The 1,153,433-nt window shown below is 47.8% G+C and overlaps 1 protein-coding gene across 1 annotated transcript; it reads left to right on the top strand.

The window, feature by feature from the left end:
* Window positions 1-562,634: 562,634 nt before the first annotated feature.
* Window positions 562,635-1,041,995, top strand: EIF2B3 (eukaryotic translation initiation factor 2B subunit gamma). The gene is made up of 12 exons (XM_086952297.1): window positions 562,635-562,976; window positions 605,850-606,006; window positions 612,413-612,558; window positions 698,075-698,234; window positions 729,850-729,961; window positions 848,146-848,235; window positions 888,774-888,904; window positions 919,023-919,213; window positions 944,859-944,936; window positions 949,873-950,021; window positions 999,458-999,561; window positions 1,041,793-1,041,995. Exons 2-12 carry the CDS (start codon window positions 605,856-605,858, stop codon window positions 1,041,843-1,041,845), a joined length of 1,365 nt encoding a protein of 454 aa, XP_086808423.1. The 5' UTR covers window positions 562,635-562,976; window positions 605,850-605,855; the 3' UTR covers window positions 1,041,846-1,041,995.
* Window positions 1,041,996-1,153,433: the final 111,438 nt, after the last annotated feature.

Below are 1,153,433 nucleotides of genomic sequence, written 5' to 3'. Positions count from 1 at the left end.
ATTAATGGTATTTCAATAGAATGAGATGTTTTACTTTGCAGGGTTATGATGGGCATTAAGCTGCGTAGACCACTCAGACTGAAATACAATCATTTGTGGGATGTAAACTTAATATCTGAGAACTTGGAGAGCTGGCCCACTTATAGGCCTTTGACTTTACAACAGTTTTCAAGTAAAGTGGCGACTTTTTTATGTTGGATATCTTTCAGGAGAGTTTCAGATATTAAAGCATTGGAGATAAGTAACTAATTTTAGAATGAGGATGGGTGTTTCAGACTTTACAAAGAACTAAAACAATGTCATCTTTTTTGATCCTTGATTCGCTGAACATTTTAAGTTATGTGAGGTGTTTGAAAGAATATGAGAAAAGAATGGCAGAACTTCGAAGAGACTGGGTGACTCAGTTGTTATCTTATGTAGGACTTTATAATCCTGTTAGTTATGTGCGTATAGAACGTTGGGTTGGTTTGTTTATGTTTGAGGCAGGTTTTGATTTGGGTAGATTTGGATGGAGAAAGGCAGGTAAAGGTTTTTGACTAGGAGATCAATTGAAAAAGATTATGAGAGGGACTGTTTGGTCGATTACTGGGGTTTTTGCAAGGTTTTATTTTGACTTTTTGGAACGTATATCTTCTACACGGCTGACCTGGCCGTTCTGGGATTCGGGCATTTCCACGGGGGCTGGAACGGTGAGGACCGGTTTTGTTAGTTGGGCTGGTTTTGTAGCAGTGCAGTAACTTTAAAAGCACTGCAAAGTTCCTTGTATACCCAGCAGTTTTCGGGCAGCAATAGAAGTGTTAAGTTAACTCTGGTGATTAATGTACCTGCTGGAGAGAGATGGGAGTTTTGTCTAGTGTCACGTTTGAATCTTGTAAGGAAGCGCAGAGGGTTAATGTTCCTACTGCTAAGAACATGTACCATTCATATCAAAGAGCAATATGTTATGTGCGTAGTTAAGTGAGTTACTGCTTTTGTCATAGAGATTCTTTTATTACTGTGCAGTTCATAAGTTGCAATCGTAATCTAGCACAGTGAGCTATGCACTGCCATCAAAGAGCTACACGCTCTATATCCAGCGTTTTCGTCTTAAGATCAACTTCTTGGGTGCTCACAGAGCCTACATCCTGCTGTAATGAGGAAAGTTTGCCATTGAGGTCCACTTTAAGAGACTCCAAGGATGAGGCAAGATCTGGCTTGAGCTCCTCTCGAAGTCCCCGCTTGAAGTCTTGCATTAATGTGCGCAGGTCTTCGTTTGTGAGCGGCCTGGTATCCTGCATAGATGGCGCAGGCGAGGAGTCTCTTTCCTCTGTAGGTGTAAAGTAACTGTTGGCCGGTAGCTTTTTCGAAGGCATAATGGCATTGGGGCAGCTAGGGGACACAGCTGGGTAACAAGGGTGAAAAAGGAAGAAACGACTACAATGCATGCAGGAGCAAGCCTCACCTCATGCACTGGGGCAATCGGAAAAAAGTCAACCCAGAGGCCTCCTTAGAACTACTGTGGGAGAGATGCAAATAGGCCACTGTGGGTCAGGTATGTGCGGGCGACAGCCAGGTCCCCCATCCAAGAGGAGATCAGTCCGCCATGGTCAGGCCAGGAATGAGTCTCAATGCTGACCCTCTTCGCCTTCATAGGCTCGCTGAGTTCCAGAATGCAGCAAGTGCACGCCACCTATCAGCACTCCAGCCTCTAGAGAGGGGAGTCCGGCCGTCGAGTGATATCTCCGGTGGGGCGGCCCGCTGTGCCACAGGTCAATCAGCCTGGGGCCTCCAAACCATCTGGGCTCTGCCAGGGTACGACAACCTTTGTTGGGGCTCATCAATGGTTCCCTCACTATTACCCTCCAACAATGTCTCTCATTTCTCTATAGTCACTCTCGCACATGTATTTCTAATGTTTTATAGCGCCTCTCATACCAGTGTAAGGTGTCGGAGCACTTAACATCACTAACAAGTACAGAGACAACGAATCACACGTGTGTAAATCAGTCTATAGAAAATGTTACAAAAGACTACAAGGTGTAGGATTCACATGTCATCCATACTGGTAAGTATTTTGCAATAGTGTGGCTCTGGAGAAGCACAAACTCAAGATTCAGAACACAGCGTTTACAGTTGACGTTAGTAATAAGAATTTATTTCTACCCAAACAAACCTTTTTTTAGCAACATCAAGATAATGAAAGATTGGGAAAAAAACATAACTTTTTAACCTGTACTTAGCAGTTTGGCAGACTAGCAAGGCCAACTCCGCCTTCTATCCTGAAATCGGTAAAGGAAATTCTTTTATGGTGAGTTATAGAAACAGCTGTTATTTGCAGAGGTTAGTTTCATGCCCCTTGAAGCACTATGCAAAAGTAGCTACTGTTACTATCTTTTGAATTGGGCATCTGGAATGGACTCCATTCAAGAACTTCAACAGGATTTACAAAGGGTTTGTCCACTAATGATGTCGATGAAACAGTTTAATAAAGCACACCGATGCTCCAAGGAGTGTCCCAGCGCTAGTCTAACAGCAAGCCAGATTAAATAGTGAATAACCAAGTTTTTAATCTCTTCCTAAAAGTAGGTTCTGATGTTTCCCATATCAGATGTATCGTGAGAGAGTCCCATGCAGCAGGCCCTAACAAGGATAAAGAGCGCCCTCTATTCCTTGACAGTCCCACTCTCTGCACGCTGGCCAGAGCCAGATAAGAGGACCGTAGGATTGTAGAAAAGAATACAGGAAGCTAGGTATCCCAGATCAATTTTGTGGAGAGCCTAGAACATCATTACCAAAGCTTAAAACAGAATTCTCTTCCTCACTGGGAGCCAGTGCAGAAAGGAAAATAAAGGAGTGCAGGCGTATTTGATGTTTCCAGCTAAATTAAAAGTTATTTACAGGGAACGCACCAGATTTTTTTCAACTGCCAGCGCTGCCAAAGATTTTTTGGGGTCGTTGTAATTTGTAATTTCGAGAGATATAAGCATTAGATGTCAATAGAGTGCAGATGGTAAAGAGCCAGCGGTCTGTATATTTCTTCTTTTTGTCCTCTTGGTCATCACCGGGAGCAGTAGGATTGAGCATGGTGTAGATTTGAAGGGTGATACCCCGAGGGGGACGACAGGGGGATGGGGGGCAAGCTCGCATCAGAGGACCATAAGTCCTAAAGCCTCTACAAAGGGAGAAGGGAAGGGAGGGGGAGGTGGGGTGGGTCTAGAGGGTGGGGTAGGGGGTCGAAGGGGGCACTTGGGGGTGTTTGTGGGGTAAAAATTTGGGGGGAAAGTGTTCACAGCAATTTACATAGGGAAAATAGGAAGGCAGGACAAAATAAAAAGAATGTGTTAGTATCCTCAATATTAGCTTTGTTTTTTTTGGGATGGGCGGTAGATAGATGGGCGGCAGGTTATGGATCTGTACAATGGCAATGGCGTGTAAAGGGGTGAGAATCTGCTCTATGAATGTGTCCAGGCTGAACAACTATACAAAAAGACAAAAATTAGCTGCGGAACTGAGATACATTCGGCCAGACATATTATGCATCCAAGAAACTCACATTCCCTGGTCAAAAAGGGGAATATTAAAGGAATTAGGGTTTACATTAGTGGCTGCGTCTGGCCAGTCCAGCATGATAAGGGGAGCAGCTATTCTTGTTAAACAAAATTATGCAAATATTGGTCGAAAATTAGTGGATAAAAATGGACGGTGGGCTATCGTAGAGTGTAGGATTGAAGGGAGACAGTTAACGCTATGCACAGTCTATGGAGCTAATTTGGATGATCCGACTGCCCTGAATGAAATTAATTTAGAATTGGCTAACTTTTCACAACCAATAGTGCTTTGTGGGGATATGAATATAAATCTATTAAATAGTGCAATACAGGATAGTTTTGGAAACTATCCAGGCCGGAAACCAAGAGTGTACAAAGCTCTTGTTAATCTATTAAAAGATCAAGGCTTAGTTGATGTATGGGGGCGGCTTAGGGGGGAAGATAATAGGTTTACATTTTATTCACATCCACATAAGAAGTTGGTCAGATTAGATTACTTTTTTGTACCGGAGAATATATTGGATGTGGCAATAATTAAAACCTATCCCAGGATTACATCTGATCATTCTCCTATTGTGATGGAAATACAGGGGAGTGTGAAGAACACAAAGCGCTCCAATTTCTCTTACGATCGAAAGTTGGGTTTGAATAAGGATTTTAAAGTACATATGTATAGTTGGATTCAGACTTTTTTTAGCTACAACAAAGGGACTGCTAATGTCTGCACAGTCTGGGACACATTTAAAGCGGGATTCTGTGGTGAGTGTATTAGTTTTTCCACCTGGCAGCAAAAGATATTTAAAAAGGAGCTGGCTATGCTATATGATCAGCTAGCACAGGCAGAGACTTTATTAACGAGGGAAGTAGTTCATGGTAGGAAGGAGCTATGGGAGGTTGAAAATAAGGTGGCAAAGGCCAGAGCTAACATTCTTGGATTTTGGAGTACGGAGATTGCAAGAACATTTTTAACATCTAAAATGCAAAGTGATGAGTTTGGAGAAAAAATTGGTAGAAGGCTTGCGGTTAGATTGCAGATGAAGGAGTCAGCTAGGAATATTCATGCAATGAGGGATACCCAGGGGGCATCACACTCGGAGCCAGTGCAGATTCTTAATATATTCCAGAAGTTCTATTCTGAATTATACACTCAGGAAGGTGGGCTTGCTATGGGTACAGAATGGAGTGATAGGTTGGAAGTAGGCTTGAAGGTTCTAGAGCATACGATTGCTGAGCAATTGGGCTTGCCCATAACGATGCTTGAGTTAGAACTGGCAGTAAAGAGTTTGGCAATCGGCAAGGCGGCTGATCCTGACAGAATCCCCGCGGAGGTTTATAGACAGTTTTTCAATAATATTAAAGATGAATTATTGGTTGTAATGCAGATGGCACAGCGGGGAAGCCCTCCTAGCACCTAGTCGGAAGCGACCATCGCTGTATTTTGCAAGAAAGGCAAAGCTCCGGACTTGGTGGGATCTTATCGGCCTGTATCTTTATTAAATGCCAACAATAAAATTTACTCAAAGATTTTGGCCAATCGCGTGTCTGATGTTATAACATCTTTAGTTTCTCGGCAACAGCATGGTTTCATACCTAAAAGAGGTACGGTAGACCATATAAATAAAGTCATCACGCTATTTGATATCGCGGCTGTGAACAATAAGGAATTAACGCTTTTTTGCTTGACGCAGAAAAAGCGTTTGACCGGGTGCACTGGGGTTTCTTGTGGAGGCTCATGGCTAAAATGGGATTTGGTCATAAATGTATTACTTCAATTCAATCCCTTTATTCTACACCAAAGGCCAGGATATCAGCCATGGGTTTAATTTCAGATTCTTTAAATATCACTAGAGGGACTCGCCAAGGGTGTCCTTGCTCTCCGTTATTGTTTGCTTTGTACATTAATCCCTTTATAGAACAACTAAACCAAAATACACTTATCCCCCGTATCATGTTTTTTAATATGTCTTTTCTGTTTTCACGTATGCAGATGACATTGCTGTGGTAACAGTCAATCCGGGAACCGCTATTGTAGAGATTGAGAGGCTTGCAAAGGAGTTTGGAATGGTAACGGGGTATAAACTTAATGAATCAAAGACTCAGATCCTTTGTTCTGAAGCTTTAACCTGGGAAGACGAAAGAGTGGTTAAAGAAGTTACCTATCTGGGGATCTTGATTAAAGCGAATATGATGGAACTGGTTGATTCCAATTGGAATGATGTGTATGCTAAAATTAAGGTGTCTCTTGAGAGGTGGGAACGATTATATTTCACTATCATTGGTCGCACCAATATTATTAATTTGAATGTCCTGCCTAAAGTTTAATATTTGTTTAGATCGATCCCTTTGGAATTCCCCAAACACAGGATACAGGCTCTACAATCCTTATGTGGAAAATTTATCTGGAGCCCTGGAAGGCATATGATGCTATCTACAGAGAGGGGAGGGCTGGCGGTCCCGGATTTTTTTCTTTATTATGTAGTTTGTTTTTTATTGAAAATGAGGATATTGATAACAGGGGGATCAACTGATCATATGTTCAATTATCCATCAAACGGGTATGTAGCGCGCTTTATAAGTGTCACTGATTGATTGATTGATTGAAATTCTGCTAGGGCCTTGCGAGAAGCAGAGCCTATTTTTTTAAATTGATGGGAGTTACTACAAGCGCACTCGCTTTAAGGTGTTATTGGGGGCTTATAAGACTTGGAGATGGCAAGTTAGAACAATGTCTATTGGGAATTTTTTGTATTATATACCTTTAAAGCATCTAGGATACTGCCTACGATATTTTCTGATGGAATGCCACAAAATTGGCAGAAAAAAGGGGTGAGGTGGTTGGGTGATATCTTTTTGGAAGATGGCACGTGTACATCTTTTGAGGAGTTAAGAGAACAGTTTTCTTTTCCCAGAGCCTATTTTTTTAGATTTTTGCAAATACGGGATTTTTTTGTAAGACAGAAGTTAATTTTGCAAATTAATCAAGTCATAGAAGGGATTAATAAGGAGGCGAAAATAGGTACTTTGTATCGAATATTATTAGGGGGAAAAACAGATGATATTGAGAAAGTGAGGGCAAAGTGGGCTAATATGCTAGGAGATTCAGAAATAGTGGTGGAAGAACTTCTGCTGTGTAAAGAGGCATTAATGTCTGCAAACTTAAAAGCCCAATTTATTAAAACTGTTTTTGACCTTTATTATACTCCTGAACGCATGGCCAAGTGGGGTGAGGGATTCGATGGTAAATGTTTTCGATGTAAAGCTGACCATGCAGATAGTATTCATATTTTTTTTTTCCTGTCCTAGGTTACATGGTTTTATAGGAGGAATAGAAAAGCTAATTTCTTTAGTTCTTTTTTTTTTGTAACATTTTTATTTATTGCACAGTAAAGAGAAAGAAAGAATATAGAGAGAGAAAAAGTGAGAAAGAAACAAGCGGCATTATTGCAATATGATACATGGGGAATATGGAAGGAGGCTCAGACAGAAGCTTCTGCTATGGTGATCTCCAACAGAGAAGTTGTCCCAAAAGCAAGAGAAGCCAGATAAAGTCAATGCGCTGACCATCATACGGATCCGGAAGTCTCGGCTGCCTCCTCCAGGGAGAAAGTCAATCCAGTAAGGTCTCAGATCTCGCGAGCCTCCGGGTAAGCAAATTCTCCCCACAGCCATGCAACGCCGCAGCAAAAAAAAAAAAACTCCCCCTCCCCCCCCCTATACTCCCCCCCCAACCCGCCTCCCCAGCCTACCCCTCCCCTCAAGGTGGTGGCGCCAACAGACATTCATTCTTATTCACAGTCGCACTATCAAACAATCTACTTAAATCTGGAAAAGGTGAAGGGCTCGTAGGGCTGATGGGCAGACCGCTGACGGCAAACCTCGCGATAAATATCGGACCAAAGGGGCCCATCGTAACATAAAGTTCTTAAAGTTGCCCAGAAAGATGTCCGCCATTCTCTCCATGCTCATCAACCTACACAACTTCGCGTGCCACAAGGACACAGCCGGTGCCATTGGCTTCTTCCAGGCCGCAGCCAACGTAAGTTTAGCCGCTCCCAGGCAGAGCCACATAATCTGTTTATCCGCCTTCGTTTGATGCTCCAATAGCGGGTCCCTCAGGCCCAGGATGACAAAGGCTAAGGAATCAGGGACCGGGTACCCCAACATGTCTTTGATATGTGACAAAATCTCGGTCCAGAAGGGCCGTATAACCGGACAATCCCACCAATCTCCCAGTAGACCACAGCCCCGCCAACAGCGGTCCGAAGAGGCCGGGAAAATGCGATGTAGTTTCGAGGGGTACAAGTACCAGTCGAACATAGTTTTAAAATGGGCGTCCCGTAAGTCCACTGAGTGATTATGAGTTCTAATATCACGCCAAAGACCCTTCCATTCTCCTTCCGTTATATCCCTACCCAGCAGACCCTCCCAATGATCTATGTAACGTGGACGGGGGGAAATTGTCGTACGGAGCAAAAGTTTATACAGAAAGGAAATCGTTCCTTTCATCGTGGCAGTTCGTAAAAGAAAGGCCTCGAAGAGTGAGGGCGGTCTAGTCGCCGCTTCTTGCAGCCCCGCCGAGGTGGCCCAATGGATCAGTTGGGCATATCTAAAATGTTCCGTGGAAGGAAGGCCATAGTCACGCATGCAGTTAGGAAAGGAGAGCGGTTCCGTACCGTGAAACAGGTGCGGTAAGGGCTCTGCACCCCCCTTCTCTCCAGAGTCGAAACGGCCCTTCTAGCAGCGCCGGCGGAAAGGCCGGGTTAAAATGCACAGGAGTAAAGGGAGAGGGGAACGTCGTCCAGCGATCATCCCCCATCACTGTGTCCCACACCTTCAGGACGGTGCTCGTGGGAGTGCTGATGTAGGCGTTTCTGGGCCTGTCAGCTTTGGGTTTCCAGGCCAGATCGACCGTCCTGCCACATTCCTTTCCATGTGCAGCCAGTGTTTCTCAGATTCTTGCTGTGACCATTCCACCAGCACCCGCAATTGTGCCGCTTTATGATACAAGTGCATATCAGGGAGTACAACTTCTCCCTCCTCCCTCGGGCGCCGCAGGGTTACATAGGAAAGTCGTGCTCGTCCTCCCTGCCAGATGAATTTCAACAAGAGAGTCTTAAGGCGCCGGAAGAAGTCCAGCTCTATAGGAATAGGGAGTGCCTGGAAAAGGTATAAGAACCTGGGAAGGAGAACCATTTTAATGGCATGAATCCTACCCAGCCAGGAGATGTATTTCGGCTTCCAGCGGTCCAGTTCCCCACGCACCGCCGACAGCATCGGCGGGAAGTTTGCCGCGAACAGGGACCCAATGGTAGGTGTCAAGCGTACACCCAAATGCAGCAAGGAAGCAGGCGCCCATGCTAATGGCGTTAGCGGCCGGAGTCGCTCCACCTCAGCTGGAGGAAGCGTCAGATTCAGAATATATGATTTGCTGAAATTAACCTTGAATCCGGCCACTTCCTCATAGTCAGTGAGTAAAGACTGAATGTGCGGCAGAGATTGAGCCGGGTTCACCACTGAAAGTAGCACATCGTCCGCGAACAGGGAGATTTTATGCTGTTCACCAGAAAAGGGGATTCCCTCTATATGCTCCCTTCCGCGCACCGCCAGGGCCAGTGGTTCAATGCTTAAAGCAAAAAGGAGGGGCGACAGAGGGCAACCCTGCCGAGTTCCTCGGGAATGAGCGAAGCTGGCGGAGAGATGACCATTAATCACCACTCTGGAACTGGGAGTGCTGTAGTTCGCACGGATCATGGTGATAACCTGGGGTGAGAAGCCAAAGGCTTCCAGCGTGCGGAACTGGAATCCCCAATCCACCCGATCAAAGGCCTTCTCGGCATCCAACCCCACCAGTACAGCTGGGATACGGAACCGAGAGGCCTTCTCTATGAGATGTACAACCCTTCTCAAATTATCATGCGTCTGTCGACCCTTAATGAATCCGGACTGATCCGGATGAATGATTGCCGGCATCAGGTCCTGGTGCCTACGGGCTATGATGGTGGAATACAGCTTAGCATCAATATTTAGAAGAGCAATCGGACGGTATGATGAGCACTGAGATAGATCTTTACCTGGCTTGGGAATCACCGTGATCACAGCTTCCGCCATGGAGCCCGAGGTTTGTCCCGTGGCTGCCATTTCATTGAAAAGAGGCACCAAGACGTCACACAGTTCCGAAGTAAATGTTTTATAGAACAGCGCCGTGTATCCATCGGGTCCCGGTGCCTTGTGGAGTTTCAGATCTCTGATAGCATCCAACACCTCCGATCTGGAAATGGGGGCAGCAAGATGCTCATTCCACTCCCTCGATACCCGTGGGATGGGGAGGTCAGCCAAGAAACGATCCTGAGCCTCTTGATCAAGGGAGTCACCCCTATATAGTGTCTCCTAAAAACGGTCAAAAACATTGGCCTTGTCCGTATCCTTGTGGTGCAGCGACCCAGTGGGGTCCTGAATGCCTCCAATATAATCTCTCTCCCTCTTGTCCCGCAGCTGACGGGCCAAGTGCTTGCCAATTTTATTCCCCTGAGAGTAAGAGATACGCCGCAACCGAAGGAGGGTGAACTCTGCGCGGTTGTTATAATGGGCTTTCAATTTGCCCCTCACGGCAGTCAGCGGTCTAAGGGTCAATCTAGATGGATTGGTTTTGTGGGCTTGTTCTAAAACAGCCAGCTCCGCTTCCAGATCTTCCCGCTCTTTTCTCCTTAGCCTATTGAGGTTGGCATTGAGACTGAGGCAGGTGCCCCGCAAGGAGGCCTTACACGCATCCCAAGTATTAAAGAGGGAAGTGTCCGAGGGCGGGTTAAGGGCCAGGAAGTCCCCTATCGCCTTACGCAATTCTTTACAGGAGGTTTCGTCCCGAACAAGGGCGGGCGGAAAGTACCACTTCCTCGTCCCATCCCCTCCAGTCGGCCAGTGGAGCCCAAGCACCAGTAGGCTATGATCAGACACCGACAGAGGGAATACGCTAGAATCACGGACATCCCCCTTGAGGGCCTGACTTATGAAGATATGATCAATTCGGGAATAGGTACTATGTACATGAGAATTGAATGTGTAGTCCCTTGTATGTGGGTGCAGGAATCGCCAGCTATCAATCAAGCCAAGATCACCAACCATACTCTGAGTATCCACAGAAAAAACCCCAGTGCCCGCCCTCTGAGCTCTAGAACAGTCCAAGTCCCTGTCCCATATCATGTTAAGATCCCCCATAAGAATCGCATGCCCTTCAACAAAATCCCCCGCTCTGTCCAACAGATCTCGGAGAAATGCATTCTGCCCTGAATTGGGGACATACACCACCACAAATGTACAGATCGTGCCATGAAGTACCCCCTTTACCATCAGCCAACGCCCCTCTTTGTCACAGCTAATCCCCATGGGTTGGAAGTGTAGGTACGCTCTGCACATAAGTGCCACCCCTCTATGTTTAGTAGCTGCAGAGGATCTGTAAATGAGCGGGAAATGCCTGTGACGTAATCGAAGTTCATCTTTACGCGCCAAGTGGGTTTCCTGGAGCCCCACAATATCTAATTGGTGATCGGAGATATATTTCCATATTTTTTGGCGCTTCTGGGGTGAGTTGAGGCCCTTCACATTCCAAGTCCCAACACTAATCGGCATGAGAATTAATCAGACCCTACCCCTGCCTATGCATCCCGACCACCTGCCCACGTTCCCATCCCCCCAAAGGCGACCAAGCATACCCCCAAGCCCCAATCAGCACCAGGTCATCACAGAACATCTTAATCCTCACCGATCCCGGTAACTCAGGGACAGTGACAGCCCCCACCCAGGTAGCAAGCCCTCCCAGAGGGCCAACAGACAAGATCACAGTCACCCCAAATAAAGAAAGAGCGAAACATACCACACAATCCAACCAGACGCCACCACCTAGCAACCCAACTCCCCCCCAGTCTCCCTCAACCCCCCCTCCCCCAGAACCCCAAAGTGTCTTCCTGCCTCCCCCCCCCAAAACCAAAACCAAACCCAAAAGCAAACAAATGTACTTAGCAGTCCCAGTGGAGGGCAGTTCGTAAAAATCCTCCTGGGCGGGGGCCGGGGAACAATAGTCGGAACCCCAAGAGACCACGGACCGGGGTGTCTTCTCCAAAAGTACAATCAAACCCACGGTACCTGAAGTCATGTGCCCCTCCGGCACTTACCAGCTGGCGGCTGAGAAATCAAGCAGCTCCTGAGCTTTGCTGGGAGGACGCCAATGTCGCCGAAGCCACCGAGGCCACCGCATCTCCCCTCTCCAGTAAGCTAGTCGAACGGGTAGGCCGTCTGGTGTCCAAATCCGGGCCCACCCTCTGTATGAGGAGGAGCGCCTGCGTCCGTGACGGCGAGCTGCCTGCTTCCTGCGAGGGGGTCCCGTCGTCCATGCCCAGAAGATCCTTAGCCACTTGGAGAGAGCGAATCTGTGCTAGTCTATTTTCCCATCAAAAGATGATGCGGAACGGGTGGCCCCATGAGTAAGAAATGCCTCGCGCCCGGAGGAAGGCAGTCACTGGGCAAAACGCCCGCCTTTTCTGGAGGGTCGACGCTGCCAGGTTTTGGTAGAGCTGCGGCCTGTGCTCTCGAAATTGCAGGGAAGTAATAGTCCGCGCCTTCCGCAGAATGCGTTCTTTTAGTTGGAAATCATGAACACAAACTAGTATGTCCGGAGTGGGCCCCCCTCTCCTCGGGAGTCCAACTCTATGCACCCTGTCCATTCTGATTTCCTGGACGTCATCGTCGCCCAACACCTGCAGGAAGAGGGCCTGAACATAGCCCCTCAAATCCCCCGCTTCTCCGTCCCACGGCACCGCGCGGATGCGGATGTTGTTTCTGCGGGAACGGTTCTCCAAATCTTCCGTGTGGGACTGGAGATCCAGATTCTACTCTGTAAGCCGAATGATGTCTTGTTGTAACTGGTGGACATCGTTCGCCATGCTCAAATCATGGGCCTCCAAGGTGGCCACCCGTTCCCCGATACCGTCAACATCTCTCCGCACTTCACGGAGGTCCGATGCAAGTTGGGCACGGAGCTCCGAGATATCTTCCTTAATGGAGGCAAAAGGTTCTGTCATAAAGGCCTTAGTCGCTGGGGCCTCATCATCCGATTTCTTGGGCGACGCGCTGGGTCCAGGGGACGCCGGTTGCTGTGTAGACTTCGCTGCACCATCCTTCCCAGGTTTCCCCTTGTTGCGGGAGGCGTTCGACATCGTGGCACTTCTCATGGGATGCAGCGTACCCCCAGCTCCAGGCGACGATTCCGGCGCCCCCAGGGAACCACCACCTCCCGTTGACGCTTAATGTGGGTGCGCCACACAGGCCTCGCAGTAAATCCCACGTGGTAACGCAGTCAGTGGGCCCAACGCCGTTCCACGCACCCTCTCCGGTAGTCACAGTGGGGTAGCTCAGCAGTCCCCACACTAGGCCCCCCCCAGGTGCCATGCGGCTACTGTTGTCGCGGTAGGGCAAGTTAGGGGCTATGTGGAAGAGTTCATGCAGTCACCCACTTTGCTCCGTCGTCAGAACCCGATGGAAAGCGCCGGCTCCTCAGCTCCAGTAGACCTCGCTCCGCCGTAGCGGTTCCACAGTCTCCACCTCCTCACCGTGGATCCAGCAATCGGCAAGGCCCAAAATCAGCCGGGGCCTCCTGTTAATGCTCCGTGCCCGCCTCCGGCACTCTCCTTAGCAACGCAGCAGAAGCAGGCCCATTCGCAACGCAAAGCAGGCCTGCGGGTATCCAAAAGTCCCGGATCCCAGGTCGGCCCCGCCGGGACCGCACTCCTTGTCAAGGCACTCCGCACCACACCAGGGGAGAACGTCTCCCAGCGCCGCGACCCAGCCGGGGCGGCCAGCAGAGAGCGGGAGCAGGGGCGGCAAGATGTCGGCTCCCCGCCTGAACACCCTTCCGGAAGCCTCCCGGCGACCGCGGTCCTCCACTCCAACGCCGCCTCGTACCTCTAACTCCGCGCCAGGAGAGCAGGCATCAAGCTGGGGCTACAGGTTTCGATGCCGCCTCTGCTCCACCTTGGAGAGCTCGCGTAGGATCCGCGCCAGAGATCAGGAAGTCCAGCCCCTTAACACGCCAGGCCGGGGATTTCAGGGCCGCGTGGCGTCGCCGCTCCAGAGACCTCGTCTTGACCTCCAAAGGCCCCGTGTGCGACACCGAAGCTGGCCCCCCACTTCAGGGAACCAAATCAGTCCTAATGGACCGTAGAGCAAGCCGCTAAACAGGCCTAAACAAAGCTAAGCTGGGCTCGGCGCCGGAGGGACTCAAAAAGATGTCTTACTCCGCCGCCATCTTGGCCACGCCCCCATTTCTTTAGTTCTTAACATTCTTGTAACTATTACCCCACTATGATGCTCTTGGGGAAAATTCCCATAGATAGCTCCGTGGAGAAGTTATACTCCTATCGTCACTTTATTTTCTTTTCGATGACAGTGGCACGATTAGCCGCCTCTTTTTCAACAATGGCAAGCAAGAATGTATAATTTATATAAATTGGAGTGGGGGCTTTTCTCAATTAGTGGATCAAGGAGAAAAAAGAAAATGGGTATGAAAATCTGGGGTGCCTTTTTTGAATATTACGAAGATTGAGAATGTATATAAATATGAATTGTATTCGTTAATAATGGATTTACACTGACCACTATGTGTTATTTTTATGTGACATATGTACAGTAAGGACTACCCTCCTTCGATGATTTATATTTTATGGTATATACTGCCTATATAATGTTTTGGTTTTTACTCTTATGCTGAACTAATGTGTTGCTGTGAACTTATAAATAAATAAATAAATAAAATTTTAAAAAAAGAAAGAGACATTTTTTAATGACCTTAATATGCCAAACCAAATACCAGTCACTGCGCTAATCTGGGGTTGGAAAGATAGGCACCTGTCAAACTTAACTCCCAGATTGCTGGCTTTGTCTGAATGGGACACAGTAGAAATTAAACCATCTGGCCAACAAACAGACCAGTCGGAGGGCGCAGAGGTGCCGAAAAAAAAGAATTTCGGTCTTATCAGTATAGCACGCCAGCTGGTTCTGATGTAGCCAGGCATATACTGCTGTAAGCCAAGATTTAATAGAGTCAAGTCCCAGAACATCTCCCTCCATGAAGGAGAAGAGAATCTGTGTGTCATCTGAAAACCTCCCCCATTCCAACCCAGAATCCCGCACCCATATCATTCCAGGTGACATCACAGCATCACACTGCATATGACACAATCTTAGCACCAAATGACTCAACAACTAGAGCAAGTGGGGTAAGGTACAAATTGAACAGCGAAGGGCTAAGGGCTGAGGCTAGTGAGGCGGTCCAGGAGGAGAGAATGAGGAACTGCATCGAAGGCGGCAGACAGATCTAACAAAATCAGCACCGCCCTGCCTAATGGGCAACGCTTCATCCCGCATCATAAAACTATGGAAACAAATAGAAATATGCTCATATTGATGTAACACTGAGTTAAAGGCAGTGTTAGATAAATTGGGCAGGTAGATTTTTTGGAAGAGCTTGAATTGTTAACTATATTAATACATTTCCATACTGATAGCTGGGAGCTGGCAAGGACAGGAGGAGATGTGGCCCAATGTCCAGAGCTGCCAACTTTAGACCTGTGGAACCGGACTCGACTCCCATCCTCTGCTCAGCATCCTTGATTCTAGGCCTCTCACTTAATCTCCCTGTGCCTGGAAAGAAATGTGTAAAGTAATCTGGTGCTCATGTAAAGCACTCTACTTTACTTGGGTCCTGTTTGCTCTATTTAAAAATTGCAAAACATTGTTTAAAATGGGACATTGATGGGAGAATAGTAGGCTCCGGAATAGATGTGTTTTAGCCTCCCTGGAGTTAACTACTTTTTCTGCCTGACCTTCCTAGTAGTTGATATGAAACTTAGGAGCATATTTCCAAGCCCCTATCGCCACCACAACATTGGTTTTTGGGACATTGTGGTGGCGATAGGGGCTTCGCCTTATTTACAAGGCAGCGTTAAGCCACTTAACGTGTCTTAATGCTGCCTTGTGAATAAGGCACCCTTTCCCGCTATAGTTAGCAGTGGCAGTCACCACCAACAAAGGGTGGTGGGAGCGTGGGGATGGGTTGGGAGAGTGAGCGCAGTGGTGGGACATGGGACAGGGTAAAAAACATTTTTAAAACTTACCTGCAGCCGCCTCCTGCGTGGCATCGCTCCTGCTGGCATTTTCCTGTGTCCACCAGCCCCTGGGACAGACTCCCAGCCAATCCCTGTTCTGCAGAACAGCGTAGGGATTGGTCTGAGCGCGTTGAAAAGACTCCCTGCTCAGACCAGGGAGTCTGTGCGGTTTCTCCAGCCCGGCTGCTGAATGCAGCCGGGCTGGAAATACCTAAGTGCACATGTGTGTTTTGGTCGGCCTGAGACCTTAGGCCAAACACACATGCACATTTAGGGAGTGCACAAGCACACCTCCTCCCCCTCCCATGCCCGCCCCTCCATGCACAAGCTGGAAAACTAAAACTAAAACGATGCTGAAGCATCATTTTATTTTTCGTTTGCTGACTCTGAGCCAGGCAGTGGGGCGGTGCTCCTTTGCCATTGCGGAGGAGCCGCCACTAATTTGCGTGAGACAGGAGTGCAATGGGTGTCGCAGTGGGCGTTCCACCGGAACACTCATTGAGTTTGACGCTGCCCTATATTTACAAGGGCAGCGTAAACATGGAGCAGCACCAACATTAAGACCAGGGTAAACCTGGTCTTAATAGGGCGCAAAGAGGAGAAATGGTTCATTTCTCCTTGTTTTTGCTGTTTCTGTATGTGCTGCATCGTGCAGCACACATAGAAACAGCAAAGGGCCACTGATTGTTAATGTGCAGGAAGATGACCCTTCCTGCACATAAACAATCAATTTTTAAAAAATGACGTTTTGCAACTTCTATGTGAACTGCACAATGCAGCACCCATAGAAATTTCAAAATGCCATTTCAGATTGTTTATGTTCAGGAAGGGACACCTTCCTGCACATTAACACTCTTCCCCTACAACGCAGGCACCCTTCTACTATTGTGCAAAGGTGTCTGCTTTGGTGCTATGCACCTAAAATTAGCACCAGCACAGGGGGGAAACTCAGGGTTGCACCGTATCCTTGTAAATATGGTGCAGCCCTGCGTTTTGGAAGCGGCACAGCGCTGCTTTAAGCCAAGGTGGCAAACGCCGTGCTCCGCCACTTCCTAGTAAATATACCACTAGGAGCCAAATGACTTAGTCAGTTTGGGATGCGCTATTTTGTTTAGTGATGGGTGGTCTGATGTGTTGTAGAGATCAAAAAGAGTGGTGTGCTACCATCTTTAGCGGTGGTAAATGTTTGTTTTTCATTGGAACACTAATGAAAAATATTTCTTTTAACTGGCTTGACTGAGGTATGCCAAGGACAATACATAATATAACAGTAACCAACCATAGGAACATCGGGCCCGATTCACAGAATGAACTTAAGTCTCAATCCTAAACTTACTACTGTTTTGGTATTCACAGAATGCACTTACTACTTTTGGCATTCACAGAATGCACTTGCTACTTTTGGCATTCACAGAATGCACTTACTACTTTTGGCATTCACAGAATGCACTTGCTACTTTTGGCATTCACAGAATGCACTTACTACTTTTGGCATTCACAGAATGCACTTACTACTTTTGGCATTCACAGAATGCACTTGCTACTTTTGGCATTCACAGAATGCACTTACTACTTTTGGTATTCACAGAATGAACGTACTCATTTCGGTATACACAGAAGTTAGGACTCCTAACTTTACTACTACTAAATTGAGAAAAATCGTAATTTTAGGACTTTCGGTATTCACAGAAGGCATTTAGGAGTCCTAAAGTTAGGAGTCCTAACTTCTGTGAATACCGAAATGAGTAAGTGCATTCTGTGAATACCAAAAGTAGTAAGTTTAGGATTGAGTCTTAAGTTCATTCTGTGAATCGGGCCCATCATAATTTACAGGCACAATACCACACCACAACAACTTAACAAAGCACATGAACAACAAAGCAAGCCAAAAAAAACAGGCACCATAACAACAAACACTCAATGGAGCATAGCAAAAGAATAAAATAAAAAACACTGCCCAACACAATTTAACGTAACCAAAACCTCAGAGCCATACAATGACAATAAAACAGCAACAGCACAATTCCACAACACAAAAACACAAAACATAATGCAACAAAAATAACACAGCACAAGGCAACACAGAGCACAACATCACCATTACATTGCAACAGAAAGCAATAACAAACCACTCAAAATCATATTGAATCACAACATAACAGTACAACACAATTATACTGTGTTGCTTTATTTTTGTTTTAGTCTGTTTGTCTTTAGTTTCTAAATTGTGTAGTTTTCTTGCAGTATTTTTGTTCTATTATATTGGTGTGTTATGTTGTTGTACTGGGTCTTGATGTGTCATGTTATGGTTTAGTTGTGTTGTGTGTATTACTGTTTTGTTGCCTTGTGCTGAGAGGTTTGTTGTGTTGTTCTGGTCATGAGTTGTCTTGGTGTGCTATATTCGTATGTCGTATAGGAATGCTGTGTTTCTGTCCTGTTATTGTGTTGTACTTTTGGATTAACATTCTGGTGTTAAGAGTATCATAGCATAGTGCAGTGTTGTCATGGTGTGGCATTGTGCTTAGTTATTCTTAGAGGGCTCTCTTCATAAATGAAGCAAAATTGCAGAGAGGTCTATGTCGCGACGGACCAGTCATCAATGGCTTTTTTTTCACAAATCAGCTTCTGACATTAAGGGAATATCTGCATCACTGAAAAACACACAACAACCTGAGGATAGAGTTTAAAGATGGCTGGCACGGCTGGGCTGGTGGAGGCAGCACCTTCGCCACTTCAGCTTTTAAGCTGCTGCTTCGCCAATCTCTCGGTGAACCCCAATAGTAATTCACTAAAGTTTTCTTTGAAATTGCCTGGAGCAAACTATGTCAAGCTGTCTACTGGGATATGGCAAAGATCAGACTACGGTTTCTGTAGTCAGGTTTTACAGCAGAACAGTGTTCGCAGTGGTGGCTCCTCCGCTAAGACAGAGGAGCGGAGCGTCGCCCCACAAGAAAAATAAAATTATAATAGCATCAGGTTAGTATCATTTAATTTTCCCTAACAGGTCTACAGGGGCGGGGGAGGCTGGGCCGCCCAAAGGGTAGGGGAGGAGTGGTAGCCACTCCCCAAGTGCGCATGAAGGTTTGGCCGACTGGGCGGGCCAAATAGTCATGCGCACTGTGCATGTTCCCCACCAGGCTTTAATGCGCAGCCTGGTGAGGAGCATGCCCAGGCTCCCATTCCCCGTCTGAGCGCCGAGCCACGGCACTAGCCGCCATATTCATGAAAATCGGCATTTGCGGCATTTGCGATTCTGTAATAGCGGAAAAAAAGCGAATCGCTATTCAGAAATCGCAAATCCGAATTCATGAAGAATTGCGATAAAAAAAAGCGATTCGCACGCGATCGCAAATTCCGTTAGCGATGACCGATAATCGCAGAAAAATCGCTATTTTCGGCTACCCGCGCCGGGATTGCGATCTCGCAAATAGCGATATCGCTATTTGCGATATCGCTATTTGCGAGATCGCAAACTCGCGAGATCGGAAAAACGGGAAGTCGCATTTCGAGCCCAGTGATGACATCACAACCAGGAAGCTGCTGGTTCCCACCACCATTCTCCACAGTGAGGCTGACTGAGAGGGAGCAAGTTGGAGAGCTGCAGCTATTCAGGAGAGAACCACAGAACCACAACTCTGCTACAATGTCTGAGGAACCTGCACCTGGCACCAGCAGCACGTCTGGGCGCAAAAGGAAATTAAAATTTTCGGAGCAGGAGCTAGAACACCTGATAGAGGGGGTGGTGGCAAACCATGAGAGACTGTTTGGAAAAGATTCCAGGAGGGTCCCTGAACAAGAGAAGCGCAGGATATGGCAGGGGATTGCCTCGACTGTGAACTCCGTGGGAGTGGCGGACAGGTCCCTCGAGGAGTTAAAGAAGCGCTGGTATGACCTCCGAGGCCGTGCCAAAGAGAAGGTGGCGGCGCGCCTTGGGGAGTCCTCGGGCACTGGAGGAGGGGGACCAACTGTCCCTCCCAATACTGCCATGGAGGACCAGGTGGAGGACACCCTGGAGAAGGAGGCCTGTGTAGGATTTACACGACTAGACTCATCCCGCACCACCCAAGACACCCAAGGTAAGTGGCATGCGACTGCGACCCTGCCCCCTATGGATGTCCATGACCAAATAGGCTCCCCTAATGTCCCATAGGCATGCCATAGTTGCACATCAAGGAATGTCCTGAAGCATTGTGGGAGATGTAGTCTGGCCACAATGTTGTAGTACCACAATGCAGCCAGACAGGTCCCAAAGCACACAAAGCCACAGCCATTCAGGGAATGTCACCCAGCATGCATGTAGCAACTGCACGTCTGCCAGATACATGCAACTAATGATCCACCACTTACCCCCACAGGTGGCGAAAGCAGCGATAGCGAAAGGCTGCAAATCGATGAGGAGGTCCGGGAGGAGGAGGTGCCACCACCAACCCAGGCACCAGCCCCTGCCGCTGCATCAACACCAGCAGCAAGATCCACCTGCAGTGTCCCCCCTGCGACTGGTGCAGCACCCACAGCCGCTGCCAGGCCAGCCACCATTGTGCCTCCTACTACCACTGCTCCACCTAGAGCCGCAGCCAGGGCAGTTACCATTGTGCCCCCTGCATCTTGTAAACCAGCAACACCAGCAGTCACACCCCCTGCATCTGGTGCACCAGCAACACCTGCGGTCACACCACCAGCAGCTGTCGCCACTACATCCGGGGCCGCGCCAGTTTCCACACAGCGGCCAGCCACAGACTCAGGCCAGCAGGGCAGGTGTGGCAGGTCACGCCAGCACTCCACTCCAGCAAGCAGGTGGGCCAATGAACAGGGACTGGCGCGTCTCAGCGTTGAAAGACGCATGCTGCGGATACACCAGCGCCAGGCACGACAGCAAGGAGCTATTCAGCTGCAGCTCCATATGATAGGGCGTAATGTGGCCACAGTTGCAGGCCACATGGACGGCATGAGGGCAGCCATGGCAGGTGTGGGGGAACGATTAGACAACATGACTGCAGCCATGGCAGGTGTGGGTGAGGGAATGGCCCGCATGGCTGCAGCCATGGAGGCCAACACCGCTGCCATGTCGTCACAGCGCAGTGCAGCACGCCGCCGCCACCGCCAACTTATGAGCCGGCTGGCCTCATACAGCAGGGCAAATTATGTAGCAGCAAATGCTACTTCTCTGTTGGCGCGGCGCTCCCTGACCCAGCAGCACCAACTAGTGCAGTGAGGTCATGACTAGGGTGCTGGAGACCCTCACCACGGCCGTCATTGCACTTCACCCTCCAGCAATACCATCCACTGGGGGGGGGTGATGATGCTAGTGAGGGGGCGTCCAGCGTCAGCTCCCACTCTGCCTCACAGATCCCACCACACAGCCGCAGCACCAGGCCCACGCCAGGGTCTGAAGCCCCGGAGGAGGATGCCCCTCAGAGGCGCTTGGGCGCAACGCACAGTAGGCGCATCTGAGAACTTCAGACTATCATTGGCACAGGCTGACGTTAAGCCTGCCATGTTGTAATACACAGCAGTATGCTGTAATACTGTTTGTTGTAGTTATTTGGACTGGAACCTTATTTATTTTTTGTGAATTGAACAAATACATTTATTTCGCTACACACATTAGCGTTGTGTCATCATTACATTTTGCATGCATTGTTGATTTGTGGGGCGATGGAAGAGGTTGTACTAGAAACTGTTCACTGTGATGTGGTTGCGACGTCTGTGCCCTTCTGCTGGGTTCTCCCCATGTGCATGGCGCGCATGTGCAGGTGGCCGGTTGTCCCTCTCAGATTCACTGCCAGAGATGTCAACAGGTATCCGGCGCTTGGTTGCAATGTTATGTAGTATTGCGCAGACAGCCACAATGCGGCAGCACATTTCAGAACTGTAATACATGGCCCCACCTGTCTTGTGCAGTATGCGGAACCTGCTCTTGAGCAGGCCAAATGTCCTTTCTATGCAATTCCCTGTCCGTATGTGTGCAATATTGTAGCGCCGTTGCTGGGGTGTAGCAGGGTTGAAGTATGGGGCCAGGAGGTATTCACGGAGGGCGTAGCCACTGTCACCTGAATGAGAGGAGCAGATGGTGATTGCCTGTGCTGCGCTGTTACATCTTAGCAATGTGACATTTTCAACAAAGTGTAATTACCAAGTAGGTGTCCTTCCCCAAACTCTTCCCTGACCAGTCGTGTGTGGAGGCCGCTGTGCCGGAAAATGAAGGAGTCATGGGTACTCCCTGGGTACTGTGCGACAATGTCAGTGATGTATGTCTTAGCATTGCAGACCATCTGGATGTTGAGGGAGTGGTAGGACTTTCTATACTCCATGGCAGCTGGTGGGCAGATGGCGACGTGGGTACAGTCTATGCATCCGAGCACATGTGGAAAATGGGCTACATTGTAGAATTGTAGCTTGGTCATGTCCAATTCCTGTTGGCTGGCGGGGAATTTGATGTGACGGTGTAGCTGGGTGAGCATGGCGTCAACAAAAGTGTGGAGGCAGCGTGATATGGTGGGCTGGGATATCCCCCCAGCAGCCGCTACTATCCCCTGGAAACTCCCGGAGGCCAGGAGGTGCAGGCTACACAATACCTGCACATGTGTAGGCACCGCATTGGTACGGCTTGTTGGGTGCTGCATCAGGGGGTCAAGGTCCTGTATTAGCTGCATTATCATTTCCCCATTCAGCCTGTATTTAGCATGTATCTGCTCTCTGGTTTGGCCCAGCAAGGTGACCCGCTGGCGGAATATCCTGTCCTGGATCCTGCGTCTCCTCCGTGCTAATCGCTCTAGCCTTCGACGCCTCACCACCATGTACATTCCTGGCATTGTGGGACTCCTAATGCTGCTGATGATGATGGTCCTTATGTGTGATTGGTCAGGCCAGAACCTGTTGATGATAGGACAACGGTTTTTTGAAAGTTTTTTTTGCATGGCTTTTATGGTTACCACCTGCTTTGAGTTGTCCTTATTTTGCGCGGTGCAAATAGCGATTTCTGGGTTTTTCGCTAATAGCGATTTTTCTTGAATACCGATTGCGATTATATAGCGATTTCGCTATTATTTTTGCAGAATCCGTGGTGTATCGGAATTTCCGATTCGCTAATGCTCACCTGCCGGGATTCTGCGAATATATTAGCGAATTTGCAATTCTGTGTTTGCGAATTCGCTATTTTGATGTTGAATGCCGATTACGGAAATTGCGCCCGCATTTGCATTTTCGCAGCGATTGTGGGCGCAATTTTACTTCATGAATCAGGCTGTAAGACTCATCATGACTACATAGAAGTGTTGTGATTGCCTAGAGGAGTCTGTAAGTCTGGGTGCTTCCTGTTCATGCATCGTGGAAAAAGGATGGAGGAGAGGCAGCCGCCGAAAAGATATGTTTATTTATTTGAGTTTTTCCGTTTTTCTTTTTTCACCAAACTTCCCCCCGCCCCCACGTGCTAAATGTTGCATTCTCACTCATGTGCTTCTAGCCCACCTGTGTTGCTTTTACACGTGTGCTGCTTTTCCCTGCCCACTCCCTGCTACTTCTTCCCACCTGCCCATTTTTTAAAGAAATATATATATATTTTTTTTATTTATTTAATGTTCCATATTGGATCAATAAATAAAAATAATGGTGCTGTGTCATTTTGTAGGCACATACAAGCGTCACTTCATCAGCTATGCACGTGCCTACAAAATGACGCAATCACTGAGGCGGTATTGTAGCACCTTTTTTTGTGCTTTTTTAAAAATTATTTTTGCCATGCTGCACAGCAACTTGCCAATGCTGTAGAACATAGCCAAAAGGCAAAGCCAATAGGACACAGAGATGAGACCTATTGGCTTTGCCAATGCTTGCTTCTTTTTGCTTGTTTAGGCATAGCCTGGCCAATATGCTGTAGTTTTGTTTTGTTTCTTCGTGCATCAAGCCTTGTCAGTGGAAGTAGTCCTTGCAATGTGCTGCAGGGTTCAAGCGGTCCTTTGGGCTCAGCCTCGATTACTCCCTCAAGTGCTGTCAGACTTTCATTTGAGCCAAAACAGTTTACTTCTGGCATTCTTTGACGACTGATTTTCTTAAGAAGGTTGGTTTAATGGGGTCTTTGGCTTAGGACTCATAATCAATGCTGAGACTTTAGGACAACTTCTTGACAATGGTGTTCAACTCGAGTTAGGCCATGCAGACTGTCAAGAGAGAGTGCCACACCAGTGATTGGTTGCAGTGGGACCGTGGCAGACATCTTCTGCACAGCACTCTCTAGAGGCCTGGAAGCAAGCAGGTTCTTTTTTAGGTTTACACGTTCACAGCCATTCCATGAGGTCTGCTTATGGCTGTTTCCAAGCCCTACTTGGCGTTTTGCAGAACCGTGTGCCTGTCGTTCAAGGTGTCATCCCTGCTAGTGAGTCCTGTATCTGTCAATCAATCAATCATAGCATTTGTAAAGCGCACTACACACCTGTGAGGGTCTCAAGGCGCTGGGGGTGCTGCTACTGCTCGAAGAGCCAGGTCTTGAGGAGTCTTCTGAAGGTCAGCAGGTCTTGGGTCTGCCATAGGTGGATGGGGAGGGTGTTCCAGGTCTTGACGGCGAGGTGGGAGAACGATCTGCCGCCGGAGGTCGCTCTTAGGATGCGGGGGACTGTGGCGAGGGCAAAGTCGGTGGATCGGAGCTGGCGGGTGGGGTTGTAGAAGCTGAGACGGCTGTTGAGGTACGCTGGTCCGGTGTTGTGGAGTGCCATGTGTGAGGAGCTTGAAGGTTATCCTCTTCTTGACGGGGAGCCAGTGCAGGTCTCTCAGGTGGGGTGTGATGAGGCTGTGGCGAGGGATGTCGAGGATCAGGAGTGCAGAAGCATTCTGGATGCATTGAAGCAGTCTCAGGAGTTTGGCCGTGGCTCCTGCGTAGAGGGCGTTTCTGTAGTCCAACCTGCTGCTGACGAGGGCCTGGGTGGCCGTTCTTCTTGTGTCGGTGGGGATCCACTTGTATATCTTGCTGAGTATGCGGAGGGTGTTGAAGCAGGAGGACGAGACGGCGTTGACCTGCTTGGTCATAGAGAGGGTGGAGTCGAGGATGACCCCTAGGTTGCGTGCGTGGTCGGTGGGTGTTGGAGCTGTTCCCAGTGCGGTCGGCCACCAGGAGTCGTTCCAGGCCGAAGGGGTGGATCCGAGGATGAGGAAGTTGTAGGTTAGTCCTCTGTCAGGCCCCAAGGTACATGCAGCTTCCCAGGTGTCAGGGGCCAGCATTGGAAGAAGTAATGACAGTACATTTTCTGTAAAAGAAGGAGTGCTCCCTGACTGAGTGCAGCCTCAGGAGGAGGGGAACATTTGCCCAGACACCCTGTTTCTTTCCACACCTCCTACAGCCTTCTGGAGATGCCTCCATGGATTATGAGGGCTTCTCTTTTAGGCTTTGCCTAAGACAGCTCAAGTGCTCCTAATATGATGTTTGAAGGAAGCACATGCGCAATCATATGCCCGGTTGGGCAGAATCCCACTCTGCTAATAGTCATACACCACATGCACGCAACATAATGATACTTGAGCCACTGCCCCTATCTGACAGCTGCTGTGTGCCTAGGCTGTGACTGATGCACATGCCTACATCAAACGTCACCCGTCCACATAGCGCTGTTGCAGGAAACACATCTAGTCCATCCAGAGGTTCGCAAACTTAAGCATAGGTGGAGGGGCCACCGGCTATTCCTCATATGCCGGAGGCACCCTCCTATTGATCTGTTCGGGTCCCTTATTTAAACTTGAAGAAACAGAAATAGATGTACATGGATGCTATGTACTAACACGGGATAAGCTAAATGGGAGGCGGATTGTCCCTGGGTCCATTTTTGCACCCATCAGGCAACATTCTAACATACTATCCCCTTGGTGTAACATCCCCTGGCTGCTAGGAGGGGATTTTAATGCTGTACTAGACACCAGCTTAGATAGGTCCTTCCCACCATTAGAGCTCACCACAGCCACGTCTAATGCCAGAGTTTTAGGTGAATGCTTGAGCCACTGGGGACTACGGGAGGTATGGAGGACACTACGTCCACGGGAGCGAGTATACTCACATTACTCTCATCCACACAGGCTGCAGGTGCGTATCAACCGGTTTGTGGGAAGCATTACGCTCATCACTGATGGGCTCGGGCAACATATTTGGGCCACACACACTCAGACCATAAACCTCACATAGTACAGATTTTCAACAAGTTGCTACGCAGGTCGCCCGCTTGTGGAGGCTGCAGCCCCCGGCATTGGAAGACCCCCTTTTCAGGGCCTCAGTGGTAGCCTCTATTGAAAATTATTACGAAACAAACACACACTCCGTTCCAGCTGCTAGTATTATATGGGATGCGTGCAAAGCAGTGGCCTGGGGTGAGTGCATGGGGCTCAGCTGGAGAATACGCCGACAACTAGTAGCGACTCGTGAAGTGGCTCCGAGAGGAGAGAGGACTCTTGCGCACTGTGATACATTGACAGTAAGTGCAGATACATTGACAAAGTGAAACGCTTTGTAGTATTCAGCGGGGAAGCTGTCCGGGCCAGGTTGTGTGCCAATGGCCAGGGCCTGTATGGCTGCCTGCACCTCCAGGAGCGTGATCGGCTCCTCCAGCTCTGCCCTCTTCTCCTCCGATACAGACAGTAGTGGCAGCGGGAACAAGTAGGAGTCTAGGTCCGCAGGCGCCACCCTAAGGGCTGATTTGTGGAGTTTACTATAGTGGGCAGTGATTTATGTCCTGCTGCCTGATCAATCTCGCAAGCAACCTACCTGCTCTATCTGCCACCGCATGAGTGTGTGATGCGGAATAATTGAAGTATTGCAGCGTTCCATGACTCCGAAATGGTCATGCTGCAGTTCTTCTAGCGCATGTTGGGTAGTAGTTGCGTTCCCGACCTCCGTCTCTAAGTGGATGAGGGCATCCTCTATGCGTGTTGCTTCTTGTTCTAGTTGTCGGCGTATGCTCCAGCTGAGCCCCATGCACTCACGCTGGGCGATGGCACACACGCGGTTTCCCTGTATGTCGATTATATGCTGATATATCTCTGAGATGTCCATGGGTCATTCTCAGCGGTAGTTAGGGTGTTGCTGGTGTTTGCTTCTATGTCAGGGCTACGGGTACATTGGGGGAAGTCGTGCCTGTACTCGTTCGCCAATGTGACCCCTGACCCAGGTGGGGTATTGGGAGGTACCCCAGTGCCGTGGCAGAGTTCGGCATTCTGTTACCTGGAAGTCAGTGTCTACTGCCAACCGGAAGATCTTCTGGAAGACAACACTGTACGGGCCGAAACAGCAGTGCGTTAGCAGATGTCCTTCTGAAGCACCCTCCTGCTGGCCACTATGAGCCGCATTGCACTCCTGAAGATAGTGGTGCACCTGCAGCTATTTTACCACTTTACAAACCAGCCAATATACATCAAACCCTTGTTTTTTCAGGCTTTAGAGCAAGACCTGCAGCAATTCATTTGCCAAGGCACCTGCAGCAGAGTGGCGCTGATAAAGTTTTATCTGCCCGTTGATCGGGTGGATTAGCCGTACCCAACATGGAGCACTATTATCTAGAATCACAACTCCAATGGGTGGCTCGTTGGATTGGTGGAATGCAGCTGGCAGACATTAGAGCTTTGCTCCACCCTGGCAGGCGGGGTCCAACCCCGATCCAGCTCCTGACGGCAGTTGCATATAAAAGCTTCCTTTGGAGTCTAAAGCTCACAAAGGGACTATTCCCTATGCCCCCTCGATGCCCAAACTTTGCACACCTTGCAACCAACATGTGGTCTCTGCAGCTGAGCTTATCCCCTGGGAAGTGATGGGGCTACAGGCCCTGGAGACCTGTACGAAGACAAGCCAAATTCCACATGCTAGTCAAAGACAGTGGCCTCCCACAGGGCAAATTTCTAATGCACGTAGCAGTGCTGCAGGCCCTACGAGTCCTGTGAGGAGACATGGCTTGTGAGCCCATGACTCATCTCACCATTCAATATCTTCATGAGTTGAGCACCGGCAGACACCTTATCAAATGGCTTGATTGGTCCCTGTGGACGCACTCGGCGCAGTCGCTGATGCCGCTTAGGCAGCGATGGGGCGCAGACCTGCAGAGACAGTGCACGGATTGCGAGTGGGAAGGCATCTTGGAAGGGCCTATGCATTTCCAGAGGAACGCCCGATTCTGCTTAATACAATACTATGGGGCATATTATCAAGAACGGTGTTCTGGTGTGAACCTGGGCTACTATGGGAATTCACAAGGGCATATTATCAAGCCCATTATCGACACTTTAGCTTCAGTTTCCTTCATCTAAAGCTGCGATAATTTTAACGCTGTTCTTGATAATATGCCCTGTATCCTCCAAAGTATGCACATGATACCAGCCAAGATCATCAGACACTTTAACCGAGTAGATGCTGCGTGCCCAATATGTAAAAGGTTAGACGCAGATCTGTTGCACATGTGGGCCTGCGCAACCCTCCCTCCCTATTGGAGAGCGGTCATAGCGTACTTAGTGGACTACACGGGTTATGCGGTAGAGTGCTCATGGGAGGTGTGCCTATTGAGCCTATTCCGCAAAAATGAGAAGTATAAAGTCGCGTCACGTTTCATAGATCTCGGCCCCTTGCCAAAACCGGACCTGACAACCCTGGGGGTGGCTTGCTTAACTCACCTGCGGGACCCAGCCAACTAACTTTATTTCGTCTGTGGGACCCAGCCAGCTGTCTCCCCCCGCCGCCACAGCCTCTGTCACCATGCTTCGGCCGCCGAGCGGGGGAGACTACAACCCCCGGCGTGCTTTGCGGCAGGAAGCCGCGAGAGCAAACTTCCGCGCCTGGAGGCGCTTTATAGTCCCTCATCAGACCCGCATCGCGGGAGCGCTGGGCGAAGCCCGGGCAAAGGGCGGGCCCTCTGTGGCCCTCCGTGGACCGAAGGGGACAGGACAGGCCTCCCCCTTGTCACTTCTGCTAAAGGAGGTAGAGTGTACACACATTTAATTGACTATTTCTGTAATACTACTATCTCTACTCTGATCATGTCCTGTAAGGGGGAAACAAGCCCAGCTGCGCAGGGGTGCCCAGGTCAAGTGGTGCAAAAGCACCAAACGATTAGCACAAGCTCACTGCCTACTGTTCATGTGATAGACAAAAATTGTCCTTGTTACTCTCCATCTAGGACGCTATCTCCTCCACTAATTTCCCCAAGAGTGCATATCCTGTCCCTGTGGGATGAACTAAACAGTCTATGCAAAACAAAGTATGTCAGTGTGGATGCACCCTCTCTCGCCAAAGGCACCTGTACTACAAACACTAAAGGCAGTACACAGGAATCCCCCTTTTTATTGAACAAAGTCAACACACAAGCCTCTGTACTCTCATGGTTATTACCCGTCAATAGAAAGCATGATGAGGACAATGCCGAAGGGAATCAATCCAAATTCCATAAACCATCTGTAAGCCCCGCATTGTCTGTTCATAATCTCCCTATCACCATGGAGACTGATGCCAAACTGGATGAACCAATATCTTATTCCCAGATCTCTCTTCTGACTCAGATTGAACAACTTGTTAAAACCATCATTTCCCCACTAACAGAAAAAATCAACGCTATATGGGAAAGGCTCTCGGGTCTAGAGAACAAAATCACGGCTATCCTGAAACCCATCGATAATCCAGTAACATCGAACCGACCCCAGCCAACTACCACTGTCCCAACAGCTAAGCGAACTGCCATCCACAAAAGCATGCAAGTCACCCTACAATCCCCTACAATCCCAGATTCAAATACTTCCAAAGCTCCTTTGAAATCTGTTATATCAAGGCCCTCAGAGGTCAAGCCAGTACGCAAAGCACCATACATACACCTCCCGCCAGAAGCCGCGCCATATGTGTCCGTCCTCTCAGGAGTTCCAGCACTTGCGATGGGAAAAGCTGAAAGACAGCAGGACCTATTGAACAAAGTTATATTCTGGATGGGAAGAAATAGACCCCTACCACCGGACAAAGACGGCAGAATCCTGAGTGTGAGAAGGGTGGGCTGGTTGGGCCCACTACCAAAAAACATTTCAGGGGACTTGGTACTGGTTAGATTCAGGAACCGGAACATCGCTCCATACTTAAGATCTTGTCCGCCCCAAGAAGGGGATGGCCCAATACACACTTGGGATCTACTTGACTTTTATCCCTGTATGCCAAATATCCCCCGGTTAGGACCAACAATAGCCTACCACCACCCGCTGGGTGGGGGAGTCCAGGTACCCAGTAGTATTAGTTTCTCTATTTCCAACAGATTTGATCCATTGTACAACTGTCGCAACTCTTGAGTCTACTCACCTTAAGGGACAATTCCGTGTATCTTTACTCCTGATAGGGATAAACCCCTTGAATAACATGTCACACCACTGAACTTTGAGGTTGGGGATATGTCTTTTTTTATTTGAAGTTACGTTGTTCTTGAATGTACATATTTATTTTTAAAGACTGTCTTCTTTTGTACGCTTTTATGATTTTAAAATAACAAAATCGAATAAAGCATTTTCGTATCGTATCGTATATCGCGTCACGTTTCATAGATCTCGGCCTGATTGTAGCCAAGCGTCTAATTACTAGGGGCCCGATTCACAGAATGAACTTAAGACTCAATCCTAAACTTACTACTATTTTGTATTTCACAGAATGCACTTACTACTTTTGGTATTCACAGAAAGAACTTACTACTTTTGGCATTCACAGAATGCACTTACTACTTTTGGCATTCACAGAATGCACTTACTACTTTTAGTATTCACAGAAGGTAGGATTTTGTCTTAAATCTGTCTTAAGTTTGTCTTAAGTCTGTCTTAAGTTTGTCTTAAGACAAACTTAAGACACAATCCTAACTTCTGTGAATACCAAAAGTGGTAAGTTCATTCTGTGAATGCCAAAAGTAGTAAGTGCATTCTGTGAATACCAAAATAGTAGTAAGTTTAGGATTGAGTCTTCAGTTCATTCTGTGAAACGGGCCTTAGGTGTTGGAAATTCCCAGATCCGGTGAATATAAAAGCCTGGCAGCATTCACTGACATGCTGGGTGCAGGCGGAGAGTGTGGCGTTGCGCGTAGGCATGGGACACTGTACTGTTAGATTTCAGGAACTCGTGGCAAGATTACCTGGAGTCATCTGAGGCCTACTTGTAGCGTGGACTGCTGGCAGGGCTTTAAGTGGCCGGGTCTCAAGGGGTCAAAGCACCAATCATTTTTTTAAAGGGGGCCTCGAAATGGGTCTCTATCAGGTTCTGTTTTGAGCCCTGGCACAGGCGGTCCCGTTTTTTTTCGAACTGTAGTGACAGTTTGCTGTCACTGCAGTCCGAAAAAAAAGTTCCAGGGCACAAAACAGCCCGATAGAGACCCGTTTCGAGACAGCTGGCACATCGATGTGCACTGCTCACTTGTCACTACTAGAGAAGTTACGGCATGACGTCATGCCAGGTGGGCGTTGTGGCAGAAGGGAAATCCTTTAACCCCTTCACTGCGGCGGCTATTCCGCCGCAGTGCTAAGGGGGCGGGGCGGAAATGCGGCGGGCGCATGCTGGTAACGGAACCGCTCCGTCACCAGCGTCGGTTGCGCTGTGCTTATGACGGAGCGGTTCCGTCATGGCCCCGCCTGCTCAATAGAACGCTCAGAGCAGGCGCGGAATTCGCCCCGCGCAGGAGCGTCGGGCGGGCCATGACGGAACCGCTCCGTCATCAGCACAGCGCCACCGCAGCTGATGAAGGAGCGGTTCCGTCATCAGCATGCAAAGGGTTAAAGAGTCATTGTCTTTCTGGATTTCCCTTCTCTTTCTGAAACGCAAGAGCAGCAACATTGTGGTGGGGTCACCAGGGCTTTAATTGGAAGCTTTTTCAATATTATATGTAAAAAGCCATGGTTGCAGCTTACTTATCTTATGCAACTAATAACCACTGACAAAGCCAATAGTCCTGGCTTGTTGTAGGTATGATGTTACTTGTTGTATCATATATCTGGATGCAATGATAGAAACAGCAAAATACAAGTCGGGCGGCACACTATGCGATACGCAGATTTTTAGTTTATATGTTTTTAAGCCGCGCCACTAATTACACTGGCCACGCTTTATGAGGGACCCCCATTTTTTTCATCCCACTTAAAGCCCTGACGGCTGGTAAGGTCTGGGGGTTCACACATGCTATATCAAGCGCTGCTCGACACCTCATAGAAGAAGGAGTGGGCCTGCCCCACTGGCCATGCACCTCTCACGCACAGCCAGGCATATCATACTTCCTCACTTAGACCGGTACAGAGTCTCAAGCTCCCAGCAGGCAAGCGAGACACGGCGAATGCTGCGGTGTGCGACGCACAAACAAGTATAGAATTATTATGTAGATTTCTTATACTATCTGACTAATTGTATTGTATAAGCAAATATGTGGCTCGTGCTGACACTTAATGAACAACATCAAAAATGTTGCCATGTTTAATTCAATAATAATAAGAATTTATTAAGCAAATGAAGACAGCGCGTGCTGTTGCTTGCAAGGACTTCTGTTCTCCATCAGTGGGCTTACATGCTGCCCATTGCTTATCATTGGTTATTTTCATTGTCACTCTCGTTTGCTTCCTTCCTTTTCGTGTACCCTCAAATGGAGCATGCACATATCGCTCTTGTCCTTCCACTGCTCATTTTTAGGTGGTACTTTTTTCTTTCTGTTTAACCAGTCTATCAGGGTGTGTCTCTTTTCATCTGGCTCCGTCATGTATTGCTTACCCTTTACCCCCACCGGCCCTCCTTCCATGTCGTAGCTTGGTTCCACCCATCTGTCTCATTGGAACTGCCCTCGCTTCTTCCATTGTCCAGGTTTCCTCTCTCTCCCGTCTGTCATCCCTCCTCCTGTTGTCTGTGTTGCCCCCACCCACCTTAACAAGAAAGCACTATGATGTAGACACCACTGGCCGCGTCATTGTGCTGTTTTTCCTCTATCCGCGTTGCCTTCCTCCCCACCCTCCCAACTGAAAAATAAAAAACAAGTGCTTTGACACGGTCAGCCCTGCTTTTTTTTTTTTTTAACTCATTTTTATTGGCATTTTGGTTTTTGAACAATACAGATCTTATGGGTAAGCGTATAGGCACGTACATGTAGGACAGTATACAAAAGAGTATAACCATGGTGATAAGTAGATTAAATCTGTAGAGACCATTCATCTGTATCGCTGAAGAGTTGGGGGGTGGAACTCGGGGATGAAGCATGTAGGCGCATAGCGTGGGCAAATCAGGAAGAAAATGGGGTCGGATGACTTATGGGTCAATGAACCGTGCTACCATATGTGAAGGTCGCTAGAGGGCGGGGACTCTGTGTGAAGTTGTGTACGGGGACCAATCGGCGTAAGGGCTGGGTGTCAGATTGCAACTCGTGGGTCGTCCAGGCATGTTAGTGGTGGATGTCTAGGGACTGTGGTCTTGCATGTGTGGGGGGAAAGAAGAGGGGGGGGTGGTGGGGGCAGGCGTAGGGGTGTCTGGGTCATCATCGCGCGTTAACCGTCTAAAGCGATGGAGTAGCATAGCCCATTCCATGGAAATGGGGTGTTTACGGGATCCCTTAGCCTCCTCCTCGCGCAGTGCGTCTTCCTCAGCCGCTGCCCATTTACACACAGCTCCCACCCAAGCTTCCGTAGGGGGGCCCATAGGTGACCGCCAGTGCATGGCTATACATCTTTTGATCCGCAATAACACTAGAGAGATGAAACGCTTGTGCGCTTTAAGCTGCTTCTGTATTTTGATGATTGCCAGTGCACTAGGTTCCCAGGTGGCAAGGGTCGTTAGCCCCGTAAGGTCTCTCAGTGCACTGTGCACTGTCTGCCAGAGGGAGTGGTGGTCTGGGCAGCTCCAGAACATGTGGTGGAAGTCTGCATCCGGGGAGTGGCATCTGGGGCAGAGGAATTGAGTGTCGGGATAGAATTTCTGCAGACGTGCCGGTGTCAGATACTCCCTATGAAGTATGTTATATTGTATGTTTTTAAAACGGGCGTTCCTCGTCATCCGTTTTGGGGCCTCAAGTGCCTTGACCCATTCCGAGTTGTGCAGTGGACGTCCGATGTCATCTTCCCATATGGCACGCAGGGACACCAGTGGAGTATATGCGAGTTCGCGTAGCGCCTTGTATAACCAGGTGACTAAGTGTCGTCCCACTCCCATGTGTAGGATAGCGTGTATAACCGGATGTGTGTCTGGTTCCCCGGCGTGGAGATTGTGGTGGGGACGGAAGCCCCCAAGAAGCTGTTGGTATCGTAGGAATTGACCCGGGTGAAGATCATATTCGGCCACTAGACGATGGAATGGTTTAAGCTGTCCCTCCTCGAAGAACGACTCCATGTCTGTAATCCCGCACTCCGTCCATGCAGCTAGCATGGAGGCCGGGAAGTAGGATTCTAGTCTGGGCCAGCCGACCAATGGAAGTAAAGGGGAATATGGGGGTGCCCTGGGAGACATCCGGTGGACCCGGAGCATGCATCGACGCGCCACTGTAACCTGCAGAGGGTACGTACGTCGTGGTTTGGTGCCCGGGAGAAGGAGACGGATGAGTTCCGGTGTGGGGATCCCACCTGTTGGGGTACAAGCTTCTTGTGTGTGTCGGTCCGCCGTCCAGTAAGATAACCATTGAAGTTGTGCCGCGAGGAAGTAAGACTCAAAGGAAGGGGCTCCGAGGCCCTCCTGGGTGGTAGGGAGCTGGAGGGTCTTCAGAGCTATTCTGTGTCTGCGCGATCCCCAAATGAGCGTAGCAAGGAGGGAGTTGAGGTCCTGGAAGAAAGACCTGGGTGGAATCACTGGCAGGTTTGTAAAATGATATAAGAGCCGGGGGGGGCATTATCATTTTGGCCAGGGCTATCTGGCCAATCGGGGCTAGTGGGAGCTTGGTCCAGAAAGAGACTACCGATCGAAGGCCAGCGAGTGTTCTGCAGTGATTGCCCTCAAAGACGTCTACATGTGAATGGTACAGTCGGACCCCTAGATATAGGGGTGCCTCCATAGACCAGGGCACCCTCTGTGTCCCTAGCCAGACGTCGTGGGGGGGTAAATCCGGGTGAAACGGATACACCGTGGACTTGTCCCAATTCTGTGAGTGCCGCCCATATAGGGGTAAGGTCAGCCGAGATATCTCGCACGTAAATTAAGAGGTCATCTGCGTACATAAAAAAGCTATGAGTGACTCCCGCGAGTGGAATGCCCCAATGTAGACCCCCCTGACGCAATCTGATGGCCAGCAGTTCGACCGCAAAGGCGAAGAGGAGAGGCGAGAGAGGGCAGCCCTGCCTCGTGCCCCTCTGGACCTCGAAGGCCGCGGAGATGTGTTTCCCTATCCGGACCCGCGTGGTCGGATCCGTGTATAACAGACGGGTGTATGCCATAAGAACGGGACCAATATTGAGGCGAAGTAAGACCGAGAATAGGTATTGCCAGGTGAAATATATATAGGTCAAAAGCCTTTTCGAGGTCTAGGATGAGGCAGGCCGAGCGCAGGAATACATTTTGCACCTGGTCTTGTATATGAAAGACGCGGCGAATATTCTGAGAGGTGTTCCTGCCGGGGACGGACCTGCACTGATCTGAGTGGACTAGCGGGCGTATTACCTGAATATATCTAGCCGCCAAGATTTTCCCTAGGATTTTGCAGTCGGCAGATAATAGTGTGATGGGGCGATACAACGCCATTAGGTGTGGGTCTCGATGCGGCTTCAGAAATGTCACAATGACCCATTCCCCCAGTGAGTGGGGTAACACTCCCTGCTCGAGGGCTGTCACGAACATTCGCGTTTAGTGTGCTATTTTAGTGTCCAGCGCGAGTTTATCGGCATCTGTGATCGCGGGCAGTGACAACGGGTCAAGGTAGTAATCTACCGCTGCTGGATAGGGCGGGATCGGGGCACCATACACCACCGTGTAATAGAGTTGGAACGCTAAGAGGATCTCGGTCTGGGAGCGTACTAGGTCGCCATCCGGGTTGATGATGTCAGTGATTGGCTTGGTTTCGGTGTCTTGCCTCTATCTTTATGCACTCGGGAGGCATAAGCTCTGAAATTATATTTCCGGAGGTCGGCACAAGCCACCTGGTAGACGTCTTCGCCTCGGCCGTGAGTGCAGCGTGTTCCTCGGACAGGTCGACCCGTTTAGAAAGCGGGGCAAGATGCTGTTCCACCTTGAGAAGTGTCTGTTCCAGTGTGCGCCGAACCCCGGCGATTTGCTTGATACAGTCCCCGCGTGCCACCTCCTTGAACGCATCCCACTCTACCAGCACCGAAGAAGCCATGTCTGTATTATGTGTGAAGAAGTCCTGTATCTTCTGCTTATGTGCATGTTTAAATACCTGGTCAGTCAGACATTCTCGGGGTAGTCGCCAGGTGGGGACAGGCAGATGCGGGGGGTGCCAGTCGAGTCGCAGTATGTGGGCATCATCGTCCGAGACAAGCCTACCCAAGTAGTCCGTGAAGACAATCTTAGGGAGGATCGGCGCCAAGCAAAGAAATCTGTCCAGGCGCACCTGTAGATTATGGGGGACAGAGTAGAATGAGTATAGGCGGGTATGTGGATGCAGGTGCCGCCAAGCATCAGTGAGCGCCCAGTGTGGGGACCAAGCGCGGAACTTCTCTGACTGTCTGGGGGCAGGGGAGCGCGGGGGTGGGGGGTGTGAGCGGTCCCGGGTACGGCCAGCCCTGCTTTTTATGTTTTTTTACTTTCTACCAGTCTGCGCAGCAGCCACACAGCTGCACAATATGGCTAAAAATGTAAATGTAAATGTACAGGAATTTATATAGCGCAAATCACTGAGCGGTTTCTAAGCGCTTGCTTAGGGAACCCGTCCTGGTATTCCCCTGTGAGATAACCCTGACAGGGTATCCGCAAGGTGAAAGCCAGGCATCCCACCGCGAGGGGTTGTTGTGGAGATTAACCAAGCTATTGCCCAGAGTCGCAGAGTGTGAACCCGTGAATCGAGTAGGCACCGGAGCGAGAATTGTCGAGTCCATGGACATTTTAGGACTTAAGACCCCGCCGAGCCGGGAATTAAACCCTGGTCCCGGGCTGACCTCTGCTTCCAGGTCTGCCTCCTCTAACCAGTGAGAAAACATTAACAAATACCTCACGTACACAACACCTTTTGGCTTTGCCAATGCCTGTTTTACTACTGAGAGCCCATGCTGGACACTTTAGTTATATGAAAACAGCCACAGGTTTCATTTGATCATTAGAGTGAAACTATTCAAAGAGAATGAAGAAGGCAAACAGGGTCTCCAACTCTTGTTTATCACTGGTGCTATCCAGAATCGACACCTGTGACTCTCTCTTGACTGGTTACCTCACTCCTCTTAAATCAGTTCTACATTCAGCAGCACGCTTTGTCTATGGGGCCAAAAGGAATGACCCTATTTCACCAATACTGGTATCACCCAACTGTCTGCCTATTGAAAATGGTATGCCCCAGAAATCAAAACACTTAAAAAGAAATGCAAAATCAGGGAACACACCTGGAGAATGTCCCGACTAGATGCTGATAAGTTTATCTACAAAACTGTTCTCAAAACTTACAATCATGCCATAAAAAAGGCAAAAAAGACACACTGGGCCCGATTTACAGAATGAACTTAAGATTCAATCCTAAACTTACTACTATTTTGGTATTCACAGAATGAACTTACTACTTTTGGTATTCACAGAAGTTAGGATTTTGTCTTAAGTTTGTCTTAAGACAGACTTAAGACAAACTTAAGACAGAATCCTAACTTTTGTGAATACCAAAAGTAGTAAGTTCATTCTGTGAATACCACAAGTAGTAAGTGCATTCTGTGAATAGCAAAAGTAGTAAGTGCATTCTGTGAATACCAAAATAGTAGTAAGTGCATTCTGTGAATGCCAAAAGTATTTAGTGCATTCTGTGAATACCAAAATAGTAGTAAGTTTAGGATTGAGTCTTAAGTTCATTCTGTGAATCGGGCCCTTAATGCGCAAAGAATCAATGAAAATAGCAACTCAACCAAAGAGCTATATAAAATCATAAAAGAACTGTGCAGACCCGCCTGCATCTCCCAAACATTGCACCCTTCAACAGAAAATTGTGAAATGACCAGTCATTTTTTCACAGATCAAGTAGAAAAAAACTACTCAACATTTGACCGAAACATCCCAGTGGCCCCCACTAGCAGGGGAGAATCAGCCCCCCTCGAATAATCACGCCCAACTAAATACCTTTGCCCCAATTTCAGAAGCAGAAGTTGCCAGAACCATGAATGAAATCAAATCTGGATCCCCTCTTGACCCCTGCCCACATTTTATTTTCAGACAGATCATACCCTCCCTCACCCCAGCTATCACGCAGCGCTTCAACAACTCCCTAGAAGCAGCAATTTTCCCCGAAACATGGAAACAAGCCATAGTGACCACACTGCTAAAAAAAGCAGGCACCGATGTGACAAACCCGGTCAACTATAGACCTATGGCTCAACTTCCGTATCTCTCCAAAATGTTGGGGAAAGCTGATTAATAGACAGCTGTCCAAATCCCTAGAAGACAACAACTTACTGGACCCCTCCCAAACAGGCTTCTGGGCTTCCAATAGCACAGAGACAACATTGCTGGCCGTCACGGACAGTATTAGAAACTCTCTGTACCAAGGCAAAGCTGTGGCCCTGATTCTGTTAGACCTGTCAGCAGCGTCCACACGTTCTCTCATCATCTTCTGCTAGAAAACTTACAGGGAAAAGGGATAAATGGAAAAGCCCTTGAATGGCTTAGTTTTTTTCTGTGCAACAGAACCTCAACAGTCCAGCTAGGAGCCTTCTCATCTAAACCGAAACAACTGAAATGTGGTGTCCCGCAGGGAGCATCCCTCAGCCCCAAGCTGTTCAATGCCTATGTTTCACCTCTGGCACAAATTGGGACAAAATGGGGCTTTGGGGTTTGCTCCTATGTGGATGACACGCAGTTGGGGCACTACCTGTGGGAGTGTTTCAGCATAGGGAAGGGGCATGAAGACACCAAAACTAAACTTAATAGCTGCCTTACCGAAATGGCTGACTGGATGGCAGACCACTGCCTAAAGCTAAATGCAGACAAAACCGAGATCCTGCTCCTCGGAGAAGCCAAACATATCTGGGACTCTTCCTGGTGGCCCTCCTCTTTAGGAGACGCCCCCACACCCAAGCACTGTGCCAAAAACCTGGGTGTAACTATTGACGACACACTATCTAGGCAGGCCCACATACGAACTCTATGTGGGAAAAGCTTTGCCACCCTGAAACTCCTAAAAAGGCTATTCCAGTGGATCCCCCTGGGAAGCAGAAAAACAGTCACACATGCCCTGCTAGTCAGCAGGCTGGACTATGGCAATGCCCTTTTCGTGGGCATCCCAATATGTCGGGAACAAAATCACCTCCGATCCGTAGGCACTGTTGCATTGCCAAAAAATTCCACAATGGGTTTCCATTCGATCTTTTTATTCTTGTTATTCTGAATAATTTCAATTTTTCAATTCGTTTTAGCACTTGAAATCCATATTTTGTATATACATCTGATGCTGAAGGTATGCCCATCCAGGCCTTTTCCATAAAGCAGGACTTATACAAATTTCATCCTCATTAGTGTGTCTTTCCCAATGCATTTCGGGCATTTTACTTGCCCTTCTTCAGGGGTTCACCACAAATATAAGCAATAACTTTAGACATGATGTTTAAATTTATAAAACACTTTACATCCTAAGCTTGTAACATGCTCATTATATATGCATTTATAAACTGCTTAACTCTGCATTTTCCTTCTAATAGTCAACAACATAAGACCTAAATTTAATATAACCCATTACTTCTCCCTTTATGTCTCACGTTGTTAAGCATATTAACACTATGTGGAAATGTCGCCCCACTGCCTCAAACCAAACGTTCTAAAAACGCTCCCGTACCTGTGTTTGCATATCCTGGACTTATTCCTCCTTTTTATTGCAAAAACCGGATGTCAGCTCTCTATCACCTGCTTCCCTTTTAACTATCTATGAGGTTCCTCCCCCCTCTCCTCTACGTCATGCTACACTACAGGACCCATAATCCTCTATTCAATGATAACGGAATCAACTTTCCGTTACGGCCGTGAATGATCAACATATGACGACACCTACACCAATTTACCCCGCCCTCCCTTGCGATGTTTCCTACTACGCCTGATTTAACTGTCTACATGAATCATAAGATGTACAAAATGCAAACATATAATAGAATTACAATTTGTTTTTAAAATTCAAGTCCGTATAATGAGCTGCTCCGTATCTGAACTTTTTGTAGTAAAGTGCTTAAAACCATCAAAACACAAGCGTCCGTTACATTTGTTGCAACAGTAGCAGTTCAAACTCGCTCCCCCAAGATGAGGCGAACAAGGTTTTCATGTGACCATCCATTTTTTCAAAGTGAGCCATGTACACCGTGGGTGCTACTTCAAATTGGGCTGAAGCGGTAAATTACTAAATGACGGGTTGAAGTGCACACCTTTTACTTGCTGTTTTCAAACTTGAATCATTGTAAATTGTGTGCATCCCGGAAAAGTGGGCATGCCAGACTACCTATGTGATGAAATATCCAGCGATAGCGGTGAAATGCCTGAATATCGCTGGAAATCCAGCGATATTCAGGCATTCATGCCATGGTGGACAGTGGTTGGAATGCCCGCATGTTACCCCCATCTGACATCTTTGTGTCATTCCTGGTGAAACTTTGGCTGTCCCAGGCATCATGGGGGCCCATCCTTGACATAAAGTTAGGGTTCACTGTGACATTCTGGCTACATTTCACATAGTGCGTGTTAATCCTAGACATACTGTGGACATCCAGAGCAGTATTCTGGCCACCCTTGACTTATCACTGACCCATTTGTGACATAGACTCTTCCTTCCTCAACCCCTCCTTGTATCATTTCAAACCTCTTTTACTATTCACATGTCCAAAACAAGCCTTTCTAAACCCTTCCCTCGTGTATCTTTCCTAGACTCATCGGATAAATCGTCTTTCTCCCTAATCCACTTCTAGAGACTCTCCCCCCCATCTCTCCTTTGCTCATCCCAAACCTCCTCATACTGCTCTGATCTCCAAATAAACACTTTCTAGACACTCCCCTCTTCTATCCCTCCACTATCCTTTTCAATCCAACTAACAGACTCACATGTCCATCGCTTAAATGAATTTCATATTTACCTATACTAATTCACCACTATACCTTTTTGGGTTCTAGAGTGGCGTTCTACTCGTTAAAAAGCGCTTCAACGCCTCGTCAGGGGTAGTAAGCGCTATATAAATGCGATTATAATTGCAATTACAATATTGTGGTCATTCATAGTGTAAATCCGGCTACAGCTCACACTATAGAAGTCCCTCTATGCAATAATGTGGGCAGTCCGGTCATCGTAATGGCTACCCCCGGTGCAACAGTGGCCCAGTCCTGAAATATTGTTGGCATTGTTGGTAAAATTCTAGGCCAATCAATGGCATGTTATGGCCATTCTCTGTTACATTTTTGTTAACAATTAAATAGCCCCCCTTTGACAAAACTGTGATGCCCATTGCATAATGGTGACCCTGGCTCAAGGGTGCGCATCCGTAAACAATACTGCGCGCACTTGACATGGTTCTGAGCAGGCGCGCAACACCCATTGGGCTCACGGGGCTTCAGCCCCCCCCCCCTCCACCCCCCGTCGTGTGTGTCAGCCCGGGCGGAGACAGCTTTGCGGGCTGGCGACCATCTCATTGCACCGGCACCTGAGTACTTAACAGGTCTTTAAGAGACAATTTACTTGTAAAAGAGGCTTTTGTTGTGTGTTCACCCCTTCTTACAGCCACTCTGTCTGTGGTTGGAAGAATTAGCCCCCCCCCCGAAATATTTTCAGCCCCCCCCCGAAATTTGGCTCTAGTTGCCCGCCTGGTTCTGAGCATCTCTGGTATTATTGTGGTGAGAAAAGTTCTATGATCAGAATCCCTTGCATCTGATGATGACAATAAATGGAAATGAAATGCAGCATCTGCCCACGTGGGGCAGTAGTACATGTGAGTGCCTGAAGAAATGACACGCTAATGTTTGGGGAAACAATTTTTTTCATGTGCATGACCAGCCTCTCTTTGAAGGAAATATCCTTATTAGTAAAAAATTCAAATCTTGTAATTAATGTTGAAATATCTGTGTTTTAAAGAACTATTAACGGATGTTTTGGACAATATGACTGCATTTCTGCGATATATTTAAAGTGTACATTTGAGGGACAATACATGCTGAGTTCATGAGGTTTATTGCTGTTTCTGAAACTCCTGAGCTCTTACCAGTAAGGCCCTGGATACGAGTTGGAGGGTTAATTCCATTCCGAGCGTAAACGCCTGTTTACGCACGGATTGGAATTACAAGTTGGTAGATATTTAACGCATCCGATAATTATCCAATGCGTTAAATAACTCGACCACTGTTAGATTTCCGAAGGTCAAACCTGGGAAGGCCCCTGGACCCGACGCAATCCCTGCAGATGTGTATAAGGCAGAGATGGAATTCTGGGCTCCCCTATTGACCTCTGTCCTAAACTCTATAAACACCACAAATCTCCTGCCAACCTGGGGAGAGGCTATAGTAATACCAATCTTTAAAAAAGGAGACAGGCACTTGTCATCGTGCTACAGGCCCATATCCCTCCTCGACACCTTAATGAAAATTGTCGGACGCATAATCCTGAAAAGATTATCCACCTGGATAGAGGAGAAAAATATACTCTCTAAACTACAATATGGTTTCCGGTCAGGCAGAGGTACAATTGAACAGGTCCTCAATTTACATCTAATCAAGTCAAAATACATCGACACCAAAAGGCGCAGTCTGTACATAACATACATAGATCTCACTTCAGCATTCGACTGCGTCCTGCATGACCAACTATGGGACATCTTAAAGCACTTCGGGATAGATCCATCAATCCTTCTTTTCATTAAGGCATTGTATCGTGAAGCAGGAGCCAGAGTGAGATTTGGACTGAGGGGAGAGTGCTCGCCACGTTTTAACATCAATAGAGGGGTTAGACAGGGGTGCATACTGGCTCCCCTGCTTTTCTCCCTTTATATAAATGCGATCGGCGAGCATCTCAAAAACATCGAGTGTGACTTTCCCAAAATAGGAGGTCAACCGATTCCAATTCTGCTGTATGCGGATGACGCTGCAATTTTATCCCAGACCAGAATGGGCCTACAAAAAGCAGTTTCAGCTTTCACGACTTTTATGAACGACAGGGGCCTTAAAGTGAACATAGGAAAAACGTACACCATGCTATGTAACAAAAACCAAAAAAAAAACCCCATGCCCCATCTTTATTGAGGACCAAAGATTGGAGACAGTGGAGGCTTTTACTTATTTGGGAATCTGCCTACATAGAAAGCTATCCTGGAAAGCGGCAATAGAGAAGAGGAAACTTGCTTTTCTGAGAGCTATTGGAGGTCTCCGGGATTTTTCGGGAAAGATAGGGGGCAGACCGGTTAAACAACTACTAACCATATATAAAGCAAAATGCGTATCTACTGCTATCTACGGGGCTGGCCTCTGGGGCGTAGACAAAAACATCTCGCCGATACAAACTCTGGAAAACCAATTCTTTTTTTTTTTCTTTTTTTTTTTTTTTTTAAAACCTTTATTTACAAATGCACAATACACAGCGTCTGCCTACAACCCCACAGGGCCGGCCGCTATGACAAAAACTGGCTGAACAGAAAATGGAATACGAGGCAGTACGTTGCTGGAGCAATCTATCACATCAACATTATCGGCAAGAGCGTAATATCGTACAAATAGGATAAGAGAGGTTTAATTTTATGTTTTTGTCGAAATGAACACCAACAAACAAACACATGGTATCATAGTGGCAAGGGTTGCTGGAGGTGGGAAGGGGGGAATGGATTTAGGAGAAAAAAAAACGAGTGTAAGGGGGGGTGACGCGCATAAGAGAGCGAAGCATGTGGTGAGTGGAGGAAAGGAACGTAAATCACGGAGAGGAGAGGAGAGGGACCTCGTAGTCAAGTGGAGGGGAACAGATGTCTCCCCGGTAAGTATTCCAGGGAGCCCAAACCCTGGACCACTTCCCTGGGCGCCCCCGGGCCTCATATACCGTCTTCTCTCGAAACATGGACCAGTCCATGTTCTCTTTCCAGGCACTGAGCGCTGGCGGTCTAGGGGAACCCCAGAGCTGTGCGATATCTCTCTTCGCGATCATATTGCCTAGGGTGACCCAAAGTGTCTGGGCAGCAGTGCAGTCAGACGGTTCCCACACATTCAACAGACAACGACGCGCCTCAGGAAGCAATGGGACCCCTGTGACCCGACTCATAACATCATGCACCCTCGACCAGTACGCTACAATCACTGGACATTCCCACAGAACATGAAGAAAGGTACCATCCATCCCACACCCACGCTTACAGCTTCCGTCAGCAACCAGACCCATTCGCACCAGACGCATTCCAGTAAGATACACGCGATGAAGGATTTTCAATTGGACAAAGCGAAGTCGTGCCGGAATAGCCACCTCCTTAGGGGAGGACACAGCGGACTGCCAGTCCTCGTCGTCCAATTCAAGTCCGTCAGCAGTCCAGGCAGCCCGGAGCTTCTCGAGCTGGTCAGCTCTGTTATGAATGAGTTTCTTATAGATTAAGGAGATGGTACTGTCTGGGACATGGCCATCCAGAACTCGATCCTCCAGAGGGGAGGACTGCGGAACGTCAGTACCGGAGGGGAAGACAGAAGACAAGGCATGTCTAACCTGCATATAACGGAAGTGCTCCCTATCATCGAGTCGGTACTCCAGCTTTAGTGATGCAAAGGACTTAACCGCGCCACGTGTCCAAAGGTCCCCCACAGTACTAATCCCAATCGTGTCCCATTTCTCAAACCCTTTCGTCTTCCACAGGTTGCCCAGTCGCTCCGAGTCGTACAGTGGCGTCATACGTGTCAGTCTACCACCCCAGCCCGTGGCCACCGTAGCATCACGCCATGCCCGCACTGCACATTTCGTTGGGCCCGTAAGGAGTCGAAAGGGGGCCTTAGAGTACAGCGCCCTATTAAAGTTGCCGCCGGGCAACAACAGTTTATCTAAAGCAAAGGCAGGGGCTGGCTCCGGAGAATATGTCGCATGGTTGATGGCGCTCAGGTGCGAGGCCCAGTAGTACCGTCTAATATCCGGCAGCGCAATACCTCCATCATACCAGGAGAGCGTAAGCTTAGATAAGGCAATGCGGGCACGGCCATCCCAGATAAGTTGCCGCTGTAAACTTACGACTTCATGGAAATAGCGGGCAGGAACGGGGTCGAAGAAATTTTGCAGGGCATAGAGGAAGCGGGGAAGCGACATCATCTTAAAAAGTGCCGCCCGGCCCAATGGAGATAAGGGCAGATCGCGCCATCGCCGAACATCCTGCTTCAGTCTGCGGAGCGGAGCATACAGGTTCCGCTCATAGCGGACCGAAGAGATCATGGATACATGGACCCCCAGATACTTAAAACCGTCAGTCGCTACCAGGATGGGAAATCTACGGGGGAGAGGCGGTAGAGTACCAGCTATGGCGTAGACACAGGACTTGGTCCAATTAATGACCAGTCCCGAGTTCTTACCGAAGGACGTGAGGACGTCGAAGAGGACATTTAGTGATTTCTGAGGGGAAGTAAGATATAGGAGGATGTCATCCGCATACAAGGAAACACGATCCTCGAGGTCAGGGGACCATCGGATCCCTTTGATCGAGGGTTCCCACCGGAGCCACGCGGCTAGAGGTTCGAGTGCCAAAGCGAACAAAAGCGGAGAAAGGGGACATCCTTGACGTGTGCCACGACCCAAAAGAAAGGGGTCTGAGCACCTCCCATTTACAGCGACCTGAGCTAGCGGCTGTTCATAGAGAAGCTTGACCCATGCGATGAAGTTGGGGCCAAAGCCAAATTTGGCGAGGGCTGCCCATAGGTAAGGCCATTCAATGGTGTCGAATGCCATCGTGGCGTCAAGGGAGGCGATCACTGCTGGCTCGGCGAGAACAGAAGCTCTCGCGAGGACACTGTGGAGCCTACGTAAATTAAGGGCAGTGTTCCTGTGGGGGATGAAACCGGATTGATCCGGATGGATCAAGTCGCAAATGACAGTAAGCATCCGATTGGCCAGCACCTTAGCAAGGATTTTGGGTTCCGCATTAAGGAGGGAGATGGGGCGGTACGAGGCACAACGGTCACGAGGTTTGCCATCCTTATAAATGACCACTATGGTAGCAAGGCGCTGCTCAAGGGGGAGGCATCCGGCCTCAACCGCCTCAAGAAACATGTGACGCAGGTGGGCGGCCATCTTGTCGGGACAAAGTTTGTAGAGTTCAATGGGGAGTCCGCTAGGGCCCATTGCCTTACCCGAGCGAAGGGAACGGATTGCGAGGGCAATCTCGTCGACAGTAAGGGGGGCCTCCAGAGCGCGGCAGTCCTCATCAGACACAGTAGGCAGAGCAATGTCACGCAGGAGGAACCTGGAGTCGGCCTCATCACGATCACTAACCGGCGTATAAACCATACGAAAGTGGTCAACAAAGCACTCAACAACCTCACCCGGATCCGAGACAGTCACACCAGAATCTCGAACAATGGAGGGAACAACACGGCTCGCACGCTCAGTCTTATCCAGCCACGCAAGAAGCTTGCTAGCCTTGTCACCCACATCATACAGTCGACCAAGTTGATTTGACCGCATCAATTTAGCAGCATCGGTGACACAGGCCTTATAGTCTGCTTGTTTCAATTCCAATTCATGCAACAGTGCAGGCGTGTCATTCCCACCCAACTCGCTTTCAAGCGCGGTGATTTCAGTTTCAAGAGCCACAACTGCCTCCCTCTTGACCCTACGCTCAGTAGCAATGAGTGACAGGGCAGAACCCCGAATAACCGTCTTGAAGGCCTCCCAGAGAACAGTGGGGGAAGTGACAGAGCCCAGATTCTCAGAAAAATAGCAATCTATTGCCTTAATCAAGTCTGACCGGAGCCGGGGGTTTTTAAAATGCCAGGGAGGGATCGGGGGAACTCTGTTACCATGCAGACCACCCACAGAAATCGTGATCAGCAGGGGGGAGTGGTCCGAGATACCCCGGGGGAGATGTCGAATCTCACGAACAGTGGACAGAGTGGAGGCTAACATAAGAAAATAATCAATACGGGAGAGGCTGCCGTGCGCGCCAGAATGAAAAGTGTATTGTTGGAGCGTGGGATGTAGTGAGCGCCAGACATCTACTAAGCCAAAAGTGTCAGCCATTTCACTGAGCCACATCTGGGACTGTGGCAACACTCTAGGGGGTAGTCGGTCGCAGTCGCCGGACATAACAGAATTGAAGTCCCCGCCCAGGACCAACAAGCCGTCTGGCAGCCCAAGAAGAGTCCTACCTAAATCAGAATAAGTGGTAGCCTGCAGTCCCGGGGGGATATAGACAACAACAAACACGACCTGTTTACCCTCCCACCTCCCCGAAACAGCAGCATACCGCCCACGCCCATCAAGGATAACATCATCAATAGCAAGGGCAAGGGAAGACTTTACCATAATACCCACACCTCGGGAACCCGAGGTGAAGCCCGCATGTGCAACCAGTCGATAACCCCGGCGGTCTAAGGCCTTGCAAGCGTTACCAATCAAGTGGGTCTCTTGAAGGAACACAACATCAGGGGCGTGGCGCCTCAAAAATTGCAGTACAATGCCCCGCTTAATTCTGTCACCCAAACCATTTACGTTCCAAGAAAGAATCCGCAGTTCACCCCCCCCCATTACGGCAAAAACATTCCACACCCACCCCCCAGCAGGACCCACTATGCATAATCATTGCAAGATATGAAATACCATGAAACACAGAACAGAACAAATTAAACGAAACACAAACCAGTCCCCAAACACCAACCCCAGAATCCAAACCCGTTACAACACCCCCCTCCCTGCACCCCTGCTGACTAAAAAGCCACCCCCAACTGCAGTGTGCCTGTCGCCCCATACTTCTACACAAAGAACCCCCCGAGGAGGAAGGGAGAAATCACCCGTTACCGCACCGCCACGGGCAGAGTCATTAGAGAATAAGTCAATATGTACAGTACGTTGCATAGTCTCAATCGAAACCTCCAGGGCATCCGTTACTCCTGGGCCCCTGCACCACCTTCCGCACCACCAGGGCCTCCGCTCCCAAAGTCATCTGCCGGCAACGAGTCCAACCAGTCGGTTGCACGTTCAGGTTGATCAAAGAAGTAGGCCCGTTCCCGATATTCAATCCGGAGCCGGGCCGGAAACAGCATGGCATATTTCAGTCCCCGGTCCCTTAGGCGACGCTTCACTCCGAGGAAACCTGATCTTTGCCGCTGCACTTGAGGAGTGAAGTCGGGATATATGGAGACAGAGTTATTGTCATACTTCAGGGGACCATGTTTACGGGCGGCCTGGAGGATGGCATCCCTGTCCCGGTAATGGAAAAGCCTGGCAATGATAGGCCTCGGCGGGTTCCCCGGCTTCACTTGACCTCCGGGGAAACGATAGGCGCGCTCAACGGCGAAGAACTTACTAAGTCCCGCCGGTGCCAGGTGGGCTACTATTAGTTCCTCGACCAGAAGATCGGTCGCTACCGAACCATCGCCCTCCGGAACTCCGACAAGGCGTATGTTGTTCCGCCTGGCCCTGTTATCATAGTCCTCCATCCGCTTGAGCAACAAGTCGTGCGATGCACGCAGATTGCCAATTTCGGACTGCGCCTCCGCCATGTCGTTCACCAGGCTCGACGTTTTAAGATCCAGTGCCTTCACCCGCTCGTTTGTTTTGGCCAGATCGGCCCGAATCAGAGTCACATCCACCGCCACCGTGTCTATTTTGGTCACTACGGCCTCGAATTGTTGGCCCATGTCGGTCTTGAGTCCAGCGATGGCAGCCATAAGGTCTTGGAGTGACACTTCCGACGTAGACGATGTGTCCGTTTGAGGTCCTTCAACACCCATGCCCACGGTCCCAGGGGAGCCTCTCGGCTGGGTATAACGTTCGATCATGTTCGTCTGGATCGATCCCCCCCGGGTCGCGGCCTTCCGGCGTCGTTCGGCCTCCGCTTTCGTCGCCATCTCGCCTTCAGAGTTGGCCGGGTAGCCAAAGGAGGTGACAAGCAGGTAGAAAAGTCTCGAAACTCCGATGTACCAGTGAGACAGAGGTGTAGCGGCCTCCTTGCCAGTCCGACGGAGGATCGTGCAGATCGAGAGGGCAGCGGGCGAGGCAGAGTAGGAGGAGACAGGAACAAAGGGAAGGAAACCGAAAGTGAAAGCAATACACCTCCGGCGGGCCAGATGCCAGGCAGCCGTTGTTGTTCAATTACAAGTCGGCCACAGTGGGCAGCCAAGTCCCCGGCCGCGCCAGCGGGCAGGCCAGAAAGTTCCAAGTTGCAGAAAAATGGTCCCCAAGGTCCGATTTCGACCGGAAAAGGATCCGCAGCATCAGCGATGATAGTGCTGCAAATGCCCGTCAAAATGACCAGGATAGGTGAAGGATAGATACAGGAGGACGGCGCGGGTCTCGGGAGCTCTCTGCTCACGCGACCATCTTGGATGCCCGCGTAGCTCCTCCCGGAAAACCAATTCTTAAGGTATCTTCTTGCTGCCTCAAAGGCAACCTCTGTATACAAAATGCACATTGAGCTGGATATCCCGTATATAACAGATACTATAAAATCTGAACCCCCCCTTCTCTGGCACAAAATTTGGACTACCCCTGAGACTGCTTTTAATAGAGAGGTGCTACAGGATATTTTTAATTTGGAAGGGGCCAAACATTCCAATCAATCTATTTGGTTGACCTATGTGAGAAATTTCTTTTTTGAAATTGGGCATCAAGAGTGGTTTACAGATCCAAGTTCACTGGAAAATATCTTGCGTAAACACCTGAGAAAGACTTTAATGGTCCACCTGGAAACAGTCAGATGGAACAAACAAAAACTTTCTGATACCATCCTGGCTTATCAAAGGGTGACACCTCACAAGGGGCTCCAACCATACCTATCATCAGATTTTCCTTGCTACTCAAGGATGTTACTCACCAGATTCAGATTGGGCTCTTTTTATTGTTATGTAACATTCCCAAAATGCAATGATTGGTCACGGATCACCTCTCCCTGTCCCTGTGATACTACTTCACAACAATCGAACATTCACACTATCCTTTTCTGCAACTATTACGGGGTTTTGAGAAAAGCACTATTACTACCCTTACTGAAGAGATGGAATATCAGGACATGTAAAACTGCTTTTGAACGTCTACAGGAACTTGAAGATAAGGAGGTGACAACCAAAATGGAACAGTTCTTAAAATCTATACTACTATTATAAAGAGAGAACTGTGTCCTTTGAGCCAGGTAAACTCGAAAAGTACACAACCAATCGCAACACCCAATACAGCGTTTGAAAGGGCAGTTGCAGCAGAAGGACATAGGCTAGGCAGACGCCCACCATATACATTTAAAAAGTAAAAGAACCGTGCCAACAAAGTAGTCCCTTGTGGGTGTGTCTGTGTTGTGCTGTGGGCTTGTGCTGGGGGGGCGTGACAAATGCTGGGGGCGTGTGGTACGTTCCGCCCTTCGGGCTGGACTGTTCCCATGATGCACAGGGTCAAGGCTGATTTGCATATGGCCATGTCTGAACTGGGGTGGTGTGGAGTGCAAAAAAACAATGGATTTAGACCCAGATCTCTGTACTGTGGTGAATGTATGACATTGTTCTGCATTCTGTCCATCAACTGTTGTTTTTGCATTTGTCACCCCGAGTGGGATGGGTATGCTGAGACGTGAGTCCCATGCTCTCCACACCACTGGAGTCAAGCTATCCTGGCTGTAGATGGCTGATACCCAGAAATTGATGAAAGAAATGGCTTAGTAGATTGATCTGGAATGTTTCCGAGAGGCACAGGATCAAGGCAGACTTGCTCATGGTTGTGTCTGAACTGGGAGGGTGTGGAGTGCAAAGAAAATGATGGATTAGCCCAAGATTTCTCTATTGGGGTGAATTTATGGCATTGTTCTGCATTCTGTCCATCAACTGTTGTTTTTACATCCTGCTCTTTATGCCATGTTTCATATTGTGTGCTGGGGGTGTGGGCGTGTGCAGGGCGCGCGTTGTGTCATATATTTCATTGTTTTTTCTTTCCAGGTTCTGTACATTCCAGCTCCGCATGTCCACCCTGCTCCCTTTAAATACCCCTGCACCCCATAATCAAAACCCACCCTTACTCCTCAAAATATCCTAACACTGTTAAACACTAACCCATCTTAACCCTATAAATATACCCTGTACCCCAAAACCCAAACCTATACCTAAATACCCCTGAACCCAAAAAATATCCCTACACCCCAAAACCCAAACCTAGCCCTGAACCCTAAAAATACGCCTGTACCCCAAAACCCATACCTATCCCTAAACGCTAAAACTACCCCTGTACCCCATAACCCAAAACTATATCTGAACCCTTAAAATACCCAAACACCCCAAAACATATACCTCCGTACCCCAAAAACATACACCCTTATACCCATACTTACCTTATCCAAACATTAAAAATAAAATGTGCTTTTACCATTCATGCATTTACAACGAATTTCGCTATAAATGTATGCGTGGTTAAAGCATGTAAAATGTAATGCCATGCGTTATAATGGCATTGCGGAGTCATGGTAATTTCATAATGAAAGTATGCAGAGTGATGGTCTGCGGAAAGAAAGTTGCGGAATAATGGGTGTTTACCCTCCTCCGATAAGTACATTGGTGGCACGGCGGCCCACATCTCCAGCAACATACTCATATTTTTTCACCACCGATTTGAAAAATGCACAGTTTCTCTCATTGATGGCCAGCACAGACATACACTTTTAGACACACCTCCCGCCACAAGTTCTAGAATTGCGAACTTTAGAGCTGGAGAGCTACGTTCGAATCTTGGCATCAGGTCAACATCATGTGATTCCAGGCAAATTGCTTTGTCTCCCCGTGCCTACCACAAATTAATGTGTTCTTCTGTAATGTAAATTGTGCTCATGCCATGTTGTCGAGTTCGCGCTATATAATATTGCAAGGAAAAATAAAGTAGGGAAACTCGAGTTTACACACTACTGAACGCGCACTCTTAAGTGCATCAGCAGTGCACTGTGAATCGGAGCGCTTCACAGGCCTGTCACAGATAAGAAATGCTATCAAAACGAAATCCTACAAAACAATATACACCTGGCCGGCAGCAATTCATACCCGGACAACGCCGGGACGGGCTGCTAGTTAGTGATAAAATTTAGGAAAACTTTAGATTGAAATTGGAGATAGTACTTACTCCTCTTTGTTTTTTATCTTTCTTTTTAACGTAGACTTTTTAACTTTCCCTGAATTATGTATGTCTTTTTAAACTGAAATATTCTCAATGATTTGTTATATAAATGTTTTTAACTATGTATAATAAGGTATGCTTATATGATATTTGTCTAAAATATCGAATAAAGCATATTTTGAACCCCTTTTTTGAACCCATGCTGAGTTCATGAGGTTTATTGCTGATTCTGAAACTCCTGAGCTCTTACCAGTAAGGCCCTGAATACGAGTTGGAGGGTTAATTCCATTCCGAGCGTAAACGCCTGTTTACGCATGGATTGGAATTACAAGTTGGTAGATATTTTACGCATCCGATAATTATCCAATGCGTTAAATAACTCGACCACTGTTAGATTTCCGAAGGTCAAACCTCCCGAAATTTAACAGAGGAATACCATACAGGGGCAGATTTACCATAAACGAATGCAGCGCAGTGCCGCAAGTCATTTTGCTGCGCCGCGCTGTGTTAGTTTTGAAACACTGGGATGCGCCTATTTACAACAATATGTTGCATCTCTGTGCTTCCCCATGCGCTGGTGCATTAACTGTTGCCATGCGCCCGCACAGGCACCCTTGCCCCATGGTGCAAGGATGCCTGCGTCACGGGGACGATTGTTTATGTGCAGGAAGGATTCCCTTCCAGCACATAAACAATCAGAAATTGCGTTTTACAACTTCTATGTGTGCTGCATTAGCACACATAGAACTTGTAAAACGGCATTTATTTAAAGGATTGTTTATGTGCAGGAAGGGACACCTTCCAGTATTTTTCATGCTGTATTTTTTTTTTATCCATGGTTTGCTTCCTTACTGCCTGCCTCCTATGTAATGCAATTTCCTTCTGTTTTTTACAGTGTGTATGTAAAGCGCTCTGATACCTACGGGTCAAGCTAGCGCTATATAAAACTTAAAAAAAACCAAAAACATAAACAATCATTAGAGGTGATTTCCTCGTTCTATGTATGCTGCAGAATGCAGCACGCATAGAAAGAGGAAAAAAATAGGAAAAATGAATACATTTTTCCTCGTTGCGCCTCACTACGCCTCCCCTGGGGAGACGTAGGGGCATATTACCAAGTAATAGCGATAATTATCGCTATTGCTTGCTTAGAGACAAAAATTCACCGCTGAGCTGCGGTGATTTTTACCGCAAATAAACCTTGGTATTACCAAGGTTTATCGCAAATGCGATAAAAATCGCCGCAAATGAATGAATATCGCTGAAAAGTCAGCGATATTCATGCATTACCGAGCTAATGCTCTTAGCCATGTTATCCACCTCCCATTGGATAACATGGCTAAGAACTGCTCAGGGCAGGTGTTAGCTTTTGGAGATATTCGCGCTTAGCGCAAATATCTTAAAAAGTTGGTAATAGGAGATAGCGATGTTAGCGACTGTTTCCAGTCGCTAACATCTTGGCACGCCCACTTTGCATGTCAATAGTGATAAATATCACTGACATGCAAAGTGGGGCCCAAGATGGTCGCTATCTCCTACTAGCTGTCGCTAACTGGTGTTAGCGACAGCTAGGTAATAGGGAGATCATTTTATCTCCGCTTTCTTGGCTTTTAAAGCCAAAAAAGCGGAGATAAACCCCCTTGATAATATGCCCCGTAGCATTCAGGCGCATTTCCAGGTTTACGGTTTCTCATAAATTTGGAAATGTGTCTGGTTCCATGGGTGTTGCATGGGAAACCCCACAGCAACATCCCTGGAACGCCCCTTTCACGCAAAGTGCTGCGTGCAAAGGGGCCATATTTACAAGGACAGGAAAAGTCATGCAGGGTGGCTTTTCCTGTCCTTGTAAATATGGGGCATAAAAATGCGGCACCAGTACGGCATAAAAAGTGACGCACCGGTGGCACAAGGGGCTTGTAAATCTGCCCCTCAGTATTTCCTCTAAGTGTGAGGAGTGGGGTATACCTTTGCCGCCGGTATTTCATTTTACAGAAATGTAAATGTATTGCTGAACTGTTCAATAATATGCCTCCATAATAACGTCGGCTGTAATAATATTTGATTTCTTCAGAAAGAGAGAGGCGCTCGCGCGGTCTGTCCTCTCAGCTCTCTCCGGGTGTGGCGTCTCTCACTCAGGGCCCGCGCTCCCCCCACACACGCAGATGGAGGGCTCCCCCAGGCTGAGAGGCCTCTCAGGGGAGACCACACACAGTGCGAGGGTCACACACCTCCCTGGGAGCCCAGCTGTCCGGCAGGCCCACCCGGGACGACGGGGAGGGGGGAGAAGGCGAGGGGGACACTTCTCGCTTGTTGCTCATGGATGACTGACTCTGGTGACAGAAATGGCGGGGCAGGAGGTGTGTGCTGCCACCTCTCCTGGAGCATCAAGGAAACGCGACGGGCTTCTCATGAACAGACACCAGCCAGGTGCAGACCACCTCAGCAGGGGACTGGAGGGATTCACAGCAGGCCGGTACCTTGCAAAGGCTGGGAGGGCTGGGGCGGACCACGTGACATGCAGGGCAACAACTGACAGCTAAACGATCCCACTTATGGCTGCTGGCCTGCAACCAACCTTGCTCCTTTGATAACGGCGAGTCTACCATGCGCAGGTGTAGGAGGGACAGCTCAGTGGGATTCGTGCCTGCTGGGGAGATCTGAGTCACGTGCTGAACCCAGGCAACTCCACCTCAGCCTGGCACGCTCCCAATTATTCTTTTTTATGTTATGTGTTTTTATATAGCGCGGACTTTACCCGAAGGTGTCAGAGCGCTGTACAATAGAACCAGTTACGTTACATGAGAGAAACGTTACAAAAATGGAAACAAACTAAATTAGCAGACCATGGAATCAAAACAACGCAGGCAAAAGGAACGCCACATTAAGCACAGCAAGAACAGAATGTACAAACAAAAATATAAAAATATATGACAATCTACAATGACTAAAGAACTTCCTGGGGGGTCTGAGAATGAAGGAATTCGTTCTGAAAGTGTCTTTGGAATAGAAGAGATTTGAGGTCCGCTTTGAAGCTCTGGATGGAGGTGATGGCAGAGCAAAGGAGGGAGCGAGCTGCAGGTTCTCACCGCATTCCCTGTGAACGATTGCGCCATCAATGTTTCCCTTTTGAAGGGTTTATACCTAAGCCCCCCCCTAGATTGTAAAGACAGGGCACTCCCTGAAATAACTTGGTGGTCCAAGTTGCTCTTCCGGTGAGGTGCCAAGAAGCCTATTTAAAGCAAGCGTGGTGCTTTACTGATCACAAATACTCACAGGTGTGAAAGAGTGGCAGATTATACTCGGGACCCCTGGGATTAAGTGATTCCATAGCAGCTGCAATTTCCATACATTTATGGATTTGTGTCCTTAGCGACATAAACTATAATTGTGTGCATAATGTAAACATTTCAACAAAAAAACCTGTTCTAGCTCAAACGGGCGAAATGAAAGGTACCGCTGGCGCTGCACACGGAGTGGACGCAGCTCCGATGCTTAACAAACGTTAACGGCCCCTTGGCAGGCATTTTGTGAGCCCCCAGAACCGAACCTTTCACTGGGGGGATGTCCGCCCCCGAAAAGCTGGTTTTGGGGAGCATGATTTCGTCTGCAATAGGGAACATAAATTCTGCGGGTCAGATCTACAAGAAACTATCACAGCGCGGGGCCGCAAGCCCTTTGGCTGCGCCGCGCTGCGTTAGTTTGGAAGCACAGGGATGCGCCATATTTACAACAATATGCCGCATCTCTGTGCTTCCCGCTGCGTTGGCGCACAAACTGCAGCCATGCCCCGGCGCAGGCACCCTTGTACCATGGTGCAAGGATACCTGCATCGTGGGGAGATTGTTTTTGTGCAGGAAGAGACACCTTCCTGCACAAAAACAATCAATTAGAGTGATTTTCTCTTCCAGTGTGTGCTGTAGAATGCAGCACGCATTGAAAGATGAAAAAAATGAGGAGAAATGAAAACATTTCTCCTCATTGCCTCGCTACAACACCCATAGGGTGGTGTAGCATTCTGATGCATTTCCAGATTTACCATTGCTCGTAAATCTGGAAATGCATCAGTGGACATGGGTGTTGCCTGGGAACACCCACAGCAACACCCATGTCACGCCCCTCACACGCAAAGTGTTCCATGAACAGGGGCGATATTTAGGATGACTTTACCTCTGCTTGTAAATATCACTCAGCAGGCTGCGCCACCGGAGCGTCACGCAACGTGACGTACCGGCGGCGCAAGGGGCTTGTAAATCGCCCCCAACATGTTTAAATCTCTTTCAGAGCGGGTGGAAAGAATGAGTCACTCTTGTCATGAGAATGTTTTGGCGCACACTGGATGCTAATCCGTGTTTACAGCACACAGCTCTCAGAATGCACTCTGGGTTTACAAGAGGCCTGAAGACTCTGCCGCTCTCGTCGAGGTCTGGTGTCTTCATCTTTGGGCCACCTAGAGAGACACTTATATCATAAATGCACAATGGTGTCCTGTGGGGTCGTTTCTGTGCTCCCAGAGGTGCTTCTGTGTGCACATGACATGAAACCAGCCGTGACCCCAAGGAGCCAAGCTTAAAAAATAGTACAGATGTGCAAGATAAAAGAGACACACCGGGGCATATTATCAAGGGGGTTTATCTCCGCTTTTTTGGCTTTAAAAGCCAAGAAAGCGGAGATAAAATTATCTCCCTATTAGCTAGCTGTTGCTAACACCAGTTAGCGACAGCTAGTAGGAGATAGCAACCATCTTGGGCCCCACTTTGCATGTCAGTGATATTTATCACTAATGACATGCAAAGTGGGCGTGCCAAGATGTTAGCGACTGAAAACAGTCGCTAACATCGCTATCTCCTATTACCAACTTTTGGAGATATTCGCGCTAAGCGCGAATATCTCCAAAAGCTAACACCTGCCCTGAGCAGTTCTTAGCCATGTTATCCAATGGGAGGTGGATAACATGGCTAGGAGCATTAGCTCGGTAATGCATGAATATCGTGGACTTTTCAGCGATATTCATGAATTGCGGCGATTTTTATCGCATTTGCGATAAACCTTGGTAATACCAAGGTTTATTTGCGGTAAAAATCGGCGCAACTCAGCGGTAATTTTTTTGTCTCTAACCAAGCAATAGCGATAAATATCGCTATTGCTTGGTAATATGCCCCACCGTTCTTTAGAAGTTCATAGAGAGCAACATTGGATATGTTACACAAGGGTCCTATAGCCTTCTACTATTGTGAATTGCATTTATATAGCTCCTCCCACCCCTGAAGAGGCGTTGAAGTGCTATGGATGAATGGCGCGCTACTCCGGAACTAAAGATTAGAGATTCATGACAGTGTACAGGTATTGCAATTAAACTTATAGCTAGGTCAGGGAAAACACAGATTTACAAGCCCCTTGCGCCTCTTTTACGCCGCTGCTGCCTCACTTTTGTGACGCAGCGGCGGCGCAAAGCCAGCTGCGGGGTATTTACAACGTGACGCATCTGGGAGATGCATCATGTTGTAATGCCCTGCGCCACATGTAGCCGTTCCGGAGCGGGGGGGGGGGGGGGGACATTCTGGTGCAGGAACGCCTCCTAAAAGTGGCTGAGCGAAATCTACAAGATTTCACTCAGCCACTTTTAAGGCCATTCTGCGTCAAAACCCTGCGCAGGGTAAGGATTGACGCAGCATTTTAAGGATAGGGCACCCCCGAGCCTTGCTGGAGCTGCCCCAGCGCTGTGTTTTAACAGCTTCTGCAATGAGATCTACACAGTTCTTTGGCTGTGCTGGAAGTGTCACTCCCGCACCACAGCACAGAAATGCTGGAGGGCAGCAGAACTCCTGCATCATCAGTATTCATGAGCCAGGATTTCTTCTGTGAATCCCTGAGCCCAGAGGCAAATGCAGAGATAGAGTCTTGCATTCTCACAGTACTGGGATTACAGCCCCTGGTCCTTAGTGGGAAGCAGTGCTTGTGAGGAGCTCAGTTCGTCACGCAGCACGGTGGCACTGTAGCTCATCATGACCACGCCCGTTTCTATAGAACACTTAGCACAGCGGGGGAATGAGCCCCGCGTGTGTCATGACGAGCTCAGCTCGTCATGAGCACGGAAGGGGTTAAGGGTTCGGAACCACTGGACTTAATGCAGTTGCTACATTTCCTTGAGAATCAGAATCCAGGTGGAACAGACCCTTGCGTTTTCACCAGGAATTGTAGTTCAATGGCGCTGTGTATTGCACGGACATTTGTCATTTGCAAGATCATTGTTACACAGTGCTTAATTTGTAAGAGAATGAGTACGGGTGCCCAAAGTTCTACTCAGAAGCCTGCGGCCACTGCAAATAAATGCAGGTGTGCTGGATACCAAGGCTGTGTTGTGTTGACTCCACCTCATGCCTCTTTAATCCACCACCAGAACTCTCTGCGCCTTTATCTCACTCTTGCAGGTTTTTGCTGTCTTCCTTAGTAACGGTTTTTCCGTTTTTCTCTGTCTTTCCGCTTTCTACGTTTTTTTGTTTTTTCTTTTTGTAAATGTCTTCTGCGAAAAAATAAGTGCTGATACCCACAAATGAGTGCTGATGACCCCACCAGCAACCACCGGCTCAAATTAAGCAAAAATGTTTCATACATAGGAGCAGATTTACAAGCCCCTTGCGCCACTTTTGCGTCACTTTTCCCATGTTAAAAATGACGCAAAAGTGGCGCAAGGAGTTTGTAAATCTGCCCCATAGTATTTTGGTTTCTCTCCCTTGTAAGGTCCGCCCTTTTGCATGACACAGACTTTGCAGGGAGTAGTAAAAACTGCTAATCACAGAGCAGTTTCTGTAGCGGAGGGAAACGGGAAAAATAAAATGATAATAAATTGGTTTTGTTGACATTTGATTTTTTCCCTTTCCCTTTAGAAACAGCCAAGTTTTGATCAAAGGCACAGCCAGCAGAGGAGGAGTAGTGCACAACCTAAACGTGCAAGACGATTTATCCGTCCTTCTTCTGTCCGCCAAACCATCATTGTGAGAAGTTGGCCTGATATGTGATGTCCACTATTCTAGTGGGCACCCTGTATCAGTCCATACAACCCTTATGGTGATGGTTGTAAAGTCAACCCTAGAGACCAGCTATCCTAGTGGTAGCATGGACAAAGCAGTCTTAGGCTAATATTTCAGAGAGCATGTGAAGCCAATTGTTTTACCAATAATAACTCCTTGAGTACCAAATGAAAGGACACCACACAAGGTATATATCAAATATATATGTATTTATTACTAACACAACCCCGCTGCACTTCAGAGTTCGAGATACAGCATAAGTTACACAAGCATACTATAAGTTGCACAAATACAATTCTGCCCTAGGGGCCTCACGAACCATATACTAAGTAAGTGGTATAAGAACCACTTCAGGAAAGGTGAGTAGGCCTAGGAAATCGCTGGGGCTACACTGAACAACCAAAGTTTAGGAAGCAGGAGTCCCACAGGATGCGTGTGCAGTGTCCAAACACACACGCGGGTTCTCATAGACTTTCAATGGGAACGTAAAGTTTACAAAGTAGTTGATTTCGGGCACTTCCGGATGGACTGCGGGAAAACCCAGTTACACTAGGACACTTGGATAGTTATTACTCACGGGAGCACCGGAGTACTCGAGCTACGTCACCCAGGGAAGCCGGGTGCATAGGTGTTCTTTCTGGTTGGGTTTCGTCATCGACTGGCGGGGGGGGGGGGTAGTATTCCAAAGCGTATGACACCTTACACGACATATTTTTGATAAAGCCAAACCAAAGTTAGCATTAACCAAGAGGATTATAATTCACTTAAGAGTATATGGTATGGCTATATCATAGAACAGCTATAAGGACATGGTTCCGAAAGCTGCAGAGGGGCTCAGCTCATGCTAGAGCACCATCTCACATAACACCAAGCACTCTGCCTTCAGGATTGGCAAGGCCTGCCATAGGAGTGACTTATAGGTATATATGTGTCTATATATAATGGTAGGTATAGGAATACTATACCTAAGCAAGGGGTGATTACACGACCTTACCCCAGCTGAGTGATCAGCCAGTTGTGTCAGTTTGAATGGCCAGCCAGGGGTGGCATAATACATGCTGCAGCCCCTGGTAGGCTTTGGATGCACCTATGCCCTGGGTACCTATGGTACACTATACAGGGGCTCATAAGGTGACCCAATAGCCAATTGGAGATGTACCTAAAGTACATGGAGTCCATTTTACAGTGAGAGCAGATAGCCTGGGGCTCTGATTAGCAGGATCCCAGGCCAACTAAGTCGAAAACCAGGTAAACACTAGGCAAAAAGTTGGGGTAACCATATAGTCAGATATCCACCTTCCTACAATTATGTTCACTTAGGTTTCTCCAACCCAGCTGTGTTCCACAGCCGGGTTGAAAAAACAGCACAGTCTCCCAGGCATTGCCTAAGCAGCAAAGCAAGCTGCGCGGACCAATCCTGGTGCTGCTCTCATGCTATTGAGAGCAGCGTCAAGATTGGGTGGGAAGCCTGTGTTGCTGTCCCAGGGACTGCTGGGACACCATCAGGAAGCACAAGAGCACCGAGGCAGCAAGCAGCGTCAGAACATGTAGGTTTTTTTATTTTATTATAATTATTTCCCTCATCCCGTCCCCCCTCTCTTGCCCCCACTTAAATTTTGCAGCAGCCACAACTGCTTTTCTGTGCACAGCCAAGCAAAGTTAACCAGAAGTGGAAATAAGGAGCAGATTTGCTTGGCACTATTGACATCACTGATGGTAAAATACACATAAATAGCGCCTACTCTCAGAATCTACTGAGAATCTACTCTTGGGGCCCGATTCACAGAATGAACTTAAGACTCAATCCTAAACTTACTACTATTTTGTATTTCACAGAATGCACTTACTACTTTTGGTGTTTACAGAAGTTAGGATTTTGTCTTAAGTTTGTCTGAAGACAGACTTAAGACAAAATCCTAACTTAAGTCAGTCTGAAGTCTGTCTTAAGTTTGTCTTAAGTCTGTCTAAAGTTTGTCTTAAGACAAACTTAAGAAAAAATCCTAACTTCTGTGAATGCCAAAAGTAGTAAGTTCATTCTGTGAATTCCAAAAGTAGTAAGTGCATTCTGTGAATAGCAAAATAGTAGTAAGTTTAGGATTGAGTCTTAAGTTCATTCTGTGAATCGGGCCCATGGTGTTTGGTTTACTATTTCCAAGTTTGGTTATGGGGCTACCTACAGGGGAAACCTGTACGCCACCTTTCACTGTGGGTCAGGAGGGAGTGGCGATAAATACTTTGAATTAAAATTTTTGTTTATTGGCAATTTTATCACAGGACACAGTTAGAAAATACTTTGGCGTGGCCGTTCGCTTTATAAGACACAATAATAATAATTCACATAGGGCACGGTACCAGGCAGGGTTGTCCTCTTTCGCTGCTGCTCTTTTCCCCTGGCCTTGGAACCTCTGGCAGGTCACATTCGTGCTTGTAAACCTAAATGGGACCTACCATTAGGTGATGATACGCACTCTGTCTCCTTATACGCAGACGATTTGCTCATATATTTACGAGATGTCACCACTGTCCCCGCAATAGTTGGGCGCATCCTTCGACAGTTCGCTTCTATCTCTGGATTGTGGGTCAATTGGAACAAATCCTGGGGCATATTACCAAGCAATAGCGATAATTATCGCTATTGCTTGGTTAGAGACAAAAATTTACCGCTGAGCTGCGGCGATTTTTACCGCAAATAAACCTTGGTATTACCAAGGTTTAACGCAAATGCGATAAAAATCGCCGCAAAGCATGAATATCGCTGAAAAGTCAGCGATATTCATGCATTACCGAGCTAATGCTCTTAGCCATGTTATCCACTTCCCATTGGATAACATGGCTAAGAACTGCTCAGGGCAGGTGTTAGCTTTTGGAGACATTCACGCTTAGCGCGAATATCTCCAAAAGTTGGTAATAGGAGATAGCGATGTTAGCGACTGTTTTCAGTCGCTAACATCTTGGCACGCCCACTTTGCATGTCATTAGTGATAAATATCACTGACATGCAAAGTGGGGCCCAAGATGGTCGCTATCTCCTACTAGCTGTCACTAACTGGTGTTAGCGACAGCTAGGTAATAGGGAGATAATTTTATCTCCGCTTTCTTGGCTTTTAAAGCCAAAAAAGCGGAGATAAACCCCCTTGATAATATGCCCCCCTGTTCCTTCCCATTTGCCCTAATGCACTGGACCCATGTCTTACTAATGACACAATTTCACTTACATGGCAACCTAGTGCGTCCAGCTATCTGGGGTGCAATATACCAATCCCCACTGGACCTTTTTGATGGTATCTTTGGGCATGCAGTCGCGTCATTGGCCCAGATGGCCTTCTGGAGAACACTTCCTTTGTCAGTGATGGGCGGTGTGGCACTACTCAAGATGGTGGTGTTCCCTCGCCTCCAGAATTATTTTGCAAACTAGCACTTGTATGTCAACGCGTCATATTTTCGCTCATTGGAGATGTGATGCGGTAATTCATCTGGGACAAATCTCAATGCCGTGAGGCACTAGCGAAATTATATCAGCTATTAGATCACAGCAGTCTTGCAGTGCCCAACTTCAAGCAATGCTGTCTAGCGGCCCAGCTGCAGTGGGTGGCACGTTGGCTCGCTGCATTGCAACTGCAAGATACAGCCACGTTACCACCAGCCTAGAGCCAATCTGATCTATTGCAGATTTTTCTGAACAAGACACGGTTTTATATTCTAGTGATGGTATTGGTTTCAGGCTATCCACCGCATTGTAGTTTGTGATCCCAGACAGAGCTGGAGACACTTGAAAACAGTGTACCAGACCGTAAAATAGTGCAAACTACACAGTGGGGCATATTTACAAGCCCTCAGCACCACCAGAGCGCCACTCTTTTTTACGCTGTGGTGGCGCAGGGACATTTGCCATATTTACAAGTTGGCACTAAGCCTCTTTGCGTGGCTTAAACCCTCCTTTAAATATGCCCCTTTCAACCGCACTCTGCTGCGGCAAAGGGTCCTGCAGTGGGTGTTGCTGTGGGTGCTTCACTGCAACACCCATTAATGTTTGATGCTGCCCCATGGAATACCAGGCGTTAGAATGGCACAACAAGAAGAAATTATTAATTTCTCCTTGTTTTTTTGCTCTTCCCATGTGTACTTCATTCTCCAGCACACATAAAAGGTGCAAAAGGCCATTGATTGTTTATGTGCAGGAAGGTCGTCCCTGCAGTGTGTGGCCTCCCTTGCAATACGGGGGCAGGGTGCCCGCGCTGGAGCTAGGCAGTGTTTTTTGCGCCACTGCTAGGGGAAACGCAGGGGTGCACTGTATTTTTGCGAATATGGCGCATCCCTGCGTTTTGAAAAGGTCGGAGCACAGCGCTATCAAATTTGGCCCCAACATTTTCTTGTGAATATGCCCCAGTGTTTCTCATCTGCCACCGTTAATATCTACTTAGCTTGGTCTGACAATATGTACATTTGTACAACTGACTTCTTGCAGACCGTCGGGCAGAGGGCCCCTGCTAACTGTTTCATGTCTGTACTCTCTGCCCCTTATCTAACTTTATCAACAAAGGCCATGCCTGTTCGGACAGTGAACTGTTTCAAGCACACCATGTCCACAGCTGCTGTCTGTACTTTTCATTTAATGCAATTTGTTTCTGAGCCTCTTTGCCAAAAGTGCTTTTTCCTGGGAGAGGCACAGGCCACACACCAAGCAATGACAAATCTGAAGAGCAAAAAACACACAGCTGGTAGGCAGCTGGCACTGCCCTCCCTGCATGCACTTGTGTATTGAGAAAATATCTAAAAATCAAAGGGGCGTATTACCAACAAGTTGCGATATTTATCGCTAAATAGGCTTAGTGACGATTTTTTTATCGCTGGATATGTTAGCGGAGAAAACATGCTATTAGCAACGTTTTTCTCCATTGTGCTAAAATATCCAGCGAAATGCGTGAATATCGCTGAGAATACAGCGGTATTCCCGCATTAGCGACGAAATGCTCTTAGCCATGTTATCCACCTCCCATTGGATAACATGGCTAAGAACTGGTCTGAGCAGGTGTTAGTATTTGGAGATATTCGCGCTTAGCGCGAAGATTTCCAACGCTACGCCTGCCTTGCTAATAGGCTTTACCAGAGAGGTAAAGAGAAAAAATCTGCCATACCGGTGTTAAAGTGAAAATATCTGTACAGCAGAGAGGTAAAGAGAAAATATGTGAAAACAAATCAGAGAGATAAAGAAAATATATGTGCAATCAGAGAGTTCAAGTGAAAATAACTGCATGATCAGGAAGATAAAGAGACAATATATGCAAAATGTGAGTTAAATATCTACTTGATGAAGAGAGAGAGAGAGAGAGAGAGAGAGAGAGAGAGAAAGAGAGAGAGATATGTGCAAGACTCAAAGAGATAAATAAAACATATCTGTCAAATCAGAGGGATAAAGAGGAAATATCGGCAGGATCAGAGAAGTAAAGCTCTTCCTAGCCACTCTTACAGTGAAACACTTCCACAGGGACTGCAGTCTTAGGTCTGAACTAAGAACCCAGAGTAAGGAGTGTGCAGCCTCATGTCTGTGCTCTCCACCTCTTATCTAACTTTATCAACAAAGGACTTGCCTGTTCGGAGAGTGAGCTTTGTTAGTATCAACACTGTACTGGCACTCTGCCTCCACCAGGGTCCTCCAGACCACCCACGTTTCTTTCTTTAGCGGGGTCTCAGAACGAAGGTCTGGGAACACCAACGCTCAGTGTCCTTCATGTGGCATCTCATCCTGTGGCGCTGCTTCTCTTAGAACGTCTTTCTCCTCGGTCGCACTAGTCCCCACCCATGTGAAGTCCACGGTGCAGATTTACTTAGTTGTCACGCAACGCAGTGCAGTAAAGTTATCTTCTAAGACACAGCACTGCTGCTTTTGTCTCCTGCGCTGGTGCACAGACTTCCTGCCTAGTGTAATGCACACACCTTTGCACCATAGTGCCACAAGTCAAGAGGCCGCAGAGAACTCCGTAAAGAGAAAGTAATTGGATCTGGAAGCTTACAGCACTGTACCATGGATTAAACAAAGACCCTGAATCCCACGCATGTTTTATCCATCTATACTTGGCCTTTGGTAACAGTTGCACCCCTATACTAGATTTAGAGCTCGAGGGCCTGGGTCACGGACTGCACTTTGTGGTAAGGTTTTTAGTACTACAGTTGCACTACAAAACATACTACGAAGTGATATTCACAAAGTGCACTTTTGTAGTACCATCCACTTTTGAGTAATTCTACTACTTTTTGATATTCACAAACCGCAGTTTTGTAGTCAATTGCACTTTGTAGGAACCTAGGGCTTCATTTATGAGAAATGACGCATCTCTGCGTGAAAGCAGCGATGCGTCACTTCTCAGTGCGCACTCCTTGCCACATTCCTGATGCATCATATTTAATGTATGACGCATCATGTCGCAAGGAGTTACAGATACGTCAGTATTTCTGACCTATCTATATTGCGCAAAAGTGACGCATTGCTGGATTGTGTCACAAAAGTGACGCAACTCCAGCAACGCGTCCTTTCACATGGGGCAAGCCCCATGTGAAAGGGCTTGCGTCAGTCTTACGCCTGCTGTGAGGCAGGCGCAAGATTTTGACGCAACAGCGTCCTAAAAGTGACGCAGTGAAATCTCATAGATTTCACTGCGTCACTTCTACGACCCTTCCTTGCGTCTATACGCACCTCTTGCATACATTATACCTGGCGCAGGTATAATGTGGCACAGGGGTTTACAAAGTGACGCATCTACCTAGATGAGTCACTTTGTAAATATGGCGCAACAAGGCGCATTTTTTACGCCACTGGTGCGTCACAAAAAGTGACGCACCGGCGGCGTAAAAGTGACGCACAGCCTCATAAATGAGGCCCCTACAATTTTGCAGTTAGTCCCTAGCTTCATTATTTGATATGGAAGGCTGTTGCAGTTCTAATGGTAGCGCTGGATGTACTACAAAGGTGTAAGTTGTACAAAAGTGCAGTTTGTGAATACCAAAAAGTAGTAAACTTGCACAAAAGTTTAAGTTACCTTTGTGAATCTGGCCCTGAGAGTCTTTTACATTCAGAACGAGACCATTTTTGACAGAGGCGGAGGCGGAGCTTCCGGCTCGGAGGTGGGGATTTAGCCATGGCTAAAATCTCCACCTCTGGGCCGGAAGCTCTGCCTCCGGGCCGTAAGCTCTGCCCCCAAGCCAAAAGCTCCGCCTCCGTGTCGCAAGCTCCGCCCCTAAGCCGGAAGCTCCGCCTCCTGGCCGGAATTTCCGGCCCGAGTGCGGACGTAAAGTTAGTAGTCGTAAATCCATTCTGTGAATACCAAAAGTAGTAAGTGCATTCTGTGAATACCAAAAGTAGTAAGTTTAGGATTTTGTCTTAAGTTAATTCTGTGAATCGGGCCCTCTGTCAATAGATTTGGCGGCATATTTATAAGTTCCTTCTGTCACCAGAGCATCACTTTTTTTGATGCTTTGGCAGGGTTGCACCATTCCCCATATTTACAAGGTGGCGCTAAGCCACTTAACGTGGCTTAACGCCTCCTTGTAAATATGAACCATTCCACCGCAGTCCTCTGCCGTAAAGGGCCGTGCAATGGATGTTGCTGTGGGCGTTCCACTACAACACCCATTGCTTTTTGATGCTGCCCCAGATTTACAAGGCTGGGGCAGCATCAAAAACTGAGGCCAGGGAATACCTGGTCTTAGAATGACAATACGAGGAGAAGTTATTCATTTCTCATTGTTTGTTGTACTTTTCATGTGTGCTGCATTCTTCAGCGCACATAGAAAGAGTAAATCGCCATTATTGATTGTTTATGTACCGGAAACATAAACAATCGTCCCTGCACGCCGACGACACCCAGCTGACCCTCCTGCTCACCAAGGAACCCCACACCGCCCAAACCAACCTCCACGAAGGAATGAAGGCCATCACCGACTGGATGAGGAACAGCCGACTGAAGCTGAACTCGGACAAGACAGAGGCCCTCATCCTCGGCTCCAGCCCCTCGGCCTGGGACGACTCCTGGTAGCCAACGGCACTAGGAGCACCCCCTACACCCACCAACCAAGCATGAAAACTAGGGGTCATCCTCAACTCTACACTGTCCATGACGAAGCAGCTCAACGCCGTCTCCTCCTCCTGCTTCAACACCCTCCGCATGCTTCGCAGGCTCTTCAAGTGGATCCCCACCGAAACTAGAAGGACTGACACCCAGGCCCTTGTCAGCAGCAGACTGGCCTTCGGCAACGCACTCTACGCAGGAGTCCCGGCCAAACTCCTGAAACGACTCCAGCGCATCCAGAATGCCTCCGCACGCCTGATCCTCGACATCTCCCACCGCAGCCACATCACACCCCACCTGAAAGACCTGCACTGGCTCTCCATCAACAAGAGGATAACCTTCAAGCTCCTCACCCATGTGCACAAGGCACTCCACAAAACCGGACCAGCATACCTCAACAGATGACTCAGCCTCTACAACCCCGCCCGCCAGCTCCTCTCTGCAAACCACGCCCTCGCCACCGTCCCCCGCATCCGATGAGTGACCGCCGGCGGCAGATCCTTCTCCCACCTCGCCGCCAAGACGTGTAACACCCTCCCCATCCGCCTACGGCAGACCGAATACCTTCTAACCGTCAGGAGACTCCTCAAGACCTGGATCTTCGAACAGTAGCAGCACCCCCCCCCTAGCGCCTTGAGACCCTCACGGGTATGTAGTGCGCTTTACAAATGCTTTGATTGATTGCAGTGCAGGCACCCTTGAAACATGGCGGCAGGATGCCTGCGCTGGCACTAGGCGCCTTTTTTTGCATCCGCTCTAGGGAAAACACAGGGGTATGATGTGTTTTTGTAAATACAGCGCATCCCTGCGCTTAGAGAATGTTCAAGCGTGGCGCTGTCAGATTTGGGGTAGCACCGCGCTCTGGTATTTTCTTGTACATATGCCCCATGTTCGGATCACAAAGGAGGAGTGGCCTTTTAGCTGCTCATGGGAGGAGGTCGCCTGCCCAATGAGCCCTCCTGAACTGTGTGAGGGGAGGTCATGTCCACCAGTGACCCTCCGGTGCAGAACTGTGAAGCACAAACTCATACAAGTGTGTGGGTCCGCGGGGGAGAATGAACCTTGAAGTGATCAAATAATTTTAGAAAGGGGAGGCAGCAAACCAGAGGGTGAAGAAACAGTCAGAATTGCCATTTAGTAGGCCCCATTGTGTGGCACAAACATCACTCAGTGAGAGCGACAGGAGTAGCGCTCTGGGCGTCTGGTAATAAATGATATATGGCCCGTGCATAGCTTCTAGTATCAAGGGCAACCAGGTAAAAACAGGTAAAACAGACGATCTTCCAGGGCACTGAGGCTGTTGATTGTATTAGCCCTGTACAGTGGCAAGTTTGAGCACAGGAGCAAGGGGTCTATAGACGCTATTCACCTTGCTGCCTTTCTACCTAGCGTCAGCGTCTGTGTGGTGAGAAGTCAAAGATGGAGTTCTGAAGGTGGCAGGCCGCCCTGATACCAGCCGCTTGCATTACCTGTTCGATAGTGCTTGCAGGTGGGCTTTTATTTGTCTATTAGTGTGACCTTTGTTTGTATGGTCCATGTGCTAGCACCAGGCGGGCGGTTCCATAGATTTTGACCTTTGTATTGTCCATGTGCTAGCACCAGAGCTGTACTCCCATAGATTCTCACCTTTGTTTGCATGATTCATGTGTTGGCACCAGGTGGGTAGTCCCATAGATTCTCACCTTTGTTTGTATGGTCCGTGTGCTAGCACCAGGCGGGCGGTCCCATAGATTCTGACCTTTGTTTGCATGATTCATGAGCTAACACCAGGCGGGCGGTCCCATAGATTCTGACCTTTGTTTGTATGGTCCATGTGTTAGCACCAGATGGGTACTCCCATAGATTCTCACATTTGTTTGCATTTTTCATGTGTTAGCACCAGGTGGGCGGTCCCATAGATTCTGACCTTTGTTTCCATCATTCATGTGCTAGCACCAGATGGGTACTCCCATAGATTCTCACATTTGTTTGTATGGTCCATGTGCTAGCACCAGGCGGGCGGTTCCATAGATTTTGACCTTTGTATTGTCCATGTGCTAGCACCAGGTGGGCGGTCCCATAGATTCTGACCTTTGTTTCCATGATTCATGTGCTAGCACCAGATGGGTACTCCCATAGATTCTCACATTTGTTTGTATGGTCCATGTGCTAACACCAGGCGGGCGGTCCCATAGATTCTGACCTTTGTTTGCATGATTCATGTGCTAGCACCAGATGGGTACTCCCATAGATTCTCACATTTGTTTGCATTTTTCATGTGTTAGCACCAGGTGGGCGGTCCCATAGATTCTGACCTTTGTTTCCATGATTCATGTGCTAGCACCAGATGGGTACTCCCATAGATTCTCACATTTGTTTGTATGGTCCATGTGCTAGCACCAGGCGGGCGGTTCCATAGATTTTGACCTTTGTATTGTCCATGTGTTAGCACCAGGTGGGCGGTCCCATAGATTCTGACCTTTGTTTCCATGATTCATGTGCTAGCACCAGATGGGTACTCCCATAGATTCTCACATTTGTTTGTATGGTCCATGTGCTAGCACCAGGCGGGCGGTTCCATAGATTTTGACCTTTGCATTGTCCATGTGCTAGCACCAGGCGGGCGGTTCCATAGATTTTGACCTTTGTATTGTCCATGTGCTAGCACCAGAGCTGTACTCCCATAGATTCTCACCTTTGTTTGCATGATTCATGTGTTGGCACCAGGTGGGTAGTCCCATAGATTCTCACCTTTGTTTGTATGGTCCATGTGCTAGCACGAGGCGGGCGGTCCCATAGATTCTGACCTTTGTTTGCATGATTCATGTGCTAGCACCAGGCGGGCGGTCTCATAGATTCTGACCTTTGTTTGTATGGTCCATGTGTTAGCACCAGATGGGTACTCCCATAGATTCTCACATTTGTTTGCATTATTCATGTGTTAGCACCAGGTGGGTGGTCCCATAGATTCTCACATTTGTTTGCATTATTCATGTGTTAGCACCGGGTGGGCGGTCCCATAGATTCTCACATTTGTTTGCATGATTCATGTGCTAGCACCAGATGGGTACTCCCATAGATTCTCACATTTGTTTGCATTTTTCATGTGTTAGCACCAGGTGGGCGGTCCCATAGATTCTCACCTTATTTGCATGATTCATGTGTTGGCACCAGGTGGGTAGTCCCATAGATTCTCACCTTTGTTTGTATGGTCCGTGTGCTAGCACCAGGCGGGCGGTCCCATAGATTCTGACCTTTGTTTGCATGATTCATGTGCTAGCACCAGATGGGTACTCCCATAGATTCTCACATTTGTTTGCATGATTCATGTGCTAGCACCAGATGGGTACTCCCATAGATTCTCACATTTGTTTGCATTATTCATGTGTTAGCACCGGGTGGGCGGTCCCATAGATTCTGACCTTTTTTTTCCATGATTCATGTGCTAGCACCAGATGGGTACTCCCATAGATTCTCACATTTGTTTGCATGATTCATGTGCTAGCACCAGATGGGTACTCCCATAGATTCTCACATTTGTTTGCATGATTCATGTGTTAGCACCAGGTGGGCGGTCCCATAGATTCTCACCTTTGTTTGCATGATTCATGTGTTGGCACCAGGTGGGTAGTCCCATAGATTCTCACCTTTGTTTGTATGGTCCGTGTGCTAGCACCAGGCGGGCGGTCCCATAGATTCTGACCTTTGTTTGCATGATTCATGTGCTAGCACCAGGCGGGCGGTCTCATAGATTCTGACCTTTGTTTGTATGGTCCATGTGTTAGCACCAGATGGGTACTCCCATAGATTCTCACATTTGTTTGCATTATTCATGTGTTAGCACCAGGCGGGCGGTCCCATAGATTCTGACCTTTCTTTGCATGATTCATGTGCTAGCACCAGGCGGGCGGTCTCATAGATTCTGACCTTTGTTTGTATGGTCCATGTGTTAGCACCAGATGGGTACTCCCATAGATTCTCACATTTGTTTGCATTTTTCATGTGTTAGCACCAGGTGGGCGGTCCCATAGATTCTCACCTTTGTTTGCATGATTCATGTGTTGGCACCAGGTGGGTAGTCCCATAGATTCTCACCTTTGTTTGTATGGTCCGTGTGCTAGCACCAGGCGGGCGGTCCCATAGATTCTGACCTTTGTTTGCATGATTCATGTGCTAGCACCAGGCGGGCGGTCTCATAGATTCTGACCTTTGTTTGTATGGTCCATGTGTTAGCACCAGATGGGTACTCCCATAGATTCTCACATTTGTTTGCATTATTCATGTGTTAGCACCAGGTGGGTGGTCCCATAGATTCTGACCTTTTTTTTCCATGATTCATGTGCTAGCACCAGATGGGTACTCCCATAGATTCTCACATTTGTTTGCATGATTCATGTGCTAGCACCAGATGGGTACTCCCATAGATTCTCACATTTGTTTGCATTATTCATGTGTTAGCACCGGGTGGGCGGTCCCATAGATTCTGACCTTTGTTTCCATGATTCATGTGTTAGCACCAGATGGCTACTCCCATAGATTCTCACATTTGTTTGCATGATTCATGTGCTAGCACCAGGCGGGCGGTCCCATAGATTCTGACCTTTGTTTGTATGGTCCATGTGTTAGCACCAGATGGGTACTCCCATAGATTCTCACCTTTGTTTGCATGATTCATGTGTTAGCACCAGGTGGGCGGTCCCATAGATTCTCACCTTAGTTCGCATGATTCATGTGTTAGCACCAGGCGGGCGGTTCCATATGAGGAAACAGAAATTTTATGTGGCCAGTGTGTCCCCCACTCGCACCCTATCCATGTACCTATGCCCCATGTATGTCCGTGTTAGCATGTAATTCCCTTCCCGTGCCTGTCATAATAATGCCCCTGCATTTCCGTCTAATGCTAACATGTCAGTTATTAGGCCCTCCATGAATGAGACGTTAATTCTGCACTGAGGCCTACGTTGCCAATGCATTTACATGGTACACGTTTAAAAGTCGAGAAGCACACGTTTTTGAGGCCCAGCCGAGCCAGGCCCTGAATTCAGGCTCCGAGCCTCTTCTGACTCTGAAAGCTGCAGTTTAGGTATGCATCCCTGACCTCTCCCTTACTCCCTGCTCAGCCGAGAGGTGCCCGGCCTGGCCTGCCTGCCAAGACGGTATTTTGCCTACAGTTATCTGCTCAGCTCCGCGAAAACATTCCAGTCTAGTGAAAGCGGTAAACATATTCCGCTTGCAGAGCATAGGGCCTAGCCTTCCTGTCTCCATGCAAGTGATTTACTGAACCCGTTACCATAGTAGGCCCATGACCCCCACGCAATGCACGAAGAAATATATGCGCACACTAGCATTTAGTGATGAACAGCCTTTACTCGAGAGACCTTTACTTCAGACAATACATCCTCCAAACACAAGATATCAGATGCGACAAAGGTGCAGGTCGTTCTGACATCCCAGACTCCAGACTCCTCTACTAGTGCCTAAAGTCAGCTCCCCCCAGCTCTCCCTAGTTATACGTCAATTTCACGTCATGACCAGTTGCGCGCACATGTAAGGTAAAGGTTTCTGCTGACCCTGCAGACCTTCTCTATGCATCCACCCACCTATGACACACCTATGACTCATCAAGTGAACACCCACGTGTATGCCTCTTTACACGCCTTCCTTCACGCCCATGTATTCTTATCTCTCTCTTTCACTTGCTCCGCTTGGAGTGTACCGCCTTCTCTATTCATTGCAATTGTATGGCTTTACTATATATAATGTGTTATGTGAATAAAACGTCAGATATCCCTTCCTGAACTTTAGTGGTGATGGAACCCGATTCTCCACTGACTCGAGTCATTGAAATAAATCCCTTTTTGACTCGGACACCACGGACTCTGCCTCTCATTTTATGAGCTATCCTTATTCTTTATTAATGTATAGAAATTATGTCCGGGTAATATTTTATTTACCACATAAATCTGGCGCCCGAATAGGGACGAGTCCCCTTCCCCACTCGCCGGCGATGTAAGCGCAGCCCCCTGACCCCTTCTATAGCCGTGACGGACTTATTGTGTGCACATCCGCGGGATTTCCTACCAACTCCCTCAGGCCCACGGAGGAGACGGAGACTGCGACCAGGCATCCACACGAGGCGGTGAGGATTGCGGGCCATCCCGACCAGAGCCCAAGCCGAGAGAGCAAGGTCCGGGGTATCCCGAGGCCCACCTGTTCCGAGGCGCATGCGCAGCAGCAGCAGTACCAGAAGCCGTAGCAGTCCAGTCCAGTTTCCGAGGCTTTCAGTTTTGCTTCCTGGTGAGTACCGTTGTTGGGAACGCATATAGATGGGTTCATTTATTTGAGCCCGGTCAAGACGGGTCTGGGTACACAGATCCGGTAAGGACGTGTCCATTTAGGTGGATGCGGTAAAGACGTGTCTCTTTATGAGACCGGTATGACTGTACTGTTCTAGCAGTGCATACAGTAAACGAGGTTTATTTTAGGACTGTGTTTTTCTATGTACTAGTTAGTACCTGTTTCTAATGTTTTAATGTTGTGGTATGAATGATTGTTCTTAGTCTATTATTGTGTTTTCGTTCAAGCTAGTTCAAACATGCCGCTGTTTTCGAAATTACGTCAGATAGGGACCAGGAAAGGGATACTCGAAGAGGCAGTTCCCGTCCCGCCTAGGGACACTCCTGGACATTTTATGTACCAGAAGCATGGCCTAGATGCCATCCTGTACTTAGACTTATGGGTAGATTACACGAAGGATCTGGAAGAGAAATACAGATGGCCTGTCTCAGGGACATGGGATGCTGATTGCATTATGAGAGTAGAGGAAGCACTGTGGAAAAAGAAAGCTAGACAATCCCAGAAAGATGCCATAGAGTTGTGGCGTAAAGAAGCGCATAGAAGAACAGAGAAAGAAATCCACAAAGCAGAGAGAAGTAGAGAAGCATCAGAAAAAGCCAAAGATAAAGAGCTAAAGGAAGAAGGTGAACGGGTTAAAGCAGAACAAATTGATAGACAAAGAAATGCCCTTATTAAAGGCATGTATCCCATCCTCGCCGAGGGCCTACCTAAAGTGACCCCGGAAGTACCCAGTAACTTGCCGCCACCACTGATCCCGACTAAACTCCGTAGTCATAAACAGACCGCAGCGGAGATTTTCCTCTCCTCCTATTTAGACGACGCTGCTCCAGAGTATGTAAATGAAGACCTTCCTCCTCCCAACCCGACCAATGCTCCTATCAATATCCCTACCAATCCTTTTCGCCAACAACCTGTACCACAAGATCAACCCGCATTAACAGCAGCACCCGCAGTGAAAGACGACTCAAGCCAAGATGACACAAATCTAGGGGCATCGGGAGGGGAGCCCACTGGAGACATACCACGCACACCGCACACCCCACCACCGATAAAACGAACATTACGAGACATAGCACTACAACGCACGCCGAAACCCATGACACCAGCATCTCTTAGACTGTCACTTTCCGATTGTATATATGACCCAGTACCAGGTGAGGGCGCAATGCTCATATACTCAGTACGTTTAAGACGTGTTGCAGACTATTTGATCACTTTACCAGACATGAAAGACTACTTAGACAAAATATACCACTTCATTAGAACGGGGGAGGGACCAGAAAGTATACATGAGGCCATGGCACATAGAAAGGTGGAGATTCAAAGCATGCTTTTAAAGTTTTTGATTAATTGTTTGATCAGGGAACGAGATCAGCCAGATAAAGAAGTAACTAAAGGTATGATGACTTGGAGTGACAATATAGGTGTTGGTAAACATGACACACAGAACAGAATAGAAAGCATGTACAGGAAAATTCGTAAAGAAATTCTTGATATACACAAGAAAGAACAAGCCGAGAAACAAGCCGAGAAAGAGGACGACGAAGTCTCAGACGAGGATAATACAGTAACAGAGGAAATGAATAAAATGAATTATGTAGGTAGGGCAAGACCGTTTGACAGACCCATAGGCCTAGATTACAATAAACGTCCCCTCCCTCCAATACCAGAAAGGTATTCTCTTGAACACCTATTCCAAGCTACTGAACAAGCACTGAAAAAACGAGTAGGTAGTAGTGAACTTTGTACTATGCATGAACAGGAACTAGCCCGGTCAGCAGTTCAATGGGCTTGTAATTCTAACATATATAAGGATGACATAGTAGCGCAAACATTTTTGAGTCTTCCTCCGGAAGAACAGCGTTTAGCCGGTATTTACATGATTCAACATCTCATCATCTTGTATGAGAGTCAGCATTCTGATCCAGGTCCCTTGTATAAAATATTGGACGATTTACTCCTGGAAAGATGGAGAGGCCTAGGTACCGAATTAATTAATGTCATTTTAGATCAACGACATAAGTACTTGACTTTTCTGACCCCGCACTTGATTCCTGCCCCACATCGAGAAAGAAAGGCCTTTCACATAGACAGACAGAATCCCCTACGAGAGGTACATCCCGCTGGGACTGCAGGGGGTGAGCTTCAACGAGTATATGTTTACACACCCTTGACGAAAATGGAATTATTGGAAATGAAAAAATTACTGCCCTGTCATGATAAAGACCCAGGGGGGGTTCCACCGTGAATTAAAAGACATGCTCCGCATGGGGGAGTACACATACGCTGATACCATTAAATTATTGAAAGTACTGTTACCAGCAGGCATTTACGAAAAGCTTAAAGAAAAAGAGTGGGAGGTGGGTGAGAAAAAGATTAACTGGACAGAATTAGAAGACGAGGATAAAACACGAGGCCCGGGTGTTGGTCTTGGGGACAAAGTTAAAGAACTACCCGAGCTCTTAATACAGGTTTTGCCGAGATTATTGACTACTAAAAAGGAAGATTGGGATGCTATTTCAGCCTGCAAACAGAAACAAGATGAAGACACTAGTGATTTTTATTCTAGATTCGAAAAATGTTTTCTGATTATCAGTGGCTTGAAGACAAGTAGTGAATCGTACCCGCATCTTTTTGTGAGCAAATTAGTAGAGAATTCCTTACCCCAGATCAAAAATAGAGTACTGAAGGTTGAGAGTACCTGGCAAGCAAATAGCCCTTCCCAAATGTTACAAATGTTACAGTATCACCAGAACCGAATTAGAGAAGAACAGGAACACGAAAAGAGACGCATGAAAGATACAAAAATAAAAGTGCTAGTTGCTCAATCAGTTCCAGCTGATGGCCAGAAAAAGGGCGCGGCACCTGTCAAAGGGAACTGTAACTACTGTAAACAGCCAGGTCACTATATTAATGAATGTGCTGTCCTGAAACACAATATAGCTACAGGCAAAACGAAAGAAAGACCGCGTCCTCCTAGACAGGATAACATCCCGCAGAACACGCAACCGCCACAGAACACGCAACAGACAGTAGCTGTACCCCAACCCATTGCTGCCACACAACATGTCACACAACAAATGTACCAGTATGCACAGTCAGACTACCCAGATTATCAACAGTACTCATGAAACAGCCTAGAGAGGGAGGTTGGCTTGCCCCTTATTGAGGTTTCTGTAGATCAAGAGGGTCCCTATGTACATAGTCGTGTATTGGGAAAAGACAGAAAGTTTCTGATTGATACAGGGTCGAGCAGAACTACCATCAGTCATGACGAGGTTCCAGGGGCACCCCTCTCAGGCTCACAGAATATTTTCCTGGGATTAGGAAAGCCTATTGTTAACGAAGTGTCAAAGCCAGTTTCCCTAGGAGTTGGTCCATTGTCCCGCACTACAGACTTGTTGCTTACGAAATCATGTCCAGAAAACTTGCTTGGTATAAAGACATTGAAAGAACTAGGAGCTGTGATTTGTTGTTCTCCGGAAGGAGTGAGATTGTTTTTACGTGATTTTAAAGGACATTATGTGTTGAGAGATTTTGACCCCAGACTTCAGAATGTACCACAGCATTTATGGGCGCAGGGTCCGACTGATGTAGGTTACATGCACATTACACCATACCGTGCCACACTCAAGCAAGGAGTTGTACTGCCACGAATCCGACAATACAAGTTACCACCTGATGCTGTAGTAGCATTACTGAAAATTGTTGACGAACTCATTGCACAGGGAGTGGTTGTAGAAACTGACTCCAATGTATGTAATTCTCCTATCATTCCGATTCTTAAACGAACTGACCCGAATGCACCACCGGTCTACAGACTAGTGATTGACCCCCGAGAACTGAACAAATGCATAATACCACAGTACCCAGTGGTCCCAGACATTTCTTCACTATTGACTGCAATTGATTCCGAAGCGACGTTCTTTACTGTAATTGATCTCAAGAACGCCTTCTTTAGTGTCCCGATCCATCCAGAGAGCCAATACCTCTTCGGATTCTGTTTAAATGGACAAAGCTTCAAATTTACGAGAGCTCCTCAAGGGTTCACAGAAAGTCCTAGTATTTACAGTCAAGCATTGAAAAGACAACTAGACAGTATTCACATGCCTACTGACACTGCACTGCTCCAATACGTTGATGATCTTTTGATCACAGCACGAACAGAACGAGACTGTGAACGTGCATCACTGACAGTCTTATACTTCCTGGCAGAAAAGGGGCACAAAGTGTCCCCTTCAAAGCTACAATTCTGTGCCCAGCAAGTGGTGTACCTTGGACACTTGCTGTCCAAGAGGGGTAGACAGTTGACACCTGACCGCATTCAGTTAATTGCACATCTTCCACATCCCAAGACACAAAAGGAAGTACGGGCCTTCATTGGCCTTACTTCTTACTGCAGACAATGGATTCCCCAGTACGCATATCTAGCCAAACCACTCATACAGTTGACAACACAGGAGGCAGCGACTTCGACTGTCCTCCCTTGGACTCAGGAACATACACTTGCATTTGATGAATTGAAGAAAGCTCTATGTCAAGCACCAGTTTTAGCGACACCATGTTACAGCAAACCTTTTACACTTTTTGTCACTGAACGCGATGGCACAGCATTATCTGTCCTCACACAAGATCAAGCAGGAAAACACAAGCCTTGTGCTTACTTTTCTAGTACATTGGATCCGGTGGCCCAGGCTCTGCCTGCGTGCCTAAAATCAGTTGCAGCAACAGCTCTAGCAATCAGACAAAGCGATTCCATAGTGTCAGGACATCCCCTGACAGTACAGGTTCCACACTCAGTGGAAGTTCTCTTGAACAGGACTCAGACACAACGCCTGACTATAGCAAGACTGACAGGATATGAACTGACATTGTTCCAGCCACACATAGAGATCAGACGATGCAATACATTGAACCCTGCTACACTTTTGCCCTCGAGCACAGCAGACCCTACACCACATGACTGTGTGGTAGTAATTAACACAGTGACGAAGCCAAGACAAGACTTGACAGACATTGCACTCCCCGACCCAGACCTGACACTTTATGTGGATGGTTCATGCATGAGAACAAGCACAGGAGAGTTAGTGGCCGCGTATGCAGTGACCACTGATACTGAAGTCATAGAAACACATCTTATTGACACCCTGTCAGCCCAAGCAGCAGAGCTCGTCGCTCTGACCCAAGCCTGCATACAAGCCAAGAACCTGAAAGTAAACATATACACAGATTCACAGTATGCATTCGGAGTCGTTCACGACTTTGGAGTCCTTTGGCAAGAGAGAGGTTTTCTGACCTCCCATGGGGCCAAAATACAGCATGGTCCCCTCATTCAAGCCCTGTTAGATGCAATACACTTGCCTACAGCCATAGCCATCATGAAGTGCAGAGCACATACTAAAGTCACGGACACTATTTCCCAGGGTAACGACCTGGCAGATCGAACAGCTAAACTTACAGCCCAGACTCAAACAGACATTCCAACTGACACGACAAAGACTGAAGTACCATCACTGACAAATTGCATGACAGTTAAGGATCCCTCACAAGATGTACTCGACATACAGACACATGCCACTCCAGACGAAATCAAGAAATGGACTGAACAAGGAGGGGTCCAGACAGATCAGGGATGGATGACAAAAGGCAAAGCCACGTGGTTCCTCCCCGACTCCATGGTTCAAGCTATCATAAATACAGCACATAGTCCAGCACACTTAGGAGAAAAAGCCATGTTAGACAGTATACAGAACATCTGGTTCAACAAGTATTTACGAGCAGCAGCGAAACAGAAAGTGCGTACCTGCATGATCTGTTGTCAGTTCAATCCAGGCAAAGGCATTCCCGTGGAACAAGGTGGATTTCATCCTCCTGACCACCCTTTTGAAGTCCTCCAGATGGATTATATTCAGATGGACAGATGTCGAGGATTCAAGTATGTCCTCGTAGTTGTATGTGCCCTATCTAGATGGACAGAAGCGTACCCAGTCTCAGATTAAACTGCTGTGACCACTGCCAAGCAGTTGGTCCGAGAATTCTTCCCGCGATACGGCTTGCCCCGTGTCGTGTACTCAGATAATGGGCAGCCATTCTCTTCTGAATTGATGAAACAAGTATCTCTTCTGTTAGGGTACCAGTGGAAATTCCATTGCGTACGACACCCAGAGGCAGCAGGTCTCGTTGAGAGACACAATCAGACTCTCAAAACAAAGTTAGCGAAGGTCTGTGCAGACAAAGGCGTGGATTGGATGGTAGCCTTGCCGGTTGCCCTCTTTTACATGCGTATGGTAGCCCATTCCAGAACCGGACTATCCCCGTACGAGGTGGTTTTTGGTAGACCGCCGAATATGTGGGGTACGGCTATGCCACGAAAAATTACAGATGTTGACAGTACTATGCTGACAGATTACCTGGCTTCCTTGATGTCTGCACTCCTTTCTTGTCGTTCACAGGTTGCAGCTGCATTCCCCGACAACACCCAGGTGAAGACTCATGCAATTGTTCCGGGAGACCTGGTGTTTGTCCGTAATTTCGACCGTTCAAGCCCTCTGAAGCCCCGCTGGCGCGCGCCCAAATTGGTCTTGTTGACGACGAGGACCGCCGTCAAGGTCGAGGGACGAAAAGGATGGCTTCACGCCCATCATGTGAAACGTTTCCATGGACTTGGTTCAGTAAAGGACTCTGAGAACTGTCCCGAAAATATTGACTCTAAACCCCCTTTGCTAGAAAAGACTCCGCAACAGGAATATAGACAAAAACTAAGGTCTAGTAAGACAGACAGCATTTAATTGTTTAAGTCCCCCTCGGGTGAAGCGGTTAGACAGGTTCCTGACATGTATAAGATTGTAGACCCAAATAGCCAGAGAGATAGGCAGAAAAAGATGAAAGAAAAGTACTGCAAGAACTTACGCAGCAGATGCATAGTAACTCTGATCATTATGTTTTTTCTAAGTATATCGATTATATGTATAAGCTTGACGCTACATGTTTTCTTTCCTCCTCTTGGTTCACATATACATTCTTCTTTCAATGACACTGTAGAGCACACATTCAGTGACCTGCCACCCCATGAATTGTCATATCGACTAGCACTGCGCAATAACACTTTTATTCGTATGTTACATCATTCTCACCAGACCAGCAATGTAACAAATTGCTGGGTATGCGGCCGACTCCCACCTTATCAGAAAATGAAGGGAGTTCTGCCCCTCTTTCCTTATCCGTTTTCGCACAATGGTTTGTGCGGAGCCTGGTTTGCTTTAATGTCATCAACACAAGACAGACAGTTCACAAACTCCCAGAGTGAATGGATTTGGGGGGACCTGAATATAGTAATGAATAAGGCATGTTTTCCCGACAAAGATGGTTTTCCTCAAAGGAAAGGAACAGATCTAGAAAATGAAGTGTACGAATTAGGGAATGTTTCCCTTAACCTCATGATTCTGAACGTCCAGTCCGAGACCAATACAGGTTCACCGTTTATAACAGTCTTATCAGTAAAGGGTGAATTATGCGTTAGAAAGAATGGTTCAGTGCACTTGGGACACAGTGATTGCAATACTGTGGTTGAATTCAATGATAAAGGAAAGTCTACTTTCAAAGCTTCCCGCCATTCCTATTTCATTTGTGGTCAGACAGCTTATGTACGTCTGCCCTTAGACTGGGGTGGAACGTGTTATATTGCGTTCCTACTGCCACCTGTTTTTCTAGCCTCATCCCATTATCATCGAGATTCCCAACTCGTACATGTAAGACACAAGAGGGAGACCGAGTCCCCGGTTGTCGATCAGACTGAGACAGCGTGGGAGCAATATACAGATTTCAATAAAGGATTCTTTTTCTTCATAGGTCCCGTCCAAAAAAGCACATTGATACGCAAATTGACCAGAACTTTGGAAGCAGTAGTGAATGAGACTACTTTTGCTTTAGGAAACTTAACCGAGGAACAGTCTGCAATGAGACTTGTTGTTCTTCAGAACCGCCTTGTTCTTGACGTCATTCTGGCCGATAGGGGCGGAGCTTGTAGAGTGATCGGCTCCAGTTGTTGTGTGTTTATTCCAAATAACGCACCATCAGTGTATGCAGCAATAACAAGGCTCCATAAGATAGCTCACGAGATACACCAGAATCCAGGCACCTGGACGTGGTCCGGTTGGCTCTGGAGTGTGATATCAGCCTGGGGATGGAAAGTATTGTCATTCCTAGGAATAATACTGCTCGTAGTATTCAGTTGCTGTCTCTGTCTGCAATGTGGCCCAGCGATTTGCGGCTTGTGTGCCACTGCCTGTATTCCCCGTCCACATTCACACTCCTGTGCACAAATGACAAAGGATGAGCAAATGATGCTATATGAACAAATAGATGGTCTCATGAATATAGATGTATCCTAAAGGGCACAGTAGGGGACAAGGAGGGAATGAGGAAACAGAAATTTTATGTGGCCAGTGTGTCCCCCACTCGCACCCTATCCATGTACCTATGCCCCATGTATGTCCGTGTTATCATGTAATTCCCTTCCCGTGCCTGTCATAATAATGCCCCTGCATTTCCGTCTAATGCTAACATGTCAGTTATTAGGCCCTCCATGAATGAGAAGTTAATTCTGCACTGAGGCCTACGTTGCCAATGCATTTACATGGTACACGTTTAAAAGTCGAGAAGCACACGTTTTTGAGGCCCAGCCGAGCCAGGCCCTGAATTCAGGCTCCGAGCCTCTTCTGACTCTGAAAGCTGCAGTTTAGGTATGCATCCCTGACCTCTCCCTTACTCCCTGCTCAGCCGAGAGGTGCCCGGCCTGGCCTGCCTGCCAAGACGGTATTTTGCCTACAGTTATCTGCTCAGCTCCGCGAAAACATTCCAGTCTAGTGAAAGCGGTAAACATTTTCCGCTTGCAGAGCATAGGGCCTAGCCTTCCTGTCTCCATGCAAGTGATTTACTGAACCCGTTACCATAGTAGGCCCATGGCCCCCACGCAATGCACGAAGAAATATATGCGCACACTAGCATTTAGTGATGAACAGCCTTTACTCGAGAGACCTTTACTTCAGACAATACATCCTCCAAACACAAGATATCAGATGCGACAAAGGTGCAGGTCGTTCTGACATCCCAGACTCCAGACTCCTCTACTAGTGCCTAAAGTCAGCTCCCCCCAGCTCTCCCCAGTTATACGTCAATTTCACGTCATGACCAGTTGCGCGCACATGTAAGGTAAAGGTTTCTGCTGACCCTGCAGACCTCCTCTATGCATCCACCCACCTATGACACACCTATGACTCATCAAGTGAACACCCACGTGTATGCCTCTTTACACGCCTTCCTTCACGCCCATGTATTCTTATCTCTCTCTTTCACTTCCTCCGCCTGGAGTGTACCGCCTTCTCTATTCATTGCAATTGTATGGCTTTACTATATATATAATGTGTTATGTGAATAAAACGTCAGATATCCCTTCCTGAACTTTAGTGGTGATGGAACCCGATTCTCCACTGACTCGAGTCATTGAAATAAAGCCCTTTTTGACTCGGACACCACAGACTCTGCCTCTCATTTTATGAGCTATCCTTATTCTTTATTAATGGATAGAAATTATGTCCGGGTAATATTTTATTTACCACACATAGATTCTGACCTTTGTTTGTATGATTCATGTGCTAGCACCAGGCGGGCGGTCCCATAGATCTCACCTTAGTTCGCATAATTCATGTGTTAGCACCAGGCGGGCGGTCCCATAGATTCTGACCTTTGTTTGTATGATTCATGTGCTAGCTCCAGATGAGTACTCCCATAGATTCTCACCTTTGTTTGTATGGTCCATGTGCTAGCACCAGGCGTGCGGTCCCATAGATTCTGACCTTTGTTTGTATGATTCATGTGCTAGCACCAGATGGGTACTCCCCTAGATTCTCACCTTTGTTTGCATGATTCATGTGTTAGCACCAGGTGGGCACTCCCATAGATTCTGACCTTTGTTTGTATGGTCCATGTGCTAGCAACAGGCGGCGGTTGACCTTTGTATGGTCCATGTGTTAGCACCAGGCCGGCGGTCCCATAGATTCTGACCTTTGTTTGTATGATTCATGTGCTAGCACCAGATGGGTACTCCCATAGATTCTGACCTTTGTTTTGTATGGTCCAGCTGCTAGCACCAGGCGGGCGGTCCCATAGATTCTGACCTTTGTTTGTATGGTCCATGTGCTAGCACCAGGCGGGCGGTCCCATAGATTCTGACCTTTGTTTGTATGGTCCATGTGCTAGCGCCAGATGGGTACTCCCATAGATTCTCACCTTTGTTTGCATGATTCATGTATTAGCACCAGGTGGGTAGTTCCATAGATTCTCACCTTTGTTTGTATGATTCATGTGCTAGCACCAGGCGGGCGGTCCTATAGATTCTGACCTTTGTTTGCATGATTCATGTGCTAGCACCAGGCGGGCGGTCCTATAGATTCTGACCTTTGTTTGTATAGTCCATGTGCTAGCACCAGGCCGGCGGTCCCATAGATTCTGACCTTTGTTTCTATGATTCATGTGCTAGCACCAGGCGGAGGTCCCGTAGATTCTGACCTTTGTATGGTTCATGTGCTAGCACCAGGCGGGCGGTCCCATAGATTCTGACCTTTGTTTGTATGATTCATATGCTAGCACCAGATGGGTACTCCCATAGATTCTGACCTTTGTTTGTATGGTCCATGTGCCAGCACCAGATGGGCGGTCCCATAGATTCTGACCTTTGTTTGTATGGTCCATGTGCTAGCACCAGATGGGCGGTCCCATAGATTCTCACCTTTGTTTTTAGGGTCCATGTGCTAGCTCCTGGCGGGCGGTCCCATAGATTCTCACCTTTGTTTGTATGATTCATGTGTTAGCACCAGGCGGGCGGTCCCACAGATTGTCACCTTTGTTTGTATGGTCCATGTGCTAGCACCAGGCGGGCGGTCCCATAGATTCTGACCTTTGTTTGTATGATTCATAAGGTAGTACCAGCTGTCTAGTTCCTCAGAGGTATCTTGCGAATGGGGTAGAATCGGCCTTGTGGTCTTACTCCGAACCATAGCATGCGATCAGCTGGTCAAGTGGTGGTGGTTGCACTGAGTCCACCTGTCTTTTGTTTGTGTGTGATTAGACAACCTCTGTGTTGTGCTGATTGTGATCCTGTTGTGCTCTGGCACCTAATTCAGCCCATTCAGGTCCTTCTTGAGTGAAATTCTTTTATCTTGGGTAGAAATGGTCATGACCAGGCAGCCTGGGGGAGGAAGTTGAGAAGTAACCTAAGCCACACCCCCTTGTGAGCCTCCTGGATCTACCCATGCATTTGGGCCACTCCAGGGGGCATATTATCAAGGAACGGGGTAAAATTATCGCCATTTTATCGGCAGGAAACTGCAGATAAAACGGTGATAAAGGGCTTAATAATACGCCCTTGTTTATTCCCATGGAAGCCCATGTTCTGGTGTTAACATGGGCTTCTATGGGAATTCACAAGGGCGTATTATTAAGCCCTTTATCACCGTTTTATCTGCAGTTTTCTGCTGATAAAACGGCGATAATTTTAACACCGGTCCTTGATAATATGCCCCCAGGTTTTGCTGAGCCGTGCAATCCGACCTCAATGGCAGGGAACCATCTCACGCCCACTCCTAGACTAGAGGTGGGCGAGCCGTGGCAAACAAGGGAAAGACCGAGCCAGAGCCGAGCCAGGGGTCCTAAATTAGAGCTGAGCCGGCAAAAAAGGGCCTCATGGGAATCCTGCATTTTAAAAAGCACACCATATAGCAGCCACACAACATAACATCCAGCGGTTACTTAGCACATAACAGACATCACCTGCAACATTTACCTGCTATATATCATAGCAGCTACATAACAATATAGACAGCAGTAGCAGCTTCGGTTTGTATAACATAGATAGCAACCTCTTAGCTGACACCTGATGCACAGCACACAGCAGCTGCATACTGCATACCATGCGCAACTGTAATATAAGATAGAATGGACAGCAGCCACGCAACACAACAGGCAGCAGTTACACATTACATAAGAAACAGCTGCTACATAACATTGCATACATCTGCTACATCACTTATTATGGAGAGCAGTTACATAGCATAGACATCAGGTACATAACACATACAGCAGCAGGTTTGTGTTACACGGCATGGGATAGCATAGGCAGCAGCCAGATAATATAGCAAAGGCAGCAACTACACATTAGAATCCAGCTGCTTTGAATATCCTGGTGATGCTGGGAGGGCCAAGGTGAGGGTTGGCATGCCACACCCACTTTAGGTGTCCTGCTGTGCCGCACCCACTTTAAGTGCCCTGCTGTGCCACGCCCTCTTTAACTGCCATGCTGTGCCACACCCACTTTAGGTGTCCTGCTGTGCCACACCCACTTTAGGTGTCCTGCTGTGCCACGCCCTCTTTAGGTGTCCTGCTGTGCCACGACCTCTTTAAGTGGCCTGCTGTGCCACACCCACTTTAGTGTCCTGCTGTGCCACACCCACTTTAGGTGTCCTGCTGTGCCACGCCCTCTTTAAGTGTCCTGCTGTGCCACACCCACTTTAGGTGTCCTGCTGTGCCACGCCCGCTTTAGGTGTCCTGCTGTGCCACGACCTCTTTAAGTGTCCTGCTGTGCCACACCCACTTTAGGTGTCCTGCTGTGCCACGCCCACTTTAGGTGTCCTGCTGTGCCACACCCACTTTAGTGTCCTGCTGTGCCACACCCACTTTAGGTGTCCTGCTGTGCCACGCCCTCTTTAAGTGTCCTGCTGTGCCACACCCACTTTAGGTGTCCTGCTGTGCCACACCCACTTTAGGTGTTCTGCTGTGCCACGCCCTCTTTAAGTGTCCTACTGTGCCACACCCACTTTAGGTGTCCTGCTGTGCCACACCCTCTTTAAGTGTCCTGCTGTACCACGCCCTCTTTAACTGCCATGCCGTGCCACACCCACTTTAGGTGTCCTGCTGTGCCACGCCCTCTTTAAGTGTCCTGCTGTGCCACACCCTCTTTAAGTGTCCTGCTGTGCCACACCCACTTTAGGTGTCCTGCTGTGCCACGCCCTCTTTAAGTGTCCTGCTGTGCCACACCCACTTTAGGTGTCCTGCTGTGCCACGCCCTCTTTAAGTGTCCTGCTGTGCCACACCCACTTTAGGTGTCCTGCTGTGCCACGCCCTCTTTAAGTGTCCTGCTGTGCCACACCCACTTTAGGTGTCCTGCTGTGCCACGCCCTCTTTAAGTGTCCTGCTGTGCCACACCCACTTTAGGTGTCCTGCTGTGCCACGCCCTCTTTAGGTGTCCTGCTGTGCCACACCCACTTTAGGTGTACTGCTGTGCCACGCCCTCTTTAGGTGTCCTGCTGTGCCACACCCACTTTAGGTGTACTGCTGTGCCATGCCCTCTTTAAGTGTCCTTCTGTGCTACGCCCTCTTTAAGTGTCCTGCTGTGCCACGCCCTCTTTAAGTGTCCTGCTGTGCCACGCCCTCTTTAAGTGTCTGTTGGACAGGCCACATGAAAGGCCGCTCTCCCCCGGCCCGACCAGGCCTGAGCCCGGTCACGCAGGTACTACACACCACCCTTGCCCGTCCTCCGTCCCCTCAGGGACCCCTGCCCTCGAGCATGCCAACCTCGTGGGTCCGATCCACTGCCAGCCCACGCGCCCATCCCGGGGCGCCATCTTGGACACTCCACCACGTGGCCACCTGGCCCCCGGCCGACCTCAACCCTGGGCCTGGCCAGGCCTTAGACATCCCGGCACCACCATCCACCCAGGAGGTGAGCGGGCTACTTGGCAAGTCAATGGGAGAAGGAGGTGTCGATGGTTCTCCCCCACCAAGTGCCGCTCGCCCATCGCCTCCCCGAGCGCTGGCTCCACCCCCCTGCTGGGTGTCTGGACTCCCTCATCCCGGACCTCCCGACCTCCAAGTGCGAGGGTCCGGACATCAAAGCACACCAGCCCTATAACTGGGGCAGCTCCAGAGCAGGAAGGCAGTTGTATCTTGGAGTCGAGAGACGTAAAGAGGAACTCATCCTAGACGGACTACTGGCTCTGCCGTAGCTCTGTCTTGTGCACCATCGTCCTGCCTGTTGGCGCTGCCACCAGACTTCGCAACCTTCATCTCCTTCATCGTCGTCGGGACCTGCTGGCGTGGCCGCGGACCGTTGTAACCGTCATCTTCACCGGGACCTGCAGGCTCCGCCGCGGACCGTCGTTTTTCCTTCGTCCATCTCGGGACCTGCTGGCTCCGCCGCGGCCCGATCATCTAGAACGCCGAGCTCGAGGATTGAGAGCTATTTTTCCACTCATTGGTAACAAGACTGTCCCGCTACCCCCTTTCCTAAACCAGAGACCAGAACCGAGGGGACCCCTGAGTCCAGACCTCCTTGTATCATATCATCGTAACCTAAGAATTGCATATAAAGCCTCGTTAAACTTCAACCTTGTGTGGTGTCCGTCTGTGGGGGGGGAAGTTACTTGTCTGTACAGTCGTTGGAGACGGCTCTCCCCGGAGACCTCTCCCTGTAGTCTCGGCCGACCCTCCCGGTCCGTCTAACATTGGTGGCCAGCGGCGCGATCCGAATCACCGCATAACGTACAGAGAGTAGCTCACCCCACGACGAAGTCACAATGACAACTAAAGAAAGCGGATCAACAGAGAAGTTCCAAATGGAAAAATTAGAGGAGTACAGCCATCGTGAACTAAAACAATTCTGCATCGAACTGGGTATCGCTACCACCGGACTAAGCACCAAAGATGATTTTAAGCATGCCCTAGAATCTTGGGCAGAGACCGGGGCTGCCGGAACCCCCGATCAAAGCACCGCAGAAAAAACCACCACGGCCCCTGAAGGGCAAAGAACGGGTCTCTCGCAAGACGAGATCCAGGAAAGAGAAAGAACCCGACTACACGAGCTAGAAATGGCCCGGCTCAAAATGGACGTTGAACTTAAGTTGGCCGAACAAAAAATCAACTTAGAGCACCTGCGTCTCCGAGAAGAAAGAGAGGAGAAACAGAGACAAAGGGAGCTCGAGGAAAAGAAACTGGCATACGAACACGAACGGAACCTAGCCGAGATCAACCTACGCAAGCAGAATAAAGAAGCAGGGGTGCTCGAGCGACCCCACACCTCAGGGACCACAGAGAAAAAGGTACACATCCCCAAGGATGTTGTCCGAGAATATTTCCGAGAGGACGACATCCAACAATGGTTTAAGGCCTATGAAATCGCTATGACTGCACACCGGATCGATAGGAGCGATTGGGGAGCCGGTCTATGGGGGAGATTCCTCAATGAGGGCCGCGATACCCTGCTACAACTCCCGGACCACCAGATGGCCTCCTATGACCATATGAAAGCGGCACTCCTCACCCGCTATGGCCTCACGCCCGAGATGTACCGCCAGAGGTTCCGAGACTGCACCCGCATCCCGGGTACAACTTGGGTGGACTATGTAACCTACTTTAGCCGAGCCTTCGAGGGCTGGATCAGAGGAAACAATGTCACGACCTATGAACAACTGTTCAATCTGATGGTATGGGAGCATCTGTCGAACAATTGCTTCATTGAACTCCGCCAACACCTCCTCGACAGCAAGTTAACGGATCCCCGGCAGCTCGCAGCCGAAGCTGACCGGTGGGAGATCACCAGAGTGGGCCGGAATGGGTCCTACGAACAGAACCGGAACAACAATGGTCAGCACCGACCCAGAGGAGGAGGAGGGGGCCAAGGACGAGGAAGAGACAACGCTCCGGTCGCCCCCGCTACCAGCACCACCCCCCCGGCCAACCGGGGCAGCACCCCGGCGCGACCGGGGTACAGAGCCAATGTCACGTGTCACCGATGCCAACGGGTCGGCCACTATGCAAACGACCCAAATTGCCCGCAGTACCAGAGCCCAAGACCCCGCCAAGTGGCCGCTGCGGCCCTAGGGGAAGAACAGATCTCCGAGGAGCAGGAAGAATACGAACAAGAGCATCAAGAGTGGGAGCCAGCCGCCATGGCTCTAGCATGCTTAGGGGGGAAAGACATGGTCTCGCGGGTCCCCCTACCCGCTAACACCCAGAAGTACAGCCAATGGGTGAGCATCAATGGACGCCGGGCCGAAGCCCTTCGTGACACCGGGGCCAGTGTAACAGCAGTCCGCTGTCACCTGGTGACCCCAGAACAGTATCTACCGAACATTCTCTGCCCTGTACGATCAGCCGATAACTCGGAAAGTCTGTGTCGGATGGCCTGCGTCCCTTTCGAATGGGGAGGGGTCTCCGGCATGTTGAAAGTAACGGTCCGAGACGATGCCCCCGTAGACTGCCTCCTGGGAAATGACCTTGAAAGCTCTCCGTGGGCAGCCGTGGAGCGCAGAGAACACCTGGGGATGTTAGGCATCCCGGACTGGGCGTGCGTCACCACCCGGTCCATGGCCACCCGTGCCAACCACCGCCCCGAAGAACCCGAATGGCCGGCACCACCGCCCCCAGTCGCCCCAGCCGAAACCACCGACCGTGACATTCCCCCCGAACCAGCTCAACCTTCCGACCTCGCTAACCTCGACCAGTGGCCTCAAGAGGGGGGGCCCACGCAAGAACAATTTCGCCAAGAACAGAAGACCTGTCCCTCCCTCGAGGGACTCCGCCAGCAAGCGCTCGCCCAAAGCGCAGGGGATACCTCCGGAACTCATTGGGTCTACTGGGACAATGATCTGCTGTACAGCGAGCAAAGAATCGCCGAGCTGGGGGCCAACCGAGTATTAGTGGTGCCCCTCCGTTTTAGAGACTTTCTGCTAAACCTGGCCCACGATGTCCCCCTGGCAGGACACCTGGGACAAGATAAAACCTACAGTCGCCTAGTGACCCACTTCTTCTGGCCCAAAATGAGGAACGATGTGCACCAGCATTGCCGGTCTTGCCCCACGTGCCAAGCCAGTGGAAAGAGCGGCCGCAAACTAAAGGCTCCCCTGCAACCTTTTCCTGTGGTCACTACCCCGTTTGAGAGGGTCGGAATAGACATTGTGGGGCCCCTGGACCCGCGCACAAAACAAGGCCATCGATTCATCTTGGTGCTAGTGGACCACGCCACCCGCTACCCTGAGGCTGTCCCTCTGCGGACTGTGACAGCCCCGGTAGTCGGCCGGGCTCTGATGGGGATCTTCTCCCGGGTGGGCTTCCCCCGAGAAGTCGTCAGCGACAGAGGCACGAACTTTATTTCTAAATACATGAAATCCCTCTGGCAACAGTGCGGGGTCACCTACCGATTCACGACCCCCTATCACCCTCAAGGGAACGGACTCGTTGAGCGGTTCAACCGCACGCTAAAGGGGATGATCGGGGGGTTGGAAGAGCCCCTCCGTCGCCAGTGGGATGTGCTGCTGCCGTGCCTCCTCTTCGCTTATCGAGAGGTCCCCCAAAAATCCCTGGGCTTCAGCCCATTTGAACTGCTATATGGACACCCAGTGCGGGGGCCGCTCAGCCTAGTCAAAGAAGGCTGGGAGCTGCCTCCGTTAAAGAACCCTCCAGATGTCTTCCGGTATCTCTTAACCCTCCGCAACCAGACCCGGCGGTTCCGGGAACTGGCAAAAGCCAACCTAGAGGCCAGTCAAGAGGACATGAAAAAGTGGTATGACCGGAATGCCTCATCCATTGAATTTGAATCTGGCCAACAGGTATGGGTGATGTCCCCCACCGAACCATGCGCCCTACAAGACAAATGGACGGGGCCCTTCAAAGTAATCGAGCGCAAGGGTCCTGCCACCTATCTCATCGACATGGAATCCTCCCGGAACCCACTCCGGGTCCTCCACGCTAACAGACTAAAGCCCCACTTTGTGCGTACAGAACTCAGCCTCCTGATGGCCACAGACACTGGGGCTGAAGAAGACTCCGAGCCCCTCCCTGACCTCCTACGGACTCGGGAGCAAGACGGCTCCGTTGATGGGGTCCGACTCTCGGAGGCCCTCACCAGAGAGCAACGCCAGGAATGTCAAGTCCTCCTATCACAGTTCGCCAGCCTGTTCTCCCTCACCCCGGGTGTCACTTCCTGGTGTGTGCACGATGTGGACACGGGGGACAGCCCCCCTATCCGCCACCGGGCCTACCGCGTGCCAGACCGGGTACGGGCCTGCATCCAGGAAGAAGTAGCCAAGATGCTCACACTCGGGGTCATCGAGGCCTCAGACAGCCCCTGGGCCAGCCCTGTAGTACTGGTCCCCAAAGCAGCTGCCCCCGGCACCACACCAGAACTCCGGTTCTGCGTTGACTACCGGGGCTTGAATGCGGTCACCCGAACGGACGCACATCCCATCCCCCGGGCAGATGAACTGATCGACCGCATGGGAGCTGCCCGCTACCTCAGTATCTTCGACCTGACGGCGGGCTACTGGCAGATCGGCCTCACACCCCGGGCGCAAGAACGTTCTGCCTTTTCCACACCCGATGGCCATTACCATTTCACAGTCATGCCCTTCGGCATGAAGAACGCCCCAGCGACGTTCCAACGGCTCGTCAATCAGGTCCTGGCGGGGCTCGAAGGATTCAGCGCCGCCTACCTAGACGACATCGCTGTGTACAGCCACCATTGGTCCGAGCACCTCCACCACCTCCGAGCAGTGCTGCAAGCCCTACAGCGGGCTGGCCTCACGATCAAGGCCAGCAAATGCCAAATTGGGCAAGGGTCTGTAACCTACCTCGGGCACCAGGTGGGAAGCGGCCTGGTGGCCCCTCTGCAGCTAAAAATTGCCGCCATCCAGTCCTGGCAGTCCCCCATCACCCAGACCGAGGTGCGAGCCTTCCTGGGCCTCACAGGCTACTACCGAAGGTTCGTGAAAGACTATGGGACTATAGTGGGGCCCCTCACAGAACTCACGTCGAAAAACCAGCCCAAGAAAGTCAACTGGACCCCAGAGTGTCAAGCTGCCTTTGAACAATTGAAAGCCGCCATGTGTTCCGCCCCTGTGCTCCAGGCCCCCGACTACAGCCGGGAGTTCGTCGTTCAGACGGATGCCTCCGACCATGGCATTGGGGCAGTCCTGTCTCAAGTGAACACCGACGGCCTTGATCAACCGGTGGCCTTCATTAGCCGGCGACTCCTACCACGGGAACAGCGCTGGAGCACCATAGAGAGGGAGGCCTTCGCTGTGGTATGGGCCCTCAAAAAGCTCCGGCCCTACCTTTTTGGCACACACTTTCGGGTACAGACCGACCACCGACCCCTGCAGTGGCTGATGCAGATGCGGGGGGAAAACCCAAAGTTACTACGCTGGTCCATCTCCCTACAAGGTATGGACTTCACAGTCGAACACCGGCCTGGGCCAGATCACGCCAACGCGGATGGCCTGTCCCGGTTCTTCCGCCTCGACGAGGAGAGTCCCCAAGAGGATGGGTAACTCTCCCCGCCTTCAGCTGGGGGGGACGCATGTTGGACAGGCCACATGAAAGGCCGCTCTCCCCCGGCCCGACCAGGCCTGAGCCCGGTCACGCAGGTACTACACACCACCCTTGCCCGTCCTCCGTCCCCTCAGGGACCCCTGCCCTCGAGCATGCCAACCTCGTGGGTCCGATCCACTGCCAGCCCACGCGCCCATCCCGGGGCGCCATCTTGGACACTCCACCACGTGGCCACCTGGCCCCCGGCCGACCTCAACCCTGGGCCTGGCCAGGCCTTAGACATCCCGGCACCACCATCCACCCAGGAGGTGAGCGGGCTACTTGGCAAGTCAATGGGAGAAGGAGGTGTCGATGGTTCTCCCCCACCAAGTGCCGCTCGCCCATCGCCTCCCCGAGCGCTGGCTCCACCCCCCTGCTGGGTGTCTGGACTCCCTCATCCCGGACCTCCCGACCTCCAAGTGCGAGGGTCCGGACATCAAAGCACACCAGCCCTATAACTGGGGCAGCTCCAGAGCAGGAAGGCAGTTGTATCTTGGAGTCGAGAGACGTAAAGAGGAACTCATCCTAGACGGACTACTGGCGCTGCCGTAGCTCTGTCTTGTGCACCATCGTCCTGCCTGTTGGCGCTGCCACCAGACTTCGCAACCTTCATCTCCTTCATCGTCGTCGGGACCTGCTGGCGTGGCCGCGGACCGTTGTAACCGTCATCTTCACCGGGACCTGCAGGCTCCGCCGCGGACCGTCGTTTTTCCTTCGTCCATCTCGGGACCTGCTGGCTCCGCCGCGGCCCGATCATCTAGAACGCCGAGCTCGAGGATTGAGAGCTATTTTTCCACTCATTGGTAACAAGACTGTCCCGCTACCCCCTTTCCTAAACCAGAGACCAGAACCGAGGGGACCCCTGAGTCCAGACCTCCTTGTATCATATCATCGTAACCTAAGAATTGCATATAAAGCCTCGTTAAACTTCAACCTTGTGTGGTGTCCGTCTGTGGGGGGGGAAGTTACTTGTCTGTACAGTCGTTGGAGACGGCTCTCCCCGGAGACCTCTCCCTGTAGTCTCGGCCGACCCTCCCGGTCCGTCTAACAGTGTCCTGCTGTGCCACACCCACTTTAGGTGTCCTGCTGTGCCACACCCACTTTAGGTGTACTGCTGTGCCATGCCCTCTTTAAGTGTCCTGCTGTGCCACACCCACTTTAGGTGTCCTGCTGTGCCACACCCACTTTAGGTGTCCTGCTGTGCCACGCCCACTTTAGGTGTACTGCTGTGCCATGCCCTCTTTAAGTGTCCTGCTGTGCCACACCCACTTTAGGTGTCCTGCTGTGCCACACCCACTTTAGGTGTCCTGCTGTGCCACGCCCTCTTTAAGTGTCCTGCTGTGCCACACCCACTTTAGGTGTCCTGCTGTGCCACGCCCTCTTTAAGTGTCCTGCTGTACCACGCCCTCTTTAACTGCCATGCCGTGCCACACCCACTTTAGGTGTCCTGCTGTACCACGCCCTCTTTAAGTGTCCTGCTGTGCCACACCCACTTTAGGTGTCCTACTGTGCCACGCCCTCTTTAAGTGTCCTGCTGTACCACGCCCTCTTTAACTGCCATGCCGTGCCACGCCCTCTTTAAGTGTCCTGCTGTGATACACCCACTTTAGGTGTCCTGCTGTGCCACGCCCTCCTTAGGTGTCCTGCTGTGCCACACCCACTTTAGGTGTTCTGCTGTGCCACACCCACTTTAGGTGTCCTGCTGTGCCACGCCCTCTTTAAGTGTCCTGCTGTGCCACGCCCTCTTTAACTGCCATGCCGTGCCACGCCCTCTTTAAGTGTCCTGCTGTGCCACGCCCTCTTTAAGTGTCCTGCTGTGCCACGCCCTCTTTAAGTGTCCTGCTGTGCCACGCCCTCTTTAAGTGTCCCGCTATGCCACGCACTCTGCAAAAGCCAATATTTCTGACAGGACTTGACTGGGCACCAAAATTAGCCCTGGTAAACTTTGCCAGGGATGCTAACTTTGGAGCTGGGGAACCAAGTTTGAGTCTCAGCGCCGGTTTAAAATCTTCTGATTCTGGGCAAATCTCTTAGGGGCTTAATTACAAGGCCCTTGCGCCACTTTTGCGTCATTTTTAACATGGGAAAAGTGACGCAAAAGTGGCGCAAGGGCCTTGTAAATCTGCCCCTTAATCTCCTGGGGCCTCATTTATGAGAAATGACGCATCGCTGCGTGAAAGCAGCGATGCGTCACTTCTCAGTGCGCACTCCTTGCGACATTCCTGATGCGTCATATTTAATGTATGACGCATCATGTTGCAAGGAGTTACAGATAGGTCAGTATTTCTGACGTATCTGTAAGCGCAAAGTGACGCATTGCTGGAGTGTGTCACAAAAGTGACGCAACTCCAGCAATGCGTCCTTTTACATGGGGTAAGCACCATGTGAAAGGGCCTGCATCACACTTACGCCTGCTGTGAGGCAGGCGCAAGATTTTGACGCAACGGCGTCCTAAAAGTGATGCAGTGAAATCTCATAGATGGTGACGGAGCCTTGGTGCACAATAACTGGCGCATCCCTGCTGATATGCAGGGATGCGCCAGTTATTGTAAATCTGCCCCTCAGAATTTAAAACGTAACACCATGGTTGGGAGGGTTCTCTTTCATAATCAGAATTGATTTCTATCCAAATGAACCCTTTTTCCAACATTAGAAAATGAAAGACTTGGAAAAAAATCATATAGCTCTAATCTGTACCTGGCAGTGTGCATGCAGCTCTTTGATGACGGTTAATCGCTCACTGTTCTATGTTAGTATTTTTAACTGCACGTAAAAAAACGATCTATCAAACAAAAGCAGTAACCTACTGACCTATTTACATTATATGCAGTTTGTGATCTGCATGGTACACGTTCTTTTTAGCAGGCATATTAATTCAGGCCAGCTCGCAGTCCCATTGGAACCTTGAGCCTATAACAAACCAAGCTTTTATGTGACTTCTTCCTGCCACCCTCACTCTAACTAAATGCACAAATAGGTAAAAACAAAGTTTTAACGTTCAAGATAAAAAGGAGAGGCCAATAGATACCCCTTTCGTGGCTTATTTGTACAAAATGAAACCAGAAAAAATGGATTAATCATGGATTTCCTGCTTAATCAACTTGTGTAATTTTAGGCATTTATTTTATAGCTCCTTCCTTTTCTTCACTATTGCATATGAAAGCACCTTCAAATACGTGAGCTCAGAATACCGCATGTATAACACCTATTGGCCCTTATTTATGAGGCCTTGCGTCGGTTTTGCGCCGCCGGTGCGTCACTTTTTGTGACGCACCAGCGGCGTACAAAATGCGCCTTGTTGCGCCATATTTAAAAAGTGACGCATCTAGGTAGATGCGTCACTTTTTAAACCCCTGCGCCACATTATACCTGCGTCAGGTATAATGTATGCAGAGGGGGCGTTCCCCCGCAAAAAGCCTCGTAATAGTGACGCAGTGAAATCTATGAGATTTCACTGCGTCACTTTTAGGATGCTGTTGCGTCAAAATCTTGCGCCTGCCTCACAGCAGGCGTAAGACTGACGCAAGCCCTTTCACATGGGACTTTCCCCATGTGAAAGGATGCATTGCTGGAGTTGCGTCACTTTTGTGACACACTCCAGCAATGCGTCACTTTTGCGCTTACAGATACGTCAGAAATACTGACGTATCTGTAAGTCCTTGCGACATGATGCGTCATACATTAAATATGACGCTTCATTGGTGTCGCAAGGAGTGCGCAGTGAAAAGTGACGCATCGCTGTTTTCACGCAGCGATGCGTCACTTTTCATAAATGAGGCCCATTGTGTTTGATTTAATAGACTAATATTGTTGCCCTGTCTATAAGAATCTGGGCCACATGCATGATTAACATGACAACTGTCTTGTCTCCTAGTTCACTTATCGCATTGTCAAGGGGGGGGGGGGGGTGGGGGGAGGTGCAGGGTTGAATGGCTCCAAGTCCAGGTTTAAGACTATCACTTTTAGTAAATACTTCTCAGTTCAGCGCTATAATGTGAATAATAATGTCAAAGTTTCCACATGTTAAAATAAAATGCTTTTTTGAAATTTAAAGAGACTTTAGTTTCACGTGTTAAATAAAAACGCTTTTTTGAATTTTCAGGACACTTTATTATATTTTAGGAGATGCTTCTTTTACGATTTACATTGCAAAGATTTTCAGGGCTCGGCTCGTGCACTGGCTAGTAGTGCCCAGCAAGATATTTGGCTCGGCTCTGGCTCGGCTCGCCCTGTTAATTTGCCGGCTTTCCCACCTCTGGACGCGTGTGGTCCTGCGCCGCCCTGATTGGATCTGGAAGTGGTTCTAAGGCGCGAGGAACCAGCGGCTTGGCAAGAACGGACGAGAGATGGCGCGCGCCCTGCGCAGACATCCATATCTCGTTAGTCCGCAGCTGCGTGTGAACATGCGTCAGGAACGTCGCGCAGTGTTTGTCTCTCTCCATGCCCTTGACACAAGGCCAGAATGGATATTTATACAAGAGAATAACAGGCTGATGAGTGCTGCAGGCCTCCACGCCTCGTCTGACAGGCTCTATGTGGCAGGTTTACAAAATAACGCAACGCAGCACTCACTGCACCCAGAGCGCCTGCATTGCGCTGGGAGACAGAGCCGCGCAGAGCCAGATTTGCTTTCTACGGACCCCCACTGTTCTCTCCGCCTCCACCTTCAGCTTCCCAGCTCAAAAATAGTTTTGCAGCAAACACTCTATCAAGTCTCTGTGCAACTTTGCATAACTTTATGGTGCCATAAAGTCTTCATAAACCTGCCCTCCAGATGGGTGCGCGGACATTGCTGTTTTTTAGTCCTAGGGGCATATTTACAAGAAAATGACGGAGCATGATGCTGCGCCAAATTGTGCAGCGCCACACTCCAAAATTCTAAAAATGCAGAAATGCGCACTTTTCACAAGAATGTGGTGCACTCCTGAGTTTCCCTTAGTGCTGGTGCTAAATGTAGGTGCTTAGCGTCAATGCAGGCAACCTTACACCATTTTGCAAGGGTGCCTGCGTTGCAGGAAATGATTGTTTATGTGCAGGAAGGTGTCCCTTCCTGCACCAAAACAATCTATAATGGCTATTTGTTACTTCTATGTGTGGTGCATTCTGCTGTAGACATGGAAGTAGTAAATCATCATTATTTCATGATTGTTAATGTGCAGGAAGGGGCACCTTCCTTCACATAAACAATCATTAATGGCCTTTTGCTCTATGTGTGCTGCAGAAAAAGCGAAAACGTGGAGAAATAAAATTTTTCCTCGTTGTTTCACCATTCTAAGGCCAGCTCTTGCCTGGTGTTATTTACGGCACTGCCTCAGATTTACCCACTGCAACACCCATTGCACACCCCTTTCACACTAAGTGATGCACGTAAGGGAGCCTTATTTACAAGGCAGCAGTAACCAACGAAAGGTGCCTGAACACCGTTTTGTAAATATGGATAAGGGCTTATCGCCACCAGAACATTGCTAAAAGTGACGTGTTGTGAGTATATTCCTTTGTAAATATGCTCTCCAAATTCTTTCAGTTGTGTTAAAAAAAAACTAGGAAAGTCCACATCCGGCACCCAAGATGTACGACAAGACTCTTCTGGTAGAACCCAAAGTCTGCTGCCACGCCTTAATGAAAGGGGAATCCCTCCTCAAACAAAGGCAAACTGCCTTAAATGTTCTCCCATAGAACTTAGGGCCATATTATCAAGAAAGGGGAATACATTATCGCCGCTTTTATCAGCAGGAAACTGCCTCTAAAGTGGCGATAATGGGCTTGATAATATGCCCTTGTGAATTTCGTAGAAGCCCAGGTTCTGGTGTTAACCTGGGCTTCTATGGGAATTCACAATGGCATATTATCAAGCCCATTATCGCCGCTTTAGCGACACTTTCCTGCCGATAAAAGTGGTGATAATGTATCGCCCTTTCTTGATAATATGGCCCCTAGAGACTAAAAAAGTTAAGAATCTTGGGGCATATTATCAAGGGGGTTTATCTCTGCTTTTTTGGCTTTAAAAGCCAAGAAAGCAAAGGTAAAATGATCTCCCTATTACCTAGCTGTCGCTAACACCAGTTAGCGACAGCTAGTAGGAGATAGCGACCACCTTGAGCCCCACTTTGCATGTCAGTGATATTTATCACTAATGACATGCAAAGTGGGCGTGCCAAGATGTTAGCGACTGGAAACAGCCGCTAACATCGCTATCTCCTATTACCAACTTATGGAGATATTCGTGCTAAGCGCAAATATCTCCAAAAGCTAACACCTGCCCGGAGCAGTTCTTAGCCATGTTATCCAATGGGAGGTGGATAACATGGCTAAGAGCATTAGCTCGCTAATGCATGAATACCGCTGACTTTTCAGCGATATTCATGCATTGCGGCCGATTTTTATCGCATTTGCAATAAACCTTGGTAATACCAAGGTTTATCTGCGATAAAAATCGCCGCAGCTCTGCGGTAAATTTTTGTCTCTAACCAAGCAATAGTGATAATTATCGCTATTGCTTGGTAATATGCCCCCTTGTACCCACGAGGAAAGCCATGAAAACCTGGGGCCTCATTTATGAGGAATTGGCGTAGGGCAACGCTGTAAGTCTTCTTGCTGCGCTGCCCTACGCCAATGTGAAAGAACAGGAATGCACCGCATTTATGAAATATGGTGCATTCCTAGCCTTTTCCCCTTACCTGATGAACAATGTGCTGCCTAACGCCAACGTAGGCACCCCTGCACCATGGTGCAAGGGTGTCTCCGTTGCAGGCAGGATTTTGTGCAGGAAGGGGGACCTTCCTACACAAAAATATTGCAGAGAGGCGTTTTTCTGTTTGCGTGTGTGGCGCAGAATGCAGCACACATTGAATGAGGAAAGAACTAGGAGAAATACAAATATTTCACCTCCTTAGGCCTGCTCTGGGGAGGCGTAAGGTTTTGCAGATGATTAAGTAAATCTGGAGCAGTGTCAAAATCAATGGGTGCGGCATGGGAAAACCCACCGCAACCCCCATGGAAAGCCTCCTTGAGGCAGAGTATGCATGGGAGCCACTTGCGCTGCTTTGTCTTACTCCATATCTATGAGGCCATGCAAAGCCACACAGAGGCACCAAGGGGCAGATTTACAAGCCCTTGCGCCACTTTTGCGTCACTTTTAACAAGGGAAAAGTGACGCAAAAGTGGTGCAAGGGGCTTGTAAATCTGCCCTCAATGATTTATGGTTCTGTATCCAGTGCACTTTGAGCGTTCTGTGAGTTAGCAGCTTGCAAAACAACTAAAAAAGATGTTACTTTAAAAGGTGTCTGCCAGGATTGATGTTACCTCGATGTTGAGGTCTAAATTTTGAAAAGTCGGGCCAGATGTGCTGAGATTTGCCACAGAATCACATAGTTCCCCTAGTGGGGTCAACGGGCCATAATGGGCTTGAGTGAAAAGACAACTAATGGGTGTTAAAGAGACAACCATATTTAACTGATGCTCCACATGGAATGCTTTAGTATCGGGTACCATTCACAAGAGACTTATAATTATAAAATTACAAGTCAAGATACCAGATGATATAAAAAAAAAACAGGGATTGAGCATACACGCCCATAGAGCAACCTTTTAACAGCACCTGGAGGGGAAGGCAAGAGACTCAGCCGTGTCCCTGTCCATTTCTGCCCACCATGTTCCCAATGAGGTCACCGCCTATGTCTCTGAAAGACCTAGCACTATCTCCACCCCTCACGTTCACACCGAGGTCCCTTCCTATGAATCTGGATGACATAGCCCTATCTCTGCTCCTCATGTTCACACCGAGGCCTGTCTCTGGAATGCCCTAGCCTTATCTCCATCCCTCATTCCACCCTGCCTCAGTTTAGGCATGACCCTCCAACAAAGGCTCTGAAAAGAGCACAAGGATGGAGCATGACAAGTCACCGTACTTTCTTATATCAGCTTGTACTCACCGCAGCCTTTGGCTGCCACCATCATTTATTGCAATATTTATTTTGTATTCCTTTTATAGCAGGCTCAAAAGCCCAATGTACCTGTAGAGCACCAGATACAGAATGTAAAAGGGGAAGGGGAGACTAGAGAGGGGTTCAAAATATGTTGCTCCAAATGCCTGCCAGAAGAGGTGACTGTTCCACAGTTGACAAAATGATGGAGGCAAAGAGCCCCAGGAAGAGAGTAGCCTGGAATGTGCGGAGACCAGAGCAGTACAGTTTGTGTTTCGGTGAGGACATTGGGGGATGGCGTTGTAGAGCCTTCCTCAGGCATCTGGTCAGATGGGAATGTGTGAAAGCTTTGGACAGGTAATCTGGATCCTTGATATGTACAGCCTTGAGCTTCAAGCCAGTGGCTACCAGTTCGATGCTTTGATTGGGAGCCAATGGTGTGACTGTGAAGTAGGAGTGATCTGGCCAGAGGCGTTCAAGCCAAGGCTGAGTTCCGCGGTGAAGATTACTCAAAATTGTAAACTCCACTGCAGTAATCAGTGCAAGAGAGAGGCAGAGTTAGGGTGAGGATGCTTCAGTTTTGAATTTGTAGAAGAGTGACTATCTCCAGAAGACGGTGGAGGTGCCAGAATAGGGTTTTGGTCACAGTGTTGAATTAAGTTGTGAATGGCAATTCTGTGTCCAAGATCACTCCAAGATTTGTAACTGAATAAGAAGGGTGGAAGGGGATCCCAGAGAGCAAGACCAGATCATGACAAGAGCCCAGCATCCTCAAGGCCAAAGAGAAGAATCTCCGTTCATTCCCTGTGATCCAGGGGGCATATTACCAAGCAATAGCGATAATTATCGCTATTGCTTGGTTAGAGACAAAAATTTACCGTTGAGCTGCGGCGATTTTTACCGCAAATAAACCTTGGCATTACCAAGGTTTATCGCAAATGCGATAAAAATCGCCGCAATGCATGAATATCGCTGAAAAGTCAGCGATATTCATGCATTACCGAGCTAATGCTGTTAGCCATGTTATCCACCTCCCATTGGATAACATGGCTAAGAACTGCTTAGGGCAGGTGTTAGCTTTTGGAGATATTCGCGCTTAGCGCGAATATCTCCAAAAGTTGGTAATAGGAGATAGAGATGTAGCGACTGTTTTCAGTCGCTAACATCTTGGCACGCCCACTTTGCATGTCATTAGTGATAAATATCCCTGACATGCAAAGTGGGGCCCAAGATGGTCGCTATCTCCTACTAGCTGTCGCTAACTGGTGTTAGCGACAGCTAGGTAATAGGGAGATAATTTTATCTCCTCTTTCTTGGCTTTTAAAGCCAAAAAAGCGAAGATAAACCCCCTTGATAATATGCCCCCAGATCTTTAGGGGTCATAATGTGCAACAGGGTGAAGATGGTAGCCGATGTTGTGGCACTGAGTAGGATTGCTCCTAGATGGCAAGTGCCAAAGAGGACCAGCGAGAAGGAGGAGTCTTGAAGTACAACACTGGCCTTCTGGAGAATTGATGATTGGAAAGGTGTCAATTTTACCTGATGGGTGTGGGTTGAAAGGAAGGTCTTGAGCCACTGAAGCACCTTTCGAGCCAAAGGAAGATGCCATACAAGATACAAGAATACAAGAATACCATGGTCGATTGATCATTGAGAAGATCTATGGCATGGCTGTGCAGCAACATACAGTAGGTGGAAAATGGTGTAGAATCATCTGGGTGGTGCTTCTGATATTATTTTACATTGTTACCTACAGGAGTGGTTTGAAGCAGAGGTCTGGGAACCTTGAGGGCTGTTCTTCCCTTGTTTCCTATCGAACCGCCATCATGCTCTAGTGTAAGAATCTTGATACCCAACTAGTAGGACCTACATTTTTTGGGAAGTCATTTCCTATGGGTTGCGGTGTTACTCGAGCAGCACGGCACATTTTTGTGCTGCACCTGGAGGCTTCATTATGGTTATTTATGCATTGCTTTGCGACGATTTGCACCACCTTTTGCAAAACCCTACTGAATAACCCCCTTTGACTTTCCTTATATTCTTTCATACCTCCTTCCACTCCCACAATGCTCACTACATGGGCCTCATTTATGAGGCCGCGCGTCACTTTTACGCCACCGGTGCGTCACTTTTTGTGACGCACCAGTGGCGTAAAAAATGTGCCTTGTTGCGCCATATTTACAAAGTGACGCATCTAGGTAGAGGCGTCACTTTGTAAACCCCTGCGCCACATTATACCTGTGCCAGGTATAATGTATGCAGGAGGGGCGTATTGACGCAAGGAAGGGTCGTAGAAGTGACGCAGTGAAATCTATGAGATTTCACTGCGTCACTTTTAGGACGCCGTTGCGTCAAAATCTTGCACCTGCCTCACAGCAGGCGTAAGACTGACGCAGCCCCTTTCATATGGGGCTTGCCCCATGTGAAAGGACGCATTATTTAATTATTTATTTAATTATTTAAAACATTTGTATAGCGCGGCTGTCACCTTGCAGGTATCCTGGCGCTGTATAAATAACTCCTAAGGTGGAAGGTATTGGGGGCAACCGAGCGAGGTACCAGACTTAAAGTTTGGGGAAGAGCCAGGTTTTGATCCGCTTTCTAAAAGGCAGAAGTTCAGTTGTTTGGCGAATGTCGAGGGGCAGGCTGTTCCACAGTTTTGCGGCTGCAACTCTGAAGGATCTTCCTCCGGTCCTGACCTTGTTGAATCTTGGCACTCTGACAAGGCGAGCTGTGGATGACCGGAGGGCTCTGGTAGGGAAGTACCAGGTGAACATAGATTGCAGGGAGCTGGGCCCGACTCCGTGCAGTGCTTTAAAAACGAGACAGAGTGATTTAAAAGCCACTCGCTGTTTCAAGGGGAGCCAGTGCAGCTCGGCCAATGCCGCTGTGGCCGAGGATCTCCTATTCCAGCCGAGGGCCAGTTTGGCAGCGGCTGTTTGAACTCTCTGGAGACGATCTAGTAGTACAGCTGGGGCTTCGAGCAGCATCGCATTGCAATAGTCGAGGCGACTGAGAATAGTGCACCTGACTATTAGTGCCCGTGCCTGAGAGGGGAGAAGTGGCATGATCTTGCGTAAGGAGCGCAGAAGGGCCGAGCAGGTGGACACTGTTTTCGCGACCTGCGTCTCCATGCTAAGTTTGTTGTTCATCATGACACCGAGGTTGCGGACTGAGGTTACCGTTTGTGGCTTATCCGGGGTTTCCGGGGGCCAAAATTCGGCTGGGAACAGCCGGGGGATCCGGCTTCCGGGACAGAACAAGACCTCGGTTTTGGAGGAGTTAAATTGCAGGGAGTTATTGTGCAGCCAACCCGCTGTATCTCTCAGACAATCGTGAAACGATTCCAGAGGGATCGATTCTTCACCCTCCCACGAGAGGATGAGCTGAGTGTCATCAGCGTAGTTTATGGCTTTTAGCCGATGTGATTTTATTAACGTAATCAAAGGTGTGAGGTAAACGTTAAATAAAATGGGGCTGATGGACGAGCCTTGGGGCACCCCATGGGAGACCGGGGAGAAGGCAGATTGAAACGGGGGAAGGGAGACGGCCTGCTTCCTATCCCGTAGGAAGGAGTGAAACCAGAGCAGTGCAGTGCCGTCCACCCCCGCCTCCCTTAGTCTCCTCATCAGAATCACGTAATTGACCGTATCGAATGCGGCAGACAGGTCCAGCAGGATCAGGGCTACTGCCTGGCCCCTGTCTGCACGCATACGAAGGTCCTCCATGGCAGTGAGAACCGCTGTTTCGGTGCCATGGGCCGGACGAAAACCAAATTGAATTTCGTCCAGAATGTGATTCTGCTCCAGGTGTTTGGAGAGACAGGAGCTCACCCAGCGTTTGGCGATTTTCGCCGGGAAAGGCAACAGGGAGATTGGCCGATAGTTCTGTAGGCACTCGGGGTTCAAGGAGGATTTCTTCAGTAGAGGGGTAATGAGAGCCTGTTTCCAGGGAGCCGGAACAAGTCCGCAACACAGGGATTGATTGCAGATCCTGCAAAGGGTGCAGAAGAGTTCCTCTCCGAAAGCCTTCCAGGTTTTTGGGGGTAAAGGGTCAAGCGGGGAGCCCGAGGAGATTCTGCGAGCCAAGCTGTCGAAATCCGCCTCAGAAATTGGGGGGAATGCCCGCAGGCGGTTCATGGGATGGCACCCTGGGTTGACCGAGTCATAGTTGGTAGTATCATACCTGGGGCCGTTGAGACGGCCCAGTGAGGGGGAGGTGCTCAAGTTTTGGATAATGGCCTCAACTTTGTCCTTAAAAAACAGTGTGAGGTTGTCGCAGAGTGCTTGTGTGGGGGGGATAGTTTTTTTGGCACAGTCAGGGTGGGTGAGGTTGTTAAGGATCTGGAAAATACTTCTGGAGCTGTTGGCGGCTGAAACTATAGTGGAGCAGAAGTAGGTGGATTTGCATTTAATAATTGCTGATTTATATTCCAGGAGTTTGGACTTTTGTGACTCACTCCAGCAATGCGTCACTTATGCGCTTACAGATACGTCAGAAATACTGACGTATCTGTAACTCCTTGCGACATGATGCGTCATACATTAAATATGTCGCATCAGGAATGTCTCAAGGAGTGCGCACTGAGAAGTGACGCATCGCTGCTTTCATACAGCGATGCGTCATTTCTCATAAATGAGGCCCCATGCATTTAGTCCTTTTGACACTCTCTTTTCCCTAATTATTTTTCTTTCTTACCCTTATCCCTCTCCACCTTCTTATCTCTCTCCTGCTTTCTGTTTTCCTTCGTTCTTCTCGTTCTTCTGCTTTCCCTCTAATTTCTAATACTCTTTTTCTCACCCTTTTTGCCCTTCCTTTTTGTTCTCACCTTTCTCCCCTCCTACTCTCACCTTCCTTTTTGTTCTCTCCTCTGCCTCTCCTTCTTGTCCTCTCATTTGTTTCCTCCCCTGACCACCTTCAGCTCTACCTGCTACTGACCTCAGCTCCACAGTTGATGGCGCTCTCACAATGGCTACCAAGCCCCCCCCACCAAGCTACCAGACCACAGACATATAAATAGAAGTAGACATAGGGGAGAGATGCTCACAGATGGCCAAACACAATGTCCTGCCCCCATAGCATCAGACTCCACATATTACCCATCTACCCCTCAACCCCACCTTAAGTTCGCCTACAGCTACGTCAACCACCCGTCACAACACGTTGATATGGCATGCGGGTAAAGATGATAAGATCCCAATAACAACCATAGAAAACCACAACATAAGCAACAAACAGAATGTGGACCTCATATTAAGTCACCCCTGCCTGCCCCTACACAACCCACACCCTCATCAAACACACTCTATCCCGCAACGAATAGTATCTCAGCCCCATTCACTGAAATCCTCCCTTCCTTATACAGCCAACACATCCTTGAACTAGAAGGGGTACCAGCCTGGGATACACCGTTTCTGTTTCACCAGGAAAGCTGTTCAGCAAGACAGCCCCGGACTACTCTCGCCCACCAAAATCACCTGAAAAGCAACCCACAATCTAGAACACTAAGCACACAACGCTTCCTCTTGCAATTACATCTTGAACAAGAAGGACACCCTCCCTCTGATCCAAAGTGCCTCTCAGATTACCCAAACAACACACAACATCCCAGCTTTCTTCAACACTATCTGAGCAAATAGCCCCCACCAACCGAATCTGCCCCCTCTATCAAAAGAGGATAATTTGCAATACCCTAACCCAAAACTCCTTAAACCCCCTCAGGAGATCACACCAGACAACCCACAGGCACTAACAACCCCAACTGAATGACAGAGAATTCATACTCTTCATACACCATCTCCCCGTTGACTCTGCCCCGCAATAGAATGGACAACCCCTTGTTTCCACTCCTCAAAGCACACATAACACAGGGGCATATTATCAAGTAACGGCGTTAAAATTATCGGCGCTTTATCGGCAGAAAACTGCAGCTAAAGCGGTGATAATGGGCTTCATAATGCGCCCTTGAGAATTCCAATAGAAACCCATGTTCTGATGTGAACATGGGTTTCACAACACAACCCCATCCAACGGGCAACCCCCAGACCCCTCCCTACCTCAAAGATGATAAAGAAGTCCACCGCCTATTCACCCTCCGCCTCACTTCCTCCCAACAATTTGACCACAACCTGTGTTGAATTTGGGGTGTACCCAAAACCAGTAAAAGAAGTTTGGAACGTGGGGCTCAAATTGTATGAACAACTTACTCTAGAACCTCAAATTAACGGAGCCTCATCTTCATGCTTCTTTATCTGAGAGAATTGAGAAAGATCACTTCCTACCTACAATTAAAATACCACCAGTTTATGATTCAAGCTGTAATATTCTCAAGGCTGGGTTGCTGCAGTGCTCTTTATTTTGGTCTTCCAGCACTCTCCTAGGGAGGTTTACTCGAATACAACAGGCAGCCATTAGATCCCTTTACAGTCTCCCAAAACAGGCACATTTATTTATTTATTTATTTATTTGCGGGTTTGTATAGCGCTTGAATCAACTTCCATGAGGAGTATCTCTGCGCTTGATTCCTTACACGATGGCTTAATTTGGCTATCTGTGACGGAAAGAATTATTTTTAAAGCTCCGTCTATAGCACACTGAACTCGGACCCATGGAGGCATATTTACAAGAGAAGTGGCAGAGTGAGGTGTTAGCCATCATGGCTTTACGCCTCACTCGGCCACTTCAGAAACGCAAGGCTGCCCCATATTTACATAAATTTGGTGCAGCCCTGCATTTCCCCCTGAGCGGGCACTACACTTAGCAGCCTAGCACCAACGCAGGCACCCTTGCACCATAGTGAAAGGGTGTCTGCATTCAGGGCAAGATTATTTATGTACAGGAAGGGGGGCCTTCCTGTAAATAAACAATATTTAAATGCTGTTTTGTAACTTCTATGTGTGCTGCTTAATGCATAGAAGTTGCAAAACAGCATTTTAAAACAAGTATTGTTTATGTGCAGGAGGGGGACCTTCCTGTTCATAAACAATCATTGGCCTTTTGCTGTTTGCATGTGTGCTGCATAACGCAGCACACATGAAGACAGCACAAACGAGGAGAAATTACACATTTCCCCTCTTTGCGCCAGGGTAACACCAAGTTTTCCCTGTTCTTATGTCTGGAGCTGTTTCCTATTTACCCCTCCTTTGTAAATAGGGGGGCAGCGTCAGAATCAATGGGTGTTGCGGTGGAACGCCCACAGCAACACCCATTGCTCTCCCCATTCACGCTAAGTGTAGCATGAAAGGGGGCCTTATTTACAAGGCAGCGTTAAGGCACGGTTGGCCCGATTCACAGAATGAACTTAAGACTCAATCCTAAACTTACTACTATTCTGGTATTCACAGAATGAACGTACTACTTTTGGTATTCACAGAAGTAAGGATTTGTCTTAAGTCTGTCTTAAGACAAAATCCAAAACTTCTGTGAATACCAAAAGTAGTACGTTCATTCTGTGAATACCAGAATAGTAGTAAGTGTAGGATTGAGTCTTAAGTTCATTCTGTGAATCGGGTCGTTAAGTGGCTTAACACAACCTTGTAAATAAGGTGAAGTCCCTATCGCCACAGGAACATCAGAAAAAGTGATGTTCCCATGGCGATAGGGGCTTGTAAATATGCCCCTAAATTTCTGCAAGAAACATTCAAGCATTTCATTTCCATTTGTCCACTAAGATCTCCAGGCAGGGGGGAGGAGCCAAGATGGCGACCTGAACGGACGTGCCGAGTCTCGGCTCCGCGAGCCTGCACTTCCAGCGCGGTAATCCTGCCTTCTATCCTGTACTCTGACCGCGGCGGTGTGATGCTGTGACCGCGCTGAGCCTGCCCATGTGCCTCCGGGATCCCTGCGATTTATACTACCGGAGATATCATCGCGAGTCTGGATGACCGCCGAAGCCTGGGACCTGCGCCCCGTTTGCCTCCACTCCGCCGAGGGTCGCTGAACCAACGACTGCCTCTCTCCTGCTGGTCACTCCTGCGATTGCCTCTTTTAGCGGAGGATTGACAGTGCAATCTCCTGTGCGGCGTCCCGGAACCGTGAGCGGTGTCTGCGACGACGGCCCGCTTTGGGATACCTTCACACCGTGCCTGGCCCCTTCTTCGTGCAGACAGCCCTGGGAGGGAGCGATGGCGGCCACTTTCCCCGTGCAAGCTGGGACTGTCCTGTGCCACGACTATGCCGCCCGGCCCACCGATGATCTGAGGGCTGCGATGCTTACGCCGTCCCCTGCGACGGGACTGGAGACCCTAAACTCTGAGCCGACATACGGGACCGTTCTTGCCGCATTGGCCGAGTTCCGCCGTGATTTCCATGCCTCCTTCCAAAGGATAAGTGATCGACTCGACGATGTTCTTCTCTCGAGTCCTGGGAGACCGACCAGCTACCAGAACTGTGCTGGCTTGCCCCTGTTGACTCCATCGGGGGGCACTGAGGAGCAGAATTTGTGCGGAGAGTTGTTGCCTTTCCCCGTCTCCCGAACTCACTTTCAACGACAGGTCGGTGCTCTCAGAGGCGCTACAATGTTTCCCCTCCAGTCGGACATTGCAACTTTTTCAACTGTGAGGTTAGTGTATCAGACTCTGCCTTCGCTTGTCTCGTTCCCCATTGCATCTGCAGCCTTGGGGAGATCTTTCCTCAGGCGGTGGTGTGAAAATCGATTTTTGAATCTTGGGGTGTTTATCCTGTGCGTCTACAACACCGAAAGTGACGGGAGGCGCCCATTTTGCCTTTGCCTCCTTCTTCTTCACCAGTGGTGGCCATCTTGTCTTCCTGCATTGTTTGACCCGGACCTCCCCCGTCGGCCATTTCCGAAGAGTCAGTCAAGATCTGGCCAGGGCTGAAGTGAATCTGTTCAATACTCTTAACAGTTGGCTGGTGGGACTTGACTCGGACTGTTTTTTGCTATATCCATCGAAACTGCACTTGCCTGGTGTGCCGGATTGTTTGCGTCACGTTGCTGCACTCTCCTCCTGATTGTGCTCTCCCGAACTGCCCGCCGTTGTGCTGCACTTCTCAATCTGGCTGATGGGACGCTATCCTGTGACTTTGTAGGTGCTGCTTTTAATGTCCTTATCCGTAACAGGCTGTGACTATGTGTCAGTTCTTTTGACCCTGCTTACCGGGGTGATAGCTTTTGCGGGCTAGGGACCGGGGATAATTGTTGCTTCTGGCTGATTTCTGCCTTCATGCCTGGTCGGTCGATGAGGAGGGTGTACCTGATTCTGTCCTTTCCTAGTGGGGTGGACGTATTCACGGGCGGGGGGTCCGGGGACAATAGTTGCTGGGATGGCCCTGTACTGATTTGTTGGGCTGGAGGGGACTTGGATTGCTACACTGTCTGGACACGCACGGGGGCCCTGACTGAGAATCTCTCCCTCATTAGGGAAGATGACTTTTGTATATGTTCACTGTAGTTGTTGCGCTGTGATTGTGGTGCGGGTAGTGGAGCCCGTGACACGAACAAAATGGCCCTCCTCCGGGGTTAGGTTTTTGTGGGAGTTTTAGACTGGGTTCTCCTTTCTTGCTCCCTATAACAAAGGTTCCTTTTTCTTTTTCTCTCTTTTACTTTCTTCTATATTTCGGGTTTATGGGGCGACAGGTGCGCTGCTGGGGGGGGGGGGGTAGGCCGTAGCCTCGCATGCGTATAGGGTGGGGGTTGAGGGATGGGTTTTATTTCTTTATGTTCCTATGGTGCCTTGTTTTTTCTTTTTAATTTATTTCTTCTTTCTCTGTCTGGGGTCCGCGTCGCCGTTGTTGGTGGGCGGATGGCGATGGGTGCGGATGTGACCGCTTGTCCACTATCCTGGTTGCGCGCTTCTTGGCCGCCATGACACCGTCATGACACCTAGTGTGGGTTTCGCCCTCGGAAATGCTGGGCTGTGTATGCCTCAGCTGATATTACTATTTTATGTCTACGCGGACCCTTTCTTTTTCTTTTCGTTAGTACTCTAATCATTATTGCAAAATAGTTGGTCCCTATTAGTAGCCATGAAAACTTTAAAAATGACCTTCATCACTCCTGAGGCGCGAAGACACGTGATCTACAGTGTAACTGCTGACTATATGTTACTTAATATTGATATGCTGTCGCGTCTTTGTACTGCATGCAACTGTGCTCAATAGTATTTGTGGCCGGCCTGAAGGTTGTAGGCCACTATTTGTACTTCTCTAGATGCACAAATAAAGGTTTTCAAAAATTTAAAAAAAAAAGATCTCCAGGCAGTGATCTGCTCCCTCTTTCACCCCTTACGAGAGCTAGAAGAGGAAAGATATCCTTCTCCGGGCAGCGGATAAAACATGGAGCTCCCTACCATCCTCTGTCCTTTGATGGATAGTGACCTGTCCTTTACAAAATAATTGAAGACCTTTTACTCCACTAATACACACTATTAAGGCATAAATAACACAAATTCACCCCAACAGGTTCTCCACCTCACTTACAAAATCAAAAATCCAAGCAGGGTCTTGAATATAGATGTAGATTGTTCAGCGACAACTCAGACACCACGGTGAAGGCGCTCAAGCTCAAAGAAGTCACACTGGACAAGCAGAGTCACCTCTTCTAGCCACACCCAAAAAGAGCGCTTTGAGGTCATCTCTGAGTGCAGCAACCCAACAACGTTGACCAACTGGGCTGCCCCTTCCCAGGAGCTCTGCAACACACTGACCAAGCGCTTCATAACCACTATGATGATGGACCTCACACTCCAGAAGAATCCAAGCCCGAAACCCTTCTCCATGACCAATATCCAGATGATCAAGAAACATCTTAAACTCGAACCAGAACAAACTGACTTCCAGATCTTCCATGGCATCATGCAAGTGGAGACAACCTTTTTGGTGGCTACTCAGGTTGGACCCATGTCCTTCCCCTTTCAAAACAGTGAACAATGTCCGGTTAATTATAAATTTGGACAGGCATAAAAAAGAAGGAATGTGTGTGTGTGTGCTGAACTGTCCAGTGCATGTACTATGTAGAGAAGGTTTAAACTCAGGCTAAACACAGGGGGGGGATTTACAAGAAATTGAAGCATCTGGACAGATGCGTCAGTTTCCTGTACGTCCATACCAAACCCTTGCGCCACCATGGATACACTGTCTTTACAATATGGCGCACCATGGTGCAAGGACTGACAGATGCGTCAGAAATTCTGATGAGCCAAAAGGGATGCATTGCTGGAGTTGCTAATGAAAGTGACACAATTCCAGCAATGCTCCACAACAGATAGGTGAGTCCCGTTCAAAAAGCCTTGCGTCACTCGTTTCGCCTCGTCTGAGCAGGCGTAGGGATTTTGACGCAGTGAAGGTGTAGCATGACGCAGTGTAATGTTGTAAATTTCACTGTGTCAGTTGTGCATGGCTTTTTGCGTGGGAACGCCCGCCCTGCATACATTAGACCCAACACACGTATAATGTGAAGCAGAGCTTTACAACGGGACGCATCTCCCTACATGCATCACGTTGTGATTTGGCCGCATTGTTTGCGCCGCTGTTGCACCAAAAAAACTGATGCAATGGCTGCGCAAGAAGGCGCAAGAGGCTGTTAAATCTGTCCCATGATGCTGTACTTGAATGGCTCCGTTACAAAGCAAAGCCTGCGCTAGACGTAATGAATTGGAGTAAGTCTTATATGTAGCTAGCAGACACTTGTAGTGGAGAGGTAATGGAAACGCAATTGATGACTCATTCAGTGAAAAATTTATTTTACAGCACCGAGGACTGAAAATGGACGCAAGATCACCAAATTCAGTGACCGAAAGGTCCATGGGCTGGATAAGGAGTCTTAAAAGTCTTTCTGACACAGATGAATAGGTCATCTTTCCATTCATTGAGCTCACTGGTGTCAGACAACATTTTGAAGTCCCTTGGGCCACTAGCAAAAGCCGACTTTTTGCAAAAGGTTGGCATTTAGGGCCTAATTATGAGTGCGTTGGTCCTGAGACCACTGTACCTCCGGATGGCGGTCGACCATCCCCATAGCTTCTGACCACCCGCCTTAATTACATTGGTGGAGGTGGGACCACCACAACACTGCCGCCACTGCCAAGATCCCGCAGCTGTGGAAAAAGCAGGCGGGAATGGGAGAGGTGTTGATGCTGACACCGCCGAACAGATTACAACCTGCCTTTTCACCAAGCATTTTATGGTGGGGACCCTGCCATTAAATTCTTGGCAGAAACACATGTAAAGGTCCCCCCAATAGGGCCCCCAGACAAATCTGCACATGGGGGGGGGGCTATGGGGAGCATATGATGGGCCCCCCAAAAGTGCACGGTTGTGCATGCACTGTGTGGCATGCACAACATGGTGCATGCCACAACATGCACGGACGTGCTGGCGGCACTATCACGGAGGTGGTATGCTTTTTAGGCTCTCTTATGAGCCAAACATTTCCGCCAATTGCCAAACCCGGATTACTGTTATAATGCAGAATGCGGTGATGATGAGCATTGACGGTCTTCCTGGGACCACTGCAGCAGTACTACAGGAAGACCGCCAAAGTCGTAATAAGGCTCTTAGTTATTTTACACTGTCTGGGCATTGGTTGCACCTCATTAGTACCACCCAAATATAGCAATAAGCAACAGGAAGGTGACCAGTCCAGTTTTGCAAAGGGTCAAGTTTTAGTAACTTTTAAACCATTTGAGCTAGAATTTTTTTTGTTAAAATCTGTGGCAGATGATAGATTAAGTGCCAAATGCAGCAAATCTATAATTATGCTATGATCCCCACTGCAGCTCAATCGCATAATTCCAGTGACCCTGGCAATATTGAGTTTCCTCTAGAAGCGAACAATGGCATACTGAGCTTTCTCAAGACAAGCAAAATTATATAATGCACTTTCTACTGATCCTATGAACTTTACATTTTGCCTTCACCAGCACAAAACAAACGAAAAGGAGCATTGTCCAGGGCCAAACAATACTATATTGGCCCTAATGTGAATCAAGCAATGCTATAGTGCTATATTGAGCCTTTTCATGTCCAAAAGAATGCTAAAAAGCGTTCTCCTGCTCCAAACAATGCTATATTAGGCTTTGTCCAGATCCTATGAATATTATATTAAACCGTCACTTGACCCAAAGAAAGCCATATTAAGCCTTTTCCTGTCCTAGAAAATTCTCTATTGAGCTGTTCTCTACCTCCAACAATGCTGTATTGAGATTTCTCCTGCTCCAAACAATGCAATATTAAGCTTTCTTCAGCCCTAACCAATATTTAACTGGGATTTCTCCTGCCCCAAGTGATGATATATTGAACTTTCTCCTGCCCAAACAATGATATATTGAACATTTCCCCAAATCATATGGAGTTGATTTATCAACACTTAGGGGCCGATTCCGATCTCGGTCGGAAGGGCACTGAATCTGGTTCGGCATTAGTGGATCGGATTCGGAGGCTGAATTTCCGTCCTGTTCGAACACGGCTCCGGACGTCGAAGTACGATGCGAACTAGCGCGAAATCTCAGTCAGAATCGTTTCTGGGTCTGAACCGCTCCGTACGTCTCGGCTGTAAGCTAACTGTGGCGCGCAACAGAGGTGAAGTCCGACCGAGCCAGTACGATGCTCGATTCGGACAGTCGGATCGAGTCAGAGCTTCCGGCTCGCAATAGCTTCCGGAGTTGGGCTTTGGGGGTCCGATGCAGCCTTACGACTCGGATACATGGGTCTCTCCAACACAGGCAAGTATGGTGCGGATGGCACTAACGCGTACCCACTGTAGGGGGCGCACTTGTCCGCAACGTACCCATGCAGTCAATGGGAGCCCATGTATGCGTCGTACGATCGGCTCCCATTGACTTCTATGGGAGTCTGACTGATCCGAGTCCGACAGCATAAGGCTGCATCGTACTCTCTCGGTTGGACTGCAAAAGTCCGGCTCAGTCGGAAAACACCCCGATCTGGCTCGGTCGGAGTGCTTTCCAACCGAGATCGGAATCGGCCCCTTTGCGTCAGTGTAAAGTCACACAAAGTAATGCAAACTGGCGTGAAGTCTTAAGTATATACTTTTTAGCACAAAATTAGTTTTATGCTGGAAAGGTGATCTAAAATTAACACAAATGACACTTTGCACTAATTTGTGTCAATAGGGCACCCTGTGGATAGTTCATGGGTGTTTCATGTGTGAGGAAATGGGGTGTGTTATATAGAATGTGGGATGTATGGCCTAATGGTGTAATACAATTACCAACCACTTTAGGTCCAGTAGTTTTTCTCAGTAAAACCATCAGTTCAACCCTGGGTTGCTGTGGCACTGAGCAACAACGCTTACACAGAGGAACAAGTGTTAAGCATTTAAACAGCAACAAAACAATTGAAGAAATCCACACAACACTCAAGAAATCCAACACCAAATTATTAAAATATACTGTATTTTTATAAGAATTTAGACACTAGAATGAAAAATACCCACCAGAAGGTTCCGGAGACATAGCTTTTTAAAGCAATAATAAATCAAAGGAAATTCACTCAACCACAAACAAGCCTTGGCAAAGTCAACAAATTGGACACAAAACCGTTTTCAAAGCAAACTTAGTTAAGTGTCAATGCAGTCGGTTAGAAGTACTTGGGGCAACCAACGTTGGCAGGGAGCCAGTCAGGGGGGCCAGCAAGGTCCTCATGAACATTTACCTTCACAGATGAAGCAGTCCTTCAGAAATGTATCTGCGTTGCAGCGGATGCCTATGAGATGTCCTGATGCAAGGGATGAAGCATGCTGAAGATGCTGTGGATGCAGTGTGGTTGATGGGGGCCTTCTTGCAGCGATTCCTCGGTCCACGATGATGGTGAGGGGGTCCTGGTTGCAGAGTTGATGTCTCATGATGTCCTCTCTGGTCTGGCCGAAGTCCAGTGTCCACTGGTCTACCAGTCATCCATTGTCGCGGTCACAGACCAATCCTTCCTTGGTCGATAACTCACCTTCTGAGAGCCCCAGCAACTCTTCAACAGCACTCTCAGGGTCAGTGAACTCGGGTGCAGTTCTGTACATCGGGTCTTGATACTTGGTGCTGTAAAGCAGCTGTGGTAGTGGCTTGGAGCCTTTGGGCTACCAACTAGCCCCAGCAGGCTTCTATCTGCTGTTGTGTCCCTGTGATGCGAACAGGAGGCCTGTCAGCTGGCCCTTGGAGTTCTATTGGCTTGACTAGGCCCTGGAGACAGCTTCTCCTTCTCCTTGAGCAGGACAAGGCAGGAATAGTCCCTCTCTTCGCAAGTCACCAGGTTCAGCTCTCATTGGTTCATTCTCTCTTTGCTGGTTCCTCAGTGCAGCAAGACAGTCCTTCTTTGATCCTTCTTCCAAGTCAGTCGAGCTCTCAGGTCTGCGTGCCACGGGTGCCCCCGTTGCGCTTGGAAAGGACTCTCGGCGCAGGATGCAGTTGTTGGCCAATGGGCTACCAGGTTCCCTCCAATTTGGGGATAACTTCTTGGGGAGTGTGGCCTCTGGCTATCCCAGGATGCCCATTCTGCCCAATCCCAAGATAGCAAGAACATTCTGTCAGTGTTCAGACCTCCCTGGCCCATACTAGGGGTGTGGCTACCTCAGGACTGCATACCTCTGGAGAAACCTGTTTGGCAACTGGTTCCCTCCTCTGCTTCCTGTGCAAGCTTGTCTACCTCAAAAATGGGACAGCTTCCCCACTTCAAAAGTGGCTTCACCTTAGAAGCCTGACTTTTGAGGCTAACACCCAAGAGGCTTCCTGCAGAAGGGAGGTGACACCTCCATGGCCTGCATTGCCCCATTGTTCTCCTTCCTGAGAGTCGTTGGCATGTCTCCGCAGGAAGGCAGAAAGCTGTCTCGTGGAGCAGGCTCCACGTGTGCCTGGAAAGGCACGGGAGGATTAAAGGCAACAAAGTTGCAGCTTTGCTAAAGCTGCACGCAGCAAGAAGTAACATTAATTTTGACTTGAGATAAAAGTCAGGCTTTATGTAACAATTTGTTTGATACCTTGGTGGGCCTACTTTGGTCTCACTGTTCAGGAGCAAGCACAGCTGAGGGGTCAGTGTGTAACCCTGTACTCGCCAATTGGGCAACTAAGTCTTTCCACAGTAAAAATTGCAGTTCTGCATGTTTCAGTGTCAGGACATGCAAAATACATGTCCTGCCTGTGTCATATGCTGCACCTTGCCATCAGGGATTGGTAGGCCTAGCAGAGGGGAGACTTACACACATGTAAGTGGAAATGCTAGCTTTACCATTCCTTTCCATGGCAACGTCGGGCTAGCAGTGCACGACTGCTCTATCAGTCTGCAGTGGCAGTCCGGGGGACTAGTTTTACTTGGGGACCTCGAGGGTGGCACAATCAGCGCGGCAAACCCTGGAGGGGGCGTGGCTTGCAGCTGGCGAGGATGGTCGCAGCCTAACAGGGCTCCCGACCCCCCGCCTGATAATCCGACGAATACTCCTTCACCTGGCCTGGGATCCCCGTGAAAATTCGGGTGAGCCCAGACGATACCTCGGTGCCTGCTCCGGTAGAGGCGGCGCGCTGTTGCCTGCGCTGGGAGGGGTACGAACCGGCAGCGGAGCCTCAGAAGGCCGAGGCACAAGATGGCGGCGCCTTCAGGGACTGTGCTGTGAGCTTTGCTGCGCCATCGGTCCATCGGCCCTGAAGCCGGACTGCAGGGGATCACTCGGCATCCAGAGGGCCAGAGAGGCGAGCGACTGATCGGTGGGACCTCCGACCTCCCCTACGGACGAACCGGGGCCGCGCTCAGCACCATCTACCGGCCCCGATGGAGCTCCTCCCTGCCCGGGCAGCGACAAATCGACGCCCCGGCTCCTGGAGGCCTACTGCGGCTGAGAGCATCGGGATCCGCACTAGGCTGTTTTTTCTTGCCACTCCTGGCTGACTGGACCTGCCGAGGTGTGGGGACCGTGGGTGCGATGGCCGGTGGATGCGGCCTGGCCCACAGCGATTGAAGGTGCCAGGTGCCGCGCATCGAGCCCTCTGCTAACCCCGGCGTTGCTCCTCCCCACCCGGGCGACAGAAAATCGACGCCCCGGCTTCCAGGGGCCTACTGCAGCCAGGGGCGACGAGGACCATTCTGGGGCAGTGTTGCCAGCCCTAATGGACTGGGCTTGTTGAAGCGAGCCTCCGGCGGTGAGACCTACGGTGCTAGGCTGCTCCGAACCCGCTCCGCCCTACACCTACCGGAGCGCAGTAACGCTGGGAGCAGCAGCCTGTTGCCCCCATTACCTATCCGAGAGTTCCTGGGCACCGGGATTTCGCAGGGTGGTGAGCCCCCCCGTACCTGTCGGACTACTCGAGAGCCTACTCCCGCATTTCCTTCTGGAGGGGGGGGCGGCCATCCACTGAGCCGATATCGGCGAGAAGAGGTGCCCTGGGTGCCGGACCTGCCTACGGTACCACTGGCTGCGAGGCGCCGGGGAATCATTGTGAACACCTGCTTCCTGGCTCTCACCGTGAAGGACCTGACCTGCGGAGGCAGCTGAGGCCGACATCAAGCGAGCGGGGTGCTGGGGGTCCCTACCAGATTTAGCCCTTTGGTGCTCGCACACCGCGGCCGCTGTGGAGCGAGGATTGGCACGGGCTCTCTGAGTGCTACCTCGCCGCCACGGACACCGGATTGTGCACACATTGGAGGCGGGGGTGTGGAGAAGGCATCACCCGGCGGCCCTAAGAGTCAAGACGATGAGGAGCGCTGGATGCTACCCAGCGGAGGGTGCTGGAGTGCTGACCTGGGTGTCTGAGGATTGCAGGCGAGCTGGAGCCCTGAATGAGTGGCCGTAACTGACCCCGAGGGGACCAACCCACCTGTCCCTACTAACTGCGAGCCAGGGAAGCGCCGATCACCTTGCAGAGGCACGTGCCAGTTGCCACCGGCGTTGGAAAGGCCCTGGGACACGGACAGTGACGCAAGATGGGGAAGCCCAAGGGCCCGAAGGGCGAGGGAGGCCCTAGTTCGGAGGCTCCTGACGATGCATTGCCGACCCCGCCGGACCTGCAACAGAAGCAGGACCGAATCCTGGAGGCTATTGCCGCCACAAAAGACGCCCTACACCAGGACATAGCTCAGGTGGCCACGAGCCTGGGCCTACTGCGGGCGGACCACGGGAAATTGTCGGACAGGGTAAAGACCACGGAAGCTGCCCTGAAGGACCCGGTACCTGCACACAAATCCATGGAAGGTCGTCTGACGGAAGCGCTGGACCGCATACAGTCCCTTGAGAGGCGAGCAGAGGATGCCGAAAACCGCAGCAGGTGCAACAACGTGCGCCTTGTGGGCCTTCCGGAGAAAAAAGAAGGCCCTAATATTGTGGACTATCTGACTACCTGGCTGCAAACGGAAGTATCGCCTGAAGGGCTTTCTCCTTTCTTCACAATTGAAAGAGCACACCATGTACCAGCCAAACCACCCAGTCCGGGACAATCACCTCGCCCAGTGGTAATTAAACTGCTACACTACAAGGATAGAGACTGGTTGCTACAGAGAGCGAGGGAAGCGGGTCCCTTCCAAGTGGATAATTGCAGGGTGACGCTGTTCCCGGATTATACCTTTGAGACCCAGAAGCTGCGAGCCTCGTTCTTATCCATCAAAAAAGAACTGAGGACGGAGGGCCTGCAGTACTCGCTCCTCTTTCCAGCCAGACTGAGGGTGATGGTGGATGAGAAATCACTGTTATTTCCTACTTCAGCGGAGGCATGGTCCTGGTGGGACACCTACAAAGCAGGCACGGACGGTGCATGGCTTAGGGAGGAGGAAGAACAGCAACAACAGCCATTGAGGAGATAACAAAGGGTGCGAGGACGTAAGCGAAAGACCGGGAAACCAACGGTCTCACAAACGGAGAGTGAACGGAGAGCCGCACTACAGGCGGTTATTGACTTGTCGGGTGCAGTTTTGACTCAATCGGAGCGGGCCTCGGGCTCAGAGGACCGAGCAACGGGCTCAGAGACGGAACTCTCAGAATTTGGCAGCACGAAAGGCCCAGAGGTCACGCCGCAAACCTCAGGGGAGGTTATCGAAGGCTGAGAGTGATCTGCTGCCCCAGTACTACCCTTCGATGACGGAACTTGGCCGCGGAAGCGGCTGGAGCAGGCAGCTATTGGACAGTAATGTTGTGAGTAGAACTGTATTGCGGGGCGGGGGGATGGGACTGAGGTTCAGGAACCCGAAGCCAGATCGCGCCCCTTAGGGCCCATAAGGCCTCCGCAGTAAAGACTGCGGATTAGGTGGGTAGGAGGGCACAGTTGCCCACACATAGTTTGGATGGGAGCGGCTCTTGCAAAGTTAGGTCCTGTTCTGGGGGTGGGGGGAGCCTGAGGCAGTTGGGGTGGCCCGAGGCACAGTTAAGGGAGGGGGGAGAATGGTTGTTTTTGCGGGGATGAAGAAAAGTGTCATCACAAGCGACCGGAGACACGTCTATGTTGCAACGTATCGCATTGCATGGGATAATGGCTAATACAGGAATGATAAAATGTGTGACTTGGAATGTGAGAGGGCTTCACACCATGACCAGACGACACAAAGTTCACGCGTATCTGGTCCGTAGGGGGGTCCATATTGCGCTTCTGCAAGAGACACACCTAACGAAAAAGGAGGGAATAGTGCTACAGCGCAGATGGAGAGGATATTTATTTAATACTACGTATTCGGCCTTTGCTAGGGGGGCCTTAATTTGGATACGGGCGGGCACCCCTTTTCAAGTTATCCGACAGGTGGTGGATCCAGAAGGGAGGTTTGTAGCAGTGGAGGGGAAACTCAGGGGAAGACACATAGTGCTTTGCAGCGTATATGCACCCAATGTAGACCAAGCTGCATACTTTGCGAAGCTCTCTGGGGAACTGGCTAGTTACCTTGCAGGCCCTGTTTTGATAGGAGGGGACCTTAATTTGGTAGTAGATGTTGACCTAGATAGATCACACCCTCCACTACACTCGTCCCCAGTGCACAGACTAGCGAAGTGCAGATCAGACTGGCAGGAACAGTAGGAACTAACCAATGTTTGGCGCACACAACACCTGATAGAGCGAGATTACTCATTCCACTCCGGTCTCCATGACCTCCATGTCCGTATCGATGCCTTCTTGTGCTCGCCGCTGGTGCTCCCTGCAGTGGCCCGCACCAAATACCTGGCACGCACGATCTCAGACTATAACCCCCTATTACTATCACTTGACTGGATGACTGAAATTTCTAAGGTCCCGACATGGCAGCATAGACCAGACACACTAGATGACCCACCATTCCGCGAGGCGTTAGGGGACAGAATCGATCAATATTTTACGGAGAATGAAGGCTCCGCCGACTTCAGGGCCACGGAATGGGACGCTTTTAAGGTGGTGGTGAGAGGACATTGCATTGGAAAATTCGCAGGGGCCCGCAGAACGTTGCTAGATGACTTAGATGGGGCGGAACGCAAGCTACAGGAGGTTGAACTAGCGCGCCCTAATCGGCCTGAGCTCCAGGGGGACCTCTGCGCGGCACAAGAAGCGGTGGCGGTGGAACTAGAACGCCTTCGCAGTTATGATTACAAGAATTATCTTGTGAAAACGCACGCTGAGGGGATAAGGCGGGGACCCTGTTGGCTTGGCTTGCTAACCCCACCAGACGCAGCCACCCGATCCTAGCCATATCAGAGGGGGAAGGCCGCATGAGTACCACGCAGCCGGAGATCCTTGATAGCTTTAGATCCTACTATGAAAAGCTATACTAGAGCGAGCTGGGTGACAAAGAGGAGGAAATAGATGCCTTCCTGGCTGACCTGCAACTACCACGACTGGAGCAGGCCCAAGCGAATGCCTTGGGTAGCCAAATAGAACTGGCTGAAATCAGGGGAGGCGTGAAGCATATGGCCCGTAATAAGACCCCAGGATTGGACGGACTGCCGATAGAGTTTTATGGGCGATACATAGAACAGCTAGCCCCGCGGCTCCAAACAATTTATAACGAGGCTAAAGACAAGGGACGACTACCATGCTCCATGCGCGAAGCCCTAATGATCCCCCTGATGAAACCGCGGAGGGAGGGCACCGACACTGCGTCCTACCGTCCCCTGTCAATGTTGACAACCGACTATAAGATTCTGAGTACAGTGCTAGCGTCCAGACTACTGCAACACATGCAGGCACTGGTCCACAAGGACCAATCCGGGTTTATACCCAAGCGTAACACCACTCACACTATCCGGAGACTGACCCGATTAATGGGCAGCCCGCCGCCGGAGGCTAGAGCACCCCTAGTGCTGGCGGTTGATATAGAAAAGGCTTTTGAAAGCCTGGAGCGGGAATAATTATATAAGGTGCTGCGGCGCTTTGGTCTCGGAGAGGGCTACATAAGGTGGACGAAGGTACTGTACACAGCGGCGAGAGCAAGAGTGAGGATAGCCACCCTGATATCAAACCAATTTGAAGTGCTCCGCGGCGCCAGGCAGGGATGCGCGCTGTCCCCACTGCTGTTTGCCTTGGCGGTGGAAGCTCTTGCGGCGATGGCTAGGAAGGGTGACTACTACGAGGGCCTAGCTCACGGAGGAAATCGCCACTTTATCTCGCTGTACGCGGATGATCTCCTCCTCTTCCTGGAGGATGCCAACGAAGCTGTGGAGGGAGCGGAAAGGCTCCTCGCGCGCTTCGGCGAGATATCCGGCCTGAGAGTCAACTGGGCCAAGACCTGCCTGTTCCCTCTACGTAAACACGAAGTACAGCCCTTCCTCCGGCCACTACTTAGATGGGAGCCTGACGGCTTAGAGTATCTGGGAGTACATATATTCCATGAAGAGGCAGACATGCTGGGGGGAAATGTGGGCCGCTGTCTCCGTACTTTAAAAGGCAATATGGCCTTCTGGGCTACTCTCCCGTTATCAGTAACGGGCCGCATATCCCTGCTCAAGATGATAGCCTTACCCCGATTGCTGTATTACTTCCGGACATTGCCTGTTTGGGTGCCAGCTGCGATTTTTCGACAGCTGCGATCAATGATCATTTCCTTTTTGTGGGGCACGGGCAGACCCAGAATTGCACTGTCCACGCTGACCCGCCCGAAGGACGAGGGAGTCCTAGCGGTCCCAGACTTTGAACTCTACTATCTAGCGGCCCAGCTTCAGACCCTAACGCAAGAAATCGCGAAGGTGTACCGCGGCCCAGAGCAGGAACGAGACAGCGGCACCCCCTGACACGTGCTAGCCGACATAGCCCTACGGCAGCGATTACCACTCAGAGACCTCTCCCTAGAGGAGATAACTTTCCGCCTGTGCTGGAACCGATCATCGAGACGTGCGGGGATTAAACACCCATACGCGCCCGAGATCCCTCTGGGCATGATAACAGCACTCCCACACGGGGGAGACTGGCGCTTGCAGGGTTGGGAGGAGGCATGGCTACAAGTAATAGGGGACTTATTCGAAGATGGGACACTGACCCCATACCAGACGTTACAAGAGCGCTATGACCTTCCATGAGGCGACTAACTATTGCATGCGGCAGTGGTGCGAGCCATACAGGCTCACTGGGGTAAGGGGCTCGAGGAGCCACCGACGGCACTGGCCTGCCAGTACACTATGATGTCGGCAGGCACTTATAAGGCGGTTACATGCCTTTACTCCAGAATGTTGAGCGAAACCCTGCAGCCTCTGACCACTCTGAAGGCCAAATGGGAATTAGACCTGCAGACAGAGATCCCTGAAGCCATGTGGATGCAGTTGGTGGGACGCGCTAGAAAGAGCACGAGGAACGCAGGTTTCCAGCTAATCCACTTTTATATTCTCCACAGGGCCTACCTTACCCCGAGCAAAATACAGAAATACTTTGGAGCGGAGGAGGCAGCTTGCCCGCGCTGTAATACATTAGGGGCGGATCTGACTCACATGCTCAGAGGCTGCCCTCACTTACAGGACTACTGGAGGGAGATTGGCGACACACTGAACGAAACAGCAGACAGGGACCTCCAATACACTACGGCCGTCAGTATTCTGCACTGGTTCCTGCACACACCCAAAAATAAGATGTCGAGCAGGTTCATCGATATGGGCCTCCTCTTGGCCAAACGAGAAGTGACCAAGGGGTGGAAGTCGAGGACAGGCCCAACTCATCGGAGATGGCTAACTGAGTTTTTGAAATGGACAACAAGCGAGAGCACGATCAGGTACCAATTAGCACGTAGAATGGCGGACGAGAGAGCCTTGGAGGCGGCGATGGAATGGGAACTCTTGGTGCAAGCACTGCGAGATAGCACGATGGAAGGGGAGGAGGACGAAAGGGAAGTACCAACTGACACCACTGACATACATATAGTGACAGCACCCTCACCAGTCACAGACACTCAATAGACGATTAAGACCTCCTGCTAGCGGTCATATGGACCCACATTCTTGGCCGGGAGCGAATGGTGACACTTGGGGGGAGGGGGGGATCTGAAGGGGGACTCTTATTAACGGTAGTATAGATGAAGCGGTCATTTCTAAGACACCAGTGGGGGGGGGGAAGGGTTAATAAAAATTAAAAGCAGACGGTGGACCTCCCCAAATGACCTACACAGCGACTGACGAATGTAAGGAATTATCTAATTTGTGATTCTTGCCGCCCGGCCTCCGGGATGTGGGCTGAAAGGCTGTGTACAATATGTGGGTACATGAGTAAGGGAGTGAGGACTCCGCATTAATGATACTTCTCCTGCTTGAAATGCTATGTAATTGGTTCTGCAATAAAAACGGTTTAACAAAAAAAATCAGCGCTGCAAACCCTGGGGTAATCCTTTAACTTACATGCCTTGGGTACCAAGCAACCATTTACTAAGGACTTACAGGTAAGTTAGGTATTTCCAATTTGGCACAGCCAATTCGACATACACTTTAGGGTAACAGCACGGGCACTCAATTCTGGTTGGCAGGTCTCAGTGCACTCTCAGGGTTGAACAACCAGCAGCATCAGTTGAAAAACTAGGGAGTGACCATACAAAAAGAGGCATTTCTTTACACCATGCTATTACCCTTGAGGGGCATATTTACTAGGAAACATTTGGAGCACTGCAGTAAGCCAAGATGGCTAATGTCACGCTCTAACAGTTTTCAAACGCAGGGATGCGCTGTATTTACAAGAATACAGTGCACCCCTGCTTTTCCCTTAGCACTGGCGCTAAATGTGACTGCATAGCACCAACGCAGGCACTCCTGCACCAGTGTGCAAGGCTGTCTGCGTTGCTGGGAAAAATTGTTTATGTGGAGGAAGATGTCCTTCTTGCACATAAACAATCAGTCATGGTGTGTTGTAACTTCTAGTTATGCTGCAGAATGCTCATTTTTTTTTTAATGATTGCTTATGTGCAGGAAGGGAGTCCCATTCAAAAAGGCCTGAGTGATTCCTTGCGTCTGGTTTGAGCAGGCATAGGGATTTTTTGATGCAGTGAATACTTAGAGTAACATAGTGAAATGTTGTAATTTTAACTGCATCAGTTCCACATGACTTTTTGCATGGGAATACCCACCCTGCGTACAATATACCTGACCTAGGTATAATGTGGCACAGGCCTTACAAGGGGACGCATCTCCCTAGATACGTCATGTTGTAAATTGGCCCGCTGCTGCATCACAAAAAGTGACACAATGGCGGCGCAAAAGTGTTGCAAGGGGCTCGTAAAATATCCCCCTAAGTGGCTTATCGCAGCCTTGTGAATAAGGCAAAGCCCTTACCACCACAGAAACTTTGGAAAAAGTGACGTTCCTTTGGCCATTGGGGGTTGTAAATATGCCCCATGTTTTTTTATAAAAAGCCTACCTACTATAATTTTGCTAAAAAATAACAGCCTCTTAAGGCATAGACTGATATGGAGAAATGTTTTTATTTCTCCACACTTTTTACACATTGCATGTGTGCTGCGCTTTAAATCACACACCCAATGTGTGAAAAGTTTTAAAGTTAGTCCGGCAGTGCTTAATTTGTAAGATCAGGGGCCCGAGTGTTCACTTTAAAGCCCTTGGCTACCTCTAGCAAAGGTCAAGGTGCCATATAGCAGGCTGAGTAATCTTGAGTCCAACTCAAGCCTCTTTCATCCACTGCCAGACACTCGCTGCCTCATGTAATTCTTGGAAATTGTTTTTCCGCCCTGCTTGCACCCTTTGTCATTATTTTGCATTTTTCTCTTTCTTCTGCATTTCCCCTTTTGTGTTTTTCTCTTTCTTGCTCTGGATCAAAGCCTATTGAGGAAAATTAAGTGGCAGTCCCCAAAAGTGATTGTGGGCTCCTCCTGCAACCACCAGCTCAAATTAAGCACTTAAAATACTATTGTGCACTGGGGGCAGATTTACAAGCCCCTTGCACCACTTTTGCATCACTTTTCCCATGTTAAAAGTGACGCAAAAGTGGCACAAGGGGCTTGTACATCTGCCCCTGGAAGTGTAATCCTTTCAGGACAAAACCTATGCTAGACATTGCACATACCTTTTCACTATGGTACTGAGGTTTGTTCATGGCACAGGTAGCCTGAGTGTACACCAGTGATAGGAGAGAGTAGGACAGCGCCATATTTTAGTAGATGGCTACGCTGCTCTCTCCCCCAGAGCAGCTCAATGCAGTAACTTTGGTTAATGCTCTGTCCCGTTGATTGGTAAATGTGTCCTTAAGAATATTGGGCCTTATTTATGAGGCCTTTATGCCGTTGTTGCTTAACTTTTTCTGATGCTGCGGTGGTGTAACATATGCGCCACACTGCCCCTTATTCACAAAGTGACGCATCTGCCTAAACCCCTGCGCTCCACTATACCTGTGTCAGGTATAATGTATGTAGGGTTGGACGTTGCCCCACAAAAAGGGTTTGTAGCAGTGGGGACATTTATGAGATTTCACTGCACCACTTCTAGGATGCCTCTGCATCAAATCCTTACACCTGCTTCACAGCAGGCGTAGGGAGTGACGTTTTACATGAGGGCTGCCCCATGTGAAAGGACGCATTGCTGGAGTTGTAGCTGTCTTCAGACATACCTCACAATGCACCACTTTTGCGCCCAGAGATTCGTCAGGAATATTGACGTATCTGTAAATCTTTGCGACATGGAGTGGCGCATCCCTGGTGTCGCAGGGAGGATGCACTGAAAAGTGTTGCATCCCTGTTTTCATGCAGCGATGCAACACTTTCATAAATGAGGCCCATTATATTGTGCTTTCTCCTGCCCCAAATAATGCACTGCTGACCACCTCCTGGCCCAAAAAGTCTAGATTTAGATTTCTCCAGACATGATTAATCCTGTGTTAGTCTTTCCCCACATCTGAATAATGCTACAGTGAGCTTTTACAAGTGTTTATTTTGAGCCAGGCCACCAGCACTCATGTTCAGAGACCAACACAAATTTTTCCTGATCAGACATTTATTGAGAGCCAGAGAGAGAAAAACACCCAAATGGGAGAGAAAAACGGGAAACCCATATCAAAGGGAGAATGCAGGAACCTGCAAGAGTGAGATTAATGACGAAGGAGTGTCTGGTAGAGGATTAGAGCAGGAGGTGGGTTGAAGACTGCGCAGTCTTGGTATTCCGTGTACCGCCATTCATTCTGGTACAATAAACACTCCATGACCCATGAATAGTATGAAAGGCCAATTTTTTAGGACATGGTTGCGTATCAATAACTTTATCAACCATTAACATCAACTTATCAGTGGCGTAACAAAAGGTTAATGGGCCCCCTGCAATGTACATCCGGTGCGCTCAGCCCTGAGTACTGTGCTGAGGGGGCCCCATGCAGCTGTGGGGCTGCCCCGCACCGCATGGGATGCGGGGGCCTGTGTTACGCCCCTTCAACTTATAACTAAAACAAAAAATCCCCCAACATCTTGCATCCAATCGCTTCTCGCAGTAACTTTGAACCCCGACCATCCTTTCTCATTCCATCTTTTCCCGACAAGGTACCCCCCCCCCCCCCCGTTTTTCCTCCTACGCACAGTTCTTCTCCCCCCCCCCCCCCCCCCCCCCCCCCCCCCCAGGGTGTGTAAGAGCCCACGTGTGGCTTTTCACCCCCTAGACTTCCGGCGCACCTGCTAAATCTGCAGCCCGTCCTAATCTTGTCATAGAAAAACTGTAACCGTAAACAAATCCCCCACTCTTTTGACCCTCTTTGTAGGGTGGGTGGGTGGGCAGACAAAATATCTCTTCTACCCAGTGGTTCCCAAAGTGTGCGACGCGGCACCGCAGTGCGCCGTGATGAGATGCAAGGGGCGCCGCACAGGATGTGAGTCGTGGAAACTGCAGGCTGAGAAATGTTCCATCCCTTCCCCTGTGAAGTGTGGCGTACGGTGCACCTCGAGTGTCTTGATTAGGCATAGTACAAAATGAATGCGAGGCAAAACGGCCTGACAAAGTAAAGCAGATGAATTATGGTAGAAATAGCGAGGGGACACAGGCAGGCCCCCCGGAGAATCTGCATGGGTTAGGTCTATATTTTAATATCAGAGAAGCTCAGGCATGGTGTGCAGATGTATTTAAAGTTCCGAAAGCTAACATATTTTGGAAAGTAAAACGAGTCACAGAAGCACGGAAGTGCTAAAACATAAAAGCAAATAGTCACTTATTCTTGTACAAAATGTGCAGAGATGATTTCCTGACTGTCTCATATGTACCAGTGCATGGAAATCATGAAATGCTATTGTTGCAAAGGTGCTCTTAAGTGCCAGAAATCTCCCTTCTAAATCAAAGAATTGCAGGTAGCCTGTAACAGACAGGACCTGCCCCTTAAAAGAGCTTCAATTAGAACATCTGTTTGCTTTTAACGCAAAACATTATAAACATAGTGGCATGCCAGTTGATTGTCAGGACGTAGCCTTCAGTCCATCATTAGAGCAGTTGCCTTTGTATATATGGGTTGATATAGACCAGTGGTTCCCAAAGTGTGCGCCGCGCCCCCGTGATCCCCCCCACCCACCCACCAGTAAAATGTAAATGTGTGTATACTTGTAAAGCGCACTTCCGCCCCATCTCCGGGCATCATGGCACTGTATACCACTGTGGAACCCATCCTGGCTTTCCCCGTGAGATGCCCCCTCCTGGGCACCCCCAAGGTGAAGCCAGGCATCCCAGCACTGTTGGGGCCGTTGTGGAGATTAAGCAAGCTATTGCCCAGAGGTGCAGAGTGGGACTCATGATTAGAGTAGGCAACGAGGCGAGAATTATCGAGTCCGCGGACATTGAGCCCAAGACCCTGCCGCGTCGGGAATTGAACCCTGGTCCCAGGCCAGACCTCTGCTTCAGGGTCTGCCACCTCTAACCAGTGAGCCACACTTCTCCACATGGTGAGGAGCCACGGCCAACTGCCAATTAGGTCATGGGAGCCACAGGTCAAAAAAGTTTGGGAACCACTGCACTAGCCCCTACGCCAGTGATGCACTGGGTCGGGAAAAGGCCGCTTACGCCTCGCCGGACCCTTATATTTCAATTAGCTGACCCGCCCCTTCCCCCTGATCAACCTATCCCCACCCATGTCCTGTTTCGGCACAAATTCGCCCGGATAAAGACTAGACTGCGCCTTTCTTTCCACGGGGGTGTCATTCTTTTACAAATTAAGCACTGAGAAGCAAACAATACACTGTTGGGCTTTCTCTGCCCCTGACAACACTCTTGCTGTTTTAGCAGACCTAGAGATGCTTGTTGAGACACGTGTTGTCGTTGAGCAGAGAGCAGGTCATTCTTAGGTTCGTTGTGATATTATTTTGAGCAGAGCTCCGTCTGAACCAAGCCAGTGAGTGCAGCTAAAGAGCTGCTATCAGTAATCCCATTCTGGGTTGAATTACATAGAAGCAGAGGGGCAGATACATTTGTTCTTAACAGCGCCATTTTTAATGGTATACTTTTCGAAACCACAAAGCGGCGCTAGAACCTTTTACAAGCTATTCAGCGGCTATAGTAGCTCAGATCTAACTTTCTCAATTGTTGACGTATGGTATGAATTTTGTAGTCACATTTAGATAGCGTTTGCAGACCTGTCGAAGCCCATTAGCATTTAGCGGACAGTTACGTGGGGAAGTGCTTGGTTTGAAGACAGGTTTGCAACTTGGGTTACCTGGCCGTTTTTTTCCCGTCATGGCCAGTATTTTAAAGTCACAGCCTGTGCAAGAAAAGAGAATCACTTAAAGTCGGTCTTTTCCCCTTTATCAGTAATTAAATACTTAAAAAATATGTCACTTTTTGTGACGCACCAGCAGCGCATTTCTCTGCCCCATATTTACAAGAACAGGAAAAGCCTCCGAACCACCCTGAGTGGCTTTTTCTGTCTTTGTAAATACGGTCCCTTTACTCGCAGCACTTTGCATGAAAGGGGCGTTCCATGGGTGTTTCTGTGGGTGCTCCCACACATCACCCTTGGAACCTGACATATTTCCAGATTTACGAGGATTCATAAACCTGGAAATGCGTCAGTATGCGATGCCACCCGAGGGGTGGAGTACTGAGGAGAAATTTTTCATTTCTCCTCTAGGGAGATGCGTCACGTTGTAAAGCCCTGCGTTACAGTATACCTGTGTCAGGTAAAATGTATGCAGAGTGGGCGTTCCAACGCAAAAAATCCTCCTAGGAGTGACGCAGTGGAATCTACTGTAACACACCTTCCTGCACAAAAACAATCCCCTGAGGCGTTTCCCTTTTCTATGTGTGCTGCCGGAAGCAGCAAACATAGAAAGAGGAAGTAAGAAGGAGAAAAACAGATATTTCTCCTCGTTATGCCTCACCTGGGAATGGTAAATATAGGAATGCTTCCAACTCTACGGGCCCGATTCACAGAATGAACTTAAGACTCAATCCTAAACTCACTACTTTTGGTATTCACAGAAGTTTGGATTTTGTCTTAAGTTTGTCTTAAGACAAACTTAAGACAGACTTAAGACAGACTTAAGACAACATCCTAACTTCTGTGAATGCCAAAAGTAGTAAGTGCATTCTGTGAATGCCAAAAGTAGTAAGTGCATTCTGTGAATGCCAAAAGTAGTAAGTGCATTCTGTGAATACCAAAATAGTAGTAAGTTTAGGATTGAGTCTTAAGTTCATTCTGTGAATTGGGCCCAGTATTTCTATGTGCGGGAACATCCACGCTCCACACAGGGAACAACTTCAGAGGGAAGAGTAACGCAATGCAGCGATTTGCACTGCCTTGTGTTACTCCAAATTTATCAGGCCACTCAGGGCCACACAAGGTAGCCTTGCACGGCTTGAAAATTCCTACTTAGGTTTTGCTTCACCCTTGCATGGCCAAAGGGTGACACAAAACCTACATAAATAGGAAGCTGTGCCAGACCCCTGGCTCGGCTCTGCTCTCCATATGAATGTCCTAGCTTGTCCTGCTCTAGTAGTTAGACTACTTTCTTCACACCTTACCCCTGCGTAGACAAGCCGTCTCTGCCAATAGCAGTAGAATTATGCAACACAATGAGACACATTTTGTAACAGTATTGGTTCATTATTTTATTTTCCCTCCTGTTAAAACTGTATGCAAATAGTTTTCACATCATTGGAACCAGTTTAACACCCAATCACCCAAGCAACTGAAAGGTGACCAGTCCTGTTCGTGTAGTGCCTTCTACTATCTGCAACAGGTATTGCTGTGTTTTTTGTGGATTTTGATCTGTTAGAGCTACTAATATGTTTGTATTCACATCTGCAGATTATGCAGCAGATGAAGAATTATGTGGCAATCCATAATTATGTGGAAAATGTTGCACTGCAGAATAGCATAATTCCAGTGGCCCTGCTAAATGTATAGCATTTCACTGGGTGAGGCCAAAGCATGGATGGTTTTGGTGATGGTGGGATAGTGCTCGATTTTCGTCCCTGGAACAGAGTTTGAGTCATCCTAAAAGTAGATTTACACTTGTGCTGTCACCGAAAAGCTTTTTGAGACCGATTCAAGGCTGGGCACTAGCCCCAGGACTTTGGGCCAGGCACCATCAACATAATAGCCCACATTTACAAACACTGCATCGGGTTTTTACTACTTTTATAACGCAAACCTGGCGTAGTGGTGAGATGGGATTTATAATCCAACGGAAATCCCAATTTGCGTTGGGATTGTAACCCAAAGTAATGCAAAGTTGCTCGATGCACCGCCTCGGGGACGTTCAGTGGGTGATGCATGGGCCTTTAACCCCCCAAGGGCGTTGACGGAAATCCCTATCAGGAAAGAATTGCAGACAGGGATGTGCACCAGAATCCTGCGCCTCCTTGTTATGTTATAACCATTTATAAAGCGCGCCTACTCCAAGGAGTGTCCGGCGCTGGCAGGGGTGAGGAGGGGGGCAGGTGCTGGCGGGTTCCTAGGGCCTCATTTATGAGGCTGTGCGTCACTTTTACGCCGCCGGTGCATCACTTTTTGTGACGCACCAGCAGCGTAAAAAATGTGCCTTGATGCACCATATTTACAAAGTGACGCATCTAGGTAGATGCGTCACTTTGTAAACCCCTGCGCCACATTATACCTGCGCCAAGTATAATGTATGCAAGGGGGGCGTATTGACGCAAGGAAGGGTCATAGAAGTGACGCAGTGAAATCTATGAGATTTCACTGCGTCACTTTTAGGACGCTGTTGCGTCAAAATCTTGCGCCTGCCTCACAGCTGGCGTAAGACTGACATAGGCCCTTTCACATGGGGCATAAGCAGATACACTGGCACATAGAGAGTTACTATCCATATAAACTGCCACGGAAAGAGAATGGGCACCTCGACCAATAGAAGGACGCACAGACAGGTGCCCAGGCTAATACACAGGTAAACAGGCACATAGACAGAAATGCAGGAGCTTATACTGATACAAAGTAAAGTGGACAGGTTTGCAGGTTAACTGAATGATACACACTGGGAGAGAGAGACTGACGGCCATAGACAAGCACCTGGAGTTAGGCAGCTGATAAATCCCCTTAAACACAGCTAGATTGTACATTATCCTCAATGTTCCTGATTTTGTCCCTCTACACTTTCCCTAGAGGAGGAGGCCTCAGCAGTTTATCACCCTTTCTGTGATGAAGGAGTTCTTTAGAAGCCCCCAGCCCCATTGCTGTCTCACACATGTTCTAGACCCACACCTCCTTTGGTAAGTGCGCAGCTCTTCGACTCTGTTTATACACTTGGGGTAGTAACATGCCTCTAGCACATCACCACTCACTTGTATTCAAGAGAGGTGATCTGTACGATCAAAGGCATAGTCCTGGCAGCTGTCAATAGCCGTCCTCTGGACTGTTCCAAATCTAGCCTGACGTTTTTGAGATGTGGACCCCAGGAGTGGACAGGATTTGGCACCTGAGGTGAGTTTTCCCACCAAGTGTTAATACATCAATCTGTTGGCAGTACAGCTGTGCCTCAAATCACAACACAGACAGTACCTCAAAGTGCCATTCCCAAGACCCCAAACAATCCCACAAAATCTTAAATGGTTACTCCACAGACCACAGAGTGGTCACCCCATATCCTCAAACTTCTCTCCACAGACAGGGCAGCTCTCCATCTTCATCTGAACATGACATCACAGTTATCCCACTTATTCTTCATAAATCATACACAGCAGATGCATCCAACTGAGTCATGAATAGACAACGCTATCTCACCAGACTCTACATGGTAACTTCACATCCAGCAGAGCGATTGCACCAGATCTCATAAGTACATCCCGTAGACAGAAGCGCAATCCAGCCGCTTACTTAATACGTAAGCAACCTCCAGATCTTAATGTACACTAGGGCTTATATACAAGCCCCTTGCGCCACCAGTGCGCCACTTTTTGTAACGCACCAGTAGCGCAGTTTGCTGACCCATATTTACAAAGCTAGCAGAGACCCCTTGCGTGGCTATTCATGGCCTAGTAAATATGGTCCCTTTTTACAGATTACTTTCAGAATCCTACTTCTCCATAGGGAGGCGTTAGAGTGGTGCGACGAGGAGAAATACTTTGATTTATCCTCGTTTTTCCTCTGTCAATTTCTGCTGCATTCTGCAGCACACAAAGAAAGGGGAAAACACCATCAATTATTGTTTTTTGTGCAGGAAGATGTCTCTTTCTGCACAACAACAATCATCACTGCAATGCCGACACCCTTGAACAATTGTGTGGTGCCTGCGTTGGTGCACGGCTGCTGTTTTATCGCAGGGGAGAACACAGGTATGCATCATATTGCTGTAAATATGACGAATAACTGTGCTTTTAAAATGATACAGCTTGTGCAGCAAAATGTCTTGCACTGTGTCATTTCCTTGTAAATGAGGCCCAGACTAACAGTGTTGATTCACAGGCTATGTCCCATCTGACCCATGCCTGTCTTTAGGCCAGTGCTAAGGTCATGTGGCAAACATCTGCCTGGATTAACCCCTTCCATGCGGCCGCGATTCTGCGCCTGTGCGGCAGAATCGCGAGTGGGCAGTTTTATGACGGCTCCCAGCCGTCATCAGCACACGAGCACCGTAGTGCATGACGGCTGGGGGCCGTCATCAGCATGCAAGGGGTTAAAAGCCCCCAGTTTTCGTTAGACACAGAAACGCTCTGCTGTGGGCATCAGACCTCCCAGCCGTGCAGACCATGCCGCAGGCAGCTAGCTAAAGTATGTACATCTCTCCAAAACCTCGGTCAACAATCCCTGACACCCAAGGGAGACCTTCCTGCACAAAAAACAATCCTGAGAGGCATTTTCCTCTTTTTTTGCAGAATGCAGCACACACGGAAAGAGGAAATAACGAAGCAAAATATATATATTTCTCCTCGTCACACCTCTGTTGGGAAGGTGTCGCATTATGACGCATTTCTAGGTTTACTCCCCAAAAGAGTAACACAAGGCAGCAATTTGTTCTGCCTTGCGATAATTTGTATTTGCTACAAGGTGCCTTGTAAATATCACTTAAGCCCCTGCGTTGCCTTGCATCACCTTCCGTGATGCAACAGCAATGCAAGGGGCTAGTAAATCTGACCCAGGTATAATATGGGACCAATACATGGTGTAGCGCGTGTATCTGTGGAAAAAGAGTGTATCAAGTGCACACAAACTCCAAGTTTAAAAATGAGAGCAAATCCATTAAACTTAACTTTCTATGGAGAACTCACTTGATTTGCTAGACTTTCAGACCACTCCTATGTGAGAAATATCAAATCCATGGCGCCACAGCAACCCCATAAGCACATATTTAGACTGTACGACTGGGAGCACCCCATTGGTAAATGATGGGAGGAACAGCATCCGCGTTGAGTTAGTTCAGGACAGAGGTGCCTGGGCCTGGCAGCCATTGGTGACCTGGAATACGGTCCGGCTACATCATTAAATGCTCCTCGTGCCTGTTGTTTTTAGCCTTAGTTGATGATTTAAGACTGACTTAAGACAGAATCCTAACTTAAGTCTGTCTTAAGACAAAATCTTAACTTCTGTGAATACCAAAAGTAGTAAGTTTAGGATTTTGTCTTAAGTTAGTTCTGTGAATCGGGCCCCTAGTCTGGAAATAGAATCTGGTCCAGAATTGGCAAATTGCACAGAATTACAGATCCTTGCTGAGGTTCAGTGCTGACGTCAGTAGTGAGCAGTTACGACCGTCTTGGTCAGCTTCAGCACCCATGGAGCCGCGGTGAAGGAAGTGGTAAGTGAGCAGAAAGCAAGGGTGACCTCTCTTTGGCTAGAGTGAGGATGTCAGGGCAAGAGCCCTTCCTGTCTGGTTGCAGCAGAGCTTCCTTCTCCTTCCTCTCACAAAAGACTTGACTGGATGAACCCAGTTGTCACTGGTGGGTCTGCTGGCAATGTCTACTGGCCTCTGGTGGCTGCCAGGTGGGCACTGTGCCAGCCTTTTCATCTATATTTTTGTTCTATAAAGGAGGTTTCCAGTGTTTTACTAAGTTTGTTGTTTTTAGGTATGGACCATTTGCTAGCATGACAGTGTGGCATGTCTAAGCTGTACTTGGGGTTTGGCCTTTCTCTGTTTGCACTGCTCATTCTGTACACACCCTCTTTGCTGCATGGTTTCCTTAGCTATGCCAGGCATTTGGGCTGTTATTTTCTGCTTTGCTTTCCAAGAACAGGACTTTAGTTTTCCTTTTTTCTAATATACGGTGCATATAATGAACCAAGTCACGTCGTAGTGCCAATTTGTTTTCCTTTAAAACTTTGGGCTTGATTTAGAGTTTGCCGGACGTACCAAATATCCTTTCCACCTTATTACAACTGCATTATATCCTATGGCACTTCTAACCAACACATCAGGGGAGAGACAGCATGCCCTTTTCACTGGTGCTAAAAGTGGAGCGGATGTATGACGGTACAACGCATACCGTCACAACGTATCCCTTTAGCACGCATCCCTTACAACGCAAGTCGTTACCACGACTTGCGTTGGGGGTGCGGATTTCGAATAGTATAATTTACTATTCTAACACCAGTCCCCGTGGGTGTTGGGATAGTAAATTAACTATTTTTAAACCTTTAGCGCCCTCCAGCGCAAGTCGTGGTAACGACTTGCGTTGTAAGGGATGCGTGCTAAAGGTACTGCGTTGTGAAAACTTCGTGGTAAACGATGTTTACCAGTGGAGCACATGCTTCTTTGCATAGTTTGCATTATTAGGGAATGGAGGAGGCACATTACACCAAGATCTCTGGAACTTGACAAACATGGAGAAAAAGGAGCATTCTATATTTTTGCTGCATTTAAAAAATAAGGTATTGAACAACAAGATGTTGGTTAATTTTTTTACAGACAAAGCAAATTTGGGGGCAAAATAATTTTTTTCCGCTTCCAACTACAAAATTGATGCATAATCACATTGCTTCACTTTTTATAAAACATTTTTATTGAGTTTTCAACTAATAAACAGTACAAGGTCCTAGCAAGACAATCAAGGTGCCATCTAAATACAAAAGGGTCCCCTATATGGTGATAATGATAGTAAAGTGTACCCATTTATTGGTCGCTCAGCCCGGGTGATATAGTGTTCACACTGGACCAGTGTGTAGTATTGTGAGGCTATGGGGCATATTCACAAGGGAATGGCAAAGCGGGCATTAAGCAAACATTGCTAACACCACGCTCCGCCATTCTGAAAACGCAGGGATGCGCTGTATTCACAAGAATGACGCGCACCCCAGCGTTTCTACTAGCGCTGGTGGAAAATCTAGCTGGCTAGCACCAACGCAGGCACCCTTGCACCTAAGTGTGAATTGTAACTTCTATGGGTGCTGCATTGTGCAGTTCACATAGAAGTTGCAAATCGTAATTTTTTAAATGATTGTTTATGTGCAGGAATAAATGATTAGCCATGAACAATCATTGATGGCGTTTTGCTGTGTCTATGGGTGCCCAAGGCAGCACACAAATAAACCACAAACACAAGGAGAAATAAAGCATTTCTCCTCATTTCACCATGTTAAGACCAGGTTTTCACTGGTTATAATTCTGACGCTGCCTACGTCACCCTTGTAAATAGGGGGCAGGGTCAAAATCAATGGGTGTTGTGGCGGAACGCCCACCACAAAACCCATTGTCCACCCCTTTCACGCTAGGAGTAGCATGACCATGACAGGGGGCCTTGTTTACAAGCAAGCGTTATGTTACGTTAAGTGGCTTAACACCGTCTAGCAAATAAGGCGAAGGATTTAGCGCCACAGGAACTTCATAAAAAGTGATGTTCCTGTGGTAATAGGGCTTTCAAATATGCCTGTGTGTGTGTAAGGCAGGGGTGGGGGGAGCTTGTGAAGATCTACTCGGTGGAATTCTGCTGTTACCTAAATACGCCTTGAACTTCCACAGAGTACCGCGTGCGGTGGAATGCCGACGTCCAGTCTTACATGACTACAAAAAGACGAATTCCAATTCCTCAGATGCACAGCGAATGACAAATTCGGGAAGTGGTGCAGGGAAGAGGCTGCCTCTCCAGATTGCTGCTGCCGTATCAGCTGTCTGGACTACGGCAACTCCCTCTACGCCGGAACCACCGCCAAACTCCAGAAGAGACTCCAGCGGATCCAGAACGCCTCAGCATGACTCATCCTGGACATCCCCCGTCGCAGCCACATCTCCGGACACCTGAGAGACCTGCACTGGCTCCCGGTCAACAAGAGAATCACCTTCCGACTCCTCACCCACGCACACAAAGCCCTACACAACCAAGGCCCAGGATACCTCAACAGCCTCCTCAACTTCTACGCTCCCAAACGCCAGCTTGGATCGACCGGCCACGCCCTCGCCGCCGTCCCCCACATCCGAAGAGCCACCACAGGGGGACGGTCCTTCTCCTACCTCGCCGCCAAGACATGGAACTCCCTCCCGACCCACCTCCGCCTGACCCAGGACCACCTCGCCTTCAAGAAGCAACTCAAGACCTGGCTGTTCGAGCAGTAGCGGACCCCCCCTCCCCCAGCGCCTTGAGACCCTCTGGGTGAGTAGTGCGCTATATAAATTCTTTGATTGATTGATTGATTGACTACATTTCGGCCAATCCTTCACCTCATGATTTTTTTTATCTAGCAGCAGAGACACAGTGCAGAAAGGCTTGACTGATAGAGAAGCTCGAACCGTAACTTAAAATGGCGGCGATGCAGAGGGATCAATGATGACCGAGTGGATTTCATCTGTGGGTTGTTGGTATGGTACTGAAGTCCCAGCAGCCTGCACTAGACTGGGAGACACACTTGTTGCCTGTGCAGGAGAGTCTGTGGGGTGTCGGTAAGACAGTGCTGGGTGCAAGTGTGGTAAATAAAGATTTACCGTATACTGAATTTCTATGCGGTATAAGTTCAATAAAATAGCTCAATCAAAATGAGAGGCAGAGTCCGTGGAGTCTGAGTTTATAAGGGTTTTATTCCATGTAATGGAATGGTTCGAACCATGGTATCATGTTCCATCACCACGAAGGTTCAGGAAGGGATAGACAATGCTTTATTAACAGTGCACATTATATATAGTAAATGCATACAATGGTGAAGGATACAGAAGGCGTAACAGCTGAAAGAAACGAGATAAGAACACATGTACGTAACAGAAGGCGTGCACGAGGGCGTACACGGAGGTGTGTGCTAGAAACGTCACATGAAAGTGTCACAAGTGGGTGGATTCATAGAGGAATCCTGCAGTGTCAGCAGAAATATATGGCTGGATGCGCGCGCAGGCAACATGGCGTGTGATTGACGTGGGACTGGAGGGTGAAGGGGACTTGACATTTAGCACTATAAGGGGAGACAGAAGTCTGGCGTGTCAGAGCAACCTAAACCCAAATCATATCTGATATCTTGTGTTGAAGAACTGTTTTATCTAGAAGGAAAGGTCTTTCGGGCAGAGGCTATTCTATACTGACTGCTAGTGCGTGCATATGTGTCTACGTGTCTACGTGTAATGCGAGGGGCCATGGGCCTACCATGGTAACAGGAGCAATGAATTTCGTGCACAGAGACAGAAAGGCCGGGCCCTTTGCTCTGCAGCTGGGGAGATGTTTACCTAAATCACTAGACAGGAATGTATTTTCGAGGAGCGGAGCAGCTAACTTGAAGGCTGAATTGTCTTGGCAGGCAAGCAGGCCGAGCCGGGCACCGCTCGCCGCGCAGGGAGTAGGGTAAGGGTCATGGATGCAGATCCAGGCTGCAGCTTTCTGAGGCAGAAGGCAGAAAGGGCTCGATGGCAGAAATCAGGGCCTAACTCAACAGAGTCAGGAAAACGTGAAAGTGCACCATGTAAAGACGGTGGCACGGCATACTTAGGAACGGAATTATCGATCCAGTCATGGTGGATCTGAAAGAAGACATGTTAACGTTGGACGCAAATGTATTTGCGTCTTTATATCTGGTCATGGAGGGAAATTACATGTACTTGAAGCACGTACATGGAGCCGTTGGGGTCTACGTTAGGGGACACAATCGACCAGAAAAATTCCAATTACCTCATTCCCTCCTTGTCCCCTACGGACCCTTCATGATATATCAATCTTCATTAGTCCATCTATTTGTTCATATAACATCATCTGCTCTTCCTTTTTCATGCGGGATTTAGAACGTGGACTAGGATGGGGAATACATGATGTGGCGCACAGGCCGCAAATCGCCGGCCCACACTGTAAACATAGACAACAACTGAATACTATGAGAAGAAGGGCTATTCCGAGGAAGGATAGGATCTTCCATCCCCAGGCTGATAACACGCTCCAGAGCCAACCGGACCAAGTCCAGGTGCCTGGATTCTGGTGTATCTGACTTGCAATCTTCTGGAGACGGGTTATGGCTCTATATACTGATGGTGCATTTTCTGGAATGAAAACACAGCAACTCGATCCGATGACTCTACAAGCTCCGCCCCTATCGGCCAGGATGACGTCAAGAACAAGACGATTCTGAAGAACAACAAGTCTCATAGCAGACTGTTCCTCTGTTAGGTTGCCTAGGGCGGAAGTAGTTTCATTCACTACTGCTTCAAGGGTTCTGGTTAATTTACGTATCAGTTTACTGTTCGAGACAGTACCTAAATAGGGAAAAAAACCTTTATTAAAGTCTGTGTATTGCTCCCATGCTGTTTCAGTATAGTCGACAATCGGGAGATCCCTCTTGGGTCTATTGTGTACTAGATGGGAGTCCCTATGATAATCAGGTGGGGCTAGGAAAACAGGTGGCAGAAGGAATGCAATGTAACAAGTACCATCCCAATTTAGAGGTAAGCGTACATAAGCTGTCTGACCACAAATGAAATAGGAATGACGGGAAGCTTTGAATGTAGACTTGCCTTTATCACTGAATTCAATCACAGTAGTACATTCACTATGACCTAGGTGTACTGAACCATTCTTTCTGACACATAATTCACCTTTGACTGGTAATACTGACATAGCGGGTAAGTCTGGTCTTGTATCGGACTGTACATTCAGAATCATGAGGTTAAGTGTAAAATTTCCCAATCCATACACTTCGTTTTCTAGATCGGTCCCTGTCCTTTGTGGAAGACCCTCCTTGTCAGGGAAACATGCTTTATGCATAACTGTGTTCAGATTCCCCCATACCCAATTGCCCTGGTAAACTATGGAATCAGAATTTAAAGAATTCATTAAACTAAACCATGCACCACAGGAACCGTTGTGTGTAAACGGGTACGGAAAGAGGGGCAGAACTCCCTTGTATTTCTGATAGGGAGGGAGTCGGCCACATATCCAACAATTTGTAGCGTTGCTGGTCTGATGAGAATGATGTAACATACTGATGAAAGTATTGTTGCGCAGCGCAAGTCGGTATGATAACTCGTGAGGGGGCAATTCACTGAAAGTATGCTCTGCAGTGTCATTTGAGGAAGAATGTGCACGTACGGAAATAGGAAAATACATGTGTAATAATAAACTTGTAGCAATAATCGTAAGACTCAGAAAAAGCATAATCAATAATGCAACAATACAATGGCTACGGAGAGATTTACAATATTTCTCTTTCTTGATCTGTTTCTGTCTATCTCTCTCTCTATTGGGGTCTAACTGGTACATGTCAGGAACCTGTCTAACCGCTTCACCTAGGGGAGGACTTAAACAATTAAACTGTCTGACTTGCTAGACCTCAATTTCATTCGGAACTCCTGCTGAGGAGTATTTTCTACCAGGGGGAGTTTAGTATCAGTCTCTGAAACGGGGCAGGGCTGGGAGTCTGTTTTTGGCGGAAGTCCATGGTATTTCTTGATATGACTCGAGTGGAGCCAGCCTTTGCGGCCCTCCACCTTAACGGCAGTCCTTGTTGTTAGAAGAACAAGCTTCGGCTCCTGCCAGCGGGGCTCCAGCGGACTCCTCCTATCGAAATTCCGGATAAACACTAGGTCTCCAGGGACGATCTCGTGTGGCTTCACCTCGGTGTTGTCGGGAAAGGCTGCGGCTACCTGTGAACGACATGATTGTAGTGCAGACATCAAGGAGGCAAGGTAATCTGTCAGCATATTACAGTCAACATCTGTGATCTTACGAGGCAGAGGCGTCCCCCACATATTCGGCGGCCTACCAAAGACCACCTCGTACGGGGATAGCCCTGTTCTTGAATGGGCTACCATTCTCATAAAAAAAAGAGCAACTGGTAAAGCTACTATCCAATCTACGCCTTTCTCTTTACACACTTTGGCGAGACGTGTCTTCAGGGTCTGATTGTGTCTCTCTACGAGACCTGCTGCCTCGGGATGTCGGACACAGTGGAACTTCCACTGATATCCTAGCAGGAGTGATACCTGCTTCATAAGCTCGGACGAGAATGGCTGACCATTGTCTGAGTACACGATACGGGGCAAACCATACCGTGGGAAGAATTCACGTACCAGCTGCTTGGCAGTGGTCGGAGCAGTGTAATCTGGGACTGGATATGCTTCTGTCCATCGGGAGAGTGCACATACAACTACGAGGACATACTTGAATCCTCGACAACGTTCCATCTGGATATAATCCATCTGGAGGACTTCAAAAGGGTGATCGGGAGGATGAAATCCACCTTGCTCTACGGGAATGCCTTTTCCTGGGTTGAACTGACAACAGATCATGCAAGTACGTACTTTTTGTTTTGCTGCTGCTCGTAAATGCTTATTGAACCAAAGGTTTTGAATACTGTCTAACATGGCTTTTTCTCCTAAATGTGCAGGACTATGTGCTGTGTTAATGATAACTTGAACCATAGAGTCGGGGAGAAACCATGTGGCTTTTCCCTTCGTCATCCATCCCTGTTCTGTCTGGATCCCTCCTAGTTCAGTCCATTTCTTGATTTCGTCTGGTGTAGCATGTGTCTGTATGTCAATTACATCTAGGGCGGGATCCCTAACTGTCATGCAATGTGTCGGTGTCGGGGCTACTGTCTTTGTCATATCAATTGTGTGAGTATGAGTCTGAGCTGTATGCTTGGCTGTTCGATCTGCCAGGTCATTACCCTGGGAAATGGTATCTGTAACTTTCGTATGTGCTTTGCACTTCATGATGGCTATGGCTGTAGGTAAATGTATTGCTTCTAACAGAGCTTGGATGAGGGGACCATGCTGAATCTTGGCTCCGTGAGAGGTCAAGAAACCTCTTTCCTGCCAGAGTACACCGAAGTCGTGTACGACTCCAAATGCATAACGTGAATCCGTGTATATGTTAACTCTCTTGTTCTTTGCTTGTATACAGGCTTGAGTCAAAGCAATGAGCTCTGCTGCTTGGGCTGACAGTGTGTCAATGCGATGTGTTTCTATGACTTCAGTTTCCGTCGTGACTGCATATGCGGCCACTAACTCTCCTGTACTTGTTCTCATACATGAACCATCCACATAAAGTGTCAGGTCTGGATCTGGTAATACGGTGTCTGTTAAGTCTTGTCTGGGTTTCGTCGTAATGGTAATGACTTCAATACAATCATGTGCCAGAGGGTCTGTCTCACTTAATGGTAAAAGTGTAGCAGGATTCAGTGTATTGCAGCGCCTGATACCTATGTGTGGCTGAAACAATGTCAATTCATACCCTGTCAGTCGTGCTATAGTCAAATGTTGAGTCTGTGTTCTGTTCAAAAGGACTTCCACGGAATGTGGAACTTGTACTGTCAATTGATGTCCTAACACTATGGAATCACTTTGTCTGATCGCTAGAGCTGTTGCTGCTACAGATTTCAAGCACGCAGGCAGAGCCTGGGCTACTGGATCTAATGTACTAGAAAAATTAGCACACGGTTTGTGTGAACCTGCGTGAGTACTGACAATGCAGTACCTTCGCGTTCGGTGACAAAAAGTGTAAAAGGCTTGCTGTAACATGGTGTTGCTAAAACTGGTGCTTGACATAAGGCTTTCTTTAATTCGTCAAAAGCTTGTGTATGTTCCTGAGTCCAAGGGAGGACAGTCGAAGACGCTGCCTCCTGAGTTGTCAACTGTATGAGTGGCTTAGCTAGGAATGCATATTGTGGAATCCATTGTCTGCAATAGGAAGTGAGTCCAATGAAGGCTCGTACTTCTTTCTGTGTCTTAGGTTGCGGAAGATGTGCAATTAACTGAATTCGGTCAGGTGTCAGCTGCCCCCACTTGGACAGCAAGTGCCCAAGGTACACCACTTGCTGGGCACAGAATTGTAGCTTCGAAGGAGACACCTTGTGTCCCTTGTCCGCCAGAATATGCAAAACTGTCAGTGACGCTTGTTCACATTCTGGTTCACTACGGGCGGTGATCAATAGATCATCGACGTACTGGAGTAGGGCAGTGTTGTCAGGCATGTGGATACTGTCAAGTTGTCTCTTCAATGCTTGGCTGTAGATACTGGGGCTTTCTGTGAATCCTTGAGGTGCACGTGCAAATTTGAAGCTTCGGCCATTTAAACAGAATCCGAAAAGATATTGGCTTTCCGGGTCAATAGGGACACTAAAGAAGGCGTTCTTGAGATCGATTACAGTGAAGAACGTCGCTTCGGAATCAATAGCTGTCAATAGGGACGAAATGTCTGGGACCACGGGATATTGTGGTACAATGCATTTATTCAATTCTCGTAAATCGATAACTAATCGATAAACTGGGGGTGCATTTGGATCAGCACGTTTAAGAATTGGGATGATAGGGGAATTACATAGATTGGAGTCGGTTTCTACAACCACTCCTTGTGCAATGAGCTCGTCAATGATTTTCAGTAAAGCCACTACAGCATCTGGTGGTAACTTGTATTGTCGAATGCGAGGTAGTACTACTCCTGGCTTCAGTGTGACGCGATATGGAGTGATGTGCATACAACCTACATCAGTGGGGCCTTTCGCCCATAAATGTGCAGGAACATTCTGTAACCTGGGGTCAAAATCTCTCAATACATAATGGCCTTTAAAATCACGCAGAAACAGTCTTACTCCTTCCGGAGAACAACAAATCACAGCTCCTAGAGCTTTCAGGGTCTTTATACCAAGTAAGTTTTCTGGACATGATTTCGTGAGTAATAAATCTGTAGTGCGGGACAATGGACCAACTGCAAGTGGAACTGGTTTCGATACTTCATTAACAATAGGCTTTCCTGAAAATCCAAGGGAAACATTCTGTGAGCCTGAGAGGGGTGCCCCTGGAACCTCGTCGTGACTGATTGTTGTCCTGCTTGCCCCTGTGTCAATCAAAAACTTTCTATCTTTCCCTAATACCTGACTATGTACATAAGGACCCTCTTGATCTACAGGAACCTCAATAAGAGGCAAGCCAACCTCCCTCTCTAGGCTGTTTCATGTGTATCGCTGATAATCGGGATAGTCAGATTGTGCATATTGGTACATCTGCTGAGTTGCATGTTGTGTTGCGGCAATCGGTTGTGGCTGTGGTACCGCTACAGTCTGTTGTGGAGTCTGCATAGGCTGAACATTCTGTGGAACGTGTTGTGGGGCCTGATCCTGTCTAGGAGGACGCGGTCTCTCTTTAGTTTTGCCTGTGGATATGTTGTGTTTCAAAACTGTACAATCGTTTACATAGTGACCTGGCTATTTACAATAGTTGCATATCCCTTTAACAGGAGCTGCTGAATTTGAATTATTGGATTGTGTATTACCCCTTTTATGACCGTCAGTTGGAACTGACTGAGCAACTAGCATTTTCATTTTCGTGTCTTTCATACGTCTCTGTTCGTGGTCATGTTCTTCCCTGATCCTGTTCTGGTGATACTGTAACATTTGTAACATTTGTGAAGGCGAATTAGCTTGCCATGTGCTCTTGACTTTCAGTACACGGTTCTTAACCTGGGGCAATGAATTCTCGACTAATTTGGATACAAAAAGGTGTGGGTATGACTCGCTACTTGCTTTCAGGCCACTATTAATAATAAAACATTTCTCAAATCGGGAATAAAAATCACTAGTGTCTTCATCGGGTTTCTGTTTGCAGGCTGAGATTGCATCCCAGTCCTCCTTTTTAGTTGCTAACAAACGTGGCAAAACCTGTACTAACAATCCTGGTAATGCTTTAGTTTTATCCCCAAGACCCAAACCTGGGGTTCGAGTCGTTTCTTCATTTTCTAATGCAGCCCAATCAATCTTTTTATCTCCCACCTCCCATTCTTTTTCTTTGAGTTTCTCGTAAATACCGGCAAGCAATAAAACCTTCAATATTTTCATAATGTCGGGATAGGTGTAATCTCCCATGAGTAACATGTCTTTTATTTCACGGTGAAAACCTGCAGGGTCTTTATCATGACTGGGCACTATTTTCTTCATTTCTAATAATTCCATTTTAGTTATAGGCGTGTATACGTAAACACGTGTAAGGGTATCATCAGTATTCCTGACTGGATGTACTTCTCGTAAAGGGTTCTGTTTGTCAAAGTCAAAGTGGAATGGTTTCCTGACTGGGGGTGGAACAGAAACAAGATGTGGAGCCAAGAAGGTTCTATATTTGTGGCGTTGTTCTAAAATCGTTTCAATTAGTTCAGTACCTAGACCTCTCCATCTTCTCAGGAGTAAGTCCTGCAGTAAGTTATATAACGGACCTGGGTCAGATGCTCTATTTTCATACTGGATGATGAGGTGTTGTGTCATGTATATACCAGCTAATCGCTGTTCTTCTGGAATAAGACTTAAAAACGTTTGCACTACCGAATCATCTTTATATATGCTGTCATCTCCGGCCCACTGTACTGCGGACCGGGCTAGTTCCTGATCACGTAGGGTATTGAGTTCTTGATAACCTATCCTTTCTTTCAGTACTTTGTCAGTAATTTGGAATACATGCTCAAGGGTACATCGCTCTGGTATCGGACAAAGGTAACGTTCCTTGCTTTCGAACGTTTCTTGTTTACGAATGGGTCTATCGAAGGGCCTATCAAAAGAGTGCGGTCTAGGGAGTTTCTCTCTACCTACATATGCTATCACTTTTTTGTCTGTCAGTTGCGATGTTTCTGCTAGATCCTCTGTATCATCCTCCTCCTGCGAGGAGTTTGGCTCGTCTGATTCGAGTGGCTCTTCAGGTTCTCGATGGGCATGTATATCTGTTATTTCTTTACGGATCTTTCTAACCATGGCATGTACACTTTTCTCTCTATCATGTTTACCATCCACAATATTCTGGCTCCATCTGTTCAATCTATCCATTTCATTTTGTGGAAAACCTGCCTGATCTTGTTCTCTTATCAAACAATTAACCAAAAATCGCATGATTAAACCTTTGTTCTCAACTTTCTGACGTGACATGGCTTCACCAACACTCTCCGATCCTTCTCCTGTTCTAATAAAATGATACAATTTGTCTAGATGGTCTGGCATTTCTGGTAGTAATTGCAAATAATCTGTAACACGTCTTAAACGTAGGGACGCTAACAACATGGGTCCTGTTATACCAGGCACGGTGTCGTATCTGCAATCTGTAAGCTGTTCTCTAAGCTGTTCTGCCGGGGCACCTCTGGGTGTCCGCGCCATTGCGAATTCTCTCATTGTCACTCGGTGTAACAGTGGTGGGGTTTGATAACCTCCTGTAGCACCTCCTGAGGCGGAGGCTTGAGCATAACCTGGGTAATGACCTGGCTGTAGGGTCGGTACCTGCTGTAACTGGGTTGGAACCTGAACCGTGCCAGTCCCAAAAGGATTAAGAGGATGTAGTTGTTGAATACCAGGGGGAACGACAGGTAAGGGTGCAGGAAGCGGACCGGGAGGGGTCTGCTGTTGCGGACCTGGGGGCTGATGATCATGGGGCAGGTTATTGTCAGGTGGTACACGGGCAGGTACATTGGTATATGCGGGAGCTACATCGTCTAAGGAAAATGTCTGCTGCGGTCCTATGACGTAATTTAGTCGGAACCAATGGAGGAGGTAGATTTTTCGGTGTTTCCGGGGTCACCTTGGGCAGGCCCTCGGCCAGGACTGGATACAATCCTGTCAAAATGGCATTACTCTGTCTGTCGTGTTGTTCCATTCTAACTCGTTCTCCTTCTTCTAGTAGTTCTTTTTCTTTGGCTTTTTCAGAATCCTCTCTACTTTTCTCTGCTTTTCTAAGTGCTTTCTCTGTCCGTCTGTGTGCTTCTTTACGCCATAATTCAATGGCATCTTTCTGTGACTGTCTGGCTTTCTTTTTCCACAACGCTTCTTCTACTCTCATGATGCACTCGGCATCCCATGTCCCTGAAGCGGGCCATCTCTGATTCTCTGCTAAGTCCTTAATGTAATCCACCCACAAGTCGAGATATAATACGGCGTCTAAGCCGTGCTTGTGGTACATAAAATGACCGGGAGTGTCCCTGGGTGGGATGGGAACAGCTTCCTCGAGTATCCCTTTTCTAGTTCCTATCTGTCTCAGTTTAGAGAATAGAGGCATCCTGTAACTCGATACTTGATACTTGATACTTACTCGGACTTGGACACAACTAATACAATAAACACAGGAATGAAGATCAAACAATCACTCATACCACGACATTAAAATACATTTAAACATTTCAGAACGAACAATAACTGGATAACTGGATACTGGATATACTGCTAAACAGTACAGATACACTGCTAAAACAGTGCAGACCGGGTCTGCGTACCCAAACCCGTCTTGACCGGACACAAATTAATGCACCCGTCTAGATGCGTCCCCAGCAACGGTACTCACCGGGAAGCACGGAACGGAAGGCCTCGGAAACTCGACTGGACTGGATCGGACTGGACTCGACTCGACACGTGACGTAGGTACTTCTGAACTGGTGGGCTTCTAGACACCTCGGACCTTTCTCTCTCGGCTGGGCTCTGGTCGGGATCCTCCGCACTCCTCACCGCCTCGTCTGGATGTCGATCGCAGTCTCCGTCACCTCCGTAGGCCTGAGGGAGATACAGGAAATCCTGCGGGTACGCGTAGTTGTCCGTCACAGCTGTGGCAGGGGGCAAGGCCTGCGACGCATCGCCGGCGTGTAAGGTGGGGGAGGGGTCCCTATTCGGGCGCCAAATTGTGTGGTAAATAAAGATTTACCGTATACTGAATTTCTATGCGGTATAAGTTCAATAAAATAGCTCAATCAAAATGAGAGGCAGAGTCCGTGGAGTCTGAGTTTATAAGGGTTTTATTCCATGTAATGGAATGGTTCGAACCATGGTATCATGTTCCATCACCACGAAGGTTCAGGAAGGGATAGACAATGCTTTATTAACAGTGCACATTATATATAGTAAATGCATACAATGGTGAAGGATACAGAAGGCGTAACAGCTGAAAGAAACGAGATAAGAACACATGTACGTAACAGAAGGCGTGCACGAGGGCGTACACGGAGGTGTGTGCTAGAAACGTCACATGAAAGTGTCACAAGTGGGTGGATTCATAGAGGAATCCTGCAGTGTCAGCAGAAATATATGGCTGGATGCGCGCGCAGGCAACATGACGTGTGATTGACGTGGGACTGGAGGGTGAAGGGGACTTGACATTTAGCACTATAAGGGGAGACAGAAGTCTGGCGTGTCAGAACAACCTAAACCCAAATCATATCTGATATCTTGTGTTGAAGAACTGTTTTATCTAGAAGGAAAGGTCTTTCGGGCAGAGGCTATTCTATACTGACTGCTAGTGCGTGCATATGTGTCTACGTGTCTACGTGTAATGCGAGGGGCCATGGGCCTACCATGGTAACAGGAGCAATGAATTTCGTGCACGGAGACAGAAAGGCCGGGCCCTTTGCTCTGCAGCTGGGGAGATGTTTACCTAAATCACTAGACAGGAATGTATTTTCGAGGAGCGGAGCAGATAACTTGAAGGCTGAATTGTCTTGGCAGGCAAGCAGGCCGAGCCGGGCACCGCTCGCCGCGCAGGGAGTAGGGTAAGGGTCATGGATGCAGATCCAGGCTGCAGCTTTCTGAGGCAGAAGGCAGAAAGGGCTCGATGGCAGAAATCAGGGCCTAACTCAACAGAGTCAGGAAAACGTGAAAGTGCACCATGTAAAGACGGTGGCACGGCAAACTTAGGAACGGAATTATCGATCCAGTCATGGTGGATCTGAAAGAAGACATGTTAACGTTGGACGCAAATGTATTTGCGTCTTTATATCTGGTCATGGAGGGAAATTACATGTACTTGAAGCACGTACATGGAGCCGTTGGGGTCTACGTTAGGGGACACAATCGACCAGAAAAATTCCAATTACCTCACAAGGGTCTGTACTTGGTCTTGCCTGTGTTAGTGTATAACACTTAAGGCGGCATGTTCCCTGCTCAGCACTTGTGATTAAATATAACCAGGGCCACTGGAATTGCGATTGCTAGGCCACTGCAATTTTTCACATAATTGTAGATTGTTGCACTTGCCACATAATCCATCATCTGCTGCATAATCTGCAGAATTTAGCAAAAAAAGGTTGATTTCTAGTTCAAACAGTTCAAAAGTTACTAAAAACGTAGCGACACACATTGCCGCATAGTACAGGGCTCTTGGGCGGTTGACTGGACACCTTTCTGTTACTTATTGCTATATTTGGGTGTTAAACTGGAACTAATGAGTTGCATCTAATGCCCAGACAGTGTTAACATGTTTGAAAATGGCATTATCATGACGTAATGCTGACCCAAAAAGTGCTGTATACTGCTACATAATTCGCCTTTTCTTGCCACATACTTTACCCAACCCTGCTGCACAATTTGGGCCTCCTCTGCCGCTTAATTCCAGTGGCCTTGATCAGAACTTGCACCACCGAAGGTCACTTTTTGTGACGTTCTGTGGCCCAGGAGCCTGCTCCATATTTACGAGGCAGCACTAAGCCACTTTTTTTGCTTAATGCTGCCTCGTAATTATCGTTCTTTGTAACGCAGTTTTCTGCACTGAAGGGGCATGCAATCTTTGTTGCTGGGGGCGTTCCCAGCAACGTCCATGGCTTTTTGACCTTGCTCCAGATTTACGAGAAATCGTAACTCTGAGGCAGCACCAAAAACTTACGCCGGAAGCGTAAGGGAGGCACAGCAATTCTGCAGCACACATAGAAAGAGGAAAAACTTTTTGTGATTGTTTTGTGCAAAAATTAATTATCCCCGCAAAGGAGGCACCCTTGCACCATGGTGCAAAGGTGCCTGCGTTGGCACACAGCAGCCAATTGTGCGCCGGGGTAAAGGACAGGAATGCGCCGTATCTGATACATACGGTGCATTCCTGCCCTTTCTGTTGCCGTAGGGCAGCGCAGCAGGAAGGCCTGCGGCACTGCCCTACCTCAAAACCTCATAAATATGGCCCGCAGTTTGTTGCCCCTTGGTGCAGCTCTGCAGGCCTGCACTGGGCCCTCTGCAATGAGGGCTGGTTTGGGGAGCGCCTCACGTTCTTGTCCTGACTCCAGACCCGGTGTGAAGGCTCGATCCAGTAAAACTTCTAAATCAGCAATCAATTTGTATTTAAAGGTTGACAGCTCTGGTATTAGGGCTTTTTTGATGTTTTCGTCGCCCCCCCCCCCGCACCACCCCTAATTCTGGCACAATTGAAGGGGCCAGGCTTGCCTTACTATGTGGGGGGAGTGCAGTAATGCTTTCTGCAATCGTTTGATTTAGCAAGAACAAAGACCACAAGTATGTAAACAAGCATTTGCAATGCAACACATCTCACATTAGGGAAAGTCTGAGCTATTGGCACTGCAAATAATAATGCAATGCAAATAGCTGAAACTTTCAGTTATGTGAGACTTATTGCATGCAAATGTTTTTTTATTTTTGAAAGCACTATACCAGCCTATGGAGTGCTGTAGGTTTATAAGAATTTGCGCCCAGAGAGGTTAAGCTGGTGTGGTCTCTTTTAATGTTGTCCTTGGCATTAGTACTTGTTACCCTATTTTGCATTCATGCATGTGCGCTGCATGTCGCACAAATGCTTGCTCATAAGCGATTCCATTTGCGATTGCGCAGCTTCAATCAGTACAAGGGGCCAGGTTAAACTGTTTTTAGTTGTACCCAATGAGAAACGCCGAAGAGGAGAGGGAGCAAATAAGGTGATCAAAGAGGAGCAGTCATAATCAAACATAGAAGAGGGACCACAACAGTTGGGCTGCTATAATGACCTAGAACGCTAACCTCAAGTCGCAGTGCTGTCAAACTAGGGGTGAGTGATGGCGCATGCCGGTAAACTCTGCTCCGCAGCTGGTTGCAGAGGTTTTGCTGAACTTCGCGTTCCAAGCAGAGAGTGGAGTAGCAAACCTCTACAATCTCCGCTAGCAGAGTTCACCACCAACCCCTACTGCTAGGACCCTTGGGGTTCTGGACGTACTCAGTAGAGGAAGTGCATAACTGTTTGGGAGGAGTTAAGGTGTGGTTATAAACTGTTATGATGTAATCAGAGAGCAGAGTGAGAAGGTAAGCTGAGGAATAAAGACACGCAATCCAGAGCTCCGTGTGTGGCTTATTGCATGCTCCTGTCTGGGAACGACTCTACAACTTGCGACAAGTGAAGGATGTGTGCCCAACAGAAACAAGACTGCTCTTTCCGGAAGTTTGCAAAGCTACAGCAAATTCCTTGCCTGTACTACATGCGCCTATTTTGATAGAAGCAGCTCAAAGTTGGTGTGTGTGGAATTGAAGCCCCACTCCAGCCCACATTCAGCTCTCACAAAAGTTGAAGGCAGTGCAGAGGAGCACATTTAAAAATCCCCCAGAAACCCATTGGTAAGGCCAAGTAAAAAATACTGAGCTACAGCCTAACACAGAGCTATTGTTGATACAGAGTGAAACACTAGAAGTAGCCACAACCTGGCATAATGCAAAAATCTGAAAGCAGTGATGAACAAGTACGAGGGCGGAACTGCTACTTACAGTCAAGAAAGAAGATGGCACCCTTCGACTTCTGATCGGGTGTGATGACCCAGGTAAGAGCACCCGGTCAATGCTTTCAAGAGTTACCGGACCCAAAAAATAGCTGCCATCACCTGAACAGCATATACTCTCAACAGTAGTTGAAAAGAGAATTAAGTGCAATGCAGCCACATTTCTGAAACCACTACCACCTTTTGACATCGCCAAGAAGCAGAATATTGGTGCCAGAAGAACTGCATGGATCGAGTCATTCTATGACTTCATCGATGCCCTAGAAAAGGTAGATGATAAGAAAATGATTAAGCACCTAAAGAGCCTTGCCAGTGATGGAGTAGAAGAGGGGCTGAGAAAATATCACAAGCTGACACAATATCATACCGTCAAGTCGTAGGAAGTCAAGATCAATCCAATGCAGAATGTTGACTATGAAAGGTACATTTTCAATCAAGCAGGACAGCAAGCTGGAGAAATAATAGATAGGTTTATTGAAAGACATGATGTGCTTGTCAGGCATAACAAATTTAGTGAATTTAATGATGAAGAAGATATACGTCTTCAAGTTATTGATGGCTGTCTTTCAGACTCGTTCAGAAGATGCATGTTGAGAGAGACGCTCAGCTTAGAGAAAGTGCTAATAGCCCCTAAGGCCGAAGATAGAGCGGATCGACAAGCCGTTGACATGGATACTGGAGCTGTGAAAATTGAATCAGCGTTGGCCATGAAGAGCAATGACAAACACAGAGTAGACACATGCAGGTTGCCATCTACAAATGAAAAAAGGTTGTATTTCTGATGTGAGTTTTCATATCCATGTGAAGACAAATGTCCCCCCATAGGCCAGACGTACAAAGTCAGGGGTAAGGAGAACCACTTCATAACAGGCTGCCGAGTGAAAGAGAAACTAACTGTGTCACAGAGAGAAGGGAAAATAGACACCAGAAAGTTCCGAAAGCCTTTTTGCCACGCCCCAGAACAAAAAGGCTGTCTAAGTTACAACATGTAGAAACCAGACAAATTTGATCATCGTCAAGTTGACCTACAGAGACTCATCAACGTCACCATCGAGGGCCATTGAGGAAAATGGATGTGTGCTGGTGGCAAACGATGGGCACATATAGGTCTGTCTGCTTCTAAGGAAGTGACAATAACAAAAGCAAATCACCAAATGAAACAGCAAAACTCATTTAGACATTGCCCCAAGATTACAATAAAGGTCAAAAGTTGCTCTACAACTTTCATTAGGATAAAGTGGTGGGTCGATTAACATCATGCCAATTGAGAAGTTTAACAGTTTATCTCCTGTGACACGTCTCCACCCGTCAAACACAAAAGTATATTTGTGGGTAGCTTCTAAACCATTGCAGAGTCAAGGGTTGTTCACAATAACTTTGAGACATAAAGCAGTATCTGCGCAAGTGCCAATTCATGTTCTTTAAGACGGTCCGTCCAGTGCTTGCCTACACCTCGGGAACACCTTCTACAAAAACGAGAGAAATCCAATGTCGAGAGAATGGTCTGTGTTTCCACCTTTGGGCCCCACACTAACCCAGTACAAAAAATAATACGAAATAATTGGCATCTCATTGAAGAAATCCTACCAGACATTGGCAAACCTCTTTTCGCACTTAAAAAAAACAGAAGCATCGGACAAGAGATCTCGTCCACAAGGGGTGTCACGAAAAAAGAAACACAAGGAACCCTCTTCAACATGGGCCCGGTAATGGGCCATCGCAAATGTGGGACATGCTCAGTGTGCAATTTGACAACAGAAGTGACCCTGTTCACGGATGGCCAAAAATACTGGCGTCATAACAACTTTACAAACTGCAAGACCAAGTATGCAGTATACGCCATCACTTGCCCGTGTGGAAAGGTCTACATTGGCAAAATAACCCAAGAAGCGCGTCAACGCATCATCCAGCATCGATCAAGGATAAACAACAAAGTTTTGACAGCACCCTTGGTATCCCACTTTTTACGAAAAGAACATTCATCTAATGATCTGAAATGGACGATTCTGGCGAATATTAAGAACACTCCAGGAGCAGGCGGGGACCCAGATGCACGCCTTGCTCAAAAAGAGGCCTACCTTATTCTGAGGTTCAACACTGCCATGGTGGGACTCAATGACCTTAATGAACTTAGTAATCTGTAGATAGCCTGCCCGCAGCGATTGCTTGGCTGTGCTGCTTGCTGCTCATGTGTCTGCACAACTACTTAGTACATATGCTCATGTGTCTGAACAACTACGTAGTACATATGCCACCTGCAAACCTTCCACAAGGGTCTCCAAGTGTGTCCCCTCTGTCTCTGAGCCCCCCTCGGTCCACCCGATTACACATGCGTTAGACCACTACAAGGAGATCACATATTCCAACTTGAACCCCCACGCTTGCCTTTGATCCAACATCGCTTTTAAAATATTTCTCTCGTTGAATGCGTTCTACCACTCTACTCAGCGGGCACTCGCGCAATAATTATAGCACCCACGGAGTGGACTACATGTCCCATCAGGCCGTGTTACACGCATTGCGCGTTAAATACACTCGGACACGCCCCCTCTGCACTCGCGTTGTCAGTTTCTTACCGCCTGGGTGCCTGATGTACAGCTCCGATTTACTCGTCCAAAATGTAAGTCCGCTTTAAACGAATTTGGACAGATTGAGTGAGCGCGACCCCAGCTCCTTGCTAATCACTGCATTCCCTTTGGTTTTCAGTTGCCGAACTACCGCGGCGGCTGCCGCTCGTGTTCACGCATTGAATCTAAATCCTGCAAACAAAGGTAGGACCTTGTTGGTATTTTTGTTACGAACAGTTATGTGCCAAGACGCATATAAGGGCATTTCAGTTGGGATTGTAATACCTCGTGTTATTTACTTTCCCTAGGCACATCAATCGATTTTAGGCGCATCAGCATCCCTTACACGTTCTTGTACTTTAAACATCAAGGTACGTGCCTAAAAGCTAAGTCCCTTTTTGTATAAGGTGGCTCAGAGTGTCTTACAAACAACAGAGACTAACTAGGGTGTATATCGTCTTTTTCACAGGTAGCATCCTGATATTTCCAGCATAAGGTATTTGCTTACTCCTTCACAGTGTTTGAGTTGAAGTGAGGTAGTAGTCAGCTTTTCATTGATACCATGTTTTTAATTTAATTCACAGCGACAACGACCTCCCCAATCCTTGTCCTGAGGAGAACCCTTAACCTACTGAACGGGTTCGAAACGCGTCGGCGTCCTGCTCCACCCAGATACTGAACTATCAGGGCATAATAGGAATATAACTCACACACAATTCTACATTGTTGCATAGTTTTGTGTCTTCCTATTTTTTGCACCATTTGATAAATCAATTAATGTGTATCTAGCGGTGGTGAGAACAAGTAGGCTAGTTTGTCACCTTGGCTGTCCACTTGTTTATTTTCATCCAGGATTGGTGCCTCAACAAAGGGAATTCTTTGAGGCATTACACAGTTGTCTATATTCATTGTCATCACAATTGTTATATGTGTATGTTTTGACTTAATGTATTGTATATGGTTTTTTCAATGTACTTGTGAACCTCTGTAAATGCGGTGTGAATCCTTTGATGCCAAGGCATTTGTTCATAATCTTTTTTCATAAAAATACAAGTGACTAAACACAAATGGTTTGTCAGCCTAGCAATTCACTGTACTAGGTGTGTATTTGTTTCTACCAACTTATACTGCCCGGCAATTTGGTTTGTTTGTCTCACAATAACTTTGAGACATAAAGCAGTATCTGCGCAAGTGCCAATTCATGTTCTTTAAGACGGTCCGTCCAGTGCTTGCCTACACAGCTTTGCCACCGCTGCTAACATGGGATTGATATCAATCAATTACAAGCTTCACACTCAATCTGAAGTTGTGTTCAGTTCACGACATTATTTCACAGCCTGGGCAGGCTCAAGACAATTTAAGTGCGACTTCACATCAATGAGGACGTTCGCCCTATTGCCCAGTGGCAGCGCTGAGTCGCTTTCCACTTGCAAGAAGCCTTGGAGATAGAACTAGAAATACTGTTGAAGCATGACATCATTGAGCACTTAACTGGTAGTACGCCATTAGTCTCGACCAAAGCGATGGTGCCAGAAAAGAATATTTAGGGTGCAGTATGAATCGGTGTTGATATGTGCCAGATCAAAAAAAACAATCAAGAGGTAAAGACATCCTGGTCCACACATAGCATAATCATGCAACTGAACGGTTCCAACATTTTCTCCCATCTTGACCTGAACAAGGAATATCATCAACTCGAGCTGGAAGATAATTACAGGTACACCATTACTTTTTTGACTCATGTTGGTTTGTACAGATACAAAAGGTTGAGTTTTGGAGTGTCATTAGCTGCAGAACTATTTCAGGATGTTATAAGTTGAATAATTCAAAATGTCACAAATGCTTTTAATTACAGTATTGACAAAGTGGAATTTGGAGCAACACAAAAGGAGCATGACAAGTCTCTTACACAAGTGTGTGAATTACTTGCTGATGCAGGTCTTACTCTGAATGCAGCAAAGTGTGAGTTTCAGAAGACCAAACTCAAATTCTTCTGACATATATTTTCTGATGGGGGAAAGACTCCTGACAAAGTAAAACCACTGTCTGCTTCTTGCTCCCCACAAGATGTCACCATGCTGCGATCCTTTCTAGGTATGGCCAGCTATTGTTCGAGGTACAGTCATGATTTTGCAACTGTAAGTGGTCCATTAAGAGTGTTGACAAAACGAAATGTCCCATTCCAATGGTCTGTTAAATATGATCACAGTTTCAAAGGAATAAAACATGCAATTGAGAATGCAACTGAGATGGCCTACTTTGACACCAAACTACACTGAGATCACAGTGGATGCAAGTCTGGTGGGGTTGGAGGCAATCCTTGCTCAACATAATGGTCATCCGAATGCTCAGAGACACATTGTGGCCTATCCCAGTCGGAGCCTGTTTAACACAGAACATGCCTAAGAAGGAGAAGGAGAATCTGGCGGTAGTGTGGGTCTGCGAACATTTTCATGTGTTTCTGTACGGAAAACGTTTCACTATCTTCACAGACCACCAAGCGCAACTCACCATCTTTGGAAAACCAAAAGCCAAGATGCCCCCTTGCATTGGGAGGTGGGGTCTGTGACTGCAAGAGTACGATTATACAATTGTATACAAGCAGGGTAAAGACCAGAACCATGCTGATTATTTTTCACGAGTACCACTAAATCGTCAAAGTTTGACATCCAAGACAGCTAAGGAGTACATCAACTTAATTCTGAAGTCTAGTATGCCAGTGGCCATATCAATAAAACAGATTATTGAGGCTACAAATGCTAACAAGAACATGCATATTCTCAAGGACATCATTCTGGCTCAATCTGGAAAAGGTGTGTTTGACCACTTGTTGACGATGTTGAATTTCAAAAATAAAAAAATGTACAGGATGAACTGTCTGTGACCAAAGAAGGTGCTGTATTGAGAGGCTCAAGAATTGTTATCCTTGAGAGTTTGAGACAACATATCATTGAACTAGCCCATAAAGTAAATTGTGGTATTGTAGCTACCAAAAGAACCCTAAGAGACCGAGGGGCATATGTACAAGCCCCTATCGCTATGAGAACATCACTTTTTGTGATGTTCCTTTGCCGAGAGGGGACTTGCCTTATGTACAAGGCAGCGTTAAGCAACTTAAAGCACCCTTTCACGCTATGTTTAGTATGAAAGAGGCGTGCAGTGGGTGTTGCGGTGGGCGTTTCACCGCAACACCCATTGTATTTGATGCTGCCATCTATGTACAAGGGTGGCGTACATAGGAGGCAGCGCCAAAATTAAGACCAGGAAAATCCTGGTCTTAAGATGGCAAAATGAGGAATAATGCATTATTTCTCCTCGTTTTTGCTTTTTCCTTGTGTGCTGCCTTGTGCAGCACACAAGGCAGCACAAGGCAGCCTTGTGCTGCCTTGTGTGCTGCACAAGGCTGCACACAGTACAGGAGATCCCTGTGTCTCCAACCAATGTTATGCTTCGGAGGGGTCTGAAAAGGAGTGTGTCTTTATGTCCAGGATAATTTTCAACTTCCAGGCAAGTGGATGGTGTACTTGACTCCCATCTATTGTAGTTTATGCTCAACCCTCACAAACAGGTCCTTTGTTGTTGGACAGCCAGTGTGTAATCTGGAAAGATGTGTATATAATCATTGTTTGTTAAGAGCAGATTGTATTGTCATGCCCTCTTAATGATAGCATCATGTTCCCTGAAGTCAAGGATTTGAGCTATGACTGGACGTGTGGGTGGCCTTGTGGAAATGTGCTTAGCCAGCACTCAATTGGCCCTTTCTATGGACAACAATGGTGCAGGGTCCAGAGGGGCTAAAAGATCCTTAAATCAAGTCTCTAAATTGTCCGCCGTATTGGGGGCCTTCGCTGCCACACGGAGGCCCATGACTCCGGTGTTACTGCGCAGGGCATGTACCACATGGTGCTCGAGGAAGTGGACTTGCTCTGTCAAGCCCCAGAGTTGCTTCTGCAGAGCTGCAATGTGAGGTTGATGATCAGAAAATGTATTTTCTGACCGACCGACCCGTTTTGTGAGTTTTATTTGGTTGTCTCGTGGGAGGTTGATGTCTTTGGTCACCATGTCTACTTTCACTTCCAGACGCACCCACCATCAATCACCTGAAGGGTAGCATCCAACTAATCGGGGGCCTGGGATGAGGTGTAGCAGCCTTGGATGGGGAAAAGCCAAGCAGGTCTGTCTTATGAGGCTCCTGGCTTACTTTCATGACTGTCAATCAATCAATCAGGGGTTTATAAAGCTCTGCTACTGACCCGGAGAGTCTCAAGCCACTGAAGGGGGCTGCTGATCCGTCTGGGCACTGGGGTTAAGTCGAAGAGTCAGGCCTTGAGATCCTTCCTGAATTGGGTCAGCAGCAACGAGGATTGCCTGAGATGGAGAGGCAGGGTGTTCCAGGTCTTGGTGGCAAGTTGGGAGAAGGATCTTTCTCCGGTTCTAGTCTCGTGGATCTGGTGGCCAGGGCCAGTTGGGTGGAGTGGAGGTGTCTTGGCAGGTACGTGGAATGAGAGGTGGTGGTTCAGATATGCTGGTCCTGTGCTTTGGAGGGCTTTGTAGGCAGATGTCACGCTGCCAGCTGGGGGACCACATCACCTCAGTCAATATGTGACTCTATGGAGCATCTCCGGGATGTATGGCCAATGAGGGGTGGCAGTAGATCTGGTGCCTCCCCACTCACTACACCACAAGGGGAGGCCTCTTCCTTCAGCCCAAGCACACTCATGTGATGGGGTGCATTACAGGGAAGAGTGTGCTAATAAGCAGGTTGGGCCTCTATAGGCAGGAAGGAGCCAGCTATGTTGCAAAGTGGGTATGAAGCAGGCCCGGAGCACCACTCCATGGGGTCTGGCCCAAAGCAAAAAAAAATAAAAATGGATTTAGGCCCAGATCTCTGTACTGGGGTGAATGTATGACATTGTTCCGCATTCTGTCCATCAACTGTTGTTTTTGCATTTGTCACCGCGAGTGGGATGGGCATGCCCAGGCGTGGGTCCCGTGCTCTCCTTGCCACTGGAGTCAAGCTATCCTGGCTGATGAGGGGTGTAACCCCGAAAATGGTCCTAGGATGCTTGTTTCCTGTACAGGGAGGATGTGGCCTGGCAGTTCGGGTTGGACTGTTCCTATTGGGCACAGGGTCAAAACTGATTTGCATACGGCTAGGTTTAAACTGGAATGGTATGGTAAGCAAATAAACTATGGATATAGACCCAGATCTCTGTACTGGGGTGAATGTATGAAATTATTCTGCATTCTGTCCATCAATTGTTCTTTTTGCATTTGTCATCCTAGGTGGGACGGGTATGCCCAGATGCAAGTCCCGTGCTCTCCATGCCACTGGAGTTAAGCTATCCTGGCTGATGAGGGGTGAAACCCCGAAAACGGTCCCAGGATGCTTCTTTCTAGTCCAGGGAGGACCTGGCCTGGCAGTTCGAGCTGGACTATTCCCATTGGGCTCACCGTCAAGACTGATTTGCATATGGCTGGGTTCAAATTGGAATGGCATGGTGAGCTAAAAAACAATGGATTAGGCCCAGATCTCAGTACTGGGTTGAATGTATGACATTGTTCTGCATCCTGTCCATCAATTGTTCTTTTTGCATTTGTCAGGCCCAGACACGCTGCAGGCTGCAGAAATAGGCCTGGCTCGACCACTTCACCGGGGTGGCAGTTCAAGGGGGCCTGAGAGCCGGGCCACACATTGGTGTCTCTGGGTCTAACCAATCACAGCATGGTGTCTCTTGGAAGCTGGCATGTCCCGTCCTCTGCCTTAAGCCCAGAAATGGTAGCAAGAATCTCAGCCTGGTAAGGCACTGAAGCCCCTGAGGCCTCTGTGTAAGCCCAATCCCAAGGTACGTGAAACCACACATGCCTTGCCACTAGGGCCAACAGTCCATTGGATTTCACCTCTGTCCAGGAAGGGCCTAGAGTGACCCTCCGGCTCCTTCCAACCAGCTGGAAGATGCAGGTTGCATGATGAAAGGGAACTTAGACAGATTCATGAGCCGGGAGCGATCGGCTCAAGCGTCCGCCATGTTGGCTAGTCAAGGCATGCCCCCACATTGCTTCATTTTTAACAAAGATTATTAATAAGGTAATCATTTTCTTTGTTAATAAATGTATTTAAAAAATATTATGATTTGCAAATGAGGTGTCATTTCTTTGTTAGTGTCTGGCGACAGACAGCTAAAAGACCTCAGGGATTATTTACAAGCCCTTTGAGTCGCCTGTGCATTCAGGGCGTAACTTCAGGGGGGGGTGTTGTGGTGTTACACCCCCTAAAAAATATATTCTGTAGTAAATAGTTGAGTAGAGGTGATTTCAGTCGGGTATGCTGAGGTGTCTGTCAGATTTCACCCTGGATTTTACGTGCCCAAAAAACCACATACACACTCTCTCTGTCTCTCTCTTATGTGCCTTATAACTTGGTTAGTTTGAAAACTATTGGGCCTCATTTATGAGTCGCGTTGCTACGTGAAAACAGTGATGCAACACTTTAGTGCGTCATCCTTGCAACACTGTGGATACGCCATATTGACTGTACAGTGCTCCATGTCGCAAGGACTTACAGCGACGTCAATATTCCTGACGTAAGTGTAGGTGCAAAAGTGGCGCATTGCTGCGATGTGTCTGAAAACAGACACAACTCCAGCAATGTGTCCTTTCACAAGCCCCTCGTGAAAGGGCTGCGTCAGTCTCACGCCTGCTGTGTACGGATTTGACGCAGTGGCGTCCTAGAAGTCGCACAGTGAAATCTCATAGATTTCACAGCAACACTTCCACGAGCATTTTTTGCGGGGGGGGGCGCCCACCCTGCATACATCATACCTGAAGAAGATATAATGTAGCGCAAGACTTTACAAAGTAAGGCATCTGCTTAGATGTGTCGCTTTGTAAATATGTTGCAGTGTGGTGCATATTTTACGCTGCTGTGATGCACTGGCGGCACAAGGGGCTCATAAATAAAACCCCTCTTTTGTTTTCCTTTTCCAGTGCCTCATAAGCTCGCCTCGTGTCCTGCTTCTGATATAATGCATTTTAACAAGCTATGCCAGTGTAATTGTTGTGAAATCAATAGTTTACACCCCCCCCCCAATCTTACTGACCAACTACTCCCCTGGGTGCGTCCAATTTAATATGGAAAAAAATGGCACACCAGCGGCGCAAGGAACTTGTAAATAAGCCCCCTCATGTGATCAGCACAGGGCACAGCAGTTGGTAGATGGTTACATTCTGCGAGCAGCTTAACATTATGGCCTTGGTGATGTGGAAAAGCAGTTTCTTAATGCACACACAGCAGGGCCGATTCACAGAATGAACTAAGGACTCAATCCTAAACTTACTAATATTTTGGTATTCACAGAATGCACTTACTACTTTTGGCATTCACAGAATGCACTTCCTACTTTTGGCATTCACAGAAGTTAGGATTTTGTCTTAAGTTTGTCTTAAGACAAATTTAAGACAGACTTAAGACAGACTTAAGACAGACTTAAGACAAAATCCTAACTTAAGACTGTCTTAAGTCTGTCTTAAGTTTGTCTTAAGTCTGTCTTAAGTTTGTCTTAAGACAAACCATAGACAAAATCCTAACTTCTGTGAATAACAAAAGTAGTAAGTGCATTCTGTGAATACCAAAAGTAGTAAGTGCATTCTGTGAATGCCAAAAGTAGTAAGTGCATTCTGTGAATGCCAAAAGTAGTAAGTGCGTTCTGTGAATGCCAAAAGTAGTAAGTGCATTCTGTGAATACCAAAATAGTAGTAAGTTTAGAATTGAGTCTTAAGTTAATTCTGTGAATCGGCCCCAGCCAGAGCAGATCTTACAGCAGCAGAAGGCGCCTCTCCAGTCCCAGCACTAGCAGGGGCTTCACACAGGAGGCTGACAGCCATTAACTGCCCTTGCCCAGCGCCCTCCCCTGAAGGCAGCTCTCCCCAGGCGGCTCTAAGTTCAACCCTTCACACAGTGAAGCCAATGCTTGTTGCATTAGTTACACAATCTGTTTCAAACGGACTGGAACAAGGCCCACATGCTCCATTTCATATCACACAAGAAGAAAAAATGTGCCAAAGATATTTCTTGGTTTTTTAACGCAGTTAAATGTGTATGTGATCTGCCCCAACTTTACAGGTTTCAATGAAATTCTTTCCGCACAGGGGTTGATTCCTGGAAGATCAGTGTTCGTTGTTGTGAAACTCCCTATCCTTCTTCACCTGCAGGTCAGCTTCCTGGTAGTAACTTTACTAAAGCTCGCTGCTCTTCAACGCTCCTGCACTGATCTACGTGCTTTTGGTTCTATGTGACTACATCTTTCTTTCTCCTTCTGCTTATTATCACTCTCTGAAGACAAAAAATAAATTTCCAGCACTTAAAATAATTAATGTTTCCCAAGGGATAGATAAAAATCTTTTTTTTTATGGAAAAAAGTATGAAAACCTAAATCATCTAGTTGTAACTCCACAGGCATCGTCACTACTGGAGAGACATGTGGGTATTTTAAACTTTTCCTTTAGATTTCGCTTTTACATTTTTTTTGTTGGTATTATTAACATATATTTGTTCAAACACCTTAGGGGCATATTCTCAAGAACTTGTGATAACCATTGCAAAAGTAACTTATCGCAACTCTCAACATCGCAGTCTATCGTGGGAAAATTACGCCCTGTTAACCAAGTATTCACAACACGGCGGTACCATGCAATAGTCTCCAGATAACGCGTCAAATGACCGCGTTAAAATCAACGCCAAGCCGCAAAAATGTGAAACACGAACGCAAAAAAAGGAGCGCTGAGGCCAATCGTGATACAAAAAGCAGCAAAAGCCAGCGGCAGGCCTGCAAATCCCATGCATCTGGTGGGAAAATACACTATAAAAGCCACCAAAACAACACACCAGAAACAATCCAAAGTGCGTAGCAACATGGATGCACCCTGACCGAGCGCAGAGGCCAACACGAACCCCACAAGCCCCACAGACCACCAGCAAGGAACAACGGGGTCAGGAAAGGCCAAGGAGAAGAGGGAGAGGAAGACGGGGTGCAGGCAGCAGCAAACCCACATCAGAGTCACGGAGGTGACAGAACACTACCATCAACTGACCCACAATTAGACTACCAGGAATGCAGTTGGAGTGTCGAGGAGGCCAATGGAGAAGGCCAAGAGGCGCTGTCATGATGTGAAAATCTAAACCAGGCACAAAGCTGCTGCCAACTAGAAGGCAGCAACGGCGACAGGAGGTGGGAGTCCAGCACCACTGGTGGAGCTGGAGGAAACGGAGGCCACAGGCAACAGTGTGGAGACGGTGCAAGGAGTCGGGAGTCTGGACACAGCTCGGGAGGACCTGACACAACAGCATCAGGGTGAGTAATGACCAGGGACGGGGGGACAGGGGGAAATGGGCACAATGGCACACACGTACAATGATGTGTAGCACACTGCACACTCACAATGACCCTGGATCATGTCCCTGATCCCCTTGGAACACTCCAGAACACACACATATCAAGAACAGCACATCCACATTGACAACAATGTGGTACAATGCGCAACCCCGAGACTGCAGAACAGAGGACACAACTGGCTCCGCACATGCGCAGAAACAGGCCAACTATATCTAACAGAGCTGGAAACTGTGCGATGGGAATGTACGCTTACAACCACACCTCCGTCATGTAGTCCAAATGTCCACTGTCCCACATCTAAATCCAGCACCTCCAAAACAGTCACAATATACATTGTCATACAGTCTGCATGTAAACAAGAACAATGTGCCAACATACATATCAACACAATGTCAAGATGCATCTCCCCTACACATTGCAGAGCGACGCACAACACCTCCAACAGAGTAGAGAAGACCACTGATCAGTGATGCCGGAGAGGACCACCACACCTTCGACTCCGACGCCCTACAACAGCCCATGGACATCCCACGCAACCCACCACCAGGACCAGGGCAGCCAAGCTACATAGAGGAGAACACTGCCCCTGTAACTGACCACACAGCAGGAAGCAGCCGCAAGCACGGCTGGCTCCCAACACTTCACCGACCCACATATGGCACCCCAATGCCAGGTGTCCAAACGCCAAAAGGAGGGGGCCAAATAGGTGCGGGTGGGGTCCGAATCCATGGAAGGCGAACTAGATCATATATGTGGGTGTCTAATACCCTTCAGGGACCACCTGCACCTCACAAAGGAGACCCACACTGCAATAGAGACACATGCAGATGCAAATTCCCAGTACAGAACCCCACCCAGGGGGACGCAAATATCAGTCACACACCCACGTTGGCTCTGCGTAGGATAGCCCAGTCCACTCCCCTTACATATTGAGTGGGTGACGACAAAGCTACATGTCCAAGCTCCAACCCGCTGTCTGCGGTGAGATGTCTGCTTACGTTGTACACAGCAAAATGTAATGTTGTAGGGCCCAGAGCCTTTATGCATACAACAAGACCACAGGGACACATGCAGATATTATGTTGAACTGGCTACGGGCACGTGCGCCCGGCCCCTTTATTGACAGGGCCACATGTACAGTGATGCCTGTGCTAGATGTGTGTGGGGTGAGTGTACGCCAGCCCGCATGGAGTGGTTGGTGCTGGCAACAACTTGAACAGTGGACACCATTGAAACGGAAACAAAAAACACCAGCATAACAGAGTCAACTGCTGAGCAACATGGTGGGAGCCGGAGCAAGTACAGAGGTCACCCAACATTCAAACAGAAGTGTCCGTGAGTTGCAGTGCATGGGGGTTGGGGCACTAGAGCTGAGCGCGCTCATGTGATGGAAATGACTAGGATTGTGTCCCTTCTGGATATTCCTAATGCAGATGCAGTGGGATGTCTTAGATCTGCAACATCTTCCACATCAGTGTCTCCCACACTGCCTGAGGAGACATTGCTGCGCAACCTCTCCACAGCACAAAACTCAATCAGTAACAGTCCATGGGTTGCGGTGCACTGAGTCAGTGGCACCTGGAGTGCTGAGCAGGGGATCAGGCAGATGATGGCATCCACGACAGGTGTGAGTAGCTCCTTCAGTCTGCCAGTACCACTGTTTCAACTCCGCAGATGGCGGTTGGAGGTGGTCCTGGCGATGGTGGCGTGTGCCTGCTGCGGTGGTGCCACATCCAGCCGGTCAGGACTCGATTGGATGTTTGAGCCATGGTGGACCGAATTTGAGGCCAAAGGCAGCGGACAATGCAGAGCCACAGACACATGGCGCTGATGACCCCAAGGCCATCGTCTCAGAGGTCATCCAATATTCAATCAGACAGGGTCCCTGACTTGAGCTGCACAGAGTTAGTGGCCCAGGATGCACAGCGGCCGGCACAGGCACACCGCCACGGGACGGTGACTTGCGGTCCACTGAGGTAGGGCCATGCAGACTGAGCGGGTCCTCGACGATGTCCAAGGGGACGGTGGCAGAGGGTCACAGTGGAAGGTGTCCTCTAGGGCATGATGCAGAGGGCAGTAGCCGCCCAGAAGCAGCAAATGGAGGAGTGGAATGTTACAGCCTCATTGCCGACATCAATTCGGTATCCGCTACATAAGGGTGAAACCTACCCCCTAGTCCATTGACACAGACGTCACCAAAATTCGACCAGAGAGTGTCCATGAATGTCAGGGAACAGACTTAGGGGTATATTCACAAGAACGTGTGCTAAACATCACCAAAAAATGCGAATGCAACTTTACACATCGCAGCCTATCACGGAAAAATAACCCTGTGTCAACGTGGAATTCACAACAAGGTGGTACCTCGACGGAGATAAAAACCCAAACCTCAACATGACAAAACATGTGATGGGCCAAAACGCAATGAGGAAATCAGGGCTAAGCAGCGCAAGGCCTGCAATACACACATAGCAGGTGGGAAAAATCACCATAAAAGTAGAAAAAGCACTCAAACACAAACTGACCAACACCCAAGCACCATGGAGGCAGCCGGAGCAGGCGCAGAGGATGAGCACAACCTCACAAGCATCCCAAATGACCAACGTGGGACCTCGGAGACAGGGAAGGCAATTACAAGAAGAAGAGGTAGACTAAGTTTAGTCAGCAGGAAAACAGGATCCTGATCACGGAGGTGATGGATAACCATCAACAACTGTTCGTCGCCTCCAACATGTCATTGGGCACCGAAAATGGGATATGGTGGGACATCGTGGCAAGGTGAATGCTGTCAGAGAGCACAAGAGGTCAATGGAAGAGGCCAAGAGGGGCTGGATTGACATAAAGCACAAGACCAAGGAGAAACTCACAGCCAACAGGAAGGCAGCAATGCAGACTGGAGGTGGGAGCTCAGCGCCACAACTCGTCCTGGATGACATGGAGGAGCTGGTGTTGACAGTCATCAGTGTGGGGACTGTGGCCGGAGTCGGGGGAACGGACACTGCTCGACAGGACACAACACAACCACAAAAGGGTGACTGACCACCAGGTACTGGGGGGACGGGTGGAGATAGTCGCAATGGCAACCATGCACAATCAAGCAGAGCATAGTGCACACCCACAATGACTCTGGGTCATGGCCCTGATCTACAGACTGTCACAATGTACAATGCCATGCTGTCTGAATGTCAACAGGTACCATGCGGCTATATACATGTGGACATATTGTAATACACCATCTCCCCTTCGCATTGCAGAGGCACCGTCAACACCTCCTGCAGAGCAGTCCCACCCACTCTTCACTGATGATGAGGAGGACACCCACAGCATCGACACCCAAGCCCTCCAACACATCATGGACATCATCCGCAACTCACATCCACGATCAGGACAGCCCAGCTGCATCAATGAGACCCCACCCACTACCCAAACCACCCAGCAGGAGGCACCCAAAGCCTCGGCAGTCTCCCAAGACCCCCAGGAAGAAACCATGGCCTTTCAACGCGTGCGCTCGAGGGCCAGAGGGAGACAGCTGAGCAGGTGCAGGTGGGGTTCGGCCTCATGGCTACCAAACTGGACGCCATCCATGGGTGTCTAGGTCCCATAAGGGACCAGCTCCAGTCCCTAACGGACACCCACGGCCCACTCCATGGTCTCCAACGAGCCCTGACTGACATTGCTGGAGTCATGACGCGGAGAAAAGAACACATGTCCACTCAGACTGGCTCCAGCGATTCCAGCTGGGAGCTGGCACACATGCAGAGGCTCATGGAGGACATGGTGCGGATGGAGGCGGAAAGGATGGCAGCCACTGCTGCACATCAGCGAAATGTAGCTGGGATCTAGCATGCCGTGCAGATCCTCATCATGGCATTGCTCCCACAAGGCGTGGCGCTGATGAATGCTGCTGCCCCCACACCGTCCACATCTCCGCCCCCTGGTGTGTCAGTGCCTCACAGTGCAGCAGGCATTTCCACTCCAGCACCAGATGTGTCACTGCTACACAGTGCGGCCGACAATCCTCCTCCGGCCCCTGATGTGTCATTGGCACACAGTGCTGCAGCCGGTACTGCAACAACCACGTGTGGGGCAGAGCACACATCCGAGGACAAGGATGTGGATGGGATTGTGTTCAGAAGGAGGCACTAGTATTCATCTCCGCCACTTGCCCTGTTTCTGCTTGGTGCCGCACATGGCCTCATGACCTTCCACTGACCCCCGATACACTCCGCTGCACTCACCTTGGCCGGAACATGGACTACCATATTCTGTTTGATGACCAATGACACGGCGACCAGACTGCGAACTGAACCCTTCCTCTTCCGCAGTACTTGTCATCCCCGGATGGACTCTGGCTGGCCCTCCAGGGGCCCATATTGTTTAGTGTGCTTGTCATGGCCCTGTACCGCTCAAGCTGAAAACTCCACTGGATGTGCAATAAACATCCAGTAACGCACTGCTGTGTCATGTCTTTCATCATTCATGTATGAATGTATGGATGACTGTAGGGACAGTGATTTCCCTTACGTCAATGATGCTCATCTAGTGGGATGCCAGTCAGTGTGCTACATTGCCTGTTGTGTTCCGGATGCCGTGGACACTACAACAGTGGCACACGCATTAGTCACTTCCTGGTCCGGACATGGACTGAACCACGCCCAGAGCCCCCGAGTCATTGTTGCAAGCCCTGTGCTGGTACGGCGTACGCCAGGCCAGACGACTCCGCTTACGCTCCGAGGGGGGGCCCACATAGCTACCTGTCGCAGGCGTACTCGCTGGTGGTGTGCAGGTCACTGGTCTAGTTGTCAACATGTCACAGCCACTCCCTAAGGGCAGGTTTGCACACACACTACACCCATTGGGCACAGGCGTCACAGGCCATGTAATTCCGCAAATTTAAGGGGCTGACAAAGTCACATTCCCCTCTGCCGGTGGTGACTGGATGACGGACGCTCCACGGTTCTCAATCATAAAGGCCCCATGAGTTGAGCACAGGGTTATTGGCACACGGGGCCATGCGGTCGTCACAGGCCTATCACCACGTGGCGCTGACTGGCGTTGCACAGGGTTAGTGGCACACGAGGCCATGCGGTCATCACGGGTCTACCACCATGTGGCCCTGACTGGCGTTGCACAGGGTTAGTGGACCCAAAATAGGTGAGTGGGTGTGCAGCCTGCGTTGATGACGTGTGCACTGATGTGGTCTCCGTCATTGATGACTCAGAACTCAGTGTCATGTGTGAGACCTGCTGGGCCACGGGGCGGACCCGCATGATGTGGACCATGCCTAGGTAAACAGTGGGGCCTGTGTGCGTAGGGCGGCGGTGTCTCTCTCTCTCCTTTCCTTCTATCTCTCTCACTCTCTCTCTCTCCCTTCCCTCTCTCTCCCTTTCTTTCCTTTTCTCTCTCGCTCTTCCCTCTCTCCCACTCTCTCTCTCCTTCCTTTCCTTCTCTCTCTCATTTCTCTGCCTTCCCTATCAATCTCTCTCTCTCTTTATCTCCCTTCCTTTCCTTCTCTCTCTCCCTTCCCTCCCTTCCCTCTCTCCCACACTCTCTCTCTCTTTTCTTTCTTTCTCTCTCACTCACTCTGTCCCTTCCTTCTCTCTCTCTCCCTTTCTTTCCTTCTCTCTCTCTCTCTCTCTCACTCTCCCTTCCCTCTCTCGCACTCTTTCTCTCTCTTCGTTTCCTTCCCTCTCTTTCTCTCTCTGGCTCACTTTCCTTCTCTGTTTCTCTGTGTCTCACTCCTTTGATGTGCGCATGACACACGTCCAGATTTTATGCTTTATTTTCCAGGCTGTGACGTCAAGATTGACCCTGACGGACACCGACAGGAGTCTTACGCTCGTTCTTCTGGCCACACGTGGGTATATATTTTGGCAATGTGCGTCATCATGCGTTTTTGGTGGCTCTTGTGTCGTGCACAGTATGTGTATGTCCGGGGGAGGGGTGTTTGTGGCCTGCATGGGTATCAGTGCTGCATGTTCATTGTCTCCATGGCATCTGTGGGTCTTCAGGTGTGGCTCTTGGCTGGGCTCCTTTTCATGCTGTGGGTAGTCGTCCTGCTTAGCACCAGCAAAAGGTAGGTGTTAAATAGTTAAATCCCTGGTGCTATCGAGGCTTATTGCCTGTTTTTTTTGCACTTTTCAGATCTCGCAGTTTGTTGTGAAAGTGGTGTCGTGGTTTTTCCGTGTGTTTTTGCACGGGAACGCCTACCCTGTATCTCATTAGGGTTAGTTGGTGGTATCCACCGTGGAGATAAGTTTTGGGGCAGTTATCGTGGGAATACCGGTGATGTCTGCAGTTTGCACTAGCGTGTGAATAGGGTGTTAAATCTATCTCCACTTTTGATGCTTTAAGGTGGAGATAAATCGGAGTTAAGTCCTAGTGAATATCCCCCTTAGTGGCACCGGGGCTGAGAGGGGATGCAATCTGCGATGATGCGGGTACACTGATATGAACTCCGCCATTGCTAAACCAAGACACTGTGACCTACTGGACTGCAGTATAGGCCTAAGGCAGTGGTCAGCAGTGGCCCACAGCCACGTGTCGTAGGCTCGCGATGCACAATTATTGACACCAGGGCAGTTTGCCGGTAGTGTTCGAACATCTCCGTAACGATGATCCTTTTTACCTCCCGACTGCAACGCATCATCCTCTTACGCCTCTCCTTGCGTGCAATGATATGTACTCTGCCTTTGAAAAATCAATGCTCAGTTCCAATTGTGTGACCTACTCGAGCTCAGCATAGGCCGAGGGCAGTAGTCCGCGTGGGCCCACATGCACGTGTCGTTGTGATGCTATGCACAGACTTGGTGCCACCGCATCGAAGAGAGTATAGTGACATAAACTCAGCCATAATTATTGTTCTCTGCCATGGTGTAATCAAGACTCAGTTCCAAATGTACGACCTACTTGTCCGCTGTGTCTGCCGGTAGAGTACTTAAACAAAAAAGAAGCACTGTAGGCCTGTGTTGCGGAGGTAGTAATGGTCTGAGGAGGCTGCCAAGGCTGAGGTCCTCAGGCATGAAGCTTGCACCGGCTCGTAGTGGGCCCTCTTCGACACACACCTGTGTCAATAGGCGGGCATTGAGGCCTTTCTTCACAGGAGCGGGCATGACAGTTTCAGGGACCAGCGTCCCGTGAGACAGAGCCACAGTGAAAAGATGAATTTACACAAAACAGACAGGTACTGTTTTCACAGAACTAATAGTAGCAGCGTTCCATACAGACCAACGAAGCTGAACACTAGAGCAGGTTCACACTGCGAGAGCGGACAATAGCACTCTTCGAAAACATAGTGCAATTTAAATTTGTACAAATCAGAGGCACGGTCTACATAGAAGGAATAGAGGTACCGTACCACACAGATCACTGAAACTGTCCATTCAGAGACTCAGGGGGTCTAACTTTATCAAAGATTGAAAAGTCCTGAGGATGGCTTTGAGGATTAATCGACAATAAGGCCGAAAGGTCGACACATCAGTCCACATCTTTTTTCTTCTTGTTCTATATTTGATTAAGTTCCATACAACGTTATTTTTTGGTTACATTGACATTGTTTCGTTGTGTGATTACTTATAACAAGAGTGGACTACAACGCAAGTGGACTTTATAGAACAATTGATAAATGTCTTATCCACTTGTACACTGCTGATTATTGATTATTGTTTTTAACACAACTGTACCCCTTGAAATGAATTTTGATATATAAAACTATTTTCATAAAACTACTCCCCGTGTAGCATTTTCTATAGTGAGTTGTTACTCCATTAAGTATTGAATGTGGAATCAGATTAAAAACAGGTTCTTTAATTAATTTAAGTTGATCATATTGTCTAAGCTAGTCAAGCTTGATCATTTTCCTGTTTCTAAATCGTTTGGAAATCAACAGACACCAGAATAAAAACCCTTGCAAGCAATTTGCATTTATCATATCTTAGCCCAAGCTCGCAAGGGTATATTGGGTCACCCACCTCCATAAACCTACAATGTAAATATGACGCATCCAGCATGTCGCAAGGAGGGTGCAATGAAAAGTGGCGCATCGCTGTTTCACGCAGGATTGCGTCACTTTTCATAAATGAGGCCCTTACTAACTAGCTTGACTCACTCAGTGTGTGAAACAGCTGACACACTGTTAGCACACAATATATTTTAAAGCAGGTACACAGTTTTTAAGGATTTCTAATTACATTGTATTATTTTATTTGTGGGGATGTTTATGAAGAATTGTATTGTATAATTTTATTTGTTATGGCCAGTGTGGCTGAAAAAATAAACGTTGATTGAATTGATTAAAATAGCAATTTCAAATCATGCATCAGCAGATTTCACTCTGGAGTTGTTTGCAAGCTTTGCATTGTGGTCGAGTCGCTGGTGCTTATATACATTACTTTTACTTCAATATTAGAACTAAGATGAGCACCTCAAGGCTGAAAATAAACTATTTAGATATTCATGATTTTTAGATAATTCTCATAAACTGTATGAACTTTCAAAAGAGGTTTAAGCGGCATAGTCATACGTTTCTATGCAATCTATTTGTTGGAACCCTTACAGATGGTTCACAAAATCTCCTATTACCTTTCTTGACATTGACACACAGCTCTATTTAAAGATTGATGGTTTTCTGAGTTTTGACACACTTGTTTTGTGAATTCCGAAATACTGACTTTTGGATGTCTTAGACAAAACTCAGACTTAAGCCTGAGTTTCTCCTGTTTTCCCCTGAAATGACCAAATAAGGTCATATTGACTCCCTACAAAAACTTAAAGAACTGACCAACTGTCCCAAGATTGTGACTTCATTAAAGTCCCTTGTCTTCATATTGGACAAATCCTTAAATCTTGGTCTTGAGGTAAAAATACTACTAAGAATGCAAGATACTAACTGAAACTAGCTGCAGCATTGAGCTCTTCATCTTAAGGCAGGAGCTTAAGACAGCAGAACAACCTCTGATGATATCATGCATTGATTACGGCGTTCCCCAAGATCCATTTAACTCATCCCAAAGTAGATCTCCACTCTGCGGCAATACTGGTGACAAAGACAAGGAAATTTGACTGGTTCACCCCTGGCCCTGACTCTCCACAATGGCCACCTCTTGAATCTCGACCGCCACAAAACATTATGATCACTTATAATGCTGTAGACCACGTACACCCTGAGTTCCTGAAACACAGGTTATCAGGACAGTACCAGAACTTGAAGAAGCTATTCCTTCCATTCATTAAGACTGCTTGCTTTAGGATCCTCAAATGAACTTTCTCTGGCAATGCTTCATTGGGGCTGATTCACAGAACTAACTTAAGACAAAATCCTAAACTTACTACTTTTGGTATTCACAGAAGTTAGGATTTTGTCTTAAGACAGACTTAAGACAGACTTAAGACAGAATCCTAACTTAAGTCTGTCTGTCTGAATACCAAAAGTAGTAAGTTTAGGATTTTGTCTTAAGTTAGTTCTGTGAATCGGGCCCTAAGATCGGCGATGCTCTTCCAGTCTACATCAGACTTGCTCTTTCCACCTAGATCATCACAACCACACCAACGGGCATCAATAATGCCGTACAACACCTGTCACAGTGTAACTTTCTCAGAATCCGTTCGAGACCTTCAGAAGCACCTTAAGTAAACCTCCCACCCCATAAATACATTTGTCTCTGGGTCCTTTATTACGCGTCTAATAAGCATCAGCTTTCACTTCTATCCTCATGAAAACCTCTCTGAAGACCTCTTTGGTTCCACTACATCCAATCACATACAAAAGGGGAGAAAAAGAGGCTGAGCGAGGCCCAACGCCTGCCTCTTCTGTAGACTTGAAACCAAAAAATGGCATGGTGACCTGTTTGAAAGCACCCGGACAGGAGTGTACTACAGGTGCTTCTCTTGAGATTCTGTCACCCTCCTACTATACTTCCTACTCAAGACACTGCCAATTCCAGAAATTGGTTGAGGTGTGCTCACTCACGTAATGTGAAATGCTTCATCATAGATGGTACTACCAGGTCGAACTCAACCTCAAGTTGGGATACCTTGAGGAATGATTCTGTTTCTGGATAATATTCTCGGATTCAGTTGGGATTATTAAAAATACCTTAGGGTAGACCACAAAGTGTCCTTTATGAAGGTGATACCCTAGCCTTAAATAAAAAACAACAAAGTTATTTATCAGAGGATATCAGTAGGTATTATGGCCCTTGCGTACCTTTGCCGACATGTTTCTGCCCTTCTGACAGCCTATATAGGTCTCCGGCATTGGTCAGGGCATAGATGTAGGACCCTATACTTCATTTAAGTGAGTCACAGGTTATGTAGAGGGGATCTGCCTCTCTTCCTGTGATACCCAGATAATAGCACCTGGTAGGACAGACAAAAATAGGGAAGTAGTAGATAGTTTTTAAAAGGAGACATATATGTATTTTGTGTATTTTACAGATCCCGCAGAGCGTGGACTATGCATATAAAGTTCTGAGGTTTATTAAAAATCACATAAAAACATGATTGTTTATGTATAGGAAGGGACACCTTCCTGCACATAAACAATAATTCACAGCAGTTTGCTGCTTTTATTTGTGCTGCACAAATGCAGCACACATAGAACCAGCCAAAACAAGGAGAAAAAAATCATTTTACTCCTCCTTTCGCTATATTAAGACCAGGTTTTCCCTGGTCTTAATTTTGGCACTGTCCCATATTTACGCCACCCTTGTAAATATGGGACAGCATCAAAATCAATAGGTATTGTGGCGGAACGCCCACTGCAACACCCATTGCCCACACCTTTCACCCTAAGTCTAGCATGAAAGGGGGCCTTATTTAGAAGGCAGTGTTAAGCCACGTTAATTACTTAATGCTGCCTTGTAAATAAGGCGAAGTCCCTATCCCCACAGGAACGGCACAAAAAGCGACGTTCCTGTGGCGATACAGGCTTGTAAATATGCCCCTAAGTTTGCACATTTGCGATTGACTGTAGACCTTGGGTTCCTCGCTGTGGTCAAATACTTCTGCGAAGTGATGGGCTGGACATACAGCAGAATTAGGTTATGGTGTTCCAGATAGGAATTCTGTGTCACTGGAAAAGGCAGTCAGTCTTCTGCTGATTGTGGTAAAAAAAAAGCCCTATGTCATTACGTTCATTAAAGAAGTTAAGGGTAACAGAGTTTAAAACAAAGGCACACATAAGCAACACAACATCAAAACACTTTCCACATAGAATAACCACAAACTGAACCTCAGCCAACCATACGATTCCCCAGGGTGTACCACACTACTTTTCTGGTACTCTGCAATGGGAGAGAAAGCACTACATAAATGCTGTTGTCTAACACATTACCAGAAGCATTGCTTCCTCTTGATGTTATGGCATTGTCGGGTGAAAATGTGTTTATGGCATTAATCGCGATTGAAGTTACTGGAAACCCGCATATGCACATACAGAAAGCACCAAAGACATGTCTATTTGGGCTAGGAGTGATGCAGACTAATCACGCATCAAAAATAAGGCTGCCTTGTTGATTATGGTTGTGGCTAAATGCAGTGTGGCCATTGGTTGGTGGAGAGCTGAGAGTCCATCCCTAAATGCAGGGATGAAAGTTGGGAATGAACGCTTTGCGACTGAAGAAATTAGATTGGTACAAGTCAGGCGCGATGCCAAGATAGTGGAGGACTTGGTAGTCTGGAAGAATTTACTGACAGCTGTTATAAGCACAGGAGAAGATGCCTGCTCTCGAAGAGACACCACCTGCTTGAAGGGTGGGGTACTACCATTCAGCTGGACCCATTGATCACTTGATTGCTTGGGCGACCGGAGTGATAACCGATAGATCGAAGCAGAATGCCCTGCTTCATTGGGTGTACTGATGTCGGACTAGTAGGCGACACTCTACACTGAGTTGAGACACTGCCTTGTATTACTTTTTTATTGTTCATATGAAAATTAATAAAATACCCTTTAAAAACAAAGACACCAATAAGGTCTTTATAAACGTCTGCATATGCGTGGTCTCACTTAATGTACGGGCAAAGGAGGCGGATGGGCTCTATTGGCTTTCGGAGACTTTTTAGACAACACAATCCTGTCAAGCCTCTAAAGGAGGGAAAAGCAACAGTTCTCGTTGGTTTTTCTTCTGAGTGTGATGCTGATCCCTCTTCCGGCTAGATTGGACCCTAAACGTCTACTCTATGGAAGGAGAAACAGTGCCAGTTATCCCAAAAGGTGGCAAGAATCCAAGCAGTGGTGAGTTAAGTGAGATTGTCTCCTGAACTGTGGTCTGATGATTCTTGCAGGAATCAGTGCTGTTTGGCTACAGAAGATCATTCCATAAGTAACGCGCCATCCCCGGGCAGGGCTCATCTTGGCCAAACACTCGAAGGCTACGGCAAACGTTCTGGATGTCCATTGAATGCGACTTCTCTTGGGTCTGGTTTAGAAAGGCCAGACGGCCAGCTGGAGAATGCAATGGTCAGACTGTTCAATGAAATGTCTGGGAATATAAACTATGTTTCAATTTGAACAGGATAGCTCAAGTTAAGTTCACTCAAGTCTTGGTTAAATTATAGAAGGACTGTGACTGGTATCTAAATAGGCTACTTGGGCAGGGTCAATGCTTAATTTATAAAAACAATATGTAGTTGGACGGCACTTAGGGCCATATTATCAAGAAAAGGCGATACATTATCGCCGCTTTTATCGGCAGGAAATTGCCGCTAAAACGGCGATAATGGGCTTGACAATATGCCCTTGTAAATTCCCATAGAAGCCCATGTTCACAACAGAACCTGGGCTTCTATGAGAATTCACAAGGGCATATTATCAAGCCCATTATCGCCGTTTAAGCAGCAGTTTTCCAGCTGCTGAAAATATGACCCTAAATGTTTCCTAGGAGCCTGCAGATGGTGTTTTGAACGCCTGGGGATGCTGAATACTACGGCTGCCTAGTCTCAGATCCATCTCATCTCTTCCAGCTCCCTACACTTCTTATCTTTTTATCTCACTCTTGTGGCTTCTTTTTGATCTCTGGTTTTCCATTAATCTCAGTTTGCCTAACTCTCTGTTCCTCCTTTTTTCTCCTTTTTGGGATTTACTTTCTCTCTCTTGCAATAAGTCAAAGTGTGATGAGGAAAAATATGTCCTGGTCCCCAAAACTGAGTTTTGGAGCCCACCACCTGCAACCACCAGCACAAATTAAACACTGGAGGTCAATATTTTGAAACTCTCTACACTACCAAGGAGCCTGAATCCCTTTTCATGACATATCCTGTATCCAAGACTGCTATGTGTGTAGCTTAAAAATCTTTCGGTTTTTGATGTGGGGTCTGTACTGATGGAATGCATATTTTTTAGCAAGTCTTTTGCAAACAGAGATGAACACAGGGGTCTTTGGCTTCTTGGACCTCGACCAATAGCTGAAGGCTCTTCCCTTCAAGTTCTCTCTTAATTTGTCTCCAGGGAGCTGCATGGGCCATCCTGGATGATGCTGAATCCAAATAAATTGTCCCCTTTCTGAAAAACTCAGCCACATTTAGTTGTCAAGGACTGGAACCCAAAGAGAGTAACAAAAGTAAGTATATGTTCTCTTCACCAGACTTGGGAAGGATTTGGGGCTGTGATAAATAAATGTAACCAAAAATATCCCTAGGGAAAACTACAAATGTTCAAATTAATGGGAAAAGCTCTTAGTCTTAAGTAAATCCTATGTCACCAGCAGCCTGATTCATCAAGCTGATTTGCGCTTGCAAAGGGCCAGATTCTGAGAATCTGGCCCTTTGCGAGTGCGATTTTTGCATTGGGATTCATCATCCCAAATGCAAAAATCGGTAATTGCGAATTCGCAATTTAGCGAGGAATTACATTTAAGGAATCTCTATTTGAGATTCCTTAAATGCAATTCATCATCCATTTTTAAATAGCGAATTCGCAATTTCGGCCCGCTATTTACCGCGAGGTCAAACCTCGTGGTAAATAGCGAAAACTTAGAAAAATGCTTTTAAAAGCATTTTCCTAAGTTGCATGTTGCACACACACATGTCCTTTGGACATGTGTGTGCGCAACACCTGTTAAAATTTGCATTTAAGGGGTGCTACAGGGTGTCCTATGGACACCCCTGGCACCCTTAAAATCGCTATCTTATTTGCGATTAGCAAATTGCTAATCGCAAATAAGGAATACTCCCCATTCATTCCTATGGGCCTTTTGGCCCATAGGAATGAATGGGGAGTTTTTCCTTATTTGCGATTAGTAATTTGCTAATCGCAAATAAGGAATGTGTAGGAATCGCATTTTATTTTGCGATTCCTACATGAATACCGTTTTGCGAGTCTCAAATAGCGATTCCTTATGAATCGCTATTAGAGACTCGCAAAACGGTACTTTGATGAATCAGGCTGCAGAAGTGCAATGGTATGTTGTCTAGCTGAACTCTGGCTCGACTCCACCCATTTTCCATTGCAGTTTCCTGTAATTAAGCATGGGCGAATTTTGCGAATCTCGCGTTCGCGAATTTTGCAGATTTGCGAACTCGCAATCCGCAAAATCCGCGAATTCTCGCGAATTTGCGGATTTTTTTTTTTGTGTTTGCGCGGGTTTCTGCCAGTTCGCGAGGGTTTTGTACACTTTCGCAAATTGCGAACTTACCTGTCGGGTTGCAAGTTTCGCGAACTTGTTGTTTCTACGTGTCCAGCCTGTTTGGGACACTCTTCTTCATCACTGCCACTCTCTGTCACCACTGCCACTCTCTGACTACTCATGCCACCCTCTGGCCCACCCATGCCACCCTCTGTTTCATCACAGCACCCTCTGGTTGTCCAGTCAGTGTACATTATTGTGGCAACGCAAGCACACCTTCCCTGCCTCAAGTGACTTGAATTAATTTGGGGCTGATTAATGTGTCACAGAATATTTTTTTAGCTGGCACCTGCTTCCTTAGTGCTTCCTGATTAGTGATCTTTTGCACTTGCTAAGTGCTTTCATTGTTGCAAAATTAGTTACAACACCTGCCCTGCCCCAACTGACAATAATGAATTAGGGGCTGATTAATGGATTTGAACTTTCAGCCTGGCTCCTGCTTGTCTCCCTTAGCTGTAATTCAGGACCTTTGTGGCATATGTGTAACTATTCTGAGGTTCAGAGCAGGGTCACATAATAGTTGCAACTGGCAACTGAACTCTGGAGGGGCCCCTCAGGAAGCACTACAGGAAATGGCTACTAATGATGAGCCTGAACTTTTGAACCTGGTAAGTAGTTTCAGTTTTGCTAAGATCGTATTTCTGCAATTTTGCACTTATTCGCTGGGCGCGAAGTTGTACTGGGAAGCCGCGAACTCACGCGAACAGTGCGAGCAGTGCGAGCAAAATCCGCTGCTCGCGGATTTGCGGATTTTGCGGGAGATTCGCGAATCTCGCGGATTGCGAATTTACCGAAAATCCGCAAAATCCGCGAGCGAAACGGATTTTCCGCCCATGCTTACCTGTAATATGAAGCAGGTACAGATTTAATCAGCAACATAACCATTCCCTCGACTGTTGTGAACTCACAGGGCCCGAATGGCTGAGATTAGAGTTAGAATAGTAAATCAGCCAGATCCAGGTAATGACAGGTGGAGACAGTGGCCTTGCTGAAGCAACAGTTCAATTGATAGGACATGAGCATGGATGGACAGATGGCTGATGTGTTGCCAAAATGTCAAGACAATGGCTGAAGGTTATGGCTAAAATGAAGCCAAAGGCAGAGCAAGTCGGACCCAAAGCCCCTTAAAGTAAGGGGACTATTCACAAACTGAATTTTTAATATGTAAAGCAGTACTATAAACATCCCACTCAACTACAACAACATGCTATTAAGAAACCTATGGGCGAAGAGACCTCAGCCTCAATACCGTTTCTATGAAGAGATCTCCACCAGAGTGATGGAGATCTCTGCGTAAGGGAGGAAGAACGAGGAGGTTTCCCTTCCTACACACAAATAATCATCCTCGCAACTCAGGCTTCCTTGCACCATGGTGCACGAACTGCAGGCCATTGTGTGGAAGTTCAGGGGAAATGGACAGGAATGCGCTGTATCTGATAGATACAGTGCATTCCTGCTCTTTTCGTTTGCCATAAGTCAGTGCGGCAGGAAGGCCTGTGGCACTGCCCTACGGCAAAACCTCATTAATTAGGCCCAGGAAGGGTTTGGAGAAATTTGAGAAGCGGTTTAGGGAGGGACATGTTAACCGCGGCGCGAATTCCACCATGGTGCAGCGGTTTTAATCAGTGGGCGGGACTGCTTCGGCCAACGGACGTGCACAGCACTATGGAGGTTGTGCTCGCGACGGCCGTTGGCCGACAGGAGCACGTAAGGGGTTAATACAAATACACACCCAAAAACAAATAAGACCAGTGCTATTCACAAACGACATTTCTAAAGTTACTGCAGCCCTAAAGGTGTTAAAACAGATGTAAATGTCTTGCAGCTCAACTTTGGAACTAACAGGCACATGCATCATCCATTTTTGCAAGCGCAAATGGTACGAATCGCAAAAATCGTCAGTTTGCGCCCGCAAAAAGGGCATTTGCTATGCATCAAGGTTCAAGGAACTCGCAATATGAGAATTCGCAACTAATTGCGAATTCTCAAATTGCAATTGCATTTAAGGAATCGCAATTTGCGATTCCTTAAATGCAATGCAAGAACCACTTTAGAATAGCGATTTCGCTATTAGGAGGCGCAAATTACCATGAAGTTGAACTTGGCGGTAATTTGCAAAAACTTTGAAAAATGCACTAAAGTGCATTTTTCAAAGTTGTAGGTTACACACACACACACATGCCCTTGCGCCATGTGTGCACAGAGCAATTTCAGGGGTGCAACAGGGTGTCCTTAGGACACCTTTGCACCCTTGAAATTGCATGCGCAATTTTGAAATTGTGCATGCAATCTCCCAATCATTCCTATGGGCCTGTAGGCCCATAGGAATACATGGGAAGGCATTCCTTAATTGCGACTCGCAATTTGTGAGTCGCAATTAAGGAATGTTTATAAATCGCTCTTTTAATAGCGATTCCTACACGCACAGGCTTTTGAGTGTCCTTAATTGCGATTCCTTAATAATCGCAATTAAGGACTCGCAAAAGCTTTTCTTGATGCATGTGCCTGATAATCAAGCACAACACATGGTCACTCGCAGGTACTAAAACACGTTCCCATGGAAAACAATAGAGGCAGAGAAACAAAATACCACTCCATAGGAACTGATGTAAAAACAATTAAATTATTTTGAAATATAAATTGGAAGTTCTAGGTTCAAATTAAATGCACGGTGGCGGGAATACGTGTTGGATGCAGGATGATGAAAGCCTGATATCAAGACTGCATGCTCTTCCTTGAAAGAGGGGTGCTAAATCAAATAGTACATTCCTGTCCACAGCCATACAAAAGGGACTATTTGCATAATTCGAGATTTAGAATATTTCCGTCTATATGACATCAAGGTTTCTACTGAGAAAAGAATCTGCCATAGGAGCATCTTTTTACCTTAATTTAGAGGCTTATCTGAGTCCAAGTTTTATTCTTCGCTGGTATTCCATTAACACGAGGACTACTGAAATAAAGAAGCAGATTTCTAAGATTCATTTATATATTGATCCTAAGGAAGGAACATTATCCATTTGTGTCCTGAGGATGGTGGCTTAATAATTGTGTTGCCACCGAAACGCGTCGACGCTCTGAAGTGTGGTTAAATTCTATTGGGCACAAGAGATACAGAGGCATTAAAAACGATGTTCTTTTCCTTGTTCACTACGTTGTCTGAATTAGCTGTGCAAAGGTTAAAAATTGTCTTTGCCTTAGTTTCCTTCCCTGCAGTATTAGATCCTCTGGATTAGTGTCTGTAGCTCTCCTCACTATTAGAGTGAACACTGTGATTTTGTTTTTATCATGTATAATGTGTTTTTAAATTGAAAATTGTGTATATCGTATTCAATTGATTGTGTATTGCTAATTAAATGTACATTATTTTTTTTTATTTTTGTGTCTTGTATTCCTATGGGGGTGTTCTTAGTATGGTTGTTTAATTTGTGTGACAGCAGGGTGATTGAACACTAAGCCTGATGAATATTGTTCTATTTCAAAGGGAATTCTAGTTTGACATTGTCAAATTAAATGTTTACATTTACTTTACATTTACATTTGACATGCAAATATTTTAATACTTTAGAGTAATAAACTTCTGTTCTTTATACTTTCCCATATGGAGATCTCCACACAGGGGGCAGGGATCTTCACCTATGTGTGCAAAAGTTATTAGTAGCAACTTTACACTTGTAAATCCTGTTGTGGGAGGTCCCACCTCCTTATTTGAGAGGGTAGAGACAGGTAAGTGTACTCCTAGGTTAAATCTACATACAGAAATGGTGAATAGCAAACACATTTGGACTTACATCTAGGTGTATTCGCCTATGTACATATGCGTATTTACCTTTGTTTTTTTTTTTTTGTTTGTTTTTTTTGAAAACCTTTATTGAGAAATGCAAGACATTACATGCGCAGGCCCACAACCACAGGGGCCGGCCGCAAATGAAGAAGTCGGACAACAATTAAGCAAAGGAGAAGCTGTACGACTACCACACGTGGTCATGGGCACCAGCGCAAAAGGATACATTAGGTTTTCGTTTTTTTAATTATGATGAAGAAGTAGCGGCGGCTATCTCAAAGGCGTCACACCATCTAGGTTAAGAAACAGGAGATGAGGGGGGACGAACCCCGCAAAGCAATCGATGTCAGGTGAACACTCACACAGTTATGCGAACAATATGGTCACCGAGGCAGCAACAGAGCTACAGACAATACAGCAGCAAATAGTTAACAGAGCACCATCCCATATACCCACCCTCTCATGACAGAAAGGCATAGGCAAGTGGAAACGCCTGATAGAAAAAGGAGAAGAATTAAAAGAGACCGCCAACCCTACTGGAGAGACAGAGTACCCTCCCAAGAACAGACAGAAAAAGAAGAGAAAGGGACCATAGAACAAAATAAACTAAAACAACAAACCCCCCCTACACCCACCACCCTGCACACCTATATTGGCTACGGCCAACCCCACTAACAGCGTGCCTGTCGCCCAGGAACTGCCCCATAAAAGGGAAAAATATAAAGTGGAGGAGGAGAGCGACAAACACACTCCCGGACTCCCTTACCCCCCACCACTGGCGACCTCCCCATAGCATATCAACCAACCTTCAAAAGGAAAAAGCAAGCGTCCAGCTGGGGAGGACATCAACCAAATCTAACCACCTCCCGGAAAGAGCCCAGGCAATATCAAATCCGCATTAAAACACATGTCGCCCAAGAGATAATAATTTCGAGAGAAAAAATACAGCAGCCCAGTCAAAGCAATGGTGACGTGTCAAAGCCGGATACCAGATGAAGTCAGCCTTGGCCAGTGCGGCTCCGCGTAGAGCCCCAAGTCCTCCGAAGCGCAATAGGCAGGAGACAGTCAAAATGTCTGCAGAGGTGCAGGGCAGCTAAATCCAAACAAGGACCAGTCACAAAATGGCGGAGTCCACAGGACCAACAGGACAAGATGGAGAGGAAAGACCGACTTCTCCAATAGTTTTGGAAGGGCTTTCTACTGCGAGCAGGATCATTGGCAGCGAGGGTCCGCCGGGCGGAGAGCACATAGGGAGGACCATTGATAGCGATGGGTGCAGAGTAATCCGGGCCAAAAGAATCCAAGTGAGCCAAGGCAGGGCACCGGTCGGGAACCTCAGAACGATGGGTCAAGTCCTCCACCGGTATCAAGGAATATTGGTCATCCGTCACAGGGTCGTCGTCCGGTCCTAGGCGAATGTTTTCCAGCTTTTTCGCGAGCCGGTCATACGTGACGGTAAACTGGGTATGGAGCGCCCCTATGGCGGCCATGATGGACCTCAACAATGGTGCGTCATCCGTCCGCTCCATCCCCCGGGCCACAGGGACGAAGCAGGACTCGAGCCCCGGGAACACTACCAAGGCTCTAGGCACACACAAAGCAGACGTAAACTGCGGGCGCTCTCATCACCGGCAAACGCTACACCTTCTCCAGCCGCGGGGGACAGCCCTCTGACCCCGTCCCCCCAGCAAGGTCTCCGGGCACGTCTCCGAACCGCGGCTCAGGATGATCGCCGTCCTTCACGAAAATATCTCTTCGTCGCCTAGGAAAGAATGGATTGCGATGCAGAGTCTCAAAATCCAAAGTCGTAGGACCGGACCAGACCCCGGACTCATAGCCGCTGTTGATCGATTGCAATCCGGGTGGACAGGAAATCGAGGTCCCGGCGGCAGCCCTGAAATAGGCCCAGAAGAAAACACAACAGAACTCTGTCACCACAGCAGGTAGAAAGACCGGGTTTGCAACAATGGTGTCAGGCAGACTTCATACACCCAGGTGCCCGGTGGTGGTATAGGATGAATAGCAGGATATATCGGCCGCCGGTGGAGGTCGACGGAGCCGGGAGCTTACGCGGCCATCTTGAATCGTTGCATAGCTCCTCCCCCATATTTACCTTTGTGAATAGGTCCAATAAGTATGCCATGAATTGTGCAAAAACTACATAAATGAAATCTAAAAAGGGTATTTTCTGGCATGCTGCGTCAATTTTATGAACTTAACTTTGCTCAAAGAATTTCCCCCACACTGACAGACATCTGTAAAGTAAAGCTCTCAAATTGCGCCACAAGCCACCTTCATCATTAACCTCATCAAACTATTTACCTCCCTCTAGAGAAGCTCTGGAAAAGTTAATATATGTAATAGGCATAAACTAAGACTTTGGCATAGCTCTACAAAGTTTCACATCCACGGGTGTCACGAGTGACCTTAGTGAAAGAACAGTTTATTGCAGCCTCACACAACCCCACTCAACGCACAGCTGATGTAGTGTCTATGCTTTCTAGGTTACTAACAGTCCCGAAACAGGGATTCAGGGATGCTGTGGTAATTTGAAAGCCCAAGTTTGCTCTTTACAATATCACTCACAAATCCTGCACTACGAAAAGAAAAGGCACTTTATACTTAAAAGTGTTTATTTCAACAGGCTCACCCTGTTGCTTAGCACATGTAAAATAACCACACATAATATTTTAAAAGAGTAGTAATGCATGTTGCAAACATTGAATATAATATGAACATTTCTACCATAGTGAAAATGCAATCTAGCAACTTAACACCCTAAACCTACTTCAATGCACTACACTACAAGAGCATGAGGTAGTGTAACTTGCTTCTAGAGTTTCTTAGGGAGAATCAACACACTGCATACCTGTTTACAGGATGAGGCTGGGATTATCAGTTGCTAGGAGAGAGCGTTCACTCAAAAGAAAAACAGTCATCAGCATCACCTCCTCTCCTCTTAGACTTGGTATCAGTTTTCAGTGCAGAATGGAATGCTGCTGTAGTACAATGGTCTGTCAGTCACTGTCAAGATCTTCTGGTCGTATCTTGTGTGTGGTAAAATCTAATTACCCATGCTTAATTTATGCGGTAAAATCAATAAGAATAACTCAGATAAATAAGAGGCAAAATCCGTGATATTGAGGTTTACTCAAAAGGGTTTTATTCCTTAAAAAGGAATTGGGTATTTGGCTCGAGCCAAGGTGGCATACCATTCCGTCACCACACAGGTTCGGGAAGGGACTGACAGACAACATTTTATTGACAGTTATTCATATATATAGTCAATGCATTACAGTAAAGGCATATGCAGAAGGCGTAACAGCTGGGAAGAGAGATAAAATGCACATACGTAACAGAAAAAGGCGTTGCAATAGGCGTGTACTAAAAACGTCATTTACCATGAGGTCACAAGTAGGTGGATCCATAAGAGAATCCTGCAATGTCAGCAGAATTACATGGCAGAGATGCGTGCGCAGCAGTATGACGTGTGGCTGACGTGTAACTGGAGGGTGAAGGGGACTTGACATTTAGCTCTGTAAGTGTAGACATAAGTCTGGGATGTCAGACCAACCTAATCCCAAATCGTATCTGATATCTTATGTTTAAGGAACTGTAGTATCTGGAAGGGAAAGGTCTCTCGGACAGAGGCTATTCTATACTGGTTGTGATTGCGTGTATAAGCGTCTTGTGTCTACGTGTCTGCATGAGAGGTGAGGGGGCATGAGCCTACCATGGCAACGGAGTCTATGAATTACTTGCACGGATACAGAAAGGCTGGGCCCATTGCTCCTGCAGCTGGGAGGATGTTTACTTGAACAACGAGACAGGAATGTATTTTCGAGGAGTGGAGCAGATAAATCGAAGGTTGAATACAGTCTTGGCAGGCAGTAGGCTGAGCTAAGCGCCGTGAGCCGCGCAAGAAGTAAGGCAGGGGTCACTGGTACAGGAGCAGCCTGGGCTGAGGCCCTCAGAGTCAGAAGGCTGGAAAAAGAGGCTCGATGGCAGAATCAGGGCCTACTTTGCCAGAGCTGAAAAACGTGTAGAGTATACCACAAAAAGACGTTGGCATAGCATATTTAGAAACTGAATATTCAATCCGTTCATGGCGGATCTGAAAGAGGACATGTTAAAGATGGACGCAAATGTATTTGCGACTTCATAGCTGGCACAGGAGGGAAATTACATGCATTTCAAGCCAGTACATGGAGACGGTGGGGTACGCGTTAGGGAACATTACTTGACCAATAAATCTATATTTCCTCATTCCCTCCTTGTTCCCTACGGACCCTTCATGATACATCGATCCTCATGAATCGATCAATCTGTTCACGTAACATCATTTGCTCTTCTTTCTTCTTTTCGCGTTTTGAATGAGAATTCGAATGCGGAATGCATGATGTGGCGCACAGGCCACAAATCGCCGGCCCACATTGTAGACACAGGCAGCAACTGAATACTATGAGAAGGGCAATGCCTAGGAGGGATAGGATCTTCCATCCCCAAGCGGTCAACGTTGTCCAAAACCAACCGGACCAAGTCCAGGTGCCTGGATTCTGGTGTATCAAACTTGCAATTTTATGAAGACGTGTGATAGCTTTATATACAGTTGGCGCGTTTTCTGGGATGAAAACACAGCAACTTGACCCGATGACCTTACAAGCTCCACCCCTATCTGCCAAGATGACGTCAATAACAAGACGATTTTGAAGAACAACAACCCGCATGGCGGACTGCTCCTCTGTTAGGTTACCTAGAGCTGAAGTAGTCTCGTTCACTACTGCTTCGAGAGTTCTGGTTAATCTGCGTATCAGTTTACTATTAAAAACAGCACCTAGATAGGGGAAGAAACCTTTATTGAAGTCTGTATATTGCTCCCATGCCGTTTCAGTGTAATCGACAAGTGGGAGATCTCTTCGGATTCGATGGTTCACTAGATTAGTATTTCTATGATAATCAGGAGGGGCTAGGAAGACAGGTGGCAAAAGGAATGCAATGTAACAGGTACCATCCCAGTCTAGAGGTAAGCGTATGTATGCGGTATGGCCGCAAACAAAATAGGAATGACGTGAAGCTCTGAATGAAGATTTGCCTTGGTCACTGAATTCGACCACAGTAGTGCATTTGCTATGACCTAAATGTACTGAACCATTTTTCCGGACACATAATTCGCCTGTGACTGGTAATACTGACATAGCTGGTAAGACGGGTGCAGCTTCAGATTCAATTGTTAGAATCATGAAATTAATGGTGTAATTACCTAACCCATACACTTCATTTTCTAAATCAGTTCCTGTCCCAACGGGAAGTCCCTCCTTGTCAGGGTAGCAGGCTTTAAGCAAGACTAAGTTCAGGTTTCCCCAAACCCAGCTTCCTTCATATACAGCAGTATCAGGATCTAGGGCATTAATCAATTTAAACCACGCGCCACATGAACCATTGTGAGTGAACGGGTACGGAAAGAGGGGCAGAACTCCCTTGTATTTCTGGTAGGGAGGGAGTCGGCCACATATCCAACAATTTGTAGCGTTATTAGTCTGATGGGAGTGATGTAACATACTAATGAAAGTGTTGTTGCGCAGCGCAAGTCTGTAGGATAATTCGTGAGGGGGTAATTCACTAAAGGAATGTTCAGCAGTGACGTTATAAGCAGATTGTGCATGCTTGAATATAGGGTAATATATGTGCAATACAATACTAGCAGCAATAATCAGAAGACTTATAAAAAACATAATCAGTAACGTCACTATACAGTGACTACGAAGTGATTTACAATATGCACGCTTCTTTTGTTGTCTTTGTCTATCTCTCTCTCTATCTCGATCTAGGGGATACATGTCAGAAACTAATTTAACCGATTCACCTAGGGGAGGACTTAAACAATTAAACTGTCTGACTTGCTAGATCGTAATTTCAGTCTATATTCTTCAGAGGCGGTTTTTTCAACCAAAGGGAGTTTCGAATCAGTTTGCGTAGGAGGGCAGGGCTTAGAGTCCAAGTCCGAAGGAAGTCCGTAGAATTTCTTAACGTGGCTGGAATGCAGCCACCCTTTCCTGCCCTCTACCTTGATAGCTGTCCTCGTTGTTAGAAGAACCAATTTCGGGGTTTGCCAGCGGGGCTCCAACGGACTTCTCCGATCGAAGTTGCGCACGAAGACAAAATCCCCCGGGACCACTTCGTGGGGTTTCACCTCGGTGTTGTCGGGAAAGGCTGCAGCTACCTGTGAACGACAAGATTGTAGTGCAGACATCAAGGAGGCAAGGTAATCTGTCAGCATAATACAGTCAACATCTGTAATTTTACGTGGAATAGGCGTCCCCCACATATTCGGTGGCCTACCAAAGACCACTTCATACGGGGATAGCCCAGTTCGAGAATGGGCCACCATCCTCATATAGAAGAGGGCAACCGGCAAAGCAACTATCCAGTCCACACCCTTCTCTCTACAGATCTTGGAAAGTCGGATTTTTAGAGTCTGATTATGGCGCTCCACGAGACCTGCTGCCTCGGGATGCCGGACACAGTGGAACTTCCACTGATAGCCTAACAGGAGTGTAATGTGTTTCACAAGCTCGGATGAGAATGGCTGACCGTTATCTGAGTACACGATACGGGGCAAACCATACCGTGGGAAGAATTCACGAACCAGCTGCTTGGCAGTGGTCGGAGCAGTATAATCTGGGACTGGGTATGCTTCTGTCCATCGGGAAAGAGCGCATACAACTACGAGGACATATTTGAATCCTCGACAACGCTCCATCTGGATATAATCCATCTGGAGGACTTCAAAAGGGTGTTCGGGAGGCTGGAATCCACCTTTCTCTACGGGGATGCTTTTACCTGGATTAAACTGACCACAAATCATGCAAGTACGCACTTTCTGCTTGGCTGCTGCTCGTAAGTTATTATTGAACCATATGTGTTGAATACTGTCTAGCATTGCTTTCTCTCCTAGGTGTGCAGGACTATGTATCGTGTTAATGATAACCTGAACCATAGAGTCGGGGAGAAACCATGTAGATTTTCCCTTCGTCATCCATCCCTGATCTGTCTGGATCCCTCCTAATTCAGTCCACTTCTTAATTTCGTCTGGCGTGGCATGTGTTTGTATGTCAATTACATCTCGTGCGGGATCCCTGACTGTCATGCAGTGTGTCGGTACTGTTATTTGTGTCTGTTCAGTTACATGAGTTCGGTTTTGAGCAGTTTGCTTTGCTGTTCGGTCTGCCAGGTCGTTACCCTGGGAGATGGTATCAGTAACTTTTGTATGTGCCTTACATTTCATAATAGAAATTCCAGTGGGTAGATGTATTGCATCTAACAGAGCTTGAATGAGGGGACCATGTTGGATGTTGGCACCGTGAGAAGTTAAGTAACCTCTCTCTCGCCAAAGGACTCCAAAGTCGTGAACGACTCCGAATGCATAACGTGAATCAGTGTATATATTGACTTTCTTATTCTTGGCTTGGATACATGCTTGTGTCAGAGCGATGAGCTCTGCTGCTTGAGCTGACAAGGTGTCGATACAATTGGTTTCAATAACATCGGTGTCTGTCGTGACTGCGTAGGCTGCCACTAATTCACCTGTCTTTGTTCTCATACATGAACCGTCCACATAAAGTGTCAGGTCTGGATCTGATAATGGAACATCTGTCAAGTCTTGTCTGGGTTTTGTTGTAATAGTAATGACTTCAATACAATCATGTGCCAATGGATCTACTCCATTGAGTGGCAATAACGTAGCAGGATTTAATGTGCTGCAGCGTCTGATTTCTATGTGTGGTTGAAACAATGTCAGTTCGTAACCTGTCAATCTTGCTATAGTCAGGTGTTGAGTCTGGGTTCGATTTAAAAGGACTTCCACGGAATGTGGAACCTGTACTGTCAATGGATGTCCTAACACAATGGAATCACTCTGTCTAATTGCTAAAGCTGTCGCTGCAACTGATTTCAAACACGCCGGAAGGGCCTGGGCTACTGGATCTAATGTGCTAGAAAAGTAAGCACACGGTTTGTGTGAACCTGCTTGTTCCTGAGTGAGGACTGACAAGGCAGTACCTTCACGTTCTGTGACAAAAAGTGTAAAAGGTTTACTGTAACATGGTGTCGCTAAAACAGGTGCTTGACATAAGGCTTTCTTCAAGTCTTCAAAAGCTTGTGTATGTTCCTGAGTCCAAGGGAGGACAGTCGAAGTCGCTGCCTCCTGTGTTGTCAACTGAATGAGTGGTTTTGCTAGAAATGCATATTGGGGAATCCATTGTCTGCAGTATGAAGTGAGGCCTATGAAAGCCCGCACCTCCTTTTGTGTTCTGGGTGGTGACATGTTTACAATTAACTGAATGCGATCAGGAGTGAGCTGTCTCCCCACTTTGGACAGCAAGTGACCCAGGTACACAACTTGCTGAACACAGAATTGCAGCTTCGAAGGGGACACCTTGTGCCCCTTGTCAGCCAGGAAGTTCAAAACAGTCAGTGAGGCATGTTCACAATCGGGTTCGCTTCGAGCGGTGATCAGCAGATCATCGACATATTGAAGCAGGGCAGTGTTAACTGGCATGTGGATACTGTCGAGTTGTTTTTTCAATGCTTGACTATAAATGCTGGGGCTTTCTGTGAATCCTTGAGGTGCGCGTGCAAATTTGAAAGATCGTCCATTTAAACTGAAGCCGAACAAGTATTGGCTTTCCGGATCGATCGGGACACTGAAGAAGGCGTTCTTGAGGTCAATTACAGTAAAGAACGTCGCTTCTGAATCAATAGCTGTCAATAATGAGGAGATATCTGGGACCACAGGATACTGTGGTACAATGCATTTATTCAATTCGCGCAGATCAATAACTAATCGGTAAACAGGTGGTGCATTTGGGTCAGTACGTTTAAGAACTGGAATAATAGGAGAATTACATATATTGGAGTCAGTTTCCACAACCACTCCTTGTGCAATGAGCTCGTCAATGATTCTCAGTAAAGCCACTACAGCCTCTGGGGGTAACTTGTATTGTCGAATACGTGGTAATATCACTCCTGCTTTGAGTGTGACTCGATATGGTGTAATGTGCATACAACCTACATCAGTGGGGCCTTGCGCCCACAAGTGTGCAGGGACATCCTGTAATCTGCGATCCATGTCTCTTAATACATAATGGCCTTTGAAATCTCGTAAAAACAATCGTACTCCTTCCGGAGAACAGCATATAATAGCTCCTAGAGCTTTCAATGTCTTTATGCCTAACAGGTTTTCTGGGCATGATTTCGTAAGCAATAAATCTGTAGTCCGTGTCAAAGGACCAACTGCAAGAGGAAGAGGTTGTGATACTTCATTAATAATGGGTTTTCCTGAAAATCCAAGGGACACGTTCTGTGAGCCTGAGAGGGGTGCCCCTGGTACTTCATTGTGACTTATCGTGGTTCTGCTTGCCCCTGTATCAATGAGAAACTTTCTGTCTTTTCCCAATACTTGACTGTGTACGTAAGGACCCCTTTGATCTACAGGAACCTCAATAAGAGGCAAGCGGAACTCCCTCTCCAGGCTGTTTCATGTGTATCGTTGATAATCGGGGTAATCATTTTGTGCATACTGGTACATCTGCTGTGTCGTGTTTTGTGTTGCGGTGATAGGCTGTTGTTGGGGTATCGCTACGGTCTGTGATGAAGCTGGCATAGGCGGAATATGTTGTATATTCTGGGGTACTTGTTGTTGAACCTGATCTTGTCTAGGTGGACGCCGTCTCTCCTTGGTCTTACCCGTGGAGATATTGTGTTTCAGAACTGCACAATCGTTTATATAATGACCTGGCTGTTTACAATAGTTACATACCCCTTTAACAGGAGCCGTTGAATTACCGGGCTGGGTCGCACCCTTTTTGTGACCGTCAGCTGGAACTGACTGAGCAACTAACATTTTCATTTTCGTATCTTTCATACGTCTTTGTTCGTGTTCTTGTTCTTCTCTAAGTCTATTCTGATGGTACTGTAACATTTGTAACATTTGTGAAGGAGTATTAGCTTGCCAAGTACTTTCTACTTTCAGTACCCTGTTCTTAACCTGGGGCAGGGAATTCTCGACTAATTTCGTTACAAAAAGATGTGGATATGACTCGCTACTTGCTTTCAGACCGCTATTAATACCAAAACATTTCTCAAATCGGGTGTAGAAATCACTAGTGTCTTCATCTGGTTTCTGTTTGCAGGCTGAGATTGCACCCCAATCTTCCTTTTTCGTACTCAATAAACGTGGCAATACCTGTACTAACAACCCTGGTAACGCCTTGACTTTGTCTCCAAGCCCTAGGCCTGGAACTCGAGTATTTTCTTCATCTTCTAATGCAGCCCAATCAATCTTTGTGTCTCCCACCTCCCACTCTTTTTCTTTCAGTTTCTCGTATATACCTGGAGGCAGTAATACTTTCAATATTTTCATAAGGTCTGGAAAAGTGTAATCGCCCATTAATAACATATCCTTTATTTCACGGTGAAAACCTGCGGGATCTTTGTCATGACTAGGTACTAATTTCTTCATCTCCAATAATTCCATTTTAGTTATGGGCGTGTACACAAACACGCGCCTAAGCGTATTGTCTGCGTTCTGAACTGGGTGCACTTCTCGCAACGGATTCTGTCTGTCCATGTAATACATTTTCCTTTCCATGACATGTGTTGGGTTGATCTGTGGACACAGGAAAGTACTATACTTGTGACGATGTTCTAGAATTACTTTAATTAGATCAGTACCCAGACCACTCCATCTGTTCATGAGCAGTTCTATTAATATATCAGGAAGGGGGCCTGGATCGGAATGTTGGCTTCTATACAATAAGAGCAGGTGTTGTATCATGTATATACTAGCTAAACGCTGTTCACTCGGTGTCAGGTTCAAAAACGTGTGTGCTAACGCATCATCACTATACTTCTCAGGCTTGTCAGCCCATTGCACGGCTGACCTGGCTAATTCTTGTTCGTCCATAGAATCGAGTACATGGTACCCCATTTGTTCTTGAAGTACTTTATCAGTGGCCTGGAATAAGTGTTCGGGGGTTTTCGGATTACACATGGTTTCCTGAAAAATCCTTTTACTTTCTGGACGCACTGGGCGCATTGAATTATTGAACGGTCTTCCTTTACCTACATAAGCTACCATTTCTCTAGCCGGTGTCTGTGTGTGCTCTGGTGTCTCTGCTTGTTCGTCCTCCTCCTCCTCCAAGGATTCATGCTTGTCTGAATCTACTTCCGGTAGTGGCTGTCTTTTCTCATGCATTTTATTTATTGCAGTTCTAATTCTTCGGTACATATTTTCTATACAGGCTTGTTTATCATGATTCCCATCTGCTATATTCTGGCCCCACCTGTGGAGTGCCTTTACGTCTTCCGGGTTCATACCCGGCCTATCCACTTCTCTTATGAAACAGTTTATATGAAACCGTAATATCTTGGCTTGAGTATCTACTTTCTGGTAGGCCATGGCCTCCTTAATACTTTCAGGCCCTACTCCTGTCTGGACAAACCGATATATTCGATCTAGATGATCTATCATTCCAGGTAGTGTTAATAGGAAGTTCGTGACTCTCCGCAGTCGTACAGATGCGAGCAACATTCTTTCATCATTCTTTTTACCAGGTACTGGATCATATCTACAATCTCCAAGACGATCTCCATAGATAGTAATATCGCCTGTTCTAGGTGTACGTTGTTGTGCTTGTTCTCTAAAAGTCAATCGATGGGTGGGTGGCGGGGTCTGGAAACCTACCGCTCCTCCGGACGCGCCACCCGAGGCGCCGGCTCCGAAGCGGTTAGTTGGGGCCATATCAAGGGGCGCGGGTCCAGGAAGAGGTGGAAGGAGGATTGGAAGACCAGGAGGAACAGCGGGAGGAGGAGTAGCTTGTCGGGGAGGTAGGGGCTGACCATCTTGGCCGCCAGGCGGAGGTGTGCGTGGCGGTACGGTATTAACATATGCAGGAGCTACATCGTCTAGATAGGAAGAAAGAAAAACGTCCTTTGCCGTTTTCGGATGCTTTTTAGTAGGGAGCAGGGGGGGTGGTAGGTTTTTCGGGACTTCCGGGGTGGCCTTAGGCAAACCCTCAGTCAAGAGGGGATACATGCCATTCATGAGTGTGTTTCGCTGTCTGTCTACTTGTTCTAATTTTACTCGGATACCTTCCTCAACTAATGCGTTTTCTCGAGTCTTTTCAGGCTCCTCCTTATGTTTCTCTTCTAGTCTGTGTGCTTTTTCTGTGCGCCTATGCGATTCTTTACGCCATAGCTCAATGGCATCTTTCTGTGACTGTCTGGCTTTCTTTTTCCATAATGCTTCTTCTACTCTCATGATGCAATCTGCATCCCATGTTCCAGCAGCGGGCCATCTCTGATTCTCTGATAGGTCTTTAGTGTAATCCACCCATAAGTCGAGAAATAAAACGGCATCTAGGCCATGTTTGTGGTACATAAAGTACCCTGGAGTGTCCCTAGGTGGAATGGGGACGGCTTCTTCTAGTACCCCTTTTCTAGTTTTTATTTGTCTTAATTTGGAGAATAACGGCATTCTGAAACCTGGCTACTTGGTTCCTACTCAGATATGTACACACTGAACATGAACACAATAATCACAATAAAGAAGATCGGACATTCACTCATACCACGACATTTGGATGACACATTAAAACAATTCAAAACGAACAACGATAATTGTAACAAAACCTACTAACTGAGCAAAACTGGATGTACCGCTAAACGGTACAGATACACCGTAAACAGTGCAAACTAGATATACTGCTAAACAGTACAGATACACTGCTAAACAGTGCAGACCAGGCTTGTGTACCCAAACCCGTCTCGACCGGCACAAACTAATGCGCACGTCTAGATGCGTCCCTAGCAACGGTACTCACCGGGAAGCACGGAAACAGAAGGCCTCGGAAACCCTGGACTGGACTGGACTCGGACTGGATTCGGACTCGACTCGTGACGCAGATACTTCGGAACTTCGGAACCTGGTGGGCCTCCGTATACCTCGGATCTTGCTCTCTCAGCTAGGCTCTGGTCGGGATCCTCCGCACTCCTCACCGCCTCGTCTGGGTGTCGATCGCAGCCTCAGTCACCTCCGTTGGCCTGAGGGAGATACAGGAAATCCTGCGGGTACGCGTAGTTGTCCGTCCGGCTGTGGCAGGGGGCCAGGCCTGCAACGCACCGCCGGCGCGTGAGATGGGGGAGGGGTCCCTATTCGGGCGCCAGTTCTGTGGTAAAATCTAATTACCCATGCTTAATTTATGCGGTAAAATCAATAAGAATAACTCAGATAAATAAGAGGCAAAATCCGTGATATTGAGGTTTACTCAAAAGGGTTTTATTCCTTAAAAAGGAATTGGGTATTTGGCTCGAGCCAAGGTGGCATACCATTCCGTCACCACACAGGTTCGGGAAGGGACTGACAGACAACATTTTATTGACAGTTATTCATATATATAGTCAATGCATTACAGTAAAGGCATATGCAGAAGGCGTAACAGCTGGGAAGAGAGATAAAATGCACATACGTAACAGAAAAAGGCGTTGCAATAGGCGTGTACTAAAAACGTCATTTACCATGAGGTCACAAGTAGGTGGATCCATAAGAGAATCCTGCAATGTCAGCAGAATTACATGGCAGAGATGCGCGCGCAGCAGTATGACGTGTGGCTGACGTGTAACTGGAGGGTGAAGGGGACTTGACATTTAGCTCTGTAAGTGTAGACATAAGTCTGGGATGTCAGACCAATCTAATCCCAAATCGTATCTGATATCTTATGTTTAAGGAACTGTAGTATCTGGAAGGGAAAGGTCTCTCGGACAGAGGCTATTCTATACTGGTTGTGATTGCGTGTATAAGCGTCTTGTGTCTACGTGTCTGCATGAGAGGTGAGGGGGCATGAGCCTACCATGGCAACGGAGTCTATGAATTACTTGCACGGATACAGAAAGGCTGGGCCCATTGCTCCTGCAGCTGGGAGGATGTTTACTTGAACAACGAGACAGGAATGTATTTTCGAGGAGTGGAGCAGATAAATCGAAGGTTGAATACAGTCTTGGCAGGCAGTAGGCTGAGCTAAGCGCCGTGAGCCGCGCAAGAAGTAAGGCAGGGGTCACTGGTACAGGAGCAGCCTGGGCTGAGGCCCTCAGAGTCAGAAGGCTGGAAAAAGAGGCTCGATGGCAGAATCAGGGCCTACTTTGCCAGAGCTGAAAAACGTGTAGAGTATACCACAAAAAGACGTTGGCATAGCATATTTAGAAACTGAATATTCAATCCGTTCATGGCGGATCTGAAAGAGGACATGTTAAAGATGGACGCAAATGTATTTGCGACTTCATAGCTGGCACAGGAGGGAAATTACATGCATTTCAAGCCAGTACATGGAGACGGTGGGGTACGCGTTAGGGAACATTACTTGACCAAAAAATCTATATTTCCTCATGTGTGATAATCCAAGGCAAAGGAGCTCCACTCCCAAGTGGTCACTTGATGGGCCTTCCACACTGTGGTTTATTTGACATGGAGAATTACTGACATATCCTTAGGAATGTCTGACATAGCCTGTGTGCATCAATGCGTTAGCATTATTAAACAAATAAGGTAAAAACATAACACAAACTACATTGTTTATGTTATTATTAGTTGACCATGAAATAGAGTTAACAAGGCACTTGTGATGTTGCATCAGGTGTCTTACGATGTCATTGTCTGAATAACTTGACACTTTCACAGGTTCCTGGAAAGATAAGGACAGACAGCCTCTGTGTCAAAGGAAGACATGCCAATGATCAGGCAGAAAAAGAGAAAATTAAGTCATGGCCTGCTCAAGATGGGGTCTGGCCTTACGGACATTACGTCAAAAGGTATTACCCAGATCTACATCTAGATGGAAAAAAAATGTGGCGTGAAACAGCAAGCAAGAAACTTACTGTAAGACATCTATGAGCAAACCCAGAGGAATTGTCCCCGATACTCATCAATGCTCCCATCATTATCAACTGGCTCGATGGAGAGCATTGTGGCCAGTAGTGGGAGAACACAATGTGGGTGTGATGTGTGGCACCGCTAACTCCATCATACTCCACAATATGCTATCTTCAAGAGTTTATTCCAGGAATCGTGAAGGATAGCCAGTTGTCCCACCACTTACTGCATCTTCACTATCATTTTCACTCAACGATCTTGCAATCTGACCTCTAAATCAGATCCAATATGACTATCGTGCTCTTGTAAAATAATCTTGCTTCGTTTCCTACACAGCACTCTGTTGTCGCACAACAATAGCGTGTTGCTAAACGCAAAACTGAAGAAACCGAAAAAAAAAGGTAACTAATTCATTGCGAGATGATCTTAAGTTGAATTTGGTGAAAGATTCCTTGCCACTTGCATGATAATAGCTTTTTCTTTATTGTGCAAGAAGGCTTGAAGGTGCTTTGCAATACTATTCTTTCCAAACGTGATGTAATTTCCACCTGTGGCTCGTAACCTAGGCTTCATCCTAGACTCCTCCCTCTCGATGACCAGACAAGTCAACGCAGTCTCATCCTCCTGCTTCAACGTACTTCGTATGCTCAAGAAAATCTTTCGGTGGATCCTCACCAAAACAAGAAAGACTGTCACCCACGCTCTGGTCACTAGCCGACTGGACTATGGAAACACCCTCTACGCCGGAACCACTTCCAAATTACAGAAAAAACTCCAACGCATCCAAAACGCATCAGCCAGACTCATATTGGACATCCCGCGCCAAGCTCACATTACCGGTCACCTGAAAAACCTCCACTGGCTTCCCGTCAACAAGAGAATAACGTTCCGTCTCCTCACTCACGCACACAAGGCCCTCTACAAACTAGGACCCGAATGCCTCAACACACGAATGTTCTTCTACACACCGACCCGCCAACTAAGATCCTCCAATCAAGCCCTCGCTGCAGTTCCACGCATCCAAAGATCCACCATGGGAGGAAGATCCTTCTCCTACTTGGCAGCCAAAACCTGGAATTCTCTCCCCACTCACCTCCGCCTTACCCAGAACCACATTTCCTTCAGGAAGGAACTTAAAACCTGGCTATTCGATAAATAATGCACCCCCCTCCCCCAAGCGCCTTGAGACCCTCTGGGTGAGTAGTGCGCTACACAAATTCCTGAACTTGAACTTGAACTTGGCTATGGTGGCCCAAAAGCAGGTCATCACTAGCGTAAGTATGATTGTACTTCTGAATATCGACCCCCAGAATAGTACTAAGGGCTTAGAGAAGTATAGATTTACTATTCCCAACCTACCTACCTTGAAGATATATGTACAACTTGGGTACATATATGTGGAGTCAGATATAGAAAATCTAGACTTACATACCTGTCAATATTTAGTTTTTTTGATATTTTTTCCTCAATATTCTATCCCACCAATATTAAGGGGCAAACCCGTATATTCCCCATGATAACGTTCTTTTCTTTCTTTCTTTTCTTTTTTACCCGGAACGCCACTAGACCTACTAGCCAGCGTGAGTGAATTTTACATGTAGCAAACCATGGGACATGTGTACAAGTCCCTAACGCCTCCACAACGTTACTTTTACCGACGTTGTGGTGGCGATAGAGGTTTCGCTTTATTTACAAGGCAACATTAAGGGCCATATGTATGAAATGTTGGTTTTGCGATTCTCAAATAGTGATATTGAGAGAATCGCTATTTGAGAATCACAAAACGCTATGTATGTAGGATTTGCTAATAATTGTGCGAATCCCACATATTCCTTAATTGCAAATCGCAAATTGTGATTTGCAATTAAGGAATACCAACCCAACTCATTCTTATAAACCTACAGGCCCATAGGAATGAATTGGAAGACATTCCCAATTTGCGATTCTCAATTAGAGAATCGCAAATTGAGATCGCAATTTCAAGGGTGCCAGGGTTCCAAAAGGACACCCTGTAGCACCCCTGAATTGAGCATGTGTGCACATGTGGCCTGCATCGCCACATGGCACTTTGAAAAAAGCAATAAAGTGTATTTTTCAAGGAAATCGCAAATCACCACCAACTTGAAGTTGGTGGTAATTTGTGGTTCCTTATGGCCAAATTGCACTTCTTCTGTGCCTCTTACATTGCATTTAAGGAATCACGATTTGCGATTCCTTAAATGCAATTGATTCTTTATTTTGCGAGGGGTGTTTTGTGTCATACATTAGACACTGCTGATTTATGATCGCAAACGCCGAAATTCTGTGAATTTTGGCATTTGCGATAGCAAAATTGCCTTCATAATCTGGCCCTAAGTAACTTAATGTGGTTTAAAGCTGCCATGTTAATAAGTCCTTCTTTCACGCTATGGTTAGCGTGAAAGGGGTGGGCAGTGGTTGTTGCAGTGGGCATTTCACCGCAACAACCATTGTTTTTGACACTGCCCCCTATTTACAAGGGTGGCGTACATAGGAGGCAGCGCCAAAATTAGGACCAGGGAAAACCTGGTCTTAAGGTGGCAAAATGAGGAGAAATGCTTTATTTCTCCTCATTTTTTATTTTTCCATGTGTGCTGCCTTGTATAGCACAAATGGAAAAAGCAAAATGGCATGGATTGTTATCGTACAGGAAGGTGATCCTTCCTGCACATAATCAATATTTTTTTTAAAAGCCATTTGTTTAGCCTTCCCCTGCGCTGGTGCTAAGTGTAGCACCAGCGCAGAGGGAAACTCAAGGCTGCATCATATCCTTGTTACTATATGGTGCTACCTTGCGTTTCTTAAGTGGCGGAGAGAGTCGTTAAGCCAGGAATGTAAATGTAAATGTGGGTGTACTTGTGAAGCACACTGTGACTCCATGGAGTATCCTGGCGCTGAAGACCGCTGGGGAACCCGTCCTTGTTTTTCCCTGTGAGATGGGCCCTTTTCTGGGTATCTCCAAGGTGAAACCAGGCATCCCCGGCGTCTGTGGAGGCTGTTGTAGAGATGGGGCAAGCTTAATGCCCAGAGTTGCTGAGTGTGTTCCCTGGTTAGAGAAGGCACCGAGGTGAGAATTATCGAGTCCGTTGACCCCTGGTCCACGACCCTGCCGCGTCGGGAATTGAACCCTGGTCCCAGGCCGTTCTCTGCTTCCGGGTCTGCCGCCTCTAACCAGTGAGCCACACCACTCCAGGAAGGCTAACTCCTCACTCCGCCACTCCCTTGTACATATGCCCTCATAACTTTCCATGATTTTCTCGACTGATGTGAATGCAGGAAAGGAACACAAATCTGAACGAGGCAATACATACAACATTTGTTCAGATGAAGACAGAGTAGGAGCGTTTCACGAAGATGGGGAGGTCTGATTGTGTCTTGCTCAGGGGTGGAGGAGTTCCACAAAGAGGTTGAGCATTTGTTGGTGTTTTGTAGAATGCTACAGTTCAATGCACGCAATGTGTTTCTGTTGTGGTGGGTATTTCAATCATGCCACTTGCTTGATGCATTCATTGTGGTGGGTATTTCATGTCATGCGAATTGCTTGATGCAGTGATTGCTCCCGCCATGTCTGTCCCTGTAGGAGTTGTTTGGTGTCCTGTCACTGCATAGTGGTCAAAGGAGCCGAGTAGAGATGTAATTCATATGAAAGTTAAATAAACTCTTTCTTAGGCCCGTTGCAGCTCGCTGTGTGTGTTCTTGCTCTCTTACATGTGGGTACCATGTTTATAGGCATTTATGTAATACTTTACCCTTAGTTTGTATTCTTTTCGCTTTTATTTAGGTATCCTGAGTTGCAATGGCAGATGTGACTGATGGTTTCCTTTGAGTTACATAAATACAATTCAAAAGACTATCAGAATGAATTGTTTCTTCATGATAAACACCCCAGAGGCCTTTGGTAGATGTTTAGATTTGTTTTTTACAATGAAGAGTTTTGGAGCCAGTTATCCATGTCCTGGAACGTTTCTTCAGAGTTGACCTCTTAGGGTTTCTCATGTAGTGTGTGTACCTTCTGGGTTCCAACCGTCCATGATTACAGGAGTGTAATGCAGCAGCAGCTGTACTAAGAAGCTGTTCTCAAGAAAACGTGTGGGCACAATGCGAAAGGGATATTGGCTTTAGTAGATTTACTATACTTCAGTCTTTCAATTTGTACTTCTTGCCAAACCACGGAAATTCGATCACCAGAATATTTAGGGGCCCGTTTCACAGAAGGAACTTAAGACTCAATCCTAAACTTACTACTATTTTGGTATTCACAGAATGCGCTTACTACTTTTGGTATTCACAGAAGTTAGGATTTTGTCTTAAGTCTGTCTTAAGTTTGTCTTAAGTCTGTCTTAAGTTTGACTTAAGTCTGTTTTAAGTCTGTCTTAAGACAAACTTAAATCAAAATCCTAACTTCTGTGAATGCCAAAAGTAGTAAGTGCATTCTGTGAATACCAAAAGTAGTAAGTGCATTCTGTGAATACCAAAAGTAGTAAGTGCATTCTGTGAATACCAAAAGTAGTAACTTCATTCTGTGAATGCCAAAAGTAGTAAGTGCATTCTGTGAATACCGAAAGTAGTAACTTCATTCTGTGAATGCCAAAAGTAGTAAGTGCATTCTGTGAACACCAAAAGTAGTAACTTCATTCTGTGAATGCCAAAAGTAGTAAGTGCATTCTGTGAATACCGAAAGTAGTAACTTCATTCTGTGAATGCCAAAAGTAGTAAGTGCATTCTGTGAACACCAAAAGTAGTAACTTCATTCTGTGAATGCCAAAAGTAGTAAGTGCATTCTGTGAACGCCAAAAGTAGTAAGTGCATTCTGTGAATGTCAAAATAGTAGTAAGTTTAGGATTGAGTCTTACTTTCATTCTGTGAATCGGGCCCTACATGTCTTAAATGTGTTTGGAAAAAAGGAGTGGTGATATTGAAATGGGCCACAAAGTAAGTGGGAAAATGCGGTTTATGCTATAACTAAAGGGAAACAATGTTCCATGCCAGTTTTGGCCTTGTTTAGAATTAAATCTGCTTTATCTACACTCCCAACACATTCTAAATGTTTAGTATGATGACAGCCATCAAGCGATGGATATGAGATTGCTGCAATAAACCCTTCTCTTCAATTGTTATGAATTACTTGTGAACTTGACTGTATGCCTGGAGATCCCTTCTGTACTAGACCAATCAGCATAAATGTGTATGCAAATGTAATACACAGGAGCCTGCAGTCCCAGTATAAAAGCCCATCTCTAATGTCCTTATCACAGTCAGGTTGTAACATAGATACTCAAATGTAGTAAGTTATTACAGTTGAGTTGTGATTTCACAATGACTACTGCTTGAGCTAGCAGCCAAGGAAAAGGAAAGCCATAGAGCACATTTACAGCTGCAGTTTAAACAACGAAAAGGAGAACTGGCTTTTCATTCTTCTAATCTGTTGTTATAAAATAAACAGCCATCTGCTGAAAGGAGATACTTATGGAAATATGTACATTTTTCCACAGTTACAGTGATTACAGGAAACAGAAATACTGTATGTTTCAAAATATTCCAAGCAACAGCATTTTTAATCTAACTTAAACAAACACATTTTTTTTAAAACTAATTATTGACTGTTTCATGTTTTTAGACTTTTTAAATTTACAGTACAGGTGCTATTTTTATACGTCCTGCCTGCGAACATACTTTCGCCTTAGAGCAAGTAATTACGGGCCATATTTATGACTCTTGCAGCGCAGGGCAGCGCAGAAAGATACCTTGATGCTCTGCCCGGCAACACAGGGAAAGGGAAAGAATGGGTCATATTTATTCAATACGGACCATTCCTGTCCTTTCCTCTTGCGCTGGCGCATTTTGGCGGCCTAGTGCCAACGCAAGCCCCCGTGGTGCAGAGGTGCCTGTGTTGTAGGCAGGATTGTGTTGTGCACGTAGGGGCACCTTCCTGCACAAAAACAATCCTGAAAGGCTAGTACATCTTTCTATGTGGGCTGCACAATGCAGCACACATAGAAAGAGGAAAACCTAGAAGAAATATAGAAATTTCTCCTTGTTATGCCGTATCCTTTTGGTGCATTCAAAGGTTTACCAGTGTTGGTAAATCTGGGATTGTTTAAACAACTATAGGAGTGGCTTGGGAACACCCACACAACGCCTAAGGAACGCCTCCCTTGTGCAGAGGAGTGCATTGCAGCAACTTACACTGCATTGCATTACTTCATATTTTTTAAGCTATTCAAAACCATGCAAAGAGAAATGTGTCTTTAGTTTTGCAGAGCTCTTGCACCACCTTGCATGGTGCACGGTGCAGGAGCGACACAAACCAGGTCATAAATATGGCCCCAAGTATTTAGGAAGTCTGAGGGAAGAGTCATGGTGTGACCATCTATTACAAGGATTGAAGTACCCCTTCCATAAGTTATACAGTTATTGCAAATCACCTTATAGTTCGTTGACCTTAAAGAGACATAGCTGGCAGCAGCCCACTCCTCTCTGAGGCAGCTGGCAGTAGACCCCCTACTCTTTTGAGGGAAGTGACAGCTGCCCCCTCCTCTTTGAGGGAACTGACAGCTGCCCGCTCCTCTTTGAGGGAACTGACAGCAGCCCCCTCCTCTTTGAGGGAAGTGACAGCTGCCCCCTCCTCTTTGAGGGAACTGACAGCTGCCCGCTCCTCTTTGAGGGAACTGACAGCAGCCCCCTCCTCTTTGAGGGAAGTGACAGCTGCCCCCTCCTCTTTGAGGGAACTGACAGCTGCCCGCTCCTCTTTGAGGGAACTGACAGCAGTCCCCTCCTCTTTGAGGGAAGTGACAGTTGCCCCCTCCTCTTTGAGGGAAGTGACAGCTGCCCCCTCCTCTTTGAGGGAACTGACAGCTGCCCGCTCCTCTTTGAGGTAACTGACAGCAGCCCCCTCCTCTTTGAGGGAAGTGACAGCTGCCCCCTCCTCTTTGAGGGAAGTGACAGCTGCCCCCTCCTCTTTGAGGGAACTGAAAGCTGCCCGCTCCTCTTTGAAGGAACTGACAGCTGCCCCCTCCTCTTTGAGGGAACTGACAGCTGCCCGCTCCTCTTTGAGGGAACTGACAGCAGCCCCCTCCTCTTTGAGGGAAGTGACAGCTGCCCCCTCCTCTTTGAGGGAACTGACAGCTGCCCGCTCCTCTTTGAGGGAACTGATAGCAGACAGCTGCCCCCTCCTCTTTGAGGGAAGTGACAGCTGCCCCCTCCTCTTTGAGGGAACTGAATGCTGCCCGCTCCTCTTTGAGGGAAGGGACAGCTGCCCCCTCCTCTTTGAGGGAACTGAAAGCTGCCCGCTCCTCTTTAAGGGAAGTGACAGCTGCCCCCTCCTCTTTGAGGGAACTGAAAGCTGCCCGCTCCTCTTTGAGGGAAGTGACAGCTGCCCCCTCCTCTTCGAGGGAACTGACAGCAGCCCCCCCCCTCCTCTTTGAGGCTGCTGCCCTATTCGCCCTTATATCATAATTGGATAAAGTATAGAAATGCATTTACCCCGGCCCTGCTCTAAAAACCTAAAACCTGAGCAAGGAAGAGGGATCCTATAGCTTGCCTTAGGCACGGTGTGAGGATCGGGGCATACACTAAGCTACTACTGTTCATGAATATTGGGGGGGATTTTAAACAATAATCTTCCAGCCACTAGGTAGGGCTCGGGGGTGGGGGGAGGATATGGAAGAACGTCCATCCCCTCAACCCTCTGTACTTATTTTTTACATTTCTCTTAGCTCCTGAATGTTGAGGGGGATGAAAACACCACTAACTGTGTCCTTCAATTGAAGAATTGTTGAGAGGGAGAAACAGCTACCTGTAAGGTAGGAGGCTTAGCTGATTTTAAAGACATTTTAATATTGGTGAAATCAGCAAATGTCCATACCAAAATACACTTTCTGTAAAAATGTCACAATTTCTGGCAGACGGACAGGCAGGGTTGGACTGACCCATACGGCAATCTGGCAGTGTCAGAAGGGCTGGTCTGAGAGGTCACTGTGTAGGACATTTTCAGGTCGAGCCTGGGAAGCACATGCAATGCTCTGCAAGCCATGCTGTTTTGGAGTATGGACTTCAAGCCCTGCCCACTCTCTGCCAATTTTTGTCATTGGCTAGTATCCCTGTCCTTCGTAAAAGCTGGCTTGTGATTCGTTATTAGACTTGTTAGTCCTTCCTTAGTACCGCCTTGCCTTCATTTGCAACCTCCCATGAGGATTGGCCCTTTTAATACGGTTGTTACACTGTACATCTTATTTACTCTGTAAGCACTATTTTCTTTAATGGTTTCCCCTACTGCAGACACTACATGCTTCCCTGCAGCATTCAGCCCGCAATGTGTGCTTTTGACAGGGCGCTTTTACAAAAAAAAGCATTTGTTTGTCAACTTCTGTGAATACCAAAAGTAGTAAGTTCATTCTGTGAACACCAAAAGTAGTAAGTGCATTCTGTGAATACCAAAATAGTAGTAAGTTTAGGATTGAGTCTTAAGTTCATTCTGTAAATCGGGCCAAATGCCTTTTATTATTGCAGGTTTTGTAACCTCAAAATCACGCAATTGCGAGACCTATTGCATTGCAAATGCTTGTTTTTGGGCTGTTTGGTGGCCTGTTTGATAGTCTGGCACGCTGGCTTTCACTGTTGAGTTCCCCGATATTCCCTCAAACAGTGTCACCAGTCTCCCATACCATAAAAACACATATCCAGCGTGTTTTTACAAGTTGATTTTCAGAATGAGGGCCACTGTTTTAGCTGTCTGATGTGCTAATGGGGGTCACTTTTATTGTGATGCCTGGATCTATGTTCTGTCTCAGTCTGACCCTGAATACAGGGAAGGTGGACAAGGAAACAATGAGAGAGGAACAAGGACAGATTGACAGAAAGATAGAGAGACGAGCAGGGACAGAGGAACAGAAGGCCATGGAGAGAGAGAGAGAGGGACCGGAACAGAAGTGAAGAGACCTGGAGAGAAAGATAACCCTTCTGGGGCGCGCAGGGAGTGATATGAGGAGACACAGAGTGGAATGGAAAGAGAAATGGAGTAACATACGAGGACCGGGACAGATAGAGTGACAGAGAGGCAAGAGGACAAATATAGATAGGGAGAGGAGAACAAAGAGAGGGACAGAGGAAGGGACAAGGACAGTATGCGTTCTCCCGCCTACAGGTCCTACAAAACCAGGCGGCTAAACTGGTCTGTAACAAAGGCAAGCGAGATTCGGCCTCTGCATGCCTAAAAAAACTTCACTGGCTACCAATGCGTCAGAGGGCCACCTTCAAACTACTTTGCCATGCGCACAGAGCCCTTCATAAAACGGGCCCCACTATCCTTCAAGGGAAAATTGAATTCTATATCCCCAACAGGAATCTAAGATCTAACAACTCAGGTCTGGCGAAATCCAAGCGCATTTACAAAGCAAGGACTGGTGGACGCGCCTTCTCATACTTGGCGGCTAAAAAATGGAATGAGTTACCTGTGGACCTCAGACACACCACTAACTACCTCCAATTCCGCCAAAAATTAAAAACTCACCTCTTTCCCAAAAACTAACCCCCCAGCACAGTTTCAGTAGTCTTCTTTTCTTATAGCGCCGTGATATCCCATGGGATGAGTGTCGCGCTTTACAAATACCAAAAATAAATAAAGAGGGACAGTGAGCAAGGGGAACACAGAGAACATTACTAGGGAAAATAAGTCTGTGTAGGAGTAGGAGAAGACAAAGGAAAAGAAACATGAGTAAGCATTAGTGTGAGTAAAAGGAGGATACTTTGATATACAACTTGTATAAATAGTGATGAGTAAGTGGGAATATGAGTAAAAGAAGGAGTAACTAGAGGTAAGAATAATAATAAGTTGGAGTAAGTAAGAGTAAATATCAATACTTTGAAAACTATGAATACTTTATAGGTAGAATTGATCTAAACCACTGCATTCATGCCTGGACCTCTCTAAATATTGAGCTCTTCATCCCTCTACTTGATCCAATAGATTTATGTATGGCAGCTGGGCCGAGGGATCTCAGTGTACCTTTCAACTTTTTAGCACTCTCTTATCTCGTAACCTCTCATACAAGGTCAGTACCATCTGATAACAGACATTCGAGTTCTCAACACCAGAAAAACTGCCTTCTTATCCCCCTCTATCTCCTTTACAAGCACGGATACTCAAGGCCTCAGCTTTAAGGATGACATTGTAGCTAAAATATTACGAGCTCCGTCACTACTGGGCGATGATGGAAATGACCCATCGAGTAGTAGAACTGATGATTGGAACTCAGCATCAGCCCAAAAGAACTACAGACAAAGATCGCACTGCATTGAGCGCTTTTGACAGAATAAGTAAGAGCTAATATAGCTTCCAATGGGCTCCTAGTCACTACAGCACCATATATTTTTCTGGAAGACATTGGTTTCGGACGAGAATGGTCTCAAATCGCGTGGTAATGTGTACGTGGCTGGCTCAGTCTTATCATCAACACAGCTAAACACCTCTCTGACAATCTACTGGTGAGAATAACCTGAAAGCAGGATTCAATATATCCCCCTTCAAAACTCAACTTGCGGAAATAAACTGTGAAATGGGGGAACATAAGGACCATCTGAAGTGAAAGAAGATCAGCAAACTACAATAGGATATCAAGAAATTTGACAAAGAGAAAGTCTATTCATATATCAGAGAAGACTTGCAAACTCCAGGAGGAGACAGCTCCTCGGGTGAAGGATCTATGAATAACCATCACCGACAGATTTCGTTAAGCAGCCCATCAGGTGGAGATAGCTGGAGCAGCTACAAAAACAATAGGATACAACCACCACCACCCCTGTATGGATACTCTATGGGCCTATTTTTAGGCCCACAGCCACCTTGGAATGCAATGTTCCAGAAGCCTCAGCAACAATTACCTCTCTTTTACCAACACAACCAAAGCCAACAACTTTTTTTAGGAAGAGGACGGGGCAGGGGAAGAGGCAAAAGAAGAGGAGCACACAAACATGTTCAGTGGCAAGATCCACCAGAGCCCCGGTCCCTACTACAGATGGAACTCAGAAGCAAGACCAATCCACACAGTTAGTGATCAATTTATCTTCCAAAGTCCTCATTCCGACTAAAAAACAAGGCTTGGAGAAAGGCCTGGGGTTTGTACCTACCCCCACAAGGACCCCTTTCGCCTCACTAGAGAATTACAAGGCTTCTTTAGGAAACTGAGACTTAGAGCTTACTTCCATGACAAGAAACCAAACACTGATGAGAATTCAGGATGAAAGCCCCCTCAGGAGCTACCCCATGAGGGGAAGACACCTCACAAAATCCTGACTTTTGAACAAGCTGTCCTAAAGGATATCCAACTACTGGACAACAACAGGCAATTTCATAACATTACATCCCAAGAGAGAAAAGCCATCAGGAAACTGGCTGATGACGACTCTATCACTATTACACCAACTGAAAAAGGGGGTGGTATTGTGCTTCTACAGACAACAAACTACACCAGTTAATGCCTACGCTAACTGTTTGAAGGTAGATACTACAGAAGCCTAGCTACTGATCCGACTGAAACTCTTTCAACCAGGATACAGTCCCTTGTGAATTCAGCTGAATCACAGGGTTGGATATCTCCCAATGAAGAGGGGTTCCTTATCAACACGGATCCAAGGGTTCCTTACTCCTACATCTTACCCAAAATTCATAAGGGGACCCTCCCGCCTACCGGACAACCCATCATTTCAAGCATAGGATCCCTCTTAGAAATGCTGAGTAAATTCTATAATCACTTCCTCCAATCCTTTGCGAACAAAATTCAATCCTATCTACAGGACACGAGGGATGTCCTCAATCTGATCGCTGATAGAGACATGAACGACGAGATGTGGAGGCTCTGTACACCAACATCCCCCAGGAAGCCACTTTAACTGTAGTGGAGTCATGCCTGTTGGCTGAAAACTGGACCTCGCAAACCCCAGTGAGTTTTTTAATGAATGTGCTACAATAGCCAGACGAGAAAATTTCCTTTTATTCCAGAAAACTCTATATTAGCAAATCCAGGGCACTTCAATGGACAGCACATGTGCCCCGAGCTTGGCATGCCTTTGTATGGCTGAATGTAAACGCCTCTACATCTACAACAATAATCCCTACATGGCCAACATCAAGACACATGGCGATGTTACATCGATGACATCATTACATTTTGGCATGTAAAGGAGGAGACCTGCGACTTCGTCTATAAATGGATCAACTCACTCAACCCTTTCCTGAAGTTTACACGCACTGTTTCAGACAAAGCGATTATCTTCTTAGACCTGACGATTTCACTGAGGGATGACCAACTGTCGACCACCACTTTTAAGAAACCAACAGCCTGCAACAACTTACTGCGCTACGACAGCCATCATCCTAACGTCCTGTGGGACAACCTACCTTTCAGCCAGATTTTACACCTAAGCAGAAACTGCAGCTTAACATCTAATTTCGATAAAGAGGCCGAACTACTTAGCAGGGACTTAGAGGCCTGGATCTGTCCTACACCGGTGATTAAAAAATCTTGCAATAGGGCAAGAAATAACAATAGAGAGGCTCTTCTCGAACATAGACCTAAAGAAAAGGAGACGGGGCGTGGCTAAGATGGCGGCCTGAGCAGACGCTAATTCATGTGGCTCCCCGGCCCGAAGCCCCATTGAGCCACGAAATTAGCGTTTAAACCCCCCAGCCATAGCGTCCTGTGCCCAGTAGTGTGGGGGCAGTTGGTGTCCGTTCCTTTGGTGGCAGATGAGAGCAGAACCGCCCGTCGGCGATACCTTTCACCCCGCAGACAGCGGCAGAGGTGTAATGGCGGCTGGGGTTGCGAAGCACCTAGCGCCAAATCCCTGCTGAGGGGCCACACCAGAAGGACCCGACAGCCGGAACCGACAACAGGCGACCGCGAGAGCAGCCCCCGGTGAGTGAAGTGGGTGGCGGTGCGCTTTCCCGAGGCAGACGGAGGCGTCAGCCCGGAGGCGTCAGCCCGTAGGCGCGAAAACTGAGCCCCGGGATTTGAGGTCTGCATCCAGCGGATGTGAGCCTGTCCGCCAGAGCTGCGACTACTGAGGCCGAGGCCGGAGTGACGAGACATCAGCGGCCGCCCATCCCGCAGGCAAGATCGACAAACGGCAGAGCACTGGCAGCGAGGTAATCCGCTGTGTGGCAGATCGGCAGTGGGAGAAACGGCGATGGGAAGGCTCGAAACTCGACCCCCCAGCGTTCGGGCCTACGGAGGCAACTTGTCTGCAGCAATGACGCCGGTAAGGAGCGGGGGCACGAGACCCGCGTGGCACCAAGCGGAGTGGACTGGAGGGACAGGCTTGTTGATGCTTGCCCGGCGTTAGTAGCCCTTTGGCGCAGGGGCCCTTGAGCCAGGCGAGACACAGTGGGGATTGAGCCGGTTCTGCGCAGGTGGACCTTGGGGAGCGAGGCCCGGCCTGTACTGCCCAACCACGAGAGGATCTAGAGGCCGACTCTCAGCAGCGCATACCCCCTTTAAGCTTCAACGAACAACGGTGGAGGGAGCAGTTGGCCAGAGCGGTGCAGAAGAGGTACCCGCCAGACGCTCACAGGCTCGCGGCGCTTCGCCAATGTGGTGACTGAGCCGTGAGCGACAGCGTGGGATTTGCGCCGGTCCTGGCCCGGGGGGAGCTGGGCCCGCGCTGCCTCGCTATGCCTGGAGTTTAGAGCCACCACTAACAGCGTTGGCCTCCCCCGCAGCGATACAGGGGGCGACTGACGGAGACGGCGCAGGCCAGAATTGAGTCCTGGACCTCAGCCCGAGCTGCATAGACGCCCAGTAGCTACACATTCCTCGGGGTGGGCTCCTTTCAAGCACCCGAGCCTCTGAGGCTCTCCTGGACTCGCGCAGCAGGCGCATCATGGCCACTGGGGCGGACGCAACATTGCAGACATACTGGTGAAGGGCACCCCTAAGGGCGAGAAAGGTCCACCCTCCCCAGCGGCGGCGCAAGAACTAACAAAGCAAGAGGATGGAGGGGCCCCCATAACTAAATCCTTCTTAGAAACTCTGTTTAACTCCTTGCGGGAGGATTTCCAGACGTTAAAACAGGACATGGCTGAAGAGCATCGGGAGCTGCAACGTGATGTAGACACACTTGGGGGACCGAGTGGCGGAGGTTGAGGAAGCAGAACAGACCCGAAGCGAGGAGGTAGAACAATTGCAGCAAGAAGTCATCCGACTATGAGAGCAACAAGTCGACCTCCAGGCGCATGCAGAGGACCTCGGGAACCGATCTCGGAGGAACAACATAAGGGTCCGAGGCGTTCCATCGAAAGCAGAAGGGAACAGTGTTGCTCACTACCTGCAGGGACTGTTCCGGGAGATCTTGGGGGAAACCGATGATTTTGAGATTCGCATTGACAGGGCGCATAGAGTGGGCCTGGCGCGCCGAGCACCTGTTCCCCCCCCCCCCGGATATTCTGGCCTTCCTTCCTGATTTTCCCTTGAAAGAACGAATTCTGAGAGAGCTGAGAGAGGAGCGCCAGAAACAGCCTCTCCAATATCAGGGCTACCCAGTGGCATTGTACCAGGACCTCTCGGCCATCACCCTGCAAAAGAGAAGGACTTTTAGGGTAGCCACAACGTTCTTGCGAGATAAAGGGATTCCTTATTCATAGGGTCACCCCTTCCGGCTCATCTTTAAATAGAAAGGAGCCCTGCATCAGCTCAGATCGATACGGGAAACGTGTGCTCTATTGGGCATCGATCTAGATGAGGACTTACAGATGGGGGAGACAGCTTTGCACTCCTCACAGGCAAAATCGCCGCGGACCTCGCGAGACAGATGGCAGCGACTTGGAAGCAGACGATCGCCCAAGGCCAATCTTAAACCGGACCCAGAGACCATGGCACAGGAACAGGCATCGGCTATCCAAGAAGTATCTAAGGATACAGCGGCGGGGAACTGATGAAGTGCAGGCGGGGGTTTTTCCTTTTCTTCACACTGAGAACATGCGGGACTAGGGAGGGAGGGTCGGGGGGCCACCGAGGTCACCACTGCCACACACCCTTCCACGTAAAATTACCACAGGCCTGATCTGTGTATGGATAGGCCTGGGACTATGGCTCACATTGGGGACTTCTTGGTTGGGGTGGGGGGGAGGTGTGAGGTGGGGGTTGGGTTCCGGGGGGAAGTTTGGGGGTTGGTCAGGGGTTTGGGGGCAGGACGGGGGTGGGACTTTTGGGGGGAGTTTGTTTGTGGGGGTACCCCTCTGTCCACCTTTTTTTCTGTTTTATTTCCCACAAGCTACACAGAGCGACTGAGTAAATGATTGTGAGAAGATGACGCACTCACAACTTAAGATCCTTTCCCTTAATGTGTGAGGGCTAAACAACCCCATAAAGCGACGGGCTGTCCTGTCTCTTTTAGAGCACTCCACAGCGGACCACTGTCTCCTCAAAGAGACTCATTTGCTGCCTAAAGATCACCACCAACTAAAATCCGGTGCCTTCCCCACACAACTGTTCTTATCCTCCTCTAAGAAAACAGCAGGGGTGGCGATACTGGTGTCCAGATCATTCCCAGGCAGAGTACTCCACCGAGAGGTAGAGATAAAAGGGCGATTGCTTGTGTACCAGTTTCTAATGGCCGGCCAGATGCTGGTAGTGGGCTCTGTATACGCACCCAATGAGGTCCAAGAGGTCTTTCTCCGGAAAGCGCTAGCAGCGGCCACAGCCAACTCTGATCGGCATTTACTGCTGGGGGGGGCGACCTTAATCTAGTCTTCCATAACACATCAGATCGTTCTTGCCAAAGGTTGGGGCAGGTGGGGGCTCTTTCTAAGATCGGACATGCGCACCTCTGAGATCTGGGCCTCATTGACCTTTGGAGACACTTACACCCACGTAGTACAGCTTACACTTATTACTCAGGGGCCCATTAGACCTATGCCAGGCTTGATTACTTTCTCTGTTCTTCTCCTCTGGTGCAGCGAGTGCTAGATGTAGACATACTGCCAGCCTCACTATCTGACCATTCCCTGGTGGTGGCCACCTTCTCACTCCCAGCTGCATCGGCACCGCAGCGACATTGGCATCTTAGGTAATCCCTCCTACACACGCCATCGACGGTGGACCGGATTAAATCCGCCATTACCCACTTCTTATCTCACAATGACAAAACTGAGACTTCGCGGGCTATGCAGTGAGCCGCCCTTAAGGCCGTGATACGGGGCGAATTGATATCTATTGCCACAGCCAATAACAAAGAGCGAGCGCAGAAACGGGCGGAGATTGCGCAGAGAGTAGCCGAGCTGGAGCAAATGCACCAGCGTATGGGAGAGGCTCGGGCCTGGCGCCAACTGTGTGCAGAGAGGAAAATGTTAGCGGCCTTAGACCAAGGCAAGGCGGAATATGCGGCCCTCCGTCTTCGACAGGCCTATTACGCTGGGGGGGATAGATGTGGACGCCTTCTAGCGAACAAGCTGCGGGAGCAGCGCCAGAGACAAGGAGTGCAGAGCATACGTACCGCCTACGGCAATTTGGTCTCAGACGAGGGGGCGATAGCAGAAGCCTTTAGGGCGTTCTATGAGACCCTCTATGCAGGTGACTCCCTTGACCCGCAAGCAAGCCAGGGATATTTGCAAAATGCACACCTCCCCTCCTTGAACTCGGCTCAGGCAGCATTCTTGGACAGGGCCATCGGCCTGGAAGAGGTGGTGTCAGCGATCTCGCGTCTGAAGCTTGGGAAATCCCCAGGTCCAGATGGGTACCCGGCGGTTATCTATAAAACGTTCTGTTACCAGGTGGCTCCCCTGTTGCGAGATCTTTTTAACTCCTTTGCCCAACCTGGCGCGATTCCTGCAGAACTCCTGGAAGCCACAATTACGGTCATACCAAAACCAGGAAAGGATAAAAGCCATTGTAGCTCGTATCGACCAATTTCCCTTTTAAACATTGACTTCAAACTGTATACCAGCATTCTAGCAGGACGGTTGGCGCCCTATATGCCGCAGCTGGTGGAACCGGATCAGGCCGGCTTTATACCACTGCGCCAAACCAGTGACAACACTAGGCGGGTCCTCCACCTAATTGAAGCGGGGTCATGCACGCGACGAGACTGCATGTTGCTAGCAATAGATGCCGAAAAGGCATTCGATAGGGTCCACTGGCCCTATCTTGAACAGGTCCTGCACCTCTTTGGACTGGGGGAAGGTTCTGAACCAATCTCGCCGCTGTATTTTGCAGGATTTGGAGTTTAGTTAGATGGCTTTCATTTATCGATGACAGCAAGGCATTTCCATAATCCAGGCGGTTTATTATCAGGCCATGTACTAGTGATTTCCTGGCCTCAATAGGGATCCATTTGAAAACCTTCCAAAGGTGGCGCATCACTCCGAAACATGAGCCAACTATATGGCTGATCTGATTTTTCATAGACAACTGACTGTCCATATAGAAGCCTGAGTTTTGCACTGTTGATTTGGGTATTGGACATGAGCCGAGGTTCAAAGCCCACCAGTCATGAGACCAATGCTCGGCAGCTTTGCCAAAGAGCATGATCTCAGACTTACCTCCATTAAGTTGGAGATGATTTGAGCTCATCCACCAGGATGGGGCAACAGCGAGTTGGAGATGAACAGAGTCGGGGGGCAAAGGTGTGAAAGGAGACTTGGAGGGGAGTTCATAGAGGAGTGATGAGCAATGTGGAGGGAGGGTTAAGATAAAGGATTAATTGATCTTGTAAAAGTATGGATTCATTGATCTTGGAGATTTTTTCAGAAAAGAAGTTCGCAATTTCTTCACATCTTTCGCTAGAGTCCATCAATTTGGGGGGGTGCCGAGGCTGTTTGATTTTTGATGATGCTAAATAGTTCCCTGGGTCTATTTTTAGCCTGGTCGAGTTGCGCAAGGAAGAAGGAGGCCTTCTCATTAAGGATGTGCTTTTTGTATTTAGCCCTTGCGGCTCTAAGGAGAGCAAGATTTGAGGGAAAAGGGTGTTGTCTCCACAAGCGTTCGGTCAGCCTAAGTGAGCGTCTCTCATTGTTAAGTTCAGCATTAAACCAGGATTTGGTGGGGTTGGTTTTTTGCAGATTTAGTTTCACTGGGGCGATTTGGTCGAGGACTTCGATGATGGATTTGTTGTAGTGTTCGGCAAGGTCGATTTGCATTGTGTGAGGGAGGTGTAAGTTGAAGTTTTGCATTAATCTTAGTCTCCAGCTCGCCTGGAGGAATAAGGTGAAGATTTCTGGTTAATTTCCTTTGTTTGATGTTTTTAGGGAGAGGGGAAGGCACGGCGCAGTTAATGGTGAAGAGGATAAGGTGGTGGTCAGACCAGTCAATGTGGACAATGTGGGAAAGGGAAGCCAGTTCTTTGCTAGTGACGATATCGTCGAGAGTAGCCCCTTTGGAATGTGTTAGCGAATAGTAGAGTTGATTCAGGTCATTAATGTTGAGTAGATCAATGAGGATGTTAACCGCGGGATCATCCATTTTATTCCAGTAAATATTAAAGTCTCTGAGGAAGAGGTTTTTGGAGTTGGAAATCGAGGATAGGGAAAGAAGGTCAGACAATTCCCCCACAAAGGGCAAAGGGTCGCCAGGTGGATGGTAGATGTTATGTAACCGAATAGGAGGGGAATCATGAACTTTAAGTTCAGCTCCGATGTATTCAAACGTAGCATGATCAAGGTTCTGAACAAGGGAGAGTTGGAGCTCAGCTTTATAGATATTGGCTATGCCCCCTCCAATTTTAACAGATCTGTCTTTTCTGAGGATGGAGTAACCCGGGGGAGAGAGCAGGTCAAGAATAGGCGAAGAGTTAGCTTTGATCCAGGTTTCCTTAGGAAAAGCGATGTCAATGGCTTCACAAAGGATGGTTTCCGAGATTTCTGTTGCATGTTGAAGATCAACAGTTGACCAGCATGCAGCTGAGGGGTTTAGGGTTGTTTTTAGGGGAGAGCAACAGTGGATAGTGGTGAGTTGCGGAGGAGGTCTAGGCGAGCCAGGGGAGGCAGGGATACGGCTTCTTCCTAGGATCAAGGATAACCGGAATAGTGGAGTGAAGAGCAGGAGAGTCAGAAGTCATGGCAATAGGGGAGTAGGTATTATTTAAGTCCAGGAGGTCCGGGGAGGAGAGATCGCTCGAGGCTTGAGATGGTCTAAGAGAACAGTTACCAGGAGGTGGTCCACCTGAAGAAATACCGAAAGGGGTAGTACTCCCTTGTTGAAGAATGTAGTGTTAATTTGTGTGGAGCTCATGGTATAGGTATGATTGTCGAGATTAGAAGTGAAGAGGGTGTTGAAGTCTTTCCTGAGAGATGACAGTTCCAACGTCAGGATTGAGAGGTGGAGTTCTATGTTGAGAAGTGACTGAGTGAAAAGCGAGGAAGGTAAGGAGGAAAGGAGGTCGGGGAGAGGGGCATGTTCCAAATTCGATGGAGAGAGAGGACTAGGAAGTGGATGAGGAGGAAACCCAGGTGGCGGGTAGTGAGGGGTGTTCGGATGCTAGACTGAGGTAGAATTATAGCGTGAGAGCAGGCATACCCAGGGGCCAGATGGGTGCTATGAGAAGGTGAGGGGGAATGGGGTGAGTGAGTGGAGTGCCATCTTGTCTATGGGGGTGGGGTCATTTAGATTGCAAGAGATTGGTGTCCTTAGTGGAGCAGTAGGGGGATCAGTGGGAGGGGCACAGTGTGTAGGGGCCTCGTTATAGGGGGATCAGTGTGAGGGGGCCGGGAGGAATGGGAGGGAGGAAGGGAGTGATTAGGATTGGGTAGGAAAGAGCCAAGAGGCGGGAAGAGGGTATGGGTGGCCAAGTGGGATGAAGGAATATCAGGAGATAGAGGGGAAACAGACAAGGCGAGGGGAGAGAGGGTTTGGGTGGCTAAGTACGAAGTGGAAATATCAAGCGAAGAGGAGGATGCTAAGGGGGCAGGTGGATCAAAAGTCTGGTATTGGGAGGCTTCATAGGTAGTAGCAGGATCCGGGATCATAAGAGAGACTTATCAACTTACTATATTGGGGCCCATGTATTGAACTACACCCACTCAACACGGCAACCAAGATGGTTCCCATTTCCTAGAGCAATAGCAGTTTACGGCCACTCTTACAGTTTTGAGCACCCGTTTACACGGCATCACGTAATCTTCGGCACTACATTACAAACCGCCTCACGAAGCCTGGCGTCTACCGGCAGTCCGGAGAAGGGTAGGTCGAGTGGCAATGTCCTGTGTCAACCAAAGTATGTGCTCGCCTAATATGTATTCCTTGTGCTGTAAATTTGAGCAACTGTGGTTCTAAAATCCCCAAACACACGGCTGTGATTGCTTCGTTGTCCCTCTCTCCCGTTAAAGTGTCCTGTAGGTTAAGCAGGACGCTCCGCCTTGCCTAAGGGGCTATTTCCTGCTCACCTTTGGGTAAGATAGCAAGGCAGTTGTGCATGCCAATGCAAGTTGTACCAATTAAATATGTCTTATGTTTGTCCTGGGCCAACCACTGTACCAGCTTGAGACCTTTAAGCCCTAACACAATATTCCTCTATGTGCCGCAGATTAATTTACACTAGTGCTTTTTGCGAGTTTTAAAATATTTTAAACTTTTCATCTCAACTGTAGACTGTGATGTTGTGCACCATTATTGAAGAGTGCACATACATACGAAAAAATGAATTTGTACTACTGCACTTGTCTATGCAATTTTGGATGAAGTTTTCCCTCCAATTTATATTGCATGTTTATTCCCACCATGTGTGTTTTCTTTACCTTCTCCTTTAGGTGGAATCATTTTGCTGCAACCATTCAGGTGCAATATTGTACTTGTTGAGGGGCTACCCTTTATTTGAAAGGGAGTCTCCTGCCCCCAAATGAGGGCAAGAATCAATTGTTATTTTTGGTCTTGATGAAATGCCGACAGACCCTTAGGGCAATATAGGCTTGAAACATGTCGACCTCACTTTATCTTTGGCTGTCAAGGTACATTGTTACTGAAGGATAGAATCACTGTTTTTAATTTAGTCCTGGTACCCCTTCCCCATAAATACATTTTTGGGGGTACCTGGATTTATTTTAGACACACTTCACTCTTTAACTGACACACTTTTGCTCAGTCCCCTCTCATGCATTCACCTAAAGGACATATAAGGGATCAAAAGAACTCTATAAAGAGCTGTCAGGCATTGCAACGCCGGCCAGACGAGGAGCGCCCAGTGATAAAGCATGACACCCCAAAAGGTGTGTGAGGGCACTTATATCGGACCTTCTGTGACCAAACTGGCCAGTTTTTTGATTTCACCACCTTGTGATCCCTTAGGCTTATGAGGAACTACTCCTACCTTGAATTTCTAGGAGGAGCACAGACATAGGACCTCTCTAAATATTGAGCTCTTCATCCCTCTACTTGATACAATACATATATACCCCTTCCTAAGACTCCATGGCCCCCCCTACGGGAGTCGCTCCTCACAGATTGAAGACCTCTGCGTTAGCGCCTCTGAGTGCACCTTACTGTATTACATGCCTGTCACCATGGGCGTCTGTAGAAAGTTTTCAGGGGGGGCATATTTAAAATTGCGCTATTATACCAGCAACACGATCTTGAAAGTTTTTAGACGCAAGTGATCCAGGTCTGCAGGGTGGGCGAGGGGGGCCAACACCCTTCATAGTGCCCTCTTGCAGACGCCCATGCCTCTCTACTATACTTCAGTAAACTAGGCAACCCCACAATCACAAACCCTAAACTCTGCTTCCAAGTAACCCTTCCTGCAACGCCTACCCTTTTTCTAACGTATCTACTCGTCTCGTCCAATATATCCCATTTCCCTTTTCGGTGTAAGTTCTTCTTGGAATCTTGCAATAGCTAACCTCCTCCACCCTATTTCCTTATCCCATGTTTTCTTCTTGCTTGAACTCAAGCCAATAATTACACCCAGCTCTTTAACTTAACTTAATTCACTACTAGAAACTTCAGGAACCTCAGAGCAGAAGACTAACCCAATAACCAACAAATTCACCACAATAATTAATAACTACTGGATTAACAATTAACTTTGGGTTAGGAAGTAGTATGCTACGCACCATAAAGCGTTTCAACACCTGGCATGGGGCGTTAGCGCTGTGTAAATACAATTACAATGCAATCACATACATAGAGAGGTTTTGGGGCAGCCCTCCTCATCTATTGATCTGTTACATTGTTATTCACATTTTTCTCTGCCCACCAGTGCCTACAAAATGGGGCAACGGGTCAGCGCATTTGTGCCACTGGCTCTCATGTAGTGTAAAGGACAACACCTTGCTGATCACACAAACATTTACCTGAAAAGTGGTGCAATTTAGTGCCACGGCTGGTGGGCCAATCCCTCCTTTTATTTCTTTTTGTATTTACTATTTTTACAGTTCTAAACCATATATTTCCACTGCATTTGTATGAAATAAATAAATAATAAAAAAATACACTTTGCGCACTTGCCAAGGCCAGACATATTGGCTTTGCCAATGCTTGTGTAACTTTATGCCACGAGGTTTTCTGGTTCTTCACTCTTGCCCTTAGGAGGGTCCGTTGTTCTAGCTCCTCTCCTGAGCCCTTGTGCTCACTAATTGGGGCACCACCAGTCTCCCTCCAAAACATGCCTGCGTTTGGTGCTGTGCTCGTGCCCTGAAGCGTGTTCATTTCTTCACAGCATCCTCTTCCCCGGCGCTGTACGCGTGTTTATATTCGTGAAGCTCCGAGCCCGTCTCCCTCGCCTCAGCCCTCTCCTCGGGCCCTCATTTCCGGCCTGCACCGCCACGGGAGCCCCTCCCACCGGGCCTCGCGGCCTGTCCTTCCCAGCTCGCTCCACCGAGGCCTGTTTATAGCGCTCGGGCTCCCACCTCCAGGCGCACCGTCGGTGCCGCAGCAGAGACCTGGAGGGACTTTTGATCTCGCTGGGTGACCGGGGGGAGAGAGGCCTGTGTGTTTGTGTGTGCATGTGTGTGGTCCGCTCTTTAAAGATGCCACCAGCCGCCTTCCCCTGCCCCACCTCTCCCCCTTGACCAGGAAAGCCGCACACACTTCTATAAACAGTGCTGGAAAAGTATACATTCTTCTGGGGAAAGATAACAAACCGGTAAACACTTCCAGACGCGTCTTTCAAACATCTCAGCCCAGAGACTGCGCGCTCCGGGCTGTGCTTGGTGTGAGAGAGAACACAATGTGAGCCCGGGTGCGGACTCGGGCCTGTTAGCCGGTTTGGTCGTGCTCTGTGTGAGAGCACAATTGCAGCAGCTTGAAGTAAAAGCGCAGTTTGAACTGTGTAAGGTGTTAGACCGCAGGTTGGTCTGTGTTGGTGTGAGAGTTCAGTTTTGTCCCGAACTTGGGGACATATTATCAAGGGCATTATCGCTGCTTTAGCAGGGTTTTTCCCGCAAAAGCTGCGATAATTCTATCGCCCTATTAGCAAGCTGTCGCTAACAGTAGTTAGCGGCAGCTTTTAGGTGATAGCGAGAGGTTTGGGGCCCGCTTTGCATGTCAGCGATATTTATCACTAATGACATGCAAAGTGGGCGTACCCAACCAGTTAGCAACTGAAAGCAGTCGCTAACATCGCTATCGCCTATCATCAACACAGGCACTTCGATAAAAAAATGTGCGCTAAACGCAAATATCGCCAAAACCTAACGCCTGCTCAGACCACTTCTTAACCTGTATATCCAATGGGAGGTGGATATTCAGGTTAAGTCCCCATTGGCGTTAATGCCTGAATATCGCTGGATTTCCAGCGATATTCACGGATTGAGCCGCTATCGCCGGATATTTTATCGCATTTGAGGTAAACGTTGCTAATAGCACGTTATCTCTGCAATAAAATGCGGCGATAAAAAAAATATTGCTAAGCTCATTTAGCAATAAATATCGCCAGTTGTTGATAATATGCCCCCAGGTGCGAGAGCAGGGACATCTTAAAGATTTTGGGGGCCCTGGGCCAATCTTATTTTGGGGGGCCATATTGGGGACAGCTTTGAATTTATGATCCAATTTCAGCTCTTTCATGCCCTCTTTGTCCATGTCACTGACGGCGCAAGACACGCTCGTCCTAATTCCAAATGTGTTTACATCTACAATTCAGGGATAGTGAATTTTTTTTTTCAATATTGTAACAAAGCAGCAGCTCACTAATATTATTGTAAATAATCTCTGTCACACTCTTCCATTTCTCATATGTGAGGTCCTGCTTTAATTTAAAAGTAAACTTTTTTAATGAATGTTGCATGAACTATAAACACTAGATTTCTCTGCCCAATGTCTGTAATAGACTCTCTCATACATCACCCACATAAAAATGAAAACAGTATTTAAAACAATATGTTTAAGAATTATTCAAGGTCACCAGGCCAAGACTCTGCAGAACAGAACTGGCTCTATAAGGGGGCCCCCCAAGAAAGGATGGGGCCCCGGGCCAGAGCCCACTTGGCCCATGCCTTAAAACGTCTCTGTGTGAGAGCTGTTCGACCTGTGTTTGATGTGAGAGCGCAGTTTGGCCTATGTTGGTGTGAGAGTTCAATTTGGCCTGAGCTTGGTGTGAGAGCTCAGTTTTGGCACGAGCTTGGTGTGAGAGCTCAGTTTGGCCTGTGTTTGATGTGAGAGCGCAGTTTGTTCTGTGTTTGATGAGAGGGAGCGCAGTCTGACCCGTTTTTATTGTGAGAGTTCGGTTTGGTCTGTGTTCCGTGTGATAGCGCAACTTTAGTTGGTGTTTGATGTGAGTATGTAGTTTTGGCCTATGTTTGATATGAGAGTACAGTTTGGCCTGTGTTTGATGTGGGAGCACAATGTTGGCCCGTGTTCGGCGTGAGAGTTTGGTTTGGTCGGTTTTCTGTGTGAGAGCTCAATTTCAGTCTGTGTTTAATGTGAGAGCGCAGTTTGGCCTGTGTTCTGGTGAAAGCGTAGTTAGGCCTCTGTTTTAAGTGAAAGCACAGTTTGGCCTGTGTTTGATTAGAGAGCTCAGCTTGGCCTGTGTTTGATGTGAGAGCTCAGCTTGGCCTGTGTTTGATGTGAGAGCTCAGTTTGGCCTGTGTTTGATTAGAGAGCTCAGCTTGGCCTGTGTTTGATGTGAGAGCTCAGCTTGGCCTGTGTTTGATGTGAGAGCTCAGCTTGGCCTGTGTTTGATGTGAGAGCTCAGTTTGGCCTGTGTTTGATGTGAGAGCTCAGTTTGGCCTGTGTTTGATGTGAGAGCTCAGTTTGGCCTGTGTTTGATGTGAGAGCTCAGCTTGGCCTGTGTTTGATGTGAGAGCTCAGCTTGGCCTGTGTTTGATGTGAGAGCTCAGCTTGGCCAGTGTTTGATGTGAGAGCTCAACTTGGCCTGTGTTTGATGTGAGAGCTCAGTTTGGCCTTTGTTTGATGTGAGAGTGCAGTCTGACCCGTGTTCTTTGTGAGAGTTCGGTTTGGTCTGTGTTCCATGTGTAAGCGCCAATTTTATTTTTTTCAAAACCTTTATTGAACTTAAGACATGATACAATTACGCATTCGGATGTCCAATTTGACATCTGGATATAGTAAATTATGACATTTCATTGGCACTGAGATAATACAATGACCATAGCATACATTTGACTTGTAGGCAGGCAGTGTTACTAACTTGTGTGTATGGTGTGGCGCCGGTTAGTTGTGTGTAGTAAGGCTAACTCTGTCTGGGGTATCGTTTGTGGCCTGGGTCGCGGGGAGTGGTGGCTGGTCGGGAGGATCCTCAGAATTGTCAGTCCGGTGAAGGTAAGAGAAATAGGGGGCCCAAATGTCGTGTGGTCTGTTCGCCGCGGGCATTAGGTCCCAATATACGCTTAGGTGTGTCTGGCAGTATGCTACATCCGCTAGCCAGTGTTTGGGTTGTGGCGCCCGTCTCCGGCCCCAGTGTATCGCCACCCCGCGCTTGGCCAAAACCAATAGCATTGTGGTCAGTCTGCGACTGGCATCGGTAACATCTTTGACATGTCCCAGTAAACAAGTGAGTGGGTCTGGCGTAAGGGGTTCAGAAGTGATGTCGCTGATGGTTGTGCATACCTCCTGCCAGTATTCCACTACTTTGGAGCATGCCCATGCCAAATGCATAAATGTTGCATCCGGTGTTGAACTTAAGACATGATACAATTACGCATTCGGATGTCCAATTTGACATCTGGATATAGTAAATTATGACATTTCATTGGCACTGAGATAATACAATGACCATAGCATACATTTGACTTATAGGCAGGCAGTGTTACTAACTTGTGTGTATGGTGTGGCGCCGGTTAGTTGTGTGTAGTAAGGCTAACTCTGTCTGGGGTATCGTTTGTGGCCTGGGTCGCGGGGAGTGGTGGCTGGTCGGGAGGATCCTCAGAATTGTCAGTCCGGTGAAGGTAAGAGAAATAGGGGGCCCAAATGTCGTGTGGTCTGTTCGCCGCGGGCATTAGGTCCCAATATACGCTTAGGTGTGTCTGGCAGTATGCTACATCCGCTAGCCAGTGTTTGGGTTGTGGCGCCCGTCTCCGGCCCCAGTGTATCGCCACCCCGCGCTTGGCCAAAACCAATAGCATTGTGGTCAGTCTGCGACTGGCATCGGTAACATCTTTGACATGTCCCAGTAAACAAGTGAGTGGGTCTGGCGTAAGGGGTTCAGAAGTGATGTCGCTGATGGTTGTGCATACCTCCTGCCAGTATTCCACTACTTTGGAGCATGCCCATGCCAAATGCATAAATGTTGCATCCGGTGTTGCGCAGTGCGCGCATCAGGTGTTTTCAGACAGACCCATTTTGTGTAGCGCAGTTGTATTGTATTGTAATTGCATTTATATAGCGTGTACCACTCCTGATGAGGCGTTAAAGCGCTTTTTCGGCGAGTAGCACGGTACTCCGGGACCTATAGAGGATTAGTGTTGAATTAGTATAGTGAAATAGGAAGTAATTTGAGTGGTGGATATGTTATTCAGTTATCTGGATAGAGAAGGGTAGGCAGCGGGATAGAAGAGGGAAAGAGGTTTGTATTTATATAGCGCTTGCTAGCCCTGATGGGGTTTTAAATTGCTTTTTTGGCGAGTGGCACGCTACTCTGGAACCCATAAGGATTAGTGTTGAATTAGTATGGTGAAACATGAAAGTGATTTGAGTTGGGGTGCAGTAGAGCCGGTGCAGGAATTTGAAGTGAACGAGTCGCAGCCGGTAGTTGGGAGGGAGTCGTTTAGTTTGGTTGCAGCTGTATTGCCACTGTGTTGGTGAGGGGTCTTCGGTTAAGTCGGCCACCCAAGCATACTGAGCGTGCTCAGTATCAATAGGGGAAGCCGCTAATGTGAATGCATATAGCATTGTGACAAGTTTGCATTGGGATGTAGCTGAGTATGTATGTGGTATTGGCATTGTTGCAAGTCGCTCTGATTTGATAGTACAGTAGGTTGTCCAGCGGTGCTGCGCGCTCGGGAAGTGGGAGGAATCTGCCATTGGGGTAAAGATCAGTGTTTGTCCGTATGCCCAGGGACGTGGCACAGCGCACCATGCCAGCTATTTGTAAAGGTGGGAAGGAAGGATTGTTCGCAAGTGGTATCGCCAGCGCTTGTAGGTCCTTGCCCCCTGTGTGTTTACGGATCCCATCCCATGCCCAGCACACACACTCCACTGTGTTGATTTCGGTCCGAGGGGCCTTGTATGGTAGGAACAGAGCTGTTTGTAATGGCCACGGGGAGGCCAGGTCCCTCTTAACCGCCATGTGTGGCTGGAAGGGCGTTGGGTGCAGCAAGAAATGGTGGAAGCTGGCTTGAGCACATTGTGTATAGAGTTTGAAGTCTGGGGGCCCCATTCCACCATTGGAGGTGGGTAGCATTAGTATGTCGTAAGGCTATGCGGAGTTGGCGGCCTGCCCAGACCTGGGTGATCACTTTGGAGCGTAGCCTTTTAAAAAATTGCGAGGTGAGTGGGATCAGAATGTTTAAAAATAGATATAGATATTTGGGCAGCAGTCATTTTGGCGATCGCGATTCGGCCTACCAGAGAGAGTGGGAGCTTTTTTTCATTGTAATATCTTAGTTTCAAGCCACTCTATAGCTTTGCCGAATTTCGCTTTCCAAAGTTCTTCCAAGTCTCTGCTCAGCCATATGCCAAGATACTTGGTTGGACCTGTAGCTCATATTATTGGGTAGTCCGTGGGGAAGGGAAATGTTGCGTCGGTGAGAGGGCAGAGGACTGATTTGCCCCAGTTTATTTGCACCCCAGAATATCAGCCGAAACGTATCACCTCTCTCGTCATTGGAGCTAGGTTTTCTTGTGGCTCGCTGATATACAATGCAACATCATCCACATACATGGATTCACCAGACTGCAGGTTGAGTTGCTGATGCCCCTTTGGGTATGGTGTCGATGTAGTTGAGCAGCGAGGGGCTCCATGGCAATGGCAAAAAGCATTGGGGATAGCGGACAGCCCTGCCTGTTGCCCCTGGTGATGGTGATGGGGTCGGTGACCTGCCTGTTAATCTTAATGTGTGCTGATGGCGATGTATAGAGTAGATTCATCTTTTGGATAAAGGCCTGGCTGAAACCCAGGCAGTTAAGAAGAGAGAAGATGAGAGCGCAACCTTCGTTTGTGTTTGATGTGAGTGCGTAGTTTGGCCTGTGTTTGATGTGAGAGTGCAGTTTAGCCTGTGTTTGATGTGAGAGCACACTGGTGGCCCGTGTTCAGCTTGAGAGTTTGGTTTGGTCTGTGTTCCATGTGAGAGCACAACTTTAGTTTGTGTTTGATGTGAGTGCATAGTTTGGCCTGTGTTTAATGTGAGAGTGCAGTTTGGCCTGTGTTTAATGTGAGAATGTAGTTTGACCTGTGTTTGATGTGAGAGCGCAGTTTGGCCCGTGTTCGGCGTACGAGTTTGGTTTGCTCAGTGTTCTGTGTGAGAGCTCAATTTTAGTCTTTGTTTGCTGTGAGAGCACAGTTTGGCCTGTGCTTGAGAGAACGCAGTCTGACCCCTGTTCATTGTGAGAGTTCGGTTTGGTCTGTGTTCCGTGTGAGAGCGCACCTCTAGTTTGTGTTTAATGTGAGAGCGTAGTTTTCACTGATGCTTTTGAGAGCGCAGTTTTGACTGTTCTGCGTGACAGCATCATTTTAGCCAGTTTGGTGCAAGGGCATAGTTGTGGTTGGTTTGAACTCATCTTTTTTCACTGATTTCTAAGTAGTTTATGCCCGAATCTGAGTTTTGTAGGGGAGCAGGTCAAGGCTAACAGCATTATAGGCCCCCGGGCAAAGCAGTCCATTGGGCCCTGCCCACACAACCACTCACAGGAGTGAAAATGTTTAACAGAAAATTAGTGTTATATTCTGGTCTGCATGGGGCCCCTATCCTTGTGGGGCCCCTATCCTTGTGGGGCCCCCGGGCAGCTGCCCAGCGTGCCCATGCGTTAAGGTGGCACTGTATGCGAGTGCAGTTTGTGCTTGAGTTTGGCATGAGTGCGCACTTGGAGCCTGGGCACAGCTTCCGCCTGTGTTGAGGGTGAGTCCAGTTTGGTTCTGTGTTCAGGGCGAAAGTACAGATTGAACCAGTGTGAGAGAAGAGAGAACAGCCTGGGCCTGTATTGGGCATGTGACCACAGAGCCTGTCTGCAGCATGAGCGCACAGTTTGGACCTGAGTTCAGGGTGGGTTTCTCCGGACAGCAGTTTGGACAGTTGTTAGACACAAGAACATAGTTTGGGTGTGTGTGACAGCTGAGCTTGTGTCCAGTTTTAGATCACTCTTACCTTGGGTTTGGTGTGATGGCACAGTTCCAGCCTGTGCTCGGAGTTAAGGCACAGTTCCAGCCTGTGCTTGGTGTGACGGTACAGTTGGGGCCTGTGCTCGGTGTGACGGTACAGTTGAAGCCTGTGCTCGGTGTGACGGCACAGTTCCAGCCTGTGCTTGGTGTGACAGGTCAGTTCCAGCCTGTGCTTGGTGTGACAGGTCAGTTCCAGCCTGTGCTTGGTGTGGCGGTACAGTTGGAGCCTGTGCTTGGTGTGATGGCACAGTTCCAGCCTGTGCTTGGTGTGAAGGTACAGTTGGAGCCTGTGCTTGGTGTGATGGCACAGTTCCAGCCTGTGCTTGGTGTGAAGGTACAGTTGGAGCCTGTGCTTGGTGTTATGGCACACTTTCAGCCTGTGCTCAGTGTGACGGTACAGTTGGAGCCTATGCTCGGTGTGACGGCACAGTTCCAGCCTGTGCTCAGCGTGACGGTACAGTTGGAGCCTGTGCTTGGTGTGATGGCACAGTTCCAGCCTGTGCTCAGTGTGACTCTTGGTGTGACGGTACAGTTGGAGCCTGTGCTTGGTGTTATGGCACACTTTCAGCCTGTGCTCAGTGTGACGGTACAGTTGGAGCCTATGCTCGGTGTGACGGCACAGACTTGCTAGTTCAGATTAAAGAGCTACATGAGGGTAATTTCGCGAGAATTCGATGGGGCCCAAATGGTGAATTGACCCCAAAAATCCCCATCCAGCGTGGTGTTCGCCAAGGCTGCGTACTGGCTCCCACGCTCTTCTCTATTTTTGTGAATGATATCCCCTCATATTTAGAGGGATGTAAAAACGATTCCCCTAAACTGAATGGTGCAAAAGTTACTTCCCTATTTTTTGCTGACGACACCATTTTGATATCACAAACTAAAAGAGGTCTCCAGGCACTACTGAACTCCTTTAGTGATTACTGTAGTATGAAGGGTCTGGAGATCAATGGGAAAAAGACAAAATGTATGACCCTAAATCCTACCAATTTAGATAAAGGCTGCCTAATGTTAAAAGGAGTCAAATTGGAATCGGTGACTCATTTTTCATATTTAGGGGTGACACTAGACTCCAATTTTACTTGGAAACCCCAAATGGAAAAAAGTAAGCTCACATTTTCTCAGAATGCAAGACCTATTCTAAGGGAACAAAGCCTGAGCACTAGCAAAGCTGTGTCTCGGGTGATTGAACTTTTTAAATTCAAAGTTCAACCAGCAGTGCTATACGGTGCAGAAATTTGGGACCCTGGATCTAGGGGCGCCTTCAGCGTCCTGGGCAACAATTTTATGAGAAGCTTGGTAAGGGTCCCGAGAGGTACTCCTTTAGTGCCCCTCTAATTGGACCTAAATATTAAAAGGACTGACCACCATATCTTATTACGCCCATTGCTGCTATGGGTCAGACTATGGCGGATACCCGAATTGCGAGATTATAGGGATGGGCTAATAGAAGTTATGAAGCTTGACAGCTTAAAAGCTATCCCGTGGTTAATACATGTTAAAACATGGTTTATTAAAATAGGTCTGAAACATTTTTGGGAGAACCCGGATCAGCTTCTATCTAACTCAAAACTAATTTTTAAAAGGGCCTTCTGGACCTTCATTGTTAACATGATTACAAGCGCTCTAACTGGTGGGACCCTAGTAACCAAATGTCTTGCCTTTAACCCTTTCGATGCTCATGACGAGCTCAGCTCGTCATGATGCACAGTTGAGCTGTGCTGATGACGAGCTGAGCTCGTCATGACACCAGCAAAATGGCAATTTTCAGCACAGGGGGGGGGGAACGCCTAGCAGCCAAGGTGTTAAGGATGCTCCATTATTTGAATCATTTATGGACGAAATAGAGCCCCCTCTTGCCAAAACTTTATTTCTAAAGTTCAGATACGGAAATCTTTTGATAAAGTCTACTTTGGCACGCTGGGATAGGGGCACAAAATCTTCATCCATGGTGATAGATGAAATATGTTCCTTGTGCAATGACCACCTAATAGAAAACGAGCAACATATCCTCTTTTTTTGCCCTGTGTACGCACAGGCCAGGAAAAGATGGATTAAACCAGTTTGCCTACTGCTAGGTATAAGATCATGTTCACAGGCCCTGAGAATCCTTACAACTAACACATCTCAACCAATTATATTTAGTGTTAGTAGATTCTTGCATTCTGTTTTTTTCAAAAGGAAACAATTGGGCCTTCAACTGTAATTGGGGTATATCTTAGAGATAGTACCGGTCGATATTTAACTAATCAGTGGGGGGTTCTTCACTGATTTCTACTGCTGCCTGTGTAGTGATTGTTTTTATTAAGATATAAATCATCTTAGCTAACGGTTTTAAGTTCCATGCTGTATTGACTTCAAGTTATTTTAACTGTAATGTATATGCATTGTTTCTTTTATGGCAGCAAAGCCGAAATAAAGAATTTTTGACTTGACTTGACTTGACAGGTCAGTTCCAGCCTGTGCTTGGTGTGGCGGTACAGTTGGAGCCTGTGCTTGGTGTGATGGCACAGTTCCAGCCTGTGCTTGGTGTGAAGGTACAGTTGGAGCCTGTGCTTGGTGTTATGGCACACTTTCAGCCTGTGCTCAGTGTGATCGTACAGTTGGAGCCTATGCTCGGTGTGACGGCACGGTTCCAGCCTGTGCTCGGTGTGACGGCACAGTTCCAGCCTGTGCTCAGCGTGACGGTACAGTTGGACCCTGTGCTTGGTGTGATGGCACAGTTCCAGCCTGTGCGTGGTGTGACAGGTCAGTTCCAGCCTGTGCTTGGTGTGACAGGTCAGTTCCAGCCTGTGCTTGGTGTGACAGGTCAGTTCCAGCCTGTGCTTGGTGTGGCGGTACAGTTGGAGCCTGTGCTTGGTGTGATGGCACAGTTCCAGCCTGTGCTTGGTGTGAAGGTACAGTTGGAGCCTGTGCTTGGTGTTATGGCACACTTTCAGCCTGTGCTCAGTGTGACGGTACAGTTGGAGCCTATGCTCGGTGTGACGGCACAGTTCCAGCCTGTGCTCAGCGTGACGGTACAGTTGGACCCTGTGCTTGGTATGATGGCACAGTTCCAGCCTGTGCTCGGTGTGACTCTTGGTGTGACGGTACAGTTGGAGCCTGTGCTTGGTGTTATGGCACACTTTCAGCCTGTGCTCAGTGTGACGGTACAGTTGGAGCCTGTGCTTGGTGTGACGGTACAGTTGGAGCCTGTGCTTGGTGTTATGGCACACTTTCAGCCTGTGCTCAGTGTGACGGTACAGTTGGAGCCTGTGCTTGGTGTGACGGCACAGTTCCAGCCTGTGCTCGGTGTGACTCTTGGTGTGACGGCACAGTTTGAGCCTGTGTTGGGTGAGAGAGCCGTGCATACTTGTGCTCGACATTAGGGAGGTGTTGGATTCTGTCTGATCGTAGTGTGTGAGAGCTTTGTAAGGCATGAGAACCAGACCAGGGGCTCAGCTTCAGGAGAGATGTTGGGTGTTACAACTCCCAAATAAATACATTCTTGGCTGGATAGTTGGGTCTCGGGTCCGAGTCGGGCCTGCTATGCCTTTATAGGTTTTTCATGTCATCCTGATTTCATAAAAAGGTTTCAACTTGTCAATTTTTTTTAAATCAAGAACTTAAGTATATTTAGGACCAGATTTACAAAAATGTTGTATCAAGGTTGTCACTTTTTTAATGCAAAATCCTTTTGGGTATTTACAAAACCACACAAATGTTGATTTGCTTGGCTTTGTAAGAAAATATAATGCAGCTCATTGCCCTGCCTTGAATGCCCATGCATCCCATGGGTGGTGCATGGGCGTTCCCTTGCATCCACCAATGGATTTTGCAGCAAACCCATATTGATATAAGCCCAGATTTACGAAGATTTTGCGTCTGGATTTCATCTGTATTTTTGATGCAGCCTCACGCTAAAGCCCCACAAATGTTGATTTGCATGGCTTTGTAACAAAAAGTAACGTTACACTGCACATTATGCAGCCTCGTGTTATGTTGTGTCAGGGGGGCTTTCCATGAGTGGAGCATGAGTGTTTCAAGCATCCATCCATGGATTTTGACGCGAACCCATGGTTACAGCGAGTTGTACGCATGGGTCTGCGCCAAAGTGGGACTAGGAACTAGGAACAGTGCACACTACAACCAGGTTCTCATCCTGTAAGACTTCAAGTTTAACTAGTGTGTGATGTCAACACACAGCAGTAGTGTAGCACCCTTTGATCAAGACAATTAATTAAGAGAAGTATAGAATCCTAGAGTGCGCCTCCATCTCCTTAGTTAGTCTGCATCAAAGTGCACACCTGCCTGAGGCTGGCATAACAAGGAAAATTATCTTTATTTCTCCTTTTTATTTCCTCTTTGCATGTGTGGAGCACACATGCAAAGAAGAAAAAGGTACTGCTTCCTGCACGTAAACTGTCCTGACTACAATCCAGACACCCTTTCACTACGGCGCAAGGGTATCTACGTTGGCGCTTGGCAGCCCAAAGTACGCCAGCGCATGGAGGGAGCAGGACAGCCCCATTTCTATGAAGATATGGTCCAGTTCTGCTCTGTTCAGGTGCTGCAGTGCAGCACAGCAACTTTGCTTGCTTTGCTGTGTCGGGCCACTTCTTTGTAAATATACTCCATAGGGACTGGTTTACCAAAAGGTTGCAAATCTGCTTCCAGACACATACACCTTGAAAGGAGGCAACTTTACTACTTTTTTCTGAATTCACAACTATTGCTGGTTGTAGGCTTGGAAAGCCATGCCAGTCTCAGGCACATCACTGGCAATCAAACGCTCAACAGGGGATGGGAGGAATGTTTGCAAATAGTCTAACCACTGCCAGTCCCTCAGGCAACATTCCAAATCTTTGTTTTTTGCCCACTGTGCCACTCTAGACAGATGCCCTGATTTAGGATTTAGAAGATGGACTACAGGCAAGCTGGGAAGTGAAGAACTGTACTGCCTTAACTCTACCAGCCACATTTAGAGATGTCCACCAGACCGCTGACATCTCTAGACATTGACAGCGGTCCCTGTCAAGGTATGAAAATTTTTCGAAAGATTTTTATTTTTCAAAAACAAACTTCTAAAGCTGGAGTTTGTTTTTGAAAAATTAAAGAAAGTGAATACCCCCATACCAGTTTTTGTCCGTGTTGTAGGGGTCATTTTTCTTTTTTTACTATATCTTACTGCCAAGATATACATGTTGGTGACGTACTATAATAAAATAAAAAATATATATTAAAGCTGTCCATTAAAAATAGGGAGAACGATCAGATGGGTCGTTGGGCAGTCAAAGGAAGTTTTACACTGACAGAATAAAGTTCGCTCCTTCAACATAAAACTCGAGGTACGCTCTCCTCAAAATCGGGCAGGCGGAACTGAGGGGCATATTTCCAAGATTGGCGATATAAGATTATCGCCGCTTTAGCAGGCGTTTTCGGCCGCTTAGCGGCGATAAATACATCGCCTATTAGCAAGCTGTCACTAACTGATGTTAGCAACAGCTTTGAGGCGATAGCGAGCGGTTTGGTGCCCACTTTGCATGTCAGCGATGTTTATAGCTAATGACAAGCAAAGTGGGCGTACCCAACCAGTTAGCGACTGAAAGCAGTCGCTAACGTCGCTATCGCCTATTAGCAAGGCAGGCGTAGCGTTGGAAATATTTGCGCTAAGCGCGAATATCTCCAAATACTAACACCTGCCCAGACCAGTTCTTAGCCATGTTATCCAATGGGAGGTGGATAACATGGCTAAGAGCATTTCGTCGCTAATGCGTGAATATCGCTGTATTCTCAGCAATATTCACGCATTTTGCCGCTATCGCTGGATATTTTAGCACAATGGAGAAAAACGTTGCTAATAGCATGTTTTCTCCGCTAACATATCCAGCGATAGGCAGCAATAATAAAATCGTCGCTAAGCCTATTTAGCGATAAATATCACTACTTGTTGGTAATATGCCCCTTAGTTTGGTAGGCAGGGTACTATATCGCCATTGCAACAAAGTACTTTTCCGCCAAACTCTAAATCAACCCCAGAGGCCCACATAACGCGAACCTGTATTGACCCTGTTCCTCATGGGAACAATCCGTCACGAAAAGTGGTTAAGTCACACATTCAAACTGTGGTCCATTGCTTTTTTAGATGGGAAATTTGAGATTCACACCCCCAGAGTCTCACTGACTAAGCTACGTCCATGAGTCAGACTGGCCTGGGACTGGAATGATAGAGTTTATGCCTGCGTTCTATGTGATATGGCGTATCAGGGCTGTGCTCTATATTAGATTGGCAAGTCAAATGAACAATGTTTCATATCCGAGCACAGTTGTTTCAGGGTGTGCTTGGTGTGATGGCACAGTGAGGTATCGCACAAGGAGTCCGTTTCAAGCAGTGTTTAGTAGGAATGCACAGTCTGAGCCTGTATTTGGTGTAAGAGCAAAGTTTGAGCCTGTTTGGTGTGAGAACACAGTTTGAGTGTGAGCTTGTGGTGAGATCATAGTTTGTGCCTGTTCTTGGTAAGATAGAACAGTTTGAGCCTGTTTGGTGGGAGAACACAGTTTGAGTGTAGCTTGTGGTGAGATCATAGTGTGTGCCTGTTCTTGGTAAGATAGCACAGTTTGAGCCTGTTTGGTGGGAGTACACAGTTTGAGTGTGAGCTTGTGGTGAGATCATAGTTTGTGCCTGTTTTTGTTATGAGTGACAGTTTGAGCCTGTTTGGTGGGAGAACATAGTTTGAGTGTGAGCTTGCGGTGAGATCATAGTTTGTGCCCGTTCTTGGTAAGATAGCACAGTTTGAGCCTGTTTGGTGTGAGAACACAGTTTGAATGTGAGCTTGTGGTGAGATCATAGTTTGTGCCTGTTTTTGTTATGAGTGACAGTTTGAGCCTGTGTTGGTGTGAGTAAATAGTTTGAGTGTGAGCTTGTGGTGAGATCATAGTTTGTGCCTGTTTTTGTTATGAGTGACAGTTTGAGCCTGTTTGGTGGGAGAACACAGTTTGAGTGTGAGCTTGCGGTGAGATCATAGTTTGTGCCTGTTCTTAGTAAGATAGCACAGTTTTAGCCTGTTTGGTGTGAGAACACAGTTTGAGTGTGAGATTGCCGTGAGATCATAGTTTGTGCCTGTTCTTGGTAAGATAGCACAGTTTGAGCCTGTTTGGTGGGAGAACACAGTTTGAGTGTGAGATTGCGGTAAGATCATAGTTTGTGCCTGTTCTTGGTAAGAGAGCACAGTTTGAGCCTGTGCTTTGGGTGAGATCACAATTAGAACTTGTGTTTGGCGTGAGACAACAACTTGAGCTTGTATTTTATGTGAGGCAATAGTTTGTGCCTATAATTAGAGCATATTTGAAGTCTGCGACTGGTGTGAGAGCAAGTTTCAGCGTGAGAGCACAGTTTTGACCTTTGCGTTGTGTCAGATCTGAGTCTGAGCCTGTCTGTGCATGGGGTGAGATCACAGTTTGAGCACATGACACAACAGATTGGATATGTGTTTTGTGTGAGATGGCAGTGTGAGCCTGTGCTTGGTGCAAGAGCACAGTTTGAGCCTATCTTTTCTGAGGGAGTACAGTTGGAGTCTGTGTCTGGAGGGAAACAATGGTTTTTGGTGTGATGTCACATTTTGAGCCTACGTTACGACACACATTATGACTTTTATGTCAACAGGAATTGTTTATGGGGGAAATGGGAGTGGTTGATGTAGAACACTCCTTTGATATATTCATATATCCCCAGTGACATTCACAAGAGTAAAGCAGCTGTGTATGTGAGGGCCTTCACATGCAGCAGAACTGACCTTCTCTGGCTGTGTTGATATCCTGTGCAAGCCCTGGGCACAAGCCAGACCCACACTCAGTCACAACATCCCGGCAATGAAGAGGAGCTGATCTCTACCCCTATAGCGGCCTTTCTAGGATGTCTCTGCGGCAACACTTCCCCGCCACAACAGCCGTGACGTTGAGTATGCGTGCTCTTAGCCATAATGCCCATGCTGTGGTCACATGACGCTACAAAAGAGGGTGATGGACGGAGCCTTTGAGCAAATCAAACACTCACCCCTAGTCAACTGATCTGGGTTTAATCCATCACCATTCTTTAGCTCACTCTGCCACCCCAGTTCAGACATGGCCATATGCAAATCAATCTGACCCTGTGCCTCATGGGAGCAGTCCAGCCCGAACTGCCAAAGCCATGTCTTCCCTGGACCGGAAACAAGCATCCTAGGACCGGTTTCTGGCTAATCAGCCGTCATCAGCCATGACACAGCATGGTACCACACTCATACCACAAGAGGGGGCCTGCAAACACAATGACCATCAGAACCCATGCAGCTCCTGCTCCTTCCTTGGTCACCTGCACCACCTCCTCCCTCTTATGATTAAGATTATTTTCATTATTATTTAATTAATATATTTTTTTTGGGCCTGGCAGCTGCTGTGTCCTACTGGGACACTGTTTTCTCTATAATGCGCTTTCACAAGGTAAATGAAAAGTTAAAAAAATATGTGCTACTGGAGTGTCATGATGCACAGATGCTCATTTGTAGTGAGATCCACCAGGTGCATACATCATCTTGCTGGGGCCAACCAGTTCAGCATTGACACAAGCATTGGCAAAACCAGAAGGTCGGCTAATTACCCTAGAAGGTGCGACCTATTGGTTTTGCCAGTGTTTGTTTAATTATATGGGCATAAGCTGGCGCATTCGTGCATTTCCAGGAGCAGTGAAATGCTTGCAACATTTGTGCACATGAAAAGTCCTTGCCCTGACAAGTTGCAGGGGGCCTAACATACGTCCAGGTGGACTGGATCCCTGCCATACTTTCAAACTCATCACTATGCACTCCATTAAGATTCATGGTATGCAGATCACCTTATGTATCTACCCAGCAGCTCTGGCATGTATCCAGCCACCGTGGACCTGCATTAAACACCCCTTCGTGTCCTTCAGTGTGGAGCGGGGTCTCTTGGTGTGGTTAGAGTGAGGCTGATTGTACAAGAGTTACAGTGCGGATGGGTGATTTTGAGTTGCGTTTCGTAGTTTGCTAACATGAACACAACAATGCAACACAGTATGTATATGTATGTGCTTTGCAGCGCCCTGCCAGTGTCTAAGTAGATAGAGTTCTTTGTAGTTTCTCCAAATAGCTAAATCAGTATGAGTTCGCTACAAATGTACTTTTTCTCTGGCTGCACTTGGTAGCTACTGCAACCAGACAGAAAAGTACTCCCGAGGACTGCAATTTGAAGCAAAGCGGTTCTTTTGCGGCTACACCGCCCTACGTTGCCAGAAGGTATCTGCGTAGGTACTTTAGAAGTGTTGACGACGGACCACGTGTTGGGGCTGTTTGAACGACTTAACTTGCGAATGTGCTGTCTGGAGACTGCGTCTCTCTCCTACACTCCTCAAAAAGCCAGTACCCATCCTGGGCATGTGGGGCCTCCTCTACAAAGGGCCATGGGGGTCTACAGGCACTTGTGACACCAGCACAGCTCCTTCTGTATTATGGGTTGTGTGGTGCAAAATGTGTACCATAGTGATCGCAATGTGGCATGCCCACTTTTGCAAATGATGTAATTCTTCGCCTTTGCTCCACCGCCATATTATAGGCATAAGTTACATATAGGGGTAGACCCAATGGTACTGGGACCTGGGTAATAGACGGTACAGTACAGGATGGTCCCAGTAAACAGTATTTAGCCATAGATGTTTGTTGCTATCAACTGCTTGCACAATTTCTTTACCTCTCCATATCACCTCATCCTCACGAAAACCACCCACTCTTCTTACAATCCCTTTCTTTATCTTGTTTTCCAGGCACTTTGTGTATGAATTTGACTATGTAATGTATGCATTTGAGAATATGACGGTGTGATTAAATAACACTTTTCAATCATTCAATTTACGCATTGGTTTTCTACATTTTGTGAATATACTTTTTATGTGTCCTGTGGAAAAATACTGTTTACTGGGACCATCCAATACTGTACTGTCGTCTACCCAGGTCCCAGTGCCATATTATAGGCACAGACAAAGAGGCCGTCAGGAGGTGCACTGACTGTCGCGTACATAGAGGTTAGTTACCCATACTCAGGGTGCCCCAAAGCTGGTGGAGCCAGTGCCTGCACCGGCCTGCAGGGGGCTCTCTGTCCCCCTCTGAAACTCAGGATGGGTTGTTGTCTGCAGTGACAGGAGGATCCGCGGCTTCAAACAGCAGCCGCCAGACCTCATTTCATTAATCTACTCTGAACAGCATACTACTGCAGCTGTAATAAGGTGTACTGTCCGGTCAAAACAGGGTGCTAACCAGTTAAAAGTTCACCATGGCACTGAGTGTCACAGTCCATCCTAACTGTAATATGGCCCTGGTGACCTGCAAAGGTGCTACAAAGCACCCGCCTCTCAATAAGCAGGCATGCCTGCACTCCAAAGGAATTTGGCGAATGGGCTGACTGACTGCGGTGAGGCTGCATCCAGAAGCGATGACAGATTCCTGTTTTCGCCATCTTGCCTAACAGATTATTGTACACACACTCAAGTTATATCTGAGTGTCTGCCATTGTTGTGTTCCTTCACAGACATTCCAAGCTGGCAGCTTGAGCCTTGGAAATGAAGGCAAGAGGAACAGCGACTGTACGTTACAAAGGATGGATTTGTGTTCATTTTTGACAGTGCCGCTGTCTGCGAGACCTGTTATTATGAATTCATTAAAATACTCTTTGAGTGTACTTTGACTCCATTCAGATCAGTGCTTCTCTCTCTCTCTCTCACACCTCATGCAGGGGCGGCTCTAGGCTCATGGCGGCCCTGGGCAGGGAGCGTAGGTAGGAGGCCCCGGAAGAAGGGGTCCGGGCGGGGCAGAGCGCGGAGGCCAGTGAAGAGGGGTGTCAGGGTGTTTGGAAGTGGAACAGGCCACCAAATCCCTGCCAGGGGCCCCCACGCAAATATGTATCCATCCTCAGAGGATTATTACATTAAGGATATATATTGGCCAGGTGGCCCCTGGGGTTTGGTGGCCCTGTGCACATGCCTAAGGCTGCCCCTGCCTCATGCAATTGTTTGGTCCATGTATCGTTCTGCATCCTGTAGAGTGCTTGCATTGCAATACATGAGGAATTATCTTACATCTCAGAAGTACACCTAATCACTGAGCCATACATTCTTTACTCCGTAGATGCACTGAAATGCGAAAGTAATATTAGACTTTTTTGATATTTTAGTGACGATTCAAAATACAAGCCCGATCGACTGGCTTTGCCTTTGCTCGATTGCTTTTAATGGTCCTCTGAAGTGTGTTTGCACACTTTGATACACCCAACCTGGTTAATGTTATGTATCAAAGGGGTGTCTTAGAGAGGTAGACTACCATATTTATATTAGTATTTACCTGCCATCTATGTTTCCATAATCCGTAGTTTTTTTGTTTTTGACATTATCAATTAAGCAAGGACAATTACTTGAACAAATTTGCGACTGTTATTTTTTTTATAACAGTCATTTATCGAACAAGAAAGATTTTTACCAAATAGTTTTTTCGCACTATGAAATTGTACATTAAATGCAAACTTTAATAAAAGTGACTTCCTATTGTAAACATTACAAATTGTCATTCAATATTTGTCACAGAAAAAACTCTTTAATCCACTCCCAAGTAAGAAGTTTACAACATCCTAAAAATTTTACTCGACTGATACAAATCCACTCATACCTTAAAGTGTGTTCTAAATGACATTTGTCTGGCTTCTTATTATGTGGACCACCAAAACAATGCTTGGATAATTTTTAAAAAATAGGCATCAACCAGGTACATTTCAGGACTATTAATGAGAATTTGGTAAAAGAGTATGAGATTGGAAGTATTACCTGCTGAATGCTTTGTGAGAGGACACTGTGTTGTTGTCACATGTTGGCAGGGACACCAGGCTTTAATCGTCAGTCCATTGCATTGAGGCAAACGTAGTCCTGGTTCAGCCTAGTGCTTCTAATGTTCTAGGCCAGTGGTTCTTAGCCTGTGCTCCGGGGACTCCTAGAGGGTCAGCAAATAGTACTCAGGGTGCCCTAAGAATATTTAGAAAATTACATTTTATTAACAGATTCATTAAGTGTATGCAACTAAAGAAGCAAAATGGAAGTTTCTAAAACATTTTGTACATGTGAAGGAATTGGAAATTGGAAATTAATACTTAAGTTAGTAACCTCACATTGATTCCTGGGAGTTGAAAGCCATTAAACAGAACATAGTAAAGGTGATGAAAAGCCTCAAATGAATTTAGAAAAGATTCAACCTTCCATTACAATTTAGATTCTTTTATATTTGTGGATTACATAAATATTTAATTTGTGTATTTATGTGATGAATGTTTGTTTCTGTATTTTTTGTGTATTATTTTGTGTTTCAGATATTTGAAAATACTTAGGCTGGGTTTTCTGTCTTCCAGTAGTGACTGTCGGGGCGAGGGGACACCGGACACCACATCCAATCAAGGGGCGGTGAGAGAAAAGATTCTGGAGCTGGACCTCGAGGAAGGAGGTCATGATACATGCATGATGTAAGCCAATAAATAAAAGAATACTTACAGAAATCAACATCGTGTCCTGTGTGAGTTCCTGGGTTACAGGACACGACAACTGGCGACGAAGAATGGGATAAACTCGACGCTGTGCCCTTTGGATAAAGATTCGCGATTTCAAACCAGGAGCCCACCCTGGATCGCGTAGAGAGAGAGAGAGAGAGAGAGAGAGAGAGAGAGAGAGAGAGATAGTGAGAGAGAGAAGAGAGTTGATGATGCGCGATGGCCCTTGTGCCATGGAACGGCGATGAGGGAATCAAGAAGAATGAGACTATCACACACAAGAAGGGTAAAAAGAGTGGAACAAGAAGACACTGCTGCAAGAGCTCAAACAGCAAACGCAACAACAAAGGCCCATGAAAAGAAAGGAAGACAGGCGACAAAACGGAAAAGAAAGAAAGGAGGCATCGCGATGGTCAAAGAAGGACAAGCGAGGAAATGTGGCAACGAGATCCCCGGAGGCAAGTTGAAGATGACAAAAGCAAAAGAACGGATGGCAAAGGCGGCAGTTTGGCCAGTGTCACGTCACAGGGCACCTTTCGCATGTCAGCAAGGCAGAAGCAAGAGAAGCGGAAAGGTCAAAGCAAGAACTGTAGAAAGACACACAAAAGGAAGAAGCTCAAGCGGATATCAGAAAACAGCGATCAAGAAGGAAACAGATGGAACCAAAGAGACTAATTGAAGAGGTGTAAATGTCAGAAAACAGCGATCAAGAAGGAAACAGATGGAACCAAAGAGACTAATTGAAGAGGTGTAAATGAAGGGGCCTATGGGCCATCGCACATCATCAACTCTCTCTCGCAGGGGACCCCGGATTCCAATAATGATTCTGAGGGGGTCCCCACACTCCAGGAATGAATACGTGGGGTTTCACAAAAGTACAACGGCTAAGAAACACTGTTCTAAACAACAGTAGTTTGTAAATCGAAAACCTTGACCATTATAGTTTCTCTTATGAAATAATTACATCTGCTAACCTTAAAGTCGAATGGTGCTATGTGCAGAATATTCTTAGTTGGCCTAGAGTTAGAGTGGTGCAGAAGCAGTTGTATGTATTTTTAGGGTGGTTGTCTGTGTGTGCGTGCAGCTGTATGTATGTTTGTGGGGTGACTGGCTGTATGTAATTGGTTGGATGCCTATGTGGATATGTTTGCTCTTGTGGGTTGCCTGGTTGTGTATGTGCTGACTGGCAACAAATGATGTACTGAATGCTGAATTAATCCAACATTCTCCCCCAGTCAGAGATGTGGGTTGAATCCATCATTGTTCTTTTGATCACTATAACACCACCCCAGTTTGGACCCACCCATATGCAAATCAGTCTTGACCCTGTGCCTCATGGGAACAGTCCAGCCCGAACTGCCGGGCCAGGTCCTTCCTGGACCGAAAACAAGCATCCTGGGACCGGTTTCGGAGCATCACCCCCTCATCAGCCAGGCTAGCTTGAATCCAGTGGCACAGGGAGCAAGGGTTGTGTATATGAGCATGAATATAATTATGGGTCTTGGTTGACTGAGAGGGCTGTTTTTATTATTATTTTTTGTAATGTTATTGCTGCCTGCATTTTTGACAGTGCTTCGATGGGAGTGTAAGGGTGATGGAGGAGGATACATTGGGGCAGATTTACAAGCCCCTTGCGCCACTTTGCGTCACTTTTCCCGTGTTAAAAGTGACACAAACGTTCCGCAAGGGGCTTGTAAATCTGCCCCATTGTATTTTAGGGGTGTGAGGCTTGACAAAGTTTAGTTATCTTAAAGCTTAATAATATAACTTACGGTAACTATCGTTAGGCATTATTAATGCATTCACCAGAAACCCTTGCCTCGTGGTGGGACTGGGTCTGTATTTATACTCGAGATATGCTTTTTTGAAAATGTCTCTGTGTGTAAAATAGTTAAGGGCAAAACTTAATATTTACTTACATTGGAAACACTTTTCACTGTTCCTTGAACTCTAACTCCTGCACTTGCCCCCTAGTATAACAAAACCTGAACCAGGATTCTTCTTAAGTTGGTGTTTGCCTTGCCTCAGGAGATCTTCTCCTTGGACACTGTCAAGAGATCTCCTGCTTTTCTTGTGATCACAGCTTTATAATAAATAAACTTTCCACACTAAACGTACATGCAGAATTCTCAGGTTTTCTTCCACAACTTCATGTATATTCAGGGTGACAGGGTGGGTGAATGGAGCATAATTTAGATTAAAGGTGCATAGAGAAATACACCATATGCATGCTATTAAAAACCTGGCTTTGCCAGAATATGGCATAAACTGTTCTCTGGTAGTGTTCACAGCCAGCGCTGGGAAGCCTGAGGGTAGCCATGCGCTATATTAAGTTTATATTTTTATTAATAATAATAATAATATGGATAGGTGCTTCAGTGTTTGTAGGGACGCTTTGTGCCCGATTACGTTAAGTTTGATGGTGCGACGGGGGGACCGCCCTGTTGCTGCACCGCCAAACCTGTGTGAGAACCGCCCGCCGTATTATGACTTTTTTACTTACTGTCGGTGGTTTCTTTGGCGTTACCACAGCAATGCCTATAAAATAGGCACCGCAATGGGAACATCAAAGGGAGGTTCTGCATGGCATGGACTGGCTAGTCCATGATGTGCTGGAACTGTGTCTGCATGCACACAGGGGGACATGTTGTGTCTCCCGGCGTGCATATACATGGAGTGAGGCACAAGGGGGCCCTGCAGGGTCCCCTTTCTTTCTTTCCTCACTGCCACTGTTTACATGGAGGTAAGACTTCCATGAAATCCGTGGCGGTGATATGGCAAGCGCATTACTGCCTCAAGCCTGCGCTGCCACTTCCAGGGAATAGTTAAGGTCAAAGTATGCTACAAGGGACTTAATTAAGAAGGTGGTCAGTCTTAGTTGTGAGTTGTACATATGTAACACACTCAGAAGAATCCACAGGATATCAGACTTAGTACACAGTTGAAATAAATCAGGGAAGGTAAAAATAGAACACACAGAGAGGGAAAATATATTCAGAAAAATTTATATTTACTCATGGAACATAAGGAGACAAATACAAAAAGTGAATTAAAGCAATAGTTATGAACAGAGATAAGCAATAATTTTTCTACAGTTCACAACTGAAAACATCAACTCCTGGTGGATTTAACAGACAACCAAAATTAATTAATAAAAGATGGTCGTGTGTTTGTGCCAAAGCAACGTTACTGGAGATGATGACATAGGACGCCACTCGAGAGATTGTTTCTAAGACGACTGTGTCACGCTGTTCAAATTGAGTGCTACCCGAGATTTGGCCAACTGATGTGGCCCCATTAATCCACACCAAAGATTCTATTCGATACTGTACTCCACATGTATTTGCCGTCCACTGCCATCTAATTACGGCGTATTTCAGAAATTTCAGGGAGTATTTTCAGCAATGAAATATTCTGTCCTGATGATGGTCTACATGACGACTGCCCTATAGACCGAAACGTCAACACTTCCATCATCTCCAGTAACGTTGCTTTGGCACAAACACACGACCATCTTTTATTAATTAATTTTGGTTGTCTGTTAAATCCACCAGGAGTTGATGTTTTCAGTTGTGAACTGTAGAAAAATTATTGCTTATCTCTGTTCATAACTATTGCTTTAATTCCCTTTTTGCATTTGTCTCTCCAACCTTATGTTCCATGAGTAAATATACATTTTTCTGAATATATTTTCCCTCTTTGTGTGTTCTATTTTTACTTTCCACTGATTTATTTCAACTGTGTACTAAGTCTGATATCCTGTGGATTCTTCTGAGTGTGTTACATATGTACAACTCACAACTAAGACTGACTACCTTCCTAATTAAGTCCCTTGTATCATACTTTGACCTTAACTATACAGTGCCCAAGCCTACAAGGGTTGATTGGGTTTTCCCCTGCTTATAACACTTCCAGGGAATGGCAGTTCCCTCACGGAGTCAGCTGCCAGGATGGCACGATGGCCAAGGTCGTAATGTGGCGGTCAGAAGACCGCCACACCACGAGACTGGTGGTCCAAAGACCGCCAGACTCGCAATTGAGCCCTTCGTAATTTCAAGATAATTGGTTGTATGAAGACTGCATGTATTTTCAAGCTGCCTTGTTGGGTGTTAGGAGCTTTCGCTGTTTTATCAGTGATTGGCTGTGTCTACTGTTGCTGTATTTATTTTAGAGGTTGTTTGTTGGAGTCGCTTTTATTACTGTCTTGTTTAGCTATTGAGTCCAATCCACCACTATAGAAAGATGATGTTGAAGAAAAACAATAGTAAAGGAAAATGGATCCACAGTCTGGGGTTTCTCTGTGGTTTCCCTTGTTGTGGCAAATGCTCAATGAAAGTCAGATTGAACATTTCTGTCCAGAGGAGAGCCCCAAGGTGTGGATAGTTGGGTTTAGCTAGAAGAGGCCGTTCAGGTAGTGCCGGAGTGTAGATCCCTGAACCCACAATGACCTGCTCCCGGGTATTAGTCTGCCGAGGGTTCGCTGATGATCAATTGAGAAGAGGCTGGTCATTTCTGGTCGGGTGTAATGAGGTTGCCCTACCTGGAAGCAGACGGTTCCTTGCGCTGCAGGGCTTCGGCAAGAGGCCATTTGACAATGTGATCCTTAACGCCACCAGCAGCAGGAAGCGTGGTTTCATCGCTGTCTTCAAGTGATCACACATGCATATGAGTAGCCACATTCCCGTTGCCTGGATCTGCCCCATTTGTGGGTTGTTGGCGAGCTTTTTCAGGCAGGGGGTTGTAATTTACATTGTAGTTGTCCCGGCAAACCACCCCTATGGCTTGTGTCACTTCAACTCATTGTCTGGTTTGGAGAAGCAGGTGTATTTATCAAATTACAGCATCGATTTGAAAAGCAAAGGTGAGCCCATCATTTCTAGGTTTTGGTGCATCTACAGGCATGCAGACCTGCCCAAGGGGAGTGAATTCAGAGCTCGCTCTTCCAATACTAGAACGTTGATCTGTTCAGGTAGAGGAATCCCTTCAACCAGGGCCGGCTGTCTTCTATATCATTAGAGCCCTCCGTAGCGGCCTCTACCGGCCAGTAAAGGCCCACTCCAGCGGCTCGGGCCTTTACCAAGGGAGCATGCCTGTAATGGCTGGTAGAGCCCACTTCGGAAGGCTCTAAGGCTATTAGAACATTGCACCCTTAGAGGGCAGACTGTTCTAATTTGTAAAACAAAAGCCTCCCTTACGCTGAAGTGGGAAGAAATCCCCTCGGGTTCCGTGAGGCCTTTGTAAAACAATGGAATGTTGATGCTCCGGGCTTCTACTGGCCGTTAGAAGCCCGAGCCCTCCATTGTTTTCAATGGAGATCCCAAGATTCCAGTGTTCCAAAGCTACTTAGTGACACCTCCGCACTTCTCCGGGGTGTTCTCTGAGCGAATACGAATTTGTGGGTCATATGCTAGGAAGGTATCCCGTGCTGCCCTATTATCTGGGCACATAAACATTGAAGGGTCCATCCGGTCATTGATGTCGCAAAAGATCTCAAACCCCAGCTGACATCACCAAAGAAATCAACATCCTAGAAGGCCTGTGTTGATGATGGTTAAAGATGCAGAACAGGGCATAAACAACTGTGTTTGTCTCTACACTAGACGCCCCTTTTAAGAGCACAGGTGAGAGTAGGGGCTAATAGATACACGTGCGGCACTCAGAGGAGGTGCTATTTCCTTGACACAATTTGAATTTGCTGGCTCCAAGTCAGGAGGAAGAATCACATCCTCTCTAAGGTAAGTCCTTAGAGGCACCACTCAATCAGCACGTGGCTTCGACAGTGTGGTGCACACAGTGCTCCTTTCTCTGTGCTCCCACACCCCAGCCCCTATGCCTCTGTCCCTGTGTCCTGTGTCTGTGCTCTGCACACTACTGAGTGGTCATTGGATCTGTGGGAGTGGATTTTAGGAGCAAGTGGTTGGCTGTCTGAGGCAGCTTGTAGTTTAAGGGTGATTGCTTGGTGTACTACGTTGTGTTGTAACATGTTGGGCTATATGTAGTTAATGATGGTCAGTGGGCTATTTTGGGGTGGATTGTCAGTTGTGTTGGACTATTAGCCATTAAAGGGTAGTGGCTTGAGTGCATGGTTGTTTGCGCGGAAGTGGTTAGTTAGCTGGGTGAGACTTAGGGGCATATTAACAAGGAAACGCGATAAATATCACATTTCCCGCTTTGCGCGATTCTGTGTAACGTCGCGTATTGCCGGATTTAATCGCCGAGATATCGCATTATTATCAAGCCATATCTCCACGGCGATTAAATCCAGCAATAGTGGCTTGAAACAGAATCGTGCAAAGTGGGAAATGCGATATTTATCGCGTTTCCTTGTTAATATGCCCCATTGCCTAAGCCGTAAAATCCACCTGCCATTTAAAGTATGGCTAAGTCTGTTTCTGACCAGGCGTTGCAAATCCGCGATAACCGCGGTTTATTTTATCGCATTGCGGGTTTGCTTGAGGCTTGATAATATTGCGCTGCTGTGTCAGTGCGGATTTCAAGGTAGAAATGTAAGGGAACGCCTACTTTGCATGTCATTAGCGATATTCATTGCTGACATGCAAAGTGGAGTTTAAAGGGCTGCTCACTCAAGGAAACACGCGTTAGCGTGCCCTTGTTGATACTGCAATAGAATTATCGCCGCTTTTCGGCCAAAAACGGCCGCTAAAGCGGCGATAATTCTCTTGATAATATGCCCCTATGTACTTTAGGCGTAGTTAGCTGGCTAGAGGGCTGTATACATTTTAAGGGTGGTTAGATGGTTGTATGTTTTAGGGTGTCTAGGTGGATGCCAGGCTGACTGTGTTTTTGGGGTGAATGATTAGTCTATGGGTGCTTTATGTGCTTTGTATACATAATTTGTGCACGTGGGGTTCTATATGTAAAGGGATGCATAAAGCAACAAATGGATGGGTATGTATTTTCTGACTTGTATGTGGTTTGGCTTGGCTGTCTGTATTAAAGAGGCAGTCATTTGGCCATGTGCCAAGTATTTCCCGATTGGTTGTTTGGATGTATTGAGTTGTGAGTATTTTAAGGACTGTTGATTTTCACTTGTATAAAACGCTTATTTCTTTTTCTTCCCTGTGCTCCATCACGTTCACAATTTGCTGGTTTGATTGGTTTTGTTAATTGATGTCAAGTGTTGTAATTTTAGTTTTTTAAATTGCTGGTTGTCTTTTATGGCTAACTCTTTGTTCAGGTCTCTGTTTTTATATTTAGGTTGCATATTTCAGTTTATTTTTGTTCCTTCTCGGTTTCCATCGCAGGTGGTACTGTTATTTGCTCATGCTGTCTGTGAGGAGGTCTGTGTTTTCTACAGGCATTTCAAGGAAACATTGTGCTGTGGCCTAACGAGGTGTACACTCGACCGTGGAAGTCAGGAAAATTCAAGTTTCAGTTCCACCCCAGCTACATGTCACTGTGTGATCTTGGCAAAGGGCAGCCCATATTTCAGTGCTGCCCTGCGCTTGTTCAGTGGTCATTCCACACGCCTCCCGCCTCCCAACCCCGCTCTCACCCGGGTGACAATGACAGGAGAGACACAAGGGGGCAGATTTTTGATAACTTGCGTATCCCCAGGGATGCGCCAGTTATTTTGCGCCGCTGCTCCGCCACCCATGGTGCGCCGCATTTATAATGCGGCGCACCAAGGGGCAAAAACGGCACAGATGCGTGACGCATCTGTGCCGTAAAGGTGGCGCATTGCTGGAGTTGGGTCGCAGCTCCAGCAAGGCTCAGGGGTGCCCAATCTTCACAATGCTGCGTCAATATCTATGCCTGCTTCAAGCAGGCGCAGGGTTTTGACGCAGCATTGGCCTGAAAGTGACTGAGTGCAATCTTATAGATTTCACTCAGCCTCTTTTGCGAGGCGCACCTGCTCCGGAACGCCCACCCTGCGCCGGAACGCCCACAAGTGGCGCAGGGCTTTACAACGTGACGCATCTGCCTAGATGCGTCACGTTGTAAATGGGTCGTAGGAATGCGCCACATTTACGCCGCAGTTGCGTGACGCAAACGTGGCGCATTCCCAACATAAATCTGCCCCAAGGTCTCTAATTAACAGAAGTGAGTATTGTAAAAGAGGTGTTGTGTTTGTGGGAATGAAGAGGCAGGATGAGCAGGAGAGGTGAGAGAGAGTAAAGGAGAGGTGAGAGAGTGAAGGAGAAGATAGAGAGGCAGGGTGTGAAGGAGAGGTGAGAGAGATTGAAGGAGAGGTGAGATAGACAAGGTGTGAAGGAGAGGTGAGAGAGAGTGAAGGAGAGGTGAGATAGGCAGGGTGTGAAGGAGAGGTGAGAGAGGCAGGGTGTGAAAGAGAGGAGAGAGGAAGGGTGTGAAGGAGAGGAGAGAGGTAGGGTGTGAAGGTGAGGTGAGAGAGGCAGGGTGTGAAGGAGAGAGAGAGGCAGGGTGTGAAGGAGAGGAGAGAGAGGCAGGGTGTGAAGGAGAGGAGAGAGAGGCAGGGTGTGAAGAAGAGGAGGGAGAGGAAGGGTGTGAAGGAGAGGAGAGAGAGGCAGGGTGTGAAGGAGAGGTGAGAGAGAGTGAAGGAGAGGTGAGAGAGGCAGGAGGCGAAGGAGAAGAAAGAGAGGCAGGGTGAGATGGAGAGGTGAGGGAGACTGAAGGAGAGGAGAGAGAGGCAGGAGGTGAAGGAGAAGAGCAAGAGGAAGGGTGTGAAAAAGAGGAGGGAGAGGCAGGGTGTGAAGGAGAGGAGAGAGAGAGAGGAAGGGTGTGAAGGAGAGGAGAGAGAGAGAGGAAGGGTGTGAAGGAGAGGATAGAGAGGCAGGGTGTGAGGGAGAGGTGAGAGAGAGTGAAGGAGAGGTGAGAGAGAGGCAGGGTGTGAAGGAGAAGTGAGATAGGCAGGGTGTGAAGGAGAGGAGAGAGAGGCAGGGTGTGAAGGAGAGGAGAGAGAGGCAGGGTGTGAAGGAGAGGAGAGAGAGGCAGGGTGTGAAGGAGAGGAGAGAGAGGCAGGGTGTGAAGGAGAGGAGAGAGAGGCAGGGTGTGAAGGAGAGGAGAGAGAGAGTGAAGGAGAGGTGAGAGAGGCAGGAGGCGAAGGAGAAGAGAGAGAGGCAGAGTGAGGCAGGGTGAGATGGAGAGGTGAGGGAGACTGAAGGAGAGGAGAGAGAGGCAGGAGGTGAAGGAGAAGAGAGAGAGGAAGAGTGTGAAAAAGAGGAGGGAGAGGCAGGGTGTGAAGGAGAGGAGAGAGAGAGAGAGAGGAAGGGTGTGAAGGAGAGGAGAGAGAGAGAGAGAGAGAGCAAGGGTGTGAAGGAGAGGAGAGAGAGGCAGGGTGTGAAGGAGAGGTGAGAGAGGCAGGGTGTTACGGAGAGGTGAGAAATAGTGAAGGAGAGGTGAGAGAGAGGCAGGGTGTGAAGGAGAAGTGAGATAGGCAGGGTGTGAAGGAGAGGAGAGAGAGGCAGGGTGTGAAGGAGAGGAGAGAGAGGCAGGGTGTGAAGGAGAGGAGAGAGAGGCAGGGTGTGAAGGAGAGGTGAGAGAGATTGAAGGAGAGGTGAGATAGGCAGGGTGTGAAGGAGAAGTGAGAGAGGGCGAAGGAGAGGTGAGAGAGTGAAGGAGAAGATAGATAGGCAGGGTGTGAAGGAGAGGTGAGAGAGGCAGGGTGTGAAGGAGAGGTGAGAGAGGCAGGGTGTGAAGGAGAGGAGAGAGGAAGGGTGTGAAGGAGATAAGAGAGGTAGGGTGTGAAGGTGAGGTGAGAGAGGCAGGGTGTGAAGGAGAGAGAGAGAGGCAGGGTGTGAAGGAGAGGAGAGAGAGGCAGGGTGTGAAGGAGAAGTGAGAGAGAGTGAAGGAGAGGTGAGAGAGTGAAGGAGAAGATAGAGAGGCAGGGTGTGAAGGAGAGGTGAGAGAGAATGAAGGAGAGGTGAGAGAGGCAGGAGGCGAAGGAGAAGAGAGAGAGGCAGAGAGAGGCAGGGTGAGATGGAGAGGTGAGGGAGACTGAAGGAGAGGAGAGAGAGGCAGGAGGTGAAGGAGAAGAGAGAGAGGAAGGGTGTGAAAAAGAGGAGGGAGAGGCAGGGTGTGAAGGAGAGGAGAGAGAGAGAGGAAGGGTGTGAAGGAGAGGAGAGAGAGAGAGAGGGGAAGGGTGTGAAGGAGAGGAGAGAGAGGCAGGGTGTGAAGGAGAGGTGAGAGAGGCAGGGTGTGAGGGAGAGGTGAGAGAGAGTGAAGGAGAGGTGAGAGAGAGGCAGGGTGTGAAGGAGAAGTGAGATAGGCAGGGTGTGAAGGAGAGGATAGAGAGGCAGGGTGTGAAGGAGAGGAGAGAGAGGCAGGGTGTGAAGGAGAGGAGAGAGAGGCAGGGTGTGAAGGAGAGGTGAGAGAGATTGAAGGAGAGGTGAGATAGGCATGGTATGAAGGAGAAGTGAGAGAGGGTGAAGGAGAGGTGAGAGAGTGAAGGAGAAGATCGAGAGGGAGGGTGTGAAGGAGAGGTGAGAGAGAGTGAATGAGAGGTGAGAGGCAGAAGGTGAAGGAGAAGAGAGAGAGGTAGGGTGTGGAGGAGAGAGGCAGGGTGAGAAGGAGAAGTGAGATAGGCAGGGTGTGAAGGAGAGGAGAGAGAGGCAGGGTGTGAAGGAGTGTGAAGGAGAGGAGAGAGAGGCAGGATGTGAAGGAGAGGAGAGAGAGGCAGGGTGTGAGGGAGAGGTGAGAGAGAGTAAAGGAGAGGTGAGAGAGAGGCAGGGTGTGAAGGAGATGTGAGATAGGCAGGATGTGAAGGAGAGGAGAGAGAGGCAGGGTGTGAAGGAGAGGAGAGAGAGGCAGGGTGTGAAGGGGAGGAGAGAGAGGCAGGGTGTGAAGGAGAAGTGACAGAGAGTGAAGGAGAGGGGAGAGAGTGGAGGAGAAGATAGACAGGCATGGTGTGAAGGAGAGGAGAGAGAGAGAGAGAGGAAGGGTGTGAAGGAGAGGAGAGAGAGAGAGAGAGGAAGGGTGTGAAGGAGAGGAGAGAGAGGCAGGGTGTGAAGGAGAGGTGAGAGAGGCAGGGTGTGAGGGAGAGGTGAGAGAGAGTGAAGGAGAGGTGAGAGAGAGGCAGGGTGTGAAGGAGAAGTGAGATAGGCAGGGTGTGAAGGAGAGGAGAGAGAGGCAGGGTGTGAAGGAGAGGAGAGAGAGGCAGGGTGTGAAGGAGAGAAGAGAGAGGCAGGGTGTGAAGGAGAGGTGAGAGAGATTGAAGGAGAGGTGAGATAGGCAGGGTGTGAAGGAGAAGTGAGAGAGGGTGAAGGAGAGGTGAGAGCGTGAAGGAGAAGATAGATAGGCAGGGTGTGAAGGAGGGAGAGAGGAAGGGTGTGAAGGAGAGGAGAGAGGTAGTGTGTGAAGATGAGGTGAGAGAGGCAGGGTGTGAAGGAGAGAGAGAGGCAGGGTGTGAAGGAGAGGAGAGAGAGAGTGAAGGGGAGGCGAGAGAGTGAAGGAGAAGATAGAGAGGCAGGGTGTGAAGGAGAGCTGAGAGAGAGTGAAGGAGAGGTGAGAGTGTCAGGAGGCGAAGGAGAAGAGAGAGAGGCAGAGAGAGGCAGGGTGAGATGGAGAGGTGAGGGAGACTGAAAGAGAGGAGAGAGAGGCAGGAGGTGAAGGAGAAGAGAGAGAGGAAGGGTGTGAAAAAGAGGAGGGAGAGGCAGGGTGTGAAGGAGAGGAGAGAGAGAGAGAGGAAGGGTGTGAAGGAGAGGAGAGAGAGAGAGAGTGGAAGGGTGTGAAGGAGAGGAGAGAGAGGCAGGGTGTGAAGGAGAGGTGAGAGAGGCAGGGTGTGAGGGAGAGGTGAGAGAGAGTGAAGGAGAGGTGAGAGAGAGGCAGGGTGTGAAGGAGAAGTGAGATAGGCAGGGTGTGAAGGAGAGGAGAGAGAGGCAGGGTGTGAATGAGAGGAGAGAGAGGCAGGGCGTGAAGGAGAGGAGAGAGAGGCAGGGTGTGAAGGAGAAGTGAGAGAGGGTGAAGGAGAGGTGAAGGAGAAGATAGATAGGCAGGGTGTGAAGGAGAGGTGAGAGAGGCAGGGTGTGAAGGAGAGGTGAGAGAGGCATGGTGTGAAGGAGAGGAGAGAGGAAGGGTGTGAAGGAGAGGAGAGAGGTAGGGTGTGAAGGTGAAGTGAGAGAGGCAGGGCGTGAAGGAGAGAGAGAGGCAGGGTGTGAAGGAGAGGAGAGAGAGGCAGGGTGTGAAGGAGAATTGAGAGAGAGTGAAGGAGAGGTGAGAGAGTGAAGGAGAAGATAGAGAGACAGGGTGTGAAGGAGAGGTGAGAGAGAGTGAAGGAGAGGTGAGAGAGGCAGGAGGCGAAGGAGAAGAGAGAGAGGCAGAGAGAGGCAGGGTGAGATGGAGAGGTGAGGGAGACTGAAGGAGAGGAGAGAGAGGCAGGAGGTGAAGGAGAAGAGAGAGAGGAAGGGTGTGAAAAAGAGGAGGGAGAGGCAGGGTGTGAAGGAGAGGAGAGAGAGAGAGAGGAAGGGTGTGAAGGAGAGGAGAGAGAGAGAGGAAGGGTGTGAAGGAGAGGAGAGAGAGGCAGGGTGTGAAGGAGAGGTGAGAGAGGCAGGGTGTGAGGGAGAGGTGAGAGAGAGTGAAGGAGAGGTGAGATAGGCAGGGTGTGAAGGAGAAGTGAGATAGGCAGGGTGTGAAGGAGAGGAGAGAGGGGCAGGGTGTGAAGGAGAGGAGAGAGAGGCAGGGTGTGAAGGAGAGGTGAGAGAGATTGAAGGAGAGGTGAGATAGGCAGGGTGTGAAGGAGAAGTGAGAGAGGGTGAAGGAGAGGTGAGAGTAAAGGAGAAGATAGAGAGGCAGGGTGTGAAGGAGAGGTGAGAGAGAGTGAAGGAGAGGTGAGAGGCAGAAGGTGAAGGAGAAGAGAGAGAGGTAGGGTGTGGAGGAGAGAGGCAGGGTGAGAAGGAAAAGTGAGATAGGCAGGGTGTGAAGGAGAGGAGAGAGAGGCAGGGTGTGAAGGAGAGGAGAGAGAGGCAGGGTGTGAGGGAGAGGTGAGAGAGAGTGAAGGAGAGGTGAGAGAGAGGCAGGGTGTGAAGGAGAAGTGAGATAGGCAGGGTGTGAAGGAGAGGAGAGAGAGGCAGGGTGTGAAGGAGAGGAGAGAGAGGCAGGGTGTGAAGGAGAGGAGAGAGGCAGGGTGTGAAGGAGAAGTGAGAGAGAGTGAAGGAGAGGTGAGAGAGTGAAGGAGAAGATAGAGAGGCAGGGTGTGAAGGAGAAGTGAGAGAGAGTGAAGGAGAGGTGAGAGAGTGAAGGAGAAGATAACGAGGCAGGGTGTGAAGGAGAGGTGAGGGAGACTGAAGGAGAGGAGCGAGAGGCAGGAGGTGAAGGAGAAGAGAGAGAGGCAGGGTGTGAAAAAGAGGAGGGAAAGGCATGGTGTGCAGGAGAGGAGAGAAAGAGGAAGGGTGTAAAGGAGAGGAGAGAGAGGCATGGTGAGAAGGAGAGGAGAGAGAGGCAGGGTGTGAAGGAGAGGAGAGAGAGGCAGGGTGTGAAGGAGAGGAGAGAGAGGCAGGGTGTGAAGGAGAGGAGGGAGAGGTAGGAGGTGAAGGAGAAGACAGAGAGGCAGGGTGTGAAGGAGAAGAGAGAGAGGCAGGAGGTGAAGGAGAAGAGAGAGAGGCAGGGTGTGAAGGAGAAGTGACAGAGAGTGAAGGAGAGGGGAGAGAGTGGAGGAGAAGATAGACAGGCATGGTGTGAAGGAGAGGAGAGAGAGAGAGCGAGGAAGGGTGTGAAGGAGAGGAGAGAGAGAGAGAGAGGAAGGGTGTGAAGGAGAGGAGAGAGAGGCAGGGTGTGAAGGAGAGGTGAGAGAGGCAGGGTGTGAGGGAGAGGTGAGAGAGAGTGAAGGAGAGGTGAGAGAGAGGCAGGGTGTGAAGGAGAGGAGAGAGAGGCAGGGTGTGCAGGAGAGGAGAGAGAGGCAGGAGGTGAAGGAGAAGAGAGAGAGGCAGGGTGTGAAAAAGAGGAGGGAGAGGCAGGGTGTGCAGGAGAGGAGAGAAAGAGGAAGGGTGTAAAGGAGAGGAGAGAGAGGCAGGGTGTGAAGGAGAGGAGAGAGAGGCAGGGTGTGCAGGAGAGGAGAGAGAGAGGAAGGGTGTAAAGGAGAGGAGAGAGAGGCAGGAGGTGAAGGAGAAGAGAGAGAGGCAGGGTGTGAAGGAGAGGAGAGAGAGGCAGGAGGTGAAGGAGAAGAGAGAGAGGCAGGGTGTGAAAAAGAGGAGGGAGAGGCAGGGTGTGCAGGAGAGGAGAGAGAGAGGCAGGGTGTGAAGGAGAGGTGAGAGAGACAGGGTGTGAGGGAGAGGAGAGAGAGAGGAAGGGTGTGAAGGAGAGGAGAGAGAGGCAGAAGGTGAAGGAGAGGAGAGAGGCAGTCTGCCATGAAAAGATGGACGTACAACGCGAGGACAGAGAGCCTGTGGTGAATGGAGGGAGAGAGTGAGAAGAGCTGAGGAATGGAGTGAGGAGAGACATAGAGGCTGAGGTGAACAGAGGCACGGAGTGAAAGGAGACAGAGAGACAGTAGGACGCGGTACAGTCTCAAATGCTGAATGGCCGGGGTGGCGGAGGCGCTGAGCTGGGCGTGGGGCGTCATGCAGTGTTGAATGTAGAATTTTTGCGAGGGTTTTTAGTGTTCAGAGGTATATGGTGCACATCAGGTAACGGTGAAAGTGAGTAAAGGATGCTGAAGTAGAAACGGTGCTGCTTGGTCAGGGGAAACCCAAAACCCCTGAGAAAAGAGGAGCTCAGAGAACCACCCTATGAAAGGTAAATGCACGGTCCAGAGCACACGTGAAGATAGTAATAATGTAAGTACCAAGGTCCTTGAAATGCGAGAACAAGGGTAAGAAGACAAGATTGCCAAAACATTTGTTAAATGCTTAAAGTTTTTATAAGTGGTTGTGGTCTTCCTTCAAGAGGAGATCCAAAGAGAATACCAGCCGACACGTGTTTCGTCAACGGGGTAGTTACCCGTGACTCTTCAGGGCTGCAAGTGTCTCTATGGATAATTCCAACCCGGTCCTAATCGGGGCGTTTGGTTGTGAAGCAGCAGGTTAAGCATAAAAAACCTAAAAAAGGTCCTATGCAACTGGAATTATATACTTGACGAGTGGGTGATGTCGCCAGGGTAGCGATAAGCCGGAGCTGTAGTGCAGCACGAAGCGATGTCAGTATTGCAGTAACCGGATACTGCAATACTGACATCGCTTCGTGCTGCACTAATGTTTTGGCAATCTTGTCTTCTTACCCTTGTTCTCGCACTTCAAGGATCTTGGTACTTACATTATTACTATCTTCACCGTATGCTCTGGACCTTGCATATGCTGTGTTGAATGGACGATGGTCTCGAGTGTGGAATGGAATGCTGTGCTGTCTCGACCGTTGAATGGTAAGAGGAAGAGCTGTCTCAAGTGTTGAATGTTAAGAAGCAGAGCTGTCTCAAGTGTTGATTGGTAGGTGAAAGGTTGTATTTTCTCGAGTTAAGAAAGGGTAAAATGTTGATTTTTATTGTACCTTGAATGGTGTAAGTCAAGCTGTGTCACGTGCACAACGAAGGCATGTGACACAGCCCTCCACTGTCTTGAGTGTGACTTGGAAAAAGGTTGTGATGTCTCAAGTGTTGAATGATAATAGGTGTGTTATCTCAAGTGTAGAAAGGTAAGAGGTCTCTGTGTCTCCAGTGTTGAATGATAGGAGGCGGTGCTGTCTCGAGTGTGGAAAGGTAAGAGTTCTCGGTGTCTCCAGTGTTGAATGATAGGAGGCGGTGCTGTCTCGAGTGTGGAAAGGTAAGAGGTCTCTGTGTCTCCAGTGTTGAATGATAGGAGGCGGTGCTGTCTCGAGTGTAGAAAGGTAAGAGTTCTCGGTGTCTCCAGTGTTGAATGATAGGAGGCGGTGCTGTCTCGAGTGTGGAAAGGTAGGAGTCCTCGGTGTCTCCAGTGTTGAATGATAGGAGGCGGTGCTGTCTCGAGTGTGGAAAGGTACGAGGTTTCTGTGTCTCCAGTGTTGAATGATAGGAGGCGGTGCTGTCTCGAGTGTGGAAAGGTAGGAGTTCTCGGTGTCTCCAGTGTTGAATGATAGGAGGCGGTGCTGTCTCGAGTGTGGAAAGGTACAAGGTCTCTGTGTCTCCAGTGTTGAATGATAGGAGTCGGTGCTGTCTCGAGTGTAGAAAGGTACGAGGTCTCTGTGTCTCCAGTGTTGAATGATAGGAGGCGTTGCTGTCTCGAGTGTGGAAAGGTACGAGGTCTCTGTGTCTCCAGTGTTGAATGATAGGAGGCGGTGCTGTCTCGAGTGTAGAAAGGTACGAGGTCTCTGTGTCTCCAGTGTTGAAAGATAGGAGGCGGTGCTGTCTCGAGTGTAGAAAGGTAAGAGGTCTCTGTGTCTCCAGTGTTGAATGATAGGAGGCGGTGCTGTCTCGAGTGTAGAAAGGTACGAGGTCTTTGTGTCTCCAGTGTTGAAAGATAGGAGGCGGTGCTTTCTCGAGTGTAGAAAGGTAAGAGGTCTCTGTGTCTCCAGTGTTGAATGATAGGAGGAGGTGCTGTCTCGAGTGTGGAAAGGTACGAGGTCTCTGTGTCTCCAGTGTTGAATGATAGGAGGCGGTGCTGTCTCGAGTGTAGAAAGGTACAGGTCTCTGTGTCTCCAGTGTTAAATGATAGGAGGCGGTGCTGTCTTGAGTGTAGAAAGGTAAGAGTTCTCGGTGTCTCCAGTGTTGAATGATAGGAGGCGGTGCTGTCTCGAGTGTGGAAAGGTAGGAGTTCTCGGTGTCTCCAGTGTTGAATGATAGGAGGCGGTGCTGTCTTGAGTGTGGAAAGGTACGAGGTCTTTGTGTCTCCAGTGTTGAATGCTAGGAGGCGGTGCTGTCTCGAGTGTGGAAAGATAGGAGTTCTCGGTGTCTCCAGTGTTGAATGATAGGAGGCGGTACTGTCTCGAGTGTGGAAAGGTACGAGGTCTCTGTGTCTCCAGTGTTGAATGATAGGAGGCGATGCTGTCTTGAGTGTGGAAAGGTAGGAGTTCTTGGTGTCTCCAGTGTTGAATGATAGGAGGCGGTGCTGTCTCGAGTGTGGAAAGGTAGGAGGTCTCTGTGTCTCCAGTGTTGAATGATAGGAGGCGGTGCTGTCTCGAGTGTGGAAAGGTAGGAGTTCTCGGTGTCTCCAGTGTTGAATGATAGGAGGCGGTGCTGTCTCGAGTGTGGAAAGGTACGAGGTTTCTGTGTCTCCAGTGTTGAATGTATTGGCATTTATATAGCGCACTACTTACCCGTAGGGTCCCAAGGCGCTTCGACCGCTGCGAAACCCTTCCTGGCTTCCCTGAGAGATGGTCCCTTAATGGGTATCTCCAGGGTGAGACCAGGCATCCCCGGCGGTCTGGTGGGGCCGTTAGTGAAGATGAGGCAAGCTAATGCCCAGAGTTGCCGAGTGTGATCGCTGATCAGAGTGGGCACCGAGGCGAGAGAATTATCGAGTCCGCTGACCCTGGTCCAGAAACCTGCCGCGCGGGGAATCGAACCCTGGTCCCGGGCCGATGATAGGAGGCGGTGCTGTCTCGAGTGTAGAAAGGTACGAGGTCTCTGTGTCTCCAGTGTTGAATGATAGGAGGCGGTACTGTCTCGAGTGCGGAAAGGTACGAGGTCTCTGTGTCTCCAGTGTGGAATGATAGGAGGCGGTGCTGTCTCGAGTGTGGAAAGGTACGAGGTCTCTGTGTCTCCAGTGTTGAATGATAGGAGGCGGTGCTGTCTCGAGTGTGGAAAGGTAGGACTTCTCGTGTCTCCAGTGTTGAATGATAGGAGGCGGTGCTGTCTCTAATGTGGAAAGGTACGAGGTCTCTGTGTCTCCAGTGTTGAATGATAGGAGGCGGTGCTGTCGAGTGTAGAAAGGTACGAGGTCTCTGTGTCTCCAGTGTTGAATGATAGGAGGCGGTGCTGTCTCGAGTGTAGAAAGGTACGAGGTCTCTGTGTCTCCAGTGTTGAATGATAGGAGGCGGTGCTGTCTCGAGTGTAGAAAGGTACGAGGTCTCTGTGTCTCCAGTGTTGAATGATAGGAGGCGGTGCTGTCTCGAGTGTGGAAAGGTACGAGGTCTCTGTGTCTCCAGTGTTGAATGATAGGAAGCGGTGCTGTCTCGAGTGTAGAAAGGTACGACGTCTCTGTGTCTCCAGTGTTGAATGATAGGAGGCGGTGCTGTCTTGAGTGTAGAAAGGTAGGAGGTCTTTGTGTCTCCACTGTTGAATGATAGGAGGCGGTGCTGTCTCGAGTGTGGAAAGGTACGAGGTCTCTGTGTGTCCAGTGTTGAATGACAGGAGGCGGTGCTGTCTCGAGTGTGGAAAGGTACGAGGTCTCTGTGTCTCCAGTGTTGAATGATAGGAGGCGGTGCTGTCTCGAGTGTGGAAAGGTACGAGGTCTCTGTGTCTCCAGTGTTGAATGATAGGAGGCGGTGCTGTCTCGAGTGTAGAAAGGTAAGAGGTCTCTGTGTCTCCAGTGTTGAATGATAGGAGGCGGTGTTGTCTCGAGTGTAGAAAGGTACGGGGTCTCTGTGTCTCCAGTGTTGAATGATAGGATGCGGTGCTGTCTCGAGTGTGGAAAGGTACGAGGTCTCTGTGTCTCCAGTGTTGAAAGATAGGAGGCGGTGCTGTCTCGAGTGTAGAAAGGTAAGAGGTCTCTGTGTTTCCAGTGTTGAATGATAGGAGGCGGTGCTGTCTCGAGTTTAGAAAGGTACGAGGTCTCTGTGTCTCCAGTGTTGAATGATAGGAGGCGGTACTGTCTCGAGTGTGGAAAGGTACGAGGTCTCTGTGTCTCCAGTGTTGAATGATAGGAGGCGGTGCTGTCTCTAATGTGGAAAGGTACGAGGTCTCTGTGTCTCCAGTGTTGAATGATAGGAGGCGGTGCTGTCTCGAGTGTGGAAAGGTAGGAGTTCGCTGTGTCTCCAGTGTTGAATGATAGGAGGCGGTGCTGTCGAGTGTAGAAAGGTACGAGGTCTCTGTGTCTCCAGTGTTGAATGATAGGAGGCGGTGCTGTCTCGAGTGTAGAAAGGTACGAGGTCTCTGTGTCTCCAGTGTTGAATGATAGGAGGCGGTGCTGTCTCGAGTGTAGAAAGGTACGAGGTCTCTGTGTCTCCAGTGTTGAATGATAGGAGGCGGTGCTGTCTCGAGTGTGGAAAGGTAGGAGTTCCCGGTGTCTCCAGTGTTGAATGATAGGAGGCGGTGCTGTCTCGAGTGTGGAAAGGTACGAGGTCTCTGTGTCTCCAGTGTTGAATGATAGGAGGCGGTGCTGTCTCGAGTGTAGAAAGGTACGAGGTCTCTGTGTCTCCAGTGTTGAATGATAGGAGGCGGTGCTGTCTCGAGTGTAGAAAGGTACGAGGTCTCTGTGTCTCCAGTGTTGAATGATAGGAGGCGGTGCTGTCTCGAGTGTAGAAAGGTAGGAGGTCTCTGTGTCTCCAGTGTTGAATGATAGGAGGCGGTGCTGTCTCGAGTGTGGAAAGGTACGAGGTCTCTGTGTGTCCAGTGTTGAATGATAGGAGGCGGTGCTGTCTCGAGTGTGGAAAGGTACGAGGTCTCTGTGTCTCCAGTGTTGAATGATAGGAGGTGGTGCTGTCTCGAGTGTGGAAAGGTACGAGGTCTCTGTGTCTCCAGTGTTGAATGATAGAGGCGGTGCTGTCTCGAGTGTAGAAAGGTAAGAGGTCTCTGTGTCTCCAGTGTTGAATGATAGGAGGCGGTGCTGTCTCGAGTGTAGAAAGGTACGGGGTCTCTGTGTCTCCAGTGTTGAATGATAGGATGCGGTGCTGTCTCGAGTGTGGAAAGGTACGAGGTCTCTGTGTCTCCAGTGTTGAAAGATAGGAGGCGGTGCTGTCTCGAGTGTAGAAAGGTAAGAGGTCTCTGTGTCTCCAGTGTTGAATGATAGGAGGCGGTGCTGTCTCGAGTGTAGAAAGGTACGAGGTCTTTGTGTCTCCAGTGTTGAAAGATAGGAGGCGGTGCTTTCTCAAGTGTAGAAAGGTAAGAGGTCTCTGTGTCTCCAGTGTTGAATGATAGGATGCGGTGCTGTCTCGAGTGTGGAAAGGTACGAGGTCTCTGTGTCTCCAGTGTTGAAAGATAAGAGGCGGTGCTGTCTCAAGTGTAGAAAGGTAAGAGGTCTCTGTGTCTCCAGTGTTGAATGATAGGAGGCGGTGCTGTCTCGAGTGTAGAAAGGTACGAGGTCTCTGTGTCTCCAGTGTTGAATGATAGGAGGCGGTACTGTCTCGAGTGTGGAAAGGTACGAGGTCTCTGTGTCTCCAGTGTTAAATGATAGGAGGCGGTGCTGTCTCGAGTGTGGAAAGGTACGAGGTCTCTGTGTCTCCAGTGTTGAATGATAGGAGGCGGTGCTGTCTCGAGTGTGGAAAGGTAGGACTTCTCGTGTCTCCAGTGTTGAATGATGGGAGGCGGTGCTGTCTCTAATGTGGAAAGGTACGAGGTCTCTGTGTCTCCAGTGTTGAATGATAGGAGGCGGTGCTGTCTCGAGTGTGGAAAGGTAGGAGTTCTCTGTGTCTCCAGTGTTGAATGATAGGAGGCGGTGCTGTCGAGTGTAGAAAGGTACGAGGTCTCTGTGTCTCCAGTGTTGAATGATAGGAGGCGGTGCTGTCTCGAGTGTAGAAAGGTACGAGGTCTCTGTGTCTCCAGTGTTGAATGATAGGAGGCGGTGCTGTCTCGAGTGTAGAAAGGTACGAGGTCTCTGTGTCTCCAGTGTTGAATGATAGGAGGCGGTGCTGTCTCGAGTGTGGAAAGGTAGGAGTTCTCGGTGTCTCCAGTGTTGAATGATAGGAGGCGGTGCTGTCTCGAGTGTGGAAAGGTACGAGGTCTTTGTGTCTCAAGTGTTGAATGATAGGAGGCGGTGCTGTCTCGAGTGTAGAAAGGTACGAGGTCTCTGTGTCTCCAGTGTTGATTGATAGGAGGCGGTGCTGTCTCGAGTGTAGAAAGGTACGAGGTTTCTGTGTCTCCAGTGTTGAATGATAGGAGGCGGTGCTGTCTCGAGTGTAGAAAGGTAGGATGTCTCTGTGTCTCCAGTGTTGAATGATAGGAGGCGGTGCTGTCTCGAGTGTGGAAAGGTACGAGGTCTCTGTGTGTCCAGTGTTGAATGATAGGAGGCGGTGCTGTCTCGAGTGTGGAAAGGTACGAGGTCTCAGTGTCTCCAGTGTTGAATGATAGGAGGCGGTGCTGTCTCGAGTGTGGAAAGGTACGAGGTCTCTGTGTCTCCAGTGTTGAATGATAGGATGTGGTGCTGTCTCGAGTGTGGAAAGGTACGAGGTCTCTGTGTCTCCAGTGTTGAAAGATAGGAGGCGGTGCTGTCTCGAGTGTAGAAAGGTAAGAGGTCTTTGTGTCTCCAGTGTTGAATGATAGGAGGCGGTGCTGTCTCGAGTGTAGAAAGGTACGAGGTCTTTGTGTCTCCAGTGTTGAAAGATAGGAGGCGGTGCTTTCTCGAGTGTAGAAAGGTAAGAGCTCTCTGTGTCTCCAGTGTTGAATGATAGGAGGAGGTGCTGTCTCGAGTGTGGAAAAGTACGAGGTCTCTGTGTCTCCAGTGTTGAATGATAGGAGGCGGTGCTGTCTCGAGTGTGGAAAGGTACGAGGTCTCTGTGTCTCCAGTGTTGAATGATAGGAGTCGGTGCTGTCTCGAGTGTGGAAAGGTACGAGGTCTCTGTGTCTCCAGTGTTGAATGATAGGAGGCGGTGCTGTCTCGAGTGTGGAAAGGTAGGAGTTCTCGGTGTCTCCAGTGTTGAATGATAGGAGGCGGTGCTGTCTCGAGTGTGGAAAGGTACGAGGTTTCTGTGTCTCCAGTGTTGAATGTATTGGCATTTATATAGCGCACTACTTACCCGTAGGGTCCCAAGGCGCTTCGACCGCTGCGAAACCCTTCCTGGCTTCCCTGAGAGATGGTCCCTTAATGGGTATCTCCAGGGTGAGACCAGGCATCCCCGGCGGTCTGGTGGGGCCGTTAGTGAAGATGAGGCAAGCTAATGCCCAGAGTTGCCGAGTGTGATCGCTGATCAGAGTGGGCACCGAGGCGAGAGAATTATCGAGTCCGCTGACCCTGGTCCAGAAACCTGCCGCGCGGGGAATCGAACCCTGGTCCCGGGCCGATGATAGGAGGCGGTGCTGTCTCGAGTGTAGAAAGGTACGAGGTCTCTGTGTCTCCAGTGTTGAATGATAGGAGGCGGTACTGTCTCGAGTGTGGAAAGGTACGAGGTCTCTGTGTCTCCAGTGTGGAATGATAGGAGGCGGTGCTGTCTCGAGTGTGGAAAGGTACGAGGTCTCTGTGTCTCCAGTGTTGAATGATAGGAGGCGGTGCTGTCTTGAGTGTGGAAAGGTAGGACTTCTCGTGTCTCCAGTGTTGAATGATAGGAGGCGGTGCTGTCTCTAATGTGGAAAGGTACGAGGTCTCTGTGTCTCCAGTGTTGAATGATAGGAGGCGGTGCTGTCTCCAGTGTGGAAAGGTAGGAGTTCTCTGTGTCTCCAGTGTTGATTGATAGGAGGCGGTGCTGTCGAGTGTAGAAAGGTACGAGGTCTCTGTGTCTCCAGTGTTGAATGATAGGAGGCGGTGCTGTCTCGAGTGTAGAAAGGTACGAGGTCTCTGTGTCTCCAGTGTTGAATGATAGGAGGCGGTGCTGTCTCGAGTGTAGAAAGGTACGAGGTCTCTGTGTCTCCAGTGTTGAATGATAGGAGGCGGTGCTGTCTCGAGTGTGGAAAGGTACGAGGTCTCTGTGTCTCCAGTGTTGAATGATAGGAGGCGGTGCTGTCTCGAGTGTAGAAAGGTACGACGTCTCTGTGTCTCCAGTGTTGAATGATAGGAGGCGGTGCTGTCTCGAGTGTAGAAAGGTAGGAGGTCTTTGTGTCTCCACTGTTGAATGATAGGAGGCGGTGCTGTCTCGAGTGTGGAAAGGTACGAGGTCTCTGTGTGTCCAGTGTTGAATGATAGGAGGCGGTGCTGTCTCGAGTGTGGAAAGGTACGAGGTCTCTGTGTCTCCAGTGGTGAATGATAGGAGGCGGTGCTGTCTCGAGTGTGGAAAGGTACGAGGTCTCTGTGTCTCCAGTGTTGAATGATAGGAGGCGGTGCTGTCTCGAGTGTAGAAAGGTAAGAGGTCTCTGTGTCTCCAGTGTTGAATGATAGGAGGCGGTGCTGTCTCGAGTGTAGAAAGGTACGGGGTCTCTGTGTCTCCAGTGTTGAATGATAGGATGCGGTGCTGTCTCGAGTGTGGAAAGGTACGAGGTCTCTGTGTCTCCAGTGTTGAAAGATAGGAGGCGGTGCTGTCTCGAGTGTAGAAAGGTAAGAGGTCTCTGTGTTTCCAGTGTTGAATGATAGGAGGCGGTGCTGTCTCGAGTTTAGAAAGGTACGAGGTCACTGTGTCTCCAGTGTTGAATGATAGGAGGCGGTACTGTCTCGAGTGTGGAAAGGTACGAGGTCTCTGTGTCTCCAGTGTTGAATGATAGGAGGCGGTGCTGTCTCTAATGTGGAAAGGTACGAGGTCTCTGTGTCTCCAGTGTTGAATGATAGGAGGCGGTGCTGTCTCGAGTGTGGAAAGGTAGGAGTTCGCTGTGTCTCCAGTGTTGAATGATAGGAGGCGGTGCTGTCGAGTGTAGAAAGGTACGAGGTCTCTGTGTCTCCAGTGTTGAATGATAGGAGGCGGTGCTGTCTCGAGTGTAGAAAGGTACGAGGTCTCTGTGTCTCCAGTGTTGAATGATAGGAGGCGGTGCTGTCTCGAGTGTAGAAAGGTACGAGGTCTCTGTGTCTCCAGTGTTGAATGATAGGAGGCGGTGCTGTCTCGAGTGTGGAAAGGTAGGAGTTCCCGGTGTCTCCAGTGTTGAATGATAGGAGGCGGTGCTGTCTCGAGTATGGAAAGGTACGAGGTCTCTGTGTCTCCAGTGTTGAATGATAGGAGGCGGTGCTGTCTCGAGTGTAGAAAGGTACGAGGTCTCTGTGTCTCCAGTGTTGAATGATAGGAGGCGGTGCTGTCTCGAGTGTAGAAAGGTACGAGGTCTCTGTGTCTCCAGTGTTGAATGATAGGAGGCGGTGCTGTCTCGAGTGTAGAAAGGTAGGAGGTCTCTGTGTCTCCAGTGTTGAATGATAGGAGGCGGTGCTGTCTCGAGTGTGGAAAGGTACGAGGTCTCTGTGTGTCCAGTGTTGAATGATAGGAGGCGGTGCTGTCTCGAGTGTGGAAAGGTACGAGGTCTCTGTGTCTCCAGTGTTGAATGATAGGAGGTGGTGCTGTCTCGAGTGTGGAAAGGTACGAGGTCTCTGTGTCTCCAGTGTTGAATGATAGAGGCGGTGCTGTCTCGAGTGTAGAAAGGTAAGAGGTCTCTGTGTCTCCAGTGTTGAATGATAGGAGGCAGTGCTGTCTCGAGTGTAGAAAGGTACGGGGTCTCTGTGTCTCCAGTGTTGAATGATAGGATGCGGTGCTGTCTCGAGTGTGGAAAGGTACGAGGTCTCTGTGTCTCCAGTGTTGAAAGATAGGAGGCGGTGCTGTCTCGAGTGTAGAAAGGTAAGAGGTCTCTGTGTCTCCAGTGTTGAATGATAGGAGGCGGTGCTGTCTCGAGTGTAGAAAGGTACGAGGTCTTTGTGTCTCCAGTGTTGAAAGATAGGAGGCGGTGCTTTCTCAAGTGTAGAAAGGTAAGAGGTCTCTGTGTCTCCAGTGTTGAATGATAGGATGCGGTGCTGTCTCGAGTGTGGAAAGGTACGAGGTCTCTGTGTCTCCAGTGTTGAAAGATAGGAGGCGGTGCTGTCTCGAGTGTAGAAAGGTAAGAGGTCTCTGTGTCTCCAGTGTTGAATGATAGGAGGCGGTGCTGTCTCGAGTGTAGAAAGGTACGAGGTCTCTGTGTCTCCAGTGTTGAATGATAGGAGGCGGTACTGTCTCGAGTGTGGAAAGGTACGAGGTCTCTGTGTCTCCAGTGTTGAATGATAGGAGGCGGTACTGTCTCGAGTGTGGAAAGGTACGAGGTCTCTGTGTCTCCAGTGTTGAATGATAGGAGGCGGTGCTGTCTCGAGTGTGGAAAGGTAGGACTTCTCGTGTCTCCAGTGTTGAATGATAGGAGGCGGTGCTGTCTCTAATGAGGAAAGGTACGAGGTCTCTGTGTCTCCAGTGTTGAATGATAGGAGGCGGTGCTGTATCGAGTGTGGAAAGGTAGGAGTTCTCTGTGTCTCCAGTGTTGAATGATAGGAGGCGGTGCTGTCGAGTGTAGAAAGGTACGAGGTCTCTGTGTCTCCAGTGTTGAATGATAGGAGGCGGTGCTGTCTCGAGTGTAGAAAGGTACGAGGTCTCTGTGTCTCCAGTGTTGAATGATAGGAGGCGGTGCTGTCTCGAGTGTAGAAAGGTACGAGGTCTCTGTGTCTCCAGTGTTGAATGATAGGAGGCGATGCTGTCTCGAGTGTGGAAAGGTAGGAGTTCTCGGTGTCTCCAGTGTTGAATGATAGGAGGCGGTGCTGTCTCGAGTGTGGAAAGGTACGAGGTCTTTGTGTCTCCAGTGTTGAATGATAGGAGGCGGTGCTGTCTCGAGTGTAGAAAGGTACGAGGTCTCTGTGTCTCCAGTGTTGATTGATAGGAGGCGGTGCTGTCTCGAGTGTAGAAAGGTACGAGGTTTCTGTGTCTCCAGTGTTGAATGATAGGAGGCGGTGCTGTCTCGAGTGTAGAAAGGTAGGATGTCTCTGTGTCTCCAGTGTTGAATGATAGGAGGCGGTGCTGTCTCGAGTGTGGAAAGGTACGAGGTCTCTGTGTGTCCAGTGTTGAATGATAGGAGGCGGTGCTGTCTCGAGTGTGGAAAGGTACGAGGTCTCAGTGTCTCCAGTGTTGAATGATAGGAGGCGGTGCTGTCTCGAGTGTGGAAAGGTACGAGGTCTCTGTGTCTCCAGTGTTGAATGATAGGATGTGGTGCTGTCTCGAGTGTGGAAAGGTACGAGGTCTCTGTGTCTCCAGTGTTGAAAGATAGGAGGCGGTGCTGTCTCGAGTGTAGAAAGGTAAGAGGTCTCTGTGTCTCCAGTGTTGAATGATAGGAGGCGGTGCTGTCTCGAGTGTAGAAAGGTACGAGGTCTTTGTGTCTCCAGTGTTGAAAGATAGGAGGCGGTGCTTTCTCGAGTGTAGAAAGGTAAGAGGTCTCTGTGTCTCCAGTGTTGAATGATAGGAGGAGGTGCTGTCTCGAGTGTGGAAAGGTACGAGGTCTCTGTGTCTCCAGTGTTGAATGATAGGAGGCGGTGCTGTGTCGAGTGTGGAAAGGTACGAGGTCTCTGTGTCTCCAGTGTTGAATGATAGGAGTCGGTGCTGTCTCGAGTGTAGAAAGGTACGAGGTCTCTGTGTCTCCAGTGTTGAATGATAGGAGGCGTTGCTGTCTCGAGTGTGGAAAGGTACGAGGTCTCTGTGTCTCCAGTGTTGAATGATAGGAGGCGGTGCTGTCTCGAGTGTACAAAGGTACGAGGTCTCTGTGTCTCCAGTGTTGAATGATAGGAGGCGGTGCTGTCTCGAGTGTGGAAAGGTAGGAGTTCTCGGTGTCTCCAGTGTTGAATGATAGGAGGCGGTGCTGTCTCGAGTGTGGAAAGGTAAGAGTTCTCAGTGTCTCCAGTGTTGAATGATAGGAGGCGGTGCTGTCTCAAGTGTGGAAAGGTACGAGGTCTCTATGTCTCCAGTGTTGAATGATAGGAGGCGGTGCTGGCTCGAGTGTAGAAAGGTACGAGGTCTCTGTGTCTCCAGTGTTGAATGATAGGAGGCGGTGCTGTCTCGAGTGTGGAAAGGTAGGAGTTCTCGGTGTCTCCAGTGTTGAATGATAGGAGGCGGTGCTGTCTCGAGTGTGGAAAGGTACAAGGTTTCTGTGTCTCCAGTGTTGAATGATAGGAGGCGGTGCTGTCTCGAGTGTAGAAAGGTACGAGGTCTCTGTGTCTCCAGTGTTGAATGATAGGAGGCGGTGCTGTCTCGAGTGTAGAATGGTTCGAGGTCTCTGTGTCTCCAGTGTTGAATGATAGGAGGCGGTGCTGTCTCGAGTGTAGAAAGGTAAGAGTTCTCGGTGTCTCCAGTTTCGAATGATAGGAGGCGGTGCTGTCTCGAGTGTGGAAAGGTACGAGGTCTCTGTGTCTCCAGTGTTGAATGATAGGAGGCGGTGCTGTCTCGAGTGTGGAAAGGTAGGAGTTCTCGGTGTCTCCAGTGTTGAATGATAGGAGGCGGTGCTGTCTCGAGTGTGGAAAGGTACAACGTCTCGGTGTCTTGAGTGTAGAGTGATAGGAGATGGTTCTATCTTGAATGTAGAAGTGTACATGGTCTTGCTGTCTCAAGTGTTGAATGATAGGCGAGGGTGTTGTCTTGAGTGTGGTTAGGTACAAGGTGTCGTGTCTTGACTGTAGAATGATAAGAGGAGCTGTTGGCTCGAGTGTGGAAGGGTACGAGGTCTAGGTGTTTCCAGTGTAGAATTACAAGAGGTGGTGCTGTCGTGAGTGTGGAAAGGTGCACGTTCTCATTGTCTTGAGTATAAAATAATAGGAGGTTGTGGTGTCTTGAGTGTGGAAAAGTACAAGGGGGCAGATTTATGTCGGACTTGCGCCACGTTTAAGCCGTCGTTGCATCATGCAACGGCGGCGTAAACGTGGCGTATCCCTGCGACCCATTTACAACGTGACGCATCTAAGCAGATGCGTCACGTTGTAAAGCCCTGCGCCACTTGTGGGCGTTCCGGCTCAGGATGGGCGTTCCGGGGCAGGTGCGCCTCGCAAAAGTGGCTGAGGGAAATCTGCAAGATTTCCCTCAGTCACTTTTAGGCCAATGCTGCGTCAAAACCCTGCGCCTGCTTGAAGCAAGCGTAAGGCTTGACGCAGCATTGGACAGATAGGGCACCCCCGAGCCTTGCTGGAGCTGCGACGCAACTCCAGCAATGCGTCGCCTTTACGGCACAGATGCGTCACGCATCTGTGCCGTTTTTGCCCCATGGTGAGCCGCATTGTAAATGCGGCGCACCATGGGTGGCGGAGCTGTGGCGCACAATAACTGGCGCATCCCTGGGGATGCGCCAGTTATTGTAAATCTGCCCCTTGGTGTCTCGAGTGTAGAATGATAGTAGGTGCTGAGTGAAATGATACAAGGTCTCGCTGTCTCATGTAAGTAACGTAAAGTGTGGGACAAGGAATTGAGAGTATCTCACAGTAATAAGCAGACAAATATTGGTCCCCTTGAGACATTTTGGAGAGAGTGCCTTTCAAACATTAACTCACTCCCATGAGCAGGGGAGGCTTCCAGTGTATTCAACACACAGGCTTAGCTGGAGCTAAGCAAAGACTTTCGTGTAAACAGAAGAGTGTAGTCTACTGGATTTATAAACAAGAGGTTTATTTTACAATCAGACCAAAATGCAGTATTTACATCCCAAGGGGAAGAAAACTCATCTGGAAAATGCAGCTACACAACTGGGAAACAAACACGTTTACAGTATAGTTACTGTGGCTATGGAAAACGGGGCCCCAGGGCCACCATGAATTAACGGTGGGAGAAGGAGGGTGCTTGAAACACATGCTTACAAGGGTCACCGTGAAAGCATATGTGTGACAGAGATGCAACATTCTGAAAAGGCTTAGGCCACCCAGGCCTTGAATCTCCCTATCAACTCCACCCATGCCCCCAAGCCTGCTTCGGGGCAAGGATGGTAAATATAGTATTGTAGTTGGATTTATATATCGCTTGCTACCCCTGATGGGGTGTTGAAGAGCTTTTTCAGCGAGTAGCACGCTACTCTGGAACGCATAAAGGATTAGTGGTGAATTAGTCTAGTGAAATATGAAAGTAATTTTAGTGGAGGATATGTTAGTTATTTGGACTGAGAAGGATAGTGAAGGGATAGAAGAGGGAAAAGGTTTGCATTTATATAGCGCTTGCTACCCCTGATGGGGTGTTGAAGCGTTTTACTTCGGCTAGTAGCACGCTACTTTGGAACCCATAAAGGATTAGTGGTGAATTGGTATAGTGAAATATGAAAGTAATTTGAGGGTGGATATGTTAATCAGTTATTTGGATTGAGAAGGATAGCAGAGAGATAGAAGTAGGAAAAAGGTTTGCATTTATATTGCGTGCGTTACCCCTGATGTTGAAGCGCTTTTTTGGCGAGTACTAAAATATAAAATTAATTTGAGAAGTGTACATGTTAGTCTGTTATTTGGATTGAAAAAGATAGTGGAGGGATAGAAGAGGGAAGGATGTAGGCTTTTTTTGTTTGTTTTGGAGGTCATAGCAGTAGACGGCTTGGGATGAGTAAAAGGGATGTAGAGGGGGAAGATTCAGAGGGAAGGGTTTAGGGAGTTTGAATAATATGCAGATTCCACTTTCTCAAGGGCATTTTTAGGACATTTGGAGCCCTCTTATAGGGTGGCTTTACGTGTCCTTGTAAATATGGGGCAGCAAAATGCGCCGCCAATGCGTCACACAAAGTTATGTACCTGCGGCGCAAGGGGCTTGTAAATAAACCCCTTATTGTCATTGGCAACGCATAGTTCGTTCCTTAAAATCCACAAGGTATGGTCTCATTAAACAGGGGAATTATTTGTCTTTCACAATAAAAAAACATACCTATTCACAATAAATCCATGAGGCCTACAGCCTTTGCAAACCGCCACTATTTTGCTAAAAGCATCTGCCTATTGGGTTGAGCAAAATATTGCCAATATTTGCCATTAAGAATAAGTCAGCTGAGCCTATTGTCTTTGACACAGCCTTTCAACAACAGAGAATGAAAAATTGAGCTCTAATGCGTTTTAGAAGCTTTCCCTCTAAGCTACCACACAAGAATCAAAATACATGGAGTCCTTGCCAACTACATCGGGAGCTGGTTGGAACCTGCAGAAATTCTTTCTTCATCTAGGGATTGCTCCTGATGCCACTGACATGCCCAGTGTGTATTATATAAACCTTGGTCGTGGTAAGATTTCCTTGCCCGGGGCATGGGTTTGCATGGGATTTTCAACCTTGTGCTGCTGCTGGCAGACTCCAACCACCAGTAACCTTCTACATGAGCACCCTGGCCCCCAGAATGTGACTGATGTTAATTCTGCACAGTGGTCTCTCCTTTTCCAGATAGAGCCATCATGTGGAGCACACTGGCAGCACCCGTTGCCATGGCAACTTTGCATCTTTCCTCGAGGCAGGTGCAGCTTCTCTAGCAGGGTAGGGACCAAGGTCCCTTGCCTAGCTCCTCTGTCACAGGGCGGCCTAACTGAAGACTACACAAGGCAGGCTTCTCCTCTGGTGGTTGCTGTCCCATTTTTCAAGCAGGCACTTCCTCCTTCCTTCAGAGAATCTTCAGCTCTCCTAGATTGGTTCTTGCCCAGGTCTTCGCCAACTTGAAGGAAGCCAGCAAACAGAAGCCCAGGCTCTTGCGCTCAAGTAACCCACCTTGCTGTGTGGTTCAAGTCACTGGTCCAGGAGATATTTGGCACCCTGACCTGGGTTTCTACCCAGTATTTATCTTTGCAGACAACAATGCCTATTCCATTCTTCAAACATTGGGATTGAGGCAGCTCCTAACAGCCTGTGTGTCCCTTCCAGACTGGGGAAGCCACAGTCTGTCCTCTAGTGTCAGCGGGAAGTAAGGGGTAGGCTGAGCGCTCTCTGTCTTGCAAACTCAAACTAAGGCATAAAGGAGGAAGAGGCTTCCTTGACCACCCACCTCTTAACCTGTTCGGTGTAAAACCGCTTTGGGTAGAATTTTCCCTTGAAATACACTTTGTTATTGATATAGCAAAGCATTACATGACAGAGTTGCAGGATAGAGAAGAAAAAAGAGCGGAAATTATAGAAAGAGTGACAGTCCATCAAACATTTAGCGTGGTTAACCCCCAGTAAGGCCTGTCCCTATGCCTCCAGGGACCCTTCTGTCTCCTGTCCTCCCACTCCCCGGGTCCTGGTCCCCTTCAAAGGATCTCACACATGTTTTGAAGGAGCCCTGCAATTCACTCTGCTGTCAGCCAGGCTCCTTCCAACCTTCATGACAAGTAACACTCAAAACACTGGGATCCAAAAAGGATTCCTGCAGTCATACAATAAAGCCATACAGATATAATTTGTGGTCAGCGCAATAAGTGTAGTGCGCACACACTCCCAATTCAAGTCTCCTGCAACCATCCAGTAAAGCCGGAAATATACTCTTCCAATCACGTCCTCGGCAATCATGCAGTTACGCCATAAAGACATGCTCTGTGCTCACCGGAACAAGTACAGTGCACACTTGGCCTCCATACTGGTCTCTCGCAACTATGCAGATTCACCATACAGACATGCTCATTGCTCACCTGAACAAATGCAGAGAGCATGCATTCTCCATACAAGTCTCCTGCAACTGGTCAGAGTCGCTTTCCCTTGATGTGCACAGGCATCTGGCATTTCATTAAAAGGTGGGACGTACAGGTTGCAGTAAGGTCTGTTTAAACTGGATTATAAACTGCCACAGTGGTTGGGAAGGACTGGGGGAGAAAAATTACTGTGGAAATATACCTTTTTAGGGGTACACTGGTGAAGGGTCACCCTTTTGTCCACAGGTTCAAAAACCAACAAAGTAGAGATCCGCAAAAGAGTAGGAATAAATAACAAGTTTATTAATCACTCATGAGTGGGACCACGTCCACACAGCGCTCTCAAGTACTGCCTGAGGTAGTACATTGAAGTCACAGAACACAGATATTTTATACAGGTTGTGTGCAGTGTAAGCACGTGAACAGAAATAGGGAGAACAAGTTTTAGGAATAGTTACCAACAAACATGGGCAGATAAAAACTACGTGGTCAACAAAGTGGGAGGGGGAACAGAAATGCTTATGGCACCAATAGATGACTGACAGTTAGATGTACTGGCAGCTACAACTCTCAGCATGTACATTGCTTTTAGCTGAGTCAGGAAGTCAACTAAAATAGATAGCAAAGGCAGAGTGAAAAGACGAAAGAATTATGAAGGAAACCTAAATGGATACCACAGCCAAAATGGCTGCAGCTTATGCCAAGTAAAATATTAAGGGTCAGATTTATGAGGCCGTTGCGCCGCAACTGCGTCACTTTATTTGACGCAACTGCGGCGCAAACAATGCACCCTATTTACAACGTGACGCATCTAGGAGATGCGTCACGTTGTAAAGCACTGCGCCATAAGGAGGCGTTCCTGCGCAGGGGGGGGCGTACCTGCGCAGGAACGCCTCCTGAAAGTGGCTGAGTGAAATCTATGAGATTTCACTCAGTCACTTTAAGGGCAATGCTGCGTCAAAACCCTGCGCCTGCTTGAAGCAGGCGTAGGTCTTGATGCAGCATTAGTAGAATGGGGCACCCCCGAGCCTTGCTGGAGCTGCGTCGCGCTTGCGATGCAACTCCAGCAATGCGCCACATTTCCGGCACAGATGCGTCACGCATCTGTGCCGTTTTTGCACCATGGTGCGCCGCATTATAAATGCGGCGCACCATGGGTGGCGTAGCTGTGGCGCACTGTGGCGCATGTTAACTAGCGCATCCCTCGGGATGCGCCAGTTAACATAAATCTGCCCCTATATGTTTTCCACAGATGGCCCTTTTGGCATTAGCTAAGACATTTTCTTATGCTTTAAAAGGGGTACGATCAATGTTATACATATCAATTAGGATCATGTTCCTGACTTCTTGATCTACTGCTAAACTGGCATTTACCTTTAGGACATTTGTTTTAGATGGTAGACAAGTAATACAAGTGGAAATACATAGGGGACAAAGCATCTGTCTGGTCGACTACAGAGATATCGATTGCACGTTCCCCCTACTACCAGCATAGTGATCGAACAATTGCAAATCTTGATGGTAGGTTGGGGGAGCTAAAAACACAAGTGGTAGAAGGAAGACTATGTAACAGGTACCAGACCAGCCTGGAGGTAGGAAGTAGTATGCCTTAGTTCCACAAAAATAAGTGTGACGTAATGCAAGGAAGCTGCTTCGGCCTCTCATAGACATCTGCAAGACTGCAGTACAGTTACTGTGGCCCACTGGCCCATCGCCTGTACTTTGTACACAAAGGGGGCCAGTGGTCATGGCAACAGAGACAACAAGGGGTCCATTTTCTTTAATCAACCTAGAATTTGAATACACATAGTTTGTTGCTGCACTTCGTTTACTATATTCTTCCATTTCTAAAGCAGTTCCTTTTGCTTGTGGGTCCCCATCTTCGTTGGGGTAACATACTTTGTTCATTAGTCATGTAAAAGTTTGAACCAAGCTGGGCATGAGCCACTGTGAGGGAATGGCAGCGGTGACAACGGGATTACTATAATGTTCTTATGAGGAGCAATCTTGCCACAAACCCAACAGTTAGGAGCATTGCTTAGCTGGTGTGTCTGATGCAACATTTGAAGAAATGAATTGTTTCTCAGATTTTGCCGGTATCCCTGTTCCTGTTGCAGCAAATCAAAATGATGGTGCTCTTTTGCAGCAAGTGATGAAACAGTAATGTTAGGTAAGGAGGCTCCAGGCATTACTTCCTGCACTACGCACATTACAGTAGTGATGATGGCAACAGTCAAAGTTAGACCAAGGATGCAGATTGTACAGCCGTTGCACATTGTAACAGCGATCTCCTTCTTAAGCGAGCTAATTTTCATCGCCAAACAACAAAATAGATGATGCCCTAAGGTCCTGGGCAGGCATTGGTTTCTTCACTAATGTTGAGACGAGTAGTCACCAATAGGCTACCCCCCTTTGTAGTCGGTCTTCCACCAAGGACAGTGGCTCAAATGGTCTCTTTCTGCAATGAAATGTCGTTCTTCCTGGATCGAAGCAGATATCTAGATGTACCAGGGATCGCATGGTCCGGAAAAACTTCTTCAGGTCACGCAGCTCGTCCTTTCTTGCTGACCAGAATGTTGTGGTGATCTGTCAACGCAGCTGGGCTAACGAGAGCATGCAGCATGGAATTGCCAGGCCGCAGATCGTGGCCTTCACCCTGCGACCTGTCTGGAAGAACTTCCCGTGCCTGCTGATAAATAGAAGACAAGCTGTCAGTTAACTGGGATAAATAGTCACTCATCAACACATGGGGTACATCATGGATAGGGCGAGGCTTAGGGACCCCTCATTCATAGGTCTGCCAAACACAAACTCATATGGCGTAGGCCAGATCGTGTATGTGGTATTGATCGGATAGAAAGTAGTGCTAGGGGCAGGGCATCAGGCCATTTCAAAGACGTGGAAGCCTGTATTTTAGCCAATTTCAATTTATGGTTGGAGTTGTAACGCTTCACCAGGCCTGCTGATTGTGGATGAAAAGCGGCATGAAATTTCAGCTTAATCCCCAACCCTTTCATGACATATTCTACAACTTGCCCAATGGAATGAGATCCGTTCTCCATTTGCAGGACTTCAAAAGGTGCAGTTGGTGTTGTAAACCCTCCTGTTGGACTTTGCGTTCACTTTCCAGGATTATACTGGAGACAGACCAGCCAAGACTGGACTATCTTTTTAGCAGTGCCAGCAATATCAGAATGCCCCAAACTTTCATAAGTTGTTTTACACCAAAATGTGCCAGCCATGTGCCATGTGAATCAAGGGATATAAGTAAGCTGTGGGTAACTTCCATTTGGTCATATCATTATTCCTCCAACAGCATTTATCATCCAGTGTTCCCTCCTTAGACCATTGATCTAGTTCATCAGCAGAGGCAGATTGTTGCATGTCCAGCACTTCCTGCCTAGCATCATGTCAACGTTCAGCTTGTGCCTTCACCTCATACCTTGAGGCGGTACTTTGCTGCATTGCGGTCTCACGGGCTGTGTGATCTGCAAATGCATTTACTTGCTCCTATTTTATCAGTCACTTTCTTATGTGCACCACATTTAACAATTGCTACTTTCTTAGGATAGGTTAGGGCAATAAGAAGATCATGCACTAATTCTCCATGCACTATCTGTCCCATGTGACGTGAGGAAACCTCGGGCATATTAGCAAGAACCTCGTTAAAATTATCGCCATTTTAGCGGCAGGAAACGGACGCTAAAACGGCGATAATGGGTTTGCTAATATGCGTTATAGAATTCCAATAGAAGCACAGGTTAGATGTGCAGGACATCTAACCTGGGCAGTTTCCTGCCGCTAAAACGGCAATAATTTTAACAAGGTTTTTGCTAATATGCCCCCTCTTTGTTTCTATAAGCGACCAAAATTATGTGCCACCCCGAATGCATACTGGCTGTCGGTAAAAATATTGACAAGTCTGTCCTAAACTCATGCTCTTGTTAGTGAGTGTAGTCTGGAGTTCCTAATACTGGTGCAGAACAAAGAGCTTGGCGTGACTGTTGGAAGGCATTCTGACATTCAGTAGTTCATGGGAAAGGCATCGGAGTGTCTTTAGTCAATAGGACCAACAAAGGTTTAATAATGTGTGAAAAACTAGGGATCCACTACCTACAAAAAAAAGTAAGGCCAATCAGTGCACGGACATCCTTCTGAGTGCGGGGTACAGGAGTGTCTAAAATGATCTGAATGTGGCCTGGCGTGGGTGCACGTCCCTCCTTAGACAGGAGGTGACCTAATTAGGTAACCTGCTGTCTACAAAATTTTAATTTCTTACTAGAGACTTTGTGATAATGGAAGGCAAGAAATGATAACAATAACAGTGTTCCTGCTTCACACTAGGTAAGGACGCCAGAGCAGCATCCTCATTCATAAGACAGGATCTCTCAACCATTGAATAATTGTCATTCAAAATAACACAGACACCTTCCGGAGAGCAACGTATTGTGGCACAAAAATATTTAAGCATATCGATACTCAGAATGTTGTCCGGCGTGTTAGGGGAAAACAAAAATGGACATGCTGCCGTGAGTTTGTCAAGTCCGAATTCAAATGGCTGAGAAAGTGGGCTAGGTGTAGGTATCCCATCAAATCCTATCGATTGTATCATTATGCCAGACAGAAGAGCCCTAGGAACCAATTTTTTAGACAGAGCACTACGGGTAGCCCCTGCAACAACCAGGATCTGATCAGTAGATCCCAAGACATTTGCATCAATATAAGGACCCATTTGATCTACTGGCACCTCAACCGGTCCCTTACCCCATCCTAGGCATCCCTATGCATAATAAGAATCTACAAGGGCATCAGCAGAATAATCAGACATTTGATATTGATTTTGCTATCAAAAGTATTCAAGTAATTTGGTCCTTGTTCAACTGCTTCAAATCTGGGGCAAGCTCCTGTACCTCCCCTGTTTCCTGAATTCCCTGGGCGTCTTCTCACACTGCCCCTTCCCCGGTGGTACTGCTCAATCAATCAATCAATCATTCAATCATCGCATTTATATAGCGCACTACTCACTCGGAGGGTCTCAAGGCGCTTTGGGAGGGGGGCCGCTACTGCTCGAACAGCCAGGTCTTGAGCTGCTTCCTGAAGGTGAAGTGGTCCTGGGTCAGGCGGAGGTGGGTCGGGAGGGAGTTCCAGGTCTTGGCGGCCAGGTAGGAGAAGGACCTTCCTCCTGTTGTGGCTCTTCGGATGCGGAGGACGGCGGGGAGGGCGTGGCTGGTCGAGCGAAGCTGGCGTGTGGGAGCGTAGAAGTTGAGGCGGCTGTTGAGGTAGCTCGGGCCTTGGTTGTGTAGGGCTTTGTGTGCGTGGGTGAGGAGCCGGAAGGTGATTCTCTTGTTGACCGGGAGCCAGTGCAGGTCTCTCAGGTGTCCGGAGATGTGGCTGTGTCGGGGGATGTCGAGAGTGAGTCTCGCTGAGGCGTTCTGGATTCGCTGGAGTCTCTTCTGGAGCTTGGCGGTTGTTCCGGCATAGAGGGCGTTGCCGTAGTCCAGACAGCTGGTGACGAGGGCCTGGGTGACGGTCTTCCTGGTCTCGGTGGGGATCCACCGGAAAATTCTTACGTAGCATGCGCAGGATGTTGAAACAAGACGAGGAGACGGCGTTGACTTGTCTGGTCATGGAGAGGGAGGAGTCCAGGATGAAGCCCAGGTTGCGTGCGTGGTCAGTTGGTTTGGGTGCGGAGCCCAGGGCGTGGGGCCACCAGGAGTCGTCCGAGGCAGAGGGAGAGGAGCCCAGGATGAGGACTTCCGTCTTGTCTGAGTTCAGTTTCAGGCGGCTGGTCATCATCCACTCGGCTACGTCTTTCATTACTTCGTGTAGGTTGGCTCTGGTGGTGGCGGTGTCGTTGGTGAGGGAGAGGATCAGCTGGGTGTCGTCGGTGTAGGAGATGATGTTGAGGTTGTGTTGGCGTGCGATGGATGCGAGAGGGCTCATGTAGACATTGAAGAGGGTGGGGCTGAGCGAGGAGCCTTGTGGAACGCCGCAGATGACTTCGGTGGCTTCTGATCTGAACGGCGGTAGGCGGACTCTCTGTGTCCTTCCAGCGAGGAAGGAGATGATCCACTCCAGTGCCTTCTCCTGGATTCCGACGTTGCTGAGGCGCTGCACTAGGGTGCGGTGGCAGACAGTATCGAATGCCGCGGAGAGGTCCAGGAGGATGAGGGCCGCTGTTTCTCCGTTGTCAAGCAGGGCTCGGATGTCATCTGTGGCTGCGATGAGGGCAGTCTCGGTGCTGTGGTTGGCCCAGAAGCCCAACTGTGAGGGGTCGAGGGATCCATTCGTCTCGAGGAAGGCGGCCAGTTGCTTGTTGACGGTCTTCTCGATGACTTTGGCTGGAAACGGGAGGAGCAAGATTGGGCAGTAGTTTTTGAGTTCGGTGGGGTCCGCTGTTGGTTTCTTCAATAGAGCGCTGAGTTTGGCGTGCTTCCAGCTCTCCGGGAAGGTGGCGGTGTCGAAGGAGGTGTTGATGATGTCCCGCAGGTGGGGTGCGATGACAGCGTCGGCCTTGTTGAAGACGTGGTGAGGGCAGGGGTCGGTGGGAGATCCGGAGTGGATGGAGGTTATCGTGCGGATGGTGTCTTCAGTGCTGATCGGGGTCCAGGCGCTGAGGGTGGTGGTGGGGGCGTTGGTGCGGGCATGGGGAGCGCTGGTTGTGTGCTGAAGCTGTTGTGTATGTCAGCGATCTTGTTGTGGAAGTAGGAGGCGAGGGAGTTGCAGAGGTCTTGCGATGGGGTGATGTCGTTGTTTCCGGCGTTGGGGTTGGAGAGCTCTTTCACGATGTTGAAGAGTTCCTTGCAGTTGTGTGCGTTGTTGTCCAGCCGGTCCTTGAATGCTGTTTTCTTGGTGGCGTGGATCAGTTGATGGTGCTTTCGGGTGGCGAGCTTGAGGGTGGTCATGTTGTCTGGTGTAGGGCCTCTTCGCCAGGCTCTCTCTCGAGGGCTTGGCAGTTCTTCTTGGAGCTCTTGAGTTCGTCGGTGAACCATGGGGCCTTCTTGCTGCTGGGTCTGCTGGGCGGGGTCCTCAGTGGGGCGAGGTCGTCTGCGCAGTTGCTGATCCACTTCGTGAGGTTGTCGGCGGCCTGGCTGGGGTTCGCTGAGCTGGCGGGAGGGTGCTGGCTCAGGGATGCGGCGAGCTGTTCGGCTGTGATCTTGTTCCAGCTTCTTCGTGCAACCTGTTGCTGGTGGTGGTGGATCGTGGGTCTTCTGAAGCTGAAGTGGACGCAGCTGTGGGCCTTCCAGTGGAGTCCGGTGGCGTGGCTGAAGATGATTTCCTTGCTGGATGAGAAGACGGGGTCGAGTGTGTGTCCGGCGTAGTGGGTGGGGGTGGTCACTAGCTGCTTGAGACCGAGGTTGGCGAGGTTGTCCAGTAGGGTGGTGGTGTTGCGGTCGTTGTTGTTCTCCGGGTGGAAGTTGAGGTCGCCGAGGAGGATGTAGTTTGCGGAGGGGAGGGCGTGTGGGCTGATGAAGTCGGCGATGTCTTCGCTGAATTGTGTGCGTGGTCCCGGGGGTCTGTAGATGAGGGTGCCTCTGAGGGTGGTCTTGGGGTCGGTGTGGATCTGGAAGTGCAGGTGTTTGGCGGTTGTCAGGGGTCGGTGTTGGTCGTGATGCGGATGGTGTTCCTGTGGATGATGGCGATGCCTCCTCCGGTCTGGTTGCCGCGGTCCCTCCGGGTGATCTTGTAACCGTCTGGGATGGCGATGGCGATGGCGATGTCGGGCGCTGAGGAGGCGTTCATCCAGGTTTCCGTGAGGAAGGCGACGTCTGGTGATGTTGTGTCGAGGAGGTTCCAGAGCTCCACGGCGTGTCTGTGGACGGAGCGGGTGTTGAGCAGGATGCACTTGAGGTGGTTGCTGCTGGTGTTCGGCTTGGTGGGTGCGGATGCGGTGCAGGTCCGGATGCAGGTGAACTTGCAGGAGTGGCAGCTGAAGGGTCCGTGGGTGCGTCTCGGGGTGGCTCGGTAGCATCCAGGGATCCGGCCGGTGTTGAGTGCGTTGAGTTCGGTGGCATCGTAGGTCCGGCGGGTGGGCTGGGATCTGCGGGGGCCAGGGGTCCTGGCACTGGGCGCGGTCCAGGCGCGGACGGGCGTAGACAGGCTTACCTTTGGCGCACCTTCGGCGCTCAATCGGTGCTCCCGCTGCGCGCGTCCGCTGCGCGGTCGCTCTGGGGGCGTCATAAGAGAGGAGCCGGGAGGGCGGGTCAGCTGGGCGGCGGGAGCGGGGCGGCCAATGGGCAGGGGGGGCGGGGTCGGCAGAGGTCTGTGGCGGGAAGGGGCTCACAGGGCGGCTCTGCGGCGGCTGGGTCGTCCGGTGGAGGAGACCCAAGGAAGGGGGAGGGCAGCAGAGGGGGGTAAGGGGTACACAGGGCAAGCAGGAAGGAAGAATAGAAAACGAAGTGGCAGCAGATGGGAAGCAGGAAGGGAGAAAAGAAAACGAGGTGGCAGCAGAGGGGAAGAACGAAGTAGGCAGCAGCGGGGCAGCAGGAGGGGGGAAAATGCAGAAGGCAGCAGCGTGGCGGCGGAGCAAGGCTCAGGCAGGCAGCAGTCAGCAGCAAGTCTCAGGCAGGCGGCAGGCAGGAGCAGCGGAGTGGGGGCGACCTCGCCTTGGAGAAGGCTCAGTGGTCACTGACTTTGCAAAAAAGGGAACTCAGAACGCCAATGCCCAGTCTCTTTACAATAAGCACACTGATCAGGGGACAAATTTGCTCAAGGGAGAGGGGGAACCTCAGGTGTATACATTAAACATCCGCCTCTTCCACCTCCCCCAAATGGTGGACCATATACTTGAGCCAACATAACTTTTGTCTTTAACTCCTTAACCTTCTTATCCTCCCTGCCTTTTGCTAGCAATTCCTGACGCTCATATTACTGGGCCATAGTCAAAAGGGAGACTGGGGAAGACGTAGTCCATGAACTCTCGCTGGCCTTTAGGCGACTAGCTATTTCTGGCAACATGTTAGCGACAAATTTGTCGATGAACAGATGCTAACCCATGTCATCTGTCAATGACTGCCCACTAAAGTCATGGAATGTCTCTTCAAATCGGGTAAAGAAATCAGAAACTGACTCATCCGCTTTCTGTTTACAAGATGCTAACATTGTCCAATCTATTTTCTTTGGGGGCATAAGAGTTTTTAACTTAGTTACAATAGCTTTGGGAAGATCTAATATCACCTGTTGCGGTTTCTGAGCAGGCTCTCTAGCCACATCTATTATCTCGAAATGCACCCAAGTATCACCATGAGCTGCAATATTGTCTACCTTCCGAATTGTTCTCCACATATCAGGGGGCAAAATAAGTCCCCCCAAAAAATCAATATCTGGCAGGGTCATAGTGCAGGAGCTAATAGCTCCTTCCACTTCTTCATAAAAAGCGGCCGGTTTTTTCTGCAGATCAGCCAAAGCAGCTTTAAGAGCCATAACATCTGCTCTACTCCAAGGGGTATAGACCCGATTATAAATAAAATATCCCGTTGCATCATCTGAGGTTTTATCCTCATCCGTTCCCGCTCCCTTTGGAGGAACATACAGAGGTGCTGCTTCACGCACTGGTTTCATAACAGCTTCACTACTACTAGGTTTGTTTGCATCTACTGAAGCATCTACTACCTTTGTCTGAGATGGAGCTATTTCTACAATGTTATTTTTTCTAGCTAACTCTTTGTATTTGTATTTGTAATTACATTTATAAGGCGCTCAGCTACCCACATGGGGTCTCCCTGCACCGCTTGAGATAGCACTAAGGTGAATCCAACAATTGTCATTGAGGGAAGAGCCAGGTTTTAAGATCTCTGCAAAATTTCGTCAAGGATGGCTCGAGTTTCAGAGCGACTGGGAGAGAATTCCACAACCTGGGAGTCAAACAAGAGAAGGAGCGTCCGCCCATTCTCATCAATTTGAAACAGGAATCAGAAAATTCCCTTGAGATGAGGATCTGAGAAGGCGAGATGGAGAGTATTGTTGGACAAGAGACTGGAGGTAGGCCGGAGCTAACCCCTGCTTGATCTTATACATAAAGCAGAGGGCCTTAAATTTGACTCGGCTGTCAATGCAGAGCCAGTGTAAGTCTTTAAGAAAGGGGGAGATGGAAGATCTCCACGGGACCTTACATAAAAGGCGTGCGGCTGAGTTTTGGACGAGCTGGAGTTTCCTCTGGATCTCCACGGTAACTCCAAGGTAAAGCACATTGCCGTAGTCCAGGCGAGAGGTGACCAAAGCCTGGACTACAGTGCACCTTGTCGAGTCCGGGAGAATCCAGAGGATTTTCCAAAGCCACCCTAAGATGGAGAAGAGAAACAGGTGGCCGCCACTCTGACCACTTGGTGCCGCATGGAGAGCGAATCATCCAGAACAAAGCCAAGATTTCGTACCTGCGCAATAGGAAGGGGTGGAGGGCCCTTTTCCGGCGGCCAATGGTGGGGGCCCCTAAGATGCTTATGCTTGCCCAGAATAACCACCTCCGTCTTGTCTCCATTCAATTTTAGGAGGTTCGTCTGCATCCACTCCGCCACTCGGCTGAGCCCCTGTTTAAGAACAGACGGGGTACCTGACTCAGCCGAGGAAAGAGAAAAGATAATCTGAGTGTCGTCTGCGTATGAGTAGAGGGAAAGAGCGGCATCTTCCACGATGGTTGCCAGGGGCCTCACATAGATGTTAAAGAGCCTAGGGCTCAGTGAGGACCCCTGAGGCACCCCATGAGCAGATGAACGAACAGAGGAGGAGGAGTTAGAAGAAACGACCTGAAATGATCGGCAGCTCAAGAAAGAGGACAACCAGGCCAGAGCAGGACCAGTCACCCCGGCCGCCTTCAGTGCTTTCAAAAGGACAGGGTGCAAAACTGTATCAAATGCGGTGCTTAAATCTAAAAGAATAAGCGCAGAGGTTTCACCCTGATCGAGGCGAACACGTAGATTCTCAGTGACCCCCAAGAGGGTGGTCTCCGTGGAGAAGTGGGTGCGGAACCCAGACTGAGACGGGTGTAAAAGTCCTGTAGTCTCCACGTGGGAGGTAAGATGTATGTTAATGTGCCTCTCCAAGATCTTTGAGAACATAGGCAACAAGGAGATGGGCCGAAAATTGGAAAGCCTCTTGGGGTCTGCACCAGGTTTTTTTAGGAGTGGAACCACCATGGCTCTTTTCCATTCATCCGGGACAGTGAATTCCCGTAGTGAAGAATTCAAGAGCTCTTGAATGACCAAAAGCAGGTCAGGAGATAGCTGTCGAAGAATGTCCATAGGAATTGGGTCCAGGGGAGAGCCTGAGTTTACCTTGGCCATACAGGCGAGAAACGAACTCTGATCTAACAAGGGCCACTCCGAAATCTGTACCACCGAAGATGGAGAACCCTGTATACCCAGAATGGGAGGGTCATGAAGTGTCCTAGAGGGAGCCGATGAGAGAGAGTTGTAAATTGTTTAAACTTTAGATATAAAAAAGTCTGCGATTTCATTGCATTCAGTTACCCCTAAAGCAGGTGGGGTAGGGGAAGTATTTGAGCCTGCTAGCTTCTTCACCAGTGAAAAAAGAACTTTCGGCCGACTAGTGGCACTTTTGATGGACTCCGAAACATAGAGGGCTTTTGCCTTTCTGCAGGCTCGGTGGTACTGCCGGAGTGCTGATCGATATATCAGTTTATCACTTAGGGCATATGTTTTTCTCCAAGATCTCTCCTGGTGTTTACATTTGGACTTCAATGTTTTCAGATCGTCCGTGAACCATGGGGCTGGAGGAAGATGTGAGATGGGTCGTCTGGAGCATAACAGCAGATGGCGGTTAATGTTAGAGGTCAGCCAGTGGGATACTTCCTGATTCAAAGAAGTGCACATTAGCTTACTGTCTGGGCGGCTAGCAGATAGTGAGGCGTTGAACGCAGGGATATTCAGCTTAGTCCAAGCTCTATAGCTACCCATGGCGCCAGAGAAAGTCGCTTTCTTAGCAGTCTCTGCGACCAGACTAAAGTAAATGGCGAAGTGATCGGACCAATCAAGGGGGAGAGCGGGGGTATTGCAATCAAGCGAGATATTAGATATAACAGGATCAAGTAAATGACCAGCCTGGTGGGTTGGACCTTGATTGCGTAATATTAGGTTAATGGCCTCACAGTCGGATAAAAATGTTCTGCTTAAGCTATTTTGAGTGTCTTCTAAATGGAGGTTCAGATCCCACAGGATGGTGAAATTGGCTGACTTCAGAGCATATGGGGCTACTCGCTCAGCAAACGATGATAGCCACTGGGTGGATTTATCACGGGGACGGTAGATAAGCATTCCCGATAGTGTCAGTTGGGGGGAGACCGCTAATTTAAAAAGTGCCGCTTCGCAGTCCGGGAATGGGACGTCTTCCAATTGACAGGAGTGAGTGACCTTAAAAATAACCGCTATCCCGCCACCTTTCCCAGTGTCTCTATCTTGTCTGACAATGACATAGCCGGATGGCAAGGCGCTAGCCACATCCGGTCCGGAACTGGCATGAAGGCAGGTTTCTGTTAGGAACAGAGCATCTGGCTGGGCGGAGGTTAGTAGGTCAAAAATATAGTCTCTATTTTTTCGGCAAAGAGCAGCAGTTGATGCTCCAAAACTTGTAGGATGGAGTTGATGGCACTAAAGACACAATATTGTGACTAAATACAAAATTACAATGTGGACATTTCGCCGGATCTTTAGCCAAACAGTCAAGGGGCACGCAAGAGGAAGAGCTACCTCCAATCCGGCGTAACTCCTCAGCTGAGTAGGAAGCTAGGCTACGAATTTCTGGCTCACCTTGGGCAGAGTTCCTGGCCGCTGGGCGCTCCAGGGCGAGGACGGGCGCAGACGGGCTTGCCTCTGGCGCGCCATCGGCACGCCCGCTGCACGCGCACGCTGCGCGTTCGCATTCGGTCATTTAAATAACTGCCGGTCAGCGCGGGAGGGGCGTCCTGGAGGCCGGCAGAGTCCTTCCTCTAACCCGCGTTAGAAGCGAGAAGGGGAGGGCGCCAAGTTTAAAGGGTGCAGTCCGCCCTGATAGCAAAGTGAGTCGCAAGGATGAAGTATTGCCCAAAGCCCAACACAATTCTACATTTGTTAAAAGAAATGAGGAACAAAGTTCCAGTGGTTTAAAATTTTAATGTGCGAGTATGCGAATACACAAAGGGAAACAGATAAAGTTAAAAACAGGCGTCTATCGCAACAATAATTCAGGACTTCGTAAATGCAAAGTTTCATCTCGTAATTTTACCACTCGCCTAATCATATCAGGGCAGTTTGAAAAAAGGAAAGTCCCATCTATTAACTGTTTATAACCAATACTTATATCATCTGGCTGTATCATTAGCATTACGCCGCCAACCATATATTACCTCCCAAGAGAATTTTTCTAAAAAATATAACTGGCGTCTGAACTGTAACTGTGATGACCGTCGCTGTAGTAGTCCGACGCGCTTCCTCTCTGACAATGTCTCATAATTTATCTTTCTCTTACTTGGTCAAAGTAGAGCAAATTAGCCGCCCACCTTGCTTAACTTTCTCTTTTTCATCTGAAGACAAATGCTCCTCGGAGGAAACCTCTTCTCAGGGGCACTATGGACTTTATACGGGGGTGGAGGTCTATCTAACAAGATGGAATAATCTTGAGGTTAATTAAGTATGGGATAAATAGGGCGCCTAATAGGGTACTGGCCAGTTACCTCTAAACGGCGCTCCCTATCTTCTTTTTCTTTTATTTCCTTCATTTCCTTATTTTTCAATTTCAATGATTTTTGTTATATCGTTTTACACTGCTCTTTTTCTGCTATAGCTTCTTCTTTCCTCACTCTCTCTTGCATTTCTTTCTCCCGCATTCGTACACAATCAAACCTATCTTGTCGAATTTTCTTCTTAAATAAACACTGCTCTAAATATTGAGTCTTTTTAAAGTCAAATGACCCATTCATAGGCCATCGTCAATCAGGATCCTTTTTCGTATATATTTGTTCCATAGTATACTATATATTATGGAAGAAATACCGTATTTAATGTACATATGCCCATTAGGTGTCCCCTCTGGGGGAGCCGGATGGTCCATTTTGGTACCTCCAAGACAGCAACACAACCGACGAAGTGCGCTAGGGTAGTAGCAGGCATGCTACCAAATTATAGCAAAATATTACTTATCCCAGATATATCAAAGTAGAGAAATATCTCCACATTACCTGCCTTTAACTATTGCAACAGATAAACAAACAAACAAACCCAGAATCTTGGCCAAGCAAATCCAAAATCAAGAGTGCTGCTTAAGCGACCTTACCAAACAAAAGTCTCCAACCTCCAACTGCCAATCTCTTGGTCGACCTAATGGTCACTTCAAAACGTGCGCCAAAGGAAATCTCAGTCAGGACCGGCCACCACCTTGAGGGTCAGATCAAGAAAACTGGAAAAACACTTCGGTCTGCAAAGACAAGGGTCTCCTCATGCAAGACGTCTCCCCAGCAAGATTCCACTTTTCCATCAAGACCACTCCTTGGATGGCCACGTCTCCAATGAGCCCCACGAGTCGGGGCCATACTGTGGAAATGTGCCTTTTTGGGGGCACACCGGTGCAGGGGTCACCCTTATCTTTGTCCATGGGTCCTTCAGACCAACAAAATAGAGATTGACACTGAAGCTGAAATTCAAAATAACAAGTTTATTCACTGATGAGTGAGACCATGTCCATGCAACACCCTCAAGTGTTCCAGAAGGTGGTGACTTGAATACACAGACCATGGGCCTTTTATACTGAGTTTGTTGCAGAGTAAGCAAGTAGACTCAAATAGAAGGTACAAGCATTCACAGAAATAGCTACTGACAAACATGGGCAGATGGATATCACTTAGTCAGCAGAGTGGGAGGGGAAACAGAACTGCTTACATCAGTAGGAAATGGTAGACAGTTACATTCTCAAACAGGTGGATTCTAGCAGCTACAGGCCTTTCTGAGCTCATACATTGCTCTGGCTCAGTACTGAAGGAGTTAACTAAAGCTGATGACACACGCAGAATTGAAAGGCAAGCAGCAGTGAAGACGGAAGAATTACATAGCTGACAAAATGGATGCCACAGACAAGATGGCTTCAGCTTATGCTAACAGAAATTATTTTCAATTTCCACAATGTGTATGGCATGTTCTGATAGTGAAATACTGCCAATTTCTTTTTTCACTATAGTAAGGCTATCAGTCCCCATAGGATAGATTGGGGAGTTTGCTCATAACATCCTATCAGCATTACTGCCCATCGGAACAAGATGGGAAAATAACGTTTGATATGCCTGAACTCAGAATGTTAAGAAGCATCTTTTAGAGAGGGAGATTTTTACATTCTGAGTTTGAAAATACCACTTTTAGAAAGAAGGTATTTTCTTGCCTAACCATACAGTGTGCCTCTGCCACATTGTGTATTGACTGTCTGGTTTCGGAGTGGCAGGGACTGGGGATGTGCATTCCGTTGAGGAAATATACATTTTAAGAAATGTTCCCTACCGTGTACCCCACCGTCTCCATGTACAAGCTTAAAGTGCATGTAACTTCCCCCCTGTACCAGCTATGAAGACGCAAATACATTTGCGTCCAACGTTAACATGTCCTCTTTCAGATCCACCCCGAACGGGTTGAATATTCCGTTCCTAAGTATGCCATGCCAACGTCTTTTTTGTGGTGTACTTTACACGTTTTTCAGCTCTGGCGAAGTAGGCCCCTGAATTCTGCCATCGAGCTTTTTCCTGCCTTCTGACTCTGAACGCCTCAGCCTGGGCTGCCTCTGTACCCGTGACCTCTGCCTTACTCCCTGCGCGGCTAACGGCGCTTAGCTCAGCCTGCTGCCTGCCAAGACTGTATTCAACCTTCGAATTATCTACTCCGCTCCTCAAACATACATTCCTGCCTACTAGTTCAAGTAAACATCCTTCCAGCTGCAGAGAAAAGGGCCCGGCCTCACTGTCTCCGTGCAAGTAATTCATAGCTTCTGTTACCATGGTAGGCCCATGCCCCCTCGCATCTCATGTAGACACGTAGACGCTTATACACGCACTCACAGTCAGTATAGAATAGCCTCTGCCCAAGAGACCTTTCCCTCTAGATAATATGGTTCCCAAACATCAGATATCAGATATGATATAGGTACGAGTTGATCTGACATGCCAGACTTCTGTCTCTTTCCGCTAGTGTAAATGTCAAGTCCCCTGCACCCTCCAGCTCCACGTCAATCACACGTCATGCAGCTGCGCGCGCATCCAGACCTCAGATTTCTGCTGACACTGCAAGATTCTGCTATGTATCCACCCACTTGTGACACTTTAATGTGACGTTTCTAGCACACACCTCTATGTTCACGCCCAGTTCACGCCTTTTGATTACGTATTGCTAACACGTGTGTGTTTTTATCTTGTTTCTCTCAGCTGTTACGCCTACTGTATTGGTATTCATTATATGGTTTAAGTATAAAAGTTATGTCTTGTCAATAAAGTATGCTCTATCCCTTCCTGCACCCCAGTGGTGTCAGGAATCCGATATCCGGTTCAAGAACCATTCCTTTTTAAGGAATAAAACCCCTAAGAACTCTAACACCACGGACTCTGCGTCTTTCTTTCCGATTGAGTTATTTTTGTTCAAGTACTTACCTGCATAGAAATTAGGACGGTAAATCAAATATTTACCACATTATTTTGGCGCCCGAATAAGGACCCCTCCCCCACCTTACGCGCCGGTTGGTGCGTTGCAACCTTTGCCCCCTGCCATAAGTCAAGACGGACAATTACGCGTACCCGCAGGATTTCCTGTATCTCCCTCTGGCCCACGGAGGTGACGGAGACTGCGATCAGCACCCAGACGAGGCGGTGAGGAGTGCGGAGGATCCCGACCAGAGCCTAGCCGAAAGAAGCAAGGTCCGAGGTGTCAAGAGGCCCACCAGTTTCCGAAGTATCCACGTGTCGAGTCGAGTCGAGCCGAGTCCGGTCCGGTCCAGTCCAGTCGAGTTTTCCGAGGCCTTCTGTTCCGTGCTTCCCGGTGAGTACCATTGCTGGGACGTATCTAGACGGGTGCATTATTATGTATCCGGTAAAGACGGGTTTGGGTACACAAACGCGGTCTGCATGGTTTTAGACAGTGTATACAAGAACATAAAACTCGCAAGGAAAAACAGCCTTTCCCTTCAATTAGAGGAGGCGGGCAATTGTCCAAGGGAATTATTTAAAATCTTGCTCAGCTTTGTAAAGCCGTCTGCTGCTGAAAGTCCTGATGATGCTTCACAGTCACTGTGTGATGAGATTTCTATCTTCTTTGAGGATAAAATAAATCTGATTTATAATAAAATCATTGCTTCTCAAAGCACAGGAACCAGGTCCCCCCCTGTGCGTGTATCTTCTGCACCTAGTAAAAGCTCCTTTCTCACCATTCCACCTGTCAGTGATCTAGACCTTCCACTCCTCATCAACCACATGAAAACTGGCTCCCCAAATGATCACCTTCCTGCTAAAATGGTGGCTCCTCTGATTTCCATCCTTGGACCCTCCATTCAGTCAGTTATGAACACCTCACTGGCGAAAGGACAGGTGCCGAGGGAATGGAAAATAGCGGTGGTAAACCCCATAAGGAAGAAGGCAACCTCCCCCTGGACAGACCTTTCCAACCTTCGGCCCATCTCCCTTCTACCCTACATCGGTAAAATGACGGAGAAGCACGTAAACACCCACCTATCGAATCACCTGGAAGCAGCAGAAGGCCTGGACCCTTCACAATCTGGGTTCAGGCCAAACCACAGCACCGAATCAGCCCTACTAGAAGTGACCAATAACATCAGGCTGACACTGGATAGTGGGGGATCTATGATTCTGGTGCTGTTGGATTTGTCTGCTGCTTTCGATACGGTGTCTCATAAAGTGCTTCTCGATCGTCTGAAGGATGTAGGGGTGGGAGGTGTAGCCCTGTCCTGGGTGGAAAGTTTCCTTTCCGGCCGCTCTCAAGAAGTCAGGCTGGGCTCCCATAAATCCACCTCCAGGGAGCTCACCAGGGGTGTGCCACAGGGCTCATGCCTAAGCCCCACATTATTTAATGTGTATGTGGCCCCCCTAGCCGACTTAGTGAGGCCATATGGGTTTACCCCGATATCCTACGCTGATGACACCCAGCTGATGTTCCCCTTTAAGACTTTCACTTCTGCCCTGCAAAAATCTTTTGCTCAAGGCATGAGAGCCGTCGCAAATTGGATGGCCGAGAATTGCCTTCAATGCAATGTGGGCAAAACGGAAGTCTTACTGTTTGGAGAGGCGGCAACATTATGGCCGGGGGAGTGGTGGCCCATAGAACTAGGACCAGTCCCTGTCCCAAAGCAGACTGTCAAAAACTTGGGGGTGCTGCTCGATCAAGCCCTGACTTTCAAACAACATGTCAACCAAGTTGCAGGCACATGCTTTAGGGCCATCGGACTATTGAAAAGGGTGTTCCCTTATATTCCTGATAGTCACAGGAAAACCCTAGTCCAGGCACTTGTGATCAGTAGACTGGACTACTGTAATGGCCTTCTATTGTCAACTAATGAAGGCCAACTAAACAAATTACAAGTAGTCCAGAATACGGCGGCAAGGCTAGTTCTCAATGTTCCATCTAGAACTCCCTCCCGTCCTCTACTAGCTAAGCTCCATTGGTTGCCAGTGCGGCAACGCACGAAGTTCAAAATTCTCTGTACCATTCATAGATGCCTGACAGGAAAGGGCCCCAAATATCTGACCAAAGCTTTTCAACCCTATGTGCCAGGTCGATCACTTAGATCGAGTAACCTTCATTTACTTCAGGTCCCCAAAATAAAAAAATCTCGCCTGGGTGGTCGTGCTCTTGCACATACAGGTCCCACTCTCTGGAACTCCCTTCCCCTTAAACTTAAACTCATTACCAACCACTTATCCTTTCGCAAAACACTTAAGACCCATTTATTCACCACTAATTAATTTCAGTTTATGATTCTCATCTCTGTAGTGTTCAGGTACAGGTCTTATCTTCCCTTCCAGCATGAGCGCGGAGATATCCCTTCGGGGATCTATTCAGGCGCTATAGAAGCATATAAAATAAATAAATAAATAAATAAATAAATAAGTATCTGTACTGTTTAGCAGTATATCAAGCATTCAAGTTCTTGCACTGTTCTCGACAGTGTATCTGTGCTGTTTAGCGGCACATCTAGTATCAAGGTAGTCATATATGTTCAAAATGTTTTCATGTGATTAATGTCGTGGTATGAGGGACTGTTTGATGTACATTACTGTGTTTTTGTGTAACTAGCTGTGTTCAGAGTAAGTAACAAGTATCAAGTATCCAGTACTAAGTAACAAGATGCCGTTTTTCAATAAATTAAGACAGATAGGAACTAGGAAAGGGATACTAGAGGAAGAAATTCCTATCCCCCCTAGGGACACTCCTGGAAATGTTATGTACCATAAGCACGGCTTAGATGCCATACTGTATCTAGATTTATGGGCCGATTATACCAAGCACCTAGACGAGAGACACAGATGGCCCGTTACAGGAACATGGGATGCCGAGTGCATCATGAAGGTAGAAGAAGCGCTATGGAAAAAGAAAGCCAGACAATCTCAGAAAGACGCCATAGAATTTTGGCGTAAAGAATCACATAAACGTGCCGAAAAAGCACTCCGCAAAGAAGACAGACATAGAGAAGAGTCGGATAGAGTCCGAGAAAACGAATTAGTTAATGAAGGGATCCGAGTAAAAGCAGAACAAGTAGACCGTATGCGAAACAATCTTGTAAATGGCATGTACTTTGTGGCCGAGGGTTTGCCTGAAGCCACTTCAGAAATACCAAAAAATCTGCCGCCGCCATTGGTTCCGACTAAAGTAAGTCACAGGACCACCAAAGACATATTCCTTGCTTCCTATCTAGACGATGTAGCACCCGCTTACACCAATCCACGTGCCCGCGTCCCGCCTACTGACGGTGACGGAGGTGGCAACCCGCCTCAAGACCATATCCCGCCATTGCCGCAACAAGGTTCACCCGTTCGACAGCCTGCTCCGCCCCCTCCTCCACCTCCACCACTTCCCACACCTAAGATTAATATACCAAATCCGATTGCGCCTGGTCCTAATAAGAGACAAGTTTAGGTACAGATACTGACTCCACAGACATACAATTTTCAAGCCCCCGCTACAGGAGGTGCGACAGGAGGTCTCCAGACCCCGCCAGCAACACACAGATTGAACTTTAGGGACATAATGAAGCAACGTACACCCCAAACACCCCGTCTCGACATGCTTAAAGAACCCCTTCCATTTTGCAGATATGATCCAGTACCCGGTAAAGACGATAGAATGTTGTTAGCATCACTACGCTTACGAAAAGTTGCAGATTACCTAGTGTTAATTCCAGGAATGACCGAACACCTAGATAGAATATATCATTTTGTCCAGACTGGGGAAGATCCTGAAAGTATTAAAGAGGCCCTGGCTCACCAGAAAGTTGACACTCAAGGTTGTATATTACGTTTCTTCATAAATTGCTTAATAAGAGAACGAGACAGGCCTGGAGTAGACCAGGAAGAGATGGAAGCACTAAACAAGTGGGGTCAAAATATAGCCGACGGAAACCATGATAAACTGAATTGTATAGCAAGTATGTACAAGAAAATTAGAAAAGCAGTAATAGAAATACACGAAAAAGAAAAAGAAAAAGAAAGTGGCAGGAATGACTCCTCCGAGGAGAAAGGACCTGAAGAACCAGATACGACTATAGAAATGATAGCGTATGTAGGTAAGGGAAATTACCTTAGGAAAGGCATTCGTCCAGAAAGCAAGAGAGTTTTTCTCTCTGGCATATCAAAACCAAGTTCTCCTGAATATCTGTTTCAGGTTACCGATAAAATTCTTCAAGAACAAATGGGGTACCATGTACTCAATTCTATGGATGAACAAGAACTAGTCCGGTCAGCAGTGCTATGGGCTGACAATCCTAACACGTACAATGATGATACAGTAGCACAGACATTTCTGAACCTTTCCCCAGACGAGCAGAAATTAGCTGGTGTATACATGATTCAGCATCTCATCACGTTATACAGACAACAACATTCTGATCCAGGTCCCTTACCGGATACATTAGAAGCGCTACTTATGAATAGATAGAGAGGCCTAAGTACCAGATTAATTCAAATAATTCTAGAACAACGACGTAAATATAACGCTTTCTTAGGCCCACAATATGTTTCAGCTCCGCCTCCAGAAAGAAAAATGTGTCATTTTGAGCATTTTGACAGGCAGAATCCTTTACGAGAAGTACACCCAGGTATGAATGCCAATCATGCCTTGGAACGTGTGTTTGTGTACACACCTTTAACAAAGTTAGAATTGTTAGAAATGAAGAAACTAGTACCCTGTCATGATAAAGACCCTGCAGGTTTTCACCGAGAACTTAAAGACATGTTACTCATGGGAGATTACACGTATACAGATATTATGAAATTGTTAAAAGTACTGCTGCCCACCGGCATTTACGAAAAACTCAAGGAAAAAGAATGGGAGGTGGGAGATAAAAAGATTATATGGACTGAAATAGAAGACGAGGAAAAAGGTCGTACCCCAGGGCTAGGCCTTGGGGACAAAGCTAAAGCATTACCAGGTTTAATAGTACAGGTCTTGCCAAGATTATTGACAACTAAAAAGGAAGACTGGGACGCAATCTCAGCATGTAAACAGAAACACGATGAAGATACTAGTGACTTCTATTCAAGATTCGAGAAATGTTTCATTATTAATAGTGGCCTAAAACCAGGTAGCGAGTCGTACCCGCATCTTTTTGTAACAAAATTAGTCGAGAATTCCCTGACATCAGTTAAGAACCGTGTATATAAAGTTGAAAGTACATGGCAAGCAAATACGCCATCCCAGATGTTACAAATGTTACAATACCACCAGAACAGAATTAGAGAAGAACAGGATCACGAACAGAGACGTATGAAAGACACGAAAATGAAAATGTTAGTGGCCCAGTCGGTTCCAACCGACGGTCAGAGAAAGGGTACGACCCAGACAGGTAATGCAGCAGCTCCCGTTAAAGGGACATGCAACTATTGCAAACAGCCAGGTCACTACGTACATGAATGTCCAGTCCTGAAACACAATATAGCAACAGGTAAAACTAAAGAAAGACCGCATCCGCCTAGACAAGACCAGGTCCAGCAACATACTTCACAGAATTCACAACCTATGCATGCTTCACCACATACAGCACAGACCGCAGCGGTATCACAGCCACAGCCACAGCCCATTGCCGCGACGCAGCAAGTTTCACGGCAGATGAACCAGTATGCCCAATCTGATTATCCCGATTATCAGCGATACACATGAAACAGCCTAGAGAGGGAGGTTGGCTTGCCTCTTATTGAGATTCCTGTAGATCAAGAGGGTCCTTATGTACACAGTCAAGTATTGGGAAAAGACAGAAAGTTTTTAATTGACACAGGGGCAAGCCGCACAACAATCAGCCATAATGAAGTCCCAGGGGCACCCCTCTCAGGCTCACAGAATGTTTCCCTTGGTTTTTCAGGACAGCCTATTCTAAATGAAGTATCGAAACCAGTCCCCCTAGCTGTGGGTCCATTATCACGCGTTACAGACTTGTTACTCACGAAATCATGTCCAGAAAACTTGTTAGGTATCAAAACATTGAAGGCTCTAGGAGCTGTGATATGTTGTTCTCCGGAAGGAGTTAGACTTTTCCTGCGTGACTTTAAGGGTCACTATGTATTACGAGAGTTTGATGTCAGATTGAAAAATGTACCGAAACACCTGTGGGCACAAGGCCCAACCGATGTAGGTTGCATGCACATCACACCATACCGTGTTACACTCAAACCAGGAGTCGTTTTACCACGAATCAGACAATACAAGTTACCACCCGATGCTGTAGTGGCTTTACTGGAAATCATTGAAGAGCTCATTGCCCAAGGAGTGGTCGTAGAGACCGACTCCAATATCTGTAATTCCCCTATCATTCCGATTCTTAAACGTACTGATCCCAATGCACCGCCAGTATATCGGCTGGTGATTGATTTACGAGAACTCAATAAATGCATTGTCCCACAGTATCCTGTGGTTCCCGACATCTCATCCTTATTGACTGCTATTGATTCAGAAGCGACGTTCTTTACTGTAATTGACCTCAAGAACGCCTTCTTCAGTGTGCCCATTGATCCAGAGAGCCAATACCTCTTCGGATTCAGTTTAAATGGACGAAGTTTCAAATTTTCACGCGCACCTCAAGGATTCACAGAAAGCCCCAGCATCTATAGTCAAGCACTGAAAAGACAACTTGATTGTATCCAAATGCCAGTTAACACCGCCTTACTACAGTACGTCGATGATCTGCTGATCACCGCACGAAGTGAACCCGAATGTGAACAAGCATCACTGACAGTTTTACATTTTCTGGCCGACAAGGGACACAAGGTGTCTCCTTCGAAGCTACAATTCTGTGTTCAGCAAGTTGTGTACTTGGGTCACTTGCTGTCCAAAGTGGGGAGACAGCTCACTCCTGACCGCATCCAGTTAATTGTAAACATGCCACAACCCCAGACACAAAAGGAAGTGCGGGCCTTTATAGGCCTCACCTCGTACTGCAGACAATGGATTCCTCAATATGCATTTCTAGCTAAACCACTCATTCAGTTGACAACACAGGAGGCAGCGACTTCGACTGCCCTTCCTTGGACTCAGGAACATACACAGGCCTTTGAGGATTTAAAGAAAGCTTTATGTCAAGCACCAGTTTTAGCGACACCATGTTACAGCAAACCTTTTACACTTTTTGTTACTGAACGTGATGGTACGGCGTTGTCTGTCCTCACTCAAGATCAAGCAGGTTCACATAAGCCTTGTGCTTATTTTTCAAGTACATTGGATTCAGTAGCCCAGGCACTCCCTGCGTGCTTAAAGTCAGTCGCAGCGACAGCCCTAGCAATCAGATAGAGCGACTCAATTGTATTAGGACATCCATTGACAGTACAAGTTCCACATTCTGTAGAGGTTCTTCTAAACCGAACCCAGACTCAACACTTGACTATAGCACGACTGACAGGTTATGAATTGACGCTATTCCAGCCACACATAGAAATAAGACGCTGTAACATTCTGAATCCTGCAACATTGTTACTTTCGATTATGACAGATTCAGCCCCGCATGATTGTATAGAAATCATCAATGCAGTAACAAGGCCCCGACGAGACTTAACAGATGTTCCACTGACAAATCCAGACCTGACACTTTACGTGGACGGTTCATGTATGAGAACAATCACAGGAGAATTAGTGGCCGCGTATGCAGTGACCACTGAAACTGAAGTTAAAGAAACACATCGTATTGATACACTGTCCGCTCAAGCAGCAGAGCTCATTGCTCTGACCCGAGCCTGTATACTAGCCAAGAACAGAAATGTTAACATATACACAGATTCACGTTATGCTTTCGGAGTCGTACACGACTTCGGAGTGTTATGGCAAGAACGAGGTTTCTTGACCTCTCACGGTGCCAAGATCCAACACGGTCCCCTCATTCAAGCACTATTAGAAGCAATACATCTGCCTTCAGGCATATCCATCATGAAGTGTAAAGCACATACTAAAGTTACAGACTCCATTTCCCAGGGTAACGACCTGGCAGACCAAACAGCAAAACATACAGCATTGACTCACACCAAGACAACTGATGTGACAAAGACAATAGTGCCGACACATTGTATGACAGTTAGGGATCCCACACTAGATGTAATCGATATTCAGACACATGCTACTCCAGATAAAATCAAGAAATGGACTGAACTAGGAGGGATCCAGACAGATCAGGGATGGATGACGAAGGGAAAATCTACATGGTTTCTCCCCGACTCTATGGTTCAAGTCATAATAAATACAGCACATAGTCCAGCACACCTAGGAGCTCATCGCTCTGACCCGAGCCTGTATACTAGCCAAGAACAGAAATGTTAACATATACACAGATTCACGTTATGCTTTCGGAGTCGTACACGACTTCGGAGTGTTATGGCAAGAACGAGGTTTCTTGACCTCTCACGGTGCCAAGATCCAACACGGTCCCCTCATTCAAGCACTATTAGAAGCAATACATCTGCCTTCAGGCATATCCATCATGAAGTGTAAAGCACATACTAAAGTTACAGACTCCATTTCCCAGGGTAACGACCTGGCAGACCAAACAGCAAAACATACAGCATTGAATCACACCCAGACAACTGATGTGACAAAGACAATAGTGCCGACACATTGTATGACAGTTAGGGATCCCACACTAGATGTAATCGATATTCAGACACATGCTACTCCAGATGAAATCAAGAAATGGACTGAACTAGGAGGGATCCAGACAGATCAGGGATGGATGACGAAGGGAAAATCTACATGGTTTCTCCCCGACTCTATGGTTCAAGTCATAATAAATACAGCACATAGTCCAGCACACCTAGGAGAAAAAGCTATGTTAGACAGTTTACAGAATCTCTGGTACAACAAACATTTACGAGCAGCAGCAAAACAGAAAGTGCGTACTTGCATGATCTGTTGTCAGTTCAATCCAGGTAAAAGCGTCCCTGTAGAGCAAGGTGGATTTCATCCTCCCGATCACCCTTTTGAGGTCCTCCAGATGGATTATATCCAGATGGACCGTTGTCGAGGATTCAAGTATGTCCTCGTAATTGTTTGTGCACTTTCCCGTTGGACCGAAGCATATCCAGTCCCAGATTACACTGCCCCGACCACTGCCAAGCAGCTGGTTCGTGAATTCTTCCCACGGTACGGCTTGCCTCGTATCGTGTACTCAGATAACGGACAACCATTCTCATCCGAGCTCATGAAGCAGGTTTCACTCCTGCTAGGATATCAGTGGAAATTCCATTGCGTCCGACATCCCGAGGCAGCTGGCCTTGTAGAAAGACATAACCAGACACTGAAAACACACCTCGCCAAAATATGTAAAGAGAAAGGGGTCGACTGGATAGTCGCCCTGCCAGTTGCACTGTTCTATATGAGAATGGTCCCCCATTCGAGATCAGGACTATCCCCGTATGAGGTGGTCTTTGGCCGACCACCAAATATGTGGGGGACGCCCATGCCTAAGAAAATAACCGATGTTGACTGTAATATGCTGACAGATTACCTTGCCTCCTTGATGTCTGCACTCCAATCATGTCGTTCACAGGTTGCCGCAGCCTTTCCCGACAACACTGATGTGAAGCCACATGATGTCCGTCCTGGTGATACTGTACTGATCCGCAATTTCGACAGGAGGAGTCCGCTGGAGCCCCGCTGGCAGGAGCCGAAGCTCGTCCTTCTGACCACGAGGACGGCGATTAAAGTTGAGGGCCGAAAGGGGTGGATCCATACGAGTCATATTAAAAAATGTAATGAACTGTTGCCAGAAACTGACTCTTCCACCCCCTCAAAGGACTGCCCCGATCCTAGTGACTTTAAAGTTCCCAAGAGAGAGAAAACTCCACAAGAGGAGTATAAAACAAAATTGCGGTCTAGCAAGTCAGACAGTTTAATTGTTTAAGTCCTCCCCTAGGTGAATCGGTTAAATTAGTTTCTGACATGTATCCCCTAGACCGAGATAGAGAGAGAGAGAGACAACTCAAGAAACGTGCATATTGTAAATCACTTCGTAGTCACTGTATAGTGACATTATTGGTTATGTTTTTTCTAAGCCTTCTGACGATTGTTGCCAGTATATTGCTGCATATATATTATCCTATCTTCAAGCGTGAACAATCTGCTTACAATGTCACTGCCGAACATTCTTTTAGCGAATTACCCCCTCATGAGTTATCTTACAGACTTGCGCTGCGCAACAACACATTCATTAGTATGTTACATCACTCCCATCAGACTAATAATGCTACAAACTGTTGGATATGTGGCCGACTCCCTCCCTATCAGAAATACAAGGGAGTTCTGCCTCTTTTTCCATACCCGTTCACTCACAATGGCTCATGTGGAGCATGGTTTAGAATAATTAATTCCTTAGATCCTGATATTGCTGTTTTCGAAGGGAATTGGGTTTGGGGAAACCTGAACTTAGTTCTGCTTAACGCCTGTTATCCTGACAAGAAGGGACTTCCCACTAGAATAGGAACTGATCTAGAAAATGAAGTATATGGATTAGGTAATTATACAATTAACCTCATGATTCTTACTGTTGAATCCGAAGCTGCACCAGTTCTCCCTGCTATGTCAGTATTACCAGTCACTGGTGATTTATGTGTCAGAAAGAAGGGTTCAGTACACTTAGGTCATAGTAAATGTACTACTGTGGTCGAATTCAGTGATCAAGGCAAGTCTTCATTTAGAGCTACTCGTCATTCCTACTTTGTTTGTGGCCATACCGCATACATACGCTTACCTCCAGATTGGGATGGTACCTGTTACATTGCATTCCTTCTGCCACCTGTTTTCCTAGCCCCTCCTGATTATCACAGAAATACAAATCTAGGAAAGAATAGACTCCGAAGAGATCTCCCGATTGTCGACTATACTGAAACGGCATGGGAGCAATACACAGACTTCAATAAAGGTTTCTTCCCCTACTTAGGTACTGTCTTTAATAGTAAACTGATACGAAAATTAACTAGAAACCCTCGAAGCAGTAGTGAATGAAACTACCTCCGCTCTAGGCAACTTAACAGAGGAGCAATCTGCCATGCGGGTTGTTGTTCTTCAAAATCGTCTTGTTATTGACGTCATCCTAGCAGATAGGGGCGGAGCTTGTAAGGTCATCGGGTCAAGTTGCTGTGTTTTCATTCCAGAAAACGCGCCAACAGTATATAAAGCTATCACACGTCTTCATAAAATTGCAAGTTTGATACATCAGAATCCAGGCACCTGGACTTGGTCCGGTTGGTTCTGGACAACGTTGAGGGATGGAAGATCCTATCCTTCCTAGGCATTGCCCTTGTCATAGTATTCAGTTGCTGCCTGTGCCTACAGTGTGGGCCAGCGATTTGTGGTCTGTGCGCCACATCATGTATTCCACATTCCAGTTTTCACTCAAAACGCGAAAAGAAGAAAGAAGAGCAAATGATGTTACAAGAACAGACTGATCGATTTATGAGGATCGATATATCATGAAGGGTCCGTAGGGAACAAGGAGGGAATGAGGAAATATAAATTTTATGGTCAAGAAATGTTCCCTACCGTGTGCCCCACCGTCTCCATGTACAAGCTTAAAGTGCATGTAACTTCCCCCCTGTACCAGCTATGAAGACGCAAATACATTTGCGTCCAACGTTAACATGTCCTCTTTCAGATCCACCCCGAACGGGTTGAATATTCCGTTCCTAAGTATGCCATGCCAACGTCTTTTTTGTGGTGTACTTTACACGTTTTTCAGCTCTGGCGAAGTAGGCCCCTGAATTCTGCCATCGAGCTTTTTCCTGCCTTCTGACTCTGAACGCCTCAGCCTGGGCTGCCTCTGTACCCGTGACCTCTGCCTTACTCCCTGCGCGGCTAACGGCGCTTAGCTCAGCCTGCTGCCTGCCAAGACTGTATTCAACCTTCGAATTATCTGCTCCGCTCCTCAAACATACATTCCTGCCTACTAGTTCAAGTAAACATCCTTCCAGCTGCAGAGCAAAGGGCCCGGCCTCACTGTCTCCGTGCAAGTAATTCATAGCTTCTGTTACCATGGTAGGCCCATGCCCCCTCGCATCTCATGTAGACACGTAGACGCTTATACACGCACTCACAGTCAGTATAGAATAGCCTCTGCCCAAGAGACTTTTCCTCTAGATAATATGGTTCCCAAACATCAGATATCAGATATGATATAGGTACGAGTTGATCTGACATGCCAGACTTCTGTCTCTTTCCGCTAGTGTAAATGTCAAGTCCCCTGCACCCTCCAGCTCCACGTCAATCACACGTCATGCAGCTGCGCGCGCATCCAGACCTCAGATTTCTGCTGACACTGCAAGATTCTGCTATGTATCCACCCACTTGTGACACTTTAATGTGACGTTTCTAGCACACACCTCTATGTTCACGCCCAGTTCACGCCTTTTGATTACGTATTGCTAACACGTGTGTGTTTTTATCTTGTTTCTCTCAGCTGTTACGCCTACTGTATTGGTATTCATTATATGGTTTAAGTATAAAAGTTATGTCTTGTCAATAAAGTATGCTCTATCCCTTCCTGCACCCCAGTGGTGTCAGGAATCCGATATCCGGTTCAAGAACCATTCCTTTTTAAGGAATAAAACCCCTAAGAACTCTAACACCACGGACTCTGCGTCTTTCTTTCCGATTGAGTTATTTTTGTTCAAGTACTTACCTGCATAGAAATTAGGATGGTAAATCAAATATTTACCACACGTTCAGACAGCCACTTGGGGGTTTGAGGTGTGTCCTGCCTTTCCAGGGTGAGTCAGGGCTGAGCTGAATAGATCTGGATTAGATAGATCCTCCCCTTGCTCTGGATTCAGAGCAAGGGGAGGAGAATTATTCCACACCTCCATGGGCAGGGTCTTCAAGGATAATGATGTCTCCACCTCCTGCCAGGAAGCTGCACCAGTGAGGACAGAACTGGTTTTGGCTGGGCACAGAGACTCTCTGCCTTCAGAGAACAAAGGGATTTACTGTATAAAAACAGGGGCCCAGACCCCAAACTTTTAGATCTCTTCTGGGAAATCAAGAGGAACTTTTGCCAAGGAGAAGAGCTGGAGAAACTGAGGAGGAATACTGCCCCTGTGCTGTTTGCTGTCTGGGGTTGGCCTGCAGTGGCTTCTTTCTGCCAAGGAAAGGGAGAAGGACTTTGCTGGTTACTGTGTCCCCTGCTTGAGGAAGATCTACAAAGGCTTGAAGAAGAGCTTGCCTCTTGTTCTGAAGTCTTGGGAAGACAAAGACTTCATTCCCAGCACCCTTGAACTTCCTTGCTGGGAGTTCTGACCTGCCAAAAGGTGTCTGTAGCTGTTTTGGCCTCTGGAGGTTGTTCAGGCTGTTGGGAGCTGGAAAAGCAATGCAACAACGAGAAGCGCGACGCACCTGTACTTGTTTGCAATGCATCGCTGAAGAAACTGACGCATCGCCTGCCTGCAGCTTGAGAAATCGCTGCATGCTGCATCGAGTGCACCGGTCTCCGAAGTCTGAGATCACAGCACCGATTCCGATGCATGGCCTGCTGTGCAGCTGCAAGAATCCCTGCATCGTCCCGGATCATCGCATCACATCGAGGCACCAGGTCTGTCGCATTGTTGGGGGACGCAGTAAGAAACGGACATCACCTCCCCACGCAGTAAGAAACCAACGCATCACCTCCTCTCTGGTAAGGAACTGACGCATCACCTTCCCTGCGCAACAGTAAGGAACCAATAGATCACCTCCCCCGAAGCAAGGAACCAACGCATTGTGGAAAAAGGTAGGGCTAGGACCTTTCTCAAGATTTGCCCGGCGCTAACCGCCCTTGTACCATTCAAATTTACCAAGCAATGAGGCAGGCGCCGGAGACCAGAAGGCAGGAAACAGAAGTTTTATCCCGACGGAGCAGAACACATCAGATCAGACAACAAGGTATCGTCTCGAGGTGCTCTAACAGCCTCTCGGAGGCCTGGCCTCTTATACACCGGTTTATGGCATGTGACCTTCCTTTATTACAATCATAACATTGTGAGGCAAGGAAAAAGACATCCCCCTAATCCTCGTGTCAATCCCACCCCCATATAACTTCACAATAGAGGTCCTCAACCTGCTGATAAGAGGAGGGGGTCATCACGCAGCTGAGTGTTTCGCCAAGTCTTAGGATGTGTGCGCCTGATCATATCCCAGGGGGTGGGGAGGCCCTGATCAACAGCGTGTCCTTTGAAGAGGGGTGGCTCCATACAATGAGGGGCAGCAAATGGTATCTCCTGGTTTAGGCGATGGCCTCGGACCTGTGTGGTCAGTCGGACACGGGGTAAGGGGTCATCAATGGAGTGGTATTCATGCCGTGTGGACAATTGAGTGCGGAGGGAAGGTTTATCAACAGAGGGGCACTCATAGGAGGAGAGGAGGTGCTGGTCAGGCGCTGGTGTGACTCCCAAGGACAGGGTCATGCAGAAGGGTTATGCTCATGAGGGGGGGGAGGGGGAGCCAGGGTGCGCGGAGGATGCTTGCTGGGTCAGAGGGGCACGCTGGCGATCGATCGTGGACAGGGAGACCATGATACCTAAAATGGCTGCCGTGCACGTCGTACGTGGATGACAAGCTGGCGCAGATGATGTTTAGATTGCAAACTAAAATTCCACAGTCCTCCCTTTTAACATGTCTCGCCAACTTGTCAGTTTGGATTTATCCCCATAAGGCCACGTATTTCTACTTCATAGAGGGGGCTCATGTGCTCATTTCGGAAGTCCAAAGTCTTTGGGCACATACAGTTAGAAACAAAGCTGCACAAGGAGGGTAGGCATTGAATACCCAAGCAACACCCACATAATATCACCACAGGTATCAGTACGAAGGAAAACAACCTCCAACCCCAGTTCCTCAAAGTGTCCCAAAACCAGCTCCCAAGCGACCATCCTTCCTGCTCTTGGTGAACCTCCGAGGAAAGTCTGTGGAGGTGTTCAATGGCTTTGTAGACTGAAGGCGAGTTATCTGGCACGTATGTGCAGCAGCTGGATCCGATGATGCGGCATGCTCCTCCTCGGTCGGCTAGGACCACATCTAGGACAAGGCGGTTTTGAAGGGTCACAAGGCGGACCGCCTGAAGCTCCGCCGTGTTGTTGGCGAGGATGCCAGCCGTGATGTTGATCGTTGTTTCTACTGCCTGGGTCAGGTGTCGGATAGCGCGACTGTTTGCCATTGGGCCCCACAGAGGAACAAGTCCCTTTGCTGCATCTAGGAACTGTGCTCCGGTGGAGTCGGCTTGTCCAATGTCATCTGCACGCCTCTGCCGGTGATGGTTGGCAGGGGCTACATACGTGGGTGGAAGAACGAAGGCAATGTAACAGATACCCTTCCAACCTTTCGGGAGCCAGGTGTAAGCTTTGGTGCCACACACAAAGTACATGTTTGGAGAGGCGACAAAAGAAGGGGGGTCAACTGAGTCCAGTGTTCTGGTGATTCGGCAGGAACTGTGACCCACCAGCTGCGTTCCCTGGCCTTCAAGGCACACAAGGCCAGTGACATTGATAACAGACAGAGCCACAGTCAGAGTGGCGGTAGTTTGTTTTTGCAGATGAGAGAAGGTGGTTCTGGCTGGATTGTGGAGGACCTGTACTTCGACTCGTTCTTTGGCTGGAATGTCTTTAAGGAAGGTGGCGCCTGTGAGCGCAGGACACAGGGCAGCAGGGGTCTTTCCGGTTTTGTTCAGCCAGAACCCAGAGTAGAAGTGCGACACTGTCCGGCTGGAGGTGGCGTTGTCCTTGTGGCTCTCTTGCATGAGGATCAACCAGGCGAGGCAGGAGCCGTGAACTGAGAAAGGAGAAGGGATGAAGGGGATGGAGTGTCCTGTGGCATGCGGGAGCAACCCGCAGATCCAGCAGTTCGTAGCATTTGCAGCAAGGTTGTGTTGGTGCAACAGTTGCACGAAGGAATTGTTCCAGAATTCCCTGCGCCTTTCTCGGAGCTGAGGCGACAGAGAGATTAGGTGATGCTCTTTCAGGGGTGTTGGCTGCGCAGTAGGTAGCAATGACTCGTGAGCCGGAGTGCTTTCCTCCAGAATCCAGAAGGAGGTCATGAGGAGGAGGCAGAAGAGGAGGACAATAAAGAGGGCAATTGTCTTTGATTTGTGCAAATTGTCAGTCTTTGGGTTTCTGTAGTGGGTATTTCCTGTTGCTTCCATCATCTTCTTATCTGGCGCTTCCATCATCTTCTTATCTGGCGCTTCCATCACCTTCAAGGGGCTCGGTAGCGGGCAGAACCACAGACTTCGTTTAGCTTCTCTCCCGGCAACCCTTGATTGTGCTTAGGTCACCGTTCTGAGATTCAACTTGGTCCGTGGCCTACTTAGCCGAAACTCCCTCCTTTCGACGCAGGAAATACCCTTCTCTGGATGGCACAGTGGGATCAGAGAATTTTGCAAGTTCGAGTGCCCCAGTATCGGGATAACAGTTCAATGTCGGTCGGTCCTTGTTCAGGAGCTCTTCTTGGGTGTTGACGTTTTCTGTCGTGGCCAGGTTTGCAGAGACCTTCCGGCAATGATGTGCGTGCAGCCAGTGCTTCTTCCCCTCCACTCGAAGCGCCGTTCGTGTGGTAATCAGCACTTGCCAGGGGCCCGTCCACCGAGGTTCCAGACTCTTGGTCCGCTGGAAATTTCGTATTAGGACGAAATCTCCCGGTTGGATGTCGTGGCCGGGGCCCCTGGAAGCATCGGGGATGGCCTGCTGCACCTGTTGATGAATGACAGACAACGTTTTAGTTAACTTGCACAAATAATCAGATAGTAGGACGTCTGGGACGTCATGAATGGAGGTCGGTTTGGGAGCAGTCCAGAGATTCATCGGTCGCCCAAACACGACCTCGTAGGGGGTCAAATGGTGCTTGGTGGGAGTGGAGCGCATCGATAACAAGGCCAGTGGGAGGGCATCCGGCCAGTTAAGTCCAGTGGTGGCCACTATTTTTGACAATTTCAGCTTCAGTGTGGCATTATGGCGTTCCACTAGACCGGCGGATTGGGGGTGGAAGACCGCATGAAACCTTTGCTTCACCCCCAACCCCTTTAGGATTAGTTGGATAACCTCAGCTATGAAGTGGGGGCCATTGTCGCTCCATAAAATTCGACAAAGGCCATAGCGAGGGAAGAATTCCTTCAGTAGTACTTTGGCAGTAGTCATGGCAGTGTTGTCACGGGTTGGATAGGCCTCTACCCATTTGCTGAAGGCACATACGATGACTAGTGCATACTTCAGGCTTTGGCATCTCTCTAGTTGGATGTAGTCCATCTGAAGGACCTCAAAGGGGTGATTGGGGGTCCCGAACCCTCCCCGGGGTACCACAGTTCCTTTACCGGGGTTGTGTTGCAGACAGATAAGGCACTGCTGAACTAGGCGTCTGGCTGAGTCGGGGATTTTGTCGTTGTGCCAGACTTTGGAAATGAGTTCGATCATGGGTGCAGATCCTATGTGTGCGGGGGAGTGTGCCATCGTCAGTATGGGGATCAGATATGAGTCGGGCAGCAACCATTTGTTTGCATCCTTCGTTCGCCAGCAGCCCTCTTCATCCTTCAAACCCACCCTTGCCCACTTAGTCAGCTCGTGAGGGGTGCTGGCCGACTGTATGTCTCTGATCATTACCCTTGTGTCACTCCATTTTTCTGCTTGTGACCTGGTCACATACATGCGTGTCACCGTCCTATTCTCAGCTGTGGTTCGTGCAGTGATGTCGGCCAATGCATTCCCTTGTCCGACTAAGTCTGTCACCCTTTTGTGTGCCTGACATTTGATCACCGCTAATCGTTTGGGGAGGAGAACTGCTTCAATCAGAGCGGAGACTAGATCTCCGTGGAGGATCGGGGTGCCGTGGGACGTCAGGAATCCCCTCTCCCTCCACAGGAGTCCAAAATGGTGGACCACCCCAAAGGCATACTGGCTGTCTGTGTATATGTTCGCGGTGGTCCCTGTGGCTATGATACATGCTCACGTGAGGGCTATCAGCTCTGCTGCCTGGGCAGACCGTTGTGTGATGCAGGCTGTTTCAACTACGGTTCGGGCTGTAGTTACTGCGTAGGCAGCTGAAGTGGTGCCATCTGGGAGTTTGATGCACGAGCCATCTACCCATAGCTCTCCATCGGGGTCAGTGAAAGCAGTGTCTCGGAGGTCAATTCTACTCCTAGTTTGTTCGTCCGTGAGGGTCACACAGTCGTGGATGGGAGGAACGTCGGGGTCATTTTCAGGCAGGGGCAACAATGTGGCAGGATTCAAAGTCGTGCATCTCTTTAGTGTGATGTGGGGTGCAAGTAGCGTCAGTTCGTACCCCGTCAGTCGTGCGCTAGTCAGGTGTTGCGTCTTGGTTTGGTTCAGGAGGATGTCGACAGCATGGGGTACTAGCACGGTGAGGGAGTTGGAAAGTACGATTCCCTCGCTCTGACGGATAGAGACAGCAGCGGCAGCTACCGCTCGAAGGCAGGCAGGTAAGGCTCTGGCTACAGGATCAAGAGTGGCGGAGAAGTAGGCACAAGGGCGCTGCTTAGGACCAATTGATTGAGTTAGGACAGACAATGCACACCCCTCCCTTTCGTGGGTGAAGAGGGAGAAGGGTTTGGAGTAATCCGGGGTTCCTAGGACAGGCGCTGAACAGAGGGCATCTCGTAATTCCTTAAAGGATGCTTGACACTCAGGGGTCCAAGGGAGCGGGAAGGAGGCATCTTTGGTTAATAGGGCAAGTAGAGGTTTTATAATGAGACTGAAGTTAGGTAACCATTGTCTACAGAAAGAGGTTAGGCCAACCAAAGAGCGGACCTGCTTTTGTGTTCTTGGGATGGGGGTATCTAGGATGGTTTGGATTCGGTCGGGTGTAAGTTTCCTTCCTTCTTTGGACAGGAGATGGCCTAGGTAAGTCACTTGTGGCTGGCAGAACTGCAACTTCTTTTTGGAGACCTTGTGGCCATTTTCTGCAAGAAAGTGTAGGAGTTGGACAGTGGCTGTCGTGGCAAGTGGGGCGGTGTCGGCCGCCAAAAGGATATCGTCAACATATTGGATCAACACCACTCCATCTGGTAGCTGAAAGGCATCCAGCTGCCTTTTGAGGGCCTGGCTGTAAATGCTGGGACTTTCAGTGTACCCCTGGGGAGCTCTACAAAATCGGTACGAGCGGGATTTTAAAGTGAAGCCGAAGAGAAAACGGCTGTCTGGATGGATGGGGATAGAGAAAAACGCGTTCTTAAGGTCGATAACAGTGAAGGTGGTGGCAGTGGACGGGATGAGGGTCAGAATGGTAGTGATATCTGAGACTACGGGGTATTGGGGTATAACCACTTTGTTAATCTCTCGCAGGTCGATGATGAAGCGGTACGCTTTCTCATCTCCTTCACCTTGTTTCTTAACAATAGGTAGGATTGGACTGTTGCAGACGTTGCTAACCACCTCTTCAACCACTCCTGCATCCACCAGACATTGAATAATCGCTACCAGTGCCTTCTCGCCCTCGGGGGATATCCGATATTGTGGGAGTTTCGGGAGCATAGCGTCCTGTCGTACAGTTATGTGAATAGGATCAATCATCATTCGCCCCACATCAGAGTCATTTTTGGCCCATAGGTACGGAGGCAGGGTGTCAAGCAGGGACAGATCAGCATCAGTTATGGAGCACATGTGTCGTGGGGAACGGGATCTGGGTATGCTTGGGTTGTCGTACAGGATGACTCGTATTCCATCTGGGGAACACCTGATGGTAGCTCGAAAATGTTTCAGTAAGTCAATGCCCATAATGGCGTCAGGGGAGTTGGAGGAGAGCAGAAATGTCGCGTCAGTGGTGTTGTTTTCTAGGTCAAAGGTAATAGGTACGGACAGGGGGTTAGTGGAGGGCGTTCCATCGAAACCTATCGACGTTATGTGTGAGCCAGACAAGGGTGCCCTTGGAATCAGTCGTTTTGATAACACACTACGTGTCGCCCCAGTGTCTACCAAGAATGGAGACTCTGTACCCAGGACCTTAGCGGTGACATAAGGACCTTGCTGGTCAACACAGAGCTCGACTGGATCCCTCCCTTGCCCCTGGCAGTCCTATGCAAAGTCGGGGGCATTTTCACCTTCGGACAGCTGATATTGGTTCTGTCGGGGACGGTCAAACGTGTTCAATCTCCCTGACCTGTCATTGTTGGTGTCGTTAGTGTGCCCTCGTCCTTGTACTCTATTTCTCGGCCCTCCTGCCACATCCCTGGAGTCCCTATTTCTATTCATCTCTAGTAGGACCGGACACTGGGATTTCCACTGGCCAAACCCTTTGCAGAAGGCGCATTGGTCATTGCTAATGTCTCTACGTCCAGTGTGAGGTGTTGGGGTGTGATCTTTAGAAGGTAGATCTCTGGGGGTGGTTGATTGGTAGTTCCCCCTTTGGTGTTCTCGTCCTACCGTTATACCTTGTATCTGGGCTATCATTACCCTTTCTTTTAAATCTTTCTTCTTTTTCTCGGACGCCCTATCATTCTCATTCTTTTGGTGCTCGTAATACTGAGCCATCTGAAGGATAGCTGCGGGTTTGGAGGCTCCCCAACTACTCTCGCTCGTCTGCAGCTTTTGGGAGACTTCTTGTGTTAGGCCTTTTACGTAATTTTGTACAAACAGGTGCTGTCCGGTTGCGGTGGTCATGTCTTGGCCACTGCAGTCGGAGAACACTGTCTCGAATCGGGAGAAGTATTCTGACACATCTTCCTGCGGTTTCTGTCGACAGGCCGTGACTATCGACCAATCTACCTTTCTTTCTGGGATCAGTGTCTTTAATTTCTGGACTAGTTTGTCTGGGAGTTCCAGTATGTCTTTTACTGGTTTCCTTCCAGGCTCTCGTTGTCTATCTAGTTTACCGAGTTGGTCCCAGGTATGTCCAAACAGATCCGTGTGGTCAGCCTTCCGGATTTGCTTCCACACGTCAGCTGGCAGGCATAACCCAAAGAACAAGTCAATGTCCGCTAAAGTCATTATTGTCGAACCCAAGGCTGTGCCTAACTCGGTATAAAATGCTGTCGGGTTCTTTCTTAAATCGGGCAGGGTTTGTTTGAAGGTTAGGATATCTTGTCTGTCCCATGGTTGGTAAACCCAATTGTACACAACCCTCCCTTTTGCATCTGCATCATTAATATCATCGCTCGTTCCCTTGCCACGTGGCGGGATCCAGTAAGGGGCCGCCTTTCTGATGGGCATCATAGTATTCGCTACTTCTACTGAGGTCGTTTCAGGGACTGTAATCTTGGTTTCTAGTTTTTGTTCCGTGAGGTGGCGGAGGACCTCAAGCATCTGCATGAAGAGTTCCGTCGCCTCACATTCAGTCACATCTCCAACGTCAATCTTCCTATACAGCGTTGTTAGTTTAGCGGGACCCTTACTTTGATACCTATCTTCATATGCGTTCAGGGTGTGGTAGCTGAATCGCAAAACGAAATGCCGTCTGTGGCTGTCGGCATGTGAATTATATATGCTCATTATGTACTCTTCGCTTTCCCTTCGTTCTACTAATGTCTTTGCTATCTTGTCGATCCCATCCCGCTCATTTTTGCTCAACCTATTTGGTCTGGCTGGTGGTTGTTTGCTAGCCTCGGGATCGTCTGACGAAGTTGTTAATGTGGCTGGTGCAGAGGCCGTGAGGGCTGGTGCACTAGCGCTAAGGTCACTTTCACTCACACTCGGGGCTTGCAGGCTTTGTTGGCTGGGAGCATATGGAGGGGGCATGTAGATGATTGGGGGACCTAGCAGTAACTCATCGTTTGCCCGTTGTTTGGAGGGCAATTCAGGGTAGAGCACAGAGGGGGTCCTGACAGGACATTGGCCTGTCGACCCTGATTCTTGGTTTTGTATAGCTTCCTTTCTTTCCTTTATTTCCCCTTCTAGTTGCTTTGCGGCCAGGTGGGCTGCCTTTCGTAATTCTTTCCCTATTTTTGCTTCTTCTCTTTTCTTTCGTTGTTCCGTTTCTTTGCGCCACATGCCGATACTGTCGAGCATAGTGGGCGTAGTTTTATTTTTCTGGAGCGCTATTTCCAATGTTTTTATTTTGTTTTCATCAAAGGAACCTATCAGTGGCCACTGACTTTCAGGGTTCCTTTTTGTATATTTATGCCATAGTTTAGTGTAAGCTATAGCGACTAGTCCATACTTAGTGAACATGTCCTTATTAGGGGTGCCCTCCAGTGGAGCCGGATGGTTCATCTCTAATAAGCGGTCCGGGCTAAACAGGCTACCAACCAGTGGGGAGAAGATAGGCATGACGGATTACAACGGGGACAAAAGTCTGCACTACCTATCTTATCACGGCGGGCAAAGACTAGACAGAATATTTCTATTCTCCGTTGTTTGCCGGCGGTGAATACCTCAAACGAACCAATACCGAACAATCGGTCAATCAAACAATCAGTGGGGAGAATAAGTGGGCACGAAAAGTTATCGTTACCCACTCTTTCTCTACCTGCAAAGAGAGACCTTGTTCTTCCCTGTTTGTAGACAAAGAGTCTCCAGACAATAATCCACGAACGACAGTTCGGGAAACAGTGGGGGAGGAAGATAGGCACGACGGGTTACAACGGGGACAAAAGTCTGCGTTACCTATCCTTCACTGTTTGCAAAGAGAGAGCCTGTTGTTTTCTCCGTTTGCAGACAGCGAATCTCCAGAGGTTTCAACAAAGCGTAATACTAGTATTATCCAAACAAAAACAATCTTTTCTCAATTCGTCGCATTTACACGACCTTACCCGGACCGCATGGACGGTTTCCTGTTCTCTGGACCCAGCGCCCGATCGTCCTCTCTCCTTCGTGATGTTCGTGGCACTCCTGATGGTTCCCAGTCAGGACCGTAGATCACTCGAGAGAGGTCTGTTCAGAACTAGTGAAGGTCGGATGATCGGCTGTCAGACGAGGGTCTATCGGACACGAGCTCTTCCCGATCGTTGCAGTCGTTCACTCTGTCGTTGGGACCTCTCCCACTGGATCCACGTGTCGCTGATGGGCCCCACGCTTTGGGACGCCAATTGTGGAAAAAGGTAGGGCTAGGACCTTTCTCAAGATTTGCCCGGCGCTAACCGCCCTTGTACCATTCAAATTTACCAAGCAATGAGGCAGGCGCCGGAGACCAGAAGGCAGGAAACAGAAGTTTTATTCCGACGGAGCAGAACACATCAGATCAGACAACAAGGTATCGTCTCGAGGTGCTCTAACAGCCTCTCGGAGGCCTGGCCTCTTATACACCGGTTTATGGCATGTGACCTTCCTTTATTACAATCATAACATTGTGAGGCAAGGAAAAAGACATCCCCCTAATCCTCGTGTCAATCCCACCCCCATATAACTTCACAATAGAGGTCCTCAACCTGCTGATAAGAGGAGGGGGTCATTACGCAGCTGAGTGTTTCGCCAAGTCTTAGGATGTGTGCGCCTGATCATATCCCAGGGGGTGGGGAGGCCCTGATCAACAGCGTGTCCTTTGAAGAGGGGTGGCTCCATACAATGAGGGGCAGCAAATGGTATCTCCTGGTTTAGGCGATGGCCTCGGACCTGTGTGGTCAGTCGGACACGGGGTAAGGGGTCATCAATGGAGTGGTATTCATGCCGCGTGGACAATTGAGTGCAGAGGGAAGGTTTATCAACAGAGGGGCATTCATAGGAGGAGAGGAGGTGCTGGTCAGGCGCTGGTGTGACTCCCAAGGACAGGGTCATGCAGAAGGGTTATGCTCATGAGGGGGGGGAGGGGGAGCCAGGGTGCGCGGAGGATGCTTGCTGGGTCAGAGGGGCACGCTGGCGATCGATCGTGGACAGGGAGACCATGATACCTAAAATGGCTGCCGTGCACGTCGTACGTGGATGACAAGCTGGCGCAGATGATGTTTAGATTGCAAACTAAAATTCCACAGCATCACCTTCCCTGCGTGTAAGGATCCGACGCATCACCTTCCCTTGCAACCCTTTATGTTTGTGTGCGTGAAACATCCTAGGTACTTTCTGTGAAAAGTGTTGCATCTGCAATCTGCTTTGAACTGAACTATTTCTACCATCTGAAAGTCATATTTTTATTACTGTATTGTGGATTTTTGTCGTTTTGGTCTTGTTTGGTTTAGATAAAGATTACTTATATTTCTAAACTGGTGTGGTGTCCCTTTGTAGTATTTTCCTGTGTTACTGTATGTGTTCACAAATGATTTACACACGGCCTGTGAGATACGCCTTCCTGCTCGTGCCAAGCTACCAAGGGCGTGAGCAGGGGTTATTTTAGAAGTGTATCCCCCTCACCCTGACTAGGAAGAAGGGTCACTACTTGGACAAAAGTACCTACCTCTGCCAACTAGAGACCCCTATTTCTAACACGTGTGTTATACAAGTTTTGTTTTCACTGCACCATCACTGGGTTTTTTATGGTAAGCTTGAAGAGTATAATTTAGGCCCAGCTTTAGCTCTTTTGTTTTTCTGTTGACTGTCAGAAGGGCGGCTCTTTGCCGGTTACTGAAGCTTCCTCTTGTGACTGCCGGTTTGTCGACAAATTCAGTTGTAAGTTGATTCCAAGTAGTGCGGGCTGCACTCATAATATCCAGGAGGACTATCAGTAAACACTTCGCTTCTTCTGATAGTGGATTGACCTAGATGACCATTTCAATTTCTTATTAGTTATGGTGTAAATGCTGCCTTGTATTGCATCAGTTAGTTTATGACTGTCCAGAGAAAGTGTGAGGCAAAGCTCTAAATATTATTGATTCGGTCAAGTTGTTTTAAATTTCTTGTCAACCCTACTTGAGCCTTCTCAAATAATTAAATAACACAAAGGTATGAAATGTGTGTACTGTGGATATACAGTCAGATGTCATTTTAAAAGGCATGGCTTACTGAATATGATTCGGCAGGCAACGGAGGCACAATACTCCAAACCCACTTCAGGGAAGGAAAGTGTTGTCTCTGCCTGGTGTACGGCTTGGCTGTCAGGAAGAAGAGTGTGGCATGCTTACCCTTCTGCACTGGTCCTGCATATCATCATGCTACTCTGTAGATGAGAAGAGTGCATGTCTTCAGGAGCAGAAGAGGATGTAAGAGTGCACAGGCTGTGGACGTTGCTTGTACATAAGCCTCACTTCTCAAAAGGATGTGCTTCATGAAACTCCTGAGTAAAGACATTAAGGATTACGTGTGCTATGAGTCAACAAGACTTGCTGGTGGTAGCGGCCATCTTGAAACTGTAGAGTATAAATTCCTCATGGTTTATAGCATTATTGCTAGGCAATCATACTACAGAATTGCTGCAGCAGGGACTTGTCATTGAAATCCTGTCCTTTGTTCTTCATTTCAGTGACATTGTGGAATGGGAGAAGTATCTAGCAAGGATACAGACTTGAACTTGTTTCTATTTTTTGCAATGGGTCATCCATTAGGAATATGAACTCTATTGCACTTGTTTATTTCACAAGGAGTCACCAGCTCAATAGCTCTTGTTTGTTGCCATCCGTAGAATTCTGAACTCTTTTACACTGATTATTTTACAAGGAGTTGCCCACGGGATTATTAACTATTTTGTAAACTTCAATGGAAGTATATTAGCACAGAATTGTTGTTGTGTGTATGTTGATATCTTGGCTAATATATAATGATCAGGGTAGAAGCTAAGCATGCAATACTATTAGATGCTATTAATGTTACAATTCTCCACTTGTCTCTCTGGACATAAAAAGTGTTTCCTACCATTGCAGGTATTTCTCATTGGTAAACAAACTTTTGAACCTAGATTGAGATGTAGCGTTACCATATCAAAGTTGAGTATATCTCAGCTTAGAATAAAGATGAAGTTTCAAATTACAAAAATTAGTAGAAATGCAGAAAGTGTCAGCAGGTATATCAGAGACATAAACTAAAGTTAAAACATCAATGTTCAATTAGTTGTCATACCAAAATATCTCCTTTCTTTTTCAGATATCAATGCTCCTGCAGTACAGACTAAACCCAGTCATGCAGTCAGGTGTATGACCATATCCAGTGGCTCTTCTTCTTCCTCTTTTGTCGCGTAGAGAACACGCTACCTGACGTCATATGAACAATGACCTACATTTCCTAGCAGTCCTCGTTGCTGCAGCCAGGACTCTCCTACAAGAGATTCAGGATTTTATTTTGCTTCCTTGAAAGTTTGCTGGAGAACAGCTTGTGACTACTGAGAAGTATTCTGAAAATCAATGTTGAGAAAAAAACGGTGAACTATTTTCAAGATTTAACTTTGAGCACTATTAAAGACTTTAGGAAATGTTTGCATTTGAACATGGTTCTTGACACTATGAAGAAACAGGAAAAATTCTCATGCCGCGGTAATTGCTACTCATGATATGTATTTATGTACGGTACAAGAAGCTCATAGCAAGTGATATATGAATTTTAATGTCTGTTAGTGTTAACTACTTTTCCTGTTACACAAGAGACAAGTACAAATTAAGTTCATAGTTATGAAAGTTGAGGTAGTTTACTGACCAACAGAAGAGGAGGGTTGCTGAACCTACATTAAGGTATTCATCTTTTGTTATGCTTCAGTTTCAGGAATATCAGCTCCATACCTGATCACAGAGGGCTCAATTCACAAAGATAAATATACATGTGTATATTTACTAACACGTATATTTACTCTACACATAGGTGTAACTCTCCTATTTTTTGTTATTCACCATTTAAGAGTTTACAGTTACACTCAGTATTCTGGCCCTGATTAAGATCTCAAAAAACACAGTTGATGGACAGAATGTATAACAATGTCATACATTCACCCCAGTACAAGGATCTGGGCCTAAATCCATCGCTTGTTCGCACTCCACACCACCCTGGGTTAGACACTGGCTATATGCAAATCAGCTCTGACCCTGTGCCTCATGGGAACAGTCCAGTCTGAACTACCAAGCCATGTCTTTCCTAGACCGGAATCAAGCATCCAAGGACCAATTTCTGGCTATCCGCCTTCATCAGCCTGGATAGCTTGACTCCAGGGGCCTTATTTATGAAGGACTTGCGCCGCTGGTGCGTCACTTTTTCCCATGTTAAAAGTGACGCACCGGTGGCGCAAATCCTTCATAAATAAGGCCTCAGGAGTCAAGCTATCCAGGCTGATGAAGGCTGATTCCGGTCTGGGAAAGACATGGCTTGGTAGTTCGGACTGGACTGTTCCCATGAGGCACAGGGTCAGAGCTGATTTGCATATAGCCAGTGTCTAACCCAGGGTGGTGTGGAGTGCAAAAAAGCGATGGATTTAGGCCCAGATCCTTGTACTGGGGTGAATGTATGACATTGTTCTACATTCTGTCCATCAACTGTGTTTTTTGCAATTTTCACCCCGAGTGTGCTGGGTATACTCAGACGTGAGTCCCAGGCTCTCCACACCATTGGAGTCAAGCTATCCAGTTTGATGAAGGCTGATAGCCAGAAACCGGTCCTTGGATGCTTGATTCCGGTCTGGGAAAGACATGGCTTGGTAGTTCGGACTGGACTGTTCCCATGAGGCACAGGGTCAGATCTGATTTGCATATAGCCAGTGTCTAACCCAGGGTGGTGTGGAGTGCAAAAAAACGATGGATTTAGGCCTAGATCCTTGTACTGGGGTGAATGTATGACATTGTTCTACATTCTGTCCATCAACTGTGTTTTTTGCTGATTAAGATCTCGGCGGACGGATATCCCGTTAAAATATAAATCCCATATGGGAATTTACATTTTGGTGGATGGGATATCCATCACCGTTGTGACAGAGTAACCCATCCGCCAAAAACTAAATCAGGCCCTTTGACTTACATGTCTCCACCTCCTTAAATGAGGGGATGGAGCCTTGTACGATTGTATCTATAAGGAACGGTTACTATAAAGTAACAATGCAACCGTATTTCACATTACACTTAGTTGGTGAACATATACGCCAATGGGGTGGAGGCTTCTTCCATGGTGATGGAAATCTCCCTATGGGAAAGTATTGGGAAATTTTATAAAATGTATTATTTTTTAAATACATTTTAAAAATGTATTATTAACCTGGAAATAGTAAAATACCATTTGGCAGCTTATTAGCTTCTCAAATTAAATGCGCATGAAAGAATGAAATAGTTTAAATATACTGACTAATTTATAAACATTCATTTGCAAACAAGAACTTTAAAAAGAGTCTTCACTCTCATTAACATTTTTATTTAACACTTAGGGGCCGATTACGATGGCGGGAGGACATAGTCCGCCTGCCACCGTAACGGAGCGCGGGACTGCCCGCCGATGCTGCGGCGGTCCCGCCATGCACATTAAGATGCACCCGCCACACTGGCGGGCGCATCCTGTGCCTTTTTCATTGCGGGTGGATCTGCTGGCTGCAGACCCGCCCGCAATGGAAAAGGGCTGTGCACAGCATTTCCATGTACTACATGGCAGGCACCACGTGGTGCCTGCCACGTAGTGCATGGCAATGATGGGGGGTACCAAAGGCACCCCCCATGTGCACCCCCACCCCCTTCAACATGGGTGCCCCAAGCAAAGACCGTATGCCTTTCCACATAATGGATGGCAGTGTCTTTCAGACACCTCCACCATATGCAGGCACTTTCCGGGCAGTCTTCCCGTCCGCCGCAGACCCCCCCACCCCCTGCCATCATAATATGGCGAGGGTCTTTGCTGTGTGGATGGTGGGCGGATCGCCCCGCCCGGCCAGTGGTGACTACTGCCAGCCCAGCGGGGCGATCCGCCCGCCATGCTAATGGGACCCTTAGTAAATTTGGTTAAACTTTATATATTTAATAATTTATAAACTATTTTTAAAGTTATATTTTGCTAATTACATATGGTTTTTTTAATCATTTTAAAAAAATATCTATAATTTTAAATGTTCAAGTATTTAATTTATTCAATGTTGCTCCTATACAGTGCAATTTTAATTCCGTGTCTCCACTGTCTTCAATGTGAATATGTTGCAGTACAAGCAGTTAGCCATGTGTGGTGCTTGACTTACTTGAAGACTGGGCTAGAATTCATTCACACCTGTTTTTCTGAAATGTATTTTGTGAAGTGTAGTTGTCCTACTCTTTTGTGGGAGTGTGTTTTGTATAAGCATTTCTCCCAAATCTACTCAATACATTTCTCTAAACTCCATCTATTTTTTACTTAGTCTAATTTTCCCTCTAAGCCTTGCACATTTACTACTAATTTGTACAATATTTGCAGGGCCACTGGAATTATGCAATTTTAATAATAATAAGCACATGTGGTGGTGGGGTGCCCGCGGGCCGGTAAATCAGGCGAGGAGGCCGGAGATAGTGTGCTATTTTTAAGGTAGTTTATTCGCAGTACAATAGTCATACAAGATGTCACGGAAAAGGGGGTCCTGATGTTCGGATCCGGCGTCTCGGTAGTGCAGCTCTCTCCGGAAGGTTCTTGCCAGGTAGTAGGTCCTCGTGGGATGTGGAGACACCTCGGAGGGCAATAAGAGAGAAAAGGACCGTTAGTCCGAACCACGATTCGGCAAGTATGCCACTACCAATACCGGGAGGTGAAAGGGCGGAGCGGAAGGTCGTGAGGGAAGGAGGGAAGGGGAAAAGAGGGACGACAGACCAAGACCAAGACACCGAGACCGCAAGGGTGTACGGGGCGTGTTGGGGACTTCGGGCCGTGCTCAGTGATAAATGCTCTACAATATTTTACAGTGTTAACTCTAAGTGCGTTGTGCCTACAAAGATAGAGATTATATACAATATATACAGAGAGCACCTAACGCGCTCCAAGGGCGGTTTACAGGTACTCACGCGGTCTGCCGTAGCTCTCCAGGTGAGCTACGGCCGCTCTTCAGCTTCCTCCTTAAGGGTTCCACCACTCCTCTGACCACTCGTCTGCTTCGGTTGGCTCCTCTCCTCTGTCACCAGCCTGAGTATCCTGCCACGATTCTCCGACTCCGCTTCCATGATCCGGGATGCTTTTCACTGGTCCTAACGCTCCTTCCGGGGCGGGACTTCCGGGTTCACGGGGTAGTGCTTCCGGTGCTTGCAGGTCCGTGATTGGCTCCTGTATTGAAGAGAGAGGCGGGGGACTGTGGGTCAATGTTATTTTTCCGTCTCGGGGGCGGACCCGAGGGACCGGCTGGCCAGAGTTCGTGTGGACGTTCCCAGGATGAGGTAGAGACACCGGGGGAAAGAATCCTGGGGGGGGAGAAGACGGCGGGACTCCGTCACATTCCCTTCCCCTAGCTGTCCTTCTTGTACGGGCAGGAGAGGACGAGAGGGGGTACCGGGACAGGAAATCGGCATTTCCTTGTTCTGACCCTTTTCGGTGTTGGGTACGGAAATGGAAGGGCTGGAGAGAAAGGAACCAGCGGAGGACCCGGTCGTTGTGTCCTTTATTCCGGGCCATCCATTCCAAGGGGGCATGGTCGGTATAGATTGTGAAAACCCGGCCCTCCAGGTAATATCTTAAGGTTTCGATAGCCCACTTAATGGCAAGGGCCTCCTTCTCAACCACAGCATAGTTAAGTTCCCTGGGGAACAACTTTCGACTAAGGTAGAGTATGGGTCTCTCGTTCCCTTGTTCGTCTTTTTGAGACAGAACCGCCCCTAATCCCTGGTCGGAGGCATCTGTCTGGAGAATGAAGGGTCGGGCGTAGTCCGGACTCACTAGAACCGGACTGGAGGTTAGGGCTCCCTTCAGGTCAGAAAACGCTTGCCACAGGAGAGGGGTCGGATGCTTCAGGGCCTGTTCGGCATTGGTAGCCTTTTTAAGAAGATCTGTGAGAGGCGCGGCTCTTTGAGAGAAGTTCGGCGCGAACCTCCGGTAATAACCGAGGAGCCCGAGAAATGCACGGAGATCTTTCTTTGTTCTAGGGAAGGGAAGGTTCTCTATGGCTTCGGTTTTGGACCTCTGAGGTCTGATCATACCTTCGCCCAACAGGAACCCCAGGTACTGGACGGTTTGGGCCGCCAGGGTTGTTTTGGCGGGGTTAATGGAAAAGCCGAAGGAGCCCAAGGAAGAAACCACGTCATGTAAGTGGATCAGGTGTTGTTCCCAGCTGTCGCTGTAGATGACAATGTCATCGAGATAAGCTCCTGCGTACTCCGTGTGTGGCCGCAGGACCTGATTCATCGCCCGTTGGAAGGTGGCGGGGGCCCCGTGGAGTCCGAAAGGCATAACCCTAAACTGAAACAACCCCTCCGGAGTGGAAAAGGCGGTCTTTTTCTTATCTTGGTCTCGGAGGGGAATCTGCCAATAGCCCTTGCAGAGGTCGAGGGTGGAGATGTATCTGGCCTTCACTATCCGTTCGACCATTTCGTCGACTCTCGGCAAGGGGTATGTGTCGAATCTGGACACTTTGTTCACTTCGCGGAAGTCAATACAAAACCTGACAGATCCGTCAGGTTTCGGAACGAGAACGATCGGTGAGTTCCACTCACTGATCGATGGCTCGATGATTCCCATCCGTAACATGTCCTCGATTTCTTGTCTTATGACAGCCCTTCGTGCTTCAGGGACACGGTAAGGACGCAACCGCACTACTTTCCCTGGTTCCGTGTCTATGGTATGTTTGGTGACGGTGGTTCTACCGGGGTATGGTGAGAACACATTCTGTACTGGGAACAGGGCTGCGCGGAGGGTATGTATCTGTTCCGGGGTCAGGGCAGGGTCTAGACAGGGAGCAAAGGCACAGGGAACCGGATGACTGTCCCCGACTAGGACAGGACGGGGTCCCTCCCATTTCTTCAGATGGTTGACGTGGTAGATCTGGGTCATATGGTTAGTGGGGTCGAGCTCGATCTCATAAGTGACCGGGGTCACCTGCCGTAGGATGGCATAGGGTCCTTGCCACTGTCCGAGGAGTTTGTGATCTGATGAGGGCATCATTAGGAGGACTAGGTCTCCAACGGAAAATGTCCGGGTTTTGGTGCCCTTATCGTACTGCCTTTTCTGGTTATCTTGCGCTTTTTCCATGTTTTGTTTTACTATCTCTCGGATCTGGGCTAGATGGGTCTTCAGGTTGTTGACATACTCCGGCAAAGGGCGGGTACGGTCCGGGTCGGCCTCCCAGGCTTCCTGTGCCATCTCCATCAGGGTACGAGGGGGTCTTCCATAAAGCAATTCGTATGGGGAGTAGCCAGTACTACTCTGGGGTTTACACCGGATGGCAAAAAGGGCCAGCGGGAGGAGCTCCTCCCACCGCTTGGCTTCCAGTCCCAACATCTTTTTTAGCGTCTGCTTTAAGGTGGCATTGTAGCGTTCGACCAAGCCGTCTGTCTGGGGGTGGTAGGCTGAAGTCCGGATTTGCTTGATCCCTAGCCTTGAGCAGACCTGCTTCATCAGGGCAGAAACGAAGGGGGTACCCTGATCCGTAAGGATCTCACGGGGAAAGCCTACGCGGGAAAACAGAGTGATGAGCGCCTTTGCGATATTTTGGGCGGTGGGCTGGCGTAGGGGAAAGGCTTCCGGGAACCGCGTGGCATAGTCCTCGATGACAAGGGCATATCGGCAACCACTGCGGGAGGGCAATAGGGGTCCTATAATGTCCATTCCCACCCGACTGAATGGTATGTCGATGAGAGGCAAGGGACACAGGGGTACCCGAGGAGGTCTGTACCTACTGTTCTTTTGACATACAGCGCACTCACGACAATAGGTTTTTATGTGCTGATGTATACCTGGCCAGTAAAACCGGTCTAGGATGGCTTGGCTAGTCTTTTCCTCCCCGAAATGTCCTCCCAACAAGTGGCTGTGGGCCAGAAAAAGGACTTTGTCTCTGAAGGCACTAGGAATCAACAATTGAGGGTTTTGTTGCGGGCCCCCCTTTCTATACAGCAGACCCCTTTTCTTAAAGAAATAAGGACCTACTTGTGTAGGGTCTTCGTTTTCTAGGGCCCTTCCCCAGGCTTCCAGTAGAAGTGGATCCTCCTGTTGAGCCCCGCGGAACTCTTGATCTGTCTGCCATGGGTGCTCCTCCACCTCAACTGGATATGCAGAGGCGTATGACATCTTCTCCTGTCTTTTCTGTCTCTTGCTCTTGTGGGGTTTCGGTTCTCCCGGGCTTCCGGTCGGTGTCTGGGGGTAGGGGACCTCCTTCCACCATTGGGCCAGGGAGTCCGTCGTGTCCTGGAGTAACGCCGGGAGACCTGGGTAATCGCTCCCCAGGATTACCTGTTCTGGTAAGGCTGGTATGAGTCCAACCGTGAGGTCGGTTCCTGTATCTCCGGGATGCTGTACCCGAACCCGGGTGGTGGGATACCGTTTAGTGTCGCCGTGCACGCACTGAATGGCCACTGCCCCTGTTGGGGTCTTCTGGTGGAGACCCAAGTCCTGAGGACGAAGGACGCTTTGACGGCACCCGGAGTCTGCGAGGGCCATAACTTCTTGTCCGTCTATGTGCACGGGACAATGAAACGGAGGGGGAGCAGCCCCGGGGGTGTTGCAGACATAGTTCCGTACCATTCCGATTTCCATAGGTACTTCCTTTTGGGGACACATACGGGCTATGTGGCCGTAGTTTCCACAATGATAGCATTGCGGTCCAGGGTTGGGTGGACGGTATATGATCGGGGAGGGCAAGAGAGGAGCCGGTTCTTGTCTTCGGGGTTGAGGTGGCCTTGAAAATCGGTTGGTGTTGGAGGGCTGTGGCCTGTGGGTAGCTTCGTCCTTACCCCGTTGTAGATCTTGAGCCCGTCCGTATGCACAGGCAATTTCGACAGCGGTCTCCAGGGTGAGCCGAGTGTGTTGCCGTACCCATCTCTGTGTGGCGGGATGAAGGGAGTTTAGGAACTGTTCCAGACATATTTTCTCGATGATGTCCTCTTTTGTGGAAGCCTCCGGTTTAAGCCACCGGTTGACAAGATCTCTGATGCGGAAGGACAGTGCTCGTGGATTTTCTTGGGGTCCTTCCTTGGTCTGTCTGAGCTTTATCCTATACGTGTCATCATCTACACCCAGGCGTTCAAGGATGCACTTTTTTATGTCCGGATATGGGGTGGTGCCTTGGATGTTGGCCTGCTGGTATGCGGCCTGTAGGTCTCCTGTAAGCAGGGGACCCAGATACTGTCCCCATCGATCCTCAGGCCAGTTAGCTGCTTGGGACAACCGCTCAAAATTGGTGAAAAAGTAATCGGGGTCTTCACCGGGGACATATTTCTGTAACACCACGGACGGTAGAGAAGTCGTGGGTCTAGGCTGTCCCAGGACATCTGTCAGTTTACCCAGAGCTTGTTCCTGTACTGTTCCGTGACCTTTCAGGACATCATGGAGCTGACTTCTGTCGTCCTCGGCCGTTTTCAAGAATTGTTCCATGAGCTTGCCCAGCTGCTCCTGGGACTCGGCCATCCTCTTCATCACGGCCTCCATGCTACCGGCTAATCCCACTTCTGACACCAGATGTGGTGGTGGGGTGCCCGCGGGCCGGTAAATCAGGCGAGGAGGCCGGAGATAGTGTGCTATTTTTAAGGTAGTTTATTCGCAGTACAATAGTCATACAAGATGTCACGGAAAAGGGGGTCCTGATGTTCGGATCCGGCGTCTCGGTAGTGCAGCTCTCTCCGGAAGGTTCTTGCCAGGTAGTAGGTCCTCGTGGGATGTGGAGACACCTCGGAGGGCAATAAGAGAGAAAAGGACCGTTAGTCCGAACCACGATTCGGCAAGTATGCCACTACCAATACCGGGAGGTGAAAGGGCGGAGCGGAAGGTCGTGAGGGAAGGAGGGAAGGGGAAAAGAGGGACGACAGACCAAGACCAAGACAGCGAGACCGCAAGGGTGTACGGGGCGTGTTGGGGACTTCGGGCCGTGCTCAGTGATAAATGCTCTACAATATTTTACAGTGTTAACTCTAAGTGCGTTGTGCCTACAAAGATAGAGATTATATACAATATATACAGAGAGCACCTAACGCGCTCCAAGGGCGGTTTACAGGTACTCACGCGGTCTGCCGTAGCTCTCCAGGTGAGCTACGGCCGCTCTTCAGCTTCCTCCTTAAGGGTTCCACCACTCCTCTGACCACTCGTCTGCTTCGGTTGGCTCCTCTCCTCTGTCACCAGCCTGAGTGTCCTGCCACGATTCTCCGACTCCGCTTCCATGATCCGGGATGCTTTTCACTGGTCCTAACGCTCCTTCCGGGGCGGGACTTCCGGGTTCACGGGGTAGTGCTTCCGGTGCTTACAGGTCCGTGATTGGCTCCTGTATTGAAGAGAGAGGCGGGGGACTGTGGGTCAATGTTATTTTTCCGTCTCGGGGGCGGACCCGAGGGACCGGCTGGCCAGAGTTCGTGTGGACGTTCCCAGGATGAGGTAGAGACACCGGGGGAAAGAATCCTGGGGGGGGAGAAGACGGCGGGACTCCGTCACAGCACATTTATAAAGTGCCTGGTTACACTAGGTCAGTGTGTCCCCGCGCTGCGGTGCAGAACTGCCCTTGACCCCTCCACCCTATCCTAACAAGGAGAACTGAGTTTGTTCCATTGCTGTGCGCCCACAAAACGGAAGGAGCGGCCACCCATTCTTGCTTTCTTAATGGCCGGAACACACACCTGTCCCGTCCCACATTATCTCAGTTAGCGGGTTGGAGAGTAGAGAGTCAGTAAGTCAAACAAATATGATGGGCCCGTCCTTTGAATCATACGGTGGCAGAGGCACAGTGCCTTGAACAAAACTCTCTCCCTTATCGGCAGCCAGTGGAGGGAAACCAACGCTCTCTTCGACGAGGCACTCCTTGGGAGCATAAGAACCAGACGCGCTGCTGCATTCTGGATACCTTGGAGTCTTTGCATGCATTTCGCCGTAGCACCCAGGTACAGTATGTTACCATAATCAAGGCGTGATGTCACCAGGGTATGCACGATGGTCTTCCTGGCTGCAGCACATCCAAGGCTTTCCGAAGGCACCGCAGGACTCCAAAACAGGCACTTGCTACCCGCCTGGTGTGGTGCTCAAAGGAGAGCTTGGTGTCCAACCATAACCCCAGGTTCTTAGCCTGAGCGCAGGGTGTGGGGGTGGACCCTAGACTCTGGGGCCACCATGCCGATGACCACACTGACTGGGCCTTCCCTATCACAAGCACCTCGGTCTTATTGCCATTCAGTTTCAGGCAATTATTATCCATCCATAGTGCTAAATCTTGCATGCATGCCACGAAATTGGAGGCAGCCGAGTCCTTTGCATGTGTAAGGGAAACCACCAGTTGAGTGTCATCAGCATAGGACACAACCATGATCCCATATTTATCTGCAATCTCAGCTAAAGGCGTGCCACACAGTTTCGGGCTCATGGTCTGGTCGATCCCTGCGGCACACCCTTTTTCAGTTTTATGACTTTGGAATAGTGGGAGCCCTGCCTCACCTGAAAACTTGCCTCAGAAAGGAAAGATTTCATCCAGCTCAACGCACTGCCAGACACATCTCCTTTCCTCAGACAATGCAACAGAGTATGGTCGGCAACAGTGTCAAAGGCAGCACTTAAATCAAGCAGTCTGTCCCACAGACACATATTTCCTGATGGTTTCAGTGGCAAGTAGCAGGGCCGATTCCGTAGAATGGAGAGCCCGAAAACCCGACTGAGTGGGATGAAGGAGATTGTATTTCCCGATATGCCCCGTAAGTTGTGTTTTTACCACCTTCTCCGCAACTTTTGCGAAATCAGGAAGTAAGGAGATTGGGCGCAGATTATCAAGTTGTTCTCCACTAATGTGCGCTTTCTTGGGTAGTGGAAGGACCACTGCTTCTTTCCATCTTCCTGGCACCGTACCTGCCATGAAAGATAACTCCAAGAGGCGTCTAATATATGGCTCAAGAGTTACAATACTCCCTCTAAGCACTTTAGGGGAGTCAGGGTCTCTAGGAGAGCCCGACTTGACACTGATACAGATTTTTGTTAAGAGCCCTGGAGGGGGAACGGTAAATTTATCAATGCATTCTATCTCTAGAATGTACCCGGCTTCTCCCAAGGTCTCGTGGACTACACGAGCAGAGTCCGGGAAGGTGGAGTAAATCTGCTCCACCTTATCTGAGAAGAAATCCGCCACACGGTTGCATGACTCCTCAGAGCCAGCTGCCGGTGCTGCAGTTGTCGCTACGGAAGATATTTCTTTGTAGACCCTAAACAGTTCCTTTGCGGAATTATCCGCCTCCCCTATTCTTTCCTGATAATAAGATACCTTAGCCCTTCTGATGAGCACATGCTAGCTCTTCAGAGTGACTTTATACTGATTTTATACTCCCTCCTCGTCTGGCCCGAGAAGTCTTTCCTCCACCGCCTTTCTAGGCATTTACAATCTGCTTTAGCAGTTCTCAAGGTGGTGTTATACCAGGGAGCAGATTTTTGTACTCTATTCAGTCTTTTTAGTGTCCAGGGAGAGGTGCTATACAGTGCCTCCGTAATCTGCCTATCCAAGTTTTCACGTGCGCTTTCAGCATCTAAGCCCCCCGGCAGCCCACCCTGGGAGAGGGCATTATTAAGCTTTTCCTGACAGAAGCTTGCCCACTCCCGGTAAGCTACCTTCAACTTTGATTTCTCCTGTGCCTTTAACCCAGGCAGCGTCGCCATAAAAGGAACCAGGAAATGGTCTGACCATAAAACAGGGAGAGGAGGGTTCACAACTATGGCATCCCAGTTGGCAAAAATAGGGTCAAGCAAATGGCCCAGTTGATGGGTGGGGAAATCAGATTTTAGCAAAAGTTGTAAGGTAGCCATTTCCTGGCATAACTCACAAGCTCCCAGGTTCGATACATCATCAAAGTGCAAGTTGAGATCGCCAAGCACTAAGAGTTTTTCATATCGTAGTACTGGTTGTGTGAGACATTCAGGCTAGGGGAGAAGCGAGTGGAGGTCCAGGGGGTCTATAGGCCAGGAACCCTTTCAAGATGTAGTTCGTATCCACCCTGAGCATAAAAAGACGAGCCTCGCTATCTGCAATAGCGACCGGCTTGAGAGAAATAATGCAGCCACAATTTTGTGGCTGCATTATTTGTTGCATAAGTATAGATGTGCCCCATTAGCCACATAATTCATGATCTGCTGCATGATCTGAGCAACAAAAAACAAACATTTTGTTTCTAGCTCTAGTGGAACGCCCTTCGCAAAGTTTGGATGGTCAATTTTCTGTTGCTCATTTCGGTATTTGGGTGTCAAAGTGCTACTAATGAGGTGAAACCTTTGCCCAGAAAGTGTTAACATTCGTAAAAAGCCAAAATAATGAAGTAATATTAACAAAAAATGTGTTTCATTATGTCACATAATTTACCTTTTCTTGAAGCTTAATTTAGGCAACCCTGTCAAATAATTTGGTCCTCCCTTGTTGGATCGCATACATCCATAGGCCCTGACAATATGTTTAGAGATGTCTGTCACTGTGGCAGAGATCTCAGTACAGAATAAACATAAGAGGTGGAGGCCTCTGGCTGTAGGTTTGTGAATTGAATTTTATGTATGTGAGTAGTTTTACTGTAGTACTACTTTACATACTACAAAATTGAGTTTCTGAATTGAGAACAGAGTGTTATCTGCATTGAGATGGTTTTAAGGTATATCCTTTCCACTGTTAAGTATAGATGCAGTCCTTTCTTGACAGGTTACTAAGATGTCTTCTGTTATCTTTCAAAACCCTCTTCAACCTTCTTACCTCAATGCCCAGTAGAGTGGTGAGTCAGAGTGGTGGCATACAGTGTCTCTGTTTTCTCTCTTGTCTAATTTCCCTCAAATTCCCATTGTTTAAGGTCAATTGTAGAGGCCTTGAGAGACAGTTGGGCGCTTTGCTCCCACGGGATGAGTACAAGATTAGTGCTTTTTGACAGATATACTATGACTCTATAATTTGATTTATTTTCGGAATGATAATGTAAACATTTTAAAATAATTGATGAAATGGTTGCATATTATGTATGACTGAGTTGATTAATTTGATTAAATTACTTGGCAATCCTACCTTAGGACCAAGAAATAATCCATACTAATATAATAAAGAGAGAGCCCAAACCTTTGAGGCGGGTAATCTGAGGAACCACAGCACCAATCACAACACCCAATACAGCGTTGGAAAGGGCAGTTGCAGCAGATGGACATAGGCTATGCAGATGTCCACCATATACATTTAAAAAGTAAAAGAACCGTGTCAGCAAAGTAGTCCCTTGTGGGCGTGTCTGCGTTGTACTGTGGGCTTGTGCTGGGGGACATGACAAATGCTGGGGGCGTGTGGTACGTTCCGCCCTTCGGGCTGGACTGTTCCCATGAGGCACAGGGTCAAGTCTGATTTGCATATGGCCATGTCTGAACTGGGGTGGTGTGGAGTGCAAAAAAACGATGGATTTAGGCCCAGATCTCTGTACTGAGGTGAATGTATGACATTGGTCTGCATTCTGTCCATCAACTGTTGTTTTTGCATTTGTCACCCCGAGTGGGATGGGTATGCTCGGACATGAGTCCCATGCTCTCCACACCACTGGAGTCAAGCTATCCTGGCTGAAGACGGCTGATAGACAGAAATTGGTCATAGGATGCTTGAGTCTGATCCAGGAAAGACATGTCTTGGCAGTTCAGCCTGGAATGTTCTTATGATGCACAGGGTCAAAGCAGATGTGGTGTGGAGTGCAAAATAAATGATGGATTTAGCCCCAGATCTCTGTATTGGGGTGAATGTATGACATTGTTCTGCATTCTGTCCATCAACTGTTGTTTTACATTCCGCCCTTCATGCCATGTCTCATATTGTGTGCTGGGGGTGTGGGTGTGTGCGTTGTGTCAAATATTTCATTGTTCTTTCTTCCCAGGTTCTGTACATTACAGCTCCGGGTATCCACCCTGCTCCCTTTAAATACCCCTGCACCCCATACTCAAAACCCACCCTTACTCCTTAAAATACCCCAACACCCTTAAACACTAACCAATCTTAGCCCTATAAATATACCCTGTACCCCAAACCCCAAACCTATACCTAAATCCTAAAAATACCCCTGTACCCCATAGAGCAAACCTACCCCTGAACCCTAAAAACCCCTGTACCCCAAAACCCAAACCTAGCCCTGAACCCTTAAAATACCCCTGTACCCCAAAACCCAAACCTACCCCTGAACCCTAAAAATACACCTGCACCCCAAACCCCAAACCTAGCCCTGAACCATAAAAATAACCCTGTACCCCAAAACCCAAACCTACCCCTGAACCCTAAAAATACCCCTGTACCCCAAAACCCAAATTTAGCCCTGAACCCTAAGAATACCCCTGTACCCCAAAACCCAAACCTACCCCTGAACCCTAAAAATACCCCTGCACCCAAAACCCAAACCTAGCCCTGAACCATAAAAATAACCCTTTACCCCAAAACCCAAACCTACCCCTGAACCCTAAAATACCCCTGTACCCCAAAACCCAAATCTAGCCCTGAACCCTAAGAATACCCCTGTACCCCAAAACCCAAACCTGGCCCGGAACCCTTAAAATACCCCTGTACCCCAAACCCCAAAACTACCCCTCTACCCTAAAAATACCCCTATACCCCAAAACCCAAACCTAGCCCTGAACCCTAAAAATACGCCTGTACCCCAAAACCCATACCTATCCCTAAATGCTAAAACTACCCCTGTACCCCATAACCCAAAACTATATCTGAACCCTTAAAATACCCAAACACCCCAAAACATATACCTCAGTACCCCAAAACATATACCCATATACCCATACTTAACTTATCCAAACATTTTTAAAAAAACATGCTTTTACCATTCATGCATTTACAACGAATTTCGTTGTAAATGTATGCGTGGTAAAAGCATATAAAATTTAATGCCATGCGTTATAATGGCATTGCGGAGTCATGGTACTTTCATAATGAAAGTATGCGGAGTGATGGTCTGCGGAAAGAAAGTTGCGGAATAATGGGTGTTTACCCTCCCCCGGTAAGTACATTGGTGGCACGGTGGCCCACATCTACTCATATTTTTTCTCCACCCATTTGAAAAATGCACAGGTCTCTCTTATTGATGGCCAGCATCGAGATACACTTTTAGACACACCTCCCGCCACAAGTTCTAGAATTGCGAACTTTAGAGCTGGAGAGCTACGTTCGAATCTCAGCATCAGCTCAACATCCTGTGATTGCAGGTAAATCGCTTTGTCTCCCCGTGCCTACCACAAATTAATGTGTTCTTCTGTAATGTAAATTGTGCTCATGCCATGTTGTCGAGTTTGCGCTATATAATATTGCAAGGAAAAATAAAGTAGGGAAACTCGAGTTCACACACTACTGAACGCACACTCTTAAGTGCATCAGCAGTGCACTGTGAATCGGAGCGTTTCACAGGCCTGTCACAGATAAGAAATGCTATCACAACGAAATCCTAAAAAACAATGTACTACTGGCCGGCAGTAATTCATACCCGGATAACGTCGGGACGGGCTGCTAGTTTGATAATAAAAATGTAATATATGTGTCATGAAAATATCATGTGATTCCATATGTTACTAATTTTAGGAATGGTAACATACGCATATCGAAAGGTTCCTCCAGGAATCCTCTCCTAAGAGTTAATTTGAGTACACCCAGGTTCCTGTTGGACTACAGAGTACTTCTACAGCTTGAATATGCCTGGGATGTATTTTTTTTCCATCATTTAGATTTATTTTGCAATGTTGGTCCTTTCTTGAATAATTACATATGTCTACGGTCACTGATTGCAGAGTCACAGATTTAGGAGTCTATATATTTTTCCCTTCAAGGGCTATGAATTTATATTGTGGGTATGAAGGACGTTATATCCCCTCTTAATGTTGTTACCTCTCTTTGATCCCTTTGTTTGGTACAATACCTACAGTCAAACTTAAAATCCAAGTTAGCTCATTTTTACCACCCCTGCTACAATGAGAATTTATTTTGCCCATTTTTAGTATTGTATTTTGAATTTCTCTACAGTATTGCAGGGTATTATATTTTGTGGTTCTTGGGGGCTTTATGAATCCTGCATAGTGGTATTACTGTGTTAAATCTTAAAGAAGGGAATAAGACTGTATGGAAATGATGACTTACTAATTAAACTCCCAGCATAAAGGTTTAGGAATTAAGTTTCGCCTGTTAACTCTATCATGTTCACAATATGTATTGTTTTCATTGCTTTAAGGTAGTTAGAAAAGAAACCCAGTCTTTAAATAAAACATTTGAATCAAGCAGTAGATTGCCTGACAGCTCTGTGGACCATTTAGCGGCTACTATTGTACACACTTCCTATTACAGCAGTGTATTGCTTGGGATCCTATTTTGCTTGGAATTCTGTTGGAAATATTTCATAGGTGATTAGCAGATCAAAATATGTCACCCAGAGCCCAACAGATCCCACTGGAACACACCAGAAGGTCTTGTGTGTGAGTATAACACACTCAACAGACACTCAATAGCATATTAATTTGCTTGTCCAATCTAGGGCTTATCTTTGTTAAAGAAAAGTGCTTTAATACCCTTCTAATAGACCTGTCAGCCTAAGGGTGGTCTTTTCCCAAACGTTTTGCCTGCTAGCCCCCAATTTTGTTGAATTCATTTTTTTGTTGGCCTTAGGACTCTTTACACTTTACCCCCGCTAACCAGTGCTGAAGTGCTCGATGCTCACTCGCCTAACCATGGTTTGATTGACATATACCTAACTGGCATATTTAATGTACTTGTAAGTACCTTGTACATGCTATACCATATACCCAGGGACTGTAAATTACATGCAACCAGTGGGCCTGCAGCATTTATTGTGCCACCCATCTAAGTTGCATTCTAAAACTTGTCCCAGACCTGCCACTGCAGCTTGAGTGCAGTGTTGCACTGCCATGTCGACTTGGCATTTAAAACCCTTGCCAAGCTTTAACCTCTTCCTTTATTACATGTACATCACCAATAAGGTAGGCCCTAGACAGCCCATAGAGCAGGGTACTGTGTATTTAAAAGGTAGGACATGTACTCTTACGTTTTCATGGCCTGATAGTGGAAAAACTCCAAAATTATTATTTCACTTCTGTTATGTCATGTTTGGTACCTTGGGAATTGCAATGATAAGGCCTCTTTAATGGTAAAGTCGAATTTATCATTACAATTTTGGAAATGCCACTTTTAAAAAGTTGGCATTTTCCTGCTCTTCGCCCTGTGTGCCTGCAGGCTGTCTCTGATTGCATGTCTGGGTTGGGTGACAGCTGGATCTTGTGTATTCCCTCTAGTCTAGACAGCCACACACAATGGGAGCTTAGGTGTGACTTGAAGGGCCATCCTGGCAGGATGGAAGGGAGGAGTTGCTCACAGTCTCACTTAAACCTGAAAAGGCAGTGTCCTGTCCCCACACAAAGGACTTCTTACCCCCTGCAGTGAGCCAGAGCAGGACCTCTGTGCACTTTAAGGGCCTGTCTTTGAAGTCTCCCCCCCTTTAAAGGCACTACTGGGTATAAGAATTGGGCCTTAGACCCCACCACTTCAGTACACTTCTGGACCTGTGGATACTCTGCCAGGAAGAATGACTGCTGTTCTGCTGAAGGGCTGTCCCTTTGCTGGACTTCTGCTCTGGAAGAACTGCTGCCTTGCTGTGCTGACCTGCTGCCTGTTGCCCTCTGACTCCAAAGGCTAGCGGGTTGGCCTCCTGATCTGAAGTCTCAGGGACATAAAAGACATCTAAATATCCTGCACCTGGCTCTGCCATCTGTGAGTCTGACCTGCCATGTGGTGCCTTCCCCCAAACGTATTCCCAGCTTGCCTCCAATTTTCCTGAATTCATTTCTATTGGCCTTGGGACTTCTGTGCACTTTACCACTGCTAACCAGTGCTAAAGTGCTCGATGCTCACTCCAGTAAACATGATTTGATTGACATATACCTAATTGACATATTTAATTTACTTGTATTCCTGATGGACTGTCACTCTGGTAGACTGCTGCCTTGCTGTGCTGACCTGCTGCCCTCCTTGGCTGCGTGAGAGGGATTGGACATGCATCACTTGTCTCCAGAATCCAGAGTGACTTCAAGGGCTAGTTGGCTGGCCTTTTGATGTGAAGTCTCAGGGACATAAATTACGTTCAACTATCGTGCTTCTGCACTTGGACTCTGCCATTTGTGAGCCTGCCCTGCCAAGTGGTGCCCAGTCCTGGACCCTTGGAAGTGGGCCTTATGGTGCTTGTTCTAACAGAACCTTCGAAGTGGGCCTAAGGTGCTTGCTCTAACAGAACCAACGCATTGTCACCGCTGTGTGGGCTGGAACCGACGCATCGACCAAGTAGTGTGGATGAGACCTGGCACCTCGCTGCTGTTGCGTGGCTCGGAGATGCCACATCGCCTTCAGAACCACCATTGCGCGACACTCTACTTTAAGCAAGGTCCCAGCATCCCCGATGACAGCATCGATGACCAAGCTGAAACTCTGCATCGCAAAAACCTGCTCATCAGAGCCAACGCATCACGGGTGCTGTGAGACCATGACCAGCGCATCGTCGCTGCCGCGTGGATCAACACCGGCACATCGCCTTGTCTGCACTCCATATCCTTATCGTCGATAGAATCCTCGAAGTTGAAGCAACCCAAACTACGGTACCTTTGCTCAGCAGACCAAACCTGGTCCCTGTGGCCAGCCCACTCTCTATCGAAGTCGTCCTGAACTCTTGACTTTGCCCAGGCCAACACAACCAGATATACCTGGTCAGCGCTTTGAGCTTATTATTGCTATTTTTGTACAATTTTTAAAACTCAATATTTCTGGTTTTACTAATTGAATTTTTGTCATTTGGCTGTAAAATAATTTATTAAAATGCAATCATTCTCTCTTAATAATAACCCACCTTGGTGTGAGTCTCAGGCACAGGTGCAATGCTCCGTTCCCTTCTCTTATGCAGAACTGGGCACTTCCCATCTTAGTTATCTCATCAATTGCGAGTCTGAGGTAGACCTCAACTAGGCCTGTGTGTCGTTCTATCCGTGCCTTCTTCTCTAAGCGGGAAGATGCACAGGCCACAGGTGTGCCAGACTTCTGCTCTCATTCTGGAAGAAGACACAGCAGAGTCCATAGGTGGTGGCAAGAGTGCAGCTTTCTTCGGTACAGTAGCACTCTTCCAGGCACACAGTGAGTCGGCAGCATGATGGGCTCGCGATCTTGGCAGAGCCTTATCCAATTGCAATTATTGGTGAGTTTGCAACTCAGCTGGGCAGACTTCCCGGGAGAGGTGGCAATGGAGTTTTCTTTCGGTCTTAGGTCTGGCCGGGGACATTTAGGCTGGTTCTAGCTGCCTCAGGGATTGGCTGTAGTAGCTTAGTATGATCTGTACACTCCAGTCAGCTCCTCGGCCAGCCGCACAGTCACTCAGTGGCCCAGGGCCTCTACGCAGCAGCCTCGCTTGCAGCAGCGTAATCCACCCGGCACACGTTGGGCAAGGCTAGCCACTACAAAGGCTGTTTGAGCACACTGGCTTGGCAAAAGCCTCTTCAGTGGCACAGACCACTCTGGCTCACCTGGAGCAATTGTTAGTGCTTTAATGGTAGAGTCTCTTTCAGGCACATTTAGGCAGGTACCATGGGTATGTCAATAGTCACTTTTGATGAGGTGATCCACTCGGCCATACTTCAGCATAGCTGTGCATCCACTGCTTCGGCAAGGGGAATTGGCTTTGAGCAATAAGCATGTGAGTCATGCTCTCAGAATCTCTGTTAGACAGACCCATGGGTCAACTGTTCTTGCTCACTCTAGTAGTCCATTCCTCCTGTACGGTTAGCTCACTACTTCCCTCTTCTTCCAGGTGTTCCAGGGTAGGGAGACATTTCTTCCTCTACATCAAATGCCAGGTGATGTCCCCTCACCTCTGGGTGCCTGGTTGTCAGGCAGGTTCCAGCTCTGGCACCACAGTAGTGCTCTGGGGGTACTTTGTAGAGCACCCCCTCCTTAGCCAGAGAAGAAATTGGAACAGGATCAAGTGGGTCAACAGCTCCCACATAAACCGACCGGTGTATGTTGCGCTTTATAAATTGTTTTTACATTACATTACATTACATTACACTCTTATACATGCACAGCAGACAGGGGATGTGTATTCTCAGTATGCAACTTCAGAACTGGTTTAGGTCGTTTCGCCTTTTGCAGGCTGCCTTTCAGACTCGGCCTTTGTCTAAAGTGATGTTCCTCACAGTAGCGTCCTCTCCACGTTGGAGCATCCACATCAACAGTGATCAGGAAGAGATACAAGAGGCTGGCTTCCTCTTAAGGACCTTCATAAACTAACAATAGGGTCTTCAGTCCCACCCTACACCACACCATCTACCAAACAGCAGTATTCAGGAAGACTAATCAACAGCCCTCTGAACCGAAAGGACCTTCTGGATTTCTAAGGAGAGGTCTGCTTCCTCTTTTCCCACTTCAGTGGCTAGGTCCCCTCCCTCCAGTCTCTGGGAGGTCAGCAATACACTTCCACTGCCTGAGAAAATAACCTCACTTCCATCTTGTGCACATGAACAGGCCAGGGGCTTCCAAAATGGAACCCACGGATCTCCTTCACTCTGGTTCACTCAGGCATGCACTTTGTGTGTAAGACTCAGACCACATACATACAACCACATGTGCTGGGAGATTTATGCAAGGATCAAGGCTAGCTTGCCGAAGCAGACAGGTACATGATGCACCAGTAGACCACCAGTCGTGTGACCCAGGTATAAAAGTCTACTCACACTACATGATTACTAAAACATGGTATGCTCACCCCACCAACGCTCTACATGCTAGAGCCCGTAACAGGAGCAGTAGTTGACTGACACTACAAAGAGCATGGTTGGTGAGCCCCACCCCAGTTGCCCCCCGCCCCCGCTGCCTAGGATCGTACTCACGTCATAGGACAAGCATAGACCTTAGCCTACACCCTCGATTAGCATGAGGCTGGGGCCAAAAATTCAAATACCAGATACTCACAGTTGGGCACTCAGGGTGGGGGACACAACTATACACCATGCATGGAGATTCCCATCCCAACACCTACCTTCTAACGTCTCTCTTAACGATTCATAATCCCGCTTTTGGAAGGTAAACTTGTTTAATTTTGCAGTCTTGCTACAGACAGCATTGTAACCAATATGATAAGATAACATATACTCACTAGCGGGCTTTGGGTCTGACCCTTGTTCATGATTGGTTGGTTTACTTGTCTATTTGAATTCCCTGCTTCCTGATTTGTTGGCGTTCCTCCCTATTCTTGTTTGTCCAATCCCTGGAGTATATACTTTTCACCCTCCATTTTGATTGGCTGAGTGATTTTATCTGCTGCTGTAGGGGAACTATTTCTCTTTTTTTGTGGCATTTCAGATTGAGTACTCAAAGTGAGCACATGTCCTTCTGTTGGTACACTTGTTTTCCATCTCTAAGCCTCTCTACTGTCTGTCTCTTTCCCCAATCCAACAGCACCTCGGCCCGTAGTAATCTTCAATTCCAGGGCTCAAGTCGTAAAAAAAGAAGTGGGGGACGCTGTCACCGGAAGTGACGTCACAACAGGAAGTGATATCACGAAAGGTGCCGAGCTCCTCGTCCCAGAGAGGCCAAAGAGTGAAGTCCAGCTGTTTGGCAGGGGGGATGGCGTCCCCCCTGTAAAATAAGTGGGGGAACGCCGTCCACCCGCGTGGTACCCCGACTCGAGCCCTGCTCAATTCCCTTGCTCATTCCAGCCACATCTTTTTCCCCTGCCTCCCATACACCAAACACAGTTGCTCAATGTCTGTATATCTCCTCCCCGCCTCGCACTCCCTGTCTGCGGTCAATGCTTCTAAAATTGGACCAGCATTGGCAAAGACAATAGTGGCTAGCAGCCATCTTTGAATGTTATTTGTAATACTTTCAAGATGGCCCTCATGCTGTGGTACAATGCTTACAGTAATATTTGTGAGAGCCAATAGATGTGAGTGCCAGCAGCTATACCAGACCTCTTGGAAGGTTATCTTCTATGCTTCCTAGAAAGCCCCTATTTTCTATCAAGTTACAACATACTTCCACGTCGGCTGCCATGTTGCGTCGATATGCAATATGATGGCCATATTGGAAGTATAAAAAACACATTCCAAGATGGCTGTTGTCACTACTGGCTTTGTCACAATGTTGTCAATGCGAGACTGACAGGCGTAATCCATTGTTAAGGGTGAATGGGGGAGGGGGGATTGTTTGACTCTCTGAAAGAAATCCCCTCGAAGTGCTGTGCTCCAGAGCATAATTTAAACCTGTGTTTAGTTAAAGGTCAAATGTCATTTTTTTTTACCTTGGAACTGGTGGGGTGGTGCGTGTTCTCTCATTCCTTCAAATATGTAGCCTTGACAAGTAATTCCCTACAAATTTTGCTTTTGACAGGTGATGTGTGACACCTCCCAGGGATACATTCTGAAAGAACAGTTTTTCACCTGGAAACTTAACTGGGTCAACCAGAAACTCACAGGTGAGGGCGATCATAGAAACTCCCTAAAGGTCTCAGTCGTATAAAATGTTAATATAGTCAGGAGATACTGTGCTTTTTTCAGTAAATACTTGTAGTTATTATACAAGTTGTACTAACTTGAATTCAAAGCACAAAAAGACGGATACGAGGGAGTGCTTTCGTGATATATAAATAACATCTACATGTGAAGAAATGGTACTGGCCCCGAGCAGGGACTTCTGAGAGATAACGCTCTAGGACAGAGACATTCAGTCGTTGGGAGACCAGGGCCTACGACTGAGTTAAAAGCGCACACAAACCGAAAAGGCTGGACGTACTCCAAAACCTCAGAGGGAAGAACACGGATTAGCATTTTCAACAGAAAAAAAAATGAAATCCTGCCAGCTCCTGTTATTTTGCTTCCTTTTCTGGCGTGTCACGGCGCTGGCCGGCTGAGCACGGCGCGCCCGCAGGATGCCGGCCGGGGAGGTTACCAGAGGCCGCGGTTTGGGCCCAGCAGCGGGCACGGGACAGGGCCGGGAGGGCAGCTCACGCCACGGCCTCTCAGCGGGGCTGAGGCACAAAAATCACAGCGCTGTGGGAAGCTGCGAGGCGGGCGGAAGAGGGGCCTCGGCCTGCCGCCCTGGGTGGTCCCGGAGGCCCCGGTGGCTCATAATTCAAACCTCATCCTTCCTAGCAGGCAGCCTGTTCTAGGAAACGCGGGTAATTATCAGAAGGGCTGGAGGCGAGAACAAGGGAGGGTGGCTTCGGCTGGGAGGGGGGCTTTTGCATCCTTCTCTCATGAGCAAGGGGTCCATCTTCTCTTCCAAGACACTAACGAGCTCGGTGTGTGCGAAAAGCAGAAGCGGGCACAGCAGATGCGCAGGGGGTTACCAGGTGCATGCGACCATAGGTCATCCAGTCCGGATTTTTGCTTTGCATTCTGGGTCTTGTAGTCCTGCTTTATTTAGAGCACAGAAACTTCAATGCGAAAAACTGTTTAACCCCTCCCCTGCTGGTGACGGACCCACTCCGTCATCAGCCGCGATCGCGCTGTGCTGATGACGGAGCAGTTCCGTCACGGCACGCTCGGCACGCCTGCGCGGCACGGATTCCGCACCTGCGCTGAGTGTTCCATTGAGCGGGCGGGGCCGTGACGGAACCGCTCCGTCATGAGCACAGCTCGACCGCGGCTGGTGACGGAGCAGTTCCGTCACCAGCCGGGGAGCGCCACGCTGCCCCCCGCCCCCTTACCGCTGCGGTGGAATAGCCGCCGCAGCGAAGGGGTTAAAGTGCAAGTTCTTAACAATGGCGAAAAGATCTAGCCAGGAATCCCCCCCGGCTGGCAGAATACGCCCTGCACCACCTCTGGCTGTAAGCACCATTTGTGATCCGACAGAAGACACCTGTTCAGTTGGTCTGTTCTGGCATTGAGGTAGCCCCACCTCTCTTCCCCTCTCCCCGCACTTCTTATTGCAGTAACACATGGCAGTGGCTTTGTCTGTGAGAATCTGCACCAACCTCCACCGTGGTCCTCTGATCTCCACCCTCCACCTCCCCCAGGTGAAACCCTTCCTAACCCCCCCCCCCCCTCCATCCCCCAATTCTATCAGTGATGGGTCCATCAATAGGGTGACCAACTGGCATTGGTGCAAATTCAGGACGGTGAGTGTAAAAATTCAGGACAAAGGGTCAAAATTCAGGACACAAATTCAGGACAGGAGATCAAAATTCAGGACAAAACTTCAGGACAATTGGATAAGTTTTACAGACACGTCAGAGGTCGCGCAATAGTATATAAGTAAGCCCAGCCATATCCAAACATATTCAACCATTTGCAAACCTATCCATCATGTATCCTTCCACCTATCCTTTCACTCATCCATCCCTTCATCCAACCTTTATCCGTCCATCCACCCTTTCAACCTAGCCATCTGTACACTCATACATCCACTCTTCTACCCATCCATCCATTCACTCATCCATCCAGCCATTTACCCTTTCACCCATCCAGCCATCCTTTCACTTACTCATCCATCCACTCAGTCACTCATCCTCCCTCCCATCCACCCTTTCAGTCATCCATCCATCCTCCCTGTCTCTCTCCATCGACCCTTTCACTTAGCCATCCTTCCTTCCATCCATTCACCCACCCATCCATCTACTCATCCACTCATGAATCCATCCATTGACCCTATCACTCATCCATCCTTTCTCTCATCCATTTATCATTTCACTCCTTTACTCATCTATTCATCCTTTAGTCCATCTACCATCCCTTTCACTCACTCATCCATCCTTACATCCACCCTTTCACTCATCCATCCATCCATTCACCCTTGCACTTATCAATTCATCAATCCATCCATCTTTTCACTCATCCATCCATCCACCCACCCACTCACCCACCTTTTTACTCATCCATCCTTTCCCTCATCCATCCACCCTTTTACCCATCCAGCTACCCTTCCACCCATACATCCAGCTATTTACCCTTTCTCCCTTCCATCCTTCCACCACTCACACATCAATCCACCCATCCTCTTTTATTATCCATCTATTCAATCTTTCATTCATCCATTCACCCTTTTACTAATTCATTCAGCCATCCACCCATCCCTTCACTTACTCACTCGCCCACCTTTTCATATTAATTTTGAGCTGAGCCTTTTTGAGCTGCAGGAGCCATTCCTGGACTGGGACAGAAGCCACCCAGGGCAGAGACAGGATCCACCACAGGTGAGGGGGGGGGGGGGGGCGAGGGACAGGAGCCATCACTGCGGGAGGGTAGGCAGGAGGGGGACCAGGATCCACCAGGATGGGCACAGGGGTGGACATGCGGTATTCTAGTATCATCTTGGTCTCTTCCAGGGTGGGGTAGGGCTCCTCACCCCCTCCTGGACAAGACAATGAGAAGTCAGTCTCTCTTTCCAAAGTGTTACTTTTGTCATCCCCCACTGTGATGTACAGTACTTAAAGGAGATTCTCCAAGAGAACTAATTTAACCGATTGTCCTCCATACTTTGTTAGTGTGGGTGCGATTGTGCCATTTCTTTATTTTATTATATTAAAGACGTCATGTTTGAAGAATCGAGGTTTATTTACAATTTGACCGTAATTAAGCTCCGTGCTGTGAAGAGAACCACGTGCTGCCTCGGTGTAATCCCGACCGGTTGTAGGATGTTTGGGGCCCTGCGCAGAAAGGGAATGTCTCACACAAATTGCAGAGCCATGACGCATTCAGGGCTGTTTGCATCTCAATAGATGCCCCCTGCTCCTGAAGCTGCAGCCCCCCCTCTCAGTCACCTTCGAGCACCTCTTAACAGCTCATCAAGGGCTGGAGGTGTGAGGGGTGGGGGCTGCAGCTTCAAGAGCAGGGGCATCTATTCAGATGCAAACAGCCATGAATGCGTCATGTCTCGTCAAGAAGGGAGGTGAGTGGAAGCTGTGCCGGCTTTAGGGAGGTGTGACCGGTGCCCGGTTAAAATTACGGACAAATGGCGTCCGTTAAAGAATCCTTCACGGACAACGGACAGACGGCCGAAATTACGGACTGTCCGTGAAATTTACGGACGGTTGGTCACCCTATCCATCAACACGGTTAGTTAGCTCCAGATAAGGAAGGAAGAGTGGCCTGCTACTGGTCAAAGTCGGGCAGTCAGCCACCACTACAGATTTGGAGCTGCCTTCTCCGATATCTAGATAATGTCAGATAGGAGGCCTTGATGCTGAGCCCTCTGGGGCTTCAAGTTACCCAATAGGACTTGAATTTGTGCCACTTGGCCTTGTTGATGTTTGAGGCTACGAGGCCAAGAAGCCTCAGAGCCACTGTCATCTGGATCCAAGCCTTGAATATCAGGGGGCAGATTTACAAGCCCCCCACGCCACATTTGCGCCACCGTTGCGTCACTTTTGTGACGCAGAGGCGGCGCAAAGCCAGCGCCATGCTGCGGGGTATTTACAACGTGTTGTAAAGCCCTGCGCCACATGTGGGCGTTCCGGCGTAGGGGTGCAGGGGGTGTTCCGGCGCAGGAACACCTCCTAAAAGGGGCTGAGTGAAATCTACAAGATTTCACTCAGTCACTTTTAAGGCCATGCTGCGTGAAAACCCTGCGCCTGCATGAAGCAGGAGTAAGGATTGACACAGCATGTTAGGCATAGGGGCACCCCAAGCCTTGCTGGAGCTGCGTCGCACTAGTGATGCAACTCCTGCAATGTGTCACCTTTATCGTAGCAGATGCGTCACGCATCTGTCTACTCTTGCCCCATGGTGCACCGCATTGTAAATGCGGCGCATCCATGGTGGTGCAAGAGGTGTCTGCTGTGACGCACAATAACTGGCGCATCCCTGCTGATATGCAGGGATGCCCCAGTTATTGTAAATCTGCCCCAAGGACCTTAGCCTGTGCATTCTGAACTCGTTCCTGCAGGTGGAAATCCCTGACCTCCACCATACCCAGGATTGCCCAAATTAAAGCAAGCATTGAGAGTGAATCAGACAGTATTTCTGCTCATTTAAAGTTAAATACAAAGATGTCAAAAGGACCACCGTCTTGGCGAGCCCGCCTTCAGCAGCCAGTCGTCGAGGTATAGGAATACAGCTACTACTGACCTCTGAAGAAGGGCAGGCACCAGTGCTATTACTTTCTAGAGCGCCGAGGGGCACTGGTGAGGCATTGTGAGAGCATGGTAAACTAAAAATGCTCCTGGCCCACCTTGAACTTGAAGTTAGAAGACTGGTGTTCCTGCTAGCGGCGTTACCTGGATCCGCATCTGATGCCGAAACCAAATAGGCAGTCTGCTGCATCACTGGTTGGGTAGGTTGCCTGTCTACATGCCAGCCCTCTGGAGAACCCCCCCAAAATTCCAAAACTGGTGCAAGAATTTTCTGGCAGGCATCAACAGCCCCAAGGAATGAGCTGTAGCTCTACTGTCTTTAAAACGTTCCAAAGAAGAGTCCAACTTTTTGCTGAAGATGCAGGCCCAACAACGAAGCCTGCACTTCACAGGAGAACCAGTGGACCTCATCCAGACATGATAAAAAAGAGGACCACACAGGTACCAAACGTATTGCCAGGGCAATCAATGAGTGCATTGGGCCATGATACAGACTGTGTTTACAGACTGCAATTCCACATTAGCAGATGAAAACATGTTTACCACAGGCATGGTGGGAAATACATTGGGATTGGGATTCACTTTACTTGTAGAGAGTGAGACCTGCACAATAAAGCTCACTGGAGTGGGGTGTGTGGTGAGAACATCTGGATGACCAGGCATCGGTCTATTACGTCTGGCCAGCTACTTGGACAAGAACACAGTTTTAAAGGGCAGTTATCTGAGTGTCTTTGAGAACATCATTAAAGAGAAGTACAGGCTCAGATGTTGCTTGTCCCAGCTGTAGAATTTCTGTCAAAATATTCGATAATCGAGGGATGTGTAACTCTCGCACCTCGGCCGCCCTCTGAGCCACCACTGCAAATGAGGCCACCTCTGCCAATCATGGCCCTATGTAGCGAGTCAAACTCTGTCTCAGGAGAGGTTTCAAGCCCACTGGCATATTGTAAATAAAGATATAAGGCATCATCAGTGTAATCAGGAGGGGGTGCAACCTGCCCACCTCATCATCAACATTCTGGAGTGTTCTTTGCTCTGGCACTTTGATGACAGCTCTGGCGTGAGAGAGGCACAATGTTAGCATCAGGCTGCATAACAAGCGGTTGCACTTTTGAAATTTCAGACCATAATATCGGTCATGAAACCTCTGGGTGACCGTGCGCTTAACAAATTCCGAATAAGATAAGATAAGATAAGACATGGGTGTCTACAACAGATCATCCTCTGGCGCCAGTAGCGTCGGCATCAGCATTGGTGTGGCAACAACTGGGGTGGATCATGGGACCAGCAAAGGAGTCTGTACTGGAGTTGGTGTGGGCTTGGCAATGGGTACCAAGGGGACAGAGGGTACTGGGGACAGACTGGTCGGTGATAGCCTAACTGGAGTTCCCTCCGGTGCTGTGAGGTCCAAAGGTGCTCCAGAGGCAACCGGAAGCACACTGAATATTTGCAAAATGGCCTCTTTGAAGGCTTTCATCTGCTGTGGTGTCAACAACAAGCTTGGGAATATGGGGTTTATGGGGAATGTTGGAGCCACATGAGGAGTGACCTCGGTGACCTTGATGGAGCGCAACTTAACCCTTGCATCTTCTCCTTAAAGTCGAGGGACAGGATGCAGTTAATTCCAGCTCTGCTTTTCTTATGCTTGTGTTTGAATTTGGACTTCTACTTACTGGAAGACTTTGAGCGGGCACTAGAGCGGTTGCAGAAATGGCCTCCTGGCCGGGTATGGGCCCATGATTTGGAGCAGAAGCAGGATCTACCTGAAGGCCACAATTTTTTCTTGAGCTCTGCAACATACAGCCTCACGGTTTAGAAATTGCCTTTGGTGAATGAGGGCGCACTTATTAAATGACTTAGTCATGTCCCAAGCCCAGCCACCAAAGACACACCTTGTGTGGGTCCTTGACAGACATCTTCTTTCTGTAGTTGCAGCACGGTTTGAAAGCTGAACATTTCAGTGGGGACATTGTTCCTTACCACATATAAAAAAGATTGCAGTCGCCTGAAAACCTGGCAGATACTGGAGCAACTCTACAGATCCAAACAGGCACCTAAGAAGAACTCTAAAATGAGGAATCTGATGTTAGAAGGAGCCATCAGAAACTCTTTCTTCAAAGCCCACACTACAAATTTGAGATGGGCGAGCCACCAAATTCACAGGGAGCCACACCTAGAGTTTGTCTGGGGCCTATGAGTCAAGCCAAGTGAACAGAAGTAAATCCCACAAAAGATTACACGAAAACATCTACAAAAACACTTCAAACTAAGAATACATTCTTTCTTGCCTGGGGTTAACTCTAGACTGATTCACTTGTGAATGTGCCAGCACTTAGCAGCTAAGGAGTATGAAATGCAGTGATGTAAAGTTGTTTGTCATCAATCACACAATTTGGCTTAGTGTTGAAGCCGAGATTTCAGGCCAGTTTTCTGGTCGGGAAAGACAACTCTTTTGCGCATTATTTGTGTAAATTGGCAGAGCAATGTTCAGCAGACTGCAGCCTGCTAGGCATAGGATGGCCAGGCGTTCGTATTTGCCCGGACAGTCCCGGTTTTTCACCAGCTGTCCCGGCACATTTCAGGAAATTTAGCTCATGACCCAGAGAAAGTTAGCAGCTGTTTTGAGAAAGTAATTTAATTAACAGGTTGGACACTGGCTTTAAAAATGAATTGCATTTTATTTATGTTCTTACTGCCTCTTCTGTAATTCTCTGCTAAGGAGAACTGTCATTATGTCCACGCGGTTGAAGTAAAATTGTAGTCCTTCTATTTTAGGGAAATGTCCCGGTTTTTGGCTTTATAGTTCTGGTCACCCTAGCTAGGCACCTATTGAGTTTTGGGCGCCACACTTAATTAAACTGCCAGTGCATTAGAATGATTAAAATGTGTTTTTGTTGTATTCATGTCCTTAGTGACTCAAGGCCTGCCTCTTCGACGGAGACACAGCGCCCAGATACCCCGAGGGGTGACTCTGTTGCGCTTTACAAATGCTGTTGGGTTGTTTGATTGATAGTGTGTTAAAGCAAAACTCCTTCAATTTGCAGGATTCCGTTTGTTGTTGCATGAAGAAGTGGGAGAGGAGACAGTGACACGGCATAGGATCAATAGAAGAGGAACCACAGGAAATTAAGATGAAAGTAATGATCTCTTTATTAAGATCACAGTAGCAGAGACCCCATCCAACACTTCAGACTGGCAACTGTCTTCTCCAAGATGCTCAGTCTCCCATAGTAACATCAATATTCTACATTCCATATCAAGTTAAAGGGCAACACTAAGATACATAACTTAAAGTAAGACACTACATTATCTTCCCCCTAATAATACAACAAAACGATCACTATTAAATTAAAACAGTACATCGAACGAGAAATATTAGTTGACTTTAGATTAGACAAAATCTTGTAACTTGGAAGGGCGTCTAACAGTCCTTTGAGGTCTTACCCTGGCATCTATTAAGGGTAAAGAAGAAGCGGGATATGAGGATGACGGAGAAACAGACTCTTCAGTGGGAAGGCATTTAGAAACTCTATTGAGATTCCAAATTCTGTGATCACTGGTCTTGATTGCATTCTTAAAGACCTTGATCACTTTAAACGGTTTGCTAAATTTAGAACAAGCTGTACCAAGGCGGGGCGACCTCATTTTTATCCAATCCTCCACTGACACAACTGTTTTCTTTACAGCTTTGCGGTCATCAAACCATACTTTACGCTTTTCTAAAACTTTTTTTCTTTCTCCTTCCAACCATCGACACATCCAACGTTCTTATCAACCAGGGTTCTTTTTGCTAATACCCAAGAAGGATAAACTTCAACATTAGGCATTCTTCCCTTAAAAAGTCTAAAATGTGACACACCAGTGGAGGAGTGAGGAGCAAACCTATACTCTCTTACTTTCTTTCTCAAAACATGTTCCCAGTTATTACCAGACACAATGGCTTGTTTTAAACTCTCTTTTAAAACTTTCACAAATCTCTTAACCAAACCATTACATTCAGGATGATAAAGAGCAGCCCTTTTGTGCCCTATACCTCTTACCGAAAGAAAGTCTTCCAACTCCTTTGAGGTGAATTGAACACCGTTGTCAGACAACAAAGAAGAAGGAAAACCTTCCCTTTCAAACAACTCATCCAAACACTCCACGACTACTTTAGATTCAACAGAGTTAACAAACTTAATCTCTGGCCAACGTGAGTGCATATCCATACAGACCAAGACATACCTGTCACAAGAATTCCTCCTGCAAAAACCACAGGCGATGGACAGAATGCAGAACAATGAATGAATGAATGAATGAAATTATTTGTAGAGCGCACGATGGCCAAAACGGCTTCCTGGCGCTGAGAGCTCTAAAGAACAGAACAGACAGGGCCAGGAGGTTTAGCGGGGGTAGGCCAGGGCAAACAGAAAAGTTTTGAGCGCTTTACGGAAGTGTGAAAAAATAGGGATCGAACGCATAGAGAGAGGGAGGGAGTTCCAGAACCGGGGTGCAAGAACAGAAAATCGGGTTCCACCAGTGCGAGATTTGTGGAAACGGGAAACAGTGAGGAGGGCAGAAGAAGATGAACGGAGAGTGCGGGCAGGGGTGTGAAGGGAAATCAGAGAATTGATGAAAGCCGGCGCAGAGTGATCAAGGGCCCGATAAACAAGGCACCCTAGTTTGAACAAAGATCTCTGCAGGATGGGTAACCAGTGGAGGGATTTGAGGACGGGAGTGATGTGATGGGTTTTGGGCAAGTGAAAGATAAGACGGGCAGCCTGATTCTGGATAGCTTGAAGGCGGCGGGTTTCGTAGGCAGGAATGCCTGCGAACAAGCTATTGCCATAATCAAGGCGGGAAGTGATAAGGGCGGAAATAATGATTTTGAGGGAGTCAAGAGAAAAGAAGCGGGAGATTTTCCGGATCATGCGAAGGGAGAGGAAACAGGAGGACACCACGGCACTGACCTGGCCGTGCATGGACAGGTCCTGACTGACCTTGATGCCCAGTGTTTTGACGGAGGGAACAGGGGTGGGAGGGGGGCCAAGGATGGGGGGCCAGAAGGCAGGGGACCAAGGGCTGGATGAGCCGCCAGTCAGGACAAGCTCAGTCTTATCTGGATTGAGCTTGAGGTAGTTGGCGCTCATCCACCCAGAAATAAAGACCATGGTGGAGTGGAAGAAAGATAGGGAGTGAGAAGGAGAGGAAAGATCAAAGACGAGCTGGAGGTCATCTGCGTAGTTATACACAGAGACCCCCAGCTCGAGGAGGGAAGAGATAAGTGAATGGATGTAAAGATTGAAAAGAAGGGGAGAAAGGGAGGAGCCTTGGGGGACCCCACAGGGCACCGGGAGGGGGGGAGCGGAAAAGCCGGGGAGGTGAACAGCTTGAGAACGTCCTGTCAAAAAGGACGTGATCCAGGAGAGGGCAGGGCCTCGTATGCCAGCTGCGCTGACACGGTCCAAAAGAATGTTATGGTCGACCGTGTCAAACGCAGCGGACAGATCGAGGAGAATCAAAGCTTGGGGAGAGTTGACGTCGGCCTTGGCTTTGAGCTCGTCAAGGACGGCTAGCACCACGGTTTCGGTCGAATGACCCGAACGGAAACCTGCTTGGTGAGAAGCAAGGAGTTGGTTCTGTTCAACATAAGCAGAGAGACAGGAGTTGACGTAAGATTCCAGAATTTTAGCAAGATAGGGAAGAAGAGAGATAGGTCTAAAGTTAGAAGGGAGAGAAGAATCAAGACCAGGTTTTTTAAGAATAGGGGAAACAATAGCAGATTTAAATGAAGAAGGGACCAATCCGGTGGAAAGAGAGGCATTAAGGAGGGAGAGAGGGGTAGCAGGACAGGAAGAAAAAAGAGTTTTAAGAATGCGGGCAGGGGCACAATCAGTGGGGGAGCCAGACTTGGTTTTAGTGAGCAGAGTTAGGAAAGAGTCCAAGGAGAGGGGGAGAAAAGAAAAGGAAGATTTAGGCGCAGAGGGGACAGAGTGAAGTGGGGTAAAAGGAGTGACCGAGATGTTGGATTTAATTTTAACAATCTTCTCGATAAAGAAGTTGTTTAGCGAAGAGCAAAGAGCCTGGGAGGGAGTGAAGTGAGGGCAAGCACGATCAGAGGTGGCCACATTGTTGACCAAGGAGAAGATTTCTTTGGATTTGTTAGCCGAAAGAGCCACTTGTTCGGAGAAATACTTGGTCTTTGTGGCCAGAATGGCCTTCTTGTACTCCTTAAGAAGAGATTTGTGTTTGGCCTTGAGGTCGGGGCAGTAGCTACGGCGCCAAAGGCGCTCCGAGCGTCTAAGTTCCAATTTGAGGGTCTTGAGCTCCGAGTTGAACCAGCGGTGAGCCTCATGAGGGCGAATGGACTTGACTAACTTGAGGGGGGCTACTAAATCACATGCGTAAGATAGCCAGTTGCCAACTGCAGCGGCCTGTGAGTCAAGGGAAATGCCAGTGAGGTCTGGGGGAGAAGAAGCAAGGGAGTGAGAGAGGGAGGACAGGTCAGCACGATTCCAGCTACTTGAGAAAACATTCTTGGGACGAGGGGGTTTGTAAGGGGAACCAATGTTGATGGTGAAGGAAATGAGAAAATGGTCAGACCATGTACAAGGGAGGATGCTGGGGGGGGAACTATGTCCTGGGATGACCAGACTTGGTCCAGAATGTGTCCAAGATTGTGAGTAGGGACCAATACGTGGGACTTAAGGTTGAGACATAGGAGAGTGGCCGTGAAGTCTTTGGACGCTGAGTCCTCCCTGGGGTCGCCAGGCCAGTAGTTAAAGTCACCAAGCAGGAGAACTGAGGAGTTGTTAACTACAAGCGTGGCGAGGAGTTCCTGCAGGGAGGCCACAAACAGGGGCATATTCAGGGGAGGGCGGTAGACAAGGACGACAGTGAGAGGTGCGGAAAGATTAGAGGAGCGGGCGACCAAAAAGTCCACCCCAGCTATAGATGCTTGGGGGAGAAGCTGGAATTGAATAGTAGATCGAACAATCATAGCGACACCCCCCCCGGTCTTGCCCATGGGGCGGTCAGCCCGGAGGGCATAATAAGAGTTGGGGAGGATGGCAAGAATGTCGGGGAGAGAAGCCTCAGAAAACCAAGTTTCCGTTAGGAACAGAAAATCAGGGGAGTCTGTGGTTAGAAGGTTAAACAGGTCAAGTTGGTGCTTGCCTGCCGAGCGAGTGTTGAGGAGATAGGCAGAAGCAGTGAGAGGGGGTGATGAGGGTCCTATGGGGGGAGATCCGGTGTCCAGCGTAGGCAGGGGAGGATTAGGGCGTAGAGACACAACACGGTCCGAATGGGGGACATAGATATCTAATGCAACGAGATGCTGCATGAGGGTATGGGAAAGAGGCACCTCAGCGGTGCAGGCGAGGAGTTGTGCAGGCGTGTATGACAACAAGGGGGCAGGGGATGTGGCCCCTGGTCCCGGCCCGTCCCGGACGGGCGCAGACGGGCTTAACTTAGGCGCAACTTCAGCGCGCCTTCGTCGCGCCCGCTGCGCTCGTCCGCTGCGCGGCCGGGTTTGGAGTGCCATAAGTAAAGGGCCGGAAGTAGCAGGGCGTGGCAGGGGGTGGAGGGACAGAGGAGCTGCCCCGCCAACCAGAGAGCAGCCCAAGATGGTAGGCACGCCCGTCCCCGCCCTCGTGACCTGCCCGTCAGAGGGGGAGGGAACGCTCAGCGTGGGGCAGTCTGGTGGCGGCAAACAAGGAAGTCCCAGGAGGACAAGGGGTGCGCGGTGTCCTCAGCGCAGCCCCTGAAGCAAAGAGCAAAGTAAGTAAAAGTGTCCAGTCATACATTCACCCCAGTACAGAGATCTGGGCCCAAATCCATCATTTTTTTGCACTCCACACCACCCCAGTTCAGAATTCCACATTAGCAGATGAAAACATATGTTTACCACAGGCGTGGTGGGAAATAAATTGGGATTGGGATTCACTTTACTGGTAGAGAGTGAGACCTGCACAATAAAGCTCACTGGAGTGGGGTGTGTGGTGAGAACATCTGGATTACCAGGCATCGGTCTATTACGTCTGGCCAGCTACTTGGGCAAGAACACAGTTTTAACCAGGCAGTTATCTGAGTATCTGTGAGAGCATCATTAAAGAGAAGTACAGGCTCAGATGTTACTGGTCCCAGCTGTAGAATTTCTGTCAAAATATTTCAGTCTCAATGGAGGGATGTGTAACTAGCTCCTTGGCTGCCCTCTGAGCCACCACTGCACAGGACCCAAGATATCAATCGAAATGTCACACCATGGTCCTACAGAGGGTTCTCTTTTAATCATTGGCTGTGTCCTGCATTTGAAAATCTTGTCACTGCTGGCACACTCTAGACAATTTCTGACTACTCTTTCCACATGAGCGTCAACGCCAGGCCACCAAAAAGCCTCTCTTATACTCTCTTTTGTTTTGAAAATACCCATTTGACTAGAATGCGCACGTTCCAGTAAACAATTCCAAAGTTCACTGGGAGGAACCAACTTACTACCTCTCAGAAGGATGCCATCTACCACTGCTAACTCCTCCTTGACCTGCCAAAAACCTCTAACATCATCACTACAATCTTTTCTATCACACCAGCGACTTAATACCATGGAGATGACTTTCTGTAACACATCATCTTTATATAACAAATCTTTCCAGTCTTTCTCAGAAATTATCCCCTCGCTGATGAGACACACTTCGACTTCTTCATTCAATTCTTCACCATCAAACCATTTACCTTCACCATGATCAACTGAGGTTGTGTTTTCGTCATGTACATCTCCCAACCTGGATAGACAATTAGCTAAGTATTGCTGACTCCTGGGAGATAATTGACAACAAAATTTAACTCCTGTAAGGCCACAACCAATTTTCTAATGCGGTGAGACACCAAATCAATACCTTCCTTAGAAAAAACTTCCTTCAAAGGTTTATGATCAGTTAGGACTTCAAACTGACAACCCCACAGAAACTTGCGTAACTAACGTATGGCCCAAAAAATCGCCAGAGCTTCCCTCTCAATGACCGAGTAATTGAATTCAGCATCCCTCAAAGGTCTAGACAGAAACACAATGGTCTTATCCTCTCCTTCCCCTTTATGTAGTAAAACAGCTCCAAGACCTTTTGAGCTGGCATCTGTCACCAAGTAGGATGCTTTTCTAGGATCAAAACTACCTAGATCTGGGGCTTTGTTCAAGAGGCCTTTCAGATTCTGAAACTCATCGTCACACACTTTGCACCAAACAAACTCACACCCTTTCTTCAAAAGATTCATAAGTGTTCTGTGATGGCTGTAAAGTTAGGTATACATTTATGATAGAATTCAGTCATTCCCCAAAAATTTCACAAGTTCGTCTTTATCTTGAGGTGTTCTCAGATTAGAAATTGTACTAATTAGAGAAGGTTTGGGCTTGATGCCATTGGATGACAACAAGTGGCCAAGATATTCAATTTCAGCCACATCGAAACAACACTTGTCTGCCCTCAAAGTGAGACCAGCATCGCACAACTTTCTCAAGACTGCCTTTAACCTGTAATCATGCTCATGTGTATCAGTACCAAACACAAGGACATCGTCTTGATAGATCCTCACCTCCTCTATACCCTTCAAAATACGTTCCATAACCCTCTGAAAAACAGAGGCAGCCGAAATCAGACCAAATGGCATCCTCAAAAATTTGAAATTGCCAATCGGTGTTATGAAGGCTGTAAGATCTTGAGATAAAGAATGTCGTTTTACCTGATGGTAGGCGGAGGTCAGGTCTAGAGAGGAAAAGTGTTTGGCACCATTAAGTGAGCATAGCATTTCACTAATATTGGGAAGAGGGTAGTGATCAACTACAACAGCTTTATTTAATTCCCTCAAATCCACACAGAGTCTGGCCTCCCCATTGGCCTTGCAGGCCATAACAATGGGAGAAAGCCATTCTGTAGCTACCACCTCTTGCATGACACCATTGGCAACAAGCTTATCCAGTTCAACTTTCATACTTTCTTTTAACAAGAGTGGTACATTGCGAACTAATGTAGTGTTGTTGTCAAGACAATCAAATACTACTTTTAAACATTTGTAAATAATGCAGTATGACTAAAGATACATAAATCAAGATTAAACATTCATGAATCATGAATCAGTAAGTAATAACACTTTTTTTTAACAAAAATGCTTATATCATTGTGTGCACCATATGCATATGTAGAAGTAATGAAGGCTGTGTGTATCAGCGAAGAAGAATCCAGGTTTGGATACACAGAAAGTTGTATGTGTCAGTATGGAGGTGAAATTATGTTATGGAACAATTGTCCGATGACACACAGAAAATCACCTAAAAGCTGTGCGTGTCAGTGTATTAATAATAATGACTTTCGAAGAATGAAATCCATACTTTTAAATTATCAAAGTACATCAAAGAACAGCTGCGCGTGTCAGCAAAAACGATCATTGTATGCTGACAGGCAGTAAATCATGTAAAAGCTGTGCGCGTCAGCGTATCAATTATTATGACTGCTGTAGAAGTGAAAAACTGTACCTTGTATATCCACTATCCTTCTAAGTATAATTGCGCATTTCAGTGGCCACGAACGTTCAGATACAGCAAACCTTTATCAAGATGGCGGGTGTGCATGATGACTCAATACGTTATAGCAAGGTCACGCTGACGATGCGTCAATGAGTCATAGAGACGCTGGCAATCGGAGAATGATGTAGAAATTATCACAGGACCATGGAATGATCACAGGACCACCACCAAATGAAGACAGTCGAAAAGAAACAATATACGTCATGCAATGTGAGTTGTTAACCGGCACAGATATGACCGTTGTTAGTTGATATATAAAATATTTGAGCCAAAAAGTAGTAACAAACGCCACAATGCCAAGTAAAAGTAAATAGAGGTGAACTGAAATACTCTGGAGGAAATAAATAGATTTAAGGCATGTTTTGAAGTGGCAAAGTTCACACTCCGATCGTCGCTTAGACAAATGAGGCACTCCCACGCAAATAGAAATAAGTTGGCTCGTCGTTAAGAGCTGGTTAAAGTACAATCAGCATTTCCAGATAGGGACAGCCAAATGATAAAAAATAGTCTCACAAAGTAATTGTAATATTAGAGATCTTGCAAAAAGGAGTAAACCACACATACACCTCACCGACTTCTTGAGCAGGTAAACTGGAAGTGAAATGAAAAGAGGATGAAAATCTTCCGTTTGTGTAGATCTTGAAAGATGTCGCTTTTAAAATGTCCCATAAAGATTGTGTTGAGGTCTCTGAAAGTAGTTGTGGGGTTCTTCAAAAATCCCATCCTCGTCGCCAAGTGTAGGATCAATAGAAGAGGAACCACAGGAAACTGAGATGAAAGTAATGATCTCTTTATTAAGATCACAGTAGCAGAGACCCCATCCAACACTTCGGACTGGCAACTGTCTTCTCCAAGATACTCCGTCTCACATAGTAACATCAATATTCTACATTCCATATCAAGTTAAAGGGCAACACTAAGATACATAACTTAAAGTAAGACACTACACACGGCGTGTCCCTTAATTTGGGCCCGAGACGGGCCAGTATCAGACATTTTTCCCTGAACAGGGCTCGCCGCAGTCAAGTGCAACAGAGGAAGAGCCGCCTCGAAGCCCACGCGAAGCGCTGCAAGGCCTCAATTCCTTTTTGCTCTTCGCCTTTATCAGCAGCCAAGCTTGCCCCACAGCCCCAATCCTTCACTTCCAGCCTCACCATGCACATACGTGTCTCTCTTCCTTCTGGGTGTTTCTTCATAAGCACAGTTGTGCATGCGTGTGCTCAGACTGCAGCCTGAATGAAGGGAGCATGTCTGCAGTAGAGAGGGGGGAGGGGCTGGCAGCTGTCACACCTGCACTAGGTCGCCTTTTCAGCTTCTGGCATGTTCCAGGTTCTGCAACGGTCTTCCTAACACATGGGAGTGACAGTGATGCGTTCACGGTAACTCTCCCGATTTAGGGGAGAAGAGTATGAATTGTTTACACCAAAACATGGTTTACTTCAGCTTGCTCGCCTCCAGATCCTGCCCTTCGATGTAAGGGGGTAGTAATTACCACCACATCATTTACTTTTTTTCAATCTCCCTCTTCTGTGTTGCCACAAGTTGGCATGTGTGGTATCTGGAAGACAACGGCCATGTGCACACTATGCAGGAAATGTGAAGGATAGACAGGGGGCTGGGCACAGAGACATTTTAAGGCATGGGCAAAGTGGGGCTTTCCAAGGGCCACCCACATACAGAGATGGGGACAATAAAACCCTCTCCCGCCTCTGTTTCTGCCTTAGCCTTTCTCCCTCTGATTGACTATCCTCTGTCTTCGATGACGTTGACTGTCCTTCTCGGCCTATTCCTGCCTCGCCCCCTGCCTTTTGTCTCCCTCCCTTTCACCTGTCTCACTCTATTGCTGCTATCTTTCTCTCTCCCTCTTTCTCTGTCTCTCACTCTCTCCCTCTTTTTCTCCATATCTGGCTTACCCCTCTATATCACTCTCACTACTTCCACCTACCTCTAACTTACTTTTACATTCTCTCTCTCTGCCCTCTTACCTTTCTCTCCTTTACCTTCCTTTCTCTACTTCTCCGCCTTGTTTTATCTTGTTTCTGTATACGTCACCTGTCACCAGATCCCTGTCTTCTTCACCTCAGTTCTCTATTTACTCATCTCTGTGACTACCTCTGTCACCTATCCCAACTACCCGCCACCTCACCTACCGTTCTGCCCCTTATCTCTCTATCTGATCCATCTCAACTCTTCTACCTCACCCATTACCCTTTAGCTTGCCCCCTCTTTACATTTCTATGCACCTACCCACCTCTCTAACTCTACTCTCTCTGCCCCCATGCCTCCCTCACCTTTCCTTGAATACATTTGTCTCTCCACTATTTATTTATTTACTGTTTTGTATAGCGCGAACATGACCCGTTAGGGTATCAGAGCGCTTTACAGCAGTAGCAAGTAATTACAAGAATTAGCAAAAAGAAGTTAGATACAAATTGGAGCATGCAAACATGAGAAAACAGTGCAGGGAGAAACAGGCTATACACAGGTAATAGGGGAGGCAAACAAGAGAACAGTTGGGGGGATAGCAGGAGGACGATGGCAAGGGCAGAGGGAGACTGCAGGCAACAGCCTTTGCCCTTAAAGTGACAGTGAGGTGGAAAAGAATGCAGAGTGGTAGGCAACGTCACTGAAAAAGGAGTCACATGGTTTGCATATATGAGAGCAGAGTGGACAATCCCGGAAGTGTTCAAGTACAAGATAAAGCAAATCACTGGACTACTGAAACTGCAGAAGTGCTGAGAGAGATTAGGGTAGTAATTTGCCCATTCGGAAAGTCTTCACTTCCGTTTTGAATCTTGATAGAGCAGGTATTCTTCTGATGTAAGGCAGCAGCGAGTTCCAGATTCTTGCTTCGTATGGCAGCCAATTCAGCACTGTTGGGTGCAGTGAAATGTGATCTAATATTTTGGAGCCAGTTAGGAGTCCTGCGGCTGCGTTTAGGCAGGCTTTTAGGGGAGCTGTTGAGATCTTGGGTATGCTGGATAAGGTTGAGCATCCGTATTCGATCCTAGAGATACCTATAGCGTGTACTGCCATTTTGAGGTCTGAAGTATCTAGGAAAGGATTGAGATTTATCAGGTAGCTCAGGTGAAACCTGGTATTTTTAGGCTAGTGTGTTTATGTGGGCTTGCATGTTTAGGTTTTTGCCAAGTGTGATTCCTAGTGATTTGGCTGAGTCCACTATGTTCGGGTGCCGTTCAGCGCAGTGATCGAGTTGGTCCATTCAAGTATGTCAGGGGAGCTTTTCGGAGGATAAAATTAATAAGAATTCGGTTTTTTGAGCATTAAGTTTGAGCTTGTTGCTAGCAAGCCATTGAACAGTATGTTTCAGAGCAACATTCATTATTTTGACCTCCTCCAGAGATGAAATTTTGATGTAGATCTGAGTGTCGTCTACGTACATGTGAAAAGAGATGTTGGCGATACGAAGAATTTCAGGTAATGGTTCGAGATAGAGGTTAAAGAGAGTTGGGGGGAGTGTTGAACCTTGGGGGACACCAATCGTAATCAGGGAAGGGGAGGATAGATTGCGATTAACTAAGAATCTCTGGGAGCAGTTCTGTAAGAAGGATTTGAACCGCTCGAGAACGATTCCCCATAGACCCACCTTGAATTCCAGACGTTCTAGTAGCTTTTTCATGGTTGACTGTGTCGAACGCAGATGATAGATCCAATAGAATTAAGAGACAAGTTTTGTCTTGATCTAGGGCTTGGAGGGCCTCATCTACTATGTGGAGAATAGTAGTTTCAGTACTGGGATCTGGTCTGAAACCAGATTGGCACTCATCCAGCAAGTCGAAAGTGGCGATGTGTAAGCTAAGTTGTTGTTGCATGCATTTCTCAAGTAGTTTCGCAAGTAGAGGAATATTAGATATTGGTATGATATTGTCTGGTTCAGCAGGGTTTAGCGAGGGTTTTATTAGAATAGGGATGACTTGTCCAGTTTTTAAGAGTCTGGTATATACCCTTGCATTAGGAAAGCATTGATTATTGCAGTCAAGATGGGTATGATTAATTGTTTGGCTGCTGAAAAGCAGTTGGATGGAAGCAGGTCCTTGAAGTGGTTGTTCTGTTTAATGGATGACAGAATTTTTGTTATGCTATGCTCGTCATATAAGTTGAAGGTGATCCAGTGTGCTTGGTTTTTGGGTACCGTCTGTGGGGAGTGTGTTGCACCATTTGGAAGTGTCACTGCTGGCTGTGAGAGGACGATAGCAGCAGATTACAACTCATTACCCAGGGAGTTGATTTTAGCCGTGAAGAAAGAGGAGAACTCATCACACCCTATTAGGGATTTGGTTGTTTCTTTAGAGGTTTTAGCCAGTTTATTCGATGTTGTTTTACCAATTGAAAGAGCTTACGAGGTCTGATCTTAGCGTTTCAAGTTCTACTCTGAAGAATTATTTTTTTAAATTGCGAATGCTCTTATTGTACGCATTTCTGGTCTTTCTAAGAAGTTTTTGCTGGGGGGAGCTGGGGTATTGTCTCCAATTCCTTTCTATTAGCCGAAGATTTCTCCTTTCTGTGTTTAGGGACTTATTGAACCAGGGATTTTTGTCTTGGCCTGATTTCTTTTAGTTTTAACAGGGCTAGTGAGTCAATTATATCCGACATTGTTGAGTTGTAGTGGTCTGTAAGGTCACTGACAGTTGATAGTTTGCGGGGGGAGATCCATCTGGCATCGTGCTGCCAGCTTCTCGGAGTCTAGGCTTTTAGTGTCCCAGAGCCATAGTTACGGTTTCACTGGTTGCACAGATCTTTTCTTAGGTACACCCAGTATTTGGTAGGAAATAGCATGGTGGTCTGACCAGTCGCAAGGAGCAATTGAGTTTAGCCTGATCGTTTTATCCTTTGAGATGATCCAGTCAAGCGTAGCGCCTTTCGAGTGCAGGCTTGAGTAAGTGATTGGTCATCCAGGAAGTGTTTGGGAATGTTGACGTGAACATCATTGAGGTAATTCCAATGAAGGCTAAAGTCTCCTAGCAATATATAATTGGAGTGTGGTGAGGCATTTGCTACAATGATTTCCATGAGGTGGTCAATGAATGGGTTATTTTTACCTGGGGGGTGGTAGAAGGTGTGCAGTTTGCATAATTAGTTTGAGTCATTACTTATGGAGAGTGCGAGGTATACGCAGGAGTCAAGAGGGTCGGAGCGGAACTGGGTAACGGAGAGGATGGAGCGATGGATGCAAGAGATACCTCCCCCTTTTTTAATTTGTCAAGTCTTATGATGTTGTAGTTTGGAGGTACCAGTAGATCCATGCAGGGTGAAGAAGCTTCATTGAGCCAATATTCAGTTAAGATTGCCACGTCAATTTCTTGATTCAACATGAGTTTGGCAATGTCGGACTACCGTTCTCTCGCACAGCCCCACTTAAGTCTCCACCACTATTTATGCCGACATCTGCCTTTCTTCTCACCCATTTCTACCTCATCTCTCTCTTCCTCGCCCCACTCTGTGCATCACTGCTTTCATCTTCTCTCCCTGTACCCCTCCTCCGTGTACTTTACCTCTCTCAACCTTATCTCTGTTTACCTTTCCTCTCCAGATCCCCATATATCACCTCTCTCTGCCTGTCTAAGGCCTCTCTGTACTGCTAGCTACCTCACACCTCTCTATGCCTGTCTAAGACCTCTCTGTACGGCTCCCTACCCCACACCTCTATGCCTGTCCAAGGCCTCTCAGTACTGCTCACTACCTCACACTTCTCCATGCCTGTTATGGGCCTTTCTGTACCGCTCTCTACCTCACACCTCTCTGTGCCTGTCTAAGGCCTCTCTGTACCGCTCTATACCTCACACCTCTCTCTGACTGTCTAAGGCCTCTCTGTACTGATCTCTAGCTCACTCCTCCCTCTGCCTGCCCAAGGCTTCTCTGTACCTCTCTCTAGCTCGCACCTCTCCCTGTATCTCATACCTCTCTCTGCTGTCTAAGGCCTCTCTGTACTACTCTCTACCTCACACCTCTCTCTCCCTCTCTATACCTCTCTGTACCTCACACCTCTCTGGACCCGTCTACGGCCTCTGCACCGCTCTCTACCTCCCGCCTCTCTCTACCTCTCTTACACCTCTCTCTGCCTCTCTGTACCTCACAACTCTGTCTATCTGTCTCCTGCTTCTCCCGTCAGTGTCTGTTCAGAGCCCTGTGCACATAAAAAAGGGAAGGGTCTCAGGAGGAGAAAGAGAATTAAGGAGAATACTATCGGATTTCATCCAATGGAATATAGACAATCAGGGAAAACACTGCTTTGATTTTCCCTGTTGCAGCAATTTTGATTTATTTGTGACTATTAATACCTGGCAATTAAGGCACATTTTCCAAGTGCTCTTTGCATGTGCCTCATTTTGTTAGCAGTGGCAAATCCACTAAACATCCCTCAAGTCACCCCAACTGTGCCTATTCTACAGTGGGAGCAGTGCACAAAGACATCCCCAGGGGGCAGTGTTTATTCCGGTTGTTTTCTTGCACTTTGCCTGGGGTCGCTACCAGCTTGAGGTTTCAGATCTGTCTGAGTGCCCCCCCCCCCCCCGTCTGAAAGTGTAACATAGAAGTAAATATTGTTTGGTATCACCTGGGCTTGAATTAGGGAAGATTTGTAACTCTTTTAAAGTTATTTCAAACAGGTGTCTGGCCTAGGTCCCAACAATCCTTACGATGGCCCTGATTGGGCAGAAGAACTCGCCTATATAGTTATATTGGGTGTTTCTCCTTTTTATTGTGTATTTTAATCTATGTATCATAATTATCTGTGTACCCTTTTAAAGCAAATTACTGTGTAAGTAGTGCACATCATTTATGATCTGTATTATATGCCTGGCAATATTTCTCTAAGGTCTATTTATTGAAACTGATAACAATTATTTAAACTAAACTAGCTATATCTGCATTACAGATTTGTAAGAGGTTGCAGTTACTTTAACGCTGATGCAATCACTTCAAATTAGAATCATTAATGGCTTCATTTGCTAGCATTCTTTCAAATTGTTGTAGAAGATGACACGTGTCAGCCTTGTCTTCTCATTGTCATGTTGTCATTGTTGTTCCATAGCCCACTAGTGACACTGATGTGATCTCATAGCAACGTAGTTGTTTCTTGTGGATTGCATAGCGAGGCAGAGCACGTATGGTTGGAATGCGCGTGGGTGGAGTGTGTCCCATGTGCAAAGCCATGAGTGTTGCATGTGAGGGCCAGTAATGTTCTCTAGACCCTAGTTCCTCCGTGTCAATTGGTGATATATGAGGCCCCGCTCTGTCCGTCGTTGCCTCTGGCGGATCCTGAGTCAGGGGGAGGCCTCCCCTTGACTCACGATCCGCCAGAGGCAACGACGGACAGAGCGGGGCCTCATATATCCCTGAGCCTGGTCCAGGAGAAGTGAGGTCTAGTCCCCGGTCAATCTGGATGAAAGACACACCAATTGACACGGAGGAACAGTAACAAGTTCCGGTTTATTATGTCCTTTTGCAAATACTTTGGAGTCATTTATAATAATTGAGTTTAAAATTTGATTACTAAACAGCACTTGCAGTAGCATTAAAGTTTAGAACAGAGGTCCTGAAGAAAGCCGGGGATCTTTAGCCCTGAAAGCTGAAACATGTTGGTCCATAAGCGGTCATTTGTTTCAAACCGCGTTTTTTTTGCACTGTTCTTGTTTTTAATTAGGAAAAGGGCAAGCTTCAATAAAAATCTTTTCCTTTTTTGACCCTTTATCCTATTTTAACTCACCACTTTTGATTTCTTTTTGCACTGCACATGGTCCCATCCATGGTCTGGGAGTGGCTGAGGGTCAGAACCCAACTCTGCCTATGGGAATGGTATTCCGTCTCAATGATCTAGAGACCCACCATCCCAGTTGGATAACCAAGTGATATAATTGATCATCACAAGACTTTGATGGGAATCCAAGAGACATTTATGGGTTTCACCTACTTTCACTGTTGGTCCTGCGTTCTGTGTTAAGGTTTTACTCTGACGATTAGACTACTTTGTCCATTGGTCTTCAAGGCACCTAGAGAGGCACGTTTGACCATTAATTGAGGTTTCTTTATATCCTCCTTTCTAGACCCCTGGGTTTCTTTGTTATGAATATTGTTATTGGGGGATTGTAACCTAGGCAGGTCTTAAAATATCCCTTAGACCCTTTCTACACTGTATGTTGTTTTGGGTCTGATGCTGTGACAAGGTGTGCTGATGTCACAAAAAAAGTTGTATTAGATAGAGTCGGAGTGGCACTTTTCAGGTGTGGTGCGTGCATGTGAAGGGCAGGGCGTTGTCTCTATATTATGTGGTGGCAGATTCAGGACCATGGCTCTGAATGCTGAAGCACTTACTTCAAGACCCCATTCTTATCAAACACAGAGGTAGGACACCCCTTGATTCGCTGAAATGTCTGACTTATTGAGTCAAAATCTTTCTAATAGAGCATCACCCCCTGTCTGACTCGTTGGGGCAGATTTACAATAACTGGCGCATTCCTGCATATTAGCAGGGATGCGCCAGTTATTGAGCACCACAGCTCCGCCATCATGAATGCGCCGCATATACAATGTGGGGCACCATGGGGCAAAAACTAAACAAATGCTTGACGCATCCGTGCAGTAACAGTGGCGCACTGCTCGAGTTGCGTCGCAAGCGCGACGCAGCTCCAGCAATGCTCTGGGGGCCCTATTTTTACAATGCTGCGTCAATCCTTACAATGTTGTACATTTCACTCAGCCACTTTTAGGAGGCGTTCTTGCGCCGGAACACCCCCCCCCCACCTCCCGCGTAGGAACGCCTCCTTCTGGCGCAGGGCTTTACAACGTGACGCATCTCCCAGATGCGTCATGTTGTAAGTAACCCGCACCATGGCGCATCTTTTGCGCTGCCGCTGCGTCACAAAAGGGGCGCAAGAAGCTTTTAAATCTGCCCGTTGTTTTTATCAGCTGCGGGCCGTGCAGGTAACATCGGTGGGGCTGGGTTGGGGGAGGGATTCGACAGACGACCATAAGGGGAAAATTAAATAAATTATTAATTTTCCCTCGTCGCCGTATGTCGAAATCCTCAACCCGCCCATCTGGCCACACCACTTTTATCTGCACAGTGTGTGGCTGGTTTTTATCTGTGTCTTTTAATGAAAACTGCACAGGCCACACCCTCTCTCCACTACTTCGCCTCCCTGCAGGGTGGCTGTCTTTATACCTCTATCCCTGAATAGCATCGGTAGGGATCTGTGCCCTCATTTATCTCATTCCAACATAAAGGCAACCTCTCTGATGCACCTCCGTATCCCCTCTCTCTGGGTGGAAGGTGTTTTTACCTTCCTGTGTTACCTTTCTCAGACATCCTTTCACCTGGGCCTAGTCCACGTCTTATAAAGCCTGAAATAAGTAAATATTTAGATTATGATGTCACAGAAAGGTGAATTACAAATGGAGGTCTCCATACCTCAGCGATCTCAGTCAGGGGCATATCTTCAGGAGGAGTGTTTGTGGTATTACACTCTCCTTATAAATCTATTCTCTAGTAAATAGTTGTGTACAGATGTTTTCAGGCGGGTATGGTGAGGAATCTGTTGGGTTTCACCTCGGATTTTTACTTACACACACACACAGACATAAACACGCTCACACACAGTCTGTCATCTCTGTTATAATGAGGTCTTAAAAATGTTGGTTATTTAATTTAATATTGTATTTTAAGAACCCCTTGCAGTCTGCACTCTGCTTCCTTTCCACCGGCCTCTTTAAACTCCCCTTCTGCACTGCTGCCCTTAAAATGTATTTTACATGAGATGCCAGCATAGTTGTTGGAAAACCTGAAGCTCACACCCCCTTAATCTTAACGCCCATGGTACGCCCCTGATCTCAGTCTGGTCAGATGTTGAGTCCAACATCTAAGCTGTCAGCAGAGATGAGTAGCTGCGTTTGGGAGAACAAAGTCGGGGAAAGAAGGAGGGGTGCTTGGGAAGGTGCCCTGGAACCCTGGAGAGGGTGCAGATTCCAGCCTGAGAGAAGAAGTGAGAGGCAGCGGAGACAAAACAGAGGTGAAGACGAGACATCATGGACATTACTCAAACTCTGAACAAGCAGAGGCTGTCAGCTCACTCAACAATATCACATTACATAGCATGAGCCAAGAAGAGGGAAACAGGAAGTACACAGACCCCAACCCTCAGTCAAGTCTACGCAGATGAGACGTGAGAGGAAGTGAAGAATTACTCAGAGCCAGGGTGCTGATCAGATGAGAGTTGTTTAAATGACACATCCCATGATTCAGGTCAATCAAGGTCTATTCAGAGGGAGCAGGAGCCGAGTCATCTCACAAAACCACTGATGCTCACCCGGATTGAAAGAGAGGTAGGAGGGAAAACATCCACCCTTCCCTTCTTTGGGCCTGATTACAACTCACCCGCTGTTCCTGCGCCCAGAGATTCCAGGCTCAAAAACACGGGCCCGATTTTCCTGGTTGAAAAATCCAGGGCCATATTATCAAGCCTGGGGGATAAAATTATCGTCGCTTTATCGAACGGAAACTGCCGCTAAAGTGGCGATAATGGGCTTGATAATAGGCTCTATGGAATTCCAATCGAAGCTCATGTTAGATGTCCTTCACATCTAACATGAGCTTCGATTGGAATTCCATAGAGCACATTATCAAGCCCATTATCTCCACTTTAGCGGCAGTTTCCTGCCGATAAAGCGGCGATAATTTTATCGCCCAGGCTTGATAATATGCCCCCGTATTGTAAAATCACATGCGATGATAGACACAGAGACAACCAAGAACTTAAAAACAAAAAAAAGTAACTCAACAAAGTCAGAACTTTCACTACTGTTGCAATGAAAAGATTTGCACTCTCGCTGGATAGATAGGCTTTTGCTTGAGTAAGTGGAGAGGTTGCTATCCCGAATTCTGTATGATTCGCAGAGAAATCAGCAGCTCCTGTGTTTCACTCTTGTTCGGGGGTAGATTAAAGAGTAGTAGCCACATGCAGGAACACACTGGTTAGTGTCACACCTAAGAGATACAGATTTAATGACAGACCTAACTTCTGTTCAGAGAATTTTGTTTAATAGAAAGTGTTGCCAAAACACTGGCAAAGATTACACTTGCAATGGCTACAGGAGCTAAGGGATGGCTTGGACACCAGGTATTGCTGCATTGATGCAGAGATATTACCCAGTTTCCTTTAAAACATTCCAATGTGCCTGGGACTAGAGCTCATAAGTGAACTGAGCTGTGATATGCAAGGATCATAGATATTTACTCCAACCACAAGAGCCCACCAGTTGTACAGCGGACACTGTTGCCCTAGTAAAGCCAAACCAAAAGCCATTACAAGGGCCGCAGAGAATTACTCTGGTGTCTGGAACCATCAGTGGCCATTGGCTGACTCATTAACCTATTGCAGAGAGTATCTTTTCCAAATGTTGAAACTTTCCAGGTTTGAGGAGACCATCCTCAAACTGCTGGAGCAAAGGCTCCTGCAATATAAACCCAGATTCAATATACAAAGAGTGAGGACTCAAATATACCTGGTTAGCTCAAGCCCAGCTCAGACACATGTCAAATTCAGGGAACTCTGCAAATCCCTCAAGCACCAGCTTCCCATTTACAATATTGCTAATTAGACGAAACCTTCAATAGTCAATCCAGATGTCAGATGCAGGCAAGAGGGTGTTTTTTGCTGGGTGTTAGTGTGTCTGTGCGAAAGGAGACTTGCCAGGGCAACATGGGTAACATTTGGAGTTGTTACATTACATATTTAGGCTGTAGTCAATTTTACCTTGCAGGAACTTGATCAGTGTGATATCCTGACATTAAACATGTACTTTAAGGAGTAATCGGCCACTCTACTTGTGGAAAGGAGCAGTGGAACATGTTTCCAGTGCTTTCTGATCTTGAACATGTTTGCAGAGGCACAAGCTGGAGGTCTGTCGAGCATGCCTGGTAAGGGTACAAATTCTGTGCATAGGACCTTAAAGGCCTTTACAGAAACATATAGTGGGTGTAAGATATTGGGTTATTGATTGGGGGTTAGAAGCCCCACTCAGACAACAACCACAATCCTTATATGGGTTAACCACAAAAGTCACTAAATTAACCTGTGCTTAACTGTCTTAGTTTGGAAAAAAGGGGGGGGGGGGGTTTGGGCCCTATGGGAAAGAGGATAGGTAGGGCCACAATATATTGTAGAACAAAGAATTTTACCTAAACCTCAATTGTAAATTCAAACAATGAATGCTGACTGGATGATAAACAACTTTATTCGTTTATGCCGACATTGATTTATGTCATTTACTTTTTACTCAATCATCAAATTGTTTTTTATCTATGCAGAAATACAAATCCCAGAAGACACCATAATGAATTTGCGGTCTCGCAGGGTTTGATTGGCCACATGGAGATCACCTGACACATTTATCAACTATCCGGCACTTCCGCGGACACCTAATTCCTTTTGGTTCCGTTTGGCAGTGAAATTGACGAGTGGTTTCCACTGCGCATCCTAACGGTATGCCCTAGAATCCGAACAGAGCTCCTTTCACCCACTCTTAAAAAACTAGTTCAGCCGAGTTATTCTCTCCCTCCCTGTTTTGATCCACACAGAATTGAAATTCTTCGAAATCGCAGCGGCATCATTTTCCGCGTTCTCCCGGTCCCCACACGAGTAAGTCTCCGATTCTTCTGTTGACTAGCATAAACCGTTTGGGGAGTACTTAAAAATTCTTAATCATACAAATAATGATTTTGCAGAGATGTCTAGTTGATCGGAAATGAAACAATTTACACAAACAACGGCAAACACGCCACCGGAGCACAAAGATTAAAGGTAAAGCCTCCTTTTCCATATTCATTATTGCGAGTATCAAACCCCCGCCCCCCCCTGGGGATTTTGTCTGATCGCGAGAACCACTTTATTGCAGTTGACAGATCGCGGCATTGACGATACCACAAAGCAAGCGCACCCTTGGGCACGAACAATACAAGGTATGCTGCATCTCATTGATGCGATTAATGTAAATACCTTATTGGATTGAGGACCCCCCTTTGTAAAAATACCTTTTCCCTTTTTTGTAAATTGTTTCCATGGACCCGACTCACACCGCCCTGATGAGAATCCTGTGAATCAGTCAGCGGGATTCGAAACGCGTCGGCATTTCTCCTCTTAATGACATTTAATGCCAGTGATATTCATTCAGGAATTGGCATTTCTTCCTGATTTGATCAGATTTATTTTGCTTCAGGAATTGGGGTGTTATTCTGATAAGTTCGACACACCTCATGTTTTGTACTGACCATTGCGATTCTTTCTGAGTTTTTGATTAATTGTTCCATGTTCTAGCACAATCACGAGCACAATGTTGTTGTATGTATAATTACATGTTCACTACTGTGTTTTTCACTGTTAATATTCATGATTTGTTTTTTATTGTGTCAAAGTATATGGCAATACATGAAGTTGATAACTGTCTTAGTTTGGCACAAAAGCTGTCAAGCTTAACTTAGAGGCAATGTATAAAGTACGAATGAGGAACACACATAGTACAATAGTGAAAACGCAACACAAGAAAAACCCCAAACCATTAATAAAAAAAAATCGAGTACATTTTAATGAATAAAGTTATACCAAAATGACAAAAATCGAATCAGTAGAACTAGAAATACAGGGGCTGATTCACAGAACTAACTTAAGACAAAATCCTAAACTTACTACTTTTGGTATTCACAGAAGTTAGGATTTTGTCTTAAAACAGACTTAAGACAGACTTAAGACAGAATCCTAACTTAAGTCTGTCTTAAGACAAAATACTAACTTCTGTGAATGCCAAAAGTAGTAAGTTTAGGATTTTGTCTTAAGTTAGTTCTGTGAATCGGGCCCATATACTTTCAAAGTTTTTAGTGAAAATAGCACCTAAAAGCACAGAGTGCCACACATCTGGTTGCCCTAGACCGGGGGAAATTCTCAAGTTCAGATCGATTGCAATGGAGCGCAGGTCAGCTACAGGGACCATGTTAGTCCCAATGAAGAGCTCCCTTCAAAGGCTGTATCAAAGAGTACTGTTCCTGGTGAACGAGGCCGCGAGGAGCAGGAAGAGCGTAATGGATGGTCACCGTGGTTACCTGAAGAGCAGGCCGGGTATCGCAGGCAATTGTCGCGGTATTGCAAAGAGCATGTCAGGCGTAACAGATGGTCGTTGCTTAGTTTTGCGTTGCCATTCACCACGGGTTGTTACTGCAGTAGCGGGAAGTACACCTTTCGGATTGCCAGTCGTTGCTGGCTGTCAGTGTAGCGCCAACAGCAGGTCTCGTTGAAGCTTTGCATTGATGGTCATCACAGGAGGCACAGTCTCGGCGTGAACGGGCCCATTCACAACTAACACAAACTACAGAATTTTCACCTTTTCTTGCAGAGGAGCACCTCTGATGCCAGCCAAGGGTTTAAGACCTGGGCAGACACCCCTTGCAGCTCAGGGACTCATTCCAGCAGAGGCTAGAAGGGTTCAGGCAGGTCCAGTTGCAGCAGGTCAGCTGGGAAGTTGCAGGGAGGACTCTGGACCTTGTTATAGGAGGTCAGCCAACTGACCCCTGAAGACACTCAGGTTAGCCTGAGATGAAGGTAAGCAGGTCCAGTCTACATTCTCAGACAGCAAGGCAGTCCTTTGGCAGCAGGGCAGTCCTTTGGCAGCAGGGCAGTCCTTCTTTAATGTCCGCAGTGTTCTGAACAGTGATTCTGGGGGCCAATATTTATACCCGGAGCAGTGCCAGCTTTTGTGTGTAGGGGGACTCCCTGCCCCCTAATCTGGTTCTGGAAAGTTTTTCCCTTCCCCTCTCTAGGCTCTGAACTGTTTGAGGAGAAAAAAGCACAGTGTCAGGCTCCATTGTGTGTGCTGGAGGCACAGCCCTTTGAAGTGTAAGTGGACAGGGTGTAGCTCCGGCCCCAGACATTTTGGCAGAATGGCCCATCCTGCTCACATGTAGTCCACTTTGTGTCACTGCTGGGAGGAATACAAAAACCCCAACAGCAGAGCCAGTCACATTCATGTGACGCGGGATACTGGTACAAGGCACAAATGGTTGGGACAAGAAAGTGCAAAATTTCTAAAACGTGTTTTTTTGAAAATTGTAACTTAAAATCCGACTTCACCATTAAGGAGGATTTTAAATTACAATTCATTTGAGTCTAAACCGCAAATCTCTATCTGCTCCCAATCCAAAGTTAACACTTATTAAATGTAATAAGGTAAACTAGTGTTAGTCAATAGGAGAGATGGGCCTTACCACAGTGAAATACAACTTTAGGAGTTTTCACTGCCAGGACAGGTAAAGCCTAAGCACACATGTCCTACTTTTTAAATACCATGCACCCTGCCCTATGAGCTTTTAGGGCGCTTACCTTAGAGGTGACATAAGTATTAAAATAGAAGGTTTAGGCCTGGCAAAAGGTTTATCTGCCAGGTTGAAGTGGCAGATAAAAACTGCACCAAAGGTTGCAATGGTAGGTGTGAGACATATTTAAAACTGTTCCTTTGTTCGGTGGGACAATGAGCACTGTAGGCTTCTAGTAGCATTACATTTACAAGATCTGGGTACATGTAATACCATACATTAAGGACTTATAAGTAAATGAAATGGGCAAATCAGGGGTACACAACTGTTACCATGTTTTTTTGGAGAAAGCACAAGCACTTTAGCAATGGTTAGCAGTGGTAAAGTGCACAGAGTCCTAAAGCCAAACAATTCAGCAAAGCAGGAGGGGTGAAGGCAAAAAGTTTGTGGGCACACCACACCAAGGATGTCCGGTCTAACAGTGTGCTGTTATCCACTCTCCCCTTAGTTTCCTGCATGGTGTAATCACTGGAAGCAGCCCTGCCTAGATAAATAGGCAATTGGCCATTTGCTAAAAGGAGCTGTATGTACGGATGCAAGTACATTCTTTTATTTCTGTAGCACAAACCTAGCCAGATTTTCAGGGTCAAAGACAAGTATAAAGTCAACAAGTGAAGGAGAGTTAAAGAGGCTGTGGACATTTAAAGCATTGCAATGAAGGTGTGTTCTTTAAAGAGATGAGTATCTGAATATATTTAAAAATTCATTGGTGTAACTGTTCTAGAGTGAGAAATTGCTCAAACTATCCCGAGGTTACTGTGAGTTTGGTTTGTCATTTACTTCAGAGGTTATGTTGTCTGAACAATAATGTAACCCATCTGTGAAGGTTAACAAGAAAAGAAGGACCTGAATAGGGGACACACATCTTCTGTTCAGGGTGCTCCATAGAGAACTCTGACAGTAGACAGGACTGGGGCACAACCCATGGGGCTAAGTCCCTTTTGCTCCTTCAGGCTCCTTGGACAGAGCTGCTTCATGGACTCCATGTGACCTCCAAGGAATAGACTAATGGTTTTCTTTTTCTAGCCTGGTTCTCTGGCAGTCCCTTCCATGGGCTTCCGCTGAAGCACTCTGTAGGGACTGATGCTCCTCAGGCCTGGTTCTAGGATTCCAAGTAAGCACATGTGGCCATGAAGATCTCTGGAGATGCAAGCAGAAATCATCAAAGGGCTTCAGAGGTCTGCTGTCTTATATACTGACAAAGTTGTCATGTATTGGAAACAAAGGCTACACGGCTTTAGTGATGTTGCGTGTAACAGTTAAGACCATTGACCATGCTCCTATCCTAGTGACCAGTGTGTCATGTGAGCGTCACTAGTGAGCATACTGCCTGGGTGCAGACCATGTCTAGTTCACACTGGGGGCAGCTGCAGACAGTGGACATTGTGAGAAGGGCCCATTAGCTGCCAGACACAGCCAAGTCCAGAGATTACCACAAACATGATGAGCATTTTGGCTAGAGTGGTGCTATTGATAATCATAATTGGCGAAAAAAATGTTTTTATTTTTTTAATCAAAATTATGTTTTTGCAGCAGTGGTTTCAACAACCATATTTCACAGGAATGTTATCAGAACTAGAAAAGATTTATTTTCCATAATTCCCTGAAATTACATTAACCTAGTGAATTGACGATTTCAATCAATAACAGGGCTAGCAAGTAGTGTAGTATAGCGATATTATGCAGTACTGTTTTGATGCACATTTCCTGTTCCAAACTATGTCTTCAATAAAAAACATATGTCGCTTGTTGCAGAGAGAGGGCACATTCCAAACCACTCAAAGTGGATTTTTATGTGTTGAGAAACCCACATTGACATTAACTAGGGGCCTGTGAATTCCAAACTCTGCCGGCACAGTTTGCCCCGTTCCCTGCAGTTGGAAGTCCAACTGGACATCTGGCTGCAGGCAGCTGTTCTTTGCAGTTGCTCAGGGCCGCCTGTACTGAAAATGTACCTGCTACTGCAGATGCAACCCTTTTTGGGGGGATGTTTTTTAATTTTTAAAATCTCTCTCTTTTTCTCTCTTGTTTTCTGTCTTCTTTTTAAAGTTATGAAGTGTTCAGGTGACATCAAAGCTTTGTAACTGCCTGCAGCTTGAGTGCTGGGTTAGCTGGTGATTTGTTCTTGTCTCCTTCATAAAGAATAATATAATACATGGCACAACTAAAAGACTATATTTAAAAAAAAAAAGAAAAACAGAACATAATGAATGTTTTTACGTTTAAAATGTATAATGCAAGCATATGGTGACCACGTTTAGATGCCACCATGTTTTCGTTTTCATTTTTGTGCCACGTTCTTGCAATACAAAATAAAATAAGAAATCAAGCACCGCAACAGCCTGGCAAGGCCAGACGTATTGGCTTTGCCTTTGCTTGTTTTCTACAGGGAGTGCCAGGACACCCTGCTGCTCCATGTGACATCTGTTACCATCCTTGCTGAGTTCACAGGGTTCCCTCAGACCTTTAAAACAGCTGGAGTCACTGATGTTATTGTGCAGCTGAAGTCATTAAGCTGACTGGGGCTTGCAAGCTCACATGAAGCACTGAGAAACAAGCATTAATAGGTCTCACATTTGCGAGAGTTAGAGCTATTGGCATTTTAAATGACAATGCCTTTTACCCATGTGTTTTGATTTGGAGTTGTGTGGATGTATGTGTTGTTGAGTTGTATTATGTGGGTTAGATTGGAATTGTTAGTTGTGGAATTGTGTGGGGTGGAATTGTATTGGGTGGAGTGGATTTGTTGAGTGGAATTATGTGGCATGGGGGATAGAAAGGGGTGAGAGCTGCACAGAATAGATAAGACAGGAAGATAGGGAGATAGGGAGAAATAGGTAGTTTGTTTACGAAGTGGTGAATGAACCTTAGACAGAGGAGCAGAAAGAGTGTGTAAGAAAGAGAGAAAGAAGGGGAGAGCAGGCGATAAACACTCAAGATTCGCTAGGGAGATGGGGCTGACCTCTGAAAGCCAAGAAGTCCTCTTTCTGAGGTGCTGCTTTTCTCGGTGGACCAGGTAATGAGCAGAACGGTGTACTGGGCAGATGTGGTTGGTGCCTCCAGACTGCAGGGACTGAAGTGGCTCCTCTACTTCAAGGGAGATGCTGGCTGGTTGGCAAAGTGCTGGCAGCCCTCCAGGGCTTTAGGAGGATGCATAGCTGCAAGAGGAGTAGGGTCTTTGCAATTGGCGGGTCAGCAACAGGCAGGCAGGCAGGGTTGTGTGCCAAATCTGGAATTGGTTCACAGCTCTTCCGTTTTTGGCTCTTCTTGGTCCTTCTTCTGTTCCCAGGAGATGACTCTGCATTCCTGGTGTCAGGGGGCCATCTAAACACTGAAGTTTTGGACATTAAGGGGAGTCTAAGGTAGTAGCCAATGGGCTACCTACCCCTGGGGTGGCTACACCCCCTACATGACCACTTCCTGGAGAGAGTGGGCTTAAACCAGACCCAGATTTCCTAGTTCCACTAAAAGCAAGATGTTTGAACGCTTCTTTAGTTGTTCAGTTCAGGTAGCCCACCTTAGTGGTGTGACTAGTCTGAGAGTGAACACACCTTCTGACTAGCTTATTTTCCTCCCTGTCCTGATGCCAACTGGGCCTCAGGGCAGGAGCTGGTATCTGGGGGACGCCGGGGTCGCATATCCAAGGCAGCAAAGGCTTTGAAGCCTCTGCCCTTGATATGTTAAAACAGTAGTCATTCTCCTGGAGGAGGTGTGAATACTTTCCTGGTGCAGGCATTATTTCTGGCCTCTGCGATCGCAGACTCTCACCTGCATGGGGTAAGAAACTTGTCTGTGGTGGCAGGCTGGACGAATCCAGTCAGCCAGCACACTAATGGGCTAGTGGGATTCAGGGGGCACCTCTAAGGTGCCCTCTGGGTGAATGTCAAGGAAAATCCGATACTGGCATCAGTATGGATTTGTCAAGACTAGGTGTTTGTTAATAAACACCATTATTTTCAGTGAATCCATTACGTAGCTGGGTAACTCGTAATGGCCAGTGCCCAGTACCTATACTTAAGATGGCCTCTTGAACACTTGCAATGTGATGGCAATGGAACCAGACATCACAGGGGCATATCTGCTCATGCATATATATCCTCACATATAGTATAATGCACTCTGCCTTAGGGCTTTAAGGCTGTAGTGGTGACAGTCTTCATGTAATTTATGTGTTGGTCCCTTAGGGTGGCATAATGCATGCTGCGGCCCTTAGGGACCCTCTTTAGTACCCATGCCCTAGGCACCAGGAGTACCATTTACTAGGGACTTACAAGGGTGCTAAAGTCCTTGCCATTTGGGTTATAATTGAACGTGTATTTTGTTTTAAATGAAAGAGCTCTGGCACTGGGGCCGGGTTAGGAGGGGCCTAGGGCACTTTCAGACGAAAAGCATCAGTACCAGGGGCATAAAAGGCCCCCGCAGCCCCCGTGGTACGGTGGGCCCCCAAGCTCCAGCGGTCCCCTTCAGCACAGCACTCTGGCTGCTGAGCTCCTCATTGAGCCCGGAGGGGGGCCCTCCAGGTGCTTTGCAGGGAGGCCCCCTCAAGTTTTGTTACTCCTGTGATCAATACTCGGGCAAAAAGTGGGGGCGGACATGTCAAAAGGAAGCACTTTCCTACACATGGTGCCCCTCTGTTGGAGCCTCACCGGTCTCTTGCTGAAGAAGTCCACTTGGAGAGATGCTGGTTCAGCTCTTCTTCCAGGTACCTCATTGGGCACTAGATGGTGTAAAAAGTCTGCCCCTTCTTTGTGCTGACACTTGAGTAAACTGTCCCTGAGACGTGCTCCATCGACACACGTGAAAGGTCTGTTGTACTACACAGGGACTCTTCAAAAGGCGAACTGGTCGTTCTTTCTGAATACGATTGTCGTATTGCGTCATTTCCGGAGGGCACACTTTTTAACCATTCCTGGCTTTTCCCTTTAAAAATCAGTGTCTCTGGAACTTTTCTCGCTTATGGCACCTAATTAACTAACGGACATGATAACAGTGATTTGTAAAAGGAAAGTTCAGAACTGGATACATGTGCCATGTGACATTGACCAGAGTTCCTGTCCATTCAAGAACTGCAAAAGACACACAATTGAACGGAATGCAGAACAAATCAAAACATTCACCCCCAGTCAAGAGATCTGGGTTAAATCCATCATTCTTTTGCTCACCATGCCACCCCAGTTTAGATAAGGTCATATGCGAATCAGTATTGACCCTGTGCCTCATGGGAACAGTTCAGCCCGAACTGCCAAGCCAGGTCCCTCCTGGACCGGAAACAAGCATCCTAGGACCGGTTTCGGGGTTTCACCCCTCTTCAGCCAGAATAGCTTGATTCCAGTGGCACAGTGAGCCCAGGACCCACGTCTGGGCATACCTGGCGCACTTAGGGCGAGAAAGCAAAAGACACACAATTGATGGACGGAATGCAGAACAAATCAAAACATTCACCCCCAGTCAAGAGATCTGGGTTAAATCCATAATTATTTTCCTCACCATGCCACCCCAGTTTAGACCTGGCCATATGAAAATCAATCTTGACCCTGTGCCTGTTCATTCAAGAACTGCAGCATTAACCTCAGACTCCTAAGGCTGTTCTTGCAGGAATTGGAACTTTCCTACTCTGTTCCTGGTGTCCCCAGGCCCATTGCCGGGGACAGATGTTTTGGGCACATAGCCCCAAGTATAAATAAAGCATATGTCAGACATGAATCTGGTATCACACCCCCAACATTTTCTTGTAATAAATGACACAATATGGTGAGATTTCTAACTGGAACATATACTGCAGTATTTTTTAAAGTGTTAATACTATTCTGTTGTTACAACTATGCATGATAATTAGCAGGCAATTTTCATTTAAAGCACAGTGAGGCAGAAACATTGGGAATGTTTCTGGTAATGTGTTAATGGGGTTTTGAAAGCACCTCAGGTGGATAAAACGAATGAAACTGAATAGAATATAAATACAAATATGTTAGGCCTTGTGTCTTTTCTTTCAAGACACCCTTGGGAAATGTGTGACATGCTACAATTCAAAATTCAGACACATAGTTATGAGTGCACAGACATGGAACATACTAAGGTGCTGTTTCCTGTAAGTGCTGCAAGAAGGCGTTTGAAGTTAGTTGTCCCATTGAGCAGTCCTCAATGGTGAAGTCTCTTTCTGGTGGGCTTATCAATGGGCATTCTCTCCCTAAACATTCCCAAGAAGTGCCCGATCTTATAAATGATCAACATTTGGACCTTTTGTTTATTACCGAGTCCTGGCTTTAGCCTCTTTCCATTGCATTACCTCCGGGCTATGCTATCCTCAGTTGTGTGGAGGAGGTCTAGCTGTCATCTTCCAAGTCACCCTTCAGTTTGGTTTATTTGAAGTGGGTAATCTCATAGGGGCTGACGGTTTGGGTTTTTGTTTTAAAATTAACCACTCAAAGTCTTTTGTTGGTAGTTTAATGTACGCTCACCTGGACCACGCTCCTGCTTTCTGGGCTCTTTGGGAGATGCCCTTTCTCCCCTTTTACTCCGGAGTCTCAACTTCACCTTATTAGGTGATTTTAATTGTCATTTTGGTGATCCTGGCAACCCCAACTCTAAAAGCTTTGGGGAGACTTTAACAGTACTGGGCCCAATTCACAGAAGTAAACTGAGACGAAAGTCTAACTTTACGACTTTCGGTATTCACAATGGGCATTTACGAGTAGTACAGTTAGACTTTTGGTCTAAGTTTAGACCAAAAGTCCAACTTAGAACAAAAGTCTAAATTTAGTAGTAGTAAAGTTAGACGTTTGATCTAAGTTAGATCTTATTTTACTACCCAAGCAAATTTTGATCCAAAATAGTTTTTCTAATCTCAAAGTCTTTTTTTCAACCTAAAGCCCTATCTAGGTATATTTTCCCTTCACAAAACCTGTGCGACAGGTTGTCTACCTTCTTTAAAGAAACATTTTTGCCAACCGTCCCGAAACAAGTTAGTCACAAGAAGAGGCACTGAATGCCTCATAATTCCACTTAACCCTATCCACTTTTCAGTTGATTTTCTTGCTTCATTTGTGACAAGCAATCCTTTCTTGTAAAATGTATCTCTCCCGGGCCCCATACCCACCTGCCATTTTGCATCAGGCCACTGATCTTGTGAATCCAGTCATAAACTAGATTCTAAATGCTTCTTTTTCTTTGGCTAAAGTCCCATGGCCTTGGGAAGTGGCAGTCATCAAACCACTCTTAAGAAAAATCTCTGGCGTACCCCTTGGATAAGCCATTTTTAGGCCTATTTCGCTGCTTCATGCACTTATTAAAATTTTAGGAAAGATCATGAATGTTCAACTGACCGCTTACTCTAAAGCATTACAATCTTGTCAATCTGGCTTTAGAACTCGGCACTCTACAGAGTCTACCTTGCTAGAAGTCTCTGAGACTATCAAGATGATGCTGGACAGTGGTAACAACGCTGTTTTGATCCTTTTGGGTCTATCAGCAGCGTTTGATACAATTTCCCATCCTATACTTCTTCAGTGTCTTCTGGATATTGGTATCACCGGCAAGGCCTGGGCTTGGTTTAAATCTTTTTTGGCTGACAGGAAACAATTAGAAGTTTATTACGATGTTGGTCGGAGTTGCCTCCGACCGACACCGTTTCGGAACCGACCGACCTCAGGTCAGCAGTTCCGACCACCTGTTTACAATGCGACCAAACACTGTTCGGTCGCATACTCACTTTTCTCTATAGGAGCTTGTGTCAAGGCCGAAAGCTGGCCTTAAAATAGGCCCCTATAGAGATATGGGGTGTGTGTAAAACCCTGCACCCTGTGGCAGGCACCTCCTGGTGCCTGCCACACGGTGCATGGTGTAACTGGGGTATGCCCTAGGTACCCCCTCAACAACCAACCATAGACAGTGAAGGAAAGGGCCCCCAAAGCTGCTTTCCAACAGCCTTTCCGTGTCAGAAAGGCCGGCACAGAAAGGCTGTGGGAAACCGACATTGTAATCCTGACGGCGGTAATACCGTCCTTAGGGTATTATGGTGCAGTTCTGACTGACCGGAAAACTCAGAGAGCCGGTTGGGACAGAGTCGGAATGACCGGCTGGTTTACTTTCCGACCGCCGTCATCGTAAGACCAGTCCGCAAACCGACCATGTCGGTCGGAAAGCCTCTGACATCGGTCGGAAAGCTTCTGACTAGTGGTCGGACTCCTTCCGACCGACATCGAAATCGACCCCTTAGTGTCCAATGGACAGTACTTATCTGAAGAAAGATCATTAGCCTTTGGTGTTCTGTAGGGCTCATCACTCAGTCCATCGCTATTTAACATTTATATGGCCACTTTGATAATTTCCTATGGATTCTCAACCACTTCTTATGTTGACGTCACACAATTGATACTATATCTGGATAAGAATTCCTTTGGATCCATAAATAATTTAAAGAATTGTTTTACAAATATTATTCCAAGTATAGACAATATTCACCTAAAATATAACACTGACAAAACTGAAATTCTTTTGTTCGGGAAGTCTAATTTGTGCTCCTCTATGAATAGTTATCAGATTCTTTGCCCCCTCCTCCATCTACATTAAAAGTGGCAAAAAGTTTAGGAGTCAAATTTGACAAGGCACTGTCTTAGCGGCCACAAGTACTATCAGTAGCCGGTATGTGCTTTTTATTGATTACATTTTTTTTTAATTCTTTGACTTCCTCCCCCTAGCCGCAAGGAAAACAGTGGCCTTTGCTCTTATAACTTCGATGATGGGTTATTGCAGCAGCTTGTATGCAGGGAGTTCAAAGCAATGGCTTCATAGACTCGAGATGGTTCATAATTCTACTTAAACTCCCTAGATATAGTCCTGTGTCTAAAGCACTCAAGGAGTTACATTGGCTACATTTCATAAGAGGGTCTCATTCTTGTTCTGGTCTTTAGAGCTTTTCATGCCACAGCTCTAAATATTTATCTGACATGTTTTACCATTATAGGACTTATAGCACTGTCTGATCTTCTAATGCAAATCTGCTAAAACATCCTTCTTTTAGGCTTAAATCCCTAGGAGGCAAATCATTCATAGTTCTAAGATCTATGGCCTTAGGCATAGGGTTGAAAACCTGGAACTAGCTTCCTGGACCGCCTTGGTTCATTGTGAACACAGCCAGTTTCAAAGACAATTTGAAGAGTTTCTTGCTCCTGATGCCCTGTGCCCTGTGCCACTTGTTAATTTAATTGGATGGGTATAGACCTATCTTTCCTTCATCTCCTGCTGTATTTCCTCTTCTTCTTTCTTGTTTCTTTCCTGTTCTTTTATTGAGGAACGGTTTTGAGTTAACTCTAGAAGCTCTTGTTTGAGTGATTGTGTGCTCTAAAAGTATTGTATTCATTCATTTATTCATTCATGGTATCCCTGTCAGTCAGCACTACACTAACTCTGCCTGGCTTCTGCGCGAGAGACCTTGGTGGAACTGTCAGCAAGACAGGTGGACATGATAGGCCAAGGGTGTTGTGGGAGCATGGGCACGGCTTATGTGGCGAGTGTGGTGATGAGTCCACTTCCATTAGTCAAAGGAGTAAGAACTAGCCAGGTAACTGCCAGCCACTCCTCTAGTGACGTGGACCAAGTCCTTCATTTGTACTAGTGGTTTACGTGGTGGCACTAGATTTTAGATACACAGGTCTACTATTCTTCATCAAACAAGCAGGAATTGTGGAGTGGTGGAAGCAAGAGACATGAAGTGGAACCAAGACTAGGCAGCCCAGGTATTTGGTAGTCTCCACGTGCAGCACCCCTAGCCTGATTGATGCCCCTCTTTTCTTTTTTGTAACAAAAGAAGGCATGGTGGAAATCAGTAACACTTATCCTGGGACGGTGTGGTTGAGGCAGGAATTTGGGTTATTTTGGACAGGACTGAGGGGTTGATTGTGTGTGGAAGCTGATAGGTTGCCTTATGATCTCATGTTTATATGTCAGAAGCATAATGAGCAGCATTTGTCATGGCTAGGCCCTCTCTGAGGGCTGTTAAAAAAGCGTTGTTGTTATGTACGAACCATAGACTTGCTTGTTCTTATGTCCATGGTCAAGAGTCCACGGTGTCTGATGTGTCTCCTGACCCAGTCCTTGCGTCATTGCTTAAGTGTCACTATGTCCTCTTGTCTCAGTGGTTGTGACCTTGCATAGGTTTGAGTGCCTCTGTCAGTGATCATGTGTGTTCCATGTCCCAGTATCAGTGTTGAAGTGTCACTATCACAATGTCAGTCTAAGTCACAATACCCTTCTATCCATATCCCTGTCTAATGAGTGTCCCTTTGCCAATTTCAGTGTCCCGGAGTCAGCATCTCAGTGATAATATCTCCATCTCGACACCGGTGGCATTGTCCCAGGGTTGCCATTCTAATACCATTGTCCACATGTAAATGTGACTGTTGCATTGTCAGTGTCTCACAGAATCTATGATTGTGTCCCAGTGACAGTGAGGGACTTATCCAAGTCCGGGCCAGTCTTCCAATGTTAGTGTCAATGTTTCCAAATTCCTGTGTCAGTTTATATACATTGATGTCCCTGGGGAAGTGTTTTATTGGCAGTATCCTTGTGTCCCTATTAGCACTCATGTGCAAGTGCTGGTGTCCCAGTATCTGTGTCCTACTGGCTTGGGAAGAGGTGTGGTGCAGCGGCCAGGGCAGCTGACTCCAGAACAAGGGGTTCACATTTTGATCCCAGGAACCGAGGGCAGGTTAGCCCAGCACCTTGTGACTCGTGGCAATAGCTCGCTTAATCTTCCAGACAGCCCCCAGCGCCAGGACACCTCTCCGGAGGTAGCTGTGTGCTTCACAAATGCTGGTATTTCATTTATTTCATTTCCCTGTGACGGTCTAGGTGCTCTAGAGCCAGTGACCCAATTCCAGTGCCTTCGGAGTGGTACCTTTCAGCGTGTTGTACCACAGCTGGTCCTTTTGTGTCAATGCCTCAGCATTAGTGTTTGTAGACTTATTAGTGTTCCTGGATCAGTGTCCCCATTCCAGTTTTAATCCATATGTGTCAGTGTCCCTTTGTTTGTTTCCCATTGTAGGTATTCCAGTACCAATTTCAGTGTCCCTAATTCCTGACCATCTAACCCTGTCCATGTGTCCGTACCCGGATGTCTGAGTCCCAGTGTCAATGTCCCTGATGAAGGCTATTCAGTAGGCGAAATGCATTGGTTAATGCCCTGGGGATAATGATGGATTTATTTGCTTGCTTTTTTGAAGAATTATGAACTATGAATACAGTTCTATACCTTATGGAATAAACATTAAAGATATCTGAAATACAGAAAAGACATCGTTCTCTTGGAAATTATTTGTTAAAAATTGAATTAACCCAATTAAGGGACCACGCTGTGACTAGGGGATGTCACCCAATTAAGGGGCACGCTATTTGGCCCATGCCAGTTTTTCTCTGTCATGGTCCATGTGACAATATCAGCATCCCTATGGCAGTGCCCCCATTTTTGTTTCAGGGTCTCTGTGCCAGTCTCAATGGCAGTGCCCTTGTGCAGATGTCGCTGTATGATTGCTGGTGCTGCTTGCAAGTTTCCCAATATCAGTGATTGTGTCACTGTGTCAGTGGCCTAGTGTCACTGTTTGTGACCCATGTTATCCATGCCACTGTCCCCATGCCAGGTGTGGAGCTCCTTTCACAGTGTGCCAGTGATAGGGTGTTTTGTGCCCCTGTGTCAGTATCTTAGTGTCAGAGTGGGCCTCCCTGAGTCAGTATACTAGCCTTAGTGTCCAACATGATATCATTATTTGCTTATAAACTACTTATACCATCATACCTTGAAGTACTGCAGAGATAGGAGAACCATGAGGTTGAAGGTCAGGAGGTACGAGAGACCCAGTGATATTAATATGGATGGACGAGAGACCCGGTGATCTTAATATGGATGGACGAGAGACCCGGTGATCTTAATATGGATAGACGAGAGTCCGGTGCTCCTAATATGGATGGACGAGAGACCAGGTGATATTAATATGAATAGACGAGAGACCAGGTGATCTTAATATGGATAGACGAGAGTCCGGTGCTCCTAATATGGATGGACGAGAGACCAGGTTATGTTATGTTATGTTATGTTATAACAATTTATTATGCGCACAGCGACTCCAGCGAAGGAGCATCCCGGCGCAGAGACACTAAGCAGTCATAACACAGCATGGAGACAATGCTACAGAAAAGTACAAAAACAGGGAAGCTAAAATAGGAAGGTTTTTATGGCTCTACGAAACGACAGCAAGTCCTCTATCAGCCGAATTTCAACTGGGAGGGTGTTCCAGATTGACGCGGCTCTCACCCTGAAGGAACGGCCCCCCATCCTGCTGAGCCTAAATCTGGGGACAACAGCACGGGCCTGCCCTTGAGATCGAAGATTGCGGGTAGGGACATAGAAGGAAATGGAGTTGGCCAGGATCTCGGGACCAATGCCTCTAAGGATTTTGAAGGTCAGACACAGGACCTTGAAAAGAATACGCTTTCTAACCGGGAGCCAGTGCAGGGAGCGGATGACATGAGACACCGGGCAGAACTTAGGAAGTCCAACAATGGCTCTCGCCGCGGCGTTCTGCACCCGCTGCAGACGGGTTAACTCAGCCTGGTTGGCCCCCGCCAGCAAAGAGCTGGCGTAGTCCAGACGGGAGATGATGGTTGCCTGGACCACAAGCTGTCTGGTAGGGGCGTCGAAGAACTTAAGCACCGGCCTTAACCCTCTTAGGAGACCGAAGCAACAGGCTGCGATTTTTTTAGTGTGCCCTGTAAATGTAAGACCAGCGTCTAACCAGACCCCGAGGTTCTTCACCTCCGACACTGGGGTCGGAGTGGGGCCCAACTCCGAAGGCCACCACTGGTCGCCCCAGAGCTCCACTCCCTTCCCGACAACCATAACCTCTGTTTTTGTGGCATTAAGCTGGAGACAGTTACCTGTCAACCAGCTGGCCACCGCCTTCAGTCCGGACTGAAACCTGGGGGCATCCTGTTCCGCATCCCCGCTGAGAGTAACCGCCAGCTGTGTGTCGTCGGCATATGAGACCATGGTTAGGCCCCACTGCCTTGCGACATCAGCCAGCGGTCTCACGTAGAGATTGAACAACGTGGGACTCAGCGAGGATCCCTGCGGAACCCCCATGGCCAGAGGCTGGAACCTGGACTTGAAGGGAGGGATGGCAACACAGAAGGAGCGGTTGTCTAGGAAGGAGCGGAACCATTGCAGCGCCTGGCCACCGATACCAGTCTCCTCGAGCCGCCTAAGGAGGATGCTGTGCGATACAGTATCGAATGCGGCGCTGAGATCTAACAAAATCAGCGCCGCCGTCTGCCCATCATCCAACCTAGCACGGAGATGTTCCACCATCACCAGAAGGGCAGTCTCTGTGCTGTGGCCAGCACGGAAGCCATTCTGTGTGGGATCGAGGGCATTGGACCGGGCTAAGTGTTCAGACAGGGCCAGGTTGACATGGGCCTCTGCCAGCTTAGCTGGCCAGGGCAGCAGCGAGATGGGACGGTAGCTTTCCGGCTTGGATGGGTCAAGAGTTGGTTTTTTAATGATCGGAGACACCACCGCCTGCTTCCAGCTGATGGGAACGACCCCAGTCTCTAGGGAGAGATTGACAAGAGAGCGTATAGCCACGCGCCCCACAAAGGTCTGGTCTCGAAAGAGGGCAGGCCTCACTGGATCGGATGGGGACCCAGATTTAACTTGCGTAGCAAGTTTGTCAAACCCTTCCAAGGTGAGGGGGGGAAATGAGAGCAGAGCGGGCTGGTCAGATGTCACCTTAGAGCTACCCAGCGCTATACCAGTGCTCGGGAAAGTCCGATATATAGACTGGACTTTTCCCAAGAAATAGGAAGCGAGGGATTCACAGTGTGTGACAGAGCTCTCAACCGTTGAGATAGACCGCTTAGACATAAGATCTTTCACCGCCTTGAAGATGGCCTTCGACGGGTTAGTGCTGTTCCGGAATTCCTCGGCATAAAATGCCGCTCGGGCACGACAAATGGCCCGGTGATAGATCTTGACGGACGCGACATATGTTGCTTTTAACTCAGCCCCATATGTCTTCCGCCAGGCCCTCTCCGCCCGTCTACAGGCTCCCTTCAGAGCACGCAAAGCGCCGTCGTACCAGGGGCTTGACACACGAGGATTGATCTTCGTTGTTACTACAGGTATCAAAACATCCAGAGCCCTGGTGAGCCAAGAGCAGAAGAGATCATACCCCTCCTCTACGTTGTTGAATGGGCCCAGAGGTTCCACTGACAAAAGATGGTAAAAGTCATCCAGCCTGAGTTTACTCCAGGGTCTCCTGGGTACCCGCTTGGCTGAAGAGGTGGGAATGTTGGAAGTTATAGGGCAGCAGATGGATACCAAAGAATGGTCAGACCACTCTACAGGAGCCACCGACGTGACTTTAGCCTCGGTCAAGTTGGTAAAAAAAGGGTCAAGAATATGCCCCCCGGAATGAGTAGGCTGGGAGACCAGCTGAAAAATTTGAAAAGCCTCTAAGTCCATGAGAATACTACGTGCTGTCAGGCAAGATGGAGCATCGAAATGCAGATTTAAATCGCCCAGAATGGAGAAATTAGCACAGTCAGTGACCAAGGTGGCGACAGTGTCCGGGAAAGCATTCCTGAACGCCACATCACTGCCCGGCGGACGATACACCACCATCCCAGAGAGTGTATATTCTGGGCTGACAGAGACTTTAAAAGAGGCGCTTTCACAGCCAGCGATCTTAAGAATGGTCCACACACAGGAAAAACTAGATCTCACAATCAGGGCTATACCCCCGCCTCTAGATGGCCTATTCGCAGTATACATAGAGTAGCCGGGAGGACAAACAAGATTGGGAATAGCAGTGTCGGCTTCCTGAAGCCATGTTTGGGTTAAGGCTAAAATATCCGGAGCTTCATTTTCAATCAGGTCATACACATTCTGTCGATGTTTAAGGATTGACCTGACATTAAGATGCATAATCCGCAGTGAAGGCGGTAGTCCCCTGTTGTGCCGGACGGCAGAGGGGCAGTGCCGCGAAAGAAGCTGCGGAGGGTCAAGCACCAGGCCATTACAGGGACAGCGGTAGGGGCCGCATAAGGGATGAACGGGCTGTAAAGTGCAATGACCGCGCACCTTGCCGATGGAGTACAAGCGCTCCCTGGAGTATGTAAGCATGGCAACAGTGCTGGGTAGACGAGAGCAGGCCAGAGCCCGCCACGTCCCGCGCGTCCGTAGCGCGGACGGGCGCAGGCGGGCAGGACTCTGGCACGACTCCGGCCACGCGAGGACACGCCCGCTGCGCGATCCCGCTGCGCTAGGGGGCAGAGAGTATGTAGATTGGGAGGTGAGGGAAGACTAGAGCGTCACCCTCTCAAGATGGCCGCCCGCCGAGGGACAAACAGGAAGTAGGAGCGCTCGATCTCCCTCCACTCAAACAGCATCAAAGAGCTGCGGTGGACCGGGGAGACAGCGCTGTGCCTGGCAAGGTAACAGGAGTATTAAAATAAACTTTACAATTTTAGGAGTAGCCCAAAAGTTAAGAACACACACACTTTAAAAATGCGACCTCAGTAGTGCAGGCACGCTCCACACCCAAGCGCTAACGTGCTAGTGGTCATTCAGCACGAGCGCCAGTGTAAACAGCCCTTAATAATCAGGGAGGGAGGGAAGACTAGAGCGTCACCCTCTCAAGATGGCCGCCCGCCGAGGGACAAACAGGAAGTAGGAGCGCTCGATCTCCCTCCACTCAAACAGCATCAAAGAGCTGCGGTGGACCGGGGAGACAGCGCTGTGCCTGGCAAGGTAACAGGAGTATTAAAATAAACTTTACAATTTTAGGAGTAGCCCAAAAGTTAAGAACACACACACTTTAAAAATGCGACCTCAGTAGTGCAGGCACGCTCCACACCCAAGCGCTAACGTGCTAGTGGTCATTCAGCACGAGCGCCAGTGTAAACAGCCCTTAATAGTCAGGGAGGGAGGGAAGACTAGAGCGTCACCCTCTCAAGATGGCCGCCCGCCGAGGGACAAACAGGAAGTAGGAGCGCTCGATCTCCCTCCACTCAAACAGCATCAAAGAGCTGCGGTGGACCGGGGAGACAGCGCTGTGCCTGGCAAGGTAACAGGAGTATTAAAATAAACTTTACAATTTTAGGAGTAGCCCAAAAGTTAAGAACACACACACTTTAAAAATGCGACCTCAGTAGTGCAGGCACGCTCCACACCCAAGCGCTAACGTGCTAGTGGTCATTCAGCACGAGCGCCAGTGTAAACAGCCCTTAATAGTCAGGGAGGGAGGGAAGACTAGAGCGTCACCCTCTCAAGATGGCCGCCCGCCGAGGGACAAACAGGAAGTAGGAGCGCTCGATCTCCCTCCACTCAAACAGCATCAAAGAGCTGCGGTGGACCGGGGAGACAGCGCTGGGCCTGGCAAGGTAACAGGAGTATTAAAATAAACTTTACAATTTTAGGAGTAGCCCAAAAGTTAAGAACACACACACTTTAAAAATGCGACCTCAGTAGTGCAGGCACGCTCCACACCCAAGCGCTAACGTGCTAGTGGTCATTCAGCACGAGCGCCAGTGTAAACAGCCCTTAATAGTCAGGGAGGGAGGGAAGACTAGAGCGTCACCCTCTCAAGATGGCCGCCCGCCGAGGGACAAACAGGAAGTAGGAGCGCTCGATCTCCCTCCACTCAAACAGCATCAAAGAGCTGCGGTGGACCGGGGAGACAGCGCTGTGCCTGGCAAGGTAACAGGAGTATTAAAATAAACTTTACAATTTTAGGAGTAGCCCAAAAGTTAAGAACACACACACTTTAAAAATGCGACCTCAGTAGTGCAGGCACGCTCCACACCCAAGCGCTAACGTGCTAGTGGTCATTCAGCACGAGCGCCAGTGTAAACAGCCCTTAATAGTCAGGGAGGGAGGGAAGACTAGAGCGTCACCCTCTCAAGATGGCCGCCCGCCGAGGGACAAACAGGAAGTAGGAGCGCTCGATCTCCCTCCACTCAAACAGCATCAAAGAGCTGCGGTGGACCGGGGAGACAGCGCTGTGCCTGGCAAGGTAACAGGAGTATTAAAATAAACTTTACAATTTTAGGAGTAGCCCAAAAGTTAAGAACACACACACTTTAAAAATGCGACCTCAGTAGTGCAGGCACGCTCCACACCCAAGCGCTAACGTGCTAGTGGTCATTCAGCACGAGCGCCAGTGTAAACAGCCCTTAATAGTCAGGGAGGGAGGGAAGACTAGAGCGTCACCCTCTCAAGATGGCCGCCCGCCGAGGGACAAACAGGAAGTAGGAGCGCTCGATCTCCCTCCACTCAAACAGCATCAAAGAGCTGCGGTGGACCGGGGAGACAGCGCTGGGCCTGGCAAGGTAACAGGAGTATTAAAATAAACTTTACAATTTTAGGAGTAGCCCAAAAGTTAAGAACACACACACTTTAAAAATGCGACCTCAGTAGTGCAGGCACGCTCCACACCCAAGCGCTAACGTGCTAGTGGTCATTCAGCACGAGCGCCAGTGTAAACAGCCCTTAATAGTCAGGGAGGGAGGGAAGACTAGAGCGTCACCCTCTCAAGATGGCCGCCCGCCGAGGGACAAACAGGAAGTAGGAGCGCTCGATCTCCCTCCACTCAAACAGCATCAAAGAGCTGCGGTGGACCGGGGAGACAGCGCTGTGCCTGGCAAGGTAACAGGAGTATTAAAATAAACTTTACAATTTTAGGAGTAGCCCAAAAGTTAAGAACACACACACTTTAAAAATGCGACCTCAGTAGTGCAGGCACGCTCCACACCCAAGCGCTAACGTGCTAGTGGTCATTCAGCACGAGCGCCAGTGTAAACAGCCCTTAATAGTCAGGGAGGGAGGGAAGACTAGAGCGTCACCCTCTCAAGATGGCCGCCCGCCGAGGGACAAACAGGAAGTAGGAGCGCTCGATCTCCCTCCACTCAAACAGCATTAAAGAGCTGCGGTGGACCGGGGAGACAGCGCTGTGCCTGGCAAGGTAACAGGAGTATTAAAATAAACTTTACAATTTTAGGAGTAGCCCAAAAGTTAAGAACACACACACTTTAAAAATGCGACCTCAGTAGTGCAGGCACGCTCCACACCCAAGCGCTAACGTGCTAGTGGTCATTCGGTGGTCATTCAGGTGATATTAATATGAATAGACGAGAGACCCGGTGATATTAATATGAATAGACGAGCGACCCGGTGATCCTAATATGGATGGACGAGAGACCGGATGATATTAATATGGATGGACTAGAGACCTGGAGATCTTAATTAAGGCTCCCTGTTTTCCGTTTTTACGGATTTTTACAGCTAAATACACACCTAAAACATTGTGTTTTCAGACTGCATTTATTATTAAAAGTGGATAAATACAGAAAATGTTCCTGCTTAAGTGACTCTCCGTTCTGTCTTTCATGAATAGCCCTACAGCTGAGCAGAAGGACAGCATGGGAAATTAAAATAACAGGATGAAATTTCATTAAATAACGGCATGTGCCAATATACATTTGTGATATAATGCTACTATTTACCAGTGGATGTATTATTACGTAATATTTGACAGCTTAAATCGTTCAACCAAGGCAGAAATCAAAGTATGAGTGCACGTCTAACAGTAAAATAAATATGGAAATGTACAGTTTTACACCTTCATTTATATGCAAAAAACATAATAAATATGGATAAATACAGATAAAATGGCTAAAAAATAAATATGGATAAATACTGACCGAAATGTTAAAAAAAGAAATACCATAAAACTAGGAGCCCTAATCTTAATATGGATGGATGAGAGTCCCGGTGATATGAATATGGATGGACGTGAGACCCGGTGATCTTAATATGGATGGACGAGACCCCCGGTAATCTTAATAAGGATGGACGAGATGGACAAGAGAGCCAGTGATCTAACCATGGATTACAGATGATGAGTGTTTAATATGGAACTGTTTGTTATAGAGAGAAATCCACTTCAAAAATTGGAAAGTTGAGAAGTACAACATGCATTTTGCTACTGCATATATTAAAAAGACGGATACAGCATTATGATTAGCCCCTACATTATGCTAAAACTTGTAAGTGCCAGTGGAGGGATTTCACTGATCATTTGACATTTAAAGAAATGGTTTGAAGATTGTTTGAATATGGAGTTCACGGTCTTTAAATTTAGCGTATGAGCTGAACGCATTCAGGGGTGAAGGAAGTATTGTCACGGGCAAAGCTTTTATTTTGAAAGCCATTTCGGGCCTGCTGCCAGTTGTATTTGGGAGGGGCGGGGGGCAACAAGGGCAAGGCTTCCATTGGTGCAGCAGTTGTAGTGGCACTGGGGCCCAAAATCCTTTGGGGCGAATGTACCCTGATTATTGCTGTATTTTACAATTCAAACAGCATCTGGGGGCATTTACTTCCTTGCACTAGGGACCATGACACACTGGCTACACCGCTGTGGGGCAAGCATTATTATGGGGGAGGGTATGGCCCCACATGCCTCTGTTCTCTCGCCCCTTGGTGGCTACAGCCCTGGATGCTCTTTCCACTTAATGGATGTCAAGACCCTTATTTAGAGATTCTTGCTAAATTGGAGAGGACACCCAAGTGGATAAGTTGCCACACATCTTTCTCAAATTTACCCTTAAATGTTTTCTCCACAATTTTCAGTTTTTATTTGTGCAAAGCTTTTTATTGGGGCTCAATGTCACATTTCCCAGTGCTGTTATGAGGTTTTATCGCACATTTAACACAGATCAGATGATTTCTAAATCAGGACGCACAAAGTGTTTCCAGTTGGCATCCTCAGCAAGAGACCAGCAATCACAACTTGCTAACACTGAGGTCCTTTTCAATACAGAGCGTAGCAGCCTGTTGGAAATGTAAACGTGAGTGGCTTTTAGCGGCCTAGAAGCCCATACTGGTTAGAACTGATGACTGTAGGAAGGTGGATACCTGACTATGGTTACCCCAGATTTTTTGCCTAGTGTTTACCTGGTTTTCGACTTAGTTGGCCTGGGATCCTGCAAATCAGGGTCCCAGGCTATCTGCTCTCTCTGTAGAATGGACTCCATGTATCTTAGGTACATCTCCAATTGGACATTGGGTCACCTTATCAGCCCCTGTACAGTGTACAATAGGTACCCAGGACATAGGTGCATCCAAGGCCTACCAGGGGCTGCAGCATATCTTTTGCCACCCATGGCTGGCCATCCAAAATGACACAACTGGCTGATCCCTCAGCTGGGGCAAGGTGGTGTAATCACCCCTTGCTTAGATATAGTATGCTTATATCTAAACCTATATCCAGACACACATGCACCTATAAGTCATTCCTATGGCAGGCCTTATCAATCCTGGAGGCAGAGTGCTTGGTTTTAAGTGAGATGGTGCTCTAGCATGAGCTGAGCCTGTCTGCAGCTTTCGGGACCAACCCCCTTAGCCGTTCTGGGATATTGCCATACCATATACTCTTAAGTGCATTATAATCCTCGCGGTTACTTGCTAACTTTTGTTTGGCTTTATCAAAACATGTCGTGTAAGGTGTCATACACTTTGGAATACTACCCCCTCGCCAGTTCTGGCGACGGGGGTAGCATTCCACCCTTCTAGAGGGAGAAGACATGTTACTTTGCTTAAACACGGTTAAATCTAATCAGAGCCCCAGCATCACAAAATGGATGCTGCTGCCATAGACACAAGTCTGGCCTCCAGCTGCTGACCGAAACTCCGGCAGGGGAGGCCTGGACAAATGGTATCCTGTCACAGGGAGGTGTTACACCACCCCAGATAGGAGTTAGTGGATTGTAGCAGGGAGGGTTGAATGAAACTAGACACTGCCTGGGGCGCACAAGGCGTCCCATGCATAGCCCAGTTCAAACCGGTGCTGGGGCACTCCAGCCCCAGCTCTGGCGCGAAACTGGACAAAGGGAAAGGGGTGTAACCATCCCCTTCCTGGGTCCCACCCATAGGAGGGACCTAGCAGGTGATCCAGCCCCTTGATTTGGAATAAAGGTAGGAGCTGTGCCAATGCAATTTAGATCATCCTGACTGAAACTTTGAAACAAAACTCTGGACCCTTCGACATCCTACTCAACGTAGAAGACTGAAGAATCTCCCTTGTGGTCAAGGAGTGGCCACCCTGTGCAAACAGGCCCCATCAGCGCGACAAGACTTTCTTTGCCGTTGCACCGCCGAAGCTCGAACGACAGAGACTGACAAGACCCAGACTCCCAGACTTCCAACAGCCCGATCCACAGTCCTGGCAAAGCTGAGACCCGTGGAGGCGACGTGAGACGTGGGACCAGCCATCTTGAAAAGTCGACGAAGTGCTTCCTGTGCAGCTCCAGAGGCACCCTTGATGCTGTGCTTTGGGGTTTGAGAAGCCCCAGCCCCGAGCAGTCTGCGCTCCAAAGATCACCTCTCCACACTCTTCGAGTGCTGCGTGGGGCCCTTTTGCACTTTTCCTGCTCGACGCATTGTCCGGTCGCTTGCCCATTGGCTAGTGGCCTCTGTGACGACGAAATCTTGAAACTACACTGTTGGTCTGGTTGCTCCAGCCTGGCCCCAGCTCCCCTGAAAAGAAGCCATCGATCTGACCCTCCTGGTCCGATCAAGAAGACATCTTCGAGTCCTGCGTGGGTTGCCTTTGCCAAGGCTTGGTGACTCCGAATCGAGTACCGACACTGTCGACAGCAAGAGCCTTTGTGGGACAGCTCGTGTTCACCAGCTGGTCCTCCTCGATCCTTCCTGGGCCACGTGGCAGCGGAGACAAACACCTCAACATCACCTGATTGCAACCCGACATTGCTTGGTTCCTTCCTAGTTCCTCGCTGGTCACTGGCTAGTGACCTGAACTCTGTGCCCTCTGCTTTTAGGTACTCTACATCTTCGATCCACCCTTGGATCCAACCGGACTCTTCTCTCCTGGCCGCCTGCAGAATCTTTTCCTCCAGGCTCCATAGAACTTCACGACGAAACCCAACACACTTTGGCACCTATGCACCCGCTTCCTGTGGGTGAGGTAACGATATAACTCCGGTACTCCTGTAGTGGTTGACACCTCTAGTGTCCTAGGTTTAAGTGGCTACGTTCTAGTCCAGTCGGAAGTCTCCGAAACCTATAACTTTCTGATTTTTACGCACCATTGACTTGTATGGTAAACGCGGTTGCTTATAGACTCTGCACCCGTATCCTGTGGGCCTCTCCAGACCTAACCTTCGTTAGTCCAGTGTAGGCCCAGCAATTCCCTAGGCCCTAGGCCTGTTCATTGTTTGTGACGTGGTACTTATACCACTTTTTTAATATATGGTTTGAGTGGCCACCCGGCCTATCCATAATTGTGCAGCTTATTGTATGTTATACTGTGTTCTTTGTTTAACGCTTGTGCTCCTGTGCTCATAAAGAGTTAAGGGGAATATTCTAGAAATAAATACATATATTTTGTAATATATAACTTGTGTGGTGTCCTTTCATTTGGTATTTTAAAAGGGATTGCATATGGTAAAACAGCTGGCTTCACATGCCCTCTTGAGTTTAGCCTAAGACTGCTTTTGTCCATGCTACCACTAGGATAGCTGTTCTATAAGGTTGACTTACAACCAATCACCATAAGGGTCGTTTGGACTGGTGCAAGGTGCTCACTAGAATAGTGAACACCATATACCAGGCCAACTTCTCACTATGACTGTGGAATTAGGAACCAGGTTCGAGCCTCGGCTCAACATCCTGTGATTCTGGCAAATACTTTCATCTCATGTGTCTAAAAAAACACCAGAATGAATACATCCACCCTCTGGAGTTAGGTGGCGCCTTACTGAGGTTGACTTCTGTAATCCTGTGAAGTATATGTGAAATGTATATAACACAGTGGTGAGTTTACTTTTTGAAGGGGTTATAGATGACAAAACCAACAAAAATAATGTTAAAAAACTGAGTGTGTCCTTGGTTAATTTAACTGGTGTTTATGTAAAGTGCTCCAATACCTTTGGGTCAAGTTCGCACTATGTAAATAATAAGAAGAAAAATCCATAATGATTAGTCTTCCTTTCTGTGTATGTGTACTTCACACTCGAGCTTCGTAACTCCCAGGTAACTCCAGTGACAGCTATAGTTATAGTGGCTAAGATGTGCTACCTATAATAGCAAGACTGGAGTCTGTACGGCCTTCTCCTCTGGGGCTGAGAGCACGAACATGGAAGGGCATTTGTGAAAACACATTTCGGTATGCCTTGTGCTTGGGCGGCCCTAGACTAGTTGCCAGCACAATTACGCCAATTATGTAATCAATGTTCCTGTTATTTATTTTTCATTTACATTTTTTATAAATAGGTTATTCGTCGAATTTGCAGAGCTCTCGAGTTTCCTATGGCCCATCCAAGTCAGGTTTATGATTTATAGTCTGACACTTGTAGTCCTGTTTAAGACATTATAAAATCAGACCTACAGGTTCCAGAATGCAAAGTAAGGCCAGTGGAACCTTGAGCGCTCTAAAACTAGTGTCCTTTGTTAACCTGGCAGCCCTTAACATTGGAACCTATATAGGCACAACAATATTTTTACATCTGGCTTGACAGTGAACCTGTTACTGCGTGTGAGTATCACCAGGAGAGAGACTTTGGCATCACCCTCATGTTGGGAGTCGGCAATACATGTTTTGATTAGGTATAAGTTGGGTGCTTCCAAAAAAAGTGTGTGTCCACGCAGCTGTGATTATTTTGTTTACTTACCCAGCTACTTGAACTTGAACTTTCAGGGGCACTCACACATGCTGATACAATGCTATTTAAGTGTCTTAGATAACTACATAATTTATGGCGATTTTTCTCTGGCAGACATTAATTACATGGTTATAGGTCTGTCTTGACAGTGCATTTATAAGTCCCACCCATTGCTTGCTGTAAACTAGTGCTCTTTGGTTCAGTTCTTCCCACTTCTTCCATCCATTCTTTCATTAGGGTCTGGGGTGGTTTTACTTCTCCCCAGGGCCATGCTCCTGATCCCAATGCCGCGCGAGGCCGCGGAGGCGGAAGTAGCAGGGAGGGAGCCGCGCGCTGAAGGCCAGTGTTCGGCGGCAGTGACCCTCGGAGACACCGATTGGTCCAGATCTGAGAGGGGAAAGGTCACGAGCTCAGAGGTGATGGATTGTCAGTCCGCGCGCCACCGAGGCGGGTGGGAAGCGCGTTCTCCTCCAGGGCCGCGTGGGGCCGGATGACGGAAGGCAGCAATGTCACGCTCACGAGGCGTGTAAGAGCCATGGGGGGCACACGGGGTTACCGGATGCCAAGCGGGTCACGACTTTTCTCATCCCGGGAGGTTCCTCAATTGTGATAGGCCAACTATTGACCAGGGGGGCTCTACTGTTGTTACTTACATGTTTTTTAAATCGCCGATAAGTCATCTTATTGAAATACATTCGACATCTGGTGACTCAAATCTTGAAGGGAGTATAAGATACATGCGTTACTTTTACTTTCGTCGTTGCAGTTTATGGCAGCTTAATTATGGCTTCCTCATAGCCTTTCCACTGTAAAGTCGTGTTAACCTGCCTTGTATGCATTCCTTTGTGCGCAGCCCCAGATTTCCTCCCGCTTGCAGGGGCAGGGCCTTATTGTTTTCCATCCCAACTACCACTGCTTCAACTTCTAAGAGTTCTAGCCAGAGCATACACATAACATGTGGTGGCTTCCCTGTGTGGGCTTGGCAAGGGTCATAGGCTAGTATGCCTGTCACAGTGAGAATCTGGAACTCACTTCCGCCTCAGCTCTGGACCACCACCTCCTCCCAGGCCTTCAAAACTAACCTCAAAGTTCTCCTCCTTCAAAGACACTTCCAAATGTAATCCATGCCCTCTCTATTATCCGAAGGAAGCCCTTCCATTATAGGAAAATCTACTTTACATGACTATGGAAGTGTCTTCCCAGTGTGTTCTTGTGGTTTGAGAGTCTGCCATATATTGCAGTATTATCCTTCTACCTGTGTTTGGTACTCGTGTGTAACATGCACCAGTCACTTTCTCTTGTAACACACTGTTTTCTACCTCTTACATTTGTTTGTTTTCGATACCTGCACAAGTGCCGCCTTGTGCTTGAGTGTCCTCCATATATTGCAGTATTATACCTCTATGTTTACTTTGAACGCTTTTGTAACCTGCACGCGTCACTTTTTCCTCCTGTAATGCACCGTTTGCTACCTCTTGTATTTTGTTGGCTCACGATTGTCATTTTTGCTTCATTTAATGTAACGTTTGCTTATGTATTTTGCTCACTTGTAATGTTCTCATGTATCAGTTCTGTTCCTATTGTGCAGTGCTCTGACACCTTTGGGTAAAGTCCGCGCTATATAAAAACGCATACATAAATAAATAAACACGGTGCCCCAATCCCCTAAATAGCAACTCCTGTTACCCATCAAACATGTAAGTGACAACTCTTGTCTCCTGGGTGATTTTTAGGTCTCGCCTGTCGATGCACATGCGCATCGAGCAAGCGAGACTATGGGGGCTTATCCACTCTTTATCCACACTGCAAGGAATCGTGGCGATTCCTTGCAGTGCCCGTGACTTTTAAGCTCAATGCGCATGCGCATTGAGCTTAAAAGCGCGTGCACATGGCCCCAGCCGCCTGCCTTGCCTACTCTCCCGCCCCCTCACTTCTTGATTGCACGGCCGCTAGGCCGTGCCTCCCCTACTCCTCCTCCTACTCTCCTCCCCTCCCGTCTGTTCCCGCACTCCTCCCCCACCCCCGCTCCGCCCCCTCACTCTCTCTGCCCGCCCGCTCTCCACTCTATCAGGCAGCCAGCCGCACTCCTCCCACACCCCCGCTCCGCCCCCTCACTCTCTCTGCCCGCCCGCTCTCCAGGAAGTACTGAAGCATGCTCGGGTGAGCCAGAAAAACACATGTCGGAACAGTTCTCGACTTCCGATTTTGGGCGGTGCACTGCTGACCTTCATTTACAGTTGTATATTGCTCGAGCTCGGCACAAAGGCATTGAAGTGCTTTACATGAGCACTATATTACATTACATTACATAATTTCAGAATCATGTTTAAGGCATGGGGCGATGACTCGATGGATGCTAAGCGGATTTTCCCTTTGTCACCGTGCTTTTAATGGGCAGGACGCCTTCCTCCAATCAAACGGCGCGCTCACTTTTCAAGACAGCCGGGGAAACCCCAATCAACCTCTTTCCACCGCCGCCATTCTCTGATTTTACTCCCAAGGTGCTCCGTGTCTGAAACAAACACAAGTAATTGCCGCCACTTCATTACTAGCGGTTCACACTCAACCTTTCATCCTAAATGCGCACCATTACGCTGGGATATATATATGTCAATAAAAACGAAAGAACTGCTATCCCAAAACGAAGACACCCGCATTAACCCATCCATCACTTACTGGACATGCTTTGGCCCGCTAGTCGTCCTTATGGTTACCGTCCCATCCTTAATATATGCCGTTATCTATTTCAGACCCTGGTATCATTTTTGAACACGTAAATATGTCTACACGTTTTTCATTTCACAACTGTTATTATCAGCACAGTAATATTCAAGGGCAGTGTTACAAGTTCGCTTTTTTATCGAATGTATATTTTAATGCGGCCTCTTCTCCACAATCTTATTTTATCCTCTACTCCACTGTAAAGCGCTTTAACGTGGACTTCACACGATCCGCGCTATACATAACCGGAAATAAATACATTAAAATAAACAAGGGAATGGGTAGCATATAGGGCTACCAGTTATTAATGCCCCTCTACCACCTGCCCCTCCCCCGCCCAATTGCCTCTCTCCTTAAGAAAACTCACTGCACAAGAAAACAGTGCCAAGCACCCCAGGGGGCCTGCGTGCGCGTGCAGCAGCTTTCACGCCAGGCCCAGGATGACACGCCTTCCTCCAATCAAACGGCGCGCTCACTTTTCAAGACAGCCGGGGAAACCCCAATCAACCTCTTTCCACCGCCGCCATTCTCTGATTTTACTCCCAAGGTGCTCCGTGTCTGAAACAAACACAAGTAATTGCCGCCACTTCCTTCCCACCATTGTCCGCATCAGCGCTGCTGGAGGGGGAGGGCTTCTGCCCTTAAACCCCGCGTTTCTTCACATGTTACTCTTCCGCAGCAGCGTTTGCTTGTCAACGTACATTGGTTTATTTCTCAGGAAATACTTCAAGGGTGTTACTATCCTTAATTTTCAAAACAGGGCATTTCTGGCACGAATTTTACATCCTGGCGTGCACCTCGACGCACGGTACAAAAGGAGTGTCTGTGGCCCAATAACAATTATTCCCATCAAGTATACCAATATAGACACCCCCATTACAAAACTGTGGATGTCACATTCCATTTGACTAGTATTATTACAGCACTGCGAAATGTACATGAGAAAAAACACTGTTTACCGCCTCACAGACTGCATGTTACAATGACCCTACATGTCTTCTAAGAGTGGGAGGCCTCTTCAAAGGGAGATTTTCTTACTGCACACATTTAACCCCTTGCATTCTGGTTTCAGTTATGTACCTTGATTTAAAGCAAATACATTTATAAAAAAAATACCATGGTATAAACCATATATGCAGAGTGTAATAAGTCACAATACCTTAAAGCTATTTTTGAAACGCATAGAAACAACTAAGTATCATACCATTATCGGCACTACAGGTCTTGTGTTGCGGATTGAGTTTCCTTTTAGAGGAAAGTTTGGTTCTGATTTGCATGTGTGCCAACTGGGGCCTCTGGTCAAGAATTGTAACTTCTGTCATTGCACAGAGCCCTAGAACTTTGGGTGGGCTCGCTCACATGGCGGCCATCTCGCAGCTCGGCTAGCCACGCACCCCCAATGAATCACCGAACTTAGTGGAGAATGAATCAAAATAGAGTGGGACATCACAAGAAAAACACACTCACACTCACGCAACGTCACACACCCGAAGCCTCACACCCCCTCACTCACACTCACCCTCACACCCCCTAACGCTCACACCGCCTAACGCTCACACCCCCTAACGCTCACACCCCCTAACAATCACCCCCTAACCCTCACCCCCTCACTCTCACCCCACACCCTCACCCCCTCACCCCCCCACCCTCACCCTCCACCCTCACTCACCCTCAACCCCTCACCCTCACACCCTCAACCCTTCACCTTCAACCTCTCACTCACCCTCACTCACCCCAGCCTCACCCTCACTCACCCTCAACCCCTCACACTCACTCACCCTCAACTCCTCACCCTCACTCACCCTCAACTCCTCACCCTCACTCACCCTCAACCCCTCACACTCACTCACCCTCAACTCCTCACCCTCACTCACCCTCAACTCCTCACCCTCACTCACCCTCACCCTCACTCACCCTCCCTCAACCCCTCACCCTCACTCACCCTCAACCCCTCACCCTCACCCTCAAACCTTCACCCTCAACCCCTCACTCACCCTCACTCTCACTCACCCTCACTCAGCCTCAACTACTCTCACTCACCCTCAACCCCTCACCCTAACTCACCCTCACCCTCACTCACCCTCAACACCTCACTCACCCTCACCCTCACTCACCCTCAACCTCAACCCCTCACCCTCACCCTCACTCACCCTCACTCTCACTCACCCTCAACCCCTCACCCTCACTCACCCTCACTCACCCTCAACCCCTCACCCTCACTCACCCTCACCCACCCTCACCCTCACTCACCCTCAACCCCTCACCCTCACACAGTGCAATAGGTCTCGGAGCATTTGAGTTACAGCTTTTAGAATTGTTTATGGCTTTTTTTATTTGTAATTCTTTAGCATTGGCTACAGGAAACAAAAATGCTAAAGATTTACAAAAAAAACCCATAAACTATTCTAAAAGCACTAACTCTAATGCTGCGAGACCTATTGCATTTCCAATGCTTGTTCTTATCTCCAGATAGGTGTCTCTTTCCAATCCTCAAACTATTTCTACATCCTGCATACAGCATGCCTACACACCACTGCCTGGTAAAAATGCACTACTATTGTAGTGTGTAGGTGTCCAAGTCCCTTCCTTGCATGCTGCCCAATTACATCATGACTGGGAAAGCTTTCCTATGACTATCAATCAATCAAGGAATTTGTAAAGCGCGCTACTCACCCGTTAGGGTCTCAAGGCGCGGGGGGGGGGGGGTCGCTACTGCTCGAACAGCCAGGTCTTGAGTTGTTTCCTGAAGGCGAGATGGTCCTGGGTCAGCCGGAGGTGGGTGGGGAGGGAGTTCCATGTGTTAGCTGCCAGATAGGAGAAGGATCTTCCTCCGGTGGTAGCTTTGCGAATGCGTGGGATGGTGGCGAGGGCGAGGCTGGCGGGTTGGTGTGTAGAATGCGAGGCGGTTGTTGAGGTACGTGGGGCCCACGTCGTGGAGAGCCTTGTGTGCGTGGGTGAGCAGTCTGAATGTGATTCTCTTGCTAATGGGGAGCCAGTGCAGATCTTTCAGATGGGCAGAGATGTGGCTGTGGCGGGGGATGTCCAGGATGAGTCTTGCCGCGGCGTTCTGTATGCGCTGACGTCTTTTCTGGAGCTTGGCTGTGGTTCCGGCGTAGAGGGTGTTTCCGTAGTCCAGGCGGCTGGTGACGAGGGCCTGGGTGACCGTCTTCCTGGTTGCGATGGGGATCCATCGGAAGACTTTTCGGAGCATGCGCAGGGTGTTGAAACAGGATGATGAGACGGCGTTGACGTGTTTGGTCATCGTGAGGGAGAAGTCCAGGATGAAGCCCAGGTTGCGTGCGTGGTCTGTGGGTTTGGGGGCGGTGCCCAGGGCAAGGAGGCCAGCAGGAGTCGTCCCAGGCAGAGGGGGATGGTCCCAGGATGAGGACTTCCGTCTTGTCTGAGTTCAGTTTCAGACGGCTGAGCTGCATCCATTCCGCGACTTCTTTCAATCCTTCCTGGAGGCTGGCTCTGGCGGTGTCCGGGTCGTTGGTGAGGGAGAGGATCAGCTGTGTGTCGTCGGCGTAGGAAATGATGTTGAGGTTGTGTTTGCGTGCGATGGCTGCGAGGGGGCTCATGTAGACGTTGAAGAGGGTGGGGCTGAGCGAGGATCCTTGTGGGACGCCGCAGATGACTTCGGTAGCCGCGGACCGGAACGGGGGAGGCGAACTCTCTGGGTTCTTCCGGCGAGGAACGAGATGATCCACTCCAGGGCCGCGCCTTGGATTCCGGTGTCGCTGAGGCGTTGTATCAGGGTGTGGTGGCATACCATGTCGAAGGCTGCTGAGAGGTTCAGGAGGATGAGGGCGGTGGTTTCCCCATTGTCGAGCATTGACCTGATGTCGTCGGTTGCTGCGATAAGGGCGGTCTCGGTGCTGTGATTTGCTCGGAAACCGGATTGTGACGGGTCGAGGTGTCCGTTTGTCTCGAGGAAGAGGGAAAAGGGAGGAGTGAGATGGGTCGGATGTTCTTAAGGTCCGTGGGGTCCGCAGTGGGTTTTTTCAGGAGGGCACTGATCTCGGCATGTTTCCAGCTCTCCGGGAAGGTGGCTGATGCGAAGGAGCTGTTGATGACGTCCCGGAGTTGGGGTGCGATGATGGAGTCAGCTTTGTAAAAGATGTGGTGAGGGCATGGGTCGGTAGGGGATCCGGAGTGGATGGTGCTCATTGTGTGGGCGGTGTCTTCAGTGCTGACCAGGGTCCAGGTGGCAACAATGAGGGTTCTGGCCAAAGCAGTAAGGCTGCGCCTATACAACAATCAACAAAGAAATGCCAGTACTGCAATTGAATTAATGATTTGATGAATTGAGTGGCAATCCTCAATTCAATAAGACCAATAAATCCGTCTGTTAACTTCTAATTAGTTCTTTTTATTTTTAAATTTCTTTTATGTGTTTTGTTTTCTTGGGTTTAAATAACGTGCTTTGAAACAAACAATGTGATAAACAGAAAAAGGACTCATAAGGTGCATACAAAACATTCAATTATGTACAATACCTACAAGAATCTAATCCTATAAAGATTATTTTGCAACACATTTAGAGGAGACATTAAACATTTCAAAAGACTACACTTAATACACTTGAAGACATAAACACACAAGACAAGACACTATTAACAATGGTATGACAAGGGTTCACCGTTCCTAAAGAAAAATGTAACCGCCCTGTTGTTAATAAAGTTTCCGTTGAGAGAGGTGCGGATACTGATGTTTAGTACAAAATACTTTTTAAACTTGTTTTTTACAGTAGACCATCCAATAAGTCAATTTTTATCATTTGTAGTCATGAAAAGATTGGTCTAATGGGAGGACGATGAATTTTCAAAAGGGCAGTGGTCGACGCGTTTCGAATCCCTTATGTGGCAGGGATTCTCATCAGGACCATGTGGACTCAATCTAAAAATAAATCAACAAACATTCAGTCAGTCTTACTGGGTGGCACTCAACTTCTGAACAGTCATGCATTCTCTCAGATCGTACCTTTAAATCAGATTACAGCGGTCAGTGTCCCAAGTTGTGGAGTGCTCATATAGCTGTAATGCAAATGAGCGTGATTAGAATAGTTGTGCCAAAGAAGTCAACCGGAATTGGTGGGGGCCACCAATCTGTGTACTTACATAGATCGACTATTTTGCCACGTGATCAGCTTGTATTCACTTTCTTCTGGCGATTCTAAAAATAAAAGACATAGTCTCTTTGAGCTTGAGTACTCTGTATGCGTGTTGCGCATATGGACATGAAGTACTTATTAGTGAGCGTTTATTTGCAGCATGGAAGGATTGTGTCCCAGGAGAATCGAAAAAATATTGAGGCGCGCATGGAGATGGGACAAAACGAGCTTTATGTAAGCACTATGAGGGCATCTATAATCATCTTTAGCGTTTATGGCTTTTTGCGGCGATCGGTGGTAAGCCTTCTCTAATTACGTGCCCAGATTCTGAAAATGAGTATTTTGGGCTGAATGGCTAGAAACTGTATGTATTTCCGGGGTCCGCATCAGTGGCGGAAATGCAAAGTGTGCACTTTTCAATTAGTCCGGTTTTCATAACAACCGAGTTCCGTTTACCACAACGGATACGCATGTATGCGTGTTGAACATTCAAGAAGCTTAGTAATGAGCGTTGGAAAATTGCAACGGAGGGAGCGGGGGTATAAAGCATGAAATCGGAGCATTTATAAAAACCGTGCACCGCAGCGGTCCGCTGACAGCGGCAGTGCGCACAGTTTAAGTTTTATCCTAAGTCCGGTTATCGTAACGCATGGGGGAATCTTACCGGTATTATTGATTCAGGTCTCCTCCAAACGCGTCTTTGCCAATGACTGAAGCGCGAGAGTCCTGGTTCCGGTTGATCCGGATATTCAAATAGCTGCACCGCTAGGCTTGATGGGAATTGGAGTTTTTTGCGGAATTTTGTAGTTTATGGACTGGAGAGGCAGTGTTAGTTGTGGATTGTCCTTATTTGTAATATGTTGATCATGACTCAATTCAGGGGATTGGATTGCTCTGTATATTGAGGAGATGATTTGGTATTTTGGTGAGACTGTCTTGTTGGATTTTGCCAAGTGTGGAGACATGTATAAGATTTTAAAGCGTTCCAGGAAGTGTGTGATTATACTAGCTACATGGGAGGACCGACCATACTGATTATAGGTTATAAAGTTCCGACATTTCATTTAAGCCACGAGTGGCTGAATTGAATTTCAGGATCAACATGGCTTCACGCTGTTTGAGTTTGGCCTCTAGGTCTCCGCCCCTCTGGTCATGCTCTAATTTTGAGATGACAGTCCATTTAAAATCGAGGTCGCCGTGCGACTCATCGATCCAATGTTGTACAAGGGGTGCCGTGATGATTTTTTTCTTTATTCTCGATTTGTGTTGAGAGATTCTCTGTCGGATCTCTTGATTGGTTTTTCCTATGTACAATTTTGCACATGGGCATAGAATGGCGTAGATCAAATTCTTAGATTTACAATTTGTGAAAGCGTTATGCTTCCATGAGATTCCTTCATGTTGAAAAACATTCCCTTCAATTGTCGAGTTACAGCACAGGCATTTGCCGCACTTTTTGTGTCCTGTAACTGGTGGTAAGTTGACAAACTCCCGTATTGTGGGTGCCTTCTTAATAGGGACGGCTGCTCTGATTATTTGGTTCGCAATGCTCTTGTCCTTTTTAAAGGCAAATAGTGGTTTGTCATTTAATTGTGTATCAACATCTTTTATCAAATGCCAGTTCTGATTGATGGTCTTTTTCAGAAAATTAGATGAAGCCCCAAATGTGGTAACACATACTGTGCGTTCCAACTTTTTCTTCTCAGTCTTCCTCAGTAATTCTTCTTGTGGTGTCCACCATGCGCGTTTTATCGCTTGTTTGACCAATTTAGATGGATAACCGCGATCCAATAGTCTCTCTGAGAGTATGTTGGCATGATACATGTACTCATCCTTGAATGAACAATTTCGTCGTATACGGAGAAATTGGCCTATTGGTAAATTTTCTTTCAAGCTGCGCGGGTGATTACTTGAGAAATGTAGGGATTTATTCCGGTCAGTCTCTTTTCGATAAAGAGTAGTCACTAGCTGTCCATTTGTACAATAGACTTCCACATCTAGGAAGGAGAGTCTTGTATATGATGACTGAATGCTGAACTTGATATCACTTGTGCGATTATTTAGCCATTCATGGAAATCAGAAAGTTGTTCCTTTGTGCCTGACCATGTAAAAAAGATGTCGTCAATGAAACGCACCCACCCCCCTATCCATTGAAAGAAGGGGTTGTTGTTGTATACGTGTCTGTCTTCATATTCACTCATGAACAGAATGGCAAGTTCAGGAGCAAAGGGGCAGCCCATGGCTACTCCCTTTATTTGTAAGAAGAAGTCCTCATGGAATTTGAAGTAATTCTTGGTCAACGCCATTCTCGCCAGTTTTAGAATAAAATCCGTAGGAACCCTTAATGGTCGTTTTAGTTTGCATAGGAAATCCGATGTGTCTCTCAAGAAGGATTTGACTGTCAATGTAAACGGTTTCAAAGTTTATTGACTTTTTTCTGAAACCGTTTACATTGACAGTCAAATCCTTCTTGAGAGACACATCGGATTTCCTATGCAAACTAAAACAACTACCATTCACTGAAGGCCGAGATTTATTAGTCAGCATGGATATAGTTTCACTATATACTCAAATCCCTCAAGACCAGGCTTTGGAAGTGGTGGAAATAGTTTTGGACAAAAGGGATCGACCATTAAGGGTTCCTACGGATTTTATTCTAAAACTGGCGAGAATGGCGTTGACCAAGAATTACTTCAAATTCCATGAGGACTTCTTCTTACAAATAAAGGGAGTAGCCATGGGCTGCCCCTTTGCTCCTGAACTTGCCATTCTGTTCATGAGTGAATATGAAGACAGACACGTATACAACAACAACCCCTTCTTTCAATGGATAGGGGGGTGGGTGCGTTTCATTGACGACATCTTTTTTACATGGTCAGGCACAAAGGAACAACTTTCTGATTTCCATGAATGGCTAAATAATCGCACAAGTGATATCAAGTTCAGCATTCAGTCATCATATACAAGACTCTCCTTCCTAGATGTGGAAGTCTATTGTACAAATGGACAGCTAGTGACTACTCTTTATCGAAAAGAGACTGACCGGAATAAATCCCTACATTTCTCAAGTAATCACCCGCGCAGCTTGAAAGAAAATTTACCAATAGGCCAATTTCTCCGTATACGACGAAATTGTTCATTCAAGGATGAGTACATGTATCATGCCAACATACTCTCAGAGAGACTATTGGATCGCGGTTATCCATCTAAATTGGTCAAACAAGCGATAAAACGCGCATGGTGGACACCACATGAAGAATTACTGAGGAAGACTGAGAAGAAAAAGTTGGAACGCACAGTATGTGTTACCACATTTGGGGCTTCATCTAATTTTCTGAAAAAGACCATCAATCAGAACTGGCATTTGATAAAAGATGTTGATACACAATTAAATGACAAACCACTATTTGCCTTTAAAAAGGACAAGCGCATTGCAAACCAAATAATCAGAGCAGCCGTCCCTATTAAGAAGGCACCCACAATACGGGAGTTTGTCAACTTACCACCAGTTACAGGACACAAAAAGTGCGGCACATGCCTGTGCTGTAACTCGACAATTGAAGGGAATGTTTTTCAACATGAAGGAATCTCATGGAAGCATAACGCTTTCACAAATTGTAAATCTAAGAATTTGATCTACGCCATTCTATGCCCATGTGCAAAATTGTACATAGGAAAAACCAATCAAGAGATCCGACAGAGAATCTCTCAACACAAATCGAGAATAAAGAAAAAAATCATCACGGCACCCCTTGTACAACATTGGATCGATGAGTCGCACGGCGACCTCGATTTTAAATGGACTGTCATCTCAAAATTAGAGCATGACCAGAGGGGCGGAGACCTAGAGGCCAAACTCAAACAGCGTGAAGCCATGTTGATCCTGAAATTCAATTCAGCCACTCGTGGCTTAAATGAAATGTCGGAACTTTATAACCTATAATCAGTATGGTCGGTCCTCCCATGTAGCTAGTATAATCACACACTTCCTGGAACGCTTTAAAATCTTATACTTGTCTCCACACTTGGCAAAATCCAACAAGACAGTCTCACCAAAATACCAAATCATCTCCTCAATATACAGAGCAATCCAATCCCCTGAATTGAGTCATGATCAACATATTACAAATAAGGACAATCCACAACTAACACTGCCTCTCCAGTCCATAAACTACAAAATTCCGCAAAAAACTCCAATTCCCATCAAGCCTAGCGGTGCAGCTATTTGAATATCCGGATCAACCGGAACCAGGACTCTCGCGCTTCAGTCATTGGCAAGGACGCGTTTGGAGGAGACCTGAATCAATAATACCGGTAAGATTCCCCCATGCGTTACGATAACCGGACTTAGGATAAAACTTAAACTGTGCGCACTGCCGCTGTCAGCGGACCGCTGCGGTGCACGGTTTTTATAAATGCTCCGATTTCATGCTTTATACCCCCGCTCCCTCCGTTGCAATTTTCCAACGCTCATTACTAAGCTTCTTGAATGTTCAACACGCATACATGCGTATCCGTTGTGGTAAACGGAACTCGGTTGTTATGAAAACCGGACTAATTGAAAAGTGCACACTTTGCATTTCCGCCACTGATGCGGACCCCGGAAATACATACAGTTTCTAGCCATTCAGCCCAAAATACTCATTTTCAGAATCTGGGCACGTAATTAGAGAAGGCTTACCACCGATCGCCGCAAAAAGCCATAAACGCTAAAGATGATTATAGATGCCCTCATAGTGCTTACATAAAGCTCGTTTTGTCCCATCTCCATGCGCACCTCAATATTTTTTCGATTCTCCTGGGACACAATCCTTCCATGCTGCAAATAAACGCTCACTAATAAGTACTTCATGTCCATATGCGCAACACGCATACAGAGTACTCAAGCTCAAAGAGACTATGTCTTTTATTTTTAGAATCGCCAGAAGAAAGTGAATACAAGCTGATCACGTGGCAAAATAGTCGATCTATGTAAGTACACAGATTGGTGGCCCCCACCAATTCCGGTTGACTTCTTTGGCACAACTATTCTAATCACGCTCATTTGCATTACAGCTATATGAGCACTCCACAACTTGGGACACTGACCGCTGTAATCTGATTTAAAGGTACGATCTGAGAGAATGCATGACTGTTCAGAAGTTGAGTGCCACCCAGTAAGACTGACTGAATGTTTGTTGATTTATTTTTAGATTGAGTCCACATGGTCCTGATGAGAATCCCTGCCACATAAGGGATTCGAAACGCGTCGACCACTGCCCTTTTGAAAATTCATCGTCCTCCCATTAGACCAATCTTTTCATGACTACAAATGATAAAAATTGACTTATTGGATGGTCTACTGTAAAAAACAAGTTTAAAAAGTATTTTGTACTAAACATCAGTATCCGCACCTCTCTCAACGGAAACTTTATTAACAACAGGGCGGTTACATTTTTCTTTAGGAACGGTGAACCCTTGTCATACCATTGTTAATAGTGTCTTGTCTTGTGTGTTTATGTCTTCAAGTGTATTAAGTGTAGTCTTTTGAAATGTTTAATGTCTCCTCTAAATGTGTTGCAAAATAATCTTTATAGGATTAGATTCTTGTAGGTATTGTACATAATTGAATGTTTTGTATGCACCTTATGAGTCCCTTTTTTGTTTATCACATTGTTTGTTTCAAAGCACGTTATTTAAACCCAAGAAAACAAAACACATAAAAGAAATTGAAAAATAAAAAGAATTAATTAGAAGTTAACAGACGGATTTATTGGTCTTATTGAATTGAGGATTGCCACTCAATTCATCAAATCATTAATTCAATTGCAGTACTGGCATTTCTTTGTTGATTGTGACCAGGGTCCAGGTGCAGAGGCTGGCGGTAGGGTGCGCTTGTTCGGTGGTTGGGTGCGTGGTCTGTGCGTCGAAGCTGTTGTGTATGTCGGCGATCTTGCGGTGGAAGAACGAGGCGAGTGAGTCGCAGAGGTCCTGCGAGGGTGTAATGTCGTTGTTGCAGGCGCTGGGGTTGGAGAGCTCCTTAACGATGCTGAAAAGTTCCTTGCTGCTGTGGGTGTTGTTGTCCAGACGTTGTTTGTAAGTAGTTCTCTTGGTGGTGCGGATCAGTTGGTAGTGCTTGCGGGTGGCGTTCTTGAGGGCTGTCATGTTCTCTGTTGTCTGGTCCTGGCGCCAGGTTTTCTCCAGGGATCAGCAGGTTTTCTTTGAGTTTATGAGGTCGTCGGTGAACCACGGGGATTTCTTGCTGTTGGGTCTGCTGGGAGGTTTCTTCAGTGGTGCGAGTTCGTCGGCGCAGTTGGCGAGCCATTGTGCGAGGTTGCGGGGTGCTTCGTTTGGGTCCGTCGTGATGGTGGGAGGGTTGTGGCTGAGGGAGGTGGTGAGCTGGTCGGCGATGATCTTGCTCCAGCTTCTGCGGGGGGCCTGTTGCGGGTGGTGGTGGGTCGTGGTTTTCCTGAAGGAGAAGTGGACATAGCTGTGATCTGTCCAGTGGAGTCCGGTGGAGTGGCTGGAGGAGATGTACTTGCTAGAGGAGAAGACGGGGTCAAGCGTGTGGCCGGCGTAGTGGGTGGGGGTGTTCACCAGTTGTTTGAGTCCGAGGTTGGCCAGGTTGGCCAGCAGGGTGGTGGTGTTGCTGTCGTTGTTGTTCTCCAGGTGGAAGTTGAGGTCTCCAGGGAGGATGTAGTCTGGGGAGGTGAGGGCGTGCAAGCTTATGAAGTCTGCGATAGCTTCGCTGAATTGGGTGCGTGGTCCCGGGGGTCTGTAGATAAGGTTGCCTCTGAGGGTAGTATTGGGGTCGGTGTGTATCTGGCAGTGCAGGTGCTCGGCGGCTGTGAGGGTGTCTTCCGAGTTGGTCGTGATGCGGATGGTGTTTTTGTGGATGATGGCGATGCCTCCTCGAGTTTGGTTTGTGCAGTCCCTCCGAGTGATCTTGTAGCCGTCCGGGATGGCTATGGCGATGTCGGGGTTGCACAAGTGGGTGTGCTACCTCATCGCACCCCCCATTGACTGCCTACATCGGGGTCTTACATGCCGGACCCCACTACTTATATGAAGCTCTCTGCCCTCTGGACATAGAAGTTACAAAGTGGCTTTTTTATTGTTTATATGCAGGAAGGGTTACCTTCCTGCACATACACGATCAATGACAATTTGCTGTTCCTATGTTTGCTGCACTACGCAGCCCACATGGAAACAGCAAAAAACGAGGAGAAATAAAGCATTTCTCCTCATTGCGCCAGGGTAAGACCAGGTTTTCCCTGGTCTTAATTTTGGTGCTGCCTTCTATTTACGATTCAGAAAAGGGGGTGGTGATGAACAGAGTGTCTGAATTAAGCAGACCACACTTACCCAGTCCAAAGATCAGGGCTTGATCCATCACCGTTTTTTAGCTCACTGCACCATCCCAGCTCAGAACTTGGCTATATGCAAATTAGTCTGACCCTGGCCCAGTGTATCATGGGAACAGGGCAGACCAAACTACCAAGCCAATTCTTATACTGGGAAGGAAACAAGCTACCAGGGACCGGTTTCTGGCATTTCAGCCGTCTTCGGCCCGGCTTGCTTGAATCCTGATGGTGCAATGAGCTAGGGACTCACATCTGAGTATACCCTTCCACGCTTACGGTGGACAAAAATGATTCAGAAAAGGGGGTGGTGATGAACAGAGTGTCTGAATTAAGCAGACCACACTTACCCAGTCCAAAGATCAGGGCTTGATCCATCACCGTTTTTTAGCTCACTGCACCATCCCAGCTCAGAACTTGGCTATATGCAAATTAGTCTGACCCTGGCCCAGTGCATCATGGAAACAGGGCAGACCAAACTACCAAGCCAATTCTTATACTGGGAAGGAAACAAGCTACCGGGGACCGGTTTCTGGCATTTCAGCCGTCTTCGGCCCGGCTTGCTTGAATCCTGATGGTGCAATGAGCTAGGGACTCACATCTGAGTATACCCTTCCACGCTTACGGTGGACAAAAATGATTCAGAAAAGGGCGTGGTGATGAACAAAGTGTCTGAATTAAGCAGAACACACTTACCCAGTCCAAAGATCAGGGCTTGATCCATCACCGTTTTTTAGCTCACTGCACCATCCCAGCTCAGAACTTGGCTATATGCAAATTAGTCTGACCCTGGCCCAGTGCATCATGGGAACAGGGCAGACCAAACTACCAAGCCAATTCTTATACTGGGAAGGAAACAAGCTACCGGGGACCTGTTTCTGGCATTTCAGCCGTCTTCGGCCCGGCTTGCTTGAATCCTGATGGTGCAATGAGCTAGGGACTCACATCTGAGTATACCCTTCCACGCTTACGGTGGACAAAAATGATTCAGAAAAGGGGGTGGTGATGAACAGAGTGTCTGAATTAAGCAGACCACACTTACCCAGTCCAAAGATCAGGGCTTGATCCATCACCGTTTTTTAGCTCACTGCACCATCCCAGCTCAGAACTTGGCTATATGCAAATTAGTCTGACCCTGGCCCAGTGCATCATGGGAACAGGGCAGACCAAACTACCAAGCCAATTCTTATACTGGGAAGGAAACAAGCTACCGGGGACCGGTTTCTGGCATTTCAGCCGTCTTCGGCCCGGCTTGCTTGAATCCTGATGGTGCAATGAGCTAGGGACTCACATCTGAGTATACCCTTCCACGCTTACGGTGGACAAAAATGATTCAGAAAAGGGGGTGGTGATGAACAGAGTGTCTGAATTAAGCAGACCACACTTACCCAGTCCAAAGATCAGGGCTTGATCCATCACCGTTTTTTAGCTCACTGCACCATCCCAGCTCAGATCTTGGCTATATGCAAATTAGTCTGACCCTGGCCCAGTGCATCATGGGAACAGGGCAGACCAAACTACCAAGCCAATTCTTATACTGGGAAGGAAACAAGCTACCGGGGACCGGTTTCTGGCATTTCAGCCGTCTTCGGCCCGGCTTGCTTGAATCCTGATGGTGCAATGAGCTAGGGACTCACATCTGAGTATACCCTTCCACGCTTACGGTGGACAAAAATGATTCAGAAAAGGGGGTGGTGATGAACAGAGTGTCTGAATTAAGCAGACCACACTTACCCAGTCCAAAGATCAGGGCTTGATCCATCACCGTTTTTTAGCTCACTGCACCATCCGAGCTCAGAACTTGGCTATATGCAAATTAGTCTGACCCTGGCCCAGTGCATCATGGGAACAGGGCAGACCAAACTACCAAGCCAATTCTTATACTGGGAAGGAAACAAGCTACCGGGGACCGGTTTCTGGCATTTCAGCCGTCTTCGGCCCGGCTTGCTTGAATCCTGATGGTGCAATGAGCTAGGGACTCACATCTGAGTATACCCTTCCACGCTTACGGTGGATAAAAATGATTCAGAAAAGGGGGTGGTGATGAACAGAGTGTCTGAATTAAGCAGACCACACTTACCCAGTCCAAAGATCAGGGCTTGATCCATCACCGTTTTTTAGCTCACTGCACCATCCCAGCTCAGAACTTGGCTATATGCAAATTAGTCTGACCCTGGCCCAGTGCATCATGGGAACAGGGCAGACCAAACTACCAAGCCAATTCTTATACTGGGAAGGAAACAAGCTACCGGGGACCGGTTTCTGGCATTTCAGCCGTCTTCGGCCCGGCTTGCTTGAATTCTGATGGTGCAATGAGCTAGGGACTCACATCTGAGTATACCCTTCCACGCTTACGGTAGACAAAAATTATTCAGAAAAGGGGGTGGTGATGAACAGAGTGTCTGAATTAAGCAGACCACACTTACCCAGTTCAAAGATCAGGGCTTGATCCATCACCGTTTTTTAGCTCACTGCACCATCCCAGCTCAGAACTTGGCTATATGCAAATTAGTCTGACCCTGGCCCAGTGCATCATGGGAACAGGGCAGACCAAACTACCAAGCCAATTCTTATACTGGGAAGGAAACAAGCTACCGGGGACCGGTTTCTGGCATTTCAGCCGTCTTCGGCCCGGCTTGCTTGAATCCGGATGGTGCAATGAGCTAGGGACTCACATCTGAGTATACCCTTCCACGCTTACGGTGGACAAAAATGATTCAGAAAAGGGGGTGGTGATGAACAGAGTGTCTGAATTAAGCAGACCACACTTACCCAGTCCAAAGATCAGGGCTTGATCCATCACCGTTTTTTAGCTCACTGCACCATCCCAGCTCAGAACTTGGCTATATGCAAATTAGTCTGACCCTGGCCCAGTGCATCATGGGAACAGGGCAGACCAAACTACCAAGCCAATTCTTATACTGGGAAGGAAACAAGCTACCGGGGACCGGTTTCTGGCATTTCAGCCGTCTTCGGCCCGGCTTGCTTGAATCCTGATGGTGCAATGAGCTAGGGACTCACATCTGAGTATACCCTTCCACGCTTACGGTGGACAAAAATGATTCAGAAAAGGGGGTGGTGATGAACAGAGTGTCTGAATTAAGCAGACCACACTTACCCAGTCCAAAGATCAGGGCTTGATCCATCACCGTTTTTTAGCTCACTGCACCATCCCAGCTCAGAACTTGGCTATATGCAAATTAGTCTGACCCTGGCCCAGTGCATCATGGGAACAGGGCAGACCAAACTACCAAGCCAATTCTTATACTGGGAAGGAAACAAGCTACCGGGGACCGGTTTCTGGCATTTCAGCCGTCTTCGGCCCGGCTTGCTTGAATCCTGATGGTGCAATGAGCTAGGGACTCACATCTGAGTATACTCTTCCACGCTTACGGTGGACAAAAATGATTCAGAAAAGGGGGTGGTGATGAACAGAGTGTCTGAATTAAGCAGACCACACTTACCCAGTCCAAAGATCAGGGCTTGATCCATCACCGTTTTTTAGCTCACTGCACCATCCCAGCTCAGAACTTGGCTATATGCAAATTAGTCTGACCCTGGCCCAGTGCATCATGGGAACAGGGCAGACCAAACTACCAAGCCAATTCTTATACTGGGAAGGAAACAAGCTACCGGGGACCGGTTTCTGGCATTTCAGCCGTCTTCGGCCCGGCTTGCTTGAATCCTGATGGTGCAATGAGCTAGGGACTCACATCTGAGTATACCCTTCCACGCTTACGGTGGACAAAAATGATTCAGAAAAGGGGGTGGTGATGAACAGAGTGTCTGAATTAAGCAGACCACACTTACCCAGTCCAAAGATCAGGGCTTGATCCATCACCGTTTTTTAGCTCACTGCACCATCCCAGCTCAGAACTTGGCTATATGCAAATTAGTCTGACCCTGGCCCAGTGCATCATGGGAACAGGGCAGACCAAACTACCAAGCCAATTCTTATACTGGGAAGGAAACAAGCTACCGGGGACCGGTTTCTGGCATTTCAGCCGTCTTCGGCCCGGCTTGCTTGAATCCTGATGGTGCAATGAGCTAGGGACTCACATCTGAGTATACCCTTCCACGCTTACGGTGGACAAAAATGATTCAGAAAAGGGCGTGGTGATGAACAAAGTGTCTGAATTAAGCAGACCACACTTACCCAGTCCAAAGATCAGGGCTTGATCCATCACCGTTTTTTAGCTCACTGCACCATCCCAGCTCAGAACTTGGCTATATGCAAATTAGTCTGACCCTGGCCCAGTGCATCATGGGAACAGGGCAGACCAAACTACCAAGCCAATTCTTATACTGGGAAGGAAACAAGCTACCGGGGACCTGTTTCTGGCATTTCAGCCGTCTTCGGCCCGGCTTGCTTGAATCCTGATGGTGCAATGAGCTAGGGACTCACATCTGAGTATACCCTTCCACGCTTACGGTGGACAAAAATGATTCAGAAAAGGGGGTGGTGATGAACAGAGTGTCTGAATTAAGCAGACCACACTTACCCAGTCCAAAGATCAGGGCTTGATCCATCACCGTTTTTTAGCTCACTGCACCATCCCAGCTCAGAACTTGGCTATATGCAAATTAGTCTGACCCTGGCCCAGTGCATCATGGGAACAGGGCAGACCAAACTACCAAGCCAATTCTTATACTGGGAAGGAAACAAGCTACCGGGGACCGGTTTCTGGCATTTCAGCCGTCTTCGGCCCGGCTTGCTTGAATCCTGATGGTGCAATGAGCTAGGGACTCACATCTGAGTATACCCTTCCACGCTTACGGTGGACAAAAATGATTCAGAAAAGGGGGTGGTGATGAACAGAGTGTCTGAATTAAGCAGACCACACTTACCCAGTCCAAAGATCAGGGCTTGATCCATCACCGTTTTTTAGCTCACTGCACCATCCCAGCTCAGATCTTGGCTATATGCAAATTAGTCTGACCCTGGCCCAGTGCATCATGGGAACAGGGCAGACCAAACTACCAAGCCAATTCTTATACTGGGAAGGAAACAAGCTACCGGGGACCGGTTTCTGGCATTTCAGCCGTCTTCGGCCCGGCTTGCTTGAATCCTGATGGTGCAATGAGCTAGGGACTCACATCTGAGTATACCCTTCCACGCTTACGGTGGACAAAAATGATTCAGAAAAGGGGGTGGTGATGAACAGAGTGTCTGAATTAAGCAGACCACACTTACCCAGTCCAAAGATCAGGGCTTGATCCATCACCGTTTTTTAGCTCACTGCACCATCCGAGCTCAGAACTTGGCTATATGCAAATTAGTCTGACCCTGGCCCAGTGCATCATGGGAACAGGGCAGACCAAACTACCAAGCCAATTCTTATACTGGGAAGGAAACAAGCTACCGGGGACCGGTTTCTGGCATTTCAGCCGTCTTCGGCCCGGCTTGCTTGAATCCTGATGGTGCAATGAGCTAGGGACTCACATCTGAGTATACCCTTCCACGCTTACGGTGGATAAAAATGATTCAGAAAAGGGGGTGGTGATGAACAGAGTGTCTGAATTAAGCAGACCACACTTACCCAGTCCAAAGATCAGGGCTTGATCCATCACCGTTTTTTAGCTCACTGCAACATCCCAGCTCAGAACGTGGCTATATGCAAATTAGTCTGACCCTGGCCCAGTGCATCATGGGAACAGGGCAGACCAAACTACCAAGCCAATTCTTATACTGGGAAGGAAACAAGCTACCGGGGACCGGTTTCTGGCATTTCAGCCGTCTTCGGCCCGGCTTGCTTGAATCCGGATGGTGCAATGAGCTAGGGACTCACATCTGAGTATACCCTTCCACGCTTACGGTGGACAAAAATGATTCAGAAAAGGGGGTGGTGATGAACAGAGTGTCTGAATTAAGCAGACCACACTTACCCAGTCCAAAGATCAGGGCTTGATCCATCACCGTTTTTTAGCTCACTGCACCATCCCAGCTCAGAACTTGGCTATATGCAAATTAGTCTGACCCTGGCCCAGTGCATCATGGGAACAGGGCAGACCAAACTACCAAGCCAATTCTTATACTGGGAAGGAAACAAGCTACCGGGGACCGGTTTCTGGCATTTCAGCCGTCTTCGGCCCGGCTTGCTTGAATCCTGATGGTGCAATGAGCTAGGGACTCACATCTGAGTATACCCTTCCACGCTTACGGTGGACAAAAATGATTCAGAAAAGGGGGTGGTGATGAACAGAGTGTCTGAATTAAGCAGACCACACTTACCCAGTCCAAAGATCAGGGCTTGATCCATCACCGTTTTTTAGCTCACTGCACCATCCCAGCTCAGAACTTGGCTATATGCAAATTAGTCTGACCCTGGCCCAGTGCATCATGGGAACAGGGCAGACCAAACTACCAAGCCAATTCTTATACTGGGAAGGAAACAAGCTACCGGGGACCGGTTTCTGGCATTTCAGCCGTCTTCGGCCCGGCTTGCTTGAATCCTGATGATGCAATGAGCTAGGGACTCACATCTGAGTATACTCTTCCACGCTTACGGTGGACAAAAATGATTCAGAAAAGGGGGTGGTGATGAACAGAGTGTCTGAATTAAGCAGACCACACTTACCCAGTCCAAAGATCAGGGCTTGATCCATCACCGTTTTTTAGCTCACTGCACCATCCCAGCTCAGAACTTGGCTATATGCAAATTAGTCTGACCCTGGCCCAGTGCATCATGGGAACAGGGCAGACCAAACTACCAAGCCAATTCTTATACTGGGAAGGAAACAAGCTACCGGGGACCGGTTTCTGCCATTTCAGCCGTCTTCGGCCCGGCTTGCTTGAATCCTGATGGTGCAATGAGCTAGGGACTCACATCTGAGTATACCCTTCCACGCTTACGGTGGACAAAAATGATTCAGAAAAGGGGGTGGTGATGAACAGAGTGTCTGAATTAAGCAGACCACACTTACCCAGTCCAAAGATCAGGGCTTGATCCATCACCGTTTTTTAGCTCACTGCACCATCCCAGCTCAGAACTTGGCTATATGCAAATTAGTCTGACCCTGGCCCAGTGCATCATGGGAACAGGGCAGACCAAACTACCAAGCCAATTCTTATACTGGGAAGGAAACAAGCTACCGGGGACCGGTTTCTGGCATTTCAGCCGTCTTCGGCCCGGCTTGCTTGAATCCTGATGGTGCAATGAGCTAGGGACTCACATCTGAGTATACCCTTCCACGCTTACGGTGGACAAAAATGATTCAGAAAAGGGGGTGGTGATGAACAGAGTGTCTGAATTAAGCAGACCACACTTACCCAGTCCAAAGATCAGGGCTTGATCCATCACCGTTTTTTAGCTCACTGCACCATCCCAGCTCAGAACTTGGCTATATGCAAATTAGCCTGACCCTGGCCCAGTGCATCATGGGAACAGGGCAGACCAAACTACCAAGCCAATTCTTATACTGGGAAGGAAACAAGCTACCGGGGACCGGTTTCTGGCATTTCAGCCGTCTTCGGCCCGGCTTGCTTGAATCCTGATGGTGCAATGAGCTAGGGACTCACATCTGAGTATACCCTTCCACGCTTACGGTGGATAAAAATGATTCAGAAAAGGGGGTGGTGATGAACAGAGTGTCTGAATTAAGCAGACCACACTTACCCAGTCCAAAGATCAGGGCTTGATCCATCACCGTTTTTTAGCTCACTGCACCATCCCAGCTCAGAACTTGGCTATATGCAAATTAGTCTGACCCTGGCCCAGTGCATCATGGGAACAGGGCAGACCAAACTACCAAGCCAATTCTTATACTGGGAAGGAAACAAGCTACCGGGGACCGGTTTCTGGCATTTCAGCCGTCTTCGGCCCGGCTTGCTTGAATCCTGATGGTGCAATGAGCTAGGGACTCACATCTGAGTATACCCTTCCACGCTTACGGTGGACAAAAATTATTCAGAAAAGGGGGTGGTGATGAACAGAGTGTCTGAATTAAGCAGACCACACTTACCCAGTCCAAAGATCAGGGCTTGATCCATCACCGTTTTTTAGCTCACTGCACCATCCCAGCTCAGAACTTGGCTATATGCAAATTAGTCTGACCCTGGCCCAGTGCATCATGGGAACAGGGCAGACCAAACTACCAAGCCAATTCTTATACTGGGAAGGAAACAAGCTACCGGGGACCGGTTTCTGGCATTTCAGCCGTCTTCGGCCCGGCTTGCTTGAATCCGGATGGTGCAATGAGCTAGGGACTCACATCTGAGTATACCCTTCCACGCTTACGGTGGACAAAAATGATTCAGAAAAGGGGGTGGTGATGAACAGAGTGTCTGAATTAAGCAGACCACACTTACCCAGTCCAAAGATCAGGGCTTGATCCATCACCGTTTTTTAGCTCACTGCACCATCCCAGCTCAGAACTTGGCTATATGCAAATTAGTCTGACCCTGGCCCAGTGCATCATGGGAACAGGGCAGACCAAACTACCAAGCCAATTCTTATACTGGGAAGGAAACAAGCTACCGGGGACCGGTTTCTGGCATTTCAGCCGTCTTCGGCCCGGCTTGCTTGAATCCTGATGGTGCAATGAGCTAGGGACTCACATCTGAGTATACCCTTCCATGCTTACGGTGGATAAAAATGATTCAGAAAAGGGGGTGGTGATGAACAGAGTGTCTGAATTAAGCAGACCACACTTACCCAGTCCAAAGATCAGGGCTTGATCCATCACCGTTTTTTAGCTCACTGCACCATCCCAGCTCAGAACTTGGCTATATGCAAATTAGTCTGACCCTGGCCCAGTGCATCATGGGACCAGGGCAGACCAAACTACCAAGCCAATTCTTATACTGGGAAGGAAACAAGCTACCGGGGACCGGTTTCTGGCATTTCAGCCGTCTTCGGCCCGGCTTGCTTGAATCCTGATGGTGCAATGAGCTAGGGACTCACATCTGAGTATACCCTTCCACGCTTACGGTGGACAAAAATGATTCAGAAAAGGGGGTGGTGATGAACAGAGTGTCTGAATTAAGCAGACCACACTTACCCAGTCCAAAGATCAGGGCTTGATCCATCACCGTTTTTTAGCTCACTGCACCATCCCAGCTCAGAACTTGGCTATATGCAAATTAGTCTGACCCTGGCCCAGTGCATCATGGGAACAGGGCAGACCAAACTACCAAGCCAATTCTTATTCTGGGAAGGAAACAAGCTACCGGGGACCGGTTTCTGGCATTTCAGCCGTCTTCGGCCCGGCTTGCTTGAATCCTGATGGTGCAATGAGCTAGGGACTCACATCTGAGTATACCCTTCCACGCTTACGGTGGACAAAAATGATTCAGAAAAGGGGGTGGTGATGAACATGAGTGTCTGAATTAAGCAGACCACACTTACCAAGTCCAAAGATCAGGGCTTGATCCATCACCGTTTTTTAGCTCACTGCACCATCCCAGCTCAGAACTCTATTTACACCACCCTTTTAAATAGGGGGCAGCATCAAAATCAATGGGTGTTGCTGCGGTGGAACGCCTTCCGCAACACCCTCCCCTTTCACGCTGAGTACAGCATGAAAGAGTGCCTTATTTACAAGTCAGCGTTAAGTCACATTAAGTGGCTGAACGCTGCCTTGTAAATAAGACGAAGCCCCTATCGCCACGTTGTGGTGGTGATAAGGGCTTGTAAATATGCCCCACTGTTCTACAAAGTAAAGAGCAACCTTGGTTACTGCACTGATCTGAAGTTCGCAGGAGAGGCCATTGTTGATATCTCTACCTAGATGTCTGACAGATTCTAAAGAAGTAGAATTATTCTAAAAACTAGCAGGGAAAAGGAAAGATCCGGAGCTCTGCTGTACGACCTCAGTCTTTTTGTGCTGGGAGGAGGGTGGGCAGCTGCGTAAACTACCTAACCTTTTTTTGCTGTTGTAATACCATTACCATTCATCGGAACTTCATCCACATATAGTAGCTAGGATCTGAAAAATGACTGCTCTTAGAACACAATAAAGACGATACAACGTTGGTTTGAATTTAAAATTGGGTACAACCTAAATTTGGAGCATTTAGATGTTGTTATGACAAAAAGCATTGAAATGGACGGCAGGGCACAATAACAACATCACACCCTACACCATCGGTGGAAGCCGCCCAGGTGGGAGCTGCAATCACCCTCCACTTTAGGGTCCCTGGGCTTAGCATCCTTGTGGGGTAGTGCATTTGGCTCCTCCTGGGAGTACAGGGTCCAGGTGTGTCCTATTGTCTCACTATACTCCTTATCTTTGGAACACCATCTTTCTAGTCCATGTGGGTTTTGCCCATGGGTAGACAGTCAGAGGAGCTTGGGGCACATATAAGCTGTGAGCAGAGGGAGTCCATACCAGATGTCTGTTGTCCATGAGGCCATTCTGAGGATCTTCAGCCACACGATTGGCAATGAGACGAGTTGGGCACACCCAGCTGTATTGGGGACCTTGAGGCTCAGGGACAGACAGTCTGAGGACCTTGTAGCACACGGAGTAATGAGGAGCTTGGGGCACAAGGGACACCACGAGGAGTCTTGTATATGGCAACAGAGGGAGGAGCTTCTGAAGCATGATCAGTCATTCAAATGAGTTTTGGCATTTAGAGAATCTGTGAGGAGTTTAAGGCACCCCATACAGACAGTGTGAGGATTTTGAGGCAGCTGGAGTTATGGAAGCTGAGGGCACACAGAGACTGGGTGAGGAGCTTCAAGTGTGAGAACAGATAGCCAGCTCTGTTTGGGTCCAAGTACATAGTTCGTTTGGGGCACAAGGAGACTCTAGGAAGAGTCTGTGGCACAAGGAGACAGTACATGGAGCAAAGAGCAGAGAGGAGCTTTGGGCACCTCGAGAAAATGTGAGATCCTTGGGGCCCATGGAGACAGTGTGAGGAGCTTGTGGGCCTGTGGAGACAGTGTGAGGAGCTTAAGGCCCATGGAGACAGTGTGAGGAGCTTGCAGCCAATGGAGACAGGAGGTGCTTGGGGCCAATGGAGACAGTGTGAGGAGGTTGGGGCCAATGGAGACAGTGTGAGGAACTTGGGGCCAATGGAGACAGTGTGAGGAGTTTGGGGCCCGTGGAGACAGTGTGAGGAGCTTGGGGCCTATGGAGACACAGTGTGTAGAGCCTGGGGCCCATAGAGATAGTGGGAGGACCTTGGGGCCCGTGGAGACAGTGTGAGGAGCTTGGAGCCCGTGGAGACAGTGTGATGAGCTTGGCGCCCATGGAGACAATGTGAGGAACTTGGGGCCAATGGAGACAGTGTGAGGAGCTTGGGGCCCAGGGAGACAGTGTGAGGTGCTTGGGGCCCATGGAGACAGTGTGAGGAGCTTGAGGCCAATGGAGACAGTGTGAGTAGCTTGAGGCCCATATAGAGAGAGTGTGAGGAGTGTGGGGTCATGGAGACAGTGTGAGGAACTTGGAGCTAGTGGAGACAGTGTGTGGAGCCTGGGGCCAATATATACCTGTGTTAGGAGCTTGGGGCCCGTGGAGACAGTGTGAGGAGCTTGGGGCCAATGGAGACAGTGTAATTAGCTTGGAGCCGGTGGAGACAGTGTGATGAGCTTGGCGCCCATGGAGACAATGTGAGGAACTTGGGGCCAATGGAGACAGTGTGAGGAGCTTGGGGCCCAGGGAGACAGTGTGAGGTGCTTGGGGCCATGGAGACAGTGTGGGGAGCTTTGGGCCCATGGAGACAGTGTGAGGAGCTTGGAACACAAAGACAGTGAGGCGCCCGATGCACAGGAAGGCAGTGGGAAACGTGGTGCCCTTGGAGACAGTGTGAGGAGCTTGGGGCCCATGGAGACAGTGTGAGAAGCTTGGGGCCCGTGGAGACAGTGTGAGGAGCTTGGGGCCAATGGAGACAGTGTAATTAGCTTGGGGCCCGTGGAGACAGTGTGATGAGCTTGGGGCCCATGAAGATAGTGTGAGGAGCTTGTGGCCCGAGGAGCGAGTGTGAGGAGTTTGGGACCGATGGAGGCAGTTTGTGGAGCTTGGGGCCCGTGGAGACAGTGTGATGAGCTTGGGGCCCATGGAGACAGTGTGATGAGCTTGGGGCCCTTGGAGACAGTGGGACTAGCTTGGGGCCCATGGAGACAGTGTGAGGAACTTGGGGCCCATGGAGACAGTGTGAGGAGCTTGAGGCCAATGGAGACAGTGTAGGTAGCTTGAGGCCCATATAGAGAGAGTGTGAGGAGTGTGGGGTCATGGAGACAGTGTGAGGAACCTGGAGCTAGTGGAGACAGTGTGTGGAGCCTGGGGCCTGTGGAGACAGTGTGAGGAGCTTGGAGCCCATGGAGACAGTGGGAGGAGCTTGGGGCTCATGGAGACAGTGGGAGGAGCTTGGGGCCCGTGGAGACAGTGTGAGGAGCCTGGGGGCCATGGAGACCGTGTGAGGAGCTTGGGCCAATATATACCTGTGTTAGGAGCTTGGGGCCCGTGGAGACAGTGTGAGAAGCTTGGGGACCATGGAGACAGTGTGAGGAACTTGGGGCCCACGGAGACAGTGTGAGGAATTTGGGACTCGTGGAGACAGTGTGAGGAGCTTGGTTCCAATAGAGACAGTGTGAAGAGCTTGGGGCCCATGGAGACAGTGTGAGGAGCTCAGGACGAATAGGGACAGTGTGAGGAGCTTGGGGTCCGTGGAGACAGTGGTCCTGATTCACAGAATGAACTTAAGACTTAATCCTAAACTTACTACTATTTTGGTATTCACAGAATGCACTTACTACTTTTGGCATTCACAGAATGAATTTACTACTTTTGGTATTCACAGAAGTTGTCTTATGTTTATCTTAAGACAAACTTAAGACAGACTTAATTTCTCCTGAATTTATTAGAGGGAGGAAGGCATCCGTCAAAAACCTGAACTAAGTAGAAAGAGCCAGCGATCTTTTCATTTAAAATGACTTATTTATTTATTTATTTATTTTATATTCTTGTATAGCGCAAGAATCGACCCCTTACGAGGTATCTCCGCGCTTTGCTTGCAGGGTGGAATGGCAGGTGTTACCAGAGGATGTGGTTGTCGACTGATGGTTGATTATTTATTCTTCCTGGAATAAGACGGTTTTTAGTTTCTTCCTAAAGGAGGAATGGTTGGAGATTTGTCTTATGCCGATGGGTAGGTTATTCCAAAGTTTGGGCCCTACCAGAGAAAAGGCTCTGCCACCTTGTCTGTTTTTTTTTACCAGGGGAGTTTTTATTAGCAGTTGATTGCTTGATCGTAAGGCTCTGTCAGGTTTGTAGAGGGGTAGCTTTTGGGTCAGATAGTTGGGGGCTTTCCCGAACAGGCATTTGTGAACAATGCAACAGATTTTGAATTTGTTGCGTTGTCGTATTGGCAACCAATGCAGTTCTCGCAGCAGAGGCTTGGAGGGGGTTCTGGGGGGGGCATTCAAAACCAGTCTTGCTGCTGTGTTTTGGACTACCTGAAGGCGATTTATGGCGCTCTCGTTGGCTTGTATCAGGAGTCCGTTGCAGTAATCAATTTTACTTATCACCATAGTCTGCACTAGGGTCTATCTGTAGTTGTCTGATAGGTAAGGGAAGACTCGTCTTAACAGACCAATTGTGTGGAAACATGCCCCAGCGACTGCACTCACATGTTCCTTCAAGGTTAGATTTTGATCTAACTTCACCCCCAGATTTTTTACTGTTAGTTTTGGGGTGGGTACTGGTCCCAGATCTAAGGGCCACCAGTCGGGGGACCATAGTATGGACGCTTTTCCAAAAAGCATTAGCTCCGTTTTTCCAACGTTGCATTGTAGGCGGTTGGCAGCCATCCAGTTGGAGATGGCCCTCATGCCTTATGATAAGGTAAAAATCATTATGAGGGCATAAATAATCTTAGCAAACCCCCTTTATTTACAGACACATTATCAAGCTCTTGTTTTTATTTTAGACTGTTCCCAGTAGGAGAAAACGCTCCCAGATTGAACAATAAGCCTAAGAATTAGACCGAATAACCTATATATAGGAGCCTTATTTAAATCTACACAAGGTGAGCCGCCTTCTCTTGCATATTTTCTTACCATTCGGGGGAAGCTCCCGCCTGGTAGTACTTGAGATTACAGACATCAATTTTAATACTACTGCTTATACTTGTCATTTAGAGCCCACGAGAGAAAGGAACAGAACAACCAGTGGGGATTCTTCAAATACGATCTTATTTATAATATAGAGAGCGGCTATCCAAAAAGGTATTATTGTACCCTCTATGCACCAGTTTGTAGCCTACTAGTTAAAACATTTAATAAAAGTATACAACTTTGACTTTAAAAAAAAACTTAATACCACAAGAAAGATAGTATAGTGACCAAATTTACTTATATCCGTATGACGTTTCAAGTGAATTAATAGCTTTTGGGTTAACGAGCAATGTATATTATTGAAATCGTACCATGATGAATAAATGATTTTAGAACATTGGAATGTTGGGGGCTCCATTGAAAACAATGGAGTGCTCTGGGCTTATAATGGCTGGTATAAGCCTGGAGCTCCAGCATTCCAATCTTTCTTTGTTCACAGCTCTGTCTGTGAACAAAGGCTTCAGGGAACCTGAGGGGATTTCAATCCCCTCACTCTCCCAAAAGACTTTTTTGTTAGAACATTCTGTTCTCTAGCGACAGAATGTTCTAATAGCCTTATAGCCCTTCGTAGATGGGCTATACCGCTATTAAAGTCCCTCTCCCTTGTTAAAGGCCCTCGCCTTCGGCTCGGGGCCTTTAACGCTGGAGAGGGCCTTTAATAGCCGGTATAGCCCTCTACAGCGGGCTATAAGGCTATAATAATGTCCCAATTGTGTAAAGATTATGTTTTCAAGCACCAAGAGGAGAGTTAGCATCTATTGATGTTTTAGTGTAGCACTTAAGTTTAACACATGTTCTGTCTTTTGTAATTATGCTGGTCATAATTGTCCTACTGTGTTTAGGGTGATTTTATTGATGTTTTTTTACTGTGGGGCACTGAGAATCGAATATAAGTTTTAACCACATGGATGCTGAAGGTGGTCTTCATCTTCAGTGCTGAAGGGAACGAAAACCAATGCAACAATGAGCACAGCTCCACTGTGCCTCATGACGAGCTGAGCTCATCATGAGCATGGAAGGGTTAATGCTTCTTTTTTTTTAACATGTACTTTTAATAAATATTCAATTTGTATCTAGAATTACGATGTTGTATTATATTGTTATATTGTGTTTCTACAAAATTACGGTCCAGGGAAATACTCTTTCTCTACTGGTTAATTACCCTATTTCCCTTGACGCTTTCAAGGGGTACCTCTCCCATTTTTAGTATACAGTATGGGGTCCATTAGCGTAGGCTACAGCTGGAGAAGTGTGGCTCAATGGTTAGAGCGGCAGACTCTGATGCAGAGGTCTAGCCCGGGACCAGGGTTCAATTCCCCGCCTCGGCGGGTCTTGGGCTCAAAATTCCACGAACCTGATAATTCTTGCCTCGGTGCCTATTCCAATCATGGAGTCCCCCCTGCAACTCTGGGCAATAGCTTGCTTAATCTCCACAACGGCCCCCACAACGCTAAGGATGCCTGGCCTCCACTTTGGGGGTGCCCAGGAGTGGACGCCTCACAGGGAAAGCCAGGATGGGTTCCACAGTGGTATTCGTACAAGCGCCTTAAGACCCTTGTAGGTGAGTAGTGCGCTATACAAGTATCAATTTACAACTGTGCTCTGTCTTTTCATTTCATGTATTGCATTATACTTGAGTAACATGTGCATGGTATAGATGTGCTGGAGACAGAACTTTAGATAGCTGGTTGTGTGACTCAGCTGCAGAGGACTGCTGCATCTGTGGCCTCACTGTAGAGTGCTCAGGCTTGAGGGAACTGGTTCCCACACTGTGGATCCAGGGACTGCTATGAGAGGAGGCCTGGTCCAGTCTAATAAAATGATGTACAGTAGCCTCACTCCAGGACCAAGTCCGGGCTCGTGCTCATCTGACAGGATTATCCCAGACCCAGCCCATGACAGTCATAGGAGGGTTCATGACTGACCCAGTTGAGCCTCCCACTGGGGTGGTGAATCTCTTCTGGTGCGCAGTGGACCCCCAATTCTTTTTTTTTGTGGGGGTGGTCAATGACTGTAAGAAGCGCAACCATATGAAGGGTCTCCCTGTTGCTGACTGTTGACAGGTATGGCGAATGAATGACCGGTGAATGAGAAGCGAGTCCAAAAGAGGTAATCCAGGGTACCCCATCTACAGTAGGATAGAGTCCAGTCCATACACATTCCCGCCATGGGAGGGTAGGTCTCTAGCCACAGCTGAGATGAAACTCAACTCAAAGGAATGTCAGGGTGTCTACTATCCTAGAAAGAACTGTTGCTTCAAGAAAGGCAAGGAGAGAGGACCAAGGGCAGACTGAAACAGGTTCCGCAGGCACATGGAATGAACTGTTTATTGACAAATGAGGTGAACTTTGGAGACCCCCACTGGGGCTTTTCACATCGATGATTCAGTACTCACTAGGGTAGGAGTGAGGAAGTGCCTATATATATATATGTATATAAATATATATATATATATATAGGAGGCTTAATACCTGTGCAGAGTGACACTGCGTGCGGGCTGACAAAAATTGTGGCTTTCAACCAGTGGTTTTGGAATAGAAAAAAAATCTAACTCCACGATAGCGTTTAAACCCACAGCCATCAGAGGGGACCTCTAGGAGAGACCCCCTTAGCAGCTAAACAGTTTGAAAGATGCATGACGGGCTCTATCCTAGACAGCAGTAACTTGAGATGTGTTGCACCAGCATGTACCTGTACCTTGCAAGGCACTCTTTGAACTAGCAACAGGATGTGAATTCAACCGAGTCCCTTGAGCTCTGCATGGGCATTCCTGGTACTCTAAGGAACGGATGAGATGATTAAATGTGAACCCATCTATGGAGGAGAGAGAAATAATATTCACTTTGTAAGGGCGTTCCAGTAAATATAAGAACCCACTTCCTGGGTTCTAAATGATTGAATACTGTACACCCATTGTAAGAGTGGAATTTGCTCTGGGGTGACTGTATGGCTCAGACATTAAAAGTGGAGACTGACATTGCCATTTGCTAGAGGTAACCTAGGCAAAGTGGGGGCACTTAATGCAAACTAAGAGATTAATTGAGAGTCACTAGGGTGATCCAAATATCAGAAATGCATGCATCGAGTTTGAGGGCCTTAGTAATCACAGATTACACATCATCAGAGGTATTCTCTTGGGTACCAGTCTAATTGGCAGCCTAGAATGTAGGTTGGTGAACCCCACCATAGGTGAGACAGCTGAGCTGGTGAGAACTTTACTGAGCCTGAGTTCTCAGGTGGCACTTTACTGAGCTGAGTGATAGCACAGGTCATCCCTGCCCAGTGTCTGTTATAGCTCTTCATGTCCAGTCCTGAACTTGTCTTCTCGGATGTTCTGCAAGTGCAATAATTACTAGTAATGGGCAAGTAAAATGGAAGCACGCACAGGGACTGCATTTATTGTTGGTATGATGCCTGGGTTAGAGTTGGCTCCTGGTTCTTCTGCTCGTGGCTTGGGTATGTTTGCAGCGGATTGTTCTAACGCCATTTTCTTGGAATGCTGGCTTTGGTGTTCCTATCCTGTGGTGGTTGCATCCCGGCTTATATGGGCAGACGTTTCTGTGCCTGCATTGGAAAGGTCTGACCCCAGCCCAACTTCTTAAAGTCCCTGCCAAGTCGGTTTTCTCACTTGTAGATCTAGCTTTTTGGACACTGGCATGTCTTCAGCTGGTTACGGGAATAGTGGAATAGCGTGGCGTCATGGTATGCTTGCCTTGGTGTATCTTCATAGGGATAGTCTGACTTGGCTTCATGGGATCCTGTCCTATGTGGGTTGGCCCTGGGATAGCTTGATCTGGCTTCAGGGATGCTGGCTTTGATGCGTGATTTAGTCTCATACCGATGTCTCACTTGAAGTCTCCTGGCCCCTTGAAGGATATATTCTAAGGAGTAAACTAGTACTGCTGGGTCATCCTGTGCACCACTGCCACCAGACCGGCTAACAGTCTAGCTGGCCTAGTAAAGTTCCCTCCTGTCAGCTGTCCTCCTGATGACTTGGGAATTGTTTTAGTAAAGCAGAAAATAATCTGACACACTGGGAGTTTTCTTTGACTGTGTGAGGGACATTTGAGCATTTTTCACTCACAGGATCACAGTTTGGTGCCTGATCCCAGGTATGTAAAAATACTGACTGGAACAGTGTGGATTAAATCAGTCTTAAAGAGGGCAGACCCTCCTCAACACCACTGGAGCCAGGGGTTACTCTGCAAAATAGTTTTCAAGACCAAAGAGCCAGTGGTGGCTCAGTCTATGAGAATAGCACAATCCCCTGCACTCTATGTGAATCATAGCTGCCAATTGTCCCGATTTTGCCGGGACAGTGCCAGTAAGTTGTAGACTGTCCCGGGTAATTCACTATCTTGGGACGGTCCTGGCAATTGCACGTCGGAGAGAATTGCAGGGAATTGTGATGGGAATTTCAAACTTGAGACCAAAGTAGCCGAGTTGGAAAAATTCTCCCATGCAGGTTAATTCGAGAATGTTTCCAATTTAGCTACTTTGGCTTTAAGTTTGGAATTCCCTGCAATTCTCTCTTTATTGAGTAGACCAGTGCTTTAAATGGGCCGGTACTCACCGGTACTGAGTACCGGCACTTCTTCTTTTTACCAAGCGGAGTACCGGCACTTCTCCACTGCCAAGCAGAGTACCAGTACTCAGGGTCGAATTGACAAGGTTGGCACTGGGCCGGTGCTGAGGGCCAGCTTGTGTTCCTGTTTTTTTTAGCAGCATGTTTGCCGTTTTGCTGTTTGTCTGTGTCATTCAGCTGTGGCAAGATGGGGCCTGAACGGCGGCCTGCTGCTGTGGCATGTGGGCCTCTGCTCCCTCCCCACCCAGATAAAAGTTCTCATTGTCCTCAACAGCCCCCTGCCGAGCCTCCATGCTGGGACGTCTTGTAAGATAGTGTAAGGGCCATTTTCTACCTGGGGCACACTGATGTGTGCAGACTGAATGGGTTGGGGGGCAAGTGGGGGGGGGGGGGGGGAGCCTTCTCAGGAGTCGCCACATAAGAACCCAGGTAACAAGGGCCATTTTCACCCCTTGGCCTCTCAGGGGCCTAAGTGTCTTTCCCCTGACTCACTTGCCCCTGCAAATCAAGCCCCACCCGACTGCCTGGTGTGACATTGAGTCCTTGATGGCAAGGATGAGGTGGTGGGGATTACCTAGACGGACTCCCTCATGCCTAGGTGAGGTGAGAGGTGGAATACTGACCTTCCCATCCGAAGCCAGTATTGTACTGTCCCTGGCATCTACCCTGCTGGACACTGCACATGTTCACGAATCAGCAGTGCTCACTGTCTGCCACTGAAAGCTTACCGTCTGTAGGGCCTTCTGCTGAGGGGAGAGGATGGAGAATGGTGTGAGAGAAGGCGAAGAGTGAAGGGGCAGGGATAGAAGAAGCAGAGAAGAGTTTAAGGGGGAAAAAGATACATAGAAGGGGTAAGCGCAGATAGAGATAGGGAAGAGATTGAGACTGCAATGGAAAGAGTAAGAGAGGCACGGAGAAATAGAGAGAGTGATGGTAGAGAATGATAGGATACAATTGGGGTGAAGAGAGAGGGACGGAGTTAGATAACAATGGGTGACATGTGAGGGGGAGGAATCGAGAGGTTTGAGATGTAAAATTGATAGTGTTTGTGTGCTTGTTTGTATGTGAGAGAGAAATTAAATCAGAGCGAAGAGAATCGGGAGACTCAGGAGGTATTTTAAAAGAAATGCGTGGAATACTTATTTTGTGTGTATGTGTGTGTACTCTTGAATATAAAAGGACTGCATTAAATGCAAGTAAGTAGGAACAGTATGACAATAAGAAGCTGCAAATATTGTGACACAAGGAAATATTAACATGTGGTGTTTGTCATTCATTTTATGTAACAAATTAGCACATTTTGTTTATTTTCATACATTTCTGACATATATGGTATGTCCTGCAACTGGTGTAAATCCCCTTCTCTACACATATGAAAAGTTTGAGACAACTATCAAGGACAAAATGAATACTCAACAGAAGTGTTTTGTATCATCATGTCTAACCCCGCCCACTGCCACGCCCCTAGCTCAATTTAATGAGTACCTGCACTTATTTTGTTCCATTTAAAGCACTGGAGTAGACCCTTTAATCTGCACTATGCTAAGTAGGGGGAGTTAAATTATCCTAATTATGTGGGTTGGGCGGAGTAGGCAGAGCTTCAGGTCAGGGGGTGTGGTAAAGTTTCAAGTAAGTAATTGATAGGTTTGCTGGAAAGTGTTCCTGGATTTTTTTTCCCAATGTTGGCAACTATGGTGATGGGGATAAGACTCGTTAGCAGACAGAGTAGCGGCCAATTTTGCGTCAGATGCCCTGTTACCACCTACCTCTAAATGCCTAATACCAAGGGGTGAGTTCAGCATTTGACTGAGGGCAGAGTTGAAGAACTGGACTTCGCTCCTGTGAAAGAAGGCCCACCTGAAGAGGCAGCCAGGCCTACAGTGCTGGGGGTCTATGGACGAGATTAACAATAGAGGCATTTCATGTTAGTAGTAACGCTTTGATTAATACATTGTACATTTTCAAGCAAAAACAATACCGTTCGGAAATTCCAACCACAGTAATTTTTCAACCTACAATTGACTTCCAATTTGGCAACAGATTTGTTTGGGAGTCCCAAAGTGGAAAATGTATAACTCTTTTTGTCTAAATAAGTGGTCTGTCTTCAAAACGCTGCAATCTTTTCCAAAAGTGGGATTGCTGGCTGGCCTGCTGAAGTTGGCAATGCTGCAAAGAGCTTGATAGAAGATTAGAGGTATGGGCTTGTGTGGCGGCCGCATGCTACATTTGGAGAAGGCAGCCTTCTTCATGTTTTTCGAAGGAACGCGTCATTAAACCAGAAGTTGGCTTGGCTCAGGCTCACCACTATTATCTGTGGGTGTCCGTTTTTTGGTGGTCTGAACTCTAAGCGACTCAGAAAGTAAAACTCTTCCTGAGTTCCAGCCAAGGCTTGGTTTAGGAGGAAAGGGATATTTTCACTATTTTCATGGTTACCAAAGGATGATTTTATGACACCCTCTACAGCGATAAACCTTTGCAAACCCATTGGGCCCGATTCACAGAATGAACTTAAGACTCAATCCTAAACTTACTACTATTTTGGTATTGACAGAATGCACTTACTACTTTTGGTATTCACAGAAGTTAGGATTTTGTCTTAAGTTTGTCTTAAGACAAACTTAAGACAGAATTAAGACAAACTTAAGACAGAATTAAGACCGACTTAAGACAGACTTAAGACAAAATCCTAACTTCTGTGAATACCATAAGTAGTAAGTTCATTCTGTGAATACCAAACGTAGTAAGTGCATTCTGTGAATACCAAAATAGTAGTAAGTTTAGGATTGAGTCTTAAGTTCATTCTGTGAATGGGGCCCATTGCATTTTAAAATTTCAGATCCAAATTTTTGCAAAATCTCAGCCTAAAACAACTATCATCGCAATATTTTTTTTCGGATTTCTGTAAAATACAGAGCAAGTTATAGGTTATGTTAAATGTGATGTTACCAGTTTAACTCTGCAACTCCCAAAGCTGGGTGAAGGTGACAAGGAGCACGTAGGCTTTTTTGGCAAAGTGGAAAAGAATAGAACATGAAATATGTATTAATTCGTCATGTGTGTTGCTTGTATTACACACAGTACCATCTCGGTAGTCAAAAGACTCAGAGGACCAGTGTTGGTGCAGAAATAAAGGACAGTTGTAGTGCAGCCGGGCGGGCTGTGGTCGCTCACTGGTGGTTTTAGGAACAGTGGGCCCGATTCACAGAAGTAACTTAAGACAAAATCCTAAACTTACTACTTTTGGTATTCACAGAAGTTAGGATTTTGTCTTAAGACAGACTTAAGACAGACTTAAGACAGACTTTAGTTAGGCTTCTGTCTTAAGTCTGTCTTAAGTCTGTCTTAAGACAAAATCCTAACTTCTCTGAATACCAAAAGTAGTAAGTTTAGGATTTTGTCTTAAGTTAGTTCTGTGAATCAGCCATAGTAAAACTAAAGGCATATAGAGAGGAGGGATTTTCAGAAATGTTATCAAAATAGCTTTTTGGGAGGAGCCAAGAAGGAGTCCAGGTCGGATGCGTAGTCCCTCGGCTCCGGGGACCATCACCTCCTTTTCAACTATCCTGTCGGCGATCCTGCACCAAGACGGCACACCGCGGAAGCAGACGGGCTCCGACGACTTGTGCCGAAATCCCGAAGCTCGCACTGCATCGCAAGTGGGCGAACCGTCCGACTGCAGTTTGCGGCCTGCAGTAGCTCCGAGGCCGGGACCTCGAGTGGAAGCTGTGACCGGCTGCCAGGCGAACAACATCGGGTTTCAGCGTTTGGGACGACCCGGTCAGAACTTTTTGCCGCGCAACGGATGAGCCTGCACCGTACGCCCCACTGGACTGTAGGTACAGAGATGCGTGTGCCTGTCAGTTTGATTGTGTAAATCACCCGTCCGCATGAGCCCGGATTATTGACTGCCCAGAGACTGTTTGTGCACTTTCCCGCTAACGGCGGGTGGCTCCCGGGTTTCCCGCTCCCTTACTATCGGATGGGGCGGCATCTCTAAGGGACGATGCTTATGGCCATATCCCGGTTCTGCCTGCCGCTCCTTCCCACCCAGGGTACTGACGACCCTTTGCGTGTAGTCTAGCCTGACTCGCGGCGTCCCTACTGAAGACTATGGAGGGCGTATTGGATTGCAGCCTTGAGATGCCTATGCAACAGTGTGATCGCGGACGTGTGGAGCAGCGGGCCATGTTTGGAGGGGCAAATGGAGGTGTGCAGGGCTATGGTGATTTATTGGCGGCTGTTGTTTCCCTTCGCCATGATATTGTGTATTCTGCTCGAGCTCTGGCCAGCAAGGTGGACGGCATAGTGTGTGACCTGAGTTGCTTCAAAATGGCTGCCACGCAGGTTCACAGTGACTCTCCTTCCTCCATGTCCGCCAGCAACAAGATGGCTGCCGCATGCGATGGAGACGGTTCCGATACCCCAAGTCCTGAGATGTCTTACGCTGTGGATGGTGTTTCTCCGGGACGGCATGTAATCAGGGGATTGCGACCGCGACGGAAGTGCTCTCCTCATGTCATGCCCCCCGTTCTCCGGGTTCCGCTCCAGGAAGGGCTGAACACTGAGACTCTCTCCCCTGGCCCGGCTACGCCTTACAACATGGGAACTGTGTACTTTGAACTTATCCTGGGATCACTGGATCTGCTTGTGCCTGGTGCGCTTAAGTGCTTGTATCGGACTGGCTCTCTCGCCTTATCGTCTACGTTCCCCTGGGTTGCCAGGGTTCGCAGTGGTGGAAAAGAGAAAACCGGACAGGGATGAACGCTTCTATTCATAGCTTGGCAGTTTCTTCGTTGCTGACCCAGGCATGTGGGTGGCGTGTTGATGCTCTTGATCGCGCTATGTGCCGCCTTTGTGCTTTTCAATTGTTTTGCCCGAAATGCTTACTGTCACCGGATTTTCTATTGTGTGCTGTTATTGGACTTATGCCAGGGTGAAGCCGGGGGACGGGTGGTGGGCTCCTCCCCGCTTCTCTTATTTAATGGGAGTTATAGATTAGGACACTCTTTCTTACTCTCTATCTTTCGGGACTCCTTTTGTGGGGCGACAGGCACACTGCTAGGGGGGGGGGTAGGCCGTAGCCAGCTGCAGGGTGGGGTGTGGATGGGGGGGGGGGGTTTGTTTCTTTATTTTTGGTTCTATGGGCCTTCTATTCTTTTTCTTTTTTCTTTCTTTTCTGGGTTTAGACATTTTTCTTATTTGTGGACAGCAGCGATTCTGGCAACTTGTTGCATTGTATATTGGTCTATCCTGCTCCTACGAAGCTGGAACTATCTCATTGTTCTGTGATATCCTGATCCTGTCTATCCTTCAGAAAAAACCTTGAAAATTAGACCTCAATGCCTCTGTAATTGATCCTATGCCCGTTGTCGTGTTGAAATGTACTGCCCTCGGGCTTTTTGTTAGGCTGTATGTACGACTTTCTATAAATAAAGGTCTTCCAAAAATTAAAAAAAAAAAAAAAATTGCTTTTTGGTAGCACAAGCATTTCCCTTAAATTGGAAAAAGGCAAAGTTTGGGCCTTTTGTAGTAATTTGGCATTGCCACTAAGAGTGCTGTCTTCTTATGTTAATGCTAGTCCTGGCTAGAATTAGTAGGCCTGGGTCAAATGAGAAATGAACAGAGTCAGAATGTGATTGGCTGACAAATGAAGGTAGTGGTGGTCCCATTCTGAGACTACCTTATGCATTGCCATGCCCCTAACCACACCCACTATGTATTCTTGTGTCTGTCCGATGATCACGGTTTTTTCTGCCCTTGTCATGGTGCTGCCAATGAAGTCAGAAAGCCCAACCTGAGTGTTTGCAGTGTGTCACTTGGAACCTGACAGAAGCTGCCCAGACACTAACTATACAATATCATGATCCAGTAGGGTGTCTGTCCCCTATACCTACCGACGTATGCGTGGTATTGTACTAGGTCAATGTATATTTCCGCTTGTACCTGCCTGCCTCGGGTGATCTGTATTGGAGGCTCAATATTGACATTTCCACATTAAGAAAATCTGAATATCTGGGAGGCCTAGTGAGATAGGAAAAGGCAGGATGGACCAAAGGGATGAGAAGGACAAAGAGAGAGAAAGAGGATGGGTGCATGCTCCACCAGTCTGTCTGTCGCCTGGCAGGGGAGGAATGTTCTGCACCGGGAAAGTGGCCACCCTGACCAAGGCACAGCATGGCGAGGCGGAGCTCAGTGACGATTTGTTTTGTACTGAGGGGCATACCTTTAATGTGTTAGGAGGGGGCAGGGCCTTGAAGGTGGTGGGTCCTGGTGCTGAGAGCTATCTAAGAGGCGCACAGGCCATCACCAGGTCCCCCGCTCCCTCCCCCTAAAAATAAAACAAAGGGTCAGCGAGGCTGTCGCCGATATCCTGCGGTGTTTTCACATCTTTTAATGGGCCTCAGCTTGTGACAACCTCCGAGAATGAGCTGGCAATCCACTGTTTATAGTGGTTTTCAGCTTGTTTTCTCCGCCACCGTGTGATTTTGGCTCCTCACCGGGTGACCTTGTGAAGGGAGCCAAAGTCATGTGACACACGGTGGCACCATGTGAGTTGGCAGGTATGGTTCTGGGAGGGTGCCCCTCCAGCACAAAGACACCAACATCCCATGCACAGTGACATTCAACAGTCTACAGAATGACCCATCAGCCTCTGCATACAGAGACACCCCACACCACTGCATCATCCCCTTACATTACACAGAGAACAAACCAGCCATGCCTTGTCATTACAATATCCTATTTCCTCACACATAGGAGAAATGCCACACCAATGTAAGAGACAAGACGAATGCACACACCTCCATCTTCCACAAGCAAAACACACATGCCCACAAGGACAATCCACTCCATCACACAACTCTCACTCACACAAAATTGGAGCCCAGCACTGTTACACACTTAACACTCAGTCTCACTAGCGGGCCAATCCAATGTGACTGCGGTGGATGGAAGGAAGCACCTAAGTCTGCACCTAGCACCACGCCCTGTGGAACTTACACAATCATCAGACACCTCCTGCACACAATGATAACAGCCTCCATTGCGGGTCCACAAACAATTGAGCACACAACATTAGAACATGCAGCATTCAAACACTGGTGTAGTCCACTACTCCTCCACAACACCAGTCCACATCAATACATTTACCAACGCCATATTTTTAATTTTTATTTGTTACAGAGTTTTATATAGCGTAAACTTGACCTGAAGGAATCGGGTATCAGAGTGCTTTACTTAGCACCAGTTGCATTACATGAGGACACGTTCATTTTTGTTGGGCACAGGCAGATTAAGTGATTTGCCCAGAATCACAGGATGTTTAGCATCATGGCCGAGACTTGATCCCAGTTCCCCTGATTCGATGTCGACCGCTCTAGCCGTTAGGCCAACTCCTCTCCCCAACGCCTTATAGTACCAGGACTGCGATACACTCACCTATGAGACCCTAAACTTATGCCCACTGAAACCAAGTCAAAACCCCCCTGCCACTGCTTTCATTTTCACGCACCTTTCAAATCCTACCCTTTGTAGAAAATGATGACAGGTCCGAGAGCATATATAGGTAAAACACAATACTCTGATAAGACACTGAAGCTCACACATGTATTCTGCCTCCAGTAACACATACCAGCCAAAACTTCACATTACACAGTAGCAGCGGATCCCAGGGCACACTCAAGCATTTCCTCTCAAGACAGGGTACTCCTTTTTTCCACTTACAAAGAGTATCACACATAATGCACCCAATGGTTACTCCTGCAACAGGGTACTTACTACTCTTCCCCAGTTTTGCACGCCACAGGGTGCAACACTCCTCCATTCTTTCTCACACGACAGGTTACTACACATCCCAATTTTGCAATACCAGCAAATGGGGTACTGCACATCAACCCCCATGTGCCCCATAAGCACAAGCTGGTAACACCATACAGCAGACTTGAGACAGGGGAGCCCCCTCCCTGCATTTGCACACAAGAATCCACACAATAAGTATATGAATTCACAACATACAGATGGGAACTAAACACTACTTCCCCTATCTGTCCCCCAGACTCCACTTTTAATTCATGACACACAACATAAGTCCGAGTCAAATTCAGACGGTTACTTTCAACCTCCCTCAAACAGCCTTACAGCTACAAACGTAGCACAGCACATGAATCAAAAAGGCACCGTAAATTCCCCAAAACTGCAAAGATAAACATGTGCCAATCAAAAACATAACATTGAAAATCATTCCCCCTTTCAGCATAAATATCCCAGGCGGCCATGGTGATGGACGTGTTGAGAATGGAGGTGAGTTTGCTGCTGATTTCCTTGCTCCTGAGGTTGAAGAAGTGGTAGGGGCAGGGGTCCCTGGGTTTTCCGGAGTGGATGGAGTTCATGATGGCTGTGGTTCTCCGTGTGGTCAGCTGTTCTCAAGCTGTGATCGGGTGGTTGTGGGTGGCATCGGTTGGTATGAGGAGGTGGAGTTTGAAGTGTCTGTCGATGGTGGATATCTTGTTGTGGAAGGAGTCCTCCAGGGTGTCGCAGAGTTCCTCGGAAGGAGGGATCGCATTCTCGGTGGCTGACGGGCAGGAGAACTCTCTGGCAATGCTGAAGACTTCCTTGCTGTAGTTGGATCTAGCTTCGATGCGGTCTGCCAGGACACCTTTTTTTGTGTCTTTTAGGTGTTGGCGGTATTTGTAGAGGGCTGACTTGAGGCCTGCTCAGTCTGTTTCAATACCAGCATCAGTATTTTAGAGCTTATTCTAGCATTTATTAGAAAGAACATGGTGTGCCCCTCTGACCACAAACGCCTAGGTTGGGTCGCAGTCCTTATTGAAGATCAATGTATTTGCTGAAGTAGGAGTCAAAAAGCTACAGCTTACCATAATGAATCCGATGCAGGGGGGCACGTTCTCTACATTGATGGAGGGGACATCTCTGTCTCTCTCCCAACAACAGCCATTAAACGCTTCCATTTGGATGATTTTTTGGCAGAAAAAATTGGATCACATTTCCCATCTCAGGAAATCAATACACTGGATTTCTATAAATGCCAGAATAAGCTTTAATATTCTGATGCTGTTATTCTAACACTTACAATGTTTAGGGACGGTCTACCAGCCGAGAAGCTTAATTTGTACAGCCCCAGGAGTGCATTTCTGTCAATGAATCTGCTGATTCTAGCTTCTCCCCAGTCTTAGTGGAATGCAAATGGCACAACCGCACAAAGCATAGCTAGAGTCCAGGGGCAGAGAAAGCAAGCCCTGTGCTCTCCTTGTATACCCTTGGGCAAGCAACCAGCAACACATCCCTGGAACTCTGCAGGGTAAACAGAAGAGACCACGTGAGAAGCCAGGCCAACACTGACCAAGGAGCCAGCCGCCTGTGATGCTGCTACAGTCAGCAAACTCCTTCGCTGCCTGTCATCTCTTCTCCGTACACAAGGTCCTGTATCAGCCCAGACCGAGTGCACAGTCGAAAGTGTAAAGATTACCGCAGCCATTTGGGAAAACATATTAGATGGATTCGAGAATTAGCTATAGTGAGGAGAGCTCCGAACGTACTCAACCATGGTCAGTCAATATCCGAAGTATATGAAGTCTGCAGCAATCCGCAAAGCCATTACTATTGCAAGCTCGGTTACTGTCCCATCAGCATGATATGGGCATGCTATTAAGAGGCTGGTGCAATGTGCACTTCAGTAACTACCTCTCACACATGGAACTGAGCCTGATCAAATGTCTATTCGCTTCAATTAAAGTAAAGATGGAAAAACGAATGCAGGTTCATCCTAATGAATGTAACTTTTAACCTAAATGTAGACTTTACACCACATAATTTACATTTAGAAAACTGAATGTACATTTACAGGAAGTAATGCATATTAGCAGGGATGCGCCAGTTAACTTGCATGACTCAAAAATAGCCTTGCGCCACCATGGATGTGCCGCATTTACAATGCGGCGCACCGTAGTGCAAGGATAAACAGATGCGTCACGCATCTTGGTGTAAGGGAAGCGCATTGTTGGAGTTGTGTCGCAGGTACTACGCAACTCCAGCAATGGTTAGGAATGCCTGTTCCTAACATGTTGGGTCACTCCTTACTCCTGCTCCGAGCAGGCGCAAGGTTTTGACGCAGAGGCGTCGTAAAAGTGACTTCGTGAAATCTGGTAGATTTCACTGCGTCACGTTTAAGAGACTTCCTTGCAACGGCACGCCCACCCTGCATACATTATACCTGACGCAGGTATAATGTAGCGCAGGGCTATACAACGTGGCGCATCTCCGTAGATGCGGCACATTGTAAATATGTTGCATAGTGGCGCATTGTTTACGCGCCGCTGTGTCACAGAAGTGATGCAACAGCAGCGTAAAGTCGGCGCAGGGGGCTTGTAAATCTGCCCCAAAGAATTTAAGGGCCTGATGTACGAAGCATTAACTACTCGCAAACCATTTGCAAAATGTTTTGTGACCATTACATAGGCCTTTTTTGACTCATCATGAGCCACATAACGTAGCTTCACGAAAATTGCATAGCAAACCAAATATTTACCAATTTCTTTTACACAGTTTTTTTTTTTTGCATTTTCAAATTGTGAATCTCAATAACCGAATCACAAATTGAATGTACTAAGCATTCACAATTTGCCAATGGCCACAAACACAGAGAATTACACATGCAGGTTAAACACCAACTTGAACCAGATATAATCAGCCACTAGGTATAAAAAGCTCACTCCGAATGAATTGCAATCTTTCATAATGTCAGCACTCTGTGCTATGGTGAGGAGGAAGCGCATTCTAAGAGCTCAGCAGAAGATAAAAGGCTTTTTAGGCAGAGGGTTTCTTTCCTTGAACAGGTGTGGATGTGTATGGTAGGTGCAGTTTAGTAAGAAGGTGATGTTAAGTTTAATATCTGAATTGTAGAGTGGTCCACCCAGCCTAGTGTAGCTACCCTCTACATATGGAAGTTGTATGTAGCCGTCACCTCCGTGCATCTGAGAGTTAGCAGTATACAATAGCAGTTTCTGTGGGGCAAATCCCCGAGTACTCACTCTCAGTATTGAAGAACTTTATAGATGTAATGCTTAAAACGAAAATATCCATATTTGTTTCCTCTTTGGTGGGTTTTTATTCTATTGCAACATTTACAAATGTAATAGGATGCGCGGATGGAGCACACATCTTTATCTGTCCACCTTCTGAATCAGACTAACTTTGAAAGACAAGTCACCACTCTCCAGATGTCCAGGTGGATGCAATGTCTCATTCATCATCATAGTAATTGTAGCTTGCTTTCCAGGAAACACACGAGCCATACATGTTTACATGGGCGTCCGCAGAAATTTTTCCAGGGGAGGGCAACATTTTTACTTCATCATGATTGAGCACAAGTATTAAATACACAAATAAAAAAATCTAATAAGATAAAGAGCTTAAATAAACAAAGAAACCCATGGGGTGGGAGAAAAATCATGTGAGGCTTCACAGCAGATTACCTAGCAACCACAATGAAACAGAGGAAAAAACAAACAAGCATTGGCATAGCTAATAGGTCTCGCCTTTGGGACCTTTCTAAGTGTTTAGCCATGCAACACTTGAAGTTGTTGCACCAAGGATATTGTACTAGACAACTAAACATTTATAAGGTCCCAAAGGGGAGACCTATTGGCTACGTCAATGCTGTTTTTTTTTTTTAAATGACAAGCAGTGCTATATGGCTCCGGCTGCCACTTAGTCCACCACATCACATGTAGATGCTGCAGCCATCTTTGAATGGTTTTAAAGCAAATTCAAAAGCTGTCACCAGTGTATGTTAATCCCTATCTCAACTGTGAGACTGCTCTCCTGCTTCCCAATTCTATTAAATACAAATGATGTAAAAAGAACATCCCTTTCTGAGCTGCACGGCTCATCCTACCCACGTTTCATGCACAGATTTGAAATACTGATGGTTTGGGCTTCCCGGAATTCAACTGGTTGAGAGGTAGACAGGTGTAGAGAGGTAGAGAGAGAGAGAGGTGAAGAGAGGTAGAGAGACAGAGGTAGAGAGAAGTAGAGAGAGAGAGGTAGAGAGAGGTAGAGAGAGAGAGGTAGAGAGGTAGAAAGAGGTAGAGGTAGAGGTAGGGAGAGAGAGGTAGAGAGAGAGATAGAGGTGTAAAGGTAGAGAGAGAGCTATAGAGATAGAGGGAGAGGTAGAGCGAGAGAGAGAGGTAGAGGGAGAGAGGTAGAGAGAGAGGTAGAGGTAGAGAGGTAGAGGTAGAGAGAGAGTGGGAGAGTTAGAGAGGGTGAGAGAGGTAAAGAGATAAAGAGGTAGAGAGAGAGGTAGAGAGAGAGGTAGAGAGAGAGAGGTAGAGGTAGAGGTAGGGAGAGAGAGAGAGGGAGAGAGGTAGAGAGAGAGGTAGAGGTAGAGAGGTAGAGAGAGGTAGAGAGAGAGGTAGCGGTAGGGAGAGAGAGAGAGGTAGAGAGAGAGGTAGAGGTAGAGGTAGGGAGAGAGAGAGAGAGAGGTAGAGAGAGAGGTAGAGGTAGAGAGGCAGAGAGAGAAAGAGGGGTAGAGAGAGAGGTAGAGAGAGAGAGAGAGAGAGAGAGGGGGGGGGAGAGAGAGAGAGCAGTAGAGAGAGGTAGAGAGAGACGTACAGGTAGAGCGAGAGAGAGAAAGTAGTAGAGAGAGAGAGAGGTAGAGAGAGAGGTAGAGAGAGAGAGAGAGAGAGAGAGGTAGAGTAATAGAGGTAGAGAGAGAGGTAGAGAGAGAGAGGTAGAGGTAGGGAGAGAGAGAGGTAGAGGGAGAGAGGGAGAGAGGTAGAGGGAGAGGGAGAGGTAGAGGGAGAGAGGTAGAGGTAGAGGTAGAGAGAGAGTGGTAGAGGGAGAGAGAGAGGTAGAGAGAGAGAGGGGTAGAGAGGGAGAGGAAGAGAGAGAGTAGAGAGAGAAGTAGAGAGGGGTAGAGAGGTAGAGAGAGGGTTAGAGAGAGTAGTAGAGAGAGAGGTAGAGAGAGAGGGGTAGAGTGAGAGAGGTAGAGGTAGGGAGAGAGAGAGGTAGATAGAGGTAGAGAGAAAGGTAGAGGTAATGAGAGAGCAGTAAAGATAGAGAGAGGTAGAGAGAGAGAGGTAGAGGTCGAGAGAGAGAGAGAGAGAGAGAGAGAGAGAGGTAGAAAGAAGTAGAGAGAGAGAGGTAGAGGTAGGGAGAGAGAGGTAGAGGTAGGGAGAGAGAGAGGTAGGGAGAGAGAGGTAGAGCAAGAGGTAGAGAGAGAGGTAGAGGTAGAGAGAGAGAGGTAGAGGTAGAGAGAGAGAGGTAGAGAGAGAGAGAGGTAGAGAGAGAGAGAGGTAGAGGTAGAGAGAGAGGTAGAGAGAGAGAGAGAGGTAGAGAGAGAGAGAGAGGTAGAGGTAGAGAGGTAGTGGTAGACAGGTAGAGAGAGAGAGGTGGAGAGAGAGAGGCAGAGAGAGATGGAGAGGTAGAGAGAGAGAGGTAGAGAGAGAGGTAGAGAGAGAGGTAGAGAGAGACAGAGGTAGAGAGAGAGAGATAGCGAGAGGTAGAGAGAGGTGTAGAGAGGTAGGTAGAGGTAGAGGTAAAGAGAGACATAGAGAGAGAGACGTAGAGAGAGAGGTAGAGAGAGAGAGGTAGAGAGAGAGAGGTAGAGAGAGAGGTAGTGGTAGAGAGGTAGAGAGAGAGAGAGAGGTGGAGAGAGAGAGGTAGAGAGAGAGAGAGAGGTAGAGAGGGAGAGGTAGAGAGGTAGAGAGAGGTAGAGAGAGAGAGGTAGAGAGAGGTAGAGAGAGAGAGAGAGGTAGAGAGAGGTAGAGAGGTAGATTGGAAATCCTAGCATTTCCAGAGCATTAAAGGCACTACTGTAATGTCATTCCTTTCACTGCACATCCTGCTTTATCTCAATAACTAGGGCCCTCAAATACAAAAGGATGTTGTGGTCATAAAGCTTACAATTTGCAGCATCACAGTGGTTGCTACTGCAAAACCTCTTTTTAGAGTTGTGTATAACCTTCATGATTGACAAAATGGGTTCTGCATCTTACTTCATATTGGAATTTGGAGGGGCACTGGAAAGGGTGCTATCTTCAAATTGCAATTTACAATGACATATATCAATGGTTTTCAAATGCAATGGCATTCGCAAACCGTTGATCTGATACCAACACTGAGCTGCAGTTGGTACATGATTGAGAAAAGAAAAGTTGTCCCTGTGGGACAGTTTTCCCTTCGTGAATCATGGCAGGCGACAGTGAGTATAGACAGTGGTCCAGGGGCTACACTCGATACTGCAATGAACATGAGGGACTGCCCCGTTGAAGCTCAAGGCGTAAACTCTTTAATCCATCTCATATGCAGACCCTTCTGTAATACTAGTGCTTATGGTGCAAAAAACAGGCATATCGTGTGTGGTGCAGACACTTCTGATCAGTTTGAACTCTTTTTCAGTTGTCAACAAAATATTTTAATTCATATTTTGGTTTTCATTGTTAACTGTGTTTTTAATATATCCATTATTTCATTATAGAAATAATTGATATATTAAAGAACGTATAACAACAGTTAACAATGGAAACCAAAATATGAATTAAAATATTTTGTTGACAACTGAAAAAGAGTTAAAACTGATTATTACCATGGAAAAGAAATTGATGAAACTTTAATGTTCGCTGAAAAGTGCACACATCCATCGGAACAGAAGTGTCTGCACCACACACGATATAGTATACGAAAGGACACCTAAAGAGTAGGTACCAGGATGTAGTAGCACCAACAAAAGAAAGGAATATAGCTTGAGTACGAATAAATCACGAGTGCACAGAAGGACTTTCCAATTGATCTCGCAAAAAACAGGCAGACACACCCATTGCATCTCTGGGGCGTTAATAAGGCTTTGATGGTTTTCACCCCTTCCTAGGGCCCCTGGCTGCAGCTCCACTCTTCCTTAGCTTGAAAAATGTGCCCCCCTCCCCGAAATTTGACTCTAGGTGCGCCTCTGCTTTAGGCTGTGGTAGCAGCCAGGCCCGGACCTTCTCTCTTGCCCATCAGCAGCAGATTTCCCGCTCATCAAGCAGGACCGTCATTGCAACCGCTTTCTCACGCTTTTAAAATTGACGGCCCTGCAGACAAACACCACTGTGAGGGCTGTCAATAGTGACGGACCGGTGTTCCAGGGGGGGGGGGCAAGTGCCCCCCCTTGCCCTCCCCTGCGGACGCCCATGCATGTTTAGCCGCTTTGCTGCGGCGTATATTCCGCCGGGGTCCGGCCGAATCTGATGCGTGCGCAGATCGGACCGCCCCCGGCAGTCCTCCGCACACGCCCACCATGACGTCGGACGGCATGAGAAAGGCTATACATGTGTTTCTAGATAACAGGCTGGCTTCAGGAGAGTTTGGTGATGGCTGGTTACTTGGTGAGGATACAAATTCAACGGAACTATATCATTTTATACATTAAAGTATGTTAGGAAAGAACATATGGATAGTCTGACAGGTGGTGGCAGTGCATATTCCTCACACTCTTAGATAGTAACACCTTTCTTCAATCCAAGATATAAGACACAAAGGGGCATATCTGCCAGGGCCGGAGTTAAAATTATTTCAGCTTTAGCGTCCGTTTTCGGATGAAAAGCGGCGATAATTTTAATGCCCTATTGGCAAGGACATGCTAATGTGTGAATCCATGCTTCTTCGCCCTTTCCCTTATCGCCCAGCTTTGCATCTCTAATGAGATGCAAAGTGGGCGTTCCTCCCCAGAATAACGGGAAAAAAGTTGCTAAGCAACATTTCTCCTATTATCAAGTCTCCCGCAAAGATACATAACGACAAGAAAATTAGCGATAACTTCTGTTATCACTACTTTCCTTACGCATGCTTTGAAACTGACTTAGCCATGATATCCTATGGAAGGTGGATATCATGGCTAAGTATGTGTAAGCCCTATCAGCAAAAGTTGTGCGATTATCGCTGTATTTCCAGCAAGACAAGATGAGTCACTGAAAGGGCAATTGTATTACTTAAAGGGAGGTTTGGATGTGTGCTTAAGAGCTTGGGAGCACTGTAGTAGGCCCACTCAACTTGTTGCAAAATGATAGCCACATGTACTATGTTGCACAATATAGCAATAGGGAAAGGCATGCCAGTCAAAATAATGCAAGGCGAATTAGAGGATGAGGATGAAAACACGATTATACCCACACCCCAAGACATGCACCCAGAAATGCTGAAGGCCGTGCATGCAGGACTGGTGTCACAAATAATAACAACAATATGCCATTTGCAAAGATATAGAACTTGTTTCCATTTTGAACTTCTAGTAGTAGACTTTTCAAAAGCACTTGCTGTTAACTCTCTCTGCGCACTTTGACGTATAGTTACTTTACTAGTGCAAGGCTCAGTTGTTACAGACAAACTACTAACAATAGACTCTTTTTCACTTTCTGGATTTCCATTTTTAGATCTGTTAGTGACATTGACTGTTTGATTGTCCTACAGACTGACTGTAATTTGAGATAGCGTTCTGGCTACTTTGCTACACCATTTCTACCTACATATTAGATGCGCATCCGCACACTGTAGTAGTAGCATTTGTGAATCTCTTTACAGGTCGCCCTTAAACCTGTAGGCACATATCGGTATGTCTGTGTCTTTGCCAATTTCCATGTGAGTCTACATGTATTTCCTGGCATAGGTAATTCACTGCCTGACTAATATCAGACATACCAGTACTTGATATATTATTGGACTCAGCTATTATTTTCTGAACTTCTTTAATCGTTCGATTGAGCTCACAAGTGGCCCTATGTTGTTTTCCTTGTATGCTTAGCATAGATTTTTCGAACAAGTGATAATCAGATAATGTTGTAGTACCAACTGAGTTCTAATGATGCAGTACTTGTCTTCTAGAATTGTCTCTAGCACTCAGTAGTGTGGTGTGGTTTCTGTGACAGTAGCAGAAGTTTCAGTGTAAGTTGTGATAGAAACAAGCTTGCCATCTACTAATGTACCTATCTATATGTGATGGTTTATTGGACCTGGCCCTCTGTGCAGGGTCTTCCACAAACCTTCTGCCCTCATGCTCCTGTTTACAGAACCCATTTTTATTGGATTTCAGAACTCTGTGCACTTTACCCTGCTAACCAGTGCTAAAGTGCTTTAACTCTCTCATTTAAAAATGGTAACATTGGCTTACACACAAGTGGCACATTTAATTTACTTGTAAGGTGGTACTGCATGTAGACAGGGCCTGTAAATTGGATGCCACTTTAGGGCCTGCTGCACTAATTGTGCTACCCATTTAAGTAGCCTTTTAAACATGCCTCAGGTCTGCATTGCAGCCTGTAAGCAAAGTTTTAAACTGCTGTTTCGACCTAAGCAAATAAACCTTTTACCAGTCACCTCTACGGTAGGACCTAAACAGCCCATAGGGCAGGCTGCAGTGTATTAAAAAAGTTGGACATGTACCTCTAGGTTTTACATGTCCTGGTAGTGAAAAACTCCTAAGCTTGTTTTTCACTACTGCAAGGCTATCACTCCCATTGATAACATTGGGTTAATTTATCCCATTTAATAAGTGATAACTTTTGATTTGGAGTAGGTAGGGAGGTCGAGTTTGGTCTTTAATAAATTGTAATTTAAAACCCTCTTTAATGGTAAAGTCGGATTTTAAGTCACAATTCTGAAAATTCAATTTTTAGAAAGTTGACATTTTCTTGTTCTAACTATTTGGTGTCTGTAGCCTGCTCCTGGGTCACTTGACTAGGTGTAGTTGCCAGCTGGCCTTTGTGTATTCCTCCCAGACAGGGTCACAACAGAGGGTGTGGGTATCATGGGGACATACACTACCATATATGATGCTTATCATGATGTGCATCATTGGACAGGCGCTGTGCAATCTTGGAGGATGTGCTCTGCATAACCCCACATTTATAATCCATGTGCCCCCGTGAGGCATATCTGTGTGCGTTTCACGTGTGTATTTGATTGTGTGTGTGCTCTCATCCCATATAGTTTGTGTGTACTTATTGTGTTGACAACATTACGTTATGTTCTGGGCCTGATGGTTATACAATCTGGAATAGAGTGACCCAGAAGTCATGCTATGAGCCTGGTGATTATACAGCCAAGAAATGAGTCACCCACTCAACAGCCATCTTAATTGGACCAGGACCATAAATGAACTCCCCGCCTGCACCAGGTTGCTAGGCAATCAGGAATCAGTGCGGGCTCGGTCACATCTTTAGAGCAGATCCGGTGGGCATTGGACTTCATGATAACGGCATCTAGTGGATCTTGAGTCACAAGCCTGCAGATAACATTGGCGCCTCTTTTTCTGTCACAAGTCTGCAGTGGAGATCGTCATCCTGTGTCATGAGTCTGTAGTGGATGTTAGCACGTCACCCTGTGGCTCGGACCTGTAGTGGACATCGGTGCATCTGAAACTGTACAGTAAGTTGCACCACCAGTCACACACCCTCAAGGGGGCATCTTTGATGCCTTACAATAGAATCTCGCCACAGCAGTTCTCGGCAAAGGTAACAAGTCAGTGAATACAGGACTACAACTGCTAGCTCGTATGACACTGCCCTCAGCTTTCATGCCCAGCTTGCTGCAATGTTTAGAGATAGCTGCTAGGGAGATTTGGACGGGCAAGTAACATGAAGGTTTACCTGCTTCAGGTCTACGCAGTTCACTATTGCGGGGCACATTTGTCAGGTGCCTTACAGGAATTTCGGATTGGACAAGGGCTCCATTCCTTCAAGTACTTATTCAGTGACATTACTGAAGGCAACAGCCTGCCGTCCTCCTGAGCCAAGATCCTAGACTACCTGCTGATCTGGTTGTGTAAAAAGGTAATGCAGATACTGAATTGAGTGTGGTGGGATGTCCAGAGGAGTGCATGCATTTGGTGTGATGATCTGTGAGTATTTCTGTTTAAGTGTATATCATAGTGTGCACCACATCCTCAACAACCACCTAGTATTACGTCAAGGGCAATACCTACACGGCAACCACAGACAATGGTGTCCAGTGACCCAATGGACCAGATCTTGTTTCTTTATTATTTTGTCCCATTCCCTTCATTGTGACACGTGCCACCAGAAATGCTGTTCGTATTGCAGTGAGGTGCGTGGTAGGACAAGCATGAACATTACTCCTGCTGGGTTGAGTGTATCTCAGGTTAGCGCATCTGACATTGGGCATTGGCAGGATGAGCCATCCTGGCTAAATGAGGAGGCAGCTCTGTCTACTACCACACTTGCACTTCAATGGTATTGGCTCAGCTGACACACAAAGGAGTTCACACTAGCCTATTGTGCCCCCATACAGACTGGGACCAGGCCAGGGAGGCAGGAAATTCCTGACTCTCCAGAAGCTTTGTCCACCTCAAAGTGGCCTCAGATCCCCTCTGGACCTGTGGAAGACTCAGAAGAAGCCCTGCTCTGCTGCCTTACTGCAAGAAGGACTGCCCAACTGCTCTGCAGCCCTGATGTTCTACCTGCAAGAAAGACTGCTCTGCTACCATGGTGCCCGAGTAAGAAAGGCTGGACGTGTATCTTGAACACCAGACCACCATAGTGACTCCAAGGGCTCCAACACGCTTGAACCCTGCACATGAATCTGCCTACTGTGAGTCCTAACCCCACCAACTGGTTTGCCCCCAGTCCTGGACCCTTGGAAGTGGGGATAAAGGGGCTCTGCCAGCCCAGCTGTGGTCTCCATCAGAGCCAACTCAGTGCGGCGTAAACTGACGCTGCCCTCGTAGCTCCTCATCAAAAATGACGCAGCATGACGCAGCTCAATGCAGGATCTCACATCACAGCCTTCGCAGCTCCCCATCGAAACCAACATAGTGCGACGCAACTTCGCTAGTACCTCGTCTCACAGCCCAAGCAGCTCCTCATCCGAACTGACGCAGCTCAGCGCAACTCGACGCAGGACCCACATCGCTCCTTGGAAACGCCACTGTGTGGTGCAACGCCCCACATCCAAAACATAAGGTGACCCCTGACCCTGCTTGCAGGTCAGGTCGCTCCACTACTGCCGCACAGCTCCACCTGTGTGTCAGCCCCGCTGCCCCCGAGCGTGAGTTCGCTCCTGCTGTGACCCGGTTCGCCCATTTCTGCCGCTACGCCCTTGGTTGTACAGTAGCTGCGCTTTTACTGTTGTGCTCCTTTCTGCTTAATTCTCCTGGTTTTGTGTAAACTAATTTAGTTGCTCTTCTGCCCTCGTCTTTCTGTCCAGCTCGCTCCTACCCCTCCCCCCTTTTTTTCTTCTGTATCTCGCTTTTTCCAGCCACTGCCCCCTGCGGCCCCGCACCCTCGCCACCCCGCTCCCGCCTCAGCGCTCTACTCAAGAAACCCACAGCGGACCCCACCGAACTCAAGAATTACCGCCCCATCTCGCTCCTCCCGTTTCCAGCCAAAGTCATCGAGAAGACCGTCAACAAGCAGCTGGCCGCCTTCCTTGAGACGAATGGATCCGTCGACCCCTCACAGTCTGGCTTCCGAGCCAACCACAGCACCGAGACCGCCCTCATCGCCGCCACCGATGACATCCGAACCCTGATGGACAACGGAGAAACGGCGGCCCTCATCCTCCTAGACCTCTCCGCGGCATTCGACACTGTCTGCCACCGCACCCTAGTACAGCGCCTCAGCAATGTCGGAATCCAGGAGAAGGCTCTGGAATGGATCATCTCCTTCGCCGACGGAAGAACACAGAGAGTCCGCCTACCACCGTACAAGTCAGAGGCCACCGAAGTCATCTGCGGCGTCCCTCAAGGATCCTCGCTGAGCCCCACCCTCTTCAACGTCTACATGAGCCCCCTCGCGGCCATCGCACGCCAACACAACCTCAACATAATCTCCTACGCCGACGACGCCCAGCTGATCCTCTCCCTGACCAACGACCCCGCCGCCGCCAGAGCCAATCTGCACGAAGGGATGAAAGAGGTAGCCGAGTGGATGACGACCAGCCGCCTGAAACTGAACTCAGACAAGACGGAGGTCCTCATCCTGGGCTCCTCGCCCTCCGCCTGGGACGACTCCTGGTGGCCTCCCGCCCTGGGCACCGCACCCAAACCGACAGACCACGCACGCAACCTGGGCTTCATCCTGGACTCCTCCCTCTCCATGACCAGGCAAGTCAACACCGTCTCCTCGGCATGCTTCAACATCCTACGCATGCTACGGAAGATCTTCTGGTGGATCCCCACCGAGACCAGGAAGACCGTCACCCAGGCCCTCGTCACCAGTCGACTGGACTACGGCAACGCCCTCTACGCCGGTACCACCGCCAAGCTCCAGAAGAGACTCCAGCGGATCCAGAACGCCTCAGCCAGACTCATCCTCGACATCCCACGAACCAGCCATATCTCCGGACATCTGAGAGACCTGCATTGGCTCCCCGTCAACAAAAGAATCACCTTCCGCCTCCTCACCCACGCACACAAAGCCCTACACGACCAAGGCCCGAGCTACCTCAACAACCGAATCAACTTCTACGCTCCCAAACGCCACCTCCGATCAGCCAACCACGCCCTCGCCGCCGTCCCCCGCATCCGAAGAGCGACAACAGGAGGAAGGTCCTTCTCCTACCTGGCCGCCAAGACCTGGAACTCCCTCCCGACCGACCTGCGCCTGACCCAAGACCACCTCTCCTTCAGGAAGAAGTTGAAGACCTGGCTGTTCGAGCAGTAACGGCACCCCCTCCCCCCAGCGCCTTGAGACCCTACGGGTAAGTAGTGCGCTCTATAAATGTCTTTGATTGATTGATTGAGCTGCTCCTCCCTCCCTACTCGCCTTATATGGAAGCCGCTGCACAGCTGTGCAGCGGGCACGCCGCTGGCGCGCCAAAGGCAAGTATGTCTGCGCCTGTCCGATCCTGGACCGCGCCCAGCGCCAGAACCCCTGGACCCTGCGGACGCCACAACGCCAGACTCCGATACGACGCCAACACCCTCCATGCTCTCAACCGCGGCAGAGACCACAGCTGCTTCCAGGCCACCCCGAAACGCACCCAAGGACCCTTTTCCTGCCACACCTGCAAATTCACCTGCGACAAAACCGCCAAGCCGCCAAGGACAGGACCCAACCACCTCCGCTGCATACTCCTCAACACCTGCTCTGCACGCAGACACACTGTCGAGCTCTGGGACCTGCTCGACACCTCCGCCCCCAACGTTGCGTTCCTGACTAAAACCTGGTGGAATGACTCCTCGGCACCCAACATCGCCGTAGCCATCCCGGACGGCTACAAGATCACCCGCAGGGATCGCACCAACGGAATTGGAGGAGGTCTAGCCATCGTTCACAAGTCCACCCTTTAGGTCTACACCCACGCTGACGACACCCTCAACAACTCTGAACACCTACACTTCCGGATCCACACCGACCCCAACACCACCCTCAGAGGAACACTCATCTACAGACCCCCCAGACTCGGAACTCTGTTCAGCGACTCCATAGCCGACCTCGCCAGCACCCACGCACTCACCTCTGCGGACTACGGGGACCTGAACTTCCACCTCGAGAACAACACCGACTCCAACTCCACCACCCTGATCGATAACCTCGCCGACCTCGGCCTCAAACAACTCGTCACCGAACCCACCCACGCCGCCGGCCACACGCTTGAACCCGTCTTCTCCACAAGCACCCACGTCGCCTTCAACCACACCACCGAACTCCACTGGACCGACCACCGCTGCATCCATTTCACCTTCAAGAAACAAACCACACACCACCGCACCAAACAACTGTCACGCCGATGCTGGAGCAAAGTCACCAAAGACCAGCTGACCTCCACCCTCCACCCTCGCCCAGAACCCTCCTACCGACCTAACCAACCCAGACGCCGCTGCCCGCAACCTCAGACAGTGGATCGACGACTGCACCAACACCCTCGCCCCGCTCAAGAAACCCTCCCACAACCACACCAGCAAGAAAGCCACCTGGTTCAGTGAAGAGCTCCAGACCTCCAAACGTACACGCCGGAAACTGGAAAAGAAATGGCTCCACAATCGCACACCAGACAGCCACACTGCCCACAAGGACGCCACCCGCAAACATCACCAACTCATCAGAACAGCCAAGAGATCCTCCTTCAAAGCCTGCCTGGACAACAACGCACACGACAGCCAAGAGCTATTCAGCATAGTGAAGGAACTTTCCAACCCCAGCGCCAACACCAACGACATCCTGCCCTCGCAAGATCTGTGGTACAAAAGGGGGTGGTGATGGACGGAGCATCTGAATCAATCAAACACTCACACCCAGTCAAAAGATCTGGGTTTAATCCATCACCGTTCTTTAGCCCACTCCGCCACCCCAGTTCAGACATGGCTATATGCAAATCAGTCTGACCCTATGCCTCATGGGAACAGTCCAGCCCGAACTGCCAAGCCATGTCTTCCCTGGACCGGAAACAAGCTTCCAAGGACCGGTTTCTGGCATTCCAGCCGTCTTCAGCCCGGCTTGCTTGAATCCAGTGGCAAAGTGAGCAAGGGACTCACGTCTGAGCATACCCTGCCACAGTTATGGCGGCCAAAAGCGGTAATAAAGGGGGTGGTGATGGACGGAGCATCTGAATCAATCAAACACTCACACCCAGTCAAAAGATCTGGGTTTAATCCATCACCGCTCTTTAGCCCACTCCGCCACCCCAGTTCAGACATGGCTATATGCAAATCAGTCTGACCCTGTGCCTCATGGGAACAGTCCAGCCCGAACTGCCAAGCCATGTCTTCCCTGGACCGGAAACAAGCTTCCGAGGACCGGTTTCTGGCATTCCAGCCGTCTTCAGCCCGGCTTGCTTGAATCCAGTGGCAAAGTGAGCAAGGGACTCACGTCTGAGCATACCCTGCGCCACACTTATGGCGGCCAAAAGCGGTACAAAAGGGGGTGGTGATGGACGGAGCATCTGAATCAATCAAACACTCACACCCAGTCAAAAGATCTGGGTTTAATCCATCACCGTTCTTTAGCCCACTCCGCCACCCCAGTTAAGACATGACTATATGCAAATCAGTCTGACCCTGTGCCTCATGGGAACAGTCCAGCCCGAACTGCCAAGCCATGTCTTCCCTGGACCGGAAACAAGCTTCCGAGGACCGGTTTCTGGCATTCCAGCCGTCTTCAGCCGGGCTTGCTTGAATCCAGTGGCAAAGTGAGCAAGGGACTCACGTCTGAGCATACCCTGCCACACTTATGGCGGCCAAAAGCAGTACAAAAGGGGGTGGTGATGGACGGAGCATCTGAATCAATCAAACCCTCACACCCAGTCAAATGATATGGATTTAATCCATCACCGTTCTTTAGCCCACTCCGCCACCCCAGTTCAGACATGGCTATATGCAAATCAGTCTGACCCTGTGGCTCATGGGAACAGTCCAGCCCGAACTGCCAGGCCATGTCTTCCCTGGACCGGAAACAAGCTTCCGAGAACCGGTTTCTGGCATTCCAGCCGTCTTCAGCCCGGCTTGCTTGAATCCAGTGGCAAAGTGAGCAAGGGACTCACATCTGAGCATACCCTGCCACACTTATGGCGGCCAAAAGCGGTACAAAAGGGGGTGGTGATAGACGGAGCATCTGAATCAATCAAACACTCACACCCAGTCAAAAGATCTAGGTTTAATCCATCAACTTTCTTTAGCCCACTCCGCCACCCCAGTTCAGACATGGCTATATGCAAATCAGTCTGACCCTGTGCCTCATGGGAACAGTCCAACCCGAACTGCCAAGCCATGTCTTCCCTGGAACGGAAACAGGCTTCCGAGGACCAGTTTCTGGCATTCCAGCCGTCTTCAGCCCGGCTTGCTTGAATCCAGTGGCAAAGTGAACAAGGGACTCACGTCTGAGCATACCCTCCCACACTTATGGCGGCCAAAAGCGGTACAAAAGGGGGTGGTGATGGACGGAGCATCTGAATCAATCAAACACTCACACCCAGTCAAAAGATCTGGGTTTAATCCATCACCGTTCTTTAGCCCACTCCGCCACCCCAGTTCAGACATGGCTATATGCAAATCAGTCTGACCCTGTGCCTCATGGGAACAGTCCAGCCCGGACTGCCAAGCCATGTCTTCCCTGGACCGGAAACAAGCTTCCGAGGACCGTTTTCTGGCATTCCAGCCGTCTTCAGCCCGGCTTGCTTGAATCCAGTGGCAAAGTGAGCAAGGGACTCACGTCTGAGCATACCCTGCCACAGTTATGGCGGCCAAAAGCGGTACAAAAGGGGGGGATCTATGTCGATACAACGCATGTTATTACAACGCATGCTTTTACATCGCATTTTTTACAACGCAAAAACTTTTACAACGCATGTATTTACAACGAATGTTTTTACAACGCAGGTACCTTTACAACGCATACCATTACAACGTAAGTATTGTTAAATATATATTAATTTTATAATCGAAATTAATTTAAAAAAATATAATTTAATGTAATTTAATTTAAATTTAATTTTAATTTATTTTTACCCTGTACCCCTGTACCCCCAAAACCCAAAACTGACCCTAAACCCCGAAAATACCCCTTTACCCAAAAACTAAAAACTGACCCTGAACCCCAAAAATACTCCTTTACCCAAAAACTAAAAACTGACCCTGAACCCCAAAAATACCCCTTTACCCAAAAACTGACCCTAAACCCCAAAAATACCCCTTTACCCAAAAACTAAAAAGTCACCCTGAACCCTAAAAATACCCCTTTACCCAAAAACTAAAAACTGACCCTGAACCCCAAAAATACCCCTTTACCCAGAAACTAAAAACTGATCCTGAACCCCAAAAATACCCCTTTACCCAAAAACTAAAAACTGACCCTGAACCCTAAAAATACCCCTTTACCCAAAAACTAAAAACTGACCCTGAACCCCAAAAATACCCCTTTACCCAAAAACTAAAAACTGACCCTGAACCCCAAAAATACCCCTTTACCCAAAAACTAAAAACTGACCCTGAACCCCAAAAATACCCCTTTACCCAAAAACTAAAAACTGACCCTGAACCCTAAAAATACCCCTTCACCCAAAAACTAAAAACTGACCCTGAACCCCAAAAATACCCCTTTACCCAAAAACTAAAAACTGACCCTGAACCCCAAAAATACCCCTTTACCCAAAAACTAAAAACTGACCCTGAACCCCAAAAATACCCCTTTACCCAAAAACTAAAAACTGACCCTGAACCCCAAAAATACCCCTTTACCCAAAAACCCAAAACTGACCCTGAACCCTAAAAATACCCCTTTACCCCAAACATATAACATTTAAAATATAATTATATACTTACCAATACTTACGTTGTAATGGTATGCGTTGTAAAGGTACCTGCGTTGTAAAAACATTTGTTGTAAATACATGCGTTGTAAAAGTTTTTGCGATGTAAAAGTTGCGTTGTAATAGTATCTCGTTGTAAAAGTTGCGTTGCAAGTGATGTTTCCCAAAAGGGGGTGGTGATGGACGGAGCATCTGAATCAATCAAACACTCACACCCAGTCAAAAGATCTGGGTTTAATCCATCACCGTTCTTTAGCCCACTCCGCCACCCCAGTTCAGACATGGCTATATGCAAATCAGTCTGACCCTGTGCCTCATGGGAACAGTCCAGCCCGAACTGCCAAGCCATGTCTTCCCTGGACCGGAAACAAGCTTCCGAGGACCGTTTTCTGGCATTCCAGCCATCTTCAGCCCGGCTTGCTTGAATCCAGTGGCAAAGTGAGCAAGGGACTCACGTCTGAGCATACCCTGCCACAGTTACGGCGGCCAAAAGCGGTACAAAAGGGGGTGGTGATGGACGGAGCATCTGAATCAATCAAACACTCACACCCAGTCAAAAGATCTGGGTTTAATCCATCACCGTTCTTTAGCCCACTCCGCCACCCCAGTTCAGACATGGCTATATGCAAATCAGTCTGACCCTGTGCCTCATGGGAACAGTCCAGCCCGAACTGCCAAGCCATGTCTTCCCTGGACCGGAAACAAGCTTCCGAGGACCGGTTTCTGGCATTCCAGCCGTCTTCAGCCCGGCTTGCTTGAATCCAGTGGCAAAGTGAGCAAGGGACTCACGTCTGAGCATACCCTGCCACACTTATGGCGGCCAAAAGCAGTACAAAAGGGGGTGGTGAAGAGGGTGCAAGATCTGTTCCACTCTCTGGCTACCTTCTTCCATCGCAAGATCGCTGACAGCCACGACAGCTTCAACACCCCGCCCCCCCCCCCCATGAACACTACTTGCACCAACCACCTGACCTCCTGGGCCCAGGTCAACGACGACGAGACACGCAAGGTCATGAACTCCATCCACTCAGGATCACCGTTAGTCCCCTGCCCACACCACGTTTTCAACAATCAGACACAGCCATGGCACCCCAACTACGGAAGATCATCAACACCTCCTTCGAGACAGTGGCATTGCCAGAAAGCTGGAAGCACGCAGAAATCAACGCCCTCTTCAAGAAGCCCAAGGCTGACCCCAAGGACCTCAAGAACTTCCGGCCCATCTCCCTGCTCCCTTTTCCGGCGAAGGTCATCGAGAAAATCGCCAACATGCAACTAGCCCGCCACCTAGAGGACAACAACATCTTAGACCCATCCCAGTCCGGATTCAGACAAAACCACAGCACCGAGACAGCCCTCATCGCGGCCCCAGACGACATCAGGCGCCAACTAGACAACGGCGAAACATCAGCCCCCATCCTCCTGGACCTGTCCGCCACCTTCGACACGGTCTGCCACCGCACACTAAGGACACGCCTCCAGGAAGCCGGAATCCAGGACAAGGCCCTGGACTGGACCACATCCTTCCTCTCCGGCAGAACCCAGATAGTCCGCCTCCCGCCCTTCCGATCCGAAGCCATCGACATCATCTGCGGTGTACCCCAGGGCTCATCCCTCAGCCCGACCCTGTTCAATGTCTACATGGCCCCCCTCGCACAAGTGGCCCGCCAGCATGAATTGAACATAATCTCCTACGCCGACGACACCCAGCTCATCCTCTCCCTCACCAAGGACCCGCACACCACCGAAACCAACCTCCATGAGGGAATGAAGGCCGTCGCCGAATGGATGATGGATGATGAAACTGAACTCGGACAAGACGGAGTTCATCATCCTCGGCCCTACCCCTTCTGCCTGGGACGACTCCTGGTGGTCGACCACACTGGGAACAGCACCAACACCCACGGACCACGCACGTAACCTAGGATTCATCCTCGAATCATCTCTCTCCATGTCGAAGCAGGTCAACGCCATCTCCTTATCCTGCTACAACACCCTCAGCATGCTCCGTAGGATCTACAAGTGGATCCTGACCGAAACCAGAAGAACAGTGACCCAAGCCCTAATCAGCAGCAGGCTGGACTATGGCAACGCACTCTATGCGGGAATCCCGGCCAAGCACCTACAACGACTACAGCGCATCCAAAACGCCTCGCCCGCCTGATCCTCAACACCCCACGTCACAGCCACATCACCCCCCCCAACTGAGGGGGCGTGGCTTGGGCGCCGATGGGAGAGGCAGCGTGAGCCGATAGCTCCGCGCCCGATCCCGGCTTTTATCCTGTTAAAACCTCCTGTATTTAGTTCACAGTAGCGGAGCATAAATCTGAGTACCTGGAGCAGATTCCGCGACCGGCATTGCTGCACCGGGGGGCTCCGAGGTGACACGGGAACCGGTTGAAGTGCCGGAGGAGCCGAGGGGCAGACGGCAAAATGGCGGCGATCATCGGAGGCTCGGAGCGACTAACGCTGAGAGGCTCACTGCAAGGTCCTTAGAGTACTCGAACCAGAGAGCGACGAGAGCGCGGAGCTGAGAGCGGCCTGCGGTCCAGGCGGAATGATCAGCGGACTTGGTGTGGGGAAATAACTGGAGCGGACTCTGCGCGGAGGAGGGGGATCTTCCTGGTGCTCTAAGATGGCGTCTGCCGGGAGGATTGCTCGGGGAGCACAACGCACCTAAGCCTGCAACCGGAGGATATTTCGATGGTCTACGGATACCGCGGACACTGGGCGGGGAAGTACGACACCTGAGCGGTAACTGGATCGTGGAGGTCCGGGGTCTATGGGGGTGCCAACACGAGGGAAAGCGCTGAGGCTGTGGCACATCGATTGACGGGACTTCAGAGGGTCCCCGACACCCTGCCGAGTATAGCGGCGTACGGAGACAGAAGGAGGACGCAACACGGACAACGAGCGGCTGGCGGACGTCTCCCCTCTGCGGCCCTGGTGGGTGTGGTGGTGTGGGCCTGCGCCCGGTGCTACGGAGGCGGGGGCGGGAGCAGGTCCGCAGCGCCGCGCCGGTGGGGAGAGTAGAGGCACAGCTGAAGGCATTGGGACGACGGTACCTGGAGGCGCTGTGAGCGCTACGCGGCTATATTCATGCTGAGCCTTGCTATTGATAGAAACGCCGAGTGAATGCTGTCCTATGCATACTGACAGTGCTTGTTTCTTTCGACCTGTTGGCACTTCATGCCTGTGTGGATCGTGAGTACCTTGGGCCCATAATAGTTCCTGACATAACCCCCTGGGAGGCACCACGTGGGCAAGAACGAGAGGACTCTGGCGGAAGGGACTCTATGACTCACCGGCACCTGAACGCGAACGGCCAGCACTTGCCAGGGATGCACAATCTCTAATCCGGTCATGACGCATCTGGCTGTGGGGACGACCACCTGGGGCTAAGCCTGGGAGGACAAGTGAGGGCTTGAAAGATGACTGAGGGCCGTCGCGCTCGACGATATAGGTCCTGTGGCAGGAGCAGCAGGGAAAGGCTGGAGACCTGTATAAACACCTGAGTGTGCCCACTGCCCATCTGGACGATACGCAGCCCACATCCGACCTTGAGTGATTCGTGGGGGCTCGGGACTGGCTGTGGATAGTGCAGAAACAGCAGCGGATACCCCTTGTGCAGAGCTGGGAGCCCCGGAGTGGTGCAAACTAATGGAGGTAGGGACCCGAGTGTTGTCCAGATCCGGTTGGTTCTGTATCGATCGACCATTGGGTCGCCTTGGAGTTGGCTAGGTGCGACTGAACGGACGGGGGGCTTTCAGTAGTATTGGTGGTCGCATACTGCTGCAGGATGAAACCGAAGCCGAGAACGGTGGACGATGGGGGGCAGGAAGACGGCCATGATGATAATGAGGGGCCTGAGGGCACGACATAGGAACAGCGGCTGAATAAACGCCTTGATAAAATCCTGGAGGCCATAGCGGCGACGAAAGACTCCTTACACCAGGACATAACGCAGGTCGCAACGGGACTGGGACTCCTGAGAGCAGACCACTCGAAACTGGCAGATAGGGTTAGAGAGAATGAACTGGTCATTCAAGACCTCAAACCAGCGGTGGTCACTGTGGAACGCAAGTTGGGTGATGTGCTGGACCGCCTGGCGAGTCTGGAAAAAAGGGCCGAAGACGCTGAAAGTCACAATAGGCGCAGCAGGGTCCGGGTGGTAGGCCTGCCCCAGAAATCGGAGGGAGCTGATATGATCGCATATCTGGAGAACTGGTTCAAGACGGATGTTGCTCCGGAAGGATTGTCCCCTTTCTTCTCCCTTGAGAGGGCGCACAGAGTCCCAGCCAAACCGCCTTTGCCTGGTCGCCCTCCCCGACCTATAGTGGCCAAAGTTTTTCATTACAAAGACCGGGACCTGCTGATCCAGAGGGCACGCTCGGCCGGGCCTTTTAAAGTGGGGAATGGTACGGTCAGCACCAAGAAACCGCTGGTATACGTGCGCTCTAAAAGTAATTTTAAATTCAAATTCAAATTCACGATATTCCCGGACTATACCCAGGAGATACAAAAGCGCAGGGCCTCCTATTTAACTATCAAGAAGGAACTCCGGGATGAGGGGATCCAATACTCTCTGATTTTCCCAGCCAAACTGAGAGTGATCCTGGATGGCTCAACACAATTTTTCCTAACGCCTGAGGATGCATGGACTTGGCTCAAATCCTATAGAGAAGGCACGGATCGCAAAGGTAGAGGAGACCGAGGACCGCCGAGTTCCAATACAGATGCGTAAATCACAACGCCTCCGCAAGCGGAATAAAAACCAGCAGACGCAACGGAGCACCCAAGTGGCTGCTGATAAACGGGGAGCTCTGGCGGCGACAGCGGTGATAACTGGATCGCAACAAGGTGGATCGACGGTGGGATCGGTTTCTGACGATGACAGGGGGAAATCGGGCACAGAGTTCTAGGACACAGACAGCGCCAGGGGCCCGATGGTCACCCCCCGAACAGCGGAGGGAATGTTGGATGAATGACCCTTTCGGAAGACAGCCTCCTGAGAACTGATCCTAGCAGAGCTGATGGCCATGGTAATGTTTAATACTGTTGTTACTGTGATGCACTATCGCAAGGGATCTGGGGCCGGGGGTGGGGGCGAAACCTGCCGCCCGTTGGGCCTGAACCACCCTCTCACTGCCCTTAAGGCACCATATAGTGGCTACTGCAGGATAGAATTGTGTGTTTTGTTGCGGAAGTTTGGATGGGGGCTAATAGTTTATTATTGGGTCCTGTTCTGGGGGGGCGGGTTGTGGGAGTTACGCAGGGGGTTGTACATTGGGAACAGAGTTGTTTTGGTGTGGGCAGGCGAGGCATGACCATAGAGATGCTGAGGGACAATTGCAATGGGGGGGTTACCTGATTTGAAGTGTATTACATGGAACGTACGTGGACTACGGACCATGTCCAGATGCCATAAGGTGCATGCGTATTTGGTGCGACGTGGGATACAGATAGCGCTGCTTCAGGAGACCCATTTTACTAAGCAGGAGGGAACCGCCTTGCAGCGGCGATGGCGGGGTCAAGTGTTTGGCACGACCTACTCTGCGTTTGCCAGAGGGGTCCTGATATGGGTGAGGGCCGGGATCCCTTTCCAGGCCACGAACCAGGTTGTTGACCCAGAGGGTAGATACGTAGAAGTAGAAGGGAAGCTGTGGGGCCGAGATGTGGTGTTATGTAGTGTGTATGCCCCGAACACAGATCAGGCCCGCTTCCTAGATAAAATCTCAGGGTCTTTAGCACACTATCTGGCGGGACAGGTGATACTGGGGGGGACTTCAATTCGGTCACAGATGTAGTTTTAGACACATCACATCCACCACTTGTGATAAATTTAAATTACCTATACTTAATTTATGTGGTAAAGTTCAATAAGAATAACTCAGTCAAAAAGAAGAGGCAAAATCCGTGATATTTGAGGTTTATAAAGGGGTTTTATTCCTTAAAAAGGAATTGGTATTGGTTCGAACCAAGGTGGCATACCATTCCGTCACCACGTAGGTTCGGGAAGGGACTGACAGACAATACTTTATTGACAGTTAATCGTATATATAGTCAATGCATTACAGTAGAGACAGATGCAGTAGGCGTAACAGCTGAGAGGAGAGATAAGAGTACACATACGTAATGAAAAGGCGTTACAATAGGCGTGCATGAAGGCGTGTACTAGAAACGTCATTAAGAAAATGTCACAAGTGGGTGGATCCATAAGAGAATCCTGCAGTGTCAGCAGAAATACATGGCAGAGATGCGCGCGCAGGCAGCATGACGTGTGAGTGACGTGTAACTGGAGGGTGAAGGGGACTTGACATTTAGCCCTAAATGAGGAGACAGAAGTCTGGGATGTCAGATCAACCTAATCCCAATTCGTATCTAATATCTCGTGTTTAAGGAACTATATTATCTGGAAGGAAAGGTCTCTCGGACAGAGGCTATTCTATACTAACTGTGAGTGCGAATCACTAGTATATGCAGTAGATGTGACTTTTAGAGTATATCCATGTGTATCCCCTCCCTATGTATATAGAGATAACTCTAATCACTAGTATATGCAGTAGATGTGACTTTTAGAGTATATCCATGTGTACCCCCTCCCTATGTATATAGAGATAACTCTAATCACTAGTATATGCAGTAGATGTGACCTTTAGAGTATATCCATGTGTATCCCCTCCCTATGTAGATAGATATAACTCTAATCACTAGTATATACAGTAGACTGTTGTGCTCTCTTCCATTGCTATGTGACTCTTAGAGTATATCCAGGTGTATCCCCTCCCTATGTATATAGAGATAACTCTAATCACTAGTATTTGCAGTAGACCGTTGTGCTCTCTTCCATTCCTATGTGACTCTTAGAGTATATCCAGTCCTACCCCTCCCCTATGTATATAGAGATAACTCTAATCACTAGTTTATGCAGGAGTCCGCTCTGCTCTCTACCATTCCTATGTGACTCTTAGAGTATATCCATGTGTATCCCCTCCCTAAGTAGATGGAGATTTCACTAGTATATGCCTAGAGTATATCCATCTGTATCTCCTCCTTGTGTGACTTTATCTCTTGTACATTTGCAATTTTTTTCTGTTTGTACCTTTTTATAACGCATGTAATTCTAAGTCCGTATGTTTTCAACTGGTTCTTATGTAAGTCAAAAATTTGCAAATTCTTTTTGTACCGTCAGTCCTTATGTTTGAAACTGGGTCCTATGTAAAGCGCTCTGACACCTTCGGGTAAAGTTCGCGCTATATAAAATCGCATAAATAAATAAATAAATAAATAAATAAATAAATAAATATAAGCGTCTACGTGTCTGCATGAGATGCGAGGGGGCATGGGCCTACCATGGTAACAGGAGCTATGAATTACTTGCACGGAGACAGTGAGGCCGGGCCCTTTGCTCTGCAGCTGGAAGGATGTTTACTTGAACTACTAGACAGGAATGTATTTTTCGAGGAGCGGAGCAGATAACTTGAAGGTTGAATACAGTCTTGGCAGGCCGGCAGGATGAGCCAGGCACCGCTAGCCGCGCAGGGAGTAAGCCAAAGGTCACGGATACAGATGCAGGCCCCGGCTGACACATTCAGAGGCAGAAGGCAGGGAAAGCTCGATGGCAGAATTCAGGGCCTACTTCACCAGAGCTGAAAAACGTGTAAAGTACACCACATAAAGACGTTGGCAAGGCATACTTAGGAACGGAATATTCGACCCATTCATGGTGGATCTGAAAAAGGACATGTTAACGTTGGACGCAAATGTATTTGCGTCTTCATAGCTGGAAGTGGAGGGAACATACATGTACTTGTAGCGCGTACACGGAGTCGTTGGGGTCTAAGATAGGGGACACAATTGATCATAAAAATTCATATTTCCTCATTCCCTCCTTGTCCCCTACGGACCCTTCATGATATATCGATCCTCATGAATCGATCAATCTGTTCACGTAACATCATTTGCTCTTCTTTCTTCTTATGGCGTTTTGAATGGGAACTTGAATGTGGAATACATGATGTGGCACACAGGCCGCAAATCGCTGGCCCACATTGCAGACATAGGCAGCAACTGAATATTACGAGAAGGGCAATGCCTAGGAAAGATAGGACCTTCCATCCCCAGGCGGTCAAGGTGGTCCAGAACCAACCGGACCAAGTCCAGGTGCCTGGATTCTGATGTATCAAACTCGCAATCTTATGAAGACGGGTTATAGCTTTGTATACGGATGGCGCGTTTTCTGGAATGAAAACACAGCAGCTTGACCCGATGACGTTACAGGCTCCGCCCCTATCGGCCAGAATGACGTCAAGGACGAGACGATTTTGAAGAACAACAACCCACATCGCAGACTGTTCCTCTGTTAAGTTGCCTAGGGCAGAAGTAGTTTCATTCACTACTGCTTCGAGGGTTCTAGTTAATTTGCGTATCAGTTTACTATTAAAGACAGCACCTAGGGGCGTGGCCAAGATGGCGGGGTGAGCGGACGCTTCCTCCCGTAGCTCCTCCGGCCCAGCTCAGCCCGAGCCCCGATTCCTGCGCTTCTCTCCCCCGCGGCTGCACTGCGGGTGAGAGAACTGTGCCGGAGTTCGTGGGGCACATTTTGAGACCACTTTGACTTCTGTGGCCCCGGGGGAAGTCCCCGGAAAGTTTATTCGAAGACCGCTCCGAGGAGTGGAGCCCGGGTCGCCCCGAGGTGAAGAGCCGGGAGGCGGAGCGTATTGCGGCGCTGTCCGCGCGCCTCGGCTGGGCCGAGTGCTGAAAAGCTGAAAGCCGGAGATCCCGGGGGAGCGGACTAGACGGACTCCGCGGAGTGTGGTGGCTTCCTGGCCGGTGCCCTGGTGGCAAGCACCATTGCTGGGCGACGAACCCCAGCCCTGCGCCGGCGATCTTCCCCCTACTCTGAGTTTCGAGGAGTGCTGACTTGCGAACTCCGCGCCTGGAGGCACTGGATGGCGGAGTTCGAGCAGTGCCCGAGCCGGGCAATCAACTGGTGGTGAAGGGAGACATCGATTTCGCACTTTCCGGACCCGTTGCCGTTTGAGGGTTACCCACGGACTTGCTGGCCCGGGCTGCCTTTTTGGGTTCCACCCTCCCGCCATCTTGTCTTTGTGTAGCTGAGCCCAGTGGCCCTTGCCCGCGCCCTTCTCACACGGGAGCCTCGGCTCGTCCTGGTACCGACTCATCTGCTGCCCCCCCCTGGGAGTACGAGGCTGGAGGCCTACACTTTGGACGTTGCTGCCTGCCCTGCTGGCCCGGGGGTCGTCTTGCCCAGGCCCGGGCCGCCATTTTGTCGCCTGTGACGCACTACCCTTGTCCCCGACGAGGGCCTCACATCTGGTGCCCGCGAGCGGTGGCGCTCGCCTACGGCAACTGACCCTAGGCTTCACCGGGGGCCAAGATGGCTGGGAGACGTGGCGCGGCACGAGGAGATCGCACTTTGCCGGAAATGCTCGGCAGGTCCCAGCAACTACGCGACAGGGCGCAGCCGTCCCCGGGGGCCTCCCGGGCATCAACAGACGCAACCGTGGGCGAGCCACCAGTCACGAGGTCCTTCATGGAGGACTTATTCAGCTCCCTCAAGGAGGAATTTCAAACTCTTAAGACCGAAGTGGCTGGAGAGGTCCGGGAGGTGCGCAGGGAAGTCGAAGGCCTGGGTGAGCGGGTCGATACTGTGGAGACGGCGGCCCAACGTTGCGATGAAGAGATAACTCATCTCCAGCAGGACGTCCTCCGCCTTCGGGAGCAATGTGTCGAGCTCCAGGCCCACTCGGAGGACCTCGAGAACAGGTCCAGGCGGAATAACATCCGGGTGCGAGGGGTTCCATCCGCGGATGAAGGTGCGGACCTAGTGGCCTATCTGCAGGACCTGTTCCGCGACATCTTGGAGGAAGGAGCGGATTTCCCGATCCGCATTGACAGAGCACACAGGGTGGGCCGCCAGCGCCAGTCATCGGCGCCCCCGCCTGATATCCTGGCATTCCTGCCGGATTTCCCCCTAAAAGAGCGCATCATGACGGAGGCCCGCAGGAAGCAACCGCTGACCTTCCGAGAAAGACCTGTGGCGCTCTATCAGGACCTGTCCGCCATCACACTGCAGAAGCGCAGGTCTTTCCGCATCGCTACGGACTTTCTGCGAGAGCATGAGACTATTCCTGGGGTCACCCCTTCCGTCTTATCTTTCGATGGAATGGGGTGCTGCATCAGCTGCGCTCTTTACAAGATGTCTGTGGAGTACTGGGCCTTACTGCTACGGAGGAGGAAGGGGCTACACCCGCATGGCGGCGCCCCGAACGGCGGGGCCGACGGAGATCGAGGAGACGCCAACCGTCAGCGACGGCGAGTCGTCCAGACTCGCCCACCATCAGAGCAGACATGGAGGAGGCCCTGAGGACTGCGGCCAGGAACTTGCCTGAATCTACTGGTGTGGCCCTAACGGCCTAACTTTTCTCCGGGGGGAGAGACTCTTAGCTTTAACGATGCTGAGCTGGGGCTGGGGGCTGGGGGGGCGAGGGGGGAGGCGTGTGGCTGGACGTCCACTTGACTGTTTTCTGCAGACTCGCCCACCTGGGCTAGACTGAGACTATGGGGTGTTGTTTCCTGTTTTTTGTTTTGGTTGGTTGCTATGGGATGGTTCTGGGGGGGTTTACCTGTTGGTTTGGTGTGGGGGGGGTCCCGTCCGAAGCTGTCCGACCATGTGTGATGCTGCCTCTGGCCTTCCCTGCGCCCCTGCCCCGCGCGCCCCCTCCGCTGATCCCTCGCTCGCTGTATAGCGCGTTGTTTCCCTGGAGGCCCTGAAAGTAGTGACCCTTAATGTTAAGGGTCTGAATAACCCCGTGAAGCGTAGGGCGATCCTTTCCCTGTTGGAGGGGTCGCAGGCGGATATCTGCCTCCTGCAGGAAACCCATTTACTTTCCAAAGATTGCCATAGGTTGCGCTCTGCCAAGTTCCCCACGCAACTCTTTTCCTCTGCTGCGACTAAGACTGCTGGGGTGGCCATTCTTCTAGCCAGCTCCTTCAGGGGGGAGGTGTTGCATAAACATGCTGAGCAGAAGGGGAGGCTTCTGGTGTATCGCATGCGTTTGGGAGGTGTTACCTTTATGGTTGGTTCGGTATACAGCCCAAATGACCACCAGGATCGCTTCCTGGAATCAATGTTGGTGGACGTTACTGCCTCGCCCGATCGCCATATCATCTTGGGGGGAGACCTGAATATGGACTTCGACTCCACCCTGGATAGGTCTGCCCAGCGCTTTCCGCAGACAGGGGAGCTTTCTAGGGCGGTACAGGACCAGCTTGCGGAAATGGACCTGCATGACCTCTGGCGCGCCATGCACCCCACCGATAGGGACTACTCCTATTTCTCCCACGCGCACCGCACGTATTCACGGTTGGATTACCTCTTGGTGAGCGGACCGCTTCGTTCGGCCGCCACAGCGGCAGACATCGGGGTCTTGTCCCTGTCCGACCACGCACCGGTTTCCGGGATCTTTGCTTGGCCGGCGGCCCCCCCCTCTAGGGGGATGTGGCGGCTTCGGGACACGCTTCTCCATAAGAAATCGGTTGTGAAGCGAGTGGAGGAGGTCATCCAGGACTACCTAACCCACAATAACAACTCTGCCACGTCCCTGGCAACGCAGTGGGCGGCTTTGAAAGCGGTCGTCAGGGGGGAGTTTATCTCCATTTCCTCGGCGGAAAACAGGGAACGCCAACGCAAGAGGGAGGAACTGACAGCGCAGGTTAGGGAGCTTGAGCAGGTTCACCGCCGAACAGGGGCTCCTCGTGTCTGGAAGCAGCTGAAGGCGGCACGGAAACTCCTCTCTGCGTTGGATCTAGATCGGGCGGAGTATGCCGCGCTGCGCCTGAAGCATGCCTTTTACACCGGCGGAGACAGGTGCGGTAAGCTCCTGGCCCATAGGCTCAGGGCTGCGCAGCAACGCAATGTGGTGAAGGAGCTGGTGGGAGTGGATGGGATCCCGGTTTCCGGTGACGCGGAGGTGGCAGATACCTTTCAGTCCTTTTACGAGGTGCTGTACGCTGCAGAGCCTTCCCCACCGGGAGAGGCTGAGGCCTATTTGGAATCCGTGACCCTCCCGGCCCTGGACCCCTCCCAGGCGGACCACCTAGAGAGGGACATTCACGTGGAGGAGGTCATCTCCGCGATTGCACGGCTAAAGCATGGTAAAGCCCCGGGCCCGGATGGCTATACGGCCTTGTTTTACAAGACCTTCTGTCCCACTGTCGCGCCTCTACTGGCTCGCTTGTTCAACTCCTTCTCCGAGCCGGGAGCCATCCCACCGGACCTTCTCTCAGCGACTGTGTCGGTTATCCCCAAGCCGGGGAAGGACCGGACCCTGTGCGGCTCGTACCGGCCCATCTCGCTCCTAAATGTGGACCTCAAGCTTTACACCGGAATCTTGGCGGCCAGATTGGGTCTACACCTACCAGGTTTGGTGGAGGCGGACCAGGCCGGTTTTGTACCCGGTAGGCAGACGGTCGACAACACAAAGAGGGTGACGCACGTGTTGGAAAAGGCCTCACGCGTCCCGGGGGAGCGGATGCTGCTATCGGTCGACGCGGAGAAGGCCTTTGATAGGGTTCATTGGCCATATCTCGAGCTGGTCCTTGGGAAACTGGGGATCGGCGAGAAGTTCCGCACTATGGTCTTTAACTGCTATAGGAGACCATCAGCGTCAGTGCGTGTCAATGGACACAGCTCCAACAGCTTTGCCATTGAGCGCGGCACGAGACAGGGTTGCCCCCTCTCGCCGCTCCTCTTTGCCCTTTATATGGAGCCGTTTGCACAGAGGATTCGCGATAACCCGGACGCTATTGGGGTGAAGATGGGGCAATACACGCACACTGTCAGCTTATACGCGGACGATGTCTTGCTGACCCTGGATGACCCCAAGCGGTCGCTCCCTGCCTGCGTCCAGGAACTGGACGCTTTTGCCCGTGTGGCGGGCTTTAAAATGAATATGACTAAGTCGGCTGCACTGGATGTGTCGCTCTCTGCCGACACCAGGCGGGACCTTCAGAGTCTCTTTCCTCTGCAGTGGTCCTCCTCCATGGTGCCTTACCTGGGAATTTTGCTTGCTCCCTCCCTGCCTGCCATGGTCGCAGCTAACTATTCCTCTCTGGGCAAAAAGATCAAAGAGGAACTCGGCCGATGGAACAAGGGCCTACTCTCGTGGTTGGGCCGTATCGCGGCGGTGAAGATGACGATACTGCCTCAGATCCTGTATCTTTTCCGCGCTCTGCCTCTCCAGCCCCCCGTGGGTTGGATACGGCAGACGCAGGCAGACATCTCCCGCTTTGTGTGGCAGGGCCGTAAACCTCGGATGAAGCGGGTCCTCTCCATGCTTGCCCCGGAGGCGGGGGGTCTCGGAGTCCCGGACCTCCGGAAGTACTTTCAGGCGGCGCAGCTCCGGTATTTGGTGGAGTGGAGCCGGTGGGAATCGGACAAACACTGGCTCTTTCAAGACCAGGCAGTTGCAGGCCGTACCCTCCAGGAGGTCCCGTTCCTGCGGCGCACTCACCGCCCGCCTAATCTCTACGCCTCCTTTATCACCCGGGTCCCGCTAAGAGTGTGGGACGCGGTGTGTGAGCTGCGTGAGCTCACCACTTTTCCATCGCCGTTCACTCCCATTGCTGGCAATCCGGACTTTACCCCGGGTCTGGAGCCGGGAGCCTTTTCCCACTGGGTGAGCGCGGGTTGCAGGGCGCTTTTCCAGATCTACGGGCCGGAGGGCGTGCTCCCCTTCCAGCAGCTCCGACAGGAGTTTGGCCTGACGGAAGGGGACAGACTGCGTTACATGCAGGTCCGCCACTGGGCTCTTCAACCCCCAGTGCGTGACGCCGCTGCCCGTTCGATTACGCCCTACGAGCGATGGTTGGTAACCCGGACCTCGGACGCCAAGCTCATCACTGATTTGTATAAGTTTCTCCAACCCCCGCCGTTTCATTACCATAACCCAGGGAGGGAGCGCTGGCACAGGGAACTGGGCAGGACCCTAAGTCACAAGGAGTGGGACAGGATTGCGTATCGGGCGAGGCACTCTGCGTACCACACTGGGCTGACGGAAACCTTCACTAAAGTGTCCACCTATTGGTACTACACCCCGGAGCGGCTCTATGAGATGCGCAAAATCGGCGATAAAGGTTGCTGGCACGGCTGCGGACAGGAGGGCACCCTCACGCACATTCTCTGGGAGTGCCCGGTGCTGTCGGCCTATTGGAAGGAAGTCTTAGATGAGGTGGATAGGCATTTTGAGATCGAGCTTCCGCGCTTCCCCGCGTATGTCTTGCTAGGCCTCCCCAATGACTTGATGTACCCGCTGAAATCCCGCAGGGGCAGGCAGATTGCGATTGCGCTAGGCTCCGCCGTTCAGAACATACTGGTACTCTGGCGCACCCCTACTGCCCCCTCTATCACTGGTTGGCTGCATAGGCTCTGGCAGGTACTGGGCATGGAGAAGATGTCGCTAACGGTGGCTGGGAATGTTGACCAGTTTGAGGAGCTCTGGCACCCCTTTTTGGCACTGCTGTCCACGGAATTTCACGAGCTCACGTGTCCACGGTATTTGCGCCTCCTTAGGCTGACGCCGCCGGCAGCTGCGGCGGAGTGAATGTGCGGATCGGGGGCCGGGGGTTGGGGGCGGGAAGAGAGGTTATATGCTTCTAATGCTGACTTTCGGACGGGGATGTTGGGGTATTGTTTTCTTTCTTCTCCTCCTTTGCTTTTCTTTCTTCTTCTTTTCTGGGGGCGGGGGGTTGGTGGAACGGTATGCTTCTCCTTTACTGTGTTGCGGGGTGCTATTCGGGCTCGGCCTTGCCTAGGGAGTGGGGGTCTACAGGGGGGTCGTTCACAATGCCTTATTGCCTTATGTCTTTGCCTTGTTACCCTCTGGGGCTTCCTGCCTCCCTGCTTTTCTTCTGACTCGCTGCAACGTTCCGCTTCTTGTACTGTATGTTTGCTTGACCTCCTGCTCCCCTCCCCGTGTTTTTGTGCCTTAATAAAATACTTTAAACCTAAAGACAGCACCTAAGTAGGGAAAGAAACCTTTATTGAAGTCTGTGTATTGCTCCCATGCCGTTTCAGTGTAATCGACAATCGGGAGATCTCTTCGGAGTCTATGGTTTACTAGATTACTATTTCTATGATAATCAGGAGGGGCTAGGAAAACAGGTGGCAGAAGGAATGCAATGTAACAGGTACCATCCCAATCTAGAGGTAAACGTATATATGCGGTATGACCACAAATGAAGTAGGAATGACGAGTAGCTCTGAATGTAGACTTGCCTTGATCACTGAATTCGACTACAGTAGTACATTTACTATGACCTAAGTGTACTGAACCATTTTTTCTGACACATAATTCACCTGCGACTGGTAATACTGACATAGCAGGCAAAACTGGTCCAGCTTCGGATTCAACATTCAAAATCATAAGGTTAATGGTAAAGTTACCTAATCCATAAACTTCATTTTCTAGATCAGTTCCTGTCCTTGTGGGAAGTCCCTCCTTGTTAGGGTAGCAGGCTTTAAGCAAAACTAAATTCAGGTTTCCCCAAACCCAATTTCCTTCATAAACTATAGTATCAGAATCTAAAGAATTAATCAGTCTAAACCATGCACCACATGAGCCATTGTGTGTGAACGGGTACGGAAAGAGGGGCAGAACTCCCTTGTATTTCTGAAAGGGAGGGAGTCGGCCACATATCCAACAATTTGTAGCGTTATTGGTCAGATGGGAGTGATGTAACATACTAATGAATGTGTTGTTGCGCAGCGCAAGTCTGTAAGACAATTCATGCGGAGGTAATTCGCTAAAAGAATGTTCGGCAGTAACATTGAAAGCAGAATGTGCACGCTTGAAAATAGGGTAATAGATATGTAGTAATATACTTGCAGCAATAATCAGCAGACTCAGAAAAAACATAATCAATAATGTCACTATACAGTGACTACGAAGTGATTTACAATATGCACGTTTCTTGAGCTGTATCTGTCTATCTCTCTCTCTATCTCGGTCTAGGGGATACATGTCAGAGACTAATTTAACCGATTCACCTAGGGGAGGACTTAAACAATTAAACTGTCTGACTTGCTAGACCGTAGTTTCAGTCTATATTCCTCGGAGGCTGTTTTCTCAACCAGGGGGAGTTTTGAGTCAGTCTGTGGAGGAGAGCAGGGCTTAGAGTCCAAGTCCGAAGGGAGTCCGTAAAACTTCTTAACGTGGCTTGAGTGCAGCCACCCTTTTCTGCCCTCAACCTTCACGGCGGTCCTCGTCGTCAGAAGAACCAATTTCGGGGTTTGCCAGCGGGGTTCCAGCGGACTTCTCCGATCAAAATTGCGAACAAAAACAAAATCCCCGGGAACCACTTCATGGGGCTTCACCTCGGTGTTGTCAGGAAAGGCTGCAGCTACCTGTGAACGACAAGATTGTAGTGCAGACATCAAGGAAGCAAGGTAATCTGTCAGCATAATACAGTCAACATCTGTTATTTTACGAGGTATGGGCGTCCCCCACATATTTGGTGGCCTACCGAAGACCACCTCATACGGGGATAGCCCGGTTCGAGAATGCGCTACCATCCTCATATAAAAAAGGGCGACTGGCAAAGCTACTACCCAGTCAACGCCTTTCTCTCTGCAGATTTTTGAAAGTCGGATTTTCAGAGTCTGATTATGACGCTCCACGAGACCTGCTGCCTCGGGATGCCGGACACAATGGAATTTCCATTGGTAGCCTAACAGGAGTGTAATGTGTTTCACAAGCTCGGATGAGAATGGCTGACCGTTATCTGAGTACACGATACGGGGCAAACTATACCGTGGGAAGAATTCGCGAACCAGCTGCTTGGCAGTGGTCGGAGCAGTGTAATCTGGGACTGGATATGCTTCTGTCCATCGGGAAAGTGCACATACGACTACGAGGACATATTTGAATCCTCGACACCGTTCCATCTGGATATAATCCATCTGGGGGACTTCAAAAGGGTGATCGGGAGGCTGAAATCCACCTTGCTCTACGGGAATGCTTTTACCTGGATTGAACTGACAACAAATCATGCAAGTACGCACTTTCTGTTTGGCTGCTGCTCGTAAGTTTTTATTGAACCATATGTGTTGAATACTGTCTAGCATGGCTTTTTCTCCTAGGTGTGCTGGACTATGTATCGTGTTAATGATGACTTGAACCATAGAGTCGGGTAGAAACCATGTAGATTTTCCCTTCGTCATCCATCCCTGATCTGTTTGGATCCCTCCTAGTTCAGTCCATTTCTTGATTTCATCTGGTGTAGCATGTGTCTGTATGTCAATTACATCATGTGCGGGATCCCTGACTGTCATGCAATGTGTCGATGTCGGAACTATTGTCTTTGTCACGTCAGTTACATGAGTTTGATTCTGGGCAGTTTGCTTAGCTATTCGGTCTGCCAGGTCGTTACCCTGGGAGATGATATCGGTGACTTTTGTATGTGCTTTACACTTCATGATAGATATTGCAGTAGGCAGGTGTATTGCATCTAACAGGGCTTGAATGAGGGGACCGTGTTGAATATTGGCACCGTGAGAAGTTAAGTAACCTCTCTCTCGCCAGAGGACTCCGAAGTCGTGAACGACTCCGAATGCATAACGTGAATCAGTGTATATGTTAACTTTCTTATTTTTGGCTTGAATACAGGCTTGTGTCAGAGCGATGAGCTCTGCTGCTTGAGCTGACAGGGTGTCGATACAATTGGTTTCAATAACTTCAGTGTCTGTCGTGACTGCGTAGGCGGCCACTAATTCACCTGTACTTGTTCTCATACATGAACCATCCACATAAAGTGTCAGGTCTGGATCTGGTAATGGGACGTCTGTCAAGTCTTGTCTGGGTTTCGTTGTAATAGTAATGACTTCAATACAATCATGTGCCAATGGGTCTACGCCACTTAATGGCAAAAGTGTGGCAGGATTTAATGTACTACAGCGTCTGATTTCTATGTGTGGCTGAAACAATGTCAATTCATAACCTGTCAGTCTTGCTATAGTCAAGTGTTGGGTCTGTGTACGGTTTAAAAGAACTTCCACGGAATGTGGAACTTGCACTGTCAATTGATGTCCTAGCACTATGGAATCGCTTTGTCTGATTGCTAAAGCTGTCGCTGCAACTGATTTCAAGCACGCAGGCAGAGCCTGGGCTACTGGATCCAATGTGCTAGAGAAGTAAGCACACGGTTTGTGTGAACCTGCTTGTTCCTGAGTGAGTACTGACAAGGCAGTACCTTCACGTTCTGTGACAAAAAGTGTAAAAGGCTTACTGTAACATGGTGTCGCTAAAACAGGTGCTTGGCATAAGGCTTTCTTTAAGTCTTCAAAAGCTTGTGTATGTTCTTGAGTCCAAGGGAGGACAGTCGAAGACGCTGCCTCCTGGGTTGTCAACTGAATGAGTGGTTTTGCTAGAAATGCATATTGGGGAATCCATTGTCTACAGTACGAAGTGAGGCCTATAAAGGCCCGCACCTCCTTTTGTGTCTTGGGTGGTGACATGTTTACAATTAACTGGATGCGATCAGGTGTGAGCTGTCTCCCCACTTTGGACAGCAAGTGACCAAGGTACACAACTTGCTGAACACAGAATTGCAGCTTCGAAGGGGATACCTTGTGCCCCTTGTCAGCCAGAAAATTTAAAACCGTAAGTGATGCTTTTTCACATTCGGGTTCGCTTCGGGCGGTGATCAGCAGATCATCGACATACTGAAGTAGGGCGGTGTTAACAGGCATGTGGATACTGTCAAGTTGTCTTTTCAGTGCTTGGCTATAGATGCTGGGGCTTTCTGTGAATCCTTGAGGTGCGCGTGTAAATTTGAAACTTCGTCCATTTAAACAGAATCCGAACAAGTATTGGCTTTCCGGATCGATTGGGACGCTAAAGAAGGCGTTCTTGAGGTCAATTACAGTAAAGAACGTTGCTTCTGGATCGATAGCTGTCAGTAATGAAGAGATATCTGGAACCACGGGGTACTGTGGTACAATGCATTTATTCAATTCGCGCAGATCAATAACTAATCGATAAACTGGTGGTGCATTTGGATCAGTACGTTTAAGAACTGGAATGATAGGAGAATTACATACATTGGAGTCGGTCTCTACGACCACTCCTTGTGTCATGAGCTCGTCAATGATTTTCAGTAAAGCCACTACAGCATCTGGGGGTAACTTGTATTGCCGAATTCGTGGTAATACCATTCCTGCTTTGAGTGTGACTCGATATGGTGTGATGTGCATACAACCTACATCAGTGGGGCCTTGTGCCCACAAATGTGCAGGGACATTCTGTAATCGGTGATCCATGTCTTTCAATACATAGTGACCTTTAAAATCTCGCAAGAATAATCGTACTCCTTCCGGAGAACAGCATATTATAGCTCCTAGAGCTTTCAGTGTCTTTATACCTAGCAAGTTTCCTGGGCATGATTTTGTAAGCAATAAATCTGTAGTCCGTGTCAGAGGACCAACTGCAAGAGGAAGAGGTTGTGATACTTCGTTAATAATAGGTTTTCCTGAAAATCCAAGGGAAACATTCTGTGAGCCTGAGAGGGGTGCCCCTGGAACCTCATCGTGACTAATCGTTGTTCTGCTTGCCCCTGTATCAATTAAAAACTTTGTCTTTCCCTAATACTTGACTGTGTACATAAGGACCCTCTTGATCTACAGGAACCTCAATAAGAGGCAAGCCAACCTCCCTCTCTAGGCTGTTTCATGTGTATCGCTGGTAATCGGGGTAGTCATTTTGTGCATACTGGTACATCTGTTGTGTCGTGTTTTGTGTTGCGGCAATAGGCTGTGACTGTGGTACTGCTACGGTCTGTTGTGAAGCTGGCATAGGCGGTATATGCTGTATATTCTGGGGTACTTGTTGTTGGGCTTGATCTTGTCTGGGTGGACGTGGTCTCTCCTTGGTCTTACCCGTGGAGATATTGTGTTTCAGAACTGCACAATCGTTTATATAATGACCTGGCTGTTTACAATAGTTACATACCCCTTTAACAGGAGCCGTTGAATTACTGGGCTGGGTTGCACCCTTCTTGTGACCGTCAGCTGGAACTGACTGGGCAACTAACATTTTCATTTTCGTGTCTTTCATACGTCTTTGTTCGTGTTCTTGTTCTTCTCTAATTCTATTCTGGTGATACTGTAACATTTGTAACATTTGTGACGGGGTATTAGCTTGCCAAGTACTCTCGAATTGTAGTACTCTGTTCTTAACCTGGGGTAGTGAATTCTCGAGTAATTTTGTTACAAAAAGATGTGGATATGATTCGCTACTTGCTTTCAGACCGCTGTTAATACCAAAACATTTTTCAAATCGAGAATAAAAATCACTAGTGTCTTCATCGGGTTTCTGTTTGCAGGCTGAGATTGCACCCCAGTCTTCCTTTTTCGTACTTAATAAACGTGGCAATACTTGTACTAACAATCCTGGTAACGCTTTAACTTTGTCTCCAAGCCCTAGGCCTGCAATTCGGGTATTTTCTTCGTTTTCTAATGCAGCCCAATCAATCTTTGCATTTCCCACTTCCCATTCTTTTTCTTTGAGTTTCTCGTAAATACCAGCAGGCAGTAGTACTTTCAATATTTTCATAAGGTCAGGATAAGTGTAATCACCCATGAGTAACATGTCTTTTATTTCACGATGAAAACCTGCAGGATCTTTGTCATGGCTAGGTACTAATTTTTTCATTTCCAATAATTCTATTTTAGTTATGGGCGTGTACACAAACACGCGTCGAAGCGTATTATCAGCATTCTGGACTGGGTGCACTTCTCGTAACGGATTCTGTCTGTCTATGTAATACATTTTTCTTTCCATGGAGTGTGTTGAATCAGGCTGTGGACACAGGAAGGCACTATATCTGTGCCGATGTTCTAGAATTACTTTAATTAGATCGGTACCTAGACCTCTCCATTTATTCATGAGTAGTTCTGCTAATATATCAGGCAGGGGACCTGGATCAGAGTGTTGGCTTCTATACAATAGGAGTAGGTGTTGTATCATGTATGTACCAGCTAAACGCTGCTCGCTTGGTGTCATATTCAAAAATGTGTGTGCTAACGCATCATCACTATATTTCTCAGAATTGTCAGCCCATTGTACTGCTGACCTAGCTAATTCTTGTTCGTCCATAGAATCGAGTACATGGTACCCCATTCGTTCTCGAAGTCTGTTGTCAGTGGCTTGGAATAAGTGTTCAGGCGTTCTCGGATTAGACATGGCTTCCTGAAAAATTCTTTTACTTTCTGGACGTACTGGACGCATTGAATTATTATAGGATCTTCCTTTACCTACATAAGCTATCATTTCTCTAACTGGGATTTGTGCTTGTCCTCCTGTCTCTTCTGGTGCGTCCTCCTCCCCCGAGGATTCAAGTTTGTCTGAATCTATTTCTGGTGCTGGCTGTCTTCTTTCATGTATCTTTATTACTGCATTTCTGATCCTTCGGTACATATTTTCTATACAAGCCTGTTTATCATGATTCCCGTCTGCTATATTCTGACCCCATCTATGAAGTGCTTTTATTTCCTCCGGGTTTGCACCCAGCCTGTCCACTTCTCTTATTAGGCAGTTTATGAAAAACCGTAATATTTTGCCTTGAGTATCAACTTTTTGGTAAGCCATGGCCTCGCCAATACTTTCAGGGCCTATCCCTGTTTGAACAAAATGATATATTCTATCTAGATGATCAACCATTCCAGGTAGTGTCAATAAAAAGTTTGTAACTCGTCGCAGTCGTACTGATGCGAGCATCATTCTGTCATCATTCTTTTTACCGGGTACTGGATCATATCTACAATCTGCAAGACGTTCTTTATATATGTCAAAATCGGCTGCTTGAGGTGTACGTTGCTGTGCTAAATCCCTATAAGTCCACCTATGTGTTGGTGGTGGGGTTTGGAAACCTATCGCCCCTCCTGACGCGCCTCCTGAGGCGCCGGATCCGAAGGGATTCGTTGGGTGTAAAGTAGGAGGAATAGGTGCAGGAAGAGGTGGAAGGACAGCCGGAAGGGTTGGAACGGGAGGAGGAGTAGTTTGTCGCGGAGGTGGGGGTTGACTATCTCGGGGTCGAGCGCCGCCAGTAGGAGGTGTGCGGGGCGGTGCGGTATTAACATATTCGGGGGCTACATCGTCTAGATAGGAAGACAGGAAAATATCCTTTGCGGTTTTATGATGTATTTTAGTTGGGAGTATTGGAGGTGGCAGATCTTTTGGTACTTCCGGGTTGGCCTTAGGTAAACCCTCGGCCAGAAGAGGATACATACCATTCATAAGGGTGTTTCGTTGTCTATCTACTTGCTCTATTTTTACTCGGATACCTTCCTCAACTAATACGTTTTCTCGGGCCTTGTCTGAATCCTCTCTACTTTTCTCTTCTTTTCTGTGTGCTTTTTCTGTACGCCTATGCGATTCTTTACGCCATAATTCAATGGCATCTTTCTGTGACTGTCTGGCTTTCTTTTTCCATAATGCTTCTTCTACTCTCATGATGCAATCTGCATCCCATGTCCCAGCAGCGGGCCATCTCTGATTCTCTGCTAGATCCTTGGTGTAGTCCACCCATGAATCGAGATATAAAACGGCATCTAGGCCATGCTTGTGGTACATAAAGTACCCTGGAGTGTCCCTAGGTGGAATGGGAACGGCTTCCTCGAGTATCCCTTTTCTAGTTTTTATCTGTCTTAATTTGGAGAATAACGGCATCTTAAAAATCAGGCTACTTGATCCTTACTTAGATATGAACACAATCAACACAATAATCACAATAATGAAAATCGAACAATCACTCATACCACGACTTTTGAAAACACATTAAAACATTATAAAACGAACAACAATGATTAGAATAAAACTAACTAACGACATGATACTGGATGTACTGCTAAACAGTACAGATACACCGCTAAACAGTGTAGACAGGATATACTGCTAAACAGTACAGATACACTGCTAAACAGTGCATACCAGGTCTGTGTACCCAAACCCGTCTTGACCGGCACAATTTAATGCGCACGTCTAGATGCGTCCCCAGCAATGGTACTCACCGGGAAGCACGGAACGGAAGGCCTCGGAAACTGGACTGGACTGGACCGGACTCGACTCGTGACGCAGATGCTTCGGAACTTCGGAACCTGGTGGGCCTCTGCATACCTCGGATCTTGCTCTCTCAGCTAGGCTCTGGTCGGGATCCTCCGCACTCCTCACCGCCTCGTCTGGGTGTTGATCGCAGCCTCAGTCACCTCCGTTAGCCTGAGGGAGATACAGGAAATCCTGCGGGTACGCGTAGTTGTCCGTCCGGCTGTGGCAGGGGCTAGGCCTGCAACGCACCTCCGGCGCGTGGGGTGGGGGAGGGGTCCCTATTCGGGCGCCAATTATGTGGTAAATTTAAATTACCTATACTTAATTTATGTGGTAAAGTTCAATAAGAATAACTCAGTCAAAAAGAAGAGGCAAAATCCGTGATATTTGAGGTTTATAAAGGGGTTTTATTCCTTAAAAAGGAATTGGTATTGGTTCGAACCAAGGTGGCATACCATTCCGTCACCACGTAGGTTCGGGAAGGGACTGACAGACAATACTTTATTGACAGTTAATCGTATATATAGTCAATGCATTACAGTAGAGACAGATGCAGTAGGCGTAACAGCTGAGAGGAGAGATAAGAGTACACATACGTAATGAAAAGGCGTTACAATAGGCGTGCATGAAGGCGTGTACTAGAAACGTCATTAAGAAAATGTCACAAGTGGGTGGATCCATAAGAGAATCCTGCAGTGTCAGCAGAAATACATGGCAGAGATGCGCGCGCAGGCAGCATGACGTGTGATTGACGTGTAACTGGAGGGTGAAGGGGACTTGACATTTAGCCCTACATGAGGAGACAGAAGTCTGGGATGTCAACCTAATCCCAATTCGTATCTAATATCTCGTGTTTAAGGAACTATATTATCTGGAAGGAAAGGTCTCTCGGACAGAGGCTATTCTATACTAACTGTGAGTGCGTGTATAAGCGCCTACGTGTCTGCATGAGATGCGAGGGGGCATGGGCCTACCATGGTAACAGGAGCTATGAATTACTTGCACGGAGACAGTGAGGCTGGGCCCTTTGCTCTGCAGCTGGAAGGATGTTTACTTGAACTACTAGACAGGAATGTATTTTTCGAGGAGCGGAGCAGATAACTTGAAGGTTGAATACAGTCTTGGCAGGCCGGCAGGATGAGCCAGGCACCGCTAGCCGCGCAGGGAGTAAGCCAAAGGTCACGGATACAGATGCAGGCCCCGGCTGACACATTCAGAGGCAGAAGGCAGGGAAAGCTCGATGGCAGAATTCAGGGCCTACTTCACCAGAGCTGAAAAACGTGTAAAGTACACCAAATAAAGACGTTGGCAAGGCATACTTAGGAACGGAATATTCGACCCATTCATGGTGGATCTGAAAAAGGACATGTTAACGTTGGACGCAAATGTATTTGCGTCTTCATAGCTGGAAGTGGAGGGAACATACATGTACTTGTAGCGCGTACACGGAGTCGTTGGGGTCTAAGATAGGGGACACAATTGATCATAAAAATTCATATTTCCTCACACTGACTGATTCACCGGTACGTAGGCTTGCTACGCAGAGGTCGGACTGGCAGGGGAGGTGGGACCTCACTGATGTATGGCGGGGGCAACACCCCAATGGTAGGAACTACTCCTTCTTTTCCGCACTCCACGAACTGCACGTTAGGATTGACACCATCTTGTGGAGCGACTCAATAGCTGCCCTGGCGACACACTCTGAATATTTAGCTAGGACCATTTCCGATCACAATCCCCAATTGGTGTTTCTTAGCTGGCAGCATGTGAGGACTGCGATCCCCACTTGGAGATTGCGTCCGGAGACCCTTGAGGATCAGGTTTTTTGTGCTGCAATTCGCGATGGCATTGAACATTACTTCACCGACAACAGAGGGACGGCCTCCTCTAGAGCAGTGGAATGGGACGCATTCAAGGTAGTGCTGAGAGGGCTGTGCATTGGCAAATACTCGGGTGAGAGGACGGTAGTACTTGCGGATGTGGAAAGGGCAGAGGGGGCACTGAGGGACTTGGAGAAGCAGCGACCAGAGCAACCGACGCTGCAAACGCAGCTAACGGAGGCAAGGGAGCAAGTCGCAGCGGAAACGAAGAGATTACGGAGCTATGATTATAGACAGTATGCAGCGAAGGTTCATGCTGAAGGGGATAAGGTGGGCACGCTCCTAGCGAGACTGGCGAACCCGGTGCCCAGAGGTTGCCCAATTATGAGTGTGCGTGAGGCGACGGGAGACATGGTCTATTCCCAGACTGCGGTCCTCACGCGCTTCTTGGGTTACTAAACGACCCTCTATCAAAGTCACCTGGAAGCTGAGGATTCAGACATAGAGGGCTATCTAGCAGAGATTCATCTCCCGCAATTGGATGAAGACAGTGCTAAGACTCTGGGTCACGACATAACGTTGACTGAGATTAGGGCTGCGATCAAGCAGATGGCTCGAAACAAGACGCCGGGAGTGGATGGCCTACCAATAGAATTTTACGCAAAATATATTGACATTTTGGCACCTCACTTGTTCGTGGTCTAATCTGAAGCTGCGGAGCGGGGCCACCTGCTCAGGTCGATGAGAGAAGCGCTGGTTGTCCCCCTGTTAAAACCTGGGAGAGAAGGTAGTGATGTGACCTCCTATAGACCGTTGTCCATGTTGACAGTGGACTATAAAATTCTGAGTCGCATACTGGCCGCTAGACTGCTACCGCACATGACCACACTGGTCCATGAGGATCCAGCTGGGTTTATTCCGACCAGGAATACCTCGACTAATATCCGCCGCCTCCTACGGGTGCTAGGGAGCGACCTGGGCGTGGAACTGATGCCGGCAGTGTTGTCCGTAGATATAGAAAAGGCTTTCGATAGACTGGAATGGGGGTATCTCGCTAAGGTGCTGGAGAAGTTCGGCTTAGGTGATCGGTTTGGACGCTGGACAAAAGTCTTATATTCCTCAGCGACTGCCAGGGTGCGACTAGGGTTAGTAAAATCTTCCGCGTACCCGGTACAGAGAGGAACGAGGCAGGGGTGTTCACTTTCCCCCTTGCTGTTCGCATTGGCGATTGAGCCTCTGGCGGTCCAGGCTAGGACGGGGATGGCATATAGTGGTCTTGTATGTGGCGGGATCCCGCAATACATATCGTTGTATGCGGATGACCTGTCTTGGAGGACGCGGCGCTGCGGGGAGCAATTGACATGTTGTCGAATTTTGGGAAACTGTCGGGCCTTTGGGTTAATTGGAGTAAAACGTGCATCTTCCCGATGCGAGCGGATGTGCCCCGACCACAACTAACTGGGGACATTATATGGGAACGATCGTGTTTTACCTATCTGGGAGTCCGTATTTATCATGGTGTTGACAACATGTTGGAAGGGAACATAGGATGTTGTATAAGAGCCCTGATATGGCGTTCTGGGCAACTCTTCCCCTTTCTGTACAGGGGAGAGTGGCGCTGCTTAAGATGGTGGCTTTACCTCGGCTGCTCTATTATTTCCGTACGCTGCCGATATGGATCCCTCAACGGATCTTTCGGGAGCTGAGAACACTGATCACTGATTTTTTGTGGGGCACGGGAGACGACGAGTAGCACTGACTACGCTAATGAGGCCAAAAGCGGAGGGGGGTATGGCAGTTCCTAATTTTGAACTTTATTATTTAGCAGCGCAACTGCAGATCCTTACACAAAATGTTGCAAAGGAGTTTAGGGGCCCTGTCCAGCCCCGAGGGATGGGGATACAGAGGCATGTCCTCTCGTATATCATCATGCAGCAAAAGCTTGATGTACGGGATTTAACGCTAGAGGAGAAGACCCTGCGATTATGCTGGAACAGAAGTCAAAAGAGAGCAGGGGTAGCACACCCGTACGCACCTGAAATCAGTCTGGGTATGTTAACGGCGTTGCCACACGGAGGGGACTGGTCCCCACTCATGGACTGGGAGGAGTTGGGACTTCACATGATAGGCGACCTGTATGCTGAGGGCGAGTTGATGCTATTCAGGGTGGTGCAAGATCAATTTGGCCTTCCTGATGGAAGTTTCCTGTTATATGCAGCTGTAACTACAGTGATACGGAAACACAGGAAGACTGGGCAGTCAGAGCCACCAACAACCATGGCTTGCCAATATTTGGTAATGGCGGCGGGAACATTTAAAGCGGTCACCTGCCTACATTCTCAAATGTTGAACAAGGGTTTGGAACCACTGACGGTACTGAAACAAAAATGGGAGGCGAGTGTGGGAAAGCCCATACCGGACACGACATTGTGTCACATTCTGAGGAGGACGTGGAAGGGGAGCAGAAATGCTCGGTTTCAGCAAGTGCATTTCTTCGTGGTGCACAGAGCTTACCTTACCCCGGGAAAGATCCGGAGGTATTTCCAAGTGCAGGACGCAGCGTGCCCTAGATGTCTGATGCCTGGTGTGGAACTGGATCATATGCTGTGGGACTGTCCGAAACTGGGCCTGTACTGGTCTGAGGTGGGGGAGCTTCTTAATGCAGTTACTGATCGACAGGTGGAATATGACATGGCGACATGCCTGTTGCTGTGGTTTCCTCACACGCCCAAAACAAAAATCACTAGCAATTTCATTGATTTGGGCCTTATCTTAGCCCAGAGGGAAATAACCTGGCACTGGAAGTCGAAGGAGGGTCCATCTAGTAGGAGATGGGCGAGTGAATTGCATAAATGGGCCCGTAGCGAAAGTACTGTCAGACTAAGGCAGGCCACCCGTACAGCAAATGAAAAGAGTTTGGAAATGGCACGGGCATGGGATTAGCTAGTGCGAGCGCTCAAGAACTATCAGGCAGAGGAGGAGGACTAGGTAGGGAGAGCGTTGAATAGAGTTCCATGAGATACAACAGTAGATGAGTATTGATCCGTCAGGTCTCTTCTGATTGTGGTTATGTATGTGTGCAATAGGCCCACACCAGCAGCAGTTAAGGGGGAGGGATAGGGGGGGGTTAGTTGGGGTTCTAATGAGGGTATAAGGAGTAACTGAATGCTTCATGAGTCATATGTTGACCGCTGTGATGAATAGCAGATTACTGTGCTAGCTAACCTGAGGTAAGACACGCTGCGCTTAGCACGCGGGGAGACTCCTCAGAGGGGGATAGAGGGGATAGACAGGGGCAATTGAGTTGCGCTAGCACTGACGCCTACAATTACCTATTGGGGTTTATGACCAGTTGAATGTTGTGAACGAGGGACAGGGAGATACAGAAAAGCAGATGCAAGACTATCTTGCCGAATAGACACCATTGTATTTCACCTTTATGTTTTTGGCAGTTCCCTAACTAACGCCGCCCAGCCTCCGGGTTGTGGGCTAAATGGCTGTGCAATGTCTATTTACCGACCTGTGAACTGCAGCGATCAGAGGCGGGGATGTCCGAAAACTGATTATGTATCTTATGACTCTGCAATAAAAACACATTTTCCCCAAAAAAATCACCCCCCACCTGAGAATTGTAGATATTGCTCACACCCCCTCAACCATTAACCTAATTTCTTACATGGTTCATCAGCTGTTTGGGTCTATGTTTTCTGTGATAGTGGATATGTTTCGGGACATATCATTTTCAAAAGTGTGTTGTTTCACAATAAATATTCATTCATTTATGTAATTAATTTAATACATGATATACTAATATACCATTGTGTCCTTAAACATTACAATTGTTTTTTCTTATTTTCCAGATGGTTTCAAGAATACCATTTAATACATGTGTAGCCGTACCAGCTCACAAATATACTTACATAAGCATGCAACAACAATGTATCTAGGGATTTGTAAAAACAAGAACAGCAGTGGGCAGCTGCCACAGAAGGCATTGAGTGGAAGGATGTAGAGACTGCACACAAAGCTGAAGTACTTGAAGATGAGTCAAAGAGCTTACAGGTGCTAGTTTGAGGCCAATTATCAAAGTGTACACTGTAGGTACGATGGGAAAGCATTCACGGGATAACAAAATGTATGCAACAGAAGTGAGAACTAACAGCCTTATTCATCATACTCCCGTTTTGCGAGGCCCTAAAAGCGATTCATAGCGAATCGCTATTAAGGACTCGCATAACGGGATTCATGTAGAAATTGCATGAAGAAATGCGATTCCTACATATTCCTTATTTGCGATTAGCAAATTGCTAATCGCAAATAAGGAATAACTCGCCATTCATTCCTATGGGCCAAAAGGCCCATAGGAATGAATGGGGAGTATTCCTTATTTGCGATTAGCAATTTGCTAATCGCAAATAAGATAGCGATTTGAAGGGTGCCATGGGTGTCCAAAGGACACCCTGTAGCACCCCTCAAATGAAATTTTACTCAGGTGTTGCACACACACATGTCCAAAGGACATTTGTGTGTGTAACATGCAACTCAGAAAAATGCATTTAAATGCATTTTTTCTGAGTTTTCGCAATTTACCACGAGGTCTGACCTCGCGGTAAATTGCGGCAAGAAATTGCGAATTCGCAAAATGAAATTGGATGTTGAATTGCATTTAAGGAATCTCAAATAGAGATTCCTTAAATGTAATTCCTCGCAAAATTGCGAGATCGCAATTAGCGATTTTTACATTTGGGATGCTGAATCCCAAATGCAAAAATCGCTCTCGCAAAGGGCCAGATTCTTAGAATCTGGCCCTTTGCGAGTGCTATTTTCTTTGATGAATCGGGCGGTTGGTGTTGGTTCTTCGGTATCAAGGAAATGCTCGAAAGGTGCAGGACTTGAGATCTAACATAGAGATCAGGACAGAGAGGTAAGTCTTCAGACATCTTATGAAATTCAGAAACTCTTTTTAGGTCTGGCATGACAGCCTAGCTGTCACCTGATTTATGTGCTCAACAGAACAATGGTTTTAAGAAGTATCAATGAGAGAGGTGCTTCGACTCTGCCCACATCTTGATTCCAATGAGTAGAGCATTGTACTTTTTGCATTGTGGGAAAACTGACGCTAAATACAGGAGGACAGTGTTGATTTTGGTGACAAGCCAATGATCAAGGCTGTTTTTAAGATATAGCCAATAAGCCCAACATATTTATTGTGAAGATACTACGTTAATATGAACTGTCATTTTAGAGTGGATTGTTACTCTATTAAAGCCCGCAGAGAATTATTATGTTGTATGGAATCTTACAGAATACTGTAATAGGCAACGGTTTTGTTGTTGGTTACCCACGCCAATAAAACATAGGGATTAGAAGATTTGCCCTATGATAATTGCAGGTAGGCCCTCTTAGACATGATAGTTCTTTGATTTGTTCATTGTAATTTTGCTTATATTTGTAATTGTATAGCTCTATGCCTGATGCCTTGTGAAGAGGCTTACAGTCAATGTGGTAGGGCGGAGTTGGTTATGTGGACAAGCCAGTGATAAAGGAGATAGTTCTGATTTGTTTATTATGATAAGTTACCGATGCAGGCAACAGTCATGTCCTATATTTTGTGAAAAGCATTTGATAAAGCCACTAGGCCTCTGACAGTGGAGTGTTACTGCACTGTGTTACATGCAGGTATTGTGTTACATGAAATCTCACAGATTACTGTAGCAGGCAAAGGTTCTGGAATTGGTCATCCCTGCTGACAATCTCTGAGTGTCAGAAAGTTTCACTGTGGTAAACCTTATTATGGCCTTTCTTTTGAGGAGGGTTGTATATTGACTGTGTAGGTTACAGGACAAGCCAATGGTAAAAGCTACAGGCCTTGTTGGTGCACTGGGATAGATGATGTCACTTTCCATAGGTTTTTTTCTGTTTATTATGTAACGTTGCTACAAAACTTGCAGGCTTGACCTGCTTCTTGTGAAAACCGTGTGTTAACGAAAACTGGTGTTCAAGAATGAATCCTTACTAATATAATAAAGAGAGAGCCCAAACCTTTGAGGCGGGTAATCTCAGGAACCACAGCACCAATCACAACACCCAATACAGCGTTGGAAAGGGCAGTTGCAGCAGAAGGACATAGGCTATGCAGACGCCCACCATATACATTTAAAAGGTAAAAGAACCGTGCCAGCAAAGTAGTCCCTTGTGGGCGTGTCTGCGTTGTGCTGTGGGCGTGTGCTGTGGGCGTGACAAACACTGGGGGCGTGTGGTACGTTCCGCCCTTCGGGCTGGACTGTTCCCATGAGGCACAGGGTCATGGCTGATTTGCATATGGCCATGTCTGAACTGAGGTGGTGTGGAGTGCAAAAAAACGATGGATTTATGCCCAGATCGCTGTACTGGGGTGAATGTATGACATTGTTCTGCATTCTGTCCATCAACTGTTGTTTTTAGGTCTCGCGACCTATCAATGCGCGCAAGCACATTGAACGGAGCGAGAATTCATGTCGGCAAAATCCTCTTCAAACCAAGGGCTTTCAGCCCCGCGTTTTTCTTGCAGTTCACGTGAATCACGTGAGCAAACATGCAAGCGCATTCACGGCCAGGGCTTCTCCTCCCCTAAATATTCATGGCCGGCCGCAGGCCGGCCGTACTTTTTCAGTTTCCCGCTTCTCCTCCCCTAATCATTCATTCCCGGCCGCTCACAGCACATCAAAGGGCTTCGCCCAGCGTACGCTCTGCGGCTTCTCCTCCCCTATGCCCCCAGGCCGTGTTCCCTCCCCTGCTACCCCATCCTCAGTCATCCCTCGCACCCCCTCCTCCTTCAGCCCCCCCACCATTTGCTTTTGCTTGTTTACGTCGATTTCCTGACGATGGCCCCGTTTGTTCTTGTTTTCTAATGCCCTTCTTTTCGTGCAGCCTTTTTTTTTCTTTTCTCACTATTCTTTCCAGTGTTTTCGAGTCTTCTCCTCTACCATTTCCTCCCTTCTTTTTTTGGCAGCTAATCAAAAAAACTTCTAGTAGCATTAGTAATTCTACCAGTTTAAAATAATTACCCATGAGTAACGTTAAGTTTAAATATATGCGATCAGTTGATTTCACTTCCATTAAAAGAGTAACAATTGTGCATAAATGAATCCGAAGGTCAATAAAATAAGCACCATTGCGTTCAGTAGAATAACAATAAAAATCTGTAATTGGCACCTAGAAACTGCTATAAAGGCGCTTTACAAAAAGAGTTAAACTATAACTATTGTATTAATCATGCATTCACGTTTAACACAACGAAAATGGTTCCTTCTTTCAGAGGATACACTTGAGTCACATATCGACCGAGCAGCATCGTCTATTTTAGCAAACCTTTGCCTTCATTTTAAACTAAGAAAGGGTGGCTTGTCAACAAAATTAGCAGAACTAAAAAGCGTCAATGCAAATGTACGCAAATTTCATAATTTCAGCTCTTTCCAACTGCAAAGTATTTTAGGAAGAAGAGCCCTCAGTCTTCAACGAGCAGAGGTTGTGTGCTGTGTAACTGAGTTTACCCATCTGTGGAACACTGTACTGCTCACATTTTGCTCTAAATAATTGAGTACCTTGTATATAAAGCGGGTTGAAGGATATTTAAAAAAGCGGTTTGAAGGATATTTAAAAAACATTTTTTAACTGATAAGTATAAATTATTTTTCAGTCGAGAGGAGTCAATTTGAACACATACTTTTTTGTTATGGCTTCACAGGCAGAGAGAGGGATTAACATCGAGGCAATTAAGCAACAAACGCCCTCGGCCCTGGGAGGCAACGCATGCAATTCAAGATGAGATGCGCTTCAGTTGCACTGTGGGCAGACTCACACTTGCGCACACGTGTTTTATCCCTCAAGTTTTCTTAAATTGTTAGGAGACATTTGTTTTCTTGCAAATTAATTCTTTTCAGCTCTTTATGATAGCTCAGAGCCACATAAAGGGGGATGAACGATGGCGTACTGAGCTCAAGCTGTGAAACAGGAGGAGACAAATGGAGAGCCCCGCTGTGGGGGACAATGTAGGCAGGAATTCCAAGCTCGACAGGAGAGAAAACAGCTCTTCTTTTTCCGCAGATCTCGCAGGCTGCTGACATGCATTTCGCCGGTACAGGGCAGGCTTGCTATGTGAAATCGGCAACCAAGTCGGCACACACACCCTGCTCCTCTCCATGGCCTAAATCATAATGTGTTAAGTAACAGCAACTTGTTTTACCAACTCATAAACCTCACAGGAACAATGCGTTTCTAAAACGCTTCAGCAGTAATCCTGTTTTTATTCGGACAATGTCAGTCGGTGCCATTTAAATTGAAATGCGTTTACTCTTTTTACACACACTTCTCCCTAATTAGGACAATGTCAGTAGGTGCCATTTCCTTTTTTTTACAAAGTCCAAAACCTCACATGAACAATGCGTTTCCAAAACGCTTCAGCAATAATCCTTTTTTTAATGGGACAATGTCAGTCGGTGCCATTTAAATTGAAATGCGTTTACTTTTTTTACACACACCTCCCCCTAAAACATGTTGCATTACAAATGCTATAGGTGTCACATTTGCGAAAGTTATAACTATTGGGATTGTAAATGACAAAGCTATTAATTTAGCTATTTTCAAAAACAACACATAAATAAAAAAATGGTCATTTACAAGACCAATAGCTCAAACTTTCCTAATGCAAGACCTATTGGCAACGCCAGTGCTTGTTGCATTTGTCACCCCGAGTGGGATGGATATGCTCAGACATGAGTCCCATGCTCTCCACACCACTGGAGTCAAGAGATCCTTGCTGATGATGGCTGATAGCCAGAAACCAGTCCTAAGATGTGCGATTCCGGTCCAGGAAAGACATGGCTTGGCAGTTCGGGCTGGACTGTTCCAATCAGGCACAGGGTCAAGGCTGATTTGCATATGTCCATGTCTGAACTCGGGTGGCAGAGTGGGGAAAAACGATGGATTTAGGCCCAGATCTCTGTACTGAGGGGAATGTATGACATTGTTCTGCATTCCGTCCATCAACTGTTGTTTTTACGTTCCGCCCTTCATGCCATGTCTCATATCGTGTGCTGTGGGTGTGTGCGGGGCGCGGGATTACGGGGAAAAAAAAGCGAGCGTTGTGCCAAATTTTTCATTGTTTTTTCTTCCCAGGTTCTGTACATTCCAGCACCGGGTGTCCACCCTGCTCCCTTTAAATACCACTGCACCCCATAATCATAACCCACCCGTACTCCTTAAAATACCCCAAAACCCTTAAACACTAACCCATCTTAACCCTATGTATATACCCTGTACTCCAAAACCCAAACCTAAACCCTAAAAATACCCCTGTACCCGAAAACCCAAACCTAGCCCTGAACCCTATAAATACCCCTGTACCTCAAAACTCAAACGTACCCCTGAACCCTTAAAATACCCCTGTACCCCAAAACTCAAATCTACCCCGAACCCTAAAAATACCCCTGTACCCCAAAACCCAAACCTACCAATAAACCCTAAAATACCCCTGTACCCCAAAGCCCAAACCTAGCCCAGAACCCTTAAAATACCCCTGTACCCCAAAACCAAACCTAGCCCTGAACCCTAAAAATATCCCTATACCCCAAAACCCAAACCTACCCCATAACCCTAAAATACCCCTATACTTCAAAACCCAAACCTAGCCCTGAACCTTAAAAATACCCCTGTACCCCATAACCCAAAACTATATCTGAACACTTAAAATACCCAAACACCCCAAAACATATACCTCAGTACCCCAAAATATATACCCCTATACTGATACTTATATACTCCAAAACCCAAACCTATCCCTAAACCCTAAAAATACCCCTGTACCCGAAAACCCAAACCTAGCCCTGAACCCTATAAATACCCCTTTACCTCAAAACCCAAACGCACCCCCGAACCCTTAAAATACCCCTGTACCCCTAAACCCAAATCTACCCCGAACCATAAAAATACCCCTGTACCCCAAAACCCAAACCTACCCCTGAACCCTAAAATAACCCTGTACCCCAAAGCCCAAACCTAGCCCTGAACCCTTAAAAGACCCCTGTACCCCAACACCAAACCTAGCCCTGAGCCCTAAAAAATACCCCTGTACCTCAAAACCCAAACCTAGCCCTGAACCCTTAAAATACCCCTGTACCCCAAAACCCAAACCTACCCCATAACCCTAAAATACCCCTATACTTCAAAACCCAAACCTAGCCCTGAACCCTAAAAATACCCCTGTACCCCAAAACCCATACCTATCCCTAAACCCTAAAACTACCCCTATACCCCATAACCCAAAACTATATCTGAACACTTAAAATACCCAAACACCCCAAAACATATACCTCAGTACCCCAAAATATATACCCCTATACCCATACTTACCTTATCCAAACATTAAAAAAACATGCTTTTACCATTCATGCATTTACAACGACTTTCGTTGTAAATGTATGCGTGGTAAAAGCATATAAAATGTGATGCCATGCGTTATAATGGCATTGCGGAGTCATGGTACTTTCGTAATGAAAGTATGCGGAGTGAGGGTATGCGGAAAGAAAGTTGCGGAATAATGGGTGTTAACCCTCCCCGGTAAGTTCATTGTTGGCACAGCGGCCCACATATCCAGCAACATACTCATATTTTTTCACCACCGATTTGAAAAATGCACGTCTCTCTCATTGATGGCCAGCACCGACATACACTTTTAGACACACCTCCCGCCATAATTTCTAGAATTGCGAACTTTAGAACTGGGAGCTACGTTCGAATCTCGGCATCAGCTCAACATCCTGTGAATCCAGGCAAATCGCTTTGTCTCCCCGTGCTTACCACAAATGAATGTGTTCTTCTGTAATGTAAATTGTGCTCATGCCATGTTGTCGAGTTCGCGCTATATAATATTGCATGGAAAAATAAAGTAGGGAAACTCGAGTTCACACACTACTGAAAGCGCACTCTTAAGTGCATTAGCAGTGAACTGTGAATCGAAGCGTTTCACAGGCCTGTCACAGATAAGAAATGCTATCAAAACGAAATCCTACAAAACAATATATTGGCAGCAATTCATACCCGGACAATTTCGGGACAGGCTGCTAGTTGTTAATAAAGGGCCAATGTCAGTAGTCAGGTATTTTGTTATAGGGACTCTCAATAATTTCCATAGTAGGCAACGGTTTTGGTGTTGGTGACCCAGCATTCCATAGTTCAAACGTACAGAACCAGCAATCCTCTTTGTCTCCCCGTCCATGCCATGAGGTAGTGGGGTTCCAGTGTTTGCGCTTGGATGGCAGGATCGTACATAGCAGTTCAACATAGGGCACAGAAACAGTATGCATGTTCTCTCAGCATTTTGTGAGGAATCAAGGTTCCACTTACCTGGTGTTCTTTTCTTATCAGCCACATAATTCTTATGCCACCATAATTCTAGTGTCTCTGCTAAAACACCCTAAACTGCCTTCACTGTCACAAGACATCTTCTTTCGAGTCTCATGACAATACACTGGGGGGCATATTAGGAAGAACCTCGTTAAAATTATCGCTCTTTTAGCGGCAGGAAACGGCCGCTAAAACGGCGATACTGGGCTTGCTAATATGCGCTATAGAATTCCAATAGAAGCCCAGGTTATATGTCCTGCGCATCTAACCTGGGCTTCTATTGGAATTCTATAACGCATATTAGCAAGCCCACTATCATCATTTTAGTAGCAGTTTCCTGCTGCTAAAACGGCGATCATTTTAACAAGGTTCTTGCTAATATGCCCCTGGGAGTTTTATTTTTTTACTCAAGCTGATATAGCTTCCTATGTACTATCTATTAATGGCACAATGTCAATCCATCATTGAGGAACCATTTCCCATGTGTTATTTCTTGATTCTTCTACCTTCTGGTTTCCTCTATTTAAGGGGCATGAACCTGCCATTCTATGTGTTGTAAATGCTACAGTAACTGCAGTTGAGTGACTCCCTCCTGGTTCCTTGCTCCTGGAATCCTGCTCCATCTCCTGGAACCTTTTCCAGCTGGATCTGGTCCTCATCTACTCCAGCCTGGCTTATGAGTGATAGGTTCCTCTACAATTCTTACTTTGGGTATCCTGTCTGCCTGGAGGTTGTTTATGCCACCTGGCTATATCCTCCAATCATTGACCCTTCAAGGAGAAATCCATTGCTTCTATGTGATATTTAGAAGTGTTAAGCAACACGGCAGCTACAGGAAGAAATCACCCTTACTTTTTCAAGACTTAATGGGCCAGATTCACAGAATGAACTTAAGACTCAATCCTAAACTTACTACTATTTTGGTATTCACAGAACGCACTTACTACTTTTGGTATAAACAGAAGTTAGGATTTTGTCTTAAGTCTGTCTTAAGACAAACTTAAGACAAAATCCTAACTTCTGTGAATACCAAAAGTAGTAAGTTTAGGATTGAGTCTTAAGTTCATTCTGTGAATGGGGCCTTATGAGAGAAGATGGGCCCGTTGTGTCCAGCACTTGAAACATAATCCTTCTTATTCCCCCTTATGAACGATTTTATATTCATTTGACAACTATAATTGTGCATATATTTTGATTGTATAACTGTATACCTGCTGGTTGCCCTATGGTGAGTAGAGTAGGCCTGAGTTGATTATCGTGACAAGGTTCTGATAAAGGCTACACATACCTGATTGTTTCATTTCAAAAAGTTCATTCAGATGCCACAGGTGATCTATTTATTATGAAACGTTATGTCAAAAGGCAGTAGGACTGATTTATGTATTATGAGCATGTTAAAACCAAAAGACCTTTAAACTCATAAGAGCTTATACTTACCCCTACTTCAACCAATGCTTCCACCCAACCCTCCCCCAGCACTGAATCCTTTTTTATGTTTAAGAAAGTTAGTATCATTAGTTTATTTGAACAAATGATATCTTAGTTGAATTTGCATCCTTTTTAACAAATTTTGGGGATTGTAAAGGTACCCAGGATTTGTCTACATCCCCAGAGGAAACCAAGAATATAGCCAAAATGTAGCACATTTATTTTTGATTTCTTAGAAAAATTGTGCTGTGCCAGAAGGTATGTGTTTTTTTGCAAGAGTGGCATCAACGGAAGGTTTGCTGTGCTATGTTGCCCTCTTTCCGGCCTTCAGAAACACGCAGTTTAAAAAAGAAAATCCTAATTTTAGGCCTCACCTGGGCTGACATGCGCTTTCGCTTGCAAGGGATATTGTTTACTGTAAAAGGCTTGGAGCCTGCCCATTTCGTACCATTTGCTGGCATCATTATCACTCTTCTTTGATGCCTCATAAGTGGCCAGTGTAACTGCAAAAAATGGTGGACGGAATGCTGAATGATTCTAACATTCTCCCCAAGTCAAGAGATCTGGGTTAAATCGATCGCTCTTTTGCCCACTTCGCCATCCCAGTTCAGACCCAGCCATATGCAAATCAGTAGACCCTATTCCTGTTAGGAACAGTCCAGCCTGAACTGCCAAGCTCAGTTCTCCCTGGACAGGAAACAAGGATCCTGGGACCGGTTTTGAGCTATGTCACCGCTCATCAGCCAGGATAGCTTGGATCCAGGGGCACAGAGAGCAAGGGACCAACGTCTGGGCATATCCGTCCCACTTAGGGCAAAAAGTGTAACTGCAACAAATCATAGATGGAATGCTGAATGATGCAAACAGGGTCAAGACTGATTAGCATATGGCTGGGTCTGAAACGGGAAGGCATGGGGAGCAAAAAAACTATGTAGTTAGGCCCAGATCTCTGAACTGGGGTGAATATTTGACATTGTGCAACATTCTGTCCATCAATTGTTCTTTTTTCATTTGTCACCCAGAGTGAGACTGGGATGCCCAGACAAGGGTCCCGTGCTCTCCATGCCACTGGAGTCAAGCTAGCTTGGCTGGCGAGGGGCGAAACCCCAAAACTGGTCCCAGGATGCTTGTTTCCAGTTCAGGGAGGACCCGGCCTGGCGGTTCGAGCTAGACTGTTCCCATTGGGAACAGGTTCAAGACTGATTTGCATATAGCTGGATCTGAACTGGAAAGGCATGGGGAGCAAAAAACAATGGATTTAGCCCCAGATCTCTGTTCTGGGGTGAATGTTTGACATTGTGCAACATTCTCTCCATCAATTGTTCTTTTTGCATTTGTCACCCCCAGTAGGACAACTCTGCATTTGAGTTTACCCAAACCGTTAGGTAATTCAGAGGGCATTTTGCAAAATGTGTTCTTTCCTGCACACTGCTTACATTTGGAAACAAAAAACATGGAGGGAAAACAATTGGTAATAACAAATTAAACATTTCCTAGCTAACGTAACGGAAAGTCTCAATTCTATTAAGGACTAGGAGTCGAGGATTATGCAGTCCTTTCTTCTCTTTATTATAATAGCAATTAAAAAAAAAATCAACGCATATTAACTGAACCACAACTCCCATGAGCACATGGGGCACAGTGTCCATAGTAACCACCAGCCAATCATGATGCCGTCCGTTGTATAATTAGCCATGACGTCCCTTCCTCTTCCTCTTCTTCTCTGTGAGGAAAGAGGCCCAGAAACGCTCCTCAATCCGTCTGGTCTTGTCCTAAACCAAACAAGATAAACGTTATCCAGCTCTTCTTTCAAGAAAGAAAGCAAAGAGAGGCAGTACACAGCATTTATGAGAATCAGCACAGCCTAGCAACGTGAACATTTTAGAGTTCTAGAATATGTATACACATCAATATCCTGTTCCAACTCATCTCATTGCATAAGCATAGCAGTGAAATAAATCGTAAATCATTACTTACTGAAGTACGAAGGCGTACGGGTGGGTCGAGACCAGCAAATCTCGGGAGGGATAATCCTCGCCTCCTAGTCCTTAATAGAATTGAAACTTTCCGTTACGTTAGCTAGGAAATTTTTCATTCTAGGTCAGGACGGAGGCGAGGATTATGCAGTTTCAAAGCTTATCCACCACAAGTTCTGCCGCGCCATTGATGGGCTTGAAGTAAAACTTTTTGAAATTGGAATCCGAGGACCAATCCGCTGCTGCCATGATGTCCTCCAGCCTACCGCCCACCTGAATGGCTTTAGAGGCCATTGCTCCTCTTGTGGAGTGAGCTCCAAATCTGGTCACGTCCACCCCCGCTTCAGTCATGATCCAACAGACCCACCTAGCGATGGATGGAGCCAAAACCGCCTTAAATGGCTTCTGCAGTGCAATGAGAAGCTGCCGTTCCCCTGGAGGGCGGTACTCCGCCGTCATGTCCTCATACGCCTTGAGGCAGCGCACTACACACAGTTTTGGTTGATCCGGAAACATCGGGTATGACACCAAGGGGCGAGAGCGAACCCTCTGACGGGGAGTGCCATAGAACTCTATCCGGAAGCCCCTGACCGTCTGGAGCACCCAAGGGTCTGAGGAGATTTTGTACCAGTTGTGGAGATGATCCCGTAACCTCCCCCCAGAACGGATGGGGAAAAAAGGGTAACACTCACCGGATGGGCCTCCCGGTGCATTGGCTCCGCCGTGATAGCCTCTGCCGTTCCCCCGGCGACCGTCGTTCCAGCCGTTGTTACAGCGCTGCTGGTTCTTGTTATTAGGGCCTTGCTGGAATTGGCGGCCGGAGGAGCGACCCCGTCCTCTTCCGGCCCCTGCAAAAACCCGTCCAGGAAAAATCTTCTTGATGGACAACTGTGCTCTGTCTAAAGCAGAGAAGGTTGTGACTAACTTATTTAACTCCTTAATAAAGGGTTCGCCAAACAGTTTGCCTTATGCAATAGGCCCTGCCTCCGAAGTGGCCAAATCTCCAAGTTTAGGATCTATCTTGATGAGGAGGGATCTCCTCCGCTCTGCCGCCAACGCGCAGTTTGCGTTACCCAGGAAGCATAGGGCTCGCTGTGCCCAACCTGCCACGACCTCCGTGGACATCGCCGTCCCCGATACGTTGGTCCTCTCGGCTAACTGGATAATCTGGGTCATGGGGCCCACGGCGTCCAGGAGCTTATCCTGGCAGTTGCGCCAGGATCGATCTTTGCCCTTCCTAGGGTCCTTCATAAATTTAGCGAAGAACGCATAGAGCTTCTCATCGATGTCTGGTGTGGCCGCCACTCTGCCTTCCAGCTTTGGGCGAGGGCACTCACCCCGCATGCGGGTTCTAACCTCTTTTTCTAGGGGTTGGCGCACTTTACCCGCCACATACGCTGCTACTTTGGGGTCAGGGATCCATTCCGACGATCTAGGGTGGTAGATTTCTGTCGGTTCAAACATGCCTGGGGTCTTGTCGTCCCCTTCCACAGATCCCGAAGAATGAGACGCCAGGTGCCAGGGCCGCCCTGTGTACACATCCTCTTCCTCCGAGGAGACATCATCCTCGGTAACACCCTCTACTCCAAGGGGAAACCATCCTCCTGGTCAGAGTCCGGGGCGACCTCGTCGCCATCGTCTCCGGGGTAGAATCCCTCCCGGCAGGGTACATTTTTAAGCGTTCGCGCACTCTTGCGGAAGGAGTCCCTCAAGCGATCGAACTCCTCCACGTGCCCCGTGTGACGCTTCACTGACTTTTTCCCTCCTCCCTGCGCACCTTTGGATCCGCGGTCAGCAGGCACTGCGTTACCAAACACCCCAGGGATGCTTTGGGTGAGGGCATCCACTCTCTCCCGCAGAGGTGCCAGTACCGTGTCCTGTGCCTGTGAAAGCGCGCGACCAACCGCCGGTGGCAGGGGTTGGGTGCAGCATAGTTCCTCCGCCTCCTGTATGGGGGGGTTGGTGGGTGCATCGGTGGAGCTGTGAGGTGGGGGCATTGTTGGAGCTGGGTGCATCGGTGGAGCTGTGTGGTGGGTGCATCGGTGGAGCTGTGTGGTGGGTGCATCGGTGGAGCTGTGTGGTGGGGGCATCGGTGGAGCTGTGTGGTGGGGGCATCGGTGGAGCTGTGTAGTAGGGGCATCGGTGGAGCTGTATGGTGGGTGCATCGGTAGAGCTGTGTGGTGGGTGCATCAGTGGAGCTGTGTGGTGGGTGCATCGGTGGAGCTGTGTCGGTTGAGCTGTGTGGTGGGGGCATCGGTGGTGTTGGGTGCATCGGTGGAGCTGTGTTGGTGGAGCTGTGTGGTGGTTGCATCAGTGGAGCTGTGTGGTGGGTGCATCTGCGGAGCTGTGTGTTGGGTGCTTCGGTGGAGTTGTGTGGTGGGTGCAACTGTGGAGTTGTGTGGTGGGTGCATCGGTGGAGCTGTGTGGTGGGTGCATCGGTGGAGCTGTGTGGTGGGTGCCTCGGTGGAGCTGTGTGGTGAGTGCCTCGGTGGAGCTGTGTGGTGGGTGCCTCGGTGGAGCTGTGTGGTGGGTACATCGGTGGAGCTGTGTGGTGGGTACATCGGTGGAGCTGTATCGGTGGAGCTGGGTGCATCGGTGGAGCTGTGTTGGTGGAGCTGTGTGGTAGTTGCATCAGTGGAGCTGTGTGGTGGGTGCATCGGTGGAGCTGTGTGGTGGGTGCATCGGTGGAGCTGTGTGGTGGGTGCATCGGTGGAGCTGTGTGGTGGGTGCATCGGTGGAGCTGTGTGGTGGGCGTATCGGTGGAGCTGTGTGGTGGGTGCATCGGTGGAGCTGTGTGGTGGGGGCATCGGTGGAGCTGTGTGGTGGGGGCATCGGTGGAGCTGGGTGGTGGGTGCATCGGTGGAGCTGTGTTGGTGGAGCTGTGTGGTGGTTGCATCAGTGGAGCTGTGTGGTTGGTGCATCGGTGGAGCTGGGTGGTGGGTGCATCGGTGGAGCTGGGTGGTGGTTGCATCAGTGGAGCTGTGTGGTGGGTGCATCGGTGGAGCTGTGTGGTGGGTGCATCGGTGGAGCTGTGTGGTGGGTGCATCGGTGAAGCTGTGTGTTGGGTGCATCGGTGAAGCTGTGTGGTGGGTGCATCGGTGGAGCTTTGTGGTGGGTGCATCGGTGGAGCTGTGTGGTGGGTGCCTCGGTGGAGCTGTGCGGTGGGTGCATCGATGGAGCTGTGCGGTGGGCACATCGATGGAGCTGTGCGATGGGTGCATCGGTGGAGCTGTGTGGTGGGTGCATCGGTGGAGCTGTGTGGTGGGGGCATTGTTGGAGCTGGGTGGTGGGTGCATCGGTGGAGCTGGGTGGTGGGTGCATCGGTGGAGCTGTGTGGTGGTTGCATCGATGGAGCTGTGTGGTTGGTGCATCGGTGGAGCTGTGTGGTGGGTGCATCGGTGGAGCTGTATGGTGGGTGCCTCGGTGGAGCTTTGTCGTGGGTGCATCGGTGGGGCTGTGTGGTGGGTGCATCGGTGGAGCTGTGTGGTGGGTGCATCGGTGGAGCTGTGTGGTGGGTGCATCGGTGGAGCTGTGTGGTGGGTGCATCGGTGGAGCTGTGTCGGTTGAGCTGTGTGGTGGGGGCATCGGTGGAGCTGGGTGTTGGGTGCATCGGTGGAGCTGTCTTGGTGGAGCTGTGTGGTGGTTGCATCAGTGGAGCCTTGTGGTGGGTGCATCGGTGGAGCTGTGTGGTGGGTGCATCGGTGGAGCTGTGTGGTGGGTGCATCGGTGGAGCTGTGTGGTGGGTGCATCGGTGGAGCTGTGTGGTGGGTGCATCAGTGGAGCTGTGTGGTGGGTGCATCGGTGGAGCTGTGTGGTGGGGGCATCGGTGGAGCTGTGTGGTGGGGGCATCGGTGGAGCTGTATGGTGGGGGCATCGGTGGAGCTGGGTGGTGGGTGGAGCTGTGTGGTGGGGGCATCGGTGGAGCTGGGTGGTGGGTGCATGGGTGGAGCTGTGTGGTGGGTGCATCAGTGGAGCTGTGTGGTGGGTGCATCGGTGGAGCTGTGTGGTGGGGGCATCGGTGGAGCTGTGTGGTAGGGGCATCGGTGGAGCTGTGTGGTGGGGGCATCGGTGGAGCTGGGTGGTGGGTGCATGGGTGGAGATGGAAGCTGTAAGAATGGACTACAGGCAGTAAGCACAGGCCGTGGGACAAAGTGACATGTGCGGGAATCAAGTAATCTAAGTATTCGACGGCGCCAGCAGTGGCCTTCCTAGAAAAACTTTCGTCTGTTACAATTATTAATAGTTTTTTATCTTATTTACAAATTGATCCCCGTGAGTTATATTATTGTCAGTCTACGTACTAAAAAAGAGTTCACGCTGACAGTTACAAGAAACAAAACACTAATGTTATTGATGCAATGAAACACAAATGTGACTACAGGTCTGGGAACGGCAGGTGACAGGACATGACAGAGACAAGGAAGGGTTAATCTGTAGGGATTCAACAGCACACCAAGTATTAGGCGCATTTCAAGATGTCATTTAAAACTCAGTGGGTCATTTCGTTATAGGAAGAAATGCTGCAGTGTAAAGCTGCACGTTTTGTTCAAGACAGGAGTTCAAGTGTTAATGGAGCTGGTCGGGGCAGCGCTTCCTGGATTAGCAGCTACGTGTGAATTTGAAGGCTTGGTCTGCCAAATGCTGGAAGGCCAATTAACGTGCTGTACACACAACACAAAGGTGGAGGCAAGAGTAAATATACGGTGAATCAAAATAACACGAGAAAGAGACATGACAAAGTGCTGTGGATGTGGCAGTATTACCCCATAAGGAATAATAAAAGATGTTCAGCAACTGTAAAGCTCGACAAAGGGTTTGAAAGAAACGAGTCCTAAGTATACCTATACAAAATAAACAATCATCAGAGAGCATGAAAAGAGACCTGAAAGTACGGCCGGCCGTGAATAATTAGGGGATGAGCGCACGCTGAGAAGCTTGTGGGAGGGGAGGCTGGGCTGCCTTTGATATGGTAATGCCAGGCAGGCAGGCGGCTGGTGGCATTGTGCACGCGCTTTTTAGGGCTTGCGCAATGACCTAAAAAGCACATGCACTGCGTGGAATCGCCAGTAGAATCGTGCTTGGTTAAACACTGTTTAAGCCCCTATAGAGCTTCGCCAGCTATGCGCATGCGCACAGCAGGCGAGCCCTAAAAAGGGGTGACTTATCTGACGAGCAGAGAAGAAAGAGGAAGAGGAAGGGACGTCATGGCTAATTATACAACGGACGGCATCATGATTGGCTGGTGGTTACTATGGACACTGTGCCCCATGTGCTCATGGGAGTTGTGGTTCAGTTAATATGTGTTGATTGGTTTTTTCTTTGAATTGCTATTATAATAAAGAGAAGAAAGGACTGCATAATCCTCGCCTCCGTCCTGACATAGTATTGACTACTTTCTCTGTTTTCCCACTTCTCCAGATAATAATGATACTTCTTTTGTGTGTGAGCCTATTTCACCAGTGACAGGAAAGGCCACTAAACAAAAAGCCATCAATAGTTTTCCTTTCAAATTCACATATTGTGCAGATGGAAATAGCTGCTGTATTTGCGCCCGGGCTAGAGCCGCCACTGAGAGAAACCCACCAACCCCAAACCTTTCTTGAAAGTAGACACCAAAGGGTTCGCAATGGTGTTACTTCCATGAATCCAAATATGTTTTTGTACCCAAAAAGACTAGATTTTCCTCCTAATGTGAGAGAATTTTTTTCCTCCCAACTCAAGCTTTTAGAGAAAAACGAAAGATTTTCCGACTTAAGTAGGTTCATGACCTCCACATTGATTAGTTAGTGCACTCAACATGAACAATCATCCTCCACACTAAAGTGGTTAAGGATGGATTGTTAATTCCTGCAGACATGGATTTTATTACAAGGAATCTCACAAATGACATCAGTAGGCAAGGATTTTGGTGCTGATAACCCCCTTTGACAAACTCTAGGATAGAGAATTTGCACTGTAATATTTCCTGCTAGAATCTCTTCGGAAGGTCTGACAGATGTAGTTGTAAGCCAGGAGTTTGTAATCAAAACATTCAACAAACATATATTACACAGGCGGTGACAGCGTCTGTGTCTGCGTAGGAATGGTTAGGTCAGAGTTTCCACTGAAAAGGCATTTTTAGTTCTCGCTAACTTTGTCACCGCTCGATTAATGTGCACAAAACTTTCCAAGAAACAAGTACATCACTGTTTAGCTCCTCATAGCAAGTTTCATGCATATTTGTCAAACAGGGAGCAAAAAAAGGGGGGCTCCCAAAAGTGACATTTCTACTGTAACCTCCTTTGGGGTACTCAAAATGGATGAAGCGGATTACACCAAACTTGGCATGCAAGTAGAACCTTATAAAGGACATGCCTCTGCTTGGTTTAGTGTAAATCTAATCAATAGTTTTGGAGAAATTATTATTTAGAAAGTGGTCTGATGTGTGCATGAAGAGGTTACATTTTAGAGATATTTTGACAGTTGGCTATTTGTGGTTTGCCTATAAATTTAGCATTGTTTAATCAATTTGCCCAAACTTTGACAGATGCTTAAAATGCTTAGGTTATTCTTGGTATTTTTAAATGTGTGCAGATTCATCATTGGGGGTGCATTATTTAATGTGGTTGTCCAAAAACTGCTCATTCGCTTATAACTGCGGCATCATTTGACATTTAACATATGCAGTCTTCTGTGCGTGTGGCACGTTTTGTGTAGTTCCATTAACAAGGGGTGGGGTGAGAAAATTAAAAGAGAGAGCAAAAACTACTTCATGTGTCAGTAACATTGGCAGTCACTTACCGTATTTAGCTTAACCTTGATATTTTGACTTTCATGCACATCTATTTAAACAAGAAAAGAGTGTCCTCTGGTGTTTGAAAGACCACAAACAGGAGCAGAAGAACATAAAACTGGCCTCACTTAGGTCAGTTAAGAAAGCCCTCACTTACCACCTGGTGGTGACATGCTTCATCATTGGGCCCCATTAAAGAGGCCGAGTGCCTCTTTAGACATTTTTTAATCCCCTCACTACAATATAATTTACTTTCATTGCACGCCCGAACTCACAAAACCTGCTCCGCAGTAGACCTGGCGTCGAAGCACACTAAAGAGGCACTCGGCCTCTTTAGTGGGGCCCAATGATGAAGCATGTCACCACCAGGTGGTGAGTGAGAGCTTTCTTAACTGACCTAAATGAGGCCAGTTTTATGTTCTTCTGCTCCTGTTTGTGGTCTTTCAAACACCAGAGGACACTCTTTTCTTGTTTAAATAGACTGAACCGGGGAATAAGAGTGTTCCATAACTCTCCCTCTTTTTCCTTTTGTTGGTATATTTTTCATGCAAATCTGTCATGGGAGAAACATGTTATGGGTTGGTTAAAAAAACAGCATTTTCTGTATTAACTACCATATGAATCTGTGCTCTCTGCTACAGAATGAAACCCTGATCGAATCAGCCTGAAACCTGAGATTTCTGCACCGGGTTTAATTTGCCTAGCTTCCATATGAATCTTTGCTCTCTGCTACAGAAAGAAACCCTGAGTGGATCTGCTTGAAATCCGAGATTCCTGCACTGGGTTTAACTTGCTAACAGCCTGTCAGATATCATGGCGATTCATTAGCCAGCACCATTGTTATTAGCACATGCCAGGCACTATACTATGGCAAAGGAGTGACGCCCCACTGCTTTCACGCAGTGCTAGAAGCACATACAAAAAATTATAATAACTTTCAGTTACTATCATTTTATGTTTCCTTTGCGGGCGAGCAGGCGGGCGAGCTTCTCTGCTAATTGATCAGGGCAGGGGAGGAATGGTTTGCCCACTCCTAAGTATGCGATGGCTGTTTGGTCAGCCCTCTGGGGCCGCCCAAACCATTCATGCCTTCATGGAGAGCATGCCCATCTCTCCAGCTCCTGGCTGAGTGCAGTGTCACGGCGCTCAGTCCAATCACAATGCTGCATTGCAGCTTTGTGATTGGCTTAGGGGAAGAAGCCTGGCTGCCTGCTTCCTGTTCCTGAAGTTGGAGCAGGAGCAGAGACGCTGCACCCGGCGGCGGCAAGATAAGTGATTTATTTTCATTTTTATTGTGCTCCCTCCTGCAATTGTGGACCCCACTTGACCCCCCCCCGCCGCCTGGAACATCCCCATGCCCACCCGCCCCCCCATCCATGAGCCATGCCGGGCGCAACTGGCACTACGGCCATTTTGTGCTATGCACCACTGAAGGCTGTGAAAAGCAGGCGTTGGCAGCATGTGGCAGGTTGGGCACACAGCCTAGAAAAAGGCTAGTCTCTTCACCAAGTTCAGCAGTGCATGGCCTTGAGCCCCACAGGCATTACGTAGGGTCTGGTCAACACCTGCTGTGCAGTACCTTTGGCCCTCTTTATTGTTGCTGCCTTACCAGATTGTTGAAATCTGGTATGCCTGCACTGGGTTCAACTTGCTCACAGCCTTTCAAATACCCTGCAGATTCATTATAGCTAATGAACATACAACTGTGGTCTTAATGGATCTGCCTGTAAATCAATACATTAAGCCATGACACATCACCAAAGATATAAGTAAATCAGTGATTTTGCATCCCTCTTAACTTTGCCCCTTTTGATGGGGTCGGCCGGAAAGGAATCCGAACCAGATTTCCGAGAATCCGAACCAGATTTCCGAATGGCCTCCACAGGGCTCGGAAAGCCCGGATGCCGTTCGGAAAACCTCCATTAATCCCTCGGGCTGCTCTTTCAGCCCGAAGGATTACAATGGCAGATTCCAACAGCCTTTCTGTGCCGGCCTTTCTGACACAGAACGGCTGTGGGAATCCAACTTTGGGGGCCCCCAGCAGGGCCCACATGGGTGCAAGGTCTCCGGATGGCGGCCTAGGGTGCACCTATGGTGCTCCACTGTTGATCCCTGCACCCAATGGCAGTGCCTGCCTGCTCCTCAGCTCTGGTTGGAAGGCATCCTCCCATTGTAAAGAACAGGAATGCGACCGAACATTGTTCTGTCGCATCCTAATTGCTGGGTTGGGACCTACGACAGGAGGTCGTTCGATCCTAGTTCCCAAACGATGTCAGACGAACTCAGGTCCGTGCGACATCGTAATTGGGCCCTTAGAGTGAGCTGAACATGCTAAGGGCCTAATTTATGAAAAGTGTTGCATCGCTGAGGTAAAACAGCGATGCAAACCTTTTCAGTGCGCCCTACTTGTGACACCATGGATGCGCCGTATTTACTGTACGGAGTTCCATGTCGCAAGGATTGACATATACGTCAGGAATCTTGATGTATCTGTCGGCACAATAATGACGCATTGCTGGGGTGTGTCTTAAAACAGAGGCAACTCCAGCAATGTGTCCTTTCACATGGGGCAAGCTCCATGTGAAAGGGCCTGCGTCAGTCTTACACCTGCTGTAAGGCAGGCGTAAGGATTTGATGCAGTGGCGTCCTAGAAGTGTAGCAGTGAAATCTCATAGATTTCACTGCAACACTTCTATGAGCTTTTTTTGCAGGGGAACGCCCACCCTGCATACATTATACTTGACGCAGGCTTAATGTAGAGCAGGGCTTTACAAAGTGACACATCTGCTTAGATGCATTACTTTGTAAATATAAGACAAAGGCGGTGATAACTTTGTAATTGTTAAGCAAATCTACATAAAACTTGTTTTTTTTTTACAGTACATCTACAGTGAGTTCCTAATGGCAAATTTTGGGCAGGTCTGTCAAGTGGGGGCTAAAAAAAGGGGGGTTCCCAAAAATGATATTTGCCCATTTTAATGCCCACAGAGGTCTTTGCTCCTTCATATAGAAACAATATCTTACCGGAATTACACCAAGGATGTTATAGTTAGAAATAAATCAAAGTGTAATAGTACTCTGAAAGCTCTTTTTAGTTGATAATTTAAGGTCAGGTGACAGCCACTCAGAATTCTAAAGTTAATGATGGAAGGGGAGGGTGGTGGGAGTGCAATACATTCCTACTGACTGCCCTCTTCCATCTGTGCTGCCATAGAAAATCATTTACAACAAGGGGTGGTGAGGGACAGAGTCTCTGAATTAAGCAGAAAGCTCTCACCCAGTCAAGAGATCAGGGCTAGATCCAACACCGTTTTTTAACTCGTTTTTGGCCACTATAGGTGTGGCAGGGTATACTCAGACATGAGTCCCTTTCTCACTGCTCCATCAGGATTCAAGCAAGCCGGGCCGAAGAAGGCTGAAATGCCAGAAACCGGTCCCCGGTAGCTTGTCTCCTTTCTGGTGAAGAATTGGCTTGGTAGTTTAGTCTGCCCTGTTCCCATGATGCACTGGGCCAGGGACAGACTGATTTGCATATAGCCAGGTTCTGAGCTGGGATGGGGCAGTGAGATAAATAACGGTGATGGATCAAGCCCTGATCTTTGGACTGGGTAAGAGTGGTCTGTTTAACTCAGACACTCTGTTCATCACCACCCCCTTTTCTAAATCGTTTTTGGCCACTATAGGTGTGGCAGGGTATACTCAGACATGAGTCCCTTTCTCACTGCTCCATCAGGATTCAAGCAAGCCGGGCCGAAGAAGGCTGAAATGCCAGAAACCGGTCCCCGGTAGCTTGTCTCCTTTCTGGTGAAGAATTGGCTTGGTAGTTTAGTCTGCCCTGTTCCCATGATGCACTGGGCCAGGGACAGACTGATTTGCATATAGCCAGGTTCTGAGCTGGGATGGGGCAGTGAGATAAATAACGGTGATGGATCAAGCCCTGATCTTTGGACTGGGTAAGAGTGGTCTGTTTAACTCAGACACTCTGTTCATCACCACCCCCTTTTCTAAATCGTTTTTGGCCACTATAGGTGTGGCAGGGTATACTCAGACATGAGTCCCTTTCTCACTGCTCCATCAGGATTCAAGCAAGCTGGGCCGAAGAAGGCTGAAATGCCAGAAACCGGTCCCCGGTAGCTTGTCTCCTTTCTGGTGAAGAATTGGCTTGGTAGTTTAGTCTGCCCTGTTCCCATGATGCACTGGGCCAGGGACAGACTGATTTGCATATAGCCAGGTTCTGAGCTGGGATGGGGCAGTGAGATAAATAACGGTGATGGATCAAGCCCTGATCTTTGGACTGGGTAAGAGTGGTCTGTTTAACTCAGACACTCTGTTCATCACCACCCCCTTTTCTAAATCGTTTTTGGCCACTATAGGTGTGGCAGGGTATACTCAGACATGAGTCCCTTTCTCACTGCTCCATCAGGATTCAAGCAAGCCGGGCCGAAGAAGGCTGAAATGCCAGAAACCGGTCCCCGGTAGCTTGTCTCCTTTCTGGTGAAGAATTGGCTTGGTAGTTTAGTCTGCCCTGTTCCCATGATGCACTGGGCCAGGGACAGACTGATTTGCATATAGCCAGGTTCTGAGCTGGGATGGGGCAGTGAGATAAATAACGGTGATGGATCAAGCCCTGATCTTTGGACTGGGTAAGAGTGGTCTGTTTAACTCAGACACTCTGTTCATCACCACCCCCTTTTCTAAATCGCCATAGAAAATCAAACGTATCAATTATCTACCTATCTAAGACACGTTAACATTGCAATACCATGTGTGTGCCCCAGAAAGTTCAAGCTTATGAGGCTGTACTGCTGCTAGCTCAGGCAGCTGGATAAAAAGGCAAAATAATTACAGTAATAATCACAGCTTTGTGGAGTGGAAGTACTTTTTTCTCTGGAAGCAAACAACTTCTGCCTAAACAATACTTCTGGCTACCAACATACTGATGGAGTCAAAACCCATCTCTATAGAACACCCAGGCTGATCACGTTACATCTGATGACAGCTGCACTGTCAAAACAGTTATGGCTCCAGTTTTTATTCTCCTGTTATGGTTAAGCATAGTAACCATAACTAGCATTCCTGTCATGCAATATTTATGACATCATATGACATCAGTCGAGACATGTTAAATGACATTATCAAAGGCATACCTAATTACACCATTGATGACATCACTGATAAGATCACAGAGGACAACATCCAATGATACTAATACCCTTCTCATCTCCATTTAAGAAAATTATACTTATGAGTGTTAATATTCACTGAGGGGGATATTCACAAGGACTTATCTCTGATTTATCTCCACCTTAACGCATCAAAAGTGGAGATAGATTTAACACCCCATTCACAAGCTGGTGCAAACTGCAGACATCACCCGTATTCCCGCGATACCTGCCCCAAAATGTATCTCCACGGTGGACACCACCAACTAACCCTAATGAGATGCAGAGTAGGTGTTCCCGTGCAAAAACACACAAAAAACCACAACACCACTTTCACAACGAACTGCCAGATCTGCGATGCAAACCAAAAACAGGCGATAAGCCGCTGAAGCAGCAGGGAATTAACACCTGCATAAAAGGAAGCCCAGCCAAGAGCCACTCCTGAAGACCCACAGATGCCATGAAGACAATGATCATGCAACGCGGATAACCATGAGGGCCCCAACTCCCACCGCAACCACCCCAGGCCCGCCACCACTCCCAGGACCTGTCCCATCCCCCTCTCCCCAGGGAACACCACAGAGGCAGCGTACACAAAGACAGCGGACCCACCTGAAACGCACCTGCCGCTCAGATCCAATGCCAGAAGAGGACATTGGCCACTACAGGCCCAAAAGTACAACCATCCCCGCATCCTGACCCACATCCCCCACCTGCTGACGGTCCCAACCCAGCGGACAAACAACATCCCTCCGCAGACAAAACTGCCGGCTGCTCTGTTCATGCCGGCCTCTGGTACCATGCAACCCAAAATTGCCAGAGTTGGAGGAGTTAAACAGCCAGCCCCATCCAATGTCATCATACCTGTCCTGGATGCCAACATCAGCCTGGTACCCAGCACGCCCACGTCACCCACACTGCGCAGGAGAAGCTGGAGACCAAGAAAGGCCCCTATGCCATAGCTGGATTCCCTCACGTGTCAGGGACAATCAACTGCACACATGTACCCCTCGTGCCCCCTGCCCACACTGTACACAACTATCACAACAGAAAACATACGCATACCATGAATGTGCAGGCAATAGTGGACCGCCCGGGATGCCTCAAAAATGTTGTGGCCAACTCCCCAGGCAAAGTGCATGATACTCACATCTCCCGACAGCCCAACATCACCCAGAGCTCCCCGGATGGCACACATGGAAATGCGTTGGTAAGTCCAAAATAAACACACCACACACCTCCAGCCCACAGTCAGGCAGCTCACGGCACTGCCAATGGGAATGCAGTATAACTATATCAAACATGGCACACAACATGCCAACTGACCAGAAATAACAACACGACTTCATTGGGAATCTGGCCTTGCCATGCCCACAACCCAGCCACGGCATGGCACCAAAGACACACAATAGCAGGATGTGTGGAGAGGCATGGAGCAGGCATGTGCGAGAGCGTCAAGTAACTAAGGAATGTGAACCTACCCAACGCCAGGTGTGGCGTGGAGATGCCGGACAGACCACAGAGTGCAAACCACGGAAATGGCCATGTGGAGATCAACTGCTGGTGCATGGAGTGTAGTGATCAGTGGACGCTACCATGTCCTCACAGGCTGTGGGGCAGAACGCGGAAATGTTGCACGTTACGTCCCCCCCTGCATGTGCATGCGTAGTGGGTTGGACCTGCGTACACCAGGCCTGCTGCACTCGAGTTCATGGACGAGTGACAGGTACCTGCAGCACAACTGGATGTGACCCATTGCACGTGTCTCGACGCCTGGTTGCATGTTGGGAATCTGGTCACATGCCTCAAGACAAGACGACAGTGGACATGGCTGCATTGATTTGGACTCAAGATCCAGACGCGGACAACCAATGTGGGTTGGCACTGACTTGTGTTGGTGATGGACTCCCCCGAGGTGGACATGGGCGCTTTCCTACCTTTCTCATTCAGGCACGCGGCTGCATTGGTCTGCATATCATGGCACTTCTCTTGGCCATACTGACACGCACTTGTTGATAAGGTTTCCGCACATTCACTTGTCTCCAACTGTGTTGTGTCTTGATTTGTATGCCAATGTGGGTGTGTCAGACTCTCTGGCTCCCTGCCATACGTGCATTGCTACCCCATCAGCACTGTGGGTTTGTACTTGTGCGTTATCATGTCCCTGTTTCGTGCTTTGACAGATGGTATGGCCGGCTACCGGCCACAGGCGGTGCACTTGTGTCCTGTGTTCGGTTGTGCAAATGTTGGTGTTTGTACCCTATTGTGTTTGATGTTAGGGTGCTCTGCTTATGTGTGTGCTGCATTGTGTGTGAGTTGTCCCTGCAGCTCTGATTTGGCTCACCCTTCTCCCTTTCAGGCAGTGTGGTTTTCATTTCTGTGCTTGTTCAGTGGTGTGATATTGCCGGGTTGAGTGACTTGTGCTCTTGGTTGGTGTTGTTACTCTTGGGCATGGTTTGTCTGTAGTTGTGCTGTGCTTAATTGTGCATGTGTGCCATTGTACCCATCTGCCCCCGTCCCCCTAGTCCCTGCTGGTTCCTCTCCCTGTTTCTGTTGTGTCTGTTGTTTTGGGCAGTTTCCGGTCCCCGGGTCCTGCCACCATCTCTAGAATTATGTGGTGGACACAATTTCCTCCATGTCACCCAGCTCCAGGTTTGGCGCTGGACTCCCACTTCCGGTGTGCATTGCTGCCTTCTTGTTGTTGGCGTGTTTCTGCTTGTTTATGTGTTTCGCATCAATCCGGATATTCTGGTTTTCTTCCATTATCCTCCTCCGCTCTCAGGCTGCATTCACCTTGTCCAATATGGCCTGACATGTACAAGTTTTGTTGCCAATGGGGCTTGTGGGGTTGTTTACTGGCTCATGTTGACTCCATTGTGCTTGGCTGTTGTTTTCTGTTTGCTTTGTCTTTCTTTTTAAGGCTTTTGTTGTGCTTATTCCCGCCTTCCGTGTGTGTCCCGTGCCTGGCGGTGCTTATCCCTGCTTTCCTCATCGCGAATGGGCTCATCGCATGATTTTTTGTGTTGTGGTTTGTGTTTTTATCTTCGTCGAGGTGGTTGTATCGCGGACATTGGCCGCAGTTTCGGCAGACTATCACATGGCACAGTCTTGTTGTGAATTCCACGTTGACACAGGGTTATTTTCCCGCGATCGGCTGCGATGTGTAAAGTTGCGTTAGCATTTTTTGGTGATGTTTAGCACACGTTCTTGTGAATATACCCCTAAGTGTTTCACTTAACTAGTTACAACTAATGATAAACTCATTGCAGAAATAGTAATCTACCTAATTTGTAAATGAACAAACCATGTAATAATACTGCAACCACATCTACAGAAACATGTCTCTCCTTCAAACATTAACCTTCAATAATCGTACCAAAATAAAATGTTGTTTTAAACACATGCCCATTACAAATTAATGTGGTAACCCAATAAACGTCACAAGACCTGGGTACAATGCAGTAATGAAAAAAGTGGTCCGTGACTGCTTTAGAGAAGAATAAATTATAATTTATCATGTGCGTGTGTATCTTAAATTAGTCAAACACTGGTAAACAATACCAAAAATATATGTAACAACATACCCTGCTGTCTAAGATAGCATTGTTCCAAACGTACAGTCAATGTAAAACACGAAAGCGCCAAAGAATTGTTTAAGTTTAGTATATTTAATTTCATTTACTTGAAACAGATCAAAATTAATTTGATAAAAGGAAGGTACAAAGGTTGCTCAAAGGAAGAGAGAAGAATGGGTGTGCTTGTGATGGGTAGGGAAAAGTGAATAGTCACAAATATTCAGAGTTTATACATTTTTATGGCTTTGGCAATGGACTGGTAAAGAGACCAGTACAGAAAGGCCTGTCCCAAACAGATCATTTATAAAAAAAATTATGACCGTCCTGAAACCTTCAGAAGCGGTCGCTCCCTACGCAGCTCCCAGCACTGTAGCGGTATCGTAGAGCTTTGCATTGCCAGACTGCCCTAGCCGCACTGACATTGTTAACTGCTTGCCATTAATTATTGCAGCGTAGCGCTTTATTTGTCAAACGCGCATTTGTGCCTGCCTGCTGCTCTCTGTCTAAATATTGATCGCAACGCTATATTTCAAAAGCGCGCTTCCATCAACATTGTTTTGTGACTGTCTGCCTTAAGCTGAATAATTTCCTTTGAGCATAGCGTTAACAGTAGGTTGAATTATGATTTGCGCATTGCGTTCATTTTAGCTGCTGCCCCAATCCAGTTTCGCTTTTGGCCTGCAGCCATTTTGTTGTTGTTGTTGTGCCTCCCTGCCCGGACCTCCACCCAGCTACCGCCTCCCAGCTGCTCCTCCCTCCCACTGATACTATAGGCCTTACCTGGCTGCATTGACGCTGTGACCGTCCTGAAACCTTCAGAAGCGGTCGCTCCCCACGCAGCTCCCAGCACTGTAGCAGTATCGTAGAGCTTTGCATTGCCAGACTGCCCTAGCCGCATTGACATTGTTAACTGCTTGCAATTAATTATTGCAGCCTAGCGCTTTATTTGTCAAACGCGCATTTGTGCCTGCCTGCTGCTCTCTGTCTAAATATTGATCGTAGCGCTATATTTCAAAAGCGCGCTTCCATCAACATTGTTTTGTGACTGTCTGCCTTAAGCTGAATAATTTCCTTTGAGCATAGCGTTAACAGTAGGTTGAATTGTGATTTGTGCATTGCGTTCATTTTCGCTTTTGGCCTGCAGCCATTTTGTTGTTGTTGTTGTGCCTCCCTGCCCGGACCTCCACCCCGCTACCGCCTCCCAGCTGCTCCTCCCTCGCCCCTCCCCCTCCCACTATCCACATATGACAGATGCCTTTCCGCGCAGCGTTCACGCGCAGCGGTCGCGCCCCATGCGCGCCGAAGGTGCGCCAAAGGTAAGCCCGTCTACGCCCGTCCGCGCCTGGACCGCGCCCAGCGCCAGACCCCCTGTTCCTCTCAAAACCCACTCCACCCGTATAACGTATGATGCCGCTACCCTCTTTACCCTTAACCCCGGACGCACACCACAATGCTGCGAAGCTGCCCCAGGTCACACCCATGGGCCCTTCGCCTGCCACTCCTGCAAGTTCACCTGCATCAGGACCCACACCAAATCCACAAACTCCAAACACAGCTCCGACCCTAACCAACTGAAGTGCATCCTGCTGAACACCCGCTCGGTCCACAGACACGCCACTGAACTCTGGGACCTACTCGACACTGCATCGCCGGACGTCGCCTTCCTTACAGAAACCTGGATGAACGCCTCATCAGCGCCCGACATCGCCATAGCCATCCCGGACGCTTACAAGATCATCCGAAAAGACCGCAACAACCAAACAGGAGGAGGCATCGCCATCGTCCATAAGAACACCATCCGAATCACGACCAGCTCCGACGATAACCTCGCTACCGCCGAACACCTTCACTTCCAGATCCACAAGGACCCCAGTACCACACTTAGAGGCACCCTCATCTACAGACCACCAGGAACCCGCACACAATTCAACGAAGACATCACTGACTTCATCAGCCCACATGCCCTCCCCTCCGAGGACTACATTCTACTGGGAGACCTCAACTTCCACCTGGAAAAGAAAAACGACAGCAACACCACCACCCTTCTGGACAACCTGGCCAATCTCGGACTCAAACAACTTGTTGACACCCCCACCCATCTTGCCGGACACACGCTCGACCCAATCTTCACCTCCAGCAAACACATCTCCTTCGATCACACCACAGCTCTCCATTGGACGGACCACAGCTGCGTTCACTTCAGCTACAAGAAGACCTCGACCCACAACCCCCCACAACCTATTCCTCAAAGAAACTGGAACAAAATCACTACCGACCAACTCTTCACATCGCTTAACCAAAACCCACCTGCCATATCATCGGACCCAAACCAAGCTGCCACCAAACTCACACAATGGATCACCCCCCACAGCGCTAACGAATTAGCACCCTTGAAAAACCACCAGATCAAACAAGGCAGCAAAAAGGCCCCCTGGTTCAATGATGACCTTAAGAAATCCAAGAAGTTATGTCGTACTCTCAAGAAAACCTGGAGAAAAAACCCAACCACTGACAACCTGACCACCTTCAAGGACGCCACCCGCAAACACCACCAATTGATCCGATCCACCAAGAAATCAGCATTCAAGGATCGACTCGACAACAACGCCCACAACAGCAAGGAACTATTCAACATCGTCAAAGAATTTACCAACCCCACCGCCAGCACAAACAACATCACTCCCTCCCAAGACCTCTGCGACTCTTTATCCTCTTTCTTCCACAACAAAATCGCCGACATACATAACAGCTTTGAAAACCAGTCCGAAGAACAGTCCACTCCACCCACCTCCGAACCAAAACAGCACTCTCACAACCTTTGCGCCTGGAACCCAATCACTACTGAAGACACCATCCACCTGATGAACTCCATCCACTCAGGATCGCCAACCGACCCATGTCCCCACCACATTTTCAACAAAGCAGACTCCATCATCGCACCCCACCTCCGCGATGTCATCAACTGTTCCTTCAACTCCGCTACCTTCCCAGAAAACTGGAAACATGCCGAACTCAGCGCCCTTCTGAAGAAACCCACAGCAGACCCCTCTGAACTTAAGAACTACTGCCCCATCTCACTCCTCCCATTCCCTGCCAAAGTCATTGAGAAAGCCGTCAATAGTCAGCTCGCCTCCTTCCTTGAATCCAACAATCCCCTCGACCCCTCACAGTCCGGCTTCCGAGCCAAACACAGCACCGAAACCGCCCTCATCGCAGCTACAGACGACATCCGAATGCTACTGGACAAAGGAGAAACAGCTGCCCTCATCCTACTTGACCTCTCCGCCGCCTTCGACACAGTCTGTCATAGCACCCTCATACAACGCCTCAGCAACGTCGGAATACAAGGAAAAGCTTTGGACTGGATCATCTCGTTCCTCGCCAGGAGAACCCAGAGAGTCCGCCTCCCCCCATTTAAATCAGAGGCCACCGAAGTCATTTGCGGCGTACCACAAGGATCATCACTCAGTCCCACCCTCTTAAACGTTTACATGAGTCCCCTCGCATCCATCGCGCGACAACACAACCTCAACATCATCTCCTACGCAGACGACACCCAGCTGATCCTCTTCCTTCACCAAAGACCCAAACATCGCCAAGACCAATCTACATGAAGGAATGAAAGAAGTAGCCGAATGGATGAAAAACAGCCGTTTAAAACTAAACTCGGACAAAACGGAAGTCCTCATCTTAGGATCATCCCCCTCTGCCTGGGACGACTCATGGTGGCCACCGGCCCTGGGTACAGCACCCATTCCTACAGATCACGCACGTAACCTGGGCTTCATCCTAGACTCCTCCCTCTCGATGACCAGACAAGTCAACGCCGTCTCATCTTCATGCTTCAACGTCCTTCGCATGCTCAAAAAAATCTTCAGTTGGATCCCCACCGAAACAAGAAAGACAGTCACCCACGCACTGGTCACTAGCCGACTGGATTATGGAAATACCCTCTACGCCGGAACCACAGCCAAACTACAGAAAAAACTCCAACGCATCCAAAACGCCTCAGCCAGACTCATATTGGACATCCCCCGTCAAGCTCACATCTCCGATCACCTGAAAGACCTCCACTGGCTCCCCGTCAACAAGAAAATAACGTTCCGCCTCCTCACCCACGCACACAAGGCCCTCTACGACCTAGGACCCAAATGCCTCAACACACGATTGTCCTTCTACACACACAGCCGCCAACTACGATCATCCAATCAAGCCCTCGCCGCAATTCCGCGCATCTATAGATCCACCATGGGAGGAAGATCCTTCTCCTACTTAGCGGCCAAAACCTGGAATTCTCTCCCCACTCACCTTCGCCTTACACAGAACCACCTCTCCTTCAGAAAACAGCTAAAAACCTGGCTATTCGATAAGTAATGCACACACCCTCCCTCAAGCGCCTTGAGACCCTCTGGGTGAGTAGTGCGCTATACAAATTGCTGAACTTGAACTTGAACTTGCATACTAATTTTAGATTTGGTTTTCCACAGAAAACCCGACAGAGCCATTAAGTACTCAACCTCCAGTGTTGTACCTGAGATGCCTTTGTGGCACCATGATTAGGTCAGTACTATATCGTCACTTAATTCTTTCTCGAGTCTGTTAGTAGGTGCCAATTAACACAGAGTTGATCTTTCACCTCTAACTTCCCCCGCCTCCCTTCGTCCTGAGGAAGACTCGCAGCGGAGGTTTAAGTCACCCTCTATGCACAAGCCAAGTCGAAACGTCGACACACCCCACCCACTAACGGCTTGTATCACATCCCATCCCCTTTGCTTGATGCTGCATTTATGCATTTACAAAAAGTATATACATTTTTTTATAAATGATTTGTTTGGAACAGGCCTTTCTGTACTGGCCTCTTTACCAGTCCATTGCCAAAGCCGTAAGCATGTACAAACTCTGAATATTTGTGACTATTCACTTTTCCCTACCCATCACAAGCACAACCATTCTTCTCTCTTCCTTTGAGCAACCTTTGTACCTTCCTTTTGTCAAATTAATTTTGATCTGTTTCAAGTATATGAAATTAAATATACTGAACTTAAACAATTCTTTCGCGCTTTAGTATTTTACATTGACTGTACATTTGGAACAATGCTATCTTAGACAGCAGGGTATATTGTTGAATTTATTTTTGGTATTTTTTTACCAGTGTTTGACTTATTTAAGCTACACACACATGATAAATTATAATTTATTCTTCTCTAACGCAGTCACAGACCACTTGTTTCATTACTGTTTTTTTTTTTATAAATCTTTTTATTATTTTAAACAAGAAAAAGGAACAGACATATCCGGTGCCATATGGTGTTGATAAAAGGGTGAACAGGATTGACAACAGGATAAACATGGAGCAACAGGAGAATCCCTGAGAGGCCAACAGTAAGGAATACGGAATAAGACTAGCAACCTTACAATCAATGGACAATTTAAATGCGGACCCTCAGGACCCTCCCACCCATAAAATCAAAACAGCAGAAGAATCATGGCAACCAGACACTGGAATTCAAAAAACAGAAGAAGGATATTTCGACAATATTGCTAGTATAGGAAAAACTTAAAAAGAGATTTGAAAAAAAGGGAAACCATATTAGCGAAGAAAGAAAACAAAAAACCCAACCCCCCACCCTGCACCCCTGCAACGGCTATCGCCTAACCCCCACTAGCAGTGTGCCTGTCGCCCCAACTAACTAAATTCTAAAAGTAGAAAAGAGAAACTGTGGGGAGGGCATTTCCATATAAGCTCCCGGTCCCCTTTCCCCCTGCCAGAGACAGGCACCCCCTATGATGAAAAGTCAATAATATCTATAATCAACAAAAGAGAAATTAGGGGGAGCCATGATGCACCGCCCAACCTCCCGCGAGACCAACAGCCACGAAATCTACATCCATTAAGGCCGTAATACCAACTACAGTCGATCACTCTCAGCCCTGGCCCTTCTGAACCATTATGTGAACCCCTCCCATTACTTCAGCAGGAGAACCAAAGTGAAAAAAGAGTCTGAATAAATGCAGTACAATACAATTCAAAGTCAGCAGGTTGCCAAGAAACTTCAGCAGCACAGGAACACTCCTTCATGGACGGATACTCCCAGTGTAGTTTTCTCCGAGATCGGAAAGTCACCAAAAAGGGAAAGGATGGAACAGAAGTCCAAGGACAATCACCCCCAAGATTCTCCGGGAAGGGAACGCAAATCGATTCTCCCAAAGTCAGCGATGATGGTAGGTATGCCAATATGTTCAAAACACTGGGTTCAGGATTTTCCAGCAGATCAACCAAGGGATGCTGCTCCTCTTGTCGCACGGGGTTCTCATTCAGATTCAAGATGGCCGTAGCCAAAATCATAGCTGGCGGTAATACTTGAGATGTAACCGGGTCCGGTTCCACGCACTCCATCACCAATAAGCCCGTCATCATTTTGTGAATCAGGGCATCCACATGGGAATGAAATGCCCCGATGGCTGCCAATATCGTCTTTAGCGACGGCTCACTCTCCGTCCGGTCCATTTCTCCACGCTCAGCAACGATCATGTTCACTTCCCCCGGGGAGCTGGCTTCTTCGGGGGGAACAACAGGAGCGGAACGGACGATGTCAGAGGGGACTGGTCAGTTTCTGCGGCAACAATATGTATCTCGCTTCGAGAGCAAAGACCGCGAATCACCGAACACCGGCCGGGCCCCACCGGGTCCGCGGATCAGGGACCTCCACCCCCGACCACTGTCGTGCCACGTCACTCCTCCCTCAATGTTGGTCAGGCAAGATGAGCGCCGTCGAAATCCGGCAAAGAAAAAACCTCCACCTCGGTGGACCGGACCCTGACTGCCACTCACGGCCGATGTTGTTCAACTTCGACACGGCCAGATCAAAACTCGAGGCCCCGGCTCTCCTGCTGGATAAGGCCGCAAACTTCAACTCGACGCAGCTCCGTCACCCAAGCGAATTAAGTTTGCGGAATTGCACCATCGGAGTGAGCATCGGTTCATCTACACGGAGGTCGGGTGTAAAATCAGGATTATCGACAGGAGCTTCTGGCAGGATACGGAGGTCGGGGAGGAGCCTAAGCGGCCATCTTGGTTGCTAGCGTTGCTCCTCCCACCGTTTCATTACTGTTTTAAACACATGCAGCAACATTGAGACAGAATGCATCCGACATTAACCACTAGCCAAAACTAACATAGATAGACATCCACTATCTCACTAGCACACATGCACCAGCACATGAAAAGGTAAAGCATTTAATATCATACTGCAACGCACCTTCCATGATTTCGAAACACTCCCATGTAATATAAACATTCCACCAGTACACACCAAACATCCAATGATAAATGCAAACATAAAGAAAAACTAGTCAGTCAAACTATGATAAGCATGAACAAATATACCATAATACCACCAACTAACAATTATATATACATTACCACACAAACATACATAGTGCCTCAATCCGATACCCCCATCTCAGTATGTAATCACACAAGTTCAACATATTCAAAATATGGTTCACTGACGCAACAATGTGAACATTAATGTTGTCAAAACTATTGTGTCTGTGTACTTATATTGAAAACTTACAAACTGTTTTGTCAAAAATAAAGTTGACAAGAATATACACCAGAAACGGGATAAAGTTGACAATAATATACACCAGAAACGGGTACAAATATTTATTTCTTAATAAATATCGACTTTAAAGTAATGTATTTAAAGTAATTTATTATTTAAAATTACTATAATGTTCAATAAATAATTTAAATTACTGTTTTAATTATGTGCATATTATATATATATATATATATATACAAATATATATACATATATATTATTGAACATTTTTTGAATAAAAACTATTGTTAAAATATTTAATTTTAAATATAAATAGTAAAATAAATAATTACAAATTAACAAATATATATATATATATATATATATATATATATATATATAAATATCCAACATAAATATGTAACCTAATTAAATTATTAAAATAAACAAATTTAAATTTGTTTTATTTATTTATACTGGATACTAAAACACTAAATCTAAATATAAACTGTGTTTTACCACACATAAATAATATTTTAATGATTTTACAAATTTTCTAAAATAATATTAGAAACAAAATAAATCAAGTAAAAAGCGAATATATAACACATTATTAGCTAAACTAATAAATATAACTATATACTCACATGTGGCTATTGAAAAAATGATGACCCACTTTGCGCCTGGCCTGACGTTCTAGGTCCACCTCCAAAAGTATCCAAGTAAGTAAGAAATCTTGAAATTACCATGGAGTCCAAGCTATCAAGGAATGCCCAAGTGGATATTTTAGCAAGATTAAGCTTCATTGCTATGAATACTCTGTAACGCATCTTCCCTCACCTAGGGTTTCCACACAAGATCCAAGCTATTATCTCTCCTCTACTGCCTAAACTAGATTAAGCCAATGGCCTTTACCACATATCATCTTTATCAACTATGAAAAGACTACAATGAATTCAGAACCCTGCTGTCAGGCTACTCCTAATTGTAAAGCCACAAGCCGACATCTCACCTGCCTTGAGGGCCCTACATTGGTTACCAGTTGCCAGAAGATCCTACATCAAGCCGCTTTGTATCACCACAAAGCATTACATGGAACAGGACCACTTTTCATCAGGAATAAAATCACCAAATACTCCCAACAAAGGAACCTGTGCTCCAGATCGGCGCCACGCCTCAAAACCACAGCATACATGAAACAACTATGGGTGGTACATCTTTCTCTGTTCAAGTAGCCAAACCATGGAATTCCTTAACTCCAAACATGTTAAGGAGTGTGGCTCAGGGGTTAGAGGTGGCAGACCCGGAAGCTGAGATCGGCCCTGGACCAGGGTTCAATTCCCCGCCTCGACGGGGCTTGGGCTCAATAATTCCACGGACTCGATAATTCTCGCTCCGGTGCCTACTCGACTCACGGGTTCACACTCTGCGACTCTGGGCAATAGCTTGCTTAATCTCCACAACGGCCCCTCGCGGCGGGATGCCTGGCTTTCACCTTGTGGATACCCTGCCGGGGTTATCTCACAGGGGAATACCAGGACGGGTTCCCTAAGCAAGCGCTTAGATGCCTGCGATGTGGGTGGTTTGCGCTATATAAATACCTGTACATTTACATTTACATTTACATAAGATCCATGGTTAACTATCATATCTTTAGAAGACTACTCAAGAGTTGACTCTTTCCTACATGACCACCATACTCAAAACACAAATGTGCAGCATGTATGTAAACATGTTTAATATGATTATATGTATAAACAACTACGTCTCTCACACACTGGAGCCTTAATTCCGTCCAGCGTACAGGAACAGACACGGACCCTGTATTGTAGATGCCAATTATTTATTTAAAGTGCTGCCGCCATAACGTTTCGTCTCCACAGAGCCTTGATCACATGACAGCGTGACGTAGTGCTTCTGCTGAATTTAAAGTGCAAGTGCTACCAATTCAATAGGTCACGTGGAATGAACATGGAAGACAGATTTTGTTAGAACCAGTATATGGCTACATTCATAGCTTATATGTATATGTATGTATGTAGATATGAATGATTGATCACATATATTATTTTATGTGTAACATATATATAGTCAGAAATGTAAGAGAAAAACATGCATGGTCTCCCGCACTTGTTTTCTATGTGCCCCCTAGGTTGGCCAGGTCCTGGGTGGTTTATTTTTTTATTTTAATGGCGGGAAGGGGCACGCGTGTCCCCCTCCAAAGGCTGATTTTGAGCCAGGGACCGCCACCCCCAAGGCCCAGCCGAATACCTTCGGGTCGTGTTGGCCCTACATAAAACTACATACACAAAATGTGAATACCAGAGATGGGGATCTGTGCAACAGAGTTCAGAGGGGTATGCAGAAATGGGTGGGAGGTGGACGGGCAACCACCAGTGTATCCGGGCACCACAGGGAGATAAAGGGCCGAATTACAACTTTTGGTGGAGCGGTTGCGTGCCGGTGCCCATTGCCGCGCCACCCCTCCACTTAAGGTTGCTGCCGCCTGCCAAATTTCGACCAATTTTGTGGTCTGGTGGGCGGGAGGCATGGCGATCCCGCTGTAGTGCTTCTTTCAAAGGCAACGGTGCCTTTGAAAGAGGCACCGCAGTGGGAACAACACACGGCATGGACTCGAAAGTCATGCAGGAACCTGGGTGCATGCATACAGAGGGGTACATGTTGTGCTCCCCTAAATGCATCTCTAGGCTGAGGGGGCACGGGGCCCTGTCGGGCCCCATTTAGTTTAGCACAGCAAGCCTTTTAATGGCGGAAAGACTTCCATGAAACCACTGGCTGTCCTGAAACTTGTAATTTGCATGGCGGTCCAGCAGCAGCACCACCTGCATATTACATAGCCCCTGATCGTCGCGCCACCCCCAAGAAACGGTAGTTCCCCAGCTGAGCCAGTGGTCCGATTATGGCCCGACTGCCCAAGTCGTAATAGGGCGATCGGACTGCCGGTGCAGCGGTGGCTTGACTACCAATGCCAAGCCACCACAAGTGTGGCAGTCTTCAGACCGCCAGCCTCATAATTTGGCTCTAAGTGATTGGCCCATAATCACAAATTGTAGAACTGATGCAGAGGCTAGGGAGACGATGTGCCAACTATGGAGCTGGGAAAGCGGATGGAGTTTCGGTGTTTGCTTAACATCCTTGATTCTTGGCAAATCCCTTAATCTCCCTGTGCCTACACAAATGAAGGTGTCCTTGTTTAAATTCGATTTTCTAACTATAACGATCCTGTTACCTTTGTTTTTTTTCAGTGAATTTTGACGTCTTTTTAAATTATATTTCCTAACTATAGCGCCTCTGTAATCTTTGGTGTTTTAAGTCAATTTCTAAGGTTTTTAATTATATTTCTTAACTGTGCCCTGTAACCTTGAGAGTGAGTGTGTGACTGAGTGTATGAGTTTTTCAGCGGATCTGTGAGTGAGTGTCTCAATGGGGGGAAGAGTGTCTGAGTGGGCCTGGGAGTGGCTACATAAGTGTTTCCCTGGGTATTTGAGTGGGCACATGAGTATCTGAGTGGGTCTGTTAATGTGTGCTTCAGTGAGTGGGTGTCTGAGTGGGTGCATTAGTGTCTGAGTGGGTCTGTAAGTAGTTGTGAGAGTGTCTGAGTGGGTTTGCGAGTGCCTCCATGTGTGTGTGACCTAGTCTGTGAGTGAGTGCATGAGTGTCTGAATGGGCCTGTGAGTGGGTGCATGAGTCTCTGAGTGGGTCTCTAACTGGGTACACGAGTGTCTGAGTGAGTGTTTCAGTGGGTCTGTGAGTAGCTGTGATAGTGTCTGAATGAATTTGTGAGTGCCTCCATGAGTGTGCAAGTCCGTCTGTGAGTGACTGCATGAGTGACTGAGTGGATTTGTAAGTGGGTCTGTGAGTCTGTACGTGAGTCTTTGAGTGGGTGTAAGTGTGTGAGTGGGTCTGTGAGTGAGTTTATGAGTCTCTGAGTGGGTCTGCGAGTGAGTGTGTGAGTGAGTGCGTGAGTCTCTGTCTAAGTGGGTCTGCGAGTGGGTGTATGAGTGTCTCAGTGGGTCTGTGAAAGGGTGTGTGAGTGTCTCAGTAGGTCTGTGAGTTGGTGCATAAGTCTCTAAGTGGGTCTGTAAATAGGTGCATGAGTTTCTTAGGGGTCTGTGAGTTAGTGCATGAGTCTGAGTGGATCTGTGAGTAGGTGCGTAAGTATCTGAGTGGGTCTTTGAGTTGGTACATGAGTGTCTAAGTGGATCTGTGAGTGAGTACATGTGTCTGAGTAGGTTTGTGAGTGGGTACATGAGTCTCAGAGTGGGATTGTGAGTGGGTGTATGAGGGTCTTATTGGGTCTGTAAGTGGGTGTGTGTCTCTGAGTGGGTGTGTGAGTGTCTGAGTGCTCTCTGTTTTGCATTTTCTGCTCTGTATTTGCTTTTCCTGCTCATTTTTCTGCCCTCTGTTTAGCCCTCTTCTGCTTTGTTTTGACTTTTCTGCTTGTTTTTCTGTCCTCTGTTTGGCCTTTTCTGCATGTTTTTCTGCCCTGTGGTTTGTCTTTTCTGCTTGCTTTTCTGTCCTCTGTTTAGCCTCTTGTGCTAATTTTTCTGCCCTGTGTGTTGCCTGTTCTGCTTGTTTTCCTGCCCTTTGTTTTCCCTTTTCCTCCCTCTAAAATGGGGGAGGGGTGCTGTAATGTCAGTGTCCCGGGGGACCCCCGTCCCCAGGGGTCACCATAATTTAATGGGGGAGGGGAGGTGGGCCATGCGGCTCCCATCCCCGGGCCGATTATGGCCCACAGGCCAGCCACAAACAAATGGGGAAGGGGGAACCGCGTTTTGCTGTGAAGTTCACAAATTCGTGGCCAATTTTTTTTTTAAATAGTGCTTTTTACCCATGGCGGGGTCTATCTGGGACCCCAAGACCAAGGCTTGTCAGGCTAGGGTAGTCTTAATCTGCCCTCTTTTATTTCACATTTTTGGGACTTGGCTGAAGCAGAGTCCCAAGACGGCTGCCCAACACTTCCTGGTTGAAGTGTTGGCAGCCAATCTGAGCTCTTCAGATCTCTGCACAAGCTCATCCTTATTCGTGAAGGCTTCAAGATTGATATAAGAATTTGGATCTCCTTTAATATCTCACAAACTACTGAACGGATTTACACCAATTAACAAAATACGTAATCTGCAAACCAAACTCTAACTTTCTGCCAAATTTGGTGTAATTCCGTCCAGTGATTTCGGCTGCAGCCGTGTCTAAAGAGTCTATAGGAATTCAACATGGGAAACACACTTTTATTGACCCCCCCCACCCTTTTTCTCAGCCCCCGCTTGACAAATAGCCCCGAAACTTCCACGCACAACAAGAATCCCCTAAACAAAGTGTTTCAGGGAAAATTTCATTTTTTGAAGATTCATCAAATAGCAGGAAAGATATAGGCGAGTCAAAAAATGCTTTTCCCATAAAAACATGGTCCTAACTATAACTACTAAATATATATATATATATATATATATATATATATATATATATATATATATATATATATATATATATATATATGTATATATATATATATATATATATATATATATATATATATATATATATATATATACATATACATATACATAGAGAGATAGATAGATAGATATAGATATATCATATTTATAATTCACGACTAAATCCCGCTCTCCTTTAATGTCTGTTTCTATAGCAGTTTTTAAGCATACGATTAGCACAGTGCCATCCACACCAAGCTAGAAAGTGACAAAACCTTTTGATATTTTTACAGATAAGTCATTAAGCATAGCATTAGCTAGTGCCATCCACTTCGAGCTCAAAAATGACAAAAGCTTTTTACCAATCCAGGCACAATATTACAGTTTTGGATTGGTAAAATACCATCTAAGCTAACATGGAATGAATAAAAGCAATCCCTGACACATGTTTCACACTAGTTAGAGCTCAGCAGAGTGGTATAGCTTTGTCCAGACACAAGAGAGCACCCAGTATAAGTCAAAACAATACCCTTTCAGGCTTAGAGTGCTGCATAAATTATGAAAAAAAGGAAATAGGTAGCTATGAGTAGTTCAAAAGTTTAGGTGACGAGCAGCTCCTTTCTATGCAGCACCCTTCAACATCACCAGCACCTCAAATGTCTGATTCTTGATCAGACTTGGTCACTCTCTAGCTCAGCGTGGATAGCACTGTGCTAATCCTATACTCAGCGTTTCCTGCTTCCTTTTTTGTGTGTGTATATATATATATATATATATATATATATATATATATACACATACATACACGAAAGCAAAACCAGTGCCGACTCAGTCACGGCGGGCCACAGGGGGGTTTGCCAACCCCAATCAAGAATTGATTTGTTTCAGTTTACTAGAAAAATTGAGACTCAAGAAATGGTTCGCAACTAAAGTATCTAACAATGAAAATACCAGTGAAAATAGGAACACTGTAAGTAGCCTTCGCATTAATGACATTGAAATGTTGCATGCGGTTAATGAACTGGGGGGTCAGCAGGATTTTAACCCAGACCCCTACTTAAATTTGATAAATGACAACATTATGTTAGATTTGAGTTGTAAGAGTCAATTTAACCCTAAATCTATCTTCCTCCCACAAATCCACAATGAAGCCCTCGATATTTTTGAAAAGGGAGTGGTAAAGGGTTTCACAAAATTGATATATGTCCCCAGACAAGGTTGCAACAATCTTACAGCTCAACAAAGTGTTGCAATAATAACTTTGAAAGATGATACCACCATTGTCATCAAAAAATCTGATAAAGGGGGTAATGTGGTGGTGTGGGCAAGGGACCGATATGTTGAGGAGGGTGTAAGGCAACTGAGTGTCACCTCACAATATGAGATCACCACAAAGGCTGTATACGAAACAGCTAATATTGAGTATCAGTCAAAACTGTATGAGTGGAAAGAAAGAGGATTACTGGAACAAGATGAGTATAATTTCCTTCTATGTAAATTCCCGAAAATGCCAGTCCTTTATCTGTTACTGAAAATTCACAAAGATAGAGACAAACCCCCAGGGAGGCCTATTGTCTCCTCGAGAGGAAGTACAGAATACTTCAAGGTATGTGGACAATTTTCTGCAGCCTTTGGTAAAAAAGTTGCCATCTTTTGTTAAAAATACAGGGGATTTCTTGCGTAAAATACAAAACATATAATGGAATGACAAGTATATGATGATGTGTTTAGACATAACAAGTCTATTTACTAATATTCCACATGGGAATTCGAGCGTGTAGACACTTTCTTGGAGAAAGATCTCTGTCATATTTGTTACATACAGAGATGATATTAGAGATGATGCTCACTTGCCTTAGCAATAATTTTTTCCTTTTTGACAATGTGATTTACCGTCAAGTACTCGGAACAGCAATGGGAACCTGCTTCGCCCCCAGCTTTGCGTGTCTCTACCTAGGCTGGTGGGAGGAGCAGGTGGTCCATGTGCTTGACATGTATCAGAAAAATGTAAAGGTTTGGTCAAGATATATTGACAAAATGTTTTGCATCTAGGAGGGTACACTAAGTGAAGCTGATGAGTTTGTTACTACACTGAACAATAACAATTTGAAATTATCCTTTACAAGTCAAATAAATTCGAGTTCGATGAAATTCTTGGATATGATGCTTGAAGTATGTAATGGTAAACTTGAAACCACCCTGCATCGCAAAAGTACTGCTGGCAACAGCATGTTACATGCTCGAAGTTGCCACCCTTAAAACCTAGTTCAGAGCATACCGTATGGGGAGCTCTTACGGGCAAAAAGAAATTGTAGTACCCCAGAAAGTTATGAAACAGACATAAATGTCATGACCAAACGCTTCAGGGAAAGAGGCTACAGTGAAGAATGTATAAAAACAGCATGTAAAAAGGCAAATATGAGGAACAGAAATGAATTATTAACAATCAAAGATAAATCATTAGAAAAAGTGGAAACAGACACGATTAGGTTTATCACCACCTTTAGCAATAAATGGTTGGATCAGAGAAAATGTTTAGCTAAACACTGGAGTATATTACAAACAGACTCAGATCTAGAAAAATGTATTGGTGACTCTCCGCAGATTACATACAGGAAAGCACAATCTTTGAAAGATCTGATGTGTCCGGCGTTACTACCAAAAATAATTAAGAAATCAAATGGAGTTGTACAAGGGTTCTATGTATGTGGCAGGTGCAAGGCCTGTAAATACAGCTCCCGTTGTAAGACAGTAAAATTGTCAGGAGATTGTAGTGCGCTCAGGATTACAAAATATCTATCATGTGAGACAGAGTACGCGGTATATGCCCTCAGATGTCCATGCAATAAGTACTACATTGGTAGCACTATTCACAAGGCCAAAAAAAGAGTCTTGGAACATCTGGGCTATCACCCACCATGATAAGCAATATCCAATTGCACGTCACTTTTTTGCTGAACACAGGCAAAATACAAGCCTCCTGTCATTTATCGTTTTGGATTGTATTCCAAGACAGGAAAGAGGGGGTGATAAGCTTAAGGAACTGTGAAGATTGGAATCAAAAATGATAATCAAATATCATACGTTACAACCATCTGGCCATAATGGAGACGAGGCACTGGCCATACATTTGGGTTAATGAAATAAGTAATTGTCTGTCGTGTTTATGAAATGAAAACTGAAGAGGATTAATGATTTTAGCGGATTCACTTTTTTATCCATTAATTGGTGTGTGCATATTATCATCACTGTTATTATGAGATTTTGATTGATACATTCTTTGTTTTAATTGCAGATGCTCTGTGGTCCATTGAAGAATACTAAGGAAAGTTAAAGAGCCAAAGTATAACTATCGTATATAAAGCTTGAGAATATTTGATTTAAATTTCACCTGTTTTGTGTAATGGCCCACTTGGGCGTAAGGTTGTAGATGACTTAGCTTGCTGAGTAAGATTTATTACTGGCGACAACTATTTAATGTAACCACATAATCAAAACAACTATGTTAGGTCAAAAATTGATTTAATTTTTGAGAGTTGTCACAAATAGGTTATGGACAATTGATTTGTTTTAAGCCCACTAGGGCGGAACACAGCAACAACGCCTGTGATTAAATTAACAGTGCAGTTGTACACTGGTATTTAAAAACATTGCGGCTAATGAGTCCAGTAATACCTGTTGATACATTTAGGAGCACCACTGATTTAAATGAACAATTGCCCACTAGGGCGGGTAAGGAATTGAGAAGTATGTATTGATTGTATCTCCCGGAAAGCACCATGTCTCCATGGCTTACTAAGCAGGAGCATGGTACAGTGAACCTTTTAGAAATAATGGATGTTGAAAGACGTGGGTTTGAGTCCCCGATATTATATCATGTATAAAGATGAAATATTTTGCATTTAATTATGAGATGTACCCACTTGGGCAGAATGAAGTGAGCAACACTTGAAAGAACCGATTATAAGGTAGATGTCTTATTATACTTGTTACCAAACAAGATCGAGTATAAGCGGTAATCAAAAGGTGACCGGCATTGCTAATTGACTTCTCGGCACATGTTGAAAACTAAATGAATATGTATATACTTTGGTTACTGAAGAAAGTAATTTATGAATTAATTTGTACCACTTTATGAGCATGATATACGCTTTCAAAGTCTGTTTTCACTTGTTGTTTCTAAAAACTGTCACATGGTGTTATATTTCAATATAACTTTATTGAGTGAATATGGCACCCGTACCCGTGAACAAGCAGTGGAGGCTGCGAAACGCGTCGGGTGATTGAGCCGGATTAAATTTCATTGAGATAACGAATATGGGCTGCAGTGTGTTGTTTTAACGATAATACGAACAACTGTTTATTGGATATATATATATATAAATATATATATATATATATATATATATATATATATATATATATATATATATATATACACACACACACACACATAGATATTTTTATGTGTGTGTGTGTATATATAACATTAGTTGAAGAAAGGGAGATGAGAGAGGTAAAATCCTCTCTTTGGCAACACCGCGTAAAAAGCATTACTACGCATTGCGGGACATTTACAATGCACTATGCTGTTTTGAGACATTCATTAGCACTATCCAGCTGAAATGAAATACGGATTGCACTTTTGAAAGACACAGTACGTGACAGGAGATAACATGTAAGCCACTGATGCTTCGAGAAATGAGGTATTTATCTATGCACGTTACAACTGAATACCTTAGTGCACTCTGGGATTTGCAGTGTCAAACTAAAGGCACGTGACCACTTGGAGATTACTAAAGCACTCACCTGTGATCAAGGCGGAGACCACGCCGAAACGCGTAAGGACCGGAGTGTTCTTTTGACCCGCGATGCAGACGAATAAAGTCAGCTTCTCTAGAAGACGGTGTTGGGCTCATTCTTTCTGTGGCTTAAAACGCAAGTTTCCAGGATCTCCATTCCTGGTTGTTGAGCCCGCCCTGCAGGATTGGGGGCCCCCGGCAAAATGGAGTTTCTTGAGTTCATATTTAACGAGGGGGCATGATCCGCTCTCTAATGCACGCCGGCACAAAGGGACTTTCGGAGCAATGCGGCGGCATTAGTTGAAGAAAGGGAGATGAGAGAGGTAAAATCCTCTCTTTGGCAACACCGTGTGAAAAGCATTACTACGCATTGCGGGACATTTGCAATGCACTATGCTGTTTTGAGACATTCATTAGCACTATCCAGCTGAAATGAAATACGGATTGCACTTTTGAAAGAGACAGTACCTGACAGGAGATAACATGTAAGCCACTGATGCTACGAGAAATGAGGTATTTATCTATGCACGTTACAACTGAATACCTTAGTGCACTCTGGGATTTGCAGTGTCAAACTAAAGGCACGTGACCACTTGGAGATTACTAAAGCACTCACCTGTGATCAAGGCAGAGACCACGCCGAAATGCGTAAGGACTGAAGAGTGTTCTTTTGACCCGCGATGCAGACGAATAAAGTCAGCTTCTCTAGAAGACGGTGTTGGGCTCATTCTTTCGGTGGCTTAAAACGCAAGTTTCCAGGATCTCCATTCCTGGTTGTTGAGCCCGCCCTGCAGGATTGGGGGGCCCCCGGCAAAATGGAGTTTCTTGAGTTCATCTATACTACTATTATAAAGAGAGAACACAAACCTTTGAGTCAGGTAATCTCAAAAAGTACTGCACCAATCACTACACCATTTGAAAGGGGAGATGTAGCAGAAGGACATAGGCTATAGATGTCTACACCATATACATTAAAAAAGCAAAAACGCCAAAAGTGGAAAAGTAGTCCCTTGTGGGCGTTAGCGTGGGAGTGGTCCTGTGTAAGAAGAACGTGGACGTGGGCGTGTCAAAGAACAAATGTTGGCGGTCGTGTGGAAGAAGAATGTGGGCGTGTCAAAGGACAAATGCTGGCATTTACAGGGCGAAGAACAAACATAGGCAAAGCGACTTAACCACACACTTCGATCTGTACAGATAGCGGGAATGCGCTTTCACTGAATTGCGCTTTCACTGGATTTATAACGCGCATTTGCAAATCCGACAACAGAGGTGCGCAGGATCACAAATATATTAACATCAACATACGCACATTCGTCGGCGTTACCACATTTCACTGTGCAAGCTACACACTTCACCACACACTTCCAACTACATACATAGCGGGAATGTGCTTTCAATGACTTTATAACTCACTTTTCAAAATCTAACAACAGAGGTGCGCGGTATCACAAATATACGAACATCAACATACGCACATTCGTCGGCGTTACCCTGACAACATTGACGCATTCGTCGGATTTCATGAAAAAATGAGCGTGCCTTCCATCGTCGCGGATTCAATAACAATGACGTGACAAAGGGGGCAGGATTACAAATGACAACCACCTATCATTGCTTTGCTTCACACAGTACACCAATCACAACGCACAATAATTAACACACATGAAAAAATGGCCGTGCCTTCCATCGTCGCGGATTCAATAACCATGACGTGACACTGGGGGCAGGGTTACAAAAGAGAACCACCTATCATCGCTTTGCTTCACACAGTACACCAACCACAACCCACAATAATTAACACACACACACGACTTCAGTGAAAATAAATAACAACTCTTTAACCATTCGCCAACAACGTTCCCTGTGGGATTAACCGGAACAAAAGAAGCGGCCATTTCTTACCGAACATTCACAAGACTTTCCTCCCAAAACTACGACTAATTACGGATGTTGCGGACAATATTAAAAGCTTAACCAAAAAAATACGATTTCCACAGTTAACACAACTGGCCCTAATCACTGGAACAGCCGCAGTACTTGCGCACAGAATTGGAAAAACGAAACGGAAACATTATTCAAGGGATACAAAACGTAAAAGAAGGAAAGACCCTTCCAGAAAATAGCATCTTCATTAAACAGGTCACATTTGCCGATTTTGAAACTCTAACACACTTTCACAAAATAGCTATTGAACTCTGTGTTCCCAGTACAACAGTGACAGTACTTTGAAGCAGAATAACAACAACAAAACAAGCAATTACAATGCAATAGGTCTCGCAGCATTAAAGTTTGAGTTATTGGCATTGTGTATGACAATGCGTTGCATAATTTTTTAGCAAACTTTGAATTGGTGAGCAGCGAGAGTGTGTGCAAGAGTATGCTGTTTCTCACAGCTGTTATTATTCACACAGCTCTGATGATGCACCTCACGCACGGGTCTGACACAGTTATTATTCACACAGCTCTGATGATGCACCTTAGGCACAGGCTCACAGCTGTTATTATTCACACAGCTCTGATGATGCGCCTCAGCACGGGGCTGACGCAGTTATTATTCACTCAGCTCTGATGATGCACCTCAGCACGGGGCTGACGCAGTTATTATTCACACAGCTCTGATTTCATTATTTTGCATTCTCAGTAGCCATGTAAACAGCAGAACAAAATAAGCAACGGAACGGAACATGATGACTACATATCACTGAGGCATAAGCCATGTTTCGATGTTCTTAATCAAATAAAAAATGTTCACAGAAAAGAAAGCTAGGATGTGTTATAATATCCTGTTAACATCTTTCTGTAAAGCCTCATACGAAAAAACCCTCAGACCATGATTTCACATATTCAAAACATAACACCTCCCTCATTCACACTGCTCTCCCAAGACAATACCCATAGGTGTTTGTAAGAAATATTTGATCTTCCCTTCACCACTGAGAAAGTAATGAAATTTCAGCGACTATAGTGACCACAGTGTATAACTTCTAGGGGGGATTACCTATACTACTATTATAAAGAGAGAAGTGTGTCCTTTGAGCCAGGTAAACTCGAAAACTACACCACCAATCCAAACACCCAAAACATCTTTGAAAACGTCAGGGCAAGCAGATGGACATAGGCTATATTAAAAAAAAAAAAACGTTCTTTAAAAAATTAATATAAAAAAAAGTAGTCTCTAGGAAGAAGCGCCGGCCGAGACGTGCGTGCTGATATCACGAGCGCGGGGAGGAGCGACGTACAGGAGCAAGAGGAAGAGCGGGGGACGTGAGCGTGGGGAGGAGCGGAGAGGACTGGCGAACAAGCGGGGAGGAGCGGTGACGACCGGTGAGGAGCGGCAGAGCGGGGAACTCAGGAGCAGGTAAGAAAGACTCCCACTGCTCAGGGGCCCTGAAGCAGGCTTAACGTCAGGGCGGGCGGGGCCCTGAAGCAGCCTTAACGTCGGGGAGGGTGGGGTGACGACCGGCAAGGAGCGGCTGAGCGGAGAACTCAGGAGCAGGTAAGAAAGACTCCCACTGCTCAGGGGCCCTGAAGCAGCCTTAACGTCGGGCAGGCGGGGCCCTGAAGCAGCTTTAACGTTGGGCGGGCGGGGGCCCAGAAGCAGCCTTTTGCTCCCGGACAACGTCGGGACGGGCTGCTAGTATATATATATATATATACATATATATATATATATCGAAATCCACAATCCTGCAGCACGGGGATTCATACGAACACCAGCACAAAAGCAGGTACAGACCACAGCGAAGTGTGAAAAAAATGTGCTTTATTCCAAAATGGGCAGCAGCATGACGCGTTTCGTCCGGCAAAACCGGACTTGATCACATAATCTACCCAGAGACACAGGTGGTTTAAATACTCTATGCATCACGAATAGCTCCACCTATTAACAATCATAGACATTGAAAACATACTTCATCTGAAAATTTAACCTAGTCTGCTTTCACTGAATGCTGTCTTAAAGATATATACTTTAAACTTTGACAACATGGTTTCAGAGGAAAGAAAAAATGTGTTATAGCAACATTTATCTTCATCTATACTACTATTATAAAGAGAGAACTGTGTCCTTTGAGCCAGGTAAACTCGAAAAGTACACCACCAATCACAACACCCAATACAGCGTTGGAAAGGGGAGGTCAAGGAGATGGACATAGGCTATAGAGCACCACACCATATACATTAGGGGGGGAACGTTAGGGGAAAAGTAGTCTGTATGGGCGTATGCATAGAGTGATTGCACGCGGCGTACGGCGTCGTCACAACGCTTGAGAGAGGCGCAATGGCGTGTGGGTGTGATGTCACGTCAACGCGACGTTCGCTGTCCGGACCGGAGCGCAGGAAGGAGCAAGGGACCCACACCCGACATGCGGGGAGGAGCGGCGGCGTGGGACCGGCACACAACATTGGAGTGCCCAGCGCGGGGAGGAGCGGCGATGCTGGTGGGAGCGCTGGAAGGAGCAAGGGACCCACACCCGACATGCGGGGAGGAGCGGCAGCGCGGGACCGGGACCCAACATTGGAGTGACCAGCGCGGGGAAAAGCGGCAAAGCAGGTGGGGAAGGAGCGGCGATGCTACACCCGACATGCGGGGAGGTAATTTGACTTATTGGCAGAAATACCTGGACACGGTGTGAGTGGGAAGGGGCCCTGAACGTACTCAGTCATCAAAGCTGGTTTTTGCTATAATACTGGTGCTCGTAGGCAGAGTTCAGGCACCAGTGGGAGGTGGCGGAGGAGCGGCGATGCTACACCCGACATGCGGGGAGGTAATTTGACTTATTGGCAGAAATACCCGGACTCGGTGTGAGTGGGAAGGGGCCCCGAACGTACTCAGTAATGAAAGCTGGTTTTTGCTATAATACTGGCGCTCGGAGGCAGAGTTCAGGCACCAGTGGGAGGGACTCTATATTGCAAACCCAAGAGTAATTGGCAGCAAGCAGAGGAGGTCCCGGTTTGAGTGGGAAGGGGCCCCGAACTTACTCAGTAATCACAGCTGGTTTTTGCTATAATACTGGCGCTCGGAGGCAGAGTTCAGGCACCAGTGGGAGGGACTCTATATTGCAAACCCAAGAGTAATTGGCAGCAAACAGAGGAAGTCCCGGTGGATGGGTACTCTGCAAGTTGAGGGAGAGGGAGAAGCGGCAAAGCAGGTGGGGGAGGAGCGGCGATGCGGGTGAGTACTCTAGCAAAGCCTACCCGGACAACGTCGGGACGGGCTGCTAGTTACAGTTATAGAGGGCAAGTGCCCTAAATCAACAAGATGAAAGTATGTACAAGTAGTATAATTCTATAGCGATGGACAATTATTCTATGCAGTATTTAAAAAACCACCCACACAAAGCAAGTAAGTGCTAATAAATAAAGTGATAAGCATATTCTTAAATGTTAACGAGCAATATTACCAAGAATGTAAACAGTAATAGCAGCAGATAAAGTGAAAAGTGCTTAAAAAAGTGCAATAGTGATAGAAATCGACTGGTAGTTCTCAATCTGTTTGACAGCTTAAGGATAAATATATAGGATCAACTATCAGGTCCTGGTCGAACAAACTCATAATTCTGAAACCATAATGGAATTCATTCATCCTAGTGTATCAAGATTAAACAATGACTGGTTATATAGTCCTCAAAGCATTCCAAAATTTAGGTAAAACCATAAAAACAGTAAAACCAGAATTTCATAAATAATGCTAAAAATAAGGTATTAAAAAGCTAAGATCTAAAAGCTAATTAAATGACCATTGCATATATGAGGAGAGATTGAGTTATAGACCTTCACATTAACCATGGATATGAATACACAGATAAAAATATGGTTTTTCACTAAAATTAACAGGTTATAAAAAGTTATGGAGGTCCTCACCCATGTTGAGCCCATTCGGGATTTTGCTATTAAGAAGCACTATATAATGGCTCTCCAATTGTCGAAGTCTTTTCTCCCTATCCCCTCCTCTCTTAGATATGGGGACTGCGTCAATTACAAAATATTTCAAATCATTCAGGTTGTTATTATGAACTAATTTGAAATGACACGCGACAGGATAACTTGGATCGGAGTTGACTATTGCACGTAAATGTTGTAAAATGCGGTTAAACACCTGTAACTTTGTGCTCCCAACGTACTGTAGACTGCAAGTACATTGTAATACATAAACCGCATAATCAGTTTTACAAGTGTAAAGGTTGTTAATCTTGCTAATAGTCTCAGAGAATGCTGGTTTATACTCTGTAGTGTTAGCTCCGAATTTGCATGCTCTGCAAGAGCTGCATTTGAAGAAACCAGATCTATTGGATAACCAATTAGATTTAATAGTGACTTCGGGGCTAGATTTGACTAGCACATCCCTCAGAGGGGGCTCTACGAAAGGTTATAGATGGATACTCTTACAACAATAATGGTGCTAAAGTAATATCAATCATGAGGATTGGCCAGTTGGATTGAACAATCTGTTTGATTTTATGTTCCTGGCAATTATACGTGGTGATGAGTCTAATTTTAGATTTATCAGTGTCCTTTACTCCGGTTTCCTCCAATATAGTGGAAGGGACCGTCGACACAGAAGGGACAGTTGGCGTTTTAGTCATCACCAATTTCAAAGATCTAATGAGTTCGTTTCTATCATAACCCCTAACTAAAAACCTTTGAAAGGATTCCTCAAGACAAATATTCAAATCCACCTCATTATTGCAGATTCTTTGAATTCTTAAAAACTCTCCATAAGGAATGCTTTTAATCAAGTGTTGGGGGTGATTACTCTGGGCATGTAAAATAGAGTTACCTGCCGTAACCTTTCTATGCATCTTGGTCATGATTAAGTTGTTCAGGATGTATATTTCAACATGAAGGAAATTCACTTTAGAGTCACTGATGGTGGCTGTGAATTCTAAGTTCAAAGCATTATTATTGATAGTGTTCACAAACTCTTTTGCCGAACTTTCACAGCCTTGCCAAATAATAAAAACATCATCTATGAATCGCCACATGTTGACAATGCCAGTTTCTGTTGAAGTCAGCTCGCCAAGAGGCCGCCCAAGGACATGCTTCTCCCACCAGCCCACATGTAAACACGCGTAGCTAGGGGAGAAGCATGCCCCCATAGCAACACCCCGATATATATATGTCGCTCCTGTTGCACCAAACTCACACACTCGTACACGGGTGCTGCATGCGGGGGTGCTACCGCAATATATCAAGCTCCTTGTCTACTTCTAGTTCCAAAAGAGAGACAGCACTCGCGGGGGGAAAGTCATAGATATTTATTAGACTTTCAAACGCACCAGACGCGTTTCGGCATACGCCTTCCTCTGTGGTACGAGGGCGCGCCAAACACGGCCATTATTTTATCTCAATTACCCCGTGAACACTTTTAAAAATAAGAAACATCAACAAAGGACCAATGCATCAGTGTATGAGCAAATGTAAATATAGGCGCCATTTTTTAACATTGTGTAATACATATATAAGGCAGAACTTTTGGATTCTACTGTTCATATAATCAATTGTATTTGCACTTGTGTGTCAATACATTCTAAGAGTCCATTGTTTCATCTCGCCCTGTATGGGCTAACTCCGGTGCATTTACTTATTCATAAGGCCCTGTATGGGCTAACCTTTGCATTTGTCCCCACCAGATAATATATAAAATTTATACTAATAAACGTGCATTTCCCAATACATATTAACTCATCGTTCCATTATTTACATTTTCTCTCTTGAGATTTCACTCACAGTTCATTTTAGTTTTCCACATAAACCATTTCATAACCCAACTCAGCGAATAAAGTGCAGTGTTTGTCTAAACAACCCAAACCATTAGTATCATATATCGAGTACAACCTGCATCAATAGAATTTTAAGCCTATAAATTTCTGTTAAGTAGCTACTACTATAAACATGTCACACTGTTGGGATAAAGAGCCCTTTATCCCAAGTGTACTGTTAGTTCCTCATGACTATTCAAACCTTCTGGTGCCTTGGTACAGAGATCTATAATGTACCTGGATTCTAATCTGCGTAATCTCATTAATCTATCTCCTCCTCTTACGCTCATGGGAACATGATCTAAGGCAAAATATGACATTAAATCCTTATTGCTTTCATGATACTTTTGAAAGTGCCTAGCTACTGGATAATTAGCATCTCCTTTATTGATGGCACGTAAGTGTTCAAGTATGCGAATTTTCGTTTGGTGGATAGTGCTCCCTATATACCGTAATCCGCAAGGGCAGATTAAACAATATACGGTATAGGGTGTTGTACAAGTCAGGAACTTTTTAATCATCCTCATGTTGTCCCCCACTTTGTATGTCGTAATCTTCCTGCTATTTTTGCAGGTTTTACACCTACCACATGGGTAAAAACCCAGTGGGAGGTCGCCAAATGGTTTTGACAACGGTCGTGATAAATGACTCTTGGTCAGTGTGTCCTTTAGGGCCCTAGCCCGTCTAAAAGTTACCATTGGACGGGTAGGTAGATCCATGCCAATCACTGGCTCCGTCTTTATCAGATTCCAGTTTTTTCTAAGGATCATACGTAGTCTAGCAGCTCCACTAGAATAGGTCGTTATCATCCTGAATGTGTTGGCTTTTTCTGACTTTCCTGTTACTTTATCTTTGAGCAGTTCCACTCTGGATTTGTTCTGTACTTTGTCAAAATCCACCTTTAGGGCATTGCTTTCATAACCCCTGGCTTTAAACCTGGCAATGCTAGCTTCAGCATTACACTTGAAATCTTCACCTGTGGTACAATTTCTTTTTATCCTTAGTAATTCTCCATAGGGGATACTTTGGATTAACCTAGGGGGATGACTGCTTGTAGAGTGTAGTATTGAGTTCCCGGCTGTAGGTTTACGATACAGCCTGGTGTTTAGTTTCCCATCCCTTACTACAACCTCCAAATCCAGAAAATTCACATTAGTACAGCTCACCTCCGCTGTAAACCTCAAATTGTACTCGTTTTCATTTAATTTGTTCACATATTGGGTTGCTGACTCTATCGATCCCCTCCAAACCAGGAAGAGATCATCAATATACCTATACCAGGCTACGATGTTCTGTGTCCATTCCCCATTGGTGTCGGCCCAGGCCACCCGCTCCTCCCACCACCCTACGAAAAGGTTCGCAAAACTCAGGGAGTAACGTGCCCATAGCCACCCCAGTTAATTGTTGGTAATACTGGTCCTGGTAAAGGAAAATATTGTTCTCTAGGTTAAAAGACAAAAACTCTAACAACATCTTGTTATGCTCAGAGAATTTTGCTGATCTTGTCACCAAGAAACTTTCTATGGCTTTCAGTCCTTCTGCGTGGCCTATGTTTGTATATAGACTAGCTATATCCATCACCAACATACAGTCACCTTCTCTCCACACCACATTTTCTATGTGTGTTAAAAAGTCCTTGGTATCCCTGATGTAGCTGCGTAGAGTTTTAACAAAATCAGTTAAGAAATAATCAATATACACAGACAAATGTTCTAGTAGGCTTCCTTGTGCACTCACGATTGGCCGTCCCGGGGGCTTCTCATTGTTCTTATGTACTTTTGGTAAATGATAAAAACTTGCGTCATGGGGTTCACACACCTCAAGTATAAATACTCTTCTGTTTCCAGCAAGCCTTTGTCGTACCATTTCCGAAGCATCTGATGGCAGTCCGTGATACTTTTCAAATACACCTGCTTCCCTATTTTTTTGTAGCAGTTGTTATCCGATAATTGTCTCTCTGCTTCCTCATTGTATGCTGCATAAGTCTGTTGTACAACGTTTCCTCCCTTTTCGGACGGTTTTACGATAATGCTGGTATCTTCTTGAATGTTCTTAATAGCCTCCCAATGTTTCATAGACAATTTGTTTCTTTTGTTTGCCGTTATATAGCCATCTTTCTTTCTCCACTATAGCAATTCTTTGGATACTGTTTCCATAAACACATCGATATTGTCATTCGACATTTGGGGAATGAAGGTGGATGCCGGTCTAAAAGGACTGTTTCCTCCTACTTGATCTATTCCCGTGCTGGTTGAATTGTTCCCTCTGTCTTGGCTCGCACATTCCGCTTCCAACACATTCAGTGCTTGTAATGCCGGTAAATCTCTATCTTGCAAAATATCCATTGCATTTGGGGTTGATGTTTTCTTAATCTCCTTTTTGGGACACAATTTATAGAATTTATGCAGCTTTAACTTGCGGGCAAATTTGAACAGGTCAATTTTAGTCTGTGTATATTCTAGTTTTTTGTCCGGGCAAAATGACAGTCCTAACTTTAATACATGTTCCTCTTCCTTTGTCAACAATCTTGGAGTCAAGTTGATTATTGTCAGATTGTTCTCGAGTCATTCCATAGTTTTTATCGTCGTTTGTTATATCTCTTGCTTCTGCTTCTGGTCAATGGTGGCGAGAAGTTGCTTTTTGCGCCACTCGCCCCCCCTCCGCGTTGGTCGTTTCTTTGTTGATCCGGGGGTTTGCCTCTTCCCCCTTTTTGTCTTGACTGTCTCAATATTTCGAACTCCTCGTGAAAAGGAAGTTTATGCATGCCTGGTGCCCCAGAGGTGCTCGCTTTTCTTCTTGCCTGTTCTGTTTCAGACAGTTCTGATTCTGTCGTATCTCCTTGTTCACTGCCTTGGGTTTTGCCCGTTTTGTTTACCAAAGCTCGAATTGGGGCATCATATCTTTTCGCAAAAGTTAGGACTCTGCCCATTTCATAGTCGCGCTCATCACGCTCATATTTCTCTTGTTTCCTTTGTCTGATTTTGTCCTCATATAATTTAAGTCTTTTGCCCATTGCCACACGATATTCATCCTGTTTATTTTTATCCTCATTCGCTGAGATTTCTTTTTCTAGTTCCGTAATATCATTACGCGCTTTTTCATGATCGCTCCACGCGAATTTTATCAAAATCTTTAACATTCCTTGACATGAGATCGCTGTGAACTCCGATCATTCTTCTAACAATTGAGGGTCCGGGTTCTCATACGCGGGGACCGTATATATGCGCAGCCCCCTCGAAACTCTATTTACTTCCACATAATTTTGTAGTGAGGTGGCCTCCCACCATTTTCTTACTTCGCGTTAAAACAATCTTTCTAGGCTATTAAATTGCTTCGCTAATGTGGATACTGTTTTGGTTTCACCAACCTTCTTGGTGCTGCTGTTTTGTGATATTTTTTTGAAGGCATTTTGGGCCGCTTCCTGGCGATCCGTTTCACTGTACATATTTCTGCCCCACTTCTAGCGTTTACCGGGAACTCAATGGTACTTCCGGTTACCCCCTCGTGTTGTTGTTAAACTGTTCCTCGTTTGCTTCGCAGTCCACTAGCAGTCAGCGTCTGCTTCTCGCTTACCTCCTGGATGGTTCCATGACGCTTAGTGAAGAGTGCCATATCTATGGCGAACCAAAGCGAAAGAGATGTTATGGTGATGGTAAATGACATGATTTGAGCCCATAGCACCACAGCACATTGTGTGACCAATATTTCTCCAGTTGAAAAATATGTGAGGAAGAAGGCCGGGTCCTAAGTTTACTCAGGCATGGTTGTCCAAAAAAAGCCACGAAAAGAGTGAAAATTAAAGAAAACGACAAACAAAGGTCTGATAAACGCTGGTGACTGGGTAAAAATAAAGCATGGAAGAGTGAGTAAAGGATTATCCTAATTTTGGGGTCCATTGAAGGCTAAGGAAGTGTTTGACAGGTAAGTGAAATAAGCGCAAAGTGGCTCTATAACAAAGAGGAGGAACTGATAGCAAAATTGAGGAAAAAACCCCAGGGGGACTCAACAGTTATAAGCTGAATTAAAGAGTTGGTCAGTTCAGGGGTCGGCGTGAGAAGTCATGGTGAGAATGGACGAGTGGATGGAAGGGAACATGTCTTTAACGATACTCTACCTCCCTTAGGTATGAGAAAAACACGGAATCCCAATCAAACCAACATGCTATTTGGAGCATTATATGCAAACTTCTTGATTCATATATTTATGCAATTTTGACATGGAATTCTAGAAGCCTTAGACCTCCTTGTTGTTTGGAGGATTATGTGCAAAGTTCTTTAATCTTATGTTTACGTTTCCCCCCCCCCCCCCGTTCTTTTATGCGTTGTATCCAGGGGTGTAACAAACAACCCGCAGCCCCCAAGGTGCAGGGGGGCCCCCAGTGTCCAGTACATGAAGGGGCCCCCCTCAGCTCATCTGCAGAGAGCTGTGAGAGAGACAGGCTCTAAAGCAGCAGCTGCAGTCTGCAGCCTGCTACGAGCCCCTCGCTCTGACCCAGGACTGAAGAGAAACAATGTAACAAATTACATTGTTTCTCTTCAGTCAGAGCCATGAGCCAGGCCCGGAACACGGATGGGGCTAGGGGCCCCAGGGACAGCAGTCCCCACAGGGCACATGCACATGCTGGGTACGTATGGAGGATAGAATTTGGAGGGGAGGGTGTAGGGGGGGACCCCCAAAACTCGTTCTGCCCAGGGCGAACGTGGTCGGTCCCAAATTCATGGAATCGAATGTGTCAGTGCAAGAATCAACACTGTTCCTCCCCTGCTCACCTCTTTGTGTGTCAAGAGCCTGAGGTGGCCGAGAGGTATGTGTGGTGTACTGGCAGTATTTCTAACACACACATCTTGTATTTATGTTGTTCCTGAGATGAGCAAGTGATTCAGTTGGGTATTGGAGGTTGGTCTGACATGTATGTTTTTCCTGAAATGAGTAAGTGATACGTGTTGTGTACTGATGGTAATTCTGAAACATGTATGTTGTATGCATTTGTTCTTGTGATGACAAGTGATACTTGTTGGGTACTGCTGTCAATTCTGACACATGTATGTTGAATGTCTATTGTTCCTGTGATGGGCAAGTGATACGTGTTGTGTACTGGTGGTAATTTAAAAATACATGTATGTTGTATATATGTTTTTTCTGAGACTGGTAACAGATATGTGTTGTGTACCGGTGATAATTCTAACGTGTGTTTGTTGTAGGTTTGTTGTTCCTGAGATGAGCAAGTGATAGGTGATGTGCAGTGCTTAATTTGGGCCAGTGGTTTCCTGTGCTCGGCGCCGGCACTAAATTGTCAACATTCGTGCTTATGGCACTCTTCCACACTATGGCGCTGTCTGTCTAATTTACAGACGATCAAAAGAACAGTTGTTTATGAATTCAACATACATTAAAAATGGCCAAATGCTTGCCACCCGTGTCATTCTTCTAGCTTTGGGGCCTGGAGGAGTCTGCATTGTCATGCTTGTAGGGTGTGATGGTTTGTTGTTGTGTTGGTCCTGACTCTGACAACGCTGGTGGGGGCAATGGATGCTGCAAGTTGCAGAGTGCCCCGAGGAGGGCCCTGGCACTTATGTTTTTGCAAATTATTAAGCACTGGTGATGTTTCCTGGAGATTTGAACTGGTGGTGTGTACTGTGACATGTATGTTTTTATGTGTATTCTTACTGAAGTGGCCAGGGATACGTGTTGTATGTCCCCCAATGCTGCTACCGTGACCTTCAACCCCGCTCTCCAGAGGTAATCGATTAGCTATGAGGCTTAGTCTTAAGCGAGTCGGTGGCCCGCATAGGGGTCTCCTATGGTGTGCACAGTTGTTCTTATGTTTGTTGAGTGACAGAGACATCACGAGGAGAGGACGGAGGGACTTTAGTAGATTCCCAGGTGTGCGCGTGCCAGCCCTATTGCAGCGCCTGTAGTATATCTGAAGACCAGAGATTCCACACTGCAGGCCTCGGGATGGGTCCAAAGCTTTGTTTCATGTTTATTTTCATTGTACTTTTTTGTATTCACTTGGACGAATGTTTCTCTGCGCTATCAACAATAAAGCATGACATCCACTTCTGCACTTATAAGTAACGAGGCGTTGCAATAAGGTGCCCACAGCATCATTAATAAGGCAATGCAGCTTCTGGGGAGTATAAATGACTGTCAGTATTAGCGCCACTTCAAGTTAAGCAGTGTTGACATCTTTGACTAAAGCATTGCATCAGAGCATGGAGAATACTTTTACATAATGCATTTGCAACACAACATGTCTATGTCTTTCTTGACAACCTTTAAGCCACAGAGCCTGCAGCCATAAACTCAGCTTCGAGGGCACTGCACGCCCATCTATAGAACACATGATCCAGCGTGAGAAGTGCTTAAACCAACATAAGAAGCCTAGGGTGGCCTTCCTTCCTGTCACACCTCACACTTAGGGTCACTATCTTGTGGGCTTCCCTTTGGGGGGAGCAGCTGAACTCCTGCCGGCCCGCCATGCTCTTTGGTAATTGTTGGTGGTGCCCCTGTCATTCTGGGGCTACCACATTTCACTTTTTGGGCTGCCAAATTGCCTTCCAGGACACATAGAGGTGCTCACTTGCAGAGCTCATGATTTACAGCGAGTGGCTCTGGCCGCTGGCTTTGATATGCTGCGCAGCCCCGTGCTGCCTCGCACAGACGCGTGCTGCCCCGGGCTGCCCCAGTGGGCTCGCTGCACTGGCAGCATCTCCGTTGCTGCCAGCAGGAGCTGGAAGAGTTTCTCTTTCTGCCTGTTCCTGCAGGCAAGAGGTTGGACTGTGTGGTGGTGGCCCTCTTCCCCAGACACAGGCACGGTGAGACTGAGACAATGAAATACAGGCTGTAAATACTGTAGGTGAACAATGGTGAATGAGAGACAATGAAATACTACACAGTGTAAATACAGTAGGTGGACAGCGGTGTATGAGACAATGAAATACTACATGGTGTAAATACAGTAGGTGGACAATGGTGTATGAGCGACAATGAAATACTACAGAGTGTAAATACCGTGGGTTGACAGTGGGGTATGGGAGACAATGAAATAAAGGGTGAATATACAGTAGGTGGACAGTGGTAAATGAGAGACAATGAAATACTACAGGGCGTTGTTGGACTTGGCCCCTTTTCCCAAAAAATTTCGGTTTTCGCCCCCCTAATGTAGGATGTCTCCCCCATGGTAAAGGTTACTTTATAGGCCATGTGTGGTGTGAGACGCCATGTTAATCTGTAGTGTCATGCAATGGTGTGAGCACTTGTTAATTCCCCCATTGTGTAAAATGTACCCTGTTGAACTGCTGTATCTGAAATGGCTGCCAAAGCTGTGCGTTGTGCCACCTGACTGCAGGAGGTTAGCAGTCTAGTTGTTAGGTATCCAGCCACCCCTAGCTTTTGGAGGGAAAGCCTGGCACCCAGGGTGCTCTACTCCTCCCCCTGAGTCAGTTTAGACCAGTTTGCCACAACATTCTAGAAGGCTCTTGCACTGTCTGGGAGGAGGGTATAAGTAAGGGGGATGTGCCACCATGTGCAGAGACAGAGCTGGGACAGGAATGCGAGGGGACCTGCTGCAAGGGGTTACCGCCACTTGGGCCTGTGTGCTGGGCCCCATCTAGGACCCCCTACTGTCCCCAGGGCTTGTGAGCCCCACTTCAGGAGTTCAGGCTGCTGTGTAGGAGGAGGGCCACGCTGCAGTGGGGATGGGGGAAAGCCTACCACCCTGTTTTGAAGATGCCCCCACTACTGCTGACCTGGCCCAGTAGTGCCTAATGCTCTGTCCCCCGGGACCCTGAAGGAGGAGGGCCCCCTAGGTCCCTGGAGTTGTTGGGACCTTGCACCACACAAGCGCTGCGCCAAGAAGCGCCCGGAAGGGAAGGAGTGTCGTGGACTGGACCCCCCTGGAGAAGAGTTACCCTGGGCCTGCTGCTGGGGCTGCCCACCCCCTTCGGATGTGTGCCTGCCAAGCGCTGTACCTGCTAAGCGCTATCCTCGTGAAGCTGTGGCCCTATGGAAGCGCTGTGCTGTGAGAAGCTGCTTGTTAAGCGCTGTAACTTTGAAGCGCTGGGGAAGCGTTATATTCCTGCCCCCAAAGCGCCTTTGTGTACTCTAAGCACTATTATTTCCCAGAGCTAAGGTCCTGCATAATGTTCTGAGGCCTAGTGGTTCTCTGTTACCTGTGTATGCCTAATGTGTAGGGAGATATATGCCCCAGGTGCTCAGGTTGAGGCCCCATGTGAATGCCAAGGTTAGGCTTCTATGTTCTTTCTAGGTGATGGAGCCTGATGTTAAGGGCCAGGCCTGATATTAAAATTGCGCGGCTGTTATTCCATTTTCTTGCAGGAGGTGCTCATGGATTCCTGCCTGGTGTTAAGTATAGGCCTGAAGTTAAGGTTTTGCACCTAAGGGTGATTTGATGGTGTACTTACTTACCCCAGGGAGCTCCAAAGAGTTATTGGTGCCTATGGTACATGTGAATATGCCTTTCTAGGCCCGATGTAATGTTGTATGCTCAATGTTTCTTTGGTTGCAGTGGATGCAGATGCCATGCAGGAGATGCCTTCATACCTAATGTGTATTTTATGTCTAATGCTTTACTTCACGCTTACAGCTTACTTCTAGGTGAGGCCAAGAATGAAGGTCTGAGTTTGCCCTGCAATATTGATCCTATGTTTTATGCATTTCCTGGCATTCTTTTTATTTCAGCTAGACACTAATGGATTTCCTTAACCCTTTTTCTCATTTCTCCCATTTTTCCTTGTAAATAATCCCCCTGGTATACTTTGCTCTGCTCTATTGTGATTACTGCTATTGTCGTGTTTTGCAGGTTGGAGATAATACAACACTTATTATTTTTCCAACCAGAAGCAGTGTCGTGTCTCTTTTGTGGTGTGCCTGGTGTGTCACCTGTGGGTACTGCGTGAATGCTTCACACATGTCCTCTGAAGTTTGGCCTGCCCGCTCTGCTCCATGCTACCCCCTGTAGAATTGGTAACCCCATTTCTAACATCGTTGGCGAGCGGTGGGATAGGACTTGTGTTTGCGCAGTACCACAGCGGCCACGGGTTACACTGCAAATAGAGCACTGAGAAGTAATCAGAGTTTTGGGGGATTATTGTTTGGCTGATTATTGTGGTTTCTTTATCATTATTGCTTCCTCCTGAAGAGTGTTTTTGGAATTGTGTCCCCTTGTGATACTGTGGGTGGTGTGTCCCGGGTGTACCTTGTCACGATGGGGTTGGTTTATAATGAGGACGACCTCATGGAGTACACCGAGCAGGAAGTTTTGTATTTCTTCAAGGAGAGAGGAATACCCCCAGCAGGCAACATTAAAAAGAAGTTGTTCCTCTACGAAGCTCTTAAGAGGGGGGAACCCTTGGAGTTACCCTGGGAGACCTGTCTGATTACCCCTCCGCGTATTTGAAGGGTGGGTTTGGTAGAGACCAGAGGGAGGGCTCCCAATCCACAACCCTGGAGGGTGGTACCCCAATGATGAGGAAGAGATTGATAGGGCGGAGACGCCAGTAGCTGATGAGGAAGCCATAGATAGGGAGTCCCGCACTGGGTCCAGTCCCGGGGGCACTGTCCCATCCCATTCCCCGGTCCCCTGAAGAGTGGGTAGATAGAAGGGAAGAAAGGGAACATCGACTGGCGCTGGCGAAGCTTAGGCATGCCAATGAGTTAGCGCAGCTGAGGGTGGAAGAGCAGAGGCTAGAGACGGAAATGGTCCTAGCGCAAGAGAGGATGGCCAAGAGGGTCTTCGCCAGGGAGAGAATAGCTCAGGAGGGTAGGTTGTCCCCTGAGAGTGGTTTTTGTGGTCTGGATTCACCAGTGAGGGTGAGATCCAGTGCAGGGAGTCCCACTCCCAGAGCCCAGGAGATGGTGCCTAATTCCCAGGAAGAGGGGGACGGGTTAGTGTTCAGGGGCAGGGGAAAGTTGTCCCACCAGTCCTGGAAGGAGTTTGCGGAGGAGTGTTGGACTGCATTGGAGGAGTGGTTGGTGGATCTGTTAGAGACAAACAAGGAAGCTGTTCATATCTTGTTCTCTCTTTTCCATAGTGCATGAGACATGCCTTTGTGTAGAAAAAACTATCACTAGGTAAAGAGGGGAGCGTGTCACGGCCACTAGTGAGATTCTACAGAGCTGCCCCATTTCAACACCAGCAATGTTCCATGATTGTGTACTTAATAAATAAAATAACATGACATAATGTTGGCCCTGCCATAATGGTGATACATATTGGCCCAATGTGCTCACCCATGGTATAATGGTGCCCAAACCGGGTAAAATGCGGGCCCTGGCATAATAGTGGTAATTCCTGTCTGATTGGTGATGGTGCACACCACTCATGCTAGCTTCAGCATAATGGTGGCAATTTTTGGCATAAGATTGGCGCATATGACATGCAACTATGACACATAGATATTCAAGGCAGAATCTATCCATGTGTTGCAGTGGTTCATGACAATAATTGAAAAGATAACTTCTTGATTTAGGGAATTTAAATTATTTTTCAAGAATGCAAAGTTAGTATTTAATAGCAAAACGTATCTGCTTTCTTAAACCGACAAGCTGATGTTTTGGAGACTAATGACTGAATTTATTTATTGCTTTAATTTGAGTGGTTAAAGGACCCTCTTGGGAAGGCCAACCCCGAACACTCATCTTTCACATTGGTGTGCTTGCTGTACTCACTTGCTCCTTCAACTTGGATCTCAGATTTTTGATCCACCACTTTTAGGATCCACCAGCCGCCACTGGTGCATGCGCAACAGGCCCCTGACCTGAGAGCTCCTGAATCTGGAGGTTGGGGGGCCCCCTCCATATTCTTTGCAGGGGGCCCCCTCAAATTTCGTTATGCCACTAGTTGTATCATTCTTTGTTTAGTGTTTAAGTAGAAAGGGAGGGGATGTGTGGTACTGTGTGCTCATGTATTGTTGTTTGCCTTTAACATTTAGAATGTTTTATCACCTTAGTTCTTAAGGATTTTTGGTACTGTATTAATTCTATCTTTGTCAGTTACTCTGTGGCTGTCGAAGGGGGGATTCACGCTTGCATCGTGTATTAAAGGCTTATTCACCTTCAAAGCAGTCTGGTGTTTCCATCACAACAAAAAGCAAAGCCCAGGAATGGAAAATTGGTGTCTCTGACATGGGGACACCTGTTCATCCTACATGTCAGTATTTGTTGTGACAAGTCACTAAAGTTCAACTCCCTGAGCTATTTCTCTAACATGATAAACATGCTTTAACATCCGGAAAAATAATGCAGTACGGCAGAGATTATGCTTAACACTACTTTGTTAAATATGGTATGCTCGTTAGGGTGACAAAACAACCCGTGTTTTCCCTGACAGTGCCAGGGTCCTGATGCTTTTCTTAAATACATTTCCCGCTTTCGGACAATTGTCAAGGCATCCCGCAGAGCAGAACTGAAATGGATGCTCTCATTTCCACAAGCCCCTCAAAAGTCTGAACCAGCTTAAGTAATGAACTGAAATGGATGCTCTCATTTCCACAAACCCTCGTTGTTTGTGTTAGTTGGTGTAACTCCTTCTGCAATATTAATTGGTCATGTGTGCCCTGAGTTCCTTGAATTTAACGCAGCTGCAAGCTTTTCTACCACTCAAAGGTGCACCATGCATGCCGTGGAAAGAGTATTTTACAAATTACATTGAGACTGTTGAAGATGAGGATTTCACACCTGAAAAGAAAAAAAAGGTGTCTTTGTACTGTCTATTTATTTATTTATTTTAAAAGTTTTATATAGCGCTAGCTTGACCCGTAGGTATCAGAGCGCTTTACATACATACAGTAAAAAACAGAAAGAACATTACATTACATAGTAGGCCGGCAGTACGGAAGCAAACTACAGAGAAAAAAAATACAGCATGGGAAATACATATGCATTGCAGCGGAGGGGGGGGGGAGAACAATAAAAAGAGAAAGGTGAGAATGACATAGTCCGGTTACCCACTGTCCTTGTCTTGGGGGTGTTAAAACATACAACAACATTGAAAAAAAGGTAAGGGAAGGTGGCAATGTTTATCAACATGCGTTAGATGATCTTGATGCCCATTTCTCGCCCATTGTTTGTGTTGCTGTTGACCGTTACAAATTTTCTGGGAGGAAACAGGGTAAAGATGAAAGCATTGACGACTACGTAGCTGCTTTGAAAAATTTAGCCCTTACCTGCAGATTTGGGCAACTGCAAGAGGAATTTGTTTGTGATCAAATAGTCATGCATGCCAGCAATCCAAATATTCAGGACAAACTCTGGGTGAATGGGGAATCCTCTTTAAAGGAAGTTGTTGCTTTGGTTAAAAAGGCAGAGCTTACTGGCAGATGTGCCAAAGCAGTGTTAGATGAGCCTGCGTTAGTTAATGCCATCAACTTATCCAATGCTAAAAAAATGAGGAAGAAAGTTAATACTCGTGAAATCTCCCATCATCATCACAAGGAAGGTGAACATTTGAAATCTAAACATAGAATTGAGAAGAGTCACAGCATTAAGAACAAAGATTTCTCTGAACTTAAGTGTTTTCGCTGTGGGTCTCCCTCCCATTTAGCTGATTCCGTGAAATGTCCTGCCAGATTTCAGGAATGCACCTCTTGCGGTTTGACTGGTCACATTGCTAAAGCATGCAATAGAAAATCTTTCAGTCAAAGCAAACATGTCAAACACATTCAAGAGGAGAGTGACTCTACGGAGGAAAATTCTGAGTACTCTGATTCTGATAGCAATAAATTACGTTTTCTCCATTGAATACGATGTTCTGGAACTCACACCCACTAAGAAAAAAAAAACCATGTGTGATGTCAAATTAGGTGGGGTGACAGTTAACGTTATGGCTGATTAAGGGTCTCCTTTCACTATAATAAATGAAAATGTTTGGAAACAACTGTAAAATTGGAACATCGCTTGAAAAATCAAACATCATTGCTAGAAGTTACACAGGCAACAACATTGAGTTTTTAGGAACTCGTGAATTAAAGTTTGAATTCAAAAACAGAAAGGCAGTTTGTAGACTCTTTGTTGCTAAGAAAGGAGTGATCAAGCTGATCTAGGCATAATTCTCAACCCCAATAGTGCTGACCCTGTTTTGTCAGTTGAGTCGTCCACCATCCACAAAGGATTTCCAGAAGTGTTCTCTGGTAAGGTTGGTCTTCCTAACAGTTTTCAGCATAACATTGAATTAAAAGACTCTGCCATCCCTTGCATTCACAAGGTTAGACATTTGCCAGTTTCAGTAAGAAATGATGTTCAACTTGAGCTGAACAGATTAGTCAAAGACGGAATAATAGAGGAAGTGGAGTCTGCAGAATGGGTTTCTCCCTTAGGGGTGGTTAAACGTCTGCATGGAAAAATCAGACTCTGCATTGATCTTAGGGATCTTAACAAAAACATAATTGTTGATCAGTACCCGCTTCCACGCATTTGTGAAATGTTTAATGCTACCAATGATATGCTTGTTTTCTCTATCATTGACTTAAAATCTGCGTATCACCAAATACCCCTAAACGTGGACAGCAAGAAATACACCACTTTTATCACCCCATTTGGATGTTACCGCTTTACCAGGGTACCTTTTGGTTTGGCCTCGGCCGCTGGGCTCTTCCAAAGAGTCATGACTTCTATCGTTGAGGAGGTAGATGGTATCAGGTTTTTCCAAGACGACATCCTGGTCATGGGTAGGAACCAATTGGAACATGACACACGCCTTAGGCAAGTTTTTAACAAATTGAAAATGCATGGATTAACTGTTGAGTTAAACAAATGTAAACTGTCCAGGAACAAGGTAGTATATCTAGGGCACACGATCAGTCATGAAGGTATCAAACCCAAACAAGGCTTAGTCGATGCCATTCTTAACTCTCCTTGTCCTTCCTGCAAAGAAGAGGTTAGAGCCTTCCTCTGTCTAACCGAATATTACTCGAAGTTCATTAGAAATTTTTCAGAAAAAATGTACAATCTAAGACAACTACTAAAGAATAGAACAAAGTTTGAGTGGTCCACGGATTGTCAGAACACCTTTGACACCATCAAGAAAGAAATAGGTAATGCACCCTTTCTTAAAGGGTTCGACCCCAAAGCACAAATCTTTGTCACCACTGATGCTAGCAAGAGAGGTCTGGGTGCTGTGCTAGCGCAGAAAGACACTTCGAACAATGAATGGGTTGTAGCTTTTGCTTTGAGATCACTCACCCCTGCTGAGGAGAAATACTCAGTAATCGAACGCGAGATGTTGGCCTGTTCATGGCGCTCAATTACTTCAGAGCTTACATTCTGGGATATAATATACATCTACGCACGGATCACAAACCCTTAATCAAGATCCTCTCTGCCTCTGGTTTGCAAAAGGCTTCACCAAGGTTAAGCAAAATGTCTATCAAATTATTGGATTTCAACTACACAGCTGAATATTGGCCTGGAATCAAAAACAAAGTGGCGGATTTCCTGAGCAGACTACCCCTTCCACACGACGATTTGGATACCCAAGTTGAGGATGAAAAGGTGGCACTGCTATTCAACACTGACCTTGATGGAATCTCTGCGGAGGAATGGGAACAACACATGTCTCGTGACTCTGCACTCCAAGACATTTGTCGATTTGTCAACACTTCCTGGCCTGAGAAACGCCATCTTCAAGAAAATGCAAAGGTTTATTGGGAAATAAGAAACAAACTCAGTTGTGAAAATAGTGTGTTGTACAGGGTTGGCAAAGCTATAGCCCCCATCACACTCAGAGACAAAATTCTGAAACTGTGCCACATTGGTCATCTTGGAATTTCAAAGACTAAGCAAAGGGTCAGGACCAGTTATTGGTGGCCTGGTATTGACAAGCAAATCGAAATCAAAATAAATTGTGTGGAGTGCTCTAATTCGGATAAAACTCTAACATCTAGAGTTCCCCACTCCTCTCTCAAACCCCCCATGATGGCATGGGAGAAATTAGGCTTAGACATCGCTTGACCCATTGAAGGACACGACAGAGAGATCAAGTATATCTTGGTTGTCATAGATCATTTCTCTAAGTGGCCAGAGATTGAAATTGTCTCGGAAATGGACAGCTCAACAGTCATTTCTTTCTTAGACAAGCTGTTCTTGAGCGAAGGGCTACCCAAGTATATCCTCACCGACAATGGTCCCCAATTTTCTTCTAACACTTTTACATCTTTCCTTGAAAGAAATTGTATCAGGGTGACAGTTGCGCTTTACAAATGTGCCATACATACATACATCACCCATCACACCACCTCAGTTTATCATCCTGAAGGCAATGGCCTCACAGAACGCTTCAATCGAGTTTTGAAAGGACACATACAATTGTCAAGAAATGCCAACCTCAACTGGGAAGAAGTCGTTTTCAAACTCATCTGGGCCTTCAGGATCTTCCCTTGTGCCAGCACCTGTACTGCACCTTTCGTTCTCATGAGAAGCAGACAGCCCCTGAGTATTGACCTAGGTTGGATGCCAGCTTCAAAACAACTGGAATGGTCACCAGAGGTCATCAGAAACAACATCATAGCGCAGATATACTACAAAACATGGCACGGCTCCAAACATGGTGCCAAAGAACATGCATTCAAAGTGGGGGACCTGGTCAAAGTTCGCTTGGAAAAAAAAAAGTAAGAAAAGGAGAAAGTAGATTCTCCGCTCCTTTCCGCATCCACAAACTTTATAACAATGCTGCCAGACTTAGTGATGGGAAAGGTGTCATCTTGAAGCCAATGTACATAATCAACGTCAACATAACTCATACTGCAGAGATTTGTGGGTTGATTTTGATGTGACAGGTTTAGAGCATAGTTCCATGTCTAGAAATGTAGTTACACACGATGTTCCACCCATCACTGACTCCGCTGATAGTCACTCTTCTGACCAGTCTGTTCAAGTCAGTCCTTGCGTCCCGATTTCCTATCGGAGTAGCGACGGTGACTCACACTGACTCTGAAGTCAGGTCGCACGGCCACGGTCTCAGTGGTAGGTTTGGTAGGACTGGTAATGATTCTCACTCCGACTCTGAAAGTGTGTCTGTTCCCCACAGAGTCATGGGAAGGCTTGGGAGAACCATAAATAAACCCAAACATTATGAGGATTTTGTTTGTGATTGAGAAACATTCAGTTCCCAATGTACATAACAGTATGCTAGTTATTTTGGTAAACACTCAAGAGAGGAAGATGTGTTGTATCGCATTATCTCAACCTCTCGTGCCTCCAGCGTGAGACGGTGACGTCCCTGCTCTCCTGCACGAGAATGCCCACTGTCCCCTCTCCCTTCCCATTGGTTCCCCAACATTCCACCCTCCCATCCATCCCTCTCCAACTCCCAACTGCCAATTGTCATTATCGTTGACTTACCTACGCACCGCACCTGGTGTGGGGCTGTTGAAATAAACTTGATAATTACCCACAGACTTACTTCTGTTATCACACCCTCAAAAGTCTGAACCAACTTAAGAAATGAACTGAAATGGATGCTCTCATTTCCACAAGCCCCTCAAAAGTCTGAACCAACTCAAGTAATGAACTGAAATGGATGCTCTCATTTCCACAAACCCCTCAAAAGTCTGAACCAACTTAAGTAATGAACTGAAATGGATGCTCTCATTTCCACAAGCCCCTCAAAAGTCTGAACCAACTTAAGTAATGAACTGAAATGGATGCTCTCATTTCCACAAGCCCCTCAATATCTGAACCAACTTAAGTAATGCGTCTTGTTCTTTTGGATAGCGTAGGATGTCAGCTGCATTCTCCCAGTAGAAGAGAGAGAGAGTTGGAAGTAGGAGGAGGGCAGGCTGGCTCAGGGTGGAGGTCATACTATATAGATGATCATATATGTATGTAGCCTTGCAAATGAAGAGTTCAAACCTGTTTTCAGATCTTCAATGTTTGAAAGTCACTGCCCCGGAGTGTGTGATTGAGATACATTCTTAAAATCTGATACCCAAATAATACCCCTGAAATGAATCAATGTTTATCCAGAGTGAGAGTTAAACCTAATACTTCAAATAAGTATGGTGAAAACACGATTTTCGCTTGCATGCTCAGCAAATGAAACATTTAAAGTGTTTTGTCACAATGTAAAACTGTTGTGGTAATAAAAATACCAGTACAAATAAAGTATGAGTTGCAGGAAGATTTATTGTAGGAATAAATCCTGAGTAAGAAAAGTGTGGCTCTCCCCTTGGCCAGTCCAACAGCAACTGCCAGGGAAGAGAACATCTGCACATAGGTAGAATATAGAACATCACAACACAGGGCTCTAAACTCTATAATAGAAATGGAAGATTACAACACATCCTCTTCTCTTATATAAAAAACACCAAAAGAATTAAAGAAAAAGCAAAAGGGAGTGAGGGAAAAGAAAATACACATTTTGTAATTCACATTCTATTTACAAACATAATCTTTCAAGTAGCTCGGCGGATGACAGTTTCTAAACAATCGTCCCTGACGAGAACAAGAAGAATCAGAAGGAGCAGAAGGAAGAGGAGCAGGAGCATCACCCCCTCCTTGCACATTAAAACGAGAAGAACTCACAGTTTGGGAATTTTGAAGAAAATCATCATCTGACATAGATAAGAAGGTGTTACTGACAGGAATGTCACGAGGTGAAGAATTAGGACCATTAACACCATTTTCCTTCTGGTACAAGGCAACCCTTCTATAATTCCACTTCTCACCATTATCCAGAATTACTCCATATGGCAAAGTGACCCTAACCCTAAAAGGTCCAAGAAATTTAGTAGAAGAAGTGGGCCTGCCAGAGCGTATTTTAACCAGATCTCCTGAGCAAATTCTCCTACTATAATTGGTCCTGCCAACAATGCGATCTTGAGATACAACTGGGGATGAATTAGCAGAGACATCTTTGCCAGAAATAATGTCTCCCATCCAAGTTGGTACAAGTTTAGTATTGGGTAATCTCCCACGCATCATTTCAAATGGAGTCTTGCCTGTAACGCTATGTACACTAGAGCGATGAGCCCACAGCATCTCTGAAACAACAGAATCCACGTCCTGCCCACTAGAAGTTGCCATCTGTATGGCACCTTTAATTACACGGTTAGCCCTTTCAACAATACCATTACCCTGTGGGTTGTACAGGGAGGTACGGCTATGTCTGATGCCACAACTTGAAAGAAATTTCTGCATTTCATCTGATGTCAGTTGTGTACCATTGTCCGTTAAAAGAACTAGCGGTATGCCCTCTTCTCTCCAAATGCATTTTAAAGCACGAATAGTGGTGGAAGTAGTAATGTCTTTGGTGAATTTAACAATCATCCATCTTGTATGCACATCAACCACCACAATACCAAAACGCAAATTTTCTTTTAAACTATTCATTGGTCCTATGAAATCTAAGCATATGGTATGCCATGGTTGACCCGGATCAGAAATGTGTCCAGAGGAAGCTTGGACACCAACTTTCAAGCGTTTATCACTCTCCCTGCAGACCTCACACTTAGTGATCCATGCATTCACCTCTGCATCCATGCCAGGCCACCACCAATTTGTTCTTAATCTCTGCTTAGTTCTTGTTTGGCCTAGATGTCCTTCATGAGCCAACATAATTAAACTATTTCTCAAAGAAATTGGTGGGACGAATAAGTCACCACGCATAATCACTGTATCATCAAATACAGAAAGTTCGTCTAAAAACCTTAACAAACGGTCTGTTGGTAACTGAAACTGTGCTTTCTCTTTTACAACCCGTGAGTATTATTTTCTTTAGCTCAGCCATAGAACAACCTGCTGACATAGCGTCAATCCACTCACTCTTAGTTAATGCTCGTGGTTAACATATACTCAACACATCTTGCACAAACGCAACAGCACCCTCATTCTGTTTCTTCAGCACAGCCACCTCATCAACTGTCTTCCAATCCAATGACAGTCTTGATAAGCAATCTGCTTGAGTGTTTTTCCACCCCTAAATGTACTCAATGTTGTAACAATATTCCTGCAGGCGAGAAGCTAACCTAGCCAACCTTGCAGAACACTTAGCATCCCCCCCAGGTAACAATACTTTAACCAGAGGTTTATGATCAGACCTCAAGGTAAACTTCGACCCCCACAGATAGGGCCTGAAATATTTACAAGCCCAAGCAGCAGCCAAGGTTTCACGTTCTATCACAGAGTAGTTTTTCTCCGAACTCGTTAAACTTCTTGATGCGAATGCTACAGTCTTTTCTTGACCACTATGAATTTGTGCCAAGACAGCACCTAAACCTGTTGCACTCGCATCTACAGTAAGAACTATGTGACGTTTGGTATCGAAAGGTGTGAGAATCCCTGCCTCACAGATGTCTTTTTTTAGGTTTTCAAAAGAGGCTTGCTGTGAAATACCCCAAGAGAAACTAACACCCTTCTTCATCAAGTCCCTTAAGGCAGTTGTCTTGGAGGAGAAATCCTTAACGAATTTAGAATAATATTCCACTAATCCTAGGAAGGACCTAAGCTTATCCTTGTCCGAAGGGACAGGAGCTAACCTAATGGCATCAACTAGATTCCTTTTGGGTTTTACTCCTACATCAGAAATCTCATACCCTAAATAGTCTACTTTGTCCACTAGGAACTTGCACTTGTTGCGTCTAAGTGTCAACCCTGACTCTCTAATCTTTGACAAAGCCTCACGAAGGGTAAAATTATGCTGGGCAATTGTGTTACCAAATACAAGAATATCATCTTGAAAAAAGACAATGTTTCTTACACCCTTGAACAGTACATTCATCATTCTTTGAAAGATGCTAGCAGCAGAGCAAAGGCCAAAAGGCATTCTGGTACATTGATACACACCCTCCGTGGTGATAAAGGCAGTAAGGGGTTTAGAGTCTGCATGTAATTTGATCTGGTGGTAGGCGTTCTTCAAATCTAACTTTGAGAAAAATTTACCACCACTCAACGCTAAAATAAGCTCATTTATATTTGGGAGTGGAAAAGTATCGACAACTACACTCTGATTGAGAGACCTGAGAGACCTGAGGTCAATGCAAAATCTGAATTTGCCATTGATTTCTCTGTGATCACCACAGGAGAAACCCACGATGAGCTCTCAACAGGCTCAATCACCCCAGAAGTAAGCATCTCCTGAAGCATCTCCTTAACAGCTTCCCTAGCCACTAAAGGTGTTCTTCTTGCCTTATGCTGTATAGGGACAGCATTGGGTTTTAGAATTATTTTGTGTACATATCCCTTAACCCCTTCCATGCTGATGACAGAACGGTTCCGTCATCAGCTACGGGTGAGCTGTGCTGATGACGGAACCGTTCCGTCATGACTCCGCCCGCGCAAGGCGCAGTCAGCACAGGCGGAAAATACGCCCCGCACGGAAGGGGTTAAAACACCCTAACTCATCTTTAAATACATCTTTGTTTTCCTCTAAAATCTTATCTAGGGGCAAATCATCCACAACCATAACTTGAGTTGGAGCTCTCGGATTTACAATAATGGAAAGATCAAATTGGTGCACCCAACCTAAGATGGGTGGACCGTCACTAGCTACATAAACTTTTCCCACAACAGATCTGTCTTTGAACTCAATCACAGATTTCATGTAACCAATAATGTTTATCGTTTCCCCTTGATACCCTCCTGGATTTATATCTTTAGCCAACAGAGCACAATCAGGCCATAACTTATAAGTATGTTTAGGAATAATGGTATACAGTGAACCACAATCAACCATTAAATCTACAAGAACATTGTTAATCTTAAAACTTGCTTTAGGTCTATTCTTTCTACGACTCTGATTATCCAGATCATCACTGGGATCAAAATACGATCAACCTGTGGAGAAAAATCATCAGTAGCACCAGAAAAATAAGCATTATGAGTTATTTGATCATTATCCTCATCAATGACTGCCACACGTTTAAAAGATTTCCTACACATGTTAGAAAAGTGACCTTTGCGTCCACATTTCAGACAGTTCCTGTCTAAAGCAGGACATTTACGAAAGTCAGCATTGTGAGATGGGTTTCCACACCTAAAGCAAGATCTAACTTGCGGTCTTCCTCTTTGGGAAAATCTTCCTGATCTTGAAATAGCTGCTACATCTGTATCTGTATTGGACACAGATGAGACGATTCCACTGCCACCTCCTTTCTTGTTCAACTCCCGCATACAATATTGAGAGTGTTCTAACACTTTAGCTATGTCTATAGCGTCTTTCAATGAAGGATTCTTAGCAACCCAAAGTCGTTCCTGCGTTTTTTTACATCTGCATTGTACTATAAGTTGATCTCTCACTAACTCGTCTGTCATTGCTTCAAATTTGCATTTAAGAGACAACTCCCTGAGTTTGGATACAAATTCATCTATAGATTGATTTTCTTCCTGCCTGTGAGTATAAAATTGGTAGCGATTCATAACAATGTTAATTTCTTTCGCAAACCTTACTTCAAGACGTTTTTTAGCTTCACGGTAAACATCTTCAATAGCATTGCCAGTTGGTAAGGTAGCTATAGGCAAGTACTTAAAAATGCGTTGACCTTCCTTGCCTATGTTATTCAGAAGTAAAGCTTTCTTCCTTGCAGCGGTAAATTTTGAACCATCTAAAGCATCCAGGTAGTTCTCAAACATAGGTAACCAATCCTCCCACTCTATTAACAAAGGTCCAGGAGAAGCTAGAAAAATTGGAGGAGTTATAATTGAGCTCTGGCTCTCCATAACATATTGGACAGGCGCAACAGTAGAACTATGAGCAACAGTAGGACTCTGAGTGTCCATGAGTGTCCATAATGAACAAATAGGCAGGTGAGTAATATAAAAGAAAAATGTAAACAAACAATCCAAAGTTCAATAATCACAAGAAGGTAAAAATTACTCATTTTACTGCCAAGTATTCCCACTTGTTCATGTAATAATTCTTTGTTTGATACCTGTTAGTCTTTTTAAAACTTGTAAGGGTCCTTCATTTGATGACTTAAAGATCGGTGTGTGAAAGTGAGAAACACGGAGTTCCGACAAATTCTGAAAAAACAAAATGGCCGCCACGTATTTTGACGTTTGTTTCCAAGGTTAGTTGGCCTTGTACTGACAGCGCGGTGAACGTGTTGTTTTTGTGGTCAGTTGCGCACACTCAATGAAGAGACAGTGACGTACGGGCTCTGCGCAGCTCCAAACAGCATCATTCGAAACACACTCGCTGCGTGGCTCCAGATAGCACCATTCTAAATAAGCTCGAGCACATAGGTAATGGCACAACTTTTAACCTTGATGAATATAGATATTTTGCCCAAAAAGTTACTCACGGCAGGTCGATTAAAGCAGAAGATGGAGGAAATAAGCATAAATAGTGCAAAAATATGCTTGCAGAAGTTTCAATCGCGTAGGTCTCGCCACTCTTACCCAGGATAATGAAGAAAACTGGCCAAAACGTCACCAAAAATGTTGTGGTAATAAAAATACCAGTACAAATAAAGTATGAGTTGCAGGAAGATTTATTGTAGGAATAAATCCTGAGTAAGAAAAGTGTGGCTCTCCCCTTGGCCAGTCCAACAGCAACTGCCAGGGAAGAGAACATCTGCACATAGGTAGAATATAGAACATCACAACACAGGGCTCTAAACTCTATAATAGAAATGGAAGATTACAACAAAAACCCTAACGCACGGAGGAGTCTCGACGATAGACGAAAGGAGTCAGATGGAAACTAGAAGAAAGTGGGATGAAACGTACTAAACAAAACTTGTTAATATAACAGTGGACACGCGTTCTCAAAATGAAGCTCGGCAAATTAAGGGACAAATGGACTGTAGGCAAAAACACGTACATTTCCGCTAAAACGAATTACTCCCAGGCACGCAAAAGCCGTGTTCCGAAACTCGGTACTGTCTGGTTGTGGTGGAGGCTTAATTTGCTAACAGGGGTGTGACGGGGTTGCTGCACATGGGGACGCTAAGCACATTGACAATCTACCTTTCTTCAAACAGCACCCCAAGAATTGGAAGGTCGACGACGTGGTTACCCCGGGACTCGAGTACAAACACCCGGAGGAACACTGTTTCTTTAACTGGCGTATCCCGAGCCAAGCCACGCCCACGCCGGCCAGGTAAAACATCCCGAGACACCCACAGAGGTGTGTTCATCACCCGGAGGAGGAGGCGGCGTTTGGAGTGGCGAGGAGAGTGACGGCGAGGAGTGGAGGATTGGAGACGGCGAGGAGTGGAGAGCAGGAGGGCCACAAGGAGACTGGAGGAAGAGAGGAGACAAGACCATCGGAGGAGAGACGGGAGGCAAGTCTGGAGGAGAGAGACCAGAGTGGTCGAGCGAGAACAACGGGAAGGACCGGAACCTCGAGACGAAGGCAGAGCGGGACGGAGGAGAGACCCGAGGGAGAAGGACCGACTGCAGCGACAAGCCGGGTGGCCCCCGAGAAGGCGCTTCGCCCAGCCACACTTCAACCAGGGAAGTGTGGCTCTCCCAGGTACGGTCACACTTTGCGGGCTGGGCGGGACCCAGGTGGGCTAAACCTCCGTGAGGACTGCACTCGAGCATCCCCTGCACTACCCTTTCCCCTCACGGCCCCTACACGAGACCCGTCAGTTGTTGTGCACGTGTGACCCTCACTTCCCCCCCCCCCCTTGATGCACTGTGAGCGCAATAGGACACTGCGCTAAGACCGCTCTCCTTTTCCTTATTTACATGCTCCAAACTGGACATCGATCTGGAGGACGACGCGCCTAACATCCGGACTACAAGTCCCAGGAGGTACCGGGATAGACGATCCGCCGGAGCCGAGGCAGACAAAGAGATACCTTTACCCTTCTACAGAAAAGCCATACAGCGGAAAAAAGTGTTCAAAACAATAAAACCACCCCTACCCGCAGCACCCATGTCCGTGAGTCTGTTCCCATCCCCACAATGGGCATTTCAAGTAAGAAGATAGGAAACTATGTAAAACGTCGGTACCCCGAAGGGGCACGATTGTACCCCCGGGGCGTAGAAAGGTATCCCCCGAGGGTCCGTGGCTTTTGTTAGGTAGGGCTTCGAACTCACAGTAGACATTAGGAAATGCCATCAACACAGAAGAAGGACAAGAAAACATGAAACTCTGGAAACTGCGCTCTGCAGGGTTAACATCTGGCGGCCCTCTTACACTGGTGAGGCGCCGTGTTGAAATAATGAATAACCGAAGACTCTTTCAGAATATCAAAAAAATAGAGAGTTATTAGAAATATAATTAAAGTGTAAAGAAACGGATTCATCGATTGAATTATAAAATGCATTCTTTACCTTAAATACAATTATGAAACTTTAGAAAAAATCTTAACTCTAATCTATAAAAACGTGTACAATAGTCTTGACTTGATTGTGTACAATAGTCTTAGCATAGCACACTAACCTATAAATCATATATTTTTCACAGTGACAGTTAGACTCTCGTATTCAGAAGTGAAGCATTCGGTTTCAGTATGGCCGCCGCTTTTGCACGCATGCGGTGTGCTGACCCGGCAGCAGCATCCTTTCCATGATGCTGGTGCTGCACAGCAACTGAGGCTGGGGCTGTCGTGCTTCTCGAGCTGTTTCTGATGGTCTGAGGACTCCAGACAGTGCGAGTGTCAGCATCACTGCACGTTATGCCGGTGGTGGTATCATGGTTTGATTTGCTCTCCTGCCCCCTTGCTATCTATCACAAGTCTCTGTGATGCTTTGTCACACCTGCTCTCTTGTACTGTAGGTTTGCCACTTCTCTCGTCCCCCCCTTTGTATTTTGCCTTCAGTGTAATTTGACTTGCTCCTTTGCAGTAATATATGGACTTTGGATTTCTTCAACTACAAGTTTAGTAATGAAGGTATTTTTTCTCTTGCAGCGTAGGGTAGATGTTCTTCTCCTGTAGCCCGGCAATATAGCCGTTTCCTTGTTGTTTAGTGCTGGAACAATTTGTGTATTGTTCTATGAATGAACGCTTCTTTCACGCCCTGCAGTGTGAGAACTACTGTAATGTCATATTCATCCACGTGTAGGTGATGCTGCTACTTAAGTTTGGTATGTTGTGTTGTGTGCCCACGTGCTCCATGTCACCAGAGGCTCATGATCTGTTCTTGGGTTCCAACAGCATTCAAGGAGCACTGACCTACTAGTCCGGTTTCAGGTGTCTAATACTAGACCTGGGTCGAAGAAAGAGAAATAGTCTTGCACCAAGATGCAGGCTGTGAATCAGCCTCCTTGAAGAAGTGGGCTTTTTGCCACCATTGAATTAGAAGAAATATCTTTCCAGTTTGAGATTCAGCGGGAAAAATTTTCACAGACTGACCCTCCCATGTCAAAAAGGAAGATCATCCTGGAGTCATTCTGGACTCATCTGATGATTACTGTCAGGCTATTCCTGCAATTATCTGGGGAAGTCATCCCAAGCCATCCTGAAGTATGCCTGTAGGACAAAAAATGTAAATGTAATGACGAACCTAGACTCATCACAAAAACTACAGTAGGATGGTGTTCTGATGACTTCTACTGGCAGGGAGCGATTACCACTTCCGGATTAAGGAGAATTATTCCAGATGGGTTCTAACTAATTTAAGGAGGACTGTCAATTATTCCAGGATGATCCTATAACCACTCCAGGATGGAAGTGGATTACTCTGGAATGATCCCATGACAGCTTCAGGATGGCTATTGATTACATCAGAATGGCCCCATTGTATTTTCAGAATGAGTGTTGATTACTCTAGGACATGGGTACTCACAAACTTTCTCTCGGGGGCCAAATGTACACTGTGGTTTGTGTCAGAGGGCCGCACCAGTGGGGGCGGGGTCAGTGGGGGAGGGGGCGGGGCTAGAGCAACAAAAAAAAACTGACCATGAGGTTGATCACTGGTCCCTGCAGCGGACACCTTCATCTACTGAGCCACCAGACCCGGCATACACACATCTCTCTCTCTCTCTTACTCTCTCTGTCTCCCTCCCTCCTTCTCCCTCCCTCTCACTCTCCCTTACTCTGTCCCCCTCCCCCTGTTTCCCTCCCTCTGTCTCCCTTTCCCTCTCTCACTCCCTCACTCAGTCTCCCTTTCCTTCTCTCACCCCCTCACTCTGTCACTCCCTTTCCCTCCCTCCCTTTCCCTCTCTCACTCCCTCATCCGGTCTCCCTTTCCCTCACTCACCCGGAATCTCTTTCCCTACCTCACTCCCTCACTCCGTCTCCCTTTCCCTCCGTCACTTCCTCACTCTGTCACTCCGTTTCTCTCCCTCCCTTTCCCTCCATCCCTTACCCGCCCTCCCTTTCCCTGCATCCATTTCCCTCGCTCACTCCTCACTCTGTCTCCCTTTCCCTCCCTCACTCTGTCTCCCTTTCCCTCCCTCGCTCTGTCTCCCTTTCCCTCCCTCGCTCTGTCTCCCTTTCCCTCCCTCACTCTGTCTCCCTTTCCCTCCCTCGCTCTGTCTCCCTTTCCCTCCCTCGCTCTGTCTCCCTTTCCCTCTGTCTCCCTTTCCCTCCCTCTGTCTCCCTTTTCCTCCCTTACTCCCTCACTCCCTTTCCCTCCCTCACTCCATCACTCTGTCTCCCTTTCCCTCCCTAGCTCTGTCTCCCTTTCCCTCCCTTACTCCCTTTCCCTCCCTCACTCCATCACTCTGTCTCCCTTTCCCTCCCTCTGTCTCCCTTCCTCCCTCCCTTTCCCTCCCTCACCCGATCTCCCTTTCCATCCCTCACTCCCTCACTGTCAGTCCCTTTCCCTCCCTTTCCCTTCCACCCAGGGCACAAGTCCTAAAAAAAGAAGTGGGGGGACGCTGACGTCACAACAGGAAGTGATGTCATGAAAGGTGGCTTGCACCATCAGATTCATTACCTCCTCTCGCTCACCCCTTAGATGCGATTGCATCAGAGAAGCCAGCGCGTGAGCAGCGTTCTGAATGAGCTCCAATCTCACCCCAGAGAGGCCAAATAGTGAATGTGCTGCTCCATTTGCTCCAGTTATCGAGCTCCCGGTAAAATAAGTTGGGGACACTGTCCACCCGCGTGGTACCGCGACTTGAGCCCTGCTTCCACCCTCCCTCCCTCTCTTACTCCCTCACCTGTTCTCCCTTTCCCTTCCTCACTTAGTCTCCTTTTCTTTCCCTCTTCCTCTGTCATCTCACCCTGCCTCCGTGTCAGCCCGGGCTGAGACAGCTTCGGAGCACACACACATAGCCGCACTGAGCACATTAACAGGTCTTTAAAGAACATTAGCATGGTAATGAGGCTGTCTTGTTCACCTCTTAGCGCCCCTGCAGCTCCACTCCAACTATGGCAGGAATCCCCCGGCCGGCCCCCACAGAGCAGCAGAGTCTAGGAGTCGCGCTGCTGTAACTTAGTTTGCAGACACACTTTTTTTTTTTTAAATGAACACTGGTATGATGGGTGCAAGGTCCGCGGGACGCCAGGGAAGGCTTGCCGGGTCGTACTATGAGTACCCCTGCTCTAGGATGACGTGGTGAAAGGGGGGCATATTTTTGTCCATGATATTTGGATTTAAGCGGCGACTCCAAGACAAGTTCATTTTCACGGTCTGATGCGTCATTTTTAGTTGTGGATTTTTGATGAAGGACACTAGCCACCCCTGCTAAAAGGGCCAGGTTTTCAAGTTTCTGCAAATTCATCTGCAAACTTGCATCACCAGGCTGAGAAGTTGTGCTTTCAGCATGAGCTTTGTTACCAACTCTTATATAATCCAGTCCACTGCTTGGCTTTTTTGTCCTTGCATCTTTTCTCTGCAATTTCTTTCTCTTATAGTTCGCGTAACACCCTCTTAAGTCTACCAGCGCTTCCCCGATTGCAACAGTCCATTAACATCTGCTTTTTCTCCAGTGCCCTTTGAAGTAACACCTGTTTTAGACCCTCTGCTGTGCCAGAAAAGCTTGCAATTATCTCTTGAAAATTATCCTGATTCATTAGACACTGTTTCTTCACTAAAAAAAGCAAGAGAAAAAAAAAATATTTACATATAAACGTCAAAACAGAAAAGAACACATTGACCACTTGCAATATATATTCACTCTCTAGCCATAATATATAATAAAGAGGTATTGATAATAAAGGACAAATGTACAATCTATCCATAACCAAGTAACTAAGTTTTCCTTAATAGACAGTACACATTGTATGCCTGAACTTGAACCTCCTGAAAAAAAGTTGCCTAAATAAAAATAGTTTATCCAAAAATGGCTGCCTTATAGTAGTGCCACAAGCTAAACGTTTCAGTCCTTTTCATAAGTGTTACATATGTCTCTGGAAAGCAATCCAAGGCATATGTGGGGACATGCATGTTCATTTTTACTGTCCATTATTGGATTAATTAATCACAAAGTAGGTTTTTACTGAAACAGGTTGGTAATTTGTACCGTTATCCTGCAGTTGCAAACTAATTATAAAGGTTTACTTATTGGGCTTACCAGATGATTGGAACAGAATCGTAGCTTTAAAATCTCTCTCTTTGGTGATTGACCGACCAGCTTCATCTACATTTTCGACCAGCCATTTACAAAGAACTTCCCCGGGATTGTCCAAAAGCAGGAAGTCACCATCTTTTCGAACACACACAGAATGATCTCAAGTGAAAAACAGGACGTTGAATGAAGCCATGATTATGTCCTGCTAGATATAAAAATCAGGAATTAGTTTGTGTGTGGTTCAAGTTTCAGAGGTAAAATACAAAGCATATCAAACTGATTAACAGATTTAATTGGAGAAAAGCACCCCAAAAAGTACACTGACCTGGTGCAATTTCTATCTAATATGCCTAGATTTTGGACTACAAAGTAGTGTTTGGGCATGCACCGAAGGCCATTGAAGAAATAACTTAATAATCAACTTTATTTTCGGAGAGCCAGAGTGTATGCTTAGGTCTTGCTGCTCAGGACAAATAGTAATAGCAAAGTAGAGGCATTATGAGAGAAATAGAAGAACTATCAATAAGTGAACTTTCACACTGGGTTTGTGACGGGAAATCAAGTTACCTATCCCCACAGATGCATAGAGAGTCAGATGCCTGCTACCCTCTGCCCACCGGCACCCCCAACATGAAAGGACAAGCGTTAAAAATGCAATAGGTTTCACCTTTTATTAAGCTAAAGATATTAGCTTTGCTAGTAGTATTGTACGTTAATTGTGCAATATGTAATGGCTTTATAAATGAAACAAACGGCATTACAATGGCAAATACATAAAGCAAAAGCATTGGCATAGCCAATAGGTCTCCCCTCTGGGACCTTATAAGTGTTTTGCCAGAGGTGTTTGGTAAGAGATGCAATTTAACATAAAGGGATCCCATACCTCGTTGACACATGCAGTACCCGCAGTTCAAACGAGAAGAGGGCATGGGGAAACCCCTTATAAGATCTCAATCAATGGGGAAGGCACGCGTTACTGCAACTTGTGCGTGCTTTCACCTTAATGCTAGAAGCGAGAGAGCGTGCAAGGAGAGAGAGAGCGAGAGAGAGAGAGAGAGAGAGAGAGAAATGTGATTTACCTCAGGGCTCGATCCCCCTGCACTTTAGCAGTAGGTCAGGTTGTAACTGGATAATATATGGCTGGGATCGATAGTGGCAGATGTAACAAGACCTGCTTCATTTTTACGGAGATCTTAGCAAAACTAGTTAAAAACATTGCATGCACATGGAACGAAACCAGAATGATAGCCTGTTTTGCGAAAGTAGATATTGCAAGATGTTGGAATGCGTCGGACTAGGTTTCCTAAATAGGGCGTAAACCTCAATTGCCACAGGCAACCAGGCCTTTCAATTACACAAATAGCAAACAAAATAAGGAACCAGCATTACAACGGCTAAGTTATTTGAAGCATTTATCCTTATGCTTTGAAACGCATCCATGAAAACTGCCAGTGTTTTAGAAGATTTGCTGCTCTGCACACTACACAGCTTGGGGAACGTGACCAGGATTCAACAATAGAGCACACATTCATTTAGTAATGAAAGCTCACTACAAGTTGCAATGACACAAGTAATGCTCAACAATATACAATATTCACATAAATAAATGTGTTTAGCCTTCTTTGATTGACAACTTTTCAGTAGATCGAAAACTGTTCCATTTGGTCGAGAATCTTGAACACACGCAGGTGCACTTGGAACCAACATGGGACCTACAATACACGGGCAGTAGTCAAAAGTCAAGTCAAAAAAATCTTTATTCGATTGTAGGTTTTACAATCATAAAAGTTCATTTTAAAAACACGCAGTTAAAAACATTACACACAATTCATTTTCATATGGCAAATAATGACACAGTAAACAGTACAATATATCAGACAATAGGAGCATGGGTAATATATGGTTAAAAATATAAATAACTGTAATCTTAAAAAGCACCAGCACTATTTTATAGCATGGTTAGCCATCCATGCTTTTCCTGAAGCAGATGGCTTTTTAAAAAAAATTACATATAAACAAAGTACAGTCAATATTCAGTAGTTGTAAGTAATAAAGGGCGGGTTTAATTTGTGTGAAGCTCATTTTTTTGAGGCACGGTTTAAGGTATAATTTCCGTGGAGTAGAGTAATAAGGGCAAATAAAAAGGAAGTGTGCCAGATCTTGAGGAGACTTTCCGTCGCAGCCACAAGCTGGCAACACATCGCCCCGCTGAGCACCACTTGGGAATGCCAATAGGAGGTGATAGAGGTCAAAGCGGAACCTTGTTAGCAGAAACCGTTCATAGTTAGACATAGGCCATGTCAGGTAAGGTTCTGTTTGCAAGCATGTTTTTAACAGTAGATGTTTCCTAACACTGACCTTCTGTATCTCTGCCTCTTCTCTATCGGTACATCTTAACAAAACTATGGCATTCTTAACCAAGTTCACATCAGATTTTCTGATTGTGTTTGGGGCATAAAACAGATCCTGTCGGCCAATTGCCGTTAGGCTGTCCTTTATATACTTTACCCACGGTACCTTAAATCTCCCGTCTAGCTGTAAAGTAACGTGACCAGGATTCAACAATAGAGCACACATTCATTTAGTAATGAAAGCTCACTACAAGTTGCAATGACACAAGTAATGCTCAACAATATACAATATTCACATAAATAAATGTGTTTAGCCTTCTTTGATTGACAACTTTTCAGTAGATCGAAAACTGTTCCATTTGGTCGAGAATCTTGAACACACGCAGGTGCACTTGGAACCAACATGGGACCTACAATACACGGGCAGTAATTTACTTTTCCTTACGGCGAAGAACTTGCTGTAAAACACATTTTTTAGGCTTTTTGCAATTTTCCACAACTTACAAAAGCACGCACTACGTCACACATACACAAAAATACACATGCTCAAACACAAAAGGTGCATATTAAACAAGTAGGCTGGCTGATACAGACAAACATCAAACACACATAATACACACACATTGCAACGCAGGCATTAATTATAACACGTACGAAGCAGACACATGCAGGGAGCTGCGTCTGAATTTTCCCCCTTAATGAAAACTCGTGCTTTCCGAAAAACTAGGAAGCTGGTCTGGGACGGAAATTGAGCAGCTGGGACCGAGAGCGGAGGATCGATGCTGCTCTTTTTTAACAGCTGCAGCACTTACCTGAGTATACGCTGGAATCGATGAAGGAAGTGGAGTTGGAAAAATAAAGAGACCGATGCTAATCCACCTGTCCCTTTAATGGCCATTGCACTTTACGCTAGTCTTCGTTCTGCCGCAGAACAATGACGTCACTCCCGGCGCTCCCGATGTGCGTAGGCTTTTGCTAGAGGTCCCACCGGCTTCCGGTATATGAAAACGTGCGAGAGCTGCTCTCCATTCAGGACCTGTGGTTCGAGTCCCAGCCAGCCGGGAGACAGATGGTTTACAGTAGGTGATTTTGGCATTGTGTTCGAGGCAGCTGTGCTTTTTTAAAATGTATTTTAGTATGGTGATGGAGTGAATTCGGCAGTCAGAATGACGACAAAGCTTGTTTTCCTTTGCAAGACTCTATTCCCCGGGCCATGAGCAGGTCTGTCCGCAGTTGTTTAAAGAGTCTAACAATCGGATTCCACTAAACTATGTGTTTATGGAATTACTCTATGTAGGAAGTGCAGCCTGGGGGTACAGAAAGTATCATATCACAGCAGCGCCTCCCGGCATTCCGCATTCATAAAAAGTTTGGGGGTTTGTAGGGCTTTTGGATTTTAGGGCGTACATGGTCATTTTAGGGTTGAGGGTGGGTTTGTGTTTTGGGGGGCCAGGTGTAATTTAAGGGTTTAGAGCATGTTTCGGTTTGGGGTGCGAGGGTTCATTTTAGGGTTTAGGGTGTGTTTGGGTTTTAGGGTACAAGGGATAATATTAGGGTTTAGGGTGTGTTTGGGTTTGGTGTGCAAGGGTTAATTTGGGGGTTCAGGGTGTGTTTGGGTTTTGGGGTGCCAGGGTTAATTTTAGGGTTTAGGGTGTGTTTGGGTTTGGGGTGCAAGGGTTAATTTGGGGGCTCAGGGTGTGTTTGGGTTTTGGGGTGCCAGGGTTAATTTTAGGGTTTAGGGTGTGTTTGGGTTTTGGGGTGCAATGGTTAATATTGGGGTTCAGGGTGTGTTTGGGTTTTGGGGTGCCAGGGTTAAATTTAGGGTTTAGGGTGTGTTTGGGTTTGGGGTGCAAGGGTTAATTTGGGGGTTCAGGGTGTGTTTGGGTTTTGGGGCTCCCAGCTGCAGGAGGTCAGAGGTTTATCTGCAATTCATTGTGCAATCATCCAACAGTTTGCATTTTTCTGGAAAGCTGAAACCAAAGTGGTGGACGTGCTCTTTAACCTCTTCCATGCTCGTGACGGAACCGTTCCGTCATGAGCCACGGATGGGCTGTGCTGGTGACCGAACGGTTCCGTCACGGCCCTGCCGCCGCGCCTGCGCGGCAGGAATTCCGCGCCTGCGCTGACGTTCTAAAAAACGGGCGGGCCGTGACGGAACCGTTCCGTCACAAGCACAGCTCACCCGCGAGCCGTGACGGAGCGGTTCTGGCACAAGCACGGAACCGGCTCGCGGCGGCCCCACCCCCTTAGTGCTGCGACGGAATAGCCGCCGCAGCGACGGGGTTAAACAGACAAACAATTCTTGTTAAAATCACCAGACGCAAAAACATCTTATTGAAAACACAATAGTACCTTTTGAAGTATTCAGATGCTTATTTTCAAATCACCCCAAAGTCATCAGGAACAATGTCATCTTGTAAAGTTATCGGAGAGTCATTTACAAGTCCTCAGATCATCAGGAATAATGACACCTTCTGAAGTCAGCAGATACTAATTTTCAAGTCCTCCTTAACACCTTGGCTGCTAAGGCAATTCCCCTCCTGTGCTGGAAATTGCTCTAGTCCATGCATCATGACGAGCTAGCACAGCTCCAGTGTGCCTCATGACGAGGTGAGCTCATCATGAGCAGCGAAGGGGTTAAATCATCACGAATAATGACGCCTACTAGAGTCATCAGGTACTCCTTTTCAAGTCATCCTTTAATCATCACGAAAAATGACACCTTCTAAATTCATCAGATACTCATTTTCAAGTCATCCTCAAATCATCAGGCTGAGCTTCTGCAGCTTGCTGATGACTTCAAGAGCTTCATGATGTCTGATGACGTGTAAATGACTTCTAAGGTAGTTGGAAGATCATGCAATGACTCTGGGATGGCTTCTAAAGTAATCCTGTTTAACCTGGGCTTGCACATGTAGAAGCTTGCCTCCAATGTCACATTAACGAGTCATCCTGTGGTAAGTGGGTTACGATTAGCAGACGTCGATCTTCTCTTTTGGAAGGTTATGGACAAACCTCTTTAGATCGCCCAGTGATCTGCCTTTCAGTACTTTGTGAATGATACTGAGTGATTTACATTGTGTTCTTTACTGGAACCCAGTCTTCAGGGCAGGTGTGATATGGATGTGACGTTTCAGACCAAACAGATGGCGAGCAGCATGGGTCTGCACTCTGGCTTTATAGGGTGATTTATTAATGAGGTAGTTATAGAGACGTGCACCGATTAAGACTGGAGAGAATGATTGTGGCGATCGTAGCAATTCTTTTAGAGAGCTGCTGGAGTAAGTTGTGAAACAATGTTTCGGAGGCTGTTCATTTGGGCTTTGAAGGAAAGTTCACTGTTGAACAGCGCTCCACGTTTACAGCTTTTCCCACTGGCTGTATCAGTGGAGCCAGACACTCAAGCCACGATTAAGGCAGGGAGGCTGTTCTAAAAGCCTCCAGGAGCAGTGTTTCTGTTTTCTGACCAAGTGTAGCTAGTATTTCTGCTTTCAGTGGTAAACTTATGATGGGCATTTTGATAATTTGGGAGGTTACACACAATATATATATATATTAGCTAAGATGAAGCTTGGTTTCATCTGCTGTTCTCATGGGCATGCAGGATGGTGGTAGTGAATTCTTATAAACGTTTAATTTGCATTGTTGACAGTCAATCAATCAATCAATCAAACACATTTATAGAGCGTGCTACTTACCCGCTAGGGTCTCAAGGCGCTGGAGGGAGTGGGGGGGCTGAGGGGAGATTGCTGCTACTGCTCGAAGAGCCAGGTCTTGAGTTGCTTCCTAAAGGAGAGATGGTCCTGGGTCAGCCGTAGGTGGGTGGGGAGGGAGTTCCATGTCTTGGCCGCCAGGTAGGAGAAAGATCTTCCTCCGGTGGTGGTTCTGCGAATCCGTGGGACGGTGGCGAAGGCGAGGCTGGCGGATCGGAGCTGGCGGGTGGGTGTGTAGAACGTGAGGCGGTTGATGAGGTATTTGGGGCCCATGTCGTGGAGATCCTTCTGTGCGTGGGTGAGGAGCCTGAACGCGAGCCTCTTGCTGACGGGCAGCCAGTGCAGGTCTCGCAGGTGGGCAGAGATGTGGCTGTGACGGGGGATGTCCAGGATGAGTCGTGCAGAAGCGTTGTGTATGCGTTGGAGTCTTTTCTGTAGTTTGGCTGTGGTTCCAGCATAGAGGGCGTTCCCGTAGTCCAGTCAGGTGGTGACGAGGGCCTGGGTGACCGTCTTTCTGGTTTCGGTGGGGATCTACCGGAAGATCTTTCGGAGCATGCGCGGGGTGTTGAAACATGATGACGAGACGGAGTTGACTTGCTTGGTCATCGTTAGGGAGGAGTCCAGGATGAAACCCAGGTTGCGTGCGTGGTCTGTGGGAATGGGGGTGGTGCCCAGTGCAGACCAGGAGTCGTCCCAGGCAGAGGGGGATGGTCCGAGGATGAGGACTTTCTTCTTGTCTGAGTTCAGCTTCAGACGGCTGAGCTTCATCCATTCCGCAACGTCTCTCATTCCTTCCTGGAGGCTGGCTCTGGCGGTGGCGGGGTCGTTGGTGAGGGAGAGGATCAGCTAAGTGTCGTCAGCGTAGGAGATGATGTTTAGGTTGTGTTGGCGTGCGATGGCCGCGAGGGGGCTCATGTTGAAGAGGGTGGGACTGAGCGAGGAGCCTTGAGGAACGCCGCAGATGATCTTGGTGGCCGCTGAGCGGAAGGGAGGGAGGCGGACTCTCTGAGTTCTGTCGGAGAGGAAGGAGGTGATCCATTCCAAAGCTTTTCCTTGGATCCCGGCGTGGTGGAGGCGGGTTGTTAGTGTGCGGTGGCAGACTGTGTCACTGTGTCGAATGCAGCCGATAGGTCGAGGAGGATGAGGGCAGCAGTTTCCCCGTTGTCGAGCAGGGACCTGATGTCGTCGGTGGCTGCGATGAGGGCGGTCTCGGTGCTGTGATTAGCTCGGAAGCCGGACTGCGATGGGTCGAGGGAGCCGTTTGTCTCGAGGAAGGCGGTCAGCTGTTTGTTGACGGTCGATGACTTTAGCGGGGAAAGGGAGAAGCGAGATGGGGCGGAAGTTCTTGAGGTCCGTGGGGTCCGCAGTGGGTTTCTTCAGGAGGGCGCTGATTTCTGCATGCTTCCAGCTCTCTGGAAAGGTGGCAGATGCAAAGGAGTTGTTAATGATGTTCCGGAGTTGGGGTGCGATGATGAAGTCGGCTTTGTTAACCCCTTGGGCATGGCTGCGATCCTGCGCCTGTGCGGCAGAATCGCGAGTGGGCGGGTTTATGACGGCCCCCAGCCGTCATCAGCACACGCCCACCGTAGTGCACGATGGCTGGGGGCCCTCATCAGCATTGAAGGGGTTAAAGATGTGGTGTGGACAGGGGTCGGCTGGGGAGCCGTAGTGGATGGTGTTCATCACGTGGGTGGTGTCGTCAGTGCTGACGGGGGTCCAGGTGCAGAGGGTGGTGGTGGGGAGCGTTGGTTTGGTGGTTGGGTGCGTGGTCTGGGCGCCGAAGCTGTTGTGTATGTCGGCGATCTTGTAGTGGAAGAACGAGGCGAGTGAATCGCAGAGGTCTTGCGAGGGCGTGATGTCGTTGTTGCTGGCGCTGGGGTTGGAGAGCTCTTTGACGATGCTGAAGAGTTCCTTGCTGTTGTGGGTGTTGTTGTCCAGTCGTTCTCTGAATGCTGTCCTTTTGGTGGTGCGGATCAGCTGGTGATGTTTGCGGATGGCGTTCTTGAGGGCTGTCATATTTTCTGTTGACTGGTCGTGCCGCCAGGCTTTCTCGAGGGTGCGGCAGGATTTCTTGGAGTTCTTGAAGTCGTTGGTGAACCACGAGGCTTTCTTGCTGCCGGGTCTGCTGGGAGGATTCTTCAGTGGTGCAAGGGCATCGGGACAGTTGGTGAGCCACTGTGTGAGGTTGCGGGCTGCTTCGTTGTAGTCCGTAGTAGTGGTGGGAGGGTTCTGGCTCAGCGAGGTGGTGAGCTGGTCGGTGGTGATCTTGCTCCAGCATCTTCGGGGAGCCTGTTGCGGGTGGTGGTGGGTTGTGGTTTTTATGAAGTTGAAGTGGACGCAGCTGTGATCTGTCCAGTGTAGTTCGGTGGAGTGGCCTGAAGGAGATGTGGTTGTTGGAGGAGAAGACTGGGTCAAGCGTGTGGCCGGCGTAGTGGGTGGGGGTGTTCACCAGTTGTTTGAGTCCGAGGTTGTCCAGCAGGGTGCTGGTGTTGTTGTCATTGTTGTTTTCCAGGTGGAAGTTGAGGTCCCCTAGGAGGATGTAGTCTGAGGAGGTGAGGGCAAGCGGGCTGATGAAGTCTGCGATGGCTTCGCTGAATTGTGTGCGTGGTCCCGGGGGTCTGTAGATGAGGGTGCCTCTGAGGGTGGTCTTGGGGTCGGTGTGTATCTGGAAGTGAAGGTGTTCGGCGGCGGTGAGGGTGTCGTCGGAGTTAGTCGTGATGCGGATGGTGTTTCTGTGGACGATGGCGATGCCTCCTGCGGTTTGGTTGGCGCGGTCCCTCCGGGTGATTTTGTAGCCATTCGGATGGCTATGGCGATGTCGGGGGTCTAAGGAGGCGTTCATCCAAGTTTCAGTGAGGAAGGCGACGTCCGGCGCTGTTGTGTCGAGGAGGTTCCAGAGTTCGACGGCGTGCCTGTGGACGGAGCGGGTGTTGAGCAGGATGCACTTGAGGTGGCTGCTGCTGGTGCCTGGTCTGGCGGGTGCGGTGCAGGTCAGGAGGCAGGTGAATTTGCAGGCTTGGCAGGTGAAGGGTCCGTGGGTGCGTTTCGGGGTGGCTCGGTGGCAGGCGGGGTCCGGCCTGTGTTGAGTGCGCGGAGGGTGGCGGCGTCGTAGCTCCGTGGGGGTGGCTGGCAACGTCGGGGGCCAGGGGTCCTGGCGCTGGGCGTGGACGGGCGCAGACGGGCTTGCCTTAGGCGCCCCAGCGGCGCGGCCGCTGCGCGGCTTCCATAAGAGGGGCAGAGGAAGGGAGGAGCAGCTGGGAAGCGGGAGCGGGACTGCCAATGGGAAGCGAGGGGGCGGGGCCGCGGGAGATGCGAGGGGTGGGAAAAGAGTGTCACAGAAGGCAAGAGGGGGCAGGGGGGGAGAGACGGGCACAGCGGCACAACTAAACAAAAGAAATAACAGGGGCACAAGAGGAAATGAGGGGGAAGCCAAAAAAACAGCCACAAAAACAGACAACAGGGAGCAGTAAAAACCGAGCAACAGACCAGTCTGCAAGGCAGCAGACAACAGGAGCGGTAGTAGCGGTACACGGGGGGTCTGAGCGGTGGCAGAGGGAGCGACCTGCAGTGATTACAGTTTGCTAGTAAGGAGGTAGGCAAAGTCATTGCCGTTCTGCTGATCCTGGCTCAGTGTGACAGACTGTCGAGGAGCACCTGATGATGTGAAAAGCAGCCGAGAGGTCTGAGGCACAGGGAAAGTCTTGGTCCTGGGTTTTGAGCAACTCTTTCTTGATATTTAGTAGCGCTGATTCTATACACAGGCAGAGTCTGAATCCTGACTGAAAGTCACTAAGAACGTCATTTGATTTCAGGTGTATGAAATGTGGCAATTGCTGGGCCTTAAAGTTTAGTGTTCTATGTGCTGCACATTGGGAGACGGTCTATTGTCTTGCCAACTCCAGCTCAATATGGACAATCAAACGTGTTGTATGACAGAATATCAGGGTTTAAACCTGGTAGACGACAGAGGTACCTTATACACACCACAAAGGATCTACTGATGGCCTTCAGTAATGGCAGAGAGACCATTCTGATTTTCCAAACATTGACACACATCCCTTTCAAGAACCAATAAAATCCCAAATGGGGTCTCCTGACACACCAATAATTTGAGTATTTATTTGCTTCCCAATAATTCATTCCCTCACAGGAACCCCACAGTACAGCTCACTCTCACTGTTAACAACAACCAATATAAGATCAGAGCGCGTGCTAAAATAATGGTATCTCATACCAATGTATCATAATGAAATGCACAATTGCTTTGGAATAGGGAAGGACCGGAAAGGATGACATATCCAACTGCCTATTCCTAATTTAACAGTGGAGCCTTCGTCATGGCTAAACGGAGAAAGTCTCAATTGAAATATGCACTGCCATCCTTATTCCCTTCACCTTTCCACTGTTCATTGGACAGCAGCAGCCTCAGTTTTAAGGTCTATGACCCATGTGTAAAATTATTGACTACGCTACTGTTCGAGACCCAAATGAGTGCAGTCATCAAAAGGCCCACATTCAAATTCCACTTCTATGTACTATCCCCTTTCATACTCAACAGTAACATCTTGGTGAGGTTCAAATAAGACTCCTTTATTGATTTGTATTGATTTCACTTAAAATAAATTACCAGCCCTCTCCCGCCTGGAATATCTGCAAATAATGGGGAACACACTTGAAGAGTGACTTCCTTGCACTTATCCACCACCCGTATCCATATCGACTCCTGTATAATGCTCAACAGTTCTGTGAAATATGCATAGGGGCATATGGCGTTATCCATAAACTTGGAAATTGGTAATTTTGGATAAATGTATCAGACATGCCTTGTCATGGAGAAGCTACTAGTGTAGTCCAGAATTTGCAGTCAGCACAACAGGCTTTGTTAGGTTAGAGGCAAAGAACTGCAGCTGGTGCTTCAAGAGCAAGGCGAGACTCCCCAGTCAGTGTACATCCATTTACATGAAGGACCTTCAGAAGATCATCAGGCATATTGAGTCTGCTCATAACCTTGCCATTTGTTTGAGAAGTAGTTGCCATCCTGCGTCCTCTTTATGTCTCCTGAACGCTGGCAAATGTAGAAGAACGCGTGTTCTCTTGGTGAGCACTCAACAGCCCTTTTCTTCAAAACTAGGGTTGTGGATCGACACTAGCGTCTTGGCCATCTAATGTACTGGGCACATGGCCTACTAGATTTATCTAGAATGCAGGAAATAATTTCTGCTTTATAAACGTCTAGTGAAATTGATTAAAATTATCTGACACAATACAGCAAGGAAAATGATGGTTAAGATTATAATTGTAATTTCTTACTCACGGGTGCTATGCACATTTCTCATATAATGAGCTGCAAGCACATACATTTAGTCCAAATCTATTTACACCGCTGATTGACAGCACTTATTTGAGTTTCAATTAAAGACTACAACAAGCAGAGTCCCTGGCAAGGGGACATTCCCTTGGTCGTAGAACCTGTCTTGGCTATACTTGGCATCTCCACACCTATCAGGTGGCAGTTTTAACTGGACTTGCTTGGGAGGTGTAGCAGTGATGATTATGCAGACCCCCCAGGATATAGCGGCATGGATTAGCAAATTTAGCGGCACAAAAATGGAAATTTAGCGGCACAAATATGGAAATTTAGCGGCAATTTTGCGACATTTCATTTGGCTCTGGACCTTCATAAAGCGGCCTCCAGTGACCCCATCCGTCACCCGCCCTTCCTTACACTCTTTCTGCCTCCCAATTCTCCCTCTTAGTTGTGTTTTGCCGCTTTTAGCTCCTCTATCTTCCTTCCTAATTCACTCTTTCCACTGTCCCATTCAGCTTTCTGTTTCTCATGCCCCCTCCTTTCTGTGCCTCATTCACTCATCCTCTCTCTCACACACACACACACATCTTTCTCTCCTTATCGATATCTCTCTCATCAGCCCAGTCTCTTCTCCCCCCGTCCCTCTCTCTTTCCATCTTCTTATCTCTCTAGCACCCTGCCTCTCTAGTTCTCTCTTGTCGCCCTCTCTCCCTTCCTAGCCCTCTCTTCTCTCTAACTCTCATACTTTCGTTCTTCCAGACACTGTCTTTCTTCCCCTTCCTCTCTCACCCTATTTCTCGCTCATTCACCCTCCCTCTTTCTCTCCTGCTCACTCCTCTCTACTTTTCTCCACCTTTCACTTTCATTATCCATAATGAGCGTATTTCCTTTTGAAGCTCATTACCTGCCTTTGCATGTCATACCTAGGTTTACTGCCAATTTTATCTGTGAAGCAAGAGGAGTTCAGTGCTGTGGGTTCTCTGCCGTATGGTGGGCGGTGGAGGTGTGCGAGCCCCCGCTTCCTGCTGGGAATCCAATCCCATCACAATCCTCGCGTTTGTTTCATTTCCCTCCCGAGACCCCCCCCCGCTCCAGAGCTCATTACCGAGAGGAATGTCGGGATTACACTGAGGCTTGTCTTCAAGGTGTGGGGGTCGGGTGTCCACTTTGAGCCCCCCGGCCCGCCCTGCAGCGGTGTTCACGCTCACCCCACTTCACAGGCAGCGCAGTCTGTACACAGGGCAGACACACACACACTGCAAGGCACGACGCTTCTCTTCAGCAGACACCCTCACCTTGTCTCTACTCCCCTCCCCCCCCACCCTTCCCCCCCCCCCCCACCCTCTGGAAGATCGATGCCCCCCAGCCTCTGGCCACCTGCAGCCCCCGGCCCGCCCTGCAGCGGTGTCCATACGCACCCCACATCACAGGAGCGCAGTCTGTACACAGGGCACACACACACTGGAAAGCACGCCGCCCCCCTCCAGCAGACACCTCTTGCTCTCTGTTATGTTATGTTATTTATTATTTGTTAAGCGCGCATACGCCCAGGGGCTTCTTGGCGCTGGTGAGAGAGTCAAACATAACAGTACATAAAAGAGATACAATCACTGTTTACAATAGGCCTGGGAAAAAAGAAAAGTTTTAAATGCCTTCCTAAAAGCAAGGAGGTCCTTGCTATGTCGCAGAGTCAAAGGGAGGGAATTCCACAATGAGGAGGCTAAAAATTGAAAACTGCTGCCTCCCTGACGTTTCTTTTTGAAACGAGGGACCTCGAGTAGGTCTTTGTGGATTGATCTCAAACTGCGCGCAGGTATATATTTGCGCAGTAGTGATCTAAGGAACATAGGACCCTTACCCTCCAGAGCCTTAAACACAATGCAACCCACCTTGAAAGTGGCTCTTTGTTCCACAGGCAGCCAGTGCAAGGTCTCTAGTCCATGTCTGATTGATTCCCACTTAGGGACTTTGCAAATAAGTCTCGCAGCTTGATTTTGCAAGTATTGCAATCTTTTAAGTTGGCCAATAGGCGCCCCCAGATAGAGGCCATTTGAGAAATCAATGTGGGACAGGACTAGAGCACTAACTGTCTGAATTAAAGCCAGACCTGTAAGAAGATGTGCTATTTTCTTGATCTTCCTCAATTGAAAAAACCCCGAGGAGACCACAGTTCCGACTTGACTCACCAAGGTAAGGTCCTCACTAAGAGTCACTCCCAAACTTTTTACTGTGCGGGATTTTTTTGGAGGCGAGCCCATGTCCGTTGGCCAAAAACTAGGACTCCAACTGATCTCACTCTTCCCAGGTAGAATGAGCTCCGTTTTTCCCGGATTTAACTTAAGGTGGTTTAGAGACATCCACCTCTGGATAAAAGACATGGTTGCTCGAAATTCCTCGGCAGCATTGTGGAAGTTTAGCACAAAGACCAGCTGCAGGTCGTCTGCATAGTTATATACATCAACCTTAAACTCTCGTAGAGAGAATAACAGTGGCCGCATATACAAATTAAATAATAAAGGGGACAAGGAGGATCCTTGAGGAACCCCACAAAAGGAAATTTTTTTAGGGGCTGTGAAGGAACCTAGTCGAACCGATTGGGTACGTCCAGAAATAAAGGACTTGAGCCAGGCCAAGGCCGAGTCCCGAAGACCGGCCTGTTCGACACGGTTGACCAAGATGGTATAGTCAACCGTGTCGAACGCCGCAGACAGGTCCAATAGCACCAAAGCCTGGTGCAAGTCCCTGTCTGCATTAGACCTTAAAGTATTCTGAACGGCCAATATCACTGCCTCAGTGGAGTGACCAGGCCGGAAGCCTGCCTGGTTGGGTTGTAAATACCCAGAGGCTTCCACAAAACTTGATAGGCAGTTGGTTACATGCGCCTCCAATATTTTGGATAAGTAAGGCAGTAACGATATTGGTCTATAATTAGAAAGGTCTGAGGAGTCAATACCAGGTTTCTTTTTCAAAGGAATCAATAAGGCCTGTTTAAAACTATTAGGAACATTCCCTGACACGAGGGAGTTATTGAGCAGTGGAATCAGGCTACTTGGGAGTGCCCGACCAATTTCTCTCATTACTTGGGGAGGGCAGGCATCCTGAGGAGATCCTGATTTAACTCTAGTGAGCAAGTCTTGAAGGGTTTGGTGAGTGATTAAAGGGAAGGAGTGCAAGGTAAGAGGATTTAAAAAAGTGTTGTCTATCGGGGCACAAACTGGAAGCTTGGATAGAGTGTCCTTAATCAGCACTATTTTGTCAATAAAGTAGTCATTCAGCGAGTTGCAGAGCAATTGTGAGGGGACAACCGGGGGAGAAGTTCTCTCATCATTGCACAACTCAGTCACAATCCTGAAAATTTCTTTCGACTTATTGGTGGCGTTAAGTATTTTAGAGGAGAAATAAGCAGTTTTGTGAGTGTGCAACGTTTTTTGGTAGGCTTTGCGAGTGGAACAGTAAGCGATCCTTGCTTGAGGACAATAATTGGAGCGCCATGTTCTTTCTTGCTGCCTCACTTCAAGTTTTAGTTTCCTCAGCTCCGGTGTGAACCACTTATGCGCGTCCGCGCCGCGTGAGTTATCAAAGCGAGTGAGGGGAACACAAACATTAATGGCCGAGTTTAGCCAGTCTTGAAGCCTACAATCGGCTATCTCCACATCTGAGCTCTGCTCTGGCAGAGTAGACTTTAATAAATTTAAAAAAGCTGACATGTCCAACGAGGACCATTTCCGAGTCTGACTGGTAGCCTTCAGCTTAAATTGAAGAGCTTTCACAACACAAAATGAGAAACTAATAGTAAAATGATCAGACCAGCTACAAGGTTTAATATCAATAAAATCAATAGCTAGATTCAATGACCAAAGTTGATCGAGACTGTGGCCCTTTTGATGGGTCTGAGTATCTATATGTATTAAATTCAGATCACTCAGAAGGTCCCTAGTCTCAGCTGCTTGGGGATCTGATAGGATGTTATCAAACCAGAGATTTAAATCCCCGACCAGGAGCAGTTTTGAATTATTAGTAGCTAACATGGCCAATTGCTCCGCAAGAATAGCAGGGAACATAACCATAGTTTGGGGCGGGCGGTATAGTAAAACCACCACAAGTGTCCCATTGACAGTATCCAATTTGGCAACAATATTCTCCACATTAGAAATATCTAAGGAGGGGAGTTGTCTAAGTTGATGTTTCTTATTGGAGATGATGGCCACCCCGCCCCCAATTTTACCTGCCGGTCGTAACACGGAGATAATATAATAATCAGCAGGCAAGGCAGCTAAGATGTCCGGTAATGAATCCGGTGTAAGCCATGTTTCGGTCAACCGGAGTAAATCCGGTTTAGTGTCGGATAGTAACAGAAAGATATCTGTCTGATGTTTGGTCATGGAACGAGTGTTTAAATAAACACATCTAAAATTACAAGTGGTACCTGGCGTGCTTTCCGAAACCGCGTAAGTAGAGGCAGAGTCCGTAGTTAGGTTGATGGGATTACTGATGCCTAGGCGAAATGTCCGCTTCACCGCGTTGAGGGGTACGGGGGGGCACTTCATGATAGAAGGTCTCAGCGCTAGTAATTCAGCAGATGTATACACCAGAGGACACACAGAGTCCTTAGCCCCTAGTCCCGGACGCTCGCGGACGAGCGCAGACGAGCTTGACTCTAGCGCGACTCCGGCGCGCCTCCGTCGCGCCCACTGCGCTCGTCCGCTGCGCTCCCTCCACCACATTACGTTTTATGTGAGGGAGCCTCGAGCGACTGGACCGCTGCCACAGGTCCCTGCGCTCTCTGGCTCCTCCCAATATGGCGCCCGTTCCCACCACCAGCCCGGCACTAGGAGCCGCGGTAGGTGAGCCGCCCTCCACACAATCGGCAGAAGCCGCGATGGACCAAGGCAGAGGGGCCGCTGTTGAGGTAAGGGTGCAAATAGCGCTATGAATCAGCCGCCCTGCACACAAATCGATACACCGTTGCAGTCACCGCATAACACACAGTAACTGTTTAAAAGCACATAGCAAGATCAAAATGCAAGTTTAAAAATTAGGTGAGCAATTGTAGTCCAGTCTGCCGTAATGCAGCGTCTCTCAAATAATGGCGCCGGGCTGCTACCACCAACCCGGAATCCACGAGTGAGGGAGGACTCCCTATCGTTTTATGGGAGGGAGCCTCGAGCGACTGGACCGCTCTCTGCCCCGCCCCCTCCGGAAGATAGCTGCCCCCGGCCTCTGGCCACCTGCAGTCCCAGGTCGGTCTGTGCGCTTCTATCGATTGTGAGCTGAGTGAGCTGCTAATGCCCCATTAAGGCCGGAATGTCATTCTTTTGTGCTTCTGTGTCCTTCCCGCCCGCCCCAATAAACAAAGTAAGTCAGACCCCCCCAGGATATAGCGGCTTTTGTAAAAATGCCGCGATTTCTACGAAAAGTGCCGATTTCGCGGGCACTTTTGTAAAAATCGCGGCATTTTTACTAAAGTGCCGATTTCGCGGCAAATATCCTGGAGGGTCTGATTATGTGTCAACATATGAGAACACCAAAGAGGGACTAAAAAAAAAAAAAAATTAGGGAATTTAAATTACCCATTAACTTGCACTGGAGTTGGAAATCGGGTATCCGCTGCTTGACGCAGGTGGCATATATGATGATGTCACACCCGTTTGCCCACATCATCAATATCACTCACCGTTTCAAAGTGGCTAAACAATGTCGTTTTAAGGGTTTCTCTTGGTTGAAATGGCGGAGGAGCTTGTAAGGTCCCCCTCTGTGTCTCGAGTGCATCCCTTTATTTTTCAGTTTTTTAATATCTCATATAAACCCATAGGTGTTACTGAATCAAAGTGTCCAGAGCGGCACCCTTGTTATAAGGTGGCTGACGCGCGTTTATTTCGTAAATTGCCGTGAATACTACTGCAATCGACTTTTACCCCTTCCGTGATCCATCTGCTTGTCCCCGGTCCGCCACGGCTTGTGCCGGTTGTTGCGGAGGGACACTTAGCAACGGAACACTCAGCAGCGTCATCAGAGCTGTCCCCGCCCCTTCCTCCTACATCTTCCCCTCCACAGCGCGGACGCACGCAGCTAGAGCGGCACCCTTGTTGTAAGGTGGCTGATGCGCGTGTTAGAATTGTGTGGAAGAGACTCTGTGAATATCTCCAGTCTTGCAGTGAATTAAAACTGTAAATATTCATCTTTACTTTGGGGCTTTGTTCTTGCTTGCACTCTGTGCCAGTTCTAGGCGCCATGCTTGCATGTTTTTAAATTACCGTTTTTATCTTGTAAATTGCAGTGAATACTACTGCAATCGACTTTTACCCCTTCCGTGATCCATCTGCTTGTCCCCGGTCCGCCACAGCTTGTGCCGGTTGTTGCGGAGGGACACTTGGCAACGGAACACTCAGCAGCGTCATCAGAGCTGTCCCCGCCCCTTCCTCCTACATCTTCCCCTCCACAGCGCGGACGCACGCAGCGGCGCGCCGAAGGCAAGCCCGTCCGCGTCAGGACGCCGCCTGCCGCCTTGATTCCTGCCTATTTCCTCAGCTGCTTAGCGATAAGCCTTTCTACCAGCCATCATGCTTTGTTACTCTCGAGAGGAACTATTCGCCCTCAATCCCAAACATTTGACTACTTTCCATAAAATTTGTGCTATACCGAGCACACTGAAGGACACTATCAGCAAAACTACTGCCTCTATTGTGTCCTTACCTAGCCTTGATCGCTTTGTTTCTATGAACTCGGATACGACCAAAGGATCTATTCAGATATCCGCTTTATATCTCAATACTAGATCAATCCCCAAGCACGCCCTGGAGGTATGGAGCCTTTTAGACACTGAGCGACCTGACATCTGTTTCTTCACGGAAACCTGGCTACAGAGCCAAGCCTCGCATGATGTGGCTATTGCCTTCCCCCTGGACTATCCTCTTATCAGGCAAGATAGAGAAGGTAGGAGAGGCGGAGGTGTTGCTGTGGCGGCCAGATCCCCTATCTCCATTACCCTGCTCGAATCCTTCGTCAATCCTTTGCTTGAAATAACAATAGTTAACATCATGTATAATAAAATGTCACTGGGGAGGGCCGCCCTAGTCTATAGACCTCCGAGAGACAAAACTAAGTTTGTTAATGTTCTCCTTGACATCATAGCTTCTCATGTATTGGCCACAGATAATTTTATTTTGGTAGGAGATTTAATTACCATGCAGAACTTGTCCACAATGAAGATACCTGCCACCTATTCTCAACTTTAGACACCCTTTCCTTATCTCAAAGAGTTACTGGACCCACACACCCGGCGGGGCACACCCTAGATTTAATTTTCACCAACCTCCCCAGCCTTAAGTGTGAGCCTCCACTACCCATGGCCTGGACTGATCACCATCTTGTAAAGTTTAGCTTTTGCAAACCAACTGACTCCAGGACCTTTAATTGCTCAGACACCAAATTAATACGGCCATGGTGTAAGTTGACCTCAGAAGCATTCTCATCGGCTTTTATAGCCCCTAATTATCACATTACTAACATCAATTCAACCGCAGGGTACTTTGGACACTATTATACCTGAAACCACTGTCAAGGTAAAATCAATAGCATCACCGTGGTTTACGGAGAAACTCAAAGCTGACAAATTCGCCAGTAGATCGGCGGAAAGGCTGTGGAGAAAGACTGGAACGCCTGAAAATCGCCTGAACTATAAACGGATCCACTCCAATTACCTGAAAAACATAAAGGCTGCTAAATCCGCCTACCTCACCCATAGGATCAATAAAGCCGCCCACTCGAGCAAAGAATTATATAAAATAGTCAATGTGTTTACCTCTCCGCAGGTGGAGCAGTCAGCATTTCTGCCCACTGCACAGTGGGTTAACTCACTTGCAGTTTACATTGTTAACAAAATTAAGACAATCTATTCCACATTTGCTGCCCCTAAACTTGATATCCCTCAAATCGGAGAGGCCCCTCCATGCCACCTCTCTACCCCTGCCCACAGCAAGTCCCCTTCCATTGTGGAATTTGAGCCCACCACTACTGCGGAAGTGTTAGAAACCCTCTTGAAGGTGAAATCTGGCTCCCCCACTGATTCTTTGGCCCCGCGTAAGTGTAATCAGATCTTTCCGTCACTGATCGGCCCCCTCACCAACATCTTTAATGCCTCGTTTGATCTGGCCTCGTTCCCCAGTTGTTGGAAGGTGGCTCAGATCAAACCTATTCTTAAAAAACCTAACAGTGACCCCACTATCCTGTCCAATTACAGGCCAATCTCGCTTCTGCCTTACTTTGGAAAGGTACTGGAACATCTGGTCAACAAGCGAGTCTCTGCTTTCATTGAGGAACAGGGACTCCTTGATCCCTCGCAGTCAGGGTTCTGTGCTGCCCACGGGACCGACACCGCAGTAATGGAGGTAGTGGACAACATTCGCCTCACTCTTGACAGAGGTGAGTCTGCCGTCCTTATTCTATTGGATCTATCGGCTGCCTTTGACACCGTCTCCCACAGCATTCTTCATCAACGACTGTGGGAGATTGGTGTCAGAGGTAAAGCCCGTGCTTGGTTTGAGAGCTATCTGGCAGGCCGGCACACATACGTAAAGGTGGATACCCTGGAATCCAGTAAGATCCCCCTTTCTGTAGGAGTTCCCCAGGGATCAATCTTAAGTCCCCTGCTTTTCAATCTGTATCTCACCCCTTTGGCCAATATTATAAAATCATTTGGGTTTTCCACAGTGTCTTACGCGGACGACACTCAGGTGTTGATTACCTGCAGTTTGGATTTTCTTGATACTCGTTCTAGATTCCAGAAATGTTTGATTGCGATTAGGGACTGGATGAATGCCAACACTCTCCAACTGAATTACAGCAAGACAGAAATAATGCTGTTTGGTAAGGCCAAGCAGATATGGACACAAGATTGGTGGCCGCAAGAAATGGGACTCTGCCCAGAGCCCAAAGAAGTGGTACGTGACCTGGGAATCATGCTTGAACCCACCCTTTCTATGAAGTCCCACATCAATCTAGTGTCTCGTACCCGCTATGGCATATTGCGCAAGCTGCGTAAAATATTCAAATGGCTCCCCCTCGAATCTAGGAAGCCCTTGATTCAGGGGCTCATTATCAGTCGTTTAGACTATGGTAATGCCCTGTTTGCCTCCTTTAATGAGTGTCTGCTGACCAAGCTACAAACTGTTCAGAACACCCCAGCTCGTTTGGTACTTGGCCTGTCCCCTAGGTCACCCTCTTTGCCTAGTCTTAAGGATTTACGCTGGCTCTCTGTGCGCCTAAAAAGCCACTTCAAGATACTCAGTATCGTCCATAAGCTCCTTATGGGAACTGGTCCCTCCTACCTAGCAAAGAAACTGGTCTGGTACAACCCCTCCAGAGTTTTAAGATCTAGCTCTAAATGCCTTCTGGTCCAGCCAAGGGCCAGGACCACGATAAATGGCTGTCCTACTCTGGAACAAACTGCCCCTCCATCTGTCGTCCCTATCTAACCATTCAGCCTTTCGGAAAGGTCTGAAAACATGGCTCTTCCCCGATGAACTAGTGTCACTGTCTTTAACTCATGGTTGTCGTCTCTTTCTGCTAAGCGCCTTGAGACCTTTCTGGTGAATCGTGCGCTATACAAGAACTTATGACTATGACTAATGAGGTAGGCTTTTCTTTGTAACATCTACTTGCCTCAACTCTCTCTTCTGTAAATGGAGAACTAGTTCTAAAACCTGAAAATTTAGTTATGTGCTGTGAACATATTCTTTCAAGTGTACGGCTACTGATGATTTCATATTTTCAGTAGAGATGTTCCTGTTGCCTTTTTTTAATTGTAACTTCAGTTCTCCTGTTTTTCCAATACATTGTATTGTATTGTAATTGCATTTATATAGCGCTTACTACTCCTGACGAGGCGTCGAAGCGCTTTTTCGGCAGTAGCACGCTACTCCAGGACCCATAGAGGATTAGTGTTGAATTAGTATAGTGAAACATGCAAGTACATTTTAAGTGGTGGAAAGGTTAGTCAGTTATTTGGATTTGGAATGATAGCAGAAGGATAGAGGAGGAAAAAGGTTTGTATTTATATAGCGCTTGTTGACGCACGTTATTCAGGAAGCCCATAAAGGATTAGTGGTGAATTAATATGGTGCAATATGAAGTAATTTCAGTGGTGGATATTAGTCAGTTATTTGGAGTGAGAAGGATAGAGGAGGGATAAAAGGTATGAAAGGTTTGCATTCATATAGCACTTGTTACCCCTGATGGGTGTTAAAACGCTTTTCTGGCGAGTAGCACGCCACTCCGGAACCCATAAAGGATTAGTGTTGAAAATTAGTATAGTAAAATATGAAGTAATTTGAGTAGTGGATATGTTATTCAGTTATTTCGGTAGAGAAGGTTAGGTGGTGGGATAGAAGAGGGAAAGAGGTTTGTATTTATATAGCTCTTGCTACCCCTGAGGGGGTTTTGAAGCGCAAGTAGCACGCTCCTCTGGAACCCATCAGGATTAGTGTTGTTAAACCAAAAGGACATTTCAGTAGAAGTATGCAATGTGTCGAATCACAAGTGGCAAAGCTTTTGATGAAATGTGTTCACCCATGTGTGAGTGTAGTACTATCACGTTTTTTTTTTTTAAACAAATTTAATTTGTCAAGTGGCACATATCCTGCAGGGCACTGTACCCCAGGGATGTCTGTACCATCGGAACATGTAATATTGACTTTGACATTTTGCAGAATGATACCCAATAAAAATTAAAGGTAATACAATAAAAATCTAACTCCCCCTCCCTCCCAACCCCTCCACCGTTCACACTATACACCCACTCTAAACAGAACCATTCTAATGTTAAAGTAGAGCTACCCACCAGGGTTCCAACGCCCACCCCTCTCCCGGACTCCTCCCCTATGAGCCGTCGACTTATACATACGGGACCCGTTCTACCAGAACCAGGTCTAGGAGCAAACCCCAATAGTCTTCCCACCTTTCCATATTTTAAAGTGTTTTAGGGGGCACCCCCTGGCAGTGAATATGGGTTTCTCCAGGCCCATGCAAAAGTCCAGGCCATTCTTCCATGTGGCTAAGTCAGGGTGCCTTGGTGCTTTCCACGCCCTCGCTATGTCCCTTTTGGCTAATGTAAGTCCCAACAACAATAAATGGCATTTGTAAACGTTGCCACCTATCCACTCCATGACGTGTAGTAGTTCTAGTTTTGGCGAGCGGGGAAGATCCCAGCACCTCCGATAGTCAGTTGTAAACCCCCCCCTCCAAAAACGATCTAGGGAGAGAAGCTGCCAAACCGTGTGAATCAACATACCTTCCTCCCGGTTACATCTGAGACATACAGGGGAGGCAATCAACCCCGCCCTCCATAAACGCATGCCTATGTATGCATTTAAACTGGACCAGGCGCACCGCTATGGCCGCTCCTCGTGGGGCAATCAGGGCCTCCACCCTATCCTCTTCCTCAAAGGGACCTAAATTCCCCTCCTAATCCTCCCCGGAGTTTCTGTAGTGTGGAGGAGCAGTGGATTATCAGGGTTTGATATATCCTGGAGATCTTACGGTCCTGGAGTTCTCCCATACAAACCTTGGCCTCCAGGGGGCTAAACTTAGCCAAAGACTCCAATCCCGCTAGACTGGGTTATAGAGCATGTCGAAATTGTAGATTCTTGAAGAAAAGGGACTTTGGCATATGAAATTCCGCCCGAAGGTCATGGAAGGATTTCAGTACTGGAGCCCTCATGACATCCCCCAAGACCGATATCCCTATATGATCCCAGCCCTGGAATCCCTGCATGGCAGCTAGTTGTGGCAACCGCCCATTATCCCAGAGGGAAGTCTCCTGTGTTAGTGTGTTCCACCACCCCATCCTACGCAATGCCTGCCTCCAGATCTGAACCACAACCTTCGTTGCCAAGGGTAATGACCCCCGCAGTGATGCTGAGTATAATACCTTGTGCAGCGAGTGGTCTCCCAGGAGCCGCCTTTCTACTGCGTATGCCGTGTCCTCCCGATTGCCATACCACCATTCGTTCAATACAAGCAAATGAGATGCCTGATAATGACAGGATATCCGACGATGCCAGTCCCCCACAGTAGATGGATAAAAAGCAAGTCCGCAGGGCCACACATATCTTGCCCCCCTCCCACAAGAACTGCCCAAGAGCCGCATTTCCTGCCTGAACCAGCGGGGGGATCGGATATGGGCGGTTCTGTAACTGATAAAGTGCGACCATCTTAAATATGGCTCATCTGTCATAGATAGTCAGTGGCATGCGGGACCAGGTCTTAATATCATCACGTACTCGCTCCCACACCTGTACTGCAGGCACATGCGTTTATGAATACCCCCAAATATTTCAGTCCTCCCGTCGCCAGCTGAATCGACTATGACCAAGCGTCCAATTCTTCCCGACCTCCGAGCCTCCACAACGTAGACTTGTGGGGAGCTATCTCATGTTTAATTATGTTGTCGCAATTAGAATAACTCGAGCATGAATACGTTCCATGATTCCTTTTTCTAATGTAGTCTGGCCAATTTATGAGTATTTAACTCTCTTTCCTATTAGTTTAACTGTCTAACCCCTCCCCCACACAAGCGGAACCAACGAAGCAGACTTGTCTTAGTTATTACTCTCTTTTTTTTTTTTTTTGTAAATAACGTTGCTTTTTTTTTAGGCCATACCACAAAACCTTCTGAGCCAGTACATCTCAATATGAATAAGCAGGTCCAGTACTTTACATCTTCCGAATACGTTTCGACATGGCACCAACAAAAGTACTTGAGAAATCAGTTTACGCTCCCCAGACGCTGTCCCAAAGAGAACACCCTGTCTCCGACATTTAACTACCGCCAGCCACGCTACCTAGTATGTCAGTACTGCCAATTCTGAACATTTTCCACAAGGCCACTGTCTAAACTGAAACACATCAGTATCACGAGTTGAAAGCACAAGGAGTCACACTTCAAAGAGACCCAGGGCACTCATTTTAGTCACAAAGTCTCGCAACAGAAGTTGCAACATAAAGTGTGGAAGAACAAGTCCCCAAATATCATCAAACGTCCTATGAGATTGCTGCATGTCATGCGATAAGTTTTCCAAGATAATGGTTTGTCACATCTCTACCACCCACAAGAAGGCTGGCGGCAGGTCCCTCTTTTCCAGGACTTCGATATAAGGCGCTTTGCCACCCCATTCATCTGGCAAACCATCACCCATTTCAGCCCCTTCCTTCTCATTGAAACAAATGTTCCCAGGTGCAGTAGAACAAACTCCTGATCTTGAGGTATAGATATTACCTCAATGCTATCAAAATGTCTGAGCACGGGGGGCGTGGCTAGCAGCCAACGATGGCGGCCGCAGCTTAGGGAGGCTCCCGCGGCAAGGCGGCATCCCACATTAATCCGCAACCATACTCCGGTAAATTTCTCAATCAGTCGGGGCGGACTGGGTCTGGTGACCGTGCGGCACCAAATGTGGCAAATTTGAGGCAGCGGCGGCCTGACAATCGGCGGAACGGAGGAGAGCGAGGAGGGTCCTACTGTCCACCTTGAAGCAGCGTGGAGGCGGGCGGAATGTGACCGGGCGGAAGCTGAGCATCGGCGGCTGCAACCACCCGGAAGTCCCGGACCTCCGTCCGAGTCGGCGGAAAACGAAAGAACGGCCACCAAGGTGCACATACCGGCTGGCGGAGGGAGAATATAGCGGACACGGCCATAAACGGCACACGGAAGAAGCAGCGGAAGACACCGCGGCTCCGGAGGCGGGGCAGCCATTGTAAGCAGCGGACCTGTCCCGACGACTGGACCCATGCGAAGCAGGTACGAGACCCCCCTGTGCGAACATGCCTGAAGTTACGGGTCTGGGTGAAGACCGCCGAGGGGAGGGGAGGGGCGATAAGTGACCCCCGCAGACCACTGGGGAAAGTCATCAACAGGGAGCGGTGCTCCGCAAGGACCTAGCCCTCCCCGCCCCCCATTGCTGGGATAGAGGCAGCACCGGACAGCTGGATGGGCTGACACGAAGAACCTTCCGGTGAACGAATGCTCCGGGCGTGTACTAGGCCCATATATTGGACAATTCCGGGGGCAGGCGTGGCAGGCCCACATTAAGCCGACCAAAGCAATTGCATGTCCTCAGGTGCTCAGAAGGGAAGTCCTACTGCGACACCGATCAGAGACAGCAGAAAGGGGTGCACGCTGCATGGCACTTGGGATAGGATAGAAGAAGTACCCTGAAAGCAAACCGCGTGCACAGGAGCCTACCCGAACCTGCGTAATCATCAGTAGGTGAACCAGTTAACAAGAACCCACACGGGGAGACCTGTATCACAATCTCCTCAGTGGCTGCCACGACGTCTACACAGGTACCACCCAAGAGACACGTGCGGAATCCATTCCTTGGACAAATAACGCTCCCCTGTTGACAAACAGGCCAATCTCTGGCTGTGTAACATGGCGAACAGAGGCCCCAGAAACAACTCCACACAGGCCAAACTTGACAAATTCGCCTACGAAAAGCAAACGCCCCCGTAGGAGCAACGTAGACCCGCCGGGAAAATGGCGGACGCAGAAGGATCAAAGAAAGCAACTCTAGACGATGTCCTGGCGGCACTGGCTCGGGTGCAGGAAACAGTAGGGGCCACGGCGACTGAAGTTACCCTGATACGTGCGGACCTTCAGAAGATGAACGAGAGGGTTAAACAGGTCGAAGTGGTGACCAAATCCTTAATTGAGGATGTTTCGGAACTACAACTCCAAATGGGTAAATTGCGAGTGGATAACAAACTACTTAAAGAAAAGCTGGATGACCAAGAAGGACGCTCACGAAGGAACAACGTCCGAATTTTGGGCGTACCAGAGTCAGAAACTACGGGAGCAATGGACCTTTACGTGGAGGACATGATCAAGAATCAACTGCAGCCCAAAGGCCTCTCTCACTTCTTCTCAGTTGAAAGGGCTCACAGGGTGCCAGGGGGAAAGACGAAGACAGGTGGCCCACCGAGACCGATACTGACAAGACTCTTTAACTTTAGAGACCGGGACGCCATTTTGCAACCGGCTAGGGTGGCTCATGCCATCCGGATCCAGATCTCCAGGGTGTCCTTTTTCCCGGACTACACGGCAGAAGTCTCGCGGAGATGGCGAACTTTTCTTGAAGTTAAGAAAACATTAAGAGAGAAGGAACTGCCCTATTCTATGCTCTTCCCGGCCAGGCTCCGAGTGGTAGCTGATAAAAAGGTCTGGTTCTTTGACTCCCCTGATGCGGCTCGGGACTGGCTTGAGGGATGGCACACTACGGACCGGCCACGGAAGACTCATAGGCCGAATCAGGGGCATCGCGACGACAGTCGGACAGGGTCACAAACGTCAGGCAGAGGGGACCGGGACGATCTCCGACTCAGGATCTCACAGACGCAGATGGAGAAGAATGACCCGGATTAGGAGGGACAAGAATGAACGCTGCCTCTTGTTATTGGAACTAAGGTTATAGCTGCACATGGACGCTGGCTTGGATTGCCCTGGTTGTGAGCAGGGATGCCGCCTGCTCGGGGGGACGCTCTCCCCCCTACACGCAAGTACTCTGGGTTTGGGATGGGTTAAGCACTCTGCTCAGTTGGGGAGGCGGGCAGTTGGAAGTCCGATAAGCAGGGGGGCAGGGAGGGGGGGTTAGGGGGGGGAGTTGTTTTGACATTGTTCGGAATACACAGAGATGGTCGAGGAATAAGGTACGATACTTGAGAGTTGCAACAAAAGTTCGGTATGTACAAAGCAGATCTAGCTCTTATGTGAGGACACTATGCAGTCTACGGAACAGGGGTGGAGATGGCATTCGGGACACGAAGCAGGTTAGACACACCAATGACTTTAAAACCGTGAATGATAGACAACCCAACAATGAGTACGGCAGGGGTTGAACTGAACTCACGAGGCCTGTCCCTACGTTTACTGACGTGGAATGTGAGAGGGCTAGGAGATAAGGTAAAGCGAGGACTAGTGTTGACTGCACTGAAAAGGCAGAAACCGAATATAGCACTACTACAGGAGACGCATTTAACGGGGGGGCTTCCAAGGCCCTGGATAGGAGAGGGTACAAAATGGTAGTCCATTCAGAGTTTACGTCAGGGTCTAGGGGAACTGGTATCCTACTACAAAAAGCCTAAAAGTTCATTCCATTGCAAACTAAGACTGACGACCAGGGGTGCTTCGCGGCCCTGCAAGGACAGTGGGAAGGAAGGCTCCTCAATTTGGTTTCAGTATACATACCCCCAGCGCTTCACTCGGTGCAGCTCCCGAAACTAGCCGACTTTTTGCTGACCCTACCTGAGGGAGATGTTGTTCTGGGGGGTGACTTTAATGCCATTGTTGATACACAGCTAGACAGGTTTCCGGCGGCGGCTCCCACTGGGGGACCCTCCCGGTTCCAGCGATTTCGATCAGCCGTGGGTTTAGTCGACATATGGAGGCATATCCACCCCCAGGCTCAGCAATACACCTTCCACTCCACAGTGCACGGCAGCCTGTCGAGAATTGACCACTTTCTGGCCCTCGGCAATGGCATCCAACACATAGAAACCATGGAAATTCACCTAGGGGTATTTCAGACCACTCCCCGATCACCCTAGTGCTTACCACTCAGGAGAAGTCGCGCAAACGTATATACCCGATACATGCTACATATCTTAAGATCACCCAAGTTCGCAAGACTCTTAAAGTGACGACACAATATTTCACAGAAAGTGTAGACTCAGTACGCTCCTCAGAGGTAATGTGGGAGGCATATAAGACAGTGTTAAGGGGGCAAGCCATTAACTCGATCACAGGCCACAAAAAGGAAAAGGCTTTGGAATTAACTAAACTGGAACTAAAATTGCAAGAATTGTCAACAGCACATGAAAGGCACCCCACACCGGCTACGGCACATACGCTTACACTTCAACAGCAGCTCTACACGGACCATTTACGGGGTCAAGTGAAGGGACATATATCTGACATGCTGAACAGGGTTTATGAAGTAGGGGACAAGGCAGGTAAGATGCTGGCATGGCTAAATAAGAGGGGAGGCAGCTCAAGAGGTGTCCAACGAGTGAGGGACGAACGGGGGGAGGTGCACACAAGCCCTGAACAAATAGTAGAGGCGCTTGCGACCTACTTTGAAGGGGTATATACCCCTGAGCGAGTAGTGACACCAGAAATGGCTAGAGCGGCGTTGGAGCGGATTGAGGTACAGACACTTCCTGTGAAGGTGGCAACAGAGTTAGATGCGGACATAACTGCGGATGAGATCCAACTGGCGATTACAGCACTGAACCCGGGCAAGGCGCTAGGTCCGAACGGCATACCTATTGAATGGTATCAATCAACGCCTGAGACACTAAGTAAACATCTACTAGCCATGTACAAGGAATGTTTAGAGAAGGGGAGACTTCCGCCGGATCAGAGACTAGTCACTATAGTAGCCATCCCCAAGCCAGGGAAACCACCGGAGGAATGCCCCTCCTACCGCCCCATCTCGCTACTAAATGCGGAAGTCAAAATCCTCGCCAAACTTTTGGCGACCAGACTTCTGCCTCATTTGACCCGTCTTATACATCCAGACCAATCTGGATTTATGCCACACAGAAAAACTGCGCTAAATCTACGTAGGCTACACGGGGTGTTGGCAAAGGCGGACTCGCTCGCAACACAAGCAGTAATATTGGCACTGGATGCCAAGATGGCCTTCGACCTAGTAGAGTGGAACTACTTGTTTGAGGTTCTGTCTTGTTTGGGTTTTGGTCCCAAGATTACTGCATGGGTTAGGTTATTGTACGCTGACCCGGTAGCACAGGTGGTGGCTAACGGCCATATCTCACGAACGTTCCCTCTGGGAGGGGCACTCGTCAAGGTTGCCCACTCTCGCCGTTGCTTTTCGCACTTTCATTGGAACCACTGGCCACCTTAATAAGGACCACACCACTACTAAAGGGAATACGCTGGGCAGGGGGATGGGAGGACCGGCTCTCCCTCTATGTGGACGATATGCTGGTTTACTTGACAGACCCAGAACAAATGGTGCCGGCACTTTTACACATCTGCGACAGTTATGGTAAAATATCGGGGTATACGTTCAACTGGGGCAAATCGGAGATGTACGTCCTGAAGGGTCCGAATCCAGCGCTGAGTCGAGAATGCCCTCTGAAGACAGCGGGGTCCTCCTTCAAATACTTAGGTATCCATGTCACGAGGGACCCAGCGGAGTTCATGAATAAAAATCTGGGGCCTCCCATGGAACGACTTAAACAGGATGTTAAGTTTTGGGCGGGGCTGCCTTTAACGCTGCTGGGGAGGGCTGCCCTATACAAAATGAAGTCCTTGCCCCGTTTTTTGTATGTACTCGAAAATACCCCGTATCCGGTGGCTCCTAGATTCTTTCAGAAAGTAGCGGCATTAGTATCAAATCTAATGTGGGGACATCTCCCGCCACGCATAGCGCAAGCCAAACTGCACAGGGGATGGTATGACGGTGGAATCGCGTTGCCTAATCTGAAATTGTATTACTGGGCGGCACAATTGAAACCCATCAACCAATGGATACATACTCCGCAAACCGAGCCAGCATTTCAGGCAGATAGGGCGCAACTGGGCACAAATACTCTACTATCCCCGTTATATGGAAGGGGAGAATAACGAGGCTTACACCACTGTGGGACTCCCGAGCATTGGGTAACTTGAGAAGCAGTAGAGGCTTCTCCCACTGGGATACTATAGGAATATCTACAGTTGGGGATCTGTGGGAAAGGGACAGTGTAGTGCCTTTCGACAGACTGAGAGAGCTATACGACTTGGGAGAGAGGGAACTATACAGATATATTCAGATACAACATGCGTTACTCGCTGCCATACCCCCGGACACTGAGTTGCCGGACTCATCCCCACTTGAGGACCGACTTCCCACTGACTATATGATAGAGAGGGCGACCTCACTTACTTACCGTAAACTACTTAACAACCTACCGGACCCTATGAACCGGTTGAAGGAGAAATGGGTGGGGGATACCAGTGAGATGGACGAACAGGACTGGAATGAGGCGATGGCGTCACCTAAAGAAGTGGGCATCTCCGCACGGCTGCGACTTGTACAACTGAAAGTTTTACATAGGGTATACTACACTAGAACTATGTTACACCGTATTAACAGAGCACAACACCCTTACTGTCTTCGCGGGTGCGGGGAGGAGGGCACCTTTTTTCACACGATATGGGAGTGCCCCCACATCCAAGAGTTTTGGAAACAAATAATACAAACAATATCACAGACACTGGAGATCTCGTTGCTTCCGACCCACGGAGGTGCCTCCTAAATGTGTGGGAGGCAACAGACGTATCCAGAAATGGTCAAACCTGGGTCACGGTGGGCATGATAGTAGCTAAACGTGACATAGCACAGAGATGGGGAGCGGCGGAAGTGCCAACAAAGACACAATGGTGCCTCAACATGGATAGGGTTATGGTGACAGAGAGGGCGGTGTACTCTAACAGAGCCTGTCCGGGGAAATGGAACAAAATCTGGACCAAATGGAATGTGTATAGAGGGGAGATCTGTGACCCCTTGCCGGAAGAAGATCAGGACTTGTCAGATGAGGAAGGGGATGAGGAATAATAGACCACACAGGATCCAAGAGAAGGGGTGCCACGGGCAACGGAAGAAACCGAGCTTTACAGAATAGACTTGAGAGTTAGATAGGGGGAGATGCTAAGGGAGTAGCGTCCCGGGATGCTTGAGCGTTGGTGATTCCGGGTTTTGGGGTAGGATGGGGGGAGTCGGATGGAAGGAACGATAAGGGGACGCTTCCCTACCTAGCTGAAGTGACCGAGAATTGACACTGAATGACCGTAATGTGTTTCCTTGAGTTTTGTTTTGGCTTTATTGTTGTTGTTTTTGAAAAAGAGAAAACCAAAAAACCTGTAATGATTGGCAAAAACAAAAAAAAAGTGAATTATCCAGTACCTGTTCTTTGAAGCAGTTATAAGAATTGTATTAATATAACTTTAAATCCCAGCTCAAAGTTACTGCATGATGAAAGAAAGAATGAGATGGCGGCCAGCCCATTGGGTTGTAGGCCTACCACTATGTAAATCCAAAGGTACAATAAAGGTTTTTGGGGGAAAAAAAATGTCTGAGCACCTCTTTCCAGAAAATCTGGATTGTTTTACATCTCCACCATATAATAATTATATTGCCCGCACTGTCTTCAGATTGCTAACATGTATCTGATGCAGTGGGATACATATGGCACAGTCTGTCCAGTGTTCTGTACCATCTCATGCAAATCTTATATTCTGTTTCTCTATGAAGCAGACAGCACATTCCCTGTGTTACATCCCAAAGCACCTATCCCACACCTTCTGTTCATATTATGTGCCAAGTTCTTGTTCCCATTGAGTGGGGTGTCTCCATTTCTCAGGTCTGCGTCAGGATTAGCTTCGCAGGATTCAGACGCAGTAGAATAAAGGACCATCTCCTGACCATCTCCTGACATCACCAAGTACCCTGACACGGGGTTTCCCCCCAGGGTCTTCGAGTTATCCACCGAGGGACACCAGGTAGGGGAGGGGTCAGCAGGGACAAAGGCTCTGAAATGAAATAAACACAACCATGAGATAATGTCAAACAGTCTACTCTCTTCAATTCTCGCTAAAGCACATATGTCTAAAATACCTGTCTGTCATCTGCAAACGTATAGAACAAAACACCATAGAAAAGCAGAATCATGTATCCGTGTATATACAATCATGAATGGATTCTCTATTAAATGCTTTACCAAAACCCCTACCCTTGCTGGAATTCCTATGAGCTTCAAAGGACTGAAAACCTCCAGGAAACAAATGAATCCGAAGGCAGAAAGGCAAGGATAGAAAGATCCCTGAACTGAAGGCTACCCAAGCAGTGATCCAGAAACCTTCATTGGAAATAGTCAATAGGATACCCCCTACCTAGGAAAGTAAATGGTTCGAAAATCAAAGAAACCCAACGCTGTTTATCTCACAGCATAAACATAAAGTGTAATCAAAAGGAAAATCCGTAATTATGGTGACTTGCGGTTGCGACCACCGCCTAGCCCCGCACTAGTATCTGTTAGTATGGATCCCAAGTAACAGATGGTGTTACGCTGCAGCCGCACGCAGTAACCCGCTGTAATGTCCATGGAACACCTATCCCACCCAAAGCAACAGACGGCGTTACGCTGCCTCTTCAGCACGCAGTAACCCGCTGTAATGTTCACCCCTAATCCAACAAGTATTCGCACATACGGCGTTACGCGGCAATCAGCACGCTGTAACCCGCTGTACCGAAGAGAACAATCCGCCAAGCGGCAAAAGCCCGCCAGCAGAAAACCAGCAACCGAGAGAGAGGCGGCGCCTCTGCCGCAACCACTCCGTTACTCACGGACCCGCCGAAGCTCCACCACAGCTCCCCTCAGCTCCGCACTTGCTCTCCAGGACCAGGACATGCTTCGCCAACCCGACGAAGAATCAACACAGGAAGAATTACGCGCAACCTCTCGCGCGTCATGACAGGATTTATCACTTCCTGTCAGCACACCGGAATCCTGGGAATTGTAGTTCCTTGCCGCCCAACGCTGTTACAGGGCTGAATCCTGACAGTCTGTGCATACCATTATTCACTGACTTATACAGGGTCGGAACCTGACCTCTGGTAATATCAAAAGAGTATAAATATTTTTCAGGTGCTGTATATTGCTTAGTCACTACGGCCACACTGTTAGGTTGCAATCTCCAATGACTTCTTTGTGCATAGATGAGACGGCCCTGCTCAGTAAACCCAAATCATTTTTGGAAGTCTAGAAAGGATTTGATTGCCACTCCCATAAAAAAGGTAAGTAAGTATTCTCCCTTACTCCATCTGATGCACTGGATTTGTCCAAGGCAAAGGTGAATTGTTGGTTATGGTGTATGGAGAGGGAATGTGGTCAGACCCGCCCGTACCAATATCTTGTTCAGAGTTTTCGTAATGTGAGAAATATACATCTTCCATGAGCAGCCATAGTTCTCCCTGCAAGGGTGCACAATCGTTGTGCAGCCAGGGCCCTTTCTGTGTGGATCCAGTGTTTTTAGAGGACCAAACAGACCACTCCAGATTAACTCGCAGGTGTGCTGCCCAGTGGTAGTGTACGTAGGGCAAGCCAAACCACCTTTTTGCTTCGGGGACATAAGTAGTTTCTTACATACTCTGATCTATGACTCATTTGAACCTTCCTTGAGGCTTTTCTCACAGTCATGGAATGTCCACAGATTATCAGGCTTCCTTTCTTATCCCCTTTTATCTCTATTTTCAGTTAGTCCTAGAAGAACATCTTGTAATCCCATGTGAACTGCAAAGTTCCACTATCTGACATGCCCTCATCTCAAACCTTAATACTTCTGTAGGATCCTATGCCTTCATCGTCTGTTTTGCGTTATTACATACTAGCAGCCCGTCCCGACGTTGTCCGGTTATGAATTGCTGCCAGCCAGGTGTATATTGTTTTGTACAATTTCGTTTTGATAGCATTTCTTATCTCTGACAGGCCTGTGAAACGCTCCGATTCACAGTGCACTGCTGATGCACTTAAGAGTGTGCATTCAGTAGTGTGTGAACTCGAGTTTCCCTACTTTATTTTTCCTTGCAATATTCTATAGCGTGAACTCGACAACATGGCATGAGCACATTTTACATTACAGAAGAACACATTGATTTGTGGTAGGCACGGAGAGACAAAGCAATTTGCCTGGAATCACAGGATGTTGAGCTGATGCCGAGATTCGAACGTAGCTCCCCAGCTCTGAAGTTCGCAATTCTAGAACTTGTGGCGGAAGGTGTGTCTAAAAGTGTATGTCGGTGCTGGCCATCAATGAGAGAAACTGTGCATTTTTCAAATCGGTGGAGAAAAAATATGAGTATATTGCTGGAGATGGGGGCCGCCGTGCCACCAATGTACTTACAGGAGGAGGGTAAACACCCATTATTCAGCAACTTTCTTTCCGCAGACCATCACTCTGCATACTTTCATTATGAAAGTACCAGGGGCCTCATTTATGAAAAGTGACGCATCGCTGCGTGTAAACAGCGATGCGTCACTTTTCACTGCGCACTCCTTGCGAAATTCCTGATGCGTCATATTTAATGTATGACGCATCAGGTCGCAAGGAGTTACAGATACGTCAGTATTTCTGACGTATCTGTAAGCGCAAAAGTGACGCATTGCTGGAGTGTGACACAAAAGTGACGCAACTCCAGCAATGCGTCCTTTCACATGGGGAAAGCCCCATGTGAAAGGGCTTGCGTCAGTCTTACGCCTGCTGTGAGGCAGGCGCAAGATTTTGACGCAACAGCGTCCTAAAAGTGACGCAGTGAAATCTCATAGATTTCACTGCGTCGCTATTACGAGGCTTTTTGCGGGGGAACGCCCCCTCTGCATACATTATACCTGACGCAGGTATAATGTGGCGCAGGGGTTTAAAAAGTGACGCATCTACCTAGATGCGTCACTTTTTAAATATGGCACAACAAGGCGCATGTTTTACGCCGCCGATGCGTCACAAAAAGTGACGCAGCAGCAGCGCAAAACTGACGCAAGGCCTCATAAATGAGGCCCCATGACTTCGCAATGCCATTATAACGCATGGCATTACATTTTATATTCTTTAACCACGCATACATTTACAACGAAATTTGTTGTAAATGCATGAATGGTAAAAGCATGTTTTATTTTTAATGTTTGGATAAGGTAAGTATGGGTATAGGGATGTATGTTTTTGGGGTACTGAGGTATATGTTTTGGGGTGTTTGGGTATTTTAAGGATTCAGATATAGTTTTGGGTTATGGGGTACAGGGGTAGTTTTAACGTTTAGGGATAGGTATGGGTTTTGGGGTACAGGCGTATTTTTAGGGTTCAGGGCTAGGTTTGGGTTTTGGGGTATAGGGGTATTTTTAGGGTTCTGGGGTAGTTTGGGGTTTTGGGGTACAGGGGTATTTTAAGGGTTCAGGGCTAGGTTTGGGGTACGGGGTATATTTAGGGTTCAGGGCTAGGTTTGGGTTTTGGGGTACAGGGGTATTTTAGGGTTCGGAGGTAGGTTTGGGTTTTGGGGTACAGGGTTATTTTTATGGTTCAGGGCTAGGTTCGGGTTTTGGGGCGCAGGGGTATTTTTAGGGTTCAGGGGTAGGTTTGGGTTTTGTGGTACAGGGGTATTTTAAGGGTTCAGGGCTAGGTTTGGGTTATGGGGTACAGGGGTATTTTAGGGTTCAGGGGTAGGTTTGGTTTTTGGGGTATTTTTAGGATTTAGGTATAGGTTTGGGTTTTGGGGTACACGGTATATTTATAGGGTTAAGATGGGTTCGTTTTTAAGGGTGTTGGGGTATTTTAAGGAGTAAGGGTGGGTTTTGATTATGGGGTGCAGGGGTATTTAAAGGGAGCAGGGTGGACACGCGGAGCTGGCATGTACAGAACCTGGGAAGAAAAAACAATGAAATATTTGACACAACGCGAGCCCCGCACACGCCCACACCCCCAGCACACATTATGAGACATGGCATGAAGGGCAGAATGTAAAAACAACAGTTGATGGACAGAATGCAGAACAATGCCATAAATTCATCCCGATAGATCCATCATTTATTTTGCACTCCACGCCACCCCCAGTTCAAGTCTACCTTGACCCTGTGCCTCATGGAAACATTCCAGGTTGAACTGCCAAAGCCATTTCTTTCACCAGTTTCTGGCTATCAGCTGTCTTCAGCCAGGTTAGCTTGACTCCAGTGGTGTGGAGAGCATGGGACTCACGTCTCAGCATACCCATCCCACTCGGGGTGACAAATGCAAAAACAACAGTTGATGGACAGAATGCAGAACAATGTCATACATTCACGCCAGTAGAGAGATCTGGGCCTAAATCCATCGTTTTTTTGCACTCCACACCACCCCAGTTCAGACATGGCCATATGCAAATCAGCCTTGACCCTGTGCCTCATGGGAACAGTCCAGCCCGAAGGGCGGAACGTACCACACGCCCCCAGCATTTGTCACGCCCCCAGCACAAGCCCACAGCACAACACAGACACGCCCACAAGGGACTACTTTGCTGGCACGGTTCTTTTACTTTTTAAATGTATATGGTGGGCGTCTGCCTAGCCTGTGTCCTTCTGCTGCAACTGCCCTTTCCAACGCTGTATTGGGTGTTGCGATTGGTGGTGTACCTTTCGAGTTTACCTTGCTCAAAGGACACAGTTCTCTCTTTATAATAGTAGTATAGATTTTTTAGGTCTCGTCTACAGCATTGCTTTAGCAATGCTTGTTTGGCGAGATTATAGTGAGGCTTTCAAAAGTCTACCCAAACTGCAGATCGGGTACAGTTCATGTGAGCCAGGTGTGTGCACTTCGCCAGCCACATCCCACACCATTTGTCTGAGCCTCGGCCTCAGGCTTCAAAGGAAGCCGCTCCCTGCCCCCCTCCGCGCAATGCCAGAGCTTGTTTTGCTGAACAGCGCTGCCTCACTAAAGTGTCTAAGCCGCTCTCCCGCCCCCGCCACCCAATGCCGAGAGCTTGTTATGCTTTAATCCTTGTCTTACTAGAGGGAAACTATTGTTCGTGGATGAGGCTCATTTTTGCTGTCCCACTTACATATTAAAATGTAATCTTAGCTGCCATGTTTTTATGTCTTTTATTCTCAACTTACTCCAATATTTGTGCAATATTCTCTCCTCCTACGTTTCTGGCTTTGTTTTCATTCCGTGCCTGTGTCCCGTCTGACAGCTTCGACAGGATCAGCTGCATCACTGCTTCAGAATGTTAACAAAATGTGGCCATTCTGGCTCGATGACGTATGTTTTTCAGACGTGGAAACGGCACACACTCTCACGTATTTCTGTGCGACGGTAATCATTAGGAATAATATAATTACTGCCTAAATAAATATAGGAACTCTATTGACCTTGTGGGCATCTGACGAGAACCTGTTTTACGTGAAGCCTCCTTGCAGCTTGCTCCGCGCCAAAACGCACCGAACTCTCTGAAGCGGTCTCGAAAGAACGGGCAATGGGCGCCCTCCAAACCTGTGACGCATTCTAATTCCACTGCTGATATTTGTTTTTGTTTTTGTTTTTGCCGACCTTAGTCACAGGATGATCCGGGTTTACATGTCAATCCGGTACTTTGTCTCTTGTCGTGTTTGGGACCCTCCTCCTCTTTTGTTTACGTCAGTTGATTTGTCTCTGTGGCACCCAATAGGCTGACCTTTAACACGATTCAGGAAACGCCACACAGGGCGGCTGCATTCAAGGCAACTAGACAGGCGTTGACATTGGTCTTTATATGCGGCTCTCAAGTGTAATAACGTGTTTAATAACCTAATTAATCGGGACACCCTCTGTGCTGCAGCACCCCCTCCCATTAAAGCATGTAAACAAGTGCTGGCACCGCACATGCAAACTGTTCTCAGCCGCGAGAGGGGCTTCTCCGAGGGCTGATCAATGCTTACAACAGACGTATTTATAGAGCGGAGGTATGCATGACATCCGAGGGGGCAGGTAAATCCAGCTATAATTAGCCAGTGCAAACACACCCCGGCGTGAATAACATTTATGCCACGTCTGTACTGCTGGTTTGCATCTGATTTATAACTGTGTGAATAATCTAGGCAAACAGTTTTTCGCCCTTTTTACACAGACACTTTTCAACAGGTAGAACCTGATGGTACTTGCCCATGCAAACACAGGAGTGGGGGAAAGTTGCTATCATCTCTTGTAAAAAATACACAGGGGTGGAGGGGTGTATGGAGTGAACTAATCTCCGATAATTTCCCAGTCGGTTCCTGGCCTGACAATGACCACCACATCAGCCAAGAAAATATGTGCCAAGTAAGCCATGCAACAAATAGCATGATAAAGTCACTGCAAATTGAAAAAATATGTATTATTTTAACACGCCGAAGAGTTTTACCTTGTTACTTCAGATTATATCACTACATTGGGAGGCATTTATGAAAGTGATACATTTAAAGCATGAATTTAGATATATTCAGGCAGTCGGGGATGTAGCTTCAGGGGAGGTGTATGTGCTGGGACCTCCGCCCCTTTTATAATTTCCTATTCAAGGGTCTTGGCTTGACCATGACAGTGGGATCAGCCAACAAAAGATGTGCCAAGTAGATCATGCAACAAACATCATGCACAAATATGATAAAGTTGTTTCAAATTTGAAAAAAGTGAATTTATTTAACATGCAGAAGTGTTTCACCTTGGTACTATCTATCGCCCTCCCTCTATCTATCTATCGCCCTCCCTCTATCTATCGCCCTCCCTCTATCTATCGCCCTCCCTCTATCTATCGCCCTCCCTCTATCTATCGCCCTCCCTCTATCTCTATCGCCCTCCCTCTATCTATCGCCCTCCCTCTATCTATCTATCGCCCTCCCTCTATCTATCTATCGCCCTCCCTCTATCTATCTATCGCCCTCCCTCTATCTATCTATCGCCCTCCCTCTATCTATCGCCCTCCCTCTATCTATCGCCCTCCCTCTATCTATCGCCCTCCCTCTATCTATCGCCCTCCCTCTATCTATCTATCGCCCTCCCTCTATCTATCTATCGCCCTCCCTCTATCTATCTATCGCCCTCCCTCTATCTATCGCCCTCCCTCTATCGCCCTCCCTCTATCTATCTATCGCCCTCCCTCTATCTATCTATCGCCCTCCCTCTATCTATCTATCGCCCTCCCTCTATCTATCTATCGCCCTCCCTCTATCTATCTATCGCCCTTCCTCTATCTATCTATCGCCCTCCCTCCCTCTATCTATCGCCCTCCCTCTATCTATCTATCGCCCTCCCTCTATCTATCTATCGCCCTCCCTCTATCTATCTATCGCCCTCCCTCTATCTATCTATCGCCCTCCCTCTATCTCTATCGCCCTCCCTCTATCTCTATCGCCCTCCCTCTATCTCTATCGCCCTCCCTCTATCTCTATCGCCCTCACTCTATCTATCTATCGCCCTCCCTCTATCTATCTATCGCCCTCCCTCTATCTATCTATCGCCCTCCCTCTATCTATCTATCGCCCTCCCTCTATCTATCGCCCTCCCTCTATCTCTATCGCCCTCCCTCTATCTCTATCGCCCTCCCTCTATCTATCGCCCTCCCTCTATCTCTATCGCCCTCCCTCTATCTCTATCGCCCTCCCTCTATCTCTATCGCCCTCACTCTATCTATCTATCGCCCTCCCTCTATCTATCTATCGCCCTCCCTCTATCTATCTATCGCCCTCCCTCTATCTATCTATCGCCCTCCCTCTATCTATCGCCCTCCCTCTATCTCTATCGCCCTCCCTCTATCTCTATCGCCCTCCCTCTATCTATCGCCCTCCCTCTATCTCTATCGCCCTCCCTCTATCTATCTATCGCCCTCCCTCTATCTCTATCGCCCTCCCTCTATCTCTATCGCCCTCCCTCTATCTCTATCGCCCTCCCTCTATCTCTATCGCCCTCACTCTATCTATCTATCGCCCTCCCTCTATCTATCTATCGCCCTCCCTCTATCTATCTATCGCCCTCCCTCTATCTATCTATCGCCCTCCCTCTATCTATCGCCCTCCCTCTATCTCTATCGCCCTCCCTCTATCTCTATCGCCCTCCCTCTATCTATCGCCCTCCCTCTATCTCTATCGCCCTCCCTCTATCTCTATCGCCCTCCCTCTATCTATCTATCGCCCTCCCTCTATCTATCGCCCTCACTCTATCTATCTATCGCCCTCACTCTATCTATCTATCTATCGCCCTCACTCTATCTATCTATCTATCGCCCTCACTCTATCTATCTATCTATCTATCTATCTATCTATCGCACTCACTCTATCTGTCTATCTATCTATCTATCGCACTCACTCTATCACATCACCACAGCATCACTCAGCACCACCACAGCATCACTCAGCACCACCACAGCATCACTCAGGGCACCACAACATCACTATGCGCTACAACAGCATCACTGAACGCTACAGCATCACTCGTCGCCACCACAACACCAATCTGTGCAACCATTCAACAACAACTGGTTCAAATATGTCCTCTCAATGTTTCGAGCTTCATTACAAATGTCACAAAAAGATGTTAATATTTCACTTCTGTTCTTGGATTTTTGTCACAATAAAATACACTGAACATAATCTTCACACAAGTTATTTACAAAAGTTTAAGCTATTGCCATTATAAATTACAATAACTTTTATTTAAGTATTAATTATTAAACAAAAATTAAAAGCCATTGTTATTTGTAATAGCAATACATCTAAGTCACGTAAATACAACACATATTGCATTACAAATGCTATAGGTGTCACATTTGCGAAAGTTATAACTATTGGCATTGTAAATGACAAAGCTATTAATTTCGCTATTTTAAAAACCAACACATAAATAAACAAGCATTTGCAATGCAGTCGGTCTCGCATTAGGAAAGTGTGAGCTATTCGAATTGTTAATTGAATTTTTTTTATTTATGTGTTGTTTTAGAAAATAGATAAATTAATAGAGCAGGCATTTATAATGCCAATAGTTTAAACTTTTGCAAATGTGACATGTATGTGGAGTGTATGTATCTTTTATAGAGTACAGTAAATGTGTGATGTGTAATTATGCGGTACAGAGTGGCTTTATGTTGAGTGCATGTATGTTGCATTGAGTAGAGTGTAAATATGTGGAGTGTAATTTGGTGGTACCGAGTGGTATTATTGTGGTAGTGTTTATGTTGTATTGAGTAGAGTGTAATAATGTGGCTTGTAAGTGTGTGGCACTGAGTGGTATTAGGGGTGTATTTAAGTTTTATTGAGTAGAGTGTAAATTTGTGGTATGTAATTATGTGGCACTGAGTGTTAATATGTGGAGTGCATTTCTGTTGGATTGATTGAAGTGTAATTATGTAGCATATAATTATGTGGCACTGAGTGGTATGGTGTGGAGTGTGTGTTGGATTCAGTAGAGTGTAATTATGTGGCATGTAATAATGTGGCATTGAGTGGTATTATTTGGAGTGTATGTTGCATTGAGTGTAGTGTAATTATGTAGCATATAAATATGTTGCACTGAGTGGTATTGTGTGGAGTGTGTGTTGTATTTAGTAGTATATAATAATGTGGCGGGTAATTATGTGGCACAGAGTGTTATTTGGTGTGCATTGCGCATTGAGTGCAGTGGTATGATGTAGCATATAATTAGGTGGCACTGTGTGGTATGATGTGGAGTGTATTTATGTTGCATTGAGTTGTGTGTAAACATGAGGTGTGTAATTATGTGGCACTGAGTGGTATTATTTGTAGTGTATGTTGGATTGAGGCAGTGTAATTATGTATTATATCAGTATGTTGCATTGAGTAGTATTGTGTGGAGTGTATGTTGCATTCAGTATAGTAAATATGTGGTATGTAATTATGTGGTACTGAGTGGTATTTGGGGTGCATGTTGCATTGAGATCACTGTAATTATGTAGCATATAATTATGTGGAACTGTGTGTGATTATATGTAGTGTATTTATGTTGCATTGAGTAGAGTGTAAGTATGAGGCGTGTAATTGTATGGCACTGAGTGTTATGTGTTTTCAAACCGTTATGTACATAAGATGCATATGTATGCATATATGTATGCATGCATGTATATTTGTATTTATAGTGTTATGCAGATGTGTGTGTATATATATATATATATGTATGTACACCGCAGTGTGTGATTGCGCAGTGTGATACATTGCTGTGTGTGTGTGAGGCAGCGCAGTGTGTGTGAGGCAGCGCAGTGTGTGTGAGGCAGCGCAGTGTGTGTGAGGCAGCGCAGTGTGTGTGAGGCAGCGCAGTGTGTGTGAGGCAGCGCAGTGTGTGTGAGGCAGCGCAGTGTGTGTGAGGCAGCGCAGTGTGTGTGTGAGGCAGCGCAGTGCGTGTGTGTGGGAGGCAGCGCAGTGTGTGTGTGTGGGAGGCAGCGCAGTGTGTGTGTGTGTGTGTGAGGCAGCGCTGTGTGTGTGTGTGTGAGGCAGCGCTGTGTGTGTGTGTGTGAGGCAGCGCAGTGTGTGTCTCACAGTGCAGTTTGTAACAGCGCAGTGTGTGTGTGAGGCAGCGCTGTGTGTGTGTGTGTGAGAGGCAGCGCAGTGTGTGTGTGAGGCAGGGCAGTGTGTGTGTGAGGCAGCGCAGTGTGTGTGTGAGGCAGCGCAGTGTGTGTGTGAGGCAGCGCAGTGTGTGTGTGAGGCAGCGCAGTGTGTGTGTGTGTGAGGCAGCGCAGTGTGTGTGTGTGTGTGAGGCAGCGCAGTGTGTGTGTGTGTGAGGCAGCGCAGTGTGTGTGTGTGTGTGAGGCAGCGCAGTGTGTGTGTGTGTGAGGCAGCGCAGTGTGTGTGTGAGGCAGCGCAGTGTGTGTGTGTGTGAGGCAGCGCAGTGTGTGTGTGTGTGAGGCAGGGCAGTGTGTGTGTGAGGCAGGGCAGTGTGTGTGTGATGCAGGGCAGTGTGTGTGTGTGTGAGGCAGCGCAGTGTGTGTGTGAGGCAGCGCAGTGTGTGTGTGAGGCAGGGCAGTGTGTGTGTGATGCAGGGCAGTGTGTGTGTGTGTGAGGCAGCGCAGTGTGTGTTTGTGAGGCAGCGCAGTGTGTGTATGAGGCAGCGCAGTGTGTGTGTGTGTGAGGCAGCGCAGTGTGTGTGTGTGTGAGGCAGCGCAGTGTGTGTGTGAGGCAGCGCAGTGTGTGTGTGAGGCAGGGCAGTGTGTGTGTGATGCAGGGCAGTGTGTGTGTGTGTGAGGCAGCGCAGTGTGTGTTTGTGAGGCAGCGCAGTGTGTGTATGAGGCAGCGCAGTGTGTGTGTGTGTGTGAGGCAGCGCAGTGTGTGTGTGTGTGAGGCAGCGCAGTGCGTGTGTGTGGGAGGCAGCGCAGTGTGTGTGTGTGGGAGGCAGCGCAGTGTGTGTGTGTGTGTGTGTGAGGCAGCGCTGTGTGTGTGTGAGGCAGCGCTGTGTGTGTGTGTGTGAGGCAGCGCAGTGTGTGTCTCACAGTGCAGTTTGTAACAGCGCAGTGTGTGTGTGAGGCAGCGCTGTGTGTGTGTGTGTGAGAGGCAGCGCAGTGTGTGTGTGAGGCAGGGCAGTGTGTGTGTGAGGCAGCGCAGTGTGTGTGTGAGGCAGCGCAGTGTGTGTGTGAGGCAGCGCAGTGTGTGTGTGAGGCAGCGCAGTGTGTGTGTGTGTGAGGCAGCGCAGTGTGTGTGTGTGTGTGAGGCAGCGCAGTGTGTGTGTGTGTGAGGCAGCGCAGTGTGTGTGTGTGTGTGAGGCAGCGCAGTGTGTGTGTGTGTGAGGCAGCGCAGTGTGTGTGTGAGGCAGTGCAGTGTGTGTGTGTGTGTGAGGCAGCGCAGTGTGTGTGTGTGTGTGAGGCAGCGCAGTGTGTGTGTGTGTGAGGCAGCGCAGTGTGTGTGAGGCAGCGCAGTGTGTGTGAGGCAGCGCAGTGTGTGTGAGGCAGCGCAGTGTGTGTGTGAGGCAGCGCAGTGTGTGTGTGGGTGAGGCAGCGCAGTGTGTGTGTGGGTGAGGCAGCGCAGTGTGTGTGTGGGTGAGGCAGCGCAGTGTGTGTGTGGGTGAGGCAGCGCAGTGTGTGTGTGTGTGTGTGTGAGGCAGCGCAGTGTGTGTGTGAGGCAGTGCAGTGTGTGTGTGTGAGGCAGCGCAGTGTGTGTGTGAGGCAGTGTGTGTGTGAGGCAGCGCAGTGTGTGTGTGTGTGAGGCAGCGCAGTGTGTGTGTGTGTGAGGCAGCGCAGTGTGTGTGTGTGTGTGAGGCAGCGCAGTGTGTGTGTGTGAGGCAGCGCAGTGTGTGTGTGTGAGGCAGCGCAGTGTGTGTGTGTGTGTGTGTGAGGCAGCGCAGTGTGTGTGAGGCAGCGCAGCGTGTGTGAGGCAGCGCAGTGTGTGTGTGAGGCAGCGCAGTGTGTGTGTGAGGCAGCGCAGTGTGTGTATGGGTGAGGCAGCGCAGTGTGTGTGTGTGTGAGGCAGCGTAGTGTGTGTGTGTGTGGGGCAGCGCAGTGTGTGTGTGTGTGTGTGTGAGGCAGCGCAGTGTGTGTGTGTGTGTGTGTGAGGCAGCGCAGTGTGTGTGTGTGTGTGAGGCAGCGCAGTGTGTGTGTGTGAGGCAGCGCAGTGTGTGTGTGTGTGAGGCAGGGCAGTGTGTGTGTGAGGCAGGGCAGTGTGTGTGTGATGCAGGGCAGTGTGTGTGTGTGTGTGTGAGGCAGCGCAGTGTGTGTGTGAGGCAGCGCAGTGTGTGTGTGAGGCAGGGCAGTGTGTGTGTGATGCAGGGCAGTGTGTGTGTGTGTGAGGCAGCGCAGTGTGTGTTTGTGAGGCAGCGCAGTGTGTGTATGAGGCAGCGCAGTGTGTGTGTGTGTGTGAGGCAGCGCAGTGTGTGTGTGTGTGAGGCAGCGCAGTGCGTGTGTGTGGGAGGCAGCGCAGTGTGTGTGTGTGGGAGGCAGCGCAGTGTGTGTGTGTGTGTGTGTGAGGCAGCGCTGTGTGTGTGTGTGTGTGAGGCAGCGCTGTGTGTGTGTGTGTGTGAGGCAGCGCTGTGTGTGTGTGTGTGAGGCAGCGCAGTGTGTGTGTGTGTGAGGCAGCGCAGTGTGTGTGTGTGTGTGTGAGGCAGCGCTGTGTGTGTGTGTGTGTGAGGCAGCGCAGTGTGTGTGTGTGTGAGGCAGCGCAGTGTGTGTGTGTGTGAGGCAGCGCAGTGTGTGTGTGTGTGAGGCAGCGCAGTGTGTGTGTGTGTGTGTGAGGCAGGGCAGTGTGTGTGTGTGTGTGTGAGGCAGGGCAGTGTGTGTGTGTGTGATGCAGGGCAGTGTGTGTGTGTGAGGCAGTGCAGTGTGTGTCTCACAGTGCAGTTTGTAACAGCGCAGTGTGTGTGTGAGGCAGCGCTGTGTGTGTGTGTGTGAGAGGCAGCGCAGTGTGTGTGTGAGGCAGGGCAGTGTGTGTGTGAGGCAGGGCAGTGTGTGTGTGAGGCAGGGCAGTGTGTGTCTCACAGTGCAGTTTGTAACAGCGCAGTGTGTTTGTGTGAGGCAGGGCAGTGTGTGTGTGTGTGAGGCAGCGCAGTGTGTGTGTGTGTGTGAGGCAGCGCAGTGTGTGTGTGTGTGTGTGAGGCAGCGCAGTGTGTGTGAGGCAGCGCAGTGTGTGTGAGGCAGGGTTTTGTCTAGCCCTAGCCGTATATTAATTAATTTGAAAGCACTCTTCGAGTAAGCCTAAAAAGAGCACTGCTGGATTTATGTTGACATTTTTATTACTAGTTTTGGCCACTTGGTGGCAGGTTCTCCTAAATGCAGCCTTTCAACTTCACAGATTGTTGCCATCAGTGGATCTGCTTTTGTTCAACTGAATATAAATTTGTACTCGTAGCGCTACACAAGAAACAAGCCCTCGGCATTGCGCACTGGGAAGAATTCACGTTTGAATGCCTGAAGTCGGAAGGGTGGGAGGGAACCTTTGAAGTGTGAAGCTCTCGGCATTGCTGTGGCGGGTCTGAAGCGCGTGCACGGACACATGAACTGCATGTAATCCGAATCCGCGCTTGGTTCAAAGAGTTGGCTTCAGCTACAAAAGATCGACATCTGCAATGCGCAAGCGCATTGGCAGAGGTCGACCTAAAAATTTGTTGTTTACAATACCAATAGCTCAAACTTTCCTAATGCGAGACCTATTGCATTGCAAATGCTTGTTTATATTTTCTGTGATTTAAACCTACTTACTGTTCTTAAAGCCTAACATAGACCTACTCTTCTGCACTTTGCATGCTGGCTGCACTATTATTGGCTGTTAATTGTAGGTTTCTTAGTTGTATCAAGTTCATTGTTGTGTAATGCAATAAAGTAAAAAAACAGCAAAGTAGGCCGAAATCTGGCTAAGTAAACATGGTCACCCGAACTATTGTTGTAAATAAACTGGTGCACATTTGCTTAACTTTGCAGGCTTGAATGATGGAACTGCAGGCAGTGATCATGGCCGTGGGAGGGGGCTCTCGAATGATGGATCTCACCTCCAGCATCCCAAAACCACTCCTTCTGGTGGGCAGCAAGCCGCTAATCTGGTACCCCATCAACATGCTGGAGAGAGCCGGGTTTGAAGGTGAGACCTTGTGCTGATGTGGTGGCCAGATGAGTATGATCTGTGGTATTCTTGTGGAACTTCATGTTGGACACAGAATGATGAGTGTGCTTTGCCAGCTGAGTAAAGAATGAGCTGCGGTGGCGTTGTGAGCGAGGGAAGCAGAGTATCATAGTCTGGTCACAGAATCTGGTGATACACCTCAAAAGCCTGACCTGGTACCAAGTAGAAATCAGGCTCACAGACACTGCCATGAGGCGGTGAAGGCAAGAGCCTTTCAATACCATTGACTGTAAAATACAGAATTTACAGTTACTAAATTAATTATATAATCAACTAAATGCTTCGAAACAAATTGTAGTGTGACCACGAAAAAAGACCACCTTTAATTCATGAGGAAGCAACCGCAAACCAAACAGGATCTAGTTAGCTGGCAACAACTAGTCAATTAAAGGCTTGAGTTGGTCCTAGTCTGAAACTATGCCTGAAATCAGCCTTTGCAATGCTCCAGCCTTTAAATCAGTCTTCATGTGCCAGTGGTAGCGCAGCAATATTAAGTCATGCTGGGCACCATCATTGTGAACATTTGGAATGACCTTGTCAAATACACCCTTGAAGACTTGCTCTATTTCCTGTCCCCGCATCAGGGAGTCACCCTCTGTCATAGAACAATGTGGTCTTCCAAACCCTGCTTATTTCCACAGAAAATCCTCATAAATGGGTGTCTATTGCCTGTGGTGAGAGTAATCTCCTTCGAAGTGGAGGATACTGAGCACCTGTTTGGCCTATCTGGGTTAGAGAAGGCCACATATGACATCACAAGTGTCTCCTCAAGGATCTGTACATAAAGTGACTACAAATTGACAATGAAAATAATTGTTAGGATGTCAAAATCTGATCAAAGGAAATGACAATAAGTTATTTAATTTGGTCAAGCACCCACACAGACGAACCTATAAATAGAGGCTTTCTTGTGAATGAAATCCTGTATCCCAAATTTGCAATAAATGTTATCAAGACTTATACCTCTTGACACCATGGTCAAAATGTACCCTAGAAAAAGGAGGAAACGCTGTCTTCACATTCTTTTGGCCCTCTCTGCAGCATTTGACATGGCCAATTATAAACTTTTGATTGACCGTCTCCTCTCCATGGGACTCAGAAGTGTCACTCGCTCTCTTAAAATACTTTATTGGAATAGGATCAATTCCTTACTGTGGACTAATTTGTGTCCACTCCTTTTTAGGTCTCCTGGCGTTGAACCGCGCGTAAGCGCGGTCTCGCCAGAGACCTATTGTGAGCAACTCTGCTTCCCAGGAGAGGGGACAGGAGCTGGCCACGCGCTCGGAATTGAGCGAGCCACGCGCACGCGAACGCGCTCGCTGTGCCTAGCTCCTGTCTCCTCTCCTGGAAAGCTGTACCACACAGCCACACCTCCCCCTTACGCATGCGCACACACACGAGCACACCTACACACACGCACGCACACACACATACAGAGACCCCGCCCCCCCCTTGCCGCCGCCACTTCACACGTTCGTTCTTATAGCGCGAACTCGACCCAGGGTATCGAAGCACTTTAACATTAGCAGCAACCAATTGCATTACAGACAGACAGGGGACATGTTTCATTTTAGGCGCGGAGAGATTTAAGTGATTTGCCCAGAATCACAGGTAGCCTGCGCCTCCCGCCAAGACTAAACCCCCAGCTTCTAAGTCTGCCGCTGTAGCCATTACAACACATCTTCTATCTGCTCTTCGTTTAATTACGGTTGCACAAGAAGCCTTTGAAACGGAGGGGGTTCTCTAATAGGCGACAGGAAGCCGCCTTCGTGCTGACCAGGAGGAAGCACTCGGTCTCGTGACTGCTGTCACAGCGGCTTCCCTCTGGCAGCAAAGACCGACCGCTGTGTGGCTGACTGGCCTCTGTCTCGCGCCTGTCAGTAGGGTGGGTTCTCACATTTGCAGGTGTGGTTTGGTTCCCTGAGCGCTGCCCCTCGGAGCCTGCTGGGAGTGGTGTGTACATGGTTGACTTTGGCTCAGACGGCCGCTTCGGCTCACGAGTTTCCCAGTCAGTCAGCAGTTGTAACGCAAGGCCTGCGCTGCTGCTCTCGAGTGCCCTGTATTCCGTCGTATCGCGGCTCCTCCTCTCAGGGGCGGAGGCCGAGCAGCGCTGACTGCCTCCAGGTGCTGGGCGGCCCCGACTCAGCCTTCCCCCGCAGCCAGATACAGGCTCAGGCCGGAGGGGAGATAGCCGTTATCAGCTGCGGCGCCGAGCCCGGGCCCCGTGATTTGAAACATGGGGACGCTGAAGAGGCTGCGGCAGCTCTGCGAGGACTTGCAGCACCCGGACATGGTGGCGCGCTTCCAGCGGCTGTGTGGGGTAGGAGAAGCACTCCGGGGCGGAAGAAATCGTAGCAAATGGACGGGAGCACCAGGAGCTGCAGCACAGGCCACCCAAGGACCGGATTTGGGGTAAAGGACAGCGCAGGAACTCTCTAACCGGGGAGGAAGGCCAGCCTTTCGAGATCAGTAACCGGGCGCTGTACTACTTGTTCACCCTGGGCACAGAGCTGGGCAACCAGCTCTTCTGTATCTAATTTTTCCCTTCTGGATCTGGAACGTGGACCCCTACGTGGGCCGGCGGCTGATCATCGTCTGGGTGTGGGTGATGTACCTGGGCCAGTGCACCAAATACTTAGTGCGGCGCCCCGACCCTCCTCGACGCCCGTGTTGAAGCTTGAGGTTTTTTACAACTCCGAGTACAGCATGCCCTCCACGCACGCCATGTCCGGCACCGCTATCCCACTCTCTGTGCTGCTGCTATCCTACGGCCGTTGGCAGGTGAGTGCCCATGGGTGTTGTGTCCATTTCATTTTTGGGGTGGCAGTTTTGCACCTTAGTTTGAGGGCGAGAGTGACTGGTGCACATAAAGAGGGTTGCTGTCAAAGGTGTCACTTGTTAAAGGATGTGGGGGGTAATTCTATTGGGGCAGGGGTGGGGTGCTATCTTCCATCTATCCAATTTCCCCGCCGGTTGCAGTGGTGCATGGGATGGGTGTCCTCAGATTGCTGCTTGTTCTGCTGGTTAATTATTTAAAAACATTAAAAGCCATTGTTATTTGTAATATCAATACATCTAAGTCACGTAAATACAACACAAATTGCAATAGAAATGCTATAGATGTCACATTTTCGAAAGTTAAAACTATTGGCATTGTCATACACAATACCAATAACTCAAACTTTAATGCTGCGAGACCTATTGCATTGTAAACGCTTGTTTCCTTTTGTGTGGAGTGCTGCAAGGGTCTTCCCTGAGTCCAACCTTTTTAACTTAAAGATGCTCAGAAAATACTTGCACTTAATCCCAAGGAGCTGCAGATGCCCGTTGTCATTGCCCTTGTGCTATCCAAATTGGGTTATTGCAATGCGCTCTACACCAATATGCAGCAAAGACTTCTAAACAATAGTGGCGGCCTCAGCCTATCTAAAGTGGTACGGCGGCTGCAGGGAAGGGCAGGGGTTTGGGGGGTGGGAATAATATAAAAGCAAAAAAAATAAGGCTTGCGTGCCACTCTGCTCCCTCTGATGGCCGCCTGGCTGCTCCTCTTGTCGGGCCAGAAGGTGATGGGCCCTCATGACACAGGCTGCACACCCAATCCAGGTTCCATGAGAGCAGCGTCAGTATTGGTCTGAGCGGCCTCATTTGCCGCTCAGACATTGAATTGGAGCCAGTGGCTTTTCTCCAACCCGGAAGTAAGACAGCTGGGTTGGAGAAACAGAAGTGTACATCTGTGTTTGGCTGGCCTAGGATGGCCGGCCAAACACACATGCGCAGTTATACCTGCACACTACTCCGCCTCCTTGACTTGACCGGCCCCGCCCAATACTTATTGCGGAGCTCAGACAGACAGCATAAAAAAAATTATAACATGATGGGTTATTACCATTTTATTTATCGTCTGCCAGCATGGGCTGTGGGGCGACTCTCCTCTGCCATTACAGAGGAGCCACTCATGCTAAACAAACTGCAGGTCCTGCAGAAAGCGGCTGCTTGACTACTGCTAGGGATTCCCTGGCATCCGTCGGCATCACCGACCCTCAAAGAGCTACATTGGCTGCCTATTGAGAGGCGCATTGGATTCAAGGTCTTGTGCATTGCTTTCAAAGCACTTCACAGCTCTGGCCCGACTATCTCAGTTTCTCCTGGTTTATCCTTTCCAGGCATTTGCACTGGTCAGCAGCCAAGAATGTAATTGTTCGCAGATTCAGGAAATCCCATTAGGGAGGCAGAAGCTTTTTAATCTGCGCTGCCAAACTTTGGAACACCCTTCCTCTGAAACTGAAGGAAACAACAGGTCTTCCCCAATTCAGGAAAGCTATGCAGACATGGCTGTTCTGTCAATAGGTTTCCTCAACACCTGACTGATCCCTTATTAAAAACCTCTGGTTCTTTTCTCACATCCATGAGTAGTGGGTGCCCCAAGACGCATCCGGGCAATCGAGTGCCTTATAAATCTACATTCCATTCCATTTCAAACTTCATGGTAGGTCAGCATGCATTATCAGACCACTGCTCTGGTTAGAGAAACGGGGGTTATTACTTGACAGGGTACCCCTCAACTATTTAGGGATCCAAATTTGTATTGTGCCACAAGAGACAATGGCCAAACCAAATTATAGCTATCAGTCCACGCTCTTCTCAACCACCAACTTAAGATCAATGGAAATGAAAAACAAACTGCTTTAAGAGAGGCATAAACCAACCGTCTGTAATACAAGTCAATAGAAAGAAGCAGTACTCACTTATGTTGCATTCATTTGCAGTCGGTCCATTCGAATTTTGAAGACAAAGGACCTGATTTCATTCTTGGAAGTATGGACTTTCTGTCTCAAGTGTGAAGGAGCGTCCTTACCGCCAGGAACGTTATCTGCCTGCCGGATTTAGATGCAAGCGGACTTTGCTTTAGTGAGAAAATTCCTCCGACAGCCCTACGGGTAAGAGCCGTTGAAGGCAGACCTGTACATCTGCTCCCCTAATTTAGATGGGTGGAATTATAGGTCAGTGTTCACTGCCCGACATCACCGGGAAACCGTGGCAGTAATGGGCAATGAAAACTGCTAAATGCCCCCCTCGTCTTGTGACTCCCAAGGCGAGGGGAGTATTTTGGGAGCATTTTCCTTTTTATTTTTATGAAGAAAATCTTGCTTTTGGATTTCTGTTTGAAATGAAAAAGTAAACCGCTTGATGCGGAGCTCTGTTATGATTAATGTCCTCATATTTACGTAGAAGCTAGATATTTCAAGCAGCTGAGTGTCTCTGAAAGATTGGCCGACTAAGTCCTGTGTATGGCTCTGCCTGAAATCCCACTGATTCTTCCTTATTTTGCCTTTGAGTCTGCCTCAGCTAGATTACATTTCTGAAGTGCCACTACCTTTTGCCATTGATGCAAACATTTATTCGCAGGCTCGCAGCACAATACCACGATGGAAACTGATTTAAAGATTGCTAGTAGCTGAAAAATATATACCAAGGCAACGAAGAGTGGGCTATCCGCCCTACACGGTACAAACAACAACTATATATGGTCCATCGCCTCTTTTTGTGTCATAGATCCAACTGCAGTTATTTATTCTACACCAGGTAAAACCACTGGTCTTCCTAAACCTCTGACACCGTACAAAATTAAACCTTCTCAGGACGAGGTTCCAGAGTGCAGTGCCATACACACCCTCATGTTTTCTAAGGTCTTCTGTAGTCTAGCACCAAGCACTGTCAAGATGAATTACATTTTATAAATGTAAGTCTGCTTTGTGGCTAATGTCACCACTTATTCAGCGCGGTTGGTAGAAAGGCATGAGAGATATGACTGAAGTTGAACTATGGTATGATGAACATAAGTCTTCTGTTACATATACTACAGCTCAGGTACAGAAAAACCTACCCAAGCAAGAACATTATTCAGTTGACACATTCCCACTCTCCACTTTAAAATCACAAAATTCTATTACATCACAGTCTATTCGCTACACTTCCGCTATTCTATTTCATGTGTGGTTTAACAGGCTATCCATAGATAGGCCAAGGTTTTTCTGGGGCCAAACGTGCTTGGTGCACGTTGACCTGTGCAGTGGGTGCTTTTGGCTTGCGGCGGCCCTTGAGATGGCTTCCACTCACTTCTATAGTGGTTGAAATACAATTTTTTATATAAGGACTTTTAGTTGTCTCCTACAAGAAAAACAACAATTCTTCTCTGTTGACGAAGCCACTACATCCTTTGTACTGGACCATTCAAGTGACTGTACAGTGCTGTCCAACCTGTTGGCTGCCCTTCTTATGAGTAGGTCTGCACTTGCAGGAGTTTCAGAGGTATCTTGTGTACTACTTGCTTTCATTTTCATGGGTGTTCTGCTCTCCCTCACAGAGGTTATTGTAGTCACCACTAAGGAGGTGCAGAAGATGTGGAGCCCCGACACCAAGATGCGACTGGACATCGTGTGCATCCCGGACGATACGGCCGGTGATATGGGAACAGCGGACTCACTAAGGCACATTCACCAGAAAATCAAGGTACAACCTCATCCTCTAGCAGACATGAACTCTTAATATTTAACTTAAAACAGGCCACTCTATGGCAGTCTATGATGCTCTTTTATGAGATGCAGGCTTGAAATGGACTGAACCCAATACATTGCGGTTTTGTTTGTTGTCCTAATATCAAGGTTTGTAAGCATGTTGTTTCATTGTCTGATGTTAAATCATAGTTTTCCTACCTATTTCTGTTTTTTATTGTATGTTGCGGAAAGATTTCGGAGAGACAGTCCTTTCTTGAATAATCAGAGTCTTGGGGTGCCTGATTTGAGATTGGCCCAGCACCTAGTGCTAGCACTCCTCGGGGGGAAAGGGGCTTGCTCTCCACTTTAAGAGTTTTCTCTTTTTATCTCGTCTTTCTATTCGATTTTATAATGTTGAAGCAACAATTACACACAAACCTTATGGCAAATAATGCTATTTACATTACAGAAAAGAATCACACTTATCAGCATGTCACATATTTATGTACACAAAACCATGTCTTATTTTTAACCTGAAGGACAGTGTTGAATAAAGCAATTTGCTTCTTACAGCCCTTTGACCTGTCTCCTAGTGGTATCAGTCCTCACCCTCCCAGTATTGTTGCCATCTTTCTCAAATCTCTGTATGCTTTTGGGGGCATCACCTTGCTGCACAAACAGGCAGTTCCAATGTACAGCAAGTGTCTAGTCCAGCCTTCCATTTTGTTTATCCTAGGGACGGATGCGTTTCTGCGGTTCTTAGCTATGGCCCTCTTACCCAGGGTCAGACCCTATCTCAGTATTGCCTTTTAGTGATGTTTGATTCCCTCATCTACAATATTTGAAAGGGGCCATTTTGGGGTTTAAGTCTGTCTGATGCCTCATCACTTGTAGTGTATTAGAAGGAGTGGATAACCCTACATGTTGAAGTTGTATGCAGGAAGTTGGCCATCTCAGACCTGCATCTCAAAGTTAATGGGTCTGGCTACGCTGCATCCACCATAGTGGTTTCAAGCAGATGCGGTGGAGAAATTTGTACTGTTAGCCGGTGGTGGATATTCTGGCTTCTCTTGGTGCCATGAAGTAAAAAAAAACTGTCTTTGTCGTCTGTTTGACCCACCCCCAGGTGATTCATAGTTTATTAAATGTCTTGTGGAAGGTTATTATTAGTTATTTCTAAACTAATTCATTTTCAAGCGAGTTGAATTCAGGGATATTTGGAAGACCAATGAGATGTCGCATAATGGTGCTTCTCAGCTTCAGATAGTGGAAGAATTACTTTTTTTCTTGACTAAATCCCTTACGCTATTAAAAGATTTCATTATATTTGGTTTTGCTATGTTGTCATGGTTTGAAACACCCATAAGGTCCCAATCCTGAAAGCTCTTCATGGCAGTCACCTGGGAATATCGTTGCCTACCCACAACAGGGTTCCTCTGATAATTTTGTCATGCTATTGTGTTTGTGACAGTGAGGCTTTCCAGGTGTTGAGTGTCCCCCCAGTGAGCAGGAGAAGGGTGTGCGGGTGTTTACTTCTATAGAACTAATGTAAAAGGAAGACATCTCCTAGTGCCCACCATTCTGTTCAGTAAGCTGGCCCTGTGGACAGTCCGTATCACCAGTCGCTAATGACTGTAGTTGCACTGCTCGGTAAAGAGATAGAGGGTCTTCCATTCCAAGCCCTTTCTCATAAGCAAATTTGCAACATTTGACCATGGCTACACATGTGATACCGCACTGCAATATGAAGGATCACAACTGAGAGGTTGAGGTGTTTAAGGTGGATAGGGAATAAAGGGGCATTCCTGGAGGATGTATTGAATATTTGGGGAAATGTATCAATTTTTTAAATATTTTTCGGCTAATCCTCAAGATGGAGGGTGGAGTAGTGTTGGGTATCTGGTAAATACTGTATAGGTTGTATATTTTTAACTAAACAATTTCTGGTCTTTTGGTTATCAATATGCCTTAATATTTGAAGTTCTGTGTTGATTTGTTTGTCTAAATATTTGACTATTCGGTGTGGATTAGCACGTGTGCTTGGCGAGCCAAATCTTTGTCTCCAATGTATGATCAGAGATAAACCCCACTGCTTTTACCCAGGTTTGCTCCCAATCTGGATTTATTCCTGAATTTGTTTAGGGTATGAAGTGCTCTCGATCCTGACAGGACCGGGTTACTTAGGAGTAGTAACAGTCATTTCGCCTATAGGGATACTTTAAAAGTTTACATTTTGTCAACCTTGGCCTATCAACTTTAAGGCCTGACCTCCTTCTCTGCATTGGGGCACTTGTTTTGTTTATTGCTCTGGTGAGTAGACACAAAGCCTGACAATTATATGCCCTAGACATTTTTGCACTCATGGAAGTCTGTGACGATGTACCATGAATGCTCTCTAAAAATAAGCTTTAAAGCTAAAATAAGTTTTGATAGAATGCCAATGCCTTTATTGGAGACTCTTTGGTAACAAGAAGTTCGTAGACTGACGGATACACTTCTTTTTGATTCCCGCTTCTCCAGCGGAACTGTCCGCAGCGCACCGTGCACTAGAATAGATCTATATATTGATAGGGTATATTGTGCTAGAATGCTATGTTATTGCTTTGTGGCTGCTTTAGAACACACGCCTTTCAAGAGGATGATTCAGATGTGGAAGTTCTAGTCGAGGGTTAGTTTTCTACCATGAGTGGGTTCTGGTCCTAACAACAGAAGGAGGTTGGGCCTGGTCCAATATGCTAGAGCGAATATAGTTCCTTGTCATATAGACTAGAGCGAACAGATTTTGCCTCAGTACCCCTGCTACAATGGTGGGCATTCTTAGAAGAGCCTTCGGCTGCCAGCATTATGCATTCTCTTCATTTAGTGCTTTTAATAGGCAGGGAGAATCTGCTGCAGATGTATCAACTCTAGCCTTTCTCCCTTACCCCTCTTTGGAGATCTAGCCAGGTCAGGGCTGTCAATCTTGAAAGGGCAAATAAAATGGCAATGTGGCACTACACCACATGCTTGATGGTTTGATGCCAGGTCGTGGCACAATGAGATGGAACTGGTGGATGTGTATAATTCTAAAAAGGCAGGTTGGCTTGTTCTTGCCAACATCTGACCAGAGACCTACAAAGTTAACTGGTTGCTTGTTTGTTTATTTAGTGATGGTTTATATGCATACAAGGTTAAAGAGCATGAGAGCAGTTTAAAAACTAACCCCATTATGTGGCATAACAATGTAGACAAAAGCAAGAACAATACACAAAGAGGTCTGTCACAAGTGGAGAATTCTATAAAATGGTTCACTATAGTTATACTCAAAGATGAATTCGCTTCAGGCCAAGAAGCAGATCTGTGTCAATACCGATGGGCACATATATACAGAATAAGATCTGTTAGCACAGGCAAGAAAGTAATGGAACTGGGATATCTCGGTGATCTAACCAGGTAAAGGAGGTCACCACACTGCGAAAGGAGCACCAGATTAACAGGGCCTGGACAGAGTATTAGATAATGGATGCTGCAAAGTATAGCACGGACTTCTGTATCACTACAGAAGGGCCGACCATAGTGGTTTTTACTTCAGGCAGTTTGTGATGCTCCTCTGTGCACACCCTGGCAGAATCCAGGCTGGCCTGACATCTTCGACATAAGGCTTCTCTTTTTCAGTGTTCGAGTGCAAACATCAAGTTTACCCAACTTGAGACGAGTTCCACTAACTTTACACGTCACAGTTGAGGGGTGAAATCATAGATGCCAGGTAAAGAGCCATGAATGGAACAGGGCTCTCGTTCTCTGTGCATCACAGTTGTCCATCCCACTGGCGCGTAGTTCGAGGGTCCGTGGTTCGTAGATTCTGAACCCGTGCAATGAAGGTCGTCGGATATAGACGAGTTTGGTATCAGCGGACCGCAAATCACAAGTGCGGTGTGTACGAGTGTTTTCGTCATAATCGATCGATGAGAACACTACGTATTCAGGGATTTCGTTTGAACCCTCGGGTTCCATTTTGTGTGCGGCAGCCATTTGTGTGGTTGCCCTCACATAGGCCGATGACTATGGCCGAACGAGTCCTTGGGACACGTACACCTTAGCTGACTCTTGTTTGACCTGGCCGAACTGACTCACTTGCCCGAGGCTGACCTTGCTGAGCCAGTTCCTTGTTAAGCAGCTGGTCAGATAAAGATCAAAGAGCAGGACATTGCTGAGTTTATGGTACACTGCACCCACCCTTCTATCTTGCTTCTCATCTATTTCTGTTCCTTCCTTTATGGCCTAATCACTGATTTGGGTTGAGGTTTTATGATGGGTTTGTCCGGCCTGATCGAACAGGATATTGGAATGTGCTTGGTCACTTCTGGTGGGCTGGACAACGGAAAGTGGGATTGTCGTCATGCGATATGTTTGAAATGTCGTTTCTCCATTGGTCAGTTTGTACGTAATTGATGCTAGCCTGGAATGTGATTTTTGGCATAAAAGACCATGCTCCGCTCATTGAATTTGTGCAGTCTCTAGCGAACCACCCGTGTTGTGCTTCGTAGACCTCTGTTCCTGGTTGCAGCCAATAAAATTTGGTCTTTGACGTCATCAAGAAGTGTCCCGCGTCTCTGTTTGCGAGGCAGGGGAATCCGAAGACATCGAGCGTTATCCCTGACGCCGCTGGGTTCTAAAACCCGGTTCTTCAGTTGGCGCCCACGTGGGGCGACTTCAGCAGTACCAGTCCAAGCCTGAAGATTGTGAGGAGCTTCGTGTGGAAATTCTGGAGGAAGGCCTGCCACTTCATCGACCCCTGTATGTCGTCGTGGTCCGAAAGTCTTTGCTGCGAGGTTCCCCGCTTTCCGGCGGCTACGAAGGACTGCTGCCCTGACTGTCGCCCTGTCTTGGAGCCATTAGACGATTTGTAGAGCGAGACAATAGACGGGTCTTCTGGTGACGTCATCGACATTTCAGTTCAGTATGAGTGGAGCGTCTCCCAGTTCTTAGTTTTGTTTGGGTATCCTTCGGGATCGCTTTGATTTGGTACCTGCAGGCCCCAAAGCCGAGGGACTCGTGTTTTCACGAGGCTATCGTTTTCAGATTTCCCTTGAAGTTTGAAGCTAGACTAGTGAGCGAAGATGCCTGGTCTTAGCAGATTTGGAAAGATCTTTGGTTTTGGTTGTACTAGGGATTCCCGATTGGAGGATTCGTGTCCGGTTCCTCCGATTGGAACTCCGACCTATGAGCTCTACGTAAAACATGGAGTGGGCCCCATCGCGTATAATGAAATATGGGTAAAATACACGAGGAAAGACGGTGTCCTACAGTGGCCCCGTTATGGTAGCTTTGAAACAGAGATTTTAGACAATCTCGAAGTTAAACTGTTTAAGAAGAAAGCCCGGCCGGCGATGTTTGACTCTTTCCGCTTATGGCGAAAGGAAGCCAAACAGAAAGAAATTCAGTTAGCGAAGAAGAATAAACAAGAACGAGGTATGTCAATGGTGCAAGCTGCTATACAGTTTAGGGATAATGAGGAAGAACAAGAGAACGAACAGATGCTTAGAATCCGTAAATTAGCGGTAGATAAGTGCTACCCAGCTTTGCCACCTAAAGAGCAAGAAGAGAAGAAAGATCTTGTGAAAGATCCTTTAATGTCGCATCTATTGAGTTCGCCACCCCCTTATGCACAAAATGCTACGCCACCTCCGCCGCCAGTTGCCACCTGCGATTCTTCAACAGCCAGCTCCTTTTCCGTTGGTTCCTATTCCTTTGGTGCAGCCTTCTCAAGGGCCACCGCCTTTGCTACCTCCTTCGTCTGCTACTCCTACATCTGTCTTGTATACTCCTCCTGTTATTGTTCCGACTTTGGTTTCTTCTCCTTCTGCTCGACAGAGAATGACTGATGCAGTTGCTAGTATCTTTTCTCCTTTGATGGGTTCCTTGGGTATGTCTCCTGTTGTCGAGTGTAGACAATCGCGTAGTCAGTTGCCTAATATTGATGAAAGGACAGTGTTGGATCACATGGCGCGTAAATGGATTACGTATCCTACGCAGTATGATCTTGAGGGTGTTATGGATGTTTTCCATCAATGGGAAGCACCGAAACAACGGTACGTTTTCGATATGATGTGTTCGTTCCTTCATGAACAATGGGAAGATAGTGAAGTAGGTCAAACTCCTCCTGAGTTGTATCGTATACGTTCCGAGTTTGCGAAAGGGACTGTTGTGAGTCTCGAGGTTGAGAAAGCAGTTGGGACGTTGTTGTCATTACGTAATGCATCTCCTTCTGACCGATTGTTTGAGCCTGATTCATCAGTTAGGAGAAAGGCGCGTCAATATCCGATGCGTGAGGTTCGTCCAGTTTGGAGACCTGCTGATGCAACTGTTAATCCACCTATTGCTGCACACTTTCAGCGTGTTTGGGTACATGTTCCTTGGAAGCGTGCTGAAGTCTTAGCGCTTAAGCAGGCTTTGCCTGATCCGCGCAAAAATCCAGCAGGGTACTATAAGGAGCTACCTCAGACTGTGAGTTCATGTATCATGAATCTAGCTGACATAGATATGTTGTTTGGGAATGTTGTTCCACAGCCTATTTGGGGTAAGATTCGTCATACGGATCATGCGCAAGAATTGGGTGAGACATGGAATAATCTTAGAGATGCCGATAATAGACAAGTAGGTGGTGCTAAGCCTGAGGATTTGATTACTGACCTTCCTGTTAGGATTATTAATTATATGAAAACTCTAATGCCTGAAGTGCGTGTTAATTGGGACAAGTTGTCTGCATGCAAGCAGAGGAAAGACGAAACTGTGTCCGACTTTTTCACGCGGTTCGAAGAGACCTTTGTAGACCACAGTGGTCAGGACATGAGTACTGAAGGTGGTCAGAGATTGTTCGTCGACAAATTTGTTCATAATTTGCTTTCGGAATTGTGTATTAGGTTAAAAGATTCTGAGAGTGCTTGGGCTGTTTCCACGTCAGCGCAGATTTTAGCTACTTCCCAGTACTATGAAAATAGGAATAAGGATGAGATAGGGAAAGCGGATAGGAAGACTAAGGAATTGAAGACTAAAGTTCTTCTACAGCAAGCTTATCCGCCCCGTAATAATCAGCGCGATTATCAGCAGAATCGGCCATATTCGAGAAACTCGCAAAGGTACGAGTATTCTCAACCACGTTTTCCCGTTGGTCCTAATCAGTGTGCGTATTGCAAAGAAGAGAGCCATTTCAAGAGTAGTTGTCCGGTTCTGTTACAGCGCACGAATGGTGCTTCTGGTGTGAGAGATCGAGGTGTTCAACAAGCGCCTAGAGGTAGAGGTCGTGGTCAAAATGCGCGTCCTTTGCCTCCACAGAATTCTATGAATAGTTTTGATCAGCAGAATGGTGCGTCTGGTAGGACGCCACAGTACTATGCGGACGATTATTATGCTGAAGGTGAGAATGTGGACGGTAATGATTGTTAGGACAGCCATAGACAAAGAGAGGGAGTTGTTTCAGTTCCAGTAGATCAGAGTGGACCCTATGTTGAAGTGATTGCATCAGGTGTGTCAGAGCCTTTTCTGTTGGATACTGGTGCTGCGAAGAGTTCTATTATGCACTCTAAACTCCCTGGCGCACCTTTGTCTGTCTTAAAGAATGTTTCAGTAGGTTTTTCTGGCGCCCCAGTTACGAATCCGATTTCTAGTCCGTTGTCTATTTCTGTTGGACCTTGTGAATTCGAAGCACCCCTCATTCTGACGACCGGTTGTGGTGAGAACTTGTTGGGATTGGGCTTGTTAAAAAGATTGTATGCAACGCTATATTGTTCTCCGTCAGGAGTACATCTTACATTGGGTAAGAGAGTGATCTCTCCGATGTATATATCTAAAAATCGACTTCCACCGGAATTGTCTTCTCTCCCTGATTCCCTTTGGGCTACTGGTCCGAACGATATAGGCCTTTTAGAGATTCCGCCATATGTTGTGACGTTGAAAGCGAATGCTAGGTTACCACGCATTCCACAGTATCATATCTCGAGTGACGGTGAACGAGCACTTTTGGCGATCATCTAGGATCTGATTGAAAAGGGTGTGATTGAGGAAACAAGAGGTAATGTGTGCAATAGCCCGGTTTTGCCCGTTCTAAAGAGAACTGATTCTTCACAGCCTCCTGTATATAGGTTTGTGATCGATCTTCGGGAAGTGAATAAGATTGTTGTTCCGCAATTTCCTGTTGTGCCTGATATCACCGCTTTGTTGACTTTAATCCCGGCTACAGCCACGTGGTTTTCGGTGATTGACTTAAAGAATGCTTTCTTCAGCATCCCGATTGCCGTGGAAAGTAGAGATATCTTTGGATTCTCTTTAGGAGGACGAAGTTTCCGCTTTAAGCGCGCTCCTCAAGGCTATTACGAGAGTCCGTCGATCTCTAGTCAAGCTTTAAAGACGCAACTTGATTTGTTGGTTTTACCTGATGGTGCTGCTCTTATTCAGTACGTTGACGATTTGTTAGTTGCTGCTGACAATGAAGAGATTTGTAGAGAGGCTACTTTGTCGTCGTTACGTCATTTGTCTGATTTCCATCATAAGGTTTCTCTTTCGAAGTTGCAATATTGTCGACAAGAAGTTACCTACTTAGGTCACCTCTTATCGAAGGAGGGAAGGAAACTGACCCCAGAAAGAATTCAAGCTATTGCGAAAATGAGTGTGCCTACCACACAGAGAGAAGTACGTGCTTTCTTGGGTATTACGTCGTACTGGAGACAGTGGATCCCTAATTTTTCGTTGTTAGCGAAACTATTGATAGCTCTTACTGTTAAGGATACTCCACATCCTATTACTTGGACTGACGAATGTCAGAAGAGCTTTTCAGAATTACGTGATGCGTTGTGTTCGGCTCCTGTGTTGGGTACTCCCGACTACAGTAAGCCTTTCACATTGTATGTCCACGAGAGAGAGGGATGTGCATTGTCAGTCTTGACTCAACAGTTTGGTGATAAGCAGCGTCCATGTGCTTATTTTTCGTCGACCTTGGATCCGGTAGCTAGAGCGTTGCCGAGTTGTTTGAGAGCTACAGCAGCAGCGGCTGTTTCGATTCGACAGTCTGCTGGTTTGGTTATGGACAATACACTGATTGTGATGGTTCCACATGCAGTGGATACCTTGTTGAATCGTACCAAGACACAGCACTTAACTAGTACTCAATTGTCTGGTTACGAATTGACCTTGTTAGCGAGTCATGTGCATATTAAGAGATGCAACACGTTGAATCCAGCCACGTTGTTGCCGATTTCGATCGAGTCAGATGACACAGAACAGCATGATTGTTTCCTTAGAACTGAGAAACAAAACGAAAGGGAGGATAGACCTTAGGGATACTCCTCTTCCAGAATGTGATGGTACTTTGTGGGTTGATGGTTCGTGCTTTAAGCTTCCGAATGGTGATACGACTGCGGCATATGCTGTTACGACTTTGCATACGATTGTTGAAGCTGCATGAATCCCACATAATTCAGCGCAAGCAGCAGAGTTGATTGCATTAACCAGAGCATGTGTGTTGGCGAAAGGAAAACGAGTGACTGTGTACACTGACAGCCAGTATGCGTTTGGTGTGGCCCATAGTTTTGGGCGTTGGTGGAGAGAGCGTGGGTTCCTGACTTCGCATGGGACGAAAATCCAGCATGGACAGTTGGTGAATGAACTCCTTGAATCACTTACTTTGCCATTGCAAGTAGCGATTGTGAAATGCAGTGCGCATAAGAAAGTTACGGATGATGTTGGTCGCGGTAATGCGTTTGCAGATGAAGATGCGAAAGAAACTGCGAGAAATGTGATGAGCCGAATGTATGTTGCAGGTCCAGCGAGATGGGTTCCAGATAGAAGCATGTGTGAAGATACGATTGAGAGTGTGAAATCCATCCAAACTGAAGCTACAGAGAAAGAGTTGAATGAATGGAGAGAGAGTAAGGGTAGATTGGATTCGAATGGTTGTTGGATTGATTTGTCAGAACATCAGAGATGGTTGTTACCTGATGCATATGTGCTTCCAGTGGTTACAATGGCTCATGGAATGGCACATATCAGCGTGAAAGGGATTTGCAAGTTGTTGGCTCCGGTTTGGCAGAATGCTGGAATTCCTAAATGTGCAGAGAATCTGGTTAAGAACTGTTTGGTGTGTTTGATGTACAATCCTGGTAAGGGAATTCCAACTCCAGCTGGTCATTTTGCTCCTCCAACGTATCCGTTTGAGGCTTGCAGCTAGATTTTATCCACATGGAGAGGTGCAACAACCTAAAGTACGTGTTAGTGGTTGTTTGCTCTTTTTCTAGATGGGTGGAAGCTTACCCTTTGAAGGACAATACTGCCTTGTCCACAGCGAAAGCCCTTATCAAAGAGTTCTTCCCTAGGTATGGATTGCCGAGAATGATCTGGAGTGACAATGGGAGTGAATTTGTGGGTCAAGTGATGAAGAGAGTGTGTGATGGGTTAGGAATTAGGCAGAAGTTCCACGCTGCCAATCACCCCCAATCAGCTGGTCTAGTCGAGTGCTATAACGGCACTCTTAAATTAAAGTTAGCCAAAATTCAAGCGAGCTCTGGTTTACAATGGCCAGATGCCTTGACCCTAGCCCTTTTGTCCACTAGAATGACTGTGCATTCGCGAATGGGTTTGAGTCCGTATGAAGTTGTCTTTGGCCGCCCGGCGAACATTTGGGGTTTGCCAAGGCCAACAAAATTCAGTGAGATTGAACATCCTGTGTTGCTTGATTACTTGTATGAATTGACGGCTAAATTGCGTGTTTTGCATCAACAGGTTCACGATACTCTGCCACAGGCTTCTGAAGATCCAGGTCACGCCATCGAACCTGGTAGCTGGATCCTGATTAAGAATTTTCAGCGGAGCAAGAACGAGCAGCCGCGCTGGACAGGACCCTACCTCGTGTTGTTATCTACCCGTTCCGCAGTACGAGTGCACGGTAAAAAGAATTGGATCCACGGCGTACACTGCAAAAGGGCTCCTTTGCCCCTGCCGTACGACCGGTGGGTCTAGAAGGGACTTCCAGATTCTGAGACTGAGACCGTGCCTCGTTTTCTGCCATTCAGCGATTCCCGTCTGATTCGAACAAACACTGAGCAAGAAAGTGACGATCTTCTTCAAGAAGCTGTGCCTCCAGTGAACCGTTTGAACACTACTGAGCCTGAACTCTTGTTCCGTGAACAAACATTGCCTGGCAAAGAGCATTATAATTTGCGACAGAGAGTCACTGGATTAATAAAATAAAGTCTTTTTATGATTTTTTTGTTTGCAGGTTAACTCTCCTCCGAGGAACTACTTTGATTTTTGTTTTTCGAACCGCCATCCGGGTTCAGCTGTAGGGTCGCGGTTGCCGAAGTCTTTGGAGTGCAAGCCGGAGACACTAGGTCGATGGTTCTGGTTGGCCTAAGGGAGTTGCCCTGGGCTGACAGAGGCATTCCTTAGCAAAGAACACCCTACCACAGCGAGCAGCATTTTTGTGAGGATGGAGTTTTTCGGGATGGAGAGACCTGTTGAGACAATAAGCTTTAAGAGCAAAGTTTGCAAACTGATGACTCTAAAACGATTTTTAATACTGTTTATTTATGTTGCTGAGTTTAATGATATTTTTAATTGGTTATGTGATATTCTCTTTTAAAGTGACGTTTGTGCCCACTGTGCAACCTATACCTACTCCTACTATTTCTTCTCATTCTTTTCACCCTCTGCCCGAACATGAAATAGTTAGAAGATTGGAATTTGCTAACAATTCCTTTATTCAACTTTTGCACCAACACCAGCTAGTTATGAACAATACAAATTGTTGGATTTGTGACCTAATACCCCATACGACCGATAAAGGTATTCCGTACTTGGTTTTGCCTTTCAGCCTTAATGGTTCTATTTGGGCACATAGAACGATGTTCATTTATGCCCATAGTGTCTATCCCCAACGTTCTGCGAAAGATAATCCAAAGAATAGTGCTCTGGCCAAGGGTATAGTCGACATGATTAAAGGAACTAGTTTGTATGAGACGATTCCGAGAGATGAGTGTTAACCAGCGAGCGAAAAGTTCTCCACCGATTTGGATAGTGCCCCATCAGGGTCGCTATTGTTTGCAAGATAATGGCAAGAATCCGAAAGCTCAGTTAGGGAAGAGTGTCTGCACTGAGACTTATGTATTTGCGTCTCAGACTTCCCCAGCGTTTCTAGCAGCTAGGGGTACCTATTTCATCTGCTACGACAAAGCGTACACATGGTTGCCCCCTGACTTCTCGGACACATGTTTTGTTTCTTTCCTGTTGCCTCCCACTTTTTCAGCTGCGGCAGATTACCATAAGATGAGAGTTGCTAGAGGTGTCTTTAGCAAGGAAGATACCGCAGGGCAAGAGTTGGAAGATTTCTTTAAGGGTTTTCTGCTGTTCTGGGGACCGATGGCTAACAGTACAAACGTTCGCCAATTGACGAGAGTGGTTGATTCCACCGTAGTTGAAACTGCCGGTGCCCTTAGTAACTTGACTGCTGAGCTCCAGTCGGATCGACTTATGACACTTCAGAATAGAGTTGCTCTTGATGTCCTACTAGCAGATAGAGGTGGAGTGTGTAAATTGATTCAATCGAGCTGCTGCGTTTTCATTCCAGACAACGCTCCGACAGTCTTCCAGGCCATTTCCAGACTACATAAGATCTCCGAGTCTGTACATATAGACAAGGGAGATTGGTCGTTGATGGAATGGTTTTGGGGATTGATATCCACATGGGGATGGAAGATTCTGATGTTCATTGGGATGATCTTAGCTATCCTTTTCCTGTTCTGTCTCTGCGTACAGTGCGCTCCTGCTATTTGTGGCCTCTGTGCTACTTCGTGTGCGAGAAGACCAGTCCAGAGAGAGTTGCTAAGTACTAGGATGATGCTACAGCAACATATCGATGATCTGATGAATATAGACCTAGATTCAGACTGACATGGGTTTGGGTTTATTGCCTATGTAAGGGCAAAAGGAGGTCTGTGGTTCCGTAGTTCGAGGGTCCGTGGTTCGTAGATTCTGAACCCGTGCAATAAAGGTCATCGGATATAGACGATTTTGGTATCAGCGGACCACAAATCACGAGTGCGGTGTGTAGGAGTGTTTTCGTCATAATCGATCGATGACAACACTACGTATTCAGGGATTTCGTTTGAACCCTCGGGTTCCATTTTGTGTGCGGCAGCCATTTTGTGTGGTTGCCCTCACATAGGCCGATGACTATGGCCGAACGAGTCCTTGGGACACGTACACCTTAGCTGACTCTTGTTTGACCTGGCCGAACTGACTCCCTTGCCCGAGGCTGACCTCGCTGAGCCAGTTCCTTGTTAAGCAGCTGGTCAGATAAAGATCAAAGAGCAGGACATTGCTGAGTTTATGGTACACTGCACCCACCCTTCTATCTTGCTTCTCATCTATTTCTGTTCCTTCCTTTATGGCCTAATCACTGATTTATGTTGAGGTTTTATGATGGGTTTGTCCGGCCTGATCGAACAGGATATTGGAATGTGCTTGGTCATTTCTGGTGGGCTGGACAACGGAAAGTGGGATTGTCGTCATGCGATATGTTTGAAATGTCGTTTCTCCATTGGTCAGTTTGTACGTAATTGATGCCAGAATGTGATTTTTGGCATAAAAGACCATGCTCCGCTCATTGAATTTGTGCAGTCTCTAGCGAACCACCCGTGTTGTGCTTCGTAGACCTCTGTTCCTGGTTGCAGCCAATAAAATTTGGTCTTTGACGTCATCAAGAAGTGTCCCGCGTCTCTGTTTACCGAGGCAGGGGAATCCGAAGACATTCGGCGTTATCCCTGGCGCCGCTGGGTTCTAAAACCCGGTTCTTCAGTCACTGTTTGTCTGTTCATTGTAGCTGGGTAAAGTGGGCTAAACCAAACACAGTTCACGTAACCAAGTATCAAGTGGGTCAGGGCCTGTCCAAGATAACACAGGCCTAGAGTCTATATCCTGATTTCAGCCTAAGCATTCCTGCTAACGAGTCCCCTCCGGCAGGTCCTGGCTACCTGTGTGGTCATTGGATGATAAACACAACTACTTCTATCCGGCGAAGACTAGTGACTTTATCCTGGCTCGTATTTGCGCCTCACACCTGTTGCTCCTGGTGGCAGAGGAGGCATAGGAGTGGTACACACTCAATGTGACTCATGAGATGGAGACGGTTCGAGGCCTGAGGTTGTTGTGTTCTTTTCTTTTATTTCAGAAGTTAATCGTGGATGTACCGCCCTCTACATCCTCCTGCTCTCCACTCCTGGGGCGCCCCTGCCTGGAAACGTCTGCATGTTTTTAAAGGTCTCGGCGTGGTCGCCCAAAGTTTTTTTGTTAGTGTTGTATTGAGCTTCTCTTATTGTGTGAAAGTACCTCGCGTATAGGCACCCCAGTCTTGCGCTTCTAGGCAAGTGTAATCTCATTGCCATATTGGAGTTACTTTCGGTGTGGAAGTCTAAGTCATGCCTCTGACTTGAAATTATGTTTTGCTAATAACAAGGAGTTTAAGAGTTGTGGACCAGTGAGTCATTTTGTCGAATGTGCAAGACTTCCTGTCATGGCAAGGTAGTTGCAGTGGTGGAAACCTCCTCATGTGAATCCAATAGGACTGAAAGAGTTTTGAATGTAGGAGGTGAAGATGAACTCAAGAGCTCCTTCACAGGTAATGGTATTGGAGGGCGAATCTGTGTGCAATATTTTGGATTCTGTTAAACATGTATTTGATGACAAGCTGGGTCTGTTGGGGGGCTATGTTCACAAAATTGTCCTCAAGAAGGGAGCTGTACCGGTTAAACATAGTGTAAGGATGGTACCAGTTATTGTTCGGGAAGATGTCCAGAAACTCTTTCATGAAATGTTGCTAAATGGAATCCTAGAACCTGTTGTAGCATCCAATTGGTGTCACTCGTAGTGATCATGAAAAAAGCTGACGGACGTTTAAGGTTCTGTGTGGATTTAAGATCTCTAAACTAGAATATTGTGCCAGATGTTTCTCTTGCCTAATATATTGTTTTAAAACAGGCTTTGCATAGACTTGCAGAAGTGAGTCTCACATTGCATAAGGGCAAGTGCTTTTTTTTTGCAGGAGCAGGTTCGAATACTTGGAGTATAGGCTGTCAACTGATGGGGTAAGACTAAAGAAAAATCAGTTGAAAGCTATGGAATTGACCCCTAAACCCCAAGACAAGGACCAGTTAAGATTATTTATGGGTCTTATTGAGTACTATTCTAAGTTTGTACAGCGGTTTGCGGACAAAATGGAAAGTTTGAGAGTGTTACTTAAAAAAGGGCAGAGTTTTACGTGGGCACAAGAACAAGAGGAGTGCTTCAAATTGATTTTTTTTAAAAGTGATTTGTGAGGCAAGGATCTTAGTACCATTTTGATTAAAGATGAAGTCATTTATAATTGTTGATGGAAGTGCAACAAGTGTGGGAGCTGTCCTCTCCCAGAAACATGGTGGTTGTGAAAAGACTGTAGCCTTTGCCTCAAGGACTTTAACAAGGGCTGAAAGTAACTACTCGGTTATCGAGAGAGAGGCACTGGCTTCTGCCTGGGGTGTGAAATATTACAGGCATATGTGTGTGGTACACAATTTCTCTTGAGATCTGATCACAAACCAGGATACTTTTAACAGGTGGGGTTGGTAAAGGCTCAGCGAGGTTGGCAAGACTAGCTGCCAGACTCCAGGAGTATCGCTACACTATCGTGCACAATCTGGGTTGGAGAAATACCCTGGCTGACTGTCCAGAAGTTTGTGGATTGACAAATGGTTGATAGTCCAGCTGTGTTTGTTGAGAATGAAGGGGCAGTTGCTTCTGTAAAGGATTCTGTGATGGAAGAGGCTGGTGCTTTTTTTAGCTGACGAGTGGTTTTGGGAGATGGACGCTGGTGGTCTTAAGGAGGTTATTTAGTTGGTGGGTTCAGGGAAAAGAAGGGAGAGTTGTGTGTCCGTCTCGGGCCGGCCTTTAGTGAAGATTTCGGAGGAGTTGTCTTTATGCAGGGATAGTGTTGTTGAGAGGTGATAGATTTGTGCCATCATTGGGTTTGAGGTCTAACCTTACAGGCATAGCTCCTGAGGGCCATTTGGGCCAAAGTTTGCAAAATGTCGGCTCAAAGCACGATTTTGGTGGCAAGATTTGGAGGATCAAGTCACTGCTTGGGTTGAGAAGTGTGGTATTTGTACGAAAGTAGAAAAAAAGCTTAGAGTTGGTGCTCAATATTTTATGGGACATATAAATCCTGGCAAAGCATGGCACAGTGTGTGCATCGATTGTATTGGTCCCATGTCTGAGCTACACAGTGAGTGTAGGTTTGTTTTGCTGGGTGTTGATGTGTACTCAAGGTGGTTCTGTGTGAAATTTATGAAGCAGATTATCTAAAGGCCACTATTTGCATGTTGAAAAAATTTTTTTGGGGAAGAAGACAAGGGCACGCAATTAGTTTCTCATGAAATGGGGGAGTTTTTTCAAGAACAGGGTGTCATACACCATTGCATCTCTCTTTACAATCAACAGGGAAATGGCATTGTTACCAGAGCGAGCAGATTGGTGAAGGGTGTGATCGAAGTGTCTCTGGGTGCAGGACAAGATGTAGGGAGAGCTATGGAAGAGATGGTGTGGGCTTACTGCACCACTGAGCAGGAGGCGACTCCGAAATCGCCCTTTGAATTGATAAGGGGAAGACTTCTGGGGACCATGTTGGTGCATTCCTGGATGACGGAGTGGGTGGCAAGTGGTGGTGATTAGAAGATGAGTGACAGGAAGGTTGATTGGATTCGAACAGTGCGATTGCTGAGAGTGGGTGAAGATCAAAACAGGCAGAATAACAAGAGATTTGTCGAAATGTAATGGGCCATTCAAAGTTGTGCGAGTGTATCAATATGTCCTGTTGGAGAAAGCTGAACGGTAGAATTGACGCCTGGTTGCATTTTATCAAAAAGGTGGCTATTGTCCCGTGAGAAGCGTGGAGGAGTGCAGTGATTATATGCTGATGAAAGATGATGACTTTGTGATAGGTGGTATGTGTTCCAATTTCCAGGAAGAAAGGGGGGGGGGTTTGGGGGGTGAGTATGAATGTTTCTTCATCTTCCTTCACAGATGCACCTATTTATCGTGTTCCATGTAAGAGAGGAGTGTGAGGCGCCATAGGCCACCAGGGTGGTTACAAGACTGTGTTCGTTGATGTTGTGTACATGCAATTATTCTTTCATATTTTTATGTTAAGTCCTTTGGACTATATTGGTTTGTTGTTCTTACTTCCATTTTTCATAGTAATGTTTTCATTTTCTTTGTATTGTTTTTCTTTACAGTTTCCAGTTTTTTGATCACTATATTGCAGTGCACATTTTTCTCTTTAATGTTCTGGAATATTTGGTTAATATTATATTCTTTGGAAGGGGATGTGTTGTATTGAGCTTCTCTTATTGTGTGAAAGTACCTCGCACATAGATACCTCAGTCTTGCGCTTCTAGGCAAGTGCAATCTCATGGCCATGAGATTCCAGGTAGCCTTTTGAAGGCGAATATTCTCTGTTGGTCAGTTGTTTGCTGACCAGCGAAGGGAGGAGTCCGCTCCAAGCAGTGAAGACAATAAAGTCCCTTACCTGTGCTTGCTCATCCCGTCTGCCGTGTTTCCTTCATAACAGTTTTCATATTTTATTTTTTAACGGGAAGAGAACAAAACCGATCTATTTCGATGAATGAAAACATTTTATTTCCAGTTCTAGAATTTCTTTTAACCTCAGGCCCGTGTCTTTTGTAGGGGTGCTCCTGGGTTTATATTGATGGATGGCCTTACACACTAGTAGTTTGGACTAAGTAGGGTGCATTAAACCTTGGCAGGCAACCTCCAGGGCTTCAAAGACCATCTCCCCACTAACATTTCTGCACCCTGGTTCGTTCAGTGATCCAGACAGGATCTCTCAGTCCTAAGCCATCCTGCTACGTTCAATGCGCTGTCTCCATTTGTTGACATCTACATCGTTGTGTGAATAAACAGCCCATAAATGGCGTTGTTCTGCGCTCCCCACAGCTGACCACACATTTAATAAAGGCAGACAATATATGCCACAGGGCGAGCTATCCCCTTGAAGATGGTTTATTTTGGGATCAGCTTGTATGTTCCCACAGTCATAAATTAGGCGCTGTTTATTAGTCGCTTTAGCTTCGAGGCACTGCCAGTGTGTAGCCGAGCAGGAGGCGTTCAGGGGAGTTTTTCTAGGTAGCCGGGTCCTCTGAAGTCTCGCCACAGAGTGTGGTGGAGTAATTAAGGGCTTCAGGCTTGGCAGTGAGGTGGCAGGGGCACCCTGCCGTGTGGGACGGAGAATGAGCCTGGAATGTTGTTATGCTTGTGAGCAATCACCCTGATGGCAGTGCAGGCGAACACGTTTATAGTTTTAACTGCACAGAACTCTGAGAGAGGGGCACCTGAGTGCCAGCCTCTCACCTTCTGTGCATCATTCTGCCGCTGGCGGGATTTGCAGTACCTGTCCCATGTGAGGTTCACTGTTATTTAAGGACCTGTGCTGGTTCCTATGTGTGGAAGAACCACCTCTGACGGCACAGCAATGTGGGCTTCACACCTGCAAAGGCGCGCGGATAGATATCTGTTGATTGGTGACACTTGTGCACCTTTTTTGCCACTCTGCCCCAAAGTGTCCTTCTCCTTTGCTCCCCTTCCTCTGAGCCCCTGGCTCTCCTTGCTTCAGTGTCCCTGCTTCCCTCTGCACCTGTGCCCCTTCTTCCCTCTGCACCCAGGCCCCTGCTTCCCTCTGCACCCGGGCCCCTGCTTCCCTCTGCACCCGGGCCCCTGCTTCCCTCTGCACCTGGGCCCCTGCTTCCCTCTGCACCTGGGCCCCTGCTTCCCTCTGCACCTGTGCCCCTGCTTCCCTCTGCACCTGTGCCCCTGATTCCCTCTGCACCTGTGCCCCTGATTCCCTCTGCACCTGTGCCCCTGCTTCCCTCTGCACCTGTGCCCCTGCTTCCCTCTGCACCTGTGCCCCTGCTTCCCTCTGCACCTGTGCCCCTGCTTCCCTCTGCACCTGTGCCCCTGATTCCCTCTGCACCTGTGCCCCTGCTTCCCTCTGCACCTGTGCCCCTGCTTCCCTCTGCACCTGTGCCCCTGCTTCCCTCTGCACCTGGGCCCCTGCTTCCCTCTGCACCTGGGCCCCTGCTTCCCTCTGCACCTGTGCCCTTGCTTCCCTCTGCACCTGCACCCTTGCTTCCCTCTGCACCTGGGCCCTTAGGCCTCTGTAATGCTGCGCTCAACAGTTCCAAATGCACCTGAAACCACGGGAAGGGGGTGTCATGATCTCTGTCGTTACTCAGTGCTCTTGTGGTCCTGGATGTGTTGAAGAATTAGAATTATTCTGATGACTGGCAAAAAGGCATGGGCCCGGAGGCCGCATGCCCCTACGTGGAGCTGCTCTTATACCACACGGCGCATGCAATCACTACTGCGCATAGCGGGCGATCTGAAGTGCTTTATACCCTACACACATATTTATCTATGGAGCACCCAATTGTGCAGCGTTGGCGTCTAGCAGCTACGCAGGCTATGCCTTTGCACAGGTCTTCACCTCCCGGCTACATGGAGTCACTGGAACATCTCTCTGAATTAGCATTATGCACGCAGGATGCTGATTGGCTAACCCAGTTCCAAATAACCCTTGACATGCAGGGATCTGTTTGAAAATGGAAGTCGGAGTGCTATAAATTGCTTGCTGATGATGAGGCCATTTAAAGTGTCCTCACATCTGAATCATATATATTCCAAAACCTGGGAAGTGAAATGATCCGAAGTGCTCACCTTTGTAGTATTCCTCATTCCCATATGGACCGTAAATGAGCTTCCGCTATCTAAAAACGTACAATACAAAAACTCAACAGCATCTCATGCTGCTTATACCTTTTACCCTCTTGGATCTGCATCTGTCCTTGCTCTTTCATCCTGCTCCCTGGCTTGGCATACAAGGACTGTTTGACTCTTTGAATTTTGCTCTGCCCGCCATTTTGTTACTAGCCACCGTCAATTCCCAGGACCCTGACCCACCATCTTGTTTTCGACCTCTGTCCTTTCCCCCTTGCCTCCATTATCTAACTGACGATCCTCTATCGTTTTCTTTCTCCCGCCTTCAAGTGACTGAATCGTTTTCTCTTTTCACCCAACTGCCTTTACTCATTCCCCCTCAGATTCCCTTCTCCCTCACCTATTCTTTTACTCCTATCCCTGACCCCTTTCCTGCCACTTATGAGTTGCCATTTACGTTATATTTTCTGTGAAAAATGTTTATTTATTTTTCGTGTTACTCGCGGTTGCTCAGTTTTCATTGACATCTTTGATGCCTTTTCTGTTTGGTTTCCCTCTCTCCTCCCTGTCCTTACCTGCTTCCCTCACCCTTTCCTCTCTGCGCTCCCCCTCTTTCTTCCTCTGCCCTCGGGCTGTTTCTTGCCGCTGCTTAAACCTATACTTTACTGTTATTCCTCTTGTTGCCTCTTCATCAGTCTTCTTTTTGCCATCCTCGAGTATTCCCAGTTCCTTAACACGTGTCTGCTTCTTTTTTTAAAAGTAATTATTATGTAACTGTTTTGTAACTTTGTAGTACTGATACTCTGTAAAGCGCTCTGATGCCTCCGGGTCTAGCCAGCGCTATATAAAACTCTTAATAAATAAATATATGCTGCAAAAAGGGCTTCAAGGTTGCGTTTACAATGGGGGAAACAACCCAGCTGGCCAATAAATCTTAAGTCCTACCAGTGTGCTCTGATGGCACAAAAGCATTGAATCTTTCTCCGCCAATCATTGCTGGACACCCGCTACGCACTTTCAGCAATAGGCCCTGATAGTATCTCATGTTGCTTGAATGGATCTCCAGACGACCCAGCTTCTGGTGCAGTATTCTGCTGGACTCCGCGGGGAGAGACCGTATGGGCTTGTATGGTATGGTCAACCCTGGCTCAGTATCTCAAGGTGGTCCCCTAGGCTCCCCGTCTCCGCAAGGGGAAGGGTCATGCTTGGTTTGCGAAGACGCCTGCTAAGTGTGAGCGAAAATCCTTCTCCTGCTGAGAGTTGGTATGCACAACTTCTGGGCCTGAGCAGTGGAAAGTGTGATGTCACAGTGGTGGTCTTGTGCGCGCCTGCTGCTTTGGGGAGGGGAACTGTTCATCTGTGCAGTCCTGGACAGCACGGTGAAGCGCTTGGCTTCCTCTGCTGAAAACCTCCCTTCCGAAGACATGAGGTCAGTGCGCTGGTGCAATCTTCTGGAACCAGGGTCATGAAGGCCGGTCCTGTCCAGGTGGCAGGGGGATTCGAGACCACATCTCTGTCCCACTTGAATGTTAGAGCTGGAAGAGATCGCTTTCTGCAGACAGAAAACAATTTATTTGATCAAATGCACTGTATACCCTTTCAAACACCTTGTATAGATGTCTAATTTCTCAGAGCCTGGTAACCGGTTACTGAACTTAGAAGTCTCCTATGATGAGTCCGTTCTCGTGACTTTGCAGCGCAATCCATGTCTCCGTGGTTTTACCCTTAATCTCATAGTTCTGGCGGACTCCGAGAGCATTTTTTTTCAGTTGTCCCTTCTCAGAGCAGATGCGTATCCTGACTTGAATTCTCCAGGTCCTCCATGGTTCCATGACTGTTCAGTACAGTTGTCTCCAAGGATTTCTTCAGTAGGCTCCAATCTGGTGAATTTCCACCTACTCAAGCACATTTGCTGAGCCCCCTTGTGTGTGCCCATGTCATTGCATGGTTGGTTGTGTTATGGTGTGCATGACTGTTGCATCTGGCTCCTTGCTGCGCCATGTGTTTGCTTCTAAACGAAATCCAAGCGTAAGATTGTCATTTGCTTCTAGGTTTTGTGTATGATTGTTTCGTTTCAAACAAAGAACTAAGATAAGGTGCTGAAGCTGGATGCGCAGACGAGCTCTGCACATTTCGGAGGAAAGCTACCATTTACTACATTTCTAATTAACGTTCCATTTCCCTGTCATAAACAATCCTGGCTCCGGTGCTCTTGCATGGAAGATGTATATCCAACGAACAATGGTTCCTGTGGCATAACAACTTGTACAATTTATATTTAGTACAACAGCTCAATGGCGTTTTTTAATTATCATAGAAAAAGGGGCTTGGCAAAGAAAAAGGCACACTCATACCAGATTCTGAAAAATGCTTTTGTAATTTACATAAGGCAGTTATAACAACGACATATATACAAACAAAGAAGTGCAATGTGTCCCCAGTGATATTGTGAGCGAAAACAACAACCACATAGACAATAGGTGAGCTGTACAATTTTTCGACTATGAATATTTACAAGAGGGAAATGACCAAACGCAACAATAAATCAATTTGTCATCAGTGACTATCTACAATCATAGAGCACTGTGTTTTAAGGGTTCATTCCCTATGGCGTCGACGGCGTTTCGACCTATTAGATGAAGGTCTCGTCAGGACTAGACAGTGAGGGGTTCACTGTAAGTTGTTTCTAGTATTACTTTATCACGCATGGGTTGTAATAAAAGACACCACGAGGTACATCCCATTGGAATTTAATTCATATACTTTTATTAATTAATACGACTATACACACACTTATACACTTTTTCACTTCTCTTTATAGATGTCCCTCACTGTCTAGTCCTGACGAGACCTTCATCTAATAGGTCGAAACGCCGTCGACGCCATAGGGAATGAACCCTTAAAACACAGTGCTCTATGATTGTAGATAGTCACTGATGACAAATTGATTTATTGTTGCGTTTGGTCATTTCCCTCTTGTAAATATTCATAGTCGAAAAATTGTACAGCTCACCTATTGTCTATGTGGTTGTTGTTTTCGCTCACAATATCACTGGGGACACATTGCACTTCTTTGTTTGTATATATGTCGTTGTTATAACTGCCTTATGTAAATTACAAAAGCATTTTTCAGAATCTGGTATGAGTGTGCCTTTTTCTTTGCCAAGCCCCTTTTTCTATGATAATTAAAAAACGCCATTGAGCTGTTGTACTAAATATAAATTGTACAAGTTGTTATGCCACAGGAACCATTGTTCGTTGGATATACACGTTACCCTGGTTCCGTTGTGAGTAGGGTCTCCCTTGTTTTTCTTTTTCGCATTTTTGTGCGGTGGCTACACCGCAAGGGATTTATCCACTTTGTTGGAGTTTTTCCCTTTCCTATACACCAATAGGGTGATTGTTCATATAGAATTGGGGATGGCAGAGAAAGATGCACCACTATATACAGAAGAATATATTACGAAAATAACAAGTGGACCTTCCCTGTTTTCAAATCTACCCGTGAATACTAGTAGCCCAAGACAAGTACTGATTGAGAAGTTAGAGAAAGCAAAGAAGAAGCACGTACGAACAGAATTACATGCTCGTATGCTCACTGATTATTTACGTGCAGGCATAATTCCACAAGGTCTTCAGATAAGGAACGTGCCAGGCATCTTTAGGGAAGATCCTAAATTTAAAGGTAGCTTCTGTGGTATTTCTGTTACATGCTCGAGGCACTTGATGGTTCTCGGTGTCGAGACTGCAATAGAACATTCAAAAGCAGAGCTTAAAGAAATAGAGGAATTAGAAAAAGAACTTTTGCGCGACAACGGGGTCGCTGAGGCCAAAATACTTTTGGATAAATTAAACAAAACCATAGACGAGTTCAACACTTTTGAGTTGAAAAAAAAGGCAGACAAAGTGACGAAGGACATTAAATTTTACAGCAAGGAGAGAGCTTTTCCTTATTTAAAGGAAGATTATTTTACAACGTTTCCTAATCAAAATAGACAAAATACTTGGGGCCGGTTTAGGAAAAACCAGCCGGTAACTTTTTCCGAATCTTCAGGAGGTTCGAGTGACTCTGACGGTCAAGCTGGGCCTAGTAACTTTAATCATCAGGGCCAACCTTTTTTAGACAAAGGAGGGAAGACCAACAAGAAAAGAGTCTGGCATCAATACTCAGGAGAACGCCAAACAAGAAACAAGCACTATCAATGGGGGCCCCAACCATATTAGATCCTGTATCCATTCTTACAGACAATATGGATGTAATATCTACTTTTCCCAATACATCTGATCTTACAGACAATATGGAGGTAATACCTATCTTTAATTTGTCTAAACATACATTGTCATCTTCCGAAATCTCCCTGCTAAGTAAAGGTCTTTCATTTGTCATCACAGAAAGGAGTAACTATTTCAACCTAAAATCTGAATTATTCCAGTTCTTCAGGAAAATTCGCCTAAAAATATTCTTTAAAAATCGCGATTTTATTAGCCATGAATCTACTACTGGTTTAAAATTGCCTTCTACCTTTTATCCCACAAACAGTATGATGCCTCCAGAGATACTCACTTTCGAAAAATTGATTTTGGAAGAAGTAGATACCCTAAAAAACAGCAGACAATTTACACCATACAACATCTCGTTGTTAGAACGTCAAGCACTTGAGAATTTGAAAAGAAATACCTCAATAATATTCAAACCCGCAGACAAGGGTGGAGGTATAGTCATCCAGGAAAGAACTGACTATGACATCGAAATAAATAAACAAATCTCTGAAGAGAAGCATTATAAGAAACTCCAGCATAACCCTGTAACTGAGATTTGTGAGAGAATTGTGACCATCACTAAAGAGGGACTAGACCAAGGGTTTATAACTAAGAAAGAGTTTGAGTTTTTAAATTCTTCAAATCCAAGAACCCCAGTCCTATACACCCTCCCTAAGGTGCACAAAAGTGTGACACACCCCCCAGGAAGACCCATCCTGTCAGGGTGTGGTTCGATTTTAGAGCCAATCGGTAAATACATCGATTTCTTCATAAGAGACTACGTTCCGCTACAAGCTAGTTATGTGCGTGATACAATGCACATGATAAATCTAGTAGAAGACATGGCATTTGATAAAGATACAGACTGGCTAGCCACTCTAGATATATCATCACTCTACACTAACATCCCCCAAGTCGAAAGTATTGGTTGCATAAAACATCTACTTGATACTAGACCAAGACCTTTTATTGTGCCCACCTCCTTTATAATTGCATTACTTGAAGTAGCACTGCAAAGGAATTATTTTGTATCCAGTGGCCAATATTACGAACAATGTAGTGGCACGAGCATGGGGGCAGTTTTTGCTCCAAATTTAGCTAATCTCTACATGAACAGCATAGAGAATGAACTTGTCCTAAGTGATCATAATCCTTACCATACCAGCATCAATTGCTGGTATAGGTATATTGATGACATTTTTCTTATTTGGAGAGGGAACGAAGAGGATTTTGAGAGATTTGTTTTGTATTCAAACACTGCTCAAACACACTTGATCTTTACATCTACATTGCAAAAAGATAAGATCCCATTCCTTGACTTGAGTATCCAACATGATGAGGGTAAACTTTATACATCTCTTCATAGAAAACCAACCGAGAAAAATACATTGCTGTCATATAGGAGCCAACACCCTAGAGCACTGAGAGACGGTTTGCCCTTTGGGCAATTTTTAAGGATCCGTCGGAATTGTGCTCGGCGAGATGACTATCTAAAAGAAGCAGAAATACTAAGGAACAAATTACTAAAGAGAGGCTACCCGAATAAAATAGTGAGAAAATCACTTAAACGTGCCTGGTACTGCCCCCGGGAGGAACTATTGGTTACTAGACCAAAGAGAGAAATATGAGAAAATTGTATGTGTCACCACTTTTGGTATTCACACTAATAAGATCCGTCAGAAAATTATAAAAAATTGGAATATCATAAAAAGTATTGACCCTCAAATTGATGTACCTTTATTTGCCTACAAAAGAGGGAAAAATTTGAAAGATCACTTGGTGAGGTCATCTACGGAGAAAAGTACTAGGAGAGGTGGCACATTAGAAACATCATGGAATCTCCCACCCATCTTGGGCCATCACCCTTGTGGCAATTGTGTAATTTGCCCTCTGACAGAGAAGACAAACTCCTTTAAACATGGTAGTCATGAACACATACTGAAGTTTTTCTCAAACTGTAACACACGTAATGTCGTGTACTGCATCTGGTGCCCTTGCGGTTTACCATACATTGGGCAGACACAACAACCAGTGAAAGCGAGAATAGGCCAACATCGCAGCCGCATAAGAAAAGCAGTTTTAACAGCACCACTGGTAGGGCATTTCTTAGAGAAAAATCACTCTGCAGACCAGATGAAATGGCAGGTGGTAGACACTGTGACAGTACCTGAAAGAGGTGGTGATATTTCACAGATATTGCTACGACGTGAGTGCCATTGGATTGATAGAATCAATTCAATTAAGGATGGGTTAAATTCTGCAGATGAATGGAGGGGCTTTGTCTCGACCCTGATGACCTGATGAGATCTGGTAAACTTGAGCATTTCTGATTAAGAACTTCTGAAATGAGGGGTATTGTGGTATGTCACTGATAATGTGTATTAATGTATAGCAATGATTTAGGCATACAACAATTCTGAGACGAAATATGGGGCGCTTATGATTGTTTCTGCTTTGGATAAATGTATATTCCCTTGATGATTGCAAACTGCTATTGGAGCTATATTGTTTGTAACATATTGAGTGCTTTGTAAAAATCGTCATACACTACAATATGTTTAAATTTGATCAATATTATAGTATGACTATGTAAATAGGATCGAGGCAGGACGTCCTTCCACAATTATAAACAGCCCCTGTCTGATTTTGCACACATCACGTTGTAAACATGAGACATATTTCTTCCTTAACTGCATGTGCAATCAGGGATAATATATTGTGCGTTATTGTATATATTACAACTACGATTATGTAAATAGGACCGAAGCAGAAAATCTTTCATTGTTTATAAACAGCCCTTCTCTGCTTGCGCGCGCACCGCACGCATCACGTTAAAAGCGTGATGACGTCAATACCCGGAACAGATTCTGTCATTCTACAGACGACCGGGAAAACGCTACCGAGCGGTTTATCCTTCGAAACAGGTATGAACCTATTTCTAGACCCTGACCGACATCCACAGCGGTATTAGAGCCTCTGTTTAGCATTTAAGACGCGCTTTAAGTAATTTGTGCACTTGTATTGTCAGGTATCTCCCTGTTACATCGGCACTGACCATAAGCCCTCATATAGGAGTACCACACGACTCCATGACAGTGGTAAGTTCTTGAACATGACGTTTTTGCACTTTTTTGCGTATGTCTCAGTAAATGTGACATCATTAATACCTCTTTTTCCTTGCTTCTTGACAGTGCCCGGCTGGGTTCACTGTAAGTTGTTTCTAGTATTACTTTATCACGCATGGGTTGTAATAAAAGACACCACGAGGTACATCCCATTGGAATTTAATTCATATACTTTTATTAATTAATACGACTATACACACACTTATACACTTTTTCACTTCTCTTTATAGATGTCCCTCACTGTCTAGTCCTGACGAGACCTTCATCTAATAGGTCGAAACGCCGTCGACGCCATAGGGAATGAACCCTTAAAACACAGTGCTCTATGATTGTAGATAGTCACTGATGACAAATTGATTTATTGTTGCGTTTGGTCATTTCCCTCTTGTAAATATTCATAGTCGAAAAATTGTACAGCTCACCTATTGTCTATGTGGTTGTTGTTTTCGCTCACAATATCACTGGGGACACATTGCACTTCTTTGTTTGTATATATGTCGTTGTTATAACTGCCTTATGTAAATTACAAAAGCATTTTTCAGAATCTGGTATGAGTGTGCCTTTTTCTTTGCCAAGCCCCTTTTTCTATGGTAATTAAAAAACGCCATTGAGCTGTTGTACTAAATATAAATTGTACAAGTTGTTATGCCACAGGAGCCATTGTTCGTTGGATATACACGTTACCCTGGTTCCGTTGTGAGTAGGGTCTCCCTTGTTTTTCTTTTTCGCTTGCATGGAAGATGAGCAGATACTTTACTACGCCTCTACCTGATCTGCTGAACTTGGTAAACCTGGTTCCTAAAAGACAAGCCGTCTGTCCTTTGCATCTATTAGCCTCTAATGCATGGGTGTTCGGGTAGGTCTGTGAGGGCAGGATACTTGCTAGATTTGTAGGATACCCACATAAGATAAATATGTATTCATTAAATCCAAAAGAAACTGTTATTTGCATAGCCGGCAACGATGCAAAAAATCTGGTATAGAGCTGGCCCGCCAGAACCAGTTATGAACACACCTCTATGATCGTTTAAGGTGCTGAAAGGTAGTATTTCTTCTTTCTTTAGTGTTCTGCAGCCTATAGCCCTTGACCTTAGTCACTTCAAAGACCTATAAAGTGCACTCCTTTCTGGACCATTGTGGTCCAGCTCTCGGTAAGGCAATCTGCATCGAAGTGGTCATGATCTGCAGGCATCATGACTCTACTTGAGCAACATTTAAGATTGGTTTGCTCCCTAAAATTAAGAGGATACTGGAACAACAAGATCTGAGTAACAATATGCAGCCAAGCAGTAGGGAGTAACGGTGCCCACACTGAGATCAGTGTCCTTAGAAGCACCCTGCCCCAAGCCACTCTTTATTTAAAAGTACTCTTACTTGACAAAATGTTCACTCCTCATTACTTTTTACTGGTTCAAATTGTATTTATACCCTCCCTGCTAGAACTAAACAGTAAAATACCCTGGTCAGGTTGTTGTGTGACACAAGAGTTTGTGTGTGGAGTACATCAGCTTAAACATCTTCCTAAACTTGACTGGGAACTGCGTAAGTTCTTCACCATAGGAGTAATGTAATCAAACGTTTTCACCCTCCGGCACATTGAGGCTGCCTGAGTTTAATTTACTTGAATTTGTGCCACATTTTTGGGGATGCTCTTGTAAACCATGTTTGTCTATCCCAATTTCAACTTGTTGCAGTGTGCAACTTTTGGAAAGTTCCCACTTTGTTGCCCAAAGTCTCCTGGGTCTGTCCCTGAGACAGCGTTCTGTCCTCCTGGGGAGATGTGCAAACGGTTCCCAGGAAAAAACACAGTAGAATCCTGCGAGGGGGAGAGATGTTGCCTCTCTCTGGCAGGAAACCACACAGGTTTTGGCACAAAATGCGAGATACAAAAGAGAAGCCTCCTTTGAACAGCAAATGAGAAACACTTGGGTGAGGGACTGCTCTGTTATTTAGGAAGACAGGCCGGCACTGGGGACAGAGAGGAGAAACCAGTTGTGAAACCGTTTATTCAGAGGCGTGTAGCCCCCTTGGTAGCCACACCTCTGGTTTGGGGTAAGGAGCTCTGCACGGCAAGAGAGGGGTTCTGTTATATTGGAAGTGGGCAGAATAGAGAATTCTGGGTCAGCCAGATACCACACTTCACAGGAAATGGTCATCATATTAGCTCAATGGCTAATGACTGCATCACACCCTAAAGGCATTTTCAAGGGATCAAAAGGCACCCAGAACTCATCTCGTTGGATTAGAGAAGAGGACAAAAGAAAGACTGCCCTGCTGCACCAAGGACATAGCGAAGAGAAGCTACACTGAAGAAGACTGCACCTGCTGAACCTGGTGGCTAGTGATCCAGCGCCCCTATAGAAATTCCGTCTCAACAACACTATCCACTACCTAATACTCACCATACTATTATATCACATAGGCCCATATAACTGAGACAAAAGATTGAGCAACTGAATCATGTGGCCTAATTGATCAAAACTGTCTGAATTTTATATGTACAATATATACAACTGCAGGAAACATTTTATCCATAGACAATTTATAAACATTTAATTAAGCCACTATGGCCAATGAATCAGCTATTGGTAACGACTAAATTAATCAAGACCAGCTTGACGTTTTAAGTCTTTTATTTTTAAGATAAAGCATACATTTTAATATCACTTTAATAGCTCATTTTATTTCCTGCAAACATTTTTATTAAATCAGTATTCTTTATTTAGATTAATGGCACAAAAGTCTGGCATATCAAAATTGCTCAAAATCATGAATTAAAGCAAACATAACCCTATTTCCCTAAATTAAGCTTTCTGACCTGGAAAAGAAAAGACATTTATTATGCATTAAGTTGATCTTACGTGTCCCAGGAAATCGGAAAGCACTTCGCCCTCCGGAACAGTCAGCCCCGCTCCACTCAAAGGGCTCAGTTTTTATACCTTTCTGACTCACTAATCTAACTAAAAACAATATTTTAAAAGTGTTTCAGCAACCTGATTGGTTGCTCATCGTCAGACCATCGTGAGGCCACTTCTTTAAACACCAAAACGTCTTTTGCCATTGTCCTTTTTCATGAAACGACACCAGCTTCCGAGGAATTGATACTTTAACTGAAATCAGTTCACAGTTTCCTCCATAGCTCGGCCATTCTGTCACTTGTCACTTCCTTAGCCTTGGAAAAATAACTTTTCAGAGCACATCACGCACAGTAGCTTTTGTTTGGACTTCAGTTTATTCAAGAAATGTCTTTATGGAAAGAAAAGGCTTTTCCATCATGGCTGTGCTTGGCTCGTCTCAGTCAGGCTAACCAATAGTTTCTTACCTGTCGGTGTAGTTTTGCAGCTTGAAGATCTTTCTGGATTCACTATGCTGTGCATTATTCCGCGATCTGGTGGTTGGGTCCGGATTCATGGTCTTTTTTCTCTTTTTTTTTTTTTGTAGCCCAGGTGGGCGTCGACGTCCCACCATTTGGTGCACCTTCGTGACGTCGGCACGCTTCCTGCGGAAGCTCCCACCCTTGGGTGCCATCTTCGGATTCTTTTTTCTCTCTGTCTCTGTGGTGAATCCATGGCTATGTGTATTAAACTTTCCTTCAACGTAAACTTCTTCATGTATATTGTCTTGTTAAACATTCCTATCTTACTCTATGTCCTTCCACCTTCTCCAGCCTCATCTTTCTGGCGGAGGTGGGTGGGTTCGCTAGTGAATCCAGAAAGATCTTCAAGCTGCAAAACTACACCGACAGGTAAGAAACTATTCGTTTTGCAGCGTGAATCTTTCTGGATTCACTATGCTGTGCATAGATTTCGTAGCGGTTTTGTCACTCATGTGGCGGCTGGGTGGAAGATGAGCGTTGGTTGTTAAAGATATGTTGAAGCACTCTTTGGCCCACTTGTGCTTCCTTGTTCATCTGCACATCTACGCAATAGTGTTTAGTGAAAGTGTGCACTGAAGCCCATGTTGCCGCCAGGCATATGTCTTGGATGGGCGTGTTTGCCAGAAAGGCGATCGTTGCCCCTTTCTTTCTGGTTGAGTGGGCTTGTGGCCCCTCAGTGAGCTCCTCTCCAGCTTGCTTGTGGCAGAGTTGTATTGTTTTGGCAATCCATCTTGCTATGGTGTTCTTAGTCACTGGTCTACCCAGGCAACTCCTTGCGAAAGACACAAAGAATTGTTTCGTCTTCCTGTGTCCTTTCGTCCTCTCTATATAGTGCATTACTGCTCGCCTTGCGTCCAGAGTGTGGAGCGCCCTCTCCGCGCTTGACGTGGGCTTCTGGAAGAAGCTAGGTATCTGGATACTCTGGTTCATGTGGAATTTAGACACTACCTTGGGCATGAAATGCGGGTCTGTCCTCATCACGACCCTGTCACTGTGTATCTGTATGTACGGTTCTTGCAGCGTCAAAGCTTGTAGCTCGCTTACTCTGCATAGCGATGTTATTGCTACTAGAAAAGCTGTCTTCATTGTCAGCATTTGTAGTGATGCTTTGTGTATGGGTTCAAACGGTGGCTTCATGAGTTGTCAGTACTACGTTTAAGTTCCATGCCGGCGGCGGCATCCTCTTGGGTGGCGCTATTCTCTTTGCTCCTTCCAGGAATCTTTTCACTACTCGAAGTGAAGAAACTTCTCCCAGTCTCTCCTCTTGTGTATGCCACAATCGCTGCCAGGTGAACCCTCAGCGAGGACAAGCTTAGTTTAGCTTTGATCAGGTGCGTGAGGTATCCAAGTACTGTAGACTCTCTCGTCAGCTTTCTCTGCAGGTTCTTCCTATGGCACCACTGCATGAACCTCTTCCATTTTTCCCCATAGCACTTCCGTGTGCTGGGTCTCCTTGCTTCTCTCAGCACCTGAAGGGTGCTCTCTGGTAGTTTTAGATGTGCGAACTCGAAGTCCTCAGGAGCCACGCTGACAGGCTGAGGCTTTCTGGTTCTGGGTGTAGAACTTGTCCCCCTTCCATGGAGAGAAGGTCTCTTCTTTTTGGGAACTTGTGTGCTTGGCCCTGCGACATCTCCATAATCTGAGAGTACCAAGTCTGCCTCGCCCATTGGGGAGCCACCAGGATGAGTCCTGTTGCTCGACCTGCACTTGTTCAGGACTCTGGGGATCAGTGGCGTCGGTGGAAAAGCGTAGGCAAATTTCTTTGACCAGCTTATCCATAGGGCATTCCCCTGGGACATCGGTTCTTGTTCCCTCGATGCAAAGTGTTGGCATTTTGCATTCTGGCGTGTTGCAAACAGGTCTATTGATGGTGTGCCCCACCTCCTGAACAGTTTCTGTCTCCTGGCTGTTCAGCTCCCATTCCTGGGACACCGACGCTTGCCTGCTGAGCCAATCCGCCTCCACATTGTCCTTCCCTGGCAGGTGTATGGCAAGCAGGTCTATCCTGAGTGGGATTGCCCATCTCCAGATTTCCTGAGCCAAGCTCGACAGGGGGAATGACTGAGTCCCCCCTTGCTTGTTGATGTAAAACATCGTTGTGGTGTTGTCTGTCTGTATCATCACACTTTTTTTGTAACGGTGTTTTTGGAAGGCCCTGAGGGCCATCAACACGGTTTTCAGTTCCAGGTAGTTGATGTGCTTGACTGCATCTCCTGGGTTCCACAGGCCCCTCACTCTGAGCCTGTTCATGTGTGCACCCCATCCTTTCTGGGATGCGTCTGTGGTAATGGTCACAGTTGGGTCCGGTGGCGTTGGAGGTTTCCCCATTGTTATATTCTCCTTTGTCCACCATTTCATCTCCTCCTGCACATTGTGCGTAACAACCACTAGATCTTCCCAACTCCCCTCTGCTTGTGACCATTGCTGTTGCAGCCACTCCTGTAGTGGTCTCATCTTTAGACGAACATTGGGGACCAGGTGGATGCATGACGCCATCATCCCCAAGATCTTGCTCACCATCCTCACTGTCAGAACTTGCCCCCTCTGGTAGTGACGTTTCTCCCTCAGCAGGCTGAGAGTTCTCTTCTCGCTGGGTGTTACTCTGCATTCGACCGTGTTGATCTGGGCTCCCAGGAAGATTTTCACCTGTTCTGGGTCCATGGAGCACTTTCCCCAGTGGATGGAGAAGCCCAGGTTCGTGAGCGTTCTTGTGACCTGTTCTGCGTGAAGTTTGCACCTCGTGTAAGAGCTTGCTTTCACGAGCCAGTCGTCCAGGTAGGGATACACATGTATACCCTCCCTTCGTAGGTGTGCGGCCACCGCCGCAAGGCATTTGGTAAAGACCCTTGGCGCTGACTTGAGTCCGAAAGCCAGGGTTGTGAACTGGTAGTGGTCTTCGTTCACCTTGAATCTTAACATGTGTTTGTGTTTCCTGTTCATGGGGATGTGCAGGTATGCGTCTTTTAGGTCTATGGTGGACAAGTAGTCCCCGGCCCTTATTTGTGGAATGACCTCTTGCAGGGAAGTCATCTTGAACTTTTGAGTCTTTACGTAGGTGTTCAGGAACCGTAGGTCCAGGATGGGCCTCAGGCTTTCGTCCACCTTTGGCACTAGGAAGTAGTTTGAGTATACCCCCTTGTTCCGTTCTCTGTGTGGGACTGGTTCTATGGCCTCTTTGAGGAGCAGTTCTTGAGCTTCCCCTTGGAGCAACCGCAGTTCTTTGCCTTTGTGACCCCTCCTCCTTGGCTTTCTGTTTGGTGGATATCTTTCCAACTCTATGCAGTATCCGTGCTGTATAATGTTTAGTATCCACTTGTCTGTGGTTATCTTTCTCTACTCGTGTAGGAAAAATCTCAACCTTCCCCCTACTGGAGTTGTGTGTTCTCTTGAGCCGTGTCCGTGCGAGTCTCTCCCTAGCTGTTGGTGCTCTCCCCCCGGAGAGTTTGGGTGGGTGAGCGCCTCCTTCTTCAAGGAGTCACTTTTGGGGGGGTTGATCAGCCCCTCTCCGTCTCTGGCCCCGTCCGTTTCCTCTCCCTCGAAAGGACTGGCCCCTGTTCTGGGAGTTCCAATTCTGCCTCTGTTGACCTTGGTGCCATTGATTGTCACTCTGTTGACCATGGTGGTGTGACTGTTGCGAATGTGATTGCTGGTTCCCACCTCTACCATTTGGTCTCCTTGTGGGGGTGCCTCTCCGCATCCCCCTGAATTGTAGGGCTCCCATCGCTTTGGCTGTCTCATTGTCTTTCTTCAGCTGAGCCAGTTTGTCATCCACTGATGCCCCGAACAGCGTCTCCCCGTTGAAGGGGGTGTTTAGGATGTTGCTCTGTACTTCTGCCTTGAAGCCTGATATTCTGAGCCAGGCCTGCCTTCTCTCAGTGATACCTATGGCCATCAGTCTGCTTGATGTTTCTGCCCCGTCTAGGGTGGTCTTCAGGCATGCGTTCGCTATGTCCTTTCCCCCCTCCACGAGGAGGGCTGCCCTCTGCCTGTACTCCTCAGGCATGTGTTTCAGCAACTGGTTCATCTCATCCCAGTGCTGGTACTGGTGTCTATTCAGGAGTGCATTGGAGTTCGCCATCCTCCAATGCATAGCCGCATTTCTTTCTATTTTTCCAGTGAGATCCATCCTCCTGCTTTCTTTATCAGGTGGTGGCCCAGATGTGGTTGGCACGTTGGCCCTTCTCCTGGCCGTTGCCGCGATAATAGAGTCGGCTGCCACGGTGCCCTTGATATAAGGGGGGTCATCGGAGGAGAACTTGTATTTCTTCTCCGTCCTCGGGGTCACTGACCTGCATGTAGCCGGTTCCTTGAAGGCTTCAGTCCCTTGGGCCGTGACGCTCTTCAGCATGGGTAGGAAACTGCTTTTCGTCTGCGAGAGGAGCAAAGTTTCTAGCAGGAAGTCTGCTTTCGTCTGTTCCTCCTCCAATTTAACATTGTAGACTGTTGCAGCCTTTTTGACGACCTCATAGTAAGTCCCGATGTCGTCTGGCGGCGAAGGCCTCGAAGGGTACGTCTCCACAGGTTCCTCGGGGTTATCGGCGTCGAGATCCTGCCATTCTTCCTCTAGCGACGCCAAGGATTCTGAGTAGTAGCTCTCGTGGAGGTAATCTCCTTCCGAGCGGTAGAAGTCTTCCTCTTCCCCTTCATCTGTGGGGTTTGGAGTTTTCGGCGGCTCCTCGGTCTCGAAATCCTCCTGCAACTCTACCTCTTCGGCGGTCGCAGCGGTCTTCGAGGGAATTGAGTAGTTCTTCATTCTTTCGTCGAAGTCTCTCTTCCTCTGGAGCATACTCTCCATTTCGGCCTCGAGCCTTCTTCTCTTTTTCTCCATCTCTGCCGCTTGCTCGGCGTCGAGCTTTTCGGCTGGTCTTTTCGACGTTACCTTCGACGTCGAGGTCATTCTGAGCGTCTTCTCGCTCGAGGTTCCCTTCTCGAGGGTCTGCTTCAACGACCTTTGCTTTTCGCTGGTCTTCGCCATCTGGGAGTCCTTTTCGAAGGATCCGCTGGGCCTTTCGGAGGATGCTGCTTCGGACGTCGAAACTTTCGGCTCCGGTGCTCCTTTCGAGGACTTAGCCTCTGTTTTTCGGGGTTCTCCCTCAGGCTTTCTAGGCCCTGTCTGGGTTTTCGGGGTCGTAGACTCTCCTACCTTTTTTGAAGGTCTCACATCGGTCTCTACGACCGTGAAGTCATCTGGTCCCTCGGCGATGTTCTCCTCTTCGTCGGAGGAGGCACCCAGCTGGTAGAGGGTCGGCGTGGTCCCTTTCCCTTGCATCGTGTGGTGGGCCACCCTCTGTCTCTCTCGAACTCTCAAAGTCTTCGGCGTGAAGATTGAACAGGCGTTGCAATCCTCGCTGGAGTGGTCGATCGGCAGGCAGAGGTTGCAGACCGGGTGCTGGTCCTTCTGCGCGTACTTGTGGTGGCAATTACGGCAGAACTTGAATGGAGTGTTGTCCATGTGCCCGCTCAGGGGGCCCCCTGCGCGCGCTTTCTCCTCGGACGTCGAAGATCACGAGGTTTTCTCTTCTTTCTTCGTTCTGGTTCTAGGAGGTCTTCTTCTCCGACTTTCCATGGTCCTTTTCTCTCCAAAAACTTGGTGTATTTCCTTCTTTTCTCCTGAAATTTCTCCGGAGCTTTCTGCGACGATCCAGACCCAACGGCGGAAAAAAGAATCTGAAGATGGCGCCCAAGGGTGGGAGCTTCCGCAGGAAGCGTGCCGACGTCACGAAGGTGCACCAAATGGTGGGACGTCGACGCCCACCTGGGCTACAAAAAAAAAAGAGAAAAAAGACTACGAATCCGGACCCAACCACCAGATCGCGGAATAATGCACAGCATAGTGAATCAAGAAAGATTCACGCTGCAAAACGAATATTCTCCGAAAACCACAGGCCTCCAGCATCTCACTAGAGCTAGTATTTAAACAAAGACAAAAGAGAAATTAATTCAGGTAATGAAAGTCTTTCTGTTTGCCACCCGCCATAGCTAATGTTAACCCATTAGTATATGTCACCTAGCAAAAGCACAAAGAAAAGCAGCACTTTGAAATCTACCATTCTTCATAACGTCCAGCAGGATTCTGCATATATCTGAAAAAGATAAACAGACACAACATAGACGAAAGCACATATAAAATGAGCACATGCCATTAATTAATCAGCCGCATTAATGTTGACAAAGACAATAGGACGAACAGAACAACGTTAATTATTTATTATAAACATACTTGCAAATGCAACATAAAGCACATAACGTTAATCCCATGTAATGAGGTGGAATTTTACTCTAGATTGGTTTAGTTCAACAAACCATGCAATAGCTCATTAATATGTTAATACAAGTTATGAGAGTTTAATATCACGAGCCAGTATAAAATCTTTACTGAAGCTCGCTCCATCAACTCCCTCATCTGGTGATTTCAAAATCACCAAACAACACCCAAAATTTGGAAAATTTTGAACCCAATTTAGAGAAATCACATTTTGATTTCTCAATATTAGTCTCCCTAAACCCCTGTCTCAGCTGTTTGCTGATTGCTCTCATATTGAACTCTCCGCATCTCCTCCAACTCATATTCCTTCTCTTGTTCCTTTCTAAGTTTATAAATCCTCCTCTTTTCTCTCTGATGTTTCTTCCTTTTGTGAATCATGCAACAAATTTTTAGCAGAAGTATCACCATAATAATGACAATTACTGGACAGAGCACTTTGCCAATGATTGAACCACCAATTTCTGAAAACCATTCTTTAATTGCCTCAATTCTTTTGCCTAATCGTTCAGTGAAATTTTCTTCTTCCAGGAGTTCTATTCCTTCGTGAAATTCAGTAATGTTTTTAATAAGTGTCTCAATATTCCGACTCTTGTCAGGAATATATGTACAACAATGCTGGACATGTAAAACCCCACAGACTCCTCACTCTTTTGCAAGCAGAATGTCTAATGCAAGACGATTCTGCATAACCATGCTTCTAGTAGCAACAAGTTCTGTGTTAACCAATTGAAAACCACTTGCAGTATCTGTAGACCATCTGTCTACAATAGTGGAAACCTCTCTAATTTTGATTGAATTCATGGTAATTCCTACCATGGGAATGATTGCACCAAAAATGTCTCCCAAGACTTCTGTAAAACCTTCCCTCTTAAATCTGTTCAGGTGTTCACCAAATTCAAAAGTACCTTTCTCATTTCTGTCAACATGAAAAATCTTTGGAAAAACGAATCCAAGGTAGCACGTCCCATACCAATGATCTGGGAGGCTAAAATACGCCTTGTTGCCACAGATAAAATAAATTCCAGGGAAAATTGGATCTTTTCCACCTTTAAATCCCCATCCCCCTATGATAAGATAAGTATCCTCACATTGACTAGCACCTACGAAAAAGTTATCATAAAGCGTATTCTCTTCTAATGCAAAATTTACCACTAACTGGTTCATCAATGTGTATGGCTGCATTTGTGTTAACACCATTAAGCTTAGCGTCCTCCATTTGCCAGAACTTTGACTTGACATGTTTAAGAACTTCGTTCCTCTTGTAAATTGCCCTTCTCTCCTCAACCATATTCAGGAAAGTCTTTTCCTCAGCTCTCATCTTGCATGTTAAATTGTTTCTATAAGCATATTCATAATTAATCTCATTAGTCACCAAAAAGAATTCTCTCATCTGCTTCGCAGGCTTAACTTTGTTTAAACTATTTACAACTTTGAGGTTAGCAAAAACCTCATCAAAGTCTGAGTAATAGTACTCCAATCGACCTGTTTGATAAAACAAGCTAGCGATCACACTGCAAGTGATGCCATAAGTGAGAGGTAACATATTATAGGTAACCCCCTCTGAAACAGAAGCAGGAAGCTTCACACAGACATAGCAATCCTTTACATTCATCACTTTAACATATTCAGATAAAAGCCTAGAAAATGAATTACTAGAAAAATCTCCAACAGATCTATCTTGATGGATCTCTGGATTATGCTCAATAACTCTGTTAGTCTTGCCTGCATGTTTTTCCTGCTTAGACTCTGCCTTACTTGTCATGTTAGCCTTAAATCTCTGCTTATCAACACTAAAAGGGTAAACTACAGCTAAAATTAACCAAACCAGTATTAAAAGAACCACACAGGGGGCGTGGACGAGGCGGCGACCATGGCGGACGCAGCCTGAGAGAGCTCCGTCCCGCCACGCTATTATCCTGCAGATATCCTCTGGTTCCCCCGCCCGAAACAACCCGGACTGACGGATTCGCCCACCGGACCCGGCGGCGGAGCCGTGGTGACCGACTGAAGGCTGCAGAGGCTTGCTGCGCGGTGTCTTGGGCCCCGGCGTGGAGGGGCCTGTGACCACGAGTGAGGCCGGGGCTCTCTTCCGCGAACAAGCGGACCGGAAGTGGGACGCGGCCGGCGAGCCGCAGAGGAAGGAGCCGGTCCCTGTCACCACGACCACGGAGGCGGAGGAGGTACCTGGGTCGCGCTTCGGGGGGGGGGGGACGTGGACGATCTACTGGAGGCCCCACGCTATCACCTGGCTCACGGGCCGGATCGGCTGCTGGGCGGGCTGCCGCGGGGCTGTGGCGGCCGCTCTTTGAGGCGGTGAAGTGCCCCCTCCCTCCTCCCCTGTAGACGCGATTTAGCCTTTCTCCCCCCCCCACCCCGTGTGCCTCCTCCTGCGGCAGAGGGGAGTCCTGAAGTGCTGCTCGAGTGGGGGGGGGGTGGGACACTTGGCAGAGGGGTGTAGAACCGGCGTTCCCCCCCCGTGGTGCACTGTACTTTCAGCCCCCCCCGGGCACTGACCTGCTGCGGGGCCATAGGACGGATCCCGCTACACGGTGGGGGAGACGAGGGCCTAGCGGCATACTTCCTTGCGGTGGATTGGTCCCGTGGGGGCTATAGGTGGCCTTGGTGGAGTGGGACTGCGGGCCAGTGGTGCCCTGCGGAGTGACACACGTAGACTTTATTCTGGCTTAGGCCCACCAGCTGGCTGTTGGAGAGAGACATACCTGGTGACGGTGCGGTCGGAACGCAGCGGTGTGGTGCCTAGGGCAGTGGCGAGTCTCGGCCAAGGAGGGGCCTCTTGCATCTTGTCACCCCTACAGTTAGCATCTTGGACCTCACCTTCGCATTTCTTGGCAGCCATGACGAGGGGAGGAAACAGCGGCCACACCTCCAAACAGGGCACCATAGACAAATTTACAGGCCCGCCGGGGGGGGCCGGGCGGCTGGGGGTCCCCCTGCGCCGGTCCCTGACAATGCTGCTCTCATGGCGGCGATAACGCAATCCCGGGACATGTTGGATGCAAAAATTGGGGCGGTTGGAGCGGACGTAACGCTGCTGCGCCAGGAGCTGCGCAATGCGGTGGCCCGCATATCGGAGGCCGAAACGAGGATCACTGGGGTGGAGGACGATGTCGCGACCCTTAAGAAGAAGGTGGCTAACATGGAGGGCATCCAGAGGGGCCTTACTCTGAGGGCAGAGGATGCGGAAGGGCGCGCCCGACGGAATAACCTACGGTTTGTGGGTTTTCCAGAAGATTGCGAGAAGGGTGACATGGAGGCCTTCCTGACCACGTGGATAGGCAGTTGGATGCCGCCAGAAACACTATCGGGCTGCGCCATTGTCGAACAGGCACACAGGGCGCTGACACAGAAGCCACCGGTGGGAGAACCCCTTCGGCCTGTGATAGCCAAACTCCTTAACTATCACGACCGTGACATGATTCTGCGCCAAGCCCGTCTGAAGGACCCTCTGCTCTATGACAACCATAAGATCCTAATTTTTCCGGACTACACTAAGCTAGTGCAGAAGCAGTGCCAATCCTTCACTGAAGCTAAAGCGAAGCTGCGGGGTCTGCACATCCAATACGCCCTGCTCTATCCGGCCCGCCTGCGGGTGGTGTTCCAATCCAGGACTCTGTTCTTCAATACTCCGGAGGAGGTCTTCGCCTGGACTGACGAGACAATCCGCATTCGAGTGCACACCCCCCCGGGTCGGGATTCGGACTCTTCCACGACCAGGCCCCCTCGGTCTCCGCGGAGGTCGCGCAGCAGAAGTAATTGGAGGTCCCGCTCAAAGAAACTCTTCCGCAGGGGATTTGGCAGTGGAAACTACTGGGGCTTCAGACTCTCAGGATCCGGCGTCTTAGCTTCCACACTGCCAGGCGATGGCTCTATTGTGATTAATGGGGAGTTGACTTGCTCCCCCCTGTTGTGAACAGCTGTGGCGGATCGAAGCAAAGGACATCCTTGTACAAGTAACTTTACAGTTTCGGGACTCGGGTGGGGGGGACAGCCTAAAGAGAGCGGACTTGGCCCCTCTGTTGGTTTAGTTGTTAAGGGGTTCTGGGTTGCGATGGGGGTCCATTGGTGGGGTAGGCGGTCTGTCTCACGTTGGGGACGGGAGCTGAGCTTCACCGCGACAGGTACTTCATTGTTCATTGAGGTATGGGGTGGGGGCGGGGGGGGGGAGTTGTGGGATGTTGATTGCAGTTGGGGTAGGGGTCGGGGCCTGAGGGAGGTGGGGGGGGAGGGGGGTCCTGCTCACGATTGTCTCGAAAGATGCTGCTGTGGTGTTCACGTTTGCTGAGCCTCTTGCCTGCTGTACGAATTCACTGGCGCTTAGATGGGGGCTGAAAACCCGAGGCGGGCGCAACTAGGTGCCCTCATTAGAGTGATGAGCTGGAATGTGAGGGGTGTGCTAGACAAGATTAAGCGGGGAGCGGTGTTGCGACAGGGGAAGAAAGAGAATGTCGATGTCATGATGCTGCAAGAAACACACCTCATGGGTAACAAAGCACTGAGCCTACAGAGATATGGTTATGATCAGGTTTACCATGCGGGCTTCGAGAGGGGTTCCAGGGGGGTGGCTTTGCTGATACATCGTAGGCTGGCTTTTTCACACACCAAACACTGGATAGACCCCCAGGGCCGATATGTTTTTGTACATGGGATGGTAGGCTCAGACTCCGTGGTCCTAGGGAGCATCTATGCTCCACCCCGCTGCAGTGGGCCCTTATCGAAAAACTCTTCACAATATGGGCAGAGATCCCTGAGAGTCTTGCGGTGATTGGGGGAGACTGGAACGATGTCATGCAGTGTCGGCTTGATCGCCTCAGACTTAGGGGAGATCCCGCTGTTGATACCCCCACTAAATTGTACGACATGGTAAATAGTTTGAACTGGGTAGACTCATGGCGATATCTCCATCCGCACGAGAGAGAATATACTTACGTCTCAGCGGTCCACCGCTCCTTTTCGCGACTAGATCACGTTTTTGTTCCTGCGGCGGTCATCTCCAGGGTGGTCTCAGCGGCTATTCGGCCGCGGGGACTGTCAGATCACTCCCCTGTGGTTGTAGAGGTCGCCCTTGACAGGGGAGACTCTCCGCCTGGCATTTGCAACAAGAGGCATATCAACAACATTTAGAGGTGGCTATTGCCCGGTACTGGGAAGAGAATCTGGGCTCGGTTTCTGATCCACGGGCGGTTTAGGAGGCTATGAAGCCCACGCTGCGCGGGGTGGACATAACATGGTGTGCGGCAGCACGGCGCAAACGACGGGAGGAATTGGTGCGGGCGGCGGCGGAGGTGGAGCGGTTAGAAACTCAATGTGGGGTGGCGAACCGCTTAGAAGACGTAGGGCAACTTTTGCTGGCGCAACAGACGTACGCCTCTCTCCAGCTAGACGAGGCCCGCCAGATCTGGCTGGCGACCAGGAGTAGGATTTATCAATGGGGCGACAAGTCCAGCACCATGCTTCATAGGCTCTGCCAGAGGGTGTTTGAGGCACAGGACCTGCCGGGTCTTCGAGATGACACCGGGGCCTCCATTACGGCTCCCAAGGTGCTTGCGGATAGCTTCGCTGGCTACTTTGCAGCACAGTGCGCCTCGAGGGACCTTCTCTCGGCCCTTGACGTTGATAAATTTATAGCTGATCTCCCGCCCCGCGCGCTCTCTGATGAAGTGCGAGAGCTCCTTGAGGCCCCGCTTTCGGCGGATGAATTGGGCACAGCATTGGGGGAACTTAATGCTGGTAAGGCTCCCGGGCCCAACGGTTTCCCGAGTGAGTTCTTTAAACGCTACCATCTACAGTTGGGCCCGCACTACAAAGCCGCCCTGGAGGCGGCGCGAGAGGAGGGCCTGCTGCCGGCGACTGGAGGCATGCAGAGATTGTTGTCTTCTGCAAACCCGGCCGACCCCCGGAGCGCCACGAGTCCTATCTGCCGATCTCACTCCTAAACATAGAGGCCAAAATACTTGCTAAAGCACTCGCGAATCGCCTTCTTTCCTATATATCAGAGTTGGTCCATCTGGACCAAGCCGGATTCATGCCCCGCAGGGCGAGGCGGCACAATATTAGGCGAGCCCATGTAGCTGTGGAAGCGATGAGTAGGACCGGGAGCCAAGCGGCCCTGCTGCTAGCTGATATCGACAGAGCCTTCGATTCCCTGAGCTGGACCTACTTATTTGCCCTCCTTCCGTGCCTCAACTTGGGGCCCCACTTTTTGTCTTATGTCAAGCTTCTTTATACCGATCTGACGGCCTCTGTGAGGGTGGCGGGGGAGGTATCGGCCGCCTTCCCGATAGGACGTGGCACCCGGCAGGGGTGCCCCCTCTCGCCTTACTTGTTTGCTCTGGCAATGGAGCCGCTGGCGGCGTGGGTCCGGATTGATGTACAGCTGACGGGGTTTGAGTGGCAGGCGGGACCGTCGGACAGAATCGCGCTTTATGCTGATGATGTCCTGTTCTTCCTTACCAATGTGAATCGCTCTGGGCCGCGGGTCCTAGACATCATGAGAATCTTTGGCGAGGTCTCCGGGCTCTACTTGAGACCGCAGAAATCCACTTTATGGACTTTGGGTAATCACTTCGAGGTCGGGTCGTGGGCCTCGACTTTGCAGCGAGCGGTCGGGGGCCTCAAATATTTAGGAGTGTTCCTGACAACTGTGCCGACTATAGCCTGGGAGCGCAACGTGGTTCCTGTGTGGGACAAAGTGCAACAGGAAATTAAATGCTGGTCCCGCATGCCTCTTAATATTTATGGGAGGTCAGCCATCTTCAAGATGGTGGCCCTTCCCAGAATGTTATATCAACTACAAAACCACCCGTTCCCGGTTCCGCCGCAGTGGTTCCGGCTGGTCAACTCGGCTCTTGGTCGCTTTTTGTGGGGCGGTGGCGCGGCTAGAGTAGCGCTGTGAACCTGCTTTCTATCCACATATTGCGGGGGATTAGTGACCTCGGATATTCTGTCGTATTACCAGGCTTCGCATCTGGTGGTCCTGAATGACTGGTGGTACTCCGACGGGGGGGACCCGGCGTATGCCCTGGAGCGCTTCCTGATGGAGCCTGATTCCCTCCACACGGTCTTATACTCACCCCAGCTGCGAAAGAGACTGCCTAGAGCAACGCAAGTAGTGTTCCAGATATGGCGGCAGGCGCTGCGCTGCATGGGATGGTGGGGTAAGTTGACTGGGGAGACCCCGCTCTGGCATAACGGGCAACTGCCGGCTCTGATGTCCCTTTCGGGATTCAAGAGTTGGGACTTGATAGGAATTTCCACTCTAGGCCAGGTCCTTCGAGGCACCACGCTTAAGACCTTTCAGGATCTTAGTGCAGAATTTGATATGCCCCGCACCCAGTTTTTTCGCTACTTACAGTTTAGACATGCTTTGGCACCTGCGCTGGAGGGCTTGGCCACGCTACCCGAATTCAGCCCGATAGAAGCAAAAGTCTTTATGGGGGACTTGGAGTACCGTAAAATTTCCAAAATATACCAAACATTAGTGACACACTGCTCATTGGACCTACAGCCTCTAAGAGATCGATGGGAGCGAGACGTGGGAGAACTAGAGGAGGAGGACTGGCGGGAGGCTCTTGAGTCCCCCAGGGGTGCAGCAATAGCAATCCGTCTACGGCTAAAACAATTGAAATACTTGCACCGTACATACTACACCAGAGAGAGATTGTGGAAGGCAGGGTTGATTGAGTCCCCTGCATGCTTGCGATGCGGTCATGAGCTTGGTACCCTGTTGCATACAGTGTGGGAATGTGGTGGCCTGGCGCGGTTCTGGAAGGGTGTGTGGGACTGTTTGTCGGAGGTGCTCGGGTGGGAGCTCCCTCGCACGGCGAAATTAGGCCTGCTCCATGTGCTTGAAGGGGTAGGTGGGAATGTGTACAAACGGCACTTGTTATTATTGGGTCTCACGCTGGCCAAACGTGATGTGGCTCAGGCCTGGAAGGAAGGTGATCGGGTGGAAGAAAGGCCTGGACTTCTGCATGGGACTGGAGAGGCCGGTGTTCGAGGCCAGGGGCTGTCCCACAAAACATTATAAGATATGGAAGAGGTGGGCGGACTATAGGGGATTGTGGCTGGAGCCCCCGCCTCCGCCACGGAGCGAGGAGGGGCAGATGTAGAGGGCATATTGAGGCTCGACTCTTTCCATATTGGATTGTATGCTCTTCATAGCAGTGTTGGGAGACTGAGTGTTGCAGGACTGGGGGGGGGGGGGGGGCTGGGTAGTTAGGGGGGTGGAGGGGAAGGGCACTTTTTTTTTTTTCATTAAATGTATCGCACAAGATGACCCATGATTGTAGTCACAGTCCCTCCGGGGCTCGGAGCACTGTGGAGGTTTATTTCTGCGATTCAATAAAACCAGTTTTGAAAAAAAAAAAAGAACCACACAAATTGAAGACATTTTGCAACATCTTCTCAAAATTGAGCACCTTGAAGTATCAGAGCTAGGCATTTTTAAATTAATAAACAAAAGTCAAAACAAAAATTTTAAAATGTATGAATAATGTAAGTAATATTGGTAATAAAACTAAAATATCTCCCCTTTAAACATTTTTTTTTTTAAAGAAATCCTATATCAGCTTTTCTTCGATCTTGCGTCACATGTACTTGTGTTTTTCCAGCTAACACAATTTCTTCGACCTTGTGTCACCAACCACATTTTCTTCAGCCTTATGCCAGGAAATAAAGCCCTAATTTAAAATTTTACAGCTTCAATCGTTGTCACTAGCTTCTTCTAAATCTTCCTGACTGCTACTTCCGACCTCAACAATTGGCGGAATTATAATATATGTCCATTCTGGGGACTTATATTTTTGATTTGGCTTAATCACTCTCTTTGTTTTACGACTGATTACTTCAATTTTCTTATTTTTCTTGTTTTTCTTATGAGAGTCACATTCCTGACTAGAAATGTCATTGATTTGTTCTTTTGATTTCTTTACTAATTTGAATTTTAGGTTTTCTTCTGGCCAAATATCTCCTTTCCTCAAGATTTTCTTCTTTGGCACAGTTTCGTTGCTTTCAGCTTTCCAAGCTCTTTTTCTGAATTTTCTTATCTCAGATTCTTCGTCACTCCCATCTGTATCTGTTTCTGAGACTTCAAATCTGTACCTAGGAACTTCTTTACTCGGCAGCTTCACTCCATTAGGAACATCATCCTTATAGCTGGTACTTGGTAATTCTTCCTCTTCTTCAGGGATCACCTTTAGCTTCCCAGTTTCAGAATTCTTGTCCCCGCTTACAGAGCTACTCTTCTGCTTTTCAATACTCTCCTGGACTAGATTATCGTCTTGCTCAGAATTTTCTGCTTCTGAATCTTCTTTTTCCGCTTGAGATTCTTTTTCTAGCAGATTTTCACCATTTTCTTGGTCTAGAGTCTCAATTTCCAGATCTCTTTCATTCAATGCCTCATTCACATTTAAATTTTCTTGATGTCGATTTTCTTGTTGATCATCAGAATCAGAAACCCAGGGGCATAGTCTCTGTGTGTGTCTCAAAGAAACTGCCCCAAAAAATATTGTCTGGCCTATGTCCCTTGGTGGACATTTGAGCATTCTGTGTTTACAGAAGGGTTTCAACCGGGTCCCGCTCAAGCGAGGGAGTATGTTCATAATCGGGTTCAGTAACCAAATTGCAAACCCGGAATCCGTTGTATTTAATAGTTAAAATTCGGGTGCATAATCCCGCTCGGATTCTTCTATAAATAGACAAACAAGCGCCCGCCCGTTTAAATTAACAATGCGGAAATCGGCGGAACCTGTTGTCTACTTGGTTACTGCGGTAAACTTTCCGCTCGAGTTCCTCTTTAAACAAACGTCCGCCCGTGTAAAATATACACGCGGACGCGCTGTTGTTGTAACGCTGTTGTTGTAACGATCGGGTACGACCGCGTGTGTGTACACGCTGCTAATCTCTCTTTCAGGGTTTTTGCTCTATATCGTGTTTGGCAAGAAGGTCGGCCAGCACGTTCTCATAACGCGCATCTATTTGGATAACACGGCGTGAGCCTTAAAATCACGGCCAGTCATCACTGTGTGTTAATTTTAAAAAAAGGGGAGCGCATTCCATGTCACTTACTTGATGAATGCCTGAACTTCGTGTCAAGCACCTACCCATCGCCGCTGGAACCGGGTGGAGGCAGTGGGAGGGGTTGGAATTGTTTTTAAGGGAAGTTAACGTGGACCCCATTGGTTAGCAGTAATGGCAGCCATCTTGTAGTGGATGATGGTTACTATATGTTTATACACAGAAACTACTAGGTGCCTGTACGATTAGGTATCTGTGTGTATATTGAAAGGGAACCTACAATGTTGGGCATGAACCTTACATTAATATAATAATTATTAAAATAATTAATTATTACGGGTAAGTTCAGAGCAGTGCCAATATTAATCTGTTAGTTTTGCCATATTATCGCACTGCAGTCAGGGGAATTAATCGTTTTTTTCTACCTCATGTTGGCATGTAGACCAGACAGAAAGAATAAAGCTATCTTTCTGAGTTTTGCAGTAAATGCTCATATCTGTACTGGAAAATTATATTCATAAAATATCAGCCATTTTGGAATGGTTTTAAACTATTTGTATCTTAGATCTACTAACGGAGTGGATATCTTTAGGATATATAGGGGGATATGTGATTGGGGTAGTTTAGTGCCAAGACTATTATCTCAATTATTGAGGGAGCAGTATATGGTTGAATCAGTATAGTGTAGGTGGTGTATTCACTATAATGGTCATTTCAGAGGCTTGCCCAGGGTATATCTTCCTTTAGGCCCTTGCTGTTGGAGGACAATCTGTGAATCCAACGTTGTTCTTTGTAGAACAGTCCTTCCTTAGATGTCTGGGGACTGGCTTCGAGGACAAGCCATTGAAGAGAGTCAGCTGTATGTTGCATTTCTAGGAAATGCTTGCACATTTTGGTGTTACTCTTTTTACACCTGAAATTGCTTCGGTGTTCGGATATCCTGGTCTTTACATTGCGTGTTGTCATGCCTATATAATATAGGTTACACGGACATATGATCAGGTAAATACAGTTCAAGCTATTGCAATTTGTGTGGCCTCTCATTTCCCACCTGAAGGTGTCAGATAAGGTGATAGATTTGTATTTTTTGGTGAGAGGGCACTTACTCTGCCCACATGTAGTTATTATTTCAAACTATTTGGCAGAATTTTAATCTTGACCCGAGCGCCATACTGATTAAAATAGATTTTGGCCCTTGGAGTCAATTTTATCCTCACATTTATCACTTTTATTTTTTGCACTGCACCCCATTGGCATCACCAGTGAAGCCCAGTGGTCTGTATTTACACCATGTTAATCCATCCATCTCTGCGCCATGATTAAGGTGCACTGTTTGTGAATTGGATTGGTGACATCTCCCATATGACGACATTCCACCACATGGGTGGGCTGATGGGAATTTTTCCAACAGGCTTGGGCTATCACTTCTAGTGCTACTAATGGTTTTGGGGGTGTAGGAGAGTCGTGTGTTGAGGCATTCAGGTCCAAGTTCGTAGAGTGCTTTGTGTGCGTGGGTTAGGAGGCGGAATGTTATCCTCTTATTGACGGGGAGCCAGTGGAGGTTTTTCAGGTGACTAGAAATGTGGTCTTTGCGCGGGATGTCTAGTATGAGTCTGGCTGATGCGTTCTGGATGCGTTGGAGTTTTTCTGAAGTTTTGCGGTGGTGCCGGCGTATAGGATGTTACCGTAGTCCAGGCGGCTCGTGACCAGTGCGTGGGTGACCGTTTTTCTAGTTTCGGTGGGGAGCCAGCGAAATGTTTTTTTGAGCATACGAAGAATGTTGTAGCAAGATGATGAAACGGCGTTGACTTGTGGAATGTGTTAGAGTCCGGTCGACATGTTTCTCGCTACTCTAAAATTTATTGAGCGATTCTTCAGGACCAGGGGGACTAATTTAGCAAGTATCTAAGAGTATATGTAACTATCTACTCTATTGTCACATGGTATGGTGTATGTAAGCTCATATGGCTACCATCCTAGTGGGTGAAAAAAGGGGGACTATATTACCCTTCTTCAGGTTGCGATTGTTAATACCTGTTGGAGGCAAAAAGGAGGGATAAAGAAACATATCGCGAACAAGTTATAACACATTGCATTACAGACTGTGATACTTGTGTGTAACGCATGCTGTGATTCATGCGTGGCGTAGCATAGTTACACAAGTGTGTCAAGCACTCTCAACAGTGGGAATTCAGTGGGAGTGACGTGTGAAGAATAAAAACAAAATCTTGTGTTAAAAAGAAAATACCAATTTGGTATTTGTTGCACGCAGTTATTCATGACTCACCTAAGGTTAAAAACAATCAGACAACAACAGTGTCCAGCGGGTAAAGCTTCAGGAGATCTTCCACCACAATGCTATATATAGGGGGAAAGATCTCAGTAGTATTTACAAAGACAATAGTAGCCTAGTGATGTTCACAATCTAAGGTCAATGAAATACATAAATACATACAGGCTTATTTTGCAGTAGTACTCAAAGATTGTGTGTTGCTGCCAGGCATGTTCAACATAAGAAAATGTGTTTAGGACTAAGTGTTTTGAGGGGTGATGTTGTAGGTCAGAAATGGGGTTAGGTGGTAGGTAACTCCATTAGGTAGAATGATTATGCAGGTTATGGAACAGATGGAGTATTTCTTGTCATAGTTAAAATAAGGCTCTGTCTGTTGTGGTTTCCAACCCAGGGGCATAGTCTCTGTGTGTGTCTCAAAGAAACTGCCCCAAAAAATATTGTCTGGCCTATGTCCCTTGGTGGACATTTGAGCATTCTGTGTTTACAGAAGGGTTTCAACCGGGTCCCGCTCAAGCGAGGGAGTATGTTCATAATCGGGTTCAGTAACCAAATTGCAAACCCGGAATCCGTTGTATTTAATAGTTAAAATTCGGGTGCATAATCCCGCTCGGATTCTTCTATAAATAGACAAACAAGCGCCCGCCCGTTTAAATTAACAATGCGGAAATCGGCGGAACCTGTTGTCTACTTGGTTACTGCGGTAAACTTTCCGCTCGAGTTCCTCTTTAAACAAACGTCCGCCCGTGTAAAATATACACGCGGACGCGCTGTTGTTGTAACGCTGTTGTTGTAACGATCGGGTACGACCGCGTGTGTGTACAAGCTGCTAATCTCTCTTTCAGGGTTTTTGCTCTATATCGTGTTTGGCAAGAAGGTCGGCCAGCACGTTCTCATAACGCGCATCTATTTGGATAACACGGCGTGAGCCTTAAAATCACGGCCAGTCATCACTGTGTGTTAATTTTAAAAAAAGGGGAGCGCATTCCATGTCACTTACTTGATGAATGCCTGAACTTCGTGTCAAGCACCTACCCATCGCCGCTGGAACCGGGTGGAGGCAGTGGGAGGGGTTGGAATTGTTTTTAAGGGAAGTTAACGTGGACCCCATTGGTTAGCAGTAATGGCAGCCATCTTGTAGTGGATGATGGTTACTATATGTTTATACACAGAAACTACTAGGTGCCTGTACGATTAGGTATCTGTGTGTATATTGAAAGGGAACCTACAATGTTGGGCATGAACCTTACATTAATATAATAATTATTAAAATAATTAATTATTACGGGTAAGTTCAGAGCAGTGCCAATATTAATCTGTTAGTTTTGCCATATTATCGCACTGCAGTCAGGGGAATTAATCGTTTTTTTCTACCTCATGTTGGCATGTAGACCAGACAGAAAGAATAAAGCTATCTTTCTGAGTTTTGCAGTAAATGCTCATATCTGTACTGGAAAATTATATTCATAAAATATCAGCCATTTTGGAATGGTTTTAAACTATTTGTATCTTAGATCTACTAACGGAGTGGATATCTTTAGGATATATAGGGGGATATGTGATTGGGGTAGTTTAGTGCCAAGACTATTATCTCAATTATTGAGGGAGCAGTATATGGTTGAATCAGTATAGTGTAGGTGGTGTATTCACTATAATGGTCATTTCAGAGGCTTGCCCAGGGTATATCTTCATTTAGGCCCTTGCTGTTGGAGGACAATCTGTGAATCCAACGTTGTTCTTTGTAGAACAGTCCTTCCTTAGATGTCTGGGGACTGGCTTCGAGGACAAGCCATTGAAGAGAGTCAGCTGTATGTTGCATTTCTAGGAAATGCTTGCACATTTTGGTGTTACTCTTTTTACACCTGAAATTGCTTCGGTGTTCGGATATCCTGGTCTTTACATTGCGTGTTGTCATGCCTATATAATATAGGTTACACGGACATATGATCAGGTAAATACAGTTCAAGCTATTGCAATTTGTGTGGCCTCTCATTTCCCACCTGAAGGTGTCAGATAAGGTGATAGATTTGTATTTTTTGGTGAGAGGGCACTTACTCTGCCCACATGTAGTTATTATTTCAAACTATTTGGCAGAATTTTAATCTTGACCCGAGCGCCATACTGATTAAAATAGATTTTGGCCCTTGGAGTCAATTTTATCCTCACATTTATCACTTTTATTTTTTGCACTGCACCCCATTAGCATCACCAGTGAAGCCCAGTGGTCTGTATTTACACCATGTTAATCCATCCATCTCTGCGCCATGATTAAGGTGCACTGTTTGTGAATTGGATTGGTGACATCTCCCATATGACGACATTCCACCACATGGGTGGGCTGATGGGAATTTTTCCAACAGGCTTGGGCTATCACTTCTAGTGCTACTAATGGTTTTGGGACACTAGTCCAGTTGCGGCACACTTGCAGGTTTCTGACCAGGCCTCTCTTTTGTTTGTTGATAGTTTCTCTTAGGGCATGAGTGGTTCTGGTCGTTAAATATAGCCCTATTCGACCCTCCCTACATTTATTTTCTGCACGCCGTGCAATTCCCACATGGGTAGTGTCCGATGACTGGTGGCAGGCCCCATAATGTTGCTTGCCGGTTGGGTTCATTTTTTGTCTTGGGTCTGGTATGGATAAGGAAATCTTTCATGTTCTGCACATTTCACAACCGCAATCTTTTCTGGTAACTGAATGCCATCAATCAATCTTTTGATCAATTTTGCATTTCGGATCGGCGTTCCCGCAGAAGTCAAATAACCTCTTTGAGACCAGAGTTGACCATAGTCATGAACTACGCCGTACCCATACTGACTATCAGTCACTATGGTAACCTTTTTGCCTTTTGCTCTTTTACAATCTCGAATTAGACTAAGAAATTCTGCAATTTGAGCTGAACGGATTCCATCAAGAGGTGAACCCTCTACAACATCTGAGACAGTACATACTGAATAAGCTGCTCTCAGAGTGCCCTCATCTGTTCTTAAACAAGAACCATCAACAAAGTAAACCAAATCAGATTCAGGTAAAGGAACATCTTTTATATCCTGCCGTGGTTTTGTGCAGTAATCTACAACATCCAGGCACTCGTGATCAATGTCAATTTCATTATTAACCTCAGTAACAACACCATCCGGCAATAACGTGGAAGGATTTAAATTCACACATCTTGCAATAGAAACATTATCTGATCCCAGAATTGTTTTCTCGTTTGTCAATCTGTTACTTGTTAAATGCTGAGTTTTGCTTCTAGTAAGAAGAATTTCAACGGAATGAGGTACATATACTTTTACAGGAAATCCCATAATAATACCCTCACTTTGTTCAAGACTTACACTGCTTTTAAGCAACCTGGAAAGGCTTTTGCAACAGGGTCCAAAACAGCTGAGAAATAAGCAATTGGCTTTCTCAGTTTTCCATGTCTCTGGATCAGGACTGACGGTGCACAACCTTCCCTTTCACTACAGTACAACTCAAATTCTTTTTCATAGTCTGGCATTCCCAAAACTGGAGCTTCACACAAACTCTTTTTCAACTGTTCAAAAGCCTCCAATTCAGTTTTTGTTAGTCTGATCGGATCTTTTAGGTCTGCTTTTGTCAATCTTTGCAGTGGTTTTGCAATTATTGAAAATCCACTAATCCACTGACGACAGTAACCAACCATTCCCAGAAACATTCTGACCTGTCTTTGTGTTGTCGGGGGCTGTATTGCTTGATTCATTTTAATTCTTTCTATAGTCACTTGTCTGATTCCCTTTGCAATTCTATGACCAAGATATTTTACCTCTTGTTTGCAAAACTGTAACTTTGCAGGTGACACTTTATGTCCTTCATCTGCCAATCTGTTTAAAAGGGTAATGGTGTCAGTTACACAATTTTCTCGTGTCTTTGCAGCTACGAGCAAGTCATCAATATACTGGACCAATGTTGAATTTCCAGGTAAAATCAGATCTTCCAAAGATTTCTTTAATAACTGATTAAAGATAGATGGACTCTCAGTATACCCCTGTGGGATACGACACCATGCTAAAATGCGGTTCTGGAACCTAAATGCAAAAATTTGTTGGCTCTCTGGGTGCAGTGGAACTGTAAAGAAGGCATTACATAGGTGAATGGCCGTATACCATTCTGCATCGTGCGGAATCTGGTAAAGAATTACCGCAGGGTTTGGAACAATTGGGCAGCAAGGAACAACAATTTGGTTAATTTTCCTTAAATCCTGAACAATACTGTAAGTTCCATTTGGCTTTTTGATACCCATAATCGGTGAATTACATGGGCTACTCTCAATTTCTTTTAGAACGCCTTGACTAATGAATTTCTCAATCACTGGAATGACTCCCTCAATTGTTTCAGCTTTCATTTTATATTGAGGAACATTTAGGAAATCTATTCCTAGTTTTACAGTAATTTTTACTGGATCCACATGTTTCATAAGGCCCATGTCATTTCCAGTTAGATCCCAAATTTCTGGTTTGACTGACTTTTTGAGTTCTTCAGGCAAATTATTCTTATCAAAAACAGGAAGTAATAATTTACTTTCCACTTCAACCATCAACATTGCCAATTTGTAAAGACCATCTACCTCTGAAGTTTGTAACTCCATTCCATCCGGTGAGCAATATATTTTGCAATTCATCTTGCACAAAATATCACGACCGAACAAATTTACAGGACTACTGCCACAAACTAGAAACCTGTGTTTATCTTTGTAATTTCCAATTTCAACTTTTACAGGCTCTGTTAGACTTGTTTTAATCTGCTGATTTGCTACACCTACAACTTGGATGGACTCACCAGAGAGAGGAAGGTTTTCAATTTCTGCTGATCTAACAGTAGAACGGGTAGCACCTGTGTCCACAAGAAAAGTGACATCCACATCATTCACTTTACCATTCACAAATGGACCAGCCTGGTCTACCTCAAGAGTGGGTCCAAGCACACACTCTTCCTCCTCGCTCAGGCACCGTCATGAGAAATCTTCTGATGAATCACTCACTTCATTATTTTTCAACCAAAATTGTTGAGAAGCATTTGACACATTCGCTTTTGACAAACCGTTTACCTGATTACCTTCACAGAAACCTGTTTCTGGTGTAAACCTTTGAGCATTTACACTGTTTGGAAATGGTGCTTGTGGAATCTGGCTCTGCTGATTCGCTACCTGTCTCTGTAGCTGTCGCTGCTGACTTAACTCGTTTAACTGTTGCTGTAGCTGTTGCTGCTGATTTATCTCACTCTGCATCTGTGAATTCAATGATGCATTTTTTAAATTTCTGTGCTGATTTTTACACTCACGCTTCCAGTGTCCAATTTCGCCGCAATTAAAACATTGGAGCTTCTGTTTTAGCTCTTCAACATTTACATTAAATTTAGGTTTGCTATTAAAATTATTTCTAAATTTGCCTTGATTCTGCTGCATATTTTTATTTTCAAAGGCCATCTGCTGTTGTTCTGCTACCTTCACTTGTGCCCACATGGCCTTTTCCTTAAGGTTTTTCTGTTTGGCATCTATCTCATCACTGCAATATTTTGCCTTTCTCAGGATGTCATCAACTGAAAGTGATTGCCAACCCACGATTCCATTTTTAATCATGTCACTTATTTCAGGTCTCGGGCCATAAACAAATCTGTAAATAAAGTGACTCATGTCTTTTTCACTCAGTCTTTAAACAATACAGTGGCTATGAAAAATTAACAGTAACCTTTCATAAAATGAATGTACTGACTCCTTTGGCTCTTGATTTGTTCTGTCAATTTTAACCCAATCTACTTCTTTCGGGGGAATTTTTCCTTTCAGCCAATAAAGCACTTTATTGTACATTTCCATGACATCTTTTGATGGGGCACCTGTAATTGTGTCTCGAGCAGGTTCTTCCTTGGGCCAACTCACAGAAATTTTGCATTCTGTCCAAAGATCTGATGGGACAACAATGTCAAAGAATCCATCCAGATCAATCCACAGAACTTTTGACACTTTGATAAATCTGTCCACCTGTCGATACCATTCCACAGGCTTTTCTCTCAGCCGAGGAAAATCATTGGTAAACAATAGAATATCCTGTCTTGACCAAGGGACATGCACATATCCCCCACCTGCTATTTCCCTCATTGGAAATTCTGAAACTGTCTCACCTCTGACCCTTTTGTCCTGTTCTTTATTCTTTGACCACTTTATTCTCCATTTGCCTAATTCACCTAATATTTTGAGAAAAACTATCAGTTCTTTAATATGGGTTATTCTTTCAGAAGTGTTGAGGTTATCAATATCTTTCTCTGAAAAATCCACTCTGTAATGTTTCTGTTTGTTTAAATCAATTTCTAATTCAGCAGCCATTTCTTCCAGTTGCTCATACCTGTTTTTCGTTTTCCATTGAATACTCTTACAAATAAAAAGAAGTTCATCATCTTGATACAATTTTAAACTGTCAGTACCAATTGTGCCAATCATTAATTCTTCCAAATCAGCCTTTAATTTTGCAACATCAAGCTTTTTAAATTCAGGAGCTTCTGGAGATAATGCACTTTGCATTAGATCTATTTTATTCAGGCTCCTTCCTGAAGGCCCTGAATCAGATTCTGCAACAGATGGTGTTTGACAACCTGTTAAACTTTGATTGAAAGTTAAGTTTGGCATTGTAGATTTTTCTCTATGAATTTCCGAAAGGTCCGAATAAAATTTCTCAGCCACCTTTTGAATTCCTGCGTTCAATGGAACTGTCGGAGCTGAATGTCTATTCTCCCCTTGATCAAAAACTGGTACTACAGGACCAATTGTTACTGGTACTGTCACTGCTTCCATGCTTTTTGTTAATTGTTGAATTAAATCTTCTTTAGCTCTATTATAACTAGAAATTTCTGGCATATCAGCAAGAAGTCTTTCTTGGTTTCTCGTAAAATTATTTCTCTGTTCTGGAATTCTGTTTTCTCTAGGTGTACTCGAATTATTTATTGACCCTACTCTTTCAGGTAATTTTAAAAATCTGGGTGAACCTTCATCAGCTTCCCTAGCAGGTGCACTTGGAGAAGTTCCTGTAGAAACTCTCGGGGTAGATTGAGAATCTGCCTGATAAGGTGGCGGTTTGCATTTAGTAGAATAAATGTCTTCCAAAACTGCATCATCTAATTCCTCATCAAGTCTACTTTTCTGTTGAATTTTCTTTTGACCTGGATCTTCAGTGATCATTATTCTCACTGGGTACAGACCATCATACATGTCTGCTTTTCTCCAGCGTCTCACTTTATCTTCATCCGTTTCTCTATTTAAAATCTGCTTTGAATTTCTAGGTATTGAACATTTACTTTCACGTTCTAGTTCCATCATTTCAACTTCCCATTCAACTAAAGCTTCAAATTGTGTAGGTCTAGGCTTTGGCACAAGATCCATCATTTTTTCTCTCAGATTCCTCAAAACTTTCATATTAAATGACCCATCTTCCGGCCATGCTAATACGCCGTCATTCTTTGTGTAATGCATCCAATTTTCAAACCAAATTACAGTATGATAACCATAGTCGCCTTCCATATAGGCTGCGGGTGTTTTATACTTATGAAGTAATTTTCCACCACGCGTTTCAATTTTCTTGTCGGGTTTAAATAAATTCTTCATTTTCTGAAACCATGAAGGCTTTGTTTTCTCTGTATCATACCAATAACTCATGATTTAAATCAAAATCGCTTATTCCCAAAAAATCGTAATGTTTTCTTGATGTTCCGCCACTTCAGCCAATCCGTGCGCGAAAGACACCAACAAGCCAATCAGGTTAAGCTACGTCACCACCTTGCTCAACCAATAGAAATGCAGTATTCAGAGCAGACCAATCAGCTATCAGCTCGTCACTGTCACGTGAACCAATCAGTGCGCTTGCTGTGACGTATGTTAGCCAATCACAGCGCGAACCGAATGACGTATACTGCCTCGCTGTGTGTTACTCCGTAATTTCACCCCTCCTTTACAAAACCTTTTCACAGCACCATTTTAAAACAATGCTTTTCAATGAATTTCAATGAGTAACTACAAATAAACAAACCACTTGTCTGTTTCGCTAAGTAAAGTAATAGTTTTTCCAGACATTCAGAATTCCTCTCGCATGAAATAGACGACGCTATTTTCACAAAATCGTTCACGCATTCAAAACGGAAAACCCTGATCACGCACACTCGAAATCCTGGCAGGACTTTAACCAACCACAGAAATCCTCAAACGCTAATAAGAATAGACGACGCCTCCTTACCCTTCACTCAAGCTCAAATAGTTCTATTACTCTTTTCACAGAAAGTTTTAAAACGGGCTCACCAGGTCCCTATGCTTAATGCTACAATTTCATAGACGATCCTCACTATGCATTTAACCAGTCATATCTAAGGTCCCTAAACTTGTGTTGTACGTCCGCAACACTTGCGATATATTCTATACCACAATTTTGAAACAAAACAAATGCACAGTGTAACTTCACCTGTCACACTACTCTTTTGCCGGCAAACAACCAGGAATTTTTCACACTGCAGGAAAAATCCTTTCGACTACATACAACAAGTGAACAAACTTAACAACATGTTTTAGACATGTATCCTATGTGATTAACATGTAACATGTCAGTTACCATAGCAACCATCCTCTGCTACCAGAGAAATTGATCCAGCGCCCCTATAGAAATTCCGTCTCAACAACACTATCCACTACCTAATACTCACCATACTAATATATCGCATAGGCCCATATAACTGAGACAGAAGATTGAGCAACTGAATCATGTGGCCTAATTGATCAAAACTGTCTGAATTTTATATGTACAATATATACAACTGCAGTAAACATTTTATCCATAGACAATTTATAAACATTTAATTAAGCCACTATGGCCAATGAATCAGCTATTGGTAACGACTAAATTAATCAAGACCAGCTTGACGTTTTAAGTCTTTTATTTTTAAGATAAAGCATACATTTTAATATCACTTTAATAGCTCATTTTATTTCCTGCAAACATTTTTATTAAATCAGTAATCTTTATTTAGTTTAATGGCACAAAAGTCTGGAATATCAAAATTGCTCAAAATCATGAATTAAAGCAAACGTAACCCTATTTCCCTAAATTAAGCTTTCTGACCTGGAAAAGAAAAGACATTTATTATGCATTAAGTTGATCTTACGTGTCCCAAAAAATCGGACAGCACTTCGCCCTCCGGAACAGTCAGCCCCGCTCCACTCAAAGGGCTCAGTTTTTATACCTTTCTGACTCACTAATCTAACTAAAAACGATATTTTAAAAGTCTTTCAGCAACCTGATTGGTTGCTCATCGTGAGACCATCGTGAGGCCACTTCTTTAAACACCAAAACGTCATTTGCCATTGTCCTTTTTCATGAAACGACACCAGCTTCCGAGGAATTGATACTTTAACTGAAATCAGTTCACAGTTTCCTCCATAGCTCGGCCATTCCGTCACTTGTCACTTCCTTAGCCTTGGAAAAATAACTTTTCAGAGCACATCACTCACAGTAGCTTTTGTTTGGACTTCAGTTTATTCAAGAAATGTCTTTATGGAAAGAAAAGGCTTTTCCATCATGGCTGTGCTTGGCTCGTCTCAGTCAGGCTAACCAATATTCTCCGAAAACCACAGGCCTCAAGCATCTCACTCGAGCTTGTATTTAAACAAACACAAAAGAGAAATTAATTCAGGTAATGAGAGTCTTTCTGTTTCCCACCCGCCATAGCTAATGTTAACCCATTAGTATATGTCACCTAGCAAAAGCACAAAGAAAAGCAGCACTTTGAAATCTACCATTCTTCATAACGTCCAGCAGGATTCTTCATATATCTGAAAAAGATAAACAGACACAACATAGACGAAAGCACATATAAAATGAGCACATGCCATTAATTAATCAGCCGCATTAATGTTGACAAAGACAATAGGACGAACAGAACAACGTTAATTATTTATTATAAACATACTTGCAAATGCAACATAAAGCACATAACGTTAATCCCATGTAATGAGGTGGAATTTTACTCTAGATTGGTTTAGTTCAACAAACCATGCAATAACTCATTAATATGTTAATACAAGTTATGAGAGTTTAATATCACGAGCCAGAATAAAATCTTTTCTGAAGCTCGCTCCATCACTAGCAAAGGAGAAGGGCTAGTGCCTGCTCATGGAGAAGTCCACTCCTGAGCCCAGATCTTCGAATCTTGCTTCTCGCAACCATGCGGCCCCAAGTACCTAGATCCGGAGCTCAAAATTGCCCCCAAGTTTACTGGACGTGGGAGAGTCATTAGAGTGCAGCTTGGTTGCACAGAATGCAAGTTATTACACAAGTAGGGATTCCCCTAGTACCGCAATACCGTGCGACTGGTAACCCAGTGGCGACTGGACGTCTGCGAGGCTTGAGAGGGCTTCGAGGGACGTCAACCCCTGTGTCCAAGATTGTGTCACTAAAGCCTTCTACGCGCCTCGTTAGAGGTTCTAATGAGGCGGTGCCCTGCCACGGTAAAGGTTGACGGGTGCACCTGTTATCCCTGTCTGAACTTCCTGTGACATAGAAGCTTATTTTTATCACTGGTAAGATGACTTGAGCGGACCTGTGTTCCTGTGTTTTAGCAGATATTTTTCCTATTCTTATTCAATGAGCATATGAGCCTTTCATTGGTATGTTTCGTAGGGTTATCTAATGGTTTCTGGTTGGTTCAGACACTATCATAAAGTCCTCATTGATGGCAGCTGCTGTTGTACAGTTAGTTGTATCCTGTGATGCAAATACCACCATAAAGTCCTAGTTCTATCCTGTGATGCAAACACAATCATAAGGCTCTCATTAGTGGTAGCTGGATTCCGTACAGTTGATTTTATCCTGCGATGCGGACACCGTCATAAGGTCCTTATTGGTGGCAGCTGGTTTCCGTACAGTTGGGTTTATCCTGTGATAGACACCGTCATAAGGTCCTCATTGGTGGCAGCTGGTTTCCGTACAGTTGGGTTTATCCTGTGATACAGACACCGTCATATGGTCCTCATTGGTGGCAGCTGGTTTCCGTACTGTTGGGTTTATCCTGCAACGCAGATACTGTCATTAGGTCCTCATTGGTGGCAGCTGGTTTCCGTACAGTTGGGTTTATCCTGTGATACAGACACCGTCATAAGGTCCTCATTGGTGGCAGCTGGCTTCCGTACTGTTGGGTTTATCCTGCAACGCAGATACTGTCATTAGGTCCTCATTGGTGGCAGCTGGTTTCCGTACTGTTGGGTTTATCCTGCAACGCAGGCACCGTCATAAGGTCCTCATTGATGGCAGCTGGTTTCTGTACAGTCGGGTTTATCCTGCGACGCAGGCACCGTCATAAGGTCCTCATTGGTGGCAGCTGGTTTGCGTACAGTCGGGTTTATCCTGCGATGCAGGCACTGTCATAAGGTCCTCATGGGTGGCAGCTGGTTTGCGTACAGTCGGGTTTATCCTGCGACTCATGCACCGTCACAAGGTCCTCATTGGTGGCAGTTGGTTTCCGTACTGTTGGGTTTATCCTGCAACGCAGATACTGTCATTAGGTCCTCATTGGTGGCAGCTGGTTTCTGTACAGTCGGGTTTATCCTGCGACGCAGGCACCGTCATAAGGTCCTCATTGGTGGCAGCTGGTTTGCGTACAGTCGGGTTTATCCTGCGATGCAGGCACTGTCATAAGGTCCTCATTGGTGGCAGCTGGTTTGCGTAAATTTGATTTTATCCTGCGATGCGGACACCATCATAAGGTCCTCTTTGGTGGCAGCTGGTTTGTGTACAGTCTGGTTTATCCTGCGACTCAGGCACCGTCATTAGGTCCTCGTTGGTGGCAGCTGGTTTCTGTACAGTCTGGTTTATCCTGCGACGCAGACATTGTCATTAGGTCCTCATTGGTGGCAGCTGGTTTCTGTACAGTCGGGTTTATCCTGCGACGCAGGCACCATCATAAGGTCCTCATTGGTGGCAGCTGGTTTGCGTACAGTCGGGTTTATCCTGCGATGCAGGCACTGTCATAAGGTCCTCATTGGTGGCAGCTGGTTTGCGTAAATTTGATTTTATCCTGCGATGCGGACACCGTCATAAGGTCCTCTTTGGTGGAAGCTGGTTTGTGTACAGTCTGGTTTATCCTGCGACTCAGGCACCGTCATTAGGTCCTCGTTGGTGGCAGCTGGTTTCTGTACAGTCTGGTTTATCCTGCGACGCAGACATTGTCATTAGGTCCTCATTGGTGGCAGCTGGTTTCCGTACAGTCTGGTTTATCCTGCGATGCAGGCACCGTCATAAGGTCCTCGTTGGTGGCAACTGGTTTGCGTACAGTTGGTTTTATCCTGCGACGCAGGCACCGTCATAAGGTTCTCATTGGTGGCAGCTGGTTTCCGTACAGTCGGTTTTATCCTGCGACACAGACACCGTCACAAGGTCCTCATTGGTGGCAGCTGGTTTCCGTACACAGGGTTCTTTATAAAGTCCTCAGTGGTTGCAACTGGTTCCCATACAGTTGGTGTTACCATGTGATGGCACCGTGGGTTAGAAATTATTTCAGCTGGGCTGTGCAGTGGTAGTTTAGGAAAGGCCTATACGTTTTGGCCAATTCATATTTGCATAGAATTGTTCAGCTACGTTAACGGCACACAGGATCTAAAAAGAAAAATTCGAATTGAATATTATCTATGTAGGCAAATGTCCCCGTTGTTAACCTTGATTTAAACGTCCTTTCCTCCTATTTTCTGCCTTACATGGGGTAACTAGCAGGTGTCCAGAGGGGGGGGGGGGGGGGGGGAACCCGTGCATCCACAGAATGCAGGGTCATTGTGCGGCCAGGCCTGTGACGGGGCACGCTCAGGTTGTGAGAATGTTCGCCTTTCCATGTTGTACAGACTTCTTGTCGTCTTCTCCACGTGCTGACATGGATGAAATGTCGAGGCCGAGACGCTATCAGGTTTTTTGGTCATCATCACACCACGTGGTCTCCCAATAACCAACCACCAAGTAGGAAATCCCTGCAGCCACGTGCAGTCTGTCTCCAAACCCTTCCAGAAGAGCTGGGCTCCTCCAAGACCTCTTCTAGGCTTGGCTTGACTGATCAAGGGGACAAGTTCGGAGGCTTCTGGTTGCAACAAGTTGTCAAAATGTTTTTATTATTATTATTAGAGTCTATAATCATATATCCTGGTATTTCAGCTTCATTGGGGCAGTTTCCAGAGACTAGTCCTAGGGCTGACTGTGAGGAGGAGTTGAGGTGTCCGATAGCCCCGCGGGCCCCTCGTGGCCCCACACGGTGGCTCCGGGGTCGGTGCTGCCCGCCTGGGGCTGTAGGCCTCAGACACAAACCAGTGACCCCCCCCCCCAATGGTGGAAGTCGAAGACTGTGCGCACACACAGGCCGGACGGGGCATTTATTTTCTTTCCCTCGGCAGCAGACGATGGAGCGGGAAGGAAAACACATCTGGGCAGGGCGCAGCCATGTTTATTTTCTCACTGCGGGCGCTACGCCTGGGCCCGACTTCTGGAAAAGCCGGGGATGCGGCCTAGCAGACAGTGGGGCTTTATGAGCGGGCCAGGGGGGCCTTGGGACAGGTCCAGGGGGCACGGCCCGTGTTAGGCCCCATGGAGGGCCCCTGCCGGACGGGCCGCCGAGGCCGGCCGACCGTGGCGCAGCTCAGTCAGGCTTGAGCGCAATGTTGCCTCAGCCTAGCCTCGATGTGACATCTTGAGACACAGACACTCTGAGCCAGTCGAACTGTCTTTTAACACCATTGCCGGACTTCAGACGTCTCCCCGGGGAGGGTGAGACTCGGTGTGACACCTTGACATGTAGGCACCGTCTCTTAACACGATTGCCAGACTCCAGACGTCTCCCCGGGGAGGGTGAGACTCGGTGTGACACCTTGAGGCACTGTTTCTTAACACAATTGCCAGACTCCTGACGTCTCCCCGGGGAGGGTGAGACTCGGTGTGACACCTTGACATGTAGGCACTGTCTCTTAACACCGTTGCCAGACTCCTGACGTCTGTCCGGGGACGGTGAGTCTCGGTGTGACACCTCGAGACAGACTCTGCCAGTCGCACAGTCTCTTTTCACTGCTGACTCTCTCTGCCAGTCACAGTGCTCGTTCCTTTTGACTCCAATGGAGTTTCAGATGTCAATTTTCTTTTCTGTTCTCCCCAAACATTCCTCTTTTCATCATATCTGTCAAATCTCTCCGTCTCACTTGACACAAAAGCCTCTGGCATGTACCTCAAAGCAGCCCCCACGCTCTCAAACACCCCGTCTCTCTCCCACACCATCCGTGGTGTTTATTTACATAAGTGCAGTCAACGCTTGGAGCATATGGCGGCCAGACTTTTTGATGGGCCTACCCAGCACCTCATACCCCACCCCCCAACACGCACACAAACACACATGCACTTTACCCCCTCCTACCTGTGAGGTTTGGTGAACTTGTCATACATGTACATGGAAAAGGTGCTAGCAGAGTAGTCGGGTGACCACTCCTTTAAGGGTGAAAATTGATGTGAGAAAACACTAATGTTTTCGGCTGAAGCTTCAATAAAGCATTGCACCCACTCGCCCGTAAATTGTGCTAAAATACAGTGGCGGCTGGTGACATTTGAAAGTGGTGAGGCGGAAACTGATAATCATACTGCACCGTAGCGAGCGAGCGTAGCGAGCGAGCCCGAACCCCCTAAGGAGGGTTCGGGGGGAATTCCCCCCGAGAAAATTTTGAAAAAATTGTGGAAAAATGGTGCATTTTCAAGCAAATTTGAGAAAGCAGGAAGGTTAATAAAGCAATTGTGAAAGTGCAGGTATTACATTATTGAAGAGCTGTCATATAACAGAGGTAGCTGGTTATTCAGTATAACCACAGAGCTTCATAACAGGCTATGCCAATGAAAATACTGGCTGCTACCCGCTGTTATGGCTGACAAATTTGAATAGCGACTGCCCAAATCTATTTACAAGCCACAGGTAATAGAGCTGGAAAATTCAAATGCTTTCGACGGTGGACCAAAACATGGTTTATAGGATGGGGCCTTGCCCTAACAATGGACCACATAATTACTACTGACATATAAAAATAACTATAACAATTTGCACTGCAGGCGAATTTAAATATTGCAAATCCAAATGTGTTTACACGATACAGTTGATGCGCATTAAAATTCCACGGACCAAAAAGTAACTGTTTACTAGACCTTAAGAAAACTTGGTCAGAACAAATTTTATTAATCAGAATTTGTAGTGTAGAAAACAGTTCCTTTCTGTGCACCTTAAATTACACAGAAAGCATTGTAAATGATAAAAGCGGAAAAATTTGCTGCTGCTGGCTAGTGCTGTGTTTTTCTGATTCAAAAGTGCGTCATGGCTTGAAACACCCATCCCTGGGCAGTGCAGTGGGGCACCTCGAGGCGAATTCAGCCTGTTATCACTCCATATGAGATAGCCTCCCTACCTATCCTCCCCAATCCCCTCCACCGAGATAGAGGACAGATACGGCAAAGCCTTCTGAGACACCAACAGGCCACATAAATACTCTACTGTGAGCCTAGCTCTCTGGAACACTCGTTGGATGTGGGAATGAAATTGGAAGCAACCCAGGAGAAGCAGTGGGAGCTTTTCACGGGCAAGGCCAGGGAAGATATTAAGCATGTATTGGTCCAGTTTCTCCCAGAGGGTGTGCACTGTATTTTGTTTTAAAACAAGATAAAAATACATACTTTAAATGGGATCACCTCGGCTTTTGCCCAGGCACACAGGCCTTTCTTAGGCCATGCTTTAGTTCCCCACAGTATTTCCCAAATTTATGTGTTATTGTTAGTCAACAAACGCAGTAAAATGGGATTTTGAGCCAGGAATTTGCTAACTTTCTAACCTCACATTCATTAACCCACACAGCAACCCTCCATGCATTTTAATGTCTTACACAGTTATATTTACGTTATAAACCTCACAAGGATGAAATGTGGAGCCAGGCCGCATCTAACTATCCAACTCTGCCAAGGGCCCGCACCACTTTTAGAATAAGAGTTACTCTTAGAGATGACACCACCCCCACCATCCCATCCACAGGGTAGCCCACCCCTGTCTTATTTTGCAGAGTTGTGCACACTTTAAAACAATGACAGAGGCACATGTGGGTAGAAATGTGGTGTATAACCAAAAGAGCCTCCAGGAAGCTCCGATAGCTTGGAGTTCAAATTGCTTATTCTTGCTGATGCTGTTCTTAAGGCACGCAACCCCACAACTTAAAAAAAAAAGTTAAACAGTATTCAGGACATTTGCTCCCACCTAGATGTGCCCAAAAGCTAATTCAAAAGCATCCTACTGGGAAATTACACGTGTTTTTATAACAATATATCCTTAAAAAGAAGCGAAAATGCAGCAATAATAATAATTTTAAAAACCGCTTTGAAATCCTAATGGTGTTTTCTAGTGTTAGACGTGTCAAAACTTGTGCAAGCAGATGCCGCCTAAAAGTGATTATGGTGTTTTAACAAATTACCAGGGGACTGATGCTTCCCGCATTGCAGGAATTATCCCTTTCCCAGCAATTCACATCAAAAGCCTGGCGGATTCACCAGCCCTAATCCCTGCTGGGCTCTCTCCGGTAAATATATATATAGAGGCACATCGGTCGAAAGAAGCAATACGGGCCACACCTCCTCATTTAAATCTCATCATACTCTGATATGCATCTGCTCTTCTATGAGCCTGTACGTAAGGTATTCTGGGACGTGTAGTCAATTAAATCCAAAGAAGGATGCTTCTTATGGTAAATGCCCAATGTAAGCTTGAGCCCCAAGGAAAGGTGTGCTTCTAAATTCGGAAAGCACGCTACACATTTAAGTCCATTTGAGACTCCGTGGCCCCCTGCAATCCCGGGGTGGTGTGACTTTTATTAGTTGGAATCATCACTGGTGTTTATTCTCTGAGGGTTCCACATAGGCAACAGTTAAAAAAGATGCCACATAATACGCTAAGCTATTTGTCCAGGATGTGCCTACAATCTTTCTCTTGGGCATTACCGTAATGTTAGCCCCTCCAACAAAAAGCCTAGTCATTGCTATTAAGTGCAGCTCATAGAAGACGCATCTAGTACAGAGGGCAGTTCAAAATGAAATACATACATGAATACACACATAGACGTCACTTTTCGGATCCCTCTATTGATCCCACTATTGAGGTTTACCTGTTGGGGTTAGTGCAGTGGCCCAGATGTCGTGGGTTTATTGCACCAGCTCCTTTAGAGCTGCACGTGAATGAAGGAGGGCGATGATAATGATGTAGCAAGAGTATCAGGAGCTGTGAGATTTAAAATTGTTCCCTTATAAGCTATATGTATCATGTGATTGATTGGGGTAAGCAAGGTTCAGAGCTAACAGAGCACTATTTGTAACCTGATTAGCGTAAGGAGCCTGGGATGTCCCAGCACATTATTGCAGTCCTTGGAGAAGGCTGGAAAGAGATCTGTCCCATGGGGGTCGGAAGAGCACTGTGCAGGACTGAACCGAGCAACCACTGCAATACATTATCAAAACAGCGAGCAGACACGGCGTTACAAGCATCATGAAAAAAACACACAGCTCTGTCTGGCAAATTTTTCTCTATAAAATCTGCTTTGCACAAGTCATTTAAAAAAAAGGGGGAAAACCAATTTTCTTTTAAAGGAACAGAAAAACATTTGCAATTAATTTTTTTCGGACCCCAGACTGAACAGTTATGTCCAAGGTGGGGTGATGAGTCCAACTTAATCGTAATTGATCCGTGAAGGTGTGCGTGGCCCGTGCTGGGTTTGGTAAAATTACCTCACCCTGAGGGTTGTAGACTAGAGACAGCAGACACATACTTGTGCTGTGATTTGCCAGAAGGCCTGCTGTTAAGCGGTTCTATGAAAGAGAACAGAATGACAGCCCCGGGCACCATGCCTTTTTTTACCTGTCAAATGCAGACAATGGCAGGTACAATACTGGGTATGCACCTCGTGTGCCCACTCTTCACTAGATGTTCGGAATTACTAGTGGCACACATTTTCTGTAAAAAATGCAGGCCAACAGGGACACAGAATAGTTTCATTACTAAAAAAAAATCTTTGTTAAAACACAGTAAAAATACAGCAATGGATAACATTTTGACTTCCAGCCACACTAGTCCAGAGAAGTCCAACTATCAGTGCCATTCACTTTGGGGCTCTGATTGGAAAGAGGATAGTCACTGCATAGAGAAAGAAATACTCTAGACTCACGACAGAACCCGGAGCCATGAGATGAGCAGCCACTTCTGAGTATATGTTTAGTTATGGAAATAAATCATATTCTATAAAATACGAGCGAAATAAATAGTAAACCAGAACAACAAGCCCCACGTCTGAGTACAAAAGGAAAGATTTGTGTTCCAACACAAGCATACATGCAAACATGAAAAGCAATGCCGCCAGCTCTTCAATTAACGTGGTAATACATGCAAACTGCTATGAAGAACTGGCTGTATGATTTATCACATTAAGGGCAGACATTTTGGCTTTCCCAAAGCTTTTTTGCCACTAGCACAATCCGAATTTTAAGAGTGAAGCCAAGCAAAACAGTGCTGGGGAATTAATCAATGGCGTTCTTTGAAGTAACCTAGTATTAAATCACAGTATACCTTTTCCGTTTCACCTACTTACATGTAAACAAGAAAGAAGAGGAGATTCAGATAGGCACAGGGAGATTAAAGCGCCAGACTTTTAGTTCATGCCAAAATGTAACCGGCATGACCACCTTATAGTAAATGCAACAGTCTCTCTCTTTGCAGCATTATCACTGAGCTTGCAGCCAGCTTGTGCACACAGTTTTAGAACCCTAAAGCAGCCCAAGCACGGCACAACAAATAATTCCCAGAAGTCTTTTCAGTCTTGAAACAAAGAGGAAGTTGCGGGGAAATATTGTACTGCCCTGCCTCTGAAACTGCACGTTAGATCAATGAGTATGCCTACAAATCAGTTATATACAGCTAAAAGGCCATACTCCCAAATTTGAAGTGAAAAGTTAATATGTTTTTTATACAGCTATTTCAAATGTATTAAAAAAAGTTTAAAACCCACACTTATACACATGTGCAACTCCCACAAAAGAGTTATGCTGGCCGGATGCCCATCTTCAGCAGCAAAACACCAATGCTCAGGTTGTTAATCTAGGTCTAACACACAAATCCCTGGAAGGTCTTAGGTAATCAGTAACCAACCATGAATATGTCTGCAGCTGTTTCTGGAGATGCACTCAACAAGACCTTGAATAATCTCAAACTGTTTCCTCAACCACAGATCCCTGTGCCGAAAAAACATCAAATTGTTCTAGTCTGTTATCAAACTGATCTACACACGTTACTGGGGATTGTCCCTCAAACGCTTGGATGTCATATTTACGCAGCTTATTCAGAAACTGACTGCCCATGAATCAAACTTTACCCAACTATAGACCTATGTCCCTTCATCACATAGCACTAAAATCCTCAGAACTGCTGTTAGCTCACAATTATCAAATTATTTGGAAACAAATAACCTCCGCAGTGACTTTCAGTCAAGGTTAAGACTGTGTAGCGGTACCGAAAATACATTACTAAGCATTAAATAACAACTGCTTTCCACAATGACCAGAGTAAGTATCCTCGTAGACATGCTTTATGTATTCGATAAAGTAGATTTAAAAAAAAATAATCTAATGTGCCAGTGAACACTTTTGGCATGGACAAAATTGTACTCTAGTGGTTACGTTATTCCTCTGAAACTTTACCTCCTCCTTAAAATATCACAAGTGACACAAGAGCTTCCAAGAGTTTTCCAAAAAGTCCTTGCCGACAACTACACCACTGAAGGCCTTCCACAGCAGCCATATCACTGGTTATTCGTTTAAGTTCACAGTTAAATTGAAAGAAAGCTCTAATAATAATGAAAACCAGTCAGGGTATTGGCTTTTGCTTTTGCCTATTGAAATGCAAAGTACATGCATACATAAACTCAGAGGGTGAAGTGTTGTTTGCAAGCTGTGGTGCACAGTGAAAGCCATGTTAATGAACGAAATTAAATAAGGGGAGTAGAAATTAGAAAATTCAAATGCTAATTTCATCATTGGCGAGAAAACCAAGGAAATCACTAGGGAAGTATTAATATTGCATCCAATTGAATGTAGAAACAACCAAACAACAAAGGGATTGAACTGTTACACCTACTGCTTGTCAAAGATTAAGAAACTATGTCAGGGAGTTCACGAACAGTCCATCAGTGAGCTGCATGGGTTTTCTTCTCTACCTCAGCCCATGTCTGTAGGCAACTTTAGAAACTAATTGTTCTGGATGACTTTGGAGAAAACCCTTTAGGCGCCTATTTCTGGCCACGTTGTAGTATATTTGACCCAGAATAATAACCCGTAGCTGCGATATTACGCTATTACCATATTGGAAGGTGTCAAGGAGTGCTAGGGTAAACAACTTTACTTTGCAGATAAATTGCAGCAAGAATGGTTTTGAAACAAAACAGGATAGCATTTTGGAAGGTGGCCTTGTATCACTAGTGTCTGGTTTCCATATATTGACCAAACCTGTCTGTTTTTTGTACTTATGGGAAAACTTCAGTGGGGTCTTCCTATAATGACTCTTTGATCAGGCAGTTATTAAACAGTCCATGTTCTGGAATCCAAAGATAGGGGACCATACATTTTCTATATATGTGCTTGACTTTTTGAATTCGTCACCAGGGAATATCAAACAGCTGCTCATCCTGATGAAGTTCCAAAGGGCTCTCAAAACCCTACTTTGTTATCTCAAATTGTCATTGGGTGTACTTTTTACTTACTGTTCAGACACACACTGCTTTTTTGTCTTATTTATTTGATAAGTGAAAGAGACACCTAATTATGTAGATATATTACATAAATTCTCTAAAATAAGGAAAAAATAACCAACACAACGTGCATTATAAAACTCCTAAATAAAATTGATAATGACTGATTATGTCAGGGAGTTCACGAACAGTCAGTAGTCCATCAGTGAGCTGCTGTGATTTTACACGTGTTCCAAGGCCCATGATATAGGTGTGTGAACTAGGACACCCTCTGGCACCCACAGCAATATGTAATTACTGAGTGCTAAAACCGGGCCATTGCAGAAAATACCGCAGATTATCACGGAGCTGGCAGGCAATGTGTGCAGGAGGGCCAGTGTGAAAAGAAAGGAGCGAGTGAACAGCAAGGGGAGGGGGGGGGGGGACTCGTCATTTTTCAACAGGCGCTGGAATGTGGGAGGAAGAAGAGAGTGTGAAAAGGGGTAGATGTCATGTGAGGCCACAATGAACGAAACTTTTTTTTTTTAAACAATAATAAAACAAATACCTGAAACAACTAAACTCGCCTGCTCATTACGAGACCTATGTCCGACCACAAGTTGGTTTCTGTCTGCTCTGAAACCAACCCACGTGTGAATCACTGGAAACAGCCATCTCGAGTCTGCGCAGACTCGATTTCTCAGCTTCCAGTCTGTTTACAGCCTTAACCCCACCCTTTCCCAACTCGTCACAGTGACGAGTTGGGAATGGGTGGTGTGACCAATTCTCCATTCCCTGATTGACGTGAAGCCCCGGGATTACAGGGCTTCACTGCAAAACGCCCAGGGCTGATTTCATCCCCACGGCATCAGGGGGTGGAGACTGGTCCGCAACTCCATGCTTTTGCCGAGCTGATGACATCACAAGCCCCAGGGCTGTGAGATCGTCAGCCCGGCAAAAGCTGTAGACATTGCCACTCAGCATCAGCCTCGCTGCAGAATGAATCATCGCAGGTAGTGTGTGCGCACCCCCGACCCTGAAATAAAAAATAAGAAACTATCATGCATTTTTAGGCTGTGTGTGTTCACTGTGTCTCTAACACAAAACAGTGAAACACAACACACTTTGCTTTTTTGACGAGTGCCAGCTAAAGTTAAGGGGGCGGAGCCCCGACGCCCTCAAGGAGAAACCGCCCCTGCTAAAATAACCCCTATGCGTATTCAATGCTCACACAAATGGGGCTGCCCGGACACGGAGACAGTAAAACAGCTGGGAGTGGGAGATCTAATGAGGTAACGAGAATCTCTTTATAGCGCTTCGAATACAGTGTTCTCCTAAGCGCTGTACTAACATTTGATGGTATTTCTCTCCTCGACGCTACTCATTTAACCATCCCAAGCGGATGACAAGCTGGCCCGTCGATGAACGACTGATATATGCATTGAAGCGCTTATTTGTTTATTAAGTAATGTATTCATTTTGAGCAGAGCGTGCGAGTCCTGAGAGTTCCAGAACACTTTGCATAAAGTGGCGGAAGTTGACAAATTCATCTATCTATCTATCTATCTATCTATCTATCTATCTATCTATCTATCTATCTATCTATCTATCTATCTATCTATCTATCTATCTATCTATCTATCTATCTATCTATTTATCTATCTATCTATCTATCTTTCTATCTATCTATCTATCTATCTATCTATCTATCTATCTATATATCTATCTATCGCCTCCACTCTATCTATCTATCTATCTATCTATCTATCTATCTATCTATCTATCTATCTATCTATCCATCTATCTATCTATCTATCTATCTATCTATCGCCCTCACTCTATCTATCTATCTATCTATCTATCTATCTATCTATCTATCTATCTATCTATCTATCTATCTATCTATCTATCTATCTATCTATCTATCTATCTATCTATCTATCTATCTATCTATCTATCTATCTATCTATCTATCTATCTATCTATCTATCTATCTATCTATCTATCGGGCTCAAAAGATTTTATTTGTCCCCAAAGACATTCAAAGGCCAAGTGGCTGTTTAGCAACCCATTTCCATGATACCAAATATGTGTGACATAATTTTCCCAAACCCTCCACTTATTAATTGAAATACTTCCAACTAATTTCACACCTGTGTGGATACAATACATTCTTGCCTACGTCTACTGCAACATAGTTTCCAAACTGCAGCACCTTTATCTATCTGGTATCTCCCAGATAGTTGGCCCCTACTTCATAGTGCAATAAGCACAAATAACTAAACTAAACACAAAACAGCTGCATATTCCAAATAAGAGAAACCAGATGAGCCAATACCCTTTCATGATGGAGACAACATAAAGATATTAGTAAGACATTGTCCTGAAATTGTACCAGAAAGACTCTAAAGGCAGGAAACAAACAATGTCTTGGTTATACATAGATGAACTTATGAACTTAGAGACACGGCAAGGCAAATGTACAGTTGTTTGGACGTGATATACATATATATATATATATACATATATATATATATATATCTGCGTTGCAGCAAAGATCCATGAGCCACACCAGTTGTGAGTGTTGATAGTACTTATTTATTCAGGAAGACAAACAGACGAGTTTCGACCACAGCTGTGGTCTTGGTCACATGATCCTAACAGGTGATCATGGTGCTCCTTAAAAGGTGAACAAATCTGGTGGCCCGCACAACGCAGCATAATTATTTCACTTTTTTTTACTTGTTTTACTTATTTTTTCTTTTGCTATTTTTCTTATGTTTTTTCAAAACGTTGACATACATATATACAAGAGAGTGCTAAACAATAGATAAAAGTAAATTACAATCGGAACATGGGTGAATTCACATTTTCATTCACTAATGGTAATATGTTACAGGCTTTTATATAGCGCAGTCACCGTTACAATGGACAAAGTTCATTACTTTGCAGTTCTTCTTCTAATTCATATAATGTTGTGAGATAATGGTGACAAAGTTCTCTAAGGCGATTGCAGGCGCTTCTAGTGAAGCAGACAAAAAATGATGGTGTAGTACCCAAATTCAAATACACATTTGATAAAGTAGCTAATATATCTGTCTTCAAGCATATTCAGATTGTGTTGGCCTCTCCGGTCTTAGTGCTGTACCACACTGTGATACCTCTTAAAAGTGCCAACTTCATGCAGTCATTGCATCCACAGACAATAGTGACTATGGAGCAGTCGTTGATACCTAGAACGCCGTTCTGCTCCAGTGCAGTAGCTTTATATCAAAATGTGTGATATGTTCATGACAGCATCATATTGTAGTCCCTAAAGGAGAGAACATAGAACATCATTAAAATACATGAAACATTCTAGTGAACTATGTCCTTAATGTCTCAAATAATGTCTTTCATATGCAATCAAAGACCCATATGAAGAGTTACTCTTCAACATTTGTGCAAAGTGAGACCACATGCTCTAGAAAGAATAAATGAAAACTCAAAAGAAAATGACTAGTACAATGACAGGTGATAAAGTTCTAACAGGGAGACCTCATCACTGGTTTATAAGTGTGAGTACAATTATTCATACCATTAGGGAACATACTGCCAGTCTGTAGAATAAAATGAGATTCTAATCTGCGTAGGGCAGATATGCAGTTGCTTCCTCTTTGATTTTTTGGGACATTGTCTAGACAAAAGAATCTGGCTTTCGTACAGTCACTCTCATGATGCTCATTAAAATGTTTGGCTGTGCTGTAGCTGAAATCCCTATTTGTAATAGCTCTAAGGTGTTCAAGTACACATTAGTTGACGGGAAAGGTAGTGAAATCTATGTACCAGAGATTACACGGACGCTTGATAGCGTAGATCACGAAATCAGTGCCACATGTGATGAATTTTGGGATCCTCCATGTCCTGTGGATTCTTTTCAGTGTAACCTCCATGACGTTTTCGCTAAACTTACATGCCTTACAGTTGCAGCGTTTTCGGCCAGTTTATTTCTTTGGGAAGAAGATGACTTTGACTAATAGATCTCTCAGTAATAGATTTTTCTGAAATGTTACAGATGGAGTGTGTCCAACTGCGGGTTCCTGTCTATGGGATCCTGTCTATGTATATCCTATCTAGACTAAAAGATCTTCCTGAGCTGCCCTACTTGGCTGTTGAATTCAGTAATGGGTCTTATGGGCTCATCCTGTCCTTCTTTCTTCGTTCTAGAACATGGTTATTGGAATAGGGCTTCCTCTCTTTTCACTTTCCCTATTTTCTCATCAGCCTGTTTAAGTGCTCTACCTGGATATTTTTTGGCATGGAAACTGTGAGAAGGTGGCCTGATATGCAGTGCTCACTATTCTAGTGAACACTATGTATCAGTCCAGCAACCCTTATTGATGATTGGTTGTAAGTCAACCTTATAGACCAGCTATCCTAGTAGCATGGATACGAGCAGTCTAAGGCTAAAGACTCGAGAGGGCGTGTTAAGCCAGCTGTTTACCACACATATACCCCTTGAATACCCAGTGAAAGGACACCACACAAGTGTTATGAAAATAAACAAGATATTTATTAAGAATCACAACAGCCCTGTACTCTTTATGAGGACAGGGTACTAAGCACAAAACAAAACTCTTACGAAAATACTTAAGTTAGCACAGTATATACAAATGCCTGAGGGGCACGGAAAACCATATACTCTGAAAGTGGAATGCGAAATTACTAGCAGGTAAGTACAGTACTAATAGGCTTTGGAATCGCTAGGTCTTGACTATAGAACCTTCAGATTACTTACAGGAGGCCTAGGGGACTCGGGTGCAGAGTGTGCACTCTCACGCGTGATGCGGGACAAAGTCTATGGTAGCTAGTAATGACAAAGTTAGTGTTCTCGGGCGAACACGACCTGGTAGGGAGAAAACGAAAGTGGATCCTGACCCTTGGATAGTGAGGCTATGCTGGGGCACCGAAATGCCGAAGTTACCTAGCCCAGGGGCTGCAGCTGCATAGGTCTCAAAAGACGTCGGGAACCCTCGTTGCCGGACCAGGAGCCTGGAAGAAAGAAGTTGCTGGCAGGCGACCAGTGAAGAAAGTTCGATGGATCCAAGCCTGGATCGAAGGAAGATGACACCTGAAAGCAGAGGGGACCAAGTTCGTGACTACTAGCCAGTAGTCAGTGGGCACCAGGAGGGCACCGGATGGTAGCCACCTCGACTAGGTGAGTGGGTGACGCTGTGCTCGCAGATCTCACGGACCAGGAGGCGTTGTCGGCGACCAGGATGGAGGAGCGAGCTGTCCCACGATGGATGAAGCTGTCGGCGTCGCTGGACCCAGGATTGGGCAACAAAGCCTTGGCAAATTCAAGCCCACGCGGTGGACTCAAAATGGCGTCTGGAGTGGACCAGGAGGGTCCGGGGTGCCTCTCTTGAAGAAGGAAGCAAGGGCCAGTCTGGAGCAACCAGACCAGCAGCAGTGATGTCGTCGGGCGTCGTGAAGAAGGCCACAAGCCAGCCGGCTAGTAGCCACACAGCGAGGTGAGCACGCAAAAGCAGAAGGGCCCCACGCAGATCGTGGAGATGCTGGAGGGCTGATCTTCGGTGCTGGAGCTGCTCAGGGTTGGGGCTTCTCGGACCCCAAAGCACTCACCAGTGGAGCACACGGTGGGCTTGTTGCAAAGAAGTCGTGCAGTCTTGGCGATCGTCGGTCCCTCGAGGTCTCGTCGCACTCACAGTTCTCAGCTTTGCTGTAGAGGTGAGTAGAGGTCAGAGGTGCCAGGGAAGCCGGGTCTCGTCGAGCTGGGTCGTCGGATTCGTGAAGAAGGACTTGCAGCAGACCGCAGTGTTCTTAGGATGGTGCCTGCGGATGCAGGGTGACTACTCCTTAGCCACAAGGGAGAATCTTGAAGAAGGAAATCTTGATGTCTTTCGCAGAAAGTCGGGTCTTGATTCCAAAGATGATCTAATTTGAACAGGGGTCCCGCTCCCATCTTTATACTAAAAAAGGGGGCTGACCCGGTGACTAGGTCCTGCCTATGGGTGGGACTAGGAGGGGGGTGGTTACACCCCTCTCCCATGCCGGACTTTCCCCAGGCCAGGGGCTGGTGTGCCCCTGGAACTGGTTCTGACCGGCCTATGCGTAGTGAGCACCGGGGTGCCACTCAGCAGTCACCTTCCTGAAAAGCCCTGCCTACCCAGGATACACAAAACCATGTCTGGGACGGTGCTAGCACCGCCCCTGACAGGAAACCCTTTGTCCAGGCTCCCCTCGCTGGAAGGACTCCCAGCTGCAGGGGGTCAGACTCGTGTCTGTGGTGGCAGCATCCATTTTGTGGAGCTGAGGCTTCGTTTAACTTTAACCGGGGTTCACGGTTACATACATGTCGTGTCCCTCTAGAAGGGTGGAATGCTAACCCCGTCGCCAGAATTGGCGAGGGGTTAGTATTCCAATTCGTATGACACCTTACTCGACATGTTTTGATAAAGCAATACCAAAGATAGCATTTAACCGCGAGGATTATAATGCACTTAAAAGTATATGGTATGCGATATCATGGAACAGCTATTAGGACTTGGTTCCGCAAGCTGTAGACAGGCTCAGCTCATGCCAGAGCACCATCTCACATGATTCCAAGCACTCTGCCTTCAGGATTGTCAAGGCCTGCCATAGGAGTGACTGATAGGAATCTGTGTGTCCATATATAGGGTTAGATATAGGTATACTATATCTACAGCAAAGGGTGATTACACGACTTTGCCCCAGCTGTCATGCAGCCAGTTGTGTCAAATTTAGGAGGCCAGCCAGGGGTGGCATAATACATGCTTCAGCCCCTGGTAGGCCCTGGGTACACCTATGCCCTGAGTTACAGGGTCTGATAAGGTGGCCCAGTACCAATTGGAAATGTACCTAAGGTACATGGAATCCATTTTACAGAGAGAGCAGTAGGCCTGGGGTCCTGATTGGCAGGGTCCCAGGTCGACTATGTCAAAAACCAGCTAAAACATAGGGCAAAAATTTGGGGGCAACCATAGTCAGGAGGTACCTTCCTACACAACCCCCCCCCCCCCAAACGAAAGGAGATAAGGCTATCCTTGTCCAGGTAAGCCTCTATTACCTAAGTGGCCATATAAGGAAGGACCAGCTCTGGCTTGGTTTCCCCCTGTGTCATGGTCCACTAGGCAACCCCTCACCCTAAGGGTATCTGAGGGTCTCCACCATAGGGAATCTCTGTCTTTGGTGTGTCTTGGGAAAGAAAAAGGCTGATGCTGGGATGGAGTGCTGAAGTGAGTCTCCTCTACCTTTGGGCTCAACTTCCTCCAATCACCATCCATCATGTGTGCCTTTCTTTCTTTAGCTGAGATACTCTGAGCTCTCAGGGTCAGCCTCTGGCTACCTAAAGCTGGAGGCTGAGTCCCTCTGTTTGGCTTACTGGAGGGACAGGTCAGGTCTGGGGTTTTTAGGCCCCATGTTTGGCTGTGCCCAACAGTGTCCAACTGTGGGAGGTCCCTAACTACTTTTAAGGGGGATCCCTCAGGAGTCTGATTTATTTTCACTTGGCTAGGTTTACCAGCTTCAGTGATCCTAATCTGCTGATTAAGGAGTTCTTTTGGACAGGGGGCCCTTTGGGGTCCAACACTGGCCTCCCTGACCTCTTCAGCCCTGGGCTGACTGAGGCAGGGTAGAGAGGGGCAGGTTACCTGCTCCAGACTGGGTCCCACCTGGGAAGGGTCCACTGACATCAGGGGCTCTGCCAGGCTAGGCCTGACTACCTCTGGGGCAGTTCCTTCACAAGGGGTCAGATCAGTTCCCTGAGGAGGCTGATCCTTGCCTAAAGTCTGGTGGGAGGGAGATCTCTCTTCCTCCTCAATGCTCTCTGTCTGAGTGGAGTGATCCATTGTTTCAGGCTTCACAACACTATCATCTGTTTGAGTAAAGGCTGAGACCATTACAGCCTTGCCAACCTTTTCAGGAGGGCACTCAGTTTGTGTTTGGGCTGTGACTGTCACAGCCTTCCTATCCTGTTCAGGAAAGTCTGTCTGAGCCTGGGCAGTGGCTACCACTGCTCTTCCAACCTTTTCAGGGAGGAATGGTGCTTGGACTGGGGCTGTAGTTATTACTGCCCCACTAACCTTTCTGGGTAGGCCTATCATTCTGAAGTGAGTTTCTTGCTCCACCTCAGCCCATGTTGAGATTTCCAGGTCATTCCCCAGTAAGCAATCTACAGGTAGGGTGTCTGTCACTGCCACTCTCATGGGCCCTGTGACATTACCCCAGCTGAGTTCAATTACTGCCATGGGATGCCTTCTCTTCACTCCATGAACGTCTGTCACCTGGTAAGTGAAACCAGGGGTCAGTTGAGCAGAGGGGACCAGATGGTCAATCACCATGGTGATGCTGGCCCCTGTGTCTCTGTATGCCTCAACTTTCTGATCATTGATAAGGGGCTCCTGTCTATACTTTCCCAAAATGTGGGAACCAGTAGTGAAGTTGGCAAACCCCAAGCCAGTCTCACAGACAAGAGTTGTTTCAGGGAACCTGGCTAGGCCATAGTCCACCTGGTTTCCCAAAGTAATGCCCACCACATTCTTGGGGGCACTCAAACCACCTGGGGGATTACCACTAGTGGTAACAGGAGGTCTGGGAGTATTACCTGGGGGTATGTTTTCCTTATTGCTATTTTTAGGGCAACTGATATCACTTTTGTAATGGCCCACCTGTTTACAGGTATGGCAATAAGGTTTCTTTTGGGTTCTGGGAGAAGTGTTCTGGGACCCACCACCCTTGTTGGAGTTTTGGGGCCCTTGGGAAGTCTTCTCTGTGGATTTATCCCCACCCTTCTCTTGAGGCTTGGTTGATTCCTTCTTTTGGTCACCACCCTGGTTCTTAGGCCTGACCCTGGTTCTGACCCATTTGTCTGCCCTCTTACCCAATTCCTGTGGAGAGGTCAGATCAGAGTCTACCAGGTGCTGGTGTAATAGCTGGTTCTGACAATTACTTAAGATTTGCTCCCTCATAATTAGATTGTACAATCCTTTAAAATCAGTAACCTTACTACCCAGTAGCCAGCCTTCAAAAGCCTTAGTGGCACAATCAACAAAGTCAGTCCAATCCTGAGACTGAGTTTTCTGGGTGTCTCTGAACAGCATCCTGTACTGCTCAGTGGTTAAACCAAACCCATCAACCAGTGTATTCTTCAGGGCTTGATAATTGTTAGCATCCTCCACTCTAGTAGTGAGGAGCTTATCTCTACCTTTACCTTCAAAGGAGAGCCACAAGGTAGCTGCCCACTGACTCTGGGGAACACCCTGCACAGTGCAGGCCCTCTCCAAAGCAGTAATCCATTTGTGGATGTCATCCCCTTGTTTAAAGGGGGGCACTATCTTATTCAGGTGCTTTGTATCAAAACTCCTTTCCCTATTGCTAGGTACATTGCTGCCACCAGTGGGGACTACCCCACTTAACTGTTGCTCTCTAGCAAAGGCAAGCCTCTGTTTGGCCAGGGCAAGTTCTTCCCTTTCAATCCTCAGATTGACTGCCCTTTCTTTAGCTTCATACACTCTCCTCTGAGGGGAAGTCATCCCTCTGTGAGAAGAGCTTTGAGAGCCATTGGTTTGAATAGATCTGCCAGAGCCTCTTGATAGAGATCTGGCTCGTCCATTCCCAATGTTAAGCTGACCTGAGAGTGGCCCCAGGGGTCCCCCAGTACCAATCTCATGTCTGCTTAAGTTGGACCTGGTTAGTCTGCTGACTTCTACCTGTCCCTTATCTGCCTCATCCCCAGAGGGATCCTCATCCTCCTCCCCCTCTTCAGTCTCAGCTGAGAGGTGGATTAGGTCAGGGTCTCCTCTGGTTCCCTCAAGGGGAGGCATGCTTCCATCTGGATTAGAAGAGCTAAGAAGTTTCTCAGCTTTTCTGGCATCATAAGTCTCTAAGAGACCAATCAGAAAGGAAGTTGTGGGGTTAGACCCCTGTTTTATCTTCCTAGAGGTACACACCTGTCGTAACTCATGGAAGCTAAGAACAGTATATCTGGAAGGGAGGACCTGTGGAGGGTCCACTGACACAAGGGGAGACTCAGAGTTTCCTCCTTTGTCTGACATACTGTTTCTAGTGTGGTGTAAGTGATGCACCTACCTACACTATGTGTTTGCCTACTGATCCCTTGCTAAGAGTTGCAACCAAGGTGTGCTAAGCCTTGAGGAGCTGCAACAGCTGGTTCAGTAGAACTCAGAGTATTCTAAGCTAAGTTATATGTACCTAACAGTACTTATGTGATCTTTCAACAAGATATCCTTAGGATACGTGTGGTAAAACAGCAAGCTCAAATCCCAACCGCTGCTCACCAATGTGAGAAGGTGGCCTGATATGCAGTGCTCACTATTCTAGTGAACACTATGTATCAGTCCAGCAACCCTTATTGATGATTGGTTGTAAGTCAACCTTATAGACCAGCTATCCTAGTAGCATGGATACGAGCAGTCTAAGGCTAAAGACTCGAGAGGGCGTGTTAAGCCAGCTGTTTACCACACATATACCCCTTGAATACCCAGTGAAAGGACACCACACAAGTGTTATGAAAATAAACAAGATATTTATTAAGAATCACAACAGCCCTGTACTCTTTATGAGGACAGGGTACTAAGCACAAAACAAAACTCTTACGAAAATACTTAAGTTAGCACAGTATATACAAATGCCCGAGGGGCACGGAAAACCATATACTCTGAAAGTGGAATGCGAAATTACTAGCGGGTAAGTACAGTACTAATAGGCTTTGGAATCGCTAGGTCTTGACTATAGAACCTTCAGATTACTTACAGGAGGCCTAGGGGACTTGGGTGCAGGGTGTGCACTCTCACGCGTGATGCGGGACAAAGTCTATGGTAGCTAGTAATGACAAAGTTAGTGTTCTCGGGCGAACCCGACCTGGTAGGGAGAAAACGAAAGTGGATCCTGACCCTTGGATAGTGAGGCTATGCTGGGGCACCGAAATGCCGAAGTTACCTAGCCCAGGGGCTGCAGCTGCATAGGTCTCAAAAGACGTCGGGAATCCTCGTTGCCGGACCAGGAGCCTGGAAGAAAGAAGTTGCTGGCAGGCGACCAGTGAAGAAAGTTCGATGGATCCAAGCCTGGATCGAAGGAAGATGACACCTGAAAGCAGAGGGGACCAAGTTCGTGACTACTAGCCAGTAGTCAGTGGGCACCAGGAGGGCACCGGATGGTAGCCACCTCGACTAGGTGAGTGGGTGACGCTGTGCTCGCAGATCTCACGGACCAGGAGGCGTTGTCGGCGACCAGGATGGTGGAGCGAGCTGTCCCACGATGGATGAAGCTGTCGGCGTCGCTGGACCCAGGATTGGGCAACAAAGCCTTGGCAAATTCAAGCCCACGCGGTGGACTCAAAATGGCGTCTGGAGTGGACCAGGAGGGTCGGGGTGCCTCTCTTGAAGAAGGAAGCAAGGGCCAGTCTGGAGCAACCAGACCAGCAGCAGTGATGTCGTCGGGCGTCGTGAAGAAGGCCACAAGCCAGCCGGCTAGTAGCCACACAGCGCGGTGAGCACGCAAAAGCAGAAGGGCCCCACGCAGATCGTGGAGATGCTGGAGGGCTGATCTTCGGTGCTGGAGCTGCTCAGGGTTGGGGCTTCTCGGACCCCAAAGCACTCACCAGTGGAGCACACGGTGGGCTTGTTGCAAAGAAGTCGTGCAGTCTTGGCGATCGTCGGTCCCTCGAGGTCTCGTCGCACTCACAGTTCTCAGCTTTGCTGTAGAGGTGAGTAGAGGTCAGAGGTGCCAGGGAAGCCGGGTCTCGTCGAGCTGGGTCATCGGATTCGTGAAGAAGGACTTGCAGCAGACCGCAGTGTTCTTAGGATGGTGCCTGCGGATGCAGGGTGACTACTCCTTAGCCACAAGGGAGAATCTTGAAGAAGGAAATCTTGATGTCTTTCGCAGAAAGTCGGGTCTTGATTCCAAAGATGATCTAATTTGAACAGGGGGCCCGCTCCCATCTTTATACTAAAAAAGGGGGCTGACCCGGTGACTAGGTCCTGCCTATGGGTGGGACTAGGAGGGGGGTGGTTACACCCCTCTCCCATGCCGGACTTTCCCCAGGCCAGGGGCTGGTGTGCCCCTGGAACTGGTTCTGACCGGCCTATGCGTAGTGAGCACCGGGGTGCCACTCAGCAGTCACCTTCCTGAAAAGCCCTGCCTACCCAGGATACACAAAACCATGTCTGGGACGGTGCTAGCACCGCCCCTGACAGGAAACCCTTTGTCCAGGCTCCCCTCGCTGGTAGGACTCCCAGCTGCAGGGGGTCAGACTCGTGTCTGTGGTGGCAGCATCCATTTTGTGGAGCTGAGGCTTCGTTTAACTTTAACCGGGGTTCACGGTTACATACATGTCGTGTCCCTCTAGAAGGGTGGAATGCTAACCCCGTCGCCAGAATTGGCGAGGGGTTAGTATTCCAATTCGTATGACTTCTTACTCGACATGTTTTGATAAAGCAATACCAAAGATAGCATTTAACCACGAGGATTATAATGCACTTAAGAGTATATGGTATGCGATATCATGGAACAGCTATTAGGACTTGGTTCCGCAAGCTGTAGACAGGCTCAGCTCATGCCAGAGCACCATCTCACATGATTCCAAGCACTCTGTCTTCAGGATTGTCAAGGCCTGCCATAGGAGTGACTGATAGGAATCTGTGTGTCCATTTTTAGGGTTAGATATAGGTATACTATATCTACAGCAAAGGGTGATTACACGACTTTGCCCCAGCTGTCATGCAGCCAGTTGTGTCAAATTTAGGAGGCCAGCCAGGGGTGGCATAATACATGCTTCAGCCCCTGGTAGGCCCTGGGTACACCTATGCCCTGAGTTACAGGGTCTGATAAGGTGGCCCAGTACCAATTGGAAATGTACCTAAGGTACATGGAATCCATTTTACAGAGAGAGCAGTAGGCCTGGGGTCCTGATTGGCAGGGTCCCAGGTCGACTATGTCAAAAACCAGCTAAAACACAGGGCAAAAAGTTGGGGGCAACCATAGTCAGGAGGTACCTTCCTACAGAAACGACATGTCATCTCCTGCTTGGTGCGTTGGTAACTTTCAGCGGTGCCAGTGTCTTTTGGCCCTTAGGAATTCTCTAAAGGGGACTCCCCATCTAAAATTCGGGGGATGACAGCTCAAAGCATGTAAGATAGTTACCTGCAGTCTCTTTTCTGTATAATTCTGTTTGAATGATACCATTGTTAGCCACCAACTTGAGATCTAAAAAAACGATACTGGTTTTACTGTGGTGCATGGTAGATTTGAGGTTCATGTTGTTGTCATTTAGTGTGTTAACTAAAGATTTCAGGTCTGATTCGTTCCCGTCCCAGACAAAGAAAATGTCATCAATATATAGGAGCCAAATGCTCACATTGTTGATCCAAAGTTCATTCTTGTTGCCCCAGAGCTCCTGTTGTTCCCACCAGTCAACCACCAGGTTGGCATAGCCGGGGCAAAGCAGGTGCCCATGGATGTGCCTTGTAATTGTTTAAAATACTAATTGGAAAACATGAAGACATTCCCAGTTAAACAGATCTCAATCATGGAGAGTATCGTGCATGTGTCAAGGAGAGATGTATGTTGCGGGTTTTCAAAAAATATTGGCAAGCTCTCAAACCGTCAGAGTGTCTCATGCTCGTGTATAAACTCTCGGCATCAAGGCTAGCCAGCCAGTGATCATAAGTGAGGCATAACCCCTGTATTTTGTGAAGAAAATCTTGGGATACCTAATGTAAGAACGGAGGTCTTTCACGAAGGGAAATAAAAAATGGTCCCCGAGCAAATGGCATTTAAGTTTACCAAAATATTATTTATACATTTCATTTATATTGAGCGAACTATGCTTAATGATAGTGGTACAGTGATTATTGGAATAAAACAATTGTATCTACTACAATGCTGTTACTATAAAAAGTAATTGCTCTATACATTAAAAAATCCATGTAAAATTAACGTCATATTTCAATAATCAACGTGGCTATGTGACCCTCAGTCAGGTAACTGAGAGTCTGGTCATTTTCCTGTGCTTTGGCCCCCGACCAGGGGGTTGTCCGGTTCTGTTGTGGAAATGTCGAAAGCAATCGTGTAGACCAAAGGACTTTCTCAACATCATTCCCAAAAATCTGGTAGTTCTGGAAATTTATTATGAATGAGTAAAACTGTCATCTAGAGAATTGTAATGATCTAACATTACAGCACTAGACAGAATCCTGCCCAGAGAAGGAATTGAGGTCTTCTTTTCCATGTACTTTGATGCAGCCCTTTCGATTGGCATTTTTGCCATGAAGCATTTTTTTAATAACATTTTTATAACCAATATTTAACCTTTACAGTAGCACTGGCACTAGAGGTGTGACGCACCAGTAGCAAAACGGGCCTGTGTTAGCAGATAGAATTTCCCCCTAAAAAATCTGTCAATTGATTACTGCGTTTAAAAAAAATAAAAAATAAGAATGGAAGATGCAGTGTTACACAAGTCATACGGAAGTGTTCAAACTCGTGACAAAGTCGGTTTTCCTCGACCACCAGTAGTAACTCCTGATGTGAGCACCAAAAAGGTTACTTCCCTGTAATGCATGCCCTCGGACCTGGGAGCCTTGTGATTAGTATCAACACATAATCCTTCAGGAGAAGGAACAAATAGAAGAAAGGTGCCATCAATAGCTTTGGGCCATGCAGATAGTGTGGAAAGAACTCCAGATGTAAGCTCTAATTAGACTTCCCCTCCATTTCTTTAGGCACATTTCAGTCAAGTCCTCATAGGGAAGACAAGAGTTTAAAAAAGCGAGAAAATATTTTTTTACCCTGACTTGGGTTGCTGCAGACTGACACATGAGATCATGCACATCTCTATGGGAGAACTAGTGTTACAGGTGTTTATGCGGTAAGACCAAGGCTAGCATGGTTTCTTGCTTCTTGTACAGCATGGGGTTCAGCAGCCGTTATCAATGATAACAGTCGTTGTCTGCAGCGGGGCAAAGTGGCAGGTGGGGCAAAGTGGCAGGGAAGGGGAGGCACAAAACTAAAAATCAAATAAAAAAAACAACTTACCTGAATCGCGCCACATTGCGCTTTTCTGGCTCCAATGCAGACAGAGGCTCCGAGACCATCCTGCGGCCAATCCTGACACTGCGCTCACAGCATGAGAACAGCCTCAGTATTGGCCCGAGTGCCCTCGATTTGCACTCCCAAGGACACTGGGAGGCTGCACCTGCTGTCTCCAACCCGGCAACCCAGCTCGGGTTGGAAGCCGCTGTAGTGCGCATGACGGCTTGGCTGGCCTGAGATGGGCGGCTAAACCACCCTGCCCACTGACAACAATTCACCTACCACACCCTCTCTTAACTGTCATCCCCATGGCTCTGCCCCTAGATTCCGCGGTAGGAGTAAAATAAAACGAGAATAGGCATGCTTTATTATCGTTTTTTCTTTTCAAGTTTTTCAGCCGCCGCTGCTGGCGGGGCAAAGCTCCTCCACCATAGGGGAGGTGCAGCCGCTCCTTATGAAGTGCAGGTGCAGGACTTGTCCTTCCTGGCAACATCTAATACGTTGTGTTTCCTCTCTTCCTTTGCAGAGCGATGTGTTGGTGGTGAGTTGTGACCTCATCACCGATGTTGCGTTGCACGAGGTGGTTGACCTCTTCCGAGCACATGATGCTACTCTTTCCATGTTGATGCAAAAAGGACACGAAACTACTGAGCCGGTGCCAGGACAGAAAGGAAAACGAAAGCCTGGTAAGGAGGAAGCATAGTGTGACATACATGCTCTGAAGGGCGGGACGTTCCAGCTCACCCCTTGTGCCAGTGTGGTATATGTTTCTGTGAGCGCCGCCAGGAGGTGTGTCCCACCTTCTGCTATGGGTACGTGTATTTGTGTAAGCTTTCGAGGGAAGAAGGCACACTTTAGCACCGTTCTTTCTATTACCATAGGAAATGGACTCTCGTTGGCTGTTGTGTGGCTTCTGAGTGCTGTTATGGAAGCAGATGGTCATGGTTGTATCAGTTTGCACATTAAATGTCCTAGTTCTCAGGCACGACATCCTATTCTAGGGACTTGGGAGTTCTCTTCGACTGCCAAGTGCAGCTGTCCGCCATCATAGACTGCACTGCTTGGCCCGCCCACTATGTATTTGCAGGGTCAACACCCACCTCTCTTTTCACTGGACAAAGACCACAAGAAAGAGCCTCCTCGCTATTTCTCCCATCCCCTTAGAAAATTCTCAAAGTTGTTGCCCATATGCTGCCTGCTTCCATGCATCAGGCCCACCTCCTCCCCGCAGTCAAGCCAGATCTTTTTCTGTCGTGAGGGAGCCCTCTGCAATTGGTCACTGTGGGCCGCGAGTCCATGTTTGATCTGCCCCGGAGACCATGCTCCTACCTCTTCTAGGGCCTCTCCTTCCACACTCGGGACAGGACACTGATGTCTAGTGCAGCACTGCCTTAGCTCTTCCTGACCTCCTTTGTTGCATAAAGATTCAGTTCCCACCCCACCCCAAACATTCAAAAAGGTCCAAAAACCACTTTTAATTCTTTGAAGTTCTCGCCCCTGAGGTTCCGTGACAATTATAAGTGGTGTTTTCGACTCGCACGAATATGGTCGAGTCTGGTATCTATGAACCGCAAATGACGAGTTTAGTAAGTGTGCGCAGTTTCGCTGTGCTAACTTAAACCGTTCGTTTGTTATGTGGGTTTTTCATCTGTACCCACGGGTTCCATCTTAGATACGGCATCCATTTTGTCTCTTGCCCTCAAAGTAGCCAGCGAACGGACGATGTCCGCTTCGCGACCCTGGGACTCCCAAGATATTTGCGGAAGACACATGTTCTTTGAAAGTGTCTTTATGACGAGGGGGATGATGCTGTAAGGCAGATGGCCCTGCTCGAGGCCCATCTCGCCGTGCCGGTTTATTGTCTCAGCCGTGCATCTCATTAGGCACGTCCCTTTGATGCCTGTATCTCGTGTTTCCCGATACCTCCCCTTTTACACCCTTTCCGATCTCCCCACTGTCTCCGTCTTCCTCTGCACCTGTCTTTGTTCCTATTTCGATCTGGTTTACTGCCGATTGGAATGCACTAATGTTGGGAAGATGGGTTTTTACAGTTGGGAACCGCCAAATGTTTCCGCACTTATGTTCCGGACCTTATGTGTATCAAAGTGACCAAAGCGACCCCTCTGGGGGAAAATGGTGGGAACCGGGTTGTAAACCTTTGTGTACCATGTTGTCCTATGGGTAAAAACTGTATAAAAGGAGCGATCCACAGAACCAATTTGAAGCAGTCTCCCCAAGTTGCACGAGTTGTACTTGTCGTGATTTCTGTGTTCCCTGCAGCAAATAAACCTTGAATCTTTGACGCCGAAGGAAGTGTCCCGTGTCTCTGTGATTCGTACGCCGGAGCAGGTTACCCACGAAGGTTTCAGGTGTTGTGCCCTGGCACCGCTGGGTCTTAAAGAACCCAGTCCTTCAGTTGGCGCCCAACGTGGGGCTGCATCAGTGGTACCGGTCCAAGCCCGACGATCGTGAGGAACTTCGTGTGAAATCTCCGAGGGAAGGTGCACTCCGCTTCATCGATCCTGTTGTCGAAATAAGTGGCCCGAAGACTTTTCCCGCGAAGATTCCCGCCTCCTGACGGCTGCGACGGACTGCTGCCCTGACTGTAGACCTGTTTTGGCGCCTGGCGTAGACCTTGGTAGAGCGAGACGATTGACGGGCCTTCCTGGAGACGCCATCGATCTTTGAGTTAAGTATTTGTGGGTCGCTCCCAGAGTTCTTGGTTGTTGACACTTTAGCGAGTGTTTTTGTTGTTAACGCTGTGTGAGTGTTTTTGTCGGTGACACTTTGCTAGCGTACTTTGTTGTGTTGTTTGACGACTGCAGCCGCCAAAAACCAAGGGTTTTGTTCTTTGCTGGGACTTGGTAAATCCCGTAACCCTTGAAGTTTGTGAAACTCGGCTAGTGTGCAAGATGCCTGGTCGCAGTATTTTGTTTAGTTGTTTCAGGCCTTGTGGTACGGATTCCCGACTGGAGGACTCGTGTCCGATACCTCCGGTTGGAACTCCCCCGTATGAACTGTATAGCAAACATGGGTTAGGCCCGATTACTTTTAATGAATACTGGATCAAATATACGAAGAAAGATGGTGACCTTCGCTGGCCACCACATGGTAGCTTCGAGGCCCCGATCTTAGATAATCTAGAGGTTAAATTGTTCGCGAAAAAGTCAAGGCCGGCCATGTTTGATGCCTTTCGGTTGTGGCGTAAAGAAGCCCGACAGAAAGAAATCAGACAGACTAAACGAAATCAGAGAGATAGTGCTGGTACCATTGTAAAGAAAGCAGAGCAGTTTCAGCATGATAAGGAGGTTAGGGAAAAGGAAGTGTTTGACAGATTACAGCGTATGACTATAGATAAATGCTATCCTACTTTGCCTACGGAGCCGGAGAAGAAGGATGAGTCAGTTGAGGATCCTTTAATTTCCTATCTTATGAAATCGCCACCTCCGTACGTACAGGGTACCACAGCCCCTGTGATTCCCCCTGTACCTGTTCCTGCACCTATTCTTCCTTTGCCTGTTCCTCAACCTGCACCCGTTCTTCCGATTGTTCCTGCTCCTTCGTCTGTTTCTATTCCTACTGCTCCTCCGCTTCCACATACTCCTGCTCACGCTACTGCTCCTGCTTTGTTAACCCCTGCTGTTGTTTCTGTTTCTACTCCTTCACTTGTTAGTCCTGCGTCCTATACTTCTCCCTCTACTCGTAGTCGTAATTCTCCTCTTGCGGCTAGCTTCTTTCATTCGCTCGGACCTGTTCTTGGGTCCGCTGGTTCAGATGGTCCTCAGAGACGTAGTCAGCTTCCTGGTAATAGGGAACGTGCTTCGCTATATAATATGGCGATGGGTTGGATGACGCACCCCCTTAGAAATCCACCGCGTGTTGTACTCGACACATTTTGTCAGTTCAATATACCAACCCAAAGATTTGTGTTCGAGGAAATGTGTAAGGTCCTTCGTGATCAGATATCGGCCGACGCACCTGACGAGGTGCTGACCGCTTTGTCTGATCTACAGCTTCAGTTCTCGACTGGGCTGATAGTGGATACTAATGTTCGACGTGCTGTTGAACGGTTGCTATCTTTTCGTCCCACTCCTATACCTCAAGCCTTGTTTGTTGAGGATGTCGAAAGACAGACAGATGAGTCTGGTCAGTATCCTATGCGGGAAGTTCCGCCAGTTTGGATGCCAGGTAATCCTGCAGCTAACCCTCCGATCCCGCCGTTTTTCCAGAGAGTATGGATACATCTCCCATGGAAAAGATCGGAAGTGTTACAGGTGAAGCAATCTTTGCCTGACCCTCGCAAGAATCCTGCAGGGTATTACAAAGAATTATCGCAGCTTGTAGATGCTACAGTAATGAATCTTGCCGATATCGATATGTTGTTCGGCAATGTCGTACCGCAACCGGTATGGGCTAAGATTCGTCAGGAAAATCACGCAAATGAATTAGGTGGTGCTTGGGCTGCCATTGTAGCGGCGGATGCTCGACAAGTTGGTGGTGCTAAACCCGAGCAGCTGATTACTGACCTTCCTCAAAGAATTATAACATTAATGAAGACTCTTATGCCAGCTATGAGGGTAAATTGGGACAAATTGTCAGCTTGTAAGCAGAAGAAGGACGAGAGTGTTTCCGACTTCTTTACGAGGTTCGAGGAGGCATTCATCGACCATAGTGGCCAGGATATGAGCACTGAGGGTGGTCAAAGGTTGTTCGTGGATAAATTTGTTTCGAACTTATTGCCCGATTTGAGCAATAAATTGAAGAATTCAGAAAGTGCATGGGCCGTTTCCACCTCAGCTCAGATATTGGCTACGGCACAATATTATGAGAATAGAGAGAAAGAGGAGAGCGACCGTGCTGATAAAAAGACGAAAGAGCTAAAAACTAAAGTGTTGCTTCAGCAAGCGTATCCTCCACGTTCAAATCAGACTAATTCGCAACAGAATAGATCGCAGCCGCAATCGAACCGATCTCAAACTCGTAATGACTCCTCTTCCCAAAGATCTTCGTTAGGGTACAATCAATGTGCTTATTGTAGACAAGAGGGTCACATTAAATTCAATTGTCCTGTTCTAAACGAACGTAATAGTGGTAACTCATCGAGAGGTGGTCGTGGTGGTTCGCAGCAGGCATCACGTGGTAGAGGTCGTGGTGCTCAGAACGATCGCTCAGATAACTCATCAAATTCCGATAATTGTTTCGATCAACGTGGATCGTCGCAAGGACGATCTGCGCAGTACAATGTAGACGATTATTACGTCGATCAGGGAACTGACGACAGTAATTACTAGGACAGCCATAGACAAGGAGAGGGAGTGGTATCAGTTCCGGTTGATCAGAGAGGGCCTTACGTCGCAGTTGCTACATCGGGCGTCGTTGAGCCTTTTCTGTTGGACACTGGTGCAGCGAAAAGTTCCATTAAGCATTCGAAACTCCCTGGCGCACCTTTGTCTGGCTTAACAAATGTTTCCGTTGGATTCTCTGGCGCCCCCGTTAGCAATCCAGTTTCGTGCCCATTGCCCCTTAAAATTGGGCCTCGTGAGCTCGAAGCTCCGTTGATTTTAACCACGGGTTGTGGTGAAAATCTTTTGGGCCTGGATTTGCTTAAACGTTTGTATGCGACTTTGTATTGTTCTCCTGCGGGTGTACAGCTTACGTTAGGAGAGAGGGTTGTCTCTCCTATGTACTTGTCTCTCGACAAGCTCCCACCGGAATTGAGTTCTCTTCCTGCGTCTTTGTGGGCAACGGGTCCAAACGATGTGGGCCTACTTGATATCTCACCATATGTTGTTCAGTTGAAATCTAATGTGCGATTGCCACGTATTCCCCAATATCGTATCTCCCTTGATGGTGAACGAGCACTGTTAGCGATCATCTATGATTTGATCGAGAAAGATGTTATTGAAGAGACTCGGGGAAACGTGTGCAACAGCCCTGTACTGCCCATTCTTAAACGTACAGATCCTTCAAAACCGCCTGTGTATCGTTTTGTTATCGATTTACGGGAGGTGAATAAAATTGTGGTTCCTCAATTCCCCGTTGTGCCTGACATCACGGCGCTACTGACTCTGATTCCAGCTTCTGCATCATGGTTCTCGGTGATTGACTTGAAAAATGCGTTTTTCAGCATCCCGATTGCCGAGGAGAGCAGGGACCTTTTCGGTTTCTCTCTTGGTGGACGCAGCTTCCGGTTCAAACGCGCTCCTCAGGGCTACTGTGAAAGTCCATCGATTTACAGTCAAGCCTTGAAGGGTCAACTGGATGCGTTTAGGTTGCCGGCTGGTGCGGCCTTAATCCAATACGTCGACGACTTATTGGTGGCTGCTGATACTCAGGACATTTGCAAAATTGCTACGGTGTCGTTGCTGCAACATCTCTGTGAGTTAAACCACAAGGTGTCACCTACTAAACTCCAATATTGTTGTCAAGAAGTAACCTATCTAGGTCACTTATTGTCAAAGGAGGGAAGGAGGTTGACCCCAGAGAGAATTGCAGCGATTGCGCGAATGGCTGTGCCAACAACCCAAAGAGATGTGCGTGCCTTTCTAGGTATCACGTCGTACTGCAGGCAATGGATTCCTAATTTTTCATTGCTAGCGAAACCATTAGTGGCTCTTACGTGCAAGGATGTTTCGACTCCTTTGCCATGGACGGAAGACTGTCAGAAAAGTTTTTCTGAACTGCGTGATTCATTATGTTCGGCTCCTGTGTTAGGTACTCCTGACTATAGCAAGCCGTTTACATTATATGTTCACGAGAGAGAAGGTTGTGCTTTGAGTGTCTAAACGCAACCTTTTGGTGGTAAGCAACGTCCATGTGCATATTTTTCCTCGACCTTGGACCCGGTAGCTAGAGCATTGCCGAGTTGTTTACGAGCAACAGCGGCAGCCGCGGTCTCCATCCGACAATCAGCAGGATTGGTCATGGATAATATGCTTACGGTGATGGTTCCGCATGCAGTCGATACTCTTTTGAATCGGACGAAAACTCAGCACTTGACGAGTGCAAGGTTGTCTGGGTACGAGTTGACGCTGTTGGCAAGCCACATTCAAATAAAACGTTGTAATGTTCTGAACCCGGCAACTCTGTTACCAATTAACACAGAGTCAGATGAAGTAGCAGAACATGATTGCTACTTGAGGACCGAAGAAGAAACAAAAGGTCGAGTGGACCTTAAAAACACCCCATTGGAAGATCCGGATGGTACATTGTATGTGGATGGGTCATGCTTTAAGTTGCCGAATGGCGATGTGACTACTGCTTATGCTGTTGTAACGTTGAATACTGTTGTTGAGACTGCAAGATTAAATCAGAATTCTGCCCAAGCTGCAGACCTGATTGCTCTTACTAGAGCGTGTGTGTTAGCGAAAGGGAAACGTGTGAATGTGTTTACCGACAGCCAATATGCGTTTGGCGTTGCACATAGTTTTGGACAATTGTGGAGAGAGAGAGGTTTCTTGACGTCGCATGGTACGAAGATTCAGCATGGACAGCTTGTGAATGATCTCTTGGATGCACTGACGTTGCCTAAGCAAGTTGCGATTGTTAAATGTAGTGCGCATCGTAAGGTGACGGATGATGTTGGTCGTGGTAATGCGTTTGCGGATGAAACTGCTAAGGAGACTGCCCGGAACCTTAGCACTCGAATGTATGTGACGAGTTCGGTTAGGTGGCCTGCAGAATCGAGTATGTGTGAGGACACTATCGAGAGTGTGAAAGCAATTCAGAATGAAGCCACCGACACTGAAAAGACGAAGTGGAAAGAAAGTACGGGAAAGTTGGATGCGAATGGTTGTTGGATTGATTTGTCTGATCAGAAGAGATGGATGTTACCGGATGCGTATGTGCTGGCCGTTGTGACTATGGCGCATGGGTTAGCACATATTAGCTCAAAAGGTATTTGCAAATTGTTGTCTCCTGTGTGGAAGAATGATGGTATCACGAAATGTGCTGAACGTTTGGTGAAGAATTGTATGGTGTGTATGATGTACAATCCTGGCAAAGGAACCCCAACTCCTCCTGGCAGTTTTGCTCCCCCTTCATGCCCCTTTGAGGTGATTCAATTGGACTTCATCCATATGGAGCGATGCAATAACCTGAAATACGTTTTGGTTGTGGTGTGCGCATTCTCCCGATGGATCGAGGCTTATCCTCTCAAAGACAATACTGCTTTGTCTACTGCGAAAATCCTACTGAAGGAATATTTTCCTCGGTATGGAATGCCTAGAGTCGTGTGGTCAGATAACGGAAGTGAGTTTGTGGGTAGTGTGATGAAGAGTGTGTGTAAGGGCCTTGGAATTAATCAGAAATTCCACAGCGCCAATCATCCCCAGTCAGCTGGTTTGGTTGAAGGGTATAACGGCACCCTTAAGCTAAAGCTAGCGAAGATTCAGGCTACGACTGGTCTTTCGTGGCCTGACGCTTTACCTTTAGCATTACTGTCAACTAGGGCGACTGTACACTCCCGAGTAGGGCTTAGTCCCTATGAAATAGTGTTCGGTCGTCCTGCGAATGTGTGGGGGGTTCCTAGGCCAGGCATTTTTCGTGATCTTGAGTACCCAATGTTGATTGATTATCTTCATGACTTGACTGCTAAACTGAGGTTAATTCACCAACAGGTTCACGAAGCATTGCCGACGCAGACGGAGGGTCCAGGCCACCAGCTCCAGCCCGGAGACTGGGTGGTGACGCGGAACTTTTCGCGCAAGAACAACTTGGACCCGAGGTTTACTGGACCCTATCAGGTCCTCCTTGCCACGAGAACTGCAGTTCGTCTTGAGGGGCGGAAGAATTGGGTGCACGCCACGCACACCAAGAAAGTCCCCATCCCGTTGCCAGCAGACTCGTGGGTGAGGAAAGGCATTGCATCAACTGAAACCGAAGGATTGCCGGCGTTTGTACCTTTTAGCGACGCACAACCTGTCGGAGAATCCTCAGTGCAGCAGAGAGACACTGTCGAACAATTGTCAGCAAAAGACTCAAGATCAAAACATTCAGCTGATCAACAGGACGCTGTCCCCTCAACGGATCCTTTGTTTGACGAACAGACACGTCCTGGGAAAACTCGATACTTTTTGCGATCTAGCACTAAAGACTAATAAAAGATCCTGCTTTGCTATATTGACAACTGCATTATCCCGTTTTCCGTGATCAGTTTTGAACATTCGTACCATTGTAATTATTTTGTACATATTCATTGAGCTTCGTTCCTTACACTTTTTGCTTCCTCAGCTGAGAGACATTGTTTTTCATATATATATGTATATATTGTGTATTAAAGGCCGTAGGGCCGCGCGCGTACTTCCTTCTGGATAGTAGGTCTTGACGCTAGGTTAAAGGCCGTCGGTTCCTGGGAACTCCTAGGGATTGACTTTGCTACACAGAACGAAGTGCGTCAAGAAACGTTGCGGACGGTCGTAGGGAATGGCATTCTCGAAGCTGAATGATTTGGAAGGAGCTCAGGCTCATAGATTCAAGCTGCAGCAACTCAGTCGTACCAAATGTTTTAGATTCCAACTGTTCGTATTGTTTTTGACTGCTTCTGCATTATTGGTGGGTGGGGTGTATTACACGATGTCTTACTTCTTACCTTCTGCTACACCTACTCCTACTCCTGATCCTAAACTTACCTCCACTGTTTCTCCTCATTCCTTTCATATGTTACCCGAACACGAACAGGCTAGACGTGTAGAATTCCGCAACAATTCCTTTATTCAGCTCCTTCATCAGCATCAGTTAGTGGTTAACACTACTAATTGTTGGGTGTGTGGGTTGATGCCACATACTACGGATAAGGGAATTCCATATCTGGTGTTACCGTATAGTTCCCAAGGGTCTGCTCGAGCATTTCAGACAATGTTTCGAAGCGCACTGGGTTTCCACCCCATTCGAGAACCACGTTCTCCCTACTCTGGTCCTACCTCGTATCAAAAACCTTTGTCGATAGCAATAGAGGATTTAGATAGCGATATCTATGATCCCTCGCTTATTCCCGAAGAAGAGGTACAAGCCTATAGGGTCCTAAGTAGAGGTGAATATAGTGCGTTCACCAGCGAAAAGCAGCTTAAAAGCTCGCCTCCAATATGGGTCGTACCCCACACTGGTAATTTTTGTCTCATGGGTCGTGGCCGAAGATCGCAAGCCCGACTTGGAGCGAGTGCTTGCACTGAAAATTACATTCTGCCAATGTTCTCGTCCCCTGTGTTTCTGGCTGCCAAGGGTACATACTTTATCTGCTATGATCGTGCATACGCATGGTTGCCCGCTGACTTCATGGGCTCATGCTTCATTGCAAATCTGTTGCCTCCGACGTTTACTGTAGATGCCGATTATCATAAGACTAGAGTTGTGCGAGGCGTAATTAGCGAAGAGGCTACTGCCGGTCAAGAGGCAGGAGACTTTTTCAAGGGTTTCCTCCCGTTTTGGGGACCTATGGTTAATAGTAGGAACCTGAGACAGTTGACTCGAGTGGTAGAATCGACAGCTAATATTACTGCCAGTGCCCTTGGTAATATCACCACTGAACTGCAGGCGGATAGACTTATGACGTTACAAAACCGTATGGTTTTAGATGTCATCTTAGCAGATCGAGGTGGGGTATGTAAGGTGATCCATTCGAGCTGCTGCATTTTTATTCCAGATAACGCTCCAACTGTCTATCAAGCCATCTCGAGGTTGCATAAGATCTCCGAATCCATACACGTGGATGTAGGGGATTGGACGCTACTTGGATGGTTTTGGGGCCTGATGTCGACTTGGGGTTGGAAGATTCTGATGATCATCGGAGTCGTTGTGGTGTTCCTGTTCACGTGTTGCCTTTGTGTGCAGTGTGGTCCTGCCTTATGTGGCCTCTGTGCTACAACGTGTATGAGACAGCCACCTGTTACCAGGGGTACTCGGTTGGACAGAGCTATGCTACAGCAACATCTCAATGGTCTGATGAATATCGAATATGATTCCGACTAGTGCTTGCCTACATGAGGGCAAAAGGAGCGTCTGAGGTTCCGTGACAATTATAAGTGGTGTTTTCGACCCGCACGAATATGGTCGAGTCTGGTATCTATGAACCGCAAATGACGAGTTTAGTAAGTGTGCGCAGTTTCGCTGTGCTAACTTAAACCGTTCGTTTGTTATGTGGGTTTTTCATCTGTACCCACGGGTTCCATCTTAGATACGGCATCCATTTTGTCTCTTGCCCTCAAAGTAGCCAGCGAACGGACGATGTCCGCTTCGCGACCCTGGGACTCCCAAGATATTTGCGGAAGACACATGTTCTTTGAAAGTGTCTTTATGACGAGGGGGATGATGCTGTAAGGCAGATGGCCCTGCTCGAGGCCCATCTCGCCGTGCCGGTTTATTGTCTCAGCCGTGCATCTCATTAGGCACGTCCCTTTGATGCCTGTATCTCGTGTTTCCCGATACCTCCCCTTTTACACCCTTTCCGATCTCCCCACTGTCTCCGTCTTCCTCTGCACCTGTCTTTGTTCCTATTTCGATCTGGTTTACTGCCGATTGGAATGCACTAATGTTGGGAAGATGGGTTTTTACAGTTGGGAACCGCCAAATGTTTCCGCACTTATGTTCCGGACTTTATGTGTATCAAAGTGACCAAAGCGACCCCTCTGGGGGAAAATGGTGGGAACCGGGTTGTAAACCTTTGTGTACCATGTTGTCCTATGGGTAAAAACTGTATAAAAGGAGCGATCCACAGAACCAATTTGAAGCAGTCTCCCCAAGTTGCACGAGTTGTACTTGTCGTGATTTCTGTGTTCCCTGCAGCAAATAAACCTTGAATCTTTGACGCCGAAGGAAGTGTCCCGTGTCTCTGTGATTCGTACGCCGGAGCAGGTTACCCACGAAGGTTTCAGGTGTTGTGCCCTGGCACCGCTGGGTCTTAAAGAACCCAGTCCTTCACCCCCCCCCAAGCGATAGGGGCATGTGTCACGTCCACTATGATCTATTTTCTGTCAGGATCATTGTTCGTGCTAAGCAACTGTGAATTGTGCATGTTGTTCTGAAATGCTAATATTTGGTTGTTATTCTAAGTTTACTGTTCTTCCATGAGTAGCACATTCTCATCACACGTACTTGGTTTCCTCATGAAAGGTGTGAGCAGTACATTAACGTGAGGCTGTAAAATATCTGCTGTAAGTGGTTCATGGGGCATTGTGTTCGAATCTCCTGTTCGTTCCTAAAGTTAGATTGTCACCAAGCCTAATTCTTTGCAGAATTGGGCTTCTTTTTGGTAAAATGTTAGTATTTTGTCTTTACTGGACTTATTTTCTTACCTCACACAGTTTAGTGGCATCTCGGGGTGTGCCTCTAAAGGATACATTCACTTCAACATTGCCTGAAAAGAGTTCTTGAAAAATATCCCTGACCCTGCCTTCGCAGGCGACGTTCTCGTGAGCAGCCATCTTCGGTAGGCGCCAAAAGTAAGCACATATTTCGGATTTCAGATATATTTGCTGCAGACCGTGCTAAATTCCATTTTTACACAGCCACAAATACAACGGAAGCTGACTCACAATCTGGGGCACATTTAGTGCATCGATTGCAGTGTGTGTGGGCCTGGTTTGTCCTCGAACAGCAGCCACAGTACAAAGGTGACGATAAATAAAGAAGCAGGACTGCTCCATTTCTAGTGTTCTGGCGCAGCCCATCCACCCGACCGGACCGGCAGTGCACGGCTAAGACTGCAGGTAAAGACCAAGGGGCTTATTTACGAGCCCCTTGCGCCGCCGGTGCGTCACTTTTAACGTGGGAAAAAGTGACCGCACCGGCGGCGCAAGGGGCCGGCTTGTAAATAAGCCCCAAAAGACGCATGCTCGCCCCTCCCGCAGACTCACTTGTTTCTACATCCTCATCAAGTCCGACATCTTTATTTAAATGCTTGTTACGATGAGAGGAAACTGTGGCACATTCTTGTTTCTCGGTGTTTTTTTGAGTGGATTGCATAGATTTTCAGATATTTGAGCTGAATTTTTGTTCTTTTGCTGGAAAGAATGCTTCCAAAACGATCGTAGTTCGTCGGTTTGGTTTGCTTCTCCTAAAATGTTACTAAGTTCAGAGGCTTCCTCCTATAGAATCGAAATTTGCCTAGCGTAGTAACGGTAAGTTTCAATTCTATTAAGGACACGGAGGCGAGGATTATGCTTTTCTCTCTTCGCTGTTTATTAACACAACATCGCACAGCAGCCAGAAAAGCATCAAAACGTGATTTTTTTTTAGTATTCCCAACACAGGAATATCAGAAAAACATCGTAATAACATTGTTTAATAACTACAAGTCCCATGAGATCAACATTAGGCAGTCCTTCTTTAGTGTCCATAAATCCCAATATAAGGCGTCCAACCAACGAACTCCTCCTCTTTCTTCGTGGCGAGTCAGGCCAAAGTCTCAAGCATCTCGTTTCGCACCATTTCCTGGCGGAAAAAAGAACCGCGTGAGCTAAGCCATACCCGCTAAACTTGAAGGCAAATCAACAAAGCAGAGCATCAAGTCAATCGATATGCAACCCACGAAAACAGTAACCATACTGCAAGTCGGAAAACGGATTACTTACTCCAGTACGGGCGGGATCTCCGCAGGAGGTATGGGTGGGATAATCTTCGCCTCCGTGTCCTTAATAGAATTGAAACTTACCGTTACTACGCTAGGCAAATTTCTATTCTATGTCAGGACCGGAGGCTTCAGATTATGCTTGTTTAAAGCTTGTCCACCACCAAACTAGCAATATCCACTACTGGCTTAAAATAGAACCTTTTGAAGGTGGAATCCGAAGACCAGTCCGCAGCGCGCATGAGGTCTTCTAATCGCGCCCCAAGGGCAAATGCTTTAGAGGCCATGGCCCCTCTTGCTGAGTGAGCTCCGAACTGCCTCGTATCAATACCAGCTTCCTGCATCACCCAACGCACCCACCGGGCTATAGTGGGGGAAGAGACAGCCTTGTGCGGTTTGCGCAGCGCAATCAGTAACTGCTGCTGGCCCGGAGGGCGAAGTTCCGTTGTGACATCCTCGTAGGTTTTCAAACACTGTACCACACACAACTTAGGGGCATCAGCAAATGCTGGATAGGAAATAGACCTTGTAGCCGATTTCGTGCGTCGGCCCACGGTAAAGGTCACCCCATCCGGGGAGAACGCTCTCGCCGTGACATCCAGGGCACGCACATCAGACACCCTGCGACAAGACACTAAGCACAGGAGCATCGCCAGTTTAGCAGACAGTTCTTTTAAGGAAAGATACTTGTTAGGCTGCCAGGAAAGAAAAAGGTTCAACACCACGTTGACATCCCACAGGACTGAATACCGTGGTTCCGGCGGTAAAGCCAGACGCACTCCCCTAAGGAGTCGGCACACCAGGGGGTGCTCCCCGACCGCCACTCCATCCAGCTGCACATGAGCCGCTGATATGGCAGAACGAATCGTATTAATCGTCCGGTATGCTAAGCCGGCAGTAGAGAGTTCTGCAAGAAAATTCAGGATAGGAACGAGGCCTGCGACCATGGGATCCAAATCCCGTCGAAGACACCAACGAACCCACCTGGTCCAAGCCGATCTATACCTCTTGGCAATGCTGCCTGTCCAGGCCTTGGACAAAAAGTGCTGAGCTGAGTTCAAAAGGCCAGGGAGCGACCAACGTCGCCTGAAAGCCTCCATGCCATGAGGCGGAGAGAACCCTGGAGGAGATGGTGAGGGACCCCGTCTGGATTGAGGAGAAGACGAGGAAGCCGGTGGAGTAGGATTGGAGAATCCCAGGAAAGTTCCAGAAGAACTGGAAACCACGCTTGCGACCTCCACACGGGCGTCACCATCACCACGTCCGCCATCTGACGGCGAATCTGGGCCGCGGCCCGCACTATCATGGAGAAAGGCGGGAAGGCATACGGCCGTTCCTGACTCCAGTCTTGGAGGAACACATCCGTCTCCTCCACCAAGGGGTCCGGTCTCCAGCTGAAGAACCTCGGGAGCTGGAAGTCCAGACGGGACGCAAACAGGTCTATGGAAAACGGTCCCCAGCATGCCGCCAGCCAGCGGAACACTTGAACATCCATCTTCCACAGGCTGGAGTCTCGGAGATATCTCGAGTGCCAATCCGCCACCTGATTGGCCCGACCCGGCAGGTATTCTGCTGTAACCGAGACTTGATGGGCGAGACAATAATCCCAAAAGTCTTTCGCCAGGTCCGCAAGGGCTCTTGATCGCGGGCCCCCTAAGTGGTTCACATACCGAACCGCTGATACGTTGTCCATCCGCAGAAGGACGCATGACTTCACTGAATCCCTCGTCCAGCAACGGACGGCGAACGAACCTGCTAGAAGTTCCAAGCAGTTGATGTGAAGTCGCTGTTCGTCGGACGACCAAGCGCCGCCTGTGGAGAAATCCCCGCAGCGGGCGCCCCAGCCAGACCTGCTGGCGTCGGACTCGATCACCAAGTCCGGAACGGACCCGAAAATCGCACGGCCGTTCCACGCTTCCATGTGGGCGAGCCACCAACTTAGGGGCATCAGCAAATGCTGGATAGGAAATAGACCTTGTAGCCGATTTCGTGCGTCGGCCCACGGTAAAGGTCACCCCATCCGGGGAGAACGCTCTCGCCGTGACATCCAGGGCACGCACATCAGACACCCTGCGACAAGACACTAAGCACAGGAGCATCGCCAGTTTAGCAGACAGTTCTTTTAAGGAAAGATACTTGTTAGGCTGCCAGGAAAGAAAAAGGTTCAACACCACGTTGACATCCCACAGGACTGAATACCGTGGTTCCGGCGGTAAAGCCAGACGCACTCCCCTAAGGAGTCGGCACACCAGGGGGTGCTCCCCGACCGCCACTCCATCCAGCTGCACATGAGCCGCTGATATGGCAGAACGAATCGTATTAATCGTCCGGTATGCTAAGCCGGCAGTAGAGAGTTCTGCAAGAAAATTCAGGATAGGAACGAGGCCTGCGACCATGGGATCCAAATCCCGTCGAAGACACCAACGAACCCACCTGGTCCAAGCCGATCTATACCTCTTGGCAATGCTGCCTGTCCAGGCCTTGGACAAAAAGTGCTGAGCTGAGTTCGAAAGGCCAGGGAGCGACCAACGTCGCCTGAAAGCCTCCATGCCATGAGGCGGAGAGAACCCTGGAGGAGATGGTGAGGGACCCCGTCTGGATTGAGGAGAAGACGAGGAAGCCGGTGGAGTAGGATTGGAGAATCCCAGGAAAGTTCCAGAAGAACTGGAAACCACGCTTGCGACCTCCACACGGGCGTCACCATCACCACGTCCGCCATCTGACGGCGAATCTGGGCCGCGGCCCGCACTATCATGGAGAAAGGCGGGAAGGCATACGGCCGTTCCTGACTCCAGTCTTGGAGGAACACATCCGTCTCCTCCACCAAGGGGTCCGGTCTCCAGCTGAAGAACCTCGGGAGCTGGAAGTCCAGACGGGACGCAAACAGGTCTATGGAAAACGGTCCCCAGCATGCCGCCAGCCAGCGGAACACTTGAACATCCATCTTCCACAGGCTGGAGTCTCGGAGATATCTCGAGTGCCAATCCGCCACCTGATTGGCCCGACCCGGCAGGTATTCTGCCGTAACCGAGACTTGATGGGCGAGACAATAATCCCAAAAGTCTTTCGCCAGGTCCGCAAGGGCTCTTGATCGCGGGCCCCCTAAGTGGTTCACATACCGAACCGCTGATACGTTGTCCATCCGCAGAAGGACGCATGACTTCACTGAATCCCTCGTCCAGCAACGGACGGCGAACGAACCTGCTAGAAGTTCCAAGCAGTTGATGTGAAGTCGCTGTTCGTCGGACGACCAAGCGCCGCCTGTGGAGAAATCCCCGCAGCGGGCGCCCCAGCCAGACCTGCTGGCGTCGGACTCGATCACCAAGTCCGGAACGGACCCGAAAATCGCACGGCCGTTCCACGCTTCCATGTGGGCGAGCCACCAAGACATTTCCTCTTTGACCTCTACCGACAGGGGAATCAAGCGGTCGTAAGAGAGCCCTCTGCGCAAATGATGCGCTTTCAGTCGCTGAAGAGCCCGATAGTGAAGAGGGCCCGGGAATATCGCCTGAATGGACGATGAGAGAAGGCCTACTACTCTGGCCACCTGCCGGAGGGAGGTGTGCGATTTGGAGATAGTTTGCCGAAGCACATGCTTGATTTTGGCCATCTTCCTGGACGGCAAACTGAGCGTCGATTTCACCGAGTCCACCACAAAGCCCAGGAACACCATTTGCTGGGCGGGTGTGAAAACCGACTTCTCCCTGTTGACAATAAACCCCAGACCTTGTAACAGGGAGACTGTCTGAGACAGATGAGCGGCCAACTTGCCCGGGTCCTGGCCCAACAGCAAGATGTCGTCCAGATAGACGATCAGCCGAATCCCCTGACTCCGCAGGGTTTCGATGGCCGGGTGCAGAATTTTTGTAAAGCACCAAGGGGCCGAGGAAAGACCAAACGGAAGGGCCTTGAACTCGAACACCATATCCTTCCAGCAAAACTGAAGGAAACGACGATGCGGGGGGGTAAATCGGAACCACCAGATACGCATCCTTGAGGTCCAGACGGACCATCCAGTCGTTCGGGAGCAAAACGTCCCTCAAAAGATGGTTGCCCTCCATCTTGAAGTGGTTGTACACCACCCAGCCATTGAACTCCTTTAGGTTGATGACTGGTCGTCTGCCCCGTCCACCTTTTCCACAAGGAAAATATTGCTCAGGAAACCCCGGGGGTGGCGCGTTGTTCGACAAATAGCCCCTTTGCGCAGCAGCGCCGAGACTTCTTCGTCGATCAAGAGCGCGTCCGATTGAGAAAACGTTATGGGCCGAGGAGGCTCTACCTGGCACGGCTGGTCGTAAAACTCTATGCGGAACCCCCGCACGGTCTGAAGGACCCATGAGTCCGCTGTAATAGCCTCCCACGCCTGGGGAAACGCGCCAACCTCCCCCCAATAACAACCTGATCCGCAGGGATAACACTCACCGTGTGAATTGTTGCCGCCGGAGTCGTTCCGGAAGTTTCCGCGTCCTCTGAAAAGCTGACCTCTGGTGGGGTAAAAGTTGTTGTAATTCGCGGAGGAGATGTAGCCTCCTCTGCCGGAGCCATGCCCTTTTCCGGGCTGTTGCTGACCACCACGGCCGGTCGTGAGGCCCCTACCACGACCAGCCCCCCCGGGAAAAACGCTAGTGGAAGACCCGCTTGATGGTTGACTGGGCCTTGTCCAGGGAGGTGAAGGTGGAAACAAACTTCCCCAGTTCTTTTATGAATGGCTCGCCAAAGAGCTCACCTTGGGCAACAGCGCCAGCTTCCGACGAAGCCAAGTCGCCCAACTTGGGATCCAGTTTTATCAGCAGCGACCGACGCCGTTCGGTCGAAAGGGCACAGTTGGCATTCCCCAGGAAGATAACGGCCAGCTGCGCCCAGTTGGACAGTACTTCCGGGCAAATGGCGCTGCCCGACACCTTGGCTTCCTCGGCCATATCGAGAATCTTGGTGAGGGGGCCAATGGTGTCCAAGAGCTTGTCCTGGCAGGAGCGCCAGGAACGGTCGATCCCCTTCCGGGGGTCCTTGACGAACTTCGCCATGAAGGTGGCCATTTTTCCATCGAGCTCCGGCGTCATGGCCACCTTCCCATCCAAAGTCGGGCGGGGACATTCGCCCCTCAAACAGCTGCGCGCCTCCTTCTCCAAGGGCTTGCGGAGGCGGCCCGCTACAAACTGCGCCACCTTGTCACCAGGCGCCCAGTTGGCCGACCGCGGGTGCATGATTTTGTCTGGGTCCAGCATGCCCGAAGTGTCTTTGGGCAACTCCGTCGAATTGGACGCCGGTCGCCATGACCGCACGGAGTCCTAGTCGTCGTCGTCGTCGTCGTCGTCGTCTGTATCCGTGGGGGAAACCCCCCCCGGGGAGGCTGGGACAACGTCCGCCGGTGTTGAAGGGGTCTGAGGTGGAGGCGCCTCGGAGGCCGACCCCGACGCCTTAGCCAGGAAAGCGTCGCGTAGGCGCTCGAAGGCGTCCTTGTCCACACCTTGTGAACCACTGGGACCCGCGTCCCCACGTGGCTTTTTGGCCGCAGGAGGCTGGCTAGGGTCGTTGGCGGGGAACCCCCCTAGGGCCGGTGCCAACTTGGCACATTCCACGACAATGCGGGCTGAAAGTCTGTCCTCCATAGGCCCAACGATTTCCTGCACGCACCGGTAAATCGACTGGTCCACAGCCGCATAGAACGCGTCGTCTTGGAGGTACTGGTGAGACTCCTCCTCATCGACGTAGTACCCCTCAACCATGGCGTCCACCACGCAGTAGAGAAGAAATTGGAAACTGAGGGTTCCAATGGCGTACACAGACAGCCACTTGTGGGCCAACCAAAGGTTGGCAAGGGTTGTAGGCCGGTGGAACCGGGCAATCAAAAGGCAGCACCAGCCTACACAGCGCGCCGACCCTCTCTCCAGAGACCGGGCCGCACCGCCTCCCAGCGCGCTCGAGCGGGGAACACCCCAGCGGAAGCTGATGTAGAAAAAGGTGCTGAAAAATCGCCCGCAGGCGGCAACGTGGTTACAACCACTAGTACAGACCCCACCGGGGCGTTCAAGCACGGGACAGTACAACCCAAGAGGGCGTCAGGGTTAGGCGGCAGCAGGGCACCTGCGATGTCGACTCCCCAGCGCGGCTCCAATCAGTGAGACGAAAGCTGCGCGCGGGCAGGCGAGACGCAACGGCGCCCGCAAAGGCGCCCTCTATCGGCGAACTCGACACCGCGGAATGCACGGGGACATCGCGTGAGGGGCGAAGGTGCCCCCGCGATGGAAGGGGCTCTGGAAGGGAAAAACCCCACAGACCCCCCCCAAAGCAACAGTCAATGCAAATAGAATAAGAGAAAACACAAAAAACCTCAACAAACACAAAATGTGCAAGAGAGGGAGAATAGCACTTAACTGGCTGCGAAGCAGCGAAGAAAGAGGAGGAGTTCGTTGGTTGGACGCCTTATATTGGGATTTATGGACACTAAAGAAGGACTGCCTAATGTTGATCTCATGGGACTTGTAGTTATTAAACAATGTTATTACGATGTTTTTCTGATATTCCTGTGTTGGAATACTAAACATTTTTCACGTTTTGATGCTTTTCTGGCTGCTGTGCGATGTTGTGTTAATAAACAGCGAAGAGAGAAAAGCATAATCTGAAGCCTCCGGTCCTGACATAGAATCCATGCTCGTGTCCTTTAAGCACTCTGGCGGTGACCCGCGACGCTTGCCAGTCTGTACCTGTGCTTTATTGGTAACGATTAAGGGTGAAGGGGCTGAAGCGCAGGAGGCTGTGGAAGCGCCAGAGCTCCGCGGCTCTGGAAATAATGCGACATTGCACTCCCAGGCAAGTAGAGCGGGAAAGGAGCTGGCGACGGCTGTCCATGGCTAACGTGCATTTTAAGCACACAAAGTATGCTGCACACACACACACACGCTCACACACACACACATAGGTTGGCAGGGTAGCTGCAGGGGCATGCCAAGGCACTGTTTTGCAGTTTCTCAGCCGCGCACACGCAGACCACTTAACTGAATTATTTGCTGTGTGAGAACAGACAGAAGAATCTGTGGCTTTGGACGGGGGCAGGGCTTTGCTGGCACCAGTACAATCTTTACAGCTTTGGAGCCTCACCTGCCATCCTAATAACAGAAACCAAGATATCTATCTGAGCTACCCTTCCATGTCCTAGAAAGGGTGTGAAACCTTCAGTGGGTGATGCCAGTGCAGAGTGCCCACTGGCAGGGGTTTTGCACAGGTAAGTAGATCTGGGTTCCATCCAGTGTATACGGCGGAGTGAGTCTAACACAGCCTGGAAGGTGGGCTAGGTTGTGATCTGCCAGAGCCGCCAGCAGGACCACTCAAACATTCATTCTTCTCTTCGGCATCAGAGCCAGGTGCTTTGGGGACAGAATAATTCTAAGCACTTGTAGTTATCTCTGTGACAGAAGTGTTGTCTGGAAGCTGCCCCTAGGGCACAACCTTCAGCTTCCCTTTAAGTCCTTTTGCAGCTTTGTTGGAAGACCTCCTCACACCTCCCATTGGTAGTTCTTATGGCATATCAGTAAAGACGTGCACAAATGGAGCATCCTTCACGTGATGATGGAGTTACTTTCTTGGTTTCCCACCGCTGTTGATGTTGGCGACAAAGTTATTCCAGTTACAGATGTTTCCATCTTCAGGACGGGTTCATCTGAGGTTTATGATCAACAAAAGAATCTAAAGCCATATCAACTCTGTCATCTATTGAAAGTTCAGCTTTGCTTAGGTATTAATCCGAAGATGGACAAAATTCTCATATTCGTCTTTTGCTGAATATTTCTATATTTTCTTACCAAAAGCTGAATAATTAATGTAATTACGTGATCTGTGCTTGTCAAAATAAGCAAACTAAAAGCCACATGAGCAAAAAATGTTGGAGAGTGCTGTTAATTCCTTAATGACACCCGATTGAGCTCTGAGCTCTGTGGCATGCCAGATGTTTGAACAACTGTTGGGTCAAAAACAATAAGATGTTAATCAATTCACGCTTAATATTATCTTTTTGGAACTCTTGCTTATTTCACCGCCCCTTCAGGCTTCTCATTGCTTGGTTCATACCAGGTTAGGGTTGAGTTTTGCACTCCGAGATGGTAAATGAACTCTTGGCTGCCATAGAAGGTTGTCACTTGCGTCTTGTTAGTCTAGGTGGACTGCACAGTACCTGAGTGTTCATGTGGACTTTTTTGACCTCTGAAGGTGTCCGGGTTAGATATGCTTGTCCAAGTAAGCACGATCTTTACTACTCCTCATTGGGGAAAAAGCCAACATTACCCTGTGTGACAGGCTCTCTTTAATCAGGAAAGATGAATCGGCCAGCCTTCTATCCTACCCCTCAATTGCTAGATTATACAAGAACATCAAGCATTGCATGGCCCATGTGATTCTGGTAGCTCAGACCTGGACCCATCATTTCTGGATCTCTGTACGACTCTGATGCTGTGGCCAGCGGCCCTTGATAAGCAGCGTCTTTCTTCCACAGACCACATTGTTCATTTTTAAAATATTTTTCTATTGACATTTCTTTTCAAAACACACACATTCTCCTCCATCTTGTTATTATACTGTGCAGTGGAACATTCCTATATCTTAGCAATGTCCACAACTTGGAAGCTCAGATGCAATCTCTCTCCAACTCTCTTAAATCATATGAGATTAATAATAACATTACAAATCACCAGCATTGAAGCAAAACAGAGAAGAAAAAAGAACAAAAAGAAACTTTGTGACAAGGACATGATGTTCCTCAATCCTTGGTCGTGTTGTGGTGTATGGTGATTGGAATTAGCTTGTAGCAAATGTTCATGAGGGATCTTTAAGATGACGCTGTTTATTGTATGTCAGCATCCCTGAAGGATTCTGATTTGATTATATATTTGATTACATTTTAGGTGTTTCCACTTAGTTGCTAGGAAAGTGAACTGTTTGGAAGAATTCAAGGTTTGAGTGCAACTTTCTCTTCTCTTTTTGGTGGCTTTTAGGTTTCTCTTCAATGTTGTTTGTACGCACCTCGTTTTGTACCCCCGTTTTGGTTCACATATGTGCCCTTCCGTTAGTTTCTGAAGAGATTTGAGGCAATAGATTTCACAAAATTTCCTCTAGCTAATAATTTTATTTCATGTTTGAGACTGTTCTCCTATTCACTGTGCTTCTCCCACATGGACAGGACTGCCTTGGTTTTTGAGTTTCATGTTACCTCTTCAAGTGAGAACCGCGACGCCCTAGAAAATAATAAGGACTTTCCTTCTGTAGCCTGTACTTTGAAGAGCAACCCTATGACGAGCGACCTGTGTGGATCTGAAGTATTCTTTCTGAGCCTGAAGCTGCATGCTGCCCATTTCCCTCCCAATACTGCCCATTTCCCTCCAGGCTGGGCATCTAGTATGAAATTTGCCTCTAGGGTTTGACACAATTAGCGGACAACAGTTTCCGAAGTGCTCTCACCCCAAGATCGATTGGGCAGCTTGGTAGCCCTTTTGAAATAGCAGGGCCGTCCAAGAAACCAAACCACCAAAAGCGTTGGTAGTGGACTGGCCCGACTCGCCACAAAACCTTATTGTTGTGAGCCATGCCTCTTGCCGTTCCCTCCTACCAATGTTATATAGATTTGAAACAACCGAGGTAACAGTGGGTACCTCTGCCTAGTGCCATTCTCCAGCTTGAATGCCTTGAAGGCACTACATTGACATTCACCGGCGCTGTTTGCGATTTATGGAATAAGACTACCCATTTCCAAAATTCAAACCGAGCCCAAATCTCTTCACGATCGGTAGGAGTTATGTCCAATTCAGGTATTCGAGAACGTCGTTTTGGCATACCTTATGCACGAAATTTCCATTTTCTGTGTGATAACTTCAGACTTTTCTTAGCCTTTTTCTGGACCCTATATTTTTTCTGGTTTTAGAACTCGGTGCACTTTACCCTTGCTAACCAGTAGTAAAGTGCTTATGCTCCGCTTTTGTTCTTCGATTGGCTTATTCCTGATTGGAACTTTTAACTTGCCTATAAGTCCCTGTTATATGCTGTGAAAAGTGCACCTTTGGCTCTACCTCCACAGGCTAGGCCAGCAGTACCTTGTGGGTAAAGAAACAGGAGTATTGGAGAGAGCAGGAGATGGGGGTGCGCTAATTGCTCACACAGAAGGTGGGGACGGGGTGGCAATGCTAGAATAATTGCGAAATTTTGAATGACTGTACATTGCTATTGACGTGCAACCTTATGGAATGTCTTGAAAAAACACTTATGAATAAATTTAATTCAATGTGGTCTAAATATGATGGGCATGATGCACCCGGTAACAATAGCCTGAACTGTACCCTTGTATTGACAATGTATAATTGGTTTTGTGTTGTGTTAACTGAAATTCATAATAAAAAAAAGTGCGCACATAGCATGGAAGTTAAAATGCACCTATTGCGCCATCTACTACAGTAGCAGTGCAAACATACCTACAGGCCTACTCTGTGTAGCCTCGCTGCTGCAGTGTAACCTGAAATACAATCTGTTAAATAACAATTAAGGTAAAAAACAGGTAAAAACCTCCCTTTTAAATGTTAGTCTGTCACTCCGAAGTAAGCCTTGTAGCTCACAAGGGAGGGGAATTATATTTAAAATGTTGGACATGTAGACAATGAATATTACCTTGTCTCTGTAGTGACGAGGCCCAAAAGACTATTTTCACCGTGGCAAGTCCATATGTCCTATATGCAGAGTACAGTATTAATACTGCCAACTTGGGATAGAGAACAGCTAGAAAAATAATAAAACAACTACTCTTTAATTGTTATTAAAAATCAAGGTCAGTGGTGAAGTCAACTTTCTCTCAAATTTTATGTAGAAGTACGTTTCAGAAAGTTACCCTTTGCCTGCCTGAACTTTTAGGCAGCTAATAAGCATAAGTCTTTGCCTGATCCCAACCAGTTATTCACTTTGAATAGGTGTGAAAAAGGGAAAAATAGGTCCCAGGAGCAAGCAATAGGCTGAATTGAATAGTAACCCTGGGCAATGAACTCTGCGGAGATTTGTTAACTACATTTGTTAACTATGCATTGGCGGAGTCAGCTACTAAACTGCACCCACAAATGCTTTGATAAAGCAACTTTACATCCTAAAAAGCATATAAACAACTCCCAAAAGTGAACTTGGAAAATGAAAAATATCAGGCAATGATAGAGGTGATGATTTTGGGGTCTCCCCTAACCTAGGGGGAGGACCAAGTAGATGCCTTGAACACAAAGAGCATATCATGCTGAACGATTTAGTGGTGGTCCCATCCTCCTAGGACCACGCTAGACACAGTTTCGGGCAAAAATACAATCCCAAGCAAAGGCCCTGCAAAGCATTATGGGACGAGATTAGCAGTGGCCAGTGAATATTGCTAGGTGTCCCAAAGCATTTGACTCATGAGGGACACCTAGTAACGACTAGTGGAACTGCAGCTTCATGAAAGGGTTTCGATGCTTTTGCATTTGACTCGTGAGGGACACCTAGTAACGACTAGTTGAACTGCAGCTCTTTGTAGAATTATTTTGATATTGGATACTTTAATATTCACTGCCCACTGCTAATCTTGTCCCATAATGCTTTGCAGGGCCTTTAGTTGGGATTGTATTTTTGCCCATAACTGTACTTGGGGTGGTCGTAAGAGGATGGGACCACTACCGACTCGTTCAGCAAGATGTGCTCTTTGTTTTCAAGGCATCTGCTTGGTTCTCTTCCTAGGTTAGGGAGGATCCCAAAATCATCACCTCTCACTGCTTGCTAAATTTTAATATTCACTTTTGTGAAAATATGCATTTTAGCATGTAAAGACAGACACTTGTTGTTTTACCAAAAGTATATGAGGTCTCTGTTTAATTAATTAGGAGTCAGACGGAGCATAGTTGCGGAATTCATTATTCAACTTCATGGAATTCTGCATAGTAGTATTCCGCCAACTACGCCCACCCCTACTGAATAGGCAGGACGGGTTCCTCTAAATTCAACCAAATATGGAGGCGGCTGTAGGCTTCCTTTGACTGAAGTACCAAATCCTGCTTTACAGGTTTTCCACAGGGTAAACTTGAAAGGGACAGAACAGGATACCAGGAAAATTCTTGTATCATTTCTCTAGTCGCTGAAGGACCCTGCTGATGCTAGTAGCCTGACTCTTTTGCCTCATTAAACATATTTTGGAGGAATGGACCCAACAATGGTGATATTTGTTTATAGAATTCCACCGGGATTCTATTAAATCTCCAAGCCTTGCCAGTCTGCATTTGCTCCAGGACATTTGATATCTCCGTCAGTGAAATATCTTATTCTAATAAGTCCCTACTATCCTCCCCTAGTGATAGTACCGCTAGCCTTCACCCCAGGAAAGCATTAATGTATTCTTCACTGCATAAATTCCTCCTCTTTCTTAACCACCTAAGCTATGAGGCAATATGTTTTGTCTCCAACATCATATAGTTTCTCTGCAGGGAGAGAAAATGCTGCTTAGTTGCATTGTGGGTTACATTGTGGTATTCTTCCTGTCTGGCTTATAACCGCTTTCGTGCATCGGACGACCCCCAGCTGTCTCGGTGGGAGTGTTCAGAGGACGACCGGGGGCCGTCCAAACCGCGCACGTGTGAAATTTTCCCGCACAGCGCGGGAATTCCGGCTGCATCGAAGCGGTTAGATGCCAAATATTATCCTGCGATTCTGTGTATAATCTTCAGTATCTCTTCATCTAAAACTGCAATTTGCATTGCCTTTCGTTGCTTTTTTGAGGTACGATATTCTGTGTACGATTTATATGCTCCTAAAGTATTGATGGGGATTCCACAGCCCTATGTCACGGCTACTCCTAGTACGGCCCTTCCTTGGCGGCCTGCGGACCTTGTAGACATTGTACCTGTGTTTTAAAAAAAATGTTTAAAGAGTGTCCGTAAATACTGCCGGTTGCAGCAGCACGACTCCGAGAGGCTCTGCTCTGTGGGGGCCAGGCGCATCCAGTGATAGAGCGGAGATGCAGGGGAGCTAAGAAGAGGTGAATTTACAAAAAATCCTCTAAAATGTAAATGGTCTTTAAAGACCTATGAAGGAATCGGGTGCAGCTGTGTGTGTGCCCGGGAAGCTGTCTCAGCCTGGGCTTACACACCTGCAGGGTGAGGTGACATAGGGTGACAGAGGGAGGGAGACATAGGGAGGAAGACCTAGAGAGAGGGAGGGAGACATAGTGAGAGGGAGAGGGAGACAGAGGCAGAGGGAGAGGGAGACGGAGGCAGAGGGAGACGGAGGCAGAGGGAGACTGAGGCAGAGGGAGACTGAGGCAGAGGGAGACTGAGGCAGAGGGAGACAGAGACCAAGACAGAGGAAGACGGAGACAGAGGGAGACGGAGACAGGGAGACGGAGACAGAGGGAGACGGAGACAGGGAGACGGAGACAGAGGGAGACGGAGACAGAGGGAGACGGAGACAGAGGGAGACGGAGACAGAGGGAGACGGAGACAGAGGGAGACGGAGACAGAGGGAGACGGAGACAGAGGGAGACGGAGACAGAGGGAGACGGAGACAGAGGGAGACGGAGACAGAGGGAGACGGAGACAGAGGGAGACGGAGACAGAGGGGGACGGAGACAGAGGGGGACGGAGACAGAGGGGGACGGAGACAGAGGGGGACGGAGACAGAGGGGGACGGAGACAGAGGGGGACGGAGACAGAGGGGGACGGAGACAGAGGGGGACGGAGACAGAGGGGGACGGAGACAGAGGGGGACGGAGACAGAGGGGGACGGAGACAGAGGGGGACGGAGGCAGAGGGGGACGGAGGCAGAGGGGGACGGAGGCAGAGGGGGACGGAGGCAGAGGGGGACGGAGGCAGAGGGGGAGGGAGGCAGAGGGGGAGGGAGGCAGAGGGGGAGGGAGGCAGAGGGAGAGGGAGGCAGAGGGAGAGGGAGAGGGAGGCAGAGGGAAAGGGAGAGGGAGGCAGAGGGAGAGGGAGAGGGAGGCAGAGGGAGAGGGAGAGGGAGGCAGAGGGAGAGGGAGAGGGAGAGGGAGGCAGAGGGAGGGAGAGGGAGGCAGACGGAGAGGGAAGCAGACGGAGAGGGAGGGAGGGAGACGGAGAGGGAGGGAGACGGAGAGGGAGGGAGAGAGAGGGAAGGAGACCGACTGAGACAGACAGACTGAGACAGACAGACTGACAGAGGGAGGGAGACAGAGAGGGAGGGAGACACCGGGAGAGAGAGAGAGGAAGACGGAGGAAGAGAGAGAGAGGTGTGTATGCCGGGTCTGGTGGCTCAATGGACGAAGGCATCCCCAGGAGGGACCTGTGTTCGACCTCATGGTCACAGTTATTTTTTTTTAATCTAGCCCCTCCCCACTCCCCCACAGCCACCGTCCCCACCGTTGCGGCCCTCAGCGACAAACCACACTGTAAATTTGGCCTCCGAGTGAAAGCTTGTGAGTACCCATGCCCTATGTGTTGTTCAAAATTCAGTGTAGAGTCCACTTGAAGTCTAGTTGCTATCTCTTTATCGTTGAGTTCCCAAGTAGCTGACTGCCAGTTGTTCATCCTGTGGTTGTCTAGTTTTTCCCCGTCTGATCTTAAGATGGGAATGGCCAGATAGGCCTCTAGCCAAGTATTTCACCTTCTGTACGGAGGTGATTGCACCTGTTGGATTGAAACTATAGTCCAAGGAGAGTGTCTCATGGGCACCTGATAGGAACAAATATTGTTTGTCTCTCCAAATGTCAGCTAGGCCAAGTGCATGAGCAAATTGTGCTAAAAGCATGTGGCTGTATGAGGGGTCTGCGAGGTGAATGTTCTATCAAGATCCCATACCATTTGCCTATGTTAATATGGGTTCTGTTATGTCTAACACCATTTGTTGGATTGTGAGAAGTGCATATACATTCAATGTCAGTAATGCCTGTCTTCCCAATTTACCTTGTACTCCTACATAACATCCATTTGGATCAATCTACCTCTTAACGATCTGAAATTAGGGGGGCTCTTTCTCACTAGAATGGCTACTTTCTAGAACCCTTTGTGAACCCTCCACCCTAATGATGTATGTTGGCCCCTAAACATTTACAGTTGCTTCCCAATAAATCGGTCTTTTAGAGCAATACTTGACCGGCAAGTTTGCCACTGATGTTTTTTGTCACCACACCTCTTTTGATTTGCTGGACAATTAACATTCCAGGAGAGGACCCTCAGCTCGTTCCTCTGTCCTGTTGGGATCACTGATTGGGAGGTTTGGGATTTATGCATCTGTTCATCCTTGTCCTGTCAGTTGGACCATGTTGGCATTTCTTCATCATGTGTGACCCAATGTACTGTGCTTATAAAGAAGAACAACCTCAGTGTCATCCCACCCAAACCCTCTCCATTTTTCCCATGCGTGTGTGTGCTTGAAACTACCCGCTTCCCCAACTCTTGAAAGGTGTGTTGTTCAGCCCCCTCCGATAGTACTCTCTCTGTCCACCTCCCTCAAGCACCCCTCCAATCTATATTTCTTTGCCTGTAGCAACTATCACCCCACACAAAGAGTTATTAACTTTCAAACCAAAACTGTGTGGGGGATTAACTAGAAGGTCACCTGCTGTATCACCCCCTTATGAAACTTTGCTTAATCGCTATCTTTGAGACTTCAAAATGTCGCCGTCCCTCCTTTCATGGCCTTTGTTAGCGATACCAACTGATCCACCGAGGCCAATATATTTTTTCAAGTGTCTGTAGATCCTCTGGCCCAACCTCTTCTCCTAAATCCTTCCCATTCAAGTCCCTCATTTCCACATCTCCGTTCAGACGGAGACTGTTTTTTACCCCTCCACCCATGCTGCTGGGATCTGTACATTTGGGGAACAGTAGCTCTGCCACCGTCAGGGAGGGTCCCAGATTGGTCTGCTGGACCCTGGTCCTCTCTCCTCGACCCAGTCTGTCTCCAGAGTTTTGATTTTTTTTTTAAAAACACATTCGACTGTGGAAGGTGACCCGGAGCTTAGCCTGGAACACGAGTACATAGTCCAGGTACATGGCTTTGAGTTTTTGCTTGACAACTAGAAAGGAGCAGCGGTGTTGCTACACTGAGCATGTGTAGTCCAGGAACAATAGGATTTTACTATTTTCAAACATAGTTCGTCTAGGCCATGCCTATCATACTATAATGTCTCTGTTTTCATAACTGAGAACGAAGGCAATGATAGGCCTCAGTGGCGTGCTAAGTGGAAGCCAGGGTTTTGAGTCATGTCATTAATAATTGAGCTACTGATGAACCCTCTACCCTCTCAGGTATGCCTACAATGCTGATTTTGTTTTTCCTTGTCCTCCCTTCTGCCTCCTCAACTCTGTTATCCAGGCTTCTGGACATCCCAGCCAAATGGGCCATTGCTGCTTGAATTGTTTGGCACTTATCTTCCACCAATGAGCTTTAGTAACTCTTTTAAGGGTTTTACAAAGATCCTGGTGTATCCGGGCTACATCCACTCTGATTTCATCCATTTTGTCCACTAGCGCTGACCTGGATTCTTTAAGGGCTTGCAGGACTGTTTCAGCTGAGGCTAATTGTCCTTTGGCACTCCCCATCTCACCCTTTTGGGGGTGACCAATGAGGTTCCGCACTTTTGCTTGTCATTGGGCATTCTTGTCTCCTGCCGTTTTGAGGCTTTGTGGGTTGTCCATTTGAAATACAAACAGCCCAGAGGGCCAACTTCTCAATCAAGTTCCCCTCCCCACTCCAGGAGCAGCATTTGACCATCACGCTGGTCTAAAGCTCCACTGTGGCTCTAATTTATTTATTTTAGAATTTTATATTGCGCTAGCTAGACCCGAAGATATCAGAGCACTTTACACATTATGCAAAGCAATTACTCAGGCTGCCTGCTCTTATAAATTGTACGGACTAGGTGTGGCTCAACGTGACCCCTCCAGCCCTGTTCCAGGCCTTTGTGTCCACAGGGAGCAAGGAGCCCCCCGTCTCCACTTCCAGTCTGTGTTACTCCCTCATCCGTGACTCTGCAGAGCTTAATTTGCTATGGCCCTATGTGACCCTATAGGTCCCCAAACTGACAAAAAAAGAGAGATGCCCCCCCCCGCACAAGGTGTTAAGGCATTGGACCCAATTTTTGCATTTGCCACTTGAAGTAACAGTTTGGGTTGCTTCCACTGGGCTCTGACATACCACTGTCCAGTCTGTCACACCTTGTCCTTGCCAGTCGAGCCCTCACAAGGATCATGGTTTACCCCGCAGCATTTTCCATATCTGCCATGCCAATACAGGTCACTAGGTGCAAGAATCAGAAGCCAAGAGGGGGAAAAGGCCCCTACACTGCTCCCGTATAAGACTCCTCGCCCAAGCACCAGGGTGCAAGCTGTCAGCAGAATCTGCTTTGCGGCAGGTGCCTGCACCTCCCACCAGACCCACCTGGCTCTTTATTCCTCTTGGGGCCTGCTGCCTCTACCAGAATGCTCTGTTCTGCCCTATCTCCATGCCAGCCACTCATCAGGCTCCAGCATCACTCTCCATCTCCTGCCGGGACGCTGGACCAGGGACAGGAAGGAAAGAGAGCCTCTGAGGGCCCACGCTTCCTGAGCAGGTACCCCAGCCTTCACATACACTTGGTGTCTGCTGGGCCTACCACTCCACACAGCTATCTCTACAGCTTTCTTGGATCCCACCGTTCGGCCGCCATCTTGTGAGCCATTGTGTGCTTGGAGGAAGTGCTCTCACTCTACCGGCCACACCAGGGACAGGCAATTACTCTCTGCGTTTTAGGCAGCAGCCTGGGGGGCTACTGTCTCACCACCCACTCAGACTGCTGATGACTTAGGATTCTGTCAGATAGTAGGGAATGTGGGATCCTCCATATTGGCCAGCAGGCCACGCCCCCAAAGAAAACTGATTGTGCCCCCATAAGCCCCTCCACTGATGTTAATGTTAATTTTTCTTATTTTATTAGCACGCGTCCTGGTGCTGTTATCTGCCTTTCTAAGTTTAGCTTCTTGGCAAAGATATGTTTTCATTATTTTTCTAAAGATGAATGATTGCTTGAGGTGCATAGGTACTCGTGGAGAGTATTCCACAGCCAAGATACCACGTAGGAAAAGAAGTGTGCTCCTTGTTTGAGTCTGTGGTGTGTGGTCTGGAGCCTGGCCTGAGATCCATCTGCACTGGTGCTGTCAAGTTCAGGTCCAGAAGGAGGGCCCTTTCGATGCAAGAAACAAACTGACCGCACGTGCATAGAGCTGATATGCAGTCCCATCCCAAGAGGTTCTAGGGCCAGAGGGCCTGAAGGGGTTTTAGTCTTGTGAGTTACTCGAAGCAGAGACTGAGGCTGACTAGCAAACCATCGAATTGTCAGTCTGGGTTTCTTTGCCAGTACGGCTTAGATTTTTTTAGCAACAGTATGACTGTACAGAGACCTGAGGATGACTTTGTGTTTGGGCATTATGTAACAATGTCTTGTGTTTTTGTTCTTTCTCCATGCACGGTTCCCACATCCATCAAAACATTGTATGTATTTCTAGTGCGTACTCCAACCCACCCACTATGATGTGGTAGCCCCTGACTTAGTGGTCTCTGCCTTGCCCTCCTTGATGTAGATTGCATTGGAATGCACCAATGCTCCTTTGCGTGCATGAACTCTGCTTCAGCGAGATGCTGTACATGCCTGTGTATGAAAAGACATTAAAATAAAAGACATGTCCTTGTGTTATTGATGAAAGACCACCAGCTTGCCCATCACACCGGCTCTTGTCTCTCATCTCTTCTAGTGGAGGAGCGTGACTTCATTGGCGTGGACAACTCAGGGAAGCGACTGCTTTACATGTCCAACGAGGCCGACATGGAGGAGGAACTGGTGATGAAGAAGTCCATCCTACAAAAGTAAGCACGGGGTAGAGGTGGCACCTGGGACGGGGTGGTAGCCGCACAAACCTGAGGTGGTGTTATGAAGCTCATAGAAAAGGAGGAAATGGCGGCCAGGCATTTTCCTTCCTCATGATGAAGTGAAACAAAGGGGAGTGTTTGCATGCTTCATCTTGTTCTTTGTATGTGTTAGTTCTTTGTTTTTTCCTCTTTGCTAAATGTTTCTGGCACCCACAAAGGAATCCATCATTGGTTCCATACTCAGGGGTGCATTAGAACGTACACTGACATGTTTTGCCCTTATCGCTCCTCTGGTGGATTTAGCTCCTCAAGATGGCCATACTACAATTCTACCACTGTTTTGGGCCATTACTTGGCGTATTCTCCATTACTTGTTTAGGAGGCTTCAGCCTGTTATCATCTCCTTCATTTGGATGTTGAAATAACTACACCAGGCTTATCATCGTAGATTGAGCATGTGACGGGTACTTAACTCAATCTGATGTAAGGCAGTATTAAAGGGTAGCTAGCTTCTGAGAATGGGGCCAGACATACTTTCTTCCACCTACTTTTTCCGAACGATTGTAAGTAAATCGAGCTGAAGGCCACGCACACTGAAAAATCCTAAAGGCATTAGATATCCTTCAATGCTTTTGGGACTGGGAGTTGAACTATTTCTTATGAAACTCACATTTGGGATGATGTGTGATATTCCCTCAGTATCACTGACCAATTGCGGCAACCCTGACTGCAGCAGTGCATTGACCATATTGGCCAACTCACACCATTCCACCTTTGTGCCTACATGGTTTTACTATTCAGAAAAGGGGGGTGGTTTTACTGGCAGGGCACTTTTCAAGTACATTCATTTGAAGGAATGTTTGGAATCCAGCTTTCCATGACCCCTTGAGCTTTGCCTCCACCCATCTTTACCCCACCCTTCTTAAGTAAGTATTTCGTAGCCGCACAATAAGTGACTCAGATTTGGTAAAAACATCTAATAGTGGCTTTGAGGACTTGATATTCCACTATGTATGGAAATGAGTGACACATTTTCTTATATTGTTGGTTACTTCAGGTTGGCTAATTTACATGAGCGGATATTTCCAACCTTGTCAAGGACATACGGTACCCCAACACACGTGTTCAAGTAGGCTCGAACCCAAGCTGCCAGAGATGAGGTTTTCTCAATGCTAATCTGTCCACAGATTGCTCCACAATGCTCAGTTTTTGATAGAAGGCATTTGGATGAGAATGTGTGTTATCGAGTTAGCAGGATCTATTACTTTTTTAAGTGGGTAGACTTTAATATAGTTATCCCTGAATGGTTCAGAGCCCTGTAAACTAATACAAGCACAGTTAGACATTTGATTTGGGCTGTGGTGTGGCTAGATAAAGATCAAGAGCAAAACAAAACGTATTATTCAGACAAAAGTGTCTACCTTTAATTGAGTACAATTTGAACTGCATTATTTATTGTGTCTTGTTTCTGCTGTGTTAGGTAAATTTGTGTTTCTAATAGACAGGTGCTGTTTGTCTTAGGTTGTCATAATTCATTAGTTTATTTTTCACTCTTGATACTGCTTCGCTTCTTTTTTCATTTGGTTGTTTTTATCAACCTCTCTCAAATACCAGTTAAAAAGGAATGCTAGATATTTTTCTGAAAGGTGGAAAAGCCCTCTCGAAGCCACTGGGTCCTTCTCCCAAATTTGCTTTCCTCTCTTCCTTCTTCCCTTGATAAGGGTATTACAATCATTTCTGACTTGACTCTATTAAGTACTTTGTCCACTTCCCTCTCTCCCCCGTAGGCACAAAGCTTGCAGCCTGAACTGCCACCAGAATATTGGCAGGGTGGGGGGTAGCCATGTTTGAGGGGCTCCGCTGTACTTTAAAAAAAAACTAATGGTAGGCCTGTTGGTAATCCATTCTCTTGAAAAGAAAGTCACAGGGTAGCAGAGATGCCAAGAATGCCTTAATCTGCATAAATCAATCATACAACTATTGCTTTTCTTAAATAAGGTTACACATCTTTCATAATCTCTTTTAGTATTAAAGTGAATACTTAGAGGCCCGCCTTTTTATCAAGATCCTGGTCACACTCCTTATCTAATATTCAAACACCTACAGTCCACCCCCCAACAATTAGGGAGAGTGCTAAATATACAACGTCTTCAGTCTGATTGCAGATCTGTGTTCCTTGTGAAACAATCTACATTGCACTAACTACCACAGAAGTTAGGTGTAGTAAAATAGAACATAGATGTGCACTCAGACTAAAGGGAGAGTTCACGCCTTTAGGTGAGCATTTATTGAGTAGAACATACAGATAAAGAAATTAAATGCCTAGCGATCGAGAGAATCAGAAAGATGATATATTATAGAGACTGATTTTCAATGAGCAAAGATTTATCTTCTTCGCAAAGACCCGTGAAGTGGGCTAAATGAGGAGTTACATTGGACATCACTACCAACAATATCAAGGCTCGTGACGTAGGGTAGGATTGTGGTGTGAATCCTTCTCTGCCTAATTAGCACATTCCAGAGCGTTTTTAGTTTGGGGTTTGCTGATGCACAACTAATCGCTAACCATTTTCAAGAAATGTCTTTTCTGATGACAGGCTGCATTCACCAGCCTTTAGATGCTGTGCTTGCCCTTCAGCCAGGCCCTGTGCCCAGCCTCATTTGGCTGTGAGCACTGTGGTTGGCCAAAGGGTCTGCCTGGCCTTGCATGGGCCCTACCTTTCTTTTTGCCAAATGTCATGCAGATTCATCAATCTGTTCCAAAGTTATTAGTTAATCAAACTTTATTGCCCCCTTCCCCACAAGCCCCTGCCCTCTCGCCCCTCCACCCTGCTGGAACTTTTCAAAACTGGGTATTGTAACAGAAAGCTAAGCCTGGTAAGTGCCGTCCAACTTTTGCTTGGTTTCATCAATCTGTGCCAACTTTGTTAGCAAGTGAATACTTTAAATCTGCCCCATGGACTTGCATGAAATTGAAAATTCCACAAGCTACCTAATTGTGTGCAGAATCATCAAAAGTATTTATGAACTCAAAAATGTTCTCCTCCCCCCCTTACATTTTGCCCGGCCATTCATTGATCAGCACGAAACCTTAAACACCTGCCCCCACTGTAACTTGTTAACTGCCTGTCACATTTGATAAACATTGATCAAACAGTACCCAAGTTATTTGAAATTAGATTTTTATTATGCCCACCTTTGAAACAGTGCCAGAAACCCTGACACACCAGTGAAAAAGTAATCCTTCTAAACTTCTGACAGATGTTGTGCAGATTCGTCACAGAGTGTCAGACTTATTAACACATGAAAAAAATGTTTCCCCCTCACTTATTTTAACCGGACCTCACGTTAATGAACCTGAAAGAATATGAAACTATCAAGAGTAGCCCTGCCTCAGCCTGCAAGTGTCTACCACATGTCATGCTTATTCGTCAAATGGTGCTAAAGTTGTAAACAAATCAATAAATATCTTTAGTGTTAACCCTTTCAAGCCTATGCTGCACCTTTTTTCGAATGCTAACATTTCAAGCCATTAAACTATTAAATTGCAAAAATCCAGATTTTAGATTAAGTTCGACATTCATGCCAAGTTTACTGTAAATATGGTCATGTCGTAGCGGAGAGCAACATTTTCTTATGGCAGTTGAAAGAGGAAAGCAGGCATGATGTCTTTTGTAGAGCAAGAAACGCTGCCTATAATGCATCCAGCACTGAAACGGCTGTGAAGATTGCCACCTACTTGAATTCAACTCCTATTGGGCTTCACAAGGGTAACCCGACTCGTAGCGAGTGTTGCTGGCGACAATGCGGGGCTCAGAGCACCCTCACTCACATCCTCTGGGACTTCCTAAAGGTGACCTCATTCTGGGATTCTGTCCTGGATGATATCGACACCCAGCTCCCCAGGTTCCCGTCATGTACCCTGCTAGGACTCCCTAATGCCCTTACCCACTCACATCACGCCGTCGGGCGTCACATTAGCGTAGCCCTGGGGGCGGCCCATCATACCACCCTAACGCTGTGGGGAACCGCCACTACACGACACACCTAGAGTGACTTCAGGGCCTCTGGTCCGTTCTGGGAATGGAGAAGCTCACTCTTCCGCTCCCTACCCAGGGTGAGACGTATAGAACTCCCTGGCAACCATTCATAGCCCTGGTGCTGACCATCAAACCATCCTAACGCTGAGAGGAACCGCCACTACACGACACACCTAGGGTGGCTTCAGGGCCTCTGGTTCATTCTGGGAATGGAGTAACTCACCCTTGCTCTCTCTGCCCAGGGCCCTGCTGTCTCAAGAATTTAGGGAACTGACCTGTATCTTCATATTGCTACTGGTACCCGAGAAGGGAAGAGGAAGGGATATTGGGTGGTGGGTGGTGGGGGGAGGGGTGTTATTGTTTAAAAGTTACTCTCTTTGTATGTGATTTCGAGGGGACTGAACCTTCCATGATGGCAAGTTCATTGTTGTGATGAGCAGAAGCTGTAACAATAAAACCAGATTTAAACCATAAGAGAGGAAAGCACCCCCACCCACCACCGTCTAACTATTTTCCCTTGCACAGTATTGTACTGCACCAATGTGTATAGAGACCTGGTTGAGAAGATTATACTTTTGACCAGAAACATGAGAACTTTGCCCCCAAACACTTCTCTGAGAACGTGAAAGAAGATGAGTTGTGCATCTGGGTATGCATGCTTTACTTGTGCGTGACTTGGGTGGCTCTCTACTGGCTGTATGCCACCCGTCATGGTTTTATTAGGGCTGCACCACTCTGGTTGTGTGCCAAGGCAGCATGGTCCCCTACTGGCACTTGGCAGGGCAGAGTGGACCGCACTGCGGGATGCGAGGATGACATGCCTTCGTCCTCTGGCAGACCTCCTGCTTTTCACGCCTGGATGCCGGTGAGCCCCTAAATCTCGTCCCTCCGCACAGTGCCTGTTGGCAGCTAGCCTGTGTCTCAGCAGCTCGGCCTCTGGTGGTCCTCCCTCTGTTGTATTCAGTCTTTTGTTTTTCCTCCCTATTGTTGGTTTGCTTCATCTGCCTTCCATTCTGGAACCTTGCCCTGCAGCCCACACCACCAGCCTTCCCGCTCTGTCGCCGCCATGTCGTTTTGCTTGGTCTGTGGGTGGAATCCTGCAGATGAGCAGCCGACTTGGCCAAGCTCCGCGCTCTGACTCCTTTCAACAAAGCGGAATCGTTCAATTCCTCCTGCACTTCATAAATCTGTAACTTATACTAATGCGGAGGGAGCTGGCTGAAGCTCGTCCTTCAGGAGGGCTGGCAAGAACATCTGCACTGAGCTTCTGTGCCTCATGGGACGAGTCCTGCTAAGGAAATAAATTCTGCTTTAAAAGATCACTTGTAGCACATTCCTAAGTCTTACAGAAGCCTCTGTCAGGCCCACCGGGGCTGCAGTCCTTCAGCCCTCGAATCACAGTGCCGCTACCAGATTCTGCATGTGTAAGGCAAAGGCGCTGTATGCTCAGACTGTAGGCTCACTCACATGCGACTCACCCGCTTCCCCCTGGCTCCTGGTCCAGGCCAGCAGTTTACAGAATGCCAGACCGAAGCATGTACATCCTCCTGAGCTCTCAACTCACCTGATTCCCAATCTCACCTGACACTCAAAGCTTCCAGTCTTTATCACCTGTGCTTGATGCTCTACTGTGCCCAAGTCTCCTCCGCTCCATCACCCGAGTCTCTACTGTAACGACTGACCCGCATTTGACTCTCGATCATTCCCACAATCTGAGTCTCTTTGCTTTACCAGATTCTATGATGTACTGGACTCTCCACCCGACAGTGTCCTCTGCCACATCCTTCCCACGTTTAACTTTGCCTGATGCTCCACCTTGGGTATGTCCATACTGTGCCTCATTCTGAACTGAATCTCGTTCTCCGCTTTATAGCGCCTGGTTGTTGACTCCACCCAACTCTCTACTGTAACCATCTCTCCGACATGCCAGAGTATCCACCTCCTACGTCTACCTAACTTAGCAGACTCTGGTCCATGGTTGGAGAGCCACCATATCTGCTCCCACCTCATCAGCCCATCCTCCTTACGAGGAAGTGTCCGTACTGGCTAGGTCTGTGTGTTGCTTGGGTTATCAGTAACATTCTTTAGGCACCGACCAACCACCTAAGAAGCCATGATGGATCGGATGCACCCGACGCGCTATACATGCAGCTTTCTACGCCTTCACACTGGTAGCCAGGAAGATATCAATTATTATCCCAAGGTTGGGAATCCCAATGGGAGATTTGGTTATGGCATTAATTCTACCTTCAAATCACTGGTGTGAACCAGTCGCATGATTTGCAAAGTGAGAAACACTCACACACTTTAGACACCCTGGCTCCAGTGCACAAACAACTGCAAATAGCACTTGGGATCAGGCCCACTGTTTGACGTCATCTCCAGTTCCTCCCCGGAAGCACCAACCTATCAAAGTGTGCTCATCCCTTACGACATGTGGGTGCAGTTACTGGGGTGGTACATTGTGTTTTCGGGTGGGATACAAGTGACCAAAATAATTCAATAAAAAGTGTTTTCCACAAACTAGTAGTGAAGTGATGCTCATTTCCTGGTGTGTAAACATGGGGATGGTGGTACAGCATGCTGAGAATTGCGGCGTAGCAAAGCTCCTTTCTCCTGCCTGGAAATCAAAGCATCAATTCCGCTTCTCTGACTTTAAAAACTGGCTTTTTAACACCAAAAACGAAATGGGTCAGATATAAGTTAGCCTTCTGTGTTTTTTCTGTCTATGTAAGCATTAGTGATGCCACAGATAGGCGCACTGTACAATGTGGCGGAAACGCACTGGCTGACCTCTTCCATGTAAGTGCTGAACATAGAATTTCAGTTGCAAACCACTTTGATACGCATCGTACCCAATCAGAATTTAGAGGTAACGCACCTTTTAGGCAGATTTGGTGTGGGTCACTAAACCTATTTTGAGAGTCGGAAATGCTTTTCCAGCTCTCAAAATGGGTTTAATATGTACCAAAACCCATTTTGGAACCACAAACCATGGTGCAGAGTTTGCAACAACAAAATGTCTTTATAGATTGGTCAATAGTTTCTAAAACACCCAAACTTTAAATAAGACTTACTTAATTTGGCATAAAAAAGGAAAGCTATAGCAGTGCAAATACAATAAGTAAGTATCGCTGACTGTGGTGCATGTATCTCACTGCCACTATTCTGAAACAGGTTAGTGCGGCGTCTGCGTTTTTGGTAAACTGAGTATCTTGCTTCCCAGCTCACTGAAGTCTGTGCATTGGCTAGCACCAATGGCACAATCGCTTCCTTGGAGAGAATATTAGACTGGTTTTACTCTGTCAAATGACGGTGCTCCCAACCTCCATTTGCCTGCATAAAAGAATAGCAGCCCTTATCCATTATGCTGGACGGACCGGGTTGTGCCATGATTGAACAGAAGAGACACCTCATGGCTTTTGGAATTCGTGGTTGGGTAATATTGACAGCTTTGGGTTTCGGCAGGTGCTTCCTTTACTTTGGGTCTAGCATGGACATGCTCTTGGGCCTGGGCCTATCAAAAGCATGTCGTTTGCCACCGCCATTTAACTACCGCCAGGGCGGTCGACCGCGAAGCTGGGGAACTGGGTTCGAGTCATTGCAGGGACGCTAAACATCATATGATTCTGGGCCAATCACTTCATCTGCCCTCCCCGTGCCTAACAAAATGAGTGTGTCGGTCTGTAACAAACTGGTGCTCATGTAAAGCGCTCCGATACCTTCAGGTTGCGTCCGCGCTATACGAAACCACAAAAAAACAAAAAAGGACAGCTATCAGAAACATGGCTCTGGAAATCACCTGTGATGCTGAAAGTCCAAAGCTCCCTGCCATAGTTGTAACATCGCGCAAAGTTGAGCTTTTTCTTCTTCAATGGTTTACCGCAGTGGTTCCCTAACTCTGGTCCGGGGAAATATAGGGGTCCGCGAAGCCTCCTCAGATGGTCTGCGACTACTTCGAAAATGAAATAATAACAGATTTATAAAATGTATATAAATAAAGAGGCTAAATGTACAATTGAAAATGTTAAGACCTACTCTAAATGTGAAGGAATTACAAACTGGAGATTGAAAGTTAAATTAGTATCCTCAGAATGATTTGTGGGAGCAGTGGAGGCGCATCAAACAAAATACAGGATGACGATGAGTGGCCTCAATTGAATTTAGAAAATCTCCAACCTTTATATTAAAATTATTTTTTTTTATATATATGTTTGAGAATTAAATAAAATGTGTTGTTTGTGTATTTCCATGATTGTTTTATTGTGTATTGTTTTGCGGTTCAAATCATGGACCATGCATAGGCAGGGGCCCTGGGCTAGCAGCCATGTCTCAGTGGGAGGCCCCGGATTCCAATAATGTTTCGGGGTGGAGGGGGTGTTTCCATTAATGATTAATCTGGCGTCCCCCGGAATCAAAAGGTTGAGAACCACTGACGTACGGTTTATAGAGTGTTCACCTGGGGTGTGGAGTCTCTGAAACTGAGACCGTCCGGCACAAACTCCCAGACGCCATCAGGAAGAGTCACACATCGTCCTGACCTTTGAACTCAGGGTGTTCACTTCCTGCCTGACATTGGGAAACTGGCCAGATGGTGGCATTGTGCTTAGTGGGGTACTTTTGTACTTCTGTATCCCTGTGGGTGACCTTTTGGTACATTCTAAAAAACACATTGTGGCCAGAACATTGCTCTGACTCAGAGAGAACTTATGATTTTCCAAGAGGCCCGAAAACAAGTCTGCCCTTCCCCTGGGTTCAAGCATGCACAATTAATGATTTTTTTACATTTATTATTTAAATTTTGCATTTTGTTTCCACCTGCTTGTTTGTTTTGGCTTGCGGGCACAGAGGACATACAAACAAAGCTTGGTGTAGGTGCTTTTGTTGGCGTTTAGGTGTGGCTTTGAAGGTTGTATCTTCCTGTGTCTTCCAGTCCATCCCTGCTCCTGGCAGCATATCACTCCAAACCCTAGACCAGTTTACTCCTGCTGATCATAACTCCTTCAGGTAAACAGATGTGCTGCGCTGAGAGAGGGCGGGGGGTGGGGGGGCAAAGACTGCCTTTCAGCCATCTGAGGAGAGCAGGCACACACACCTCACTCAAGGTGTTACTGCATGTTGGTGCCTCAGATGAACAGAGTGTGATTCCAGCTATCATCTAGCAAGTAAGAAAGGAATATCCCCATCTGTCATATGTTGACCCTTTCACCTTCAGGGGATCATGTGTCTATTCAATGTCCTGAAGTTGCCTAAACATCGCCACTTTGCTAGACCGGTACTGCTGTTGATTGCTGATTAGACATGGCGGGGCTCCGCATTACTACTCTTGGTGGCTGATTAGACATGGCGGGGCTCAACTGTACTACTTTTGGTGGCTGATTAGACATGGCAGGCTAGACAGTGCTACTGTTGGTGGCTGATTAGACATGGCGGGGCTCAACTGTACTACTTTTGGTGGCTGATTAGACATGGCAGCCTAGACAGTACTACTGTTGGTGGCTGATTAGACATGGCGGGCTAGGCAGTACTACTTTTGGTGGCTGATTAGACATGGTGGGGCTCGGCAGTACTACTGTTGGTGGCGGATTAGACTTGGTGGGCTAGGCAGTACAACTGTTGGTGGCTGATTAGACCTGGCGCGGCTCGGCAGTACAACTGTTGGTGGCTGATTAGACATGGCGGAGCTATTTTTTTTTTTAGAAAGTTTTATATAGCGCGAACATGACCAACAAGGGTATCATAGCGCTTTACAGATTCTGCAGTAGGACGAGTACATGCAAAGATAACGAAAAGTACCTAGACTTAGAATGTCCAACATTCTCATGAGCCTAGCATCTAGGGGCTAAGCAGTACTACTGTTGGTGGCTGATTAGACATTGTGGGGCTAGGCAGTACTACTGTTGGTGGCTGATTAGACATTGTGGGGCTAGGCAGTACTACTGTTGGTGGCTGATTAGACGTGGCAGGGCAAGGCAGTACAACTGTTGGTGGCTGATTAGACATGGCGCGGCTCGGCAGTACAACTGTTGGTGGCTGATTAGACATGGCTGGGCAAGGCAGTACAACTGTTGGTGGCTGATTAGACATGGCGCGGCTCGGCAGTACAACTGTTGGTGGCTGATTAGACATGGTGGGGCTCAGCAGTACTACTTTTGGTGGCTGATTAGACATGGCAGGGCAAGGCAGTACAACTGTTGGTGGCTGATTAGGCATGGCGCGGCTCGGCAGTACAACTGTTGGTGGCTGATTAGACATGGTGGGGCTCAGCAGTACTACTTTTGGTGGCGAATTAGACTTGGTGGGCTAGGCAGTACAACTGTTGGTGGCTGATTAAACATGGCTGGGCTAGGCAGTACAACTGTTGGTGGCTGATTAGACATGGCGGGGCTAGGCAGTACAACTGTTGGTGGCTGATTAGACATGGCGGGGCTAGGCAGTACAACTGTTGGTGGCTGATTAGACATGGCGGGCTAGGCAGTACTACTGTTGGTGGCTGATTAGACATGGCGGGGCTAGGCAGTACTACTGTTGGTGGCTGATTAGACATGGCGCGGCTCGGCAGTACAACTGTTGGTGGCTGATTAGACATGGCGCGGCTCGGCAGTACAACTGTTGGTGGCTGATTAGACATTGTGGGGCTAGGCAGTACTACTGTTGGTGGCTGATTAGACATGGTGGGGCTTAGCAGTACTACTTTTGGTGGCTGATTAGACATGGCAGGGCAAGGCAGTACAACTGTTGGTGGCTGATTAGACATGGTGGGGCTCAGCAGTACTACTTTTGGTGGCGGATTAGACTTGGCGGGCTAGGCAGTACAACTGTTGGTGGCTGATTAGACATGGTGGGGCTAGGCAGTACTACTCTTGGTGGCTGATTAGACATGGCTGGGCTAGGCAGTACAACTGTTGGTGGCTGATTAGACATGGCGGTGCAAGGCAGTACAACTGTTGGTGGCTGATTAGACATGGCGGGGCTAGGCAGTACAACTGTTGGTGGCTGATTAGACATGGCGGGGCTAGGCAATACTACTGTTGGTGGCTGATTAGACATGGCGGGGCTAGGCAATACTACTGTTGGTGGCTGATTAGACATTGTGGGGCTAGGCAGTACAACTGTTGGTGGCTGATTAGACATGGCGGGGCTAGGCAGTACTACTCTTGGTGGCTGATTAGACATGGCGGGGCTAGGCAGTACTACTGTTGGTGGCTGATTAGACATGGATCCTGCAAGAGGCAGTGCCTCTCCATGCCAGCACTTCTCTTGGCCATACTACTGGAGATGGACTAGGCAGGAGGCAGCGTCTCTCGGTGTCAGTGCGCCTTCCACGAGAACTACTGGAGGTGGACTAGGCAGGAGCCAATACCTCTCTGTGCTAGCTCTTCTCCCAACAAAATGACTGAAGAGGACCAGGCAGGAGGCAGCGCCTCTCGGTGCCAGTGTGGCCTTGTTCCTTTTGTGCATAGGTGAGGCGGGTCTTCACAACTTGTTCGAGAACGTTTCCTAATTTCGAGTTGCAGGCAATTGCAATTGAGTTAGGAAAAGTAGCCTTTATTATTCCTTCCATCTCTGTCATTGTGCTGCCTCCTGCCTCCAGCAGGCAGCCTCCCTAGGAGCTCTCTCTGCGCATGGTTTTGGTGTCTCAGGATGTCTATTGATGCCAAAATAAGGATAAAACTTCGAAGTGCGAACCCTTGAAGCGCACCATAGAGATCAGAGGGCCGAAGGTGTGCTGTGTCCCCTGCGCTGCACGTGCAGTCTGCTTGTAACTACACCCCGCCATGTTTATTGTGCCACAGCAGCTGTCTGCCTGGAATCGAAAACCTGCTGCGCCCTTGGCTTTCATGCTCTGTTTGCAGTTTGTCTGGTGTTGGCGCTATAAAACCGTGCTGTTGCTGTGCTCGTCATCTCCGGTTTCCTGCCTGGCCCCTCCCTGGGACAGCGGTAAACAGCCTAAGTGAAGAACTACATGCCTGTAGAGGAAAAGTTCTTTCCATTAAAAACATGGAGCCGCATTGTAGCAGACCTATCACACGGCTGATAGGTCTCCAATGAAACCCGGAAGTTAGGGGTCTGCTCTTCACCCAGCCCTCCTTGCCCCTGTTAGGGATTCTTCTGTGGTGTCCACCCAGCCAGGGAGCCTCGGGTAGGGAGGAGAACCATCCAGTGCTGTGTACAGACCAGGAGAGCGGGAACGAGGGATGGTTGTTTACGTAACCGGGGAAGGTCCTCCTACTGATGGGCCTTCAGGATGGGCAGCCAGGGCTCCTCACTGGTGGCAGATCCTTTCTGAATTGCACCAGGGAAAGGTTGAGGCTGATGTGTGAAGGGATGCTATTCATCATTTCAAGCCAGGAGGCGTCATAGGCACTTGTTGTATTGCCCTCCTCAGCTGGCTCTGTGCCAGGGAGATGATGCACTGGCTCTTATGCTTTGGAGGTGATTCACACGAACTTGAGATGAGGCTGACCTGCAGACACAATAGGTGCAGGCGTGTTTGCGTGGGAGTTGTGTAGCTGTATCTTCTTTTATGGCAGCTGTGTCTAGGGCGCTCTTCAATGGAGGCAGTGTGGGATCACATGCCCAGGCGAGTTGGGGCCTGCTTGATTGGTGCCATTGTTGCCCATTTCTCTCCCAGGCCTTTTTTTGTTTTTGTCTTTTTTACATGTTTTGTAATATTAACTGTGACCTTCTCTCTTGCTGTGAGATCCTTCCCCAGGTCCTCTTTGTGTATGCCAGCTTACAGTCAGTAATTCGGTTGTTCTTTTCCTTCTCCTTTTGCCAGTTCCTAATTCTCCCTCTTGAGGACTATGTGCAGTGATCCATCTGTTATTACATTACCCCTTTGTACCCGTACCTCGTGTAGGCCCTCGTGCTTCTGCTGCTTGTGGTCAACCTGCGATGTACCAACTCCCCACGCCCATCCAACGCAACCATCTTGACCATCCTGGAGTCATTCTCTTGAGGCTAGGCTGTGGTCTACCAACCACATCTTGCCATCCTTTAACCATCCTGCAGTCAGCTCTTGATGCCAGGCTTTGGACCACCAACTCTCCCCAGGCCATCTAGTCATCCCCTCTTCTTTGGCCATACAGCAGACAGCTTCTGGAGGCCAAGCTGTGGACCAGCTTCCATCCTTAGGCCACCTGGCCCTCATACAGTCTTCTCATTACAGGCCACTCTGCTTTCCTCCCTCTGTCCTAAGCCATTTTGAGGGTTTTCCTCCTTAAGCATGCCCATCCTGCCCCTTAGACTCAAATTATCCTTGGGTCATCACGCCCTCTTTAGGTTAGCTCATGGTACTTCCTGTTTAGACCACTCTCCATTCCCACGTAGGCCGGTTTATCGGTCCATGTCCTTAAAACTGGGCATGGACGGCACTCACTCTTCAACAGTTTGTGGCCGCCCTACCTTAAGCCCAGGTGGCATTTCTCCTCCTTTAGCCTCTTGCTGTCTCTCTCATTTGAACAGCTGACTGGCCTCTCTTCCCTTGCCAGTCTGCTGTCCTTCGGTCAGCCGCCGGTCCTCTCTCCTTAGGTGAGACCAATGTTTAATTTGAGCCAGTGGTTTCTGGTGCTTAATTTGAGCTGTGGTTTCCATCTGATGCTTAATTTGAGCCTGTGGTTTCCAGTGCTCAGCACCAGGACTTTGTCAACACCGGCTCTTTAACAGAATCGCACCTGGTGTCGCTGTTTATCTGATTTTGTCAAGGAGCACAACAACAGTTGTTTAATAATCAATTACATCTTCGTTAAAAATACTAATGCCTACCACCCGAAATGATACAAATAGCAGGGTGGCATGTACTAGTCATTTTTAATGTATTTTTAAAGTCTGAATCGTCACACTTGTATGAGTATGATGGTTAGTTATGTTGGTACTGTATTGTAGTGCTAGTGGGGGCAAAGATTGATGCAAGCTGCAGTGGCCTCCCGCCAAGGGTCCTGACACTTATTATTTTTTTGTTATTTTACAAATTGATTACTGGTCGAAACTGTAGCTCTCCCTCAGTTTAGATTGTGTTCCTTACTCTCTGTTTAGAAAGTCTGCTTCGGACAGTCTAAGTCTTCTCGCTCCTTAAGCCAGTCTGCTGCCTCCCTTCTTAGGCCAGTCTGAGGCTCTCCCCTCTCCTTAAGCCAGTCGGCTATCCTTCCTCTCTAGGCTAGCTTATGTCAGTCTGCTGCCCTCCATCCTTAGGTCTTCATGTGATTCCGCTCTTTTTCCTTGGCCAGTCTGCTGTCCTACAACCGTTGCCCAGATTATGGGTCCCCTCTCTCCTTAGCCCAGTATACCACCCCCTGCCCCTTCCTAAGACCAGTCTCCTTCCTCTCATCTTAGACTGCTCGGCTGCCTCTTTCCTTAGGCTAGTCCGCTGACCTATCTCTTTGGGTCAGGCTGTTGTTCCCTCTTCTTCAGCCAGTCTGCTCTCCACACCTCTCTTTTGGTCCAGTCTACTGCCCCCCTCTTTTAGGCTAGTCTGCTGTGTCGTTTCTACTCAGGCCAGTCTGCTGCCCTTTCTGCTTAGACCAGTCTGCAGCCTCTTTTCTTAGGCCAGTCTGCATTCCTCTGTCCTTAGGGCCAGTCTGCTGCCTATCTCCTTAAGCCTGTCCATCCTTCTGTCCTTCGGCCAGCCTGCTGCCTATCTCCCTAGTCTAGTCTACACCCCCCTATTTTAGACCAGTTTGCTGTCCTCTCTCCTTCGCCAGTCTGCTATTTTTTCCTAGGCCAGTCTGATGTCTTTCTCATTTGACCAGTCTGCTGCCCTCTCCCCTTAGGCCAGTCCGCTGCCCTCTACCCTTAGGCCAGTCTGCTGCCCTCTACCCTTAGGCCAGTCTGCTGCCCTCTCTCCTGCGGCCAGTCTGCTGCTCTCTCTCCTGAGGCCAGTCTGCTGCTCTCTCTCCTGAGGCCAGTCTGCTCCTCTCTCCTGAGGCCAGCTTGCTGTGCTCTCTACTGAGGCCACTCTGCTATTTCTCCCTTAGGCCAGTCTGCTGCCCTCTCTCCTGAGGCCAGTCTGCTGCCCTCTCTCCTGAGGCCAGTCTGCTGCCCTCTCTCCTGAGGCCTGTCTGCTGCTCTCTCTCCTGAGGCCAGTCTGCTGCTCTCTCTCCTGAGGCCAGTCTGCTCCTCTCTCCTGACGCCAGCTTGCTGTGCTCTCTACTGAGGCCACTCTGCTATTTCTCCCTTAGGCCAGTCTGCTGCCCTCTCTCTACTGAGGCCAGTCTGCTGCCCTCTCTACTGAGGCCAGTCTACTATCCTCTCTCCTTAGACCGGTATGCTGTTTCCCCCTTTGGCCAGTCTGCTGTTTCTCCCTTAGGCCAGTTTGCTGCCCTCTCTCCTGAGGCCAGTCTGCTGCCCTCTCTCCTGAGGCCAGTCTGGTGTCCTTTCTCCTGAGGCCAGTCTGCTGCTCTCTCTCCTGAGACCACTCTGCTGTCCTCTCTCCTGAGGCCAGTCTGGTGTCCTTTCTCCTGAGGCCACTCTGCTGTCCTCTCTCCGGAGGCCACTCTGCTGTCCTCTCTCCTGAGGCCAGTCTTCTGTCCTCTCTCTTGAGACCAGTCTGCTGCCCTCTCTACTGAGGCCAGTCTACTATCCTCTCTCCTTAGACCGGTCTGCTATCCACTCTTCTGAGTTTCATTTGCTGTCCTCCTTCCTTAGACTGGTCTGCTGTGTTCCCCTTTGGCCAGTCTGCTGTTTTCCCCTTTGGCCAGTCTGCTGCCCTCTCTCCTTAGGCCAGTCTGCTGTCCTTTCTCCTGAGGCCAGTCTGCTGCCCTCTCTCCTGAGGCCAGTCTGCTGTCCTCTGTCATGAGGCCAGTCTGCTGTCCTTTCTCCTGAGACCAGTCTGCTGCCATCTCTCCTGAGGCCAGTCTGCTGCCATCTCTCCTGAGGCCAGTCTGCTGTCCTCTCTCCTGAGGCCAGTCTGCTGTCCTCTCTCCTGAGGCCAGTCTGCTGTCCTCTCTCCTGAGGCCAGCCTGCTTTCCTCTCTCCTGAGGCCAGTGCGCTGTCCTCTCTCCTGAGGCCAGTGCGCTGTCTTCTCTCCTGAGGCCAGTCTGCTGCCCTCTGTCCTGGGGCCAGTCTGCTGCCCTCTCTCTTCTAATTTCTAATTTAAAACATTTATAAAGCGCAGCGTGCACCGTACGGTTTCTTGGCGCTGGTAGGAGGTTCGGCAACTGAGGACAAAAACATGGAGCCTGAGGAAAAGAGGCGGGGGGGGGGGGGGTTGCACGGAGAAGGCCTGATTGAAAAGGAACATTTTTAGATCCTTGCGGAAGGAAAGATAGTGAGTGGCAGAACGGAGATGGTCAGGGAGGGAGTTCCAAAATGTGGGAGCCAGGGTAGAGAAGTTGGTCCCACCCCACTTTTTACGTTTGAAACGTGGGATCTGAAGGAGAGACTTGGAAGAAGAGCGAAGCTCTCTGGCGGGACCGTATTCTTTTATTAATGAAGAAATGAAGGCGGGGGCAGTGCCTTGACGGGCCTGGAAGACCATGCAGCCGGTCTTAAAGAGGGAGCGTTCCTTTATAGGAAGCCAGTGAAGCTCCCTGAGAAGAGGTGTGGAGTGGTGATAGCGTGGGAGACCATAGACCCACTGGGCCGCCTGGTTCTGGATCATCTGGAGTCTCCGCAGGCTGTATGCTGGAATGCCATGATGGAGGGCGTTGGCATAGTCCAGCCGCGATATCACCAGGGCGGCCATGATCAACTTAAGTGCCTGTGGGGAGAAAAAGCGGGAAACAGTGCGGATGGTTCGAAGAGTGAGGAAACAGGAGGAGACCACAGAACCAATTTGAGAGTGGAGGGTGAGCTGGTTGTTCATTTTGACACCCAGTGTTTTGACCGTGGTTGAGGGTGAGGGTGCGGGACCAAGAGAGGAGGGCCAGAACAGGGAGTTCCAGGGGCTGGATGAACCACCGGTGAGAACCAACTCGGTTTTGTCCGGGTTCAGCTTAAGATGGTTGTGGTTCATCCAGTCCCTGATGAATGTCATGATTGACTGGAAATTAGAGACAGAGAGAGGGGAGGAAGATAGGTCAAAGATGAGCTGGAGGTCATCCGCATAATTGTACACGGTGACCTCCAGCTGCTGGAGTGCGAAAATAAGAGGAAAGATATAAAGGTTGAAAAGTAAAGGAGAGAGAGAGGAACCCTGGGGGACACCACAAGTGACAGGAAGTGGGGTGGTAGTAAAGTCTCCTAACCGGACCGCCTGGGTGCGGTCCCTCAGAAAGGAGGAGAGCCAGACCAGAGCTGATCCCCCGATTCCAGCCGCCTTGACACAGGAGAGTAAGATGGTATGGTCCACCGTGTCAAAGGCGGCGGAGAGATCGAGGAGGACCAGTGCCTGGTGTTTGTTATCATCCATACCCTTCCTGAGGTTGTCTAGGACTGAGACCACAACTGATTCAGTCGAATGCCTAGGACGGAAGCCGGCCTGGCGGGATGCCAGTCCCCCATTAGCCTCTACATGGGCGCTGAGAACTGCGGTGACATGGCGTTCCAGCACCTTGCCCAAATATGGCAGCAGGGAAATGGGGCGGTAGTTGGCTGAGATGGACGGGTCCGCGCCAGGTTTTTTCAAGATGGGCACTATGGTGGCTGCTTTGAGCGCAGGGGTCACTACTCCCTGTGCTAGGGAGCTATTGAGGAGAGTAATGGGGGGTTCAGGACAACAGGAGTAGATTTGTTGCAGGATTCGTGCCGGACAGACATCTGCCGGGGAACCCGACTTCACTTTGGGAAGTATCTCCAGAAATGTTTCCTGAGTGAGGGGGGGAATGGAGGTAAGATGGCATTGAACGGTGGGAGGGGAGGGATCAACAAAGGCAGGCGAGGGAGGGGGGATGTTGGCCTTGATGGTTACGATCTTATCCAAGAAATAGGTGTTAAGTTGATCGCATAGAAGCTGGGAAGGAGGGATTTGGGGTGAAGTTCTATCTGAAAAGGCCAAGTCATTCACTATACCGAAAATTTCTCTGGGTTTATTTTCGGCTGACATTATTTTTGTTGAAAAGTAGGTGGTTTTGGCAGCAAGAATTGCAGTTTTGTATTTGGCCAGTGATGTGAGAAAAAGGGTTTTGAGTAAGGGACAGTAATTTTTCCTCCATTGCCTCTCAGCCTGTCGGGTGAGCAGTTTAAGCTCTTTAAGGTGGTCGTTAAACCACCTGTTGGAATCCTTAGGTCGACGGATGGAAATGCGACGAAGGGGAGCCACTGAGTCACAGCCTCCAGCCAGCCAGGTATTAATGGCGTTGGCTTGAGAGACGGATGGAATACCAGATAGGGTCGGAGTGGAGTTGCGAAGCAGGGAGGTCAAGGAGGGAAGATCCAATCTGTTCCAATTCCGGGCCCAGGTATTTTTGGCATGCGGAGCTTTGGATACCGGGTTTAGGGAGATGGAGAAAGAGATAAGAGCATGATCGGACCAGGGACAGGGAGAGACAGTTACCGAAGACACTGGAAGGTTGAGGGACCAAACCTGGTCAAGTATGTGCCCGTGAGAATGAGTGGGGACAGTTATGTGCGGTAGAAAGTTAAGGGAGAGAAGGGATTCTGTGAATTCTTTCGAGGCAGTACACTCAAGTGGGTCTGAGGGCCAGTAATTGAAATCTCCTAGCACCAAGACCGAAGCATAGTTGACCACCAGATTGGCCAGCAGGTCTTGAAATGCCGGTAGGAATAGGGACGAAGACTGGGGTGGGCGATACATTAGGAGGCAGGTAATCGGGGGAGAGAAGAAAAGGGAACGAACAACCAGGAAATCTGTGGGGGGGATGGGGGAAGAGGGAAGTGTTTGAAAGTTCAATTCAGACCGAGCGATTAACGCCACACCACCACCAACCCTGCCCGCCGGGCGGTCGGCACGAAGGGCAACGTAGGAGGGGGGAAGGGTAGCCAAGAGAACGGGGAGGGAAGAATCACAAAACCAGGTTTCGGTCAAGAGCAGTAAGTCAGGCTTCTCTGAATCGAGTAGGACAAACAGCTCATGGTGGTGCTTGACCGCTGACCTGGTGTTGAGTAAGAGAACAGATAGTGACGGAATGGTAGGGGAGGGGGTTAGGTGGGGAGGAACAAAGTAGCGGAGGAGCCGGCAACGAAGGATGTAGTGTTGGAGGGAAAGGAGGGGCAAGCCCCAATGAGGTGATGAGCCTACAGACGGTACCCGAAAGTGGCCAATGGCCTTGAAGGGTGGTAAGTTCCTTAGAGGAGTATGATATGACTTTGGCATGGTGTCGTGCCCCTGGCCCCGTCCGGCCGCGGACGGGTGCAGACGGGCTTGCCTTAGGCGCGACTTCGGCGCGCAAACGGCGCGCCCGCTGCGCTCGTCCGCTGCGCGTTCTGACATTGCACATTGATATAGGCGGCTTCAAGGGCGGGAAGGGGGCGTGGCCTGCAGGTGGGCGTGGCCAGCGTCGATGATAGCCGGTAGGAGGGGGTCACGGTCTCTTGAGGCCAGTCTGCTGCCCTCTCTCTTGAGGCCAGTCTGCTGCCCTCTCTCTTGAGGCCAGTCTGCTGCCCTCTCTCTTGAGGCCAGTCTGCTGTCCTCTCTCTTGAGGCCACTCTGCTGCCCTCTCTCCTGAGGCCAGTCTGCTGCCCTCTCTCCAGAGGCCAGTCTGCTGCCCTCTCTCCAGAGGCCAGCCTACTATCCTCTCTCCTTAGACCGGTCTGCTATCCGCTCTTCTTAGTTCCGTTTGCTGTCCTCTTTCCTTAGACCGGTCTACTGTTTCCCCCTTTGGCCAGTCTGCTGCCCTCTCTCCTGAGGCCAGTCTGCTGCCCTCTCTACTGAGGCCAGTCTACTATCCTCTCTCCTTAGACCGGTCTGCTATCCGCTCTTCTTAGTTCCGTTTGCTGTCCTCTTTCCTTAGACCGGTCTACTGTTTCCCCCTTTGGCCAGTCTGCTTCCCTCTCTCCTGAGGCCAGTCTGCTGCCCTCTCTCCTGAGGCCAGTCTGCTGTCCTCTCTCATGAGGCCAGTCTGCTGTCCTCTCTCATGAGGCCAGTCTGCTGTCCTCTCTCCTGAGGCCAGTCTGCTGTCCTCTCTCCTGAGGCCAGTCTGCTGTCCTCTCTCTTGGGGCCAGTCTGCTGCCCTCTGTCCTGGGGCCAGTCTGCTGCCCTCTCTCTTGAGGCCAGTCTGCTGCCCTCTCTCTTGAGGCCAGTCTGCTGCCCTCTCTCTTGAGGCCAGTCTGCTGCCCTCTCTCTTGAGGCCAGTCTGCTGCCCTCTCTCTTGAGGCCAGTCTGCTGCCCTCTCTCCAGAGGCCAGTCTGCTGCCCTCTCTCTTGAGGCCAGCCTACTATCCTCTCTCCTTAGACCGGTCTGCTATCCGCTCTTCTTAGTTCCGTTTTCTGTCCTCTTTCCTTAGACCGGTCTGCTGTTTCCCCCTTTGGCCAGTCTGCTTCCCTCTCTCCTGAGGCCAGTCTGCTGCCCTCTCTCCTGAGGCCAGTCCTCTCTCCTGAGGCCAGTCTGCTGTCCTCTCTCCTGAGGCCAGTCTGCTGCCCTCTCTCCTGAGGCCAGTCCTCTCTCCTGAGGCCAGTCTGCTGTCCTCTCTCCTGAGGCCAGTCTGCTGTCCTCTCTCCTGAGGCCAGTCTGCTGTCCTCTCTCCTGAGGCCAGTCTGCTGTCCTCTCTCCTGAGGCCACTCTGCTGCCCTCTCTCTTGAGGCCACTCTGCTGCCCTCTCTCTTGAGGCCACTCTGCTGCCCTCTCTCCTGAGGCCACTCTGCTGCCCTCTCTCCTGAGGCCACTCTGCTGCCCTCTCTCCTGAGGGCACTCTGCTGCCCTCTCTCCTGAGGCCAGTCTGCTGCCCTCTCTCCTGAGGCCAGTCTGCTGGCCTCTCTCTTGAGGCCAGTCTGCTGCCCTCTCTCTTGAGGCCAGTCTTCTGCCCTCTCTCCTGAGCCCAGTCTACTATCCTCTCTCCTTAGACCGGTCTGCTATCCGCTCTTCTTAGTTCCGTTTGCTGTCCTCTTTCCTTAGACCAGTCTGCTGTTTCCCCCTTTGGCCAGTCTGCTGCCCTCTCTCCTGAGGCCAGTCTGCTGCCCTCTCTCCTGAGGCCAGTCTGCTGTCCTCTCTCCTGAGACCGGTCTGCTGTCCTCTCTCCTGAAGCCAGTCTGCTGTTGGCAGTCACCGAGGAAACCAGAAGGATCTTGGATCAAGGGGGATCAGTGGCAGTGATCCTCCTTGATCTGAATGCAGCATTCGACACGGTCAATCATGACACGCTACTGTGTCGTCTTTCTGAGTTGGGAATATCAGGAAGGGCAATAATCTGGCTTAAGTCTTTCTTGAGTAACAGGACTTTTCAGGTCTTTGAGGGAGATATGGTCTCCTCCAGCAAACCACTAAATTGCGGGGTTCCGCAGGGTTCATCTCTGAGCCCTGCGTTATTTAACGTCTATATGAGACCACTGGCTGAGGTCGTCCGTACATTTGGTATTAAGATCATTACATATGCGGACAACACTCAGCTAGTGGTCTCCCTCGCACATGAAGATGGCCAGCCAGCATTGAGCGGCCTGATAAAATGTCTGGAGGAAGTAAAAAACTGGATGACGACATCCTGCCTCAAGCTTAACGGAGACAAAACGGAGCTGATGCTTCTTGATCCTGCTACTCTATCTAACATCGACCTTCCATGGCCCCCCAGTCTGGGCATACCACCCACACCCAAAGACAATATAAAAAGTCTGGGGGTATGGTTGGAAAAATCCCTGACCTTTAACACCCAGGCAACCAAGCTATCAGCAATTTGCTTTGGTCTTCTCAGGATGCTGAAAAAAGTTCTTCCACTTTTGCCTAGGGAAGCTAAACAGATAGATATTCAAGGTCTGATCCAGTCCCGGTTAGATTTTAGTAACGTCCTGTACCTAGGTCCACCGGAGTATACACAACGGAAACTGCAGATTATTCAGAACTGCGCTGCCCGCCCGCAGATTGTCAGCAAAGCCTGGGCTTAGGAGCCTACATTGGCTCCCGGTGCGGGAATGAATTTACTTGAAAGGAATGTGCATCTCTCACCAGGCTTATTGGGAGACTGTTCCAGCAATCAGCCGTAGACTGATTACACCTTACCACCCTAGCAAACAACTCCGCTCAAGCCAGGCCTTTCTGGCCACAGTTCCCTGAGTTAAGAGAACCAGAGCAGGTGGTAGGCTATTTTCTTACAATGCCGCCAAATTGTGGAATCCGCTTCCGCTCCAGATCAGGGCCAACCCCAATTTGCTTTCCTTTCGTAAGCAACTAAAAACTTTTCTCTTTAACCCCTTCCATGCTCATGACGGAACGGTTCCGTCATGAGCGTCTGTTGAGCTGTGCTCATGACGGAACCGTTCCGTCATGAGCCGATAGGCTCATTAGAACCTTCAACACAGCGCGAAAATTTGCGCCGCGCTGAAGGGGTTAATATATGCTACTAGTTCTCCACGACGACGGTTCAGCAGTTGATGCCACTCTCTTGTAGCGCTTGGACGCCCCAGGGCAGCAATCATGCTTTATAAATTATCTTTTCATTTCATTTCATTTCATTTCATTTCTTCTTAGTTCCGTTTGCTGTCCTTTTTCCTTAGACCGGTCTGCTGTTTCCCCCTTAGGCCAGTCGGCTGACCTCTCTCTTGAGGCCGGTGCACTGTCCTCTCTCCTGAGGCCGCCACATGATATATTGAAGGCACACCGGCTCCCTGTACGAGTTCTGAGAGGGCCACAGAAACAAAAGGACCCTAGGAACAAATTAACAAATAAGAAAATGTGAATTAAGGATTTGTTTTTTAAGGGAAACAACCGTACAACCAGGGATTCTGGCTAATGGTTAGACTCCATTACTTGACCATAGGTAAATACAGAATGGGGAGCGTATTTTAGAACTGGGCATGAAGAAACACAGCCCAAATACATAACAAAGCTTTCAATCAATAAAGCATATACTAATGTTTTAATCACGAGAGTACTATTCCATGTAGTCTTGATAAAGAAGGTCCAACTATTACTAAACCTTCGAAATGCATCAACGCCTGTCCACCATAAACTCACCGCTCTCAATTCGCCCCAAATGCTGATAAATTTTGAAACATTGGGGTGTTTTTGTACAGTCTTTTGGTAGCGGTTGTGGTACCCAATGACAAAAATGTAATGTCTTTATCATCTCTTGTGTTGTGTCTCAAATGATAATTTTTGTGAATTTGTTGCTTTTAGTGATTTATACCTGTTTTTCAGATGAAATGTTTTTAATCTTGCATTATAATTTTTAATAAAGTCAGCATATCAATGCATTAACTGTAGTTTTCTGTGCCAACAAGTGGACTATTGGTATTTACAGTGTTACCCTTGCGTGAATGTTGAATAGTGGATTAATGAATGTTTGTGTTGTTTGTGAAGGAATCTTGAGGAAGTTGTACATTTTTTTAATACTCCCAGAGGATGCCTAATTTAGAACCTCTCTCCTGAGGCCACTCTGCTGTCCTCTCTCCTGAGGCCAGTGCGCTGTCCTCTATCCTGAGGCCAGTGCACTGTCCTCTCTCCTGAGGCCACTCTGCTGTCCTCCCTCCTGAGGCCAGTGCGCTGTCCTCTCTCCTGAGGCCAGTGTGCTGTCCTCTCTCCTGAGGCCAGTGCGCTGTCTTCTCTCCTAAGCCCTGTAAGCTGTCCTCTCTCCTTTGGCCAGTGCCTGGACCTCTCTACTGAGGCGAGTGCGCTGTCCTCTCTCCTGAGGCCAGTGCGCTGTCCTCTCTCCTGAGGCCAGTGCGCTGTCCTCTCTCCTGAGGCCAGTGCGCTGTCTTCTCTCCTGAGGCCAGTTCGCTGTCTTCTCTCCTGAGGCCAGTTCGCTGTCTTCTCTCCTGAGGCCAGTTCGCTGTCCTCTCTCCTGAGGCCAGTGCGCCGTCTTCTCTCCTGAGGCCAGTGCGCTGTCCTCTCTCCTGAGGCCACTCTGCTGTCCTCTCTCCTGAGGCCACTCTGCTGTCCTCTCTCCTGAGGCCAGTGCGCTGTCCTCTCTCCTGAGGCCAGTGTGCTGTCCTCTCTCCTGACGCCAGTGCGCCGTCTTCTCTCCTGAGGCCAGTGCGCTGTCCTCTCTCCTGAGGCCACTCTGCTGTCCTCTCTCCTGAGGCCACTCTGCTGTCCTCTCTCCTGAGGCCACTCTGCTGTCCTCTCTCCTGAGGCCAGTGCGCTGTCCTCTCTCCTGAGGCCAGTGCGCTGTCCTCTCTCCTGAGGCCACTCTGCTGTCCTCTCTCCTGAGGCCACTCTGCTGTCCTCTCTCCTGAATGCCAGTGCCTGGTCTTCTCTCCTGAGGCCAGTGCGCTGTCCTCTCTCCTGCGGCCAGTGCGCTATCCTCTCTCCTGAGGCAAGTCCCCAGTCCTCTCTCCTGAGGCGGGTCTGCTGTGCCCTCTTCTTCGGTCAGTCTTTTATCCTCTCTCCTGAGGCCAGTGTGCTGTCCTCTCTCCAAAGGCCAGTGCGCTGTCCTCTCTCCTTTGGCCGGTGCCTGGACCTCTCTCCTGAGGCCAGTGCGCTGTCCTCTCTCCTGCGCTGTCCTCTCTCCTGAGGCCACTGCACTGTCCTCTCTACTGAGGCCAGTCTCCAGTCCTCTCTCCTGAGGCAGGTCTGCTGTGCCCTCTCCTTAGGTCAGTCTTCCATCCTCTCTCCTGAGGCAAGTGCGCTGTCTTCTCTCCTAAGCCCAGTAAGCTGTCCTCTCTCCTTTGGCCGGTGCCTGGACCTCTCTACTGAGGCGAGTGCGCTGTCCTCTCTCCTGAGGCCACTCTGCTGTCCTCTCTTATGAGGCCAGTGCGCTGTCCTCTCTCCTGAGGCCAGTGCGCTGTCCTCTCTCCTGAGGCCAGTGCGCTGTCCTCTCTCCTGAAGCCAGTGCGCTGTCTTCTCTCCTGAGGCCAGTGCGCTGTCTTCTCTCTTGAGGCCAGTGCGATGTCTTCTCTCCTGAGGCCAGTGCGCTGTCTTCTCTCCTGAGGCCAGTGCCTGGTCTTCTCTCTTAAGGCCAGTGCTCTGTCTTCTCTCCTGGGGCCAGTGCGCTGTCTTCTCTCCTGAGGCCAGTGCGCTGTCTTCTCTCCTGAGGCCAGTGCGCTGTCTTCTCTCCTGTGGCCAGTGCCTTGTCCTCTCTCCTGAGGCCAGTGCCTTGTCCTCTCTCCTGAGGCCAGTGCCTTGTCCTCTCTCCTGAGGCCAGTGCCTTGTCCTCTCTCCTGAGGCCAGTGCCTGGTCTTCTCTCTTAAGGCCAGTGCTCTGTCTTCTCTCCTGGGGCCAGTGCGCTGTCTTCTCTCCTGAGGCCAGTGCGCTGTCTTCTCTCCTGTGGCCAGTGCCTTGTCCTCTCTCCTGAGGCCAGTGCCTTGTCCTCTCTCCTGAGGCCAGTGCCTTGTCCTCTCTCCTGAGGCCAGTGCCTTGACTTCTCTCCTGAGGCCAGTGCCTTGTCTTCTCTCCTGAGGCCAGTGCCTTGTCTTCTCTCCTGAGGCCAGTGCCTTGTCTTCTCTCCTGAGGCCAGTGCCTTGTCTTCTCTCCTGAGGCCAGTGCCTTGTCTTCTCTCCTGAGGCCAGTGCCTTGTCTTCTCTCCTGAGGCCAGTGCGCTGTCTTCTCTCCTGAGGCCAGTGCGCTGTCTTCTCTCCTGAGGCCAGTGCGCTGTCTTCTCTCCTGAGGCCAGTGCGCTGTCTTCTCTCCTGAGGCCAGTGCGCTGTCCTCTCCTGAGGCCAGTGCGCTGTCCTCTCCTGAGGCCAGTGCGCTGTCCTCTCCTGAGGCCAGTGTGCTGTCCTCTTCTGAGGCCAGTGCGCTGTCGTCTCTCCTGAGGCCAGTGCGCTGTCTTCTCTCCTGAGGCCAGTGCTTTCCTCTCTCCTGAGGCCAGTGCGCTGTCCTCTCTCCTGAGGCCAGTGCGCTGTCCTCTCTCCTGAGGCCAGTGCGCTGTCCTCTCTCCTGAGGCCAGTGCGCTATCCTCTCTCCTGAGGCCAGTGCGCTGTCCTCTCTCCTGAGGCCAGTGCCTGGTCTTCTCTCCTGAGGCCAGTGCCTGGTCTTCTCTCCTGAGGCCAGTGCGCTGTCTTCTCTCCTGAGGCCAGTGCGCTGCCTTCTCTCCTGAGGCCAGTGCTTTCCTCTCTCCTGAGGCCACTCTGCTGTCCTCTCTCATGAGGCCAGTGCGCTGTCCTCTCTCCTGAGGCCAGTGCGCTGTCCTCTCTCCTGAGGCCAGTGCGCTGTCCTCTCTCCTGAGGCCAGTGCGCTGTCCTCTCTCCTGAGGCCAGTGCGCTGTCTTCTCTCCTGAGGCCAGTGCGCTGTCTTCTCTCCTGAGGCCAGTGCTTTCCTCTCTCCTGAGGCCACTCTGCTGTCTTCTCTCCTGAGGCCAGTGCGCTGTCTTCTCTCCTGAGGCCAGTGCTTTCCTCTCTCCTGAGGCCACTCTGCTGTCCTCTCTCCTGAGGCCAGTGCGCTGTCCTCTCTCCTGAGGCCAGTGCACTGTCTTCTCTCCTGAGGCCAGTGCTTTCCTCTCTCCTGAGGCCACTCTGCCAGTGCGCGGTCTCCCCCTTAGTCCAGTCTGCTGTCTCCCCCTTAGTCCAGTCTGCTGTCTCCCCCTTAGGTCAGTCTGCTGTCTCCCCCTTAGGTCAGTCTGCTGTCTCCCCCTTAGGTCAGTCTGCTGTCTCCCCCTTAGTCCAGTCTGCTGGCCTCTCTCCTCAGGCCAGTCTGCTGTCTCCCCCTCAGGTGGGTCTGCTGTCTCGCCCTCAGGTCAGTCTGCTGTCTCCCCCTTAGTCCAGTCTGCTGGCTCCCCCTTAGTCCAGTCTGCTGGCCTCTCTCCTGAGGTCAGTCTGCTGTCTCCCCCTTAGGTCAGTCTGCTGTCATCCCCTTAGGTCAGTCTGCTGTCATCCCCCTTAGTCCAGTCTGCTGTCTCCCCCTTAGGTCAGTCTGCTGTCATCCCCTTAGGTCAGTCTGCTGTCGTCCTGTAGGCTAGCCTGTGGTCCTCTCACCCTGCCTCGGCGGGCCTGTGTCCACCTCTTTCGGGAGTTGGAGTCTGTGTTTCTCGGTGGCCTGAGGCCTCATCACTCATACCAGGCCGGACTGTAAACCCGCCACCTGTCTGCAGGTCTGTATGTGGACGCATTTCCTGCCCAGATTGTGTTTTCGGGGGGGCCTGTTTCTTCCAGCCGCGCAGACAGGTCTCAGTATTCTCCGTCTGCGCTTCCTGGGTGGCCCATCTGCTCACACCCAGGTGCAGGCCTTCCCAGGAAGTACAAATAAATCACTGCGACACACTCTGCCGCCATTATCTCATCAGACTCGGCCTGTGCAAACACGGGGCTGCGCGCGCGCGGGGGCTGGGGCCCCCTCCTCCATGGGGGACAGCGGCGACCCCCTCCCTGGGGGCGAGGAAGGAAGGCGGGCCCCCAGCACACATCCCTCCCTTCCCGGACACTAGGGGCCCCGTGCCCCTTTATTTATATATTTATGCGTTTTTATGTAGCGCGGACTTTACCCGAAGTGCTTTACAAGAGTGCAGGACCTGTTCTGGATAACAAACACCAAACAGCTGATTAGAGCTGAAAAACAAGCATTTGCAATGCAATAGGTCTCACATTTGTTAAAGTTAGAGCTGTTGGCGTTAAAAATAACAATGTTTTTTACTCTCTTTTTTTATTTGCAGTGGCTTTATTATATTTGAATAGCACTATTGCCATTGGTATAAAAGGCAAAAGTAAAAATCATTATCATTTTTAATGCCAACAGCTCTAACTTTAACAAATGCAAGACCTATTTCATTCGAAATGCAATCAGTCTCGCATTTGTTGGAGTTGGCGTTATTGGCATTATAAATGTCGATGGTTGACCTAGCCATGTTGCAGGGTGCAGTGCCATATGTGGCCAAAAGAGGTCCCATGGGACTACTTTGTGGTATTTACCTGTGTGGGAATTTTTATTTACTAAAATTTACCGGAGGGGGAATCGAACCCTGAGTTGTGGTGCTTCCGACCGTCACCGCCATGTTTTCTAGACGGTCCGGTCTAGTTGTTCCACGCTGCTCTCATGCTGGCCTCATCAAAGCGAGACGCTGCGCGTGCGCGCCAAAGGCAGAGCCTGTCTGCGCCCATTAGCGTCCCGGAGGCGGCCGGGGCCGTAATTGCTGCCAGTTTGTCATTAGAACAGCTTCTTAAGATCAGGTACAGCATACAGTGCCTTCTTGATATTTGTAGGCGTATGTTGTGTAGACCTCACTATCACTTACCTGGGAGTAATCCCTCTCCCGGCTGTAAAGATTGCAACTGGGTAGCCTCACCTAACCTGGGGTTATTTGATGTTACACCTGCCCCCTGCACACATACGTCTGCGCAGGAGTTGCTGGCAAACAGTTAAAGGCTTGTTTATTAAATACAGGCTCCGCAAAAAAAACATGAGCTTCAATTATATGATTTACTAGCCGACCATAACCCAGACCTAGTGTTTCTGATGGAAACATGGCTAACTGAAGCCTCCTACCCTACTATTGCTAATGCCACCCCCCTGGCTACCTGATCCTAAGGAAGGACCATACTATGGGTAGGGGGGGGCAGATAATCCCTAATCTTCAGGAGCTTTTTTGGCTGTACCCCTTTACTGTTGCCAGATCTGGAAAGTGCGGAAAGCTTGGGCTTCCTGCTGACCGTCTCGGCACATCAGTCCATTGCAGGGGCTTTGATTTATCGCACTCCTGGACCCGGCGGGTAAATTCCTAGAGTCTATCAGCCATGAGTCTGCATTTATTACGGCCAATCATAGCCAATGCCTGGTTCTGGGCGATTTCAATATCTATATAGATAACGCTCTAGATCCAGAAATTATAAAATTGTACGAATCTTTAGACATTTTTAACCTTACCCGTATCTTAATTTACCCAAGCATGATAAAGGGCACACCTTAGACCAGGTCTTCTCCTCAGCTAGGATTGAAATTGCGGCTCCCCTCGCTCTAACCTGTCCGACCATTACCTGATAAACGTTATTATTATCAAGGAACCTGACAAACTGTTCCCTCTGGGTAAATCTCTCACCCGCAGTAGTTTCGGACCTTTTCACCTGATCTCGCCGGAGGCAATACAGAGTGCCCTGCACCAATGCCCTGTCCACCTCAGTGGTCAGCCCGAGCGGGATGTACTATCCCTAGAGGACAGGCTTAACCAGCAGGCGCAGGAACTTGCCCCCTCTACTGTAAAAGCAGCCAAATTTACCAGGACCTCAGCTCCCTGGTTCACGGATACTTAAAAAAAAAAGCAAAGCTCATGTAAACATCTGGAAAGAGTATAGCGTAGCAACTACAGTCCCTCGGACAAAGCCATCTATAATCAAGCATTAAAATAACACTTTAAGAAAGTTCGAGAGGAGAAAAAAATCTTTCCTTGCCACTAAAATTCAACAGGCAGCCAACAAAAGTAGAGAACTTTTTACTATTGTAAAAAGTTTCTAGTCTCCCTCATCTATTAGCCGCCCTTTCGTCCCCACAAGTGATTGGACCAAGCGTATGGCTAGCTTCTTCCATGGGAACATTTTTAAGTATTCAGGACTCCTTCGCTAACCAACCGTCAGAGTTGGAGGAAGTCCGTGATCCACACCCTTGTTGCAGCATGGATTCCCAACTTTTGCAGTTCCCAAAGATTGGTCTTGAGCAATCTCTTTCTCTTATGAAAAACCTCAAGTCAGGTTCACCATCTGACCCCTGTCCAGCAAAAGTTTTGTCTTCCATAGCTGAAGTGATCAACCCGGCTGTTAATTCGATTTTAAATACTGTATTGCGGGAGGGGCTTATGCCACAAATTTGGAAAAATGCCAAAATCCTCCCCCTTTTAAAGAAACCCACGGCAGACCCTGAGGTCACCAGCAATTACAGGCCTATCTCCCTCCTGTCCTTTTCCTCCACGGTTTTGGAGAAATACGTGAACGAAGTTATCACAAATTTTGTTGAGGTCAACCTTCTCCTACATCCTAGTCAATCTGGCTTTTGAGCCAACTTCAGCACTGAAATTCCCTTGCTAGAAGTTGCCGAGATTATTAAAGCCACGTTAGATAGAGGAGGCAACGCGGTTTTGATGTTGCTGGACCTCTCTGCGGCCTTCGATACCGTCCCCCCACAGGAGACTTCTGCAAATACTTGAGGGAGGCGGGTTTGGAGGCACGATATTGAAATGGTTTACATCCTTTCTCAGCAACTGCTCTCAAACAGTCTGGGCACCTCCTTTTTCCGCAGAAATCCCACCCTTGAAAGTGGGCGTTCCGCTGGGATCTATTCTGAGCTCCTCATTATTTAATTTGTATGTGGCCCCCCTTGCCCTTCTCGCCGAGAAGCATGGCGCAAAAATAGTGTCATACGCGGACGACACTCAACTGTTGTTCACGTGCGAGAAGGGCTTTGACTTCAATGGGACCAGGATAAATAACTGCCTCTCTGAAGTTTTCTCGTGGTTTAGTTGTAACCAACTAAAATGCAACTCGGATAAATCAGAGTATTTTCTTTGGCCCTCGTCCACACGAAGCCTGGCATTCCTGGTGGCCGCAAGACATGTCCCCGCCCACCCCTCGTCTGAGGTCACTACGGCGAAAAATCTGTGGGTCAAATTGGATTCTGCACTTTCTATGAAAGCGCAAGTCCAATCAATGGCAGGCGCCTGCTTTGGGACGTTGAAAATGCTGAAAACTTTATTCCCTTACTACCAGTCTCTCTTCGTAAAACAGTTGTCCAGGCCCTAGTGATGTTAAAACTGTATTACGTCAATTCCTTGTATTTGGGACTTCCAGAGTACCTACTTGGCCGTCTGCAGATCATTCAGAACATGGCAGCTAGGGCCATCTTCTTAACCAAACCCAGGACACATACCTCTCAACTCTTGTCCGCACTTCATTAGCTTCCAGTGCGAAAAATAATCCACTTTAAAGCCTTAGTCCTGGTCTTCAAAGCTTTCCATAAGATTGGGGCCCCATATCTAAGGGAAAGATTTCAGCCTTATACGGCCTCAGCGTTCTCTAAGGTCCTCTACCCTGCGCTTGATCTTGACTCCGAAGATAATGCGTTCCTGGGTGGGGAGGGGAGATCTTTTCAAGTATTAGCACAGCCTTCCTCCCCCTTTGCGACAGATCCCGGACCTATTGGCCTTTAGGCGGAATCTGAAGACATGGCTTTTTCATCTGTAGGCTTTTCCGGTTCTGTGGTTAGGGTGCATTCCTGTCAGCTGTTATGGTGGCCTTTTTCTCAGCGCCGGGTCACTCTTAGGAGTAGTCGTGCGCTTTATAAATTCCAAATAACATAACATATGGCACTGCAGAAGATATGGTAAATCCACCCTACCCAAAATGCATTGCGTGCAAGACAGTAGCACAAGTACATTCAAATAGCTGTGTCCATACATACAATTAGTAGCTTTGAAATGTGACAAAATCATTATTATATTAATTCAGGATTAGGTTGTACTTTGTGTGGAGCTAATGAAGTGAAATGTATAGAAGGTCTCATATAGATGTGGGATGTGCTAGAGAGTAAAGTAGCCACTGTCAGCCTAGCTCAGGACCAATTGTGTGTCCTGCCTGAAGCCCCTTTAAAGAAAATAGTGCTCTGGGGTTGTTATTAACCCTTTCGCTGCTGATGACGAGCTCAGCTCGTCATCACCCACGGGTGTCGTGTGCTGATGACGAGCTGAGCTCGTCATGGAAACAGCAAAATGGCAATTTGCAGCACAGGGCAAAAATCCCCGCAGCAGCCATGTGGTTAACACATTGGGAGTAACAACACATTTAACAGGGAGGTTACAAGAATGGACAAGGCGGTACTAAGGAGGGACTACTAAGCCTGTTGACCAATGAAAAGCCACCATTTACAAAGGACCGGGACAGGAGCCAATCAATAAGCAAGGTGGAGCTTTTATGCCCATATCCTGAATACAGCATGTCTAAAGAAGAGACATCGCAAGAGTGAGACCTAAAAAGGAATAGGCAGTTCATATCTGCATATGAACAACACCACAAAAGGAATACATGGACAACAATCATAATAAAACAAATATAAATCATCCTGATAACAGAAAGAGCAAACAGGCAGCACTAGGCTGGGCAGGGGCAATGCAACAATCCTTGCTTTAACGAAAGTGTCTCTCAAATAGGATGATTTTGAGTACCCTTGCACATGTGATGAGACGAGAGGTTGTGCAAAGGGCTGGTGGGCGAGAGCTCCATTGCCTTGTACCCTACCACGCTGTGGCTGTTTCATACAGTGTTCCTGCCTGAAAGTCAGGGGTTCGAGTAAGAAGGATGACGTCATTCTTCTAGTTGGGGTCTTGAGACTCTCCGTTCTTCCACCAGATCAGGTGTGGAGTCGTGGATGACTTTGAGCGGTGCTCCGATCTTAAATTTGGTTCTTGCCTCATTGGGAAGCCATTACAGAGTCCAGAGAATAGGAAAAAGGCGATTGCATTTCTTGTGGCCTGTATCACAATGGGCGACAGAGTCAAGCCCTGCTCCTGGGTGCCAAATGTCCTTGAGGGAGACCAGAGAGAGGTGAGCTCCCATAATGTAGTCTGGAAAGAACCAACAGCTGGGCCTCCGCAGTGAGCTGCTTGACGCCCCCAGAGCCGCATTCGCTGCTGGCAAGCACTGTTGCCCATGGCCGAGACTTGTCGTGAAGGCCAGAACAATAATCAAGGATAAAGCTCCGTGATTGGGCATTCTCCACAGTGCTGCACTTCAGTTCAGGGAGACAAGGATTCTCGCCATCCTTGGATAGAGATAAATTACTTTTATTTGATTTCGTTTAAATCATAAAAGGGTGGCACATCCACCAATATACACAATGTGCAAGGACGATTATATCAATGCATTAATTAACATAAATCTCATCAAATGTACTCAAATTATTATATTAATGCATTAATTAACATGAGTCTCATTTACATTTACAATAAAACAAGTTTAAAAGGATAGAAGTGGGTTGTTGATCTAAAAGAAGACTAGTACCGTAGATCGAATCGAGTGAAACCAGGATAAAGTGCTCGGTGCTGTAAACTAAAAGTCTACAATGGAAAAAATGCTCAATTATACTTTGGACCACTACTGCTGTTGATGTCCTAATATTTCGCAGGGTGGAGTATCCTTGGATAGTGGGGTTAGTCAGGAGCCTGCATCTTCCAGTACTGCAAAGAGCCCACAGCTCTGAACCCTGCCTCACATGAGGGACCCTCTTCCACAGCACACACCCACCCCTGCTGACGCAGCTCTGATCATCCTTTGAGGACCCCGGGCTGCTCCAGTCCTGCCACCCACTCACACACAGCTCAGATTCCACATTCAAGGCCTCTGGAGAGACACACGCACACACACGCCCCCCATAGCAGCTGTACAGATGTCCACCAGCCTTCGCAGCACTCTTTGTTTCACCTCGAGCCTGCCCGCTCACCCTCAGACGGGTATCCAGAGTGAGCTGTGCCGTCCGCTGCCACCCCTGCACCACGACCACCCACGGCGCCGCCCTCCTTCCCAATAGTTACTTTTGGCTACCTGTGCTATTCTAGTGCTGTGGCCCACACAGCCCTCGGCGCACCTCCGTCCCTGCAGCCATTCCGGTACCGGGACCACCCAGAGCTCCTCTCCTTGACCTGCAGCGCAGCCTCCTGGCCTGGACCACACACGTGCTTCCGGTGCCCTGCAGCGCCATGCCTGCTCCCTCAGCCCCACAGATGGGGTGCTTACAGATGTCCAGTAATGTTTATAGCGCCTTATGCAGGCGTTCCTGTGCGCTTCAGCCCCGCAGCCTTATGCCTGTTCTCTCAGCCCCACAGATGGGGGCGTACACATGTCCAGTGTAATGTATGGGCGCTTATTACCTCCCCCCTCCCCCACCCCTCAGAAGGGGCGCATCCAAATATCCAGTATTTTATATAGCGCCTAATGCAGGCGTTCCAGTGCTCTTCAGCCCCGCCCTGCTGGGTCATGCCTATTCCCTCAGTCCCACACCGAAGGAGTGCTTGCAAGTGTCCCGTACTGTATATAGTGCCCAGTGTATATAGCGCCTAATGCAAGCGTCAGCCCATTTCGAGGCGCTCACATGTGTATGCATCTCTGGGAAATCGGTAGAGGGAGATGAAGCGATTGGCTCAGAATCACAGTGACATTCAGTGGAAAGAGTGGGGTTTAGACCCCAAGCCTCAGGCTGCAGCTGACACATGAGCCACGTCAGTGTGGAGTCCAAGCCCCTGCGCCTAGAAGCACCCCGGATCTCGGGCCCGGTGGCGTTTCCAGGGCCCCGAGGTGCGGCCGTGGACGGCGCCCGCTATTATTGTCCGTCGCACTCGGAATGTTAGGGACGGATATTTCCGGAACTCGCGCATGTAACAAGGAGAACGTTCCAGAGAGTAAAAGTACTTTAATGAACGCATGGACTGTAACGTGCATTGGAAAAGAACCCCTGGAACAGTGTCCGCGGACAATAATTACAAGATCAGCACTCTGGGGCCCTTCCTTGCAGGGATTTGCCCTGAATTCGGGCAGTGTTGGGGGCAATGTGCAGTGCCTTCCGCCCATGTTTCTAGCGCTTGATGCCAGTGTTTAGACTGCTTCAAAGCGCTCACAGTTTTGATCGATCAGGCAGATGCAGTGATTGTTCCAGGATCACACAGAGTTGTGAAGACGTGGCACTGGGATTAGAACTTCAACCGGTCTGCTCAGTGGATCGCATCCCTTTCTTCGGGCTGTTTCTGCTGCTCCTTGGCTGTTTCTGCTGCTCCCTGTCTGTTTCTGCTGCTCCTTGGCTGTTTCTGCTGGTCCCTGTCTGTTTCTGCTGCTCTTTAGCTGTTTTTGCTGCCCCATTTATGTTTCTGCTGCTCCTTGGCTGTTTGTGTTGCTCCTTGGCTGTTTCTGCTGCTCCTTGGCTGTTTCTGCTGCTCCTTGGCTGTTTCTGCTGCTCCTTGGCTGTTTCTGCTGCTCCCTGTCTGTTTCTGCTGCCCCTTGGCTGTTTCTGCTGCTCCTTGGCTGTTTCTGCTGCCCCTTGGCTGTTTCTGCTGCCCCTTGGCTGTTTCTGCTGCTCCTTGGCTGTTTCTGCTGCTCCTTGGCTGTTTCTGCTGCTCCTTGGCTGTTTCTGCTGCTCCTTGGCTGTTTCTGCTGCTCCTTGGCTGTTTCTGCTGCTCCCTGTCTGTTTCTGCTGCTCTTTAGCTGTTTTTGCTGCCCCATTTATGTTTCTGCTGCTCCTTGGCTGTTTCTGCTGCTCCTTGGCTGTTTGTGCTGCTCCTTGGCTGTTTGTGCTGCCCCTTGGCTGTTTCTGCTGCTCCTTGGCTGTTTCTGCTGCTCTTTGGCTGTTTCTGCTGCTCCTTGGCTGTTTCTGTGCTGTTCCTTGGCGCGAGTGCGGATATAAAGCAATGTAGACATGGAGCTGTGGTGGGTGTTCGCCCTGTAGAGGTGGCCGTGTGTCCGGTGGTGGTGATTCCCTGGGGAGCCATTCAATTCAATTCAGTAAACTTTATTCGGAAACATGTAAATCATGTCCATAAAAGTACATACATACAGAAAACATGCTAAAAATGTTCAAGACAATCGCAATCACTAAGAAAGAAAATACAGTAGAGTACATATAATAAATTGAATAAGACATTTAAAAAGATTTAGAATAAGTAAAATGTTGTATAAAAAGTGTTAAAAAATCATGCTTTTCCTATAACTAATGGCCCTGAGTAGATAACTGGCTGTATAAAAACAGATGTCAGGATGATTCATATTAAAAAGTAATTTCATTGCCGCTTTAACAGTTCTGGCTCCGAATTTAATAAATAAAGGTTTTAAAAAGAATTTACGACATTCGCTATACAAGTTACAAGTAAGTAGAAAGTGCTCTGTGCTTTGTTCTGAAATATTGTCACACCGACATGGACCTGTGGGGCGTGTTTTAATCTCAGGAAATGCAACCAATAGATGGGCCGTACCCATCCTCAACCTGGTAAGAACAAACCTATGTTGCCCTTTAGTTACCTGGGTGAGGTATGGATGTAGGCCCACAAATTCATTCAAATGGTTATAACGTACACAGGTAGAAAGCTTCAGATCATCCGTGGCCCGTCTTTCTGCACAATGATTTAAGAAAATTGATTTCAGGCTCTTTTTAGAGAGATCCGAAGCAGTGCAATGATCTGAAGCAACGTCAAACCCAAACACATTAGAAAAGGATTCAATAATGTATTTAATCCAAGGGATTCTGAGAAAATAGTCAAGACGAAGGCAATCCTCAATGATGGTCCTATTAAATGCAACTTCGTCTTTAATCCAAACAGAACGCCACAACATCAAAGGTCTCAATAATAGTAAATCATTTAGATGACATAGTCCTAATTCTTTATGAACCAGACTATTAGCAGTAGAAGTCGGGAGACACAATAATTTTTTCAGAAATGTATTCTCTTCTACCTGCAAAGATTCTGCCCTGGATACTCCCCATACCCCTGCTCCGTAGAGGGCAGCAGATAGACACCTGGCTTCGAAAATCTTAAGCATAGCTTTAGGTCTTCTATTACCTAATTTACTTGCAAAGGCAAATATTCCATTTGCACTCCTGGCCATTTTATCACGCACCACCTTATGCTCGGTGTCCCAGCGGCCATTTTTAGAAAAGTTGACCCCTAGGTAGCAAAAGTTTTCCACGCACTGTACCTCTTGACCATCGATGAGATACCTATAGGGCTTTTTAGTTTTGACTTTACTAGCTCCACACTCCATCACATAAGTCTTGCTCTTATTAATGATCAGCTTTCTCCTTTCGATAAAGGCCACAAATTTATCTATCAGAAGCTGTAAGCCCCGAGGGGTCCTGGAGAGCAACACAGCGTCGTCCGCATAGAGTAACACGGGGATGGGACTTGTGTTTACTCTAGGGGCGTCCGCTGGTACCTCTTTTAGGATCGAATCAATTTCATTAATAAACAAAGTGAAAAGCAAAGGGGCCAAAACACACCCTTGTCTAATACCTCTCCTGACCCTAAATTTATCTGTGCATTCGCCCGAGGGCCCATAACGGACGCACGAGCTAAGCCTCTCGTATAGACGGGCCAAAAAGTATATAATTTCCCTAGGTGCTCCCATTTCTAGCAATGTAGTCCACAATATGGCGTGGTCCACCAGGTCAAAAGCGCTGCTCAGGTCAGCGAAACATAGATAGAGCGAACCATTTTTAGCTCGGGTGTATTTCCCTATCAGGAGCTCCAGGTTTAAGCATTGTTCAATGCAGCCTCTGCCTTTCCTGAACCCATATTGACAATCTGTCATTATCTGATTAGACTCAGCCCACTCTTCTAATCGGACGAGGAGTACACGACTCATAATTTTGACAGACGAATCCAGCAATGAGATTGGCCGGTAGTTTTTAACATTTCCCCGGTCCCCTTTCTTATGGATCGGGACTATTATGGATTCAGACCAGGTGCACGGGAAAGTATAGCGAACAGCAGCATTAAAAACTTTGACCAATACTGGTCCCCAAGTCTCAGGTGCAAATTTGTACATGTCGACTGGGACACCGTCGGGTCCCTGGGCCTTACCGCCCTTGCTAGCCCTAATACAACTTAGGACCTCCTGTAAGGTGATGTCTAAATCAAGTACTGGCCAAGAGCAACTTGTCGGCAACGTTACCGTGTTAGAGTTAAAAATACCGGAGAAGTGCTGTACCCACGACTCCTTACCCACGTTTGAGGTTAACACGGGAAGTTTATCGTCTTTTAAAAAAGGGCTATTTACTACTGCCCAAAAAAGGGTACAGTTATTCGATGCAGCCGCCAGATCCAGCCGCTCCCAGGCTTCCTCACGTAATTCATTTTTCCTTTGCTTAAGGGCCAGGTTATAATCGGATCTAAGCTTGGCTACGACTGTTTTGTCTCTAGGTTTGTTGGATAGTTCGTTTTTCAGTAACTTCAATGCTACAGTGCAGGCGTTGTTGAACCATCCCCTAGCTTTATTATTAAAATTTCCAGTCAGCCTAGAGAACTTACTACTAATAAAAACATTGATTTTCATAAAATGAAAAGTGCAGGCCTCCAGGTTTGGTTTCTCATCGATAATTGATGTAATATCGGATAAGCAGTGTGAGATAATGCAGTCAGAAGTTACTTCTGCTCTATCTCCAACCCACCTAATCCTGAATCCATTCGGCCTATGTACCTCAATGTTTGTAATAGGGCTGCTATCTGGAATTGTACAAGCTTTCCAAAACCTAGTTTCGATAACAAGACAGTTATGGTCACTAACCAAGTAATCAACAACCTTGACATCAGAACTAAAATGGGCTAATTCGGAAGACATGCAAATAAAATCAATTACAGTGTTTGCCCCTCTCCCCACAAAAGTTGGCAAACTATCACCCTTCCCATCCTGTTCAATCTCTAGGATTTCCATATCATAATCTAGTAGGAAGGAGTTCAGGGTATCTCCATAGATATTATGTTGGAAATGCGTAGCTGGCTCTCCAACACGATTCAGAATGCCACACAACTTGTGGTTAGAGAGAGGACAAACAGAAATATTAAAATCTCCCACATATATGAACTCAAAAACTGTATTGGAAACTTTCATCAATTGTTTGATTGCGATGTCTAAATCTAAAATAACCTTATATCTACTGGCATCAAAAACATTATTATACATATTGATCAACAAAATGTTTTTGTGTGCCTCATCAACTAGCCACAACAGTTGAGAGTTATTACCCACAGTGATGTGCTCCTTCACCCTTGTTCGCATTTTTACTGAGGTCAGGATTAACAAACCACCTTTAGCCCTACCTGAGCTAGTAGCCGTTGCTGGTAACTCGTAAGCTACAAAGCCATCAAGGCCCTCAAAATTTAGGCACCAGGTCTCTTGAAAGCATATGATATCAAATGTTCTAATAAGTTCTAACCACCCCAATACTTCTAATTTAGAGGCTAGTCCTGCAATATTCCAGCTGGCAATAAGGCGGGATGTTGTTGGCCCTGCTAAGGTATTGCAGGGTAGACCCACATGCTTAGGCTGTATACTAACAGTAGTAGCAGTTATATTTGGGGACTGATGCAAATCAGATCCAACACCCCCTTCAGCAGGCTCATGTCTGACCTCTTGTCAATCGCAATTATTAAGACCAGACAGGGCATCATACCTATTATGTAGTAGCGTGCTTGGTACTAGGGGGAGTGCCCAGCGATTTCGCATATTCAAATGATTATCCCACCCTAATGCTGGTGTTTTCGGTAGAGTTACATTTTGTTGTTCCCCATAGAAGAACTTTAATGTTAGGGGTACCACCGTACCTCTTCTACGCTGGGGTGGGAGAATATGTGTTAGGACATTAGGAAGTACGTCAGGGTGGGCAAACGTTACCACCACACAGTCCCCTTTAAATCTTTTGGGGCGATTCCCTATCCAGGGAACACGTTTGGCTGATTTGATATCATGCGCCAGTTGCTGTATCCCACCAGGCGCTAACCTCATGTTACCAGAGAGCCAGTGAAGGGCCTTACTACACAATGAGCTAGATGACTCGGTGACACCGTCATCCGGCACAGGTACATTCGCTAACACCAGTACGACAGGTGAGGCTTCCTCGATAAACTGCAGGGGGTCTGTTCCATGGACTTGTGCTTGGGGTGCATTTCCTATCAATGGGCACTCTACTGTAGTTGCAGTATTATGATGAACTATCGGGGCAGGTATATGCACTACATTAGTCGTCACACCAGATGGCCCTTCCCCAGCTTGATTAGCCCTTGCAGTAGTATCTATTGTTGATAATAGAGTATTAAGACTACCTATTTCCTCAGTTAACTTTGCTTGCACGCCCCCAAGTCGTTTTACTTCTGCCTGTAATTTATCTATTTTGGAGATCAGAGGTTTTACAATTTCAAAAAGTTTACCCTCAACAACCTCGAGCAGTTTAGTAAACATATCATCATCTCCACTATTTCTTGTAATCCCTTCCCCTACAGCCTTTTGTGGAGCTCTAGAGGGACCAGGGGATAATATTCTTTTTCTTTTTACTCTTGGCCTTTGTCCGCCCTGTTTCCGTTGGTTCTTCACACAGGCGCGCACCGGCCGTGGTGTATGCTCAATTAATGGTGGGTCGTCCTCCACAGGACCAGATACAGTTTCTGGGTCTGAGTCAGTAACGTTGTCAGAGTCTACCTCCAGAGTAACGGGAGATGCTAGCATAATCAATGGCTGGCTGTCAGTCTCAATCCTAGATGATATATTTGGCGAGACCCTATTTTCCACCAGCACAAAGGGGCTATCCTCTGCTGACTGAGGCAAAGTAGGGCTTAACCCACGCAAGTCTGGTGACTGGCTTAACCCAAGTGATTCCCTTCTTTGTTCATTTATTTTCTTAACCGTTTGCACGACGTAATTATCCATGGTGTTAGTGGGCAGAGCAACAGGTTTCTTTTTTGTCGCCATATCGATGTCACACAGTTCGCAAACAATACAGCAACAAGGTCTTACTTGTAGGCGCGTCTCTGGTGGTCCAGGGGGTTGGGCCCTGCCCCTGCCTCCTCCTGCCGATGAGGGCCGTAGAGGGCCCGCCCTTTGCCCGGGCTTCGCCCCGGGCGTCCCGCTCGCGTCCCGCGACGCGGGGGTGTTCCTCCTTATGAACGCCTGTTTGCGCGCTCACAGGGCGCTGCCGCGTCACTCTGACGCGCCGCCGCGGTGCCTGCCGGGATTTGCAGTCTCCCGGAGCGGCGGCGCGGAGTCCGGTGTTCCTCGACTCTTGGCGGTGGCGGCTGGTGTGGGCAAAGTCCTCTGCCTTACTCGGTGTCCTGACAGGTAAGATCTGCTGACTCTCGGCGGTGGCGGCGAGTGATTTGTGGTCTCCCCCGCTCTGCCGGGGTGTTCCTCCTTATGAACGCCTGTTTGCGCGCTCACAGGGCGCTGCCGCGTCACTCTGACGCGCCGCCGCGGTGCCTGCCGGGATTTGCAGTCTCCCGGAGCGGCGGCGCGGAGTCCGGTGTTCCTCGACTCTTGGCGGTGGCGGCTGGTGTGGGCAAAGTCCTCTGCCTTACTCGGTGTCCTGACAGGTAAGATCTGCTGACTCTCGGCGGTGGCGGCGAGTGATTTGTGGTCTCCCCCGCTCTGCCGGGGTGTTCCTCCTTATGAACGCCTGTTTGCGCGCTCACAGGGCGCTGCCGCGTCACTCTGACGCGCCGCCGCGGTGCCTGCCGGGATTTGCAGTCTCCCGGAGCGGCGGCGCGGAGTCCGGTGTTCCTCGACTCTTGGCGGTGGCGGCTGGTGTGGGCAAAGTCCTCTGCCTTACTCGGTGTCCTGACAGGTAAGATCTGCTGACTCTCGGCGGTGGCGGCGAGTGATTTGTGGTCTCCCCCGCTCTGCCGGGGTGTTCCTCCTTATGAACGCCTGTTTGCGCGCTCACAGGGCGCTGCCGCGTCACTCTGACGCGCCGCCGCGGTGCCTGCCGGGATTTGCAGTCTCCCGGAGCGGCGGCGCGGAGTCCGGTGTTCCTCGACTCTTGGCGGTGGCGGCTGGTGTGGGCAAAGTCCTCTGCCTTACTCGGTGTCCTGACAGGTAAGATCTGCTGACTCTCGGCGGTGGCGGCGAGTGATTTGTGGTCTCCCCCGCTCTGCCGGGGTGTTCCTCCTTATGAACGCCTGTTTGCGCGCTCACAGGGCGCTGCCGCGTCACTCTGACGCGCCGCCGCGGTGCCTGCCGGGATTTGCAGTCTCCCGGAGCGGCGGCGCGGAGTCCGGTGTTCCTCGACTCTTGGCGGTGGCGGCTGGTGTGGGCAAAGTCCTCTGCCTTACTCGGTGTCCTGACAGGTAAGATCTGCTGACTCTCGGCGGTGGCGGCGAGTGATTTGTGGTCTCCCCCGCTCTGCCGGGGTGTTCCTCCTTATGAACGCCTGTTTGCGCGCTCACAGGGCGCTGCCGCGTCACTCTGACGCGCCGCCGCGGTGCCTGCCGGGATTTGCAGTCTCCCGGAGCGGCGGCGCGGAGTCCGGTGTTCCTCGACTCTTGGCGGTGGCGGCTGGTGTGGGCAAAGTCCTCTGCCTTACTCGGTGTCCTGACAGGTAAGATCTGCTGACTCTCGGCGGTGGCGGCGAGTGATTTGTGGGGAGCCATTCAAGAGGTGATCTCTGAGGGGGTCTGACTGGGCAGGCACCACCTTACAAACAGTTCAGTATGGTGGTGGGCACTAGGAACAAACCTTGACTGAAGGAGGACGCTCCATCCACTACCTCGCTGCCACATCCTGGAGCGACTTTCCCCTCCACCTCCAAACATCATCATCTCTCCCGGAATTCAGAAAGGGATTCCAAACCTGGCTCTTCCACTGATGGCAGCAAGTCAAGTCAAGTCAAGTCAGAAGATTTGTATAGCGCGCTACATACCCAGAGGGTCTCAAGGCGCTTGAAGAAGGGTGGGGAGTTACTTGTCGAATATCCACGTTTTGAGTTGCTTTCTGAATGCTAGGTGGTTCTGAGTAAGGCGAAGGTGAGTGGGAAGTGAGTTCCAAGTTTTAGCTGCTAGGTAGGAGAAGGATCTACCTCCCATGGTGGTTTTGTTGATGCGAGGTACAATGGCAAGGGCTTGGTTGGAGGATCGTAGCTGGCGGGAGGGGGTGTAGAAGGATAGTCGTGTGTTGAAGCATTCTGGTCCGATTTCGTAGAGTGCTTTGTGTGCGTGGGTAAGGAGCCGGAAAGTGATCCTCTTATTGACGGGGAGCCAGTGGAGGTTTTTCAGGTGATCAGAGATGTGTTCTTTACGCGGGATGTCTAATATGAGCCTGGCTGAGGCGTTCTGGATGCGTTGTAGTTTTTTAGGTCTCGTAGCGATACAGTGCGTAAGCACTGTACTCGCCGAGATCTATTGTTATGGACTCTGCTTCCCAGGAGACAGTGCTGGCCACGCGCATTGCCTCTTCAAGGAGGCGATTTGAGCGGGGAACGCGCTCAGCTGCTGTCTCCTGGGAAGCTCCAAACACCATACACGCATGCGCATACACAGAGACACACACACACACACACGAGCGCCCATGCACGCACACACCCACACATACAGAGAACCCAACCCCGCCGTCGCATACACACACGCGCGCACACACACACCCACAAGTGCACCGAGTGTCCTATACCCCTCCCCCTCTTACTCCCCCAGCCCACTTACCGCCATTCCGGACTTCAGCCGCCACCACTGCTCCTCTCCTGGCCAGGCACTCCGTGGGCGCGAGCTTCCAGCAGGAAACGGAAGTCCCGCCCCACGGTAGTTTTCCTCACGCGCACCACATGACCAGCTGGGGAGTACAGGAGCAGGTTTGTTTCCTTGTTTTGAACAGCTTTTTGCGCACATTCGTGCGTTTCCCTTCATCGGCGTGACGTGTTTACTCAACTTCACCCATGGTGGCCGCTTCAGGAGGCACCGCGTCGTAGGTAACATTTTATTAATAATCATTGAGCCGTCCGCCGCAGCCTCATCTTAGTATTGTAGCTGCACGCATTTGTTTTGAGGGGGGTCGGCTCCGGTTAAATTTAGACTTAGGAGTCCGGTTCTTTTTATGTATTTACATTCTATGTCTGCTCACTGAGAGGTGCAATCTTGCGCAGCTCGCTGCTTCTTGCACCACAGTAATGGAGGGGGGCCTCCTTCACCTACCCCCCCAATTGAATCACATGGGTTTGTTTTTTTAACTCACTCCTGAAACTGTACACCGGTTAAAAAGTCGGGCCGTAAATCCAAGTTGACCGTAAGCGGAGGCTGGCCACGGAATTGCTGCTCTCGCTGCCTCGCCTACAGTGAGATATAAGTTTATAATGCTACCTCATAAAAATATATTTTTAGACTCCTTAGGGCGCCACACTATCATGATCACATTTATTCTGAACTGCTACACAGCAGTGTCTTCTCACTGTGCTACTTCGTATTCAGCGTTTTTCAGACGCACTAATTCCATTATGTGTGCTGAGGTGGGACACTATGGTGACGGTCAGACCCGTTTGAAAACAACTACATGGTCCTCGCTGATGGGAGTCATTGCTAATATTTATGTTTCCATCATCTTCATTGCTTGAAAAGAATATTTGCACTGCAGAAAGTTAAAACTGTATTAACGCCGATTGCAATAGTTGAAGCTAGCATTCAAAAATGTAACATCAAAATTACACATGGTTTTGCAAAAAAATATTTCACCTGCTATTACAGAAAGGAGTGCCGCAAACCATGTGTTATAATGGATAAGAAAGAGTAGAACCACGAGAGGATTGCTGCTCACAGGTTTGCGGTGACCTTTGGCTCCGGGAACCTGGCATCATATTATCATTGCAATGCTATAGGTCTCGCATTTACACTAGCATAAGCTATTGGCATTGTAAATGACAACGCCTTTTATTTATATTTTGAAAACAAAAATAAAAAGCATTGCTATTTACAATGTCAATAGTTCAAACTTGTTAAAGCTAGTTATGAGTCAAAATTCGCCAGGCCCTACCAGGTAACACAAAGACAACTAGGATCCTGGGGCCTGTTAGTCAGTCGCACTGAGTTACTTGATGATGACAGTCTGTCTGACTACTTTGAAAACAGGAAGCCAAAGAACGGCGACTCTGGTGTCCCCCAATTGGCAGAGACATTCGTGGCTGCATGGGAATGAGCAAGTGCAGAGGGAGGGGTGTCTGGGCCATTGTCAGGAGTTGGGTAGGCTGCAGTAGGCCCTGGTTCGAGCTCCCTGTCCCGAAGGTGTGCACACAAACCGCAGTAGCTTCTGAGGTAATGGTTCATTACTGAGGAAACAAATACTGCCTCTTATGTGTGAAGGCACGCTGCATTAAGTCCCAGTGAAGACATTGTTAAGGCATTGTCATTTACACCACCACATTACTCAGGGACACGACTCACTTCACCCTTCCACCGACACAATTACAATAACTTTTATTTAAGTATTATTTTTAAAAAAAAATTAAAACCCATTGTTATTTGTAATATCAATACATCTAAGTCACGTAAATACAACACATATTGCTTTACAAATGCTATAGGTGTTACATTTGCAAAAGTTATAACTATTGGCATTGTCATACACAATGCCAATAACTCAAAGTTTAATGCTGCGAGACCTATTGCATTGTAAATGCTTGTTCTGGAGTTTTGCGGTGGTGCCGGGGTAGAGGGTGTTTCCGTAGTCCAGTCGGCTCGTGACCAGAGCGTGGGTGACTGTTTTTCTAGTTTCGGTAGGGATCCAGCGGAATGTTTTTTTGAGCATGCGAAGAATGTTGAAGCAAGATGAAGAAACGGCGTTGACTTGTCTGTTCATCGAGAGTGAGGAGTCCAGAATGACGCCCAGGTTCCGTGCGTGGTCCGTCGGGATGGGTGCTTTTCCAAGGGCCTCTGGCCACCAAGAGTCGTCCCAGGCGGAGGGGGAGGTACCTAAGATGAGGACTTCTGTTTTGTCTGAGTTCAGTTTCAGACGGCTGTGCTTCATCCACTCGGCTACTTTTTTCATTCCTTCGTGTAGGTTGGTTTTGGCCGTGTTAGGGTCTCTGGTGAGTGATAGGATCAGTTGAGTGTCGTCGGCGTAGGAGATGATGTTGAGGTTATGTTGGCGTGCGATGGCCGCGAGGGGGCTCATGTAAACGTTGAAGAGGGTGGGACTGAGTGAGGACCCTTGAGGTACGCCGCAGATGACTTCAGTAGCCTCTGACTTGAATGGTGGAAGGCGGACTCTCTGGGTTCTTCCGGAGAGGAACGAGGTGATCCATTCCAGTGCTTTTCCTTGGATTCCGATGATTTTGAGGCGCTGTAGAAGGGTGCTATGGCAGACTGTGTCGAAGGCTGCGGAGAGGTCGAGGAGGATGAGGGCGACTGTGTCTCCATTGTCCAGTAGAGTTCGAATGTCGTCTGTTGCTGCGATGAGGGCGGTTTCTGTGCTGTGCTTGGCTCGGAAGCCGGACTGTGAGGAGTCGAGGGATTTGTTTGTTTCGAGGAATGCGGCGAGCTGGTTATTGACAGCTTTCTCGATGACTTTGGCCGGGAATGGAAGGAGTGAGATAGGGCGGTAGTTCTTGAGTTTGGTGGGGTCAGCTGTGGGTTTCTTCAGGAGGGCGCTGAGTTCGGCATGTTTCCAGCTTTCCGGGAAGGTTGCGGAGTTGAGGGAGCAGTTGATGACGTCTCGGAGGTGCGGTGCAATAATGGAGTCTGCTTTGTTGAAGATGTGGTGAGGGCAAGGGTCAGTGAGGGATCCTGAGTGGATAGAGTTCATCAGACGGATGGTGTCCTCAGTGGAGATTGGCTTCCAGTTATTGAGGATGTTCAGGGGGGGTGGGGGTCCTGCAGGGGATTGGGTGGTTTGGTCTCCGGGTTGGTTGTCGAAGCTGTTGTGGATGTCTGCAATTTTGTTGTGGAAGAATGAGGCTAGGGAGTCGCAGAGGGCTTGAGAGGGGGTGATGTCGTTGGAGTTGGCTGAGGGGTTGGTAAATTCCTTGACGATGTTGAATAATTCCTTGCTGTTGTGGGCGTTGTTATCTAGACGGTCCTTGAAGGCTGCTTTCTTGGCATTTTGGATTAGTTGGTGGTGTATGCGGGTGGCGTTTTTGAAGGCGTCCTTGGTGCTGGTGGTTGGGTCTTTTTTCCAGGTCTTCTCGAGGGAGCGACAGAGTTTCTTGGATTTCTTAAGGTCATCGTTGAACCAGGAGGCCTTCTTGCTGCCTAGTTTGATTTGTCGTTTTTTCAGTGGTGCTAGGATGTCGGCGCTGTTGGATAGCCATTGGGTGAGGTTGGTGGCTGCTTGGTCTGGGTTTGAGGAGTGGGCGGGGGGCTTTTGAAGAAGCGATGAAGAGATCTGGTCGATGGTGATTTTGTTCCAGTTTCTTTGCAGAGTGGGTTGGGGGTGGTTGTTGGATGTGGGCTTGTTGTAGGTGAAGTTAACGCAGCTGTGGTCAGTCCAAAGGAGAGCTGTGGTGTGGCTGAAGGAGACATGTTTGCTGGAGGTGAAGATAGGGTCGAGTGTGTGACCTGCGATGTGGGTGGGGGTAGTGATGAGTTGTTTAAGTCCGAGGTTTGCGAGGTTGTTCAAAAGGGTGGTGGTGTTGCGGTCGTTGTTCTTTTCAAGGTGAAAGTTGAGGTCTCCCAAAAGGATGTAGTCCTCGGAGGGGAGTGCGTGTGGAGTGATGAAGTCCGTGATGTCTTCACTAAACTGTGCGCGGGGTCCTGGTGGCCTGTAAAGGAGGGTGCCTCTGAGTGTGGTCTTGGGGTCGATGTGGATCTGGAAGTGAAGGTGTTCAGAGTTGGCGAGATTGACGTCTGAGCTGGTTGAGATGCGGATGGATTTCTTATGGACGATAGCGATGCCTCCTCCTGTGTGGCCGGTATGGTCCTTGCGAATGATCTTATAGCCTTCCGGGATGGCAATGGTGATGTCTGGGGCTGAGGAGGCATTCATCCATGTTTCTGTTAGGAAGGCGACGTCCGGAGAGATGGTGTCGAGTAGATTCCATAGGTCAATGGCGTGTCTGTGGACCGAGCGGGTGTTGAGCAGGATGCATTGTAGGTGTTTGGGATCGGATATCTGTTTTGAGTTCGTAGATGTGGAGTTGTTCTTGGTGCTGTCGAACTTGCAGGAGTTGCAGGAAAAGGGTCCATGGGTGTGTCCAGGGGCAGCTTGGACGCAGTTGGGGAAACGGCCGGGGTTAAGGGCTAGGAGGGTGGAGGCATTGTAGGTAATGCGGGAGGGGTGGACATTACGAGGACCAGGGGCTATGGCGCTGGGCGCGGTCCAGGCGCGGACGGGCGTAGACGGGCTTACCTTTGGCGCACCTTCGGCGCGAATTGGGCGCGGTCGCTGCGCGTGAACGCTGCGCGTTAGGTCATTGGTCATAAATGGATGGTGGAGGGGGCGGAGCGTGGGAGGGGCAGCAGCTGGGAGGAGGCGGTGGCGGGAGGAGGGGCGGACCAGGGGAAAAACCAAAACACAAAATGGAGGGTCAAAGGCGAGCACAGCCAGGGGCAGCAAATGCACAGCGTGAAACGAGCCTTACACGCACAAATCAGCTGAAAAGTCTGAGTTACTGCCTCAGAGATGTCGCGCTGCTAATTAAATAAATAAGGCGACAGTGCGGCACATATAATTAATTAATTCGACAGTGCAGCGCAATTCAGAAAGTACAGATAAGCGCTATGGAGCGACAGTGCAGCGCTAGCAATTAAATAAATAAAGGACAATGCAGCGTTAGGAGCTGAAATGCAGGAAAACAGAACGATACCAGCGTGTAGCTCAGCTGTGGCGTGGGGGAGCAACCGGACTGAATGAGGGTCCAGGCGGTCACAGGGAGCTCGGGAGCGAGGAAGGGTATTATTCGTGGGTGGGAGGGGCAGCAGCTGGGAGGAGGCGGTGGCGGGAGGAGGGGCGGACCAGGGGAAAAACCAAAACACAAAATGGAGGGTCAAAGGCGAGCACAGCCAGGGGCAGCAAATGCACAGCGTGAAACGAGCCTTACACGCACAAATCGGCTGAAAAGTCTGAGTTACTGCCTCAGAGACGTCGCGCTGCTAATTAAATAAATAAGGCGACAGTGCGGCACATATAATTAATTAATTCGACAGTGCAGCGCAATTCAGAAAGTACAGTTAAGCGCTATGGAGCGACAGTGCAGCGCTAGCAATTAAATAAATAAAGGACAATGCAGCGTTAGGAGCTGAAATGCAGGAAAACAGAACGATACCAGCGTGCTCTACAAATCTGAGTTGATTGATTGATTGAACCCCTAACAATGTGGGGAGACAGCAGACCTCGATGTGTGCCAGTGGATATGTTGTTGCCACGGATCCAGGTTGCTTCATATCAAATCTCGGCTTTACCTCTTTGCCTCAATATTCTGGAAATAAACAATGTGTATTAACCTCTTCCGTGCTCATGACGAGCTCAGCTCGTCATGAGGCACGGTGGCGCTGTGCTCATGACGAGCTGAGCTCGTCATGACCGCCACGGCGCTCGCACGTGGGGCTAATTCCCCTAGTGTGCTGAACACTTCACGGAAACGGGCGTGGTCGTGACGAGCTCAGCTCGTCATGAGCACAGCGCCACTGTGCAGCGTGACGAGCTGAGCTCGTCACGAGCACTGCGGCCCTGCGCGCGCCACCCCTCCCCCCAGCACCGCGGGGGAATTAGCCCCACGGCAAAGGGGTTAAACTGGGCTGGGCCCACAACACAATGACATTTCTCTGGGAAGAGCCTTGCCATCAAAATCACTGCACCACCCTTGGTGTTTAGTGGGTTAATTGTAAACCATGGAACCAGGAGAGATTGGTTTTAATCGCAGTCTCTCCATTCGGCCAAATGGTTTGCTCTGAGGCAAACTTTTTGAACATATTCCTCTGCTCCCCTTTTGGAAAGGTTGGGAGTATTTAGAATCAGTCTAAAAGCTGCTTGTGAGTCTGCTTTTAAAATAAACGGTACTGGATATTATCTGTGGGGGCCGGTCTCAATATATTCACTAAAATCAAATACAGTGGTAAATTTATAGCCTTTGAAGCAAGTTTCAGTCTTGAAATCCTGCTTTAACAAAAGGTTTGGTCTTGGGCATATGATGGTCTCCCTGTGCCTTTGTCCGGTCTGAAACAGGCTTGATGTAAGCAATAAACACCAGAGGCATATTCCCAGTGACGGACACCAGCCTGGTTTCATTCGCACATTCAGGGCGGTTTAAATGCAGGTGAAGAATACAAGAAAAAGCAATCGATGGCACGATTAATCGAATCTTGGCCACTGCCAATCACTACGACCACTTCCCAGTCCATTGATATTGTGCCCACCATGCCACCTGAGTTTGGAAGCAGTTATAAACAAACCAGTCTTTATCCTATTCCAATCAGAACAGTCCAGACTGAACTGCCAGGTCAGGTCTCCTTAAACTGGAACACAAGCAAGACAAGAGCGTTTTCTGCCTATTTGGGCTTCTTCAGTCGGGTGCAGCTTGGTACCGGTGGCACAGTGAGCATAGGGCCCCTACGTGGGTATACCCTTCACAGATAGGGTGTCACAGAGAACAATACAAAAAAGTGTTGCATGGAATGCTTGGATTCATCTCAGCCACTGCTCATTATTTAGGTTTAAAGGCGAGCGGCCACATTCTATATTTGCATCTCTGAAGCTGCTCCTGAACCTGGATTGTCCAAGGCCTCTGCTGTGCTGCAGCTCCACCCGGCCAGACATGGACTGGCTCATTTTTTACAGGACATATGTGTCTTAAGGAGTGAGGGTTGGACTCCCAGCCAGGCATCTGGACACGTCCCATCTAGAAGCTCCAATCCTCCTCCCTTGCTTGCCCAGTGAGTGACAAAAAGCAGGACATTTGGCATCCTGCAGCTGCTCATTGTGGGCAGTCCAACAGACCACTCAGCAGCAGGTCGTACCCCCCAAACATGGGGCGGTTTGCCACTCTACCTACCCCACTGCCTCCATCTCGCCTCTCGAGCCAGCTACAGACTGAAATGTTTCCATGCGGTACGCCTGACGCAGCCACTGCAGAATGGAAGCACAAGCATGTGTTTGGTTTCCTGCATGGACCTCTAAGTTGTTTCAAGGCTGGATTGGTTTAATTGGACTCCAGAATGCCATGTTCTGACGTGCAGGGTCAGGAGTGAGTGCTTCCTGCGCCCAGGGACTACTAAGTCATTCAGGCAAGAAGCAGCTGAACTGTCAGAGTCCTGGCCAAATTTGGGGCCAACCGCACCGCTCACCTTAACTCCATATCTACCCCACCTCGCATTCTGTCAGAAACGCATCAGTGCAATGACGTATATTGACGTGAAGACGGACTCTCGGGGACGGCCCACTGTTCTGACCCAACTGCTGTTAAACATATCAATGCTTTTAACATTACTTGTGATCACTGATTGCTCAAAATCCCTCTGCTTTATTGTTGACAAAAGATGGAATCCTCAGTCACACATTAGTGTTATGGCTAAGAGTGTGTTTCCACTTGAGATTACTTTGTGGGATTAGACCATATTTCATATACTTGATTATGGCTGCTCCCTAGTAAATATCCAACCAGAAGCTCCCCTCTCCATTGAGAGGAGTTTTGCATGTGGCTGCTTGCTTTGTCTTTGAAAGCAAACATGTTTGATCACATCACTCCCCTCTTACAAAGGCTCTAATGGCTTCCCATTGAAGCTAAATCGTTCTCCATGAGTCACACAGTCTTAAACATAGACACTCCTCTCTAACTGACCAGTAAGCTGAAAATATCCCCAAACAGAATTCAGAAAACAGTCCCTGTCTCTCTTGTACGGTTGAGGATGGATTATTGCACTGTGCAATATTTGGGCATGCCGCGAGGCCTTCAAAAGAAACTTCAGAGGCTACCGAATACAGCAGTATGCCTCCGTAACAACATCAAGAAGTTTGAATCGGCCTCAAAAGCATTGGAGGAGCTCCACTGGCTCCCCATCAAAAAGAGAGTGGCCTTCAAAGCACTTTGCAGTGCATGTAAAGCCCTCTACCATGTAGGCCCAGACTACCTTAAGAACATTTTTTTGTGGTATTCCCCCCAAAAGATGTCTAAGCTCATTAGGCTCTAAGACAATGTTGGATCCTAAAATTAACAATGCCTCCTAGGGTGGCAGAAGTTTTGCTCACGCCACTTCCCAGTTATGGAACGGAATGCCCTGGGACTTGAGGCGCCAACCAAGTCTGCAGCATTTTAGAAAGCATCTCAAAACATGGCTTTTTTCTCTTCCTTTATAGACACTTTTGATTAGGAGTCCTCAGCACAGCAGCCCTTGTGGACGCTGGCGCCAAGATGCCTCTGAGCATTCATCGCGCTTGACAAAAATAAAAATCAATCAAATCAAATTGGAAGCTCACGTGCTCGTGTTTTACACACCACCACTTCTGATCGAAAGTCTTGACAGCAGATTCCTCACCTTTTGAATTTCCCAGGTGCCAGGCTGGATCCCGAATCTTTTCCAGCAGTTTCTCCCACACGCCAGAAGGGGATGCCATAGACTCCGTGGCCACTTAATCCTGCCTTTGGAAGTGAAGCTGTGCAACCATAGGTGCCACCTAACTGGGGTGATGCCAGTACCCTTTTCTGCTTTCTTCAGCGTTAATCCAGAGCACATCTTCCGAACTTTGTTGGTGCCTTACCTACCTCCAAATAGTGTGATAGGGATTTCTCCCCCATAAAGCAGTACTTGAAGCTGTGCCAGACCTGCAGGAAGCAGATTTCAGACACAGACCCACATAAAGTTTGCCATTGGTGCCGTGGATCAAAGGACGATTTGCAGTTGTGCAAAAAGTGGTTCCTGATGCTTTTGAAGGCCATCAGGCCACCGAATGGAAAGCTGTGTGGCAATCATGAGAAATGAAGCCCATGGCACTAAAAGTTGTGGATTCGTTCTCGTTCGAAGCCCCAATCCTGAACCCTGTCCTTGGGTAAGTGAAAGGCAAAGATGGAGGACAACTCCTGATGGAAACACAAGAACTCCAGATGGGAGGCCTCCTCCTACACTCCCCTTGTCGCTCCCATAGTAGGTAGGGGTGGTCCAGTCAGCACTCTATAGGCCTGTCTGCACGGTTCGTCCCATACCTACCCATTTTGCAGCAGGAGCTGGTGCACCCTGAATTTCGCATGCCACTGCAACCCTGCAGCAATTATAGCTATTTAAAGAGATGGTGCTGCAAATCTGCTGAACAATCCCATAACATCCTGCAGCGCCTTTTGGCCCCATGAATCCTGGTACTGATTGACTCAGTCTTTACTCAGCATTCGTAACCGGACAGTCTTATGGTGCAGGCTTCGGCCAGCAAGATAAACCTGAAAGCCTATCTTACTACTCTGCTCGTTGGAGCACGGAAGACCATTGACGCACTTGACAAGAGGGTGTTTGCCTCTATCAGCTTGGCTTTCTACTCGCTATCTGTGAACTGGGCAGACACACCTACACCCTCTGGGATGTGGCGAGAAGGTCTTGGCGACTCTCTCAAGAGTTTCAGAATACTTTCCACCCATATTGTCCATGATGGGCAGGACGCCGGCTGGTCTCAACACCACAAACTGTATAGACTGTGCTATGAGCACTAGTGTGGTCATTTAACAAATCACCTGGATGTTTGCTAAGAGTTTCTCTGTGGACGTGCAGGCATTCCTCCTGCCTGTTCTTTAATGGCTACAGGCTGGCTCAAGACAAGGGGATTCAGCTCTAGAGCCGCTCAGAGATTCCTGTGCTGCGACTTGTGAGCGAGCCCCCTAGTTTCACCACCACTGCCGGACGTTTAGGGGTTACTCTCTGGGTCTGGCTGATCGACAGAGGCATCCATCCCAGCTTGTCCGGCAACCTGCTCAGTCCTCTTGGGGCTCGAGGGAGTATGATGGCAGTTGAGGACTGGGACAAAAAGAACCATGGCCAGTACTTGACTTCCCCTTCCGCTGCTGCCAAACACTTTGTTCCCCCAAAGGGAGTCACTGATGCCCAGTGGAGTGCAGTGTACATTTCTACTTATCCAACTGGAGCGTAGTTACCTCAGACCCCTCCGTTCTGCAGGCTATCAATCAAGGTTGCACCCTTACATTTATGGCAACCCCTGTCCCACTTCTTTCTGTTTGCGTCCAGACTTTGGTAGAAAATCCATTCATCCTTTCCAGAGAGGTGCGGTCACATGACCTGCTGCTATTTATTATTTATGGTACCACTGCGTTGATCTGTTGCAGGCTAAATTGCCTTCAGTGCTTCTTTAGGTCTCTCCTAGGCAGCGCACATGCACTGCTCTAGGAGATGACCTTTAGAAATTGGTCAGCTCTTTTTAACCGCATCGCTGCGGCGGCTTTTCCCCGCTGTGTGCTGCAAATTTGAAAAAGCTGCGTTACATGACGAGCTCAGCTCGTCATCCGCACACGACCACCGTGGCTGATGACGAGCTGAGCTCGTCATCAGCAGCGAAAAGGTTAAGCACTCGTGCTTGTCCTGGCATCTACCTTGCGGGAGCGAGCAGCTGCGCTCAAGCTAATTGAAAACAGATGGCCCGTGTACTGCAGCTCGCTCCCGAAATGCCAGCACAAGCATGAGTGCTTGAAAACAGCTATTTTCATTTGGCCATATGTTTGTAATTTGACGCTTGTTAGCCGGCTCGCGGTCGCCTAGCCAGCCGCTTTCACTCTCGTTCGCTCAACTTTCGTCTTAAGCCAGGCAGTCCCTGCCCCGTATATGCATTTCTCAGAAGCGGAAAACGTGAATGCCAATTTCAGTGATTTCTTACTTATTAGTATTTTATCAATTAGGACATTTTGGGCCTTGCACGTTCAAGGAAACACAAGTCCTAGTTTCTTTATACCAGAGACAGTGTTATAGATAGACGCCGTCACAGTTATTAACCCCTGGGAAATCAAAAGATGTATATATGTATCCTTCAGCAATAAAGTTGCTGCTACCTACTCAAAACATGAGGTAAATGGAACAGGTAACACCTATAGCTTTGTACTGTTACTTTGTAATCTATTCAAAAAAGTTTACAGATGAGAATACGCTGAGTAAATTTAAAAACCTTAAAACCCTTTCACAGCTGTATGCTTAAAATGACCAGTGCGTTTGAGTGAGAATGCTTTGGTGTCCATGGGTGAGAGCACACGCCGATGCACTGGAGTGCTTGTTTGTTTCTTTCAACACAACTACGGAGTTGGTGCAACTATCTGTTGAGCACGAGGCAGTTTATTTTTTCAGTATAAAATGATTAACATTCTGTGGGTGTCTAATATAAATATCTTTAATTAAAAGCAGCATTGCCCTTTTCTGGTTTTATACATTCATATCTGTTTAATAGCAGCGTTTCAAATAATGTGCAGTGTTTAAATAGTAAATGCGGTTTATCTTTTTTTTTATTTATAAACTAGCTAGAGTAACGCATCAGAAGAGTAATTTAATCCTCAACACTACAGCTTGATGCAGATTTTCATATAAACCTAAATGACCGGTTCGGTTTGATTCCCTATTACAGAATAAAGCATTTATTCCTCCGTGAAAACCCTAGTTGCTCTGTCTTCTTTCTAATGTTTGTAAACACACGGCTTCTGTGCTGCATACCTAACCATTTATATGGTCCCAAAGGCGAGACCTATTGGCCATGCCAATGCTTGTTTTGTCCTGTCTTTAGCCCAGCATGGCCTTACCATGGGCACTGCTTAAGGGTATTTGTTATCTCTCTCTGCTTTTCTGTGTTTGCCTAATCAGCCCTCCTGTTTACTTCGCCAGTTGTGATGCATTTCTTAAAATGGTTTACATAGATGTTTCCCCCTGCACCTTTTCTTATACCGCAGTGGGGTCTTAACTTGGTTCTATCCTTAATATGCACATCTTTCTAGACTATGCACAGCTACACATTGAGACTTTTGACTCATAAGATTATCAACCTCAACCTCATTGCGATTACTTCTGCGCACAGTGAGCTGCAGGTGCGTTCGATATTGCCACTATGCACCACTCTCTTTCTGGATAAGTTTATGCTTTGGACCCTGGAATTTTTTCTACCCAAGACTGTATTGCCCTTCCATGTTGAGCAATTTTATAATGCTTCCCACTTGCTTCAAAAGAGGTGGACAGTCTTCATCGGTTGGACCCCAAGAGAGCCCTCAGCTTTTACTTCAACTGAGCCAAGGACCACAGAGTGAGAACTAGCTTATTGCTGAGTTCTCTGATGTGAAGAGCAGAAATGGAGGGGCAGAATCAGACCCTGTCCATATGGCTTGGTCTCTGTATAAAAATGTGCTTTGCGTTAGCCAAGAAGGTTCTTCCTAAGACCCCATAGGCCCAAGGCACTAAGGCTACCACTATAATCTTAGTCAGCAGTGTTCCACTGTTGAGCATCAGCCAGGTGTCTACGTGGGCATCAGTCCACACTTTCACCGAGCGAGGTCCATTTTTCCCATGTGGTTCAGCAAGATTCGCTGGTGTGAAGTCCATTGCTTAGACCCTCTACCTTTTGGAAGGTACTGCTTTGGTATCTGCTCAAAAGGTGAGTAATCTCTGGTCTAGAGTCGGGGCGTAGCCACCAATGAGCCAGATAGCGCCACCTGTCAGGAGAAACTGCTGGAATAGCTTCAGGATCCAGTCTAGTGCTTGGGGAATTCAAAAAGTGAGGAATCTGTGCATAGAATGAATATCCATCATAAAGAGCATTGCCGAAGATAATTAACTTGTTCTCACGTAAAATATCTCTACCTTATTTTTGAAAGAAGTTTCCAAACTAGTTCCTTCTAACTGTATTTGAGATAATCACTTTCCACTTATAATTATTTATTGCAGTTACTCTCCTCTTCTTCTTGATTACACCTGTGCTACTTTTCTCTTGCCTGTGTGTAAATTTCCTTTTGGTCTTGCTTCCTACCCTACATTAATCTAATTTGTGTCTCTCTTGCTCGTGGCTTGTCCTCCAAAGTGGCTTTGTATTTTTCGCCTCACTCGTTGGTTCTTACCCCCTCAGCAATATTTCACATGCTTCTACAGGATTTCATTACTAGTCCATCACAAAATGACTTTTGAGGTACTTTCTTCTGCTCCCTTCTCTCACTTGAACATTGTACCTTTTGTATTGCCACCCTACTGAAAGCAGACACGGAAAACAAAACGTGTTCTAAGCTAAAGCGGTAGGAAACAGCAACATTTTATGGGATTGATTAGCTCTGAGACCAGCCCCAAAGAAAGGGGCAAGGAGTTCTGACGAGAGCCCAGTACAAAGAAGACTGTGCCACCTAGCTGGCTGCAAGGAGTGGAGGGGCATTCAAATGGTCCAGAGTGGAGAACCTCAAGGATTTTGAAGATGGTTGCAGATGGGTGCTAAGAAGGACAAGGAGGGGTGTGCTCTAGATCCACTTACTAACTGTACAGAGATTCCAGAATCCATAGTGGACTGAATAGGAATCCAATGGAAATCTTTCAGCAGTGGCTTTACTTGGCTATGGGAGTGGACAAGCCTCATTTGCGGCTCATCCCAGGTAATGAATATAAGGGAAGAGAGTTGTGCCCTGGACAACTTCACGGATCGAGTTTAATGGCGGCAGAGAGAGACACATTGGTTCCGGTTATATAAGAAACAAGCATTTGCAATGCAATAGGTCTCGCATTTGCGAGAGTTGGAGCTATTGTCATTGTAAATGACAATGCCTTTTATTAATTTGTTTTGATAACATGCAAGCAGTGCATAAACACCAACTTTGTACGTATAGTCCTTGCTTACGAGAAGCCAGGCTGTCAGTAAAAGAGACTGCCTACTTTGCTTCTCATAAGCAAGGGCTATAAGTACAAAGTGCTTGTTTACGGACAGCTTGCAGGTTTTTCAGACTCATAAATAAAAGGCATTGTCATTTACAATGCCAATGGCTCCAACTCTCTGTCCGGGCGCGTGCCATCTCCTGCCTCCCTGCGCTAGCAACATTCCGTCCATCATCTTGTATGTTTTGCAGTTCCCACTATGTGGGAAGGGTATTCCCAGACGTGGGTCCCGTGCTCACTACGCCACTGGAGTCAAGCTATCCTGGCTGAAGACGGCTGATAGCAAGAAACCGGTCCTAGGATACTTGATTCCGGTCCAGGGAAGACATGGCTTGGCAGTTCGGTCTGGACTGTTCCCATGAGGCACAGGGTCAAGACTGATTTGCATATGGCCATGTCTGAACTGGGGTGGCGTGGTGAGCAAAATAACGATGGATTAAACCCAGAACTGTGACTGGGGGTGAATGTTTGCCATTGTGCAACATTCCGGCCATCATCTTGTGTGTTTTGCTGTTCACCCTATGTGAGAAGGGTATGCCCAGACGTGGGCCCCGTGCTCAATACGCCACTGGAATCAAGCTATCCTGCCTGAAGACGGCTGATAGCCAGAAACTGGTCCTAGGATGCTTGATTCCTGTCCAGGGAAGACATGGCTTGGCAGTTCGGTCTGGACTCTTCCCATGAGGCACGGGGTCAAGACTGATTTGCATATGGCCTTGTCTAAACTGGGGTGGCTTGGTGAGCAAAATAACAATGGATTAAAACCCAGATCTGTGACTGGGGGTGAACGTTTTGCCATTGTGCAACATTCCGTCCATCATCTTGTGTGTTTAGCAAAAGCGACGACTACAGGGCTTGCCAAGGGGAGCAGCGCATGCGCTACATTGCTAGGCGAGACCGAAAAAAAGGCAGCTATTGCAGGGCCATTTCCATATAACTTGTGTAGCCATGGGTTCCATAGTTGGTGGTGCCAGATGCAGCCGAGAGGTTTAGTGGTATCAAACTATTGATACTGTTGACATTAGCAATCATCCAAAAATTTACTATAGCTACAACAAAGACAGATTGAGGGGCAGCCAAACTGGGCATCATACAGGAAGTCTTGACTCTTGGGAAAACCACATGACCTTCCAACAATTTGTCAGCAGCCGTTAGAAGGGAAATTATGGGGACAACCACTGCATCTTTCAAGGCTTCAGGTACAACAATTCACTTGTTGGCGCCATTAAGAATGGTGTCCAACAAAGCTACTACAGATGGATTGACCTGCTAAGAAAACAGTGAAGGACATAGGACTACGGTAGGTGTGGACTTGACTTTGCTCTGGTCTGTATGGCGAGGAGGTGAAAAGGGACAAAATTGGACATCTGAGCACTAAGAAAACATTCTGCATTTGCTGAAGTTCAGAAATTTCCTCCGCCAGTTGAACATGGAAAGAAAGAATCTTGCTAAAAAAGAGACAGACCAAGGAGGCATCTGGGAGAGAATGCCACCCCTAATAACCTGATGCAGGTCAACTGGTTTCGTCAATTTTTAAAGGACCTTAAAGGAATTCTTAGAACTGACAGAAAGGATGAATTGGGCTATCTATGGGCCTGTCTAGCTTGTCTTCTATCTTCGTGTAACACAGATTTGTTTAGAGTCCATGTGAAATCTGGTAGTCGAGCCTCTAGCTTGGCAGGCTGCAGCCTCTAGATACCCCAGCTTAAGACTACGCTGGGACTGGATTTAGGACAGAGGGTAGACCGCGTTTACAACACTGTGAGTACCACGCGTGTTGGTAAAAAGGCAGATGTTACATCGTCCGCGTTGTTACCACGCATGGCATTACATCGCAAGTCGTTTCTACGACTTGCACTAGATGGCGCGCAACACCAGGGAATGTGTTGGATTTTAATTCCAACACATTCCCTGCTGTTGCGCTAACTGGAGTAGGAATAGTAATTTATACTATTCCTAAGTCCAGCGCGCCATCTAGTGCAAGTCATAGAAATGACTTGCGTTATTAATGCCATGCGTGGTAACAACGTGGACGATGTAACGTCTGCGTTGTTACCTACCCCAATGAAATTTGTGGCGTTGTAGCGTCACATATTCGGACAGAGGGTGTTTGATTTCGGTTGGAGAGAGGCTGAGGCCTCCTTCGTCTCTTTAATCCATTTGGAGAATTTTGAGTAGGCTTAGTCAGGCAAGCGAAATGTTAACTAAAAGCATCTAGCCTAGAGCCGGCTGTAGGGGAGATCCTAGCTCCTTCATGCTTCAGTTGCTTCTCTTGGCGATTTTGGATCTAGTTCAGATCTGCTCTGAAATTTGTTTTCCAGGAACTTCCTGAATGGAGGATGGTTGCATTCTGCTTGGACCCAAGGGCTGAGGGTATTCCGGTGGCTCGGGCCTGGATATTGCCCTGTGTTCAAATCCTAAATCTTGTGTTTAAGTCTTATGAAGAGAGCGTTAAGAAAGGGGTAGCCAACCGCAAGCTCACGGCTAGCACGTAGCTACAAGACAATGTTTAGCTGTAGCCAGAACGTTAGCCCAGTTTGCTTTGTGCATAATGCTAAGTGTTTGCCATTTGATTCTAGATTCCACCCGAAGCTTTCAATCTAGCTTTCTAAAAACACGTATAAGGTGATACAAGCAAAATGTTTTTGCTGATTCCTCCTAGGTGTGGACTTAGTAGCTCATCTTTAATCTCTTACCTAGTGCATTGTGTGCCTCATATTGAGATTTGAGGCCTGGAAGAAGCAAACAGTACTCATTATCTAAACATTCATCGGGTTTTGAGGGTTCGCAGGATATTCGGACCCCGCTGGAGTCTTATCAGCCCAACCTTTTTTCATCCTTTTTTTTGCAATACATAACTTTACGAGATGGCCGCTGTTTTTAATACATCTGCTAACGTATCCGAGAGTAGAAAGCATGATGGAGTCTAGTTTTTCATTATCCTTTAGGATCCTTCCCAGTACCCCTGACCTCAGGTGCTTCCAGTCCTGGCTGGACAGCAGTGGTGTGCCATCCGTTCTACCTGTTGATCAGCAGCGGAGTGCCATCCGTTCTACCTGTTGACCAGCAGTGGTGTGCCATCCCTTCTACCTGTTGACCAGCAGCGGATTGCCATCCGTTCTACCTGTTGACCAGCAGCGGAGTGCTATCCGTTTTACCTGTTGACCAGCAGTGGTGTGCCATCCGTTCTACCTGTTGACCAGCAGCGGAGTGCCATCCGTTCTACCTGTTGACCAGCAGTGGTGTGCCATCCGTTCTACCTGTTGACCAGCACGTTCTACCTGTTGACCAACAGTGGTGTCCCAGCCGTTCTACCTGTTGACCAGCAGCGGTGTCCCATCCGTTCTACCTGTTGACCAGCAGTGGTGTCCCATCCGTTCTACCTGTTGACCAGCAGTGGTGTCCCAGCCGTTCTACCTGTTGACCAGCAGCGGTGTCCCATCCGTTCTACCTGTTGACCAGCAGTGGTGTCCCATCCGTTCTACCTGTTGACCAGCAGTGGTGTGCCAGCCGTTCTACCTGTTGACCAGCAGCGGTGTCCCATCCGTTCTACCTGTTGACCAGCAGCGGTGTCCCATCCGTTCTACCTGTTGACCAGCAGCGGTGTCCCATCCGTTCTACCTGTTGACAAGCAGTGGTGTCCCATCCGTTCTACCTGTTGACCAGCAGTGGTGTCCCATCCGTTCTACCTGTTGACCAGCAGCGGTGTCCCAGCTGTTCTACCTGTTGACCAGCAGCGGTGTCCCAGCCGATCTACCTGTTGACCAGCAGCGGTGTCCCATCCGTTCTACCTGTTGAGCATCAGCGGTGTCCCATCCGTTCTACCTGTTGACCAGCAGCGGTGTCCCATCCGTTCTACCTGTTGACCAGCAGCGGTGTCCCATCCGTTCTACCTGTTGACCAGCTGTGGTGTCCCATCCGTTCTACCTGTTGACCAGCAGCGGTGTGCCATCCCTTCTCCTGTTGACCAGCAGCGGAGTGCCATCCGTTCTACCTGTTGACCAGCAGCAGAGTGCCATCCATTCCACCTGTTGACCAGCAGCGGTGTCCCAGCCGTTCTACCTGTTGACCAGCAGTGGTGTGCCATCCATTCTACCTGTTGACCAGCAGCGGAGTGCCATCCATTCCGCCTGTTGAGAAGCAGCGGTGTCCCAGCCGTTCTACTTGTTGACCAGCAGCGGTGTGCCATCCCTTCTACCTGTTGACCAGCAGCGGTGTGCCATCCCTTCTACCTGTTGACCAGCAGCGGTGTGTCATCCCTTCTACCTGTTGACCAGCAGCGGTGTGCCATGATTCTACCGGTTGGTCATCATATGGTCCACTGCTGGATAGATTGGTTTCCTTTCGCCTTGGTTTCCTTTATCAGTAACACGTTGATCCTAGAAAGTGAGAACCTCATTCTTTCCTCCCTCTCTTCCAGTCTGATCAGATGGTGAGTTCATCAATGTAGGTCCGTCTTTTTTGAACTTCATGTACTTGATTTACTCGTGGTTATATATATCTCAGAGCCTTGTCTCCGTTCATGCATTGGCTCGCCCACCTCTAGCGCCCAGGGCCTCTCTGATAGGTCAGAGCAGACTGTGCCTCGCAGTGGTCTTCAGGGCGGTCTAAATCCCGATTGTCACTTGGGCTGATTTTGTGTTCTGTGTATTCTCGGAGTTATCTTGTAACTTCTGGGGGCGTGGGAGTCTTCTGTGGGTTTCTTCAAGGGAGGGGGTGATGATTGCTTCTTTCCTCCAATCAGAGACTGCGCTGCGTTTGGCTGGAAGGGTCAGACCTCTGGAAGCGCCTCGAGGTTGGGGAGTGTCTGCTTCTTACTGCTAGCGTTGTCCACGGAGTAGGGCACGCACAGGCGTTTCTTTTCTTGCTGGATGTATATTTTACTCACAGTCCTACGTCAAGAGTCTGGATTAGGTGAGGGGGGCGGGGTGGCGCCTAGATGAGATCAGGGCCTGAGGAAGGCGTTATATAGTTCTTGTTTATCAACAGATCTCCAAATATCCAAGGCGCGTTTTTCGACACTTCACGGGATACCATATCTGGTGACTTTTTGACGATTTACTCCTGAAGGAGAACCCGAACTACTCCAGTCTCCCGTGGACTGGTGATGGTCTCACGGGTGCATTTGGCGAGGAGGCCTTTTCTGGTGCATGTCGCTGCCCGCGGTAACCCCTCTGGGTCTGTATCTGGATTGCCCAATGGACGTAAACCGAATGGTACCTATGGGGGGGTGGGGGGGGGGGGGGGGGAGTCTTGGTGGCCAGGCTGAGCAGGGAGAGTCTGTGGGGCTGGAGGGCGGCCGGGCACTCGCATGGAAGGCCTGTTTGCTGATCAGGCGTTGCCTGTTGTTGTCTGCTAGGCTGCTACGGTTCGGGTCATTGAGTCCCTACAAGCCTACTCTGCCTTAGCCCCACAATCCATTAATCAATCAATCAAATCATATATATATATATATATATATATATATATATATATATACTTACGTCTCACAAAGCCCACTTAGGAGAGCCCACGCAGATAGCAATATTTCGTTTTATTGGGAAGTTGCAGCACAGCAAAAGCAAGTCTGTTCCAGAAGAATTACACAGCCTGACGCGTTTCATGCTTCACACAGCATTTCTTCAGAGGCTAGAGTCCTTGTTAAGTGAAGCACTCGGCATTACAAAAATAGTCTCACCAGCTGCCCCAGTGGGCGTTGGCTCTCGCTTGGCCTGCTGGTTGTTGTAGTGCCGACAATAAAACTCCAGTGAGTTGCTTGCACTCGACAAACTTGTGATATACTATATATGAATAGTATTGGGGTTTTTCTTTTTGACAATAGGATAGCCGATACACGGCATTATTTTGTTTGTGGTTTTCTGATAAGCAAAACAGTATAATACATGTCAAATTAGCACATTCTAAGATGGCGCCTCTTGCTGCGAAAAAGTATCAGTCCTTTGTTTGTTTTCATATGAGTTTGTAAACATTCATAATGGCGCTGCGCCCGTCTTGTAAGATGAAACCATTGAGAAAGGGAGGGCTCTCCCGAAACGCGTCTGTCTTTAATAACTTGCCCTGTGAAACGAGCTGTGCCGTGCTTGCGAGTGCTTTTTCTTTCCTGTGACCCGGCTGGGCATTCTCAGGATTTTTGGAGCTTCGATATATATATATATACTTACGTCTCACAAAGCCCACTTAGGAGAGCCCACGCAGATAGCAATATTTCGTTTTATTGGGAAGTTGCAGCACAGCAAAAGCAAGTCTGTTCCAGAAGAATTACACAGCCTGACGCGTTTCATGCTTCACACAGCATTTCTTCAGAGGCTAGAGTCCTTGTTAAGTGAAGCACTCGGCATTACAAAAATAGTCTCACCAGCTGCCCCAGTGGGCGTTGGCTCTCGCTTGGCCTGCTGGTTGTTGTAGTGCCGACAATAAAACTCCAGTGAGTTGCTTGCACTCGACAAACTTTGGACAAGAATTAAAAACCAAGTGGTTCTGGAAAAGAATCCCGCTCTCACCATGTTGTGTCTTGTTGCCTCCCAAACGGCTAATCTGCCTGCAGTATGCTTCACTTCACAAGGACTCTAGCCTCTGAAGAAATGCTGTGTGAAGCATGAAACGCGTCAGGCTGTGTAATTCTTCTGGAACAGACTTGCTTTTGCTGTGCTGCAACTTCCCAATAAAAACGAAATATTGCTATCTGCGTGGGCTCTCCTAAGTGGGCTTTGTGAGACGTAATATATATATATATATATATATATATATATATATATATATATATATATATATATATATATATAGCGCACTACTCACCCAGAGGGTCTCAAGGAGCTAGGGGAGGGGGGGTCCGCTACTGCTCGAACAGCCAGGTCTTGAGTTGCTTCCTGAAGGCGAGGTGGTCCTGGGTCAGGCGGAGGTGGGTCGGGAGGGTTTTCCATGTCTTGGCGGCGAGGTAGGAGAAGGACCGTCCCCCTGTGGTGGCTCTTCGGATGCGGGGGACGGCGGCGAGAGCGTGGCCGGTCGATCGAAGCTGGCATTTGGGAGCGTGGAAGTTGAGGCGGCTGTTGAGGTATCCTGGGCCTTGGTTGTGTAGGGCTTTGTGTGCGTGGGTGAGGAGTCGGAAGGTGATTCTCTTGTTGACCGGGAGCCAGTGCAGGTCTCTCAGGTGTCCGGAGATGTGGCGGCGACGGGGGATGTCCAGGATGAGTCGTGCTGAGGCGTTCTGGATCCGCTGGAGTCTCTTCTGGAGTTTGGCGGTGGTTCCGGCGTAGAGGGAGTTGCCGTAGTCTAGACGGCTGGTGACGAGGGCCTGGGTGACGGTCTTCCTGGTCTCGGTGGGGATCCACCGGAAGATCTTTCGAAGCATTCGTAGGATGTTGAAGCACGATGATGAGACGGCGTTGACTTGTCTGGTCATGGAGAGGGAGGAGTCCAGGATGAAGCCCAGGTTGCGTGCGTGGTCTGTTGGTTTGGGTGCGCTGCCTAGGGCGGGGGGCCACCAGGAGTCGTCCCAGGCGGAGGGTGAGGATCCCAGGATGAGGACTTCCGTCTTGTCAGAGTTCAGTTTCAGGCGGCTGTTCTTCATCCATTAGGCTACCTCTTTCATCCCTTTGTGAAGGTTGGCTCTGGCGGTGGCGGGGTCATTGGTGAGGGAGAGGATCAGCTGGGTGTCGTCGGCGTAGGAGATGATGTTGAGGTTGTGCTGGCGTGCGATGTCTGCGAGGGGGCTCATTTAGACGTTGAAGAGGGTTGGACTGAGCGAGGAGCCTTGAGGAACGCCGCAGATGACTTCAGTGGCTTTTGATCTGAACGGGGGGAGGCGGACTCTCTGTGTCCTTCCGGCGAGGAAGGAGATGATCCACTACAGTGCCTTCTCCTGGATTCCGACGTTGCTGAGTCGCTGCACTAGTGTACGGTGGCAGACCGTGTCGAAGGCCGCGGAGAGGTCTAGGAGGATGAGGGCTGCTGTTTCTTTGTTGTCAAGCAGTGCACGGATGTCATCGGTGGCTGCGATCAGGGCGGTCTCGGTGCTGTGGTTGGCCCGGAAGCCAGACTGCGAGAGGTCGAGGGATCCGTTTGTCTCGAGGAAGGCGGCCAGCTGCTTGTTGATGGTCTTCTCGATGACTTTTGCAGGGAACGGGAGCAGCGAGATGGGGCGGTAGTTCTTGAGGTCAGCTGATGGCTTCTTTAGTAGAGCGCTGAGTTCGGCGTGCTTCCAGCTCTCCGGGAAGGTAGCGGTGTCGAAGGAGGTGTTCTACGAAGCACTGGCGGCTGGCTGGCAGGGATTCGCCTGATACACCCCTTAGCTTTGCTTCCAGCCCCTCCTCCCGCCTGGTGCCCTCCATGTCAGAGGGGACTCTGGGAGACTAGGGTGAAAAGGCCAAAGGCAGCATGGCATTGGCAGTATAGGGCAGGCCATAAATGGAAGGGCCACTGCTACTTAATGACTTTACTACTCAGAGCTATTCAACTAAATGTATCGATCTTGGGTAGAAAGGCGGTCGGAATAGTGCACCGCGTGGTACAGCACCTCTTACCTACACTGCTGCCCTGCGGGCCACACAGACCTCTGCAGCAGGCACACTAACCCACTATGCTGCTTACTGGTGGGCTCGTTCCTCTTAAGGTTAGAGGCCCTAACGTTCATTTTACTCACATCTCTTCAGCAGGTACTGTAACCCCAGGTGCTGTGTTACTTGAGGGCGCGCTCTCGCCCTTGGAAAGAAACTGACGTACAGTTTGCACAGGCCTCTGCAGCAGGCACGTTAACCCGCAGAGCTGTTTTACCAGCAATGGCGCCCTCTCCCCCTGTGGGAAGCTCCTCTGACTCAGTTTGCACAGACCCCTGCAGCAGGTACGCTAACCCGCAGAGCTGCTTTACCAGCAGGGGGCACCCTCTCCCCCTGTGGGAAGCGCCTCTGACTCAGTTTGCACAGGCCCCTGCAGCAGGTACGCTATCGCAGAGCTGCTTTACCAGCAGGGGGCGCCCTCTCCCCCTGTGGGAAGCGCCTCTGACTCACAGTTTGCACAGGCCTCTGCAGCAGGCACGCTAACCCGCAGAGCTGCTTTACCAGAGGGCGCCCTCTCCCCGTGTGGGAAGCGCCTCTGACTCAGTTTGCACAGACCCCTGCAGCAGGCACGCTAACCCGCAGAGCTGCATTGCCAGAGGGCCGGTTCTCCAGATGTGGCTGGAATCTCCATCTGCCCGAGGTGGGCCGCATTCCTCCCGCCCTGGCCGGAGAGTGGAAGAAGGGCCTCCATTCACAGCGCCTCTGGAAGCCCAGGGACGCCCTGGAGGCCGAGCCTGATTTATGGGCCTGAGAGGTAATGGAGCGGGGTCCAAGCACCACGCACACGCTGGCCCCGGCACGTCCTGGCCGGAATGCACCGCGCATGCGCGAGCGCCCCCTCCAAACACCCCAATGCCTGCTCTGTGCTCGGACAGGCCCGGTGGGGCACATGGGGCAGATGCTGGTTGCGCACAGGGCGCATGGGTAAGGTGTGCGGTAAAGAAGCCCTACTCCCTCGCCGCTCGAGTACTGCTACTGCCCGTTTTGTAAGGCACACACCACAAGCCGAGCTGTCTCTTCACGATGAAACAGCAGGTGCTTTCATTACCCGCCTCATTTGGCCGCTGTAGGAACAGAGGCAGAGTTACCCCCCCCCCCCCCCCCCTTCCAGATTCAAATGATTCAGCGGGTGGGTGTCTAACCCGCTGAGCTATATTGTGCACTTAGCTACCCATGGTGTGCTCGTTTCACCGTCACACGACTATTGGCATGTGTGGCAGGGCCGTCTTCCCGGAGATACGCGTGGACATGCCAGTCACTGCATAGGCGCTGCCTGGGGGTGTAATACGCAGTTTGTGCTGTACCCCCTCATCCTCGCAGCTCAGAGCATCCCCGCCACCGCTGGAATTATGTTATTCTGTGGCAGTGACGTTTTTCACATGATTATGATTTAACCACACGCCGCATAATTAACCACTTGCTGCATAATTTGCTTATTTCAACAAAAAGTCTCTCCGGTCGCCGAGTGCTGTTTTCAGGTTTCAAATGGTGCTAATAAGATGATTATTAAGACGTGTTAATGTGATAACACAGTGGAATAATATTGCCACAAGACGGCCAGTAGACCATAATTTGCCTTGTTTTGCCACATAATCTGGTACTCCCCTGCACAGTTTGGTTATGCACTACTGCATGCATCCAGCGGCCCAGCATACCTGCCATCCGGCAGTGTTGGATGCAAGGTTTCTTCTTTTGTGTTTCTCCCCCTCTCAACTCCTGTCTGTCCTCTCCGTGCCACCAGCTTCTCTCCAGGTTGGCAGTACCCTATAATCCCTCTCCTGAGAGGGCCTGGCATGGATCCGCTGGGTGCTTCCAACGACCGCCCTGTCACTCTGACCTCAGCAGCGGGCACTCTTCTCGAGCCTCATGTACCCAGGCAGTTCTGGTTATTTCTGGTTTCTAGTGAAATATCGGATGAGGCCCACGTGGGTTTTTGAGCCCAACCCCGGCCTGATGTTGTTGCCATGGCTGTCTGAGATGGGCTTCACCCGGCACCTGATGTGCCCAGCACCATTGACTTGATACTGCTCGATCTCTCTGCTGCATTTGACACTGTTGACCATGCACCACTTATTCACGAACTTGAGGATGTGGGCATCGGAATGGGCCACCGCCTTCCTATGAGAGAGACCGGCTGGTGGCAAGGGGTCCTTTTCTTTCCTCGGGCAGTAGGACCACCCGTGACGCACCCCAGTGACCAGCCCCATCCTGCAGGCCTCGTCTATCTGTGTAGTTATGCGGATGACACTCTGCTTCTTTTTAGGCTGAGCATTCGAGGCTCCAACGACCTACCCTGGAAGTGGTATCTTTTTTCTGTACCAGAATAGAGAGGTTGCCACTGGCTCAAGCTTTATGCAGCAAAGACAGAGAACCTGCTCAGCGGTATGAACTGTAACTTATACACTCGTCTTTCTGTCCAGTGAACTTTGGTAACCGTCCTGAACCCTGTGACTTAGTGAAAAGTTTAGGCGTGAACTGAGATTCAGCCCTACAGATGGATTACCAGGTGGTTGTTGTAGGAAGGTACCTCCTGACTATGGTTGCCCCCAACTTTTTGCCCTGTGTTTTAGCTGGTTTTGGACATAGTCGACCTGGGATCCTGCCAATCAGGACCCCAGGCCTACTGCTCTCTCTGTAAAATGGATTCCATGTACCCTAGGTGCATTTCCAATTGGTACTGGGCCACCCTATCAGACCCTGTAACTCAGGGCATAGGTGTACCCAGGGCCGCCAGGGGCTGCAGCATGTATTATGCCACCCCTGGCTGGCCCCCCAAATTTGACACCACTGGCTGCATGACAGCTGGGGCAAAGTCGTGTAATCACCCTTTGCTTTAGATATAGTAGCCCTATTTCTAACCGTACAATGGACACCCGAGTTCCTATCAGTCACTCCTATGGCAGGCCTTGACAATCCTGAAGGCAGAGTGCGTGGGCTCGTGTGAACTGGGTTCTGGCCCGAGCCGAGCCCGGTTGCAGCTTGCGGAACAAAGACCCAATGGCTGTTCCATGATAACGCGTACCACATCGGTAACTTCGGTGTCGCGTTATCAAGGCATGTCGAGTAAGGTGTCATACGAATCGGGATGCTGCCCCCTCACCAATTCTGGCGACGAGGTTAGCATTCCGCCCTTCTAGAGGGACACGACATGTACGTAACTGTGAACCCCGGTTAAAGTTAACTAAAGCCTCAGCTCCACAAGATGGATGCTGCCACCACAGACACGAGTCTGACCTCCTGCTGCTGGGAGTCCTTCCAGCGAGGAGCGCTTGGACAAAGGGTTTCCTGTCAAGGGCGGTGTTCGCACCGTCCCAGACAGGGTTTGTGTATTCTGGGTAGGTAGGGCTTTTGCGAGAAGGTGACTGCGGAGTGGCACCCCGGTGCTCACTACGCATCTGCCGGTCAGAACCAGTTCCAGGGGCGCCAGCCCTGGCCTGGGGAAAGTCCGGCAGGGGAGAGGGGTGTAACTACCCCCCTTCCTGGTCCCACCCTTAGGGCAGGACCTAGTCATGTACCCACCCCTTTCTGTAGGATAAAGGCCGGAGCGGGGACCCTTCCAAATTAGATCATCTTTGAATCAAGAACTACTTTCTACGAAAGGACATTTGAGACTCTTCTCAACATTTCTCCCTTGTGACTAAGGAGTAGTCACCCTGCATCAGCGGGCACCATCTAAGAACTCTGCGGTTTGCTGCAAGTCCTTCCTCAAGGATCCGACTGCCCAGCTCGATGAGAACCGGCTTCCCTGGCACCTCTGACCTCTACCCACGTCATCAGCTCAGCTGTGATCTGTGGGTGCGACGAGACCTCGAGGGACCGGCCATCATCAGAACCTGCACGCTCTTAACCAGCACGACCATCGAAGTAATTCCCTGGTGAGTGCTCTGGGGTCCGAGAAGCCCCGACCCTGAGCCGCTCCAGCACCGAAGTGCAGTCTCCCAGCATCTCCACGATCTGCGTGGGGCCCTTCTGCTCGCTGCTCAACACGTTGTCCGGTCACTAGCCGCTGGCTTGTGTCCTCCTGTGACGACATCCGATAACCAACGCTGCTGGTCTGGTTGCTCTAGACCGGCCCCTGCTCCCTTTTCCGAGAGGAGCACCCCGGACCCTCCTGGTCCATTCAAGACGCCATCTTAGGCCTACCACGTGGCCCTGAGATCTGCCAAGGCTTGTTGCCCCAATCCTGGGCCCAGCGACGCCGACAGCATCATCCTTCGTGGGACAGCTCGCACCTCCATCCTGGTCGCCGACAACGCCTCCTGGTCCGTGAGACTGCAGAGCCTAGCGTCGCCCACTCACCTGGTCGAGGTGACGGCCAACCGGTGCCCTCCTGGTACCCTCTGACTACTGGCTAGTAGTACGAACTTGGTCCCCTCTGCTTTCAGGTATCACCGATCACTGATCCAGGCTTGGATCTCTACGAACTATTCATCACTGGTCGCCAGCCAGCAACTCCTTTTCTTCCGGCTCCTGGCTCGTCAGCGAAGACCCCCGACGCCTGTAAGACTTGTGCAGCCGCAGCCCTCGTGGCTAGGTAACTCGGCATTTCGGTGCCTGCATAGCCTCTTTACTCTAGGGTCCTGAGTCCCTCGCTTCCGACTTGCCTTATCGGGTCCGCCCGAGACCTCTAAACTTTCCGTGTCCTCGGACACTTGTTTTAATTGTGCACTTGAAGTATTTTCCTAAGAGATTTGGTTTGTGCTTAATACCCTGTCCTCATAAAGAGTACAGGGCTGTTGTGAATCTTAATAAATATCCTGTTTATTTTCATAACACTTGTGTGGTGTCCTTTCACTTGGTGTTCAAGGGGTACATGTGTGGTAAACAGCTGGCTTAACACGCCCTCTCGAGTCTTTAGCCTTAGACTGCTCGTATCCACGCTACTAGGATAGCTGGTCTATAGGTTGACTTACAACCAATCATCATAAGGGTCGTTTGGAACGATACATAGCGGTCGCTAGAATAGCGAACGCTGCATATCGGGCCAACTTCTCACAGTTGTGGTCACATCTTCTTGTGCCTTCTGTATGAAGACTCTTTATTGTGGCCACCTGATGCTGCTAATTTCTCTGGAGTTTCTTCACCATCACGCAATTCGCGGTCGCTCCGAATCGATTGGCTCTATCCCAGACTAAATGCCTCAGCATTCCCCCTGATCGCCCTTGTTTAGCAGATAGTGCCCCCATTGCCAATCACCTTGGATATATGTTACAGGAGGACCACCCAGGCACCTTCTGTGGACAACGCCCTAAATTGACTCAGGCACCCATTCCTTAGTCCTGAAGATGATCCCAATAATGTGTTGAAGGGATCGAAACGTCCTCAACTTCTAAACGCTCTTAAAAACAACCATATTATTATATTTTAATGTGCTTGAGTGCGTCAAAGTATATTGTTTGCTGGCCCGATTGATGTAATTGATGTAATGTCTGATTTTTTTCCTTTCCATGTTGTACATATCGCCACTTGTATGTTTATTTTTTTTTCATAACAAATGAATTGGTCCAGTTGGACTACTAAATATAGACATCCTGGTATTTCTATATAAATACTATTTTTAGCAGTTATCTTTTTGTTAGGGACAACTGTTCTTGTAAAAGGTCCCTGACCATCAATTGGGTGCCTTTTGAAAAACACCTGGCTCCAGGTCATTACGTACAGCCTCCTGTCTCTAGTCCTGGACTTTTCATCCACGAACCACTGATTTCAGCTGTTCCTCTAAGTGCATCAGTGGAAGCAAAACAAGACTACAATACCCAGAAGGCATTGTGTTATTATACAACCGTGCAGGACTGGAAACCGTGTCCCCAAAGACCTGGAGGGAGGTGGTCACCCTAGCCTGTAAGAAGTCGATGAACTGTTACAGCCCTCGCTGAATCTGGTCTTGATTATTCGGTCCTCATTAACTTCCAGTCTTCGGGATATTCAAAGTGAAGACGCTACTCTTATTTTCAGATTAATAAATTGGCTTCCTGTGCTTTGCCTTGGGTATAGTCAGTCTGTGGAAAGGTTCCAGGATTTATTACCAAACATCCGATCGGTTACTGGCCTACAAGACTGGTCAGATCCGTCAGTCACTTACACTTACGGCCTCCTGATTTTCTCAGAATTTGCCTTGGTGGCTGTGCCTTCTCTTTTTTGGCCCCTGCCTCTGCATCTGCACTTCAGGAAAGCAATAAAGAGGTAATTTCACTCTTCGAACCAATGCAGGCTGGATAATTGCTCTGCAAGTTTACCTTATGCAGGACATTTCTATGTACAGTCATTGTGCAGATTAAGAACAAATTTTTTTTCTGCAAAATGCATTCCAATTCCACGGAGAGCCATTTTTTTAAAGTGTTAAATCGGGTATGTGTGTTATAAATTGTTGAAAACCTTGGCTTCCCTTTGCAAAGTTGGAGTTTCGAATATACCTCTGCATTATTTGTGAGGGGGTGGTCGTTGCTTTCTCCCAATTAAGACAGATGGAATTCCAGCTTGTGTCTTGAGTTTCAGCAATTGCTGGATTATCCAAAGCAAGCATGATCTTCAAGGTGCCATCAAGTATATCCGCATTCTGGGGTGCATGTATTGATTTCCTTTTGCCTAACCTTTCCCGGACACGCAGCAGATCTCTTCTGGGCTATAGTTTTCCCGCGTCAAGCCCCAGCTCCTGCATTGTTGGCCCCGTGGTTTCCCCCTGCCGCCGTTTGCCCTGTGTCAGCTGCACGGCCGCAGTACGGGAGGGGACCACCAGAACCAGACAAACCTGCGGCAGGAAGCCGCCGCCGCCCACCACTACGCGCCAGGATGAGCTTCAAATTGAAGCTCAGCCCGGTGGAGCGGGTGTTTCCTTTTGCCTAACCTTTCCCGGACACGCAGCAGATCTCTTCTGGGCTATAGTTGTCCCGCGTCAAGCCCCAGCTCCTGCATTGTTGGCCCCGTGGTCTCCCCCTGCAGCCGTTTGCCCTATGTCAGCTGCACGGCCGCAGTACGGGAGGGGACCACCAGGACCAGACACACCTGCGGCTGGAAGCCGCCGCCGCCCACCACTATGCGCAAGGAGGCGCTTCAAATTGAAGCTCAGACCCGCATCGCAGGAGCGCCCGGACGAAGCCCGGACAAAGGGCGGACAGTCTGAGACAGTCCAAGACTGACCTTGACTGGGCTGGGCCAGGATCCTTGTCTGTCGTTGTCGTGGCCCATCTGTGGTATCCTTATAGTAAGACTTACTGTTGTCAATATTTTTGTGGTACTTTTGTGCTTTTGTTCTATTAGCAATCGCTATTCATTGTTTGCCCGAGGGTTACCAGTGCAAGCTTGCTACTATCTCGCTGTGTGTAACATGTCTAAGCAAAAATCCTCTTGTTTCTAATACAATGGACAATTACCTAGTGCAGGTTGTGAGTAAAATCAACACCACGAGAAGGATATCACTGGGCTTGAGTTCTCCACCCATTACCCCCACACAGAGCTCTCTGCCAGAACCCATCCTGGTAGAAGTCCCGATACAGGTGCATAGTAGTGATGCTCCAGATATTGTGTTTCCCCCTGATGACAATTCTGACCAAAACATACCCACTGTTGTTAATCTAGACAATGATTCCTTAGACCAGTCAAACATGATCGAAGATAATTCCCCCTCCCCTGTGTCCGTGCCTGTAACTAGAGCAGTCAGAGCATGTAGAAAGGGCCAGAGTAAATGTGGTGGGTTACGCTCTAGTAGGAAAAGGACTGCCTCTCCACCCAAAAATATGGCTACAAAAGAGGCAATTGGGGAGTATGGTGGGAAGGAGATATTGGAGGATGATCAAATTAAAAAAACTAGTGAGTATGATTGATTCCAAGATCAAATGCATTATTAAACCGTTGGTAGCCAAAATCGACCAACTAACAGCAGAGGTGAATAGGGTAGGGGAACTCATAAACAAGACTGTGGGGGAGGTGGGTAATATACCAATTCTAGTTTCAAACAGAGTTGAACCAACTGTGAATGTCCCTGGGGTTGGGCCAGGGGGTAGGGATAAAGTGGTATTAAACCCTCCCCCTATCCAGCACCCAGTACTTAACGATGTGCAGGTAACAGTCAATGAAGACCTTACATTAAAACCCACTGGGACGGGCATAGAGAAAGGCCCGGTCCAACTCATTGTAGAGGCCTCCCCCCCCTTGTCCTGGTCTTGGTCAATGTGCCTCCCTTAAAACCGGGTCAAGTGGAATCTACATGTGGAGAAGTGTGGCTCAATGGTTAGAGCGGCAGACCCTGATGCAGAGGTCTAGCCCGGGACCAGGGTTCAATTCCCCCCCTTGGCGGGTCTTGGGCTCAAAAATTCCACGGACCTGATAATTCTCGCCTCAGTGCCTATTCTAATCATAGAGTCCCACTCTGCAACTCTGGGCAATAGCTTGCTTAATCTCCACAACGGCCCCCACAACGCTAAGGATGCCTGGCCTTCACCCTGGGGGTGCCCAGGAGTGGACGCCTCACAGGGAAAGACAGGATGGGTTCCACAGCGGTATTCGTACAAGCGCCTTGAGACCCTTGCGGGTAAGTAGTACGCTATACAAGTATCAATTTACATTACATTACATTTACATTACATTACATCTTCCCTGATCAGTAAAGCATTTCACTGGTTATCTAATAATGATGATATCCCCATGGGGTAAACAGCAGCTAGCGGGGGAAATTACTATGGCAAGAAGGGTGGACTGGATAGGGAATAGTGTGAAAAAATGTAAAGGAGATTGTGTAGTTTTGCATTTTCTAAGTCCAGAAGTACTCCCTGATGTCTTGAGAAATGTATTTCCCCCACAACGCAGGAGCACTGACATCATCCCGCTAACTCTAGATTTTTTCTACCGTAGAGGCAGCATAGGGAATCCAAGTATATTAACGACAAAGTGGAATCGGGTATCAAATAAGTGAGGGCAGGGGTCCCCAACTCAGCGAATGGGGAATCAGTCTCGAAAATAGATTTGCGGCACTGTCAGACTTGAACGAATGCGATTGACTTGAGAGGGCAGACAGTGTAGTGTTCAATGAACTAGCTGAGCTCAAAAGAACATATATTCCCATAGACGAGGGGATTGGTCCTGTAAATGTTACTTCCTTGACCCCAGGAAAAAGGGTAGATAATCAAATTATTTTAGTAAATAGAAAGGAGAATAAACACTCCGAGTTACAGTCTGTCCACACCTTGACAGTACCACGTTTTGTTCCTGGTCCAGAAGCACCTTCACCCGAACTATTAGGTTATCATTGTACTAATATAGAATCAGAACCAGGGTTGGAAGATGAAACCCAAGGTATATTAACAACTCAGGCCCCCTTATGTTTAATAGCAGATGAAGTAGAGGAGGCAGGGTTGTCTTTTCTTTCCTGGAATATTGCTGGAATTACTAATAAGTTGTCATCACCTGAATGGTGAAACTTTATAGACCAATTTGACATTCTACTGTTCCAGGAAACATGGTCAGTGACCCCAGTACATCATCTAGGGTTTCTTAATTTCCAAATTCCAGCCACAAAAAATCCAAAGGGTCGTCCATCAGGGGGCCTGATAATTTGGGTCCGCCAAACATTATGCTGTAGAATCCAGCAAAGGAGTTCTCCACTAGATGAAATTTTGTCAGTTAACCTTACATGGGCTAACAGTCAGGGGGTGGTTATATTCAACATCTATGCCAGGGGAGTAGCGGGAGGTCAAACATCAGAAGTAATCGCCGCTCTTGACCTTGAGCTCGAGGCACTCCCAACACAGCTGTCTTTTATTGTAGGGGGTGATGTCAACACCACATTTGAACCGCTAGGCCAAGAAGATCAAATCCTAGCAGAAGAGGAGGATAGCAAGTGGGGTGTCCCCCAGCTAGAATTACCCGTAGTCAGAAGATGGACAGCGGCGGCCATCCAACTGAAGGCCTTATGCCTAGCAAGAGGACTCAGGGCAGCAAATGGACGTACCCCTTCAGATCGCCAGGGGAACAAAACATTTGACAATGGTAGGTTCTCTAGCCGAATAGACTACTTCCTAGTGGATATTAGAGAATGGCACAGGCTGACTGATATGGTTGTAAAAAACAGGATGGAGAGTGACCACAACCCTCTCTGTATGGTCTTTAAAGCAAATATGGAGTTAAGAGAACCAAATCATGGGGGTGGCAAAGTCACCTTAGACATTGTAGCCTCGAATAACCTGCGCCACATAACATGGGGTAGATTAATTGAGAGGTTGGAGGAGCTTAAAAAAGTGGTGGTTGAAGAAGTGGGTAAGATAAATTCATATGCTACAAATCAAAATTTCCCTGAAATTATGCTTGAGGCTCATACGAACTTTTTTGCCAAGCTTCATGAGTTTTTCAAAAAGCCCACAAAATCAGATAATGTTCATAAAAAATTACCCAAAATGGGATGGTATGACAAGTCCTGTAGAGTAGCCCGCCAGAATCTCAGCACCGAACTTAGAAATAAGAACATCTTAGGTATGAGAAAGGCGAGGGATATATATAGGAAGGCACAAAAAGAGGCCAGGAAACAGTGGGATGAGGCCCACTGGCGTGATCTTAAATCCGCATGTGATGCTAAGAATCCAAGCCAATTTTGGGCCTTGGTCAAGTGGGATAGAGGGGGGGTGGCACAACCCCCGCAAAACAATGTTGCCAAAAACCAGTGGGTAGACTTCTTCAAACCACAATACGCTCGTGATCTAGCGGAAGGAGTGTGTATACTACCTCCTACAGTTTTTTACCAATGTCAGCTATTTACTAAAAAAGATGTTAGCATAGCGCTAGACTGCGTGATAGGGGGCCGAGCCCCAGGAATGGATGCCATACCTGCTGATGTGTTTTTAAGCGATCGATTATCTTGGTGTCAGTACTTTGAGTGGCTAGCTAATTCTGTGGCCAGGGGTGCACCTATACCGACCTCATGGAAGGGTGCATAAATAATTCCAGTTTTTAAAAAGGGAAATAAATCATTACCTAGTAATTACAGACCTATCAGTCTTATAGACTCTGCCCAAAAGTTAATAGGTCGACTAGTCCAAAACAAACTGCAAACTTGGATAGAAGAAAAATATATTTTATCCGCTTATCAAGCTGGTTTCTGTCCCTGTACAAGTTCAGTTGATCAGGTCTTTTTTTTCATAGCTCTATACTGGAGGAACATGATGCTAACAAATGGGACTCTTTACACTGTTTTCGTAGATTTAAAATCGGCTTTTGATCTAGTCCCTTGTTCTAAACTTTGGAGGGTACTTGACGAAGCTGGGTTGGCCCCGGAACTGTTGATGCTTCTTGTCCGCTTACATGAGAACAATTATGCTAGAATCAGGTGGGGGGCTCAGGGTGAGGTGACAGACTCATTCCCTGTTGAACGCGGGGTCCGGCAGGGCTGTGTTCTGGCACCCACACTGTTTTCTATTTACATCAATGGCATTGTAGACCATCCAAGCCGTTCTCCCACCGATGCTCCTGTTCTAGCAGGGGCACACGTGCCAGTCCTCATGTTTGCTGACGACACGCTCATAGTTTCTCGAACACTGAGTGGGCTCCAGAAGGCAGTTAACGCAAGTTCTGTCAAACACGTGGACTTGAGATAAACACCTCCAAAACCAAGTTCATGTGCTTGAATCAGCGGAACACTTTCAAGGGTTCAATTAATTTTAATGGTACTCCCCTAGAACAGTTTGAGGCTTTCACGTACCTAGGAATATCCCTCCAGTGTAATATGAGTTGGAGAAACCACATCGACATGGCTGTTTTAAAATTCCACCAGCTGGCGGGTGTAGTGGCTCTTAAACATAAAGCCTCATTGACTAAGCCAATCACCCCTGCTTTAGAAATCTATAACATGAAGGTGATCAGTGCCTCTTTATACGGTTCGGAACTATGGGGATTCTCCAATTTGAAACAACTAAAACTGGCGGAAAACAGGTTTTTACGCCGTCTTGTTGGGGTTCCCCAAAGTACTCCAACCGTTCCACTGGCATACGACCTTGGCAGGAAAAACATTGAGGATTTGGCACGGCTGCGACCCTTATTATACTGGAGACGCATCATGACTACCCCTGAACTTGTGCATTACGCCACTGCCCTAAAGGATATTATCAGGGCAGATCGCTCCCATTCGATCCCGTGGTTAAAGGAAATAAGAGGGTTGCTTATTAAGCTGGAACTAGACCACCTATGGAACCCCCCCATCGCTGAAAGCTTTCCATCAAAAGTAACATTGAAAAAAATGTATTGGGAAATGGTATGGTCGTCCGCTTATAGTATTGAATCCAACACAAATTTAACAGGACGTTTTTTGGATATCAAACCCTTACCATCTTGTGAGCCATACTGGGACATTATTGAAAGGCCGTTTGACAGAAAATTGTATTTTCAATTTAGAATCGGGACCCTTCCTTTAAAGGCGTTTACCCGCAAATGGTCAGCTATCCAGGACGACAGATGTCCCCATTGTAAAGACTCGATTGAGAATATTGCTCATATATGTTATGTTATGTTAATGGGTGACTTATATAGCGCACGGCTACTCCAAGGAGTGTCCCGGCGCTTTCTGACCCATTACTGAAAAAGAAGAAGGATAACAGACATAACAGTATTATTGATTAAAAAGCCACGTTTTCAGGGCCTTTCTAAAGGCAAACAAATTGGAGATGTGGCGGAGACCAACGGGAAGAGAGTTCCATAGTCTGGGGGCAAGATGTTTAAAGGAACGTCCACCAATTCTGGCTTTCTTAATGGGAGGCACCATTGCCAAGCCAAGATTTTCCGACCGGAGAGATCTGGTGGGCTTGTAAAAGGAAAGCCGTTTCCTAATGTAAGAAGCCCCTACCAGATGGAGTGCCTTGTGGGCCAGTGTAAGAGCTTTGAATATGATTCGTTTTTTAATCGGAAGCCAGTGCAGGGAGACTAGCAACTCAGAGGCTCTGGCTTGCCGGGGTAGGCCAAAGATGGCTCTAGCCGCAGAGTTTTGCACAACCTGGAGTTTGTGCAAAAGATAATCCGGCAAGCCCAGGTAGAGGATGTTAGAATAGTCAAGCCTGGAACAAATCAGAGCTTGTACTGTCAACTTCCTATGGGCAGCGGGGAGCATAGGAAGGAATTTACGAATCATTTTTAGCAGACCAAAACAGGTACCTGTGAGGCCTGTGATCTGCGTTTTCAAAGCAAGGGTGTTATCAATTTTAACCCCCAGGTTTTTTGCAACCGAAGAAGAGGAGGAAGGGGGGGACATGCTCACTGGCCACCATTCCTGCCAGGGCGGCTCTGCCGGACATCCGAAGAAGAGCACCTCAGATTTATCAGGGTTGCATTTGAGGCTGCTTCGCTGAAACCAGTTGAAGACAGCCCCAAGGCAACCACGGATGCTCTCCCCGTCAAACTCCGTGCCCTTCTTGCAGGTGAAGAGTAGCTGGGTGTCGTCAGCGTATGATATGATCTGGGCACCCATTGACTCCGCCAGCGCCGCCAATGGAGTCATGAAGATGTTAAAAAGGGTCGGGCTCAACACCGACCCTTGCGGGACTCCGACATCCATGGGCGGAACTTCAGCAGAGTACGGGGGGGCCCAGACCACTTGACGGCGACCCGCTAGGAAAGATCTCAGCCAGCTCAACACCGTCCCTCTGAGACCGATCTCGTGAAGTCTTCTCAAGAGGGCCTCATGCGGGACGGTGTCGAAGGCCGCCGACTGTTTGTTTTTCCCCTTTATGTAAGCCCACGACGGGAGTGGATAAAACCTGTGTGTTTAAACTTGGGCACACGTAGGTGTATAGAGGCGTTAAGAATGCTGGAATCGGATTGCACACCCCGCTTGGCGATTCCTGTTGCAAAATTTTTAGGTTGGGCATGGACTATACGCACCCGCACTTTACAACAGTTAGACACTGCTCGATGAATCAACTGACACCGTTTTATGTAGATCAGCTTTTAAAAATTCATGTTTTATTGAACTATTTTTAATTATCATGTATAAATTGCCTTCTTTTTTTTTTTTTTTTTTTTTTTTTTTTTTGGTAGACCTTTATTGCACATCATGAATAAACACAGCGGAGCGCCTACAACCCACTGTCAGGGCCGGCCGCAATCAGTGCACCATACAGTCACAGTGGATCTCAGTAATACAGTTCATTGGTACAATCGCAGTCCCAGACCGAGTTCCTGTAGGCACCATATATGGTCCAATTGCAGCGATCAAAGCACACTGTGATGTCGGCCGTTAGCCCTCATGTGATCTCGGTCTCATTTTCTGATTTTGTAGAACAGGGTCAATTAACTAACAATCCCAACTCCCTCCCACCCCCCCACTCCTGGTCTTAGTGAGCCGCACTATGTGGACAGATACAACTCTCAAGGTTTAGCTGGTGCAGACAGCGGCCCAGAGGGCGTGGCCATCATAGAGAACGCATTGCAAATCTCACATCTTATACTCGGATCACAGCTGGGCAGCAGATGGCGGTCTGGCCTATTCCATCCAACTTAGCAAATGTCCAGTACACCTAAAGCTCTACATCGCGAGCACATTGCACAACGCAGCCATCCCCACCGTTTCCAAACAACATTCAATCCGATACATGATCATGTTCCGGTAATTCAACAATCGCACTCCTTTCGCTATCTGAGTCGTCTAGAGATAAGACATACAGTGTGAATGGAGCCCATATGTCTCGCGGGCGAGATCTCTCCGGCAGATCCTCATAATAACAGTGCAGTTGGTCTCTGCAGTAAGCCATATCCTTCAGCCATAGTTGCAAGTCTGGTGCCCTCCTTCCCCCCCATCCCATAGCGACTCTCCTCTTGGCTAATTGGAGCGCCAGTACAACTAGTCGGCGTGATTGTGCTGCTACCCCAGAGGCTATACCCAACAGACAGAGCCGCACATCAAGTTTAATCTCAACTGAAGTCATGATCGTCAGGCACTCAGTTACCGCCTTCCAAAAAGCATACATAAATTGCCTTCTTAATTGCAACATGACAGCACTATGGTTTAATGAGTTTAAAAAAAATTAATGAATTTAATATTGTAGTATTTATTGTGTAGTGTAGGATGTATAATTGCTTTTATGACTTGCTGTCAAATAAAGCTTTGAAATTTGATTTGATTTCTGCTCTAGACATAGTGCCATTTCCACTGGATGGTAGGCCGTCGGATGCCCAACCAATTCTAAATCCTTCTCCATAGGTGAAAAAAAGCCTGACCTGCCTGACCTTCATATACCATTTGGAGAGACCGCAGAAGGTTGCTGCCCACACATCTATCCCCGGCTTGCACACGGAACACGCTAGTTTGTGGTAGCTCATATGAAGCTTTAGAAATCTGATTTTCTATTAAACAAGGTTGCAAGGAGGGAGCACTGATGGTGTGCAGAAATGTGTATTTCAGGACATTCAGAAGTATTTTGGGCCACAAATCAGGAAATAAATGTAGGCAATCTTTCCTTGGGTTATAGACGGTACAGGTTGCCAACTGTCGATCTGCGTTATCTGAGTGCTATTTCAGGCTAATCCCAGATTCAGAGCTATGGCCAGAGTTCGATTACTGGGCGTGGACAGATTCTCCTGCACCCTTATTAAGGGTACATATATCCTAAAACTATGAAAGACCCCATGGTATTAACCGCTTGGAGGGCACTGCGCCTTGATATTATAACAACATCCTGAGAGAGGTTTTTCTTCGAGTGGAAGCAAGCAGCACCTTTTCCGGCTGTGACATTTAGAAGAGTGAGGAAACACTTAAACGTTTGGAAGTAAACACTAAACTGATAGTGAGGACCAAAGCTATCCAGAGGTCTGTTCTGTCTCAGAAATTCAAAAGCTTCTGCGGTAGAGTAATCCATGGTGGAGACCCTGTCCTCCACGCCTGGCATCGTCGTAGCATGCCATGGAAAGATGTGTGTGACTGCTGAGGTGTTCATTTGTAGACAGTAAACAAGGGGTGTCCAGCATAGGCCTAGGAGATCCAGGACCCTGCCATATTGTCAGCACTGCCACTGACCTGATATGTCAGTGGCTAACATTCTTGCATCTGTCTACTCCGCTTGGACTTTTGAGCCTTTCACCCTTACTTTAATAATTACAATTGAAATATATAAAGACTTCAATAACCAGAATGCATCAGTAGAAAACAAAGTACCTGCTTCCAAACACCTGAGATACGGGAGGCGCAGAGCTCGCCGCCGCCCGTGATTCTTCATGTGTAGAGGGCAGGTGGTAGAAGAGTCCTGGGACACCCCGGCGTCTCCTGTGTGCAGGGGGTTGTCGGAGCGGGGGCATGCAGCCCACGTGTGTTCATGACAGGGACCGGTAGTGCGCTCGTGGCACACTTGGTCAATCCTTGCGTGTGTATGGTCTGGACACATCTGCTGGTCTGGGTCTCTGTAGGTGAGCTGGTCTGGACACATCTGCTGGTCTGGGTCTGTAGGTGAGCTGGTCTGGACACATCTGCGCTGCGAGCGAGTGCCGAGGCTGTGCCCTGGAAGTGGCCGCTGCGGCGGGGACACCGTGGTGTGCAGACCGCGTCTCTGAGCGGCGCTTAGCAAACAGGATAATAATACAACGTGCAGATTTATTTATTTATGCGTTTTTATATAGCGCGGACCTTACCCGAAGGCGTCAGAGCGCTTCACAAAAGGAACAGAACTGATACATGAGGAGAACATTACACGTGAACAGATTACAAAAGCAGACGTTAAGTTACATGAGGTAAAAGTGACAATTGTGAGCAAACAAAATACATGGTAGCAAAAAGTGCACAGGAGGAAAAAGTGACAAGTGTGCTGAAAACAAAGTACAATTAGAGGTATAATACTGCAAAATATGCTAGACACTCAGGCACAAGAATAAGTGTAACGTAGGCAATGGTGGCACTTGTGCAAGTATCAAAGGCAAACAAAACGTGAGAGGTAGCATACTGTGTGTTACAAGGGAAAAGTGGTGTGTGCAAGTTACAAAAAAGTACCAAACACAAGTACAAGGATAAAACAGCAGTGAATGTTAAACACTCCAACCACAAGAACACACTGGGAAGGCACTTCCGTAGTCAAGGAGAATAGAATTTTCAGTAAAGGGAGGTCTTCCTTCAGATAATAGAGTGGACGTGGATTACTTTTAGAGGTGTCTTTGGAAGAGGAGAACTTTGAGGTCCGTTTTGAAGGCCTGGGAGAAGGCGGTGGTCTAGAGCTGCGGCAGAAGGGAGTTCCAGATTCTCACCGCGTTGCCTGAAAAGGATTGGGCCATCGTTCTTTCCTTCTTGAAAGTGGGAGGTTCAAGCAAAAGATTTTCGGCATTACGTGATAGTCTAGATCCTCGAGAGAGTTTCAGTTTATTTGCCAGGTAGCGAGGAGAGGAGGAGTGCAAGGCTTTGTGGGTGATACGAGCTCTAGCCTCGATGGAAAGCCAGCAGAGGGTGGATAACATCTGTGTGATGTGGTCGCTTCTTTTGGCCCCATAAATGAAACGAGCTGCTGAATGGAAAACAGATTTAAGGGGGGACAAGTGGGATTTGGGGAGGCCAGTAAGAAGAGAATTGCAGTAGTCCAGTCTGGAGAGGACCAGCGATTGCACCAGGGTTATAAGGTTCTGCTCCGGGAAGAAGCGACTGATTCCCCAAAGAAGGCGCAGATGGTATCGAGCAGACTTTGCAATGGAATTGATGTGGGGGATTAGATTGAGTTTTTTGTCAAGTATGACACCAAGGGATTTTGCGCTGTCGGCAATGATGGGTTTAGTGTTAGTAGATTCAACTGATCCATCCATGATTGCACCGGGGGAGGAGAGATTGAGGAGGAGAAGAGGAGGAATTCAGTTTTGGAGGGATTAAGAATCAGTTAATGAGTAAACATCCAGTTTTGAATGGAGTCGAGAGTAGAGCTTAGGATAGAGAGATCGTGAGTGGAGGCAACCTTGAGGTAGATTTGAGTGTCGTCTGCTTAGAGATGATAGTGGATCCCGGATTTACTTAGGAGATTTCCTAGTGGTTCTAAATAGAGATTGAACAATGTGGGTGCAAGTATAGAGCCTTGAGGAACACCCTGACCTAATGCCACAGGAGATGAAAGACTGTTCGCTATTTTGATCATATCGGGATCTATCAGAGAAGAAGGAGTCAAACCAGTTAAGCACAGTGCCCTCCATGCCCATTCTCTGTTGAAGAATGTTGAGGAGGGTTTTGTGGTTGACAGTGTCAAAGGCTGCAGAAAGGTCAAGGAGAATTAGAAGACAGGACCCCCCCCCCCCCCCCCCCCCCCGAGTCGAGGATCCTCAGCACGTCCTCAACCACTTGCAATAGGGCTGTTTCAGTGCTGCAGTTTTGAATGAAGACTGGAAATTGTCAAGAAGATCATTGTCCTTGATATGACGAGAGAGTTGTTTCGCTACACATCTTTCTGTAAACTTCGCAAGAAAGGGAAGGTTAGTGATGGGGCAGAAGTTAAGGTCAGACGCATTAGCAGTTGGTTTTTTAAGCAGCGGGGTGACCTGCCCAGTTTTGAAGGAGACAGGAAGGGAGCCTTGATAGAGGGAGAGGTTGACCAGAGTGGTCCAGTAGGAGAGGGAAAGGGTATAAAAGTCAATGGCAATGGCACTGGGGATGGGGTCCAGATGATGGTTGGAGGGCTTTGTTTCGCGGATGCACTTGAGAAGGGCATTTTCAGATATGGGGTCAAAGTTCTGCCAAATGGCTAAGGATTTGCACTCCTCTGGAGGGGTAGGATGAGCGACCTGATCCACAAGTGATTTCACTTTTTCATCGAAGAACATAGCGAAATCCGCTGCTCTCTTTGCAGAATCCTCCAACTTGGAGGACGGGGGAGAGCAGTCCGGAATCTTGATGAGATCGAATAGTTTTTTGGGTCTATTTTTGGCTGAGTCCAGGAGGGTTTTGAAGTGCTCCGCTTTCCCAAGGTAGATGTGCTTGTGGTACTTGGATCTTCCGGAGCGAAGCGTGGACAAGTTATCGGTGGAGGGCACTTGCCTCCATTGTTTCTCCAGGAATCTTAGCTGCTTCCTTTCTTCATAGAGGGATTTGTTGAACCAAGGTGCTGAAGGGGTGGGAATTAACCTTTTGCTTTTGAGTGGAGCGACGTTATTGATTTCAACTGCAAGAACTGTGAGGCATTGGGAGGAGAGTTCGTCAACATCTAAGTTCGGGTCTAGCCTTGGAAGTGATAACAAAGCTGATTCACAGAGGGGACTGACATCAATATTTTTAGCATCGCGGAACCAGGAGATAGCCCTCTTGGGTTGGCCAAGAGTTATAGAGTGTGATAGTTGAATAGAGAATGGGATGAGGAGGTGGTCAGACCAATCTACATGAATGGGGGTAGTGATAGAAAGCATGCCTGCTTTAGAAATAACAAGGCCCAAGATTGAGCCCTTAGATTGTGTTGATTCTGTGCAGTATTGGATGAGATCATTTGCAGAGAGGAAGGTGGCCAGGGAGTTTGCAGAAGAGTCTTGCGGTAAGCCCCAGTGGAGATTGAAGTCACCCACGAAAATCTGATTGTCACTTCGCGAGTATTGGTCACTGATGAAGTCAGTGAGTTCCTCCAAAAACTAGGGGCCACTACGAGGCGGGCGGTAAATGACATGGAATCTGAGGGGTGAACGGTGGTGCACTTGTAACTCAAGAGAAAGGCATTCAAAGGTGTGGGAGGAACTGATAGGAAAGGCCTTAAGTTGAAGGGAGTTTCTAAAGATGACTGCAACACCTCCCCCCGTGCTGTCAGTTCTGTCATTCCTAAGTATAGAATAGCCTCAAGGTAATAGAAGATCAAAAATAGAGTGCGAGGTATCTTTGAACCAGGTCTCTGTGAGGAAGAGCATGTCAATATTGTGATGGGTGATGGTATCTGAGATTTCAAGTTTGTGTTTTACTGCAGATCTGCAGTTGTAGAGCAGACAGCGCAGCTCTGTCAGGACTGTTTTGGTGACGAGGGCCCTTGGGCTCTGAAGGGTGATCGGGATGTTGTGCTTGTGCGGGGGTGCTCGGGAGGGTTTAGGTGGATGCTTGGTTCTGACAGAGGAGATGGTCGGAATAGTGTAGATAGTAAGGTTGCTAGGATATGCAGGTTGAAGAAGGGCAGCGTTCAAAGGCTTGTGCAAGTTAACGAGGTTTGCAGACAACAGGTTGAGCTTGGCTATATTGAGGTGAGGGGGCGAGGTGCATCTCGTGGGAAGTTGGGGAGGAGTAGAGGTGCAAGGAAAGGTGGAAATCTTAGCGCTTGAAAGTGAAATTGCAGCTGTAAGCTGGGAGATGGAGGTGATAAGAGAATCTAGCTTATTTTCCAGAGAGAGTAAGGCAGAGCACGGAGGGTTGCGAGGGTACCCGTGGAAGTACCTGTGCAGGTGGGAGCGCAGGTCCCGGGTATTTACACTCACACTACAGCCCACATTACAACACTGGTAATTCTGAAGTAGCGACGCACTTAAAATGACTGCAGCCAGGATGAGAAGTTCCCCGGGGGTCAGAAGCGGTTGTTCTCTGCGTGCACTGGGTGTATATGTACATACCTGTACGTTAGATGTGTCAGTGCCCGCCTCGTAGACACCGTGCACCGCAGGCAGAGGTGCAGTGTCTTGGTGCCCGCCTCGTAGACACCGTGCACGGCAGGCAGAGGTGCAGTGTATCCGTGCCCGCCTCGTAGACACCGTGCACTGCAGGCAGAGGTGCAGTTTCTCTGTGCCTGCTTTATACACCACGTGCACTGCAGGCAGAGGTGGCAGTTTCTCTGTGCCTGCCTTGTACACGCCGTGCACTGCAGGCAGAGGTGCAGTGTCTCTGTGCCTGCCTTGTACACACCGTGCACTGCAGGCAGAGGTGCAGTGTCTCAGTGCCTGCCTTGTACACACCGTGCACTGCAGGTAGAGGTGCAGTGTCTCTGTGCCTGCCTTGTACACGCCGTGCACTGCAGGCAGAGGTGCAGTCTCTCTGTGCCTGCCTCGTACACACCGTGCACTGCAGGCAGAGGTGCAGTGTCTCCGTGCCCGCCTCGTACACACTGTGCACTGCAGGCAGAAGTGCAGTGTCTCAGTGCCTGCCTTGTACAGACCGTGCACTAAAAGGCAGAGGTGCAGTGTCTCAGTGCCTGCCTTGTACACACCGTGCACTAAAGGCAGAGGTGCAGTGTCTCAGTGCCTGCCTTGTACACACCGTGCACTGCAGGCAGAGGTGCAGTGTCTCAGTGCCCGCCTTCTACACACCGTGCACTGCAGGCAGAGGTGCAGTGTCTCCGTGCCCGCCTCGTACACACCGTGCCCTGCAGGCAGAGGTGCAGTGTCTCCGTGCCCGCCTCGTACACACTGTGCACTTCAGGCAGAGGTGCAGTTTCTCAGTGCCTGCCTTGTACACACCGTGCACTGCAGGTAGAGGTGCAGTGTCTCAGTGCCCACCTTGTACACACCGTGCACTGCAGGCAGAGGCGCAGTGTCTCAAAGCCCGCCTTGTACACACTGTGCACGGCAGGCAGAGGCGCAGTGTCTCAAAGCCCGCCTTGTACACACCGTGCACGGCAGGCAGAGGTGCAGTGTCTCAGTGCCCGCCTTGTACACACCGTGCACAGCAGGCAGAGGTGCAGTGTCTCCGTGCCCTCCTTGTACACACCGTGCACTGCAGGCAGACGTGCAGTGTCTCAGTGCACGACTCGTACACACAGTGCACTGCAGGCAGAGGTGGCAGTGTCTCAGTGCCCGCCTTGTATACACCGTGCACTGCAGGCAGAGGTGGAGTGTCTCAGTGCCCGCCTTGTACACACCGTGCACTGCAGGCAGAGGTGCAGTGTCTCCGTGCCCGCCTCGTAGACACCGTGCACTGCAGGCAGAGGTGGTGTCCCCGTGCCCGCCTCGTACACACCGTGCACTGCAGGCAGAGGTGCAGTGTCTCCGTGCCTGCCTCGTACACACTGTGCACTGCAGGCAGAGGTTCAGTGTCTCCGTGCTTGCCTCGTACACACCTTGCACTGCAGGCAGAGGTGCAGTGTCTCAGTGCCTGCCTTGTACACACCGTGCACCAAAGGCAGATGTGGCAGTGGCTCGGTGCCCGCCTTGTACACACCTTGCACTGCAGGCAGAGGTGCAGTGTCTCTGTGCCTGCCTTGTACAGACCGTGCACTGCAGGCAGAGGTGCAGTGTCTCAGTGCCTGCCTTGTACAGACCGTGCACTAAAAGGCAGAGGTGCAGTGTCTCAGTGCCTGCCTTGTACACACCGTGCACTAAAGGCAGAGGTGCAGTGTCTCAGTGCCTGCCTTGTACACACCGTGCACTGCAGGCAGAGGGGCAGTGTCTCAGTGCCCGCCTTGTAGACGCCGTGCACTGCAGGCAGAGGTGCAGTGTCTCAGTGCCTGCCTTGTGCACACTGTGCACTGCAGGCGGAGGTGCAGTGTCTCAGTGCCCGCCTCATACACACCGTGCACTGCAGGCAGAGGTGCAGTGTCTCGGTGCCTACCTTGTACACACTGTGCACTAAAGGCAGAGGTGGCAGTGTCTTGGTGCCCGCCTTGTACACACTGTGCACTGCAGGCAGAGGTGCAGTGTCTCAGTGCCTGCCTTGTACAGACCGTGCACTGCAGGCAGAGGTGCAGTGTCTCAGTGCCTGCCTTGTACAGACCGTGCACTAAAGGCAGAGGTGCAGTGCCTCAGTGCCTGCCTTGTACACACCGTGCACTAAAGGCAGAGGTGCAGTGTCTCAGTGCCCGCCTTGTACACACCGTGCACTGCAGGCAGAGGTGCAGTGTCTCAGTGCCTGCCTTGTACAGACCGTGCACTAAAGGCAGAGGTGCAGTGTCTCAGTGCCTGCCTTGTACACACCGTGCACTAAAGGCAGAGGTGCAGTGTCTTGGTGCCCGCCTTGTAGACGCCGTGCACTGCAGGCAGAGGTGCAGTGTCTCGGTGCCCGCCTTGTACACACCGTGCACGGCAGGCAGAGGTGCAGTGTCTCCGTGCCCCCCTCGTACACACCGTGCACTGCAGGCAGAGGTGCAGTGTCTCAGTGCCCGCCTTGTACACACCGTGCACTGCTGGCAGAGGTGCAGTGTCTCAGTGCCTGCCTCGTACACACCGTGCACTGCAGGCAGAGGTGCAGTGTCTCAGTGCCCGCCTTGTACACACCGTGCACTGCAGGCAGAGGTGCAGTGTCTCGGTGCCCGCCTTGTACACACCGTGCACGGCAGGCAGAGGTGCAGTGTCTCCGTGCCCCCCTCGTACGCACCGTGCACTGCAGGCAGAGGTGCAGTGTCTCAGTGCCCGCCTTGTACACACCGTGCACTGCTGGCAGAGGTGCAGTGTCTCAGTGCCTGCCTCGTACACACCGTGCACTGCAGGCAGAGGTGCAGTGTCTCAGTGCCCGCCTTGTACACACCGTGCACGGCAGGCAGAGGTGCAGTCTCAGTGCCCGCTGTACTATACCGTACGCAGGTGTATACTGCAGAAGGCGCAAACGTCTGCGCCCGCCTAGGAACATGTTGACTCCCAGGGTCTCCCAGCCCTGCCCGACAAGCTGTCCGCCGACCTCTGACCCACTCAGCAGGGTGGCGAATGGGGGTTCTTTGTACTCATTTTGCTTCTTGCTCTGCCTACGCCACCCACCCCACCCCACCCCCGCTGACAGGAGGCTTCTCCCCTAACACCCAGCGCCACCCTCTGTCAGTAGACCCTTCCTTTGACACATCTCCTCCTACCCCCCTCCGCGGGCCGGAAGCTGTTCTCCTAATCCCCTAACTACCACAGCCACCTTTCAGGAAGTGCATCCCCTGCCTCCCACAATCAGGAAATGGTCTGGAAACTCCTTCCCTAACCCCGGTCTCTACCTCCCACTGACAAAGAGGTCCTCTCCTAATCGCTTTACCTCCTCCCACTGACAGGGAACCGCTCTCCTAATCTCATCTACCACTTCCAGGGAGCTCCTCTCCTAACCCCACCTCCCACTCTTCAGAAATTCCTCTCCTAACCTCCAGCCACTGTCCGGAAACTCCTGTCCCGACCCCAACCTACTCCCCCCTTCCCCCCATTGTCAGGACGCCTCTTTCCTGATCCCTGTGCCCCTCCCAAGACCCCACCATGCACACGCACTGAGAGGAAACCCCAGCCCACCTGTCAGGAGCATCTCCTAAACCATTTACCAAATCCTAAACTCGAAACATGCACGGCCTTGTGAGCAGTGTTTAATTTGAGCCGGTGGGACCCGTCCCACTGGCACCTGTTTTTGGGGACTGGCACTTAGTTTTCGCCATCAGACCTTCACACAGAGCAAACGAGAGACGAACACAAAAAGAGGAAATAAGGAGTAAAAGAAAGACGAAAAAACAGTGACAAAGGGATAAAGAAGGGGTGTTATGGCACATGCAGGAGTGTAATAAAGGGGCCGGGAGTGCCTGGCGAGGGATGAAAGAGCCATGAGGTACATCAAGACTACACAGCACTGGTATAAGGCTCACCTGATGTTCCTGGTGTCAGCCGCAGCTTCGTAGCAACATTTTTGGCCAAACACAATGTTTTACTAATTAAGCCTGAGCTTCCAAATGAGACACAGGGCTGCTCCCACTGTACCCACTCCTGAGCTGTCTATTGAGACTCAGAGCTGCTGCCACTGTGCCCAACCCGAGCCATCCAACGAGACTCAGGGCTGCTGCCACTGTGCCCAACCCGAGACATCCATTGACCCAGTGCTCCTCCCACTGTACCCAATCCAGAGCTGTTTATTGAGACTCAGGGCTGCTGTCACTGTGCCCAACCCGAGCCATCCAATGAGACACAGGGCTCCTCCCACTGTACCCAAACCTGAGCCATCCAATGAGACTCAGGGCTGCTGCCACTGTGCCCAACCCGAGCCATCCAATGACCGTGCTCCTCCCACTGTACCCAATCCAGAGCTGTTTATTGAGACTCAGGGCTGCTGTCACTGTGCCGAACCATCCAATGAGACACAATGCTCCTCCCACGGTACCCTAAACCTGAGCTTTCTATCGAGACTCGGGGCTGCTGTCACTGTGCCCAACCCAAGCTATCCAATGAGACCCAGTGCTCCTCCCACTGTACCCAATCCAGAGCTGTTTATTGAGACTCAGGGCTGCTATCACCGTGCCGAACCATCCAATGAGACACAGTGCTCCTCCCACTGTACCCAATCTTGAGCGGTCTATTGAGACTCAGGGCTGCTGCCACTGTGCCCAACTCAGAGCCATCCAATGACACACAGGCCAGCTGTCACTGTGCCCAACCAGAGCCATCCATTGAGACACATGACTGCTGCCTCTGAGCCCAACCCGAGCCATCCAATGAGACACAGGGCTGCCAGCACTCTATGTATGTGTATGGTATTTCTATAGCGTTCACCTAGCCCTGGCCAAAAGGCAGCAGAGCACTGTGCAGGGTCAGAGCAAGATTAAAGTCAATGAGTGATAGAAGAGGTTGCTTACATTATTGCATTGTGATGTAGTGTTCTTTAAATAGGTGCATCATAAGCTCTTTCCTAAATTGGACCAGTGTTGGGGTGATCCTGATGGATACTGGGATGTTGTTCCACGACCTGGGTGCATAGATGTTAAATGACGTTTGTATTGTTTATTATTATTATTTTTTTACCCTTCTTGGCTGAAGTCTGTTTGTATCCTAGCTGCTGGGGTGCATAGAGCGATGCTGAGCTTGTATGCAAGATAAGTGGGGTGTTGGTTATGGTGGGTTTGCAAATGATGCAGCTTGTTTTAAAGATGCTGCAAGCTGGCAAAGGAAGCCAATGGAGTTCCATCAGGATAGGGGTGTTGATTGTATTTTTCAGACCCTGGATGAGACTTGCTGCAGCTAGTAGGATGCCGCTAAGGGATGCCAGAATGGAGTTTTGAAGGCCATGGAGTGGGGCATTACCATCATCCAGATGGGACAGTGCAAGGGCTTCAACAGAGCGTTTGAAGTCACTTTCTGGTATAAACAGTTTGACTTTCTTTAGAAGAGAGAGCTGGTACCAGCCCATCTTTGTTTTGGCAGAGTGTTCCTTGAGGTGAATCCAAGAGACTTGGCATTTGGTGAGAGTTGGGCTTCAAAGTCATCAAGGTTCATATCATTGAGACAGGTTCATACTGTAACTTATGTGTCTTTCCTGGCAAGTAAAAGGAAATCTGTCTTGATTGGGTTAAGCTTTAGCTAGGTGCTGGGCATTGAGGCCTGGATGATATTCAGGCAACGTTTGAAGCGTTGGATGTATGAAGCAGGAGAGACTTTCAATTAGAGCTGTGTATCATCAGCATATTGGTGAATCCACGTAAAGGTTGAAGTTGACAGGAGACCGCATGGAACCATGGGAAACACTGTAAGTGATGTGGATCTTTTTGTGACCTGGAGGTGCCCATGTGAACAACTGGTGTCAGTTGGAAAGGTACCCAACCCTAGTGCCCAATCCTCATGCTTTCCTTTGAGATACAGGGCAGCCATCACTGTGCCCAACTTCTGAGCCATCCACTGAGACACAGGGTTGCCAGCTCCCTGGCCAAACTGTGAGCTATCCATTGAGATACGGGAGCACCACTTTGCTAATCCCCTGAGCTATCCAATGATACACAGGGCAGCCACAATTTGTGCAAAACATCTGAACTATCCATTGAAACATATGACTGCCAGCACGGTTGCCCAACCCATGAACCCTTCAGTGAGGCACAGTTATGCCTGAACCATCCCATGGCACACAGGGCAGCCACCATTTGTGCAAAACTTTTGAGCTATCCACTGAAACACAGGGCTGCCAGCACTGTGCCCGACCCATGAGCCATCCAGTGAGGCACAAGGGAGTCCTAGTTGTTCCTGAGCTCTCCAATGAGACACAGGACAGCCACCACTGCGCCCAGCCTGCGAGTCTATTGAAGCACTGGGCTTCCAGCACTGTACTTCAACACTGAGCCACCTAGTCAGATATACTTGTACCCAACCCTGAGCCATGTAGTAGCCGTCCTCCAGCAGCTATCACTGTTCCCGACCCTGTGACCAAATACGTGGGCCCTGATTACGATTTTCGGCAGTGTGGGGGCAAACCGTACCTCCAGCGCTGCACCCCCGCCCTGCCGAGACTCGCTGCGCCCGGCAGATTAAAAGTTATTTGTAGTCTGGCGAGCAGGCGGTGCATCGTTCCCAGGGCGGTGCCTCTTTCAGAGGCCACCGTGCCTTTGAGAAGGGCACTGCAATGGTAACTCCTCACAAGGTTCCTGCATGGCATGGACTGAGAAGTCCATGCTGTTCAGGAACTCTTGTGCATGCACACAGGGGAAGCGCATTTTGCCCCCCACCCCGTTTGCATGTCCAAGTGGAGTAGGCGCAGGGGGCCCTCTTTGTTTTTTTCTCACCAGGGTTGATATGGAGTAGAAACCTCCAAGTCACCGCTGGCGGAGAGGAAACCCGTAATATGCTTGGCGGGACTGCAGCGGTCCCACCAAGCAAATTGCGTCTTCTGACCTCCCCGCCACCTCCAGGGAACGGCGGTTCCCTGGTGGCGGTCCGACCTTTTGTAGGCATAAACATCGTTGAAAATGTTAACTTGGTTGTCTCTAACTTAACATTGTTTTTATTCCACCAACTTCCAATGCAATTTTCTCCCAAGGGGATTTTGGGAATGGAACCAGCAATAAAGGCTTTTTGTAAGTTCTCCTGGGGTTATCTGATACAACACAACTAGGGCACTTGTTAATGAAAGATGTGACCTGTTTGTCAATTCCCGGCCACCAATAAACATCTTTAATTCTTTTACATGTTGCAGAAATGCCTAGATGGCGCTCATGTCCAAATGTATTAATTTTCTCTCTTAGCGAACTGGGTGGTACAAACAAACCATTTCTAATGCAGATCCCATTTTCAAGAGATAATTGTTCACTAACTTGAGAATATTGTCTGATCTCATTGTTAGAGTGTTTAATGATGGGCCATTTACTCTTGATAAATTTCTCAACTTGCTTGAGAGTGTCATCAGCCTCCATTGCAGATAACCATTCTTCTTGTGAAATGGCCCCCTGAGATTTAGAAACCACATCAACGATACCAACCACACAATCTTTGTTAACATCAGTTTCACCTTCGCTACAATCAGGTGGCAGAATTTGAGAAAGGAAATCTGCTCTAATGTTCTTTCCCCCTTGAATGTACTTGACATTTAAATTATATTCTTGTAGCTTGGACAAGAGTCTTACCAATCTTGCTGATGACTTCCCTAAACCATTACCAGAAAGTAATGAAACCAGCGGTTTATTATCAGTGAAAATATCACACTGTCTACCCCAAATATATGTTTTGAATTTCTGGACAGCCCAAACTATTGCTAAAGCCTCCCTCTCAATAGTGCTTGGCTTTTTGCCCTTTAGGTGGCTCCTGTTCTTTTTATTTTTGATCTGTTTTTTTACTGTGTTGTGTTTTTATCTTTTACTGGTTCGTCAATAAAAGCGCCGGGACACTCTATGGAGTAGCCGAGCGCTATAAAAAAAACAAATAACATAACATAACAACATAGTGCTGTAATTACACTCAGTGGAAGTAAGAGAGCAGGAGGCAAAAGCTATAGTGTTCTCTTTACTGTCCACCCACTAACCAAATACTGCCCCCAAGCCCTGTTGACTGGCATCCACTGATACAAAGGATTTGGCATTAGAGATAAAAGGTAATGTGGGAGCTGATATAACTAATGATTTAACATTTGTAAAAACAGTGTTATTGTTCTCATCCCAAACTATTTCACACCTTTCTTAAGTAAGTTCCTCATAGGTCGAACTAGTTGTGCATAACCCGGCACGAATCTTGCATAATATTGACAAAGTCCTAAAATAGACCTTAGTGAATCTTTGTCCTTAGGGTGTGGAGCATTTTGGATGGCTTATATGTTAGAACATTTTGGTTTGATCCCTTTATCAGAAAATGTGTGGCCTAAATATTCAACTTAATTTACCAAAAGTTTGCATTTGTTTGCTTTGACTGTCATTCCTTTGTCTTGAAGTGTCTTGAGAACTTTATTGAGTATCACCAAATGTTCTTCTTTTGTCTCAGTGTGAATTAATTCTGGCTTACCTGGTTTTTGAAGAAAAGGTGAAGGTGGAATGACTCCCTGGATAGCAGCCATTATATTTAAAAAAAAAAATAAATTATATCACCTATAAGAGTAATGCACAATAACTCCACTCACTTTAAATTGTTCTATAACAATACCACCACTATATTAACTGTAGCACTGTATTTAAGAAATTTCCTTATCTTTGTAAGCCTGAAAAAGAACTTCGTTAACAAGAGGTAAGTATGTTAACCACACTATATGCGCTGTCTAATTAATGACCAATTGGATGTAAAGATCAACTCAACATATAAGGTGTGCGAATCACTGAAGAGTGAATCGCATCAGTCAAATGGAAATATTTGTGTAAGGTGTGCAAATCACCGAAATGTAATAAATTAAGTCAAAATGGACCTGATAGAGCTAGGCAGAAATGGAGACCCTAACCCAACATTCAAAGGCAGAGGCTGCCATTCGTACATTGACTTCATTTTGGTTTCCCCTTTCATAAAAAGAAGTATCAGCAGCATGGCTATTGACACAAGCATTTTTAGCAATCACAAACCCCTGATCTTAGCACTAAAAGGCTTTAATTTTTTTTAAAAACCTTCACACAGAACAGACATTATAGAAAAGGCGTTGGACCAGGGGAGGAGGATCAAGTGGGCCAAGAAAGATGGAGTTAAATTCTACAGAAGATTAATAACAGAAGGGCAAAACGCTATAAATATACGCCTTGATCCCAGCATGGGGGGAGCAAGGGTGGTCAATGCATTTGAAGAAATTGCACGTCAGGTAGATAATCTACTAAAGACCTCCAAAGGCAGTAAAGTAGCTCTTACCCCGCGTTGGTTTGACCTAGACTGTACTAAGGCGCACAAAAACCTTAAACTTAGCCTCAAGGCTCGCCCTAGGGATAACCCTAAAATTGCACAGTACAGATTAGAATACAAAAAAGCCCTGAGATCCCGCAAAAAGAGCTTACAAATACAAGAGTGGGAGGACTTAAGGGAGACGGCAGAAAGGGGAGATATTTCGGGAGTCTGGAAAGTCATTAATACACCATGTTTCCAGGACCCAGGAGTACCCAAAATAATAAATACCATTTTACCAGAACAATGGCAGACCCATTTCCAGAGCCTCTATAACCATACAGGACAACTAACCCAGGGTGAAGGTTCAAGGTTAAATCCAACTACACGAATGGACTTTTCCCTGGCAGAAGTGGAACTGGCAATGCAGGACGGAGTAAAAACAAAGCACCCGGCCCTGATGGTATACCCCCGACCTCTACCTGAGCAATATAGATCTGTGGGCTCCACTGCTCACGAGGGTTCTGAACGAGGCAGTGGTGGCAGGGCTGCCTCGTTCCTGGTCAACGGCAACCATAGTCCCAATTTATAAAAAAAAAGAATCGTGATGACCCACAATGTTACCGTCCTATATCCCTCATGGACGTGACGGCCAAGGTACTGGGCCGTGTTATTCTAAATCGTTTGCAGGAATGGGCGGAGGAGAACCAGGTCCTGACAGACATACAATATGGGTTCAGGGAGGGCAGATCTACCACCGATCAATGCTTGAATCTCTACCTCCTGACAGCCAAATATACCATCGCTGGCAAGGGGCCTGTATACATGGGGTTTATGGACCTCTCGGCGGCCTTTGACCGTGTAAATAGAGAAAAACTTTGGACCTTATTGTTAAACTTAGGAGTGGAACAATCATTAGTAGACCTCCTAAAAGCCCTACACTGGAACACATCCGCAACAGTTTGATACAACCAAGAGGGAAGCAGGACTGAGCCCTTTTTATGTACGAGTGGAGTGAGGCAGGGTTGCATCTTGGCGCCTTTTCTGTTCTCTATATTAATCTGCTGGACAAAGAACTACTCAAATTGCGTGTGTACTCACCCCAAATAGGACACCGAGCGGTGCCCGTATTACTCTAAGCGGATGACGCGGTGTTGCTAGCCAGAACACCCCTGGGGCTTCAGAAGCTGATCGATGGCTTTGTCGAATACATGGCTAAACTTGACCTATCGGCAAATCTGGAAAAATCGTATGTCATGTCAGCAGGAGTCAAAGAAAAAAGGAAGTTTACCTACAAAAATGGGTCACATAAGATTGGACAGGTTAAGACTTTCTCGTACCTTGGTGTACTGTTCGATGAACAGTTAAACTTTAAACCCTTGACGGACAAACACGCAGCGAAACTGGCAGCGTCATCGGGGGCCATCATGGGTTACGGGAAAAGACTGGGCAGATGGTCTCCAGAGCAAATTCTAAACCTGTATAGATCGGTATGTTGTGCCAAGGTCACCTATGGAGTAGAAGTATGGGGTTTTATAGATAAACAATTGCAGCAGATTCAGGTGGAAGAAAACAAGTTCCTTAAAAGAATCTTGAAATTGCCCCAGAGTACCCCGGCCTATATCATCCATGAGGAAGTAGGGGAGCCCTACATTGAAGATCGTATCAAAAATAGACCCCTTCTCGCCTGGATTAAAATCTGGATTAATCCAGAATCTGACCTCACAAGACAAATCCTAAAAGACTGTTTGAAACGTGACAGAGGGGCCTATAATCCATGGCTGAAGTATGTAAAGGATTCTCTTGAGGCAATCGGCTGCAAAAACTTTTTCACTGCACCAGAATCTTTAAACGGCCAGAATAAAACAATGGTTAAAAAACTTTTTACAGAATGGACACTTATGACTAGGGCCGAGGTGGAAAGGTGTAAGCCTACTGTTTTATCTTACAGCTTATTGACAAAGAAACAAGGAATGGAACCATACCTTGCTGTGATGCATAACGCCCAGGACCGATTCTATATGTCCCGATTTAGACTAAATATGTTACACCATCTACTTGCCGTCCCCTCTGGATTTACTTTAACACTGGAGGCGAAGGGTACCTGCGGCTGCGACGCTAGGTCTCCGCAGGATACCCTTCACTTTGTTCTGCTATGTCCCTTTTATTCTGTTCCCAGACGTAAGTTATTAGTAGGGATCCTGAAAGAAACTAAACTTAGACAAGCAAAAACGGCCCTGAGGTTTCTCCAGGAAGCCTCAGATGCTCATACGTTGTTTTGTACAGTAAGTTTCATCAGGGTGGCAATGCGGTTAAGGAATACCAGAGAAATAACCGACTGTAATGCTCCTTAAAACAGAGACCTAAGTATGGAAATTTTCCCTTCTTCTTTGTAAATGAAATTAATTTTAGCCTACTTTTCTTAAACTCATTTTTAAACTTGTTTTTATATATATAAAAAATGTATGTATTGTTTATGTACTTATATGGTGTCTTTTTTAAGTGCCGAATAAAGATTTAAATTGAAAATTGAAGTCAAAATGAAGTCAAGTTCACATTGCAACCCAAATAGGTGTGTGAATCACTGATGAAACCATGAATATAATTCACCTGGACTCACAGTTTGAAAAATGTACATAAGATATCAGGCGTTGATGAAAAGCAGGGCGCAGTCTCTGAAATTACCGTAGGCCTCTGTTGATCGAAATCCTGTGATGGAACCACTCAGTGAAATCTCCGACGAGATGCAGTGTTGTAGCCAGATCCCAAGATGGCCGCCGCTTGCGTACGCCGCTTGCGTATGACGTCACACCGTCTTCCCAGCGTACCTTGGGATTCCGGCAAGGATGGCGCAGGAACACAGGAAGAAGATCGCCAAGGTTCGGGAGGACTGGAACGTCTCCCTCGAGGCAGGTATACGACGTTTGAAATGAAAACCAACTGTTGAAAATTTTGAAAGAAGGTAGAACTTCCTTAATAAAGTAGCAGTTCAAGAAAATTTGACCGACCTTGAATCCAGGCAAATGGAAGATCGAAGAGAAATGTTGAGTGAGTCGGTAATGAAGAAATATCCGGTGGGCTCCTTAATATAAAGTTCGATTTTGCCAGCAAAAAAAATATATATAAATATTTTCCTTTAAAAACCCACTCCTGGTACCAATAAAATGTAGTACGGGGTAAAGAAGACTTTTATCTTCAAGTTTATTGAATACATAGATTCCATGAGAAGGAGCCCACAAGAGAGTTGCAGTCAGTAAGCTGGCCAGTAGAGATCTGACCAATGGAAAGTTCCAAATGACATCCTCGAATTCTAATAAACAGACTCTACATTTTAACCCCTTGCATGCTCATGACGGAGCCCCTCCGTCATGAGCATCGGCTGAGCTGTGCTCATGACGGAGCGGTTCCGTTATGGCCCTGCTGCCGCGCCTGCGCGGCGCGTTCTATTGAGCGGGCGGGGCCATGACGGAACCGCTCCGTCATGAGCACAGCGCAACCGCGGCTTGTGACGGTGCGGCTCCGTCACGAGCATGCGGCCGCCGCTCTGCTACTCCCCCTTCGCCCCAGCGAAGGGGTTAAAGGTACAACACAACTAAACTTAACATATTACAGCCGACTCGGCGCAGAGGCCATGAACCTCTCCAGGAGGAACAGGGCTTCCAGAATGTGGCCAGTCACAGCCAGATCTATCCAGACAACCCCTGAGCCATCCAGTGAGCCACACGGCTGCCAGGACTGAACCCAGGCGCCGAGCAATCTAGTCCGATGCGGGGCAGTCGCCATTGTCCGAGCCCCTGACCCACCGAGGGCGCCCTCTTGTGCGCCCACCCTCTGAACTGGAGACACGCGGCCGGCAGCTCTGGGCCCTCCCTCCGAGGCATCAGTATCCACGCAGGGCGCCGCGCACGCCCTCATATTCCCGAATTTAAAACCGGCAAACGGCCTTCGGAAACGCGGGGCCAGAGGAATGCTGCGCGCGCAGGCCGGGAGACGGGGCCGCCCGGGGTCACAGGTCGAGGAGTTTAAAGGTCGCGCGCAGCCTCTTCGTATTCTTTGCCGGCGCGAGCCGCATCCCCGCCCTCCGAGGGACGCTCCGTGATTACAGGGTCAAGCTGCGCAGCACCTGTAGGCCCGGGGCTCCGGAGGGGTCCTGGTGCCCACCCCAGCTGTGTGCGGTGATGGATGGAGGTGTAAATCAGGCCCCCGCAGTCCCCTGCGGCGCCAATAGGGGGGATGGGTGGGTTATTCTGGGCGCACCATTCAGCCCAAGCCCTACGAATATCTGAGATATGGGCGACTTGGGGGCCCTCACCTTATTGAGCACCCCCCCCCCCCCCCCCCAATGTGTAGAAACAGAGAAAGTGGTCAAAGATGAAGTTCACCAAGGCAATCCAGTGTTTTTTGCAGCCTTTTGTTTTTCACGCCTTTTGTTGTAAAAACTCAAAAATGTTATTAACATATTTTTCTTTTATTGAGTTACACGTTGCACTTTTTAAGTCTCGCCTACTCGACAGTGCATGCGCTCACTCTTGTGAGATATATTGTTAGCTTAGAGGAGCCCTAGAGATTCCCATTGTTTGGCTTCATTGACACTTTTGCTTGGTTCTTATTTGGTCACTTCTATGGATCTTCCTCCTTCTTCTGGTCTTTTCCTTCTGCTGGAGAATGAGCTTATTACTTCTGTCCTTCATTTGCTCAAAGTGTGCTTCTCTTAGACTCTCTGTGTTGCTCACATTCTTTTGCCTGCATCCTTCTCCCCTACCTTCTCCCGTTGCTCTCTCGCCCATTTACTTTTCCTATTTTAACTCCACATTGCGCTGTCTCCCGTTAGTTTGCCTCCTTCCCACACCCTCCATCTTGCTTCTCCCCACCCCGTCCCTGTGTTGCTTCCTCCACCCTGTCTTCTGTGATTCCGCCCATTCCCTGCCCTCCGTATTGCCACCCCCTTAGCTCCCCCAGGTGCTCCACACTGCTGTCCCTCGCCCACATCTCTTGCTTGGCGTTTGACTCCCAGAGAAGCGAAGGATTTTTGGAGGATAGTTGGATCTGCTTGCTTCTTATTTGGTCACTTGTGTGGACTTTACTTCTTGTCTTTTCCCTCTCCTGGAGCATTAACGCATTACTTCTGTCCTTCCAGTGCCCAAAACACTCCATATGAGGGCATGTGTTTTCCAGCTGTCTCCCTAGTGCGCTTCTGTTCCACGCTCCACTCTCCTTGTTGCGCTCTGTGTGTGCTTCTCCCCTACCTGCTCCCTTTATTCTCTCACCCGTTTACTTTTACCATTCCAGCTGATCATTGCGCTCTCTCCACGTTAGTTTGCTTCCTTTCCACACCCTCTATGTTGCTTCTCCACACCTGCGCCCCCATGTTGCTTCCATCATCATCGTCCTCATTGATATCGCCCCCTTCCACGCTCTGTGTTGCTTACAAACCACGCCCGTAACCCCCAGTCCCACCTGAAGTTCCACATTGTTGTCTCTTGCCCATGTCTTTTGCTTGGTGTTTGGCTCCCAGAGAAACTGATAATATTTGGATGATAGTTTTTTTTGGGGGGGGGGGGGGGGGGGGGGGGGTGCTTTTCTTTATTGAGATTTTTTTGTTAACATTGATACGTGTAAGTGTCCATAAAGATACATGGTCTCAAATCTTTCAAAATTATGCATTGATAACAAATAAAGTTACCCAATGATAAAACAGGGTACAGAGTGTTTTCCTAATATCAATGATGATCATCTCAGCAAGATAGCGCGTCTATACAGTCCGTCTCACATTTCTTCTTGTATTTGAGGTTTATCATATTTGTAATAAATTCTATTTACCATTATACACTGTGAATAGAGGGTGGGTACATATATCCCCAGTCAGGCAACATCCATTACATATTAGTCTCGCTGTGAGTTAAAAGTGGACCCTTTTACATTACCAATGTATCTCGCTCCTTTCTCCTTCCCGGGTAGTTTCATTGACGAAAGAGGGTAACCTGTCGTAGCTCAGCCTCCCTTTATTGTGCAGGTCGAGACCCATAACCCGTTATTCCTGTGGGAGCGCCAGTCAGTTTCCTGGGGGTATGCCTGTAAGTAATGTTTTAGTGGCTGCCAAATATCTCGTGGGTGCGAGGTCGGCAGCTGTAATGTAGCATATATTTCACTCATGGACTAAAGCCTCAGAGCCAGGCCATCACTATTGGTGCTTGTGTTCTACCCCAGTGTAAGGAGACTTGACGTTTCGCAATCAGTAAGGCAATTGCAGCAAACCGCCTTATACCTTTCTTCAGAGGCTGGACTATCCCAGCAGTGCAATCGGTGGTGTAGGGTGTAATGTATGCTCAATCATTAGGGATAAGTGTTGGAAAACCTCTCCCCAATATGCCAGAATGGACCCGCAATTCCAAGCCAGATGTGAAAAATCAGCACAAGCTGCAGCACACCTGGCACATGCACGCGAGACGTTAGAATCCATTTAGGCTAGAAGGTATGGCGTGATGTATGTATGCACAGTGTAAGTATTTAAAGTGTAATAATTTATGGCGGTGATTATTTGACGCATAACATGTTTGTTCGCAGCAATAAGACAATATCTTATTGTATTGTAATTGCATTTGTATAGCGCTTACTACCCCTGACGAGGCGTCGAAGCGCTTTTTTCAGCGAGTAGCACGCTACTCCGGGACCCACAGAGGATTCTTGTTGAATTAGTATAGTGAAACATGCAAGTATATTTTAAGTGGTGGATAGGTCAGTCAGGTATTTGGATTTAGAAGGATAGCAGAAGGATAGAAGAGGAAAAAAGGTTTGTATTTATATAGCGCTTGTTACCCCTGATGGGGTGTTGAAGCACGCTACTCCGGAAACCCATAAACGATTAGTGGTGAATTAGTATGGTGATATATGAAAGTCATTTCAGTGGTGGATATTAGTCACTTATTTGGAGTGAGAAGGATAGTGGTGGGATAGAAGGGGAAGAAAGGTTTGCATTCATATAGCACCTGTTACTCCTGATGGGTGTTGAAGCGTTTTTCTGGCGAGTAGCACGCTACTCCGGAACCCATAAAGGATTAGTGTTGAAAATGAGTATAGTGAAATATGAAGTAATTTGAGTGGTGGATATGTTAGTCAGTTATTTGGATTGAAGAAGGTTGGGGAGGGGTAGAAAAGGGAAAAAAGGTTTGCATTTATATAACGCTTGTAACACTAATGGGGGTGTTTTAACTCTTTTTTTGGCAAGTAGCACACTACTCTGGAACTCCTAAAGGATTAGTGGTGAGTTAGTATAGTGGAATATGGAATTTGAGAAGTGATGTATTTATTGTTTTATCATTGTTAAGGTACCATACATCATACCTGTCACTTTCTCTATATGTTACCCACAACAGACTATATCAATGTACGTAAACAATGTTCCTTTGTTGCTTTATAATGTAAATGTAAAATGTAAATTGATACTTGTATAGCGCACTACTCACCCGCAAGGGTCTCAAGGCGCTTGTACGAATACCGCTGTGGAACCCATCCTGGCTTTCCCTGTGAGGCGTCCACTCCTGGGCACCCCCAAGGTGGAGGCCAGGCATCCTTAGCGTTGTGGGGGCCGTTGTGGAGATTAAGCAAGCTATTGCCCAGAGTTGCAGAGTGGGACTCCATGATTGGAATAGGCACCAAGGCGAGAATTATCAGGTCCGTGGAATTTTTGAGCCCAAGACCCGCCGAGGCGGGGAATTGAGCCCTGGTCCCGGGCTAGACCTCTGCATCAGGTTTCTATATGTTCCCTTTAATAAATGAAAATTATCTCCATAGGAGGGTGTGGGAAGACCTATGTGCACATAGATTTTTGGGGGGAGGCCGGGGGTAACTTTTCACATCTGTCTACGATCCGTCTCCTTTGGATCAGTAGTAAAATAGAAAGGCAAGGAACTTCTACACTGACTTGGTTCAACAGGACAGTCATGGAGGGTTTAGGATCAACAAGGTCATGAAAAATTCAAGCACTGTGACCAGATTTGTGTGACGAGATAATATAAATAAAAATCAGGGACTCCAAATCCCCCTTGGTCATATGGCATGACTAGGGTACCCCAACCTATACGTGGCTGTTTCCCTGCCCATATGAGTTGTAAGTAAAGTCCATAAAAATCATTCTTCTCATCGAGAATAGATGCAGTGGGAAATACCAATAAAGAGATTTTCAAAATAATAAAGGAATTTACTTCCCCGAAGGCAATAACCAGGACCTTTTCCCCTTCTGCACTTTGGGTGGATCATATAGCCACTTTCTTTGCTGAGAAAATCCGAGAAATTCAGGACACCTTTTCTACCTCCGCTGGGGTAGACAATATGGAAAGGGACCCGTCTCATCCTCCCTCTTGTTTCGTTGCTCCTCTCCTTACAGAGTTCCCTCCTCTGCCGCTGGCGACTTCATTAAACATTCTGAAGAACCTGAAATCAGGTGCCCCATCTGATCCCTGCTCTGCGTCTGTCTATCTTGGCAGCTATAGCTATAGCTATGCCTATAAATTCTTAAGTGAATCCGGTACTGAACTCATCCTTGCAGCAGGGGTGTGTTCCCGGTAACTGGAAGGAAGCACATATACTTCCCCTTCTAAAAAAAAAACTAACATGGATCTTGAGACGCCTGCTAATTATAGGCCCATATCTCTCCTGCCTGCCTTCTCCAAAGTATTGGAAAAATATGTTAATTCAGTTTCCTCTGCCTTTTTAGAGACAAACAATGTTTAGCACCTGAGTCAATCAGGGTTTCGTCCAAACTTTAGCACCGAAACGGCACTCCTGGAAATTTCAGAGTCCATTAAGGCCATTTTAGATAGAGGCGGAAAGGCTATGTTGATATTGCTGGATCTCTACAGCCTTTGATACCGTCCTTTATAGCAGACTCCTATTGAGACTCCAGGAGTCTTGCTTTGAAGGGACGGTACTCAAATGGTTTGCCTCTTTTTTGTCAGGGCGCAAACAGACTATCTGCCCCCCCCCCCCCCTTCTCTGCACTCATTCCCCCTTTGGAGGTGGGGGTTCCTCAGGGTTCAGTCCTCGGCCCTACTTTATTCAATCTGTACATGTCTCCCCTGGCGAGCTTAGTCGAGTCGCATGGGGCTAAAATAGTATCGTATTCCGATGATACTCAATTACTTTTTACATGCGACAAAGATTCAGAGTTTGAGGGAGAAGCTATTAAGACCTGTCTTTGGGCAGTGTTTTCTTGGTTTCAACAGAATGAACTTAAATGTAATCCCAACAAGTCTGAAGTCATTTTCTTTGGTGGCCCATCGAACAACATGTGGTAGAGTTGGTGGCCTCAGGATATGCACCCTCCAGCTAACGCGGTATTGTCCGTAAAAAATCTAGGTGTAAAACTGGACAACTTTTTGTGAATGTGGCCGGTCAGTGTTTTGGCTTCCTGAAAATGCTTAAACAATTTTTGCCTCTACTTCAGATCCCACACAGGAAAACTGTGGTCCAGGCCCTGATTGGCTCTAGGCTGGATTATGTAAATATACTGTATCTTGGCCTCCCAGAATACCTACTCACCTGCCTTCAGGTGGTGCAAAATGCGGCAGCCAGAGCTATTCTTTTACTTGGCCCGAGGAACAGGATGGCGGAACATCTGAGCTCTCTTCACTGGTTACCGATCCGCACGCAGATACAGTTTAAGGCCCTCGTTCTGGCTTTTAAGACTTTGCAAGGTTCTGGGGGCCCTTCAATTCTACTACCCTCAACGGGCTCTTCTATCCCCCTTATTGGCGTTAGTGTGCACTCCGGTGGTCAAGTGCTCCCGAATAGGAGGACGCTCTTTTCAGTTCCAAGTGGCTAAGCTATGGAACAATCTACCACCTGCTCTGAGACTTTTACAGGATCTGCTCCCTTTCCGGAAGGCTCTCAAGACATGGTTATTCCAGCAATAACTGAGCTTTTTGCTTCCCATTTTTCTTTTTCCCCTTTTCTTGCTAGTCTTCATTCACCTAGCGCCGGGACACTCAGTAGAGTAGCTGTGCGCTTTATAAAACCCGAATTAACGTAACAAAAGATAGTGTATTGAAAAATTTTGTGGTGAGTGCAATGGGAATGTTTAAAAACAGCAAATATGGCACGCAGATTTACTGCAGTGGAGCGGCCGGGGACAAATCCTGGCTGAAAGGGGCATATGATTTTATCAACTAATAGTAAGATGCGGGTAGCTAGAACTTTGGCCAAGATTTTGTAGTCTTGGTTAAGTAGCGATAGTGGCCTATAGGATGTGCAACTGAGGGGTGTTTTACCAGGCTTGAGCAGGAGTGTAACTATAGCTTCCTGCATTGTGGGAGAGAGATCCCTTGTACAGGGCCTCATCATACACTTCCAGCAGATGGGGGGGCTAGTACAACCTGATATGCGTTGTAAAATTCTCCCGTTAGGCCATCCGAGCCAGGGGCTCGATTTCCGGCGAGGTCCCTGATTGCTTGTTTCATTTCGTCTTCATCTATTGGGGTGGCAAAGAATTGCATTGCCCCTTCGCTATCCACACCATGGCCACTTCCTGCAGATAATCTGCAAGAGCCTGTCCAACAGGGGGATAGTGTTTTTTGTATAAGGGAGTAAGGTAGAAAGGCGGCAGTTATTTCGTTCCCCAGTGTCAGAGTGACATCATTGTCCACATCTAGTTGCGTAATGTATGCTGATTAGTATTGAGGGTCAAGTAATCTAGCGAGTGTTCTGTCAGGTCTCTCCCGCTCTCCGTATGTTCGAGCCTTAGCATATCTGTCCAGATATTTTACTTTGGAAGTCGCTAGGTCAGTGAACTCAGTCAGTAATGTCGTTCGGTCATGCAGTGTTAGGGGGGAAGCGGTCGCGTGTGCAGTTGTATCTATGTCTCTAAGTTTCTCTTTCACAACTTCTAGATCTCTGCGTATGGAACGTAGCACCTTGGCATGTTTGGATATACATACCCCTCTTAAATAAGCCTTAAAGGTGTCCCACAGTGTAGATTGTAGAGTCACTGTGCCCTCGTTTAACTGAAAGAATTCCCGAATGGCCTTTCCCACTTCAGCATGGAAAACCAAGCCTAACAGGGCTTCTTTTGGGAATCTCCACAGATTGTGTGGTTGCGGTATCATGGACAGTTCCATCACGAGAAGAACTGGAGAGTGGTCTGATAGCGTGCGAAGCAAATAATCGATTGTCTGCACTGCCAGTAGGAATCTGGGTGTAAGGTGCCAATGGTCTATTCGCGACCAGGAAGCATGTGGGGCTGAATAGAAGGAATAGTTTTGGTCAGTTGGGTGTTGAGCCCTCCAGGGATCTGTCAGTAGTTCGGAATCTAGTAGCGAGGTGAGGCCCTGCAGCGCATGTGGTTTCTTAATGTGGCCCGATCCTGTTGTATCCGCCGTGGGATCTAGAGTAAGATTAAAGTCACCACCCCCAGTAGTATGTTATCAACATTAACCCTGGGCGTAGTTTGTGTAGTAGCACTACACGTAGCTGCATGTAGTATACTTTGAACTACACGTAGTACACAAAGTTGTGTAGTGCGTAACTGATGGCACTTTGTACTTGTCTGCACAGTGCAATATTTGCAAATGGCATCATGCACAGTGCCAAAATAAGTATCTCTATCTTTATATGCTAAAAAGCATACAGTACTTTCACAAAAGTGAAACTGAAAAATTAGCAAGCAGTGAGAGAGGTGATGATTTGGGGATCCTCCCTAACCTAGGGAGAGAACCAAACAGATGCCTTGAAAACAAAAAGCACATCTTATTGAACGATTCAGTGGTGGTCCAATCCTCTTAGGGACACCCCCAGCACAGTTATTGGCAAAAAAATTCCAACCAAAGGCCCTGCAAAGTATTATGGGACAAGATTAGCAGTTGGCAGTGAATATTATTGTATCCAATATCAAAATAATTCTACAAAGAGCTGCAGTTCAACTAGTTGTTACTAGATGTCCCTCACAAGTCAAATGCAAATGAATTGAAATTATTCTTACATCAAGCTGCAGTTCCACTAGTCGTTACTAGATGTCCCTCACGAGTCAAATGCAAAAGCTTCATGAAAGGGTCTTCTTCACAGCTGAATAAATGGAGCACCCAAGAGACGTGTGTTCCAGCCGTATTTGTACAACCATGCGCTCTGAAGCAGAGTGCTCCGCAATCATTGAAGTGGCAAGCCCAGGGAAGAAAGGGAAGTGTTGGCTCACTTGGGTCAGAGTTCGGCCACACTTGAGTGGGGTAACTTCTATAAGGAAAAGAGTAAGAAAACGTCTACCGGGCTCTGCTAAAGGAATATGAGGAACAGGAGCGCAGGGAAGGTAGGAATCCAAAGATACAAGCCTCAGCTTTTATAAGGGGTCATACAGATGCAGTTGTTGGAAATTCCGTGCTTGGAAGGCGGTCAGGATTCAAGAAGCTGTTGAGGATCCGCGCCTGGAGCACAGTCAATATTCAAGAAGTTGCAGAGGATCCGCGCTGGGAACGCGGTCAGGATTCAAGAAGTTGCAGAGGATCTAGAAACAAAGTAACAGATCAGTCGGTGTCTTGATGAGCAAAAGGGGCAGTCACAGAACCGGAACAGTAAGCCAAGCAAAGGCTTGTTCCGGACACGTCACTATAAACAGTAAAGGGGAAATGCAACAAGAGATACACCGTGTTTGTATCAGCTTTGAAGAGTAAGGGATCGTCTGAAAAGGCCAGACTTTATCAGAAATGACATGCACCACCACAATCCTGTCCCCAGTCCCAAGATACTGTACAAGAGGCCTGAGCCCTGACAATCAATCAATCAATCAGAACACTTGTAAAGTGCACTACTTACCCATGAGGGTTTCAAGGCGCTGAGGGGGTGGGGGGTGTTGCTACTGCTTGAATAGCTAGATCTTGAGGAGTCTTCTGAAGGTTAACAGGTCCTGGGTCTGCGTAGGAGGATGGGGAGGGTGTTCCAGGTTTTGGCGGCGAGGTGGGAAAACGATCTGCCGCCGGAAGTTGCTCTTCAGATACGGTGGACTGTGGCGAGGGCGAGGTCGGCGGAGCTGGCGGTTGGGGGTGTAGAAGCTGAGTTGTCTGTTGAGGTATGCTGTTTCGGTGTTGTGGAGTGCCTTGTGTGCATGGGTGAGGAGCTTGAAGGTGATCCTCTTGTTGGGGAGCCAGTGCAGGTCTCTCAGGTGGGGTGTGATGTGGCTGCGGTGAGGGATGTAGAGGATCAGGCGTGCAGAGGTGTTTTGAATGCGTTGAAGTAGTTTCAGGAGTTTGGCCGAGGCTCTTGCGTAGAGGGCGTTTCCGTAGTCCAGCCTGCTGCTGACGAGGGCCTGGGTTACCGTTCTTGTTTGGGTGGGAATCCACCTGTAGATCTTGCGGAGCATGCAGTGGGTGTTGAAGCAGGAGGACGAGAAGATGTTGACCTGCTTTGTCATGGAGAGAGTAGAGTTGAGGATGAACCCTAGGTTGCGTGCATGGTCGGTGGGTGTTGGAGCTGTTCCCAGTGCTTTCGGCCACCAGGAGTCGTTCCAGGCAGAGGGGGTGGAGTCCAGGATGAGGACTTCAGTCTTGTCCGAGTTTAGCTTCAGTCGGCTGTTCTTCATCCACTCGGCGACGGCTTTCATTCTTTCTTGGAGGTTGGTTTTGGCGGTGAGGGGGTCTTTGGTGAGGAAGAGGATCAGCTGGGTGTCGTCGGCATAGGAGATGATGTTGAGGTCATGCAGTCGGGCGATGTGGGCGAGCGGTGCCCTGTAGATGTTGAACAATGTCGGGATGAGCCCTGGGGTACGCCACAGATGATCTTGGTGGCTTGGGAGCGGAAAGGGGGGAGGCAGACGCTCTGGGTTCTGCCAGAGTGAAAAGAGGTGGTACAGTCCGGAGCCTTGTCTTGGATCCCAGCGTCGTGGAGGCATGTGCGTAGGGTGCGGTGGCAGACAGTGTCGAAGGCGGCTGATAGGCCCAGGGGGATGAGGGCCACGGTTTCTCTGAAGTCCAGCAGGGCACTGATATCATCGGTGGCGGCGATGAGGCAGTTTCGGTGCTGTGGTTGCTGCGGAACCCAGACTGGGATGGGTCCAGGATGCTGTTCTCCTCGAGGTAGTGGGTCAGTTGTCTGTTGACGGTCTTCCCGATGACATACGCCTAGAACGGGAGCAGGGAGATGGACAGGAAGTTCTTGGGGTCAGCCTTGGGTTTTTAGAGTAAGGCGTTGATCTCTGGGCGCTTCCAGCTCTCCGGGAAGGTTGCGGTCACGAAGGAGATGTTGATGGCTTTCTAGAGAGGGGGTGCGATGGTGGTGCTGGCTTTGTTGAAAATGTGGTGTGGGCATGGGTCTGACGGAGATCCGGAGTGGATGGTGTTCATGAATTTGATGGTGTCTCGTTGTTTATGTTGGTCCAGGAGAGAAGGGGGTCGGTGCGGATGGTGGCCGTGGGGACGGAGGTCTCAGTGGTTGTCGGGGCAGTCGTGCCATTGAAGCGGTCATGCATGTCTGCGATCTTGCAATGGAAGGTGGTGGCAAGTGAGTCGCACAGGTCTTGCGAAGGTGGGATGTCGTTGGTGTCAGAGCTGGGGTTGGAGAGTACATTCATGATGTTGAAGAGCTCTTTGCTGTTATGTGCGTTGTTGTCTAGGCGATCTTTGAAGGAGGATCTTTTGGCGTATCTGATGAGGTGATGGTGTTGTGCAGGTGACGTTCTTGTGGGCTGCGTAGCTTACCGGTGTCTGTTCACAGTGCCATTTCTTCTCTAGCTTACGGCAGGTTTGCTTGGAGGCCTGGAGGTCTTCGGTGAACCAGCTGGCTTTCTTGCTGGTGTGTCTGTTTGAGAGTTTCTTGATCGGGGCGAGGGTGTTGGCGCAGTCGTCGATCCATTGTCTGAGGTTGCGGGGGCAGTTTCGGAGTCGGCGGGTGGGCTCCGGTCGAAGGTGGTGATAGCTGGTCTTCGGTGACTTTGCTCCAGCAGCGGAGGGGGATCTGTTGGGTGCGGTGGTGCATGGTGAGTTTCCGGAAGGTGAAGCGGATGCAGCGATGGTCGGTTCAGTGGAGTTCGGTGGTGTGGTTGAAGGAGACGTGGGAGCTTGCAGAGAAGATGGGGTCAAGAGTGGGGCCAGCGGAGTGGGTGGGTGTGGTGACGAGTTGTCTGAGTCTGAGGTTGGCGAGGTTGTCTATCAGGGTGGTGGAGTTGCGGTCGTTGTTGTTCTAGGGATTTAAGTTCAGTTCCCCGAGAAGGATGTAGTCTGTGGAGGCGAGGGCGTATGTACCGGCGAAGTCGGCGATGGAATTGATGAACTGTGGTCGGGCCCGGGGGGGTCTTTAGACGAGGGTTCCTCTGACGGTGCTGTAGGGGTCAGTGTGGATCTGGAAGTGCAGGTGTTCAGCGGTGCTGAGGGTGTCGTTGATGTTGGTTGAGGCTCTGAGACTGTTCCTGTGGACAATGACGATTCCTCCTTCTACTCCGTTAGTGCGGTCCCTGCGGTTGATCTTGTAGCCGTTAGGGATGGCTATGGCGATGTCGGGTGCCGAGGAGGGGCTCAGCCAGGTCTCCGTCAAGAAGGCGACGTCTGGGGAGGTTGAGTCGAGTAGGTTCCAGAGTTCAACGGCGTGTTTGCGAGCAGAGCCGGTGTTGAGAATGATGCATCTGAGGTAGTTGGGTTCTTCCCCGGTGGGTGGATTTGCAGATCGGATGCTGGTGAAGCTGCAGTTCCGGCAGTAGAAGGGTCCTTGTGTGCGTTTCGGAGAGGCCAGGAAGCAGGTGTGTGATCATCCAATATTGAGTGCATGGAAGGTGCTGGCATTGTAGCGGCGCCGAGTGTCGTGGCGTTCGCCGGGGCTAGGGGTTCTGGTGCTGGCACGGTCCAGGCGGGGACGGGCGCAGACAGGCTTGCCTTAGGCGCGCCAGTGGAGCGCCCGCACAGCAGCCACGCAGCGGCCGCAATAAGAAGGGGACGTGGGAGGGAGGAGCAGCTGGGCGGTGGGAGTGGATGAATTGGAGAGTGGGTGGGCGGGGCCGCAGGGGACACACCGGCAGGAAAACAGGACGGCGGGAGAACGGGTGTTAGGAACGGCGAGGGGTACAGAAGGCAAAAAGGGCAACAAGATAAAAGGGTACAGTAATGGCACAAGAGGGAAGGAGAAATAACACAATAATAACCAGTAAAGCAAATTACAGAGAACACTAAGGCAAAAGGACAAAAAAGGCAGAAGGGCACAGTAATGGTACATGAGGGAAGGAGAAATAAAAAAACAAGATAATACAATAAAACTAGTGAAGCAAATTAAAGAGAACACAGGCAAGAGCAAACCTTTGGCCTACCACTGGCCACCAGGGATGAGGCACAGGTGGTAGCCTACGGGTGGAGGAGGGCCTTGAACTTCGTCAGCAGCAGCGGCAGCTGGGCTGCGGTCACGGGCACACAGGTGGTGCTGTGCGGCGTGGGGAGCGACCTGCCTAAAAAGGGTCACGGGTTGCTCTCCTCACCGCGCAGGGGCCGCCATAAGAAGGGGAGGTGGGAGGGAGGAGCAGCTGGGAGGTGGGAGTGGACGAATGGGAGAGTCGGGGCGGGCCGCAGGGGACGCAGCGGAGGGAAAACGGGACGGCGGGAGAACGGGTGTGAGAAATGGCGAGGGGTACAGAAGGCAAAAAGGGCAACCAGGTAAAAGGACACCGTACTGGCACAAGAGGGAAGGAGAAATAAAATAAAAACTAGTAAGCAAATTGCAGAGAACAGGAAGGCAAAAGGGCAAAAAAGGCAGAAGGGCACAGTAATGGCACAGGAGGGAAGGAGAAATAAAAAAATAATACAATAAAACTAGTGATCAAATTAAAGAGAACACAAGCAAGAGCAAACCTTTGGCCTACCACTGGCCACCAGGGATGAGGCGCAGGTGGTAGCCTGCGAGGAGGGCCTCGAACTTCGTCAGCAGCAGCGGCAGCTGGGCTGCGGTCACGGGCACACAGGTGGTGCTCTGCAGCGTGGGGAGCGACCTGCCTAAAAAGGGTCAAGGGTCGCTCTCCTCACCGCGCAGTGGCCGCATAAGAAGGGGAGGTGGGAGGGAGGAGCAGGTGGGAGTGGAGGAATGGGAGAGCGCGGGCCGGGCCCCAGGAGACACAGCGGCGGGAAAACGGGTGTGCGGAACGGCGAAGGTTAAAGAACGCAAAAAGGGCAACAAGGTAAAAGGACACAGTAATGGCACAAGAGGGAAGGAGAAATAACAAAATGATACAATAAAAACTAGTAAAGCAAATTACTCGGAACACAAAGGCAAAAGGGCAAAAAAGGCAGAAGGGCCCAGTAATGGCACAGGAGGGAAGGAGAAATGACAAGATAATACAATAAAACTAGTGAAGCAAATGAAAGAGAACACGAACAAGAGCAAACCTTTGGCCTACCACTGGCCACCAGGCATGAGGCGCAGGTGGGAGCCTGCGTGTGGAGGAGGGCCTCGAACTTCAGCGGCAGCTGAGCTGAGGTCACGGGCACACAGGTGGTGCTGTGCGGCGTGTGGAGCGACCTGCCTAAAAAGGGTCAAGGTTTGCACTAGCATTGTCAGAAGGCATGCCTAGATGAGATCAACTGGGTTTTCTGGAGACGTGAAGCATCCCTAGTGGACATGCCGCTTGATAGCTCAGGCTGCTTGGAGAAAAGGTGGATTCAGCGATTAAATGAATCAAGGACACCCATGCCACAGCACAGTCCATGGAACTATTGATACCAGCTGAATAATTTCTCCACCGATATAGAAAATCCAGAGGCTACTCCACAGAGCTATTTTGCAGACAATAACCTTTCCACCCTGCCCTGCAACAGGCTGTAGACGTGGCACCAGTAGAAGCCATGCAAACCAGCAGGGGCAGCAATCCCCAAACGTATCCTCCCATACTGCGGCTGCTACCAGGCCACTTTATTTTACTCTCTCAGACTCATGCATGGCCAGTAAGAGCCAGAATATGTCATTTCGACATGAGACAGCTAGGTCTTCAAACGTGTTACAAGGGGCTGCGCCCTACTCTCCTTCTCTTCCTGACCCCAACTGTCTCTGGTGGGACTTTCGGAGGAGCACTTTGCAATCCTGATGCCGGAGGTCCACCTTCTGCTGTCCAAGGGTGCCATCGAGCAAAAAGATTCATGCATGCTGCTTATGGTACCTCCTCGTTCCAAAGATCCTCCACCAACTGAATGACTTTCTGAGGAAGGACAGGTTGAAAACACTCCCTCTGACTCGGATCCTATCAGCCTGTCCACAGGAGTCTGGAAGGCGTCCTTGGACTTAACATCATGTGTACAGGCCGCCATGCAGCCTGAAGCCATTCATTACCTACGGTTGAAGGTAGGTTCGTAACTCTTTCCATGTACTGTGCTCCCCTTCAGTCCCTCTGGAGTTTACAAAAGTGATGGTAGAGATCGCTGCCCATCTCCAGAGGACAGGAGGACATGTGTTCCCGCACCTCGATGGGTATGTGAAGAATGCAGGCTTATTGTCGAAGGTCGATGGGCAAACTCCTGTCGTCATTGCGTTCCACCATCAATGAACTGAAGTCGCACCTGAACCCCTCGAGAGACTTCCATTCATTGGTGGCGTTCTGGACGCAGTGGCGTTCAAGGTTTTTCTTCCGCAGTGGAGTGTATGAGACATTCAGGCTTTTCACAGGGCTCAGGCAATACGGGGAAGGTTGCAAACATCTCTACTTTAGCTTAGGCCTCTGCTAAGGGAAGATCTAGGTAAATGAAGTGGAAAATGTTTTTATTCTTCCCATTTTCAGAACTTTCCCAACAGCTGAGAAGCATATAAAATCTGCTTCGTTTAATTTTAAAACAAGATATTGTATTTTGTGGTTTGTGTTTCAGCCCTGAATTTCTGTAAATTCGGATGAATTAAAAAAAATTGTGCTGCAAGTCCACAAGCAAAAAAAAACCTACAAAAACGAAGCAGGGGAGGACCCTGCATGAGAAGAGGGGCAGGCCTCGAGGCGTGCTGTGCCCTCAGAGGGACAGGATCAGCGCTCGGCCACTGCATTGTTCCCCACACTGTTTATTGCGGCTTGGCCAGGCTTCTGGGCGTGGGGCCCGTCGAGTAAACGCGGTCTCCGCGCTGTATCATTATATTTTACATTCCATTCTGTTCGCCCAGAATACTTTCCCCTCGTGCTGAGTGGGCAGGGACCACCCAGTGGTTGAGGTCAGTGCTGGGCCTCTGCCAGTCAGTATGGACTTCTCGCTTCCACGCGCGTCTCTGCACAGCTTCACACTCGCCCCCTGCATGGCCAGGGTGGTAGAGCCAGGGGGCAGTGCAGCAGGTGCAGTGGCACCGGGCCGGAGGGGCCCACAGGTATGTATAGGAGGGCCAGGGGGGCTGGTTTCCTTGCTTTCGTTAGTGCAGGTAACTGCCTGGACCTGACTTGGCCGCAGGGGGCGTCTCAGCCAGACATGCCTGGCCGAATGTCCACCTCGAGGTCCAGAGAGCAGTGTCAGCCTTCTGGCATTGTCTTTCTCCTTGCCTCTTTCAAGAGGTAATCTGTGGTTAGTCAAAATAAGACTACAACATTTTTTTTTGAGAATTGTTACCAGAAGCTCTGAAAATCGACTTTGAAGTTCTATGGACCAGTGGTATTAACATTAGGAATACCAATGTTCTAAATGCGATTATCTCCGAATCGCAATTAGAAACTCTGTGTTCCTAATGTTTGAAACTTTTTATTTCCAAATAGTGGTTCCTGGTAGGTCACACATCTTCCTACCTCATGAATATTAATAAGGTAGGTCGCAATATGCGACCCATTAGGAATCGCTCTCATCTCGGAGATGATGGAGTCTGCAGACTACCATTTCTGTGATTGCTTGTTAATAAAGCAATTTTTTTTTTCAGATGCAGCCTGTTTTTGCTGAGGGGACCTTTTCCCATTTATGATTGGGTTTCCACCACTTTTAAACTGGTGGTAAAGTATTACTGCTTTGTGACCGGAATTTCGTTGCAAAACAGTAATACATTCCTTACTCATTCGGTATTTGGAAGGGATGCCCTAAACATGCACCTTCCAAATACCGAATCGCAAATTCAAATTGCGCTTCAGTAACAAGTTACTGAATTGCATTTTGTAAATGTTGTACATTTGAAAAAGCATTTTTGCGAATCAGGCTGGTTGAAATGCTTGAACATTTGGCCGTACATACCTTCACTCCCAGTTGTCACCAAAACAGCTTTCGCAGGGCTGTAAGAGATATTTTTCATACAAAGGTGCATTCATTTGGTGTATCCTTTCCTTCATGGGTGTTGGTCATTCATCCATTGTGGAAAATATAGCAAGCATAGCGTACACAGGTTTTAACCACAAACAGCGCATCCTGCTTAAGGGGAAATGCTCGAAGAAGTTAAAAAATGCTACACCTTATCAACAAGTGCAGCAACACATGTTCATGGGCAAAACACTGAAAACAGGGAAGTCTTCAAGTTATGCATAATCAAAAATCAAAGGCACACGAAATTGAAAGCACACTAAAAATTCAAGGCACAATCAAAAGCTTGCTCAAAATCAGAGGAAAGGCTAAAAAAAAGGTACACACACAATCCAAACCACACTGAAAATCCACAGCACACTCCAAACCCAAGGCACACTCAAAATCAAAGGCACCTTCAAAATCACAGGCACACTCAAAATTACACTCGAAATCCAAAGTCCTCTCAAAATCTAAAGCAAGCTCAAAATCCAAAGCACACTCAAAATCAAAATCCAAAGCACACTTAAAATCAAAGGCACCCTCAAAATCCAAAGGCACCCTCAAAATCCAAAGGCACCCTCAAAATCCAAAGGCACCCTCAAAATCCAAAGGCACTCTCAAAATCCAAAGGCACCCTCAAAATCGAGAGCATACTCAAAATCCAGAGCATACTCAAAATCCAGAGCATACTCAAAATCCAAAGCACACTCAAAATCCAAAGCACACTCAAAATCCAAAGGTCACTCATAATCTAAAGCAACTCAAAATCCAAAGAACACTCAAAATAGGATAGAAATGTATCAAGCACTCTAATATCCGCGGGTGTCAAGGCGCTAGGCAGACAGAGAGGGGAAGGGAGGCACAGATCAGCCAACTATGTTGAGAAAAGCCATGTTTTCAGCAACTTTCTAAACACCAGAAAGGATTCCACATTGGAGACAGCGGGGGGGAAGGGTGTTCCAGAGCTTGGCAGCCACCACAGAGAAGTAGCGTCTGCCCCATCTGACCATGCAAAATTTAAGAGAGATCAGTTTTTTTTCTGGGGGAGGATCTCAGGGTCCAGTACTCTCAAAATCCAAGGCAAACTCAAAATCTAATGCACACAAAATCTAAGGCACTCTCAAAATCCAAGGCACACTCGAAACCCAAGGCACACTCGAAACCCAAGGCACACTCGAAACCCAAGGCACACTCGAAACCCAAGGCACACTCGAAACCCAAGGCACACTCGAAACCCAAGGCACACTCAAAATCCGAAGCACACTCAAAATCGGAAGCACACTCAAAATCGGAAGCACACTCAAAATCCGAAGCACACTCAAAATTTAAGGTACACCCAAAATCCAATGTTCACCCAAAACCCAAAGCACACTCAAAAGCAAAGCACACACAAGGTCAGAGGCACGCTCATAATTCATTTGGTTAGAATTTCATTTTGTTCAGATATAATGGTTTTTAACAGGATTAGTGAAAAAACGAACATTGAGAGGGGTATTAGTTAAAAAAAAAAAGACATAAGCTCGTATGGGTTAGTGTTGCACTTAAGGAAATTGTCTAAAGGGAGAGGTTTACCACTGAGTAAAAGTTAGGGTTAGTGCTGTGATTGAGGAAAAGGTCTAGTTCTGTGTTGTTCGGATCAGGGCGAGTGATAAGAGTTAGATTTCTGGTTATGGTTAGGTCATCTAGAGACGTTTATTTGAGAGTCAAACACAGCATGCGCCTGGGTGGGCTGCGGGCAAGAGAGCGGGGTCTCACCCCCTGGAAAGGTAGGCATCCCACCATCTGACTGACCAACTTACTGATTTGTTTAACTGAACAGTTCAGTGAATAACAGTAACAGTTCGACTAGAAAATGTGTACACAGCTACATCAGGGTACTTGTATCTGTGTCCGTTTGGGTGGCAACATTTAGAAAGATGGCAGGTAGGATTGATGGTAAGTGCCCACAGTACCATCCTGACCTACCCTGTCCCTGGGGTCCTTCCCTGTGCTTGCAAATAGCCACATATCAGTAAAAAGGCAAGCCTTGATGGTGATCGTGATTAGACCTCCAAACTTAAGAATACTACAATGTTAAAAATCAATACAGTCCACCCCCCCCCCCCCCCCCCCCTCCGCATCAACAATAATGTGGGTCCATAACTTGTATTTTGTTTTATAAAGTGTGGCTGACCATAGCATGACGCCTTTTCATTGACACCCTTATTTGAAGGGTTCCGCTTTTACTTTCTGGGAGAAATAAAGACAAAAGCTGTATTGTGACGCCCTCCTTACTGACTGCCCCAGGAAGTTAATGCATTTCAGGGGTTGGTACTGGGAATGTATAACCTGCCCACCACTTCCATCACTGATCTTATGTCTGGTTTTCAGGAGCCTGGGGCTGGACCCACCACCCCTGTGTCGATGGACGGGCCAGTGGTGGCAGCATTGGGTGAAGACCCTCTAATGTCACGCACTCATTCTTTGTGTTTTCCAACTTTGCAGGCATCCCAGGATCCACATCCGGACTGATCTGGTGGACGCCCACCTGTACTGCCTGAAGAAATACGTGGTGGACTTCCTGGTGGAGAACGGGTGAGTCGGGGAGCAGGTGGGTGGTCAGGGGGTGGCACTTGTTCTGTGCCCCCAGATGGACGGGCTCCACACACTGGTGACATTTTAACGGTATATGTACATTACACTACCTGTTTGAAGGCACTATAAAAACTGTAGATGGTCACTAAGAATTGTATAGTAAAGCACCCCTTAGCTAGTACATCTGTCTCTCTTCCCTTAGCTATCCTCTCATCCGTCAGTCTATCTATCTTCCTCTATCTATAAAGCAAAAGGTTATATGTGGAATGCTTGAATTCATCTCAGCCACCGGTGTTTATTCTGGGACGCCTTCCATTCCTTCGTTTTTAGCTTGTTTGCAACATTAAAGAAAGAGACCGACCAGGCGCAAACCAGTCTTCGTCCCACCTCCAAACAGGATACTCCGGGTCAAACGCATGTCATGACCCTTTTAATCTTCTGAAAGTTCAGTGGAAAGGAGTTATATTTTCTAAAACTACAGCATTGACCATCCTCATGTATTGTATGCTGGTACTTGTATAATGCTTACCCCTCCTGTGTAGGGCGCTGAATTGTCAACAGGGGTAGCAAACTACACTGCCTGGGGTTGTGATAGAAAGTGTTTATATTTGCTTTAGGCCTATTTGGTAAGTGTTTCCATATATTGTGCGTGATGGCCACTGTGCTGCGGTTAGCTGTGTTAAGGGACGCAGCTCTTGGCGTTGTGATGGATGAGGAAGTGTGAGTTACAAGCAAGCTGTGTGTTCATTTGTGATATGCTGGGAGCCCTGTAGATCCCTTTATTGTGTTTTTAGTTTTCTTTTACGTTCTTAATCCGAGTTTCTATGCTGGTTATGTCTGGAGGTTGTCCACTCTGGGATCTAATCGATTCCCAAGAGGTAGCAGGTTTAAAGAAAGCGGGTGGGGGAAGCAGAGAGCTGCCTGGATTAAATGTTACATTCCTACTTTATAAGATTGCCTTTGTGACCTGTCCTGTCAGGAGAATTTGGCGGGATGCACCATGTTATATTCATCAGTTTTATCATTTTAGGATTAAGCTGCTGAGGATTTGTGACTATTTGGGGTCTGCAGTGTGAACTATGTTAGTCTTCTGGTGGTCAACACTTTGTGGAAGATGTCTTTGGTCTTCGCGGTTTAAGAAATTGGTTTATTTGTTGAGAGGGGTGGAAGCGCCACTCTGGCAAAAGCCACAATTCTTGTCAGTGTAAACAACAAAAGTCACTAAATTAACCTGTGCTTAACCCTCTGGTAGCATGGCACAAAAACAGAAAAGATTAATTTAGAGGCAATGTGTAAAGTATTTATGTAGCACACAAACAGTAGTAAAGTGAAAACACAACACAAGAACATCTCTATCCAATTTAGAAAATAGAGTAAATTTTAACTAAGAAAATAATACCAGAACAACAAAAATCCAATCAGGACAACCAGAGGTACTTAATTTGAAAGTATTTAGCGAAAATAGCACCCAAAAGCACAAAGCGCCACTCACATTATCTGGTCGCTCTAGACCAGGGGAAAGTCACATGTTAGAGTTGACTGCGATGGAGCGTGAGTCGGATACAAAGGCCAGTATAGTCCCTCTAAAGAGTTACTTTTTCAAGTCCAGAGCAAAAAGTTCCACTTGTATTAGAGGAGACCGCAAAGAGCAGATCAATCATTGTGGATGATTGTTGCTGTTTCATGATCTGATCGTCGTCGCTGGAGCTTCATGTTGGTGGTTTGTACAGACTGTCGTTGCTGTAGCACCAAGTGCTGGTCTCCCTTTTCAGGTCTTTACGAATGGAGTTTTGCGTTGGCAGTCGTTGCGGACAGCAGAGTTTTGGCACAAATCGGCTCGTTTTTAGTTGTGAGGAAACCAAACCTCAGGATTTTCATGTTTTCTTAATGGAGGAACTTCCATAGATGCCAGCCAAGTGTCCAGGGCCTGAGGGCACCTCCTGGGAATCAGGACGCACTCCAGCAGAGGCAAACAGCAGGGCTCAGGAGGGTCCAGGCAGGTCCATGTGCAGCTGGTAGATGCAGGGAGAACTCTGAAGCTTCTCATGTCCCTGTGGCTCACATAGGAGGCCAGCCGACTGGCCCTTGGAGTCGCTCTGGGTAGCCTGGGAGTAAGACCTTTTCAGACAGAACTACAGTCTTTCAAGCACAAGGGCAGTCCTCTGAGATGCCCCTGCCCAAGTTCAGGACCCTCTGGCAGCAGAATCTTCCACAGGTCCAGGAAGGTTCTGAAGAGTGGCTCTACAGGTCCATGATTTATACCTGTTGCCAGCCTTTGTGTTGGAGGGAATCCCTATCCTACACCTAACACTGGTTCTGGAAAGTTCTTCTCCTTTCCCTAGACAACCCTCCAAACTGTTGGGGTGACAAAAGACAGGGCAGGCGGCCTAGTGTCTGGTTTCTTTGTGTGTGCTGTAGACAAGTCCCTCTCAGCCACCCTGCAGGGTGGCTCATCCGGTCCACACCTAAGCCCTTTTTGTCTCACTGTATGGAAATAATACATAAACCCCAACAGCACAGTCATGTGACCCAGGACACTGGCAAAAAGCACAGTTGGCTGGGACAACAAAATGCCACTTTTTAAAAAATTGGCATTTCCAGAATAGTGACTTATAAACCAACTTCACTATTGAAGTGAATTTTAATTCACAATTAATTTGTGTATAAGCAGCATATCTCTATCTGCTTCCAATCTAAAGTTAGCATGCATTAAAAGTAATAAGGTAACCCAGTATTAGACAATGGGAGAGATAGTCTTCACTACAATGAAAAACGATCATAGGAGTTTTTCACTGTCAGGATATGTAAAATGTCAGTTCAGTTCATGAAGCTTTATTCGGTACAAAAGAATTGACCATAAAAGCACATATTAAAAATACATATACAGAAAACGTAAAAAAATTATTATAAAAAAAAGCTATGATACAGTAAAGACCAATTTGCTAAAATATCATACTTTTACGTATACTGATGGATTTGATTAAGAACGTTGCAGTATAAAAACAAATCTCTGCAGGTTTCATGTTACAGATAAGACTCATTGCCGCATCCACTGTACGTACCCCATATTTGACGAATAGAGGCTTTAAATATAGAATGCGAAAATTCTGGTACAATTTACATAAAAGTAGAAAGTGCAAGGTGCTCTGTGTCGATATACCATCACACTGACATGGTCCTTTGGGGTGTTGCTTGATGTTAGGCAATGCCACTAACTCATGCACAATTCCGAACCTGAGTCTGGTTAGAACAAATTTGTGCGCGGACCTCGTTACCAGCACAAGGTAGGGTGGAAAACCTTTGGTGAAAGAATATTTATTATACAAGGAAACTGTTGTCATAGACCGACTCAAAGAAGTCTTCTTGGTTACCATATTCTCCATGAAGATTGCTTTCATTTCTGATTTCGAAATATCAAGTGCAGCCTTCGGATTGGTCAAAACATCAAGGTTGAAGATTTGTAAGTAACAATCTACAACATATCTTATCCACGGGATTTTCCTATACATATCCAGTGAAAGACAATCTTCAATTATAGATCTGTTTAGAGTCTTTTCATCCTGGAGCCAGATCAAACGCCATAACATTAGTGGTCTTAAGGCTAAGAGATCACTCAGATAATTAATGTTTAGTTCCCAATGGGTCAATACAGTGGCGGCTGAGGAGCGCAGACACAAGAGTTTTTTTTAAAAAGGAATTCTCGTCGAGCTGCAATTTGTGGGCACTACTTGGCCCCAAATGGCCGCCCCATATAATGCAATACTGGCACATCTTGCTTGGTATATTTGCAGCATATCTCTTGTTCGTCTATCCCCAATTTTAGCCGCAAATTTAAAAATTCCATGGGCACTTTTTGCCATTTTATTGCTGACATTATTAAATTCATTAGACCACCTTCTATCATGGGAGAAGGTTATTCCTAGATAACAGGAAAAGTTAACTGATTGCACCTTGTTACCATCAATAAAAAAAGCAGTATGTTTCCTATTTTATGCCCCGCATGTCATGGTATGGGTCTTATCCTTATTGATGAGTAGTTTCCTTTCCCTGATAAACAGTGAAAATCTATCCATCAGTCTTTGTAGTCCCAAGGGGGTCCTAGAAAGAAGCACGGCGTCATCAGCATATAATAACACCGGCAATGACACACCTTTATGACTGGGAGCGTCTGCTTGAACACCTTTTAAAATTACATCAATCTCATTAGTAAATAAAATAAACAGTAACTGAGCTAAAACACAGCCTTGTCTTATGCCACGTCGTACACTGAATTTGGGGGTACATTCTCCCTTGGTTCCAAAGCGCACACAGGTTTGCAGTTTTTGGTACAGCCTGGCAAGGAAGAAAATAATACCCTCAGGGGCACCCATCCGCAGCAAAGTGGGCCATAAAATTCTGTGATCAACCATATCAAAGGTGCTGCTTAGATCAGCAAAACATAAATATAAAGAGCCGCCTTTGGCTTCAACATATTTCCCAATTATGAGGTCACGGTTCAGGCATTGGTCCAGAGTGCCCCTACCTTTCCTAAAACAAAACTGGCTTTTGGACAAAATTACCTTATCTTCAACCCACTCCTCGAGCCTTGCTAGCATAACTCTGCTCATAACCTTTACAGAGGAGTCCAAAAGGGAGATAGGGGGATAATTCTTTGCTTCTGACCGATTGCCTTTTTTAAATATAGGGATAATGATCGATTCCCCCCATGTTTTCGGAGCTTCAGTGCAAACTGCTGCATTAAACACATTCGCAAGGAGGGGGCTCCAGATCTCCGGGGCTGCTTTATAAACGTCTATTGGAACCCCGTCGGGTCCTTGGGCCTTTCCCCCCTTGCTTGCACGAATTCCTGACTCGACCTCGGCTATGGTAAAATTTAAAGGTAATATAGGCCAATTACATGGGGTGGTTACTAAACCACTGTTTGAACCAAATATGTTGGAGAAATGCGTTACCCAGCAATCACTAGGAACATTAGAGCTCAATACCGGGGAGTTATCGTCTCTCAGGAAGGGAGAATTAACTGTAGCCCAGAATAAAGTATTGTTGTGGATCTCTACCGCTTGATTTAGTGATTCCCACGCTTCCTGCTGTAACTCGCTTTTCCTCTTTTTTAATGCTGATTGGTATTCTGCTCTTCGTTCGATTATTAAAGTAGTGTTCCTAGGTTTTATGGCCAAGACCTTCTTTAGCTCAGTTAGTAGCCTGGTGCAGGTATGGTCAAACCAACTATGTCCATGGCTATTTTTTTCTCTAATTGGTCTAGTAAACATTGCATCGATTAATATGTTAATATTTTTAAAAGCAGTTAAAACACATTCTGACCCAGGGTTGTTTTCAAGGATTGATAAGATGTCAGTTAAGCAATCAGAAACAATGTGTCCAATTAGTTCTTCTGCTCTATCCCCAACCCATTTGACTCTAACACCATTGGGTCTATGGGGTTCTATGTTGGCGATGATATGGCCCACAACTACAGGACTCTTACTCCATAGCGCACATTCTCGGATAATATAGTTATGGTCGCTCAAAGATGTAACTTCAATCCTGTGGGTTTCACATAAGGGGGTAACAGTCGAAGACACAACAACATGGTCTATCACCGAACTTGTCCTCCAGTTTTTGAAAGTAGGGATGGTCATCCCATTAGCATCTTTGGCAAAGTCCAAAATTTCAAGGTCATAATTACTAATACATTTATACAGTATTTCTCCATAGCTATTATGCCTGAAGTGGAGGTCCACATCACCGGCGTTATTAACAACCCCACATGCTTTCTGAAAGGTCAATTCACATAAAGAAATATTAAAATTTCCTAGCCATATAAAATCAAAAGAAACATTACATTGGTCCATTAATTCATCAATAGCACTGGCTAAATTTTTAACAACGGATATCCTACTATCATCAAAAATATTATTATAGTAGTTAATTAGAAGGACTTGTTGACCTTGATCATTCTGGAGCCACAGTAACTGCGCATAAGGTCCCACGTTTGAGTATTTCACGATCCTAATATTTCTGCTAATAGAGACCAAAATTATGAGACCACCTTTTGCTCGCCCTGATCCAGAGCTAACTGCCTGTAGGTTAAACGTTATAAACCCCTCAAAATACACATCTTCCTGGCACCAAGTTTCCTGGAAACACAAAATATCATGGGAGTTAATAAAATCCTTCCAACACAAAGTGTCCTGTTTGGACTTTAGCCCGGCTACATTCCAGCTTACAATAGAGATGCCGGTCGGTATAATCGTGCTGGGATTAATCAGAGGGACAGTATTACCTACAGATACCTCGGATGACTCATTCATACAGTCCCCTAGAGCTCCAGGGCCAATACATCTTTATTCGCTCTGGTTTTCCATCGCATTGGGTTCGGGGTCAGGTGGAAAAACACACGTGATAGGGGCCTGGGCAATAGTCGGCTGACACGGGACACTAACCCCTGTCCGGGCAAGTCAGTCATTGGAATCCAAAGAGCTTAGTGATAATACAAAAGGATAGAGAGGTGCACTCAATGGAGTCAATAGCACAAAAAAGTTCATTAAGTGTGTGAATCTTCTGTTCTTTTCTTTAATGTATTCTTTATTTTCCTTTTAAAATACAACGGCACAGCCAACGCGTTTCATTCCCTTTAGTGCCTAGGGAAATGTTCTCCCCTGGACGGAGCTCTCCAACCTACGGCCCATCTCCCTCCTACCATATTTAAGCAAGCTGGCCGAGAAACATGTCAACGCGCACCTGTCCAATTACATCGAGGCAGCGGGCGGCCTAGACCACTCCCAATCTGGTTTTAGGCCAAACGATAGCACCGAATCAGCCCTCCTGTCAGTAACTGATAACATCAGGATGTCACTTGACAGGGGGAGTTCAGTGATTCTGGTGCTATTGGATTTGTCCGCTGCCTTCGACACGGTGTCGCACAAAATCCTTCTCGGCCGCTTAAGGGAGGTGGGCGTAAAAGGGACCGCCCTTGCGTGGCTTGAAAGCTTTCTTGCAGATAGGCAACAAGGTGTCAAATTAGGCTCCCTCAAATCTATCTGTAGGAAGCTCACCAAGGGAGTGCCACAGGGCTCATGCCTGAGCCCCACGTTATTTAACGTATATGTGGCCCCCTTGGCGGACATCATAAGATCTTACGGGTTCTCCCCAATCTCCTACGCTGATGACACCCAGCTGTTGTTTCCCTTCCAAACCATCACACCTGCAGTCATGCAATCCTTTCAAAATGGTATGAGAGCTGTGGCAGGTTGGATGGCCCAGAACTTCCTCCAATGCAATGTGACTAAAACCGAAGTCATGTTGTTTGGAGGGGCCACCTTGCTCTGGTCCCCGGACTGGTGGCCACTTGAGCTAGGACCTGTCCCTGCGCCAAAACAGACCATCAAAAATTTGGGAGTGCGCCTAGACCAAACATTGATATTAAAAGACCATGTCAGTCAAGTTACGGGAACGTGTTTCCGAGTAATTGGACTCCTACGACGCATTTTCCCCTTCCTGCCCGACATCCACAGGAAAACGCTGGTACAAGCACTGGTTATCGGACGGGTAGACTATTGCAATGGTCTACTCATCTCTGCCAATCAAGAACAACTGTGCAGATTGCAGGTGGTGCAGAACACTGCAGCAAGACTCATCTTGAATGCCCCCCCCCCCCCCGCCCCCCCCCCCCGAACCCCTTCACGCCCACTCCTTTCTCACCTTCACTGGCTCCCGGTGAGAAAACGCGTCAACTTCAAACTATGTTGCATAATGCATAAGTGTATTTATGGGTCTGGTCCCAAATACCTAAGAGACATCTTTGTCCCTTACTCTCCTGGACGGAGCCCTGCGCTCCAGTAACACCATGTTGATGCAGGTGCCCAGAGTGACCAGAGCAAGACAGGGAGGTCGGGCACCCTCACTCAAAGGCCCCTTGCTATGGAACTCCCTGCCTCCACAGTTGAGACAAATTCTTAATCTCCTCTCTTTTAGGAAAAAATTAAAAACACACCTATTCACCCTAGATTAATTTACTTCTGCTTCCCTACACTGTCATCCCCTAATATGTTTCTCAACCCTTACAGAAGCTACGCGCGGAGATACCCCTTCGGGGCTGATTCAGGCGCGCTATAAGAATATAAATAAATAAATAAATAAATCACCCCTACATGTTTTACTAGACGTACCTATCCAGTCAACCCTTCTGGTGGTTAGAATTTGGTCTGCATAAGTAATTGGAAAGCCACAATTATTATGTAGCCATGAGACCGTTCTATTTTGTAACGAATCATGAGATTCAGGTTGGGGTCTAGCTGGATCAGTCTCATAGAAAGGGACATTAGTCAAAACGGACACATAGGGGGCACAGGCTGGTGGTAGATTCACAGGGCGTTTCCATCTTGTTGGTTTTGGTGGACCCTGCTCATTAACATTAGACTTACTCTGAAGGGAGATGGAGGGTAGGTTTGTAGGTAATGCGGCCGGCAATACTACTTCTTTAATTATTCCGCTCCCAGTTGGAGAATTTGCAGGTAGTATGGGAGAAGCTAGGTCAACATTGATGGGCCTCGACTTTCCTGACAAAGCTATCTGGGCGTCAAGCAACCCACCTAATCTATTTACTTCAAATGAGAGCTGATCTAGTTTGTCCACCAAGGGTTTAATAATCTTATCAACCTTAGAATGAAAAATACTTATTAAAAGATCAAACTGGTCAGAACTCATAAAGGGTGCGGCATTCTTAATGGTCGATTCCTCAACCCCAGAAAAGATTTTTGATACAGTCTCTCCTCTTTTTTTATTACGAGTACGGTACCCCCCTCGTGTAATGGGAGCCTTCCTGCAGGCTCTTAAAGCTCTAGGAGCCGGTGAACTATGGGCAGGCGAAACACTGGGGGATACAGACGGAAGAACAGAAATATCAGGACCATTTTCGGGTTGGCCTGTAGTTCCCACAGAGATATCAATGGTGACAAAATCTGGATGGTCATCCGTAAGTGCTATAATATTAGGATCAGGGAGGGTAGGACAATTAATAGGAGGAATCTCCTTCCCTAACGACATCCTTCGCTCCTTATTTATTTGGCTAACCACTTTCACTAGGTAGTTATCCATGGTGGCTATTATAGAAGGGTTCTTAGGAGCCTTTTGTTTAGACATTGTGTTAGGATGCTCCAAGAGACCAAGAGAAAACTAATGTGGCCAATTAAAAATATGAAATCAAAACAAATATCTAGGAGACAAAGCTTTCATGTATAGCAACCGGGCTAGGTTAAATGAATTTAAAAAATGGTCCTTAGTATAGAAGGCAAAACAGTCACAGTTCCAACACAGTATTGGATTATCAATTACACTTAGCACAACAAAGTACCTTGGCGAAGGAGATCAAAGGGGGACGGCCCCGCCCAGCCTCGGACAGTCCCGGACTGTCACAGACTGTCCGCCCTTTGTCCGGGCTTCGTCCGGCGCCGTTCGCGCGCGTTCCGCGATGCGTAAGGAGCCTCGTCCTCGGGAGGGGTCGTGGTCAGGCCGCAAGGAATGGTGGGGGTTGTAGTCCCCCCGCTCGGCGACCGCGTAGTTCTCCTGTCGCGGTGGCGGGGTGGGGGACCAACAGCCTGTGGTAATGCTGGCGCTGTGGCAAGGTTTCTGCCCACAGCACGGACTTCGCTCACCCTGCTTCGCTCCGGGTCCGTCCGGTGTTGCTGTAAAATGTCATGTGTCCTACTTTTAAAATACAGCTCACCCTGCCCTATTAGCCTTTAAGGCCTACCTTAGGGATGACTCATAATTATTAACAAGCATTTGCAATGCAATAGGTCTCGCATTAGGAAAGTGTGAGCTATGAGTATTGTAAATGACACATTTTTTTAATATGTGTTGGCTTTGAAAATATATAAATTAATAGCATTGTTATTCACAAAGCCAATAACTTACACTTTGCAAATGCGAGTCCTATTGGCTATATCAATGCTTATTGGTAGCAAGCAAGGACAGTGCTGTTGTGGTGCTGAGTGATGATGTGGTTGTGCTGAGTGATGTGGTGGTGTATTAGAGTGATGTGGTGGTGTCCCCGAGTGATGTGGTGGTGTCCCCGAGTGATGTAGTGGTGTCCCCGAGTGATGTGGTGGTGTCCCCGAGTGATGTGGTGGTGTCCCAGAGTGATGTGGTGGAGTCCCAGAGTGATGTCCCAGAGTGATGTGGTGGTGTCCCCGAGTGATGTGGTGGTGCCCCCAAGTGATGTGGTGGTGCCCCCGAGTGATGTAGTGGTGCCCCCGAGTGATGTGGTGGTGCCCCCGAGTGATGTGGTGGTGTCCCCGAGTGATGTGGTGGTGGTCGTGTCCCCGAGTGATGTGGTGGTGGTGTCCCCGGGTGATGTGGTGGTGGTGTCCCCGGGTGATGTGGTGGTGGTGTCCCCGAGTGATGTGGTGGTGGAGTCCCCGAGTGATGTGGTGGTGGAGTCCCCGAGTGATGTGGTGGTGGAGTCCCCGAGTGATGTGGTGGTGGAGTCCCCGAGTGATGTGGTGGTGGAGTCCCCGAGTGATGTGGTGGTGGAGTCCCCGAGTGATGTGGTGGTGGAGTCCCCGAGTGATGTGGAGGTGGAGTCCCCGAGTGATGTGGTGGTGTCCCTGAGTCATGTGGTGGTGCCCGTGAGCGGTGCCCCTGAGTGATGTGGTGGTGTCCCGGAGTCATGTGGTGGTGCCTGTGAGGGGTGCCCCTGAGTGATGTGGTGGTGTCCCTGAGTGATGTGGTGGTGCCCCTGAGTGATGTGGTGGTGCCCCTGAGTGATGTGGTGGTGCCCCTGAGTGATGTGGTGGTGCCCCTGAGTGATGTGGTGGTGCCCCTGAGTGATGTTGTGGTGCTCCTGAGTGATGTGGTGGTGTTCCTGAGTGATGTGGTGCAGCAGTACAGAGACTGAAGCTAAGAAAACTCAGGGTTGAGTGCTACAAAGCGCGTTCAGTTTATCAAAGCACAGAATAATGGAGGCGGGAAAAAGCAAGGGGAAACAGGAAAACACAGGGAGGGTGTATAATGATAGAGGCAGCAAGGGCTGAGGCTTGGACAGCAATCAGTAGGGGGTCGAGAAGGCACTGAATGGGAGAACATGGAAAACACTCAGGGATAAGGAAGGAAGATGCAAGCACACGGGAGAGCAGGCGGATGGGGCTTTGACAGCAATCAAGTACGGGGTCGAGAAGGCACTGAATGGGAGAACACGGAAAACACCCAGGGCCAAGGAAGGAAGGAAGGTGCAAGCACACGGGAGAGCAGGCGGACACAAGCTCTCGGCATTGCTGTGGCGGGGGAGCGGGAGCGCATTCCTTCGAAGTCTGATTGGGGGGGTAGCAGCAGCCTTTGAAGTCTGATGCGAGGCACAGACAAATGGTGGTGTGTGACGTGGTTGGCGTTGTGCACGCGCATAGATCACATGAACTGTGTCTAATCCGCCGTTTTGGTAGACTGTTCTTTTCCCCTTACTATAATCTCGCCGGAGCAATGCGCAAGCGGACTCAGGCGAGACCTAAAAATGAAGGTTTCGGCCTGGCAAAAGGTTTATTTTGCCAGGTTGAAATGGCAGTTTAAAACTGCACTTCAGGGTGCAATGGCGGGCCTCCGACATGTTTTTAAAGTGTTACTTTAGTGGGTGGACAATGAGTGTTGCAGTCCCAATATCAGTATTTCATTTACAGGCCCTGGGAACATGTAGTACCATTTACTAGGGACTTATAACTAAATTATGTATGCCAATTAGGTGTAGGCCAATTTTACCATGTTTGAAGGAGAGAACACAAGCACATTAGTAGTGGTAAGGGGCAGAGAACCAACTAAAACGAATTCAGCAAACTCAAGGAATGCGGGCAAAAACTTTGAAGGAATACCACACCAAGAATGTTGTGTCTAGCAGTGGGCCTGTCTGGGTAGTATTGAATGGTTATTTAAGCAGTCCTTGCATAACCTGTATCTTTGCTCTCCACTTTGCTGCAAGATTCCACAGGCCATGCCATATAGTACATGCCTGCCTCATTGACTCATAAGGGATCAGATAATGAGTTGTTATATCACATCATTTATATATGATTACATCAGATTAAGAGATGAAGCACTGTGAGAGAGGCTGGGGCTGCATCCGTCATCTTGAGGTTAGAGGTCGGATGTAAGGAAGCAACGTGCTATGTCTATGATGTTAGAGCATGGGGCTATGGTTGGCATCCTCCAGCTTCACAGACAGTCCTGGGGGTTCTGATTTATAATAAAATCTCAGTCTTCACTTTCGGGAAAAAACACATTTTTTTAAAAAGCGCCATTGAAAGTAAAAAAGTAAATAATCAAGATTCTCAGCACACTAGTCCAGAGGGCTGAGTCTCACCAAGAGCAGGCAGTTGTTTTTTTTGGGCCCAGGTCTCTTACCAAATCGAAGTTATTTTTGTTGCAGGATTGTTCGGTGTGATATTTCAGCCCATCCTTTCACGATGGGGGTCAGCTTTGTTCGAAAATGAATTATTAAGCAATGGGCATCCCTTTAACCCCCACCCCCAATGTGGCAAAAGGGAAATAGTTGTTTAACTTGAAACTGAAATAACTACATTCTTGCAACCCTGTTGATTTAGGCAGCGGGCTACTCCTGGTTGGCAATGCTGCGTCCATCTAGGTGTGGAAACGATGGATTTTACCAGGTAAATTCCAGCTCCCTGGAAGAGGAGATTTACCATGAAATCTCGGAAGTCTGCACAGTGTTTACAAAGGCATGCCTCGAGGTGCAGCTGGAGGGAGGGACTGACACAGTGTCAGGAAGCCTGCACAGTGTTCAGAAAGGCATGTCTCGAGGTGCCGCTGGAGGGACTGACACAGTGTCAGGAAGGCTGCACAGTGTTCAGAAAGGCATGCCTCGAGGTGCTGCTGGAGGGAGGGACTGACACTGTTTTAGGAAGGCTGCACAGTGTTCACAAAGGCATGCCTCGAGGTGCCGCTGGAGGGACTGGCACAGTGTTAGGAAGGCTTCACGTGTTCACAAATGCATGCCTCGAGGTGCTTCTGGAGGGAGGGACTGACAGTATTAGGAAGGCTGCACAGTGTTTGCAAAGGCATGCCTCGAGGTGCCGCTGGAGGGAGGGACTAACACAGTGTTAGGAGGGCTGCACAGTGTTTACAAAGGCATGCCTCGAGATGATGCTGGAGGGAGGTACTGACACAGTGTTAAGAAGGCTGCATAGTGTTTACAAAGGCATGCCTCGAGGTGATGCTGGAGGTAGGGACTGACACAGTGTTAGGAAGGCTGCACAGTGTTTACAAAGGAATGCCTCAAAATGCTGCTATATGTACTGACTGCACAGTGTTTACAAATGCATGCCTCGAGATGCTTCTGGAGGGACTGACTGGCACAGTGTCAGGAAGGCTGCACAGTGTTTACAAATGCATGCCTCGAGGTGCTGATGGGGGAGGGACTGACACAATGTTAGGAAGGCTTCACAGTGTTTACAAAGGCATGCCTCGAGATGCTTCTGGAGGGACTGACTGGCACAGTGTTAGGAAGGCTTCACGGTGTTTACAAAGGCATGCCTCGAGGTGCTTCTGGAGGGAGGGACTGACACAGTATTAGGAAGGCTGAACAGTGTTTGCAAAGGCTTGCCTCGAGGTGCTGCTGGAGGGAGGGACTAACACAGTGTTAGGAAGGCTGCACAGTGTTTACAAAGACATGCCTCGAGGTGCTGCTGGAGGGAGAGACTGACGCAGTATTAGGAAGGCTGCACAGTGTTTGCAAAGGCATGCCTCGAGGTGCTGCTGGAGGGAGGGACTGACACAGTATTAGGAAGGCTGCACAGTGTTTGCAAAGGCATGCCTCGAGGTGCTGCTGGAGGGAGGGACTGACACAGTATTAGGAAGGCTGCACAGTGTTTGCAAAGGCATGCCTCGAGGTGCTGCTGGAGGGAGGGACTGACACAGTATTAGGAAGGCTGCACGGTGTTTACAAATGCATGCCTCGAGGTGCTGCTGGAGGGAGGGACTGACACTGTTTTAGGAAGGCTGCACAGTGTTCACAAAGGCATGCCTCGAGGTGCCGCTGGAGGGACTGGCACAGTGTTAGGAAGGCTTCACAGTGTTTACAAAGGCATGCCTCAAGATGCTTCTGGAGGGACTGACTGGCACAGTGTTAGGAAGGCTTCACGGTGTTTACAAAGGCATGCCTCGAGGTGCTGCTGGAGGGAGGGACTAACACAGTGTTAGGAAGGCTGCACAGTGTTTACAAAGGCATGCCTCAAGATGCTTTTGGAGGGACTGACTGGCACAGTGTCAGGAAGGCTGCACAGTGTTTACAAAGGCATGCCTCGAGGTGCTGCTGGAGGGAGGGACTGACAGTGTTAGGAAGGCTTCACGGTGTTTACAAATGCATGCCTCGAGGTGCTGCTGGAGGGAGGGACTAACAGTGTTAGGAAGGCTGCACAGTGTTTACAAAGGCATGCCTCGAGGTTCTGCTGGAGGGAGGGACTGACACAGTATTAGGAAGGCTGCACAGTGGTTACAAAGGCATGCCTCGAGATGATGCTGGAGGGAGGTACTGACACAGTGTTAAGAAGGCTGCACAGTGTTTACAAAGGCATGCTTTGAGATGCTGCTATACGTACTGAGTTACTCAGTATTAAAGAGGCTGCACAGTGTTTACGAAAGGCACGCCTCGAGGTGCTGCTGGAGGGAGGGACTGGCAGTGTTAGGAGGGCTGCACTTTGTTTACAAAGGCATGCCTCGAGGTGCTGCTGGAGCGACTTGACTGACAGTGTTAGGAAGGCTGCACAGTGTTTACAAAGTCATGCCTCGAGGTGCTGCTGGAGGGAGGAACTGACACAGTGTTAGGAGGGCTGCACAGTGTATACAAAGGCATGTCTCGAGATGCTTCTGGAGGGACTTACTGACACAGTGTTAGGAAGGGTGCACAGTTTTTACAAAGGCATGCCTCGAGATGCTGCTGGAGGGAGGGACTGACACAGTGTTAGGAAGGCTGCACAGTGTTTACAAAGGCATGCCTCGAGATGCTGCTGGAGGGAGGGACTGACACAGTGTTAGGAAGGCTGCACAGTGTTTACAAAGGCATGCCTCGAGATGTTGCTGGAGGGACTGACTGACTCAGCGTTAGGAAGGCTAGGGAGGTAATCAAAACTCACTCATTTGTGTCATTAATAACATGACGTCATCGGAGTCCGAAGCCACACAATCATTTCCTCTACTTTGGGTCCACACTGTTCCATGTGCTGTACTGTAATGTCACTGCCAGGCCAAGGTATGGATTGTATAGCGTCAACCAAGCTGTAGAGCCAAAGGCCTGTGATGCAATCTCCGCTGAGGTGATCAGTGTGCGAACCCGAATAAAGCTACCTCTGGCGAGAGCATGTGTGCGGGGATGCAGCGCCTTCTCTTCCGGCTGGCCAATGGAAATACAGGGAGAGCGTCGGTGGAGTACATGCATCGCACCTGATCTCGCCACTGCAGTAATTTGGGGCAGTCTCCGAGATTCCTGCTCTGAGCGAGTTTGGTGGGCACGCTCCCTGCAATCGGAGAGCTCGGATTGTCATGCTACACGTATTCATGCATTATTATGTAACTCGCGCCTTTTTTTCAAGTTTTAAAAAAAAGTTTTTTTAAGTGGAAAAACTTACGGCCTCACTGAAAAACGACCCCGGATCTTCAGGGAACCTTTTCCGTAGAACGACCATTCACTGACTCCTAGAAGAGTCGGCCCCACAACCCAGCCAGGAAGAAGGGCTACCCTGGAGGCACCGAGGGCCTCCCTGCTCTGGGAGTCAAGAGCCCCTGAAGTCTGAGGGGTCTCCTCCAGTCCAGGGGGATCCAGTCCCATGATGCTCTGCTGTTCTGTTAAGAAGCATCCCCTCTTAGAACAAAGGGCGCCATCTTTCACAGCCAGGCCACCCCTGGGGGCACTTCAAGACTTCTCCCTTTATCTCCGCATTATTGCCCGATATTTTTGTTTTTTTGTGGTAAATGCCAGAAGTCAGCCTAGAGGGACCCAGAACAGCAGTTCCACTCGTGCCCTGGTGAAGGTGCTGTTCTACCTCTGCGGCCAGCAAACACCGGCCTCCACCCTGCTTCAAGGCGCCACGCGCGTCTTCAAGAGAAAAGCGCTGCAAGGCGGAAGCAGGCCGCCGTCTGGACCAGCCAGGCTGCACCCCGCTTCACATGCCCCCGTGCTTGGAGCAGGCCTGCACCGACCGGCCTCCACCTTGCTTCAAGGCGCCACGCGCGCCTGAAGAGAAAGGCGCTGCGAGGCGGAAGCAGGCCGCCGTCTGCACCAGCTAGGCTGCACCCCGTTTCACATACCCCCTGCGTGTTTGCCGCATACCTCCAGCTAGTTGCCGCGGCGCTGCCCAGATGTCGGTGGTAAACGCGCGCTCAAACCAAACAAAGGCCCTGGCAGGCGTCTCCTCGGGGGCCTGCGCCTCACGGCCGGGCCGGGGCCCCCTCACTGCACCGAGTGTAAACAGGGAGCGGGCCCCTTTCCTGGTACAGCATGTGTAGGAATGCTGTTTATTTATTCTCCTCTCCGTCTCCAGAGATGGTATTTACACCCCTCGGGGTTGGGGCTGCGAGGAGGCGGCCGCCATGCCTCGCTTCAGAGCTTGTGGTTACGAGGGATGCTTCGACAGTCGGGCTTTTTAGAGCGCGCCAAGAAGCGAGATGCGCCCTGCACCACCTGCATCCCACGCCCCCTGCAAGCCTCTGGTGTCCCCGCGTTTTGGCCAGACAGGCCCAGTCAGCTCCCAAGGACCCGGGCTCACAATGTCTGCGTCCTACAGGGCCCCAGAATCCCCGGACACGCAGCAGCTGCATGTGGAGCCTGCCCCTCCCCCCATGTCGCTCGAGTCCCTGGGCCCCTCCGTGCATCTCGAGACCCCGGGCCCCATCCGTGTCGCTGGAGTCCTGGGCCCCCTCCTGCTACCCGATTCTCGTGCCTCCAGGGAACCCGAGATGCCGGCAGCGCAACTCCTGCGTTTGAGTCCTTATGGGCCCCTTCCACTGCATCTGAATCCTCGGGCCCCACACTACTCCATCGTTTTGGCTGCTCCAAGCCACCTGAGACCTTGGGCTCACACCAGATGTGTTTGGCCCCAGGACTCTCCACACAGTCAGCGTGCCTGGTGCCACACAATGCTTTTTTTAGCCCTTGAGCCCCCCCATAGCTTCTGTGTCCCTGGGCCCACACAGTACTTCACTCAGCCCCACCCCACCTGCATCCTACTGTCAGCTCCGCGCCTCCCATGTCCTTGGACCCTCACCACCTGCACCTTCCCTTCTACCGGTCCTGGGCCAACACCACCTGGGTGTGGCCATTAGGCCCCACCATGCCAACCAAGCCCCCGAGTCCCACACCTCGCTCCCCTCAGACACACACCACATGTGTCCTATAGGCGCCTCCATGATTACTGCGTCCCGAGGTCCCATACAACTTGCATGTGGTCCCTAGGCCTCACCCCGCCTCCTGACTTCTTGGGCCCCACATCTACTGCGTCCTAATGGCCCCTCTAAGCCTTCCTAGTCCCTCGGCCTCTTACAACTTGGTTGTGGGCCCAAGTTCTCCTATAGCCTTCTTTATCCCAGGGCACACGTCGCCTGCATCTTACATGCCTCTCCATGCTTCCTACACCTCCAGAGTCTCCTGACCTACATCACCTTCATGTGGACTCTAGGCTCCTTCATGCCTCCAAGCGCCAGGGTACCACACCAACAGCATCTTAGATCTCTGCCTCATTTGAGTACACACAGTTCCCACGCCACCTGTGATACCTGGACCCCGAGCCAGGCCAACACTTTATCCAGCAGCTCTGTCACAGCGTCGATCAGCCCCAGATCGGTGCCTCCCCTGAGCAGGGTTTGCACCAGCCCTGTACTTCGCTGCTGCCACCGTTCTTCACCTTCGCCCCTGATCCCCCTGTGGCCGTATTGTATTTTTTATCACTGTATTTTCATCTGCATTATTGTATTTGTACTACTGTAGCCTGTCACTGTGAATGTATTAGCTTGACTCCTTCAGTCCCGATCTGTCTGTGTAACCCTTCCCGCCGCTGCTGCCCCAGTGGCCCAGCCTCCGACACAGCCTTTGCTCCCGCCTCCCCATCTCTTGTCCCGTCCCCCTTCCCTACTTATGGCGACCGCTGTGCCGTTGCGCCGCTGGAGCGCCGAAGGCGTGCCTAAGGCAAGCCGGTCTACGCCTGTCCGTGCCTCGACTGCGCCCAGCACCAGAACACCCTGGCCCACACGACCACCACAAGACTAGATGCTGCTACGACGCTAACACCCTCCACGCACTCAACGCCGGCCATAATACCACCTGCTTCCAGGCCACCCCGAAGCTCACTCATGGACCCTTAACGTGCCGAAACGGCAGCTACACAAGCCAGCGCACACCGGCGCGTCCTGCCTGTCCCAACACTGCAGACCACAACTATCTCAGCTGCATACTACTCAACACCCGCTCAGTCCACAAGCACGCCGTCGAAATCTGGGGCCTGCTCGTCACCTCCGCCCCGGACGTCACCTTCCTGGCGTAGACCTGGATGAACACCTCCTCGGTGCCTGACATAGCCAAAGCCATCCCGGACAGCTACAAGATCACACGCAGGGACCGAAACTACAACAAACTAGGAGGAGGAATCGCCATCATCCACAGGAACGCCATCAGAATCTCAACAAACACCGAAGACCACCTCAGCTTGGCCGAACACCTACACTTCCAGATCTGCACCGATCCCAACACGACCCTCAGAGGAACCCTCGTCTATAGACCCCCGGAACCCGACCAAAGTTCAGCGAATCCATCACCGACCTCATGAGCACGCACGCCCTCGCCTCCACAGACTACATCCTCCTCAGAGACCTGAACCTTCACCTCGAGAACACCAACGACAGCAACTCCACAATGCTGATCGACAACCTCGGACTCAAACAACTCGTCACAACACCCACCCACTCCGCCGGACACACGCTTGACCCCATCTTCTCCGCCAGCGACTATGTCTCCTTCAGTCACACCACGAACTCCACTGGACCGACCACCACTGCATCCACTTCTCCTTCAAGAAACACACTGCACACAACCAACCGCAAAGTATCCCACACCGCAGCTGGAAAAAAGTCACTGAAGACCAGCTCATCACCACACTCACCGAGACCCTCCACCTGAGCCCTCGGAGACCGACGCAGCAGCTCACAACTTCAGACAATGGATCAACGACTGCGCCAACACTCTTGCCCCGATCAGGAAACCTTCTTACAGGCGCACCGACCTTAGAGCCTTCTGGTTCAACGCCGAACTCCAGAACTCCAAGCACACCTGCCGAAGATTTGAGAAGCAATGACGCAATCACCAGACAGCCATGCAGCCCTCATGAACGCCTGACCCAAACACCACAAACTCATCCGATCTGCCAAAAGAACCTCCTTCAAGAAACGCATCGACAAGAACGCACACAACAGCAAAGAGCTCTCGAACATTGTGAAAGAACTCGCCACCCTCAGCTCCAATGACATACTGCCGTCACAAGACGGCGATACAACTCTGCGACTCCCTGGCCACCTTCTTCCACTGCAAGATCGCAGACATCCACAACAGCTTCGACACCCAGACGCCGACGACAGACGCCGACACCCCCGACTCAACACCCACCAAATACACCAACCTTCTGCTTTCCTGGCACAACGTCAACGATGAAAACACCATCAAAACCATGAACACCATACACTCCGGCTCACCCTCCGACCCCTGCCCCCACCACATCTTCAACAAGGCAAGCTCCATCAGCGCATCCCAACTCCGAAAGATCATCAACAGCTCCTTCGAGACCGCCAACTTCCCAAAGAGCTGGAAACACGCCAAGATCAACACCCTACTCAAGAAACCCAAGGCGGACCCAAAGGACCTCAAGAACCTTCGACACATCTCCCTGCTCCTATTCCCGTCAAAAGTCATTGAGAAGACTGGCAACGGACAACTGACCCACTTCCTGGAGGACAACAACGTCCTGGATTCCTCCCAATCCGGCTTCCGCAGCAATCACAGCACCGAAACCACCATCATCGCCGCCACTGACGATATCAGGACTCTACTGGACAACGGCGAAACCGCGGCCCTCATCCTCCTGGACCTCTCGGCCGTCTTCGACACCGTCTGACACCACACCCTGCGCACACGTCTTCACGACGCAGGGATCCGAGACAAGACCCTGGACTGGATCACCTCCTTCCTCACTGGCAGAACCCAGAGAGTCCGCCTCCCCCTTTCCGATCCGAAGCCACCATGAACACCTGTGGCGTACCCCAAGGATCAAGAAAAACACTACGGTGGGGTTGGGGCCTGAGGGAGTTTTAAAGACCTAGCTTTGACACGTTCCCTTACGTAACTGAAAAATACACAAGTGTCAAAGGGTCTTAATTAGAAGCCTAAAAGTGATAGAGATGCCTAGCAAAAAACACTACAAATCCTCAAATCAAAGGTAAGTGTGTCAAACCTTGACCTAGGGTCAACAGAAGGTACCCATCAGTCACCATACAGAACCTCCATTCATCATTTGGGATCCCTTTTTAACCAAAGGATGGCGCACCCATCTTTGAAAAATGAGGAAAGGATGGAGACAAACCTCATCTACCAAGCTAGGTGTCAAATGAGTCCTATTACTCTCAATCAGAATTAAGGAAGAGAGCGAGGTGACTAATGTTGCAGTGCAAGAAATGTGAAAAGAAGGTGTATATTAAAATTAGGTGAGGGAGTACTGGAAAAGTTTATTCTGGTGCTACCCACTCCTCCAATGTTAAAAAATCACAGGCAGTGTGTCGATATATCTGCCTAGAAGTAAAAAACAGTTGACATGTTTCATCAACTATTGGACAGCGTTGTCCTTGCTTTCGTCAGGACCTATGTGATTATCGCTACTGGAAAATGTGAAATACAAAAAATGACGTGTGATTCCTTTATTATTTAAGGAATATTTATACGATAAAATACGAGATCACCTGATGTATTGGGTGTCCCTCCTTCGTCCTATTCATATGAACTGTGTGATTCACAGTGTCATAAGAAATGGAGACCTCACCCCTCCTGGCTGCGGCTCAGGGAAAGAATGAAGCACCGCTCTGTCTGTCGGTACTTGTCCGCCGGCATCTAAGCCAAGGATCATCACTCAGCCAGACCCTTTTCAACATGTACATGGCACCGCTCGCCTCCATCGTCCGAGCTAACCACCTCAACATCATCTCATACTCCGATGACACCCAGCTGATCCTTTCCCTCACTAAGAAACCGGCCACCGCCAAATCCAACCTCCACAAGGGAATGAAGGCCGTCGCAGAATGGATGAAGACTAGCCGGCGGAAACTGAACTCAGACAAGACAGAAGTCCTCATCCTCGGATCCTCCCCCACTTCATGGGACGACTCCTGGTGGCCGACCACGCTGGGAGCTCCCCTGACACCCACTAACCACGCACGCAACCTGGGGTTCATTCTGGACTCAACGCTCTCTATGACCCAGTAAGTCAACGCTGTTTCCTCCTTCTTCAACACCCTTTGCATGCTCCACAAGATCTAAAGATGGATCCACACCGAAACTAGAAGAACGGTCACCCAGGCACTCGTCAGCAGCTGGCTGGACTACGGCAACCCCCTTTACGCAGGAACCACGGCTACACTCCAGAAGAGACTCCGAACGCAACAGAACACCTCCGCATGCCTCATCCTCTGACTTCCTCGCCACAACCACATCACCACCCACCTGTGAGATCTGCATTGGCCCCCGGTCAACAAGCGGATCACCTTCAAGCTCCTCACCCACGCTCACAAGGTACTCCACAACGCCGGACCAGCATACCTCGACAAACTATCCTTCTACACCCCGAACCAACAGCTTCGCTCCGCTGACCTCACCCTCGTCCCACGCATCCTCCGAACGACCACCAGCGGCAGATCTTTCTCCCACCTCTCCACCAAGACATGGAACACCCTCCCAGCCCACCTGCATCAGACACAGGACCTCTTGACCTGCAGGAGACTGTTCAAGACCTGGCAGTTCGACCAGTAGCTGCTTTCCCCCACCACCTCAGCGCCTTGAGACCCTCACGGGTGAGTAGCGCGCTCTACAAATGTTTCAATTGATTGATTGATTGACCTGCATCCTCCTCCTTGCCTCCTAAGTCCCATACATAATTGTTTTTGGCCGCTACACACCTCCACAGTACACCTAAATCCCACACACACAGCACCCTATGGGTGCCTTGGACTCCTTTGTACTTCTGAGTCACAGGGAACCACATCCTATTCACCCTGCGCTCCTCCCCACCTCCAGTGTCTGAACCTAGAATACCCGTATCCCCTTTGCATCAGCACCTACTCAGTTCCCAAAATCCACACAAGTAATTTCACACAACCTGCTTCCCAGTCCTCGCGACATTTTCTGAGTTCCCAAGTCTCATACCAGAAGCCCCATATCACTACCATTCTAGACCACCCTGCATTGCTAGAGCCATGGATTCCAACCCAGATATCCCTCACCATGTGGGTCCTAACCCCTTCACATGTCCTTGGTGCTTTGGGCCGACACAACCTGGACCTAGGCTTTTCACACCTCTATAATCCAACTTAGGCTCCTTCTAAGTCTAAGGCCAGACAGAACTCGAGTTCCAGGTTCCTTCAAACTTCCAGAGTCCCTACATCTGCAACCTAGGCCCTTTTGCACTTCCTGAGTCCACGTTACATACGCCATGGGACTCACTCCTGGGTTGTGCGCTTCTGGAGTCCCTAGACTCTATAGTTCCAGCATCCTATAGTCCCCCCACGTCTTTGGTGTACCTGGGCCCCACACCACATGCGTGGTCCCATATACCTTTTTGGGTCCTCACGCATCACTACACATGGTATAACAGACTACAAATGTTTTTACTTGTATCCTGGTCCCCAAAGAGCCTCTGCGTAGCTGGTATCTCGGTCCCTGGCCCTATGCACCACCTGTTGACTAACCCTACATCCATGAGTTCCACACCTCCTGCTTCCTCCAGCATCTCTTTTCTCCACAACTCCTTTATACAGTGTCCAATACACCACCTGCATCACCCAGCCCCACACCACTTCACCGTGGCCCCCATACCTTCAGCTTCCTTTAACGCCACATTTCCTGCTTCTCAGGGACCCACACCTTTTACCGCCTGGTGGTTTTCTGACCCTACAGCTGTTGCTTCTCTTGGCCCTATAATGATGCCCTACTTACCTGGTATCCTACCTCTTATTTGTGTGGACTCTTAACACCTCCTGCATCTACTAGCTACCACGCCTCCCACTTCTCCTGCGTGTCCAGCTTCCATGACCCCCTGGGCCCCCCACGCACGCTCAGCTTCCTTAGTCCTAGGCGCACGCTTAGCTTCCCTGGCCCTCCTGCGCTCTCAGCCTCCATGGCCTCAACCCCACCCCCTGGTGGCGCTCAGCTCCCTGGCCCCATCATGCATGCTCAGCCTTCTTGGGCCCGCGCGGGCCCTCAACTTCCCTGTCCCCCTCCCCCTGTGCGCCCTCAGCTTCCATGGCCTCAATCCCCCCCACCCCCACTTACGCTGGCGCTCAGCTCGCTAGGCCCCCGGGCCTGGGCGTTAGCTCATCTTCCCTGGGCCCTCTTGCGTGTCCTGCTTCCCTGGGCCCTCTTGCGTGTGCTGCTTCCCTTGCCCCCCTCGCGGGTCCTGCTTCCCTGGCCCCCTCGCAGATGCTGCTTCCCTGGCCCCCCTCGCGGGTCCTGCTTCTCTGGACCCCCGTGGGCCCTGCTTCCCTGGCCCCCTCGCATATGCTGCTTCCCTGGCCCCCCACGCGGGTCCTGCTTCTCTGGACCCCCGTGTGTTCTGCTTCCCTGGGCCCCCTCGCGGGTCCTGCTTCTCTGGACCCCTGTAGGTCCTGCTTCTCTGGACCCCGTGGGTCCTGCTTCCCTAGGCCCTCACGCGGGTCCTGCCCACCTGGGCACCCCGCGCCGCTTTCTTCCCCTAGCCCCATGCCCCATCCCGGGTCAGCTCCTTCTCCCGGCCACATCCCCATCCATGTTTTGATTTGTTCTGCATTCGCCCATCAATTGTGTGTCTTTTGCATACTCTCCCTAAGTGCGCCAGGTATGCCCAGATGTGGGTCCTGGGCTCACTGTGCCACTGGAATCAAGCTATCCTGGCTGAAGAGGGGTGAAACCCCGAAACCGGTCCTAGGATGCTTGTTTCCGGTCCAGGGAGGACCTGGCTTGACAGTTTGGGCTGGACTCTTCCCATGAGGCACAGGGTTAAGACTGATTTGCATATGGCCAGGTCTAAATTGGGGTGGCATGGTGAGCAAAAGAATTATGGATTTAACCCAGATCTCTTGACTGGTGGTGAATGTTTTGATTTGTTCTGCATTCTGTGCATCAATTGTGTGTCTTTTGCCATCCCGGGCCGGCTCCTTCCCCTGGACCCACATATTATTTACACAGTGGCTCAGCAAATGTTCATTTCAGTAAAACAAGCATAACACAGAGAGTCTGAGGCAGAATTGGAACGTTTGAGTATATTCGCTCTTTTTTAAGAGTCAAGGACTTCGCCACTGATTCCCTCTAACTACGTACTTGTCAATAACCTGTGGCAGAAAATTGTAAGACCCATGGCCTTATAATAGCATCACATGACATTGGAGCTATATCACAGGAACGTCAGTTTTGCCTTCGACTTAGATGACATGAGCAGATATAAATTGACTTTTGAGCACTGTGTCCAGCTCCAACAACACTTGTGTATCACTTGTATGTGATTTTTGTGACTAGAACTGCTTGGCATTCTTTACTGGAGTAGTACTCTTCCTTTCATCATTTTGTAAAGCGCTCTGATATCCCTCGGGATCTAGTTCGCGCTATATAAAATGTAATAAAATAAAATACAGAGATATTTACCAGCAAATCTGCCAGCACAGTGTTGTCAGTCCATCCCTCCAGTGTCCTGTAATTCTCTTCAGGCTTTAACCTCAATTCATATCTTCCCCAAAGCAGATTGATGTAGGCTTCGCTAAGAAAGGCAATAGCTTGATGGTTAAATCAGTAGGGCTGGCAAGCATCTGACTATGTTCCCTGATCTGGCTTGTGGAAAATGCCAGTGGGTGATCTGAGCTGAGACGTTTTAAGTAAGGGTGGGCGTAGTTGCTAGTCATTACTAGATGTCCCTCACGAGTCAAATGCAAAAGCATTGAAACCCTTTCATGAAGCTGCAGTACCACTAGTCGTTACTAGGTGTCCCTCATGAGTCAAATGCAAAAGCATTTGACTTGAGGGACACCTAGCAACGACTAGTTGAACTGCAGCTTGATTTAATAATTTCAATGCTTTTGCATTTGACTTATGAGGGACACCTAGTAACGACTAGTGGTACTGCAGCTTCATGATGCACTGGGGCAGGGACAGACTAATTTGCATGTAGCCAGGTTCTGAGCTGGGATGGTGCAGTGAGCTAAAAAACGGTGATGGATCAAGCCCTGATCTTTGGACTGGGTAAGAGTGGTCTGCTTAATTCAGACACTCTGTTCATCACCACCCCCTTTTCTGAATCCTTGTACCTAGAGCACCATCTCCCATGCCAGGAACTGTACGAGTATTTTAGTTTCGCAAACAAAATTACGTGGTGCCAGTGTCATGCTCCCTTCTACTCATCCACAGGAAAAGGGCCATATTTGCAGGTCCCAGCTACAAACTTGCACCTCCTGCTGCCCCAGCTAGTGACATCATACGGCCTCACATCGCCTTATGGTAGCGCCAGCAGTGCTTGCTGCCCTCAGCAGGCTATAGATATTTGCCCTTTTGCTGAACAAGTCTGGACCTTAATTGATTGACCCTGCCAACTTTGCTTGATCCTCAGATCCAAGGATAACAGATTGCAGGAAACAGGTTGCCAGGTTGCTAATCAAAGCGATACCAAAGGGGATGATGGACGGAGCGTTTAAGCAAATCAAACACTCACCCCCAGTCAACTGATCTGGGTTTAATCCAGCATCATTCTTTAGCTCACTCCACCACCCCAGTTCAGACATGGCCATATGCAAATCAGTCTGACCCTGTGCCTCATGGGAACGGTCCAGCGCCGAACTGCCAAGCCAGGTCTTCCCTGGACCGGAAAAAAGCATCCTGGGACCGGGGACTGGGGGTGAGTGCTTGCAATGTTCAACGCTCCGTCCATCATCCCCTTTGGTTTTGCTTAGGTTGCTAATCAGGCATCTTCCAACAAGGTTTGTACATAATCCATTTTGGTTGTTTGGTAGAGTTTTTAAGGTTCCCAAGATAGGACGGACCGTCTCTCTGCAATCAGATGTGTTATTGTTCTTTTACACTATAGGTAGTGTGCCTGGTCATTCATACCTCGAAAGAAGAGGCCTTTTCTGTTGGATCAAGTGGAAGGACCATATATGACAGAGTGAACAGGAGTTGAGAACTCCTTAATTCTCTTCTTTTTCCCACTCCTCATCAGTGCCAGTCGCTTGGCCTGGGCCTGGCGTGGCAAACACATGTAATGGCACCGAGGTCTTCTTGGATTCTCCAGAAAGGCGGGTCATTGCCAGTAACTGATCCTCTCACTCACTGAGGACCCCTACAACCTCCAAAACCAACTTTTGCAATGTTATGATCAATGTAGCCAAATGGATGTGAGACAACTGCCTCCAACTCAACTCCGACAAAACTGAAGTACTGATCTTTGAGAAGAACACCTCCTCATAGGACCACTGCTGGTTGTCTGAGAACTCAGACCTACTCCCACACCGACCAAACTTGCAAGCAACCTCTGCATCACCTTAACAGCCATCTGAACATGAAATGACAAGTCAACGCTGTCGCCGCCTCCTGCTTCCACACACTTCGCATGCTCCGCAAAATCTTCAGATGGATCCCAACCAACACGAGAAAGACAGTCTCTCAGGCTCTCGTCACCAGCCGCCTCAACTACGGCAATGCCCTCTACGCCGGCATCTCCACCCAGGTCCTCCAAAGACTTCAGACCATGCAGAACGCTGCAGCCAGACTCATCCAAGACCTCCCCAAACTAACCCTCATCTCCCCCCACCTGAGAGACCTCCACTGGCTCCCCATCTAGAAGAGATACTAGTTCAAGATTGTCATGCATGCCTACAAAGCCCTCCATGACCTAGGACCTGCTTACATCAAACATCGACTGAACTTCCTCCAACTCGTGAGACACCTGCGCTACTCTTCACTCGCCCTCGTGTACTCACGCAAACGCCACAGCGGCGGCTGCTCTTTCTCCTGCATCGCTGCCAAGACCTGGAACAACCTTCCCCTCCAGCTCCGTACAGCATCCTTGCTGGCAGACCTCAGAAAGAGACTCGAGGCCCGGCTCTTCAACAGAGACAAAACGCCCAGATACCCTTAGGGGTGACCGTGTTACACTGTACAAATGTTGTTCATTGAATTAATAGCGTAATGCAAAATTCTGCCCACCCCCGTAGAATATGAAACCGGGCTCCCCATGTTTACTATATCTAACAGAATACTCTTATTGGTATAGGAGTGGGGGCTCCTAGAAGAGCTGGTATCCCCTGAAAGAGTTTGGGTCCCCTGCAAGAGTCGGGCCCTCCCCTACACCGCATGGGCTGCAGGGACCTGTGTTACACCCTTGGTCATTAGTGAACTTTGTAGGGGCAGCTCCTGTCTTCAAAACACGATAACGAGTTGTACCTAAATGCACAAAAGTCTCCTGCACGACAAACGTGTTTACACATGGCGCTGCTTAGGGACTTGCCTTACTTGGAAACAGTAAGAAGTGTTATTAGTGAAGATCATTATGCATCTTACAAGTCATGCGATGCTTAACCCCCGTTATATGCACTTGGGATTGTTCATCAGTTGCCATTTTTAGTTTTTAATACATCTGTCAGTGCCCTCCTTTTTTTTTTTTACGGTTTTATCTAGTGCGAACTTGACCCTAAGGTATTGGGTATCAGAGCGCTTTGCACGAGCACCAGTTGCGTTACATGAGGATACATTCATTTTTGTTGGGCACGAGGAGATTAAGTGATTTGCCCAGAATCACATGATGTTGCGCGTCCTGGCCGAGACTCGAACCTGGTTCCCCAGATTTGAGGTTAACGCCCTGCGGTTAGTCCACCTCCTCTCCTCGCTGTTGTTTGGACCTCCAGGAACGACCCTTCCCACCTCAAGAAAAGGCACAGAGAAGCTGTTGTGACGTCTGCAGAGGTCATTTCATGTATGGACCCTGCTGAGCCCCATCACCTTCTGCAAGCCCCGCTCCCACTGTGGTAGGCTGCGATTTCTGGCAGGGGGCAGCACGCCTCTCAACCCGTCTCCTCAAAATGAGGGTGAACATATGAGAGGGTGATCCCAACCCGGTGAATGAGGAATAAACAGTTTTAGAGGGTGACTTGTTTGAAAAGCGGTGACCTCTTTGAAGTCCCTGCAGGCGCCTTGAGAGGAGAGGCGAAGCCCTCTGGTGGGGTTTCATCCTGAAGAGAATAAACCTGAGAGCCAGATCCAGGTCTTCAAGTGGGATGAAAAAACTGGGGGGCTCTCTCAAGGGGGCGTGACTGATGTAATTAGGGGCGTGGCTTTAAAACATATATACTGAAAATCTGTGCTTAGCATAGTGTGCCGCCTAACTGGTATTTTGCTGCTCCTTTCATTACATCCAGATATATAATACAGCAAGTAACATTACAATTAACTTACAAATTACATTTAACAAGCCACTACTTTTGGCTTTGTCAATGGTTGTTAGTTGCATAACATAAATAAGCAACAACCATGGCTTTGTTACAGTATAGCATATTGAAAATACCTACGTTTTGAAATGATGAGACTATGAAAGAACTATAATGCAGTCTTTGAAGTTGGGTATAGACAAAAGGTTATGGAGTTAGAGGATATATTTGGACTGTGGCACATGGAGAACAAAATAAGGGACCCAGCAGCCACTTGCGACGTGCAGTTCCTAGTTATTCCTGTTCGCTCACTTTGTGGAATACCCGTAAGGTATTCATATAGCCCTATATAAATCAATAAAGGCTAGCTAGTTTAAGGGAAATATTTTGGAGACTCAGGTACGTCAGCAGTAACAATATGTGGAAAAAACACTGTTTTCCTTTGAAAGCCCTCACCCACCGACCTAGTCGGTGGCATGCTTCATCATCGGGCCCACCACAGTGGCACCGAATGTGCCCCGGGTGTGCTTCAACGCATTTCGGGCGCCGCGGATGGACGAATAGGTCCCAGGAGGAACCAGACCGAACTACTCGGTCTCTTTCTCTGCCAGGCGACCCATGAGGCTTTTTACATTGAAATAACAGAAAAAGCTTGAGGGAATCCCCCTCTAACAGTTACAGCGCCTTAGCGTGCGCGACACATAGAGAAAATAACAACACTCACTTAATATAGTTTATTGTAATTTGCACCTTTCACCCTCTTTGGTCCTGAGGAAAGCCAGCTTATAACAAAAGGCACTGGCTGAAACATGTAGACCACACTGGACGCTGGAGGTCATTGTAACTCTCCCTTAAAACGTCCTATTGCCTTTTTAACCTGCTAACAGAGGCCCAGTTTATTAAATATTGCTAAACCCTCGGGTGCTGGGACCTCCTGGATAGCATTTTAATTTTTCACCTTCACACCCCTTCACTGCACACTCAGCAAAATACCAGCTCCGCAGTCACCTGGCGTTGAAGCACACCCGGGGCACATTCGGTGCCACTGTGGTGGGCCCGATGATGAAGCATGCCACCGACTAGGTCGGTGGGTGAGGGCTTTCAAAGGAAAACAGTGTTTTTTCCACATATTGTTACTGCTGACGTACCTGAGTCTCCAAAATATTTCCCTTAAACTAGCTAGCCTTTATTGATTTATATATATAAACTGGGGATACAGGCTAGCTTATCTAGTCCTCTCTCTCTTGTTGATCTGTATATATTCATATAGCCCTATCATGAACTAAAGTAGAGACATTATAACTGTTGTTTTTTTGCTTTCTCATTTCAGAATAATCACAGTAGGATTAACAGATGGTATAGATTTTGTACAGCACCTGAGTATAATTGTTCGATTGCGGACTGTATCACAGTTGGTTTTAGTAGACCAACTATAGGAGTGGAACTAGGTACAGCATTAGAGAACACTAGGTCCTGAAGAATAGCCGTAGGGCTAGGCTAGAAACATCTCGACCGTTAGGATTTGGGCTAATTATTATCTCATGTAGTGCGATGTTTTTTTCGTATTTTTTAATCATACCGACTGGGGGTAACCATAAAAGTAGCATCACCCACTAGCCAGGTTTTTTAATCATACACTTCCTCTACCTCACTCCTCCCCAGCAGAACATTGTGCCTCACATAGTCATTTCTGCCAGTGCTCCTGCGTAGTCCGTCTGGTCGCAGCACGCCTCGCTCCGTAGCGGAACGGGAAGGACCCTATGATGAAGCATAGCACCCAGGGGTAACCCTGGTGGGTGAGGGTTCTAAGTGAGCGAACAGGACAGCTAGAACTCCACGTAGCAAGTGGCTGGGTCCCTTATTTTGTTTGCCATGTGTCTTTGAAGTTGCACCAAAGGCTGTGAAGGGTGGCGCTGCTGCAGAGCTAAGATTTGGTTTTCACCCTGATGGTGGGAGCCCGATAGGGACCCGTCTCGGCACCTGCTTTTTAGAACGGCCGGTGCTGAATACCGGCAAGACCCGGCCCACTTAAAGCCCTGGCCAGAACCTCGTGTCTAGTGTCGTTTCTGGACTCTACACGCTGCACCCGTGTGTTCTTTGTAGTCTCATGATATTCAAGTTGGCTCTCCGTCTTGTGTAATTTGTGTTTTCGAGTGTTTGCCGGCAGCAGGTATCCTGCTGGAGAATACAAAGTGCGAGCCCCTAATAGGGCCCCTCGGGAGCCGCGCGCGCTCGCCGGGCGGAGGGGGCGAGGGCTGGTAGCCCTGGGCCAGCTGCAGGTTTATATTATGGTGCGGCCCAGACTAAACCAGTCACTGCTTCTCCAAACTCCCTTTCATCAGGCGCACTGTCACCTGCGTCTGCTGGCACGCCCAGCTGGCACGGGCCGGGAGGGAGAGCTGCCAGGGGGGCACCTCGCACGGTGGTCCCCGCCTCCGAAAACAAACACTAGGCCCGCTCTGTGCGTAAACACCTGAGATTTAACATGTGCCAGCCACATGCCCGGAATGCTCACCTCTCGAAGAGATGTCTTCCCATATATACAAACATAATGAATACTTCCCTTGTGGTCATGGGGGGGTCAGCGAGGAGCAGAGGGGCCCAGGCGCGCGCACTCGAGGCGTGTCCACAGCGCATGCGCCGCAGACCAGGGATTCCTTTCTGTGCCGTTCGTTCTTTAACAATGTGTGATCCTGGGCAAATCTTTTCTCCATTCTAGGCTCAGGCCTTTCTTTTGTAACCTTAAAAGATTTCAAACACACAAAAGTGACGGGAGGACTGCTTGGAAATAAGGAAATAATGTAACTGCTGGCAATAGCTCTGGGTGGAAGTGCAACCAGTGGGAGGGGGGGGGGGGGGTGCGGGGGGCGCGGTGGGGGGGGGGGGGCACAGACGCGCACATGCACACTCACTCACATGCTCACTCACTCACACATGCTCGCTGGTCGCACACACACACACACACACACACACATGCACGCACCCACACACACGCACGCACACACACACGTACACACACGCACACACACACATCCATTCACAACACTCACTCCCAAATATTCATACACGCACGCACCAAACATTAAAAATAAAATCATACTTACCTGCACAGTTCTGCCTCGGGTTGGGACTGCTGCCTTCCCTCAGTGGCTGACCTCCCTGGAGGGTTGGGACTGCTGCCTTCCTTCAGTGGCTGACCTCCCTGGAGGGTTGGGACTGCTGCCTTCTCTCAGTGGCTGACCTCCCTGGAGGGTTGGGACTGCTGCCTTCTCTCAGTGGCTGACCTCCCTGGAGGGTTGGGACTGCTGCCTTCCCTCAGTGGCTGACCTCCCTGGAGGGTTGGGACTGCTGCCTTCCCTCAGTGGCTGACCTCCCTGGAGGGTTGGGACTGCTGCCTTCCCTCAGTGGCTGACCTCCCTGGAGGGTTGGGACTGCTGCCTTCTCTCAGTGGCTGACCTCCCTGGAGGGTTGGGACTGCTGCATTCTCTCAGTGGCTGACCTCCCTGGAGGGTTGGGACTGCTGCCTTCCCTCAGTGGCTGACCTCCCTGGAGGGTTGGGACTGCTGCCTTCTCTCAGTGGCTGACCTCCCTGGAGGGTTGGGACTGCTGCCTTCCCTCAGTGGCTGACCTCCCTGGAGGGTTGGGACTGCTGCCTTCTCTCAGTGGCTGACCTCCCTGGAGGGTTGGGACTGCTGCCTTCCCTCAGTGGCTAACCTCCCTGGAGGGTTGGGACTGCTGCCTTCCTTCATTGACCACCTTAGGTCAACCAATGAGGGAAGGCAGCAGACCCAACCCTCCAGGGATCTCCGAGGTAAAACTACGCATGCAAGTATGATTTTATGGAAAGGGCGCAGTGCTTCGCTCGTCCCAGAGTGGGATGGGGTCAGTGAAACTGCTGACCCAACCCCACTCTGTAACGATGTGCCAATGATTGACACTCAGCCCTGGGCACTTCCATGCTTAAAACTGAAGTGTCCAGGTCCGAGGCAATCAGTGATGCTCCCCCTCATCACAAGGTGGAGGGCCTCAAGGCGCTTCACCAGGCTGAAGATGTCACGCCCACAGGAACTGTGTCTTCTTTAGCCTGGCAAAGTTCTGCTCCGGCAGCTAGCAGCCTGTGCACTTAGCGCATGTCTGGCTCCTGGCTGCCTGACCTGAAAGCAAAGAGTGTTTGTCAGGCTGACCTTTGCTCAGCCTGAAGGATATTCTTTATAGTGGCCAAAAGGTGAGGGGACATAGCCCCTCAGTCCATTAGGACGAGGCGCTGCTGATTGCAACCCTTCAATCTTCTCCAACTATGCCAATCTAGACAGAGGCAGCCTTATGCAAATCAGTACCCACCCTCCGCCTCATGAAAACAATCCTTCCCGAACCGTCAGTCGAAGTGCCCTGCTGGTGGGACCACAAGCCAATCCAGACCCGGTCCAGCCTTGTCAGCTCTTGTTAGTGAGGTGTGGCTGTAATCCTGTGTGTCATCAAGCAAGGGACCCCTGTCTGGACATTTCTTGGCCACTTAGTTACATCAAACACACAGAGTGATGGCAGAAATGCTAGAAAACAGGTTCACCACTGGCATCGCCTCCTTGTATTATTCCAAACATCGAATTAGCACACCAAATTTGTTCAATTACTCGCACTGCGATCTGGTCGACCCCTGACCCCCTTTGCGCTGGCACCTTTTGGCATGGTCTCATTGAAACGTCAAGCTCATTTCCAACTTTGGGGACTCCTTGGGATGCTATCTCGAAAAGAACAGAGGTACAGTGTCCTCCTGACCATCCTCTAGAAGGGTACTCAGTTGGGGTACACAGCAGGGATGCCCTCTATTGTCTCTGCTATTCATGATAGCAATAGAGCCTCTTGCGGAGTGGCTGCGCATCGATGCGTAGGTCTTGGGGTTCGATATGAACCCAGTATTGTCGGACCGCATTGCCCTTTACGTGAACGATGTGGCGATCTTTTTTCACATCCTGAGGATTCTGGTCCATGAATACTGCAGATATTTGGGGAGACATCTGGCCTTGTCCTCAGCTTATCCAAGTCTACTATTTTTACATCCAGTACCCCATCCCCAGATTTACGTTGCGTGGCTGATATACCAGTGGCTGGTCGGGGATTAAAATATTTAGGTGTGTTTGTCACACATGGCGCCGTGCTGGCATGGGTGATGAATATCCAGCTGCTGTTGGACAGACTGCAGTGGATGTTCAAACGTGGGCCGCCGTCCTAGGGTGGTCCGCCGCCTTTTATATCCACTACAGAACAACCCTTATGCCTTACCTAAATCCTTTTCCCCCATCTTCACTCTTTACTCAGGCGCTTCCTGTGGAACTACAGGACTCTCCCTGTGGTACTTACCATGTGCATCTGGTTGAGACATCTAGCAACAGATTCCTTACCTTAGAGTTTCACAGGCATCATACTGGATCCTGAAGAATTTTAATCGAGCAATACCCTTCCATGCCGTTAGGCGGCATCGGTCAGCTCCGTGTGACGTCGTCCGTGTGAACTATATAGGTGCCACCTCGGTGCACTGACGTCCGTTCTTTTCGAGCCAGCCTGCGCAGATCCATGAAGAGAGCTACCCACTTTTTGACAGGCTTTTTTCAACATTTTGTCAACGATTTTTTGGTGTGTAGGTTTTTCCAACATGTCAAAGAGACTTCTCAATTCAAACCGTGCGGCATCTGCCATCGTGCTATATTGGAGACGGATCCACACCTGATTTGCCTTTTGGTGCCTGAACCGTGACCACGACTCAAAATCATGCTCTGACTACCAAGCCATGGGCCCGAAAGGTTTGAAGGAGCGGTCCCTAAAGCTGCTTGCGGCCTGGAGCTTAGCACTGTGTTATTTGCCCCAGAGGTCTCTTTCTCGATCGCGAGGAAGGTTCGGGCACTGCTCTGGGAGTTTTAAGTCCTCGTCCTCCCACTCAAAGTTTTCGGGTCGGCCAGGTAAGACGCATAAGAAACAGGAGAAGTGAAAGTGTGCTTCGACTTCTCCCGGTCTGTCGGCGGATGTGTTAAGAGTCTCAGTGATCTAGGCCTTATTCTGCTGAACCTGTGCCTGGGTTGGCTCCACGTTTCCCCGGCTCCCGGGAGTCTGAGTGACCCCCGCCCACCTCAAAGAGTTCTATGATGCTATGTGCCTCATATTTGGGCGGCCTGACCCTTCCCGTGCCCCTTTATGACCTGGAGGCACAGAGGGGGCTCCATCTGGTTTTGCTTCGGCAGCTCCAGCTCCAATGCACCCCAGTAGATCCGGTCGTGGATCCGGACCGATGCCAGCCGAACCTCTGCGACCTTCCCCGGCGCTGGCCCCGACACCTCAGTTGCCCCCAGGAGCGACAGCCCCATTCTATTCACTGACGAGCCGGATTTGCACCTACCAACGTAGATTCTGGAGCAGACAGCACCCTTGGGTCCTAGGTCAGTTCCTCTGCCTTATTTTCAAGGGCTAGGAGTCGAGGAAGATTGGGAGGGTCGCTGGACCTTTTACAAGACTGCCTGAACCCCAGACCATCAGCTCCCTTCGGTCGAAGTCAAGATGAACATATTGACAGAGGTCCTGCAGCCGGGTGTCTCCTCCTCCGAAACGCTCCTGCCATTCATTGAGGCTTTAACCGATTTCCGTCTGGGAACCTGGTCCAAGCACAGCACAGAGGCTCCTGTGACTGGACAATCGCCAGCTGGCATCGCTCTGCACCGGGCCACCCACATTTTCTCACCAACCACCCTACCCCTGAGAGCTTTGTGCTCCAAGCCTCTACTTCTCAAGGTGTGTTCCCTTCCACACTGCCACACAGGGAATCCAAGAGGCTGGAAAGTTAGGGCAAGAAAATGTCTTCGCCAGTCTTGCATTGCGGTTGGTGAACACCTCATGCCTATTGGGCCTCTTACTCCCACTCCCTGTCGGAAACGGTTGCGCAAGTGTTGCCACAGGTCCCGGAGACATCCTCTCCCAAGCAATATCAGACCGGAGAGATGCTGCAAAGTTCACCATTCGTTGTGGACTTGACAGGACCAACACGCTGGGCAGAGCAATGTCATTAACGGTGGCTGTTGGACACCACGCCTGGCTTAGAACTTGTGGCTTTTCTGGGGCGGTCCAGGCGTCCCCGTTGGGCATGCCCTTTGATGGCCCCTGTCACTTCAGAGACAAAGCAGACATGGCCCTGGAGCGCTTTAAAGACTCACGGCAGAGTCAGACTGGCCGAACAGGCACCTATCATTTCCCCAATGGGCCAGAGGGGTGAGGGTCGGTTTTGTACCTGTGGTGGCCGGTTTCGTTCCCGTGGTCGCCGGTTTTGTCACTGGGGGCCGGTTTTGCGGCAGTGCTCCAATATCGGCCCCCTGTAACAAAAGCAGGAGCAGTGCTTCTTGCTAGCACATGCCATCCCCGCTCTCAGGGCTGGTTGAGAAGCAATCTGCCAGGGATAGTTGCTGTACCCAGTCCGGCCCGGACTCGCGGGCTACGGCCAAGTCCTTGGGTCTCTCAGTGGGCACACGTCCCTGCCTGCTGTCAGTTGTGGCTATGGAAGTGGTTTCAGTCATGCAAGCCATACCCCAGCTACAAAGCAGCGCAAGTTCAGCAGCCTTTGTGCATCCGTGGGCGCAGCTCGTTCCGACCCTGTGGGTCGGGCGGCCAAATGTCGGGTCAGTCCACCCCAGCTTCCAAACCATCTTAGCCCGACCCTTCAAGATCATGGACGGCCAGTTGGTGGCTGGATCATCTATCACCTTCACCACTGACAAAACATCACGTTGGACAGGTGGGTTCTTCAGATAGGCTGAAGGGGCTACTACCTCTTCATCCAGGCCTCCAACTTACGACCGACTGTTTGAGGATCACCTGACTTTGCTTCAGAAGGAAGTCATGACTCTCTTGGCCAAGGGAGCCATAGAGAGGGTTCTGCACCAGAAGTAGGCTGTGGCGGTTAATCCTGCTACTTTTTGGTCCCAAAGAAGGAAAAGGGCCTGCGCCCTATCCTAAGTCTGCAGGCTCTCAACTACTGCCTCAAAAAAGAAAAGTTCAAGATGCTCTCTCTGATTCAGGTCTTGTCTGCCCTAGGCACAGGAGACTGTATTGTAGCGTTGGACTTGCAAGATGCCCATTTTCACATTCCTGTCCTGCTGGATCATCAGCGCTACCTGCGGTTTACGGTGGGCCACAAGCACTTTCAATTCACTGTGCTCCCCTTTGGCCTTACCAGCACACCTCTGGTGTTCACTAAAGTGATGCCGGTGGTCGCGGCAGTTCAGCGCAGATCTGGGGTGTCACTCTTCCCCCCTTTCTCGACGATTGACTGATGAAGGCGGGCTCACCCCAGGCTGTTGTCTTCTACCTCCAGACTACGGCGAACCTCCTGCATTCGCTGGGGTTCACTATGAACGTACCAAAGTCACACCTGACTCCCTCTCAGACGCTCTCTTTCATCAGAGCTGTTCTGGACACAGCGCATTTTCAGGCCTATCCTCCCAAGCGGCGAGACCAGGTTATTCAGGCTATGATACTGATGTTTCAGCCTCAATCCTGGATTCCGGTGAGAATGACTCTGAGGCTGCTGGGCCTCATGGCCTCCTGCTCCCTGCTTGTGACATATGCCAGATGGCATATGTGGGACCTGAAGTTCCAGTGAGCGCAGCATCAGAGGAATCTCTCAAACATCGTCCAGATCTCTGAGGGAACTGCACAGGACCTGCAGTGATGGATGACAAACCACAATTGGCTCAGAGGCAGAACCCTCTTCCTTCCACAGCCAAATTTCACAGTAGTAAATTGTCACTTCTGGGATGGGGTGGCCATCTGGGAGAGGTGGAGATCAGAGGGCTCTGGTCACAGGCGGAATCGGGACTCCACATCAACTTGCTGGAGCTCTGCGATTTGGCATTGAAAGCCTTTCTACCCTCCATCAAGGAAAAGCTAGTGCAGGTTTTCATGGACAACATCACCGCCATGTGGTACTGCAACAAACAGGGCAGGGTGGGGTCGTGACCGTTTGCCAAGAGGCCCTGCGTCTTTGGACATGGCTAGAACAGCAGGGCGTATCCCTGGTGGTTCAACACCTGGCAGGTTCTCCGAACGCCAGGGCAGACAAACTCAGCATTTGATGCCTTTAGGATCAGGAATGGTGTCTTCATCCTGAGGTGGCGCAAGGTATCTTCAGCAATTTGGAGAGCCTTGGATAGAACGCAGAGAACCTGCAGTGTCCGCAGTTCTGCACGCTGAAGTTTTCAAGGCGGCTCTTGATCAGAGATGCTTTTCATCTTGAGTGGCACTCAGGCCTCCTGTACACCGTTCCCCCATACCACTCCTGCCCAGAGTTATCAAGAAGTTAATGAATGATCTGGCCAAGTCATTCTTGTGGCTCCGGATTGGGCACGGAGTGTCTGGTATCCCCAGCTTCTGTATATGAGCATCGAACCTCCGATCAGGCTGCCCCTTCAGGAGGATCTTCTGTCGCAGCTGCAGGAGAGGGTCCTCTACCAGAACCTGTCAACACTACGCCTTCTTGCATGGAAATTGAGTGAAGGAAGTTGATGGCTTTCGACCTTCCTCTCGAAGTCTGTAATGTTATTCTGCAGCCAGGCATCCCTCCACCAAAACAGTATATGCATGCCGATGGAAGAAATTTGTAATATATTGTGCAAAAAGAGACTATTGACCCTTTTTCTGCTTTCCTTTCTGATGTTTTGCTTTTTATTTCGACCCTTGCCAAGCAGGGCTCTGGGTACCCTAAGGGAGTATTTGTTGCCTTTGTTTGCATCCCCGAGGCTGCCAGACCAACCCTCCTTATTGAAATCACCCATTGTAAATAGATTCCTGAAAGGCCTTGTACATATGTTCCTTCCTGCCCCTTCATTATGCCTTAGGGGGACCTTAATTTGGTTCTCACTTTCCAAATCTGTGTTCCTTTTGAGCAACTGCACAATTGCTCCCTTCGGCTGCTCCCTATAACAAGCATTGGCATGGCCAATAGGTCTCGCCTTTGGGACCTTATAAGTGTTTAGCCATGCAACAGTTGATGTTGTTGCCCCAAGGATATTGTGCTGCATAACTAAATACTTATAAGGTCCCAAAAGCGAGACCTATTGCCTATGCCAATGCTTGTTCTTATTTAGGGTCCACCTGTTTCTTTAAAGAGAAAGGTAGGACCAGAAAACTAGTTTGCTACTGAAATTTCTAAAAGCTGAATAAAAAGCAAGTAAGTAAAAACATTAGTCCTTAAATATAATGCACGAAAAAGCCTTAACTTAGAACCAGGAATTAAATGTAAGTCACCCCTCCTCCCAAATTCTTGTACCATTGCAGCAATAAATCATGCTGTAAGGAGAGTTAAGGAATTGTGTCCTCCAAAGGCAAAACAACGGGCCGTTTGAACTGCCAAATTTAAAAGAAAAATGTTTCTATTTTCGTCATTTGAGGAAATAATCGTCCTTCAATCACCATGTTTTACAATAGAAAAAAAAATGTGAGACTGTCTCACTTAAAGAAAAATGTTAATGAAGAAAAAGGAGTGCTGGTAACAATTATACTCTAGTGTTAAAATAAAATTCAACCCAGTAGGTTTTGAGAGTTGGGCATTGGTAGATAAGGTGTGCTAGATCCCCTTTTTCCTTGCTGCAGTTCCAGCATTTCTCGTTGTACCTGAGACCTAGCGAGAACAAGCGTGCCGGGGTCTAAAAAGCCTTATGGAGTAGCCAGAATTTTGTCTGTGAGAGCACCAGTGAGATTTTATTGCGTGAGGCAGAAGTCCATAGTGTTGCCAACTCTTGTTCGTCCAGTGTTTGTTTTTCCAAGTATTTAATTGTCTTACTGGGAGAAAATCTTTGGGTTTATAAACAGGGTACTGGGCTTTACACTAACAACTGAATTCTCCTCCTTCGCCACCGCATTTATGACCACAGAACTAAGATCTGAGCATGACAAGGACCTACTTGACCTGCTGCTGACCGCAGCGGGGAAAATGGTCCTAGCCAATTGGAAGGACACAAGTAAGACCTCATACAAGGGCTGGTTCAACTGGATTACGCACCTCAGAGGTGCGGACAATATTGCACTACATAACTCGTCCTGGAAACCAGCAACCAGAGAGATGTGGAACTCACTCAACACATACCTTGACTTCTACGAACCTCCATGAAACCAATCCTCCCTGGCGACACCCCCCCCCCCCCCTGCCCCCGTTAAGTGCGGTAAAAAGAATGTAAATGTGCGCAAATACTATGGCCCTACGGAGCGGTTGGACCGACGTGTCTCCCTATCGCGCCATAAGCAAGCCAGTGATGTGGCGACTAGTCACGCGTTTATAAGCCTCACAATTACAGAACCTTCATTGTGCCCTTCTTTCACTCCTTTCTCTCCTTGTTTTTTCTTTCATCTTTTTTCTTGCTCTCACTAAACCACGTAAGGTGGGGTTAGCTAAGCATATGTTTCGAAGTGACTGTTAACACTGTTGTACAAACTACGATTGGCAAACCTTGGAACAGAAATGCTAATGTCTTGTCTATAAAACTCAATAAAATAGTTTAAAATCTGAAATAAAATTCAACATTTATAGTTCAATTTTTTCATAGGCATAGATTTAAACAGCTTACATTTGTAATCCTTTTTCACGTTTCGCGTTTGGGCCCAAGATTATAAAACATGGTCTCAAACGGGATTCTGTCCCATGTGGCAAAATATAATTTTTCCTGGGGCTCTATAATCGCTGTCCTGGAACTGAAGAGGTTTGCTGTACACCCAATGTAAGTGGAGGTCCCTGTAGATGGGGCCTCCTGCAGGGCACAACACTACACTTCACACAGCGTCATGGCGCAATGTTGTGATTACCAATCATACCACTCTTCTGTCCTCAGGTCCTTCTCATCCATCCGCAGAGAGCTGGTTCCATATCTTGTTCGGAAGCAGTTCTCCTCGGCTGCTTCATCACGGGCTAACCAAGAGAACAAGGAGCAGGAGGCCAAGAAGAAGGAACAGAAGCCTCTGGGTGAGTGCACGTCTCCTCTGTGCCTGTGTGAGGTGCATTGTGCGGAGACAGCCCTGTGTGAGGTGCATTGTGCAGAGACAGCCCTGTGGGAGGTGCCTTGTGCAAACAGCCCTGTGTGAGGTGCCTTGTGCAAACAGCCCTGTCTGAGGTGCTTTGTGCGGAGACAGCCCTGTGTGAGGTGCTTTGTACGGAGACAACCCATGGGAAGGTGCCTTGTGCAGAGACCGCTCTTTGGGAGTACCTAGTGCGGCAACACCCCTGGGTGAGGTGCCTTGTGCAGAGACAGTCCTGGGTGGGAGGTCTATTGTGCAGAATAACCAATTATCCATGGGTCTGGCAAGCTTAGACCAGCATAAAGAACACACAGTACAAGCAAAAGGCTCCTATTCATACATGGGGGAGTCCTTTTATAAGGACGGAATCAAATCACTCACCGAAGTGACATGCTTCATCATCTGGGATCTCCTCTTGGCTGCAACACCTAGTGCAGCCAAGGGCTACAACCCCCTCACTGTGAGGGAGGAGCTCAGAGATGTTTTTATAGATACTATTCAGTTGTAGGATCTACTCAAATCCACCTGATGTAAAGCACTATCGTTTTTTGAGTGATGGGGGCATTGCACAATGGTAATGTGATTGAAACGAATACAACCTACAAAAAACAGTTGTCTCCGTTTCGATGGTGTACAATATGTTAATAACATCCGTTGGTTATGAGTAAACACCTCACCTCACCTGGCAACAGCTCAGGATGTGAGGCACCGCTCTGTCCGTTGGTACCCCGGACTTCTCAAGAGCTGCGACTGTAGTTACCCTGTGCAGAGACAGCTCTTTGAGAGGTACAGGGTGTTTTTCATAGAGTTCACAGTACATAACCACTTCCTGTTGTATAGATCACAATATAAAACTTCTTCTTATTGCACTGGTCTGGTCACTGGTCAGAGAATACACAGTGTAATACTAATCGTGCTGAATTTGTTAGAGTCCAGGAAGTAACACCCCTTCATTTGTTGGTTGGCAAGAAGTTCACTAGGCGAACTCATTCCTATTGCATTTGTAAGAGAGTTCACAAAGTATAACTCATTGCTGTTGAAATTTTCAGGACGTTCACAAATTAAAACCCCATCCTATTGTATTTGAGGAACGTGGTTCGGGAGGTTCTCGGGCAGTCTTAAGTTACTGGACCTTGGCTATGGCAAAAGGTGTCTTTAATCTCAGTTGTCCTGGGGTCTCCTTACCCTTGACTCTTAAACTGGGGACGGTCAGGGTACGGAGAAAGAGCAATCCAAACCTCACTCAGGGAGGTGCAGTGGTTTAGAAATGTAGAACTCAGCTATGTACAAATCTAACAACAAATGAAGGCTCAGCCAGTGCTTTTTATGTAAAACTGAGACATACTTAAATGAACATACCAGTTAATAATCTACACAAAAGTACAAACATTTGCAAGATTTCTGATGGGAGTACACATTGAAACCCATTGCGGGATAGCCAGGGTGTATGCAGATTGCATACCATAAAGAAATATCACACTTGGCAACTACCCCTGTAATTCTAGTTTTTTCTCATTTTCTGCAAGGTACAATATGACAATGTGTGCACCTGCAGGTTCTAACCCTAAACACTAGCAGTGCCAATAAATAAGTCTTTTGCAAAACAAAGCTTTTCACAATCAACAACGTTAAGCCAATTGGTTTTGTAAGTAATTCACAATATAAAACGAGTGGCCTACTGCCTTTGAAACCATAGTAACTGGCGAGTAAAGCAAACGAATTGGCTTTAAAATCAACATAAGCATAGCCATGTGGTATCTAACTAAAGAGAAGCATCAAACATTGTAAGCAGACCCACAGTATACTTTGAAATAAACATTAAGTCTCTCTCTGGATACACAAAGTATGTACTGCGACCAAACCTAAAAAGGGACAGGTCTCTTAAACCCCTTCCTGTTCCATTTGTAAGAGAGATCATAGTGTGTAACCCATTCCAGTTGTATTTGTCAGATAATTCCAGTTGTAAAGCCCCTTCGTCTAGTGTTTACCATGTAATACCCATACCCATTCATGGTCTGTATTCCAGGGAGCCCACCACTATTGCATTTGTCTCGGAGTTCACAATGTAAAAGTCCCTCATGTTCCATTTGTCAGCGAGTACGTAACCTAAACCTGTTCCTATTGCATCTGTCAGAGTTTACGTTGTGAAACTCCTCCCTACTGGATCGGCCATGCGGTTACCTCATGAAAATCCCTTCCTACAGGATTTTGGAATGGATTCTGCAGTCACAGTGCACCAGCACCAATTCCCCTACCAGTTACAAGCATTATAACTACTTCTTAAGAGTCCAATGAGATGCTTAAGGCAGACAAAATCAACATGCAGGCAGAGGCAGATTTATGTCTTAACCTTTTTAGGTCGAGCCCAGACGAAAGCAAAGCAAAGCTTTGCTGTCTAGAGCTCGACAACTTATGTTATCACTTTTGGGGGAATGTGGACAGCAGACTGACACGCGCTTCTCCTGCCGGAGATTTGACCTCGTGGGCGTGCTTTGGCGCCTTGGCTGCTTGTAACGTGCATCGCGGTGCGCGCACGCCCAGCCCGGCGCCGTGCACATCCCCTGCCACAGATTCCCTGAACACACATACACACATGCACACGCAGGCAGGAAGGCACACACACGCGCGCACCCCCCCCTGCTTCCCCCCACTCACCAGCACCCCCCGCCGCACACACACAGGAGCGCACCTACACACACGCACGCACACACACATACAGAGACGCCGCCGCCGCCACATACAAGCGCACCCCCACCCAAGCCCCACTTACCGCCATTCTAAACTTCTTCAGCCTCCGCGGGGCTCTCCCTCGGGCATGAGAGCCCCGCGTCACCAGCACTGCTTCTCTCCGTGGGCGCGTCCCGCCCCATGGAAGGTTTCGCGCACGTGGCCCTGCCGGACTAACCATGCTAGCACGGTCAGATTGCGCTGTAGCCTGATCCGACCCAGATCAGCCCCGAGGATTAAAGGGGTGCCTTTCGGATGCTGGCCGACGAGGCAGCGCCTTGTGGCCCTTGTGAGCTGGCACCGGGCTGGGCCCGAGAGTCGGAGGTCATCCGGTGAGAAACAGAGTAAACTGGAACTAGGAGCTTCTGGGAGAAGAGGGCCATTTGTCCGGTCAGACACCAGAACCAAATTGAAAAGGCGCTCTCTGTAAAATTATCCAATAATTGTTTTCAGGTCTGCGAGTGGTTTGACTAACTGAGCTACCGACTGAGAGTGAGTGAATGCATGGCGAGTAGGCTAGGGAAGCGACTGAGTAAGCGAGTGAAGGAGTGAGTGTATGGCGTGAGTGAGCGAATCAGTGATTGAGTACATGAGGTTAGCGAGCAAGGGAGCGAGTGAGCATGGGCTGAGTAAGGAAGGGAGTGGATAGCTGGAGCGAGGGCACGAGGAACAAATTGAAGGACTGAGTACTTGGATGCGCTGACCGTGGAAGTAAACACCAGGATGGTGAGACAGCCGATGCCGTGTGTAAGAGACAAAGATAGTGAGGACGTTGTTACTAAACGGAGGAGCGAGAGGCGCAAGTATCACTAAATATGAAAAGTGAACTACCTCCAGGCGCTGGCTGGTTTAACTGAACAAGAAAATTTCAGGCGACAAGTAACCTCCCTTGGCGTTCTAAGGAGTGACTGCCATGCGCGGGTGTTCAGAGACGAGTCCCTCTGCTCATCGTGCCCCGTTAGCTGGGCGTGGTCCGGCCCTTTATCACTGACATAAAAATGTTTCGTCACCTTAAAGCACCCGCAGCCGCCGAGCCTCCTCGAAGCGCCTGACCTCAGAGCGGAGACGCGGTGCAGGCAGGTCGAGTCTGCGAGACTGCTGCAGGGAGGGGCGTCGGCCTGCTCACAAGCCCTACGCCTGCCCCTGTGCTCACTTCAAAGCTGAGGCGCCTTGATGCGCCGGGTGAGATCAAGGCACCTGCGTGTTTCCAGACCGTGCGAGGCGCCAACCGTGCCGCACGTGGGATCACAGCAAGTGTATGTGGGGGACACCAGCGCTATGCGGGAAAACTACAGCGACAAAGCGACATGTGCCCCATCTGTCTGTCCATCTATCCACCCATCCATTCAATCCATTCATCCGCCCATTTACCCCTTTGTCCATCCATTCACACCTACATCCATACAAATGTTCATCCGTCAAGTGTTTCTGACCGTCTGTCATAGATGTATTGGTGTTCACATTCATGCATTCATCCAGCATGCAGTCTCATTCCAGTGTTTGTCATTGTTCCGCCCAGTCTGCAATATCCACCCATGCAGCCAAACAAACCGTAGTCTAGTATGTCTGCTCAGCCATTCTGCAATTTATATCAATCCATCATTCAATCATCCATTAAACATGCTTTACCCATTCTGCCTGACCAGCTCTTCAATCAACAATATCTATCCCTCACGCCATCAGTTCATCCATCCAACCATGCGTGCAATATGTAGGATCGATCCAATGTGGTGTCCGTCCGTCCATCCATCCATCCATCCATCCAGCCATCAGTACGTCCGTCCATCCATCCATCCGTCCTTCTTCCGGTCCGTCCGTCCATTCATCCATCCATGTATTCGTCCGTCCGTCTTTCCATCTATCCAGCCATCTATCTGTTCATCCAGTATGTAGTATCCTTCCAGACAGTTTGTCTGCTCTTTCTACAGTATCCATCTAGATGTCAATAAGCTGCACCAACAAAGCCACCACATCTGGTACCCTTTGTTCAAACTACAAAAACCATCCGCATAGCCAATAAGCAATATACATCTACTCTGTCTGCTCTCTGGCCCTCCATCTATCCATCATCCCATCCATCCATTTACTCATCCTATCCATCTATCGCCCTCTATCTATAGCCCTCACTCTATCTATAGCCCTCACTCTATCTATAACCCTCACTCTATCTATCGCCCTCACTCTATCTATGTATCGCCCTCACTCTATCTATGTATCGCCCTCACTCTATCTATGTATCGCCCTCACTCTATCTATGTATCACCCTCACTCTATCTATGTATCGCCCTCACTCTATCTATGTATCGCCCTCACTCTATCTATGTATCGCCCTCACTCTATCTATGTATCGCCCTCACTCTATCTATCTATCGCCCTCACTCTATCTGTCTATCGCCCTCACTCTATCTGTCTATCGCCCTCACTCTGTCTATCGCCCTCACTCTATCTATCGCCCTCACTCTATCTATCGCCCTCACTCTATCTATCGCCCTCACTCTATCTATCGCCCTCACTCTATCTATCGCCCTCACTCTATCTATCGCCCTCACTCTATCTATCGCCCTCACTCTATCTATCGCCCTCACTCTATCTATCGCCCTCACTCTATCTATCGCCCTCACTCTATCTATCGCCCTCACTCTATCTATCTATCGCCCTCACTCTATCTATCTATCGCCCTCACTCTATCTATCTATCGCCCTCACTCTATCTATCTATCGCCCTCACTCTATCTATCTATCGCCCTCACTCTATCTATCTATCGCCCTCACTCTATCTATCGCCCTCACTCTATCTATCTATCGCCCTCACTCTATCTATCTATCGCCCTCACTCTATCTATCTATCGCCCTCACTCTATCTATCGCCCTCACTCTATCTATCTATCGCCCTCACTCTATCTATCGCCCTCACTCTATCTATCGCCCTCACTCTATCTATCGCCCTCACTCTATGTATCGCCCTCACTCTATGTATCGCCCTCACTCTATCTATGTATCGCCCTCACTCTATCTATGTATCGCCCTCACTCTATTGATCGCCCTCACTCTATCTATGTATCGCCCTCACTCTATCTGTCTATCGCCCTCACTCTATCTGTCTATCGCCCTCACTCTATCTGTCTATCGCCCTCACTCTATCTGTCTATCGCCCTCACTCTATCTGTCTATCGCCCTCACTCTATCTGTCTATCGCCCTCACTCTATCTATCTATCGCCCTCACTCTATCTATCTATCGCCCTCACTCTATCTATCTATCGCCCTCACTCTATCTATCTATCGCCCTCACTCTATCTATCTATCGCCCTCACTCTATCTATCTATCGCCCTCACTCTATGTATCGCCCTCACTCTATCTATGTATCGCCCTCACTCTATCTGTCTATCGCCCTCACTCTATCTATGTATCGCCCTCACTCTATCTATCAAATGGTTCAAATAAGTTCTTCAATGTTTCAAGCTTTATTACAAATGTCACAAAAAGATGTTAATATTTTACTTCTGTTCTTGGATTTTCGTCACAATAAAATACACTGAACATAATCACAAAAGTTGTTTACAAAAGTTTAAGCTATTGCCATTACAAATTACAATAACTTTTATTTAAGTATTAATTATTAAAAAAAATAAAATCCATTGTTATTTGTAATATCAATACATCCAAGTCACGTAAATACAACACATATTGCATTACAAATGCTATAGGTGTCACATTTGCAAAAGTTAAAACTATTGGCTTTGTAAATGACAAAGCTATTAATTTCGCTATTTTCAAAACCAACACATAAATAAAAAAATTGTCATTTACAAGACCAATAGCTCAAACTTTCCTAATGCGAGACCTATTGCATTGCAAATGCTTGTTTTTTTAACATAGGCTCGCTGTAACAGCTACACTGTCAAGCCAGACCTAAAGAGAACAAAGAAATTCCATAAAAACAGGTTATCACAGGGGTAAACAGAACTCTTGTCTACTATGGTACACTGAGCTTTCATATAACAAAATACCTGGCTGAGGGCTGTAGCAAAGTGTAATAACAATCCAGCCTTTAAGGCCTGTTGGCTTTAATACATGTTTTTCACAATGTCATACATTTTCATCAGAAACCAATCCGATCTATGTTTCTGACATAACTATTCCCAATGAACTAATTAGGCCTATAGTCACCATGACCAGTTTAGGCATACTGTAATGAGCGTAAGTGTCCCACAAGTCAGCCATCAGTAATACAGACATTGCTTTTTTAACAATTTACTTTACATTTGACAAAACCGTATACAACGCTTCCTAAGTGGGCTGAACACTGCACGTTTTCTGAAAAGAGGGGGAGGAGGGTGAGTGGGTGGGTGTAACATCAAAACCCTCGCCTACTACAGTACTCTGTGAGATTCCCTAATCAAAATACCTTTCTACATTTTCAACTTACACTGGAACGACGAAAATGATCCTTTAATATGCACCATCAAGACTTTCCTCATAGACCTGAACTTCACCCACTCTTTCAACATACCTACAAATAACAAAGGCTCCATCCTGGATCTAATCATAGCCAAAGATAACATAATTCAACTAGATTACATATCACTGTGCGATTGGTCAGATCATCTCCTAATCTCCTTTTGCATTATGGAAATGGTGTTGATTGGACAAGGTCAACCTCATAAGACCAAACAATGGTCTTGTGATCTGAGAAACATCAACGGAAATGATCTTGCTACCATGACCAATAATCTTCTCCTGCTGGTAACTGTTCCACTGTGGTTTATCCTCTTTCGTGTGGTTCTGTAAGGACTGCCCCGTTGCTTTTTTTTTTAAGCCTGTTGTCTCCAAACATGTAGTGATTATGGGAAAAAGGAAAGCCATGCCCGTCACAACATCCACAGGCCCAAATCACTCAACCATTGACTACTTCTTGGCCAAAGCGATGGGGGCCATCTCAAAAGAAATTGACTGGGTTGAGGAGAGGCTCTCAGTAGGCCCTGGAGACCTTTCCTTATCATTGCCTGTGGAGGCCCCACAGTTGGATGCATCAAACGTTCTGGGACCTGTGCTTGATGCTTTGCAGATAGACTCAGATGGCTCCGGATTCATCCCGGTTGCTGAGGATCCTTCCTCTGGTTCCTCTACTAGTAGGGCCACTCCAGCTTCATCTTCTACCGCAGTCTTGATGTTACCTCCAGCTCCTAAATGGGAAGTGCAAGTCCCAAAAAATCGATGAACAGCCAGACACACAGACGGGGTCTCAGAGTGAACACTCAAGAAACATCCCCAAGGATATGGAGGACTTTTGGGCTCTTGCAATGCAAAAAATCATAGCCTCTCTTACTGGTGTTCGAGGCATGTGGGCTGGTGAATTCATATCTGTGCATAGATCGCCGCCTAGTGTTGGGTCCGGATGATTGCACATTGTTGTCCTGGAAGAGTCTTCGAAGTATCACGAGATAGGTGGCTCCTCCCCTGGACTACAGTGCGCATGGGTATCGACTCCATCCTCAGATTGTTTTTTTCTGCCATTGGGTTCGGATGTCTTTGAATTCCCTCTTGTCGGAAATCGATATGAAAACTTCTTAAGGCCAAAAGGTCTTTAGTCTACTACGTCGGTATAGTCTTGCGTTCGGTCTTAGTTCTTCCAGCTCGGTCCCGAGCCGGATATCCTACACCCGCGTGCTTTCGACGCGGAAGGCCCAGTCGACGCTTCAGACCCTATCGACCGTTCATCATGGAACGTAGTCCATTTAAGAGATGTCCCGTCTGCAACTCGAAGTATCCCCACATCGACGTCCACCCGGTGTGCAACAAGTGTCTGTCACCGGACCACGATGAAGCCAAGTGTATGGCTTGCTCACGCTTCAGGTCCAAGAAGACGCTTAAGCTTCGACGAGCTGCGCGCCAGGAGGCCCAGCATGCTGCGCCGGCGCCTGTGCACATCTTTGATGCAGGGGATGTCGAGGACGAATCTATCCAGGACATTAGTGAGTCGAACCCCGCGTCGGACGTCGACTACGGCTACAACGCGGATGCTGAGATGTTCGAGGCCGAAGAAGTCGTCGACGAGGTAGGAGACGACGACGGGGCCCTCGGGGCCACGGAGGATAGCTCGGACGAAGAGCTTCCTCAAACTGACTCTGGGGACGTGCCAATTCATAAGGCTCAGGTCGAGGGATTGCTATCGGGCCTTACCCAAGATCTTACTATGGGTTCTACGGCCCCGCCTTCGGGCTCGGCCATGGACATTGCTGTTGAGCCGCACCCTGGCAAATCAAAACCGAAAGTGAAACCTACGGTCTCGACACAAGAACCTGCGCACGTGCCGTCCTTGAAACCGAAAGCGCGCATCGCTTTGATCGGCTCCAAGGCCTCGAAGCCCTCGGCGCCGAAGAAGCCAAAGGGTGGTGTCGAGCCGAAGGCTCAAGTCAAGGGCGTCGAGACGAAGACGGTCGACACCAGCAAAGCCCTCGGCGACCCGAAGAAAGCTCTCGGCGACCTGAAGAAAGCTCTCAGTGACCCGAAGAAAGGACTGCATGACCCGAAGGTTCTCGTGACTCCGCGTCAACAGGACAGGGCCAAGGGCAGCGCACCCCGAGAATCGACTCCAGGTGAGGCCTCGAAGGGTTCCGTCGAACCGGCGCGCCCATCTGCCGCGTTCACCAAGAAGGTGACGGGCTCCCTACAGCGCATCAGGGATAAGACCCTTATCGGTCGGGCCGAAGGATCCTCCGCCTCTGACACCGGTTGAGAAGCCACATAAGGCGCCCACGCCCATCCATTTTACGTTGCCGCCGAAGACGGCGCCGAAGGCTTTCGCTCCTAAGGCGGTCGCCAGCGTTCCCGAGAAGGTTTCCTCGGCGCCAAAGTCGTCAACGGTGGTACCCGGCCCACAGCCTCGACGACATTCAGTGGAAGAGCATCAGGAACACTTCATTGATGCCGAAACGGGCAGGCTTTCCCTCCTCAAGCGGAAAATCGCCCCAGAACGTCCAATGGAGTCCTACAAGATCCCTCTCAAGAAAAAGAAGGACTCTGCTTTCACTCCCGTCTTGGTGGAACCACTCTCTCCACAGGCTCATAATGTTTCACCCACTAACTCTTATGTGGATGCTGGGGAGGGAGATGAGGATGAGTACAGTTATCCTGTCTATACAGACCCTGAGGATACCAACGCACCCTGGGCCGCTGGTGCTGACCCAGGTGATCCTCAAGCAGGACAAGACCCTAAACTGTTTTCTGCAAAAACGTCTCCTACAGAAGAGACTGCAGCCTTCAATGCCCTCATTGAACGGGCAGCTAACAATCACAACGTCCAGCTCCATGATCACCCTGTTGATGTCGACTTCCTTTTTGATACCTTCTCAGTCTCAGAAAGAACTGTCAAGACTCTGCCTATGCTAAAAGGTGTTTTGAAACATGCTGGCGAGATCTTCAAAGAACCTACCAGGGCGAGGGTGATAAACCCTAGGATTGAAAAGAAATACAAGTCGGCGCCTACTGATCCTACCTACATCAAAGGACAGTTGCCTCTGGACTCCCTTGTCGTCTCGAATGCCCAGAAGAGGGCTAATTCTCAGACTACGGGTGATGCTCCTCCCCCAGACAAAGAATCCAAGGTCTTTGAGGCATCGGGGAAGAGGGTAGCAGCACAGGCCGCCAACATCTGGCGCATTTCAAATACACAAGCGCTTCTGGCGAGGTATGACAGGGCACACTATGACACACTGGAGACCCTGTTGTAGCACCTGCCTGATGAATACAAGGAGGCGGCTGAGATGCTGATTCAGGAAGGGAAGCTGATCTCTAATGCTTTGATTAAGTGCGCTCTGGACACGGCTGATACCGCAGCCAGGGCTGTCAACACTAGTGTTATGCTGCGACGACATGCCTGGCTGAGAATCTCTGGATCTAAGCCGGAAATCCAAACCACCATCCTTAATCAAACAGTGAATCCAGATCACTTGTTTGGCCCGGAGGTTGACACCACCCTCGAAAAAATTAAAAAGGACACGGAAACTGCTAAATCCATGGGTGCCTTACAGTCCCAGCAGTTTCGGGGTGGGTCTTTTCGTCGCTCAAGCACTAGAGGCGTTTCCAGAGGCCAGCTCTCCCAGTCCACGCAGTACTACAAGGGCAACACTCAGTCCACATACACCAACAAGAGTCGAGGTGGATATCGTGGTAACAGCGCCAAGGGCAGAGGTCGTGGAAACAACAACTCCAGATCCTCTGCCACCAACAAACAGTGACGCCTTGTCACTGCCCCCCGACCTCACAACACCGGTCGGGGGGAGACTCCAGCAGTTCCTGCCAGTCTGGAAGTCCATCACCACAGACAGGTGGGTCAGAAAACTTGTACAATACGGTTATTGCCTGGAGTTAACATCCACTCCACCCAACATGCCCCCAAGACACCGTCCTATGTCGGCCGAGCATTTGCACTTATTGCAGCAGGAGGTCACCGTCATGCTGCAAAAGGGAGCAATAGAACTCGTGCCTGTGCAGGAAAGAGGCACAGGGGTCTACTCCCTGTACTTCTTAATACCAAAGAAGGACGGGTCTCTCAGGCCACTCAACCACTACATCTTGTCGGAGCACTTCCATATGCTGACCCTGCAGCAAGTGCTCCCGTTGCTCAGTCAGGGGGATTTTCTCGCAACTTTGGACCTCAAGGATGCGTACTTTCACATTCCACTGCACCCTTCACACAGGAAATACCTCCGATTCACCATACAAAACCAGCACTACCAGTTCGAAGTTTTGCCTTTCGGAGTCACCACGGCACCCAGGGTGTTCACAAAGTGCCTGGCGACTGTGGCGGCGCACCTCAGGAGACCGAACATCCATGTCTACTGTTAGACCTGACATCTTTTGGCGTGATTACCCCTATCTTTTTGCCTCTGCCTCCTGTATTTTTTGATGCTGTGCTGGATTCGTTTTGCTGGTTTAGATGCTTTGGACACTCTGCCGCTGCTGATCAGTGCCAGAGTGTAAGTGCTCCCTATGTAAATTGTTATCATGATTGGATATCCATGTTTGGCATATTCGTATCACCACGAAGTCCCTTGTAAAGTGCACAGGGTGTGCCAGGGCCGGTGATGACGAATGCTACTAGTGGGCCTGCAGCACTGATTGTGCCACCCACAGGAGTAGCTCTAAAATGGTGTCTCGGGCCTGCCACTGCAGCGCCTACGGGCAGTTTAGAACTGCCATGTCCTCCTGGTCCGCGTCCCCGCTGACCAGGCCAACCCTTCCCTTTTCGTGCACATCAGTCACCCCTATGGAAGGCCCAAGGTACCCCCCTGGGCAGGGTGCCGTGTATATAAAAGGTAGAGCATGTACTGGTGCAGGTACCATGCTCTGGTAGTGAATTACCGCCCTTTTCGTTATTCACTATTGTAAGGCTATCTCGCTCCATAGGTTAACATGGGGGATGCCGGCTACAGTGGTTCACGGCATTTCTTCCCATAGGAGCAAGATAGGACATAAGTATTTAGTATCCCTGAACTCAGAATTTAATAACGCATCTTTTAGGAAAGGTGGTTTTTAGATCCTGTGTTTGAGGACAGCACTTTTAGAAGGTTGCTGTTCTCTTGTCTGACCCTTCTGTGTGCCTGAGACTGTTTGTGTATTGGCTGTCTGGGTTGCGAGTGACAGGAGCCGGGGAAAGCCCCGAGGCTGGATGAGTCAGCACTAGGCTGAATGGAACGATTGCGACCTGAGTGGTGGGAGGAGTTGGCACCTGGGCTGAATAGGGCTGTGCCTGCCTGCCACAATGCTGGCTCCACCTCCTGCGGGGCGGCGGAGGACTCTGCCCCTCACTCTGAAAGGAAAGACGCAGCCAACACATTAAGGTGCTCAGGATCCACCCAGAACTGGTTCAGACCGGGCTCAGGGCCCACATGCACAGAGAGAACAAAGACTTTAGGGGTATAAGTACAGGACCCCTGACAACAGAAAATTAGATCATCCTGGAAAGCAAGAAGGAACCTCTGCCAAGGAGAAAGCTGACGTGGAAGAAGGAAGATTGTCCCGCTGTTGCTCTGCTGGACTGACCTGCTGTTGCTTTGCTGCCAAGGAGAGGGGAAGGACTTTGCTGTGAGCTGTGTCCCCTGTCTTGTAAGGAATCTCCAAGGGCCCGAGAAGAGCTGGCTCCCTGTTTCCGAAGTCCCAGGAACAAAAGGACTTCACCCCCAGTCTCCCTGAACTCTGCTGAGAGAGTTCTGTCCTTCGTAGAGCGCTTGATCCAGTTGTGGGGCCTCTAGAAGTTGAACCTGAGCTGGGAAGCTTGAGACTAAGCTGAGAAACTTGTGAAGCTTGAGAAGTGTCGCATCGCTCGCTTGCGGAGCGCATCCCCGACAGTGCGAGAAGTTTCCCGCCGCTACGAAGGTCGAGATCGGCGCAGCACCTGACATCGCTGCCGAGGCCGTTGCACCCTTCGTTTGCGGGACGCACCAGAACGGTGCGGGAGAATCGAACATCGCTGCGAGTGTCGTCGCAGAGCCTGTCGTCTGGGTGAGATCGCCGCACCGCTTGCTTGCGGACCGCATCACGTCGCTGCGAACCTCGTCGCAGAAAGTCATCACATCGAGGAGCTGCGAGAGAGAGGGTCACCGCTGGTCTGCGCATCGTCGCCCCGGAGATCGTCGCAGCCCCTACGAGATCATCGCATCGTGCCTTGCCGAGAACAGACTTCCCACGGAACCTACGCACCGGAATCTACGCAAGCTGCCTTCCTCCCCTTACAGACCGGATTTGTCGCCGCACGCCCGCTGCTGCAGCGGGGCTGTCGCATCGCCTCCCCAGGGTCTCAGGAGTAACGCACCGCTTGTTTCCACCGCACCAGCTTCCTACTTGTGGAACTTTGTTGCATCCAAAAGGTACTGTGAGTAAACGTGACGCAACTGTGAACTTTTCACGCCTCTGTGGATCATTGGATCCCAACGTAAAGAACTTTGATTACAACCTGAAGAACTCATTTGAAACCGTAACCTTGACCTGTGTATGTTGGATTTTTGACGTTTTTGGTCTTGTGTAGTTTAGAATAAATATCTTTATTTTCCTAAACTGTTGTGGAATCAGTTTGTGGTGTTTTCACTGTGTTACTGTGAGTGTTGGTACAAATACTTAACGCATTGCCTCTGGTTAGCCTAGACTGCTCCGGCCAAGCTACCTTGAGGGCGAGCAGGGGTTATCTGAGAGGGTTATCTCCTTGTCCTGACTAGAAGCAAGGGTCCCTATTTGGACACTGGTACCTACCTCTGCCAACTAGAGACCCCCAGTTCTAACATCTACCCTTATCTGGACGACTGGCTCATCCAGGCGAAGTCAGCCCAGCAGTGTGCCGCCCACATGTCCCACACCATTCACCTCCTGCACGATCTGGGATTCTCACTGAATTACCCAAAATCCCACCTCCAACCCGCCCACATACGGCAGTATCTGGGTGCGACCATAAACACTCTGGCAGCCACAGCACAGCCAAATTCGGTGAGGGTCAGCAGCATTCAGTCGCTGATACAGAAGTTCAGACCTCAACACTCGCTTCCAGCAAGAGTGTTCATGCAGTTGATAGGCATGATGGCCTCCTGCATCTCCATAGTCCCGCACGCGAGACTACATATGCGTCCGCTTCAGGAGTGCTTAGCACGTCAGTGGACTCAGGCTCACGGGCAGTTGAAAGGCCTAGTGTTGGTGAGCGGTCGGGCATACAACTCTCTGCATTGGTGGAATCCACAAAACCTTTGCAAGGGTCGACCGTTCCAAGAGCCCGTGCCACAGATCATCCTGACGACGGACGCTTCTCTCCAGGGATGGGGAGCTCATGTACTCCATTACACTGTGCAGGGACTATGGACACCGCAGCAAAGGAAGATGCACATCAATGTTCTGGAACTGATGGCGATCTTCATGGCACTAAAAGCCTTCAAAGTACATCTGTGCAACAAGGTCGTGTTGATCCGGACGGACAACATGAAGGCCATGTACTACATTCAAAAGCAGGGAGGAACACACTCTCCGCAGCTGTCTCATCTGGCTCAGAGCATGTGGAAGTGGGCCATTCAGAGGAACATCTTCGTCATGGCAGAACACCTCCCGGGCAAGGACAATCAGATGGCTGACCTGCTCAGCAGGTACAGCCACTAAATGCACGAGTGGGAGATACATCCATCAGTACTCCAACCGTACTTCCAAAGGTGGGGTCATCCAGAGATAGACCTGTTCGCCACAAGGGAGAACGCAAAATGCCAAAGCTTCGCCGCCAGGTTCCCACAGTCGCAGGGCAATGCGATATGGATGAACTGGTCAGGCAAATTTGTGTACGCTTTTCCCCCAGCACCTCTGATACCGCTGGTGGAACGCAAGCTCAGGCTGCACTCGATGACTCTCATCCTGGTTGCTCCAACGTGGGCTCGCCAACCATGGTACACCACGTTTCTGGAACTGTCCGTGGTACCGCATCAAAGGCTACGTCTCACACCCAGCCTTCTGACGCAGAGCCATGGCGACATTCAGCATCCAGATCAGCGACAGCTCAACCTGGCGATCTGGCTCATGAGGTCTTGGAGTTTGGCTACCTGAACTTGCCTCCCGACTGTATGGACATCATCCGGGAGGCGAGGAAGCCCACCACAAGAGCATGCTATGCGGCAAGGTGGTGGAAGCGGTTTGTCATTTATTGTGCAGACCACAACATTGTCCCGCTAGATGCATCTATTCATAACATCATTTGTTATCTTTTCCACCTGTACAAATGTAATCTGGCCTGTGCTTCCATTCGCATACACCTATCCGCGATGGCCGCTTATCTCCAGAACAGGCAGCACCTCTCACTTTTCAGGGTGCCTGCCATTAAAGTCTTTCTAGAAGGACTCAAACGAGTCATCCCTCCACGGACTCCACCAGCTCCGGAGTGGAACCTCAATGTGGTCCTCCGGCTGATGGGTCCTCCCTTTGAACCACTGCATTCCTGCGAGATTCAATTCGTGACGTGGAAAGTGGCTTTCCTTGTAGCAATTACATCGCTGCCACGAGTTAGTGAGCTCCAGGCCCTAACTATCCAAGAGCCATTTATTCAAATTCATTCCAACAGGGTGGTGCTTCGCACTAACCCTAAATTCCTTCCTAAGGTAGTGTCTCAATTCCATATCAACCAGACTATTGAGTTGCCTGTTTTCTTCCAAAATCCTGTGTCATTGGCGGAGAGAATGCTCCACACCCTTGACGTCAAAAGGGCCCTGATGTATTACATCGATAGGATCAAGGATTTTAGAAAGACTAAACAACTCTTTGTTGCCTTTGCGCCACAACACAAAGGTAACCCAATTTCCAAAGCTGGTATAGCTAGGTGGATTGTTAAATGCATTCAGATCTGCTATCTGAAAGCCAAGCGTACTCTCACCATTCCACAAAGGGCCCACTCCACCAGAAAGTTGGGGGCCTCCATGGCTTTCCTTGGAAATATTCCTTTGGAAGACATATGTAGAGCAGCCACATGGTCTACCACACACACATGTACAAAACATTACTGTGTTGATGTGCACTCCAAACAGCAGGCAGCTGTATGGCAGGCTGTTCTCAAAACACTTTTCCAAACTGCTGCAGCTGGCACGGGCGGCCGCCGTTAATGGAGGGACTGCTATGTATTCTATGCACAGATATGAATTCAGGAGCCCACATGCCTCGAACCGAATATGCTACTTACCAGTATGCATCTGTTCTTGGCATGTAGGGCTGCTGACATTCATATCGCCCACCCTCCTCCCCGGCGTCTGTAGCAGCTGCAGGATTCACATATACTTATAGCATGGTCATCATTCACTTAGTTTCACTCCATCTTGGCCGCAATGGCTAAAAACAATCTGAGGATGGAGTCGATGCCCATGCGCACTGTAGTTCAGGGGAGGAGCCACCTATCTCGTGATACTTCGAAGACTCTTCCAGGACAACATTGTGCAATCATCCGGACCCAACACTAGGCGGCGATCTATGCACAGATATGAATGTCAGCAGCCCTACATGCCAAGAACAGATGCATACTGGTAAGTAGCAAATTCGTTATTGGCCTTACTTTGGGACAGACTTGAAAAACTGTCAGCAGACTCTAGAGAAATGCTAGATGGATCAGAGAGAATTCTGTCCTCCCTCAATAATGTTTCTCCATCTCCACGTCCTAAGCCTCTATTCACCATCTCCGACACGTCCCCCACTGACCTCAAGTAGTAGTCAGCCTCGCACTGGAGATCCCATGCCCTTGGTCGCCACAAGTCCGAATGTTAATTTTTGACCCCTTGATTTTCACCCATTTTTAATGATCCACCCCTTGTCAGCCTGCGCTCCCGGCATGCACTCCTGCACCCGTCGCTGAGTCTCATGGCTCCGTCACTCTTACTCCTGGGTTACCAGTAATTAACCTTCCCCCAGCCTGCTGTCCTTGTAGTGTAGTTGTGACTGGGGTCCCCGGGCTTGCCGCCTTTAATCAGGAAACCACTGGCAAATTGATCAATAAGGTCTACACTGGTTAGGCAAATGCACAAGACAGAACTCCACAGACCACAAGAACATCCTGATGGCATTGAAGGGTCTCTTGGATAGGGTCCTTGCGGAAATCTTTTAAGGGTGATTGCGTGATTGGTAGCTTTAGATACCCAGAATTGGCTTATGATATCCTAAGGGGGTTTTCCCAGTCCTATCTACGTAATACTGACATTAAACCACTACAGCTGGGCTTCTTTTACAGACCCGCTTTGCACGATTTAAGATTAGCTCAGCCCCTAGCCCATGGTGGCAGAGATCGTGCCCCAGATGGGTATCAAACAAATGGTTCTGTCGGGTATAGACAATTTCTTTGGAGTGGGCTGTAAACAGCTCCAACGCACACAAACAAGCAAAAACTCTCTGATAGTCAAAGTTTTTATATTATTAAAAACAGATAGAAGAAAAAGAAATACAGTGGGAATTACTTCATTCCACTACATTACAAACAATAACTTAAAATTACGTGAATAGTGACTGTGGTGATTCAGGTGACAAGTGCAACAATTGATTGGTGACACTTATTTACAAAACCATATTATTTACAATAAAATTTCAAACAAAGGACCGGGGGAAGTTTTTAAACGATGTGGTTTCTGTTGTTTTAAGGGGCCAGTTTTGTATTAGTAAAAGTTCCAAGGAAAATCAGTGGTTAATGTCCATATTCCTGGAGTTCACTTGGCCAATGTTAGAGCGTCGACGTTTCGACCCTAGATGCGCCCCAGTTGGTGGTCGCGGCGGGTCTTTATCAAGACAGCGGGGGGAGGGGTCGGTCAAGGCGTGATTTCTTCCAGAGGGTAGCCCGTTGGTCAACCCTTGATCTAGTAACATCAGCGATCAATACTCCGCGATGTAGTCAAATGGCGATCTGGATTTGCACGCCAACCGAGCTGTCCATGGGAAAAGCTCGTACTTGATAAAGACCCGCCGCGACCACCAACTGGGGCGCATCCAGGGTCGAAACGTCGACGCTCTAACATTGGCCAAGTGAACTCCAGGAATATGGACATTAACCACTGATTTTCCTTGGAACTTTTACTAATACAAAACTGGCCCCTTAAAACGACAGAAACCACATCGTTTAAAAACTTCCCCCGGTCCTTTGTTTGAAATTTTATTGTAAATAATATGGTTTTGTAAATAAGTGTCACCAATCAATTGTTGCACTTGTCACCTGAATCACCACAGTCACTATTCACGTAATTTTAAGTTATTGTTTGTAATGTAGTGGAATGAAGTAATTCCCACTGTATTTCTTTTTCTTCTATCTGTTTTTAATAATATAAAAACTTTGACTATCAGAGAGTTTTTGCTTGTTTGTGTGCGTTGGAGCTGTTTACAGCCCACTCCAAAGAAATTGTCTATACCCGACAGAACCATTTGTTTGTTAATTACATATACCCAGGTTCTGAGGGACACAGGGTCACCCCATTTTGTTGAAACAAAAAACCAGATGGGTATCAGGCGCACTGAAATCGTTATGCTCCTATGGCGGATCTTAACGATCTGGGTTGACTTTCGGAGGGTGACTTTAGTGGCACATCCCAGGGCCATTATCATGGGTTGCGTCCATAAGGTTTGGAAGATTCTGAGGTCGCCCCCCCACTCCCCAAAAAAGATAACTTGTCACCTCATATGCCCCTCAAGCTCAGAGCACCTCTCCTGAAGTTCACCTACCTTTGGTGCATTTATATTAGTGGCACATTCCAGAGCCAATACCGTGGGTTGCCTCCATTAGGCTTGGTAGCTCCTGAGGATTTGCTCACCCCCCCAGGTAACTTGTTACCCCATACCCCATGCAAGTTCAGAGCACCTTGCCTTTGGGGGCATTGATCCCCGGACTGGGCCTACAACTCCCTACCTAGGACCCACACAGGGTATAGGGAAGGACATAAGTCTCGTCTCATGGAATGTGGCAGGCCTGTCTGCAGAGTTTTTAGATGCGAGGTGGCTACTGTTTATTAAGTCCTTCAACATTATTTGTTTTCAAGAAACATGGGATGTAAAGAACAATTTCTTTCTAGAGGGGTTCAAAACCTTATTTTCCCCTGCTTGGGTGCTAGTGTGGGTAGAGCAAGTGGGGGGTTGATCATTTTTGTAGCCCTCGAGCATTTTGGCTCAGTGACGTTATTGAAGTGGGACTCCAAAGTGTTCTAGGGCCTTAAAGTGTTAGTCTGAAGATCTCTCCCCTTGATAATAATTAACTTTTATAATGGCAGGCAAGAAACCTTCAGATCCGACTCCTTTGAGGAACGAGGCTGCTCACGCTGTATTTTAAAAATAATAACAATCTTTTTAACTCTTTTGCTGTTGTATAGCCCTAATTGTTGTAGCTTCTAAAATTGCTATTTTGCACATCGTTGATTACTAACGCATCCCTTGTAGCACTGTGCTCTATCTATCAGCTGCTTACCTGGTTACGGTGCCCCCTGTTCCGTCGCGGCTTGTGCCGTTTGTGCGGCGGGGATTACACCATCTTGGAGGTGCCGCTTTCCCTGGAACAAACGGGGTTAGCGTCCTAGTCTCAGTCCCACGCTTGCAGGTCCCGCCCACTGGCCCTACAAAGCCCAGTGCGCCGAGCGGACGCACGCAGGCAAGAAACCCTCAGATCCGACTCCTTTGAGGATCGAGGCTGCTCACGCTGTATTTTAAAAATAATACCAATCTTTTTAACTCTTTTGCTGTTGTATAGCCCTAATTGTTGTAGCTTCTAAAATTGCTATTTTGCACTTCGTTGATTACTAACGCATCCCTTGTAGCACTGTGCTCTAACTATCAGCTGCTTACCTGGTTCGGTGCCCCCTGTTCCGTTGCGGCTTGTGCCGTTTGTGCGGAGGGGATTACACCATTTAGGAGGTGCCGCTTTCCCTGGAACAAAGAGGTTTAGCGTCCTAGCCTCAGTCCCACGCTTGCAGGTCCCGCCACTGGCCCTACAAAGCCCAGTGCGCCGAGCGGACGCCCTCCCCTGGATACCCCTCTCTGTTCCCTGCCTACCACTTCCCAACTGCTTTCTTGGGATCCCATTTCCCCCGCATTTCTAAAAAAGTACCTCCAGAACATCAAATCCAGCTCTCCCCTTGACCCTCTCCCCCCTCAAGTTCTGTGCTCCCTCGACCCAGTTCCACTCCACATTATTTTGGATGTCCTCAACGCCTCCTTGGTAGAAGCGACTGTCCCTAAGGAATGGAAGCACGCTATGGTGGTTCCATTATTAAAGAAGGCCAACGCTGACCCCAACAATCCTTCCAACTTTCGCCCTATTTCATTGCTTTCTTGCTTCTCCAAGATTTTGGAGAAACATGTTAATTCTTTACTTAGTTCTTTTGTTGAATCCACCAATTTTCTCCATTGTTCTCAATCCGGGTTCAGGGCTGGTTTCTCCACGGAAACTACCCTCCTTGGCGTGTCAGAAACCATCAGACGCCAAGTGGATAATGGCGAGACGGTGGCACTCATCTTGCTTGACTTGAGTGCCGCTTTTGACACCGTCTCCCATTCCATCTTATTATCCACCCTGGAGGCAGTAGGTGTCGGTGGTACCGCCCTGGCCTGGATTGCTAACTTTTTGTCTGATCGCACGTTTCAGGTTTTTTCCTCTTCTTCTGCTTCATCCACCCTCCCTTCCTCTCACGGTGTTCCCCAGGGTTCCATCCTTAGTCCCCTTTTTTCAACCTGTACGTAAGGCCTCTTGCGTTCCTGGCTGAACAGGCTGGCCTCACAATTTATTCCTACGCTGATGACACTCAAGTCATCTATTCCCTGTCTACTAATAAAAACCTCCCTTCCTCCTCTCTCCAAATTGGACTGAAGCATATATCGGACTGGATGTTGAAGCACAAACTGAAGCTTAACGGGGATAAAACAGAGCTGCTCCTGTTTGGCCCCGACACCTCTCTCTGGGGCCCACACCATTGGCCTCCGGAGATGGGTCCTCTACCCACTCCATCAGTGTCTGCTCGCAATCTCGGTGTGATCTTCGACAACCAACTTACTTTCAAACATCATGTTGTGAAAGTTGCAGCCACCTGTACTACCATCATCAGGTGGCTGAGAAAGATCACATGGATGCTGCCTACAGACACCTTGAGGACCGTCGTCCAGGCCCTTGTCATCTCACGCCTGGACTATGGGAACATCCTGCTCTTAGGTGCTGCCAAAGAGGTAACCAGAAAATACCAGGTGGTTCAGAATATGGCAGTCCGCCTGATTTGTCACCTTCCTGCCAGATCCTCGGTCACCCACCACAGGCGGAACCTGCACTGGTTGCGCATTGAAAGCAGAGTGCACTTTAAAGCACTCTGCTACATGTATAAAATCATGACTGATAGAGCCCCGCGCTATCTTGCTGCTCTAGTTCAGCAATATGTTCCCCCCCGCACACTTAGGTCCTCATCGCATAACAAATTTAAAATTCCGCGCATCAACAGAGCCAAAATGGGTGGCCGCTCGTTTGCTCTGTTGGCCCCATCCTTATGGAATTCTCTTCCTCAATCCTTGCGCACGGAATCGTGCTTTCTGAAATTCCGTAAGGGAATAAAAACCTGGCTTTTTAACAACTAATGTTCCTCCCTCCTTTCACCGATCAGTTTGCTCTAGCGCCGGGAAACCTCCGGGTAGCTGCGCGCTTAACAAATGTAATAATAAATAAATAAACCCTCAGATCCGACTCCTTTGAGGATCGAGGCTGCTCACGCTGTATTTTAAAAATAATAACAATCTTTTTAACTCTTTTGCTGTTGTATAGCCCTAATTGTTGTAGCTTCTAAAATTGCTATTTTGCACATCGTTGATTACTAACGCATCCCTTGTAGCACTGTGCTCTATCTATCGGCTGCTTACCTGGTTACGGTGCCCCCTGTTCCGTCGCGGCTTGTGCGGAGGGGATTACACCACCTTGGAGGTGCCGCTTTCCCTGGAACAAACAGGGTTAGCGTCCTAGCCTCAGTCCCACGCTTGCAGGTCCCGCCCACTGGCCCTACAAAGCCCAGTGCGCCGAGCGGACGTGCGCAGCGGCACGCCTAAGGCAAGCCCGTCTGCGCCCGTCCGCTCCCGGCCGACTTCAGACGCCAGGGACCTTGCCCGTCCGTCCGCCGCCCCTGCCTTTTTGCCTTTCACGGACAGCACTGCAAAGTGGGCAATATCAGGTACACAAGCTTAGAACTACACAGTCTTAATCCTGTCAAACGACCTATCTTTACAGCCGAGCTCCCTAGCTCTCAAGCAAAACCAACTATAATCAAAGTACCAACACAAAAATCCCGCCATACAGACCATGACTCTAAACCTCAGTCTGATCTAGTCTGTCTATACTGCAATGCTAGATCAATGGCTAAGCACTCAGTACAAATCTGGGCACTCCTGGATTCTGTTAAACCAGACGCGCTGTTTGTAACGGAAACCTGGCTGCAGGAGTCATCGCGCCAGACATTGCAGTAGCTCTGCCCTCAGCATACACAATACATAGGCTTGACCGCCATGGATGCCATAATCCACAAGGCATCTATAAAAATCTATATACATGACTCCTACCTCGAATGTTGGGGCGAGATGCTCATTGCCACTATGACTGTGGGCAATAAAGAATCATGGAAGATAGCTCTTATTTATAGGCCCCCTGGATCCAAGACTCATTTCCCGGAGAACTTAGTGGAAGCAATAGCGCCCTATGCTCTCGCCACGGGAAATTTTCTTTTGCTAGGAGATGGTAATTACCATCTCGAGCAAGCCCTTGATCCTCATACCATAGACCTAATTACCAACCTGGATGCTCTACAGTTACGCCTACTCCCAACAGGTCCAACCCACGTAGCCGGCCATACTCTTGACCTTGTATGTACCAACTCTTCGAAGGTAGTGATCACACAGACCGACCCAGTCTTTTGGTCAGACCATTTCATTATAAAATTTGCCATAAACGGTACCCAGGCCTTGGCAACTTGTCTGACCAAGATGAAAAAGAGCAGGCCATGGAATAAGATCACCCTGGCTGCCTTTGCCGCCAATTTTTCTCCTCCTACCATCTCTAAGAGCACTAACCCTAGCCTAGCTGCCATGAAATTTGAATCGGCAATCACTCTCGCATTAGATGACATAGCTCCTACACGAGAATCTAAACCTCCCAAAAACAATTCACCTTGGTTTACGCCAGAGCTGAAGCAAATAAAATACTCTACCAGGATGGCAGAAAGGAAATGGCGACACACAAAAAGTGTCCAAGACAGGGAAACATATAAAGCTGCACATCGGCAGTATATGAAGGAAATAGCTGAGGCAGAAAAAATACTATCTAGGCAACAGGATCGCATCAGCAGCCAACTCACAAAGAGAACTCTTTAACATCGTTAAGGAATTCACAAATCCAACAGGATCGCAGCTGGTGCCCCCTGATACCAAGGACTGGGTAGAATCTGTAGCCTCTTACTTTCATGAGAAAGTCAATGACATTCACAAACGCTTTCCCCAGCCTACGACAACAGATCAGACCACTGCCCCAGACGCCAATGGGTACAACGACCTCAAACATCATACTGTCACGCTAAGAGAGTTTTCACCCTTTCTAGAAAACGAGGTGAACCAAACTATGCTGAAAATGAAGTCTGGAGCCCCGGGAGATCCTGCCTCCCCGTAAGTTATATCCAAAATCTCCCCAGCACTGATCCCTGTCCTAACTAACATCTTCAATCAATCGCTACTTCACTGTTCCGTCCCTAAGCACTGGAAGGAGGCAGTAATCAGGCCTATTTTTAAAAAGCCTACCCGGATCAACTAGTCAATTATCGACCAATCTCCCTTCTACCACTGTTTGGAAAAATTATGGAGGCTCTAATAAATGAACAGCTTATCATCACCCACCTTGAGTGCAACAAACTCCTTGATCCTTCCCAATCCAGATTCAGGGCTTTCCACAGCACTGAAACGGCTCTGCTTGAGGTCGTGGACAATATAAGACTGTCCTTGGACTCCAAACAATCGGCTATATTGATCTTGCTGGACCTTTCTGCGGCCTTCAACACCAACTCGCATCGCGTTCTGTTAGAGCGCCTTGCGGAGGTTGGTGTCGAAGGCGCCGCACTTCAATGGCTGACAAGCTATCTCGGCAACAGGCGGTCCAGGATCCAGATAGGCTCGCACTCTTCCATTTTTTATGAAAATGACAAGGGTGTTCCACAGGGATCCATATTGAGCCCGACCCTTTTTAATATATGTCTCCCCCCTAGCGAAGGTCATCAGAGCACATGGTTTTGGAACCGTATCTTATGCCGACGATACTCAAATCCTCATCAACATCAATCAGAACCCTGATGATACAAAAATGAGGTTCAAAAACTGTATGGTCAGTGTGAGAAGTTGGCCCGATATGCAGTGTTCACTATTCTAGTGACCACTATGCATCGGTCCAAACGACCCTTATGATGATTGGTTGTAAGTCAACCTTAGACCAGCTATCCTAGTAGCGTGGATACGAGCAGTCTTCGGGCTAAACTCTAGAGGGCGTGTTAAGCCAGCTGTTATACCATCACATACCCCTTGAACACCAAGTGAAAGGACACCACACAAGTGTTATGAAAATAAACAGTATATTTATTAGAATCACAACAGCCCTGTACTCTTTATGAGGACAGGGTACTAAGCACAGAACAAAACTCTTAGGAAAATACTTCAAGTGCACAATCAATACAAATGCCCGATGGCACGGAAAGTTTAGTGGTCTCGGGCGGACCCGATAAGGCAAGTCGGAAGCGAGGGACTCAGGACCCTTAAGTAAGGAGGCTATGCGGGCACCGAAATGCCGGAGTTACCTAGCCACAAGGGCTGCGGCTGCACAAGTCTTACAGGCGTCGGGGGTCTTCGCTGACGAGCCAGGAGCCGGAAGGAAGGAGTTGCTGGCCGGCGACCAGTGAAGAATAGTTTGTAGAGATCCAAGCCTGGATCAGAGATCGATGATACCTGAAAGCAGAGGGGACCAAGTTCGTACTACTAGCCAGTAGTCAGAGGGTACCAGGAAGGCACCGGATGGCCGTCACCTCGACTAGGTGAGTGGGCGACGCTAGGCTCTGCAGTCTCACGGACCAGGAGGCGTTGTCGGCGACCAGGATGGAGGTGCGAGCTGTCCCACAAAGGTTGATGCTGTCGGCGTCGCTGGGCCCAGAGTTGGGGCAACAAGCCTTGGCAGATTTCAGGGCCACGTGGTGGGCCTAAAGTGGCGTCTTGAGTGGACCAGGAGGGTCCGGGGTGCTCCTCTCGTAAAAGGGAGCAAAGGCCGGTCTGGAGCAACCAGACCAGCAGCGTTGGTTGTCGGATGTCGTCAAGAAGGTCACAAGCCAGCGGCTAGTGATCGGACAACGGGCTGAGCGGCGAGCAGAAGGGCCCCACGCAGATCGTGGAGATGTTGGGAGGCTGCACTTCGGTGCTGGAGCTGCTCAGGCTCGGGGCTTCTCGGACCCCAGAGCACTCACCAGAGGATTCCTTCGGTGGTCGTGCTGGATTAAGAAAGCGTGCAGGTTTTGATGATGGCCGGTCCCTCGAGGTCTCGTCGCACCCACAGATCTCAGCTGAGCTGACGATGTGGGTAGAGGTCAGAGGTGCCAGGGAAGCCGGTTCTCGTCGAGCTGGGTCGTCGGATTCCTGAGGAAGGACTTGCAGCAAACCGCAGAGTTCTTAGATGGTGCCTGCGGATGCAGGGTGACTACTCCTTAGCCACAAGGGAGAAATCTTGAGAAGAGTCTCGAATGTCCTTTCATAGAAAGTAGTTCTTGATTCAAAGATGATCTAATTTGGAAGGGTCCCCGCTCCTGCCTTTATCCTAAAGAAAGGGGTGGGTACGTGACTAGGTCCTGCCCTAGGGGTGGGACCAGGAAGGGGGGTAGTTACACCCCTCTCCCATGCCGGGCTTTCCCTAGGTCAGGGGCTGGTGTGCCCCTGGAACTGGTTCTAGCCAGCAGATGCGTAGTGAGCACCGGGGTGCCACTCCGCAGTCACCTTCCTGTAAAGCCCTGCCTACCCAGGATACACAATACCCTGTCTGGGATGGTGCGAACACCGCCCCTGACAGGAAACCCTTTGTCCAAGCTCTCCTCGCTGGAAGGTCTCCCAGCAGCAGGAGGTCAGACTCGTGTCTGTGGTGGCAGCATCCATTTTGTGGAGCTGAGGCTTCAGTTAACTTTAACTGGGGTTCACAGTTACGTACATGTCGTGTCCCTCTAGAAGGGTGGAATGCTAACCTCGTCGCCAGCATTGGTGAGGGGGCAGCATCCCGATTCGTATGACACCTTACTCGACATGTCTTGATAACGCGATACCGAAGTTACCGATATGGTACGCGTTATCATGGAACAGCCATTGGGTCTTGGTTCCGCAAGCTGCAACCGGGCTCGGCTCGTGCCAGAGCCCAATTCACACGGTTCCACGCACTCTGCCTTCAGGATTGTCAAGGCCTGCCATAGGAGTGACTGATAGGAACTCGGGTGTCCATTTTAAGGTTAGATATAGGGATACTATACCTACAGCAACGAGCCAGTACGCCACGTTGCCCCAGCTGTCGCGCAGCCAGTTGTGTCAGATTTAGATGGCCATCCAGGGGTGGCATAATACATGCTTCAGCCCCTGGTAGGCCTTGGGTACACCGATGCCCTGAGTTACAGGGTCTGACAAGGTGGCCCAGTCCCAATTGGAAATGTACCTAAGGTACATGGAATCCATTTTAGAGAGAGAGCAGTAGGCCTGGGGTCCTGATTGGCAGGGCCCCAGGTCAACTAAGTCGGAAAACCAGCAAAACACCAGGAAAAAAGTCGGGGGTAACCATAGTCGGGTATCTACCTTCCTACAGTCAGCATACAAGAATGGATGACCAGGAATTACCTTATGATGAACGCAGGAAAGACAGAGGTCATGCTGTTCGGCAAAGCCGACAAAATCTGGTCGCCAGACTGGTGGCCAGCTTCCCTCGGTCCCTGTCCAGTCCCCAAGCCCTCTGTCAGGAATCTTGGAGTAATCATGGATGACAAGTTAACCATGTCTGAACACATCAGAAAAACCGTGGGCAACAGTTACGGCCTGATGCGCAGTCTGAGGAAGATCTTTAAATGGATCCCACTTTCAGCACGTATGCCCCTAGTCCAAGGACTTGTTATTAACAGGATAGACTATGGAAATGCTCTTTTCTCAGCCATCAACTCAACACTACTGAATCGACTGCAGGTCCTTCAAAACACTGCCGCTAGGCTAGTACTTGATCTACCCCCTCGCACCCCCTCAGCCCCCTGCCTCCAGACTCTGCACTGGCTACCCATTCAAAAGCGCATAAAGTTTAAATTATGCTGCCTAGTCCACAAATCTGTAAATGGTCATGGACCTGTCTATCTTGAACACAAGCTCAAGGCCCACGTCCCAGTCAGAACGCTACGCTCTTCCAGCAAGGCCCTTCTCTCTGTACCTTGAGTTCGGACAGTCAGAAATGGTGACAGAGCTTTCAGTAAAACCGCCCCAGAAGCCTGGAACTCTCTCCCCATTCAGATCAGGCTAGAGCCTGATCATGTGAAGTTCCGAAGACAGCTAAAACCTTGTATTTTTTAGCCAGATGAGCTCCCTCTACTCTCCTGGGTTCGATGGACATGAGGTTCCTTTGCCTGCTAGCGCTCTGAGACCTTCAGGTGATTTATGCACAATACAAATGCAATGAAATGGAAATGGAAATAAAAGGAGGAATCGAGGGTCCTACAACCTCCCAGCCTTAAGTGGTGTTATTGACTCAATAATGGGGGAGGGTCTCACCCAAAGAGAATCTAATTCTGGTAGGGGGTTTTAATTGTCACCTGTGCCCAAATTAATTACATTCATTGCATAGCAACCAAACCTGTACAATTGCTAAGGGTAAGCATATGGAGCACTCACCAGAAGGCGCTGAAATTAATAGCTTCCTACATACCCACAACCAAGCATTTATCCTAGACAAGATGATTACCCGTCTAAGTCTCAAACCCCCCCACTTATAAAGGGAGGGGGAGTGCAGCGATTATTGATTTCATTTTTATTTCAGCTAATTTGGGGTGGCCCCCTTTTACTTTTAACAATTGACTCAGCCCCTTCAGTGATCACAATCCCTTGACTCTGGAGTTTGTGGGGCTGGGGCTGGGGCGCCAGTGGAACACTCTCGCACGCCGCTGGGAATATTATCTACAACAGATCAGGGAAGGTGCCTACTCTGGAGGCAGATAGATGCCAAGGCTTTTAATTGTACCACGTCATAGTAAAGGCGTTGCTTTTTAAACATGTTGCTGCCCATCTTGAAAACATCAAGCTTTTGAAACCAGCGGTGAGAGGGCGTGCCTTGCTGAAATAAGTGCAGGGTATGGAGAACTATCTCTCTATCCCTACAACAGGTTTTTTGTAACTTGATTTAGATTCACCATCTCCTGGCGTCCCCATCAGGTTTTCTCACCTCAAAAGCAAGAGGGCCCTGTGGCTGCGACCTTCGGTCTCCACAGGATACCCTGCACTTTCACCTCCTATGTAAATATTTTAGTCACCCCAGGAGACAATTTGTAGTATCTTGGGCATGAGTGGAATGCTTGGGTGCCTGGTGTGTGTTGACAGGCTGAGCAGCAGGCAGACTGCTCCTGGTGGGGCTGCTACCACTGATGTTATGGACTTAGTAAATAACTTACAAAGACAGTACTCGGCTACGTCTACTTCATCACCTCTACCCATGGAACATCATTATTACACAATTCCTCCGGCCTTTTTTTTAAATCTATGAAGTTTATGCAAGCCCATGTAGCGCTTATGCACTTGCAGCTTTTGCCTAATGGCCATACCCTTTTTATAGTCACAAGTTTCTTGAGGGCTGCTATTGGGTCAAGATGCTCAAGACCTTATTGATTGTCATTTGGACTTTGCTCCCTTTGCACTCAATTGAGGATGAGCACACGGATTATATAGATTGATAAAATATTTGCAATTGTGGAGTTTTTTGCACAGAGCTTTTTTATGGTATTGTCTTAATGTTACTTTCTGTTATTTCTTGGCTCATTAAGGTTTGTTTAGAGTGAATTATGGGACCAGTAGTTCAAGAGATAAATGCAGGACGTGGTTTGAGCTAAGGGTTGGTGACTTACTTGGGGCGGTTTTGGTGGCATGGACGGTGATATTGTTTTACACAACTAATCAATTGCAAATATAAAGAATTGTAAATGTTGAATGAAGGAAAATATAGTAACGATGTGTCACTGTTTGAAAAGTTTTCATTGCAGTAACCCCTGACGAAGGGCTAATAATACAAACCCTAAATGTATTGGGTGCCAATAAAGAGATGCTGTTTTGAAAAAAATCCTTTGTTTTGTTCGTATTCTTCAGGACGCCTGGATGGGCACATGCAGCAGAGTCTGAGCGCACGCGCTTTGCAGCAGAGTCTGAGCGCACGCGCTTTGCAGCAGAGTCTGAGCGCACGCGCTTTGCAGCAGAGTCTGAGCGCACGCGCTTTGCAGCAGAGTCTGAGCGCACGCGCTTTGCAGCAGAGTCTGAGGGCACGCGCTTTGCAGCAGAGTCTGAGGGCACGCGCTTTGCAGCAGAGTCTGAGGGCACGCGCTTTGCAGCAGAGTCTGAGGGCACGCGCTTTGCAGCAGAGTCTGAGGGCACTCGCTTTGCAGCAGAGTCTGAGGGCACTCGCTTTGCAGCAGAGTCTGAGGGCACGCGCTTTGCAGCAGAGTCTGAGGGCACGCGCTTTGCAGCAGAGTCTGAGGGCACGCGCTTTGCAGCAGAGTCTGCACACGCATGCCCAAACGTGATTGATTATAACCCTCTGCACCTTCCTCCACAGACATCTGCAGTTTCATCGAGGAGGACCCACTGCTGGCGGACGCGCAGGACAAGTCCTGCTGGAATGACCACGGCGGGGATATGCAGGAGGCCTACCACGGCGGGAAGCTGCGCTGCTACGTGCACATCATGAAGGAGGGACTCTGCTTCCGGGTCAACAACCTGGGACTTTACATCGAAGCCAACAGACAGGTGCCTGACTATGTCTTCACCGTCACTGGTGACCCCGGAAGATAACAAGAGTCTAGACGAGCGCACATGGTACTGATTAGAGAGGAGAGGTACACGCAGGGATGGGGAGGTACCTGCAGGAACTGAGACAGGGTAGTGCATGCAGGAGCTGAGGAAAGAAGGCGGGTGCATACAGGATGAGCTGAAAGTGGCAGTACCTGCAGGAACTGATTAGTGAAGAGCTACCTGAAGGAACTGAGGAGAGGTACCTGCAGGAACCGATGAGGAGAGGTACCTGCAGGAACTGAGGGGAGAGAGGTACATGCAAGAACTGAGGGGAGAGAGGTACATGCAGGAACTGATGAGGAGAGGTACCTTCAGGAACTGATGAGGAGAGGTACCTGCAGGAACCGATGAGAGAAGAGGTACACGCAGGAGCAGGAAGGTGAGGGGGGGCCTCATGCAGGAACAGCAGATAGCAGAGGTACCTGCAGGAACTGAGGAGGTGGAAGTACATGCAAGATCTGAGGAGAGAGGAGGTACACTCTGGAAAAGAGGGGAGGTTCATACAGAACCAGAGAAGAGTGGCAGTACATGCAGGAACTGATGAGGAGAGGTACCTGCAGGAACTGATAACAGAGTAGAGGTACACGCAGGAGCGGGAATGTGAGGGGAGACTCATGCAGGAATCGCAGATAGCAGAGGTACCTGCAGGAACTGAGGAGAGAGAGGTACATGCAGGAACTGAGGAGCGAGCGGTACATGCAGAACTAAGGAGCGAGAGGTACATGCAGGGACTGAACAGAGAGGAGGTACACGCAGGAGTGGGAAGGTGAGGGGAGGCTCATGCAGGAGCGCAGAGAACATCGGTAACTACAGAAACTGAGGAGAGGGACATGCAGGAATGACTGAGAGCAGAGCTACCTGCAGGAACTGTAGATGGGGAGGTACATGCAAGATCTGAGGAGAGGACGTACACTCGGTGAAAAGAGTGGAGGTGCAGACAGAACCAGAGGAGGCTGGTTGTACATGTAGGAACTAAAGAGAGGAGAGGTACGTGCAGGAACAAAGGAGAGGTACACGCAGGAGCTGAGGAGCAGGAAGTACGTGCATGAACTGAGAGAGGAGGTACACGCAGGAGCTGGGAGGTTCATCCTGGAACGGCTGAGAGCAGAGGTACCTGAAGGAACTGAGGGGGGGTGTAGAGGTACACGCAGGAGCTGATGAGAAGAGAGGAGGGGGTACATGCAGAAGCTGAGGAAAGAGGAGGTACACTCAGTAAAAGGATGGAGGAGTGCATGCAGAATCAATGGACAGTGGCAGTAACATGCACGGACTGATGAGAAGAGAGGTACAGGCAGGAACTGAGGAGAGGTACACGCAGGAGTTGAGTGGAAAGTACATGCATGAACAGAAGAAAGAGTAGTACACACAGTAGCGGGAATGGGGAGGGAAGGCTCATGCAGGAACAGATGAGAGCACAGGTACCTGCAGGAACTAATACATGCATGAACTAAGGAGTGAGGAAGTACACTCTGGAACAGGTGCATACAGGGACTGATGAGAAGAGAGGTGAGTTATATGCAGTAGGTGGGGAAAGAGAAAGTACGCTCAGTCAAAGAGGGGGAGCTGCATACAGAACCAGCAGAGAGTGGCGGCACATGCAGGGACTAATGAGAAGAGAGGTACAGGCAAGAACTGAGGAAAGGGAAGTGTATGCAGGTACTATTAAGAGATGTACATGCAGGAACTGAGGAAAGAATAGGGACATGCAGAAATGGAGACGTCACAGATGGTACATGCAAGGACTGTTGAGAGAGAGGTATGTGTTGGAACTTAGGCGAGAGGCATTACATGCTGGAACAGAGTAAACATGAGGTACATGAAGGACCTGAAGAGAGGAAGAGCATTTAAGTATGGAGGGCAGGTGCATGCATAACCTGGGGAGAGGGCAAGTGCATGCTGATACTGGAGGGAAGAGGGGCACATGCAGGAAACTGATGAGAGCTGTGGGCCTATGCAAGAACTAAGGAAACGTTTGTTAACAAACTGTACATGCAGGAACTGGGAAGAGTAGCATGTGCATGAACTGCTGAGAACCATGGGCATATGCATAAACTGACGAAACTTTGGGAAGGAACTGACCAGAGGATCTGTACATTCATGAACTGGGAGGAGCAGTATGTGGAGGAACTGGTGAGAGCAGGAATATATAGTAAAGAGGAACGGAGGGGCAGGATGTGCTTGGTGAGAGTGGCATAGGCTAGAACGATTCATATAGGAGTTATGCACAAACCTTTGTGCTACAAAACTGGAGGTCTCTCCTTCTCCTACATGACACCCAAGACATGCAACGACCTCCCTTAACACTTCAGATCCTCCTGCTCACTTCTTGAGTTCTGCAAAAAGCTGAAGACCTGGCTATTCATATAAGCACCTTGGGGCCACACACAGCTGCCCAAGCGCCTGGACAACCCTCTAGTGTGATTAGTGACTATGCAAATCAGTATAACATAACATAACACGAGGGCTGCCTGCCAGTGAAGTCTACTGATGGACCGTGACTACCGCCCATAGATCCCATTCACTTCAGACAATATAGAAAATGCCAACGATGTCGAGTACTGAATTGGCGCTCTTTAAAGGGTTTCATGAATTAACTCCATTGGGGCTATATTTGTAGGACACAATATTTATGTCAGGCGATAGACAGTCTGAACACAGTATTCTGTTACCATACCATTTGAGGCTCTGTATTGAAAGAGATGGACCCTGAAGTCCTCCTGATGCGTCACTGCCCACCATGGTGCATTCGCATGTACCGTGCTCGACCGTCCTTCAGTGTGATACTCTTGCTGACCACTGGTTATCAGTTCACCTACTTGACAAGACCCACAGACCTGAGGAGTGCCGGCAGACAGCTGTTATAGGATTTCAAAAGTTCTTCACAATCTGATTGGTTGAACATGGCTTGGTAAATACTTGAGGCCGTGAATCTTCGAAGCATCTCATTGATGTATTATTTACAACTGTCTTAAGGTGAAATACATACAAAAATAGACATATTACAGTTTAGGCTGCGTTGTTGCAGGCAAACACAAAAGTATGGCGTGTCTTATTTATGGTTAAGCTGCAGAAAAGTCAAGGAATCTAGTAACTCTTCCTTAAAGGGTTCTGAAGTGCTGGCTTGTGACAAGAGCCACTTTTTACTAGAAGGACAGGAAGCTCTTGAAGATTTGTATCTCTTTCCTCGATAAAGGATGGAAAGGAACTATTGTGAGGTTGGCATCACTTCGTGACTCACCCTGTGGGTCTTTGCGGTTCTTTAAGCTCTTCCCTTGCAGTGGAGGTGGGTGGGGTAGTCTCCAGAGCTCTGAAGAGGGCGAGAGGGGGCATGTTTTTTTTTCCAATACATCCAGTTTGGGAAAGTTTCTGAGATCTGCTCATAGCCTGGTATTGAGTCATGGGCCATGCACCCGGATTGGGTAAACATCCTTTACCACTCAGTCATTACCACAATACACCTTTGCAAAAAAATCACTACCCCGACTGTGACGTTACCACGCATGTCATTAGAGGGCGTGTTGTTGGACTGGTGTTGATTTAAGTCCAACACCTTCCCTACTGTTGCGTAGACTGGAGTTGGAATAGTAATTTATACTATTCCAAAGTCCAGGCCTTCCCCCGGCACGTCTTTGTAACGACTTGCGTGGTAAAGGAACAGGTGGTAACGTCGTAGTAGGGGTAGAGACTGCCTGGTAAATTCTGGATCAGTCCCTGTGTCTGGAAACCCGAGCCTAGAGGAACCTAGTGCACAGCTGATTACTTCCGTGGAGGTGGTTTCATTTGATTGGGTAGCCCAATCTACATATTCAAGTACGGTTTTACTCCATCACATTGTTATCATCATGTTAGGCTCCTGGTTTCAGCGTCTCTCTCCAAACACATTAAATTAGATTGAAATGGTGGAAATATTAGGGCCTCCTAAAAACTTGTGATATCTAGAATTTCCTGGCAGTTTTGATCTTGAAGGACTCATTGATAATGTATTTAATTGGCTTAACTCCAGATTTGCCTGGTTTACCAGACACCACCGAGTGGGGTTTGAGACGCTGTGATCTTGTACCGAAAGCACATCACATGTTGACATGAAAAATTCCACCACCAATCAACGAAAGTACTTCTAGGGTCATCAGTGATGTCTTTAAAGTCATTACATTATGCTGGGTGGGGGCGCACAGCAAAATGGCCGCACTGCTGTGAGGTTCTGCCTGACCGAGAACACATCCATCCATTATCTACTGCATCCCGCACCCCTAACGGTGCAAAAAGCCTTGTGTGGGTTTCAAATCTACTGCTGTACGGCCTGGTGCACCTTGTGGCCGCACTCTCCTACCTGCTACTGTGAGCCGGGACGTCTCCCCCTGCCCTGCCGTTCGGCCTAGTAATGGTGGCTGCTGACCGTGGTGCTTCCCTGGGCCTCGTGGACTTCTGGCTTGGCCCCCGTCGGGCTGTTGGCGGCTGGGGCTGCTGCGAAGACTGCGGTGTGCCTAGCTGGACGGTGGCTGTGCGTTGAAGCGGCGCCGGGGACTGCCCGACCTGGAGGAGGATTCGTCCCGCAGCTGTCTGCTGCGCAGGGGGTGCTACCGGTGGGGGTCCGTGGCCGACGCTGAAGATCTGCGGCGGCGGAGGTGCGGGCCCAGCAATCCTGAACTGAGGAACCTGTCGGCGTCGGACGCGGTGAGTTGGTCGGTCGGCTCTGAGGCCCGGACTGCGGAGGTGGGTCGGGCCTGAGATTGGGGCCTGCCCGGCTTGCTGTGTTTGGCGGGGGGCTGTGCACGAGGCAGAGGGGCGTCTGTGGCCTGGAGGGAGCCTCTGGAGTCGCCGTATGTGCGGAGCTGACTGGGGACAGCTGCCCTGCAATTAGCGACGGCGGGAGTACCTGTTGGTGCCCTTTACTGCTGGCGATATCTGGCCCTGAGTGTGTGGAGTGGCCCGGCCCTGGAATTTACGGCAGTTCCATTGGCGGCAAGGTTTTCTTCAACATAGAGCGGACAGCTAGTGGGGCAGTAGTTTCCACTGCTCTCTGCTGCACACTGCCTTAAGGAGCCCGGATGGTGAGGGGTATACGGAAACTGTGAGCTGTTGTCTGTGCTGCACTGACTATCACACTGCCCTCAGAATTGGCAGTTTGGGGCCTTCACTGCACCTGCGGCCTAGCGCTCCGGCTGGATCGTGTGAGGTCTGGCTAAGGGAGTACCTTAGTGGATGGGAAGCAGATCTGGTGGTATCTAACAGCTGGAGCTGGTGGTAGGCCCTGTGTGATACTTTGGAGCCACGGGTGGAACTGTGGTGCCACCCACCTTTATCTGGCGGTGGTGTGTGCGGGAGGGCCTAGTGACCTATGTGTACTGTCCCTTGCTGTGTCTCATATTGGCACCTGCGGTTTGGTCTGTGACCATGGGGCGGGCAGACAGACATCAATCTAAACTCACTTTTGAGTCCAGACGGGCACCCAAGACCCCACAGAAGGCTGCCTCGGACTCTGAGGCGGACGCGTCGTCTGACGGGCCCCCCATTTTGGAGGCTACTCTGGTAGCCATGCAGCGGACTTCGCAATCAATTGAAGGGGCAATGGCGGATGTCAATCATAGGCTGGATCATATGTCTTCTCAATTGGAGAAGCAGAGCGCACGCATGGGGGAAGTGGAGCAAAGGGTCTCGACGGTGGAAGATGGACATTAAATATGGAAAAAGTGCTATCCCTTATCCAGGCGAAGAATGAGGATTTAGAGGCGCGGTCCCGGCGCAATAACAACCGGGTCACGTGGCTGCCGGAGTCCACGAATGTGGGCAGGATGGAGACTTACATGGAGCGCCTTATCACAGATATTTTTGGCATGGAACAGCTATCAAATAGGTTCATTGTGTAGTGGGCACACCGTTCTTTGGTTGGTCGTCCTGTCCCGGGGGCTCCCCCCCGCCCCATAATAGCTAGGATTTTAAACTATAGGGACCGGGACACCATTTTGCGCCTGGCGAAGGAGAAGGGAACTATAGAAAACCAGGGAAATACGCTTGCTTTCTTCCCAGATTTCACAGTCGCAGTTCAGGCTGCACGGAGGGAGTTTGAAGCTTTGAAGCAGTTTCTGCGTAGCGTGGGGGTCCTGTACGCCATGATGTATCCGGCCTGACTTCGTATTGGAGCTGCGGCCAATAATAAGCTTTTCTCTTCTCCAAAAGCTGCAATGGACTATGCGCAAAAGCTGAAACGCAGGAAGCGTGACTCTGCTGTAGAGCCTGATGAGGAGGGGTTGGGGGACACTGAATGCTGAGGGGTCTTTTTTGGGATGCACTGTGACTTCTTCTTCGAGACTCCCTGCCTGGGCTGGGTTCCGTATGTGCCTCCATGCTGTCATGTTATCCTATTAATCGGAAAATGTTTGTGCCATTGCTATTTAGCCGAGGTGTTGTGTTTTTGAGTAAGTGTGAGTGTGGATCATCCAACAGTTGACATGAGATGGGTGGCTTAATCGTTTTTTCCCCTTATTTGATAAATGGAGTGGCTGTTGTGTGGGGCTTCCGTTTTCTCCAGCTCGGCTCGCAAGTGAGCACCTTATTTTAACAAGGGCCCGAGCTACACTGTGTTCCTGCTTTAGTGGGCTATTACACTCTATTGTCTCTGTATAGTTTGTCGGATTGGGTTGGGACGCTCGGTCATTGTCCGCTCTGTCAACTCCTACTTTGTGGGAGGGCTGCGCACCTGTGCCCTCCTTATGGGTGTTCCCCAAACACAGTTTTCTGTTTTGGTGGGGGGGGGGGTTGGATGGGGTTTTGGGATGGCTTTGGCATGGTTGGGGTGCTAAAGTGAGTGGTGGGTGGGTGCAGTTGGGTTTGAGGATGGGGTGGGGGAGGATTCCTGTTCTTTCTCAGGTGTCCGGTGGTGCTGTTCTATATTTACTGCTGCTTGTGGTCGCATTGCTTCGAATTCATCAATCATTCTCTTCTAGGGGATCCTCATCAATAGTCATAAGCATTAGAATATTCCCGCCCATGCGCGGGACCCCGGAAACACTATATTATATGTGCCCCACATATACATATACACATATATATATAAATAATATATATATAAAAAACAAGCAATAGCAGCCAAATCACATTAGAGCTGAAATATGCTGTGAAGAATTTCCACCATACATGTATATAATAAGCATTAGAAACATGAGAAACAACACCAAAGATTGTTTAGAAATTGTTTTAATGCTCAGAAAGCAGTAGAAATTCTCATAACTCACTGGAAGCATAAGAAGCTCCCAGGCTGCATTGCAAACACACAGTCTAAAAAGACTGAAAAGCCAACCTGTAGCTGAATAGCAAAAAACTGACACTGTGCCTTTAAGGCACTCATGACCCCCTATATCCCATCATGCCCCGGGGTGACAGTTAGGTCAGTTGTTCTTTCCGGCTCCTTCAGTGAAGGACCCTGGTTACACAGCTCCACTATTTTTCTGGTTTTTGACAGAAAAATACTTCTTTTTGTCAACTTTTGCTCTAGTCAAGTAAGATACTGCTTGTTTTCAGCAGTTTGGTGAGCATTTTCCTCTGAGAATGCCTTCACTCTTTGATAAATGCCCTTCTTGTGGCAACAAGAAGGCAAAATCAGACAGCCACGACGTCTGTATCCTTTGCCTGCCTGAAGATCATGATCCAGGCACCTGTCCACATTGTGAGAACCTGTCAGGAAGACCTCTCAAGGACAGGGACAGAATTCAAATTTATGGCCTGGCTCACAGAGCTTTAAGAGGGAGATCTCCAGTGAAGAAGGGCTCCAAGAAGACTCGTACATCTTCAAAAAAGAAGTCTTCATACCCTTCAACTTCAGCGTCGAGCTCAGCGCTGAGAAAAGATCCACAGGTGGAGTTTTCCTCTTCGAAACTACCGTCGACGGCGGGCTCGCGGTCGAGAAGAAGACCAGGTACGTCGACGACGTCGAAAGAACCAGCTCCGTCGTCAAAATCCCCTCCGCCGTCGTCAACCGGGCGACGATCGGCGTCGAGGAAGGCTACTCCGCCGCCGTCAACCGGGCGACGGTCGGCGTCGAGATCCATTACCCCTCCGCCGTCGTCAACCAGGCGACGACCGGCGTCGAGGGAGGTCACTTCGCCGTCGTCAACCAGGCGACGACCGGCGTCGAGAAGTGTGACCCCTCCGCCGTCGTCCAAGAAGCGGCTATCGGCGTCGAGGACCAAGACCCCTCCGCCGTCGACAGTGGCTCGTCGATCGGCGTCGAGGACGCAGTCTCCGTCAGTGCAGCATCAGCGCTCGGCGTCGAGGGTGCCCAATACCCCTCCGCCGTCGTCGCACAGGCATTCGACGTCGAGGCAGCGATCGCCGTCGACGGCCGGCCATCGCCGTTCGACGTCGAGGCAGAAAGCTCCATCGACGACAGGACGAGGCCGTTCGACGTCGAGAGAGAAGCTTTCGTCGGCGACAGGACATCGTCGGTCGACGTCGAGGCAGAGGTCTCCGTCGGTGGCCGGACACCGCCGTTCGACGTCGAAGCAGAGGGCTCCGTCGATGGCTACTCATCGCTGCTCGACGTCGAGAGACTACAGAACCTCTCATGGACATTCGGGGTCGAGATTGTTTGATCCTCCGACTCCTCGAAGGCGTTCGACGGCGAGAAAAGAACGCTCAACGTCGAGACACTCAGATACGATCATGGTGACCGAATCTGCTTCTCACCATTCATCTTATCGGTCCTCTGGCTCCTCTACTGAGCATTCAAGGTCCAGAAGCCCTATACACAGAACTCCTGAGCGTAGTTCAGATCCTTCGACAGGGCTCATCAGTCTGTCACCTAGATGGTACAGATCCTTGGACCATTGGCGAGATGCTGGGCCTACCAATCGTATGCAGGAATATGCCAGCCCAGACCACAGGTCTCCTCTCCAAAACCTGGTGGAGGAGATGGACAAGCGTAGCCCTCCCAGGCGCACATCCTCTGTGACACTACCCACCAAAGCGCCAAGAAGATCCCGTTCTCCTACAAGGGAACCTAGAATGGAAGGTCGGAAAAGGTCTCGATCTCCTCGGGGCAGATCTCCCGTGAGATCACCAGCCAGATCTCCCAGGGCATCCCGATCTCCTAGAAAGGAACATCGGACGAGAGAACGGATCATATCTCGCTCCCCTTGACGGGAGGAGCATTCAAGGAGGTCGCGGGAGCGAAGACTCGGTGCTCACCGTAGACATAGACGTACTCCGTCTACTTCTTCAACCTCTTCTACCAGATCGTCCAAGAGGGACTGCTCCCCGACTTTGACGGACAGTCCAACGTCCAGGTCCTCCCCAGTGGATGATATTGGCACGTATCTGGATGTTCAGCAAAGAGGTGTGCTTAAACTGAACATCGAAATGTCTGTCCCTCAAGTAACGACGAAAGTCATTTTTGAAACCTTACACAAGAAGGCCATCTCCAGACCTCTGCTGCCTTTAGTTCCGGGGATTATGGACCCTGTCAAGGAGGTTTTCCTAACCCCAGCTGCAATCAGAGCAGTCCCGGCACGCATTCAGAAGAAGTACAAACCGGCAGCTTCTGACCCGGTGTTTGTGAAATCTGACCCTCCAGCAGACTCTGTCATTGTGGCGGCGGCGAGGAAGACACATGCGGTTGCTGGTTTCTCTTCAGTCCCGCCGGATAAGGACAGCAAAACCCAAGACTCCTGGGGTCGAAAGGTTTGCAACTCTGCTGCTTCCACTCTTAAGGTCGCCAGTGCAGCTGCGCTCCTGGGTCGGTATGACAGAGCCTTATGGGACTCGATGGAAAGATTCAAATCCAAGCTACCGAAAGAGGACCAGCAAGACTTTGAAGAAACTGTTACGGAGGGGTGTCTGGTGGCGAACCAGATGATAAGCACGGCCGCGGATGGGGCGGTGCTTTCGGCTCATTCCTATTCCCATGGAGTTTGTGCCAGAAGATCGGCCTGGTTGCGCCTTACAGGTCTGAAACCGGATGCTCGGCATCGGATTCTAAATCTTCCCTTTTCGGGTTCCGCTCTCTTCGGTGAACATGCGGACGAAGAGATGACCCGAATGAAGACTGAGCTGGACACGGTAAAGGCGGTGGGCTTGGAGAAGAAAAAGGAATTCAAGCGCCGCTTCAAGACCAACAGGGGGAGAGGGGCTCAACAGAGGGTTCAAACCCCTCAGTGGTCCCAAAACAAAACTCAAGGGAAACCCCAGTTTCGTGGCAAGCCCAGCAGAGGAAGAGGAGGTCACCAACAGTCCTCCAACACCACGAGAGGAGGAAAGGCCTGAACAGTGGCTTCCTCTGACGCCGTTGCCCACTCCAGTGGGAGGAAGTGCTTAACAACACCTGGCAGAGTGGGTCAGCATCACAAGAGATACAGGATACGTTTCCGTGCTCTTCCAAAGAGCTTCCCTCCGAAGAGCTCTTGCCCTCACCAACTAAGCTTGCTCCGACGAGAGGTAAAAATCCTGCTGCAAAAAAGAGCGATAGAGGAAGTTCCTCTCGCTCTAAGAGGAAAAGGAGTTTACTCCAGATATTTCCTTGTCCCCAAAAAAGATCAGGAGGGCAAGTTCAGACCAATACTCGACCTACGACTCCTAAACAAGGTTATCGTCAAGGAAAAGTTCCGCACGTTAGCGCTTCACCAGATATGTCCTCATCTGCAAGCCGGAGATTGTATGTGTTCGGTGGATCTGCAAGATGCGTACTTTCACATCCCGATTGCGCAACAACATCGCAAGTACCTAAGGTTTGTTGTGGGAAACAAACACTACCAGTACAAGGAGTTACCCTTCGGTCTCAAGTCCGCACCACGAGTCTTCACCAAATGCATGGCAGTGGTGGCGGCTTTTCTTCACAAGAAGGGTCTCTTCATTTACCCATACCTGGACGACTGGCTCCTAAAGGGTCCATCTCCGGTACGGGTGACGTAAGATCTGCAACTGTGCCTGCACCAACTTCACAGGCTCGGCCTCCATGTGAACCTGGAGAAGTCAGTCCAGCGGCCTACGCAATCCATCCACTACCTAGGCTCCGTTCTGGACACAAGCGCGGGAAAAGCTTTTCCTTCGAAGGAGAGACTTTCTTCCATGAAACAGAAATGTGGGATTCTGCTAGAGTCTCGGCCTCCAACAGCACGGCAAGTAGCATCTCTACTGGGGTCCATGGCATCCTGCATCTTTCTCATCCCAAACGCCAGGCTGAGAATGCGTCCTCTGCAACAGGCTCTGGAGGATCAGTGGGACCAAGCAACAGGACGTTGGGAGGATCGAATCAATCTTTCCCAGGCGACAAAAGAGTCCATCATTTTGTGGACTCGGAGAAGCAATGTGATGGTGGGAGTGCCGTTTCACCAACCCATTCCGTCCCAATCTATAGTGACAGATGCCTCCCTGCAAGGCTGGGGAGCACACATGGGTCCGCTTCAGATTCAAGGCCAGTGGTCTGCGCAGGAGCAGACATACCACATCAACATGCTGGAACTCAGAGCGGTATTCCTTGCTCTCAAAGCTTTCTTGCCAGCGATCAAATCCAGCTCAGTCCTGGTTCAGACGGACAATACGACAACCATGTTACATCTGAACAAGCAAGGAGGCACAAAATCTCGCCCACTGTCTCGAGAGGCTCAGGCAATATGGCATTGGCTTCTCGCTCGAGGTCTCACAGTAGTGGCGGTGCACCTTCCGGGCGAGTTGAACGTCAAGGCAGACGCACTCAGCAGGCACTTCGAAGATCAGCCAGACTGGGTGCTAAGCGACGAAGTAGTAGAAGAGCTTTTTCGTTGCTGGGGACGTCCATCCATAGACTTGTTTGCAGACGACGAAAACACCAAATGCCACTCCTTCGCGTCCAGGTTCCACAGGCCAGGGACGCAGGGGAACGCTCTTCTGTTGGATTGGGCAGGGATGTTCGCATACGCGTTTCCTCCCCTGGCACTGATCCAGAGAGTGGTTTTCCAAGCTCCTCAGGACGAACATGGTAATGATCCTGATTGCTCCAGACTGGCCTCGGCAGTGGTGGTATCCGGACCTTCTACATCTGTCCGTGTGTCCACACAAACGACTCCCTTGCAGGCCGGACCTGTTGAGCAAAATGAACGGGAGGATAATGCATCCCAACCTCCCATCATTGAACCTAACGGCATGGCTCCTGAGGTCCTGCAATACGGACATTTGAACCTGCCTCCAGAATGCATGAACATTTTAAAGGAGGCCGTCCACGAGAGCATCCTATGCCTTCAAGTGGAAAAGGTTTTACTTGTGGTGTAGAGATCATCATTTGGATCCGACTAAGGGGCAGGAGGACGTCATCTTACCATACCTCCTTTCCCTCGCAACAGCTGGTTTAAAGTACGCTTCAATTAGAGTGCATTTGTCAGCTATTGTGGCTTACAGAAAGTCACCTGATCAGGTGTCTTTCTTTCAGGTTCCAGTGGTCTAGGATTTCCTCCAGGGATTGAAGAAAGTGTATCCCCCTGTGTGAAATCCTTCTCCTCCGTGGGAATTGAACCTAGTTCTGTCAAGGTTAATGTCTCCACCTTTCGAGCCCATCCACAAGGCTTCCTTACAACATCTCTCTTGGAAGGCAGCTTTTTTGGTGGCAATTACCTCTGCGCGCAGAGTCAGTGAGATACAAGCGCTCTGTGCAAAGGAACCTTATACTGTATTCCACCATAACAGAGTAGTCCGAAGGGCTCACCCATCCTTCTTGCCTAAGGTCATCTCTGATTTTCATATAAATCGGTCTATTTCCCTCCCTTCCTTTTTTCCAAATCCTACGACCCCGGCCGAGCGGTCACTTCACTCCTTAGATCTTAAAAGAGTGCTTAAGTTTTATTTGGAAAAGACTAAAGGGATTAGGAAAACGGACCAACTGTTTGTGAACTATGGCTCAATGAGAACTGGCTTTCCAGCAGCAAAGAGGTCCATTTCCAGGTGGATTGTCTCTTGCATTAAGTTGTCCTATCAACTAGCAGGCAAACCTTTGTTGATGTCTCCAAAAGCGCATTCCACTAGAGGGAAGGCGGCTACAGTGGCTTTCTTGCATGACGTTCCCATGTCGGAGATATGCAAGGCTGCAACCTGGAAATCAGTGCATACCTTTACGAGGCATTACTGTCTCGAATCTGATTCAAGGACCGATACTCAAGTAGGGCAAGCCTCCTTGAGGAATCTGTTTGGGTAGTCTATAGTCTACTCAGGCTTATTGATGAGATTTCTGTCTTATCATTCCTTTGCCCGCAGGGATGAGGAGAGGCTCGCTATTCTATTCTAATGCTTATGACTATTGATGAGGATCCCCTGGAAGAGAAGGATTAGTTACTTACCTGTAATCCTAGTTCTCTTCCAGGGGTATCCTCATCAAAGTCATAAGCAACGCTCCCGCCTCCCCGGGCAAAGGATACTCTTTCATAAGGAGATATTGTTAACCTATTTGTTATTGGGTTTGTTTTTCAGTCTCCGAAAAGAACAACTGACCTAACTATCACCCCTGGGGCATGATGGGATACAGGTGGTCATGAGTGCCTTAAAGGCGCAGTGTCAGTTTTTTGCTATTCAGCTACAGGTTGGCTTTTCAGTCTTTTTAGACTGTGTGTTTGCAATGCAGCCTGGGAGCTTCTTATGCTTCCAGTGAGTTATGAGAATTTCTACTGCTTTCTGAGCATTAAAACAATTTCTAAACAATCTTTGGTGTTGTTTCTCATGTTTCTAATGCTTATTATATACATGTATGGTGGAAATTCTTCACAGCATATTTCAGCTCTAATGTGATTTGGCTGCTATTGCTTGTTTTTTATATATATATTATTTATATATATGTGGGGCACATATAATATAGTGTTTCCCGGGTCCCGCGCATGGGCGGGAATATTCTAATGCTTATGACTTTGATGAGGATACCCTGGAAGAGAATTAGGATTACAGGTAAGTAACTAATCCTTATCTCATCTTAATGCCGTTATGAGATGGGTAGCTCTATTAAATGTCTCACATGGAAAGTCCGAGGCCTGAACACGCCGCTGAAGTTCAGGATGGTGTTTGCAAGTCTGGATCGCTTGGATGTGAATGTTGCCTTCCTTCAGGAAACACATTTGACTGCTGAATCGGTGAGGAATGTGAGTGCGCAATGGGCCTGTGTGCGTGCGTCTTCCTCATACTCATCGTATGTGAGAGGGTACTAACGCTAGTAAAGTAGGGAGTCCCTTTCACTGAAATAAAAACTGAAACGGATTATAGCGGAAGACTTGTGATTTTGCATGGCAGATTGGGTGGTGTAAGTGTGCTTTTGGTGAACATATATGGGCCTAATGTGGATGACTCTGCCTTTTTTCTGGATGTGTGGCGCAGGATACTGCTAAACCTTTCTGCAGAGATTATCTGGGTAGGGGATTTCAACTTATATTTGGATGTTTCTAAAGATCGGTTTGAGTCTGGTGAGGTCAGGCAAAAAAGAGCATCAGAAGTGGTGTGGGGTCTCCTTGATGCTGGACAGGTGTACAATGTTTGGCGCCTGTGTCACCCAGATGTCTGTGAAAGTACATCTGTGTCTTCGGTTCATGCCTCATGGTCACGTATTGACTATTGGTTGGTTTCAGGGGAGGTGGGGCACTAGGTCAAGAGTGTCTCTCATGTAGCCCGCACTCTGTCTGATCATTCCCTTGTGCTCATGGAGTTGATATTGCCTGAATATAGTGTGCCACAGTTCGCGTGGAGGCTCCAACCATCAGAACTTAAAGACCCGGTGTTTAAGCACACTATAGGGAAGGCGATTGGAAATTACTTTAAAGAAAATGAAGGCACAGTAGATAGCGCAGGGGTCCTATGGTAGGCCTTTAAGGTCACCATTAGGGGAGCCTGTATAGGAGCGCAAGCTGGAGTTATGAGGGATATCAGGCGCCGGATACGTAGACTGGCAGCGGACATTAATTCCCTGGAGCGATCATATGATACTGCTCCCACTGCAGATAAGCTGGTTCGAATCCGTGATCTCGTCACTGATCATAATGGCACTGTAGTTCAGGAGCTGCGGCATTGCTCTCTGCGTCGAGTGGCTCGGAATTATGGGGAAGGTGGGAGGCCTGGCTGCACCCTCGCCCAGAAGTTTGCGGAGCCCCGTAGTGAGGAGCCTATAAATAAGCTTATTGATGACACTGGTACCCCCCGCTACTCGACGGAGGAGCTGTGTGATATAGTGTTAAAATTCTATAAGGATCTTTACGCTGCTAGGATGTCTCCTTCATCGGCGGAAACGCTTGATTATCTTGATGATGTGGCATTGGGGTGGTTGTCTAAAGCCCATTGCGAATACTTGGTACAGCCCTTTGGTGAGAAGGATGTTTGGGACGCTATAATGGCCTTGCTCACTTGTAAAGCCGCTGGACCGGATGGTCTACCAAGTGAATTTTACAAGGCTTTTGTGCAAGTATTGGCTCCACGGCTGCTGGAGGTTTACGCGGAAGCGTACAATAATGGGACTCTGCCACCTTCGCTCCGGGAGGCCCTGCTGGTCACCTTGCTGAAACCGGACAAACCAAGTAACCAGTGCGGATACTATAGGCCACTTTCTATCATTAATATTGACAGCAAAACATTAGCGAAAATGATAGCAACTAGGCTCCAACCTCTGATACCGTTGCTGGTGTTGCCAGATCAATCCGGCTTTGTCACGGAGAGATCCACTATGTATAATTTGCGCACATTGTTTTCCACGCTGCATTATTTTGAACCCGACTTTCAGGCCGTTGCCGTGTTACTGGATGCAGAAAAAGCGTTTGATTCTGTATATTGGTCATATATGTTTACGGTCCTGAGTAGGATGGGGTTCCCCCCCCTTTTTTGTGCAGTGGCTTCGGGTTCTGTCTAGTGAAGCGGTCGCCCGGGTGCGGGTCAATGGCAGGGTCTTGTCCTTATTCCCTATAGCACAAGGTACACGGCAGGGATGTCCCATCTCACCCATGCTCTTCTCCCTGATGTTGGAGCCTCTTGCTTGCAAGCTCCGCCTAATACACTCTGCTGCGGCTTTGAGGTTCCGACAGCGACGGCTGATTGTCCCGCTGTACACGGACGATATGCTGCTCTATGTCCGGGAACCATCTGTATATTTATCGCCATTATTGAGGAAATATGTCAAATTTGCGAGGTTTTCTGGGCTAAACATTAATTGGTCCAAATCTGTAGTTTTTCCTATAACTGCGAATACGAGGGAAGTTGAGCTAGATTTTCCGCTGACCTGGTCCTCTGAGCCCGTGAAGAACTTTGGGATGTGGATCCCCAGGGATCCAGCTGGTGTGGTCACCGAGAACTATGGACGCGCCATTATGCAAATAACAGAGCAGGCGGAGCGATGGGCTCGTCTTCCTTTGTCGCTGGTGGACAGGATCGCTGTAATAAAAATGGAGTTCCTGCCCAAGATGTTGTACTTTTTTATCAATATAACTATTAAGTTGAATGTAGCGCTATTCCAAACATTGCAGACGGCACTGCTCACCTTTTGTCTGGGGGGGGGCAAAAAAACCTCGGTGTCGCTGGGATCTTCTGACGCAGCCTTTTGATCGGGGTGGTTTTGAAGCATCTGGGCGCAAACTGATTTTGCTCATTTGTGGCATTTCCCGCAGCGCTTTCAGCCACATGTTGCTATTGAAGAGGATGCGGTCTTCCCCATTCCGGTGCAGGCTATGGTTCGATCAGGTGGCTCGGGTGGACCCCGCCAGGAAATAAACCCCCCTTTGTGCACGTCTTGGGCGTGGCGGGCTTTAGCTACCAAGTTGCAGCTCCCGTATTTGTATGCACCTCTTCTGCCCATTGCCTCTCATAGGGGGATCTCTGCTGCTCAGGAGCCCGTTGCTTTAGAGGAGCTAGCGGAGTCTGGTATTGTGCGGATGGGAGATCTGTATAAGGAAGGCCGCTTCAAAACCCTTGGTGAGGCCCAAAGTAGAGTGAATCGTAATTTTATGTTTCGCTTCACGCATGTCAGAGTCCGACAGGCTGTTCAGGATGTGTATCCGAACTACCCGCAGGAGTCTGCAACTCTTCGGCCTGCTGGCAGGGGAGAGCCGCAAGGGGCTTATTACTAGGCTGTACTCTGCTTCCCAACGACAACACAAGTTTGAGGATCACCCGTCGCGTCAGCACTGGCAGGTCGCAATGGGAAGTCCAATCTCGATGGAGGTATGGACGGCGTACAGTCAACTCACAGGCCGACTTTCAGCCAACTGCAACCTTAGGATTATTCACTTCAAATTTCTACATCAAGTATATTATTCACCTCTACAACTTCATGAGTATGGCTTGAGAGACATGGCGAGCTGTGTGCGGTGTGGTTCAGTGGATGCAGATTTTTATCATGTTGCCTGGCTGTGTGGGAGGGTGTTTGCATTCTGGATTGAAGTAACTCGTATATTGTCGGGAGTGGTGCTGGAGCCTGTGGCCTGCATGCCTGAGTTGTGTCTTCTGGAGCATGTGAAACAACTGAAGTCGGCTTATAGACGCCTGGTGGCGGTTTCCACTTTGCTTGCAAAACGGGCGGTGGCTACTATAAAATTGTAACCATTAATGAAATGGGGCAACCCAAAAGGATACGGACCTGGGTATAATGCAATGAGAATAAACAATGATCCAGAACCTATTTCTTTCTAATCCAATTCAATCAGTATATGTTTATGCAATTGATTGTTCATGGGCATTCCTACAGAATACGCTCCAACACATATATCAACTTAGTTAATTCACACAAACAAGAAATATCACTACAACAACGATATATCAAATCAGAGTACAGTATTTAATTCATTGTCTCTAATCAATTAATTGGTTATCACAAAATATTTTTTGTTTTTGAATAAAAGAGTGGTTGCCCACAAGAGCGTGCACAAAAGAAGTGATCAAAAGTGTGTACAGTGAATAAAGAAAGAAAGGAAATTCAAGATAATGAATAGACAAAAATTATATTTACACTGGAATTCTATAATTACGGTCTCACAATTTTCTGTATCAAAACAACCTGGCCCACAAAGTAATAATCAATAACACCTGATGTCAGCATACATTAAATACAGACAATCATGTCAAATGTGTGCACTATTTTGCAAATGTGGGTCCAAGGTAGGAAAGTTATTGTCGACGTTTCGACTCGACTTATGGTCATCCGGTAAGTTAGACATATACTGATTGAATTGGATTAGAAAGAAATAGGTTCTGGACCATTGTTTATTCTCATTACTATAAAATTGTGGCTCAAGGAGCTGGTCTATTGTAGGGACCAGCTACAGGTGTATGAGGAAGAGTTGCCGGAATCCTCCCGCCCTAAAGATTTTTGGAGCCCCTAACAGCGTATTTGATTGCTCATCCTGATTTATTCTGAGGCGTAATGTTCCATGAGTTGTATTTATGTGTAAAACTCTACTACACTTTATATGATCTAGGAATAAGCTACCCTCGGACTTAGACCTGAGATGCCTTCTCAGTCTGTGGTGATACTCTCAGACTGCAATGGACCATGAAGCTGTGCATGTTCCTATTAAGTTGCCTTGATTGGGGGGGGGGGGGGGTAAAAATTGCAAAAAACACAGTTGATGGACAGAATGTAGAACAATGTCATACATTCACCCCAGTACAAGGATCTGGGCCTAAATCCATCTTTTTTTGCACTCCACACCACCCTGGGTTAGACACTGGCTATATGCAAATCAGCTCTGACCCTGTGCCTCATGGGACCAGTCCAGTCCGAACTACCAAGCCATGTCTTTCCCAGACCGGAATCAAGCATCCAAGGACCGGTTTCTGGCTATCAGCCTTCTTCAGCCTGGATAGCTTGACTCCAGTGGTGTGGAGAGCCTGGGACTCACGTCTGAGTATACCCAGCACACTCGAGGTGAAAATTGCAAAAAACACAGTTGATGGACAGAATGTAGAACAATGTCATACATTCACCCCAGTACAAGGATCTGGGCCTAAATCCATCGTTTTTTTTGCACTCCACACCACGCTGGGTTAGACACTGGCTATATGCAAATCAGCTCTGCCCTGTGCCTCATGGGAACAGTCCAGTCCGAACTACCAAGCCATGTCTTTCCCAGACCGGAATCCAGCATCCAAGGACCGGTTTCTGGCTATCAGCCTTCTTCAGCCTGGATAGCTTGACTCCAGTGGTGTGGAGAGCCTGGGACTCACGTCTGAGTATACACAGCACACTCGGGGTGAAAATTGAAAAAAACACAATTGATGGACAGAATGTAGAACAATGTCATACATTCACCCCAGTACAAGGATCTGGGCCTAAATCCATCATTTTTTTGCACTCCACCACCAAGGGTTAGACACTGGCTATATGCAAATCAGCTCTGACCCTGTGCCTCATGGGAACAGTCCAGTCCGAACTACCAAGCCATGTCTTTCCCAGACCGGAATCAAGCATCCAAGGACCGGTTTCTGGCTATCAGCCTTCTTCAGCCTGGATAGCTTGACTCCAGTGGTGTGGAGAGCCTGGGACTCACGTCTGAGTATACCCAGCACACTCGGTGTGAAAATTGCAAAAAACACAGTTGATGGACAGAATGTAGAACAATGTCATACATTCACCCCAGTACAAGGATCTGGGCCTAAATCCATCGTTTTTTTGCACTCCACACCACGCTGGGTTAGACACTGGCTATATGCAAATCACCTCTGACCCTGTGCCTCATGGGAACAGTCCAGTCCGAACTACCAAGCCATGTCTTTCCCAGACCGGAATCCAGCATCCAAGGACCGGTTTCTGGCGATCAGCCTTCTTCAGCCTGGATAGCTTGACGGGCTACGAGCAGTAAATCACTTTTTAGGGCAGAGACCAATCACACTGTATAATCACACTAAAATGCTGTTAGAGATGACAGAGTGGTGTCTAACTAATAATAACTTCATCTTCAACAGACTCCACTACAGGCAAATACAAGGATCAGCTTTGGGGACCTGTTTCTCCCCCAGCTATGCGAACCTACACATGGGCTGGTGGGAGGAACAGGTACTAACTGCTAAACACCAGACCACATTATCTAAAAATGTGGTCATGTACAAGCGGTACATCGATGATATTTTTATACTGTGGAAAGGCCCTAAAGAAGAAGCAGAATTGTTTGCATTAGAACTAAACGAAAATGCACTCAACTTGAGATTTACCTGTACCACTGACACCACCTCAATACAATTCCTAGATGTAGAACTCTACATAGAACAGGGGAAAATCCAGACAAGAACATATCGAAAGCCAACTGCTGGAAACTCAGTGCTTCACGCACAAAGCTTCCACCCGCAAAACCTCAAGGAATCAATTCCCTATGCGGAGTGCTTACGGATGACGAGAAATTGCAGCACTAAAACTGGGCTAAATGAGGAGAAAGAGAACCTGTTCACGAGACTAAAACAGAGAGGGTACAGCCAAAAATACGTGCAGTAAAGCAGACTCAAAATGTAGTAAGACCAATAGGAAAGATCTCCTGTTCACTCAGAGACAAGATCAAACAGGGCAAACCCCTAAAAGGGAACCCCCTAGACTAATAACAGGATTTAATGCATATCACAACCAGGTCAGGAAAATACTGACGAAACATTGGCCATTAGTGAGGAAAGACCCTATAATTGCAGAACTATGTGGCAATAGGCCAATGATAGCATTCAGGAAGGCAAAATCCATGAGGGATCACCTAGTCTGCAATGCACCCTCAATCAAAAAATCTGGCGATTGGCTTTCTAAAATTAAGGGGTTCAGCAAATGTACCAAGTGTAAAGCGTGTAAACACGGTGTAAACACTACCAAGGTAGAGGTGCCCTTTAGAAAGAAACCATACAAGATCCGAGATAAATACAACTGTAAAACGGATTACGCAGTTTATGTGTTAACTTGCATCTGTGGAAAACGATATGTGGGGAGTACCATTCACCCTGTGCATGTAAGAGTCCTCCAGCATCTTCGCGCAGTCACCAATGATGACCCGGCCTACCCTGTGGCCAGGCACATCAATACGACCCATGCAGGTGACATAGGAGTACTAACATACTTTGTCATTGACAATGTCCCCAAAAATATCAGAGGTGGTAATCGCCTCCAGAGTTTGAGAAGATTGGAATCCAGGTATATTATTCTACTTAATTCAAAAATACCTAATGGCCTCAACTCTGACGAAGCTCTAAGTGTACACCTGTAAGTATGAGACCAGGGCCCAGGCTTGAATAGGTTAAGTCAGACCTCTTCCGCAATAGAATTCTCTCCCTTCCAGGAAAAACATCTTTTGTTCAGTTTTAATTCAATTATCACTGTATATAAGAGCACAATCACTACCCCGAGAGCAGTTTCAGGTTGCTAGGCAGCATTCTTAGCGGAATCACCTGTTATACACACACAAAAACATGAGATGAAGAATTACTATTAAGAATGTGTATGTAGGGAGGAGCCTGGCCAGCGACCATGATGGCCGCCTGACTCCTCGGCTCCGCTTGCCTTTGAACTGCTCTCCCGGTTTCCGCGACATCCTGCACGCAATTCCTGGAATGCTCGGCGCTGGCGGAACCGGGAGGGCAGCCTGATCCTGCCGCTGTGTCTTGAGGTCGGATCCCGGTAGTAGAAGCGCCGCAATGCCCTCACCTCCCCCGGACTCGGCGAGGCAGGCTCGGGGTCTTTGTTCCTGAGGTGCGCCTGGCCCGAGTGCAACGAAGATCACCGTGGGCTGCGGGACGGAGCTGGCGGCCGTGTCCCGCAGTAACTTCGAGATTCAGGAGCCCTGCTTGCCGCTTTCTCCGGCCTGCGCACGGACGGCCCAGGAGTAACATTGTAGCGTTCTTTGTGACCGGCATTGCTTCCGCCGCTACTTTGTATCGCTGCAGGGCTGGGACGAGCGCCATCTTGCAGCCTGATTTCATTCCCCAGAGGTAAACACCCGGGACTGGCTCTGTTTCAGCTTTGCTGCGGGGTGAATATAACTATTGCCCTGCGCCCTTCCAGTCCGGGCTCCCTTCACCATGGACCAGCTGAAGCTACTTGGGACTGCTGGCAAGGAGAGTTACCGACCGATGGCGCGACAATGCACGCACTTGCACCGTCTGGAGGACGATGCTGCGCCCTTTCTACCCTCGGTGCCATTGCGGCTCTGCGATATCCTGAGCGCCCTGTCCGCCTTGAGGGCTGACCTACGCACCGTCGCTGGGGAACTGGCGGGTCGGATGGACGCGATATTGTCCGCGGCCCCCCTGCCTGTACGTGAAGATTCGCAGCATCAGGCCGCTACGCCACACCCGGAGAAACATCCTTGTGGCCCCTCTGCCCCAGTCTCTGCTGACATGGCGACGGCGCGGAACTCTGATCCTGCTAGCGTGCTGGAGGAAGCACCCCGAGGTAGCCCTGAAATGTTTGCAACTGTTTTCCGGATGGTGAGATGGTATCGGGCACCATTTTCTGAAGATCTCTTAATGGCGGCTAGCGAAATGCGATTCCCTTCCCTGGACTGGTGGCGACTGTTGGGACTGACTGTACGGGGTGACCCCGCACCTTGCAACGCTTCGTGTGACATTACCGTTTTCTCGGCAACGGGCGGGATGTTCGTTTGGGACCATTCTTCTATCCTGACAGGGCCCCTTCACCTCCTTCTTTCACCTGGGTCGTCTTCGATCCAGTTGGACTGCGTCGTTGCATCCTATCGTACGGGGCAAGGTTGAGGGTATCCTTTCTCCCTTCGGAACTGTCTTCCTGGTACTGCTGGGACACTGATGGACTGTTGGCGGATCTCGTATGTTGGTACTGTATTGGTGGTGGAGTCGGGGCGAGGGTGGCCAAAATGATGTAATTCGACAGTATTGGACAAGTTCTTATGGCCCTCCCCCGGGCTTTTGTGATTTACGTTCCTTTCTTTCTTTGTCCTGACGGACCTCTTCTCTAGGTGAACTGTGCTCTTTCTTCTTTCTTCCTTTCTCTCTGTCTTTTTCTCCCTCTCAATTTTCTCTTTCTCGCTATATTTCGGGTTATGGGGAGACAAGCACTCTGCTAGGGGGGGGGGGGTAGGCCGTAGCCTCTGCATGTGTGTAGGGTGGGGGGGTATTTTTAGTTCATGGTTTTTTGTTTTCTATGGTGCCTTTTTTGCTATTATATGCTTTTTCTCTTCTCTCTTGGCCCGTGTTAGGCATATTGGGGGATGGGTGGTAGCGTGGTATTAGTTGAGAAGTCGCGTCCTCTTTAGGGGTGTGTATATTCTGTGGCCATCCTCTGGTTGGGACCTGCAAGTTGCAAACTGTGCTGATTGATAAAGGTGTCTATAGGTAGTCCCACCTACACGGACCTTGTTTCTTTTCCTTTAATTGTATTAGTACGGAGTAATATGACCTGCTTTTAATGGTAGCGATGGAAACTTTTAAAATTAACCTTCACGGATTCTGAGGCATGGTAATACGATTACTACAGTGTAACCCTTTTTACTGCTTGCTTTCATGAGAGATATTACTGTGTCGCTGTAACGTTGCATTGGTGCTTTACTGCTTCCGTGGCCGGCCGGACGGTTGTAGGCCCGTATTTGTTCTGATTTGATGCACAATAAAGGTTTCCAAAAAAAAAAAAAAAAGAATGTGTATGTAAAATATCCATAATGTTACATGTGTGATTAATATGACTAGAAATGTTATCTGTAATTACATATACAATAGTGCATGCCTTATAAAGGATATGAGCAACGCACAGCGCAAACAATTATACACGTCGGAACGCCTGTCCACTAGGAGACGACTATAGTAGTAAAAGGCGACCAGGTTTTGACGAACACATACAGCAATGCTGATATGAATTGATATAATTTAATTGTCAGACCTGGGCACATAACGTAGCGCTACGGCGGGGGTGCACCACAAACGAAGGTATGCTTTGCAACTACAGATAGTCCCCCAAGGCTCCCCTAGCAGACACGTATCACTAAACGCAAACTATGCGATAAGACATCCCAAACCACCGGAGTGCAACTTTAACTTAGTCCCTCCCGCACCCGGCACGAACGAGACAGTATATAAACGAATCGTAGCAAGCGCTTACCTACTAAGTGGTAACAAATCTGCCTCAAACGCCACCAATAGCACCCAGTACCCGACACAGTGATTAGATTAATTGCCAATGGGCGATACTAAATAACACTCACCAGCACTGAGGGGAATGGAAAGACAGGAGCGCGCGAACGTCTGTCATCAATACGGGGGCAGCGCGCCGCACGTCGAGCAAAAGGGAGGAAAATCACTGGGCTGAGAGTGCCGGAAGGTTTCTATAGAAACAAGATAACGTGAGAGGGAGGGTGACGTGATTCGGGATGGTGAAAGTGAAAGTAACTTTTCTATGTCAAGCTTACTTAGGCGTCACCCGAGGTTGCCATGGGGACCATGTCGAAATAATGTAAAACAAGCTAGAATGTGCCAAATAGCCAAAAAACAAGAGTGAAACACGCATGATGTAATGCAATGACAGAGGGGTATAAATGTAACCAGTCTGTTAAGATGTTGTGAACAAGGCGGGTGCTTCCCGCCGAAACGCGTCAAGCAGCCTAATGAGTGAATAAAACTTATTTGGGATCATCAATTTCACGGAGTCAGTGCCTTACTTGCATGCTGAAGTTTGGAGTGTTCCTGATATATATATATATATATATTCACTAAAAGGGTTGTCCATCAGGTGAAGACGCACATAAAGCAACAGAGGGAGACTGTACATTCAGACAGCTTCTTTTTATTTCATTTTCCGGACCTCGCAGCATTTTTGAAAGTGAATGGCCCTATGCGTTTCGGAGCTCCTGCTCCTTGTTCACGGGCTCCGGGCAATGTCAGCTGGTTGGACAGGGGAGAAACAGAGTCTCTTTACTTTTTCCTACTTGAACAACCACAGGTGAGTCACACCCTCCAGTGGGCTTGTTCATGACAACAGGTTTCTGGGACTCGTAGTTTTCTCCCTTTGCAACTTGCATTTCTAAATCCTCCAGTGGATTTCCAGCCAGTGGTGACATCTGAATGCCCAAATTAATGTCTCTCTGGTGAGGAAAAAGGGTGCTTGGCTCCGGTTTTTTCAGAACTGTTAACTTCCCGCAGTGCGTAATTTGGGCATTCAGATGTCCACTGGCTGGACATCCACTGGAGGATTTAGAAATGCAATTGTGATCCCTGGGCAAACGGATGTTTATTCACAGAAAGGGATTTTCACCCCAGACTCCAAATCAGGCATTTAGAGATATGAGTTGGGACAAAGCCTACAAACCTGTATGAGAGGGAATGGAACCAGTAATTGGTTGGTTGGGGGCGTTTAGCCTGTATGAGATGAAATGGAAGCAGTAATTTGTTTTTTGGGGTCATTTAAGGCACAGACCAGGTATAAGATGCCAATGAACTTACTGCATAAACTGTAACATTACTTCAGCGCATCCGAGGTAAAATGTCACCAACTTAGGAGCCAGCGCGAGTGCCCTTTGAATAATTATTTGTAAATTCATCTTGAGTTGTCTTTCTATAAACCTGGCCTTTCTCTTGCCCCGACCCCCAGATTTCCACTGAACGCCCCTGCGTTGTGTGCTGGATCATTTTCTATTTGAGCGGTTGCTGTTCTGAATATGTTGTCCTAACTGCAGGTTTACTCTCTTTCCTGTCATAGGTTCCTAAACTGCTGAGCCAGCTGTGTCCAGAGGAGCCTCTCGTCCACCCCTCAGCCCTCATTGGTGACAGGTTCATGGTGAGTGTGATTCTGGCCCTTTGGGCTGGTAGTTAACCCCTTCGCTGCTAGGTCTTTTTTTCTCCCCCCTGTGCAAAGCCTTTTTTTGGCTATTTTGAGTAGTTCACTCTTAGGCTTAACTTTTTGACCACATAAGGTATCCACTCCAAATTTGGGTCCTTTATTTTCCAACATCATGGGGATTGTATAAAGGTACCCAGGGTTTATGGATTCCCGTGGAGGGGACCCAGAAATTAGCCAAAATACAGCGACAATTTTTTTTTTTAAAAAGGGCTACAGATGAAAGCATCTAGTTTTTTCCCTGCAAATGGTATCAAAAAATGGTTGTGGTGCTGAAATCACCATGCTTTCAGGGACAAGCAGACTTTTATCCGAAAAACATTTTTTACACAGTTTTTGGCATTTATCGGGGAAGTAGCCTATTTTTGTGCTTTCAACCTCCTTCCAGTTAATGGTAGAAATGGGTATGAAAGCAATAATAGATCCTGGAAAGCTATACATTTTAGAAAAGTAGACAACATTCGGAATTCAGCAAGGGGTCATTTGTGTAGATCCTTCAAGGTTTCTTTATAGAAACTAACAGTTAAATATAAGAACATTTTTAAATTAGTTGAAAAAAACAGCCATTTGTGTCAACGTTTTCACCTGTAACTTCTTCTAATTATGACTGTTTGAAAGCAGTATACTGTTACTTCCGCTGGCCTTCTTGGTTGTGGGGATTTATAGGACTTGTAGGTTCACTAAGAACCCGTTGAAACCCAGAGCCAATTACTGAGCAGCATCTTGCAATGGTTTTTTATTATGTACCGGGTATATAGCAATTATTTGGGGAAAATGTATACATGGAAAAATCAGTATGAAAGACACCTATGTATTTCTGAAATGGGAACAAAATATAGTTTAGAAACAGATATTTGCACATTTCCGAAATTGGGAGTACCCATACTAGCATGAGAATTATAGGTCATTTTTCAAACACACCACATTTTCACAGTGAAAAATGACTTTTTTTTTGCAAAGTGCCTTGCTATAGTTTTTGAACCCTAGCTCTGCCGCACCTAGGGAAACCTAACAAATCTATACATTTTTTTAAACTAGACACCCAGAAGAATCCAGGATGGGGTGACTTGACTGGTTCTCGCCAGGTTCTGTTACCCGGAATCCTCTGAAAACCTAAATAATTGTCCAAGAAAACACATTTTACTCACATTTCTGTGGAGGAAAATTCTGGAATCTGCATGCATTCACAAAATTCCACCCACCCCGTGTTCCCCAAAGTCTTTCGAGGAAATGATACCTTAATTGCGTGGGTGAGTCAGGTACCCGCTACAGGCAAGGGTCCAAACCTATTGAGGCGACATCAAAATTACCTATCACAATCCAACTTGGTTTTGCACCGGGGGTCCCATGAGTTTTTGGTCCAGGGCTCCGCCGCTATCTAGGGGAACCTACCAAACCTACACATTTCTGGAAACTAGACACCAGGGAGAGTCCAGTGAGGTATGGCTTGCGTGGGTCCTCCAACATTCTCCTACCCAGAATCCCCTACAAACCTCAAATTTTGCTTAAAAAATCAGTTTTTTTCAAATTTATGTGGTGGAAAGTTCTGGAATCTGCGTGGATCCACAAATTTCCTCCCACCCAGCTTTCCCCCACGTATCCTGACAAAAATGGTACCTCACTTGTGTGGATAGGCAAAGTGGCTGCAACAGCAAATGGCCCAAATAGTACTGTGGAGACTTCAAAATTACCTAAAACAAAACTACCTAGTTTGGGGGGTAAACCTGGGGTTTTGGCCCCAGGCTCGCCGGTCATCTAGGGAAAGTACCAAACACAAACATTTCTGAAAACATGACACCCAGGGAGTCCAATGAGGTATGGCTTGCGTGGATCCCCCTAACGTTTTCCTATCTAGAATGCCATACAAACCTCAAATTTAGCTGAAAAACCACATTTTCCACATATTTTTGTGTGGAATCACTGTGCCGGCACAAATGTCCTACCCCACAACGTTCCCCTGAGTCTCCCGAGTAAAATGATACCGCACTTGTGTGGGTGGGGCAAGGGCCTGTGACTGGAAGAGCCCAAAACATAGGGAATAACTGTATAGCACCGAGAGTTCGAAGCGTCCAATTTTTATTTAAATACGTTTTTGGCCGATTCTGCATTAGACACCCACACAACTGAGGTATCACTTTACTCAGGACACTAAGGGGGGCCGAATACATATTTTAAAAAAAATGCCCCCTGGAAGTAACCCTTACCCAAGGGGTTGCTTCCATTTTATTTAGTGGGCTTTTCTGCTCGTATTTGGCCAGAAACACCCCAAAAAATCGGGCGATCTGTCCCCGGGGGGGAAGGGTGAAGGGGGGGTGGGGAGATAAGTCTTAAAATAATGTAGCCCCCTAAGGAAGCGACCCTTGCCCAAGGGGTCGCTTCCTTTAACCTGTTAACTGCAGCACGAATTCCGCTGCGGGTGACTTAATCAGTAGGCGGGGTTCGGACGACCCCCTTGTGTCTAGTGGGGGCATTCCTGCTGCACGATCGCGACGCTGTGCGCGATTGTACGGCAGGAATGCCCTTCATTGAGACATCAGGCGAGAGGAAACACTGTTTTCTCTCCCCGGATGCCTCAATGCATGAATATCTGCCCCCACCGGAGCACAGAAACTTACCTGTACATGCCTTCCTGAAGACCTTGGCACGCACTGCACGCACTGTGCGCACTGACATCACCGGATGGCCGAGGGGGGGGGGGAATTCTGTGGGGGCAATGGAAATTCTTCCGCTGCCACACCTGCTTGGTGGTGCAGATAAGCTGCCCATTGGGGGGCCAGCGCATCCCCCACGGGTGGGTGCCATGACGGAGCGGTTCCGTCATGAGCACACGCCTACCATGGTTCATGAAGGAACCGCTCCGTCATGAGCACGAAGGGGTTATAGCCTGGTGTGCTCTCCTAACACCCTTGAAACTGGTAGTTAAAGCCTTGTGTACTCCCCTAACACAGCCGGTCCCAGGTGGGGCTTGCTGTGTGCTGCTCACCACTGGGAACCGGAAGCAGCCGTGGCACCGATGTGCAAACTAGCCGCTCTCCCGTCCTCTTTCTGTTCATTCTCTTTCTCTCTCTTTTTGACTCGCGCTCTCTCCGTCTCCCTCGCTGTCTCCCCCTCTCGCTGTCTCATTCTCTCTCCATCTCTGTCTCCCCCTCTCCTCTGTCCTGTTGAGGTGCTGCATCAAGCCTGGTTTACTGGAGACAGACAGTGAACCTTGATCTTCAGAGACGGATCTCCAGTTGCTGCAGCCCCCTTCATCCTCAGGGGAAATGCCCGAGGGAACGGTGGCCAGTCCCCATGCCGCGTCGGGAATTGAACCCTGGTCCCGGGCCGTTCTCTGCTTCCGGGTCTGCCGCCTCTAACCAGTGAGCCACACCACTCCACTTGCTAGTATTCAAACCCTATTATGGTATGAGCCCAGGTATATTCAGAGAGGCTATTTCAGAGTTCTTCTATAATGAGATAGCTGCCATAATTTGTCGCCGCATTACTTTGCGCAAAAGGGACAAGTGAATTTTGTTACAGGACAAGTAGCTTTATGAAACAACCTGCCCCATGGACAAGTAGATATTTTATTAAGTTCCTCACCCCTGAAAGGCAATGGTAGTGTTAACCACCTCTGCATTTATGGGTATTTCTGTTACTGTCCCCTCGCTGGGGAACAGCAAAGCACTCTCTGTACACAGCAATGAAGGAGAGAGAAGCCTGGCAGCCGAGGGGTAGCTGTCAAGTCATGTACAGACGAAAGGCAGGGTGGAGAGCGCCCTCCAGCTGGGATGACCCTTCACTGGCCGGAAAAGTGCTTCTGGGAGAAGTGGGGCTTTAACATTGTTTTGCAATTTTAAATCTTTCAGGCTCACCCCTGTGAACCATGCTAGATTTGTTGCTCATCACAGCTTTGCTAAATGTTGCTTATCCAAATCACTTCCATTGATGCATCCTTTTTTACTCATCATATAATCAGGTTCCTGTTTGAAAGCCAGGAGTGCCCTGTGTGTTCACTGGTGTTTGGAGGCCATATAGCCCCCCTGGCTAATGGCATCCTCGATGGCCGCGTAGGATTGACTTTCCATAGCAGCAGAATCCAAGGTCCCCTGCACACGCTAGTGGTACATAGACTTGTTAGTACAGTAATGAGAGTAGGAAAGAAAGAAACACTGTTCATCCACTGCTCTGTCTGGTTCCAGGATTTATTGTCTTTGTTGTGCGTTCCTTGGTACAGTGTCATAGCCTAGCTAACACGTGTTTCGTCACTACCATGAAGTACACAGCGACTTCTTCAGGGCTAAGTTCCTATGATTACTGTGCTATATTCTGTGATGCAAACGAGTATTTAGCTATGCAGTTACTGCGTCCCTCTCACATGCGGGTGACTTCACCAGCTGCTTCACCCGATCAGGTGGCCAGCGGCAACGCAATCAAAGCTGGCTGACAGACATAACCCTACGAATAGGGTTTCACAATAATTAGTAACTGTTTCTTTATTTCCTACACTCATTACTGTACTAACTTAAATCTATGTACCACTAGCATGTGCAGGGGACCTTGGAGTTCTTTGTCTGTGGTTTACCACCATCTAGGGAGAGGGGTGGTTTTCCCTACCCTTCTACACCACACTTACGCCTAAGAACACCCTATAATATTTGCGTACTGCCCTAGAGCACCATCACCCCACTACAACAACCTCCGGGCGTGCAGTGTTTCTATAGCAGCAGCCCTGATTTTAGATTTACTTTAAATGATGTTTACGCATTAGCGTGTGTCACTGTGCCCCTAGCTCTAGCGTGTGGTGTAATGGGGTATGTGCGTGACTCGAGAACAGAATACAGGGAGGGGAGCCTTGGGGACCAGTTTGACCAGATTGTTCCTTCTGACCCAACAGATTGGTTTGGACAGCATCATCGGCCATTCCACTCAAGTTGGCGAGAAGACGTCCATCAAGAGGTCTGTGGTGGGCGCTTCCTGTGGCATCAAGGACAAGGTGAAAATCACCAGCTGTGTCATCATGAACTCGGTCACCATTGAGGAAGGGTATGTGCACCAGGCTCTGTGTGTGTGTGTGTGTGTGTGTGTGTGTGTGTGTGTGTGTGTGGCATGTGTTGCGTGTGTGTGTGTTGCACGATATCACCAGAACAATCCCCAAAGAGAAGTTGTTGACTTTGTTGGTGTACTCCGTTTCACTCATGAAAAATTGCATAGTTTGTGCCCCACAGAGTGTTTGTGATGGCTCTAAAGGGAGCTGTAGTGATTCCTCTCATGTACAAGAGGAACTTCTATCCTAGGAGATCACCTGTGCCTATAGGCGCCTGGTCACAATGTCATACCGCTCCTGTTCCTTATGTCAGATCATCATAGGATCTGGGATCAACTAATCTGGAGGTGGGCAGGGCCAGAGAGGCACCAAGAGTCTGGGGAAGATTAATAAGAGATATTGGTCTGCTCCTGGATACTCTCGCAGGTGATTAGCTGCACTTTATAAATCCTGTTTGGTTCATTGAACAACTCTACTGTCACACCTGCGATGTACATTGCGGGTCCTAAGTACGACTTTCTCACTAGCGACCAGATGTGTTCCTGATGTAGCCTAATTTTGTTACATTAGTTTGCTATTTAGTGCTTTAAGCTGTCCTGAGCTGAACCAAACATTAGTACTGCCAGGCTTGCGGTCATTGGCGGCTCCTCTGCTAAGGCAGAGAAGCGTTGTCCCACTGAGCAGGTCAAAAAGGTAAAAATAAAATATGAAGAACTCATTGTTTTTATCATTATATTTTAGTGCGCATGACGCTTTGGCCAGCCTTTTCGGGCCGGTCAAACCTTTGTGTGCTCTTTGTATGTCCTCCATGCAGGCTGCATAACCGCCTGCATGGAGAACATGCGTACCTAGACGCTCAGACCAATCACAACACTGCATTGCAGCGTTGTAATTCGCTATCAGGAGGCTGGGAGCCAGGTGCTTCCTGCCCTGTGGGCGAAGAGGACCGCGAGAAGAAGGCGGCGACGGCAGACTGGTAAGTGGTTTTTGGGTTTCGCCTGCCGAAGGCTGCGCTCTGCGTAGCTTTTCGGTGCAGGCGAAATCCATTGATTACAATAAGGACTTCAGGAACGTCCCCCGGCTCCCATTGGCTAGCTCCATAAATGGAGGCTAGCCATTGGGTGCCGGATCTGTCCGTCAAGGCCGGACCAGATTCTGGGGCGTTCCCGAGAATTTTTCTCTTTTGGCCACGTCATGCGGCGGCGGGCGGGGCTTTTTTTTTGGCTGGTTGAGGTTTGTTTGGGCCATTTGGTGGCCGACCACCGGCCGAGGAAGTCCAGGTGAGTGGTTAATTTCCTGTCCGTTCCTTTCCCGCCCCCCCCCCTCCCGCTGTCCGTTCCTTTCCCGCCCCCTCCCGCTGTCTGTGTCTTTCCCGCCCCCCCCTCCCGCTGTCCGTGTCTTTCCCGCCCCCCCCCCCCCCCACCCCCCTTGTGAAGCTCGGTGCACTGTAGGTTTTACAACTAACTGCAAGTAGGGAGAGTCACGCCGATTGCTCAGGAGATGCGGACGCCCAGAGAAGACTGTCACAAGATGCATGGACTAGAATACAGACACCCCACCGCGGACTCTCTCGCACTACCCCGCCTTTCTGTGCATCTCCGACAGAGGCTGCCGACCGGCGCTGGGTGGGGCGGGGAGGAGCCGGGCAAGTTATGAAACTAGTTTTCAGATCCGCCTTAATATGTAAAGGGAAGAGGAAGAGGTCAGTAGCTGCGCAGGTCAGGTGTCCCAACCCGTGTGGGCTTCACAAGCAGACACACTCATGTGACCTTTGTGCAGCTCCGCGCCACCAATGTAATGAACCCAGGGGCTCACATAATAGAGCGGAATAAAGAAATTCCATTGGCCGCAAGTGCCGCCCAAGAAAATACAGCATGACGTGGACTGCGTGAACCCTAATTTCTAATTTAAAATATTTCTAAAGCGCAGCGTACACCTTGCGGTTTCTTGGCGCTAGGGGAATCAGCAACTGAGGGAGAGAGACCGGAAGAAAAGATAAGAGGAGACATTAAGAGAGTTTTAAGAGGGGAAGGCCTGGCTGAAGAGGAACGTTTTCAGATCTCTACGAAAGGGGAGGTACTGGGTGGCAGAGCGGAGATGGTGGGGAAGAGAGTTCCAGAATGTTGGAGCCAGGGTAGAAAAGTTGGCCCCGCCCCACTTTTTGCGTGTGAAGCGAGGGATCTGAAGAAGGGACTTGGAGGAAGACCGAAGTTCTCTTGCAGGTACATAAGGATTAATTAATGAAGAGATGAAAGCGGGGGCAGTGCCCTGGCGGGCCTGGAAGGCCATGCAGCCGATCTTAAAAAGGGAACGTTCTTTTACAGGGAGCCAGTGAAGCTCCTTGAGAAGGGGGGTGGAATGGTGATAGCGAGGAAGGCCGTACACCAGCCGGGCTGCCTGGTTCTGGATAATCTGGAGTCTGCGCAGGCTGTACGCGCGGATACCATGGTAGAGAGCGTTTGCGTAGTCCAGTCGCGATATCACTAGTGCAGCCATGATGATCTTAAGTGCCTGGGGGAAAAGAAACGGGAAACAGTGCGGATAGTGCGGAAACAGGAGGATACCACGGAACCAATTTGTGAAAGGAGAGTGAGCTGGTTGTTTATTTTAACACCAAGTGTTTTGACCGTGGTGGAAGGGGTAGGTGCGGGACCAAGAGAGGGGGGGCCAAAAGAAGGAGTTCCAGGGGCTGGATGAACCACCCTGCCAGCATTATCACCTGCACCATACAAATGACCTGAAATGCGAAGAAAAAAATTATAATAAAATAAATAACACAACAGAGCCATGATGCAGAAACTGAACGCTGTGCGGCAACGAAGGGCATGGGGTGTTTCTCGTCACCGCCACCCGGGCCAATAGCAGGCAAAGCAGCAGGCGGCGTCAACATACTGTATAGCTCTATGAATGTATATATGTGTATATTCATGACGTAGACGCCAGGGGCGTGGGCGGGAAAGACGAGAGGGCGGGGGTCTGTCATGTATTTACTTTGGCAATACTTGTCTGACTTGTCGTGCCAATAAAGTAGATTGTATCATGTTGTGAAGGATGGGCGGGCAGAGGAGAAAAAAAGGGGAGGAGGCAGGGAGGGTAGAGGAGTAGAGAGGGCAGAAATGGGGCGGCAGGGCAGTGCAGGGGAGGAAAAGAGGGAAGGAGGAGGGCAGAAAGGAGGGGAGAGGAGGAGGACACGAGAGGGAGACAGACAGGGGAGGTTGGAATGAATTGCCCGTCTTGCCAGCTGGAAGGCTCGGCTCCCTGAAAGTTTTCTCGGTGTCCTTTCGCTTGTCTTCTATCGGAGCGGGCCCTCAAGGTGACATCTGGCCCGCCCCACCGGCTCCGCGGCAGTGCACACTCCCCTTCGCCCCGGCACCGACCTGCCAGTCGGGCTCGCGCGCTGTGCCCGGCTTCCCAACTGCTCTCCCGGGCCCGAAGGCGCCTCGAAGCCTTGTTCATCTAGGCTGCATCACATTGTTGCCAGGCTTCAAACCTCCGATTGGCACAAGTCTTACTGTATTTAACCAGCTTGTCTTGCTTTTGCCCAGTTCTTCTCTTGGATACTTTATTCTCTGCGTGGGTTTATTTCGGGTGACGCGTGCTGCTGCGTATCTCCCCTCGTAGCTTGGACCAGCCCGTGGGTTGCAGGTTATATATTTTTTTAATAGAATTTCTGTTCTGACTGCCACCGACCCTCCGTTTTCTTTAAACTGGATTTATTTCAAAGATTTCCGGTGGAACGCACGTTCGCTAATCGCCACCCTCAGCCCCTGGCACGGAGCGGCCCAGGGTCCCAGGGAGTGCCCGGACCTCCTCGTCGCTTCAGTGGATATCAGTCTGGGGCGGTAAGGCTGGCTGCAGTGCTATGGAGTGCTAGAGAGTGCCTAGGGAGTGCTATGGAGTGCTAGAGAGTGCAGAGTGACTAGGGAGTGCTAGAGAGTGCAGAGTGACTAGTGAGTGCTAGGGAGTGCTAGAGAGTGCAGAGTGACTAGTGAGTGCAGAGTGCTAGGGAGTGCTAGAGAGTGCAGAGTGACTAGTGAGTGCTAGAGAGTGCAGAGTGACTAGGGAGTGCTAGAGAGTGCAGAGTGACTAGGGAGTGCTAGGGACTGCAGAGAGACTGCTAGGAAGTGCTAGGGAGTGCAGAGTGGCTGCCGAGATTAACATAATGGCAATGTAAATGACAAGGCAATTTATTTATCTGTTTTCAAAACCAACACATAAATACAAATGTTGTCATTTACAATGCCAATAGCTCTAACTTTTCCAAAGGCGAAACCATTGCATTGTAAATGCTTGTTTTTTACTCTTACTCAACCCACAGGCAACATGGCTCCCCACCGGCAGTAAATACCAGCTGCCACTGCTTGAGGAGCACTGGCAGGACACACAGCTCAAGTACTGCTGGCCAGATGTGAGGGGTTTTGATTTAGGTTGTGTGTTTGGGCGCATATCCACACACATTTTACTTACTGAGTGTGTGTACACCGGGCTTGCTCAAGGCAGTGGCAGAGCAGTGTGTCTGGATTCCTATTTAGAGGCACTGCAGGACGAGCTGTGTGTGGTCTTCTGCATGGAGACACTTGGTTTTAGCCATGCTGCACAGCACTGCTAAATAATTGTGAACAAATCTTTTGACGTGGGCTGCTGCTTCGATTTTGTAGACGCACATACAAAATGGTGCAGTTGCTTCAGTTTCTTATTTTTTAACTAACGATGAGAGATGGATTTCTAACTATTAAAAAAAACTACTGGGGAGGGGAGCCGAAACATAACAAGGGACAGAGGAGGGGAATAAATGGGGTACGCCAGCTGGGGAAGCAACGAGGAGGAAGCACAGAAACACATGAGAGAGCAAAACTGAGGCAGTGGGGATCAAAGAAGCACACGGGGAGACAGAGCAACATAGAGAGCGAGGGAAGCAACTTGAGGAACTAAAACACAGGAGAGGCAGAGAAGCACACAGTGAGACAGTGCAACAAGGAGATTGGGAGTGAGAGGGCAAAGAAGCACATGTCAAGGTAGAGCAACATGGAGATGGGAATGAAGGGAAGCACAGAAATGGGGGGCAGATAAGAAAAGGTGGGGAAGAGCAACACAGAAACCACGGGCCTGTGGGACAGAGAAGCACACCAGGGAGACAGCTGGAAAACATATGCCCTCTCATATTTATATTTTGTGTATTTGTAATTGTTTGTATAGCGCTAGAATCGACCCCCCGAAGGACCGTGGAGGGATAGCAGCACATTTGTCATAATCAGTAATGGCAGAAGAGGAAGGTCTTAAGCATTTTCCTGAACTGCAAGTGTTCAGAGCACTGTCTTAAAGGGAGCGGAAGTTCATTCCATAAGTGGGACCCGCAATATGAGAGAGCTCTACCTCCCAATCTGGCCCTTCTTACTCGCGGTACAACCAGAAGGTGTTTAGCACCTGAACGTAGGGATCTGGGCTAGCATAAGGCAGGAAGTTTTCGGCGAGATAGGAAGGGCCCAGATTAACCAAAGCCTTATGGATGATACAACATGTTTTAAACTTAATCCGTTGACGGATAGGGAGCCATTGTAATTTCGCAAGAAGGAGTAGTGAGGGGGTCCGGGGTGGAACATTGAGGACCAGCCGAGCTGCCCTGTTCTGCACTACCTGTAGTCTGCTGAGCAAGGCATCATTTGCCGAGATCAGCAGACCATTACAGTAGTCCAGGCGACTTAAGACCATCGCCTGGACTAAAGTTTTTGGGGCGGAGTCAGGAAGCAGGGGGAAGACTCGACGTAGCAGACTAATTACATGAAAGCATGAACCTGCTGTTTGGGTAACATGTTCTTTCACACTGAGATCATGGTCAAGACGAATCCCCAAGTTTTTTACTATGAGCTTAGGAGAGAGAAGAGGGCCCAAGTCTGTTTGCCACCAATCTGGCGTCCATAGGAGGGGAGCTTCTCCCAGAAGCATAATTTCAGGATTTTCCTACATTGACTGGAGGAAGTTATTCCGCATCCAGTGCGAAATGGCCCTCATCCCGTTAGAGATCGCCAGTTGTACCGGGGATGAATATTTATCGAATGGAAAGAGAAGCTGAGTATCAATGGCATATGATATGGGGATGAACCCATACGTCCTCATAAAGTTGGCCAAGGGAGCAATATAGATGTTAAAAAGAGTTGGGCTCAAGCACGAGCCCTGTGGCACTCCCTTGGTCATACCCACTGGAGCCGACTGATACTGGCCTTCGTTAACAGTCTGAGAGCGATCCGACTAGAAACTTTCCATCCAGGATAGGGCTGAGTCTCTTAGCCCAACTTTCTCCAATCTTCTGAGCAAGACACTATGGGAAACCGTGTTGAACGCCGCAGATAGGTCCAGCAGCACCAGAATCGTAGAATGGCCCTTATCTAGGGTCATTCTGATGTTATCCGTTACTGTAAGTAACGCAGATTCGGTGCTGTATTTGGGCCTAAAACCGGACTAGGACATAGAGTACTTAACTATAAAGAAAAAAGTAGCACCAAACCAATGAGCTATATAAGGTCAAAGTAATGCGTCTGTGCTCCATGAGCGAGACACACTCACAATCGGGAAGTAAAGCTCGCAAAATCTATTTAAAAGAAGCAAGTAAATAGTGATAAAGAGGACAACCAAAGGTAAACTATGGGTGGGCTCTTAGTCCACTGTATGCAAGCAAAATATCTTGCAACAGACAGTGCATGAGCTGTCTTAGGTGAGAGCTAAAAACTGTTTAAACAATGTGGACACACCACTAGGTGTTGCACTTGATTCCACATGAACCACTTACACCATTTTCCATCCTAATTCCTGCACTGTTGTTTTCAAGAAACATGAATCCATTGTAGCTCCTATATATATATATACTACTTCCATGTCTCCAGACCCAGGTGATCGTGTTCAGCGTGGTAGAAGGCGCTTTTGGGGCCCGGGACAGGAACACATTTTCCACAACTCCGTTCACCACAGATCCTAACAGCGCTCTTAGACATTCCAGTACTCATGGAGAGACATATATGAGCAGAGCAGAGTGACTTACCGGACATGCCGTGAGAGGTGCATGCTGGGATGCGTAGTTCTGCCGATGCAGCTGCGGGTCCGTTTGTGACTCTAACTCCGCCCACCTGGATTTCGACCACATGGGAGGGCGACTGGCACTATTTTAAGGGAACTGTTGTGTGAGCAGTGTTGGAGCAGGCATTTGAAAAAGGCACAGTCCGAAACGCGTCATGCCGACGCTCTTTTATGCAAAATAAATCCCTTTCCCGGATTCCCTGTTGGGTATCTCCCGTTCTTCTCACTCAGGAACGTTTTGTGGCATATATATATATATATATATATATATATATATATATATATATATATATATATATATATATATACACGCACAAACTCTTATAAACATACAAGAGGGACTGAGGATCGTGCGTGATATGGATTCAGGTATCATATGGGGGACATGATTGCCCCATTTATCATTGGATCAGCTGTATATGTTTCTGGCGGATTTGGCTTTGCAATATGGTGACTACACAATTGCAACTTTTGCTTGATTTGACCAGTGAATCTTAAGATTATCACTAATAATTATACCAGGAATCTAAAGAACATTAAAAAATTAGAGCCCTGACTAAGTTCACATGCTTCTCTGAACGAAACACGTTGGCCTGATGTTTGTTTTATTGGGATTTTATATATATATATATATGTATTTATATATATATATATATGGCAGCGGTATCAAACAATGGCTGATACCGGAAAAGAAGTGGAGCGGGTTCTAAACTGTTTGAACTTTGTATGAGATGCAGTTAACTGGACCGCTGATGGTGTTTGAGTTGTTTGCAAACTCTTTTAAAATGTTGTATGAAGCGTACATTTTATCTAACTACAGTAGAGGGGGTCATTTAATAGAAGAAAAAGTGTGGCTTTGAACTCATTATTAGGTGATCGGCTGAAGAATGATATGGTTAATTTCTGTATCCTTTATATTATAAGAGATACTCTGCACCCATGGGGTGGAGATATATGGATTGCTCTTTAAGTTAAACCTTGAAAACAATGTAGGTGAGGATGGGTTGCAATAAGAGCAGAGGCTGTTGCCTACAGATGACACATACATGTCATGTATGGACGGCAGTAACACACACTAAGGGAGGATGAGTATATGATTGCCAATATATGGTGGCTAGCTACTACACTGACTGTACTGAAGGTAGGAGGGGGTTGTTAAGAGGATGCTGGGCCACAGGTAGCCCTCTACTTGTGGGAGATTGTACTTTTCTCCATGCAGATTGGGGGGGGGGGGGGGGGGCAGATTTCTTCCTGAATGCAGGTTACTCATGATGGGCGATCTTTTTGATGAGGAGACATTTGTCGGAAAGCACTTACCTTGACCTCTGGATCCAACGGGAGCGACACGCCTCTGGTTCTCACCACCTTCAATCTATGGCCATTTAATACAATAATATGAGAGAGAGTATTCAAAACTGGGAATGGGATAAGAGAGAAAACTGAAACACTGGGTGCCACCATTTCGACTTGTTTCTTATGCTGGACTCACGTCTGCAGGTCAAAAATGGCCTCTAAAGGCAACGGGCCCGATTCACAGAATGAACTTAAGACTCAATCCTAAACTTACTACTATATTGGTATTCACAGAATGAACTTACTACTTTTGGTATTCACAGAATGAATTTACTACTTTTGGTATTCACAGAAGTTAGGATTGTGTCTTAAGTGGGTCTTAAGACAAACTTAAGACAGACTTAAGACAAAATCCTAACTTCTGTGAATACCAAAAGTAGTAAGTTCATTCTGTGAATACCAAAAGTAGTAAGTTCATTCTGTGAATCGGGCCCAACAAGAGGAGTCTTTGCAACCTACCCTGAACGTCCTGAATCTAACGGTCAAAGGACATAACGTAGCTGTGTCTCTCTCTCTGTAACCAACTGGTGTATTTTGCTATCAGACGTATTCTTCCTGAAACTAAAACATACAAGAAATGACTATCTTAGACATATGTTCATCAGCACTTCTCCCAATGAGTGAGATAAATTCAGCTCAAACTTCATAAATATTCACTTTCCTCTGAAGAGGAGCTTAGGCCCTTCTTGACTCTGTGTCACTGGAACAGTAATGGAATGGGCTCTGCCATTCTAGGCCTCCTAGCTTAGCAATTATTATATTCCTTACTACTAACTCTTATTACCTTACATGCAATTATAAATACATATAATTTGTAACATTGACTGCCATAAGAATTCTTCATGTTCCACAAGATCAAACCCAATTTTACATGCATCAATCTTTACAGTCCTTAATAATGTTGAAAGTTAAATGATCACAACTAGTTGAACGTTTGTTTTCTCAACACTACTCCGTTTTCAGCTTACTTCTTAGTATTCCCATTGGTTATGGGAGGCAGGCGCACAACACCCATTGGGCTGCACGGGCTTCAGCCCCCCCTTCCCCCCTCCCCCCCCCCGTCGGCATCTTCAGCCCGGGCTGCCAAGGTTCAGATGACAGCCCGACACACTTTCCTGATTTACAATGATGTAAAACCGTTTCTCCAGTTTCATTTGTATTGAAAGCTCCACTTTTATTCTCGGATGCTTTAGTATCCGAGATTGTGATTTAATGACCCCTTCTAACCATCCCCAGCCAGCCGCTTCTGAAGGTTTCAGTGACCCTCCCTGCCCCCTACCTTTTTTTTTCTTTCAGCGGGGTGCCACCGAGGTGATTTCCTTGCCTGAAGTAGGGATTTCACCTAAGCACGTTTGATGTGTGGTGCAGCATGGAGTGTGAAGATGTGCACAGCAGGGAGATAGGACGCCAGCAGGAATTCCTTTACAAAGGAAAAGCGTCACCTGCACTGGCCATCCCTTTCCCCCTGCTGTGCACATCTTCGCACTCTCTGCTCCAAGAGTCCTGCTGTGTGAGCTTGTGTTTCATGACCCACCTCTAAAGTGAGGCCCCGCCTGCCCTGCGCATCTTGGACACAGCTTTTCGAGGAACACCTCAACTGATTTTTTTAGGTCTCGCGACCTATCAATGCGCATGCGCATTGAGCGGAGCAAGAATTCAAGTGCTCAAAATACTAGTGAAACCACGGGTTTTTTTGGTGCGGTTTTCTTCGAGTTCACGTGGCCACAGGCACGCGCATTTGGGCCATAAACTCTGTTCCCCAGCTCCAGCACCTCCCCTCTCTCTCCCCGCAAACACAGCCTTACTTGCATTTCTCCTCCCCCTCCCCAGCCAGCTTCCCCCAGGCCATAGCAGCACTCCTCCCACACCTTTGAAGTGAAGCTTAGCTTCACTTCCAAGGCCCCTGCTGCTTCACACTGTGTCGCATTTCTCCTCCCCCCCTCCCCTTCTCTGACTTCCCTCCGTCTTGTTTTTTTTGCTGTTTGCATTTAACGGGCTCTACATGCCGAGCTGTGCCCGCAATCTGCACTCCTAACACTGTCACTGGATTATACCTTGAGGCTGTACCTTCTCCCAGAGCTTTGTGCAACTGTCTTTAGTGTCCGTGTACACGGTCTAGGCACCGGACGAGGCGCTGGAAATGGCCTGTCAACGCTTGAAACAGCCATTCACACTATAGTACGTGTTGGCCTGCTTTAGATATCTTCTCCTTGTTTTTTCTCTTCAATGGACGAACTACTTGTATATCGCGCGGTGCATACTAGAACACCAGCTGCCCGGTCCAAGGCCTCTGAAAATGCATGTCTTTTCTCTGTTTATGTTCGTTATTGCGTGTAAAATGTGCCTCATTTTTGTCATCACTGGTATCTATCTGCTCCTCCTCCTGGTTTTGTGAATCTCTTTTTATAAATATTTTTGCGAATGTCTTTTTATAAATATATGTGTACACAGACTGTGTCCCAGCTGTTGTACGCTTGCATTCCTTTTCGTCTACCAGTTGTACGTAGGCCGATCTATTTGTAGCCATTGGTATTTTTTCCCCTGCAACATCTGGATAATTGTTGACTTTTCTACATTGTTAATGCCTACGCATCGCCCGTGTTAGCGCTGCAGGTGAAATGTTAAAAGCAGTCTAAACCAATGACAACTGTCCATAAGAAGCTGATGGAGCGCAGTTATTAAATCACAGCCGCTCAATGGGGCTTTGTGGAGCGTACGCTTTCTCACCTCTCAGATCAGGCTCCATTGCTTAACTCAGTAACGATCGAAGTACCCTCCTTGGCAGCATGAACAGATGAGCCAGCCCGTGGTACGGCACCTGTCTCTGCCATGGAGGTTGTAGTCCGAGCTCAACAGGCGGCGCAGCGCCCCCCACAGTTGCGCTCTTACTTGGCGACTACAGCTTCCAGGGACTTTGACGAGTCTATATGAATGCGAGTTCGGTTTGAGACTGTTCATATTTCACATTGCCCTTAAATTCTCGTTTTGTTTACTTCTATAATTCCATTGTGCTTTGAAAAGCATTAATCTTTCATGGTGATACCCAAACCAAAATCCTTTTTTTGTTTGTTATATGTGATGTAGAAATGTGATCAAGGGTTCCTGTCTTGTGTGTGAGCCTCTTTTAGCACGTTCGTGTGATCGCTACTGTTACATTTTCTGCTAAATAGTGACCGTTACAATAAGAATGGTCACAAAACGGGACTGAGATACAATTTAAAGTTGGCATTGTGGCTTGAATTGCGCTGCATTGTGTTTACCGTTGCCGTGCTGTATTGTTGGTTTGATTAGAGTAGGTGCTCGGAGGGCACACATACACAAACGTTCATTTCTCTTCTGATAGGCAGATTTTTCGATATCCGTAAAAGTAAAATTCAGGCAGTACAATGAAAAGCTGTGATTAATATGTTTTTCTTACAAGCTTTTCAGCCCGCTGCTGGGCGGATTCTTATTCAGGGTGCCTTGTAGGACTGGTTTGAGCTGGAAGTTGGACATGACACCCCAAGTTTTAGTCTTTCTCAGAAACATCAGCGTGTAATGTGCACATTTGTGGGCCATCTGAAACAGCGCCGTTTTTTATTTACTTTTCCAGGCTTTTTACACAAGTGACCGCATGCTGTGTGAGAACGCCAGATGTACCTGCCCCTGATTAGTTGTACCAGCTCGAACCCAAGGAGAATGCGTTTTAGCAACCTAGGAATAACGGGAGATAAAATAACAAGCATTTGCAATGCAATAGGTCTCGCATTTACGCGAGTGTAAGCTATTGGCATTGTAAATGACAAAACAAAAAAATAAAATGTCATTTAGAAAACCAATAGCTCAAACTTTCCTACTGCGAGACCTATTGGCAACGCCAGTGCTTGTTTTCTCAGGAGCTGTCCTTACTTGTATCCAGTCTGTACTTGGAGCATTGCTCAATACGCAGATCTGCACGAGGAGAGGAGACACATTGCAATAGTAAATGTTAGAGGGCTGTGTTAAGAGCACCACACTTGCGTCCTGTGGGTCCTGTACGGGCATTCTTCATGTGACCCCGCCTCTGTACGCGCAGTACATCCCAGGTTTGCACACATCAGTTTCCCGACTGAACACAGTGATTAGGGGCGCACGATAGTGCTGCTCATTGCGTCCTATGGCCCCTTCATTGGTTGGAAGTGATTGTTGGGGTGGAGAGGAGCTATGAATGTGCGTAAGCACGGATATAGCACCTAGTGGGTTTTGGCACTGGTGACAGTGCTCGTGCTGGCTATGAAAGTGGCACATTGAGGTAGGGTGCATGAAGCACCTACAGTTGGTACCTGGGGTTGCACTGTCGCCAGATGCTGGCAACAGTGGCCCAACTTCTAATAGGAAGGCGCTACCAGCTGAGAAGAAAGCAACTCTAATTTAATGCTTGACTGGTCCGTTCTATAATCAATCCGATTTTATTATTTTTAACAAATCTTGCCACTGGAGGGCGTTATTTGGTTGGAAATAACATTATGGGCCGTGGTACCCCACAATTTTTGTGCATCGATGTATGTAGGTGCTTGGATTCGGTTTCTGCACTCCTGTGTGGGCTGTAGGGTCACATGGTGAAGTGAGAGCAGAGATCCTGCGTTGAGAATGATGGCTGTGAAGTTGTGCGACACCTGGTGTGTCCTCACCTTACACCAAAAGTGTAATGGAGGTGGTGGTCAGGAGCGCGTGCTAGGCCTCAGTTCAGCTGTGTGGGCTTGAAGCAATGATGCCTCAGATACCTGCCCCCATGTCTGCTGAGTGGGCTGGACAGTGGTACCATGGAAGGGAGGTACTTGCAAGTGATGCTGTTGCAAAGCAGATCGTAGCCTCATTTTCAGCAAGTGGGCTTGAGGCGGTGGTGCCCCTGGCATGTCCTTGCAAGAGATGAGATGCTGATGTGAAGCAGAACAAGCCCCCTTATTTGCTGAGTGGCCCGACCAGTGGCGCCAGAGGTGGGGGGGGGGTCCCTGGGATGTTGTTTGAAGCATATGGGGCCCATTTCTAATACATCCAGTCAAGGGGTAGGTTGGCCTTATTAAAGTAGTCCGCAGTACTGTAACAACAGATGATGGCCAAATATATCTACCATGTCCTTTGTTTGGATTGGTGGTATGTGTATTGTAATCAGGTTCGTAAGTTTATTTGTGGATTTTTTGTATATTTTCACGTTTTTCTTCGATTTGCCCTCTATCTCAATAAAGACCGATAATACCTGCAAATCTTAAACATTCACTGTGCAGTAATTCAATTGTTACATCATCATAATATACAATTTAAGAACATAAAAATAAATAAAACAAATTTTGTTGCACGAACTGCATTGCATTTGGCGATGCGATGCAGTGCGCGCAACGAAATTCGTTTTATTTATTTTTATGTTTACTTACCTGTATTTGGCTGTATTCCATAGTTTACTACCCCCCCCCCCCCCTGCCCCTTTCCACCCCACGTCACCACCCGGCAGCACTCCCACCACTGACCGCTACTGGTTCTTAGTAAGAATTTCCTCCATCTGAAGCCAGGCCCAATTTGTTAAGCTGATATATAACACCAGGCTTGTTTGCAGGCCATAAGTCTAGACTAGGATCATTACTTTTTCTTAGTTTCATTTCATATTTTGTTTACTAGACAATTTGGCTTGGTTGTGGCCTCATTTTGTTATTTTCTTCATTCTTTAGTATTATTTGGCCATTTGTTAAACATGTACGCCTGGAGCCTCTTGGTGCTATAGATATGAAACTGATAACCGATTCAGCTTGGTGGAAGGAATTATAGTGTGAAAATACCGTTTTTTTTGCTTTTTCCTTTATTTCAGGCGGGATAGTGGTCTGTAATGGTACGGAATAATCTAACACCTTACACAAACACACAAGTACAACACCATTTGAAAGTCTTAGTTTATTAAATGCAACTTTATTCTACATAGATTCCCTTCCTTATGCATTTAGATACCTTTCATGTACTTGCATATCTTTATATTGATTACTTTGCACTACCCTAGATCTCACCATATATCTCTCGCAATATATTCCCTACCTCCACTCTGACTCATCTCAAACCTCTCTCTGCTACTCTCTCCAATGCACTGACCTATTTCTAACCATATACCTCTATCAGTATATTCTCTACCTACACTCTTTCATTCATCCTAAACCCAATACTCTTCTCCCCTCTACCCCTCCTTCCATCATCTCATACCTCTTTTACTATTCAGATCTCCCAAACAAGCCTTTCAAAACCCTTCCCTCTGACTCTTCCACCTCCATCCCAAACCCCTTCCTACTGCTATGAACTCCCCCAAAAAACACATTCTAGACCCTTCCTTTTTCTATCCCTCCACTATTCCTTTTCAATACAAATAAAAGACTAAGATTTCCACCACTCAGATTAATTTCATATTTCCCTATATCAGTCCCCACTAATTCTGTTTGGATTCCAGAGTAGCGTGCTACCCACCAAAAAGCGCTTCAACACCTCATATGGGGTAGTAAGTGCTATATAAATGCAAACCTTTTCCCTCTTCTATCCCTGCGCTATCCTTCTCAATCCAAATAACAGACTAACATGTCCAGTGCTCAAATTACTTTCATATTTCATGATACTAATTCACCACTGATCCTCTATGGGTCCTAGAGTAGCGTGCTACTCACCGAAAAAGCGCTTTATCGCCTCATCAGGGTTAGTGAGCGCTATATAAATGCAATTATAATAGGAGCTGCACCAGCCGAAGAGGTGAGGACTGGAACTTTGTGACAGGGATGCAATTACCAAGTTCTGTGTTTTTGCAGTATCAACAGCCTGGCAATTGACCTGTCTTTTGAAGAACAGCAAATGTAACATGATATTATCAAAATGTAAATGCTTTATTATTTCTCATGCACCCTCTGAATTCCAGCATGGTGATGATGGGGTGCTGCTGCACAGCATCCCACCCGCCACTACTTCCACTGCCCATACATTAAAGCACCATGCTTTAATGTCTGTGCTGCCAAAAAATGAATGTTTGTTGGTGCTATAGTTTGTAACAACACTTCAAATGGACACATTGCAAAATCTCAAATTCCTTCTCTGTCTTTGCGGGGTGGATGGAGTCCCCTTTTTTGTGTGAATTATATCTGTGAACAGTCTAGGTTTTTCAGAGAGTAGCATGTTGTTCTGGGCTCTTTTGACCCAGTTTCATGGGCATTCCATTAGAAAAAAAGGGTGTAATTTTAACCATCTACATAATATCGTTGTGAGACAATTTAACGTATTTGAGTGACACTTTATTGCAAGATGAACACATCCCTTGTCTGTTATATAAATGGTTCACATTACCCTCTGTTCTCCAATTGAATTCTCATGAAACTGATTGTTGTCTAGTTTCGAATGCAGAATTTGACATTTCTTTTTCTTAGCTTGGCCTGAGCATTACCCGATCCGGATTGTCACCCATTTTAGCCCCGCCCCCATTGATTAACATGTTAACCACGCCCCTTTGTATGTCATGTTAGCCCCCCCGACCTTAAGACCTAGTTGCGCCCCTGATGGGAGGCACCTACTTTTCTAGCCTACCTTCCACTGCCATTTGATTTCTTTCTTTCCCTTGTCCAAGGAGTCTCTCTGGTATGTTTTCAATTATTTTCCTTTACTTCTCTGTGTCTCCCTCACTCAGCTCTCATACTTTCAGCTTTCTATTTCTGGCAATTCATTCCCTTTCTATTACTCCTTTTCACGTTTTAACTTTCTCTCATTTGTATCATTTATCAGTGTCTCTTATATCAGTCCCTCTCCCTTGCTCTTTCCTATCTTTTGTGCCCCTCTCTGGTTTTTATTCTCTGACCCTCTCTCGCTCACTCTTTTTCTCACCTCTTTTTGCCTCCTCTCATCACTTTTCATGCTGGCAGTGGTTTTCGTTTTCCTCCAGTGCTGAAAAGAGAAAAGATACTTTTAGGACTCACTGTTGCACGGGTGAGGGTGGGAGCAAAGAGGTGGATGCTAATGGGCCATGTAACAAGCAGCAAATAGGATGGCTGTAAACCAGAGGCTGTTTTATATATGTCTGCATAGCTTTAAGCACAGTGGATAGGGGAGCACTCTGGTATAAACCGAGTACCTTAAATATTCCCCACGATCTTTTGTGTGCGACCCAGGCTCTGTATACTGAAAATAGGGTACAGTTAAAATTGAATACGTCGTGGTGTCTATCAAGGAAAAAAAAATCAGAATGATTTGTGCCATGGTTGTGTCCTGGCCATGGCCCTTTTTTGCTTATTGGTGGCTGATTTACCTCCAAGTTTAAAATTAACGAAGTAATTTCACCAAAGGTGGAGTCTACACATATCCATTCCCAGTCTCTTATATGTGGATGACCTGATTCCTCTCGATTATAAGGTGTTAGGCCTGTAAAGGAAACTAAAAACACTTGAAGTATACTGCAAAAAGAAGTCTCGGAAAATAAATGTAGAAAAATTTAAGATCATGATTCTTTACTTGGAACCTTGAATGGGATGCCCACATGAAAAATATAAAGACCAGAGTTCTGCTACAAACGGGGTTTTTTGTCAAATTCAACCAGATGCATGGGGGCTGCCACTTGCCTCTCGTATGAAAGCATACGAAGGTAAAATCCCCCTCTTGCCCTGTAAGGAGCAGAGGTTTTGTACCTGGAATCTACACCTATCTGGAGCCAGTGGAGAGTACAGCTCTCAAATGTTTACTTAGCCTCCCTATAGGGATCATGGTGCAATGTATAAGGAGGGAACTAAAACCTCATGTCATGGCATCCTATGGCTAGCTCCGGACCCCTCAGGTTCCTGACCAGGTTATCCCTTGATGAAACGCCGACAAAAATCTCTACAATATGTTGGGATGAAATTCTTGTTAGCTAAAGGAAGTGGGCCAGAGCTATGCTTGATGGGATCAATGAAATTGAAGCTATGCATACTTTGATAGGATCAATAGAAGTGTAGGCAAATTTCCCTAACACGCCTGAGGGAGTCATCCCTTAAAGTGTCCCCTAGGCTGGATATGAATTTTCTGTTGGAGAATTCTTGATGAGATTACAAACCGCAAAAAAACAATATAAAAACATCCAACATCAAAAACTCTTCTTAATCGAAGTAGAAAGCGTGCAATTCCCATGGTCACATAAAAATAGCGCACACTGGTGAAAGTGCAATTTCATTGAGTTTGGACCGTTTCTGATATTTAAAACAATGCAGACAGACTTATAAAAAGGGCAGTCCATAAAAACATCACATATTTTAAAAAAAACACAAAAACCCAATTTTTATCTTGCACACTGATATATCATTTGTGTCTGGGGAAAAACTAGAGTAAAGCCAAGCCTCAAATTCCAAATTGTCCTACGCAGCGTGGAATTGGGCAAATGGGTACGGTATGATACAGCGTCCTACATTTTATCCTTTATATAAACGAGCTGCACAATTCCCTGTCTAAATTGACCAATGGCGTCCCCAAAATCAACGCCAAATTACTCCCAGCGCTTTTATACGCAGACGATGCGGTCCTGATGGGCCGCACACCCAATGCACTGCGCACTTTAGTCACGGGCTTTGTGGCCTTCATGGCCAATCTGGAGCTTTGTACCAACTTTAAGAAATCGTATATAATGACCTGTGGCCCGAAAAAACACTGCATTAATTCTATAACTTCTGGTAGTGAATCCTTTGAATGCACAAGCACTTTTCCCTATTTGGGCCTAGTTTTTGCGGAGGTAGGATCCTGGCAAGCTCATGCGGCTTATAGTAGAAGAAAATTCTCAAAAGCGATCAATTCAATTTTGAGCCTCCGGCAGCCAAAACAAGCAGAGGTGGTCCTACCCATAACCAAGATTTACAAACTGCAATGTGTCCCAACGGCCACTTACGGCGCTTAAGTCTGTGGATATACAAATTGTAGCGGGATCCAAATAGAAGAAAATAGATTCTGTAGAAAAATCCTGGGGCCCAAATTTCTTCTCCAACCATCATATGTCATAGGGAATTGAATGTATGCTCTGTGGAGGACTTTATCAGGTCCCGTCCAGCTATATTCTGGCTAAAAATATGTCAGAACCCTGCAGCAATCTTAACAAGAGAAATAATCGTAGATTGCCTTAAAGTGTGACATGGGCGGCTCCATACCTTGGCTCGCTGCGGTCAGGAACAGTCTTGCCAGTGTGAAGCTGGAACATATTTTCTTATGCCCCTAGCCCTAGATGGTTTAAGCAAAAAATCACTTAGGGGGGCGCTGTTCGCTTTGTACAATAAAGAAAGATACAATACCGAGCGCCTAAAACCATCGGTTGTTAGGTACACGACCCTTCTGGAGGTACCGGGCACCCAACCTCATATGCCACATAAATACCTCTTGAAGAATATTGGGCGTTGGAAAAGGAGTTTACTCTTTCGCCTTAGGGATGGCAGTATTAAATATCTACTTTGTTTCCCTTTAGGATTTAGCTACAACCTTGAGCAGACTTATTGTCTTGGTAGCAAACAAACGGTGATACACTTTTTATTCTTCTGCAAGTTTTATGTAAAATACACTAAGCAGTATTTGATTCCGTGTTTTAAAGCATCGGCTATCTTTGATTTTAAATCTGTACATTTTGAGATTTTACAGCTTGGAAGTGATGATCTGATTTGCCGTGTTAGTGCGTTCTTACAAGCAGCATACGCTCACGTGCCTCCATGAGCGAATTTTAATGTGGTAAATGCATTTAACATCCCTCAGTGGAATATATCTACAATCGCCTCTTTTTCCACATATAAAGTTATCTTATGCCGACGTTGTTAATACTGCCCATAAACAAAGCACTTTATTTGATCATGTCATTGTCACCATTGGCTCGACCAGGAATGGGTGGTTATAATTAATTTATATTTGCACCATGCTCCCAATGCTGCTAAACACTTACTGCACTTTATTTACAATATGCTGCTGATTTTGAACTTTAGCCTAGGCTTATATTTGCACTATGCTGTGAATGCTGCTAGATTTTGTATGCCCGTCCAATCCTTTTTTATTTTTATTTGGAAATTTTACTATTGCAATATTCTATTTGTATTGGATTTTAATGTGGATCTATGCATTTTTTAATTTGTACTGTACTTTGTATCTGAATATAGACCTTTTTATTGATTGATTGATTGACTGCAGGAGTGTTTCTCATTGTGATTTTTACTATTGACAGTGCCAGTACCTCTCTGCAGAACTAATGTACTGTTAAATCACAGTACCAGCACTTCTGAAAATGTACTGCCCCTAATTTAGGGTTGAATTCGTCTCATGAGACCCCAATGGAAAGAGTGTCTCCTTTGCTGTGGTGATCCAAAAAGCTGCTGAGGTCCTGGAACTACAACTGCCTACAGCTGAAATCAAGGAAAATGTCCTTATTGAGGTTTTGCAATATGGGATGCACTCATTTGAGTCTTTGCTTCTGTTTAATGAAGCCCATCTGACCCTAATGGGTGCTTGGTTAGAAGGGAAAATGTAACTTTCTAAAAGTGTTTTTACTTAATTTTATTTTTTTTTAAATTCAACCTCTCAATCGAATTTAATTTTTATTAACTATAAAAAATAGTGGTGTAATTATTGTTCTAGTTGTTCCCTTTCCTGAGTTAACAGTAGTATTTTAATCTGCACTCTGGATTTCTACATAGGGCAGCTAGACTTTATGGTCTTGTTACTGTAGGGACATGGTAAAACTAATTTTTCTACATGTCTCACTTTTAAACACCATGCAGCCTAACTTGTGGGCTACATGACTTATATAGGATTGACTCCTGAATATTCAAAAGGAAGGTTTTTACCTGTTAAAAAGGGTTACTTTAACACATTGCACTGCAGGGTTACACTGCAACAGTCATGCAACTCACATTTGGCCTGAAGCCTGGCAGTTCGGTCTGGACTGTCCCATGAGGCACAGGGTCAAGACTGATTTGCATATGGTGAGGTACTGGGTTTTTCGGAACCGATATTATTACAATAACCCAGCGGTGTCAGGGCAACACCCAAAGATCCCGGATTCCCCTGTCTTGGCAAACAGAGACACAGGATACTTCTCGATGACGTCAAAGACCAAAGTTTATTGGCTGCAACCAGGGACAGAGGTCTACGAAGTACACATGGGTAGTTCGACAGAGACTGCACCACATCCATGAATAAAACTCTGTCTTTTATGCCGAAAATTACGCCTCTGGCAACATCACAATTTACATTTGGTGCATACAAACTGACCAATGAACAAGTAGCATTTCAAAAAGTAACGAATGACGATAGTCAAAGTTAATCCCACTTTCCGTTGTCCAGCCCACAAAAACGATCGCACACATGCTTGGTTTCCTGTTCGATCAGGCCGGACAAACCCATCATAAAACCTTCAACCCAGATCGATGAACATGTCGTAAAGCAAAGGCAGAAACAGATGGAAAGGAGATAGAGGAGTGGGAACGGTGTGCCATAAAATCGGACACGTCCTGCTCTTTGATCTTTATCAGGCCAGCTGCTGAACAAGGAACTGGCTCAGCTGGATTTGCCCCAGGCGAGGAGTCAGTTCGGCCAGGTCAACCAGAAGTCAGCTAAGGCGTACGTGTCAAGGACTCATTCGGCCACAATCATCGGGCCTATGTTAGGGCAACCACACAAGATGGCTGCCACATACAAAATGAAACCCTTGGGTTCAGACTAAATCCTCAAATGCAGGGTGTTCCCATATATCGATTCATACGAAAACACTCAGACACGTTACACTCGTCATTTGCGGTCTGTAGAGACCAAAATCATCCATTTCCGACGATCTTTATAAATCGGGTTTCGAGACTCTCGAACCCAATTCGGGACCACGGAACCACAGACCCTCCTTTTGCCCTATCATAGGCAATAAACCCAGACCCATTTTAATCTGAATCCGGATCTATATTCATCAGGCCATTGATATGCCGCTGTAGCATCATCTTATTACTATGCATTTCTCTCCGGACATCTTTCCGTACGCACAAAGTAGCACACAGGCCACAAATAGCCAGAGCACACTGTACACAAAGACAAAACATGAACAGAATCGCTAAGACCATCCCAATGACCATCAAAATCTTCCAACCCCAAGTGGATATCAATCCCCATAACCATCCCATCAAAGACCAATCCCCTTTGTCCAGATGGACAGAATCGGAGATTTTGTGCAATTTGGAAATGGCCTGGAGGACTGACGGAGCATTGTCGGGAATAAAAACGCAGCAGCTCGATTGAATCAATCTACATACTCCACCTCGATCTGCCAAGATAACGTCTAGGGCAACTCTATTCTGAAGTGTCATAAGTCTATCCGACTGGAGCTCAGCAGTCAAGTTACCAAGGGCACCGGCGGTCTCAACTATGGTGGACTCAACCACTCTCGTAAGCTGATGAATGTTCCTACTGTTAGCCATAGGTCCCCAGAACGGCAGAAAACCCTTGAAGAAATCACCCAATTCTTGACCTGCAGTGTCTTCTTGGTTAAAGACACCTCTAGCAATTCTCGTCTTGTGGTAATCTGCCGCAGCTGTAAAAGTGGGGGGTAACAGAAAGGAAACAAAACATGTGCCCGAGAAGTCAGAGGGCAACCATGTATACGCTTTGTCATAGCAAACAAAGTAGGTACCCTTAGCAGCTAAGAACGCTGGGGAAGACTGAGACGGAAACACGTAAGTCTCAGCGCAAACGCTCTTCCCTAACTGAGCCTTTGGATTCTTACCGTTGCCCTGCAGACAATAGTAGCCCTTATGGGGCACTATCCAGATCGGTAGAGGACTTTTCGCTCGCTGGTTAATACTCAGACTAACTCCATATCCAGTCACGTTCCAACCACTATATGGTTGCCTCTCATCTTTCGGAATAGTCTCTACTGCATTAGTCCCTTTAATCATGTCGACTATGCCTCTAGCTATAGGACTATTCTTCGGATTATCTCTCGGTGAACGTAAGGGGTCGACACTGTGGGCATATATGAACATGGTTCTATAAGCTCGAATCAAACCATTCAAACTAAAAGGCAAAACCAAATAAGGAATACCTTTATCGGTTGTATGAGGCATCAAACCACAAATCCAGCAGTTCGTTGTATTAATCACTAACTGATGCTGGTGCAAAAGCTGTATGAAGGAATTATTAGAGAATTCCTTACGTCTGACTACCTCATATTCAGGTAAAGGGTGGAAAGAATGAGAGGAAACAGTAGGTGAAGGTGTAGGTTGCACAGTGGAATTAGACGTCATTGCAAAAACAAATGCTACATAACCAACTATGAAAATTACGAAACTTAATGGCAAAAGTATGCAGGGTATCAAAAAGCATTTCTTCGACATTATTTTGCATATACGTTCTCTAAAAGTCAATGTCTGCACAGGTCTCTCCGACTCAAAGAAATCCACCCTAAACTAAAGTTGCTGCCCGCGGTGGTTGGTTGATTCTGCTTGAGAGTGCCTCTGCTGCACCCAGGAAAGCTGCCTCGGACCAACAGAACCGAAGACCTAGTGTCTCAGGCTTACACTTCCAAGACTGGTAGCAACCGCGACCCTAGCAGCAAGAACCGGATGGCCGTTCAGAAAAACAAAAATAAGTAGACCCTTGGTGGAGAGTTTAACCTGCAAACAGTAAAAAAAAAAAAACTTTATTAATTTTTTATTTGTCCTTAATTCTCGATCTCAAATTGTATCTGTTTCTTCCAGGTAACTCTTGATCGGCAAACAAAAGATGAGGCTCGGTAGTGTCCAATCGGTCTGCAGAAGGTACTGATGCTTGCAAAAGTCGATCACTCTCCTGTTCTGAGTTAGTCCCAATCAAACGAGCATCACTGAACGTTACAAACTTCGGGATTGTCTCGGTCTCAGAATCTGCGATACCATCCTGAACCCACTTATCATACGGCAAAGGTAAGGGTGCTTTCTTCGTGTGGGAGCCGTGTATCCAGTGGCGTTTCCCACGTACTTGCACCGCAGATCTTGTCGATAAAAGGACCTGAAAGGGTCCAGTCCAGCGGGGCTGATTGTTCTTCGTACGCTGGAAATTTCTAATAAAACCCCAGTTGCCAGGTTCGATGGCGTGGCCTGGATCTTCCGTAGCTTGTGGAAGAGTATCATGTACCTGTTGGCGTAAAACACTAATTTTAGTTGTTAATTCACGCAAGTAATCAAGCAAAACAGGGTATTCGAGGTCACTAAACCTCGTCGGTCTTGGTACGCCCCAAATATTCGCCGGGCGACCAAACACTACCTCATACGGACTCAAACCCATTCGTGAGTGCACAGTCATTTGGGTGGACAAAAGTGCTAATGGCAAAGCATCGGGCCATTGTAAACCAGTGCTCTCTTGAATTTTGGCCAACTTAAGCTTAAGAGTGCCATTATAGCACTCAACTAAACCAGCTGATTGGGGATGATTTGCAGCGTGGAATTTCTGCTTAATTCCGAGACCATCACACACTCTCTTCATCACCTGACCCACAAACTCACTTCGGTTAACACTCCAAATGATTCTCGGCAAACCAAATCTCGGAAAAAACTCTTTTATCAAAGCTTTCGCAGTGGACAAAGCAGTGTTGTCCTTAAGGGGGTAAGCTTCTACCCATCTAGAAAAAGAGCAAACCTCCACTAACACATACTTCAAGTTGTTGCATCTTTCCATATGGATAAAATCTAGCTGCAAAGCCTCGAACGGATACGTAGGAAGAGCAAAATGACCAGCTGGTGTTGGAGTTCCCTTCCCAGGATTATGCATCAAACACACCATACAATTCTTGACCAAATTCTCTGCACATCTGGGTATTCCCACATTCTGCCAAACCGGAGCCAACAACTTGCAAATCCCTTTCACACTAATGTGTGCCAATCCATGCGCCATTGTAACAACTGGCAGCACATACGCGTTTGGCTGCAACCATCTTTGATGTTCAGACAAATCAGTCCAACAGCCACTCTTTTTCTCTGTGGCCTCACTCTGAATAACTTTCACGCTCTCAATAGTGTCTTCGCACATGCTCTTCTCTGGAACCCATCTCGTTGGACCCACAACATACATTCGACTCGTCACATTCCTAGCAGTTTCTTTCGCAACTTCATCTGCAAATGCATTCCCACGACCAACATCATCCGTAATCTTTTTATGGGCACTGCATTTCATGATCGCTATTTGCAAAGGTAACAAAAGAGATTCAAGAAGTTCATTCACCAGCTGCCCATGCTGGATCTTCGTCCCATGCGATGTCAAAAATCCACGTTCACGCCACAATCGTCCAAAGCTATGAGCCACTCCAAAAGCATACTGACTATCAGTATACACATTCACTCGTTTCCCTTTCGCCAACACACATGCTCTCGTAAGTGCAATTAATTCAGCCGCTTGCGCGGAATTGTGTGGGATACGTGCAGCTTTGACAACTGTATGTAAAGTCGTCACAGCACATGCTGCAGTGGTATCACCATTTGGTAATTTAAAACACGAACCGTCAACCCACAAAGCATCATTACAGTCAGGAAGAGGAGTATCTCTTAAATCTATCCTCCCTTTGGTCTCTTCTTCTGTTCTCAAGAAACAATCGTGTTGCTCTTCGCTATCATCGTTTGTCTCAAGCGAAATCGGCAACAACGTAGCCGGATTTAGGGTATTGCACCTCTTGATGTGCACATGGCTTGCTAACAATGTAAGCTCATACCCTGACAGCCGAGCACTAGTCAAGTGCTGTGTCTTCGTCCGATTCAACAAGGTATTCACTGCATGTGGAACCATAACCACTAGCGTATTGTACATAACTAAACCAGCAGACTGTCGAATCGAGACAGCCGCTGCTGCAGTTGCTCTCAAGCAACTCGGCAACGCTCTAGCTACAGGATCTAATGTTGACGAAAAGTACGCACATGGGCGTTGCTTCCCGCCAAATTGTTGAGTCAGAACCGATAATGCACCTCCCTCTCTCTCATGGACATACAATGTGAAAGGCTTGCTGTAGTCGGGAGTACCCAACACAGGAGCCGAACACAACGCATTGCGTAACTCAGAAAAACTCGTTTGGCATTCCTCAGTCCAAGGAATCGGATTTGGAGTATCCTTAACTGTAAGAGCTATCAAAGGTTTCGCTAGAAGGGAAAAATTTGGGATCCACTGTCTGCAGTACGACGTAATACCCAAAAACGCACGTACTTCTCTCTGTGTCGTAGGGACACTCATTCTCGCAATAGTCTGGATTCTTTCTGGGGTCAGTTTCCTTCCCTCCTTCGATCAGAGGTGACCTAGATAGGTAACTTCTTGGCGACAGAATTGCAATTTCGAGAGAGAAACTTTATGATGGCATGCAGACAAATGGAACAACAAGGACACCGTGGCATCCTTACATATATCTTCAGTATCAGCAGCGACCAACAAATCGTCGACATACTGAATAATGGCTGCACCTTCAGGTAAAGTTAACAAGTCAAGTTGCGTCTTCAGAGCTTGACTGTAAATTGATGGACTCTCACAATAACCTTGAGGAGCGTGCTTAAAGCGGAAACTTCGTCCTCCTAAAGAGAATCCAAAGATATCTCTACTCTCTATGGCAATCGGGATGCTGAAGAAAGCATTCTTCAAATCAATCACCGAAAACCAAGTGGCAGAAGCTGGAATCAATGTCAGTAACGCAGTAATATCTGGCACAACAGGGAATTGCGGAACAACAATTTTGTTCACTTCACGAAGGTCGATAACAAACCTTTATACAGGAGGTTGTGAAGGACCAGTTCTCTTCAAGACAGGCAAAACCGGACTATTACACACATTACCTTGAGTCTCTTCAATAACGCCCTTGTCAATCAGATCATAAATGATAGCCAAAAGCGCTTGTTCACCATCATTTGAAATGCGATATTGCGGAATGCGTGGTAACTGAGCATTCGCTTTCAACGTCACAACATATGGGGGAATGTCTAACAGGCCCACATCATTTGGACCCGTAGCCCATAATGAATCTGGTAACGAAGACAATTCAGGTGGGAGACAATCTTTCGCAAGATATATCGGAGAGATCACATTCTCACCCAAAGTAAGATATACTCCTGACGGAGAACAGTACAAAGTCGCATACAATCTCTTCAACAAGTCAAGGCCTAGCAAGTTCTCATTACAACCTGTAGTCAAAAGAAGGGGTGCTTCAAACTTACGAAGACCAACGGAAAGAGGCAAAGGAACAGAAATCGGATTCATAACAGGGGCGCCAGAAAAACCAATAGAAACATTATTAAAGCCAGACAAAGGTGCGCCAGGGAGTTTAGAATGCATAATAGAACTCTTCGTAGCACCAGTGTCTAGCAGAAAAGGCTCTGACACACCTGATGCAATCACTTCCACGTAAGGTCCACTCTGATCTACCGGAACTGAAACAACTCCCTCTCTTTGTCCATGGCTGTCCTAACAATCATTACCTTGCTCTCCATCGCCTTCAGCATAGTAATCATCTACATAGTACTGTGTAGACCTACCAGACAAATTCTGCTGTTGATCGAAACTGTTCATTGAAGTCTGCGGAGGCAAAGGATACGCGTTCTGTCCGCGACCTCCACCTCTAGGCTCTAACACCAGGAGCACTATTTGCACGTTGCAACAGAACTGGACAACGGTTCTTATAATGGCCCTCTTCTCTACAATATGCACACTGATTAGGCCCATACTGAATACGCTGTTGTTGAGGAGTCTTGTCTCTTTGCGAGTTCCTCGAATACTGTTGAGGTTGCTGATAATCACGCTGATTATTAACACGGGGTGGATAAGCTTGTTGTAGAAGAACTTTAGTCTTCAATTCCTTAGTCTTCTTATCCGCTTTCTCTAACTCATCTTTACGCCTATTTTCGTAGTACTGAGCCGTAGCAAGAATCTGCGCCGAAGTAGAAACGGGCCAAGCACTCTCAGAATCCTTCAACTTAGTACACAACTCAGGAAGAAGATTGTGCACGAATTTATCAACGAATAATCTCTGGCCACCCTCGGTAGCCATATCCTGACCACTATGATCAACAAAAGTTTCCCCGAAACGCGAGAAAAAGTCTGAAACAGACTCGTCTTTCTTCTGCTTACAAGCTGACAATTTGTCCCAATTAACACGGACCTCAGGCATTAAAGTCTTCATGAAAGTGATAATTCTACCAGGAAGTTCAGCAATAACCTCTTCAGGCTTAGCACCTCCAACTTGTCTATCGTTTGCTGCAACAAGATTCACCCACGAATCGCCCAATTCATTATCATGATCTGTATGTCGAATGACATTCCAGATGGACTGTGGGACAACATTCCCAAACAACATATCTATATCCGCCAAATTCATAACGCACGAACTCAGTTTGCGTAAGTTCTTTATAATATCCTGCAGGATTCTTTCTCGGATCTGGTAAAGTCTGCTTAAGCGCTAGAACTTCCGCACGCTTCCATGGAACATGAACCCACACTCGCTGAAAGTGCGCAACAACAGGTGGATGAGCAGCAGCATCAGCAGGTCTCCATACCGGAGGAACCTCTCGCATTGGATACTGACGCGCATGTCTCCTAACTGATGAATCTGGCTCAAACAGCCGTTCAGTAGGGACATCGCTACGAAGTGACAATAACGTTGATACCGCTTTCTCAACATCGAGCAGACTCACAATCGTTCCTTTAGCAAACTCTGAACGTAATCGGGACAATTCTACAGTAACTCTACCCAATTCGTCCATCCATTGTTCATGGAGGAACGCACACATAAGCTCGAAAACGTAACGCTGCTTTGGTGCTTCCCATTGTCGGAAAACATCCATAATACCTTCTAGATCATACTGGGACTTATACGTCACCCATCTACGCGCCATATGATCCAGAACCACTCTCTCATCTGTATCAGGCAATTGGCTACGTAGCTGTCTACGCTCACTCACAGGAGACATACCCATCTGTCCCAACGGAGGAGTTAGAAAGTTAGAAAAGGCAGCGGTCATCCGCTGTCTAGGAGAAGGAGCAGTCGGAAGGACAAGAAGAGACGAAGCAGTAGTAGTAGGATCCATAGTCGGAACAGGCATAGAGGCAGTAGTAGCAGGAAGAGGCAAAGCTGGCAACCCTTGAGAAGGCTGTGCATAAGGAACAACAGCCAACGAAGAAGCTGGCTGCGGAGGAATAACAGGAGGCAAAGCAATAGGTGCTTGCGCAGTCACAACCGGTGGTGGTTGTGGTGCCATAGCATTCTGCACATAAGGTGGTGGTGAATTTAGCAAATGCGACATCAAAGGGTCTTTCACAAGATCCTTCTCGTCTTTCTGATCTTTAGCCGGCAAGACTGGGTAGCATCTGTCTACCGCTAACTTCCTCACTCTAAGCATCTGCTCACTGTCTTTCTCTTCTTCATTATCTCTGTATGCAACGGCAGCTTGCACCATTGACATACCCTTTCTATTCTTCTTCGTTAACTTAATTTCTTTCTGTTTGGCTTCTTTGTGCCATATGCGGAAAGAGTCAAACATTGCCGGCCGGGCTTTCTTCTTGAACAACCTCACTTCAAGGTTATCTAAGACTTCTGTCTCAAAACTACCATAACGGGGCCACTGTAGGACACCGTCATTCTTCGTGTATTTTACCCAAATCTCATTGTAGCTACTAGGACCTACACCATGTTTCACATATAACTCGTATGTAGGAGTTCCGATCGGAGGAACCGGACACGAATCCTCTAACCGGGAATCCCTCAAAGTACCACAACTAAACAATTTCCTAAGACTGCTAAAACCAGGCATCTTGCTCACTAGTCTAGCTTCAAACAACAAGGGCAATCTAAAATCGATAAGCTCGTGAATACACGATCCCTTGGCTTTGGGGCCTGCAGGTACCAAATCAAAGCTATCCACTAAAGGATACAAAACAAACTAAGAACTAGGAGACGCTCCTTTTATACTTAACTGAAATGTCGATGGCGTCACCAGAAGACCCGTCAATCGTCTCACTCTACAATTGTCTAAGGCTCCAAAACTGGGCGACAGTCAGGGCAGCAGTCCTTCGTAACCGTCGGGACGCGGGAAACCTCGCGGCAAAGACCTTCGGAACCACGTCGACATACAGGGGTCGCTGAAGTGGCTGGCCGTCCTCCAGAATTTTCACATGAAGCTCCTCACGAACCTCTGGCTTGGGCCGGTACCGCTGAAGTCGCCCCACGTGGGCGCCAATTGAGGTACTGGGTTTTTCGGAACCGATATTATTACAATAACCCAGCGGTGTCAGGGCAACACCCAAAGACCCCGGATTCCCCTGTCTTGGCAAACAGAGACACGGGATACTTCTTGATGACGTCAAAGACCAAAGTTTATTGGCTGCAACCAGGGACAGAGGTCTACGAAGTACACACGGGTAGTTCGACAGAGACTGCACCACATCAATGAATAAAACTCTGTCTTTTATGCCGAAAATTACGTCTCTGGCAACATCACAATTTACATTTGGTGCATACAAACTGACCAATGAACAAGTAGCATTTCAAAAAGTAACGAATGACGATAGTCAAAGTTAATCCCACTTTCCGTTGTCCAGCCCACAAAAACGATCGCACACATGCTTGGTTTCCTGTTCGATCAGGCCGGACAAACCCATCATAAAACCTTCAACCCAGATCGATGAACATGTCGTAAAGGAAAGGCAGAAACAGATGGAAAGGAGATAGAGGAGTGGGAACGGTGTGCCATAAAATCGGACACGTCCTGCTCTTTGATCTTTATCAGGCCGGCTGCTGAACAAGGAACTGGCTCAGCGGGATTCGCCCCAGGCGAGGAGTCAGTTCGGCCAGGTCAACCAGAAGTCAGCTAAGGCGTACGTGTCAAGGACTCATTCGGCCACAATCATCAGGCCTATGTTAGGGCAACCACACAAGATGGCTGCCACATACAAAATGGAACCCAAGGGTTCAGACTAAATCCTCAAATGCAGGGTGTTCCCATATATCGATTCATACGAAAACACTCAGACACGTTACACTCGCCATTTGCGGTCTGTAGAGACCAAAATCATCCATTTCCGACGATCTTTATAAATCGGGTTTCGAGACTATCGAACCCAATTCGGGAACACGGAACCACAATGGCTGGGTCCAAACTGGGGTGGCATAGTGGGCAAAGAACGATGGATTTAACCCAGATCTTTTGACTGGGGGAGAATGTTTGCATTATCAACATTCTGTCCATCATTTGTTTGCTCTAACACTTTTCGACTTAAGTGGGATGGGTATGCCCAGATGTGCGTCCTTTGATCACTGTGCCACTGGATTCAAGCTAGCCTGGCTGAAGAAGAGTGACACGCCCTAAAACCAGTCCCAGGATGCTTGTTTCGGGTCCAGGGAGGACCTGGCCTGGTAGTTGGCTCTGGAATGTTCCCATGAGGCACAGGGTCAAGACTGATTTGCATATGGCGCTGTCCAAACTGGGGTGTCGTAATTGGCAAAAGAACAATGGATTTAACCCAGATGTTTTGACTGGGGAAGAATGTTTGCATTGTCAACATTCCGTCTATCATTTGTTTGCTGTAACACTATCAGGGGTAAAGCACAAATGTGTAAATCCAGCAAAAATATAGGGTCTAGGAATAGGCGAAAAAGCTGGGTTCACCATGCAGAAAAGGTGGCTTTCCTGCTACCATCATACTGGGGTCACCACCATCTGTTTGCCATTCAACCCTGTCATATGCAGTGCATCCCAGATTGCCAGCACTGCCTTGGTCGTCGGTAAGAGCCCTGTCGGCTACTTGCACCTGTGGAGGCAGTGAAGTGGGTATTTGTCCCCCGTGCTCATAACTCAGAGTTTGAGCCAAAGTGCCAGTCGTTCAGCACAATTACATGGGAAGCTCTATAATATTCTAGCATGTCTACCATACTCGGACCACATTCAAAGGTCAATTTACAACATTTGGCCCATGACACTCTGGATCTTTTATTGTTCCAAATAAACAGTCGAAGTAAGGAGTTTTGTTATTGGAAAAAGTATGAAGTCTGTCGGAAAGGAAAGTTTTGAAATAAGTATAGGAGCAGTGGGAGCATGGCCTTTTTTCCGATGGATACTTCGAACTATAGATTCCTCACCTTTCGAATAGTCTCCTAGTCTTCGGAGGGGATCCGGAAAACTTTTCAGCACAACTCCTACATGCCAATATGTGGTGTTGTGCGGCTCCGTGCTGACATTGTTCTGCTCTGGAAGGGACGTTCGGAGCTGCATATTAGTGCCTCTAATGCGCTCTAAAGTCAGCGTCTTTATTTCCTCACCACCTGATGTGGATCCAGAGCTACCCCTTTGTTTTGACAAGACAACTTTTTCTCCTAAAACTTAAATATACCAGTGTTCAAAGGAAATGTCAACCCCTAAGACTGCAGTGTTCAAATCTTGTAGGGACTGTTACAAACCAGTGTCTGTGGCAGATGCCCATCAGGTGTGCCTTTGGTGATTGGGGTCAGAGCACGATTCCAGGGCCTGTAGCAATTGCATGCAGATGAACCTGAAGGCTGTACGGTACCTTGAGGCAAAGCTTTTTGGCGCTTAGCATTGAAGAGTCCACTTTGTGACTGGTTGAGGTCGAAAGAAAGGTCCTGGTCCCATCCCCAAGTTTTTCCCGTGGCAGATCATTGTCATAGTCAAAGTCATCGGATAAATCTAAAAAAAGAAGCTCAAAAAGTCCAAGCCGGACTCAATCTCTTCCCGACACTCAAACTTCAGAAAAAGGCACAAGGGTGTTCACATGCCTCTCTGTCTTGTTCCTGAACTCAATCTCCTTATGAGCTGATTCTGATTCTTGTACAAAGGCTACCTAAATTTCCGGCCACATCGGTGACGTTGCAGCATAGAGTCCTTCTGTGAAGCTGTTCTGCGTCTCCTTGGCATCCTACAGGCTCTTTCTGGTGCGCCTCTCTGGGCCCCAAGGAACCGTGAGGATCTCCAACTGGGATCCTGCTGGTGGGTCTGTCCTCAGCGCCAGGAAGAACTTCTGAACACACTGCATATTCTGCATCAGTTTGGGTGCCGTTATCGGTCTCGGGCCCGACCTGCGCCGGACCCTCAAGTATCGATGCCAACACCGGACAAAGGTGGTACAAAAAGGGGTTGCGATGGACAGAGCATCTGAACCAATCAAACACTCACACCCAGTCAACAGATCTGGGTTTAATCCATCAACGTTCTTTAGCCCACTCTGCCACCCCAGTTCAGACATGGCCATATGCAAATCAGCCTTGACCCTGTGCCTCATGGGAACAGTCCAGCCTGAACTGCAAGCCATGCCTTCCCTGGACCGGAAACAAGCTACCGAGGACCGGTTTCCGACATTTCAGCCGTCTTCAGCCCTGCTTGCTTGAATCCAGTGGCAAAGTGAGCAAGGGACTCGCTTCTGAGCATACCCTGCCAACTTATGGCGAACAAAGTGGTACAAAAGGGGGTGGCGATGGACGGAGAAAGGATCACACCAGATCATGCTCTCTCTCAGCCAAACTCATCTCAACCAAGGCCTCATACCGATCCCACTGGGCTGCAGCCTTCCAGCAATCCATCATATTCTGACACATTGCCCTTACCTCTTGCACAGGCTCAAGTAATCCCCAATCTTTTTGGGACAGAGTCAGATAACGACCCAAGTAATGATGGGGATGAGCTGGTACGTCACTACACCGATAATAATTGGCTTGAGGAACAGGATGCCAGTGGTCTGGACACTTCTCCAGACACAGGGATGATTTCTCACCATGGCTCTGATAATGAGGATAGTGCGCCTTTTGCAGAGATGATGCGAAGGTCAGCTTGCCTCAAACTCCCAACCATGATAGTAAAAACAAATGTACTGACCTAACATCTACAACCCCGTCAAACGCATGCAGAGCCGCTTCTGCCTTTTATTGAAGGCATGACAAATATCATACTAGGGCCATGGGCATGGCAATGCTCTGAGCACCAAGTAAGCCAACAAATTGCTCAGAGTAATCGCCCTGCTACGGGCGACCCGGCTTTTCTGATGCAGCAACCGACCTTTGAAAGTATAGTGGTGCAGGTGTTCACCAGTAGGATTAACCCGAATGCCTCTCCTACCTCTACTGGACTGTGACTCAAAGTGCATTTAGTCCTTTGGCAAGTGCATGTTTTTCTCCACCAGTCTCACCAGCTGTCTCCGAGACGGCTACTCCCACGCAGTTTGGGATTTAATAGCCCAGACTTTGCCTGCCGTACCCGAAGTCCTCTGGCCCTCTCTTACACAGGCCATTCAAAACGGCTGTGATGCGGCAAAGTTTGTGATACGCTGTGGAGTGGACACTACTGACTATTTAGGGACCATCATAGACAACATGCCTAGATGAGGCCTACAGGCTTCTCTGCAGACATACAATCCTCATAAATGAAAATACCTTCGACAGCTCCTGGTTGTTACTTCCGGGTGCTGAAGAAGGACGGAGACCATCGCCATATTCTAAACCTTTGCCCTCTCAATGCCTTTCAGCGAAAAGACAAATTCAAGATGCTCATCCTGGCCCAGGTCTTGTCTGCCCTCAACCCATGCGAAAGGAATTTAGTGGTGTATGAGGGTAAATTAGCTTCTAAATGTTGTAAATTGCTGTCTTGATTGTGTATGTATGCACTGTATTAATAGTGTGAACCAAGCCAAAGGCAGTTGAGCACTCCACAATGCCAAAGGCATGGTTACTATCCAAAGGTGAGTGGACAGGAGGCTGTGTTCTGGGAGTAGAGAAGGGCTGTTCATTTGTTGTGATGTAGTGTTGTTTAGGATTACATCTATTCGCTGTGGTTGTACTTTACAACATATACCCACCTGCATCTGGTGGTCGGCGAGGTGCAGATAAGCCAGCTGGGTGCTAGCTAATAAATTCCCCCCCTCCACTTTGAGTGCTAGCTCTCCCTCAGCTCCCATAAGTGAGCTACCATGCAGTGAGCTTCAGGGTGCCTGCAGTAGCCCTGGGGTGTCAAGTGTTGTGCGCTCGACTCATTCATCCCCTTGGTCAAGGGTGACAGGTGGAAATGTGTTTGAGACCCTGGGTATTTATTAGCTGTCCCGTTTGTCATGTGTGGTGTAGTGTTTCTTAAATATTTATGTGCTCTGCATTCTTCTAAACTAGAGCATGGGTGGGGCAGTAAGATACACTAATAAACTTGTTTGTGATATTAATAATCTTGTAACAGCCAGTGATGTGCCTCCAGCTTATAACACACTGCTCTGGGATCATCTTAGTTTCACTGACTGTTGATAAGGAATAATGTTCCAGCAAAAGGGCTACTGCTGGAATGAAGTTCCAGACTTGCCAACTTTTCAATCAGTTCAGCCATGTGAGCTTAGATGGAGGAGGGAGACAGGCTGTTGGTGCGGTGTGGCCCTTGTGGAGCGGAGTCCAAGATTGACTAGGAGTTACTAGGCTCTAATCATAACAACAAGAGCCTTTTACCAGGAGCCTTTTACCCTACTGATGGACCCAAAACTGAGCACCAAACACACCCTTTACCACTTCACCCGCAGGGCAGCGCAGGCGAACAGTCCAAGTCTTACTCAGGGCGGTGATGTGGAGTAGAAACTCCATGAAACATGTATTAGACGTCAACAAATGTTCAGCCAGTGCTTTTACATACGAAAGGGTACCTCTGGCTGACACACAGCTTATAGGTGGCGGAAATAGGGCGACAATAGTCAAGGTACCAATCACTGTACGAGGGCACTCCGTCAATGTTTGTTTAGTTTGCTACCATATGGTAAGGACTGTCAGACCCCGCTAAAGGGTCCAGGAGGCAGACTGGAGTTATTGGGCCCTAACCGTGGTAGTTGAGATTGTTTCTCACTAGAGACCCAGAGCCTGTCTTACTATGGCTTTGCCATCTGGACCTAGTACAAGCCTTTCCGTACTTGACTCTCAGTGTAGTGGGGGCAAGCCGTCACGTTGTCAGTAAGTGTCTTTTCAGGAAAAGGAAGTACTTTTAATCACACAGTAGAAATAAATACCACATAATCCAACTTGTTACAAACGATACAGTCCTAGGATGAGATCATCCTTCCTGGCGCTACAGCACTGATTCGCCTTCATTAGCCCCCCCCCCAGGTGGCCCTACTATGTTTGGTCTCCCCCGTCTGGTAATCAGATAAAGTGTCACTCATGCTCCATTTTCGTCTCTTAGAGTTACCTCACTCAAATGTTCACTCAGTTCAAGATCATTTTTAGTTTTCTTCTGTCGTGGTGTATCTGATAAGTTACTATCCGCTCCTCTCACCAGCCCGGGCAGCCCTGCCGTACGTCTGATGGTGAGGCCGCAGTGAGTGAGTATTCATCAAGGCTGCAGGGTCAGTCAATCTTGGGCTGCGTCAGTCCTCGGGCTTACTCAACTCAGTCCTGCGGTGCTACGGGTTCAGTGTGGGTACAGACCCTGCTGTGGGGGTCTCGTTGGATCGCAGTGGTTTGGCCACACTCGGGCTGATGGCAGTTTCAGCTCCAATCGTGCCAACAGTGATCACGACAGATGTAACCCCATTTGGGCCTACGATGAGCACAGCAGTTGCAGCACTCAACCCGGCCAGAGGTTCATGCGTCCCCAGTCGGACTCACAATGATCACAGCAGTTCAGGTCCCTTACTGGGCCAAAGGTACATGCAACCCCCTGATCGGGCCTACAATTCATGGCAGTTGTAGCCCCTGACCCGGCCTAAGGTACAGTGGAGCATTTCCAGCCAGGAACCTGTGAGAAGAGACCAGGAAGACATTCTGTCACATGGGTCACTCCCAGCTCGCTCTCGGGCAGTTACCTCTCTCTGGAAACCACTCAGTCATGGCGACACACTTGGTCTCTCTCCCAGACAGGCTTTCCTCCTGGCAGACTCCTTCCCTGTCTCCGCAGACTGGCATACAGACAGGATTGTAGCTGCTTCAGGCATACCCACTGCTCCTCCTGCATAAAATACATAGTTCCAGTGATGCTCCCTCACTTATGGGCTACTGGCTGTCAGGCTGACACTAGCCCTGGTTGCACAGTACTTCTTTGGGTACTCTACTGGAACTAGAACAACGTTGGGTGCTTTGGGTCCCACATTTATACACATCTTCTAGACCAAGGTTGTGGATCCATTGCCTCAAATTGCAGACCCGGTTTGGAATGGTTCTTCTGTCAAGTAACCTCCTCAGGATGGTCTCCACACACACATTTTGTGTAAGGTGATGCTTCTCACAGCAGGTTTAACTTACCAGGACAAAAATGCATACTTGGATCTGAATACCCGAGCTGGCGTGACATGAAGTGGAGAGCCATGCAGTACTGCTGTGAGTACTAACCAGTCTACCAGAGCCTCCCAGCTTGGAATCTTATTTTCAGGATAAAATATTTACTTCTGGTCCAGTACACTCAAGTTGGGTTGTGCATCCTTCAGTCTCAGGTTCAGCTCTTGCTTTTCACCCGCTAGCCCTTCTGGAACAATGTCAACAAACAGCAGGTTTCCCTTTTCCTCACTTTATCAAGGATATGATCCTCATGGGTAACTAGATCTTAGTGCGCCCTTCCCACCAAACATGAGTATGGTCAATGCGAGAGTTACCAAATGTACAAAACTATTTTGGGACAATTCTTCAACAAGAGCACATTCTCACACATGATATTTGGGACATGGTGTAGATTATTTCCAAATCAGTAATTACAATTAAAAAAACATTTCCATTAAAATCATAAACAAACACAATTTTTTGCAAACAATTCTTTTGGTCACTTTATAGTTAAAAATAAAACAAACAAATTGTCGACGCGGCGTTTCGGTGACATACACAATCTTGCACCTTCTTCAGGACTTTGTTCATTACATGTACATCTATTGGCTCCAGATGGAACCTCCAAAGTTCTGTATGGTTAAAAACACTTTAGGTACCAAATTTGACAAGCTAGGGGTTATTTCCTTTCCTGGCCAGAAATTTGGTAATCCGAGTGTCTATTTTTCTTGTCTTCCAAAAGCGCTTACAAGAGGGGCTTGCTTACTTCTTCTCTGTAAGGTATATGTAAGCGGTGTTGTTTTCACTTAAAGTTCTTTTCTCCTCTTTGGGGAACGGAAAGCAGAAAGGAAGCTGACAAGGGAGGACATCGTGCCAGATCCACCTATTCACTATTTGGAACAATTTGTTAAAATTTCCAATACAGTGGGCCTTGATTGAATTGTACAAGATCAAGAAAAACTTACAGAGGAAGACAAAGAAAAGCTCACCAATTAATAATAAATATATGTAACTAAGATCCATATCCAGGAAGCTTGGACCTTTTTAACTAAAAGACGTCCCCTTTACCCCAAAGAGGAGAAAAGAACTTTAAGTGAAAACAACATCGCTTACATATACCTTACAGAGAAGAAGTAAGCAAGCCCCTCTTGTAAGAGCTTTTCAAAGACAAGAAAAATAGACACTCGGATCACCAAATTTCTGGCCAGGAAAGGAAATAACACCTAGCTTGTCAAATTTGGGACCTGAAGAGTTTTTAACCATACAGAACTTTGGAGGTTCCATTTGGAGCCAATAGATGTACATGTAATGAACAAAGTCCTGAAGAAGGTGCAAGATTGTGTATGTCACCGAAACGCCGCATCGACAATTTTTGTTTTATTTTTAACTATAAAGTGACCAAAAGAATTGTTTGCAAAAAATTGTGTTTGTTTATGATTTTAATGGAAATGTTTTTTTAATTGTAATTACTGATTTGGAAATAATGTACACCATGACCCAAATAGAATACAGACATTTTAACCATTTTTTCAATAAATCATTGAAATTTTAAACTCATGTGTGAGAATGTGCTCTTGTTGAAGAATTGTCCCAAAATAGTTTTGTACATTTGGTAACTCTCGCATTGACCATACTCATGTTGGGTGGGAAGGGCGCACGAAGGTCTAGTGACCCATGAGGATCATTATCCTTGATAAAGTGAGGAAAAGGGAAACCTGCTGTTTGTTGACATTGTAACCCATCCCTTTTCTGGTTGAAGGGTAACTCCCTTGTGATTTTGGCTCTCTGGAACCATAACTCTGCGCTAGGCTGCCAACCGTCGGTAATTTTCACGGACTGTCCATGAATTTACCATAATGTCCTTTGTCCTTGAAGGAAGTTTGCAGGGACGGCATTTGTCCGTAATTTTACCCTCGGTGCTAAAGGACAAATGTTCAGAAGGCTCAGCAGAAGCGAGGGGGGTCTCCTGTGAGGTGATTCAGAGGGAGTGGCGGCCAGGGGGCCCGGGTTGCTTCAAAGAAATGGAAATACGGGCCAGTAGTTAGGGCAAGTAGTTAATCTGCGCCTGTAAAAAGGCTGCTTGAATGTGAAATGGGTGTTAATTGCTAGAGTTCATGTTACGCTGCCTGAAGTGAAAGATTTCTTCTTTCTGCTGTAACTGCAAGTGTGGGAGCCCATCTCCAGATGTTTGCGATATTGCTATGGTGGCTCACTGCCCATGCCATGCCCATGCAAGTCAGAGAAATCAATGAAGGGGGCTTCATTCATCTCTCTGGCTTGCTTCTTGTGGCTATCTGGAGTTTCTCCGTTGGGATGTCCTTCTTTAAATGAGGCAAGGTAGTGATATGTTGTGAACGTGAATGTAAGAAGGCGTGCAATCTCACAGACTTTTTATACTAATGCAAGCAACAACAAAAACCTCCACTGTTTTGAAAGCAAGTCACAAGCATAACAGATTAGTAAACATACACAATTTGGAAACATCTGAGATGCTATCGGTTTACAGAAAGTCTGCTTTCTTTACATATTTAGTTCTGCATCCAAAAGGTAATGCAAAAAATGTTTCACCATCAGGTGCCATTTCTCTACCTAAAGATCCAATACATTTGTCTGCCCCATGAGCTGCATGTAAAACTACAGCCAACACTTCCTTCTTGCATTCATTTTTTTTTTTGAAAACCTTTATTTTGCACTTTCAGAGAACAAATACGGGCCTATAACCATCCGGCCGGCCTCGACACTTCTTAAGCTGTGTAGCAAAATATGCGTCAACTCGACAGCACGTCAGTACATAAGAGCATACAACATGTGGTACACTAAGGTCAGCGTGCACCGAGTGTCAGGAGAAGTTAAGGTTAAATTTAAATGATTTTTTATATAAGGAGATACAGAAGCTAGAACGGATCAGTGTACAGAACAACCATCTATGTTAGAAGCGGGCAACGTCTTTCAATGAGATCCAGCAAGCAATAAACATAGCCAAATTGGCAGCACAAAGCTAGCACAACAGGATGATGAAACACAAAGAATGGATCACGCTAGCCGCTACCCTCCTAACACCAGACCAACCCACTGACCCAGGAAGAAGCAAAAAGAAAAGGAGAAACAAAAAGAGAAAAATAAGGCCCATAGAAACAAAAACGAACCAATGAAGACCCCCCACCCAACACGCATGCAGAGGCTATGGCCTACCCCCCCCCTAGCAGTGTGTCTGTCGCCCCAAAAAGAGAACCCGAAATGTAGAAACAAGTAAGGAGAGAAAAGAGAAAGAGTTCCATAAAGAAAATGAAGAAAAGGAATACTAATCACACAAGACCGGGGGAGGGCCATAAGACCATATCAAAAACAACCCGCACATATTATTCCGGCCGCCCTTACCCCAGCCCCACTACCAATACAGTATCAATTTGCAAAATCCCCGGCAGTCCGTCCGCGCCCCAGCAATACAAGAAAAACAGTTCCGAGTTGAGAGAGGACACCCTCAGCCTTGCCCCTTACGGTAAATGCAGCGACTAAGTCCAACTGGATAAAAAAACCAGCTACACGGTTATACCTGAAAGTCACCGACATGTATTACTCCGTCCGCCCGTACCCCGACCCCTCAAACCAATACAATACCAACGTGAAACAGTCCCAGCAGTCCAACAGCATCCCAGCAGTACAAGTAGGACAGTCCTGACTCGGTACGGGGCGACCTCAACCCTGTCCCCGTCGATACGGTGTAGCGACACAGTCCAACTGAACAACAGGCGGTCCGGAGACGATGAAGGAGCAGAGGGACCAAAAGAGGACGAAGAGGCGGCCATTAAAGTTCATCCAGCGCATAGTCAGGTGGTCTGCAGTGGTAGGGGAAAAGGCCACACACGGCCAAGTCACCCCAGGATCCAATAAACAAGCAAGTGGCAGCCGTTCTCGAAGAAGGGGATGAGTCACGTCAATATTCCGTAAAGAAGCCACAGGGTATATTTCACAGTGATGGTCCTCCAGCCATAGCGTGACTCCAGAAGCGCTGGACCTCCGTGAAGGTGCTCCCGCCGGCACCGCGGCCATGTAGGGGTCCGACAATCCCAGCGTACCAATAGCCACCAGGGCGGAGGCACTACAAAGGCCAGAGACAGGGTATGGCGTAGTGTCCGGCTTTCAAGGGCATCCTTGGTAGGGCAGAGAAGTTACAGTCAGCATCGCGTCCAACCGATCCCCCAATTTACAGGCAGCTGTAGACATGGCAGCTTTCAAGGTGTTTAGGGCGCCCAAGATATCGCTAAGCTGCAATGGCTCCTCAGGGAGAGAGGACGCACCTTGATCCTGCACCCAAGGCAACTCGATGCGGAGCTGCCCCGGCAATCGGCTACCGTCATCCCCTGCAGGCGTCTGGGCACCCCGCCAACGTTCAGCATGGCAAAACAAGTCCACGGGTACTAGGGCAGCCCCATCCATTCTTCCCGGTGTCGAAGCGGCGTGGGCAATAGGCGACGCCTGCTGCAGCAGCCCAGGATCGACGATTGCAGGAGATGAAAGCAATCGGAAAGATGGTGCCCGCCACGACACTCGGGGATACAATGTATCTGCAGAGCCGCTCCCGAGCCAAAGAGAAACAACGTTGCGCCTCCCCGCTAAAGTGCCCACAGCCTAGGAATCAGGCGGAGTGAGAAGCGGAGGGTGTAGAACAGCTGCTCCGCCATGCCAGCCGACTCCGTAGTGCCGGTAATGGCCGCCGTCGTTCCGTGAAGAGTCGGACGCTAGCAAAGGACAAAGACCCGGTCCCGTCCGGGAAGCAGGAGAGGAAGGTGAGGGCGTTTCGGCGCTTCCCCTGCCGGGATCAACCAAAGAAGCACATCAGCACGATCAGGACCGCCTCCCGATTCCGCTGCCGGCAAGCAACACAAGAACTAGGATCAGGATGTTGCGGAAATCGGGAGAATGGCGAGATGGTCAGCGGAGCTGAGGAGTCAAGCAGCCATCTTGCTCGCGAGCCAGGCTCCTCCCCCCTTGCATTCATTTTTTCATCGTATCACTGAAAGTATCAGCAAATGCCACTGTCCAAAATAGCTTTAAGTTCAAGGTAGTTTAGCAGCGCGGTCATCTAATATGAAATACCACAAAAGACCTGCACAGTGGCTCAGAGCTGCGCGCATACCGAAATACGTGAAGTGCACACCCAATATAAACTTATTTTGACTTGTACTTATGTTGGTTGCCTATTTACTTACTTGTATACTATTGCACGGCTCCCTCTGATGTGTGTAATAAACGTACCTTTTGTTACCAATTTTTCCCCTGGATGTTGACCTTTTGTCCTGAATTTTGACCCTTCGTCCTGAATTTTTACACTCACCGTCCTGAATTTGCACCTATGTCACTTGGTGACCCTACTCTGCGCCCTACGTTTAGCCCCTGAGATGGGTGCTGTGCTGGGGTCTGTATCCGAGGATGGTGTGGACTTGTCTCTGTCTCTGCTGGGTGTACCCATGATCCTTCAGGTTATCTCGGTCCTCTTGTCACAACGCAAGAATGCTGAGACTGATCATCGAGGCAGATAGTGCATGCAGTGGGTGAGATTTAGGAGCTCGAGTCTGTCAAGAGGAGTTGTGCAGACTCCACCCCAGTACACACCAGGGGCCTTATTTATGAAGGCCTTGCGCCACCGGTGCGTCACTTTTTCCCATGTTAAAAGTGACTCACCGGCGGCGCAAGGCCTTCATAAATAAGGCCCCTGGTGTGGAGCAGTATACAACGTGCGCAGCAGTACACACCGTGCGCGTGTAAGCTTCGAACCTAATGTCACAGGTGTGTAACCTTTTCCTTGCCCTAAGGTGTGTCACGTGTCTCTCCCACAAAATGGCGGAGCAAATGATGAATGCAGCGTTCGAAACGCGATCTTGTGCTCTCACATCCCTGTCCCTACTAGGAGGCCTGGAGGGAATATCTCTCCATTTCCGTGAGATTTACTGCCACCCACCATACATTTTCGGCAGCCTTGGGGTAGTGTGTTCCATTGTGGGGTGGGGGCTGGGAAGTTCTGACAGTATTAGTATCCAGGCGGGGGCTTTCATCTGTTTCCGTGAGAGTCACAGGTAAGTGCATCTCTTAGTTTCTGCGGCAGTCAGGCGAGCTGCAGGTGTCCGCGAGCTCTGCAGCCCGCTCACTCCGCGAGGTTAAATGTTCGAGTGTCTGCGGCCCTTCCGAAGGGCGCAGGGCAGACCCACCTCCCCACCCCCCGTGGGCTGTTGGGGTGGGGGCGTGGGCGCGCATGTATTTATTTGTCTTCCACTTTGTGAAGTGTTTTCAGCCGCCAGATTGGTTTCAGTGAGATCTGCAGGTGTTTGGATCCAGATGTATTTTTTTCCGTTTCATTCATATTTTTTTGGCTTTTTATATATTTCTGTTGCCCAGGGCCTGGGTGTCGGTCTGCTGTCCATGGCTTTGCCCAGAAGAATCCGTGGCTGGATGTCAGCGGCCTCGAACAAAGCCTGGGAACAATTAGAGTTGTAAACACATTACCACGGCGGGGGCGCGCACAGCTCGTTCCGGGCGCGGGTCGCCCGAGGTCACTCGTCACACCGTGGCCCTGGGCGGCGGGGTCAGATGTGATCCCTTGGACAGGCCTGGTGTACTGAGCGTCAGTCCGCTGAGCTTAGGGCCAGTGCCACCCACCCAGGACCACCAGCACAAGGCGTCGGCCTGCAGACAGTCTCAGCAGAGAGGCCACAGACTGATTGAACCTAAGACTTAAGTGACTCTCTGGCCTGAGTGCTGCGGGACTCAAGGACAGGCTGACCTGAAAGCTGCCCTTTGGCAGGCGAGGGCTCGGGGTCCTCCTCCCAGGTTTACTGGAACCTCTTTCCCAGACCTTCAGGTGGTGAGCTCTGACTTTCTATTATCCATAGGCTAACATAGGGTGAATTTGGACTCTCTGTTACCCAAAGGCTAACATGGAGCGAGCGCCGACTCTCTTACCCATAGGCTAACATAGAGCGAGCTCCGACTCTCCGTTACCCAAAGGCTAACATGGAGCGAGCTCCGACTCTCTTACCCGTAGGCTAACATAGAGCGAGCTCCGACTCTCCGTTACCCAAAGGCTAACATGGAGCGAGCTCCGACTCTGTTGCCCATAGGCTAACATAGGGTGAACTTGGACTCTGTTACCCAAAGGCTAACATGGAGCGAGCTCAGACTCTCTTACCCATAGGCTAACATGGAGCGAGCTCAGACTCTCCGTTACCCAAAGGCTAACATGGAGCGATCTCCGACTCTCCGTTACCCAAAGGCTAACATAGAGCGAGCTCCGACTCTCTTACCCATAGGCTAACATGGAGCGAGCTCCGACTCTCTGTTATCCATAGGTTAACATGGAGCAAGCTCCGACTCTCTTACCCATAGGCTAACATGGAGCGAGCTCCGACTCTCTTGCCCAGAGGCTAACATGGAGCGAGCTCCGACTCTCTTACCCATAGGCTAACATGGAGCGAGCTCCGACTCTCTTACCCATAGGCTAACATGGAGCGAGCTCCGACTCTCTTACCCATAGGCTAACATGGAGCGAGCTCCGACTCTCTTACCCGTAGGCTAACATAGAGCGAGCTCCGACTCTCCGTTACCCAAAGGCTAACATGGAGCGAGCTCCGACTCTGTTGCCCATAGGCTAACATAGGGTGAACTTGGACTCTGTTACCCATAGGCTAACATGGAGCGAGCTCAGACTCTCCGTTACCCAAAGGCTAACATGGAGCGATCTCCGACTCTCCGTTACCCAAAGGCTAACATAGAGCGAGCTCCGACTCTCTTACCCATAGGCTAACGTGGAGCGAGCTCCGACTCTCTGTTATCCATACGTTAACATGGAGCGAGCTCTGACTCTCTGTTATCCATAGGTTAACATGGAGCGAGCTCCGACTCTCTTACCCATAGGCTAACATGGAGCGAGCTCCGACTCTCTTGCCCAGAGGCTAACATGGAGCGAGCTCCGACTCTCTTACCCATAGGCTAACGTGGAGCGAGCTCCGACTCTGTTATCCATACGTTAACATGGAGCGAGCTCTGACTCTCTGTTATCCATAGGTTAACATAGAGCGAGCTCCGACTCTCTTACCCATAGGCTAACATGGAGCGAGCTCCGACTCTCTTGCCCAGAGGCTAACATGGAGCGAGCTCCGACTCTCTTACCCATAGGCTAACATGGAGCGAGCTCCGACTCTCCGTTACCCACAGGCTAACATGGAGCGAGCTCTGACTCTGTTATCCATAGGTTAACATGGAGCGAGCTCCGACTCTCTTACCCATAGGCTAACATGGAGCGAGCTCCGACTCTCCGTTACCCACACCACAGGCTAACATGGAGCGAGCTCTGACTCTGTTACCCACAGGCTAACATGGAGCGAGCTCTGACTCTGTTACCTATAGGCTAACATGGAGCGAGCTCTGACTCTCTTACCCATAGGCAAACATGGGGTGAGCTCTGACTCTCCGAAAGTCATAGGACTCAAAGGCTCTGACTCCCTTTACTCATAGCCTAATATGTAGAGAGCTCTTAATATCCATTACCCACGGCGTACCATGTATATACCTGCAACGTTATTTCCTTAGGAGAGCTGGAGGACGTGGAATGCCTAGGAGTTTTAACTGCTCCTTGTCAACGCAGCAATCCTTGGCGGGTGCCCTTATATACAGGCCCCCTGGCTCTGTGGGCTCATTTTTTACATCCAATAATGAAGCAATTGCACCCCAGGTCCTTAGATACAGTCACTTTCTGGTGTTAGGTGATCTCAACATCCATATAGATAAACCCACGGAGTCCGAGGTCATCTCTCTGACTCTCTTAGTCTTTAATCTTGGTCCCTAAGTCTCCAATCCTATGCACAGAATGGGCCGCACACTCTCAACCAGATTTTCTCAAATTTAGAGCTTGAGGTGGATCTGCCTCTACCTCTGGTATGGTCGGACCATTGCCTTATCAGTTGTAGGGTGGCCCTGCTTCCCTACAATCGAAATTTGCCTGGTATACTCCAGTTAGGCAACTTTGCTCCTCTGAGGCCAAGCTGGCTGTGGTTCTCAGATTCAAGAAAGTCAGATCCGGAGGCAGATCCTTCGCGGTAGCAGCTGCCAAGCTCTGGAATACGCTCCCAGCAGATATTAGGCACATTACTGAACTTCTCCCATTCAGGAGAAGGATTAAAACCTGGTTATTCCCCACGATAACCGCCTGTTAACTCCCGCTCCTGTGTTTCACTTTCATGCCTCCTTCTGATCCAGTCAGCGCCAGGATGCCTGCAATGGTGATAGTGCGCTTAACAAATACCTAAAATAATAATAATAAATAAATAAAAATAGTTTGGGGAGGGGCTGTCAGACTCCTGCTAACAAAAAGGATAAGCACGTTCAGACCTTTCCATCGAGTCTCTCCATCAGCTTTAGAGGAGGCATTGGAATCCTCTATTCCCCTGCTATCAGGGAATCCTGAGAGGCATGCAGTCCAACTAGATGCTTGGGTGCGGCATAGTGCTCATTAGCTAGCTCCAGTGACTACACATACTCCCAAGAAAGTCAGACCTTCAGCACCCTGGTTTAATGATCTGCTGAGAATGAGCAAAAGTGCCTGTAAACGCTTAGAAAGAAAATGGTAAAAAAAAACTTTAATCCTGATGATAAACACAAGTATAAACTGGCCTTGAAGTCCCATTATACAAAAGTCCATGATGCTAAACAAAGCTATCTGAAAGATAAAATGTAATCTTCTAGCAAGGAGATCTTTAAAATCGTCAAAGCCTTCTCTGCCCCGTCAACCGTTGCCAGGGTTACTCCCTCTTTCTCCTGAATGGACAAACCATCTAGCGACTTTCTTTCCTGAAAAAATCGTGACTATTCAGGATTCCTTCTCTAGGAGGTGTCCAGATGTATGTATGTATGTATGTGTGTTCTTATATAGCGCTCAATGTACCCTTGGGCATCTCAGCGCTTGCCTTGGGAACCCGTCCTGGTTTTTCCCTGTGAGATCACCCGTGCTGGGCATCCCCAAGGTGAAAGCCAGGCATCCCGCCGCGGGGGGGGGGGGCGTTGTGGAGATTAAGCAAGCTTGTTGCCCAGAGCTGCATAGTGTGAACTCGTGCTTAGAGTGGGCACCGAAGCGAGAATTATCGAGTCCGTGGACAATTGGGTTCAGGACCCTGCCGCGTCGGGAATCAAACCCTGGTCCCGGGTCTGACCTCAGCTTCAGGGTATGCCTCCTCTAACCAGTGAGCCACATCATGCAGACCTTTTAGCCCCTGCTGTGGAGCATCCCTCAAGAGAAATCCCTGCTCTCCTGCTTTCCTTGGCTGTAACCTGAAGTATCCCTAGATATCCTCAAGGGTCTTAAGTCAGGCTCCCCTGCTGACCCCTGTCCAGCAAAATTGCTGGTGGCAGTGGCCACGGTCTTAAATCCTGTGGTTAATAAGGTCCTTAATTCCTCTTTAGCTGCCGGCCATATGCCTTCTATTTGGAAACATGCTAAAATCCTCTTTCTGCTTAAGAAGCCCTCTGCTGACCTCAAAGTATCAGCTACCTACAGGCCCATTTCACTATTACTGTCTTTCTCTAAGGTTTTGGAGAAATATGTGAATACAATTATATCAGGGGGTAAAGCCATTCTGATTTTATTAGACCTGTCAGAGGCCTTTGATACTGTTCCTCATGATAGGCTCCTGGATTGGCTGCGGAAACTTGGAATAGGCGGCTCTGCATTAGAATGGCTTTCTTCCTTCCTAGAGGACACAAGTCAGGAAGTTTAGACTCCTACCTTTGTGGCCTCCATCCCCAGTCTGAAAGTCAGAATTCCGCAGGGCGCTATATTGAGCCCAACTCTCTTCAATTTATATATGTCCCACTGGCACCACTGGCGGAAGCGTGTGGGGCAAAAATATTTTCATATGCCGACGATACTCTGCTTCTTTTCACTTGCGATAGGGCAGTGGACTTTGAGGGTGAGAAGATTAGAACATGCCTCACAAACGTGTTTAAGTGGCTGAGGAGGAATCAATTGTAATGTAATCCGGAGAAGTCTGAAATCATCTTTTTTGGCTTCCCGCCTTCTGAAAAGTGGAGACACTGGTGGCCTGAGGATGTCACCAACTCTCTCTGCGCAAAATACTGTAAAAAAGTCCAGTCGGTTGTAAGCACTTGCTTCGGCCCTCTGCGTATGTTGAAGACATTTCTTCCCCTTCTACCACTAGATTACAGGAAGACCGTGGTCCGGGCATTGGTCACTTCCAGACTGGATAATGCAAATGTCCTGTACCTAGGCCTTCCTGAGTGTCTGCTCAATCGTTTACAGGTGCCCAAAATGCAGCCGCTAGAGTGGTTCTTATGCTTAAGCCCAGGACTCGTATATCCCCGCACCTCAAAGCATTACACTGGGTACCAGTGCGATTCTCTAATTTGCAATGCCCTTTTGGGATGATACATCCCAAAAGACCTTTTCCCATTCGCAAACGGGCCGAATCTGAGAATCGGCCCGTTTGCGAATGGGAAATGGGCTTGATACATTTGCCCCAAGGTGTATAACACAATGCGCACCAGGCGCCACTTGAGGAAGGGACTGCGTGAAAGTGGGATCAGATGGTAGGTGCAAGCTCTTAATGCAGGATAGGAAGCTTTGAAAGGAATGGGCATTTTGTATGTGGAGATTAAATGTATTTTATTTTTTTGTTTTTGAACATCTGTGTTTTTAGCCACTACAGTATCATAGTCTACAACCAGTTATACTTAAATTTGGAAGCCTTAATTAGGACCACCAGGGATTGAAAGGTCCCTGTATGAATGCATGAGGACCATGGATCACCGGGTCTAACCCCTGAGGATGCACACACCCTGTAGTTGTGATTCATAGAAGTTCTGTGACTTTGGTGTACTGTAGTTGCGTGACTGATGGCTATGCGTCACCGTGGAGTGGTGTAGATGCATGTAGTGACCGGGGTAGCTGTGTGATTGGGGGGTGCAGCAGTTTTGCATCTGATGTGTATGGCAGTGGTGAAGTGGGTAACAGCGTTTTTGTGGAGTGGTGGCCAACACATATGTTTGAGGCGTAGTCTACCCGTGTGACCACGGAGTGGTGTTTCTTTGTGTTTGACGTGTGTGGCAGGGGCTATGTTTCCCTTTTTGTCAGTTGAGGGGTGTAACTGTATGACTATGGAGTGGTGTGACATGGCTGCATGGCTGGAGAGTGGTGTGCTCGTGTGACCGTGGAGAGGGATGACTGGATTGCTGTAATTGTGTGACATAACTGTTTTGGTGTGGAGTGGTGTACATCTGTCACCCTGGGGTAGTGTCACTGTGGGGTGGTGGGGCTGTGTGACTGACCTGTAATGCATTGCTAGGGTGTACTTGTGCATCTCCAATGGTTGGGCTGTGTCACCGCTCTTTATGGCTGTGAAGAGTTGTAGAGGTGTGACCGTGGACTGGTGCAGTTGGAAGTGTATGGAAGTGGCGATAGTGGAGGAATGTTCATGTGCGAGCGTGGAGTGGTGTAATTGTGTGGCTAAGCTGTTTGGCTGTGTAGGTTAAGGTGTAGCTGTGGAGATGTATAGCTGTATGGCTGTGTGGCAGATGTCCCTATTTAAGGGTGAAATGTGGCAGAAGTGTGTCTGAGCCGTCTGACCGTGGAAAGTTGTCTCTGTGTGCATGTGCTCGTATTTGGGTTGATGTGCTGTGTCATGGCGCCTGTTTAGGCGCTGCCTGTATGAGTGTCTCAGATTTCTATGTCTTTGGTTCACAGTCAACCATTGCATATTAAGCCAGCTGTCTGTGTTTGTCCCTTCTGCCCCATCACAGGTGCATTCTCCAAGGAAGCGTCATCTGCAGCAGCGCTGTGATAGAGAGAGGAGCAGACATCAGGGACTGTTTAATCGGAAGCGGGATCCGCATTGATGGGAAGTGTGAGTACCAGCCCACCCTGCTCTAGCAAATGTTCATTTCTTGGTTCATGGGTCTCCGTGCTCTCTCCACTCAAAGAATGATGCACCCCAAGCCACCCTTGAGCCATTGTGACCAGAGAGGGAGCCTGGCACCTCAGCCCTCCGACCACGTGTACCGCCGACATTCACTCACACCCAAAACTGCGAGGCGTGACTACACCTGGGCACAAACACAAGGCGGGCGCAGCAGCTTTGCTATGGTACCCCTGTTTCTTTGAGGCCCAAGAGGAGGTGGAAGCTAAATAAATACAAAGTAGTACAACCTCTTGTCAGGCCTATCTGATTTAAAGAGTGGCAATAGCTCTAAGCACAGTATTTACTATACAGCATAGATACACAAGAGAGAGAAGACTAACTTTCATTGTGTTTTATTTATCAAAAACCAATATTTCTGTATCTTTTTTGTTTTTTATGTTTTTTCTTTATAAAAATGATTTTTTCATTGGTAGATACATAACATAGAACATATTTCCAATGTTATTTCAAGGTAAAGAAAGAAAAACATATTCCTTTACTTCTCTGAACATGAATTATTGTTTCAATAACCCCCAAAAAAGAAAATCAATAAGAAAAATCATTAACATTCTCTCATTCATCCATTCTCACCTTTCATTCCTCTCAAACATACTAACTCTCATACTGTGCAAGCATATTCACAAAGAACCCAATTCTGAGTAACATCCATGTAGATTGACACATCCTTTATTCAATATTGCAAGCTTCTAATATTTTGGAGAAGACTCACAATCCCCTATCCAAGTCTACTGCTTTGAAATATCACTGCAGACTTATCCATTCCTTGAGAAACGAAAATACGTCTCTCACTTCTTTTAAGACACATACAGAGAACCTCCAGTTTGTTTTAAAGATGGAAACTGTACTTTCTTGACCCTGAGGAAGGTGATAACATCTTGCTTTCACCGAAACGTGCGTGGGCCAGCAATACACATCTGAGAATTTCACCCAAGAATCAAGTCAAGAAAACGATTATTCAGAATCAAAATGACGGATTGGTGTTTGTATATAAATTGATACATGCACTGATATACGATCTGAATATGCTTGCACAGTATGAGAGTTAGTATGTTTTTTTTTTTTCAAAACCATTTTTATTAGAGGGTCAAGCAAGTGCAGGCACAGCCCTCCACAGTCATGAGGAGGGCTGTCAACAGCAAGTATGAAAAGGCAAATTTATGGCACAGCATCGAACCCCTCATATACAGCAATTTTCAAAATATGCAAAACACACAGCCACCCACCAACCCCCCAGAACTCCCCCCAATCCCCAACTACTGCCCACCCCTTATCCCACCCTAACCCTGTGCACGTGATCATTAAGCAACCAGAATAGAAGAGGGATATATGTGGGGCCGGCCAGCGGCCTAAGGTGCAGGGTCCACGTCTTGAGGCAATGCATCGTCCATGTCCATAGGAGGGTCGAGGGGGAGGAGAGTTAGTATGTTTGAGAGGAATGAAAGGAGGGTACAGCTGTTTTGCCTCTGACTCTGCATCACCAAAGAAAAGATTGACCCATTCCTGGTGAAAAACCCATGCTGCCTGCCTCTGGGCTCACCCTGTAAGAATCCAGCAATCCCCATCTAATTCCTCGATTCGTTGGTGCTACCCAGTGATCCAGCGGACACCACCAATGGCAATAGAGCTCCTAATGCCCGAAGCTGGCCAGCACCCCTCTCAGCTACTCTGACTTCCTAAGCTAACAGTAAGACTTCCTTGCTACCAGTAACTTGCATGTGAAAACTCAACCTATACGTATTATAGAAGCACTATTACAAGGGCACTTATCTCAAGTGCTAAAGACGCAGATTCTTTAATGTCATCACACCATCTTAGAGAGCCCATCAGAACTGCCTCACCTTCAGGGCAGCACAAATGCCCAACTACTCCCAAAACAGCGAAAGTAATGAGTGGTTTGAGATTTAGATAAAGAAGCAGTATTTTAGGGGTCAAGAATGTACGGAAGAATGTGTGTAGAGAACGGATTGTAGCGGAGTGAATTGGTTGGGTGGGTCAAGTGAGTTATTGATGTAACTTTGCAACGAGGCTTTGAATCAATTGTCCTTCCTCATGTAAAGCACTCTGATACCTCCAGGTCTAGCCAGCGCTGTATACAACTTTTCAAATAAAAATAGCAGGAATTCTATACGCTGAAGGAAAGAAAGGCAACCAAGAGACAGGTCAGTAGGTGGATGGAGAGGACTGGTTAGTTATTGGTTATGTGAGCTGGTCATCTATGACCACTGGGGATTTGAACTGCAGCACGTGTGTACCAAAGAAAGATGGAGACGCCAGACTGGAACCTGGAAGACCAGGACTGGGATAGGGTCAGATGGAGCACAGGCGTAGTTACCAAGCTTATGGATGGGAATGATGCACTCTGTTGGAAAATTAAGAGGAAGAAAGCAACTGTTTCCAATAATGATTTTTAAGAAGTAGGAAACGGATTCACCAGCAGGGGTGCTATTGTAGGTTATCATGGTATGCAGAGAGTCAGGTGAAAGTTAAAAGCCATTGGGAGTGGATGGGAGTCACAGTTGGCAGAGTGACTATGCTATGAGAAGAGCTGTTGTGAAGGCAGTACGAGTTGGCTTGTGTTGCCAAGGTGTGTGGGGCTGCTGGATTCCATCTTTGTAAATGGATTGTATCTACTCTCTGAAGAAGCAGCAGGTTGGACTAGAGCATTACATGTAGGGGGTGGACTGAAAGTACAGACATGCAGTGGGAGTTGAAGAATGGCGAAAGGGTGCTCACGAGGGCGTTATATGAGCTGGAGCCCAGGCGTAGAGCCAGCCCATGTTGGCTCTTCCCTTGGCAGGCTAGGATTGAGATGGACGCCTCCTTTTGTTTTGCTATAGGGGTCTGAGTTGTTTGGGTTGCCAGAATGTGAGTCTGTGTGCGCGCATTCGGGTTGGGTCATTGGCGAGAGGAGATAACATTCGTGAAGAAGAAATAAAGATGCAGTCTAAATATTTGCAGCATAAGTGAGTGGAGACAGAGCGAGGATTGGTTAGGAAATGGAGCAAAAATAGTTGGGCAAAAGTGAGGCCAATATCTTTGTCAAGGGTTTGAGAACTGGTATAAGAAATGGGGGTGCACAGCTCACAAAGTCCAACACGCCCAAAGTTTTTACAAAAGTCACTTCTTTATTTCAAATTATTCGTCTTAAAAAGCATTCAATTGAAATCATCAGCCAATGTGTTTCGCTCCCACATAAGGAGCTTCCTCAGGGCTGTCTGCAGGCGAAGCACACAAGCTCTTGTATTTCCAGCAAAAAGTAAACTAATTGCGCTCCCACTGTTGTACATCAACCACTGTCCCGAGGGTTGTTACGAGTACACCATCAATAATGAAACTGTCAGAAACATAGCATCTAGTCTTCAAACTGTCTCTTGTCACTATTAGACTGCCAATTTCTTCATAACAGGCTGAACAATTCCTAGTGCTATATGGCCCTCATTTGTTCGCGTCCGGGAGGAAAATGCAGTAGTGTGTATTTGGACGGGTGCTTTGATTGGACCCACAAAATACTCAGTGGATGAGGGAGCAAGAGGTCAGTGGTGGGCGTATATGGCTGTAGGAGATTTGAGTGGATGAGGGAAAAAGAGGTCAGTGGTGGGCGTATATGGCTGTAGGAGATTTGAGTGGATGAGGGAAAAAGAGGTCAGTGGTGGGCGCATATGGCTGTAGGAGATTTGGTGATACAGGGGCTGTTGCTTGATGGCTGCTTGTAGTAAGCTTTTTGAGTAGTGGAGGAGTGTTCGTTGGTAGGAGTGGTATCATAGGAAAACAAACTGCAAAGGCATAGACTCGGAAATATTGACTGCCAAAATACATACCAAACACAACGACCTTCCTATAAAACTTTCCACTTGCACCTAAATCCACTTTCAGTCACTTGCCCCCAAATGTCATTGGACTCTGGTTAGTTAGTTAATTAACCCAGTGATGGGGAGAACTGATTTAGGAATTTAAAACATGTTGAACGTTTCGTAGGGGTGTGTGGATGGAGTGTTGTCAGTGGAACAAGTCTTAATGGCAGAACATTTCTTGTTGTAATCAGCAGGTTTCTGCTGGATGTGTTAGTGGAGGAGGTGAGATGATAACTGGTTATGGAGTTAATTGATGGATTTGGACAGAAGGGGAGTGGAAAGGTTGGTGTGAATGTGAGGTGAATTGTGGGGAGCAGGGAAAGAAAGACTAGTTTGGGCGATATGGCAATGAAGAGGGGGAGCCTTGTCATTGTGACTACTTCCAGAGTGAAATGGAAGTTGAGGGTAACGAGGAGCACAAGTCTTACAATGTCATGGATTCCTGAGTAGAACAGGATGTGGAGGACAGAGGTAATTGAAAGCTCGTAAGCGACTGCAGTGCCAGGGGTGCGAACACTCCGTGGGGCAACTTACAGCAGTGCAAGGGGCAGCAGTCACTCAATTGAGCAAAGTTCACTTTGGCTTTGGTGTACCTGTCACTCAGTGCGGTACAGTTCACCAGAGTGCATTCATCATTCAGAGGGCACAGTTCACTCTTATCCTGGGGCACCAATCAATAAGTATTGTACAGTTTGTTTCGCACCCTGGTTCCCCACAAATCTGCGGGAAGAACTTAGGGATTAAAATTGGCAGCCCCCTCTCCTTCCAACCTCAGATTCAAGCCCTAGTTGGGTCCTGCTTCAGCCTGCTTTGCATGTTGTGAAAATGTCTACCTCTTCTATCTGAGGAGAAAGGTTGTGCAGGTCCTGATTACGTCGAGACTCGAATATGGGAACGCTATGTACCTCGGTCTCCCAGACTATCTTCTTAACAGACTGCAGGTGGTGCAGAACTCGGCAGCGAGTCTGCTAGTCTTACTCCCACCCAGGTCCCACATGACCCCTCCCCTGAGGGCCCTTCATTGGCTGCCAGGCTAAAAAGAGGGTGGTCTTTAAGGCTATGGTCCTAATGCACAAGTCCTAGCACGTGACGGGCGCGTCCTATCTCAGTGAGAGGATCAGCGCATGCGTTCCAACACGCACACTTCGCTCGGCCTCAGCGTACATTGCAAGAGTGCCCAGCATCAATCGCCTTAGGATAGGTGGCAGATCCTTTTCCTACCTGGGACCACTCTATTGGAATACCTTCGCCTAGTACGCAGCCTGGATATTTTCAAGAGGAAACTAAAAACCTGGCTCTTTGACAGATAATCTAGTTACCTGGTTGGCCTCCCACTGCCTAGCGCCGGGACACTCTGCTGAGTAGCTGCTCGCTTTACAAAACACTATAACAATAATAACAATAACAGTTTGCCAAGGTGCTCGAGGGAACACATCATTCAAGGGGCACACTTCATTGGGCTGCAGGGGGCACAAATCATTCAGTTGAGCTCAGTTCTCTATGGTGTTTGGGACGGGGCACTGCTTACTTAGTATATTATAATTCACTAATCAATATAGTTCACCACAGTTAAGTGTTGTTTGCACTGTTCTGCATATGTGCGACTTGTGCAGGCCTTGCATAAGTGTCCAGTAAGTACAGCGGCGTTAGGCGGGCTTGATGGCAGCCTGACTGTTGTATCTTTGGGCTACAAACCTTTTCCAGTTTCACCATTGGACATCGAGTCCTACAAGTAACTGCTGGGCAAGTAGGCTAGACAAGAGGCATAACCCTAGGCCCTGCAGCTCCTGCTTTGCAGGAAGTACCCAGCTCTTCACAGGGGCCGCATTGAGCCCAAAAGCAATGAATATCTGTGAGACTAAGGGACCCTCTTCACATTTTGCAGGAGAGTCTCATCATTTTATGTTACACCACTAGGCCAGAAGGGTCCCTCCCTGCTTGAAGCTCCAGCTTCTGCTGTTTCTTTCTTCGCCCGGCACAGCAAGTCCCTTGCTCCACCCAAGCTTCTCTCCCTTCCTCTGATATTATTGGAAAACCTCCCTCTGTGTTCAATCTGATCTTCCTTTCATCACAGCATCGAGGCAAGAAAGAAGCGTAGCAAGCCTCCTTTTGAGGGCATCTGTTAACAACTATTGTGTATTGGAGGATTCAAATAGAAAAATCTCTTTGTTAATAAAAGCAGTCCCTACTTTCTGGTCAACTTACTACTTTTTAAATTGATGGGAGCTACTTTTAGGACTGTACACACGTGTGAACTGTGGTATCTGACTTGCAGAGCATCTCTTTGTGACTGTGATGTCAACCAGAAGAGTAGCGATAGATAAACTTTTCCATTCTTAAAGGGGGTATAATGGTACTCCGATCCATCAGACTATTCTTCCTGACATGATGTCTGAGGTCCATTTGAATCTCACCGTCTACTTTGCAGCTTCTATTTCACCTGCTGTTGTCATGTAGTACTGTTCATCTGTTCTGGGTGCTTAGTTATTATCTAGGAAAGGCTAAATATTTTGTCGTTTCCAGACTGCTTTGTGTGTTCCACAACAATGAGCTATGGGACAGGTGTAAGGGGGAGCTGCCTAGGCAATTGTTTACTTTTTAAATCTGTTTCCAAAAAATATTAGATCTTTCCCTATTTGTCGGAGAGCCCACCCGATAAGTGAGGGTATACTGAAGATAAAAAATGTCCAGATTCACAGCGATGTATGGGGTTCACGACCCATGCCCAAGACCATCCACCAGTAGGAGAAATGCACTATGTTTTTCTAATAGTATAGGCATAATATTTAAACAAACAAAAACAGGAGAAAAAGAATAAACAAGTCTCATATTAAAATTTGGATTGGAATGCCAGAGCCAATGTTTGAGTAGGCCATTTGTCCCTGGAAAGTCTTTTGTGGTTATAATGCCTCATTATGATAGATACCGCATAACAGCGGATTCTTCACCTTGTTAATATTCCCCAGGCATCCGACAAGATCTGGGAACTTTTCGAGCAGTACTCCTGCTTATCGGTAGGTGGTGTTGTGCGGCTCCATGCTGACATTGTTCTGCTCCGCAAGTGACAAGCAGAGCTGCATTTAAGTACAGGGTCGGACTGGGACACAAAATAGGCCCGGGGACCAAAATAAGGGTGCCTTCAACCATTAGTGAACCAGATAGCTAAAATAAGTGGCCCAGCTTTGCAAATCTGGTCAGTTTTAAACTTGTAGAGAGACCCTGTATGGGTATTTTGCAAGGTTTGAGAGATTGCATGCATTTGTGTTTGCTGCAGGCAATGCTTGTGGTAATATCAGGGAAATCAACGGCCCACCTGGCCATAAAACAGGCCCACAAACAATGAAAAAACTGGCAATGGCCCACACACTGGTATTTCCAGACCACTCTTTCAGGCACTGCCCAATTGCCCTATAGGCCAGTCCGACACTAAGTGCCACCCATGCTTGCTGACATCAGTTCCTTTCTTTCTGCCCCACCAGATATGGATTCAGTAATACCTCTGTCTCTGACTCCGAGCCAAACTTGTTTTGGCTCAGTCTGCGCCCTTATTCCACGGGGCCTCAGCCTTCTGGCAACCCATCAAACTCAGTGTCCCGGCGCTTAAACCGTACGTCACGTAACATAAGAGCAAAACAAACCACTGCCAAACGACTCACAACTGGAAGACCCACGTTTTAAGACTTTGCCTGAAGGTAAGGAGATCAGGACTCTGATAGAAAAAGGAAGGCTGTAGGAAGGCTGTTCCACAGCCGTGAGGCAACTGCATGAAAAGTTCTACCCCTTATCCGGGCCAGTAGCACCCTGGGAGTAATGATCAGAAGTTGAGATGAAGATCTCAGGGTGCGCTGAGGAAGAAAAGGCTGGAATCTGTCCCTAAGATAATGGGCTCCGATCTTATGGAAGGCTTTAAAAACCAGAACCAGGGCTTTAAACTGAATTCTTTTCCGTACCGGAAACCAATGAAGTGAAGACAGGAGCTGAGTGGTATGGGTTCTAGATCCTGTCAAAAAAATGGCTCTGGCCGCTGCGTTCTAGATCACTTGTAGTCGGCTCAGAAGATATTCAGGAAGGCCGAGATACAGGGAATTAACATAGTCCAATCTAGACATTATCAATGTCTGAACCACTGTCTTCCTGTAGGGGATAGAGAGCAATGGGAGGAAATTTCGAAACATTCTCAACAACCCAAAGCAAACCCCAGCTATCGAGTGTACTTGGGCCTTCATAGAAAGAGTTGAATCCAGCTTGATTCCTAGATTTTTCACCGTGGAAATGGCCGACACAGGGGAAGACATATCCTGGGGCCACCATTCATGCCAGATATCAGGTGGCTGAGCCCCAAAGAAGATAATCTCAGACATGTAAAGGGCAGCAGAAGTATTTGACCTCCAATTGCTAATAATGGAGGTAAAAACCAGTGTGCTTGCAGAGGGTTTTTCAACCGGGTCAGACGCACACGGAAACTCTATTGTTGTTTCATCTTAACAGACACTAGTTTGGGCGCATGGGCAAAGCCATGCTCTATGGCACCAATTAACAGGAAAATAGCTTGGTGCTATTGCACCGTATGTGAGACCTGGAAATTTTTACTCAACATCCTTAGAGATTGGTAGTGCAGGCGTCCACAGACTAGGTAAACCCTAAAGCATCTCTTCCCCGCCCACCCCCCTGCCCCTGCACCCACCTCACCCGGGATCGTGAATATAAGCGCATCAATACTTTTTGCAAGCACATGTTCTCCTTCAATCTGTAGAGGCCATTTACCTCCTGGGTCGTCCCTCCTTTGCACTTTGGAATTTTATTTGATTTGTAAAGTGCATGGTTGCTTCACAAAGAAACATCCCAAAATATGGCACAAATCTTCCCAGCAGTCCCCAATCTCTGGTAGTCTCTGAATCAAGCCATCCAAGACATCCACAATGTGGCAAAAGTTGTCAACCACCGAGGGTTCGACACCACCGGTTACTCACGCCGGGCAGTGGGTACCATAGAGGCACTCAGATGCCATGCATGGATGAGGTCTGCGGGCTTCTCTGGAATGTCCAGGCATCTATGATGAGCATGCCCTTTGATGGCTTCTGTATGTTTGGCAAGAAAGCGTATCAGCCCTGGAACGTTTTAAGCATAGAAGGACCTCCGCTTCAGTACCCTTTGGGCCACAGCCCCAGTAAGACAGTTTCACAAGCAATTTCACCCCCTCTGTGGCTCCAATTGTGGTTATCAATACGGACAACGTAACAACAGAAATGCCACCTATCCAGAAAGCCTCCCAAACATTTCATGGCTAAGGCCATGGCTCCCAGGGGCAACACTCAGGACAGTAGGAGCAACGTGCAGTTCAGTCCCCCTCTCACCCAGCTGTCAGTCATAAAACCACTATAGTGTGTCCTTCTCGACACACTCATCCTGTCGGAACAAAGATCTGGCATTTTCTGCAAGGGTGGCAAGTGATCCTTCTGAACAAGTTGGTTCTTCAGATTGTCTATTGGGGCTATGCCATTTCATTCCTTTAAACTCCACCAACCTTTCACCACCTTCAGGACGGCTGATGGATGTCTGTTCTGCAGCAGGAAGTGCAAGCCCTTAGGCCAAAGAGTCCATAGAGAGGGTTCCGGCATGAGAAGAAGGTACTGGATGTTACCCCTGTTATTTTCTGGTTATGGAGAAGGACAGTAGCCTTCTGTCCTGTTTAAGACCTTCGAGCTATTGATGCCTTCTTGTGAAAGGACAAATTGAATATGTTTACCCTAGCTCAGGTTTTGTGTGCCCTGGAGACTGGATGGTAGCGTTAGACCAGCAGGATGCTTATTTCCACCTTCCCATATTGAAGGCCCACAGTAGGGTAGGCCAGGAGAATTTTCAGCTCACTTTGCTCCTCTTTGGCCTTACCAGTGACCCTCAGGTGTTCTCCAAAGATATGCTCTGACCACCTTCATCACTTTTGTGATCCAGGGGCCACAGCCTTCCCCAAACTCGACGGCTGACTGTTGAAGGCGGGCTTGCCCCCAGGTAATCGTCCAGATTACAGCAATTCTCGTACCATCACTGGGGTTCACTATCATCGTGCCAAAGTCACACCTGGCTCCTTCGCAGATGCTCCCATTCATCAGCGGTAATCATCTGAACACAATGCAGTTTTGGGACTTTCCTCCAGAGCAGAGATTTTAGGACATTTGGACTGTGATCCCAATGTTTCAGCTTCTGTGTAGGATCTCAGTGAGGATGACTCTGAGGCTGCTGGGATTACTGGCCTGCTACATCCTGCTGGTGACACATTCCAGATGGCACATGTGTGCTTTGTAGTTGGACCTGAAGTCCCAGGGGGCACAGCACCAAGGGGATCAGACCAATGATATTCAAATGTAAGAGGCCACTGTGAAACACCTGCTGTGGTGACTACTGGATTAGAGTATTACCGCCTTACCCTATCCAGTATTGCATCACTTCTGGGTTGGGGATGCCATCTGGAAGAGGTGGAGATCGGAGGCCTCTGGCTTAGTCCCACATAAATCCTCTGGAGCTGCGGGAAATTCGCCTGGTGTTAAAAGCCTTCCGGCGCACTACCAGAGGGAGATTGGTACAAGTGCTCACGGACAACACCACTTCCATGTTGTACTACATCAAGCAAGGTGAGGTGATGCCATGGCCCTTGTGCCAAGAGGCGTTGCACCTCTGGAAGTGGCTGGAGTGTCATGGGATTTTCATGGTGGTATACCACCTGGCAGATTCTTTAAACACCAAGGTGGTATGGGCCTCTTCCGAGAATGGGTAGAACTCTTGCTTGATCTTTTTGCCACAGCAAAGAAAGCATAGTTGGCACTTTGGCAGAATAAAGTTCCTAAGACTCTTGGAGACTCATTACGCATAGAGTGGAGCTCTGGACTCGTTTATACCTTCCTGATGCTACTTCTCCTGCCCACAGTTCTGAAGATGATCAGGGCCCAAGTCTTTCTATTGGTACTGGATTGGGCAAGGAGAGTGTGGAACCCGTAACTCTTGGGCATGAGTATCTGTCTTCCGATCAAGCTGCTTTCTTTTGCAGCAGAGTCCTGCACAAATTGCAAGTCTTGCTTTGGGATTGAGCAGCCCCCATTAACTCTATTTGACCTCCCTTGTGAAGTTGTTGATGTCATCTTGTTGGTGAGGAGTCCCTCTACAAAATCGGTATATGTCAGCCATAGGGACAAATTTGTGGCATGGTGCGGCATCCATCAGATTGACCCACTACAAGCCAAACTGCCTGAAGTGCTGCTAATTGTATTATTCCTGGCCTAGCAAGAACTTGCTTTGGGCATGGTTAAAGTTTTTTTGAGCTGTTTTGCTATTGCCTTCTTTATTTAAATCACCCGTTTTTCTTAAAAAGGTGTTCAACTGCTTTTCCCTCATAAGCATTTTGTGACGCCACACTGGGACTTGAATTAAGTCTTCACTTTTTTGATGTGCACCCACTTTGAGCCATGCACTGCCGTCCATTACGACTACTAATTATGTAGACAGTCTTTCTTGTTACCATAACATTGGCTCAGCATGTGAGCGAGCTGTAGTCTATCTCTGTCAACCGACCATACACTACATTTATCCCGGACAATCTATGTTGAGGACATGAGCTTCTTCTCCTCCAGAAGTGGTCACTCTGTTTCATGTCGGGCAGACTATCGCCATTCCCTCCTTCTTTACTCCATCTCTTCCCTCTATGGAGGAAGAGAGACTTGATCATTTGGATCCTTAACCCCTTCCATGCTCACTACGAGCTCAGCTCGTCATGCAGCACAGTGCTCGTGTGCTGATGACTAGCTGAGCTCGTCATGACCACACCCGTTTCTATTGACCTTCAGCACAGCAGAAGATCAACTCAAGCAGCCAAGGTGTTAAAGAGTGTTAATTTCTACATTGATTGTACTATTGAACACTGGGTGGATGATCCGCTCTTTGTTTGATTGTCAGGGGAAAAAAATGCCCCCGATGGATTGTTCTCTACATCAGATTCTGCTATGTACGGGCTACGAAGCAGCCTCCAGAAGGCTTGCTGGCTCGTTCCACCAGAGCTAAGGTTGCTACCAATGTGTTGGGACACGGAGTGCCTGCTCTGGATATTTATCAGCCTCCCACATGAGCGTCAGTCCATACGTTCATCAAGCACTATTGCGTGGGCAGTCATATCTGTCAAAAATTGCATTTTGCCAACTTGGTCCTATGGTCTGAGCCAGCTCACTTGCCCACCATCTGGGAGGTACCTCTTTGGTATCTATTGGTATTCAAAAAGTGAGGAATCTGCGGTTAGAAGTATCCATCACAAGAAAAAGTTATTGCCGTTGGTAATGCTCTTTCTAGTGATTACTTTATCCAACTGCAGTTCTCATTCTGTGAACTGGACTCTTTTTCTGCAGTAAAATTCCCAAGTTTAAAGATCTGCAGACTGGTGAAACCAATCTGCTTCCTGGCTATGCTTCTGGGAACACGGACACCCTAGAACGCACCTGGCATCAGCACACATGGGTGGCAATTCTATGCTGCCCCGCTTGTCTCTTCCTAAGCAGAATTACTTTTGCACAGAGCTGCACAGCACCGCCTACTGGCATGCAGGAGTACTGCTCGAAAGGATTCTGGATCCAATCTCATGCCTGCGGAATATTTAAAAGGGGGTCTTTTTTAGGTCGAGCCTAGAGCAGCGCATGCGCTGCATCGAGCAAGCAGCAGTGCGGCCGGTTGCCAGCTGTATACCTGACATTCCTTTCAATGCGCGTGCACCGCGCTTGTTTGAGGCATGTGACTCATTTAGCTCCTTGTCCTTCCGTTGGGGAAGAAAATTCCTTTTCAGATCCGGAAACATCAGCATTACTGCGAAGCTGGTAAACAATCAAGGTGATAGCTCAGCGGGTTAAGCACCTGAAAACAGCACCTCTGAAATCACCGGTTTGAATTTCTGCGGGAACAACTCTGCCTTTCGGGATTGCGAGATTCTGGACAAAATGATGATTAGACTCTCTTCAAGCATGACGTGTTCTCTATAAAAGGTTAAACACTTCTCTGTGCCATGATAGCACTTGACACGGGGTACACTTGGCGTTATTTAATCCTATAATTGACAAGCAAATGTTGCAACAACAAAAAAACTCTCATGGACATCACAGAATGCAGGCGCGGGGCTTGTCCTTGCTGCGTGAGACCCTCCATGGGATCGGCGCAGCTTGTCTACGGTAGACACGTCCCTGGGATGCCAGCGTGACGTTCCCATTCCCGAAGCAGCTGATGCGGCCGCTCCAGCCTGCAGTGAAAACCTAATCTTTTCTACTCTTCTTTCCTGTCAGAACTCGGCGCAGCCGACCTCAGGCGAACTTGGCCGCCCCCTACCTGAGGCAAGACAAACGTTCGGTTTATCCTGAGGGGAGATTCTGGGGGTTAATCTTTGAAGCCACTTGAGGAAAAACTACCCTACACGCAGAAGGAGATATTGCAGAAAATTGTGGCTACAAGTGTCGTGGCCGGACTTTGGTGAAATCTAGCAAACCCTGAGCAAGGACTTCCGGAAATCTGGTGGTCTCTGCACAAATTTGTATGGGAAATGTATTGATTGAGTGGGCAACAATGATGTCCTCCAAGCAGCCAGTCTGAGAATATTCTGCTAAGACTCGAATAAGCACTTAGCACGGAGGAGATTCCAGCAGCAGGCGTGTTATCCTGTCGACCTATCCGACCGGGGGGGGTGATAAAGCCTGTATAACTCGAAGGCTTCAGTCGGTATGCATAACCTAAAAGTATAGCAAAATGGCAAATAATTTCATTTGTGCATAGTGTGGGCTTTCAGGGGAAGTTCTGCTAGTGTTGCAATGATACTTTTAGTGGCTATCTGGCTAATTGTTCTCCATTTTTGCAGTTTTTGTGTAGCATGAATTCTGGCCAAGGACATTGGATTGCGTTACAGAGTCACTGGTTACACTACACAATTCAGCTGAATGTTATTTTAGGCACAGGGATGTTAAGTGGTTTGCAGTAGATGTTGAGTAGGCTTTGGGATTCGAACTGGTTCTCCAAGTAGAAAGTCGAGAGCTCCGGCCATAATGCCACACCCTCTCCCTCACTTATGCAGCTCTGAGTCCCACCTGGACCGTGGTTGATGTCTGATCACATGTGCAGGGCTTTAAGTGGGATGAAAAAACTGGGGGTCTCTCAAAGGGCGTGGTCAACGTAATTAAGGGCGTGGCTTAAAACACGTAAGCTAAAAATGTGTGTTTAGCACAGTGTGCCGCCCGACTTGTATTTAGCTGTTTCTGTCATTGCGTCCAGATATGATACAACAAGTCGCATCATACCTACAAGTCAGGACTATTGCCGTTGTCAATGGTTGCGAGTTGCATAAGATAAATAAGCTGCAACTATGGCTTGTATATAATATTGAAAACACTTCCGCTTAGCCCTTGTGGTGACACCACGACAATGTTGCTGCGCCAGAGATTCAAAACCAGAAGGGAAATCCAGATAGAAAATGACTCTCTTTAAAGGATTTCCCTTCCCCTACAACGCTCACCACGCGCACATCGATGTGCCGCTGTCACTGCAGTCAGGGAAAAAATAACGACCCGCCTGTGCCAGGGCACAAAACAGAGCCCGATGGAGACCCGTTTCGAGGCCCCCTTAAAACAAGCACTGACATAGCCATTAGGTCTCGCCTTTGGGACCTTACAAGTGTTTTAGCTATCAAGCAAAATATCCTTGATGCAACAACATCAACTGTTGCAAGGCTAAACACTTATAAGGTCCCAAAGGCAACACCTATTGGCTATGCCAATGCTTGTTTTCTCCTTTTCAGGGGGACTACTTTTATGAAGTCTACTGTGTTTGAGAAGTTCTTGTAACATTTTATTTATGTAGTTTTTAAATAGTGCAAACCAAACGCACAAATGGGCGTCGAAGCGTTTTACAGTTTTAGGGCGTAGATATAAAAGGTTCAGTAGAAATCTGTAATGTAGCAAAAAACAAGTTTTAGTAACTCTTTATCAGAGTGGCTGTTCGAGCAGTAGCGGACCCCCCTCCCAAAGCGCCTTGAGACCCTCCGGGTGAGTAGCGCGCTATTTAAATGCTTTGATTGATTGATTGATTGATTGATTGAGAGTAGCCCAATTGCTAGCTTTGGTTTTGCAGTGATCTGAGTCAGTCAGTGTGCTGAGATCAACAAGTGAGATTTAACATCAGCTCACAGCAGGGGGGTAGCTATCAATGGTGCAGCAGGTGCAGTGACAGCGGGACCCAGATGTGTGAGAGGCTTAACTCCCCCCAATTAGTAACTGTGTTGTTTACTACACAACCAGATGGCTCAATGCCCTTGCTTCTCTTAGGGCCCATTGCACTCCTGATACAGCACTGGAGTACAGATACAAATAAATCTGTATACTGCCCACATATTTATTATTTATTTATTTATAAAGTTTTATATGGCGCGGACCAAAACAAGGAAAACACCCTTCCAGCCACACAACACACGCAGCGTAGCGTGCTACCCATGTAGGCAAGCGCTTCAGCGCCTCACATAGGGGTAGTAGTAAGCGCTATATAAATGCTGCAATACAGTGACGTACATAGTCTTCCTCGGTGGGTGGAGGGTGTTTGGGGGGGGGGGGTCAGAGGGCCCTCCCATATTCACAAGCGACTCTCCCTCCATCTGCTTCAAACATGGTTTCTTCTTGTAAAATGTACTCTCTTGGTTGAAATAATGGGAACACTCCGAGCCGCTCCACATTAACAATCTTACTTTCTCTTAACGAATCTGATGTTTTTAAAAGAAAAAAGTCCAGTCCTGACGTTTCAAATCAAAGCATGGGCCTCCTTTGCATGCTCTTGGAAGGCGGTCCTGCCTCTCTGTCCATGTCCCTGCCGTTTAAAGTCAAAGCACGGGCCTCCTTTGCATGATCTTGGAAGGCGGTCCTGCCTCTCTGTCCATGTCCCTGCCGTTTAAAGTCAAAGCACGGGCCTCCTTTGCATGATCTTGGAAGGCGGTCCTGCCTCTCTGTCCATGTCCCTGCCGTTTAAAGTCAAAGCACGGGCCTCCTTTGCATGATCTTGGAAGGCGGTCCTGCCTCTCTGTCCATGTCCCTGCCGTTTAAAGTCAAAGCACGGGCCTCCTTTGCATGATCTTGGAAGGCGGTCCTGCCTCTCTGTCCATGTCCCTGCCGTTTAAAGTCAAAGCACGGGCCTCCTTTGCATGATCTTGGAAGGCGGTCCTGCCTCTCTGTCCATGTCCCTGCCGTTTAAAGTCAAAGCACGGGCCTCCTTTGCATGATCTTGGAAGGAGGTCCTGCCTCTCTGTCCATGTCCCTGCCGTTTAAAGTCAAAGCACGGGCCTCCTTTGCATGATCTTGGAAGGAGGTCCTGCCTCTCTGTCCATGTCCCTGCCGTTTAAAGTCAAAGCACGGGCCTCCTTTGCATGCTCTTGGAAGGAGGTCCTGCCTCTCTGTCCATGTCCCTGCCGTTTAAAGTCAAAGCACGGGCCTCCTTTGCATGATCTTGGAAGGCGGTCCTGCCTCTCTGTCCATGTCCCTGCCGTTTAAAGTCAAAGCATGGGCCTCCTTTGCATGCTCTTGGAAGGAGGTCCTGCCTCTCTGTCCATGCCCCTGACGTTTAAAGTCCAAGCATGGGCCTCCTTTGCATGCTCTTGGAAGGAGGTCCTGCCTCTCTGTCCATGTCCCTGACGTTTAAAGTCAAAGCATGGGCCTCCTTTGCATGCTCTTGGAAGGAGGTCCTGCCTCTCTGTCCATGTCCCTGCCGTTTAAAGTCAAAGCATGGGCCTCCTTTGCATGATCTTGGAAGGCGGTCCTGCCTCTCTGTCCATGTCCCTGCCGTTTAAAGTCAAAGCACGGGCCTCCTTTGCATGATCTTGGAAGGCGGTCCTGCCTCTCTGTCCATGTCCCTGCCGTTTAAAGTCAAAGCACGGGCCTCCTTTGCATGATCTTGGAAGGAGGTCCTGCCTCTCTGTCCATGTCCCTGCCGTTTAAAGTCAAAGCACGGGCCTCCTTTGCATGCTCTTGGAAGGAGGTCCTGCCTCTCTGTCCATGTCCCTGCCGTTTAAAGTCAAAGCACGGGCCTCCTTTGCATGATCTTGGAAGGAGGTCCTGCCTCTCTGTCCATGTCCCTGCCGTTTAAAGTCAAAGCATGGGCCTCCTTTGCATGCTCTTGGAAGGAGGTCCTGCCTCTCTGTCCATGTCCCTGCCGTTTAAAGTCAAAGCACGGGCCTCCTTTGCATGATCTTGGAAGGCGGTCCTGCCTCTCTGTCCATGTCCCTGCCGTTTAAAGTCAAAGCATGGGCCTCCTTTGCATGCTCTTGGAAGGAGGTCCTGCCTCTCTGTCCATGCCCCTGACGTTTAAAGTCCAAGCATGGGCCTCCTTTGCATGCTCTTGGAAGGAGGTCCTGCCTCTCTGTCCATGTCCCTGCCGTTTAAAGTCAAAGCACGGGCCTCCTTTGCATGATCTTGGAAGGAGGTCCTGCCTCTCTGTCCATGTCCCTGCCGTTTCTTGGCGGTGTTTCCTCGCAGGCATTTGAAGTGGTTGGGTGCAGTGAGCATCAGAGGGCTCTGACAGAACTGTCATCATTCCAGCAGGAGGCGCGTAAAATCACAACCATGTACACGCTGCTCTGGAGGGAGATGAAACGAAGTCATCTCTTAAATCAAGTGCCAATGCTGGGGCTACATTCCAGGTTCCAGCCTCATTTCCATTTATTTTAACTTTTTTTAATTCTTTTTATTTTCATTCTTTTGTTGTCTTCTCAGTATCTGTTCACAGTATACCCCTCGCTCTCTCTCCTTTGTTTGTCTTCATTTCTACATTTCCTACTTCCATTATATTTTATATTTCTTGTATTTCTTCCCACTTCTTACATTCTTTGTATTTTCCTTTTTCACAAATCCATTGTTTTCTTTTTTCCTCCCTTTTCGTTGTTTTTTTTTTAAACCTTTTGTTCCTTTTCCCTGGATTGTCGGTCTTGTAATTTCTTTGCTTCTTTTTTCGCTTAGTCTTTTCATGTTTTTTCCTCTCTTCGTTTCCTTCTTTTTTTTTTTCTCTTTCTCTCTCCCTTCGCCCCTATTGCAGGGAGCTCGGGTACACAGCAGGCGCTTTCATGGCCGGCACAATAGAGCAGTGATACTTTGCCAGGGACTGTTTTCTGTTTTATTTTACAGGGTTTATAAAACAGTCTGCGTAATTGAGTAAGTAAACTGCCTGTTTGCTGCAGCCCCGAGGGCTGATTCTTCGTGGTGGGTCTTGGTCCCAGGCCCCACAGTGGTTTGCTCCCCCCCACTCTCTCGAGGGCACTTGTGCATTTAGATGAAGCGATGACAAGCTGCCCGAGGGCGGGCGGGCGGGAGCCCGGGGGAGGCGAGGGATGCTCTCTGCTGCTCCTGGGTTCCGGCTGAAGCTCCTACAATCAAGGACCCGAGGGTCTCCACTGGTGTACCTGAACGGGGCCCTCCGGTACCACCTGCACGGGGCCCTCCGGTACCACCTGCACGGGGCCCTCCGGTACCACCTGCACGGGCCCTCCGGTACCACCTGCACGGGGCCCTCCGTACCACCTGCACGGGGCCCTCCGGTACCACCTGCACGGGCCCTCCGGTACCACCTGCACGGGGCCCTCGGGCCCTCCAGGTTCACCTGAACGGGTCCATCCGGTACCACCTGAACGGGTCCCTCCGGTACCACCTGCACGGGGCCCTCCGGTACCACCTGCACGGGGCCCTCCGGTACCACCTGCACGGGGCCCTCCGGTACCACCTGCACGGGGCCCTCCGGTACCACCTGCACGGGGCCCTCGGGCCCTCCAGGTTTACCTGCACAGGGCCCTCCGGTACCACCTGCACTGGGCCCTCCGGTACCACCTGCACGGGGCCCTCCGGTACCACCTGCACGGGACCCTCCGGTACCACCTGCACGGGGCCCTCCGGTACCACCTGCACGGGGCCCTCCGTACCACCTGCACTGGGCCCTGCGGGTTCACCTGCACGGGGCCCTCCGGTACCACCTGCACGGGGCCCTCCGGTACCACCTGCACAGGGCCCTCCGGTACCACCTGCACTGGGCCCTCCGGTACCACCTGCACGGGGCCCTCCGGTACCACCTGCACGGGGGCCCTCCGGTACCACCTGCACGGGGCCCTGGGCCCTCCGGGTTCACCTGAACGGGGCCCTCCGGTACCACCTGCACGGGGCCCTCGGGCCCTCCGGGTTCACCTGAACGGGGCCCTCCGGTACCACCTACACAGGGCCCTCCGGTACCACCTACACAGGGCCCTCCGGTACCACCTGCACGGGGCCCTCCGGTACCACCTGCACGGGGCCCTCCGGTACCACCTGCACTGGGCCCTGCGGGTTCACCTGCACGGGGCCCTCCAGTACCACCTGCACGGGGCCCTCCGGGTTCACCTGCACGGGGCCCTCGGGCCCTCCGGTATCACCTGCACAGGGCCCTCCGGTACCACCTGCACTGGGCCCTCCGGTACCACCTGCACTGGGCCCTCCGGTACCACCTGCACGGGGCCCTCCGGTACCACCTGCACGGGGCCCTTGGGCCCTCCGGGTTCACCTGAACGGGGCCCTCCGGTACCACCTGCACGGGGCCCTCGGGCCCTCCGGGTTCACCTGAACGGGGCCCTCCGGTACCACCTACACAGGGCCCTCCGGTACCACCTACACGGGGCCCTCCGGTACCACCTGCACGGGGTCCTTCGGTACCACCTGCACGGGGCCCTCGGGCCCTCCAGGTTTACCTGCACAGGGCCCTCCGGTACCACCTGCACTGGGCCCTCCGGTACCACCTGCACGGGGCCCTCCGGTACCACCTGCACGGGACCCTCCGGTACCACCTGCACGGGGCCCTCCGGTACCACCTGCACGGGGCCCTCCGTACCACCTGCACTGGGCCCTGCGGGTTCACCTGCACGGGGCCCTCCGGTACCACCTGCACGGGGCCCTCCGGTACCACCTGCACAGGGCCCTCCGGTACCACCTGCACTGGGCCCTCCGGTACCACCTGCACGGGGCCCTCCGGTACCACCTGCACGGGGGCCCTCCGGTACCACCTGCACGGGGCCCTGGGCCCTCCGGGTTCACCTGAACGGGGCCCTCCGGTACCACCTGCACGGGGCCCTCGGGCCCTCCGGGTTCACCTGAACGGGGCCCTCCGGTACCACCTACACAGGGCCCTCCGGTACCACCTACACAGGGCCCTCCGGTACCACCTGCACGGGGCCCTCCGGTACCACCTGCACGGGGCCCTCCGGTACCACCTGCACTGGGCCCTGCGGGTTCACCTGCACGGGGCCCTCCAGTACCACCTGCACGGGGCCCTCCGGGTTCACCTGCACGGGGCCCTCGGGCCCTCCGGTATCACCTGCACAGGGCCCTCCGGTACCACCTGCACTGGGCCCTCCGGTACCACCTGCACTGGGCCCTCCGGTACCACCTGCACGGGGCCCTCCGGTACCACCTGCACGGGGCCCTTGGGCCCTCCGGGTTCACCTGAACGGGGCCCTCCGGTACCACCTGCACGGGGCCCTCGGGCCCTCCGGGTTCACCTGAACGGGGCCCTCCGGTACCACCTACACAGGGCCCTCCGGTACCACCTACACGGGGCCCTCCGGTACCACCTGCACGGGGTCCTTCGGTACCACCTGCACTGGGCCCTCTGGGTTCACCTGCTCTGGGCCCTCCGGTACCACCTGCTCTGGGCCCTCCGGTACCACCTGCACTGGGCCCTCCGGTACCACCTGCATGGGGCCCTCCGGTACCACCTGCACGGGGCCCTTGGGCCCTCCGGTATCACCTGCACAGGGCCCTCGGGTACCACCTGCACGGGGCCCTCCGGGTTAACCTGCACGGGGCCCCCCGGGTTCACCTGCACGGGGCCCCCCGGGTTCACCTGCACGGGGCCCTCCGGGTTCACCTGCACGGGGCCCTCCGGTATCACCTGCACAGGGCCCTCCGGTACCACCTGCACTGGGCCCTCCGGTACCACCTGCACAGGGCCCCCCGGTACCACCTGCACTGGTCCTTCCGGTACCACCTGCACTGGGCCTTCCGGTACCACCTGCAACGGGCCCTCCGGTACCACCTGCAACGGGCCCTCCGATACCACCTGCACCGGGCCCTCCGGTACCACCTGAACGGGGCCCTCCGGTACCACCTGCAACGGGCCTCAGATACCACCTGCACCGGGCCCTCAGTTACCACCTGCACGGGGGCCATCTGGTACCACCTGCACCGGGCCATCTGGTACCACCTGCACCGGGCCATCTGGTACCACCTGCACCGGGCCATCTGGTACCACCTGCACCGGGCCATCTGGTACCACCTGCACTGGGCCCTCCGGTACCACCTGCGCTGGGCCATCCGGCACTGTGCCCTCAGTTACCACCTGCACTGGGCCCTCCGTTACCACCTGCACTGGGCCCTCCGTTACCACCTGCACTGGGCCCTCCGTTACCACCCGCACTGGGCCCTCCGTTACCACCCGCACTGGGCCCTCCGTTACCACCCGCACTGGGCCTCCGTTACCACCCGCACTGGGCCCTCCTGCACTGGATCATCCGGTACCACCTGCACTGGACCATCCGGTACCACCTGCACTGGACCATCCGGTACCACCTGCACTGGACCATCCGGTACCACCTCGCTGGGCCCTCGGTTACCACCTACGCTGGGCCCACCGGTACCACCTACGCTGGGCCCTCCGGTACCACCTGCACTGGGTCCTCTGGTACCACCTGCGCTGGGCCCTCCGGTACCACCTGCTCTGGGCCGTCCGGTACCACCTGCTCTGGGCCCTCCGGTACCACCTGCGCTGGGCCCTCCGGTGCCACCTGCGCTGGGCCCTCCGGTACCACCTGCGCTGGGCCCTCCGGTACCACCTGCGCTGAGCCCTCCGGTACCACCTGCGCTGGGCCCTCCTGTACTACCTGCACTGGGTCCTCCGGTACCACCTGCACGGGGCCCTCGGTTACCACCTGCACTGGGTCTCTCTCTCTCGGTCTCCTCTCTCTCGCCCTCCTCTCTCTTTCGCTCTCTCTCTCTCTCGCCCTCCTCTCTCTCTCTCGCCCTCCTCTCTCTCTCTCTCGCCCTCCTCTCTCTCTCTCGCCCTCCTCTCTCTCTCTCGCCCTCCTCTCTCTCTCTCGCCCTCCTCTCTCTCTCTCGCCCTCCTCTCTCTCTCTCTCGTCCTCCTCTCTCTCTCTCGCCCTCCTCTCTCTCGCCCTCCTCTCTCTCTCTCGCCCTCCTCTCTCTCGCCCTCCTCTCTCTCTCTCGCCCTCCTCTCTCTCTCTCGCCCTCCTCTCTCTCTCTCGCCCTCCTCTCTCTCGCCCTCCTCTCTCTCTCTCTGTCTCCTCTCTCTCTGTCTCCTCTCTCTCGTCCTCCTCTCTCCACTTTCTCGTCCTCTCTATCCGCTCTCTCTCTCGTCCTCTCTCGTTCCGATCTCTCTCTCGTCATCCTCTCTCTCTCATCATCCTCTCTCACTCGTCCTTCTCTCTCTCTCGCCCTCCTCTCGCTCTCGCCCTCCTCACTCCACTCTCTCGTCCTCCTCTCTCTCTCGCCCTCCTCTCGCTCTCGTCCTCCTCTCTCTCGTCCTCCTCTCTCTCGTCCTCCTCTCTCTCTCATCCTCCTCTTCGCCCTACTCTCTCTCGCCCTCCTCTCTCTGTCGCCCTCCTCTCTCTCTGTCGCCCTCCTCTCTCTCTGTCTCCTCTCTCTCGTCCTCCTCCTCTCTCCCCTTTCTCGTTCTCTTTCTTTCTCTTTCCACTCTCTCTCTCGTCCTCTCTCGTTCCGATCTCTGTCGTCATCCTCTCTCTCTCGCCCTACTCTCTCTCTCTCGCTCTCTCTCTCTGTCTCCTCTCTCTCGCCCTCCTCTCGCTCTCGCCCTCCTCTCTCCACTCTCTCGTCCTCCTCTTCTCTCCACTTTCTCGTCCTCTCTCTCTCTCTCTCTCCTTCTCTCTTTCTCGTCCTCTCTCTCTCTCTCGTCCTTCTCTCTCTTGTCCTCTCTCTCTCTTCCTTCTCTCTCTCTCTTCCTTCTCTCTCTCTCTTCCTTCTCTCTCTCTCTATCTCTCTCTCTCTCTCTCTCGTCCTCTCTCTCTCTCGATCTCTCTCTCTCTCTCTCTCGTCCTTCTCTCTCTCTTCCTTCTCTCTCTCTCTCGTCCTTCTCTCTTTCTCGTCCTCTCTCTCTCTCTCGTCCTTCTCTCTCTCTCTCTCTCTCGTCCTTCTCTCTCTCTCTCTCTCTCTCTCGTCCTTCTCTTTCTCTCGTCCTTCTCTCTCTCTTCCTTCTCTCTCTCTCGTCCTCTCTCTCTCTCTCTCTCTATCTCTCTCTCTCTCTCGTCCTTCTCTCTCTCTCTTCCTTCTCTCTCTCTCTCTCTCTCGTCCTCTCTCTCTCTCTCTCTCTCTCTCGTCCTCGCCCTACTCTCTCTTTCTCGCTCTCTCTCTCTGTCTCCTCTCTCTCGCCCTCCTCTCGCCCTCCTCTCTCCACTCTCTCGTCCTCCACTTCTCTCCACTTTCTCGTCCTCTCTCTCTCGTCCTTCTCTCTTTCTCGTCCTCTCTCTCTCTCTCTCTCTCTCGTCCTCTCTCTCTCGTCCTCTCTCTCTCTCTCTCGTCCTTCTCTCTCTCTCTCTCTCGTCCTTCTCTCTCTCTCTCTCTCGTCCTTCTCTCTTTCTCGTCCTCTCTCTCTCTCTCTCTCTCTCGTCCTTCTCTCTCTCTCGTCCTCTCTCTCTCGTCCTCTCTCTCTCTCTCTCTCGTCCTTCTCTCTCTCTCTCTCTCTCTCTCTTCCTTCTCTCTCTCTCTATCTCTCTCTCTCTCTCGTCCTCTCTCTCTCGTCCTTCTCTCTCTCTCTTCCTTCTCTCTCTCTCTCTTCCTTCTCTCTCTCTCTATCTCTCTCTCTCTCTCTCTCTCTCTTCCTTCTCTCTCTCTATCTCTCTCTCTCTCTCGTCCTTCTCTCTCTCTCTATCTCTCTCTCTCTCTCTCTCTCTCGTCCTTCTCTCTCTCTCTCTCTCTTCCTTCTCTCTCTCTCTTCCTTCTCTCTCTCTCGTCCTCTCTCTCTCTTCCTTCTCTCTCTCTCTCTCTCGTCCTTCTCTCTCTCTTCCTTCTCTCTCTCTCTTCCTTCTCTCTCTCTCTCGTCCTCTCTCTCTCTTCCTTCTCTCTCACTCTTCCTTCTCTCTCTCTCTCTCGTCTCTCTCTCCCTCCCTCAAGTTCTCAGTTTCCCTCCCTCATACTTTGCGTGCCGCACACTCAGGAAGTGTAACAATGCGCACACAACAGCTCTCCTTCAGAGGTGCCACTAGACTCGAGGTAAGGAGGGGCAGAGGCGAGAGTAGCACTTCAAACAATCCTACCCGCCAATACAGTGAAATAGAGTGAGGTCTTGTGCTTTTTGAGCATCCTGGAAAAACCTGATACCATTACAACAAACATGTTTTATTGAATTGATAATGTTTAAAGGCCACTGACCGAGATGATCAAACGCAATTTTCAATAAAATTTAGAGCCAGTTTTCGCAATGTTAGTTCAAGACGAAAGACCTTTCGTCAGTTTTCCGAAAATTCCTTCTATACAATAACAATCAGCTCTTGAAATATGTTTAATTCCATCCTCAGAAAGAGCCTTCAGTCTGATTTTTGACCAAAGTTTCGTTTTCAGCCTTCTCAACATGTGCTTGTTTGAGGCTGGACCATGTACCTGTCTGAGAATATTGAGTCTACTGGGTTAATGCTTCTAATGCCAGGATGTGGGACTGGCCAATCCCGGCTTTGATTCCTAGTGCATCTTGCACTCTTTCTGAGATTAAATAAAGGAGTGCCTCCGGGCCCAAAGAACTGGCAAAAAAGGTCGTTGCCTTGAAATAACTGTGCAGTGAATGGTGTTCGAGCATGCACAGGACAGAGGTATGTATGCCTTCTCGCCCCAGAACACGCAGAACGTGAGACTGATGGGCAGGGTCCTGCAAAGAGGTCACTTTAACAGCACTGGAACCTCGTGCCAGCATACATTATAACAAACGTGTTACTTTCAATTCTTCTCCAAAGTCCCCAACACATAATGTGTCAAACCCACTAAAATATCAATGTTTTTACATTCCTCAAGTGCAATGTACATTGTAACATGCAACATGTGTTACACATTTCTCTAAAGTCCTTTTGCGAATGACCTTATTCTCTGTAATTGCTGTTCCTAAATATCTATACAAATCATAGCAACCTCACAAGAGAGACACCAGGTAGTTGTCACTGTAGAGTGCACGAAGCAGTGTGTTCATTGTGCAGTGTTTTTGCATTGGTGGCCCATTACACACAGTTTCAGTGTTGTGCAGCTTTTCACAGAGCCAGGATTAGTGTGACAGCAGAATAAGGCTTCACAAGTACTTTCCTGCCAAACTTCACTAGTTAGAAGAGGCAGGACACAGGGATTCAATGCCTACACAAAGTGAGTGTATGTGTGCTGCCTATGCATAGACACATCCCAGAAGAAAATCACACCAGGCATATGTCAAACCAAATTCTATCAGTCTTGCGGTGCAGTCTGAGAACTTGATCATAGAGGCGTTTGCAGTTGGTGGCAGAGGTATGGCTCAGTGGAGAAGTGTGGCTCAATGGTTAGAGCGGCAGACCCTGATGCAGAAGTCTGGCCCGGACCAGGGTTCAATTCCTGCCTCAGCGGGTCTTGGGCTCAATTTCCGCAGACCTGATAACTTGCCTATTCAATTCATGGGTCCATCATGAATATATTAAGGCTACGCATAGCTGAGCTATCTCTGTCTACCCTTAGGTTAGGCATCAGACACCTGAGCTATCACTCAGGTGACAATGCACCATCACCAAAGGACAAGAGCTCCAACCCATAATTTCTGCTCGGTTTCCTCTTCAGTTGCCACCAGCCCTACGTTTAGTGCCCGAGGGCACCCGCTAAGTATATGGAAAGTGTAAATGTGCAAGATGTGAGATGTTCTCAAGGAGAGGATGTGGGCTAACGGCTAGGGTGGTCGATCTCAAATCTGGGGAACCGGGTACGAGTCTCCGCAGTGACACTCAACATCCTGTGATTCTGGGTAAATCACTGAATCTCCCCGTGCCCAACAAAAATGAATGTGTCCTTGTGTAACACAACTGGTGCTCATGTAAAGCGCTCTGATACCTGATACCTTAGGGTCAAGTTCACACTATATAAAACTCGAAAAAGTTATGATTTTTAAAAACTTTTATCAAATATTGTTTAACAATTACATTCATCATCAGGCTATGATAGGGGAGAATGGTGCCACGTTTTCTAAGTACAGGCATCAGAGTTCAACCATACTCCGCAACAGACGAAGAGAATTACTCTGTTCTAATCCAGCAATACCACCTCCCTTTTACTAACAGCACGACCTCGAACCCCCACACCCCTAAGTGTGTGAGCTATGGTTGATTTGCATACATAGGCTCACTGTGCAAATGGTATAATAGTAGTCAACACATAAAAAGCAGTCACACTGGCTCTGGTTGATCAAGAAGGGTTATAATGGTTGCCAAATGTCTGTGTGCTGCCTCGTAGGAGGCAAGAGAAGGGTATATTATTGACTTTTTTCATTTTTTGTGCTAATCTGAGGCGACAGGGGGTGGCCCATACTGCATATCATAGTGAAGTGTCTCTGGCCAATAACAAGGATATAGCTATACATTTACAGTAGGTCTTTGAGAAGTCATATCCCAGCAGTGCCCACATGGGATCTGGCTTCATCTGTACTAAAGTCAGCTCAACAAACTCCATCACCTAATATTGTGCCAGCAGTGGGCAGTTCCACACCAGGTACAGAACGTCAGCCTCTTGTGGTAAATATTTGATTTACCGTCCTAATTTCTATGCAGGTAAGTACTTAATCAAAAATAACTCAATCGGAAAGAAAGAGGCAGAGTCCGTGGTGTTAGAGTTCTTAGGGGTTTTATTCCTTAAAAAGGAATGGTACCAGACCGGATATCATGTTCCTACCACCACTGGGGTGTAGGAAGGGATAGAGCAATATTTTATTGACAATACATAGCTTATATACTTAAGTCACATTATAGAAACCAATACAGTAGGCGTAACAGCTGAGAGAAACAAGATAAAACACTCACGTGGTAGTGATACGTAATTAGAAGGCGTGAACTAGGCGTGAACATAGAGGTGTGTGCTAGAAACGTCACAGGTAGGTGTCACAAGTGGGCGGCAACAAAGCAGAATCTTGTAATGTCAGCAGAAATCTGAGGCCTGGATGCGCGCGCAGCTGCATGACGCGTGACTGACGTGAAGCTGGAGGGTGCAGGGGACTTGACATTTACACTGGCGGAAAGAGACAGAAGTCTGGCATGTCAGATCAACTCGTACCTATATCATATCTGATATCTGATGTTTGGGAACCATATTATCTAGAGGGAAAAGGTCTCTGGGGCAGAAGCTATTCTATACTGACTGTGAGTGCGTGTATAAGCGTCTAAGTGTCTGCATGAGAAGCGAGGGGGCATGGGCCTTCCATGGTAACAGAGGATATGAATTACTTGCACGGAGACAGTGAGGCCGGGCCCTTTGCTCTGCAGCTGGGGGAATGTTTACTTAAACTAGTAGGCAGGAATGCATTTTCGAGGAGCGGAACAGATAATTCGAAGGTTGAATACAGTCTTGGCAGGCAGCAGGCTGAGCTAAGCGCCGTGAGCCGCACAGGGAGTAAGGCAGAGGTCACGGGTACAGAGGCCGCCCAGGCTGAGGCGTTCAGAGTCAAAAGGCAGGAAAAAGCTCGATGGCAGAATTCAGAGGCCTACTTCGCCAGAGCTGAAAAACGTGCAGAGTACACCACAAAAAGACGTTGGCATGGCATACTTAGGAACGGACTATTCAACCCATTCAGGGTGGATCTAAAAGAGGACATCTTAACGTTGGACGCAAATGTATTTGCGTCTTCATAGCTGGCACAGGAGGGAAGTTACATGCACTTTAAGCTGGTACATGGAGACGGTGGGGTACACGTTAGGGAACATATCTTGACCATAAAATTTATATTTCCTCATTCCCTCCTTGTTCCCTACGGACCCTTCATGATATATCGATCCTCATGAATCGATCAGTCTGTTCTTGTAACATCATTTGCTCTTCTTTCTTCCTCTCACGTTTTGAGAGAAAACTGGAATGTTCAATACACGATGTGGCACACAGTCCACATATCGCTGGCCCACACTGTAGGCACAGGCAGCAACTGAATACTATGACAAGGGCAATGCCTAGGAAGGATAGGATCTTCCATCCCCAAGCGGTCAACGTTGTCCAGAACCAACCGGACCAAGTCCAGGTGCCTGGATTCTGATGTATCAGACTTGCAATTTTATGAAGACGTGTAATAGCTTGGTATACCGTTGGCGCGTTTTCTGGAATGAAAACACAGCAACTTGACCCGATGACCTTACAAGCTCCGCCTCTATCTGCCAAGATGACGTCAATAACAAGACGATTCTGAAGAACAACAACCCGCATGGCGGACTGCTCCTCTGTTAAGTTACCTAGGGCGGAGGCCGTTTCATTCACTACTGCGTCGAGTGTTCTAGTTAATCTGCGTATTAGTTTACTATTTTGGACGGGGCCGGTGAAGAAAAAGAATCCTTTATTGAAATCTGTGTATTGCTCCCATGCCGTTTCAGTATAGTCGACAATCGGGAGATCTCTTCGGAGTCTATTCTTTACTAGATTTGTATTTCTGTGATAATCAGGAGGGGGCTAGAAAAACAGGTGGCAGAAGGAATGCAATGTAACAGGTACCATCCCAATCTGGAGGTAAGCGTATGTATGCAGTATGGCCACAAACAAAGTAGGAATGACGGGTAGCTCTAAAGGAAGATTTGCCTTGGTCACTGAATTCGACCACAGTAGTACATTTACTATGACCTAAGTGTACTGAACCCTTCTTACTGACACATAAGTCGCCGGTAACTGGTAATACTGACATAGCAGGGAGAACTGGTGCAGCTTCGGATTCGACAGTAAGAATCATAAGGTTAATTGTATAATTACCTAATCCATATACTTCATTTTCTAGATCAGTTCCTATTCTAATGGGTAGTCCCTTCTTGTCAGGATAACAGGCGTTAAGCAGAACTAAGTTCAAGTTTCCCCAAACCCAGTTTCCTTTGAAAACAGCAATATCAGGATCAAAGGAATTAATTATTCTAAACCATGCACCACAGGAGCCATTGTGAGTGAACGGGTACGGAAAGAGGGGCAGAACTCCCTTGTATTTCTGATAGGGAGGGAGTCGGCCACATATCCAGCAGTTTGTAGCGTTGTTAGTCTGATGGGAGTGATGTAACATACTAATGAATGTGTTGTTGCGCAGCGCAAGTCTGTAAGATAGTTCGTGGGGAGGTAATTCACTAAAAGAATGTTCGGCAGTGACATTGTAAGCAGATTGTTCACGCTTGAAGATAGGGTAATATATGGGAAGCAATATACTGGCAACAATAATCAGAAGACTTAGAAAAAACATAATCAATAATGTCACTATACAGTGACTGCGGAGTGATTTACAATATGTACGTTTCTTGAGTTGTCTCTCTCTCTCTCTATCTCGATCTAGGGGATACATGTCAGAAACTATTTAACCGATTCACCTAGGGGAGGACTTAAACAATTAAACTGTCTGACTTGCTAGATCGAAGTTTCATTCGATACTCCTCTTGGGGAGTTTTCTCTTGTTTGGGAATTTTAAAGTCACTAGGTTCGATGCAGTCTTTGGAGGGGGTGGACGAGTCTGTTTCTGGCAACAGTTCATTACATTTTTTAATATGACTCGTGTGGATCCACCCCTTTCGGCCTTCCACCTTGATAGCGGTCCGCGTTGTAAGAAGGACGGTCTTCGGCTCTTTCCAGCGGGGCTCCAGCGGACTTTTCCTGTCGAAGTTCCTAATTAGCACAGTATCCCCGGGGCGGACATCGTGTGGCTTTACATCAGTGTTGTCAGGGAAGGCTGCGGCAACCTGTGAACGACATGATTGGAGTGCAGACATCAAGGAGGCAAGGTAATCTGTCAGCATATTACAATCAACATCGGTTATTTTCTTAGGGATGGGCGTCCCCCACATATTCGGTGGTCTGCCAAAGACCACTTCATACGGGGATAGTCCTGATCTTGAATGGGCGACCATTCTCATATAGAACAATGCAACTGGCAGGGCGACTATCCAGTCGACCCCTTTCTCTTTACAAACTTTAGCAAGGCGTGTTTTTAGTGTCTGGTTATGCCTTTCTACAAGGCCAGCGGCTTCGGGATGTCGGACACAATGGAATCTCCACTGATATCCTAGCAGCAGGGAAACCTGTTTCATGAGCTCAGATGAGAATGGCTGTCCGTTATCTGAGTACACGACACGAGGCAAGCCGTACCGTGGGACGAATTCTCGAACCAGCTGCCTGGCAGTGGTCGGAGCAGTGTAATCTGGGACTGGATATGCTTCGGTCCAACGGGAAAGTGCACAAGCAATTACGAGGACATATTTGAATCCTCGACAACGGTCCATTTGGATATAATCCATCTGGAGGACTTCAAAAGGGTGATCGGGAGGATGAAATCCACCTTGCTCTACAGGGACGCTTTTACCTGGATTGAACTGACAACAGATCATGCAAGTACGCACTTTCTGTTTTGCTGCTGCTCGTAAGTGTTTGTTATACCAGAGATTCTGTAAACTGTCTAACATCGCTTTCTCTCCTAGATGTGCTGGACTATGTGCTGTATTTATTATGACTTGAACCATAGAGTCGGGGAGAAACCATGTAGATTTTCCCTTCGTCATCCAACCTTGATCTGTCTGGATCCCTCCTAGTTCAGTCCATTTCTTTATTTCATCTGGAGTAGCATGTGTCTGAATATCTATTACATCTAGGGTGGGATCCCTAACTGTCATACAATGTGTCAGTACTATTGTCTTTGTAGCATCAGTAGTCTGGGTGTGAGTCAATGCTGTATGCTTTGCTGTCTGGTCTGCCAGGTCATTACCCTGGGAAACAGAATCCGTAGCTTTAGTATGTGCTTTACACTTCATGACGGATATGCCTGAAGGCAGATGTATTGCTTCTAACAGTGCTTGAATGAGGGGACCGTGTTGGATCTTGGCACCATGAGAGGTCAAGAAACCTCGTTCTTGCCATAACACTCCGAAGTCGTGTACAACTCCGAAAGCATAACGGGAATCAGTGTATATGTTAACATTTCTGTTCTTGGCTAGTATACAGGCTCGGGTCAGAGCAATGAGCTCTGCTGCTTGAGCGGACAGTGTATCAATACGATATGTTTCTTTAACTTCAGTTTCCGTGGTCACTGCATATGCGGCCACTAATTCTCCTGTACTTGTTCTCATACATGAACCATCCACGTAAAGTGTCAGGTCTGGATTTGTCAATGGAACATCTGTTAAGTCTCGTCGAGGCTTGGTTACTGCATTAATGATCTCTATACAATCATGCGGGGCTGAATTAGTCATACTCGAAGGTAACAATGTTGCGGGATTTAGAATGCTGCAGCGCCTGATTTCTATGTGTGGCTGGAATAGCGTCAATTCATAACCTGTCAGTCGTGCTATAGTCAAGTGCTGAGTCTGAGTTCTGTTTAAAAGAACCTCTACAGAATGTGGAACTTGTACTGTTAATGGATGTCCTAAAACAATTGAGTCGCTCTGTCTGATTGCTAAAGCTGTCGCTGCAACTGACTTTAAGCACGCAGGGAGTGCCTGGGCTACTGAATCCAATGTACTTGAAAAATAAGCGCAAGGCTTATGTGAACCTGCTTGGTCTTGAGTGAGGACAGACAACGCTGTACCATCACGTTCTGTAACAAAAAGTGTAAAAGGTTTGCTGTAACATGGTGTCGCTAAAACTGGTGCTTGACATAAAGCTTTCTTTAATTCTTCAAAGGCCTGTGTATGTTCCTGAGTCCAAGGAAGGGCAGTCGAAGTCGCTGCCTCCTGTGTTGTCAACTGAATGAGTGGTTTAGCTAGAAATGCATACTGGGGAATCCATTGTCTGCAGTACGAGGTGAGGCCTATAAAGGCCCGCACTTCCTTTTGTGTCTGGGGTTGTGGCATATTTACAATTAACTGGATACGGTCAGGAGTGAGCTGTCTCCCCACTTTGGACAGCAAGTGACCCAAGTACACAACTTGCTGAACACAGAATTGTAGCTTCGAAGGAGACACCTTGTGTCCCTAGTCAGCCAGAAAATGTAAAACTGTCAGTGATGCTTGCTCACATTCGGGTTCACTTCGTGCGGTGATCAGCAGATCATCGACGTATTGTAGTAAGGCGGTATTAACTGGCATTATGATACAATCAAGTTGTCTTTTCAGTGCTTGGCTATAGATGCTGGGGCTTTCTGTGAATCCTTGAGGTGCGCGTGAAAATTTGAAACTTCGTCCATTTAAACTGAATCCGAAGAGATATTGGCTCTCTGGGTCAATAGGCACACTAAAGAAGGCGTTCTTGAGGTCAATTACAGTAAAGAACGTTGCTTCTGAATCTATAGCAGTCAATAAGGATGAGATGTCGGGAACCACAGGGTACTGTGGTACAATGCATTTATTCAGTTCTCGTAAATCAATCACCAGCCGATATACTGGCGGTGCATTGGGATCAGTACGTTTAAGAATCGGAATGATAGGGGAATTACAGATATTGGAGTCGGTCTCTACGACCACTCCTTGGGCAATGAGCTCTTCAATGATTTCCAGTAAAGCCACTACAGCATCGGGTGGTAACTTGTATTGTCTGATTCGGGGCAAAACAACACCTGGCTTGAGTGTAACACGGTATGGTGTAATGTGCATGCAACCTACATCGGTGGGGCCTTGTGCCCACAAGTGATCCGGTACATTTTTCAATCTGACATCAAACTCTCGTAATACATAGTGACCCTTGAAATCTCGCAAAAAGAGTCTAACTCCTTCCGGAGAACAACATATCACGGCTCCTAGAGCCTTCAGTGTCTTTATTCCTAACAAGTTTTCTGGACATGATTTCGTGAGTAACAGGTCTGTAACACGTGATAATGGACCCACAGCCAGGGGGACGGGTTTCGATACCTCATTTACAATAGGTTGTCCTGAAAAACCAAGGGAAACATTCTGTGAGCCTGAGAGGGGTGCCCCTGGGACTTCATCATGGCTGATTGTTGTGCGACTTGCCCCTGTGTCAATTAAAAACTTTCTGTCTTTTCCCAATACTTGACTGTGTACATAAGGACCCTCTTGATCTACAGGAATCTCAATAAGAGGCAAGCCACCCTCCCTCTCTAGGCTGTTTCATGTGTATCGTGGATAATCGGGGTAATCAGATTGGGCATACTGGTACATCTGTTGTGAGACTTGCTGAGTCGCGGCAATGGGCTGTGGCTGTGACTGTGGTACCGCTACTGTCTGTGCTGTATGTGGTGAAACATGCATAGGCTGTGTATTCTGCATGGGCTGGATCTTCTGTGAAGTCTGTTGCTGGACCTGGTCTTGTCTAGGCGGACGCGGTCTTTCTTTAGTTTTTCCTGTTGATATATTATGTTTCAGGACTGGGCATTCATGTACGTAGTGACCTGGTTGCTTGCAATAGTTGCATGTCCCCTTAACGGGAGCCGCTGAATTCTGGGTCTGGGTCGTACCCTTTCTCTGGCCGTCGGCTGGAACCGACTGGGCCACTAACATTTTCATTTTCGTGTCTTTCATGCGTTTCTGTTCATGATCCTGTTCTTCTCTAATTCTGTTCTGGTGATACTGTAACATTTGTAACATCTGGGATGGCGTATTTGCTTGCCGTGTGCTTTCAACTTTGTATACCCGGTTCTTAACTGATGTCAGGGAATTCTCAACTAATTTCGTTACAAAAAGATGCGGGTACGATTCGCTACCTGGTTTCAGGCCACTATTAATAATGAAACATTTCTCGAATCTGGAATAGAAGTCACTAGTATCTTCATCGTGTTTCTGTTTACAGGCTGAGATTGCGTCCCAGTCTTCCTTTTTAGTTGTCAATAATCTTGGCAAGACCTGTACTATTAAACCTGGTAATGCTTTAGCTTTCTCCCCAAGGCCTAGCCCTGGGGTACGAAGTTTTTCCTCGTCTTCTATTTCTGTCCATATAATCTTTTTGTCTCCCACCTCCCACTCTCTTTCCTTGAGTTTCTCGTAGATGCCTGTGGGCAACAATACCTTTAATACTTTCATAACATCAGTATATGTGTAATCTCCCATCAGTAACATGTCTTTAAGTTCCCTATGAAAACCTGCAGGGTCTTTATCGTGACAGGGTAATAGTTTCTTCATCTCCAATAGTTCTAACTTGGTCAGAGGTGCGTATACATACACACATTTCAAGGTATTATCGGTACCCATAACTGGATGTACTTCTCGTAATGGGTTCTGTCTTTCAAGACGCTCCATATGATACATTTTCCTTTCTGGGGGCGGAGCGGAAACATGTTGTGGGCCTAAGAAAGTGTTATATCTGTGCCGTTGTTCTAGAATTATTTGAATTAACTTGGTACTTAGGCCTCTCCATCTATCCATGAGTAGTGCTTCTAATGTATCGTGTAAGGGACCTGGATCAGAATGTTGATTTCGGTATAACGTGAGGAGGTGCTGAATCATATATGTACCTGCTAATTTCTGCTCGTCTGGGGGTAGGTTCAGAAATGTCTGCGCTACTGTGTCATCATTGTATATATTAGGATTGTCAGCCCATATTACTGCTGACCGGGCTAGTTCTTGTTCATCCATAGAATTGAGTACATGGTACCCCATTCGTTCTCGAAGCATTTTATCAGTGTCTTGAAACTGATGTTCAGGAGAATTCGGTTTTGTTATGCCAGAGAGAAAAACTCTCTTGCTTTCTGGACGAATACCTTTCCTAAGGTAAGTTCCCTTACCTACATACGCTATCGTATCTGTAGTTGTTTCTGGTTCTTCAGGTCCTTCCTCCTCCTCGGAGGAGGCATTTTCTTTTTCTTTTTCGTGCATTTCTATTACTGCCTTTCTTATTTTCTTGTACATACTAGCTATACAATTCACTTTATCATGTTTTCCTTCGGATATATTTTGGCCCCACTTGTTTAGTGCTTCCATTTCATCCTGGTCTGTCTCTGGCCTGTCTCGGTCTCTTATTAAGCAATTTATGAAAAAACGTAGTATATATGGTTTAGTGTCAACTTTCTGATGTGCCAGGGCCTCCTTAATACTTTCAGGATTTTCCCCAGTCTGGACAAAATGATATATTCTATCTAGGTGATCGGTCATCCCTGAGAATAACACTAGGTAATCTGTAGCTTGTTGTAAGCGTAGTGATGCTATCAACCTCCTATCTTCTTTACCGGGTACTGGATCGTATCTGCAAACTGGAAGCTGTTCTTTGAGTATGTCGAGACGGGGTGATTGGAGTGTCGGGTGCTTCTGCATGTCCCTAAGGTGTAATCTGTGTGTTGCTGGCGGGGTCTGGTAACCCCCGGTCGCACCTCCTGGGGCAGAGGCTTGGGCATTATCCCTCTGTGGAGTCTGTATATGTACTTGAACTTGTCTCTTAGTAGGATCAGGCAGAAACGGATTTGGTATCTTAACCTTAGGTGTGGGAAGTGGTGGGGGTGGAGGGACGACAGGCTGTCGGACGGGGGAACTTTGATGTTGCGGTAATGGCGGGATATGGTCTGGAGGCGGGTTGCCACCTCCGTCCCCGTCACCGTCAGTAGGCGGGGCGCGTGAATCAGTGTAAGCGGGTGCTACATCGTTTAGATAGGAATTCAGAAATATGTCCTTAGTAGTCCTGTGATTTACTTTAGTTGGAACCAATGGTGGCGGCAGATCTTTCGGTATTTCTGAAGTGGCTTCAGGCGAACCCTCGGCCACTAAGTACATGCCATTTACAAGATTGTTTCGTGCACGGTCTACTTGTTCTGCTTTTACTCGAATCCCTTCAATAACTAATTCATTTTCTCGGACTTTATCCGGCGCCTCTCTAAGTCTGTCTTCTCTACGGAGTTCCTTTTCGGCACGTTTATGTGATTCCTTACGCCACAGTTCTATGGCATCTTTCTGGGATTGTCTGGCTTTCTTTCTCCATAGTGCTTCTTCTACCTTAAGGATGCACTCGGCATCCCATGTTCCTGTAACGGGCCACCTGTGTCTTTCTTCTAGGTGCTTAGTATAATCGGCCCATAAATATAGATACAATATGGCGTCTATGCCATGCTTATGGTACATGAAATTTCCAGGCGTGTCCCTAGGGGGGATAGGAATTTCTTCCTCTAGTATCCCTTTCCTAGTTCCTATCTGCTTTAACTTATTGAAAAACTGCATCTTGTTTACTTAGTACTGTATACTTAATCCTTGCTACTTAACTCTGGACTAGTTACACAAAACACAATAATGTACATTAAACAGTCACTCATACCACGACATTAATCACATGAAAAACATTTTGAACATATTTCTCTACCCTAGATACTGGATGTACTGCTAAACAGCACAGATACACTGTCGACGGCAGTGCAAGAACTTGAATAACTGATATACTGCTAAACAGTACAGATACACTGTCTAAAACAGTGCAGACCGTGTTTGTGTACCCAAACCCGTCTTTACCGGATACATAATAATGCACCCGTCTAGATACGTCCCAGCAATGGTACTCACCGGGAAGCACGGAAAACAGAAGGCCTCGGAAAACTCGACTGGACTGGACCGGACTGGACTGGACTCGACTCGACACGTGGATACTTCGGAAACTGGTGGGCCTCTTGACACCTCGGACCTTGCTTCTTTCGGCTAGGCTCTGGTCGGGATCCTCCGCACTCCTCACCGCCTCGTCTGGGTGCTGATCGCAGTCTTCGTCACCTCTGTGGGCCAGAGGGAGATACAGGAAATCCTGCCAGTACGCGTAGTTCCGTCTAACTGATGGCAGGGGACAGAGCTTGCAACGCACCAACCGGCGCGTGGGGTGGGGGAGGGGTCCCTATTCGGGCGCCAAAATAATGTGGTAAATATTTGATTTACCGTCCTAATTTCTATGCAGGTAAGTACTTAATCAAAAATAACTCAATCGGAAAGAAAGAGGCAGAGTCCGTGGTGTTAGAGTTCTTAGGGGTTTTATTCCTTAAAAAGGAATGGTACCAGACCGGATATCATGTTCCTACCACCACTGGGGTGTAGGAAGGGATAGAGCAATATTTTATTGACAATACATAGCTTATATACTTAAGTCACATTATAGAAACCAATACAGTAGGCGTAACAGCTGAGAGAAACAAGATAAAACACACACGTGGTAGTGATACGTAATTAGAAGGCGTGAACTAGGCGTGAACATAGAGGTGTGTGCTAGAAACGTCACAGGTAGGTGTCACAAGTGGGCGGCAACAAAGCAGAATCTTGTAATGTCAGCAGAAATCTTAGGCCTGGATGCGGGCGCAGCTGCATGACGCGTGACTGACATGAAGCTGGAGGGTGCAGGGGACTTGACATTTACACTGGCGGAAAGAGACAGAAGTCTGGCATGTCAGATCAACTCGTACCTATATCATATCTGATATCTGATGTTTGGGAACCATATTATCTAGAGGGAAAAGGTCTCTGGGGCAGAAGCTATTCTATACTGACTGTGAGTGCGTGTATAAGCGTCTAAGTGTCTGCATGAGAAGCGAGGGGGCATGGGCCTTCCATGGTAACAGAGGATATGAATTACTTGCACGGAGACAGTGAGGCCGGGCCCTTTGCTCTGCAGCTGGGGGAATGTTTACTTAAACTAGTAGGCAGGAATGCATTTTCGAGGAGCGGAACAGATAATTCGAAGGTTGAATACAGTCTTGGCAGGCAGCAGGCTAAGCTAAGCGCCGTGAGCCGCACAGGGAGTAAGGCAGAGGTCACGGGTACAGAGGCCGCCCAGGCTGAGGCGTTCAGAGTCAGAAGGCAGGAAAAAGCTCGATGGCAGAATTCAGAGGCCTACTTCGCCAGAGCTGAAAAACGTGCAGAGTACACCACAAAAAGACGTTGGCATGGCATACTTAGGAACGGACTATTCAACCCATTCAGGGTGGATCTAAAAGAGGACATGTTAACGTTGGACGCAAATGTATTTGCGTCTTCATAGCTGGCACAGGAGGGAAGTTACATGCACTTTAAGCTGGTACATGGAGACGGTGGGGTACACGTTAGGGAACATATCTTGACCATAAAATTTATATTTCCTCACTCTGAGTGTACACAATGGGCGCACCACTCATCTGAGTGAAGTTTCATGTCCCTGAGGCTGTCGGGATGTAATAGACCCAATGCTGAAACTTATAATAAATTGCTCTGTGACAGCCATTAATAGATAGCCTCTGGGTTTGCTGAGAGCAGTGCCTCCACTGTACATCAGACGGATGACTCCCCAAACCCAACTCCCATTTCTCATTAGTTTTAGACAGACCCCTCAGGCTAAGCTCGACTACCATGTGATATCGTTTAGAAACTAGCCGTTCTGATAGAGAATTCTAGCCACAGATTCCTCATCTTTTGAATACTCCCCAGGTATCAGACTGGATGTGGAAACTTTTCAGTAGTACCTCTGCATGCAGGAAAGTGACACCTTGCAGCTCTGCGCAAACGCCGCTCTGCTACAGAAATGATGTGCATGGCCTATATAAGCGCCACTCCAGTGCGCCAACATTCGTTCGTTTCTTTTCACACTACCAGACGTTTACCCAGAGCTTCCATTGTGTCTTTCAAATACAAGTTCTCTCTATGTGCAAGGAGTGTCCCACCCAAAAACTACAGGTTTCAAGCCCTGAAGTGACTGTCGCAAACAAATGTCTGCGACAGATCCCCACCAAGTATGTTTATGGTATCTAGGATCGAGCTGCGACTGGGTAGGCGTGAGGGTGGTGCCACTCCTCCTGATCTCGATCCCAAAATCAGACGACTTCGGAGCCAATCTCGCAGCGCGTGCCAGCGCAACCTGAGTTTTCGAGGCCAAATGCCACAATGCTTCAGGTCGAAGAGTTCCATACAGCCACGCTCTTGGTTTTTACCGGCTCCCTCTAGCATGCCTCCAGGCCACAAGGAGCTTAGAGGCCCTCCATCTAGTGTACTGCCGGTGGGTTCACCCTGTGCCAGTTGGACCCTCCAAGTTCAACTTGGGCTTCCGACCTCGCTTCTGGCCTCAAGAACTGTGCCGGACCCAATTGGTGTCTCCGCGTGGGTAGAGCACCAAATCAGCCCTCTTCGTAATACCCCCCCTCCGACATAAAGTTGGCACTGATCCAACTTCAACTGAAGTAACACCTAATCCCGCCTGAGGTACCTCTTAGCCCCTGGATATACCAGTCCCTAAAAGGAGGCAGCCCTTTCTGCATTCTCTCTTTGGCACTGATTCCAGTACCGACTAGGGAGATGAGCTCACTCCGATCTAAAATGATGACAATTGGTACGAGACTTGCAGGTGGCCATTGGCCTCTATACCTCTCTAAAGACAGCTTTTTAAAATCTCTACATGGACCAGCCACAGAGGAATCTGCTCCTTATGCTTGTGGTTATGCATATACGATGGTCGATGTTCTTGACCACCAGCTCCCTACTATGGAGGTAAATCTAATGTTCTTACGGAGGCCCTGCTGATCCTCTTCTTCCAATCAATGAGGTGCTGGTAGACACTTTATTAGGGGCCTGCGCCAAACCTTGCTCTGGCCCCTCCTATCAACAGACAAATTGCCAGGTGTCATCGTCCTGCTCTGGGCTACACTGCCTTCTTTCACAGCACCCTTCACCCAACAGTCTTGTGGTGCAGGCCTCCATGAGTCTGTCTAATCCCAACATGTTTCCTACCACTCCCCCTAACTGGGAATCAGGTGGAAACGTGTGGCAAGCAAGATTTCCCTGCTACCAACCTGGACCTCTGATCTGTCAACACCAGCTGCTTGTTGGGCGCTACGCCTGTGCTCTTTGTGACAACATTCCTCACTGGTGTTTGACCCGTCCTGGCTCATGTAGTTCAGGAAAGTTGTGATGCGGACAAGTTAACAATTTGTCGTTTCAACAAGGAGACCTCCCCAACCACGTTCCTATGTCGGAGGGGACTGCAAAGGATCTGCAGTGGTGGTTGCTGGACCGCGACTGGGTCAGCAGCACACCTCTCTCCCTTTCTCACCAGGAGCAGACAGTGGTGACAAATGAATCGTTTGGGGTGGCCATTTGGGAGAGGTGGAGATCATAGGCCTTTGGTCTGCCATGGAGTACCACCGGCTCCACATCAACGTTCTGGAGCTGAAAGCCTTCCTGCCTTCCGTCAAAGAGAAGCTGGTACAAATGCTCACGGACAACACCACTATCATGTGGTACTGCAACATACAGGAAGAGGTGGGTCAGGCCCAAACAAGTTCCCCTCCCCATCTGTCCCTCAGCATTCTCCCACTGCAGTTTACCACCGCCGCACCAAAGAGGTGGTAAACTGCAGAGGAAATGGAGCCCTGATTTAGGAACATCTGGGGAAGAGGACCAGGTAAAACCAGGTCTGTAGGTTCTTCCCAACTCCGGGCTCATTATCCCCTAACGGATGGGTTTTGAGTGGACCTACCAACTGGAATCCGAGATTCCGGCTAGCCTCCATGTGTGCCACACTTTCAGGAATCTGCACGTGCACTTCGGATGGACTGGTATTGCTGGCAAACTCAATACCAGACACCAATATTCTTTGACTCAGAACCCTCAAACATGAGACCCTGAATAAACGAGATGGTTCAACCACAGAAAAGCAAGCAAAATGTCCATGTGAAAAGGGTCCGGCGGGAATCTCATTTACACATAATGGTGTTCCCCTTCACTCAGGGGTTGACTAGTCATGAACCTGTATTCCTGTGGCGGCAGGCTGTTTTACCTGAGTGTGTACAATTCAGCCTTCTGAAGGAACCTTGACTGATGTCAATCACTGTAGCATTCTATGGCACACAGAGCAGAGCTTCATTGGGCAGCTATTGGTGCTTCTAAAGAGTACGCCACGAGTTCCATTGTACTTTGATCTGGCACTTAGGAACCTCACTTGGAAAGCTGAACTCAGACCCTTATAATACTGGCATAAGATTTGGACCTCACTCGCTCTGAGAGCCTATATATATTCCCATAGAGATCTATTAGCCCTACCTAGTACTTAGTCCATGCCATTGCTCATGTACAACATGCGTCGCTTGGGAAACTGGGACTGGAATATTTTTGGGCAGTACCAGAAGACCTCACCCCTGGCTCCAAAATGGTAATTAAATCGGCCTACTGGCAAGATGTATATGAAGAATCCATTGGTAGTAGTAGAGGCACCCTGACCCTGAATTCTTTGGAGTTTAAGCTGTTACCCCGCGACAACGGGGATACGATCAATGAGATGACTCCCCCTTTAGCTAAGATTTTTTTTTTACAATTTGGATACCAGTCCCTACCTATTATGGCTTTCTTCGCGAAGTGGGCAAATGCGAAATACAAGACCAGTGAGTGTTCCGCATGAAAGGGCCTTCTTGAAGATTTACCCCATTCATTTCTGCCCAGCGTATGCCTCCCAAAGAAAAAGATGGCTTTTGCCACTATGTAGGGCCTTGGGAGTTAGGAGTTACATTGCGGCCACTAGGAACCAAAGAACAGACACCTTGAGGCTGCTGGTGCTCGCTTTTGCTAGGTACCTCCAGGCAGCCTTCATTTGGCGGTCTAAATGTGTTCACGTAAATGATGCTAGAGCATCCTAGGAGAAGCACTCATGGGGGCAAGTTGGTCCTCTCTTTTTCACATGATAGCAACCTTTGACAAGAGAGAGTGCACTTTTTAGGTGCAACCCTTGGTTCATGTCCAATTGCCGCTTCAGGCCATTTCCTTGTATTGTGTAGTCATCCTTTATGAATGATGTACCCTCTCTTTCTTTTGCTCCTTAAGCATAGCCGCACTGTCACTTTATATGGCCATGGCTTACCACACAACACCCAAGGGGACTAATGATAGATTGGCAGCTGTTAAAATCTATGTGACTGGGCCGGTGCCCATTCCATACAGGATAGAGCGCTGTACTTCGCGATTTTAATATGTCATTTATTACATTTGATTGCTCTATAAATGTTGGATATATTTTTGGAAATCTTCGTTACAAAATTTGATGATTCTTTGGGTGAGTTTGCGGCTGTATTGTGTAGGGGTATTGTGGAGTCTTAGGATTTTATTTGTTCTACTTTTATGATCTGTGTTTATATCAATATAAAGTTATGATGTGAGAGCGGGTGATTAAAATCGCCATACTCAAGTCTGCTGTTTGTTCTTCTCTTTCAGCCAAACGAGTCAATGAAATCATCGTGGGCAGTGAACAACTGATGGAGATTTAGTGGACTGGCTTTTGACCCAAAGCATAAAAATAAAAAAACGTAGGATACCAGACATGTGACAGAAGAGAAGAAATGCAGTGGCCACTATCCAGGGCTTCACTCTTTCACAGGCCCCACCTGTATTTCTCAATAAAGGACACGTGTTCACAAGTTCTGCCATTTTGTTACTGTGGCCTGGCACATGGCTGGATGCTAGTTTGTGGTTGGACGCTGTGCACCCAGGCTCCCTGCTTCTCCCAGGATTGTTTCTGATGTTATACTCACTAGCAAGGAGTCTTTAACTTTTCTGCAATAAGTATATGTAACTGATACACAGCACACACTGACATCCTATACATATTGTTGCAAGTGCCAAGATTTCATAGATTTTGCACCAAGATAAAATGGAGAAAATTCACTGTCGCATTGGTAAAACCACAGACAGACTGTATTTTAAAAGTACCCCGACAATGTTAAAGTGAAACAAATTAAGTTTATTCCATTCACTTTTTATAGATGTGACACAATTATGTTAAAATGTGTTTGCAGCTTTTTTCTCTCCAAAGGAAGGATTAAAATGTATGTGATACTACTTTAAGGAAATACGGGTTATCCTCATCTAACTACACAACAGGATAAGTGATCTGGTACAGTTCCATCTTATGGAACTGCCTCGTAAGTTTTAACCAAATCAAGAAGAAATCATGTCCTAGTGGGGACGTCAATATATATATTTATGAGAAAGCATCATCTGTGGGAGATGGCTTGTCTGAATCCATAAGGTGAATCACTGCAGCTGGGAGGTCGTAAGCAGTACATGGCGTGGTTGCAAGTTACAATTAGGTCAGTAAACTAGAAGTGGTGATTTTCAAAGTTTAGTTTAGTTTTTAAACGTTAGGTTTTTACCGTATTACAACACCTAACTATAACGTCATTTTAATGTTTGGTTCTGTCAGGTAATTTCTAAAGTTTTCTTGTGTAAGTTAAGATCTGATTAGCATATTTAACTATAAAGACTATTTATGTGTATACATACACACACACACATTTCTCTATCGAAATGTTACTGTTTTAAAATATTAAAATTTGGGTGTTGTTAAGTGACTGCAGAGGTGGGTAGACTGAGTAAACCGATGTAGATGCCTCTCTTTAACTATTTTTAGCCCCTTTAAAATACATTATGCTTCAAATGAGTAAAACCCACACTCACATTTTAGCCCTCTGGTTTTATGCCTACATTAACATCTCAGTGCTCGTTTACTTCAGCCTGCTCTTCAGGATAAGCTTTAAATTAACCAGCTCCTACTCCGACAAAATGGCGGTCAGGAATGTCCCACTTTTGTCTTGAATACAAAATGCTAGTGTTCTAGTTGCTAATTAGAACTTTGTGGTAAAGCTAGAGTTGGTCACTAGGCAGCTGACTGAGAGGCTTCTGCTTGTGTTGAAAGTACATGTTTCAGTCAGCATGTCACAATATTTTATTAACATGGATGAGAAAGATATTTGGCTTATAGAAAGTGTCCTTTTTTGCTTTTTAGAACACTAAGCAGAATTCAGATGACAAAAAGAACCCCTCATTTTGTTAATTTCTAAAGGAAATGCTTTAGGTCTTACAACTTTGTTTCCATCAAGAGGACATCTTTTGTCATAAATACAGAACATTTGCGCTCTAGTTGTTCATTAGAATTCTGTAGAAAGCAGCAGTAGAACACTGGCAGACGTCTCCTAGTATTGAAAATACGTTTCAGTCTATATGTCAGAATGTTTTTCAGACATTTCATAAACACTGAAGATAGAACATAGGGCAGCACATGTTTTGGAACTGTTTTAATATCAAACGTTGCTACTTCAGGGCCTCATACCTAGTACATTCAAAATTATTTTTCTTGAATTGCTTAAATTTGTCTTCTTGTGACCAATTACGTATCTGTCTTGCAAAGCTTACAAAATTCAGCCATCAAAAGGGTAAAGCTCATGACGAGCATCCTCATCCTCGGCGGAAACTCCAATCCTGCCCAGTTATCAAGCCGTTTAAAACCCAAAAACCAGCAAAGATCATTTGCTCGTTGTGATGAATGAGCTTTACTCTTTTGATGACGGAATATCGTAAGCTATGCGTGTCAGTGGGGCTTCTAATGGAAATAAAGAGCACTGTTGGCAAATCCACCAAAGGTTAGTGGATTGCTCTTGAGGTTTCATGAGCTCTACCTTAATAACTGCTGAGGCTACACCGTGCGCTGGGAACCCTTTTCACTCTTGCAGATAAACATGGCAATGAGGCTCTTCATTCCAAGGCGACCCTCGATGTCCGGCTGTGAAGTGGCACTCCAGGTTCGGGCAGGCCTCTCCCAGTAGGCAGTATATCCTCACTTTAGTACATATCAGCAGCTATGTCCAGCGCTTCTTCAGTGCAGGCAACTCTCAGACCAGAGGGCATGGTCCTTACTTTTCAATAGGTGTAATCAACAGCAGGCTTTTCTTCCTCAATGCTGGAGTCTAGTCCTAACTCTTGAAGCAGTATATCCAATGTTCCTGCTTAGGGTCCACTCATTTCCCCTGTGCAGGTGAACAGAGCTCCTCCAAATCTAAAGGTGAATATGAACTCCACCCCAAGATGGCAACTGAGTAGACTGAGTTCCTGTTGCTCCAGCCTCACTGTGACTTTGAGTCAGTACTGCGGTGGCACACTAGAGGGCAGCAGGGGAGGCTTTCACCTGTCGGTGAGCAGTCCTGTAGTAGCGGGGGCAACTGGCCCCAAGGAATGTGCCTCAGCTTCAGGGCAAGGTTGTGGCTGTGTGGTCTGGGTCTCGCTGGCCTCAGTCTGGGCCTGAAGCACTGAGCCTGCCAGACGCTGAGAAGGCCTGGAGACAGATGAGCTGTCCTGGAGGAGACACCCAACTCGATGGACCTCCTGAAAGGGGAAGCCCTTGAGGCAACAGCATGTTTGCGGTGATGAGGGCTCAAGCGGCTTTGGAATTTGTGGACTCTGTGTGACTGGGTAGGAGAGCAGCAGAGCAATCGCCTTGACTCTCCCTCTGTTGAAGTTGAAGATTATGGGTGCCCGGTCAATACTTGCCCCATGTAAGAAAATGCTGAAGATTGTGGGCGCCTGGGGCCTCTTTGTAGCCCGCCTAATAGACAAAGTGAAACTCAAGCTGGATCCTGACCACCCAGTTCACGCTAGATGAAGAGAATTTGCTTAACAGGGTGAGCTGGGATTTCCTGGAAGGTATCCTACATAGAACAGGGCTTGTGATGATAGAAAACATCCTGACCAATTACCACAGCTTGAGAGACAAAGCACGTGTTAAACCGCATAACCTCTCAGGAAATTAATTTGTGACAATGGACCAGGGAGGGCTGACACTTATCACAATTGTTGTTCACCCAGGTCACTGAGCCACTGCTATCACCCATACGAAAATTGCCAGCGATTAGGGGAGGTAACTTGGAGCATACTGAGCATAAAATAATTCTATTTGCATATGATATGCTTTTTACACTAGCCTAGCCTGCTACTATCCTTCCTGATGTCATAAAAGCTTTTAAAATATTTGTGCAGATATTAGAATTCAAAATAAAGTAATAAATATGAATCAGAACTCCTCAACATGAACCCCCTGCCACGACATGTAACTTCTCAAAACGTATACTCCCTTTAGATGGAACACATGGGTATTAATATCTCAAGGACAATTACCAATTGGACTGGACATAACTGCCCTCCCTGAAAGCACAAATTGTGTCGGGCCTGGCCAGAAGTTGTTGGCTCTACATATCTTGAATTGGGTCCCTAGATCTATTAAAGTACTACTATGCAGCACATCCCATGGGTCATTGTTGAATGGCCCCAATAAGAAACATTGGGTACACACTGGACGGGCACTGTCAAGAAGAACATTGTGTGATATGCCATAGCACCCCAAAGAGCATATATCACACAATCTCTATGTTTATGCTAGAACAAGATATGTGACAGAGCGGCAGTTAAGAGATGCCACACCCACCCGTCACTGTTTACCCCCCCAGCATCAGAGCCCTAGTTTTACCCCAGCATTGGAAGGGAAAAGGTTTGAAAGATGCCCTTGGGTGAGTGTCTTATGGTCATAGACATGTTTGCAAAGGGTAAAGAGTATGGAGTGCAAACATGGGTTTAGGCTAACTGAGCAGGATAGAATGCAATATGCCGAAATTCACTCTGGGTGTAACAAAATGGCAACCAACAGACAATTCACCGCCTTTGAAGCAGTTCTATCTAAATCTTAATTCACTAAAGGTCTGATCTCAAACATATATTCAATGCTCAACATTGAGGAAAACCGTACAAGTCACAATGGGAGCGAGAACCATGGAGGGAGGTCACCGACACTCATTGGGGGGAGTGTGGGTGGGTGGGGGGTGAATGCTGTCAGGGTACACAGACACAGCTTAGGAGTGTGGCCCACAGGGATACAGAATATAAACCCATAGTTCGTGTGAAGAAATGCCTCTTTGCAGCGTGAATCTGTCTGGATTCACTATGCTGTGCATTATTCTGCGGTCTAGTGGTTGGGTCCGGAATCCTAGTCTTTTATTTTCTTTCGTTTTTTTTTTTTTTTGTAGCCTAGGTGGGGGTTAACGTCACACCTTTTGGTGTCCTTCCTGTGACGTCGGCACGCTTCCTGCGGAAGCTCCCACCCTTGGGCGCCATCTTCAGATTCTTTTTTCCGCCGTTGGGTCTGGATCGTTCCCGAGAGGGCTCCAGATTTTTGGAGAAAAAAAGAAGCCAAAAGCCACTTTTTGGACGAAGAGGATTGCTGAAGACGACAAGAAACTACACCATCGAAGGGGATGACGAAGGAGAAGGAGAACTTCGACGCCCGACAGAGAATGAGCGCTCAGGGGGGCCCCCTGAACGCAAGACATGGACAACACTCCACTTAAATTCTGCCGTAACTGCCACCACAAATAGGGGCAGAAGGACCAGCACCCGGTTTGCAACCTCTGCCTACCGGTCAACCACGAGAGCAGGGACTGCAATGCCTGCTCCGCCTTCACGCCGAAGACTCTCCGGGTTAGAGAGCACCAGCGAAGAGCTAACTTTAGCATGCAGGGCAAGAGCCAGCCACCATCCCTTCGAGACCTGGGGCTCTCGAACGTCGAGGAAGACAACGTCGCCGGAGAAGACAACGACTACACGGTCGTAGAGACCGATAAGAAGACTCCTAAAAAGGTAGGAGACTCGACGGCCACTAAAGCCCCAAAAAACTCTCGACGGTCTGAACCAGACTCTCAAACACAAGGGCAAACCCTCGAAAGCACCGGCGCCGAAAGCTTCGGCGTACGCGGCTGCACCCAGGCCCAGCAGATCCTCCGAGAAGGACTCCCAGGGGCTGAAGACCGGCGAACAGCCATGGTCGTCGAAAAGCGTCCCCGACAGGGAGCATTCGACGCCGAAAGAAAAGGACCCGGAGCCCATCTCGGCGCCGAAGCCCATCTCGGCGCCGACATATCCACCGAAGAGAACAGCAGAACCATTTGACGCCGAACAGGCCATCCAAATGGAGAAGAAGAAGAGACGGCTTGAGGCCGAGATGTAGGACATCCTGCAGCAAGAGAGAGAATTCGACGAAAGGATGAAGAGCTTTGTAATTCCGTTGAAACCAAAGCTATTGGTCGTCGAGATAGATGAGGAAGAGGAGTACGACGTCGAAGGAGCGTCGGAAACCCCAGAACCACTGGAAGATCCAGAGGAGGAAGCCCACTACTACGAGGAGAAGGCAGATGATGACCAGAGGACAACACTCGGCTCGGCATCCTCGGAGACTAGACCTGGAATGGCAGGACCTCGACACCAAGAGTCCAGAGGAAGGCGTCGACACGTATCCGTCGAAGCCCTTGCCGCCTGATGACATTGGAATATACAATGCAGTCGTCAGAAATGCAGCAACACCCCTCGGGGGTGAAACTCGATGAGGAAAAGCCTAAGGCGGATTTCCTCCTGGAAACACTGCTACCAACACAAACTAGGAGGCAGTATCTACCCATACCCGAAAGCATCAAGGCACAGGGTAGAGAGGCTTTCAAGGAGCCTGCAACTTGCAAGTCCGTCACTCCCTGAACGGAGAAGTACAAGCACTCCTCCAAGGACCCACCCTACATTCAGGGATCGGTCACTGCAGACTCCATCATTGCGTCGACCGCAAGGAATAGAGCGAATGTGCCAATTACTTCAGGGCCACCCCCAGACAAGGAAAGCAGCAGGGCCACCCCCAGACAAGGAAAGCAGAAGGATGGACCTGACGGGCAGAAAAATTGATAGGAATGCAGCAATGCACTGGGGCATGGTGAATTCCAACTCTCTGCTGAACAGGCACCAGTACCAAATCCTGGGCGAGATGGGCCAGTTACTTAAGCACCTCCCACAAGAATACCAACAGGGGCTTCACACCTTGTGGAGGAGGGGAAGAATGACGGAGCTGACACGTCCAGCAGGCTAATGATGCTGGGCATCACGGAGAGAAGACAAGCCTGGCTCAAGATCTCAGGCTTCAAGCCGGAGGTGCAACACAACATTCTGAACACCCCGTTCAACGGTGAGACACTGTTCGGGGCACCAGTGGGTGAAAAGCTCTCCGAACTGAACAAGCATTTGCAATGCAACAGGTCTCGCGTTTAAGCTATTGGCATTGTAAATGACAATGCCTTTTATTTATGTTTTAGTTTTTGAAACATAACGAAAAAGCATTATCATTTACTATGCCAATAGCTTCATCTTATGCAAATGCAAGACCTATTGCATTACAAATGCTTGTTTTTAGAGTGAATTGCTTCAATATTCTTCACATGCTCAAAAAAAACATTTTGCTGGATCCCCACTGAAACTAGAAAAACGGTCACCCACGCACTAGTTACAAGCCGCCTGGACTACGGAAACACCCTTTACGCCGGTACCACCGCAAAACTTCAGAAAAAACTCCCAACGCATCCAGAACGCATCAGCCAGACTCATTCTAGACATTCTGCGTAAAGATCACATTTCTGGTCACCTGAAAAACCTCCACTGGCTCCCCATCAATAAGAGGATAGCATTCCGCCTTCTAACCCACGCACACAAAGCACTTTACGAACTTGGACCCGAATGCCTCAACACACGACTTTCCTTCTACACGCCCTCCCGCCAGCTACGCTCCTCCCACCAAGCCCTTGCTGCTGTACCTCGCATCAACAAAACCACCATGGGAGGAAGATCCTTCTCCTACCTGGCGGCTAAAACCTGGAACTCACTTCCCACTCACCTTCGCCTCACTCAGAACCACCTAGCATTCAGAAAAAACTTAAAACCTGGATATTCGACAAGTAACTCCCCACCCTTCTCCAAGCGCCTTGAAACCCTCTGGGTATGTAGCGCGCTATATAAATCGCTGAATTGAATTGAATTTGGTTTCAAAAGTGGGTGACCCCATTGAAGTCTAAGAAGGCATTTTGTTTGTCAGGCAATTTGAAGCAAAAAGAGGGTGACACTCTGATTGCGTTTTTATTGATAGGAAGGCTTTGCTCTTTCCTTCCAGTCCTAAAACAGAGCCTAAATGATAAAACTTTGTCTCCTTAGCAACTCTGATTAAGAGAAGACTTCATAAAACAGAAACAGGAATGCATGCTACAGCTGGGCTGTTACCAGCCACCATCTCCCCAAAGATATCTGACACAGCCCTGCATTAGCAAGAGAAAGAGTAAAGTGGTCAACTGTGGTGCGCAATCCGGAGTAGTGTGCTCCTCGCCGAAAAAGCGCTCAGCCGCCTCGTCAGAGGTAGTAAACACTACATAAATGCAATTATAATACAATCTCACATGAATTTTGTAGCCTCCATTCCACTCCTCCACCTTCCATGTGCGTTTCTATGCACTTTCGAATGAATCTTTAATTGAATTATGAGTCCTGTTTTTTAAGCCCGATTCTTTCACAGCGTGTGGCAATATTGTTTTACTCTATCTCTGTTGCCCAACTCCTCCCAACCCCACCCCACCTAGAATAACATTGTGACATTGACCTTGAATGTGTAACGTGCTGTTGATGGCCTTAGGTAGCTGTCTTCATCTATTTTGCAGGCAGAGCATTTGTAACTGAATTTCTTTAAAAGAAATCAGCGGCAGTAGAAAGCAACTCAAACAGCCTGAAAATTGAAGATGAACGTAAACATCCGTTTATTGAGCAAAGCCGGAAATACAAACCCCTATATGTAAAAAAAATTGTTGAAATTTATATGTATAAATTGGGGACAATACGAGATAGTAATCGTCTAGCACTGAGAGATGATTCTTGAGTAGATCTAAATACCCGCATTGAGAGGCTGAAGGAAGATAGTTCTAGTGAAGTAGGTGGGGCTGGAATCTACATGAAGCATAGACAGGCTTATGTGAGGCAGTGGTCGAAGTGCATTAACAACAAGCACTCGGCTGGGCATGGAGTGGGTGTGCTCGCCTCTCATTGCTCAACATCTGCAGAGTGTATAGGGGTGCTTGGCTCTCATTGGTCAGCTTCGGCAGTGCTCCAGGGGTGCTGGCATGCGGTTGGCTGGTCACTCCTCTCTTGCGCTTGCGCTTGTCCTGCAGCTGCTTCTTCTGCTTGACAGTGAACGGCTTCTTGCGCGGCATGTCTGTGGCCTGCGCTCCGACCCCGCAACGCACGGCTGCTGCTTCGAGCGCTGGCCCTGGCGCGGGCGATGAGCTCCGGCCTCCCCCTCAACCACAACAGCCACACCAATCACAGGGCCCGCTGCCACCAGACCCCGGCCGCCCACCAATGAGGGAACGCATACGTCAATTGACGTCATGACTCTTTCGACCAAACGCCGCTAAGACCCCAGCCAACATGCGTTTTTATTTTCACAATTCTACCCTCGATGACAGCGCATTAGCTCAACTGTGACAGGTCGGATTGGGTTCGAAAACGTGGTTTGAACCGCAAGCGTCCTTTCATTGGCTCACACCTTTACAGCGACGGTATGACCGGTGGCTCCCTTCTGAGAGTGCGCAAACGGTCCCGCTGGGCAGAAAACGTGACGTTTGTAACAAGCCCAAGGCGCACAAAACCAGCGGGGCTCCCCTCCCGTGCTAAGGGAAAGCCCCGCCTACTGCTGGGCCTGGACCACTGCCGCCATGAGTCTGGGGAGAGAAGCGGAGGGGGCTCGAGGCACATTGCCGGTGCCTGCCCCCGCCGCCTACCAAGCCCGTGCAGCCGCCACCACCGCGGGACAAGAGGTGTCCGATAGACCCGGTGAGTGGGGTCGGGGGGGGGCTGTGTGTACGCGTGAGCCCGTGAGGTGGTGGGGGGGTTTGCGTGTGTGTGTGCTAGTGAGCCCGTGAGTGGGGTAGGGGGGCTGTGAGTGTGCACGTGAACCTGTGAGTGGGGTGGGAGGGGGACGTGCGTGCATGTGTGTGTGTGTGTGCGCGCGCGTGTGCATGTGCATGTGTGTGCGTGCGTGCTATCCGCTTCCTGGCAATGTGGGACAGGAGATGTGCACGGCGTGTGGGTGAACGTGCGCCCTCACATGGGAGAGTCCCCTGCGCATGCCCATCCCCTGTCTCACATTCCCATGAAGTGGACAACAAAAGATGCTTCGCTGGACGCAGCTGCGCTGTTACACCAGCTCGACCTTAAAAAGAGAACCAAACTGCAAGATCCATGGGGGCCTTGCAATGCAGAGGAGCAAGGAGGGGCAACCCGTGACGGAGACCTAACAGGAGAGGGGGAAACCAGCCAGGCACGTCGCACCAGGCATTCCAGCAGTCCCACCAGGGCGACACCCAAACACAACAAGGGCAACAGAAGCAACCCTGGCAATACCAGCAAAGGGGCCAGTCCTTTCGTGGGAGGGCAAATGGATGTGAACAGAATAGAAGAGGGGGACAACAACCCACCTCTAAGTGACTCTGTCACGCAACAGGTGCACACCCATGCAAAAACTCCCAGGGTGGAGCACAGCTACAACAACAAGGAGTTGCACGGACTAAACATCTGCGAGCATGTAACACCAGTGGGAGGAAGAATAAACGTCTTCTTCCAGGAGTGAAAGAAAATAACCACAGACAAATGGATACTGAACATCATTCAGTTCGGGTACTGCATAGAGTTGGAAAGAACACCGCCAAACAAAAGACCAAAAAGAAGGGTGCTACCAAAGAAGGAGCTAGAACTACTTCAAAAGGAAGCGAAGGAACTCCTGCAAATGGAGGCTATCGAACCAGTACCTTACAGAGAAAGGAACAGGGGAGTGTACTCAACTTACTTCCTGGTACCAAAGGTGGACGAAACAATGAGACCCATCCTGGACCTAAGGTTCCTAAACAAATACATAAAAATGCACAAATTCAAGATGACGTCCCTAGAAGAGGTACTTCCTCAGATACAAAGCTGAGACTTCATGGTCACCATAGACCTCAAGGATGCCTACCTCCACATCCCAATGAACAGGGGGCACAAACATCTGCTGAGATTTACCATAAACAAAGATCACTACCAGTTCTCGACCCTAGCCTTCGGACTAAAATCCGCCCCAAGGGTCTTCACAAAGTGCTTTGCCGCAGTCGCAGAGCACCTAAGGAGGGAAGGGATCCACGTTTACCCTTACTTGGACGATTGGCTAATAAAAGCAAGTTCATACAAGACATGCAAACAGCACGCACAGCGAGTGACATGCACACTAATGGCCCTTGGATTCTCCATCCACTGGGGGAAATCCTCAGTGAAACCAGAACAAGTAAAAATCTTCCTGGGAGCACAGATCAACACATTACAGAGCAAGGTGTTCCCCAGCAAAAAGAGAAGACTGGCACTGCTGAAGGGGACGCGCCTCTAACAGAAGGGGTGAGCTCTGACAGTGAGGACGGCAAGCAAAATTATCGGCATGATGGCCTCATGCATACATCTAGTGCCAAATGTTCGGCTCCACATGAGACCATTCCAGGAATGGCTACAGGACCAATGGTCACAAGCTACAGGTCGTTGGGAAGATCTAGTGGTTGTAACGCACACAGTGCAAGAAGAGATACCATGGTGGAACAAGGGGAACATAACAGAAGGGAGGCCTCTAACCCCAACGGTGACCATCACCACAGACACATCCCAGAAGGGATGGGGAGCACATATGAAAACACACAGAGTGAGGGGTCTGTGGACACCAGCGGATGCGGTCAAAAACATCAACCACCTGGAACTGAAGACCGTTTTCCTCGCAATAAAGGCCTTCCAGGCGAAGCTGTACGACAAAAGAGTGTTGATAAACAGACAACACAACAGCGATGTTCTACATCAACATGCAGGGAGGAACACAATCAGCCCCGATATCGAAACTAGCACAGGAAATATGGAGATGGGCCATCCCTCTCAAAATAGACCTGCTAGACATACACCTACCAGGGAAGGACAATGTGGAAGCGTACTAGCTCAGCAGACAAACATCAGCATCCCACGAATGGGAGCTCAATGCACAGGAAACAAGGAAGCTGTTTGGCAGGTGGGGAACACCGTCAATAGACCTGTTTGCAACACGCTAGAATGCAAAATGCCAAAACTTCGCATCCAGGCAACCAGAAGGGTCCCTGGGGAATGCCCTATGGATAAGCTGGTCGAAGACATTTGCTTACGCTTTTCCACCGATTCCTCTGATACACAAAGTACTCAGCAAGTGCAGAACCAGCAACATGACCCTGATACTGGTCGCACCCCAATGGGCCAGGCAGACATGGTACTCGCAGATCATGGAGATGACACAGAGTACACCCCACAAATTCGGGAAAAGAAAAGATCTACTCTCCATGCAAAACAGAGAGGTGCTGCACCCAGAACCAGAGAGCCTCAGCCTAGCAGCATGGCTCCTGAATACATAGAATTTGCACATCTAAAACTACCGGAGAGCACCCTAAGGGTACTACGAGAGGCAAGAAGGCCCACCACACGAAGGGGCTATGTGGCAAAATGGAAGAGGTTCACACTATGGTGCAGAAAGAAAAAGCTACACAAAAAGATGACAAAGGAATCAACAGTGCTTAAATACCTCACGCACCTGCTCAAAGCAAAATTGAGCTCATCCTCGTTAAGAGTGCACTAGGCAGGGATAGTCGCTTACACAAGAGGTGAAACAGGCAAGAGCTTTTTACATCACTGATAGTAAAGAGATTCCTGTAAGGGGCAAAGAAGATCACACCGTCAAACAGGTTGCCACCACCAGCATGGAACCTTAATTTAGTCCTAACGGAACTCATGAAAGTGCCTTTTGAACCAATTCATAAGGCCTCCCTTCAAATGCTAACTATGAAAACAGCATTCTTAGTGGCAATCACCTTGCTGCGCAGGGTGAGCGAACTACAAGCGCTAACGCTACAAGAACCCTACATCCAAATTCACAATGATAGGGTGGTGATGAGAACGGACCCACACTTTATGCCAAAGGTGGTGTCAGGGTTCCACATCAACCAGACAATACAAATTCCTAGTTTCTTACAGACATCAGCAACATGCGCAGAAAGGGCACTGCACACTCTGGACGCCAGAAGGGCAGTCATGCACTACATAGAAAGAACTAAGGAACACAGGAAAACAAAACAGTTCTTTGTGTCATTCGCAAACAGTTTCATGGGAAAACCAGTAACTAAGGGAACCATTGCACGATGGATCGCGCAAACGATACAATTCTGCCACAGGTAGGCAGGCCAAGATTTAGCAGAAGGGGCACGAGCCAACTCTACCAGGAATAAAAGGAGCAACAATAGCCTTCCTGGCTAACACACCCATTCAAGACATATGCCTGGCGGCAACATTGGCTTCAGTGCACACCTTCACAAAGCACTACTGTGTGGATATACAAATGAACAAGGAAGCACAAGTAGGACATAAAGTGCTTCAACATATATTCAACAGCCAACGCTCATCTTCCACCCAGCCGCCACAAAAGTAACAAACCGCTACAAAGTCTATGCACAGCATAGTGAATCCAGAAAGATTCACGCTGCAAAACGAATAGTTTCTTACCTGTCGGTGTAGTTTTGGAGCTTGAAGATCTTTCTGGATTCACTAGCGAACCCACCCACCTCCGCCAGAAAGATGAGGCTGGAGAAATAGGTAGTAAAAACAAGGACAATGCTGAAACAGACTACTTAAAAGTCAAAGCGGGTAAATAACTTACTTAACCATTGCCTTGGATTCGGAAACCGAACACAAACGAGAAAAAAAGAATCCGAAGATGCGCCCAAGGGTGGGAGCTTCCACAGGAAGCGTGCCAACGTCACAGGAAGGACACCAAAAGGTGGGACGTCAACGCCCACCTGGGCTACAAAAAAAAAAGAACAAAGAAAAGAATACGATTCCGGACCCAACCAGTAGACCGCGGAATAATGCAGAGCATAGTGAATCCAGAAAGATGTTCAAGCTGCAAAACTACACCGACAGGTAAGAAACTATTCGTTATCCATGATCACCCCGTAACCATGGGAATGATGCTACAGGTTTTTCAGCTCTGAATATGCACTGAGTCCTGCCAAACAGGCCTCCGTGCCAGTGCTCTGACCATTAAAAGGTATGCGTTGAATTGGTGTACCCACAATTACCATAAGGTAACTTACTTATACGTCCCTAGTATATGGTACTGGGATACCCAGGACCTGTAAGTTAAGTGTCCCTCATGGACTGCACCACACATTGTGCCACCAAAAGTGTGATAAAGGAATATATGACTTCCACCAGACCATTGCAGGCTGGAAGAGCAGTTTAAAACTGATAACACGACTTTGCATTTAAACTAATGGCAAAACCCAAACCTTCCTTTTTAAGTCACCCCTAAGGCAGGCATACTGCGCCCTAAAGGCAGGGTGCATTACATTAAAAAGATGGGCATGTGTTTTATTAACTTTACATGTCCTGAAAGTAAAAACCCTGCATTTTGTTTTTTCAGTGTAAAGGCTATAAGCCCCATTGAGAAGGATGGAGTTGCATGCTTACAACTCAGCAGTGCTATCTTCCAAGTGGGACTGCTAAATATGATACCTCAAGGTATCACACAAAATTGTTGCATTAAACCGGACTTGTTGCTCAAGTCGCTTTTAATGTAAATGTACAAATGGTAACTTTAGAAAGTTGCAGCTTTGTGGGCCAGTGTCTCTAGTAGCCGTACACAAGCTTTTGTTTTTGAGACAGCCTTATGCCCTCCTGGGGTAAATGCGAGAATGACCCTCAGGAAGCCACACTTGTGGTTAACCCTTGTACATTTCAATGATTTACTACCTTTGAGTGACAAGCAGTGATTTATTATTTACTTGAAAATTCATATCTCTGGAACCCTCTGGTGGAGTTTTGTCGTTGAGGTGTCTATTTAAAGAGAAAAATACAACCAATCTTTATGAATTGGTGATGGATTTTTTATTGTGTTGTATTTTCTTATTTTTCAAAATTCTTATTTTGGTACTTTTTAATGTTTTGCACTTGTTCCTTTGATAAATCCTGACTGCTCTCAGCCACAGTTATCCAGGACTGAGCTTAGGTTCTGCTAACAAACCTGTGTGGATCTGATAAAGAATTGTGAATTGTGTTTAAGGGTAAGATCGCACAACCACACAATCTAATAATCCACATTCACACAGACTGCATGCCATATACCCACATACGTGAGACAAGTGCTGGAGGTGTGGAGCTGAGTTAGGAACATATGGTTTGCTTGCCTTAAAATCCAGATAGTTTGGAAAGAAGGGCTGAGTCACATAGATGAAACAATGGGGCAACCAATAGGGAGGATCCCTGAGTATGTGCTGATGCGAGTTGACATTGAACCCGCATTGCACGGACATACAAGGGTCAACTCATTCACATTCTAGAGAATGTCAAGTGATTAGTTGTGGCATTATGGAAAAAGGATCCCCCATATATCCTAATATAGTGGAAATGTAAAAATTAGAGCCCTTGAAAAGCTCACGACTTACAACAGACTTCTAAAAAACGGTGTCACTCATAATACGAGATCCCTTGATAGGCTATCTCACCTCGATGCCTTTGGTGGAGTACTACCCACCTAAATGGAGAGCGCTGGGCCTGTTCAAAACAGATTGTGTAGGAACAGAGAGGCCTTATCCTTGCACATTGATGAACTGAGGGGGGATGCTCCGTGAAATATCAATGGTGCGGGTTGGTGTCCCTGGGTTGGGAGGAATAACTTTCAGTTAGGAGGGGTTTGAAGGGCTAATGAATAAGGTGGGTCTATCTTCGTGTTGCCACAAACATAAATTATAGCAGTTGATGGCTGTTAACCTTCGTATCTGTAAGTAATTTGGGAATAATAACAGTGATTTTGATGTGTCTTTTTCTGTTGGCACAGACATTATTGCACGGTTTATACTCCCTTTATAAGATCAATAAAATGTGTTAGATAAAAACAGTGAAAATGAATACCAGTCCACAGAGGCAGCCTATATTCACAAACACTGGAAGTTGGGGTTAGATTACTACTCAGAAAGTGCCCCACAATTTAGAATTATTGAGTGGGGGAGCAATTGAATTCATCTCTGTTCCTGGTGTTTCTGAGTCCATAGAGATGACAGACATCCCATAATACTCTTGTGTATATTTGTCTCAATTGGTCTTCCAGCCAGTCAGAGTCTGTTGACGGGCTTCAGCGTTTCTTATCCAGAGCTGATGATGGGGGATGGAGAGGCAGTTAGCATACCTTTTGATCAGATGATAGTGGCGCCCATGTCGTTAGTCCAGTCTTTGTTAAGATATTTAATTTTCCAGACCACAACATGACCTGTCCATACTTATCCAGTGCTCAAACCACATAGTTGATTCCTATTCTATGTTTGAATGTTTTTTTGAGCCAACCTCCATGCAGCAACCATGACCTGTGCATGGAGGTTCTGAGGGCTTTTCATGTGGTCCTGAGGCAGTCAGTGATAACTAGGACTGGGCAATATACTGTGAGGGTACTATTGTTTACCAAAATACGATTCTAGTCCAGTTGCACAACAAAGTTACTCCTAATAGGCACTCTGCATAGCCAGAGTACGAAACCTGGGCTTACTGCAGAAGGTGTTAGAAATTCATATTTAGGACGACACTAAAACTTGATGGCAAATATCCAGTCAGAGCTTAACTTTAAAAAATGAACTTTATTTAACAAGCAAGCAAATAGTTCTGGTAAAATATAATGTATACAAGAAAGTAGAACAGGCTCGCACCAACTTTGATAAAGATGTAACCCATCTGTTATTCCATCTTCGCTGTTGGCACTAGATTTCTGATAACAATGGCCCTATGTCTGATGTTAGCCTATGGGTCTTCCTACTGGGGTGACTGATATTTAGATATACTCGGGTCTTGTGATGTTTAACAGTAGCTAAACTCTTACAGAAGTTTATGAAAGGTGGGTGAAGGATGCAGATACGGGGACTGTTCCAACAGTGACTTCGACCAGCTACTTCCCTTGAGCACTGCAGATTATACGGTTGACTTAAATTGCTCTGGAATCTGGATGAACTCCTCCAGCCAGTGGAACTCATTGCCATTCTCAGTCAGAAAGATGGTGTGCCGTGGGTGCCCGCTGAAATCAGACGCACCAGCTCTAATGCTGAACAGAAATGAGAATGAGCACCTCCACTTGGCTTCTTACGCCTTTCGATCTGTTTGCATGAATGTCTGGCTCCTTGAAGGAGGAATATGCAGCCGAGGGACATGCTTGAGGGACAAAGTAGACCATTCACTCAGGGCCTAGATTGTTTGTAACGCTCCTTAGAGCTATACACATCGTGGAAGCTCCAGCTTTGGATCCCATGTGCTTCCCGTATTCCACACACACCACTCGCACTGTTAGCAGTGGGGGCTCTCAGTCATGACAGACTACATTGATTTACCAAAGGGAACCAGGATGCGTTTGTGCTGCATCTTATGGAACAGGCAAAAAGGTGTAGGCCCATAGCTATTACTTGGCTCCCACCGACCATTAAACTGTGTCACAGCCTGGTCATAGGGAGGAATTTGACTAAAGTGCAGGGACTGAATGAGAGAGGAGAGAGCTTGACTTCAACTTTAGAGCGAGAAGTAGAACGCCAATGTTCTGGGGGAAGTGTAAAACTGACATGACCATTGTCAACACCTGCAATGTAATTTTATGAGGACAGCAGGGGTCCTGGGGTGACGAAATGTGATGTCAATAATGCCACTGGCGTACCAGTATTGTTCTGCTGGCATACTCCCTGCCAAGACCAATGTCACTTTCGATTGGTTTCTTGAGAGAGTCTGAAGTTTGCATTAGCCCTAACACAACAAACTCAGCTCGCTTTCACTGAACTACACAAAATCCTTCCCAGTTCCCTTCAGAAGGATTTAGTTTGTATGGTTGTGTCCAACACCCAGCCTGGTAAATGCTGATAAAGGCTTTCCTTAATCCGGAGTGGGTAACAGCCATCAGCAGGCAGTGGACAATTTCTTGAGGACGAGCAAATCTATGATAGCCTGATGGTTCCACAGACTCAATGTACCCTGGGATGGGTTCTCTGTGGCAAGACACTCCCTGTAACCCCATGTGGCAAAGCAGACACTACCCTGAAACAACCCGTCAAAGCTCGCCAATCCGATTCTGACCTTTCAGTGGTTGATCATGGTTCCAACTTAGTACTGGGATGCCACTTCAATTTGATGCTCACAGTTATAGTTGAATCCTCAGAATATGGACGGCGGTTCCACTGCAGGTATCTCTCCATTGGTTCGGAGTAGGACAAATCAGATGCATTCCTCCACATAAACCTGTCAAAGATCTTTCATGTTGAAGGCTTTCCTACCAGTGTTGAGGTTCAAGAAGGTGATGGTCCTCACAAATAAAACATCAGATCCCTATCTACATCCAGAAAAAAGGGGATACCTAATCCCTACACCTTTGCTGGCTGGTTATAGCTGTGCAAAAGTGGACACTACAACAAAGTATGTTCTTATTAATCTCCCATATTTTAGGGACTAAAAATACCAGAACGAACAGACTAGAAGGGCATCTACTTTTAACATGAGTATATGATCCTCCTGGAAGCCCTCAACAACATATTTAATGCCTGACATTGACTAGGCCGTAAGTGACCAACCACATATTTGAGGTCTAGGCAGAGACATTTGGGACCAACCGCAACACCAGGTATAATCTACTTGCTTCTTTGATGGAGAGAGCACTTTATTTTCATGGGGTTGCCTTTAAGTGGACTGGGAAAGGGTTGTTTCTGTAAGCCTTTCCCATGGCCCACTCAGAATTTGATATTTCTCCAGTTGATCAGGGGGAGCCCAGGTAGGGCGGATATCTACCATCTATCTTCATACAACCTGAAGTTAATGGTGGCTGATAGGAGATCCTCTACCACAAACTGGTATAAAAGTAAGGAGCTCGAATTTGAAAAGAAAATTAATCTGCTTACATGATGAGTGGTGTCATGTATTTTTCATGATGCCTTCAGACTCGGATGGAGGTGAGAAGGACTGGAAAATCCTTCACATGGCTCTCAAGAGGGCTCAGATGGGCCTTATGCACCTCTTCCCTCTGGCACAATTCACCCTGAGGCCTCAATCTGGTTTTCCCCAGGCTGATGCACAAACCAGTGATATCTTGCAACCTACAACGTTTTTATGAAAGACAACCTTCCTAGTGTGTATTCCGTGGGCCAGGCAAATAAGTGACCTTCAACAACTATGAACCCTTCATAAAGCTTCATTTGAAAAGGATATGTCTTCGGACTCACCCTTCCTGCATCTTGAAAGTGACTCATGTTCTAGCTTCCCAGGAACAAAACCTCATACTTATAATGCCCTCATGCCTCTTTTTCCTGGCCCTTCATGCTCTCACTTAGAGTTTTTTTATGCTTCCCTCGCTACCCACCAAATCCCTCAAGATGTCTCTGTCCTTTTGTCAGGGCACTCCTATATTAATCCTTTAGTGGCACCTTCATTTGTAGACTCTAAACTCCTACAGAGGGATCAGTCGCGTCAGGCTTCTCCAATGAGTAGCTCTGAGCTACTTGTAGCTCTCAAGCTACCAGTTAGCAGCTCTCCTCTGTGTTGGTCAGCCTATTAAATTAGAAGGTTTCTCTTGATTTAATTAATACAAGTATACCAAAATTGAAAAGGTTGTATTGGAGATGAAAATGTGTGTATTTTTAGAACTTTGTCCTGAAGGTGATGTACGGAGAAAATGGCTGATTTTGCTAACTACATTTAAAGCTAATAGGAGTGATAAAACATGTGGAGTCGGGGAGACTTACTACTCATATTATTACCTTGATGCCCGGCTTTGCATCTATGGCTCTTTTGTGTTACTCGGGTATAGGCATCCCAAATTAAGAAAACCTCTTTACATTACTGTTAAAAGTCCTGAATGATGCATTGTGGTGATCACTGCTGACAACCTTGCATGGAGTGGCTACTAATGTAATTGGCTTTTATATGGTCATTATTAAAACACTAATAGGATTAGTAGCTCTGGATGATTTTTATTAAACATAAGTAGCTCTTGCTACAGAAAAAGTTGGAGACCCCTGGATCAGTGCACCCAGCACCCATATTCCAACCAGCTTCTTCTGAGACTACATGGGGATGGAATACTGAGGGCATATGATTAGGATCTGGTCAGCCCCTTGCCATGAAGTCATGGTGCAGCCTGATCATTTAGCTTTTGTAGATGATGTGGACCATCTTCTAAACACACTATTAAAGAATGTCCTCTGCTCAAGTAAATTGGTGGCAATGTGTGAGTCTCAGCGATGACTACGTATTTCGACCTGGAGGGGCCTTTAGCAACACTCCTTGTTCACACCCCGATTTGCAGCACTTACCCAGTGTGAACGAAGATACATTATTAAGAAGTGGAAAACCTCACCTTCTACTGCCCTTTCCATGTGAGAGGACCTCTTTAATCTAAATTGTAAATGAATACATAGAGCAACTCGAATCCTGCAGTATCTTGTCTCTTTTCGCTTTTATTTTTAATTCACACCTGGAGAGACTGCCCTTTTTCTTTAACCTACCAAAGAGGCGGTCACATGTTCAACCTGATTATCTCTCATTACACTCAATTTATTCCCCTGGACCCCAGGTTTGTTTTTCTGTTATTATCTCAGGGCTATGCATATTTCACATGATGGTTCTTCTGTGATTGATGGATTTTACTTTGTACTTGTTAATTTGATAAGTCACTCTGTGAACTGTTTCTTGTGCTCTTCTGTTGTGCTCATGTTGCATCTGGGCAGGTTTCACATCGTGAATAATCTGTTGTTGCAATCATATCTCATCTTGACGAGGAGTCGTTCAATGCTATCTGTTTTGTTAAGTTAATTTATTTTTCTAATGCGCACAGCTACCCAACCAAGGGTTTCCCAGCGCAGGCCATAACAGAAACTCTAAAAATCTGAAACTAGAATTGTTGATTAAACAGCCAAGTTTTTAATTGCTTGCGAAAATTGGAATACAGCTTCTCCTTCCGCATCACATCAGGTAGAGAATTCCACAACGCTGGCCCAAGAAAAGAGAAGGAGCGCCCTCCCATTCTCATTAGTTTGATCCTGGGAACATCAAATTTATCTTATGAGGAGGAGCAAAGCAGGAGAGAAGGATGGTAAGGGCGTACCAGATCTTGTAGGTATTTAGGAGCTGAGACAATCTTAATTCTAAACATATAACACAGGGCTTTAAATTTAGTACGTTGTTCCACCCTGAGCCAGTGTAATTCTCTCCGGGCATTAGTCGTACTGGACATTCTAGGAAGTCAAAGCAGCAATCTGGCAGCAGAGTTCTGCACCACCTGAAGCTTGTGCAATACATCCCTGTTTGAACCCAGAAAAAGGACAATACCATAGTCCAGGCGAGATGTTAAGAGGGCCTGGACTACCGTCCTTTGGGTATCAACAGGGAGCATCCAAATGATTTTTTAAAACCATTTTAGGATGGTAAAACAGGTGGCTGCAGTTTGTACTGCCTGTTTCATTGACAATTTATTGTCACTAATAAAGCCTAAATTGCGGACCTGAGAGGAAGGCATGGGTAAATGCCCCATTTCAGCTGGCCAATGTTGAGGGCCCCAATGTTCAGAATTTTTATCAAAAATAAGCACTTCCGTCTTTTCTCCATTGAGCTTGAGCAAATTCAATTAATCCACGATGCAATATTGCGCAAGCTCAATTGCAGAGCAGACGGACACAGTCTCTTATCAGCCGATAGAGAAAAGATGATTTGAGTATCATCGGCGTATGAAAAAAGCGACCAACCCTGCTTCCTCAGCAATCACTGCCAGGGGTTGCACATAGATGTTAAAGAAGAGTGGGCTCAAAATTGAGCCCTGTGGCACCCCAAACAGGGATGTGTAAGACTTTGAGGTGGCCCTCGTGGAAAAGACTTCGAATGTTCGTTCCGATAAAAAGGAAGACAGCCAGCCAAGCGCCAATCCAGAGATGCCCAATGCCTGTAAAGACTTTATTAATACGGTGTGAGAGACCGTATCAAACGCGGCACTTAGATCTAGTAGTATAAGGGCCACTGTATCACCTGCGTGCAGCCGCTGGCGTAGCATCTCCGTAACGCCCAGTAGTGTAGTCTCAGTTGAGAACCCTGCTCTAAAGCCCTATTGTGAAGTTTACAGAAAGTTAGAAGATTCCACAAACATAGATAACTGGGCGTTTACATGTTTTTCCAAAACTTTGGAAAACACCGGGAGCAAGGAAATCGGCCTAAAATTGGTCGGCATAGCAGGGTTCACATTTTGCTTCTTCAGCAGGGGCAGGACCATTCCAAACGCCGGCATATCTGCCTCGCTAAGAGAGGCATTCAATAGCTCCATAACAACTCTTAAAGCAGGCTGTTACATTTGTAAGAGCACTGCCGCTGGGAGAGGGTCGCTGAGAACCTGATTTAATGCTCGCTAAGATATTTTTAAAAGAACCATTGTCCTAAGGAATCCACTTCTCTAATTTTAACCCAGAATGCTCTGCAGTGGGTACTTGAGCAAGACCGGGCAAAGCCGGACTCATAGCATTAATTCCTCCTAAAGTCTGGTAGATTTGTTCAACTTTAGTTATAAAGAAGTTAGCAAGCATGTTACACTGTAGTTCGTCAAGAACAGGCGGACTAGGTTGCGTTCCTGAACCTGCTAGCTTCTTAACCATGGAAAATAGGGTACGAGAACAATTCCTCACCCCCAAAATAGTGGAGGAGACTTAATCAGCTTGGGCCCCTTTACATAAGGCATGGTATTTTTTCAGTGTGGCTTTGTAAATACTTTTGGACTCGGGGGAGTAGTCCCTTCTCCACCTTCATTCCATAGCTTTACACTTGCTTTTTTCAGCTGCCGCTGCTCTGTAAACCAGGGGGCTGGAAGACAGTGATTATTTAATTTTTTCACAGAGGGTGGAAGGCAGGCAATGGAAGCGGAAGCAATCCATTTATAGATACTGTCCAAGGAAGCCAGTGATATAGAATTCAAACAAGGAGCATAGTTTAACAAAGAATGGTTACATTTTACTGTATCCAGTTTGCCCCAGTTTCTGGTTTGGCCCGGTATGTCTCGTAACAGTGGGGCCATTTTCAATGGACTTGACCGCAAAATCGTCAGACCCACATAAAGGCAGTGCAAGAGAACAATTAATATAAGACAAGTTCGAGAAAATAAGGTCCAGTAAATGACCAGCAATGTGAGTGGGGCCTTCATTGCAAAGAGGTAAGTTCAGCGCAGATAAATTAGCAATCAGAGCCTTACTTGTTAAACATTCCGTACTTTCCAAGTGAAGGTTTAAATCTCCTAAAACTGTGAAATTAGCCAATTTAAGTAGCCAAGGCACCAACATGTCTGAAAGTAAGGGCACTCAAGAACCAGCCGGTCTAGGGGGTCGATAGATCAATGCCCCAGATAAAGTAAGATGGGGGGAGAGCATAAGTTTAAAAAGGGCAGCTTCGCAATCCACCAGAGGGAAGTCTTCCAATTTACATGAATAGCTTCTTTTAAAAATAATCGCAATCCCTGCACCTTTCCTGAGGATTCTATCTCTCCTTATTATAGTATAGTTATCCGGGTGGGCGCATACCACATCTGGACCTGAAAAATCATTCAATCAAGTTTCTGTCAAAAAAATAGTGTCAGGTTCTTCACTGTTTAAAAAATTAAAAATGTCCTCCTTATGTTTTGGAAGGGAGCGGCAATTAATACTCCAAAAATTATAAATGTTATTATTACTAAGGGATTTTTGTAACAATTCCTGCTCACTCAAAACTTCAACAATAGGACTAATATCCATGTTTGAACTAGGATTATTAAAACCGTAGTTACCACTACATAGAGAGTTAGCCTCTAAAGGACATAGTAAACTACAGTTTGAGCCCCTCCTACCTCTCAAGCTAAATAGCGGCTTTGACGAATATTGTGTAGTAGGTTTATGTTTTTGGGCATAGGTCCTGGTCTCGGGCGGTCGCAGACGGTCTTGCCTTTGGCGCGACATTGGGGCGACTGCTGCGCATAACCGCTGCACGTCAAGACCACGGCTCTTAAATAGCAGCAATGGTCGGTCAGCGTGCAAGCAATGGAACGCTGACCTCTGTCAGCGCTCGGCAATTCAAAGATGGCCGCCAGGGACAAAGAGTGTCCCAAAAAGATATTTGTATTTCAAAAAATACAGCCCCCAAATGTAGTGCCGCACAAAGGAGGTAGAGGTTAGCCTCCAAAGTTTAAAATGAAATTTTTTTAAAACGATTCCTCCAAATTCTATAAAAAGTTTGGAACCAGTCTGTGCAAAATACAATTATAAACAAAGCTTCCACATTTCCCCCAGTAAAAACAAATTCCCAATTTCGCTATATTTCAAAAATTCTAAGTTCAGAAACGGAGCCACTTAAAGCAGCGCACGACCAGACAGACCAGACCAGATCTGCTCTGCTGCTTCCCTTAGTTTGCTGCAGGATGACCCTTAAATTGTGATTGCTCTGCTGTTGTACTCAATACACACTTAGCTTACCCTTGTCTTGGGATTTGGCTGCTGTCTCCTCCCTGTTGCTGCACTCATGGGCCATCTAGGTGAACAACATCTTGGGACTGTTCCTCTGCTGAGCGCATTCACATACAATAGTTTTTTATATTATCAAAACTCTGCTGCTGCACATTGGATGGTACTTCCATGGTGATGGGTCTGCTGTTTCGTTCATGACACACTGAATGGTACTTCCATGGTGATTGGTCTGCTGTTTCATTCATGCCACATCTAAACGGTACTCCCACAGTGATTGGTTTACTGCATCGCTCAAGTTGCATCAAGATGATATGGATATTCTGCATGGTGAGTCAAGTAGCCTGGTTGGGCCACTGTTAAGTTTTCCTCCGACCAGAATATGAATTACAGTACCTCATCACTCCGCAGTTGTGATGTCACATCTAGGTGATCATGTGGTTAGTTATTAATGAAGTCTCACTGCATCTTGGTAAGAACTGTCACAGCTGCGCATGTACCACTGCTGCACTCTCTGTACATTTGAGTAGTGTTCTTATTTGGGATTATGCTGCTCCTGTATTAATTACATTTGCCTTGTTTGATTTTACTCCAACAGCCTGCACGTGTTCTCCCACAGCTTCCCTCTCCATATTATATTTTAAGGATTCCCAGCAGTCTTGAATTACCTGCCTGATGATTCTACCCCCTCAAGTAACTAGTAGCTCATTGTTTTAAGGGGAAAGTAATAGAAAGACCTGCACTTTCTCTACTGCAACCAAAATATGCATGCTCCATTCCAACCTAGTTTGCCTCATGAGGATAGCTTGGCAGAGTTGTGTCAGAGTCATGGCTGATAGTACCATAAGAAGCCAAAGCCAAAACTTAACCACTCTTGCCCTGAGGAAATGGACTGGCAAGGTATAACATTATGCTTAGAGCGTTGTGTTAACTAAACGATTGCTATATGATCTCAGTATCCGATTTTAAGTCATGCAGTGTCTGCATCCACTGAAAATATACTGTCAGTACATGTCATGTACAGTGATAACAGAACAGCTATGCAATCACGAAGCTCACAACTTCAAGTAGTAGTAGTATAAATACTTTATTGCATTAATCATTTGATTACAATAAATAGAGAATAAGCAGGCATACAAAATAGAATTAAGAAATCACATTTTCCATGCGTAGTATAATAAAAAAAGAAAATATACATAGGGGTGATACCTATTTTTGCATCTATATACAGATCCGATAAAAACCATCTAGTCGTTTAATGTTTTATAAGCATGTTCTAAAAACTGAACCATCCTTCTGATTGCACTTTCCCCTGTAAGCCTAAAACAATACCGTATAGCCTCTTTAGTTGTTCTTATTGTGGCATTATTAAACATGGGGCGTAAATATGACCTCGGCATTGGCAACAGTCTCTGGCAAATGCATATTAAATGTTCATAAGTTTCCTTGCCGATTCCACAAAGCCGACATCCCCGAGTATCTTTAAGATCCTTATTCCAAGTCCCTTCAAACTCCCCTATCGGAATATAGAATTATTTTAACCTTAGGTGTTTCCATTTAATGTAGCTGGTCAGATTACATCCCAAGTACTCTTGAGCCTGCAAGGTATATCTGTCAATTATTAAGTCCATGTGTTTATATTTCCTGGCTTGTAGACGATCTAAGTTCCACTGTGTTAACTTTAATGTTTTACATATTAATTTTTTTCGCACATCCCTGGTTATGCGTCCCAACTCCTGTATATCAGGCAGTTCATAAGAGTCTATGTCTATCATTATACTAGAAAGTTGCAGATCTTTTACTTTTTTTTCTCACAACCAATTTTATTGAGCAAAAGAGTATCAAGAATGTGGTATCTTCACACACCAAGATCCCCACAACAGTATCAATGTAATGGTGACATACATAGTATTCCATGAAGCAAGTGTCGATGAAGCTCAGCTTTAAAAATGCCCTAACAACCCATCCCAACCCCAACTACACCCCCACCCGTACCCAACACTCCCCCCCCCCGCCACACATGTACAGAAGCAACACAAAGACGATACACATAGAGGAAGCAGGTATAATGCAACCAGGGTTTTGCCATTCGGGCCAGAAGAGTCACTGCGATCAAATGTCCTCCTCCTGCTCCGCCGGGGGTTCCAAGGACAGGCCACGGTAGTCGGCCCACCGCTTCCAGATCTTGAAGTGTTTGCGTGGGCAGCCCCGCGCCTCAAAGACCGGTTTTTCAAGACCCATAAAGTAGTCCAGCCCAGCCTTCCACGCAGACAGGGGGGGGGCCCTCACAGATTTCCAGGCCCGAGCCAGGTCACGCTTAGCAACCACCAGGCCCAGGAGCAACAGGTGACGCTTATATATGTTGCCCCCCACCCCTTCCATGATGTGCAGCAGGCCTAGCCGGTGGGTTCGAAGAGGATCCCAGCCCAGGACCTCAGCCAGGCAACTCCATACGCCCCTCCAGAATCCAGCCAGGCGACCACACAACCACACCGTATGCAGCAGGGAGCCAGGCACTTCCCCACAGCGCAGGCACTCCGATGACGCAATCAAACCAGCCTTCCACAGTCGTTCACGTGTATAATAGGCACGATGCAGGTATTTGAATTGTATCAGGCGGAGCCGAACCGCAATAGCGGTGCCGCGCGGGGACTCCAGCGCCTCCCTCCAATCGTCCTCATCCAAGGCGCCCACGTCTACCTCCCACGCCTCCCGAAGGGAGCTGAGAGTGGATGAGCAGTGAGTAACAAGTGACTGATAGATCCTAGAGACCTTCTTGTCGCCCAAGTCTCCCATAAACACTTTCGCCTCAATCGGACTGAACTCCGGCAGGGAGTCGAGGCCGGCAATGCTCGGGGCGAGGGCATGCCTCAGCTGTAGGTAACGGAAGAACTGGGACTGAGGCATCTGGAACTCCACACGGAGTTCCTCAAAGGACTTGAGGGTGGCGCCTGACACGACCTGGCCCAGTTGTGTAATTCCAATAGCCTCCCAACCCTCGAACCCGGCCAGGGCCGCCAGTTCCGGGAGCAAACCGTTGTGCCACAGCGGCGTTTCAGCCGTTAACTTGCCCCACCAACCCATGCGGCGCAGAGACTGCCGCCACACTGCAAAGACCACTTTAGTTACCGACGGCAACCCACGGCGTATACGGGCCGAATAAAGAATGGTGTGGAGCGTACGATCTCCCATGAGATGTCTCTCCAGGGCATAGGCCGGGTCACTCCTATCCCCGTACCACCAGTCATTAAGGACAAGTAGATGTGACGCCTGGTAGTAGGAGAGGAGGTCGGATGTGGCCAAACCACCACAGTATGTGGACAGAAAGCACGTCCTCAGGGCCACCCTGGCTGCACCGCCATCCCACAGGAAGCGGCTCAGCACAGAGTTCACCTGGCGGAACCACTCCATGCCAATAGGGTGCGGGAAGTGTTGGAGTTGGTACAACAGCCTCGGCAGCGCCACCATCTTAAAGATGGCCGACCTCCCAAAGATTGTCAGGGGCATCCTGGACCACGTTTTGACATCAGCCTGGACCCGTTCCCACACCGGCAAGACACTGCGTGTCCAGGCCACGGCTCGCGAAGTCGAGAGGAAGACACCCAGATATTTCAGGCCGTCCGTCGCCACGCGCAGGTCGGCGGCCCAAGGGTCGGCAACCACTCCGCCATGTAAAACCCACAGGGTCGATTTAGACAGATTAAGGTGGAGCCCTGAGACTTCGCCAAACCCCTGCATGATCTCTAAAACTCGAGGGCCCGAGCGCCGCAGGTCGGTAAGGAACAGGAGGACGTCGTCTGCGTAAAGTGCAATCCTATCCGTTAGGGTATCGTGCCATACAAAGCCACGCATATGGGCATCCATTCGTATCCGCGACGCCAGGGGCTCCATGGCCAGGGCGAACAGATAGGGGGACAGCGGGCAGCCCTGCCGAGTACCACGTCCGATTTGGAAGCGCCCTGAGACCGCACCGGCTACACGGACCGACGCCGTAACATTGGTGTATAGGAGACGGATATAGGACAGGAAGACAGGCCCTAGATTGAGGCGGGCCAACAAGGTGAACAAATACGCCCAACTCACTGAATCAAAGGCCCGGTCCATGTCCGCAAGGAGGAGTGCGGCCTGTTCATCCCTAGCACCCATGGCGTCGATCGCTGCCTGCGCCCGCCGGATATTATGCCGGGTGGCCCTGCGCGGCATGAACCCGGCCTGGTCAGGGTGGACCAGGTCGGCGATGTGGGGCAGAAGGCGGTTCGCCAGGGCTTTCGCCAAAATCTTGGCCTCGATGTTGAGGAGGGAGATCGGCCTGTAAGAGTCGTGCCGGTCCGGCGCCCTGCCTGGCTTCAAAAAGACTACAATCTCGGCATGACGCCAGTCAGGTGGCAGCTCGCCTCTAGTCCGCGCTGCCTCCAGGGCATTGCGAAAGTGGGGTCCCAGCTGGACATGGAACTTTTTATAGAATTCGGCAGGATAACCGCTCGGGCCGGGCGCCTTCCCAGTATTCAATTGGCCAAGGGCCTCCCCAAGTTCCTCGGACGTAAGCGGGGCCTCCAAGGCCATTCTAGTCTCCTCCGGGACTGCCTGCGGGAGTAGGTCGTCCAAGTATGAGGCAATCTCGCCCTCCACCAATGGGTCCCGAGGAGCGTATTGTGCCTCGTAGTAGCGGGCAAAGCTAGCCGCCAACCGACCCGGGTCGGTCATAACCGAGCCGTCCTCCGCCGTAAGGCCGGGTAGCTCCAGGGGCTGGAAAGTCGCCTGGCAAAGCCTATGTAGCATGGTGCAGGACTTATCTCCCCACTGATACACCCTGCTGCGCGTGGCGAGCCACGCCTGTCGGGCCTCCTCGTACAGGACCGAGGAATATGTCTGCTGGGCCTGCAGGAGCTGTCGCACGACGCCCTCGTCACCCCCGAGTCGACCACGTTGCTCCAGCTCCTCCACGCGGGCCGCGGCAGTCACAATGGCCTCCCGACGCTCCCGCCGAGCGGCCACACACCAAGCTATATCAATGCCCCGGATCGTAGGCTTCAGCGCCTCCCACACAACAATGGCATCGACACCCCCCACCAAGTTCTCGCGCCAGAAGTGATCGATCTCTTCGCGTAAATGCGCCACGTACTCCGGCCGCTGCAGCTGCCAGGCGGACATACGCCAGCGAAAGGGTTGCCGCTTAGAGGGGGATCTTTTACTTTTTTTACTCCAAAGTTCCTCCTCTTATAGATACTGCCTTTCCCCTAAACGTGGAGCATCAGCAGATATCACATTATTATCCTGTTCTTTCCTTGAAGTGATTTGAAAGTTCTCAAATCTGATGTTATTTTCAGCACCTTTGTATGGAAATCCGGTACTTGATGGTGGTTTTTCATATTCTGTTTGTCTGTTGGCGGTTCTCAAAATATGTGGATATTTAAGTTTCTCCGGCTGTCTGATTATCATTAGGGCTCCTGATTTTATGCTATTTATTTTTTGGCCATTTCCGTCTGTATTTATCCATATTTATTTTGTGTTTGGCGTATAAATGAAGTTGTAAAACTACGTTTCCATATCTATTTAACTGATAAAAGCACACTCATACTTTGATGTCTGTCGTGTTTTAGCTATTTAAGCTGTTAAATCTTACATAACAATACATCCACTGGTAAATACTAGTATTATACCATAAATGTATGTTGACATATGCTGTTATTTAAAGAAATGTCATCCTGTTTATTAATTTCATATGCTGTCCATCTGTTAAGCTGGTGCTCTATAATGCATGAAAGACCGCATGGAGAGTCGCTTAGAAGAAGTACACTTTTCTGTATTTATCCACTTTTAAAAATAAATGCAGACAGAAAACACATTTTTTCTGTCTGTATTTATCTGTAAAAATCCGTAAAAACGGAAAACAGGGAGCCTTAAGCCTAATTCCCCAGTCGGTTAGGAAGTCTTTAATATTTAGTATCTTTAGTGCCACACTCTGAGATACCCATGTTGTTATTTTGATTTCATACTCTGTGTTGGCTTTATCATCTGAGATAAAGCAAACATCAGCGAGTGATTTTGAGTTGAGTTCTTTCAAATTTGAAAAACAGTTTAATAACTTTAATATGTTTTGCCGATTTAATATGTCATGATAGTCTTCTGACTTATATACAGGTATAAAGTAAATTATACAATTTTCGTCACTACATGAAGATTCATTATATGGTGGCTGGATCTCTTGGCATAATTTCCCTTTGTTTCCCTTTGGGGTTCCCCCTCTTTATCCAACTTGAAGTAATATTGCACACTTAACAGAGCACATTAGACAGATCATATAACATTCATCCAAGGCTGCTCAGGTAAGCTACATAGATGGCTATCACAGGATACCCAAAAGCTCTTCCTACTCAATGGTGCATCTTCTTCAGTGCTGTCTCGGTAAAGCTAGAATTTGCTCTACCAAATCAGATCATGTTAGATTGACCTCTGTACACTCTCATGAACACTTCAATACTAAAGCAAAACAGTGGTAAACTGTTTCCTCTTTAACTGCACACCCCGGTCCTAAAACCAGTGGTCGAAGTGGGGAATAAAAAGTAGGGGAACTGTGGGTGGAGAATCAGTGGGCAGAAATAACCGAAGATTGGATCGGTGGGCGGAGTCAGGGGTGTGGCTAAAAATCTCAAAACATACCAATTTTTAGTATGTTTAGCATTTCACTGACCAGTTACAGCTTATAACGTCATTTAATTCAAACAATGGATAAACATGTTTATGTGAGGTTTAATTCAGGAAAAAGCAAATACTCATAGGGAATACAGATTTATGTAAAGCGTGCAAACTTTAAGCAGTAACAATGGCATAGGCGCAAATTCAGGATGGTGAGTGTAAAAATTCAGGACAGGAGGTCGAAATTCAGGACAAAAATTCGGGGCAACAGGTATGCTTTGCAGACACCGGGGATGTCATGCAATAGTATATACATAAATAGGCTAGGAACAGAAGTACAAGTCACTTCTCCTACCCCGTCACCGCTACTTCCCTGTCATTTCCCCTGCCCCTTCACCTCTCCTGCCCGTTCACTGCTCCTACCCATTCACCACTCCTGCTCATACCTAATCACTGCTCCCGCCCACTCACTTCTCCTGCCCGTTACCTCTCCTGCCCGGTCACCTCTCCTACCCTGTCACCTCTCCATCCCTATTGCCTCTTCTTCCCTGTCAATTCTACTGCCCCGTCACTTCTCCTGCCCCCGTCACTTCTCCTGCCCCCGTCACTTCTCCTGCCCCCGTCACTTCTCCTGCCCCCGTCACTTCTCTTGCCCCCTTCACTTCTCCTGCCCCCTTCACTTCTCCTGCCCCCGTCACTTCTCCTGCCCCCGTCACTTCTCCTGCCCCGTCACTTCTCCTGCCCCGTCACTTATCCTGCCCCCGTCACTTCTCCTGCCCCCGTCACCGCTCTTGCCCCGTCACCAGTCCTGCCCTGTCATCACCGCTCCTGCCCAGTCACCGCTCCTGCCCCGTCACCGCTCTTGCCCCGTCACCGCTCTTACCCCGTCACTGCTCCTGCCCCGTCACTGCTCCTGCCCCGTCACTGCTCCTGCCCCGTCACTGCTCCTGCCCCATCCACCGCTCCCCATTCACCACTCCTGCTCATGCCTAATCACTTCTCCTGCCCCGTCACTGCTCCTGCCCCGTCACTGCTCCTGCCCCGTCACTTCTCCTGCCCCGTCACTTCTCCTGCCCCCGTCACTTCTCCTGCCCCCGTCACCGCTCCTGCCCCGTCACCGCTCCTGCCCCGTCACTTCTCTTGCCCCGTCACCTCTCTTGCCCCGTCACCTCTCTTGCCCCGTCACCTCTCTTGCCCCGTCACCTCTCTTGCCCCGTCCACCGCTCCTACCCATTCACCGCTCCTACCCATTCACCGCTCCTGCCCCGTCCACTTCTCTTCTCCTGCCCAGTCCACTTCTCTTCTCCTGCCCCGTCCACTTCTCCTGCCCTGTCCACTTCTCCTGCCCCGTCCTCTTCTCCTGCCCCGTCCACTTCTCCTGCCCCGTCCACTTCTCCTGCCCCGTCCACTTCTCCTGCCCCGTCCACCGCTCCTGCCCCGTCCACCGCTCCTGCCCCGTCCACCGCCCCTGCCCCGTCCACTGCCCCTGCCCCGTCCACTGCCCCTGCCCCGTCCACTGCCCCTGCCCCGTCCACTGCCCCTGCCCCGTCCACTGCCCCCGCCCCGTCCACTGCCCCCGCCCCGTCCACTGTCCCCGCCCTGTTCACTGCTCCTGTCCTTTCACCGCTCCTGCCCGGTTATCGCTCCTGCTCATGCCTAATCACGACTCCTGCCCCGTCCCTTCTCCTGCCCCGTCACTTCTCCTGCCCCGTCACCTCTCCTGTCACCTCTCCTGCCCCGTCACTTCTCCTGCCCCGTCACCTCTCCTGTCACCTCTCCTGCCCTGTCACCTCTCCTGCCCGGTCACCACTCCTTTCCGTTACTGCTCCTGACCCATCACTTTACCTGCCCCGTCACCGCTCCTGCTCTGCTCCCGCCGTTCACTGTTCCTGTCCAGTCAACCCTGCTGCCCATTTCACTGCACCTATCAGTTCACTGCTCCTGTCCGTTCACCCAGTTACCGCTCCTGCACATGCCTAATCACCGCTCCTGCCCTGTCACTTCTCCTGCCCCGTCACTTCTACTGCCCCGTCACTTCTACTGCCCCGTCACTTCTCCTGCCCGTTACCTCTCCTGCACGGTCACTTCTCCTGCACGGTCACTTCTCCTGCACGGTCACCTCTCCATCCCTGTTGCCTCTTCATCCCCGTCACTTCTACCTGCCCCGTCACTTCTCCTGCCCAAAGTTCCCCACAGTACTCGGTCTGGGGAAAGCTCCACTGTAATCACTAACTCAGCATGATATGCTAAAGGCAGAAGGCGGCGCATTGTCATTCGAAAGGGGATAATCAGCCTCAATCGGAATGACAATGGGCCTGCCCTCCGTCTATGCGAGCTCAGGGAGGGGCTGCTGCAGCCTCTGGAGTTCAACAGAAAAGTTCGAGCCGCCCCTGGAAGCTGAAAGAAAAAGTTAAAGTTTTTAAAGTTGGACTTTTCTTGCCGTCCTGGGATGCGCTTTTGAAAGAAAGAAGTAGGGGAACGGACTGAAATAATTTTTTTAAGTAGGGGCACGCCGTGCCCTTTCGATCCCGCCCACTTCTACCAGTGCCTAAAACGCAGATTCAACCTAGAACCATTCAGAACACATTAGCATAATCAGAATCCATGTGTGCGCAGACAACATTGAACTGAAGCTCAATGTTCGACAACGAATGATGCACAGCAGCAGTCACGGTAGGCCAAGCAACTGACAACTCTTAACCTTTGCCACCAAGATATATGACAGACCTCTACGACACATGCACCCATACACACAGAATATGACCAAAGATCCCTTCCATAATAACGATCACATTCTTTCCAATTACCAATATAAACCTTTACTGAATATATCGGACAGCCTAATGTTCATAGACTAAACACAATGATACCTAACCACCACAACTCTCAAAGTGAAAGAGAAATCCCAAAACTGCAAGGAAAGTACACTCAGACACTTAGGGGCATATTTATGAGCCTACTAGCAGCCCGTCCCGACGTTGTCCGGGTATGAATAGCTGCCGGCCAGTAGTATATTGTTTTGTAGGATTTCGTTTTGATATCATTTCTTATCTGTGACAGGCCTGCGAAACGCTCCGATTCACAGTGCACTGCTGATGCTCTTAAGAGTGCGCATTCAGTAGTGTGTGAACTCGAGTTTCCCTTCTTTATTTTTCCTTGCAATATTATATAGCGCGAACTCGACAACATGGCATGAGCACAACTAACATTACAGAAGAACACATTAATTTGTGGTAGGCACGGGGAGACAAAGCAATTTGCCTGGAATCACAGGATGTTGACCTGATGCCGAGATTCGAACGTAGCTCCCCAGCTCTAAAGTTCGCAATTCTAGAACTTGTGGCGGGAGGTGTGTCTAAAAGTGTACGTCGGTGCTGGCCATCAATGAGGGAGACCTGTGCATTTTTCAAATCGGTGGTGAAAAAATATGAGTATGTTGCTGGAGATGTGGGCCGCTGTGCCACCAATGTATTTATCGGGGGAAGGTAAACACCCATTATTCCGCAACTTTCTTTCCGCAGACCATCACTCCGCATACTTTCATTATGAAAATGCCATTATAACGCATGGCATTGCATTTTATATGCTTTTACCACGCATACATTTACAACGAAATTCGTTGTAAATGCATGAATGGTAAAAGCATGTTTTTTTTAAATGTTTGGATAAGGTAAGTATGGGTATAGAGGTATATGTTTTTGGGTATTTTAAGGGTTCAGATTTAGTTTTGGGTTATGGGGTACAGGGGTAGTTTTAGTGTTCATGGATAGGTTTGGGTTTTGTGGTACAGGTGTTTTTTTAGGGTTCAGGGCTAGGTTTGGGTTTTGGGTTATAGGGGTATTTGTAGGGTTCAGGGGTGGTTTTGGGGTACAGGGGTATTTTAAGGGTTGAGGGCTAGGTTTGGGGGTACAGGGGTTTTTTTAGGGTTCAGGGCTAGGATTGGGTTTTGGGGTACACTGGTATTTTAGGGTTCAGGGGTAGATTTGGGTTTTGGGGTACAGGGTTATTTTTATGGTTCAGGGCTAGGTTTGGGTTTTGGGGTGCAGGGGTATTTTAGGGTTCAGGGATAGGTTTGGGTTTTGGGGTACAGGGGTATTTTAGGGTTCAGGGGTAGGTTTGGTTTTTGGGGTACAGGGGTATTTTTTAGGATTTAGGTATAGGTTTGGGTTTTGGGGTATAGAGTATATTTATAGGTTTAAGATTGGTTAGTGTTTAAGGGTGTTGGGGTATTTTAAGGAGTAAGGGTGGACAGGGGTATTTAAAGGGAGCAGGGTGGACACCCGGAGCTGGAATGTACAGAACCTGGGAATTAAAAACAATTATATATTTGACACATCGTGCACCCCGGACACAATATGAGACATGGCATGAAGGGCGGAATGTAAAAACAACAGTTGATGGACAGAATGCAGAACAATGTCATACATTCACCCCAATACAAAGATCTGGGCCTAAATCCATCATTTTGTTTGCACTCCACACCACCCCGGTTCAGACATGGCCATATGCAAATCAGCCTTGACCCTGTGCCTCATGGGAACATTCCAGGCCGAACTGCCAAGCCATGTCTTTCCTGGACCGAACTCAAGCATCCTAGGACTGATTTTTGGCTGTCAGCCGTCTTCAGCCAGGATAGCTTGACTCCAGTGGTGTGGAGAGCATGGGACTCACATCTGAGCTTACCCATCCCACTCGGGGTGACAAATGCAAAAACAGTTGATGGACAGAATGCGGAACAATGTCATACATTCACCCCAGTACAGAGATCTGGTCCTATATACATCGTTTTTTTGCACTCCACACCACCCCAGTTCAGACATGGCCATATGCAAATCAGACTTGACCCTGTGCCTCATGGGAACAGTCCAGCCCAAAGGGACATACCACACGCCCCCAGCATTTGTCACGCCCCCCCCCCAGCACAAACCCACAGCACAACGCAGACACGCCCACAAGGGACTACTTTTCTGGCACGGTTCTTTTACTTTTTAAATGTATATGGTGGGCGTCTGCATAGCCTATGTCCTTCTGCTGCAACTGCCCTTTCCAACACTGTATTGGGTGTTGTGATTGGTGCCCTTGTTCCTGAGATCAACCCACCTCAAAGGTTTGGGCTCTCTCTTTATTATATTAGTATGGATTTGCGTCGCTTGAGCACCACACAACATGGTGCAAGAGTGACTCAAATGAAAAATTAGATTTAAGCAGCCATGCAGGGCCACAATGTGTGGCTTCATAAATCCTGAGTAATGTAACGCAGTGCAAATCGCTGCGTTGCATTACTCTGCGCCAGGGAAGCATATACCTGGGTGTTGCATTGGTGTTTTCACACATCATCCATGGATTTTGACGCATTCCCAAATTTACAAAACACAGATAAACCTGGGAAAGCACCAAAAAGATACACCTTCCGAGGAGAAATATCTTTATTTCTACTTTTTTTTTTCCTCTTTGTATATGTGATGATTTCTGCAAGACACATATAAAGAGGAAAAAAGGCTCTCGTGTGCTTATGTGCAGGAAAGTGCCCCTTCCTACGCAAAAACAATCCTGCATGCAACGCATGCACCCTGATGCAAGGGTGCATGCGTGGGCGCTAGGCAGTCCATTGAGCAGCAGCACAAGGGAAAGGACAAGAATGCATGGTATTGTCTTAAATACAGCCTTTTTTTACCTGTCTAAGGGACGCCACAAGGTGACTTGCTGTGCCACTTTTTCATAAATATGGCCTTCAGAATATTACCAGACCATACAGATGGTAATATGTGTATAAACACAGTGTACAAAGCAATTGTTATTTTAACATGGATGTCCTTCCTTTTGTATAGTTTGCACCCGAGCTTACCCACTTGGGGTGAAGAGTGGTAAACTAGCAGATAAAGTGAGAAATAATGTTGAAATGAACTGGAGAAATCTGACCGAAAGCTTTAGAGGAGTGCTAAAATGTGTGGAGTTTTGGGCCGTAGTCTTGTATCTTTGGTTGTTAACGGCAAGGTGTTTCAAAGAAATAACAGTACTACACCACCATCAAATGTAGGTTTATTGAGTCTGGTTATCCTAGTCTATAAAAACCAGAGGATATGGGCTGCTGTGCTCAATAAACTAGATAATGCGCTGTGCAGGAGGCTAGATCCTTCTCCCAGGATTGAATATCTAAACATCTAGCCCACAAGATTTACACCGGGCTCCATGTCGCCAAGACACCAACCAAATCTTGGTTTTCACTTGGCACCCTGGTGTCTCATCAAAATTTTAGTCCGGGATAATTTTCTTTTTTTTTTGCTGTAAATTTTTATTGGGATTTTCACAGTACAAAATAGAACATATATGACATACAAAAATACACATTGTTGCGGAGATTGTTCTCGCTTGGGATCACGACATTGATTTGGGCTGTAGGTCGATGATGGGTATTGCCTTGTGACTGACCTCGAGCTATGCCCCACTGACTTGCCAGACCCTTAACATAAAACAAGCAAGCACTATTGATAGTTGTGTATCGGTTCTGGCCTGTGTATGTTCCAACACTTAACATAAAACATAGAAGTGGTGGCTCAAGTGTTATGGTTGACCGTCAATCTGGTGAGTTAGTTTGAATCTATTGCCGCTCCAGTCACCCTCCTTCGCTTCGTTGTACCGTTCTACACCCGCTGGCTTAACCGTGGTCCCCTACTATAGGGCTCTGAACTCGTTGCTCTGAAGGCCGCATTAAGTGGCAACTCTTCAAGAGTCATTAGAAACCACCTCTTAACTGTCCAACTGACATCCTCTCCAGTCGTCCCTCCTAACAGTGCTTGGCTGTTTGCAGACGCCTTAGTGAACGTCACTGCTGGCTGTCCCTGCCACAAGACGGAGGTCTTCCACCTCGGTGGGTGGCGTCGCGGGCATGTGTCTATCTGTAGGTGGGCTGCCCCATGTTTGTGGCCCCCATGAGCGGGAGACACCTACAAACCACAACGTGCTATTTGCAGGTTTCTGGTGCGTAGGAGGCGCGGGGAGCTGAATGTGTCGTTGTCAGGCTGCGCCGTGGGGGGGCACGGTGGCCCCTCTTTGCCGTTACGCACCTGCAGAGATCTGGGGAGAGATGAAAGCTGTGGGCGAGAGCTCCCGCCACAAACCGATCAAAAGCGCGCAGTCGCCGCCATTGATCTCCGTCGAGGTGTGTGGCCCGCGCGAGAGGCGAGATTTATGTCAGGGTTTGCCAGTGTGCCCGCGGGCTCCGAGGGGGGTGGGTTCCAGGAGCAAGCGGTGCCCGCGAGGCGAACATCTTGGCTCGGGCCTGCCTCTGAACTCCGCGTGACCTCGGACGCAGGCACGTCACCTGCGTGACCCCGCAGGCGGTCACGTGACTTGACCATGAGTGCCCCTCCCCCTTTCTCAAAATAATACTAAACGCTGCGAGAGAAAGGAGGATGGTACTTCCTGAGAATAGGTGGTAATACTGTTAGCAAACCACTGCCTCTGTGCAAATATAGCAACTAAGGCAACAAACAGATCCTGCGGCATAGTCCGGTAATATTGCGACTTGTCCAACATACAAGTGTCTACTTAAATGTTTCTGCTTGACTGGTTGGCATGGTAGAATAGAAGTCTAGTTTCTGCTCAAACGAATCTCCAGTGGCACAGACACTGATGCTGGAAATCTCATAGCACCTTGAGACTGTGCTGAGGGTGGGTGACTGATTAGTGGTGACATGTATGTGTAGTAGTTGCACCTATGGAACTTGGATGGATACAGGGTCGGATTGGGATCACAATTCGGCCCGGGCACTGACGAAAAAAGTGGCCCACATTCAAGAGGCGTGGCCCATATTTAAGGGGCGTGGCCCACATTCAAGGGGCGTGCCCTTTCATGAAACACCATTTGCACAGACAAGGAATGAAAGTGGGAGGATACTGTTCTTGCATACAACACAGGGCCAAGGTGACAATGGCCTACTTGCTGAGCAACAAAAAAAAATAGCAAGGCTCCTTTTTGTCACAAAATTATTCCAGCCCTCCAGCACAGGAGCACCTGAAAAGCAGCAAAGCCCCTGCTATTACTAACCTACTCAGCCCTCCCCAGACCTCAGCTCAGGAGCACATGAACAGAGGTAAGGCCCCTGCAATTAGTAAATTAATCAACCGTCCAGGCCTTGGGAAAATGTCCTGGCAGGGGGGCACAAAACACAGCTTTCTGGGTCATCCAAGGTAGCCAGGTAGCCAGGGGGGAGGCTGAGTTGAAGCTGGTGCATGGGAAGTGCCTTCCCAGTGTGTTCTGGCAGTTTGAGTATTTACCATTTACTGTAGTATTACCCTTGTACCTGTGTATGGTACCCTTTTCTAACTTGCACACGTCACTTTTCTCTTGTAACACACTGTTTGCTACCTCTCACTTTTGTTTGCTTTAGATACTTGCACAAGTGCCACCATTGCCTACGTAACGTTTGTTCTTGTGCTGGAGTGTCTGCCATTAATTGCAGTATTATACCTCTACTTGTATTTTGTACGCTTTTGTAACCTGCACACATATCTCTTTTTCCTCCTGTAATGTATCGTTTGCTCCTCTTGTATTTTGTTTGCTCACTATTGTCACTTTTGATTCATGTAACTTAACGTTTGCTTTTGTAGTTTGTCCACTTATAATTTTCTCCTCATGTATTATTGCTGTTCCTAGTGTGAAGCGCTCTGACACCTTCGGGTAAAGTCTGCGCTATATAAAATCGCATAAATAAATAAATAAAACAAAAAAATTCCAAACATCACCAGGCCCCCACAGCAAGACCCATTCTTCCTCGCCCACTATGCCCTGAATGTGAAGGGCTGTGGGCGAGGTGTTAAGACTAACACCGTTTCTGGACTGCATGGGCGCCAGGGGGCCGAGGTGCAAATGGCTCAAAGGCCTGAGAAACACCTTGCCCCTAGGGAGGCCGATTATTGAAAACAATCACCCCTCCCCAGCCCAGCCTCAGCTTGATTGCTTGGCAGGGTAGGGGTGAAGGAGAGCCCACAGCTGACAATCGCTGTCTGGCCGCACAGCGAGGCTGCTTTCATTTTCCCAGTTCTGTCTCCGTGCACTCTGTGGGCCGGTTTTTTTCTCCCCTTTCCTAGTCCACTCTCTGTGGACTGGGACAGGGGAGAAAAAAAACGGCCCACAGAGGGCACTCAGGTACCGGCCCTTCGGCCCATTCCCGAATGCCCGCCTTGCCAATCCGCCCCTGGATGGATACACTGCACAAGCTGGTTTGAAGTCGCACCTAATAAGGTGAATAACGGCTTTGGAGCCAGTTTTATCTTTAAAATGTCATATCTCCTCAACAATACGGCATAGAAAGAAGATTTGATCGTTTCTGAAATCAGAATGGCAATCCACAGATAAAGAGACCTAAATTGAAAGTAAAGGCCCTAGAGACCTAGGTTGAACTCCTAGGGGCAGGTTTACAATACCTGCGCATCCCTTCATATCAGCAGGGATGCGCCAGTTATTGTGCGCTATGCCGCAGACACCATAGACACACCGTATTTACAATGCGGCGCACCATGGGGCAAAAACGGCACAGATGCGTCACGCATCTGTGCCATAAAAGAGGCGCACTGATGGAGTTGCGTGACGCAGCTCCAGCAATGCTCTGGGGGGCCCTATTTTTACAATGTTGCGTCAATCCTTACGCCTGCTTTAAGCAGGCGCAGGGTTTTGACGCAGCATGGCCCAAAAGTGACTGAGTGAAATCTTGTAGATTTCACTCAGCCACTTATAGGAGGCGTTCCTGCGCCGGAATGCCCCCCCCCCCCGCAAGAACGCCTCCTTCTGGCGCAGTTAATTTTACAACAACAAGGGGCCCCAATTTCAGTCAGCAGGGACCTCGGGGAGCGTACTTTTATTCAAACAACATTGGTCCCATGCATACAGGAGATTAAAGAACAAATAAAATATAGACAGAGTCAATCTATATTTGGAAAGACATGTCCAGCCGGACAATGGTCTTTCAGAGTTTTTACTCAAGGTACATGTAGTTAAATCACAACGAGTACCTTCCACAAGTCATCCAGTGTGGAACACAAGCCTGTGCCCAGCACTTACAGAACGGGTAGAAAGGTAGGTGTAGAAAGCAAAGAAGGACTTTATAAGGCAAAGCAAGTATCTCCGACATGAATACAAGTCATCCAGTGTGGAACACAAGCCTGTGCCCAGCACTTACAGAACGGGTAGAAAGGTAGGTGTAGAAAGCAAAGAAGGACTTTATAAGGCAAAGCAAGTATCTCCGACATGAATACAATTGCACAGAGTATAACAACAAAGCACCTTAAAACACATAGTAATCACGTTTATAAGTTTTGGTGCTTTAAAAGGTCGACGGCGTTTCGGACCCCTATTAAATCACGGGGTCCATCATCAGGACAATTACAATGAAAGCCTTAAATGATTTAGCCTCTAAATGCCTGAAAGTAGAAAAAAGGGGGGTAAAAAATATATACATTTATATACAGAGACTATAGTAACAACATCAATAGGTGACTAAGGGTGACCAGTGTTTTGCGCAATACCGGTAAAGTGCATAAAATAAGTGAAACAGCCTAGTGAGGAATGCACAACTGCCGTTGGAAAGGGTTGACAATGCTGGAAGACATGATTGTACATGAGTACGAGTGGTTCCAAACATGAGGAAGCGGAATTGGAACAACTTACAATACATAGGTGAGTTGCGCAAGTGCTAGTGGCAGGCGGACTGGCCACATGCTGGGTGGGCGAGCCCGTCGTGAACAATAGTAAAATACCGCAAGGAGTGACTAACCGTGCGAGAAGGGAGGATCGTGTGTCCAGAATCGGTATGCGACCGGAAGGTGAGTGGACAAGACATGCCGCGAGCGGTTAAAATTAGTGAAGGCAGTGGGGTCAGGAGCGATGTGCGACAGGAGCGGTAAGGTGAGTTGAAAAATTGTGCCGCCAGCGTTTAAAACTAGTGAAGGCGATGGGGCCGTGTCAGTTCCAAAATCATGCTTACCAAGGAGCCTCGGAGGATACAGGCCAGATAAGGATTGACCGCCCTGCAGGATAAAGGAGGCAAATTAAGGGGCGAGCCAGCAAAAACCAAGGGGGTGAATGTGAAAACTTCTGGCGCAGGGCTTTACAAGGTGATGCATCTCCCAGATGCGTCATGTAAGTACCACGCACCATGGCACATATTTTGCGCCACCGCTGCGTCACAAAAGTGACGCAACAACAGCGTAAAAGGGGCCAAGGGGCTTGTAAATCAGCCCGCTAGTTTCTCTCTTGTGTAGAAAATGGACGATACAGGCTCCCACAATTTCAAAGACTGATAAGGAGGCAAAGAGGGGTTGGGGAGGCTTACTAAACACATGATTGGTCCTGGAATGTCAGTGTGGTAGACCCCTACTTCATGACCGCTAGACTTGCAGTTATCAGCTTAATATTTTTCAATCTCCTCCTTGCGTGTTATGCTGCAGCCAGAAAACATATAGGGATGCCGCTGCCATAGGGTTTCTGAGGTATTACCCATGAATGTTTTCCGAGTATAGGTAAGCCAAACCAGCCAGTAATAAGAATCATCATCTAGTTCTGCATGTAAGGCGTCCTCTCATACGGCACCATTGATATCACTCTCATCTCCATGAACACCATAAGCACTATACACATCACTCCCTCATCTTCGTTCTCCTCATTCTGGTCCTTACAGAACCATACCCAGGGGTAGATGGTCCCAGTTTACATTGAACTCTTCTATGTTAATTATTTCTCAGAAATACTCCTCCACCGCTCACCACTTCCTGAAGAACTGCCGAGCCCTCGAGAAAGTCTGGAGAAGGGAACCAACACCGGACAACATGACCACCTTCAAGCTTGCCACCCGGAAGCACCACCAGCTGATCCGCGCCGCCGGGAAAACTGCATTCAAGAACCGGCTGGACAACAACGCACACAACTGCAAGGAACTCTTCAACATCGTGAAAGAGCTATCCAACCCCAGCGCAGGAAACAACGACATCACCCCAACGCAAGACCTCTGCAACTCCCTCGCCTCATACTTCCACAACAAGATCGCGGACATACACAACAGCTTCAACAACCAACCAACGCACACCACGACCGTACCACCACCCCCCACCACCACCCTCCGCGCCTGGACTCCGATCAGCACCGAAGACACCATCCGCACGATGAACTCCGTCCACTCCGGATGTCCGACCGACCCCTGCCCTCACCACATCTTCAACAAGGCCGACGCTGTCATCGCACCCCACCTGCGAGACATCATCAACACCTCCTTCGACACCGCCACCTTCCCTGAGAGCTGGAAGCACGCCGAACTCAGCGCTCTACTCAAGAAACCCACAGCGGACCCCACCGAACTCAAGAATTACCGCCCCATCTCGCTCCTCCCGTTTCCAGCCAAAGTCATCGAGAAGACCGTCAACAAGCAGCTGGCCGCCTTCCTTGAGACCAATGGATCCCTCGACCCCTCACAGTCTGGCTTCCGAGCCAACCACAGCACCGAGACCGCCCTCATCGCCGCCACCGATGACATCCGAGCCCTGATGGACAACGGAGAAACAGCGGCCCTCATCCTCCTAGACCTCTCCGCGGCATTCGACACTGTCTGCCACCGCACCCTAGTACAGCGCTTCAGCAACGTCGGAATCCAGGAGAAGGCTCTGGAATGGATCATCTCCTTCCTCGACGGAAGAACACAGAGAGTCCGCCTACCACCGTACAAGTCAGAGGCCACCGAAGTCATCTGCGGCGTCCCTCAAGGATCCTCGCTGAGCCCCACCCTCTTCAACGTCTACATGATCCCCCTCGCGGCCATCGCACGCCAACACAACCTGAACATAATCTCCTACGCCGACGACACCCAGCTGATCCTCTCCCTGACCAACGACCCCGCCGCCGCCAGAGCCAACCTGCACGAAGGGATGAAAGAGGTAGCCGAGTGGATGACGACCAGCCGCCTGAAACTGAACTCAGACAAGACGGAGGTCCTCATCCTGGGTTCTTCCCCCTCTGCCTGGGACGACTCCTGGTGGCCTCCAGCCCTGGGCACCGCACCCAAACCGACAGACCACGCATGCAACCTGGGCTTCATCCTGGACTCCTCCCTCTCCATGACCAGGCAAGTCAACAACGTCTCCTCGGCATGCTTCAACATCCACCGCATGCTACGGAAGATCTTCTGGTGGATCCCCACCGAGACCAGGAAGACCGTCACCCAGGCCCTCGTCACCAGCCGACTGGACTACGGCAACGCCCTCTACGCCGGTACCACCGCCAAGCTCCAGAAGAGACTCCAGCGGATCCAGAACGCCTCAGCCAGACTCATCCTCGACATCCCACGAACCAGCCACATCTCCGGACATCTGAGAGACCTGCATTGGCTCCCCGTCAACAAAAGAATCACCTTCCGCCTCCTCACCCACGCACACAAAGCCCTACACGACCAAGGCCCGAGCTACCTCAACAACCGAATCAACTTCTACGCTCCCAAACGCCACCTCCGATCAGCCAACCACGCCCTCACCGCCGTCCCCCGCATCCGAAGAGCGACAACAGGAGGAAGGTCCTTCTCCTACCTGGCCGCCACGACCTGGAACTCCCTCCCGACCGACCTGCGCCTGACCCAAGACCACCTCTCCTTCAGGAAGAAGCTGAAGACCTGGCTGTTCGAGCAGTAACGGCACCCCCCTCCCCCCAGCGCCTTGAAACCCTACGGGTAAGTAGTGCGCTCTATAAATGTCTTTGATTGATTGATTGATTGATTGATTGATTTTGTTTTCCGTCCTTGGCGGACAAGGTAAGCCACGATTGTTTTTTACTTATTTAAAGTGTGAATATGTCCATTTTCCGCTGTCACTGAGCACAGTGGTTATCATAATGTACACTGGTCACTTGCACTCCCTACGCATAATCTGGGCTTTGGAGTGATGCAGATCGTTGAACGGGCTTGTCGTTTGAGAGGCATTCACTCTGCATCTTGACATGGTGGCGGCATGTCAGTCACCAGGAGGTAGCACTGTATATGGTAACAGACTCTGATGTGATGCGATATACTGCTTCCGAGCATTTATAAAATGAAGAAATACGCTGCTGTAGCGATTCTTTTTCCTGAGACAATTTCCTGAGGCACAATGGAAAGCTCAAAAGGAATATCAAAGTAGCTCAATATACAGCTACAGGAGACGAAGGAGGAGGAAGTTCTCCCTATTCCCAGAACTGACTTGCAGTCGTTGATAAACAGTTTTGTTGACTATGCTCTAGCAGAGCCTAGGGCAAAGCACCTTAAAGAGTAGGATGATGATCCAGATGAAGATCAGAAGGAGAAATACATCCAAGGTTTCATAACTCCGCCACCTGTTAATACATTTCAGGGAATCTTTTGGTATCAAAGTGATGCAGCGCTACTCCAGAAATTTCTTAAAACCCATCACCCTTTCTTTGAAAAACTCAATTACACATTTACTCATCAGTGGGGCCCATAACTCTGCAAGTCGCTCATACACACATTCACCCTACTTCAAGGATTTGGTGAAGATCAGAAGGAGAGCTGCTAGATTATAGCTGAGTTTCTAAATTAAACTCTTAAGGGCAGATTTACAAGCCCCTTACGCCTCTTTTACGCCGCCGTTGCGTCACTTTTGTGACGCAGCCGCGGCGCAAAAGATGCGCCATGGTGTGGGGTATTTACAGCGAGATGCATCACCGAGATTCGTCACGTTGTAAAGCCCTGAGCCAGAAGGAGGCGTTCCATCGCAGGGGGAGCGGGGGGGGTGCTCCTGTGCAGGAACCCCCCCTAAAAGTGGCTGAGTGAAATCTACAAGATTTCACTCAGTCACTTTTGGACCCATGCTGCATCAAAACCCTGCGCCTGCTTGAAGCAGGGGTAAGGATTGACGCAGCATTGTGGAGAAAGGGCCCCCAGAGCCTTGCTGGAGCTACGTGGCGCTTGCGAGGCAACTCCAGCAATGAGCCGCCTTTATGGCACATATGCGTCACGTATCTGTGCCATTTTAGCCCCATGGTGCGCCGCATTGTCAATGCAGCGCATCCAGGGTGGCGAAGCTGCGGTGCACAATAACTGGTGCATCCCTGTTGATATGCAGAGATGCGCCAGTTATTATAAATCTTCCCCAAAGGGGCAGATTTGCAAGCCCCTTGCGCCTCATTTACGTCGCCGATGCGTCACTTTTGTCACGCAGCAGCGGCGCGAATTCTGCACCATGGTGCGGGTACTAGGAGATGCGTCACGTTGTAAAGCCCTGCGCCACATGTAGGCGTTCCTGCGCGTGGGTGGCGTTTCAATGCAGGAACGACCTCCTAAAAGTGGCTGAGTGAAATCTACAAGATTTCACTCAGTCACTTTGAGGCCCATGCTGCGTCAAAACCCTGCGCCTGCCTGAAGCAGGTGTAAGGACTGACGCAGCATTAACTAGATAGGGCCCCAGAGCATTGCTGGAGCTGCGTCGCGCTTGCAACGCAACTCCAGCAATGCGCCACTTTTATAGCACTGATGCGTCACGCATCTGTGCCGTTTTTGCCCCATGGTGCGCGGTATTGTAAATGCGGCGCATCCATGATGGCGGAGCTTGTGGTGCACAATAACTGCGGCAGCCCTGCTGATATGCAGGGATGCGCCAGTTATTATAAATATGCACCTAAACGTTTATATTATGTACATCTGCTGTTTAAACTCTTTACCATGGTTTATTTACGAGAAAAAATATTCAGACACACCACCATTATTTTTTGTCAATGGATCTGCTAGTAAAAATTCAATAAAGGATAAACAAAACCAGCTTAATTCTCCATTTATTTAATCTTTATTTAAATAGAAAATCTCCTAGCATTAACTATTTATTTATTTTATTCATTTAACAGAAAAAGCCTAAGAAATCAAAAGGAGTAAATTCATAACATTTATATTTATTAGCTCAATAGTTTAGTAAAATAAGCGAAAATTATATCACCGCAATCCCAGGACACAGGCATCAGCATAGGACCGAATAGTTCCCAAAGACCATCTCTCTATTCTCTCTAGTTGTTCATCTCATCAAAGGACTCCACACCCATTCAAGGAAAAAAGTTAAAGTTCAGAAAGATTTCAAAGTCCTTACGCCTTAGGAAAGATTCAGCAATCCAGCAGCATGTCAGGATGCAAAGATGAAAATCGGAAAGGACGCTTTTTTCTTAATTCCAAACGTCCTCTTTTATTCCCTTTTTCACTAACTAATCTATCTAAAATGTGAAACTTTTGGGGTCTTTAACAGTTCTGATTGGTCAAGTCAAGGGGTGGATGAGCATAATTATTGTTCAAAAATTGTGGTGTCATCAAATATGAAAGTCTTCTTTGTCTTTGCCATAGTCTGTTCACTTGTGGCCTTAAATTTGATATTTCAACGGATTTTCTCATGCTCATGATGCGGATGTTCATTTTGTTGGCGATCAGTCAAGCTTTCAGGACACATTGTCCTTGACCCATTCTGTACAGGCACAGGCAGCTCACTCTCGTTTTGAGAAAAGTCGCGCATGCGTACAACACCACAATCTCGGAGTCACAGAAACGTCCATTTTTTTTATTAGGCTGCATGGGCCAGAACGGGAACTATTATATAAACAAACACAATTAAACATTAGTTGTTTAAATATAACCCTTCTGTTTACCTCCCACCATACTAAGCATGTAAAGCAACATATATGCGTGGTTTACTCACCACTCCATCTTTTATGCCACAAACAGACAAAAGCATATTCATGCCGCTTTTGGTTAGACTATAGCAATAGCGTTAATTATAGACGTAATGATTTCACTTAATTAGTTGATTATGGTTTGCAACATAAGCAAATTAGTTTCCCACGTGTATTTGTTTGTGCGCATTCTATTTTATGTTGGTTCATTTTCAAAACCACACGATTAATTCATGTTACTGTTATGAGGAAGTAACTTCACGAGGGATACACAAATTTTTGTTTTCCCAACTCGCTCCATGAATAGAAAATACACGAGAGGGGGAAGTTTATTTTCTTCATAATACCGGAATGATGACTTGCCCCTTCTTGAGGTTATAAAATACATTTTGTTTAAAGAGTGTAAGGCTCCTGATAAGTCTCTAAATCAGTTTTTTAAAATTAAAGATATTTAATTTTTGATTTCGATAAAGAGTTTCCTCAAGGGTGAACACTATATTAGAGTCAATGACTTCTATATTTAATTTTGGATCGGAATACGCTACACTTCCTGATGTCATGGTTGAAAAGGTGGAATCCAAACTCAGAAGGAGAGCCATGATAGCAGGTCATGGGGTGTTGTGGATGAAATCATGGAAATTGTAATCCAGCCAAATGACTCTTATTCAAAAATTGCCTTTCACAGGGCCAAAATTGGTCGAGCTGAGCTTGTCGAGATGGTGCAAAAGGTGGGCGATAAACAAGAAATTCTCAAACACTTTAGGCTTGAGTCCAATAAGAAATAGTTCAAAGCCAAACACAGAGCACAGAACCCCCTAAGACAAACGTCTCTTTCAGGGTCAGGCCAGCGTTTCCAGCGCCATGCTTGGGAAAAAAATCGGACGTATCAACACCATTGTCTAATAACAGTTCCAGAAATTAATATCTGGCAGTTTGGACAAGGTTAATGGAGTTTCATGATCAGAGGACAATTTGCATTTCAAATCACTGGGTCCTAGACAGAGTCAATACATCTTTGTATCCCGTTCTTACAGAACCCTCCGCATTGTATTTTCACACCTACCCCATTGTCCAAAGATCACGTAAAGGTTGAAGCAATGCTTCTGGGAATTCAAACACTTAATTAAACGAAGGCAGTTACTCCGGTTCCAGTGGACTAGCAAAGAAAGGCATTCTACTTCAACCTTTTTTGGTTCCCAAGGTAGATGGAAGACTCAGACCAGTCTTAGACCTAAAAATCCTAAACAAGTGTTTGTGGAGTCTTTTAGAATGATTTCTCTTCAATCTATCACTCCTTTTAATTCACAGGATGATTACCTAATGTTACTAACTATGCAGAACGCATATAGGCACATCCCAATTAATTCTGCCAGTCACCAGTATCTTCGGTTTGAAGCAGGAGACTAACACTTCCAACTTCAAGCTCTGCCGTTGTGTCTATCAACATCATCCAGGGTGTTTATCAAGGTACTTGCTCCTTTTGTTGCGCAGCTACAGTTATGTGGTGTCTCAATTTTTCCATATCTCGATAATTAGTTACTTTCTGCTTCCTCTCTTTTAAAGGCTCAAAAGGATATGGCATTGGTGACGAGAGCCCAGTAGGAACTGGGGTTCATCATCAATTTTCAGAAGTCAAACATTAACAAAAGAAGTTGTTCATTGGAGCTCAGTTCAAAATTCTCCTGGGCTATGTATTCCTTCCCTCTTAAAGAATAGAATTGATTCTGTGGCAACTCCCTCCTCTCTTAGCTCAACCCATTGTAATGGCAAGGACTTGGATGAACATTTAGAGGCTAATGGGCGATCAGATCTTTGTTTGGGTAGAAGTCCACCTGCTACAATTGGGAGCAGTTTATATCCAAGGGTGTTTGAATTGTTGGGCAGACAGCCTGAGTCAGAACCTTCGATCCTCAGTGCTTTATAATCTGTTGACCTGGGTGTTCACCAGATATGTACCCATTTGAGAGCCCCCTGAATGGATAGTTTTGCATCTCCACACAACACAATACTTTTAATTTTCTGTTCACAAAAGACCTTTCCCTGAGCCCGGGCAGTGGATGTGTTATCAGCCCTGAGCCCGGGCAGTGGATGTGTTATCAATCCCATGGCCACCTGGCATCCTTTATGCTGACCCATCAATTACCCTCCTCCTAAGGGTGTTGCAGAAGATTTGAGAGGAGACAAGCACAGTTCTTCTAATTGCCCCTTTCTGGCCACGATGGAAGTGGTTATCTTTTAGAGAATTTTCTCTATCTTTCCCTCAAGCACCATCTGCTTCAAGTGCCTTGACTTCCACCCCCTCAAGTCCAGCACCTTAGATTGATGGCCTGGCTTATGGAACAGGTATGACTAGAGGAAATAGAATGTTTCAAAATGTTTGCTCTAGACATCTAGGCATCACGGTAACCTTTGACATTGTTTTTTATGTAGGAAGCATTATTCGTCCTGTTGCAAGTGGTGTGTATATAGAGGGCTCACTACACAGTCTGTGGATCCATTTCACATACTGAAATCCTGAAAAGGATTATTGAAGGGTTGACACTCATCCACTGTGCACACATAGTGGGCAGCTATTAAAGCTCTTCCAGTTGGTTTGGGCTCCTCAAATAACGCTCCTTTTGTTGTGGGACTTTTTAGCAGTTTCAGACTGAAGAAACCACCAGTGCTGAGCCCTATTCCCACATGGGATCTTTCCATTGTTCTGAGGGTTTAACAACTTGATCTCATTATAGCAAACAGACATTGGCTCTCTCATAAACGTTTTTTCTTCTCACTATTACACCTGTAAAAGGATTAGTTGAACTGGGTGTTTTAATGGCTCCATTTCCTTATATGAGTTATTTCCAGACTGAGCGTCCTTAAGTTGGACCCTAAAATTGTTCCAAGGGTCTAGTCCAATTTCCACCTTGCGCATGAGCTGGCATTACCTTTCTTTTCAGACCCTACCTCAGAAGTTCCCACTTCTTTTGATGTAATAAGGGCCTTTCCCATTTATCTATCTCTTACTAAAGAGTTTAGGTCTTCCAGTTCCCTCTTCATATCTTTTGGGTCAGTTATCAAAGGCAAAAAGGCAACTACACAATCTTTTAGTAAATGGGACCATCAGGCAATAATTCAGGCCCATAGATTAGTTCGTGATACAGTTCCGTCACAATTCCAAGGCTGCTCAACTGGGGCAGTGTCATCATCCTGGGCAGAAGTTGGGGGTGCTTCTATTCACAAAATATGCAGGGCAGCGACTTGGCTGGAGGGGAGACTACAGCCCTGCCAGGTAACTCAGCAGAAGCCACCCACGTCCCTTGTTCGCACCAGGAGGCGCACATGTCAATGTCACTGTCAAAGGTTTTTATACAGCGCAGCTTATCACCGTAAGGTCTCATAGGCTGCTTGTAGCTCCAAGGGCTCGGGAGCCCATCATCGTATATTGCACTCAGCACTTTACCAAAGGGGAGACTACAGCCCCCGCCAGGCAATGCTGCAGGAGCCGCCCACGTCCCCTGTAGGTAACAGGAGGCGCACATAATCTACTCTGCGCTCCCGCGGCACAGGATGCACGCGGGTGAAGCCAGGGCCAAGGGCGAGCCCAGCTGCGCCTGTCAGAGGCTGGGCTGGGCCAGGTCCCTTGGCTTCACGTTCCACGCTCCTGGTTGCTAAAACGTAAGGTACAGTGGGGCAGATTTACAAGCCCATTGCGCCAATTTTGCGTCACTTTTCCCATGTTAAAAATGAAGCAAAAGTGGCGCAAGGGCCTGGGAAATAAGCCCCTGTTTGTTTAGTAATTTTTATACTCCTTCCCAGTTAGTAAGAACATAAGATTCGCTAACCATCCAATTATGGTCAAAAGAAAGACAGCAGCTGGAGAAGAAGTGGGGTAACAATACAACAACTATGGACTCTTTCCTAACAAGGGCGGCCAGTGTTATCTCCAAGGAGATAGCTCTTAATGAAAGAAGGCTATCCCTGGAGATAAGTAAATCTACCCCCACACAACTATTATTGACTGGTTGTGGAGCAGAAGGAGCCAATCCCAGACCTATGTCTGCCCCCGAGGCTAATACAGAAATAATAGATTCCACGCTAGAGATGGCTATGTGGAGGATCACCTGCCCAGCCCCGCTACTAAGAGGAAGAAAATAAGTTGCAAAAGACCCGCTCGAAATCCTCTGCCTGAAAGACTGACAACTCCAACTGAGTTTGACCCGAAAAACTTAATTGACCTATTTTTACCTAAATTGGAATCCTTATTTGAAAATCTTTTAAGGCCTATACGGGAAAAGCTGGAGGGGTTGGATGCAAGACTCAACGCTGCTCTCCTATTAATACCCTCCCACCCAACTGTAGGGGAGTCAGTGGGAGGTGGTCACACTGGCCCTGTCGGGAACACCAAGCCACAGGTGCCTGACAGGGGGGTAGACAGCATATACGCAGTGGAAGAATCAACGGTCCCAGGTTGTTCAACTCGGATGCCCTCTGATCCACAATATTTTCAAAATACTCAATATACTGGGCCCCAGGAACAATGGGTAACCAAAAAGGCCAGGCTCTTGAGTACGACCAATAAGTCATCTTGTGAACACACCGCTGTGATGCAGTTAGGGAAGACGGTCCAAGCAGTTCCATCGCAAGGGGCACCACTGATAAGGGGGCAATGTGTCTGCTACTAATTGCCTTGATTAATTATTGGCTAACAGTTATGAGCTCATAGATCTGCCCCCAGAGGCTGCACATTTGGCAGTAGTTTTGGTGGGGGTCCCGTCAACCACACGGGAGACTAAAGAAACTGCACTGGACTTGGTACACAAGGTTACACATTGGTGTAACATGAACATTGTGAATGGCAATCGAATATCCCCGAACATGATCATGGCTAGAAGAGTGGGCTGGGCAGGTCAAAGGGTGGGGAAAATATTGGGGGTGACTGTGTGATAATCAACATGAGATATCCCATAAAAGTTGACACACTAATAGATTGTGAGCTCAAGGGTAGCTCTAAAACACTGATTAGGATAGCTCCCCTCCATTACTTCTACCCGCCCGCTAATTTTCCTCCCATCAAAAAGCCCATGTCTGGTCTGCAGGCATCCATTATTACTAATCCAAACTAAACTGATAGCTCTGGTCTGGCCCTAACTTTGTCGGATAGGTATGAACCCTTGAGAAGCTTACAGGGACTGGATGCCGTAGATTGACAATCCTCACTTGAGGAAGAACTACAGGGGCCAAGTTCACACAACCTGTGTGTTAATATTATCCCCTTGCTTGTGAGTCCAGATTCTGCCTCATCTGCCAGCAAAGTTATCTGCACAGAAATTGTTAGTGCTCCCCCTCCTAGGCTCTATAGGAGTGGGAAGTAGAATGCCACCTGAGAAGCCTGTTTTTGTCCCCCCGCTCAGTACAACACACCCTTTGACAGATCCTGCCCGCTTGATGGTACTCACGTGGAATGTACAAGACCTTACATTTATTCCCTGCTTGGTATGTATGAACTCAATCTGTAAGGACTGGGATGAGGAAGACGAAGATGAGGGCGTAATGGTTAAATTAGTTACCAGTAATCTTCATTACACCGATTTCTATCCTCCTCGTCCCAGTCCAGAACCCTTTATCCCCCTCTGTCGCATCTCCAATTGATGGACTTGTGATATACATGAAGTGGTGAGCGGGGGACGTGCATTTATCCTCTCCTTGTGTTCGCTTTGTTCGCCCTAAGTTGGCAGAGTAGGCCCAGACATGGGTCCCGTGGACACTTTGCCAATTAATTCAAGCTAGCCTGGCTGATATGGGGTGTTAACCCTATACCGGTCTGAGGATGCTTGTTTCCGGTCCAGGGAAGACTTGCTTGGCTGTTCCCTTGAGGGACAGGGTCAAGACTGATTTGCATATTGGTGGGTCTGAACTGGGGTGGCGAAGTGAGCTAAAGAATGATGATGGATTCAACCCAGATCAGTGACTGAGGGTGTGTCTGAAAAGTTTCAGCGTTCCGTCCATCATCTCCTTGTGTTTGCGTTATTCTTTTCCATCTATTTGGTAGTAACTCCTTTCCAAGGTCATCTTCTATAGTTGCTTTGTAATTTAGAAAAGACACAAGTGTTCCATTTTCTACTTTGTACGTTCTCTCTCTTTTAGTTTTTAAAAAAAATTGAATGTTCCAATTAATGTTTTAGAATTTGTGATAAATGTGCAAAGTGTTTTAAAGAATTTGTACAAAAGACGACTTGCTCCTAATAACTACTTGCCCCCGATGCTAGATTTGTAGGACCTGACCTTACTTTTCATTGCACTTCCGATCACGGTGCCCAGCTGTAAGAGCGGGCCAGTGTAGCAGTCTAGTCCTTGACTCTCGCACTCCCCTTCCGGCTATAAAGCACCGGATGTGGTGAGCGCGCACCATTGCAAGATCGGGGCTCAGCGCTGATTGCTAGCGTTGCTGCCGGTCGTGTTTTTTTTTTTAATTGAATGTGCTAATTAATGTTTTAGAATTCGTGATAAATGTGCTAAGTGTTTTAAAGAATTTGTACAAAAGACGACTTGCTCCTAATAACTGCTCGCACCCGATGCTAGATTTGTAGGACCTGACCTTACTTTTCATTGCACTCCCGATCACGGTGCCCGGCTGTAAGAGCGGGCCCGTGTGGCGGCCTAGTCCTTGACTCTCGCACTCCCCTTCCGACTATAAAATACCAGATGTTACGAACGCGCAGCGGGCGCGCCGGCGGTGCGCCAAAGGCAAGCCCGTCTGCGCCCGTCGGTGCCCGGAGCGCGACCAGCGCTAAAACCCCTGCACAAATTTCTACACTTCACTACTCGCGTGATGATCTTCTGAGACTCAATAGTGGTAATTGCCCGGTTTTTCATATTAAAACAGGCTCCAATTGTCCTTTTCATGCATCTTGCACCCAGTGTAACAGTAAGTCAAAACTCATCATTAGTAACTGGCCTACGGTACATTCACAGCATGCTAACGTGAGGCTGGACATTGAGACGCAGCCCACGTCTTCCAAATCCCCTAATGCTCATTTCAAAACGTTATCCAAGAATAGTTTCAAATCTATTAGATGTGTCCTGATCAACGCGAGGTCAATAATGAAACACAAGAATGATTTAGAGTGTTTTCTCCAATTTGACATCCCTGACCTGATTTTCTTAACCGAAACAAGGGCCAATGAGGCTAGTAATCCGGACTGGAACTGTGTTGTCCCAGCTGATTATTCTGTTACCAATCTAGATAGGATAGGTAAAAAAGGGGGAGGGCTAGCACTAATTTATCGATCCTGTTATAAGGTGATAATGTCACCAAAGCTATTACTGGATGCAGAAGCCGTTCATTTACGTATAAAGTTAAATAATGTTGAATGTTTTCAAGGAATTCTATTATATAGACCTCCTGGTCCAAGATTACTGCCTTACAAATCCGTATGGAGTCGTTTTTTGATAAGGACTCCTTCACACTGCTGGGAGATTTTAATTTTCATCTTGAGGCTTCAAACAACTTGGATACTTCTAACTTAATGGATACGCTGGCCAATTTTGGATTGCAGCAAATTGTGCAAGATACCACACACCAGGCAGGACACACCTTGGATGGCATTTTTACTAACAGTATCCATACTGAAGTTACCAGCGTGCTGCCCCTAATTTGGTCAGATCACCATGCTGTTAATTTCATCATCAAAATCTCTAACAATAACATGTGATGCAGGTTTCGAGCCCCTTGTAGCAAGGTGCGAGCCTGGAAGAAAGTCCATCAACATGACCTAATTTCGGGCTTGAAACTGAAACTGAACCTAACCTATAGTGCCGACCCTAACCAGGCCGCCACGGATTATAATAACTGGATCTGCCAGGCAATCCATCCACTGGCTCCTGAAATAACTAAGACGGCCACAAAAAGATTGGTATCTTCTCCCTGGTATTCAGCAGAGCTAATCTATACTACTATTATAAAGAGAGAACTTGCACCTTTTGGCCAGGTAAACTCAGGAACCACAGCACCAATCACAACATCCAATACAGCGTTGGAAAGGGCAGTTGCAGCAGAAGGACATAGGCTATTCAGACGCCCACCATATACATTTAAAATGTAAAAGAACCGTGCCAGCAAAGTAGTCCCTTGTGGGCGTGTCTGCATTGTGCTGTGGGTGTGTGCTGGGGGTGTGACAATCACTGGGGGCATTCCGTCACGAGTGTTGTTTTTTCTTCCCAGGTTCTATACATTCCTGCTCCCTTTAAATAGTAATTCAGTGGAGTTCCCATTCTCCTAGAACCATCCCAAGCACAGTTATGGGCAAAAATACAACTAAAAGGCCCTGCAAAGCATTACGGGATAAGCTTAGCATCATTTTTAGCATTCATGAAAGGGTTTCAATGTTTTTTAATTTTACTCATCAGGGACATCTTGGGACGACGAGGTGAACTGCAGCTTGATGTATAATATTTTAAATGCTATTGCATTTGCCTCATCAGGGACATCTAGGGACGGCGAGGTGAACTGCAGCTTGATAAATAATATTTTAAATGCTATTACATTTGCATCATCAGGGACATCTAGGGACATGAGGTGAACTGCAGCTTGATGTGTAATATTTTAAATGCTATTGCATTTGCCTCATCAGGGACATCTAGGGACCATGAGGTGAACTGCAGCTTGATGCATAATATTTTAAATGCTATTGGATTTGCCTTAGTACCTCCAACTGGGGAGAACAGGGGAACTGCAGCTCTTTGTAGAATTATTTGAATACTATAATATTCACTTCCCACTGCTAATCTCGTCCCATAATGGTTTGCAGGGGCTTCATCTCAAAATCATCACCTCTTTCACTGCTTGCTGGAAGCTAATTTCAGTTTTGTGAAATGACTATATGCATTTTAGCATGTAGAAATACTTGTTATTTAACCTTGAATATATGAGGTTTCTCTTTTAATAATTGGAAATTTGACGGAACGAAATATTGCGGATTTATTGTACCAAGTTCGCGCCAATTCCGCCCACCCCTACTTTAAATACCCCTGCACCCCATAATCATAACCCACCCTTACTCTATAAAATACCCCAACACCCTAAACACTAACCCATCTTAACCCTATAAATCTACCCTGTACCCCAAAACCCAAACCTATCCCTAAACCCTAAAAATACCCCTGTACCCCAAAACCAAAACCTAGCCCTGAACCCTATAAATACCCCTGTACCTCAAAACCCAAACATACCCCTGAACCCTAAAAATACCCCTGTAGCCCAAAACCCAAACCTACCCCTGAACCCTAAAATACCCCTGTACCCCAAAACCCAAACCTAGCCCATAACCCTTAAAATACCCCTGTACCCCAAAACCCAAACCTACCCCTGAACCCTAAAAATACCCCTGTACCCCAAAACCCAAACCTAGCCCAGAACCCTAAAATACCCCTGTATCCCAAAACCCAAACCTAGCCCTGAACCCTAAAAATACCCCTGTACCCCAAAACCCAAACCTAGCCCTGAAGGTATGCACCTGTTACAACGCAATTTTTACTCCGCACTACCACTACAACGCAGGCATTACAACGCATACCGTTACAACGCATTGCGCTGGGGGGCGCTCTAGGATAAGAGGTAAGTTTAATTTACTATCCAACACCTTCCCTAGGGTCCACGGGGACTGGAGTTAGAATAGTAAATTATACTTACCACTATCCAGCACCCCAAAGCGCTATGCGTTGTAGCGGTATGCGTTGTAAATACCGCGTTGTAATGGTATGCGGAGTAAAAGTATGCGTTGTAACGACATACATCCAGCCCTGAACCCTTAAAATACCCCTATACCCCAAAACCCAAACCTAGCCATGAACCCTAAAAATACCCCTGTACCCCATAACCCAAAACTATATCTGAACCATTAAAATACCCAAACACCCCAAAACATATACCTCAGTACCCCAAAACATATACCCCTATACCCATACTTGCCTTATCCAAACATTTTTAAAAAACATGCTTTTAGCATTCATGCATTTACAACGAATTTCGTTGTAAATGTTTGCGTGGTAAAAGCATATAAAATGTAATGCCATGCGTTATAATGGCATTGCGGAGTCATGGTACTTTCGTAATGAAAGTATGCAGAGTGATGGTATGCGAAAAGAAATTTGCGGAATAATGGGTGTTTACCCTCCCCCGTAAGTACATTGGTGGCACGGCGGCCCACATCTCCAGCAACATACTCATATTTTTTCACCACCAATTGGAAAAATGCAGAGGTCTCTCTCATTGATGCCCAGCACCGACATGCACTTTTAGACACACCTCCCACCACAAATTCTAGAATTGCGAACTTTAGAGATGGGGAGCTACGTTAGAATCTCGGCATCAGCTCAACATCCTGTGATTCCAGGCAAATCGCTTTGTCTCCCCGTGCCTACCACAAATCAATGTGTTCTTCTGTAATGTAAATTGTGCTCATGCCATGTTGTCGAGTTTGCGCTATATAATATTGCAAGGAAAATAAAGTAGGGAAACTCGAGTTCACACACTACTGAACGCGCACTCTTAAGTGCATCAGCAGTGCACTGTGAATCGGAGCGTTTCACAGGCCTGTCACAGATAAGAAATGCTATCAAAATGAAATCCTACGAAACAATATACTACTGGCAGGCAGCAATTCATACCCGGACAACGTCGGGACGGGCTGCTAGTACTATTAAAATAAAATGTCGGCTGAAGGAACACATTTGGCGATCCTCATATAGTTTAGTGCATAAGACCAAGTGCGGCCTTGCACTAAAAGAATATAAGGAAGCGATTTTCTCAGCTAAAACAGCTTATTTTGCTTCTAAAATTTTAGAGGCCACCAACTCTCCCAAAGAGCTGTTTAAAATAGTTACAGCGCTGTCCCGTCGCCCAAGAGACACTGAGTTTACCCCTGATCAAGCTTAACCTTGCGGTTTTCTATCAAACAAAGGTGACAACGGTATATGAAGAGCTTTTGAACTCTGCGGTGCCCAATACCATAGACCCATTCTCTAGATGGGAAACACAGCGTGTTCATGGCAGCCTATCTCAATTTACTAGTCTAGATGAGAACAGAGTGGTAGACACACTCTCCTTAACTAAATCAGGATCTCCTATTGACCCCTGTCCTCCTCACATCTTACATCTAGCTATCAACGAGGTTGGGGCACTGCTGACCCCTCTTCTTAATCTAGTCCTTAGCACTGGTACTTTTCCTGAAGGATGGAAAATGGCATGTATTAGGCCCATTCTAAAAAAGCCCTCACTTGAACCTTTAGAGACTAAAAACTATCGTCCCATTTCCTGTTTACCTCTGCCCTCTAAGGTTCTTGAAAGAGCCATCAATTCAGAACTGACTGTCTACCTTGAAGAGAATGACATACTCGATTCCACCCAGCATGGTTTCAGAGCTCGTCACTCCACTGAGTCAGCTCTAGTCATGGATACTGAAGAGATCAGAATGGTAGTGGATGAGGGTGGTAGGTCGGCCCTAATACTGCTAGACCTCACGGCAGCGTTTGACACTGTAAATCATACAGGGCTAGTTAATAGGCTGCGGACCGTGGGAGTCAGCGGCAAGGCTCTGTCCCTTCTCTCCTCTTTCCTGGACTCTAGAGAACAAATAATTTATTGGGCCAACCTAAGATCAGAGCAGTTTACCCTTACCGATGGAGTCCCTCAGGGCTCTGCCTTATCTCCCACCCTATTCAATATTTATGTAACCCCACTGGCAAGAATAATTAAAAGTCATGGTCTACGTCTTGTGACCTATGCTGATGACACTCAGTTGTTGGTGTTGGTTACTCAAAACGACCCTATGTCTGCTGATAGGTTCCGTGACGCTCTTTTCTCTGTGATGTCATGGATGAAGGAAAATTTCTTAAAACTAAATACTGAAAAGACCGAGATCTTGGAAATTGGCAAACAACCCTCTGTCATATAGCTAATCTTTTTCTATATACTGTGTTAAGTTAGCAGGAGCTTATTAAATGTTTAAATGTCATTTTTCCTTTTGCTTCATTTTTGCACACGACACATAATTGTTGTTTTAGCTTTCAACCCAGAAGAGCTTCGTGATTTACTTGAGAAATAATATGTTATTGCTCTGATATCAGTTTTGCTTGGTACACTGTCTGCACAGTGAGTGCTGAAGGCTCCAAGGATAACTCGACACAGTGTTGTTGTGAGGTCTGATCTTCGCATCTCCATAGACATAACACACATGCTGCTGCCAAAATCTGTCTCTAAGCGGGTTTTATATTGTTTTGCTGAACACACACATAACACACTTGATGGTGCTTCGCATACAGAGAGCTGGTGGAAGATGATGTGATCTTCTGTCACTGAGATTTTGAGGTATGGGCTCGCCCTGCTAAAACCCAAATGAGACCTTCATAGATATAAATATACTATGCTAAATAGGGAGGGTGAGAATTAGGTATTGTTAATTTCTATTCATTACAGCATCTTAGTATGCTGTCACCATTCGCCTTTTATGGACTAGTAACTATGCTGATAACTTTGTTGCTTATAATATGTTTGCTTGTATTATATAAGATACTGCGTCTGAGAACCCTACATTAGTAAATAAATATTTCAAATATGCACGTGTCCTCATTTACTCCACGTTCTAGTTTGAAATGATTATATAGCGAAAGAGTGTTCATGTGTTCCACGATACCTGAGGTAATCTAAATTCATGTACTGGTTTGTCTAAGCATTGGGAGTTTGTTATGACCAATGAGACACTGTAGCTAGCTCGGTAAGGGGATTTTGGGTACTGAGGTGAGTTTTGGGCCATCCTAATTCACCGAGGTTCCAGGTCTCTAGGCACAGTTCTGTAGGAGAACGGAATTCCTGCTACATGGCGCCCATACGTTGTTGGCCTTATATCGTGACACTCGAGTAGTATATCATTCAATCCTTAACCCCTTCACTGTCGTTTCCGGAAAACGGGGGTGTCGGAACAAACCTACCTATTTTTGAAATAGGTCTTTTCAAGCTTGAATCGTTCTAAAACGGTTTCCTTGAATTACTACCCAGTTGTGCTACAAAGTTTACTTTTTTTTTGTGTTTCCTGTGCTGTCATGGCTGCCGTGGACATTTCGCAGCATAGTCGCATTGCGGTGCGAGATTATTTGCGGGTGTACAATGTGCCTTTAGAAGGCTCGGCTGTGATCATGGGGGTGAGTGCGGATGCTGCTTACCCTTACGAACTGTTTTATTCGTGGGTGACATTTCCGGCGGTGGACGCGAATTCTAATGTGTTCCACACATACACTCTCACGGCTGTACCTAATGAGTATACTCCGTACAGGGCACAGGAGGTTCCTATTGATGTTTGGCAGCATCGACTTTGGTTTGGTGGCGCCCTACCCCATACTTTGACCGCTCCGAGGTTAGGTCCTTTGTCCATTCCAGGCGCAAGTTGGCCTGTTTTAGCTGGATTTACTCCTCATCCTCTACACGGCAATTGCAACCTAGCTGAACTTCGTAGACTACATGTAGTCTCTATTGACGTGATTAGAGCCTTAGTGCATTACATGGGCCGTAATCTTCCGGGTGGAGCCCCGGGGGGTGCAGTGCTTCCGGCCGGACCGGGTGGTTTGAAACTCAGTCCTGTCATGGTCAATGCCGTAATGGGCAAGAAACCCCAGGATAAGGATGATTTTCCTTTCTGGCTTGCCGAGAAATTTGACCAGCTGGAAGCTGTATTTCCTAATACGACTCCTGGTGAAAAACACCGGATTCTAACGCTTAGTTTGCTGAAAGATTTGGCCCCTGAGCTCGTTGACTGTGAGACCTGGGGTAAGACTTTTGCAGCGGTCTATGCAAGGTGCTATGACACCCCGTCCATGGCAGTGCTGCCTACGGTCCTTAAACGTGTTCAAGATGATCACGGACCGGAGTCTGCGGTTGAATTGGGCATGCGCCTGTGTGGCACCTTTGATGTGGTTTGCGATCTCATCCTTGCTAATGTCAAGGGGGATGCAGTGAACTTTCAGGTTGCAAACGCTTTGGCGGCACTTCCCGATGCCGATAAACCCCGACAGTTAGCGAAGATTATTGTGGCGGCTTATAAAAAACCATGGGTCGCAATAGTAAGGGTCTTAAGCCTTTTTCTGTTAAGGAGAAAAAGCAACCCCAGGGACAAGCTTCGGAAACGGAAGTTCAGCCCAAGTCCAAGAAACAGAATTGGCCTAAAAAACAGAAACAGGGAAAGCAACAGCAACAACAACAAACACAGGTTTCTCGTCCTGCGTCACCATTGCCTGCGCAATCGGAACAAGTTTATGACTTGCGCAACAGCGTGACGATTAAATCTCCTGATCGATTTCAGGTTTCTGATCAACGCTCTCCTCGTTCCTTTCAGGACTCATCGGCCCGACTACCGGTGGTGGAGGGGGGGGCAGGGGTCGGGGTGGCCAACAAGGACTTGACCAGCCCCGCCCGAAAAACGGTGCAGACAGGCAGGAAGGCTCGACACCAAAGAGACTGCAGTTTGCAAAGAAGAAAGTTGCGGCCTTAACAGCGCATCGATATGCCACAGATAGTGAGAACGCGGCTTCGGAATCTGACGTGGGCTCTGACCTTGCTGGACAGCGCGGCGGAGATTACCATAGTTAGAGAGGCCCTGCGTCCACTACTGAAGGTGACAGCGACTGATACTTATGTTGTGATCGAAACAGCTGATACAAGAGTTGCTCCCCCTGATAGACTTTTTGAAATTGTCCTGTTAATCGAGGGTGACATACAGCGAACCATTAAAGGGGTGTTTTGGGAAAATCTTTCGTCTACATATGACATTTTGCTTTCGGAGGCTGACTGGCCCCCACCTTTTGTGCTCGCAGCTCCGCGAGGGGAGGAGGTAATCCTCCCCAGTTTCGCGAACAAAGTCTCGAAAGAGGATGCGCCGCATTTTGCAGAAGAATGGGCTCTGGCTCTAGCGCCGGCTGTGTACCGCAACCAATGTGGTTGGGATAAATTGTCCCCATGCCACCAGATTCTTTTACGGTCTCAGCTGCAACCTCAACTTCAATATCCCATACGGCGTGAAGCAAAGGCGTCCGTCGTGGCAATCCTTGAACAATTGGAATATCAAGGTGTAATTGAAACATGTGTGTCACCAATGAATAACCCTCTTCTTACTGTAAACAAGCCGGACGGTTCGCATCGTTTGGTATTGGATTACCGGCATTTAAACTTGCATTGCCGTAACTGTGCAGTACAGAATACTCACAGCTCTGCCCTAGTGAATAGTCTTGTGCGTAAGCAGTTTAAAACCACGCTTGACATTTCCAAGGGTTTTTATGCCCATGGATTGGATGGTCTAAGTTCCCAATGGACCTCCTTTACTTGCGGCGGTGTCAAAAAACAATTTCGGCGTTTGCCTATAGGCTATAAGAATAGTCCTGGGATTTTTACTTCCCGCATTGTCTCTCTTTTGGAGAGAATCGACCCGGATGCTTGTTCGTATGTGGATGACATTTATCTCACAGACGACGAACTTTGGGAGCATCTGTGTCGAGTCAACAGAATAATTTGTACCTTTGCAAACATGGGTTACAAGTTTAACTTTGCAAAATTGCACATTGCAGAGTACACAGTGTTGTTTCTGGGCTACGAGCTCAACAATGAAGGAAAAGGTTTGGCTCCTCACTTCCTGGAGAAATGCGCACAACTGCGCACTCCGACAACACTGAAAAAATTGCAATCTTTACTGGGCTTCTTAAATTTCGGAAGAACATACATTCCGGAATATGCCCAGCTTATTAAGCCTTTGTATGCTTTTATACAACCATCTTTACCAAATCATGCTGGCTGCCTGAGAATTCAGCTATTCTGCAGTCTTTGCAAGCTGATCTGCTCACTTCTAAATTCTTACTGACTCGTGATAATCAGACCAACCTGGTGATAAGAATTATCCCTGGGACGGTGGGTTTCACGTACCTGACTTTTAATGAAGGAGACACAGTACCTATTGCTTATAAGTCACACTTGTACACTTCGGCTGAAATGCGCTTTTCTACTGTGGGGAAAGTTTTGACGGCTGTGCAGATGGCGGATCTTAAGGAACGTGCCCTGTCACAGGGAAAGCGCATGTTGGTTGTTACCCCGTGTCCTGCCTTGGAGGCAGTCACGAAAGCCAGTGTACCGAATTCCAAAGCTTTGCACCCTCGATGGATTCAATGGGCTGCATCCTTGACATCCCAGGATGCCACGTTTATTTTTGACACCTCGTTACGGTCGCAGGAGTACTTACAGTATGAATTCGTTCATCCAGCTCTTTTAGCAATGCGACCTTTGGAGGATTTTCATTGCATCATTTACAATGATGGTTCGGCGCAGGTTGTGCATGGCTCTAAACATGCCTACGTTTCCGCATGCGTCATTGTGGTCGGTGCCATGGTGAATGATGAGTTCAAGTCCAGTGTCGTGCACACGCAGACGCTAAGGGACTGCACCGCCAAATTAGCAGAACTTCGTGCTCTGATGCTTGCATTGGAGTACGCTGATCCTGGTGTGACAACACTTATCGTAAGTGATTCTTACTACTGTGTCCAGTCTTACAATGAGAACTTGTTCTTTTGGATTCAGAATGACTTTCGTGATTCCAAGGGTAGCACAATAAAACATAAGATGATCTGGGTCCGAGTGGCTGAGCTTAAAGAGCAGTTGCAACTTGTGTTTGTGATTCATACTCTCGGCCATCAGCGTGTTGGAGTTCACGCTGTCGGTGGCTCGCTTGCTGATGAAGCGGCGAAATCTGCAGTATCAAAATATTTAGTTGCAGCAGTTACATGGTCCAAAGGTAAAATAGATGATGACATCTTGGTAGCTGTAGCTGCCACTGAGAAGGGAGGTTAATATCCTGCGGGATTTCCTTCGAAGTACACATACCACTTAAGTCCCCATAAGGTTCCTTAAGTGAAAATTCCTGATGTTGGGGAACGGTTGATTCCCAAGTTGGATCGCAGGGCTACTGTCAGGATTCCCGGCCGCTGGTAGATCACTGCCTGCTCTTGGAGTAATCACGGGATTAAAAACTACGAATCCCATGATCCTATGAGCGTCGCGCCGGAATGACGTTATGCGCCAGGAAATGCATATATTGTAAATCTCAGGACGACGCGCTGCCGATTATTTTGTTTGTAGGCATAGCGTTGTTCCTGTTGTTCTTGATTCCCTGGGGGAGTGTTAGGCTCGTTTTGCTCCTTGCCCGTGGATTACTTGCTGGGGCTTTTGAAGCTCCTGCATCATTTGGTCCCAGGAACATTTCCCGTATTCGTGTGCTCCTTCCCGTGGATTGCTGACTGGGGCTTTGGAAGCGCCTGCATCTCCAGGCCTAGGGGCCTGCTCCGGGTGTGTTTGTGTTTGTCATGCCCATGGATTACTAGCTGGGGCTTCGGAAGCGCCCACTTCGAGGAGATCCTACATACAGGTTTTTCTTGTTTGAGTTTCGTGTCTGTTCCAGTAGCTGGGAAACTCTGAGAAGTTTACTCAGTACACACTGTTGAATTAACTTGTGACTTAACTGGTCTTTAGAGTTATTGAACGCTTTGTGCACGGTGTCTAACTCTCGAAGACTGGATATACAGGTTTATTGGAGCTATTGGATATAGCAGCGTTTTTGGTTTCTACGTTCTTTTGCTGGGCTGCTTTTCGTTTTTTTGTTGGTTCAAGTTGTACACTGCAATAACATTGTTCTGGAGGGAACTTGGTGTTCCAAGAGACTAAGGTGACAGCGCATATGTACACCTTCTGATATACTGTTGATGCATGAGTTAATGTATTTAAGAACACTATCTGAAGACAAGAATAGGAGAGAGGTAGAGAGAAAATTCCGTACCACGATACTAGAGGGCAGTCTGGTATTCCTCATTCCAAATAGGGTAGGTGTATCTTTATCCTTCTTCAAAATAGCAAGGTGGTTAATTCCTGAGAAGTCTAGTAATAGCGAGATTGTCATTCTTCCTTTTCAGTAGGAACCTGGGGGTGAGAAGTTGCCCATTTTCTTTACCTGGTATATCAAGCATTCCTGTTTCTTACATACAGGTGAGGAACGAGTAGTTTCTTTAGATATTGTTTGGTATAGCAAGTACAGTGCCACTTATTCCGTGCTTTGTATATTACAGGTCTCCAGTTCCAGCAGCCCAGCAGTTCCCCTCCGGATCTTTTTTCCCCCGCTTGATCTCCTTAACAGTCTGCGAACCATCAGTGCCAGACTTGGGATGATCTAGAGGAGGGCTCCTTTACAGCATCAATACAATCCTGGGGATTAGCAAAGGAGACATCTGACAGAATAATCGGCCTAAGAATTAGTATCCCCCCAGTTGTATTGATAAAGGATGTCCTCCTTGGATGACGTGATGGCGGCTTTAGGCCTTGTGCAAGCTGAACTTGCGGCATCACGGCAGGAAACGGCCGCGTTACAAGCCAGGGTAGACGCGTTACAGCGAAACCCTTTTGATGTAGGAGCCCCTCAACCTGCTTCAGTGGTGGTAGAAATGCCCTCCCCTGTTCCATTAGCACCCCCGGAACGATTTCTAGGTGATAGGAAGAAGGTGCAAGTGTTTGACACAAGTGATGTTACATTTCACTTGCAAACCAAAGTTCTTTTTGACCAATCAAGCTAGGGTTTCCTTTTTGATATCCTATCTGGGGGGAGAGGCAGCGCAGTGGGCAGTCCCTATAGTGAAGAGCAATGACCCCATTCTGTATGATTGGGATCTGTTTCGAGCTGAGTTCGAAAACACATTCGACAGGAGAGCAGAAACCTTTTCAGCAGACAAGGAATTGTTAGTGCTTAGACAGGGATCATCAGACTTAGTCACTTACCTGAATCATTTTAGGAGACTAGTAGCAGAAACGGAGTGGCACGAAGCAAAACAAACTGTCTTGTTCTATCAAGGACTCACAGAGAAATTAAAAGATGTCATAGCACAGGTCGACCCCCAACTCACAACATGTGCAGCTCTTATCGATTTGGCATTAAGGTTGGACCATCGTTTAAGGGAACGAAAAGGAGACCATGGTAGAAAGGATAGGCCGCTACCCCTGGGCGACAAACAGAACGGTGGAGAAAAGTCAGAAGGAAAAATGGAACCGATGGAAATCGGAGCTGTCAGATCTTCATTGACGCTCAGCGAAAGAGAGCATCGCCGCGAATTCGGGTTGTGTCTTTATTGTGGAAAAAAGGGACACTTCTTGCGTGAATGCCCTATAAAACCTAAGGGAGGTCGTTTTCGTCCAGGACAAGTGGCTGCTTCCTCAGTAGAAAAAGGGTCGGAAAACTCCAGTGCTTGAGTCCACCAGAAGGGAGTAACTCAAGCAAGCAACTTATCCCTTCAGTGACATGTGAAGATTATGCTTGTAATCGTCTGTTCTTTTTGGATATGGAGTTATGGATCGACCAAACCCCAAAACAAATCAGAGCAATGGTGGATTCGGGAGCTACGGGCTGTTTTATGGATAAAGAGGAAGCACGCAGATTGGAGGTAACCCCGGTATTGAAACAAGTCCTTGAAGTGGTGTTCGCAGTAGACGGACATGAATTGGAATCAGGCCCGATCAACCAACACACTCCTGAGTATGAGCTTTGGTATGGAGGTTATCATAAAGAACATCTTTCATTTAATCTCATCTATGCTCCTCATTATGGGGTGATATTGGGACTCCCATGGTTGAAGAAACACGAACCTACAGTTCATTGGACGGAGCAATCTTTGGATTTGCACTCCACTTATTGTCAAGAACATTGTAACATTGAATCCCCCCGTCCTTTCATTGTCTTGGCGACCATGCATGCCATAAATACAGCAGCTGAAAAAGAGGTATCGTTACCAAGTTGTTACCAGGAGTACGTTGAAGTGTTTAGTGAGGGTAAGGCTGAGGTATTACCCCGCATCGGGAATACGACTGCCGAATCGATTTGGTACCAGGATCTGTGATTCCATGCGGTAGGATATATGCACTCTCTCAACCTGAAACAGCGCATCTCAGAGAATACCTGGATAAACTCCTAAATTTAGGATTCATTCGACCTTCTAGGTCCCCAGCGGCCTCTCCGCTTTTCTTTATACCCAAAGCAAACGGAGAATTGCGTTGTTGCATCGACTTCAGAGCGTTAAATGCCATCACGATCAGGAATCAATACCCACTTCCATTAATTCCGGTCCTTCTGGAGCAAGTACGAGCCGCCAAAATCTATACCAAATTGGATTTAAGAGGAGCATACCACTTAGTTCGGATGAGACGAGGCGACGAATGGAAAACAGCATTTAAGACGCGGTATGGGCTCTTTGAATATCTTGTAATGCCCTTTGGGCTCTGTAATGCCCCAGCCGCCTTCCAGTTTTTTTTTAACGAAGTCCTACGTGAGTTTTTAGACATCTTTGTTGTGGTATACATAGAAGATATCCTGATTTACTCGAACACAGAGCTGGAACACCAGGGTCATGTATGCCAAGTTCTTCAAGCATTACAGCATAATCACCTGTACTGTAAATTGACGAAATGTGAATTTCATGTTACCACCGTTGAGTTTCTAGGGGTCATGCTCACTCCGTCGGGTCAGGTAATGGTCGAAAGAAAGGTACATGCGATTGTGGAGTGGCCTAGACCTAAAAGTATCAAAGACATTCAAAGCCTCCTAGGATTTGCGAACTTCTACAGAAGATTCATAGCGCATTTCTCTGAGATGGTAACTCCACTCACAAGGTTAACTCGTAAAAACACCCCGTTCTTGTGAAGCTCAGCAGAACAAAAAGCGTTTGACCAATTGAAGGAAGCCTTCGTCACAGCCCCAGTTCTTAAGCATGCCAACCCTGACCTTCCGTTTGTGGTGGAAGCAGATGCCTCAGAAATGGCAATAGGGGCGGTCCTATCCCAAAGAGAGTACAGGTCATCTTCATCCCATTGCATTTATGTCGCGCAAATTAAACACAGCAGAGCAAAACTACACAATAGCAGAAAAAGAACTTTTAGCTATAAAAGACGCGTTTACAGAATGGAGACATTGGTTAATGGGAGCATCTCATCAACTCACGGTGTATACCGACCATCGAAATTTACAATTTGTACGGGCTGCCAGACATCTTACCCCCAGGCAACTCAGATGGATGTTGTTTTTTGCTGAATTTCACTTCATAGTCACCTTCCGTCCAGGAAGAGAAAATCGGAAGGCGGACGCTCTGACTCGACAAGAAAACAACTCCCCTGTTCTGATGGCGCCAGAGAGGAGCATCATTGAACCGAAGAAAGTATTGGGGGTGATATGCCTTGAAGATTTCCTCCATAAAATCAGGAGAGGGATCCAAACCTTTGAATGGAAAACCTGGTTTAGAATGCATCCAGAGTGGAAAATCAGACAAGGGTTGCCCATGAAAGGCCAACAGGTGCTACTTCCTACACTGAGTCTACGTAAAAAGGCGTTCGAATGGTGTCACAACCTTCCCTGTGCTGGCCATACTGGAGGAATAAAAACATTGGAAAAGATGCTGCGAAGATTTTGGTGGCCTACCATTCGCCCTTATGTGTTTGCATGGGTACAAAAATGTACCACCTGTTCTCAAGCCAAGAGTGATCATCGTCCCACACAGGGGCTTCTTCAGGTTATGCCTACTCCATTGACTCCTTGGGAACGGTTCTCTGTAGACTTTGTGGTGGGGCTGCCTAAAGATCAGGGTATGACAGCCATTATAGTGGTGGTGGATTACTTAACGAAGTTGGGGCATTTCATTGCATGTAAACAAATTCCTACTGCTAGTCAATTAGCTCATCTCTTGCTCATTCATATAGTCAGGTTGCATGGGCTTCCTCGTTACATAGTCTCTGATAGGGGGGCTCAGTTTACTGCAAGGTTTTGGAAGGCTTGGTGTGAGAAACTTTGTATTTCTTCCTCACTCTCCACAAGCTTTCATCCCCAAACAGACGGTCAGACCGAACGTTTAAATCAAACACTTAAGCAATATCTAAGATGTTTTGTAGATACCACCACTGAAGCATGGGTTGATTGTCTGTGGGCAGCAGAGGTGGCTTACAATGATGCTATTCATTCTTCCACTCAGTACACTCCATTTTACTGTACCTACGGTTTTCACCCAAGATGTGCCCCTTTGAGTTTGCCTTCTATTAAGGTTAAGATACCAACGTTGCAATCCCGATTGGTTCATCTACGAAGCACTGTGGTACAAGCACGGAATAACCTGGAGAAAGCTAAAAGGAGGTATAAGACACAGGCAGATAAACACCACAAGTCATGTCCTGAGTACAACAAGGGGGATTGGGTGTGGCTGTCCACTCGGAACATTCGATTTCGCAAGTACAGTGTTTTCAACCCTCGGTTTATCGGTCCTTATAAAGTGATCAGCCACATAAACCCTGTGGCTGTGAAATTGCATCTTCCACCTCATTTCAGGATACATCCGTTTTTTCATGTGTCTCTTCTGAAACCTGCAAAATGTCCTGGCGCAAAGCCCCAGTTACCTGTGAGAGTGCATCAAGACATTGAATACGAAGTAAGATGTATTTTGGATGCTAGAAGAGTTCGAGGCAAACTACAGTATTTGATATCCTGGAAGGGGTATGGGCCTGAGAAGGACTCGTGGGAACCTGTTACGGCTGTGCATGCTCCCCGACTTGTGCGGATGTTCCACCGATTGCATCCTGGCAAGCCTGGTGACAGTCAGTGAGTGTCGAAGGGGGGTGTTCTGTCAGGATTCCCGGCCGCTGGTAGATCACTGCCTGCTCTTGGAGTAATCACAGGATTAAAAAGTACGAATCCCATGATCCTTTGAGGGTCGCGCCGGAATGACGTTATGCGCCAGGAAATGCATATATTGTAAATCTCAGGAAGACGCGCTGCCGATTATTTTGTTTGTAGGCGTAGCGTTGTTCCTATTGTTCTTGATTCCCTGGGGGAGTGTTAGGCCCGTTTCGCTCCTTGCCCGTGGATTACTTGCTGGGGCTTTTGAAGCGCCTGCATCATTTGGTCCCAGGAACATTTCCCGTATTTGTGTGCTCCTTCCCGTGGATTGCTGGCTGGGGCTTTGGAAGCGCCTGCATCTCCAGGCCTGGGGGCCTGCTCCGGGTGTGTTTGTGTTTGTCATGCCCATGGATTACTAGCTGTGGCTTCGGAAGAGCCCACTTCGAGGAGATCCTACATACAGGTTTTTCTTGTTTGAGTTTTGTGTCTGTTCCAGCAGCTGGGAAACTCTGAGAAGTTTACTCAGTACACACTGTTGAATTAACTTGAGACTTAACTGGTCTTTGGAGTTATTGAACGCTTTGTGCACGGTGTCTAACTCTCGAATACCGGATTTACAGGTTTATTGGAGCTATTGGATATAGCAGCGTTATTGGTTTCTACGTTCTTTTGCTGGGCTGCTTTTCGTTTTTTTTTTGTTGGTTCAAGTTGTACACTGCAATAACATTGTTCTGGAGGGAACTTGGTGTTCTAAGAGACTAAGGTGACAGCGCATATGTACACCTACTGATATACTGTTGATGCATGTGTTAATGTATTTAAGAACACTATCTGAAGACAAGAATAGGAGAGAGGTAGAGAGAAAATTCCGTACCACGATACTAGAGGGCAGTCTGGTATTCCTCATTCCAAATAGGGTAGGTGTATCTTTATCCTTCTTCAAAATAGCAACGTGGTTAATTCCTGAGAAGTCTAGTAATAGTGAGATTGTCATTCTTCCTTTTCAGTAGGAACCTGGGGATGAGAAGTTGCCCATTTTCTTTACCTGATATATCAAGCATTCCTGTTTCTTACATACAGGTGAGGAACGAGTAGTTTCTTTAGATATTGTTTGGTATAGCAGGTACAGTGCCACTTATTCCGTGCTTTGTATATTACAGGTCTCCAGTTCCAGCAGCCCAGCAGTTCCCCTCCGGATCTTTTTTCCCCCGCTTGATCTCCTTAACAGTCTGCAAACTATCAGTGCCAGACTTGGGATGATCTAGAGGAGGGCCTCTTTACAGCATTAATACAATCCTGGGGATTAGCAAAGGAGACATCTGATAGCTACATTAATTACATTGGCGCATGAAGGTGTGGCGTCTGCGCATGCGGGCGTCTCGGCCATTGTAACTCAGCTACAACAACGGTTCTGGTGGCGGGGACTGTACAAACAGACGCGCAATTATGTCCTTCAATGTGACATTTGCCAGCAGATTAAGCCTTCAACTGCTGCGCGTCCGCCTCAGACACAGTTGTACATATCTAATAAACCACTCGGTTGCGTTTATTTGGATCACTGCGGTCCTTTTTGTTATGTTATGTTATGTTATGTTATTTGGTTTTTATATAGCGCACGGATGCCGCAGCAAAGTGGCGTCCCGGCGCTAGGAGAATAACAACACAACACGACAGAAAAGTAATGGGAGTTCAAAAGGTGGGCCTAAGTGGTTGCAAAAAGGAAGGTTTTAAGCGCCTTCCTGAAGGGAAGCAGCTCAGGAATAGAGCGCAAGGAAGCCGGCAGAGAGTTCCAGAGGGATGCTGCCATCACTGAGAAGGAACGGCCGCCCATCCTTGATTTTTTAAACCGTGGCACTATAGCCAGATTAGATCCGGCAGAGCGAAGAGCTCTGGTGGGAACATAGTGCTGGATGGTCTGTGCAAGGATAGGAGGGGAGGCAGTTTTGAGAATTTTGAAGGTTAAGCAGAGAGCTTTAAACCTAATTCTCTGCCCCACCGGCAGCCAATGAAGATCCTGAATGGTCCGACGAGCCGAGACAAACTTAGGAAGGCCAACAAGCATCCTAGCCGCCGCATTCTGGACCCTCTGTAGGCGAGATAGCTCAGCCTGGTTTAGGCCCAGCAACAAGGAACTGGCGTAATCCAGTCTAGTTAGAACCAGGGCTTGGACAATAATCTGTCTAGTCTCTACGTCGAAAAACTTGAAAATAGGTCGGAGACACTGCAGAGTACCAAAGCAAGTACCGGCCACTCGTTTTGTGTGGGACGCAAAAGAAAGCTTATTGTCAAACCACACCCCGAGGTTTCTAACCTCTGCCACAGGGGTGGGGACAGGGCCAAGATCGGACGGCCACCACTGATCTCCCCATAGTTCACTTTCCCTACCAAAAATAATGACCTCGGTCTTAGAGGCATTAAGTTGAAGCCGATTGTCAGCCAACCAACCAGCCAGAGCTTTAAGGGCTGACTGAAAGGTAGAGGCATCCATGTTGGAGTCGCCATTGAGTGCCACCGCCAGCTGCGTGTCATCGGCGTATGACACTAAGGAGAGACCAAAGTTATGGGCTACCTCCGCTAGTGGCTGGACATATAAATTAAACAAGGTAGGGCTTAGGGCCGACCCTTGGGGGACACCCTGGAGTATAGGACGAGGGGCAGAAACAAAAGGAGGAGTGGAAACCTTAAAGGCTCGATCTTGAAGGAAGGAGCGAAACCACTCAAGTGCCACCTCTCCAACTCCAGCTTCCATCAGGCGGTGTAGCAGAATCTGGTGAGACACGGTGTCGAATGCGGCACTGAGATCCAATAGGATCAGTGCCGCCGTCTGACCCAGATCCAGCAAATGCCTGATGTGTTCCACCACAGCCAGGAGGGCAGTCTCTGTGCTGTGGCCTGCACGAAATCCATTTTGGGAATTATCCAATATATTAGCTTCCTGCAGATGAGAGGATAGTATGGCATTAGCGTGAGCTTCTGCCAGTTTAGCTGGCCAAGGAAGAAGGGATATGGGTCGGTAGTGTTCAGGCTTGGTCGGATCAAGGGCGGGTTTTTTAAGAATCGGAATCACCGTCGCCTGTTTCCAAGCTTTGGGGACACTACCCGAGCTGAAGGATAAGTTAATGAGGCCATGCAAAGCAGGATAGCAGCCTTCAGCAAATTCCCGAAATTGATTGGGTCTCATGGGATCGTCCGGGGAGCCGGATTTGACTTTAGTCGTCAGGGCAAGAAATTCATCCAAGGTCGGGCTAGGAATGATCAGCAGTGGTTTATGGACCAGAGACATAGAGCTAGTCTCCGCAATGGGGAGCTGGGCAAACGACTTGTAGATAGCCTCCACCTTTTTCTTCTGATACTGCGTATAAGTACATCTTAGTAGCAGTTGATTCATGCACACACTTTGTGTGGGTATGGCCTCATCGCAGCGCTGATTCACGGACTGTCATAAGAGATTTGCGTGTCTTTGTAGGGATTTTTGCCTGTGGTACCTTCCATTTGGATCAGGGTCCGGCTTTCGCCTCTAAGGCGTATAAGGGTGCTATGATTTCGTTGGGGGTCCAAGTCAAGTTTTTGTCTCCATACAGGCCTGAGGGTAATAGTGTAGTGGAACGAATGAACCGTGACTTAAAGCAATCTTTGACAGCACGAGTTATAGGCACTGGCAGAAAATGGCTGGCCCACCTCAATGGCGTGCAGCGTGCTCTAAATAATCTCCCTAGAAGGTCTCTGGGTGGGCGGACCCAGTACGAAATGTTCTTTGGTATCAAGGTGTATGTCCCTGACCTCGACGGTCTAGACTGCGTGGCCCAAGCCACGGCCTTTGACGTAGATGAACATTGCAATGTTTTACAGGATCTACAAAAGACCAGAGACAGTCTTGCAAAGGAACATTTGCCCTCAACATCGGATGATGCGTTTCAGATCCCGGTACTTGGCTGGCTACCCAAAGTTGGAGAACTGCTTCGAGAGAAGATCGATAACAAGAAAGAATTTGGTTCTTCCTATCGAGCACCGGTTCCCGTTCTTGGAGTGAAGGGCACAAGAACAGTCATTTTACCACCACTTCCAGGTCGTAAAGAAAACAGGTTTATCTCGATTGACAATGTCAAGATACACAGGGTGGCCGATTCTTCATAGCATGACACCGGCAGTCTCCTGTCCTTCGGTTGTAAGAAATTCTGTTTTGGCCACTACTTCTAATGCTGAGCCAGAAGTGGCCCTCGAGATGCCTGCTGTTTCCAATCCTTTATTAAACACTTTTCCCGTTAATAACATTGATGACCTAGATTACGCCTATCCAGCGGATTAATCTATGCCTGATTTACAAACACGTTTGGCAACAGAATCCAGGTTCTCCTTTGCCTCTGTTTCAGTAACTTCTAAAAAACCCTCATGTTGTGCAATTTATGCCTCTTTGTTTAAAAAACATTTTTTGATTCCCCCTTGGACATATATTTGGCAGGTACTTTTTTCAGTTTACCTTTTAATGTCAATTGGTTTTGTGTTTTATTTTTTCCGTCTCGTCGATGGACACTATGTCGAAGAAAGAACTTGCATTTGTCACCTAAATGGAACTTTGCCCCCACATTCCTCGTCACATACAGAACACAGACTGAAAAGAGACTTGATTTTTGTTAACATCACTGCTTGGCCTGTTCTTGATGGGATTGTGTGGGATGCGGTTAAATTTCAAATCCATGGCCCTACTGAAGTGGTTAACCCTTTCCATGCTCATGACGAGCTCAGCTCGTCATGATGCACGGTTGAGCTGTGCTGGTGACGAGCTGAGCTCATCATGAAACAATGGGAATAATGAAAAGTCAGCACAAGAGGGGAAAACACCTAGCAGCCAAGGTGTTAATGTCCCTAAGGTACTCAGAGTGAACATGGGGGATGTGGTGAAACAAAACATACGTTCTGATGATTGGGATGTTCAGGCCGTAGAATCATTATTCTCTGATTTGAAATATTATGCTGCCTTTGATGCTGAAGATTTATATTTGGAATCTGCTAATCATGGTGATTTATTTTGCTTTCAACATTTTGGTAACCATTTTCGGCATAAAACGAGTTCCAGAAGGGGTACTGTAAATTACACACAGTGGGAACATTGCCCAGCACCATTACAAGGCAGCTCCAGTACATTTTTGAAAAAGTACACTTATTTTACAGACTTTAATCAATCAAATCCTGAGTCCTTTTATTTTAAAATGACACAGAAGTCCATGTCGAAAGTTAGACTTACCGATACTAAATTACTGTATTCGAAGTCCTTTCTAGACAAGTTAGCTGTAGAGAGCTACCAGCTATGGAAGGAAACCATTGACCTTAAATCGATTTGGGGTTCTAAAAGTTGGCAGGTACAAGGCACTGAGGCTTTGCACCGTGCATGTCTCATCCCAAATCATATGTTGTTTTTAAATTCTACTATTTTCCAGACAACATGCTTTAGATTGGCTACTTCAAAAAAATTGAATACCCCTACTTTTCCTGATTTGGAAGAATATTCCGGTTGGAATAATTTCACACAGTTTTCCATTCGAGAAATGCAAACATTATTGCACGATTCATCCTTTAATGTATCCGGTTTAAATCCGAAGGGTTGGCTGATGTGGCACAGAAGTTCTGATTCTTGCCAACGTCGCTTTTTGGGTTTAACTGAAGGTTTGCACACAAGTCAGGCCTGATCCCCGTTTTGATAATGATCTTACTGTCACCACTTACTCAATGGGCAAATTATGTCAGAATTGGCTACAACATTCTACATTAGCTGCAGTCAAACTACATCTATCCCAGTTAACTGATAATGTGGATTTAAATGATTTCATAAAGGGCCCGGCTACTGGTAGATCTAAACGGTGGATTTATGCAGTTTACAATGAAATCTGGAAACTTTCACAAATTGAGGCTGCTAAGCGCCTAAGAGCTATTGATCAAGCCAATTTGGAAAAGGTGCTTGCAGTTGTCGACAACAGTATTAACATGCTTTCTTCCCGCATCTACACGTTGAATAATATTGTATTGTCTGTTGTTGATATAGTTAATGATGAAGTGTCTGTGTTGTACCATGGTCAAAATCAATTGCATTCTATAATGCAATTTGCGTGGACCCTGCAGACGCTTAAGGCAGGTAGAGTGCCCTGGAATTACATGAACGTGTCCTCCCTCTTTGTACCATTTAATTTGACTGACAAACAGCGCCTGCTTTCAATGCGTGATGCATCCGTTTCCATGTTACACATTGAGAGGTTGGAATCTTTACCGTTCTCTGTAGCTGAAGCCACTGCTGCAACGTGGCTTATCCACGGATTGATCACATTACCATTTGCCTTATACAAGTTTACTAATTGTATGCGATATATTGCGATAGGGAGATATGAACCGTTAGGCAGCTCATTCCTCCATGAGGCATGGTCTCTTCCATTTACTTATAGGTGCCTAAAAGAGGAGAAAGAAGTGTATCTTAATGGGGAGGAATGCACAGAGTCCCTGGACCATTCATTGATATGCAGACACATCCAGTTACATGGTTCTTGTAATCAGGACCGGCCTAATGTAGCCTGTATTTTGAAAGGCACTCCGGTTCCTGCAATCGTTCCCACTTTCACATTACTGGCGAACGGTAGTTATTTACTGTTGAATAACAAAAAGTGTTGTGGGTTAATTAAAGGTATCGCTTATTTGGTAACTGTATCAGGACGTGTTGTCTGTTGCAAAAACATTCTGTATCCCCCTGCGCATGGGAATTCAGATGTTTCCATCTGGCCGCGCATCCCAACCTTGAAAGTGGAGTTCAATGGTATGAGTAGAATAAGAGCCCTTTTGAGTTCAGCCCGAGAAACATTCGTCCTTCACATAGCTAACACGCGCACAGAGGTGCAGGCGCTTTTAAATACTGATTTGCCGTTACATTTCAGCGAGCTGGTTCATCAAATCTTTAATGCCTCCTCCACTTCTGGCCTTGCTCACTTTTTTTAATTAGTTAGCAGTGGTCTTGTGACTTCTTTCGAGAAAATATTTGGAGTCATCCCTGCCTTCTTTCATTCTTTGTTTTCAAGTCTGTTTGGTGGCTTCCCTGTTTTGCTAGCATTGGCTGCAGGCGTTTTGGTGATATTTTGTTTTATTAAACATGGATGCCCGTCCTGCGTTAGAAGCCGCAGAGCCCCTCCTGCCACTGTTTCGCAACCGGATGCTTGATTACTATGGCACCCTGCCGCTTGCGACTTTAAGCACAGCATTTGGATTATCGTTTCGATTTTCCTATTTCACATGTGTCCAGCTTGTGTTTCATTGCCTGAGCTGCGATTTTGACTGGGCCCTTGATTTGTGTCTCTGCTTGATGGACTCCTGACGTCGATTTTAATCATCTGATGAGCCCCGTAGTTGCTCACGAGTTGGTTTGTTCTGGCGAAAGGATTATGGCCTTGGCAGCGATGCATGGACTAATGGGTCATTGGGACATACTCACAGCGGCGCATGAGTTCTTGGCACAGAGCTTTCTTGAGAACCCACCGAGTTGTCCTCTGATAATACTAGAGGATCCAGTGCTGGAGGAGCACGTATGTTCTTTCCCACTACTTAATTGGATGGCTGAACTGTTTTTGGAAGATGACAGTGATTTCATGTTGGAGGCTGTTGCTGCATATTTTGCATATTCATTCCTATCCTGAGAAGCCTTGGAGACTTTTCTTATTAAAGCACGTACCTGATTGTATTTTTTGGAAGGTGCCTTTTTTCTTACGAACAATTCTTTTTATACGCCCCAGGCCTATTGACTTGTACAAAAGGGGCCTTGTGTTGAACGGTTTAGCCCATCTCATTTGGCCGGTGTAGGCCATCATATTTGCTTTTGAAAATTAGCTTAGCTCATTCTTATTGAACTCTGCTTTCATGTTATGCCCCTGTTCTGGTCTTACCTTACCTTGATTTTTGACCGTGCTCGGATCATTGGGGGGGTGTCATATAGCTAATCTTTTTCTATATACTGTGTTAAGTTAGCATGAGCTTATTAAATGTTTAAACACCATTTTTCCTTTTGCTTCATTTTGCACACTACACATAATTGTTGTTTTAGCTTTCAACCCAGAAGAGCTTCGTGATTTACTTGAGAAATAATATATTATTGCTCTGATATCAGTTTTGCTTGGTACACTGTCTGCACAGTGAGTGCTGAAGGCTCCAAGGATAACTCGACACAGTGTTGTTGTGAGGTCTGATCTTCGCACCTCCATAGACATAACACACATGCTGCTGTCAAAATCTGGCTCTAAGCTGGTTTTATATTGTTGTGCTGAACACACACATAACACACTTGATGGTGCTTCGCATACAGAGAGCTGGTGGAAGATGATGTGAGCCTCTGCCACTGAGATTTTGAGGTACGGGCCCGCCTGCTAAAAGCCAAATGAGACCTTCATAGATATAAATATACTATGCTAAATAGGGAGGGTGAGAATTAGGTATTGTTAATTCTTATTCATTACAGCATCTTAGTATGCTGTCACCATTCGCCTTTTATGGACTAGTAACTATGCTGATAACTTTGTTGCTTATAATATGTTTGCTTGTAATATATAAGATACTGCATTTGAGAACCCTGCATTAGTAAATAAATATTTCAAATATGCACGTGTCCTCATTTACTCCACGTTCTGGTTTGAAATGATTATATAGCGAAAGAGTGTTCATGTGTTCCACGATACCAGAGGTAATCTAAGTTCATGTTCTGGTTTGTCTAAGCATTGGGAGTTTGTTATGACCAATGAGACACTGTAGCTAGCTCGGTAAGGGGATTTTGGGTACTGAGGTGAGTATTGGGCCATCCTAATTCACCGAGGTTCCAGGTCTCTATGCACAGTTCTGTAGGAGAACGGAATTCCCGCTACATCTCATTCTGGAGCCACTCTTGGTGGCCCCCCGAAGCCGGCACCTGTCCATCGCCGGTGGGTAAAGCCAGAAACCTCGGCTTTCTCATTGATAAAGGTCTCACTTGTGCTTCCCAGACTAACCAAGTGGTCTCTACCTGTTTTTTTACGCTTAAGGTACTACGTAAAATCCTTCCTTTTATTTTATTTTCTCTTAGGGAAACGGTGGTTGGCGCTCTTGTTCTATCAAGGATAGATTATTGTAATGCACTCTACTTAGGTGCAGGAGTGAAACAGATGAATAAGCTTCAGTCACTTAAAAATGCGGCTGCTAGGGTCTTGTAGTGGTGTGGTGTGGCTCACTGGTTAGAGGCGGCAGACCCGAGAGCAGAGGACGGCCTGGGACCAGGGTTCGATTCCCGACGCGGCAGGGTCGTGGACCAGGGTCAGCGGACTCGATAATTCTCACCTTAGTGCCTACTCTAACCAGGGATCCCACTCGGCAACTCTGGGCATTAGCTTGCCTCATCTCCACAACGGCCCCCCACATACGCCAGGGATGCCTGGTTTCACCTTGGAGATACCCAGTAGGGACCATCTCACAGGGAAAGCCAGGACAGGTTCCCCAGCGGTCTACTGCGCAGAGATACTCCTTCGGGAGTCGATTCTAGCGCATTACAAAAAAAACCCACAATTGTATGGTCTACCTAAACATCATTCCACCTCGGCCAGCATCAAACAACTGCATTGGCTGCCAGTCAGGCGCAGGGTGGATTTTAAAGCATTATGCATTAAGCATTATGCCTCTATTGAGGTGGGGCGGAAGACATACAACGACTCTTCCCCCGGTATGTTCCATCACGCTGCCTAATATCACTGGATTCTGGGTTGGTTCTTCCCCCACTGATAAAGCGAGTTACTTGGGGTGGAAAATGTTTCTCCTTCTTAGCAGCTAAGCTATGGAACGCTCTTCCCGTCTCGCTTCGACTCCAGCCGTCTCGGACCATCTTTAGGAAAGCTATTAAGACCAGGCTCTTCCTGCAAGGCTAAAGTTAGCTGTGTGCCTTGATCTTGTACCAAGCGCCAAGATGCCTCGGCATAAGTGCGCTCTATAAATACCTTCAGTCAGTCAGTCAGTCTCAGACTGTGGCAAATCTTCATAGACATCAAGTCCTTCCTGTTGATTAACATGATTCCCTTACAGTCCAATTTTACAACTTTTTGCAGGTTTTAGGCACACAGGTAGTATTTTTAGAAAATCTTTTTGACTGAGGCGTTCTCTACTTTATCTTAAGTTTCAGCCTCACTCTGCGTCTGAAACAAGGTAACCTTTAGGTTCAGCCGATGGTACAGTTGGTGAATCAAAGGGAACCTCAAGCACCCTCTGACGTGTATCTGTAAAGCCCTGAATTTGAGCACCTTTGGCTCTCAGGTTAAACATGTTCAACCTGTAGCTGCCAACCCACTGCTACCCTCCTGCCCTTTTTGTGCATCTCACTAGTTTATCATGGCTGACTCAAGCAGCTAGATTTGAGCCAGCACAGATCTGTATCAACTGATGTATTTCTTTTTAGATCTTAGGTTTGGCCAGTGCTTAGTTTCTAAAAGAATGAATACTGGTGCCCAAAGCTGTGCCCAGAAGAACCGCAGCCGGTGCTATTAAATGTCAGTGTGCTGAACTCATACTCTTCAATCGATCTCAGGCCTCTTTAATTCACCTCCTTTCCCCTTTATCTTGCTCTAGCAGGTTCCTGCTTTGTGACCGTTTTTCTGTCTTTCTCTTCCTCCTTCCCCCTTTGTGTGTTTTTCCATCGGGAAATGACTGATGAGGAAAAAGCAGTACCAGTCCCCAAGAATCAGAGCTGGTAGCCTCTACCAGCAACCACCGGCACCAACATTAAGCACTGGTTTTGGCAGTGCAACTGCTTGCATTATATGTTGAGTGGACTTATGTGTCTGCTCCTTGCAGCATTTGGCTTTTTCAACCAACCTCTTTTAGGCATTGGCTTGAGACCTTGTTAGTCACGTCTCTGCTCAGCCCAGTGGAGTATTCATCTGTCATCTGGGAGGAAAAGATTGTGAGGTAGATTTATTCAGTGTTGGCACAATGCAGTGCAGCAACCAGAGTTGCTCTGCTGTGATGTGCCAAAGGGTGATAGGAAAACAGCGCCATAAGATAAGGCGCTGTTTTTCTCTCCCACAGCACTAGAGCACTTTAGGCTGACGTGCGCCAACTCATTCACTGTTACGCCTGTCTTGAGAAGTGTGAGGATATGGGGTGTATTAAATGGTATGGATGTGCAACCTCACTATGTTATACACATGCCAACCCCCATTAGGTCCAGCAGATTTCGTTTGTAAAACCCGCAGCTCAACCCTGGGTAGCTATGGCTCCGAGCAGCAAGGTTTAGACAGAGGAACAAGTGTAAAGCATTTAACCCTTTGTGTGCTCGTGACGGAAACGTTCCGTCACGAGCCTTCGGGTGGGTTGTGCTGGTGACGGAACGGTTCCGTCACGGCCCGCTCGCCGTGCCTGCGCGGCACAAATTCCGCGCCTGTGTTGACATTCTAAAGAGCGGGCGGGGCTGTGACGGAACTGTTCCGTCACAAGCTCAGCCCACCCGAGGGCCGTGACGGAACAGTTCCGTCATTAGTACGGGAGCGCCACCTGTGTGGCTTCCTGCAGGAGGGAAGTAACACCTCTTTCCGAGGCAGACCCTTATTATGTCCTTTCCTGGGAGACATAAACACATCCCGCAGGAGGGCAAAAAGCTGTCTACTGGACAAACTCTGTGTATATCAGTAAATGGGAAAAGAAAGCTTGGGCAACTAAAGTAGCAACTTCTAAAGATGCCCTTTGCCCACCAGAGACATTAAATGTAACTCTTAAATTGAATTTAATACACTGAGGTAAAGATTTACAAGCCCCTTGCGCCTCTTTTACGCCGCCGTTGTATCACTTTTGTGACGCAGCAGCGGCACAAAGCCCTGGACATGCATGCTGCAGGGTATTTACATCATGACGCATCTGGGAGATGCGTCCCGTTGTAAAGCCCTGCGCCACTTGTAGGTGTTCCGGCGCAGGGTGGGGGGGCGTTGAAGCAGGCGTAAGGATTGACGCAGCATTTTAAGTATAGGGCACCCCCTAGCCTTGCTGGAGCTGCGTCGCGCTTGCGACCCAACTCCAGCGATGCGCCAACTTTACGGCAGCAGATGCGTCACGCATCTGTCCATTTTTGCCCCATGGTGTGCCGCATTTACAATGCGGCGCACCATGGTGGCGGAGCAGTGACGCACAATAACTGGCGCATCCCTGCTGATATGCAGGGATGCGCAAGTCATTGTAAATCTACCCCTCAATCTTTTGATACAAAACAGTACCATCCTTAGTAGTCCCGTTCTGAAGTTATCAGGGCTGGGATGCCAGGCTATAACTCTGTACTTGCCAATGTGGCTACTAGCCTTTCCATAGTAAAAATGATAATTTAGGGTTTTTACTGCTGCAACAAGGACAAGTACAGCTTCCACTTTTTAACATACAACATCCTACCTTAGGGGTTGTTAGACCTGCCATAGGGGCCGCTTACATACATTAAAAAGGGAGGCTTGGGCTTTGTCGATACTTTAAATGGCAAAGCTGAGTTACCAGCTTTAAACTGCCCTTTCAGTCTGCACTGACAGACTGGGAGCCATGTTTGATCTTGTCGTACTAATGTGAGGCACAACTAGTGCTGCAGTCCATGAGAGACACCTGCCCTGGGTACCAAATATTAGGGATTTACAAGTAAGTCAGGTTATGCTAATTGGGAACAAGCCAATTAAACATACACCATTTCAAAGGTCAGATCACATGCACTGAGCCCTACTTAGCAGGGCTTGTGGCATTTCAGAGTCATTACACCAGAGCCTAGTAGTCATAAGGGGGCGAAAGTGTGTGGGGGGTTAATCCTGCAACAAAAAGCCTGTTTACTGAAAAGGAGGCTTAATTGTATGGCTCTAATCCCTGTCAACAAATGTTTGTAGATTGGGATTTGCGTCAAAACCGATTAGAATGCCAATGGCAGGGCCATATGACAAAGCATTGTGCTAACTTAGCTTTACTTTAGGCAACATTCCAACAAAATTATGTTTTGTTGCAAAAGTAAATCCCACCATGACACTTTGTGCTGGGTTTTGTCACTTTTGTGATGCAAACACAGTGCAAAGTGTTAATAAATGTAAGACAGTATCTTACTTCGCCTGTCTATGAGAACTGGAAGTGCTTAAAAGCAGACTAAACTACCAAAATTAAGGGCCCGATTCACAGAATGAATTTAAGACTCAATCCTAAACTTACTACTATTTTGGTATTCACAGAATGCACTTACTACTGTTGGCATTCACAGAATGCACTTACTACTTTTGGTATTCACAGAATGAACTTATTACTTTTCGTATTCACAGAAGTTAGGATTTTGTCTTAAGTCTGTCTTAAGTCTGTCTTAAGACAAAATCCTAACTTCTGTGAATACCAAAAGTAGTAAATTCATTCTGTGAATGCCAAAATTAGTAAGTGCATTCTGTGAATACCAAAATAGTAGTAATTTTAGGATTGAGTCTTAAGTTCATTCTGTGAATCGGGCCCTAAATGTTCAGTTTGCAAAACCTAGGCATTACATATATTGTTTTTAGTTACAATTATTTGTGTATTTGTCGGTCCTTCTAAAAGACAGACCGGTTTTTGCTGTTTATGGGGTCAACAAGCCTAGCCTTAGCTTCAATGAATCCCTGGCCTCTTCTCACCAAAATCAATTCTGTACTCCTAGTGCTGAGAAAACCCGATTGGCTAATCTACTGCTGTCTAGGACAATTTACGAGGACAATTTATTTATTTAAAGGGTTTTATATGGCGCTGGCTAGACCAGAAGGTATCAGAGCGCTGTAATGTGCGCAGTCGCGCCTGTATTTGGGGGGGGCGGGGGTGAATTAGAGAGTCTTACCTGCACTTTAATTTTTGGAAAACTCACCGCATTTGTGGGATTTAGTGTGTAGGGCTACCTGGGAGGCTTACATCGCGGCGCTAGCCGCCATCTTGGGTGAGTGGTTGGGAAAGCGGGCCGGTGACTAGGTGCCATCTTGGTTGGCGGGCTAGACGATCGCATAGGCGGTCTCCCGCACTCTACGGTGATAAATAGTTATGGAGGGCCCAGCGCGCAGCGTTGGTGCGCAGCGGGCGCGTCGTAGGCGCGCCGGAGGTAAGCCCGTTTGTTCCCGTTCGCGCACAGGGCGCGCTGGCGGCTGGAAATGCTGCCCCTGTCTCCCTCACGCCCTTACCTTACACGAAAGAAGAACTTCTAGTCCTGAACCCTGTTTTTTTGGGTGAACATCAGCCCTCTACTACTGCTACAAACCATAATTCTCTGGTTTGTGGTCTGCTAAATGTGAGATCCTTGTGCAGGCATCAACAGAGATAGCGCTACTCATAGAACAACATGAGTTAGACGCCTTATTCATGACAGAAACATGGACGAGGACAGATAGCGGTATAGAATTGGGACAAGCTTGCCCCCCAGGATACAGGATTAGACATAACCCTCGTGTTGGGGCTAGAGGAGGAGGCGTAGGGTTGATTTACAGGGACTCGCTGGACTTTTCCCAGTTAGAAATTAAGAAAATCAAGGAATACGAACTGATGGGTTTCTCTCTGAAAGGACAGGGGGGGTACTATTCACTGGTCTTTTGTGTTATAGACCCCCGGTTGGCGGCACACCCGCTGTCTCCGACCTTACCGACCTGATTTACGACCTATCCAACTCCCATGCCAGATTGATGGTATTGGGGGATTTTAATCTGTGGCCAGATGGGCCAACGGATTCAGCCTTTACATACCTCACTCAGGCTTGCTGCAGCTTTAATCTGGAGCAGCTGGTTCTCTCCAAGACTCACCAGAGGGAACATGTTTTGGATTTGGTCTTTGCTGACTCTAGTCAGGTAAGGGTCAGAAACATCTTTCCGCAATGCTGGATGGACCACGCCCTAGTCCTCTTCTCCGTAGCTCTCCCGATGGGCTACTCCAAGACCAGTAGCACGGGAATGGCTAGGACCGGGAGACAATGGTCCAGGTTTTGAGAGGCGTAACTCTCCCAAATCTGCTCTCTGAAGCCTTTCATCTGGCAGACAATGTGGATGAAAGCTACAATGCCCTTACCCAGCAAATCACTACCTCCTTGGATATGTTGGCTCCGCTAAGAAAAACGCGAGATAGAACAAAAACTGCCATACCATGGTTCTCGAGGGAACTCCTCCAACTTAAACAGCAGTGCAAACGAGCAGAGCGGAGATGGAGGAGACATTATCTGGTATCGGATAAGGCTCTCTTCAAACAGGAGTTGGCAGCCTATAAGACACAGATTAAGTGTGCAAAAGCGAGGTTTTTGGAGGAGACTTTACTGTCAGCTTCAAACAAAGCACAGGCTTTGTTTAAAATTGTCAACGAGCTGTCACGACCGGCCTGTGCTACCACAGCTATCGCAGCCTCTCAGTTACTATGCGATTCGCTGGCCAAAGCCTTCGAAGACAAGATCGCGACCATCTTGAGTAACTTGAGCCCCATGACACCAGGGGCTGCTCACTCACCTACATCTGAGATGGAGGCTGGGAAAGCCAGGCTGGAAAGCTTTCCTCTTCCGTCCTTCGCAGAGTTTGGTGCTCTAGCGGATAGTGTATCCTCTGGTTCTCCTCTCGATGTACTTCCGCACAAACTCTGGAAAGTTTTTAGGGAAGAGCTGTTCCCTCCTCTCCACGCAATTTGCTGCCAATCTCTTGGCTCTGCCCAGGTCCCGGACAGCTGGAAATTAGCGGTTGTTTTTCCATTGCTGAAGAAAGAATCACTGGACCCCTTATGCCCCGCTAACTGCAGACCCATTTCATTACTTCCCTTCCTGATTAAGATTCTGGAAAAACTGGTCACGAAACACCTGTCCAGTTTTTTGGAAGTTAATGACTGTCTGGACGCGGCGCAGTTTGGTTTCAGACCAGCGCATGGAACTGAATCAGCTTTGGTGACTGTCTTGAGTGACCTTCGTTCGCGTGCCGACTATGGACGAGCAGCCTTTCTAGTGCTGCTCGACATGTCGGCAGCGTTCGATACGGTCAGTCATGCCATCCTGACCAGGAGACCAGGAGACCAGGAGACTGGAGGAGGCTGGTGTGACGGTCTGGCCCGGGGTTGGCTTGTATCATACTTGGCCAACAGACATCAGGTGGTTGCCCTGCCCCCCTTTAAGTCTACCATCAAAAGGGTTGGTCAGGGAGTACCCCAGGGCTCGGCCATCAGCCCCATTCTTTTTAATCTCTACCTCCACCCCCTGGTCAAGCTAATTAAATCTTTTGGCATTTCAGTCACCAACTACGCTGATGACACCCAGCTCATTTTCTCCTTCGAAGGGGAGAATGCGGTGTCTCAGGAGACCATTCACCACTGAATGGTCACCACGGCAACATGGCTGAGCAACAACTCTCTGCAATTTAACAGCTCCAAGACTGAGGTGTTGCATTGCTCAGCGGACCGGGTCCCTCGACCCCTACCCCCTCCTTTCAGGGCACGGTAGCAGCAGCTACCTCGGTTCGGAACCTGGGAGTGACAATGGAACCTAATCTTCAACTGGATGGTTTCATTGACAAAACAGTGTCTACCTGTATGGGTCTGCTGCGCTCCCTACGGAAGATTCTCCCTCTGCACCCAGCCCATACTAGACCAGAAGTAGTGCGCAGTATCATTTTAAGCAGACTCGATTACTGCAATGCACTGCTTCTGGGGGCACCTGCTACGGCGATAGGCAAGCTACAACGAGTGCAATATTTCGCGGCCAAGTTAGCACTTTCCTGTCGACGTTTTGACTCGTCCTCCGAAGCACTTAGAGACTTGCATTGGCTTCCCATCCCTCAGCGGATTGAGTTCAAGGCTTTATGCCTGGTTTTCCTGGCTTTGCATGGATCGGGACCGCTGCCCTTACAGGAGATGTTCTCCTGGTACACCCCCACTAGATCTCTTCGATCTGCCTCTGCCTATTTGGCTGTTGTTCCTAAGATTCGGAGAAAGCGATTGGGTGGCCGCTCTTTTGGCTTCACGGCATCTAGGTTGTGGAATGATCTGCCACTGTCGCTCAGATGCTCAGGAGACCTTCTTTCTTTTAAAAAAGAATTAAAAACACACCTGTTCCCTAGGTCAGGGTAGTTTCTTTTTGTTGACACCGCATTGACTGTGCTTCAGGATCTGTTTGATCTCAGTGCCAGGATGCCCGTTGGGTGACAGAAGCGCTTTACAAGTGTGTTATACATACATACATACATACATACATACATAAGGTATGCAAAAATTACATCTGTTACAAATTTCATAATATACCAATGAAAACAATTAAGTAGCATAGAGGACGAGGTTCATGGAGTGAAGACAGGTAAAGGGGTAGGGAAATGGAGTACAGGGGAGATACGCCAGAGAGATGAAGGGAACGTCTGTCCAAGCAGGGGCTGTGCCCTTGCTCGCTTTGCAGCATCTAGGAAACCTGCCCCAAGCTGCAAAATAATGACTGCTATTGTATACCTATCAACTTAGAAAAACTTTGAGGCATACTAGCAAGGGTCATATCGATGCTTTCGCGGGACTTTTTGCAGCAGCAATTGTTTTATCGCCCTATCAGCAAGCTGTCGCTAACAGCTGTTAACGACAGCTTTCTGGCGAAAGCGACCGTTTTGGGTGCCGCTTTGCATGTCAGAGATATTTATCGCTAATGACATGCAAAGTAGGCGTACCCGACTAAAAGACCACGAAAACAGCCGCTAACAGACCTAACGCCTATTAGCAATGAGGCCCCGGGCCCGGTTAGCGATATAAAAAGTCACGCTAACTGGGTTTTTCACAGGAATTTCTACACCTGCTAAAAACCTGACTTAGCCATTATACTCAATGGGAGGTGGATACTAAGGCTGAATCCACCTCTGCCTATTAGGTTTACGCTAGCGATACATTTTTTATCGCTGTATTTCTTGTGTTTTTGTTGGATTTCACCAATATTGCTGGATCTTTTATCACACTGGAGAAAAACGTTGGTAATAACGCGCAATCTTCGCGATAAGATCCAGCGATAGGAGGCGATAAAAAAATCGAGTTATGCGCACTTTGCGATAATTATCGCAAGTTGTTGCTTATATGCCCCTTTCTATCTTGTGAAACAACAGGTGGAGTCTGGTGGGGGGGGGGGGCAGAGCCATGGCGGGGGTTCATGGCATTGTGGCAAGCACTGCCCTCACCCCTCCAAAAAAAGCAAGGGTGGCTGTCGCCAGTCACCTGGCAGGGTAGCAAAACCCCCAAAGGACATCAGCTGTTTGGAGCCTTCTTGCATGAGCTAGCAGACCACTCTATGCAGGAGTTTCCAGCTTACATTCCTTTTCACTGTGTTAAATCGACTCGCCACAGAGTGACTATGTGAAAGGAGCAGACACCATGTGAGTTTGCAGGTCTATTACTTGCGGTAGTAACAATTAGAGAGAGAGGGAAACACAGGGACACTCTCAGTCTCCCAGGTCAGTATGCGTTAAACAACAAAAGAGTGTCAAGCTAAATGTAAGCACAGGAACAGAGAAGGAATCCACCTAAATAATTCACACTGGAAATCATTGGGGATTTTTTAGAAGCCCTCACTCACCACCCTGGGTGGTGACATGCTTCATCATCGGGTCCACCAGGAGAAGCCGAATGCCTCCCTGATGTGCTACAACACCAGAATACTGCGGAGCTGGTTTTTGTGACAGTGATGTGAAAAACAGTGATTTAAAAATGTCAACCGGGGTCCGGTTGCAGGATACGCTAGGTGCCAAACGGGTGTTGGGCGTTGCGGGCGGTGTGCCATTGTCGCCTCCACCCCCCTCCCGAGACCTATGGTTTGTGGATCTTTTAATTTACAAACTATACAGGTTCCTCACATTCTGAGGTAAATCCCACTACTTGTTGGTTTGTTTTTTGCACTTATTTTTCACATAATTTTAACTTTCACGTCCGCAGGTAAGGGTGGGCCTTAGCGCGCCCACACCGCCGAGGTACACATCTAAACGGTCCTGAAGAAAGCCCAATAAACTATACACATAAGGGCAGAAACATGTCGACCCCACTTTAAGTGGAAATATCCAAAATAATATTTGGTAGATTTCCAAACACATACAATTTTAACCATGTCAGGCTGACCACTGAATAAAGTTTTTCTTCTGGTACAGCTCTTTGACATTTTTATTTTTTTATTTTTATAAATTTGTTTTTATTGTTGCTGATACAGGTTAAACATTCACCAGTAATCGTTTGTCTGCGCGGCTTCAACATTCAGCCGCATCCACCCAATTATGCAACTTTTCAATTTAACATTTTTCTTTTTTAGAACTTAAAACCAAAGGGTCACGACAAGTTACTGTTGGCAAGAAATAGATTATGACATTTGCTAGAGTATGAGTTTCCCAAAGCATTGTACATGTTATATCTCCATTATGGAATTATCATCATATCTAGTCGTGAGGCTCATGCCTCCCGCCGTATCAGATGTCCCTCCCCCACCCCTCACTCCTCCCTCTCATTCTATCTCCTCATCCTCCCCTTCACTATCAATATCGTCATCTTCAGGTAGTGGCTCACAGAGCTCCCCCCTATATACATTCCATGGAGACCATATCTTATTCCATTTACGTGGGTTAAGCCTCTGTTGATAACTGCTCTTTCGGTCATCATTAACATATCCATGTTTCTACACCATTGAGTCAGGGTCGGGGTGTTGCTCGCCCCCCAGTTCATTGCTATGTCACGTTTAGCCAGCATCATACCAATGACTACCCATCTCCTCCCATGCGGTGTCAGGTCTGTCGGGTCCCACACATTCAGTAGGCAGACCCTGGGTTCAGGTGTGAATGAGGTTCGCAAGGTCTGGCCCACCGTGCGTGTTACACGCCGCCAATAGTCTTGAATATAGGGGCAGGCCCACAACGTATGGAACAGCGTACCCTCCTCCCCACAATTTCTCAGACAATATGGGTGATCAGCCCTCTGGATTCTGTGTAGTGTCGTGCGGGTATAATAGACCCTATGTAGTATTTTAAATTGTACCAGTCTAAAGCGTGTGGATATACCCGCCTCCCTGGGCGATGCCAATGCTGCATTCCAGTTTGCCTCATCCATTTCCCCAATCTCGTCTTCCCAGCGTTCCTTCAGTTTTACCAGTGGGTCCGGTAGGTTATTTAACAGTTTACGGTAGGTGAGTGAGGTAGCACTCGCTTCCATGTAATCTGTAAGCAACCGGTCCTCTAACGGAGCCGATTCTGGGACCGTTGTGCCTGGCTCTAGTACAGATAGGAGTGCATGTCTGATTTGTATATATCTATATGTTTCAGTTATTCCCATTTCGTATTGTTCCCTCAGGGCCGCAAATGAGATCACCCCTTCCCTCGTCCACATATCTCCTACCATAGAGATCCCAATGTCGTCCCACTGGTCAAACCCCTTACTGCGTCGTAGATTACCTAGGACTTTCGTATCCCATAGCGGTGTGAGCTTGGTAATCACCTCCTCCCATGCTAGTCGCCTTTGGGCTTTATGTCATCTAGACACCGTGTGTTTGGTCGGGCCTCTCAATTTTGTCAACAGACCTTTATTATAAAGCGGGGCCAGCAGGGTGTTCATGCCTAGTTGCCTCCTGTCAGCTAGGTATGCGGGGTCATCCTGTGCTACATGTATCCATTAGTTAATCACCTTAAGGTGTGCTGCCCAGTAATACAATTCAAGGTGTGGGAGCGCTATCCCCCGCTACACCAGTCCCTTACCAGTTTCACTTGTGCGACCCTGGCCGGTTTATCTCCCCACAATAGGCCTGACAATTGCGCCGATACCTGCCTGAAAAACGATGGTGGAACCATTGCTGGCGTGTTTTCTAGGACATACAAGAAGCGCGGCAGTGCCATCATTTTGAAAAGCGCCGCCCTACCTAGCAGAGTTAAAGGGAGGGTCTTCCAGTGTCGCACGTCTGCCTTGAACCTATCCAGTAGTGGCTTAAGGTTCAGGTCTTGAAAGGTCGCATGTTCTCGTGTGATTTGAATCCCTAGGTATTTGAAGGAGAAGGTTTCTATCAGCAACGGGCAGTCTGCCGTCAGGGGCGGTGGAGTGCCATTCAGCAAGTAGAGTACCGATTTCGACCAGTTAATTTTATACCCCGACGCCGTGCCATGTCTCTCACACAGGGCCAACAGGACCGGTACCCCATGCGCGAGGTCCGTGAGGTAGACTAACATGTCGTCGGCGTATAGGGAGACTCTATCCTCCCAGTCACCTCCCCACTGAATGCCCTTCAGCAGCCGTGTGGTTCTGATGACTGTCGCCAAGGGTTCCAACACTAAGGCGAATAGCAGCGGTGAGAGCGGGCATCCTTGTCTCGTGCCTCTCGCCAGCGGGAACTCCCTCGAGATGTGGCCATTGGCCGCCACCCGTGCTACGGGTTCAGTGTACAGTAACCTGACCCACGATATGAATTTTGCGCCAATACCCATATGTGCCAGAAGCGCAAAGAGATAGCTCCACTCTACCATGTCGAACGCCATCTTGGCATCCAAGGATAGCACTGCCGTCTGTTCCTCCAGTAGTGGAGCGCGTGCCATTACACCGTGAAGCCGTCGAAGGTTCATCGCCGTGCTACGGTGTGGCATAAACCCCGACTGATCCGGGTGTATTAGGTGCGCCAGATGTGGCAGCAATCTAGTGGCCAACAGTTTCGCCAGAATTTTACTCTCGGCGTTAAGGAGGGAAATTGGGCGGTATGATCCGCATTCTTCCGGGGGTTTACCGGGCTTTGGTATTGCGATTACAGTGGCCGTGCGCTGATCGGGCGGCAGATGTCCTTTCTCCCGGCACTCCTCGTACATTTGGAGTAAGGGCGTAGACAGCGTCTCCGCCATGGTCTTGTCCCACTCAATCGGCACCCCGTTAGGGCCAAGCGCTTTCCCGGGGTGTAGCGCCGCTATAGCTGCCTGTATCTCCTCGGTTGTCAGGTCCGAGTCCAGCTCGTCCCGTTTGTCCTGTGGCAGAGTATTAGTAGGTATTCCTTCGAGAGACTCCTCCGCCATTTCCTGGGTGACCTCGAATTCAGGGGAGTATACTGATTGGAAATAGTCCGCCAGTACTTCCACTATTTGTGACGGGCTGGTCTGCACCACGCCGTCCGGGTCTCTCAATTGCAGTATGGCCCTCTGTCCTCCCCTTTTTTTTTCTAACCAGGCCAACAGTTTTCCCGCCTTGTCGCCCATGTCGTACACCCTGTTTGTCGTCACTGCCATATTGGCCAACGCCCTGCGGCGCTCATGGTCTGCGTGACGCTGCTGACACAGCCGGAGCGCGTGTTGTGTATGCCCGGTTGGGTCTCTCTCATGATCTCGTGTGGCCCTATCCAGTTGTCCCTCTAAATCTATCAGTGCCTGACGCATTGTGCGCTTATGGTGTGTTATAGCGGAAACGACCTGCCCGCGCAGAACCGTCTTGTAGGCTTCCCACAAGGTTGCATGGGAACGCACTGACCCTGCATTCTCGGCAAAGTAAGACCTCGTGCCCCTTTTTAATGCCTTGGCCACCGTCGGTTCACGAAGGTAACCTGGGTAGATAGGGTAAATGCGTTTGCGTGTACGTTCATGACTGGAAAGAGACAGTGTCAGAGGGGAGTGATCTGAGATCCCTCGTGGACGGATTTGGGCTTCGGCTACAGTGAGGAGGCCCCCCCCCAGTGTGAGAAGGTAGTCAATTCTTGATAGGCTGTCATGAACCGCAGAATAATATGTGTATTGACGGTCGTCCGGGTGGGATTGCCTCCATACGTCCACTAACCCCTGTGCTTCCATGAAGTCATGCAATCGGGAGGGCCCCGGTGTTTGTGTGCGTACAGGGAAGCGGTCCATAGTGGTATGCGCCACGGCATTGAAGTCGCCCCCTATAATGAGATCTCCTTCCGGCAGTTCTAGTAAGAAGGTTCCCAACTCTGGAAAAGCAGTGGCGTGCAGTGCCGGTGGAATATATACCGAGACCACGTTGAGCGGCCTCCCCTACCACTGCCCATGTATCGCCGCGAAGCGCCCCTGTGTGTCGATTTTAGTGGATTGGGTTATGAATTTTGATGATCGGTGCATTAATATCCCCGTGCCACGGGAACCCTTTGTAAATTCAGAGTGTACAACCATACTGTACCCTTTCCTATCCAGGGCCCGTGTCGCTGCGCCTGTTAAATGTGTTTCCTGCAGTAAGACCAGAGCGGGATTCAGTCTCTTTATGCCCTGTAGCACTAGCCCCCTCTTTATTTTGTCTCCCAGACCCCTCACATTCCAGGACATAAGGTTCAACGGGATTGCCTGCCCCACAATATCACCTCCTCCCACCATGCTTGGACAGGTAGTGAGCATGAATGCCATGCCATGGTACCTCTACTCTGCGCGCTTGTGCCCTGCGTGTTCTGTCCAGACCCTGAAAACAAACTAAAACCCCAACATCTGCCCTATCCCCAACTCCCCCCCTCCCTGCCCCCCTGCTCAACGGACTTCAAACTGCCCGCCCCCCCAACTCAGCAGAGTGCCTGATCCCAACCCATAACATAGTACTTGCTCGCTGGGGTGAAGGACTCTCCGAAGTCGGCGGCCCCCTCCTTGGCCGCGGAGGCCCTCAGCCCAGTGTCCAAGGCGGCATTCTCGGACCGCGGTACTTTCAGTTCAAATGGACAGTATCTGGGGATCACTGTTGTCCGTCATCGCCCCCCTCCTGAATATCGTTCAGAGGCGAAAGTGGCTCTGCTTCTTCGCCGGTTGATTGCAGGCCCTGCTGGGATCCACCAGTGCGGTTTTTGGTTTGTCTGTTGGAGCGACGAGGGAGGCCCGTCGTCCGCCAACCCTCCAGCCAATCCTGTGCCGCCTCCAGGGTGTCGAAAAACCAAGTCTTATTGTCGGCCACAATCCGAAGTTTGGCTGGGAAAAGCATTGAGTAAGGGATCTCCCTGGCTCGTAGTTCTTTGTTAACCTCGAAGAAAGTTCTCCTCCTCCTCGCGACCTCCGCCGTGTAATCCGGAAAAAAGGCTAGCGTGGCGTTTTGAATCTTAATGGGGGGTGAGGTTCTTGCCGCCTGTAGAATGACATCTCGATCCCTAAAATTAAAGAGTCGTGCTATAATCGGCCTGGGGTTAGCGCCCGTTTGTCGGCGCCCTCCAGGGACCCTGTGCGCTCTCTCCACTGTGAAAAAATTTGAGAGTCCCTTAGGTTGTAGGCAATGTTCCCTCTAATTTATTTCCTCTGTGTGCGGCAGTGCAAGGTCTATGTGCGCTGCTTCCAAGGCTGTGTGCGCCAGTAACCAGGTGTGCGTGTGGGTGCAGCGCTAAATATCACTCCAAACTTTTGCTTAAAAAAGTGAAAAGACAGTGCATTTCCTCACATACAGATCCACGTGAACGGTGTTAAGGCAGGTTTGAAACCGTCCCACATAGCAAGTTGAAACCTTAGCAGCTATGTTGCTGCATTTCTTTTCTTAATAGAGCTGGGTTGCGGGGTGATTGTGTGCATTTGTTCAAGTTTTCATGTTGATTTCAGCTCTTGGTGGGCACTGCAATTAACATGACAACTTTAACAAATTCTCTCTTTGAGCAGGAAAAAAAAAATTATAATAACGCTTATATAATTTTACTTTTCGCAGTTTCAGGGCTGGATTACGGTAGGGCCCCATCAGGCTTTTGACTAACACATTTTTAATGCTAGTGTCCGCATCACCGCATTAAAATGCATTAGTCACATATTCTAGCGCCCCTCTAACAATACTGCAATTGAGGTACACTGCCAATGAGGCAGCACCAGCATGCTAAAATTGTCTAACATATGAGAACATGTAACTGTGACTTCAAATTTAAAAGGCTATGCGTCAGAGATAAAATATTCATGAACAGCGCTGAGCAGGCAGGCTAGAATTTAACACATCAATTAGCCATGCACCAAACAGCCTTCCTGTGAGTCTACTTCTTTAATTTGATAGCTTCCATTCCCCTGCTTTTTTATTTTAAACATGTGTCCCAGGATGGCAGAAATAGCCACAGCCCACAGATAAGGCTTGCGTTCGTGGCAGTTCGGGGCAGGCGGGTAGAGAAGGAAAAGGACTCGCCCAGAGAAGACAAGGACAATGTCCACTTCTGCTCTGCCGCTGGCAAAAGCACTCATTGATCTCTAAATAATTAATGTAAAAGCGAAAAGGTAACCATGTAGTTCCTGCTTACATTTCACATGCTTTACTTAAACTTGCATTTCCTATGAGTGTTCGGTTTCTCCATGATTTTGTAACTTTTTTTTTTAGGCAGCATATTACTCTCGTCTAATGCGTAATTTGAATTGTGTCGCATCCAGGAGTTTATAGCGGGTCACAATTGGGGTGTAGCTGAAGGCAGTGCAAGTTTCTATCAACTGGGCAGTATGGTGTTCAGTGGAGGAGAGGATGTGGCACTAAGGTCAGCGCTGGCGAGTTTGGAACTAGGGAACCAGGTTCAGCCTTCATGACCAGTCCACTAGACCACTCTCCTGAGGGAGCACATTCCCTTGCTATACTTTAGACGCCCTGGTGTCTTTGCACCATCATGTTTTCCCTAACAGTGGCAACATTGGGTTAACTGTAAAGGCCTGTCAACCACAATCCATACCGAAGTTCACCTCCAGTCTTGCAGGCAGGCCTATGAAGCAGCACACCCTAGCGCGACAGTCACTGAGGTCACAGGACCCTTGAGCAAGGTGGCTCTAGGGCAGTGCGATCGCACCGGACGCTGACTATTATTAAACAAAAACTCCCAACTATGCTGGTTCTTTTTTTATCGACTCAGAGTTTGTGCTTCTCCACACCAACCCTCCTAAACTATATGGCCTACCAGTATGGATGACATATCTGGCTGCTACACTTTTAGTCCTTTAGCTTATGTAGCATTTCCTATACGCTGATTTACACACGTATGTTTGATTGTCTATGTGTAATGTGTGTGTGATGCAAAGTACCTCTGACATCCTTTAATGGTATGAGTGGCGCTATACAACTAATTCAATGTATCTGAGAGAGAGTGGTTAAAGGGACTTGGTCGCTGTTAAAGGGTGCTCCTGAGAGAATCCATGGTGAAGGTGGTCATGGGGGGGGGGGCACCAGCTAACATTGTCGCACTGGGAGCCATCAGCGCTAAAGCCGGCCCTGGTCTTGCTGTATGCTTTTATTAGTAAAGCGAGGCTGCGGGGAATATTGTGCACTTTTATTTAAGTATTCATGTTAATCGCAGCTCGTGAAGGGGCTGCAATTAACATGAATACTTAAATAAAAGCATAAAATCTCCCCCGCAGCCTCGCTTTACTAACAAAACAATACAGCACGTTTAAAAACACCATGTACTTGTAGATTAATCTGCCTTGTTTGCAGATTTGCTGTATTGTTTTGGTAGTAAAGCAAGGCTTCGGGGGAGATTGTGTGCTTTTATTTAAGTACCCATATTAATTGCAGCCCCTTCACGAGCTGCGATTAACATGGATAACACATGGGTGTATAAAAGAAAACAGGACATAGGGGGTTGAGGCTGGAGGAAGCTTCACGAATCATTGCTCTGCCAAAGAGTGCTTCCCTTTTTAGGGATACATGGTGCATTGTGCACAGATGTAAACATGGTGCATTGATCTGTTTTATTCAATTGAGGTTGGCAGCCTATTGGAGTCATATTCCTTGCAATTTGCATGACGTGCCACCCCTTGCCTCCCAATCCTTTCACAAGCTCCTTGCTACACCCACGCCCTGATATGAGCTGCCACAGCAGGCTAACAAATGAAGCCCTTGCCAGCAGGTAGACTGGACTTTAGATACCCCTGTGTCTGTGAAAAGGTTCCCTCAGACTACCAAGCTTTATTTTCAGTGGGCCAGACGCACCAGTAAGAAATGCTAGTACACTTAAGAGGCAGCTCCTACTTGTCATATGCAAGAGGCCTGCCTTATCCTTTTGGGGACCCGCGACTCTCAATCATGCCAGGGGTCAACCTTGCAGAGGGCGGGGTCTTAGTTGGTTTGTGGAGGCCGGTCAGCATCAGTCTGGCTCTCAACACAGGAAGTGCCCAGTGGTGGCTGGTGACATTTCAAAGTGGTGGGGGGTAACAGTTCGGGATGAGTGCCCGCTAGCGAGTGAACATAGCGAGTCCAACCATCAAAGGGCGCTTGCGTGGGTTCTCCCCCAAGAAATTTTTTTAAATACAGTGGGCAAATGGTGCATTTTCAAGCAAATTTAAGAAAGCAAGAGGGGTAATAAAGCAATTGCAAAAGTGTAGTTATGAGATCAATGAAGAGATTTAATATGCTAATGACATAGGTAGCTGCTTATTCAGTATAACTAAAGTACTTCATAACAGACTTTGAGATAACAGTGCTGAGTACCTCACAGATGTCTATATTTATTCATAGCCTAGATATGTTTTTTTCTCAATGACAAAAACGGAAGGAGCCTCATGCGAGAGGACGTTATTATCCTTTTTTGAGAAACACGTTTTGTAAAGCAAGAACATACACATTGTATAATGAACATTGTTTTAACGTGAGCCTCTCATGCTACTATTAGATTGATCCATGCGCTATTCAAATGTCAAAATAATTAAATCAAACATACATCTCTCAAACAATTTACTTTTAATTCCTATAAAATTGTGCTACAGGCAGGTTAATCTATTTTGCACAATACCCAGTGCTTACTGTTAGACACATTTTCACTGTGATTTGCATATCTGCCCAAACACACACTTTTAATTAGTTCATTAAAGAGCTCATATGTACACATTCAATTACCTAGAACAATCTTAAACCGAAGTCCATGAAAAACATTTAATGATGTCCACTTTTATCTCACCCACAAGCACATAAAAACAGTTGGTCGCTCGTGGGTCACGTGAATATGTACACTGTTCTATTTTCAAGTAGCCTGCCTCTCTTCTGCTCTCAAGCCGGCATACCTGAAGCTTAGTCATGTGCATTGCACTGGCGTTATGCAGGAGGGCCGTGCAGGATGCTGTGCCGAAGACTAATCAGCCCAGTTAACAACCATTTGTTAGCAGGTACCCAATACTTGAGAATTGGTCTAAACTGCCCCAAAGAGTTAGAGTGTTCTGACTAGCCGTTCAATCGATGCAGCGATAATCAGAAAGCCATTTGCTATGTGTTATATATCACGTTAAAAAGTGCAAGTTCTGCGGCTGTGACAGGAAGCACCAGACATTGTAAACTCTGAAGATCTGCTGCCTCAGGAGTTAGCCAAAACATTGTCAAACTCGGGCCTAATCAAATTCAAAGTCCATGTGACTGAAACAATGGACGACTACTGCACGTAGGCCCTTTTTGTCCAGAAGCAGCAACCAAACAGCAGTAGTGGCTCGTGGGGGGTTGGGGGGGGGGGGGGGGGGGGGGGTTGGGGAGAGGGATGACGCATGGGAGGGGTAAACAAAAGCAAGCAAAACTTACCTCACCACGCCACAGTCATATGCAGGAACATTCACCTACTACTGCAATCTGATTGGTGGCGAACATCAGTGTCTGTGTAGCGAAAAAAGTAAAGGAATCCTCATTGTGCTTCTTTCAGTTAGACTCCCGAGTGGGGTATGGAGTTCCCTACTAATGACGGCCCTTAGACTTAGAGTAGACTGAGTGCGTGGCAGCAATTTCTAGCCCTTAATTTAATGAATACAATAAAAAAATTAACTTACCGGGCATCTCCATTCTCCTCCGATCCTGTGCGTCTCCTCTGCTCTGCTCTGCAACATGGTGGAACTAACTTCTCCCCGCTCTTTCCTTTTGCAAATTCGAAACTTCCAAATCAGGAGACTGGATGCGACGGGAGGCGGCTGACCCTTGTTTACTTCTTTGCACCCTGGCATTTGATAGGGCATGGCACCAACCACGCGCGCGGCACCCAATAATGGATTGCTGCGCGGTGGACCATTGGGACTAACCAATCCTGGGGCTGCATGCAACGCCAGGATTGGCAAGGGGGGCACAGATACCATTGGCCCCTATCAACCCTGGGGACTGTGGCCCTGGGGGTGCTGTATGAAACAGTACCCCCCTTGGGTCCCTCGCTAAGGGGGAAGAGTAAGCGCATGCGCGGGCTGAATAATGCCCATAAATACACATGCGCAGTTTGTGCACTACTGGCTGCTGCAGCTGAGTGATTGAACTGTCACTCAAGCTGCAGCAGCTCAGCCCAGCCCCACCTCCTGGCGCCGCGCACTCCGATATTCGGGCGTGAGGTGAGAACAGGAGAACAGCAATGCCCTGTTGGTGCTGCTTTGCAGGCGCGGTGTGTGCACGCCACGAGGCTTAGTGGGGCTACGTCCCTACGCCCCAATTGACGCACCGCACCTGGAAGTGCCCAATGTAGCCCCTGAGGTACCTTTATTTTAATATCCTAATGACTTGATGTGCTTCCACGCACAGCCAGTGCGGTTATACATTCCTCTTTAATTATGGTCACGTTTCACAGCTGACTATTATATAGGCACACATCGCGCACCTGCTTGTTTGCAAAGAATGCAGTTGATTATGAGTACAGCAAATTGCAGTTTCTTGTGTCCATTTTGCACTTCTGTGTTTTGCTGTTGTGTGTTCTGTTAATGTGACGCTTTGTAGAAGGCACAGGCAGGCACTGCCTGATAGGAGTCTGGGGAAAAGGTCTACAGGCCTCATTCAAGGCCTCTCAGCTGGAAAAGCGTTGTATTTTAGGCAAAACATGGGTTTTATAACACCCTGGACATATTTCTTTGACAAAGAGAAACGTACAAAGTATAGGCTTTCACAGTATTGGTCAACTGACATGACCCACGCAGGTTCGAAACACTGCATTTATTTCATGAGGATTAGCTGTAACTGTTTTTAATAGTTTAGTGCCCTTACATTTCTGTTGCTTTACAACAGTTTAAAGATATTAGAGTTTCTCATTCTTCAAGCAAGTTTCTGATTTTTAAATGTTTCCTTAATCTTCATTCTTTGATATTTTTCGTACAAAAATGCCACTCATATTTGTTGAAATGTCACTCATAATTACCTCGAAATTATGGAAATGTCACACATGGCAATCTGAAACCTTGCCAGCTATGCAATGGAACTAGCGGTCCCTAAATTACAAAGGCATTTTGTGAACAGTGAAATATTGCAGCGAGCAGCTTTCAAATCCAAAGTTTACTTTTAGCACGTTCCTGCATTTATTGATGTACCTAAACGGCCAAACCCAAATTGCTCACAATAAACATCTACTCCTCGCAGCCGCGCAGTTAACCTCTTCCATGCCACACAGGTTTATGCAACAACCTGAAATTGATCCGCTAAGTACCGGGTGGCCCCAAACCTGTGGGCGTTTAGAAGCCTGAGCTAACTTGCACACTCACAGGAACATAATTACACGCAAATACGAGGGACACCGATGGAAAAGAAATACAATGTATTCCCCAAACGAGGTAGGTTAGTGACAAGGTAGCTCCGTATTTTGACGTTTCTCTCACCTTCAGCAAGAGCCAGGACAGCACTCCTCAGCCAAACACCTCTTATCCCTTGCCTCGGAAACGTGGTCCCAGTGTGTCCTCGCAAAAAAACCCTTCCTGGCTTCTTTACCCGGCCATTGTGCCTGACCTTTGCCGTAATCTACAGAGCAACTTCTACCCCTAAATGCCTCTTTCTCCTGTCTGCTGAAAGAGGTGCAAAGGGGAGGGGTCTTCCCTTCCCGGAAACTTTCACCTAATTAGGAGGGTACTCAAATCCAGCAAAGCGAGGCTGCGGGGGGGCGGATGGGGGGGATTGAGTGCTTTTTCATTTAAGTATCCATGTTAATCGCCGCTCGTGAAGAGGCTGCAATTAACATGGAAACTTAAAGAAAAGCACTCAATCTCCCCCGCAGCCTCACGTTACTATTAAAACATTATCGCAAACAAATGGGCAATAGAAAAAGCACACACTCCGTTCGCCGCAATCTGGAAATGCCAGTTTTTCGCGCCGCGCGCCTTTTAAAAGCGGCAGCGCGAATACTCTCGGCAGATGTACCTTCTGTGCGCGCTCCACACATGGGACTGCGCGCTCGGAGGTAGAGAAGTGCGCGCGCGCCCAGGCGCGCGGCCTATTGGGAACAGTGGTTGTAGGTGCTGCTTGATTAAGTTCTCCACATATAAGTCCATCGTCCTCGTGTCTTCCGATTCTGGCACACCTATTATACGGATGTTGTTCCGCCTCGAGCGTCCTTCCTGGTCATCGAGCTTATCTCTCAGTTCCTTATTTTCTTTCGAGATACGTTCCATATTAATCTGTAGTTCCGACACATCTTCCACCAAGGCTTTTGTCACAATTTCCATCGTGTTCACTTTCTCCGTCATCTTGTGGAAATCTGCCCGAATCAGTGTGATTTCGGCTGAGATTGACCCCACCGTGGCTTGCACCTGTGTGAGTGCCCGCATGACATCATCCAGGGTAGCTTTCTTGCCTCCCGTCGCCTCCACTGTCTTTCCCGTCTGTGACCTGGCGTCCGGCGGGGGGGTGACGGGTTTCTCGTATTCGAAGCGGTCAAGGCGGGATTGCGCCGCGTTGTTTTTCGGCCCCTTGCCGGCCATCTTGGTCGTGGAGCCGAGTACTCCGACCCCCGTTCGATGATACCCGGCCCTCTACACTCCTCCGGGGCAACCCCTCGTCTTACCAGTATCTTGGATGTACACGGAGCACAGTCTACCCTCGGTCGTGGCTCTCGGAGCCCTGGCGTGGTACCTCAGGCTCGCCTCCGGCCTTATTACGTGGCGGCGTGTGTTCCTCCTGGTCAGCTATACGTGAGGCCGATGGACTGCAAAGTACCCAACCGTGTGGTGTCAACGGGTCTCTGGCTGTGGAGACGCTCCTGCTGCGCCCCACCAATGTCTGTTGCGCCGTCCCACAGTGCGGTCTTGAGTCCTCTGCCTCACACCCCTGCCGCTGTTGCAGGGTTTACATCTCCACTAGGTACCTCGGCCCGTGTCCGGGGAAAAGGATCCACGTGAGCTGCGTAGTATTGCACAGAGGCCCTTGTGCACACTCGCGCCCACCGTGCTCGCAGTGCGCCCCCACTCAGCGGGGGGGGGGGGGGGTCCGGGAGCTGTGTCTCGCTGTATCAGGCGGCGCTCCGCTGCTTGATGACGGTACCTGCGTTCCTCCGGTGTTGCCTGCTCCAGATCGGCTGTTTACGGGGCCCCGGCCGGGTCTTCAAGATGGCGGGCACCGCTTCGGATTCAGCCGCTCCGAGCGTCTTCACCCGTCCCCTCCGGTCGTCTGGGCCGCTCCCCGCCACTCAGCGCGGGGGCGCCTGGGGTCCCGCTCGGGGCTCTCGATGTCTGGCTATTGCTGCAGGACGTCGGGGAGTCTCCCCCTCTGTTGTCGTCGCGGGTGGGCGCTTCCGGCGGCCCTCCGCCCAGGTCGGCTCACTTCCTGCCGGCTCACTAGCCCAGGCAAGTCCCTGGCTCGGGATCTCTTCAGGGGCCCACTCGGGGTCTACGATAACTTGGCTCCCCGGTCTCGGATTTTCTTCCCGCTTGGCCGTACCTCTGCCGCCCGGTCCTGGGCATCAGTACCTTCCCGCATGGGTCATAGGTGTCGCGGATTACTGGCTCTTTCACATTTTTAAACCACTGTTTTTCACATCACTGTCACAAAACCAGCTCCGCAGTATTCTGGCATTGTAGCACACCAGGGAGGCATTCGGCTTCTCCTAGTGGGCCCGATGATGAAGCATGTCACCACCCAGGGTGGTGAGTGGGGGCTTCTAAAAAATCCCCAATGATTTCCAGTGTGAATTATTTAGGTGGATTCCTTCTCTATTCCTGTGCTTACATTTAGCTTGACACTCTTTTGCGGGTCTATTACTTGCATCATCCTAATATGGTTTGCTTTGAGCAAACGCATACCCCCGTATTGGAACGAGAAGCACTGTGGTACTATTGTATCTAGTGATACAACCACATTGATTTCAAGTTTTTATTGGCGGACTATTTACATATAACGAATGAGTTCCTGGAAACCTCTCCTTGGCACAAAAAAATAAGCCGATAATATACTGATCTAAAATATAATTCTGCTACTATTTTTAATGGTTACATATTTGAGACAAAACTGGCATAAATTAAAAGCAAAAATAGATTTTGCTACTGAAATGCAAAATAAGCAAAGGAGAAGGGTAGATGCTTATTAAGAAACACTCATTTAAAAAAGAAACCCACCAAAAAGAGGCTAGGGCGGGGAAATGATTTGTGTGGAAAAACAGACAAAAGGTTTTCACTGTTCATACTGAGGGGCAGATTTACAATAACTGGCGCATCCCTGCATATCAGCAGGGATGCGCCAGTTATTGTGCGTCAGGGCTCTGCCACCATGGATGACCCACATTTACAATAAGGCGCACCATGGGGCAAAAACAGACAGATGCGTGACGCATCTGTGCAGTAAAGTCGGCGCATTTCTGGAGTTGCGTTGCAAGCGCGACACCGCTCCAGCAAGGCTCCGGGGTGCCCTATCTGTACAATCCTGCGTCAATCCTTACGCCTGATTCAACAGGCGCTGGGTTTTGATGCAGCATGGGCTTAAAAGTGACTGCGTGAAATCTTGTAGATTTCACTCAGCCACTTTTAGGAGGCGTTCCTGCGCCGGAAGGCCCCCCCCCTGCACAGGAACACCTACATGTGGCACAGGGCTTTGCAACGTGACGCATCTGTGTTGTAAAGTCGGCACATTTCTGGAGTTGCGTCGCAAGGCTCTGGGGTGCCCTATCTGTACTATGCTGCGTCAATCCTTACGCCTGCTTCAAGCAGGCACAGGGTTTTGACGCAGCATGGGCTTAAAAGTGACTGCGTGAAATCTTGTAGATTTCACTGAGCCACTATTAGGAGGCGTTCCTGCGCCGGAACGCCCCCCCTGCGCAGGATCGTCTACTTCTGACGCAGGGCTTTACAATGTGACGCATCTCCCAGATGCGTCACGTTGTAAATACCCCGAACCATGGCTCCTCTTTCAATAATGTTCCTCTCTCTTTGTGACCAATATGTCTGCGCCCACATCTATCCATGTGCCCTCCCACCCAGCGGGTAGTGCCAGCTTCTTGGGATCTGCTTTACAGTTGGGCAGTGCCCCTAGATGGTGGACTCGCTGCTCTTTAATGGCATGAGCATTTCCAGAAACTCACTTTGTCAATCACGTCGAACACCTCAACCAAACAGCTCTCACTGCATCACTCGATGACTGTGTCCAACTCTTGGAGCCTACATCCAGGCGTGCATGCTTCTGTCACTTACAAATCCTGCAAAATGAAATATCCTTCCTTTGATGTTGTACAACCAGCCAACTGCCCTTAAATATTGCAGGGGTTACACAACACCCTGGACATCCTCTGGCACTAAGTCACAGTTTGACTTCTGAACAGCCTGACGCACACGAGCTGTGAAGCTGCCAAGATACCGTCTGCCAGGCCCTTGTTATGTCTGGCTTGATTCATGAATGTCATGCTGGCTGCACGCCACGTGGCTTGTGTAAGGGTATCGCTGCACGGCTGGGGCTCCTGCAGCAGTGTTCAGTGTCTTCCTGCAAAATTAGGAAAGAAACGCCTAGTGAATTATTTGCATTATTTAATTCACAATATTATAGATTTAGTGCAAACGGCTTTGTTTGTTATTTATTCTTGTACCTTTCCATTTGGGCTTCTTTCTCAGTCATTTTCCTTTGCACCCACTCTCCGGGTAATATTTTGATTAGATAGGCTGTGAAGGAGAAACACTGTTTTGTTAGCCACGTTTTAATGTGCCTTAAGCCTCCTGTCAACAACTTGTAGGTGGTTTGGGAGGTTCGCGGGGTGTGGAATCTATCTAAGGTGCGACCAGCAAGGCGTCTACCTTAATGACAGGTAAGCCTGACTCTGCAGCCAGGTTGAAATCCGCTGTTTTGCAAAGGTGTATGTTGTTAAAGTCTTGCTCCAGAGGGTTGAGCCATAGGCACCAAAGATGTTGGATCTGGTTGTGTGTCTGAGGCTGTCGTCGGTGGTGGTGGGCTGGTTGCAGGGTTGGATAATCTTGAAGGGTGGCACTGCAATGACAATAGCTGTGTGCAGAGACTTCAACCGTGATGTTTTCTCAGATAGTGGAGGGCCTTCTGTATGGGTGTAATGCGGTCCATGCGTCAGAGCCCTACTATGAGCCATGCCATCAGTGGCAGCTCCTTCACTAAGGCGGAGGCGCGTCGCCCTGCTGCTTTTAAGCACTGAAACTAAAGGAAAAATAAAATGGTAATAACTGAATGTTATTATGATTTTATTTGTTTTTGCTGCTTTGCGGCCAGGGTGGGCTTGACTGCTCTGATCTCCAAGCAGGGGAGGAGTGGTTTTCCCACTCCAAGTGCGCATGAATGTATGGCCGGCATGGAGAACTTGCCCAGGCCTCCATTCTCTGGCTGAGTGCCGAACCACAGCACTCAGACCAATCACAACGCTGCATTGCAGCATTGTGATTGGTCAGGGGATCCTGGGTGCTTCGTGGTTCCTGTTCCGGCTGAGTCCTAACAAGAGGGAGAGACACAGCGGCGATAGGTACGTTTTATTTATTTTAATTTTTTACATTTCCCGTTCTGTGCATGCCATGGAATGCCCTGTGCATCGTTGGAGATGTTCCAGTACTCTGATGGAGATAATGCCTTGCCCATTTATAAAGTGCATGTGGTGTACACAAGCTCCTAAATTATCAACGCTAGTCTTTTTTCTGTTTCTACTTTGTATTGTCGAGGGAAAGGTTATGACGTACGTTTAAGCCTCATCCCAGGTATTAAAGAGTAACTCAACCTCTGGCTCTTCCTTAGCGGAGGTAAGGTATGCTTCCTGCCAAAAGGTGAAGTGTGGTCTATTTAAGCCGCTAAAAGCTTTACAGGTGACACTCATGACTGAACATTTAACTGATGTTTATGATTTATTATTGTCACCACCCACCTTCTCCCCCTGCCTGCTATTGCATATTTAATGGGTTTCAACTATTTACTAACTATAACCTTAGGTAAATAGTATAAATGCACAAAAATGGAAAATTAGCAAATACAACGATAATTCCATATCCTTAAAGCACAACTGAACTTTTCCTTTCTACATGCTCTGATCCTACGCCGCCCAGCCTCCGGCATGTGGGCCAAATATGGCTGTGTATTGTCATGGAACCTGCATGTTATCAACTTTTGCATATAAGTGGTCTGGATAACCATGTAACCTGTGCCTTTTTATAATTTCGCAATAAAAATATTTTCAAATAAAAAAACTATAACCTTAGGATACTGGAAGGAATTATTTGTTGGTATTTTTAAAATATGTTTTTATTGTGTTGTGATTGAGTTATGTTAACCTCTTGAAGAGGACAAACACAATAAGTAAACTGAAAGTAATTTGAGTAAATCACTTCACAGTTAGGGTATCATATGTTTCCCAATAGACATCAGTTCCTATTTACAATGCACTAGCTCCATTTAAAAGTAATACATGGCGCTGTGTGTTGGATATGATGTTATCACTGAAGAGAGATGGGGCGTAGTGACACCCCATCCCAGACGCACAGCCTTCATTAGCGCATAACAAGGATGCCACAAATTGTTACAGTTTATCCAAAAGTTTATTTCTTTTTCATCAACCTTTTATTCCATATGTATCTGGTTTGTCCAGTCACATAAAAGACACTCCATGTTTTCATTGAACCCTTTATGCTGTAGATGTGCCGATACGGGCCTCGTTCTAGAGCATGGAAGATAAAATGTGTATTCCTCAGTCGTTATATTCATCACCCAATGCATTTTAAAACATATTTATTAGACTCTGACTTCAAATGAACTCACGTTTCTTGACGGTTAAACATAGTATACAACTTGTTTAAACTTAAAGAAACGTGAGTTCATTTGAAGTCAGAGTCTAATAAATATGTTTTTAAATTTGCAGGGTACCCCTGACAAAGGGCCATAATGGGCCCGAAGTGAATTGGGTGATGAATATAACGACTGAGGAATACCCATAAACTACAGATAAAGCGGCGATAATGGGCTTGATAATATGCTCTATGGAATTCCAATCGAAGCCCATGTTAGATGTCTTTACATCTAACATGGGCTTCAATTGGAATTCCGTTGAGTATATTATCAAGCCCATTATCTCCGCTTTGTCTGCAGTTTTCTTCTGATAAAGCGGCTATAATTTTATCGCCTGTTCTTGATAATATGCCCCTTGGTCTTAGAGAATACAACCTAGCTGGAAGGGAATATTCCTTTTTAGGGGTGAGTTCCCTTCCTACCAAAGGTAGCATGCTTCATCATCAGGCATCTCCTCGATCGTGACAGCTGATCACAGTGTGGGCTACTACTCCCTCACTAATAAGGAGTAGCTCTGCAGATGTTTTTTAGAAGAAAGAGTTGGTAGAAACCCTGTGGTGAACTAAAAGGTGGTGAGGTATGCAGAGCGTGCAAAAAGCCATAAAGTGCTTAAAACTAACCATACAACTTTATTCATGCATGCCTGGGTCACGGTTAAAAAGAAGGACATTGTAGTGGTTGATTAACACTGCTTAGGTGTGTCACTAACGTCGGTCAACATGTTTCTGCCATGAGTACCCTCAGAGAGGTGTATTGGCATTCGTCAGGACCTGTGTAAATCACTTCTGCTCAGGAGCGTGCTCATACAGGGAAAAAACAAAACCAATCAGAGGTCCACTGTAAGATTCAGAGAGAATCCACTGTCAATCAACCTGCAGGGGAATACAAAAACAGCTAGGATATAGTTAAAGAGGCAGAAAATCATTATAGCACTTGTCATATCGTGCCACCAGCTTTGCAAATTAATGGTGAGTATGAAACACCACTATAAAGTGGGTAAACACTCTAATCCTGAGCTACAAACCAGACCTGAGCCCACCAACGCGGTCAAACCCTCAACAAGCAAGTGAATAGAACTGAATGAAAGTGTTAAATTAATAATGCATACTTATTAATGATGCATACTTGTACAAGGCTGTTTTCAAATGATAAACCCTCAGTCCGATATCATCTGATCATCGCACCTTCAGTCCGATATCATCTCCCACTACTACCCTTTCCCCTCACTAAATGGAGGACTTCCCCACTTGGCTATCATCTGTGACTGTAGAAATTGAAAACAAACTCTTATTTACTTGCCTACCTACATTGGAAGGTGAAGGAGATCTACCTCTGCCCTAATGCGATGATGCCCAGAAGCTAAAAAGAGCCATAGGACTCTTTCCTACCTGAAACAGAAAGCGGACAGTCCTCTGCCTGAGAACCTTTGTCCGGAAACCACTAAGGAGCCGGCCATTTAAGAAAGAAGGGAGCTCTGTTGTATTTCCTGAATTGAAATTAATACTATCTCTGACGTACTCTCGTAATTGATATTATGCTGTTATGTCCCACTCATGACTTCATCCTAGCTCGTGATATTATGATGTTTTGCCACATTTATGTCAACATTGTAGCTGATGGATGACCCTCTTTACACCCACTTCCCTGTATTTCTACCCCGAGTATTTGTTGATTTCCCTACCATAAGGAATATTTCGTTGACCTGTAGAATATTCCTGCAAGGCACACTCTTACTGTTCATCTTCATAACTGTTCCAGTTATCCAGGCATGCAACTGGCCACTAAAATGTGACTCCGCTTTCTTCCACTACACTGGTCTCACAGTCTGGCACTGGCCATATCAGACTATTCTGATTGGTCCCGGAGTCAGCCACAGGATATAACTACCCTGCCTTCCTAAAAACAGCACACAATCCTTCCCAAAGGACATACCTCCCTTAGAAGCCCCTACCTATTCTTCCCATATATCTCCTGCTCCCACCACCCAGCATGGATCCTACTGAGGCCCGAAAGTTGAACGCCATTTTACTCTTCCACTGGTATTGATTCATTCTTAATAAAGTGCCCTCCCAACTTATTTAAAAACGCTATGAGAAAACTCAAACATGTAGGGCCCGATTCACAGAACTAACCTAAGAAAAAATCCTAAATTTACTACCATTTTCGTATTCACAGAAGACACTTACACATTTTGGTATTCACAGAAGTTAGGACTCTTAACTTTAGGACACCTAAATGCCTTCTGTGAATACCGAAAGTCTTAAAATTAGGATTTTCCTCAGTTTAGGAGTCCTAAAGTTAGGCCTCCTAACTTTACTATTACTAAACTGAGAAAACCCCTAATTTTAAGACTTTCGATCTTCACAGAAGGCATTTCGGACTCCTAAAGTTAGGAGTCCTAACTTTACTACTTCTAAATTGAGAGAAATCCTAATTTTAAGACTTTCGGTTTTCACAGAAGGCATTTAGGAGTCCTAAAGTTAGTAGTCCTAACTTCTGTGAATACCGAAATGAGTAAGTGCCTTCTGTGAATACCAAAATTATAGTAAGTTTAGGATTTTGTCTTAAGTTAGTTCTGTGAATCAGGCCCAAAATCCTCAACCGTAAAAAATAAAGTCTTATCATGGACCCCTATTTTTGCCCTAACAAGGGTACTCTATTGAATGATCTCATCTTCTCAACTAATTGGCGTACAAAATAGAGGAAAGTCCCCTCCTCTTCACTCAACGCCATCCGTACCAAGAAAATCCCACAAGGCCAAAAACGTACTTTCACACCCTCCTCCTTATGCAACAGTAGTGCTACAATTTCCATTTATAACAACAGCACCGTTCTCATCCAATCTTCTGATCACAATCTTGAACTTTTTAGCAGCCTCTCCATCTACCTCAAGAACAAACTAGACTCGGCCACCCACCCACATCTCTCCACATTACTCCCCTCTGACATCTTCCCTTATGATAACTTTCCTACTCCCACCCACCTTTCTCCACAGGCATGTCTGTTGTCCAAAACACCCCATCTCCCTATGTCAACATCACTGCTCCCAAACATCAACACCATTCCGACAACACCACTGCCCATCCCTCTAGAGCCCTCCACACTTGCACCCCTATCAATAGGACTAACTCACCCACCATACCCTCTCAACCTAATACAGCCAATACCCCGACGATGATCCTCCCCAATACCAGCATCTCTAACCACCCGCTATTCCTCTTCGCTCCAACACCTCCCCAACCAGGAGCCTCTTAGTATCCAACACATTGATTCTCAGCTCGACACTATGCAATCGGGCCTGTGATCGAGTCGACATTTGCAATTTACTTCTATCACCTCCAACCTTGAGCACAAGTGGTCCCCACACTTAACTCACCCCAGACTAACAACTCCCCAACCTCTAACTACCACGCTGTTAAACTGTATTTAAAATGACTCACAAGACTCCATTTTGTGTTGCCATGCTTTCTGCAACCTAGTGAAGAATTTCGTTCCACGTCCCTGTTGAAACTTGCACAACCCTCCTTCCTCCTTGTGGTCGAGCCAATTCCGAGAAGCTGCCTGTGAACCTCACCCCCCAGTTGTGTCGGAGACTTAGCCACATCCTGCCGACGTTGGTAACTCAGCCTGTCACGACCAACTCCTGTGCCCCATGATGATAATAATAATAATAATAAGGGAAATTTATAAAGCGCCTGGTTATGCACAGATGGCGTGTCCCCGTGCTGTGGCGAGTGCAATCAGCAGAGTCGTGCTGCAAGGTCAGCCCGGCTTACTGCGTGTAGAGGTGGGTTTTTAACTTCTTCCTGAAGCCAAGTTCAGATGGCTCCAGGCGAAGGTCCAGTGGCAAGGCATTCCAGCTTTTCGCGGCAGGTATCTAAAAGACCTACCTCCCATGCGTGCCTTTTTTATCCTGGGGACCTTTAGTAGCCCTACGCAGGAGGATCACAGAGGGCGCGCTGGCGTGTACCGGGTGATCAAACCCTGAAGCGGAGCTGGTGCCTTACCACCCAAGATGCGGTGGCATGTGCAAAGGGCCTTAAACTCGACCCTGCTCCTTACTGGGAGCCAATGAAGGGCCTGAAGGGCTGCCTTGGATGCTGATCTCTTGGGGAACTTCAGAATCAGGCGAGCCGCTGCATTCTGCAGCACCTGGAGGCGGTTGATCGCCTTACTGGTGGCTCCCAGATAAAGCAGATTGCCATAGTCCAGGCGCGATGTGACGAGGGCATGCACGTGGAGAGAAGATCTAATACCTTCCACAGGCTTTTTAGGATGCTGAAGCAAACCCCCACCACACGGCCTATCTGAGGTCCAAAAGACAGGTCTGCGTCAAGCCACACTCCCAGGTTTCTGGCTTCTTGACAGGGTATAGGGACCTCCCCTAGACATGATGGCCACCATGCCGATGACCAAACAGACGGGCTCCCCCCCACCACGAGCACCTCAGTCTTGCTGCCATTTAGCTTAAGACAGTTGGTGGACATCCAGGTAGCCAGTTCTTGTATGCAGGCCCTGAATCTGTCCACCGCAAGACCGGGCGCGCGCGAAAGGGAGATGACCAACTGCGTGTCATCGGCACAGGACACTATGTGCAGACCATGTCTTTCAGCGATGGGCGCCACCGGGGAGACATAGAGATTAAATAGGGTTGGGCTCAGGGACGAGCCCTGAGGCATGCCCTGGCCAAGCCAATCTCCCTAGAGTAACAGTCTCCCTGGCGAACCTGAAAGCTTCTCCCTGTCAGGAAGGACTGGATCCATTCAAGTGCAGCTCCTGATATCCCACCGCTATGCAGACACTGTAGCAAGG

The sequence above is a fragment of the Lissotriton vulgaris genome, chromosome 1_1 (genome assembly GCF_964263255.1).
Source record: "Lissotriton vulgaris chromosome 1_1, aLisVul1.2, whole genome shotgun sequence".
In the NCBI taxonomy this organism is placed as follows: domain Eukaryota; kingdom Metazoa; phylum Chordata; class Amphibia; order Caudata; family Salamandridae; genus Lissotriton; species Lissotriton vulgaris.
Note: the sequence above shows the minus strand (reverse complement) of the source record. Positions and strands in the feature narration are given on the sequence as shown.

Bases quoted from the DNA above. Each gene is read 5' to 3' on its own strand.
- EIF2B3 (XM_086952297.1), top strand. From the start codon at position 605,856: ATGATGGAACTGCAGGCAGTGATCATGGCCGTGGGAGGGGGCTCTCGA. The intron at 698,235-729,849 runs GTAAGGAGGAAG...CATCTCTTCTAG, and splicing joins GAAAGGAAAACGAAAGCCTG to TGGAGGAGCGTGACTTCATT. The intron at 888,905-919,022 runs GTGAGTGCACGT...CTTCCTCCACAG, and splicing joins GAAGGAACAGAAGCCTCTGG to ACATCTGCAGTTTCATCGAG.